The sequence below is a fragment of the Coffea arabica genome, chromosome 1e (genome assembly GCF_036785885.1).
Source record: "Coffea arabica cultivar ET-39 chromosome 1e, Coffea Arabica ET-39 HiFi, whole genome shotgun sequence".
NCBI lineage: Eukaryota > Viridiplantae > Streptophyta > Magnoliopsida > Gentianales > Rubiaceae > Coffea > Coffea arabica.
Genome location: NC_092311.1, coordinates 21,180,027 through 22,333,459, shown reverse-complemented (window position 1 = coordinate 22,333,459; position 1,153,433 = coordinate 21,180,027).

Genomic DNA, 1,153,433 nt, shown 5'->3' with positions numbered 1-1,153,433 from the left:
GGAAAACATTTGACTAACGACAAATCAAAAGACAAATAGATAGGCTAAGAAAATATTCTTTCGGAATCGTAAAGAATCGTTTGTATGACTAAAAGTCACTATATATTCAAGTAGAGGTTATATAACAAGGGTTTTGATGAAAATCATATGGAAAAGGAAGACTCTTAAAACCGTACTTGAAAGTAGTTCACTTGTGGCCGATAAAACCCTAACTCATACTTCTATATTTTGGGTACAGAGTAAGTAAACATTTGGCGTTTCAAATTGAAGAGGTATCATGTTTTGGAATGGTAAAACGATCATAGTATTTGCCAAACGAAAATATACAAATTCAAATAGAAACTTAGTCCTTGAGCGAAAATTTGGGCAGCACGCCCTTTGTGTTTACCTAATTTTCCAGCCATTTTGGCTTCATTATTTTTCTCATTCAAGCCCAAGTTTATACACAACACAAATGCATTTCAATAGCCGTTCCATAGGCTCAAGACAATACAAGGACATAAATCAACTAATAACAAATGCGGAAATGAAGTTTACAAAAAAAACAGATTTGATAGGGTTTTGCGGAATGGGCACATCCGAGGCTACGCTTATCGGATTGAGGTGAAACTTATACCATTTCGAAGCTAAGAGAAAGGGATACAAGATTGAAGAAGGTCACTCAGTCCAGTTTGCAGTGCAACTAGGTCAAAAGATCAGTATACCAAACCAGCACCGTCAAAACAGGTTTACAAACCGCATTCTCGCTCAAATATCACAAGTCAGGCTCCCTAAGTCCAAATCAAGTGATTCCAAAGCCATCCGAAAACTAAGATACAAGGCTACAATTCTTAAGAAGACATCAACAACTAAATCAGAAGCATTCCCAATCAAATTAACCAATTACAGAGGCAATTATCAAGTTCGGGTAGAAACAGGGCAGCAGGGGTAAATCGGTCTTTTCACAGGCTACGTTGCTCTGATTGAGTTGAAATTTTGTAGGCACCTATAAAATATCATTCTATACAACTTTTATGTTTTATGCCAAGCCTAATTCGGCCTCTAACTATGAGTAACAGTACCGGGCAGAACTGAAACATGAAATTCCAGAAATCTGGAAATTTTGGTTTTCAATTGAATTTTCTTCCTTTCCTTGTTCCAATCACTACCAAAGCCCCTTATATAATCTTATATACAACATATACTAACCATACAACAAGTTTAGGCAGAAAATCATCAAACCCTAACTTGCATATATCATCCAAAATCATCACAACAACTTGTATAACTTGTAGTCTAATCAAAACATGAGCTAGATAACATCTTAAACCAGAAATTAAAAGAACAAGAACCATGATCAGATCTTATACCTCAAAACAAAGCTTGAAAGAGTGATACTTCACCACCTTTGGAAATTTTTAGTTCCCCTAGCTTCCCAAGCCCACAACTCACTCTTTAATCGGTTTAGAATTTTGATTCCTCACTTAGATGGTGCAAATCAAGAAGAAAATTGTTTTCTCTTGCTCCCCCTTTCTCTCTCTCTTGTCTCGGCCAAGCTCAAGGAAAAATGAAGAAGAAAGGCTGCTCAATGGTGATTAAAAGGCAAGAAGATTAGGATTAGTCTAAGCCACAAGTTTTGCCAACACTTGGATCAACAACAATCACAAAATTTTCTCTTTCTTCTCCTTGCACTTTTGGCCACAAATTTCGGTCAAAGGCAGCTGGAAATGAGGGGATATTTTGCTCAAATATCAATGAGCTCATGTGGTAAGAAAGTGGTGGTCCAGCGGTGCGTTCAATAGGTAGTGCGCGGTACACGTCGGTTCGCACCGTTTTTCCTTAAATCGCACGTATTAGGGTTTTTACTTCCTATTCACTAACCTTATATCATTGCTTCTAATCACATATTATTTCTCACCTAAAAGTCACTTTTAATCACCAAATTTGATCCTTGCTTCGTACCGAAAAATCATCCGGTGAAAAATCGCGAAAACCCTAATTTGCTCCAGTCTTGAAACCGAAAAGTGAAACCCTACTTTCTAGGTTCATTTGCACTTATTATGGAATTACTGGGTAGTAGGCTATAATAAATGAATAATTTCCAAATAAAAGGCATTTTTGAGAAAAATATAAGAAATTTGCGAGTCCTCCTCACACTCTCTCCCCCTTAAAAGAATTTCGACCTCGAAATTCATACCTTCCGTCGCCTCGGAGGACCCCAGAACTCGGTGCTGATCTACGGCATAAACTTGTGTTGATACCTTTGTTCGGTTTCCTCTTTCATGAATTTGTTTCAGTTTGGTTCCTTCCACTTGTTGAGTACTACCCTCTCGTGGCTGTTTCTTCGGGCAATTGCTAAGTTGATGATTGCTACTCCCACAAATCAAACATTTTCCCCCTTTTCGCCAGCAATCATTCTCAGTGTGATTTGCCTTTCCACAGTATCCACAGGCCAATCGAGGAACTACTGTTGGATCTTCTCGAGAAATGTCCTTTGATCCGATCTGACTTCCTTTCATGGACCTTTCATCGACTGCTCTTAATTTCCAAGGTGGGCGAGGTGAATGGTTCACTTTTTGCACTTTGGAGAGCAGTATCTTTTCTCCAGATTCCTCAGGTATACTGCTGGATGTATCTCTTTTCCGCGTTTGAAAGGCTTTTACTTGGGCTTTCACATCCTCAATTCTTTGGGCCTTCTCAAGAGCCTCTGTAAACGTATTAACTTGAACTGCCGCTAATGCCTCCTGGATTTCCAAATTTAGTCCTTGTATAAATCGTCTTATTCTCCGTCGCTCCGTTACCACCAATTCGGAAGCGAATTTAGACAGTCTAGTAAATTTGGTCTCATATTCAGCCACACTTAGGGTTCCCTGACGCAACCCAATAAATTTGTCATCCCTCCTTTCTTGGACTAAAGGTGGGAGATACTTTTCATTAAATTCCCTTACAAAGTTCGCCCATGTCCATACCGTCTGTTCTCTTTCCCACTTGGCCTTAATTACATTCCACCACGCGCGGGCTGGTCCTTCGAATTGAAATACAGCAAAAATTTACTTGTCTTTGCTCCGTGTAATTCAAAGCCGCGAAGATATTAATCATTGCCTCCAACCACTGCTCAGCTATATCTGGATCAGGCCCTCCTTGAAATTTCGGAGGTAGAAACTTTTGGAACCTCTCAAGAGCCTTATCCTCTCCGATCTCAGGATTCCGGGGTTGATTCACTGGCATTTGACCTTGTTGATCTACCAGTCGTGCCAGGATATTTGTCATTTGTTGCATCGCCGTCGCCATTTGATCTCCAGCCTCAACCCTCGGTCCCTGTTCTTGCTCGGCCACTGTTTCTCTTTCTTCTCTCGGTTCTTGAGCTTGCCTAGCTCCACGGCCACGACTAGCTCCACGTCCACGGCTACGTCTCCCGTCCATATATATGTTTTCCCCCTCTCTTTTCTTTTCTTTTCCCCCAAAAAGGTAATTTAGTGAATAAACACAGTAAACTGACTACAGTAACAAATTCTAGCATTCCAAATACACAAATCAATATATACGCACATAACACGCCATATCAAGAAGACGGATAAGCAAATACACAAATACATATCAAGTTGGACAGATAACCATGTACACACAGGTATACTAACGTCATGTAGTAACAATATACAGGTAAATCAAAAGGAAAAGGTAAAGTCGTCCCAGTATCAGCCCGTCCGGTCTCTCACGTCACTTACTATCCAAACTAGATGTCCCTGACCTCTTGTGCTCATTCTAGTCAGACAAAGCCTGTTCATGTTCCCAAAATACAAGTCTCAAGTCCTTAGCAGCGCCGTAACTCTAGAGTACTCAGGCACGAGAATCCGAAATAAGATAATTCACATCTCGAGCTGCAGTCCCAAGAGTAAACTATCTACAATCGGAATTCCTACCTGACATACCTATCTATGGTCCTCAGATACCATGAGAAAGATTTAAGACCTATAACATTCGCAATTCATAGCTTCACTTAGTCCTTCATACTTATTCACCACTTAGTCCAGGGTCACTCCGCACAGAGACCACGCGAAGCAGCTATAGGTTTTATCCCTCAATCGCTTAACTTTCAAGTCAAATCGAATCCCACAGTCCGGCATCCTAAACTTCAAGCCCAGGATACACTACAGATATCTGAAGCCTAAGCTCTGATACCACCTGTGACGGCCCCACCTTTCCCTAGGGCGTACCCCAGGGTTCGGCGGACCGCCTGCCCAACTCTCGCCGGGACTCACTCATTCACTACAGTCCTCACTTAAAATCTGAATAAATCACAAGAATAAATAGGGCAACGATCCAGAACTTAAAGCGAAACTTATATACATTGCCATCCCCAAAAGGGAGTGTAAAGATCGAATATACAAAGGTTCTCAATCCTTCATACGTCCAGCCCGTGCCAAGCACTAGGCGAGAACCACTACAAAAGAAACAAAAGAAACAAAAGAACTAGACTGGCTAGTCTATGCTCTCATTCTGCTCGCCGTCCCCTGTTAAGGAAAACAAAACTAAAGGGGTGAGCTAAAAGCTCAGTGAGGTTCCGAACAGATAATCAAACAATCAATTCAATACATTAAACATGGAGTATCAATAATTCAAGAAACATTTACAATGGAAAGCGATAGTAACATTCATTAAAAGGATACGGGCTCACATGGAGCTATTCGTTCGTTCGTTCGTTCTCCAGACATTTCCCCTTATTCCTCCAATTATTTGAAAATTTCCTTTTTGAGAAGTAAACCCTCGTGCCTTCGTTCGTTCATTCATCCCCTTCCGGACGTTGACCGGACTCCACCCATCCGGACGTTGGCCGGACTCCACCCATCCGGACGTAGCCGGACTACAAGGTAATACTCGAATATACCAAATTCACCCAGGGTCACCATATCGCCCGACCGAGTCCGCTTCTGGCTCGAGTCGATCGGTAACGAAGGGCAGGGCCCAGTTCAGCCAAACGGCTTACATTCATGCGCAACTAGCATTTAATCATTTAATCATTGAAAATTTCACATTTATTTAGGTCGAGTGCGATAAAGTACACACTCGCCTAGAAAACTCGTTTTAACAATCATTAAAAGCACTTAACACATTATCAATCAATAATAACAAGCCAATAAGTCAAGGAAATATAACAAACAAAGAACACTCACCTAGTTATGCAAAATAACGTGCAAAATATCCTTCCGGATATTACCCTTAGTCACCAATGAAACCTAAGATTGAACAAGAGAACATATTACAGTTTATCGAGCAAAACATTTAAGGGGAAACGAAGAAACCCGACTAATTAGGAGTAAAACGTGTAAAGATAACTTTCAAGTAAAAATAGGGTTGTTTGGACCCAAGGATGAAAATAACTAGGGTTTCAAAATCAATCGCAAAACCAAGCTCAAAAGGCTTATAGAATTCCAACGGAAAACATTTGACTAACGACAAATCAAAAGACAAATAGATAGGCTAAGAAAATATTCTTTCGGAATCGTAAAGAATCGTTTGTATGACTAAAAGTCACTATATATTCAAGTAGAGGTTATATAACAAGGGTTTTGATGAAAATCATATGGAAAAGGAAGACTCTTAAAACCGTACTTGAAAGTAGTTCACTTGTGGCCGATAAAACCCTAACTCATACTTCTATATTTTGGGTACAGAGTAAGTAAACATTTGGCGTTTCAAATTGAAGAGGTATCATGTTTTGGAATGGTAAAACGATCATAGTATTTGCCAAACGAAAATATACAAATTCAAATAGAAACTTAGTCCTTGAGCGAAAATTTGGGCAGCACGCCCTTTGTGTTTACCTAATTTTCCAGCCATTTTGGCTTCATTATTTTTCTCATTCAAGCCCAAGTTTATACACAACACAAATGCATTTCAATAGCCGTTCCATAGGCTCAAGACAATACAAGGACATAAATCAACTAATAACAAATGCGGAAATGAAGTTTACAAAAAAAACAGATTTGATAGGGTTTTGCGGAATGGGCACATCCGAGGCTACGCTTATCGGATTGAGGTGAAACTTATACCATTTCGAAGCTAAGAGAAAGGGATACAAGATTGAAGAAGGTCACTCAGTCCAGTTTGCAGTGCAACTAGGTCAAAAGATCAGTATACCAAACCAGCACCGTCAAAACAGGTTTACAAACCGCATTCTCGCTCAAATATCACAAGTCAGGCTCCCTAAGTCCAAATCAAGTGATTCCAAAGCCATCCGAAAACTAAGATACAAGGCTACAATTCTTAAGAAGACATCAACAACTAAATCAGAAGCATTCCCAATCAAATTAACCAATTACAGAGGCAATTATCAAGTTCGGGTAGAAACAGGGCAGCAGGGGTAAATCGGTCTTTTCACAGGCTACGTTGCTCTGATTGAGTTGAAATTTTGTAGGCACCTATAAAATATCATTCTATACAACTTTTATGTTTTATGCCAAGCCTAATTCGGCCTCTAACTATGAGTAACAGTACCGGGCAGAACTGAAACATGAAATTCCAGAAATCTGGAAATTTTGGTTTTCAATTGAATTTTCTTCCTTTCCTTGTTCCAATCACTACCAAAGCCCCTTATATAATCTTATATACAACATATACTAACCATACAACAAGTTTAGGCAGAAAATCATCAAACCCTAACTTGCATATATCATCCAAAATCATCACAACAACTTGTATAACTTGTAGTCTAATCAAAACATGAGCTAGATAACATCTTAAACCAGAAATTAAAAGAACAAGAACCATGATCAGATCTTATACCTCAAAACAAAGCTTGAAAGAGTGATACTTCACCACCTTTGGAAATTTTTAGTTCCCCTAGCTTCCCAAGCCCACAACTCACTCTTTAATCGGTTTAGAATTTTGATTCCTCACTTAGATGGTGCAAATCAAGAAGAAAATTGTTTTCTCTTGCTCCCCCTTTCTCTCTCTCTTGTCTCGGCCAAGCTCAAGGAAAAATGAAGAAGAAAGGCTGCTCAATGGTGATTAAAAGGCAAGAAGATTAGGATTAGTCTAAGCCACAAGTTTTGCCAACACTTGGATCAACAACAATCACAAAATTTTCTCTTTCTTCTCCTTGCACTTTTGGCCACAAATTTCGGTCAAAGGCAGCTGGAAATGAGGGGATATTTTGCTCAAATATCAATGAGCTCATGTGGTAAGAAAGTGGTGGTCCAGCGGTGCGTTCAATAGGTAGTGCGCGGTACACGTCGGTTCGCACCGTTTTTCCTTAAATCGCACGTATTAGGGTTTTTACTTCCTATTCACTAACCTTATATCATTGCTTCTAATCACATATTATTTCTCACCTAAAAGTCACTTTTAATCACCAAATTTGATCCTTGCTTCGTACCGAAAAATCATCCGGTGAAAAATCGCGAAAACCCTAATTTGCTCCAGTCTTGAAACCGAAAAGTGAAACCCTACTTTCTAGGTTCATTTGCACTTATTATGGAATTACTGGGTAGTAGGCTATAATAAATGAATAATTTCCAAATAAAAGGCATTTTTGAGAAAAATATAAGAAATTTGCGAGTCCTCCTCACACTCTCTCCCCCTTAAAAGAATTTCGACCTCGAAATTCATACCTTCCGTCGCCTCGGAGGACCCCAGAACTCGGTGCGGATCTACGGCATAAACTTGTGTTGATACCTTTGTTCGGTTTCCTCTTTCATGAATTTGTTTCAGTTTGGTTCCTTCCACTTGTTGAGTACTACCCTCTCGTGGCTGTTTCTTCGGGCAATTGCTAAGTTGATGATTGCTACTCCCACAAATCAAACATTTTCCCCCTTTTCGCCAGCAATCATTCTCAGTGTGATTTGCCTTTCCACAGTATCCACAGGCCAATCGAGGAACTACTGTTGGATCTTCTCGAGAAATGTCCTTTGATCCGATCTGACTTCCTTTCATGGACCTTTCATCGACTGCTCTTAATGTCCAAGGTGGGCGAGGTGAATGGTTCACTTTTTGCACTTTAGAGAGCAGTATCTTTTCTCCAGATTCCTCAGGTATACTGCTGGATGTATCTCTTTTCCGCGTTTGAAAGGCTTTTACTTGGGCTTTCACATCCTCAATTCTTTGGGCCTTCTCAAGAGCCTCTGTAAACGTATTAACTTGAACTGCCGCTAATGCCTCCTGGATTTCCAAATTTAGTCCTTGTATAAATCGTCTTATTCTCCGTCGCTCCGTTACCACCAATTCGGAAGCGAATTTAGACAGTCTAGTAAATTTGGTCTCATATTCAGCCACACTTAGGGTTCCCTGACGCAACCCAATAAATTCGTCATCCCTCCTTTCTTGGACTAAAGGTGGGAGATACTTTTCATTAAATTCCCTTACAAAGTTCGCCCATGTCCATACCGTCTGTTCTCTTTCCCACTTGGCCTTAATTACATTCCACCACGCGCGGGCTGGTCCTTCGAATTGAAATACAGCAAAAATTTACTTGTCTTTGCTCCGTGTAATTCAAAGCCGCGAAGATATTAATCATTGCCTCCAACTACTGCTCAGCTATATCTGGATCAGGCCCTCTTTGAAATTTCGGAGGTAGAAACTTTTGGAACCTCTCAAGAGCCTTATCCTCTCCGATCTCAGGATTCCGGGGTTGATTCACTGGCATTTGACCTTGTTGATCTACCAGTCGTGCCAGGATATTTGTCATTTGTTGCATCGCCGTCGCCATTTGATCTCCAGCCTCAACCCTCGGTCCCTGTTCTTGCTCGGACACTGTTTCTCTTTCTTCTCTCGGTTCTTGAGCTTGCCTAGCTCCACGGCCACGACTAGCTCCACGTCCACGACTACGTCTCCCGTCCATATATATGTTTTCCCCCTCTCTTTTCTTTTCTTTTCCCCCAAAAAGGTAATTTAGTGAATAAACACAGTAAACTGACTACAGTAACAAATTCTAGCATTCCAAATACACAAATCAATATATACGCACATAACACGCCATATCAAGAAGACGGATAAGCAAATACACAAATACATATCAAGTTGGACAGATAACCATGTACACACAGGTATACTAACGTCATGTAGTAACAATATACAGGTAAATCAAAAGGAAAAGGTAAAGTCGTCCCAGTATCAGCCCGTCCGGTCTCTCACGTCACTTACTATCCAAACTAGATGTCCCTGACCTCTTGTGCTCATTCTAGTCAGACAAAGCCTGTTCATGTTCCCAAAATACAAGTCTCAAGTCCTTAGCAGCGCCGTAACTCTAGAGTACTCAGGCACGAGAATCCGAAATAAGATAATTCACATCTCGAGCTGCAGTCCCAAGAGTAAACTATCTACAATCGGAATTCCTACCTGACATACCTATCTATGGTCCTCAGATACCATGAGAAAGATTTAAGACCTATAACATTCGCAATTCATAGCTTCACTTAGTCCTTCATACTTATTCACCACTTAGTCCAGGGTCACTCCGCACATAGACCACGCGAAGCAGCTATAGGTTTTATCCCTCAATCGCTTAACTTTCAAGTCAAATCGAATCCCACAGTCCGGCATCCTAAACTTCAAGCCCAGGATACACTACAGATATCTGAAGCCTAAGCTCTGATACCACCTGTGACGGCCCCACCTTTCCCTAGGGCGTACCCCAGGGTTCGGCGGACCGCCTGCCCAACTCTCGCCGGGACTCACTCATTCACTACAGTCCTCACTTAAAATCTGAATAAATCACAAGAATAAATAGGGCAACGATCCAGAACTTAAAGCGAAACTTATATACATTGCCATCCCCAAAAGGGAGTGTAAAGATCGAATATACAAAGGTTCTCAATCCTTCATACGTCCAGCCCGTGCCAAACACTAGGCGAGAACCACTACAAAAGAAACAAAAGAAACAAAAGAACTAGACTGGCTAGTCTATGCTCTCATTCTGCTCGCCGTCCCCTGTTAAGGAAAACAAAACTAAAGGGGTGAGCTAAAAGCTCAGTGAGGTTCCGAACAGATAATCAAACAATCAATTCAATACATTAAACATGGAGTATCAATAATTCAAGAAACATTTACAATGGAAAGCGATAGTAACATTCATTAAAAGGATACGGGCTCACATGGAGCTATTCGTTCGTTCGTTCGTTCTCCAGACATTTCCCCTTATTCCTCCAATTATTTGAAAATTTCCTTTTTGAGAAGTAAACCCTCGTGCCTTCGTTCGTTCATTCATCCCCTTCCGGACGTTGACCGGACTCCACCCATCCGGACGTAGCCGGACTACAAGGTAATACTCGAATATACCAAATTCACCCAGGGTCACCATATCGCCCGACCGAGTCCGCTTCTGGCTCGAGTCGATCGGTAACGAAGGGCAGGGCCCAGTTCAGCCAAACGGCTTACATTCATGCGCAACTAGCATTTAATCATTTAATCATTGAAAATTTCACATTTATTTAGGTCGAGTGCGATAAAGTACACACTCGCCTAGAAAACTCGTTTTAACAATCATTAAAAGCACTTAACACATTATCAATCAATAATAACAAGCCAATAAGTCAAGGAAATATAACAAACAAAGAACACTCACCTAGTTATGCAAAATAACGTGCAAAATATCCTTCCGGATATTACCCTTAGTCACCAATGAAACCTAAGATTGAACAAGAGAACATATTACAGTTTATCGAGCAAAACATTTAAGGGGAAACGAAGAAACCCGACTAATTAGGAGTAAAACGTGTAAAGATAACTTTCAAGTAAAAATAGGGTTGTTTGGACCCAAGGATGAAAATAACTAGGGTTTCAAAATCAATCGCACAACCAAGCTCAAAAGGCTTATAGAATTCCAACGGAAAACATTTGACTAACGACAAATCAAAAGACAAATAGATAGGCTAAGAAAATATTCTTTCAGAATCGTAAAGAATCGTTTGTATGACTAAAAGTCACTATATATTCAAGTAGAGGTTATATAACAAGGGTTTTGATGAAAATCATATGGAAAAGGAAGACTCTTAAAACCGTACTTGAAAGTAGTTCACTTGTGGCCGATAAAACCCTAACTCATACTTCTATATTTTGGGTACAGAGTAAGTAAACATTTGGCGTTTCAAATTGAAGAGGTATCATGTTTTGGAATGGTAAAACGATCATAGTATTTGCCAAACGAAAATATACAAATTCAAATAGAAACTTAGTCCTTGAGCGAAAATTTGGGCAGCACGCCCTTTGTGTTTACCTAATTTTCCAGCCATTTTGGCTTCATTATTTTTCTCATTCAAGCCCAAGTTTATACACAACACAAATGCATTTCAATAGCCGTTCCATAGGCTCAAGACAATACAAGGACATAAATCAACTAATAACAAATGCGGAAATGAAGTTTACAAAAAAAACAGATTTGATAGGGTTTTGCGGAATGGGCACATCCGAGGCTACGCTTATCGGATTGAGGTGAAACTTATACCATTTCGAAGCTAAGAGAAAGGGATACAAGATTGAAGAAGGTCACTCAGTCCAGTTTGCAGTGCAACTAGGTCAAAAGATCAGTATACCAAACCAGCACCGTCAAAACAGGTTTACAAACCGCATTCTCGCTCAAATATCACAAGTCAGGCTCCCTAAGTCCAAATCAAGTGATTCCAAAGCCATCCGAAAACTAAGATACAAGGCTAAAATTCTTAAGAAGACATCAACAACTAAATCAGAAGCATTCCCAATCAAATTAACCAATTACAGAGGCAATTATCAAGTTCGGGTAGAAACAGGGCAGCAGGGGTAAATCGGTCTTTTCACAGGTTACGTTGCTCTGATTGAGTTGAAATTTTGTAGGCACCTATAAAATATCATTCTATACAACTTTTATGTTTTATGCCAAGCCTAATTCGGCCTCTAACTATGAGTAACAGTACCGGGCAGAACTGAAACATGAAATTCCAGAAATCTGGAAATTTTGGTTTTCAATTGAATTTTCTTCCTTTCCTTGTTCCAATCACTACCAAAGCCCCTTATATAATCTTATATACAACATATACTAACCATACAACAAGTTTAGGCAGAAAATCATCAAACCCTAACTTGCATATATCATCCAAAATCATCACAACAACTTGTATAACTTGTAGTCTAATCAAAACATGAGCTAGATAACATCTTAAACCAGAAATTAAAAGAACAAGAACCATGATCAGATCTTATACCTCAAAACAAAGCTTGAAAGAGTGATACTTCACCACCTTTGGAAATTTTTAGTTCCCCTAGCTTCCCAAGCCCACAACTCACTCTTTAATCGGTTTAGAATTTTGATTCCTCACTTAGATGGTGCAAATCAAGAAGAAAATTGTTTTCTCTTGCTCCCCCTTTCTCTCTCTCTTGTCTCGGCCAAGCTCAAGGAAAAATGAAGAAGAAAGGCTGCTCTATGGTGATTAAAAGGCAAGAAGATTAGGATTAGTCTAAGCCACAAGTTTTGCCAACACTTGGATCAACCACAATCACAAAATTTTCTCTTTCTTCTCCTTGCACTTTTGGCCACAAATTTCGGTCAAAGGCAGCTGGAAATGAGGGGATATTTTGCTCAAATATCAATGAGCTCATGTGGTAAGAAAGTGGTGGTCCAGCGGTGCGTTCAATAGGTAGTGCGCGGTACACGTCGGTTCGCACCGTTTTTCCTTAAATCGCACGTATTAGGGTTTTTACTTCCTATTCACTAACCTTATATCATTGCTTCTAATCACATATTATTTCTCACCTAAAAGTCACTTTTAATCACCAAATTTGATCCTTGCTTCGTACCGAAAAATCATCCGGTGAAAAATCGCGAAAACCCTAATTTGCTCCAGTCTTGAAACCGAAAAGTGAAACCCTACTTTCTAGGTTCATTTGCACTTATTATGGAATTACTGGGTAGTAGGCTATAATAAATGAATAATTTCCAAATAAAAGGCATTTTTGAGAAAAATATAAGAAATTTGCGAGTCCTCACACTCTCTCCCCCTTAAAAGAATTTCGACCTCGAAATTCATACCTTCCGTCGCCTCGGAGGACCCCAGAACTCGGTGCGGATCTACGGCATAAACTTGTGTTGATACCTTTGTTCGGTTTCCTCTTTCATGAATTTGTTTCAGTTTGGTTCCTTCCACTTGTTGAGTACTACCCTCTCGTGGCTGTTTCTTCGGGCAATTGCTAAGTTGATGATTGCTACTCCCACAAATCAAACATTTTCCCCCTTTTCGCCAGCAATCATTCTCAGTGTGATTTGCCTTTCCACAGTATCCACAGGCCAATCGAGGAACTACTGTTGGATCTTCTCGAGAAATGTCCTTTGATCCGATCTGACTTCCTTTCATGGACCTTTCATCGACTGCTCTTAATGTCCAAGGTGGGCGAGGTGAATGGTTCACTTTTTGCACTTTAGAGAGCAGTATCTTTTCTCCAGATTCCTCAGGTATACTGCTGGATGTATCTCTTTTCCGCGTTTGAAAGGCTTTTACTTGGGCTTTCACATCCTCAATTCTTTGGGCCTTCTCAAGAGCCTCTGTAAACGTATTAACTTGAACTGCCGCTAATGCCTCCTGGATTTCCAAATTTAGTCCTTGTATAAATCGTCTTATTCTCCGTCGCTCCGTTACCACCAATTCGGAAGCGAATTTAGACAGTCTAGTAAATTTGGTCTCATATTCAGCCACACTTAGGGTTCCCTGACGCAACCCAATAAATTCGTCATCCCTCCTTTCTTGGACTAAAGGTGGGAGATACTTTTCATTAAATTCCCTTACAAAGTTCGCCCATGTCCATACCGTCTGTTCTCTTTCCCACTTGGCCTTAATTACATTCCACCACGCGCGGGCTGGTCCTTCGAATTGAAATACAGCAAAAATTTACTTGTCTTTGCTCCGTGTAATTCAAAGCCGCGAAGATATTAATCATTGCCTCCAACTACTGCTCAGCTATATCTGGATCAGGCCCTCTTTGAAATTTCGGAGGTAGAAACTTTTGGAACCTCTCAAGAGCCTTATCCTCTCCGATCTCAGGATTCCGGGGTTGATTCACTGGCATTTGACCTTGTTGATCTACCAGTCGTGCCAGGATATTTGTCATTTGTTGCATCGCCGTCGCCATTTGATCTCCAGCCTCAACCCTCGGTCCCTGTTCTTGCTCGGACACTGTTTCTCTTTCTTCTCTCGGTTCTTGAGCTTGCCTAGCTCCACGGCCACGACTAGCTCCACGTCCACGACTACGTCTCCCGTCCATATATATGTTTTCCCCCTCTCTTTTCTTTTCTTTTCCCCCAAAAAGGTAATTTAGTGAATAAACACAGTAAACTGACTACAGTAACAAATTCTAGCATTCCAAATACACAAATCAATATATACGCACATAACACGCCATATCAAGAAGACGGATAAGCAAATACACAAATACATATCAAGTTGGACAGATAACCATGTACACACAGGTATACTAACGTCATGTAGTAACAATATACAGGTAAATCAAAAGGAAAAGGTAAAGTCGTCCCAGTATCAGCCCGTCCGGTCTCTCACGTCACTTACTATCCAAACTAGATGTCCCTGACCTCTTGTGCTCATTCTAGTCAGACAAAGCCTGTTCATGTTCCCAAAATACAAGTCTCAAGTCCTTAGCAGCGCCGTAACTCTAGAGTACTCAGGCACGAGAATCCGAAATAAGATAATTCACATCTCGAGCTGCAGTCCCAAGAGTAAACTATCTACAATCGGAATTCCTACCTGACATACCTATCTATGGTCCTCAGATACCATGAGAAAGATTTAAGACCTATAACATTCGCAATTCATAGCTTCACTTAGTCCTTCATACTTATTCACCACTTAGTCCAGGGTCACTCCGCACATAGACCACGCGAAGCAGCTATAGGTTTTATCCCTCAATCGCTTAACTTTCAAGTCAAATCGAATCCCACAGTCCGGCATCCTAAACTTCAAGCCCAGGATACACTACAGATATCTGAAGCCTAAGCTCTGATACCACCTGTGACGGCCCCACCTTTCCCTAGGGCGTACCCCAGGGTTCGGCGGACCGCCTGCCCAACTCTCGCCGGGACTCACTCATTCACTACAGTCCTCACTTAAAATCTGAATAAATCACAAGAATAAATAGGGCAACGATCCAGAACTTAAAGCGAAACTTATATACATTGCCATCCCCAAAAGGGAGTGTAAAGATCGAATATACAAAGGTTCTCAATCCTTCATACGTCCAGCCCGTGCCAAACACTAGGCGAGAACCACTACAAAAGAAACAAAAGAAACAAAAGAACTAGACTGGCTAGTCTATGCTCTCATTCTGCTCGCCGTCCCCTGTTAAGGAAAACAAAACTAAAGGGGTGAGCTAAAAGCTCAGTGAGGTTCCGAACAGATAATCAAACAATCAATTCAATACATTAAACATGGAGTATCAATAATTCAAGAAACATTTACAATGGAAAGCGATAGTAACATTCATTAAAAGGATACGGGCTCACATGGAGCTATTCGTTCGTTCGTTCGTTCTCCAGACATTTCCCCTTATTCCTCCAATTATTTGAAAATTTCCTTTTTGAGAAGTAAACCCTCGTGCCTTCGTTCGTTCATTCATCCCCTTCCGGACGTTGACCGGACTCCACCCATCCGGACGTAGCCGGACTACAAGGTAATACTCGAATATACCAAATTCACCCAGGGTCACCATATCGCCCGACCGAGTCCGCTTCTGGCTCGAGTCGATCGGTAACGAAGGGCAGGGCCCAGTTCAGCCAAACGGCTTACATTCATGCGCAACTAGCATTTAATCATTTAATCATTGAAAATTTCACATTTATTTAGGTCGAGTGCGATAAAGTACACACTCGCCTAGAAAACTCGTTTTAACAATCATTAAAAGCACTTAACACATTATCAATCAATAATAACAAGCCAATAAGTCAAGGAAATATAACAAACAAAGAACACTCACCTAGTTATGCAAAATAACGTGCAAAATATCCTTCCGGATATTACCCTTAGTCACCAATGAAACCTAAGATTGAACAAGAGAACATATTACAGTTTATCGAGCAAAACATTTAAGGGGAAACGAAGAAACCCGACTAATTAGGAGTAAAACGTGTAAAGATAACTTTCAAGTAAAAATAGGGTTGTTTGGACCCAAGGATGAAAATAACTAGGGTTTCAAAATCAATCGCACAACCAAGCTCAAAAGGCTTATAGAATTCCAACGGAAAACATTTGACTAACGACAAATCAAAAGACAAATAGATAGGCTAAGAAAATATTCTTTCAGAATCGTAAAGAATCGTTTGTATGACTAAAAGTCACTATATATTCAAGTAGAGGTTATATAACAAGGGTTTTGATGAAAATCATATGGAAAAGGAAGACTCTTAAAACCGTACTTGAAAGTAGTTCACTTGTGGCCGATAAAACCCTAACTCATACTTCTATATTTTGGGTACAGAGTAAGTAAACATTTGGCGTTTCAAATTGAAGAGGTATCATGTTTTGGAATGGTAAAACGATCATAGTATTTGCCAAACGAAAATATACAAATTCAAATAGAAACTTAGTCCTTGAGCGAAAATTTGGGCAGCACGCCCTTTGTGTTTACCTAATTTTCCAGCCATTTTGGCTTCATTATTTTTCTCATTCAAGCCCAAGTTTATACACAACACAAATGCATTTCAATAGCCGTTCCATAGGCTCAAGACAATACAAGGACATAAATCAACTAATAACAAATGCGGAAATGAAGTTTACAAAAAAAACAGATTTGATAGGGTTTTGCGGAATGGGCACATCCGAGGCTACGCTTATCGGATTGAGGTGAAACTTATACCATTTCGAAGCTAAGAGAAAGGGATACAAGATTGAAGAAGGTCACTCAGTCCAGTTTGCAGTGCAACTAGGTCAAAAGATCAGTATACCAAACCAGCACCGTCAAAACAGGTTTACAAACCGCATTCTCGCTCAAATATCACAAGTCAGGCTCCCTAAGTCCAAATCAAGTGATTCCAAAGCCATCCGAAAACTAAGATACAAGGCTAAAATTCTTAAGAAGACATCAACAACTAAATCAGAAGCATTCCCAATCAAATTAACCAATTACAGAGGCAATTATCAAGTTCGGGTAGAAACAGGGCAGCAGGGGTAAATCGGTCTTTTCACAGGTTACGTTGCTCTGATTGAGTTGAAATTTTGTAGGCACCTATAAAATATCATTCTATACAACTTTTATGTTTTATGCCAAGCCTAATTCGGCCTCTAACTATGAGTAACAGTACCGGGCAGAACTGAAACATGAAATTCCAGAAATCTGGAAATTTTGGTTTTCAATTGAATTTTCTTCCTTTCCTTGTTCCAATCACTACCAAAGCCCCTTATATAATCTTATATACAACATATACTAACCATACAACAAGTTTAGGCAGAAAATCATCAAACCCTAACTTGCATATATCATCCAAAATCATCACAACAACTTGTATAACTTGTAGTCTAATCAAAACATGAGCTAGATAACATCTTAAACCAGAAATTAAAAGAACAAGAACCATGATCAGATCTTATACCTCAAAACAAAGCTTGAAAGAGTGATACTTCACCACCTTTGGAAATTTTTAGTTCCCCTAGCTTCCCAAGCCCACAACTCACTCTTTAATCGGTTTAGAATTTTGATTCCTCACTTAGATGGTGCAAATCAAGAAGAAAATTGTTTTCTCTTGCTCCCCCTTTCTCTCTCTCTTGTCTCGGCCAAGCTCAAGGAAAAATGAAGAAGAAAGGCTGCTCTATGGTGATTAAAAGGCAAGAAGATTAGGATTAGTCTAAGCCACAAGTTTTGCCAACACTTGGATCAACCACAATCACAAAATTTTCTCTTTCTTCTCCTTGCACTTTTGGCCACAAATTTCGGTCAAAGGCAGCTGGAAATGAGGGGATATTTTGCTCAAATATCAATGAGCTCATGTGGTAAGAAAGTGGTGGTCCAGCGGTGCGTTCAATAGGTAGTGCGCGGTACACGTCGGTTCGCACCGTTTTTCCTTAAATCGCACGTATTAGGGTTTTTACTTCCTATTCACTAACCTTATATCATTGCTTCTAATCACATATTATTTCTCACCTAAAAGTCACTTTTAATCACCAAATTTGATCCTTGCTTCGTACCGAAAAATCATCCGGTGAAAAATCGCGAAAACCCTAATTTGCTCCAGTCTTGAAACCGAAAAGTGAAACCCTACTTTCTAGGTTCATTTGCACTTATTATGGAATTACTGGGTAGTAGGCTATAATAAATGAATAATTTCCAAATAAAAGGCATTTTTGAGAAAAATATAAGAAATTTGCGAGTCCTCACACTCTCTCCCCCTTAAAAGAATTTCGACCTCGAAATTCATACCTTCCGTCGCCTCGGAGGACCCCAGAACTCGGTGCGGATCTACGGCATAAACTTGTGTTGATACCTTTGTTCGGTTTCCTCTTTCATGAATTTGTTTCAGTTTGGTTCCTTCCACTTGTTGAGTACTACCCTCTCGTGGCTGTTTCTTCGGGCAATTGCTAAGTTGATGATTGCTACTCCCACAAATCAAACATTTTCCCCCTTTTCGCCAGCAATCATTCTCAGTGTGATTTGCCTTTCCACAGTATCCACAGGCCAATCGAGGAACTACTGTTGGATCTTCTCGAGAAATGTCCTTTGATCCGATCTGACTTCCTTTCATGGACCTTTCATCGACTGCTCTTAATGTCCAAGGTGGGCGAGGTGAATGGTTCACTTTTTGCACTTTAGAGAGCAGTATCTTTTCTCCAGATTCCTCAGGTATACTGCTGGATGTATCTCTTTTCCGCGTTTGAAAGGCTTTTACTTGGGCTTTCACATCCTCAATTCTTTGGGCCTTCTCAAGAGCCTCTGTAAACGTATTAACTTGAACTGCCGCTAATGCCTCCTGGATTTCCAAATTTAGTCCTTGTATAAATCGTCTTATTCTCCGTCGCTCCGTTACCACCAATTCGGAAGCGAATTTAGACAGTCTAGTAAATTTGGTCTCATATTCAGCCACACTTAGGGTTCCCTGACGCAACCCAATAAATTCGTCATCCCTCCTTTCTTGGACTAAAGGTGGGAGATACTTTTCATTAAATTCCCTTACAAAGTTCGCCCATGTCCATACCGTCTGTTCTCTTTCCCACTTGGCCTTAATTACATTCCACCACGCGCGGGCTGGTCCTTCGAATTGAAATACAGCAAAAATTTACTTGTCTTTGCTCCGTGTAATTCAAAGCCGCGAAGATATTAATCATTGCCTCCAACTACTGCTCAGCTATATCTGGATCAGGCCCTCTTTGAAATTTCGGAGGTAGAAACTTTTGGAACCTCTCAAGAGCCTTATCCTCTCCGATCTCAGGATTCCGGGGTTGATTCACTGGCATTTGACCTTGTTGATCTACCAGTCGTGCCAGGATATTTGTCATTTGTTGCATCGCCGTCGCCATTTGATCTCCAGCCTCAACCCTCGGTCCCTGTTCTTGCTCGGACACTGTTTCTCTTTCTTCTCTCGGTTCTTGAGCTTGCCTAGCTCCACGGCCACGACTAGCTCCACGTCCACGACTACGTCTCCCGTCCATATATATGTTTTCCCCCTCTCTTTTCTTTTCTTTTCCCCCAAAAAGGTAATTTAGTGAATAAACACAGTAAACTGACTACAGTAACAAATTCTAGCATTCCAAATACACAAATCAATATATACGCACATAACACGCCATATCAAGAAGACGGATAAGCAAATACACAAATACATATCAAGTTGGACAGATAACCATGTACACACAGGTATACTAACGTCATGTAGTAACAATATACAGGTAAATCAAAAGGAAAAGGTAAAGTCGTCCCAGTATCAGCCCGTCCGGTCTCTCACGTCACTTACTATCCAAACTAGATGTCCCTGACCTCTTGTGCTCATTCTAGTCAGACAAAGCCTGTTCATGTTCCCAAAATACAAGTCTCAAGTCCTTAGCAGCGCCGTAACTCTAGAGTACTCAGGCACGAGAATCCGAAATAAGATAATTCACATCTCGAGCTGCAGTCCCAAGAGTAAACTATCTACAATCGGAATTCCTACCTGACATACCTATCTATGGTCCTCAGATACCATGAGAAAGATTTAAGACCTATAACATTCGCAATTCATAGCTTCACTTAGTCCTTCATACTTATTCACCACTTAGTCCAGGGTCACTCCGCACATAGACCACGCGAAGCAGCTATAGGTTTTATCCCTCAATCGCTTAACTTTCAAGTCAAATCGAATCCCACAGTCCGGCATCCTAAACTTCAAGCCCAGGATACACTACAGATATCTGAAGCCTAAGCTCTGATACCACCTGTGACGGCCCCACCTTTCCCTAGGGCGTACCCCAGGGTTCGGCGGACCGCCTGCCCAACTCTCGCCGGGACTCACTCATTCACTACAGTCCTCACTTAAAATCTGAATAAATCACAAGAATAAATAGGGCAACGATCCAGAACTTAAAGCGAAACTTATATACATTGCCATCCCCAAAAGGGAGTGTAAAGATCGAATATACAAAGGTTCTCAATCCTTCATACGTCCAGCCCGTGCCAAACACTAGGCGAGAACCACTACAAAAGAAACAAAAGAAACAAAAGAACTAGACTGGCTAGTCTATGCTCTCATTCTGCTCGCCGTCCCCTGTTAAGGAAAACAAAACTAAAGGGGTGAGCTAAAAGCTCAGTGAGGTTCCGAACAGATAATCAAACAATCAATTCAATACATTAAACATGGAGTATCAATAATTCAAGAAACATTTACAATGGAAAGCGATAGTAACATTCATTAAAAGGATACGGGCTCACATGGAGCTATTCGTTCGTTCGTTCGTTCTCCAGACATTTCCCCTTATTCCTCCAATTATTTGAAAATTTCCTTTTTGAGAAGTAAACCCTCGTGCCTTCGTTCGTTCATTCATCCCCTTCCGGACGTTGACCGGACTCCACCCATCCGGACGTAGCCGGACTACAAGGTAATACTCGAATATACCAAATTCACCCAGGGTCACCATATCGCCCGACCGAGTCCGCTTCTGGCTCGAGTCGATCGGTAACGAAGGGCAGGGCCCAGTTCAGCCAAACGGCTTACATTCATGCGCAACTAGCATTTAATCATTTAATCATTGAAAATTTCACATTTATTTAGGTCGAGTGCGATAAAGTACACACTCGCCTAGAAAACTCGTTTTAACAATCATTAAAAGCACTTAACACATTATCAATCAATAATAACAAGCCAATAAGTCAAGGAAATATAACAAACAAAGAACACTCACCTAGTTATGCAAAATAACGTGCAAAATATCCTTCCGGATATTACCCTTAGTCACCAATGAAACCTAAGATTGAACAAGAGAACATATTACAGTTTATCGAGCAAAACATTTAAGGGGAAACGAAGAAACCCGACTAATTAGGAGTAAAACGTGTAAAGATAACTTTCAAGTAAAAATAGGGTTGTTTGGACCCAAGGATGAAAATAACTAGGGTTTCAAAATCAATCGCACAACCAAGCTCAAAAGGCTTATAGAATTCCAACGGAAAACATTTGACTAACGACAAATCAAAAGACAAATAGATAGGCTAAGAAAATATTCTTTCAGAATCGTAAAGAATCGTTTGTATGACTAAAAGTCACTATATATTCAAGTAGAGGTTATATAACAAGGGTTTTGATGAAAATCATATGGAAAAGGAAGACTCTTAAAACCGTACTTGAAAGTAGTTCACTTGTGGCCGATAAAACCCTAACTCATACTTCTATATTTTGGGTACAGAGTAAGTAAACATTTGGCGTTTCAAATTGAAGAGGTATCATGTTTTGGAATGGTAAAACGATCATAGTATTTGCCAAACGAAAATATACAAATTCAAATAGAAACTTAGTCCTTGAGCGAAAATTTGGGCAGCACGCCCTTTGTGTTTACCTAATTTTCCAGCCATTTTGGCTTCATTATTTTTCTCATTCAAGCCCAAGTTTATACACAACACAAATGCATTTCAATAGCCGTTCCATAGGCTCAAGACAATACAAGGACATAAATCAACTAATAACAAATGCGGAAATGAAGTTTACAAAAAAAACAGATTTGATAGGGTTTTGCGGAATGGGCACATCCGAGGCTACGCTTATCGGATTGAGGTGAAACTTATACCATTTCGAAGCTAAGAGAAAGGGATACAAGATTGAAGAAGGTCACTCAGTCCAGTTTGCAGTGCAACTAGGTCAAAAGATCAGTATACCAAACCAGCACCGTCAAAACAGGTTTACAAACCGCATTCTCGCTCAAATATCACAAGTCAGGCTCCCTAAGTCCAAATCAAGTGATTCCAAAGCCATCCGAAAACTAAGATACAAGGCTAAAATTCTTAAGAAGACATCAACAACTAAATCAGAAGCATTCCCAATCAAATTAACCAATTACAGAGGCAATTATCAAGTTCGGGTAGAAACAGGGCAGCAGGGGTAAATCGGTCTTTTCACAGGTTACGTTGCTCTGATTGAGTTGAAATTTTGTAGGCACCTATAAAATATCATTCTATACAACTTTTATGTTTTATGCCAAGCCTAATTCGGCCTCTAACTATGAGTAACAGTACCGGGCAGAACTGAAACATGAAATTCCAGAAATCTGGAAATTTTGGTTTTCAATTGAATTTTCTTCCTTTCCTTGTTCCAATCACTACCAAAGCCCCTTATATAATCTTATATACAACATATACTAACCATACAACAAGTTTAGGCAGAAAATCATCAAACCCTAACTTGCATATATCATCCAAAATCATCACAACAACTTGTATAACTTGTAGTCTAATCAAAACATGAGCTAGATAACATCTTAAACCAGAAATTAAAAGAACAAGAACCATGATCAGATCTTATACCTCAAAACAAAGCTTGAAAGAGTGATACTTCACCACCTTTGGAAATTTTTAGTTCCCCTAGCTTCCCAAGCCCACAACTCACTCTTTAATCGGTTTAGAATTTTGATTCCTCACTTAGATGGTGCAAATCAAGAAGAAAATTGTTTTCTCTTGCTCCCCCTTTCTCTCTCTCTTGTCTCGGCCAAGCTCAAGGAAAAATGAAGAAGAAAGGCTGCTCTATGGTGATTAAAAGGCAAGAAGATTAGGATTAGTCTAAGCCACAAGTTTTGCCAACACTTGGATCAACCACAATCACAAAATTTTCTCTTTCTTCTCCTTGCACTTTTGGCCACAAATTTCGGTCAAAGGCAGCTGGAAATGAGGGGATATTTTGCTCAAATATCAATGAGCTCATGTGGTAAGAAAGTGGTGGTCCAGCGGTGCGTTCAATAGGTAGTGCGCGGTACACGTCGGTTCGCACCGTTTTTCCTTAAATCGCACGTATTAGGGTTTTTACTTCCTATTCACTAACCTTATATCATTGCTTCTAATCACATATTATTTCTCACCTAAAAGTCACTTTTAATCACCAAATTTGATCCTTGCTTCGTACCGAAAAATCATCCGGTGAAAAATCGCGAAAACCCTAATTTGCTCCAGTCTTGAAACCGAAAAGTGAAACCCTACTTTCTAGGTTCATTTGCACTTATTATGGAATTACTGGGTAGTAGGCTATAATAAATGAATAATTTCCAAATAAAAGGCATTTTTGAGAAAAATATAAGAAATTTGCGAGTCCTCACACTCTCTCCCCCTTAAAAGAATTTCGACCTCGAAATTCATACCTTCCGTCGCCTCGGAGGACCCCAGAACTCGGTGCGGATCTACGGCATAAACTTGTGTTGATACCTTTGTTCGGTTTCCTCTTTCATGAATTTGTTTCAGTTTGGTTCCTTCCACTTGTTGAGTACTACCCTCTCGTGGCTGTTTCTTCGGGCAATTGCTAAGTTGATGATTGCTACTCCCACAAATCAAACATTTTCCCCCTTTTCGCCAGCAATCATTCTCAGTGTGATTTGCCTTTCCACAGTATCCACAGGCCAATCGAGGAACTACTGTTGGATCTTCTCGAGAAATGTCCTTTGATCCGATCTGACTTCCTTTCATGGACCTTTCATCGACTGCTCTTAATGTCCAAGGTGGGCGAGGTGAATGGTTCACTTTTTGCACTTTAGAGAGCAGTATCTTTTCTCCAGATTCCTCAGGTATACTGCTGGATGTATCTCTTTTCCGCGTTTGAAAGGCTTTTACTTGGGCTTTCACATCCTCAATTCTTTGGGCCTTCTCAAGAGCCTCTGTAAACGTATTAACTTGAACTGCCGCTAATGCCTCCTGGATTTCCAAATTTAGTCCTTGTATAAATCGTCTTATTCTCCGTCGCTCCGTTACCACCAATTCGGAAGCGAATTTAGACAGTCTAGTAAATTTGGTCTCATATTCAGCCACACTTAGGGTTCCCTGACGCAACCCAATAAATTCGTCATCCCTCCTTTCTTGGACTAAAGGTGGGAGATACTTTTCATTAAATTCCCTTACAAAGTTCGCCCATGTCCATACCGTCTGTTCTCTTTCCCACTTGGCCTTAATTACATTCCACCACGCGCGGGCTGGTCCTTCGAATTGAAATACAGCAAAAATTTACTTGTCTTTGCTCCGTGTAATTCAAAGCCGCGAAGATATTAATCATTGCCTCCAACTACTGCTCAGCTATATCTGGATCAGGCCCTCTTTGAAATTTCGGAGGTAGAAACTTTTGGAACCTCTCAAGAGCCTTATCCTCTCCGATCTCAGGATTCCGGGGTTGATTCACTGGCATTTGACCTTGTTGATCTACCAGTCGTGCCAGGATATTTGTCATTTGTTGCATCGCCGTCGCCATTTGATCTCCAGCCTCAACCCTCGGTCCCTGTTCTTGCTCGGACACTGTTTCTCTTTCTTCTCTCGGTTCTTGAGCTTGCCTAGCTCCACGGCCACGACTAGCTCCACGTCCACGACTACGTCTCCCGTCCATATATATGTTTTCCCCCTCTCTTTTCTTTTCTTTTCCCCCAAAAAGGTAATTTAGTGAATAAACACAGTAAACTGACTACAGTAACAAATTCTAGCATTCCAAATACACAAATCAATATATACGCACATAACACGCCATATCAAGAAGACGGATAAGCAAATACACAAATACATATCAAGTTGGACAGATAACCATGTACACACAGGTATACTAACGTCATGTAGTAACAATATACAGGTAAATCAAAAGGAAAAGGTAAAGTCGTCCCAGTATCAGCCCGTCCGGTCTCTCACGTCACTTACTATCCAAACTAGATGTCCCTGACCTCTTGTGCTCATTCTAGTCAGACAAAGCCTGTTCATGTTCCCAAAATACAAGTCTCAAGTCCTTAGCAGCGCCGTAACTCTAGAGTACTCAGGCACGAGAATCCGAAATAAGATAATTCACATCTCGAGCTGCAGTCCCAAGAGTAAACTATCTACAATCGGAATTCCTACCTGACATACCTATCTATGGTCCTCAGATACCATGAGAAAGATTTAAGACCTATAACATTCGCAATTCATAGCTTCACTTAGTCCTTCATACTTATTCACCACTTAGTCCAGGGTCACTCCGCACATAGACCACGCGAAGCAGCTATAGGTTTTATCCCTCAATCGCTTAACTTTCAAGTCAAATCGAATCCCACAGTCCGGCATCCTAAACTTCAAGCCCAGGATACACTACAGATATCTGAAGCCTAAGCTCTGATACCACCTGTGACGGCCCCACCTTTCCCTAGGGCGTACCCCAGGGTTCGGCGGACCGCCTGCCCAACTCTCGCCGGGACTCACTCATTCACTACAGTCCTCACTTAAAATCTGAATAAATCACAAGAATAAATAGGGCAACGATCCAGAACTTAAAGCGAAACTTATATACATTGCCATCCCCAAAAGGGAGTGTAAAGATCGAATATACAAAGGTTCTCAATCCTTCATACGTCCAGCCCGTGCCAAACACTAGGCGAGAACCACTACAAAAGAAACAAAAGAAACAAAAGAACTAGACTGGCTAGTCTATGCTCTCATTCTGCTCGCCGTCCCCTGTTAAGGAAAACAAAACTAAAGGGGTGAGCTAAAAGCTCAGTGAGGTTCCGAACAGATAATCAAACAATCAATTCAATACATTAAACATGGAGTATCAATAATTCAAGAAACATTTACAATGGAAAGCGATAGTAACATTCATTAAAAGGATACGGGCTCACATGGAGCTATTCGTTCGTTCGTTCGTTCTCCAGACATTTCCCCTTATTCCTCCAATTATTTGAAAATTTCCTTTTTGAGAAGTAAACCCTCGTGCCTTCGTTCGTTCATTCATCCCCTTCCGGACGTTGACCGGACTCCACCCATCCGGACGTAGCCGGACTACAAGGTAATACTCGAATATACCAAATTCACCCAGGGTCACCATATCGCCCGACCGAGTCCGCTTCTGGCTCGAGTCGATCGGTAACGAAGGGCAGGGCCCAGTTCAGCCAAACGGCTTACATTCATGCGCAACTAGCATTTAATCATTTAATCATTGAAAATTTCACATTTATTTAGGTCGAGTGCGATAAAGTACACACTCGCCTAGAAAACTCGTTTTAACAATCATTAAAAGCACTTAACACATTATCAATCAATAATAACAAGCCAATAAGTCAAGGAAATATAACAAACAAAGAACACTCACCTAGTTATGCAAAATAACGTGCAAAATATCCTTCCGGATATTACCCTTAGTCACCAATGAAACCTAAGATTGAACAAGAGAACATATTACAGTTTATCGAGCAAAACATTTAAGGGGAAACGAAGAAACCCGACTAATTAGGAGTAAAACGTGTAAAGATAACTTTCAAGTAAAAATAGGGTTGTTTGGACCCAAGGATGAAAATAACTAGGGTTTCAAAATCAATCGCACAACCAAGCTCAAAAGGCTTATAGAATTCCAACGGAAAACATTTGACTAACGACAAATCAAAAGACAAATAGATAGGCTAAGAAAATATTCTTTCAGAATCGTAAAGAATCGTTTGTATGACTAAAAGTCACTATATATTCAAGTAGAGGTTATATAACAAGGGTTTTGATGAAAATCATATGGAAAAGGAAGACTCTTAAAACCGTACTTGAAAGTAGTTCACTTGTGGCCGATAAAACCCTAACTCATACTTCTATATTTTGGGTACAGAGTAAGTAAACATTTGGCGTTTCAAATTGAAGAGGTATCATGTTTTGGAATGGTAAAACGATCATAGTATTTGCCAAACGAAAATATACAAATTCAAATAGAAACTTAGTCCTTGAGCGAAAATTTGGGCAGCACGCCCTTTGTGTTTACCTAATTTTCCAGCCATTTTGGCTTCATTATTTTTCTCATTCAAGCCCAAGTTTATACACAACACAAATGCATTTCAATAGCCGTTCCATAGGCTCAAGACAATACAAGGACATAAATCAACTAATAACAAATGCGGAAATGAAGTTTACAAAAAAAACAGATTTGATAGGGTTTTGCGGAATGGGCACATCCGAGGCTACGCTTATCGGATTGAGGTGAAACTTATACCATTTCGAAGCTAAGAGAAAGGGATACAAGATTGAAGAAGGTCACTCAGTCCAGTTTGCAGTGCAACTAGGTCAAAAGATCAGTATACCAAACCAGCACCGTCAAAACAGGTTTACAAACCGCATTCTCGCTCAAATATCACAAGTCAGGCTCCCTAAGTCCAAATCAAGTGATTCCAAAGCCATCCGAAAACTAAGATACAAGGCTAAAATTCTTAAGAAGACATCAACAACTAAATCAGAAGCATTCCCAATCAAATTAACCAATTACAGAGGCAATTATCAAGTTCGGGTAGAAACAGGGCAGCAGGGGTAAATCGGTCTTTTCACAGGTTACGTTGCTCTGATTGAGTTGAAATTTTGTAGGCACCTATAAAATATCATTCTATACAACTTTTATGTTTTATGCCAAGCCTAATTCGGCCTCTAACTATGAGTAACAGTACCGGGCAGAACTGAAACATGAAATTCCAGAAATCTGGAAATTTTGGTTTTCAATTGAATTTTCTTCCTTTCCTTGTTCCAATCACTACCAAAGCCCCTTATATAATCTTATATACAACATATACTAACCATACAACAAGTTTAGGCAGAAAATCATCAAACCCTAACTTGCATATATCATCCAAAATCATCACAACAACTTGTATAACTTGTAGTCTAATCAAAACATGAGCTAGATAACATCTTAAACCAGAAATTAAAAGAACAAGAACCATGATCAGATCTTATACCTCAAAACAAAGCTTGAAAGAGTGATACTTCACCACCTTTGGAAATTTTTAGTTCCCCTAGCTTCCCAAGCCCACAACTCACTCTTTAATCGGTTTAGAATTTTGATTCCTCACTTAGATGGTGCAAATCAAGAAGAAAATTGTTTTCTCTTGCTCCCCCTTTCTCTCTCTCTTGTCTCGGCCAAGCTCAAGGAAAAATGAAGAAGAAAGGCTGCTCTATGGTGATTAAAAGGCAAGAAGATTAGGATTAGTCTAAGCCACAAGTTTTGCCAACACTTGGATCAACCACAATCACAAAATTTTCTCTTTCTTCTCCTTGCACTTTTGGCCACAAATTTCGGTCAAAGGCAGCTGGAAATGAGGGGATATTTTGCTCAAATATCAATGAGCTCATGTGGTAAGAAAGTGGTGGTCCAGCGGTGCGTTCAATAGGTAGTGCGCGGTACACGTCGGTTCGCACCGTTTTTCCTTAAATCGCACGTATTAGGGTTTTTACTTCCTATTCACTAACCTTATATCATTGCTTCTAATCACATATTATTTCTCACCTAAAAGTCACTTTTAATCACCAAATTTGATCCTTGCTTCGTACCGAAAAATCATCCGGTGAAAAATCGCGAAAACCCTAATTTGCTCCAGTCTTGAAACCGAAAAGTGAAACCCTACTTTCTAGGTTCATTTGCACTTATTATGGAATTACTGGGTAGTAGGCTATAATAAATGAATAATTTCCAAATAAAAGGCATTTTTGAGAAAAATATAAGAAATTTGCGAGTCCTCACACTCTCTCCCCCTTAAAAGAATTTCGACCTCGAAATTCATACCTTCCGTCGCCTCGGAGGACCCCAGAACTCGGTGCGGATCTACGGCATAAACTTGTGTTGATACCTTTGTTCGGTTTCCTCTTTCATGAATTTGTTTCAGTTTGGTTCCTTCCACTTGTTGAGTACTACCCTCTCGTGGCTGTTTCTTCGGGCAATTGCTAAGTTGATGATTGCTACTCCCACAAATCAAACATTTTCCCCCTTTTCGCCAGCAATCATTCTCAGTGTGATTTGCCTTTCCACAGTATCCACAGGCCAATCGAGGAACTACTGTTGGATCTTCTCGAGAAATGTCCTTTGATCCGATCTGACTTCCTTTCATGGACCTTTCATCGACTGCTCTTAATGTCCAAGGTGGGCGAGGTGAATGGTTCACTTTTTGCACTTTAGAGAGCAGTATCTTTTCTCCAGATTCCTCAGGTATACTGCTGGATGTATCTCTTTTCCGCGTTTGAAAGGCTTTTACTTGGGCTTTCACATCCTCAATTCTTTGGGCCTTCTCAAGAGCCTCTGTAAACGTATTAACTTGAACTGCCGCTAATGCCTCCTGGATTTCCAAATTTAGTCCTTGTATAAATCGTCTTATTCTCCGTCGCTCCGTTACCACCAATTCGGAAGCGAATTTAGACAGTCTAGTAAATTTGGTCTCATATTCAGCCACACTTAGGGTTCCCTGACGCAACCCAATAAATTCGTCATCCCTCCTTTCTTGGACTAAAGGTGGGAGATACTTTTCATTAAATTCCCTTACAAAGTTCGCCCATGTCCATACCGTCTGTTCTCTTTCCCACTTGGCCTTAATTACATTCCACCACGCGCGGGCTGGTCCTTCGAATTGAAATACAGCAAAAATTTACTTGTCTTTGCTCCGTGTAATTCAAAGCCGCGAAGATATTAATCATTGCCTCCAACTACTGCTCAGCTATATCTGGATCAGGCCCTCTTTGAAATTTCGGAGGTAGAAACTTTTGGAACCTCTCAAGAGCCTTATCCTCTCCGATCTCAGGATTCCGGGGTTGATTCACTGGCATTTGACCTTGTTGATCTACCAGTCGTGCCAGGATATTTGTCATTTGTTGCATCGCCGTCGCCATTTGATCTCCAGCCTCAACCCTCGGTCCCTGTTCTTGCTCGGACACTGTTTCTCTTTCTTCTCTCGGTTCTTGAGCTTGCCTAGCTCCACGGCCACGACTAGCTCCACGTCCACGACTACGTCTCCCGTCCATATATATGTTTTCCCCCTCTCTTTTCTTTTCTTTTCCCCCAAAAAGGTAATTTAGTGAATAAACACAGTAAACTGACTACAGTAACAAATTCTAGCATTCCAAATACACAAATCAATATATACGCACATAACACGCCATATCAAGAAGACGGATAAGCAAATACACAAATACATATCAAGTTGGACAGATAACCATGTACACACAGGTATACTAACGTCATGTAGTAACAATATACAGGTAAATCAAAAGGAAAAGGTAAAGTCGTCCCAGTATCAGCCCGTCCGGTCTCTCACGTCACTTACTATCCAAACTAGATGTCCCTGACCTCTTGTGCTCATTCTAGTCAGACAAAGCCTGTTCATGTTCCCAAAATACAAGTCTCAAGTCCTTAGCAGCGCCGTAACTCTAGAGTACTCAGGCACGAGAATCCGAAATAAGATAATTCACATCTCGAGCTGCAGTCCCAAGAGTAAACTATCTACAATCGGAATTCCTACCTGACATACCTATCTATGGTCCTCAGATACCATGAGAAAGATTTAAGACCTATAACATTCGCAATTCATAGCTTCACTTAGTCCTTCATACTTATTCACCACTTAGTCCAGGGTCACTCCGCACATAGACCACGCGAAGCAGCTATAGGTTTTATCCCTCAATCGCTTAACTTTCAAGTCAAATCGAATCCCACAGTCCGGCATCCTAAACTTCAAGCCCAGGATACACTACAGATATCTGAAGCCTAAGCTCTGATACCACCTGTGACGGCCCCACCTTTCCCTAGGGCGTACCCCAGGGTTCGGCGGACCGCCTGCCCAACTCTCGCCGGGACTCACTCATTCACTACAGTCCTCACTTAAAATCTGAATAAATCACAAGAATAAATAGGGCAACGATCCAGAACTTAAAGCGAAACTTATATACATTGCCATCCCCAAAAGGGAGTGTAAAGATCGAATATACAAAGGTTCTCAATCCTTCATACGTCCAGCCCGTGCCAAACACTAGGCGAGAACCACTACAAAAGAAACAAAAGAAACAAAAGAACTAGACTGGCTAGTCTATGCTCTCATTCTGCTCGCCGTCCCCTGTTAAGGAAAACAAAACTAAAGGGGTGAGCTAAAAGCTCAGTGAGGTTCCGAACAGATAATCAAACAATCAATTCAATACATTAAACATGGAGTATCAATAATTCAAGAAACATTTACAATGGAAAGCGATAGTAACATTCATTAAAAGGATACGGGCTCACATGGAGCTATTCGTTCGTTCGTTCGTTCTCCAGACATTTCCCCTTATTCCTCCAATTATTTGAAAATTTCCTTTTTGAGAAGTAAACCCTCGTGCCTTCGTTCGTTCATTCATCCCCTTCCGGACGTTGACCGGACTCCACCCATCCGGACGTAGCCGGACTACAAGGTAATACTCGAATATACCAAATTCACCCAGGGTCACCATATCGCCCGACCGAGTCCGCTTCTGGCTCGAGTCGATCGGTAACGAAGGGCAGGGCCCAGTTCAGCCAAACGGCTTACATTCATGCGCAACTAGCATTTAATCATTTAATCATTGAAAATTTCACATTTATTTAGGTCGAGTGCGATAAAGTACACACTCGCCTAGAAAACTCGTTTTAACAATCATTAAAAGCACTTAACACATTATCAATCAATAATAACAAGCCAATAAGTCAAGGAAATATAACAAACAAAGAACACTCACCTAGTTATGCAAAATAACGTGCAAAATATCCTTCCGGATATTACCCTTAGTCACCAATGAAACCTAAGATTGAACAAGAGAACATATTACAGTTTATCGAGCAAAACATTTAAGGGGAAACGAAGAAACCCGACTAATTAGGAGTAAAACGTGTAAAGATAACTTTCAAGTAAAAATAGGGTTGTTTGGACCCAAGGATGAAAATAACTAGGGTTTCAAAATCAATCGCACAACCAAGCTCAAAAGGCTTATAGAATTCCAACGGAAAACATTTGACTAACGACAAATCAAAAGACAAATAGATAGGCTAAGAAAATATTCTTTCAGAATCGTAAAGAATCGTTTGTATGACTAAAAGTCACTATATATTCAAGTAGAGGTTATATAACAAGGGTTTTGATGAAAATCATATGGAAAAGGAAGACTCTTAAAACCGTACTTGAAAGTAGTTCACTTGTGGCCGATAAAACCCTAACTCATACTTCTATATTTTGGGTACAGAGTAAGTAAACATTTGGCGTTTCAAATTGAAGAGGTATCATGTTTTGGAATGGTAAAACGATCATAGTATTTGCCAAACGAAAATATACAAATTCAAATAGAAACTTAGTCCTTGAGCGAAAATTTGGGCAGCACGCCCTTTGTGTTTACCTAATTTTCCAGCCATTTTGGCTTCATTATTTTTCTCATTCAAGCCCAAGTTTATACACAACACAAATGCATTTCAATAGCCGTTCCATAGGCTCAAGACAATACAAGGACATAAATCAACTAATAACAAATGCGGAAATGAAGTTTACAAAAAAAACAGATTTGATAGGGTTTTGCGGAATGGGCACATCCGAGGCTACGCTTATCGGATTGAGGTGAAACTTATACCATTTCGAAGCTAAGAGAAAGGGATACAAGATTGAAGAAGGTCACTCAGTCCAGTTTGCAGTGCAACTAGGTCAAAAGATCAGTATACCAAACCAGCACCGTCAAAACAGGTTTACAAACCGCATTCTCGCTCAAATATCACAAGTCAGGCTCCCTAAGTCCAAATCAAGTGATTCCAAAGCCATCCGAAAACTAAGATACAAGGCTAAAATTCTTAAGAAGACATCAACAACTAAATCAGAAGCATTCCCAATCAAATTAACCAATTACAGAGGCAATTATCAAGTTCGGGTAGAAACAGGGCAGCAGGGGTAAATCGGTCTTTTCACAGGTTACGTTGCTCTGATTGAGTTGAAATTTTGTAGGCACCTATAAAATATCATTCTATACAACTTTTATGTTTTATGCCAAGCCTAATTCGGCCTCTAACTATGAGTAACAGTACCGGGCAGAACTGAAACATGAAATTCCAGAAATCTGGAAATTTTGGTTTTCAATTGAATTTTCTTCCTTTCCTTGTTCCAATCACTACCAAAGCCCCTTATATAATCTTATATACAACATATACTAACCATACAACAAGTTTAGGCAGAAAATCATCAAACCCTAACTTGCATATATCATCCAAAATCATCACAACAACTTGTATAACTTGTAGTCTAATCAAAACATGAGCTAGATAACATCTTAAACCAGAAATTAAAAGAACAAGAACCATGATCAGATCTTATACCTCAAAACAAAGCTTGAAAGAGTGATACTTCACCACCTTTGGAAATTTTTAGTTCCCCTAGCTTCCCAAGCCCACAACTCACTCTTTAATCGGTTTAGAATTTTGATTCCTCACTTAGATGGTGCAAATCAAGAAGAAAATTGTTTTCTCTTGCTCCCCCTTTCTCTCTCTCTTGTCTCGGCCAAGCTCAAGGAAAAATGAAGAAGAAAGGCTGCTCTATGGTGATTAAAAGGCAAGAAGATTAGGATTAGTCTAAGCCACAAGTTTTGCCAACACTTGGATCAACCACAATCACAAAATTTTCTCTTTCTTCTCCTTGCACTTTTGGCCACAAATTTCGGTCAAAGGCAGCTGGAAATGAGGGGATATTTTGCTCAAATATCAATGAGCTCATGTGGTAAGAAAGTGGTGGTCCAGCGGTGCGTTCAATAGGTAGTGCGCGGTACACGTCGGTTCGCACCGTTTTTCCTTAAATCGCACGTATTAGGGTTTTTACTTCCTATTCACTAACCTTATATCATTGCTTCTAATCACATATTATTTCTCACCTAAAAGTCACTTTTAATCACCAAATTTGATCCTTGCTTCGTACCGAAAAATCATCCGGTGAAAAATCGCGAAAACCCTAATTTGCTCCAGTCTTGAAACCGAAAAGTGAAACCCTACTTTCTAGGTTCATTTGCACTTATTATGGAATTACTGGGTAGTAGGCTATAATAAATGAATAATTTCCAAATAAAAGGCATTTTTGAGAAAAATATAAGAAATTTGCGAGTCCTCACACTCTCTCCCCCTTAAAAGAATTTCGACCTCGAAATTCATACCTTCCGTCGCCTCGGAGGACCCCAGAACTCGGTGCGGATCTACGGCATAAACTTGTGTTGATACCTTTGTTCGGTTTCCTCTTTCATGAATTTGTTTCAGTTTGGTTCCTTCCACTTGTTGAGTACTACCCTCTCGTGGCTGTTTCTTCGGGCAATTGCTAAGTTGATGATTCCTACTCCCACAAATCAAACATTTTCCCCCTTTTCGCCAGCAATCATTCTCAGTGTGATTTGCCTTTCCACAGTATCCACAGGCCAATCGAGGAACTACTGTTGGATCTTCTCGAGAAATGTCCTTTGATCCGATCTGACTTCCTTTCATGGACCTTTCATCGACTGCTCTTAATGTCCAAGGTGGGCGAGGTGAATGGTTCACTTTTTGCACTTTGGAGAGCAGTATCTTTTCTCCAGATTCCTCAGGTATACTGCTGGATGTATCTCTTTTCCGCGTTTGAAAGGCTTTTACTTGGGCTTTCACATCCTCAATTCTTTGGGCCTTCTCAAGAGCCTCTGTAAACGTATTAACTTGAACTGCCGCTAATGCCTCCTGGATTTCCAAATTTAGTCCTTGTATAAATCGTCTTATTCTCCGTCGCTCCGTTACCACCAATTCGGAAGCGAATTTAGACAGTCTAGTAAATTTGGTCTCATATTCAGCCACACTTAGGGTTCCCTGACGCAACCCAATAAATTCGTCATCCCTCCTTTCTTGGACTAAAGGTGGGAGATACTTTTCATTAAATTCCCTTACAAAGTTCGCCCATGTCCATACCGTCTGTTCTCTTTCCCACTTGGCCTTAATTACATTCCACCACGCGCGGGCTGGTCCTTCGAATTGAAATACAGCAAAATTTACTTGTCTTTGCTCCGTGTAATTCAAAGCCGCGAAGATATTAATCATTGCCTCCAACCACTGCTCAGCTATATCTGGATCAGGCCCTCCTTGAAATTTCGGAGGTAGAAACTTTTGGAACCTCTCAAGAGCCTTATCCTCTCCGATCTCAGGATTCCGGGGTTGATTCACTGGCATTTGACCTTGTTGATCTACCAGTCGTGCCAGGATATTTGTCATTTGTTGCATCGCCGTCGCCATTTGATCTCCAGCCTCAACCCTCGGTCCCTGTTCTTGCTCGGCCACTGTTTCTCTTTCTTCTCTCGGTTCTTGAGCTTGCCTAGCTCCACGGCCACGACTAGCTCCACGTCCACGACTACGTCTCCCGTCCATATATATGTTTTCCCCCTCTCTTTTCTTTTCTTTTCCCCCAAAAAGGTAATTTAGTGAATAAACACAGTAAATTGACTACAGTAACAAATTCTAGCATTCCAAATACACAAATCAATATATACGCACATAACACGCCATATCAAGAAGACGGATAAGCAAATACACAAATACATATCAAGTTGGACAGATAACCATGTACACACAGGTATACTAACGTCATGTAGTAACAATATACAGGTAAATCAAAAGGAAAAGGTAAAGTCGTCCCAGTATCAGCCCGTCCGGTCTCTCACGTCACTTACTATCCAAACTAGATGTCCCTGACCTCTTGTGCTCATTCTAGTCAGACAAAGCCTGTTCATGTTCCCAAAATACAAGTCTCAAGTCCTTAGCAGCGCCGTAACTCTAGAGTACTCAGGCACGAGAATCCGAAATAAGATAATTCACATCTCGAGCTGCAGTCCCAAGAGTAAACTATCTACAATCGGAATTCCTACCTGACATACCTATCTATGGTCCTCAGATACCATGAGAAAGATTTAAGACCTATAACATTCGCAATTCATAGCTTCACTTAGTCCTTCATACTTATTCACCACTTAGTCCAGGGTCACTCCGCACAGAGACCACGCGAAGCAGCTATAGGTTTTATCCCTCAATCGCTTAACTTTCAAGTCAAATCGAATCCCACAGTCCGGCATCCTAAACTTCAAGCCCAGGATACACTACAGATATCTGAAGCCTAAGCTCTGATACCACCTGTGACGGCCCCACCTTTCCCTAGGGCGTACCCCAGGGTTCGGCGGACCGCCTGCCCAACTCTCGCCGGGACTCACTCATTCACTACAGTCCTCACTTAAAATCTGAATAAATCACAAGAATAAATAGGGCAACGATCCAGAACTTAAAGCGAAACTTATATACATTGCCATCCCCAAAAGGGAGTGTAAAGATCGAATATACAAAGGTTCTCAATCCTTCATACGTCCAGCCCGTGCCAAGCACTAGGCGAGAACCACTACAAAAGAAACAAAAGAAACAAAAGAACTAGACTGGCTAGTCTATGCTCTCATTCTGCTCGCCGTCCCCTGTTAAGGAAAACAAAACTAAAGGGGTGAGCTAAAAGCTCAGTGAGGTTCCGAACAGATAATCAAACAATCAATTCAATACATTAAACATGGAGTATCAATAATTCAAGAAACATTTACAATGGAAAGCGATAGTAACATTCATTAAAAGGATACGGGCTCACATGGAGCTATTCGTTCGTTCGTTCGTTCTCCAGACATTTCCCCTTATTCCTCCAATTATTTGAAAATTTCCTTTTTGAGAAGTAAACCCTCGTGCCTTCGTTCGTTCATTCATCCCCTTCCGGACGTTGACCGGACTCCACCCATCCGGACGTAGCCGGACTACAAGGTAATACTCGAATATACCAAATTCACCCAGGGTCACCATATCGCCCGACCGAGTCCGCTTCTGGCTCGAGTCGATCGGTAACGAAGGGCAGGGCCCAGTTCAGCCAAACGGCTTACATTCATGCGCAACTAGCATTTAATCATTTAATCATTGAAAATTTCACATTTATTTAGGTCGAGTGCGATAAAGTACACACTCGCCTAGAAAACTCGTTTTAACAATCATTAAAAGCACTTAACACATTATCAATCAATAATAACAAGCCAATAAGTCAAGGAAATATAACAAACAAAGAACACTCACCTAGTTATGCAAAATAACGTGCAAAATATCCTTCCGGATATTACCCTTAGTCACCAATGAAACCTAAGATTGAACAAGAGAACATATTACAGTTTATCGAGCAAAACATTTAAGGGGAAACGAAGAAACCCGACTAATTAGGAGTAAAACGTGTAAAGATAACTTTCAAGTAAAAATAGGGTTGTTTGGACCCAAGGATGAAAATAACTAGGGTTTCAAAATCAATCGCACAACCAAGCTCAAAAGGCTTATAGAATTCCAACGGAAAACATTTGACTAACGACAAATCAAAAGACAAATAGATAGGCTAAGAAAATATTCTTTCAGAATCGTAAAGAATCGTTTGTATGACTAAAAGTCACTATATATTCAAGTAGAGGTTATATAACAAGGGTTTTGATGAAAATCATATGGAAAAGGAAGACTCTTAAAACCGTACTTGAAAGTAGTTCACTTGTGGCCGATAAAACCCTAACTCATACTTCTATATTTTGGGTACAGAGTAAGTAAACATTTGGCGTTTCAAATTGAAGAGGTATCATGTTTTGGAATGGTAAAACGATCATAGTATTTGCCAAACGAAAATATACAAATTCAAATAGAAACTTAGTCCTTGAGCGAAAATTTGGGCAGCACGCCCTTTGTGTTTACCTAATTTTCCAGCCATTTTGGCTTCATTATTTTTCTCATTCAAGCCCAAGTTTATACACAACACAAATGCATTTCAATAGCCGTTCCATAGGCTCAAGACAATACAAGGACATAAATCAACTAATAACAAATGCGGAAATGAAGTTTACAAAAAAAACAGATTTGATAGGGTTTTGCGGAATGGGCACATCCGAGGCTACGCTTATCGGATTGAGGTGAAACTTATACCATTTCGAAGCTAAGAGAAAGGGATACAAGATTGAAGAAGGTCACTCAGTCCAGTTTGCAGTGCAACTAGGTCAAAAGATCAGTATACCAAACCAGCACCGTCAAAACAGGTTTACAAACCGCATTCTCGCTCAAATATCACAAGTCAGGCTCCCTAAGTCCAAATCAAGTGATTCCAAAGCCATCCGAAAACTAAGATACAAGGCTAAAATTCTTAAGAAGACATCAACAACTAAATCAGAAGCATTCCCAATCAAATTAACCAATTACAGAGGCAATTATCAAGTTCGGGTAGAAACAGGGCAGCAGGGGTAAATCGGTCTTTTCACAGGTTACGTTGCTCTGATTGAGTTGAAATTTTGTAGGCACCTATAAAATATCATTCTATACAACTTTTATGTTTTATGCCAAGCCTAATTCGGCCTCTAACTATGAGTAACAGTACCGGGCAGAACTGAAACATGAAATTCCAGAAATCTGGAAATTTTGGTTTTCAATTGAATTTTCTTCCTTTCCTTGTTCCAATCACTACCAAAGCCCCTTATATAATCTTATATACAACATATACTAACCATACAACAAGTTTAGGCAGAAAATCATCAAACCCTAACTTGCATATATCATCCAAAATCATCACAACAACTTGTATAACTTGTAGTCTAATCAAAACATGAGCTAGATAACATCTTAAACCAGAAATTAAAAGAACAAGAACCATGATCAGATCTTATACCTCAAAACAAAGCTTGAAAGAGTGATACTTCACCACCTTTGGAAATTTTTAGTTCCCCTAGCTTCCCAAGCCCACAACTCACTCTTTAATCGGTTTAGAATTTTGATTCCTCACTTAGATGGTGCAAATCAAGAAGAAAATTGTTTTCTCTTGCTCCCCCTTTCTCTCTCTCTTGTCTCGGCCAAGCTCAAGGAAAAATGAAGAAGAAAGGCTGCTCTATGGTGATTAAAAGGCAAGAAGATTAGGATTAGTCTAAGCCACAAGTTTTGCCAACACTTGGATCAACCACAATCACAAAATTTTCTCTTTCTTCTCCTTGCACTTTTGGCCACAAATTTCGGTCAAAGGCAGCTGGAAATGAGGGGATATTTTGCTCAAATATCAATGAGCTCATGTGGTAAGAAAGTGGTGGTCCAGCGGTGCGTTCAATAGGTAGTGCGCGGTACACGTCGGTTCGCACCGTTTTTCCTTAAATCGCACGTATTAGGGTTTTTACTTCCTATTCACTAACCTTATATCATTGCTTCTAATCACATATTATTTCTCACCTAAAAGTCACTTTTAATCACCAAATTTGATCCTTGCTTCGTACCGAAAAATCATCCGGTGAAAAATCGCGAAAACCCTAATTTGCTCCAGTCTTGAAACCGAAAAGTGAAACCCTACTTTCTAGGTTCATTTGCACTTATTATGGAATTACTGGGTAGTAGGCTATAATAAATGAATAATTTCCAAATAAAAGGCATTTTTGAGAAAAATATAAGAAATTTGCGAGTCCTCACACTCTCTCCCCCTTAAAAGAATTTCGACCTCGAAATTCATACCTTCCGTCGCCTCGGAGGACCCCAGAACTCGGTGCTGATCTACGGCATAAACTTGTGTTGATACCTTTGTTCGGTTTCCTCTTTCATGAATTTGTTTCAGTTTGGTTCCTTCCACTTGTTGAGTACTACCCTCTCGTGGCTGTTTCTTCGGGCAATTGCTAAGTTGATGATTCCTACTCCCACAAATCAAACATTTTCCCCCTTTTCGCCAGCAATCATTCTCAGTGTGATTTGCCTTTCCACAGTATCCACAGGCCAATCGAGGAACTACTGTTGGATCTTCTCGAGAAATGTCCTTTGATCCGATCTGACTTCCTTTCATGGACCTTTCATCGACTGCTCTTAATGTCCAAGGTGGGCGAGGTGAATGGTTCACTTTTTGCACTTTGGAGAGCAGTATCTTTTCTCCAGATTCCTCAGGTATACTGCTGGATGTATCTCTTTTCCGCGTTTGAAAGGCTTTTACTTGGGCTTTCACATCCTCAATTCTTTGGGCCTTCTCAAGAGCCTCTGTAAACGTATTAACTTGAACTGCCGCTAATGCCTCCTGGATTTCCAAATTTAGTCCTTGTATAAATCGTCTTATTCTCCGTCGCTCCGTTACCACCAATTCGGAAGCGAATTTAGACAGTCTAGTAAATTTGGTCTCATATTCAGCCACACTTAGGGTTCCCTGACGCAACCCAATAAATTCGTCATCCCTCCTTTCTTGGACTAAAGGTGGGAGATACTTTTCATTAAATTCCCTTACAAAGTTCGCCCATGTCCATACCGTCTGTTCTCTTTCCCACTTGGCCTTAATTACATTCCACCACGCGCGGGCTGGTCCTTCGAATTGAAATACAGCAAAATTTACTTGTCTTTGCTCCGTGTAATTCAAAGCCGCGAAGATATTAATCATTGCCTCCAACCACTGCTCAGCTATATCTGGATCAGGCCCTCCTTGAAATTTCGGAGGTAGAAACTTTTGGAACCTCTCAAGAGCCTTATCCTCTCCGATCTCAGGATTCCGGGGTTGATTCACTGGCATTTGACCTTGTTGATCTACCAGTCGTGCCAGGATATTTGTCATTTGTTGCATCGCCGTCGCCATTTGATCTCCAGCCTCAACCCTCGGTCCCTGTTCTTGCTCGGCCACTGTTTCTCTTTCTTCTCTCGGTTCTTGAGCTTGCCTAGCTCCACGGCCACGACTAGCTCCACGTCCACGACTACGTCTCCCGTCCATATATATGTTTTCCCCCTCTCTTTTCTTTTCTTTTCCCCCAAAAAGGTAATTTAGTGAATAAACACAGTAAATTGACTACAGTAACAAATTCTAGCATTCCAAATACACAAATCAATATATACGCACATAACACGCCATATCAAGAAGACGGATAAGCAAATACACAAATACATATCAAGTTGGACAGATAACCATGTACACACAGGTATACTAACGTCATGTAGTAACAATATACAGGTAAATCAAAAGGAAAAGGTAAAGTCGTCCCAGTATCAGCCCGTCCGGTCTCTCACGTCACTTACTATCCAAACTAGATGTCCCTGACCTCTTGTGCTCATTCTAGTCAGACAAAGCCTGTTCATGTTCCCAAAATACAAGTCTCAAGTCCTTAGCAGCGCCGTAACTCTAGAGTACTCAGGCACGAGAATCCGAAATAAGATAATTCACATCTCGAGCTGCAGTCCCAAGAGTAAACTATCTACAATCGGAATTCCTACCTGACATACCTATCTATGGTCCTCAGATACCATGAGAAAGATTTAAGACCTATAACATTCGCAATTCATAGCTTCACTTAGTCCTTCATACTTATTCACCACTTAGTCCAGGGTCACTCCGCACAGAGACCACGCGAAGCAGCTATAGGTTTTATCCCTCAATCGCTTAACTTTCAAGTCAAATCGAATCCCACAGTCCGGCATCCTAAACTTCAAGCCCAGGATACACTACAGATATCTGAAGCCTAAGCTCTGATACCACCTGTGACGGCTCCACCTTTCCCTAGGGCGTACCCCAGGGTTCGGCGGACCGCCTGCCCAACTCTCGCCGGGACTCACTCATTCACTACAGTCCTCACTTAAAATCTGAATAAATCACAAGAATAAATAGGGCAACGATCCAGAACTTAAAGCGAAACTTATATACATTGCCATCCCCAAAAGGGAGTGTAAAGATCGAATATACAAAGGTTCTCAATCCTTCATACGTCCAGCCCGTGCCAAGCACTAGGCGAGAACCACTACAAAAGAAACAAAAGAAACAAAAGAACTAGACTGGCTAGTCTATGCTCTCATTCTGCTCGCCGTCCCCTGTTAAGGAAAACAAAACTAAAGGGGTGAGCTAAAAGCTCAGTGAGGTTCCGAACAGATAATCAAACAATCAATTCAATACATTAAACATGGAGTATCAATAATTCAAGAAACATTTACAATGGAAAGCGATAGTAACATTCATTAAAAGGATACGGGCTCACATGGAGCTATTCGTTCGTTCGTTCGTTCTCCAGACATTTCCCCTTATTCCTCCAATTATTTGAAAATTTCCTTTTTGAGAAGTAAACCCTCGTGCCTTCGTTCGTTCATTCATCCCCTTCCGGACGTTGACCGGACTCCACCCATCCGGACGTAGCCGGACTACAAGGTAATACTCGAATATACCAAATTCACCCAGGGTCACCATATCGCCCGACCGAGTCCGCTTCTGGCTCGAGTCGATCGGTAACGAAGGGCAGGGCCCAGTTCAGCCAAACGGCTTACATTCATGCGCAACTAGCATTTAATCATTTAATCATTGAAAATTTCACATTTATTTAGGTCGAGTGCGATAAAGTACACACTCGCCTAGAAAACTCGTTTTAACAATCATTAAAAGCACTTAACACATTATCAATCAATAATAACAAGCCAATAAGTCAAGGAAATATAACAAACAAAGAACACTCACCTAGTTATGCAAAATAACGTGCAAAATATCCTTCCGGATATTACCCTTAGTCACCAATGAAACCTAAGATTGAACAAGAGAACATATTACAGTTTATCGAGCAAAACATTTAAGGGGAAACGAAGAAACCCGACTAATTAGGAGTAAAACGTGTAAAGATAACTTTCAAGTAAAAATAGGGTTGTTTGGACCCAAGGATGAAAATAACTAGGGTTTCAAAATCAATCGCACAACCAAGCTCAAAAGGCTTATAGAATTCCAACGGAAAACATTTGACTAACGACAAATCAAAAGACAAATAGATAGGCTAAGAAAATATTCTTTCAGAATCGTAAAGAATCGTTTGTATGACTAAAAGTCACTATATATTCAAGTAGAGGTTATATAACAAGGGTTTTGATGAAAATCATATGGAAAAGGAAGACTCTTAAAACCGTACTTGAAAGTAGTTCACTTGTGGCCGATAAAACCCTAACTCATACTTCTATATTTTGGGTACAGAGTAAGTAAACATTTGGCGTTTCAAATTGAAGAGGTATCATGTTTTGGAATGGTAAAACGATCATAGTATTTGCCAAACGAAAATATACAAATTCAAATAGAAACTTAGTCCTTGAGCGAAAATTTGGGCAGCACGCCCTTTGTGTTTACCTAATTTTCCAGCCATTTTGGCTTCATTATTTTTCTCATTCAAGCCCAAGTTTATACACAACACAAATGCATTTCAATAGCCGTTCCATAGGCTCAAGACAATACAAGGACATAAATCAACTAATAACAAATGCGGAAATGAAGTTTACAAAAAAAACAGATTTGATAGGGTTTTGCGGAATGGGCACATCCGAGGCTACGCTTATCGGATTGAGGTGAAACTTATACCATTTCGAAGCTAAGAGAAAGGGATACAAGATTGAAGAAGGTCACTCAGTCCAGTTTGCAGTGCAACTAGGTCAAAAGATCAGTATACCAAACCAGCACCGTCAAAACAGGTTTACAAACCGCATTCTCGCTCAAATATCACAAGTCAGGCTCCCTAAGTCCAAATCAAGTGATTCCAAAGCCATCCGAAAACTAAGATACAAGGCTAAAATTCTTAAGAAGACATCAACAACTAAATCAGAAGCATTCCCAATCAAATTAACCAATTACAGAGGCAATTATCAAGTTCGGGTAGAAACAGGGCAGCAGGGGTAAATCGGTCTTTTCACAGGTTACGTTGCTCTGATTGAGTTGAAATTTTGTAGGCACCTATAAAATATCATTCTATACAACTTTTATGTTTTATGCCAAGCCTAATTCGGCCTCTAACTATGAGTAACAGTACCGGGCAGAACTGAAACATGAAATTCCAGAAATCTGGAAATTTTGGTTTTCAATTGAATTTTCTTCCTTTCCTTGTTCCAATCACTACCAAAGCCCCTTATATAATCTTATATACAACATATACTAACCATACAACAAGTTTAGGCAGAAAATCATGAAACCCTAACTTGCATATATCATCCAAAATCATCACAACAACTTGTATAACTTGTAGTCTAATCAAAACATGAGCTAGATAACATCTTAAACCAGAAATTAAAAGAACAAGAACCATGATCAGATCTTATACCTCAAAACAAAGCTTGAAAGAGTGATACTTCACCACCTTTGGAAATTTTTAGTTCCCCTAGCTTCCCAAGCCCACAACTCACTCTTTAATCGGTTTAGAATTTTGATTCCTCACTTAGATGGTGCAAATCAAGAAGAAAATTGTTTTCTCTTGCTCCCCCTTTCTCTCTCTCTTGTCTCGGCCAAGCTCAAGGAAAAATGAAGAAGAAAGGCTGCTCTATGGTGATTAAAAGGCAAGAAGATTAGGATTAGTCTAAGCCACAAGTTTTGCCAACACTTGGATCAACCACAATCACAAAATTTTCTCTTTCTTCTCCTTGCACTTTTGGCCACAAATTTCGGTCAAAGGCAGCTGGAAATGAGGGGATATTTTGCTCAAATATCAATGAGCTCATGTGGTAAGAAAGTGGTGGTCCAGCGGTGCGTTCAATAGGTAGTGCGCGGTACACGTCGGTTCGCACCGTTTTTCCTTAAATCGCACGTATTAGGGTTTTTACTTCCTATTCACTAACCTTATATCATTGCTTCTAATCACATATTATTTCTCACCTAAAAGTCACTTTTAATCACCAAATTTGATCCTTGCTTCGTACCGAAAAATCATCCGGTGAAAAATCGCGAAAACCCTAATTTGCTCCAGTCTTGAAACCGAAAAGTGAAACCCTACTTTCTAGGTTCATTTGCACTTATTATGGAATTACTGGGTAGTAGGCTATAATAAATGAATAATTTCCAAATAAAAGGCATTTTTGAGAAAAATATAAGAAATTTGCGAGTCCTCACACTCTCTCCCCCTTAAAAGAATTTCGACCTCGAAATTCATACCTTCCGTCGCCTCGGAGGACCCCAGAACTCGGTGCTGATCTACGGCATAAACTTGTGTTGATACCTTTGTTCGGTTTCCTCTTTCATGAATTTGTTTCAGTTTGGTTCCTTCCACTTGTTGAGTACTACCCTCTCGTGGCTGTTTCTTCGGGCAATTGCTAAGTTGATGATTCCTACTCCCACAAATCAAACATTTTCCCCCTTTTCGCCAGCAATCATTCTCAGTGTGATTTGCCTTTCCACAGTATCCACAGGCCAATCGAGGAACTACTGTTGGATCTTCTCGAGAAATGTCCTTTGATCCGATCTGACTTCCTTTCATGGACCTTTCATCGACTGCTCTTAATGTCCAAGGTGGGCGAGGTGAATGGTTCACTTTTTGCACTTTGGAGAGCAGTATCTTTTCTCCAGATTCCTCAGGTATACTGCTGGATGTATCTCTTTTCCGCGTTTGAAAGGCTTTTACTTGGGCTTTCACATCCTCAATTCTTTGGGCCTTCTCAAGAGCCTCTGTAAACGTATTAACTTGAACTGCCGCTAATGCCTCCTGGATTTCCAAATTTAGTCCTTGTATAAATCGTCTTATTCTCCGTCGCTCCGTTACCACCAATTCGGAAGCGAATTTAGACAGTCTAGTAAATTTGGTCTCATATTCAGCCACACTTAGGGTTCCCTGACGCAACCCAATAAATTCGTCATCCCTCCTTTCTTGGACTAAAGGTGGGAGATACTTTTCATTAAATTCCCTTACAAAGTTCGCCCATGTCCATACCGTCTGTTCTCTTTCCCACTTGGCCTTAATTACATTCCACCACGCGCGGGCTGGTCCTTCGAATTGAAATACAGCAAAATTTACTTGTCTTTGCTCCGTGTAATTCAAAGCCGCGAAGATATTAATCATTGCCTCCAACCACTGCTCAGCTATATCTGGATCAGGCCCTCCTTGAAATTTCGGAGGTAGAAACTTTTGGAACCTCTCAAGAGCCTTATCCTCTCCGATCTCAGGATTCCGGGGTTGATTCACTGGCATTTGACCTTGTTGATCTACCAGTCGTGCCAGGATATTTGTCATTTGTTGCATCGCCGTCGCCATTTGATCTCCAGCCTCAACCCTCGGTCCCTGTTCTTGCTCGGCCACTGTTTCTCTTTCTTCTCTCGGTTCTTGAGCTTGCCTAGCTCCACGGCCACGACTAGCTCCACGTCCACGACTACGTCTCCCGTCCATATATATGTTTTCCCCCTCTCTTTTCTTTTCTTTTCCCCCAAAAAGGTAATTTAGTGAATAAACACAGTAAATTGACTACAGTAACAAATTCTAGCATTCCAAATACACAAATCAATATATACGCACATAACACGCCATATCAAGAAGACGGATAAGCAAATACACAAATACATATCAAGTTGGACAGATAACCATGTACACACAGGTATACTAACGTCATGTAGTAACAATATACAGGTAAATCAAAAGGAAAAGGTAAAGTCGTCCCAGTATCAGCCCGTCCGGTCTCTCACGTCACTTACTATCCAAACTAGATGTCCCTGACCTCTTGTGCTCATTCTAGTCAGACAAAGCCTGTTCATGTTCCCAAAATACAAGTCTCAAGTCCTTAGCAGCGCCGTAACTCTAGAGTACTCAGGCACGAGAATCCGAAATAAGATAATTCACATCTCGAGCTGCAGTCCCAAGAGTAAACTATCTACAATCGGAATTCCTACCTGACATACCTATCTATGGTCCTCAGATACCATGAGAAAGATTTAAGACCTATAACATTCGCAATTCATAGCTTCACTTAGTCCTTCATACTTATTCACCACTTAGTCCAGGGTCACTCCGCACAGAGACCACGCGAAGCAGCTATAGGTTTTATCCCTCAATCGCTTAACTTTCAAGTCAAATCGAATCCCACAGTCCGGCATCCTAAACTTCAAGCCCAGGATACACTACAGATATCTGAAGCCTAAGCTCTGATACCACCTGTGACGGCTCCACCTTTCCCTAGGGCGTACCCCAGGGTTCGGCGGACCGCCTGCCCAACTCTCGCCGGGACTCACTCATTCACTACAGTCCTCACTTAAAATCTGAATAAATCACAAGAATAAATAGGGCAACGATCCAGAACTTAAAGCGAAACTTATATACATTGCCATCCCCAAAAGGGAGTGTAAAGATCGAATATACAAAGGTTCTCAATCCTTCATACGTCCAGCCCGTGCCAAGCACTAGGCGAGAACCACTACAAAAGAAACAAAAGAAACAAAAGAACTAGACTGGCTAGTCTATGCTCTCATTCTGCTCGCCGTCCCCTGTTAAGGAAAACAAAACTAAAGGGGTGAGCTAAAAGCTCAGTGAGGTTCCGAACAGATAATCAAACAATCAATTCAATACATTAAACATGGAGTATCAATAATTCAAGAAACATTTACAATGGAAAGCGATAGTAACATTCATTAAAAGGATACGGGCTCACATGGAGCTATTCGTTCGTTCGTTCGTTCTCCAGACATTTCCCCTTATTCCTCCAATTATTTGAAAATTTCCTTTTTGAGAAGTAAACCCTCGTGCCTTCGTTCGTTCATTCATCCCCTTCCGGACGTTGACCGGACTCCACCCATCCGGACGTAGCCGGACTACAAGGTAATACTCGAATATACCAAATTCACCCAGGGTCACCATATCGCCCGACCGAGTCCGCTTCTGGCTCGAGTCGATCGGTAACGAAGGGCAGGGCCCAGTTCAGCCAAACGGCTTACATTCATGCGCAACTAGCATTTAATCATTTAATCATTGAAAATTTCACATTTATTTAGGTCGAGTGCGATAAAGTACACACTCGCCTAGAAAACTCGTTTTAACAATCATTAAAAGCACTTAACACATTATCAATCAATAATAACAAGCCAATAAGTCAAGGAAATATAACAAACAAAGAACACTCACCTAGTTATGCAAAATAACGTGCAAAATATCCTTCCGGATATTACCCTTAGTCACCAATGAAACCTAAGATTGAACAAGAGAACATATTACAGTTTATCGAGCAAAACATTTAAGGGGAAACGAAGAAACCCGACTAATTAGGAGTAAAACGTGTAAAGATAACTTTCAAGTAAAAATAGGGTTGTTTGGACCCAAGGATGAAAATAACTAGGGTTTCAAAATCAATCGCACAACCAAGCTCAAAAGGCTTATAGAATTCCAACGGAAAACATTTGACTAACGACAAATCAAAAGACAAATAGATAGGCTAAGAAAATATTCTTTCAGAATCGTAAAGAATCGTTTGTATGACTAAAAGTCACTATATATTCAAGTAGAGGTTATATAACAAGGGTTTTGATGAAAATCATATGGAAAAGGAAGACTCTTAAAACCGTACTTGAAAGTAGTTCACTTGTGGCCGATAAAACCCTAACTCATACTTCTATATTTTGGGTACAGAGTAAGTAAACATTTGGCGTTTCAAATTGAAGAGGTATCATGTTTTGGAATGGTAAAACGATCATAGTATTTGCCAAACGAAAATATACAAATTCAAATAGAAACTTAGTCCTTGAGCGAAAATTTGGGCAGCACGCCCTTTGTGTTTACCTAATTTTCCAGCCATTTTGGCTTCATTATTTTTCTCATTCAAGCCCAAGTTTATACACAACACAAATGCATTTCAATAGCCGTTCCATAGGCTCAAGACAATACAAGGACATAAATCAACTAATAACAAATGCGGAAATGAAGTTTACAAAAAAAACAGATTTGATAGGGTTTTGCGGAATGGGCACATCCGAGGCTACGCTTATCGGATTGAGGTGAAACTTATACCATTTCGAAGCTAAGAGAAAGGGATACAAGATTGAAGAAGGTCACTCAGTCCAGTTTGCAGTGCAACTAGGTCAAAAGATCAGTATACCAAACCAGCACCGTCAAAACAGGTTTACAAACCGCATTCTCGCTCAAATATCACAAGTCAGGCTCCCTAAGTCCAAATCAAGTGATTCCAAAGCCATCCGAAAACTAAGATACAAGGCTAAAATTCTTAAGAAGACATCAACAACTAAATCAGAAGCATTCCCAATCAAATTAACCAATTACAGAGGCAATTATCAAGTTCGGGTAGAAACAGGGCAGCAGGGGTAAATCGGTCTTTTCACAGGTTACGTTGCTCTGATTGAGTTGAAATTTTGTAGGCACCTATAAAATATCATTCTATACAACTTTTATGTTTTATGCCAAGCCTAATTCGGCCTCTAACTATGAGTAACAGTACCGGGCAGAACTGAAACATGAAATTCCAGAAATCTGGAAATTTTGGTTTTCAATTGAATTTTCTTCCTTTCCTTGTTCCAATCACTACCAAAGCCCCTTATATAATCTTATATACAACATATACTAACCATACAACAAGTTTAGGCAGAAAATCATGAAACCCTAACTTGCATATATCATCCAAAATCATCACAACAACTTGTATAACTTGTAGTCTAATCAAAACATGAGCTAGATAACATCTTAAACCAGAAATTAAAAGAACAAGAACCATGATCAGATCTTATACCTCAAAACAAAGCTTGAAAGAGTGATACTTCACCACCTTTGGAAATTTTTAGTTCCCCTAGCTTCCCAAGCCCACAACTCACTCTTTAATCGGTTTAGAATTTTGATTCCTCACTTAGATGGTGCAAATCAAGAAGAAAATTGTTTTCTCTTGCTCCCCCTTTCTCTCTCTCTTGTCTCGGCCAAGCTCAAGGAAAAATGAAGAAGAAAGGCTGCTCTATGGTGATTAAAAGGCAAGAAGATTAGGATTAGTCTAAGCCACAAGTTTTGCCAACACTTGGATCAACCACAATCACAAAATTTTCTCTTTCTTCTCCTTGCACTTTTGGCCACAAATTTCGGTCAAAGGCAGCTGGAAATGAGGGGATATTTTGCTCAAATATCAATGAGCTCATGTGGTAAGAAAGTGGTGGTCCAGCGGTGCGTTCAATAGGTAGTGCGCGGTACACGTCGGTTCGCACCGTTTTTCCTTAAATCGCACGTATTAGGGTTTTTACTTCCTATTCACTAACCTTATATCATTGCTTCTAATCACATATTATTTCTCACCTAAAAGTCACTTTTAATCACCAAATTTGATCCTTGCTTCGTACCGAAAAATCATCCGGTGAAAAATCGCGAAAACCCTAATTTGCTCCAGTCTTGAAACCGAAAAGTGAAACCCTACTTTCTAGGTTCATTTGCACTTATTATGGAATTACTGGGTAGTAGGCTATAATAAATGAATAATTTCCAAATAAAAGGCATTTTTGAGAAAAATATAAGAAATTTGCGAGTCCTCACACTCTCTCCCCCTTAAAAGAATTTCGACCTCGAAATTCATACCTTCCGTCGCCTCGGAGGACCCCAGAACTCGGTGCTGATCTACGGCATAAACTTGTGTTGATACCTTTGTTCGGTTTCCTCTTTCATGAATTTGTTTCAGTTTGGTTCCTTCCACTTGTTGAGTACTACCCTCTCGTGGCTGTTTCTTCGGGCAATTGCTAAGTTGATGATTCCTACTCCCACAAATCAAACATTTTCCCCCTTTTCGCCAGCAATCATTCTCAGTGTGATTTGCCTTTCCACAGTATCCACAGGCCAATCGAGGAACTACTGTTGGATCTTCTCGAGAAATGTCCTTTGATCCGATCTGACTTCCTTTCATGGACCTTTCATCGACTGCTCTTAATGTCCAAGGTGGGCGAGGTGAATGGTTCACTTTTTGCACTTTGGAGAGCAGTATCTTTTCTCCAGATTCCTCAGGTATACTGCTGGATGTATCTCTTTTCCGCGTTTGAAAGGCTTTTACTTGGGCTTTCACATCCTCAATTCTTTGGGCCTTCTCAAGAGCCTCTGTAAACGTATTAACTTGAACTGCCGCTAATGCCTCCTGGATTTCCAAATTTAGTCCTTGTATAAATCGTCTTATTCTCCGTCGCTCCGTTACCACCAATTCGGAAGCGAATTTAGACAGTCTAGTAAATTTGGTCTCATATTCAGCCACACTTAGGGTTCCCTGACGCAACCCAATAAATTCGTCATCCCTCCTTTCTTGGACTAAAGGTGGGAGATACTTTTCATTAAATTCCCTTACAAAGTTCGCCCATGTCCATACCGTCTGTTCTCTTTCCCACTTGGCCTTAATTACATTCCACCACGCGCGGGCTGGTCCTTCGAATTGAAATACAGCAAAATTTACTTGTCTTTGCTCCGTGTAATTCAAAGCCGCGAAGATATTAATCATTGCCTCCAACCACTGCTCAGCTATATCTGGATCAGGCCCTCCTTGAAATTTCGGAGGTAGAAACTTTTGGAACCTCTCAAGAGCCTTATCCTCTCCGATCTCAGGATTCCGGGGTTGATTCACTGGCATTTGACCTTGTTGATCTACCAGTCGTGCCAGGATATTTGTCATTTGTTGCATCGCCGTCGCCATTTGATCTCCAGCCTCAACCCTCGGTCCCTGTTCTTGCTCGGCCACTGTTTCTCTTTCTTCTCTCGGTTCTTGAGCTTGCCTAGCTCCACGGCCACGACTAGCTCCACGTCCACGACTACGTCTCCCGTCCATATATATGTTTTCCCCCTCTCTTTTCTTTTCTTTTCCCCCAAAAAGGTAATTTAGTGAATAAACACAGTAAATTGACTACAGTAACAAATTCTAGCATTCCAAATACACAAATCAATATATACGCACATAACACGCCATATCAAGAAGACGGATAAGCAAATACACAAATACATATCAAGTTGGACAGATAACCATGTACACACAGGTATACTAACGTCATGTAGTAACAATATACAGGTAAATCAAAAGGAAAAGGTAAAGTCGTCCCAGTATCAGCCCGTCCGGTCTCTCACGTCACTTACTATCCAAACTAGATGTCCCTGACCTCTTGTGCTCATTCTAGTCAGACAAAGCCTGTTCATGTTCCCAAAATACAAGTCTCAAGTCCTTAGCAGCGCCGTAACTCTAGAGTACTCAGGCACGAGAATCCGAAATAAGATAATTCACATCTCGAGCTGCAGTCCCAAGAGTAAACTATCTACAATCGGAATTCCTACCTGACATACCTATCTATGGTCCTCAGATACCATGAGAAAGATTTAAGACCTATAACATTCGCAATTCATAGCTTCACTTAGTCCTTCATACTTATTCACCACTTAGTCCAGGGTCACTCCGCACAGAGACCACGCGAAGCAGCTATAGGTTTTATCCCTCAATCGCTTAACTTTCAAGTCAAATCGAATCCCACAGTCCGGCATCCTAAACTTCAAGCCCAGGATACACTACAGATATCTGAAGCCTAAGCTCTGATACCACCTGTGACGGCCCCACCTTTCCCTAGGGCGTACCCCAGGGTTCGGCGGACCGCCTGCCCAACTCTCGCCGGGACTCACTCATTCACTACAGTCCTCACTTAAAATCTGAATAAATCACAAGAATAAATAGGGCAACGATCCAGAACTTAAAGCGAAACTTATATACATTGCCATCCCCAAAAGGGAGTGTAAAGATCGAATATACAAAGGTTCTCAATCCTTCATACGTCCAGCCCGTGCCAAGCACTAGGCGAGAACCACTACAAAAGAAACAAAAGAAACAAAAGAACTAGACTGGCTAGTCTATGCTCTCATTCTGCTCGCCGTCCCCTGTTAAGGAAAACAAAACTAAAGGGGTGAGCTAAAAGCTCAGTGAGGTTCCGAACAGATAATCAAACAATCAATTCAATACATTAAACATGGAGTATCAATAATTCAAGAAACATTTACAATGGAAAGCGATAGTAACATTCATTAAAAGGATACGGGCTCACATGGAGCTATTCGTTCGTTCGTTCGTTCTCCAGACATTTCCCCTTATTCCTCCAATTATTTGAAAATTTCCTTTTTGAGAAGTAAACCCTCGTGCCTTCGTTCGTTCATTCATCCCCTTCCGGACGTTGACCGGACTCCACCCATCCGGACGTTGGGACTCCACCCATCCGGACGTAGCCGGACTACAAGGTAATACTCGAATATACCAAATTCACCCAGGGTCACCATATCGCCCGACCGAGTCCGCTTCTGGCTCGAGTCGATCGGTAACGAAGGGCAGGGCCCAGTTCAGCCAAACGGCTTACATTCATGCGCAACTAGCATTTAATCATTTAATCATTGAAAATTTCACATTTATTTAGGTCGAGTGCGATAAAGTACACACTCGCCTAGAAAACTCGTTTTAACAATCATTAAAAGCACTTAACACATTATCAATCAATAATAACAAGCCAATAAGTCAAGGAAATATAACAAACAAAGAACACTCACCTAGTTATGCAAAATAACGTGCAAAATATCCTTCCGGATATTACCCTTAGTCACCAATGAAACCTAAGATTGAACAAGAGAACATATTACAGTTTATCGAGCAAAACATTTAAGGGGAAACGAAGAAACCCGACTAATTAGGAGTAAAACGTGTAAAGATAACTTTCAAGTAAAAATAGGGTTGTTTGGACCCAAGGATGAAAATAACTAGGGTTTCAAAATCAATCGCACAACCAAGCTCAAAAGGCTTATAGAATTCCAACGGAAAACATTTGACTAACGACAAATCAAAAGACAAATAGATAGGCTAAGAAAATATTCTTTCAGAATCGTAAAGAATCGTTTGTATGACTAAAAGTCACTATATATTCAAGTAGAGGTTATATAACAAGGGTTTTGATGAAAATCATATGGAAAAGGAAGACTCTTAAAACCGTACTTGAAAGTAGTTCACTTGTGGCCGATAAAACCCTAACTCATACTTCTATATTTTGGGTACAGAGTAAGTAAACATTTGGCGTTTCAAATTGAAGAGGTATCATGTTTTGGAATGGTAAAACGATCATAGTATTTGCCAAACGAAAATATACAAATTCAAATAGAAACTTAGTCCTTGAGCGAAAATTTGGGCAGCACGCCCTTTGTGTTTACCTAATTTTCCAGCCATTTTGGCTTCATTATTTTTCTCATTCAAGCCCAAGTTTATACACAACACAAATGCATTTCAATAGCCGTTCCATAGGCTCAAGACAATACAAGGACATAAATCAACTAATAACAAATGCGGAAATGAAGTTTACAAAAAAAACAGATTTGATAGGGTTTTGCGGAATGGGCACATCCGAGGCTACGCTTATCGGATTGAGGTGAAACTTATACCATTTCGAAGCTAAGAGAAAGGGATACAAGATTGAAGAAGGTCACTCAGTCCAGTTTGCAGTGCAACTAGGTCAAAAGATCAGTATACCAAACCAGCACCGTCAAAACAGGTTTACAAACCGCATTCTCGCTCAAATATCACAAGTCAGGCTCCCTAAGTCCAAATCAAGTGATTCCAAAGCCATCCGAAAACTAAGATACAAGGCTAAAATTCTTAAGAAGACATCAACAACTAAATCAGAAGCATTCCCAATCAAATTAACCAATTACAGAGGCAATTATCAAGTTCGGGTAGAAACAGGGCAGCAGGGGTAAATCGGTCTTTTCACAGGTTACGTTGCTCTGATTGAGTTGAAATTTTGTAGGCACCTATAAAATATCATTCTATACAACTTTTATGTTTTATGCCAAGCCTAATTCGGCCTCTAACTATGAGTAACAGTACCGGGCAGAACTGAAACATGAAATTCCAGAAATCTGGAAATTTTGGTTTTCAATTGAATTTTCTTCCTTTCCTTGTTCCAATCACTACCAAAGCCCCTTATATAATCTTATATACAACATATACTAACCATACAACAAGTTTAGGCAGAAAATCATGAAACCCTAACTTGCATATATCATCCAAAATCATCACAACAACTTGTATAACTTGTAGTCTAATCAAAACATGAGCTAGATAACATCTTAAACCAGAAATTAAAAGAACAAGAACCATGATCAGATCTTATACCTCAAAACAAAGCTTGAAAGAGTGATACTTCACCACCTTTGGAAATTTTTAGTTCCCCTAGCTTCCCAAGCCCACAACTCACTCTTTAATCGGTTTAGAATTTTGATTCCTCACTTAGATGGTGCAAATCAAGAAGAAAATTGTTTTCTCTTGCTCCCCCTTTCTCTCTCTCTTGTCTCGGCCAAGCTCAAGGAAAAATGAAGAAGAAAGGCTGCTCTATGGTGATTAAAAGGCAAGAAGATTAGGATTAGTCTAAGCCACAAGTTTTGCCAACACTTGGATCAACCACAATCACAAAATTTTCTCTTTCTTCTCCTTGCACTTTTGGCCACAAATTTCGGTCAAAGGCAGCTGGAAATGAGGGGATATTTTGCTCAAATATCAATGAGCTCATGTGGTAAGAAAGTGGTGGTCCAGCGGTGCGTTCAATAGGTAGTGCGCGGTACACGTCGGTTCGCACCGTTTTTCCTTAAATCGCACGTATTAGGGTTTTTACTTCCTATTCACTAACCTTATATCATTGCTTCTAATCACATATTATTTCTCACCTAAAAGTCACTTTTAATCACCAAATTTGATCCTTGCTTCGTACCGAAAAATCATCCGGTGAAAAATCGCGAAAACCCTAATTTGCTCCAGTCTTGAAACCGAAAAGTGAAACCCTACTTTCTAGGTTCATTTGCACTTATTATGGAATTACTGGGTAGTAGGCTATAATAAATGAATAATTTCCAAATAAAAGGCATTTTTGAGAAAAATATAAGAAATTTGCGAGTCCTCACACTCTCTCCCCCTTAAAAGAATTTCGACCTCGAAATTCATACCTTCCGTCGCCTCGGAGGACCCCAGAACTCGGTGCTGATCTACGGCATAAACTTGTGTTGATACCTTTGTTCGGTTTCCTCTTTCATGAATTTGTTTCAGTTTGGTTCCTTCCACTTGTTGAGTACTACCCTCTCGTGGCTGTTTCTTCGGGCAATTGCTAAGTTGATGATTGCTACTCCCACAAATCAAACATTTTCCCCCTTTTCGCCAGCAATCATTCTCAGTGTGATTTGCCTTTCCACAGTATCCTCAGGCCAATCGAGGAACTACTGTTGGATCTTCTCGAGAAATGTCCTTTGATCCGATCTGACTTCCTTTCATGGACCTTTCATCGACTGCTCTTAATGTCCAAGGTGGGCGAGGTGAATGGTTCACTTTTTGCACTTTGGAGAGCAGTATCTTTTCTCCAGATTCCTCAGGTATACTGCTGGATGTATCTCTTTTCCGCGTTTGAAAGGCTTTTACTTGGGCTTTCACATCCTCAATTCTTTGGGCCTTCTCAAGAGCCTCTGTAAACGTATTAACTTGAACTGCCGCTAATGCCTCCTGGATTTCCAAATTTAGTCCTTGTATAAATCGTCTTATTCTCCGTCGCTCCGTTACCACCAATTCGGAAGCGAATTTAGACAGTCTAGTAAATTTGGTCTCATATTCAGCCACACTTAGGGTTCCCTGACGCAACCCAATAAATTCGTCATCCCTCCTTTCTTGGACTAAAGGAGGGATTTGACCTTGTTGATCTACCAGTCGTGCCAGGATATTTGTCATTTGTTGCATCGCCGTCGCCATTTGATCTCCAGCCTCAACCCTCGGTCCCTGTTCTTGCTCGGCCACTGTTTCTCTTTCTTCTCTCGGTTCTTGAGCTTGCCTAGCTCTACGGCCACGACTAGCTCCACGTCCACGACTACGTCTCCCGTCCATATATATGTTTTCCCCCTCTCTTTTCTTTTCTTTTCCCCCAAAAAGGTAATTTAGTGAATAAACACAGTAAATTGACTACAGTAACAAATTCTAGCATTCCAAATACACAAATCAATATATACGCACATAACACGCCATATCAAGAAGATGGATAAGCAAATACACAAATACATATCAAGTTGGACAGATAACCATGTACACACAGGTATACTAACGTCATGTAGTAACAGTATACAGGTAAATCAAAAGGAAAAGGTAAAGTCGTCCCAGTATCAGCCCGTCCGGTCTCTCACGTCACTTACTATCCAAACTAGATGTCCCTGACCTCTTGTGCTCATTCTAGTCAGACAAAGCCTGTTCATGTTCCCAAAATACAAGTCTCAAGTCCTTAGCAGCGCCGTAACTCTAGAGTACTCAGGCACGAGAATCCGAAATAAGATAATTCACATCTCGAGCTGCAGTCCCAAGAGTAAACTATCTACAATCGGAATTCCTACCTGACATACCTATCTATGGTCCTCAGATACCATGAGAAAGATTTAAGACCTATAACATTCGCAATTCATAGCTTCACTTAGTCCTTCATACTTATTCACCACTTAGTCCAGGGTCACTCCGCACAGAGACCACGCGAAGCAGCTATAGGTTTTATCCCTCAATCGCTTAACTTTCAAGTCAAATCGAATCCCACAGTCCGGCATCCTAAACTTCAAGCCCAGGATACACTACAGATATCTGAAGCCTAAGCTCTGATACCACCTGTGACGGCCCCACCTTTCCCTAGGGCGTACCCCAGGGTTCGGCGGACCGCCTGCCCAACTCTCGCCGGGACTCACTCATTCACTACAGTCCTCACTTAAAATCTGAATAAATCACAAGAATAAATAGGGCAACGATCCAGAACTTAAAGCGAAACTTATATACATTGCCATCCCCAAAAGGGAGTGTAAAGATCGAATATACAAAGGTTCTCAATCCTTCATACGTCCAGCCCGTGCCAAGCACTAGGCGAGAACCACTACAAAAGAAACAAAAGAAACAAAAGAACTAGACTGGCTAGTCTATGCTCTCATTCTGCTCGCCGTCCCCTGTTAAGGAAAACAAAACTAAAGGGGTGAGCTAAAAGCTCAGTGAGGTTCCGAACAGATAATCAAACAATCAATTCAATACATTAAACATGGAGTATCAATAATTCAAGAAACATTTACAATGGAAAGCGATAGTAACATTCATTAAAAGGATACGGGCTCACATGGAGCTATTCGTTCGTTCGTTCGTTCTCCAGACATTTCCCCTTAATCCTCCAATTATTTGAAAATTTCCTTTTTGAGAAGTAAACCCTCGTGCCTTCGTTCGTTCATTCATCCCCTTCCGGACGTTGACCGGACTCCACCCATCCGGACGTTGGCCGGACTCCACCCATCCGGACGTAGCCGGACTACAAGGTAATACTCGAATATACCAAATTCACCCAGGGTCACCATATCGTCCGACCGAGTCCGCTTCTGGCTCGAGTCGATCGGTAACGAAGGGCAGGGCCCAGTTCAGCCAAACGGCTTACATTCATGCGCAACTAGCATTTAATCATTTAATCATTGAAAATTTCACATTTATTTAGGTCGAGTGCGATAAAGTACACACTCGCCTAGAAAACTCGTTTTAACAATCATTAAAAGCACTTAACACATTATCAATCAATAATAACAAGCCAATAAGTCAAGGAAATATAACAAACAAAGAACACTCACCTAGTTATGCAAAACAACGTGCAAAATAACCTTCCGGATATTACCCTTAGTCACCAATGAAACCTAAGATTGAACAAGAGAACATATTACAGTTTATCGAGCAAAACATTTAAGGGGAAACGAAGAAACCCGACTAATTAGGAGTAAAACGTGTAAAGATAACTTTCAAGTAAAAATAGGGTTGTTTGGACCCAAGGATGAAAATAACTAGGGTTTCAAAATCAATCGCAAAACCAAGCTCAAAAGGCTTATAGAATTCCAACGGAAAACATTTGACTAACGACAAATCAAAAGACAAATAGATAGGCTAAGAAAATATTCTTTCGGAATCGTAAAGAATCGTTTGTATGACTAAAAGTCACTATATATTCAAGTAGAGGTTATATAACAAGGGTTTTGATGAAAATCATATGGAAAAGGAAGACTCTTAAAACCGTACTTGAAAGTAGTTCACTTGTGGCCGATAAAACCCTAACTCATACTTCTATATTTTGGGTACAGAGTAAGTAAACATTTGGCGTTTCAAATTGAAGAGGTATCATGTTTTGGAATGGTAAAACGATCATAGTATTTGCCAAACGAAAATATACAAATTCAAATAGAAACTTAGTCCTTGAGCGAAAATTTGGGCAGCACGCCCTTTGTGTTTACCTAATTTTCCAGCCATTTTGGCTTCATTATTTTTCTCATTCAAGCCCAAGTTTATACACAACACAAATGCATTTCAATAGCCGTTCCATAGGCTCAAGACAATACAAGGACATAAATCAACTAATAACAAATGCGGAAATGAAGTTTACAAAAAAAACAGATTTGATAGGGTTTTGCGGAATGGGCACATCCGAGGCTACGCTTATCGGATTGAGGTGAAACTTATACCATTTCGAAGCTAAGAGAAAGGGATACAAGATTGAAGAAGGTCACTCAGTCCAGTTTGCAGTGCAACTAGGTCAAAAGATCAGTATACCAAACCAGCACCGTCAAAACAGGTTTACAAACCGCATTCTCGCTCAAATATCACAAGTCAGGCTCCCTAAGTCCAAATCAAGTGATTCCAAAGCCATCCGAAAACTAAGATACAAGGTTAAAATTCTTAAGAAGACATCAACAACTAAATCAGAAGCATTCCCAATCAAATTAACCAATTACAGAGGCAATTATCAAGTTCGGGTAGAAACAGGGCAGCAGGGGTAAATCGGTCTTTACACAGGCTACGTTGCTCTGATTGAGTTGAAATTTTGTAGGCACCTATAAAATATCATTCTATACAACTTTTATGTTTTATGCCAAGCCTAATTCGGCCTCTAACTATGAGTAACAGTACCGGGCAGAACTGAAACATGAAATTCCAGAAATCTGGAAATTTTGGTTTTCAATTGAATTTTCTTCCTTTCCTTGTTCCAATCACTACCAAAGCCCCTTATATAATCTTATATACAACATATACTAACCATACAACAAGTTTAGGCAGAAAATCATGAAACCCTAACTTGCATATATCATCCAAAATCATCACAACAACTTGTATAACTTGTAGTCTAATCAAAACATGAGCTAGATAACATCTTAAACCAGAAATTAAAAGAACAAGAACCATGATCAGATCTTATACCTCAAAACAAAGCTTGAAAGAGTGATACTTCACCACCTTTGGAAATTTTTAGTTCCCCTAGCTTCCCAAGCCCACAACTCACTCTTTAATCGGTTTAGAATTTTGATTCCTCACTTAGATGGTGCAAATCAAGAAGAAAATTGTTTTCTCTTGCTCCCCCTTTCTCTCTCTCTTGTCTCGGCCAAGCTCAAGGAAAAATGAAGAAGAAAGGCTGCTCTATGGTGATTAAAAGGCAAGAAGATTAGGATTAGTCTAAGCCACAAGTTTTGCCAACACTTGGATCAACCACAATCACAAAATTTTCTCTTTCTTCTCCTTGCACTTTTGGCCACAAATTTCGGTCAAAGGCAGCTGGAAATGAGGGGATATTTTGCTCAAATATCAATGAGCTCATGTGGTAAGAAAGTGGTGGTCCAGCGGTGCGTTCAATAGGTAGTGCGCGGTACACGTCGGTTCGCACCGTTTTTCCTTAAATCGCACGTATTAGGGTTTTTACTTCCTATTCACTAACCTTATATCATTGCTTCTAATCACATATTATTTCTCACCTAAAAGTCACTTTTAATCACCAAATTTGATCCTTGCTTCGTACCGAAAAATCATCCGGTGAAAAATCGCGAAAACCCTAATTTGCTCCAGTCTTGAAACCGAAAAGTGAAACCCTACTTTCTAGGTTCATTTGCACTTATTATGGAATTACTGGGTAGTAGGCTATAATAAATGAATAATTTCCAAATAAAAGGCATTTTTGAGAAAAATATAAGAAATTTGCGAGTCCTCACACTCTCTCCCCCTTAAAAGAATTTCGACCTCGAAATTCATACCTTCCGTCGCCTCGGAGGACCCCAGAACTCGGTGCTGATCTACGGCATAAACTTGTGTTGATACCTTTGTTCGGTTTCCTCTTTCATGAATTTGTTTCAGTTTGGTTCCTTCCACTTGTTGAGTACTACCCTCTCGTGGCTGTTTCTTCGGGCAATTGCTAAGTTGATGATTGCTACTCCCACAAATCAAACATTTTCCCCCTTTTCGCCAGCAATCATTCTCAGTGTGATTTGCCTTTCCACAGTATCCTCAGGCCAATCGAGGAACTACTGTTGGATCTTCTCGAGAAATGTCCTTTGATCCGATCTGACTTCCTTTCATGGACCTTTCATCGACTGCTCTTAATGTCCAAGGTGGGCGAGGTGAATGGTTCACTTTTTGCACTTTGGAGAGCAGTATCTTTTCTCCAGATTCCTCAGGTATACTGCTGGATGTATCTCTTTTCCGCGTTTGAAAGGCTTTTACTTGGGCTTTCACATCCTCAATTCTTTGGGCCTTCTCAAGAGCCTCTGTAAACGTATTAACTTGAACTGCCGCTAATGCCTCCTGGATTTCCAAATTTAGTCCTTGTATAAATCGTCTTATTCTCCGTCGCTCCGTTACCACCAATTCGGAAGCGAATTTAGACAGTCTAGTAAATTTGGTCTCATATTCAGCCACACTTAGGGTTCCCTGACGCAACCCAATAAATTCGTCATCCCTCCTTTCTTGGACTAAAGGAGGGATTTGACCTTGTTGATCTACCAGTCGTGCCAGGATATTTGTCATTTGTTGCATCGCCGTCGCCATTTGATCTCCAGCCTCAACCCTCGGTCCCTGTTCTTGCTCGGCCACTGTTTCTCTTTCTTCTCTCGGTTCTTGAGCTTGCCTAGCTCTACGGCCACGACTAGCTCCACGTCCACGACTACGTCTCCCGTCCATATATATGTTTTCCCCCTCTCTTTTCTTTTCTTTTCCCCCAAAAAGGTAATTTAGTGAATAAACACAGTAAATTGACTACAGTAACAAATTCTAGCATTCCAAATACACAAATCAATATATACGCACATAACACGCCATATCAAGAAGATGGATAAGCAAATACACAAATACATATCAAGTTGGACAGATAACCATGTACACACAGGTATACTAACGTCATGTAGTAACAGTATACAGGTAAATCAAAAGGAAAAGGTAAAGTCGTCCCAGTATCAGCCCGTCCGGTCTCTCACGTCACTTACTATCCAAACTAGATGTCCCTGACCTCTTGTGCTCATTCTAGTCAGACAAAGCCTGTTCATGTTCCCAAAATACAAGTCTCAAGTCCTTAGCAGCGCCGTAACTCTAGAGTACTCAGGCACGAGAATCCGAAATAAGATAATTCACATCTCGAGCTGCAGTCCCAAGAGTAAACTATCTACAATCGGAATTCCTACCTGACATACCTATCTATGGTCCTCAGATACCATGAGAAAGATTTAAGACCTATAACATTCGCAATTCATAGCTTCACTTAGTCCTTCATACTTATTCACCACTTAGTCCAGGGTCACTCCGCACAGAGACCACGCGAAGCAGCTATAGGTTTTATCCCTCAATCGCTTAACTTTCAAGTCAAATCGAATCCCACAGTCCGGCATCCTAAACTTCAAGCCCAGGATACACTACAGATATCTGAAGCCTAAGCTCTGATACCACCTGTGACGGCCCCACCTTTCCCTAGGGCGTACCCCAGGGTTCGGCGGACCGCCTGCCCAACTCTCGCCGGGACTCACTCATTCACTACAGTCCTCACTTAAAATCTGAATAAATCACAAGAATAAATAGGGCAACGATCCAGAACTTAAAGCGAAACTTATATACATTGCCATCCCCAAAAGGGAGTGTAAAGATCGAATATACAAAGGTTCTCAATCCTTCATACGTCCAGCCCGTGCCAAGCACTAGGCGAGAACCACTACAAAAGAAACAAAAGAAACAAAAGAACTAGACTGGCTAGTCTATGCTCTCATTCTGCTCGCCGTCCCCTGTTAAGGAAAACAAAACTAAAGGGGTGAGCTAAAAGCTCAGTGAGGTTCCGAACAGATAATCAAACAATCAATTCAATACATTAAACATGGAGTATCAATAATTCAAGAAACATTTACAATGGAAAGCGATAGTAACATTCATTAAAAGGATACGGGCTCACATGGAGCTATTCGTTCGTTCGTTCGTTCTCCAGACATTTCCCCTTAATCCTCCAATTATTTGAAAATTTCCTTTTTGAGAAGTAAACCCTCGTGCCTTCGTTCGTTCATTCATCCCCTTCCGGACGTTGACCGGACTCCACCCATCCGGACGTTGGCCGGACTCCACCCATCCGGACGTAGCCGGACTACAAGGTAATACTCGAATATACCAAATTCACCCAGGGTCACCATATCGTCCGACCGAGTCCGCTTCTGGCTCGAGTCGATCGGTAACGAAGGGCAGGGCCCAGTTCAGCCAAACGGCTTACATTCATGCGCAACTAGCATTTAATCATTTAATCATTGAAAATTTCACATTTATTTAGGTCGAGTGCGATAAAGTACACACTCGCCTAGAAAACTCGTTTTAACAATCATTAAAAGCACTTAACACATTATCAATCAATAATAACAAGCCAATAAGTCAAGGAAATATAACAAACAAAGAACACTCACCTAGTTATGCAAAACAACGTGCAAAATAACCTTCCGGATATTACCCTTAGTCACCAATGAAACCTAAGATTGAACAAGAGAACATATTACAGTTTATCGAGCAAAACATTTAAGGGGAAACGAAGAAACCCGACTAATTAGGAGTAAAACGTGTAAAGATAACTTTCAAGTAAAAATAGGGTTGTTTGGACCCAAGGATGAAAATAACTAGGGTTTCAAAATCAATCGCAAAACCAAGCTCAAAAGGCTTATAGAATTCCAACGGAAAACATTTGACTAACGACAAATCAAAAGACAAATAGATAGGCTAAGAAAATATTCTTTCGGAATCGTAAAGAATCGTTTGTATGACTAAAAGTCACTATATATTCAAGTAGAGGTTATATAACAAGGGTTTTGATGAAAATCATATGGAAAAGGAAGACTCTTAAAACCGTACTTGAAAGTAGTTCACTTGTGGCCGATAAAACCCTAACTCATACTTCTATATTTTGGGTACAGAGTAAGTAAACATTTGGCGTTTCAAATTGAAGAGGTATCATGTTTTGGAATGGTAAAACGATCATAGTATTTGCCAAACGAAAATATACAAATTCAAATAGAAACTTAGTCCTTGAGCGAAAATTTGGGCAGCACGCCCTTTGTGTTTACCTAATTTTCCAGCCATTTTGGCTTCATTATTTTTCTCATTCAAGCCCAAGTTTATACACAACACAAATGCATTTCAATAGCCGTTCCATAGGCTCAAGACAATACAAGGACATAAATCAACTAATAACAAATGCGGAAATGAAGTTTACAAAAAAAACAGATTTGATAGGGTTTTGCGGAATGGGCACATCCGAGGCTACGCTTATCGGATTGAGGTGAAACTTATACCATTTCGAAGCTAAGAGAAAGGGATACAAGATTGAAGAAGGTCACTCAGTCCAGTTTGCAGTGCAACTAGGTCAAAAGATCAGTATACCAAACCAGCACCGTCAAAACAGGTTTACAAACCGCATTCTCGCTCAAATATCACAAGTCAGGCTCCCTAAGTCCAAATCAAGTGATTCCAAAGCCATCCGAAAACTAAGATACAAGGTTAAAATTCTTAAGAAGACATCAACAACTAAATCAGAAGCATTCCCAATCAAATTAACCAATTACAGAGGCAATTATCAAGTTCGGGTAGAAACAGGGCAGCAGGGGTAAATCGGTCTTTACACAGGCTACGTTGCTCTGATTGAGTTGAAATTTTGTAGGCACCTATAAAATATCATTCTATACAACTTTTATGTTTTATGCCAAGCCTAATTCGGCCTCTAACTATGAGTAACAGTACCGGGCAGAACTGAAACATGAAATTCCAGAAATCTGGAAATTTTGGTTTTCAATTGAATTTTCTTCCTTTCCTTGTTCCAATCACTACCAAAGCCCCTTATATAATCTTATATACAACATATACTAACCATACAACAAGTTTAGGCAGAAAATCATGAAACCCTAACTTGCATATATCATCCAAAATCATCACAACAACTTGTATAACTTGTAGTCTAATCAAAACATGAGCTAGATAACATCTTAAACCAGAAATTAAAAGAACAAGAACCATGATCAGATCTTATACCTCAAAACAAAGCTTGAAAGAGTGATACTTCACCACCTTTGGAAATTTTTAGTTCCCCTAGCTTCCCAAGCCCACAACTCACTCTTTAATCGGTTTAGAATTTTGATTCCTCACTTAGATGGTGCAAATCAAGAAGAAAATTGTTTTCTCTTGCTCCCCCTTTCTCTCTCTCTTGTCTCGGCCAAGCTCAAGGAAAAATGAAGAAGAAAGGCTGCTCTATGGTGATTAAAAGGCAAGAAGATTAGGATTAGTCTAAGCCACAAGTTTTGCCAACACTTGGATCAACCACAATCACAAAATTTTCTCTTTCTTCTCCTTGCACTTTTGGCCACAAATTTCGGTCAAAGGCAGCTGGAAATGAGGGGATATTTTGCTCAAATATCAATGAGCTCATGTGGTAAGAAAGTGGTGGTCCAGCGGTGCGTTCAATAGGTAGTGCGCGGTACACGTCGGTTCGCACCGTTTTTCCTTAAATCGCACGTATTAGGGTTTTTACTTCCTATTCACTAACCTTATATCATTGCTTCTAATCACATATTATTTCTCACCTAAAAGTCACTTTTAATCACCAAATTTGATCCTTGCTTCGTACCGAAAAATCATCCGGTGAAAAATCGCGAAAACCCTAATTTGCTCCAGTCTTGAAACCGAAAAGTGAAACCCTACTTTCTAGGTTCATTTGCACTTATTATGGAATTACTGGGTAGTAGGCTATAATAAATGAATAATTTCCAAATAAAAGGCATTTTTGAGAAAAATATAAGAAATTTGCGAGTCCTCACACTCTCTCCCCCTTAAAAGAATTTCGACCTCGAAATTCATACCTTCCGTCGCCTCGGAGGACCCCAGAACTCGGTGCTGATCTACGGCATAAACTTGTGTTGATACCTTTGTTCGGTTTCCTCTTTCATGAATTTGTTTCAGTTTGGTTCCTTCCACTTGTTGAGTACTACCCTCTCGTGGCTGTTTCTTCGGGCAATTGCTAAGTTGATGATTGCTACTCCCACAAATCAAACATTTTCCCCCTTTTCGCCAGCAATCATTCTCAGTGTGATTTGCCTTTCCACAGTATCCACAGGCCAATCGAGGAACTACTGTTGGATCTTCTCGAGAAATGTCCTTTGATCCGATCTGACTTCCTTTCATGGACCTTTCATCGACTGCTCTTAATGTCCAAGGTGGGCGAGGTGAATGGTTCACTTTTTGCACTTTGGAGAGCAGTATCTTTTCTCCAGATTCCTCAGGTATACTGCTGGATGTATCTCTTTTCCGCGTTTGAAAGGCTTTTACTTGGGCTTTCACATCCTCAATTCTTTGGGCCTTCTCAAGAGCCTCTGTAAACGTATTAACTTGAACTGCCGCTAATGCCTCCTGGATTTCCAAATTTAGTCCTTGTATAAATCGTCTTATTCTCCGTCGCTCCGTTACCACCAATTCGGAAGCGAATTTAGACAGTCTAGTAAATTTGGTCTCATATTCAGCCACACTTAGGGTTCCCTGACGCAACCCAATAAATTCGTCATCCCTCCTTTCTTGGACTAAAGGTGGGAGATACTTTTCATTAAATTCCCTTACAAAGTTCGCCCATGTCCATACCGTCTGTTCTCTTTCCCACTTGGCCTTAATTACATTCCACCACGCGCGGGCTGGTCCTTCGAATTGAAATACAGCAAAATTTACTTGTCTTTGCTCCGTGTAATTCAAAGCCGCGAAGATATTAATCATTGCCTCCAACCACTGCTCAGCTATATCTGGATCAGGCCCTCCTTGAAATTTCGGAGGTAGAAACTTTTGGAACCTCTCAAGAGCCTTATCCTCTCCGATCTCAGGATTCCGGGGTTGATTCACTGGCATTTGACCTTGTTGATCTACCAGTCGTGCCAGGATATTTGTCATTTGTTGCATCGCCGTCGCCATTTGATCTCCAGCCTCAACCCTCGATCCCTGTTCTTGCTCGGCCACTGTTTCTCTTTCTTCTCTCGGTTCTTGAGCTTGCCTAGCTCCACGGCCACGACTAGCTCCACGTCCACGACTACGTCTCCCGTCCATATATATGTTTTCCCCCTCTCTTTTCTTTTCTTTTCCCCCAAAAAGGTAATTTAGTGAATAAACACAGTAAATTGACTACAGTAACAAATTCTAGCATTCCAAATACACAAATCAATATATACGCACATAACACGCCATATCAAGAAGACGGATAAGCAAATACACAAATACATATCAAGTTGGACAGATAACCATGTACACACAGGTATACTAACGTCATGTAGTAACAATATACAGGTAAATCAAAAGGAAAAGGTAAAGTCGTCCCAGTATCAGCCCGTCCGGTCTCTCACGTCACTTACTATCCAAACTAGATGTCCCTGACCTCTTGTGCTCATTCTAGTCAGACAAAGCCTGTTCATGTTCCCAAAATACAAGTCTCAAGTCCTTAGCAGCGCCGTAACTCTAGAGTACTCAGGCACGAGAATCCGAAATAAGATAATTCACATCTCGAGCTGCAGTCCCAAGAGTAAACTATCTACAATCGGAATTCCTACCTGACATACCTATCTATGGTCCTCAGATACCATGAGAAAGATTTAAGACCTATAACATTCGCAATTCATAGCTTCACTTAGTCCTTCATACTTATTCACCACTTAGTCCAGGGTCACTCCGCACAGAGACCACGCGAAGCAGCTATAGGTTTTATCCCTCAATCGCTTAACTTTCAAGTCAAATCGAATCCCACAGTCCGGCATCCTAAACTTCAAGCCCAGGATACACTACAGATATCTGAAGCCTAAGCTCTGATACCACCTGTGACGGCCCCACCTTTCCCTAGGGCGTACCCCAGGGTTCGGCGGACCGCCTGCCCAACTCTCGCCGGGACTCACTCATTCACTACAGTCCTCACTTAAAATCTGAATAAATCACAAGAATAAATAGGGCAACGATCCAGAACTTAAAGCGAAACTTATATACATTGCCATCCCCAAAAGGGAGTGTAAAGATCGAATATACAAAGGTTCTCAATCCTTCATACGTCCAGCCCGTGCCAAGCACTAGGCGAGAACCACTACAAAAGAAACAAAAGAAACAAAAGAACTAGACTGGCTAGTCTATGCTCTCATTCTGCTCGCCGTCCCCTGTTAAGGAAAACAAAACTAAAGGGGTGAGCTAAAAGCTCAGTGAGGTTCCGAACAGATAATCAAACAATCAATTCAATACATTAAACATGGAGTATCAATAATTCAAGAAACATTTACAATGGAAAGCGATAGTAACATTCATTAAAAGGATACGGGCTCACATGGAGCTATTCGTTCGTTCGTTCGTTCTCCAGACATTTCCCCTTATTCCTCCAATTATTTGAAAATTTCCTTTTTGAGAAGTAAACCCTCGTGCCTTCGTTCGTTCATTCATCCCCTTCCGGACGTTGACCGGACTCCACCCATCCGGACGTTGGCCGGACTCCACCCATCCGGACGTAGCCGGACTACAAGGTAATACTCGAATATACCAAATTCACCCAGGGTCACCATATCGCCCGACCGAGTCCGCTTCTGGCTCGAGTCGATCGGTAACGAAGGGCAGGGCCCAGTTCAGCCAAACGGCTTACATTCATGCGCAACTAGCATTTAATCATTTAATCATTGAAAATTTCACATTTATTTAGGTCGAGTGCGATAAAGTACACACTCGCCTAGAAAACTCGTTTTAACAATCATTAAAAGCACTTAACACATTATCAATCAATAATAACAAGCCAATAAGTCAAGGAAATATAACAAACAAAGAACACTCACCTAGTTATGCAAAATAACGTGCAAAATATCCTTCCGGATATTACCCTTAGTCACCAATGAAACCTAAGATTGAACAAGAGAACATATTACAGTTTATCGAGCAAAACATTTAAGGGGAAACGAAGAAACCCGACTAATTAGGAGTAAAACGTGTAAAGATAACTTTCAAGTAAAAATAGGGTTGTTTGGACCCAAGGATGAAAATAACTAGGGTTTCAAAATCAATCGCACAACCAAGCTCAAAAGGCTTATAGAATTCCAACGGAAAACATTTGACTAACGACAAATCAAAAGACAAATAGATAGGCTAAGAAAATATTCTTTCAGAATCGTAAAGAATCGTTTGTATGACTAAAAGTCACTATATATTCAAGTAGAGGTTATATAACAAGGGTTTTGATGAAAATCATATGGAAAAGGAAGACTCTTAAAACCGTACTTGAAAGTAGTTCACTTGTGGCCGATAAAACCCTAACTCATACTTCTATATTTTGGGTACAGAGTAAGTAAACATTTGGCGTTTCAAATTGAAGAGGTATCATGTTTTGGAATGGTAAAACGATCATAGTATTTGCCAAACGAAAATATACAAATTCAAATAGAAACTTAGTCCTTGAGCGAAAATTTGGGCAGCACGCCCTTTGTGTTTACCTAATTTTCCAGCCATTTTGGCTTCATTATTTTTCTCATTCAAGCCCAAGTTTATACACAACACAAATGCATTTCAATAGCCGTTCCATAGGCTCAAGACAATACAAGGACATAAATCAACTAATAACAAATGCGGAAATGAAGTTTACAAAAAAAACAGATTTGATAGGGTTTTGCGGAATGGGCACATCCGAGGCTACGCTTATCGGATTGAGGTGAAACTTATACCATTTCGAAGCTAAGAGAAAGGGATACAAGATTGAAGAAGGTCACTCAGTCCAGTTTGCAGTGCAACTAGGTCAAAAGATCAGTATACCAAACCAGCACCGTCAAAACAGGTTTACAAACCGCATTCTCGCTCAAATATCACAAGTCAGGCTCCCTAAGTCCAAATCAAGTGATTCCAAAGCCATCCGAAAACTAAGATACAAGGCTAAAATTCTTAAGAAGACATCAACAACTAAATCAGAAGCATTCCCAATCAAATTAACCAATTACAGAGGCAATTATCAAGTTCGGGTAGAAACAGGGCAGCAGGGGTAAATCGGTCTTTTCACAGGTTACGTTGCTCTGATTGAGTTGAAATTTTGTAGGCACCTATAAAATATCATTCTATACAACTTTTATGTTTTATGCCAAGCCTAATTCGGCCTCTAACTATGAGTAACAGTACCGGGCAGAACTGAAACATGAAATTCCAGAAATCTGGAAATTTTGGTTTTCAATTGAATTTTCTTCCTTTCCTTGTTCCAATCACTACCAAAGCCCCTTATATAATCTTATATACAACATATACTAACCATACAACAAGTTTAGGCAGAAAATCATGAAACCCTAACTTGCATATATCATCCAAAATCATCACAACAACTTGTATAACTTGTAGTCTAATCAAAACATGAGCTAGATAACATCTTAAACCAGAAATTAAAAGAACAAGAACCATGATCAGATCTTATACCTCAAAACAAAGCTTGAAAGAGTGATACTTCACCACCTTTGGAAATTTTTAGTTCCCCTAGCTTCCCAAGCCCACAACTCACTCTTTAATCGGTTTAGAATTTTGATTCCTCACTTAGATGGTGCAAATCAAGAAGAAAATTGTTTTCTCTTGCTCCCCCTTTCTCTCTCTCTTGTCTCGGCCAAGCTCAAGGAAAAATGAAGAAGAAAGGCTGCTCTATGGTGATTAAAAGGCAAGAAGATTAGGATTAGTCTAAGCCACAAGTTTTGCCAACACTTGGATCAACCACAATCACAAAATTTTCTCTTTCTTCTCCTTGCACTTTTGGCCACAAATTTCGGTCAAAGGCAGCTGGAAATGAGGGGATATTTTGCTCAAATATCAATGAGCTCATGTGGTAAGAAAGTGGTGGTCCAGCGGTGCGTTCAATAGGTAGTGCGCGGTACACGTCGGTTCGCACCGTTTTTCCTTAAATCGCACGTATTAGGGTTTTTACTTCCTATTCACTAACCTTATATCATTGCTTCTAATCACATATTATTTCTCACCTAAAAGTCACTTTTAATCACCAAATTTGATCCTTGCTTCGTACCGAAAAATCATCCGGTGAAAAATCGCGAAAACCCTAATTTGCTCCAGTCTTGAAACCGAAAAGTGAAACCCTACTTTCTAGGTTCATTTGCACTTATTATGGAATTACTGGGTAGTAGGCTATAATAAATGAATAATTTCCAAATAAAAGGCATTTTTGAGAAAAATATAAGAAATTTGCGAGTCCTCACACTCTCTCCCCCTTAAAAGAATTTCGACCTCGAAATTCATACCTTCCGTCGCCTCGGAGGACCCCAGAACTCGGTGCTGATCTACGGCATAAACTTGTGTTGATACCTTTGTTCGGTTTCCTCTTTCATGAATTTGTTTCAGTTTGGTTCCTTCCACTTGTTGAGTACTACCCTCTCGTGGCTGTTTCTTCGGGCAATTGCTAAGTTGATGATTGCTACTCCCACAAATCAAACATTTTCCCCCTTTTCGCCAGCAATCATTCTCAGTGTGATTTGCCTTTCCACAGTATCCTCAGGCCAATCGAGGAACTACTGTTGGATCTTCTCGAGAAATGTCCTTTGATCCGATCTGACTTCCTTTCATGGACCTTTCATCGACTGCTCTTAATGTCCAAGGTGGGCGAGGTGAATGGTTCACTTTTTGCACTTTGGAGAGCAGTATCTTTTCTCCAGATTCCTCAGGTATACTGCTGGATGTATCTCTTTTCCGCGTTTGAAAGGCTTTTACTTGGGCTTTCACATCCTCAATTCTTTGGGCCTTCTCAAGAGCCTCTGTAAACGTATTAACTTGAACTGCCGCTAATGCCTCCTGGATTTCCAAATTTAGTCCTTGTATAAATCGTCTTATTCTCCGTCGCTCCGTTACCACCAATTCGGAAGCGAATTTAGACAGTCTAGTAAATTTGGTCTCATATTCAGCCACACTTAGGGTTCCCTGACGCAACCCAATAAATTCGTCATCCCTCCTTTCTTGGACTAAAGGAGGGATTTGACCTTGTTGATCTACCAGTCGTGCCAGGATATTTGTCATTTGTTGCATCGCCGTCGCCATTTGATCTCCAGCCTCAACCCTCGGTCCCTGTTCTTGCTCGGCCACTGTTTCTCTTTCTTCTCTCGGTTCTTGAGCTTGCCTAGCTCTACGGCCACGACTAGCTCCACGTCCACGACTACGTCTCCCGTCCATATATATGTTTTCCCCCTCTCTTTTCTTTTCTTTTCCCCCAAAAAGGTAATTTAGTGAATAAACACAGTAAATTGACTACAGTAACAAATTCTAGCATTCCAAATACACAAATCAATATATACGCACATAACACGCCATATCAAGAAGATGGATAAGCAAATACACAAATACATATCAAGTTGGACAGATAACCATGTACACACAGGTATACTAACGTCATGTAGTAACAGTATACAGGTAAATCAAAAGGAAAAGGTAAAGTCGTCCCAGTATCAGCCCGTCCGGTCTCTCACGTCACTTACTATCCAAACTAGATGTCCCTGACCTCTTGTGCTCATTCTAGTCAGACAAAGCCTGTTCATGTTCCCAAAATACAAGTCTCAAGTCCTTAGCAGCGCCGTAACTCTAGAGTACTCAGGCACGAGAATCCGAAATAAGATAATTCACATCTCGAGCTGCAGTCCCAAGAGTAAACTATCTACAATCGGAATTCCTACCTGACATACCTATCTATGGTCCTCAGATACCATGAGAAAGATTTAAGACCTATAACATTCGCAATTCATAGCTTCACTTAGTCCTTCATACTTATTCACCACTTAGTCCAGGGTCACTCCGCACAGAGACCACGCGAAGCAGCTATAGGTTTTATCCCTCAATCGCTTAACTTTCAAGTCAAATCGAATCCCACAGTCCGGCATCCTAAACTTCAAGCCCAGGATACACTACAGATATCTGAAGCCTAAGCTCTGATACCACCTGTGACGGCCCCACCTTTCCCTAGGGCGTACCCCAGGGTTCGGCGGACCGCCTGCCCAACTCTCGCCGGGACTCACTCATTCACTACAGTCCTCACTTAAAATCTGAATAAATCACAAGAATAAATAGGGCAACGATCCAGAACTTAAAGCGAAACTTATATACATTGCCATCCCCAAAAGGGAGTGTAAAGATCGAATATACAAAGGTTCTCAATCCTTCATACGTCCAGCCCGTGCCAAGCACTAGGCGAGAACCACTACAAAAGAAACAAAAGAAACAAAAGAACTAGACTGGCTAGTCTATGCTCTCATTCTGCTCGCCGTCCCCTGTTAAGGAAAACAAAACTAAAGGGGTGAGCTAAAAGCTCAGTGAGGTTCCGAACAGATAATCAAACAATCAATTCAATACATTAAACATGGAGTATCAATAATTCAAGAAACATTTACAATGGAAAGCGATAGTAACATTCATTAAAAGGATACGGGCTCACATGGAGCTATTCGTTCGTTCGTTCGTTCTCCAGACATTTCCCCTTAATCCTCCAATTATTTGAAAATTTCCTTTTTGAGAAGTAAACCCTCGTGCCTTCGTTCGTTCATTCATCCCCTTCCGGACGTTGACCGGACTCCACCCATCCGGACGTTGGCCGGACTCCACCCATCCGGACGTAGCCGGACTACAAGGTAATACTCGAATATACCAAATTCACCCAGGGTCACCATATCGTCCGACCGAGTCCGCTTCTGGCTCGAGTCGATCGGTAACGAAGGGCAGGGCCCAGTTCAGCCAAACGGCTTACATTCATGCGCAACTAGCATTTAATCATTTAATCATTGAAAATTTCACATTTATTTAGGTCGAGTGCGATAAAGTACACACTCGCCTAGAAAACTCGTTTTAACAATCATTAAAAGCACTTAACACATTATCAATCAATAATAACAAGCCAATAAGTCAAGGAAATATAACAAACAAAGAACACTCACCTAGTTATGCAAAACAACGTGCAAAATAACCTTCCGGATATTACCCTTAGTCACCAATGAAACCTAAGATTGAACAAGAGAACATATTACAGTTTATCGAGCAAAACATTTAAGGGGAAACGAAGAAACCCGACTAATTAGGAGTAAAACGTGTAAAGATAACTTTCAAGTAAAAATAGGGTTGTTTGGACCCAAGGATGAAAATAACTAGGGTTTCAAAATCAATCGCAAAACCAAGCTCAAAAGGCTTATAGAATTCCAACGGAAAACATTTGACTAACGACAAATCAAAAGACAAATAGATAGGCTAAGAAAATATTCTTTCGGAATCGTAAAGAATCGTTTGTATGACTAAAAGTCACTATATATTCAAGTAGAGGTTATATAACAAGGGTTTTGATGAAAATCATATGGAAAAGGAAGACTCTTAAAACCGTACTTGAAAGTAGTTCACTTGTGGCCGATAAAACCCTAACTCATACTTCTATATTTTGGGTACAGAGTAAGTAAACATTTGGCGTTTCAAATTGAAGAGGTATCATGTTTTGGAATGGTAAAACGATCATAGTATTTGCCAAACGAAAATATACAAATTCAAATAGAAACTTAGTCCTTGAGCGAAAATTTGGGCAGCACGCCCTTTGTGTTTACCTAATTTTCCAGCCATTTTGGCTTCATTATTTTTCTCATTCAAGCCCAAGTTTATACACAACACAAATGCATTTCAATAGCCGTTCCATAGGCTCAAGACAATACAAGGACATAAATCAACTAATAACAAATGCGGAAATGAAGTTTACAAAAAAAACAGATTTGATAGGGTTTTGCGGAATGGGCACATCCGAGGCTACGCTTATCGGATTGAGGTGAAACTTATACCATTTCGAAGCTAAGAGAAAGGGATACAAGATTGAAGAAGGTCACTCAGTCCAGTTTGCAGTGCAACTAGGTCAAAAGATCAGTATACCAAACCAGCACCGTCAAAACAGGTTTACAAACCGCATTCTCGCTCAAATATCACAAGTCAGGCTCCCTAAGTCCAAATCAAGTGATTCCAAAGCCATCCGAAAACTAAGATACAAGGTTAAAATTCTTAAGAAGACATCAACAACTAAATCAGAAGCATTCCCAATCAAATTAACCAATTACAGAGGCAATTATCAAGTTCGGGTAGAAACAGGGCAGCAGGGGTAAATCGGTCTTTACACAGGCTACGTTGCTCTGATTGAGTTGAAATTTTGTAGGCACCTATAAAATATCATTCTATACAACTTTTATGTTTTATGCCAAGCCTAATTCGGCCTCTAACTATGAGTAACAGTACCGGGCAGAACTGAAACATGAAATTCCAGAAATCTGGAAATTTTGGTTTTCAATTGAATTTTCTTCCTTTCCTTGTTCCAATCACTACCAAAGCCCCTTATATAATCTTATATACAACATATACTAACCATACAACAAGTTTAGGCAGAAAATCATGAAACCCTAACTTGCATATATCATCCAAAATCATCACAACAACTTGTATAACTTGTAGTCTAATCAAAACATGAGCTAGATAACATCTTAAACCAGAAATTAAAAGAACAAGAACCATGATCAGATCTTATACCTCAAAACAAAGCTTGAAAGAGTGATACTTCACCACCTTTGGAAATTTTTAGTTCCCCTAGCTTCCCAAGCCCACAACTCACTCTTTAATCGGTTTAGAATTTTGATTCCTCACTTAGATGGTGCAAATCAAGAAGAAAATTGTTTTCTCTTGCTCCCCCTTTCTCTCTCTCTTGTCTCGGCCAAGCTCAAGGAAAAATGAAGAAGAAAGGCTGCTCTATGGTGATTAAAAGGCAAGAAGATTAGGATTAGTCTAAGCCACAAGTTTTGCCAACACTTGGATCAACCACAATCACAAAATTTTCTCTTTCTTCTCCTTGCACTTTTGGCCACAAATTTCGGTCAAAGGCAGCTGGAAATGAGGGGATATTTTGCTCAAATATCAATGAGCTCATGTGGTAAGAAAGTGGTGGTCCAGCGGTGCGTTCAATAGGTAGTGCGCGGTACACGTCGGTTCGCACCGTTTTTCCTTAAATCGCACGTATTAGGGTTTTTACTTCCTATTCACTAACCTTATATCATTGCTTCTAATCACATATTATTTCTCACCTAAAAGTCACTTTTAATCACCAAATTTGATCCTTGCTTCGTACCGAAAAATCATCCGGTGAAAAATCGCGAAAACCCTAATTTGCTCCAGTCTTGAAACCGAAAAGTGAAACCCTACTTTCTAGGTTCATTTGCACTTATTATGGAATTACTGGGTAGTAGGCTATAATAAATGAATAATTTCCAAATAAAAGGCATTTTTGAGAAAAATATAAGAAATTTGCGAGTCCTCACACTCTCTCCCCCTTAAAAGAATTTCGACCTCGAAATTCATACCTTCCGTCGCCTCGGAGGACCCCAGAACTCGGTGCTGATCTACGGCATAAACTTGTGTTGATACCTTTGTTCGGTTTCCTCTTTCATGAATTTGTTTCAGTTTGGTTCCTTCCACTTGTTGAGTACTACCCTCTCGTGGCTGTTTCTTCGGGCAATTGCTAAGTTGATGATTCCTACTCCCACAAATCAAACATTTTCCCCCTTTTCGCCAGCAATCATTCTCAGTGTGATTTGCCTTTCCACAGTATCCACAGGCCAATCGAGGAACTACTGTTGGATCTTCTCGAGAAATGTCCTTTGATCCGATCTGACTTCCTTTCATGGACCTTTCATCGACTGCTCTTAATGTCCAAGGTGGGCGAGGTGAATGGTTCACTTTTTGCACTTTGGAGAGCAGTATCTTTTCTCCAGATTCCTCAGGTATACTGCTGGATGTATCTCTTTTCCGCGTTTGAAAGGCTTTTACTTGGGCTTTCACATCCTCAATTCTTTGGGCCTTCTCAAGAGCCTCTGTAAACGTATTAACTTGAACTGCCGCTAATGCCTCCTGGATTTCCAAATTTAGTCCTTGTATAAATCGTCTTATTCTCCGTCGCTCCGTTACCACCAATTCGGAAGCGAATTTAGACAGTCTAGTAAATTTGGTCTCATATTCAGCCACACTTAGGGTTCCCTGACGCAACCCAATAAATTCGTCATCCCTCCTTTCTTGGACTAAAGGTGGGAGATACTTTTCATTAAATTCCCTTACAAAGTTCGCCCATGTCCATACCGTCTGTTCTCTTTCCCACTTGGCCTTAATTACATTCCACCACGCGCGGGCTGGTCCTTCGAATTGAAATACAGCAAAATTTACTTGTCTTTGCTCCGTGTAATTCAAAGCCGCGAAGATATTAATCATTGCCTCCAACCACTGCTCAGCTATATCTGGATCAGGCCCTCCTTGAAATTTCGGAGGTAGAAACTTTTGGAACCTCTCAAGAGCCTTATCCTCTCCGATCTCAGGATTCCGGGGTTGATTCACTGGCATTTGACCTTGTTGATCTACCAGTCGTGCCAGGATATTTGTCATTTGTTGCATCGCCGTCGCCATTTGATCTCCAGCCTCAACCCTCGTCCCTGTTCTTGCTCGGCCACTGTTTCTCTTTCTTCTCTCGGTTCTTGAGCTTGCCTAGCTCCACGGCCACGACTAGCTCCACGTCCACGACTACGTCTCCCGTCCATATATATGTTTTCCCCCTCTCTTTTCTTTTCTTTTCCCCCAAAAAGGTAATTTAGTGAATAAACACAGTAAATTGACTACAGTAACAAATTCTAGCATTCCAAATACACAAATCAATATATACGCACATAACACGCCATATCAAGAAGACGGATAAGCAAATACACAAATACATATCAAGTTGGACAGATAACCATGTACACACAGGTATACTAACGTCATGTAGTAACAATATACAGGTAAATCAAAAGGAAAAGGTAAAGTCGTCCCAGTATCAGCCCGTCCGGTCTCTCACGTCACTTACTATCCAAACTAGATGTCCCTGACCTCTTGTGCTCATTCTAGTCAGACAAAGCCTGTTCATGTTCCCAAAATACAAGTCTCAAGTCCTTAGCAGCGCCGTAACTCTAGAGTACTCAGGCACGAGAATCCGAAATAAGATAATTCACATCTCGAGCTGCAGTCCCAAGAGTAAACTATCTACAATCGGAATTCCTACCTGACATACCTATCTATGGTCCTCAGATACCATGAGAAAGATTTAAGACCTATAACATTCGCAATTCATAGCTTCACTTAGTCCTTCATACTTATTCACCACTTAGTCCAGGGTCACTCCGCACAGAGACCACGCGAAGCAGCTATAGGTTTTATCCCTCAATCGCTTAACTTTCAAGTCAAATCGAATCCCACAGTCCGGCATCCTAAACTTCAAGCCCAGGATACACTACAGATATCTGAAGCCTAAGCTCTGATACCACCTGTGACGGCCCCACCTTTCCCTAGGGCGTACCCCAGGGTTCGGCGGACCGCCTGCCCAACTCTCGCCGGGACTCACTCATTCACTACAGTCCTCACTTAAAATCTGAATAAATCACAAGAATAAATAGGGCAACGATCCAGAACTTAAAGCGAAACTTATATACATTGCCATCCCCAAAAGGGAGTGTAAAGATCGAATATACAAAGGTTCTCAATCCTTCATACGTCCAGCCCGTGCCAAGCACTAGGCGAGAACCACTACAAAAGAAACAAAAGAAACAAAAGAACTAGACTGGCTAGTCTATGCTCTCATTCTGCTCGCCGTCCCCTGTTAAGGAAAACAAAACTAAAGGGGTGAGCTAAAAGCTCAGTGAGGTTCCGAACAGATAATCAAACAATCAATTCAATACATTAAACATGGAGTATCAATAATTCAAGAAACATTTACAATGGAAAGCGATAGTAACATTCATTAAAAGGATACGGGCTCACATGGAGCTATTCGTTCGTTCGTTCGTTCTCCAGACATTTCCCCTTAATCCTCCAATTATTTGAAAATTTCCTTTTTGAGAAGTAAACCCTCGTGCCTTCGTTCGTTCATTCATCCCCTTCCGGACGTTGACCGGACTCCACCCATCCGGACGTTGGCCGGACTCCACCCATCCGGACGTAGCCGGACTACAAGGTAATACTCGAATATACCAAATTCACCCAGGGTCACCATATCGCCCGACCGAGTCCGCTTCTGGCTCGAGTCGATCGGTAACGAAGGGCAGGGCCCAGTTCAGCCAAACGGCTTACATTCATGCGCAACTAGCATTTAATCATTTAATCATTGAAAATTTCACATTTATTTAGGTCGAGTGCGATAAAGTACACACTCGCCTAGAAAACTCGTTTTAACAATCATTAAAAGCACTTAACACATTATCAATCAATAATAACAAGCCAATAAGTCAAGGAAATATAACAAACAAAGAACACTCACCTAGTTATGCAAAATAACGTGCAAAATATCCTTCCGGATATTACCCTTAGTCACCAATGAAACCTAAGATTGAACAAGAGAACATATTACAGTTTATCGAGCAAAACATTTAAGGGGAAACGAAGAAACCCGACTAATTAGGAGTAAAACGTGTAAAGATAACTTTCAAGTAAAAATAGGGTTGTTTGGACCCAAGGATGAAAATAACTAGGGTTTCAAAATCAATCGCAAAACCAAGCTCAAAAGGCTTATAGAATTCCAACGGAAAACATTTGACTAACGACAAATCAAAAGACAAATAGATAGGCTAAGAAAATATTCTTTCGGAATCGTAAAGAATCGTTTGTATGACTAAAAGTCACTATATATTCAAGTAGAGGTTATATAACAAGGGTTTTGATGAAAATCATATGGAAAAGGAAGACTCTTAAAACCGTACTTGAAAGTAGTTCACTTGTGGCCGATAAAACCCTAACTCATACTTCTATATTTTGGGTACAGAGTAAGTAAACATTTGGCGTTTCAAATTGAAGAGGTATCATGTTTTGGAATGGTAAAACGATCATAGTATTTGCCAAACGAAAATATACAAATTCAAATAGAAACTTAGTCCTTGAGCGAAAATTTGGGCAGCACGCCCTTTGTGTTTACCTAATTTTCCAGCCATTTTGGCTTCATTATTTTTCTCATTCAAGCCCAAGTTTATACACAACACAAATGCATTTCAATAGCCGTTCCATAGGCTCAAGACAATACAAGGACATAAATCAACTAATAACAAATGCGGAAATGAAGTTTACAAAAAAAACAGATTTGATAGGGTTTTGCGGAATGGGCACATCCGAGGCTACGCTTATCGGATTGAGGTGAAACTTATACCATTTCGAAGCTAAGAGAAAGGGATACAAGATTGAAGAAGGTCACTCAGTCCAGTTTGCAGTGCAACTAGGTCAAAAGATCAGTATACCAAACCAGCACCGTCAAAACAGGTTTACAAACCGCATTCTCGCTCAAATATCACAAGTCAGGCTCCCTAAGTCCAAATCAAGTGATTCCAAAGCCATCCGAAAACTAAGATACAAGGCTAAAATTCTTAAGAAGACATCAACAACTAAATCAGAAGCATTCCCAATCAAATTAACCAATTACAGAGGCAATTATCAAGTTCGGGTAGAAACAGGGCAGCAGGGGTAAATCGGTCTTTTCACAGGCTACGTTGCTCTGATTGAGTTGAAATTTTGTAGGCACCTATAAAATATCATTCTATACAACTTTTATGTTTTATGCCAAGCCTAATTCGGCCTCTAACTATGAGTAACAGTACCGGGCAGAACTGAAACATGAAATTCCAGAAATCTGGAAATTTTGGTTTTCAATTGAATTTTCTTCCTTTCCTTGTTCCAATCACTACCAAAGCCCCTTATATAATCTTATATACAACATATACTAACCATACAACAAGTTTAGGCAGAAAATCATGAAACCCTAACTTGCATATATCATCCAAAATCATCACAACAACTTGTATAACTTGTAGTCTAATCAAAACATGAGCTAGATAACATCTTAAACCAGAAATTAAAAGAACAAGAACCATGATCAGATCTTATACCTCAAAACAAAGCTTGAAAGAGTGATACTTCACCACCTTTGGAAATTTTTAGTTCCCCTAGCTTCCCAAGCCCACAACTCACTCTTTAATCGGTTTAGAATTTTGATTCCTCACTTAGATGGTGCAAATCAAGAAGAAAATTGTTTTCTCTTGCTCCCCCTTTCTCTCTCTCTTGTCTCGGCCAAGCTCAAGGAAAAATGAAGAAGAAAGGCTGCTCTATGGTGATTAAAAGGCAAGAAGATTAGGATTAGTCTAAGCCACAAGTTTTGCCAACACTTGGATCAACCACAATCACAAAATTTTCTCTTTCTTCTCCTTGCACTTTTGGCCACAAATTTCGGTCAAAGGCAGCTGGAAATGAGGGGATATTTTGCTCAAATATCAATGAGCTCATGTGGTAAGAAAGTGGTGGTCCAGCGGTGCGTTCAATAGGTAGTGCGCGGTACACGTCGGTTCGCACCGTTTTTCCTTAAATCGCACGTATTAGGGTTTTTACTTCCTATTCACTAACCTTATATCATTGCTTCTAATCACATATTATTTCTCACCTAAAAGTCACTTTTAATCACCAAATTTGATCCTTGCTTCGTACCGAAAAATCATCCGGTGAAAAATCGCGAAAACCCTAATTTGCTCCAGTCTTGAAACCGAAAAGTGAAACCCTACTTTCTAGGTTCATTTGCACTTATTATGGAATTACTGGGTAGTAGGCTATAATAAATGAATAATTTCCAAATAAAAGGCATTTTTGAGAAAAATATAAGAAATTTGCGAGTCCTCACACTCTCTCCCCCTTAAAAGAATTTCGACCTCGAAATTCATACCTTCCGTCGCCTCGGAGGACCCCAGAACTCGGTGCTGATCTACGGCATAAACTTGTGTTGATACCTTTGTTCGGTTTCCTCTTTCATGAATTTGTTTCAGTTTGGTTCCTTCCACTTGTTGAGTACTACCCTCTCGTGGCTGTTTCTTCGGGCAATTGCTAAGTTGATGATTCCTACTCCCACAAATCAAACATTTTCCCCCTTTTCGCCAGCAATCATTCTCAGTGTGATTTGCCTTTCCACAGTATCCACAGGCCAATCGAGGAACTACTGTTGGATCTTCTCGAGAAATGTCCTTTGATCCGATCTGACTTCCTTTCATGGACCTTTCATCGACTGCTCTTAATGTCCAAGGTGGGCGAGGTGAATGGTTCACTTTTTGCACTTTGGAGAGCAGTATCTTTTCTCCAGATTCCTCAGGTATACTGCTGGATGTATCTCTTTTCCGCGTTTGAAAGGCTTTTACTTGGGCTTTCACATCCTCAATTCTTTGGGCCTTCTCAAGAGCCTCTGTAAACGTATTAACTTGAACTGCCGCTAATGCCTCCTGGATTTCCAAATTTAGTCCTTGTATAAATCGTCTTATTCTCCGTCGCTCCGTTACCACCAATTCGGAAGCGAATTTAGACAGTCTAGTAAATTTGGTCTCATATTCAGCCACACTTAGGGTTCCCTGACGCAACCCAATAAATTCGTCATCCCTCCTTTCTTGGACTAAAGGTGGGAGATACTTTTCATTAAATTCCCTTACAAAGTTCGCCCATGTCCATACCGTCTGTTCTCTTTCCCACTTGGCCTTAATTACATTCCACCACGCGCGGGCTGGTCCTTCGAATTGAAATACAGCAAAATTTACTTGTCTTTGCTCCGTGTAATTCAAAGCCGCGAAGATATTAATCATTGCCTCCAACCACTGCTCAGCTATATCTGGATCAGGCCCTCCTTGAAATTTCGGAGGTAGAAACTTTTGGAACCTCTCAAGAGCCTTATCCTCTCCGATCTCAGGATTCCGGGGTTGATTCACTGGCATTTGACCTTGTTGATCTACCAGTCGTGCCAGGATATTTGTCATTTGTTGCATCGCCGTCGCCATTTGATCTCCAGCCTCAACCCTCGGTCCCTGTTCTTGCTCGGCCACTGTTTCTCTTTCTTCTCTCGGTTCTTGAGCTTGCCTAGCTCCACGGCCACGACTAGCTCCACGTCCACGACTACGTCTCCCGTCCATATATATGTTTTCCCCCTCTCTTTTCTTTTCTTTTCCCCCAAAAAGGTAATTTAGTGAATAAACACAGTAAATTGACTACAGTAACAAATTCTAGCATTCCAAATACACAAATCAATATATACGCACATAACACGCCATATCAAGAAGACGGATAAGCAAATACACAAATACATATCAAGTTGGACAGATAACCATGTACACACAGGTATACTAACGTCATGTAGTAACAATATACAGGTAAATCAAAAGGAAAAGGTAAAGTCGTCCCAGTATCAGCCCGTCCGGTCTCTCACGTCACTTACTATCCAAACTAGATGTCCCTGACCTCTTGTGCTCATTCTAGTCAGACAAAGCCTGTTCATGTTCCCAAAATACAAGTCTCAAGTCCTTAGCAGCGCCGTAACTCTAGAGTACTCAGGCACGAGAATCCGAAATAAGATAATTCACATCTCGAGCTGCAGTCCCAAGAGTAAACTATCTACAATCGGAATTCCTACCTGACATACCTATCTATGGTCCTCAGATACCATGAGAAAGATTTAAGACCTATAACATTCGCAATTCATAGCTTCACTTAGTCCTTCATACTTATTCACCACTTAGTCCAGGGTCACTCCGCACAGAGACCACGCGAAGCAGCTATAGGTTTTATCCCTCAATCGCTTAACTTTCAAGTCAAATCGAATCCCACAGTCCGGCATCCTAAACTTCAAGCCCAGGATACACTACAGATATCTGAAGCCTAAGCTCTGATACCACCTGTGACGGCCCCACCTTTCCCTAGGGCGTACCCCAGGGTTCGGCGGACCGCCTGCCCAACTCTCGCCGGGACTCACTCATTCACTACAGTCCTCACTTAAAATCTGAATAAATCACAAGAATAAATAGGGCAACGATCCAGAACTTAAAGCGAAACTTATATACATTGCCATCCCCAAAAGGGAGTGTAAAGATCGAATATACAAAGGTTCTCAATCCTTCATACGTCCAGCCCGTGCCAAGCACTAGGCGAGAACCACTACAAAAGAAACAAAAGAAACAAAAGAACTAGACTGGCTAGTCTATGCTCTCATTCTGCTCGCCGTCCCCTGTTAAGGAAAACAAAACTAAAGGGGTGAGCTAAAAGCTCAGTGAGGTTCCGAACAGATAATCAAACAATCAATTCAATACATTAAACATGGAGTATCAATAATTCAAGAAACATTTACAATGGAAAGCGATAGTAACATTCATTAAAAGGATACGGGCTCACATGGAGCTATTCGTTCGTTCGTTCGTTCTCCAGACATTTCCCCTTATTCCTCCAATTATTTGAAAATTTCCTTTTTGAGAAGTAAACCCTCGTGCCTTCGTTCGTTCATTCATCCCCTTCCGGACGTTGACCGGACTCCACCCATCCGGACGTAGCCGGACTACAAGGTAATACTCGAATATACCAAATTCACCCAGGGTCACCATATCGCCCGACCGAGTCCGCTTCTGGCTCGAGTCGATCGGTAACGAAGGGCAGGGCCCAGTTCAGCCAAACGGCTTACATTCATGCGCAACTAGCATTTAATCATTTAATCATTGAAAATTTCACATTTATTTAGGTCGAGTGCGATAAAGTACACACTCGCCTAGAAAACTCGTTTTAACAATCATTAAAAGCACTTAACACATTATCAATCAATAATAACAAGCCAATAAGTCAAGGAAATATAACAAACAAAGAACACTCACCTAGTTATGCAAAATAACGTGCAAAATATCCTTCCGGATATTACCCTTAGTCACCAATGAAACCTAAGATTGAACAAGAGAACATATTACAGTTTATCGAGCAAAACATTTAAGGGGAAACGAAGAAACCCGACTAATTAGGAGTAAAACGTGTAAAGATAACTTTCAAGTAAAAATAGGGTTGTTTGGACCCAAGGATGAAAATAACTAGGGTTTCAAAATCAATCGCACAACCAAGCTCAAAAGGCTTATAGAATTCCAACGGAAAACATTTGACTAACGACAAATCAAAAGACAAATAGATAGGCTAAGAAAATATTCTTTCAGAATCGTAAAGAATCGTTTGTATGACTAAAAGTCACTATATATTCAAGTAGAGGTTATATAACAAGGGTTTTGATGAAAATCATATGGAAAAGGAAGACTCTTAAAACCGTACTTGAAAGTAGTTCACTTGTGGCCGATAAAACCCTAACTCATACTTCTATATTTTGGGTACAGAGTAAGTAAACATTTGGCGTTTCAAATTGAAGAGGTATCATGTTTTGGAATGGTAAAACGATCATAGTATTTGCCAAACGAAAATATACAAATTCAAATAGAAACTTAGTCCTTGAGCGAAAATTTGGGCAGCACGCCCTTTGTGTTTACCTAATTTTCCAGCCATTTTGGCTTCATTATTTTTCTCATTCAAGCCCAAGTTTATACACAACACAAATGCATTTCAATAGCCGTTCCATAGGCTCAAGACAATACAAGGACATAAATCAACTAATAACAAATGCGGAAATGAAGTTTACAAAAAAAACAGATTTGATAGGGTTTTGCGGAATGGGCACATCCGAGGCTACGCTTATCGGATTGAGGTGAAACTTATACCATTTCGAAGCTAAGAGAAAGGGATACAAGATTGAAGAAGGTCACTCAGTCCAGTTTGCAGTGCAACTAGGTCAAAAGATCAGTATACCAAACCAGCACCGTCAAAACAGGTTTACAAACCGCATTCTCGCTCAAATATCACAAGTCAGGCTCCCTAAGTCCAAATCAAGTGATTCCAAAGCCATCCGAAAACTAAGATACAAGGCTAAAATTCTTAAGAAGACATCAACAACTAAATCAGAAGCATTCCCAATCAAATTAACCAATTACAGAGGCAATTATCAAGTTCGGGTAGAAACAGGGCAGCAGGGGTAAATCGGTCTTTTCACAGGTTACGTTGCTCTGATTGAGTTGAAATTTTGTAGGCACCTATAAAATATCATTCTATACAACTTTTATGTTTTATGCCAAGCCTAATTCGGCCTCTAACTATGAGTAACAGTACCGGGCAGAACTGAAACATGAAATTCCAGAAATCTGGAAATTTTGGTTTTCAATTGAATTTTCTTCCTTTCCTTGTTCCAATCACTACCAAAGCCCCTTATATAATCTTATATACAACATATACTAACCATACAACAAGTTTAGGCAGAAAATCATGAAACCCTAACTTGCATATATCATCCAAAATCATCACAACAACTTGTATAACTTGTAGTCTAATCAAAACATGAGCTAGATAACATCTTAAACCAGAAATTAAAAGAACAAGAACCATGATCAGATCTTATACCTCAAAACAAAGCTTGAAAGAGTGATACTTCACCACCTTTGGAAATTTTTAGTTCCCCTAGCTTCCCAAGCCCACAACTCACTCTTTAATCGGTTTAGAATTTTGATTCCTCACTTAGATGGTGCAAATCAAGAAGAAAATTGTTTTCTCTTGCTCCCCCTTTCTCTCTCTCTTGTCTCGGCCAAGCTCAAGGAAAAATGAAGAAGAAAGGCTGCTCTATGGTGATTAAAAGGCAAGAAGATTAGGATTAGTCTAAGCCACAAGTTTTGCCAACACTTGGATCAACCACAATCACAAAATTTTCTCTTTCTTCTCCTTGCACTTTTGGCCACAAATTTCGGTCAAAGGCAGCTGGAAATGAGGGGATATTTTGCTCAAATATCAATGAGCTCATGTGGTAAGAAAGTGGTGGTCCAGCGGTGCGTTCAATAGGTAGTGCGCGGTACACGTCGGTTCGCACCGTTTTTCCTTAAATCGCACGTATTAGGGTTTTTACTTCCTATTCACTAACCTTATATCATTGCTTCTAATCACATATTATTTCTCACCTAAAAGTCACTTTTAATCACCAAATTTGATCCTTGCTTCGTACCGAAAAATCATCCGGTGAAAAATCGCGAAAACCCTAATTTGCTCCAGTCTTGAAACCGAAAAGTGAAACCCTACTTTCTAGGTTCATTTGCACTTATTATGGAATTACTGGGTAGTAGGCTATAATAAATGAATAATTTCCAAATAAAAGGCATTTTTGAGAAAAATATAAGAAATTTGCGAGTCCTCACACTCTCTCCCCCTTAAAAGAATTTCGACCTCGAAATTCATACCTTCCGTCGCCTCGGAGGACCCCAGAACTCGGTGCTGATCTACGGCATAAACTTGTGTTGATACCTTTGTTCGGTTTCCTCTTTCATGAATTTGTTTCAGTTTGGTTCCTTCCACTTGTTGAGTACTACCCTCTCGTGGCTGTTTCTTCGGGCAATTGCTAAGTTGATGATTCCTACTCCCACAAATCAAACATTTTCCCCCTTTTCGCCAGCAATCATTCTCAGTGTGATTTGCCTTTCCACAGTATCCACAGGCCAATCGAGGAACTACTGTTGGATCTTCTCGAGAAATGTCCTTTGATCCGATCTGACTTCCTTTCATGGACCTTTCATCGACTGCTCTTAATGTCCAAGGTGGGCGAGGTGAATGGTTCACTTTTTGCACTTTGGAGAGCAGTATCTTTTCTCCAGATTCCTCAGGTATACTGCTGGATGTATCTCTTTTCCGCGTTTGAAAGGCTTTTACTTGGGCTTTCACATCCTCAATTCTTTGGGCCTTCTCAAGAGCCTCTGTAAACGTATTAACTTGAACTGCCGCTAATGCCTCCTGGATTTCCAAATTTAGTCCTTGTATAAATCGTCTTATTCTCCGTCGCTCCGTTACCACCAATTCGGAAGCGAATTTAGACAGTCTAGTAAATTTGGTCTCATATTCAGCCACACTTAGGGTTCCCTGACGCAACCCAATAAATTCGTCATCCCTCCTTTCTTGGACTAAAGGTGGGAGATACTTTTCATTAAATTCCCTTACAAAGTTCGCCCATGTCCATACCGTCTGTTCTCTTTCCCACTTGGCCTTAATTACATTCCACCACGCGCGGGCTGGTCCTTCGAATTGAAATACAGCAAAATTTACTTGTCTTTGCTCCGTGTAATTCAAAGCCGCGAAGATATTAATCATTGCCTCCAACCACTGCTCAGCTATATCTGGATCAGGCCCTCCTTGAAATTTCGGAGGTAGAAACTTTTGGAACCTCTCAAGAGCCTTATCCTCTCCGATCTCAGGATTCCGGGGTTGATTCACTGGCATTTGACCTTGTTGATCTACCAGTCGTGCCAGGATATTTGTCATTTGTTGCATCGCCGTCGCCATTTGATCTCCAGCCTCAACCCTCGGTCCCTGTTCTTGCTCGGCCACTGTTTCTCTTTCTTCTCTCGGTTCTTGAGCTTGCCTAGCTCCACGGCCACGACTAGCTCCACGTCCACGACTACGTCTCCCGTCCATATATATGTTTTCCCCCTCTCTTTTCTTTTCTTTTCCCCCAAAAAGGTAATTTAGTGAATAAACACAGTAAATTGACTACAGTAACAAATTCTAGCATTCCAAATACACAAATCAATATATACGCACATAACACGCCATATCAAGAAGACGGATAAGCAAATACACAAATACATATCAAGTTGGACAGATAACCATGTACACACAGGTATACTAACGTCATGTAGTAACAATATACAGGTAAATCAAAAGGAAAAGGTAAAGTCGTCCCAGTATCAGCCCGTCCGGTCTCTCACGTCACTTACTATCCAAACTAGATGTCCCTGACCTCTTGTGCTCATTCTAGTCAGACAAAGCCTGTTCATGTTCCCAAAATACAAGTCTCAAGTCCTTAGCAGCGCCGTAACTCTAGAGTACTCAGGCACGAGAATCCGAAATAAGATAATTCACATCTCGAGCTGCAGTCCCAAGAGTAAACTATCTACAATCGGAATTCCTACCTGACATACCTATCTATGGTCCTCAGATACCATGAGAAAGATTTAAGACCTATAACATTCGCAATTCATAGCTTCACTTAGTCCTTCATACTTATTCACCACTTAGTCCAGGGTCACTCCGCACAGAGACCACGCGAAGCAGCTATAGGTTTTATCCCTCAATCGCTTAACTTTCAAGTCAAATCGAATCCCACAGTCCGGCATCCTAAACTTCAAGCCCAGGATACACTACAGATATCTGAAGCCTAAGCTCTGATACCACCTGTGACGGCCCCACCTTTCCCTAGGGCGTACCCCAGGGTTCGGCGGACCGCCTGCCCAACTCTCGCCGGGACTCACTCATTCACTACAGTCCTCACTTAAAATCTGAATAAATCACAAGAATAAATAGGGCAACGATCCAGAACTTAAAGCGAAACTTATATACATTGCCATCCCCAAAAGGGAGTGTAAAGATCGAATATACAAAGGTTCTCAATCCTTCATACGTCCAGCCCGTGCCAAGCACTAGGCGAGAACCACTACAAAAGAAACAAAAGAAACAAAAGAACTAGACTGGCTAGTCTATGCTCTCATTCTGCTCGCCGTCCCCTGTTAAGGAAAACAAAACTAAAGGGGTGAGCTAAAAGCTCAGTGAGGTTCCGAACAGATAATCAAACAATCAATTCAATACATTAAACATGGAGTATCAATAATTCAAGAAACATTTACAATGGAAAGCGATAGTAACATTCATTAAAAGGATACGGGCTCACATGGAGCTATTCGTTCGTTCGTTCGTTCTCCAGACATTTCCCCTTATTCCTCCAATTATTTGAAAATTTCCTTTTTGAGAAGTAAACCCTCGTGCCTTCGTTCGTTCATTCATCCCCTTCCGGACGTTGACCGGACTCCACCCATCCGGACGTAGCCGGACTACAAGGTAATACTCGAATATACCAAATTCACCCAGGGTCACCATATCGCCCGACCGAGTCCGCTTCTGGCTCGAGTCGATCGGTAACGAAGGGCAGGGCCCAGTTCAGCCAAACGGCTTACATTCATGCGCAACTAGCATTTAATCATTTAATCATTGAAAATTTCACATTTATTTAGGTCGAGTGCGATAAAGTACACACTCGCCTAGAAAACTCGTTTTAACAATCATTAAAAGCACTTAACACATTATCAATCAATAATAACAAGCCAATAAGTCAAGGAAATATAACAAACAAAGAACACTCACCTAGTTATGCAAAATAACGTGCAAAATATCCTTCCGGATATTACCCTTAGTCACCAATGAAACCTAAGATTGAACAAGAGAACATATTACAGTTTATCGAGCAAAACATTTAAGGGGAAACGAAGAAACCCGACTAATTAGGAGTAAAACGTGTAAAGATAACTTTCAAGTAAAAATAGGGTTGTTTGGACCCAAGGATGAAAATAACTAGGGTTTCAAAATCAATCGCACAACCAAGCTCAAAAGGCTTATAGAATTCCAACGGAAAACATTTGACTAACGACAAATCAAAAGACAAATAGATAGGCTAAGAAAATATTCTTTCAGAATCGTAAAGAATCGTTTGTATGACTAAAAGTCACTATATATTCAAGTAGAGGTTATATAACAAGGGTTTTGATGAAAATCATATGGAAAAGGAAGACTCTTAAAACCGTACTTGAAAGTAGTTCACTTGTGGCCGATAAAACCCTAACTCATACTTCTATATTTTGGGTACAGAGTAAGTAAACATTTGGCGTTTCAAATTGAAGAGGTATCATGTTTTGGAATGGTAAAACGATCATAGTATTTGCCAAACGAAAATATACAAATTCAAATAGAAACTTAGTCCTTGAGCGAAAATTTGGGCAGCACGCCCTTTGTGTTTACCTAATTTTCCAGCCATTTTGGCTTCATTATTTTTCTCATTCAAGCCCAAGTTTATACACAACACAAATGCATTTCAATAGCCGTTCCATAGGCTCAAGACAATACAAGGACATAAATCAACTAATAACAAATGCGGAAATGAAGTTTACAAAAAAAACAGATTTGATAGGGTTTTGCGGAATGGGCACATCCGAGGCTACGCTTATCGGATTGAGGTGAAACTTATACCATTTCGAAGCTAAGAGAAAGGGATACAAGATTGAAGAAGGTCACTCAGTCCAGTTTGCAGTGCAACTAGGTCAAAAGATCAGTATACCAAACCAGCACCGTCAAAACAGGTTTACAAACCGCATTCTCGCTCAAATATCACAAGTCAGGCTCCCTAAGTCCAAATCAAGTGATTCCAAAGCCATCCGAAAACTAAGATACAAGGCTAAAATTCTTAAGAAGACATCAACAACTAAATCAGAAGCATTCCCAATCAAATTAACCAATTACAGAGGCAATTATCAAGTTCGGGTAGAAACAGGGCAGCAGGGGTAAATCGGTCTTTTCACAGGTTACGTTGCTCTGATTGAGTTGAAATTTTGTAGGCACCTATAAAATATCATTCTATACAACTTTTATGTTTTATGCCAAGCCTAATTCGGCCTCTAACTATGAGTAACAGTACCGGGCAGAACTGAAACATGAAATTCCAGAAATCTGGAAATTTTGGTTTTCAATTGAATTTTCTTCCTTTCCTTGTTCCAATCACTACCAAAGCCCCTTATATAATCTTATATACAACATATACTAACCATACAACAAGTTTAGGCAGAAAATCATGAAACCCTAACTTGCATATATCATCCAAAATCATCACAACAACTTGTATAACTTGTAGTCTAATCAAAACATGAGCTAGATAACATCTTAAACCAGAAATTAAAAGAACAAGAACCATGATCAGATCTTATACCTCAAAACAAAGCTTGAAAGAGTGATACTTCACCACCTTTGGAAATTTTTAGTTCCCCTAGCTTCCCAAGCCCACAACTCACTCTTTAATCGGTTTAGAATTTTGATTCCTCACTTAGATGGTGCAAATCAAGAAGAAAATTGTTTTCTCTTGCTCCCCCTTTCTCTCTCTCTTGTCTCGGCCAAGCTCAAGGAAAAATGAAGAAGAAAGGCTGCTCTATGGTGATTAAAAGGCAAGAAGATTAGGATTAGTCTAAGCCACAAGTTTTGCCAACACTTGGATCAACCACAATCACAAAATTTTCTCTTTCTTCTCCTTGCACTTTTGGCCACAAATTTCGGTCAAAGGCAGCTGGAAATGAGGGGATATTTTGCTCAAATATCAATGAGCTCATGTGGTAAGAAAGTGGTGGTCCAGCGGTGCGTTCAATAGGTAGTGCGCGGTACACGTCGGTTCGCACCGTTTTTCCTTAAATCGCACGTATTAGGGTTTTTACTTCCTATTCACTAACCTTATATCATTGCTTCTAATCACATATTATTTCTCACCTAAAAGTCACTTTTAATCACCAAATTTGATCCTTGCTTCGTACCGAAAAATCATCCGGTGAAAAATCGCGAAAACCCTAATTTGCTCCAGTCTTGAAACCGAAAAGTGAAACCCTACTTTCTAGGTTCATTTGCACTTATTATGGAATTACTGGGTAGTAGGCTATAATAAATGAATAATTTCCAAATAAAAGGCATTTTTGAGAAAAATATAAGAAATTTGCGAGTCCTCACACTCTCTCCCCCTTAAAAGAATTTCGACCTCGAAATTCATACCTTCCGTCGCCTCGGAGGACCCCAGAACTCGGTGCTGATCTACGGCATAAACTTGTGTTGATACCTTTGTTCGGTTTCCTCTTTCATGAATTTGTTTCAGTTTGGTTCCTTCCACTTGTTGAGTACTACCCTCTCGTGGCTGTTTCTTCGGGCAATTGCTAAGTTGATGATTCCTACTCCCACAAATCAAACATTTTCCCCCTTTTCGCCAGCAATCATTCTCAGTGTGATTTGCCTTTCCACAGTATCCACAGGCCAATCGAGGAACTACTGTTGGATCTTCTCGAGAAATGTCCTTTGATCCGATCTGACTTCCTTTCATGGACCTTTCATCGACTGCTCTTAATGTCCAAGGTGGGCGAGGTGAATGGTTCACTTTTTGCACTTTGGAGAGCAGTATCTTTTCTCCAGATTCCTCAGGTATACTGCTGGATGTATCTCTTTTCCGCGTTTGAAAGGCTTTTACTTGGGCTTTCACATCCTCAATTCTTTGGGCCTTCTCAAGAGCCTCTGTAAACGTATTAACTTGAACTGCCGCTAATGCCTCCTGGATTTCCAAATTTAGTCCTTGTATAAATCGTCTTATTCTCCGTCGCTCCGTTACCACCAATTCGGAAGCGAATTTAGACAGTCTAGTAAATTTGGTCTCATATTCAGCCACACTTAGGGTTCCCTGACGCAACCCAATAAATTCGTCATCCCTCCTTTCTTGGACTAAAGGTGGGAGATACTTTTCATTAAATTCCCTTACAAAGTTCGCCCATGTCCATACCGTCTGTTCTCTTTCCCACTTGGCCTTAATTACATTCCACCACGCGCGGGCTGGTCCTTCGAATTGAAATACAGCAAAATTTACTTGTCTTTGCTCCGTGTAATTCAAAGCCGCGAAGATATTAATCATTGCCTCCAACCACTGCTCAGCTATATCTGGATCAGGCCCTCCTTGAAATTTCGGAGGTAGAAACTTTTGGAACCTCTCAAGAGCCTTATCCTCTCCGATCTCAGGATTCCGGGGTTGATTCACTGGCATTTGACCTTGTTGATCTACCAGTCGTGCCAGGATATTTGTCATTTGTTGCATCGCCGTCGCCATTTGATCTCCAGCCTCAACCCTCGGTCCCTGTTCTTGCTCGGCCACTGTTTCTCTTTCTTCTCTCGGTTCTTGAGCTTGCCTAGCTCCACGGCCACGACTAGCTCCACGTCCACGACTACGTCTCCCGTCCATATATATGTTTTCCCCCTCTCTTTTCTTTTCTTTTCCCCCAAAAAGGTAATTTAGTGAATAAACACAGTAAATTGACTACAGTAACAAATTCTAGCATTCCAAATACACAAATCAATATATACGCACATAACACGCCATATCAAGAAGACGGATAAGCAAATACACAAATACATATCAAGTTGGACAGATAACCATGTACACACAGGTATACTAACGTCATGTAGTAACAATATACAGGTAAATCAAAAGGAAAAGGTAAAGTCGTCCCAGTATCAGCCCGTCCGGTCTCTCACGTCACTTACTATCCAAACTAGATGTCCCTGACCTCTTGTGCTCATTCTAGTCAGACAAAGCCTGTTCATGTTCCCAAAATACAAGTCTCAAGTCCTTAGCAGCGCCGTAACTCTAGAGTACTCAGGCACGAGAATCCGAAATAAGATAATTCACATCTCGAGCTGCAGTCCCAAGAGTAAACTATCTACAATCGGAATTCCTACCTGACATACCTATCTATGGTCCTCAGATACCATGAGAAAGATTTAAGACCTATAACATTCGCAATTCATAGCTTCACTTAGTCCTTCATACTTATTCACCACTTAGTCCAGGGTCACTCCGCACAGAGACCACGCGAAGCAGCTATAGGTTTTATCCCTCAATCGCTTAACTTTCAAGTCAAATCGAATCCCACAGTCCGGCATCCTAAACTTCAAGCCCAGGATACACTACAGATATCTGAAGCCTAAGCTCTGATACCACCTGTGACGGCCCCACCTTTCCCTAGGGCGTACCCCAGGGTTCGGCGGACCGCCTGCCCAACTCTCGCCGGGACTCACTCATTCACTACAGTCCTCACTTAAAATCTGAATAAATCACAAGAATAAATAGGGCAACGATCCAGAACTTAAAGCGAAACTTATATACATTGCCATCCCCAAAAGGGAGTGTAAAGATCGAATATACAAAGGTTCTCAATCCTTCATACGTCCAGCCCGTGCCAAGCACTAGGCGAGAACCACTACAAAAGAAACAAAAGAAACAAAAGAACTAGACTGGCTAGTCTATGCTCTCATTCTGCTCGCCGTCCCCTGTTAAGGAAAACAAAACTAAAGGGGTGAGCTAAAAGCTCAGTGAGGTTCCGAACAGATAATCAAACAATCAATTCAATACATTAAACATGGAGTATCAATAATTCAAGAAACATTTACAATGGAAAGCGATAGTAACATTCATTAAAAGGATACGGGCTCACATGGAGCTATTCGTTCGTTCGTTCGTTCTCCAGACATTTCCCCTTATTCCTCCAATTATTTGAAAATTTCCTTTTTGAGAAGTAAACCCTCGTGCCTTCGTTCGTTCATTCATCCCCTTCCGGACGTTGACCGGACTCCACCCATCCGGACGTAGCCGGACTACAAGGTAATACTCGAATATACCAAATTCACCCAGGGTCACCATATCGCCCGACCGAGTCCGCTTCTGGCTCGAGTCGATCGGTAACGAAGGGCAGGGCCCAGTTCAGCCAAACGGCTTACATTCATGCGCAACTAGCATTTAATCATTTAATCATTGAAAATTTCACATTTATTTAGGTCGAGTGCGATAAAGTACACACTCGCCTAGAAAACTCGTTTTAACAATCATTAAAAGCACTTAACACATTATCAATCAATAATAACAAGCCAATAAGTCAAGGAAATATAACAAACAAAGAACACTCACCTAGTTATGCAAAATAACGTGCAAAATATCCTTCCGGATATTACCCTTAGTCACCAATGAAACCTAAGATTGAACAAGAGAACATATTACAGTTTATCGAGCAAAACATTTAAGGGGAAACGAAGAAACCCGACTAATTAGGAGTAAAACGTGTAAAGATAACTTTCAAGTAAAAATAGGGTTGTTTGGACCCAAGGATGAAAATAACTAGGGTTTCAAAATCAATCGCACAACCAAGCTCAAAAGGCTTATAGAATTCCAACGGAAAACATTTGACTAACGACAAATCAAAAGACAAATAGATAGGCTAAGAAAATATTCTTTCAGAATCGTAAAGAATCGTTTGTATGACTAAAAGTCACTATATATTCAAGTAGAGGTTATATAACAAGGGTTTTGATGAAAATCATATGGAAAAGGAAGACTCTTAAAACCGTACTTGAAAGTAGTTCACTTGTGGCCGATAAAACCCTAACTCATACTTCTATATTTTGGGTACAGAGTAAGTAAACATTTGGCGTTTCAAATTGAAGAGGTATCATGTTTTGGAATGGTAAAACGATCATAGTATTTGCCAAACGAAAATATACAAATTCAAATAGAAACTTAGTCCTTGAGCGAAAATTTGGGCAGCACGCCCTTTGTGTTTACCTAATTTTCCAGCCATTTTGGCTTCATTATTTTTCTCATTCAAGCCCAAGTTTATACACAACACAAATGCATTTCAATAGCCGTTCCATAGGCTCAAGACAATACAAGGACATAAATCAACTAATAACAAATGCGGAAATGAAGTTTACAAAAAAAACAGATTTGATAGGGTTTTGCGGAATGGGCACATCCGAGGCTACGCTTATCGGATTGAGGTGAAACTTATACCATTTCGAAGCTAAGAGAAAGGGATACAAGATTGAAGAAGGTCACTCAGTCCAGTTTGCAGTGCAACTAGGTCAAAAGATCAGTATACCAAACCAGCACCGTCAAAACAGGTTTACAAACCGCATTCTCGCTCAAATATCACAAGTCAGGCTCCCTAAGTCCAAATCAAGTGATTCCAAAGCCATCCGAAAACTAAGATACAAGGCTAAAATTCTTAAGAAGACATCAACAACTAAATCAGAAGCATTCCCAATCAAATTAACCAATTACAGAGGCAATTATCAAGTTCGGGTAGAAACAGGGCAGCAGGGGTAAATCGGTCTTTTCACAGGCTACGTTGCTCTGATTGAGTTGAAATTTTGTAGGCACCTATAAAATATCATTCTATACAACTTTTATGTTTTATGCCAAGCCTAATTCGGCCTCTAACTATGAGTAACAGTACCGGGCAGAACTGAAACATGAAATTCCAGAAATCTGGAAATTTTGGTTTTCAATTGAATTTTCTTCCTTTCCTTGTTCCAATCACTACCAAAGCCCCTTATATAATCTTATATACAACATATACTAACCATACAACAAGTTTAGGCAGAAAATCATGAAACCCTAACTTGCATATATCATCCAAAATCATCACAACAACTTGTATAACTTGTAGTCTAATCAAAACATGAGCTAGATAACATCTTAAACCAGAAATTAAAAGAACAAGAACCATGATCAGATCTTATACCTCAAAACAAAGCTTGAAAGAGTGATACTTCACCACCTTTGGAAATTTTTAGTTCCCCTAGCTTCCCAAGCCCACAACTCACTCTTTAATCGGTTTAGAATTTTGATTCCTCACTTAGATGGTGCAAATCAAGAAGAAAATTGTTTTCTCTTGCTCCCCCTTTCTCTCTCTCTTGTCTCGGCCAAGCTCAAGGAAAAATGAAGAAGAAAGGCTGCTCTATGGTGATTAAAAGGCAAGAAGATTAGGATTAGTCTAAGCCACAAGTTTTGCCAACACTTGGATCAACCACAATCACAAAATTTTCTCTTTCTTCTCCTTGCACTTTTGGCCACAAATTTCGGTCAAAGGCAGCTGGAAATGAGGGGATATTTTGCTCAAATATCAATGAGCTCATGTGGTAAGAAAGTGGTGGTCCAGCGGTGCGTTCAATAGGTAGTGCGCGGTACACGTCGGTTCGCACCGTTTTTCCTTAAATCGCACGTATTAGGGTTTTTACTTCCTATTCACTAACCTTATATCATTGCTTCTAATCACATATTATTTCTCACCTAAAAGTCACTTTTAATCACCAAATTTGATCCTTGCTTCGTACCGAAAAATCATCCGGTGAAAAATCGCGAAAACCCTAATTTGCTCCAGTCTTGAAACCGAAAAGTGAAACCCTACTTTCTAGGTTCATTTGCACTTATTATGGAATTACTGGGTAGTAGGCTATAATAAATGAATAATTTCCAAATAAAAGGCATTTTTGAGAAAAATATAAGAAATTTGCGAGTCCTCACACTCTCTCCCCCTTAAAAGAATTTCGACCTCGAAATTCATACCTTCCGTCGCCTCGGAGGACCCCAGAACTCGGTGCTGATCTACGGCATAAACTTGTGTTGATACCTTTGTTCGGTTTCCTCTTTCATGAATTTGTTTCAGTTTGGTTCCTTCCACTTGTTGAGTACTACCCTCTCGTGGCTGTTTCTTCGGGCAATTGCTAAGTTGATGATTCCTACTCCCACAAATCAAACATTTTCCCCCTTTTCGCCAGCAATCATTCTCAGTGTGATTTGCCTTTCCACAGTATCCACAGGCCAATCGAGGAACTACTGTTGGATCTTCTCGAGAAATGTCCTTTGATCCGATCTGACTTCCTTTCATGGACCTTTCATCGACTGCTCTTAATGTCCAAGGTGGGCGAGGTGAATGGTTCACTTTTTGCACTTTGGAGAGCAGTATCTTTTCTCCAGATTCCTCAGGTATACTGCTGGATGTATCTCTTTTCCGCGTTTGAAAGGCTTTTACTTGGGCTTTCACATCCTCAATTCTTTGGGCCTTCTCAAGAGCCTCTGTAAACGTATTAACTTGAACTGCCGCTAATGCCTCCTGGATTTCCAAATTTAGTCCTTGTATAAATCGTCTTATTCTCCGTCGCTCCGTTACCACCAATTCGGAAGCGAATTTAGACAGTCTAGTAAATTTGGTCTCATATTCAGCCACACTTAGGGTTCCCTGACGCAACCCAATAAATTCGTCATCCCTCCTTTCTTGGACTAAAGGTGGGAGATACTTTTCATTAAATTCCCTTACAAAGTTCGCCCATGTCCATACCGTCTGTTCTCTTTCCCACTTGGCCTTAATTACATTCCACCACGCGCGGGCTGGTCCTTCGAATTGAAATACAGCAAAATTTACTTGTCTTTGCTCCGTGTAATTCAAAGCCGCGAAGATATTAATCATTGCCTCCAACCACTGCTCAGCTATATCTGGATCAGGCCCTCCTTGAAATTTCGGAGGTAGAAACTTTTGGAACCTCTCAAGAGCCTTATCCTCTCCGATCTCAGGATTCCGGGGTTGATTCACTGGCATTTGACCTTGTTGATCTACCAGTCGTGCCAGGATATTTGTCATTTGTTGCATCGCCGTCGCCATTTGATCTCCAGCCTCAACCCTCGGTCCCTGTTCTTGCTCGGCCACTGTTTCTCTTTCTTCTCTCGGTTCTTGAGCTTGCCTAGCTCCACGGCCACGACTAGCTCCACGTCCACGACTACGTCTCCCGTCCATATATATGTTTTCCCCCTCTCTTTTCTTTTCTTTTCCCCCAAAAAGGTAATTTAGTGAATAAACACAGTAAATTGACTACAGTAACAAATTCTAGCATTCCAAATACACAAATCAATATATACGCACATAACACGCCATATCAAGAAGACGGATAAGCAAATACACAAATACATATCAAGTTGGACAGATAACCATGTACACACAGGTATACTAACGTCATGTAGTAACAATATACAGGTAAATCAAAAGGAAAAGGTAAAGTCGTCCCAGTATCAGCCCGTCCGGTCTCTCACGTCACTTACTATCCAAACTAGATGTCCCTGACCTCTTGTGCTCATTCTAGTCAGACAAAGCCTGTTCATGTTCCCAAAATACAAGTCTCAAGTCCTTAGCAGCGCCGTAACTCTAGAGTACTCAGGCACGAGAATCCGAAATAAGATAATTCACATCTCGAGCTGCAGTCCCAAGAGTAAACTATCTACAATCGGAATTCCTACCTGACATACCTATCTATGGTCCTCAGATACCATGAGAAAGATTTAAGACCTATAACATTCGCAATTCATAGCTTCACTTAGTCCTTCATACTTATTCACCACTTAGTCCAGGGTCACTCCGCACAGAGACCACGCGAAGCAGCTATAGGTTTTATCCCTCAATCGCTTAACTTTCAAGTCAAATCGAATCCCACAGTCCGGCATCCTAAACTTCAAGCCCAGGATACACTACAGATATCTGAAGCCTAAGCTCTGATACCACCTGTGACGGCCCCACCTTTCCCTAGGGCGTACCCCAGGGTTCGGCGGACCGCCTGCCCAACTCTCGCCGGGACTCACTCATTCACTACAGTCCTCACTTAAAATCTGAATAAATCACAAGAATAAATAGGGCAACGATCCAGAACTTAAAGCGAAACTTATATACATTGCCATCCCCAAAAGGGAGTGTAAAGATCGAATATACAAAGGTTCTCAATCCTTCATACGTCCAGCCCGTGCCAAGCACTAGGCGAGAACCACTACAAAAGAAACAAAAGAACTAGACTGGCTAGTCTATGCTCTCATTCTGCTCGCCGTCCCCTGTTAAGGAAAACAAAACTAAAGGGGTGAGCTAAAAGCTCAGTGAGGTTCCGAACAGATAATCAAACAATCAATTCAATACATTAAACATGGAGTATCAATAATTCAAGAAACATTTACAATGGAAAGCGATAGTAACATTCATTAAAAGGATACGGGCTCACATGGAGCTATTCGTTCGTTCGTTCGTTCTCCAGACATTTCCCCTTATTCCTCCAATTATTTGAAAATTTCCTTTTTGAGAAGTAAACCCTCGTGCCTTCGTTCGTTCATTCATCCCCTTCCGGACGTTGACCGGACTCCACCCATCCGGACGTAGCCGGACTACAAGGTAATACTCGAATATACCAAATTCACCCAGGGTCACCATATCGCCCGACCGAGTCCGCTTCTGGCTCGAGTCGATCGGTAACGAAGGGCAGGGCCCAGTTCAGCCAAACGGCTTACATTCATGCGCAACTAGCATTTAATCATTTAATCATTGAAAATTTCACATTTATTTAGGTCGAGTGCGATAAAGTACACACTCGCCTAGAAAACTCGTTTTAACAATCATTAAAAGCACTTAACACATTATCAATCAATAATAACAAGCCAATAAGTCAAGGAAATATAACAAACAAAGAACACTCACCTAGTTATGCAAAATAACGTGCAAAATATCCTTCCGGATATTACCCTTAGTCACCAATGAAACCTAAGATTGAACAAGAGAACATATTACAGTTTATCGAGCAAAACATTTAAGGGGAAACGAAGAAACCCGACTAATTAGGAGTAAAACGTGTAAAGATAACTTTCAAGTAAAAATAGGGTTGTTTGGACCCAAGGATGAAAATAACTAGGGTTTCAAAATCAATCGCACAACCAAGCTCAAAAGGCTTATAGAATTCCAACGGAAAACATTTGACTAACGACAAATCAAAAGACAAATAGATAGGCTAAGAAAATATTCTTTCAGAATCGTAAAGAATCGTTTGTATGACTAAAAGTCACTATATATTCAAGTAGAGGTTATATAACAAGGGTTTTGATGAAAATCATATGGAAAAGGAAGACTCTTAAAACCGTACTTGAAAGTAGTTCACTTGTGGCCGATAAAACCCTAACTCATACTTCTATATTTTGGGTACAGAGTAAGTAAACATTTGGCGTTTCAAATTGAAGAGGTATCATGTTTTGGAATGGTAAAACGATCATAGTATTTGCCAAACGAAAATATACAAATTCAAATAGAAACTTAGTCCTTGAGCGAAAATTTGGGCAGCACGCCCTTTGTGTTTACCTAATTTTCCAGCCATTTTGGCTTCATTATTTTTCTCATTCAAGCCCAAGTTTATACACAACACAAATGCATTTCAATAGCCGTTCCATAGGCTCAAGACAATACAAGGACATAAATCAACTAATAACAAATGCGGAAATGAAGTTTACAAAAAAAACAGATTTGATAGGGTTTTGCGGAATGGGCACATCCGAGGCTACGCTTATCGGATTGAGGTGAAACTTATACCATTTCGAAGCTAAGAGAAAGGGATACAAGATTGAAGAAGGTCACTCAGTCCAGTTTGCAGTGCAACTAGGTCAAAAGATCAGTATACCAAACCAGCACCGTCAAAACAGGTTTACAAACCGCATTCTCGCTCAAATATCACAAGTCAGGCTCCCTAAGTCCAAATCAAGTGATTCCAAAGCCATCCGAAAACTAAGATACAAGGCTAAAATTCTTAAGAAGACATCAACAACTAAATCAGAAGCATTCCCAATCAAATTAACCAATTACAGAGGCAATTATCAAGTTCGGGTAGAAACAGGGCAGCAGGGGTAAATCGGTCTTTTCACAGGCTACGTTGCTCTGATTGAGTTGAAATTTTGTAGGCACCTATAAAATATCATTCTATACAACTTTTATGTTTTATGCCAAGCCTAATTCGGCCTCTAACTATGAGTAACAGTACCGGGCAGAACTGAAACATGAAATTCCAGAAATCTGGAAATTTTGGTTTTCAATTGAATTTTCTTCCTTTCCTTGTTCCAATCACTACCAAAGCCCCTTATATAATCTTATATACAACATATACTAACCATACAACAAGTTTAGGCAGAAAATCATGAAACCCTAACTTGCATATATCATCCAAAATCATCACAACAACTTGTATAACTTGTAGTCTAATCAAAACATGAGCTAGATAACATCTTAAACCAGAAATTAAAAGAACAAGAACCATGATCAGATCTTATACCTCAAAACAAAGCTTGAAAGAGTGATACTTCACCACCTTTGGAAATTTTTAGTTCCCCTAGCTTCCCAAGCCCACAACTCACTCTTTAATCGGTTTAGAATTTTGATTCCTCACTTAGATGGTGCAAATCAAGAAGAAAATTGTTTTCTCTTGCTCCCCCTTTCTCTCTCTCTTGTCTCGGCCAAGCTCAAGGAAAAATGAAGAAGAAAGGCTGCTCTATGGTGATTAAAAGGCAAGAAGATTAGGATTAGTCTAAGCCACAAGTTTTGCCAACACTTGGATCAACCACAATCACAAAATTTTCTCTTTCTTCTCCTTGCACTTTTGGCCACAAATTTCGGTCAAAGGCAGCTGGAAATGAGGGGATATTTTGCTCAAATATCAATGAGCTCATGTGGTAAGAAAGTGGTGGTCCAGCGGTGCGTTCAATAGGTAGTGCGCGGTACACGTCGGTTCGCACCGTTTTTCCTTAAATCGCACGTATTAGGGTTTTTACTTCCTATTCACTAACCTTATATCATTGCTTCTAATCACATATTATTTCTCACCTAAAAGTCACTTTTAATCACCAAATTTGATCCTTGCTTCGTACCGAAAAATCATCCGGTGAAAAATCGCGAAAACCCTAATTTGCTCCAGTCTTGAAACCGAAAAGTGAAACCCTACTTTCTAGGTTCATTTGCACTTATTATGGAATTACTGGGTAGTAGGCTATAATAAATGAATAATTTCCAAATAAAAGGCATTTTTGAGAAAAATATAAGAAATTTGCGAGTCCTCACACTCTCTCCCCCTTAAAAGAATTTCGACCTCGAAATTCATACCTTCCGTCGCCTCGGAGGACCCCAGAACTCGGTGCTGATCTACGGCATAAACTTGTGTTGATACCTTTGTTCGGTTTCCTCTTTCATGAATTTGTTTCAGTTTGGTTCCTTCCACTTGTTGAGTACTACCCTCTCGTGGCTGTTTCTTCGGGCAATTGCTAAGTTGATGATTCCTACTCCCACAAATCAAACATTTTCCCCCTTTTCGCCAGCAATCATTCTCAGTGTGATTTGCCTTTCCACAGTATCCACAGGCCAATCGAGGAACTACTGTTGGATCTTCTCGAGAAATGTCCTTTGATCCGATCTGACTTCCTTTCATGGACCTTTCATCGACTGCTCTTAATGTCCAAGGTGGGCGAGGTGAATGGTTCACTTTTTGCACTTTGGAGAGCAGTATCTTTTCTCCAGATTCCTCAGGTATACTGCTGGATGTATCTCTTTTCCGCGTTTGAAAGGCTTTTACTTGGGCTTTCACATCCTCAATTCTTTGGGCCTTCTCAAGAGCCTCTGTAAACGTATTAACTTGAACTGCCGCTAATGCCTCCTGGATTTCCAAATTTAGTCCTTGTATAAATCGTCTTATTCTCCGTCGCTCCGTTACCACCAATTCGGAAGCGAATTTAGACAGTCTAGTAAATTTGGTCTCATATTCAGCCACACTTAGGGTTCCCTGACGCAACCCAATAAATTCGTCATCCCTCCTTTCTTGGACTAAAGGTGGGAGATACTTTTCATTAAATTCCCTTACAAAGTTCGCCCATGTCCATACCGTCTGTTCTCTTTCCCACTTGGCCTTAATTACATTCCACCACGCGCGGGCTGGTCCTTCGAATTGAAATACAGCAAAATTTACTTGTCTTTGCTCCGTGTAATTCAAAGCCGCGAAGATATTAATCATTGCCTCCAACCACTGCTCAGCTATATCTGGATCAGGCCCTCCTTGAAATTTCGGAGGTAGAAACTTTTGGAACCTCTCAAGAGCCTTATCCTCTCCGATCTCAGGATTCCGGGGTTGATTCACTGGCATTTGACCTTGTTGATCTACCAGTCGTGCCAGGATATTTGTCATTTGTTGCATCGCCGTCGCCATTTGATCTCCAGCCTCAACCCTCGGTCCCTGTTCTTGCTCGGCCACTGTTTCTCTTTCTTCTCTCGGTTCTTGAGCTTGCCTAGCTCCACGGCCACGACTAGCTCCACGTCCACGACTACGTCTCCCGTCCATATATATGTTTTCCCCCTCTCTTTTCTTTTCTTTTCCCCCAAAAAGGTAATTTAGTGAATAAACACAGTAAATTGACTACAGTAACAAATTCTAGCATTCCAAATACACAAATCAATATATACGCACATAACACGCCATATCAAGAAGACGGATAAGCAAATACACAAATACATATCAAGTTGGACAGATAACCATGTACACACAGGTATACTAACGTCATGTAGTAACAATATACAGGTAAATCAAAAGGAAAAGGTAAAGTCGTCCCAGTATCAGCCCGTCCGGTCTCTCACGTCACTTACTATCCAAACTAGATGTCCCTGACCTCTTGTGCTCATTCTAGTCAGACAAAGCCTGTTCATGTTCCCAAAATACAAGTCTCAAGTCCTTAGCAGCGCCGTAACTCTAGAGTACTCAGGCACGAGAATCCGAAATAAGATAATTCACATCTCGAGCTGCAGTCCCAAGAGTAAACTATCTACAATCGGAATTCCTACCTGACATACCTATCTATGGTCCTCAGATACCATGAGAAAGATTTAAGACCTATAACATTCGCAATTCATAGCTTCACTTAGTCCTTCATACTTATTCACCACTTAGTCCAGGGTCACTCCGCACAGAGACCACGCGAAGCAGCTATAGGTTTTATCCCTCAATCGCTTAACTTTCAAGTCAAATCGAATCCCACAGTCCGGCATCCTAAACTTCAAGCCCAGGATACACTACAGATATCTGAAGCCTAAGCTCTGATACCACCTGTGACGGCCCCACCTTTCCCTAGGGCGTACCCCAGGGTTCGGCGGACCGCCTGCCCAACTCTCGCCGGGACTCACTCATTCACTACAGTCCTCACTTAAAATCTGAATAAATCACAAGAATAAATAGGGCAACGATCCAGAACTTAAAGCGAAACTTATATACATTGCCATCCCCAAAAGGGAGTGTAAAGATCGAATATACAAAGGTTCTCAATCCTTCATACGTCCAGCCCGTGCCAAGCACTAGGCGAGAACCACTACAAAAGAAACAAAAGAACTAGACTGGCTAGTCTATGCTCTCATTCTGCTCGCCGTCCCCTGTTAAGGAAAACAAAACTAAAGGGGTGAGCTAAAAGCTCAGTGAGGTTCCGAACAGATAATCAAACAATCAATTCAATACATTAAACATGGAGTATCAATAATTCAAGAAACATTTACAATGGAAAGCGATAGTAACATTCATTAAAAGGATACGGGCTCACATGGAGCTATTCGTTCGTTCGTTCGTTCTCCAGACATTTCCCCTTATTCCTCCAATTATTTGAAAATTTCCTTTTTGAGAAGTAAACCCTCGTGCCTTCGTTCGTTCATTCATCCCCTTCCGGACGTTGACCGGACTCCACCCATCCGGACGTAGCCGGACTACAAGGTAATACTCGAATATACCAAATTCACCCAGGGTCACCATATCGCCCGACCGAGTCCGCTTCTGGCTCGAGTCGATCGGTAACGAAGGGCAGGGCCCAGTTCAGCCAAACGGCTTACATTCATGCGCAACTAGCATTTAATCATTTAATCATTGAAAATTTCACATTTATTTAGGTCGAGTGCGATAAAGTACACACTCGCCTAGAAAACTCGTTTTAACAATCATTAAAAGCACTTAACACATTATCAATCAATAATAACAAGCCAATAAGTCAAGGAAATATAACAAACAAAGAACACTCACCTAGTTATGCAAAATAACGTGCAAAATATCCTTCCGGATATTACCCTTAGTCACCAATGAAACCTAAGATTGAACAAGAGAACATATTACAGTTTATCGAGCAAAACATTTAAGGGGAAACGAAGAAACCCGACTAATTAGGAGTAAAACGTGTAAAGATAACTTTCAAGTAAAAATAGGGTTGTTTGGACCCAAGGATGAAAATAACTAGGGTTTCAAAATCAATCGCACAACCAAGCTCAAAAGGCTTATAGAATTCCAACGGAAAACATTTGACTAACGACAAATCAAAAGACAAATAGATAGGCTAAGAAAATATTCTTTCAGAATCGTAAAGAATCGTTTGTATGACTAAAAGTCACTATATATTCAAGTAGAGGTTATATAACAAGGGTTTTGATGAAAATCATATGGAAAAGGAAGACTCTTAAAACCGTACTTGAAAGTAGTTCACTTGTGGCCGATAAAACCCTAACTCATACTTCTATATTTTGGGTACAGAGTAAGTAAACATTTGGCGTTTCAAATTGAAGAGGTATCATGTTTTGGAATGGTAAAACGATCATAGTATTTGCCAAACGAAAATATACAAATTCAAATAGAAACTTAGTCCTTGAGCGAAAATTTGGGCAGCACGCCCTTTGTGTTTACCTAATTTTCCAGCCATTTTGGCTTCATTATTTTTCTCATTCAAGCCCAAGTTTATACACAACACAAATGCATTTCAATAGCCGTTCCATAGGCTCAAGACAATACAAGGACATAAATCAACTAATAACAAATGCGGAAATGAAGTTTACAAAAAAAACAGATTTGATAGGGTTTTGCGGAATGGGCACATCCGAGGCTACGCTTATCGGATTGAGGTGAAACTTATACCATTTCGAAGCTAAGAGAAAGGGATACAAGATTGAAGAAGGTCACTCAGTCCAGTTTGCAGTGCAACTAGGTCAAAAGATCAGTATACCAAACCAGCACCGTCAAAACAGGTTTACAAACCGCATTCTCGCTCAAATATCACAAGTCAGGCTCCCTAAGTCCAAATCAAGTGATTCCAAAGCCATCCAAAAACTAAGATACAAGGCTAAAATTCTTAAGAAGACATCAACAACTAAATCAGAAGCATTCCCAATAAAATTAACCAATTACAGAGGCAATTATCAAGTTCGGGTAGAAACAGGGCAGCAGGGGTAAATCGGTCTTTTCACAGGCTACGTTGTTCTGATTGAGTTGAAATTTTGTAGGCACCTATAAAATATCATTCTATACAACTTTTATGTTTTATGCCAAGCCTAATTCGGCCTCTAACTATGAGTAACAGTACCGGGCAGAACTGAAACATGAAATTCCAGAAATCTGGAAATTTTGGTTTTCAATTGAATTTTCTTCCTTTCCTTGTTCCAATCACTACCAAAGCCCCTTATATAATCTTATATACAACATATACTAACCATACAACAAGTTTAGGCAGAAAATCATGAAACCCTAACTTGCATATATCATCCAAAATCATCACAACAACTTGTATAACTTGTAGTCTAATCAAAACATGAGCTAGATAACATCTTAAACCAGAAATTAAAAGAACAAGAACCATGATCAGATCTTATACCTCAAAACAAAGCTTGAAAGAGTGATACTTCACCACCTTTGGAAATTTTTAGTTCCCCTAGCTTCCCAAGCCCACAACTCACTCTTTAATCGGTTTAGAATTTTGATTCCTCACTTAGATGGTGCAAATCAAGAAGAAAATTGTTTTCTCTTGCTCCCCCTTTCTCTCTCTCTTGTCTCGGCCAAGCTCAAGGAAAAATGAAGAAGAAAGGCTGCTCTATGGTGATTAAAAGGCAAGAAGATTAGGATTAGTCTAAGCCACAAGTTTTGCCAACACTTGGATCAACCACAATCACAAAATTTTCTCTTTCTTCTCCTTGCACTTTTGGCCACAAATTTCGGTCAAAGGCAGCTGGAAATGAGGGGATATTTTGCTCAAATATCAATGAGCTCATGTGGTAAGAAAGTGGTGGTCCAGCGGTGCGTTCAATAGGTAGTGCGCGGTACACGTCGGTTCGCACCGTTTTTCCTTAAATCGCACGTATTAGGGTTTTTACTTCCTATTCACTAACCTTATATCATTGCTTCTAATCACATATTATTTCTCACCTAAAAGTCACTTTTAATCACCAAATTTGATCCTTGCTTCGTACCGAAAAATCATCCGGTGAAAAATCGCGAAAACCCTAATTTGCTCCAGTCTTGAAACCGAAAAGTGAAACCCTACTTTCTAGGTTCATTTGCACTTATTATGGAATTACTGGGTAGTAGGCTATAATAAATGAATAATTTCCAAATAAAAGGCATTTTTGAGAAAAATATAAGAAATTTGCGAGTCCTCACACTCTCTCCCCCTTAAAAGAATTTCGACCTCGAAATTCATACCTTCCGTCGCCTCGGAGGACCCCAGAACTCGGTGCTGATCTACGGCATAAACTTGTGTTGATACCTTTGTTCGGTTTCCTCTTTCATGAATTTGTTTCAGTTTGGTTCCTTCCACTTGTTGAGTACTACCCTCTCGTGGCTGTTTCTTCGGGCAATTGCTAAGTTGATGATTCCTACTCCCACAAATCAAACATTTTCCCCCTTTTCGCCAGCAATCATTCTCAGTGTGATTTGCCTTTCCACAGTATCCACAGGCCAATCGAGGAACTACTGTTGGATCTTCTCGAGAAATGTCCTTTGATCCGATCTGACTTCCTTTCATGGACCTTTCATCGACTGCTCTTAATGTCCAAGGTGGGCGAGGTGAATGGTTCACTTTTTGCACTTTGGAGAGCAGTATCTTTTCTCCAGATTCCTCAGGTATACTGCTGGATGTATCTCTTTTCCGCGTTTGAAAGGCTTTTACTTGGGCTTTCACATCCTCAATTCTTTGGGCCTTCTCAAGAGCCTCTGTAAACGTATTAACTTGAACTGCCGCTAATGCCTCCTGGATTTCCAAATTTAGTCCTTGTATAAATCGTCTTATTCTCCGTCGCTCCGTTACCACCAATTCGGAAGCGAATTTAGACAGTCTAGTAAATTTGGTCTCATATTCAGCCACACTTAGGGTTCCCTGACGCAACCCAATAAATTCGTCATCCCTCCTTTCTTGGACTAAAGGTGGGAGATACTTTTCATTAAATTCCCTTACAAAGTTCGCCCATGTCCATACCGTCTGTTCTCTTTCCCACTTGGCCTTAATTACATTCCACCACGCGCGGGCTGGTCCTTCGAATTGAAATACAGCAAAATTTACTTGTCTTTGCTCCGTGTAATTCAAAGCCGCGAAGATATTAATCATTGCCTCCAACCACTGCTCAGCTATATCTGGATCAGGCCCTCCTTGAAATTTCGGAGGTAGAAACTTTTGGAACCTCTCAAGAGCCTTATCCTCTCCGATCTCAGGATTCCGGGGTTGATTCACTGGCATTTGACCTTGTTGATCTACCAGTCGTGCCAGGATATTTGTCATTTGTTGCATCGCCGTCGCCATTTGATCTCCAGCCTCAACCCTCGGTCCCTGTTCTTGCTCGGCCACTGTTTCTCTTTCTTCTCTCGGTTCTTGAGCTTGCCTAGCTCCACGGCCACGACTAGCTCCACGTCCACGACTACGTCTCCCGTCCATATATATGTTTTCCCCCTCTCTTTTCTTTTCTTTTCCCCCAAAAAGGTAATTTAGTGAATAAACACAGTAAATTGACTACAGTAACAAATTCTAGCATTCCAAATACACAAATCAATATATACGCACATAACACGCCATATCAAGAAGACGGATAAGCAAATACACAAATACATATCAAGTTGGACAGATAACCATGTACACACAGGTATACTAACGTAATGTAGTAACAATATACAAAAAAATCAAAAGGAAAAGGTAAAGTCGTCCCAGTATCAGCCCGTCCGATCTCTCACGTCACTTACTATCCAAACTAGATGTCCCTGACCTCTTGTGCTCATTCTAGTCAGACAAAGCCTGTTCATGTTCCCAAAATACAAGTCTCAAGTCCTTAGCAGCGCCGTAACTCTAGAGTACTCAGGCACGAGAATCCGAAATAAGATAATTCACATCTCGAGCTGCAGTCCCAAGAGTAAACTATCTACAATCGGAATTCCTACCTGACATACCTATCTATGGTCCTCAGATACCATGAGAAAGATTTAAGACCTATAACATTCGCAATTCATAGCTTCACTTAGTCCTTCATACTTATTCACCACTTAGTCCAGGGTCACTCCGCACAGAGACCACGCGAAGCAGCTATAGGTTTTATCCCTCAATCGCTTAACTTTCAAGTCAAATCGAATCCCACAGTCCGGCATCCTAAACTTCAAGCCCAGGATACACTACAGATATCTGAAGCCTAAGCTCTGATACCACCTGTGACGGCCCCACCTTTCCCTAGGGCGTACCCCAGGGTTCGGCGGACCGCCTGCCCAACTCTCGCCGGGACTCACTCATTCACTACAGTCCTCACTTAAAATCTGAATAAATCACAAGAATAAATAGGGCAACGATCCAGAACTTAAAGCGAAACTTATATACATTGCCATCCCCAAAAGGGAGTGTAAAGATCGAATATACAAAGGTTCTCAATCCTTCATACGTCCAGCCCGTGCCAAGCACTAGGCGAGAACCACTACAAAAGAAACAAAAGAACTAGACTGGCTAGTCTATGCTCTCATTCTGCTCGCCGTCCCCTGTTAAGGAAAACAAAACTAAAGGGGTGAGCTAAAAGCTCAGTGAGGTTCCGAACAGATAATCAAACAATCAATTCAATACATTAAACATGGAGTATCAATAATTCAAGAAACATTTACAATGGAAAGCGATAGTAACATTCATTAAAAGGATACGGGCTCACATGGAGCTATTCGTTCGTTCGTTCGTTCTCCAGACATTTCCCCTTATTCCTCCAATTATTTGAAAATTTCCTTTTTGAGAAGTAAACCCTCGTGCCTTCGTTCGTTCATTCATCCCCTTCCGGACGTTGACCGGACTCCACCCATCCGGACGTTGGCCGGACTCCACCCATCCGGACGTAGCCGGACTACAAGGTAATACTCGAATACTCCAAATTCACCCAGGGTCACCATATCGCCCGACCGAGTCCGCTTCTGGCTCGAGTCGATCGGTAACGAAGGGCAGGGCCCAGTTCAGCCAAACGGCTTACATTCATGCGCAACTAGCATTTAATCATTTAATCATTGAAAATTTCACATTTATTTAGGTCGAGTGCGATAAAGTACACACTCGCCTAGAAAACTCGTTTTAACAATCATTAAAAGCACTTAACACATTATCAATCAATAATAACAAGCCAATAAGTCAAGGAAATATAACAAACAAAGAACACTCACCTAGTTATGCAAAATAATGTGCAAAATATCCTTCCGAATATTACCCTTAGCCACCAATGAAACCTAAGATTGAACAAGAGAACATATTACAGTTTATCGAGCAAAACATTTAAGGGGAAACGAAGAAACCCGACTAATTAGGAGTAAAACGTGTAAAGATAACTTTCAAGTAAAAATAGGGTTGTTTGGACCCAAGGATGAAAATAACTAGGGTTTCAAAATCAATCGCAAAACCAAGCTCAAAAGGCTTATAGAATTCCAACGGAAAACATTTGACTAACGACAAATCAAAAGACAAATAGATAGGCTAAGAAAATATTCTTTCGGAATCGTAAAGAATCGTTTGTATGACTAAAAGTCACTATATATTCAAGTAGAGGTTATATAACAAGGGTTTTGATGAAAATCATATGGAAAAGGAAGACTCTTAAAACCGTACTTGAAAGTAGTTCACTTGTGGCCGATAAAACCCTAACTCATACTTCTATATTTTGGGTACAGAGTAAGTAAACATTTGGCGTTTCAAATTGAAGAGGTATCATGTTTTGGAATGGTAAAACGATCATAGTATTTGCCAAACGAAAATATACAAATTCAAATAGAAACTTAGTCCTTGAGCGAAAATTTGGGCAGCACGCCCTTTGTGTTTACCTAATTTTCCAGCCATTTTGGCTTCATTATTTTTCTCATTCAAGCCCAAGTTTATACATAACACAAATGCATTTCAATAGCCGTTCCATAGGCTCAAGACAATACAAGGACATAAATCAACTAATAACAAATGCGGAAATGAAGTTTACAAAAAAAAACAGATTTGATAGGGTTTTGCGGAATGGGCACATCCGAGGCTACGCTTATCGGATTGAGGTGAAACTTATACCATTTCGAAGCTAAGAGAAAGGGATACAAGATTGAAGAAGGTCACTCAGTCCAGTTTGTAGTGCAACTAGGTCAAAAGATCAGTATACCAAACCAGCACAGTCAAAACAGGTTTACAAACCGCATTCTCGCTCAAATATCACAAGTCAGGCTCCCTAAGTCCAAATCAAGTGATTCCAAAGCCATCCGAAAACTAAGATACAAGGCTACAATTCTTAAGAAGACATCAACAACTAAATCAGAAGCATTCCCAATCAAATTAACCAATTACAGAGGCAATTATCAAGTTCGGGTAGAAACAGGGCAGCAGGGGTAAATCGGTCTTTTCACAGGCTACGTTGCTCTGATTGAGTTGAAATTTTGTAGGCACCTATAAAATATCATTCTATACAACTTTTATGTTTTATGCCAAGCCTAATTCGGCATACTCCAGGGGAATAGGTCGGTAGAACAATCTAGGACGAGACGCAAGACTGCTCAAAACCCTTGCCAAAGCAAGTAAAGGGGTCGAATCTCTCTCTCAAGAAGAATCGAAAATATGCAAAACTTTATTGATAAAACGTCTACCTAAAACCTTACAAAGCAAGCCTATTTATAGGCTAAAGTGACTGAAACCCTAAAGGGACTAGGAAAGGGAAAAGTCGGCCCATGGTCTTGGGACAAGATGGGCCGGCCCATGCTCTTACTTAAACACTAATCAATTGCTAAATAACTACTAAGGCCTAAGGCCCTATTCGGCCAACTCATTTGGAGGCCCACTTGACTCTTCATGGGCTTGGGTCATGGTGTAGATAACTCAATTAAAATCCTTCAAGCCTTCAATATCTCTATGGACTCCATGTTGGTTTTGGACAATTCGAACAAGGGCTTGGAGGGATTCTTTGAAGAGCTTGGCTCGTGCACGTGTGACTGGGCCCAATGGAACTCGGACTGGGTCGTTACTTGGGCTAAGGTCCGTGCACACATCAGTCCCCTCCACTTGAGCAGGATTTGTCCTCAAATCTGGATGGAAATGAATGACACGAACAAGGGTTGGTATCATGGCTCCAGTGGCTCCTCTTGTTCGTATCATTCCCCCCCTCTTGAAAGCAATTTGCCCACAAATTGAAGCACGAATGGTGACAAGACGAGTTACATGCCTTCGACTCAATCTTGTTATGATGGCTACAGATGGCATCCAATGCAAAGCCCATGGGCTAAGTTGGAACATAACCCTTGTCGAACCTTGAATCTCACAAACCATCTTCAATGTATGCTCAACTTGATCGTTTGTGGTCATGAGGTAAGGGTCCTCAAAGTGGTATGAAGTGTATCCCATGAAATCGAACTCCGGCTCGAACACACTTGCAAGGCACCAAGGCGGATTTGGTGATGTTGGAGCTTCATGTGGACTAAGAGCAAGACGAAAATCATAATGGTCATTGAGGTACTTGTTCTTTAAACGAACCCTTGGTACACAACGATCCCCAAAATGTGGAGTGTTCCCTTCAAGACGAGCTCAAATCAACTCCCCTTTGGTGTGGACTGATTTGAGTTGATATTGTTCCATGAATGGATACCAACGGGGTTTAACTATTGGAGTGCCAACTTCATGGAGGCTTGCAAAGTCTACAATTGATTTTGGAATGGAACACACCAAGATCAACTCAACTTGCCTTTGCTTGATCTGTATAAAAGTAGAAACATTAAACAAAGCGAAGGTAAGTTCGTTAGGAAAATAATAGGCCTTCACCGGGTTGCTCAAGATCAGCCCACTTTCTCTCCTTTCTTCCTTTTTACCACCCATCTCATTAGATTTTTCCATCTCTTTTTCTAGTTCAACAGCTGACCCTTTCATCTCATTACTTCCAACTCCCTCGGGTTTTACCTCTTCAGGCACAATTCCCTTATCTAGCTTTTTCTCCATTCTATAACGCTCAAGCTCACTTTTCATGCATGCTAGATCAATACAAAGTTGGTCATAAGTAAGTGATACAAGTGCAAGACGACGACTATTAAATAAGATGGAATACTTATTAGTATGTCCGTCATATTTAATTTCTCGCCTCGACATCCATGCTTTGCCCAACAACACATGTGTCACTTGAATTGGGACTACATCACACAACACCTCATCCACATATTTGCCGATTTGAATAGGTACAGGTGTGTACTTAGTAACCCAAACATTACCATGAGTGCTCGTCAACTTGTATGGTTGAAGATGATCAATGGTTGGAAGATTTAATTTCTCAACCATGATAGCACTTGCAAGGTTGACTTCACAACTCCCATCAATGGCCAAGCTACAGATTTTATCTTTGACACCACAACGAGTATAAAACCAACCAAGCAACTGAGATTTGACGATGTCCAATTGCTCATCTACACCACGTAATGCCACTTCTTTGACTCCCTTAGGATCAGGAAGCCAATGTGGTGAGCAAACTTTTATGCGTCTTGTACTCGCCATGAATGTATGAGGGAACCTGCAAAAGTTAGTAACAAAACCGAAGATATTGTTTTTCACGCTCCCTTACGTGTTTTCTCTCGACGCTCGTGTATCACTCACAATTACTCACTCTAATGGACTTACCAAATACCTTTACCTGTTGGGTTAGGTAGTTGAGAAAGGCCGCTCAAGTCCAATAAATGTCACCAACTTCTTCCTCAAGAGTAATCACGGAGATGTAGGAGAAAGTGTAGGGAAGTGTTCCTAAAAACTAGGAGAAAATATAGGAGAAAGTGTAGGAGAGTGTTCCTAAAATCTAGGAAGAGAATATAGGAGAGTTTCCTAAAGTGGATGAGAGAATATAGGAGAGTTTCCTAAAGTGGATGAGAGAATATAGGAAAGGTCCTAAAAATGGATGAGAGAATTTAGGAAAGTTTCCAAAAAAAATGGATGAGAGAGTTTAGGAAAATTTCCTAAAAATGGATGAGAGAATTTAGGAAAGTTTCCAAAAAAATGGATGAGAGAATTTAGGAAAGTTTCCTAAAAATAGATTAGAGACTTTAAGAAAGTTTCCAAAAAAAAATGGATGAGAGAGTTTAGGAAAGTTTCCTAAAAAATGGATAAGAGAATTTAGGAAAGTTTCCAAAAAAAAAATGGATGAGAGAGTTTGGGAAAGTTTCCTAAAAAGGTAGGAGAGAGAGTGTCCAAGTGAGTACAAAGAAACCCTAGCCGCAAGTAGACATCCTAGCCGCAAGTAGAAAACCCTAGCCGCAAGGATAACCCTAGCAAGATAAGGAAACCCTAGCAGCCGTCACGTTATTGTTCTTGCTGCCCAAGCGACAACCAACTAACGAGACAGATTTGGGAGCAACGTTGAAACACCAACAACCAGAATTTTTGATGCAACAAACGACTCAAACGCAAGAAACAAGTTGTGGACAGAAATTATCAACAAACTAGACACAACACAAAGGAGATAACACACCAACAGATTTTTGTGTTCGGATGAACAGTAACGTGAACAGTAGCTGTGAACAGTGACGTTTTTTTTTTTTTTTTTAAAACAAGGCAGCGGAAACAAGGAAAACTAAGACAAAACTACGGATATAACGGAAGATACCTCCACCAAAACTCTGAAGCCAACTGATACGTTCCTCGATCAACACGTTTCGAGACACGTAGCACGTTTGCCCAAGGATCTAGCGAGGTTGTCCAACGCTTGGATTGTGGGACCTAGAATCAAACGGACGACACGATTTGATTTAGGCGGTAGACGACACTCCGATGAAGGTGAATACTCCAGGGGAATAGGTCGGTAGAACAATCTAGGACGAGACGCAAGACTGCTCAAAACCCTTGCCAAAGCAAGTAAAGGGGTCGAATCTCTCTCTCAAGAAGAATCGAAAATATGCAAAACTTTATTGATAAAACGTCTACCTAAAACCTTACAAAGCAAGCCTATTTATAGGCTAAAGTGACTGAAACCCTAAAGGGACTAGGAAAGGGAAAAGTCGGCCCATGGTCTTGGGACAAGATGGGCCGGCCCATGCTCTTACTTAAACACTAATCAATTGCTAAATAACTACTAAGGCCTAAGGCCCTATTCGGCCAACTCATTTGGAGGCCCACTTGACTCTTCATGGGCTTGGGTCATGGTGTAGATAACTTAATTAAAATCCTTCAAGCCTTCAATATCTCTATGGACTCCATGTTGGTTTTGGACAATTCGAACAAGGGCATGGAGGGATTCTTTGAAGAGCTTGGCTCGTGCACGTGTGACTGGGCCCAATGGAACTCGGACTGGGTCATTACTTGGGCTAAGGTCCGTGCACACATCAAAATTGTTTTCTCTTGCTCCCCCTTTCTCTCTCTCTTGTCTCGGCCAAGCTCAAGGAAAAATGAAGAAGAAAGGCTGCTCTATGGTGATTAAAAGGCAAGAAGATTAGGATTAGTCTAAGCCACAAGTTTTGCCAACACTTGGATCAACCACAATCACAAAATTTTCTCTTTCTTCTCCTTGCACTTTTGGCCACAAATTTCGGTCAAAGGCAGCTGGAAATGAGGGGATATTTTGCTCAAATATCAATGAGCTCATGTGGTAAGAAAGTGGTGGTCCAGCGGTGCGTTCAATAGGTAGTGCGCGGTACACGTCGGTTCGCACCGTTTTTCCTTAAATCGCACGTATTAGGGTTTTTACTTCCTATTCACTAACCTTATATCATTGCTTCTAATCACATATTATTTCTCACCTAAAAGTCACTTTTAATCACCAAATTTGATCCTTGCTTCGTACCGAAAAATCATCCGGTGAAAAATCGCGAAAACCCTAATTTGCTCCAGTCTTGAAACCGAAAAGTGAAACCCTACTTTCTAGGTTCATTTGCACTTATTATGGAATTACTGGGTAGTAGGCTATAATAAATGAATAATTTCCAAATAAAAGGCATTTTTGAGAAAAATATAAGAAATTTGCGAGTCCTCACACTCTCTCCCCCTTAAAAGAATTTCGACCTCGAAATTCATACCTTCCGTCGCCTCGGAGGACCCCAGAACTCGGTGCTGATCTACGGCATAAACTTGTGTTGATACCTTTGTTCGGTTTCCTCTTTCATGAATTTGTTTCAGTTTGGTTCCTTCCACTTGTTGAGTACTACCCTCTCGTGGCTGTTTCTTCGGGCAATTGCTAAGTTGATGATTGCTACTCCCACAAATCAAACATTTTCCCCCTTTTCGCCAGCAATCATTCTCAGTGTGATTTGCCTTTCCACAGTATCCACAGGCCAATCGAGGAACTACTGTTGGATCTTCTCGAGAAATGTCCTTTGATCCGATCTGACTTCCTTTCATGGACCTTTCATCGACTGCTCTTAATGTCCAAGGTGGGCGAGGTGAATGGTTCACTTTTTGCACTTTGGAGAGCAGTATCTTTTCTCCAGATTCCTCAGGTATACTGCTGGATGTATCTCTTTTCCGCGTTTGAAAGGCTTTTACTTGGGCTTTCACATCCTCAATTCTTTGGGCCTTCTCAAGAGCCTCTGTAAACGTATTAACTTGAACTGCCGCTAATGCCTCCTGGATTTCCAAATTTAGTCCTTGTATAAATCGTCTTATTCTCCGTCGCTCCGTTACCACCAATTCGGAAGCGAATTTAGACAGTCTAGTAAATTTGGTCTCATATTCAGCCACACTTAGGGTTCCCTGACGCAACCCAATAAATTCGTCATCCCTCCTTTCTTGGACTAAAGGTGGGAGATACTTTTCATTAAATTCCCTTACAAAGTTCGCCCATGTCCATACCGTCTGTTCTCTTTCCCACTTGGCCTTAATTACATTCCACCACGCGCGGGCTGGTCCTTCGAATTGAAATACAGCAAAATTTACTTGTCTTTGCTCCGTGTAATTCAAAGCCGCGAAGATATTAATCATTGCCTCCAACCACTGCTCAGCTATATCTGGATCAGGCCCTCCTTGAAATTTCGGAGGTAGAAACTTTTGGAACCTCTCAAGAGCCTTATCCTCTCCGATCTCAGGATTCCGGGGTTGATTCACTGGCATTTGACCTTGTTGATCTACCAGTCGTGCCAGGATATTTGTCATTTGTTGCATCGCCGTCGCCATTTGATCTCCAGCCTCAACCCTCGGTCCCTGTTCTTGCTCGGCCACTGTTTCTCTTTCTTCTCTCGGTTCTTGAGCTTGCCTAGCTCCACGGCCACGACTAGCTCCACGTCCACGACTACGTCTCCCGTCCATATATATGTTTTCCCCCTCTCTTTTCTTTTCTTTTCCCCCAAAAAGGTAATTTAGTGAATAAACACAGTAAATTGACTACAGTAACAAATTCTAGCATTCCAAATACACAAATCAATATATACGCACATAACACGCCATATCAAGAAGACGGATAAGCAAATACACAAATACATATCAAGTTGGACAGATAACCATGTACACACAGGTATACTAACGTCATGTAGTAACAATATACAGGTAAATCAAAAGGAAAAGGTAAAGTCGTCCCAGTATCAGCCCGTCCGGTCTCTCACGTCACTTACTATCCAAACTAGATGTCCCTGACCTCTTGTGCTCATTCTAGTCAGACAAAGCCTGTTCATGTTCCCAAAATACAAGTCTCAAGTCCTTAGCAGCGCCGTAACTCTAGAGTACTCAGGCACGAGAATCCGAAATAAGATAATTCACATCTCGAGCTGCAGTCCCAAGAGTAAACTATCTACAATCGGAATTCCTACCTGACATACCTATCTATGGTCCTCAGATACCATGAGAAAGATTTAAGACCTATAACATTCGCAATTCATAGCTTCACTTAGTCCTTCATACTTATTCACCACTTAGTCCAGGGTCACTCCGCACAGAGACCAAGCGAAGCAGCTATAGGTTTTATCCCTCAATCGCTTAACTTTCAAGTCAAATCGAATCCCACAGTCCGGCATCCTAAACTTCAAGCCCAGGATACACTACAGATATCTGAAGCCTAAGCTCTGATACCACCTGTGACGGCCCCACCTTTCCCTAGGGCGTACCCCAGGGTTCGGCGGACCGCCTGCCCAACTCTCGCCGGGACTCACTCATTCACTACAGTCCTCACTTAAAATCTGAATAAATCACAAGAATAAATAGGGCAACGATCCAGAACTTAAAGCGAAACTTATATACATTGCCATCCCCAAAAGGGAGTGTAAAGATCGAATATACAAAGGTTCTCAATCCTTCATACGTCCAGCCCGTGCCAAGCACTAGGCGAGAACCACTACAAAAGAAACAAAAGAACTAGACTGGCTAGTCTATGCTCTCATTCTGCTCGCCGTCCCCTGTTAAGGAAAACAAAACTAAAGGGGTGAGCTAAAAGCTCAGTGAGGTTCCGAACAGATAATCAAACAATCAATTCAATACATTAAACATGGAGTATCAATAATTCAAGAAACATTTACAATGGAAAGCGATAGTAACATTCATTAAAAGGATACGGGCTCACATGGAGCTATTCGTTCGTTCGTTCGTTCTCCAGACATTTCCCCTTATTCCTCCAATTATTTGAAAATTTCCTTTTTGAGAAGTAAACCCTCGTGCCTTCGTTCGTTCATTCATCCCCTTCCGGACGTTGACCGGACTCCACCCATCCGGACGTTGGCCGGACTCCACCCATCCGGACGTAGCCGGACTACAAGGTAATACTCGAATATACCAAATTCACCCAGGGTCACCATATCGCCCGACCGAGTCCGCTTCTGGCTCGAGTCGATCGGTAACGAAGGGCAGGGCCCAGTTCAGCCAAACGGCTTACATTCATGCGCAACTAGCATTTAATCATTTAATCATTGAAAATTTCACATTTATTTAGGTCGAGTGCGATAAAGTACACACTCGCCTAGAAAACTCGTTTTAACAATCATTAAAAGCACTTAACACATTATCAATCAATAATAACAAGCCAATAAGTCAAGGAAATATAACAAACAAAGAACACTCACCTAGTTATGCAAAATAACGTGCAAAATATCCTTCCGGATATTACCCTTAGTCACCAATGAAACCAAAGATTGAACAAGAGAACATATTACAGTTTATCGAGCAAAACATTTAAGGGGAAACGAAGAAACCCGACTAATTAGGAGTAAAACGTGTAAAGATAACTTTCAAGTAAAAATAGGGTTGTTTGGACCCAAGGATGAAAATAACTAGGGTTTCAAAATCAATCGCAAAACCAAGCTCAAAAGGCTTATAGAATTCCAACGGAAAACATTTGACTAACGACAAATCAAAAGACAAATAGATAGGCTAAGAAAATATTCTTTCGGAATCGTAAAGAATCGTTTGTATGACTAAAAGTCACTATATATTCAAGTAGAGTTTATATAACAAGGGTTTTGATGAAAATCATATGGAAAAGGAAGACTCTTAAAACCGTACTTGAAAGTAGTTCACTTGTGGCCGATAAAACCCTAACTCATACTTCTATATTTTGGGTACAGAGTAAGTAAACATTTGGCGTTTCAAATTGAAGAGGTATCATGTTTTGGAATGGTAAAACGATCATAGTATTTGCCAAACGAAAATATACAAATTCAAATAGAAACTTAGTCCTTGAGCGAAAATTTGGGCAGCACGCCCTTTGTGTTTACCTAATTTTCCAGCCATTTTGGCTTCATTATTTTTCTCATTCAAGCCCAAGTTTATACACAACACAAATGCATTTCAATAGCCGTTCCATAGGCTCAAGACAATACAAGGACATAAATCAACTAATAACAAATGCGGAAATGAAGTTTACAAAAAAAACAGATTTGATAGGGTTTTGCGGAATGGGCACATCCGAGGCTACGCTTATCGGATTGAGGTGAAACTTATACCATTTCGAAGCTAAGAGAAAGGGATACAAGATTGAAGAAGGTCACTCAGTCCAGTTTGTAGTGCAACTAGGTCAAAAGATCAGTATACCAAACCAGCACCGTCAAAACAGGTTTACAAACCGCATTCTCGCTCAAATATCACAAGTCAGGCTCCCTAAGTCCAAATCAAGTGATTCCAAAGCCATCCGAAAACTAAGATACAAGGCTACAATTCTTAAGAAGACATCAACAACTAAATCAGAAGCATTCCCAATCAAATTAACCAATTACAGAGGCAATTATCAAGTTCGGGTAGAAACAGGGCAGCAGGGGTAAATCGGTCTTTTCACAGGTTACGTTGCTCTGATTGAGTTGAAATTTTGTAGGCACCTATAAAATATCATTCTATACAACTTTTATGTTTTATGCCAAGCCTAATTCGGCCTCTAACTATGAGTAACAGTACCGGGCAGAACTGAAACATGAAATTCCAGAAATCTGGAAATTTTGGTTTTCAATTGAATTTTCTTCCTTTCCTTGTTCCAATCACTACCAAAGCCCCTTATATAATCTTATATACAACATATACTAACCATACAACAATTTTAGGCAGAAAATCATCAAACCCTAACTTGCATATATCATCCAAAATCATCACAACAACTTGTATAACTTGTAGTCTAATCAAAACATGAGCTAGATAACATCTTAAACCAGAAATTAAAAGAACAAGAACCATGATCAGATCTTATACCTCAAAACAAAGCTTGAAAGAGTGATACTTCACCACCTTTGGAAATTTTTAGTTCCCCTAGCTTCCCAAGCCCACAACTCACTCTTTAATCGGTTTAAAATTTTGATTCCTCACTTAGATGGTGCAAATCAAGAAGAAAATTGTTTTCTCTTGCTCCCCCTTTCTCTCTATCTTGTCTCGGCCAAGCTCAAGGAAAAATGAAGAAGAAAGGCTGCTCTATGGTGATTAAAAGGCAAGAAGATTAGGATTAGTCTAAGCCACAAGTTTTGCCAACACTTGGATCAACCACAATCACAAAATTTTCTTTTTCTTCTCCTTGCACTTTTGGCCACAAATTTCGGTCAAAGGCAGCTGGAAATGAGGGGATATTTTGCTCAAATATCAATGAGCTCATGTGGTAAGAAAGTGGTGGTCCAGCGGTGCGTTCAATAGGTAGTGCGCGGTACACGTCGGTTCGCACCGTTTTTCCTTAAATCGCACGTATTAGGGTTTTTACTTCCTATTCACTAACCTTATATCATTGCTTCTAATCACATATTATTTCTCACCTAAAAGTCACTTTTAATCACCAAATTTGATCCTTGCTTCGTACCGAAAAATCATCCGGTGAAAAATCGCGAAAACCCTAATTTGCTCCAGTCTTGAAACCGAAAAGTGAAACCCTACTTTCTAGGTTCATTTGCACTTATTATGGAATTACTGGGTAGTAGGCTATAATAAATGAATAATTTCCAAATAAAAGGCATTTTTGAGAAAAATATAAGAAATTTGCGAGTCCTCACACTCTCTCCCCCTTAAAAGAATTTCGACCTCGAAATTCATACCTTCCGTCGCCTCGGAGGACCCCAGAACTCGGTGCTGATCTACGGCATAAACTTGTGTTGATACCTTTGTTCGGTTTCCTCTTTCATGAATTTGTTTCAGTTTGGTTCCTTCCACTTGTTGAGTACTACCCTCTCGTGGCTGTTTCTTCGGGCAATTGCTAAGTTGATGATTGCTACTCCCACAAATCAAACATTTTCCCCCTTTTCGCCAGCAATCATTCTCAGTGTGATTTGCCTTTCCACAGTATCCACAGGCCAATCGAGGAACTACTGTTGGATCTTCTCGAGAAATGTCCTTTGATCCGATCTGACTTCCTTTCATGGACCTTTCATCGACTGCTCTTAATGTCCAAGGTGGGCGAGGTGAATGGTTCACTTTTTGCACTTTGGAGAGCAGTATCTTTTCTCCAGATTCCTCAGGTATACTGCTGGATGTATCTCTTTTCCGCGTTTGAAAGGCTTTTACTTGGGCTTTCACATCCTCAATTCTTTGGGCCTTCTCAAGAGCCTCTGTAAACGTATTAACTTGAACTGCCGCTAATGCCTCCTGGATTTCCAAATTTAGTCCTTGTATAAATCGTCTTATTCTCCGTCGCTCCGTTACCACCAATTCGGAAGCGAATTTAGACAGTCTAGTAAATTTGGTCTCATATTCAGCCACACTTAGGGTTCCCTGACGCAACCCAATAAATTCGTCATCCCTCCTTTCTTGGACTAAAGGTGGGAGATACTTTTCATTAAATTCCCTTACAAAGTTCGCCCATGTCCATACCGTCTGTTCTCTTTCCCACTTGGCCTTAATTACATTCCACCACGCGCGGGCTGGTCCTTCGAATTGAAATACAGCAAAATTTACTTGTCTTTGCTCCGTGTAATTCAAAGCCGCGAAGATATTAATCATTGCCTCCAACCACTGCTCAGCTATATCTGGATCAGGCCCTCCTTGAAATTTCGGAGGTAGAAACTTTTGGAACCTCTCAAGAGCCTTATCCTCTCCGATCTCAGGATTCCGGGGTTGATTCACTGGCATTTGACCTTGTTGATCTACCAGTCGTGCCAGGATATCTGTCATTTGTTGCATCGCCGTCGCCATTTGATCTCCAGCCTCAACCCTCGGTCCCTGTTCTTGCTCGGCCACTGTTTCTCTTTCTTCTCTCGGTTCTTGAGCTTGCCTAGCTCCACGGCCACGACTAGCTCCACGTCCACGACTACGTCTCCCGTCCATATATATGTTTTCCCCCTCTCTTTTCTTTTCTTTTCCCCCAAAAAGGTAATTTAGTGAATAAACACAGTAAATTGACTACAGTAACAAATTCTAGCATTCCAAATACACAAATCAATATATACGCACATAGCACGCCATATCAAGAAGACGGATAAGCAAATACACAAATACATATCAAGTTGGACAGATAACCATGTACACACAGGTATACTAACGTCATGTAGTAACAATATACAGGTAAATCAAAAGGAAAAGGTAAAGTCGTCCCAGTATCAGCCCGTCCGGTCTCTCACGTCACTTACTATCCAAACTAGATGTCCCTGACCTCTTGTGCTCATTCTAGTCAGACAAAGCCTGTTCATGTTCCCAAAATACAAGTCTCAAGTCCTTAGCAGCGCCGTAACTCTAGAGTACTCAGGCACGAGAATCCGAAATAAGATAATTCACATCTCGAGCTGCAGTCCCAAGAGTAAACTATCTACAATCGGAATTCCTACCTGACATACCTATCTATGGTCCTCAGATACCATGAGAAAGATTTAAGACCTATAACATTCGCAATTCATAGCTTCACTTAGTCCTTCATACTTATTCACCACTTAGTCCAGGGTCACTCCGCACAGAGACCAAGCGAAGCAGCTATAGGTTTTATCCCTCAATCGCTTAACTTTCAAGTCAAATCGAATCCCACAGTCCGGCATCCTAAACTTCAAGCCCAGGATACACTACAGATATCTGAAGCCTAAGCTCTGATACCACCTGTGACGGCCCCACCTTTCCCTAGGGCGTACCCCAGGGTTCGGCGGACCGCCTGCCCAACTCTCGCCGGGACTCACTCATTCACTACAGTCCTCACTTAAAATCTGAATAAATCACAAGAATAAATAGGGCAACGATCCAGAACTTAAAGCGAAACTTATATACATTGCCATCCCCAAAAGGGAGTGTAAAGATCGAATATACAAAGGTTCTCAATCCTTCATACGTCCAGCCCGTGCCAAGCACTAGGCGAGAACCACTACAAAAGAAACAAAAGAACTAGACTGGCTAGTCTATGCTCTCATTCTGCTCGCCGTCCCCTGTTAAGGAAAACAAAACTAAAGGGGTGAGCTAAAAGCTCAGTGAGGTTCCGAACAGATAATCAAACAATCAATTCAATACATTAAACATGGAGTATCAATAATTCAAGAAACATTTACAATGGAAAGCGATAGTAACATTCATTAAAAGGATACGGGCTCACATGGAGCTATTCGTTCGTTCGTTCGTTCTCCAGACATTTCCCCTTATTCCTCCAATTATTTGAAAATTTCCTTTTTGAGAAGTAAACCCTCGTGCCTTCGTTCGTTCATTCATCCCCTTCCGGACGTTGACCGGACTCCACCCATCCGGACGTTGGCCGGACTCCACCCATCCGGACGTAGCCGGACTACAAGGTAATACTTGAATATACCAAATTCACCCAGGGTCACCATATCGCCCGACCGAGTCCGCTTCTGGCTCGAGTCGATCGGTAACGAAGGGCAGGGCCCAGTTCAGCCAAACGGCTTACATTCATGCGCAACTAGCATTTAATCATTTAATTATTGAAAATTTCACATTTATTTAGGTCGAGTGCGATAAAGTACACACTCGCCTAGAAAACTCGTTTTAACAATCATTAAAAGCACTTAACACATTATCAATCAATAATAACAAGCCAATAAGTCAAGGAAATATAACAAACAAAGAACACTCACCTAGTTATGCAAAATAACGTGCAAAATATCCTTCCGGATATTACCCTTAGTCACCAATGAAACCTAAGATTGAACAAGAGAACATATTACAGTTTATCGAGCAAAACATTTAAGGGGAAACGAAGAAACCCGACTAATTAGGAGTAAAACGTGTAAAGATAACTTTCAAGTAAAAATAGGGTTGTTTGGACCCAAGGATGAAAATAACTAGGGTTTCAAAATCAATCGCAAAACCAAGCTCAAAAGGCTTATAGAATTCCAACGGAAAACATTTGACTAACGACAAATCAAAAGACAAATAGATAGGCTAAGAAAATATTCTTTCGGAATCGTAAAGAATCGTTTGTATGACTAAAAGTCACTATATATTCAAGTAGAGTTTATATAACAAGGGTTTTGATGAAAATCATATGGAAAAGGAAGACTCTTAAAACCGTACTTGAAAGTAGTTCACTTGTGGCCGATAAAACCCTAACTCATACTTCTATATTTTGGGTACAGAGTAAGTAAACATTTGGCGTTTCAAATTGAAGAGGTATCATGTTTTGGAATGGTAAAACGATCATAGTATTTGCCAAACGAAAATATACAAATTCAAATAGAAACTTAGTCCTTGAGCGAAAATTTGGGCAGCACGCCCTTTGTGTTTACCTAATTTTCCAGCCATTTTGGCTTCATTATTTTTCTCATTCAAGCCCAAGTTTATACACAACACAAATGCATTTCAATAGTGTGACAGCCCCACCTTCCCCTAAGGCGAACCAAAGGGGTTAGCGGACTGCCTGCCCAGCTCTCGCCAGGACTACGGTACAGTTAACGTCGTTCTATAACGTTCCGGAACATACCATTGCGCGCAAACAAGTCAGAAAACACAAAATAAAAAAAAAACGAAAAATTGAAAACCGAAATGAATAGTGCTGGACACGCCAGAATCCGGCCGGAATCTGGCCGGATTAGCGGCCGGATTCTTGGCCGGATACTGTCCAGTAAGCATCTCGAATTTTTTCAAAAGTTCCACCCAATCCGGCCGGCAATCCGGCCAATATTCCGGCCGGATTGTCTGGCCGGATACCGGCCAGTGAGCAACTGGCCGGATTTTCAAATTTTCACAGGCAATCCGGCCTTCAATCCGGCCAGATTCTGGCCGGATTCCTGGCCGGATTCAGGCCAGTGACCTTCGGTCAAATTTTTTTTCTTTTCCGTTTGAAAGCCGATTCGCTCCGAAGTTCATCCAAACATCAATTCAACATATAAACATATATATACAATGGAAATCATCATTTACATCCATAATGGCATGCCAACCATTCATTAAGGAGTACACATTCGATTTGCCTATCAAAAGGAAATGAACCCGTTACATTAGGGTTTCACTTCGAGAGCGATACAAAAGACATGTACAAGCTCAGTATGGCAATTGACTATCCAGTCCATTTTCAAAAGCATTTATATTCCTGTAAGGAAAACAAATAACACGGAATGAGCCAAGGCCCAGTGGTATACCACCCAATAAGCAATCAAAGTCATATAAGAATGAACCTTCATTTAAAGTGCACAACTAAGCAATGAAGCAAAATGGTAAAAGGATACGGTCGGCTCTCAAGAGCCCATTTCCACGCTTGCAATCTTGAACCAATCTCATTGACTCTCCGTCAATGTTAAAATACCAAACCGTAGACAACTCTTTACTTCCATTCCTTCCACCCAACATACCCCAACCGGGCCCGCACTCCATTTCAGTAGCTTTTGGTAATACTCGAGTTTACCGGAACCAAGGGTCTCATTACCACAAGGTTCCCCAATACAGTCCCCGTGGCGATTCAATCTTCACGACCAAGCCCTCGCCGGCTCGATCCAATTGACTACCAAACGGGGTTGAGCTCAGTAATGCAGTAAGGCCGTTGGACATCGTCCAAACGACATCAATTCAGTTCCATGAAATGGAATTCACCAACCAATATATCAAGTTCAGTAATGCAATAAAACGGTAGCCATTCAGTGACAATATCAAAAGAGGTGAGGGCGGTCAAGTACACCCTCACCTTAATCAATTTCAATATTCGAATAAGCCATCAAGGCATCACATAACATTTAACAAAGCCACATAGTAACAATTTAGTGAGTGGTATACTCACCAAGCAAGTAAGTGGTATTTCATGTACCACGATCACCAAGCCGTCGTGCACTACCTTCACGCCCTAGAATCATGCAACACATACAATAAGACTCCATGCCGAGCCATAAACAACACCAATTCACAACCCTAATAGGGTTTCATATGCATAAATGGGCATAATAGCAAACCAGAAATTAGAAAATGGCCTTAGTCTTGGCCCCAAATAGAAAACTGTTTTACACTCATTATGCGGTAATGGTACAACTCTCACTACAAATATCGGTTGGGGGTGTAAGACCCACCGTTTCGAAGCTATGAAACAGGGCTACAATAATGTAGAAGACCACTCAATCCAGTTCGTAACACAACTAGGTCAAATATGCCAAATACTAGCCCAGAATTCCTAAAACAGGTTCGCAAAACACAAAAAACTGTAATCGGTATATCTCAGTCCTTACAAGTCCAAATGCCGAAATTCCAAAGGCATATGTTAGCTAAGACACTCAGCTACATTTCATCAGAAGACACCAACTGCAAAATCCAAACCAAAACCAGTCAAAATGGCCAATTACTAACGCAGTTTTCGCATTCTGTCCAAAGCAGAACAGCTACAGTAATTTCGTCATAACTCATTCTACACTAATCCAAATGACCTGAAATTTTACAGGCATCTCCATCACATCAATACCTACAACTTTCATGTTTTGAGCAAAGTCTAATTCGGCCTCTAACCTAGTAATCTAAAACCGGACAGAATTGGGGACTTTCAAACCCTAACTTGCCAATTTTCCATCCAAATCCAAAATTAGTTGCATTTAACCACATTTGACATCCACTAGAGCCATAATAGTCCATTACCAATCATCACAAACAACCACACCATCATAATCCAATTAAACCAGAAAAATTCCCAATAAAATAAAAACTTCACCATAACAAGCCAAACCAAGAGATAAACCACATTTTCAACCACTTAAGCCACTTCTAAGCATCATGTAACCATTATTGAAGGTAGTAGGGTGTTCAAGCAACACTTACCAAGAGATCAAGAGAGAGAGGGATGTAGGACACCTTTGCTCTTCAAACAAAGTTCACCAAACAACTTGCTAGCACTAGAAGGAAGAAATTTATGGAGTAAAAACTAAGTTAAGCAAGTGGTTTAGTTGATTTGAGCTTGGAGTTGGCTAGAATATTGAAGAGTTTTGTCTTTCTTCTTGCTTAGGGAGGGCCGGCCATGGAGGAAGAAAATGAGAGAATTTTTGGTGAATTTTTTTGAAGATATTTACTTATTTGGGTCAAAAGTCAAAAAATGTCAAAAGGTGAATAGTAACTCTTAAAGTAAGACTAATGACATGGTGACAAGTGGCACTACATTAAATGCAATCTTATCATTTCTTTTCTCTCTCACATCAATCACTTCACACACACTACTTATCTCTTAACACCCGATAAATTTTAAACAGTATCCGAAACTTAACCTTATTGGCCGAATTTTTCCGAACTTTTCGCACTAGTGGGTCCCACGTCCATTATTTATCCTTAATTTTCTAAAAACTCGCCAATGCTAGAAAAATCATCTTAAAACTATAATTGCTCATAAAATCCTCTCAGAAAATATTTCTAAGCCAGAAAATGCAAAATTATGCAATTAAAGGGGAATAAACCCTAGGAAAATAATTAGGGTTTTACGGGCTCTCACACTCTCCCCCCCTTAAAAGAATTTCGTCCTCGAAATTTCTCACCTTAATTCCCGAAAAGGTTTGGGTATTTCTTTCGCATTTCCTCTTCCATCTCCCAAGTAGCTTCCTCCACTCCGTGGTTTCTCCATAGCACTTTCACTAGCGGAATCTTCTTGTTTCTGAGCTCTTTGACTTTTCGATCGAGTACTTGAACCGGTTTCTCTTCGTAGGCCAGTGATTCATCTACTTCGATATCCTCCGGTTGTAAAACATGAGATGGGTCAGGATGGTACTTCTTTAGCATCGAGACGTGAAATACATCGTGGATTCGAGATAGACTGGATGGCAGTTCCAATCGATACGCGACCGCTCCAACCCTCTGCAGGATCTTGTAAGGTCCGACGTACCGCGGTTGAAGTTTCTTTCCTTTGCCCGTTGTAAGACTTCGTAAAGGTGTGATTTTTAGAAACACATGGTCTCCAACTTCAAATTCCAAATCTTTTCTTCGATTATCCGCGTAGCTCTTTTGGCGACTTTGAGCGGTTTGGATCCGTTGCCTTATCAACTTGACCTTCTCTTGAGCCTCTTCCATCCATGGAATGGTTGCCGGATCTAGTGCCTTCTTTTCACCAACTTCATCCCAGTAAATCGGTGAGCGGCATTTGCGTCCGTAGAGAGCTTCATACGGAGCCATTTGAATTGACGAATGGAAGCTATTGTTATATGCAAATTCGACTAAGGTCATGTGCTGACCCCAATTGCCTCCAAAGTCCAGAATGCACGTTCGTAGCATGTCCTCGAGCGTCTGAATTGTTCGTTCCGACTGGCCATCCGTCTGAGGGTGGTAGGTCGTGCTCAAATTAAGTTTAGTCCCCAGGGTTTCTTGAAATTTCTGCCAAAACCGTGATACAAATCGTGGATCCCGATCGGAAACAATACTCACAGGTACACCGTGTAGTCTTACAACCTCATCCATGTATAGTCGAGCCAACTTGTCCATTGAATACTTCATGTTCACCGGCAAGAAATGGGCTGACTTGGTTAATCGATCAACGATCACCCAAACGGCATCGTGTCCTCTTTGCGTCCTTGGTAAACCTGAAACGAAGTCCATGGTAATGTTTTCCCACTTCCACTCGGGTATCTCCAAGGGTTGTAACAGACCCGATGGTTTTTGATGCTCTGCCTTCACTTGCTGGCAAATGAGACATTTTTGTACATATTGCGCGATTTCCTTTTTCATATTGTCCCACCAATAGGTTCCTTTCAGGTCTTGATACATCTTGCTGCTACCCGGATGAATTGTGTACTTAGATCTATGAGCTTCCTCCAGAATTTCTGCTTTCAATGCCTCATCCTTTGGTACCACCACTCGGTTTCGGTACTTTAAAATACCCTCAGGACTCAAATTGAAGTCCGTAGTTTCTCCCTTATCCACTTTCTCTTTCCATTTCTGTACCATCAAATCTTCTTTTTGTGCCTCTTTAATACGTTCCAGTAGAGTGGAGGTAACCCTAACATTGCCAAATATCACCTTATGGCTCCCTAGACAGGGTTTCCACTCGCACACGGATTCTAGCAAACCCCACTCCTTAATCATTAGCCCTGCTACTTGCACCTTACGACTCAAGGCATCTGCTACCACATTTGCCTTTCCCGGATGGTAATTGATCGTACAGTCGTAATCTTCCAGGAACTCCATCCACCTTCGTTGCCTCATGTTTAATTCCTTCTGGGAGAAAAGATATCTAAGACTTTTGTGATCCGAAAACACTTCGAAGGTCACCCCGTATAGGTAATGCCTCCACTTTTTCAGAGCAAACACCACTGCAGCTAGTTCCAGGTCATGAGTCGGATAGTTCTGCTCGTGAAGCTTCAATTTCCTAGAGGCAAAAGCAATCACATTCCGGTTCTGCATCAAAACACATCCCAATCCCTCTCGCGACGCGTCCGCATACACCGCAAACCCGTCCACTCCATTTGGCAACACTAGGACCGGAGCCATGGTCAATCTTTTCTTTAACTCCTGAAAACTTGTTTCGCATCGGCCGTTCCAGATAAACTGGCCATGCTTCTTTGTCAAGTTAGTTAAAGGTCCTGCCAGTTTGGAAAAATCTTTAATAAACCGTCGGTAGTACCCAGCTAGCCCTAGAAAGCTGCGAATCTCCGTGGGAGTTTCTGGCCTCTTCCAATTTGTCACGGCCTCAACCTTCGCCGGGTCCACCGAAATACCTTCATGAGAGATCACGTGCCCTAGAAATGCCACTTTCTCCAACCAGAACTCGCATTTGCTAAACTTGGCGTATAGCTGATGTTCCCTCAAGGTCTGCAACACCACTCTCAAATGTTTCTCATGCTCCTCACGTGACTTAGAGTAGACCAAAATGTCGTCAATGAACACCACGACAAACCGGTCTAGATAGGGTTTAAAAACCCTATGCATTAGGTCCATGAAGGCGGCGGGAGCATTAGTCAATCCAAAGGGCATAACGGCGAACTCGTAATGCCCGTATCTCGAGTTGAAGGCAGTTTTCGGAATGTCCTCCTTCTTTATCAATAACTGATAGTATCCCTGTCGGAGGTCCAACTTCGAGAAGACCACTGCTCCTTGCAGCTGGTCAAACAACTCGTCGATGTGGGGCAGTGGATACTTATTCTTGATCGTCACGTTGTTCAGCCCCCTATAGTCAATACACATCCTCAAAGTTCCATCCTTTTTCTTCACGAATAGGACCGGAGCTCCCCAAGGAGACTCACTCTCGTGGATGAATCCCCGCTCCAAAAGGTCTTGTAATTGCAACTTAAGCTCTTTAAGTTCTGCAGGCGCCATTCGGTAAGGGGTTTTGGAGATAGGTGCGGTTCCAGGTAAAAGATCTATTCAGAATTCTATCTCTCTTTCCGGAGGTAGGGCTACTAACTCGTCAGGAAATACATCCGGAAATTCCCTCACTATCGCCACGTCTTCCACTTTTAACTTATCCGTAGGGGTATTAATTAGAAAGGCCAAATATCCTTGCGCCCCTTTACTTATCAGTTTCCTAGCTCGAATGCCTGAAAGGAGAGCAGATGAGGCTAACCTACCCCTTATATCTAACCTTAAGGTTGCCTCGCCAGGAATGCGAAATTCAACTATTTTCGTTTTACAGTCCAGTTGGGCGTTATATTTAGCTAACCAGTCCATACCCAAAATCACGTCGTACCCCTTAATGGATAAACTAATCAAGTCCCCTGAAAACCTCCTTTCACCTATCCATACGTCGCAATCCCTATAAACCATACTAGTCACCAAACGTTGGTTCCCCGTAGGTGTACTAACCTCTAAGTCATATGGTAAACTAGCAGGTTTTATATCGATGCCACACATGAAATCAGGGTTAACAAACGAATGAGTGGCACCAGGATCAATTAAAACTTTGGCAAAGCGGTGGAAAATAGGGATCGTACCTTCCACCACCTCGGAAGAATCTGGGACCTGATGGGGCTCTAAGGAATAAACCCTAGCTGGCACCTTAGGTTTGGACCCGTCTCCCTTGGCTGGTCCAGTGTTAGTCCTCGGCGGTAGCTGACTCCCCTTTCCATCTTGTTTCAGGACCGGACATGTAGCCAGCTGATGGTCCGCACTTCCACACCGCAGACATTTCCCCAGTTTCCTCCAGCAATTGTCCTCGGTGTGGTTTGTCTTTCCACAGTGCCCACAGGGACCACGAGGTGCCGAAGCCGAGCCACTCTGGGTGTTCCCCCTTTGTCCTCGCCCAGCTTGGCCGCCCCTGAACGGAGTCCCTCTGCCGGATCCAGATTGTCGTCCACCCCCAGTTTCTCGTCCAAACTTCGAGGGAGTACTCTTCTCACTTTGTCCAGATGTACTCCCAGGAAAACCACGCTTCTTGGCCTGGAAGTTTCGGACCTGTACCCGTGCACTTTCCACTCGTTGGGCTTTTTCCATTGCCTCGCTAAAAGTAGTGATTTGAGCCGCCGCGAGGTCCTTCTGGATCTCAACGTTCAAGCCCTGAATAAAGCGCCTCACCCTTCGTTGCTCGGTCATGATTAGTTCAGGCGCGAATTTGGACAGGCGGGTAAACTGGCTCTCGTACTCCGCCACCGTCTGAGCCCCTTGCCGGAGCCGGATAAATTCGTCCTCCTTCCTCTCCTGGACTAGAGGAGGGAAAAACTTGGCATTAAATTCCCGGATGAAATTCACCCAAGTCCTCTGTGTCTGCTCCCGCTCCCATTTCTGTCTAATTACGTTCCACCAGGAACGGGCAGCCCCCTCGAGTTGGAACACGGCAAAAGTCACCTGCCGTTCGTCCGGATAGTGTAAGGCCGCGAATATGTCTACCATCTTCTCCAGCCATTTCTCGGCCACGTCAGGGTCGGGTCCCCCAACAAACTTCGGCGGGGAAAACTTTTGAAAACGTTCTAGAGCTCTATCTTCGCTCTCATTATGATGGCCAGGGTTTCCGGGGTTTCCAGGGTTAGGGTTTGGGTTCTGGCCCTGTTGTTGCACTACTTGTGCAAGTAGGTTTGTCATTTGCTGCATAGCGGCAGCTATTTGAGCATTGGGGTTTATTTGGGGTTCAGGAATTGGGCCAGTAGAAGCTTCCCCAGTTTCTCTAACCGGTGTGGGTTGTCTACTACCGCGCCCACGCCCCCGACCACTTCGTGTTCCTTCCATAAGGTATACTTGTTCTAGGCAAGAGTACTAAACCAAAGCAGTAACAAAGCATGTAAGTAACAAATAAACTTTCACTTAGCACATAGCGATGCATTTCAAACAAGATCAAAAGCACACATATATACAAGCCAAACATATATACAAGCAGTCAGTCAAGTACGGCCAAAGCACGTACGTACACAAAGATCCACCTGAGGATAGGCCTATCAAAAGAGATTTACACGTAGCCAACTCTACATCCAAAACGGTTAGCTAAGGCTCTATCCCTATCCCTATGTACATTCAAAACCACCACTATCCAAAAGGTGCCCTAAGATCAAGGCCTAATCAGTCGCTGGGGTCTGGGACCCAGGCGATGGGGTAGACTCCTCCCTAGGCTCGGCCCCAGCACACGAGGCCTCATCACTAGACTCCTCGAGTCCGTCGTCGCATAGGTTAAGGATCGCCTCAGCACGACCCCTGACCTTACGAGCTCGCTTAGTCTCGCGCTCGCGTGCATCTCTCAACTGATCACATAGATCATCAACTCTTTCCTCGACCTCTTGCACGTCATATTCTAGCTCTTTAATACGCGAGGCTTGCTTCTCATTGGTCGCCTTAGCCTGAGTCACCTCAGCTTCCAACGCAGCAACCACAGCTTCAAGCTTAGTATTTTCCTTAGCAAACTCCTCACGTTCCTTTGCCACCGACAAAACTAGTGTATTTGGGTAGGCAAAGTTGCTACGACACCCACACTGTCGAACGCGGCTGGCCGGGCTCCAACGGACCACGGCCCCCTTCTGCCTAAGTTGATACTTAATTGTCGGCAGCGTGCTACGAGGACGATCGCCTACCGGACGGTCACTCGGGTCACCACTGGCATCCATCCTATAGCAAAGGAAGAAATAACATGAATACACTTAATAGGCATAAACAATAAAATCCTCAAATCGAGCACTTCTATTATACCACCCAGGCTAATTCAAACCTAGGCTCTGATACCACCTGTGACAGCCCCACCTTCCCCTAAGGCGAACCAAAGGGGTTAGCGGACTGCCTGCCCAGCTCTCGCCAGGACTACGGTACAGTTAACGTCGTTCTATAACGTTCCGGAACATACCATTGCGCGCAAACAAGTCAGAAAACACAAAATAAAAAAAAAATGAAAAATTGAAAACCGAAATGAATAGTGCTGGACACGCCAGAATCCGGCCGGAATCTGGCCGGATTAGCGGCCGGATTCTTGGCCGGATACTGTCCAGTAAGCATCTCGAATTTTTTCAAAAGTTCCACCCAATCCGGCCGGCAATCCGGCCAATATTCCGGCCAGTGAGCAACTGGCCGGATTTTCAAATTTTCACAGGCAATCCGGCCTTCAATCCGGCCAGATTCTGGCCGGATTCCTGGCCGGATTCAGGCCAGTGACCTTCGGTCAAATTTTTTTTCTTTTCCGTTTGAAAGCCGATTCGCTCCGAAGTTCATCCAAACATCAATTCAACATATAAACATATATATACAATGGAAATCATCATTTACATCCATAATGGCATGCCAACCATTCATTAAGGAGTACACATTCGATTTGCCTATCAAAAGGAAATGAACCCGTTACATTAGGGTTTCACTTCGAGAGCGATACAAAAGACATGTACAAGCTCAGTATGGCAATTGACTATCCAGTCCATTTTCAAAAGCATTTATATTCCTGTAAGGAAAACAAATAACACGGAATGAGCCAAGGCCCAGTGGTATACCACCCAATAAGCAATCAAAGTCATATAAGAATGAACCTTCATTTAAAGTGCACAACTAAGCAATGAAGCAAAATGGTAAAAGGATACGGTCGGCTCTCAAGAGCCCATTTCCACGCTTGCAATCTTGAACCAATCTCATTGACTCTCCGTCAATGTTAAAATACCAAACCGTAGACAACTCTTTACTTCCATTCCTTCCACCCAACATACCCCAACCGGGCCCGCACTCCATTTCAGTAGCTTTTGGTAATACTCGAGTTTACCGGAACCAAGGGTCTCATTACCACAAGGTTCCCCAATACAGTCCCCGTGGCGATTCAATCTTCACGACCAAGCCCTCGCCGGCTCGATCCAATTGACTACCAAACGGGGTTGAGCTCAGTAATGCAGTAAGGCCGTTGGACATCGTCCAAACGACATCAATTCAGTTCCATGAAATGGAATTCACCAACCAATATATCAAGTTCAGTAATGCAATAAAACGGTAGCCATTCAGTGACAATATCAAAAGAGGTGAGGGCGGTCAAGTACACCCTCACCTTAATCAATTTCAATATTCGAATAAGCCATCAAGGCATCACATAACATTTAACAAAGCCACATAGTAACAATTTAGTGAGTGGTATACTCACCAAGCAAGTAAGTGGTATTTCATGTACCACGATCACCAAGCCGTCGTGCACTACCTTCACGCCCTAGAATCATGCAACACATACAATAAGACTCCATGCCGAGCCATAAACAACACCAATTCACAACCCTAATAGGGTTTCATATGCATAAATGGGCATAATAGCAAACCAGAAATTAGAAAATGGCCTTAGTCTTGGCCCCAAATAGAAAACTGTTTTACACTCATTATGCGGTAATGGTACAACTCTCACTACAAATATCGGTTGGGGGTGTAAGACCCACCGTTTCGAAGCTATGAAACAGGGCTACAATAATGTAGAAGACCACTCAATCCAGTTCGTAACACAACTAGGTCAAATATGCCAAATACTAGCCCAGAATTCCTAAAACAGGTTCGCAAAACACAAAAAACTGTAATCGGTATATCTCAGTCCTTACAAGTCCAAATGCCGAAATTCCAAAGGCATATGTTAGCTAAGACACTCAGCTACATTTCATCAGAAGACACCAACTGCAAAATCCAAACCAAAACCAGTCAAAATGGCCAATTACTAACGCAGTTTTCGCATTCTGTCCAAAGCAGAACAGCTACAGTAATTTCGTCATAACTCATTCTACACTAATCCAAATGACCTGAAATTTTACAGGCATCTCCATCACATCAATACCTACAACTTTCATGTTTTGAGCAAAGTCTAATTCGGCCTCTAACCTAGTAATCTAAAACCGGACAGAATTGGGGACTTTCAAACCCTAACTTGCCAATTTTCCATCCAAATCCAAAATTAGTTGCATTTAACCACATTTGACATCCACTAGAGCCATAATAGTCCATTACCAATCATCACAAACAACCACACCATCATAATCCAATTAAACCAGAAAAATTCCCAATAAAATAAAAACTTCACCATAACAAGCCAAACCAAGAGATAAACCACATTTTCAACCACTTAAGCCACTTCTAAGCATCATGTAACCATTATTGAAGGTAGTAGGGTGTTCAAGCAACACTTACCAAGAGATCAAGAGAGAGAGGGATGTAGGACACCTTTGCTCTTCAAACAAAGTTCACCAAACAACTTGCTAGCACTAGAAGGAAGAAATTTATGGAGTAAAAACTAAGTTAAGCAAGTGGTTTAGTTGATTTGAGCTTGGAGTTGGCTAGAATATTGAAGAGTTTTGTCTTTCTTCTTGCTTAGGGAGGGCCGGCCATGGAGGAAGAAAATGAGAGAATTTTTGGTGAATTTTTTTGAAGATATTTACTTATTTGGGTCAAAAGTCAAAAAATGTCAAAAGGTGAATAGTAACTCTTAAAGTAAGACTAATGACATGGTGACAAGTGGCACTACATTAAATGCAATCTTATCATTTCTTTTCTCTCTCACATCAATCACTTCACACACACTACTTATCTCTTAACACCCGATAAATTTTAAACAGTATCCGAAACTTAACCTTATTGGCCGAATTTTTCCGAACTTTTCGCACTAGTGGGTCCCACGTCCATTATTTATCCTTAATTTTCTAAAAACTCGCCAATGCTAGAAAAATCATCTTAAAACTATAATTGCTCATAAAATCCTCTCAGAAAATATTTCTAAGCCAGAAAATGCAAAATTATGCAATTAAAGGGGAATAAACCCTAGGAAAATAATTAGGGTTTTACGGGCTCTCACACTCTCCCCCCCTTAAAAGAATTTCGTCCTCGAAATTTCTCACCTTAATTCCCGAAAAGGTTTGGGTATTTCTTTCGCATTTCCTCTTCCATCTCCCAAGTAGCTTCCTCCACTCCGTGGTTTCTCCATAGCACTTTCACTAGCGGAATCTTCTTGTTTCTGAGCTCTTTGACTTTTCGATCGAGTACTTGAACCGGTTTCTCTTCGTAGGCCAGTGATTCATCTACTTCGATATCCTCCGGTTGTAAAACATGAGATGGGTCAGGATGGTACTTCTTTAGCATCGAGACGTGAAATACATCGTGGATTCGAGATAGACTGGATGGCAGTTCCAATCGATACGCGACCGCTCCAACCCTCTGCAGGATCTTGTAAGGTCCGACGTACCGCGGTTGAAGTTTCTTTCCTTTGCCCGTTGTAAGACTTCGTAAAGGTGTGATTTTTAGAAACACATGGTCTCCAACTTCAAATTCCAAATCTTTTCTTCGATTATCCGCGTAGCTCTTTTGGCGACTTTGAGCGGTTTGGATCCGTTGCCTTATCAACTTGACCTTCTCTTGAGCCTCTTCCATCCATGGAATGGTTGCCGGATCTAGTGCCTTCTTTTCACCAACTTCATCCCAGTAAATCGGTGAGCGGCATTTGCGTCCGTAGAGAGCTTCATACGGAGCCATTTGAATTGACGAATGGAAGCTATTGTTATATGCAAATTCGACTAAGGTCATGTGCTGACCCCAATTGCCTCCAAAGTCCAGAATGCACGTTCGTAGCATGTCCTCGAGCGTCTGAATTGTTCGTTCCGACTGGCCATCCGTCTGAGGGTGGTAGGTCGTGCTCAAATTAAGTTTAGTCCCCAGGGTTTCTTGAAATTTCTGCCAAAACCGTGATACAAATCGTGGATCCCGATCGGAAACAATACTCACAGGTACACCGTGTAGTCTTACAACCTCATCCATGTATAGTCGAGCCAACTTGTCCATTGAATACTTCATGTTCACCGGCAAGAAATGGGCTGACTTGGTTAATCGATCAACGATCACCCAAACGGCATCGTGTCCTCTTTGCGTCCTTGGTAAACCTGAAACGAAGTCCATGGTAATGTTTTCCCACTTCCACTCGGGTATCTCCAAGGGTTGTAACAGACCCGATGGTTTTTGATGCTCTGCCTTCACTTGCTGGCAAATGAGACATTTTTGTACATATTGCGCGATTTCCTTTTTCATATTGTCCCACCAATAGGTTCCTTTCAGGTCTTGATACATCTTGCTGCTACCCGGATGAATTGTGTACTTAGATCTATGAGCTTCCTCCAGAATTTCTGCTTTCAATGCCTCATCCTTTGGTACCACCACTCGGTTTCGGTACTTTAAAATACCCTCAGGACTCAAATTGAAGTCCGTAGTTTCTCCCTTATCCACTTTCTCTTTCCATTTCTGTACCATCAAATCTTCTTTTTGTGCCTCTTTAATACGTTCCAGTAGAGTGGAGGTAACCCTAACATTGCCAAATATCACCTTATGGCTCCCTAGACAGGGTTTCCACTCGCACACGGATTCTAGCAAACCCCACTCCTTAATCATTAGCCCTGCTACTTGCACCTTACGACTCAAGGCATCTGCTACCACATTTGCCTTTCCCGGATGGTAATTGATCGTACAGTCGTAATCTTCCAGGAACTCCATCCACCTTCGTTGCCTCATGTTTAATTCCTTCTGGGAGAAAAGATATCTAAGACTTTTGTGATCCGAAAACACTTCGAAGGTCACCCCGTATAGGTAATGCCTCCACTTTTTCAGAGCAAACACCACTGCAGCTAGTTCCAGGTCATGAGTCGGATAGTTCTGCTCGTGAAGCTTCAATTTCCTAGAGGCAAAAGCAATCACATTCCGGTTCTGCATCAAAACACATCCCAATCCCTCTCGCGACGCGTCCGCATACACCGCAAACCCGTCCACTCCATTTGGCAACACTAGGACCGGAGCCATGGTCAATCTTTTCTTTAACTCCTGAAAACTTGTTTCGCATCGGCCGTTCCAGATAAACTGGCCATGCTTCTTTGTCAAGTCAGTTAAAGGTCCTGCCAGTTTGGAAAAATCTTTAATAAACCGTCGGTAGTACCCAACTAGCCCTAGAAAGCTGCGAATCTCCGTGGGAGTTTCTGGCCTCTTCCAATTTGTCACGGCCTCAACCTTCGCCGGGTCCACCGAAATACCTTCATGAGAGATCACGTGCCCTAGAAATGCCACTTTCTCCAACCAGAACTCGCATTTGCTAAACTTGGCGTATAGCTGATGTTCCCTCAAGGTCTGCAACACCACTCTCAAATGTTTCTCATGCTCCTCACGTGACTTAGAGTAGACCAAAATGTCGTCAATGAACACCACGACAAACCGGTCTAGATAGGGTTTAAAAACCCTATGCATTAGGTCCATGAAGGCGGCGGGAGCATTAGTCAATCCAAAGGGCATAACGGCGAACTCGTAATGCCCGTATCTCGAGTTGAAGGCAGTTTTCGGAATGTCCTCCTTCTTTATCAATAACTGATAGTATCCCTGTCGGAGGTCCAACTTCGAGAAGACCACTGCTCCTTGCAGCTGGTCAAACAACTCGTCGATGTGGGGCAGTGGATACTTATTCTTGATCGTCACGTTGTTCAGCCCCCTATAGTCAATACACATCCTCAAAGTTCCATCCTTTTTCTTCACGAATAGGACCGGAGCTCCCCAAGGAGACTCACTCTCGTGGATGAATCCCCGCTCCAAAAGGTCTTGTAATTGCAACTTAAGCTCTTTAAGTTCTGCAGGCGCCATTCGGTAAGGGGTTTTGGAGATAGGTGCGGTTCCAGGTAAAAGATCTATTCAGAATTCTATCTCTCTTTCCGGAGGTAGGGCTACTAACTCGTCAGGAAATACATCCGGAAATTCCCTCACTATCGCCACGTCTTCCACTTTTAACTTATCCGTAGGGGTATTAATTAGAAAGGCCAAATATCCTTGCGCCCCTTTACTTATCAGTTTCCTAGCTCGAATGCCTGAAAGGAGAGCAGATGAGGCTAACCTACCCCTTATATCTAACCTTAAGGTTGCCTCGCCAGGAATGCGAAATTCAACTATTTTCGTTTTACAGTCCAGTTGGGCGTTATATTTAGCTAACCAGTCCATACCCAAAATCACGTCGTACCCCTTAATGGATAAACTAATCAAGTCCCCTGAAAACCTCCTTTCACCTATCCATACGTCGCAATCCCTATAAACCATACTAGTCACCAAACGTTGGTTCCCCGTAGGTGTACTAACCTCTAAGTCATATGGTAAACTAGCAGGTTTTATATCGATGCCACACATGAAATCAGGGTTAACAAACGAATGAGTGGCACCAGGATCAATTAAAACTTTGGCAAAGCGGTGGAAAATAGGGATCGTACCTTCCACCACCTCGGAAGAATCTGGGACCTGATGGGGCTCTAAGGAATAAACCCTAGCTGGCACCTTAGGTTTGGACCCGTCTCCCTTGGCTGGTCCAGTGTTAGTCCTCGGCGGTAGCTGACTCCCCTTTCCATCTTGTTTCAGGACCGGACATGTAGCCAGCTGATGGTCCGCACTTCCACACCGCAGACATTTCCCCAGTTTCCTCCAGCAATTGTCCTCGGTGTGGTTTGTCTTTCCACAGTGCCCACAGGGACCACGAGGTGCCGAAGCCGAGCCACTCTGGGTGTTCCCCCTTTGTCCTCGCCCAGCTTGGCCGCCCCTGAACGGAGTCCCTCTGCCGGATCCAGATTGTCGTCCACCCCCAGTTCCTCGTCCAAACTTCGAGGGAGTACTCTTCTCACTTTGTCCAGATGTACTCCCAGGAAAACCACGCTTCTTGGCCTGGAAGTTTCGGACCTGTACCCGTGCACTTTCCACTCGTTGGGCTTTTTCCATTGCCTCGCTAAAAGTAGTGATTTGAGCCGCCGCGAGGTCCTTCTGGATCTCAACGTTCAAGCCCTGAATAAAGCGCCTCACCCTTCGTTGCTCGGTCATGATTAGTTCAGGCGCGAATTTGGACAGGCGGGTAAACTGGCTCTCGTACTCCGCCACCGTCTGAGCCCCTTGCCGGAGCCGGATAAATTCGTCCTCCTTCCTCTCCTGGACTAGAGGAGGGAAAAACTTGGCATTAAATTCCCGGATGAAATTCACCCAAGTCCTCTGTGTCTGCTCCCGCTCCCATTTCTGCCTAATTACGTTCCACCAGGAACGGGCAGCCCCCTCGAGTTGGAACACGGCAAAAGTCACCTGCCGTTCGTCCGGATAGTGTAAGGCCGCGAATATGTCTACCATCTTCTCCAGCCATTTCTCGGCCACGTCAGGGTCGGGTCCCCCAACAAACTTCGGCGGGGAAAACTTTTGAAAACGTTCTAGAGCTCTATCTTCGCTCTCATTATGATGGCCAGGGTTTCCGGGGTTTCCAGGGTTAGGGTTTGGGTTCTGGCCCTGTTGTTGCACTACTTGTGCAAGTAGGTTTGTCATTTGCTGCATAGCGGCAGCTATTTGAGCATTGGGGTTTATTTGGGGTTCAGGAATTGGGCCAGTAGAAGCTTCCCCAGTTTCTCTAACCGGTGTGGGTTGTCTACTACCGCGCCCACGCCCCCGACCACTTCGTGTTCCTTCCATAAGGTATACTTGTTCTAGGCAAGAGTACTAAACCAAAGCAGTAACAAAGCATGTAAGTAACAAATAAACTTTCACTTAGCACATAGCGATGCATTTCAAACAAGATCAAAAGCACACATATATACAAGCCAAACATATATACAAGCAGTCAGTCAAGTACGGCCAAAGCACGTACGTACACAAAGATCCACCTGAGGATAGGCCTATCAAAAGAGATTTACACGTAGCCAACTCTACATCCAAAACGGTTAGCTAAGGCTCTATCCCTATCCCTATGTACATTCAAAACCACCACTATCCAAAAGGTGCCCTAAGATCAAGGCCTAATCAGTCGCTGGGGTCTGGGACCCAGGCGATGGGGTAGACTCCTCCCTAGGCTCGGCCCCAGCACACGAGGCCTCATCACTAGACTCCTCGAGTCCGTCGTCGCATAGGTTAAGGATCGCCTCAGCACGACCCCTGACCTTACGAGCTCGCTTAGTCTCGCGCTCGCGTGCATCTCTCAACTGATCACATAGATCATCAACTCTTTCCTCGACCTCTTGCACGTCATATTCTAGCTCTTTAATACGCGAGGCTTGCTTCTCATTGGTCGCCTTAGCCTGAGTCACCTCAGCTTCCAACGCAGCAACCACAGCTTCAAGCTTAGTATTTTCCTTAGCAAACTCCTCACGTTCCTTTGCCACCGACAAAACTAGTGTATTTGGGTAGGCAAAGTTGCTACGACACCCACACTGTCGAACGCGGCTGGCCGGGCTCCAACGGACCACGGCCCCCTTCTGCCTAAGTTGATACTTAATTGTCGGCAGCGTGCTACGAGGACGATCGCCTACCGGACGGTCACTCGGGTCACCACTGGCATCCATCCTATAGCAAAGGAAGAAATAACATGAATACACTTAATAGGCATAAACAATAAAATCCTCAAATCGAGCACTTCTATTATACCACCCAGGCTAATTCAAACCTAGGCTCTGATACCACCTGTGACAGCCCCACCTTCCCCTAAGGCGAACCAAAGGGGTTAGCGGACTGCCTGCCCAGCTCTCGCCAGGACTACGGTACAGTTAACGTCGTTCTATAACGTTCCGGAACATACCATTGCGCGCAAACAAGTCAGAAAACACAAAATAAAAAAAAACGAAAAATTGAAAACCGAAATGAATAGTGCTGGACACGCCAGAATCCGGCCGGAATCTGGCCGGATTAGCGGCCGGATTCTTGGCCGGATACTGTCCAGTAAGCATCTCGAATTTTTTCAAAAGTTCCACCCAATCCGGCCGGCAATCCGGCCAATATTCCGGCCAGTGAGCAACTGGCCGGATTTTCAAATTTTCACAGGCAATCCGGCCTTCAATCCGGCCAGATTCTGGCCGGATTCCTGGCCGGATTCAGGCCAGTGACCTTCGGTCAAATTTTTTTTCTTTTCCGTTTGAAAGCCGATTCGCTCCGAAGTTCATCCAAACATCAATTCAACATATAAACATATATATACAATGGAAATCATCATTTACATCCATAATGGCATGCCAACCATTCATTAAGGAGTACACATTCGATTTGCCTATCAAAAGGAAATGAACCCGTTACATTAGGGTTTCACTTCGAGAGCGATACAAAAGACATGTACAAGCTCAGTATGGCAATTGACTATCCAGTCCATTTTCAAAAGCATTTATATTCCTGTAAGGAAAACAAATAACACGGAATGAGCCAAGGCCCAGTGGTATACCACCCAATAAGCAATCAAAGTCATATAAGAATGAACCTTCATTTAAAGTGCACAACTAAGCAATGAAGCAAAATGGTAAAAGGATACGGTCGGCTCTCAAGAGCCCATTTCCACGCTTGCAATCTTGAACCAATCTCATTGACTCTCCGTCAATGTTAAAATACCAAACCGTAGACAACTCTTTACTTCCATTCCTTCCACCCAACATACCCCAACCGGGCCCGCACTCCATTTCAGTAGCTTTTGGTAATACTCGAGTTTACCGGAACCAAGGGTCTCATTACCACAAGGTTCCCCAATACAGTCCCCGTGGCGATTCAATCTTCACGACCAAGCCCTCGCCGGCTCGATCCAATTGACTACCAAACGGGGTTGAGCTCAGTAATGCAGTAAGGCCGTTGGACATCGTCCAAACGACATCAATTCAGTTCCATGAAATGGAATTCACCAACCAATATATCAAGTTCAGTAATGCAATAAAACGGTAGCCATTCAGTGACAATATCAAAAGAGGTGAGGGCGGTCAAGTACACCCTCACCTTAATCAATTTCAATATTCGAATAAGCCATCAAGGCATCACATAACATTTAACAAAGCCACATAGTAACAATTTAGTGAGTGGTATACTCACCAAGCAAGTAAGTGGTATTTCATGTACCACGATCACCAAGCCGTCGTGCACTACCTTCACGCCCTAGAATCATGCAACACATACAATAAGACTCCATGCCGAGCCATAAACAACACCAATTCACAACCCTAATAGGGTTTCATATGCATAAATGGGCATAATAGCAAACCAGAAATTAGAAAATGGCCTTAGTCTTGGCCCCAAATAGAAAACTGTTTTACACTCATTATGCGGTAATGGTACAACTCTCACTACAAATATCGGTTGGGGGTGTAAGACCCACCGTTTCGAAGCTATGAAACAGGGCTACAATAATGTAGAAGACCACTCAATCCAGTTCGTAACACAACTAGGTCAAATATGCCAAATACTAGCCCAGAATTCCTAAAACAGGTTCGCAAAACACAAAAAACTGTAATCGGTATATCTCAGTCCTTACAAGTCCAAATGCCGAAATTCCAAAGGCATATGTTAGCTAAGACACTCAGCTACATTTCATCAGAAGACACCAACTGCAAAATCCAAACCAAAACCAGTCAAAATGGCCAATTACTAACGCAGTTTTCGCATTCTGTCCAAAGCAGAACAGCTACAGTAATTTCGTCATAACTCATTCTACACTAATCCAAATGACCTGAAATTTTACAGGCATCTCCATCACATCAATACCTACAACTTTCATGTTTTGAGCAAAGTCTAATTCGGCCTCTAACCTAGTAATCTAAAACCGGACAGAATTGGGGACTTTCAAACCCTAACTTGCCAATTTTCCATCCAAATCCAAAATTAGTTGCATTTAACCACATTTGACATCCACTAGAGCCATAATAGTCCATTACCAATCATCACAAACAACCACACCATCATAATCCAATTAAACCAGAAAAATTCCCAATAAAATAAAAACTTCACCATAACAAGCCAAACCAAGAGATAAACCACATTTTCAACCACTTAAGCCACTTCTAAGCATCATGTAACCATTATTGAAGGTAGTAGGGTGTTCAAGCAACACTTACCAAGAGATCAAGAGAGAGAGGGATGTAGGACACCTTTGCTCTTCAAACAAAGTTCACCAAACAACTTGCTAGCACTAGAAGGAAGAAATTTATGGAGTAAAAACTAAGTTAAGCAAGTGGTTTAGTTGATTTGAGCTTGGAGTTGGCTAGAATATTGAAGAGTTTTGTCTTTCTTCTTGCTTAGGGAGGGCCGGCCATGGAGGAAGAAAATGAGAGAATTTTTGGTGAATTTTTTTGAAGATATTTACTTATTTGGGTCAAAAGTCAAAAAATGTCAAAAGGTGAATAGTAACTCTTAAAGTAAGACTAATGACATGGTGACAAGTGGCACTACATTAAATGCAATCTTATCATTTCTTTTCTCTCTCACATCAATCACTTCACACACACTACTTATCTCTTAACACCCGATAAATTTTAAACAGTATCCGAAACTTAACCTTATTGGCCGAATTTTTCCGAACTTTTCGCACTAGTGGGTCCCACGTCCATTATTTATCCTTAATTTTCTAAAAACTCGCCAATGCTAGAAAAATCATCTTAAAACTATAATTGCTCATAAAATCCTCTCAGAAAATATTTCTAAGCCAGAAAATGCAAAATTATGCAATTAAAGGGGAATAAACCCTAGGAAAATAATTAGGGTTTTACGGGCTCTCACAAATAGCCGTTCCATAGGCTCAAGACAATACAAGGACATAAATCAACTAATAACAAATGCGGAAATGAAGTTTACAAAAAAAACAGATTTGATAGGGTTTTGCGGAATGGGCACATCCGAGGCTACGCTTATCGGATTGAGGTGAAACTTATACCATTTCGAAGCTAAGAGAAAGGGATACAAGATTGAAGAAGGTCACTCAGTCCAGTTTGTAGTGCAACTAGGTCAAAAGATCAGTATACCAAACCAGCACCGTCAAAACAGGTTTACAAACCGCATTCTCGCTCAAATATCACAAGTCAGGCTCCCTAAGTCCAAATCAAGTGATTCCAAAGCCATCCGAAAACTAAGATACAAGGCTACAATTCTTAAGAAGACATCAACAACTAAATCAGAAGCATTCCCAATCAAATTAACCAATTACAGAGGCAATTATCAAGTTCGGGTAGAAACAGGGCAGCAGGGGTAAATCGGTCTTTTCACAGGCTACGTTGCTCTGATTGAGTTGAAATTTTGTAGACACCTATAAAATATCATTCTATACAACTTTTATGTTTTATGCCAAGCCTAATTCGGCCTCTAACTATGAGTAACAGTACCGGGCAGAACTGAAACATGAAATTCCAGAAATCTGGAAATTTTGGTTTTCAATTGAATTTTCTTCCTTTCCTTGTTCCAATCACTACCAAAGCCCCTTATATAATCTTATATACAACATATACTAACCATACAACAAGTTTAGGCAGAAAATCATCAAACCCTAACTTGCATATATCATCCAAAATCATCACAACAACTTGTATAACTTGTAGTCTAATCAAAACATGAGCTAGATAACATCTTAAACCAGAAATTAAAAGAACAAGAACCATGATCAGATCTTATACCTCAAAACAAAGCTTGAAAGAGTGATACTTCACCACCTTTGGAAATTTTTAGTTCCCCTAGCTTCCCAAGCCCACAACTCACTCTTTAATCGGTTTAGAATTTTGATTCCTCACTTAGATGGTGCAAATCAAGAAGAAAATTGTTTTCTCTTGCTCCCCCTTTCTCTCTCTCTTGTCTCGGCCAAGCTCAAGGAAAAATGAAGAAGAAAGGCTGCTCTATGGTGATTAAAAGGCAAGAAGATTAGGATTAGTCTAAGCCACAAGTTTTGCCAACACTTGGATCAACCACAATCACAAAATTTTCTCTTTCTTCTCCTTGCACTTTTGGCCACAAATTTTGGTCAAAGGCAGCTGGAAATGAGGGGATATTTTGCTCAAATATCAATGAGCTCATGTGGTAAGAAAGTGGTGGTCCAGCGGTGCGTTCAATAGGTAGTGCGCGGTACACGTCGGTTCGCACCGTTTTTCCTTAAATCGCACGTATTAGGGTTTTTACTTCCTATTCACTAACCTTATATCATTGCTTCTAATCACATATTATTTCTCACCTAAAAGTCACTTTTAATCACCAAATTTGATCCTTGCTTCGTACCGAAAAATCATCCGGTGAAAAATCGCGAAAACCCTAATTTGCTCCAGTCTTGAAACCGAAAAGTGAAACCCTACTTTCTAGGTTCATTTGCACTTATTATGGAATTACTGGGTAGTAGGCTATAATAAATGAATAATTTCCAAATAAAAGGCATTTTTGAGAAAAATATAAGAAATTTGCGAGTCCTCACACTCTCTCCCCCTTAAAAGAATTTCGACCTCGAAATTCATACCTTCCGTCGCCTCGGAGGACCCCAGAACTCGGTGCTGATCTACGGCATAAACTTGTGTTGATACCTTTGTTCGGTTTCCTCTTTCATGAATTTGTTTCAGTTTGGTTCCTTCCACTTGTTGAGTACTACCCTCTCGTGGCTGTTTCTTCGGGCAATTGCTAAGTTGATGATTGTTACTCCCACAAAAGTCGTCCCAGTATCAGCCCGTCCGGTCTCTCACGTCACTTACTATCCAAACTAGATGTCCCTGACCTCTTGTGCTCATTCTAGTCAGACAAAGCCTGTTCATGTTCCCAAAATACAAGTCTCAAGTCCTTAGCAGCGCCGTAACTCTAGAGTACTCAGACACGAGAATCCGAAATAAGATAATTCACATCTCGAGCTGCAGTCCCAAGAGTAAACTATCTACAATCGGAATTCCTACCTGACATACCTATCTATGGTCCTCAGATACCATGAGAAAGATTTAAGACCTATAACATTCGCAATTCATAGCTTCACTTAGTCCTTCATACTTATTCACCACTTAGTCCAGGGTCACTCCGCACAGAGACCACGCGAAGCAGCTATAGGTTTTATCCCTCAATCGCTTAACTTTCAAGTCAAATCGAATCCCACAGTCCGGCATCCTAAACTTCAAGCCCAGGATACACTACAGATATCTGAAGCCTAAGCTCTGATACCACCTGTGACGGCTCCACCTTTCCCTAGGGCGTACCCCAGGGTTCGGCGGACCGCCTGCCCAACTTTCGCCGGGACTCACTCATTCACTACAGTCCTCACTTAAAATCTGAATAAATCACAAGAATAAATAGGGCAACGATCCAGAACTTAAAGCGAAACTTATATACATTGCCATCCCCAAAAGGGAGTGTAAAGATCGAATATACAAAGGTTCTCAATCCTTCATACGTCCAGCCCGTGCCAAGCACTGGGCGAGAACCACTACAAAAGAAACAAAAGAAACAAAAGAACTAGACTGGCTAGTCTATGCTCTCATTCTGCTCGCCGTCCCCTGTTAAGGAAAACAAAACTAAAGGGGTGAGCTAAAAGCTCAGTGAGGTTCCGAACAGATAATCAAACAATCAATTCAATACATTAAACATGGAGTATCAATAATTCAAGAAACATTTACAATGGAAAGCGATAGTAACATTCATTAAAAGGATACGGGCTCACATGGAGCTATTCGTTCGTTCGTTCGTTCTCCAGACATTTCCCCTTATTCCTCCAATTATTTGAAAATTTCCTTTTTGAGAAGTAAACCCTCGTGCCTTCGTTCGTTCATTCATCCCCTTCCGGACGTTGACCGGACTCCACCCATCCGGACGTTGGCCGGACTCCACCCATCCGGACGTAGCCGGACTACAAGGTAATACTCGAATACACCAAATTCACCCAGGGTCACCATATCGCCCGACCGAGTCCGCTTCTGGCTCGAGTCGATCGGTAACGAAGGGCAGGGCCCAGTTCAGCCAAACGGCTTACATTCATGCGCAACTAGCATTTAATCATTTAATCATTGAAAATTTCACATTTATTTAGGTCGAGTGCGATAAAGTACACACTCGCCTAGAAAACTCGTTTTAACAATCATTAAAAGCACTTAACACATTATCAATCAATAATAACAAGCCAATAAGTCAAGGAAATATAACAAACAAAGAACACTCACCTAGTTATGCAAAATAACGTGCAAAATATCCTTCCGGATATTACCCTTAGCCACCAATGAAACCTAAGATTGAACAAGAGAACATATTACAGTTTATCGAGCAAAACATTTAAGGGGAAACGAAGAAACCCGACTAATTAGGAGTAAAACGTGTAAAGATAACTTTCAAGTAAAAATAGGGTTGTTTGGACCCAAGGATGAAAATAACTAGGGTTTCAAAATCAATCGCAAAACCAAGCTCAAAAGGCTTATAGAATTCCAACGGAAAACATTTGACTAACGACAAATCAAAAGACAAATAGATAGGCTAAGAAAATATTCTTTCGGAATCGTAAAGAATCGTTTGTATGACTAAAAGTCACTATATATTCAAGTAGAGGTTATATAACAAGGGTTTTGATGAAAATCATATGGAAAAGGAAGACTCTTAAAACCGTACTTGAAAGTAGTTCACTTGTGGCCGATAAAACCCTAACTCATACTTCTATATTTTGGGTACAGAGTAAGTAAACATTTGGCGTTTCAAATTGAAGAGGTATCATGTTTTGGAATGGTAAAACGATCATAGTATTTGCCAAACGAAAATATACAAATTCAAATAGAAACTTAGTCCTTGAGCGAAAATTTGGGCAGCACGCCCTTTGTGTTTACCTAATTTTCCAGCCATTTTGGCTTCATTATTTTTCTCATTCAAGCCCAAGTTTATACACAACACAAATGCATTTCAATAGCCGTTCCATAGGCTCAAGACAATACAAGGACATAAATCAACTAATAACAAATGCGGAAATGAAGTTTACAAAAAAAACAGATTTGATAGGGTTTTGCGGAATGGGCACATCCGAGGCTACGCTTATCGGATTGAGGTGAAACTTATACCATTTCGAAGCTAAGAGAAAGGGATACAAGATTGAAGAAGGTCACTCAGTCCAGTTTGTAGTGCAACTAGGTCAAAAGATCAGTATACCAAACCAGCACCGTCAAAACAGGTTTACAAACCGCATTCTCGCTCAAATATCACAAGTCAGGCTCCCTAAGTCCAAATCAAGTGATTCCAAAGCCATCCGAAAACTAAGATACAAGGCTACAATTCTTAAGAAGACATCAACAACTAAATCAGAAGCATTCCCAATCAAATTAACCAATTACAGAGGCAATTATCAAGTTCGGGTAGAAACAGGGCAGCAGGGGTAAATCGGTCTTTTCACAGGCTACGTTGCTCTGATTGAGTTGAAATTTTGTAGGCACCTATAAAATATCATTCTATACAACTTTTATGTTTTATGCCAAGCCTGATTCGGCCTCTAACTATGAGTAACAGTACCGGGCAGAACTGAAACATGAAATTCCAGAAATCTGGAAATTTTGGTTTTCAATTGAATTTTCTTCCTTTCCTTGTTCCAATCACTACCAAAGCCCCTTATATAATCTTATATACAACATATACTAACCATACAACAAGTTTAGGCAGAAAATCATCAAACCCTAACTTGCATATATCATCCAAAATCATCACAACAACTTGTATAACTTGTAGTCTAATCAAAACATGAGCTAGATAACATCTTAAACCAGAAATTAAAAGAACAAGAACCATGATCAGATCTTATACCTCAAAACAAAGCTTGAAAGAGTGATACTTCACCACCTTTGGAAATTTTTAGTTCCCCTAGCTTCCCAAGCCCACAACTCACTCTTTAATCGGTTTAGAATTTTGATTCCTCACTTAGATGGTGCAAATCAAGAAGAAAATTGTTTTCTCTTGCTCCCCCTTTCTCTCTCTCTTGTCTCGGCCAAGCTCAAGGAAAAATGAAGAAGAAAGGCTGCTCTATGGTGATTAAAAGGCAAGAAGATTAGGATTAGTCTAAGCCACAAGTTTTGCCAACACTTGGATCAACCACAATCACAAAATTTTCTCTTTCTTCTCCTTGCACTTTTGGCCACAAATTTCGGTCAAAGGCAGCTGGAAATGAGGGGATATTTTGCTCAAATATCAATGAGCTCATGTGGTAAGAAAGTGGTGGTCCAGCGGTGCGTTCAATAGGTAGTGCGCGGTACACGTCGGTTCGCACCGTTTTTCCTTAAATCGCACGTATTAGGGTTTTTACTTCCTATTCACTAACCTTATATCATTGCTTCTAATCACATATTATTTCTCACCTAAAAGTCACTTTTAATCACCAAATTTGATCCTTGCTTCGTACCGAAAAATCATCCGGTGAAAAATCGCGAAAACCCTAATTTGCTCCAGTCTTGAAACCGAAAAGTGAAACCCTACTTTCTAGGTTCATTTGCACTTATTATGGAATTACTGGGTAGTAGGCTATAATAAATGAATAATTTCCAAATAAAAGGCATTTTTGAGAAAAATATAAGAAATTTGCGAGTCCTCACACTCTCTCCCCCTTAAAAGAATTTCGACCTCGAAATTCATACCTTCCGTCGCCTCGGAGGACCCCAGAACTCGGTGCTGATCTACGGCATAAACTTGTGTTGATACCTTTGTTCGGTTTCCTCTTTCATGAATTTGTTTCAGTTTGGTTCCTTCCACTTGTTGAGTACTACCCTCTCGTGGCTGTTCCTTCGGGCAATTGCTAAGTTGATGATTGCTACTCCCACAAATCAAACATTTTCCCCCTTTTCGCCAGCAATCATTCTCAGTGTGATTTGCCTTTCCACAGTATCCACAGGCCAATCGAGGAACTACTGTTGGATCTTCTCGAGAAATGTCCTTTGATCCGATCTGACTTCCTTTCATGGACCTTTCATCGACTGCTCTTAATGTCCAAGGTGGGCGAGGTGAATGGTTCACTTTTTGCACTTTGGAGAGCAGTATCTTTTCTCCAGATTCCTCAGGTATACTGCTGGATGTATCTCTTTTCCGCGTTTGAAAGGCTTTTACTTGGGCTTTCACATCCTCAATTCTTTGGGCCTTCTCAAGAGCCTCTGTAAACGTATTAACTTGAACTGCCGCTAATGCCTCCTGGATTTCCAAATTTAGTCCTTGTATAAATCGTCTTATTCTCCGTCGCTCCGTTACCACCAATTCGGAAGCGAATTTAGACAGTCTAGTAAATTTGGTCTCATATTCAGCCACACTTAGGGTTCCCTGACGCAACCCAATAAATTCGTCATCCCTCCTTTCTTGGACTAAAGGTGGGAGATACTTTTCATTAAATTCCCTTACAAAGTTCGCCCATGTCCATACCGTCTGTTCTCTTTCCCACTTGGCCTTAATTACATTCCACCACGCGCGGGCTGGTCCTTCGAATTGAAATACAGCAAAATTTACTTGTCTTTGCTCCGTGTAATTCAAAGCCGCGAAGATATTAATCATTGCCTCCAACCACTGCTCAGCTATATCTGGATCAGGCCCTCCTTGAAATTTCGGAGGTAGAAACTTTTGGAACCTCTCAAGAGCCTTATCCTCTCCGATCTCAGGATTCCGGGGTTGATTCACTGGCATTTGACCTTGTTGATCTACCAGTCGTGCCAGGATATTTGTCATTTGTTGCATCGCCGTCGCCATTTGATCTCCAGCCTCAACCCTCGGTCCCTGTTCTTGCTCGGCCACTGTTTCTCTTTCTTCTCTCGGTTCTTGAGCTTGCCTAGCTCCACGGCCACGACTAGCTCCACGTCCACGACTACGTCTCCCGTCCATATATATGTTTTCCCCCTCTCTTTTCTTTTCTTTTCCCCCAAAAAGGTAATTTAGTGAATAAACACAGTAAATTGACTACAGTAACAAATTCTAGCATTCCAAATACACAAATCAATATATACGCACATAACACGCCATATCAAGAAGACGGATAAGCAAATACACAAATACATATCAAGTTGGACAGATAACCATGTACACACAGGTATACTAACGTCATGTAGTAACAATATACAGGTAAATCAAAAGGAAAAGGTAAAGTCGTCCCAGTATCAGCCCGTCCGGTCTCTCACGTCACTTACTATCCAAACTAGATGTCCCTGACCTCTTGTGCTCATTCTAGTCAGACAAAGCCTGTTCATGTTCCCAAAATACAAGTCTCAAGTCCTTAGCAGCGCCGTAACTCTAGAGTACTCAGGCACGAGAATCCGAAATAAGATAATTCACATCTCGAGCTGCAGTCCCAAGAGTAAACTATCTACAATCGGAATTCCTACCTGACATACCTATCTATGGTCCTCAGATACCATGAGAAAGATTTAAGACCTATAACATTCGCAATTCATAGCTTCACTTAGTCCTTCATACTTATTCACCACTTAGTCCAGGGTCACTCCGCACAGAGACCACGCGAAGCAGCTATAGGTTTTATCCCTCAATCGCTTAACTTTCAAGTCAAATCGAATCCCACAGTCCGGCATCCTAAACTTCAAGCCCAGGATACACTACAGATATCTGAAGCCTAAGCTCTGATACCACCTGTGACGGCTCCACCTTTCCCTAGGGCGTACCCCAGGGTTCGGCGGACCGCCTGCCCAACTCTCGCCGGGACTCACTCATTCACTACAGTCCTCACTTAAAATCTGAATAAATCACAAGAATAAATAGGGCAACGATCCAGAACTTAAAGCGAAACTTATATACATTGCCATCCCCAAAAGGGAGTGTAAAGATCGAATATACAAAGGTTCTCAATCCTTCATACGTCCAGCCCGTGCCAAGCACTGGGCGAGAACCACTACAAAAGAAACAAAAGAAACAAAAGAACTAGACTGGCTAGTCTATGCTCTCATTCTGCTCGCCGTCCCCTGTTAAGGAAAACAAAACTAAAGGGGTGAGCTAAAAGCTCAGTGAGGTTCCGAACAGATAATCAAACAATCAATTCAATACATTAAACATGGAGTATCAATAATTCAAGAAACATTTACAATGGAAAGCGATAGTAACATTCATTAAAAGGATACGGGCTCACATGGAGCTATTCGTTCGTTCGTTCGTTCTCCAGACATTTCCCCTTATTCCTCCAATTATTTGAAAATTTCCTTTTTGAGAAGTAAACCCTCGTGCCTTCGTTCGTTCATTCATCCCCTTCCGGACGTTGACCGGACTCCACCCATCCGGACGTTGGCCGGACTCCACCCATCCGGACGTAGCCGGACTACAAGGTAATACTCGAATACACCAAATTCACCCAGGGTCACCATATCGCCCGACCGAGTCCGCTTCTGGCTCGAGTCGATCGGTAACGAAGGGCAGGGCCCAGTTCAGCCAAACGGCTTACATTCATGCGCAACTAGCATTTAATCATTTAATCATTGAAAATTTCACATTTATTTAGGTCGAGTGCGATAAAGTACACACTCGCCTAGAAAACTCGTTTTAACAATCATTAAAAGCACTTAACACATTATCAATCAATAATAACAAGCCAATAAGTCAAGGAAATATAACAAACAAAGAACACTCACCTAGTTATGCAAAATAACGTGCAAAATATCCTTCCGGATATTACCCTTAGCCACCAATGAAACCTAAGATTGAACAAGAGAACATATTACAGTTTATCGAGCAAAACATTTAAGGGGAAACGAAGAAACCCGACTAATTAGGAGTAAAACGTGTAAAGATAACTTTCAAGTAAAAATAGGGTTGTTTGGACCCAAGGATGAAAATAACTAGGGTTTCAAAATCAATCGCAAAACCAAGCTCAAAAGGCTTATAGAATTCCAACGGAAAACATTTGACTAACGACAAATCAAAAGACAAATAGATAGGCTAAGAAAATATTCTTTCGGAATCGTAAAGAATCGTTTGTATGACTAAAAGTCACTATATATTCAAGTAGAGGTTATATAACAAGGGTTTTGATGAAAATCATATGGAAAAGGAAGACTCTTAAAACCGTACTTGAAAGTAGTTCACTTGTGGCCGATAAAACCCTAACTCATACTTCTATATTTTGGGTACAGAGTAAGTAAACATTTGGCGTTTCAAATTGAAGAGGTATCATGTTTTGGAATGGTAAAACGATCATAGTATTTGCCAAACGAAAATATACAAATTCAAATAGAAACTTAGTCCTTGAGCGAAAATTTGGGCAGCACGCCCTTTGTGTTTACCTAATTTTCCAGCCATTTTGGCTTCATTATTTTTCTCATTCAAGCCCAAGTTTATACACAACACAAATGCATTTCAATAGCCGTTCCATAGGCTCAAGACAATACAAGGACATAAATCAACTAATAACAAATGCGGAAATGAAGTTTACAAAAAAAACAGATTTGATAGGGTTTTGCGGAATGGGCACATCCGAGGCTACGCTTATCGGATTGAGGTGAAACTTATACCATTTCGAAGCTAAGAGAAAGGGATACAAGATTGAAGAAGGTCACTCAGTCCAGTTTGTAGTGCAACTAGGTCAAAAGATCAGTATACCAAACCAGCACCGTCAAAACAGGTTTACAAACCGCATTCTCGCTCAAATATCACAAGTCAGGCTCCCTAAGTCCAAATCAAGTGATTCCAAAGCCATCCGAAAACTAAGATACAAGGCTACAATTCTTAAGAAGACATCAACAACTAAATCAGAAGCATTCCCAATCAAATTAACCAATTACAGAGGCAATTATCAAGTTCGGGTAGAAACAGGGCAGCAGGGGTAAATCGGTCTTTTCACAGGCTACGTTGCTCTGATTGAGTTGAAATTTTGTAGGCACCTATAAAATATCATTCTATACAACTTTTATGTTTTATGCCAAGCCTGATTCGGCCTCTAACTATGAGTAACAGTACCGGGCAGAACTGAAACATGAAATTCCAGAAATCTGGAAATTTTGGTTTTCAATTGAATTTTCTTCCTTTCCTTGTTCCAATCACTACCAAAGCCCCTTATATAATCTTATATACAACATATACTAACCATACAACAAGTTTAGGCAGAAAATCATCAAACCCTAACTTGCATATATCATCCAAAATCATCACAACAACTTGTATAACTTGTAGTCTAATCAAAACATGAGCTAGATAACATCTTAAACCAGAAATTAAAAGAACAAGAACCATGATCAGATCTTATACCTCAAAACAAAGCTTGAAAGAGTGATACTTCACCACCTTTGGAAATTTTTAGTTCCCCTAGCTTCCCAAGCCCACAACTCACTCTTTAATCGGTTTAGAATTTTGATTCCTCACTTAGATGGTGCAAATCAAGAAGAAAATTGTTTTCTCTTGCTCCCCCTTTCTCTCTCTCTTGTCTCGGCCAAGCTCAAGGAAAAATGAAGAAGAAAGGCTGCTCTATGGTGATTAAAAGGCAAGAAGATTAGGATTAGTCTAAGCCACAAGTTTTGCCAACACTTGGATCAACCACAATCACAAAATTTTCTCTTTCTTCTCCTTGCACTTTTGGCCACAAATTTCGGTCAAAGGCAGCTGGAAATGAGGGGATATTTTGCTCAAATATCAATGAGCTCATGTGGTAAGAAAGTGGTGGTCCAGCGGTGCGTTCAATAGGTAGTGCGCGGTACACGTCGGTTCGCACCGTTTTTCCTTAAATCGCACGTATTAGGGTTTTTACTTCCTATTCACTAACCTTATATCATTGCTTCTAATCACATATTATTTCTCACCTAAAAGTCACTTTTAATCACCAAATTTGATCCTTGCTTCGTACCGAAAAATCATCCGGTGAAAAATCGCGAAAACCCTAATTTGCTCCAGTCTTGAAACCGAAAAGTGAAACCCTACTTTCTAGGTTCATTTGCACTTATTATGGAATTACTGGGTAGTAGGCTATAATAAATGAATAATTTCCAAATAAAAGGCATTTTTGAGAAAAATATAAGAAATTTGCGAGTCCTCACACTCTCTCCCCCTTAAAAGAATTTCGACCTCGAAATTCATACCTTCCGTCGCCTCGGAGGACCCCAGAACTCGGTGCTGATCTACGGCATAAACTTGTGTTGATACCTTTGTTCGGTTTCCTCTTTCATGAATTTGTTTCAGTTTGGTTCCTTCCACTTGTTGAGTACTACCCTCTCGTGGCTGTTCCTTCGGGCAATTGCTAAGTTGATGATTGCTACTCCCACAAATCAAACATTTTCCCCCTTTTCGCCAGCAATCATTCTCAGTGTGATTTGCCTTTCCACAGTATCCACAGGCCAATCGAGGAACTACTGTTGGATCTTCTCGAGAAATGTCCTTTGATCCGATCTGACTTCCTTTCATGGACCTTTCATCGACTGCTCTTAATGTCCAAGGTGGGCGAGGTGAATGGTTCACTTTTTGCACTTTGGAGAGCAGTATCTTTTCTCCAGATTCCTCAGGTATACTGCTGGATGTATCTCTTTTCCGCGTTTGAAAGGCTTTTACTTGGGCTTTCACATCCTCAATTCTTTGGGCCTTCTCAAGAGCCTCTGTAAACGTATTAACTTGAACTGCCGCTAATGCCTCCTGGATTTCCAAATTTAGTCCTTGTATAAATCGTCTTATTCTCCGTCGCTCCGTTACCACCAATTCGGAAGCGAATTTAGACAGTCTAGTAAATTTGGTCTCATATTCAGCCACACTTAGGGTTCCCTGACGCAACCCAATAAATTCGTCATCCCTCCTTTCTTGGACTAAAGGTGGGAGATACTTTTCATTAAATTCCCTTACAAAGTTCGCCCATGTCCATACCGTCTGTTCTCTTTCCCACTTGGCCTTAATTACATTCCACCACGCGCGGGCTGGTCCTTCGAATTGAAATACAGCAAAATTTACTTGTCTTTGCTCCGTGTAATTCAAAGCCGCGAAGATATTAATCATTGCCTCCAACCACTGCTCAGCTATATCTGGATCAGGCCCTCCTTGAAATTTCGGAGGTAGAAACTTTTGGAACCTCTCAAGAGCCTTATCCTCTCCGATCTCAGGATTCCGGGGTTGATTCACTGGCATTTGACCTTGTTGATCTACCAGTCGTGCCAGGATATTTGTCATTTGTTGCATCGCCGTCGCCATTTGATCTCCAGCCTCAACCCTCGGTCCCTGTTCTTGCTCGGCCACTGTTTCTCTTTCTTCTCTCGGTTCTTGAGCTTGCCTAGCTCCACGGCCACGACTAGCTCCACGTCCACGACTACGTCTCCCGTCCATATATATGTTTTCCCCCTCTCTTTTCTTTTCTTTTCCCCCAAAAAGGTAATTTAGTGAATAAACACAGTAAATTGACTACAGTAACAAATTCTAGCATTCCAAATACACAAATCAATATATACGCACATAACACGCCATATCAAGAAGACGGATAAGCAAATACACAAATACATATCAAGTTGGACAGATAACCATGTACACACAGGTATACTAACGTCATGTAGTAACAATATACAGGTAAATCAAAAGGAAAAGGTAAAGTCGTCCCAGTATCAGCCCGTCCGGTCTCTCACGTCACTTACTATCCAAACTAGATGTCCCTGACCTCTTGTGCTCATTCTAGTCAGACAAAGCCTGTTCATGTTCCCAAAATACAAGTCTCAAGTCCTTAGCAGCGCCGTAACTCTAGAGTACTCAGGCACGAGAATCCGAAATAAGATAATTCACATCTCGAGCTGCAGTCCCAAGAGTAAACTATCTACAATCGGAATTCCTACCTGACATACCTATCTATGGTCCTCAGATACCATGAGAAAGATTTAAGACCTATAACATTCGCAATTCATAGCTTCACTTAGTCCTTCATACTTATTCACCACTTAGTCCAGGGTCACTCCGCACAGAGACCACGCGAAGCAGCTATAGGTTTTATCCCTCAATCGCTTAACTTTCAAGTCAAATCGAATCCCACAGTCCGGCATCCTAAACTTCAAGCCCAGGATACACTACAGATATCTGAAGCCTAAGCTCTGATACCACCTGTGACGGCTCCACCTTTCCCTAGGGCGTACCCCAGGGTTCGGCGGACCGCCTGCCCAACTCTCGCCGGGACTCACTCATTCACTACAGTCCTCACTTAAAATCTGAATAAATCACAAGAATAAATAGGGCAACGATCCAGAACTTAAAGCGAAACTTATATACATTGCCATCCCCAAAAGGGAGTGTAAAGATCGAATATACAAAGGTTCTCAATCCTTCATACGTCCAGCCCGTGCCAAGCACTGGGCGAGAACCACTACAAAAGAAACAAAAGAAACAAAAGAACTAGACTGGCTAGTCTATGCTCTCATTCTGCTCGCCGTCCCCTGTTAAGGAAAACAAAACTAAAGGGGTGAGCTAAAAGCTCAGTGAGGTTCCGAACAGATAATCAAACAATCAATTCAATACATTAAACATGGAGTATCAATAATTCAAGAAACATTTACAATGGAAAGCGATAGTAACATTCATTAAAAGGATACGGGCTCACATGGAGCTATTCGTTCGTTCGTTCGTTCTCCAGACATTTCCCCTTATTCCTCCAATTATTTGAAAATTTCCTTTTTGAGAAGTAAACCCTCGTGCCTTCGTTCGTTCATTCATCCCCTTCCGGACGTTGACCGGACTCCACCCATCCGGACGTTGGCCGGACTCCACCCATCCGGACGTAGCCGGACTACAAGGTAATACTCGAATACACCAAATTCACCCAGGGTCACCATATCGCCCGACCGAGTCCGCTTCTGGCTCGAGTCGATCGGTAACGAAGGGCAGGGCCCAGTTCAGCCAAACGGCTTACATTCATGCGCAACTAGCATTTAATCATTTAATCATTGAAAATTTCACATTTATTTAGGTCGAGTGCGATAAAGTACACACTCGCCTAGAAAACTCGTTTTAACAATCATTAAAAGCACTTAACACATTATCAATCAATAATAACAAGCCAATAAGTCAAGGAAATATAACAAACAAAGAACACTCACCTAGTTATGCAAAATAACGTGCAAAATATCCTTCCGGATATTACCCTTAGCCACCAATGAAACCTAAGATTGAACAAGAGAACATATTACAGTTTATCGAGCAAAACATTTAAGGGGAAACGAAGAAACCCGACTAATTAGGAGTAAAACGTGTAAAGATAACTTTCAAGTAAAAATAGGGTTGTTTGGACCCAAGGATGAAAATAACTAGGGTTTCAAAATCAATCGCAAAACCAAGCTCAAAAGGCTTATAGAATTCCAACGGAAAACATTTGACTAACGACAAATCAAAAGACAAATAGATAGGCTAAGAAAATATTCTTTCGGAATCGTAAAGAATCGTTTGTATGACTAAAAGTCACTATATATTCAAGTAGAGGTTATATAACAAGGGTTTTGATGAAAATCATATGGAAAAGGAAGACTCTTAAAACCGTACTTGAAAGTAGTTCACTTGTGGCCGATAAAACCCTAACTCATACTTCTATATTTTGGGTACAGAGTAAGTAAACATTTGGCGTTTCAAATTGAAGAGGTATCATGTTTTGGAATGGTAAAACGATCATAGTATTTGCCAAACGAAAATATACAAATTCAAATAGAAACTTAGTCCTTGAGCGAAAATTTGGGCAGCACGCCCTTTGTGTTTACCTAATTTTCCAGCCATTTTGGCTTCATTATTTTTCTCATTCAAGCCCAAGTTTATACACAACACAAATGCATTTCAATAGCCGTTCCATAGGCTCAAGACAATACAAGGACATAAATCAACTAATAACAAATGCGGAAATGAAGTTTACAAAAAAAACAGATTTGATAGGGTTTTGCGGAATGGGCACATCCGAGGCTACGCTTATCGGATTGAGGTGAAACTTATACCATTTCGAAGCTAAGAGAAAGGGATACAAGATTGAAGAAGGTCACTCAGTCCAGTTTGTAGTGCAACTAGGTCAAAAGATCAGTATACCAAACCAGCACCGTCAAAACAGGTTTACAAACCGCATTCTCGCTCAAATATCACAAGTCAGGCTCCCTAAGTCCAAATCAAGTGATTCCAAAGCCATCCGAAAACTAAGATACAAGGCTACAATTCTTAAGAAGACATCAACAACTAAATCAGAAGCATTCCCAATCAAATTAACCAATTACAGAGGCAATTATCAAGTTCGGGTAGAAACAGGGCAGCAGGGGTAAATCGGTCTTTTCACAGGCTACGTTGCTCTGATTGAGTTGAAATTTTGTAGGCACCTATAAAATATCATTCTATACAACTTTTATGTTTTATGCCAAGCCTAATTCGGCCTCTAACTATGAGTAACAGTACCGGGCAGAACTGAAACATGAAATTCCAGAAATCTGGAAATTTTGGTTTTCAATTGAATTTTCTTCCTTTCCTTGTTCCAATCACTACCAAAGCCCCTTATATAATCTTATATACAACATATACTAACCATACAACAAGTTTAGGCAGAAAATCATCAAACCCTAACTTGCATATATCATCCAAAATCATCACAACAACTTGTATAACTTGTAGTCTAATCAAAACATGAGCTAGATAACATCTTAAACCAGAAATTAAAAGAACAAGAACCATGATCAGATCTTATACCTCAAAACAAAGCTTGAAAGAGTGATACTTCACCACCTTTGGAAATTTTTAGTTCCCCTAGCTTCCCAAGCCCACAACTCACTCTTTAATCGGTTTAGAATTTTGATTCCTCACTTAGATGGTGCAAATCAAGAAGAAAATTGTTTTCTCTTGCTCCCCCTTTCTCTCTCTCTTGTCTCGGCCAAGCTCAAGGAAAAATGAAGAAGAAAGGCTGCTCTATGGTGATTAAAAGGCAAGAAGATTAGGATTAGTCTAAGCCACAAGTTTTGCCAACACTTGGATCAACCACAATCACAAAATTTTCTCTTTCTTCTCCTTGCACTTTTGGCCACAAATTTCGGTCAAAGGCAGCTGGAAATGAGGGGATATTTTGCTCAAATATCAATGAGCTCATGTGGTAAGAAAGTGGTGGTCCAGCGGTGCGTTCAATAGGTAGTGCGCGGTACACGTCGGTTCGCACCGTTTTTCCTTAAATCGCACGTATTAGGGTTTTTACTTCCTATTCACTAACCTTATATCATTGCTTCTAATCACATATTATTTCTCACCTAAAAGTCACTTTTAATCACCAAATTTGATCCTTGCTTCGTACCGAAAAATCATCCGGTGAAAAATCGCGAAAACCCTAATTTGCTCCAGTCTTGAAACCGAAAAGTGAAACCCTACTTTCTAGGTTCATTTGCACTTATTATGGAATTACTGGGTAGTAGGCTATAATAAATGAATAATTTCCAAATAAAAGGCATTTTTGAGAAAAATATAAGAAATTTGCGAGTCCTCACACTCTCTCCCCCTTAAAAGAATTTCGACCTCGAAATTCATACCTTCCGTCGCCTCGGAGGACCCCAGAACTCGGTGCTGATCTACGGCATAAACTTGTGTTGATACCTTTGTTCGGTTTCCTCTTTCATGAATTTGTTTCAGTTTGGTTCCTTCCACTTGTTGAGTACTACCCTCTCGTGGCTGTTCCTTCGGGCAATTGCTAAGTTGATGATTGCTACTCCCACAAATCAAACATTTTCCCCCTTTTCGCCAGCAATCATTCTCAGTGTGATTTGCCTTTCCACAGTATCCACAGGCCAATCGAGGAACTACTGTTGGATCTTCTCGAGAAATGTCCTTTGATCCGATCTGACTTCCTTTCATGGACCTTTCATCGACTGCTCTTAATGTCCAAGGTGGGCGAGGTGAATGGTTCACTTTTTGCACTTTGGAGAGCAGTATCTTTTCTCCAGATTCCTCAGGTATACTGCTGGATGTATCTCTTTTCCGCGTTTGAAAGGCTTTTACTTGGGCTTTCACATCCTCAATTCTTTGGGCCTTCTCAAGAGCCTCTGTAAACGTATTAACTTGAACTGCCGCTAATGCCTCCTGGATTTCCAAATTTAGTCCTTGTATAAATCGTCTTATTCTCCGTCGCTCCGTTACCACCAATTCGGAAGCGAATTTAGACAGTCTAGTAAATTTGGTCTCATATTCAGCCACACTTAGGGTTCCCTGACGCAACCCAATAAATTCGTCATCCCTCCTTTCTTGGACTAAAGGTGGGAGATACTTTTCATTAAATTCCCTTACAAAGTTCGCCCATGTCCATACCGTCTGTTCTCTTTCCCACTTGGCCTTAATTACATTCCACCACGCGCGGGCTGGTCCTTCGAATTGAAATACAGCAAAATTTACTTGTCTTTGCTCCGTGTAATTCAAAGCCGCGAAGATATTAATCATTGCCTCCAACCACTGCTCAGCTATATCTGGATCAGGCCCTCCTTGAAATTTCGGAGGTAGAAACTTTTGGAACCTCTCAAGAGCCTTATCCTCTCCGATCTCAGGATTCCGGGGTTGATTCACTGGCATTTGACCTTGTTGATCTACCAGTCGTGCCAGGATATTTGTCATTTGTTGCATCGCCGTCGCCATTTGATCTCCAGCCTCAACCCTCGGTCCCTGTTCTTGCTCGGCCACTGTTTCTCTTTCTTCTCTCGGTTCTTGAGCTTGCCTAGCTCCACGGCCACGACTAGCTCCACGTCCACGACTACGTCTCCCGTCCATATATATGTTTTCCCCCTCTCTTTTCTTTTCTTTTCCCCCAAAAAGGTAATTTAGTGAATAAACACAGTAAATTGACTACAGTAACAAATTCTAGCATTCCAAATACACAAATCAATATATACGCACATAACACGCCATATCAAGAAGACGGATAAGCAAATACACAAATACATATCAAGTTGGACAGATAACCATGTACACACAGGTATACTAACGTCATGTAGTAACAATATACAGGTAAATCAAAAGGAAAAGGTAAAGTCGTCCCAGTATCAGCCCGTCCGGTCTCTCACGTCACTTACTATCCAAACTAGATGTCCCTGACCTCTTGTGCTCATTCTAGTCAGACAAAGCCTGTTCATGTTCCCAAAATACAAGTCTCAAGTCCTTAGCAGCGCCGTAACTCTAGAGTACTCAGGCACGAGAATCCGAAATAAGATAATTCACATCTCGAGCTGCAGTCCCAAGAGTAAACTATCTACAATCGGAATTCCTACCTGACATACCTATCTATGGTCCTCAGATACCATGAGAAAGATTTAAGACCTATAACATTCGCAATTCATAGCTTCACTTAGTCCTTCATACTTATTCACCACTTAGTCCAGGGTCACTCCGCACAGAGACCACGCGAAGCAGCTATAGGTTTTATCCCTCAATCGCTTAACTTTCAAGTCAAATCGAATCCCACAGTCCGGCATCCTAAACTTCAAGCCCAGGATACACTACAGATATCTGAAGCCTAAGCTCTGATACCACCTGTGACGGCTCCACCTTTCCCTAGGGCGTACCCCAGGGTTCGGCGGACCGCCTGCCCAACTCTCGCCGGGACTCACTCATTCACTACAGTCCTCACTTAAAATCTGAATAAATCACAAGAATAAATAGGGCAACGATCCAGAACTTAAAGCGAAACTTATATACATTGCCATCCCCAAAAGGGAGTGTAAAGATCGAATATACAAAGGTTCTCAATCCTTCATACGTCCAGCCCGTGCCAAGCACTGGGCGAGAACCACTACAAAAGAAACAAAAGAAACAAAAGAACTAGACTGGCTAGTCTATGCTCTCATTCTGCTCGCCGTCCCCTGTTAAGGAAAACAAAACTAAAGGGGTGAGCTAAAAGCTCAGTGAGGTTCCGAACAGATAATCAAACAATCAATTCAATACATTAAACATGGAGTATCAATAATTCAAGAAACATTTACAATGGAAAGCGATAGTAACATTCATTAAAAGGATACGGGCTCACATGGAGCTATTCGTTCGTTCGTTCGTTCTCCAGACATTTCCCCTTATTCCTCCAATTATTTGAAAATTTCCTTTTTGAGAAGTAAACCCTCGTGCCTTCGTTCGTTCATTCATCCCCTTCCGGACGTTGACCGGACTCCACCCATCCGGACGTTGGCCGGACTCCACCCATCCGGACGTAGCCGGACTACAAGGTAATACTCGAATACACCAAATTCACCCAGGGTCACCATATCGCCCGACCGAGTCCGCTTCTGGCTCGAGTCGATCGGTAACGAAGGGCAGGGCCCAGTTCAGCCAAACGGCTTACATTCATGCGCAACTAGCATTTAATCATTTAATCATTGAAAATTTCACATTTATTTAGGTCGAGTGCGATAAAGTACACACTCGCCTAGAAAACTCGTTTTAACAATCATTAAAAGCACTTAACACATTATCAATCAATAATAACAAGCCAATAAGTCAAGGAAATATAACAAACAAAGAACACTCACCTAGTTATGCAAAATAACGTGCAAAATATCCTTCCGGATATTACCCTTAGCCACCAATGAAACCTAAGATTGAACAAGAGAACATATTACAGTTTATCGAGCAAAACATTTAAGGGGAAACGAAGAAACCCGACTAATTAGGAGTAAAACGTGTAAAGATAACTTTCAAGTAAAAATAGGGTTGTTTGGACCCAAGGATGAAAATAACTAGGGTTTCAAAATCAATCGCAAAACCAAGCTCAAAAGGCTTATAGAATTCCAACGGAAAACATTTGACTAACGACAAATCAAAAGACAAATAGATAGGCTAAGAAAATATTCTTTCGGAATCGTAAAGAATCGTTTGTATGACTAAAAGTCACTATATATTCAAGTAGAGGTTATATAACAAGGGTTTTGATGAAAATCATATGGAAAAGGAAGACTCTTAAAACCGTACTTGAAAGTAGTTCACTTGTGGCCGATAAAACCCTAACTCATACTTCTATATTTTGGGTACAGAGTAAGTAAACATTTGGCGTTTCAAATTGAAGAGGTATCATGTTTTGGAATGGTAAAACGATCATAGTATTTGCCAAACGAAAATATACAAATTCAAATAGAAACTTAGTCCTTGAGCGAAAATTTGGGCAGCACGCCCTTTGTGTTTACCTAATTTTCCAGCCATTTTGGCTTCATTATTTTTCTCATTCAAGCCCAAGTTTATACACAACACAAATGCATTTCAATAGCCGTTCCATAGGCTCAAGACAATACAAGGACATAAATCAACTAATAACAAATGCGGAAATGAAGTTTACAAAAAAAACAGATTTGATAGGGTTTTGCGGAATGGGCACATCCGAGGCTACGCTTATCGGATTGAGGTGAAACTTATACCATTTCGAAGCTAAGAGAAAGGGATACAAGATTGAAGAAGGTCACTCAGTCCAGTTTGTAGTGCAACTAGGTCAAAAGATCAGTATACCAAACCAGCACCGTCAAAACAGGTTTACAAACCGCATTCTCGCTCAAATATCACAAGTCAGGCTCCCTAAGTCCAAATCAAGTGATTCCAAAGCCATCCGAAAACTAAGATACAAGGCTACAATTCTTAAGAAGACATCAACAACTAAATCAGAAGCATTCCCAATCAAATTAACCAATTACAGAGGCAATTATCAAGTTCGGGTAGAAACAGGGCAGCAGGGGTAAATCGGTCTTTTCACAGGCTACGTTGCTCTGATTGAGTTGAAATTTTGTAGGCACCTATAAAATATCATTCTATACAACTTTTATGTTTTATGCCAAGCCTAATTCGGCCTCTAACTATGAGTAACAGTACCGGGCAGAACTGAAACATGAAATTCCAGAAATCTGGAAATTTTGGTTTTCAATTGAATTTTCTTCCTTTCCTTGTTCCAATCACTACCAAAGCCCCTTATATAATCTTATATACAACATATACTAACCATACAACAAGTTTAGGCAGAAAATCATCAAACCCTAACTTGCATATATCATCCAAAATCATCACAACAACTTGTATAACTTGTAGTCTAATCAAAACATGAGCTAGATAACATCTTAAACCAGAAATTAAAAGAACAAGAACCATGATCAGATCTTATACCTCAAAACAAAGCTTGAAAGAGTGATACTTCACCACCTTTGGAAATTTTTAGTTCCCCTAGCTTCCCAAGCCCACAACTCACTCTTTAATCGGTTTAGAATTTTGATTCCTCACTTAGATGGTGCAAATCAAGAAGAAAATTGTTTTCTCTTGCTCCCCCTTTCTCTCTCTCTTGTCTCGGCCAAGCTCAAGGAAAAATGAAGAAGAAAGGCTGCTCTATGGTGATTAAAAGGCAAGAAGATTAGGATTAGTCTAAGCCACAAGTTTTGCCAACACTTGGATCAACCACAATCACAAAATTTTCTCTTTCTTCTCCTTGCACTTTTGGCCACAAATTTCGGTCAAAGGCAGCTGGAAATGAGGGGATATTTTGCTCAAATATCAATGAGCTCATGTGGTAAGAAAGTGGTGGTCCAGCGGTGCGTTCAATAGGTAGTGCGCGGTACACGTCGGTTCGCACCGTTTTTCCTTAAATCGCACGTATTAGGGTTTTTACTTCCTATTCACTAACCTTATATCATTGCTTCTAATCACATATTATTTCTCACCTAAAAGTCACTTTTAATCACCAAATTTGATCCTTGCTTCGTACCGAAAAATCATCCGGTGAAAAATCGCGAAAACCCTAATTTGCTCCAGTCTTGAAACCGAAAAGTGAAACCCTACTTTCTAGGTTCATTTGCACTTATTATGGAATTACTGGGTAGTAGGCTATAATAAATGAATAATTTCCAAATAAAAGGCATTTTTGAGAAAAATATAAGAAATTTGCGAGTCCTCACACTCTCTCCCCCTTAAAAGAATTTCGACCTCGAAATTCATACCTTCCGTCGCCTCGGAGGACCCCAGAACTCGGTGCTGATCTACGGCATAAACTTGTGTTGATACCTTTGTTCGGTTTCCTCTTTCATGAATTTGTTTCAGTTTGGTTCCTTCCACTTGTTGAGTACTACCCTCTCGTGGCTGTTTCTTCGGGCAATTGCTAAGTTGATGATTGCTACTCCCACAAATCAAACATTTTCCCCCTTTTCGCCAGCAATCATTCTCAGTGTGATTTGCCTTTCCACAGTATCCACAGGCCAATCGAGGAACTACTGTTGGATCTTCTCGAGAAATGTCCTTTGATCCGATCTGACTTCCTTTCATGGACCTTTCATCGACTGCTCTTAATGTCCAAGGTGGGCGAGGTGAATGGTTCACTTTTTGCACTTTGGAGAGCAGTATCTTTTCTCCAGATTCCTCAGGTATACTGCTGGATGTATCTCTTTTCCGCGTTTGAAAGGCTTTTACTTGGGCTTTCACATCCTCAATTCTTTGGGCCTTCTCAAGAGCCTCTGTAAACGTATTAACTTGAACTGCCGCTAATGCCTCCTGGATTTCCAAATTTAGTCCTTGTATAAATCGTCTTATTCTCCGTCGCTCCGTTACCACCAATTCGGAAGCGAATTTAGACAGTCTAGTAAATTTGGTCTCATATTCAGCCACACTTAGGGTTCCCTGACGCAACCCAATAAATTCGTCATCCCTCCTTTCTTGGACTAAAGGTGGGAGATACTTTTCATTAAATTCCCTTACAAAGTTCGCCCATGTCCATACCGTCTGTTCTCTTTCCCACTTGGCCTTAATTACATTCCACCACGCGCGGGCTGGTCCTTCGAATTGAAATACAGCAAAATTTACTTGTCTTTGCTCCGTGTAATTCAAAGCCGCGAAGATATTAATCATTGCCTCCAACCACTGCTCAGCTATATCTGGATCAGGCCCTCCTTGAAATTTCGGAGGTAGAAACTTTTGGAACCTCTCAAGAGCCTTATCCTCTCCGATCTCAGGATTCCGGGGTTGATTCACTGGCATTTGACCTTGTTGATCTACCAGTCGTGCCAGGATATTTGTCATTTGTTGCATCGCCGTCGCCATTTGATCTCCAGCCTCAACCCTCGGTCCCTGTTCTTGCTCGGCCACTGTTTCTCTTTCTTCTCTCGGTTCTTGAGCTTGCCTAGCTCCACGGCCACGACTAGCTCCACGTCCACGACTACGTCTCCCGTCCATATATATGTTTTCCCCCTCTCTTTTCTTTTCTTTTCCCCCAAAAAGGTAATTTAGTGAATAAACACAGTAAATTGACTACAGTAACAAATTCTAGCATTCCAAATACACAAATCAATATATACGCACATAACACGCCATATCAAGAAGACGGATAAGCAAATACACAAATACATATCAAGTTGGACAGATAACCATGTACACACAGGTATACTAACGTCATGTAGTAACAATATACAGGTAAATCAAAAGGAAAAGGTAAAGTCGTCCCAGTATCAGCCCGTCCGGTCTCTCACGTCACTTACTATCCAAACTAGATGTCCCTGACCTCTTGTGCTCATTCTAGTCAGACAAAGCCTGTTCATGTTCCCAAAATACAAGTCTCAAGTCCTTAGCAGCGCCGTAACTCTAGAGTACTCAGGCACGAGAATCCGAAATAAGATAATTCACATCTCGAGCTGCAGTCCCAAGAGTAAACTATCTACAATCGGAATTCCTACCTGACATACCTATCTATGGTCCTCAGATACCATGAGAAAGATTTAAGACCTATAACATTCGCAATTCATAGCTTCACTTAGTCCTTCATACTTATTCACCACTTAGTCCAGGGTCACTCCGCACAGAGACCACGCGAAGCAGCTATAGGTTTTATCCCTCAATCGCTTAACTTTCAAGTCAAATCGAATCCCACAGTCCGGCATCCTAAACTTCAAGCCCAGGATACACTACAGATATCTGAAGCCTAAGCTCTGATACCACCTGTGACGGCTCCACCTTTCCCTAGGGCGTACCCCAGGGTTCGGCGGACCGCCTGCCCAACTCTCGCCGGGACTCACTCATTCACTACAGTCCTCACTTAAAATCTGAATAAATCACAAGAATAAATAGGGCAACGATCCAGAACTTAAAGCGAAACTTATATACATTGCCATCCCCAAAAGGGAGTGTAAAGATCGAATATACAAAGGTTCTCAATCCTTCATACGTCCAGCCCGTGCCAAGCACTGGGCGAGAACCACTACAAAAGAAACAAAAGAAACAAAAGAACTAGACTGGCTAGTCTATGCTCTCATTCTGCTCGCCGTCCCCTGTTAAGGAAAACAAAACTAAAGGGGTGAGCTAAAAGCTCAGTGAGGTTCCGAACAGATAATCAAACAATCAATTCAATACATTAAACATGGAGTATCAATAATTCAAGAAACATTTACAATGGAAAGCGATAGTAACATTCATTAAAAGGATACGGGCTCACATGGAGCTATTCGTTCGTTCGTTCGTTCTCCAGACATTTCCCCTTATTCCTCCAATTATTTGAAAATTTCCTTTTTGAGAAGTAAACCCTCGTGCCTTCGTTCGTTCATTCATCCCCTTCCGGACGTTGACCGGACTCCACCCATCCGGACGTTGGCCGGACTCCACCCATCCGGACGTAGCCGGACTACAAGGTAATACTCGAATACACCAAATTCACCCAGGGTCACCATATCGCCCGACCGAGTCCGCTTCTGGCTCGAGTCGATCGGTAACGAAGGGCAGGGCCCAGTTCAGCCAAACGGCTTACATTCATGCGCAACTAGCATTTAATCATTTAATCATTGAAAATTTCACATTTATTTAGGTCGAGTGCGATAAAGTACACACTCGCCTAGAAAACTCGTTTTAACAATCATTAAAAGCACTTAACACATTATCAATCAATAATAACAAGCCAATAAGTCAAGGAAATATAACAAACAAAGAACACTCACCTAGTTATGCAAAATAACGTGCAAAATATCCTTCCGGATATTACCCTTAGCCACCAATGAAACCTAAGATTGAACAAGAGAACATATTACAGTTTATCGAGCAAAACATTTAAGGGGAAACGAAGAAACCCGACTAATTAGGAGTAAAACGTGTAAAGATAACTTTCAAGTAAAAATAGGGTTGTTTGGACCCAAGGATGAAAATAACTAGGGTTTCAAAATCAATCGCAAAACCAAGCTCAAAAGGCTTATAGAATTCCAACGGAAAACATTTGACTAACGACAAATCAAAAGACAAATAGATAGGCTAAGAAAATATTCTTTCGGAATCGTAAAGAATCGTTTGTATGACTAAAAGTCACTATATATTCAAGTAGAGGTTATATAACAAGGGTTTTGATGAAAATCATATGGAAAAGGAAGACTCTTAAAACCGTACTTGAAAGTAGTTCACTTGTGGCCGATAAAACCCTAACTCATACTTCTATATTTTGGGTACAGAGTAAGTAAACATTTGGCGTTTCAAATTGAAGAGGTATCATGTTTTGGAATGGTAAAACGATCATAGTATTTGCCAAACGAAAATATACAAATTCAAATAGAAACTTAGTCCTTGAGCGAAAATTTGGGCAGCACGCCCTTTGTGTTTACCTAATTTTCCAGCCATTTTGGCTTCATTATTTTTCTCATTCAAGCCCAAGTTTATACACAACACAAATGCATTTCAATAGCCGTTCCATAGGCTCAAGACAATACAAGGACATAAATCAACTAATAACAAATGCGGAAATGAAGTTTACAAAAAAAACAGATTTGATAGGGTTTTGCGGAATGGGCACATCCGAGGCTACGCTTATCGGATTGAGGTGAAACTTATACCATTTCGAAGCTAAGAGAAAGGGATACAAGATTGAAGAAGGTCACTCAGTCCAGTTTGTAGTGCAACTAGGTCAAAAGATCAGTATACCAAACCAGCACCGTCAAAACAGGTTTACAAACCGCATTCTCGCTCAAATATCACAAGTCAGGCTCCCTAAGTCCAAATCAAGTGATTCCAAAGCCATCCGAAAACTAAGATACAAGGCTACAATTCTTAAGAAGACATCAACAACTAAATCAGAAGCATTCCCAATCAAATTAACCAATTACAGAGGCAATTATCAAGTTCGGGTAGAAACAGGGCAGCAGGGGTAAATCGGTCTTTTCACAGGCTACGTTGCTCTGATTGAGTTGAAATTTTGTAGGCACCTATAAAATATCATTCTATACAACTTTTATGTTTTATGCCAAGCCTAATTCGGCCTCTAACTATGAGTAACAGTACCGGGCAGAACTGAAACATGAAATTCCAGAAATCTGGAAATTTTGGTTTTCAATTGAATTTTCTTCCTTTCCTTGTTCCAATCACTACCAAAGCCCCTTATATAATCTTATATACAACATATACTAACCATACAACAAGTTTAGGCAGAAAATCATCAAACCCTAACTTGCATATATCATCCAAAATCATCACAACAACTTGTATAACTTGTAGTCTAATCAAAACATGAGCTAGATAACATCTTAAACCAGAAATTAAAAGAACAAGAACCATGATCAGATCTTATACCTCAAAACAAAGCTTGAAAGAGTGATACTTCACCACCTTTGGAAATTTTTAGTTCCCCTAGCTTCCCAAGCCCACAACTCACTCTTTAATCGGTTTAGAATTTTGATTCCTCACTTAGATGGTGCAAATCAAGAAGAAAATTGTTTTCTCTTGCTCCCCCTTTCTCTCTCTCTTGTCTCGGCCAAGCTCAAGGAAAAATGAAGAAGAAAGGCTGCTCTATGGTGATTAAAAGGCAAGAAGATTAGGATTAGTCTAAGCCACAAGTTTTGCCAACACTTGGATCAACCACAATCACAAAATTTTCTCTTTCTTCTCCTTGCACTTTTGGCCACAAATTTCGGTCAAAGGCAGCTGGAAATGAGGGGATATTTTGCTCAAATATCAATGAGCTCATGTGGTAAGAAAGTGGTGGTCCAGCGGTGCGTTCAATAGGTAGTGCGCGGTACACGTCGGTTCGCACCGTTTTTCCTTAAATCGCACGTATTAGGGTTTTTACTTCCTATTCACTAACCTTATATCATTGCTTCTAATCACATATTATTTCTCACCTAAAAGTCACTTTTAATCACCAAATTTGATCCTTGCTTCGTACCGAAAAATCATCCGGTGAAAAATCGCGAAAACCCTAATTTGCTCCAGTCTTGAAACCGAAAAGTGAAACCCTACTTTCTAGGTTCATTTGCACTTATTATGGAATTACTGGGTAGTAGGCTATAATAAATGAATAATTTCCAAATAAAAGGCATTTTTGAGAAAAATATAAGAAATTTGCGAGTCCTCACACTCTCTCCCCCTTAAAAGAATTTCGACCTCGAAATTCATACCTTCCGTCGCCTCGGAGGACCCCAGAACTCGGTGCTGATCTACGGCATAAACTTGTGTTGATACCTTTGTTCGGTTTCCTCTTTCATGAATTTGTTTCAGTTTGGTTCCTTCCACTTGTTGAGTACTACCCTCTCGTGGCTGTTTCTTCGGGCAATTGCTAAGTTGATGATTGCTACTCCCACAAATCAAACATTTTCCCCCTTTTCGCCAGCAATCATTCTCAGTGTGATTTGCCTTTCCACAGTATCCACAGGCCAATCGAGGAACTACTGTTGGATCTTCTCGAGAAATGTCCTTTGATCCGATCTGACTTCCTTTCATGGACCTTTCATCGACTGCTCTTAATGTCCAAGGTGGGCGAGGTGAATGGTTCACTTTTTGCACTTTGGAGAGCAGTATCTTTTCTCCAGATTCCTCAGGTATACTGCTGGATGTATCTCTTTTCCGCGTTTGAAAGGCTTTTACTTGGGCTTTCACATCCTCAATTCTTTGGGCCTTCTCAAGAGCCTCTGTAAACGTATTAACTTGAACTGCCGCTAATGCCTCCTGGATTTCCAAATTTAGTCCTTGTATAAATCGTCTTATTCTCCGTCGCTCCGTTACCACCAATTCGGAAGCGAATTTAGACAGTCTAGTAAATTTGGTCTCATATTCAGCCACACTTAGGGTTCCCTGACGCAACCCAATAAATTCGTCATCCCTCCTTTCTTGGACTAAAGGTGGGAGATACTTTTCATTAAATTCCCTTACAAAGTTCGCCCATGTCCATACCGTCTGTTCTCTTTCCCACTTGGCCTTAATTACATTCCACCACGCGCGGGCTGGTCCTTCGAATTGAAATACAGCAAAATTTACTTGTCTTTGCTCCGTGTAATTCAAAGCCGCGAAGATATTAATCATTGCCTCCAACCACTGCTCAGCTATATCTGGATCAGGCCCTCCTTGAAATTTCGGAGGTAGAAACTTTTGGAACCTCTCAAGAGCCTTATCCTCTCCGATCTCAGGATTCCGGGGTTGATTCACTGGCATTTGACCTTGTTGATCTACCAGTCGTGCCAGGATATTTGTCATTTGTTGCATCGCCGTCGCCATTTGATCTCCAGCCTCAACCCTCGGTCCCTGTTCTTGCTCGGCCACTGTTTCTCTTTCTTCTCTCGGTTCTTGAGCTTGCCTAGCTCCACGGCCACGACTAGCTCCACGTCCACGACTACGTCTCCCGTCCATATATATGTTTTCCCCCTCTCTTTTCTTTTCTTTTCCCCCAAAAAGGTAATTTAGTGAATAAACACAGTAAATTGACTACAGTAACAAATTCTAGCATTCCAAATACACAAATCAATATATACGCACATAACACGCCATATCAAGAAGACGGATAAGCAAATACACAAATACATATCAAGTTGGACAGATAACCATGTACACACAGGTATACTAACGTCATGTAGTAACAATATACAGGTAAATCAAAAGGAAAAGGTAAAGTCGTCCCAGTATCAGCCCGTCCGGTCTCTCACGTCACTTACTATCCAAACTAGATGTCCCTGACCTCTTGTGCTCATTCTAGTCAGACAAAGCCTGTTCATGTTCCCAAAATACAAGTCTCAAGTCCTTAGCAGCGCCGTAACTCTAGAGTACTCAGGCACGAGAATCCGAAATAAGATAATTCACATCTCGAGCTGCAGTCCCAAGAGTAAACTATCTACAATCGGAATTCCTACCTGACATACCTATCTATGGTCCTCAGATACCATGAGAAAGATTTAAGACCTATAACATTCGCAATTCATAGCTTCACTTAGTCCTTCATACTTATTCACCACTTAGTCCAGGGTCACTCCGCACAGAGACCACGCGAAGCAGCTATAGGTTTTATCCCTCAATCGCTTAACTTTCAAGTCAAATCGAATCCCACAGTCCGGCATCCTAAACTTCAAGCCCAGGATACACTACAGATATCTGAAGCCTAAGCTCTGATACCACCTGTGACGGCCCCACCTTTCCCTAGGGCGTACCCCAGGGTTCGGCGGACCGCCTGCCCAACTCTCGCCGGGACTCACTCATTCACTACAGTCCTCACTTAAAATCTGAATAAATCACAAGAATAAATAGGGCAACGATCCAGAACTTAAAGCGAAACTTATATACATTGCCATCCCCAAAAGGGAGTGTAAAGATCGAATATACAAAGGTTCTCAATCCTTCATACGTCCAGCCCGTGCCAAGCACTAGGCGAGAACCACTACAAAAGAAACAAAAGAAACAAAAGAACTAGACTGGCTAGTCTATGCTCTCATTCTGCTCGCCGTCCCCTGTTAAGGAAAACAAAACTAAAGGGGTGAGCTAAAAGCTCAGTGAGGTTCCGAACAGATAATCAAACAATCAATTCAATACATTAAACATGGAGTATCAATAATTCAAGAAACATTTACAATGGAAAGCGATAGTAACATTCATTAAAAGGATACGGGCTCACATGGAGCTATTCGTTCGTTCGTTCGTTCTCCAGACATTTCCCCTTATTCCTCCAATTATTTGAAAATTTCCTTTTTGAGAAGTAAACCCTCGTGCCTTCGTTCGTTCATTCATCCCCTTCCGGACGTTGACCGGACTCCACCCATCCGGACGTTGGCCGGACTCCACCCATCCGGACGTAGCCGGACTACAAGGTAATACTCGAATATACCAAATTCACCCAGGGTCACCATATCGCCCGACCGAGTCCGCTTCTGGCTCGAGTCGATCGGTAACGAAGGGCAGGGCCCAGTTCAGCCAAACGGCTTACATTCATGCGCAACTAGCATTTAATCATTTAATCATTGAAAATTTCACATTTATTTAGGTCGAGTGCGATAAAGTACACACTCGCCTAGAAAACTCGTTTTAACAATCATTAAAAGCACTTAACACATTATCAATCAATAATAACAAGCCAATAAGTCAAGGAAATATAACAAACAAAGAACACTCACCTAGTTATGCAAAATAACGTGCAAAATATCCTTCCGGATATTACCCTTAGTCACCAATGAAACCTAAGATTGAACAAGAGAACATATTACAGTTTATCGAGCAAAACATTTAAGGGGAAACGAAGAAACCCGACTAATTAGGAGTAAAACGTGTAAAGATAACTTTCAAGTAAAAATAGGGTTGTTTGGACCCAAGGATGAAAATAACTAGGGTTTCAAAATCAATCGCAAAACCAAGCTCAAAAGGCTTATAGAATTCCAACGGAAAACATTTGACTAACGACAAATCAAAAGACAAATAGATAGGCTAAGAAAATATTCTTTCGGAATCGTAAAGAATCGTTTGTATGACTAAAAGTCACTATATATTCAAGTAGAGGTTATATAACAAGGGTTTTGATGAAAATCATATGGAAAAGGAAGACTCTTAAAACCGTACTTGAAAGTAGTTCACTTGTGGCCGATAAAACCCTAACTCATACTTCTATATTTTGGGTACAGAGTAAGTAAACATTTGGCGTTTCAAATTGAAGAGGTATCATGTTTTGGAATGGTAAAACGATCATAGTATTTGCCAAACGAAAATATACAAATTCAAATAGAAACTTAGTCCTTGAGCGAAAATTTGGGCAGCACGCCCTTTGTGTTTACCTAATTTTCCAGCCATTTTGGCTTCATTATTTTTCTCATTCAAGCCCAAGTTTATACACAACACAAATGCATTTCAATAGCCGTTCCATAGGCTCAAGACAATACAAGGACATAAATCAACTAATAACAAATGCGGAAATGAAGTTTACAAAAAAAACAGATTTGATAGGGTTTTGCGGAATGGGCACATCCGAGGCTACGCTTATCGGATTGAGGTGAAACTTATACCATTTCGAAGCTAAGAGAAAGGGATACAAGATTGAAGAAGGTCACTCAGTCCAGTTTGTAGTGCAACTAGGTCAAAAGATCAGTATACCAAACCAGCACCGTCAAAACAGGTTTACAAACCGCATTCTCGCTCAAATATCACAAGTCAGGCTCCCTAAGTCCAAATCAAGTGATTCCAAAGCCATCCGAAAACTAAGATACAAGGCTACAATTCTTAAGAAGACATCAACAACTAAATCAGAAGCATTCCCAATCAAATTAACCAATTACAGAGGCAATTATCAAGTTCGGGTAGAAACAGGGCAGCAGGGGTAAATCGGTCTTTTCACAGGCTACGTTGCTCTGATTGAGTTGAAATTTTGTAGGCACCTATAAAATATCATTCTATACAACTTTTATGTTTTATGCCAAGCCTAATTCGGCCTCTAACTATGAGTAACAGTACCGGGCAGAACTGAAACATGAAATTCCAGAAATCTGGAAATTTTGGTTTTCAATTGAATTTTCTTCCTTTCCTTGTTCCAATCACTACCAAAGCCCCTTATATAATCTTATATACAACATATACTAACCATACAACAAGTTTAGGCAGAAAATCATCAAACCCTAACTTGCATATATCATCCAAAATCATCACAACAACTTGTATAACTTGTAGTCTAATCAAAACATGAGCTAGATAACATCTTAAACCAGAAATTAAAAGAACAAGAACCATGATCAGATCTTATACCTCAAAACAAAGCTTGAAAGAGTGATACTTCACCACCTTTGGAAATTTTTAGTTCCCCTAGCTTCCCAAGCCCACAACTCACTCTTTAATCGGTTTAGAATTTTGATTCCTCACTTAGATGGTGCAAATCAAGAAGAAAATTGTTTTCTCTTGCTCCCCCTTTCTCTCTCTCTTGTCTCGGCCAAGCTCAAGGAAAAATGAAGAAGAAAGGCTGCTCTATGGTGATTAAAAGGCAAGAAGATTAGGATTAGTCTAAGCCACAAGTTTTGCCAACACTTGGATCAACCACAATCACAAAATTTTCTCTTTCTTCTCCTTGCACTTTTGGCCACAAATTTCGGTCAAAGGCAGCTGGAAATGAGGGGATATTTTGCTCAAATATCAATGAGCTCATGTGGTAAGAAAGTGGTGGTCCAGCGGTGCGTTCAATAGGTAGTGCGCGGTACACGTCGGTTCGCACCGTTTTTCCTTAAATCGCACGTATTAGGGTTTTTACTTCCTATTCACTAACCTTATATCATTGCTTCTAATCACATATTATTTCTCACCTAAAAGTCACTTTTAATCACCAAATTTGATCCTTGCTTCGTACCGAAAAATCATCCGGTGAAAAATCGCGAAAACCCTAATTTGCTCCAGTCTTGAAACCGAAAAGTGAAACCCTACTTTCTAGGTTCATTTGCACTTATTATGGAATTACTGGGTAGTAGGCTATAATAAATGAATAATTTCCAAATAAAAGGCATTTTTGAGAAAAATATAAGAAATTTGCGAGTCCTCACACTCTCTCCCCCTTAAAAGAATTTCGACCTCGAAATTCATACCTTCCGTCGCCTCGGAGGACCCCAGAACTCGGTGCTGATCTACGGCATAAACTTGTGTTGATACCTTTGTTCGGTTTCCTCTTTCATGAATTTGTTTCAGTTTGGTTCCTTCCACTTGTTGAGTACTACCCTCTCGTGGCTGTTTCTTCGGGCAATTGCTAAGTTGATGATTGCTACTCCCACAAATCAAACATTTTCCCCCTTTTCGCCAGCAATCATTCTCAGTGTGATTTGCCTTTCCACAGTATCCACAGGCCAATCGAGGAACTACTGTTGGATCTTCTCGAGAAATGTCCTTTGATCCGATCTGACTTCCTTTCATGGACCTTTCATCGACTGCTCTTAATGTCCAAGGTGGGCGAGGTGAATGGTTCACTTTTTGCACTTTGGAGAGCAGTATCTTTTCTCCAGATTCCTCAGGTATACTGCTGGATGTATCTCTTTTCCGCGTTTGAAAGGCTTTTACTTGGGCTTTCACATCCTCAATTCTTTGGGCCTTCTCAAGAGCCTCTGTAAACGTATTAACTTGAACTGCCGCTAATGCCTCCTGGATTTCCAAATTTAGTCCTTGTATAAATCGTCTTATTCTCCGTCGCTCCGTTACCACCAATTCGGAAGCGAATTTAGACAGTCTAGTAAATTTGGTCTCATATTCAGCCACACTTAGGGTTCCCTGACGCAACCCAATAAATTCGTCATCCCTCCTTTCTTGGACTAAAGGTGGGAGATACTTTTCATTAAATTCCCTTACAAAGTTCGCCCATGTCCATACCGTCTGTTCTCTTTCCCACTTGGCCTTAATTACATTCCACCACGCGCGGGCTGGTCCTTCGAATTGAAATACAGCAAAATTTACTTGTCTTTGCTCCGTGTAATTCAAAGCCGCGAAGATATTAATCATTGCCTCCAACCACTGCTCAGCTATATCTGGATCAGGCCCTCCTTGAAATTTCGGAGGTAGAAACTTTTGGAACCTCTCAAGAGCCTTATCCTCTCCGATCTCAGGATTCCGGGGTTGATTCACTGGCATTTGACCTTGTTGATCTACCAGTCGTGCCAGGATATTTGTCATTTGTTGCATCGCCGTCGCCATTTGATCTCCAGCCTCAACCCTCGGTCCCTGTTCTTGCTCGGCCACTGTTTCTCTTTCTTCTCTCGGTTCTTGAGCTTGCCTAGCTCCACGGCCACGACTAGCTCCACGTCCACGACTACGTCTCCCGTCCATATATATGTTTTCCCCCTCTCTTTTCTTTTCTTTTCCCCCAAAAAGGTAATTTAGTGAATAAACACAGTAAATTGACTACAGTAACAAATTCTAGCATTCCAAATACACAAATCAATATATACGCACATAACACGCCATATCAAGAAGACGGATAAGCAAATACACAAATACATATCAAGTTGGACAGATAACCATGTACACACAGGTATACTAACGTCATGTAGTAACAATATACAGGTAAATCAAAAGGAAAAGGTAAAGTCGTCCCAGTATCAGCCCGTCCGGTCTCTCACGTCACTTACTATCCAAACTAGATGTCCCTGACCTCTTGTGCTCATTCTAGTCAGACAAAGCCTGTTCATGTTCCCAAAATACAAGTCTCAAGTCCTTAGCAGCGCCGTAACTCTAGAGTACTCAGGCACGAGAATCCGAAATAAGATAATTCACATCTCGAGCTGCAGTCCCAAGAGTAAACTATCTACAATCGGAATTCCTACCTGACATACCTATCTATGGTCCTCAGATACCATGAGAAAGATTTAAGACCTATAACATTCGCAATTCATAGCTTCACTTAGTCCTTCATACTTATTCACCACTTAGTCCAGGGTCACTCCGCACAGAGACCACGCGAAGCAGCTATAGGTTTTATCCCTCAATCGCTTAACTTTCAAGTCAAATCGAATCCCACAGTCCGGCATCCTAAACTTCAAGCCCAGGATACACTACAGATATCTGAAGCCTAAGCTCTGATACCACCTGTGACGGCTCCACCTTTCCCTAGGGCGTACCCCAGGGTTCGGCGGACCGCCTGCCCAACTCTCGCCGGGACTCACTCATTCACTACAGTCCTCACTTAAAATCTGAATAAATCACAAGAATAAATAGGGCAACGATCCAGAACTTAAAGCGAAACTTATATACATTGCCATCCCCAAAAGGGAGTGTAAAGATCGAATATACAAAGGTTCTCAATCCTTCATACGTCCAGCCCGTGCCAAGCACTGGGCGAGAACCACTACAAAAGAAACAAAAGAACTAGACTGGCTAGTCTATGCTCTCATTCTGCTCGCCGTCCCCTGTTAAGGAAAACAAAACTAAAGGGGTGAGCTAAAAGCTCAGTGAGGTTCCGAACAGATAATCAAACAATCAATTCAATACATTAAACATGGAGTATCAATAATTCAAGAAACATTTACAATGGAAAGCGATAGTAACATTCATTAAAAGGATACGGGCTCACATGGAGCTATTCGTTCGTTCGTTCGTTCTCCAGACATTTCCCCTTATTCCTCCAATTATTTGAAAATTTCCTTTTTGAGAAGTAAACCCTCGTGCCTTCGTTCGTTCATTCATCCCCTTCCGGACGTTGACCGGACTCCACCCATCCGGACGTTGGCCGGACTCCACCCATCCGGACGTAGCCGGACTACAAGGTAATACTCGAATACACCAAATTCACCCAGGGTCACCATATCGCCCGACCGAGTCCGCTTCTGGCTCGAGTCGATCGGTAACGAAGGGCAGGGCCCAGTTCAGCCAAACGGCTTACATTCATGCGCAACTAGCATTTAATCATTTAATCATTGAAAATTTCACATTTATTTAGGTCGAGTGCGATAAAGTACACACTCGCCTAGAAAACTCGTTTTAACAATCATTAAAAGCACTTAACACATTATCAATCAATAATAACAAGCCAATAAGTCAAGGAAATATAACAAACAAAGAACACTCACCTAGTTATGCAAAATAACGTGCAAAATATCCTTCCGGATATTACCCTTAGCCACCAATGAAACCTAAGATTGAACAAGAGAACATATTACAGTTTATCGAGCAAAACATTTAAGGGGAAACGAAGAAACCCGACTAATTAGGAGTAAAACGTGTAAAGATAACTTTCAAGTAAAAATAGGGTTGTTTGGACCCAAGGATGAAAATAACTAGGGTTTCAAAATCAATCGCAAAACCAAGCTCAAAAGGCTTATAGAATTCCAACGGAAAACATTTGACTAACGACAAATCAAAAGACAAATAGATAGGCTAAGAAAATATTCTTTCGGAATCGTAAAGAATCGTTTGTATGACTAAAAGTCACTATATATTCAAGTAGAGGTTATATAACAAGGGTTTTGATGAAAATCATATGGAAAAGGAAGACTCTTAAAACCGTACTTGAAAGTAGTTCACTTGTGGCCGATAAAACCCTAACTCATACTTCTATATTTTGGGTACAGAGTAAGTAAACATTTGGCGTTTCAAATTGAAGAGGTATCATGTTTTGGAATGGTAAAACGATCATAGTATTTGCCAAACGAAAATATACAAATTCAAATAGAAACTTAGTCCTTGAGCGAAAATTTGGGCAGCACGCCCTTTGTGTTTACCTAATTTTCCAGCCATTTTGGCTTCATTATTTTTCTCATTCAAGCCCAAGTTTATACACAACACAAATGCATTTCAATAGCCGTTCCATAGGCTCAAGACAATACAAGGACATAAATCAACTAATAACAAATGCGGAAATGAAGTTTACAAAAAAAACAGATTTGATAGGGTTTTGCGGAATGGGCACATCCGAGGCTACGCTTATCGGATTGAGGTGAAACTTATACCATTTCGAAGCTAAGAGAAAGGGATACAAGATTGAAGAAGGTCACTCAGTCCAGTTTGTAGTGCAACTAGGTCAAAAGATCAGTATACCAAACCAGCACCGTCAAAACAGGTTTACAAACCGCATTCTCGCTCAAATATCACAAGTCAGGCTCCCTAAGTCCAAATCAAGTGATTCCAAAGCCATCCGAAAACTAAGATACAAGGCTACAATTCTTAAGAAGACATCAACAACTAAATCAGAAGCATTCCCAATCAAATTAACCAATTACAGAGGCAATTATCAAGTTCGGGTAGAAACAGGGCAGCAGGGGTAAATCGGTCTTTTCACAGGCTACGTTGCTCTGATTGAGTTGAAATTTTGTAGGCACCTATAAAATATCATTCTATACAACTTTTATGTTTTATGCCAAGCCTAATTCGGCCTCTAACTATGAGTAACAGTACCGGGCAGAACTGAAACATGAAATTCCAGAAATCTGGAAATTTTGGTTTTCAATTGAATTTTCTTCCTTTCCTTGTTCCAATCACTACCAAAGCCCCTTATATAATCTTATATACAACATATACTAACCATACAACAAGTTTAGGCAGAAAATCATCAAACCCTAACTTGCATATATCATCCAAAATCATCACAACAACTTGTATAACTTGTAGTCTAATCAAAACATGAGCTAGATAACATCTTAAACCAGAAATTAAAAGAACAAGAACCATGATCAGATCTTATACCTCAAAACAAAGCTTGAAAGAGTGATACTTCACCACCTTTGGAAATTTTTAGTTCCCCTAGCTTCCCAAGCCCACAACTCACTCTTTAATCGGTTTAGAATTTTGATTCCTCACTTAGATGGTGCAAATCAAGAAGAAAATTGTTTTCTCTTGCTCCCCCTTTCTCTCTCTCTTGTCTCGGCCAAGCTCAAGGAAAAATGAAGAAGAAAGGCTGCTCTATGGTGATTAAAAGGCAAGAAGATTAGGATTAGTCTAAGCCACAAGTTTTGCCAACACTTGGATCAACCACAATCACAAAATTTTCTCTTTCTTCTCCTTGCACTTTTGGCCACAAATTTCGGTCAAAGGCAGCTGGAAATGAGGGGATATTTTGCTCAAATATCAATGAGCTCATGTGGTAAGAAAGTGGTGGTCCAGCGGTGCGTTCAATAGGTAGTGCGCGGTACACGTCGGTTCGCACCGTTTTTCCTTAAATCGCACGTATTAGGGTTTTTACTTCCTATTCACTAACCTTATATCATTGCTTCTAATCACATATTATTTCTCACCTAAAAGTCACTTTTAATCACCAAATTTGATCCTTGCTTCGTACCGAAAAATCATCCGGTGAAAAATCGCGAAAACCCTAATTTGCTCCAGTCTTGAAACCGAAAAGTGAAACCCTACTTTCTAGGTTCATTTGCACTTATTATGGAATTACTGGGTAGTAGGCTATAATAAATGAATAATTTCCAAATAAAAGGCATTTTTGAGAAAAATATAAGAAATTTGCGAGTCCTCACACTCTCTCCCCCTTAAAAGAATTTCGACCTCGAAATTCATACCTTCCGTCGCCTCGGAGGACCCCAGAACTCGGTGCTGATCTACGGCATAAACTTGTGTTGATACCTTTGTTCGGTTTCCTCTTTCATGAATTTGTTTCAGTTTGGTTCCTTCCACTTGTTGAGTACTACCCTCTCGTGGCTGTTTCTTCGGGCAATTGCTAAGTTGATGATTGCTACTCCCACAAATCAAACATTTTCCCCCTTTTCGCCAGCAATCATTCTCAGTGTGATTTGCCTTTCCACAGTATCCACAGGCCAATCGAGGAACTACTGTTGGATCTTCTCGAGAAATGTCCTTTGATCCGATCTGACTTCCTTTCATGGACCTTTCATCGACTGCTCTTAATGTCCAAGGTGGGCGAGGTGAATGGTTCACTTTTTGCACTTTGGAGAGCAGTATCTTTTCTCCAGATTCCTCAGGTATACTGCTGGATGTATCTCTTTTCCGCGTTTGAAAGGCTTTTACTTGGGCTTTCACATCCTCAATTCTTTGGGCCTTCTCAAGAGCCTCTGTAAACGTATTAACTTGAACTGCCGCTAATGCCTCCTGGATTTCCAAATTTAGTCCTTGTATAAATCGTCTTATTCTCCGTCGCTCCGTTACCACCAATTCGGAAGCGAATTTAGACAGTCTAGTAAATTTGGTCTCATATTCAGCCACACTTAGGGTTCCCTGACGCAACCCAATAAATTCGTCATCCCTCCTTTCTTGGACTAAAGGTGGGAGATACTTTTCATTAAATTCCCTTACAAAGTTCGCCCATGTCCATACCGTCTGTTCTCTTTCCCACTTGGCCTTAATTACATTCCACCACGCGCGGGCTGGTCCTTCGAATTGAAATACAGCAAAATTTACTTGTCTTTGCTCCGTGTAATTCAAAGCCGCGAAGATATTAATCATTGCCTCCAACCACTGCTCAGCTATATCTGGATCAGGCCCTCCTTGAAATTTCGGAGGTAGAAACTTTTGGAACCTCTCAAGAGCCTTATCCTCTCCGATCTCAGGATTCCGGGGTTGATTCACTGGCATTTGACCTTGTTGATCTACCAGTCGTGCCAGGATATTTGTCATTTGTTGCATCGCCGTCGCCATTTGATCTCCAGCCTCAACCCTCGGTCCCTGTTCTTGCTCGGCCACTGTTTCTCTTTCTTCTCTCGGTTCTTGAGCTTGCCTAGCTCCACGGCCACGACTAGCTCCACGTCCACGACTACGTCTCCCGTCCATATATATGTTTTCCCCCTCTCTTTTCTTTTCTTTTCCCCCAAAAAGGTAATTTAGTGAATAAACACAGTAAATTGACTACAGTAACAAATTCTAGCATTCCAAATACACAAATCAATATATACGCACATAACACGCCATATCAAGAAGACGGATAAGCAAATACACAAATACATATCAAGTTGGACAGATAACCATGTACACACAGGTATACTAACGTCATGTAGTAACAATATACAGGTAAATCAAAAGGAAAAGGTAAAGTCGTCCCAGTATCAGCCCGTCCGGTCTCTCACGTCACTTACTATCCAAACTAGATGTCCCTGACCTCTTGTGCTCATTCTAGTCAGACAAAGCCTGTTCATGTTCCCAAAATACAAGTCTCAAGTCCTTAGCAGCGCCGTAACTCTAGAGTACTCAGGCACGAGAATCCGAAATAAGATAATTCACATCTCGAGCTGCAGTCCCAAGAGTAAACTATCTACAATCGGAATTCCTACCTGACATACCTATCTATGGTCCTCAGATACCATGAGAAAGATTTAAGACCTATAACATTCGCAATTCATAGCTTCACTTAGTCCTTCATACTTATTCACCACTTAGTCCAGGGTCACTCCGCACAGAGACCACGCGAAGCAGCTTTAGGTTTTATCCCTCAATCGCTTAACTTTCAAGTCAAATCGAATCCCACAGTCCGGCATCCTAAACTTCAAGCCCAGGATACACTACAGATATCTGAAGCCTAAGCTCTGATACCACCTGTGACGGCTCCACCTTTCCCTAGGGCGTACCCCAGGGTTCGGCGGACCGCCTGCCCAACTCTCGCCGGGACTCACTCATTCACTACAGTCCTCACTTAAAATCTGAATAAATCACAAGAATAAATAGGGCAACGATCCAGAACTTAAAGCGAAACTTATATACATTGCCATCCCCAAAAGGGAGTGTAAAGATCGAATATACAAAGGTTCTCAATCCTTCATACGTCCAGCCCGTGCCAAGCACTGGGCGAGAACCACTACAAAAGAAACAAAAGAACTAGACTGGCTAGTCTATGCTCTCATTCTGCTCGCCGTCCCCTGTTAAGGAAAACAAAACTAAAGGGGTGAGCTAAAAGCTCAGTGAGGTTCCGAACAGATAATCAAACAATCAATTCAATACATTAAACATGGAGTATCAATAATTCAAGAAACATTTACAATGGAAAGCGATAGTAACATTCATTAAAAGGATACGGGCTCACATGGAGCTATTCGTTCGTTCGTTCGTTCTCCAGACATTTCCCCTTATTCCTCCAATTATTTGAAAATTTCCTTTTTGAGAAGTAAACCCTCGTGCCTTCGTTCGTTCATTCATCCCCTTCCGGACGTTGACCGGACTCCACCCATCCGGACGTTGGCCGGACTCCACCCATCCGGACGTAGCCGGACTACAAGGTAATACTCGAATACACCAAATTCACCCAGGGTCACCATATCGCCCGACCGAGTCCGCTTCTGGCTCGAGTCGATCGGTAACGAAGGGCAGGGCCCAGTTCAGCCAAACGGCTTACATTCATGCGCAACTAGCATTTAATCATTTAATCATTGAAAATTTCACATTTATTTAGGTCGAGTGCGATAAAGTACACACTCGCCTAGAAAACTCGTTTTAACAATCATTAAAAGCACTTAACACATTATCAATCAATAATAACAAGCCAATAAGTCAAGGAAATATAACAAACAAAGAACACTCACCTAGTTATGCAAAATAACGTGCAAAATATCCTTCCGGATATTACCCTTAGCCACCAATGAAACCTAAGATTGAACAAGAGAACATATTACAGTTTATCGAGCAAAACATTTAAGGGGAAACGAAGAAACCCGACTAATTAGGAGTAAAACGTGTAAAGATAACTTTCAAGTAAAAATAGGGTTGTTTGGACCCAAGGATGAAAATAACTAGGGTTTCAAAATCAATCGCAAAACCAAGCTCAAAAGGCTTATAGAATTCCAACGGAAAACATTTGACTAACGACAAATCAAAAGACAAATAGATAGGCTAAGAAAATATTCTTTCGGAATCGTAAAGAATCGTTTGTATGACTAAAAGTCACTATATATTCAAGTAGAGGTTATATAACAAGGGTTTTGATGAAAATCATATGGAAAAGGAAGACTCTTAAAACCGTACTTGAAAGTAGTTCACTTGTGGCCGATAAAACCCTAACTCATACTTCTATATTTTGGGTACAGAGTAAGTAAACATTTGGCGTTTCAAATTGAAGAGGTATCATGTTTTGGAATGGTAAAACGATCATAGTATTTGCCAAACGAAAATATACAAATTCAAATAGAAACTTAGTCCTTGAGCGAAAATTTGGGCAGCACGCCCTTTGTGTTTACCTAATTTTCCAGCCATTTTGGCTTCATTATTTTTCTCATTCAAGCCCAAGTTTATACACAACACAAATGCATTTCAATAGCCGTTCCATAGGCTCAAGACAATACAAGGACATAAATCAACTAATAACAAATGCGGAAATGAAGTTTACAAAAAAAACAGATTTGATAGGGTTTTGCGGAATGGGCACATCCGAGGCTACGCTTATCGGATTGAGGTGAAACTTATACCATTTCGAAGCTAAGAGAAAGGGATACAAGATTGAAGAAGGTCACTCAGTCCAGTTTGTAGTGCAACTAGGTCAAAAGATCAGTATACCAAACCAGCACCGTCAAAACAGGTTTACAAACCGCATTCTCGCTCAAATATCACAAGTCAGGCTCCCTAAGTCCAAATCAAGTGATTCCAAAGCCATCCGAAAACTAAGATACAAGGCTACAATTCTTAAGAAGACATCAACAACTAAATCAGAAGCATTCCCAATCAAATTAACCAATTACAGAGGCAATTATCAAGTTCGGGTAGAAACAGGGCAGCAGGGGTAAATCGGTCTTTTCACAGGCTACGTTGCTCTGATTGAGTTGAAATTTTGTAGGCACCTATAAAATATCATTCTATACAACTTTTATGTTTTATGCCAAGCCTAATTCGGCCTCTAACTATGAGTAACAGTACCGGGCAGAACTGAAACATGAAATTCCAGAAATCTGGAAATTTTGGTTTTCAATTGAATTTTCTTCCTTTCCTTGTTCCAATCACTACCAAAGCCCCTTATATAATCTTATATACAACATATACTAACCATACAACAAGTTTAGGCAGAAAATCATCAAACCCTAACTTGCATATATCATCCAAAATCATCACAACAACTTGTATAACTTGTAGTCTAATCAAAACATGAGCTAGATAACATCTTAAACCAGAAATTAAAAGAACAAGAACCATGATCAGATCTTATACCTCAAAACAAAGCTTGAAAGAGTGATACTTCACCACCTTTGGAAATTTTTAGTTCCCCTAGCTTCCCAAGCCCACAACTCACTCTTTAATCGGTTTAGAATTTTGATTCCTCACTTAGATGGTGCAAATCAAGAAGAAAATTGTTTTCTCTTGCTCCCCCTTTCTCTCTCTCTTGTCTCGGCCAAGCTCAAGGAAAAATGAAGAAGAAAGGCTGCTCTATGGTGATTAAAAGGCAAGAAGATTAGGATTAGTCTAAGCCACAAGTTTTGCCAACACTTGGATCAACCACAATCACAAAATTTTCTCTTTCTTCTCCTTGCACTTTTGGCCACAAATTTCGGTCAAAGGCAGCTGGAAATGAGGGGATATTTTGCTCAAATATCAATGAGCTCATGTGGTAAGAAAGTGGTGGTCCAGCGGTGCGTTCAATAGGTAGTGCGCGGTACACGTCGGTTCGCACCGTTTTTCCTTAAATCGCACGTATTAGGGTTTTTACTTCCTATTCACTAACCTTATATCATTGCTTCTAATCACATATTATTTCTCACCTAAAAGTCACTTTTAATCACCAAATTTGATCCTTGCTTCGTACCGAAAAATCATCCGGTGAAAAATCGCGAAAACCCTAATTTGCTCCAGTCTTGAAACCGAAAAGTGAAACCCTACTTTCTAGGTTCATTTGCACTTATTATGGAATTACTGGGTAGTAGGCTATAATAAATGAATAATTTCCAAATAAAAGGCATTTTTGAGAAAAATATAAGAAATTTGCGAGTCCTCACACTCTCTCCCCCTTAAAAGAATTTCGACCTCGAAATTCATACCTTCCGTCGCCTCGGAGGACCCCAGAACTCGGTGCTGATCTACGGCATAAACTTGTGTTGATACCTTTGTTCGGTTTCCTCTTTCATGAATTTGTTTCAGTTTGGTTCCTTCCACTTGTTGAGTACTACCCTCTCGTGGCTGTTTCTTCGGGCAATTGCTAAGTTGATGATTGCTACTCCCACAAATCAAACATTTTCCCCCTTTTCGCCAGCAATCATTCTCAGTGTGATTTGCCTTTCCACAGTATCCACAGGCCAATCGAGGAACTACTGTTGGATCTTCTCGAGAAATGTCCTTTGATCCGATCTGACTTCCTTTCATGGACCTTTCATCGACTGCTCTTAATGTCCAAGGTGGGCGAGGTGAATGGTTCACTTTTTGCACTTTGGAGAGCAGTATCTTTTCTCCAGATTCCTCAGGTATACTGCTGGATGTATCTCTTTTCCGCGTTTGAAAGGCTTTTACTTGGGCTTTCACATCCTCAATTCTTTGGGCCTTCTCAAGAGCCTCTGTAAACGTATTAACTTGAACTGCCGCTAATGCCTCCTGGATTTCCAAATTTAGTCCTTGTATAAATCGTCTTATTCTCCGTCGCTCCGTTACCACCAATTCGGAAGCGAATTTAGACAGTCTAGTAAATTTGGTCTCATATTCAGCCACACTTAGGGTTCCCTGACGCAACCCAATAAATTCGTCATCCCTCCTTTCTTGGACTAAAGGTGGGAGATACTTTTCATTAAATTCCCTTACAAAGTTCGCCCATGTCCATACCGTCTGTTCTCTTTCCCACTTGGCCTTAATTACATTCCACCACGCGCGGGCTGGTCCTTCGAATTGAAATACAGCAAAATTTACTTGTCTTTGCTCCGTGTAATTCAAAGCCGCGAAGATATTAATCATTGCCTCCAACCACTGCTCAGCTATATCTGGATCAGGCCCTCCTTGAAATTTCGGAGGTAGAAACTTTTGGAACCTCTCAAGAGCCTTATCCTCTCCGATCTCAGGATTCCGGGGTTGATTCACTGGCATTTGACCTTGTTGATCTACCAGTCGTGCCAGGATATTTGTCATTTGTTGCATCGCCGTCGCCATTTGATCTCCAGCCTCAACCCTCGGTCCCTGTTCTTGCTCGGCCACTGTTTCTCTTTCTTCTCTCGGTTCTTGAGCTTGCCTAGCTCCACGGCCACGACTAGCTCCACGTCCACGACTACGTCTCCCGTCCATATATATGTTTTCCCCCTCTCTTTTCTTTTCTTTTCCCCCAAAAAGGTAATTTAGTGAATAAACACAGTAAATTGACTACAGTAACAAATTCTAGCATTCCAAATACACAAATCAATATATACGCACATAACACGCCATATCAAGAAGACGGATAAGCAAATACACAAATACATATCAAGTTGGACAGATAACCATGTACACACAGGTATACTAACGTCATGTAGTAACAATATACAGGTAAATCAAAAGGAAAAGGTAAAGTCGTCCCAGTATCAGCCCGTCCGGTCTCTCACGTCACTTACTATCCAAACTAGATGTCCCTGACCTCTTGTGCTCATTCTAGTCAGACAAAGCCTGTTCATGTTCCCAAAATACAAGTCTCAAGTCCTTAGCAGCGCCGTAACTCTAGAGTACTCAGGCACGAGAATCCGAAATAAGATAATTCACATCTCGAGCTGCAGTCCCAAGAGTAAACTATCTACAATCGGAATTCCTACCTGACATACCTATCTATGGTCCTCAGATACCATGAGAAAGATTTAAGACCTATAACATTCGCAATTCATAGCTTCACTTAGTCCTTCATACTTATTCACCACTTAGTCCAGGGTCACTCCGCACAGAGACCACGCGAAGCAGCTTTAGGTTTTATCCCTCAATCGCTTAACTTTCAAGTCAAATCGAATCCCACAGTCCGGCATCCTAAACTTCAAGCCCAGGATACACTACAGATATCTGAAGCCTAAGCTCTGATACCACCTGTGACGGCTCCACCTTTCCCTAGGGCGTACCCCAGGGTTCGGCGGACCGCCTGCCCAACTCTCGCCGGGACTCACTCATTCACTACAGTCCTCACTTAAAATCTGAATAAATCACAAGAATAAATAGGGCAACGATCCAGAACTTAAAGCGAAACTTATATACATTGCCATCCCCAAAAGGGAGTGTAAAGATCGAATATACAAAGGTTCTCAATCCTTCATACGTCCAGCCCGTGCCAAGCACTGGGCGAGAACCACTACAAAAGAAACAAAAGAACTAGACTGGCTAGTCTATGCTCTCATTCTGCTCGCCGTCCCCTGTTAAGGAAAACAAAACTAAAGGGGTGAGCTAAAAGCTCAGTGAGGTTCCGAACAGATAATCAAACAATCAATTCAATACATTAAACATGGAGTATCAATAATTCAAGAAACATTTACAATGGAAAGCGATAGTAACATTCATTAAAAGGATACGGGCTCACATGGAGCTATTCGTTCGTTCGTTCGTTCTCCAGACATTTCCCCTTATTCCTCCAATTATTTGAAAATTTCCTTTTTGAGAAGTAAACCCTCGTGCCTTCGTTCGTTCATTCATCCCCTTCCGGACGTTGACCGGACTCCACCCATCCGGACGTTGGCCGGACTCCACCCATCCGGACGTAGCCGGACTACAAGGTAATACTCGAATACACCAAATTCACCCAGGGTCACCATATCGCCCGACCGAGTCCGCTTCTGGCTCGAGTCGATCGGTAACGAAGGGCAGGGCCCAGTTCAGCCAAACGGCTTACATTCATGCGCAACTAGCATTTAATCATTTAATCATTGAAAATTTCACATTTATTTAGGTCGAGTGCGATAAAGTACACACTCGCCTAGAAAACTCGTTTTAACAATCATTAAAAGCACTTAACACATTATCAATCAATAATAACAAGCCAATAAGTCAAGGAAATATAACAAACAAAGAACACTCACCTAGTTATGCAAAATAACGTGCAAAATATCCTTCCGGATATTACCCTTAGCCACCAATGAAACCTAAGATTGAACAAGAGAACATATTACAGTTTATCGAGCAAAACATTTAAGGGGAAACGAAGAAACCCGACTAATTAGGAGTAAAACGTGTAAAGATAACTTTCAAGTAAAAATAGGGTTGTTTGGACCCAAGGATGAAAATAACTAGGGTTTCAAAATCAATCGCAAAACCAAGCTCAAAAGGCTTATAGAATTCCAACGGAAAACATTTGACTAACGACAAATCAAAAGACAAATAGATAGGCTAAGAAAATATTCTTTCGGAATCGTAAAGAATCGTTTGTATGACTAAAAGTCACTATATATTCAAGTAGAGGTTATGATGCGGTGGAGCACGAGGCCCAAAGTGTACAAGTAGACCCTGTGAAGGTGCCCCAAGGCACAGTGACACGAGCACGAGCTAAGAGATTCAAGGAGTCCCTCCAAGCCTTGGTACGTGCTATCCAAAACCAAGAGAAACCGAGCATTGAAGGGATTGAGTTGGAATATCCTTGCACGACTACTAAAATGCTGCTTACAATTGAAGATGCGAGTGTTCAAGCTCCAAACGGCGGGCTGAGCCCCGAAGCTTATGATCTATAGTTAGTTGGGCTAGCTTTCGGTCAAGTATAGGCCCAAGGGGCTGGCCGAACTTTCCTTGTTATTTTTCCAGTTTATTAGGTCTTAGTTACGGCTATTAATAGCCTCAAACCGCATGTTACATTCAGTTTTTGGAGAGTATTGAATAAAATTTCCAGAATTTCGTCCATTCCTTGTGGCAAATTCCCTTAGCTTGTAAAAGCTAAGTTGAACATCCTAGAGTTGATCCTAGGCTGTTCTTGACTTATCAATCAAGCACACATACTTGATTGTGGCGTCCTCTACCGTTAAATCTGTTCTTGAGTGGTCCAAGTTCGGGTTCAATTCCATCAAATCTTCATCGTGTTCCTCTAGATCCGAAGTAGCTTCCGCGTCTCGTATCAGCTGGCATCAGAGCTAGTTAGAGGTATCACGAATATCCTTTTTTATCGTTTTTAGATCTATTTTAGTCTTCTAATTCGTAGCTCAAGTGCTCGGGTTTGTCAAGTCCGAAATCTGTCTTTGTTGTTTCCTTGTCAGAAATCTGTCTTGGTTGTTTCCTTGTCAGAAATCTGTCTTTGTTGTTTAGTTGTTGTCCGAAATTTTCTGTCCAGTTTTGTCTTGTGTTTATGTTCTGTTTAAATCCAGAAAAAAAAAATCTCTTGTGTTGCATACCTTATTGTCATTCCCTTGAGTCGTTGCTGGAATTAATTGCTGGGTTGCCGAATCTGTTTGCACTTGTTTCTTGAACCTTTGTGTTGTTGCTTTGCAAAACTCGAACATCAAAACCTTATTGGGGAAGTCTTGAGCTTCTTGGATCAAAGAGGTTAATCTTCGCAGTCTTGAAACCTGAAATAAACCTTCAACCGTGTTCTTGTTTTCATGGAACTTTGATCCTGAAACCAAATCTGATTCAAAGGTCAAAAAAAATTTTTTCAAGAAAGTCGGCTCTAGTTTCCAATTCTTGACCAGCCTTCAAGTTTTACCAAATCTGATTCAAACTTGGACTTTCAAATCTGAACAGCCCTAGTCTTGGTCAGCCTTCAAGCCACCAAATCTGATTCAAACTTGGACTTCCAAATCTGAACAACATCCAATTCTTGACAGCCTACAAGTTTACCAAATTTGGTGCAAAATCTGACTTCCAAATCTGACCAGCCCCAAAATTTCGAATTTGGACCACTTGGGACTCCCAAATCTGACCAAACTCCAAGGTTTCCAATCTTGGCAACCCCAAGTGTCCAAATCATATCACGGACCAAAAAGACCACGAACCAGCAGCTCAACACATTCCAGAAATTTGGGTTTCGGGTAGAGTTTTCTAGGATTTTCAAAATTTCAGCATTCAAGTTAATTGTCTTACTTTCTTTTGAGTCGTTAGTTATTGTCCAGCTATATTTTGAGTCTTGAGTCGTGTCTAGGTCTTCAGTCATTCACCTCCATTTGTTGCTACTAGCTTGTGTGTCACTTGTTGACTAGTCAAGAACGTACACTGCGGTGACGCCTAGTTTGTTCAACTCGAGCAACTAGCAAGCCAAGGAATTGCTTGGTAAGATTATTAGAGAGTGATACACTTGAGTGAAACACGAGTGTGAGTGACCTATACATCGTATTTAAAAAAAAAAAAAAAAAAAAAAGAGAGCAAGGAACTCGTTTTTGTTTATTTATTTTGCAGGTGGACTAAATATGTCTAGTGAAGTTGGTGAACAAACCATGGACATCAAACTACAATTGGAAGCCATGTGTGGGAGGAAAATTCCTTTGCACTACTAACCGTTTTGCAGGTCACATAGTCATGCCCACTAGAGTTGCATCTTGCTCATACAATCAAGAATTCATGGAGACCGAACCTTTCAAGAGGAGAGGTCCCAAGCGAAGTACCTCCAAGTACTTTAGCCCCATGCAATCCAGTTCACAATGTGGGTATCATTCACTCCGGGAGGAGATGCAACGCCACCGTGCTTTGTGTGTGTATGAAAGGTATAAACAAGATTGTGATGAGTATGAGAAGGAGCAAAGCAGTTTGCGTAGAGCATCTAAATCAAGGTCAACTTCAAGCAAACAAGGTTCATCTAAGAAGTGTCTTGACAATCAAGACGAAGGGCTCGAGAATTTTCGAATTGAGTCAAAGCTTCGTGAATCAATGGATAAATTCGAACGTCGGACTGAAGCATTGATTGATGATATGATGGAAAGACTTAGCCAAGTGCTGGATTCACACCTGGAGCAACTTAACCATGTGCCAACCGGTGGTAATAAAGGGAAAATTCATCCTAGTCCCTCGTTGATTGAAGAGCCAAATATGAATGAGTTACAACTGAGCCATGAACATGAGCTAGACAATGAAAATCAAACCTCATGTACAATGCGTGAGCAATGGTCCGAGAAGAATGGAGTGGAAAAAGACAAGAATAATTTGGCCTTAGTGAAGAGTAAAAAGGAGGAGTTGGCCATGTTTACAAAGGCTGAAAGTGTGACCATTTTGTTTGCTAACCGGCTAACATGTGTTTTGTTTAGCACCTCTTCTTTTGTTCAAGTTACACAAAGTCAAGTAGAGTTGATCATGGCATGTTCCATCCCGAAGTCACTTGGACACTTTGCGAGTTTCCATGGAATTGGTCTTCTAGGAACTAAATCTCTTTGGTATCAATTCATGGAACAATGTCCATTCAAATCTGTCCGCACCATTGGAGGATTCATTCGAGCTCATCTTAAAAGGGAAATTCCAGAATCTACTTCTTGTTCTTTACCTATGTGTCAAGGACTAGCACTGGAATCTCAAGTTGAATCAATTGGTGGAAGGAATATCGAAGTGTCAAAGGGAGTTTTCTCATTTAAATCTCGTTCTACACCTTCTTACCATCTAGCTAATAATGTCCCATTAGTCCTTTACCCGATTTCTGAATTGCTCCAAGTTGAAGGTTATTTTGTTTTCATAGGTTGTAACGCTGTCCACAATTTTCCAACTACGGCTAAAGACTTGCAACCCGATTTCGTGCTTATCCCTGCTGCAAGTGGTGCACGTTCGTGCTTCTTCACATGTCCAAAAGCTAGTCACCACGAGCTTACTTCACCAACCCCAACTTGTGCAAATTCATGCGATTCGTATGGAGTGCATTTCACTTCATTGCTGCCACTTATGTCACGTGACAATAAGACAATCCATGGCCGAAGGTTGATTAGAGAGCTTTGGATTGCTACCTGGAAGTTTCGTGAGCCTTACACAAGCTTTTTCCTATCTTGGCGCATGTCCTTGTTTGAGGGCCTCATGAAACTGACCAAACGGCATTTAACTTGGCTCGTGACCTTTCATTTGTTCCCAACGTGGTTGACCTCCAAACGCACTGTCGACATCCCCATCTAGATTTGAGGACAAATCCTTTTCAAGAGGAGGGGAATGATGCGGTGGAGCACGAGGCCCAAAGTGTACAAGTAGACCCTGTGAAGGTGCCCCAAGGCACAGTGACACGAGCACGAGCTAAGAGATTCAAGGAGTCCCTCCAAGCCTTGGTACGTGCTATCCAAAACCAAGAGAAACCGAGCATTGAAGGGATTGAGTTGGAATATCCTTGCACGACTACTAAAATGCTGCTTACAATTGAAGATGCGAGTGTTCAAGCTCCAAACGGCGGGCTGAGCCCCGAAGCTTATGATCTATAGTTAGTTGGGCTAGCTTTCGGTCAAGTATAGGCCCAAGGGGCTGGCCGAACTTTCCTTGTTATTTTTCCAGTTTATTAGGTCTTAGTTACGGCTATTAATAGCCTCAAACCGCATGTTACATTCAGTTTTTGGAGAGTATTGAATAAAATTTCCAGAATTTCGTCCATTCCTTGTGGCAAATTCCCTTAGCTTGTAAAAGCTAAGTTGAACATCCTAGAGTTGATCCTAGGCTGTTCTTGACTTATCAATCAAGCACACATACTTGATTGTGGCGTCCTCTACCGTTAAATCTGTTCTTGAGTGGTCCAAGTTCGGGTTCAATTCCATCAAATCTTCATCGTGTTCCTCTAGATCCGAAGTAGCTTCCGCGTCTCGTATCAGGTTATATAACAAGGGTTTTGATGAAAATCATATGGAAAAGGAAGACTCTTAAAACCGTACTTGAAAGTAGTTCACTTGTGGCCGATAAAACCCTAACTCATACTTCTATATTTTGGGTACAGAGTAAGTAAACATTTGGCGTTTCAAATTGAAGAGGTATCATGTTTTGGAATGGTAAAACGATCATAGTATTTGCCAAACGAAAATATACAAATTCAAATAGAAACTTAGTCCTTGAGCGAAAATTTGGGCAGCACGCCCTTTGTGTTTACCTAATTTTCCAGCCATTTTGGCTTCATTATTTTTCTCATTCAAGCCCAAGTTTATACACAACACAAATGCATTTCAATAGCCGTTCCATAGGCTCAAGACAATACAAGGACATAAATCAACTAATAACAAATGCGGAAATGAAGTTTACAAAAAAAACAGATTTGATAGGGTTTTGCGGAATGGGCACATCCGAGGCTACGCTTATCGGATTGAGGTGAAACTTATACCATTTCGAAGCTAAGAGAAAGGGATACAAGATTGAAGAAGGTCACTCAGTCCAGTTTGTAGTGCAACTAGGTCAAAAGATCAGTATACCAAACCAGCACCGTCAAAACAGGTTTACAAACCGCATTCTCGCTCAAATATCACAAGTCAGGCTCCCTAAGTCCAAATCAAGTGATTCCAAAGCCATCCGAAAACTAAGATACAAGGCTACAATTCTTAAGAAGACATCAACAACTAAATCAGAAGCATTCCCAATCAAATTAACCAATTACAGAGGCAATTATCAAGTTCGGGTAGAAACAGGGCAGCAGGGGTAAATCGGTCTTTTCACAGGCTACGTTGCTCTGATTGAGTTGAAATTTTGTAGGCACCTATAAAATATCATTCTATACAACTTTTATGTTTTATGCCAAGCCTAATTCGGCCTCTAACTATGAGTAACAGTACCGGGCAGAACTGAAACATGAAATTCCAGAAATCTGGAAATTTTGGTTTTCAATTGAATTTTCTTCCTTTCCTTGTTCCAATCACTACCAAAGCCCCTTATATAATCTTATATACAACATATACTAACCATACAACAAGTTTAGGCAGAAAATCATCAAACCCTAACTTGCATATATCATCCAAAATCATCACAACAACTTGTATAACTTGTAGTCTAATCAAAACATGAGCTAGATAACATCTTAAACCAGAAATTAAAAGAACAAGAACCATGATCAGATCTTATACCTCAAAACAAAGCTTGAAAGAGTGATACTTCACCACCTTTGGAAATTTTTAGTTCCCCTAGCTTCCCAAGCCCACAACTCACTCTTTAATCGGTTTAGAATTTTGATTCCTCACTTAGATGGTGCAAATCAAGAAGAAAATTGTTTTCTCTTGCTCCCCCTTTCTCTCTCTCTTGTCTCGGCCAAGCTCAAGGAAAAATGAAGAAGAAAGGCTGCTCTATGGTGATTAAAAGGCAAGAAGATTAGGATTAGTCTAAGCCACAAGTTTTGCCAACACTTGGATCAACCACAATCACAAAATTTTCTCTTTCTTCTCCTTGCACTTTTGGCCACAAATTTCGGTCAAAGGCAGCTGGAAATGAGGGGATATTTTGCTCAAATATCAATGAGCTCATGTGGTAAGAAAGTGGTGGTCCAGCGGTGCGTTCAATAGGTAGTGCGCGGTACACGTCGGTTCGCACCGTTTTTCCTTAAATCGCACGTATTAGGGTTTTTACTTCCTATTCACTAACCTTATATCATTGCTTCTAATCACATATTATTTCTCACCTAAAAGTCACTTTTAATCACCAAATTTGATCCTTGCTTCGTACCGAAAAATCATCCGGTGAAAAATCGCGAAAACCCTAATTTGCTCCAGTCTTGAAACCGAAAAGTGAAACCCTACTTTCTAGGTTCATTTGCACTTATTATGGAATTACTGGGTAGTAGGCTATAATAAATGAATAATTTCCAAATAAAAGGCATTTTTGAGAAAAATATAAGAAATTTGCGAGTCCTCACACTCTCTCCCCCTTAAAAGAATTTCGACCTCGAAATTCATACCTTCCGTCGCCTCGGAGGACCCCAGAACTCGGTGCTGATCTACGGCATAAACTTGTGTTGATACCTTTGTTCGGTTTCCTCTTTCATGAATTTGTTTCAGTTTGGTTCCTTCCACTTGTTGAGTACTACCCTCTCGTGGCTGTTTCTTCGGGCAATTGCTAAGTTGATGATTGCTACTCCCACAAATCAAACATTTTCCCCCTTTTCGCCAGCAATCATTCTCAGTGTGATTTGCCTTTCCACAGTATCCACAGGCCAATCGAGGAACTACTGTTGGATCTTCTCGAGAAATGTCCTTTGATCCGATCTGACTTCCTTTCATGGACCTTTCATCGACTGCTCTTAATGTCCAAGGTGGGCGAGGTGAATGGTTCACTTTTTGCACTTTGGAGAGCAGTATCTTTTCTCCAGATTCCTCAGGTATACTGCTGGATGTATCTCTTTTCCGCGTTTGAAAGGCTTTTACTTGGGCTTTCACATCCTCAATTCTTTGGGCCTTCTCAAGAGCCTCTGTAAACGTATTAACTTGAACTGCCGCTAATGCCTCCTGGATTTCCAAATTTAGTCCTTGTATAAATCGTCTTATTCTCCGTCGCTCCGTTACCACCAATTCGGAAGCGAATTTAGACAGTCTAGTAAATTTGGTCTCATATTCAGCCACACTTAGGGTTCCCTGACGCAACCCAATAAATTCGTCATCCCTCCTTTCTTGGACTAAAGGTGGGAGATACTTTTCATTAAATTCCCTTACAAAGTTCGCCCATGTCCATACCGTCTGTTCTCTTTCCCACTTGGCCTTAATTACATTCCACCACGCGCGGGCTGGTCCTTCGAATTGAAATACAGCAAAATTTACTTGTCTTTGCTCCGTGTAATTCAAAGCCGCGAAGATATTAATCATTGCCTCCAACCACTGCTCAGCTATATCTGGATCAGGCCCTCCTTGAAATTTCGGAGGTAGAAACTTTTGGAACCTCTCAAGAGCCTTATCCTCTCCGATCTCAGGATTCCGGGGTTGATTCACTGGCATTTGACCTTGTTGATCTACCAGTCGTGCCAGGATATTTGTCATTTGTTGCATCGCCGTCGCCATTTGATCTCCAGCCTCAACCCTCGGTCCCTGTTCTTGCTCGGCCACTGTTTCTCTTTCTTCTCTCGGTTCTTGAGCTTGCCTAGCTCCACGGCCACGACTAGCTCCACGTCCACGACTACGTCTCCCGTCCATATATATGTTTTCCCCCTCTCTTTTCTTTTCTTTTCCCCCAAAAAGGTAATTTAGTGAATAAACACAGTAAATTGACTACAGTAACAAATTCTAGCATTCCAAATACACAAATCAATATATACGCACATAACACGCCATATCAAGAAGACGGATAAGCAAATACACAAATACATATCAAGTTGGACAGATAACCATGTACACACAGGTATACTAACGTCATGTAGTAACAATATACAGGTAAATCAAAAGGAAAAGGTAAAGTCGTCCCAGTATCAGCCCGTCCGGTCTCTCACGTCACTTACTATCCAAACTAGATGTCCCTGACCTCTTGTGCTCATTCTAGTCAGACAAAGCCTGTTCATGTTCCCAAAATACAAGTCTCAAGTCCTTAGCAGCGCCGTAACTCTAGAGTACTCAGGCACGAGAATCCGAAATAAGATAATTCACATCTCGAGCTGCAGTCCCAAGAGTAAACTATCTACAATCGGAATTCCTACCTGACATACCTATCTATGGTCCTCAGATACCATGAGAAAGATTTAAGACCTATAACATTCGCAATTCATAGCTTCACTTAGTCCTTCATACTTATTCACCACTTAGTCCAGGGTCACTCCGCACAGAGACCACGCGAAGCAGCTTTAGGTTTTATCCCTCAATCGCTTAACTTTCAAGTCAAATCGAATCCCACAGTCCGGCATCCTAAACTTCAAGCCCAGGATACACTACAGATATCTGAAGCCTAAGCTCTGATACCACCTGTGACGGCTCCACCTTTCCCTAGGGCGTACCCCAGGGTTCGGCGGACCGCCTGCCCAACTCTCGCCGGGACTCACTCATTCACTACAGTCCTCACTTAAAATCTGAATAAATCACAAGAATAAATAGGGCAACGATCCAGAACTTAAAGCGAAACTTATATACATTGCCATCCCCAAAAGGGAGTGTAAAGATCGAATATACAAAGGTTCTCAATCCTTCATACGTCCAGCCCGTGCCAAGCACTGGGCGAGAACCACTACAAAAGAAACAAAAGAACTAGACTGGCTAGTCTATGCTCTCATTCTGCTCGCCGTCCCCTGTTAAGGAAAACAAAACTAAAGGGGTGAGCTAAAAGCTCAGTGAGGTTCCGAACAGATAATCAAACAATCAATTCAATACATTAAACATGGAGTATCAATAATTCAAGAAACATTTACAATGGAAAGCGATAGTAACATTCATTAAAAGGATACGGGCTCACATGGAGCTATTCGTTCGTTCGTTCGTTCTCCAGACATTTCCCCTTATTCCTCCAATTATTTGAAAATTTCCTTTTTGAGAAGTAAACCCTCGTGCCTTCGTTCGTTCATTCATCCCCTTCCGGACGTTGACCGGACTCCACCCATCCGGACGTTGGCCGGACTCCACCCATCCGGACGTAGCCGGACTACAAGGTAATACTCGAATACACCAAATTCACCCAGGGTCACCATATCGCCCGACCGAGTCCGCTTCTGGCTCGAGTCGATCGGTAACGAAGGGCAGGGCCCAGTTCAGCCAAACGGCTTACATTCATGCGCAACTAGCATTTAATCATTTAATCATTGAAAATTTCACATTTATTTAGGTCGAGTGCGATAAAGTACACACTCGCCTAGAAAACTCGTTTTAACAATCATTAAAAGCACTTAACACATTATCAATCAATAATAACAAGCCAATAAGTCAAGGAAATATAACAAACAAAGAAAACTCACCTAGTTATGCAAAATAACGTGCAAAATATCCTTCCGGATATTACCCTTAGCCACCAATGAAACCTAAGATTGAACAAGAGAACATATTACAGTTTATCGAGCAAAACATTTAAGGGGAAACGAAGAAACCCGACTAATTAGGAGTAAAACGTGTAAAGATAACTTTCAAGTAAAAATAGGGTTGTTTGGACCCAAGGATGAAAATAACTAGGGTTTCAAAATCAATCGCAAAACCAAGCTCAAAAGGCTTATAGAATTCCAACGGAAAACATTTGACTAACGACAAATCAAAAGACAAATAGATAGGCTAAGAAAATATTCTTTCGGAATCGTAAAGAATCGTTTGTATGACTAAAAGTCACTATATATTCAAGTAGAGGTTATATAACAAGGGTTTTGATGAAAATCATATGGAAAAGGAAGACTCTTAAAACCGTACTTGAAAGTAGTTCACTTGTGGCCGATAAAACCCTAACTCATACTTCTATATTTTGGGTACAGAGTAAGTAAACATTTGGCGTTTCAAATTGAAGAGGTATCATGTTTTGGAATGGTAAAACGATCATAGTATTTGCCAAACGAAAATATACAAATTCAAATAGAAACTTAGTCCTTGAGCGAAAATTTGGGCAGCACGCCCTTTGTGTTTACCTAATTTTCCAGCCATTTTGGCTTCATTATTTTTCTCATTCAAGCCCAAGTTTATACACAACACAAATGCATTTCAATAGCCGTTCCATAGGCTCAAGACAATACAAGGACATAAATCAACTAATAACAAATGCGGAAATGAAGTTTACAAAAAAAACAGATTTGATAGGGTTTTGCGGAATGGGCACATCCGAGGCTACGCTTATCGGATTGAGGTGAAACTTATACCATTTCGAAGCTAAGAGAAAGGGATACAAGATTGAAGAAGGTCACTCAGTCCAGTTTGTAGTGCAACTAGGTCAAAAGATCAGTATACCAAACCAGCACCGTCAAAACAGGTTTACAAACCGCATTCTCGCTCAAATATCACAAGTCAGGCTCCCTAAGTCCAAATCAAGTGATTCCAAAGCCATCCGAAAACTAAGATACAAGGCTACAATTCTTAAGAAGACATCAACAACTAAATCAGAAGCATTCCCAATCAAATTAACCAATTACAGAGGCAATTATCAAGTTCGGGTAGAAACAGGGCAGCAGGGGTAAATCGGTCTTTTCACAGGCTACGTTGCTCTGATTGAGTTGAAATTTTGTAGGCACCTATAAAATATCATTCTATACAACTTTTATGTTTTATGCCAAGCCTGATTCGGCCTCTAACTATGAGTAACAGTACCGGGCAGAACTGAAACATGAAATTCCAGAAATCTGGAAATTTTGGTTTTCAATTGAATTTTCTTCCTTTCCTTGTTCCAATCACTACCAAAGCCCCTTATATAATCTTATATACAACATATACTAACCATACAACAAGTTTAGGCAGAAAATCATCAAACCCTAACTTGCATATATCATCCAAAATCATCACAACAACTTGTATAACTTGTAGTCTAATCAAAACATGAGCTAGATAACATCTTAAACCAGAAATTAAAAGAACAAGAACCATGATCAGATCTTATACCTCAAAACAAAGCTTGAAAGAGTGATACTTCACCACCTTTGGAAATTTTTAGTTCCCCTAGCTTCCCAAGCCCACAACTCACTCTTTAATCGGTTTAGAATTTTGATTCCTCACTTAGATGGTGCAAATCAAGAAGAAAATTGTTTTCTCTTGCTCCCCCTTTCTCTCTCTCTTGTCTCGGCCAAGCTCAAGGAAAAATGAAGAAGAAAGGCTGCTCTATGGTGATTAAAAGGCAAGAAGATTAGGATTAGTCTAAGCCACAAGTTTTGCCAACACTTGGATCAACCACAATCACAAAATTTTCTCTTTCTTCTCCTTGCACTTTTGGCCACAAATTTCGGTCAAAGGCAGCTGGAAATGAGGGGATATTTTGCTCAAATATCAATGAGCTCATGTGGTAAGAAAGTGGTGGTCCAGCGGTGCGTTCAATAGGTAGTGCGCGGTACACGTCGGTTCGCACCGTTTTTCCTTAAATCGCACGTATTAGGGTTTTTACTTCCTATTCACTAACCTTATATCATTGCTTCTAATCACATATTATTTCTCACCTAAAAGTCACTTTTAATCACCAAATTTGATCCTTGCTTCGTACCGAAAAATCATCCGGTGAAAAATCGCGAAAACCCTAATTTGCTCCAGTCTTGAAACCGAAAAGTGAAACCCTACTTTCTAGGTTCATTTGCACTTATTATGGAATTACTGGGTAGTAGGCTATAATAAATGAATAATTTCCAAATAAAAGGCATTTTTGAGAAAAATATAAGAAATTTGCGAGTCCTCACACTCTCTCCCCCTTAAAAGAATTTCGACCTCGAAATTCATACCTTCCGTCGCCTCGGAGGACCCCAGAACTCGGTGCTGATCTACGGCATAAACTTGTGTTGATACCTTTGTTCGGTTTCCTCTTTCATGAATTTGTTTCAGTTTGGTTCCTTCCACTTGTTGAGTACTACCCTCTCGTGGCTGTTCCTTCGGGCAATTGCTAAGTTGATGATTGCTACTCCCACAAATCAAACATTTTCCCCCTTTTCGCCAGCAATCATTCTCAGTGTGATTTGCCTTTCCACAGTATCCACAGGCCAATCGAGGAACTACTGTTGGATCTTCTCGAGAAATGTCCTTTGATCCGATCTGACTTCCTTTCATGGACCTTTCATCGACTGCTCTTAATGTCCAAGGTGGGCGAGGTGAATGGTTCACTTTTTGCACTTTGGAGAGCAGTATCTTTTCTCCAGATTCCTCAGGTATACTGCTGGATGTATCTCTTTTCCGCGTTTGAAAGGCTTTTACTTGGGCTTTCACATCCTCAATTCTTTGGGCCTTCTCAAGAGCCTCTGTAAACGTATTAACTTGAACTGCCGCTAATGCCTCCTGGATTTCCAAATTTAGTCCTTGTATAAATCGTCTTATTCTCCGTCGCTCCGTTACCACCAATTCGGAAGCGAATTTAGACAGTCTAGTAAATTTGGTCTCATATTCAGCCACACTTAGGGTTCCCTGACGCAACCCAATAAATTCGTCATCCCTCCTTTCTTGGACTAAAGGTGGGAGATACTTTTCATTAAATTCCCTTACAAAGTTCGCCCATGTCCATACCGTCTGTTCTCTTTCCCACTTGGCCTTAATTACATTCCACCACGCGCGGGCTGGTCCTTCGAATTGAAATACAGCAAAATTTACTTGTCTTTGCTCCGTGTAATTCAAAGCCGCGAAGATATTAATCATTGCCTCCAACCACTGCTCAGCTATATCTGGATCAGGCCCTCCTTGAAATTTCGGAGGTAGAAACTTTTGGAACCTCTCAAGAGCCTTATCCTCTCCGATCTCAGGATTCCGGGGTTGATTCACTGGCATTTGACCTTGTTGATCTACCAGTCGTGCCAGGATATTTGTCATTTGTTGCATCGCCGTCGCCATTTGATCTCCAGCCTCAACCCTCGGTCCCTGTTCTTGCTCGGCCACTGTTTCTCTTTCTTCTCTCGGTTCTTGAGCTTGCCTAGCTCCACGGCCACGACTAGCTCCACGTCCACGACTACGTCTCCCGTCCATATATATGTTTTCCCCCTCTCTTTTCTTTTCTTTTCCCCCAAAAAGGTAATTTAGTGAATAAACACAGTAAATTGACTACAGTAACAAATTCTAGCATTCCAAATACACAAATCAATATATACGCACATAACACGCCATATCAAGAAGACGGATAAGCAAATACACAAATACATATCAAGTTGGACAGATAACCATGTACACACAGGTATACTAACGTCATGTAGTAACAATATACAGGTAAATCAAAAGGAAAAGGTAAAGTCGTCCCAGTATCAGCCCGTCCGGTCTCTCACGTCACTTACTATCCAAACTAGATGTCCCTGACCTCTTGTGCTCATTCTAGTCAGACAAAGCCTGTTCATGTTCCCAAAATACAAGTCTCAAGTCCTTAGCAGCGCCGTAACTCTAGAGTACTCAGGCACGAGAATCCGAAATAAGATAATTCACATCTCGAGCTGCAGTCCCAAGAGTAAACTATCTACAATCGGAATTCCTACCTGACATACCTATCTATGGTCCTCAGATACCATGAGAAAGATTTAAGACCTATAACATTCGCAATTCATAGCTTCACTTAGTCCTTCATACTTATTCACCACTTAGTCCAGGGTCACTCCGCACAGAGACCACGCGAAGCAGCTTTAGGTTTTATCCCTCAATCGCTTAACTTTCAAGTCAAATCGAATCCCACAGTCCGGCATCCTAAACTTCAAGCCCAGGATACACTACAGATATCTGAAGCCTAAGCTCTGATACCACCTGTGACGGCTCCACCTTTCCCTAGGGCGTACCCCAGGGTTCGGCGGACCGCCTGCCCAACTCTCGCCGGGACTCACTCATTCACTACAGTCCTCACTTAAAATCTGAATAAATCACAAGAATAAATAGGGCAACGATCCAGAACTTAAAGCGAAACTTATATACATTGCCATCCCCAAAAGGGAGTGTAAAGATCGAATATACAAAGGTTCTCAATCCTTCATACGTCCAGCCCGTGCCAAGCACTGGGCGAGAACCACTACAAAAGAAACAAAAGAACTAGACTGGCTAGTCTATGCTCTCATTCTGCTCGCCGTCCCCTGTTAAGGAAAACAAAACTAAAGGGGTGAGCTAAAAGCTCAGTGAGGTTCCGAACAGATAATCAAACAATCAATTCAATACATTAAACATGGAGTATCAATAATTCAAGAAACATTTACAATGGAAAGCGATAGTAACATTCATTAAAAGGATACGGGCTCACATGGAGCTATTCGTTCGTTCGTTCGTTCTCCAGACATTTCCCCTTATTCCTCCAATTATTTGAAAATTTCCTTTTTGAGAAGTAAACCCTCGTGCCTTCGTTCGTTCATTCATCCCCTTCCGGACGTTGACCGGACTCCACCCATCCGGACGTTGGCCGGACTCCACCCATCCGGACGTAGCCGGACTACAAGGTAATACTCGAATACACCAAATTCACCCAGGGTCACCATATCGCCCGACCGAGTCCGCTTCTGGCTCGAGTCGATCGGTAACGAAGGGCAGGGCCCAGTTCAGCCAAACGGCTTACATTCATGCGCAACTAGCATTTAATCATTTAATCATTGAAAATTTCACATTTATTTAGGTCGAGTGCGATAAAGTACACACTCGCCTAGAAAACTCGTTTTAACAATCATTAAAAGCACTTAACACATTATCAATCAATAATAACAAGCCAATAAGTCAAGGAAATATAACAAACAAAGAAAACTCACCTAGTTATGCAAAATAACGTGCAAAATATCCTTCCGGATATTACCCTTAGCCACCAATGAAACCTAAGATTGAACAAGAGAACATATTACAGTTTATCGAGCAAAACATTTAAGGGGAAACGAAGAAACCCGACTAATTAGGAGTAAAACGTGTAAAGATAACTTTCAAGTAAAAATAGGGTTGTTTGGACCCAAGGATGAAAATAACTAGGGTTTCAAAATCAATCGCAAAACCAAGCTCAAAAGGCTTATAGAATTCCAACGGAAAACATTTGACTAACGACAAATCAAAAGACAAATAGATAGGCTAAGAAAATATTCTTTCGGAATCGTAAAGAATCGTTTGTATGACTAAAAGTCACTATATATTCAAGTAGAGGTTATATAACAAGGGTTTTGATGAAAATCATATGGAAAAGGAAGACTCTTAAAACCGTACTTGAAAGTAGTTCACTTGTGGCCGATAAAACCCTAACTCATACTTCTATATTTTGGGTACAGAGTAAGTAAACATTTGGCGTTTCAAATTGAAGAGGTATCATGTTTTGGAATGGTAAAACGATCATAGTATTTGCCAAACGAAAATATACAAATTCAAATAGAAACTTAGTCCTTGAGCGAAAATTTGGGCAGCACGCCCTTTGTGTTTACCTAATTTTCCAGCCATTTTGGCTTCATTATTTTTCTCATTCAAGCCCAAGTTTATACACAACACAAATGCATTTCAATAGCCGTTCCATAGGCTCAAGACAATACAAGGACATAAATCAACTAATAACAAATGCGGAAATGAAGTTTACAAAAAAAACAGATTTGATAGGGTTTTGCGGAATGGGCACATCCGAGGCTACGCTTATCGGATTGAGGTGAAACTTATACCATTTCGAAGCTAAGAGAAAGGGATACAAGATTGAAGAAGGTCACTCAGTCCAGTTTGTAGTGCAACTAGGTCAAAAGATCAGTATACCAAACCAGCACCGTCAAAACAGGTTTACAAACCGCATTCTCGCTCAAATATCACAAGTCAGGCTCCCTAAGTCCAAATCAAGTGATTCCAAAGCCATCCGAAAACTAAGATACAAGGCTACAATTCTTAAGAAGACATCAACAACTAAATCAGAAGCATTCCCAATCAAATTAACCAATTACAGAGGCAATTATCAAGTTCGGGTAGAAACAGGGCAGCAGGGGTAAATCGGTCTTTTCACAGGCTACGTTGCTCTGATTGAGTTGAAATTTTGTAGGCACCTATAAAATATCATTCTATACAACTTTTATGTTTTATGCCAAGCCTGATTCGGCCTCTAACTATGAGTAACAGTACCGGGCAGAACTGAAACATGAAATTCCAGAAATCTGGAAATTTTGGTTTTCAATTGAATTTTCTTCCTTTCCTTGTTCCAATCACTACCAAAGCCCCTTATATAATCTTATATACAACATATACTAACCATACAACAAGTTTAGGCAGAAAATCATCAAACCCTAACTTGCATATATCATCCAAAATCATCACAACAACTTGTATAACTTGTAGTCTAATCAAAACATGAGCTAGATAACATCTTAAACCAGAAATTAAAAGAACAAGAACCATGATCAGATCTTATACCTCAAAACAAAGCTTGAAAGAGTGATACTTCACCACCTTTGGAAATTTTTAGTTCCCCTAGCTTCCCAAGCCCACAACTCACTCTTTAATCGGTTTAGAATTTTGATTCCTCACTTAGATGGTGCAAATCAAGAAGAAAATTGTTTTCTCTTGCTCCCCCTTTCTCTCTCTCTTGTCTCGGCCAAGCTCAAGGAAAAATGAAGAAGAAAGGCTGCTCTATGGTGATTAAAAGGCAAGAAGATTAGGATTAGTCTAAGCCACAAGTTTTGCCAACACTTGGATCAACCACAATCACAAAATTTTCTCTTTCTTCTCCTTGCACTTTTGGCCACAAATTTCGGTCAAAGGCAGCTGGAAATGAGGGGATATTTTGCTCAAATATCAATGAGCTCATGTGGTAAGAAAGTGGTGGTCCAGCGGTGCGTTCAATAGGTAGTGCGCGGTACACGTCGGTTCGCACCGTTTTTCCTTAAATCGCACGTATTAGGGTTTTTACTTCCTATTCACTAACCTTATATCATTGCTTCTAATCACATATTATTTCTCACCTAAAAGTCACTTTTAATCACCAAATTTGATCCTTGCTTCGTACCGAAAAATCATCCGGTGAAAAATCGCGAAAACCCTAATTTGCTCCAGTCTTGAAACCGAAAAGTGAAACCCTACTTTCTAGGTTCATTTGCACTTATTATGGAATTACTGGGTAGTAGGCTATAATAAATGAATAATTTCCAAATAAAAGGCATTTTTGAGAAAAATATAAGAAATTTGCGAGTCCTCACACTCTCTCCCCCTTAAAAGAATTTCGACCTCGAAATTCATACCTTCCGTCGCCTCGGAGGACCCCAGAACTCGGTGCTGATCTACGGCATAAACTTGTGTTGATACCTTTGTTCGGTTTCCTCTTTCATGAATTTGTTTCAGTTTGGTTCCTTCCACTTGTTGAGTACTACCCTCTCGTGGCTGTTCCTTCGGGCAATTGCTAAGTTGATGATTGCTACTCCCACAAATCAAACATTTTCCCCCTTTTCGCCAGCAATCATTCTCAGTGTGATTTGCCTTTCCACAGTATCCACAGGCCAATCGAGGAACTACTGTTGGATCTTCTCGAGAAATGTCCTTTGATCCGATCTGACTTCCTTTCATGGACCTTTCATCGACTGCTCTTAATGTCCAAGGTGGGCGAGGTGAATGGTTCACTTTTTGCACTTTGGAGAGCAGTATCTTTTCTCCAGATTCCTCAGGTATACTGCTGGATGTATCTCTTTTCCGCGTTTGAAAGGCTTTTACTTGGGCTTTCACATCCTCAATTCTTTGGGCCTTCTCAAGAGCCTCTGTAAACGTATTAACTTGAACTGCCGCTAATGCCTCCTGGATTTCCAAATTTAGTCCTTGTATAAATCGTCTTATTCTCCGTCGCTCCGTTACCACCAATTCGGAAGCGAATTTAGACAGTCTAGTAAATTTGGTCTCATATTCAGCCACACTTAGGGTTCCCTGACGCAACCCAATAAATTCGTCATCCCTCCTTTCTTGGACTAAAGGTGGGAGATACTTTTCATTAAATTCCCTTACAAAGTTCGCCCATGTCCATACCGTCTGTTCTCTTTCCCACTTGGCCTTAATTACATTCCACCACGCGCGGGCTGGTCCTTCGAATTGAAATACAGCAAAATTTACTTGTCTTTGCTCCGTGTAATTCAAAGCCGCGAAGATATTAATCATTGCCTCCAACCACTGCTCAGCTATATCTGGATCAGGCCCTCCTTGAAATTTCGGAGGTAGAAACTTTTGGAACCTCTCAAGAGCCTTATCCTCTCCGATCTCAGGATTCCGGGGTTGATTCACTGGCATTTGACCTTGTTGATCTACCAGTCGTGCCAGGATATTTGTCATTTGTTGCATCGCCGTCGCCATTTGATCTCCAGCCTCAACCCTCGGTCCCTGTTCTTGCTCGGCCACTGTTTCTCTTTCTTCTCTCGGTTCTTGAGCTTGCCTAGCTCCACGGCCACGACTAGCTCCACGTCCACGACTACGTCTCCCGTCCATATATATGTTTTCCCCCTCTCTTTTCTTTTCTTTTCCCCCAAAAAGGTAATTTAGTGAATAAACACAGTAAATTGACTACAGTAACAAATTCTAGCATTCCAAATACACAAATCAATATATACGCACATAACACGCCATATCAAGAAGACGGATAAGCAAATACACAAATACATATCAAGTTGGACAGATAACCATGTACACACAGGTATACTAACGTCATGTAGTAACAATATACAGGTAAATCAAAAGGAAAAGGTAAAGTCGTCCCAGTATCAGCCCGTCCGGTCTCTCACGTCACTTACTATCCAAACTAGATGTCCCTGACCTCTTGTGCTCATTCTAGTCAGACAAAGCCTGTTCATGTTCCCAAAATACAAGTCTCAAGTCCTTAGCAGCGCCGTAACTCTAGAGTACTCAGGCACGAGAATCCGAAATAAGATAATTCACATCTCGAGCTGCAGTCCCAAGAGTAAACTATCTACAATCGGAATTCCTACCTGACATACCTATCTATGGTCCTCAGATACCATGAGAAAGATTTAAGACCTATAACATTCGCAATTCATAGCTTCACTTAGTCCTTCATACTTATTCACCACTTAGTCCAGGGTCACTCCGCACAGAGACCACGCGAAGCAGCTTTAGGTTTTATCCCTCAATCGCTTAACTTTCAAGTCAAATCGAATCCCACAGTCCGGCATCCTAAACTTCAAGCCCAGGATACACTACAGATATCTGAAGCCTAAGCTCTGATACCACCTGTGACGGCTCCACCTTTCCCTAGGGCGTACCCCAGGGTTCGGCGGACCGCCTGCCCAACTCTCGCCGGGACTCACTCATTCACTACAGTCCTCACTTAAAATCTGAATAAATCACAAGAATAAATAGGGCAACGATCCAGAACTTAAAGCGAAACTTATATACATTGCCATCCCCAAAAGGGAGTGTAAAGATCGAATATACAAAGGTTCTCAATCCTTCATACGTCCAGCCCGTGCCAAGCACTGGGCGAGAACCACTACAAAAGAAACAAAAGAACTAGACTGGCTAGTCTATGCTCTCATTCTGCTCGCCGTCCCCTGTTAAGGAAAACAAAACTAAAGGGGTGAGCTAAAAGCTCAGTGAGGTTCCGAACAGATAATCAAACAATCAATTCAATACATTAAACATGGAGTATCAATAATTCAAGAAACATTTACAATGGAAAGCGATAGTAACATTCATTAAAAGGATACGGGCTCACATGGAGCTATTCGTTCGTTCGTTCGTTCTCCAGACATTTCCCCTTATTCCTCCAATTATTTGAAAATTTCCTTTTTGAGAAGTAAACCCTCGTGCCTTCGTTCGTTCATTCATCCCCTTCCGGACGTTGACCGGACTCCACCCATCCGGACGTTGGCCGGACTCCACCCATCCGGACGTAGCCGGACTACAAGGTAATACTCGAATACACCAAATTCACCCAGGGTCACCATATCGCCCGACCGAGTCCGCTTCTGGCTCGAGTCGATCGGTAACGAAGGGCAGGGCCCAGTTCAGCCAAACGGCTTACATTCATGCGCAACTAGCATTTAATCATTTAATCATTGAAAATTTCACATTTATTTAGGTCGAGTGCGATAAAGTACACACTCGCCTAGAAAACTCGTTTTAACAATCATTAAAAGCACTTAACACATTATCAATCAATAATAACAAGCCAATAAGTCAAGGAAATATAACAAACAAAGAACACTCACCTAGTTATGCAAAATAACGTGCAAAATATCCTTCCGGATATTACCCTTAGCCACCAATGAAACCTAAGATTGAACAAGAGAACATATTACAGTTTATCGAGCAAAACATTTAAGGGGAAACGAAGAAACCCGACTAATTAGGAGTAAAACGTGTAAAGATAACTTTCAAGTAAAAATAGGGTTGTTTGGACCCAAGGATGAAAATAACTAGGGTTTCAAAATCAATCGCAAAACCAAGCTCAAAAGGCTTATAGAATTCCAACGGAAAACATTTGACTAACGACAAATCAAAAGACAAATAGATAGGCTAAGAAAATATTCTTTCGGAATCGTAAAGAATCGTTTGTATGACTAAAAGTCACTATATATTCAAGTAGAGGTTATATAACAAGGGTTTTGATGAAAATCATATGGAAAAGGAAGACTCTTAAAACCGTACTTGAAAGTAGTTCACTTGTGGCCGATAAAACCCTAACTCATACTTCTATATTTTGGGTACAGAGTAAGTAAACATTTGGCGTTTCAAATTGAAGAGGTATCATGTTTTGGAATGGTAAAACGATCATAGTATTTGCCAAACGAAAATATACAAATTCAAATAGAAACTTAGTCCTTGAGCGAAAATTTGGGCAGCACGCCCTTTGTGTTTACCTAATTTTCCAGCCATTTTGGCTTCATTATTTTTCTCATTCAAGCCCAAGTTTATACACAACACAAATGCATTTCAATAGCCGTTCCATAGGCTCAAGACAATACAAGGACATAAATCAACTAATAACAAATGCGGAAATGAAGTTTACAAAAAAAACAGATTTGATAGGGTTTTGCGGAATGGGCACATCCGAGGCTACGCTTATCGGATTGAGGTGAAACTTATACCATTTCGAAGCTAAGAGAAAGGGATACAAGATTGAAGAAGGTCACTCAGTCCAGTTTGTAGTGCAACTAGGTCAAAAGATCAGTATACCAAACCAGCACCGTCAAAACAGGTTTACAAACCGCATTCTCGCTCAAATATCACAAGTCAGGCTCCCTAAGTCCAAATCAAGTGATTCCAAAGCCATCCGAAAACTAAGATACAAGGCTACAATTCTTAAGAAGACATCAACAACTAAATCAGAAGCATTCCCAATCAAATTAACCAATTACAGAGGCAATTATCAAGTTCGGGTAGAAACAGGGCAGCAGGGGTAAATCGGTCTTTTCACAGGCTACGTTGCTCTGATTGAGTTGAAATTTTGTAGGCACCTATAAAATATCATTCTATACAACTTTTATGTTTTATGCCAAGCCTGATTCGGCCTCTAACTATGAGTAACAGTACCGGGCAGAACTGAAACATGAAATTCCAGAAATCTGGAAATTTTGGTTTTCAATTGAATTTTCTTCCTTTCCTTGTTCCAATCACTACCAAAGCCCCTTATATAATCTTATATACAACATATACTAACCATACAACAAGTTTAGGCAGAAAATCATCAAACCCTAACTTGCATATATCATCCAAAATCATCACAACAACTTGTATAACTTGTAGTCTAATCAAAACATGAGCTAGATAACATCTTAAACCAGAAATTAAAAGAACAAGAACCATGATCAGATCTTATACCTCAAAACAAAGCTTGAAAGAGTGATACTTCACCACCTTTGGAAATTTTTAGTTCCCCTAGCTTCCCAAGCCCACAACTCACTCTTTAATCGGTTTAGAATTTTGATTCCTCACTTAGATGGTGCAAATCAAGAAGAAAATTGTTTTCTCTTGCTCCCCCTTTCTCTCTCTCTTGTCTCGGCCAAGCTCAAGGAAAAATGAAGAAGAAAGGCTGCTCTATGGTGATTAAAAGGCAAGAAGATTAGGATTAGTCTAAGCCACAAGTTTTGCCAACACTTGGATCAACCACAATCACAAAATTTTCTCTTTCTTCTCCTTGCACTTTTGGCCACAAATTTCGGTCAAAGGCAGCTGGAAATGAGGGGATATTTTGCTCAAATATCAATGAGCTCATGTGGTAAGAAAGTGGTGGTCCAGCGGTGCGTTCAATAGGTAGTGCGCGGTACACGTCGGTTCGCACCGTTTTTCCTTAAATCGCACGTATTAGGGTTTTTACTTCCTATTCACTAACCTTATATCATTGCTTCTAATCACATATTATTTCTCACCTAAAAGTCACTTTTAATCACCAAATTTGATCCTTGCTTCGTACCGAAAAATCATCCGGTGAAAAATCGCGAAAACCCTAATTTGCTCCAGTCTTGAAACCGAAAAGTGAAACCCTACTTTCTAGGTTCATTTGCACTTATTATGGAATTACTGGGTAGTAGGCTATAATAAATGAATAATTTCCAAATAAAAGGCATTTTTGAGAAAAATATAAGAAATTTGCGAGTCCTCACACTCTCTCCCCCTTAAAAGAATTTCGACCTCGAAATTCATACCTTCCGTCGCCTCGGAGGACCCCAGAACTCGGTGCTGATCTACGGCATAAACTTGTGTTGATACCTTTGTTCGGTTTCCTCTTTCATGAATTTGTTTCAGTTTGGTTCCTTCCACTTGTTGAGTACTACCCTCTCGTGGCTGTTTCTTCGGGCAATTGCTAAGTTGATGATTGCTACTCCCACAAATCAAACATTTTCCCCCTTTTCGCCAGCAATCATTCTCAGTGTGATTTGCCTTTCCACAGTATCCACAGGCCAATCGAGGAACTACTGTTGGATCTTCTCGAGAAATGTCCTTTGATCCGATCTGACTTCCTTTCATGGACCTTTCATCGACTGCTCTTAATGTCCAAGGTGGGCGAGGTGAATGGTTCACTTTTTGCACTTTGGAGAGCAGTATCTTTTCTCCAGATTCCTCAGGTATACTGCTGGATGTATCTCTTTTCCGCGTTTGAAAGGCTTTTACTTGGGCTTTCACATCCTCAATTCTTTGGGCCTTCTCAAGAGCCTCTGTAAACGTATTAACTTGAACTGCCGCTAATGCCTCCTGGATTTCCAAATTTAGTCCTTGTATAAATCGTCTTATTCTCCGTCGCTCCGTTACCACCAATTCGGAAGCGAATTTAGACAGTCTAGTAAATTTGGTCTCATATTCAGCCACACTTAGGGTTCCCTGACGCAACCCAATAAATTCGTCATCCCTCCTTTCTTGGACTAAAGGTGGGAGATACTTTTCATTAAATTCCCTTACAAAGTTCGCCCATGTCCATACCGTCTGTTCTCTTTCCCACTTGGCCTTAATTACATTCCACCACGCGCGGGCTGGTCCTTCGAATTGAAATACAGCAAAATTTACTTGTCTTTGCTCCGTGTAATTCAAAGCCGCGAAGATATTAATCATTGCCTCCAACCACTGCTCAGCTATATCTGGATCAGGCCCTCCTTGAAATTTCGGAGGTAGAAACTTTTGGAACCTCTCAAGAGCCTTATCCTCTCCGATCTCAGGATTCCGGGGTTGATTCACTGGCATTTGACCTTGTTGATCTACCAGTCGTGCCAGGATATTTGTCATTTGTTGCATCGCCGTCGCCATTTGATCTCCAGCCTCAACCCTCGGTCCCTGTTCTTGCTCGGCCACTGTTTCTCTTTCTTCTCTCGGTTCTTGAGCTTGCCTAGCTCCACGGCCACGACTAGCTCCACGTCCACGACTACGTCTCCCGTCCATATATATGTTTTCCCCCTCTCTTTTCTTTTCTTTTCCCCCAAAAAGGTAATTTAGTGAATAAACACAGTAAATTGACTACAGTAACAAATTCTAGCATTCCAAATACACAAATCAATATATACGCACATAACACGCCATATCAAGAAGACGGATAAGCAAATACACAAATACATATCAAGTTGGACAGATAACCATGTACACACAGGTATACTAACGTCATGTAGTAACAATATACAGGTAAATCAAAAGGAAAAGGTAAAGTCGTCCCAGTATCAGCCCGTCCGGTCTCTCACGTCACTTACTATCCAAACTAGATGTCCCTGACCTCTTGTGCTCATTCTAGTCAGACAAAGCCTGTTCATGTTCCCAAAATACAAGTCTCAAGTCCTTAGCAGCGCCGTAACTCTAGAGTACTCAGGCACGAGAATCCGAAATAAGATAATTCACATCTCGAGCTGCAGTCCCAAGAGTAAACTATCTACAATCGGAATTCCTACCTGACATACCTATCTATGGTCCTCAGATACCATGAGAAAGATTTAAGACCTATAACATTCGCAATTCATAGCTTCACTTAGTCCTTCATACTTATTCACCACTTAGTCCAGGGTCACTCCGCACAGAGACCACGCGAAGCAGCTTTAGGTTTTATCCCTCAATCGCTTAACTTTCAAGTCAAATCGAATCCCACAGTCCGGCATCCTAAACTTCAAGCCCAGGATACACTACAGATATCTGAAGCCTAAGCTCTGATACCACCTGTGACGGCTCCACCTTTCCCTAGGGCGTACCCCAGGGTTCGGCGGACCGCCTGCCCAACTCTCGCCGGGACTCACTCATTCACTACAGTCCTCACTTAAAATCTGAATAAATCACAAGAATAAATAGGGCAACGATCCAGAACTTAAAGCGAAACTTATATACATTGCCATCCCCAAAAGGGAGTGTAAAGATCGAATATACAAAGGTTCTCAATCCTTCATACGTCCAGCCCGTGCCAAGCACTGGGCGAGAACCACTACAAAAGAAACAAAAGAACTAGACTGGCTAGTCTATGCTCTCATTCTGCTCGCCGTCCCCTGTTAAGGAAAACAAAACTAAAGGGGTGAGCTAAAAGCTCAGTGAGGTTCCGAACAGATAATCAAACAATCAATTCAATACATTAAACATGGAGTATCAATAATTCAAGAAACATTTACAATGGAAAGCGATAGTAACATTCATTAAAAGGATACGGGCTCACATGGAGCTATTCGTTCGTTCGTTCGTTCTCCAGACATTTCCCCTTATTCCTCCAATTATTTGAAAATTTCCTTTTTGAGAAGTAAACCCTCGTGCCTTCGTTCGTTCATTCATCCCCTTCCGGACGTTGACCGGACTCCACCCATCCGGACGTTGGCCGGACTCCACCCATCCGGACGTAGCCGGACTACAAGGTAATACTCGAATACACCAAATTCACCCAGGGTCACCATATCGCCCGACCGAGTCCGCTTCTGGCTCGAGTCGATCGGTAACGAAGGGCAGGGCCCAGTTCAGCCAAACGGCTTACATTCATGCGCAACTAGCATTTAATCATTTAATCATTGAAAATTTCACATTTATTTAGGTCGAGTGCGATAAAGTACACACTCGCCTAGAAAACTCGTTTTAACAATCATTAAAAGCACTTAACACATTATCAATCAATAATAACAAGCCAATAAGTCAAGGAAATATAACAAACAAAGAACACTCACCTAGTTATGCAAAATAACGTGCAAAATATCCTTCCGGATATTACCCTTAGCCACCAATGAAACCTAAGATTGAACAAGAGAACATATTACAGTTTATCGAGCAAAACATTTAAGGGGAAACGAAGAAACCCGACTAATTAGGAGTAAAACGTGTAAAGATAACTTTCAAGTAAAAATAGGGTTGTTTGGACCCAAGGATGAAAATAACTAGGGTTTCAAAATCAATCGCAAAACCAAGCTCAAAAGGCTTATAGAATTCCAACGGAAAACATTTGACTAACGACAAATCAAAAGACAAATAGATAGGCTAAGAAAATATTCTTTCGGAATCGTAAAGAATCGTTTGTATGACTAAAAGTCACTATATATTCAAGTAGAGGTTATGATGCGGTGGAGCACGAGGCCCAAAGTGTACAAGTAGACCCTGTGAAGGTGCCCCAAGGCACAGTGACACGAGCACGAGCTAAGAGATTCAAGGAGTCCCTCCAAGCCTTGGTACGTGCTATCCAAAACCAAGAGAAACCGAGCATTGAAGGGATTGAGTTGGAATATCCTTGCACGACTACTAAAATGCTGCTTACAATTGAAGATGCGAGTGTTCAAGCTCCAAACGGCGGGCTGAGCCCCGAAGCTTATGATCTATAGTTAGTTGGGCTAGCTTTCGGTCAAGTATAGGCCCAAGGGGCTGGCCGAACTTTCCTTGTTATTTTTCCAGTTTATTAGGTCTTAGTTACGGCTATTAATAGCCTCAAACCGCATGTTACATTCAGTTTTTGGAGAGTATTGAATAAAATTTCCAGAATTTCGTCCATTCCTTGTGGCAAATTCCCTTAGCTTGTAAAAGCTAAGTTGAACATCCTAGAGTTGATCCTAGGCTGTTCTTGACTTATCAATCAAGCACACATACTTGATTGTGGCGTCCTCTACCGTTAAATCTGTTCTTGAGTGGTCCAAGTTCGGGTTCAATTCCATCAAATCTTCATCGTGTTCCTCTAGATCCGAAGTAGCTTCCGCGTCTCGTATCAGCTGGCATCAGAGCTAGTTAGAGGTATCACGAATATCCTTTTTTATCGTTTTTAGATCTATTTTAGTCTTCTAATTCGTAGCTCAAGTGCTCGGGTTTGTCAAGTCCGAAATCTGTCTTTGTTGTTTCCTTGTCAGAAATCTGTCTTGGTTGTTTCCTTGTCAGAAATCTGTCTTTGTTGTTTAGTTGTTGTCCGAAATTTTCTGTCCAGTTTTGTCTTGTGTTTATGTTCTGTTTAAATCCAGAAAAAAAAAATCTCTTGTGTTGCATACCTTATTGTCATTCCCTTGAGTCGTTGCTGGAATTAATTGCTGGGTTGCCGAATCTGTTTGCACTTGTTTCTTGAACCTTTGTGTTGTTGCTTTGCAAAACTCGAACATCAAAACCTTATTGGGGAAGTCTTGAGCTTCTTGGATCAAAGAGGTTAATCTTCGCAGTCTTGAAACCTGAAATAAACCTTCAACCGTGTTCTTGTTTTCATGGAACTTTGATCCTGAAACCAAATCTGATTCAAAGGTCAAAAAAAATTTTTTCAAGAAAGTCGGCTCTAGTTTCCAATTCTTGACCAGCCTTCAAGTTTTACCAAATCTGATTCAAACTTGGACTTTCAAATCTGAACAGCCCTAGTCTTGGTCAGCCTTCAAGCCACCAAATCTGATTCAAACTTGGACTTCCAAATCTGAACAACATCCAATTCTTGACAGCCTACAAGTTTACCAAATTTGGTGCAAAATCTGACTTCCAAATCTGACCAGCCCCAAAATTTCGAATTTGGACCACTTGGGACTCCCAAATCTGACCAAACTCCAAGGTTTCCAATCTTGGCAACCCCAAGTGTCCAAATCATATCACGGACCAAAAAGACCACGAACCAGCAGCTCAACACATTCCAGAAATTTGGGTTTCGGGTAGAGTTTTCTAGGATTTTCAAAATTTCAGCATTCAAGTTAATTGTCTTACTTTCTTTTGAGTCGTTAGTTATTGTCCAGCTATATTTTGAGTCTTGAGTCGTGTCTAGGTCTTCAGTCATTCACCTCCATTTGTTGCTACTAGCTTGTGTGTCACTTGTTGACTAGTCAAGAACGTACACTGCGGTGACGCCTAGTTTGTTCAACTCGAGCAACTAGCAAGCCAAGGAATTGCTTGGTAAGATTATTAGAGAGTGATACACTTGAGTGAAACACGAGTGTGAGTGACCTATACATCGTATTTAAAAAAAAAAAAAAAAAAAAAAGAGAGCAAGGAACTCGTTTTTGTTTATTTATTTTGCAGGTGGACTAAATATGTCTAGTGAAGTTGGTGAACAAACCATGGACATCAAACTACAATTGGAAGCCATGTGTGGGAGGAAAATTCCTTTGCACTACTAACCGTTTTGCAGGTCACATAGTCATGCCCACTAGAGTTGCATCTTGCTCATACAATCAAGAATTCATGGAGACCGAACCTTTCAAGAGGAGAGGTCCCAAGCGAAGTACCTCCAAGTACTTTAGCCCCATGCAATCCAGTTCACAATGTGGGTATCATTCACTCCGGGAGGAGATGCAACGCCACCGTGCTTTGTGTGTGTATGAAAGGTATAAACAAGATTGTGATGAGTATGAGAAGGAGCAAAGCAGTTTGCGTAGAGCATCTAAATCAAGGTCAACTTCAAGCAAACAAGGTTCATCTAAGAAGTGTCTTGACAATCAAGACGAAGGGCTCGAGAATTTTCGAATTGAGTCAAAGCTTCGTGAATCAATGGATAAATTCGAACGTCGGACTGAAGCATTGATTGATGATATGATGGAAAGACTTAGCCAAGTGCTGGATTCACACCTGGAGCAACTTAACCATGTGCCAACCGGTGGTAATAAAGGGAAAATTCATCCTAGTCCCTCGTTGATTGAAGAGCCAAATATGAATGAGTTACAACTGAGCCATGAACATGAGCTAGACAATGAAAATCAAACCTCATGTACAATGCGTGAGCAATGGTCCGAGAAGAATGGAGTGGAAAAAGACAAGAATAATTTGGCCTTAGTGAAGAGTAAAAAGGAGGAGTTGGCCATGTTTACAAAGGCTGAAAGTGTGACCATTTTGTTTGCTAACCGGCTAACATGTGTTTTGTTTAGCACCTCTTCTTTTGTTCAAGTTACACAAAGTCAAGTAGAGTTGATCATGGCATGTTCCATCCCGAAGTCACTTGGACACTTTGCGAGTTTCCATGGAATTGGTCTTCTAGGAACTAAATCTCTTTGGTATCAATTCATGGAACAATGTCCATTCAAATCTGTCCGCACCATTGGAGGATTCATTCGAGCTCATCTTAAAAGGGAAATTCCAGAATCTACTTCTTGTTCTTTACCTATGTGTCAAGGACTAGCACTGGAATCTCAAGTTGAATCAATTGGTGGAAGGAATATCGAAGTGTCAAAGGGAGTTTTCTCATTTAAATCTCGTTCTACACCTTCTTACCATCTAGCTAATAATGTCCCATTAGTCCTTTACCCGATTTCTGAATTGCTCCAAGTTGAAGGTTATTTTGTTTTCATAGGTTGTAACGCTGTCCACAATTTTCCAACTACGGCTAAAGACTTGCAACCCGATTTCGTGCTTATCCCTGCTGCAAGTGGTGCACGTTCGTGCTTCTTCACATGTCCAAAAGCTAGTCACCACGAGCTTACTTCACCAACCCCAACTTGTGCAAATTCATGCGATTCGTATGGAGTGCATTTCACTTCATTGCTGCCACTTATGTCACGTGACAATAAGACAATCCATGGCCGAAGGTTGATTAGAGAGCTTTGGATTGCTACCTGGAAGTTTCGTGAGCCTTACACAAGCTTTTTCCTATCTTGGCGCATGTCCTTGTTTGAGGGCCTCATGAAACTGACCAAACGGCATTTAACTTGGCTCGTGACCTTTCATTTGTTCCCAACGTGGTTGACCTCCAAACGCACTGTCGACATCCCCATCTAGATTTGAGGACAAATCCTTTTCAAGAGGAGGGGAATGATGCGGTGGAGCACGAGGCCCAAAGTGTACAAGTAGACCCTGTGAAGGTGCCCCAAGGCACAGTGACACGAGCACGAGCTAAGAGATTCAAGGAGTCCCTCCAAGCCTTGGTACGTGCTATCCAAAACCAAGAGAAACCGAGCATTGAAGGGATTGAGTTGGAATATCCTTGCACGACTACTAAAATGCTGCTTACAATTGAAGATGCGAGTGTTCAAGCTCCAAACGGCGGGCTGAGCCCCGAAGCTTATGATCTATAGTTAGTTGGGCTAGCTTTCGGTCAAGTATAGGCCCAAGGGGCTGGCCGAACTTTCCTTGTTATTTTTCCAGTTTATTAGGTCTTAGTTACGGCTATTAATAGCCTCAAACCGCATGTTACATTCAGTTTTTGGAGAGTATTGAATAAAATTTCCAGAATTTCGTCCATTCCTTGTGGCAAATTCCCTTAGCTTGTAAAAGCTAAGTTGAACATCCTAGAGTTGATCCTAGGCTGTTCTTGACTTATCAATCAAGCACACATACTTGATTGTGGCGTCCTCTACCGTTAAATCTGTTCTTGAGTGGTCCAAGTTCGGGTTCAATTCCATCAAATCTTCATCGTGTTCCTCTAGATCCGAAGTAGCTTCCGCGTCTCGTATCAGGTTATATAACAAGGGTTTTGATGAAAATCATATGGAAAAGGAAGACTCTTAAAACCGTACTTGAAAGTAGTTCACTTGTGGCCGATAAAACCCTAACTCATACTTCTATATTTTGGGTACAGAGTAAGTAAACATTTGGCGTTTCAAATTGAAGAGGTATCATGTTTTGGAATGGTAAAACGATCATAGTATTTGCCAAACGAAAATATACAAATTCAAATAGAAACTTAGTCCTTGAGCGAAAATTTGGGCAGCACGCCCTTTGTGTTTACCTAATTTTCCAGCCATTTTGGCTTCATTATTTTTCTCATTCAAGCCCAAGTTTATACACAACACAAATGCATTTCAATAGCCGTTCCATAGGCTCAAGACAATACAAGGACATAAATCAACTAATAACAAATGCGGAAATGAAGTTTACAAAAAAAACAGATTTGATAGGGTTTTGCGGAATGGGCACATCCGAGGCTACGCTTATCGGATTGAGGTGAAACTTATACCATTTCGAAGCTAAGAGAAAGGGATACAAGATTGAAGAAGGTCACTCAGTCCAGTTTGTAGTGCAACTAGGTCAAAAGATCAGTATACCAAACCAGCACCGTCAAAACAGGTTTACAAACCGCATTCTCGCTCAAATATCACAAGTCAGGCTCCCTAAGTCCAAATCAAGTGATTCCAAAGCCATCCGAAAACTAAGATACAAGGCTACAATTCTTAAGAAGACATCAACAACTAAATCAGAAGCATTCCCAATCAAATTAACCAATTACAGAGGCAATTATCAAGTTCGGGTAGAAACAGGGCAGCAGGGGTAAATCGGTCTTTTCACAGGCTACGTTGCTCTGATTGAGTTGAAATTTTGTAGGCACCTATAAAATATCATTCTATACAACTTTTATGTTTTATGCCAAGCCTGATTCGGCCTCTAACTATGAGTAACAGTACCGGGCAGAACTGAAACATGAAATTCCAGAAATCTGGAAATTTTGGTTTTCAATTGAATTTTCTTCCTTTCCTTGTTCCAATCACTACCAAAGCCCCTTATATAATCTTATATACAACATATACTAACCATACAACAAGTTTAGGCAGAAAATCATCAAACCCTAACTTGCATATATCATCCAAAATCATCACAACAACTTGTATAACTTGTAGTCTAATCAAAACATGAGCTAGATAACATCTTAAACCAGAAATTAAAAGAACAAGAACCATGATCAGATCTTATACCTCAAAACAAAGCTTGAAAGAGTGATACTTCACCACCTTTGGAAATTTTTAGTTCCCCTAGCTTCCCAAGCCCACAACTCACTCTTTAATCGGTTTAGAATTTTGATTCCTCACTTAGATGGTGCAAATCAAGAAGAAAATTGTTTTCTCTTGCTCCCCCTTTCTCTCTCTCTTGTCTCGGCCAAGCTCAAGGAAAAATGAAGAAGAAAGGCTGCTCTATGGTGATTAAAAGGCAAGAAGATTAGGATTAGTCTAAGCCACAAGTTTTGCCAACACTTGGATCAACCACAATCACAAAATTTTCTCTTTCTTCTCCTTGCACTTTTGGCCACAAATTTCGGTCAAAGGCAGCTGGAAATGAGGGGATATTTTGCTCAAATATCAATGAGCTCATGTGGTAAGAAAGTGGTGGTCCAGCGGTGCGTTCAATAGGTAGTGCGCGGTACACGTCGGTTCGCACCGTTTTTCCTTAAATCGCACGTATTAGGGTTTTTACTTCCTATTCACTAACCTTATATCATTGCTTCTAATCACATATTATTTCTCACCTAAAAGTCACTTTTAATCACCAAATTTGATCCTTGCTTCGTACCGAAAAATCATCCGGTGAAAAATCGCGAAAACCCTAATTTGCTCCAGTCTTGAAACCGAAAAGTGAAACCCTACTTTCTAGGTTCATTTGCACTTATTATGGAATTACTGGGTAGTAGGCTATAATAAATGAATAATTTCCAAATAAAAGGCATTTTTGAGAAAAATATAAGAAATTTGCGAGTCCTCACACTCTCTCCCCCTTAAAAGAATTTCGACCTCGAAATTCATACCTTCCGTCGCCTCGGAGGACCCCAGAACTCGGTGCTGATCTACGGCATAAACTTGTGTTGATACCTTTGTTCGGTTTCCTCTTTCATGAATTTGTTTCAGTTTGGTTCCTTCCACTTGTTGAGTACTACCCTCTCGTGGCTGTTTCTTCGGGCAATTGCTAAGTTGATGATTGCTACTCCCACAAATCAAACATTTTCCCCCTTTTCGCCAGCAATCATTCTCAGTGTGATTTGCCTTTCCACAGTATCCACAGGCCAATCGAGGAACTACTGTTGGATCTTCTCGAGAAATGTCCTTTGATCCGATCTGACTTCCTTTCATGGACCTTTCATCGACTGCTCTTAATGTCCAAGGTGGGCGAGGTGAATGGTTCACTTTTTGCACTTTGGAGAGCAGTATCTTTTCTCCAGATTCCTCAGGTATACTGCTGGATGTATCTCTTTTCCGCGTTTGAAAGGCTTTTACTTGGGCTTTCACATCCTCAATTCTTTGGGCCTTCTCAAGAGCCTCTGTAAACGTATTAACTTGAACTGCCGCTAATGCCTCCTGGATTTCCAAATTTAGTCCTTGTATAAATCGTCTTATTCTCCGTCGCTCCGTTACCACCAATTCGGAAGCGAATTTAGACAGTCTAGTAAATTTGGTCTCATATTCAGCCACACTTAGGGTTCCCTGACGCAACCCAATAAATTCGTCATCCCTCCTTTCTTGGACTAAAGGTGGGAGATACTTTTCATTAAATTCCCTTACAAAGTTCGCCCATGTCCATACCGTCTGTTCTCTTTCCCACTTGGCCTTAATTACATTCCACCACGCGCGGGCTGGTCCTTCGAATTGAAATACAGCAAAATTTACTTGTCTTTGCTCCGTGTAATTCAAAGCCGCGAAGATATTAATCATTGCCTCCAACCACTGCTCAGCTATATCTGGATCAGGCCCTCCTTGAAATTTCGGAGGTAGAAACTTTTGGAACCTCTCAAGAGCCTTATCCTCTCCGATCTCAGGATTCCGGGGTTGATTCACTGGCATTTGACCTTGTTGATCTACCAGTCGTGCCAGGATATTTGTCATTTGTTGCATCGCCGTCGCCATTTGATCTCCAGCCTCAACCCTCGGTCCCTGTTCTTGCTCGGCCACTGTTTCTCTTTCTTCTCTCGGTTCTTGAGCTTGCCTAGCTCCACGGCCACGACTAGCTCCACGTCCACGACTACGTCTCCCGTCCATATATATGTTTTCCCCCTCTCTTTTCTTTTCTTTTCCCCCAAAAAGGTAATTTAGTGAATAAACACAGTAAATTGACTACAGTAACAAATTCTAGCATTCCAAATACACAAATCAATATATACGCACATAACACGCCATATCAAGAAGACGGATAAGCAAATACACAAATACATATCAAGTTGGACAGATAACCATGTACACACAGGTATACTAACGTCATGTAGTAACAATATACAGGTAAATCAAAAGGAAAAGGTAAAGTCGTCCCAGTATCAGCCCGTCCGGTCTCTCACGTCACTTACTATCCAAACTAGATGTCCCTGACCTCTTGTGCTCATTCTAGTCAGACAAAGCCTGTTCATGTTCCCAAAATACAAGTCTCAAGTCCTTAGCAGCGCCGTAACTCTAGAGTACTCAGGCACGAGAATCCGAAATAAGATAATTCACATCTCGAGCTGCAGTCCCAAGAGTAAACTATCTACAATCGGAATTCCTACCTGACATACCTATCTATGGTCCTCAGATACCATGAGAAAGATTTAAGACCTATAACATTCGCAATTCATAGCTTCACTTAGTCCTTCATACTTATTCACCACTTAGTCCAGGGTCACTCCGCACAGAGACCACGCGAAGCAGCTTTAGGTTTTATCCCTCAATCGCTTAACTTTCAAGTCAAATCGAATCCCACAGTCCGGCATCCTAAACTTCAAGCCCAGGATACACTACAGATATCTGAAGCCTAAGCTCTGATACCACCTGTGACGGCTCCACCTTTCCCTAGGGCGTACCCCAGGGTTCGGCGGACCGCCTGCCCAACTCTCGCCGGGACTCACTCATTCACTACAGTCCTCACTTAAAATCTGAATAAATCACAAGAATAAATAGGGCAACGATCCAGAACTTAAAGCGAAACTTATATACATTGCCATCCCCAAAAGGGAGTGTAAAGATCGAATATACAAAGGTTCTCAATCCTTCATACGTCCAGCCCGTGCCAAGCACTGGGCGAGAACCACTACAAAAGAAACAAAAGAACTAGACTGGCTAGTCTATGCTCTCATTCTGCTCGCCGTCCCCTGTTAAGGAAAACAAAACTAAAGGGGTGAGCTAAAAGCTCAGTGAGGTTCCGAACAGATAATCAAACAATCAATTCAATACATTAAACATGGAGTATCAATAATTCAAGAAACATTTACAATGGAAAGCGATAGTAACATTCATTAAAAGGATACGGGCTCACATGGAGCTATTCGTTCGTTCGTTCGTTCTCCAGACATTTCCCCTTATTCCTCCAATTATTTGAAAATTTCCTTTTTGAGAAGTAAACCCTCGTGCCTTCGTTCGTTCATTCATCCCCTTCCGGACGTTGACCGGACTCCACCCATCCGGACGTTGGCCGGACTCCACCCATCCGGACGTAGCCGGACTACAAGGTAATACTCGAATACACCAAATTCACCCAGGGTCACCATATCGCCCGACCGAGTCCGCTTCTGGCTCGAGTCGATCGGTAACGAAGGGCAGGGCCCAGTTCAGCCAAACGGCTTACATTCATGCGCAACTAGCATTTAATCATTTAATCATTGAAAATTTCACATTTATTTAGGTCGAGTGCGATAAAGTACACACTCGCCTAGAAAACTCGTTTTAACAATCATTAAAAGCACTTAACACATTATCAATCAATAATAACAAGCCAATAAGTCAAGGAAATATAACAAACAAAGAAAACTCACCTAGTTATGCAAAATAACGTGCAAAATATCCTTCCGGATATTACCCTTAGCCACCAATGAAACCTAAGATTGAACAAGAGAACATATTACAGTTTATCGAGCAAAACATTTAAGGGGAAACGAAGAAACCCGACTAATTAGGAGTAAAACGTGTAAAGATAACTTTCAAGTAAAAATAGGGTTGTTTGGACCCAAGGATGAAAATAACTAGGGTTTCAAAATCAATCGCAAAACCAAGCTCAAAAGGCTTATAGAATTCCAACGGAAAACATTTGACTAACGACAAATCAAAAGACAAATAGATAGGCTAAGAAAATATTCTTTCGGAATCGTAAAGAATCGTTTGTATGACTAAAAGTCACTATATATTCAAGTAGAGGTTATATAACAAGGGTTTTGATGAAAATCATATGGAAAAGGAAGACTCTTAAAACCGTACTTGAAAGTAGTTCACTTGTGGCCGATAAAACCCTAACTCATACTTCTATATTTTGGGTACAGAGTAAGTAAACATTTGGCGTTTCAAATTGAAGAGGTATCATGTTTTGGAATGGTAAAACGATCATAGTATTTGCCAAACGAAAATATACAAATTCAAATAGAAACTTAGTCCTTGAGCGAAAATTTGGGCAGCACGCCCTTTGTGTTTACCTAATTTTCCAGCCATTTTGGCTTCATTATTTTTCTCATTCAAGCCCAAGTTTATACACAACACAAATGCATTTCAATAGCCGTTCCATAGGCTCAAGACAATACAAGGACATAAATCAACTAATAACAAATGCGGAAATGAAGTTTACAAAAAAAACAGATTTGATAGGGTTTTGCGGAATGGGCACATCCGAGGCTACGCTTATCGGATTGAGGTGAAACTTATACCATTTCGAAGCTAAGAGAAAGGGATACAAGATTGAAGAAGGTCACTCAGTCCAGTTTGTAGTGCAACTAGGTCAAAAGATCAGTATACCAAACCAGCACCGTCAAAACAGGTTTACAAACCGCATTCTCGCTCAAATATCACAAGTCAGGCTCCCTAAGTCCAAATCAAGTGATTCCAAAGCCATCCGAAAACTAAGATACAAGGCTACAATTCTTAAGAAGACATCAACAACTAAATCAGAAGCATTCCCAATCAAATTAACCAATTACAGAGGCAATTATCAAGTTCGGGTAGAAACAGGGCAGCAGGGGTAAATCGGTCTTTTCACAGGCTACGTTGCTCTGATTGAGTTGAAATTTTGTAGGCACCTATAAAATATCATTCTATACAACTTTTATGTTTTATGCCAAGCCTGATTCGGCCTCTAACTATGAGTAACAGTACCGGGCAGAACTGAAACATGAAATTCCAGAAATCTGGAAATTTTGGTTTTCAATTGAATTTTCTTCCTTTCCTTGTTCCAATCACTACCAAAGCCCCTTATATAATCTTATATACAACATATACTAACCATACAACAAGTTTAGGCAGAAAATCATCAAACCCTAACTTGCATATATCATCCAAAATCATCACAACAACTTGTATAACTTGTAGTCTAATCAAAACATGAGCTAGATAACATCTTAAACCAGAAATTAAAAGAACAAGAACCATGATCAGATCTTATACCTCAAAACAAAGCTTGAAAGAGTGATACTTCACCACCTTTGGAAATTTTTAGTTCCCCTAGCTTCCCAAGCCCACAACTCACTCTTTAATCGGTTTAGAATTTTGATTCCTCACTTAGATGGTGCAAATCAAGAAGAAAATTGTTTTCTCTTGCTCCCCCTTTCTCTCTCTCTTGTCTCGGCCAAGCTCAAGGAAAAATGAAGAAGAAAGGCTGCTCTATGGTGATTAAAAGGCAAGAAGATTAGGATTAGTCAAAGCCACAAGTTTTGCCAACACTTGGATCAACCACAATCACAAAATTTTCTCTTTCTTCTCCTTGCACTTTTGGCCACAAATTTCGGTCAAAGGCAGCTGGAAATGAGGGGATATTTTGCTCAAATATCAATGAGCTCATGTGGTAAGAAAGTGGTGGTCCAGCGGTGCGTTCAATAGGTAGTGCGCGGTACACGTCGGTTCGCACCGTTTTTCCTTAAATCGCACGTATTAGGGTTTTTACTTCCTATTCACTAACCTTATATCATTGCTTCTAATCACATATTATTTCTCACCTAAAAGTCACTTTTAATCACCAAATTTGATCCTTGCTTCGTACCGAAAAATCATCCGGTGAAAAATCGCGAAAACCCTAATTTGCTCCAGTCTTGAAACCGAAAAGTGAAACCCTACTTTCTAGGTTCATTTGCACTTATTATGGAATTACTGGGTAGTAGGCTATAATAAATGAATAATTTCCAAATAAAAGGCATTTTTGAGAAAAATATAAGAAATTTGCGAGTCCTCACACTCTCTCCCCCTTAAAAGAATTTCGACCTCGAAATTCATACCTTCCGTCGCCTCGGAGGACCCCAGAACTCGGTGCTGATCTACGGCATAAACTTGTGTTGATACCTTTGTTCGGTTTCCTCTTTCATGAATTTGTTTCAGTTTGGTTCCTTCCACTTGTTGAGTACTACCCTCTCGTGGCTGTTCCTTCGGGCAATTGCTAAGTTGATGATTGCTACTCCCACAAATCAAACATTTTCCCCCTTTTCGCCAGCAATCATTCTCAGTGTGATTTGCCTTTCCACAGTATCCACAGGCCAATCGAGGAACTACTGTTGGATCTTCTCGAGAAATGTCCTTTGATCCGATCTGACTTCCTTTCATGGACCTTTCATCGACTGCTCTTAATGTCCAAGGTGGGCGAGGTGAATGGTTCACTTTTTGCACTTTGGAGAGCAGTATCTTTTCTCCAGATTCCTCAGGTATACTGCTGGATGTATCTCTTTTCCGCGTTTGAAAGGCTTTTACTTGGGCTTTCACATCCTCAATTCTTTGGGCCTTCTCAAGAGCCTCTGTAAACGTATTAACTTGAACTGCCGCTAATGCCTCCTGGATTTCCAAATTTAGTCCTTGTATAAATCGTCTTATTCTCCGTCGCTCCGTTACCACCAATTCGGAAGCGAATTTAGACAGTCTAGTAAATTTGGTCTCATATTCAGCCACACTTAGGGTTCCCTGACGCAACCCAATAAATTCGTCATCCCTCCTTTCTTGGACTAAAGGTGGGAGATACTTTTCATTAAATTCCCTTACAAAGTTCGCCCATGTCCATACCGTCTGTTCTCTTTCCCACTTGGCCTTAATTACATTCCACCACGCGCGGGCTGGTCCTTCGAATTGAAATACAGCAAAATTTACTTGTCTTTGCTCCGTGTAATTCAAAGCCGCGAAGATATTAATCATTGCCTCCAACCACTGCTCAGCTATATCTGGATCAGGCCCTCCTTGAAATTTCGGAGGTAGAAACTTTTGGAACCTCTCAAGAGCCTTATCCTCTCCGATCTCAGGATTCCGGGGTTGATTCACTGGCATTTGACCTTGTTGATCTACCAGTCGTGCCAGGATATTTGTCATTTGTTGCATCGCCGTCGCCATTTGATCTCCAGCCTCAACCCTCGGTCCCTGTTCTTGCTCGGCCACTGTTTCTCTTTCTTCTCTCGGTTCTTGAGCTTGCCTAGCTCCACGGCCACGACTAGCTCCACGTCCACGACTACGTCTCCCGTCCATATATATGTTTTCCCCCTCTCTTTTCTTTTCTTTTCCCCCAAAAAGGTAATTTAGTGAATAAACACAGTAAATTGACTACAGTAACAAATTCTAGCATTCCAAATACACAAATCAATATATACGCACATAACACGCCATATCAAGAAGACGGATAAGCAAATACACAAATACATATCAAGTTGGACAGATAACCATGTACACACAGGTATACTAACGTCATGTAGTAACAATATACAGGTAAATCAAAAGGAAAAGGTAAAGTCGTCCCAGTATCAGCCCGTCCGGTCTCTCACGTCACTTACTATCCAAACTAGATGTCCCTGACCTCTTGTGCTCATTCTAGTCAGACAAAGCCTGTTCATGTTCCCAAAATACAAGTCTCAAGTCCTTAGCAGCGCCGTAACTCTAGAGTACTCAGGCACGAGAATCCGAAATAAGATAATTCACATCTCGAGCTGCAGTCCCAAGAGTAAACTATCTACAATCGGAATTCCTACCTGACATACCTATCTATGGTCCTCAGATACCATGAGAAAGATTTAAGACCTATAACATTCGCAATTCATAGCTTCACTTAGTCCTTCATACTTATTCACCACTTAGTCCAGGGTCACTCCGCACAGAGACCACGCGAAGCAGCTTTAGGTTTTATCCCTCAATCGCTTAACTTTCAAGTCAAATCGAATCCCACAGTCCGGCATCCTAAACTTCAAGCCCAGGATACACTACAGATATCTGAAGCCTAAGCTCTGATACCACCTGTGACGGCTCCACCTTTCCCTAGGGCGTACCCCAGGGTTCGGCGGACCGCCTGCCCAACTCTCGCCGGGACTCACTCATTCACTACAGTCCTCACTTAAAATCTGAATAAATCACAAGAATAAATAGGGCAACGATCCAGAACTTAAAGCGAAACTTATATACATTGCCATCCCCAAAAGGGAGTGTAAAGATCGAATATACAAAGGTTCTCAATCCTTCATACGTCCAGCCCGTGCCAAGCACTGGGCGAGAACCACTACAAAAGAAACAAAAGAACTAGACTGGCTAGTCTATGCTCTCATTCTGCTCGCCGTCCCCTGTTAAGGAAAACAAAACTAAAGGGGTGAGCTAAAAGCTCAGTGAGGTTCCGAACAGATAATCAAACAATCAATTCAATACATTAAACATGGAGTATCAATAATTCAAGAAACATTTACAATGGAAAGCGATAGTAACATTCATTAAAAGGATACGGGCTCACATGGAGCTATTCGTTCGTTCGTTCGTTCTCCAGACATTTCCCCTTATTCCTCCAATTATTTGAAAATTTCCTTTTTGAGAAGTAAACCCTCGTGCCTTCGTTCGTTCATTCATCCCCTTCCGGACGTTGACCGGACTCCACCCATCCGGACGTTGGCCGGACTCCACCCATCCGGACGTAGCCGGACTACAAGGTAATACTCGAATACACCAAATTCACCCAGGGTCACCATATCGCCCGACCGAGTCCGCTTCTGGCTCGAGTCGATCGGTAACGAAGGGCAGGGCCCAGTTCAGCCAAACGGCTTACATTCATGCGCAACTAGCATTTAATCATTTAATCATTGAAAATTTCACATTTATTTAGGTCGAGTGCGATAAAGTACACACTCGCCTAGAAAACTCGTTTTAACAATCATTAAAAGCACTTAACACATTATCAATCAATAATAACAAGCCAATAAGTCAAGGAAATATAACAAACAAAGAAAACTCACCTAGTTATGCAAAATAACGTGCAAAATATCCTTCCGGATATTACCCTTAGCCACCAATGAAACCTAAGATTGAACAAGAGAACATATTACAGTTTATCGAGCAAAACATTTAAGGGGAAACGAAGAAACCCGACTAATTAGGAGTAAAACGTGTAAAGATAACTTTCAAGTAAAAATAGGGTTGTTTGGACCCAAGGATGAAAATAACTAGGGTTTCAAAATCAATCGCAAAACCAAGCTCAAAAGGCTTATAGAATTCCAACGGAAAACATTTGACTAACGACAAATCAAAAGACAAATAGATAGGCTAAGAAAATATTCTTTCGGAATCGTAAAGAATCGTTTGTATGACTAAAAGTCACTATATATTCAAGTAGAGGTTATATAACAAGGGTTTTGATGAAAATCATATGGAAAAGGAAGACTCTTAAAACCGTACTTGAAAGTAGTTCACTTGTGGCCGATAAAACCCTAACTCATACTTCTATATTTTGGGTACAGAGTAAGTAAACATTTGGCGTTTCAAATTGAAGAGGTATCATGTTTTGGAATGGTAAAACGATCATAGTATTTGCCAAACGAAAATATACAAATTCAAATAGAAACTTAGTCCTTGAGCGAAAATTTGGGCAGCACGCCCTTTGTGTTTACCTAATTTTCCAGCCATTTTGGCTTCATTATTTTTCTCATTCAAGCCCAAGTTTATACACAACACAAATGCATTTCAATAGCCGTTCCATAGGCTCAAGACAATACAAGGACATAAATCAACTAATAACAAATGCGGAAATGAAGTTTACAAAAAAAACAGATTTGATAGGGTTTTGCGGAATGGGCACATCCGAGGCTACGCTTATCGGATTGAGGTGAAACTTATACCATTTCGAAGCTAAGAGAAAGGGATACAAGATTGAAGAAGGTCACTCAGTCCAGTTTGTAGTGCAACTAGGTCAAAAGATCAGTATACCAAACCAGCACCGTCAAAACAGGTTTACAAACCGCATTCTCGCTCAAATATCACAAGTCAGGCTCCCTAAGTCCAAATCAAGTGATTCCAAAGCCATCCGAAAACTAAGATACAAGGCTACAATTCTTAAGAAGACATCAACAACTAAATCAGAAGCATTCCCAATCAAATTAACCAATTACAGAGGCAATTATCAAGTTCGGGTAGAAACAGGGCAGCAGGGGTAAATCGGTCTTTTCACAGGCTACGTTGCTCTGATTGAGTTGAAATTTTGTAGGCACCTATAAAATATCATTCTATACAACTTTTATGTTTTATGCCAAGCCTGATTCGGCCTCTAACTATGAGTAACAGTACCGGGCAGAACTGAAACATGAAATTCCAGAAATCTGGAAATTTTGGTTTTCAATTGAATTTTCTTCCTTTCCTTGTTCCAATCACTACCAAAGCCCCTTATATAATCTTATATACAACATATACTAACCATACAACAAGTTTAGGCAGAAAATCATCAAACCCTAACTTGCATATATCATCCAAAATCATCACAACAACTTGTATAACTTGTAGTCTAATCAAAACATGAGCTAGATAACATCTTAAACCAGAAATTAAAAGAACAAGAACCATGATCAGATCTTATACCTCAAAACAAAGCTTGAAAGAGTGATACTTCACCACCTTTGGAAATTTTTAGTTCCCCTAGCTTCCCAAGCCCACAACTCACTCTTTAATCGGTTTAGAATTTTGATTCCTCACTTAGATGGTGCAAATCAAGAAGAAAATTGTTTTCTCTTGCTCCCCCTTTCTCTCTCTCTTGTCTCGGCCAAGCTCAAGGAAAAATGAAGAAGAAAGGCTGCTCTATGGTGATTAAAAGGCAAGAAGATTAGGATTAGTCTAAGCCACAAGTTTTGCCAACACTTGGATCAACCACAATCACAAAATTTTCTCTTTCTTCTCCTTGCACTTTTGGCCACAAATTTCGGTCAAAGGCAGCTGGAAATGAGGGGATATTTTGCTCAAATATCAATGAGCTCATGTGGTAAGAAAGTGGTGGTCCAGCGGTGCGTTCAATAGGTAGTGCGCGGTACACGTCGGTTCGCACCGTTTTTCCTTAAATCGCACGTATTAGGGTTTTTACTTCCTATTCACTAACCTTATATCATTGCTTCTAATCACATATTATTTCTCACCTAAAAGTCACTTTTAATCACCAAATTTGATCCTTGCTTCGTACCGAAAAATCATCCGGTGAAAAATCGCGAAAACCCTAATTTGCTCCAGTCTTGAAACCGAAAAGTGAAACCCTACTTTCTAGGTTCATTTGCACTTATTATGGAATTACTGGGTAGTAGGCTATAATAAATGAATAATTTCCAAATAAAAGGCATTTTTGAGAAAAATATAAGAAATTTGCGAGTCCTCACACTCTCTCCCCCTTAAAAGAATTTCGACCTCGAAATTCATACCTTCCGTCGCCTCGGAGGACCCCAGAACTCGGTGCTGATCTACGGCATAAACTTGTGTTGATACCTTTGTTCGGTTTCCTCTTTCATGAATTTGTTTCAGTTTGGTTCCTTCCACTTGTTGAGTACTACCCTCTCGTGGCTGTTCCTTCGGGCAATTGCTAAGTTGATGATTGCTACTCCCACAAATCAAACATTTTCCCCCTTTTCGCCAGCAATCATTCTCAGTGTGATTTGCCTTTCCACAGTATCCACAGGCCAATCGAGGAACTACTGTTGGATCTTCTCGAGAAATGTCCTTTGATCCGATCTGACTTCCTTTCATGGACCTTTCATCGACTGCTCTTAATGTCCAAGGTGGGCGAGGTGAATGGTTCACTTTTTGCACTTTGGAGAGCAGTATCTTTTCTCCAGATTCCTCAGGTATACTGCTGGATGTATCTCTTTTCCGCGTTTGAAAGGCTTTTACTTGGGCTTTCACATCCTCAATTCTTTGGGCCTTCTCAAGAGCCTCTGTAAACGTATTAACTTGAACTGCCGCTAATGCCTCCTGGATTTCCAAATTTAGTCCTTGTATAAATCGTCTTATTCTCCGTCGCTCCGTTACCACCAATTCGGAAGCGAATTTAGACAGTCTAGTAAATTTGGTCTCATATTCAGCCACACTTAGGGTTCCCTGACGCAACCCAATAAATTCGTCATCCCTCCTTTCTTGGACTAAAGGTGGGAGATACTTTTCATTAAATTCCCTTACAAAGTTCGCCCATGTCCATACCGTCTGTTCTCTTTCCCACTTGGCCTTAATTACATTCCACCACGCGCGGGCTGGTCCTTCGAATTGAAATACAGCAAAATTTACTTGTCTTTGCTCCGTGTAATTCAAAGCCGCGAAGATATTAATCATTGCCTCCAACCACTGCTCAGCTATATCTGGATCAGGCCCTCCTTGAAATTTCGGAGGTAGAAACTTTTGGAACCTCTCAAGAGCCTTATCCTCTCCGATCTCAGGATTCCGGGGTTGATTCACTGGCATTTGACCTTGTTGATCTACCAGTCGTGCCAGGATATTTGTCATTTGTTGCATCGCCGTCGCCATTTGATCTCCAGCCTCAACCCTCGGTCCCTGTTCTTGCTCGGCCACTGTTTCTCTTTCTTCTCTCGGTTCTTGAGCTTGCCTAGCTCCACGGCCACGACTAGCTCCACGTCCACGACTACGTCTCCCGTCCATATATATGTTTTCCCCCTCTCTTTTCTTTTCTTTTCCCCCAAAAAGGTAATTTAGTGAATAAACACAGTAAATTGACTACAGTAACAAATTCTAGCATTCCAAATACACAAATCAATATATACGCACATAACACGCCATATCAAGAAGACGGATAAGCAAATACACAAATACATATCAAGTTGGACAGATAACCATGTACACACAGGTATACTAACGTCATGTAGTAACAATATACAGGTAAATCAAAAGGAAAAGGTAAAGTCGTCCCAGTATCAGCCCGTCCGGTCTCTCACGTCACTTACTATCCAAACTAGATGTCCCTGACCTCTTGTGCTCATTCTAGTCAGACAAAGCCTGTTCATGTTCCCAAAATACAAGTCTCAAGTCCTTAGCAGCGCCGTAACTCTAGAGTACTCAGGCACGAGAATCCGAAATAAGATAATTCACATCTCGAGCTGCAGTCCCAAGAGTAAACTATCTACAATCGGAATTCCTACCTGACATACCTATCTATGGTCCTCAGATACCATGAGAAAGATTTAAGACCTATAACATTCGCAATTCATAGCTTCACTTAGTCCTTCATACTTATTCACCACTTAGTCCAGGGTCACTCCGCACAGAGACCACGCGAAGCAGCTTTAGGTTTTATCCCTCAATCGCTTAACTTTCAAGTCAAATCGAATCCCACAGTCCGGCATCCTAAACTTCAAGCCCAGGATACACTACAGATATCTGAAGCCTAAGCTCTGATACCACCTGTGACGGCTCCACCTTTCCCTAGGGCGTACCCCAGGGTTCGGCGGACCGCCTGCCCAACTCTCGCCGGGACTCACTCATTCACTACAGTCCTCACTTAAAATCTGAATAAATCACAAGAATAAATAGGGCAACGATCCAGAACTTAAAGCGAAACTTATATACATTGCCATCCCCAAAAGGGAGTGTAAAGATCGAATATACAAAGGTTCTCAATCCTTCATACGTCCAGCCCGTGCCAAGCACTGGGCGAGAACCACTACAAAAGAAACAAAAGAACTAGACTGGCTAGTCTATGCTCTCATTCTGCTCGCCGTCCCCTGTTAAGGAAAACAAAACTAAAGGGGTGAGCTAAAAGCTCAGTGAGGTTCCGAACAGATAATCAAACAATCAATTCAATACATTAAACATGGAGTATCAATAATTCAAGAAACATTTACAATGGAAAGCGATAGTAACATTCATTAAAAGGATACGGGCTCACATGGAGCTATTCGTTCGTTCGTTCGTTCTCCAGACATTTCCCCTTATTCCTCCAATTATTTGAAAATTTCCTTTTTGAGAAGTAAACCCTCGTGCCTTCGTTCGTTCATTCATCCCCTTCCGGACGTTGACCGGACTCCACCCATCCGGACGTTGGCCGGACTCCACCCATCCGGACGTAGCCGGACTACAAGGTAATACTCGAATACACCAAATTCACCCAGGGTCACCATATCGCCCGACCGAGTCCGCTTCTGGCTCGAGTCGATCGGTAACGAAGGGCAGGGCCCAGTTCAGCCAAACGGCTTACATTCATGCGCAACTAGCATTTAATCATTTAATCATTGAAAATTTCACATTTATTTAGGTCGAGTGCGATAAAGTACACACTCGCCTAGAAAACTCGTTTTAACAATCATTAAAAGCACTTAACACATTATCAATCAATAATAACAAGCCAATAAGTCAAGGAAATATAACAAACAAAGAAAACTCACCTAGTTATGCAAAATAACGTGCAAAATATCCTTCCGGATATTACCCTTAGCCACCAATGAAACCTAAGATTGAACAAGAGAACATATTACAGTTTATCGAGCAAAACATTTAAGGGGAAACGAAGAAACCCGACTAATTAGGAGTAAAACGTGTAAAGATAACTTTCAAGTAAAAATAGGGTTGTTTGGACCCAAGGATGAAAATAACTAGGGTTTCAAAATCAATCGCAAAACCAAGCTCAAAAGGCTTATAGAATTCCAACGGAAAACATTTGACTAACGACAAATCAAAAGACAAATAGATAGGCTAAGAAAATATTCTTTCGGAATCGTAAAGAATCGTTTGTATGACTAAAAGTCACTATATATTCAAGTAGAGGTTATATAACAAGGGTTTTGATGAAAATCATATGGAAAAGGAAGACTCTTAAAACCGTACTTGAAAGTAGTTCACTTGTGGCCGATAAAACCCTAACTCATACTTCTATATTTTGGGTACAGAGTAAGTAAACATTTGGCGTTTCAAATTGAAGAGGTATCATGTTTTGGAATGGTAAAACGATCATAGTATTTGCCAAACGAAAATATACAAATTCAAATAGAAACTTAGTCCTTGAGCGAAAATTTGGGCAGCACGCCCTTTGTGTTTACCTAATTTTCCAGCCATTTTGGCTTCATTATTTTTCTCATTCAAGCCCAAGTTTATACACAACACAAATGCATTTCAATAGCCGTTCCATAGGCTCAAGACAATACAAGGACATAAATCAACTAATAACAAATGCGGAAATGAAGTTTACAAAAAAAACAGATTTGATAGGGTTTTGCGGAATGGGCACATCCGAGGCTACGCTTATCGGATTGAGGTGAAACTTATACCATTTCGAAGCTAAGAGAAAGGGATACAAGATTGAAGAAGGTCACTCAGTCCAGTTTGTAGTGCAACTAGGTCAAAAGATCAGTATACCAAACCAGCACCGTCAAAACAGGTTTACAAACCGCATTCTCGCTCAAATATCACAAGTCAGGCTCCCTAAGTCCAAATCAAGTGATTCCAAAGCCATCCGAAAACTAAGATACAAGGCTACAATTCTTAAGAAGACATCAACAACTAAATCAGAAGCATTCCCAATCAAATTAACCAATTACAGAGGCAATTATCAAGTTCGGGTAGAAACAGGGCAGCAGGGGTAAATCGGTCTTTTCACAGGCTACGTTGCTCTGATTGAGTTGAAATTTTGTAGGCACCTATAAAATATCATTCTATACAACTTTTATGTTTTATGCCAAGCCTGATTCGGCCTCTAACTATGAGTAACAGTACCGGGCAGAACTGAAACATGAAATTCCAGAAATCTGGAAATTTTGGTTTTCAATTGAATTTTCTTCCTTTCCTTGTTCCAATCACTACCAAAGCCCCTTATATAATCTTATATACAACATATACTAACCATACAACAAGTTTAGGCAGAAAATCATCAAACCCTAACTTGCATATATCATCCAAAATCATCACAACAACTTGTATAACTTGTAGTCTAATCAAAACATGAGCTAGATAACATCTTAAACCAGAAATTAAAAGAACAAGAACCATGATCAGATCTTATACCTCAAAACAAAGCTTGAAAGAGTGATACTTCACCACCTTTGGAAATTTTTAGTTCCCCTAGCTTCCCAAGCCCACAACTCACTCTTTAATCGGTTTAGAATTTTGATTCCTCACTTAGATGGTGCAAATCAAGAAGAAAATTGTTTTCTCTTGCTCCCCCTTTCTCTCTCTCTTGTCTCGGCCAAGCTCAAGGAAAAATGAAGAAGAAAGGCTGCTCTATGGTGATTAAAAGGCAAGAAGATTAGGATTAGTCTAAGCCACAAGTTTTGCCAACACTTGGATCAACCACAATCACAAAATTTTCTCTTTCTTCTCCTTGCACTTTTGGCCACAAATTTCGGTCAAAGGCAGCTGGAAATGAGGGGATATTTTGCTCAAATATCAATGAGCTCATGTGGTAAGAAAGTGGTGGTCCAGCGGTGCGTTCAATAGGTAGTGCGCGGTACACGTCGGTTCGCACCGTTTTTCCTTAAATCGCACGTATTAGGGTTTTTACTTCCTATTCACTAACCTTATATCATTGCTTCTAATCACATATTATTTCTCACCTAAAAGTCACTTTTAATCACCAAATTTGATCCTTGCTTCGTACCGAAAAATCATCCGGTGAAAAATCGCGAAAACCCTAATTTGCTCCAGTCTTGAAACCGAAAAGTGAAACCCTACTTTCTAGGTTCATTTGCACTTATTATGGAATTACTGGGTAGTAGGCTATAATAAATGAATAATTTCCAAATAAAAGGCATTTTTGAGAAAAATATAAGAAATTTGCGAGTCCTCACACTCTCTCCCCCTTAAAAGAATTTCGACCTCGAAATTCATACCTTCCGTCGCCTCGGAGGACCCCAGAACTCGGTGCTGATCTACGGCATAAACTTGTGTTGATACCTTTGTTCGGTTTCCTCTTTCATGAATTTGTTTCAGTTTGGTTCCTTCCACTTGTTGAGTACTACCCTCTCGTGGCTGTTCCTTCGGGCAATTGCTAAGTTGATGATTGCTACTCCCACAAATCAAACATTTTCCCCCTTTTCGCCAGCAATCATTCTCAGTGTGATTTGCCTTTCCACAGTATCCACAGGCCAATCGAGGAACTACTGTTGGATCTTCTCGAGAAATGTCCTTTGATCCGATCTGACTTCCTTTCATGGACCTTTCATCGACTGCTCTTAATGTCCAAGGTGGGCGAGGTGAATGGTTCACTTTTTGCACTTTGGAGAGCAGTATCTTTTCTCCAGATTCCTCAGGTATACTGCTGGATGTATCTCTTTTCCGCGTTTGAAAGGCTTTTACTTGGGCTTTCACATCCTCAATTCTTTGGGCCTTCTCAAGAGCCTCTGTAAACGTATTAACTTGAACTGCCGCTAATGCCTCCTGGATTTCCAAATTTAGTCCTTGTATAAATCGTCTTATTCTCCGTCGCTCCGTTACCACCAATTCGGAAGCGAATTTAGACAGTCTAGTAAATTTGGTCTCATATTCAGCCACACTTAGGGTTCCCTGACGCAACCCAATAAATTCGTCATCCCTCCTTTCTTGGACTAAAGGTGGGAGATACTTTTCATTAAATTCCCTTACAAAGTTCGCCCATGTCCATACCGTCTGTTCTCTTTCCCACTTGGCCTTAATTACATTCCACCACGCGCGGGCTGGTCCTTCGAATTGAAATACAGCAAAATTTACTTGTCTTTGCTCCGTGTAATTCAAAGCCGCGAAGATATTAATCATTGCCTCCAACCACTGCTCAGCTATATCTGGATCAGGCCCTCCTTGAAATTTCGGAGGTAGAAACTTTTGGAACCTCTCAAGAGCCTTATCCTCTCCGATCTCAGGATTCCGGGGTTGATTCACTGGCATTTGACCTTGTTGATCTACCAGTCGTGCCAGGATATTTGTCATTTGTTGCATCGCCGTCGCCATTTGATCTCCAGCCTCAACCCTCGGTCCCTGTTCTTGCTCGGCCACTGTTTCTCTTTCTTCTCTCGGTTCTTGAGCTTGCCTAGCTCCACGGCCACGACTAGCTCCACGTCCACGACTACGTCTCCCGTCCATATATATGTTTTCCCCCTCTCTTTTCTTTTCTTTTCCCCCAAAAAGGTAATTTAGTGAATAAACACAGTAAATTGACTACAGTAACAAATTCTAGCATTCCAAATACACAAATCAATATATACGCACATAACACGCCATATCAAGAAGACGGATAAGCAAATACACAAATACATATCAAGTTGGACAGATAACCATGTACACACAGGTATACTAACGTCATGTAGTAACAATATACAGGTAAATCAAAAGGAAAAGGTAAAGTCGTCCCAGTATCAGCCCGTCCGGTCTCTCACGTCACTTACTATCCAAACTAGATGTCCCTGACCTCTTGTGCTCATTCTAGTCAGACAAAGCCTGTTCATGTTCCCAAAATACAAGTCTCAAGTCCTTAGCAGCGCCGTAACTCTAGAGTACTCAGGCACGAGAATCCGAAATAAGATAATTCACATCTCGAGCTGCAGTCCCAAGAGTAAACTATCTACAATCGGAATTCCTACCTGACATACCTATCTATGGTCCTCAGATACCATGAGAAAGATTTAAGACCTATAACATTCGCAATTCATAGCTTCACTTAGTCCTTCATACTTATTCACCACTTAGTCCAGGGTCACTCCGCACAGAGACCACGCGAAGCAGCTTTAGGTTTTATCCCTCAATCGCTTAACTTTCAAGTCAAATCGAATCCCACAGTCCGGCATCCTAAACTTCAAGCCCAGGATACACTACAGATATCTGAAGCCTAAGCTCTGATACCACCTGTGACGGCTCCACCTTTCCCTAGGGCGTACCCCAGGGTTCGGCGGACCGCCTGCCCAACTCTCGCCGGGACTCACTCATTCACTACAGTCCTCACTTAAAATCTGAATAAATCACAAGAATAAATAGGGCAACGATCCAGAACTTAAAGCGAAACTTATATACATTGCCATCCCCAAAAGGGAGTGTAAAGATCGAATATACAAAGGTTCTCAATCCTTCATACGTCCAGCCCGTGCCAAGCACTGGGCGAGAACCACTACAAAAGAAACAAAAGAACTAGACTGGCTAGTCTATGCTCTCATTCTGCTCGCCGTCCCCTGTTAAGGAAAACAAAACTAAAGGGGTGAGCTAAAAGCTCAGTGAGGTTCCGAACAGATAATCAAACAATCAATTCAATACATTAAACATGGAGTATCAATAATTCAAGAAACATTTACAATGGAAAGCGATAGTAACATTCATTAAAAGGATACGGGCTCACATGGAGCTATTCGTTCGTTCGTTCGTTCTCCAGACATTTCCCCTTATTCCTCCAATTATTTGAAAATTTCCTTTTTGAGAAGTAAACCCTCGTGCCTTCGTTCGTTCATTCATCCCCTTCCGGACGTTGACCGGACTCCACCCATCCGGACGTTGGCCGGACTCCACCCATCCGGACGTAGCCGGACTACAAGGTAATACTCGAATACACCAAATTCACCCAGGGTCACCATATCGCCCGACCGAGTCCGCTTCTGGCTCGAGTCGATCGGTAACGAAGGGCAGGGCCCAGTTCAGCCAAACGGCTTACATTCATGCGCAACTAGCATTTAATCATTTAATCATTGAAAATTTCACATTTATTTAGGTCGAGTGCGATAAAGTACACACTCGCCTAGAAAACTCGTTTTAACAATCATTAAAAGCACTTAACACATTATCAATCAATAATAACAAGCCAATAAGTCAAGGAAATATAACAAACAAAGAACACTCACCTAGTTATGCAAAATAACGTGCAAAATATCCTTCCGGATATTACCCTTAGCCACCAATGAAACCTAAGATTGAACAAGAGAACATATTACAGTTTATCGAGCAAAACATTTAAGGGGAAACGAAGAAACCCGACTAATTAGGAGTAAAACGTGTAAAGATAACTTTCAAGTAAAAATAGGGTTGTTTGGACCCAAGGATGAAAATAACTAGGGTTTCAAAATCAATCGCAAAACCAAGCTCAAAAGGCTTATAGAATTCCAACGGAAAACATTTGACTAACGACAAATCAAAAGACAAATAGATAGGCTAAGAAAATATTCTTTCGGAATCGTAAAGAATCGTTTGTATGACTAAAAGTCACTATATATTCAAGTAGAGGTTATGATGCGGTGGAGCACGAGGCCCAAAGTGTACAAGTAGACCCTGTGAAGGTGCCCCAAGGCACAGTGACACGAGCACGAGCTAAGAGATTCAAGGAGTCCCTCCAAGCCTTGGTACGTGCTATCCAAAACCAAGAGAAACCGAGCATTGAAGGGATTGAGTTGGAATATCCTTGCACGACTACTAAAATGCTGCTTACAATTGAAGATGCGAGTGTTCAAGCTCCAAACGGCGGGCTGAGCCCCGAAGCTTATGATCTATAGTTAGTTGGGCTAGCTTTCGGTCAAGTATAGGCCCAAGGGGCTGGCCGAACTTTCCTTGTTATTTTTCCAGTTTATTAGGTCTTAGTTACGGCTATTAATAGCCTCAAACCGCATGTTACATTCAGTTTTTGGAGAGTATTGAATAAAATTTCCAGAATTTCGTCCATTCCTTGTGGCAAATTCCCTTAGCTTGTAAAAGCTAAGTTGAACATCCTAGAGTTGATCCTAGGCTGTTCTTGACTTATCAATCAAGCACACATACTTGATTGTGGCGTCCTCTACCGTTAAATCTGTTCTTGAGTGGTCCAAGTTCGGGTTCAATTCCATCAAATCTTCATCGTGTTCCTCTAGATCCGAAGTAGCTTCCGCGTCTCGTATCAGCTGGCATCAGAGCTAGTTAGAGGTATCACGAATATCCTTTTTTATCGTTTTTAGATCTATTTTAGTCTTCTAATTCGTAGCTCAAGTGCTCGGGTTTGTCAAGTCCGAAATCTGTCTTTGTTGTTTCCTTGTCAGAAATCTGTCTTGGTTGTTTCCTTGTCAGAAATCTGTCTTTGTTGTTTAGTTGTTGTCCGAAATTTTCTGTCCAGTTTTGTCTTGTGTTTATGTTCTGTTTAAATCCAGAAAAAAAAAATCTCTTGTGTTGCATACCTTATTGTCATTCCCTTGAGTCGTTGCTGGAATTAATTGCTGGGTTGCCGAATCTGTTTGCACTTGTTTCTTGAACCTTTGTGTTGTTGCTTTGCAAAACTCGAACATCAAAACCTTATTGGGGAAGTCTTGAGCTTCTTGGATCAAAGAGGTTAATCTTCGCAGTCTTGAAACCTGAAATAAACCTTCAACCGTGTTCTTGTTTTCATGGAACTTTGATCCTGAAACCAAATCTGATTCAAAGGTCAAAAAAAATTTTTTCAAGAAAGTCGGCTCTAGTTTCCAATTCTTGACCAGCCTTCAAGTTTTACCAAATCTGATTCAAACTTGGACTTTCAAATCTGAACAGCCCTAGTCTTGGTCAGCCTTCAAGCCACCAAATCTGATTCAAACTTGGACTTCCAAATCTGAACAACATCCAATTCTTGACAGCCTACAAGTTTACCAAATTTGGTGCAAAATCTGACTTCCAAATCTGACCAGCCCCAAAATTTCGAATTTGGACCACTTGGGACTCCCAAATCTGACCAAACTCCAAGGTTTCCAATCTTGGCAACCCCAAGTGTCCAAATCATATCACGGACCAAAAAGACCACGAACCAGCAGCTCAACACATTCCAGAAATTTGGGTTTCGGGTAGAGTTTTCTAGGATTTTCAAAATTTCAGCATTCAAGTTAATTGTCTTACTTTCTTTTGAGTCGTTAGTTATTGTCCAGCTATATTTTGAGTCTTGAGTCGTGTCTAGGTCTTCAGTCATTCACCTCCATTTGTTGCTACTAGCTTGTGTGTCACTTGTTGACTAGTCAAGAACGTACACTGCGGTGACGCCTAGTTTGTTCAACTCGAGCAACTAGCAAGCCAAGGAATTGCTTGGTAAGATTATTAGAGAGTGATACACTTGAGTGAAACACGAGTGTGAGTGACCTATACATCGTATTTAAAAAAAAAAAAAAAAAAAAAAGAGAGCAAGGAACTCGTTTTTGTTTATTTATTTTGCAGGTGGACTAAATATGTCTAGTGAAGTTGGTGAACAAACCATGGACATCAAACTACAATTGGAAGCCATGTGTGGGAGGAAAATTCCTTTGCACTACTAACCGTTTTGCAGGTCACATAGTCATGCCCACTAGAGTTGCATCTTGCTCATACAATCAAGAATTCATGGAGACCGAACCTTTCAAGAGGAGAGGTCCCAAGCGAAGTACCTCCAAGTACTTTAGCCCCATGCAATCCAGTTCACAATGTGGGTATCATTCACTCCGGGAGGAGATGCAACGCCACCGTGCTTTGTGTGTGTATGAAAGGTATAAACAAGATTGTGATGAGTATGAGAAGGAGCAAAGCAGTTTGCGTAGAGCATCTAAATCAAGGTCAACTTCAAGCAAACAAGGTTCATCTAAGAAGTGTCTTGACAATCAAGACGAAGGGCTCGAGAATTTTCGAATTGAGTCAAAGCTTCGTGAATCAATGGATAAATTCGAACGTCGGACTGAAGCATTGATTGATGATATGATGGAAAGACTTAGCCAAGTGCTGGATTCACACCTGGAGCAACTTAACCATGTGCCAACCGGTGGTAATAAAGGGAAAATTCATCCTAGTCCCTCGTTGATTGAAGAGCCAAATATGAATGAGTTACAACTGAGCCATGAACATGAGCTAGACAATGAAAATCAAACCTCATGTACAATGCGTGAGCAATGGTCCGAGAAGAATGGAGTGGAAAAAGACAAGAATAATTTGGCCTTAGTGAAGAGTAAAAAGGAGGAGTTGGCCATGTTTACAAAGGCTGAAAGTGTGACCATTTTGTTTGCTAACCGGCTAACATGTGTTTTGTTTAGCACCTCTTCTTTTGTTCAAGTTACACAAAGTCAAGTAGAGTTGATCATGGCATGTTCCATCCCGAAGTCACTTGGACACTTTGCGAGTTTCCATGGAATTGGTCTTCTAGGAACTAAATCTCTTTGGTATCAATTCATGGAACAATGTCCATTCAAATCTGTCCGCACCATTGGAGGATTCATTCGAGCTCATCTTAAAAGGGAAATTCCAGAATCTACTTCTTGTTCTTTACCTATGTGTCAAGGACTAGCACTGGAATCTCAAGTTGAATCAATTGGTGGAAGGAATATCGAAGTGTCAAAGGGAGTTTTCTCATTTAAATCTCGTTCTACACCTTCTTACCATCTAGCTAATAATGTCCCATTAGTCCTTTACCCGATTTCTGAATTGCTCCAAGTTGAAGGTTATTTTGTTTTCATAGGTTGTAACGCTGTCCACAATTTTCCAACTACGGCTAAAGACTTGCAACCCGATTTCGTGCTTATCCCTGCTGCAAGTGGTGCACGTTCGTGCTTCTTCACATGTCCAAAAGCTAGTCACCACGAGCTTACTTCACCAACCCCAACTTGTGCAAATTCATGCGATTCGTATGGAGTGCATTTCACTTCATTGCTGCCACTTATGTCACGTGACAATAAGACAATCCATGGCCGAAGGTTGATTAGAGAGCTTTGGATTGCTACCTGGAAGTTTCGTGAGCCTTACACAAGCTTTTTCCTATCTTGGCGCATGTCCTTGTTTGAGGGCCTCATGAAACTGACCAAACGGCATTTAACTTGGCTCGTGACCTTTCATTTGTTCCCAACGTGGTTGACCTCCAAACGCACTGTCGACATCCCCATCTAGATTTGAGGACAAATCCTTTTCAAGAGGAGGGGAATGATGCGGTGGAGCACGAGGCCCAAAGTGTACAAGTAGACCCTGTGAAGGTGCCCCAAGGCACAGTGACACGAGCACGAGCTAAGAGATTCAAGGAGTCCCTCCAAGCCTTGGTACGTGCTATCCAAAACCAAGAGAAACCGAGCATTGAAGGGATTGAGTTGGAATATCCTTGCACGACTACTAAAATGCTGCTTACAATTGAAGATGCGAGTGTTCAAGCTCCAAACGGCGGGCTGAGCCCCGAAGCTTATGATCTATAGTTAGTTGGGCTAGCTTTCGGTCAAGTATAGGCCCAAGGGGCTGGCCGAACTTTCCTTGTTATTTTTCCAGTTTATTAGGTCTTAGTTACGGCTATTAATAGCCTCAAACCGCATGTTACATTCAGTTTTTGGAGAGTATTGAATAAAATTTCCAGAATTTCGTCCATTCCTTGTGGCAAATTCCCTTAGCTTGTAAAAGCTAAGTTGAACATCCTAGAGTTGATCCTAGGCTGTTCTTGACTTATCAATCAAGCACACATACTTGATTGTGGCGTCCTCTACCGTTAAATCTGTTCTTGAGTGGTCCAAGTTCGGGTTCAATTCCATCAAATCTTCATCGTGTTCCTCTAGATCCGAAGTAGCTTCCGCGTCTCGTATCAGGTTATATAACAAGGGTTTTGATGAAAATCATATGGAAAAGGAAGACTCTTAAAACCGTACTTGAAAGTAGTTCACTTGTGGCCGATAAAACCCTAACTCATACTTCTATATTTTGGGTACAGAGTAAGTAAACATTTGGCGTTTCAAATTGAAGAGGTATCATGTTTTGGAATGGTAAAACGATCATAGTATTTGCCAAACGAAAATATACAAATTCAAATAGAAACTTAGTCCTTGAGCGAAAATTTGGGCAGCACGCCCTTTGTGTTTACCTAATTTTCCAGCCATTTTGGCTTCATTATTTTTCTCATTCAAGCCCAAGTTTATACACAACACAAATGCATTTCAATAGCCGTTCCATAGGCTCAAGACAATACAAGGACATAAATCAACTAATAACAAATGCGGAAATGAAGTTTACAAAAAAAACAGATTTGATAGGGTTTTGCGGAATGGGCACATCCGAGGCTACGCTTATCGGATTGAGGTGAAACTTATACCATTTCGAAGCTAAGAGAAAGGGATACAAGATTGAAGAAGGTCACTCAGTCCAGTTTGTAGTGCAACTAGGTCAAAAGATCAGTATACCAAACCAGCACCGTCAAAACAGGTTTACAAACCGCATTCTCGCTCAAATATCACAAGTCAGGCTCCCTAAGTCCAAATCAAGTGATTCCAAAGCCATCCGAAAACTAAGATACAAGGCTACAATTCTTAAGAAGACATCAACAACTAAATCAGAAGCATTCCCAATCAAATTAACCAATTACAGAGGCAATTATCAAGTTCGGGTAGAAACAGGGCAGCAGGGGTAAATCGGTCTTTTCACAGGCTACGTTGCTCTGATTGAGTTGAAATTTTGTAGGCACCTATAAAATATCATTCTATACAACTTTTATGTTTTATGCCAAGCCTGATTCGGCCTCTAACTATGAGTAACAGTACCGGGCAGAACTGAAACATGAAATTCCAGAAATCTGGAAATTTTGGTTTTCAATTGAATTTTCTTCCTTTCCTTGTTCCAATCACTACCAAAGCCCCTTATATAATCTTATATACAACATATACTAACCATACAACAAGTTTAGGCAGAAAATCATCAAACCCTAACTTGCATATATCATCCAAAATCATCACAACAACTTGTATAACTTGTAGTCTAATCAAAACATGAGCTAGATAACATCTTAAACCAGAAATTAAAAGAACAAGAACCATGATCAGATCTTATACCTCAAAACAAAGCTTGAAAGAGTGATACTTCACCACCTTTGGAAATTTTTAGTTCCCCTAGCTTCCCAAGCCCACAACTCACTCTTTAATCGGTTTAGAATTTTGATTCCTCACTTAGATGGTGCAAATCAAGAAGAAAATTGTTTTCTCTTGCTCCCCCTTTCTCTCTCTCTTGTCTCGGCCAAGCTCAAGGAAAAATGAAGAAGAAAGGCTGCTCTATGGTGATTAAAAGGCAAGAAGATTAGGATTAGTCTAAGCCACAAGTTTTGCCAACACTTGGATCAACCACAATCACAAAATTTTCTCTTTCTTCTCCTTGCACTTTTGGCCACAAATTTCGGTCAAAGGCAGCTGGAAATGAGGGGATATTTTGCTCAAATATCAATGAGCTCATGTGGTAAGAAAGTGGTGGTCCAGCGGTGCGTTCAATAGGTAGTGCGCGGTACACGTCGGTTCGCACCGTTTTTCCTTAAATCGCACGTATTAGGGTTTTTACTTCCTATTCACTAACCTTATATCATTGCTTCTAATCACATATTATTTCTCACCTAAAAGTCACTTTTAATCACCAAATTTGATCCTTGCTTCGTACCGAAAAATCATCCGGTGAAAAATCGCGAAAACCCTAATTTGCTCCAGTCTTGAAACCGAAAAGTGAAACCCTACTTTCTAGGTTCATTTGCACTTATTATGGAATTACTGGGTAGTAGGCTATAATAAATGAATAATTTCCAAATAAAAGGCATTTTTGAGAAAAATATAAGAAATTTGCGAGTCCTCACACTCTCTCCCCCTTAAAAGAATTTCGACCTCGAAATTCATACCTTCCGTCGCCTCGGAGGACCCCAGAACTCGGTGCTGATCTACGGCATAAACTTGTGTTGATACCTTTGTTCGGTTTCCTCTTTCATGAATTTGTTTCAGTTTGGTTCCTTCCACTTGTTGAGTACTACCCTCTCGTGGCTGTTTCTTCGGGCAATTGCTAAGTTGATGATTGCTACTCCCACAAATCAAACATTTTCCCCCTTTTCGCCAGCAATCATTCTCAGTGTGATTTGCCTTTCCACAGTATCCACAGGCCAATCGAGGAACTACTGTTGGATCTTCTCGAGAAATGTCCTTTGATCCGATCTGACTTCCTTTCATGGACCTTTCATCGACTGCTCTTAATGTCCAAGGTGGGCGAGGTGAATGGTTCACTTTTTGCACTTTGGAGAGCAGTATCTTTTCTCCAGATTCCTCAGGTATACTGCTGGATGTATCTCTTTTCCGCGTTTGAAAGGCTTTTACTTGGGCTTTCACATCCTCAATTCTTTGGGCCTTCTCAAGAGCCTCTGTAAACGTATTAACTTGAACTGCCGCTAATGCCTCCTGGATTTCCAAATTTAGTCCTTGTATAAATCGTCTTATTCTCCGTCGCTCCGTTACCACCAATTCGGAAGCGAATTTAGACAGTCTAGTAAATTTGGTCTCATATTCAGCCACACTTAGGGTTCCCTGACGCAACCCAATAAATTCGTCATCCCTCCTTTCTTGGACTAAAGGTGGGAGATACTTTTCATTAAATTCCCTTACAAAGTTCGCCCATGTCCATACCGTCTGTTCTCTTTCCCACTTGGCCTTAATTACATTCCACCACGCGCGGGCTGGTCCTTCGAATTGAAATACAGCAAAATTTACTTGTCTTTGCTCCGTGTAATTCAAAGCCGCGAAGATATTAATCATTGCCTCCAACCACTGCTCAGCTATATCTGGATCAGGCCCTCCTTGAAATTTCGGAGGTAGAAACTTTTGGAACCTCTCAAGAGCCTTATCCTCTCCGATCTCAGGATTCCGGGGTTGATTCACTGGCATTTGACCTTGTTGATCTACCAGTCGTGCCAGGATATTTGTCATTTGTTGCATCGCCGTCGCCATTTGATCTCCAGCCTCAACCCTCGGTCCCTGTTCTTGCTCGGCCACTGTTTCTCTTTCTTCTCTCGGTTCTTGAGCTTGCCTAGCTCCACGGCCACGACTAGCTCCACGTCCACGACTACGTCTCCCGTCCATATATATGTTTTCCCCCTCTCTTTTCTTTTCTTTTCCCCCAAAAAGGTAATTTAGTGAATAAACACAGTAAATTGACTACAGTAACAAATTCTAGCATTCCAAATACACAAATCAATATATACGCACATAACACGCCATATCAAGAAGACGGATAAGCAAATACACAAATACATATCAAGTTGGACAGATAACCATGTACACACAGGTATACTAACGTCATGTAGTAACAATATACAGGTAAATCAAAAGGAAAAGGTAAAGTCGTCCCAGTATCAGCCCGTCCGGTCTCTCACGTCACTTACTATCCAAACTAGATGTCCCTGACCTCTTGTGCTCATTCTAGTCAGACAAAGCCTGTTCATGTTCCCAAAATACAAGTCTCAAGTCCTTAGCAGCGCCGTAACTCTAGAGTACTCAGGCACGAGAATCCGAAATAAGATAATTCACATCTCGAGCTGCAGTCCCAAGAGTAAACTATCTACAATCGGAATTCCTACCTGACATACCTATCTATGGTCCTCAGATACCATGAGAAAGATTTAAGACCTATAACATTCGCAATTCATAGCTTCACTTAGTCCTTCATACTTATTCACCACTTAGTCCAGGGTCACTCCGCACAGAGACCACGCGAAGCAGCTTTAGGTTTTATCCCTCAATCGCTTAACTTTCAAGTCAAATCGAATCCCACAGTCCGGCATCCTAAACTTCAAGCCCAGGATACACTACAGATATCTGAAGCCTAAGCTCTGATACCACCTGTGACGGCTCCACCTTTCCCTAGGGCGTACCCCAGGGTTCGGCGGACCGCCTGCCCAACTCTCGCCGGGACTCACTCATTCACTACAGTCCTCACTTAAAATCTGAATAAATCACAAGAATAAATAGGGCAACGATCCAGAACTTAAAGCGAAACTTATATACATTGCCATCCCCAAAAGGGAGTGTAAAGATCGAATATACAAAGGTTCTCAATCCTTCATACGTCCAGCCCGTGCCAAGCACTGGGCGAGAACCACTACAAAAGAAACAAAAGAACTAGACTGGCTAGTCTATGCTCTCATTCTGCTCGCCGTCCCCTGTTAAGGAAAACAAAACTAAAGGGGTGAGCTAAAAGCTCAGTGAGGTTCCGAACAGATAATCAAACAATCAATTCAATACATTAAACATGGAGTATCAATAATTCAAGAAACATTTACAATGGAAAGCGATAGTAACATTCATTAAAAGGATACGGGCTCACATGGAGCTATTCGTTCGTTCGTTCGTTCTCCAGACATTTCCCCTTATTCCTCCAATTATTTGAAAATTTCCTTTTTGAGAAGTAAACCCTCGTGCCTTCGTTCGTTCATTCATCCCCTTCCGGACGTTGACCGGACTCCACCCATCCGGACGTTGGCCGGACTCCACCCATCCGGACGTAGCCGGACTACAAGGTAATACTCGAATACACCAAATTCACCCAGGGTCACCATATCGCCCGACCGAGTCCGCTTCTGGCTCGAGTCGATCGGTAACGAAGGGCAGGGCCCAGTTCAGCCAAACGGCTTACATTCATGCGCAACTAGCATTTAATCATTTAATCATTGAAAATTTCACATTTATTTAGGTCGAGTGCGATAAAGTACACACTCGCCTAGAAAACTCGTTTTAACAATCATTAAAAGCACTTAACACATTATCAATCAATAATAACAAGCCAATAAGTCAAGGAAATATAACAAACAAAGAACACTCACCTAGTTATGCAAAATAACGTGCAAAATATCCTTCCGGATATTACCCTTAGCCACCAATGAAACCTAAGATTGAACAAGAGAACATATTACAGTTTATCGAGCAAAACATTTAAGGGGAAACGAAGAAACCCGACTAATTAGGAGTAAAACGTGTAAAGATAACTTTCAAGTAAAAATAGGGTTGTTTGGACCCAAGGATGAAAATAACTAGGGTTTCAAAATCAATCGCAAAACCAAGCTCAAAAGGCTTATAGAATTCCAACGGAAAACATTTGACTAACGACAAATCAAAAGACAAATAGATAGGCTAAGAAAATATTCTTTCGGAATCGTAAAGAATCGTTTGTATGACTAAAAGTCACTATATATTCAAGTAGAGGTTATGATGCGGTGGAGCACGAGGCCCAAAGTGTACAAGTAGACCCTGTGAAGGTGCCCCAAGGCACAGTGACACGAGCACGAGCTAAGAGATTCAAGGAGTCCCTCCAAGCCTTGGTACGTGCTATCCAAAACCAAGAGAAACCGAGCATTGAAGGGATTGAGTTGGAATATCCTTGCACGACTACTAAAATGCTGCTTACAATTGAAGATGCGAGTGTTCAAGCTCCAAACGGCGGGCTGAGCCCCGAAGCTTATGATCTATAGTTAGTTGGGCTAGCTTTCGGTCAAGTATAGGCCCAAGGGGCTGGCCGAACTTTCCTTGTTATTTTTCCAGTTTATTAGGTCTTAGTTACGGCTATTAATAGCCTCAAACCGCATGTTACATTCAGTTTTTGGAGAGTATTGAATAAAATTTCCAGAATTTCGTCCATTCCTTGTGGCAAATTCCCTTAGCTTGTAAAAGCTAAGTTGAACATCCTAGAGTTGATCCTAGGCTGTTCTTGACTTATCAATCAAGCACACATACTTGATTGTGGCGTCCTCTACCGTTAAATCTGTTCTTGAGTGGTCCAAGTTCGGGTTCAATTCCATCAAATCTTCATCGTGTTCCTCTAGATCCGAAGTAGCTTCCGCGTCTCGTATCAGCTGGCATCAGAGCTAGTTAGAGGTATCACGAATATCCTTTTTTATCGTTTTTAGATCTATTTTAGTCTTCTAATTCGTAGCTCAAGTGCTCGGGTTTGTCAAGTCCGAAATCTGTCTTTGTTGTTTCCTTGTCAGAAATCTGTCTTGGTTGTTTCCTTGTCAGAAATCTGTCTTTGTTGTTTAGTTGTTGTCCGAAATTTTCTGTCCAGTTTTGTCTTGTGTTTATGTTCTGTTTAAATCCAGAAAAAAAAAATCTCTTGTGTTGCATACCTTATTGTCATTCCCTTGAGTCGTTGCTGGAATTAATTGCTGGGTTGCCGAATCTGTTTGCACTTGTTTCTTGAACCTTTGTGTTGTTGCTTTGCAAAACTCGAACATCAAAACCTTATTGGGGAAGTCTTGAGCTTCTTGGATCAAAGAGGTTAATCTTCGCAGTCTTGAAACCTGAAATAAACCTTCAACCGTGTTCTTGTTTTCATGGAACTTTGATCCTGAAACCAAATCTGATTCAAAGGTCAAAAAAAATTTTTTCAAGAAAGTCGGCTCTAGTTTCCAATTCTTGACCAGCCTTCAAGTTTTACCAAATCTGATTCAAACTTGGACTTTCAAATCTGAACAGCCCTAGTCTTGGTCAGCCTTCAAGCCACCAAATCTGATTCAAACTTGGACTTCCAAATCTGAACAACATCCAATTCTTGACAGCCTACAAGTTTACCAAATTTGGTGCAAAATCTGACTTCCAAATCTGACCAGCCCCAAAATTTCGAATTTGGACCACTTGGGACTCCCAAATCTGACCAAACTCCAAGGTTTCCAATCTTGGCAACCCCAAGTGTCCAAATCATATCACGGACCAAAAAGACCACGAACCAGCAGCTCAACACATTCCAGAAATTTGGGTTTCGGGTAGAGTTTTCTAGGATTTTCAAAATTTCAGCATTCAAGTTAATTGTCTTACTTTCTTTTGAGTCGTTAGTTATTGTCCAGCTATATTTTGAGTCTTGAGTCGTGTCTAGGTCTTCAGTCATTCACCTCCATTTGTTGCTACTAGCTTGTGTGTCACTTGTTGACTAGTCAAGAACGTACACTGCGGTGACGCCTAGTTTGTTCAACTCGAGCAACTAGCAAGCCAAGGAATTGCTTGGTAAGATTATTAGAGAGTGATACACTTGAGTGAAACACGAGTGTGAGTGACCTATACATCGTATTTAAAAAAAAAAAAAAAAAAAAAAGAGAGCAAGGAACTCGTTTTTGTTTATTTATTTTGCAGGTGGACTAAATATGTCTAGTGAAGTTGGTGAACAAACCATGGACATCAAACTACAATTGGAAGCCATGTGTGGGAGGAAAATTCCTTTGCACTACTAACCGTTTTGCAGGTCACATAGTCATGCCCACTAGAGTTGCATCTTGCTCATACAATCAAGAATTCATGGAGACCGAACCTTTCAAGAGGAGAGGTCCCAAGCGAAGTACCTCCAAGTACTTTAGCCCCATGCAATCCAGTTCACAATGTGGGTATCATTCACTCCGGGAGGAGATGCAACGCCACCGTGCTTTGTGTGTGTATGAAAGGTATAAACAAGATTGTGATGAGTATGAGAAGGAGCAAAGCAGTTTGCGTAGAGCATCTAAATCAAGGTCAACTTCAAGCAAACAAGGTTCATCTAAGAAGTGTCTTGACAATCAAGACGAAGGGCTCGAGAATTTTCGAATTGAGTCAAAGCTTCGTGAATCAATGGATAAATTCGAACGTCGGACTGAAGCATTGATTGATGATATGATGGAAAGACTTAGCCAAGTGCTGGATTCACACCTGGAGCAACTTAACCATGTGCCAACCGGTGGTAATAAAGGGAAAATTCATCCTAGTCCCTCGTTGATTGAAGAGCCAAATATGAATGAGTTACAACTGAGCCATGAACATGAGCTAGACAATGAAAATCAAACCTCATGTACAATGCGTGAGCAATGGTCCGAGAAGAATGGAGTGGAAAAAGACAAGAATAATTTGGCCTTAGTGAAGAGTAAAAAGGAGGAGTTGGCCATGTTTACAAAGGCTGAAAGTGTGACCATTTTGTTTGCTAACCGGCTAACATGTGTTTTGTTTAGCACCTCTTCTTTTGTTCAAGTTACACAAAGTCAAGTAGAGTTGATCATGGCATGTTCCATCCCGAAGTCACTTGGACACTTTGCGAGTTTCCATGGAATTGGTCTTCTAGGAACTAAATCTCTTTGGTATCAATTCATGGAACAATGTCCATTCAAATCTGTCCGCACCATTGGAGGATTCATTCGAGCTCATCTTAAAAGGGAAATTCCAGAATCTACTTCTTGTTCTTTACCTATGTGTCAAGGACTAGCACTGGAATCTCAAGTTGAATCAATTGGTGGAAGGAATATCGAAGTGTCAAAGGGAGTTTTCTCATTTAAATCTCGTTCTACACCTTCTTACCATCTAGCTAATAATGTCCCATTAGTCCTTTACCCGATTTCTGAATTGCTCCAAGTTGAAGGTTATTTTGTTTTCATAGGTTGTAACGCTGTCCACAATTTTCCAACTACGGCTAAAGACTTGCAACCCGATTTCGTGCTTATCCCTGCTGCAAGTGGTGCACGTTCGTGCTTCTTCACATGTCCAAAAGCTAGTCACCACGAGCTTACTTCACCAACCCCAACTTGTGCAAATTCATGCGATTCGTATGGAGTGCATTTCACTTCATTGCTGCCACTTATGTCACGTGACAATAAGACAATCCATGGCCGAAGGTTGATTAGAGAGCTTTGGATTGCTACCTGGAAGTTTCGTGAGCCTTACACAAGCTTTTTCCTATCTTGGCGCATGTCCTTGTTTGAGGGCCTCATGAAACTGACCAAACGGCATTTAACTTGGCTCGTGACCTTTCATTTGTTCCCAACGTGGTTGACCTCCAAACGCACTGTCGACATCCCCATCTAGATTTGAGGACAAATCCTTTTCAAGAGGAGGGGAATGATGCGGTGGAGCACGAGGCCCAAAGTGTACAAGTAGACCCTGTGAAGGTGCCCCAAGGCACAGTGACACGAGCACGAGCTAAGAGATTCAAGGAGTCCCTCCAAGCCTTGGTACGTGCTATCCAAAACCAAGAGAAACCGAGCATTGAAGGGATTGAGTTGGAATATCCTTGCACGACTACTAAAATGCTGCTTACAATTGAAGATGCGAGTGTTCAAGCTCCAAACGGCGGGCTGAGCCCCGAAGCTTATGATCTATAGTTAGTTGGGCTAGCTTTCGGTCAAGTATAGGCCCAAGGGGCTGGCCGAACTTTCCTTGTTATTTTTCCAGTTTATTAGGTCTTAGTTACGGCTATTAATAGCCTCAAACCGCATGTTACATTCAGTTTTTGGAGAGTATTGAATAAAATTTCCAGAATTTCGTCCATTCCTTGTGGCAAATTCCCTTAGCTTGTAAAAGCTAAGTTGAACATCCTAGAGTTGATCCTAGGCTGTTCTTGACTTATCAATCAAGCACACATACTTGATTGTGGCGTCCTCTACCGTTAAATCTGTTCTTGAGTGGTCCAAGTTCGGGTTCAATTCCATCAAATCTTCATCGTGTTCCTCTAGATCCGAAGTAGCTTCCGCGTCTCGTATCAGGTTATATAACAAGGGTTTTGATGAAAATCATATGGAAAAGGAAGACTCTTAAAACCGTACTTGAAAGTAGTTCACTTGTGGCCGATAAAACCCTAACTCATACTTCTATATTTTGGGTACAGAGTAAGTAAACATTTGGCGTTTCAAATTGAAGAGGTATCATGTTTTGGAATGGTAAAACGATCATAGTATTTGCCAAACGAAAATATACAAATTCAAATAGAAACTTAGTCCTTGAGCGAAAATTTGGGCAGCACGCCCTTTGTGTTTACCTAATTTTCCAGCCATTTTGGCTTCATTATTTTTCTCATTCAAGCCCAAGTTTATACACAACACAAATGCATTTCAATAGCCGTTCCATAGGCTCAAGACAATACAAGGACATAAATCAACTAATAACAAATGCGGAAATGAAGTTTACAAAAAAAACAGATTTGATAGGGTTTTGCGGAATGGGCACATCCGAGGCTACGCTTATCGGATTGAGGTGAAACTTATACCATTTCGAAGCTAAGAGAAAGGGATACAAGATTGAAGAAGGTCACTCAGTCCAGTTTGTAGTGCAACTAGGTCAAAAGATCAGTATACCAAACCAGCACCGTCAAAACAGGTTTACAAACCGCATTCTCGCTCAAATATCACAAGTCAGGCTCCCTAAGTCCAAATCAAGTGATTCCAAAGCCATCCGAAAACTAAGATACAAGGCTACAATTCTTAAGAAGACATCAACAACTAAATCAGAAGCATTCCCAATCAAATTAACCAATTACAGAGGCAATTATCAAGTTCGGGTAGAAACAGGGCAGCAGGGGTAAATCGGTCTTTTCACAGGCTACGTTGCTCTGATTGAGTTGAAATTTTGTAGGCACCTATAAAATATCATTCTATACAACTTTTATGTTTTATGCCAAGCCTAATTCGGCCTCTAACTATGAGTAACAGTACCGGGCAGAACTGAAACATGAAATTCCAGAAATCTGGAAATTTTGGTTTTCAATTGAATTTTCTTCCTTTCCTTGTTCCAATCACTACCAAAGCCCCTTATATAATCTTATATACAACATATACTAACCATACAACAAGTTTAGGCAGAAAATCATCAAACCCTAACTTGCATATATCATCCAAAATCATCACAACAACTTGTATAACTTGTAGTCTAATCAAAACATGAGCTAGATAACATCTTAAACCAGAAATTAAAAGAACAAGAACCATGATCAGATCTTATACCTCAAAACAAAGCTTGAAAGAGTGATACTTCACCACCTTTGGAAATTTTTAGTTCCCCTAGCTTCCCAAGCCCACAACTCACTCTTTAATCGGTTTAGAATTTTGATTCCTCACTTAGATGGTGCAAATCAAGAAGAAAATTGTTTTCTCTTGCTCCCCCTTTCTCTCTCTCTTGTCTCGGCCAAGCTCAAGGAAAAATGAAGAAGAAAGGCTGCTCTATGGTGATTAAAAGGCAAGAAGATTAGGATTAGTCTAAGCCACAAGTTTTGCCAACACTTGGATCAACCACAATCACAAAATTTTCTCTTTCTTCTCCTTGCACTTTTGGCCACAAATTTCGGTCAAAGGCAGCTGGAAATGAGGGGATATTTTGCTCAAATATCAATGAGCTCATGTGGTAAGAAAGTGGTGGTCCAGCGGTGCGTTCAATAGGTAGTGCGCGGTACACGTCGGTTCGCACCGTTTTTCCTTAAATCGCACGTATTAGGGTTTTTACTTCCTATTCACTAACCTTATATCATTGCTTCTAATCACATATTATTTCTCACCTAAAAGTCACTTTTAATCACCAAATTTGATCCTTGCTTCGTACCGAAAAATCATCCGGTGAAAAATCGCGAAAACCCTAATTTGCTCCAGTCTTGAAACCGAAAAGTGAAACCCTACTTTCTAGGTTCATTTGCACTTATTATGGAATTACTGGGTAGTAGGCTATAATAAATGAATAATTTCCAAATAAAAGGCATTTTTGAGAAAAATATAAGAAATTTGCGAGTCCTCACACTCTCTCCCCCTTAAAAGAATTTCGACCTCGAAATTCATACCTTCCGTCGCCTCGGAGGACCCCAGAACTCGGTGCTGATCTACGGCATAAACTTGTGTTGATACCTTTGTTCGGTTTCCTCTTTCATGAATTTGTTTCAGTTTGGTTCCTTCCACTTGTTGAGTACTACCCTCTCGTGGCTGTTTCTTCGGGCAATTGCTAAGTTGATGATTGCTACTCCCACAAATCAAACATTTTCCCCCTTTTCGCCAGCAATCATTCTCAGTGTGATTTGCCTTTCCACAGTATCCACAGGCCAATCGAGGAACTACTGTTGGATCTTCTCGAGAAATGTCCTTTGATCCGATCTGACTTCCTTTCATGGACCTTTCATCGACTGCTCTTAATGTCCAAGGTGGGCGAGGTGAATGGTTCACTTTTTGCACTTTGGAGAGCAGTATCTTTTCTCCAGATTCCTCAGGTATACTGCTGGATGTATCTCTTTTCCGCGTTTGAAAGGCTTTTACTTGGGCTTTCACATCCTCAATTCTTTGGGCCTTCTCAAGAGCCTCTGTAAACGTATTAACTTGAACTGCCGCTAATGCCTCCTGGATTTCCAAATTTAGTCCTTGTATAAATCGTCTTATTCTCCGTCGCTCCGTTACCACCAATTCGGAAGCGAATTTAGACAGTCTAGTAAATTTGGTCTCATATTCAGCCACACTTAGGGTTCCCTGACGCAACCCAATAAATTCGTCATCCCTCCTTTCTTGGACTAAAGGTGGGAGATACTTTTCATTAAATTCCCTTACAAAGTTCGCCCATGTCCATACCGTCTGTTCTCTTTCCCACTTGGCCTTAATTACATTCCACCACGCGCGGGCTGGTCCTTCGAATTGAAATACAGCAAAATTTACTTGTCTTTGCTCCGTGTAATTCAAAGCCGCGAAGATATTAATCATTGCCTCCAACCACTGCTCAGCTATATCTGGATCAGGCCCTCCTTGAAATTTCGGAGGTAGAAACTTTTGGAACCTCTCAAGAGCCTTATCCTCTCCGATCTCAGGATTCCGGGGTTGATTCACTGGCATTTGACCTTGTTGATCTACCAGTCGTGCCAGGATATTTGTCATTTGTTGCATCGCCGTCGCCATTTGATCTCCAGCCTCAACCCTCGGTCCCTGTTCTTGCTCGGCCACTGTTTCTCTTTCTTCTCTCGGTTCTTGAGCTTGCCTAGCTCCACGGCCACGACTAGCTCCACGTCCACGACTACGTCTCCCGTCCATATATATGTTTTCCCCCTCTCTTTTCTTTTCTTTTCCCCCAAAAAGGTAATTTAGTGAATAAACACAGTAAATTGACTACAGTAACAAATTCTAGCATTCCAAATACACAAATCAATATATACGCACATAACACGCCATATCAAGAAGACGGATAAGCAAATACACAAATACATATCAAGTTGGACAGATAACCATGTACACACAGGTATACTAACGTCATGTAGTAACAATATACAGGTAAATCAAAAGGAAAAGGTAAAGTCGTCCCAGTATCAGCCCGTCCGGTCTCTCACGTCACTTACTATCCAAACTAGATGTCCCTGACCTCTTGTGCTCATTCTAGTCAGACAAAGCCTGTTCATGTTCCCAAAATACAAGTCTCAAGTCCTTAGCAGCGCCGTAACTCTAGAGTACTCAGGCACGAGAATCCGAAATAAGATAATTCACATCTCGAGCTGCAGTCCCAAGAGTAAACTATCTACAATCGGAATTCCTACCTGACATACCTATCTATGGTCCTCAGATACCATGAGAAAGATTTAAGACCTATAACATTCGCAATTCATAGCTTCACTTAGTCCTTCATACTTATTCACCACTTAGTCCAGGGTCACTCCGCACAGAGACCACGCGAAGCAGCTTTAGGTTTTATCCCTCAATCGCTTAACTTTCAAGTCAAATCGAATCCCACAGTCCGGCATCCTAAACTTCAAGCCCAGGATACACTACAGATATCTGAAGCCTAAGCTCTGATACCACCTGTGACGGCTCCACCTTTCCCTAGGGCGTACCCCAGGGTTCGGCGGACCGCCTGCCCAACTCTCGCCGGGACTCACTCATTCACTACAGTCCTCACTTAAAATCTGAATAAATCACAAGAATAAATAGGGCAACGATCCAGAACTTAAAGCGAAACTTATATACATTGCCATCCCCAAAAGGGAGTGTAAAGATCGAATATACAAAGGTTCTCAATCCTTCATACGTCCAGCCCGTGCCAAGCACTGGGCGAGAACCACTACAAAAGAAACAAAAGAACTAGACTGGCTAGTCTATGCTCTCATTCTGCTCGCCGTCCCCTGTTAAGGAAAACAAAACTAAAGGGGTGAGCTAAAAGCTCAGTGAGGTTCCGAACAGATAATCAAACAATCAATTCAATACATTAAACATGGAGTATCAATAATTCAAGAAACATTTACAATGGAAAGCGATAGTAACATTCATTAAAAGGATACGGGCTCACATGGAGCTATTCGTTCGTTCGTTCGTTCTCCAGACATTTCCCCTTATTCCTCCAATTATTTGAAAATTTCCTTTTTGAGAAGTAAACCCTCGTGCCTTCGTTCGTTCATTCATCCCCTTCCGGACGTTGACCGGACTCCACCCATCCGGACGTTGGCCGGACTCCACCCATCCGGACGTAGCCGGACTACAAGGTAATACTCGAATACACCAAATTCACCCAGGGTCACCATATCGCCCGACCGAGTCCGCTTCTGGCTCGAGTCGATCGGTAACGAAGGGCAGGGCCCAGTTCAGCCAAACGGCTTACATTCATGCGCAACTAGCATTTAATCATTTAATCATTGAAAATTTCACATTTATTTAGGTCGAGTGCGATAAAGTACACACTCGCCTAGAAAACTCGTTTTAACAATCATTAAAAGCACTTAACACATTATCAATCAATAATAACAAGCCAATAAGTCAAGGAAATATAACAAACAAAGAAAACTCACCTAGTTATGCAAAATAACGTGCAAAATATCCTTCCGGATATTACCCTTAGCCACCAATGAAACCTAAGATTGAACAAGAGAACATATTACAGTTTATCGAGCAAAACATTTAAGGGGAAACGAAGAAACCCGACTAATTAGGAGTAAAACGTGTAAAGATAACTTTCAAGTAAAAATAGGGTTGTTTGGACCCAAGGATGAAAATAACTAGGGTTTCAAAATCAATCGCAAAACCAAGCTCAAAAGGCTTATAGAATTCCAACGGAAAACATTTGACTAACGACAAATCAAAAGACAAATAGATAGGCTAAGAAAATATTCTTTCGGAATCGTAAAGAATCGTTTGTATGACTAAAAGTCACTATATATTCAAGTAGAGGTTATATAACAAGGGTTTTGATGAAAATCATATGGAAAAGGAAGACTCTTAAAACCGTACTTGAAAGTAGTTCACTTGTGGCCGATAAAACCCTAACTCATACTTCTATATTTTGGGTACAGAGTAAGTAAACATTTGGCGTTTCAAATTGAAGAGGTATCATGTTTTGGAATGGTAAAACGATCATAGTATTTGCCAAACGAAAATATACAAATTCAAATAGAAACTTAGTCCTTGAGCGAAAATTTGGGCAGCACGCCCTTTGTGTTTACCTAATTTTCCAGCCATTTTGGCTTCATTATTTTTCTCATTCAAGCCCAAGTTTATACACAACACAAATGCATTTCAATAGCCGTTCCATAGGCTCAAGACAATACAAGGACATAAATCAACTAATAACAAATGCGGAAATGAAGTTTACAAAAAAAACAGATTTGATAGGGTTTTGCGGAATGGGCACATCCGAGGCTACGCTTATCGGATTGAGGTGAAACTTATACCATTTCGAAGCTAAGAGAAAGGGATACAAGATTGAAGAAGGTCACTCAGTCCAGTTTGTAGTGCAACTAGGTCAAAAGATCAGTATACCAAACCAGCACCGTCAAAACAGGTTTACAAACCGCATTCTCGCTCAAATATCACAAGTCAGGCTCCCTAAGTCCAAATCAAGTGATTCCAAAGCCATCCGAAAACTAAGATACAAGGCTACAATTCTTAAGAAGACATCAACAACTAAATCAGAAGCATTCCCAATCAAATTAACCAATTACAGAGGCAATTATCAAGTTCGGGTAGAAACAGGGCAGCAGGGGTAAATCGGTCTTTTCACAGGCTACGTTGCTCTGATTGAGTTGAAATTTTGTAGGCACCTATAAAATATCATTCTATACAACTTTTATGTTTTATGCCAAGCCTAATTCGGCCTCTAACTATGAGTAACAGTACCGGGCAGAACTGAAACATGAAATTCCAGAAATCTGGAAATTTTGGTTTTCAATTGAATTTTCTTCCTTTCCTTGTTCCAATCACTACCAAAGCCCCTTATATAATCTTATATACAACATATACTAACCATACAACAAGTTTAGGCAGAAAATCATCAAACCCTAACTTGCATATATCATCCAAAATCATCACAACAACTTGTATAACTTGTAGTCTAATCAAAACATGAGCTAGATAACATCTTAAACCAGAAATTAAAAGAACAAGAACCATGATCAGATCTTATACCTCAAAACAAAGCTTGAAAGAGTGATACTTCACCACCTTTGGAAATTTTTAGTTCCCCTAGCTTCCCAAGCCCACAACTCACTCTTTAATCGGTTTAGAATTTTGATTCCTCACTTAGATGGTGCAAATCAAGAAGAAAATTGTTTTCTCTTGCTCCCCCTTTCTCTCTCTCTTGTCTCGGCCAAGCTCAAGGAAAAATGAAGAAGAAAGGCTGCTCTATGGTGATTAAAAGGCAAGAAGATTAGGATTAGTCTAAGCCACAAGTTTTGCCAACACTTGGATCAACCACAATCACAAAATTTTCTCTTTCTTCTCCTTGCACTTTTGGCCACAAATTTCGGTCAAAGGCAGCTGGAAATGAGGGGATATTTTGCTCAAATATCAATGAGCTCATGTGGTAAGAAAGTGGTGGTCCAGCGGTGCGTTCAATAGGTAGTGCGCGGTACACGTCGGTTCGCACCGTTTTTCCTTAAATCGCACGTATTAGGGTTTTTACTTCCTATTCACTAACCTTATATCATTGCTTCTAATCACATATTATTTCTCACCTAAAAGTCACTTTTAATCACCAAATTTGATCCTTGCTTCGTACCGAAAAATCATCCGGTGAAAAATCGCGAAAACCCTAATTTGCTCCAGTCTTGAAACCGAAAAGTGAAACCCTACTTTCTAGGTTCATTTGCACTTATTATGGAATTACTGGGTAGTAGGCTATAATAAATGAATAATTTCCAAATAAAAGGCATTTTTGAGAAAAATATAAGAAATTTGCGAGTCCTCACACTCTCTCCCCCTTAAAAGAATTTCGACCTCGAAATTCATACCTTCCGTCGCCTCGGAGGACCCCAGAACTCGGTGCTGATCTACGGCATAAACTTGTGTTGATACCTTTGTTCGGTTTCCTCTTTCATGAATTTGTTTCAGTTTGGTTCCTTCCACTTGTTGAGTACTACCCTCTCGTGGCTGTTTCTTCGGGCAATTGCTAAGTTGATGATTGCTACTCCCACAAATCAAACATTTTCCCCCTTTTCGCCAGCAATCATTCTCAGTGTGATTTGCCTTTCCACAGTATCCACAGGCCAATCGAGGAACTACTGTTGGATCTTCTCGAGAAATGTCCTTTGATCCGATCTGACTTCCTTTCATGGACCTTTCATCGACTGCTCTTAATGTCCAAGGTGGGCGAGGTGAATGGTTCACTTTTTGCACTTTGGAGAGCAGTATCTTTTCTCCAGATTCCTCAGGTATACTGCTGGATGTATCTCTTTTCCGCGTTTGAAAGGCTTTTACTTGGGCTTTCACATCCTCAATTCTTTGGGCCTTCTCAAGAGCCTCTGTAAACGTATTAACTTGAACTGCCGCTAATGCCTCCTGGATTTCCAAATTTAGTCCTTGTATAAATCGTCTTATTCTCCGTCGCTCCGTTACCACCAATTCGGAAGCGAATTTAGACAGTCTAGTAAATTTGGTCTCATATTCAGCCACACTTAGGGTTCCCTGACGCAACCCAATAAATTCGTCATCCCTCCTTTCTTGGACTAAAGGTGGGAGATACTTTTCATTAAATTCCCTTACAAAGTTCGCCCATGTCCATACCGTCTGTTCTCTTTCCCACTTGGCCTTAATTACATTCCACCACGCGCGGGCTGGTCCTTCGAATTGAAATACAGCAAAATTTACTTGTCTTTGCTCCGTGTAATTCAAAGCCGCGAAGATATTAATCATTGCCTCCAACCACTGCTCAGCTATATCTGGATCAGGCCCTCCTTGAAATTTCGGAGGTAGAAACTTTTGGAACCTCTCAAGAGCCTTATCCTCTCCGATCTCAGGATTCCGGGGTTGATTCACTGGCATTTGACCTTGTTGATCTACCAGTCGTGCCAGGATATTTGTCATTTGTTGCATCGCCGTCGCCATTTGATCTCCAGCCTCAACCCTCGGTCCCTGTTCTTGCTCGGCCACTGTTTCTCTTTCTTCTCTCGGTTCTTGAGCTTGCCTAGCTCCACGGCCACGACTAGCTCCACGTCCACGACTACGTCTCCCGTCCATATATATGTTTTCCCCCTCTCTTTTCTTTTCTTTTCCCCCAAAAAGGTAATTTAGTGAATAAACACAGTAAATTGACTACAGTAACAAATTCTAGCATTCCAAATACACAAATCAATATATACGCACATAACACGCCATATCAAGAAGACGGATAAGCAAATACACAAATACATATCAAGTTGGACAGATAACCATGTACACACAGGTATACTAACGTCATGTAGTAACAATATACAGGTAAATCAAAAGGAAAAGGTAAAGTCGTCCCAGTATCAGCCCGTCCGGTCTCTCACGTCACTTACTATCCAAACTAGATGTCCCTGACCTCTTGTGCTCATTCTAGTCAGACAAAGCCTGTTCATGTTCCCAAAATACAAGTCTCAAGTCCTTAGCAGCGCCGTAACTCTAGAGTACTCAGGCACGAGAATCCGAAATAAGATAATTCACATCTCGAGCTGCAGTCCCAAGAGTAAACTATCTACAATCGGAATTCCTACCTGACATACCTATCTATGGTCCTCAGATACCATGAGAAAGATTTAAGACCTATAACATTCGCAATTCATAGCTTCACTTAGTCCTTCATACTTATTCACCACTTAGTCCAGGGTCACTCCGCACAGAGACCACGCGAAGCAGCTTTAGGTTTTATCCCTCAATCGCTTAACTTTCAAGTCAAATCGAATCCCACAGTCCGGCATCCTAAACTTCAAGCCCAGGATACACTACAGATATCTGAAGCCTAAGCTCTGATACCACCTGTGACGGCTCCACCTTTCCCTAGGGCGTACCCCAGGGTTCGGCGGACCGCCTGCCCAACTCTCGCCGGGACTCACTCATTCACTACAGTCCTCACTTAAAATCTGAATAAATCACAAGAATAAATAGGGCAACGATCCAGAACTTAAAGCGAAACTTATATACATTGCCATCCCCAAAAGGGAGTGTAAAGATCGAATATACAAAGGTTCTCAATCCTTCATACGTCCAGCCCGTGCCAAGCACTGGGCGAGAACCACTACAAAAGAAACAAAAGAACTAGACTGGCTAGTCTATGCTCTCATTCTGCTCGCCGTCCCCTGTTAAGGAAAACAAAACTAAAGGGGTGAGCTAAAAGCTCAGTGAGGTTCCGAACAGATAATCAAACAATCAATTCAATACATTAAACATGGAGTATCAATAATTCAAGAAACATTTACAATGGAAAGCGATAGTAACATTCATTAAAAGGATACGGGCTCACATGGAGCTATTCGTTCGTTCGTTCGTTCTCCAGACATTTCCCCTTATTCCTCCAATTATTTGAAAATTTCCTTTTTGAGAAGTAAACCCTCGTGCCTTCGTTCGTTCATTCATCCCCTTCCGGACGTTGACCGGACTCCACCCATCCGGACGTTGGCCGGACTCCACCCATCCGGACGTAGCCGGACTACAAGGTAATACTCGAATACACCAAATTCACCCAGGGTCACCATATCGCCCGACCGAGTCCGCTTCTGGCTCGAGTCGATCGGTAACGAAGGGCAGGGCCCAGTTCAGCCAAACGGCTTACATTCATGCGCAACTAGCATTTAATCATTTAATCATTGAAAATTTCACATTTATTTAGGTCGAGTGCGATAAAGTACACACTCGCCTAGAAAACTCGTTTTAACAATCATTAAAAGCACTTAACACATTATCAATCAATAATAACAAGCCAATAAGTCAAGGAAATATAACAAACAAAGAAAACTCACCTAGTTATGCAAAATAACGTGCAAAATATCCTTCCGGATATTACCCTTAGCCACCAATGAAACCTAAGATTGAACAAGAGAACATATTACAGTTTATCGAGCAAAACATTTAAGGGGAAACGAAGAAACCCGACTAATTAGGAGTAAAACGTGTAAAGATAACTTTCAAGTAAAAATAGGGTTGTTTGGACCCAAGGATGAAAATAACTAGGGTTTCAAAATCAATCGCAAAACCAAGCTCAAAAGGCTTATAGAATTCCAACGGAAAACATTTGACTAACGACAAATCAAAAGACAAATAGATAGGCTAAGAAAATATTCTTTCGGAATCGTAAAGAATCGTTTGTATGACTAAAAGTCACTATATATTCAAGTAGAGGTTATATAACAAGGGTTTTGATGAAAATCATATGGAAAAGGAAGACTCTTAAAACCGTACTTGAAAGTAGTTCACTTGTGGCCGATAAAACCCTAACTCATACTTCTATATTTTGGGTACAGAGTAAGTAAACATTTGGCGTTTCAAATTGAAGAGGTATCATGTTTTGGAATGGTAAAACGATCATAGTATTTGCCAAACGAAAATATACAAATTCAAATAGAAACTTAGTCCTTGAGCGAAAATTTGGGCAGCACGCCCTTTGTGTTTACCTAATTTTCCAGCCATTTTGGCTTCATTATTTTTCTCATTCAAGCCCAAGTTTATACACAACACAAATGCATTTCAATAGCCGTTCCATAGGCTCAAGACAATACAAGGACATAAATCAACTAATAACAAATGCGGAAATGAAGTTTACAAAAAAAACAGATTTGATAGGGTTTTGCGGAATGGGCACATCCGAGGCTACGCTTATCGGATTGAGGTGAAACTTATACCATTTCGAAGCTAAGAGAAAGGGATACAAGATTGAAGAAGGTCACTCAGTCCAGTTTGTAGTGCAACTAGGTCAAAAGATCAGTATACCAAACCAGCACCGTCAAAACAGGTTTACAAACCGCATTCTCGCTCAAATATCACAAGTCAGGCTCCCTAAGTCCAAATCAAGTGATTCCAAAGCCATCCGAAAACTAAGATACAAGGCTACAATTCTTAAGAAGACATCAACAACTAAATCAGAAGCATTCCCAATCAAATTAACCAATTACAGAGGCAATTATCAAGTTCGGGTAGAAACAGGGCAGCAGGGGTAAATCGGTCTTTTCACAGGCTACGTTGCTCTGATTGAGTTGAAATTTTGTAGGCACCTATAAAATATCATTCTATACAACTTTTATGTTTTATGCCAAGCCTGATTCGGCCTCTAACTATGAGTAACAGTACCGGGCAGAACTGAAACATGAAATTCCAGAAATCTGGAAATTTTGGTTTTCAATTGAATTTTCTTCCTTTCCTTGTTCCAATCACTACCAAAGCCCCTTATATAATCTTATATACAACATATACTAACCATACAACAAGTTTAGGCAGAAAATCATCAAACCCTAACTTGCATATATCATCCAAAATCATCACAACAACTTGTATAACTTGTAGTCTAATCAAAACATGAGCTAGATAACATCTTAAACCAGAAATTAAAAGAACAAGAACCATGATCAGATCTTATACCTCAAAACAAAGCTTGAAAGAGTGATACTTCACCACCTTTGGAAATTTTTAGTTCCCCTAGCTTCCCAAGCCCACAACTCACTCTTTAATCGGTTTAGAATTTTGATTCCTCACTTAGATGGTGCAAATCAAGAAGAAAATTGTTTTCTCTTGCTCCCCCTTTCTCTCTCTCTTGTCTCGGCCAAGCTCAAGGAAAAATGAAGAAGAAAGGCTGCTCTATGGTGATTAAAAGGCAAGAAGATTAGGATTAGTCTAAGCCACAAGTTTTGCCAACACTTGGATCAACCACAATCACAAAATTTTCTCTTTCTTCTCCTTGCACTTTTGGCCACAAATTTCGGTCAAAGGCAGCTGGAAATGAGGGGATATTTTGCTCAAATATCAATGAGCTCATGTGGTAAGAAAGTGGTGGTCCAGCGGTGCGTTCAATAGGTAGTGCGCGGTACACGTCGGTTCGCACCGTTTTTCCTTAAATCGCACGTATTAGGGTTTTTACTTCCTATTCACTAACCTTATATCATTGCTTCTAATCACATATTATTTCTCACCTAAAAGTCACTTTTAATCACCAAATTTGATCCTTGCTTCGTACCGAAAAATCATCCGGTGAAAAATCGCGAAAACCCTAATTTGCTCCAGTCTTGAAACCGAAAAGTGAAACCCTACTTTCTAGGTTCATTTGCACTTATTATGGAATTACTGGGTAGTAGGCTATAATAAATGAATAATTTCCAAATAAAAGGCATTTTTGAGAAAAATATAAGAAATTTGCGAGTCCTCACACTCTCTCCCCCTTAAAAGAATTTCGACCTCGAAATTCATACCTTCCGTCGCCTCGGAGGACCCCAGAACTCGGTGCTGATCTACGGCATAAACTTGTGTTGATACCTTTGTTCGGTTTCCTCTTTCATGAATTTGTTTCAGTTTGGTTCCTTCCACTTGTTGAGTACTACCCTCTCGTGGCTGTTTCTTCGGGCAATTGCTAAGTTGATGATTGCTACTCCCACAAATCAAACATTTTCCCCCTTTTCGCCAGCAATCATTCTCAGTGTGATTTGCCTTTCCACAGTATCCACAGGCCAATCGAGGAACTACTGTTGGATCTTCTCGAGAAATGTCCTTTGATCCGATCTGACTTCCTTTCATGGACCTTTCATCGACTGCTCTTAATGTCCAAGGTGGGCGAGGTGAATGGTTCACTTTTTGCACTTTGGAGAGCAGTATCTTTTCTCCAGATTCCTCAGGTATACTGCTGGATGTATCTCTTTTCCGCGTTTGAAAGGCTTTTACTTGGGCTTTCACATCCTCAATTCTTTGGGCCTTCTCAAGAGCCTCTGTAAACGTATTAACTTGAACTGCCGCTAATGCCTCCTGGATTTCCAAATTTAGTCCTTGTATAAATCGTCTTATTCTCCGTCGCTCCGTTACCACCAATTCGGAAGCGAATTTAGACAGTCTAGTAAATTTGGTCTCATATTCAGCCACACTTAGGGTTCCCTGACGCAACCCAATAAATTCGTCATCCCTCCTTTCTTGGACTAAAGGTGGGAGATACTTTTCATTAAATTCCCTTACAAAGTTCGCCCATGTCCATACCGTCTGTTCTCTTTCCCACTTGGCCTTAATTACATTCCACCACGCGCGGGCTGGTCCTTCGAATTGAAATACAGCAAAATTTACTTGTCTTTGCTCCGTGTAATTCAAAGCCGCGAAGATATTAATCATTGCCTCCAACCACTGCTCAGCTATATCTGGATCAGGCCCTCCTTGAAATTTCGGAGGTAGAAACTTTTGGAACCTCTCAAGAGCCTTATCCTCTCCGATCTCAGGATTCCGGGGTTGATTCACTGGCATTTGACCTTGTTGATCTACCAGTCGTGCCAGGATATTTGTCATTTGTTGCATCGCCGTCGCCATTTGATCTCCAGCCTCAACCCTCGGTCCCTGTTCTTGCTCGGCCACTGTTTCTCTTTCTTCTCTCGGTTCTTGAGCTTGCCTAGCTCCACGGCCACGACTAGCTCCACGTCCACGACTACGTCTCCCGTCCATATATATGTTTTCCCCCTCTCTTTTCTTTTCTTTTCCCCCAAAAAGGTAATTTAGTGAATAAACACAGTAAATTGACTACAGTAACAAATTCTAGCATTCCAAATACACAAATCAATATATACGCACATAACACGCCATATCAAGAAGACGGATAAGCAAATACACAAATACATATCAAGTTGGACAGATAACCATGTACACACAGGTATACTAACGTCATGTAGTAACAATATACAGGTAAATCAAAAGGAAAAGGTAAAGTCGTCCCAGTATCAGCCCGTCCGGTCTCTCACGTCACTTACTATCCAAACTAGATGTCCCTGACCTCTTGTGCTCATTCTAGTCAGACAAAGCCTGTTCATGTTCCCAAAATACAAGTCTCAAGTCCTTAGCAGCGCCGTAACTCTAGAGTACTCAGGCACGAGAATCCGAAATAAGATAATTCACATCTCGAGCTGCAGTCCCAAGAGTAAACTATCTACAATCGGAATTCCTACCTGACATACCTATCTATGGTCCTCAGATACCATGAGAAAGATTTAAGACCTATAACATTCGCAATTCATAGCTTCACTTAGTCCTTCATACTTATTCACCACTTAGTCCAGGGTCACTCCGCACAGAGACCACGCGAAGCAGCTTTAGGTTTTATCCCTCAATCGCTTAACTTTCAAGTCAAATCGAATCCCACAGTCCGGCATCCTAAACTTCAAGCCCAGGATACACTACAGATATCTGAAGCCTAAGCTCTGATACCACCTGTGACGGCTCCACCTTTCCCTAGGGCGTACCCCAGGGTTCGGCGGACCGCCTGCCCAACTCTCGCCGGGACTCACTCATTCACTACAGTCCTCACTTAAAATCTGAATAAATCACAAGAATAAATAGGGCAACGATCCAGAACTTAAAGCGAAACTTATATACATTGCCATCCCCAAAAGGGAGTGTAAAGATCGAATATACAAAGGTTCTCAATCCTTCATACGTCCAGCCCGTGCCAAGCACTGGGCGAGAACCACTACAAAAGAAACAAAAGAACTAGACTGGCTAGTCTATGCTCTCATTCTGCTCGCCGTCCCCTGTTAAGGAAAACAAAACTAAAGGGGTGAGCTAAAAGCTCAGTGAGGTTCCGAACAGATAATCAAACAATCAATTCAATACATTAAACATGGAGTATCAATAATTCAAGAAACATTTACAATGGAAAGCGATAGTAACATTCATTAAAAGGATACGGGCTCACATGGAGCTATTCGTTCGTTCGTTCGTTCTCCAGACATTTCCCCTTATTCCTCCAATTATTTGAAAATTTCCTTTTTGAGAAGTAAACCCTCGTGCCTTCGTTCGTTCATTCATCCCCTTCCGGACGTTGACCGGACTCCACCCATCCGGACGTTGGCCGGACTCCACCCATCCGGACGTAGCCGGACTACAAGGTAATACTCGAATACACCAAATTCACCCAGGGTCACCATATCGCCCGACCGAGTCCGCTTCTGGCTCGAGTCGATCGGTAACGAAGGGCAGGGCCCAGTTCAGCCAAACGGCTTACATTCATGCGCAACTAGCATTTAATCATTTAATCATTGAAAATTTCACATTTATTTAGGTCGAGTGCGATAAAGTACACACTCGCCTAGAAAACTCGTTTTAACAATCATTAAAAGCACTTAACACATTATCAATCAATAATAACAAGCCAATAAGTCAAGGAAATATAACAAACAAAGAACACTCACCTAGTTATGCAAAATAACGTGCAAAATATCCTTCCGGATATTACCCTTAGCCACCAATGAAACCTAAGATTGAACAAGAGAACATATTACAGTTTATCGAGCAAAACATTTAAGGGGAAACGAAGAAACCCGACTAATTAGGAGTAAAACGTGTAAAGATAACTTTCAAGTAAAAATAGGGTTGTTTGGACCCAAGGATGAAAATAACTAGGGTTTCAAAATCAATCGCAAAACCAAGCTCAAAAGGCTTATAGAATTCCAACGGAAAACATTTGACTAACGACAAATCAAAAGACAAATAGATAGGCTAAGAAAATATTCTTTCGGAATCGTAAAGAATCGTTTGTATGACTAAAAGTCACTATATATTCAAGTAGAGGTTATGATGCGGTGGAGCACGAGGCCCAAAGTGTACAAGTAGACCCTGTGAAGGTGCCCCAAGGCACAGTGACACGAGCACGAGCTAAGAGATTCAAGGAGTCCCTCCAAGCCTTGGTACGTGCTATCCAAAACCAAGAGAAACCGAGCATTGAAGGGATTGAGTTGGAATATCCTTGCACGACTACTAAAATGCTGCTTACAATTGAAGATGCGAGTGTTCAAGCTCCAAACGGCGGGCTGAGCCCCGAAGCTTATGATCTATAGTTAGTTGGGCTAGCTTTCGGTCAAGTATAGGCCCAAGGGGCTGGCCGAACTTTCCTTGTTATTTTTCCAGTTTATTAGGTCTTAGTTACGGCTATTAATAGCCTCAAACCGCATGTTACATTCAGTTTTTGGAGAGTATTGAATAAAATTTCCAGAATTTCGTCCATTCCTTGTGGCAAATTCCCTTAGCTTGTAAAAGCTAAGTTGAACATCCTAGAGTTGATCCTAGGCTGTTCTTGACTTATCAATCAAGCACACATACTTGATTGTGGCGTCCTCTACCGTTAAATCTGTTCTTGAGTGGTCCAAGTTCGGGTTCAATTCCATCAAATCTTCATCGTGTTCCTCTAGATCCGAAGTAGCTTCCGCGTCTCGTATCAGCTGGCATCAGAGCTAGTTAGAGGTATCACGAATATCCTTTTTTATCGTTTTTAGATCTATTTTAGTCTTCTAATTCGTAGCTCAAGTGCTCGGGTTTGTCAAGTCCGAAATCTGTCTTTGTTGTTTCCTTGTCAGAAATCTGTCTTGGTTGTTTCCTTGTCAGAAATCTGTCTTTGTTGTTTAGTTGTTGTCCGAAATTTTCTGTCCAGTTTTGTCTTGTGTTTATGTTCTGTTTAAATCCAGAAAAAAAAAATCTCTTGTGTTGCATACCTTATTGTCATTCCCTTGAGTCGTTGCTGGAATTAATTGCTGGGTTGCCGAATCTGTTTGCACTTGTTTCTTGAACCTTTGTGTTGTTGCTTTGCAAAACTCGAACATCAAAACCTTATTGGGGAAGTCTTGAGCTTCTTGGATCAAAGAGGTTAATCTTCGCAGTCTTGAAACCTGAAATAAACCTTCAACCGTGTTCTTGTTTTCATGGAACTTTGATCCTGAAACCAAATCTGATTCAAAGGTCAAAAAAAATTTTTTCAAGAAAGTCGGCTCTAGTTTCCAATTCTTGACCAGCCTTCAAGTTTTACCAAATCTGATTCAAACTTGGACTTTCAAATCTGAACAGCCCTAGTCTTGGTCAGCCTTCAAGCCACCAAATCTGATTCAAACTTGGACTTCCAAATCTGAACAACATCCAATTCTTGACAGCCTACAAGTTTACCAAATTTGGTGCAAAATCTGACTTCCAAATCTGACCAGCCCCAAAATTTCGAATTTGGACCACTTGGGACTCCCAAATCTGACCAAACTCCAAGGTTTCCAATCTTGGCAACCCCAAGTGTCCAAATCATATCACGGACCAAAAAGACCACGAACCAGCAGCTCAACACATTCCAGAAATTTGGGTTTCGGGTAGAGTTTTCTAGGATTTTCAAAATTTCAGCATTCAAGTTAATTGTCTTACTTTCTTTTGAGTCGTTAGTTATTGTCCAGCTATATTTTGAGTCTTGAGTCGTGTCTAGGTCTTCAGTCATTCACCTCCATTTGTTGCTACTAGCTTGTGTGTCACTTGTTGACTAGTCAAGAACGTACACTGCGGTGACGCCTAGTTTGTTCAACTCGAGCAACTAGCAAGCCAAGGAATTGCTTGGTAAGATTATTAGAGAGTGATACACTTGAGTGAAACACGAGTGTGAGTGACCTATACATCGTATTTAAAAAAAAAAAAAAAAAAAAAAGAGAGCAAGGAACTCGTTTTTGTTTATTTATTTTGCAGGTGGACTAAATATGTCTAGTGAAGTTGGTGAACAAACCATGGACATCAAACTACAATTGGAAGCCATGTGTGGGAGGAAAATTCCTTTGCACTACTAACCGTTTTGCAGGTCACATAGTCATGCCCACTAGAGTTGCATCTTGCTCATACAATCAAGAATTCATGGAGACCGAACCTTTCAAGAGGAGAGGTCCCAAGCGAAGTACCTCCAAGTACTTTAGCCCCATGCAATCCAGTTCACAATGTGGGTATCATTCACTCCGGGAGGAGATGCAACGCCACCGTGCTTTGTGTGTGTATGAAAGGTATAAACAAGATTGTGATGAGTATGAGAAGGAGCAAAGCAGTTTGCGTAGAGCATCTAAATCAAGGTCAACTTCAAGCAAACAAGGTTCATCTAAGAAGTGTCTTGACAATCAAGACGAAGGGCTCGAGAATTTTCGAATTGAGTCAAAGCTTCGTGAATCAATGGATAAATTCGAACGTCGGACTGAAGCATTGATTGATGATATGATGGAAAGACTTAGCCAAGTGCTGGATTCACACCTGGAGCAACTTAACCATGTGCCAACCGGTGGTAATAAAGGGAAAATTCATCCTAGTCCCTCGTTGATTGAAGAGCCAAATATGAATGAGTTACAACTGAGCCATGAACATGAGCTAGACAATGAAAATCAAACCTCATGTACAATGCGTGAGCAATGGTCCGAGAAGAATGGAGTGGAAAAAGACAAGAATAATTTGGCCTTAGTGAAGAGTAAAAAGGAGGAGTTGGCCATGTTTACAAAGGCTGAAAGTGTGACCATTTTGTTTGCTAACCGGCTAACATGTGTTTTGTTTAGCACCTCTTCTTTTGTTCAAGTTACACAAAGTCAAGTAGAGTTGATCATGGCATGTTCCATCCCGAAGTCACTTGGACACTTTGCGAGTTTCCATGGAATTGGTCTTCTAGGAACTAAATCTCTTTGGTATCAATTCATGGAACAATGTCCATTCAAATCTGTCCGCACCATTGGAGGATTCATTCGAGCTCATCTTAAAAGGGAAATTCCAGAATCTACTTCTTGTTCTTTACCTATGTGTCAAGGACTAGCACTGGAATCTCAAGTTGAATCAATTGGTGGAAGGAATATCGAAGTGTCAAAGGGAGTTTTCTCATTTAAATCTCGTTCTACACCTTCTTACCATCTAGCTAATAATGTCCCATTAGTCCTTTACCCGATTTCTGAATTGCTCCAAGTTGAAGGTTATTTTGTTTTCATAGGTTGTAACGCTGTCCACAATTTTCCAACTACGGCTAAAGACTTGCAACCCGATTTCGTGCTTATCCCTGCTGCAAGTGGTGCACGTTCGTGCTTCTTCACATGTCCAAAAGCTAGTCACCACGAGCTTACTTCACCAACCCCAACTTGTGCAAATTCATGCGATTCGTATGGAGTGCATTTCACTTCATTGCTGCCACTTATGTCACGTGACAATAAGACAATCCATGGCCGAAGGTTGATTAGAGAGCTTTGGATTGCTACCTGGAAGTTTCGTGAGCCTTACACAAGCTTTTTCCTATCTTGGCGCATGTCCTTGTTTGAGGGCCTCATGAAACTGACCAAACGGCATTTAACTTGGCTCGTGACCTTTCATTTGTTCCCAACGTGGTTGACCTCCAAACGCACTGTCGACATCCCCATCTAGATTTGAGGACAAATCCTTTTCAAGAGGAGGGGAATGATGCGGTGGAGCACGAGGCCCAAAGTGTACAAGTAGACCCTGTGAAGGTGCCCCAAGGCACAGTGACACGAGCACGAGCTAAGAGATTCAAGGAGTCCCTCCAAGCCTTGGTACGTGCTATCCAAAACCAAGAGAAACCGAGCATTGAAGGGATTGAGTTGGAATATCCTTGCACGACTACTAAAATGCTGCTTACAATTGAAGATGCGAGTGTTCAAGCTCCAAACGGCGGGCTGAGCCCCGAAGCTTATGATCTATAGTTAGTTGGGCTAGCTTTCGGTCAAGTATAGGCCCAAGGGGCTGGCCGAACTTTCCTTGTTATTTTTCCAGTTTATTAGGTCTTAGTTACGGCTATTAATAGCCTCAAACCGCATGTTACATTCAGTTTTTGGAGAGTATTGAATAAAATTTCCAGAATTTCGTCCATTCCTTGTGGCAAATTCCCTTAGCTTGTAAAAGCTAAGTTGAACATCCTAGAGTTGATCCTAGGCTGTTCTTGACTTATCAATCAAGCACACATACTTGATTGTGGCGTCCTCTACCGTTAAATCTGTTCTTGAGTGGTCCAAGTTCGGGTTCAATTCCATCAAATCTTCATCGTGTTCCTCTAGATCCGAAGTAGCTTCCGCGTCTCGTATCAGGTTATATAACAAGGGTTTTGATGAAAATCATATGGAAAAGGAAGACTCTTAAAACCGTACTTGAAAGTAGTTCACTTGTGGCCGATAAAACCCTAACTCATACTTCTATATTTTGGGTACAGAGTAAGTAAACATTTGGCGTTTCAAATTGAAGAGGTATCATGTTTTGGAATGGTAAAACGATCATAGTATTTGCCAAACGAAAATATACAAATTCAAATAGAAACTTAGTCCTTGAGCGAAAATTTGGGCAGCACGCCCTTTGTGTTTACCTAATTTTCCAGCCATTTTGGCTTCATTATTTTTCTCATTCAAGCCCAAGTTTATACACAACACAAATGCATTTCAATAGCCGTTCCATAGGCTCAAGACAATACAAGGACATAAATCAACTAATAACAAATGCGGAAATGAAGTTTACAAAAAAAACAGATTTGATAGGGTTTTGCGGAATGGGCACATCCGAGGCTACGCTTATCGGATTGAGGTGAAACTTATACCATTTCGAAGCTAAGAGAAAGGGATACAAGATTGAAGAAGGTCACTCAGTCCAGTTTGTAGTGCAACTAGGTCAAAAGATCAGTATACCAAACCAGCACCGTCAAAACAGGTTTACAAACCGCATTCTCGCTCAAATATCACAAGTCAGGCTCCCTAAGTCCAAATCAAGTGATTCCAAAGCCATCCGAAAACTAAGATACAAGGCTACAATTCTTAAGAAGACATCAACAACTAAATCAGAAGCATTCCCAATCAAATTAACCAATTACAGAGGCAATTATCAAGTTCGGGTAGAAACAGGGCAGCAGGGGTAAATCGGTCTTTTCACAGGCTACGTTGCTCTGATTGAGTTGAAATTTTGTAGGCACCTATAAAATATCATTCTATACAACTTTTATGTTTTATGCCAAGCCTAATTCGGCCTCTAACTATGAGTAACAGTACCGGGCAGAACTGAAACATGAAATTCCAGAAATCTGGAAATTTTGGTTTTCAATTGAATTTTCTTCCTTTCCTTGTTCCAATCACTACCAAAGCCCCTTATATAATCTTATATACAACATATACTAACCATACAACAAGTTTAGGCAGAAAATCATCAAACCCTAACTTGCATATATCATCCAAAATCATCACAACAACTTGTATAACTTGTAGTCTAATCAAAACATGAGCTAGATAACATCTTAAACCAGAAATTAAAAGAACAAGAACCATGATCAGATCTTATACCTCAAAACAAAGCTTGAAAGAGTGATACTTCACCACCTTTGGAAATTTTTAGTTCCCCTAGCTTCCCAAGCCCACAACTCACTCTTTAATCGGTTTAGAATTTTGATTCCTCACTTAGATGGTGCAAATCAAGAAGAAAATTGTTTTCTCTTGCTCCCCCTTTCTCTCTCTCTTGTCTCGGCCAAGCTCAAGGAAAAATGAAGAAGAAAGGCTGCTCTATGGTGATTAAAAGGCAAGAAGATTAGGATTAGTCTAAGCCACAAGTTTTGCCAACACTTGGATCAACCACAATCACAAAATTTTCTCTTTCTTCTCCTTGCACTTTTGGCCACAAATTTCGGTCAAAGGCAGCTGGAAATGAGGGGATATTTTGCTCAAATATCAATGAGCTCATGTGGTAAGAAAGTGGTGGTCCAGCGGTGCGTTCAATAGGTAGTGCGCGGTACACGTCGGTTCGCACCGTTTTTCCTTAAATCGCACGTATTAGGGTTTTTACTTCCTATTCACTAACCTTATATCATTGCTTCTAATCACATATTATTTCTCACCTAAAAGTCACTTTTAATCACCAAATTTGATCCTTGCTTCGTACCGAAAAATCATCCGGTGAAAAATCGCGAAAACCCTAATTTGCTCCAGTCTTGAAACCGAAAAGTGAAACCCTACTTTCTAGGTTCATTTGCACTTATTATGGAATTACTGGGTAGTAGGCTATAATAAATGAATAATTTCCAAATAAAAGGCATTTTTGAGAAAAATATAAGAAATTTGCGAGTCCTCACACTCTCTCCCCCTTAAAAGAATTTCGACCTCGAAATTCATACCTTCCGTCGCCTCGGAGGACCCCAGAACTCGGTGCTGATCTACGGCATAAACTTGTGTTGATACCTTTGTTCGGTTTCCTCTTTCATGAATTTGTTTCAGTTTGGTTCCTTCCACTTGTTGAGTACTACCCTCTCGTGGCTGTTTCTTCGGGCAATTGCTAAGTTGATGATTGCTACTCCCACAAATCAAACATTTTCCCCCTTTTCGCCAGCAATCATTCTCAGTGTGATTTGCCTTTCCACAGTATCCACAGGCCAATCGAGGAACTACTGTTGGATCTTCTCGAGAAATGTCCTTTGATCCGATCTGACTTCCTTTCATGGACCTTTCATCGACTGCTCTTAATGTCCAAGGTGGGCGAGGTGAATGGTTCACTTTTTGCACTTTGGAGAGCAGTATCTTTTCTCCAGATTCCTCAGGTATACTGCTGGATGTATCTCTTTTCCGCGTTTGAAAGGCTTTTACTTGGGCTTTCACATCCTCAATTCTTTGGGCCTTCTCAAGAGCCTCTGTAAACGTATTAACTTGAACTGCCGCTAATGCCTCCTGGATTTCCAAATTTAGTCCTTGTATAAATCGTCTTATTCTCCGTCGCTCCGTTACCACCAATTCGGAAGCGAATTTAGACAGTCTAGTAAATTTGGTCTCATATTCAGCCACACTTAGGGTTCCCTGACGCAACCCAATAAATTCGTCATCCCTCCTTTCTTGGACTAAAGGTGGGAGATACTTTTCATTAAATTCCCTTACAAAGTTCGCCCATGTCCATACCGTCTGTTCTCTTTCCCACTTGGCCTTAATTACATTCCACCACGCGCGGGCTGGTCCTTCGAATTGAAATACAGCAAAATTTACTTGTCTTTGCTCCGTGTAATTCAAAGCCGCGAAGATATTAATCATTGCCTCCAACCACTGCTCAGCTATATCTGGATCAGGCCCTCCTTGAAATTTCGGAGGTAGAAACTTTTGGAACCTCTCAAGAGCCTTATCCTCTCCGATCTCAGGATTCCGGGGTTGATTCACTGGCATTTGACCTTGTTGATCTACCAGTCGTGCCAGGATATTTGTCATTTGTTGCATCGCCGTCGCCATTTGATCTCCAGCCTCAACCCTCGGTCCCTGTTCTTGCTCGGCCACTGTTTCTCTTTCTTCTCTCGGTTCTTGAGCTTGCCTAGCTCCACGGCCACGACTAGCTCCACGTCCACGACTACGTCTCCCGTCCATATATATGTTTTCCCCCTCTCTTTTCTTTTCTTTTCCCCCAAAAAGGTAATTTAGTGAATAAACACAGTAAATTGACTACAGTAACAAATTCTAGCATTCCAAATACACAAATCAATATATACGCACATAACACGCCATATCAAGAAGACGGATAAGCAAATACACAAATACATATCAAGTTGGACAGATAACCATGTACACACAGGTATACTAACGTCATGTAGTAACAATATACAGGTAAATCAAAAGGAAAAGGTAAAGTCGTCCCAGTATCAGCCCGTCCGGTCTCTCACGTCACTTACTATCCAAACTAGATGTCCCTGACCTCTTGTGCTCATTCTAGTCAGACAAAGCCTGTTCATGTTCCCAAAATACAAGTCTCAAGTCCTTAGCAGCGCCGTAACTCTAGAGTACTCAGGCACGAGAATCCGAAATAAGATAATTCACATCTCGAGCTGCAGTCCCAAGAGTAAACTATCTACAATCGGAATTCCTACCTGACATACCTATCTATGGTCCTCAGATACCATGAGAAAGATTTAAGACCTATAACATTCGCAATTCATAGCTTCACTTAGTCCTTCATACTTATTCACCACTTAGTCCAGGGTCACTCCGCACAGAGACCACGCGAAGCAGCTTTAGGTTTTATCCCTCAATCGCTTAACTTTCAAGTCAAATCGAATCCCACAGTCCGGCATCCTAAACTTCAAGCCCAGGATACACTACAGATATCTGAAGCCTAAGCTCTGATACCACCTGTGACGGCTCCACCTTTCCCTAGGGCGTACCCCAGGGTTCGGCGGACCGCCTGCCCAACTCTCGCCGGGACTCACTCATTCACTACAGTCCTCACTTAAAATCTGAATAAATCACAAGAATAAATAGGGCAACGATCCAGAACTTAAAGCGAAACTTATATACATTGCCATCCCCAAAAGGGAGTGTAAAGATCGAATATACAAAGGTTCTCAATCCTTCATACGTCCAGCCCGTGCCAAGCACTGGGCGAGAACCACTACAAAAGAAACAAAAGAAACAAAAGAACTAGACTGGCTAGTCTATGCTCTCATTCTGCTCGCCGTCCCCTGTTAAGGAAAACAAAACTAAAGGGGTGAGCTAAAAGCTCAGTGAGGTTCCGAACAGATAATCAAACAATCAATTCAATACATTAAACATGGAGTATCAATAATTCAAGAAACATTTACAATGGAAAGCGATAGTAACATTCATTAAAAGGATACGGGCTCACATGGAGCTATTCGTTCGTTCGTTCGTTCTCCAGACATTTCCCCTTATTCCTCCAATTATTTGAAAATTTCCTTTTTGAGAAGTAAACCCTCGTGCCTTCGTTCGTTCATTCATCCCCTTCCGGACGTTGACCGGACTCCACCCATCCGGACGTTGGCCGGACTCCACCCATCCGGACGTAGCCGGACTACAAGGTAATACTCGAATACACCAAATTCACCCAGGGTCACCATATCGCCCGACCGAGTCCGCTTCTGGCTCGAGTCGATCGGTAACGAAGGGCAGGGCCCAGTTCAGCCAAACGGCTTACATTCATGCGCAACTAGCATTTAATCATTTAATCATTGAAAATTTCACATTTATTTAGGTCGAGTGCGATAAAGTACACACTCGCCTAGAAAACTCGTTTTAACAATCATTAAAAGCACTTAACACATTATCAATCAATAATAACAAGCCAATAAGTCAAGGAAATATAACAAACAAAGAACACTCACCTAGTTATGCAAAATAACGTGCAAAATATCCTTCCGGATATTACCCTTAGCCACCAATGAAACCTAAGATTGAACAAGAGAACATATTACAGTTTATCGAGCAAAACATTTAAGGGGAAACGAAGAAACCCGACTAATTAGGAGTAAAACGTGTAAAGATAACTTTCAAGTAAAAATAGGGTTGTTTGGACCCAAGGATGAAAATAACTAGGGTTTCAAAATCAATCGCAAAACCAAGCTCAAAAGGCTTATAGAATTCCAACGGAAAACATTTGACTAACGACAAATCAAAAGACAAATAGATAGGCTAAGAAAATATTCTTTCGGAATCGTAAAGAATCGTTTGTATGACTAAAAGTCACTATATATTCAAGTAGAGGTTATATAACAAGGGTTTTGATGAAAATCATATGGAAAAGGAAGACTCTTAAAACCGTACTTGAAAGTAGTTCACTTGTGGCCGATAAAACCCTAACTCATACTTCTATATTTTGGGTACAGAGTAAGTAAACATTTGGCGTTTCAAATTGAAGAGGTATCATGTTTTGGAATGGTAAAACGATCATAGTATTTGCCAAACGAAAATATACAAATTCAAATAGAAACTTAGTCCTTGAGCGAAAATTTGGGCAGCACGCCCTTTGTGTTTACCTAATTTTCCAGCCATTTTGGCTTCATTATTTTTCTCATTCAAGCCCAAGTTTATACACAACACAAATGCATTTCAATAGCCGTTCCATAGGCTCAAGACAATACAAGGACATAAATCAACTAATAACAAATGCGGAAATGAAGTTTACAAAAAAAACAGATTTGATAGGGTTTTGCGGAATGGGCACATCCGAGGCTACGCTTATCGGATTGAGGTGAAACTTATACCATTTCGAAGCTAAGAGAAAGGGATACAAGATTGAAGAAGGTCACTCAGTCCAGTTTGTAGTGCAACTAGGTCAAAAGATCAGTATACCAAACCAGCACCGTCAAAACAGGTTTACAAACCGCATTCTCGCTCAAATATCACAAGTCAGGCTCCCTAAGTCCAAATCAAGTGATTCCAAAGCCATCCGAAAACTAAGATACAAGGCTACAATTCTTAAGAAGACATCAACAACTAAATCAGAAGCATTCCCAATCAAATTAACCAATTACAGAGGCAATTATCAAGTTCGGGTAGAAACAGGGCAGCAGGGGTAAATCGGTCTTTTCACAGGCTACGTTGCTCTGATTGAGTTGAAATTTTGTAGGCACCTATAAAATATCATTCTATACAACTTTTATGTTTTATGCCAAGCCTAATTCGGCCTCTAACTATGAGTAACAGTACCGGGCAGAACTGAAACATGAAATTCCAGAAATCTGGAAATTTTGGTTTTCAATTGAATTTTCTTCCTTTCCTTGTTCCAATCACTACCAAAGCCCCTTATATAATCTTATATACAACATATACTAACCATACAACAAGTTTAGGCAGAAAATCATCAAACCCTAACTTGCATATATCATCCAAAATCATCACAACAACTTGTATAACTTGTAGTCTAATCAAAACATGAGCTAGATAACATCTTAAACCAGAAATTAAAAGAACAAGAACCATGATCAGATCTTATACCTCAAAACAAAGCTTGAAAGAGTGATACTTCACCACCTTTGGAAATTTTTAGTTCCCCTAGCTTCCCAAGCCCACAACTCACTCTTTAATCGGTTTAGAATTTTGATTCCTCACTTAGATGGTGCAAATCAAGAAGAAAATTGTTTTCTCTTGCTCCCCCTTTCTCTCTCTCTTGTCTCGGCCAAGCTCAAGGAAAAATGAAGAAGAAAGGCTGCTCTATGGTGATTAAAAGGCAAGAAGATTAGGATTAGTCTAAGCCACAAGTTTTGCCAACACTTGGATCAACCACAATCACAAAATTTTCTCTTTCTTCTCCTTGCACTTTTGGCCACAAATTTCGGTCAAAGGCAGCTGGAAATGAGGGGATATTTTGCTCAAATATCAATGAGCTCATGTGGTAAGAAAGTGGTGGTCCAGCGGTGCGTTCAATAGGTAGTGCGCGGTACACGTCGGTTCGCACCGTTTTTCCTTAAATCGCACGTATTAGGGTTTTTACTTCCTATTCACTAACCTTATATCATTGCTTCTAATCACATATTATTTCTCACCTAAAAGTCACTTTTAATCACCAAATTTGATCCTTGCTTCGTACCGAAAAATCATCCGGTGAAAAATCGCGAAAACCCTAATTTGCTCCAGTCTTGAAACCGAAAAGTGAAACCCTACTTTCTAGGTTCATTTGCACTTATTATGGAATTACTGGGTAGTAGGCTATAATAAATGAATAATTTCCAAATAAAAGGCATTTTTGAGAAAAATATAAGAAATTTGCGAGTCCTCACACTCTCTCCCCCTTAAAAGAATTTCGACCTCGAAATTCATACCTTCCGTCGCCTCGGAGGAACCCAGAACTCGGTGCTGATCTACGGCATAAACTTGTGTTGATACCTTTGTTCGGTTTCCTCTTTCATGAATTTGTTTCAGTTTGGTTCCTTCCACTTGTTGAGTACTACCCTCTCGTGGCTGTTTCTTCAGGCAATTGCTAAGTTGATGATTGCTACTCCCACAAATCAAACATTTTCCCCCTTTTCGCCAGCAATCATTCTCAGTGTGATTTGCCTTTCCACAGTATCCACAGGCCAATCGAGGAACTACTGTTGGATCTTCTCGAGAAATGTCCTTTGATCCGATCTGACTTCCTTTCATGGACCTTTCATCGACTGCTCTTAATGTCCAAGGTGGGCGAGGTGAATGGTTCACTTTTTGCACTTTGGAGAGCAGTATCTTTTCTCCAGATTCCTCAGGTATACTGCTGGATGTATCTCTTTTCCGCGTTTGAAAGGCTTTTACTTGGGCTTTCACATCCTCAATTCTTTGGGCCTTCTCAAGAGCCTCTGTAAACGTATTAACTTGAACTGCCGCTAATGCCTCCTGGATTTCCAAATTTAGTCCTTGTATAAATCGTCTTATTCTCCGTCGCTCCGTTACCACCAATTCGGAAGCGAATTTAGACAGTCTAGTAAATTTGGTCTCATATTCAGCCACACTTAGGGTTCCCTGACGCAACCCAATAAATTCGTCATCCCTCCTTTCTTGGACTAAAGGTGGGAGATACTTTTCATTAAATTCCCTTACAAAGTTCGCCCATGTCCATACCGTCTGTTCTCTTTCCCACTTGGCCTTAATTACATTCCACCACGCGCGGGCTGGTCCTTCGAATTGAAATACAGCAAAATTTACTTGTCTTTGCTCCGTGTAATTCAAAGCCGCGAAGATATTAATCATTGCCTCCAACCACTGCTCAGCTATATCTGGATCAGGCCCTCCTTGAAATTTCGGAGGTAGAAACTTTTGGAACCTCTCAAGAGCCTTATCCTCTCCGATCTCAGGATTCCGGGGTTGATTCACTGGCATTTGACCTTGTTGATCTACCAGTCGTGCCAGGATATTTGTCATTTGTTGCATCGCCGTCGCCATTTGATCTCCAGCCTCAACCCTCGGTCCCTGTTCTTGCTCGGCCACTGTTTCTCTTTCTTCTCTCGGTTCTTGAGCTTGCCTAGCTCCACGGCCACGACTAGCTCCACGTCCACGACTACGTCTCCCGTCCATATATATGTTTTCCCCCTCTCTTTTCTTTTCTTTTCCCCCAAAAAGGTAATTTAGTGAATAAACACAGTAAATTGACTACAGTAACAAATTCTAGCATTCCAAATACACAAATCAATATATACGCACATAACACGCCATATCAAGAAGACGGATAAGCAAATACACAAATACATATCAAGTTGGACAGATAACCATGTACACACAGGTATACTAACGTCATGTAGTAACAATATACAGGTAAATCAAAAGGAAAAGGTAAAGTCGTCCCAGTATCAGCCCGTCCGGTCTCTCACGTCACTTACTATCCAAACTAGATGTCCCTGACCTCTTGTGCTCATTCTAGTCAGACAAAGCCTGTTCATGTTCCCAAAATACAAGTCTCAAGTCCTTAGCAGCGCCGTAACTCTAGAGTACTCAGGCACGAGAATCCGAAATAAGATAATTCACATCTCGAGCTGCAGTCCCAAGAGTAAACTATCTACAATCGGAATTCCTACCTGACATACCTATCTATGGTCCTCAGATACCATGAGAAAGATTTAAGACCTATAACATTCGCAATTCATAGCTTCACTTAGTCCTTCATACTTATTCACCACTTAGTCCAGGGTCACTCCGCACAGAGACCACGCGAAGCAGCTTTAGGTTTTATCCCTCAATCGCTTAACTTTCAAGTCAAATCGAATCCCACAGTCCGGCATCCTAAACTTCAAGCCCAGGATACACTACAGATATCTGAAGCCTAAGCTCTGATACCACCTGTGACGGCTCCACCTTTCCCTAGGGCGTACCCCAGGGTTCGGCGGACCGCCTGCCCAACTCTCGCCGGGACTCACTCATTCACTACAGTCCTCACTTAAAATCTGAATAAATCACAAGAATAAATAGGGCAACGATCCAGAACTTAAAGCGAAACTTATATACATTGCCATCCCCAAAAGGGAGTGTAAAGATCGAATATACAAAGGTTCTCAATCCTTCATACGTCCAGCCCGTGCCAAGCACTGGGCGAGAACCACTACAAAAGAAACAAAAGAAACAAAAGAACTAGACTGGCTAGTCTATGCTCTCATTCTGCTCGCCGTCCCCTGTTAAGGAAAACAAAACTAAAGGGGTGAGCTAAAAGCTCAGTGAGGTTCCGAACAGATAATCAAACAATCAATTCAATACATTAAACATGGAGTATCAATAATTCAAGAAACATTTACAATGGAAAGCGATAGTAACATTCATTAAAAGGATACGGGCTCACATGGAGCTATTCGTTCGTTCGTTCGTTCTCCAGACATTTCCCCTTATTCCTCCAATTATTTGAAAATTTCCTTTTTGAGAAGTAAACCCTCGTGCCTTCGTTCGTTCATTCATCCCCTTCCGGACGTTGACCGGACTCCACCCATCCGGACGTTGGCCGGACTCCACCCATCCGGACGTAGCCGGACTACAAGGTAATACTCGAATACACCAAATTCACCCAGGGTCACCATATCGCCCGACCGAGTCCGCTTCTGGCTCGAGTCGATCGGTAACGAAGGGCAGGGCCCAGTTCAGCCAAACGGCTTACATTCATGCGCAACTAGCATTTAATCATTTAATCATTGAAAATTTCACATTTATTTAGGTCGAGTGCGATAAAGTACACACTCGCCTAGAAAACTCGTTTTAACAATCATTAAAAGCACTTAACACATTATCAATCAATAATAACAAGCCAATAAGTCAAGGAAATATAACAAACAAAGAACACTCACCTAGTTATGCAAAATAACGTGCAAAATATCCTTCCGGATATTACCCTTAGCCACCAATGAAACCTAAGATTGAACAAGAGAACATATTACAGTTTATCGAGCAAAACATTTAAGGGGAAACGAAGAAACCCGACTAATTAGGAGTAAAACGTGTAAAGATAACTTTCAAGTAAAAATAGGGTTGTTTGGACCCAAGGATGAAAATAACTAGGGTTTCAAAATCAATCGCAAAACCAAGCTCAAAAGGCTTATAGAATTCCAACGGAAAACATTTGACTAACGACAAATCAAAAGACAAATAGATAGGCTAAGAAAATATTCTTTCGGAATCGTAAAGAATCGTTTGTATGACTAAAAGTCACTATATATTCAAGTAGAGGTTATATAACAAGGGTTTTGATGAAAATCATATGGAAAAGGAAGACTCTTAAAACCGTACTTGAAAGTAGTTCACTTGTGGCCGATAAAACCCTAACTCATACTTCTATATTTTGGGTACAGAGTAAGTAAACATTTGGCGTTTCAAATTGAAGAGGTATCATGTTTTGGAATGGTAAAACGATCATAGTATTTGCCAAACGAAAATATACAAATTCAAATAGAAACTTAGTCCTTGAGCGAAAATTTGGGCAGCACGCCCTTTGTGTTTACCTAATTTTCCAGCCATTTTGGCTTCATTATTTTTCTCATTCAAGCCCAAGTTTATACACAACACAAATGCATTTCAATAGCCGTTCCATAGGCTCAAGACAATACAAGGACATAAATCAACTAATAACAAATGCGGAAATGAAGTTTACAAAAAAAACAGATTTGATAGGGTTTTGCGGAATGGGCACATCCGAGGCTACGCTTATCGGATTGAGGTGAAACTTATACCATTTCGAAGCTAAGAGAAAGGGATACAAGATTGAAGAAGGTCACTCAGTCCAGTTTGTAGTGCAACTAGGTCAAAAGATCAGTATACCAAACCAGCACCGTCAAAACAGGTTTACAAACCGCATTCTCGCTCAAATATCACAAGTCAGGCTCCCTAAGTCCAAATCAAGTGATTCCAAAGCCATCCGAAAACTAAGATACAAGGCTACAATTCTTAAGAAGACATCAACAACTAAATCAGAAGCATTCCCAATCAAATTAACCAATTACAGAGGCAATTATCAAGTTCGGGTAGAAACAGGGCAGCAGGGGTAAATCGGTCTTTTCACAGGCTACGTTGCTCTGATTGAGTTGAAATTTTGTAGGCACCTATAAAATATCATTCTATACAACTTTTATGTTTTATGCCAAGCCTAATTCGGCCTCTAACTATGAGTAACAGTACCGGGCAGAACTGAAACATGAAATTCCAGAAATCTGGAAATTTTGGTTTTCAATTGAATTTTCTTCCTTTCCTTGTTCCAATCACTACCAAAGCCCCTTATATAATCTTATATACAACATATACTAACCATACAACAAGTTTAGGCAGAAAATCATCAAACCCTAACTTGCATATATCATCCAAAATCATCACAACAACTTGTATAACTTGTAGTCTAATCAAAACATGAGCTAGATAACATCTTAAACCAGAAATTAAAAGAACAAGAACCATGATCAGATCTTATACCTCAAAACAAAGCTTGAAAGAGTGATACTTCACCACCTTTGGAAATTTTTAGTTCCCCTAGCTTCCCAAGCCCACAACTCACTCTTTAATCGGTTTAGAATTTTGATTCCTCACTTAGATGGTGCAAATCAAGAAGAAAATTGTTTTCTCTTGCTCCCCCTTTCTCTCTCTCTTGTCTCGGCCAAGCTCAAGGAAAAATGAAGAAGAAAGGCTGCTCTATGGTGATTAAAAGGCAAGAAGATTAGGATTAGTCTAAGCCACAAGTTTTGCCAACACTTGGATCAACCACAATCACAAAATTTTCTCTTTCTTCTCCTTGCACTTTTGGCCACAAATTTCGGTCAAAGGCAGCTGGAAATGAGGGGATATTTTGCTCAAATATCAATGAGCTCATGTGGTAAGAAAGTGGTGGTCCAGCGGTGCGTTCAATAGGTAGTGCGCGGTACACGTCGGTTCGCACCGTTTTTCCTTAAATCGCACGTATTAGGGTTTTTACTTCCTATTCACTAACCTTATATCATTGCTTCTAATCACATATTATTTCTCACCTAAAAGTCACTTTTAATCACCAAATTTGATCCTTGCTTCGTACCGAAAAATCATCCGGTGAAAAATCGCGAAAACCCTAATTTGCTCCAGTCTTGAAACCGAAAAGTGAAACCCTACTTTCTAGGTTCATTTGCACTTATTATGGAATTACTGGGTAGTAGGCTATAATAAATGAATAATTTCCAAATAAAAGGCATTTTTGAGAAAAATATAAGAAATTTGCGAGTCCTCACACTCTCTCCCCCTTAAAAGAATTTCGACCTCGAAATTCATACCTTCCGTCGCCTCGGAGGAACCCAGAACTCGGTGCTGATCTACGGCATAAACTTGTGTTGATACCTTTGTTCGGTTTCCTCTTTCATGAATTTGTTTCAGTTTGGTTCCTTCCACTTGTTGAGTACTACCCTCTCGTGGCTGTTTCTTCAGGCAATTGCTAAGTTGATGATTGCTACTCCCACAAATCAAACATTTTCCCCCTTTTCGCCAGCAATCATTCTCAGTGTGATTTGCCTTTCCACAGTATCCACAGGCCAATCGAGGAACTACTGTTGGATCTTCTCGAGAAATGTCCTTTGATCCGATCTGACTTCCTTTCATGGACCTTTCATCGACTGCTCTTAATGTCCAAGGTGGGCGAGGTGAATGGTTCACTTTTTGCACTTTGGAGAGCAGTATCTTTTCTCCAGATTCCTCAGGTATACTGCTGGATGTATCTCTTTTCCGCGTTTGAAAGGCTTTTACTTGGGCTTTCACATCCTCAATTCTTTGGGCCTTCTCAAGAGCCTCTGTAAACGTATTAACTTGAACTGCCGCTAATGCCTCCTGGATTTCCAAATTTAGTCCTTGTATAAATCGTCTTATTCTCCGTCGCTCCGTTACCACCAATTCGGAAGCGAATTTAGACAGTCTAGTAAATTTGGTCTCATATTCAGCCACACTTAGGGTTCCCTGACGCAACCCAATAAATTCGTCATCCCTCCTTTCTTGGACTAAAGGTGGGAGATACTTTTCATTAAATTCCCTTACAAAGTTCGCCCATGTCCATACCGTCTGTTCTCTTTCCCACTTGGCCTTAATTACATTCCACCACGCGCGGGCTGGTCCTTCGAATTGAAATACAGCAAAATTTACTTGTCTTTGCTCCGTGTAATTCAAAGCCGCGAAGATATTAATCATTGCCTCCAACCACTGCTCAGCTATATCTGGATCAGGCCCTCCTTGAAATTTCGGAGGTAGAAACTTTTGGAACCTCTCAAGAGCCTTATCCTCTCCGATCTCAGGATTCCGGGGTTGATTCACTGGCATTTGACCTTGTTGATCTACCAGTCGTGCCAGGATATTTGTCATTTGTTGCATCGCCGTCGCCATTTGATCTCCAGCCTCAACCCTCGGTCCCTGTTCTTGCTCGGCCACTGTTTCTCTTTCTTCTCTCGGTTCTTGAGCTTGCCTAGCTCCACGGCCACGACTAGCTCCACGTCCACGACTACGTCTCCCGTCCATATATATGTTTTCCCCCTCTCTTTTCTTTTCTTTTCCCCCAAAAAGGTAATTTAGTGAATAAACACAGTAAATTGACTACAGTAACAAATTCTAGCATTCCAAATACACAAATCAATATATACGCACATAACACGCCATATCAAGAAGACGGATAAGCAAATACACAAATACATATCAAGTTGGACAGATAACCATGTACACACAGGTATACTAACGTCATGTAGTAACAATATACAGGTAAATCAAAAGGAAAAGGTAAAGTCGTCCCAGTATCAGCCCGTCCGGTCTCTCACGTCACTTACTATCCAAACTAGATGTCCCTGACCTCTTGTGCTCATTCTAGTCAGACAAAGCCTGTTCATGTTCCCAAAATACAAGTCTCAAGTCCTTAGCAGCGCCGTAACTCTAGAGTACTCAGGCACGAGAATCCGAAATAAGATAATTCACATCTCGAGCTGCAGTCCCAAGAGTAAACTATCTACAATCGGAATTCCTACCTGACATACCTATCTATGGTCCTCAGATACCATGAGAAAGATTTAAGACCTATAACATTCGCAATTCATAGCTTCACTTAGTCCTTCATACTTATTCACCACTTAGTCCAGGGTCACTCCGCACAGAGACCACGCGAAGCAGCTTTAGGTTTTATCCCTCAATCGCTTAACTTTCAAGTCAAATCGAATCCCACAGTCCGGCATCCTAAACTTCAAGCCCAGGATACACTACAGATATCTGAAGCCTAAGCTCTGATACCACCTGTGACGGCTCCACCTTTCCCTAGGGCGTACCCCAGGGTTCGGCGGACCGCCTGCCCAACTCTCGCCGGGACTCACTCATTCACTACAGTCCTCACTTAAAATCTGAATAAATCACAAGAATAAATAGGGCAACGATCCAGAACTTAAAGCGAAACTTATATACATTGCCATCCCCAAAAGGGAGTGTAAAGATCGAATATACAAAGGTTCTCAATCCTTCATACGTCCAGCCCGTGCCAAGCACTGGGCGAGAACCACTACAAAAGAAACAAAAGAAACAAAAGAACTAGACTGGCTAGTCTATGCTCTCATTCTGCTCGCCGTCCCCTGTTAAGGAAAACAAAACTAAAGGGGTGAGCTAAAAGCTCAGTGAGGTTCCGAACAGATAATCAAACAATCAATTCAATACATTAAACATGGAGTATCAATAATTCAAGAAACATTTACAATGGAAAGCGATAGTAACATTCATTAAAAGGATACGGGCTCACATGGAGCTATTCGTTCGTTCGTTCGTTCTCCAGACATTTCCCCTTATTCCTCCAATTATTTGAAAATTTCCTTTTTGAGAAGTAAACCCTCGTGCCTTCGTTCGTTCATTCATCCCCTTCCGGACGTTGACCGGACTCCACCCATCCGGACGTTGGCCGGACTCCACCCATCCGGACGTAGCCGGACTACAAGGTAATACTCGAATACACCAAATTCACCCAGGGTCACCATATCGCCCGACCGAGTCCGCTTCTGGCTCGAGTCGATCGGTAACGAAGGGCAGGGCCCAGTTCAGCCAAACGGCTTACATTCATGCGCAACTAGCATTTAATCATTTAATCATTGAAAATTTCACATTTATTTAGGTCGAGTGCGATAAAGTACACACTCGCCTAGAAAACTCGTTTTAACAATCATTAAAAGCACTTAACACATTATCAATCAATAATAACAAGCCAATAAGTCAAGGAAATATAACAAACAAAGAACACTCACCTAGTTATGCAAAATAACGTGCAAAATATCCTTCCGGATATTACCCTTAGCCACCAATGAAACCTAAGATTGAACAAGAGAACATATTACAGTTTATCGAGCAAAACATTTAAGGGGAAACGAAGAAACCCGACTAATTAGGAGTAAAACGTGTAAAGATAACTTTCAAGTAAAAATAGGGTTGTTTGGACCCAAGGATGAAAATAACTAGGGTTTCAAAATCAATCGCAAAACCAAGCTCAAAAGGCTTATAGAATTCCAACGGAAAACATTTGACTAACGACAAATCAAAAGACAAATAGATAGGCTAAGAAAATATTCTTTCGGAATCGTAAAGAATCGTTTGTATGACTAAAAGTCACTATATATTCAAGTAGAGGTTATATAACAAGGGTTTTGATGAAAATCATATGGAAAAGGAAGACTCTTAAAACCGTACTTGAAAGTAGTTCACTTGTGGCCGATAAAACCCTAACTCATACTTCTATATTTTGGGTACAGAGTAAGTAAACATTTGGCGTTTCAAATTGAAGAGGTATCATGTTTTGGAATGGTAAAACGATCATAGTATTTGCCAAACGAAAATATACAAATTCAAATAGAAACTTAGTCCTTGAGCGAAAATTTGGGCAGCACGCCCTTTGTGTTTACCTAATTTTCCAGCCATTTTGGCTTCATTATTTTTCTCATTCAAGCCCAAGTTTATACACAACACAAATGCATTTCAATAGCCGTTCCATAGGCTCAAGACAATACAAGGACATAAATCAACTAATAACAAATGCGGAAATGAAGTTTACAAAAAAAACAGATTTGATAGGGTTTTGCGGAATGGGCACATCCGAGGCTACGCTTATCGGATTGAGGTGAAACTTATACCATTTCGAAGCTAAGAGAAAGGGATACAAGATTGAAGAAGGTCACTCAGTCCAGTTTGTAGTGCAACTAGGTCAAAAGATCAGTATACCAAACCAGCACCGTCAAAACAGGTTTACAAACCGCATTCTCGCTCAAATATCACAAGTCAGGCTCCCTAAGTCCAAATCAAGTGATTCCAAAGCCATCCGAAAACTAAGATACAAGGCTACAATTCTTAAGAAGACATCAACAACTAAATCAGAAGCATTCCCAATCAAATTAACCAATTACAGAGGCAATTATCAAGTTCGGGTAGAAACAGGGCAGCAGGGGTAAATCGGTCTTTTCACAGGCTACGTTGCTCTGATTGAGTTGAAATTTTGTAGGCACCTATAAAATATCATTCTATACAACTTTTATGTTTTATGCCAAGCCTAATTCGGCCTCTAACTATGAGTAACAGTACCGGGCAGAACTGAAACATGAAATTCCAGAAATCTGGAAATTTTGGTTTTCAATTGAATTTTCTTCCTTTCCTTGTTCCAATCACTACCAAAGCCCCTTATATAATCTTATATACAACATATACTAACCATACAACAAGTTTAGGCAGAAAATCATCAAACCCTAACTTGCATATATCATCCAAAATCATCACAACAACTTGTATAACTTGTAGTCTAATCAAAACATGAGCTAGATAACATCTTAAACCAGAAATTAAAAGAACAAGAACCATGATCAGATCTTATACCTCAAAACAAAGCTTGAAAGAGTGATACTTCACCACCTTTGGAAATTTTTAGTTCCCCTAGCTTCCCAAGCCCACAACTCACTCTTTAATCGGTTTAGAATTTTGATTCCTCACTTAGATGGTGCAAATCAAGAAGAAAATTGTTTTCTCTTGCTCCCCCTTTCTCTCTCTCTTGTCTCGGCCAAGCTCAAGGAAAAATGAAGAAGAAAGGCTGCTCTATGGTGATTAAAAGGCAAGAAGATTAGGATTAGTCTAAGCCACAAGTTTTGCCAACACTTGGATCAACCACAATCACAAAATTTTCTCTTTCTTCTCCTTGCACTTTTGGCCACAAATTTCGGTCAAAGGCAGCTGGAAATGAGGGGATATTTTGCTCAAATATCAATGAGCTCATGTGGTAAGAAAGTGGTGGTCCAGCGGTGCGTTCAATAGGTAGTGCGCGGTACACGTCGGTTCGCACCGTTTTTCCTTAAATCGCACGTATTAGGGTTTTTACTTCCTATTCACTAACCTTATATCATTGCTTCTAATCACATATTATTTCTCACCTAAAAGTCACTTTTAATCACCAAATTTGATCCTTGCTTCGTACCGAAAAATCATCCGGTGAAAAATCGCGAAAACCCTAATTTGCTCCAGTCTTGAAACCGAAAAGTGAAACCCTACTTTCTAGGTTCATTTGCACTTATTATGGAATTACTGGGTAGTAGGCTATAATAAATGAATAATTTCCAAATAAAAGGCATTTTTGAGAAAAATATAAGAAATTTGCGAGTCCTCACACTCTCTCCCCCTTAAAAGAATTTCGACCTCGAAATTCATACCTTCCGTCGCCTCGGAGGAACCCAGAACTCGGTGCTGATCTACGGCATAAACTTGTGTTGATACCTTTGTTCGGTTTCCTCTTTCATGAATTTGTTTCAGTTTGGTTCCTTCCACTTGTTGAGTACTACCCTCTCGTGGCTGTTTCTTCAGGCAATTGCTAAGTTGATGATTGCTACTCCCACAAATCAAACATTTTCCCCCTTTTCGCCAGCAATCATTCTCAGTGTGATTTGCCTTTCCACAGTATCCACAGGCCAATCGAGGAACTACTGTTGGATCTTCTCGAGAAATGTCCTTTGATCCGATCTGACTTCCTTTCATGGACCTTTCATCGACTGCTCTTAATGTCCAAGGTGGGCGAGGTGAATGGTTCACTTTTTGCACTTTGGAGAGCAGTATCTTTTCTCCAGATTCCTCAGGTATACTGCTGGATGTATCTCTTTTCCGCGTTTGAAAGGCTTTTACTTGGGCTTTCACATCCTCAATTCTTTGGGCCTTCTCAAGAGCCTCTGTAAACGTATTAACTTGAACTGCCGCTAATGCCTCCTGGATTTCCAAATTTAGTCCTTGTATAAATCGTCTTATTCTCCGTCGCTCCGTTACCACCAATTCGGAAGCGAATTTAGACAGTCTAGTAAATTTGGTCTCATATTCAGCCACACTTAGGGTTCCCTGACGCAACCCAATAAATTCGTCATCCCTCCTTTCTTGGACTAAAGGTGGGAGATACTTTTCATTAAATTCCCTTACAAAGTTCGCCCATGTCCATACCGTCTGTTCTCTTTCCCACTTGGCCTTAATTACATTCCACCACGCGCGGGCTGGTCCTTCGAATTGAAATACAGCAAAATTTACTTGTCTTTGCTCCGTGTAATTCAAAGCCGCGAAGATATTAATCATTGCCTCCAACCACTGCTCAGCTATATCTGGATCAGGCCCTCCTTGAAATTTCGGAGGTAGAAACTTTTGGAACCTCTCAAGAGCCTTATCCTCTCCGATCTCAGGATTCCGGGGTTGATTCACTGGCATTTGACCTTGTTGATCTACCAGTCGTGCCAGGATATTTGTCATTTGTTGCATCGCCGTCGCCATTTGATCTCCAGCCTCAACCCTCGGTCCCTGTTCTTGCTCGGCCACTGTTTCTCTTTCTTCTCTCGGTTCTTGAGCTTGCCTAGCTCCACGGCCACGACTAGCTCCACGTCCACGACTACGTCTCCCGTCCATATATATGTTTTCCCCCTCTCTTTTCTTTTCTTTTCCCCCAAAAAGGTAATTTAGTGAATAAACACAGTAAATTGACTACAGTAACAAATTCTAGCATTCCAAATACACAAATCAATATATACGCACATAACACGCCATATCAAGAAGACGGATAAGCAAATACACAAATACATATCAAGTTGGACAGATAACCATGTACACACAGGTATACTAACGTCATGTAGTAACAATATACAGGTAAATCAAAAGGAAAAGGTAAAGTCGTCCCAGTATCAGCCCGTCCGGTCTCTCACGTCACTTACTATCCAAACTAGATGTCCCTGACCTCTTGTGCTCATTCTAGTCAGACAAAGCCTGTTCATGTTCCCAAAATACAAGTCTCAAGTCCTTAGCAGCGCCGTAACTCTAGAGTACTCAGGCACGAGAATCCGAAATAAGATAATTCACATCTCGAGCTGCAGTCCCAAGAGTAAACTATCTACAATCGGAATTCCTACCTGACATACCTATCTATGGTCCTCAGATACCATGAGAAAGATTTAAGACCTATAACATTCGCAATTCATAGCTTCACTTAGTCCTTCATACTTATTCACCACTTAGTCCAGGGTCACTCCGCACAGAGACCACGCGAAGCAGCTTTAGGTTTTATCCCTCAATCGCTTAACTTTCAAGTCAAATCGAATCCCACAGTCCGGCATCCTAAACTTCAAGCCCAGGATACACTACAGATATCTGAAGCCTAAGCTCTGATACCACCTGTGACGGCTCCACCTTTCCCTAGGGCGTACCCCAGGGTTCGGCGGACCGCCTGCCCAACTCTCGCCGGGACTCACTCATTCACTACAGTCCTCACTTAAAATCTGAATAAATCACAAGAATAAATAGGGCAACGATCCAGAACTTAAAGCGAAACTTATATACATTGCCATCCCCAAAAGGGAGTGTAAAGATCGAATATACAAAGGTTCTCAATCCTTCATACGTCCAGCCCGTGCCAAGCACTGGGCGAGAACCACTACAAAAGAAACAAAAGAAACAAAAGAACTAGACTGGCTAGTCTATGCTCTCATTCTGCTCGCCGTCCCCTGTTAAGGAAAACAAAACTAAAGGGGTGAGCTAAAAGCTCAGTGAGGTTCCGAACAGATAATCAAACAATCAATTCAATACATTAAACATGGAGTATCAATAATTCAAGAAACATTTACAATGGAAAGCGATAGTAACATTCATTAAAAGGATACGGGCTCACATGGAGCTATTCGTTCGTTCGTTCGTTCTCCAGACATTTCCCCTTATTCCTCCAATTATTTGAAAATTTCCTTTTTGAGAAGTAAACCCTCGTGCCTTCGTTCGTTCATTCATCCCCTTCCGGACGTTGACCGGACTCCACCCATCCGGACGTTGGCCGGACTCCACCCATCCGGACGTAGCCGGACTACAAGGTAATACTCGAATACACCAAATTCACCCAGGGTCACCATATCGCCCGACCGAGTCCGCTTCTGGCTCGAGTCGATCGGTAACGAAGGGCAGGGCCCAGTTCAGCCAAACGGCTTACATTCATGCGCAACTAGCATTTAATCATTTAATCATTGAAAATTTCACATTTATTTAGGTCGAGTGCGATAAAGTACACACTCGCCTAGAAAACTCGTTTTAACAATCATTAAAAGCACTTAACACATTATCAATCAATAATAACAAGCCAATAAGTCAAGGAAATATAACAAACAAAGAACACTCACCTAGTTATGCAAAATAACGTGCAAAATATCCTTCCGGATATTACCCTTAGCCACCAATGAAACCTAAGATTGAACAAGAGAACATATTACAGTTTATCGAGCAAAACATTTAAGGGGAAACGAAGAAACCCGACTAATTAGGAGTAAAACGTGTAAAGATAACTTTCAAGTAAAAATAGGGTTGTTTGGACCCAAGGATGAAAATAACTAGGGTTTCAAAATCAATCGCAAAACCAAGCTCAAAAGGCTTATAGAATTCCAACGGAAAACATTTGACTAACGACAAATCAAAAGACAAATAGATAGGCTAAGAAAATATTCTTTCGGAATCGTAAAGAATCGTTTGTATGACTAAAAGTCACTATATATTCAAGTAGAGGTTATATAACAAGGGTTTTGATGAAAATCATATGGAAAAGGAAGACTCTTAAAACCGTACTTGAAAGTAGTTCACTTGTGGCCGATAAAACCCTAACTCATACTTCTATATTTTGGGTACAGAGTAAGTAAACATTTGGCGTTTCAAATTGAAGAGGTATCATGTTTTGGAATGGTAAAACGATCATAGTATTTGCCAAACGAAAATATACAAATTCAAATAGAAACTTAGTCCTTGAGCGAAAATTTGGGCAGCACGCCCTTTGTGTTTACCTAATTTTCCAGCCATTTTGGCTTCATTATTTTTCTCATTCAAGCCCAAGTTTATACACAACACAAATGCATTTCAATAGCCGTTCCATAGGCTCAAGACAATACAAGGACATAAATCAACTAATAACAAATGCGGAAATGAAGTTTACAAAAAAAACAGATTTGATAGGGTTTTGCGGAATGGGCACATCCGAGGCTACGCTTATCGGATTGAGGTGAAACTTATACCATTTCGAAGCTAAGAGAAAGGGATACAAGATTGAAGAAGGTCACTCAGTCCAGTTTGTAGTGCAACTAGGTCAAAAGATCAGTATACCAAACCAGCACCGTCAAAACAGGTTTACAAACCGCATTCTCGCTCAAATATCACAAGTCAGGCTCCCTAAGTCCAAATCAAGTGATTCCAAAGCCATCCGAAAACTAAGATACAAGGCTACAATTCTTAAGAAGACATCAACAACTAAATCAGAAGCATTCCCAATCAAATTAACCAATTACAGAGGCAATTATCAAGTTCGGGTAGAAACAGGGCAGCAGGGGTAAATCGGTCTTTTCACAGGCTACGTTGCTCTGATTGAGTTGAAATTTTGTAGGCACCTATAAAATATCATTCTATACAACTTTTATGTTTTATGCCAAGCCTAATTCGGCCTCTAACTATGAGTAACAGTACCGGGCAGAACTGAAACATGAAATTCCAGAAATCTGGAAATTTTGGTTTTCAATTGAATTTTCTTCCTTTCCTTGTTCCAATCACTACCAAAGCCCCTTATATAATCTTATATACAACATATACTAACCATACAACAAGTTTAGGCAGAAAATCATCAAACCCTAACTTGCATATATCATCCAAAATCATCACAACAACTTGTATAACTTGTAGTCTAATCAAAACATGAGCTAGATAACATCTTAAACCAGAAATTAAAAGAACAAGAACCATGATCAGATCTTATACCTCAAAACAAAGCTTGAAAGAGTGATACTTCACCACCTTTGGAAATTTTTAGTTCCCCTAGCTTCCCAAGCCCACAACTCACTCTTTAATCGGTTTAGAATTTTGATTCCTCACTTAGATGGTGCAAATCAAGAAGAAAATTGTTTTCTCTTGCTCCCCCTTTCTCTCTCTCTTGTCTCGGCCAAGCTCAAGGAAAAATGAAGAAGAAAGGCTGCTCTATGGTGATTAAAAGGCAAGAAGATTAGGATTAGTCTAAGCCACAAGTTTTGCCAACACTTGGATCAACCACAATCACAAAATTTTCTCTTTCTTCTCCTTGCACTTTTGGCCACAAATTTCGGTCAAAGGCAGCTGGAAATGAGGGGATATTTTGCTCAAATATCAATGAGCTCATGTGGTAAGAAAGTGGTGGTCCAGCGGTGCGTTCAATAGGTAGTGCGCGGTACACGTCGGTTCGCACCGTTTTTCCTTAAATCGCACGTATTAGGGTTTTTACTTCCTATTCACTAACCTTATATCATTGCTTCTAATCACATATTATTTCTCACCTAAAAGTCACTTTTAATCACCAAATTTGATCCTTGCTTCGTACCGAAAAATCATCCGGTGAAAAATCGCGAAAACCCTAATTTGCTCCAGTCTTGAAACCGAAAAGTGAAACCCTACTTTCTAGGTTCATTTGCACTTATTATGGAATTACTGGGTAGTAGGCTATAATAAATGAATAATTTCCAAATAAAAGGCATTTTTGAGAAAAATATAAGAAATTTGCGAGTCCTCACACTCTCTCCCCCTTAAAAGAATTTCGACCTCGAAATTCATACCTTCCGTCGCCTCGGAGGACCCCAGAACTCGGTGCTGATCTACGGCATAAACTTGTGTTGATACCTTTGTTCGGTTTCCTCTTTCATGAATTTGTTTCAGTTTGGTTCCTTCCACTTGTTGAGTACTACCCTCTCGTGGCTGTTTCTTCGGGCAATTGCTAAGTTGATGATTGCTACTCCCACAAATCAAACATTTTCCCCCTTTTCGCCAGCAATCATTCTCAGTGTGATTTGCCTTTCCACAGTATCCACAGGCCAATCGAGGAACTACTGTTGGATCTTCTCGAGAAATGTCCTTTGATCCGATCTGACTTCCTTTCATGGACCTTTCATCGACTGCTCTTAATGTCCAAGGTGGGCGAGGTGAATGGTTCACTTTTTGCACTTTGGAGAGCAGTATCTTTTCTCCAGATTCCTCAGGTATACTGCTGGATGTATCTCTTTTCCGCGTTTGAAAGGCTTTTACTTGGGCTTTCACATCCTCAATTCTTTGGGCCTTCTCAAGAGCCTCTGTAAACGTATTAACTTGAACTGCCGCTAATGCCTCCTGGATTTCCAAATTTAGTCCTTGTATAAATCGTCTTATTCTCCGTCGCTCCGTTACCACCAATTCGGAAGCGAATTTAGACAGTCTAGTAAATTTGGTCTCATATTCAGCCACACTTAGGGTTCCCTGACGCAACCCAATAAATTCGTCATCCCTCCTTTCTTGGACTAAAGGTGGGAGATACTTTTCATTAAATTCCCTTACAAAGTTCGCCCATGTCCATACCGTCTGTTCTCTTTCCCACTTGGCCTTAATTACATTCCACCACGCGCGGGCTGGTCCTTCGAATTGAAATACAGCAAAATTTACTTGTCTTTGCTCCGTGTAATTCAAAGCCGCGAAGATATTAATCATTGCCTCCAACCACTGCTCAGCTATATCTGGATCAGGCCCTCCTTGAAATTTCGGAGGTAGAAACTTTTGGAACCTCTCAAGAGCCTTATCCTCTCCGATCTCAGGATTCCGGGGTTGATTCACTGGCATTTGACCTTGTTGATCTACCAGTCGTGCCAGGATATTTGTCATTTGTTGCATCGCCGTCGCCATTTGATCTCCAGCCTCAACCCTCGGTCCCTGTTCTTGCTCGGCCACTGTTTCTCTTTCTTCTCTCGGTTCTTGAGCTTGCCTAGCTCCACGGCCACGACTAGCTCCACGTCCACGACTACGTCTCCCGTCCATATATATGTTTTCCCCCTCTCTTTTCTTTTCTTTTCCCCCAAAAAGGTAATTTAGTGAATAAACACAGTAAATTGACTACAGTAACAAATTCTAGCATTCCAAATACACAAATCAATATATACGCACATAACACGCCATATCAAGAAGACGGATAAGCAAATACACAAATACATATCAAGTTGGACAGATAACCATGTACACACAGGTATACTAACGTCATGTAGTAACAATATACAGGTAAATCAAAAGGAAAAGGTAAAGTCGTCCCAGTATCAGCCCGTCCGGTCTCTCACGTCACTTACTATCCAAACTAGATGTCCCTGACCTCTTGTGCTCATTCTAGTCAGACAAAGCCTGTTCATGTTCCCAAAATACAAGTCTCAAGTCCTTAGCAGCGCCGTAACTCTAGAGTACTCAGGCACGAGAATCCGAAATAAGATAATTCACATCTCGAGCTGCAGTCCCAAGAGTAAACTATCTACAATCGGAATTCCTACCTGACATACCTATCTATGGTCCTCAGATACCATGAGAAAGATTTAAGACCTATAACATTCGCAATTCATAGCTTCACTTAGTCCTTCATACTTATTCACCACTTAGTCCAGGGTCACTCCGCACAGAGACCACGCGAAGCAGCTTTAGGTTTTATCCCTCAATCGCTTAACTTTCAAGTCAAATCGAATCCCACAGTCCGGCATCCTAAACTTCAAGCCCAGGATACACTACAGATATCTGAAGCCTAAGCTCTGATACCACCTGTGACGGCTCCACCTTTCCCTAGGGCGTACCCCAGGGTTCGGCGGACCGCCTGCCCAACTCTCGCCGGGACTCACTCATTCACTACAGTCCTCACTTAAAATCTGAATAAATCACAAGAATAAATAGGGCAACGATCCAGAACTTAAAGCGAAACTTATATACATTGCCATCCCCAAAAGGGAGTGTAAAGATCGAATATACAAAGGTTCTCAATCCTTCATACGTCCAGCCCGTGCCAAGCACTGGGCGAGAACCACTACAAAAGAAACAAAAGAACTAGACTGGCTAGTCTATGCTCTCATTCTGCTCGCCGTCCCCTGTTAAGGAAAACAAAACTAAAGGGGTGAGCTAAAAGCTCAGTGAGGTTCCGAACAGATAATCAAACAATCAATTCAATACATTAAACATGGAGTATCAATAATTCAAGAAACATTTACAATGGAAAGCGATAGTAACATTCATTAAAAGGATACGGGCTCACATGGAGCTATTCGTTCGTTCGTTCGTTCTCCAGACATTTCCCCTTATTCCTCCAATTATTTGAAAATTTCCTTTTTGAGAAGTAAACCCTCGTGCCTTCGTTCGTTCATTCATCCCCTTCCGGACGTTGACCGGACTCCACCCATCCGGACGTTGGCCGGACTCCACCCATCCGGACGTAGCCGGACTACAAGGTAATACTCGAATACACCAAATTCACCCAGGGTCACCATATCGCCCGACCGAGTCCGCTTCTGGCTCGAGTCGATCGGTAACGAAGGGCAGGGCCCAGTTCAGCCAAACGGCTTACATTCATGCGCAACTAGCATTTAATCATTTAATCATTGAAAATTTCACATTTATTTAGGTCGAGTGCGATAAAGTACACACTCGCCTAGAAAACTCGTTTTAACAATCATTAAAAGCACTTAACACATTATCAATCAATAATAACAAGCCAATAAGTCAAGGAAATATAACAAACAAAGAACACTCACCTAGTTATGCAAAATAACGTGTAAAATATCCTTCCGGATATTACCCTTAGCCACCAATGAAACCTAAGATTGAACAAGAGAACATATTACAGTTTATCGAGCAAAACATTTAAGGGGAAACGAAGAAACCCGACTAATTAGGAGTAAAACGTGTAAAGATAACTTTCAAGTAAAAATAGGGTTGTTTGGACCCAAGGATGAAAATAACTAGGGTTTCAAAATCAATCGCAAAACCAAGCTCAAAAGGCTTATAGAATTCCAACGGAAAACATTTGACTAACGACAAATCAAAAGACAAATAGATAGGCTAAGAAAATATTCTTTCGGAATCGTAAAGAATCGTTTGTATGACTAAAAGTCACTATATATTCAAGTAGAGGTTATGATGCGGTGGAGCACGAGGCCCAAAGTGTACAAGTAGACCCTGTGAAGGTGCCCCAAGGCACAGTGACACGAGCACGAGCTAAGAGATTCAAGGAGTCCCTCCAAGCCTTGGTACGTGCTATCCAAAACCAAGAGAAACCGAGCATTGAAGGGATTGAGTTGGAATATCCTTGCACGACTACTAAAATGCTGCTTACAATTGAAGATGCGAGTGTTCAAGCTCCAAACGGCGGGCTGAGCCCCGAAGCTTATGATCTATAGTTAGTTGGGCTAGCTTTCGGTCAAGTATAGGCCCAAGGGGCTGGCCGAACTTTCCTTGTTATTTTTCCAGTTTATTAGGTCTTAGTTACGGCTATTAATAGCCTCAAACCGCATGTTACATTCAGTTTTTGGAGAGTATTGAATAAAATTTCCAGAATTTCGTCCATTCCTTGTGGCAAATTCCCTTAGCTTGTAAAAGCTAAGTTGAACATCCTAGAGTTGATCCTAGGCTGTTCTTGACTTATCAATCAAGCACACATACTTGATTGTGGCGTCCTCTACCGTTAAATCTGTTCTTGAGTGGTCCAAGTTCGGGTTCAATTCCATCAAATCTTCATCGTGTTCCTCTAGATCCGAAGTAGCTTCCGCGTCTCGTATCAGCTGGCATCAGAGCTAGTTAGAGGTATCACGAATATCCTTTTTTATCGTTTTTAGATCTATTTTAGTCTTCTAATTCGTAGCTCAAGTGCTCGGGTTTGTCAAGTCCGAAATCTGTCTTTGTTGTTTCCTTGTCAGAAATCTGTCTTGGTTGTTTCCTTGTCAGAAATCTGTCTTTGTTGTTTAGTTGTTGTCCGAAATTTTCTGTCCAGTTTTGTCTTGTGTTTATGTTCTGTTTAAATCCAGAAAAAAAAAATCTCTTGTGTTGCATACCTTATTGTCATTCCCTTGAGTCGTTGCTGGAATTAATTGCTGGGTTGCCGAATCTGTTTGCACTTGTTTCTTGAACCTTTGTGTTGTTGCTTTGCAAAACTCGAACATCAAAACCTTATTGGGGAAGTCTTGAGCTTCTTGGATCAAAGAGGTTAATCTTCGCAGTCTTGAAACCTGAAATAAACCTTCAACCGTGTTCTTGTTTTCATGGAACTTTGATCCTGAAACCAAATCTGATTCAAAGGTCAAAAAAAATTTTTTCAAGAAAGTCGGCTCTAGTTTCCAATTCTTGACCAGCCTTCAAGTTTTACCAAATCTGATTCAAACTTGGACTTTCAAATCTGAACAGCCCTAGTCTTGGTCAGCCTTCAAGCCACCAAATCTGATTCAAACTTGGACTTCCAAATCTGAACAACATCCAATTCTTGACAGCCTACAAGTTTACCAAATTTGGTGCAAAATCTGACTTCCAAATCTGACCAGCCCCAAAATTTCGAATTTGGACCACTTGGGACTCCCAAATCTGACCAAACTCCAAGGTTTCCAATCTTGGCAACCCCAAGTGTCCAAATCATATCACGGACCAAAAAGACCACGAACCAGCAGCTCAACACATTCCAGAAATTTGGGTTTCGGGTAGAGTTTTCTAGGATTTTCAAAATTTCAGCATTCAAGTTAATTGTCTTACTTTCTTTTGAGTCGTTAGTTATTGTCCAGCTATATTTTGAGTCTTGAGTCGTGTCTAGGTCTTCAGTCATTCACCTCCATTTGTTGCTACTAGCTTGTGTGTCACTTGTTGACTAGTCAAGAACGTACACTGCGGTGACGCCTAGTTTGTTCAACTCGAGCAACTAGCAAGCCAAGGAATTGCTTGGTAAGATTATTAGAGAGTGATACACTTGAGTGAAACACGAGTGTGAGTGACCTATACATCGTATTTAAAAAAAAAAAAAAAAAAAAAAGAGAGCAAGGAACTCGTTTTTGTTTATTTATTTTGCAGGTGGACTAAATATGTCTAGTGAAGTTGGTGAACAAACCATGGACATCAAACTACAATTGGAAGCCATGTGTGGGAGGAAAATTCCTTTGCACTACTAACCGTTTTGCAGGTCACATAGTCATGCCCACTAGAGTTGCATCTTGCTCATACAATCAAGAATTCATGGAGACCGAACCTTTCAAGAGGAGAGGTCCCAAGCGAAGTACCTCCAAGTACTTTAGCCCCATGCAATCCAGTTCACAATGTGGGTATCATTCACTCCGGGAGGAGATGCAACGCCACCGTGCTTTGTGTGTGTATGAAAGGTATAAACAAGATTGTGATGAGTATGAGAAGGAGCAAAGCAGTTTGCGTAGAGCATCTAAATCAAGGTCAACTTCAAGCAAACAAGGTTCATCTAAGAAGTGTCTTGACAATCAAGACGAAGGGCTCGAGAATTTTCGAATTGAGTCAAAGCTTCGTGAATCAATGGATAAATTCGAACGTCGGACTGAAGCATTGATTGATGATATGATGGAAAGACTTAGCCAAGTGCTGGATTCACACCTGGAGCAACTTAACCATGTGCCAACCGGTGGTAATAAAGGGAAAATTCATCCTAGTCCCTCGTTGATTGAAGAGCCAAATATGAATGAGTTACAACTGAGCCATGAACATGAGCTAGACAATGAAAATCAAACCTCATGTACAATGCGTGAGCAATGGTCCGAGAAGAATGGAGTGGAAAAAGACAAGAATAATTTGGCCTTAGTGAAGAGTAAAAAGGAGGAGTTGGCCATGTTTACAAAGGCTGAAAGTGTGACCATTTTGTTTGCTAACCGGCTAACATGTGTTTTGTTTAGCACCTCTTCTTTTGTTCAAGTTACACAAAGTCAAGTAGAGTTGATCATGGCATGTTCCATCCCGAAGTCACTTGGACACTTTGCGAGTTTCCATGGAATTGGTCTTCTAGGAACTAAATCTCTTTGGTATCAATTCATGGAACAATGTCCATTCAAATCTGTCCGCACCATTGGAGGATTCATTCGAGCTCATCTTAAAAGGGAAATTCCAGAATCTACTTCTTGTTCTTTACCTATGTGTCAAGGACTAGCACTGGAATCTCAAGTTGAATCAATTGGTGGAAGGAATATCGAAGTGTCAAAGGGAGTTTTCTCATTTAAATCTCGTTCTACACCTTCTTACCATCTAGCTAATAATGTCCCATTAGTCCTTTACCCGATTTCTGAATTGCTCCAAGTTGAAGGTTATTTTGTTTTCATAGGTTGTAACGCTGTCCACAATTTTCCAACTACGGCTAAAGACTTGCAACCCGATTTCGTGCTTATCCCTGCTGCAAGTGGTGCACGTTCGTGCTTCTTCACATGTCCAAAAGCTAGTCACCACGAGCTTACTTCACCAACCCCAACTTGTGCAAATTCATGCGATTCGTATGGAGTGCATTTCACTTCATTGCTGCCACTTATGTCACGTGACAATAAGACAATCCATGGCCGAAGGTTGATTAGAGAGCTTTGGATTGCTACCTGGAAGTTTCGTGAGCCTTACACAAGCTTTTTCCTATCTTGGCGCATGTCCTTGTTTGAGGGCCTCATGAAACTGACCAAACGGCATTTAACTTGGCTCGTGACCTTTCATTTGTTCCCAACGTGGTTGACCTCCAAACGCACTGTCGACATCCCCATCTAGATTTGAGGACAAATCCTTTTCAAGAGGAGGGGAATGATGCGGTGGAGCACGAGGCCCAAAGTGTACAAGTAGACCCTGTGAAGGTGCCCCAAGGCACAGTGACACGAGCACGAGCTAAGAGATTCAAGGAGTCCCTCCAAGCCTTGGTACGTGCTATCCAAAACCAAGAGAAACCGAGCATTGAAGGGATTGAGTTGGAATATCCTTGCACGACTACTAAAATGCTGCTTACAATTGAAGATGCGAGTGTTCAAGCTCCAAACGGCGGGCTGAGCCCCGAAGCTTATGATCTATAGTTAGTTGGGCTAGCTTTCGGTCAAGTATAGGCCCAAGGGGCTGGCCGAACTTTCCTTGTTATTTTTCCAGTTTATTAGGTCTTAGTTACGGCTATTAATAGCCTCAAACCGCATGTTACATTCAGTTTTTGGAGAGTATTGAATAAAATTTCCAGAATTTCGTCCATTCCTTGTGGCAAATTCCCTTAGCTTGTAAAAGCTAAGTTGAACATCCTAGAGTTGATCCTAGGCTGTTCTTGACTTATCAATCAAGCACACATACTTGATTGTGGCGTCCTCTACCGTTAAATCTGTTCTTGAGTGGTCCAAGTTCGGGTTCAATTCCATCAAATCTTCATCGTGTTCCTCTAGATCCGAAGTAGCTTCCGCGTCTCGTATCAGGTTATATAACAAGGGTTTTGATGAAAATCATATGGAAAAGGAAGACTCTTAAAACCGTACTTGAAAGTAGTTCACTTGTGGCCGATAAAACCCTAACTCATACTTCTATATTTTGGGTACAGAGTAAGTAAACATTTGGCGTTTCAAATTGAAGAGGTATCATGTTTTGGAATGGTAAAACGATCATAGTATTTGCCAAACGAAAATATACAAATTCAAATAGAAACTTAGTCCTTGAGCGAAAATTTGGGCAGCACGCCCTTTGTGTTTACCTAATTTTCCAGCCATTTTGGCTTCATTATTTTTCTCATTCAAGCCCAAGTTTATACACAACACAAATGCATTTCAATAGCCGTTCCATAGGCTCAAGACAATACAAGGACATAAATCAACTAATAACAAATGCGGAAATGAAGTTTACAAAAAAAACAGATTTGATAGGGTTTTGCGGAATGGGCACATCCGAGGCTACGCTTATCGGATTGAGGTGAAACTTATACCATTTCGAAGCTAAGAGAAAGGGATACAAGATTGAAGAAGGTCACTCAGTCCAGTTTGTAGTGCAACTAGGTCAAAAGATCAGTATACCAAACCAGCACCGTCAAAACAGGTTTACAAACCGCATTCTCGCTCAAATATCACAAGTCAGGCTCCCTAAGTCCAAATCAAGTGATTCCAAAGCCATCCGAAAACTAAGATACAAGGCTACAATTCTTAAGAAGACATCAACAACTAAATCAGAAGCATTCCCAATCAAATTAACCAATTACAGAGGCAATTATCAAGTTCGGGTAGAAACAGGGCAGCAGGGGTAAATCGGTCTTTTCACAGGCTACGTTGCTCTGATTGAGTTGAAATTTTGTAGGCACCTATAAAATATCATTCTATACAACTTTTATGTTTTATGCCAAGCCTAATTCGGCCTCTAACTATGAGTAACAGTACCGGGCAGAACTGAAACATGAAATTCCAGAAATCTGGAAATTTTGGTTTTCAATTGAATTTTCTTCCTTTCCTTGTTCCAATCACTACCAAAGCCCCTTATATAATCTTATATACAACATATACTAACCATACAACAAGTTTAGGCAGAAAATCATCAAACCCTAACTTGCATATATCATCCAAAATCATCACAACAACTTGTATAACTTGTAGTCTAATCAAAACATGAGCTAGATAACATCTTAAACCAGAAATTAAAAGAACAAGAACCATGATCAGATCTTATACCTCAAAACAAAGCTTGAAAGAGTGATACTTCACCACCTTTGGAAATTTTTAGTTCCCCTAGCTTCCCAAGCCCACAACTCACTCTTTAATCGGTTTAGAATTTTGATTCCTCACTTAGATGGTGCAAATCAAGAAGAAAATTGTTTTCTCTTGCTCCCCCTTTCTCTCTCTCTTGTCTCGGCCAAGCTCAAGGAAAAATGAAGAAGAAAGGCTGCTCTATGGTGATTAAAAGGCAAGAAGATTAGGATTAGTCTAAGCCACAAGTTTTGCCAACACTTGGATCAACCACAATCACAAAATTTTCTCTTTCTTCTCCTTGCACTTTTGGCCACAAATTTCGGTCAAAGGCAGCTGGAAATGAGGGGATATTTTGCTCAAATATCAATGAGCTCATGTGGTAAGAAAGTGGTGGTCCAGCGGTGCGTTCAATAGGTAGTGCGCGGTACACGTCGGTTCGCACCGTTTTTCCTTAAATCGCACGTATTAGGGTTTTTACTTCCTATTCACTAACCTTATATCATTGCTTCTAATCACATATTATTTCTCACCTAAAAGTCACTTTTAATCACCAAATTTGATCCTTGCTTCGTACCGAAAAATCATCCGGTGAAAAATCGCGAAAACCCTAATTTGCTCCAGTCTTGAAACCGAAAAGTGAAACCCTACTTTCTAGGTTCATTTGCACTTATTATGGAATTACTGGGTAGTAGGCTATAATAAATGAATAATTTCCAAATAAAAGGCATTTTTGAGAAAAATATAAGAAATTTGCGAGTCCTCACACTCTCTCCCCCTTAAAAGAATTTCGACCTCGAAATTCATACCTTCCGTCGCCTCGGAGGACCCCAGAACTCGGTGCTGATCTACGGCATAAACTTGTGTTGATACCTTTGTTCGGTTTCCTCTTTCATGAATTTGTTTCAGTTTGGTTCCTTCCACTTGTTGAGTACTACCCTCTCGTGGCTGTTTCTTCGGGCAATTGCTAAGTTGATGATTGCTACTCCCACAAATCAAACATTTTCCCCCTTTTCGCCAGCAATCATTCTCAGTGTGATTTGCCTTTCCACAGTATCCACAGGCCAATCGAGGAACTACTGTTGGATCTTCTCGAGAAATGTCCTTTGATCCGATCTGACTTCCTTTCATGGACCTTTCATCGACTGCTCTTAATGTCCAAGGTGGGCGAGGTGAATGGTTCACTTTTTGCACTTTGGAGAGCAGTATCTTTTCTCCAGATTCCTCAGGTATACTGCTGGATGTATCTCTTTTCCGCGTTTGAAAGGCTTTTACTTGGGCTTTCACATCCTCAATTCTTTGGGCCTTCTCAAGAGCCTCTGTAAACGTATTAACTTGAACTGCCGCTAATGCCTCCTGGATTTCCAAATTTAGTCCTTGTATAAATCGTCTTATTCTCCGTCGCTCCGTTACCACCAATTCGGAAGCGAATTTAGACAGTCTAGTAAATTTGGTCTCATATTCAGCCACACTTAGGGTTCCCTGACGCAACCCAATAAATTCGTCATCCCTCCTTTCTTGGACTAAAGGTGGGAGATACTTTTCATTAAATTCCCTTACAAAGTTCGCCCATGTCCATACCGTCTGTTCTCTTTCCCACTTGGCCTTAATTACATTCCACCACGCGCGGGCTGGTCCTTCGAATTGAAATACAGCAAAATTTACTTGTCTTTGCTCCGTGTAATTCAAAGCCGCGAAGATATTAATCATTGCCTCCAACCACTGCTCAGCTATATCTGGATCAGGCCCTCCTTGAAATTTCGGAGGTAGAAACTTTTGGAACCTCTCAAGAGCCTTATCCTCTCCGATCTCAGGATTCCGGGGTTGATTCACTGGCATTTGACCTTGTTGATCTACCAGTCGTGCCAGGATATTTGTCATTTGTTGCATCGCCGTCGCCATTTGATCTCCAGCCTCAACCCTCGGTCCCTGTTCTTGCTCGGCCACTGTTTCTCTTTCTTCTCTCGGTTCTTGAGCTTGCCTAGCTCCACGGCCACGACTAGCTCCACGTCCACGACTACGTCTCCCGTCCATATATATGTTTTCCCCCTCTCTTTTCTTTTCTTTTCCCCCAAAAAGGTAATTTAGTGAATAAACACAGTAAATTGACTACAGTAACAAATTCTAGCATTCCAAATACACAAATCAATATATACGCACATAACACGCCATATCAAGAAGACGGATAAGCAAATACACAAATACATATCAAGTTGGACAGATAACCATGTACACACAGGTATACTAACGTCATGTAGTAACAATATACAGGTAAATCAAAAGGAAAAGGTAAAGTCGTCCCAGTATCAGCCCGTCCGGTCTCTCACGTCACTTACTATCCAAACTAGATGTCCCTGACCTCTTGTGCTCATTCTAGTCAGACAAAGCCTGTTCATGTTCCCAAAATACAAGTCTCAAGTCCTTAGCAGCGCCGTAACTCTAGAGTACTCAGGCACGAGAATCCGAAATAAGATAATTCACATCTCGAGCTGCAGTCCCAAGAGTAAACTATCTACAATCGGAATTCCTACCTGACATACCTATCTATGGTCCTCAGATACCATGAGAAAGATTTAAGACCTATAACATTCGCAATTCATAGCTTCACTTAGTCCTTCATACTTATTCACCACTTAGTCCAGGGTCACTCCGCACAGAGACCACGCGAAGCAGCTTTAGGTTTTATCCCTCAATCGCTTAACTTTCAAGTCAAATCGAATCCCACAGTCCGGCATCCTAAACTTCAAGCCCAGGATACACTACAGATATCTGAAGCCTAAGCTCTGATACCACCTGTGACGGCTCCACCTTTCCCTAGGGCGTACCCCAGGGTTCGGCGGACCGCCTGCCCAACTCTCGCCGGGACTCACTCATTCACTACAGTCCTCACTTAAAATCTGAATAAATCACAAGAATAAATAGGGCAACGATCCAGAACTTAAAGCGAAACTTATATACATTGCCATCCCCAAAAGGGAGTGTAAAGATCGAATATACAAAGGTTCTCAATCCTTCATACGTCCAGCCCGTGCCAAGCACTGGGCGAGAACCACTACAAAAGAAACAAAAGAAACAAAAGAACTAGACTGGCTAGTCTATGCTCTCATTCTGCTCGCCGTCCCCTGTTAAGGAAAACAAAACTAAAGGGGTGAGCTAAAAGCTCAGTGAGGTTCCGAACAGATAATCAAACAATCAATTCAATACATTAAACATGGAGTATCAATAATTCAAGAAACATTTACAATGGAAAGCGATAGTAACATTCATTAAAAGGATACGGGCTCACATGGAGCTATTCGTTCGTTCGTTCGTTCTCCAGACATTTCCCCTTATTCCTCCAATTATTTGAAAATTTCCTTTTTGAGAAGTAAACCCTCGTGCCTTCGTTCGTTCATTCATCCCCTTCCGGACGTTGACCGGACTCCACCCATCCGGACGTTGGCCGGACTCCACCCATCCGGACGTAGCCGGACTACAAGGTAATACTCGAATACACCAAATTCACCCAGGGTCACCATATCGCCCGACCGAGTCCGCTTCTGGCTCGAGTCGATCGGTAACGAAGGGCAGGGCCCAGTTCAGCCAAACGGCTTACATTCATGCGCAACTAGCATTTAATCATTTAATCATTGAAAATTTCACATTTATTTAGGTCGAGTGCGATAAAGTACACACTCGCCTAGAAAACTCGTTTTAACAATCATTAAAAGCACTTAACACATTATCAATCAATAATAACAAGCCAATAAGTCAAGGAAATATAACAAACAAAGAACACTCACCTAGTTATGCAAAATAACGTGCAAAATATCCTTCCGGATATTACCCTTAGCCACCAATGAAACCTAAGATTGAACAAGAGAACATATTACAGTTTATCGAGCAAAACATTTAAGGGGAAACGAAGAAACCCGACTAATTAGGAGTAAAACGTGTAAAGATAACTTTCAAGTAAAAATAGGGTTGTTTGGACCCAAGGATGAAAATAACTAGGGTTTCAAAATCAATCGCAAAACCAAGCTCAAAAGGCTTATAGAATTCCAACGGAAAACATTTGACTAACGACAAATCAAAAGACAAATAGATAGGCTAAGAAAATATTCTTTCGGAATCGTAAAGAATCGTTTGTATGACTAAAAGTCACTATATATTCAAGTAGAGGTTATATAACAAGGGTTTTGATGAAAATCATATGGAAAAGGAAGACTCTTAAAACCGTACTTGAAAGTAGTTCACTTGTGGCCGATAAAACCCTAACTCATACTTCTATATTTTGGGTACAGAGTAAGTAAACATTTGGCGTTTCAAATTGAAGAGGTATCATGTTTTGGAATGGTAAAACGATCATAGTATTTGCCAAACGAAAATATACAAATTCAAATAGAAACTTAGTCCTTGAGCGAAAATTTGGGCAGCACGCCCTTTGTGTTTACCTAATTTTCCAGCCATTTTGGCTTCATTATTTTTCTCATTCAAGCCCAAGTTTATACACAACACAAATGCATTTCAATAGCCGTTCCATAGGCTCAAGACAATACAAGGACATAAATCAACTAATAACAAATGCGGAAATGAAGTTTACAAAAAAAACAGATTTGATAGGGTTTTGCGGAATGGGCACATCCGAGGCTACGCTTATCGGATTGAGGTGAAACTTATACCATTTCGAAGCTAAGAGAAAGGGATACAAGATTGAAGAAGGTCACTCAGTCCAGTTTGTAGTGCAACTAGGTCAAAAGATCAGTATACCAAACCAGCACCGTCAAAACAGGTTTACAAACCGCATTCTCGCTCAAATATCACAAGTCAGGCTCCCTAAGTCCAAATCAAGTGATTCCAAAGCCATCCGAAAACTAAGATACAAGGCTACAATTCTTAAGAAGACATCAACAACTAAATCAGAAGCATTCCCAATCAAATTAACCAATTACAGAGGCAATTATCAAGTTCGGGTAGAAACAGGGCAGCAGGGGTAAATCGGTCTTTTCACAGGCTACGTTGCTCTGATTGAGTTGAAATTTTGTAGGCACCTATAAAATATCATTCTATACAACTTTTATGTTTTATGCCAAGCCTAATTCGGCCTCTAACTATGAGTAACAGTACCGGGCAGAACTGAAACATGAAATTCCAGAAATCTGGAAATTTTGGTTTTCAATTGAATTTTCTTCCTTTCCTTGTTCCAATCACTACCAAAGCCCCTTATATAATCTTATATACAACATATACTAACCATACAACAAGTTTAGGCAGAAAATCATCAAACCCTAACTTGCATATATCATCCAAAATCATCACAACAACTTGTATAACTTGTAGTCTAATCAAAACATGAGCTAGATAACATCTTAAACCAGAAATTAAAAGAACAAGAACCATGATCAGATCTTATACCTCAAAACAAAGCTTGAAAGAGTGATACTTCACCACCTTTGGAAATTTTTAGTTCCCCTAGCTTCCCAAGCCCACAACTCACTCTTTAATCGGTTTAGAATTTTGATTCCTCACTTAGATGGTGCAAATCAAGAAGAAAATTGTTTTCTCTTGCTCCCCCTTTCTCTCTCTCTTGTCTCGGCCAAGCTCAAGGAAAAATGAAGAAGAAAGGCTGCTCTATGGTGATTAAAAGGCAAGAAGATTAGGATTAGTCTAAGCCACAAGTTTTGCCAACACTTGGATCAACCACAATCACAAAATTTTCTCTTTCTTCTCCTTGCACTTTTGGCCACAAATTTCGGTCAAAGGCAGCTGGAAATGAGGGGATATTTTGCTCAAATATCAATGAGCTCATGTGGTAAGAAAGTGGTGGTCCAGCGGTGCGTTCAATAGGTAGTGCGCGGTACACGTCGGTTCGCACCGTTTTTCCTTAAATCGCACGTATTAGGGTTTTTACTTCCTATTCACTAACCTTATATCATTGCTTCTAATCACATATTATTTCTCACCTAAAAGTCACTTTTAATCACCAAATTTGATCCTTGCTTCGTACCGAAAAATCATCCGGTGAAAAATCGCGAAAACCCTAATTTGCTCCAGTCTTGAAACCGAAAAGTGAAACCCTACTTTCTAGGTTCATTTGCACTTATTATGGAATTACTGGGTAGTAGGCTATAATAAATGAATAATTTCCAAATAAAAGGCATTTTTGAGAAAAATATAAGAAATTTGCGAGTCCTCACACTCTCTCCCCCTTAAAAGAATTTCGACCTCGAAATTCATACCTTCCGTCGCCTCGGAGGACCCCAGAACTCGGTGCTGATCTACGGCATAAACTTGTGTTGATACCTTTGTTCGGTTTCCTCTTTCATGAATTTGTTTCAGTTTGGTTCCTTCCACTTGTTGAGTACTACCCTCTCGTGGCTGTTTCTTCGGGCAATTGCTAAGTTGATGATTGCTACTCCCACAAATCAAACATTTTCCCCCTTTTCGCCAGCAATCATTCTCAGTGTGATTTGCCTTTCCACAGTATCCACAGGCCAATCGAGGAACTACTGTTGGATCTTCTCGAGAAATGTCCTTTGATCCGATCTGACTTCCTTTCATGGACCTTTCATCGACTGCTCTTAATGTCCAAGGTGGGCGAGGTGAATGGTTCACTTTTTGCACTTTGGAGAGCAGTATCTTTTCTCCAGATTCCTCAGGTATACTGCTGGATGTATCTCTTTTCCGCGTTTGAAAGGCTTTTACTTGGGCTTTCACATCCTCAATTCTTTGGGCCTTCTCAAGAGCCTCTGTAAACGTATTAACTTGAACTGCCGCTAATGCCTCCTGGATTTCCAAATTTAGTCCTTGTATAAATCGTCTTATTCTCCGTCGCTCCGTTACCACCAATTCGGAAGCGAATTTAGACAGTCTAGTAAATTTGGTCTCATATTCAGCCACACTTAGGGTTCCCTGACGCAACCCAATAAATTCGTCATCCCTCCTTTCTTGGACTAAAGGTGGGAGATACTTTTCATTAAATTCCCTTACAAAGTTCGCCCATGTCCATACCGTCTGTTCTCTTTCCCACTTGGCCTTAATTACATTCCACCACGCGCGGGCTGGTCCTTCGAATTGAAATACAGCAAAATTTACTTGTCTTTGCTCCGTGTAATTCAAAGCCGCGAAGATATTAATCATTGCCTCCAACCACTGCTCAGCTATATCTGGATCAGGCCCTCCTTGAAATTTCGGAGGTAGAAACTTTTGGAACCTCTCAAGAGCCTTATCCTCTCCGATCTCAGGATTCCGGGGTTGATTCACTGGCATTTGACCTTGTTGATCTACCAGTCGTGCCAGGATATTTGTCATTTGTTGCATCGCCGTCGCCATTTGATCTCCAGCCTCAACCCTCGGTCCCTGTTCTTGCTCGGCCACTGTTTCTCTTTCTTCTCTCGGTTCTTGAGCTTGCCTAGCTCCACGGCCACGACTAGCTCCACGTCCACGACTACGTCTCCCGTCCATATATATGTTTTCCCCCTCTCTTTTCTTTTCTTTTCCCCCAAAAAGGTAATTTAGTGAATAAACACAGTAAATTGACTACAGTAACAAATTCTAGCATTCCAAATACACAAATCAATATATACGCACATAACACGCCATATCAAGAAGACGGATAAGCAAATACACAAATACATATCAAGTTGGACAGATAACCATGTACACACAGGTATACTAACGTCATGTAGTAACAATATACAGGTAAATCAAAAGGAAAAGGTAAAGTCGTCCCAGTATCAGCCCGTCCGGTCTCTCACGTCACTTACTATCCAAACTAGATGTCCCTGACCTCTTGTGCTCATTCTAGTCAGACAAAGCCTGTTCATGTTCCCAAAATACAAGTCTCAAGTCCTTAGCAGCGCCGTAACTCTAGAGTACTCAGGCACGAGAATCCGAAATAAGATAATTCACATCTCGAGCTGCAGTCCCAAGAGTAAACTATCTACAATCGGAATTCCTACCTGACATACCTATCTATGGTCCTCAGATACCATGAGAAAGATTTAAGACCTATAACATTCGCAATTCATAGCTTCACTTAGTCCTTCATACTTATTCACCACTTAGTCCAGGGTCACTCCGCACAGAGACCACGCGAAGCAGCTTTAGGTTTTATCCCTCAATCGCTTAACTTTCAAGTCAAATCGAATCCCACAGTCCGGCATCCTAAACTTCAAGCCCAGGATACACTACAGATATCTGAAGCCTAAGCTCTGATACCACCTGTGACGGCTCCACCTTTCCCTAGGGCGTACCCCAGGGTTCGGCGGACCGCCTGCCCAACTCTCGCCGGGACTCACTCATTCACTACAGTCCTCACTTAAAATCTGAATAAATCACAAGAATAAATAGGGCAACGATCCAGAACTTAAAGCGAAACTTATATACATTGCCATCCCCAAAAGGGAGTGTAAAGATCGAATATACAAAGGTTCTCAATCCTTCATACGTCCAGCCCGTGCCAAGCACTGGGCGAGAACCACTACAAAAGAAACAAAAGAACTAGACTGGCTAGTCTATGCTCTCATTCTGCTCGCCGTCCCCTGTTAAGGAAAACAAAACTAAAGGGGTGAGCTAAAAGCTCAGTGAGGTTCCGAACAGATAATCAAACAATCAATTCAATACATTAAACATGGAGTATCAATAATTCAAGAAACATTTACAATGGAAAGCGATAGTAACATTCATTAAAAGGATACGGGCTCACATGGAGCTATTCGTTCGTTCGTTCGTTCTCCAGACATTTCCCCTTATTCCTCCAATTATTTGAAAATTTCCTTTTTGAGAAGTAAACCCTCGTGCCTTCGTTCGTTCATTCATCCCCTTCCGGACGTTGACCGGACTCCACCCATCCGGACGTTGGCCGGACTCCACCCATCCGGACGTAGCCGGACTACAAGGTAATACTCGAATACACCAAATTCACCCAGGGTCACCATATCGCCCGACCGAGTCCGCTTCTGGCTCGAGTCGATCGGTAACGAAGGGCAGGGCCCAGTTCAGCCAAACGGCTTACATTCATGCGCAACTAGCATTTAATCATTTAATCATTGAAAATTTCACATTTATTTAGGTCGAGTGCGATAAAGTACACACTCGCCTAGAAAACTCGTTTTAACAATCATTAAAAGCACTTAACACATTATCAATCAATAATAACAAGCCAATAAGTCAAGGAAATATAACAAACAAAGAACACTCACCTAGTTATGCAAAATAACGTGCAAAATATCCTTCCGGATATTACCCTTAGCCACCAATGAAACCTAAGATTGAACAAGAGAACATATTACAGTTTATCGAGCAAAACATTTAAGGGGAAACGAAGAAACCCGACTAATTAGGAGTAAAACGTGTAAAGATAACTTTCAAGTAAAAATAGGGTTGTTTGGACCCAAGGATGAAAATAACTAGGGTTTCAAAATCAATCGCAAAACCAAGCTCAAAAGGCTTATAGAATTCCAACGGAAAACATTTGACTAACGACAAATCAAAAGACAAATAGATAGGCTAAGAAAATATTCTTTCGGAATCGTAAAGAATCGTTTGTATGACTAAAAGTCACTATATATTCAAGTAGAGGTTATATAACAAGGGTTTTGATGAAAATCATATGGAAAAGGAAGACTCTTAAAACCGTACTTGAAAGTAGTTCACTTGTGGCCGATAAAACCCTAACTCATACTTCTATATTTTGGGTACAGAGTAAGTAAACATTTGGCGTTTCAAATTGAAGAGGTATCATGTTTTGGAATGGTAAAACGATCATAGTATTTGCCAAACGAAAATATACAAATTCAAATAGAAACTTAGTCATTGAGCGAAAATTTGGGCAGCACGCCCTTTGTGTTTACCTAATTTTCCAGCCATTTTGGCTTCATTATTTTTCTCATTCAAGCCCAAGTTTATACACAACACAAATGCATTTCAATAGCCGTTCCATAGGCTCAAGACAATACAAGGACATAAATCAACTAATAACAAATGCGGAAATGAAGTTTACAAAAAAAACAGATTTGATAGGGTTTTGCGGAATGGGCACATCCGAGGCTACGCTTATCGGATTGAGGTGAAACTTATACCATTTCGAAGCTAAGAGAAAGGGATACAAGATTGAAGAAGGTCACTCAGTCCAGTTTGTAGTGCAACTAGGTCAAAAGATCAGTATACCAAACCAGCACCGTCAAAACAGGTTTACAAACCGCATTCTCGCTCAAATATCACAAGTCAGGCTCCCTAAGTCCAAATCAAGTGATTCCAAAGCCATCCGAAAACTAAGATACAAGGCTACAATTCTTAAGAAGACATCAACAACTAAATCAGAAGCATTCCCAATCAAATTAACCAATTACAGAGGCAATTATCAAGTTCGGGTAGAAACAGGGCAGCAGGGGTAAATCGGTCTTTTCACAGGCTACGTTGCTCTGATTGAGTTGAAATTTTGTAGGCACCTATAAAATATCATTCTATACAACTTTTATGTTTTATGCCAAGCCTAATTCGGCCTCTAACTATGAGTAACAGTACCGGGCAGAACTGAAACATGAAATTCCAGAAATCTGGAAATTTTGGTTTTCAATTGAATTTTCTTCCTTTCCTTGTTCCAATCACTACCAAAGCCCCTTATATAATCTTATATACAACATATACTAACCATACAACAAGTTTAGGCAGAAAATCATCAAACCCTAACTTGCATATATCATCCAAAATCATCACAACAACTTGTATAACTTGTAGTCTAATCAAAACATGAGCTAGATAACATCTTAAACCAGAAATTAAAAGAACAAGAACCATGATCAGATCTTATACCTCAAAACAAAGCTTGAAAGAGTGATACTTCACCACCTTTGGAAATTTTTAGTTCCCCTAGCTTCCCAAGCCCACAACTCACTCTTTAATCGGTTTAGAATTTTGATTCCTCACTTAGATGGTGCAAATCAAGAAGAAAATTGTTTTCTCTTGCTCCCCCTTTCTCTCTCTCTTGTCTCGGCCAAGCTCAAGGAAAAATGAAGAAGAAAGGCTGCTCTATGGTGATTAAAAGGCAAGAAGATTAGGATTAGTCTAAGCCACAAGTTTTGCCAACACTTGGATCAACCACAATCACAAAATTTTCTCTTTCTTCTCCTTGCACTTTTGGCCACAAATTTCGGTCAAAGGCAGCTGGAAATGAGGGGATATTTTGCTCAAATATCAATGAGCTCATGTGGTAAGAAAGTGGTGGTCCAGCGGTGCGTTCAATAGGTAGTGCGCGGTACACGTCGGTTCGCACCGTTTTTCCTTAAATCGCACGTATTAGGGTTTTTACTTCCTATTCACTAACCTTATATCATTGCTTCTAATCACATATTATTTCTCACCTAAAAGTCACTTTTAATCACCAAATTTGATCCTTGCTTCGTACCGAAAAATCATCCGGTGAAAAATCGCGAAAACCCTAATTTGCTCCAGTCTTGAAACCGAAAAGTGAAACCCTACTTTCTAGGTTCATTTGCACTTATTATGGAATTACTGGGTAGTAGGCTATAATAAATGAATAATTTCCAAATAAAAGGCATTTTTGAGAAAAATATAAGAAATTTGCGAGTCCTCACACTCTCTCCCCCTTAAAAGAATTTCGACCTCGAAATTCATACCTTCCGTCGCCTCGGAGGACCCCAGAACTCGGTGCTGATCTACGGCATAAACTTGTGTTGATACCTTTGTTCGGTTTTCTCTTTCATGAATTTGTTTCAGTTTGGTTCCTTCCACTTGTTGAGTACTACCCTCTCGTGGCTGTTTTTTCGGGCAATTGCTAAGTTGATGATTGCTACTCCCACAAATCAAACATTTTCCCCCTTTTCGCCAGCAATCATTCTCAGTGTGATTTGCCTTTCCACAGTATCCACAGGCCAATCGAGGAACTACTGTTGGATCTTCTCGAGAAATGTCCTTTGATCCGATCTGACTTCCTTTCATGGACCTTTCATCGACTGCTCTTAATGTCCAAGGTGGGCGAGGTGAATGGTTCACTTTTTGCACTTTGGAGAGCAGTATCTTTTCTCCAGATTCCTCAGGTATACTGCTGGATGTATCTCTTTTCCGCGTTTGAAAGGCTTTTACTTGGGCTTTCACATCCTCAATTCTTTGGGCCTTCTCAAGAGCCTCTGTAAACGTATTAACTTGAACTGCCGCTAATGCCTCCTGGATTTCCAAATTTAGTCCTTGTATAAATCGTCTTATTCTCCGTCGCTCCGTTACCACCAATTCGGAAGCGAATTTAGACAGTCTAGTAAATTTGGTCTCATATTCAGCCACACTTAGGGTTCCCTGACGCAACCCAATAAATTCGTCATCCCTCCTTTCTTGGACTAAAGGTGGGAGATACTTTTCATTAAATTCCCTTACAAAGTTCGCCCATGTCCATACCGTCTGTTCTCTTTCCCACTTGGCCTTAATTACATTCCACCACGCGCGGGCTGGTCCTTCGAATTGAAATACAGCAAAATTTACTTGTCTTTGCTCCGTGTAATTCAAAGCCGCGAAGATATTAATCATTGCCTCCAACCACTGCTCAGCTATATCTGGATCAGGCCCTCCTTGAAATTTCGGAGGTAGAAACTTTTGGAACCTCTCAAGAGCCTTATCCTCTCCGATCTCAGGATTCCGGGGTTGATTCACTGGCATTTGACCTTGTTGATCTACCAGTCGTGCCAGGATATTTGTCATTTGTTGCATCGCCGTCGCCATTTGATCTCCAGCCTCAACCCTCGGTCCCTGTTCTTGCTCGGCCACTGTTTCTCTTTCTTCTCTCGGTTCTTGAGCTTGCCTAGCTCCACGGCCACGACTAGCTCCACGTCCACGACTACGTCTCCCGTCCATATATATGTTTTCCCCCTCTCTTTTCTTTTCTTTTCCCCCAAAAAGGTAATTTAGTGAATAAACACAGTAAATTGACTACAGTAACAAATTCTAGCATTCCAAATACACAAATCAATATATACGCACATAACACGCCATATCAAGAAGACGGATAAGCAAATACACAAATACATATCAAGTTGGACAGATAACCATGTACACACAGGTATACTAACGTCATGTAGTAACAATATACAGGTAAATCAAAAGGAAAAGGTAAAGTCGTCCCAGTATCAGCCCGTCCGGTCTCTCACGTCACTTACTATCCAAACTAGATGTCCCTGACCTCTTGTGCTCATTCTAGTCAGACAAAGCCTGTTCATGTTCCCAAAATACAAGTCTCAAGTCCTTAGCAGCGCCGTAACTCTAGAGTACTCAGGCACGAGAATCCGAAATAAGATAATTCACATCTCGAGCTGCAGTCCCAAGAGTAAACTATCTACAATCGAAATTCCTACCTGACATACCTATCTATGGTCCTCAGATACCATGAGAAAGATTTAAGACCTATAACATTCGCAATTCATAGCTTCACTTAGTCCTTCAAACTTATTCACCACTTAGTCCAGGGTCACTCCGCACAGAGACCACGCGAAGCAGCTATAGGTTTTATCCCTCAATCGCTTAACTTTCAAGTCAAATCGAATCCCACAGTCCGGCATCCTAAACTTCAAGCCCAGGATACACTACAGATATCTGAAGCCTAAGCTCTGATACCACCTGTGACGGCCCCACCTTTCCCTAGGGCGTACCCCAGGGTTCGGCGGACCGCCTGCCCAACTCTCGCCGGGACTCACTCATTCACTACAGTCCTCACTTAAAATCTGAATAAATCACAAGAATAAATAGGGCAACGATCCAGAACTTAAAGCGAAACTTATATACATTGCCATCCCCAAAAGGGAGTGTAAAGATCGAATATACAAAGGTTCTCAATCCTTCATACGTCCAGCCCGTGCCAAGCACTAGGCGAGAACCACTACAAAAGAAACAAAAGAACTAGACTAGCTAGTCTATGCTCTCATTCTGCTCGCCGTCCCCTGTTAAGGAAAACAAAACTAAAGGGGTGAGCTAAAAGCTCAGTGAGGTTCCGAACAGATAATCAAACAATCAATTCAATACATTAAACATGGAGTATCAATAATTCAAGAAACATTTACAATGGAAAGCGATAGTAACATTCATTAAAAGGATACGGGCTCACATGGAGCTATTCGTTCGTTCGTTCGTTCTCCAGACATTTCCCCTTATTCCTCCAATTATTTGAAAATTTCCTTTTTGAGAAGTAAACCCTCGTGCCTTCGTTCGTTCATTCATCCCCTTCCGGACGTTGACCGGACTCCACCCATCCGGATGTTGGCCGGACTCCACCCATCCGGACGTAGCCGGACTACAAGGTAATACTCGAATACACCAAATTCACCCAGGGTCACCATATCGCCCGACCGAGTCCGCTTCTGGCTCGAGTCGATCGGTAACGAAGGGCAGGGCCCAGTTCAGCCAAACGGCTTACATTCATGCGCAACTAGCATTTAATCATTTAATCATTGAAAATTTCACATTTATTTAGGTCGAGTGCGATAAAGTACACACTCGCCTAGAAAACTCGTTTTAACAATCATTAAAAGCACTTAACACATTATCAATCAATAATAACAAGCCAATAAGTTAAGGAAATATAACAAACAAAGAACACTCACCTAGTTATGCAAAATAACGTGCAAAATGTCCTTCCGGATATTACCCTTAGCCACCAATGAAACCTAAGATTGAACAAGAGAACATATTACAGTTTATCGAGCAAAACATTTAAGGGGAAACGAAGAAACCCGACTAATTAGGAGTACAACGTGTAAAGATAACTTTCAAGTAAAAATAGGGTTGTTTGGACCCAAGGATGAAAATAACTAGGGTTTCAAAATCAATCGCAAAACCAAGCTCAAAAGGCTTATAGAATTCCAACGGAAAACATTTGACTAACGACAAATCAAAAGACAAATAGATAGGCTAAGAAAATATTCTTTCGGAATCGTAAAGAATCGTTTGTATGACTAAAAGTCACTATATATTCAAGTAGAGGTTATATAACAAGGGTTTTGATGAAAATCATATGGAAAAGGAAGACTCTTAAAACCGTACTTGAAAGTAGTTCACTTGTGGCCGATAAAACCCTAACTCATACTTCTATATTTTGGGTACAGAGTAAGTAAACATTTGGCGTTTCAAATTGAAGAGGTATCATGTTTTGGAATGGTAAAACGATCATAGTATTTGCCAAACGAAAATATACAAATTCAAATAGAAACTTAGTCATTGAGCGAAAATTTGGGCAGCACGCCCTTTGTGTTTACCTAATTTTCCAGCCATTTTGGCTTCATTATTTTTCTCATTCAAGCCCAAGTTTATACACAACACAAATGCATTTCAATAGCCGTTCCATAGGCTCAAGACAATACAAGGACATAAATCAACTAATAACAAATGCGGAAATGAAGTTTACAAAAAAAACAGATTTGATAGGGTTTTGCGGAATGGGCACATCCGAGGCTACGCTTATCGGATTGAGGTGAAACTTATACCATTTCGAAGCTAAGAGAAAGGGATACAAGATTGAAGAAGGTCACTCAGTCCAGTTTGTAGTGCAACTAGGTCAAAAGATCAGTATACCAAACCAGCACCGTCAAAACAGGTTTACAAACCGCATTCTCGCTCAAATATCACAAGTCAGGCTCCCTAAGTCCAAATCAAGTGATTCCAAAGCCATCCGAAAACTAAGATACAAGGCTACAATTCTTAAGAAGACATCAACAACTAAATCAGAAGCATTCCCAATCAAATTAACCAATTACAGAGGCAATTATCAAGTTCGGGTAGAAACAGGGCAGCAGGGGTAAATCGGTCTTTTCACAGGCTACGTTGCTCTGATTGAGTTGAAATTTTGTAGGCACCTATAAAATATCATTCTATACAACTTTTATGTTTTATGCCAAGCCTAATTCGGCCTCTAACTATGAGTAACAGTACCGGGCAGAACTGAAACATGAAATTCCAGAAATCTGGAAATTTTGGTTTTCAATTGAATTTTCTTCCTTTCCTTGTTCCAATCACTACCAAAGCCCCTTATATAATCTTATATACAACATATACTAACCATACAACAAGTTTAGGCAGAAAATCATCAAACCCTAACTTGCATATATCATCCAAAATCATCACAACAACTTGTATAACTTGTAGTCTAATCAAAACATGAGCTAGATAACATCTTAAACCAGAAATTAAAAGAACAAGAACCATGATCAGATCTTATACCTCAAAACAAAGCTTGAAAGAGTGATACTTCACCACCTTTGGAAATTTTTAGTTCCCCTAGCTTCCCAAGCCCACAACTCACTCTTTAATCGGTTTAGAATTTTGATTCCTCACTTAGATGGTGCAAATCAAGAAGAAAATTGTTTTCTCTTGCTCCCCCTTTCTCTCTCTCTTGTCTCGGCCAAGCTCAAGGAAAAATGAAGAAGAAAGGCTGCTCTATGGTGATTAAAAGGCAAGAAGATTAGGATTAGTCTAAGCCACAAGTTTTGCCAACACTTGGATCAACCACAATCACAAAATTTTCTCTTTCTTCTCCTTGCACTTTTGGCCACAAATTTCGGTCAAAGGCAGCTGGAAATGAGGGGATATTTTGCTCAAATATCAATGAGCTCATGTGGTAAGAAAGTGGTGGTCCAGCGGTGCGTTCAATAGGTAGTGCGCGGTACACGTCGGTTCGCACCGTTTTTCCTTAAATCGCACGTATTAGGGTTTTTACTTCCTATTCACTAACCTTATATCATTGCTTCTAATCACATATTATTTCTCACCTAAAAGTCACTTTTAATCACCAAATTTGATCCTTGCTTCGTACCGAAAAATCATCCGGTGAAAAATCGCGAAAACCCTAATTTGCTCCAGTCTTGAAACCGAAAAGTGAAACCCTACTTTCTAGGTTCATTTGCACTTATTATGGAATTACTGGGTAGTAGGCTATAATAAATGAATAATTTCCAAATAAAAGGCATTTTTGAGAAAAATATAAGAAATTTGCGAGTCCTCACACTCTCTCCCCCTTAAAAGAATTTCGACCTCGAAATTCATACCTTCCGTCGCCTCGGAGGACCCCAGAACTCGGTGCTGATCTACGGCATAAACTTGTGTTGATACCTTTGTTCGGTTTTCTCTTTCATGAATTTGTTTCAGTTTGGTTCCTTCCACTTGTTGAGTACTACCCTCTCGTGGCTGTTTTTTCGGGCAATTGCTAAGTTGATGATTGCTACTCCCACAAATCAAACATTTTCCCCCTTTTCGCCAGCAATCATTCTCAGTGTGATTTGCCTTTCCACAGTATCCACAGGCCAATCGAGGAACTACTGTTGGATCTTCTCGAGAAATGTCCTTTGATCCGATCTGACTTCCTTTCATGGACCTTTCATCGACTGCTCTTAATGTCCAAGGTGGGCGAGGTGAATGGTTCACTTTTTGCACTTTGGAGAGCAGTATCTTTTCTCCAGATTCCTCAGGTATACTGCTGGATGTATCTCTTTTCCGCGTTTGAAAGGCTTTTACTTGGGCTTTCACATCCTCAATTCTTTGGGCCTTCTCAAGAGCCTCTGTAAACGTATTAACTTGAACTGCCGCTAATGCCTCCTGGATTTCCAAATTTAGTCCTTGTATAAATCGTCTTATTCTCCGTCGCTCCGTTACCACCAATTCGGAAGCGAATTTAGACAGTCTAGTAAATTTGGTCTCATATTCAGCCACACTTAGGGTTCCCTGACGCAACCCAATAAATTCGTCATCCCTCCTTTCTTGGACTAAAGGTGGGAGATACTTTTCATTAAATTCCCTTACAAAGTTCGCCCATGTCCATACCGTCTGTTCTCTTTCCCACTTGGCCTTAATTACATTCCACCACGCGCGGGCTGGTCCTTCGAATTGAAATACAGCAAAATTTACTTGTCTTTGCTCCGTGTAATTCAAAGCCGCGAAGATATTAATCATTGCCTCCAACCACTGCTCAGCTATATCTGGATCAGGCCCTCCTTGAAATTTCGGAGGTAGAAACTTTTGGAACCTCTCAAGAGCCTTATCCTCTCCGATCTCAGGATTCCGGGGTTGATTCACTGGCATTTGACCTTGTTGATCTACCAGTCGTGCCAGGATATTTGTCATTTGTTGCATCGCCGTCGCCATTTGATCTCCAGCCTCAACCCTCGGTCCCTGTTCTTGCTCGGCCACTGTTTCTCTTTCTTCTCTCGGTTCTTGAGCTTGCCTAGCTCCACGGCCACGACTAGCTCCACGTCCACGACTACGTCTCCCGTCCATATATATGTTTTCCCCCTCTCTTTTCTTTTCTTTTCCCCCAAAAAGGTAATTTAGTGAATAAACACAGTAAATTGACTACAGTAACAAATTCTAGCATTCCAAATACACAAATCAATATATACGCACATAACACGCCATATCAAGAAGACGGATAAGCAAATACACAAATACATATCAAGTTGGACAGATAACCATGTACACACAGGTATACTAACGTCATGTAGTAACAATATACAGGTAAATCAAAAGGAAAAGGTAAAGTCGTCCCAGTATCAGCCCGTCCGGTCTCTCACGTCACTTACTATCCAAACTAGATGTCCCTGACCTCTTGTGCTCATTCTAGTCAGACAAAGCCTGTTCATGTTCCCAAAATACAAGTCTCAAGTCCTTAGCAGCGCCGTAACTCTAGAGTACTCAGGCACGAGAATCCGAAATAAGATAATTCACATCTCGAGCTGCAGTCCCAAGAGTAAACTATCTACAATCGAAATTCCTACCTGACATACCTATCTATGGTCCTCAGATACCATGAGAAAGATTTAAGACCTATAACATTCGCAATTCATAGCTTCACTTAGTCCTTCAAACTTATTCACCACTTAGTCCAGGGTCACTCCGCACAGAGACCACGCGAAGCAGCTATAGGTTTTATCCCTCAATCGCTTAACTTTCAAGTCAAATCGAATCCCACAGTCCGGCATCCTAAACTTCAAGCCCAGGATACACTACAGATATCTGAAGCCTAAGCTCTGATACCACCTGTGACGGCCCCACCTTTCCCTAGGGCGTACCCCAGGGTTCGGCGGACCGCCTGCCCAACTCTCGCCGGGACTCACTCATTCACTACAGTCCTCACTTAAAATCTGAATAAATCACAAGAATAAATAGGGCAACGATCCAGAACTTAAAGCGAAACTTATATACATTGCCATCCCCAAAAGGGAGTGTAAAGATCGAATATACAAAGGTTCTCAATCCTTCATACGTCCAGCCCGTGCCAAGCACTAGGCGAGAACCACTACAAAAGAAACAAAAGAACTAGACTAGCTAGTCTATGCTCTCATTCTGCTCGCCGTCCCCTGTTAAGGAAAACAAAACTAAAGGGGTGAGCTAAAAGCTCAGTGAGGTTCCGAACAGATAATCAAACAATCAATTCAATACATTAAACATGGAGTATCAATAATTCAAGAAACATTTACAATGGAAAGCGATAGTAACATTCATTAAAAGGATACGGGCTCACATGGAGCTATTCGTTCGTTCGTTCGTTCTCCAGACATTTCCCCTTATTCCTCCAATTATTTGAAAATTTCCTTTTTGAGAAGTAAACCCTCGTGCCTTCGTTCGTTCATTCATCCCCTTCCGGACGTTGACCGGACTCCACCCATCCGGATGTTGGCCGGACTCCACCCATCCGGACGTAGCCGGACTACAAGGTAATACTCGAATACACCAAATTCACCCAGGGTCACCATATCGCCCGACCGAGTCCGCTTCTGGCTCGAGTCGATCGGTAACGAAGGGCAGGGCCCAGTTCAGCCAAACGGCTTACATTCATGCGCAACTAGCATTTAATCATTTAATCATTGAAAATTTCACATTTATTTAGGTCGAGTGCGATAAAGTACACACTCGCCTAGAAAACTCGTTTTAACAATCATTAAAAGCACTTAACACATTATCAATCAATAATAACAAGCCAATAAGTTAAGGAAATATAACAAACAAAGAACACTCACCTAGTTATGCAAAATAACGTGCAAAATGTCCTTCCGGATATTACCCTTAGCCACCAATGAAACCTAAGATTGAACAAGAGAACATATTACAGTTTATCGAGCAAAACATTTAAGGGGAAACGAAGAAACCCGACTAATTAGGAGTACAACGTGTAAAGATAACTTTCAAGTAAAAATAGGGTTGTTTGGACCCAAGGATGAAAATAACTAGGGTTTCAAAATCAATCGCAAAACCAAGCTCAAAAGGCTTATAGAATTCCAACGGAAAACATTTGACTAACGACAAATCAAAAGACAAATAGATAGGCTAAGAAAATATTCTTTCGGAATCGTAAAGAATCGTTTGTATGACTAAAAGTCACTATATATTCAAGTAGAGGTTATATAACAAGGGTTTTGATGAAAATCATATGGAAAAGGAAGACTCTTAAAACCGTACTTGAAAGTAGTTCACTTGTGGCCGATAAAACCCTAACTCATACTTCTATATTTTGGGTACAGAGTAAGTAAACATTTGGCGTTTCAAATTGAAGAGGTATCATGTTTTGGAATGGTAAAACGATCATAGTATTTGCCAAACGAAAATATACAAATTCAAATAGAAACTTAGTCATTGAGCGAAAATTTGGGCAGCACGCCCTTTGTGTTTACCTAATTTTCCAGCCATTTTGGCTTCATTATTTTTCTCATTCAAGCCCAAGTTTATACACAACACAAATGCATTTCAATAGCCGTTCCATAGGCTCAAGACAATACAAGGACATAAATCAACTAATAACAAATGCGGAAATGAAGTTTACAAAAAAAACAGATTTGATAGGGTTTTGCGGAATGGGCACATCCGAGGCTACGCTTATCGGATTGAGGTGAAACTTATACCATTTCGAAGCTAAGAGAAAGGGATACAAGATTGAAGAAGGTCACTCAGTCCAGTTTGTAGTGCAACTAGGTCAAAAGATCAGTATACCAAACCAGCACCGTCAAAACAGGTTTACAAACCGCATTCTCGCTCAAATATCACAAGTCAGGCTCCCTAAGTCCAAATCAAGTGATTCCAAAGCCATCCGAAAACTAAGATACAAGGCTACAATTCTTAAGAAGACATCAACAACTAAATCAGAAGCATTCCCAATCAAATTAACCAATTACAGAGGCAATTATCAAGTTCGGGTAGAAACAGGGCAGCAGGGGTAAATCGGTCTTTTCACAGGCTACGTTGCTCTGATTGAGTTGAAATTTTGTAGGCACCTATAAAATATCATTCTATACAACTTTTATGTTTTATGCCAAGCCTAATTCGGCCTCTAACTATGAGTAACAGTACCGGGCAGAACTGAAACATGAAATTCCAGAAATCTGGAAATTTTGGTTTTCAATTGAATTTTCTTCCTTTCCTTGTTCCAATCACTACCAAAGCCCCTTATATAATCTTATATACAACATATACTAACCATACAACAAGTTTAGGCAGAAAATCATCAAACCCTAACTTGCATATATCATCCAAAATCATCACAACAACTTGTATAACTTGTAGTCTAATCAAAACATGAGCTAGATAACATCTTAAACCAGAAATTAAAAGAACAAGAACCATGATCAGATCTTATACCTCAAAACAAAGCTTGAAAGAGTGATACTTCACCACCTTTGGAAATTTTTAGTTCCCCTAGCTTCCCAAGCCCACAACTCACTCTTTAATCGGTTTAGAATTTTGATTCCTCACTTAGATGGTGCAAATCAAGAAGAAAATTGTTTTCTCTTGCTCCCCCTTTCTCTCTCTCTTGTCTCGGCCAAGCTCAAGGAAAAATGAAGAAGAAAGGCTGCTCTATGGTGATTAAAAGGCAAGAAGATTAGGATTAGTCTAAGCCACAAGTTTTGCCAACACTTGGATCAACCACAATCACAAAATTTTCTCTTTCTTCTCCTTGCACTTTTGGCCACAAATTTCGGTCAAAGGCAGCTGGAAATGAGGGGATATTTTGCTCAAATATCAATGAGCTCATGTGGTAAGAAAGTGGTGGTCCAGCGGTGCGTTCAATAGGTAGTGCGCGGTACACGTCGGTTCGCACCGTTTTTCCTTAAATCGCACGTATTAGGGTTTTTACTTCCTATTCACTAACCTTATATCATTGCTTCTAATCACATATTATTTCTCACCTAAAAGTCACTTTTAATCACCAAATTTGATCCTTGCTTCGTACCGAAAAATCATCCGGTGAAAAATCGCGAAAACCCTAATTTGCTCCAGTCTTGAAACCGAAAAGTGAAACCCTACTTTCTAGGTTCATTTGCACTTATTATGGAATTACTGGGTAGTAGGCTATAATAAATGAATAATTTCCAAATAAAAGGCATTTTTGAGAAAAATATAAGAAATTTGCGAGTCCTCACACTCTCTCCCCCTTAAAAGAATTTCGACCTCGAAATTCATACCTTCCGTCGCCTCGGAGGACCCCAGAACTCGGTGCTGATCTACGGCATAAACTTGTGTTGATACCTTTGTTCGGTTTCCTCTTTCATGAATTTGTTTCAGTTTGGTTCCTTCCACTTGTTGAGTACTACCCTCTCGTGGCTGTTTCTTCGGGCAATTGCTAAGTTGATGATTGCTACTCCCACAAATCAAACATTTTCCCCCTTTTCGCCAGCAATCATTCTCAGTGTGATTTGCCTTTCCACAGTATCCACAGGCCAATCGAGGAACTACTGTTGGATCTTCTCGAGAAATGTCCTTTGATCCGATCTGACTTCCTTTCATGGACCTTTCATCGACTGCTCTTAATGTCCAAGGTGGGCGAGGTGAATGGTTCACTTTTTGCACTTTGGAGAGCAGTATCTTTTCTCCAGATTCCTCAGGTATACTGCTGGATGTATCTCTTTTCCGCGTTTGAAAGGCTTTTACTTGGGCTTTCACATCCTCAATTCTTTGGGCCTTCTCAAGAGCCTCTGTAAACGTATTAACTTGAACTGCCGCTAATGCCTCCTGGATTTCCAAATTTAGTCCTTGTATAAATCGTCTTATTCTCCGTCGCTCCGTTACCACCAATTCGGAAGCGAATTTAGACAGTCTAGTAAATTTGGTCTCATATTCAGCCACACTTAGGGTTCCCTGACGCAACCCAATAAATTCGTCATCCCTCCTTTCTTGGACTAAAGGTGGGAGATACTTTTCATTAAATTCCCTTACAAAGTTCGCCCATGTCCATACCGTCTGTTCTCTTTCCCACTTGGCCTTAATTACATTCCACCACGCGCGGGCTGGTCCTTCGAATTGAAATACAGCAAAATTTACTTGTCTTTGCTCCGTGTAATTCAAAGCCGCGAAGATATTAATCATTGCCTCCAACCACTGCTCAGCTATATCTGGATCAGGCCCTCCTTGAAATTTCGGAGGTAGAAACTTTTGGAACCTCTCAAGAGCCTTATCCTCTCCGATCTCAGGATTCCGGGGTTGATTCACTGGCATTTGACCTTGTTGATCTACCAGTCGTGCCAGGATATTTGTCATTTGTTGCATCGCCGTCGCCATTTGATCTCCAGCCTCAACCCTCGGTCCCTGTTCTTGCTCGGCCACTGTTTCTCTTTCTTCTCTCGGTTCTTGAGCTTGCCTAGCTCCACGGCCACGACTAGCTCCACGTCCACGACTACGTCTCCCGTCCATATATATGTTTTCCCCCTCTCTTTTCTTTTCTTTTCCCCCAAAAAGGTAATTTAGTGAATAAACACAGTAAATTGACTACAGTAACAAATTCTAGCATTCCAAATACACAAATCAATATATACGCACATAACACGCCATATCAAGAAGACGGATAAGCAAATACACAAATACATATCAAGTTGGACAGATAACCATGTACACACAGGTATACTAACGTCATGCAGTAACAATATACAGGTAAATCAAAAGGAAAAGGTAAAGTCGTCCCAGTATCAGCCCGTCCGGTCTCTCACGTCACTTACTATCCAAACTAGATGTCCCTGACCTCTTGTGCTCATTCTAGTCAGACAAAGCCTGTTCATGTTCCCAAAATACAAGTCTCAAGTCCTTAGCAGCGCCGTAACTCTAGAGTACTCAGGCACGAGAATCCGAAATAAGATAATTCACATCTCGAGCTGCAGTCCCAAGAGTAAACTATCTACAATCGGAATTCCTACCTGACATACCTATCTATGGTCCTCAGATACCATGAGAAAGATTTAAGACCTATAACATTCGCAATTCATAGCTTCACTTAGTCCTTCATACTTATTCACCACTTAGTCCAGGGTCACTCCGCACAGAGACCACGCGAAGCAGCTATAGGTTTTATCCCTCAATCGCTTAACTTTCAAGTCAAATCGAATCCCACAGTCCGGCATCCTAAACTTCAAGCCCAGGATACACTACAGATATCTGAAGCCTAAGCTCTGATACCACCTGTGACGGCTCCACCTTTCCCTAGGGCGTACCCCAGGGTTCGGCGGACCGCCTGCCCAACTCTCGCCGGGACTCACTCATTCACTACAGTCCTCACTTAAAATCTGAATAAATCACAAGAATAAATAGGGCAACGATCCAGAACTTAAAGCGAAACTTATATACATTGCCATCCCCAAAAGGGAGTGTAAAGATCGAATATACAAAGGTTCTCAATCCTTCATACGTCCAGCCCGTGCCAAGCACTAGGCGAGAACCACTACAAAAGAAACAAAAGAAACAAAAGAACTAGACTGGCTAGTCTATGCTCTCATTCTGCTCGCCGTCCCCTGTTAAGGAAAACAAAACTAAAGGGGTGAGCTAAAAGCTCAGTGAGGTTCCGAACAGATAATCAAACAATCAATTCAATACATTAAACATGGAGTATCAATAATTCAAGAAACATTTACAATGGAAAGCGATAGTAACATTCATTAAAAGGATACGGGCTCACATGGAGCTATTCGTTCGTTCGTTCGTTCTCCAGACATTTCCCCTTATTCCTCCAATTATTTGAAAATTTCCTTTTTGAGAAGTAAACCCTCGTGCCTTCGTTCGTTCATTCATCCCCTTCCGGACGTTGACCGGACTCCACCCATCCGGACGTTGGCCGGACTCCACCCATCCGGACGTAGCCGGACTACAAGGTAATACTCGAATATACCAAATTCACCCAGGGTCACCATATCGCCCGACCGAGTCCGCTTCTGGCTCGAGTCGATCGGTAACGAAGGGCAGGGCCCAGTTCAGCCAAACGGCTTACATTCATGCGCAACTAGCATTTAATCATTTAATCATTGAAAATTTCACATTTATTTAGGTCGAGTGCGATAAAGTACACACTCGCCTAGAAAACTCGTTTTAACAATCATTAAAAGCACTTAACACATTATCAATCAATAATAACAAGCCAATAAGTCAAGGAAATATAACAAACAAAGAACACTCACCTAGTTATGCAAAATAACGTGCAAAATATCCTTCCGGATATTACCCTTAGTCACCAATGAAACCTAAGATTGAACAAGAGAACATATTACAGTTTATCGAGCAAAACATTTAAGGGGAAACGAAGAAACCCGACTAATTAGGAGTAAAACGTGTAAAGATAACTTTCAAGTAAAAATAGGGTTGTTTGGACCCAAGGATGAAAATAACTAGGGTTTCAAAATCAATCGCAAAACCAAGCTCAAAAGGCTTATAGAATTCCAACGGAAAACATTTGACTAACGACAAATCAAAAGACAAATAGATAGGCTAAGAAAATATTCTTTCGGAATCGTAAAGAATCGTTTGTATGACTAAAAGTCACTATATATTCAAGTAGAGGTTATATAACAAGGGTTTTGATGAAAATCATATGATACGTTCCTCGATCAACACGTTTCGAGACACGTAGCACGTTTGCCCAAGGATCTAGCGAGGATGTCCAACGCTTGGAATTGCGGGGTCTAGAACCAAACGGACGACACGATATGATTCAAGACGGTGGACGACACTCCGATGAAGGTGAATACTCCAGGGGAATAGGTCGGTAGAACAATCTAGGACAGAACGCAAGACTGCTCAAAACCCTTGCCAAAGCAAGTAAAGGGGTCGAATCTCTCTCTCAAGAAGAATCGAAAATATGCAAAACTTTATTGATAAAACGTCTCCCTAAAACCTTACAAAGCAAGCCTATTTATAGGCTAAAGTGACTAAAACCCTAAAGGGGCTAGGTAAAGGAAAAAGTCGGCCCATGCTCTTGGAACAAGATGGGCCGGCCCATGCTCTTACTTAATCATTAACTAATTGCTAACTAATTGATGGGGCCTAAGGCCTTATTCTCTTGGTGGCCCGCTTGACTCTTCGTGGGCTTGGATCATGGTGTAAATGGCTCGATTGTCTCTCTCCAAGCCCTCAATATCTTTGTGAACTCCATGTTGGTCTTGAACGTTCCTTGAATTGCTTAGCCCGTGCACATGTGACTGGGCCCAATGGTACTTGAACTGGGTCATTGGTGGGCCAAGGTCCGTGCACACATCAGTCCCCTCCTCTTAAGAAGGATTTGTCCTCAAATCTAGATGGGGATGGAAGATACTAACAAGAGTTAGTAGTATGACAACTCAAATCGATAGTGCGTTTGGAAGTCAGCCACGTTGGGAACAAATGAAAGGTCACGAGCCAAGTTAAATGTCGTTTGGTCAGCTTCATTAGGCTCTCAAACAAGGACATGCGCCAAGATAGGAAAGAGCTTGTGTAAGGCTCGCGAAACTTCCAGGTAGCAATCCAAAGCGCTCTAATCATCCTTCGGCCATGCATTGTTATAGTGTCACCATTCTCATGCACAAGATAAGGATCTTCAGAATGATGCTCATGGGAGCAAGAGAAATTCCAAATCGGGTTTGTCAAGGTGGTATGACTCGTCCCTGGTTGTTGCTGATTTGGCACAACTTGCCTATTTGGAGGTGAAACATTGAACCAATCGGGTTGCACTTCCCTAGAAGTACGAACCAGTGATGTAAGACCAACGTTCGGATCTTTATTGACACATTTGTGGGTATCACCCGACAAAAGTGGCAGCAATGAAGTGAGACGCACTCCATACGAATCATATGAATTTGTGCAAGTTGGAGTTGGTGAAGTAAGCTCGTGGTGACCAGCTTTTGGACTGGTGAAGAAGCACGAACATGCTCCACTTTCAGCAGGAATAAGCACGAAATCGGGTTGCAAGTCCTTAACCATAGTTGAAAAATTTTGGACAGCATTACAACCTACAAAAACAAAATAACCTTCAACTTGAAGCAATTCGGAAATCGGGTAAAGAACTAATGGTACATTATTAACTAGATGGTAAGAAGGTGTAGAGCAAGATGGAAATGAGAAAACTCCCTTTGACACTTCAATATTCCTTCTACCAATTGATTCAACTTGAGATGCCAGTGCTAGTCCTTTACACTTCTCTTTAACACCTACATGAGAGCGACAAGAGTTAGTGCTAGTATCATGCTCAAAATAAGGCAAAGGTGAGGAATAAACCATAGGTAGAGAACAAGCAGTAGAATCTGAAATTTCCCTTTTAAGACGAGCTCGAATCAATCCTCCAATGGTGTGGACGGGTTTGAGTTGACATGGTTCCATGAATTGAGACCAAAGAGATTTAGCTCCTAGAAGACAAACTCCATGGAAACTCGCAAAGTGTCCAAGTGACATGGGAATGGAACATGCCATGACCAACTCTACTTGACTTTGTTTAATCTGCACAAAAGAAGAGGTACTAAACAAAACACATGTTAGCTTGTTAGCAAACAACACGTCCAGACTTTCAACTTTTGCGAACATGGCCAACTCCTCCTCTTTACTCATCAATAAGGCCAAACTATTCTTGCCTTTTCCCACTCCATTTGTCTCGGACCATTGTCCATTCATTGCACTTGAGTTCGGATTATGTTCATGGCTTAGTTGCATCTCATTCATAGAGGGCTCTTCAATCGACGAGGGACTAGGATGAATATTTCCTTTGTTACCACCAGTCGACACATGATTAAGTTGCTCCAAGTGGGAATCCCATACTTGGCTAAGTCTTTCCATCATAGAATCAATCAATGCATTAGTCCGACTTCGGAATTTATCCTTTGATTCACGAAGCTTTGACTCAATTCGAGAATTCTCAAACTCCTCATCTTGATTGTCAAGACACTTCTTAGATGCACCTCGTTTGCTTGAAGTTGACCTCGATTTAGATGCTCTACGCAGACTTCTTTGGTCCTTCTCACACTCATCACAATCTTGTTTATACCTTTCATATACACACAAAGCACGGTGGCGTTGCATCTCCTCCCGGAGTGAATGATACCCACGTTGTGAACTGGATGGCATGGTACTAGAGTACTTGAGAGTAGTCTGCTTGGAGCCCCTCCTCTTGAGAGGCTCATTCTCCAAGAATTCTTGGTTGTATGAGTAAGAGGCAACTCCCCTAGGCATGATTATGTGACCTGCAAAAATGGTTAGCAAAGAAAAGGAATTTTCCTCCCACACACAAGCTCACGTTTGTACACTCGACTCTCGTGTATCACTCAGGCTGATGACACTCTAATGGTCTTACCATTACACTTACGTTGCCGCACAAGGTCCAAGAATTGTTCACCAAGTTTCGCACAAGAGTAACCAACGAGCAAAGATACTTTGGACACACTTGAGATACTGTTTTATGACCTAAATAATGTAGGTGAGCAGCCCAAGATGATCGACACTAGATAAGACACAAAACTCAAAAGCTGAAATTTTGGAATTCCGAGGAAGAACTCTACCCGCACCAATTTCTGGAATTTGTTGGGTTGCTGTTTTCATGCCCTTTTGGTCAGGGTTTTGGGGTATTGTTGGTGTTGTGGTTGGTTGGGTTGGCAAACTGAATTGGTGATTTATGGGCGGTGGGTGCGGCCGAATGTGAAACAGAATCTGAAAGACTGAATGGGTTATTGAATTGTGGGTGGTGAAGGTCGGTCAAGGCTTGGGAAATGAGTTGGTGTTTGGCCGAATGGAAGACTGAATTGGTGATTATATGGCAGTGGAGGTCGGTTGGAGGGAAGCTTGGGTGGTATATTAAGTGGGCTGTGGGGTCTGTTAAGAGCTTTTGGGGGAATGGTTTGGGATGGCCGAATAAGTTTCTTGGGTCCTATTAATCCTACCAGAATTAGAAGTAGTTGGGTCACGGTGGGACTTGGGTTTTCCAAGTAGGAGACTAGAGCCAATATCCTTGCTTTCCTTCCTTTTTTTTTTTTCCTCTTTCTTTTTTTTTTCGTTCCTTTTGTTTCTATTCTGTCTTCCTCTTTTTTTTTTTTTTTTCTGGCTCAATCAGATTTTGCACGACTCAATTCCAGTCCCAAGAAAAGAATTCAGCACAATTCTGGTTTCAAGAACTTCCAAACCAGTCTTTGGTAGGCCAAGATTTTGAAGAAACTTGCTCAAGAAGCTCAAGAACTCACCCAAGGATGTTTTGGTATTCAAGTTTTGCAAGAAAAACAACACAAAAGTTCAAGAACAAGAGTAAACAGGCTCGGCAGCCCCAACAACTAAATTCCAGCAATGACTCCAAGGGCCACAACCAGGTATGCGGCTTTCTCTCCTTTTCTCTTTTTTTTTTTTTGTGACTTTTGCTGGGTTGTTTACACGGCCCCAACAACACAACAACCAACCAGAATGGACCCACTATCTGGACACATATGAATCAGCAATTAACGAAGGGGGAATCTGGACAGATTGCTACAACACAAGATGCGACAAGGAGGGACAGGAACCCTAGCTGCCGCAAAGGTTTTTTTTTTTTTTTTTCCACGGACAGTTTGGGGCTGCTATGACACGCACCACTTGAACAGAAATTTGGTGCAAGAAACGACACCAGACTTGGCCAGATTCGGTGATGGCAACAACGACCCAAGAACAAGACAAATTGTGGAGGTGCAACTATGGGATGCTACGGCACAAATTGACGCAACAAGACACAAAAAGGAATTGCGGACAGATTTCTTTTTTTTTTTTTTTTTTTCAGTTTCGGCTAGGACCAATTGCTGGGCAGAATGGTTGCAATTCGAGTACAAAATTTGGGCAGATTAGAACTAGCAACAATACATGCGACCGACCAGAAATTTGACGCGACCAAGAACAAGAACTAGCGGACAGAATTTTTTTTTTTTTTTTGTTTTTGGACAAGCGATGCAAACAGATTTTGTTTGTGTTTTTTTTTTTTGACTAACAACGGACAGATTTGACCACGGACTCAACAACAAGAACAACGACCAGAATTTCGTGACAACACAAAGAAAGGAAACGGCACAACAAGCAACAATGCTAATGAACAGATTTTTTTTGTAAAACAAGGCAGCGGAAAATAAGGAAAACTAGGACAAGACTACGGATATAACGAAAGATACCTCTACCAAAGCTCTGAAGCCAACTGATACGTTCCTCGATCAACACGTTTCGAGACACGTAGCACGTTTGCCCAAGGATCTAGCGAGGATGTCCAACGCTTGGAATTGCGGGGTCTAGAACCAAACGGACGACACGATATGATTCAAGACGGTGGACGACACTCCGATGAAGGTGAATACTCCAGGGGAATAGGTCGGTAGAACAATCTAGGACAGAACGCAAGACTGCTCAAAACCCTTGCCAAAGCAAGTAAAGGGGTCGAATCTCTCTCTCAAGAAGAATCGAAAATATGCAAAACTTTATTGATAAAACGTCTCCCTAAAACCTTACAAAGCAAGCCTATTTATAGGCTAAAGTGACTAAAACCCTAAAGGGGCTAGGTAAAGGAAAAAGTCGGCCCATGCTCTTGGAACAAGATGGGCCGGCCCATGCTCTTACTTAATCATTAACTAATTGCTAACTAATTGATGGGGCCTAAGGCCTTATTCTCTTGGTGGCCCGCTTGACTCTTCGTGGGCTTGGATCATGGTGTAAATGGCTCGATTGTCTCTCTCCAAGCCCTCAATATCTTTGTGAACTCCATGTTGGTCTTGAACGTTCCTTGAATTGCTTAGCCCGTGCACATGTGACTGGGCCCAATGGTACTTGAACTGGGTCATTGGTGGGCCAAGGTCCGTGCACACATCATCATATGGAAAAGGAAGACTCTTAAAACCGTACTTGAAAGTAGTTCACTTGTGGCCGATAAAACCCTAACTCATACTTCTATATTTTGGGTACAGAGTAAGTAAACATTTGGCGTTTCAAATTGAAGAGGTATCATGTTTTGGAATGGTAAAACGATCATAGTATTTGCCAAACGAAAATATACAAATTCAAATAGAAACTTAGTCCTTGAGCGAAAATTTGGGCAGCACGCCCTTTGTGTTTACCTAATTTTCCAGCCATTTTGGCTTCATTATTTTTCTCATTCAAGCCCAAGTTTATACACAACACAAATGCATTTCAATAGCCGTTCCATAGGCTCAAGACAATACAAGGACATAAATCAACTAATAACAAATGCGGAAATGAAGTTTACAAAAAAAACAGATTTGATAGGGTTTTGCGGAATGGGCACATCCGAGGCTACGCTTATCGGATTGAGGTGAAACTTATACCATTTCGAAGCTAAGAGAAAGGGATACAAGATTGAAGAAGGTCACTCAGTCCAGTTTGTAGTGCAACTAGGTCAAAAGATCAGTATACCAAACCAGCACCGTCAAAACAGGTTTACAAACCGCATTCTCGCTCAAATATCACAAGTCAGGCTCCCTAAGTCCAAATCAAGTGATTCCAAAGCCATCCGAAAACTAAGATACAAGGCTACAATTCTTAAGAAGACATCAACAACTAAATCAGAAGCATTCCCAATCAAATTAACCAATTACAGAGGCAATTATCAAGTTCGGGTAGAAACAGGGCAGCAGGGGTAAATCGGTCTTTTCACAGGCTACGTTGCTCTGATTGAGTTGAAATTTTGTAGGCACCTATAAAATATCATTCTATACAACTTTTATGTTTTATGCCAAGCCTAATTCGGCCTCTAACTATGAGTAACAGTACCGGGCAGAACTGAAACATGAAATTCCAGAAATCTGGAAATTTTGGTTTTCAATTGAATTTTCTTCCTTTCCTTGTTCCAATCACTACCAAAGCCCCTTATATAATCTTATATACAACATATACTAACCATACAACAAGTTTAGGCAGAAAATCATCAAACCCTAACTTGCATATATCATCCAAAATCATCACAACAACTTGTATAACTTGTAGTCTAATCAAAACATGAGCTAGATAACATCTTAAACCAGAAATTAAAAGAACAAGAACCATGATCAGATCTTATACCTCAAAACAAAGCTTGAAAGAGTGATACTTCACCACCTTTGGAAATTTTTAGTTCCCCTAGCTTCCCAAGCCCACAACTCACTCTTTAATCGGTTTAGAATTTTGATTCCTCACTTAGATGGTGCAAATCAAGAAGAAAATTGTTTTCTCTTGCTCCCCCTTTCTCTCTCTCTTGTCTCGGCCAAGCTCAAGGAAAAATGAAGAAGAAAGGCTGCTCTATGGTGATTAAAAGGCAAGAAGATTAGGATTAGTCTAAGCCACAAGTTTTGCCAACACTTGGATCAACCACAATCACAAAATTTTCTCTTTCTTCTCCTTGCACTTTTGGCCACAAATTTCGGTCAAAGGCAGCTGGAAATGAGGGGATATTTTGCTCAAATATCAATGAGCTCATGTGGTAAGAAAGTGGTGGTCCAGCGGTGCGTTCAATAGGTAGTGCGCGGTACACGTCGGTTCGCACCGTTTTTCCTTAAATCGCACGTATTAGGGTTTTTACTTCCTATTCACTAACCTTATATCATTGCTTCTAATCACATATTATTTCTCACCTAAAAGTCACTTTTAATCACCAAATTTGATCCTTGCTTCGTACCGAAAAATCATCCGGTGAAAAATCGCGAAAACCCTAATTTGCTCCAGTCTTGAAACCGAAAAGTGAAACCCTACTTTCTAGGTTCATTTGCACTTATTATGGAATTACTGGGTAGTAGGCTATAATAAATGAATAATTTCCAAATAAAAGGCATTTTTGAGAAAAATATAAGAAATTTGCGAGTCCTCACACTCTCTCCCCCTTAAAAGAATTTCGACCTCGAAATTCATACCTTCCGTCGCCTCGGAGGACCCCAGAACTCGGTGCTGATCTACGGCATAAACTTGTGTTGATACCTTTGTTCGGTTTCCTCTTTCATGAATTTGTTTCAGTTTGGTTCCTTCCACTTGTTGAGTACTACCCTCTCGTGGCTGTTTCTTCGGGCAATTGCTAAGTTGATGATTGCTACTCCCACAAATCAAACATTTTCCCCCTTTTCGCCAGCAATCATTCTCAGTGTGATTTGCCTTTCCACAGTATCCACAGGCCAATCGAGGAACTACTGTTGGATCTTCTCGAGAAATGTCCTTTGATCCGATCTGACTTCCTTTCATGGACCTTTCATCGACTGCTCTTAATGTCCAAGGTGGGCGAGGTGAATGGTTCACTTTTTGCACTTTGGAGAGCAGTATCTTTTCTCCAGATTCCTCAGGTATACTGCTGGATGTATCTCTTTTCCGCGTTTGAAAGGCTTTTACTTGGGCTTTCACATCCTCAATTCTTTGGGCCTTCTCAAGAGCCTCTGTAAACGTATTAACTTGAACTGCCGCTAATGCCTCCTGGATTTCCAAATTTAGTCCTTGTATAAATCGTCTTATTCTCCGTCGCTCCGTTACCACCAATTCGGAAGCGAATTTAGACAGTCTAGTAAATTTGGTCTCATATTCAGCCACACTTAGGGTTCCCTGACGCAACCCAATAAATTCGTCATCCCTCCTTTCTTGGACTAAAGGTGGGAGATACTTTTCATTAAATTCCCTTACAAAGTTCGCCCATGTCCATACCGTCTGTTCTCTTTCCCACTTGGCCTTAATTACATTCCACCACGCGCGGGCTGGTCCTTCGAATTGAAATACAGCAAAATTTACTTGTCTTTGCTCCGTGTAATTCAAAGCCGCGAAGATATTAATCATTGCCTCCAACCACTGCTCAGCTATATCTGGATCAGGCCCTCCTTGAAATTTCGGAGGTAGAAACTTTTGGAACCTCTCAAGAGCCTTATCCTCTCCGATCTCAGGATTCCGGGGTTGATTCACTGGCATTTGACCTTGTTGATCTACCAGTCGTGCCAGGATATTTGTCATTTGTTGCATCGCCGTCGCCATTTGATCTCCAGCCTCAACCCTCGGTCCCTGTTCTTGCTCGGCCACTGTTTCTCTTTCTTCTCTCGGTTCTTGAGCTTGCCTAGCTCCACGGCCACGACTAGCTCCACGTCCACGACTACGTCTCCCGTCCATATATATGTTTTCCCCCTCTCTTTTCTTTTCTTTTCCCCCAAAAAGGTAATTTAGTGAATAAACACAGTAAATTGACTACAGTAACAAATTCTAGCATTCCAAATACACAAATCAATATATACGCACATAACACGCCATATCAAGAAGACGGATAAGCAAATACACAAATACATATCAAGTTGGACAGATAACCATGTACACACAGGTATACTAACGTCATGCAGTAACAATATACAGGTAAATCAAAAGGAAAAGGTAAAGTCGTCCCAGTATCAGCCCGTCCGGTCTCTCACGTCACTTACTATCCAAACTAGATGTCCCTGACCTCTTGTGCTCATTCTAGTCAGACAAAGCCTGTTCATGTTCCCAAAATACAAGTCTCAAGTCCTTAGCAGCGCCGTAACTCTAGAGTACTCAGGCACGAGAATCCGAAATAAGATAATTCACATCTCGAGCTGCAGTCCCAAGAGTAAACTATCTACAATCGGAATTCCTACCTGACATACCTATCTATGGTCCTCAGATACCATGAGAAAGATTTAAGACCTATAACATTCGCAATTCATAGCTTCACTTAGTCCTTCATACTTATTCACCACTTAGTCCAGGGTCACTCCGCACAGAGACCACGCGAAGCAGCTATAGGTTTTATCCCTCAATCGCTTAACTTTCAAGTCAAATCGAATCCCACAGTCCGGCATCCTAAACTTCAAGCCCAGGATACACTACAGATATCTGAAGCCTAAGCTCTGATACCACCTGTGACGGCTCCACCTTTCCCTAGGGCGTACCCCAGGGTTCGGCGGACCGCCTGCCCAACTCTCGCCGGGACTCACTCATTCACTACAGTCCTCACTTAAAATCTGAATAAATCACAAGAATAAATAGGGCAACGATCCAGAACTTAAAGCGAAACTTATATACATTGCCATCCCCAAAAGGGAGTGTAAAGATCGAATATACAAAGGTTCTCAATCCTTCATACGTCCAGCCCGTGCCAAGCACTAGGCGAGAACCACTACAAAAGAAACAAAAGAAACAAAAGAACTAGACTGGCTAGTCTATGCTCTCATTCTGCTCGCCGTCCCCTGTTAAGGAAAACAAAACTAAAGGGGTGAGCTAAAAGCTCAGTGAGGTTCCGAACAGATAATCAAACAATCAATTCAATACATTAAACATGGAGTATCAATAATTCAAGAAACATTTACAATGGAAAGCGATAGTAACATTCATTAAAAGGATACGGGCTCACATGGAGCTATTCGTTCGTTCGTTCGTTCTCCAGACATTTCCCCTTATTCCTCCAATTATTTGAAAATTTCCTTTTTGAGAAGTAAACCCTCGTGCCTTCGTTCGTTCATTCATCCCCTTCCGGACGTTGACCGGACTCCACCCATCCGGACGTTGGCCGGACTCCACCCATCCGGACGTAGCCGGACTACAAGGTAATACTCGAATATACCAAATTCACCCAGGGTCACCATATCGCCCGACCGAGTCCGCTTCTGGCTCGAGTCGATCGGTAACGAAGGGCAGGGCCCAGTTCAGCCAAACGGCTTACATTCATGCGCAACTAGCATTTAATCATTTAATCATTGAAAATTTCACATTTATTTAGGTCGAGTGCGATAAAGTACACACTCGCCTAGAAAACTCGTTTTAACAATCATTAAAAGCACTTAACACATTATCAATCAATAATAACAAGCCAATAAGTCAAGGAAATATAACAAACAAAGAACACTCACCTAGTTATGCAAAATAACGTGCAAAATATCCTTCCGGATATTACCCTTAGTCACCAATGAAACCTAAGATTGAACAAGAGAACATATTACAGTTTATCGAGCAAAACATTTAAGGGGAAACGAAGAAACCCGACTAATTAGGAGTAAAACGTGTAAAGATAACTTTCAAGTAAAAATAGGGTTGTTTGGACCCAAGGATGAAAATAACTAGGGTTTCAAAATCAATCGCAAAACCAAGCTCAAAAGGCTTATAGAATTCCAACGGAAAACATTTGACTAACGACAAATCAAAAGACAAATAGATAGGCTAAGAAAATATTCTTTCGGAATCGTAAAGAATCGTTTGTATGACTAAAAGTCACTATATATTCAAGTAGAGGTTATATAACAAGGGTTTTGATGAAAATCATATGATACGTTCCTCGATCAACACGTTTCGAGACACGTAGCACGTTTGCCCAAGGATCTAGCGAGGATGTCCAACGCTTGGAATTGCGGGGTCTAGAACCAAACGGACGACACGATATGATTCAAGACGGTGGACGACACTCCGATGAAGGTGAATACTCCAGGGGAATAGGTCGGTAGAACAATCTAGGACAGAACGCAAGACTGCTCAAAACCCTTGCCAAAGCAAGTAAAGGGGTCGAATCTCTCTCTCAAGAAGAATCGAAAATATGCAAAACTTTATTGATAAAACGTCTCCCTAAAACCTTACAAAGCAAGCCTATTTATAGGCTAAAGTGACTAAAACCCTAAAGGGGCTAGGTAAAGGAAAAAGTCGGCCCATGCTCTTGGAACAAGATGGGCCGGCCCATGCTCTTACTTAATCATTAACTAATTGCTAACTAATTGATGGGGCCTAAGGCCTTATTCTCTTGGTGGCCCGCTTGACTCTTCGTGGGCTTGGATCATGGTGTAAATGGCTCGATTGTCTCTCTCCAAGCCCTCAATATCTTTGTGAACTCCATGTTGGTCTTGAACGTTCCTTGAATTGCTTAGCCCGTGCACATGTGACTGGGCCCAATGGTACTTGAACTGGGTCATTGGTGGGCCAAGGTCCGTGCACACATCAGTCCCCTCCTCTTAAGAAGGATTTGTCCTCAAATCTAGATGGGGATGGAAGATACTAACAAGAGTTAGTAGTATGACAACTCAAATCGATAGTGCGTTTGGAAGTCAGCCACGTTGGGAACAAATGAAAGGTCACGAGCCAAGTTAAATGTCGTTTGGTCAGCTTCATTAGGCTCTCAAACAAGGACATGCGCCAAGATAGGAAAGAGCTTGTGTAAGGCTCGCGAAACTTCCAGGTAGCAATCCAAAGCGCTCTAATCATCCTTCGGCCATGCATTGTTATAGTGTCACCATTCTCATGCACAAGATAAGGATCTTCAGAATGATGCTCATGGGAGCAAGAGAAATTCCAAATCGGGTTTGTCAAGGTGGTATGACTCGTCCCTGGTTGTTGCTGATTTGGCACAACTTGCCTATTTGGAGGTGAAACATTGAACCAATCGGGTTGCACTTCCCTAGAAGTACGAACCAGTGATGTAAGACCAACGTTCGGATCTTTATTGACACATTTGTGGGTATCACCCGACAAAAGTGGCAGCAATGAAGTGAGACGCACTCCATACGAATCATATGAATTTGTGCAAGTTGGAGTTGGTGAAGTAAGCTCGTGGTGACCAGCTTTTGGACTGGTGAAGAAGCACGAACATGCTCCACTTTCAGCAGGAATAAGCACGAAATCGGGTTGCAAGTCCTTAACCATAGTTGAAAAATTTTGGACAGCATTACAACCTACAAAAACAAAATAACCTTCAACTTGAAGCAATTCGGAAATCGGGTAAAGAACTAATGGTACATTATTAACTAGATGGTAAGAAGGTGTAGAGCAAGATGGAAATGAGAAAACTCCCTTTGACACTTCAATATTCCTTCTACCAATTGATTCAACTTGAGATGCCAGTGCTAGTCCTTTACACTTCTCTTTAACACCTACATGAGAGCGACAAGAGTTAGTGCTAGTATCATGCTCAAAATAAGGCAAAGGTGAGGAATAAACCATAGGTAGAGAACAAGCAGTAGAATCTGAAATTTCCCTTTTAAGACGAGCTCGAATCAATCCTCCAATGGTGTGGACGGGTTTGAGTTGACATGGTTCCATGAATTGAGACCAAAGAGATTTAGCTCCTAGAAGACAAACTCCATGGAAACTCGCAAAGTGTCCAAGTGACATGGGAATGGAACATGCCATGACCAACTCTACTTGACTTTGTTTAATCTGCACAAAAGAAGAGGTACTAAACAAAACACATGTTAGCTTGTTAGCAAACAACACGTCCAGACTTTCAACTTTTGCGAACATGGCCAACTCCTCCTCTTTACTCATCAATAAGGCCAAACTATTCTTGCCTTTTCCCACTCCATTTGTCTCGGACCATTGTCCATTCATTGCACTTGAGTTCGGATTATGTTCATGGCTTAGTTGCATCTCATTCATAGAGGGCTCTTCAATCGACGAGGGACTAGGATGAATATTTCCTTTGTTACCACCAGTCGACACATGATTAAGTTGCTCCAAGTGGGAATCCCATACTTGGCTAAGTCTTTCCATCATAGAATCAATCAATGCATTAGTCCGACTTCGGAATTTATCCTTTGATTCACGAAGCTTTGACTCAATTCGAGAATTCTCAAACTCCTCATCTTGATTGTCAAGACACTTCTTAGATGCACCTCGTTTGCTTGAAGTTGACCTCGATTTAGATGCTCTACGCAGACTTCTTTGGTCCTTCTCACACTCATCACAATCTTGTTTATACCTTTCATATACACACAAAGCACGGTGGCGTTGCATCTCCTCCCGGAGTGAATGATACCCACGTTGTGAACTGGATGGCATGGTACTAGAGTACTTGAGAGTAGTCTGCTTGGAGCCCCTCCTCTTGAGAGGCTCATTCTCCAAGAATTCTTGGTTGTATGAGTAAGAGGCAACTCCCCTAGGCATGATTATGTGACCTGCAAAAATGGTTAGCAAAGAAAAGGAATTTTCCTCCCACACACAAGCTCACGTTTGTACACTCGACTCTCGTGTATCACTCAGGCTGATGACACTCTAATGGTCTTACCATTACACTTACGTTGCCGCACAAGGTCCAAGAATTGTTCACCAAGTTTCGCACAAGAGTAACCAACGAGCAAAGATACTTTGGACACACTTGAGATACTGTTTTATGACCTAAATAATGTAGGTGAGCAGCCCAAGATGATCGACACTAGATAAGACACAAAACTCAAAAGCTGAAATTTTGGAATTCCGAGGAAGAACTCTACCCGCACCAATTTCTGGAATTTGTTGGGTTGCTGTTTTCATGCCCTTTTGGTCAGGGTTTTGGGGTATTGTTGGTGTTGTGGTTGGTTGGGTTGGCAAACTGAATTGGTGATTTATGGGCGGTGGGTGCGGCCGAATGTGAAACAGAATCTGAAAGACTGAATGGGTTATTGAATTGTGGGTGGTGAAGGTCGGTCAAGGCTTGGGAAATGAGTTGGTGTTTGGCCGAATGGAAGACTGAATTGGTGATTATATGGCAGTGGAGGTCGGTTGGAGGGAAGCTTGGGTGGTATATTAAGTGGGCTGTGGGGTCTGTTAAGAGCTTTTGGGGGAATGGTTTGGGATGGCCGAATAAGTTTCTTGGGTCCTATTAATCCTACCAGAATTAGAAGTAGTTGGGTCACGGTGGGACTTGGGTTTTCCAAGTAGGAGACTAGAGCCAATATCCTTGCTTTCCTTCCTTTTTTTTTTTTCCTCTTTCTTTTTTTTTTCGTTCCTTTTGTTTCTATTCTGTCTTCCTCTTTTTTTTTTTTTTTCTGGCTCAATCAGATTTTGCACGACTCAATTCCAGTCCCAAGAAAAGAATTCAGCACAATTCTGGTTTCAAGAACTTCCAAACCAGTCTTTGGTAGGCCAAGATTTTGAAGAAACTTGCTCAAGAAGCTCAAGAACTCACCCAAGGATGTTTTGGTATTCAAGTTTTGCAAGAAAAACAACACAAAAGTTCAAGAACAAGAGTAAACAGGCTCGGCAGCCCCAACAACTAAATTCCAGCAATGACTCCAAGGGCCACAACCAGGTATGCGGCTTTCTCTCCTTTTCTCTTTTTTTTTTTTTGTGACTTTTGCTGGGTTGTTTACACGGCCCCAACAACACAACAACCAACCAGAATGGACCCACTATCTGGACACATATGAATCAGCAATTAACGAAGGGGGAATCTGGACAGATTGCTACAACACAAGATGCGACAAGGAGGGACAGGAACCCTAGCTGCCGCAAAGGTTTTTTTTTTTTTTTTTCCACGGACAGTTTGGGGCTGCTATGACACGCACCACTTGAACAGAAATTTGGTGCAAGAAACGACACCAGACTTGGCCAGATTCGGTGATGGCAACAACGACCCAAGAACAAGACAAATTGTGGAGGTGCAACTATGGGATGCTACGGCACAAATTGACGCAACAAGACACAAAAAGGAATTGCGGACAGATTTCTTTTTTTTTTTTTTTTTTTCAGTTTCGGCTAGGACCAATTGCTGGGCAGAATGGTTGCAATTCGAGTACAAAATTTGGGCAGATTAGAACTAGCAACAATACATGCGACCGACCAGAAATTTGACGCGACCAAGAACAAGAACTAGCGGACAGAATTTTTTTTTTTTTTTTGTTTTTGGACAAGCGATGCAAACAGATTTTGTTTGTGTTTTTTTTTTTTGACTAACAACGGACAGATTTGACCACGGACTCAACAACAAGAACAACGACCAGAATTTCGTGACAACACAAAGAAAGGAAACGGCACAACAAGCAACAATGCTAATGAACAGATTTTTTTTGTAAAACAAGGCAGCGGAAAATAAGGAAAACTAGGACAAGACTACGGATATAACGAAAGATACCTCTACCAAAGCTCTGAAGCCAACTGATACGTTCCTCGATCAACACGTTTCGAGACACGTAGCACGTTTGCCCAAGGATCTAGCGAGGATGTCCAACGCTTGGAATTGCGGGGTCTAGAACCAAACGGACGACACGATATGATTCAAGACGGTGGACGACACTCCGATGAAGGTGAATACTCCAGGGGAATAGGTCGGTAGAACAATCTAGGACAGAACGCAAGACTGCTCAAAACCCTTGCCAAAGCAAGTAAAGGGGTCGAATCTCTCTCTCAAGAAGAATCGAAAATATGCAAAACTTTATTGATAAAACGTCTCCCTAAAACCTTACAAAGCAAGCCTATTTATAGGCTAAAGTGACTAAAACCCTAAAGGGGCTAGGTAAAGGAAAAAGTCGGCCCATGCTCTTGGAACAAGATGGGCCGGCCCATGCTCTTACTTAATCATTAACTAATTGCTAACTAATTGATGGGGCCTAAGGCCTTATTCTCTTGGTGGCCCGCTTGACTCTTCGTGGGCTTGGATCATGGTGTAAATGGCTCGATTGTCTCTCTCCAAGCCCTCAATATCTTTGTGAACTCCATGTTGGTCTTGAACGTTCCTTGAATTGCTTAGCCCGTGCACATGTGACTGGGCCCAATGGTACTTGAACTGGGTCATTGGTGGGCCAAGGTCCGTGCACACATCATCATATGGAAAAGGAAGACTCTTAAAACCGTACTTGAAAGTAGTTCACTTGTGGCCGATAAAACCCTAACTCATACTTCTATATTTTGGGTACAGAGTAAGTAAACATTTGGCGTTTCAAATTGAAGAGGTATCATGTTTTGGAATGGTAAAACGATCATAGTATTTGCCAAACGAAAATATACAAATTCAAATAGAAACTTAGTCCTTGAGCGAAAATTTGGGCAGCACGCCCTTTGTGTTTACCTAATTTTCCAGCCATTTTGGCTTCATTATTTTTCTCATTCAAGCCCAAGTTTATACACAACACAAATGCATTTCAATAGCCGTTCCATAGGCTCAAGACAATACAAGGACATAAATCAACTAATAACAAATGCGGAAATGAAGTTTACAAAAAAAACAGATTTGATAGGGTTTTGCGGAATGGGCACATCCGAGGCTACGCTTATCGGATTGAGGTGAAACTTATACCATTTCGAAGCTAAGAGAAAGGGATACAAGATTGAAGAAGGTCACTCAGTCCAGTTTGTAGTGCAACTAGGTCAAAAGATCAGTATACCAAACCAGCACCGTCAAAACAGGTTTACAAACCGCATTCTCGCTCAAATATCACAAGTCAGGCTCCCTAAGTCCAAATCAAGTGATTCCAAAGCCATCCGAAAACTAAGATACAAGGCTACAATTATTAAGAAGACATCAACAACTAAATCAGAAGCATTCCCAATCAAATTAACCAATTACAGAGGCAATTATCAAGTTCGGGTAGAAACAGGGCAGCAGGGGTAAATCGGTCTTTTCACAGGCTACGTTGCTCTGATTGAGTTGAAATTTTGTAGGCACCTATAAAATATCATTCTATACAACTTTTATGTTTTATGCCAAGCCTAATTCGGCCTCTAACTATGAGTAACAGTACCGGGCAGAACTGAAACATGAAATTCCAGAAATCTGGAAATTTTGGTTTTCAATTGAATTTTCTTCCTTTCCTTGTTCCAATCACTACCAAAGCCCCTTATATAATCTTATATACAACATATACTAACCATACAACAAGTTTAGGCAGAAAATCATCAAACCCTAACTTGCATATATCATCCAAAATCATCACAACAACTTGTATAACTTGTAGTCTAATCAAAACATGAGCTAGATAACATCTTAAACCAGAAATTAAAAGAACAAGAACCATGATCAGATCTTATACCTCAAAACAAAGCTTGAAAGAGTGATACTTCACCACCTTTGGAAATTTTTAGTTCCCCTAGCTTCCCAAGCCCACAACTCACTCTTTAATCGGTTTAGAATTTTGATTCCTCACTTAGATGGTGCAAATCAAGAAGAAAATTGTTTTCTCTTGCTCCCCCTTTCTCTCTCTCTTGTCTCGGCCAAGCTCAAGGAAAAATGAAGAAGAAAGGCTGCTCTATGGTGATTAAAAGGCAAGAAGATTAGGATTAGTCTAAGCCACAAGTTTTGCCAACACTTGGATCAACCACAATCACAAAATTTTCTCTTTCTTCTCCTTGCACTTTTGGCCACAAATTTCGGTCAAAGGCAGCTGGAAATGAGGGGATATTTTGCTCAAATATCAATGAGCTCATGTGGTAAGAAAGTGGTGGTCCAGCGGTGCGTTCAATAGGTAGTGCGCGGTACACGTCGGTTCGCACCGTTTTTCCTTAAATCGCACGTATTAGGGTTTTTACTTCCTATTCACTAACCTTATATCATTGCTTCTAATCACATATTATTTCTCACCTAAAAGTCACTTTTAATCACCAAATTTGATCCTTGCTTCGTACCGAAAAATCATCCGGTGAAAAATCGCGAAAACCCTAATTTGCTCCAGTCTTGAAACCGAAAAGTGAAACCCTACTTTCTAGGTTCATTTGCACTTATTATGGAATTACTGGGTAGTAGGCTATAATAAATGAATAATTTCCAAATAAAAGGCATTTTTGAGAAAAATATAAGAAATTTGCGAGTCCTCACACTCTCTCCCCCTTAAAAGAATTTCGACCTCGAAATTCATACCTTCCGTCGCCTCGGAGGACCCCAGAACTCGGTGCTGATCTACGGCATAAACTTGTGTTGATACCTTTGTTCGGTTTCCTCTTTCATGAATTTGTTTCAGTTTGGTTCCTTCCACTTGTTGAGTACTACCCTCTCGTGGCTGTTTCTTCGGGCAATTGCTAAGTTGATGATTGCTACTCCCACAAATCAAACATTTTCCCCCTTTTCGCCAGCAATCATTCTCAGTGTGATTTGCCTTTCCACAGTATCCACAGGCCAATCGAGGAACTACTGTTGGATCTTCTCGAGAAATGTCCTTTGATCCGATCTGACTTCCTTTCATGGACCTTTCATCGACTGCTCTTAATGTCCAAGGTGGGCGAGGTGAATGGTTCACTTTTTGCACTTTGGAGAGCAGTATCTTTTCTCCAGATTCCTCAGGTATACTGCTGGATGTATCTCTTTTCCGCGTTTGAAAGGCTTTTACTTGGGCTTTCACATCCTCAATTCTTTGGGCCTTCTCAAGAGCCTCTGTAAACGTATTAACTTGAACTGCCGCTAATGCCTCCTGGATTTCCAAATTTAGTCCTTGTATAAATCGTCTTATTCTCCGTCGCTCCGTTACCACCAATTCGGAAGCGAATTTAGACAGTCTAGTAAATTTGGTCTCATATTCAGCCACACTTAGGGTTCCCTGACGCAACCCAATAAATTCGTCATCCCTCCTTTCTTGGACTAAAGGTGGGAGATACTTTTCATTAAATTCCCTTACAAAGTTCGCCCATGTCCATACCGTCTGTTCTCTTTCCCACTTGGCCTTAATTACATTCCACCACGCGCGGGCTGGTCCTTCGAATTGAAATACAGCAAAATTTACTTGTCTTTGCTCCGTGTAATTCAAAGCCGCGAAGATATTAATCATTGCCTCCAACCACTGCTCAGCTATATCTGGATCAGGCCCTCCTTGAAATTTCGGAGGTAGAAACTTTTGGAACCTCTCAAGAGCCTTATCCTCTCCGATCTCAGGATTCCGGGGTTGATTCACTGGCATTTGACCTTGTTGATCTACCAGTCGTGCCAGGATATTTGTCATTTGTTGCATCGCCGTCGCCATTTGATCTCCAGCCTCAACCCTCGGTCCCTGTTCTTGCTCGGCCACTGTTTCTCTTTCTTCTCTCGGTTCTTGAGCTTGCCTAGCTCCACGGCCACGACTAGCTCCACGTCCACGACTACGTCTCCCGTCCATATATATGTTTTCCCCCTCTCTTTTCTTTTCTTTTCCCCCAAAAAGGTAATTTAGTGAATAAACACAGTAAATTGACTACAGTAACAAATTCTAGCATTCCAAATACACAAATCAATATATACGCACATAACACGCCATATCAAGAAGACGGATAAGCAAATACACAAATACATATCAAGTTGGACAGATAACCATGTACACACAGGTATACTAACGTCATGCAGTAACAATATACAGGTAAATCAAAAGGAAAAGGTAAAGTCGTCCCAGTATCAGCCCGTCCGGTCTCTCACGTCACTTACTATCCAAACTAGATGTCCCTGACCTCTTGTGCTCATTCTAGTCAGACAAAGCCTGTTCATGTTCCCAAAATACAAGTCTCAAGTCCTTAGCAGCGCCGTAACTCTAGAGTACTCAGGCACGAGAATCCGAAATAAGATAATTCACATCTCGAGCTGCAGTCCCAAGAGTAAACTATCTACAATCGGAATTCCTACCTGACATACCTATCTATGGTCCTCAGATACCATGAGAAAGATTTAAGACCTATAACATTCGCAATTCATAGCTTCACTTAGTCCTTCATACTTATTCACCACTTAGTCCAGGGTCACTCCGCACAGAGACCACGCGAAGCAGCTATAGGTTTTATCCCTCAATCGCTTAACTTTCAAGTCAAATCGAATCCCACAGTCCGGCATCCTAAACTTCAAGCCCAGGATACACTACAGATATCTGAAGCCTAAGCTCTGATACCACCTGTGACGGCTCCACCTTTCCCTAGGGCGTACCCCAGGGTTCGGCGGACCGCCTGCCCAACTCTCGCCGGGACTCACTCATTCACTACAGTCCTCACTTAAAATCTGAATAAATCACAAGAATAAATAGGGCAACGATCCAGAACTTAAAGCGAAACTTATATACATTGCCATCCCCAAAAGGGAGTGTAAAGATCGAATATACAAAGGTTCTCAATCCTTCATACGTCCAGCCCGTGCCAAGCACTAGGCGAGAACCACTACAAAAGAAACAAAAGAAACAAAAGAACTAGACTGGCTAGTCTATGCTCTCATTCTGCTCGCCGTCCCCTGTTAAGGAAAACAAAACTAAAGGGGTGAGCTAAAAGCTCAGTGAGGTTCCGAACAGATAATCAAACAATCAATTCAATACATTAAACATGGAGTATCAATAATTCAAGAAACATTTACAATGGAAAGCGATAGTAACATTCATTAAAAGGATACGGGCTCACATGGAGCTATTCGTTCGTTCGTTCGTTCTCCAGACATTTCCCCTTATTCCTCCAATTATTTGAAAATTTCCTTTTTGAGAAGTAAACCCTCGTGCCTTCGTTCGTTCATTCATCCCCTTCCGGACGTTGACCGGACTCCACCCATCCGGACGTTGGCCGGACTCCACCCATCCGGACGTAGCCGGACTACAAGGTAATACTCGAATATACCAAATTCACCCAGGGTCACCATATCGCCCGACCGAGTCCGCTTCTGGCTCGAGTCGATCGGTAACGAAGGGCAGGGCCCAGTTCAGCCAAACGGCTTACATTCATGCGCAACTAGCATTTAATCATTTAATCATTGAAAATTTCACATTTATTTAGGTCGAGTGCGATAAAGTACACACTCGCCTAGAAAACTCGTTTTAACAATCATTAAAAGCACTTAACACATTATCAATCAATAATAACAAGCCAATAAGTCAAGGAAATATAACAAACAAAGAACACTCACCTAGTTATGCAAAATAACGTGCAAAATATCCTTCCGGATATTACCCTTAGTCACCAATGAAACCTAAGATTGAACAAGAGAACATATTACAGTTTATCGAGCAAAACATTTAAGGGGAAACGAAGAAACCCGACTAATTAGGAGTAAAACGTGTAAAGATAACTTTCAAGTAAAAATAGGGTTGTTTGGACCCAAGGATGAAAATAACTAGGGTTTCAAAATCAATCGCAAAACCAAGCTCAAAAGGCTTATAGAATTCCAACGGAAAACATTTGACTAACGACAAATCAAAAGACAAATAGATAGGCTAAGAAAATATTCTTTCGGAATCGTAAAGAATCGTTTGTATGACTAAAAGTCACTATATATTCAAGTAGAGGTTATATAACAAGGGTTTTGATGAAAATCATATGATACGTTCCTCGATCAACACGTTTCGAGACACGTAGCACGTTTGCCCAAGGATCTAGCGAGGATGTCCAACGCTTGGAATTGCGGGGTCTAGAACCAAACGGACGACACGATATGATTCAAGACGGTGGACGACACTCCGATGAAGGTGAATACTCCAGGGGAATAGGTCGGTAGAACAATCTAGGACAGAACGCAAGACTGCTCAAAACCCTTGCCAAAGCAAGTAAAGGGGTCGAATCTCTCTCTCAAGAAGAATCGAAAATATGCAAAACTTTATTGATAAAACGTCTCCCTAAAACCTTACAAAGCAAGCCTATTTATAGGCTAAAGTGACTAAAACCCTAAAGGGGCTAGGTAAAGGAAAAAGTCGGCCCATGCTCTTGGAACAAGATGGGCCGGCCCATGCTCTTACTTAATCATTAACTAATTGCTAACTAATTGATGGGGCCTAAGGCCTTATTCTCTTGGTGGCCCGCTTGACTCTTCGTGGGCTTGGATCATGGTGTAAATGGCTCGATTGTCTCTCTCCAAGCCCTCAATATCTTTGTGAACTCCATGTTGGTCTTGAACGTTCCTTGAATTGCTTAGCCCGTGCACATGTGACTGGGCCCAATGGTACTTGAACTGGGTCATTGGTGGGCCAAGGTCCGTGCACACATCAGTCCCCTCCTCTTAAGAAGGATTTGTCCTCAAATCTAGATGGGGATGGAAGATACTAACAAGAGTTAGTAGTATGACAACTCAAATCGATAGTGCGTTTGGAAGTCAGCCACGTTGGGAACAAATGAAAGGTCACGAGCCAAGTTAAATGTCGTTTGGTCAGCTTCATTAGGCTCTCAAACAAGGACATGCGCCAAGATAGGAAAGAGCTTGTGTAAGGCTCGCGAAACTTCCAGGTAGCAATCCAAAGCGCTCTAATCATCCTTCGGCCATGCATTGTTATAGTGTCACCATTCTCATGCACAAGATAAGGATCTTCAGAATGATGCTCATGGGAGCAAGAGAAATTCCAAATCGGGTTTGTCAAGGTGGTATGACTCGTCCCTGGTTGTTGCTGATTTGGCACAACTTGCCTATTTGGAGGTGAAACATTGAACCAATCGGGTTGCACTTCCCTAGAAGTACGAACCAGTGATGTAAGACCAACGTTCGGATCTTTATTGACACATTTGTGGGTATCACCCGACAAAAGTGGCAGCAATGAAGTGAGACGCACTCCATACGAATCATATGAATTTGTGCAAGTTGGAGTTGGTGAAGTAAGCTCGTGGTGACCAGCTTTTGGACTGGTGAAGAAGCACGAACATGCTCCACTTTCAGCAGGAATAAGCACGAAATCGGGTTGCAAGTCCTTAACCATAGTTGAAAAATTTTGGACAGCATTACAACCTACAAAAACAAAATAACCTTCAACTTGAAGCAATTCGGAAATCGGGTAAAGAACTAATGGTACATTATTAACTAGATGGTAAGAAGGTGTAGAGCAAGATGGAAATGAGAAAACTCCCTTTGACACTTCAATATTCCTTCTACCAATTGATTCAACTTGAGATGCCAGTGCTAGTCCTTTACACTTCTCTTTAACACCTACATGAGAGCGACAAGAGTTAGTGCTAGTATCATGCTCAAAATAAGGCAAAGGTGAGGAATAAACCATAGGTAGAGAACAAGCAGTAGAATCTGAAATTTCCCTTTTAAGACGAGCTCGAATCAATCCTCCAATGGTGTGGACGGGTTTGAGTTGACATGGTTCCATGAATTGAGACCAAAGAGATTTAGCTCCTAGAAGACAAACTCCATGGAAACTCGCAAAGTGTCCAAGTGACATGGGAATGGAACATGCCATGACCAACTCTACTTGACTTTGTTTAATCTGCACAAAAGAAGAGGTACTAAACAAAACACATGTTAGCTTGTTAGCAAACAACACGTCCAGACTTTCAACTTTTGCGAACATGGCCAACTCCTCCTCTTTACTCATCAATAAGGCCAAACTATTCTTGCCTTTTCCCACTCCATTTGTCTCGGACCATTGTCCATTCATTGCACTTGAGTTCGGATTATGTTCATGGCTTAGTTGCATCTCATTCATAGAGGGCTCTTCAATCGACGAGGGACTAGGATGAATATTTCCTTTGTTACCACCAGTCGACACATGATTAAGTTGCTCCAAGTGGGAATCCCATACTTGGCTAAGTCTTTCCATCATAGAATCAATCAATGCATTAGTCCGACTTCGGAATTTATCCTTTGATTCACGAAGCTTTGACTCAATTCGAGAATTCTCAAACTCCTCATCTTGATTGTCAAGACACTTCTTAGATGCACCTCGTTTGCTTGAAGTTGACCTCGATTTAGATGCTCTACGCAGACTTCTTTGGTCCTTCTCACACTCATCACAATCTTGTTTATACCTTTCATATACACACAAAGCACGGTGGCGTTGCATCTCCTCCCGGAGTGAATGATACCCACGTTGTGAACTGGATGGCATGGTACTAGAGTACTTGAGAGTAGTCTGCTTGGAGCCCCTCCTCTTGAGAGGCTCATTCTCCAAGAATTCTTGGTTGTATGAGTAAGAGGCAACTCCCCTAGGCATGATTATGTGACCTGCAAAAATGGTTAGCAAAGAAAAGGAATTTTCCTCCCACACACAAGCTCACGTTTGTACACTCGACTCTCGTGTATCACTCAGGCTGATGACACTCTAATGGTCTTACCATTACACTTACGTTGCCGCACAAGGTCCAAGAATTGTTCACCAAGTTTCGCACAAGAGTAACCAACGAGCAAAGATACTTTGGACACACTTGAGATACTGTTTTATGACCTAAATAATGTAGGTGAGCAGCCCAAGATGATCGACACTAGATAAGACACAAAACTCAAAAGCTGAAATTTTGGAATTCCGAGGAAGAACTCTACCCGCACCAATTTCTGGAATTTGTTGGGTTGCTGTTTTCATGCCCTTTTGGTCAGGGTTTTGGGGTATTGTTGGTGTTGTGGTTGGTTGGGTTGGCAAACTGAATTGGTGATTTATGGGCGGTGGGTGCGGCCGAATGTGAAACAGAATCTGAAAGACTGAATGGGTTATTGAATTGTGGGTGGTGAAGGTCGGTCAAGGCTTGGGAAATGAGTTGGTGTTTGGCCGAATGGAAGACTGAATTGGTGATTATATGGCAGTGGAGGTCGGTTGGAGGGAAGCTTGGGTGGTATATTAAGTGGGCTGTGGGGTCTGTTAAGAGCTTTTGGGGGAATGGTTTGGGATGGCCGAATAAGTTTCTTGGGTCCTATTAATCCTACCAGAATTAGAAGTAGTTGGGTCACGGTGGGACTTGGGTTTTCCAAGTAGGAGACTAGAGCCAATATCCTTGCTTTCCTTCCTTTTTTTTTTTTCCTCTTTCTTTTTTTTTTCGTTCCTTTTGTTTCTATTCTGTCTTCCTCTTTTTTTTTTTTTTTCTAGCTCAATCAGATTTTGCACGACTCAATTCCAGTCCCAAGAAAAGAATTCAGCACAATTCTGGTTTCAAGAACTTCCAAACCAGTCTTTGGTAGGCCAAGATTTTGAAGAAACTTGCTCAAGAAGCTCAAGAACTCACCCAAGGATGTTTTGGTATTCAAGTTTTGCAAGAAAAACAACACAAAAGTTCAAGAACAAGAGTAAACAGGCTCGGCAGCCCCAACAACTAAATTCCAGCAATGACTCCAAGGGCCACAACCAGGTATGCGGCTTTCTCTCCTTTTCTCTTTTTTTTTTTTTGTGACTTTTGCTGGGTTGTTTACACGGCCCCAACAACACAACAACCAACCAGAATGGACCCACTATCTGGACACATATGAATCAGCAATTAACGAAGGGGGAATCTGGACAGATTGCTACAACACAAGATGCGACAAGGAGGGACAGGAACCCTAGCTGCCGCAAAGGTTTTTTTTTTTTTTTTTCCACGGACAGTTTGGGGCTGCTATGACACGCACCACTTGAACAGAAATTTGGTGCAAGAAACGACACCAGACTTGGCCAGATTCGGTGATGGCAACAACGACCCAAGAACAAGACAAATTGTGGAGGTGCAACTATGGGATGCTACGGCACAAATTGACGCAACAAGACACAAAAAGGAATTGCGGACAGATTTCTTTTTTTTTTTTTTTTTTTCAGTTTCGGCTAGGACCAATTGCTGGGCAGAATGGTTGCAATTCGAGTACAAAATTTGGGCAGATTAGAACTAGCAACAATACATGCGACCGACCAGAAATTTGACGCGACCAAGAACAAGAACTAGCGGACAGAATTTTTTTTTTTTTTTTGTTTTTGGACAAGCGATGCAAACAGATTTTGTTTGTGTTTTTTTTTTTTGACTAACAACGGACAGATTTGACCACGGACTCAACAACAAGAACAACGACCAGAATTTCGTGACAACACAAAGAAAGGAAACGGCACAACAAGCAACAATGCTAATGAACAGATTTTTTTTGTAAAACAAGGCAGCGGAAAATAAGGAAAACTAGGACAAGACTACGGATATAACGAAAGATACCTCTACCAAAGCTCTGAAGCCAACTGATACGTTCCTCGATCAACACGTTTCGAGACACGTAGCACGTTTGCCCAAGGATCTAGCGAGGATGTCCAACGCTTGGAATTGCGGGGTCTAGAACCAAACGGACGACACGATATGATTCAAGACGGTGGACGACACTCCGATGAAGGTGAATACTCCAGGGGAATAGGTCGGTAGAACAATCTAGGACAGAACGCAAGACTGCTCAAAACCCTTGCCAAAGCAAGTAAAGGGGTCGAATCTCTCTCTCAAGAAGAATCGAAAATATGCAAAACTTTATTGATAAAACGTCTCCCTAAAACCTTACAAAGCAAGCCTATTTATAGGCTAAAGTGACTAAAACCCTAAAGGGGCTAGGTAAAGGAAAAAGTCGGCCCATGCTCTTGGAACAAGATGGGCCGGCCCATGCTCTTACTTAATCATTAACTAATTGCTAACTAATTGATGGGGCCTAAGGCCTTATTCTCTTGGTGGCCCGCTTGACTCTTCGTGGGCTTGGATCATGGTGTAAATGGCTCGATTGTCTCTCTCCAAGCCCTCAATATCTTTGTGAACTCCATGTTGGTCTTGAACGTTCCTTGAATTGCTTAGCCCGTGCACATGTGACTGGGCCCAATGGTACTTGAACTGGGTCATTGGTGGGCCAAGGTCCGTGCACACATCATCATATGGAAAAGGAAGACTCTTAAAACCGTACTTGAAAGTAGTTCACTTGTGGCCGATAAAACCCTAACTCATACTTCTATATTTTGGGTACAGAGTAAGTAAACATTTGGCGTTTCAAATTGAAGAGGTATCATGTTTTGGAATGGTAAAACGATCATAGTATTTGCCAAACGAAAATATACAAATTCAAATAGAAACTTAGTCCTTGAGCGAAAATTTGGGCAGCACGCCCTTTGTGTTTACCTAATTTTCCAGCCATTTTGGCTTCATTATTTTTCTCATTCAAGCCCAAGTTTATACACAACACAAATGCATTTCAATAGCCGTTCCATAGGCTCAAGACAATACAAGGACATAAATCAACTAATAACAAATGCGGAAATGAAGTTTACAAAAAAAACAGATTTGATAGGGTTTTGCGGAATGGGCACATCCGAGGCTACGCTTATCGGATTGAGGTGAAACTTATACCATTTCGAAGCTAAGAGAAAGGGATACAAGATTGAAGAAGGTCACTCAGTCCAGTTTGTAGTGCAACTAGGTCAAAAGATCAGTATACCAAACCAGCACCGTCAAAACAGGTTTACAAACCGCATTCTCGCTCAAATATCACAAGTCAGGCTCCCTAAGTCCAAATCAAGTGATTCCAAAGCCATCCGAAAACTAAGATACAAGGCTACAATTATTAAGAAGACATCAACAACTAAATCAGAAGCATTCCCAATCAAATTAACCAATTACAGAGGCAATTATCAAGTTCGGGTAGAAACAGGGCAGCAGGGGTAAATCGGTCTTTTCACAGGCTACGTTGCTCTGATTGAGTTGAAATTTTGTAGGCACCTATAAAATATCATTCTATACAACTTTTATGTTTTATGCCAAGCCTAATTCGGCCTCTAACTATGAGTAACAGTACCGGGCAGAACTGAAACATGAAATTCCAGAAATCTGGAAATTTTGGTTTTCAATTGAATTTTCTTCCTTTCCTTGTTCCAATCACTACCAAAGCCCCTTATATAATCTTATATACAACATATACAACAAGTTTAGGCAGAAAATCATCAAACCCTAACTTGCATATATCATCCAAAATCATCACAACAACTTGTATAACTTGTAGTCTAATCAAAACATGAGCTAGATAACATCTTAAACCAGAAATTAAAAGAACAAGAACCATGATCAGATCTTATACCTCAAAACAAAGCTTGAAAGAGTGATACTTCACCACCTTTGGAAATTTTTAGTTCCCCTAGCTTCCCAAGCCCACAACTCACTCTTTAATCGGTTTAGAATTTTGATTCCTCACTTAGATGGTGCAAATCAAGAAGAAAATTGTTTTCTCTTGCTCCCCCTTTCTCTCTCTCTTGTCTCGGCCAAGCTCAAGGAAAAATGAAGAAGAAAGGCTGCTCTATGGTGATTAAAAGGCAAGAAGATTAGGATTAGTCTAAGCCACAAGTTTTGCCAACACTTGGATCAACCACAATCACAAAATTTTCTCTTTCTTCTCCTTGCACTTTTGGCCACAAATTTCGGTCAAAGGCAGCTGGAAATGAGGGGATATTTTGCTCAAATATCAATGAGCTCATGTGGTAAGAAAGTGGTGGTCCAGCGGTGCGTTCAATAGGTAGTGCGCGGTACACGTCGGTTCGCACCGTTTTTCCTTAAATCGCACGTATTAGGGTTTTTACTTCCTATTCACTAACCTTATATCATTGCTTCTAATCACATATTATTTCTCACCTAAAAGTCACTTTTAATCACCAAATTTGATCCTTGCTTCGTACCGAAAAATCATCCGGTGAAAAATCGCGAAAACCCTAATTTGCTCCAGTCTTGAAACCGAAAAGTGAAACCCTACTTTCTAGGTTCATTTGCACTTATTATGGAATTACTGGGTAGTAGGCTATAATAAATGAATAATTTCCAAATAAAAGGCATTTTTGAGAAAAATATAAGAAATTTGCGAGTCCTCACACTCTCTCCCCCTTAAAAGAATTTCGACCTCGAAATTCATACCTTCCGTCGCCTCGGAGGACCCCAGAACTCGGTGCTGATCTACGGCATAAACTTGTGTTGATACCTTTGTTCGGTTTCCTCTTTCATGAATTTGTTTCAGTTTGGTTCCTTCCACTTGTTGAGTACTACCCTCTCGTGGCTGTTTCTTCGGGCAATTGCTAAGTTGATGATTGCTACTCCCACAAATCAAACATTTTCCCCCTTTTCGCCAGCAATCATTCTCAGTGTGATTTGCCTTTCCACAGTATCCACAGGCCAATCGAGGAACTACTGTTGGATCTTCTCGAGAAATGTCCTTTGATCCGATCTGACTTCCTTTCATGGACCTTTCATCGACTGCTCTTAATGTCCAAGGTGGGCGAGGTGAATGGTTCACTTTTTGCACTTTGGAGAGCAGTATCTTTTCTCCAGATTCCTCAGGTATACTGCTGGATGTATCTCTTTTCCGCGTTTGAAAGGCTTTTACTTGGGCTTTCACATCCTCAATTCTTTGGGCCTTCTCAAGAGCCTCTGTAAACGTATTAACTTGAACTGCCGCTAATGCCTCCTGGATTTCCAAATTTAGTCCTTGTATAAATCGTCTTATTCTCCGTCGCTCCGTTACCACCAATTCGGAAGCGAATTTAGACAGTCTAGTAAATTTGGTCTCATATTCAGCCACACTTAGGGTTCCCTGACGCAACCCAATAAATTCGTCATCCCTCCTTTCTTGGACTAAAGGTGGGAGATACTTTTCATTAAATTCCCTTACAAAGTTCGCCCATGTCCATACCGTCTGTTCTCTTTCCCACTTGGCCTTAATTACATTCCACCACGCGCGGGCTGGTCCTTCGAATTGAAATACAGCAAAATTTACTTGTCTTTGCTCCGTGTAATTCAAAGCCGCGAAGATATTAATCATTGCCTCCAACCACTGCTCAGCTATATCTGGATCAGGCCCTCCTTGAAATTTCGGAGGTAGAAACTTTTGGAACCTCTCAAGAGCCTTATCCTCTCCGATCTCAGGATTCCGGGGTTGATTCACTGGCATTTGACCTTGTTGATCTACCAGTCGTGCCAGGATATTTGTCATTTGTTGCATCGCCGTCGCCATTTGATCTCCAGCCTCAACCCTCGGTCCCTGTTCTTGCTCGGCCACTGTTTCTCTTTCTTCTCTCGGTTCTTGAGCTTGCCTAGCTCCACGGCCACGACTAGCTCCACGTCCACGACTACGTCTCCCGTCCATATATATGTTTTCCCCCTCTCTTTTCTTTTCTTTTCCCCCAAAAAGGTAATTTAGTGAATAAACACAGTAAATTGACTACAGTAACAAATTCTAGCATTCCAAATACACAAATCAATATATACGCACATAACACGCCATATCAAGAAGACGGATAAGCAAATACACAAATACATATCAAGTTGGACAGATAACCATGTACACACAGGTATACTAACGTCATGCAGTAACAATATACAGGTAAATCAAAAGGAAAAGGTAAAGTCGTCCCAGTATCAGCCCGTCCGGTCTCTCACGTCGCTTACTATCCAAACTAGATGTCCCTGACCTCTTGTGCTCATTCTAGTCAGACAAAGCCTGTTCATGTTCCCAAAATACAAGTCTCAAGTCCTTAGCAGCGCCGTAACTCTAGAGTACTCAGGCACGAGAATCCGAAATAAGATAATTCACATCTCGAGCTGCAGTCCCAAGAGTAAACTATCTACAATCGGAATTCCTACCTGACATACCTATCTATGGTCCTCAGATACCATGAGAAAGATTTAAGACCTATAACATTCGCAATTCATAGCTTCACTTAGTCCTTCATACTTATTCACCACTTAGTCCAGGGTCACTCCGCACAGAGACCACGCGAAGCAGCTATAGGTTTTATCCCTCAATCGCTTAACTTTCAAGTCAAATCGAATCCCACAGTCCGGCATCCTAAACTTCAAGCCCAGGATACACTACAGATATCTGAAGCCTAAGCTCTGATACCACCTGTGACGGCTCCACCTTTCCCTAGGGCGTACCCCAGGGTTCGGCGGACCGCCTGCCCAACTCTCGCCGGGACTCACTCATTCACTACAGTCCTCACTTAAAATCTGAATAAATCACAAGAATAAATAGGGCAACGATCCAGAACTTAAAGCGAAACTTATATACATTGCCATCCCCAAAAGGGAGTGTAAAGATCGAATATACAAAGGTTCTCAATCCTTCATACGTCCAGCCCGTGCCAAGCACTAGGCGAGAACCACTACAAAAGAAACAAAAGAAACAAAAGAACTAGACTGGCTAGTCTATGCTCTCATTCTGCTCGCCGTCCCCTGTTAAGGAAAACAAAACTAAAGGGGTGAGCTAAAAGCTCAGTGAGGTTCCGAACAGATAATCAAACAATCAATTCAATACATTAAACATGGAGTATCAATAATTCAAGAAACATTTACAATGGAAAGCGATAGTAACATTCATTAAAAGGATACGGGCTCACATGGAGCTATTCGTTCGTTCGTTCGTTCTCCAGACATTTCCCCTTATTCCTCCAATTATTTGAAAATTTCCTTTTTGAGAAGTAAACCCTCGTGCCTTCGTTCGTTCATTCATCCCCTTCCGGACGTTGACCGGACTCCACCCATCCGGACGTTGGCCGGACTCCACCCATCCGGACGTAGCCGGACTACAAGGTAATACTCGAATATACCAAATTCACCCAGGGTCACCATATCGCCCGACCGAGTCCGCTTCTGGCTCGAGTCGATCGGTAACGAAGGGCAGGGCCCAGTTCAGCCAAACGGCTTACATTCATGCGCAACTAGCATTTAATCATTTAATCATTGAAAATTTCACATTTATTTAGGTCGAGTGCGATAAAGTACACACTCGCCTAGAAAACTCGTTTTAACAATCATTAAAAGCACTTAACACATTATCAATCAATAATAACAAGCCAATAAGTCAAGGAAATATAACAAACAAAGAACACTCACCTAGTTATGCAAAATAACGTGCAAAATATCCTTCCGGATATTACCCTTAGTCACCAATGAAACCTAAGATTGAACAAGAGAACATATTACAGTTTATCGAGCAAAACATTTAAGGGGAAACGAAGAAACCCGACTAATTAGGAGTAAAACGTGTAAAGATAACTTTCAAGTAAAAATAGGGTTGTTTGGACCCAAGGATGAAAATAACTAGGGTTTCAAAATCAATCGCAAAACCAAGCTCAAAAGGCTTATAGAATTCCAACGGAAAACATTTGACTAACGACAAATCAAAAGACAAATAGATAGGCTAAGAAAATATTCTTTCGGAATCGTAAAGAATCGTTTGTATGACTAAAAGTCACTATATATTCAAGTAGAGGTTATATAACAAGGGTTTTGATGAAAATCATATGGAAAAGGAAGACTCTTAAAACCGTACTTGAAAGTAGTTCACTTGTGGCCGATAAAACCCTAACTCATACTTCTATATTTTGGGTACAGAGTAAGTAAACATTTGGCGTTTCAAATTGAAGAGGTATCATGTTTTGGAATGGTAAAACGATCATAGTATTTGCCAAACGAAAATATACAAATTCAAATAGAAACTTAGTCCTTGAGCGAAAATTTGGGCAGCACGCCCTTTGTGTTTACCTAATTTTCCAGCCATTTTGGCTTCATTATTTTTCTCATTCAAGCCCAAGTTTATACACAACACAAATGCATTTCAATAGCCGTTCCATAGGCTCAAGACAATACAAGGACATAAATCAACTAATAACAAATGCGGAAATGAAGTTTACAAAAAAAACAGATTTGATAGGGTTTTGCGGAATGGGCACATCCGAGGCTACGCTTATCGGATTGAGGTGAAACTTATACCATTTCGAAGCTAAGAGAAAGGGATACAAGATTGAAGAAGGTCACTCAGTCCAGTTTGTAGTGCAACTAGGTCAAAAGATCAGTATACCAAACCAGCACCGTCAAAACAGGTTTACAAACCGCATTCTCGCTCAAATATCACAAGTCAGGCTCCCTAAGTCCAAATCAAGTGATTCCAAAGCCATCCGAAAACTAAGATACAAGGCTACAATTATTAAGAAGACATCAACAACTAAATCAGAAGCATTCCCAATCAAATTAACCAATTACAGAGGCAATTATCAAGTTCGGGTAGAAACAGGGCAGCAGGGGTAAATCGGTCTTTTCACAGGCTACGTTGCTCTGATTGAGTTGAAATTTTGTAGGCACCTATAAAACATCATTCTATACAACTTTTATGTTTTATGCCAAGCCTAATTCGGCCTCTAACTATGAGTAACAGTACCGGGCAGAACTGAAACATGAAATTCCAGAAATCTGGAAATTTTGGTTTTCAATTGAATTTTCTTCCTTTCCTTGTTCCAATCACTACCAAAGCCCCTTATATAATCTTATATACAACATATACTAACCATACAACAAGTTTAGGCAGAAAATCATCAAACCCTAACTTGCATATATCATCCAAAATCATCACAACAACTTGTATAACTTGTAGTCTAATCAAAACATGAGCTAGATAACATCTTAAACCAGAAATTAAAAGAACAAGAACCATGATCAGATCTTATACCTCAAAACAAAGCTTGAAAGAGTGATACTTCACCACCTTTGGAAATTTTTAGTTCCCCTAGCTTCCCAAGCCCACAACTCACTCTTTAATCGGTTTAGAATTTTGATTCCTCACTTAGATGGTGCAAATCAAGAAGAAAATTGTTTTCTCTTGCTCCCCCTTTCTCTCTCTCTTGTCTCGGCCAAGCTCAAGGAAAAATGAAGAAGAAAGGCTGCTCTATGGTGATTAAAAGGCAAGAAGATTAGGATTAGTCTAAGCCACAAGTTTTGCCAACACTTGGATCAACCACAATCACAAAATTTTCTCTTTCTTCTCCTTGCACTTTTGGCCACAAATTTCGGTCAAAGGCAGCTGGAAATGAGGGGATATTTTGCTCAAATATCAATGAGCTCATGTGGTAAGAAAGTGGTGGTCCAGCGGTGCGTTCAATAGGTAGTGCGCGGTACACGTCGGTTCGCACCGTTTTTCCTTAAATCGCACGTATTAGGGTTTTTACTTCCTATTCACTAACCTTATATCATTGCTTCTAATCACATATTATTTCTCACCTAAAAGTCACTTTTAATCACCAAATTTGATCCTTGCTTCGTACCGAAAAATCATCCGGTGAAAAATCGCGAAAACCCTAATTTGCTCCAGTCTTGAAACCGAAAAGTGAAACCCTACTTTCTAGGTTCATTTGCACTTATTATGGAATTACTGGGTAGTAGGCTATAATAAATGAATAATTTCCAAATAAAAGGCATTTTTGAGAAAAATATAAGAAATTTGCGAGTCCTCACACTCTCTCCCCCTTAAAAGAATTTCGACCTCGAAATTCATACCTTCCGTCGCCTCGGAGGACCCCAGAACTCGGTGCTGATCTACGGCATAAACTTGTGTTGATACCTTTGTTCGGTTTCCTCTTTCATGAATTTGTTTCAGTTTGGTTCCTTCCACTTGTTGAGTACTACCCTCTCGTGGCTGTTTCTTCGGGCAATTGCTAAGTTGATGATTGCTACTCCCACAAATCAAACATTTTCCCCCTTTTCGCCAGCAATCATTCTCAGTGTGATTTGCCTTTCCACAGTATCCACAGGCCAATCGAGGAACTACTGTTGGATCTTCTCGAGAAATGTCCTTTGATCCGATCTGACTTCCTTTCATGGACCTTTCATCGACTGCTCTTAATGTCCAAGGTGGGCGAGGTGAATGGTTCACTTTTTGCACTTTGGAGAGCAGTATCTTTTCTCCAGATTCCTCAGGTATACTGCTGGATGTATCTCTTTTCCGCGTTTGAAAGGCTTTTACTTGGGCTTTCACATCCTCAATTCTTTGGGCCTTCTCAAGAGCCTCTGTAAACGTATTAACTTGAACTGCCGCTAATGCCTCCTGGATTTCCAAATTTAGTCCTTGTATAAATCGTCTTATTCTCCGTCGCTCCGTTACCACCAATTCGGAAGCGAATTTAGACAGTCTAGTAAATTTGGTCTCATATTCAGCCACACTTAGGGTTCCCTGACGCAACCCAATAAATTCGTCATCCCTCCTTTCTTGGACTAAAGGTGGGAGATACTTTTCATTAAATTCCCTTACAAAGTTCGCCCATGTCCATACCGTCTGTTCTCTTTCCCACTTGGCCTTAATTACATTCCACCACGCGCGGGCTGGTCCTTCGAATTGAAATACAGCAAAATTTACTTGTCTTTGCTCCGTGTAATTCAAAGCCGCGAAGATATTAATCATTGCCTCCAACCACTGCTCAGCTATATCTGGATCAGGCCCTCCTTGAAATTTCGGAGGTAGAAACTTTTGGAACCTCTCAAGAGCCTTATCCTCTCCGATCTCAGGATTCCGGGGTTGATTCACTGGCATTTGACCTTGTTGATCTACCAGTCGTGCCAGGATATTTGTCATTTGTTGCATCGCCGTCGCCATTTGATCTCCAGCCTCAACCCTCGGTCCCTGTTCTTGCTCGGCCACTGTTTCTCTTTCTTCTCTCGGTTCTTGAGCTTGCCTAGCTCCACGGCCACGACTAGCTCCACGTCCACGACTACGTCTCCCGTCCATATATATGTTTTCCCCCTCTCTTTTCTTTTCTTTTCCCCCAAAAAGGTAATTTAGTGAATAAACACAGTAAATTGACTACAGTAACAAATTCTAGCATTCCAAATACACAAATCAATATATACGCACATAACACGCCATATCAAGAAGACGGATAAGCAAATACACAAATACATATCAAGTTGGACAGATAACCATGTACACACAGGTATACTAACGTCATGCAGTAACAATATACAGGTAAATCAAAAGGAAAAGGTAAAGTCGTCCCAGTATCAGCCCGTCCGGTCTCTCACGTCACTTACTATCCAAACTAGATGTCCCTGACCTCTTGTGCTCATTCTAGTCAGACAAAGCCTGTTCATGTTCCCAAAATACAAGTCTCAAGTCCTTAGCAGCGCCGTAACTCTAGAGTACTCAGGCACGAGAATCCGAAATAAGATAATTCACATCTCGAGCTGCAGTCCCAAGAGTAAACTATCTACAATCGGAATTCCTACCTGACATACCTATCTATGGTCCTCAGATACCATGAGAAAGATTTAAGACCTATAACATTCGCAATTCATAGCTTCACTTAGTCCTTCATACTTATTCACCACTTAGTCCAGGGTCACTCCGCACAGAGACCACGCGAAGCAGCTATAGGTTTTATCCCTCAATCGCTTAACTTTCAAGTCAAATCGAATCCCACAGTCCGGCATCCTAAACTTCAAGCCCAGGATACACTACAGATATCTGAAGCCTAAGCTCTGATACCACCTGTGACGGCTCCACCTTTCCCTAGGGCGTACCCCAGGGTTCGGCGGACCGCCTGCCCAACTCTCGCCGGGACTCACTCATTCACTACAGTCCTCACTTAAAATCTGAATAAATCACAAGAATAAATAGGGCAACGATCCAGAACTTAAAGCGAAACTTATATACATTGCCATCCCCAAAAGGGAGTGTAAAGATCGAATATACAAAGGTTCTCAATCCTTCATACGTCCAGCCCGTGCCAAGCACTAGGCGAGAACCACTACAAAAGAAACAAAAGAAACAAAAGAACTAGACTGGCTAGTCTATGCTCTCATTCTGCTCGCCGTCCCCTGTTAAGGAAAACAAAACTAAAGGGGTGAGCTAAAAGCTCAGTGAGGTTCCGAACAGATAATCAAACAATCAATTCAATACATTAAACATGGAGTATCAATAATTCAAGAAACATTTACAATGGAAAGCGATAGTAACATTCATTAAAAGGATACGGGCTCACATGGAGCTATTCGTTCGTTCGTTCGTTCTCCAGACATTTCCCCTTATTCCTCCAATTATTTGAAAATTTCCTTTTTGAGAAGTAAACCCTCGTGCCTTCGTTCGTTCATTCATCCCCTTCCGGACGTTGACCGGACTCCACCCATCCGGACGTTGGCCGGACTCCACCCATCCGGACGTAGCCGGACTACAAGGTAATACTCGAATATACCAAATTCACCCAGGGTCACCATATCGCCCGACCGAGTCCGCTTCTGGCTCGAGTCGATCGGTAACGAAGGGCAGGGCCCAGTTCAGCCAAACGGCTTACATTCATGCGCAACTAGCATTTAATCATTTAATCATTGAAAATTTCACATTTATTTAGGTCGAGTGCGATAAAGTACACACTCGCCTAGAAAACTCGTTTTAACAATCATTAAAAGCACTTAACACATTATCAATCAATAATAACAAGCCAATAAGTCAAGGAAATATAACAAACAAAGAACACTCACCTAGTTATGCAAAATAACGTGCAAAATATCCTTCCGGATATTACCCTTAGTCACCAATGAAACCTAAGATTGAACAAGAGAACATATTACAGTTTATCGAGCAAAACATTTAAGGGGAAACGAAGAAACCCGACTAATTAGGAGTAAAACGTGTAAAGATAACTTTCAAGTAAAAATAGGGTTGTTTGGACCCAAGGATGAAAATAACTAGGGTTTCAAAATCAATCGCAAAACCAAGCTCAAAAGGCTTATAGAATTCCAACGGAAAACATTTGACTAACGACAAATCAAAAGACAAATAGATAGGCTAAGAAAATATTCTTTCGGAATCGTAAAGAATCGTTTGTATGACTAAAAGTCACTATATATTCAAGTAGAGGTTATATAACAAGGGTTTTGATGAAAATCATATGATACGTTCCTCGATCAACACGTTTCGAGACACGTAGCACGTTTGCCCAAGGATCTAGCGAGGATGTCCAACGCTTGGAATTGCGGGGTCTAGAACCAAACGGACGACACGATATGATTCAAGACGGTGGACGACACTCCGATGAAGGTGAATACTCCAGGGGAATAGGTCGGTAGAACAATCTAGGACAGAACGCAAGACTGCTCAAAACCCTTGCCAAAGCAAGTAAAGGGGTCGAATCTCTCTCTCAAGAAGAATCGAAAATATGCAAAACTTTATTGATAAAACGTCTCCCTAAAACCTTACAAAGCAAGCCTATTTATAGGCTAAAGTGACTAAAACCCTAAAGGGGCTAGGTAAAGGAAAAAGTCGGCCCATGCTCTTGGAACAAGATGGGCCGGCCCATGCTCTTACTTAATCATTAACTAATTGCTAACTAATTGATGGGGCCTAAGGCCTTATTCTCTTGGTGGCCCGCTTGACTCTTCGTGGGCTTGGATCATGGTGTAAATGGCTCGATTGTCTCTCTCCAAGCCCTCAATATCTTTGTGAACTCCATGTTGGTCTTGAACGTTCCTTGAATTGCTTAGCCCGTGCACATGTGACTGGGCCCAATGGTACTTGAACTGGGTCATTGGTGGGCCAAGGTCCGTGCACACATCAGTCCCCTCCTCTTAAGAAGGATTTGTCCTCAAATCTAGATGGGGATGGAAGATACTAACAAGAGTTAGTAGTATGACAACTCAAATCGATAGTGCGTTTGGAAGTCAGCCACGTTGGGAACAAATGAAAGGTCACGAGCCAAGTTAAATGTCGTTTGGTCAGCTTCATTAGGCTCTCAAACAAGGACATGCGCCAAGATAGGAAAGAGCTTGTGTAAGGCTCGCGAAACTTCCAGGTAGCAATCCAAAGCGCTCTAATCATCCTTCGGCCATGCATTGTTATAGTGTCACCATTCTCATGCACAAGATAAGGATCTTCAGAATGATGCTCATGGGAGCAAGAGAAATTCCAAATCGGGTTTGTCAAGGTGGTATGACTCGTCCCTGGTTGTTGCTGATTTGGCACAACTTGCCTATTTGGAGGTGAAACATTGAACCAATCGGGTTGCACTTCCCTAGAAGTACGAACCAGTGATGTAAGACCAACGTTCGGATCTTTATTGACACATTTGTGGGTATCACCCGACAAAAGTGGCAGCAATGAAGTGAGACGCACTCCATACGAATCATATGAATTTGTGCAAGTTGGAGTTGGTGAAGTAAGCTCGTGGTGACCAGCTTTTGGACTGGTGAAGAAGCACGAACATGCTCCACTTTCAGCAGGAATAAGCACGAAATCGGGTTGCAAGTCCTTAACCATAGTTGAAAAATTTTGGACAGCATTACAACCTACAAAAACAAAATAACCTTCAACTTGAAGCAATTCGGAAATCGGGTAAAGAACTAATGGTACATTATTAACTAGATGGTAAGAAGGTGTAGAGCAAGATGGAAATGAGAAAACTCCCTTTGACACTTCAATATTCCTTCTACCAATTGATTCAACTTGAGATGCCAGTGCTAGTCCTTTACACTTCTCTTTAACACCTACATGAGAGCGACAAGAGTTAGTGCTAGTATCATGCTCAAAATAAGGCAAAGGTGAGGAATAAACCATAGGTAGAGAACAAGCAGTAGAATCTGAAATTTCCCTTTTAAGACGAGCTCGAATCAATCCTCCAATGGTGTGGACGGGTTTGAGTTGACATGGTTCCATGAATTGAGACCAAAGAGATTTAGCTCCTAGAAGACAAACTCCATGGAAACTCGCAAAGTGTCCAAGTGACATGGGAATGGAACATGCCATGACCAACTCTACTTGACTTTGTTTAATCTGCACAAAAGAAGAGGTACTAAACAAAACACATGTTAGCTTGTTAGCAAACAACACGTCCAGACTTTCAACTTTTGCGAACATGGCCAACTCCTCCTCTTTACTCATCAATAAGGCCAAACTATTCTTGCCTTTTCCCACTCCATTTGTCTCGGACCATTGTCCATTCATTGCACTTGAGTTCGGATTATGTTCATGGCTTAGTTGCATCTCATTCATAGAGGGCTCTTCAATCGACGAGGGACTAGGATGAATATTTCCTTTGTTACCACCAGTCGACACATGATTAAGTTGCTCCAAGTGGGAATCCCATACTTGGCTAAGTCTTTCCATCATAGAATCAATCAATGCATTAGTCCGACTTCGGAATTTATCCTTTGATTCACGAAGCTTTGACTCAATTCGAGAATTCTCAAACTCCTCATCTTGATTGTCAAGACACTTCTTAGATGCACCTCGTTTGCTTGAAGTTGACCTCGATTTAGATGCTCTACGCAGACTTCTTTGGTCCTTCTCACACTCATCACAATCTTGTTTATACCTTTCATATACACACAAAGCACGGTGGCGTTGCATCTCCTCCCGGAGTGAATGATACCCACGTTGTGAACTGGATGGCATGGTACTAGAGTACTTGAGAGTAGTCTGCTTGGAGCCCCTCCTCTTGAGAGGCTCATTCTCCAAGAATTCTTGGTTGTATGAGTAAGAGGCAACTCCCCTAGGCATGATTATGTGACCTGCAAAAATGGTTAGCAAAGAAAAGGAATTTTCCTCCCACACACAAGCTCACGTTTGTACACTCGACTCTCGTGTATCACTCAGGCTGATGACACTCTAATGGTCTTACCATTACACTTACGTTGCCGCACAAGGTCCAAGAATTGTTCACCAAGTTTCGCACAAGAGTAACCAACGAGCAAAGATACTTTGGACACACTTGAGATACTGTTTTATGACCTAAATAATGTAGGTGAGCAGCCCAAGATGATCGACACTAGATAAGACACAAAACTCAAAAGCTGAAATTTTGGAATTCCGAGGAAGAACTCTACCCGCACCAATTTCTGGAATTTGTTGGGTTGCTGTTTTCATGCCCTTTTGGTCAGGGTTTTGGGGTATTGTTGGTGTTGTGGTTGGTTGGGTTGGCAAACTGAATTGGTGATTTATGGGCGGTGGGTGCGGCCGAATGTGAAACAGAATCTGAAAGACTGAATGGGTTATTGAATTGTGGGTGGTGAAGGTCGGTCAAGGCTTGGGAAATGAGTTGGTGTTTGGCCGAATGGAAGACTGAATTGGTGATTATATGGCAGTGGAGGTCGGTTGGAGGGAAGCTTGGGTGGTATATTAAGTGGGCTGTGGGGTCTGTTAAGAGCTTTTGGGGGAATGGTTTGGGATGGCCGAATAAGTTTCTTGGGTCCTATTAATCCTACCAGAATTAGAAGTAGTTGGGTCACGGTGGGACTTGGGTTTTCCAAGTAGGAGACTAGAGCCAATATCCTTGCTTTCCTTCCTTTTTTTTTTTTCCTCTTTCTTTTTTTTTTCGTTCCTTTTGTTTCTATTCTGTCTTCCTCTTTTTTTTTTTTTTCTAGCTCAATCAGATTTTGCACGACTCAATTCCAGTCCCAAGAAAAGAATTCAGCACAATTCTGGTTTCAAGAACTTCCAAACCAGTCTTTGGTAGGCCAAGATTTTGAAGAAACTTGCTCAAGAAGCTCAAGAACTCACCCAAGGATGTTTTGGTATTCAAGTTTTGCAAGAAAAACAACACAAAAGTTCAAGAACAAGAGTAAACAGGCTCGGCAGCCCCAACAACTAAATTCCAGCAATGACTCCAAGGGCCACAACCAGGTATGCGGCTTTCTCTCCTTTTCTCTTTTTTTTTTTTTGTGACTTTTGCTGGGTTGTTTACACGGCCCCAACAACACAACAACCAACCAGAATGGACCCACTATCTGGACACATATGAATCAGCAATTAACGAAGGGGGAATCTGGACAGATTGCTACAACACAAGATGCGACAAGGAGGGACAGGAACCCTAGCTGCCGCAAAGGTTTTTTTTTTTTTTTTTCCACGGACAGTTTGGGGCTGCTATGACACGCACCACTTGAACAGAAATTTGGTGCAAGAAACGACACCAGACTTGGCCAGATTCGGTGATGGCAACAACGACCCAAGAACAAGACAAATTGTGGAGGTGCAACTATGGGATGCTACGGCACAAATTGACGCAACAAGACACAAAAAGGAATTGCGGACAGATTTCTTTTTTTTTTTTTTTTTTTCAGTTTCGGCTAGGACCAATTGCTGGGCAGAATGGTTGCAATTCGAGTACAAAATTTGGGCAGATTAGAACTAGCAACAATACATGCGACCGACCAGAAATTTGACGCGACCAAGAACAAGAACTAGCGGACAGAATTTTTTTTTTTTTTTTGTTTTTGGACAAGCGATGCAAACAGATTTTGTTTGTGTTTTTTTTTTTTGACTAACAACGGACAGATTTGACCACGGACTCAACAACAAGAACAACGACCAGAATTTCGTGACAACACAAAGAAAGGAAACGGCACAACAAGCAACAATGCTAATGAACAGATTTTTTTTGTAAAACAAGGCAGCGGAAAATAAGGAAAACTAGGACAAGACTACGGATATAACGAAAGATACCTCTACCAAAGCTCTGAAGCCAACTGATACGTTCCTCGATCAACACGTTTCGAGACACGTAGCACGTTTGCCCAAGGATCTAGCGAGGATGTCCAACGCTTGGAATTGCGGGGTCTAGAACCAAACGGACGACACGATATGATTCAAGACGGTGGACGACACTCCGATGAAGGTGAATACTCCAGGGGAATAGGTCGGTAGAACAATCTAGGACAGAACGCAAGACTGCTCAAAACCCTTGCCAAAGCAAGTAAAGGGGTCGAATCTCTCTCTCAAGAAGAATCGAAAATATGCAAAACTTTATTGATAAAACGTCTCCCTAAAACCTTACAAAGCAAGCCTATTTATAGGCTAAAGTGACTAAAACCCTAAAGGGGCTAGGTAAAGGAAAAAGTCGGCCCATGCTCTTGGAACAAGATGGGCCGGCCCATGCTCTTACTTAATCATTAACTAATTGCTAACTAATTGATGGGGCCTAAGGCCTTATTCTCTTGGTGGCCCGCTTGACTCTTCGTGGGCTTGGATCATGGTGTAAATGGCTCGATTGTCTCTCTCCAAGCCCTCAATATCTTTGTGAACTCCATGTTGGTCTTGAACGTTCCTTGAATTGCTTAGCCCGTGCACATGTGACTGGGCCCAATGGTACTTGAACTGGGTCATTGGTGGGCCAAGGTCCGTGCACACATCATCATATGGAAAAGGAAGACTCTTAAAACCGTACTTGAAAGTAGTTCACTTGTGGCCGATAAAACCCTAACTCATACTTCTATATTTTGGGTACAGAGTAAGTAAACATTTGGCGTTTCAAATTGAAGAGGTATCATGTTTTGGAATGGTAAAACGATCATAGTATTTGCCAAACGAAAATATACAAATTCAAATAGAAACTTAGTCCTTGAGCGAAAATTTGGGCAGCACGCCCTTTGTGTTTACCTAATTTTCCAGCCATTTTGGCTTCATTATTTTTCTCATTCAAGCCCAAGTTTATACACAACACAAATGCATTTCAATAGCCGTTCCATAGGCTCAAGACAATACAAGGACATAAATCAACTAATAACAAATGCGGAAATGAAGTTTACAAAAAAAACAGATTTGATAGGGTTTTGCGGAATGGGCACATCCGAGGCTACGCTTATCGGATTGAGGTGAAACTTATACCATTTCGAAGCTAAGAGAAAGGGATACAAGATTGAAGAAGGTCACTCAGTCCAGTTTGTAGTGCAACTAGGTCAAAAGATCAGTATACCAAACCAGCACCGTCAAAACAGGTTTACAAACCGCATTCTCGCTCAAATATCACAAGTCAGGCTCCCTAAGTCCAAATCAAGTGATTCCAAAGCCATCCGAAAACTAAGATACAAGGCTACAATTATTAAGAAGACATCAACAACTAAATCAGAAGCATTCCCAATCAAATTAACCAATTACAGAGGCAATTATCAAGTTCGGGTAGAAACAGGGCAGCAGGGGTAAATCGGTCTTTTCACAGGCTACGTTGCTCTGATTGAGTTGAAATTTTGTAGGCACCTATAAAATATCATTCTATACAACTTTTATGTTTTATGCCAAGCCTAATTCGGCCTCTAACTATGAGTAACAGTACCGGGCAGAACTGAAACATGAAATTCCAGAAATCTGGAAATTTTGGTTTTCAATTGAATTTTCTTCCTTTCCTTGTTCCAATCACTACCAAAGCCCCTTATATAATCTTATATACAACATATACTAACCATACAACAAGTTTAGGCAGAAAATCATCAAACCCTAACTTGCATATATCATCCAAAATCATCACAACAACTTGTATAACTTGTAGTCTAATCAAAACATGAGCTAGATAACATCTTAAACCAGAAATTAAAAGAACAAGAACCATGATCAGATCTTATACCTCAAAACAAAGCTTGAAAGAGTGATACTTCACCACCTTTGGAAATTTTTAGTTCCCCTAGCTTCCCAAGCCCACAACTCACTCTTTAATCGGTTTAGAATTTTGATTCCTCACTTAGATGGTGCAAATCAAGAAGAAAATTGTTTTCTCTTGCTCCCCCTTTCTCTCTCTCTTGTCTCGGCCAAGCTCAAGGAAAAATGAAGAAGAAAGGCTGCTCTATGGTGATTAAAAGGCAAGAAGATTAGGATTAGTCTAAGCCACAAGTTTTGCCAACACTTGGATCAACCACAATCACAAAATTTTCTCTTTCTTCTCCTTGCACTTTTGGCCACAAATTTCGGTCAAAGGCAGCTGGAAATGAGGGGATATTTTGCTCAAATATCAATGAGCTCATGTGGTAAGAAAGTGGTGGTCCAGCGGTGCGTTCAATAGGTAGTGCGCGGTACACGTCGGTTCGCACCGTTTTTCCTTAAATCGCACGTATTAGGGTTTTTACTTCCTATTCACTAACCTTATATCATTGCTTCTAATCACATATTATTTCTCACCTAAAAGTCACTTTTAATCACCAAATTTGATCCTTGCTTCGTACCGAAAAATCATCCGGTGAAAAATCGCGAAAACCCTAATTTGCTCCAGTCTTGAAACCGAAAAGTGAAACCCTACTTTCTAGGTTCATTTGCACTTATTATGGAATTACTGGGTAGTAGGCTATAATAAATGAATAATTTCCAAATAAAAGGCATTTTTGAGAAAAATATAAGAAATTTGCGAGTCCTCACACTCTCTCCCCCTTAAAAGAATTTCGACCTCGAAATTCATACCTTCCGTCGCCTCGGAGGACCCCAGAACTCGGTGCTGATCTACGGCATAAACTTGTGTTGATACCTTTGTTCGGTTTCCTCTTTCATGAATTTGTTTCAGTTTGGTTCCTTCCACTTGTTGAGTACTACCCTCTCGTGGCTGTTTCTTCGGGCAATTGCTAAGTTGATGATTGCTACTCCCACAAATCAAACATTTTCCCCCTTTTCGCCAGCAATCATTCTCAGTGTGATTTGCCTTTCCACAGTATCCACAGGCCAATCGAGGAACTACTGTTGGATCTTCTCGAGAAATGTCCTTTGATCCGATCTGACTTCCTTTCATGGACCTTTCATCGACTGCTCTTAATGTCCAAGGTGGGCGAGGTGAATGGTTCACTTTTTGCACTTTGGAGAGCAGTATCTTTTCTCCAGATTCCTCAGGTATACTGCTGGATGTATCTCTTTTCCGCGTTTGAAAGGCTTTTACTTGGGCTTTCACATCCTCAATTCTTTGGGCCTTCTCAAGAGCCTCTGTAAACGTATTAACTTGAACTGCCGCTAATGCCTCCTGGATTTCCAAATTTAGTCCTTGTATAAATCGTCTTATTCTCCGTCGCTCCGTTACCACCAATTCGGAAGCGAATTTAGACAGTCTAGTAAATTTGGTCTCATATTCAGCCACACTTAGGGTTCCCTGACGCAACCCAATAAATTCGTCATCCCTCCTTTCTTGGACTAAAGGTGGGAGATACTTTTCATTAAATTCCCTTACAAAGTTCGCCCATGTCCATACCGTCTGTTCTCTTTCCCACTTGGCCTTAATTACATTCGACCACGCGCGGGCTGGTCCTTCGAATTGAAATACAGCAAAATTTACTTGTCTTTGCTCCGTGTAATTCAAAGCCGCGAAGATATTAATCATTGCCTCCAACCACTGCTCAGCTATATCTGGATCAGGCCCTCCTTGAAATTTCGGAGGTAGAAACTTTTGGAACCTCTCAAGAGCCTTATCCTCTCCGATCTCAGGATTCCGGGGTTGATTCACTGGCATTTGACCTTGTTGATCTACCAGTCGTGCCAGGATATTTGTCATTTGTTGCATCGCCGTCGCCATTTGATCTCCAGCCTCAACCCTCGGTCCCTGTTCTTGCTCGGCCACTGTTTCTCTTTCTTCTCTCGGTTCTTGAGCTTGCCTAGCTCCACGGCCACGACTAGCTCCACGTCCACGACTACGTCTCCCGTCCATATATATGTTTTCCCCCTCTCTTTTCTTTTCTTTTCCCCCAAAAAGGTAATTTAGTGAATAAACACAGTAAATTGACTACAGTAACAAATTCTAGCATTCCAAATACACAAATCAATATATACGCACATAACACGCCATATCAAGAAGACGGATAAGCAAATACACAAATACATATCAAGTTGGACAGATAACCATGTACACACAGGTATACTAACGTCATGCAGTAACAATATACAGGTAAATCAAAAGGAAAAGGTAAAGTCGTCCCAGTATCAGCCCGTCCGGTCTCTCACGTCGCTTACTATCCAAACTAGATGTCCCTGACCTCTTGTGCTCATTCTAGTCAGACAAAGCCTGTTCATGTTCCCAAAATACAAGTCTCAAGTCCTTAGCAGCGCCGTAACTCTAGAGTACTCAGGCACGAGAATCCGAAATAAGATAATTCACATCTCGAGCTGCAGTCCCAAGAGTAAACTATCTACAATCGGAATTCCTACCTGACATACCTATCTATGGTCCTCAGATACCATGAGAAAGATTTAAGACCTATAACATTCGCAATTCATAGCTTCACTTAGTCCTTCATACTTATTCACCACTTAGTCCAGGGTCACTCCGCACAGAGACCACGCGAAGCAGCTATAGGTTTTATCCCTCAATCGCTTAACTTTCAAGTCAAATCGAATCCCACAGTCCGGCATCCTAAACTTCAAGCCCAGGATACACTACAGATATCTGAAGCCTAAGCTCTGATACCACCTGTGACGGCTCCACCTTTCCCTAGGGCGTACCCCAGGGTTCGGCGGACCGCCTGCCCAACTCTCGCCGGGACTCACTCATTCACTACAGTCCTCACTTAAAATCTGAATAAATCACAAGAATAAATAGGGCAACGATCCAGAACTTAAAGCGAAACTTATATACATTGCCATCCCCAAAAAGGAGTGTAAAGATCGAATATACAAAGGTTCTCAATCCTTCATACGTCCAGCCCGTGCCAAGCACTAGGCGAGAACCACTACAAAAGAAACAAAAGAAACAAAAGAACTAGACTGGCTAGTCTATGCTCTCATTCTGCTCGCCGTCCCCTGTTAAGGAAAACAAAACTAAAGGGGTGAGCTAAAAGCTCAGTGAGGTTCCGAACAGATAATCAAACAATCAATTCAATACATTAAACATGGAGTATCAATAATTCAAGAAACATTTACAATGGAAAGCGATAGTAACATTCATTAAAAGGATACGGGCTCACATGGAGCTATTCGTTCGTTCGTTCGTTCGTTCTCCAGACATTTCCCCTTATTCCTCCAATTATTTGAAAATTTCCTTTTTGAGAAGTAAACCCTCGTGCCTTCGTTCGTTCATTCATCCCCTTCCGGACGTTGACCGGACTCCACCCATCCGGACGTTGGCCGGACTCCACCCATCCGGACGTAGCCGGACTACAAGGTAATACTCGAATATACCAAATTCACCCAGGGTCACCATATCGCCCGACCGAGTCCGCTTCTGGCTCGAGTCGATCGGTAACGAAGGGCAGGGCCCAGTTCAGCCAAACGGCTTACATTCATGCGCAACTAGCATTTAATCATTTAATCATTGAAAATTTCACATTTATTTAGGTCGAGTGCGATAAAGTACACACTCGCCTAGAAAACTCGTTTTAACAATCATTAAAAGCACTTAACACATTATCAATCAATAATAACAAGCCAATAAGTCAAGGAAATATAACAAACAAAGAACACTCACCTAGTTATGCAAAATAACGTGCAAAATATCCTTCCGGATATTACCCTTAGTCACCAATGAAACCTAAGATTGAACAAGAGAACATATTACAGTTTATCGAGCAAAACATTTAAGGGGAAACGAAGAAACCCGACTAATTAGGAGTAAAACGTGTAAAGATAACTTTCAAGTAAAAATAGGGTTGTTTGGACCCAAGGATGAAAATAACTAGGGTTTCAAAATCAATCGCAAAACCAAGCTCAAAAGGCTTATAGAATTCCAACGGAAAACATTTGACTAACGACAAATCAAAAGACAAATAGATAGGCTAAGAAAATATTCTTTCGGAATCGTAAAGAATCGTTTGTATGACTAAAAGTCACTATATATTCAAGTAGAGGTTATATAACAAGGGTTTTGATGAAAATCATATGGAAAAGGAAGACTCTTAAAACCGTACTTGAAAGTAGTTCACTTGTGGCCGATAAAACCCTAACTCATACTTCTATATTTTGGGTACAGAGTAAGTAAACATTTGGCGTTTCAAATTGAAGAGGTATCATGTTTTGGAATGGTAAAACGATCATAGTATTTGCCAAACGAAAATATACAAATTCAAATAGAAACTTAGTCCTTGAGCGAAAATTTGGGCAGCACGCCCTTTGTGTTTACCTAATTTTCCAGCCATTTTGGCTTCATTATTTTTCTCATTCAAGCCCAAGTTTATACACAACACAAATGCATTTCAATAGCCGTTCCATAGGCTCAAGACAATACAAGGACATAAATCAACTAATAACAAATGCGGAAATGAAGTTTACAAAAAAAACAGATTTGATAGGGTTTTGCGGAATGGGCACATCCGAGGCTACGCTTATCGGATTGAGGTGAAACTTATACCATTTCGAAGCTAAGAGAAAGGGATACAAGATTGAAGAAGGTCACTCAGTCCAGTTTGTAGTGAAACTAGGTCAAAAGATCAGTATACCAAACCAGCACCGTCAAAACAGGTTTACAAACCGCATTCTCGCTCAAATATCACAAGTCAGGCTCCCTAAGTCCAAATCAAGTGATTCCAAAGCCATCCGAAAACTAAGATACAAGGCTACAATTATTAAGAAGACATCAACAACTAAATCAGAAGCATTCCCAATCAAATTAACCAATTACAGAGGCAATTATCAAGTTCGGGTAGAAACAGGGCAGCAGGGGTAAATCGGTCTTTTCACAGGCTACGTTGCTCTGATTGAGTTGAAATTTTGTAGGCACCTATAAAACATCATTCTATACAACTTTTATGTTTTATGCCAAGCCTAATTCGGCCTCTAACTATGAGTAACAGTACCGGGCAGAACTGAAACATGAAATTCCAGAAATCTGGAAATTTTGGTTTTCAATTGAATTTTCTTCCTTTCCTTGTTCCAATCACTACCAAAGCCCCTTATATAATCTTATATACAACATATACTAACCATACAACAAGTTTAGGCAGAAAATCATCAAACCCTAACTTGCATATATCATCCAAAATCATCACAACAACTTGTATAACTTGTAGTCTAATCAAAACATGAGCTAGATAACATCTTAAACCAGAAATTAAAAGAACAAGAACCATGATCAGATCTTATACCTCAAAACAAAGCTTGAAAGAGTGATACTTCACCACCTTTGGAAATTTTTAGTTCCCCTAGCTTCCCAAGCCCACAACTCACTCTTTAATCGGTTTAGAATTTTGATTCCTCACTTAGATGGTGCAAATCAAGAAGAAAATTGTTTTCTCTTGCTCCCCCTTTCTCTCTCTCTTGTCTCGGCCAAGCTCAAGGAAAAATGAAGAAGAAAGGCTGCTCTATGGTGATTAAAAGGCAAGAAGATTAGGATTAGTCTAAGCCACAAGTTTTGCCAACACTTGGATCAACCACAATCACAAAATTTTCTCTTTCTTCTCCTTGCACTTTTGGCCACAAATTTCGGTCAAAGGCAGCTGGAAATGAGGGGATATTTTGCTCAAATATCAATGAGCTCATGTGGTAAGAAAGTGGTGGTCCAGCGGTGCGTTCAATAGGTAGTGCGCGGTACACGTCGGTTCGCACCGTTTTTCCTTAAATCGCACGTATTAGGGTTTTTACTTCCTATTCACTAACCTTATATCATTGCTTCTAATCACATATTATTTCTCACCTAAAAGTCACTTTTAATCACCAAATTTGATCCTTGCTTCGTACCGAAAAATCATCCGGTGAAAAATCGCGAAAACCCTAATTTGCTCCAGTCTTGAAACCGAAAAGTGAAACCCTACTTTCTAGGTTCATTTGCACTTATTATGGAATTACTGGGTAGTAGGCTATAATAAATGAATAATTTCCAAATAAAAGGCATTTTTGAGAAAAATATAAGAAATTTGCGAGTCCTCACACTCTCTCCCCCTTAAAAGAATTTCGACCTCGAAATTCATACCTTCCGTCGCCTCGGAGGACCCCAGAACTCGGTGCTGATCTACGGCATAAACTTGTGTTGATACCTTTGTTCGGTTTCCTCTTTCATGAATTTGTTTCAGTTTGGTTCCTTCCACTTGTTGAGTACTACCCTCTCGTGGCTGTTTCTTCGGGCAATTGCTAAGTTGATGATTGCTACTCCCACAAATCAAACATTTTCCCCCTTTTCGCCAGCAATCATTCTCAGTGTGATTTGCCTTTCCACAGTATCCACAGGCCAATCGAGGAACTACTGTTGGATCTTCTCGAGAAATGTCCTTTGATCCGATCTGACTTCCTTTCATGGACCTTTCATCGACTGCTCTTAATGTCCAAGGTGGGCGAGGTGAATGGTTCACTTTTTGCACTTTGGAGAGCAGTATCTTTTCTCCAGATTCCTCAGGTATACTGCTGGATGTATCTCTTTTCCGCGTTTGAAAGGCTTTTACTTGGGCTTTCACATCCTCAATTCTTTGGGCCTTCTCAAGAGCCTCTGTAAACGTATTAACTTGAACTGCCGCTAATGCCTCCTGGATTTCCAAATTTAGTCCTTGTATAAATCGTCTTATTCTCCGTCGCTCCGTTACCACCAATTCGGAAGCGAATTTAGACAGTCTAGTAAATTTGGTCTCATATTCAGCCACACTTAGGGTTCCCTGACGCAACCCAATAAATTCGTCATCCCTCCTTTCTTGGACTAAAGGTGGGAGATACTTTTCATTAAATTCCCTTACAAAGTTCGCCCATGTCCATACCGTCTGTTCTCTTTCCCACTTGGCCTTAATTACATTCGACCACGCGCGGGCTGGTCCTTCGAATTGAAATACAGCAAAATTTACTTGTCTTTGCTCCGTGTAATTCAAAGCCGCGAAGATATTAATCATTGCCTCCAACCACTGCTCAGCTATATCTGGATCAGGCCCTCCTTGAAATTTCGGAGGTAGAAACTTTTGGAACCTCTCAAGAGCCTTATCCTCTCCGATCTCAGGATTCCGGGGTTGATTCACTGGCATTTGACCTTGTTGATCTACCAGTCGTGCCAGGATATTTGTCATTTGTTGCATCGCCGTCGCCATTTGATCTCCAGCCTCAACCCTCGGTCCCTGTTCTTGCTCGGCCACTGTTTCTCTTTCTTCTCTCGGTTCTTGAGCTTGCCTAGCTCCACGGCCACGACTAGCTCCACGTCCACGACTACGTCTCCCGTCCATATATATGTTTTCCCCCTCTCTTTTCTTTTCTTTTCCCCCAAAAAGGTAATTTAGTGAATAAACACAGTAAATTGACTACAGTAACAAATTCTAGCATTCCAAATACACAAATCAATATATACGCACATAACACGCCATATCAAGAAGACGGATAAGCAAATACACAAATACATATCAAGTTGGACAGATAACCATGTACACACAGGTATACTAACGTCATGCAGTAACAATATACAGGTAAATCAAAAGGAAAAGGTAAAGTCGTCCCAGTATCAGCCCGTCCGGTCTCTCACGTCGCTTACTATCCAAACTAGATGTCCCTGACCTCTTGTGCTCATTCTAGTCAGACAAAGCCTGTTCATGTTCCCAAAATACAAGTCTCAAGTCCTTAGCAGCGCCGTAACTCTAGAGTACTCAGGCACGAGAATCCGAAATAAGATAATTCACATCTCGAGCTGCAGTCCCAAGAGTAAACTATCTACAATCGGAATTCCTACCTGACATACCTATCTATGGTCCTCAGATACCATGAGAAAGATTTAAGACCTATAACATTCGCAATTCATAGCTTCACTTAGTCCTTCATACTTATTCACCACTTAGTCCAGGGTCACTCCGCACAGAGACCACGCGAAGCAGCTATAGGTTTTATCCCTCAATCGCTTAACTTTCAAGTCAAATCGAATCCCACAGTCCGGCATCCTAAACTTCAAGCCCAGGATACACTACAGATATCTGAAGCCTAAGCTCTGATACCACCTGTGACGGCTCCACCTTTCCCTAGGGCGTACCCCAGGGTTCGGCGGACCGCCTGCCCAACTCTCGCCGGGACTCACTCATTCACTACAGTCCTCACTTAAAATCTGAATAAATCACAAGAATAAATAGGGCAACGATCCAGAACTTAAAGCGAAACTTATATACATTGCCATCCCCAAAAAGGAGTGTAAAGATCGAATATACAAAGGTTCTCAATCCTTCATACGTCCAGCCCGTGCCAAGCACTAGGCGAGAACCACTACAAAAGAAACAAAAGAAACAAAAGAACTAGACTGGCTAGTCTATGCTCTCATTCTGCTCGCCGTCCCCTGTTAAGGAAAACAAAACTAAAGGGGTGAGCTAAAAGCTCAGTGAGGTTCCGAACAGATAATCAAACAATCAATTCAATACATTAAACATGGAGTATCAATAATTCAAGAAACATTTACAATGGAAAGCGATAGTAACATTCATTAAAAGGATACGGGCTCACATGGAGCTATTCGTTCGTTCGTTCGTTCGTTCTCCAGACATTTCCCCTTATTCCTCCAATTATTTGAAAATTTCCTTTTTGAGAAGTAAACCCTCGTGCCTTCGTTCGTTCATTCATCCCCTTCCGGACGTTGACCGGACTCCACCCATCCGGACGTTGGCCGGACTCCACCCATCCGGACGTAGCCGGACTACAAGGTAATACTCGAATATACCAAATTCACCCAGGGTCACCATATCGCCCGACCGAGTCCGCTTCTGGCTCGAGTCGATCGGTAACGAAGGGCAGGGCCCAGTTCAGCCAAACGGCTTACATTCATGCGCAACTAGCATTTAATCATTTAATCATTGAAAATTTCACATTTATTTAGGTCGAGTGCGATAAAGTACACACTCGCCTAGAAAACTCGTTTTAACAATCATTAAAAGCACTTAACACATTATCAATCAATAATAACAAGCCAATAAGTCAAGGAAATATAACAAACAAAGAACACTCACCTAGTTATGCAAAATAACGTGCAAAATATCCTTCCGGATATTACCCTTAGTCACCAATGAAACCTAAGATTGAACAAGAGAACATATTACAGTTTATCGAGCAAAACATTTAAGGGGAAACGAAGAAACCCGACTAATTAGGAGTAAAACGTGTAAAGATAACTTTCAAGTAAAAATAGGGTTGTTTGGACCCAAGGATGAAAATAACTAGGGTTTCAAAATCAATCGCAAAACCAAGCTCAAAAGGCTTATAGAATTCCAACGGAAAACATTTGACTAACGACAAATCAAAAGACAAATAGATAGGCTAAGAAAATATTCTTTCGGAATCGTAAAGAATCGTTTGTATGACTAAAAGTCACTATATATTCAAGTAGAGGTTATATAACAAGGGTTTTGATGAAAATCATATGGAAAAGGAAGACTCTTAAAACCGTACTTGAAAGTAGTTCACTTGTGGCCGATAAAACCCTAACTCATACTTCTATATTTTGGGTACAGAGTAAGTAAACATTTGGCGTTTCAAATTGAAGAGGTATCATGTTTTGGAATGGTAAAACGATCATAGTATTTGCCAAACGAAAATATACAAATTCAAATAGAAACTTAGTCCTTGAGCGAAAATTTGGGCAGCACGCCCTTTGTGTTTACCTAATTTTCCAGCCATTTTGGCTTCATTATTTTTCTCATTCAAGCCCAAGTTTATACACAACACAAATGCATTTCAATAGCCGTTCCATAGGCTCAAGACAATACAAGGACATAAATCAACTAATAACAAATGCGGAAATGAAGTTTACAAAAAAAACAGATTTGATAGGGTTTTGCGGAATGGGCACATCCGAGGCTACGCTTATCGGATTGAGGTGAAACTTATACCATTTCGAAGCTAAGAGAAAGGGATACAAGATTGAAGAAGGTCACTCAGTCCAGTTTGTAGTGAAACTAGGTCAAAAGATCAGTATACCAAACCAGCACCGTCAAAACAGGTTTACAAACCGCATTCTCGCTCAAATATCACAAGTCAGGCTCCCTAAGTCCAAATCAAGTGATTCCAAAGCCATCCGAAAACTAAGATACAAGGCTACAATTATTAAGAAGACATCAACAACTAAATCAGAAGCATTCCCAATCAAATTAACCAATTACAGAGGCAATTATCAAGTTCGGGTAGAAACAGGGCAGCAGGGGTAAATCGGTCTTTTCACAGGCTACGTTGCTCTGATTGAGTTGAAATTTTGTAGGCACCTATAAAACATCATTCTATACAACTTTTATGTTTTATGCCAAGCCTAATTCGGCCTCTAACTATGAGTAACAGTACCGGGCAGAACTGAAACATGAAATTCCAGAAATCTGGAAATTTTGGTTTTCAATTGAATTTTCTTCCTTTCCTTGTTCCAATCACTACCAAAGCCCCTTATATAATCTTATATACAACATATACTAACCATACAACAAGTTTAGGCAGAAAATCATCAAACCCTAACTTGCATATATCATCCAAAATCATCACAACAACTTGTATAACTTGTAGTCTAATCAAAACATGAGCTAGATAACATCTTAAACCAGAAATTAAAAGAACAAGAACCATGATCAGATCTTATACCTCAAAACAAAGCTTGAAAGAGTGATACTTCACCACCTTTGGAAATTTTTAGTTCCCCTAGCTTCCCAAGCCCACAACTCACTCTTTAATCGGTTTAGAATTTTGATTCCTCACTTAGATGGTGCAAATCAAGAAGAAAATTGTTTTCTCTTGCTCCCCCTTTCTCTCTCTCTTGTCTCGGCCAAGCTCAAGGAAAAATGAAGAAGAAAGGCTGCTCTATGGTGATTAAAAGGCAAGAAGATTAGGATTAGTCTAAGCCACAAGTTTTGCCAACACTTGGATCAACCACAATCACAAAATTTTCTCTTTCTTCTCCTTGCACTTTTGGCCACAAATTTCGGTCAAAGGCAGCTGGAAATGAGGGGATATTTTGCTCAAATATCAATGAGCTCATGTGGTAAGAAAGTGGTGGTCCAGCGGTGCGTTCAATAGGTAGTGCGCGGTACACGTCGGTTCGCACCGTTTTTCCTTAAATCGCACGTATTAGGGTTTTTACTTCCTATTCACTAACCTTATATCATTGCTTCTAATCACATATTATTTCTCACCTAAAAGTCACTTTTAATCACCAAATTTGATCCTTGCTTCGTACCGAAAAATCATCCGGTGAAAAATCGCGAAAACCCTAATTTGCTCCAGTCTTGAAACCGAAAAGTGAAACCCTACTTTCTAGGTTCATTTGCACTTATTATGGAATTACTGGGTAGTAGGCTATAATAAATGAATAATTTCCAAATAAAAGGCATTTTTGAGAAAAATATAAGAAATTTGCGAGTCCTCACACTCTCTCCCCCTTAAAAGAATTTCGACCTCGAAATTCATACCTTCCGTCGCCTCGGAGGACCCCAGAACTCGGTGCTGATCTACGGCATAAACTTGTGTTGATACCTTTGTTCGGTTTCCTCTTTCATGAATTTGTTTCAGTTTGGTTCCTTCCACTTGTTGAGTACTACCCTCTCGTGGCTGTTTCTTCGGGCAATTGCTAAGTTGATGATTGCTACTCCCACAAATCAAACATTTTCCCCCTTTTCGCCAGCAATCATTCTCAGTGTGATTTGCCTTTCCACAGTATCCACAGGCCAATCGAGGAACTACTGTTGGATCTTCTCGAGAAATGTCCTTTGATCCGATCTGACTTCCTTTCATGGACCTTTCATCGACTGCTCTTAATGTCCAAGGTGGGCGAGGTGAATGGTTCACTTTTTGCACTTTGGAGAGCAGTATCTTTTCTCCAGATTCCTCAGGTATACTGCTGGATGTATCTCTTTTCCGCGTTTGAAAGGCTTTTACTTGGGCTTTCACATCCTCAATTCTTTGGGCCTTCTCAAGAGCCTCTGTAAACGTATTAACTTGAACTGCCGCTAATGCCTCCTGGATTTCCAAATTTAGTCCTTGTATAAATCGTCTTATTCTCCGTCGCTCCGTTACCACCAATTCGGAAGCGAATTTAGACAGTCTAGTAAATTTGGTCTCATATTCAGCCACACTTAGGGTTCCCTGACGCAACCCAATAAATTCGTCATCCCTCCTTTCTTGGACTAAAGGTGGGAGATACTTTTCATTAAATTCCCTTACAAAGTTCGCCCATGTCCATACCGTCTGTTCTCTTTCCCACTTGGCCTTAATTACATTCGACCACGCGCGGGCTGGTCCTTCGAATTGAAATACAGCAAAATTTACTTGTCTTTGCTCCGTGTAATTCAAAGCCGCGAAGATATTAATCATTGCCTCCAACCACTGCTCAGCTATATCTGGATCAGGCCCTCCTTGAAATTTCGGAGGTAGAAACTTTTGGAACCTCTCAAGAGCCTTATCCTCTCCGATCTCAGGATTCCGGGGTTGATTCACTGGCATTTGACCTTGTTGATCTACCAGTCGTGCCAGGATATTTGTCATTTGTTGCATCGCCGTCGCCATTTGATCTCCAGCCTCAACCCTCGGTCCCTGTTCTTGCTCGGCCACTGTTTCTCTTTCTTCTCTCGGTTCTTGAGCTTGCCTAGCTCCACGGCCACGACTAGCTCCACGTCCACGACTACGTCTCCCGTCCATATATATGTTTTCCCCCTCTCTTTTCTTTTCTTTTCCCCCAAAAAGGTAATTTAGTGAATAAACACAGTAAATTGACTACAGTAACAAATTCTAGCATTCCAAATACACAAATCAATATATACGCACATAACACGCCATATCAAGAAGACGGATAAGCAAATACACAAATACATATCAAGTTGGACAGATAACCATGTACACACAGGTATACTAACGTCATGCAGTAACAATATACAGGTAAATCAAAAGGAAAAGGTAAAGTCGTCCCAGTATCAGCCCGTCCGGTCTCTCACGTCGCTTACTATCCAAACTAGATGTCCCTGACCTCTTGTGCTCATTCTAGTCAGACAAAGCCTGTTCATGTTCCCAAAATACAAGTCTCAAGTCCTTAGCAGCGCCGTAACTCTAGAGTACTCAGGCACGAGAATCCGAAATAAGATAATTCACATCTCGAGCTGCAGTCCCAAGAGTAAACTATCTACAATCGGAATTCCTACCTGACATACCTATCTATGGTCCTCAGATACCATGAGAAAGATTTAAGACCTATAACATTCGCAATTCATAGCTTCACTTAGTCCTTCATACTTATTCACCACTTAGTCCAGGGTCACTCCGCACAGAGACCACGCGAAGCAGCTATAGGTTTTATCCCTCAATCGCTTAACTTTCAAGTCAAATCGAATCCCACAGTCCGGCATCCTAAACTTCAAGCCCAGGATACACTACAGATATCTGAAGCCTAAGCTCTGATACCACCTGTGACGGCTCCACCTTTCCCTAGGGCGTACCCCAGGGTTCGGCGGACCGCCTGCCCAACTCTCGCCGGGACTCACTCATTCACTACAGTCCTCACTTAAAATCTGAATAAATCACAAGAATAAATAGGGCAACGATCCAGAACTTAAAGCGAAACTTATATACATTGCCATCCCCAAAAAGGAGTGTAAAGATCGAATATACAAAGGTTCTCAATCCTTCATACGTCCAGCCCGTGCCAAGCACTAGGCGAGAACCACTACAAAAGAAACAAAAGAAACAAAAGAACTAGACTGGCTAGTCTATGCTCTCATTCTGCTCGCCGTCCCCTGTTAAGGAAAACAAAACTAAAGGGGTGAGCTAAAAGCTCAGTGAGGTTCCGAACAGATAATCAAACAATCAATTCAATACATTAAACATGGAGTATCAATAATTCAAGAAACATTTACAATGGAAAGCGATAGTAACATTCATTAAAAGGATACGGGCTCACATGGAGCTATTCGTTCGTTCGTTCGTTCGTTCTCCAGACATTTCCCCTTATTCCTCCAATTATTTGAAAATTTCCTTTTTGAGAAGTAAACCCTCGTGCCTTCGTTCGTTCATTCATCCCCTTCCGGACGTTGACCGGACTCCACCCATCCGGACGTTGGCCGGACTCCACCCATCCGGACGTAGCCGGACTACAAGGTAATACTCGAATATACCAAATTCACCCAGGGTCACCATATCGCCCGACCGAGTCCGCTTCTGGCTCGAGTCGATCGGTAACGAAGGGCAGGGCCCAGTTCAGCCAAACGGCTTACATTCATGCGCAACTAGCATTTAATCATTTAATCATTGAAAATTTCACATTTATTTAGGTCGAGTGCGATAAAGTACACACTCGCCTAGAAAACTCGTTTTAACAATCATTAAAAGCACTTAACACATTATCAATCAATAATAACAAGCCAATAAGTCAAGGAAATATAACAAACAAAGAACACTCACCTAGTTATGCAAAATAACGTGCAAAATATCCTTCCGGATATTACCCTTAGTCACCAATGAAACCTAAGATTGAACAAGAGAACATATTACAGTTTATCGAGCAAAACATTTAAGGGGAAACGAAGAAACCCGACTAATTAGGAGTAAAACGTGTAAAGATAACTTTCAAGTAAAAATAGGGTTGTTTGGACCCAAGGATGAAAATAACTAGGGTTTCAAAATCAATCGCAAAACCAAGCTCAAAAGGCTTATAGAATTCCAACGGAAAACATTTGACTAACGACAAATCAAAAGACAAATAGATAGGCTAAGAAAATATTCTTTCGGAATCGTAAAGAATCGTTTGTATGACTAAAAGTCACTATATATTCAAGTAGAGGTTATATAACAAGGGTTTTGATGAAAATCATATGGAAAAGGAAGACTCTTAAAACCGTACTTGAAAGTAGTTCACTTGTGGCCGATAAAACCCTAACTCATACTTCTATATTTTGGGTACAGAGTAAGTAAACATTTGGCGTTTCAAATTGAAGAGGTATCATGTTTTGGAATGGTAAAACGATCATAGTATTTGCCAAACGAAAATATACAAATTCAAATAGAAACTTAGTCCTTGAGCGAAAATTTGGGCAGCACGCCCTTTGTGTTTACCTAATTTTCCAGCCATTTTGGCTTCATTATTTTTCTCATTCAAGCCCAAGTTTATACACAACACAAATGCATTTCAATAGCCGTTCCATAGGCTCAAGACAATACAAGGACATAAATCAACTAATAACAAATGCGGAAATGAAGTTTACAAAAAAAACAGATTTGATAGGGTTTTGCGGAATGGGCACATCCGAGGCTACGCTTATCGGATTGAGGTGAAACTTATACCATTTCGAAGCTAAGAGAAAGGGATACAAGATTGAAGAAGGTCACTCAGTCCAGTTTGTAGTGAAACTAGGTCAAAAGATCAGTATACCAAACCAGCACCGTCAAAACAGGTTTACAAACCGCATTCTCGCTCAAATATCACAAGTCAGGCTCCCTAAGTCCAAATCAAGTGATTCCAAAGCCATCCGAAAACTAAGATACAAGGCTACAATTATTAAGAAGACATCAACAACTAAATCAGAAGCATTCCCAATCAAATTAACCAATTACAGAGGCAATTATCAAGTTCGGGTAGAAACAGGGCAGCAGGGGTAAATCGGTCTTTTCACAGGCTACGTTGCTCTGATTGAGTTGAAATTTTGTAGGCACCTATAAAACATCATTCTATACAACTTTTATGTTTTATGCCAAGCCTAATTCGGCCTCTAACTATGAGTAACAGTACCGGGCAGAACTGAAACATGAAATTCCAGAAATCTGGAAATTTTGGTTTTCAATTGAATTTTCTTCCTTTCCTTGTTCCAATCACTACCAAAGCCCCTTATATAATCTTATATACAACATATACTAACCATACAACAAGTTTAGGCAGAAAATCATCAAACCCTAACTTGCATATATCATCCAAAATCATCACAACAACTTGTATAACTTGTAGTCTAATCAAAACATGAGCTAGATAACATCTTAAACCAGAAATTAAAAGAACAAGAACCATGATCAGATCTTATACCTCAAAACAAAGCTTGAAAGAGTGATACTTCACCACCTTTGGAAATTTTTAGTTCCCCTAGCTTCCCAAGCCCACAACTCACTCTTTAATCGGTTTAGAATTTTGATTCCTCACTTAGATGGTGCAAATCAAGAAGAAAATTGTTTTCTCTTGCTCCCCCTTTCTCTCTCTCTTGTCTCGGCCAAGCTCAAGGAAAAATGAAGAAGAAAGGCTGCTCTATGGTGATTAAAAGGCAAGAAGATTAGGATTAGTCTAAGCCACAAGTTTTGCCAACACTTGGATCAACCACAATCACAAAATTTTCTCTTTCTTCTCCTTGCACTTTTGGCCACAAATTTCGGTCAAAGGCAGCTGGAAATGAGGGGATATTTTGCTCAAATATCAATGAGCTCATGTGGTAAGAAAGTGGTGGTCCAGCGGTGCGTTCAATAGGTAGTGCGCGGTACACGTCGGTTCGCACCGTTTTTCCTTAAATCGCACGTATTAGGGTTTTTACTTCCTATTCACTAACCTTATATCATTGCTTCTAATCACATATTATTTCTCACCTAAAAGTCACTTTTAATCACCAAATTTGATCCTTGCTTCGTACCGAAAAATCATCCGGTGAAAAATCGCGAAAACCCTAATTTGCTCCAGTCTTGAAACCGAAAAGTGAAACCCTACTTTCTAGGTTCATTTGCACTTATTATGGAATTACTGGGTAGTAGGCTATAATAAATGAATAATTTCCAAATAAAAGGCATTTTTGAGAAAAATATAAGAAATTTGCGAGTCCTCACACTCTCTCCCCCTTAAAAGAATTTCGACCTCGAAATTCATACCTTCCGTCGCCTCGGAGGACCCCAGAACTCGGTGCTGATCTACGGCATAAACTTGTGTTGATACCTTTGTTCGGTTTCCTCTTTCATGAATTTGTTTCAGTTTGGTTCCTTCCACTTGTTGAGTACTACCCTCTCGTGGCTGTTTCTTCGGGCAATTGCTAAGTTGATGATTGCTACTCCCACAAATCAAACATTTTCCCCCTTTTCGCCAGCAATCATTCTCAGTGTGATTTGCCTTTCCACAGTATCCACAGGCCAATCGAGGAACTACTGTTGGATCTTCTCGAGAAATGTCCTTTGATCCGATCTGACTTCCTTTCATGGACCTTTCATCGACTGCTCTTAATGTCCAAGGTGGGCGAGGTGAATGGTTCACTTTTTGCACTTTGGAGAGCAGTATCTTTTCTCCAGATTCCTCAGGTATACTGCTGGATGTATCTCTTTTCCGCGTTTGAAAGGCTTTTACTTGGGCTTTCACATCCTCAATTCTTTGGGCCTTCTCAAGAGCCTCTGTAAACGTATTAACTTGAACTGCCGCTAATGCCTCCTGGATTTCCAAATTTAGTCCTTGTATAAATCGTCTTATTCTCCGTCGCTCCGTTACCACCAATTCGGAAGCGAATTTAGACAGTCTAGTAAATTTGGTCTCATATTCAGCCACACTTAGGGTTCCCTGACGCAACCCAATAAATTCGTCATCCCTCCTTTCTTGGACTAAAGGTGGGAGATACTTTTCATTAAATTCCCTTACAAAGTTCGCCCATGTCCATACCGTCTGTTCTCTTTCCCACTTGGCCTTAATTACATTCCACCACGCGCGGGCTGGTCCTTCGAATTGAAATACAGCAAAATTTACTTGTCTTTGCTCCGTGTAATTCAAAGCCGCGAAGATATTAATCATTGCCTCCAACCACTGCTCAGCTATATCTGGATCAGGCCCTCCTTGAAATTTCGGAGGTAGAAACTTTTGGAACCTCTCAAGAGCCTTATCCTCTCCGATCTCAGGATTCCGGGGTTGATTCACTGGCATTTGACCTTGTTGATCTACCAGTCGTGCCAGGATATTTGTCATTTGTTGCATCGCCGTCGCCATTTGATCTCCAGCCTCAACCCTCGGTCCCTGTTCTTGCTCGGCCACTGTTTCTCTTTCTTCTCTCGGTTCTTGAGCTTGCCTAGCTCCACGGCCACGACTAGCTCCACGTCCACGACTACGTCTCCCGTCCATATATATGTTTTCCCCCTCTCTTTTCTTTTCTTTTCCCCCAAAAAGGTAATTTAGTGAATAAACACAGTAAATTGACTACAGTAACAAATTCTAGCATTCCAAATACACAAATCAATATATACGCACATAACACGCCATATCAAGAAGACGGATAAGCAAATACACAAATACATATCAAGTTGGACAGATAACCATGTACACACAGGTATACTAACGTCATGCAGTAACAATATACAGGTAAATCAAAAGGAAAAGGTAAAGTCGTCCCAGTATCAGCCCGTCCGGTCTCTCACGTCGCTTACTATCCAAACTAGATGTCCCTGACCTCTTGTGCTCATTCTAGTCAGACAAAGCCTGTTCATGTTCCCAAAATACAAGTCTCAAGTCCTTAGCAGCGCCGTAACTCTAGAGTACTCAGGCACGAGAATCCGAAATAAGATAATTCACATCTCGAGCTGCAGTCCCAAGAGTAAACTATCTACAATCGGAATTCCTACCTGACATACCTATCTATGGTCCTCAGATACCATGAGAAAGATTTAAGACCTATAACATTCGCAATTCATAGCTTCACTTAGTCCTTCATACTTATTCACCACTTAGTCCAGGGTCACTCCGCACAGAGACCACGCGAAGCAGCTATAGGTTTTATCCCTCAATCGCTTAACTTTCAAGTCAAATCGAATCCCACAGTCCGGCATCCTAAACTTCAAGCCCAGGATACACTACAGATATCTGAAGCCTAAGCTCTGATACCACCTGTGACGGCTCCACCTTTCCCTAGGGCGTACCCCAGGGTTCGGCGGACCGCCTGCCCAACTCTCGCCGGGACTCACTCATTCACTACAGTCCTCACTTAAAATCTGAATAAATCACAAGAATAAATAGGGCAACGATCCAGAACTTAAAGCGAAACTTATATACATTGCCATCCCCAAAAAGGAGTGTAAAGATCGAATATACAAAGGTTCTCAATCCTTCATACGTCCAGCCCGTGCCAAGCACTAGGCGAGAACCACTACAAAAGAAACAAAAGAAACAAAAGAACTAGACTGGCTAGTCTATGCTCTCATTCTGCTCGCCGTCCCCTGTTAAGGAAAACAAAACTAAAGGGGTGAGCTAAAAGCTCAGTGAGGTTCCGAACAGATAATCAAACAATCAATTCAATACATTAAACATGGAGTATCAATAATTCAAGAAACATTTACAATGGAAAGCGATAGTAACATTCATTAAAAGGATACGGGCTCACATGGAGCTATTCGTTCGTTCGTTCGTTCGTTCTCCAGACATTTCCCCTTATTCCTCCAATTATTTGAAAATTTCCTTTTTGAGAAGTAAACCCTCGTGCCTTCGTTCGTTCATTCATCCCCTTCCGGACGTTGACCGGACTCCACCCATCCGGACGTTGGCCGGACTCCACCCATCCGGACGTAGCCGGACTACAAGGTAATACTCGAATATACCAAATTCACCCAGGGTCACCATATCGCCCGACCGAGTCCGCTTCTGGCTCGAGTCGATCGGTAACGAAGGGCAGGGCCCAGTTCAGCCAAACGGCTTACATTCATGCGCAACTAGCATTTAATCATTTAATCATTGAAAATTTCACATTTATTTAGGTCGAGTGCGATAAAGTACACACTCGCCTAGAAAACTCGTTTTAACAATCATTAAAAGCACTTAACACATTATCAATCAATAATAACAAGCCAATAAGTCAAGGAAATATAACAAACAAAGAACACTCACCTAGTTATGCAAAATAACGTGCAAAATATCCTTCCGGATATTACCCTTAGTCACCAATGAAACCTAAGATTGAACAAGAGAACATATTACAGTTTATCGAGCAAAACATTTAAGGGGAAACGAAGAAACCCGACTAATTAGGAGTAAAACGTGTAAAGATAACTTTCAAGTAAAAATAGGGTTGTTTGGACCCAAGGATGAAAATAACTAGGGTTTCAAAATCAATCGCAAAACCAAGCTCAAAAGGCTTATAGAATTCCAACGGAAAACATTTGACTAACGACAAATCAAAAGACAAATAGATAGGCTAAGAAAATATTCTTTCGGAATCGTAAAGAATCGTTTGTATGACTAAAAGTCACTATATATTCAAGTAGAGGTTATATAACAAGGGTTTTGATGAAAATCATATGGAAAAGGAAGACTCTTAAAACCGTACTTGAAAGTAGTTCACTTGTGGCCGATAAAACCCTAACTCATACTTCTATATTTTGGGTACAGAGTAAGTAAACATTTGGCGTTTCAAATTGAAGAGGTATCATGTTTTGGAATGGTAAAACGATCATAGTATTTGCCAAACGAAAATATACAAATTCAAATAGAAACTTAGTCCTTGAGCGAAAATTTGGGCAGCACGCCCTTTGTGTTTACCTAATTTTCCAGCCATTTTGGCTTCATTATTTTTCTCATTCAAGCCCAAGTTTATACACAACACAAATGCATTTCAATAGCCGTTCCATAGGCTCAAGACAATACAAGGACATAAATCAACTAATAACAAATGCGGAAATGAAGTTTACAAAAAAAACAGATTTGATAGGGTTTTGCGGAATGGGCACATCCGAGGCTACGCTTATCGGATTGAGGTGAAACTTATACCATTTCGAAGCTAAGAGAAAGGGATACAAGATTGAAGAAGGTCACTCAGTCCAGTTTGTAGTGAAACTAGGTCAAAAGATCAGTATACCAAACCAGCACCGTCAAAACAGGTTTACAAACCGCATTCTCGCTCAAATATCACAAGTCAGGCTCCCTAAGTCCAAATCAAGTGATTCCAAAGCCATCCGAAAACTAAGATACAAGGCTACAATTATTAAGAAGACATCAACAACTAAATCAGAAGCATTCCCAATCAAATTAACCAATTACAGAGGCAATTATCAAGTTCGGGTAGAAACAGGGCAGCAGGGGTAAATCGGTCTTTTCACAGGCTACGTTGCTCTGATTGAGTTGAAATTTTGTAGGCACCTATAAAACATCATTCTATACAACTTTTATGTTTTATGCCAAGCCTAATTCGGCCTCTAACTATGAGTAACAGTACCGGGCAGAACTGAAACATGAAATTCCAGAAATCTGGAAATTTTGGTTTTCAATTGAATTTTCTTCCTTTCCTTGTTCCAATCACTACCAAAGCCCCTTATATAATCTTATATACAACATATACTAACCATACAACAAGTTTAGGCAGAAAATCATCAAACCCTAACTTGCATATATCATCCAAAATCATCACAACAACTTGTATAACTTGTAGTCTAATCAAAACATGAGCTAGATAACATCTTAAACCAGAAATTAAAAGAACAAGAACCATGATCAGATCTTATACCTCAAAACAAAGCTTGAAAGAGTGATACTTCACCACCTTTGGAAATTTTTAGTTCCCCTAGCTTCCCAAGCCCACAACTCACTCTTTAATCGGTTTAGAATTTTGATTCCTCACTTAGATGGTGCAAATCAAGAAGAAAATTGTTTTCTCTTGCTCCCCCTTTCTCTCTCTCTTGTCTCGGCCAAGCTCAAGGAAAAATGAAGAAGAAAGGCTGCTCTATGGTGATTAAAAGGCAAGAAGATTAGGATTAGTCTAAGCCACAAGTTTTGCCAACACTTGGATCAACCACAATCACAAAATTTTCTCTTTCTTCTCCTTGCACTTTTGGCCACAAATTTCGGTCAAAGGCAGCTGGAAATGAGGGGATATTTTGCTCAAATATCAATGAGCTCATGTGGTAAGAAAGTGGTGGTCCAGCGGTGCGTTCAATAGGTAGTGCGCGGTACACGTCGGTTCGCACCGTTTTTCCTTAAATCGCACGTATTAGGGTTTTTACTTCCTATTCACTAACCTTATATCATTGCTTCTAATCACATATTATTTCTCACCTAAAAGTCACTTTTAATCACCAAATTTGATCCTTGCTTCGTACCGAAAAATCATCCGGTGAAAAATCGCGAAAACCCTAATTTGCTCCAGTCTTGAAACCGAAAAGTGAAACCCTACTTTCTAGGTTCATTTGCACTTATTATGGAATTACTGGGTAGTAGGCTATAATAAATGAATAATTTCCAAATAAAAGGCATTTTTGAGAAAAATATAAGAAATTTGCGAGTCCTCACACTCTCTCCCCCTTAAAAGAATTTCGACCTCGAAATTCATACCTTCCGTCGCCTCGGAGGACCCCAGAACTCGGTGCTGATCTACGGCATAAACTTGTGTTGATACCTTTGTTCGGTTTCCTCTTTCATGAATTTGTTTCAGTTTGGTTCCTTCCACTTGTTGAGTACTACCCTCTCGTGGCTGTTTCTTCGGGCAATTGCTAAGTTGATGATTGCTACTCCCACAAATCAAACATTTTCCCCCTTTTCGCCAGCAATCATTCTCAGTGTGATTTGCCTTTCCACAGTATCCACAGGCCAATCGAGGAACTACTGTTGGATCTTCTCGAGAAATGTCCTTTGATCCGATCTGACTTCCTTTCATGGACCTTTCATCGACTGCTCTTAATGTCCAAGGTGGGCGAGGTGAATGGTTCACTTTTTGCACTTTGGAGAGCAGTATCTTTTCTCCAGATTCCTCAGGTATACTGCTGGATGTATCTCTTTTCCGCGTTTGAAAGGCTTTTACTTGGGCTTTCACATCCTCAATTCTTTGGGCCTTCTCAAGAGCCTCTGTAAACGTATTAACTTGAACTGCCGCTAATGCCTCCTGGATTTCCAAATTTAGTCCTTGTATAAATCGTCTTATTCTCCGTCGCTCCGTTACCACCAATTCGGAAGCGAATTTAGACAGTCTAGTAAATTTGGTCTCATATTCAGCCACACTTAGGGTTCCCTGACGCAACCCAATAAATTCGTCATCCCTCCTTTCTTGGACTAAAGGTGGGAGATACTTTTCATTAAATTCCCTTACAAAGTTCGCCCATGTCCATACCGTCTGTTCTCTTTCCCACTTGGCCTTAATTACATTCCACCACGCGCGGGCTGGTCCTTCGAATTGAAATACAGCAAAATTTACTTGTCTTTGCTCCGTGTAATTCAAAGCCGCGAAGATATTAATCATTGCCTCCAACCACTGCTCAGCTATATCTGGATCAGGCCCTCCTTGAAATTTCGGAGGTAGAAACTTTTGGAACCTCTCAAGAGCCTTATCCTCTCCGATCTCAGGATTCCGGGGTTGATTCACTGGCATTTGACCTTGTTGATCTACCAGTCGTGCCAGGATATTTGTCATTTGTTGCATCGCCGTCGCCATTTGATCTCCAGCCTCAACCCTCGGTCCCTGTTCTTGCTCGGCCACTGTTTCTCTTTCTTCTCTCGGTTCTTGAGCTTGCCTAGCTCCACGGCCACGACTAGCTCCACGTCCACGACTACGTCTCCCGTCCATATATATGTTTTCCCCCTCTCTTTTCTTTTCTTTTCCCCCAAAAAGGTAATTTAGTGAATAAACACAGTAAATTGACTACAGTAACAAATTCTAGCATTCCAAATACACAAATCAATATATACGCACATAACACGCCATATCAAGAAGACGGATAAGCAAATACACAAATACATATCAAGTTGGACAGATAACCATGTACACACAGGTATACTAACGTCATGCAGTAACAATATACAGGTAAATCAAAAGGAAAAGGTAAAGTCGTCCCAGTATCAGCCCGTCCGGTCTCTCACGTCACTTACTATCCAAACTAGATGTCCCTGACCTCTTGTGCTCATTCTAGTCAGACAAAGCCTGTTCATGTTCCCAAAATACAAGTCTCAAGTCCTTAGCAGCGCCGTAACTCTAGAGTACTCAGGCACGAGAATCCGAAATAAGATAATTCACATCTCGAGCTGCAGTCCCAAGAGTAAACTATCTACAATCGGAATTCCTACCTGACATACCTATCTATGGTCCTCAGATACCATGAGAAAGATTTAAGACCTATAACATTCGCAATTCATAGCTTCACTTAGTCCTTCATACTTATTCACCACTTAGTCCAGGGTCACTCCGCACAGAGACCACGCGAAGCAGCTATAGGTTTTATCCCTCAATCGCTTAACTTTCAAGTCAAATCGAATCCCACAGTCCGGCATCCTAAACTTCAAGCCCAGGATACACTACAGATATCTGAAGCCTAAGCTCTGATACCACCTGTGACGGCTCCACCTTTCCCTAGGGCGTACCCCAGGGTTCGGCGGACCGCCTGCCCAACTCTCGCCGGGACTCACTCATTCACTACAGTCCTCACTTAAAATCTGAATAAATCACAAGAATAAATAGGGCAACGATCCAGAACTTAAAGCGAAACTTATATACATTGCCATCCCCAAAAAGGAGTGTAAAGATCGAATATACAAAGGTTCTCAATCCTTCATACGTCCAGCCCGTGCCAAGCACTAGGCGAGAACCACTACAAAAGAAACAAAAGAAACAAAAGAACTAGACTGGCTAGTCTATGCTCTCATTCTGCTCGCCGTCCCCTGTTAAGGAAAACAAAACTAAAGGGGTGAGCTAAAAGCTCAGTGAGGTTCCGAACAGATAATCAAACAATCAATTCAATACATTAAACATGGAGTATCAATAATTCAAGAAACATTTACAATGGAAAGCGATAGTAACATTCATTAAAAGGATACGGGCTCACATGGAGCTATTCGTTCGTTCGTTCGTTCGTTCTCCAGACATTTCCCCTTATTCCTCCAATTATTTGAAAATTTCCTTTTTGAGAAGTAAACCCTCGTGCCTTCGTTCGTTCATTCATCCCCTTCCGGACGTTGACCGGACTCCACCCATCCGGACGTTGGCCGGACTCCACCCATCCGGACGTAGCCGGACTACAAGGTAATACTCGAATATACCAAATTCACCCAGGGTCACCATATCGCCCGACCGAGTCCGCTTCTGGCTCGAGTCGATCGGTAACGAAGGGCAGGGCCCAGTTCAGCCAAACGGCTTACATTCATGCGCAACTAGCATTTAATCATTTAATCATTGAAAATTTCACATTTATTTAGGTCGAGTGCGATAAAGTACACACTCGCCTAGAAAACTCGTTTTAACAATCATTAAAAGCACTTAACACATTATCAATCAATAATAACAAGCCAATAAGTCAAGGAAATATAACAAACAAAGAACACTCACCTAGTTATGCAAAATAACGTGCAAAATATCCTTCCGGATATTACCCTTAGTCACCAATGAAACCTAAGATTGAACAAGAGAACATATTACAGTTTATCGAGCAAAACATTTAAGGGGAAACGAAGAAACCCGACTAATTAGGAGTAAAACGTGTAAAGATAACTTTCAAGTAAAAATAGGGTTGTTTGGACCCAAGGATGAAAATAACTAGGGTTTCAAAATCAATCGCAAAACCAAGCTCAAAAGGCTTATAGAATTCCAACGGAAAACATTTGACTAACGACAAATCAAAAGACAAATAGATAGGCTAAGAAAATATTCTTTCGGAATCGTAAAGAATCGTTTGTATGACTAAAAGTCACTATATATTCAAGTAGAGGTTATATAACAAGGGTTTTGATGAAAATCATATGGAAAAGGAAGACTCTTAAAACCGTACTTGAAAGTAGTTCACTTGTGGCCGATAAAACCCTAACTCATACTTCTATATTTTGGGTACAGAGTAAGTAAACATTTGGCGTTTCAAATTGAAGAGGTATCATGTTTTGGAATGGTAAAACGATCATAGTATTTGCCAAACGAAAATATACAAATTCAAATAGAAACTTAGTCCTTGAGCGAAAATTTGGGCAGCACGCCCTTTGTGTTTACCTAATTTTCCAGCCATTTTGGCTTCATTATTTTTCTCATTCAAGCCCAAGTTTATACACAACACAAATGCATTTCAATAGCCGTTCCATAGGCTCAAGACAATACAAGGACATAAATCAACTAATAACAAATGCGGAAATGAAGTTTACAAAAAAAACAGATTTGATAGGGTTTTGCGGAATGGGCACATCCGAGGCTACGCTTATCGGATTGAGGTGAAACTTATACCATTTCGAAGCTAAGAGAAAGGGATACAAGATTGAAGAAGGTCACTCAGTCCAGTTTGTAGTGAAACTAGGTCAAAAGATCAGTATACCAAACCAGCACCGTCAAAACAGGTTTACAAACCGCATTCTCGCTCAAATATCACAAGTCAGGCTCCCTAAGTCCAAATCAAGTGATTCCAAAGCCATCCGAAAACTAAGATACAAGGCTACAATTATTAAGAAGACATCAACAACTAAATCAGAAGCATTCCCAATCAAATTAACCAATTACAGAGGCAATTATCAAGTTCGGGTAGAAACAGGGCAGCAGGGGTAAATCGGTCTTTTCACAGGCTACGTTGCTCTGATTGAGTTGAAATTTTGTAGGCACCTATAAAACATCATTCTATACAACTTTTATGTTTTATGCCAAGCCTAATTCGGCCTCTAACTATGAGTAACAGTACCGGGCAGAACTGAAACATGAAATTCCAGAAATCTGGAAATTTTGGTTTTCAATTGAATTTTCTTCCTTTCCTTGTTCCAATCACTACCAAAGCCCCTTATATAATCTTATATACAACATATACTAACCATACAACAAGTTTAGGCAGAAAATCATCAAACCCTAACTTGCATATATCATCCAAAATCATCACAACAACTTGTATAACTTGTAGTCTAATCAAAACATGAGCTAGATAACATCTTAAACCAGAAATTAAAAGAACAAGAACCATGATCAGATCTTATACCTCAAAACAAAGCTTGAAAGAGTGATACTTCACCACCTTTGGAAATTTTTAGTTCCCCTAGCTTCCCAAGCCCACAACTCACTCTTTAATCGGTTTAGAATTTTGATTCCTCACTTAGATGGTGCAAATCAAGAAGAAAATTGTTTTCTCTTGCTCCCCCTTTCTCTCTCTCTTGTCTCGGCCAAGCTCAAGGAAAAATGAAGAAGAAAGGCTGCTCTATGGTGATTAAAAGGCAAGAAGATTAGGATTAGTCTAAGCCACAAGTTTTGCCAACACTTGGATCAACCACAATCACAAAATTTTCTCTTTCTTCTCCTTGCACTTTTGGCCACAAATTTCGGTCAAAGGCAGCTGGAAATGAGGGGATATTTTGCTCAAATATCAATGAGCTCATGTGGTAAGAAAGTGGTGGTCCAGCGGTGCGTTCAATAGGTAGTGCGCGGTACACGTCGGTTCGCACCGTTTTTCCTTAAATCGCACGTATTAGGGTTTTTACTTCCTATTCACTAACCTTATATCATTGCTTCTAATCACATATTATTTCTCACCTAAAAGTCACTTTTAATCACCAAATTTGATCCTTGCTTCGTACCGAAAAATCATCCGGTGAAAAATCGCGAAAACCCTAATTTGCTCCAGTCTTGAAACCGAAAAGTGAAACCCTACTTTCTAGGTTCATTTGCACTTATTATGGAATTACTGGGTAGTAGGCTATAATAAATGAATAATTTCCAAATAAAAGGCATTTTTGAGAAAAATATAAGAAATTTGCGAGTCCTCACACTCTCTCCCCCTTAAAAGAATTTCGACCTCGAAATTCATACCTTCCGTCGCCTCGGAGGACCCCAGAACTCGGTGCTGATCTACGGCATAAACTTGTGTTGATACCTTTGTTCGGTTTCCTCTTTCATGAATTTGTTTCAGTTTGGTTCCTTCCACTTGTTGAGTACTACCCTCTCGTGGCTGTTTCTTCGGGCAATTGCTAAGTTGATGATTGCTACTCCCACAAATCAAACATTTTCCCCCTTTTCGCCAGCAATCATTCTCAGTGTGATTTGCCTTTCCACAGTATCCACAGGCCAATCGAGGAACTACTGTTGGATCTTCTCGAGAAATGTCCTTTGATCCGATCTGACTTCCTTTCATGGACCTTTCATCGACTGCTCTTAATGTCCAAGGTGGGCGAGGTGAATGGTTCACTTTTTGCACTTTGGAGAGCAGTATCTTTTCTCCAGATTCCTCAGGTATACTGCTGGATGTATCTCTTTTCCGCGTTTGAAAGGCTTTTACTTGGGCTTTCACATCCTCAATTCTTTGGGCCTTCTCAAGAGCCTCTGTAAACGTATTAACTTGAACTGCCGCTAATGCCTCCTGGATTTCCAAATTTAGTCCTTGTATAAATCGTCTTATTCTCCGTCGCTCCGTTACCACCAATTCGGAAGCGAATTTAGACAGTCTAGTAAATTTGGTCTCATATTCAGCCACACTTAGGGTTCCCTGACGCAACCCAATAAATTCGTCATCCCTCCTTTCTTGGACTAAAGGTGGGAGATACTTTTCATTAAATTCCCTTACAAAGTTCGCCCATGTCCATACCGTCTGTTCTCTTTCCCACTTGGCCTTAATTACATTCGACCACGCGCGGGCTGGTCCTTCGAATTGAAATACAGCAAAATTTACTTGTCTTTGCTCCGTGTAATTCAAAGCCGCGAAGATATTAATCATTGCCTCCAACCACTGCTCAGCTATATCTGGATCAGGCCCTCCTTGAAATTTCGGAGGTAGAAACTTTTGGAACCTCTCAAGAGCCTTATCCTCTCCGATCTCAGGATTCCGGGGTTGATTCACTGGCATTTGACCTTGTTGATCTACCAGTCGTGCCAGGATATTTGTCATTTGTTGCATCGCCGTCGCCATTTGATCTCCAGCCTCAACCCTCGGTCCCTGTTCTTGCTCGGCCACTGTTTCTCTTTCTTCTCTCGGTTCTTGAGCTTGCCTAGCTCCACGGCCACGACTAGCTCCACGTCCACGACTACGTCTCCCGTCCATATATATGTTTTCCCCCTCTCTTTTCTTTTCTTTTCCCCCAAAAAGGTAATTTAGTGAATAAACACAGTAAATTGACTACAGTAACAAATTCTAGCATTCCAAATACACAAATCAATATATACGCACATAACACGCCATATCAAGAAGACGGATAAGCAAATACACAAATACATATCAAGTTGGACAGATAACCATGTACACACAGGTATACTAACGTCATGCAGTAACAATATACAGGTAAATCAAAAGGAAAAGGTAAAGTCGTCCCAGTATCAGCCCGTCCGGTCTCTCACGTCGCTTACTATCCAAACTAGATGTCCCTGACCTCTTGTGCTCATTCTAGTCAGACAAAGCCTGTTCATGTTCCCAAAATACAAGTCTCAAGTCCTTAGCAGCGCCGTAACTCTAGAGTACTCAGGCACGAGAATCCGAAATAAGATAATTCACATCTCGAGCTGCAGTCCCAAGAGTAAACTATCTACAATCGGAATTCCTACCTGACATACCTATCTATGGTCCTCAGATACCATGAGAAAGATTTAAGACCTATAACATTCGCAATTCATAGCTTCACTTAGTCCTTCATACTTATTCACCACTTAGTCCAGGGTCACTCCGCACAGAGACCACGCGAAGCAGCTATAGGTTTTATCCCTCAATCGCTTAACTTTCAAGTCAAATCGAATCCCACAGTCCGGCATCCTAAACTTCAAGCCCAGGATACACTACAGATATCTGAAGCCTAAGCTCTGATACCACCTGTGACGGCTCCACCTTTCCCTAGGGCGTACCCCAGGGTTCGGCGGACCGCCTGCCCAACTCTCGCCGGGACTCACTCATTCACTACAGTCCTCACTTAAAATCTGAATAAATCACAAGAATAAATAGGGCAACGATCCAGAACTTAAAGCGAAACTTATATACATTGCCATCCCCAAAAAGGAGTGTAAAGATCGAATATACAAAGGTTCTCAATCCTTCATACGTCCAGCCCGTGCCAAGCACTAGGCGAGAACCACTACAAAAGAAACAAAAGAAACAAAAGAACTAGACTGGCTAGTCTATGCTCTCATTCTGCTCGCCGTCCCCTGTTAAGGAAAACAAAACTAAAGGGGTGAGCTAAAAGCTCAGTGAGGTTCCGAACAGATAATCAAACAATCAATTCAATACATTAAACATGGAGTATCAATAATTCAAGAAACATTTACAATGGAAAGCGATAGTAACATTCATTAAAAGGATACGGGCTCACATGGAGCTATTCGTTCGTTCGTTCGTTCGTTCTCCAGACATTTCCCCTTATTCCTCCAATTATTTGAAAATTTCCTTTTTGAGAAGTAAACCCTCGTGCCTTCGTTCGTTCATTCATCCCCTTCCGGACGTTGACCGGACTCCACCCATCCGGACGTTGGCCGGACTCCACCCATCCGGACGTAGCCGGACTACAAGGTAATACTCGAATATACCAAATTCACCCAGGGTCACCATATCGCCCGACCGAGTCCGCTTCTGGCTCGAGTCGATCGGTAACGAAGGGCAGGGCCCAGTTCAGCCAAACGGCTTACATTCATGCGCAACTAGCATTTAATCATTTAATCATTGAAAATTTCACATTTATTTAGGTCGAGTGCGATAAAGTACACACTCGCCTAGAAAACTCGTTTTAACAATCATTAAAAGCACTTAACACATTATCAATCAATAATAACAAGCCAATAAGTCAAGGAAATATAACAAACAAAGAACACTCACCTAGTTATGCAAAATAACGTGCAAAATATCCTTCCGGATATTACCCTTAGTCACCAATGAAACCTAAGATTGAACAAGAGAACATATTACAGTTTATCGAGCAAAACATTTAAGGGGAAACGAAGAAACCCGACTAATTAGGAGTAAAACGTGTAAAGATAACTTTCAAGTAAAAATAGGGTTGTTTGGACCCAAGGATGAAAATAACTAGGGTTTCAAAATCAATCGCAAAACCAAGCTCAAAAGGCTTATAGAATTCCAACGGAAAACATTTGACTAACGACAAATCAAAAGACAAATAGATAGGCTAAGAAAATATTCTTTCGGAATCGTAAAGAATCGTTTGTATGACTAAAAGTCACTATATATTCAAGTAGAGGTTATATAACAAGGGTTTTGATGAAAATCATATGGAAAAGGAAGACTCTTAAAACCGTACTTGAAAGTAGTTCACTTGTGGCCGATAAAACCCTAACTCATACTTCTATATTTTGGGTACAGAGTAAGTAAACATTTGGCGTTTCAAATTGAAGAGGTATCATGTTTTGGAATGGTAAAACGATCATAGTATTTGCCAAACGAAAATATACAAATTCAAATAGAAACTTAGTCCTTGAGCGAAAATTTGGGCAGCACGCCCTTTGTGTTTACCTAATTTTCCAGCCATTTTGGCTTCATTATTTTTCTCATTCAAGCCCAAGTTTATACACAACACAAATGCATTTCAATAGCCGTTCCATAGGCTCAAGACAATACAAGGACATAAATCAACTAATAACAAATGCGGAAATGAAGTTTACAAAAAAAACAGATTTGATAGGGTTTTGCGGAATGGGCACATCCGAGGCTACGCTTATCGGATTGAGGTGAAACTTATACCATTTCGAAGCTAAGAGAAAGGGATACAAGATTGAAGAAGGTCACTCAGTCCAGTTTGTAGTGAAACTAGGTCAAAAGATCAGTATACCAAACCAGCACCGTCAAAACAGGTTTACAAACCGCATTCTCGCTCAAATATCACAAGTCAGGCTCCCTAAGTCCAAATCAAGTGATTCCAAAGCCATCCGAAAACTAAGATACAAGGCTACAATTATTAAGAAGACATCAACAACTAAATCAGAAGCATTCCCAATCAAATTAACCAATTACAGAGGCAATTATCAAGTTCGGGTAGAAACAGGGCAGCAGGGGTAAATCGGTCTTTTCACAGGCTACGTTGCTCTGATTGAGTTGAAATTTTGTAGGCACCTATAAAACATCATTCTATACAACTTTTATGTTTTATGCCAAGCCTAATTCGGCCTCTAACTATGAGTAACAGTACCGGGCAGAACTGAAACATGAAATTCCAGAAATCTGGAAATTTTGGTTTTCAATTGAATTTTCTTCCTTTCCTTGTTCCAATCACTACCAAAGCCCCTTATATAATCTTATATACAACATATACTAACCATACAACAAGTTTAGGCAGAAAATCATCAAACCCTAACTTGCATATATCATCCAAAATCATCACAACAACTTGTATAACTTGTAGTCTAATCAAAACATGAGCTAGATAACATCTTAAACCAGAAATTAAAAGAACAAGAACCATGATCAGATCTTATACCTCAAAACAAAGCTTGAAAGAGTGATACTTCACCACCTTTGGAAATTTTTAGTTCCCCTAGCTTCCCAAGCCCACAACTCACTCTTTAATCGGTTTAGAATTTTGATTCCTCACTTAGATGGTGCAAATCAAGAAGAAAATTGTTTTCTCTTGCTCCCCCTTTCTCTCTCTCTTGTCTCGGCCAAGCTCAAGGAAAAATGAAGAAGAAAGGCTGCTCTATGGTGATTAAAAGGCAAGAAGATTAGGATTAGTCTAAGCCACAAGTTTTGCCAACACTTGGATCAACCACAATCACAAAATTTTCTCTTTCTTCTCCTTGCACTTTTGGCCACAAATTTCGGTCAAAGGCAGCTGGAAATGAGGGGATATTTTGCTCAAATATCAATGAGCTCATGTGGTAAGAAAGTGGTGGTCCAGCGGTGCGTTCAATAGGTAGTGCGCGGTACACGTCGGTTCGCACCGTTTTTCCTTAAATCGCACGTATTAGGGTTTTTACTTCCTATTCACTAACCTTATATCATTGCTTCTAATCACATATTATTTCTCACCTAAAAGTCACTTTTAATCACCAAATTTGATCCTTGCTTCGTACCGAAAAATCATCCGGTGAAAAATCGCGAAAACCCTAATTTGCTCCAGTCTTGAAACCGAAAAGTGAAACCCTACTTTCTAGGTTCATTTGCACTTATTATGGAATTACTGGGTAGTAGGCTATAATAAATGAATAATTTCCAAATAAAAGGCATTTTTGAGAAAAATATAAGAAATTTGCGAGTCCTCACACTCTCTCCCCCTTAAAAGAATTTCGACCTCGAAATTCATACCTTCCGTCGCCTCGGAGGACCCCAGAACTCGGTGCTGATCTACGGCATAAACTTGTGTTGATACCTTTGTTCGGTTTCCTCTTTCATGAATTTGTTTCAGTTTGGTTCCTTCCACTTGTTGAGTACTACCCTCTCGTGGCTGTTTCTTCGGGCAATTGCTAAGTTGATGATTGCTACTCCCACAAATCAAACATTTTCCCCCTTTTCGCCAGCAATCATTCTCAGTGTGATTTGCCTTTCCACAGTATCCACAGGCCAATCGAGGAACTACTGTTGGATCTTCTCGAGAAATGTCCTTTGATCCGATCTGACTTCCTTTCATGGACCTTTCATCGACTGCTCTTAATGTCCAAGGTGGGCGAGGTGAATGGTTCACTTTTTGCACTTTGGAGAGCAGTATCTTTTCTCCAGATTCCTCAGGTATACTGCTGGATGTATCTCTTTTCCGCGTTTGAAAGGCTTTTACTTGGGCTTTCACATCCTCAATTCTTTGGGCCTTCTCAAGAGCCTCTGTAAACGTATTAACTTGAACTGCCGCTAATGCCTCCTGGATTTCCAAATTTAGTCCTTGTATAAATCGTCTTATTCTCCGTCGCTCCGTTACCACCAATTCGGAAGCGAATTTAGACAGTCTAGTAAATTTGGTCTCATATTCAGCCACACTTAGGGTTCCCTGACGCAACCCAATAAATTCGTCATCCCTCCTTTCTTGGACTAAAGGTGGGAGATACTTTTCATTAAATTCCCTTACAAAGTTCGCCCATGTCCATACCGTCTGTTCTCTTTCCCACTTGGCCTTAATTACATTCCACCACGCGCGGGCTGGTCCTTCGAATTGAAATACAGCAAAATTTACTTGTCTTTGCTCCGTGTAATTCAAAGCCGCGAAGATATTAATCATTGCCTCCAACCACTGCTCAGCTATATCTGGATCAGGCCCTCCTTGAAATTTCGGAGGTAGAAACTTTTGGAACCTCTCAAGAGCCTTATCCTCTCCGATCTCAGGATTCCGGGGTTGATTCACTGGCATTTGACCTTGTTGATCTACCAGTCGTGCCAGGATATTTGTCATTTGTTGCATCGCCGTCGCCATTTGATCTCCAGCCTCAACCCTCGGTCCCTGTTCTTGCTCGGCCACTGTTTCTCTTTCTTCTCTCGGTTCTTGAGCTTGCCTAGCTCCACGGCCACGACTAGCTCCACGTCCACGACTACGTCTCCCGTCCATATATATGTTTTCCCCCTCTCTTTTCTTTTCTTTTCCCCCAAAAAGGTAATTTAGTGAATAAACACAGTAAATTGACTACAGTAACAAATTCTAGCATTCCAAATACACAAATCAATATATACGCACATAACACGCCATATCAAGAAGACGGATAAGCAAATACACAAATACATATCAAGTTGGACAGATAACCATGTACACACAGGTATACTAACGTCATGCAGTAACAATATACAGGTAAATCAAAAGGAAAAGGTAAAGTCGTCCCAGTATCAGCCCGTCCGGTCTCTCACGTCACTTACTATCCAAACTAGATGTCCCTGACCTCTTGTGCTCATTCTAGTCAGACAAAGCCTGTTCATGTTCCCAAAATACAAGTCTCAAGTCCTTAGCAGCGCCGTAACTCTAGAGTACTCAGGCACGAGAATCCGAAATAAGATAATTCACATCTCGAGCTGCAGTCCCAAGAGTAAACTATCTACAATCGGAATTCCTACCTGACATATCTATCTATGGTCCTCAGATACCATGAGAAAGATTTAAGACCTATAACATTCGCAATTCATAGCTTCACTTAGTCCTTCATACTTATTCACCACTTAGTCCAGGGTCACTCCGCACAGAGACCACGCGAAGCAGCTATAGGTTTTATCCCTCAATCGCTTAACTTTCAAGTCAAATCGAATCCCACAGTCCGGCATCCTAAACTTCAAGCCCAGGATACACTACAGATATCTGAAGCCTAAGCTCTGATACCACCTGTGACGGCTCCACCTTTCCCTAGGGCGTACCCCAGGGTTCGGCGGACCGCCTGCCCAACTCTCGCCGGGACTCACTCATTCACTACAGTCCTCACTTAAAATCTGAATAAATCACAAGAATAAATAGGGCAACGATCCAGAACTTAAAGCGAAACTTATATACATTGCCATCCCCAAAAAGGAGTGTAAAGATCGAATATACAAAGGTTCTCAATCCTTCATACGTCCAGCCCGTGCCAAGCACTAGGCGAGAACCACTACAAAAGAAACAAAAGAAACAAAAGAACTAGACTGGCTAGTCTATGCTCTCATTCTGCTCGCCGTCCCCTGTTAAGGAAAACAAAACTAAAGGGGTGAGCTAAAAGCTCAGTGAGGTTCCGAACAGATAATCAAACAATCAATTCAATACATTAAACATGGAGTATCAATAATTCAAGAAACATTTACAATGGAAAGCGATAGTAACATTCATTAAAAGGATACGGGCTCACATGGAGCTATTCGTTCGTTCGTTCGTTCGTTCTCCAGACATTTCCCCTTATTCCTCCAATTATTTGAAAATTTCCTTTTTGAGAAGTAAACCCTCGTGCCTTCGTTCGTTCATTCATCCCCTTCCGGACGTTGACCGGACTCCACCCATCCGGACGTTGGCCGGACTCCACCCATCCGGACGTAGCCGGACTACAAGGTAATACTCGAATATACCAAATTCACCCAGGGTCACCATATCGCCCGACCGAGTCCGCTTCTGGCTCGAGTCGATCGGTAACGAAGGGCAGGGCCCAGTTCAGCCAAACGGCTTACATTCATGCGCAACTAGCATTTAATCATTTAATCATTGAAAATTTCACATTTATTTAGGTCGAGTGCGATAAAGTACACACTCGCCTAGAAAACTCGTTTTAACAATCATTAAAAGCACTTAACACATTATCAATCAATAATAACAAGCCAATAAGTCAAGGAAATATAACAAACAAAGAACACTCACCTAGTTATGCAAAATAACGTGCAAAATATCCTTCCGGATATTACCCTTAGTCACCAATGAAACCTAAGATTGAACAAGAGAACATATTACAGTTTATCGAGCAAAACATTTAAGGGGAAACGAAGAAACCCGACTAATTAGGAGTAAAACGTGTAAAGATAACTTTCAAGTAAAAATAGGGTTGTTTGGACCCAAGGATGAAAATAACTAGGGTTTCAAAATCAATCGCAAAACCAAGCTCAAAAGGCTTATAGAATTCCAACGGAAAACATTTGACTAACGACAAATCAAAAGACAAATAGATAGGCTAAGAAAATATTCTTTCGGAATCGTAAAGAATCGTTTGTATGACTAAAAGTCACTATATATTCAAGTAGAGGTTATATAACAAGGGTTTTGATGAAAATCATATGGAAAAGGAAGACTCTTAAAACCGTACTTGAAAGTAGTTCACTTGTGGCCGATAAAACCCTAACTCATACTTCTATATTTTGGGTACAGAGTAAGTAAACATTTGGCGTTTCAAATTGAAGAGGTATCATGTTTTGGAATGGTAAAACGATCATAGTATTTGCCAAACGAAAATATACAAATTCAAATAGAAACTTAGTCCTTGAGCGAAAATTTGGGCAGCACGCCCTTTGTGTTTACCTAATTTTCCAGCCATTTTGGCTTCATTATTTTTCTCATTCAAGCCCAAGTTTATACACAACACAAATGCATTTCAATAGCCGTTCCATAGGCTCAAGACAATACAAGGACATAAATCAACTAATAACAAATGCGGAAATGAAGTTTACAAAAAAAACAGATTTGATAGGGTTTTGCGGAATGGGCACATCCGAGGCTACGCTTATCGGATTGAGGTGAAACTTATACCATTTCGAAGCTAAGAGAAAGGGATACAAGATTGAAGAAGGTCACTCAGTCCAGTTTGTAGTGAAACTAGGTCAAAAGATCAGTATACCAAACCAGCACCGTCAAAACAGGTTTACAAACCGCATTCTCGCTCAAATATCACAAGTCAGGCTCCCTAAGTCCAAATCAAGTGATTCCAAAGCCATCCGAAAACTAAGATACAAGGCTACAATTATTAAGAAGACATCAACAACTAAATCAGAAGCATTCCCAATCAAATTAACCAATTACAGAGGCAATTATCAAGTTCGGGTAGAAACAGGGCAGCAGGGGTAAATCGGTCTTTTCACAGGCTACGTTGCTCTGATTGAGTTGAAATTTTGTAGGCACCTATAAAACATCATTCTATACAACTTTTATGTTTTATGCCAAGCCTAATTCGGCCTCTAACTATGAGTAACAGTACCGGGCAGAACTGAAACATGAAATTCCAGAAATCTGGAAATTTTGGTTTTCAATTGAATTTTCTTCCTTTCCTTGTTCCAATCACTACCAAAGCCCCTTATATAATCTTATATACAACATATACTAACCATACAACAAGTTTAGGCAGAAAATCATCAAACCCTAACTTGCATATATCATCCAAAATCATCACAACAACTTGTATAACTTGTAGTCTAATCAAAACATGAGCTAGATAACATCTTAAACCAGAAATTAAAAGAACAAGAACCATGATCAGATCTTATACCTCAAAACAAAGCTTGAAAGAGTGATACTTCACCACCTTTGGAAATTTTTAGTTCCCCTAGCTTCCCAAGCCCACAACTCACTCTTTAATCGGTTTAGAATTTTGATTCCTCACTTAGATGGTGCAAATCAAGAAGAAAATTGTTTTCTCTTGCTCCCCCTTTCTCTCTCTCTTGTCTCGGCCAAGCTCAAGGAAAAATGAAGAAGAAAGGCTGCTCTATGGTGATTAAAAGGCAAGAAGATTAGGATTAGTCTAAGCCACAAGTTTTGCCAACACTTGGATCAACCACAATCACAAAATTTTCTCTTTCTTCTCCTTGCACTTTTGGCCACAAATTTCGGTCAAAGGCAGCTGGAAATGAGGGGATATTTTGCTCAAATATCAATGAGCTCATGTGGTAAGAAAGTGGTGGTCCAGCGGTGCGTTCAATAGGTAGTGCGCGGTACACGTCGGTTCGCACCGTTTTTCCTTAAATCGCACGTATTAGGGTTTTTACTTCCTATTCACTAACCTTATATCATTGCTTCTAATCACATATTATTTCTCACCTAAAAGTCACTTTTAATCACCAAATTTGATCCTTGCTTCGTACCGAAAAATCATCCGGTGAAAAATCGCGAAAACCCTAATTTGCTCCAGTCTTGAAACCGAAAAGTGAAACCCTACTTTCTAGGTTCATTTGCACTTATTATGGAATTACTGGGTAGTAGGCTATAATAAATGAATAATTTCCAAATAAAAGGCATTTTTGAGAAAAATATAAGAAATTTGCGAGTCCTCACACTCTCTCCCCCTTAAAAGAATTTCGACCTCGAAATTCATACCTTCCGTCGCCTCGGAGGACCCCAGAACTCGGTGCTGATCTACGGCATAAACTTGTGTTGATACCTTTGTTCGGTTTCCTCTTTCATGAATTTGTTTCAGTTTGGTTCCTTCCACTTGTTGAGTACTACCCTCTCGTGGCTGTTTCTTCGGGCAATTGCTAAGTTGATGATTGCTACTCCCACAAATCAAACATTTTCCCCCTTTTCGCCAGCAATCATTCTCAGTGTGATTTGCCTTTCCACAGTATCCACAGGCCAATCGAGGAACTACTGTTGGATCTTCTCGAGAAATGTCCTTTGATCCGATCTGACTTCCTTTCATGGACCTTTCATCGACTGCTCTTAATGTCCAAGGTGGGCGAGGTGAATGGTTCACTTTTTGCACTTTGGAGAGCAGTATCTTTTCTCCAGATTCCTCAGGTATACTGCTGGATGTATCTCTTTTCCGCGTTTGAAAGGCTTTTACTTGGGCTTTCACATCCTCAATTCTTTGGGCCTTCTCAAGAGCCTCTGTAAACGTATTAACTTGAACTGCCGCTAATGCCTCCTGGATTTCCAAATTTAGTCCTTGTATAAATCGTCTTATTCTCCGTCGCTCCGTTACCACCAATTCGGAAGCGAATTTAGACAGTCTAGTAAATTTGGTCTCATATTCAGCCACACTTAGGGTTCCCTGACGCAACCCAATAAATTCGTCATCCCTCCTTTCTTGGACTAAAGGTGGGAGATACTTTTCATTAAATTCCCTTACAAAGTTCGCCCATGTCCATACCGTCTGTTCTCTTTCCCACTTGGCCTTAATTACATTCGACCACGCGCGGGCTGGTCCTTCGAATTGAAATACAGCAAAATTTACTTGTCTTTGCTCCGTGTAATTCAAAGCCGCGAAGATATTAATCATTGCCTCCAACCACTGCTCAGCTATATCTGGATCAGGCCCTCCTTGAAATTTCGGAGGTAGAAACTTTTGGAACCTCTCAAGAGCCTTATCCTCTCCGATCTCAGGATTCCGGGGTTGATTCACTGGCATTTGACCTTGTTGATCTACCAGTCGTGCCAGGATATTTGTCATTTGTTGCATCGCCGTCGCCATTTGATCTCCAGCCTCAACCCTCGGTCCCTGTTCTTGCTCGGCCACTGTTTCTCTTTCTTCTCTCGGTTCTTGAGCTTGCCTAGCTCCACGGCCACGACTAGCTCCACGTCCACGACTACGTCTCCCGTCCATATATATGTTTTCCCCCTCTCTTTTCTTTTCTTTTCCCCCAAAAAGGTAATTTAGTGAATAAACACAGTAAATTGACTACAGTAACAAATTCTAGCATTCCAAATACACAAATCAATATATACGCACATAACACGCCATATCAAGAAGACGGATAAGCAAATACACAAATACATATCAAGTTGGACAGATAACCATGTACACACAGGTATACTAACGTCATGCAGTAACAATATACAGGTAAATCAAAAGGAAAAGGTAAAGTCGTCCCAGTATCAGCCCGTCCGGTCTCTCACGTCGCTTACTATCCAAACTAGATGTCCCTGACCTCTTGTGCTCATTCTAGTCAGACAAAGCCTGTTCATGTTCCCAAAATACAAGTCTCAAGTCCTTAGCAGCGCCGTAACTCTAGAGTACTCAGGCACGAGAATCCGAAATAAGATAATTCACATCTCGAGCTGCAGTCCCAAGAGTAAACTATCTACAATCGGAATTCCTACCTGACATACCTATCTATGGTCCTCAGATACCATGAGAAAGATTTAAGACCTATAACATTCGCAATTCATAGCTTCACTTAGTCCTTCATACTTATTCACCACTTAGTCCAGGGTCACTCCGCACAGAGACCACGCGAAGCAGCTATAGGTTTTATCCCTCAATCGCTTAACTTTCAAGTCAAATCGAATCCCACAGTCCGGCATCCTAAACTTCAAGCCCAGGATACACTACAGATATCTGAAGCCTAAGCTCTGATACCACCTGTGACGGCTCCACCTTTCCCTAGGGCGTACCCCAGGGTTCGGCGGACCGCCTGCCCAACTCTCGCCGGGACTCACTCATTCACTACAGTCCTCACTTAAAATCTGAATAAATCACAAGAATAAATAGGGCAACGATCCAGAACTTAAAGCGAAACTTATATACATTGCCATCCCCAAAAAGGAGTGTAAAGATCGAATATACAAAGGTTCTCAATCCTTCATACGTCCAGCCCGTGCCAAGCACTAGGCGAGAACCACTACAAAAGAAACAAAAGAAACAAAAGAACTAGACTGGCTAGTCTATGCTCTCATTCTGCTCGCCGTCCCCTGTTAAGGAAAACAAAACTAAAGGGGTGAGCTAAAAGCTCAGTGAGGTTCCGAACAGATAATCAAACAATCAATTCAATACATTAAACATGGAGTATCAATAATTCAAGAAACATTTACAATGGAAAGCGATAGTAACATTCATTAAAAGGATACGGGCTCACATGGAGCTATTCGTTCGTTCGTTCGTTCGTTCTCCAGACATTTCCCCTTATTCCTCCAATTATTTGAAAATTTCCTTTTTGAGAAGTAAACCCTCGTGCCTTCGTTCGTTCATTCATCCCCTTCCGGACGTTGACCGGACTCCACCCATCCGGACGTTGGCCGGACTCCACCCATCCGGACGTAGCCGGACTACAAGGTAATACTCGAATATACCAAATTCACCCAGGGTCACCATATCGCCCGACCGAGTCCGCTTCTGGCTCGAGTCGATCGGTAACGAAGGGCAGGGCCCAGTTCAGCCAAACGGCTTACATTCATGCGCAACTAGCATTTAATCATTTAATCATTGAAAATTTCACATTTATTTAGGTCGAGTGCGATAAAGTACACACTCGCCTAGAAAACTCGTTTTAACAATCATTAAAAGCACTTAACACATTATCAATCAATAATAACAAGCCAATAAGTCAAGGAAATATAACAAACAAAGAACACTCACCTAGTTATGCAAAATAACGTGCAAAATATCCTTCCGGATATTACCCTTAGTCACCAATGAAACCTAAGATTGAACAAGAGAACATATTACAGTTTATCGAGCAAAACATTTAAGGGGAAACGAAGAAACCCGACTAATTAGGAGTAAAACGTGTAAAGATAACTTTCAAGTAAAAATAGGGTTGTTTGGACCCAAGGATGAAAATAACTAGGGTTTCAAAATCAATCGCAAAACCAAGCTCAAAAGGCTTATAGAATTCCAACGGAAAACATTTGACTAACGACAAATCAAAAGACAAATAGATAGGCTAAGAAAATATTCTTTCGGAATCGTAAAGAATCGTTTGTATGACTAAAAGTCACTATATATTCAAGTAGAGGTTATATAACAAGGGTTTTGATGAAAATCATATGGAAAAGGAAGACTCTTAAAACCGTACTTGAAAGTAGTTCACTTGTGGCCGATAAAACCCTAACTCATACTTCTATATTTTGGGTACAGAGTAAGTAAACATTTGGCGTTTCAAATTGAAGAGGTATCATGTTTTGGAATGGTAAAACGATCATAGTATTTGCCAAACGAAAATATACAAATTCAAATAGAAACTTAGTCCTTGAGCGAAAATTTGGGCAGCACGCCCTTTGTGTTTACCTAATTTTCCAGCCATTTTGGCTTCATTATTTTTCTCATTCAAGCCCAAGTTTATACACAACACAAATGCATTTCAATAGCCGTTCCATAGGCTCAAGACAATACAAGGACATAAATCAACTAATAACAAATGCGGAAATGAAGTTTACAAAAAAAACAGATTTGATAGGGTTTTGCGGAATGGGCACATCCGAGGCTACGCTTATCGGATCGAGGTGAAACTTATACCATTTCGAAGCTAAGAGAAAGGGATACAAGATTGAAGAAGGTCACTCAGTCCAGTTTGTAGTGCAACTAGGTCAAAAGATCAGTATACCAAACCAGCACCGTCAAAACAGGTTTACAAACCGCATTCTCGCTCAAATATCACAAGTCAGGCTCCCTAAGTCCAAATCAAGTGATTCCAAAGCCATCCGAAAACTAAGATACAAGGCTACAATTATTAAGAAGACATCAACAACTAAATCAGAAGCATTCCCAATCAAATTAACCAATTACAGAGGCAATTATCAAGTTCGGGTAGAAACAGGGCAGCAGGGGTAAATCGGTCTTTTCACAGGCTACGTTGCTCTGATTGAGTTGAAATTTTGTAGGCACCTATAAAACATCATTCTATACAACTTTTATGTTTTATGCCAAGCCTAATTCGGCCTCTAACTATGAGTAACAGTACCGGGCAGAACTGAAACATGAAATTCCAGAAATCTGGAAATTTTGGTTTTCAATTGAATTTTCTTCCTTTCCTTGTTCCAATCACTACCAAAGCCCCTTATATAATCTTATATACAACATATACTAACCATACAACAAGTTTAGGCAGAAAATCATCAAACCCTAACTTGCATATATCATCCAAAATCATCACAACAACTTGTATAACTTGTAGTCTAATCAAAACATGAGCTAGATAACATCTTAAACCAGAAATTAAAAGAACAAGAACCATGATCAGATCTTATACCTCAAAACAAAGCTTGAAAGAGTGATACTTCACCACCTTTGGAAATTTTTAGTTCCCCTAGCTTCCCAAGCCCACAACTCACTCTTTAATCGGTTTAGAATTTTGATTCCTCACTTAGATGGTGCAAATCAAGAAGAAAATTGTTTTCTCTTGCTCCCCCTTTCTCTCTCTCTTGTCTCGGCCAAGCTCAAGGAAAAATGAAGAAGAAAGGCTGCTCTATGGTGATTAAAAGGCAAGAAGATTAGGATTAGTCTAAGCCACAAGTTTTGCCAACACTTGGATCAACCACAATCACAAAATTTTCTCTTTCTTCTCCTTGCACTTTTGGCCACAAATTTCGGTCAAAGGCAGCTGGAAATGAGGGGATATTTTGCTCAAATATCAATGAGCTCATGTGGTAAGAAAGTGGTGGTCCAGCGGTGCGTTCAATAGGTAGTGCGCGGTACACGTCGGTTCGCACCGTTTTTCCTTAAATCGCACGTATTAGGGTTTTTACTTCCTATTCACTAACCTTATATCATTGCTTCTAATCACATATTATTTCTCACCTAAAAGTCACTTTTAATCACCAAATTTGATCCTTGCTTCGTACCGAAAAATCATCCGGTGAAAAATCGCGAAAACCCTAATTTGCTCCAGTCTTGAAACCGAAAAGTGAAACCCTACTTTCTAGGTTCATTTGCACTTATTATGGAATTACTGGGTAGTAGGCTATAATAAATGAATAATTTCCAAATAAAAGGCATTTTTGAGAAAAATATAAGAAATTTGCGAGTCCTCACACTCTCTCCCCCTTAAAAGAATTTCGACCTCGAAATTCATACCTTCCGTCGCCTCGGAGGACCCCAGAACTCGGTGCTGATCTACGGCATAAACTTGTGTTGATACCTTTGTTCGGTTTCCTCTTTCATGAATTTGTTTCAGTTTGGTTCCTTCCACTTGTTGAGTACTACCCTCTCGTGGCTGTTTCTTCGGGCAATTGCTAAGTTGATGATTGCTACTCCCACAAATCAAACATTTTCCCCCTTTTCGCCAGCAATCATTCTCAGTGTGATTTGCCTTTCCACAGTATCCACAGGCCAATCGAGGAACTACTGTTGGATCTTCTCGAGAAATGTCCTTTGATCCGATCTGACTTCCTTTCATGGACCTTTCATCGACTGCTCTTAATGTCCAAGGTGGGCGAGGTGAATGGTTCACTTTTTGCACTTTGGAGAGCAGTATCTTTTCTCCAGATTCCTCAGGTATACTGCTGGATGTATCTCTTTTCCGCGTTTGAAAGGCTTTTACTTGGGCTTTCACATCCTCAATTCTTTGGGCCTTCTCAAGAGCCTCTGTAAACGTATTAACTTGAACTGCCGCTAATGCCTCCTGGATTTCCAAATTTAGTCCTTGTATAAATCGTCTTATTCTCCGTCGCTCCGTTACCACCAATTCGGAAGCGAATTTAGACAGTCTAGTAAATTTGGTCTCATATTCAGCCACACTTAGGGTTCCCTGACGCAACCCAATAAATTCGTCATCCCTCCTTTCTTGGACTAAAGGTGGGAGATACTTTTCATTAAATTCCCTTACAAAGTTCGCCCATGTCCATACCGTCTGTTCTCTTTCCCACTTGGCCTTAATTACATTCCACCACGCGCGGGCTGGTCCTTCGAATTGAAATACAGCAAAATTTACTTGTCTTTGCTCCGTGTAATTCAAAGCCGCGAAGATATTAATCATTGCCTCCAACCACTGCTCAGCTATATCTGGATCAGGCCCTCCTTGAAATTTCGGAGGTAGAAACTTTTGGAACCTCTCAAGAGCCTTATCCTCTCCGATCTCAGGATTCCGGGGTTGATTCACTGGCATTTGACCTTGTTGATCTACCAGTCGTGCCAGGATATTTGTCATTTGTTGCATCGCCGTCGCCATTTGATCTCCAGCCTCAACCCTCGGTCCCTGTTCTTGCTCGGCCACTGTTTCTCTTTCTTCTCTCGGTTCTTGAGCTTGCCTAGCTCCACGGCCACGACTAGCTCCACGTCCACGACTACGTCTCCCGTCCATATATATGTTTTCCCCCTCTCTTTTCTTTTCTTTTCCCCCAAAAAGGTAATTTAGTGAATAAACACAGTAAATTGACTACAGTAACAAATTCTAGCATTCCAAATACACAAATCAATATATACGCACATAACACGCCATATCAAGAAGACGGATAAGCAAATACACAAATACATATCAAGTTGGACAGATAACCATGTACACACAGGTATACTAACGTCATGCAGTAACAATATACAGGTAAATCAAAAGGAAAAGGTAAAGTCGTCCCAGTATCAGCCCGTCCGGTCTCTCACGTCACTTACTATCCAAACTAGATGTCCCTGACCTCTTGTGCTCATTCTAGTCAGACAAAGCCTGTTCATGTTCCCAAAATACAAGTCTCAAGTCCTTAGCAGCGCCGTAACTCTAGAGTACTCAGGCACGAGAATCCGAAATAAGATAATTCACATCTCGAGCTGCAGTCCCAAGAGTAAACTATCTACAATCGGAATTCCTACCTGACATACCTATCTATGGTCCTCAGATACCATGAGAAAGATTTAAGACCTATAACATTCGCAATTCATAGCTTCACTTAGTCCTTCATACTTATTCACCACTTAGTCCAGGGTCACTCCGCACAGAGACCACGCGAAGCAGCTATAGGTTTTATCCCTCAATCGCTTAACTTTCAAGTCAAATCGAATCCCACAGTCCGGCATCCTAAACTTCAAGCCCAGGATACACTACAGATATCTGAAGCCTAAGCTCTGATACCACCTGTGACGGCTCCACCTTTCCCTAGGGCGTACCCCAGGGTTCGGCGGACCGCCTGCCCAACTCTCGCCGGGACTCACTCATTCACTACAGTCCTCACTTAAAATCTGAATAAATCACAAGAATAAATAGGGCAACGATCCAGAACTTAAAGCGAAACTTATATACATTGCCATCCCCAAAAGGGAGTGTAAAGATCGAATATACAAAGGTTCTCAATCCTTCATACGTCCAGCCCGTGCCAAGCACTAGGCGAGAACCACTACAAAAGAAACAAAAGAAACAAAAGAACTAGACTGGCTAGTCTATGCTCTCATTCTGCTCGCCGTCCCCTGTTAAGGAAAACAAAACTAAAGGGGTGAGCTAAAAGCTCAGTGAGGTTCCGAACAGATAATCAAACAATCAATTCAATACATTAAACATGGAGTATCAATAATTCAAGAAACATTTACAATGGAAAGCGATAGTAACATTCATTAAAAGGATACGGGCTCACATGGAGCTATTCGTTCGTTCGTTCGTTCTCCAGACATTTCCCCTTATTCCTCCAATTATTTGAAAATTTCCTTTTTGAGAAGTAAACCCTCGTGCCTTCGTTCGTTCATTCATCCCCTTCCGGACGTTGACCGGACTCCACCCATCCGGACGTTGGCCGGACTCCACCCATCCGGACGTAGCCGGACTACAAGGTAATACTCGAATATACCAAATTCACCCAGGGTCACCATATCGCCCGACCGAGTCCGCTTCTGGCTCGAGTCGATCGGTAACGAAGGGCAGGGCCCAGTTCAGCCAAACGGCTTACATTCATGCGCAACTAGCATTTAATCATTTAATCATTGAAAATTTCACATTTATTTAGGTCGAGTGCGATAAAGTACACACTCGCCTAGAAAACTCGTTTTAACAATCATTAAAAGCACTTAACACATTATCAATCAATAATAACAAGCCAATAAGTCAAGGAAATATAACAAACAAAGAACACTCACCTAGTTATGCAAAATAACGTGCAAAATATCCTTCCGGATATTACCCTTAGTCACCAATGAAACCTAAGATTGAACAAGAGAACATATTACAGTTTATCGAGCAAAACATTTAAGGGGAAACGAAGAAACCCGACTAATTAGGAGTAAAACGTGTAAAGATAACTTTCAAGTAAAAATAGGGTTGTTTGGACCCAAGGATGAAAATAACTAGGGTTTCAAAATCAATCGCAAAACCAAGCTCAAAAGGCTTATAGAATTCCAACGGAAAACATTTGACTAACGACAAATCAAAAGACAAATAGATAGGCTAAGAAAATATTCTTTCGGAATCGTAAAGAATCGTTTGTATGACTAAAAGTCACTATATATTCAAGTAGAGGTTATATAACAAGGGTTTTGATGAAAATCATATGGAAAAGGAAGACTCTTAAAACCGTACTTGAAAGTAGTTCACTTGTGGCCGATAAAACCCTAACTCATACTTCTATATTTTGGGTACAGAGTAAGTAAACATTTGGCGTTTCAAATTGAAGAGGTATCATGTTTTGGAATGGTAAAACGATCATAGTATTTGCCAAACGAAAATATACAAATTCAAATAGAAACTTAGTCCTTGAGCGAAAATTTGGGCAGCACGCCCTTTGTGTTTACCTAATTTTCCAGCCATTTTGGCTTCATTATTTTTCTCATTCAAGCCCAAGTTTATACACAACACAAATGCATTTCAATAGCCGTTCCATAGGCTCAAGACAATACAAGGACATAAATCAACTAATAACAAATGCGGAAATGAAGTTTACAAAAAAAACAGATTTGATAGGGTTTTGCGGAATGGGCACATCCGAGGCTACGCTTATCGGATCGAGGTGAAACTTATACCATTTCGAAGCTAAGAGAAAGGGATACAAGATTGAAGAAGGTCACTCAGTCCAGTTTGTAGTGCAACTAGGTCAAAAGATCAGTATACCAAACCAGCACCGTCAAAACAGGTTTACAAACCGCATTCTCGCTCAAATATCACAAGTCAGGCTCCCTAAGTCCAAATCAAGTGATTCCAAAGCCATCCGAAAACTAAGATACAAGGCTACAATTATTAAGAAGACATCAACAACTAAATCAGAAGCATTCCCAATCAAATTAACCAATTACAGAGGCAATTATCAAGTTCGGGTAGAAACAGGGCAGCAGGGGTAAATCGGTCTTTTCACAGGCTACGTTGCTCTGATTGAGTTGAAATTTTGTAGGCACCTATAAAACATCATTCTATACAACTTTTATGTTTTATGCCAAGCCTAATTCGGCCTCTAACTATGAGTAACAGTACCGGGCAGAACTGAAACATGAAATTCCAGAAATCTGGAAATTTTGGTTTTCAATTGAATTTTCTTCCTTTCCTTGTTCCAATCACTACCAAAGCCCCTTATATAATCTTATATACAACATATACTAACCATACAACAAGTTTAGGCAGAAAATCATCAAACCCTAACTTGCATATATCATCCAAAATCATCACAACAACTTGTATAACTTGTAGTCTAATCAAAACATGAGCTAGATAACATCTTAAACCAGAAATTAAAAGAACAAGAACCATGATCAGATCTTATACCTCAAAACAAAGCTTGAAAGAGTGATACTTCACCACCTTTGGAAATTTTTAGTTCCCCTAGCTTCCCAAGCCCACAACTCACTCTTTAATCGGTTTAGAATTTTGATTCCTCACTTAGATGGTGCAAATCAAGAAGAAAATTGTTTTCTCTTGCTCCCCCTTTCTCTCTCTCTTGTCTCGGCCAAGCTCAAGGAAAAATGAAGAAGAAAGGCTGCTCTATGGTGATTAAAAGGCAAGAAGATTAGGATTAGTCTAAGCCACAAGTTTTGCCAACACTTGGATCAACCACAATCACAAAATTTTCTCTTTCTTCTCCTTGCACTTTTGGCCACAAATTTCGGTCAAAGGCAGCTGGAAATGAGGGGATATTTTGCTCAAATATCAATGAGCTCATGTGGTAAGAAAGTGGTGGTCCAGCGGTGCGTTCAATAGGTAGTGCGCGGTACACGTCGGTTCGCACCGTTTTTCCTTAAATCGCACGTATTAGGGTTTTTACTTCCTATTCACTAACCTTATATCATTGCTTCTAATCACATATTATTTCTCACCTAAAAGTCACTTTTAATCACCAAATTTGATCCTTGCTTCGTACCGAAAAATCATCCGGTGAAAAATCGCGAAAACCCTAATTTGCTCCAGTCTTGAAACCGAAAAGTGAAACCCTACTTTCTAGGTTCATTTGCACTTATTATGGAATTACTGGGTAGTAGGCTATAATAAATGAATAATTTCCAAATAAAAGGCATTTTTGAGAAAAATATAAGAAATTTGCGAGTCCTCACACTCTCTCCCCCTTAAAAGAATTTCGACCTCGAAATTCATACCTTCCGTCGCCTCGGAGGACCCCAGAACTCGGTGCTGATCTACGGCATAAACTTGTGTTGATACCTTTGTTCGGTTTCCTCTTTCATGAATTTGTTTCAGTTTGGTTCCTTCCACTTGTTGAGTACTACCCTCTCGTGGCTGTTTCTTCGGGCAATTGCTAAGTTGATGATTGCTACTCCCACAAATCAAACATTTTCTCCCTTTTCGCCAGCAATCATTCTCAGTGTGATTTGCCTTTCCACAGTATCCACAGGCCAATCGAGGAACTACTGTTGGATCTTCTCGAGAAATGTCCTTTGATCCGATCTGACTTCCTTTCATGGACCTTTCATCGACTGCTCTTAATGTCCAAGGTGGGCGAGGTGAATGGTTCACTTTTTGCACTTTGGAGAGCAGTATCTTTTCTCCAGATTCCTCAGGTATACTGCTGGATGTATCTCTTTTCCGCGTTTGAAAGGCTTTTACTTGGGCTTTCACATCCTCAATTCTTTGGGCCTTCTCAAGAGCCTCTGTAAACGTATTAACTTGAACTGCCGCTAATGCCTCCTGGATTTCCAAATTTAGTCCTTGTATAAATCGTCTTATTCTCCGTCGCTCCGTTACCACCAATTCGGAAGCGAATTTAGACAGTCTAGTAAATTTGGTCTCATATTCAGCCACACTTAGGGTTCCCTGACGCAACCCAATAAATTCGTCATCCCTCCTTTCTTGGACTAAAGGTGGGAGATACTTTTCATTAAATTCCCTTACAAAGTTCGCCCATGTCCATACCGTCTGTTCTCTTTCCCACTTGGCCTTAATTACATTCCACCACGCGCGGGCTGGTCCTTCGAATTGAAATACAGCAAAATTTACTTGTCTTTGCTCCGTGTAATTCAAAGCCGCGAAGATATTAATCATTGCCTCCAACCACTGCTCAGCTATATCTGGATCAGGCCCTCCTTGAAATTTCGGAGGTAGAAACTTTTGGAACCTCTCAAGAGCCTTATCCTCTCCGATCTCAGGATTCCGGGGTTGATTCACTGGCATTTGACCTTGTTGATCTACCAGTCGTGCCAGGATATTTGTCATTTGTTGCATCGCCGTCGCCATTTGATCTCCAGCCTCAACCCTCGGTCCCTGTTCTTGCTCGGCCACTGTTTCTCTTTCTTCTCTCGGTTCTTGAGCTTGCCTAGCTCCACGGCCACGACTAGCTCCACGTCCACGACTACGTCTCCCGTCCATATATATGTTTTCCCCCTCTCTTTTCTTTTCTTTTCCCCCAAAAAGGTAATTTAGTGAATAAACACAGTAAATTGACTACAGTAACAAATTCTAGCATTCCAAATACACAAATCAATATATACGCACATAACACGCCATATCAAGAAGACGGATAAGCAAATACACAAATACATATCAAGTTGGACAGATAACCATGTACACACAGGTATACTAACGTCATGTAGTAACAATATACAGGTAAATCAAAAGGAAAAGGTAAAGTCGTCCCAGTATCAGCCCGTCCGGTCTCTCACGTCACTTACTATCCAAACTAGATGTCCCTGACCTCTTGTGCTCATTCTAGTCAGACAAAGCCTGTTCATGTTCCCAAAATACAAGTCTCAAGTCCTTAGCAGCGCCGTAACTCTAGAGTACTCAGGCACGAGAATCCGAAATAAGATAATTCACATCTCGAGCTGCAGTCCCAAGAGTAAACTATCTACAATCGGAATTCCTACCTGACATACCTATCTATGGTCCTCAGATACCATGAGAAAGATTTAAGACCTATAACATTCGCAATTCATAGCTTCACTTAGTCCTTCATACTTATTCACCACTTAGTCCAGGGTCACTCCGCACAGAGACCACGCGAAGCAGCTATAGGTTTTATCCCTCAATCGCTTAACTTTCAAGTCAAATCGAATCCCACAGTCCGGCATCCTAAACTTCAAGCCCAGGATACACTACAGATATCTGAAGCCTAAGCTCTGATACCACCTGTGACGGCCCCACCTTTCCCTAGGGCGTACCCCAGGGTTCGGCGGACCGCCTGCCCAACTCTCGCCGGGACTCACTCATTCACTACAGTCCTCACTTAAAATCTGAATAAATCACAAGAATAAATAGGGCAACGATCCAGAACTTAAAGCAAAACTTATATACATTGCCATCCCCAAAAGGGAGTGTAAAGATCGAATATACAAAGGTTCTCAATCCTTCATACGTCCAGCCCGTGCCAAGCACTAGGCGAGAACCACTACAAAAGAAACAAAAGAAACAAAAGAACTAGACTGGCTAGTCTATGCTCTCATTCTGCTCGCCGTCCCCTGTTAAGGAAAACAAAACTAAAGGGGTGAGCTAAAAGCTCAGTGAGGTTCCGAACAGATAATCAAACAATCAATTCAATACATTAAACATGGAGTATCAATAATTCAAGAAACATTTACAATGGAAAGCGATAGTAACATTCATTAAAAGGATACGGGCTCACATGGAGCTATTCGTTCGTTCGTTCGTTCTCCAGACATTTCCCCTTATTCCTCCAATTATTTGAAAATTTCCTTTTTGAGAAGTAAACCCTCGTGCCTTCGTTCGTTCATTCATCCCCTTCCGGACGTTGACCGGACTCCACCCATCCGGACGTTGGCCGGACTCCACCCATCCGGACGTAGCCGGACTACAAGGTAATACTCGAATATACCAAATTCACCCAGGGTCACCATATCGCCCGACCGAGTCCGCTTCTGGCTCGAGTCGATCGGTAACGAAGGGCAGGGCCCAGTTCAGCCAAACGGCTTACATTCATGCGCAACTAGCATTTAATCATTTAATCATTGAAAATTTCACATTTATTTAGGTCGAGTGCGATAAAGTACACACTCGCCTAGAAAACTCGTTTTAACAATCATTAAAAGCACTTAACACATTATCAATCAATAATAACAAGCCAATAAGTCAAGGAAATATAACAAACAAAGAACACTCACCTAGTTATGCAAAATAACGTGCAAAATATCCTTCCGGATATTACCCTTAGTCACCAATGAAACCTAAGATTGAACAAGAGAACATATTACAGTTTATCGAGCAAAACATTTAAGGGGAAACGAAGAAACCCGACTAATTAGGAGTAAAACGTGTAAAGATAACTTTCAAGTAAAAATAGGGTTGTTTGGACCCAAGGATGAAAATAACTAGGGTTTCAAAATCAATCGCAAAACCAAGCTCAAAAGGCTTATAGAATTCCAACGGAAAACATTTGACTAACGACAAATCAAAAGACAAATAGATAGGCTAAGAAAATATTCTTTCGGAATCGTAAAGAATCGTTTGTATGACTAAAAGTCACTATATATTCAAGTAGAGGTTATATAACAAGGGTTTTGATGAAAATCATATGGAAAAGGAAGACTCTTAAAACCGTACTTGAAAGTAGTTCACTTGTGGCCGATAAAACCCTAACTCATACTTCTATATTTTGGGTACAGAGTAAGTAAACATTTGGCGTTTCAAATTGAAGAGGTATCATGTTTTGGAATGGTAAAACGATCATAGTATTTGCCAAACGAAAATATACAAATTCAAATAGAAACTTAGTCCTTGAGCGAAAATTTGGGCAGCACGCCCTTTGTGTTTACCTAATTTTCCAGCCATTTTGGCTTCATTATTTTTCTCATTCAAGCCCAAGTTTATACACAACACAAATGCATTTCAATAGCCGTTCCATAGGCTCAAGACAATACAAGGACATAAATCAACTAATAACAAATGCGGAAATGAAGTTTACAAAAAAAACAGATTTGATAGGGTTTTGCGGAATGGGCACATCCGAGGCTACGCTTATCGGATCGAGGTGAAACTTATACCATTTCGAAGCTAAGAGAAAGGGATACAAGATTGAAGAAGGTCACTCAGTCCAGTTTGTAGTGCAACTAGGTCAAAAGATCAGTATACCAAACCAGCACCGTCAAAACAGGTTTACAAACCGCATTCTCGCTCAAATATCACAAGTCAGGCTCCCTAAGTCCAAATCAAGTGATTCCAAAGCCATCCGAAAACTAAGATACAAGGCTACAATTATTAAGAAGACATCAACAACTAAATCAGAAGCATTCCCAATCAAATTAACCAATTACAGAGGCAATTATCAAGTTCGGGTAGAAACAGGGCAGCAGGGGTAAATCGGTCTTTTCACAGGCTACGTTGCTCTGATTGAGTTGAAATTTTGTAGGCACCTATAAAATATCATTCTATACAACTTTTATGTTTTATGCCAAGCCTAATTCGGCCTCTAACTATGAGTAACAGTACCGGGCAGAACTGAAACATGAAATTCCAGAAATCTGGAAATTTTGGTTTTCAATTGAATTTTCTTCCTTTCCTTGTTCCAATCACTACCAAAGCCCCTTATATAATCTTATATACAACATATACTAACCATACAACAAGTTTAGGCAGAAAATCATCAAACCCTAACTTGCATATATCATCCAAAATCATCACAACAACTTGTATAACTTGTAGTCTAATCAAAACATGAGCTAGATAACATCTTAAACCAGAAATTAAAAGAACAAGAACCATGATCAGATCTTATACCTCAAAACAAAGCTTGAAAGAGTGATACTTCACCACCTTTGGAAATTTTTAGTTCCCCTAGCTTCCCAAGCCCACAACTCACTCTTTAATCGGTTTAGAATTTTGATTCCTCACTTAGATGGTGCAAATCAAGAAGAAAATTGTTTTCTCTTGCTCCCCCTTTCTCTCTCTCTTGTCTCGGCCAAGCTCAAGGAAAAATGAAGAAGAAAGGCTGCTCTATGGTGATTAAAAGGCAAGAAGATTAGGATTAGTCTAAGCCACAAGTTTTGCCAACACTTGGATCAACCACAATCACAAAATTTTCTCTTTCTTCTCCTTGCACTTTTGGCCACAAATTTCGGTCAAAGGCAGCTGGAAATGAGGGGATATTTTGCTCAAATATCAATGAGCTCATGTGGTAAGAAAGTGGTGGTCCAGCGGTGCGTTCAATAGGTAGTGCGCGGTACACGTCGGTTCGCACCGTTTTTCCTTAAATCGCACGTATTAGGGTTTTTACTTCCTATTCACTAACCTTATATCATTGCTTCTAATCACATATTATTTCTCACCTAAAAGTCACTTTTAATCACCAAATTTGATCCTTGCTTCGTACCGAAAAATCATCCGGTGAAAAATCGCGAAAACCCTAATTTGCTCCAGTCTTGAAACCGAAAAGTGAAACCCTACTTTCTAGGTTCATTTGCACTTATTATGGAATTACTGGGTAGTAGGCTATAATAAATGAATAATTTCCAAATAAAAGGCATTTTTGAGAAAAATATAAGAAATTTGCGAGTCCTCACACTCTCTCCCCCTTAAAAGAATTTCGACCTCGAAATTCATACCTTCCGTCGCCTCGGAGGACCCCAGAACTCGGTGCTGATCTACGGCATAAACTTGTGTTGATACCTTTGTTCGGTTTCCTCTTTCATGAATTTGTTTCAGTTTGGTTCCTTCCACTTGTTGAGTACTACCCTCTCGTGGCTGTTTCTTCGGGCAATTGCTAAGTTGATGATTGCTACTCCCACAAATCAAACATTTTCCCCCTTTTCGCCAGCAATCATTCTCAGTGTGATTTGCCTTTCCACAGTATCCACAGGCCAATCGAGGAACTACTGTTGGATCTTCTCGAGAAATGTCCTTTGATCCGATCTGACTTCCTTTCATGGACCTTTCATCGACTGCTCTTAATGTCCAAGGTGGGCGAGGTGAATGGTTCACTTTTTGCACTTTGGAGAGCAGTATCTTTTCTCCAGATTCCTCAGGTATACTGCTGGATGTATCTCTTTTCCGCGTTTGAAAGGCTTTTACTTGGGCTTTCACATCCTCAATTCTTTGGGCCTTCTCAAGAGCCTCTGTAAACGTATTAACTTGAACTGCCGCTAATGCCTCCTGGATTTCCAAATTTAGTCCTTGTATAAATCGTCTTATTCTCCGTCGCTCCGTTACCACCAATTCGGAAGCGAATTTAGACAGTCTAGTAAATTTGGTCTCATATTCAGCCACACTTAGGGTTCCCTGACGCAACCCAATAAATTCGTCATCCCTCCTTTCTTGGACTAAAGGTGGGAGATACTTTTCATTAAATTCCCTTACAAAGTTCGCCCATGTCCATACCGTCTGTTCTCTTTCCCACTTGGCCTTAATTACATTCCACCACGCGCGGGCTGGTCCTTCGAATTGAAATACAGCAAAATTTACTTGTCTTTGCTCCGTGTAATTCAAAGCCGCGAAGATATTAATCATTGCCTCCAACCACTGCTCAGCTATATCTGGATCAGGCCCTCCTTGAAATTTCGGAGGTAGAAACTTTTGGAACCTCTCAAGAGCCTTATCCTCTCCGATCTCAGGATTCCGGGGTTGATTCACTGGCATTTGACCTTGTTGATCTACCAGTCGTGCCAGGATATTTGTCATTTGTTGCATCGCCGTCGCCATTTGATCTCCAGCCTCAACCCTCGGTCCCTGTTCTTGCTCGGCCACTGTTTCTCTTTCTTCTCTCGGTTCTTGAGCTTGCCTAGCTCCACGGCCACGACTAGCTCCACGTCCACGACTACGTCTCCCGTCCATATATATGTTTTCCCCCTCTCTTTTCTTTTCTTTTCCCCCAAAAAGGTAATTTAGTGAATAAACACAGTAAATTGACTACAGTAACAAATTCTAGCATTCCAAATACACAAATCAATATATACGCACATAACACGCCATATCAAGAAGACGGATAAGCAAATACACAAATACATATCAAGTTGGACAGATAACCATGTACACACAGGTATACTAACGTCATGTAGTAACAATATACAGGTAAATCAAAAGGAAAAGGTAAAGTCGTCCCAGTATCAGCCCGTCCGGTCTCTCACGTCACTTACTATCCAAACTAGATGTCCCTGACCTCTTGTGCTCATTCTAGTCAGACAAAGCCTGTTCATGTTCCCAAAATACAAGTCTCAAGTCCTTAGCAGCGCCGTAACTCTAGAGTACTCAGGCACGAGAATCCGAAATAAGATAATTCACATCTCGAGCTGCAGTCCCAAGAGTAAACTATCTACAATCGGAATTCCTACCTGACATACCTATCTATGGTCCTCAGATACCATGAGAAAGATTTAAGACCTATAACATTCGCAATTCATAGCTTCACTTAGTCCTTCATACTTATTCACCACTTAGTCCAGGGTCACTCCGCACAGAGACCACGCGAAGCAGCTATAGGTTTTATCCCTCAATCGCTTAACTTTCAAGTCAAATCGAATCCCACAGTCCGGCATCCTAAACTTCAAGCCCAGGATACACTACAGATATCTGAAGCCTAAGCTCTGATACCACCTGTGACGGCCCCACCTTTCCCTAGGGCGTACCCCAGGGTTCGGCGGACCGCCTGCCCAACTCTCGCCGGGACTCACTCATTCACTACAGTCCTCACTTAAAATCTGAATAAATCACAAGAATAAATAGGGCAACGATCCAGAACTTAAAGCGAAACTTATATACATTGCCATCCCCAAAAGGGAGTGTAAAGATCGAATATACAAAGGTTCTCAATCCTTCATACGTCCAGCCCGTGCCAAGCACTAGGCGAGAACCACTACAAAAGAAACAAAAGAAACAAAAGAACTAGACTGGCTAGTCTATGCTCTCATTCTGCTCGCCGTCCCCTGTTAAGGAAAACAAAACTAAAGGGGTGAGCTAAAAGCTCAGTGAGGTTCCGAACAGATAATCAAACAATCAATTCAATACATTAAACATGGAGTATCAATAATTCAAGAAACATTTACAATGGAAAGCGATAGTAACATTCATTAAAAGGATACGGGCTCACATGGAGCTATTCGTTCGTTCGTTCGTTCTCCAGACATTTCCCCTTATTCCTCCAATTATTTGAAAATTTCCTTTTTGAGAAGTAAACCCTCGTGCCTTCGTTCGTTCATTCATCCCCTTCCGGACGTTGACCGGACTCCACCCATCCGGACGTTGGCCGGACTCCACCCATCCGGACGTAGCCGGACTACAAGGTAATACTCGAATATACCAAATTCACCCAGGGTCACCATATCGCCCGACCGAGTCCGCTTCTGGCTCGAGTCGATCGGTAACGAAGGGCAGGGCCCAGTTCAGCCAAACGGCTTACATTCATGCGCAACTAGCATTTAATCATTTAATCATTGAAAATTTCACATTTATTTAGGTCGAGTGCGATAAAGTACACACTCGCCTAGAAAACTCGTTTTAACAATCATTAAAAGCACTTAACACATTATCAATCAATAATAACAAGCCAATAAGTCAAGGAAATATAACAAACAAAGAACACTCACCTAGTTATGCAAAATAACGTGCAAAATATCCTTCCGGATATTACCCTTAGTCACCAATGAAACCTAAGATTGAACAAGAGAACATATTACAGTTTATCGAGCAAAACATTTAAGGGGAAACGAAGAAACCCGACTAATTAGGAGTAAAACGTGTAAAGATAACTTTCAAGTAAAAATAGGGTTGTTTGGACCCAAGGATGAAAATAACTAGGGTTTCAAAATCAATCGCAAAACCAAGCTCAAAAGGCTTATAGAATTCCAACGGAAAACATTTGACTAACGACAAATCAAAAGACAAATAGATAGGCTAAGAAAATATTCTTTCGGAATCGTAAAGAATCGTTTGTATGACTAAAAGTCACTATATATTCAAGTAGAGGTTATATAACAAGGGTTTTGATGAAAATCATATGGAAAAGGAAGACTCTTAAAACCGTACTTGAAAGTAGTTCACTTGTGGCCGATAAAACCCTAACTCATACTTCTATATTTTGGGTACAGAGTAAGTAAACATTTGGCGTTTCAAATTGAAGAGGTATCATGTTTTGGAATGGTAAAACGATCATAGTATTTGCCAAACGAAAATATACAAATTCAAATAGAAACTTAGTCCTTGAGCGAAAATTTGGGCAGCACGCCCTTTGTGTTTACCTAATTTTCCAGCCATTTTGGCTTCATTATTTTTCTCATTCAAGCCCAAGTTTATACACAACACAAATGCATTTCAATAGCCGTTCCATAGGCTCAAGACAATACAAGGACATAAATCAACTAATAACAAATGCGGAAATGAAGTTTACAAAAAAAACAGATTTGATAGGGTTTTGCGGAATGGGCACATCCGAGGCTACGCTTATCGGATCGAGGTGAAACTTATACCATTTCGAAGCTAAGAGAAAGGGATACAAGATTGAAGAAGGTCACTCAGTCCAGTTTGTAGTGCAACTAGGTCAAAAGATCAGTATACCAAACCAGCACCGTCAAAACAGGTTTACAAACCGCATTCTCGCTCAAATATCACAAGTCAGGCTCCCTAAGTCCAAATCAAGTGATTCCAAAGCCATCCGAAAACTAAGATACAAGGCTACAATTATTAAGAAGACATCAACAACTAAATCAGAAGCATTCCCAATCAAATTAACCAATTACAGAGGCAATTATCAAGTTCGGGTAGAAACAGGGCAGCAGGGGTAAATCGGTCTTTTCACAGGCTACGTTGCTCTGATTGAGTTGAAATTTTGTAGGCACCTATAAAATATCATTCTATACAACTTTTATGTTTTATGCCAAGCCTAATTCGGCCTCTAACTATGAGTAACAGTACCGGGCAGAACTGAAACATGAAATTCCAGAAATCTGGAAATTTTGGTTTTCAATTGAATTTTCTTCCTTTCCTTGTTCCAATCACTACCAAAGCCCCTTATATAATCTTATATACAACATATACTAACCATACAACAAGTTTAGGCAGAAAATCATCAAACCCTAACTTGCATATATCATCCAAAATCATCACAACAACTTGTATAACTTGTAGTCTAATCAAAACATGAGCTAGATAACATCTTAAACCAGAAATTAAAAGAACAAGAACCATGATCAGATCTTATACCTCAAAACAAAGCTTGAAAGAGTGATACTTCACCACCTTTGGAAATTTTTAGTTCCCCTAGCTTCCCAAGCCCACAACTCACTCTTTAATCGGTTTAGAATTTTGATTCCTCACTTAGATGGTGCAAATCAAGAAGAAAATTGTTTTCTCTTGCTCCCCCTTTCTCTCTCTCTTGTCTCGGCCAAGCTCAAGGAAAAATGAAGAAGAAAGGCTGCTCTATGGTGATTAAAAGGCAAGAAGATTAGGATTAGTCTAAGCCACAAGTTTTGCCAACACTTGGATCAACCACAATCACAAAATTTTCTCTTTCTTCTCCTTGCACTTTTGGCCACAAATTTCGGTCAAAGGCAGCTGGAAATGAGGGGATATTTTGCTCAAATATCAATGAGCTCATGTGGTAAGAAAGTGGTGGTCCAGCGGTGCGTTCAATAGGTAGTGCGCGGTACACGTCGGTTCGCACCGTTTTTCCTTAAATCGCACGTATTAGGGTTTTTACTTCCTATTCACTAACCTTATATCATTGCTTCTAATCACATATTATTTCTCACCTAAAAGTCACTTTTAATCACCAAATTTGATCCTTGCTTCGTACCGAAAAATCATCCGGTGAAAAATCGCGAAAACCCTAATTTGCTCCAGTCTTGAAACCGAAAAGTGAAACCCTACTTTCTAGGTTCATTTGCACTTATTATGGAATTACTGGGTAGTAGGCTATAATAAATGAATAATTTCCAAATAAAAGGCATTTTTGAGAAAAATATAAGAAATTTGCGAGTCCTCACACTCTCTCCCCCTTAAAAGAATTTCGACCTCGAAATTCATACCTTCCGTCGCCTCGGAGGACCCCAGAACTCGGTGCTGATCTACGGCATAAACTTGTGTTGATACCTTTGTTCGGTTTCCTCTTTCATGAATTTGTTTCAGTTTGGTTCCTTCCACTTGTTGAGTACTACCCTCTCGTGGCTGTTTCTTCGGGCAATTGCTAAGTTGATGATTGCTACTCCCACAAATCAAACATTTTCCCCCTTTTCGCCAGCAATCATTCTCAGTGTGATTTGCCTTTCCACAGTATCCACAGGCCAATCGAGGAACTACTGTTGGATCTTCTCGAGAAATGTCCTTTGATCCGATCTGACTTCCTTTCATGGACCTTTCATCGACTGCTCTTAATGTCCAAGGTGGGCGAGGTGAATGGTTCACTTTTTGCACTTTGGAGAGCAGTATCTTTTCTCCAGATTCCTCAGGTATACTGCTGGATGTATCTCTTTTCCGCGTTTGAAAGGCTTTTACTTGGGCTTTCACATCCTCAATTCTTTGGGCCTTCTCAAGAGCCTCTGTAAACGTATTAACTTGAACTGCCGCTAATGCCTCCTGGATTTCCAAATTTAGTCCTTGTATAAATCGTCTTATTCTCCGTCGCTCCGTTACCACCAATTCGGAAGCGAATTTAGACAGTCTAGTAAATTTGGTCTCATATTCAGCCACACTTAGGGTTCCCTGACGCAACCCAATAAATTCGTCATCCCTCCTTTCTTGGACTAAAGGTGGGAGATACTTTTCATTAAATTCCCTTACAAAGTTCGCCCATGTCCATACCGTCTGTTCTCTTTCCCACTTGGCCTTAATTACATTCCACCACGCGCGGGCTGGTCCTTCGAATTGAAATACAGCAAAATTTACTTGTCTTTGCTCCGTGTAATTCAAAGCCGCGAAGATATTAATCATTGCCTCCAACCACTGCTCAGCTATATCTGGATCAGGCCCTCCTTGAAATTTCGGAGGTAGAAACTTTTGGAACCTCTCAAGAGCCTTATCCTCTCCGATCTCAGGATTCCGGGGTTGATTCACTGGCATTTGACCTTGTTGATCTACCAGTCGTGCCAGGATATTTGTCATTTGTTGCATCGCCGTCGCCATTTGATCTCCAGCCTCAACCCTCGGTCCCTGTTCTTGCTCGGCCACTGTTTCTCTTTCTTCTCTCGGTTCTTGAGCTTGCCTAGCTCCACGGCCACGACTAGCTCCACGTCCACGACTACGTCTCCCGTCCATATATATGTTTTCCCCCTCTCTTTTCTTTTCTTTTCCCCCAAAAAGGTAATTTAGTGAATAAACACAGTAAATTGACTACAGTAACAAATTCTAGCATTCCAAATACACAAATCAATATATACGCACATAACACGCCATATCAAGAAGACGGATAAGCAAATACACAAATACATATCAAGTTGGACAGATAACCATGTACACACAGGTATACTAACGTCATGTAGTAACAATATACAGGTAAATCAAAAGGAAAAGGTAAAGTCGTCCCAGTATCAGCCCGTCCGGTCTCTCACGTCACTTACTATCCAAACTAGATGTCCCTGACCTCTTGTGCTCATTCTAGTCAGACAAAGCCTGTTCATGTTCCCAAAATACAAGTCTCAAGTCCTTAGCAGCGCCGTAACTCTAGAGTACTCAGGCACGAGAATCCGAAATAAGATAATTCACATCTCGAGCTGCAGTCCCAAGAGTAAACTATCTACAATCGGAATTCCTACCTGACATACCTATCTATGGTCCTCAGATACCATGAGAAAGATTTAAGACCTATAACATTCGCAATTCATAGCTTCACTTAGTCCTTCATACTTATTCACCACTTAGTCCAGGGTCACTCCGCACAGAGACCACGCGAAGCAGCTATAGGTTTTATCCCTCAATCGCTTAACTTTCAAGTCAAATCGAATCCCACAGTCCGGCATCCTAAACTTCAAGCCCAGGATACACTACAGATATCTGAAGCCTAAGCTCTGATACCACCTGTGACGGCCCCACCTTTCCCTAGGGCGTACCCCAGGGTTCGGCGGACCGCCTGCCCAACTCTCGCCGGGACTCACTCATTCACTACAGTCCTCACTTAAAATCTGAATAAATCACAAGAATAAATAGGGCAACGATCCAGAACTTAAAGCAAAACTTATATACATTGCCATCCCCAAAAGGGAGTGTAAAGATCGAATATACAAAGGTTCTCAATCCTTCATACGTCCAGCCCGTGCCAAGCACTAGGCGAGAACCACTACAAAAGAAACAAAAGAAACAAAAGAACTAGACTGGCTAGTCTATGCTCTCATTCTGCTCGCCGTCCCCTGTTAAGGAAAACAAAACTAAAGGGGTGAGCTAAAAGCTCAGTGAGGTTCCGAACAGATAATCAAACAATCAATTCAATACATTAAACATGGAGTATCAATAATTCAAGAAACATTTACAATGGAAAGCGATAGTAACATTCATTAAAAGGATACGGGCTCACATGGAGCTATTCGTTCGTTCGTTCGTTCTCCAGACATTTCCCCTTATTCCTCCAATTATTTGAAAATTTCCTTTTTGAGAAGTAAACCCTCGTGCCTTCGTTCGTTCATTCATCCCCTTCCGGACGTTGACCGGACTCCACCCATCCGGACGTTGGCCGGACTCCACCCATCCGGACGTAGCCGGACTACAAGGTAATACTCGAATATACCAAATTCACCCAGGGTCACCATATCGCCCGACCGAGTCCGCTTCTGGCTCGAGTCGATCGGTAACGAAGGGCAGGGCCCAGTTCAGCCAAACGGCTTACATTCATGCGCAACTAGCATTTAATCATTTAATCATTGAAAATTTCACATTTATTTAGGTCGAGTGCGATAAAGTACACACTCGCCTAGAAAACTCGTTTTAACAATCATTAAAAGCACTTAACACATTATCAATCAATAATAACAAGCCAATAAGTCAAGGAAATATAACAAACAAAGAACACTCACCTAGTTATGCAAAATAACGTGCAAAATATCCTTCCGGATATTACCCTTAGTCACCAATGAAACCTAAGATTGAACAAGAGAACATATTACAGTTTATCGAGCAAAACATTTAAGGGGAAACGAAGAAACCCGACTAATTAGGAGTAAAACGTGTAAAGATAACTTTCAAGTAAAAATAGGGTTGTTTGGACCCAAGGATGAAAATAACTAGGGTTTCAAAATCAATCGCAAAACCAAGCTCAAAAGGCTTATAGAATTCCAACGGAAAACATTTGACTAACGACAAATCAAAAGACAAATAGATAGGCTAAGAAAATATTCTTTCGGAATCGTAAAGAATCGTTTGTATGACTAAAAGTCACTATATATTCAAGTAGAGGTTATATAACAAGGGTTTTGATGAAAATCATATGGAAAAGGAAGACTCTTAAAACCGTACTTGAAAGTAGTTCACTTGTGGCCGATAAAACCCTAACTCATACTTCTATATTTTGGGTACAGAGTAAGTAAACATTTGGCGTTTCAAATTGAAGAGGTATCATGTTTTGGAATGGTAAAACGATCATAGTATTTGCCAAACGAAAATATACAAATTCAAATAGAAACTTAGTCCTTGAGCGAAAATTTGGGCAGCACGCCCTTTGTGTTTACCTAATTTTCCAGCCATTTTGGCTTCATTATTTTTCTCATTCAAGCCCAAGTTTATACACAACACAAATGCATTTCAATAGCCGTTCCATAGGCTCAAGACAATACAAGGACATAAATCAACTAATAACAAATGCGGAAATGAAGTTTACAAAAAAAACAGATTTGATAGGGTTTTGCGGAATGGGCACATCCGAGGCTACGCTTATCGGATCGAGGTGAAACTTATACCATTTCGAAGCTAAGAGAAAGGGATACAAGATTGAAGAAGGTCACTCAGTCCAGTTTGTAGTGCAACTAGGTCAAAAGATCAGTATACCAAACCAGCACCGTCAAAACAGGTTTACAAACCGCATTCTCGCTCAAATATCACAAGTCAGGCTCCCTAAGTCCAAATCAAGTGATTCCAAAGCCATCCGAAAACTAAGATACAAGGCTACAATTATTAAGAAGACATCAACAACTAAATCAGAAGCATTCCCAATCAAATTAACCAATTACAGAGGCAATTATCAAGTTCGGGTAGAAACAGGGCAGCAGGGGTAAATCGGTCTTTTCACAGGCTACGTTGCTCTGATTGAGTTGAAATTTTGTAGGCACCTATAAAATATCATTCTATACAACTTTTATGTTTTATGCCAAGCCTAATTCGGCCTCTAACTATGAGTAACAGTACCGGGCAGAACTGAAACATGAAATTCCAGAAATCTGGAAATTTTGGTTTTCAATTGAATTTTCTTCCTTTCCTTGTTCCAATCACTACCAAAGCCCCTTATATAATCTTATATACAACATATACTAACCATACAACAAGTTTAGGCAGAAAATCATCAAACCCTAACTTGCATATATCATCCAAAATCATCACAACAACTTGTATAACTTGTAGTCTAATCAAAACATGAGCTAGATAACATCTTAAACCAGAAATTAAAAGAACAAGAACCATGATCAGATCTTATACCTCAAAACAAAGCTTGAAAGAGTGATACTTCACCACCTTTGGAAATTTTTAGTTCCCCTAGCTTCCCAAGCCCACAACTCACTCTTTAATCGGTTTAGAATTTTGATTCCTCACTTAGATGGTGCAAATCAAGAAGAAAATTGTTTTCTCTTGCTCCCCCTTTCTCTCTCTCTTGTCTCGGCCAAGCTCAAGGAAAAATGAAGAAGAAAGGCTGCTCTATGGTGATTAAAAGGCAAGAAGATTAGGATTAGTCTAAGCCACAAGTTTTGCCAACACTTGGATCAACCACAATCACAAAATTTTCTCTTTCTTCTCCTTGCACTTTTGGCCACAAATTTCGGTCAAAGGCAGCTGGAAATGAGGGGATATTTTGCTCAAATATCAATGAGCTCATGTGGTAAGAAAGTGGTGGTCCAGCGGTGCGTTCAATAGGTAGTGCGCGGTACACGTCGGTTCGCACCGTTTTTCCTTAAATCGCACGTATTAGGGTTTTTACTTCCTATTCACTAACCTTATATCATTGCTTCTAATCACATATTATTTCTCACCTAAAAGTCACTTTTAATCACCAAATTTGATCCTTGCTTCGTACCGAAAAATCATCCGGTGAAAAATCGCGAAAACCCTAATTTGCTCCAGTCTTGAAACCGAAAAGTGAAACCCTACTTTCTAGGTTCATTTGCACTTATTATGGAATTACTGGGTAGTAGGCTATAATAAATGAATAATTTCCAAATAAAAGGCATTTTTGAGAAAAATATAAGAAATTTGCGAGTCCTCACACTCTCTCCCCCTTAAAAGAATTTCGACCTCGAAATTCATACCTTCCGTCGCCTCGGAGGACCCCAGAACTCGGTGCTGATCTACGGCATAAACTTGTGTTGATACCTTTGTTCGGTTTCCTCTTTCATGAATTTGTTTCAGTTTGGTTCCTTCCACTTGTTGAGTACTACCCTCTCGTGGCTGTTTCTTCGGGCAATTGCTAAGTTGATGATTGCTACTCCCACAAATCAAACATTTTCCCCCTTTTCGCCAGCAATCATTCTCAGTGTGATTTGCCTTTCCACAGTATCCACAGGCCAATCGAGGAACTACTGTTGGATCTTCTCGAGAAATGTCCTTTGATCCGATCTGACTTCCTTTCATGGACCTTTCATCGACTGCTCTTAATGTCCAAGGTGGGCGAGGTGAATGGTTCACTTTTTGCACTTTGGAGAGCAGTATCTTTTCTCCAGATTCCTCAGGTATACTGCTGGATGTATCTCTTTTCCGCGTTTGAAAGGCTTTTACTTGGGCTTTCACATCCTCAATTCTTTGGGCCTTCTCAAGAGCCTCTGTAAACGTATTAACTTGAACTGCCGCTAATGCCTCCTGGATTTCCAAATTTAGTCCTTGTATAAATCGTCTTATTCTCCGTCGCTCCGTTACCACCAATTCGGAAGCGAATTTAGACAGTCTAGTAAATTTGGTCTCATATTCAGCCACACTTAGGGTTCCCTGACGCAACCCAATAAATTCGTCATCCCTCCTTTCTTGGACTAAAGGTGGGAGATACTTTTCATTAAATTCCCTTACAAAGTTCGCCCATGTCCATACCGTCTGTTCTCTTTCCCACTTGGCCTTAATTACATTCCACCACGCGCGGGCTGGTCCTTCGAATTGAAATACAGCAAAATTTACTTGTCTTTGCTCCGTGTAATTCAAAGCCGCGAAGATATTAATCATTGCCTCCAACCACTGCTCAGCTATATCTGGATCAGGCCCTCCTTGAAATTTCGGAGGTAGAAACTTTTGGAACCTCTCAAGAGCCTTATCCTCTCCGATCTCAGGATTCCGGGGTTGATTCACTGGCATTTGACCTTGTTGATCTACCAGTCGTGCCAGGATATTTGTCATTTGTTGCATCGCCGTCGCCATTTGATCTCCAGCCTCAACCCTCGGTCCCTGTTCTTGCTCGGCCACTGTTTCTCTTTCTTCTCTCGGTTCTTGAGCTTGCCTAGCTCCACGGCCACGACTAGCTCCACGTCCACGACTACGTCTCCCGTCCATATATATGTTTTCCCCCTCTCTTTTCTTTTCTTTTCCCCCAAAAAGGTAATTTAGTGAATAAACACAGTAAATTGACTACAGTAACAAATTCTAGCATTCCAAATACACAAATCAATATATACGCACATAACACGCCATATCAAGAAGACGGATAAGCAAATACACAAATACATATCAAGTTGGACAGATAACCATGTACACACAGGTATACTAACGTCATGTAGTAACAATATACAGGTAAATCAAAAGGAAAAGGTAAAGTCGTCCCAGTATCAGCCCGTCCGGTCTCTCACGTCACTTACTATCCAAACTAGATGTCCCTGACCTCTTGTGCTCATTCTAGTCAGACAAAGCCTGTTCATGTTCCCAAAATACAAGTCTCAAGTCCTTAGCAGCGCCGTAACTCTAGAGTACTCAGGCACGAGAATCCGAAATAAGATAATTCACATCTCGAGCTGCAGTCCCAAGAGTAAACTATCTACAATCGGAATTCCTACCTGACATACCTATCTATGGTCCTCAGATACCATGAGAAAGATTTAAGACCTATAACATTCGCAATTCATAGCTTCACTTAGTCCTTCATACTTATTCACCACTTAGTCCAGGGTCACTCCGCACAGAGACCACGCGAAGCAGCTATAGGTTTTATCCCTCAATCGCTTAACTTTCAAGTCAAATCGAATCCCACAGTCCGGCATCCTAAACTTCAAGCCCAGGATACACTACAGATATCTGAAGCCTAAGCTCTGATACCACCTGTGACGGCCCCACCTTTCCCTAGGGCGTACCCCAGGGTTCGGCGGACCGCCTGCCCAACTCTCGCCGGGATTCACTCATTCACTACAGTCCTCACTTAAAATCTGAATAAATCACAAGAATAAATAGGGCAACGATCCAGAACTTAAAGCAAAACTTATATACATTGCCATCCCCAAAAGGGAGTGTAAAGATCGAATATACAAAGGTTCTCAATCCTTCATACGTCCAGCCCGTGCCAAGCACTAGGCGAGAACCACTACAAAAGAAACAAAAGAACTAGACTGGCTAGTCTATGCTCTCATTCTGCTCGCCGTCCCCTGTTAAGGAAAACAAAACTAAAGGGGTGAGCTAAAAGCTCAGTGAGGTTCCGAACAGATAATCAAACAATCAATTCAATACATTAAACATGGAGTATCAATAATTCAAGAAACATTTACAATGGAAAGCGATAGTAACATTCATTAAAAGGATACGGGCTCACATGGAGCTATTCGTTCGTTCGTTCGTTCTCCAGACATTTCCCCTTATTCCTCCAATTATTTGAAAATTTCCTTTTTGAGAAGTAAACCCTCGTGCCTTCGTTCGTTCATTCATCCCCTTCCGGACGTTGACCGGACTCCACCCATCCGGACGTTGGCCGGACTCCACCCATCCGGACGTAGCCGGACTACAAGGTAATACTCGAATATACCAAATTCACCCAGGGTCACCATATCGCCCGACCGAGTCCGCTTCTGGCTCGAGTCGATCGGTAACGAAGGGCAGGGCCCAGTTCAGCCAAACGGCTTACATTCATGCGCAACTAGCATTTAATCATTGAAAATTTCACATTTATTTAGGTCGAGTGCGATAAAGTACACACTCGCCTAGAAAACTCGTTTTAACAATCATTAAAAGCACTTAACACATTATCAATCAATAATAACAAGCCAATAAGTCAAGGAAATATAACAAACAAAGAACACTCACCTAGTTATGCAAAATAACGTGCAAAATATCCTTCCGGATATTACCCTTAGTCACCAATGAAACCTAAGATTGAACAAGAGAACATATTACAGTTTATCGAGCAAAACATTTAAGGGGAAACGAAGAAACCCGACTAATTAGGAGTAAAACGTGTAAAGATAACTTTCAAGTAAAAATAGGGTTGTTTGGACCCAAGGATGAAAATAACTAGGGTTTCAAAATCAATCGCAAAACCAAGCTCAAAAGGCTTATAGAATTCCAACGGAAAACATTTGACTAACGACAAATCAAAAGACAAATAGATAGGCTAAGAAAATATTCTTTCGGAATCGTAAAGAATCGTTTGTATGACTAAAAGTCACTATATATTCAAGTAGAGGTTATATAACAAGGGTTTTGATGAAAATCATATGGAAAAGGAAGACTCTTAAAACCGTACTTGAAAGTAGTTCACTTGTGGCCGATAAAACCCTAACTCATACTTCTATATTTTGGGTACAGAGTAAGTAAACATTTGGCGTTTCAAATTGAAGAGGTATCATGTTTTGGAATGGTAAAACGATCATAGTATTTGCCAAACGAAAATATACAAATTCAAATAGAAACTTAGTCCTTGAGCGAAAATTTGGGCAGCACGCCCTTTGTGTTTACCTAATTTTCCAGCCATTTTGGCTTCATTATTTTTCTCATTCAAGCCCAAGTTTATACACAACACAAATGCATTTCAATAGCCGTTCCATAGGCTCAAGACAATACAAGGACATAAATCAACTAATAACAAATGCGGAAATGAAGTTTACAAAAAAAACAGATTTGATAGGGTTTTGCGGAATGGACACATCCGAGGCTACGCTTATCGGATTGAGGTGAAACTTATACCATTTCGAAGCTAAGAGAAAGGGATACAAGATTGAAGAAGGTCACTCAGTCCAGTTTGTAGTGCAACTAGGTCAAAAGATCAGTATACCAAACCAGCACCGTCAAAACAGGTTTACAAACCGCATTCTCGCTCAAATATCACAAGTCAGGCTCCCTAAGTCCAAATCAAGTGATTCCAAAGCCATCCGAAAACTAAGATACAAGGATACAATTATTAAGAAGACATCAACAACTAAATCAGAAGCATTCCCAATCAAATTAACCAATTACAGAGGCAATTATCAAGTTCGGGTAGAAACAGGGCAGCAGGGGTAAATCGGTCTTTTCACAGGCTACGTTGCTCTGATTGAGTTGAAATTTTGTAGGCACCTATAAAATATCATTCTATACAACTTTTATGTTTTATGCCAAGCCTAATTCGGCCTCTAACTATGAGTAACAGTACCGGGCAGAACTGAAACATGAAATTCCAGAAATCTGGAAATTTTGGTTTTCAATTGAATTTTCTTCCTTTCCTTGTTCCAATCACTACCAAAGCCCCTTATATAATCTTATATACAACATATACTAACCATACAACAAGTTTAGGCAGAAAATCATCAAACCCTAACTTGCATATATCATCCAAAATCATCACAACAACTTGTATAACTTGTAGTCTAATCAAAACATGAGCTAGATAACATCTTAAACCAGAAATTAAAAGAACAAGAACCATGATCAGATCTTATACCTCAAAACAAAGCTTGAAAGAGTGATACTTCACCACCTTTGGAAATTTTTAGTTCCCCTAGCTTCCCAAGCCCACAACTCACTCTTTAATCGGTTTAGAATTTTGATTCCTCACTTAGATGGTGCAAATCAAGAAGAAAATTGTTTTCTCTTGCTCCCCCTTTCTCTCTCTCTTGTCTCGGCCAAGCTCAAGGAAAAATGAAGAAGAAAGGCTGCTCTATGGTGATTAAAAGGCAAGAAGATTAGGATTAGTCTAAGCCACAAGTTTTGCCAACACTTGGATCAACCACAATCACAAAATTTTCTCTTTCTTCTCCTTGCACTTTTGGCCACAAATTTCGGTCAAAGGCAGCTGGAAATGAGGGGATATTTTGCTCAAATATCAATGAGCTCATGTGGTAAGAAAGTGGTGGTCCAGCGGTGCGTTCAATAGGTAGTGCGCGGTACACGTCGGTTCGCACCGTTTTTCCTTAAATCGCACGTATTAGGGTTTTTACTTCCTATTCACTAACCTTATATCATTGCTTCTAATCACATATTATTTCTCACCTAAAAGTCACTTTTAATCACCAAATTTGATCCTTGCTTCGTACCGAAAAATCATCCGGTGAAAAATCGCGAAAACCCTAATTTGCTCCAGTCTTGAAACCGAAAAGTGAAACCCTACTTTCTAGGTTCATTTGCACTTATTATGGAATTACTGGGTAGTAGGCTATAATAAATGAATAATTTCCAAATAAAAGGCATTTTTGAGAAAAATATAAGAAATTTGCGAGTCCTCACACTCTCTCCCCCTTAAAAGAATTTCGACCTCGAAATTCATACCTTCCCCAGAACTCGGTGCTGATCTACGGCATAAACTTGTGTTGATACCTTTGTTCGGTTTCCTCTTTCATGAATTTGTTTCAGTTTGGTTCCTTCCACTTGTTGAGTACTACCCTCTCGTGGCTGTTTCTTCGGGCAATTGCTAAGTTGATGATTGCTACTCCCACAAATCAAACATTTTCCCCCTTTTCGCCAGCAATCATTCTCAGTGTGATTTGCCTTTCCACAGTATCCACAGGCCAATCGAGGAACTACTGTTGGATCTTCTCGAGAAATGTCCTTTGATCCGATCTGACTTCCTTTCATGGACCTTTCATCGACTGCTCTTAATGTCCAAGGTGGGCGAGGTGAATGGTTCACTTTTTGCACTTTGGAGAGCAGTATCTTTTCTCCAGATTCCTCAGGTATACTGCTGGATGTATCTCTTTTCCGCGTTTGAAAGGCTTTTACTTGGGCTTTCACATCCTCAATTCTTTGGGCCTTCTCAAGAGCCTCTGTAAACGTATTAACTTGAACTGCCGCTAATGCCTCCTGGATTTCCAAATTTAGTCCTTGTATAAATCGTCTTATTCTCCGTCGCTCCGTTACCACCAATTCGGAAGCGAATTTAGACAGTCTAGTAAATTTGGTCTCATATTCAGCCACACTTAGGGTTCCCTGACGCAACCCAATAAATTCGTCATCCCTCCTTTCTTGGACTAAAGGTGGGAGATACTTTTCATTAAATTCCCTTACAAAGTTCGCCCATGTCCATACCGTCTGTTCTCTTTCCCACTTGGCCTTAATTACATTCCACCACGCGCGGGCTGGTCCTTCGAATTGAAATACAGCAAAATTTACTTGTCTTTGCTCCGTGTAATTCAAAGCCGCGAAGATATTAATCATTGCCTCCAACCACTGCTCAGCTATATCTGGATCAGGCCCTCCTTGAAATTTCGGAGGTAGAAACTTTTGGAACCTCTCAAGAGCCTTATCCTCTCCGATCTCAGGATTCCGGGGTTGATTCACTGGCATTTGACCTTGTTGATCTACCAGTCGTGCCAGGATATTTGTCATTTGTTCCATCGCCGTCGCCATTTGATCTCCAGCCTCAACCCTCGGTCCCTGTTCTTGCTCGGCCACTGTTTCTCTATCTTCTCTCGGTTCTTGAGCTTGCCTAGCTCCACGGCCACGACTAGCTCCACGTCCACGACTACGTCTCCCGTCCATATATATGTTTTCCCCCTCTCTTTTCTTTTCTTTTCCCCCAAAAAGGTAATTTAGTGAATAAACACAGTAAATTGACTACAGTAACAAATTCTAGCATTCCAAATACACAAATCAATATATACGCACATAACACGCCATATCAAGAAGACGGATAAGCAAATACACAAATACATATCAAGTTGGACAGATAACCATGTACACACAGGTATACTAACGTCATGTAGTAACAATATACAGGTAAATCAAAAGGAAAAGGTAAAGTCGTCCCAGTATCAGCCCGTCCGGTCTCTCACGTCACTTACTATCCAAACTAGATGTCCCTGACCTCTTGTGCTCATTCTAGTCAGACAAAGCCTGTTCATGTTCCCAAAATACAAGTCTCAAGTCCTTAGCAGCGCCGTAACTCTAGAGTACTCAGGCACGAGAATCCGAAATAAGATAATTCACATCTCGAGCTGCAGTCCCAAGAGTAAACTATCTACAATCGGAATTCCTACCTGACATACCTATCTATGGTCCTCAGATACCATGAGAAAGATTTAAGACCTATAACATTCGCAATTCATAGCTTCACTTAGTCCTTCATACTTATTCACCACTTAGTCCAGGGTCACTCCGCACAGAGACCACGCGAAGCAGCTATAGGTTTTATCCCTCAATCGCTTAACTTTCAAGTCAAATCGAATCCCACAGTCCGGCATCCTAAACTTCAAGCCCAGGATACACTACAGATATCTGAAGCCTAAGCTCTGATACCACCTGTGACGGCCCCACCTTTCCCTAGGGCGTACCCCAGGGTTCGGCGGACCGCCTGCCCAACTCTCGCCGGGACTCACTCATTCACTACAGTCCTCACTTAAAATCTGAATAAATCACAAGAATAAATAGGGCAACGATCCAGAACTTAAAGCGAAACTTATATACATTGCCATCCCCAAAAGGGAGTGTAAAGATCGAATATACAAAGGTTCTCAATCCTTCATACGTCCAGCCCGTGCCAAGCACTAGGCGAGAACCACTACAAAAGAAACAAAAGAAACAAAAGAACTAGACTGGCTAGTCTATGCTCTCATTCTGCTCGCCGTCCCCTGTTAAGGAAAACAAAACTAAAGGGGTGAGCTAAAAGCTCAGTGAGGTTCCGAACAGATAATCAAACAATCAATTCAATACATTAAACATGGAGTATCAATAATTCAAGAAACATTTACAATGGAAAGCGATAGTAACATTCATTAAAAGGATACGGGCTCACATGGAGCTATTCGTTCGTTCGTTCGTTCTCCAGACATTTCCCCTTATTCCTCCAATTATTTGAAAATTTCCTTTTTGAGAAGTAAACCCTCGTGCCTTCGTTCGTTCATTCATCCCCTTCCGGACGTTGACCGGACTCCACCCATCCGGACGTTGGCCGGACTCCACCCATCCGGACGTAGCCGGACTACAAGGTAATACTCGAATATACCAAATTCACCCAGGGTCACCATATCGCCCGACCGAGTCCGCTTCTGGCTCGAGTCGATCGGTAACGAAGGGCAGGGCCCAGTTCAGCCAAACGGCTTACATTCATGCGCAACTAGCATTTAATCATTGAAAATTTCACATTTATTTAGGTCGAGTGCGATAAAGTACACACTCGCCTAGAAAACTCGTTTTAACAATCATTAAAAGCACTTAACACATTATCAATCAATAATAACAAGCCAATAAGTCAAGGAAATATAACAAACAAAGAACACTCACCTAGTTATGCAAAATAACGTGCAAAATATCCTTCCGGATATTACCCTTAGTCACCAATGAAACCTAAGATTGAACAAGAGAACATATTACAGTTTATCGAGCAAAACATTTAAGGGGAAACGAAGAAACCCGACTAATTAGGAGTAAAACGTGTAAAGATAACTTTCAAGTAAAAATAGGGTTGTTTGGACCCAAGGATGAAAATAACTAGGGTTTCAAAATCAATCGCAAAACCAAGCTCAAAAGGCTTATAGAATTCCAACGGAAAACATTTGACTAACGACAAATCAAAAGACAAATAGATAGGCTAAGAAAATATTCTTTCGGAATCGTAAAGAATCGTTTGTATGACTAAAAGTCACTATATATTCAAGTAGAGGTTATATAACAAGGGTTTTGATGAAAATCATATGGAAAAGGAAGACTCTTAAAACCGTACTTGAAAGTAGTTCACTTGTGGCCGATAAAACCCTAACTCATACTTCTATATTTTGGGTACAGAGTAAGTAAACATTTGGCGTTTCAAATTGAAGAGGTATCATGTTTTGGAATGGTAAAACGATCATAGTATTTGCCAAACGAAAATATACAAATTCAAATAGAAACTTAGTCCTTGAGCGAAAATTTGGGCAGCACGCCCTTTGTGTTTACCTAATTTTCCAGCCATTTTGGCTTCATTATTTTTCTCATTCAAGCCCAAGTTTATACACAACACAAATGCATTTCAATAGCCGTTCCATAGGCTCAAGACAATACAAGGACATAAATCAACTAATAACAAATGCGGAAATGAAGTTTACAAAAAAAACAGATTTGATAGGGTTTTGCGGAATGGGCACATCCGAGGCTACGCTTATCGGATTGAGGTGAAACTTATACCATTTCGAAGCTAAGAGAAAGGGATACAAGATTGAAGAAGGTCACTCAGTCCAGTTTGTAGTGCAACTAGGTCAAAAGATCAGTATACCAAACCAGCACCGTCAAAACAGGTTTACAAACCGCATTCTCGCTCAAATATCACAAGTCAGGCTCCCTAAGTCCAAATCAAGTGATTCCAAAGCCATCCGAAAACTAAGATACAAGGATACAATTATTAAGAAGACATCAACAACTAAATCAGAAGCATTCCCAATCAAATTAACCAATTACAGAGGCAATTATCAAGTTCGGGTAGAAACAGGGCAGCAGGGGTAAATCGGTCTTTTCACAGGCTACGTTGCTCTGATTGAGTTGAAATTTTGTAGGCACCTATAAAATATCATTCTATACAACTTTTATGTTTTATGCCAAGCCTAATTCGGCCTCTAACTATGAGTAACAGTACCGGGCAGAACTGAAACATGAAATTCCAGAAATCTGGAAATTTTGGTTTTCAATTGAATTTTCTTCCTTTCCTTGTTCCAATCACTACCAAAGCCCCTTATATAATCTTATATACAACATATACTAACCATACAACAAGTTTAGGCAGAAAATCATCAAACCCTAACTTGCATATATCATCCAAAATCATCACAACAACTTGTATAACTTGTAGTCTAATCAAAACATGAGCTAGATAACATCTTAAACCAGAAATTAAAAGAACAAGAACCATGATCAGATCTTATACCTCAAAACAAAGCTTGAAAGAGTGATACTTCACCACCTTTGGAAATTTTTAGTTCCCCTAGCTTCCCAAGCCCACAACTCACTCTTTAATCGGTTTAGAATTTTGATTCCTCACTTAGATGGTGCAAATCAAGAAGAAAATTGTTTTCTCTTGCTCCCCCTTTCTCTCTCTCTTGTCTCGGCCAAGCTCAAGGAAAAATGAAGAAGAAAGGCTGCTCTATGGTGATTAAAAGGCAAGAAGATTAGGATTAGTCTAAGCCACAAGTTTTGCCAACACTTGGATCAACCACAATCACAAAATTTTCTCTTTCTTCTCCTTGCACTTTTGGCCACAAATTTCGGTCAAAGGCAGCTGGAAATGAGGGGATATTTTGCTCAAATATCAATGAGCTCATGTGGTAAGAAAGTGGTGGTCCAGCGGTGCGTTCAATAGGTAGTGCGCGGTACACGTCGGTTCGCACCGTTTTTCCTTAAATCGCACGTATTAGGGTTTTTACTTCCTATTCACTAACCTTATATCATTGCTTCTAATCACATATTATTTCTCACCTAAAAGTCACTTTTAATCACCAAATTTGATCCTTGCTTCGTACCGAAAAATCATCCGGTGAAAAATCGCGAAAACCCTAATTTGCTCCAGTCTTGAAACCGAAAAGTGAAACCCTACTTTCTAGGTTCATTTGCACTTATTATGGAATTACTGGGTAGTAGGCTATAATAAATGAATAATTTCCAAATAAAAGGCATTTTTGAGAAAAATATAAGAAATTTGCGAGTCCTCACACTCTCTCCCCCTTAAAAGAATTTCGACCTCGAAATTCATACCTTCCGTCGCCTCGGAGGACCCCAGAACTCGGTGCTGATCTACGGCATAAACTTGTGTTGATACCTTTGTTCGGTTTCCTCTTTCATGAATTTGTTTCAGTTTGGTTCCTTCCACTTGTTGAGTACTACCCTCTCGTGGCTGTTTCTTCGGGCAATTGCTAAGTTGATGATTGCTACTCCCACAAATCAAACATTTTCCCCCTTTTCGCCAGCAATCATTCTCAGTGTGATTTGCCTTTCCACAGTATCCACAGGCCAATCGAGGAACTACTGTTGGATCTTCTCGAGAAATGTCCTTTGATCCGATCTGACTTCCTTTCATGGACCTTTCATCGACTGCTCTTAATGTCCAAGGTGGGCGAGGTGAATGGTTCACTTTTTGCACTTTGGAGAGCAGTATCTTTTCTCCAGATTCCTCAGGTATACTGCTGGATGTATCTCTTTTCCGCGTTTGAAAGGCTTTTACTTGGGCTTTCACATCCTCAATTCTTTGGGCCTTCTCAAGAGCCTCTGTAAACGTATTAACTTGAACTGCCGCTAATGCCTCCTGGATTTCCAAATTTAGTCCTTGTATAAATCGTCTTATTCTCCGTCGCTCCGTTACCACCAATTCGGAAGCGAATTTAGACAGTCTAGTAAATTTGGTCTCATATTCAGCCACACTTAGGGTTCCCTGACGCAACCCAATAAATTCGTCATCCCTCCTTTCTTGGACTAAAGGTGGGAGATACTTTTCATTAAATTCCCTTACAAAGTTCGCCCATGTCCATACCGTCTGTTCTCTTTCCCACTTGGCCTTAATTACATTCCACCACGCGCGGGCTGGTCCTTCGAATTGAAATACAGCAAAATTTACTTGTCTTTGCTCCGTGTAATTCAAAGCCGCGAAGATATTAATCATTGCCTCCAACCACTGCTCAGCTATATCTGGATCAGGCCCTCCTTGAAATTTCGGAGGTAGAAACTTTTGGAACCTCTCAAGAGCCTTATCCTCTCCGATCTCAGGATTCCGGGGTTGATTCACTGGCATTTGACCTTGTTGATCTACCAGTCGTGCCAGGATATTTGTCATTTGTTGCATCGCCGTCGCCATTTGATCTCCAGCCTCAACCCTCGGTCCCTGTTCTTGCTCGGCCACTGTTTCTCTTTCTTCTCTCGGTTCTTGAGCTTGCCTAGCTCCACGGCCACGACTAGCTCCACGTCCACGACTACGTCTCCCGTCCATATATATGTTTTCCCCCTCTCTTTTCTTTTCTTTTCCCCCAAAAAGGTAATTTAGTGAATAAACACAGTAAATTGACTACAGTAACAAATTCTAGCATTCCAAATACACAAATCAATATATACGCACATAACACGCCATATCAAGAAGACGGATAAGCAAATACACAAATACATATCAAGTTGGACAGATAACCATGTACACACAGGTATACTAACGTCATGTAGTAACAATATACAGGTAAATCAAAAGGAAAAGGTAAAGTCGTCCCAGTATCAGCCCGTCCGGTCTCTCACGTCACTTACTATCCAAACTAGATGTCCCTGACCTCTTGTGCTCATTCTAGTCAGACAAAGCCTGTTCATGTTCCCAAAATACAAGTCTCAAGTCCTTAGCAGCGCCGTAACTCTAGAGTACTCAGGCACGAGAATCCGAAATAAGATAATTCACATCTCGAGCTGCAGTCCCAAGAGTAAACTATCTACAATCGGAATTCCTACCTGACATACCTATCTATGGTCCTCAGATACCATGAGAAAGATTTAAGACCTATAACATTCGCAATTCATAGCTTCACTTAGTCCTTCATACTTATTCACCACTTAGTCCAGGGTCACTCCGCACAGAGACCACGCGAAGCAGCTATAGGTTTTATCCCTCAATCGCTTAACTTTCAAGTCAAATCGAATCCCACAGTCCGGCATCCTAAACTTCAAGCCCAGGATACACTACAGATATCTGAAGCCTAAGCTCTGATACCACCTGTGACGGCCCCACCTTTCCCTAGGGCGTACCCCAGGGTTCGGCGGACCGCCTGCCCAACTCTCGCCGGGACTCACTCATTCACTACAGTCCTCACTTAAAATCTGAATAAATCACAAGAATAAATAGGGCAACGATCCAGAACTTAAAGCGAAACTTATATACATTGCCATCCCCAAAAGGGAGTGTAAAGATCGAATATACAAAGGTTCTCAATCCTTCATACGTCCAGCCCGTGCCAAGCACTAGGCGAGAACCACTACAAAAGAAACAAAAGAACTAGACTGGCTAGTCTATGCTCTCATTCTGCTCGCCGTCCCCTGTTAAGGAAAACAAAACTAAAGGGGTGAGCTAAAAGCTCAGTGAGGTTCCGAACAGATAATCAAACAATCAATTCAATACATTAAACATGGAGTATCAATAATTCAAGAAACATTTACAATGGAAAGCGATAGTAACATTCATTAAAAGGATACGGGCTCACATGGAGCTATTCGTTCGTTCGTTCGTTCTCCAGACATTTCCCCTTATTCCTCCAATTATTTGAAAATTTCCTTTTTGAGAAGTAAACCCTCGTGCCTTCGTTCGTTCATTCATCCCCTTCCGGACGTTGACCGGACTCCACCCATCCGGACGTTGGCCGGACTCCACCCATCCGGACGTAGCCGGACTACAAGGTAATACTCGAATATACCAAATTCACCCAGGGTCACCATATCGCCCGACCGAGTCCGCTTCTGGCTCGAGTCGATCGGTAACGAAGGGCAGGGCCCAGTTCAGCCAAACGGCTTACATTCATGCGCAACTAGCATTTAATCATTGAAAATTTCACATTTATTTAGGTCGAGTGCGATAAAGTACACACTCGCCTAGAAAACTCGTTTTAACAATCATTAAAAGCACTTAACACATTATCAATCAATAATAACAAGCCAATAAGTCAAGGAAATATAACAAACAAAGAACACTCACCTAGTTATGCAAAATAACGTGCAAAATATCCTTCCGGATATTACCCTTAGTCACCAATGAAACCTAAGATTGAACAAGAGAACATATTACAGTTTATCGAGCAAAACATTTAAGGGGAAACGAAGAAACCCGACTAATTAGGAGTAAAACGTGTAAAGATAACTTTCAAGTAAAAATAGGGTTGTTTGGACCCAAGGATGAAAATAACTAGGGTTTCAAAATCAATCGCAAAACCAAGCTCAAAAGGCTTATAGAATTCCAACGGAAAACATTTGACTAACGACAAATCAAAAGACAAATAGATAGGCTAAGAAAATATTCTTTCGGAATCGTAAAGAATCGTTTGTATGACTAAAAGTCACTATATATTCAAGTAGAGGTTATATAACAAGGGTTTTGATGAAAATCATATGGAAAAGGAAGACTCTTAAAACCGTACTTGAAAGTAGTTCACTTGTGGCCGATAAAACCCTAACTCATACTTCTATATTTTGGGTACAGAGTAAGTAAACATTTGGCGTTTCAAATTGAAGAGGTATCATGTTTTGGAATGGTAAAACGATCATAGTATTTGCCAAACGAAAATATACAAATTCAAATAGAAACTTAGTCCTTGAGCGAAAATTTGGGCAGCACGCCCTTTGTGTTTACCTAATTTTCCAGCCATTTTGGCTTCATTATTTTTCTCATTCAAGCCCAAGTTTATACACAACACAAATGCATTTCAATAGCCGTTCCATAGGCTCAAGACAATACAAGGACATAAATCAACTAATAACAAATGCGGAAATGAAGTTTACAAAAAAAACAGATTTGATAGGGTTTTGCGGAATGGACACATCCGAGGCTACGCTTATCGGATTGAGGTGAAACTTATACCATTTCGAAGCTAAGAGAAAGGGATACAAGATTGAAGAAGGTCACTCAGTCCAGTTTGTAGTGCAACTAGGTCAAAAGATCAGTATACCAAACCAGCACCGTCAAAACAGGTTTACAAACCGCATTCTCGCTCAAATATCACAAGTCAGGCTCCCTAAGTCCAAATCAAGTGATTCCAAAGCCATCCGAAAACTAAGATACAAGGATACAATTCTTAAGAAGACATCAACAACTAAATCAGAAGCATTCCCAATCAAATTAACCAATTACAGAGGCAATTATCAAGTTCGGGTAGAAACAGGGCAGCAGGGGTAAATCGGTCTTTTCACAGGCTACGTTGCTCTGATTGAGTTGAAATTTTGTAGGCACCTATAAAATATCATTCTATACAACTTTTATGTTTTATGCCAAGCCTAATTCGGCCTCTAACTATGAGTAACAGTACCGGGCAGAACTGAAACATGAAATTCCAGAAATCTGGAAATTTTGGTTTTCAATTGAATTTTCTTCCTTTCCTTGTTCCAATCACTACCAAAGCCCCTTATATAATCTTATATACAACATATACTAACCATACAACAAGTTTAGGCAGAAAATCATCAAACCCTAACTTGCATATATCATCCAAAATCATCACAACAACTTGTATAACTTGTAGTCTAATCAAAACATGAGCTAGATAACATCTTAAACCAGAAATTAAAAGAACAAGAACCATGATCAGATCTTATACCTCAAAACAAAGCTTGAAAGAGTGATACTTCACCACCTTTGGAAATTTTTAGTTCCCCTAGCTTCCCAAGCCCACAACTCACTCTTTAATCGGTTTAGAATTTTGATTCCTCACTTAGATGGTGCAAATCAAGAAGAAAATTGTTTTCTCTTGCTCCCCCTTTCTCTCTCTCTTGTCTCGGCCAAGCTCAAGGAAAAATGAAGAAGAAAGGCTGCTCTATGGTGATTAAAAGGCAAGAAGATTAGGATTAGTCTAAGCCACAAGTTTTGCCAACACTTGGATCAACCACAATCACAAAATTTTCTCTTTCTTCTCCTTGCACTTTTGGCCACAAATTTCGGTCAAAGGCAGCTGGAAATGAGGGGATATTTTGCTCAAATATCAATGAGCTCATGTGGTAAGAAAGTGGTGGTCCAGCGGTGCGTTCAATAGGTAGTGCGCGGTACACGTCGGTTCGCACCGTTTTTCCTTAAATCGCACGTATTAGGGTTTTTACTTCCTATTCACTAACCTTATATCATTGCTTCTAATCACATATTATTTCTCACCTAAAAGTCACTTTTAATCACCAAATTTGATCCTTGCTTCGTACCGAAAAATCATCCGGTGAAAAATCGCGAAAACCCTAATTTGCTCCAGTCTTGAAACCGAAAAGTGAAACCCTACTTTCTAGGTTCATTTGCACTTATTATGGAATTACTGGGTAGTAGGCTATAATAAATGAATAATTTCCAAATAAAAGGCATTTTTGAGAAAAATATAAGAAATTTGCGAGTCCTCACACTCTCTCCCCCTTAAAAGAATTTCGACCTCGAAATTCATACCTTCCGTCGCCTCGGAGGACCCCAGAACTCGGTGCTGATCTACGGCATAAACTTGTGTTGATACCTTTGTTCGGTTTCCTCTTTCATGAATTTGTTTCAGTTTGGTTCCTTCCACTTGTTGAGTACTACCCTCTCGTGGCTGTTTCTTCGGGCAATTGCTAAGTTGATGATTGCTACTCCCACAAATCAAACATTTTCCCCCTTTTCGCCAGCAATCATTCTCAGTGTGATTTGCCTTTCCACAGTATCCACAGGCCAATCGAGGAACTACTGTTGGATCTTCTCGAGAAATGTCCTTTGATCCGATCTGACTTCCTTTCATGGACCTTTCATCGACTGCTCTTAATGTCCAAGGTGGGCGAGGTGAATGGTTCACTTTTTGCACTTTGGAGAGCAGTATCTTTTCTCCAGATTCCTCAGGTATACTGCTGGATGTATCTCTTTTCCGCGTTTGAAAGGCTTTTACTTGGGCTTTCACATCCTCAATTCTTTGGGCCTTCTCAAGAGCCTCTGTAAACGTATTAACTTGAACTGCCGCTAATGCCTCCTGGATTTCCAAATTTAGTCCTTGTATAAATCGTCTTATTCTCCGTCGCTCCGTTACCACCAATTCGGAAGCGAATTTAGACAGTCTAGTAAATTTGGTCTCATATTCAGCCACACTTAGGGTTCCCTGACGCAACCCAATAAATTCGTCATCCCTCCTTTCTTGGACTAAAGGTGGGAGATACTTTTCATTAAATTCCCTTACAAAGTTCGCCCATGTCCATACCGTCTGTTCTCTTTCCCACTTGGCCTTAATTACATTCCACCACGCGCGGGCTGGTCCTTCGAATTGAAATACAGCAAAATTTACTTGTCTTTGCTCCGTGTAATTCAAAGCCGCGAAGATATTAATCATTGCCTCCAACCACTGCTCAGCTATATCTGGATCAGGCCCTCCTTGAAATTTCGGAGGTAGAAACTTTTGGAACCTCTCAAGAGCCTTATCCTCTCCGATCTCAGGATTCCGGGGTTGATTCACTGGCATTTGACCTTGTTGATCTACCAGTCGTGCCAGGATATTTGTCATTTGTTGCATCGCCGTCGCCATTTGATCTCCAGCCTCAACCCTCGGTCCCTGTTCTTGCTCGGCCACTGTTTCTCTTTCTTCTCTCGGTTCTTGAGCTTGCCTAGCTCCACGGCCACGACTAGCTCCACGTCCACGACTACGTCTCCCGTCCATATATATGTTTTCCCCCTCTCTTTTCTTTTCTTTTCCCCCAAAAAGGTAATTTAGTGAATAAACACAGTAAATTGACTACAGTAACAAATTCTAGCATTCCAAATACACAAATCAATATATACGCACATAACACGCCATATCAAGAAGACGGATAAGCAAATACACAAATACATATCAAGTTGGACAGATAACCATGTACACACAGGTATACTAACGTCATGTAGTAACAATATACAGGTAAATCAAAAGGAAAAGGTAAAGTCGTCCCAGTATCAGCCCGTCCGGTCTCTCACGTCACTTACTATCCAAACTAGATGTCCCTGACCTCTTGTGCTCATTCTAGTCAGACAAAGCCTGTTCATGTTCCCAAAATACAAGTCTCAAGTCCTTAGCAGCGCCGTAACTCTAGAGTACTCAGGCACGAGAATCCGAAATAAGATAATTCACATCTCGAGCTGCAGTCCCAAGAGTAAACTATCTACAATCGGAATTCCTACCTGACATACCTATCTATGGTCCTCAGATACCATGAGAAAGATTTAAGACCTATAACATTCGCAATTCATAGCTTCACTTAGTCCTTCATACTTATTCACCACTTAGTCCAGGGTCACTCCGCACAGAGACCACGCGAAGCAGCTATAGGTTTTATCCCTCAATCGCTTAACTTTCAAGTCAAATCGAATCCCACAGTCCGGCATCCTAAACTTCAAGCCCAGGATACACTACAGATATCTGAAGCCTAAGCTCTGATACCACCTGTGACGGCCCCACCTTTCCCTAGGGCGTACCCCAGGGTTCGGCGGACCGCCTGCCCAACTCTCGCCGGGACTCACTCATTCACTACAGTCCTCACTTAAAATCTGAATAAATCACAAGAATAAATAGGGCAACGATCCAGAACTTAAAGCGAAACTTATATACATTGCCATCCCCAAAAGGGAGTGTAAAGATCGAATATACAAAGGTTCTCAATCCTTCATACGTCCAGCCCGTGCCAAGCACTAGGCGAGAACCACTACAAAAGAAACAAAAGAACTAGACTGGCTAGTCTATGCTCTCATTCTGCTCGCCGTCCCCTGTTAAGGAAAACAAAACTAAAGGGGTGAGCTAAAAGCTCAGTGAGGTTCCGAACAGATAATCAAACAATCAATTCAATACATTAAACATGGAGTATCAATAATTCAAGAAACATTTACAATGGAAAGCGATAGTAACATTCATTAAAAGGATACGGGCTCACATGGAGCTATTCGTTCGTTCGTTCGTTCTCCAGACATTTCCCCTTATTCCTCCAATTATTTGAAAATTTCCTTTTTGAGAAGTAAACCCTCGTGCCTTCGTTCGTTCATTCATCCCCTTCCGGACGTTGACCGGACTCCACCCATCCGGACGTTGGCCGGACTCCACCCATCCGGACGTAGCCGGACTACAAGGTAATACTCGAATATACCAAATTCACCCAGGGTCACCATATCGCCCGACCGAGTCCGCTTCTGGCTCGAGTCGATCGGTAACGAAGGGCAGGGCCCAGTTCAGCCAAACGGCTTACATTCATGCGCAACTAGCATTTAATCATTGAAAATTTCACATTTATTTAGGTCGAGTGCGATAAAGTACACACTCGCCTAGAAAACTCGTTTTAACAATCATTAAAAGCACTTAACACATTATCAATCAATAATAACAAGCCAATAAGTCAAGGAAATATAACAAACAAAGAACACTCACCTAGTTATGCAAAATAACGTGCAAAATATCCTTCCGGATATTACCCTTAGTCACCAATGAAACCTAAGATTGAACAAGAGAACATATTACAGTTTATCGAGCAAAACATTTAAGGGGAAACGAAGAAACCCGACTAATTAGGAGTAAAACGTGTAAAGATAACTTTCAAGTAAAAATAGGGTTGTTTGGACCCAAGGATGAAAATAACTAGGGTTTCAAAATCAATCGCAAAACCAAGCTCAAAAGGCTTATAGAATTCCAACGGAAAACATTTGACTAACGACAAATCAAAAGACAAATAGATAGGCTAAGAAAATATTCTTTCGGAATCGTAAAGAATCGTTTGTATGACTAAAAGTCACTATATATTCAAGTAGAGGTTATATAACAAGGGTTTTGATGAAAATCATATGGAAAAGGAAGACTCTTAAAACCGTACTTGAAAGTAGTTCACTTGTGGCCGATAAAACCCTAACTCATACTTCTATATTTTGGGTACAGAGTAAGTAAACATTTGGCGTTTCAAATTGAAGAGGTATCATGTTTTGGAATGGTAAAACGATCATAGTATTTGCCAAACGAAAATATACAAATTCAAATAGAAACTTAGTCCTTGAGCGAAAATTTGGGCAGCACGCCCTTTGTGTTTACCTAATTTTCCAGCCATTTTGGCTTCATTATTTTTCTCATTCAAGCCCAAGTTTATACACAACACAAATGCATTTCAATAGCCGTTCCATAGGCTCAAGACAATACAAGGACATAAATCAACTAATAACAAATGCGGAAATGAAGTTTACAAAAAAAACAGATTTGATAGGGTTTTGCGGAATGGACACATCCGAGGCTACGCTTATCGGATTGAGGTGAAACTTATACCATTTCGAAGCTAAGAGAAAGGGATACAAGATTGAAGAAGGTCACTCAGTCCAGTTTGTAGTGCAACTAGGTCAAAAGATCAGTATACCAAACCAGCACCGTCAAAACAGGTTTACAAACCGCATTCTCGCTCAAATATCACAAGTCAGGCTCCCTAAGTCCAAATCAAGTGATTCCAAAGCCATCCGAAAACTAAGATACAAGGCTACAATTATTAAGAAGACATCAACAACTAAATCAGAAGCATTCCCAATCAAATTAACCAATTACAGAGGCAATTATCAAGTTCGGGTAGAAACAGGGCAGCAGGGGTAAATCGGTCTTTTCACAGGCTACGTTGCTCTGATTGAGTTGAAATTTTGTAGGCACCTATAAAATATCATTCTATACAACTTTTATGTTTTATGCCAAGCCTAATTCGGCCTCTAACTATGAGTAACAGTACCGGGCAGAACTGAAACATGAAATTCCAGAAATCTGGAAATTTTGGTTTTCAATTGAATTTTCTTCCTTTCCTTGTTCCAATCACTACCAAAGCCCCTTATATAATCTTATATACAACATATACTAACCATACAACAAGTTTAGGCAGAAAATCATCAAACCCTAACTTGCATATATCATCCAAAATCATCACAACAACTTGTATAACTTGTAGTCTAATCAAAACATGAGCTAGATAACATCTTAAACCAGAAATTAAAAGAACAAGAACCATGATCAGATCTTATACCTCAAAACAAAGCTTGAAAGAGTGATACTTCACCACCTTTGGAAATTTTTAGTTCCCCTAGCTTCCCAAGCCCACAACTCACTCTTTAATCGGTTTAGAATTTTGATTCCTCACTTAGATGGTGCAAATCAAGAAGAAAATTGTTTTCTCTTGCTCCCCCTTTCTCTCTCTCTTGTCTCGGCCAAGCTCAAGGAAAAATGAAGAAGAAAGGCTGCTCTATGGTGATTAAAAGGCAAGAAGATTAGGATTAGTCTAAGCCACAAGTTTTGCCAACACTTGGATCAACCACAATCACAAAATTTTCTCTTTCTTCTCCTTGCACTTTTGGCCACAAATTTCGGTCAAAGGCAGCTGGAAATGAGGGGATATTTTGCTCAAATATCAATGAGCTCATGTGGTAAGAAAGTGGTGGTCCAGCGGTGCGTTCAATAGGTAGTGCGCGGTACACGTCGGTTCGCACCGTTTTTCCTTAAATCGCACGTATTAGGGTTTTTACTTCCTATTCACTAACCTTATATCATTGCTTCTAATCACATATTATTTCTCACCTAAAAGTCACTTTTAATCACCAAATTTGATCCTTGCTTCGTACCGAAAAATCATCCGGTGAAAAATCGCGAAAACCCTAATTTGCTCCAGTCTTGAAACCGAAAAGTGAAACCCTACTTTCTAGGTTCATTTGCACTTATTATGGAATTACTGGGTAGTAGGCTATAATAAATGAATAATTTCCAAATAAAAGGCATTTTTGAGAAAAATATAAGAAATTTGCGAGTCCTCACACTCTCTCCCCCTTAAAAGAATTTCGACCTCGAAATTCATACCTTCCGTCGCCTCGGAGGACCCCAGAACTCGGTGCTGATCTACGGCATAAACTTGTGTTGATACCTTTGTTCGGTTTCCTCTTTCATGAATTTGTTTCAGTTTGGTTCCTTCCACTTGTTGAGTACTACCCTCTCGTGGCTGTTTCTTCGGGCAATTGCTAAGTTGATGATTGCTACTCCCACAAATCAAACATTTTCCCCCTTTTCGCCAGCAATCATTCTCAGTGTGATTTGCCTTTCCACAGTATCCACAGGCCAATCGAGGAACTACTGTTGGATCTTCTCGAGAAATGTCCTTTGATCCGATCTGACTTCCTTTCATGGACCTTTCATCGACTGCTCTTAATGTCCAAGGTGGGCGAGGTGAATGGTTCACTTTTTGCACTTTGGAGAGCAGTATCTTTTCTCCAGATTCCTCAGGTATACTGCTGGATGTATCTCTTTTCCGCGTTTGAAAGGCTTTTACTTGGGCTTTCACATCCTCAATTCTTTGGGCCTTCTCAAGAGCCTCTGTAAACGTATTAACTTGAACTGCCGCTAATGCCTCCTGGATTTCCAAATTTAGTCCTTGTATAAATCGTCTTATTCTCCGTCGCTCCGTTACCACCAATTCGGAAGCGAATTTAGACAGTCTAGTAAATTTGGTCTCATATTCAGCCACACTTAGGGTTCCCTGACGCAACCCAATAAATTCGTCATCCCTCCTTTCTTGGACTAAAGGTGGGAGATACTTTTCATTAAATTCCCTTACAAAGTTCGCCCATGTCCATACCGTCTGTTCTCTTTCCCACTTGGCCTTAATTACATTCCACCACGCGCGGGCTGGTCCTTCGAATTGAAATACAGCAAAATTTACTTGTCTTTGCTCCGTGTAATTCAAAGCCGCGAAGATATTAATCATTGCCTCCAACCACTGCTCAGCTATATCTGGATCAGGCCCTCCTTGAAATTTCGGAGGTAGAAACTTTTGGAACCTCTCAAGAGCCTTATCCTCTCCGATCTCAGGATTCCGGGGTTGATTCACTGGCATTTGACCTTGTTGATCTACCAGTCGTGCCAGGATATTTGTCATTTGTTCCATCGCCGTCGCCATTTGATCTCCAGCCTCAACCCTCGGTCCCTGTTCTTGCTCGGCCACTGTTTCTCTATCTTCTCTCGGTTCTTGAGCTTGCCTAGCTCCACGGCCACGACTAGCTCCACGTCCACGACTACGTCTCCCGTCCATATATATGTTTTCCCCCTCTCTTTTCTTTTCTTTTCCCACCACTTAGTCCAGGGTCACTCCGCACAGAGACCACGCGAAGCAGCTATAGGTTTTATCCCTCAATCGCTTAACTTTCAAGTCAAATCGAATCCCACAGTCCGGCATCCTAAACTTCAAGCCCAGGATACACTACAGATATCTGAAGCCTAAGCTCTGATACCACCTGTGACGGCCCCACCTTTCCCTAGGGCGTACCCCAGGGTTCGGCGGACCGCCTGCCCAACTCTCGCCGGGACTCACTCATTCACTACAGTCCTCACTTAAAATCTGAATAAATCACAAGAATAAATAGGGCAACGATCCAGAACTTAAAGCGAAACTTATATACATTGCCATCCCCAAAAGGGAGTGTAAAGATCGAATATACAAAGGTTCTCAATCCTTCATACGTCCAGCCCGTGCCAAGCACTAGGCGAGAACCACTACAAAAGAAACAAAAGAAACAAAAGAACTAGACTGGCTAGTCTATGCTCTCATTCTGCTCGCCGTCCCCTGTTAAGGAAAACAAAACTAAAGGGGTGAGCTAAAAGCTCAGTGAGGTTCCGAACAGATAATCAAACAATCAATTCAATACATTAAACATGGAGTATCAATAATTCAAGAAACATTTACAATGGAAAGCGATAGTAACATTCATTAAAAGGATACGGGCTCACATGGAGCTATTCGTTCGTTCGTTCGTTCTCCAGACATTTCCCCTTATTCCTCCAATTATTTGAAAATTTCCTTTTTGAGAAGTAAACCCTCGTGCCTTCGTTCGTTCATTCATCCCCATCCGGACGTTGGCCGGACTCCACCCATCCGGACGTTGGCCGGACTCCACCCATCCGGACTACAAGGTAATACTCGAATATACCAAATTCACCCAGGGTCACCATATCGCCCGACCGAGTCCGCTTCTGGCTCGAGTCGATCGGTAACGAAGGGCAGGGCCCAGTTCAGCCAAACGGCTTACATTCATGCGCAACTAGCATTTAATCATTTAATCATTGAAAATTTCACATTTATTTAGGTCGAGTGCGATAAAGTACACAATCGCCTAGAAAACTCGTTTTAACAATCATTAAAAGCACTTAACACATTATCAATCAATAATAACAAGCCAATAAGTCAAGGAAATATAACAAACAAAGAACACTCACCTAGTTATGCAAAATAACGTGCAAAATATCCTTCCGGATATTACCCTTAGTCACCAATGAAACCTAAGATTGAACAAGAGAACATATTACAGTTTATCGAGCAAAACATTTAAGGGGAAACGAAGAAACCCGACTAATTAGGAGTAAAACGTGTAAAGATAACTTTCAAGTAAAAATAGGGTTGTTTGGACCCAAGGATGAAAATAACTAGGGTTTCAAAATCAATCGCAAAACCAAGCTCAAAAGGCTTATAGAATTCCAACGGAAAACATTTGACTAACGACAAATCAAAAGACAAATAGATAGGCTAAGAAAATATTCTTTCGGAATCGTAAAGAATCGTTTGTATGACTAAAAGTCACTATATATTCAAGTAGAGGTTATATAACAAGGGTTTTGATGAAAATCATATGGAAAAGGAAGACTCTTAAAACCGTACTTGAAAGTAGTTCACTTGTGGCCGATAAAACCCTAACTCATACTTCTATATTTTGGGTACAGAGTAAGTAAACATTTGGCGCTTCAAATTGAAGAGGTATCATGTTTTGGAATGGTAAAACGATCATAGTATTTGCCAAACGAAAATATACAAATTCAAATAGAAACTTAGTCCTTGAGCGAAAATTTGGGCAGCACGCCCTTTGTGTTTACCTAATTTTCCAGCCATTTTGGCTTCATTATTTTTCTCATTCAAGCCCAAGTTTATACACAATAAAAATGCATTTCAATAGCCGTTCCATAGGCTCAAGACAATACAAGGACATAAATCAACTAATAACAAATGCGGAAATGAAGTTTACAAAAAAAACAGATTTGATAGGGTTTTGCGGAATGGACACATCCGAGGCTACGCTTATCGGATTGAGGTGAAACTTATACCATTTCGAAGCTAAGAGAAAGGGATACAAGATTGAATAAGGTCACTCAGTCCAGTTTGTAGTGCAACTAGGTCAAAAGATCAGTATACCAAACCAGCACCGTCAAAACAGGTTTACAAACCGCATTCTCGCTCAAATATCACAAGTCAGGCTCCCTAAGTCCAAATCAAGTGATTCCAAAGCCATCCGAAAACTAAGATACAAGGCTACAATTCTTAAGAAGACATCAACAACTAAATCAGAAGCATTCCCAATCAAATTAACCAATTACAGAGGCAATTATCAAGTTCAGGTAGAAACAGGGCAGCAGGGGTAAATCGGTCTTTTCACAGGCTACGTTGCTCTGATTGAGTTGAAATTTTGTAGGCACCTATAAAATATCATTCTATACAACTTTTATGTTTTATGCCAAGCCTAATTCGGCCTCTAACTATGAGTAACAGTACCGGGCAGAACTGAAACATGAAATTCCAGAAATCTGGAAATTTTGGTTTTCAATTGAATTTTCTTCCTTTCCTTGTTCCAATCACTACCAAAGCCCCTTATATAATCTTATATACAACATATACTAACCATACAACAAGTTTAGGCAGAAAATCATCAAACCCTAACTTGCATATATCATCCAAAATCATCACAACAACTTGTATAACTTGTAGTCTAATCAAAACATGAGCTAGATAACATCTTAAACCAGAAATTAAAAGAACAAGAACCATGATCAGATCTTATACCTCAAAACAAAGCTTGAAAGAGTGATACTTCACCACCTTTGGAAATTTTTAGTTCCCCTAGCTTCCCAAGCCCACAACTCACTCTTTAATCGGTTTAGAATTTTGATTCCTCACTTAGATGGTGCAAATCAAGAAGAAAATTGTTTTCTCTTGCTCCCCCTTTCTCTCTCTCTTGTCTCGGCCAAGCTCAAGGAAAAATGAAGAAGAAAGGCTGCTCTATGGTGATTAAAAGGCAAGAAGATTAGGATTAGTCTAAGCCACAAGTTTTGCCAACACTTGGATCAACCACAATCACAAAATTTTCTCTTTCTTCTCCTTGCACTTTTGGCCACAAATTTCGGTCAAAGGCAGCTGGAAATGAGGGGATATTTTGCTCAAATATCAATGAGCTCATGTGGTAAGAAAGTGGTGGTCCAGCGGTGCGTTCAATAGGTAGTGCGCGGTACACGTCGGTTCGCACCGTTTTTCCTTAAATCGCACGTATTAGGGTTTTTACTTCCTATTCACTAACCTTATATCATTGCTTCTAATCACATATTATTTCTCACCTAAAAGTCACTTTTAATCACCAAATTTGATCCTTGCTTCGTACCGAAAAATCATCCGGTGAAAAATCGCGAAAACCCTAATTTGCTCCAGTCTTGAAACCGAAAAGTGAAACCCTACTTTCTAGGTTCATTTGCACTTATTATGGAATTACTGGGTAGTAGGCTATAATAAATGAATAATTTCCAAATAAAAGGCATTTTTGAGAAAAATATAAGAAATTTGCGAGTCCTCACACTCTCTCCCCCTTAAAAGAATTTCGACCTCGAAATTCATACCTTCCGTCGCCTCGGATGATGTGTGCACGGACCTTGGCCCACCAATGACCCAGTTCAAGTACCATTGGGCCCAGTCACATGTGCACGGGCTAAGCAATTCAAGGAACGTTCAAGACCAACATGGAGTTCACAAAGATATTGAGGGCTTGGAGAGAGACAATCGAGCCATTTACACCATGATCCAAGCCCACGAAGAGTCAAGCGGGCCACCAAGAGAATAAGGCCTTAGGCCCCATCAATTAGTTAGCAATTAGTTAATGATTAAGTAAGAGCATGGGCCGGCCCATCTTGTTCCAAGAGCATGGGCCGACTTTTTCCTTTACCTAGCCCCTTTAGGGTTTTAGTCACTTTAGCCTATAAATAGGCTTGCTTTGTAAGGTTTTAGGTAGACGTTTTATCAATAAAGTTTTGCATATTTTCGATTCTTCTTGAGAGAGAGATTCGACCCCTTTACTTGCTTTGGCAAGGGTTTTGAGCAGTCTAAGGCCTATTATTTTCCTAACGAACTTACCTTCGCTTTGTTTAGTGTTTCTACTTTTATACAGATCAAGCAAAGGCAAGTTGAGTTGATCTTGGTGTGTTCCATTCCAAAATCAATTGTAGACTTTGCAAGCCTCCATGGAGTTGGCACTCCAATAGTTAAACCCCGTTGATATCCATTCATGGAACAATGTCAACTCAAATCAGTCCACACCAAAGGGGAGTTGATTCGAGCTCGTCTTGAAGGGAACACTCCACATTTTGGGGATCGTTGTGTACCAAGGGTTCGTTTAAAGAACAAGTACCTCAATGACCATTATGATTTTCGTCTTGCTCTTAGTCCACCTGAAGCTCCAACATCACCAAATCCTTCTTAAGAGGAGGGGACTGATGTGTGCACGGACCTTGGCCCACCAATGACCCAGTTCAAGTACCATTGGGCCCAGTCACATGTGCACGGGCTAAGCAATTCAAGGAACGTTCAAGACCAACATGGAGTTCACAAAGATATTGAGGGCTTGGGGAGAGACAATCGAGCCATTTACACCATGATCCAAGCCCACGAAGAGTCAAGCGGGCCACCAAGAGAATAAGGCCTTAGGCCCCATCAATTAGTTAGCAATTAGTTAATGATTAAGTAAGAGCATGGGCCGGCCCATCTTGTTCCAAGAGCATGGGCCGACTTTTTCCTTTACCTAGCCCCTTTAGGGTTTTAGTCACTTTAGCCTATAAATAGGCTTTCTTTGTAAGGTTTTAGGTAGACGTTTTATCAATAAAGTTTTGCATATTTTCGATTCTTCTTGAGAGAGAGATTCGACCCCTTTACTAGCTTTGGCAAGGGTTTTGAGCAGTCTTGCGTCCTGTCCTAGATTGTTCTACCGACCTATTCCCCTGGAGTATTCACCTTCATCGGAGTGTCGTCTACCGTCTTGAATCAAATCGTGTCGTCCGTTTGGTTCTAGATCCCGCAATTCCAAGCGTTGGACATCCTCGCTAGATCCTTGGGCAAACGTGCTACGTGTCTCGAAACGTGTTGATCGAGGAACGTATCATCGGAGGACCCCAGAACTCGGTGCTGATCTACGGCATAAACTTGTGTTGATACCTTTGTTCGGTTTCCTCTTTCATGAATTTGTTTCAGTTTGGTTCCTTCCACTTGTTGAGTACTACCCTCTCGTGGCTGTTTCTTCGGGCAATTGCTAAGTTGATGATTGCTACTCCCACAAATCAAACATTTTCCCCCTTTTCGCCAGCAATCATTCTCAGTGTGATTTGCCTTTCCACAGTATCCACAGGCCAATCGAGGAACTACTGTTGGATCTTCTCGAGAAATGTCCTTTGATCCGATCTGACTTCCTTTCATGGACCTTTCATCGACTGCTCTTAATGTCCAAGGTGGGCGAGGTGAATGGTTCACTTTTTGCACTTTGGAGAGCAGTATCTTTTCTCCAGATTCCTCAGGTATACTGCTGGATGTATCTCTTTTCCGCGTTTGAAAGGCTTTTACTTGGGCTTTCACATCCTCAATTCTTTGGGCCTTCTCAAGAGCCTCTGTAAACGTATTAACTTGAACTGCCGCTAATGCCTCCTGGATTTCCAAATTTAGTCCTTGTATAAATCGTCTTATTCTCCGTCGCTCCTTTACCACCAATTCGGAAGCGAATTTAGACAGTCTAGTAAATTTGGTCTCATATTCAGCCACACTTAGGGTTCCCTGACGCAACCCAATAAATTCGTCATCCCTCCTTTCTTGGACTAAAGGTGGGAGATACTTTTCATTAAATTCCCTTACAAAGTTCGCCCATGTCCATACCGTCTGTTCTCTTTCCCACTTGGCCTTAATTACATTCCACCACGCGCGGGCTGGTCCTTCGAATTGAAATACAGCAAAATTTACTTGTCTTTGCTCCGTGTAATTCAAAGCCGCGAAGATATTAATCATTGCCTCCAACCACTGCTCAGCTATATCTGGATCAGGCCCTCCTTGAAATTTCGGAGGTAGAAACTTTTGGAACCTCTCAAGAGCCTTATCCTCTCCGATCTCAGGATTCCGGGGTTGATTCACTGGCATTTGACCTTGTTGATCTACCAGTCGTGCCAGGATATTTGTCATTTGTTGCATCGCCGTCGCCATTTGATCTCCAGCCTCAACCCTCGGTCCCTGTTCTTGCTCGGCCACTGTTTCTCTTTCTTCTCTCGGTTCTTGAGCTTGCCTAGCTCCACGGCCACGACTAGCTCCACGTCCACGACTACGTCTCCCGTCCATATATATGTTTTCCCCCTCTCTTTTCTTTTCTTTTCCCCCAAAAAGGTAATTTAGTGAATAAACACAGTAAATTGACTACAGTAACGAATTCTAGCATTCCAAATACACAAATCAATATATACGCACATAACACGCCATATCAAGAAGACGGATAAGCAAATACACAAATACATATCAAGTTGGACAGATAACCATGTACACACAGGTATACTAACGTCATGTAGTAACAATATACAGGTAAATCAAAAGGAAAAGGTAAAGTCGTCCCAGTATCAGCCCGTCCGGTCTCTCACGTCACTTACTATCCAAACTAGATGTCCCTGACCTCTTGTGCTCATTCTAGTCAGACAAAGCCTGTTCATGTTCCCAAAATACAAGTCTCAAGTCCTTAGCAGCGCCGTAACTCTAGAGTACTCAGGCACGAGAATCCGAAATAAGATAATTCACATCTCGAGCTGCAGTCCCAAGAGTAAACTATCTACAATCGGAATTCCTACCTGACATACCTATCTATGGTCCTCAGATACCATGAGAAAGATTTAAGACCTATAACATTCTCAATTCATAGCTTCACTTAGTCCTTCATACTTATTCACCACTTAGTCCAGGGTCACTCCGCACAGAGACCACGCGAAGCAGCTATAGGTTTTATCCCTCAATCGCTTAACTTTCAAGTCAAATCGAATCCCACAGTCCGGCATCCTAAACTTCAAGCCCAGGATACACTACAGATATCTGAAGCCTAAGCTCTGATACCACCTGTGACGGCCCCACCTTTCCCTAGGGCGTACCCCAGGGTTCGGCGGACCGCCTGCCCAACTCTCGCCGGGACTCACTCATTCACTACAGTCCTCACTTAAAATCTGAATAAATCACAAGAATAAATAGGGCAACGATCCAGAACTTAAAGCGAAACTTATATACATTGCCATCCCCAAAAGGGAGTGTAAAGATCGAATATACAAAGGTTCTCAATCCTTCATACGTCCAGCCCGTGCCAAGCACTAGGCGAGAACCACTACAAAAGAAACAAAAGAAACAAAAGAACTAGACTGGCTAGTCTATGCTCTCATTCTGCTCGCCGTCCCCTGTTAAGGAAAACAAAACTAAAGGGGTGAGCTAAAAGCTCAGTGAGGTTCCGAACAGATAATCAAACAATCAATTCAATACATTAAACATGGAGTATCAATAATTCAAGAAACATTTACAATGGAAAGCGATAGTAACATTCATTAAAAGGATACGGGCTCACATGGAGCTATTCGTTCGTTCGTTCGTTCTCCAGACATTTCCCCTTATTCCTCCAATTATTTGAAAATTTCCTTTTTGAGAAGTAAACCCTCGTGCCTTCGTTCGTTCATTCATCCCCTTCCGGACGTTGACCGGACTCCACCCATCCGGACGTTGGCCGGACTCCACCCATCCGGACGTAGCCGGACTACAAGGTAATACTCGAATATACCAAATTCACCCAGGGTCACCATATCGTCCGACCGAGTCCGCTTCTGGCTCGAGTCGATCGGTAACGAAGGGCAGGGCCCAGTTCAGCCAAACGGCTTACATTCATGCGCAACTAGCATTTAATCATTTAATCATTGAAAATTTCACATTTATTTAGGTCGAGTGCGATAAAGTACACAATCGCCTAGAAAACTCGTTTTAACAATCATTAAAAGCACTTAACACATTATCAATCAATAATAACAAGCCAATAAGTCAAGGAAATATAACAAACAAAGAACACTCACCTAGTTATGCAAAATAACGTGCAAAATATCCTTCCGGATATTACCCTTAGTCACCAATGAAACCTAAGATTGAACAAGAGAACATATTACAGTTTATCGAGCAAAACATTTAAGGGGAAACGAAGAAACCCGACTAATTAGGAGTAAAACGTGTAAAGATAATTTTCAAGTAAAAATAGGGTTGTTTGGACCCAAGGATGAAAATAACTAGGGTTTCAAAATCAATCGCAAAACCAAGCTCAAAAGGCTTATAGAATTCCAACGGAAAACATTTGACTAACGACAAATCAAAAGACAAATAGATAGGCTAAGAAAATATTCTTTCGGAATCGTAAAGAATCGTTTGTATGACTAAAAGTCACTATATATTCAAGTAGAGGTTATATAACAAGGGTTTTGATGAAAATCATATGGAAAAGGAAGACTCTTAAAACCGTACTTGAAAGTAGTTCACTTGTGGCCGATAAAACCCTAACTCATACTTCTATATTTTGGGTACAGAGTAAGTAAACATTTGGCGCTTCAAATTGAAGAGGTATCATGTTTTGGAATGGTAAAACGATCATAGTATTTGCCAAACGAAAATATACAAATTCAAATAGAAACTTAGTCCTTGAGCGAAAATTTGGGCAGCACGCCCTTTGTGTTTACCTAATTTTCCAGCCATTTTGGCTTCATTATTTTTCTCATTCAAGCCCAAGTTTATACACAACACAAATTCATTTCAATAGCCGTTCCATAGGCTCAAGACAATACAAGGACATAAATCAACTAATAACAAATGCGGAAATGAAGTTTACAAAAAAAACAGATTTGATAGGGTTTTGCGGAATGGACACATCCGAGGCTACGCTTATCGGATTGAGGTGAAACTTATACCATTTCGAAGCTAAGAGAAAGGGATACAAGATTGAAGAAGGTCACTCAGTCCAGTTTGTAGTGCAACTAGGTCAAAAGATCAGTATACCAAACCAGCACCGTCAAAACAGGTTTACAAACCGCATTCTCGCTCAAATATCACAAGTCAGGCTCCCTAAGTCCAAATCAAGTGATTCCAAAGCCATCCGAAAACTAAGATACAAGGCTACAATTCTTAAGAAGACATCAACAACTAAATCAGAAGCATTCCCAATCAAATTAACCAATTACAGAGGCAATTATCAAGTTCAGGTAGAAACAGGGCAGCAGGGGTAAATCGGTCTTTTCACAGGCTACGTTGCTCTGATTGAGTTGAAATTTTGTAGGCACCTATAAAATATCATTCTATACAACTTTTATGTTTTATGCCATGCCTAATTCGGCCTCTAACTATGAGTAACAGTACCGGGCAGAACTGAAACATGAAATTCCAGAAATCTGGAAATTTTGGTTTTCAATTGAATTTTCTTCCTTTCCTTGTTCCAATCACTACCAAAGCCCCTTATATAATCTTATATACAACATATACTAACCATACAACAAGTTTAGGCAGAAAATCATCAAACCCTAACTTGCATATATCATCCAAAATCATCACAACAACTTGTATAACTTGTAGTCTAATCAAAACATGAGCTAGATAACATCTTAAACCAGAAATTAAAAGAACAAGAACCATGATCAGATCTTATACCTCAAAACAAAGCTTGAAAGAGTGATACTTCACCACCTTTGGAAATTTTTAGTTCCCCTAGCTTCCCAAGCCCACAACTCACTCTTTAATCGGTTTAGAATTTTGATTCCTCACTTAGATGGTGCAAATCAAGAAGAAAATTGTTTTCTCTTGCTCCCCCTTTCTCTCTCTCTTGTCTCGGCCAAGCTCAAGGAAAAATGAAGAAGAAAGGCTGCTCTATGGTGATTAAAAGGCAAGAAGATTAGGATTAGTCTAAGCCACAAGTTTTGCCAACACTTGGATCAACCACAATCACAAAATTTTCTCTTTCTTCTCCTTGCACTTTTGGCCACAAATTTCGGTCAAAGGCAGCTGGAAATGAGGGGATATTTTGCTCAAATATCAATGAGCTCATGTGGTAAGAAAGTGGTGGTCCAGCGGTGCGTTCAATAGGTAGTGCGCGGTACACGTCGGTTCGCACCGTTTTTCCTTAAATCGCACGTATTAGGGTTTTTACTTCCTATTCACTAACCTTATATCATTGCTTCTAATCACATATTATTTCTCACCTAAAAGTCACTTTTAATCACCAAATTTGATCCTTGCTTCGTACCGAAAAATCATCCGGTGAAAAATCGCGAAAACCCTAATTTGCTCCAGTCTTGAAACCGAAAAGTGAAACCCTACTTTCTAGGTTCATTTGCACTTATTATGGAATTACTGGGTAGTAGGCTATAATAAATGAATAATTTCCAAATAAAAGGCATTTTTGAGAAAAATATAAGAAATTTGCGAGTCCTCACACTCTCTCCCCCTTAAAAGAATTTCGACCTCGAAATTCATACCTTCCGTCGCCTCGGAGGACCCCAGAACTCGGTGCTGATCTACGGCATAAACTTGTGTTGATACCTTTGTTCGGTTTCCTCTTTCATGAATTTGTTTCAGTTTGGTTCCTTCCACTTGTTGAGTACTACCCTCTCGTGGCTGTTTCTTCGGGCAATTGCTAAGTTGATGATTGCTACTCCCACAAATCAAACATTTTCCCCCTTTTCGCCAGCAATCATTCTCAGTGTGATTTGCCTTTCCACAGTATCCACAGGCCAATCGAGGAACTACTGTTGGATCTTATCGAGAAATGTCCTTTGATCCGATCTGACTTCCTTTCATGGACCTTTCATCGACTGCTCTTAATGTCCAAGGTGGGCGAGGTGAATGGTTCACTTTTTGCACTTTGGAGAGCAGTATCTTTTCTCCAGATTCCTCAGGTATACTGCTGGATGTATCTCTTTTCCGCGTTTGAAAGGCTTTTACTTGGGCTTTCACATCCTCAATTCTTTGGGCCTTCTCAAGAGCCTCTGTAAACGTATTAACTTGAACTGCCGCTAATGCCTCATGAATTTCCAAATTTAGTCCTTGTATAAATCATCTTATTCTCCGTCGCTCCGTTACCACCATTTCGGAAGCGAATTTAGACAGTCTAGTAAATTTGGTCTCATATTCAGCCACACTTAGGGTTCCCTGACGCAACCCAATAAATTCGTCATCCCTCCTTTCTTGGACTAAAGGTGGGAGATACTTTTCATTAAATTCCCTTACAAAGTTCGCCCATGTCCATACCGTCTGTTCTCTTTCCCACTTGGCCTTAATTACATTCCACCACGCGCGGGCTGGTCCTTCGAATTGAAATACAGCAAAATTTACTTGTCTTTGCTCCGTGTAATTCAAAGCCGCGAAGATATTAATCATTGCCTCCAACCACTGCTCAGCTATATCTGGATCAGGCCCTCCTTGAAATTTCGGAGGTAGAAACTTTTGGAACCTCTCAAGAGCCTTATCCTCTCCGATCTCAGGATTCCGGGGTTGATTCACTGGCATTTGACCTTGTTGATCTACCAGTCGTGCCAGGATATTTGTCATTTGTTGCATCGCCGTCGCCATTTGATCTCCAGCCTCAACCCTCGGTCCCTGTTCTTGCTCGGCCACTGTTTCTCTTTCTTCTCTCGGTTCTTGAGCTTGCCTAGCTCCACGGCCACGACTAGCTCCACGTCCACGACTACGTCTCCCGTCCATATATATGTTTTCCCCCTCTCTTTTCTTTTCTTTTCCCCCAAAAAGGTAATTTAGTGAATAAACACAGTAAATTGACTACAGTAACGAATTCTAGCATTCCAAATACACAAATCAATATATACGCACATAACACGCCATATCAAGAAGACGGATAAGCAAATACACAAATACATATCAAGTTGGACAGATAACCATGTACACACAGGTATACTAACGTCATGTAGTAACAATATACAGGTAAATCAAAAGGAAAAGGTAAAGTCGTCCCAGTATCAGCCCGTCCGGTCTCTCACGTCACTTACTATCCAAACTAGATGTCCCTGACCTCTTGTGCTCATTCTAGTCAGACAAAGCCTGTTCATGTTCCCAAAATACAAGTCTCAAGTCCTTAGCAGCGCCGTAACTCTAGAGTACTCAGGCACGAGAATCCGAAATAAGATAATTCACATCTCGAGCTGCAGTCCCAAGAGTAAACTATCTACAATCGGAATTCCTACCTGACATACCTATCTATGGTCCTCAGATACCATGAGAAAGATTTAAGACCTATAACATTCGCAATTCATAACTTCACTTAGTCCTTCATACTTATTCACCACTTAGTCCAGGGTCACTCCGCACAGAGACCACGCGAAGCAGCTATAGGTTTTATCCCTCAATCGCTTAACTTTCAAGTCAAATCGAATCCCACAGTCCGGCATCCTAAACTTCAAGCCCAGGATACACTACAGATATCTGAAGCCTAAGCTCTGATACCACCTGTGACGGCCCCACCTTTCCCTAGGGCGTACCCCAGGGTTCGGCGGACCGCCTGCCCAACTCTCGCCGGGACTCACTCATTCACTACAGTCCTCACTTAAAATCTGAATAAATCACAAGAATAAATAGGGCAACGATCCAGAACTTAAAGCGAAACTTATATACATTGCCATCCCCAAAAGGGAGTGTAAAGATCGAATATACAAAGGTTCTCAATCCTTCATACGTCCAGCCCGTGCCAAGCACTAGGCGAGAACCACTACAAAAGAAACAAAAGAAACAAAAGAACTAGACTGGCTAGTCTATGCTCTCATTCTGCTCGCCGTCCCCTGTTAAGGAAAACAAAACTAAAGGGGTGAGCTAAAAGCTCAGTGAGGTTCCGAACAGATAATCAAACAATCAATTCAATACATTAAACATGGAGTATCAATAATTCAAGAAACATTTACAATGGAAAGCGATAGTAACATTCATTAAAAGGATACGGGCTCACATGGAGCTATTCGTTCGTTCGTTCGTTCTCCAGACATTTCCCCTTATTCCTCCAATTATTTGAAAATTTCCTTTTTGAGAAGTAAACCCTCGTGCCTTCGTTCGTTCATTCATCCCCTTCCGGACGTTGACCGGACTCCACCCATCCGGACGTTGGCCGGACTCCACCCATCCGGACGTAGCCGGACTACAAGGTAATACTCGAATATACCAAATTCACCCAGGGTCACCATATCGCCCGACCGAGTCCGCTTCTGGCTCGAGTCGATCGGTAAGGAAGGGCAGGGCCCAGTTCAGCCAAACGGCTTACATTCATGCGCAACTAGCATTTAATCATTTAATCATTGAAAATTTCACATTTATTTAGGTCGAGTGCGATAAAGTACACAATCGCCTAGAAAACTCGTTTTAACAATCATTAAAAGCACTTAACACATTATCAATCAATAATAACAAGCCAATAAGTCAAGGAAATATAACAAACAAAGAACACTCACCTAGTTATGCAAAATAACGTGCAAAATATCCTTCCGGATATTACCCTTAGTCACCAATGAAACCTAAGATTGAACAAGAGAACATATTACAGTTTATCGAGCAAAACATTTAAGGGGAAACGAAGAAACCCGACTAATTAGGAGTAAAACGTGTAAAGATAACTTTCAAGTAAAAATAGGGTTGTTTGGACCCAAGGATGAAAATAACTAGGGTTTCAAAATCAATCGCAAAACCAAGCTCAAAAGGCTTATAGAATTCCAACGGAAAACATTTGACTAACGACAAATCAAAAGACAAATAGATAGGCTAAGAAAATATTCTTTCGGAATCGTAAAGAATCGTTTGTATGACTAAAAGTCACTATATATTCAAGTAGAGGTTATATAACAAGGGTTTTGATGAAAATCATATGGAAAAGGAAGACTCTTAAAACCGTACTTGAAAGTAGTTCACTTGTGGCCGATAAAACCCTAACTCATACTTCTATATTTTGGGTACAGAGTAAGTAAACATTTGGCGTTTCAAATTGAAGAGGTATCATGTTTTGGAATGGTAAAATGATCATAGTATTTGCCAAACGAAAATATACAAATTCAAATAGAAACTTAGTCCTTGAGCGAAAATTTGGGCAGCACGCCCTTTGTGTTTACCTAATTTTCCAGCCATTTTGGCTTCATTATTTTTCTCATTCAAGCCCAAGTTTATACACAACGCAAATGCATTTCAATAGCCGTTCCATAGGCTCAAGACAATACAAGGACATAAATCAACTAATAACAAATGCGGAAATGAAGTTTACAAAAAAAACAGATTTGATAGGGTTTTGCGGAATGGACACATCCGAGGCTACGCTTATCGGATTGAGGTGAAACTTATACCATTTCGAAGCTAAGAGAAAGGGATACAAGATTGAAGAAGGTCACTCAGTCCAGTTTGTAGTGCAACTAGGTCAAAAGATCAGTATACCAAACCAGCACCGTCAAAACAGGTTTACAAACCGCATTCTCGCTCAAATATCACAAGTCAGGCTCCCTAAGTCCAAATCAAGTGATTCCAAAGCCATCCGAAAACTAAGATACAAGGCTACAATTCTTAAGAAGACATCAACAACTAAATCAGAAGCATTCCCAATCAAATTAACCAATTACAGAGGCAATTATCAAGTTCGGGTAGAAACAGGGCAGCAGGGGTAAATCGGTCTTTTCACAGGCTACGTTGCTCTGATTGAGTTGAAATTTTGTAGGCACCTATAAAATATCATTCTATACAACTTTTATGTTTTATGCCAAGCCTAATTCGGCCTCTAACTATGAGTAACAGTACCGGGCAGAACTGAAACATGAAATTCCAGAAATCTGGAAATTTTGGTTTTCAATTGAATTTTCTTCCTTTCCTTGTTCCAATCACTACCAAAGCCCCTTATATAATCTTATATACAACATATACTAACCATACAACAAGTTTAGGCAGAAAATCATCAAACCCTAACTTGCATATATCATCCAAAATCATCACAACAACTTGTATAACTTGTAGTCTAATCAAAACATGAGCTAGATAACATCTTAAACCAGAAATTAAAAGAACAAGAACCATGATCAGATCTTATACCTCAAAACAAAGCTTGAAAGAGTGATACTTCACCACCTTTGGAAATTTTTAGTTCCCCTAGCTTCCCAAGCCCACAACTCACTCTTTAATCGGTTTAGAATTTTGATTCCTCACTTAGATGGTGCAAATCAAGAAGAAAATTGTTTTCTCTTGCTCCCCCTTTCTCTCTCTCTTGTCTCGGCCAAGCTCAAGGAAAAATGAAGAAGAAAGGCTGCTCTATGGTGCTTAAAAGGCAAGAAGATTAGGATTAGTCTAAGCCACAAGTTTTGCCAACACTTGGATCAACCACAATCACAAAATTTTCTCTTTCTTCTCCTTGCACTTTTGGCCACAAATTTCGGTCAAAGGCAGCTGGAAATGAGGGGATATTTTGCTCAAATATCAATGAGCTCATGTGGTAAGAAAGTGGTGGTCCAGCGGTGCGTTCAATAGGTAGTGCGCGATACACGTCGGTTCGCACCGTTTTTCCTTAAATCGCACGTATTAGGGTTTTTACTTCCTATTCACTAACCTTATATCATTGCTTCTAATCACATATTATTTCTCACCTAAAAGTCACTTTTAATCACCAAATTTGATCCTTGCTTCGTACCGAAAAATCATCCGGTGAAAAATCGCGAAAACCCTAATTTGCTCCAATCTTGAAACCGAAAAGTGAAACCCTACTTTCTAGGTTCATTTGCACTTATTATGGAATTACTGGGTAGTAGGCTATAATAAATGAATAATTTCCAAATAAAAGGCATTTTTGAGAAAAATATAAGAAATTTGCGAGTCCTCACACTCTCTCCCCCTTAAAAGAATTTCGACCTCGAAATTCATACCTTCCGTCGCCTCGGAGGACCCCAGAACTCGGTGCTGATCTACGGCATAAACTTGTGTTGATACCTTTGTTCGGTTTCCTCTTTCATGAATTTGTTTCAGTTTGGTTCCTTCCACTTGTTGAGTACTACCCTCTCGTGGCTGTTTCTTCGGGCAATTGCTAAGTTGATGATTGCTACTCCCACAAATCAAACATTTTCCCCCTTTTCGCCAGCAATCATTCTCAGTGTGATTTGCCTTTCCACAGTATCCACAGGCCAATCGAGGAACTACTGTTGGATCTTCTCGAGAAATGTCCTTTGATCCGATCTGACTTCCTTTCATGGACCTTTCATCGACTGCTCTTAATGTCCAAGGTGGGCGAGGTGAATGGTTCACTTTTTGCACTTTGGAGAGCAGTATCTTTTCTCCAGATTCCTCAGGTATACTGCTGGATGTATCTCTTTTCCGCGTTTGAAAGGCTTTTACTTGGGCTTTCACATCCTCAATTCTTTGGGCCTTCTCAAGAGCCTCTGTAAACGTATTAACTTGAACTGCCGCTAATGCCTCCTGGATTTCCAAATTTAGTCCTTGTATAAATCGTCTTATTCTCCGTCGCTCCGTTACCACCAATTCGGAAGCGAATTTAGACAGTCTAGTAAATTTGGTCTCATATTCAGCCACACTTAGGGTTCCCTGACGCAACCCAATAAATTCGTCATCCCTCCTTTCTTGGACTAAAGGTGGGAGATACTTTTCATTAAATTCCCTTACAAAGTTCGCCCATGTCCATACCGTCTGTTCTCTTTCCCACTTGGCCTTAATTACATTCCACCACGCGCGGGCTGGTCCTTCGAATTGAAATACAGCAAAATTTACTTGTCTTTGCTCCGTGTAATTCAAAGCCGCGAAGATATTAATCATTGTGATACGAACCAAGAGACACCATTGCGAACCATTCGAGTTTCCCTAGGACCCGTAACTCGAGCACGAGCTAACAAGATGAGGGAGGAACTCCAAGGACTTGTTCATGAGATACAAGGCCAAGAAATTGTCCCCAAGGTCATTGAGAGTCTTGAGCATGAAGGAATGAAAGTCATCCATGTAGTGCACGTCAAAGAGAACCATGTGTGACCCTTCTCTAGTCACATTTGCTGTTTTAGTTAAGTCATTGTAATAAGGGCTTAATGGTCCATAGTCTTGCTTTAATTACCTAAGCGATGACCTCATACGGTTATTTACCTAAGCGATGACCTCATAAGGTTGTTTACCTAAGGGATGACCTCATAAGGTTGTTTACCTAAGGGATGACCTCATAAGGTTTGGTCAAGCCCACAATTCTTAGTCTTATGGAAATAGTCAAGCCTACAATTGTTAGTCTTAGTCAAGACCACAACTCTAGACTAGTTCCACATTTAGTTGTTCATCTCTATGTAAGGCTATAAATAGCCCACACTTCCAATGGTTTTAGGAATTCAATCAATAAATCAGATTTTGAGAGTTTTCTTGGTTTCTCCAAGGCTTCTTGAATACCTTAGAATTTCTCTAGGTGTTCGTGACTTATCAATCTAGAATCGCACTAGGTTGTGGCGTCTTCTACCATTATACCAAGGTTCGTTAACCACGTGATTAACGGGTTGAGGTCATCCGCTCCAAACTTGGTGTCCTCTTGTCGATCCTGAATCTAATCTTTTACGGGTTTCGTCACAAGGTTGGCGACGTTCGTATCAGTTGGTAATCAGAGCTAGTTAAGAGGTATCACGTTATATCCCTTTATTTATTTCCTTTCGAGTCAAGTTGTCCAAAATTCTGTTTTCGTGTTCTAAGTTTGCTATCCGCAATTTCCAGATTTGTTGCATCGTGTTCTTGCGTTATTTTTCCAGATTTGTTGCATCATAAACTTGCGTCTAGTTGTTGTTAATTGCTGTGGTTAGCCTTGTTTAGTCCAGCCTTTTTTTTTGTATCTTATTCTTGATTCTTTGTTTGTGTTTGTGTCTTGTTTCTATCCTGTTATATCCATTCAATTCCAGTCTTTTGTTCTATTTGATCATTCGAGGTTACTGTTCATCCGAAAAAAATCAGTTTGTAGCAAGGGTTTTAGAAGTCCTATCTAGTTATTACCTTGTGTTCTTGTTTACATACAAAAAAAAAAAATAGCTGGCTAACCTTACAAAAATTCCTGGAAATCTGTCTTGATCAAAACTTGGGTTTCTTGAAGTTCCTAATTGTTTAAAACCACAATCTTGAAGTTCTTGGAATTTTAGTTGGGATTCTTGAAGACAACCAAAATCTGTCTTGATCAAATCGTGAAATCTTGGATTGTTTGGGGAGGAAATCATCTTCAATTTCGTGTTTCTTGAATTCTGGAAATTAACATCTTGAATTCTTGAAAGAATCTTGAAGTTTCTGGGTTTTGGGAACCAAATCTTGGTAAACAACAAGGCTGCAAAATTCCAGCTGCCAAAATCCTTGTCTTCACCACAACAATCTTCTTTCTTGACTAAGAACATTTTAGCCACGAAATTTGACTCTTCTTGGCTGATTATAAAACAAAAACAAAGGAAGAAGAAGAACATTCAGCCTATTCAAGTCAAATTTCCCAATCTATTCAAGTCAAATTTTCCAACCTGTTCAAGTTAAATTTTCCACCCTTGTTCCCAAAAACAACCAAATCAGTTCCAATCTTGAACTTGACCTTAGAATTTGTGGGAACCAGTAAATAGGAAGACTAATCCTTGTTTCCAAAGGATTAAGGAAGAAAAGTCAGTCTTGGGTTTCCAAAACAGTCCTACCGCAACACAAATTCATCTTCCATTCGGATTCCATCTTTGCAACCATTGGGGAATTTCTGTCCAATCATTAATTCTGGAAATTTTTATGCATCATTAGGTCAGTTTTAAGTGTCATTCTGAATCCTCTAAGTGTCCATTTATCTACCAAAACACTGCCCAGAAATGCAGCAACCAGCAGCTCAAAATTCCAGTTTTGAGTAGAGTTTTGTCTAGGATCCTTAAAATTCAACTTTGAGTCATTCATTGAGTCGTGGTCAGTCCCTTCATCTTTTGTTCTTTTTTCGTTCAAAGTGCTACAATCTTGTGACCCTGGTTGGTAAGTCGATCCACACTAGAATGAGTTCTAACTTCTTCGAGGAGTTGACCGAGGAGCCTTGAGTGTTCAAACACGAGAGCGAGAGTAAACACGTGAGGAAGTGTGCGAGATAAACTTTACTTCTTTCCATTGTTATTTTTCACCCTTCACCATGGCTAACGAGGGGGGAGCAAGCTCCCAAGCTTTTGATCTTAAACTTTTCACAGAAGCAATCAAAGGCGAATTGGGACGCATGATGGACCAAAAACTTGAACTGATGCACCAACGCATTGACAGCTTAGAGTTGTCTCATGGAAGCTCCAAAGGCAACCGTGGAAAGGCTTATGCACATGAGTCTAGCGACTCTAACTCAGACAACAACTATGAGCATAAGCAAAGTAGGTCTAAGCGTGACGCTAGGCCTTCAAATGACCACATTCCGGGCATAAAGATGAAAATTCCACCCTTCCAAGGACGATCAGACCCCGATGCCTACTTAGAGTGGGAGAAGCGGATTGAACTTGTCTTCGATTGCAATACTTACTCGGAGGAGCAAAAGGTCAAGTTGGCCGTGGTCGAATTCACCGACTACGCCGTTGTGTGGTGGGATCAACTCTCCACTAGTCGAAGGAGGAGTCGTGAACCTACCATACAAACTTGGATGGAGTTAAGACGACTAATGAGGAAGCGTTTCGTGCCAAGTCACTACTACCGTGACTTGTATCAAAAGCTTCAAACCCTCAACCAAGGAGCACGAAGTGTTGAGGACTATCACAAGGAAATGGAAATACTCATGCTACGGGCAGACATCATGGAGGATCGAGAAGCAACAATGGCACGCTTCTTGAACGGATTAAGGCCCGAAATCGCTGATCAAGTGGAGTTACACCACTATGTGGAACTTGGGGATCTGGTGGAAAAGGCCATCAAGATTGAAAGGAGGATTAAGAGGAGGGGTTCGACTCGGAGTTACTCCAACTTTTCACCCTCTTATCTCCGAACTACACCACCAAAGAAAGAGGATAAAGGGCCGAGTAATTCCATCCCTTCAAGACCGAGGCCGGATATGACTAAGTGGGAGTCTAAGGCAACACCAAAGACTGCCATTGAGTCGATCATGGGGCGAAATCGAGATACTAGATGCTTCAAATGCCAAGGCCGAGGGCATATTGCTAGCCAATGCCCGAACCAACGCGCTATGATCATCTTACCCAATGGTGAGTTTCTCACCGATGATGAAGATGAGAAGGAGGAGTTGCCATCCCTTGAGGAAGAAGAGGAAGCATTGCCCGTCAATGAACGAGTTGGACTCGTTGTCAGACGAGCCTTAGCAACCCAAGTGAAAGCCGCCGACCATGCACAAAGAGAGAACATTTTCTACACCCGTTGCTATATCAAAGGCAAGGTATGTAGTTTGATCATAGATGGAGGTAGTTGTGCTAACGTCGCTAGTGCCTTGATGGTGGAGAAACTAGCACTACCCACTCTACGACATCCAACACCTTATCATTTGCAATGGTTGAACGATAGTGGGGATGTTCGTGTGACCAAGCAAGTCCAAGTACCTTTCCGAATTGGAAAGTATGAGGACATGGTGTTATGCGACGTGGTCCCTATGCAAGCATGTCACATACTATTGGGGAGGCCATGGCAATTCGACAAGGGAGTTACATTCGATGGCATTACCAATAAATACTCCTTCAAGCAAGGCGAGAAGAGGATTGTGCTTGTGCCACTCACTCCTATCCAAGTTCATGAAGATCAAAAAAGCCTGATCAAGGAGAATGAGCTTGAGAATGAGAAGAAAAAAATAGAAAAAGCCGAGAGCTCAACAGAAAATGATAAGGCCGAGAAAATTGAGAGGAAAAAGACATATGGTGAGCCGGCCAAAATTGAAAAGAGAGAAAAAAGGCAAAATCTATTGATAAAAGCCAATATAGTAAGAAAAGCTTTGAGTGTTAATACACCCATCTTTGTACTTTTGTGCAAAGAGGTGTTGGTTGTCACAAGTGATCTTACTAACACTCTACCATCTAGTATTGTCTCTCTTTTGCAGGAATATGAGGATGTCTTCCCCGATGAGATTCCAAATGGACTACCACCAATAAGGGGAATTGAGCATCAAATTGACTTGGTTCCAGGTGCCCCACTTCCTAACAGACCAGCCTACAAAATGGGTCCAGATGAGACAAAGGAGCTCCAACGCCAAATCGAAGAGCTTCTAACAAAGGGATGGGCACGAGAAAGCTTGAGCCCATGTGCGGTTCCCGTCATCTTGGTGCCTAAAAAGGATGGAAGTTGGCGAATGTGCACTGACTGTAGGGCCGTTAATGCAATAACGGTAAAATATCGTCACCCTATTCCTAGACTTGATGATATGTTAGATGAGCTATATGGTGCTGTGATTTTCACTAAAATTGATCTAAAAAGCGGTTATCATCAAATTAGGATGAAAGAGGGGGATGAATGGAAAACGGCCTTTAAAACCAAACATGGCTTGTACGAGTGGTTAGTTATGCCATTTGGACTAACTAATGCACCTAGTACGTTCATGAGGTTGATGAACCACGTACTTCGTCCATTCCTTGGAAAATTTGTAGTTGTATATTTTGACGATATCCTGATTTATAGTAGGAGCTTAGATGAGCATGTTGAACATGTGAAGCTTGTTCTTGATGTACTTCGAAGGGAAAAGCTCTATGCTAACCTTAAGAAGTGCTCCTTTTGTACTGATCAACTTGTCTTCCTAGGCTTTGTTGTGAGTAAACAGGGAATCAAAGTGGACGAGGAGAAGGTTAAAGCAATTCGAGAATGGCCTACTCCAAGCACGGCGGGTGAGGTACGTAGCTTCCATGGTCTTGCTAGTTTTTATAGACGATTTGTTAAAGATTTTAGTACCATTGCTGCACCTCTAACTGCTGTAATTAAGAAAAATGAGCCATTTGTGTGGAGAGATGCTCAAGTACGTGCTTTCCAAATGCTTAAACATCAACTCACACATGCACCACTACTTGCATTACCATGCTTTGACAAGATGTTTGAAATAGAGTGTGATGCATCTGGGGTGGGTATTGGAGCTGTCCTAATGCAAGAGGGCAAACCAATTGCATACTTTAGTGAAAAACTCAATGGGGCAGCTTTGAACTATTCCACTTATGATAAGGAGTTGTACTCCTTAATCCGTGCTTTAGAAACTTGGCAACATTACTTGAGACCAAGGGAATTTGTCATACACACTGACCATGAGTCGCTTAAGCACATTAAGTCACAACACAAGTTGAATAAGCGTCATGTTAAGTGGATTGCATTTATTGAAACCTTCCCTTATGTGATTAAGTACAAAGTGGGGAAAACTAATGTTGTTGCTGATGCATTATCACGTCGGTACTCTTTGCTCACTCAACTTGATGCAAGGTTGTTAGGATTTGAATTAGTCAAAGAGTTATACACCAATGACCCAGATTTCTCAGGTATTTATGACTCTTGTGGTTCAGCAACTCAAGGTAAATTCTACATCCTTGATGGATTTCTTTTCTACCTCAATCGACTATGTATACCTAACTGCTCTATTCGCTCTTTACTTGTTAGGGAAGCACACGGAGGTGGCTTGATGGGACACTTTGGCGTAGCTAAAACCTTAGCTATCCTTCAAGAGCACTTCCATTGGCCAAGGATGAAACGAGATGTGGAGCGAATGGTGGCTAAATGCATTACTTGCCACAAAGCTAAGTCTAAACTTCAACCCTATGGCCTTTATAGTCCTTTACCTGTACCTAAGGAACCTTGGACCGACATTTCCATGGATTTTGTTTTAGGGTTGCCTAGGTCAAAGAGGGGAAATGATAGCATCTTTGTTATTGTTGACAGATTTTCAAAAATGGCACATTTTATACCATGTCACAAAACAGATGATGCATCGCACATTGCTGATTTGTTTTTCAAAGAAATCATTAGATTGCATGGCATGCCTAGGACAATTGTCTCTGATAGGGATGTCAAATTTTTGAGTTACTTTTGGAAAACTTTGTGGGGAAAATTGGGTACCAAATTGCTATTTTCTACTACTAGTCACCCACAAACTGATGGCCAAACTGAGGTTGTCAATCGTACACTATCTACACTCTTGCGTGCCATCATTAGAAAAAACATTAGAACCTGGGAAGAATGTTTACCCCATGTTGAGTTTGCATACAATCGCACGGTGCATAGTTCTACTCATTTTTCACCATTTGAAATAGTCTATGGTTTTAACCCTTTAACACCACTAGACTTATCACCTTTACCTTCTTCTGAGCACATTAACATGGATGGTGCTAAACGAGCAGATTTTGTCAAGAAATTACACGAGCAGGTACGCCAAAACATTGAGCGAAGGATGGACCAAGTTGCTCAACGGGTTAACAAGGGACGCCAACGCGTTGTGTTTGAACCTGGTGACTGGGTGTGGTTACATCTACGCAAGGAAAGGTTCCCAGTCCAAAGGCGCAATAAATTACTTCCCCGAGGAGATGGGCCGTTCCAAGTCATCAAGCGCATCAATGACAATGCTTACAAACTGGACCTACCCGGTGAGTACAATGTGAGCGCTACATTCAATGTCTCTGATCTATCTCCTTTTCTTGCAGACGATGAAGCTGATTTGAGGACAAATCCTTTTGAAGAGGAGGGGGATGATACGAACCAAGAGACACCATTGCGAACCATTCGAGTTTCCCTAGGACCCGTAACTCGAGCACGAGCTAACAAGATGAGGGAGGAACTCCAAGGACTTGTTCATGAGATACAAGGCCAAGAAATTGTCCCCAAGGTCATTGAGAGTCTTGAGCATGAAGGAATGAAAGTCATCCATGTAGTGCACGTCAAAGAGAACCATGTGTGACCCTTCTCTAGTCACATTTGCTGTTTTAGTTAAGTCATTGTAATAAGGGCTTAATGGTCCATAGTCTTGCTTTAATTACCTAAGCGATGACCTCATACGGTTATTTACCTAAGCGATGACCTCATAAGGTTGTTTACCTAAGGGATGACCTCATAAGGTTGTTTACCTAAGGGATGACCTCATAAGGTTTGGTCAAGCCCACAATTCTTAGTCTTATGGAAATAGTCAAGCCTACAATTGTTAGTCTTAGTCAAGACCACAACTCTAGACTAGTTCCACATTTAGTTGTTCATCTCTATGTAAGGCTATAAATAGCCCACACTTCCAATGGTTTTAGGAATTCAATCAATAAATCAGATTTTGAGAGTTTTCTTGGTTTCTCCAAGGCTTCTTGAATACCTTAGAATTTCTCTAGGTGTTCGTGACTTATCAATCTAGAATCGCACTAGGTTGTGGCGTCTTCTACCATTATACCAAGGTTCGTTAACCACGTGATTAACGGGTTGAGGTCATCCGCTCCAAACTTGGTGTCCTCTTGTCGATCCTGAATCTAATCTTTTACGGGTTTCGTCACAAGGTTGGCGACGTTCGTATCAGTTGGTATCAGAGCTAGTTAAGAGGTATCACGTTATATCCCTTTATTTATTTCCTTTCGAGTCAAGTTGTCCAAAATTCTGTTTTCGTGTTCTAAGTTTGCTATCCGCAATTTCCAGATTTGTTGCATCGTGTTCTTGCGTTATTTTTCCAGATTTGTTGCATCATAAACTTGCGTCTAGTTGTTGTTAATTGCTGTGGTTAGCCTTGTTTAGTCCAGCCTTTTTTTTTGTATCTTATTCTTGATTCTTTGTTTGTGTTTGTGTCTTGTTTCTATCCTGTTATATCCATTCAATTCCAGTCTTTTGTTCTATTTGATCATTCGAGGTTACTGTTCATCCGAAAAAAATCAGTTTGTAGCAAGGGTTTTAGAAGTCCTATCTAGTTATTACCTTGTGTTCTTGTTTACATACAAAAAAAAAAAATAGCTGGCTAACCTTACAAAAATTCCTGGAAATCTGTCTTGATCAAAACTTGGGTTTCTTGAAGTTCCTAATTGTTTAAAACCACAATCTTGAAGTTCTTGGAATTTTAGTTGGGATTCTTGAAGACAACCAAAATCTGTCTTGATCAAATCGTGAAATCTTGGATTGTTTGGGGAGGAAATCATCTTCAATTTCGTGTTTCTTGAATTCTGGAAATTAACATCTTGAATTCTTGAAAGAATCTTGAAGTTTCTGGGTTTTGGGAACCAAATCTTGGTAAACAACAAGGCTGCAAAATTCCAGCTGCCAAAATCCTTGTCTTCACCACAACAATCTTCTTTCTTGACTAAGAACATTTTAGCCACGAAATTTGACTCTTCTTGGCTGATTATAAAACAAAAACAAAGGAAGAAGAAGAACATTCAGCCTATTCAAGTCAAATTTCCCAATCTATTCAAGTCAAATTTTCCAACCTGTTCAAGTTAAATTTTCCACCCTTGTTCCCAAAAACAACCAAATCAGTTCCAATCTTGAACTTGACCTTAGAATTTGTGGGAACCAGTAAATAGGAAGACTAATCCTTGTTTCCAAAGGATTAAGGAAGAAAAGTCAGTCTTGGGTTTCCAAAACAGTCCTACCGCAACACAAATTCATCTTCCATTCGGATTCCATCTTTGCAACCATTGGGGAATTTCTGTCCAATCATTAATTCTGGAAATTTTTATGCATCATTAGGTCAGTTTTAAGTGTCATTCTGAATCCTCTAAGTGTCCATTTATCTACCAAAACACTGCCCAGAAATGCAGCAACCAGCAGCTCAAAATTCCAGTTTTGAGTAGAGTTTTGTCTAGGATCCTTAAAATTCAACTTTGAGTCATTCATTGAGTCGTGGTCAGTCCCTTCATCTTTTGTTCTTTTTTCGTTCAAAGTGCTACAATCTTGTGACCCTGGTTGGTAAGTCGATCCACACTAGAATGAGTTCTAACTTCTTCGAGGAGTTGACCGAGGAGCCTTGAGTGTTCAAACACGAGAGCGAGAGTAAACACGTGAGGAAGTGTGCGAGATAAACTTTACTTCTTTCCATTGTTATTTTTCACCCTTCACCATGGCTAACGAGGGGGGAGCAAGCTCCCAAGCTTTTGATCTTAAACTTTTCACAGAAGCAATCAAAGGCGAATTGGGACGCATGATGGACCAAAAACTTGAACTGATGCACCAACGCATTGACAGCTTAGAGTTGTCTCATGGAAGCTCCAAAGGCAACCGTGGAAAGGCTTATGCACATGAGTCTAGCGACTCTAACTCAGACAACAACTATGAGCATAAGCAAAGTAGGTCTAAGCGTGACGCTAGGCCTTCAAATGACCACATTCCGGGCATAAAGATGAAAATTCCACCCTTCCAAGGACGATCAGACCCCGATGCCTACTTAGAGTGGGAGAAGCGGATTGAACTTGTCTTCGATTGCAATACTTACTCGGAGGAGCAAAAGGTCAAGTTGGCCGTGGTCGAATTCACCGACTACGCCGTTGTGTGGTGGGATCAACTCTCCACTAGTCGAAGGAGGAGTCGTGAACCTACCATACAAACTTGGATGGAGTTAAGACGACTAATGAGGAAGCGTTTCGTGCCAAGTCACTACTACCGTGACTTGTATCAAAAGCTTCAAACCCTCAACCAAGGAGCACGAAGTGTTGAGGACTATCACAAGGAAATGGAAATACTCATGCTACGGGCAGACATCATGGAGGATCGAGAAGCAACAATGGCACGCTTCTTGAACGGATTAAGGCCCGAAATCGCTGATCAAGTGGAGTTACACCACTATGTGGAACTTGGGGATCTGGTGGAAAAGGCCATCAAGATTGAAAGGAGGATTAAGAGGAGGGGTTCGACTCGGAGTTACTCCAACTTTTCACCCTCTTATCTCCGAACTACACCACCAAAGAAAGAGGATAAAGGGCCGAGTAATTCCATCCCTTCAAGACCGAGGCCGGATATGACTAAGTGGGAGTCTAAGGCAACACCAAAGACTGCCATTGAGTCGATCATGGGGCGAAATCGAGATACTAGATGCTTCAAATGCCAAGGCCGAGGGCATATTGCTAGCCAATGCCCGAACCAACGCGCTATGATCATCTTACCCAATGGTGAGTTTCTCACCGATGATGAAGATGAGAAGGAGGAGTTGCCATCCCTTGAGGAAGAAGAGGAAGCATTGCCCGTCAATGAACGAGTTGGACTCGTTGTCAGACGAGCCTTAGCAACCCAAGTGAAAGCCGCCGACCATGCACAAAGAGAGAACATTTTCTACACCCGTTGCTATATCAAAGGCAAGGTATGTAGTTTGATCATAGATGGAGGTAGTTGTGCTAACGTCGCTAGTGCCTTGATGGTGGAGAAACTAGCACTACCCACTCTACGACATCCAACACCTTATCGTTTGCAATGGTTGAACGATAGTGGGGATGTTCGTGTGACCAAGCAAGTCCAAGTACCTTTCCGAATTGGAAAGTATGAGGACATGGTGTTATGCGACGTGGTCCCTATGCAAGCATGTCACATACTATTGGGGAGGCCATGGCAATTCGACAAGGGAGTTACATTCGATGGCATTACCAATAAATACTCCTTCAAGCAAGGCGAGAAGAGGATTGTGCTTGTGCCACTCACTCCTATCCAAGTTCATGAAGATCAAAAAAGCCTGATCAAGGAGAATGAGCTTGAGAATGAGAAGAAAAAAATAGAAAAAGCCGAGAGCTCAACAGAAAATGATAAGGCCGAGAAAATTGAGAGGAAAAAGACATATGGTGAGCCGGCCAAAATTGAAAAGAGAGAAAAAAGGCAAAATCTATTGATAAAAGCCAATATAGTAAGAAAAGCTTTGAGTGTTAATACACCCATCTTTGTACTTTTGTGCAAAGAGGTGTTGGTTGTCACAAGTGATCTTACTAACACTCTACCATCTAGTATTGTCTCTCTTTTGCAGGAATATGAGGATGTCTTCCCCGATGAGATTCCAAATGGACTACCACCAATAAGGGGAATTGAGCATCAAATTGACTTGGTTCCAGGTGCCCCACTTCCTAACAGACCAGCCTACAAAATGGGTCCAGATGAGACAAAGGAGCTCCAACGCCAAATCGAAGAGCTTCTAACAAAGGGATGGGCACGAGAAAGCTTGAGCCCATGTGCGGTTCCCGTCATCTTGGTGCCTAAAAAGGATGGAAGTTGGCGAATGTGCACTGACTGTAGGGCCGTTAATGCAATAACGGTAAAATATCGTCACCCTATTCCTAGACTTGATGATATGTTAGATGAGCTATATGGTGCTGTGATTTTCACTAAAATTGATCTAAAAAGCGGTTATCATCAAATTAGGATGAAAGAGGGGGATGAATGGAAAACGGCCTTTAAAACCAAACATGGCTTGTACGAGTGGTTAGTTATGCCATTTGGACTAACTAATGCACCTAGTACGTTCATGAGGTTGATGAACCACGTACTTCGTCCATTCCTTGGAAAATTTGTAGTTGTATATTTTGACGATATCCTGATTTATAGTAGGAGCTTAGATGAGCATGTTGAACATGTGAAGCTTGTTCTTGATGTACTTCGAAGGGAAAAGCTCTATGCTAACCTTAAGAAGTGCTCCTTTTGTACTGATCAACTTGTCTTCCTAGGCTTTGTTGTGAGTAAACAGGGAATCAAAGTGGACGAGGAGAAGGTTAAAGCAATTCGAGAATGGCCTACTCCAAGCACGGTGGGTGAGGTACGTAGCTTCCATGGTCTTGCTAGTTTTTATAGACGATTTGTTAAAGATTTTAGTACCATTGCTGCACCTCTAACTGCTGTAATTAAGAAAAATGAGCCATTTGTGTGGAGAGATGCTCAAGTACGTGCTTTCCAAATGCTTAAACATCAACTCACACATGCACCACTACTTGCATTACCATGCTTTGACAAGATGTTTGAAATAGAGTGTGATGCATCTGGGGTGGGTATTGGAGCTGTCCTAATGCAAGAGGGCAAACCAATTGCATACTTTAGTGAAAAACTCAATGGGGCAGCTTTGAACTATTCCACTTATGATAAGGAGTTGTACTCCTTAATCCGTGCTTTAGAAACTTGGCAACATTACTTGAGACCAAGGGAATTTGTCATACACACTGACCATGAGTCGCTTAAGCACATTAAGTCACAACACAAGTTGAATAAGCGTCATGTTAAGTGGATTGCATTTATTGAAACCTTCCCTTATGTGATTAAGTACAAAGTGGGGAAAACTAATGTTGTTGCTGATGCATTATCACGTCGGTACTCTTTGCTCACTCAACTTGATGCAAGGTTGTTAGGATTTGAATTAGTCAAAGAGTTATACACCAATGACCCAGATTTCTCAGGTATTTATGACTCTTGTGGTTCAGCAACTCAAGGTAAATTCTACATCCTTGATGGATTTCTTTTCTACCTCAATCGACTATGTATACCTAACTGCTCTATTCGCTCTTTACTTGTTAGGGAAGCACACGGAGGTGGCTTGATGGGACACTTTGGCGTAGCTAAAACCTTAGCTATCCTTCAAGAGCACTTCCATTGGCCAAGGATGAAACGAGATGTGGAGCGAATGGTGGCTAAATGCATTACTTGCCACAAAGCTAAGTCTAAACTTCAACCCTATGGCCTTTATAGTCCTTTACCTGTACCTAAGGAACCTTGGACCGACATTTCCATGGATTTTGTTTTAGGGTTGCCTAGGTCAAAGAGGGGAAATGATAGCATCTTTGTTATTGTTGACAGATTTTCAAAAATGGCACATTTTATACCATGTCACAAAACAGATGATGCATCGCACATTGCTGATTTGTTTTTCAAAGAAATCATTAGATTGCATGGCATGCCTAGGACAATTGTCTCTGATAGGGATGTCAAATTTTTGAGTTACTTTTGGAAAACTTTGTGGGGAAAATTGGGTACCAAATTGCTATTTTCTACTACTAGTCACCCACAAACTGATGGCCAAACTGAGGTTGTCAATCGTACACTATCTACACTCTTGCGTGCCATCATTAGAAAAAACATTAGAACCTGGGAAGAATGTTTACCCCATGTTGAGTTTGCATACAATCGCACGGTGCATAGTTCTACTCATTTTTCACCATTTGAAATAGTCTATGGTTTTAACCCTTTAACACCACTAGACTTATCACCTTTACCTTCTTCTGAGCACATTAACATGGATGGTGCTAAACGAGCAGATTTTGTCAAGAAATTACACGAGCAGGTACGCCTAAACATTGAGCGAAGGATGGACCAAGTTGCTCAACGGGTTAACAAGGGACGCCAACGCGTTGTGTTTGAACCTGGTGACTGGGTGTGGTTACATCTACGCAAGGAAAGGTTCCCAGTCCAAAGGCGCAATAAATTACTTCCCCGAGGAGATGGGCCGTTCCAAGTCATCAAGCGCATCAATGACAATGCTTACAAACTGGACCTACCCGGTGAGTACAATGTGAGCGCTACATTCAATGTCTCTGATCTATCTCCTTTTCTTGCAGACGATGAAGCTGATTTGAGGACAAATCCTTTTGAAGAGGAGGGGGATGATACGAACCAAGAGACACCATTGCGAACTATTCGAGTTCCCCTAGGACCCGTAACTCGAGCACGAGCTAACAAGATGAGGGAGGAACTCCAAGGACTTGTTCATGAGATACAAGGCCAAGAAATTGTCCCCAAGGTCATTGAGAGTCTTGAGCATGAAGGAATGAAAGTCATCCATGTAGTGCACGTCAAAGAGAACCATGTGTGACCCTTCTCTAGTCACATTTGCTGTTTTAGTTAAGTCATTGTAATAAGGGCTTAATGGTCCATAGTCTTGCTTTAATTACCTAAGCGATGACCTCATACGGTTATTTACCTAAGCGATGACCTCATAAGGTTGTTTACCTAAGGGATGACCTCATAAGGTTGTTTACCTAAGGGATGACCTCATAAGGTTTGGTCAAGCCCACAATTCTTAGTCTTATGGAAATAGTCAAGCCTACAATTGTTAGTCTTAGTCAAGACCACAACTCTAGACTAGTTCCACATTTAGTTGTTCATCTCTATGTAAGGCTATAAATAGCCCACACTTCCAATGGTTTTAGGCATTCAATCAATAAATCAGATTTTGAGAGTTTTCTTGGTTTCTCCAAGGCTTCTTGAATACCTTAGAATTTCTCTAGGTGTTCGTGACTTATCAATCTAGAATCGCACTAGGTTGTGGCGTCTTCTACCATTATACCAAGGTTCGTTAACCACGTGATTAACGGGTTGAGGTCATCCGCTCCAAACTTGGTGTCCTCTTGTCGATCCTGAATCTAATCTTTTACGGGTTTCGTCACAAGGTTGGCGACGTTCGTATCACATTGCCTCCAACCACTGCTCAGTTATATCTGGATCAGGCCCTCCTTGAAATTTCCGAGGTAGAAACTTTTGGAACCTCTCAAGAGCCTTATCCTCTCCGATCTCAGGATTCCGGGGTTGATTCACTGGCATTTGACCTTGTTGATCTACCAGTCGTGCCAGGATATTTGTCATTTGTTGCATCGCCGTCGCCATTTGATCTCCAGCCTCAACCCTCGGTCCCTGTTCTTGCTCGGCCACTGTTTCTCTTTCTTCTCTCGGTTCTTGAGCTTGCCTAGCTCCACGGCACGACTAGCTCCACGTCCACGACTACGTCTCCCGTCCATATATATGTTTTCCCCCTCTCTTTTCTTTTCTTTTCCCCCAAAAAGGTAATTTAGTGAATAAACACAGTAAATTGACTACAGTAACAAATTCTAGCATTCCAAATACACAAATCAATATATACGCACATAACACGCTATATCAAGAAGACGGATAAGCAAATACACAAATACATATCAAGTTGGACAGATAACCATGTACACACAGGTATACTAACGTCATGTAGTAACAATATACAGGTAAATCAAAAGGAAAAGGTAAAGTCGTCCCAGTATCAGCCCGTCCGGTCTCTCACGTCACTTACTATCCAAACTAGATGTCCCTGACCTCTTGTGCTCATTCTAGTCAGACAAAGCCTGTTCATGTTCCCAAAATACAAGTCTCAAGTCCTTAGCAGCGCCGTAACTCTAGAGTACTCAGGCACGAGAATCCGAAATAAGATAATTCACATCTCGAGCTGCAGTCCCAAGAGTAAACTATCTACAATCGGAATTCCTACCTGACATACCTATCTATGGTCCTCAGATACCATGAGAAAGATTTAAGACCTATAACATTCGCAATTCATAACTTCACTTAGTCCTTCATACTTATTCACCACCTAGTCCAGGGTCACTCCGCACAGAGACCACGCGAAGCAGCTATAGGTTTTATCCCTCAATCGCTTAACTTTCAAGTCAAATCGAATCCCACAGTCCGGCATCCTAAACTTCAAGCCCAGGATACACTACAGATATCTGAAGCCTAAGCTCTGATACCACCTGTGACGGCCCCACCTTTCCCTAGGGCGTACCCCAGGGTTCGGCGGACCGCCTGCCCAACTCTCGCCGGGACTCACTCATTCACTACAGTCCTCACTTAAAATCTGAATAAATCACAAGAATAAATAGGGCAACGATCCAGAACTTAAAGCGAAACTTATATACATTGCCATCCCCAAAAGGGAGTGTAAAGATCGAATATACAAAGGTTCTCAATCCTTCATACGTCCAGCCCGTGCCAAGCACTAGGCGAGAACCACTACAAAAGAAACAAAAGAAACAAAAGAACTAGACTGGCTAGTCTATGCTCTCATTCTGCTCGCCGTCCCCTGTTAAGGAAAACAAAACTAAAGGGGTGAGCTAAAAGCTCAGTGAGGTTCCGAACAGATAATCAAACAATCAATTCAATACATTAAACATGGAGTATCAATAATTCAAGAAACATTTACAATGGAAAGCGATAGTAACATTCATTAAAAGGATACGGGCTCACATGGAGCTATTCGTTCGTTCGTTCGTTCTCCAGACATTTCCCCTTATTCCTCCAATTATTTGAAAATTTCCTTTTTGAGAAGTAAACCCTCGTGCCTTCGTTCGTTCATTCATCCCCTTCCGGACGTTGCATTTAATCATTTAATCATTGAAAATTTCACATTTATTTAGGTCGAGTGCGATAAAGTACACACTCGCCTAGAAAACTCGTTTTAACAATCATTAAAAGCACTTAACACATTATCAATCAATAATAACAAGCCAATAAGTCAAGGAAATATAACAAACAAAGAACACTCACCTAGTTATGCAAAATAACGTGCAAAATATCCTTCCGGATATTACCCTTAGTCACCAATGAAACCTAAGATTGAACAAGAGAACATATTACAGTTTATCGAGCAAAACATTTAAGGGGAAACGAAGAAACCCGACTAATTAGGAGTAAAACGTGTAAAGATAACTTTCAAGTAAAAATAGGGTTGTTTGGACCCAAGGATGAAAATAACTAGGGTTTCAAAATCAATCGCAAAACCAAGCTCAAAAGGCTTATAGAATTCCAACGGAAAACATTTGACTAACGACAAATCAAAAGACAAATAGATAGGCTAAGAAAATATTCTTTCGGAATCGTAAAGAATCGTTTGTATGACTAAAAGTCACTATATATTCAAGTAGAGGTTATATAACAAGGGTTTTGATGAAAATCATATGGAAAAGGAAGACTCTTAAAACCGTACTTGAAAGTAGTTCACTTGTGGCCGATAAAACCCTAACTCATACTTCTATATTTTGGGTACAGAGTAAGTAAACATTTGGCGTTTCAAATTGAAGAGGTATCATGTTTTGGAATGGTAAAACGATCATAGTATTTGCCAAACGAAAATATACAAATTCAAATAGAAACTTAGTCCTTGAGCGAAAATTTGGGCAGCACGCCCTTTGTGTTTACCTAATTTTCCAGCCATTTTGGCTTCATTATTTTTCTCATTCAAGCCCAAGTTTATACACAACACAAATGCATTTCAATAGCCGTTCCATAGGCTCAAGACAATACAAGGACATAAATCAACTAATAACAAATGCGGAAATGAAGTTTACAAAAAAAACAGATTTGATAGGGTTTTGCGGAATGGGCACATCCGAGGCTACGCTTATCGGATTGAGGTGAAACTTATACCATTTCGAAGCTAAGAGAAAGGGATACAAGATTGAAGAAGGTCACTCAGTCCAGTTTGTAGTGCAACTAGGTCAAAAGATCAGTATACCAAACCAGCACCGTCAAAACAGGTTTACAAACCGCATTCTCGCTCAAATATCACAAGTCAGGCTCCCTAAGTCCAAATCAAGTGATTCCAAAGCCATCCGAAAACTAAGATACAAGGCTACAATTCTTAAGAAGACATCAACAACTAAATCAGAAGCATTCCCAATCAAATTAACCAATTACAGAGGCAATTATCAAGTTCGGGTAGAAACAGGGCAGCAGGGGTAAATCGGTCTTTTCACAGGCTACGTTGCTCTGATTGAGTTGAAATTTTGTAGGCACCTATAAAATATCATTCTATACAACTTTTATGTTTTATGCCAAGCCTAATTCGGCCTCTAACTATGAGTAACAGTACCGGGCAGAACTGAAACATGAAATTCCAGAAATCTGGAAATTTTGGTTTTCAATTGAATTTTCTTCCTTTCCTTGTTCCAATCACTACCAAAGCCCCTTATATAATCTTATATACAACATATACTAACCATACAACAAGTTTAGGCAGAAAATCATCAAACCCTAACTTGCATATATCATCCAAAATCATCACAACAACTTGTATAACTTGTAGTCTAATCAAAACATGAGCTAGATAACATCTTAAACCAGAAATTAAAAGAACAAGAACCATGATCAGATCTTATACCTCAAAACAAAGCTTGAAAGAGTGATACTTCACCACCTTTGGAAATTTTTAGTTCCCCTAGCTTCCCAAGCCCACAACTCACTCTTTAATCGGTTTAGAATTTTGATTCCTCACTTAGATGGTGCAAATCAAGAAGAAAATTGTTTTCTCTTGCTCCCCCTTTCTCTCTCTCTTGTCTCGGCCAAGCTCAAGGAAAAATGAAGAAGAAAGGCTGCTCTATGGTGATTAAAAGGCAAGAAGATTAGGATTAGTCTAAGCCACAAGTTTTGCCAACACTTGGATCAACCACAATCACAAAATTTTCTCTTTCTTCTCCTTGCACTTTTGGCCACAAATTTCGGTCAAAGGCAGCTGGAAATGAGGGGATATTTTGCTCAAATATCAATGAGCTCATGTGGTAAGAAAGTGGTGGTCCAGCGGTGCGTTCAATAGGTAGTGCGCGGTACACGTCGGTTCGCACCGTTTTTCCTTAAATCGCACGTATTAGGGTTTTTACTTCCTATTCACTAACCTTATATCATTGCTTCTAATCACATATTATTTCTCACCTAAAAGTCACTTTTAATCACCAAATTTGATCCTTGCTTCGTACCGAAAAATCATCCGGTGAAAAATCGCGAAAACCCTAATTTGCTCCAGTCTTGAAACCGAAAAGTGAAACCCTACTTTCTAGGTTCATTTGCACTTATTATGGAATTACTGGGTAGTAGGCTATAATAAATGAATAATTTCCAAATAAAAGGCATTTTTGAGAAAAATATAAGAAATTTGCGAGTCCTCACACTCTCTCCCCCTTAAAAGAATTTCGACCTCGAAATTCATACCTTCCGTCGCCTCGGAGGACCCCAGAACTCGGTGCTGATCTACGGCATAAACTTGTGTTGATACCTTTGTTCGGTTTCCTCTTTCATGAATTTGTTTCAGTTTGGTTCCTTCCACTTGTTGAGTACTACCCTCTCGTGGCTGTTTCTTCGGGCAATTGCTAAGTTGATGATTGCTACTCCCACAAATCAAACATTTTCCCCCTTTTCGCCAGCAATCATTCTCAGTGTGATTTGCCTTTCCACAGTATCCACAGGCCAATCGAGGAACTACTGTTGGATCTTCTCGAGAAATGTCCTTTGATCCGATCTGACTTCCTTTCATGGACCTTTCATCGGCTGCTCTTAATGTCCAAGGTGGGCGAGGTGAATGGTTCACTTTTTGCACTTTGGAGAGCAGTATCTTTTCTCCAGATTCCTCAGGTATACTGCTGGATGTATCTCTTTTCCGCGTTTGAAAGGCTTTTACTTGGGCTTTCACATCCTCAATTCTTTGGGCCTTCTCAAGAGCCTCTGTAAACGTATTAACTTGAACTGCCGCTAATGCCTCCTGGATTTCAAAATTTAGTCCTTGTATAAATCGTCTTATTCTCCGTCGCTCCGTTACCACCAATTCGGAAGCGAATTTAGACAGTCTAGTAAATTTCGTCTCATATTCAGCCACACTTAGGGTTCCCTGACGCAACCCAATAAATTCCTCATCCCTCCTTTCTTGGACTAAAGGTGGGAGATACTTTTCATTAAATTCCCTTACAAAGTTCGCCCATGTCCATACCGTCTGTTCTCTTTCCCACTTGGCCTTAATTACATTCCACCACGCGCGGGCTGGTCCTTCGAATTGAAATACAGCAAAATTTACTTGTCTTTGCTCCGTGTAATTCAAAGCCGCGAAGATATTAATCATTGCCTCCAACCACTGCTCAGCTATATCTGGATCAGGCCCTCCTTGAAATTTCGGAGGTAGAAACTTTTGGAACCTCTCAAGAGCCTTATCCTCTCCGATCTCAGGATTCCGGGGTTGATTCACTGGCATTTGACCTTGTTGATCTACCAGTCGTGCCAGGATATTTGTCATTTGTTGCATCGCCGTCGCCATTTGATCTCCAGCCTCAACCCTCGGTCCCTGTTCTTGCTCGGCCACTGTCTCTCTTTCTTCTCTCGGTTCTTGAGCTTGCCTAGCTCCACGGCCACGACTAGCTCCACGTCCACGACTACGTCTCCCGTCCATATATATGTTTTCCCCCTCTCTTTTCTTTTCTTTTCCCCCAAAAAGGTAATTTAGTGAATAAACACAGTAAATTGACTACAGTAACAAATTCTAGCATTCCAAATACACAAATCAATATATACGCACATAACACGCCATATCAAGAAGACGGATAAGCAAATACACAAATACATATCAAGTTGGACAGATAACCATGTACACACAGGTATACTAACGTCATGTAGTAACAATATACAGGTAAATCAAAAGGAAAAGGTAAAGTCGTCCCAGTATCAGCCCGTCCGGTCTCTCACGTCACTTACTATCCAAACTAGATGTCCCTGACCTCTTGTGCTCATTCTAGTCAGACAAAGCCTGTTCATGTTCCCAAAATACAAGTCTCAAGTCCTTAGCAGCGCCGTAACTCTAGAGTACTCAGGCACGAGAATCCGAAATAAGATAATTCACATCTCGAGCTGCAGTCCCAAGAGTAAACTATCTACAATCGGAATTCCTACCTGACATACCTATCTATGGTCCTCAGATACCATGAGAAAGATTTAAGACCTATAACATTCGCAATTCATAGCTTCACTTAGTCCTTCATACTTATTCACCACTTAGTCCAGGGTCACTCCGCACAGAGACCACGCGAAGCAGCTATAGGTTTTATCCCTCAATCGCTTAACTTTCAAGTCAAATCGAATCCCACAGTCCGGCATCCTAAACTTCAAGCCCAGGATACACTACAGATATCTGAAGCCTAAGCTCTGATACCACCTGTGACGGCCCCACCTTTCCCTAGGGCGTACCCCAGGGTTCGGCGGACCGCCTGCCCAACTCTCGCCGGGACTCACTCATTCACTACAGTCCTCACTTAAAATCTGAATAAATCACAAGAATAAATAGGGCAACGATCCAGAACTTAAAGCGAAACTTATATACATTGCCATCCCCAAAAGGGAGTGTAAAGATCGAATATACAAAGGTTCTCAATCCTTCATACGTCCAGCCCGTGCCAAGCACTAGGCGAGAACCACTACAAAAGAAACAAAAGAACTAGACTGGCTAGTCTATGCTCTCATTCTGCTCGCCGTCCCCTGTTAAGGAAAACAAAACTAAAGGGGTGAGCTAAAAGCTCAGTGAGGTTCCGAACAGATAATCAAACAATCAATTCAATACATTAAACATGGAGTATCAATAATTCAAGAAACATTTACAATGGAAAGCGATAGTAACATTCATTAAAAGGATACGGGCTCACATGGAGCTATTCGTTCGTTCGTTCGTTCTCCAGACATTTCCCCTTATTCCTCCAATTATTTGAAAATTTCCTTTTTGAGAAGTAAACCCTCGTGCCTTCGTTCGTTCATTCATCCCCTTCCGGACGTTGACCGGACTCCACCCATCCGGACGTTGGCCGGACTCCACCCATCCGGACGTAGCCGGACTACAAGGTAATACTCGAATATACCAAATTCACCCAGGGTCACCATATCGCCCGACCGAGTCCGCTTCTGGCTCGAGTCGATCGGTGACGAAGGGCAGGGCCCAGTTCAGCCAAACGGCTTACATTCATGCGCAACTAGCATTTAATCATTTAATCATTGAAAATTTCACATTTATTTAGGTCGAGTGCGATAAAGTACACACTCGCCTAGAAAACTCGTTTTAACAATCATTAAAAGCACTTAACACATTATCAATCAATAATAACAAGCCAATAAGTCAAGGAAATATAACAAACAAAGAACACTCACCTAGTTATGCAAAATAACGTGCAAAATATCCTTCCGGATATTACCCTTAGTCACCAATGAAACCTAAGATTGAACAAGAGAACATATTACAGTTTATCGAGCAAAACATTTAAGGGGAAACGAAGAAACCCGACTAATTAGGAGTAAAACGTGTAAAGATAACTTTCAAGTAAAAATAGGGTTGTTTGGACCCAAGGATGAAAATAACTAGGGTTTCAAAATCAATCGCAAAACCAACGACAAATCAAAAGACAAATAGATAGGCTAAGAAAATATTCTTTCGGAATCGTAAAGAATCGTTTGTATGACTAAAAGTCACTATATATTCAAGTAGAGGTTATATAACAAGGGTTTTGATGAAAATCATATGGAAAAGGAAGACTCTTAAAACCGTACTTGAAAGTAGTTCACTTGTGGCCGATAAAACCCTAACTCATACTTCTATATTTTGGGTACAGAGTAAGTAAACATTTGGCGTTTCAAATTGAAGAGGTATCATGTTTTGGAATGGTAAAACGATCATAGTATTTGCCAAACGAAAATATACAAATTCAAATAGAAACTTAGTCCTTGAGCGAAAATTTGGGCAGCACGCCCTTTGTGTTTACCTAATTTTCCAGCCATTTTGGCTTCATTATTTTTCTCATTCAAGCCCAAGTTTATACACAACACAAATGCATTTCAATAGCCGTTCCATAGGCTCAAGACAATACAAGGACATAAATCAACTAATAACAAATGCGGAAATGAAGTTTACAAAAAAAACAGATTTGATAGGGTTTTGCGGAATGGGCACATCCGAGGCTACGCTTATCGGATTGAGGTGAAACTTATACCATTTCGAAGCTAAGAGAAAGGGATACAAGATTGAAGAAGGTCACTCAGTCCAGTTTGTAGTGCAACTAGGTCAAAAGATCAGTATACCAAACCAGCACCGTCAAAACAGGTTTACAAACCGCATTCTCGTTCAAATATCACAAGTCAGGCTCCCTAAGTCCAAATCAAGTGATTCCAAAGCCATCCGAAAACTAAGATACAAGGCTACAATTCTTAAGAAGACATCAACAACTAAATCAGAAGCATTCCCAATCAAATTAACCAATTACAGAGGCAATTATCAAGTTCGGGTAGAAACAGGGCAGCAGGGGTAAATCGGTCTTTTCACAGGCTACGTTGCTCTGATTGAGTTGAAATTTTGTAGGCACCTATAAAATATCATTCTATACAACTTTTATGTTTTATGCCAAGCCTAATTCGGCCTCTAACTATGAGTAACAGTACCGGGCAGAACTGAAACATGAAATTCCAGAAATCTGGAAATTTTGGTTTTCAATTGAATTTTCTTCCTTTCCTTGTTCCAATCACTACCAAAGCCCCTTATATAATCTTATATACAACATATACTAACCATACAACAAGTTTAGGCAGAAAATCATCAAACCCTAACTTGCATATATCATCCAAAATCATCACAACAACTTGTATAACTTGTAGTCTAATCAAAACATGAGCTAGATAACATCTTAAACCAGAAATTAAAAGAACAAGAACCATGATCAGATCTTATACCTCAAAACAAAGCTTGAAAGAGTGATACTTCACCACCTTTGGAAATTTTTAGTTCCCCTAGCTTCCCAAGCCCACAACTCACTCTTTAATCGGTTTAGAATTTTGATTCCTCACTTAGATGGTGCAAATCAAGAAGAAAATTGTTTTCTCTTGCTCCCCCTTTCTCTCTCTCTTGTCTCGGCCAAGCTCAAGGAAAAATGAAGAAGAAAGGCTGCTCTATGGTGATTAAAAGGCAAGAAGATTAGGATTAGTCTAAGCCACAAGTTTTGCCAACACTTGGATCAACCACAATCACAAAATTTTCTCTTTCTTCTCCTTGCACTTTTGGCCACAAATTTCGGTCAAAGGCAGCTGGAAATGAGGGGATATTTTGCTCAAATATCAATGAGCTCATGTGGTAAGAAAGTGGTGGTCCAGCGGTGCGTTCAATAGGTAGTGCGCGGTACACGTCGGTTCGCACCGTTTTTCCTTAAATCGCACGTATTAGGGTTTTTACTTCCTATTCACTAACCTTATATCATTGCTTCTAATCACATATTATTTCTCACCTAAAAGTCACTTTTAATCACCAAATTTGATCCTTGCTTCGTACCGAAAAATCATCCGGTGAAAAATCGCGAAAACCCTAATTTGCTCCAGTCTTGAAACCGAAAAGTGAAACCCTACTTTCTAGGTTCATTTGCACTTATTATGGAATTACTGGGTAGTAGGCTATAATAAATGAATAATTTCCAAATAAAAGGCATTTTTGAGAAAAATATAAGAAATTTGCGAGTCCTCACACTCTCTCCCCCTTAAAAGAATTTCGACCTCGAAATTCATACCTTCCGTCGCCTCGGAGGACCCCAGAACTCGGTGCTGATCTACGGCATAAACTTGTGTTGATACCTTTGTTCGGTTTCCTCTTTCATGAATTTGTTTCAGTTTGGTTCCTTCCACTTGTTGAGTACTACCCTCTCGTGGCTGTTTCTTCGGGCAATTGCTAAGTTGATGATTGCTACTCCCACAAATCAAACATTTTCCCCCTTTTCGCCAGCAATCATTCTCAGTGTGATTTGCCTTTCCACAGTATCCACAGGCCAATCGAGGAACTACTGTTGGATCTTCTCGAGAAATGTCCTTTGATCCGATCTGACTTCCTTTCATGGACCTTTCATCGGCTGCTCTTAATGTCCAAGGTGGGCGAGGTGAATGGTTCACTTTTTGCACTTTGGAGAGCAGTATCTTTTCTCCAGATTCCTCAGGTATACTGCTGGATGTATCTCTTTTCCGCGTTTGAAAGGCTTTTACTTGGGCTTTCACATCCTCAATTCTTTGGGCCTTCTCAAGAGCCTCTGTAAACGTATTAACTTGAACTGCCGCTAATGCCTCCTGGATTTCAAAATTTAGTCCTTGTATAAATCGTCTTATTCTCCGTCGCTCCGTTACCACCAATTCGGAAGCGAATTTAGACAGTCTAGTAAATTTCGTCTCATATTCAGCCACACTTAGGGTTCCCTGACGCAACCCAATAAATTCCTCATCCCTCCTTTCTTGGACTAAAGGTGGGAGATACTTTTCATTAAATTCCCTTACAAAGTTCGCCCATGTCCATACCGTCTGTTCTCTTTCCCACTTGGCCTTAATTACATTCCACCACGCGCGGGCTGGTCCTTCGAATTGAAATACAGCAAAATTTACTTGTCTTTGCTCCGTGTAATTCAAAGCCGCGAAGATATTAATCATTGCCTCCAACCACTGCTCAGCTATATCTGGATCAGGCCCTCCTTGAAATTTCGGAGGTAGAAACTTTTGGAACCTCTCAAGAGCCTTATCCTCTCCGATCTCAGGATTCCGGGGTTGATTCACTGGCATTTGACCTTGTTGATCTACCAGTCGTGCCAGGATATTTGTCATTTGTTGCATCGCCGTCGCCATTTGATCTCCAGCCTCAACCCTCGGTCCCTGTTCTTGCTCGGCCACTGTCTCTCTTTCTTCTCTCGGTTCTTGAGCTTGCCTAGCTCCACGGCCACGACTAGCTCCACGTCCACGACTACGTCTCCCGTCCATATATATGTTTTCCCCCTCTCTTTTCTTTTCTTTTCCCCCAAAAAGGTAATTTAGTGAATAAACACAGTAAATTGACTACAGTAACAAATTCTAGCATTCCAAATACACAAATCAATATATACGCACATAACACGCCATATCAAGAAGACGGATAAGCAAATACACAAATACATATCAAGTTGGACAGATAACCATGTACACACAGGTATACTAACGTCATGTAGTAACAATATACAGGTAAATCAAAAGGAAAAGGTAAAGTCGTCCCAGTATCAGCCCGTCCGGTCTCTCACGTCACTTACTATCCAAACTAGATGTCCCTGACCTCTTGTGCTCATTCTAGTCAGACAAAGCCTGTTCATGTTCCCAAAATACAAGTCTCAAGTCCTTAGCAGCGCCGTAACTCTAGAGTACTCAGGCACGAGAATCCGAAATAAGATAATTCACATCTCGAGCTGCAGTCCCAAGAGTAAACTATCTACAATCGGAATTCCTACCTGACATACCTATCTATGGTCCTCAGATACCATGAGAAAGATTTAAGACCTATAACATTCGCAATTCATAGCTTCACTTAGTCCTTCATACTTATTCACCACTTAGTCCAGGGTCACTCCGCACAGAGACCACGCGAAGCAGCTATAGGTTTTATCCCTCAATCGCTTAACTTTCAAGTCAAATCGAATCCCACAGTCCGGCATCCTAAACTTCAAGCCCAGGATACACTACAGATATCTGAAGCCTAAGCTCTGATACCACCTGTGACGGCCCCACCTTTCCCTAGGGCGTACCCCAGGGTTCGGCGGACCGCCTGCCCAACTCTCGCCGGGACTCACTCATTCACTACAGTCCTCACTTAAAATCTGAATAAATCACAAGAATAAATAGGGCAACGATCCAGAACTTAAAGCGAAACTTATATACATTGCCATCCCCAAAAGGGAGTGTAAAGATCGAATATACAAAGGTTCTCAATCCTTCATACGTCCAGCCCGTGCCAAGCACTAGGCGAGAACCACTACAAAAGAAACAAAAGAACTAGACTGGCTAGTCTATGCTCTCATTCTGCTCGCCGTCCCCTGTTAAGGAAAACAAAACTAAAGGGGTGAGCTAAAAGCTCAGTGAGGTTCCGAACAGATAATCAAACAATCAATTCAATACATTAAACATGGAGTATCAATAATTCAAGAAACATTTACAATGGAAAGCGATAGTAACATTCATTAAAAGGATACGGGCTCACATGGAGCTATTCGTTCGTTCGTTCGTTCTCCAGACATTTCCCCTTATTCCTCCAATTATTTGAAAATTTCCTTTTTGAGAAGTAAACCCTCGTGCCTTCGTTCGTTCATTCATCCCCTTCCGGACGTTGACCGGACTCCACCCATCCGGACGTTGGCCGGACTCCACCCATCCGGACGTAGCCGGACTACAAGGTAATACTCGAATATACCAAATTCACCCAGGGTCACCATATCGCCCGACCGAGTCCGCTTCTGGCTCGAGTCGATCGGTGACGAAGGGCAGGGCCCAGTTCAGCCAAACGGCTTACATTCATGCGCAACTAGCATTTAATCATTTAATCATTGAAAATTTCACATTTATTTAGGTCGAGTGCGATAAAGTACACACTCGCCTAGAAAACTCGTTTTAACAATCATTAAAAGCACTTAACACATTATCAATCAATAATAACAAGCCAATAAGTCAAGGAAATATAACAAACAAAGAACACTCACCTAGTTATGCAAAATAACGTGCAAAATATCCTTCCGGATATTACCCTTAGTCACCAATGAAACCTAAGATTGAACAAGAGAACATATTACAGTTTATCGAGCAAAACATTTAAGGGGAAACGAAGAAACCCGACTAATTAGGAGTAAAACGTGTAAAGATAACTTTCAAGTAAAAATAGGGTTGTTTGGACCCAAGGATGAAAATAACTAGGGTTTCAAAATCAATCGCAAAACCAACGGAATCGTAAAGACAAATAGATAGGCTAAGAAAATATTCTTTCGGAATCGTAAAGAATCGTTTGTATGACTAAAAGTCACTATATATTCAAGTAGAGGTTATATAACAAGGGTTTTGATGAAAATCATATGGAAAAGGAAGACTCTTAAAACCGTACTTGAAAGTAGTTCACTTGTGGCCGATAAAACCCTAACTCATACTTCTATATTTTGGGTACAGAGTAAGTAAACATTTGGCGTTTCAAATTGAAGAGGTATCATGTTTTGGAATGGTAAAACGATCATAGTATTTGCCAAACGAAAATATACAAATTCAAATAGAAACTTAGTCCTTGAGCGAAAATTTGGGCAGCACGCCCTTTGTGTTTACCTAATTTTCCAGCCATTTTGGCTTCATTATTTTTCTCATTCAAGCCCAAGTTTATACACAACACAAATGCATTTCAATAGCCGTTCCATAGGCTCAAGACAATACAAGGACATAAATCAACTAATAACAAATGCGGAAATGAAGTTTACAAAAAAAACAGATTTGATAGGGTTTTGCGGAATGGACACATCCGAGGCTACGCTTATCGGATTGAGGTGAAACTTATACCATTTCGAAGCTAAGAGAAAGGGATACAAGATTGAAGAAGGTCACTCAGTCCAGTTTGTAGTGCAACTAGGTCAAAAGATCAGTATACCAAACCAGCACCGTCAAAACAGGTTTACAAACCGCATTCTCGTTCAAATATCACAAGTCAGGCTCCCTAAGTCCAAATCAAGTGATTCCAAAGCCATCCGAAAACTAAGATACAAGGCTACAATTCTTAAGAAGACATCAACAACTAAATCAGAAGCATTCCCAATCAAATTAACCAATTACAGAGGCAATTATCAAGTTCGGGTAGAAACAGGGCAGCAGGGGTAAATCGGTCTTTTCACAGGCTACGTTGCTCTGATTGAGTTGAAATTTTGTAGGCACCTATAAAATATCATTCTATACAACTTTTATGTTTTATGCCAAGCCTAATTCGGCCTCTAACTATGAGTAACAGTACCGGGCAGAACTGAAACATGAAATTCCAGAAATCTGGAAATTTTGGTTTTCAATTGAATTTTCTTCCTTTCCTTGTTCCAATCACTACCAAAGCCCCTTATATAATCTTATATACAACATATACTAACCATACAACAAGTTTAGGCAGAAAATCATCAAACCCTAACTTGCATATATCATCCAAAATCATCACAACAACTTGTATAACTTGTAGTCTAATCAAAACATGAGCTAGATAACATCTTAAACCAGAAATTAAAAGAACAAGAACCATGATCAGATCTTATACCTCAAAACAAAGCTTGAAAGAGTGATACTTCACCACCTTTGGAAATTTTTAGTTCCCCTAGCTTCCCAAGCCCACAACTCACTCTTTAATCGGTTTAGAATTTTGATTCCTCACTTAGATGGTGCAAATCAAGAAGAAAATTGTTTTCTCTTGCTCCCCCTTTCTCTCTCTCTTGTCTCGGCCAAGCTCAAGGAAAAATGAAGAAGAAAGGCTGCTCTATGGTGATTAAAAGGCAAGAAGATTAGGATTAGTCTAAGCCACAAGTTTTGCCAACACTTGGATCAACCACAATCACAAAATTTTCTCTTTCTTCTCCTTGCACTTTTGGCCACAAATTTCGGTCAAAGGCAGCTGGAAATGAGGGGATATTTTGCTCAAATATCAATGAGCTCATGTGGTAAGAAAGTGGTGGTCCAGCGGTGCGTTCAATAGGTAGTGCGCGGTACACGTCGGTTCGCACCGTTTTTCCTTAAATCGCACGTATTAGGGTTTTTACTTCCTATTCACTAACCTTATATCATTGCTTCTAATCACATATTATTTCTCACCTAAAAGTCACTTTTAATCACCAAATTTGATCCTTGCTTCGTACCGAAAAATCATCCGGTGAAAAATCGCGAAAACCCTAATTTGCTCCAGTCTTGAAACCGAAAAGTGAAACCCTACTTTCTAGGTTCATTTGCACTTATTATGGAATTACTGGGTAGTAGGCTATAATAAATGAATAATTTCCAAATAAAAGGCATTTTTGAGAAAAATATAAGAAATTTGCGAGTCCTCACACTCTCTCCCCCTTAAAAGAATTTCGACCTCGAAATTCATACCTTCCGTCGCCTCGGAGGACCCCAGAACTCGGTGCTGATCTACGGCATAAACTTGTGTTGATACCTTTGTTCGGTTTCCTCTTTCATGAATTTGTTTCAGTTTGGTTCCTTCCACTTGTTGAGTACTACCCTCTCGTGGCTGTTTCTTCGGGCAATTGCTAAGTTGATGATTGCTACTCCCACAAATCAAACATTTTCCCCCTTTTCGCCAGCAATCATTCTCAGTGTGATTTGCCTTTCCACAGTATCCACAGGCCAATCGAGGAACTACTGTTGGATCTTCTCGAGAAATGTCCTTTGATCCGATCTGACTTCCTTTCATGGACCTTTCATCGGCTGCTCTTAATGTCCAAGGTGGGCGAGGTGAATGGTTCACTTTTTGCACTTTGGAGAGCAGTATCTTTTCTCCAGATTCCTCAGGTATACTGCTGGATGTATCTCTTTTCCGCGTTTGAAAGGCTTTTACTTGGGCTTTCACATCCTCAATTCTTTGGGCCTTCTCAAGAGCCTCTGTAAACGTATTAACTTGAACTGCCGCTAATGCCTCCTGGATTTCAAAATTTAGTCCTTGTATAAATCGTCTTATTCTCCGTCGCTCCGTTACCACCAATTCGGAAGCGAATTTAGACAGTCTAGTAAATTTCGTCTCATATTCAGCCACACTTAGGGTTCCCTGACGCAACCCAATAAATTCCTCATCCCTCCTTTCTTGGACTAAAGGTGGGAGATACTTTTCATTAAATTCCCTTACAAAGTTCGCCCATGTCCATACCGTCTGTTCTCTTTCCCACTTGGCCTTAATTACATTCCACCACGCGCGGGCTGGTCCTTCGAATTGAAATACAGCAAAATTTACTTGTCTTTGCTCCGTGTAATTCAAAGCCGCGAAGATATTAATCATTGCCTCCAACCACTGCTCAGCTATATCTGGATCAGGCCCTCCTTGAAATTTCGGAGGTAGAAACTTTTGGAACCTCTCAAGAGCCTTATCCTCTCCGATCTCAGGATTCCGGGGTTGATTCACTGGCATTTGACCTTGTTGATCTACCAGTCGTGCCAGGATATTTGTCATTTGTTGCATCGCCGTCGCCATTTGATCTCCAGCCTCAACCCTCGGTCCCTGTTCTTGCTCGGCCACTGTCTCTCTTTCTTCTCTCGGTTCTTGAGCTTGCCTAGCTCCACGGCCACGACTAGCTCCACGTCCACGACTACGTCTCCCGTCCATATATATGTTTTCCCCCTCTCTTTTCTTTTCTTTTCCCCCAAAAAGGTAATTTAGTGAATAAACACAGTAAATTGACTACAGTAACAAATTCTAGCATTCCAAATACACAAATCAATATATACGCACATAACACGCCATATCAAGAAGACGGATAAGCAAATACACAAATACATATCAAGTTGGACAGATAACCATGTACACACAGGTATACTAACGTCATGTAGTAACAATATACAGGTAAATCAAAAGGAAAAGGTAAAGTCGTCCCAGTATCAGCCCGTCCGGTCTCTCACGTCACTTACTATCCAAACTAGATGTCCCTGACCTCTTGTGCTCATTCTAGTCAGACAAAGCCTGTTCATGTTCCCAAAATACAAGTCTCAAGTCCTTAGCAGCGCCGTAACTCTAGAGTACTCAGGCACGAGAATCCGAAATAAGATAATTCACATCTCGAGCTGCAGTCCCAAGAGTAAACTATCTACAATCGGAATTCCTACCTGACATACCTATCTATGGTCCTCAGATACCATGAGAAAGATTTAAGACCTATAACATTCGCAATTCATAGCTTCACTTAGTCCTTCATACTTATTCACCACTTAGTCCAGGGTCACTCCGCACAGAGACCACGCGAAGCAGCTATAGGTTTTATCCCTCAATCGCTTAACTTTCAAGTCAAATCGAATCCCACAGTCCGGCATCCTAAACTTCAAGCCCAGGATACACTACAGATATCTGAAGCCTAAGCTCTGATACCACCTGTGACGGCCCCACCTTTCCCTAGGGCGTACCCCAGGGTTCGGCGGACCGCCTGCCCAACTCTCGCCGGGACTCACTCATTCACTACAGTCCTCACTTAAAATCTGAATAAATCACAAGAATAAATAGGGCAACGATCCAGAACTTAAAGCGAAACTTATATACATTGCCATCCCCAAAAGGGAGTGTAAAGATCGAATATACAAAGGTTCTCAATCCTTCATACGTCCAGCCCGTGCCAAGCACTAGGCGAGAACCACTACAAAAGAAACAAAAGAACTAGACTGGCTAGTCTATGCTCTCATTCTGCTCGCCGTCCCCTGTTAAGGAAAACAAAACTAAAGGGGTGAGCTAAAAGCTCAGTGAGGTTCCGAACAGATAATCAAACAATCAATTCAATACATTAAACATGGAGTATCAATAATTCAAGAAACATTTACAATGGAAAGCGATAGTAACATTCATTAAAAGGATACGGGCTCACATGGAGCTATTCGTTCGTTCGTTCGTTCTCCAGACATTTCCCCTTATTCCTCCAATTATTTGAAAATTTCCTTTTTGAGAAGTAAACCCTCGTGCCTTCGTTCGTTCATTCATCCCCTTCCGGACGTTGACCGGACTCCACCCATCCGGACGTTGGCCGGACTCCACCCATCCGGACGTAGCCGGACTACAAGGTAATACTCGAATATACCAAATTCACCCAGGGTCACCATATCGCCCGACCGAGTCCGCTTCTGGCTCGAGTCGATCGGTGACGAAGGGCAGGGCCCAGTTCAGCCAAACGGCTTACATTCATGCGCAACTAGCATTTAATCATTTAATCATTGAAAATTTCACATTTATTTAGGTCGAGTGCGATAAAGTACACACTCGCCTAGAAAACTCGTTTTAACAATCATTAAAAGCACTTAACACATTATCAATCAATAATAACAAGCCAATAAGTCAAGGAAATATAACAAACAAAGAACACTCACCTAGTTATGCAAAATAACGTGCAAAATATCCTTCCGGATATTACCCTTAGTCACCAATGAAACCTAAGATTGAACAAGAGAACATATTACAGTTTATCGAGCAAAACATTTAAGGGGAAACGAAGAAACCCGACTAATTAGGAGTAAAACGTGTAAAGATAACTTTCAAGTAAAAATAGGGTTGTTTGGACCCAAGGATGAAAATAACTAGGGTTTCAAAATCAATCGCAAAACCAACGGAATCGTAAAGACAAATAGATAGGCTAAGAAAATATTCTTTCGGAATCGTAAAGAATCGTTTGTATGACTAAAAGTCACTATATATTCAAGTAGAGGTTATATAACAAGGGTTTTGATGAAAATCATATGGAAAAGGAAGACTCTTAAAACCGTACTTGAAAGTAGTTCACTTGTGGCCGATAAAACCCTAACTCATACTTCTATATTTTGGGTACAGAGTAAGTAAACATTTGGCGTTTCAAATTGAAGAGGTATCATGTTTTGGAATGGTAAAACGATCATAGTATTTGCCAAACGAAAATATACAAATTCAAATAGAAACTTAGTCCTTGAGCGAAAATTTGGGCAGCACGCCCTTTGTGTTTACCTAATTTTCCAGCCATTTTGGCTTCATTATTTTTCTCATTCAAGCCCAAGTTTATACACAACACAAATGCATTTCAATAGCCGTTCCATAGGCTCAAGACAATACAAGGACATAAATCAACTAATAACAAATGCGGAAATGAAGTTTACAAAAAAAACAGATTTGATAGGGTTTTGCGGAATGGACACATCCGAGGCTACGCTTATCGGATTGAGGTGAAACTTATACCATTTCGAAGCTAAGAGAAAGGGATACAAGATTGAAGAAGGTCACTCAGTCCAGTTTGTAGTGCAACTAGGTCAAAAGATCAGTATACCAAACCAGCACCGTCAAAACAGGTTTACAAACCGCATTCTCGTTCAAATATCACAAGTCAGGCTCCCTAAGTCCAAATCAAGTGATTCCAAAGCCATCCGAAAACTAAGATACAAGGCTACAATTCTTAAGAAGACATCAACAACTAAATCAGAAGCATTCCCAATCAAATTAACCAATTACAGAGGCAATTATCAAGTTCGGGTAGAAACAGGGCAGCAGGGGTAAATCGGTCTTTTCACAGGCTACGTTGCTCTGATTGAGTTGAAATTTTGTAGGCACCTATAAAATATCATTCTATACAACTTTTATGTTTTATGCCAAGCCTAATTCGGCCTCTAACTATGAGTAACAGTACCGGGCAGAACTGAAACATGAAATTCCAGAAATCTGGAAATTTTGGTTTTCAATTGAATTTTCTTCCTTTCCTTGTTCCAATCACTACCAAAGCCCCTTATATAATCTTATATACAACATATACTAACCATACAACAAGTTTAGGCAGAAAATCATCAAACCCTAACTTGCATATATCATCCAAAATCATCACAACAACTTGTATAACTTGTAGTCTAATCAAAACATGAGCTAGATAACATCTTAAACCAGAAATTAAAAGAACAAGAACCATGATCAGATCTTATACCTCAAAACAAAGCTTGAAAGAGTGATACTTCACCACCTTTGGAAATTTTTAGTTCCCCTAGCTTCCCAAGCCCACAACTCACTCTTTAATCGGTTTAGAATTTTGATTCCTCACTTAGATGGTGCAAATCAAGAAGAAAATTGTTTTCTCTTGCTCCCCCTTTCTCTCTCTCTTGTCTCGGCCAAGCTCAAGGAAAAATGAAGAAGAAAGGCTGCTCTATGGTGATTAAAAGGCAAGAAGATTAGGATTAGTCTAAGCCACAAGTTTTGCCAACACTTGGATCAACCACAATCACAAAATTTTCTCTTTCTTCTCCTTGCACTTTTGGCCACAAATTTCGGTCAAAGGCAGCTGGAAATGAGGGGATATTTTGCTCAAATATCAATGAGCTCATGTGGTAAGAAAGTGGTGGTCCAGCGGTGCGTTCAATAGGTAGTGCGCGGTACACGTCGGTTCGCACCGTTTTTCCTTAAATCGCACGTATTAGGGTTTTTACTTCCTATTCACTAACCTTATATCATTGCTTCTAATCACATATTATTTCTCACCTAAAAGTCACTTTTAATCACCAAATTTGATCCTTGCTTCGTACCGAAAAATCATCCGGTGAAAAATCGCGAAAACCCTAATTTGCTCCAGTCTTGAAACCGAAAAGTGAAACCCTACTTTCTAGGTTCATTTGCACTTATTATGGAATTACTGGGTAGTAGGCTATAATAAATGAATAATTTCCAAATAAAAGGCATTTTTGAGAAAAATATAAGAAATTTGCGAGTCCTCACACTCTCTCCCCCTTAAAAGAATTTCGACCTCGAAATTCATACCTTCCGTCGCCTCGGAGGACCCCAGAACTCGGTGCTGATCTACGGCATAAACTTGTGTTGATACCTTTGTTCGGTTTCCTCTTTCATGAATTTGTTTCAGTTTGGTTCCTTCCACTTGTTGAGTACTACCCTCTCGTGGCTGTTTCTTCGGGCAATTGCTAAGTTGATGATTGCTACTCCCACAAATCAAACATTTTCCCCCTTTTCGCCAGCAATCATTCTCAGTGTGATTTGCCTTTCCACAGTATCCACAGGCCAATCGAGGAACTACTGTTGGATCTTCTCGAGAAATGTCCTTTGATCCGATCTGACTTCCTTTCATGGACCTTTCATCGGCTGCTCTTAATGTCCAAGGTGGGCGAGGTGAATGGTTCACTTTTTGCACTTTGGAGAGCAGTATCTTTTCTCCAGATTCCTCAGGTATACTGCTGGATGTATCTCTTTTCCGCGTTTGAAAGGCTTTTACTTGGGCTTTCACATCCTCAATTCTTTGGGCCTTCTCAAGAGCCTCTGTAAACGTATTAACTTGAACTGCCGCTAATGCCTCCTGGATTTCAAAATTTAGTCCTTGTATAAATCGTCTTATTCTCCGTCGCTCCGTTACCACCAATTCGGAAGCGAATTTAGACAGTCTAGTAAATTTCGTCTCATATTCAGCCACACTTAGGGTTCCCTGACGCAACCCAATAAATTCCTCATCCCTCCTTTCTTGGACTAAAGGTGGGAGATACTTTTCATTAAATTCCCTTACAAAGTTCGCCCATGTCCATACCGTCTGTTCTCTTTCCCACTTGGCCTTAATTACATTCCACCACGCGCGGGCTGGTCCTTCGAATTGAAATACAGCAAAATTTACTTGTCTTTGCTCCGTGTAATTCAAAGCCGCGAAGATATTAATCATTGCCTCCAACCACTGCTCAGCTATATCTGGATCAGGCCCTCCTTGAAATTTCGGAGGTAGAAACTTTTGGAACCTCTCAAGAGCCTTATCCTCTCCGATCTCAGGATTCCGGGGTTGATTCACTGGCATTTGACCTTGTTGATCTACCAGTCGTGCCAGGATATTTGTCATTTGTTGCATCGCCGTCGCCATTTGATCTCCAGCCTCAACCCTCGGTCCCTGTTCTTGCTCGGCCACTGTCTCTCTTTCTTCTCTCGGTTCTTGAGCTTGCCTAGCTCCACGGCCACGACTAGCTCCACGTCCACGACTACGTCTCCCGTCCATATATATGTTTTCCCCCTCTCTTTTCTTTTCTTTTCCCCCAAAAAGGTAATTTAGTGAATAAACACAGTAAATTGACTACAGTAACAAATTCTAGCATTCCAAATACACAAATCAATATATACGCACATAACACGCCATATCAAGAAGACGGATAAGCAAATACACAAATACATATCAAGTTGGACAGATAACCATGTACACACAGGTATACTAACGTCATGTAGTAACAATATACAGGTAAATCAAAAGGAAAAGGTAAAGTCGTCCCAGTATCAGCCCGTCCGGTCTCTCACGTCACTTACTATCCAAACTAGATGTCCCTGACCTCTTGTGCTCATTCTAGTCAGACAAAGCCTGTTCATGTTCCCAAAATACAAGTCTCAAGTCCTTAGCAGCGCCGTAACTCTAGAGTACTCAGGCACGAGAATCCGAAATAAGATAATTCACATCTCGAGCTGCAGTCCCAAGAGTAAACTATCTACAATCGGAATTCCTACCTGACATACCTATCTATGGTCCTCAGATACCATGAGAAAGATTTAAGACCTATAACATTCGCAATTCATAGCTTCACTTAGTCCTTCATACTTATTCACCACTTAGTCCAGGGTCACTCCGCACAGAGACCACGCGAAGCAGCTATAGGTTTTATCCCTCAATCGCTTAACTTTCAAGTCAAATCGAATCCCACAGTCCGGCATCCTAAACTTCAAGCCCAGGATACACTACAGATATCTGAAGCCTAAGCTCTGATACCACCTGTGACGGCCCCACCTTTCCCTAGGGCGTACCCCAGGGTTCGGCGGACCGCCTGCCCAACTCTCGCCGGGACTCACTCATTCACTACAGTCCTCACTTAAAATCTGAATAAATCACAAGAATAAATAGGGCAACGATCCAGAACTTAAAGCGAAACTTATATACATTGCCATCCCCAAAAGGGAGTGTAAAGATCGAATATACAAAGGTTCTCAATCCTTCATACGTCCAGCCCGTGCCAAGCACTAGGCGAGAACCACTACAAAAGAAACAAAAGAACTAGACTGGCTAGTCTATGCTCTCATTCTGCTCGCCGTCCCCTGTTAAGGAAAACAAAACTAAAGGGGTGAGCTAAAAGCTCAGTGAGGTTCCGAACAGATAATCAAACAATCAATTCAATACATTAAACATGGAGTATCAATAATTCAAGAAACATTTACAATGGAAAGCGATAGTAACATTCATTAAAAGGATACGGGCTCACATGGAGCTATTCGTTCGTTCGTTCGTTCTCCAGACATTTCCCCTTATTCCTCCAATTATTTGAAAATTTCCTTTTTGAGAAGTAAACCCTCGTGCCTTCGTTCGTTCATTCATCCCCTTCCGGACGTTGACCGGACTCCACCCATCCGGACGTTGGCCGGACTCCACCCATCCGGACGTAGCCGGACTACAAGGTAATACTCGAATATACCAAATTCACCCAGGGTCACCATATCGCCCGACCGAGTCCGCTTCTGGCTCGAGTCGATCGGTGACGAAGGGCAGGGCCCAGTTCAGCCAAACGGCTTACATTCATGCGCAACTAGCATTTAATCATTTAATCATTGAAAATTTCACATTTATTTAGGTCGAGTGCGATAAAGTACACACTCGCCTAGAAAACTCGTTTTAACAATCATTAAAAGCACTTAACACATTATCAATCAATAATAACAAGCCAATAAGTCAAGGAAATATAACAAACAAAGAACACTCACCTAGTTATGCAAAATAACGTGCAAAATATCCTTCCGGATATTACCCTTAGTCACCAATGAAACCTAAGATTGAACAAGAGAACATATTACAGTTTATCGAGCAAAACATTTAAGGGGAAACGAAGAAACCCGACTAATTAGGAGTAAAACGTGTAAAGATAACTTTCAAGTAAAAATAGGGTTGTTTGGACCCAAGGATGAAAATAACTAGGGTTTCAAAATCAATCGCAAAACCAACGGAATCGTAAAGACAAATAGATAGGCTAAGAAAATATTCTTTCGGAATCGTAAAGAATCGTTTGTATGACTAAAAGTCACTATATATTCAAGTAGAGGTTATATAACAAGGGTTTTGATGAAAATCATATGGAAAAGGAAGACTCTTAAAACCGTACTTGAAAGTAGTTCACTTGTGGCCGATAAAACCCTAACTCATACTTCTATATTTTGGGTACAGAGTAAGTAAACATTTGGCGTTTCAAATTGAAGAGGTATCATGTTTTGGAATGGTAAAACGATCATAGTATTTGCCAAACGAAAATATACAAATTCAAATAGAAACTTAGTCCTTGAGCGAAAATTTGGGCAGCACGCCCTTTGTGTTTACCTAATTTTCCAGCCATTTTGGCTTCATTATTTTTCTCATTCAAGCCCAAGTTTATACACAACACAAATGCATTTCAATAGCCGTTCCATAGGCTCAAGACAATACAAGGACATAAATCAACTAATAACAAATGCGGAAATGAAGTTTACAAAAAAAACAGATTTGATAGGGTTTTGCGGAATGGACACATCCGAGGCTACGCTTATCGGATTGAGGTGAAACTTATACCATTTCGAAGCTAAGAGAAAGGGATACAAGATTGAAGAAGGTCACTCAGTCCAGTTTGTAGTGCAACTAGGTCAAAAGATCAGTATACCAAACCAGCACCGTCAAAACAGGTTTACAAACCGCATTCTCGTTCAAATATCACAAGTCAGGCTCCCTAAGTCCAAATCAAGTGATTCCAAAGCCATCCGAAAACTAAGATACAAGGCTACAATTCTTAAGAAGACATCAACAACTAAATCAGAAGCATTCCCAATCAAATTAACCAATTACAGAGGCAATTATCAAGTTCGGGTAGAAACAGGGCAGCAGGGGTAAATCGGTCTTTTCACAGGCTACGTTGCTCTGATTGAGTTGAAATTTTGTAGGCACCTATAAAATATCATTCTATACAACTTTTATGTTTTATGCCAAGCCTAATTCGGCCTCTAACTATGAGTAACAGTACCGGGCAGAACTGAAACATGAAATTCCAGAAATCTGGAAATTTTGGTTTTCAATTGAATTTTCTTCCTTTCCTTGTTCCAATCACTACCAAAGCCCCTTATATAATCTTATATACAACATATACTAACCATACAACAAGTTTAGGCAGAAAATCATCAAACCCTAACTTGCATATATCATCCAAAATCATCACAACAACTTGTATAACTTGTAGTCTAATCAAAACATGAGCTAGATAACATCTTAAACCAGAAATTAAAAGAACAAGAACCATGATCAGATCTTATACCTCAAAACAAAGCTTGAAAGAGTGATACTTCACCACCTTTGGAAATTTTTAGTTCCCCTAGCTTCCCAAGCCCACAACTCACTCTTTAATCGGTTTAGAATTTTGATTCCTCACTTAGATGGTGCAAATCAAGAAGAAAATTGTTTTCTCTTGCTCCCCCTTTCTCTCTCTCTTGTCTCGGCCAAGCTCAAGGAAAAATGAAGAAGAAAGGCTGCTCTATGGTGATTAAAAGGCAAGAAGATTAGGATTAGTCTAAGCCACAAGTTTTGCCAACACTTGGATCAACCACAATCACAAAATTTTCTCTTTCTTCTCCTTGCACTTTTGGCCACAAATTTCGGTCAAAGGCAGCTGGAAATGAGGGGATATTTTGCTCAAATATCAATGAGCTCATGTGGTAAGAAAGTGGTGGTCCAGCGGTGCGTTCAATAGGTAGTGCGCGGTACACGTCGGTTCGCACCGTTTTTCCTTAAATCGCACGTATTAGGGTTTTTACTTCCTATTCACTAACCTTATATCATTGCTTCTAATCACATATTATTTCTCACCTAAAAGTCACTTTTAATCACCAAATTTGATCCTTGCTTCGTACCGAAAAATCATCCGGTGAAAAATCGCGAAAACCCTAATTTGCTCCAGTCTTGAAACCGAAAAGTGAAACCCTACTTTCTAGGTTCATTTGCACTTATTATGGAATTACTGGGTAGTAGGCTATAATAAATGAATAATTTCCAAATAAAAGGCATTTTTGAGAAAAATATAAGAAATTTGCGAGTCCTCACACTCTCTCCCCCTTAAAAGAATTTCGACCTCGAAATTCATACCTTCCGTCGCCTCGGAGGACCCCAGAACTCGGTGCTGATCTACGGCATAAACTTGTGTTGATACCTTTGTTCGGTTTCCTCTTTCATGAATTTGTTTCAGTTTGGTTCCTTCCACTTGTTGAGTACTACCCTCTCGTGGCTGTTTCTTCGGGCAATTGCTAAGTTGATGATTGCTACTCCCACAAATCAAACATTTTCCCCCTTTTCGCCAGCAATCATTCTCAGTGTGATTTGCCTTTCCACAGTATCCACAGGCCAATCGAGGAACTACTGTTGGATCTTCTCGAGAAATGTCCTTTGATCCGATCTGACTTCCTTTCATGGACCTTTCATCGGCTGCTCTTAATGTCCAAGGTGGGCGAGGTGAATGGTTCACTTTTTGCACTTTGGAGAGCAGTATCTTTTCTCCAGATTCCTCAGGTATACTGCTGGATGTATCTCTTTTCCGCGTTTGAAAGGCTTTTACTTGGGCTTTCACATCCTCAATTCTTTGGGCCTTCTCAAGAGCCTCTGTAAACGTATTAACTTGAACTGCCGCTAATGCCTCCTGGATTTCAAAATTTAGTCCTTGTATAAATCGTCTTATTCTCCGTCGCTCCGTTACCACCAATTCGGAAGCGAATTTAGACAGTCTAGTAAATTTCGTCTCATATTCAGCCACACTTAGGGTTCCCTGACGCAACCCAATAAATTCCTCATCCCTCCTTTCTTGGACTAAAGGTGGGAGATACTTTTCATTAAATTCCCTTACAAAGTTCGCCCATGTCCATACCGTCTGTTCTCTTTCCCACTTGGCCTTAATTACATTCCACCACGCGCGGGCTGGTCCTTCGAATTGAAATACAGCAAAATTTACTTGTCTTTGCTCCGTGTAATTCAAAGCCGCGAAGATATTAATCATTGCCTCCAACCACTGCTCAGCTATATCTGGATCAGGCCCTCCTTGAAATTTCGGAGGTAGAAACTTTTGGAACCTCTCAAGAGCCTTATCCTCTCCGATCTCAGGATTCCGGGGTTGATTCACTGGCATTTGACCTTGTTGATCTACCAGTCGTGCCAGGATATTTGTCATTTGTTGCATCGCCGTCGCCATTTGATCTCCAGCCTCAACCCTCGGTCCCTGTTCTTGCTCGGCCACTGTCTCTCTTTCTTCTCTCGGTTCTTGAGCTTGCCTAGCTCCACGGCCACGACTAGCTCCACGTCCACGACTACGTCTCCCGTCCATATATATGTTTTCCCCCTCTCTTTTCTTTTCTTTTCCCCCAAAAAGGTAATTTAGTGAATAAACACAGTAAATTGACTACAGTAACAAATTCTAGCATTCCAAATACACAAATCAATATATACGCACATAACACGCCATATCAAGAAGACGGATAAGCAAATACACAAATACATATCAAGTTGGACAGATAACCATGTACACACAGGTATACTAACGTCATGTAGTAACAATATACAGGTAAATCAAAAGGAAAAGGTAAAGTCGTCCCAGTATCAGCCCGTCCGGTCTCTCACGTCACTTACTATCCAAACTAGATGTCCCTGACCTCTTGTGCTCATTCTAGTCAGACAAAGCCTGTTCATGTTCCCAAAATACAAGTCTCAAGTCCTTAGCAGCGCCGTAACTCTAGAGTACTCAGGCACGAGAATCCGAAATAAGATAATTCACATCTCGAGCTGCAGTCCCAAGAGTAAACTATCTACAATCGGAATTCCTACCTGACATACCTATCTATGGTCCTCAGATACCATGAGAAAGATTTAAGACCTATAACATTCGCAATTCATAGCTTCACTTAGTCCTTCATACTTATTCACCACTTAGTCCAGGGTCACTCCGCACAGAGACCACGCGAAGCAGCTATAGGTTTTATCCCTCAATCGCTTAACTTTCAAGTCAAATCGAATCCCACAGTCCGGCATCCTAAACTTCAAGCCCAGGATACACTACAGATATCTGAAGCCTAAGCTCTGATACCACCTGTGACGGCCCCACCTTTCCCTAGGGCGTACCCCAGGGTTCGGCGGACCGCCTGCCCAACTCTCGCCGGGACTCACTCATTCACTACAGTCCTCACTTAAAATCTGAATAAATCACAAGAATAAATAGGGCAACGATCCAGAACTTAAAGCGAAACTTATATACATTGCCATCCCCAAAAGGGAGTGTAAAGATCGAATATACAAAGGTTCTCAATCCTTCATACGTCCAGCCCGTGCCAAGCACTAGGCGAGAACCACTACAAAAGAAACAAAAGAACTAGACTGGCTAGTCTATGCTCTCATTCTGCTCGCCGTCCCCTGTTAAGGAAAACAAAACTAAAGGGGTGAGCTAAAAGCTCAGTGAGGTTCCGAACAGATAATCAAACAATCAATTCAATACATTAAACATGGAGTATCAATAATTCAAGAAACATTTACAATGGAAAGCGATAGTAACATTCATTAAAAGGATACGGGCTCACATGGAGCTATTCGTTCGTTCGTTCGTTCTCCAGACATTTCCCCTTATTCCTCCAATTATTTGAAAATTTCCTTTTTGAGAAGTAAACCCTCGTGCCTTCGTTCGTTCATTCATCCCCTTCCGGACGTTGACCGGACTCCACCCATCCGGACGTTGGCCGGACTCCACCCATCCGGACGTAGCCGGACTACAAGGTAATACTCGAATATACCAAATTCACCCAGGGTCACCATATCGCCCGACCGAGTCCGCTTCTGGCTCGAGTCGATCGGTGACGAAGGGCAGGGCCCAGTTCAGCCAAACGGCTTACATTCATGCGCAACTAGCATTTAATCATTTAATCATTGAAAATTTCACATTTATTTAGGTCGAGTGCGATAAAGTACACACTCGCCTAGAAAACTCGTTTTAACAATCATTAAAAGCACTTAACACATTATCAATCAATAATAACAAGCCAATAAGTCAAGGAAATATAACAAACAAAGAACACTCACCTAGTTATGCAAAATAACGTGCAAAATATCCTTCCGGATATTACCCTTAGTCACCAATGAAACCTAAGATTGAACAAGAGAACATATTACAGTTTATCGAGCAAAACATTTAAGGGGAAACGAAGAAACCCGACTAATTAGGAGTAAAACGTGTAAAGATAACTTTCAAGTAAAAATAGGGTTGTTTGGACCCAAGGATGAAAATAACTAGGGTTTCAAAATCAATCGCAAAACCAACGGAATCGTAAAGACAAATAGATAGGCTAAGAAAATATTCTTTCGGAATCGTAAAGAATCGTTTGTATGACTAAAAGTCACTATATATTCAAGTAGAGGTTATATAACAAGGGTTTTGATGAAAATCATATGGAAAAGGAAGACTCTTAAAACCGTACTTGAAAGTAGTTCACTTGTGGCCGATAAAACCCTAACTCATACTTCTATATTTTGGGTACAGAGTAAGTAAACATTTGGCGTTTCAAATTGAAGAGGTATCATGTTTTGGAATGGTAAAACGATCATAGTATTTGCCAAACGAAAATATACAAATTCAAATAGAAACTTAGTCCTTGAGCGAAAATTTGGGCAGCACGCCCTTTGTGTTTACCTAATTTTCCAGCCATTTTGGCTTCATTATTTTTCTCATTCAAGCCCAAGTTTATACACAACACAAATGCATTTCAATAGCCGTTCCATAGGCTCAAGACAATACAAGGACATAAATCAACTAATAACAAATGCGGAAATGAAGTTTACAAAAAAAACAGATTTGATAGGGTTTTGCGGAATGGACACATCCGAGGCTACGCTTATCGGATTGAGGTGAAACTTATACCATTTCGAAGCTAAGAGAAAGGGATACAAGATTGAAGAAGGTCACTCAGTCCAGTTTGTAGTGCAACTAGGTCAAAAGATCAGTATACCAAACCAGCACCGTCAAAACAGGTTTACAAACCGCATTCTCGTTCAAATATCACAAGTCAGGCTCCCTAAGTCCAAATCAAGTGATTCCAAAGCCATCCGAAAACTAAGATACAAGGCTACAATTCTTAAGAAGACATCAACAACTAAATCAGAAGCATTCCCAATCAAATTAACCAATTACAGAGGCAATTATCAAGTTCGGGTAGAAACAGGGCAGCAGGGGTAAATCGGTCTTTTCACAGGCTACGTTGCTCTGATTGAGTTGAAATTTTGTAGGCACCTATAAAATATCATTCTATACAACTTTTATGTTTTATGCCAAGCCTAATTCGGCCTCTAACTATGAGTAACAGTACCGGGCAGAACTGAAACATGAAATTCCAGAAATCTGGAAATTTTGGTTTTCAATTGAATTTTCTTCCTTTCCTTGTTCCAATCACTACCAAAGCCCCTTATATAATCTTATATACAACATATACTAACCATACAACAAGTTTAGGCAGAAAATCATCAAACCCTAACTTGCATATATCATCCAAAATCATCACAACAACTTGTATAACTTGTAGTCTAATCAAAACATGAGCTAGATAACATCTTAAACCAGAAATTAAAAGAACAAGAACCATGATCAGATCTTATACCTCAAAACAAAGCTTGAAAGAGTGATACTTCACCACCTTTGGAAATTTTTAGTTCCCCTAGCTTCCCAAGCCCACAACTCACTCTTTAATCGGTTTAGAATTTTGATTCCTCACTTAGATGGTGCAAATCAAGAAGAAAATTGTTTTCTCTTGCTCCCCCTTTCTCTCTCTCTTGTCTCGGCCAAGCTCAAGGAAAAATGAAGAAGAAAGGCTGCTCTATGGTGATTAAAAGGCAAGAAGATTAGGATTAGTCTAAGCCACAAGTTTTGCCAACACTTGGATCAACCACAATCACAAAATTTTCTCTTTCTTCTCCTTGCACTTTTGGCCACAAATTTCGGTCAAAGGCAGCTGGAAATGAGGGGATATTTTGCTCAAATATCAATGAGCTCATGTGGTAAGAAAGTGGTGGTCCAGCGGTGCGTTCAATAGGTAGTGCGCGGTACACGTCGGTTCGCACCGTTTTTCCTTAAATCGCACGTATTAGGGTTTTTACTTCCTATTCACTAACCTTATATCATTGCTTCTAATCACATATTATTTCTCACCTAAAAGTCACTTTTAATCACCAAATTTGATCCTTGCTTCGTACCGAAAAATCATCCGGTGAAAAATCGCGAAAACCCTAATTTGCTCCAGTCTTGAAACCGAAAAGTGAAACCCTACTTTCTAGGTTCATTTGCACTTATTATGGAATTACTGGGTAGTAGGCTATAATAAATGAATAATTTCCAAATAAAAGGCATTTTTGAGAAAAATATAAGAAATTTGCGAGTCCTCACACTCTCTCCCCCTTAAAAGAATTTCGACCTCGAAATTCATACCTTCCGTCGCCTCGGAGGACCCCAGAACTCGGTGCTGATCTACGGCATAAACTTGTGTTGATACCTTTGTTCGGTTTCCTCTTTCATGAATTTGTTTCAGTTTGGTTCCTTCCACTTGTTGAGTACTACCCTCTCGTGGCTGTTTCTTCGGGCAATTGCTAAGTTGATGATTGCTACTCCCACAAATCAAACATTTTCCCCCTTTTCGCCAGCAATCATTCTCAGTGTGATTTGCCTTTCCACAGTATCCACAGGCCAATCGAGGAACTACTGTTGGATCTTCTCGAGAAATGTCCTTTGATCCGATCTGACTTCCTTTCATGGACCTTTCATCGGCTGCTCTTAATGTCCAAGGTGGGCGAGGTGAATGGTTCACTTTTTGCACTTTGGAGAGCAGTATCTTTTCTCCAGATTCCTCAGGTATACTGCTGGATGTATCTCTTTTCCGCGTTTGAAAGGCTTTTACTTGGGCTTTCACATCCTCAATTCTTTGGGCCTTCTCAAGAGCCTCTGTAAACGTATTAACTTGAACTGCCGCTAATGCCTCCTGGATTTCAAAATTTAGTCCTTGTATAAATCGTCTTATTCTCCGTCGCTCCGTTACCACCAATTCGGAAGCGAATTTAGACAGTCTAGTAAATTTCGTCTCATATTCAGCCACACTTAGGGTTCCCTGACGCAACCCAATAAATTCCTCATCCCTCCTTTCTTGGACTAAAGGTGGGAGATACTTTTCATTAAATTCCCTTACAAAGTTCGCCCATGTCCATACCGTCTGTTCTCTTTCCCACTTGGCCTTAATTACATTCCACCACGCGCGGGCTGGTCCTTCGAATTGAAATACAGCAAAATTTACTTGTCTTTGCTCCGTGTAATTCAAAGCCGCGAAGATATTAATCATTGCCTCCAACCACTGCTCAGCTATATCTGGATCAGGCCCTCCTTGAAATTTCGGAGGTAGAAACTTTTGGAACCTCTCAAGAGCCTTATCCTCTCCGATCTCAGGATTCCGGGGTTGATTCACTGGCATTTGACCTTGTTGATCTACCAGTCGTGCCAGGATATTTGTCATTTGTTGCATCGCCGTCGCCATTTGATCTCCAGCCTCAACCCTCGGTCCCTGTTCTTGCTCGGCCACTGTCTCTCTTTCTTCTCTCGGTTCTTGAGCTTGCCTAGCTCCACGGCCACGACTAGCTCCACGTCCACGACTACGTCTCCCGTCCATATATATGTTTTCCCCCTCTCTTTTCTTTTCTTTTCCCCCAAAAAGGTAATTTAGTGAATAAACACAGTAAATTGACTACAGTAACAAATTCTAGCATTCCAAATACACAAATCAATATATACGCACATAACACGCCATATCAAGAAGACGGATAAGCAAATACACAAATACATATCAAGTTGGACAGATAACCATGTACACACAGGTATACTAACGTCATGTAGTAACAATATACAGGTAAATCAAAAGGAAAAGGTAAAGTCGTCCCAGTATCAGCCCGTCCGGTCTCTCACGTCACTTACTATCCAAACTAGATGTCCCTGACCTCTTGTGCTCATTCTAGTCAGACAAAGCCTGTTCATGTTCCCAAAATACAAGTCTCAAGTCCTTAGCAGCGCCGTAACTCTAGAGTACTCAGGCACGAGAATCCGAAATAAGATAATTCACATCTCGAGCTGCAGTCCCAAGAGTAAACTATCTACAATCGGAATTCCTACCTGACATACCTATCTATGGTCCTCAGATACCATGAGAAAGATTTAAGACCTATAACATTCGCAATTCATAGCTTCACTTAGTCCTTCATACTTATTCACCACTTAGTCCAGGGTCACTCCGCACAGAGACCACGCGAAGCAGCTATAGGTTTTATCCCTCAATCGCTTAACTTTCAAGTCAAATCGAATCCCACAGTCCGGCATCCTAAACTTCAAGCCCAGGATACACTACAGATATCTGAAGCCTAAGCTCTGATACCACCTGTGACGGCCCCACCTTTCCCTAGGGCGTACCCCAGGGTTCGGCGGACCGCCTGCCCAACTCTCGCCGGGACTCACTCATTCACTACAGTCCTCACTTAAAATCTGAATAAATCACAAGAATAAATAGGGCAACGATCCAGAACTTAAAGCGAAACTTATATACATTGCCATCCCCAAAAGGGAGTGTAAAGATCGAATATACAAAGGTTCTCAATCCTTCATACGTCCAGCCCGTGCCAAGCACTAGGCGAGAACCACTACAAAAGAAACAAAAGAACTAGACTGGCTAGTCTATGCTCTCATTCTGCTCGCCGTCCCCTGTTAAGGAAAACAAAACTAAAGGGGTGAGCTAAAAGCTCAGTGAGGTTCCGAACAGATAATCAAACAATCAATTCAATACATTAAACATGGAGTATCAATAATTCAAGAAACATTTACAATGGAAAGCGATAGTAACATTCATTAAAAGGATACGGGCTCACATGGAGCTATTCGTTCGTTCGTTCGTTCTCCAGACATTTCCCCTTATTCCTCCAATTATTTGAAAATTTCCTTTTTGAGAAGTAAACCCTCGTGCCTTCGTTCGTTCATTCATCCCCTTCCGGACGTTGACCGGACTCCACCCATCCGGACGTTGGCCGGACTCCACCCATCCGGACGTAGCCGGACTACAAGGTAATACTCGAATATACCAAATTCACCCAGGGTCACCATATCGCCCGACCGAGTCCGCTTCTGGCTCGAGTCGATCGGTGACGAAGGGCAGGGCCCAGTTCAGCCAAACGGCTTACATTCATGCGCAACTAGCATTTAATCATTTAATCATTGAAAATTTCACATTTATTTAGGTCGAGTGCGATAAAGTACACACTCGCCTAGAAAACTCGTTTTAACAATCATTAAAAGCACTTAACACATTATCAATCAATAATAACAAGCCAATAAGTCAAGGAAATATAACAAACAAAGAACACTCACCTAGTTATGCAAAATAACGTGCAAAATATCCTTCCGGATATTACCCTTAGTCACCAATGAAACCTAAGATTGAACAAGAGAACATATTACAGTTTATCGAGCAAAACATTTAAGGGGAAACGAAGAAACCCGACTAATTAGGAGTAAAACGTGTAAAGATAACTTTCAAGTAAAAATAGGGTTGTTTGGACCCAAGGATGAAAATAACTAGGGTTTCAAAATCAATCGCAAAACCAACGGAATCGTAAAGACAAATAGATAGGCTAAGAAAATATTCTTTCGGAATCGTAAAGAATCGTTTGTATGACTAAAAGTCACTATATATTCAAGTAGAGGTTATATAACAAGGGTTTTGATGAAAATCATATGGAAAAGGAAGACTCTTAAAACCGTACTTGAAAGTAGTTCACTTGTGGCCGATAAAACCCTAACTCATACTTCTATATTTTGGGTACAGAGTAAGTAAACATTTGGCGTTTCAAATTGAAGAGGTATCATGTTTTGGAATGGTAAAACGATCATAGTATTTGCCAAACGAAAATATACAAATTCAAATAGAAACTTAGTCCTTGAGCGAAAATTTGGGCAGCACGCCCTTTGTGTTTACCTAATTTTCCAGCCATTTTGGCTTCATTATTTTTCTCATTCAAGCCCAAGTTTATACACAACACAAATGCATTTCAATAGCCGTTCCATAGGCTCAAGACAATACAAGGACATAAATCAACTAATAACAAATGCGGAAATGAAGTTTACAAAAAAAACAGATTTGATAGGGTTTTGCGGAATGGACACATCCGAGGCTACGCTTATCGGATTGAGGTGAAACTTATACCATTTCGAAGCTAAGAGAAAGGGATACAAGATTGAAGAAGGTCACTCAGTCCAGTTTGTAGTGCAACTAGGTCAAAAGATCAGTATACCAAACCAGCACCGTCAAAACAGGTTTACAAACCGCATTCTCGTTCAAATATCACAAGTCAGGCTCCCTAAGTCCAAATCAAGTGATTCCAAAGCCATCCGAAAACTAAGATACAAGGCTACAATTCTTAAGAAGACATCAACAACTAAATCAGAAGCATTCCCAATCAAATTAACCAATTACAGAGGCAATTATCAAGTTCGGGTAGAAACAGGGCAGCAGGGGTAAATCGGTCTTTTCACAGGCTACGTTGCTCTGATTGAGTTGAAATTTTGTAGGCACCTATAAAATATCATTCTATACAACTTTTATGTTTTATGCCAAGCCTAATTCGGCCTCTAACTATGAGTAACAGTACCGGGCAGAACTGAAACATGAAATTCCAGAAATCTGGAAATTTTGGTTTTCAATTGAATTTTCTTCCTTTCCTTGTTCCAATCACTACCAAAGCCCCTTATATAATCTTATATACAACATATACTAACCATACAACAAGTTTAGGCAGAAAATCATCAAACCCTAACTTGCATATATCATCCAAAATCATCACAACAACTTGTATAACTTGTAGTCTAATCAAAACATGAGCTAGATAACATCTTAAACCAGAAATTAAAAGAACAAGAACCATGATCAGATCTTATACCTCAAAACAAAGCTTGAAAGAGTGATACTTCACCACCTTTGGAAATTTTTAGTTCCCCTAGCTTCCCAAGCCCACAACTCACTCTTTAATCGGTTTAGAATTTTGATTCCTCACTTAGATGGTGCAAATCAAGAAGAAAATTGTTTTCTCTTGCTCCCCCTTTCTCTCTCTCTTGTCTCGGCCAAGCTCAAGGAAAAATGAAGAAGAAAGGCTGCTCTATGGTGATTAAAAGGCAAGAAGATTAGGATTAGTCTAAGCCACAAGTTTTGCCAACACTTGGATCAACCACAATCACAAAATTTTCTCTTTCTTCTCCTTGCACTTTTGGCCACAAATTTCGGTCAAAGGCAGCTGGAAATGAGGGGATATTTTGCTCAAATATCAATGAGCTCATGTGGTAAGAAAGTGGTGGTCCAGCGGTGCGTTCAATAGGTAGTGCGCGGTACACGTCGGTTCGCACCGTTTTTCCTTAAATCGCACGTATTAGGGTTTTTACTTCCTATTCACTAACCTTATATCATTGCTTCTAATCACATATTATTTCTCACCTAAAAGTCACTTTTAATCACCAAATTTGATCCTTGCTTCGTACCGAAAAATCATCCGGTGAAAAATCGCGAAAACCCTAATTTGCTCCAGTCTTGAAACCGAAAAGTGAAACCCTACTTTCTAGGTTCATTTGCACTTATTATGGAATTACTGGGTAGTAGGCTATAATAAATGAATAATTTCCAAATAAAAGGCATTTTTGAGAAAAATATAAGAAATTTGCGAGTCCTCACACTCTCTCCCCCTTAAAAGAATTTCGACCTCGAAATTCATACCTTCCGTCGCCTCGGAGGACCCCAGAACTCGGTGCTGATCTACGGCATAAACTTGTGTTGATACCTTTGTTCGGTTTCCTCTTTCATGAATTTGTTTCAGTTTGGTTCCTTCCACTTGTTGAGTACTACCCTCTCGTGGCTGTTTCTTCGGGCAATTGCTAAGTTGATGATTGCTACTCCCACAAATCAAACATTTTCCCCCTTTTCGCCAGCAATCATTCTCAGTGTGATTTGCCTTTCCACAGTATCCACAGGCCAATCGAGGAACTACTGTTGGATCTTCTCGAGAAATGTCCTTTGATCCGATCTGACTTCCTTTCATGGACCTTTCATCGGCTGCTCTTAATGTCCAAGGTGGGCGAGGTGAATGGTTCACTTTTTGCACTTTGGAGAGCAGTATCTTTTCTCCAGATTCCTCAGGTATACTGCTGGATGTATCTCTTTTCCGCGTTTGAAAGGCTTTTACTTGGGCTTTCACATCCTCAATTCTTTGGGCCTTCTCAAGAGCCTCTGTAAACGTATTAACTTGAACTGCCGCTAATGCCTCCTGGATTTCAAAATTTAGTCCTTGTATAAATCGTCTTATTCTCCGTCGCTCCGTTACCACCAATTCGGAAGCGAATTTAGACAGTCTAGTAAATTTCGTCTCATATTCAGCCACACTTAGGGTTCCCTGACGCAACCCAATAAATTCCTCATCCCTCCTTTCTTGGACTAAAGGTGGGAGATACTTTTCATTAAATTCCCTTACAAAGTTCGCCCATGTCCATACCGTCTGTTCTCTTTCCCACTTGGCCTTAATTACATTCCACCACGCGCGGGCTGGTCCTTCGAATTGAAATACAGCAAAATTTACTTGTCTTTGCTCCGTGTAATTCAAAGCCGCGAAGATATTAATCATTGCCTCCAACCACTGCTCAGCTATATCTGGATCAGGCCCTCCTTGAAATTTCGGAGGTAGAAACTTTTGGAACCTCTCAAGAGCCTTATCCTCTCCGATCTCAGGATTCCGGGGTTGATTCACTGGCATTTGACCTTGTTGATCTACCAGTCGTGCCAGGATATTTGTCATTTGTTGCATCGCCGTCGCCATTTGATCTCCAGCCTCAACCCTCGGTCCCTGTTCTTGCTCGGCCACTGTCTCTCTTTCTTCTCTCGGTTCTTGAGCTTGCCTAGCTCCACGGCCACGACTAGCTCCACGTCCACGACTACGTCTCCCGTCCATATATATGTTTTCCCCCTCTCTTTTCTTTTCTTTTCCCCCAAAAAGGTAATTTAGTGAATAAACACAGTAAATTGACTACAGTAACAAATTCTAGCATTCCAAATACACAAATCAATATATACGCACATAACACGCCATATCAAGAAGACGGATAAGCAAATACACAAATACATATCAAGTTGGACAGATAACCATGTACACACAGGTATACTAACGTCATGTAGTAACAATATACAGGTAAATCAAAAGGAAAAGGTAAAGTCGTCCCAGTATCAGCCCGTCCGGTCTCTCACGTCACTTACTATCCAAACTAGATGTCCCTGACCTCTTGTGCTCATTCTAGTCAGACAAAGCCTGTTCATGTTCCCAAAATACAAGTCTCAAGTCCTTAGCAGCGCCGTAACTCTAGAGTACTCAGGCACGAGAATCCGAAATAAGATAATTCACATCTCGAGCTGCAGTCCCAAGAGTAAACTATCTACAATCGGAATTCCTACCTGACATACCTATCTATGGTCCTCAGATACCATGAGAAAGATTTAAGACCTATAACATTCGCAATTCATAGCTTCACTTAGTGTGAGGACTCGTAAAAACTATTATTTTTTTAGCCTAATTTGTGGCTTAATAAATTATTTAATTGGATATTTGCCTCGAGGAATATTTTCTAGTCTTATTAGACCTAAATACATGGTAATATAACTTCGTTATATTTTTAAAGTAACTCATTTCATGAATTAATTTCCTGGAGCGCGTTTAGTAAAAACAGTGAATAGTGCTTGAAGATTTTATCCGCTTGAGAGTACAATAAGTTTGGAATATTGGAGACATGTACAATGGACCTAAATTCGGTATTTTAATGTTTAAATACTCAAGTGATAGTTATTAGTACTATCGTTATAAGAATTTCCCGGAGGTTTCGCGTTATAGCGTAAAAAATTGACGGTACGCGTTTTCACACGCGCGACTTTATTTGAGGGACTTTAGACCTTTATTTCGGGACAATTAAGAGTGAATATTATCTACATGAATATAAATACATTGGAGGTTTAGTGCACTAGTGAACCAAACGCGCGAGAAAATCGAGCCCTAATCGCGCCAAACGCACCCTAATGTGAGTTGACTAATGGGTGACTTGAGGCCACAAGTTAATGTCTTCTCTTGGAAGCTAAAATCTGATCACTCTCTCTCTCTCTTGAGCTTCAAACAGCCGGCCAGCTCCCTCCTCTCTCTAACTCATTTGCAACAAAATTTCTGCTCACTAATCTCACTCAAAACCACTCCAAATCATCTCCAAAATTAACCAAACTTGCACCACACCTAGCTTGACACTTGAGGATCATTTTGAGCTGCAAACAAGGGCTGGAAATCACGGTTTTTCTGGGGTAATAGAGGGCCGAAAATTCTGCTGAACATCAATCCAAAGTAAGTGATGATCCACTCTTGAAAACTTGAAGTTTGGAAGCTATCTTACCTTGTTAAGTTCATGCATGCATTTGGTTAGCTTGTGTATGGTGTAAAAATGTGACAGTGGGCTCTTGGAATTCCCACACTTGGGTTATTGTTGCTGATGTGATGATTGATGGTGATTATATTGTTGGTTTAGTGGTTATAATGATGCATTAGTGGTGGGTAATTAGTAGAAACTTCATTGGGTGTAAGAAGCAAAAACTTCCGATTTTGCCCCTGCCATGTTCGGCCATTTCCAGGCCAATTTTTAATGGTTTAATGGCTTGAATTAGATGTTTATAGGATGTATTAGATGTGTGAAAAAATTCATTGGAAAATATTGAGGTTTGATTGAGCAAATGAATTTTTCTTGAAAAACTAGCAATCTGGAAAACTGTTCGCGTATGATTCTGACCAGTGGTAGTATTTTGGCTATAACTCTGTCCTCGGATGTCGAAATCATGTGCCGTTGGTGGCGTTGGAAACTAGACATTCCTGGCTTTAATTTGGTATATAATGCACGTTCTGATTCTTTGTGAGCAAGCCGAACCAAATGTTTTAAGTTCGCTGTCCTGTTGCTCTGTTCATCTGGAATGAAGTGTTCAGGCAGCAACTTGATGCCCGATTTTGAACCAGATTGGTGCCGAATTTGGAAATGATTTCTTCTGTGATATTTTACCCCTATGAACGTATTTTCCAACGGCGTAAGCCATGCTCGATTTCGAGTTAAATTGACTGAGTTGTGACTGAAACAAGGGGACTGCTCTGTTTTGGAAAAACCCTAATGTTGGACTGGTTTGGAACAAGATATTGGAGTGAACTTGTTAATTGATGTTCTTGATACTAAACACTTACCAAAGGCATTATGGATGTTTCTTAGGCCTTTATTTCACAAATGAACCATGATTGTATAGTTTGCTTGATTAGACGTTTTGAATTGGGTAATGAAAGTCTCAAGGCAGATTGCCTTATAATTTTCCTGAACTTTGGTTGACTAGTTAACTATCTTACCGAAAGTATTTTTCCCTGAAATTTGATAGAGTGGTACCTTTCATATGGGAGTAAAATACTGCCAATTTTGGTACCAATCCAAGTTCGTTTCGATACCCAATTAAATTTCTAGTGTTGGAGGTTCAAAACTGGAAATTCTTCTTCAGTCTTGAATCTTCCTCAACTTGGGGCTACTATATCTTGGTGCTCGAAACTCCGTTTCTCAATCCGCTTGTTTTGTTATACTCTTGGATTGCAACACTATTTGATTTCCAAATTTCAAAGGTTAGTTCAAAACAAGTGAATTTTACTGAATTTCCAAAATTGGCCAAAAACCAACCTTGAAACTGTCTTAGTATTCTACAGCAGTAACTTTGATCCAACTTTTGAATACCTTCCATTTCGAATCATGGAAAAGTGTCTTCTAGAAACTTGTAGTACTCGGAATGTAGTTTCCAATGGTATCAAGCTTTCCAATTTTGGACCTACGTAGTGCAAGATACGATTTTTCTAGAATTGACACCCAAAGCTAAAATTTGACAATTTCTTAGAAATGAGATTTTGGAAACTTGCCTTCTTTTCTCGATACCGATTGAACATTTTGAACTCGATTTCATGAAAAATGTTAGTCTCTTTCTTTAGACTTTAAAACTTTACTCTTGAGCCTCGATTATTAATAATTAAGGCCCAATTCATGAATTCCCTTTAGATTGTACAACCTTCTTTGATAAGTAGGAGTTCTAAGTGATAGTGTATAATAGTTAATGGTTATTTGCTCAGGCGCTCAAGGGGACCTTCAAGAAGAACTCGAAGTGGACGCCTAGACACTTGTTTGAGTATTACTCTCTTGTTGCTATAGGTGAGTGTTCCATATAGGAATACGTAATTGGAATAAGTCTATGACATGCATAACCCATGATTATTAAGTGTTAAGTGCTATATGTTAAGTATTTACCACACTCATGCATATCTGAATAAGGTATACTTGAATTACTCGACATGAAATACCTGAAATATGTATATTTGAACTATTCGATATGAAATGCTTAAAGAGCATATTTATGTGATTACTTGAAATACTAGATATGAAATGTTTGGAGAGCATATCTACATGATGTGTTTAAATGATTAATTATGCTATGACAGCATAAGTCGGTTGGAGTGAATCTCCTCGACTCTTATGTGGAAAAAGTGAACATCGGCCAATGGTGGCCTATTAAAATGACATATGTCTGCCAATTAACCGTAATTACCACCGTTTACCGTTTACCGTGTTTACTTACCGTTTTCTAATCCATTCGGCTACTTGCTTACTTGATTATCTGCTTACGTGATCACCAACTTACTTGATCACTTGATTATCATGAATCGCATGTTATATGAAGTTGTCCATCATTGTTAGGCGAGTGTGTACTTTACCTCACTCGACCTACTCAAATGATGAATTTTACCTTTTGCCGAATTACTTGATTACTTGTGCATGTTGTAAGCTCTAAGCTGAACTTGGGCCCTGCCTCGGTTACTGACCTACTCGAGCCAGGACTGGGCTCGGTCGGGTAGGTTGGAACCCTGGACAACCGTTTCGGTATACTCGAGTATTACCACTGGAGGGATAAGGTGATGGCCAGTCAAACCGAGGGGATCCGGAAGTCATAAGGTGCAGATGACCGACAGAGTTCCACTGGAACACCGTATCCTACAGTATATGTTTACCTTGTATCATGATGATTGTTTCGTGCTTAAATGCCAACATGAAATCCCGAGCTATGCCTGTAATAAGCTCCAATCACTCGTGAACTATACATGCTAATGTCTCATACCATGATAAATGTCTCAAATTACCTGTACAATGATTATCACCTCATGATAACATGCCATTGTGTAACCTTGAACCATGCATATGATATGCCCAACTTATTTGATTTATTTGAACTGTTAGAGTGTCTTGGAACCTCACTGGGCTGTGTAGCTCATACCACGTTGTGGATTTCTTTTACAGGGTTCGAGACCAAGGGTGCTCGTGAGTAGTACTAGATTGTTTTCTTTTGAAGACTTTAAGTTATATTATAACGGATGGCTATAGTACCCCTTTTCCATTGGGTTGTATTTAAGCTTGAAAGCTGCATAATTGTAAGTGTGAGATATTCGAAGTACTTTAATTATGTATTGAGGTTACTTAAAGTATTTCGAGCTTTTGAATGATCGATTGTAGTGAGTCCCGGCGAGAGCTGGGCAGGCGTCCCGCGGATACCCTTTGGTTCGCCTTAGGGAGAAGTGGGGGCGTCACAGTTGGTATCAGAGCTTAGGCTTCAGATCTTTGTAGTGTATCCTAGGCTTAAATGTTTAGGATGCCGGACTGTGGGACTGGTTTGAAAGTTAAATGATTGCTTGTAGCAATGAAATTTAGAGCCAATTCACGTGGTCTCTACAAAGGAGCAAGATAGGACCAAGTGGTGTTATGGTCCTTACTATGTGATTGAGTAAAGGTTTAAGTGCCCTTCAAAAAAAAAAAATGTAAGCTGTGAATCATGAATGTTATAGGTTGTAAAACCTTTATCTTGATAATTGGAGGGAATTTGATATGTATGTTGGGTAGGAATCTCGAATGTGGTGATTTAGTCTTGGGACCGGCCGGCTCGAGTTGTGAATTACCTTATTTCGGATTCTTGTACCCGAGTACTTGAGAGTTGAGGGCAACCATAAGGACTTTATATCTCCATTTTTGGGGAATAAGAATGAATCGATATTTCATGTGAATGGTTGCAGGAAACCAATAATTGTTTGGTTAAGATGGTACAATAATTAAGAGTGGAAGATGGAAAATATTGTAACTCAAAAGATCCTTGTGTTGGGATTGAAATCGAGCATGTTAGGGAATGAGAATCGTCTAGTTCCAATAATCTAGTGAATCCCTACTTGTGATCTTTTATAGTGAGACGATGGGAGTAGAACTTAGAGTCTGCGCCTTGAAGATGAATGTACTTGTGATGATCACTTGTTTATTTTGCTATTGACTTTGACTTGGCATGAACTTTACTTGGCCATAACTTGTTTTATAATTTAATGAACTCTAGTTTGTGTTTACTTGCATAGTGATAATGTTATTTGTGTAAGTGACTTCATTCTCTTTAAATGTTGCTACTGGTATATGAGTATAGTTCAATTTTAACTAAGTGTGAGGGTTATGCATGTGCGTATAGATTAGTTGTGAACATGGAAACTAGAGGACAACGAAAGGGACGTCAACCTAGACAACCCCGAAATGAAAGAGTAGCTAATGGGTCCGGTATTGATCAAAACGTTGAGTCAAGTGTTGGGAGAGGAAATGACCAAATGGGACAAGTTTTAACTCGCATGACGGATATCCTGGAGCTCTTGGTAGCTCAACAAGGTCAAGGTGTTGGACAAGGAAACCAACGTGGAAACCAAGAGATAGGGGAGGATCGAGCTTTAGAGCGGTTTCAAAAATTTTCCCCGCCCAAGTTTGCTGGAGGACCTGATCCAGAGGTGGCTGAGAATTGGTTAGAGAATATAAGAAATATATTCGATGCCTTGGATTACACAGAGGAGAGACAAGTCACCTTTGCTGTATTTCAACTTGAAGGAGCAGCCCGAGCCTGGTGGAATGTTATAAGAAACAAGTGGGAAAGAGATCAAACCCTAAGGACTTGGATAAACTTTGTACGTGAATTTAATGAGAAATTTCTTCCTCCACTTGTCCAAGAAAAGAGAGAAGATGATTTTATAAAGCTTCGTCAAGGAACTTTGAGCGTAGCTGAGTATGAAACACGCTTTACAAAGTTATCTACATATGCCCCAGAATTGGTGGCTACTGAACGGAAGAGAATAAGAAGGTTTATCCAAGGATTAGATTTGGAAATCCAAGATGCCCTTGCTGCAGCACAGGTTGAAACATTTAGTGACACTCTCGAAAAAGCGCAAAGGGTAGAAAGCACAAAATCTCAACTGAGAGCTCTCCAAGCAAGGAAAAGAGATGCATCTGATAGTACACTAGGAGGAAATGGACCACCACCCAAAGTTAGAAAAGAAGTGGATGGAGTAGGACTGTTATTTCCTGCACCACTCATGATAAAGGAACCAAAAGGAACTATGTCGCGAGGGACTTCAGTAGAACAGACACGATCAAAGAAAACCTCGCAAGCCAGTCAGGTCACAACACCTCGTCCGACTTGTGGATATTGTGGAAGGACGAATCACATTGAAGAAAACTGTTGGCTAAAGGGACGAAAGTGTATGGGGTGTGGGAGTACCAACCATAAAGTTCATGACTGTCCAAGGAGGTATCCACGAGAAACTACTGCTCCACAAGGAAATGGAACTGTCCCTCGACAAGTCAATGGAAGGAGAAACCGACCAATGGCATCAGAAAGAAAGCATAACATGAACACACCACATGGTTCAGAGTTGTCTGAGATTACAGAAGGTATGAATTTCGAGGACGAAATTCTTTTAAGGAGGGGAGGTTGTGAGGACTCGTAAAAACTATTATTTTTTTAGCCTAATTTGTGGCTTAATAAATTATTTAATTGGATATTTGCCTCGAGGAATATTTTCTAGTCTTATTAGACCTAAATACATGGTAATATAACTTCGTTATATTTTTAAAGTAACTCATTTCATGAATTAATTTCCTGGAGCGCGTTTAGTAAAAACAGTGAATAGTGCTTGAAGATTTTATCCGCTTGAGAGTACAATAAGTTTGGAATATTGGAGACATGTACAATGGACCTAAATTCGGTATTTTAATGTTTAAATACTCAAGTGATAGTTATTAGTACTATCGTTATAAGAATTTCCCGGAGGTTTCGCGTTATAGCGTAAAAAATTGACGGTACGCGTTTTCACACGCGCGACTTTATTTGAGGGACTTTAGACCTTTATTTCGGGACAATTAAGAGTGAATATTATCTACATGAATATAAATACATTGGAGGTTTAGTGCACTAGTGAACCAAACGCGCGAGAAAATCGAGCCCTAATCGCGCCAAACGCACCCTAATGTGAGTTGACTAATGGGTGACTTGAGGCCACAAGTTAATGTCTTCTCTTGGAAGCTAAAATCTGATCACTCTCTCTCTCTCTTGAGCTTCAAACAGCCGGCCAGCTCCCTCCTCTCTCTAACTCATTTGCAACAAAATTTCTGCTCACTAATCTCACTCAAAACCACTCCAAATCATCTCCAAAATTAACCAAACTTGCACCACACCTAGCTTGACACTTGAGGATCATTTTGAGCTGCAAACAAGGGCTGGAAATCACGGTTTTTCTGGGGTAATAGAGGGCCGAAAATTCTGCTGAACATCAATCCAAAGTAAGTGATGATCCACTCTTGAAAACTTGAAGTTTGGAAGCTATCTTACCTTGTTAAGTTCATGCATGCATTTGGTTAGCTTGTGTATGGTGTAAAAATGTGATAGTGGGCTCTTGGAATTCCCACACTTGGGTTATTGTTGCTGATGTGATGATTGATGGTGATTATATTGTTGGTTTAGTGGTTATAATGATGCATTAGTGGTGGGTAATTAGTAGAAACTTCATTGGGTGTAAGAAGCAAAAACTTCCGATTTTGCCCCTGCCATGTTCGGCCATTTCCAGGCCAATTTTTAATGGTTTAATGGCTTGAATTAGATGTTTATAGGATGTATTAGATGTGTGAAAAAATTCATTGGAAAATATTGAGGTTTGATTGAGCAAATGAATTTTTCTTGAAAAACTAGCAATCTGGAAAACTGTTCGCGTATGATTCTGACCAGTGGTAGTATTTTGGCTATAACTCTGTCCTCGGATGTCGAAATCATGTGCCGTTGGTGGCGTTGGAAACTAGACATTCCTGGCTTTAATTTGGTATATAATGCACGTTCTGATTCTTTGTGAGCAAGCCGAACCAAATGTTTTAAGTTCGCTGTCCTGTTGCTCTGTTCATCTGGAATGAAGTGTTCAGGCAGCAACTTGATGCCCGATTTTGAACCAGATTGGTGCCGAATTTGGAAATGATTTCTTCTGTGATATTTTACCCCTATGAACGTATTTTCCAACGGCGTAAGCCATGCTCGATTTCGAGTTAAATTGACTGAGTTGTGACTGAAACAAGGGGACTGCTCTGTTTTGGAAAAACCCTAATGTTGGACTGGTTTGGAACAAGATATTGGAGTGAACTTGTTAATTGATGTTCTTGATACTAAACACTTACCAAAGGCATTATGGATGTTTCTTAGGCCTTTATTTCACAAATGAACCATGATTGTATAGTTTGCTTGATTAGACGTTTTGAATTGGGTAATGAAAGTCTCAAGGCAGATTGCCTTATAATTTTCCTGAACTTTGGTTGACTAGTTAACTATCTTACCGAAAGTATTTTTCCCTGAAATTTGATAGAGTGGTACCTTTCATATGGGAGTAAAATACTGCCAATTTTGGTACCAATCCAAGTTCGTTTCGATACCCAATTAAATTTCTAGTGTTGGAGGTTCAAAACTGGAAATTCTTCTTCAGTCTTGAATCTTCCTCAACTTGGGGCTACTATATCTTGGTGCTCGAAACTCCGTTTCTCAATCCGCTTGTTTTGTTATACTCTTGGATTGCAACACTATTTGATTTCCAAATTTCAAAGGTTAGTTCAAAACAAGTGAATTTTACTGAATTTCCAAAATTGGCCAAAAACCAACCTTGAAACTGTCTTAGTATTCTACAGCAGTAACTTTGATCCAACTTTTGAATACCTTCCATTTCGAATCATGGAAAAGTGTCTTCTAGAAACTTGTAGTACTCGGAATGTAGTTTCCAATGGTATCAAGCTTTCCAATTTTGGACCTACGTAGTGCAAGATACGATTTTTCTAGAATTGACACCCAAAGCTAAAATTTGACAATTTCTTAGAAATGAGATTTTGGAAACTTGCCTTCTTTTCTCGATACCGATTGAACATTTTGAACTCGATTTCATGAAAAATGTTAGTCTCTTTCTTTAGACTTTAAAACTTTACTCTTGAGCCTCGATTATTAATAATTAAGGCCCAATTCATGAATTCCCTTTAGATTGTACAACCTTCTTTGATAAGTAGGAGTTCTAAGTGATAGTGTATAATAGTTAATGGTTATTTGCTCAGGCGCTCAAGGGGACCTTCAAGAAGAACTCGAAGTGGACGCCTAGACACTTGTTTGAGTATTACTCTCTTGTTGCTATAGGTGAGTGTTTCATATAGGAATACGTAATTGGAATAAGTCTATGACATGCATAACCCATGATTATTAAGTGTTAAGTGCTATATGTTAAGTATTTACCACACTCATGCATATCTGAATAAGGTATACTTGAATTACTCGACATGAAATACCTGAAATATGTATATTTGAACTATTCGATATGAAATGCTTAAAGAGCATATTTATGTGATTACTTGAAATACTAGATATGAAATGTTTGGAGAGCATATCTACATGATGTGTTTAAATGATTAATTATGCTATGACAGCATAAGTCGGTTGGAGTGAATCTCCTCGACTCTTATGTGGAAAAAGTGAACATCGGCCAATGGTGGCCTATTAAAATGACATATGTCTGCCAATTAACCGTAATTACCACCGTTTACCGTTTACCGTGTTTACTTACCGTTTTCTAATCCATTCGGCTACTTGCTTACTTGATTATCTGCTTACGTGATCACCAACTTACTTGATCACTTGATTATCATGAATCGCATGTTATATGAAGTTGTCCATCATTGTTAGGCGAGTGTGTACTTTACCTCACTCGACCTACTCAAATGATGAATTTTACCTTTTGCCGAATTACTTGATTACTTGTGCATGTTGTAAGCTCTAAGCTGAACTTGGGCCCTGCCTCGGTTACTGACCTACTCGAGCCAGGACTGGGCTCGGTCGGGTAGGTTGGAACCCTGGACAACCGTTTCGGTATACTCGAGTATTACCACTGGAGGGATAAGGTGATGGCCAGTCAAACCGAGGGGATCCGGAAGTCATAAGGTGCAGATGACCGACAGAGTTCCACTGGAACACCGTATCCTACAGTATATGTTTACCTTGTATCATGATGATTGTTTCGTGCTTAAATGCCAACATGAAATCCCGAGCTATGCCTGTAATAAGCTCCAATCACTCGTGAACTATACATGCTAATGTCTCATACCATGATAAATGTCTCAAATTACCTGTACAATGATTATCACCTCATGATAACATGCCATTGTGTAACCTTGAACCATGCATATGATATGCCCAACTTATTTGATTTATTTGAACTGTTAGAGTGTCTTGGAACCTCACTGGGCTGTGTAGCTCATACCACGTTGTGGATTTCTTTTACAGGGTTCGAGACCAAGGGTGCTCGTGAGTAGTACTAGATTGTTTTCTTTTGAAGACTTTAAGTTATATTATAACGGATGGCTATAGTACCCCTTTTCCATTGGGTTGTATTTAAGCTTGAAAGCTGCATAATTGTAAGTGTGAGATATTCGAAGTACTTTAATTATGTATTGAGGTTACTTAAAGTATTTCGAGCTTTTGAATGATCGATTGTAGTGAGTCCCGGCGAGAGCTGGGCAGGCGTCCCGCGGATACCCTTTGGTTCGCCTTAGGGAGAAGTGGGGGCGTCACACTTAGTCCTTCATACTTATTCACCACTTAGTCCAGGGTCACTCCGCACCGAGACCACGCGAAGCAGCTATAGGTTTTATCCCTCAATCGCTTAACTTTCAAGTCAAATCGAATCCCACAGTCCGGCATCCTAAACTTCAAGCCCAGGATACACTACAGATATCTGAAGCCTAAGCTCTGATACCACCTGTGACGGCCCCACCTTTCCCTAGGGCGTACCCCAGGGTTCGGCGGACCGCCTGCCCAACTCTCGCCGGGACTCACTCATTCACTACAGTCCTCACTTAAAATCTGAATAAATCACAAGAATAAATAGGGCAACGATCCAGAACTTAAAGCGAAACTTATATACATTGCCATCCCCAAAAGGGAGTGTAAAGATCGAATATACAAAGGTTCTCAATCCTTCATACGTCCAGCCCGTGCCAAGCACTAGGCGAGAACCACTACAAAAGAAACAAAAGAACTAGACTGGCTAGTCTATGCTCTCATTCTGCTCGCCGTCCCCTGTTAAGGAAAACAAAACTAAAGGGGTGAGCTAAAAGCTCAGTGAGGTTCCGAACAGATAATCAAACAATCAATTCAATACATTAAACATGGAGTATCAATAATTCAAGAAACATTTACAATGGAAAGCGATAGTAACATTCATTAAAAGGATACGGGCTCACATGGAGCTATTCGTTCGTTCGTTCGTTCTCCAGACATTTCCCCTTATTCCTCCAATTATTTGAAAATTTCCTTTTTGAGAAGTAAACCCTCGTGCCTTCGTTCGTTCATTCATCCCCTTCCGGACGTTGACCGGACTCCACCCATCCGGACGTTGGCCGGACTCCACCCATCCGGACGTAGCCGGACTACAAGGTAATACTCGAATATACCAAATTCACCCAGGGTCACCATATCGCCCGACCGAGTCCGCTTCTGGCTCGAGTCGATCGGTGACGAAGGGCAGGGCCCAGTTCAGCCAAACGGCTTACATTCATGCGCAACTAGCATTTAATCATTTAATCATTGAAAATTTCACATTTATTTAGGTCGAGTGCGATAAAGTACACACTCGCCTAGAAAACTCGTTTTAACAATCATTAAAAGCACTTAACACATTATCAATCAATAATAACAAGCCAATAAGTCAAGGAAATATAACAAACAAAGAACACTCACCTAGTTATGCAAAATAACGTGCAAAATATCCTTCCGGATATTACCCTTAGTCACCAATGAAACCTAAGATTGAACAAGAGAACATATTACAGTTTATCGAGCAAAACATTTAAGGGGAAATGAAGAAACCCGACTAATTAGGAGTAAAACGTGTAAAGATAACTTTCAAGTAAAAATAGGGTTGTTTGGACCCAAGGATGAAAATAACTAGGGTTTCAAAATCAATCGCAAAACCAAGCTCAAAAGGCTTATAGAATTCCAACGGAAAACATTTGACTAACGACAAATCAAAAGACAAATAGATAGGCTAAGAAAATATTCTTTCGGAATCGTAAAGAATCGTTTGTATGACTAAAAGTCACTATATATTCAAGTAGAGGTTATATAACAAGGGTTTTGATGAAAATCATATGGAAAAGGATGACTCTTAAAACCGTACTTGAAAGTAGTTCACTTGTGGCCGATAAAACCCTAACTCATACTTCTATATTTTGGGTACAGAGTAAGTAAACATTTGGCGTTTCAAATTGAAGAGGTATCATGTTTTGGAATGGTAAAACGATCATAGTATTTGCCAAACGAAAATATACAAATTCAAATAGAAACTTAGTCCTTGAGCGAAAATTTGGGCAGCACGCCCTTTGTGTTTACCTAATTTTCCAGCCATTTTGGCTTCATTATTTTTCTCATTCAAGCCCAAGTTTATACACAACACAAATGCATTTCAATAGCCGTTCCATAGGCTCAAGACAATACAAGGACATAAATCAACTAATAACAAATGCGGAAATGAAGTTTACAAAAAAAAACAGATTTGATAGGGTTTTACGGAATGGGCACATCCGAGGCTACGCTTATCGGATTGAGGTGAAACTTATACCATTTCGAAGCTAAGAGAAAGGGATACAAGATTGAAGAAGGTCACTCAGTCCAGTTTGTAGTGCAACTAGGTCAAAAGATCAGTATACCAAACCAGCACCGTCAAAACAGGTTTACAAACCGCATTCTCGTTCAAATATCACAAGTCAGGCTCCCTAAGTCCAAATCAAGTGATTCCAAAGCCATCCGAAAAATAATATACAAGGCTACAATTCTTAAGAAGACATCAACAACTAAATCAGAAGCATTCCCAATCAAATTAACCAATTACAGAGGCAATTATCAAGTTCGGGTAGAAACAGGGCAGCAGGGGTAAATCGGTCTTTTCACAGGCTACGTTGCTCTGATTGAGTTGAAATTTTGTAGGCACCTATAAAATATCATTCTATACAACTTTTATGTTTTATTCCAAGCCTAATTCGGCCTCTAACTATGAGTAACAGTACCAGGCAGAACTGAAACATGAAATTCCAGAAATCTGGAAATTTTGGTTTTCAATTGAATTTTCTTCCTTTCCTTGTTCCAATCACTACCAAAGCCCCTTATATAATCTTATATACGACATATACTAACCATACAACAAGTTTAGGCAGAAAATCATCAAACCCTAACTTGCATATATCATCCAAAATCATCACAACAACTTGTATAACTTGTAGTCTAATCAAAACATGAGCTAGATAACATCTTAAACCAGAAATTAAAAGATAAAAGAACCATGATCAGATCTTATACCTCAAAACAAAGCTTGAAAGAGTGATACTTCACCACCTTTGGAAATTTTTAGTTCCCCTAGCTTCCCAAGCCCACAACTCACTCTTTAATCGGTTTAGAATTTTGATTCCTCACTTAGATGGTGCAAATCAAGAAGAAAATTGTTTTCTCTTGCTCCCCCTTTCTCTCTCTCTTGTCTCGGCCAAGCTCAAGGAAAAATGAAGAAGAAAGGCTGCTCTATGGTGATTAAAAGGCAAGAAGATTAGGATTAGTCTAAGCCACAAGTTTTGCCAACACTTGGATCAACCACAATCACAAAATTTTCTCTTTCTTCTCCTTGCACTTTTGGCCACAAATTTCGGTCAAAGGCAGCTGGAAATGAGGGGATATTTTGCTCAAATATCAATGAGCTCATGTGGTAAGAAAGTGGTGGTCCAGCGGTGCGTTCAATAGGTAGTGCGCGGTACACGTCGGTTCGCACCGTTTTTCCTTAAATCGCACGTATTAGGGTTTTTACTTCCTATTCACTAACCTTATATCATTGCTTCTAATCACATATTATTTCTCACCTAAAAGTCACTTTTAATCACCAAATTTGATCCTTGCTTCGTACCGAAAAATCATCCGGTGAAAAATCGCGAAAACCCTAATTTGCTCCAGTCTTGAAACCGAAAAGTGAAACCCTACTTTCTAGGTTCATTTGCACTTATTATGGAATTACTGGGTAGTAGGCTATAATAAATGAATAATTTCCAAATAAAAGGCATTTTTGAGAAAAATATAAGAAATTTGCGAGTCCTCACACTCTCTCCCCCTTAAAAGAATTTCGACCTCGAAATTCATACCTTCCGTCGCCTCGGAGGACCCCAGAACTCGGTGCTGATCTACGGCATAAACTTGTGTTGATACCTTTGTTCGGTTTCCTCTTTCATGAATTTGTTTCAGTTTGGTTCCTTCCACTTGTTGAGTACTACCCTCTCGTGGCTGTTTCTTCGGGCAATTGCTAAGTTGATGATTGCTACTCCCACAAATCAAACATTTTCCCCCTTTTCGCCAGCAATCATTCTCAGTGTGATTTGCCTTTCCACAGTATCCACAGGCCAATCGAGGAACTACTGTTGGATCTTCTCGAGAAATGTCCTTTGATCCGATCTGACTTCCTTTCATGGACCTTTCATCGGCTGCTCTTAATGTCCAAGGTGGGCGAGGTGAATGGTTCACTTTTTGCACTTTGGAGAGCAGTATCTTTTCTCCAGATTCCTCGGGTATACTGCTGGATGTATCTCTTTTCCGCGTTTGAAAGGCTTTTACTTGGGCTTTCACATCCTCAATTCTTTGGGCCTTCTCAAGAGCCTCTGTAAACGTATTAACTTGAATTGCCGCTAATGCCTCCTGGATTTCAAAATTTAGTCCTTGTATAAATCGCCTTATTCTCCGTCGCTCCGTTACCACCAATTCGGAAGCGAATTTAGACAGTCTAGTAAATTTGGTCTCATATTCAGCCACACTTAGGGTTCCCTGACGCAACCCAATAAATTCCTCATCCCTCCTTTCTTGGACTAAAGGTGGGAGATACTTTTCATTAAATTCCCTTACAAAGTTCGCCCATGTCCATACCGTCTGTTCTCTTTCCCACTTGGCCTTAATTACATTCCACCACGCGCGGGCTGGTCCTTCGAATTGAAATACAGCAAAATTTACTTGTCTTTGCTCCGTGTAATTCAAAGCCGCGAAGATATTAATCATTGCCTCCAACCACTGCTCAGCTATATCTGGATCAGGCACTCCTTGAAATTTCGGAGGTAGAAACTTTTGGAACCTCTCAAGAGCCTTATCCTCTCCGATCTCAGGATTCCGGGGTTGATTCACTGGCATTTGACCTTGTTGATCTACCAGTCGTGCCAGGATATTTGTCATTTGTTGCATCGCCGTCGCCATTTGATCTCCAGCCTCAACCCTCGGTCCCTGTTCTTGCTCGGCCACTGTCTCTCTTTCTTCTCTCGGTTCTTGAGCTTGCCTAGCTCCACGGCCACGACTAGCTCCACGTCCACGACTACGTCTCCCGTCCATATATATGTTTTCCCCCTCTCTTTTCTTTTCTTTTCCCCCAAAAAGGTAATTTAGTGAATAAACACAGTAAATTGACTACAGTAACAAATTCTAGCATTCCAAATACACAAATCAATATATACGCACATAACACGCCATATCAAGAAGACGGATAAGCAAATACACAAATACATATCAAGTTGGACAGATAACCATGTACACACAGGTATACTAACGTCATGTAGTAACAATATACAGGTAAATCAAAAGGAAAAGGTAAAGTCGTCCCAGTATCAGCCCGTCCGGTCTCTCACGTCACTTACTATCCAAACTAGATGTCCCTGACCTCTTGTGCTCATTCTAGTCAGACAAAGCCTGTTCATGTTCCCAAAATACAAGTCTCAAGTCCTTAGCAGCGCCGTAACTCTAGAGTACTCAGGCACGAGAATCCGAAATAAGATAATTCACATCTCGAGCTGCAGTCCCAAGAGTAAACTATCTACAATCGGAATTCCTACCTGACATACCTATCTATGGTCCTCAGATACCATGAGAAAGATTTAAGACCTATAACATTCGCAATTCATAGCTTCACTTAGTCCTTCATACTTATTCACCACTTAGTCCAGGGTCACTCCGCACAGAGACCACGCGAAGCAGCTATAGGTTTTATCCCTCAATCGCTTAACTTTCAAGTCAAATCGAATCCCACAGTCCGGCATCCTAAACTTCAAGCCCAGGATACACTACAGATATCTGAAGCCTAAGCTCTGATACCACCTGTGACGGCCCCACCTTTCCCTAGGGCGTACCCCAGGGTTCGGCGGACCGCCTGCCCAACTCTCGCCGGGACTCACTCATTCACTACAGTCCTCACTTAAAATCTGAATAAATCACAAGAATAAATAGGGCAACGATCCAGAACTTAAAGCGAAACTTATATACATTGCCATCCCCAAAAGGGAGTGTAAAGATCGAATATACAAAGGTTCTCAATCCTTCATACGTCCAGCCCGTGCCAAGCACTAGGCGAGAACCACTACAAAAGAAACAAAAGAACTAGACTGGCTAGTCTATGCTCTCATTCTGCTCGCCGTCCCCTGTTAAGGAAAACAAAACTAAAGGGGTGAGCTAAAAGCTCAGTGAGGTTCCGAACAGATAATCAAACAATCAATTCAATACATTAAACATGGAGTATCAATAATTCAAGAAACATTTACAATGGAAAGCGATAGTAACATTCATTAAAAGGATACGGGCTCACATGGAGCTATTCGTTCGTTCGTTCGTTCTCCAGACATTTCCCCTTATTCCTCCAATTATTTGAAAATTTCCTTTTTGAGAAGTAAACCCTCGTGCCTTCGTTCGTTCATTCATCCCCTTCCGGACGTTGACCGGACTCCACCCATCCGGACGTTGGCCGGACTCCACCCATCCGGACGTAGCCGGACTACAAGGTAATACTCGAATATACCAAATTCACCCAGGGTCACCATATCGCCCGACCGAGTCCGCTTCTGGCTCGAGTCGATCGGTGACGAAGGGCAGGGCCCAGTTCAGCCAAACGGCTTACATTCATGCGCAACTAGCATTTAATCATTTAATCATTGAAAATTTCACATTTATTTAGGTCGAGTGCGATAAAGTACACACTCGCCTAGAAAACTCGTTTTAACAATCATTAAAAGCACTTAACACATTATCAATCAATAATAACAAGCCAATAAGTCAAGGAAATATAACAAACAAAGAACACTCACCTAGTTATGCAAAATAACGTGCAAAATATCCTTCCGGATATTACCCTTAGTCACCAATGAAACCTAAGATTGAACAAGAGAACATATTACAGTTTATCGAGCAAAACATTTAAGGGGAAATGAAGAAACCCGACTAATTAGGAGTAAAACGTGTAAAGATAACTTTCAAGTAAAAATAGGGTTGTTTGGACCCAAGGATGAAAATAACTAGGGTTTCAAAATCAATCGCAAAACCAAGCTCAAAAGGCTTATAGAATTCCAACGGAAAACATTTGACTAACGACAAATCAAAAGACAAATAGATAGGCTAAGAAAATATTCTTTCGGAATCGTAAAGAATCGTTTGTATGACTAAAAGTCACTATATATTCAAGTAGAGGTTATATAACAAGGGTTTTGATGAAAATCATATGGAAAAGGAAGACTCTTAAAACCGTACTTGAAAGTAGTTCACTTGTGGCCGATAAAACCCTAACTCATACTTCTATATTTTGGGTACAGAGTAAGTAAACATTTGGCGTTTCAAATTGAAGAGGTATCATGTTTTGGAATGGTAAAACGATCATAGTATTTGCCAAACGAAAATATACAAATTCAAATAGAAACTTAGTCCTTGAGCGAAAATTTGGGCAGCACGCCCTTTGTGTTTACCTAATTTTCCAGCCATTTTGGCTTCATTATTTTTCTCATTCAAGCCCAAGTTTATACACAACACAAATGCATTTCAATAGCCGTTCCATAGGCTCAAGACAATACAAGGACATAAATCAACTAATAACAAATGCGGAAATGAAGTTTACAAAAAAAAACAGATTTGATAGGGTTTTGCGGAATGGGCACATCCGAGGCTACGCTTATCGGATTGAGGTGAAACTTATACCATTTCGAAGCTAAGAGAAAGGGATACAAGATTGAAGAAGGTCACTCAGTCCAGTTTGTAGTGCAACTAGGTCAAAAGATCAGTATACCAAACCAGCACCGTCAAAACAGGTTTACAAACCGCATTCTCGTTCAAATATCACAAGTCAGGCTCCCTAAGTCCAAATCAAGTGATTCCAAAGCCATCCGAAAACTAAGATACAAGGCTACAATTCTTAAGAAGACATCAACAACTAAATCAGAAGCATTCCCAATCAAATTAACCAATTACAGAGGCAATTATCAAGTTCGGGTAGAAACAGGGCAGCAGGGGTAAATCGGTCTTTTCACAGGCTACGTTGCTCTGATTGAGTTGAAATTTTGTAGGCACCTATAAAATATCATTCTATACAACTTTTATGTTTTATGCCAAGCCTAATTCGGCCTCTAACTATGAGTAACAGTACCGGGCAGAACTGAAACATGAAATTCCAGAAATCTGGAAATTTTGGTTTTCAATTGAATTTTCTTCCTTTCCTTGTTCCAATCACTACCAAAGCCCCTTATATAATCTTATATACAACATATACTAACCATACAACAAGTTTAGGCAGAAAATCATCAAACCCTAACTTGCATATATCATCCAAAATCATCACAACAACTTGTATAACTTGTAGTCTAATCAAAACATGAGCTAGATAACATCTTAAACCAGAAATTAAAAGAACAAGAACCATGATCAGATCTTATACCTCAAAACAAAGCTTGAAAGAGTGATACTTCACCACCTTTGGAAATTTTTAGTTCCCCTAGCTTCCCAAGCCCACAACTCACTCTTTAATCGGTTTAGAATTTTGATTCCTCACTTAGATGGTGCAAATCAAGAAGAAAATTGTTTTCTCTTGCTCCCCCTTTCTCTCTCTCTTGTCTCGGCCAAGCTCAAGGAAAAATGAAGAAGAAAGGCTGCTCTATGGTGATTAAAAGGCAAGAAGATTAGGATTAGTCTAAGCCACAAGTTTTGCCAACACTTGGATCAACCACAATCACAAAATTTTTTCTTTCTTCTCCTTGCACTTTTGGCCACAAATTTCGGTCAAAGGCAGCTGGAAATGAGGGGATATTTTGCTCAAATATCAATGAGCTCATGTGGTAAGAAAGTGGTGGTCCAGCGGTGCGTTCAATAGGTAGTGCGCGGTACACGTTGGTTCGCACCGTTTTTCCTTAAATCGCACGTATTAGGGTTTTTACTTCCTATTCACTAACCTTATATCATTGCTTCTAATCACATATTATTTCTCACCTAAAAGTCACTTTTAATCACCAAATTTGATCCTTGCTTCGTACCGAAAAATCATCCGGTGAAAAATCGTGAAAACCCTAATTTGCTCCAGTCTTGAAACCGAAAAGTGAAACCCTACTTTCTAGGTTCATTTGCACTTATTATGGAATTACTGGGTAGTAGGCTATAATAAATGAATAATTTCCAAATAAAAGGCATTTTTGAGAAAAATATAAGAAATTTGCGAGTCCTCACACTCTCTCCCCCTTAAAAGAATTTCGACCTCGAAATTCATACCTTCCGTCGCCTCGGAGGACCCCAGAACTCGGTGCTGATCTACGGCATAAACTTGTGTTGATACCTTTGTTCGGTTTCCTCTTTCATGAATTTGTTTCAGTTTGGTTCCTTCCACTTGTTGAGTACTACCCTCTCGTGGCTGTTTCTTCGGGCAGTTGCTAAGTTGATGATTGCTACTCCCACAAATCAAACATTTTCCCCCTTTTCGCCAGCAATCATTCTCAGTGTGATTTGCCTTTCCACAGTATCCACAGGCCAATCGAGGAACTACTGTTGGATCTTCTCGAGAAATGTCCTTTGATCCGATCTGACTTCCTTTCATGGACCTTTCATCGACTGCTCTTAATGTCCAAGGTGGGCGAGGTGAATGGTTCACTTTTTGCACTTTGGAGAGCAGTATCTTTTCTCCAGATTCCTCGGGTATACTGCTGGATGTATCTCTTTTCCGCGTTTGAAAGGCTTTTACTTGGGCTTTCACATCCTCAATTCTTTGGGCCTTCTCAAGAGCCTCTGTAAACGTATTAACTTGAACTGCCGCTAATGCCTCCTGGATTTCGAAATTTAGTCCTTGTATAAATCGTCTTATTCTCCGTCGCTCCGTTACCACCAATTCGGAAGCGAATTTAGACAGTCTAGTAAATTTGGTCTCATATTCAGCCACACTTAGGGTTCCCTGACGCAACCCAATAAATTCGTCATCCCTCCTTTCTTGGACTAAAGGTGGGAGATACTTTTCATTAAATTCCCTTACAAAGTTCGCCCATGTCCATACCGTCTGTTCTCTTTCCCACTTGGCCTTAATTACATTCCACCACGCGCGGGCTGGTCCTTCGAATTGAAATACAGCAAAATTTACTTGTCTTTGCTCCGTGTAATTCAAAGCCGCGAAGATATTAATCATTGCCTCCAACCACTGCTCAGCTATATCTGGATCAGGCACTCCTTGAAATTTCGGAGGTAGAAACTTTTGGAACCTCTCAAGAGCCTTATCCTCTCCGATCTCAGGATTCCGGGGTTGATTCACTGGCATTTGACCTTTTTGATCTACCAGTCGTGCCAGGATATTTGTCATTTGTTGCATCGCCGTCGCCATTTGATCTCCAGCCTCAACCCTCGGTCCCTGTTCTTGCTCGGCCACTGTTTCTCTTTCTTCTCTCGGTTCTTGAGCTTGCCTAGCTCCACGGCCACGACTAGCTCCACGTCCACGACTACGTCTCCCGTCCATATATATGTTTTCCCCCTCTCTTTTCTTTTCTTTTCCCCCAAAAAGGTAATTTAGTGAATAAACACAGTAAATTGACTACAGTAACAAATTCTAGCATTCCAAATACACAAATCAATATATACGCACATAACACGCCATATCAAGAAGACGGATAAGCAAATACACAAATACATATCAAGTTGGACAGATAACCATGTACACACAGGTATACTAACGTCATGTAGTAACAATATACAGGTAAATCAAAAGGAAAAGGTAAAGTCGTCCCAGTATCAGCCCGTCCGGTCTCTCACGTCACTTACTATCCAAACTAGATGTCCCTGACCTCTTGTGCTCATTCTAGTCAGACAAAGCCTGTTCATGTTCCCAAAATACAAGTCTCAAGTCCTTAGCAGCGCCGTAACTCTAGAGTACTCAGGCACGAGAATCCGAAATAAGATAATTCACATCTCGAGCTGCAGTCCCAAGAGTAAACTATCTACAATCGGAATTCCTACCTGACATACCTATCTATGGTCCTCAGATACCATGAGAAAGATTTAAGACCTATAACATTCGCAATTCATAGCTTCACTTAGTCCTTCAAACTTATTCACCACTTAGTCCAGGGTCACTCCGCACCGAGACCACGCGAAGCAGCTATAGGTTTTATCCCTCAATCGCTTAACTTTCAAGTCAAATCGAATCCCACAGTCCGTCATCCTAAACTTCAAGCCCAGGATACACTACAGATATCTGAAGCCTAAGCTCTGATACCACCTGTGACGGCCCCACCTTTCCCTAGGGCGTACCCCAGGGTTCGGCGGACCGCCTGCCCAACTCTCGCCGGGACTCACTCATTCACTACAGTCCTCACTTAAAATCTGAATAAATCACAAGAATAAATAGGGCAACGATCCAGAACTTAAAGCGAAACTTATATACATTGCCATCCCCAAAAGGGAGTGTAAAGATCGAATATACAAAGGTTCTCAATCCTTCATACGTCCAGCCCGTGCCAAGCACTAGGCGAGAACCACTACAAAAGAAACAAAAGAACTAGACTGGCTAGTCTATGCTCTCATTCTGCTCGCCGTCCCCTGTTAAGGAAAACAAAACTAAAGGGGTGAGCTAAAAGCTCAGTGAGGTTCCGAACAGATAATCAAACAATCAATTCAATACATTAAACATGGAGTATCAATAATTCAAGAAACATTTACAATGGAAAGCGATAGTAACATTCATTAAAAGGATACGGGCTCACATGGAGCTATTCGTTCGTTCGTTCGTTCTCCAGACATTTCCCCTTATTCCTCCAATTATTTGAAAATTTCCTTTTTGAGAAGTAAACCCTCGTGCCTTCGTTCGTTCATTCATCCCCTTCCGGACGTTGACCGGACTCCACCCATCCGGACGTTGGCCGGACTCCACCCATCCGGACGTAGCCGGACTACAAGGTAATACTCGAATATACCAAATTCACCCAGGGTCACCATATCGCCCGACCGAGTCCGCTTCTGGCTCGAGTCGATCGGTGACGAAGGGCAGGGCCCAGTTCAGCCAAACGGCTTACATTCATGCGCAACTAGCATTTAATCATTTAATCATTGAAAATTTCACATTTATTTAGGTCGAGTGCGATAAAGTACACACTCGCCTAGAAAACTCGTTTTAACAATCATTAAAAGCACTTAACACATTATCAATCAATAATAACAAGCCAATAAGTCAAGGAAATATAACAAACAAAGAACACTCACCTAGTTATGCAAAATAACGTGCAAAATATCCTTCCGGATATTACCCTTAGTCACCAATGAAACCTAAGATTGAACAAGAGAACATATTACAGTTTATCGAGCAAAACATTTAAGGGGAAATGAAGAAACCCGACTAATTAGGAGTAAAACGTGTAAAGATAACTTTCAAGTAAAAATAGGGTTGTTTGGACCCAAGGATGAAAATAACTAGGGTTTCAAAATCAATCGCAAAACCAAGCTCAAAAGGCTTATAGAATTCCAACGGAAAACATTTGACTAACGACAAATCAAAAGACAAATAGATAGGCTAAGAAAATATTCTTTCGGAATCGTAAAGAATCGTTTGTATGACTAAAAGTCACTATATATTCAAGTAGAGGTTATATAACAAGGGTTTTGATGAAAATCATATGGAAAAGGAAGACTCTTAAAACCGTACTTGAAAGTAGTTCACTTGTGGCCGATAAAACCCTAACTCATACTTCTATATTTTGGGTACAGAGTAAGTAAACATTTGGCGTTTCAAATTGAAGAGGTATCATGTTTTGGAATGGTAAAACGATCATAGTATTTGCCAAACGAAAATATACAAATTCAAATAGAAATTTAGTCCTTGAGCGAAAATTTGGGCAGCACGCCCTTTGTGTTTACCTAATTTTCCAGCCATTTTGGCTTCATTATTTTTCTCATTCAAGCCCAAGTTTATACACAACACAAATGCATTTCAATAGCCGTTCCATAGGCTCAAGACAATACAAGGACATAAATCAACTAATAACAAATGCGGAAATGAAGTTTACAAAAAAAAACAGATTTGATAGGGTTTTACGGAATGGGCACATCCGAGGCTACGCTTATCGGATTGAGGTGAAACTTATACCATTTCGAAGCTAAGAGAAAGGGATACAAGATTGAAGAAGGTCACTCAGTCCAGTTTGTAGTGCAACTAGGTCAAAAGATCAGTATACCAAACCAGCACCGTCAAAACAGGTTTACAAACCGCATTCTCGTTCAAATATCACAAGTCAGGCTCCCTAAGTCCAAATCAAGTGATTCCAAAGCCATCCGAAAACTAAGATACAAGGCTACAATTCTTAAGAAGACATCAACAACTAAATCAGAAGCATTCCCAATCAAATTAACCAATTACAGAGGCAATTATCAAGTTCGGGTAGAAACAGGGCAGCAGGGGTAAATCGGTCTTTTCACAGGCTACGTTGCTCTGATTGAGTTGAAATTTTGTAGGCACCTATAAAATATCATTCTATACAACTTTTATGTTTTATGCCAAGCCTAATTCGGCCTCTAACTATGAGTAACAGTACCGGGCAGAACTGAAACATGAAATTCCAGAAATCTGGAAATTTTGGTTTTCAATTGAATTTTCTTCCTTTCCTTGTTCCAATCACTACCAAAGCCCCTTATATAATCTTATATACAACATATACTAACCATACAACAAGTTTAGGCAGAAAATCATCAAACCCTAACTTGCATATATCATCCAAAATCATCACAACAACTTGTATAACTTGTAGTCTAATCAAAACATGAGCTAGATAACATCTTAAACCAGAAATTAAAAGAACAAGAACCATGATCAGATCTTATACCTCAAAACAAAGCTTGAAAGAGTGATACTTCACCACCTTTGGAAATTTTTAGTTCCCCTAGCTTCCCAAGCCCACAACTCACTCTTTAATCGGTTTAGAATTTTGATTCCTCACTTAGATGGTGCAAATCAAGAAGAAAATTGTTTTCTCTTGCTCCCCCTTTCTCTCTCTCTTGTCTCGGCCAAGCTCAAGGAAAAATGAAGAAGAAAGGCTGCTCTATGGTGATTAAAAGGCAAGAAGATTAGGATTAGTCTAAGCCACAAGTTTTGCCAACACTTGGATCAACCACAATCACAAAATTTTTTCTTTCTTCTCCTTGCACTTTTGGCCACAAATTTCGGTCAAAGGCAGCTGGAAATGAGGGGATATTTTGCTCAAATATCAATGAGCTCATGTGGTAAGAAAGTGGTGGTCCAGCGGTGCGTTCAATAGGTAGTGCGCGGTACACGTTGGTTCGCACCGTTTTTCCTTAAATCGCACGTATTAGGGTTTTTACTTCCTATTCACTAACCTTATATCATTGCTTCTAATCACATATTATTTCTCACCTAAAAGTCACTTTTAATCACCAAATTTGATCCTTGCTTCGTACCGAAAAATCATCCGGTGAAAAATCGTGAAAACCCTAATTTGCTCCAGTCTTGAAACCGAAAAGTGAAACCCTACTTTCTAGGTTCATTTGCACTTATTATGGAATTACTGGGTAGTAGGCTATAATAAATGAATAATTTCCAAATAAAAGGCATTTTTGAGAAAAATATAAGAAATTTGCGAGTCCTCACACTCTCTCCCCCTTAAAAGAATTTCGACCTCGAAATTCATACCTTCCGTCGCCTCGGAGGACCCCAGAACTCGGTGCTGATCTACGGCATAAACTTGTGTTGATACCTTTGTTCGGTTTCCTCTTTCATGAATTTGTTTCAGTTTGGTTCCTTCCACTTGTTGAGTACTACCCTCTCGTGGCTGTTTCTTCGGGCAGTTGCTAAGTTGATGATTGCTACTCCCACAAATCAAACATTTTCCCCCTTTTCGCCAGCAATCATTCTCAGTGTGATTTGCCTTTCCACAGTATCCACAGGCCAATCGAGGAACTACTGTTGGATCTTCTCGAGAAATGTCCTTTGATCCGATCTGACTTCCTTTCATGGACCTTTCATCGACTGCTCTTAATGTCCAAGGTGGGCGAGGTGAATGGTTCACTTTTTGCACTTTGGAGAGCAGTATCTTTTCTCCAGATTCCTCGGGTATACTGCTGGATGTATCTCTTTTCCGCGTTTGAAAGGCTTTTACTTGGGCTTTCACATCCTCAATTCTTTGGGCCTTCTCAAGAGCCTCTGTAAACGTATTAACTTGAACTGCCGCTAATGCCTCCTGGATTTCGAAATTTAGTCCTTGTATAAATCGTCTTATTCTCCGTCGCTCCGTTACCACCAATTCGGAAGCGAATTTAGACAGTCTAGTAAATTTGGTCTCATATTCAGCCACACTTAGGGTTCCCTGACGCAACCCAATAAATTCGTCATCCCTCCTTTCTTGGACTAAAGGTGGGAGATACTTTTCATTAAATTCCCTTACAAAGTTCGCCCATGTCCATACCGTCTGTTCTCTTTCCCACTTGGCCTTAATTACATTCCACCACGCGCGGGCTGGTCCTTCGAATTGAAATACAGCAAAATTTACTTGTCTTTGCTCCGTGTAATTCAAAGCCGCGAAGATATTAATCATTGCCTCCAACCACTGCTCAGCTATATCTGGATCAGGCACTCCTTGAAATTTCGGAGGTAGAAACTTTTGGAACCTCTCAAGAGCCTTATCCTCTCCGATCTCAGGATTCCGGGGTTGATTCACTGGCATTTGACCTTTTTGATCTACCAGTCGTGCCAGGATATTTGTCATTTGTTGCATCGCCGTCGCCATTTGATCTCCAGCCTCAACCCTCGGTCCCTGTTCTTGCTCGGCCACTGTTTCTCTTTCTTCTCTCGGTTCTTGAGCTTGCCTAGCTCCACGGCCACGACTAGCTCCACGTCCACGACTACGTCTCCCGTCCATATATATGTTTTCCCCCTCTCTTTTCTTTTCTTTTCCCCCAAAAAGGTAATTTAGTGAATAAACACAGTAAATTGACTACAGTAACAAATTCTAGCATTCCAAATACACAAATCAATATATACGCACATAACACGCCATATCAAGAAGACGGATAAGCAAATACACAAATACATATCAAGTTGGACAGATAACCATGTACACACAGGTATACTAACGTCATGTAGTAACAATATACAGGTAAATCAAAAGGAAAAGGTAAAGTCGTCCCAGTATCAGCCCGTCCGGTCTCTCACGTCACTTACTATCCAAACTAGATGTCCCTGACCTCTTGTGCTCATTCTAGTCAGACAAAGCCTGTTCATGTTCCCAAAATACAAGTCTCAAGTCCTTAGCAGCGCCGTAACTCTAGAGTACTCAGGCACGAGAATCCGAAATAAGATAATTCACATCTCGAGCTGCAGTCCCAAGAGTAAACTATCTACAATCGGAATTCCTACCTGACATACCTATCTATGGTCCTCAGATACCATGAGAAAGATTTAAGACCTATAACATTCGCAATTCATAGCTTCACTTAGTCCTTCAAACTTATTCACCACTTAGTCCAGGGTCACTCCGCACCGAGACCACGCGAAGCAGCTATAGGTTTTATCCCTCAATCGCTTAACTTTCAAGTCAAATCGAATCCCACAGTCCGTCATCCTAAACTTCAAGCCCAGGATACACTACAGATATCTGAAGCCTAAGCTCTGATACCACCTGTGACGGCCCCACCTTTCCCTAGGGCGTACCCCAGGGTTCGGCGGACCGCCTGCCCAACTCTCGCCGGGACTCACTCATTCACTACAGTCCTCACTTAAAATCTGAATAAATCACAAGAATAAATAGGGCAACGATCCAGAACTTAAAGCGAAACTTATATACATTGCCATCCCCAAAAGGGAGTGTAAAGATCGAATATACAAAGGTTCTCAATCCTTCATACGTCCAGCCCGTGCCAAGCACTAGGCGAGAACCACTACAAAAGAAACAAAAGAACTAGACTGGCTAGTCTATGCTCTCATTCTGCTCGCCGTCCCCTGTTAAGGAAAACAAAACTAAAGGGGTGAGCTAAAAGCTCAGTGAGGTTCCGAACAGATAATCAAACAATCAATTCAATACATTAAACATGGAGTATCAATAATTCAAGAAACATTTACAATGGAAAGCGATAGTAACATTCATTAAAAGGATACGGGCTCACATGGAGCTATTCGTTCGTTCGTTCGTTCTCCAGACATTTCCCCTTATTCCTCCAATTATTTGAAAATTTCCTTTTTGAGAAGTAAACCCTCGTGCCTTCGTTCGTTCATTCATCCCCTTCCGGACGTTGACCGGACTCCACCCATCCGGACGTTGGCCGGACTCCACCCATCCGGACGTAGCCGGACTACAAGGTAATACTCGAATATACCAAATTCACCCAGGGTCACCATATCGCCCGACCGAGTCCGCTTCTGGCTCGAGTCGATCGGTGACGAAGGGCAGGGCCCAGTTCAGCCAAACGGCTTACATTCATGCGCAACTAGCATTTAATCATTTAATCATTGAAAATTTCACATTTATTTAGGTCGAGTGCGATAAAGTACACACTCGCCTAGAAAACTCGTTTTAACAATCATTAAAAGCACTTAACACATTATCAATCAATAATAACAAGCCAATAAGTCAAGGAAATATAACAAACAAAGAACACTCACCTAGTTATGCAAAATAACGTGCAAAATATCCTTCCGGATATTACCCTTAGTCACCAATGAAACCTAAGATTGAACAAGAGAACATATTACAGTTTATCGAGCAAAACATTTAAGGGGAAATGAAGAAACCCGACTAATTAGGAGTAAAACGTGTAAAGATAACTTTCAAGTAAAAATAGGGTTGTTTGGACCCAAGGATGAAAATAACTAGGGTTTCAAAATCAATCGCAAAACCAAGCTCAAAAGGCTTATAGAATTCCAACGGAAAACATTTGACTAACGACAAATCAAAAGACAAATAGATAGGCTAAGAAAATATTCTTTCGGAATCGTAAAGAATCGTTTGTATGACTAAAAGTCACTATATATTCAAGTAGAGGTTATATAACAAGGGTTTTGATGAAAATCATATGGAAAAGGAAGACTCTTAAAACCGTACTTGAAAGTAGTTCACTTGTGGCCGATAAAACCCTAACTCATACTTCTATATTTTGGGTACAGAGTAAGTAAACATTTGGCGTTTCAAATTGAAGAGGTATCATGTTTTGGAATGGTAAAACGATCATAGTATTTGCCAAACGAAAATATACAAATTCAAATAGAAATTTAGTCCTTGAGCGAAAATTTGGGCAGCACGCCCTTTGTGTTTACCTAATTTTCCAGCCATTTTGGCTTCATTATTTTTCTCATTCAAGCCCAAGTTTATACACAACACAAATGCATTTCAATAGCCGTTCCATAGGCTCAAGACAATACAAGGACATAAATCAACTAATAACAAATGCGGAAATGAAGTTTACAAAAAAAAACAGATTTGATAGGGTTTTACGGAATGGGCACATCCGAGGCTACGCTTATCGGATTGAGGTGAAACTTATACCATTTCGAAGCTAAGAGAAAGGGATACAAGATTGAAGAAGGTCACTCAGTCCAGTTTGTAGTGCAACTAGGTCAAAAGATCAGTATACCAAACCAGCACCGTCAAAACAGGTTTACAAACCGCATTCTCGTTCAAATATCACAAGTCAGGCTCCCTAAGTCCAAATCAAGTGATTCCAAAGCCATCCGAAAACTAAGATACAAGGCTACAATTCTTAAGAAGACATCAACAACTAAATCAGAAGCATTCCCAATCAAATTAACCAATTACAGAGGCAATTATCAAGTTCGGGTAGAAACAGGGCAGCAGGGGTAAATCGGTCTTTTCACAGGCTACGTTGCTCTGATTGAGTTGAAATTTTGTAGGCACCTATAAAATATCATTCTATACAACTTTTATGTTTTATGCCAAGCCTAATTCGGCCTCTAACTATGAGTAACAGTACCGGGCAGAACTGAAACATGAAATTCCAGAAATCTGGAAATTTTGGTTTTCAATTGAATTTTCTTCCTTTCCTTGTTCCAATCACTACCAAAGCCCCTTATATAATCTTATATACAACATATACTAACCATACAACAAGTTTAGGCAGAAAATCATCAAACCCTAACTTGCATATATCATCCAAAATCATCACAACAACTTGTATAACTTGTAGTCTAATCAAAACATGAGCTAGATAACATCTTAAACCAGAAATTAAAAGAACAAGAACCATGATCAGATCTTATACCTCAAAACAAAGCTTGAAAGAGTGATACTTCACCACCTTTGGAAATTTTTAGTTCCCCTAGCTTCCCAAGCCCACAACTCACTCTTTAATCGGTTTAGAATTTTGATTCCTCACTTAGATGGTGCAAATCAAGAAGAAAATTGTTTTCTCTTGCTCCCCCTTTCTCTCTCTCTTGTCTCGGCCAAGCTCAAGGAAAAATGAAGAAGAAAGGCTGCTCTATGGTGATTAAAAGGCAAGAAGATTAGGATTAGTCTAAGCCACAAGTTTTGCCAACACTTGGATCAACCACAATCACAAAATTTTTTCTTTCTTCTCCTTGCACTTTTGGCCACAAATTTCGGTCAAAGGCAGCTGGAAATGAGGGGATATTTTGCTCAAATATCAATGAGCTCATGTGGTAAGAAAGTGGTGGTCCAGCGGTGCGTTCAATAGGTAGTGCGCGGTACACGTTGGTTCGCACCGTTTTTCCTTAAATCGCACGTATTAGGGTTTTTACTTCCTATTCACTAACCTTATATCATTGCTTCTAATCACATATTATTTCTCACCTAAAAGTCACTTTTAATCACCAAATTTGATCCTTGCTTCGTACCGAAAAATCATCCGGTGAAAAATCGTGAAAACCCTAATTTGCTCCAGTCTTGAAACCGAAAAGTGAAACCCTACTTTCTAGGTTCATTTGCACTTATTATGGAATTACTGGGTAGTAGGCTATAATAAATGAATAATTTCCAAATAAAAGGCATTTTTGAGAAAAATATAAGAAATTTGCGAGTCCTCACACTCTCTCCCCCTTAAAAGAATTTCGACCTCGAAATTCATACCTTCCGTCGCCTCGGAGGACCCCAGAACTCGGTGCTGATCTACGGCATAAACTTGTGTTGATACCTTTGTTCGGTTTCCTCTTTCATGAATTTGTTTCAGTTTGGTTCCTTCCACTTGTTGAGTACTACCCTCTCGTGGCTGTTTCTTCGGGCAGTTGCTAAGTTGATGATTGCTACTCCCACAAATCAAACATTTTCCCCCTTTTCGCCAGCAATCATTCTCAGTGTGATTTGCCTTTCCACAGTATCCACAGGCCAATCGAGGAACTACTGTTGGATCTTCTCGAGAAATGTCCTTTGATCCGATCTGACTTCCTTTCATGGACCTTTCATCGACTGCTCTTAATGTCCAAGGTGGGCGAGGTGAATGGTTCACTTTTTGCACTTTGGAGAGCAGTATCTTTTCTCCAGATTCCTCGGGTATACTGCTGGATGTATCTCTTTTCCGCGTTTGAAAGGCTTTTACTTGGGCTTTCACATCCTCAATTCTTTGGGCCTTCTCAAGAGCCTCTGTAAACGTATTAACTTGAACTGCCGCTAATGCCTCCTGGATTTCGAAATTTAGTCCTTGTATAAATCGTCTTATTCTCCGTCGCTCCGTTACCACCAATTCGGAAGCGAATTTAGACAGTCTAGTAAATTTGGTCTCATATTCAGCCACACTTAGGGTTCCCTGACGCAACCCAATAAATTCGTCATCCCTCCTTTCTTGGACTAAAGGTGGGAGATACTTTTCATTAAATTCCCTTACAAAGTTCGCCCATGTCCATACCGTCTGTTCTCTTTCCCACTTGGCCTTAATTACATTCCACCACGCGCGGGCTGGTCCTTCGAATTGAAATACAGCAAAATTTACTTGTCTTTGCTCCGTGTAATTCAAAGCCGCGAAGATATTAATCATTGCCTCCAACCACTGCTCAGCTATATCTGGATCAGGCACTCCTTGAAATTTCGGAGGTAGAAACTTTTGGAACCTCTCAAGAGCCTTATCCTCTCCGATCTCAGGATTCCGGGGTTGATTCACTGGCATTTGACCTTGTTGATCTACCAGTCGTGCCAGGATATTTGTCATTTGTTGCATCGCCGTCGCCATTTGATCTCCAGCCTCAACCCTCGGTCCCTGTTCTTGCTCGGCCACTGTTTCTCTTTCTTCTCTCGGTTCTTGAGCTTGCCTAGCTCCACGGCCACGACTAGCTCCACGTCCACGACTACGTCTCCCGTCCATATATATGTTTTCCCCCTCTCTTTTCTTTTCTTTTCCCCCAAAAAGGTAATTTAGTGAATAAACACAGTAAATTGACTACAGTAACAAATTCTAGCATTCCAAATACACAAATCAATATATACGCACATAACACGCCATATCAAGAAGACGGATAAGCAAATACACAAATACATATCAAGTTGGACAGATAACCATGTACACACAGGTATACTAACGTCATGTAGTAACAATATACAGGTAAATCAAAAGGAAAAGGTAAAGTCGTCCCAGTATCAGCCCGTCCGGTCTCTCACGTCACTTACTATCCAAACTAGATGTCCCTGACCTCTTGTGCTCATTCTAGTCAGACAAAGCCTGTTCATGTTCCCAAAATACAAGTCTCAAGTCCTTAGCAGCGCCGTAACTCTAGAGTACTCAGGCACGAGAATCCGAAATAAGATAATTCACATCTCGAGCTGCAGTCCCAAGAGTAAACTATCTACAATCGGAATTCCTACCTGACATACCTATCTATGGTCCTCAGATACCATGAGAAAGATTTAAGACCTATAACATTCGCAATTCATAGCTTCACTTAGTCCTTCAAACTTATTCACCACTTAGTCCAGGGTCACTCCGCACCGAGACCACGCGAAGCAGCTATAGGTTTTATCCCTCAATCGCTTAACTTTCAAGTCAAATCGAATCCCACAGTCCGGCATCCTAAACTTCAAGCCCAGGATACACTACAGATATCTGAAGCCTAAGCTCTGATACCACCTGTGACGGCCCCACCTTTCCCTAGGGCGTACCCCAGGGTTCGGCGGACCGCCTGCCCAACTCTCGCCGGGACTCACTCATTCACTACAGTCCTCACTTAAAATCTGAATAAATCACAAGAATAAATAGGGCAACGATCCAGAACTTAAAGCGAAACTTATATACATTGCCATCCCCAAAAGGGAGTGTAAAGATCGAATATACAAAGGTTCTCAATCCTTCATACGTCCAGCCCGTGCCAAGCACTAGGCGAGAACCACTACAAAAGAAACAAAAGAACTAGACTGGCTAGTCTATGCTCTCATTCTGCTCGCCGTCCCCTGTTAAGGAAAACAAAACTAAAGGGGTGAGCTAAAAGCTCAGTGAGGTTCCGAACAGATAATCAAACAATCAATTCAATACATTAAACATGGAGTATCAATAATTCAAGAAACATTTACAATGGAAAGCGATAGTAACATTCATTAAAAGGATACGGGCTCACATGGAGCTATTCGTTCGTTCGTTCGTTCTCCAGACATTTCCCCTTATTCCTCCAATTATTTGAAAATTTCCTTTTTGAGAAGTAAACCCTCGTGCCTTCGTTCGTTCATTCATCCCCTTCCGGACGTTGACCGGACTCCACCCATCCGGACGTTGGCCGGACTCCACCCATCCGGACGTAGCCGGACTACAAGGTAATACTCGAATATACCAAATTCACCCAGGGTCACCATATCGCCCGACCGAGTCCGCTTCTGGCTCGAGTCGATCGGTGACGAAGGGCAGGGCCCAGTTCAGCCAAACGGCTTACATTCATGCGCAACTAGCATTTAATCATTTAATCATTGAAAATTTCACATTTATTTAGGTCGAGTGCGATAAAGTACACACTCGCCTAGAAAACTCGTTTTAACAATCATTAAAAGCACTTAACACATTATCAATCAATAATAACAAGCCAATAAGTCAAGGAAATATAACAAACAAAGAACACTCACCTAGTTATGCAAAATAACGTGCAAAATATCCTTCCGGATATTACCCTTAGTCACCAATGAAACCTAAGATTGAACAAGAGAACATATTACAGTTTATCGAGCAAAACATTTAAGGGGAAATGAAGAAACCCGACTAATTAGGAGTAAAACGTGTAAAGATAACTTTCAAGTAAAAATAGGGTTGTTTGGACCCAAGGATGAAAATAACTAGGGTTTCAAAATCAATCGCAAAACCAAGCTCAAAAGGCTTATAGAATTCCAACGGAAAACATTTGACTAACGACAAATCAAAAGACAAATAGATAGGCTAAGAAAATATTCTTTCGGAATCGTAAAGAATCGTTTGTATGACTAAAAGTCACTATATATTCAAGTAGAGGTTATATAACAAGGGTTTTGATGAAAATCATATGGAAAAGGAAGACTCTTAAAACCGTACTTGAAAGTAGTTCACTTGTGGCCGATAAAACCCTAACTCATACTTCTATATTTTGGGTACAGAGTAAGTAAACATTTGGCGTTTCAAATTGAAGAGGTATCATGTTTTGGAATGGTAAAACGATCATAGTATTTGCCAAACGAAAATATACAAATTCAAATAGAAACTTAGTCCTTGAGCGAAAATTTGGGCAGCACGCCCTTTGTGTTTACCTAATTTTCCAGCCATTTTGGCTTCATTATTTTTCTCATTCAAGCCCAAGTTTATACACAACACAAATGCATTTCAATAGCCGTTCCATAGGCTCAAGACAATACAAGGACATAAATCAACTAATAACAAATGCGGAAATGAAGTTTACAAAAAAAAACAGATTTGATAGGGTTTTGCGGAATGGGCACATCCGAGGCTACGCTTATCGGATTGAGGTGAAACTTATACCATTTCGAAGCTAAGAGAAAGGGATACAAGATTGAAGAAGGTCACTCAGTCCAGTTTGTAGTGCAACTAGGTCAAAAGATCAGTATACCAAACCAGCACCGTCAAAACAGGTTTACAAACCGCATTCTCGTTCAAATATCACAAGTCAGGCTCCCTAAGTCCAAATCAAGTGATTCCAAAGCCATCCGAAAACTAAGATACAAGGCTACAATTCTTAAGAAGACATCAACAACTAAATCAGAAGCATTCCCAATCAAATTAACCAATTACAGAGGCAATTATCAAGTTCGGGTAGAAACAGGGCAGCAGGGGTAAATCGGTCTTTTCACAGGCTACGTTGCTCTGATTGAGTTGAAATTTTGTAGGCACCTATAAAATATCATTCTATACAACTTTTATGTTTTATGCCAAGCCTAATTCGGCCTCTAACTATGAGTAACAGTACCGGGCAGAACTGAAACATGAAATTCCAGAAATCTGGAAATTTTGGTTTTCAATTGAATTTTCTTCCTTTCCTTGTTCCAATCACTACCAAAGCCCCTTATATAATCTTATATACAACATATACTAACCATACAACAAGTTTAGGCAGAAAATCATCAAACCCTAACTTGCATATATCATCCAAAATCATCACAACAACTTGTATAACTTGTAGTCTAATCAAAACATGAGCTAGATAACATCTTAAACCAGAAATTAAAAGAACAAGAACCATGATCAGATCTTATACCTCAAAACAAAGCTTGAAAGAGTGATACTTCACCACCTTTGGAAATTTTTAGTTCCCCTAGCTTCCCAAGCCCACAACTCACTCTTTAATCGGTTTAGAATTTTGATTCCTCACTTAGATGGTGCAAATCAAGAAGAAAATTGTTTTCTCTTGCTCCCCCTTTCTCTCTCTCTTGTCTCGGCCAAGCTCAAGGAAAAATGAAGAAGAAAGGCTGCTCTATGGTGATTAAAAGGCAAGAAGATTAGGATTAGTCTAAGCCACAAGTTTTGCCAACACTTGGATCAACCACAATCACAAAATTTTCTCTTTCTTCTCCTTGCACTTTTGGCCACAAATTTCGGTCAAAGGCAGCTGGAAATGAGGGGATATTTTGCTCAAATATCAATGAGCTCATGTGGTAAGAAAGTGGTGGTCCAGCGGTGCGTTCAATAGGTAGTGCGCGGTACACGTCGGTTCGCACCGTTTTTCCTTAAATCGCACGTATTAGGGTTTTTACTTCCTATTCACTAACCTTATATCATTGCTTCTAATCACATATTATTTCTCACCTAAAAGTCACTTTTAATCACCAAATTTGATCCTTGCTTCGTACCGAAAAATCATCCGGTGAAAAATCGTGAAAACCCTAATTTGCTCCAGTCTTGAAACCGAAAAGTGAAACCCTACTTTCTAGGTTCATTTGCACTTATTATGGAATTACTGGGTAGTAGGCTATAATAAATGAATAATTTCCAAATAAAAGGCATTTTTGAGAAAAATATAAGAAATTTGCGAGTCCTCACACTCTCTCCCCCTTAAAAGAATTTCGACCTCGAAATTCATACCTTCCGTCGCCTCGGAGGACCCCAGAACTCGGTGCTGATCTACGGCATAAACTTGTGTTGATACCTTTGTTCGGTTTCCTCTTTCATGAATTTGTTTCAGTTTGGTTCCTTCCACTTGTTGAGTACTACCCTCTCGTGGCTGTTTCTTCGGGCAATTGCTAAGTTGATGATTGCTACTCCCACAAATCAAACATTTTCCCCCTTTTCGCCAGCAATCATTCTCAGTGTGATTTGCCTTTCCACAGTATCCACAGGCCAATCGAGGAACTACTGTTGGATCTTCTCGAGAAATGTCCTTTGATCCGATCTGACTTCCTTTCATGGACCTTTCATCGACTGCTCTTAATGTCCAAGGTGGGCGAGGTGAATGGTTCACTTTTTGCACTTTGGAGAGCAGTATCTTTTCTCCAGATTCCTCAGGTATACTGCTGGATGTATCTCTTTTCCGCGTTTGAAAGGCTTTTACTTGGGCTTTCACATCCTCAATTCTTTGGGCCTTCTCAAGAGCCTCTGTAAACGTATTAACTTGAACTGCCGCTAATGCCTCCTGGATTTCGAAATTTAGTCCTTGTATAAATCGTCTTATTCTCCGTCGCTCCGTTACCACCAATTCGGAAGCGAATTTAGACAGTCTAGTAAATTTGGTCTCATATTCAGCCACACTTAGGGTTCCCTGACGCAACCCAATAAATTCGTCATCCCTCCTTTCTTGGACTAAAGGTGGGAGATACTTTTCATTAAATTCCCTTACAAAGTTCGCCCATGTCCATACCGTCTGTTCTCTTTCCCACTTGGCCTTAATTACATTCCACCACGCGCGGGCTGGTCCTTCGAATTGAAATACAGCAAAATTTACTTGTCTTTGCTCCGTGTAATTCAAAGCCGCGAAGATATTAATCATTGCCTCCAACCACTGCTCAGCTATATCTGGATCAGGCACTCCTTGAAATTTCGGAGGTAGAAACTTTTGGAACCTCTCAAGAGCCTTATCCTCTCCGATCTCAGGATTCCGGGGTTGATTCACTGGCATTTGACCTTGTTGATCTACCAGTCGTGCCAGGATATTTGTCATTTGTTGCATCGCCGTCGCCATTTGATCTCCAGCCTCAACCCTCGGTCCCTGTTCTTGCTCGGCCACTGTTTCTCTTTCTTCTCTCGGTTCTTGAGCTTGCCTAGCTCCACGGCCACGACTAGCTCCACGTCCACGACTACGTCTCCCGTCCATATATATGTTTTCCCCCTCTCTTTTCTTTTCTTTTCCCCCAAAAAGGTAATTTAGTGAATAAACACAGTAAATTGACTACAGTAACAAATTCTAGCATTCCAAATACACAAATCAATATATACGCACATAACACGCCATATCAAGAAGACGGATAAGCAAATACACAAATACATATCAAGTTGGACAGATAACCATGTACACACAGGTATACTAACGTCATGTAGTAACAATATACAGGTAAATCAAAAGGAAAAGGTAAAGTCGTCCCAGTATCAGCCCGTCCGGTCTCTCACGTCACTTACTATCCAAACTAGATGTCCCTGACCTCTTGTGCTCATTCTAGTCAGACAAAGCCTGTTCATGTTCCCAAAATACAAGTCTCAAGTCCTTAGCAGCGCCGTAACTCTAGAGTACTCAGGCACGAGAATCCGAAATAAGATAATTCACATCTCGAGCTGCAGTCCCAAGAGTAAACTATCTACAATCGGAATTCCTACCTGACATACCTATCTATGGTCCTCAGATACCATGAGAAAGATTTAAGACCTATAACATTCGCAATTCATAGCTTCACTTAGTCCTTCAAACTTATTCACCACTTAGTCCAGGGTCACTCCGCACAGAGACCACGCGAAGCAGCTATAGGTTTTATCCCTCAATCGCTTAACTTTCAAGTCAAATCGAATCCCACAGTCCGGCATCCTAAACTTCAAGCCCAGGATACACTACAGATATCTGAAGCCTAAGCTCTGATACCACCTGTGACGGCCCCACCTTTCCCTAGGGCGTACCCCAGGGTTCGGCGGACCGCCTGCCCAACTCTCGCCGGGACTCACTCATTCACTACAGTCCTCACTTAAAATCTGAATAAATCACAAGAATAAATAGGGCAACGATCCAGAACTTAAAGCGAAACTTATATACATTGCCATCCCCAAAAGGGAGTGTAAAGATCGAATATACAAAGGTTCTCAATCCTTCATACGTCCAGCCCGTGCCAAGCACTAGGCGAGAACCACTACAAAAGAAACAAAAGAACTAGACTGGCTAGTCTATGCTCTCATTCTGCTCGCCGTCCCCTGTTAAGGAAAACAAAACTAAAGGGGTGAGCTAAAAGCTCAGTGAGGTTCCGAACAGATAATCAAACAATCAATTCAATACATTAAACATGGAGTATCAATAATTCAAGAAACATTTACAATGGAAAGCGATAGTAACATTCATTAAAAGGATACGGGCTCACATGGAGCTATTCGTTCGTTCGTTCGTTCTCCAGACATTTCCCCTTATTCCTCCAATTATTTGAAAATTTCCTTTTTGAGAAGTAAACCCTCGTGCCTTCGTTCGTTCATTCATCCCCTTCCGGACGTTGACCGGACTCCACCCATCCGGACGTTGGCCGGACTCCACCCATCCGGACGTAGCCGGACTACAAGGTAATACTCGAATATACCAAATTCACCCAGGGTCACCATATCGCCCGACCGAGTCCGCTTCTGGCTCGAGTCGATCGGTAACGAAGGGCAGGGCCCAGTTCAGCCAAACGGCTTACATTCATGCGCAACTAGCATTTAATCATTTAATCATTGAAAATTTCACATTTATTTAGGTCGAGTGCGATAAAGTACACACTCGCCTAGAAAACTCGTTTTAACAATCATTAAAAGCACTTAACACATTATCAATCAATAATAACAAGCCAATAAGTCAAGGAAATATAACAAACAAAGAACACTCACCTAGTTATGCAAAATAACGTGCAAAATATCCTTTCGGATATTACCCTTAGTCACCAATGAAACCTAAGATTGAACAAGAGAACATATTACAGTTTATCGAGCAAAACATTTAAGGGGAAACGAAGAAACCCGACTAATTAGGAGTAAAACGTGTAAAGATAACTTTCAAGTAAAAATAGGGTTGTTTGGACCCAAGGATGAAAATAACTAGGGTTTCAAAATCAATCGCAAAACCAAGCTCAAAAGGCTTATAGAATTCCAACGGAAAACATTTGACTAACGACAAATCAAAAGACAAATAGATAGGCTAAGAAAATATTCTTTCGGAATCGTAAAGAATCGTTTGTATGACTAAAAGTCACTATATATTCAAGTAGAGGTTATATAACAAGGGTTTTGATGAAAATCATATGGAAAAGGAAGACTCTTAAAACCGTACTTGAAAGTAGTTCACTTGTGGCCGATAAAACCCTAACTCATACTTCTATATTTTGGGTACAGAGTAAGTAAACATTTGGCGTTTCAAATTGAAGAGGTATCATGTTTTGGAATGGTAAAACGATCATAGTATTTGCCAAACGAAAATATACAAATTCAAATAGAAACTTAGTCCTTGAGCGAAAATTTGGGCAGCACGCCCTTTGTGTTTACCTAATTTTCCAGCCATTTTGGCTTCATTATTTTTCTCATTCAAGCCCAAGTTTATACACAACACAAATGCATTTCAATAGCCGTTCCATAGGCTCAAGACAATACAAGGACATAAATCAACTAATAACAAATGCGGAAATGAAGTTTACAAAAAAAACAGATTTGATAGGGTTTTGCGGAATTGGCACATCCGAGGCTACGCTTATCGGATTGAGGTGAAACTTATACCATTTCGAAGCTAAGAGAAAGGGATACAAGATTGAAGAAGGTCACTCAGTCCAGTTTGTCACGGCCCCACCTCCCCCTAAGGCGAACCAGAGGGTTCGGCGGGCCGCCTGCCCAGCTCTCGCTGGGACTCAGTCGTTCACTACAGTCCTCAATTAAATACAAGATACAATCTCAAAGATAAATCAAATATTCCAACATTTACATATCAAAAGCGAAGCGTCCACGCTTCCACTGCGCCACTCTGATCCTTGATACCAACTATTATACAGGAGGAAGTCCAAAGCTAGACTATTACACATCCAATCCAATCAAAACGTTCAATACAATCCCAATATGAACGATTACACAAAAGTAAACCCAAGTTCAATCCATCAATCCATACATGAGATAATCCATGATAAACACTACAAGCCCTTCCTTCGCCTTGAGCCCTGTGGAGGGGAATAAAACATTTTGGGGTGAGCTAGAAGCTCAGCGAGTAACCAAGAAATTCAGTTATCAAATCAGTTTCACAATCGTTCATTTCAATAATGTCATGCTTCAACAATCAATGCACTTTCACTTCTCTCATGAGCCAGTGAAATCATGGTACTTAGACGTCCAACGCTCCAAACAATCATTTAACATTGAACATTAACATTGAACATTGAACATTGAGCCCATTGGTGCTCTACAGGAACATTAAACGGTGGAGGAGACGTCGGAGTCTAGCACACGAATTCCAAGTACTCATTTGAGCCAAAACATGTCAAGAACTTATATGCCGGCACACAGGATATGCAATCAAAGAAACGATGCAAGAAACATTTTAAAGTAACGTTGCAAGTAGTTTAAGGTCACTCACCTCCACGGCTCACAATCCTCGTCCAATATAGCCAATTCCATCATTCAAGTCCAAGCCTTTCACATGAAACTTAAGGTAACCAACGCTATTAAAAATTGGACAGCATTTCCCCATAAATTCATCCTTTCCATCCTACAATCAAACCCAATCACATAGCAATTAACCACAATTGCTCAAAACCAGAAAACAGTTTTGACGTCCTTTTGCGGTAATGGCACCAAAGGTACTACGAGTATCGGATGGAGGTCCAAGACCCACCGTTTCGAAGCTAAGAACCAGGGCTACAACAATGTAGAAGGTCACTCAGTCCAAATCCTAGCACAACTAGGTCAAATATGCAGAATACCAAACCAGAATCGTAATTGCAGGTTCCCAAATCACACAATGCTGTAATTCGTCCAACTCAGTCTACACAGGTCCAAATGCATTGATTCCAAAGGAATATGATAGCTAAGGCATCAAGCTACATTTCATCAGAAGACACCAACAACAAAATCCAAACCAGTTCCAGTCAAAATGGCCAATTACAAGTGCAGTTCGCACATACTGATCACCCAGAACAGCAACAGTAAAAACGACATAACTCACTCTACACTACTCCAAATGCCCTGAAATTTTGCAGGCACCTCTAAAATGTCATTCTCTACACCTTTCATGTTTTGAGATAAGGCCAATTCGGCCTCTATCTAGGACCTAAAAATTCGGACAGAATGTTCATCACAAAACCCTCACTTTTCAATTTTTGGTCCAAAACAGAAATTGGTTGCAATTAATCACTTTTCCCACCTCATAGAGTCCTTAAACATCATTTCCAATCATCAAACATAGCCACATAATCATGCTTATAGTAAAACAGAAAAATCCCCAAAAATAATAAAACTTCACCAATTCAACCAAAACTCAAGATTTAATCCATAAATTTGCATCTTATACTACCACTAAGCATGATTTAAGCATCAATTAAAGGAGGAGGGTGGTTCTTCACAACTTACCTTAAGAACAAGAGAGAGAGAGCTATTGGTCACCTTAACTTTCCAAAAAAACTTCACACAACAACTCACAATCACTACTTGAAGAGGTTTTATGGAAGGAATTCAAGATTAAATGGTTAGTTTGTGAGATTGGACATGATTGGAGCAAGAAACTTGGAAGCTTTTCTTTCTTTTCTTGTAAGAGGAGGTTCGGCCAAGCTTGAAGGAAAAATGGAAGATATTTGATCAATTTTTTGTTTTATTTAGTAATTGGTAAAAGGTTGAATAGTAAGTCAAAACAAGATTTAATCATATGGTGACACATGTCCCTCTCATTAATTGCTTGCCTAACTTTTTGTCTCTCTTACACAAATATCTTAACACATTGTAAAATAATATCACTTAATACAAAATTCCAACAAGTTGTCAAAAATATAATGCATTTACCGCACTTGCGGGTCCCACGTCCGATATATATATCCTTAATTTCTCAAAAACTAACCGATACTAGAAAATCATTTTAAAACTATTTTTTTCTCATAAACTTTCTCTGGGGAATTTTTCTAATAAAGAAAATGTAGAAAAAGCGGGCGTTTAAAAAAATAAACCCTAGAAAATTAGAAAATTTCCGGGTTCTCAAACTCATTTTTTTTCGGGGCGTCACACAGTTTGTAGTGCAACTAGGTCAAAAGATCAGTATACCAAACCAGCACCGTCAAAACAGGTTTACAAACCGCATTCTCGCTCAAATATCACAAGTCAGGCTCCCTAAGTCCAAATCAAGTGATTCCAAAGCCATCCGAAAACTAAGATACAAGGATACAATTCTTAAGAAGACATCAACAACTAAATCAGAAGCATTCCCAATCAAATTAACCAATTACAGAGGCAATTATCAAGTTCGGGTAGAAACAGGGCAGCAGGGGTAAATCGGTCTTTTCACAGGCTACGTTGTTCTGATTGAGTTGAAATTTTGTAGGCACCTATAAAATATCATTCTATACAACTTTTATGTTTTATGCCAAGCCTAATTCGGCCTCTAACTATGAGTAACAGTACCGGGCAGAACTGAAACATGAAATTCCAGAAATCTGGAAATTTTGGTTTTCAATTGAATTTTCTTCCTTTCCTTGTTCCAATCACTACCAAAGCCCCTTATATAATCTTATATACAACATATACTAACCATACAACAAGTTTAGGCAGAAAATCATCAAACCCTAACTTGCATATATCATCCAAAATCATCACAACAACTTGTATAACTTGTAGTCTAATCAAAACATGAGCTAGATAACATCTTAAACCAGAAATTAAAAGAACAAGAACCATGATCAGATCTTATACCTCAAAACAAAGCTTGAAAGAGTGATACTTCACCACCTTTGGAAATTTTTAGTTCCCCTAGCTTCCCAAGCCCACAACTCACTCTTTAATCGGTTTAGAATTTTGATTCCTCACTTAGATGGTGCAAATCAAGAAGAAAATTGTTTTCTCTTGCTCCCCCTTTCTCTCTCTCTTGTCTCGGCCAAGCTCAAGGAAAAATGAAGAAGAAAGGCTGCTCTATGGTGATTAAAAGGCAAGAAGATTAGGATTAGTCTAAGCCACAAGTTTTGCCAACACTTGGATCAACCACAATCACAAAATTTTCTCTTTCTTCTCCTTGCACTTTTGGCCACAAATTTCGGTCAAAGGCAGCTGGAAATGAGGGGATATTTTGCTCAAATATCAATGAGCTCATGTGGTAAGAAAGTGGTGGTCCAGCGGTGCGTTCAATAGGTAGTGCGCGGTACACGTCGGTTCGCACCGTTTTTCCTTAAATCGCACGTATTAGGGTTTTTACTTCCTATTCACTAACCTTATATCATTGCTTCTAATCACATATTATTTCTCACCTAAAAGTCACTTTTAATCACCAAATTTGATCCTTGCTTCGTACCGAAAAATCATCCGGTGAAAAATCGTGAAAACCCTAATTTGCTCCAGTCTTGAAACCGAAAAGTGAAACCCTACTTTCTAGGTTCATTTGCACTTATTATGGAATTACTGGGTAGTAGGCTATAATAAATGAATAATTTCCAAATAAAAGGCATTTTTGAGAAAAATATAAGAAATTTGCGAGTCCTCACACTCTCTCCCCCTTAAAAGAATTTCGACCTCGAAATTCATACCTTCCGTCGCCTCGGAGGACCCCAGAACTCGGTGCTGATCTACGGCATAAACTTGTGTTGATACCTTTGTTCGGTTTCCTCTTTCATGAATTTGTTTCAGTTTGGTTCCTTCCACTTGTTGAGTACTACCCTCTCGTGGCTGTTTCTTCGGGCAATTGCTAAGTTGATGATTGCTACTCCCACAAATCAAACATTTTCCCCCTTTTCGCCAGCAATCATTCTCAGTGTGATTTGCCTTTCCACAGTATCCACAGGCCAATCGAGGAACTACTGTTGGATCTTCTCGAGAAATGTCCTTTGATCCGATCTGACTTCCTTTCATGGACCTTTCATCGACTGCTCTTAATGTCCAAGGTGGGCGAGGTGAATGGTTCACTTTTTGCACTTTGGAGAGCAGTATCTTTTCTCCAGATTCCTCGGGTATACTGCTGGATGTATCTCTTTTCCGCGTTTGAAAGGCTTTTACTTGGGCTTTCACATCCTCAATTCTTTGGGCCTTCTCAAGAGCCTCTGTAAACGTATTAACTTGAACTGCCGCTAATGCCTCCTGGATTTCGAAATTTAGTCCTTGTATAAATCGTCTTATTCTCCGTCGCTCCGTTACCACCAATTCGGAAGCGAATTTAGACAGTCTAGTAAATTTGGTCTCATATTCAGCCACACTTAGGGTTCCCTGACGCAACCCAATAAATTCGTCATCCCTCCTTTCTTGGACTAAAGGTGGGAGATACTTTTCATTAAATTCCCTTACAAAGTTCGCCCATGTCCATACCGTCTGTTCTCTTTCCCACTTGGCCTTAATTACATTCCACCACGCGCGGGCTGGTCCTTCGAATTGAAATACAGCAAAATTTACTTGTCTTTGCTCCGTGTAATTCAAAGCCGCGAAGATATTAATCATTGCCTCCAACCACTGCTCAGCTATATCTGGATCAGGCACTCCTTGAAATTTCGGAGGTAGAAACTTTTGGAACCTCTCAAGAGCCTTATCCTCTCCGATCTCAGGATTCCGGGGTTGATTCACTGGCATTTGACCTTGTTGATCTACCAGTCGTGCCAGGATATTTGTCATTTGTTGCATCGCCGTCGCCATTTGATCTCCAGCCTCAACCCTCGGTCCCTGTTCTTGCTCGGCCACTGTTTCTCTTTCTTCTCTCGGCTCTTGAGCTTGCCTAGCTCCACGGCCACGACTAGCTCCACGTCCACGACTACGTCTCCCGTCCATATATATGTTTTCCCCCTCTCTTTTCTTTTCTTTTCCCCCAAAAAGGTAATTTAGTGAATAAACACAGTAAATTGACTACAGTAACAAATTCTAGCATTCCAAATACACAAATCAATATATACGCACATAACACGCCATATCAAGAAGACGGATAAGCAAATACACAAATACATATCAAGTTGGACAGATAACCATGTACACACAGGTATACTAACGTCATGTAGTAACAATATACAGGTAAATCAAAAGGAAAAGGTAAAGTCGTCCCAGTATCAGCCCGTCCGGTCTCTCACGTCACTTACTATCCAAACTAGATGTCCCTGACCTCTTGTGCTCATTCTAGTCAGACAAAGCCTGTTCATGTTCCCAAAATACAAGTCTCAAGTCCTTAGCAGCGCCGTAACTCTAGAGTACTCAGGCACGAGAATCCGAAATAAGATAATTCACATCTCGAGCTGCAGTCCCAAGAGTAAACTATCTACAATCGGAATTCCTACCTGACATACCTATCTATGGTCCTCAGATACCATGAGAAAGATTTAAGACCTATAACATTCGCAATTCATAGCTTCACTTAGTCCTTCAAACTTATTCACCACTTAGTCCAGGGTCACTCCGCACAGAGACCACGCGAAGCAGCTATAGGTTTTATCCCTCAATCGCTTAACTTTCAAGTCAAATCGAATCCCACAGTCCGGCATCCTAAACTTCAAGCCCAGGATACACTACAGATATCTGAAGCCTAAGCTCTGATACCACCTGTGACGGCCCCACCTTTCCCTAGGGCGTACCCCAGGGTTCGGCGGACCGCCTGCCCAACTCTCGCCGGGACTCACTCATTCACTACAGTCCTCACTTAAAATCTGAATAAATCACAAGAATAAATAGGGCAACGATCCAGAACTTAAAGCGAAACTTATATACATTGCCATCCCCAAAAGGGAGTGTAAAGATCGAATATACAAAGGTTCTCAATCCTTCATACGTCCAGCCCGTGCCAAGCACTAGGCGAGAACCACTACAAAAGAAACAAAAGAACTAGACTAGCTAGTCTATGCTCTCATTCTGCTCGCCGTCCCCTGTTAAGGAAAACAAAACTAAAGGGGTGAGCTAAAAGCTCAGTGAGGTTCCGAACAGATAATCAAACAATCAATTCAATACATTAAACATGGAGTATCAATAATTCAAGAAACATTTACAATGGAAAGCGATAGTAACATTCATTAAAAGGATACGGGCTCACATGGAGCTATTCGTTCGTTCGTTCGTTCTCCAGACATTTCCCCTTATTCCTCCAATTATTTGAAAATTTCCTTTTTGAGAAGTAAACCCTCGTGCCTTCGTTCGTTCATTCATCCCCTTCCGGACGTTGACCGGACTCCACCCATCCGGACGTTGGCCGGACTCCACCCATCCGGACGTAGCCGGACTACAAGGTAATACTCGAATATACCAAATTCACCCAGGGTCACCATATCGCCCGACCGAGTCCGCTTCTGGCTCGAGTCGATCGGTAACGAAGGGCAGGGCCCAGTTCAGCCAAACGGCTTACATTCATGCGCAACTAGCATTTAATCATTTAATCATTGAAAATTTCACATTTATTTAGGTCGAGTGCGATAAAGTACACACTCGCCTAGAAAACTCGTTTTAACAATCATTAAAAGCACTTAACACATTATCAATCAATAATAACAAGCCAATAAGTCAAGGAAATATAACAAACAAAGAACACTCACCTAGTTATGCAAAATAACGTGCAAAATATCCTTTCGGATATTACCCTTAGTCACCAATGAAACCTAAGATTGAACAAGAGAACATATTACAGTTTATCGAGCAAAACATTTAAGGGGAAACGAAGAAACCCGACTAATTAGGAGTAAAACGTGTAAAGATAACTTTCAAGTAAAAATAGGGTTGTTTGGACCCAAGGATGAAAATAACTAGGGTTTCAAAATCAATCGCAAAACCAAGCTCAAAAGGCTTATAGAATTCCAACGGAAAACATTTGACTAACGACAAATCAAAAGACAAATAGATAGGCTAAGAAAATATTCTTTCGGAATCGTAAAGAATCGTTTGTATGACTAAAAGTCACTATATATTCAAGTAGAGGTTATATAACAAGGGTTTTGATGAAAATCATATGGAAAAGGAAGACTCTTAAAACCGTACTTGAAAGTAGTTCACTTGTGGCCGATAAAACCCTAACTCATACTTCTATATTTTGGGTACAGAGTAAGTAAACATTTGGCGTTTCAAATTGAAGAGGTATCATGTTTTGGAATGGTAAAACGATCATAGTATTTGCCAAACGAAAATATACAAATTCAAATAGAAACTTAGTCCTTGAGCGAAAATTTGGGCAGCACGCCCTTTGTGTTTACCTAATTTTCCAGCCATTTTGGCTTCATTATTTTTCTCATTCAAGCCCAAGTTTATACACAACACAAATGCATTTCAATAGCCGTTCCATAGGCTCAAGACAATACAAGGACATAAATCAACTAATAACAAATGCGGAAATGAAGTTTACAAAAAAAACAGATTTGATAGGGTTTTGCGGAATGGGCACATCCGAGGCTACGCTTATCGGATTGAGGTGAAACTTATACCATTTCGAAGCTAAGAGAAAGGGATACAAGATTGAAGAAGGTCACTCAGTCCAGTTTGTCACGGCCCCACCTCCCCCTAAGGCGAACCAGAGGGTTCGGCGGGCCGCCTGCCCAGCTCTCGCTGGGACTCAGTCGTTCACTACAGTCCTCAATTAAATACAAGATACAATCTCAAAGATAAATCAAATATTCCAACATTTACATATCAAAAGCGAAGCGTCCACGCTTCCACTGCGCCACTCTGATCCTTGATACCAACTATTATACAGGAGGAAGTCCAAAGCTAGACTATTACACATCCAATCCAATCAAAACGTTCAATACAATCCCAATATGAACGATTACACAAAAGTAAACCCAAGTTCAATCCATCAATCCATACATGAGATAATCCATGATAAACACTACAAGCCCTTCCTTCGCCTTGAGCCCTGTGGAGGGGAATAAAACATTTTGGGGTGAGCTAGAAGCTCAGCGAGTAACCAAGAAATTCAGTTATCAAATCAGTTTCACAATCGTTCATTTCAATAATGTCATGCTTCAACAATCAATGCACTTTCACTTCTCTCATGAGCCAGTGAAATCATGGTACTTAGACGTCCAACGCTCCAAACAATCATTTAACATTGAACATTAACATTGAACATTGAACATTGAGCCCATTGGTGCTCTACAGGAACATTAAACGGTGGAGGAGACGTCGGAGTCTAGCACACGAATTCCAAGTACTCATTTGAGCCAAAACATGTCAAGAACTTATATGCCGGCACACAGGATATGCAATCAAAGAAACGATGCAAGAAACATTTTAAAGTAACGTTGCAAGTAGTTTAAGGTCACTCACCTCCACGGCTCACAATCCTCGTCCAATATAGCCAATTCCATCATTCAAGTCCAAGCCTTTCACATGAAACTTAAGGTAACCAACGCTATTAAAAATTGGACAGCATTTCCCCATAAATTCATCCTTTCCATCCTACAATCAAACCCAATCACATAGCAATTAACCACAATTGCTCCAAACCAGAAAACAGTTTTGACGTCCTTTTGCGGTAATGGCACCAAAGGTACTACGAGTATCGGATGGAGGTCCAAGACCCACCGTTTCGAAGCTAAGAACCAGGGCTACAACAATGTAGAAGGTCACTCAGTCCAAATCCTAGCACAACTAGGTCAAATATGCAGAATACCAAACCAGAATCGTAATTGCAGGTTCCCAAATCACACAATGCTGTAATTCGTCCAACTCAGTCTACACAGGTCCAAATGCATTGATTCCAAAGGAATATGATAGCTAAGGCATCAAGCTACATTTCATCAGAAGACACCAACAACAAAATCCAAACCAGTTCCAGTCAAAATGGCCAATTACAAGTGCAGTTCGCACATACTGATCACCCAGAACAGCAACAGTAAAAACGACATAACTCACTCTACACTACTCCAAATGCCCTGAAATTTTGCAGGCACCTCTAAAATGTCATTCTCTACACCTTTCATGTTTTGAGATAAGGCCAATTCGGCCTCTATCTAGGACCTAAAAATTCGGACAGAATGTTCATCACAAAACCCTCACTTTTCAATTTTTGGTCCAAAACAGAAATTGGTTGCAATTAATCACTTTTCCCACCTCATAGAGTCCTTAAACATCATTTCCAATCATCAAACATAGCCACATAATCATGCTTATAGTAAAACAGAAAAATCCCCAAAAATAATAAAACTTCACCAATTCAACCAAAACTCAAGATTTAATCCATAAATTTGCATCTTATACTACCACTAAGCATGATTTAAGCATCAATTAAAGGAGGAGGGTGGTTCTTCACAACTTACCTTAAGAACAAGAGAGAGAGAGCTATTGGTCACCTTAACTTTCCAAAAAAACTTCACACAACAACTCACAATCACTACTTGAAGAGGTTTTATGGAAGGAATTCAAGATTAAATGGTTAGTTTGTGAGATTGGACATGATTGGAGCAAGAAACTTGGAAGCTTTTCTTTCTTTTCTTGTAAGAGGAGGTTCGGCCAAGCTTGAAGGAAAAATGGAAGATATTTGATCAATTTTTTGTTTTATTTAGTAATTGGTAAAAGGTTGAATAGTAAGTCAAAACAAGATTTAATCATATGGTGACACATGTCCCTCTCATTAATTGCTTGCCTAACTTTTTGTCTCTCTTACACAAATATCTTAACACATTGTAAAATAATATCACTTAATACAAAATTCCAACAAGTTGTCAAAAATATAATGCATTTACCGCACTTGCGGGTCCCACGTCCGATATATATATCCTTAATTTCTCAAAAACTAACTGATACTAGAAAATCATTTTAAAACTATTTTTTTCTCATAAACTTTCTCTGGGGAATTTTTCTAATAAAGAAAATGTAGAAAAAGCGGGCGTTTAAAAAAATAAACCCTAGAAAATTAGAAAATTTCCGGGTTCTCAAACTCATTTTTTTTCGGGGCGTCACACAGTTTGTAGTGCAACTAGGTCAAAAGATCAGTATACCAAACCAGCACCGTCAAAACAGGTTTACAAACCGCATTCTCGCTCAAATATCACAAGTCCGGCTCCCTAAGTCCAAATCAAGTGATTCCAAAGCCATCCGAAAACTAAGATACAAGGATACAATTCTTAAGAAGACATCAACAACTAAATCAGAAGCATTCCCAATCAAATTAACCAATTACAGAGGCAATTATCAAGTTCGGGTAGAAACAGGGCAGCAGGGGTAAATCGGTCTTTTCACAGGCTACGTTGTTCTGATTGAGTTGAAATTTTGTAGGCACCTATAAAATATCATTCTATACAACTTTTATGTTTTATGCCAAGCCTAATTCGGCCTCTAACTATGAGTAACAGTACCGGGCAGAACTGAAACATGAAATTCCAGAAATCTGGAAATTTTGGTTTTCAATTGAATTTTCTTCCTTTCCTTGTTCCAATCACTACCAAAGCCCCTTATATAATCTTATATACAACATATACTAACCATACAACAAGTTTAGGCAGAAAATCATCAAACCCTAACTTGCATATATCATCCAAAATCATCACAACAACTTGTATAACTTGTAGTCTAATCAAAACATGAGCTAGATAACATCTTAAACCAGAAATTAAAAGAACAAGAACCATGATCAGATCTTATACCTCAAAACAAAGCTTGAAAGAGTGATACTTCACCACCTTTGGAAATTTTTAGTTCCCCTAGCTTCCCAAGCCCACAACTCACTCTTTAATCGGTTTAGAATTTTGATTCCTCACTTAGATGGTGCAAATCAAGAAGAAAATTGTTTTCTCTTGCTCCCCCTTTCTCTCTCTCTTGTCTCGGCCAAGCTCAAGGAAAAATGAAGAAGAAAGGCTGCTCTATGGTGATTAAAAGGCAAGAAGATTAGGATTAGTCTAAGCCACAAGTTTTGCCAACACTTGGATCAACCACAATCACAAAATTTTCTCTTTCTTCTCCTTGCACTTTTGGCCACAAATTTCGGTCAAAGGCAGCTGGAAATGAGGGGATATTTTGCTCAAATATCAATGAGCTCATGTGGTAAGAAAGTGGTGGTCCAGCGGTGCGTTCAATAGGTAGTGCGCGGTACACGTCGGTTCGCACCGTTTTTCCTTAAATCGCACGTATTAGGGTTTTTACTTCCTATTCACTAACCTTATATCATTGCTTCTAATCACATATTATTTCTCACCTAAAAGTCACTTTTAATCACCAAATTTGATCCTTGCTTCGTACCGAAAAATCATCCGGTGAAAAATCGCGAAAACCCTAATTTGCTCCAGTCTTGAAACCGAAAAGTGAAACCCTACTTTCTAGGTTCATTTGCACTTATTATGGAATTACTGGGTAGTAGGCTATAATAAATGAATAATTTCCAAATAAAAGGCATTTTTGAGAAAAATATAAGAAATTTGCGAGTCCTCACACTCTCTCCCCCTTAAAAGAATTTCGACCTCGAAATTCATACCTTCCGTCGCCTCGGAGGACCCCAGAACTCGGTGCTGATCTACGGCATAAACTTGTGTTGATACCTTTGTTCGGTTTCCTCTTTCATGAATTTGTTTCAGTTTGGTTCCTTCCACTTGTTGAGTACTACCCTCTCGTGGCTGTTTCTTCGGGCAATTGCTAAGTTGATGATTGCTACTCCCACAAATCAAACATTTTCCCCCTTTTCGCCAGCAATCATTCTCAGTGTGATTTGCCTTTCCACAGTATCCACAGGCCAATCGAGGAACTACTGTTGGATCTTCTCGAGAAATGTCCTTTGATCCGATCTGACTTCCTTTCATGGACCTTTCATCGACTGCTCTTAATGTCCAAGGTGGGCGAGGTGAATGGTTCACTTTTTGCACTTTGGAGAGCAGTATCTTTTCTCCAGATTCCTCGGGTATACTGCTGGATGTATCTCTTTTCCGCGTTTGAAAGGCTTTTACTTGGGCTTTCACATCCTCAATTCTTTGGGCCTTCTCAAGAGCCTCTGTAAACGTATTAACTTGAACTGCCGCTAATGCCTCCTGGATTTCGAAATTTAGTCCTTGTATAAATCGTCTTATTCTCCGTCGCTCCGTTACCACCAATTCGGAAGCGAATTTAGACAGTCTAGTAAATTTGGTCTCATATTCAGCCACACTTAGGGTTCCCTGACGCAACCCAATAAATTCGTCATCCCTCCTTTCTTGGACTAAAGGTGGGAGATACTTTTCATTAAATTCCCTTACAAAGTTCGCCCATGTCCATACCGTCTGTTCTCTTTCCCACTTGGCCTTAATTACATTCCACCACGCGCGGGCTGGTCCTTCGAATTGAAATACAGCAAAATTTACTTGTCTTTGCTCCGTGTAATTCAAAGCCGCGAAGATATTAATCATTGCCTCCAACCACTGCTCAGCTATATCTGGATCAGGCACTCCTTGAAATTTCGGAGGTAGAAACTTTTGGAACCTCTCAAGAGCCTTATCCTCTCCGATCTCAGGATTCCGGGGTTGATTCACTGGCATTTGACCTTGTTGATCTACCAGTCGTGCCAGGATATTTGTCATTTGTTGCATCGCCGTCGCCATTTGATCTCCAGCCTCAACCCTCGGTCCCTGTTCTTGCTCGGCCACTGTTTCTCTTTCTTCTCTCGGCTCTTGAGCTTGCCTAGCTCCACGGCCACGACTAGCTCCACGTCCACGACTACGTCTCCCGTCCATATATATGTTTTCCCCCTCTCTTTTCTTTTCTTTTCCCCCAAAAAGGTAATTTAGTGAATAAACACAGTAAATTGACTACAGTAACAAATTCTAGCATTCCAAATACACAAATCAATATATACGCACATAACACGCCATATCAAGAAGACGGATAAGCAAATACACAAATACATATCAAGTTGGACAGATAACCATGTACACACAGGTATACTAACGTCATGTAGTAACAATATACAGGTAAATCAAAAGGAAAAGGTAAAGTCGTCCCAGTATCAGCCCGTCCGGTCTCTCACGTCACTTACTATCCAAACTAGATGTCCCTGACCTCTTGTGCTCATTCTAGTCAGACAAAGCCTGTTCATGTTCCCAAAATACAAGTCTCAAGTCCTTAGCAGCGCCGTAACTCTAGAGTACTCAGGCACGAGAATCCGAAATAAGATAATTCACATCTCGAGCTGCAGTCCCAAGAGTAAACTATCTACAATCGGAATTCCTACCTGACATACCTATCTATGGTCCTCAGATACCATGAGAAAGATTTAAGACCTATAACATTCGCAATTCATAGCTTCACTTAGTCCTTCAAACTTATTCACCACTTAGTCCAGGGTCACTCCGCACAGAGACCACGCGAAGCAGCTATAGGTTTTATCCCTCAATCGCTTAACTTTCAAGTCAAATCGAATCCCACAGTCCGGCATCCTAAACTTCAAGCCCAGGATACACTACAGATATCTGAAGCCTAAGCTCTGATACCACCTGTGACGGCCCCACCTTTCCCTAGGGCGTACCCCAGGGTTCGGCGGACCGCCTGCCCAACTCTCGCCGGGACTCACTCATTCACTACAGTCCTCACTTAAAATCTGAATAAATCACAAGAATAAATAGGGCAACGATCCAGAACTTAAAGCGAAACTTATATACATTGCCATCCCCAAAAGGGAGTGTAAAGATCGAATATACAAAGGTTCTCAATCCTTCATACGTCCAGCCCGTGCCAAGCACTAGGCGAGAACCACTACAAAAGAAACAAAAGAACTAGACTGGCTAGTCTATGCTCTCATTCTGCTCGCCGTCCCCTGTTAAGGAAAACAAAACTAAAGGGGTGAGCTAAAAGCTCAGTGAGGTTCCGAACAGATAATCAAACAATCAATTCAATACATTAAACATGGAGTATCAATAATTCAAGAAACATTTACAATGGAAAGCGATAGTAACATTCATTAAAAGGATACGGGCTCACATGGAGCTATTCGTTCGTTCGTTCGTTCTCCAGACATTTCCCCTTATTCCTCCAATTATTTGAAAATTTCCTTTTTGAGAAGTAAACCCTCGTGCCTTCGTTCGTTCATTCATCCCCTTCCGGACGTTGACCGGACTCCACCCATCCGGACGTTGGCCGGACTCCACCCATCCGGACGTAGCCGGACTACAAGGTAATACTCGAATATACCAAATTCACCCAGGGTCACCATATCGCCCGACCGAGTCCGCTTCTGGCTCGAGTCGATCGGTAACGAAGGGCAGGGCCCAGTTCAGCCAAACGGCTTACATTCATGCGCAACTAGCATTTAATCATTTAATCATTGAAAATTTCACATTTATTTAGGTCGAGTGCGATAAAGTACACACTCGCCTAGAAAACTCGTTTTAACAATCATTAAAAGCACTTAACACATTATCAATCAATAATAACAAGCCAATAAGTCAAGGAAATATAACAAACAAAGAACACTCACCTAGTTATGCAAAATAACGTGCAAAATATCCTTTCGGATATTACCCTTAGTCACCAATGAAACCTAAGATTGAACAAGAGAACATATTACAGTTTATCGAGCAAAACATTTAAGGGGAAACGAAGAAACCCGACTAATTAGGAGTAAAACGTGTAAAGATAACTTTCAAGTAAAAATAGGGTTGTTTGGACCCAAGGATGAAAATAACTAGGGTTTCAAAATCAATCGCAAAACCAAGCTCAAAAGGCTTATAGAATTCCAACGGAAAACATTTGACTAACGACAAATCAAAAGACAAATAGATAGGCTAAGAAAATATTCTTTCGGAATCGTAAAGAATCGTTTGTATGACTAAAAGTCACTATATATTCAAGTAGAGGTTATATAACAAGGGTTTTGATGAAAATCATATGGAAAAGGAAGACTCTTAAAACCGTACTTGAAAGTAGTTCACTTGTGGCCGATAAAACCCTAACTCATACTTCTATATTTTGGGTACAGAGTAAGTAAACATTTGGCGTTTCAAATTGAAGAGGTATCATGTTTTGGAATGGTAAAACGATCATAGTATTTGCCAAACGAAAATATACAAATTCAAATAGAAACTTAGTCCTTGAGCGAAAATTTGGGCAGCACGCCCTTTGTGTTTACCTAATTTTCCAGCCATTTTGGCTTCATTATTTTTCTCATTCAAGCCCAAGTTTATACACAACACAAATGCATTTCAATAGCCGTTCCATAGGCTCAAGACAATACAAGGACATAAATCAACTAATAACAAATGCGGAAATGAAGTTTACAAAAAAAACAGATTTGATAGGGTTTTGCGGAATGGGCACATCCGAGGCTACGCTTATCGGATTGAGGTGAAACTTATACCATTTCGAAGCTAAGAGAAAGGGATACAAGATTGAAGAAGGTCACTCAGTCCAGTTTGTCACGGCCCCACCTCCCCCTAAGGCGAACCAGAGGGTTCGGCGGGCCGCCTGCCCAGCTCTCGCTGGGACTCAGTCGTTCACTACAGTCCTCAATTAAATACAAGATACAATCTCAAAGATAAATCAAATATTCCAACATTTACATATCAAAAGCGAAGCGTCCACGCTTCCACTGCGCCACTCTGATCCTTGATACCAACTATTATACAGGAGGAAGTCCAAAGCTAGACTATTACACATCCAATCCAATCAAAACGTTCAATACAATCCCAATATGAACGATTACACAAAAGTAAACCCAAGTTCAATCCATCAATCCATACATGAGATAATCCATGATAAACACTACAAGCCCTTCCTTCGCCTTGAGCCCTGTGGAGGGGAATAAAACATTTTGGGGTGAGCTAGAAGCTCAGCGAGTAACCAAGAAATTCAGTTATCAAATCAGTTTCACAATCGTTCATTTCAATAATGTCATGCTTCAACAATCAATGCACTTTCACTTCTCTCATGAGCCAGTGAAATCATGGTACTTAGACGTCCAACGCTCCAAACAATCATTTAACATTGAACATTAACATTGAACATTGAACATTGAGCCCATTGGTGCTCTACAGGAACATTAAACGGTGGAGGAGACGTCGGAGTCTAGCACACGAATTCCAAGTACTCATTTGAGCCAAAACATGTCAAGAACTTATATGCCGGCACACAGGATATGCAATCAAAGAAACGATGCAAGAAACATTTTAAAGTAACGTTGCAAGTAGTTTAAGGTCACTCACCTCCACGGCTCACAATCCTCGTCCAATATAGCCAATTCCATCATTCAAGTCCAAGCCTTTCACATGAAACTTAAGGTAACCAACGCTATTAAAAATTGGACAGCATTTCCCCATAAATTCATCCTTTCCATCCTACAATCAAACCCAATCACATAGCAATTAACCACAATTGCTCCAAACCAGAAAACAGTTTTGACGTCCTTTTGCGGTAATGGCACCAAAGGTACTACGAGTATCGGATGGAGGTCCAAGACCCACCGTTTCGAAGCTAAGAACCAGGGCTACAACAATGTAGAAGGTCACTCAGTCCAAATCCTAGCACAACTAGGTCAAATATGCAGAATACCAAACCAGAATCGTAATTGCAGGTTCCCAAATCACACAATGCTGTAATTCGTCCAACTCAGTCTACACAGGTCCAAATGCATTGATTCCAAAGGAATATGATAGCTAAGGCATCAAGCTACATTTCATCAGAAGACACCAACAACAAAATCCAAACCAGTTCCAGTCAAAATGGCCAATTACAAGTGCAGTTCGCACATACTGATCACCCAGAACAGCAACAGTAAAAACGACATAACTCACTCTACACTACTCCAAATGCCCTGAAATTTTGCAGGCACCTCTAAAATGTCATTCTCTACACCTTTCATGTTTTGAGATAAGGCCAATTCGGCCTCTATCTAGGACCTAAAAATTCGGACAGAATGTTCATCACAAAACCCTCACTTTTCAATTTTTGGTCCAAAACAGAAATTGGTTGCAATTAATCACTTTTCCCACCTCATAGAGTCCTTAAACATCATTTCCAATCATCAAACATAGCCACATAATCATGCTTATAGTAAAACAGAAAAATCCCCAAAAATAATAAAACTTCACCAATTCAACCAAAACTCAAGATTTAATCCATAAATTTGCATCTTATACTACCACTAAGCATGATTTAAGCATCAATTAAAGGAGGAGGGTGGTTCTTCACAACTTACCTTAAGAACAAGAGAGAGAGAGCTATTGGTCACCTTAACTTTCCAAAAAAACTTCACACAACAACTCACAATCACTACTTGAAGAGGTTTTATGGAAGGAATTCAAGATTAAATGGTTAGTTTGTGAGATTGGACATGATTGGAGCAAGAAACTTGGAAGCTTTTCTTTCTTTTCTTGTAAGAGGAGGTTCGGCCAAGCTTGAAGGAAAAATGGAAGATATTTGATCAATTTTTTGTTTTATTTAGTAATTGGTAAAAGGTTGAATAGTAAGTCAAAACAAGATTTAATCATATGGTGACACATGTCCCTCTCATTAATTGCTTGCCTAACTTTTTGTCTCTCTTACACAAATATCTTAACACATTGTAAAATAATATCACTTAATACAAAATTCCAACAAGTTGTCAAAAATATAATGCATTTACCGCACTTGCGGGTCCCACGTCCGATATATATATCCTTAATTTCTCAAAAACTAACTGATACTAGAAAATCATTTTAAAACTATTTTTTTCTCATAAACTTTCTCTGGGGAATTTTTCTAATAAAGAAAATGTAGAAAAAGCGGGCGTTTAAAAAAATAAACCCTAGAAAATTAGAAAATTTCCGGGTTCTCAAACTCATTTTTTTTCGGGGCGTCACACAGTTTGTAGTGCAACTAGGTCAAAAGATCAGTATACCAAACCAGCACCGTCAAAACAGGTTTACAAACCGCATTCTCGCTCAAATATCACAAGTCAGGCTCCCTAAGTCCAAATCAAGTGATTCCAAAGCCATCCGAAAACTAAGATACAAGGATACAATTCTTAAGAAGACATCAACAACTAAATCAGAAGCATTCCCAATCAAATTAACCAATTACAGAGGCAATTATCAAGTTCGGGTAGAAACAGGGCAGCAGGGGTAAATCGGTCTTTTCACAGGCTACGTTGTTCTGATTGAGTTGAAATTTTGTAGGCACCTATAAAATATCATTCTATACAACTTTTATGTTTTATGCCAAGCCTAATTCGGCCTCTAACTATGAGTAACAGTACCGGGCAGAACTGAAACATGAAATTCCAGAAATCTGGAAATTTTGGTTTTCAATTGAATTTTCTTCCTTTCCTTGTTCCAATCACTACCAAAGCCCCTTATATAATCTTATATACAACATATACTAACCATACAACAAGTTTAGGCAGAAAATCATCAAACCCTAACTTGCATATATCATCCAAAATCATCACAACAACTTGTATAACTTGTAGTCTAATCAAAACATGAGCTAGATAACATCTTAAACCAGAAATTAAAAGAACAAGAACCATGATCAGATCTTATACCTCAAAACAAAGCTTGAAAGAGTGATACTTCACCACCTTTGGAAATTTTTAGTTCCCCTAGCTTCCCAAGCCCACAACTCACTCTTTAATCGGTTTAGAATTTTGATTCCTCACTTAGATGGTGCAAATCAAGAAGAAAATTGTTTTCTCTTGCTCCCCCTTTCTCTCTCTCTTGTCTCGGCCAAGCTCAAGGAAAAATGAAGAAGAAAGGCTGCTCTATGGTGATTAAAAGGCAAGAAGATTAGGATTAGTCTAAGCCACAAGTTTTGCCAACACTTGGATCAACCACAATCACAAAATTTTCTCTTTCTTCTCCTTGCACTTTTGGCCACAAATTTCGGTCAAAGGCAGCTGGAAATGAGGGGATATTTTGCTCAAATATCAATGAGCTCATGTGGTAAGAAAGTGGTGGTCCAGCGGTGCGTTCAATAGGTAGTGCGCGGTACACGTCGGTTCGCACCGTTTTTCCTTAAATCGCACGTATTAGGGTTTTTACTTCCTATTCACTAACCTTATATCATTGCTTCTAATCACATATTATTTCTCACCTAAAAGTCACTTTTAATCACCAAATTTGATCCTTGCTTCGTACCGAAAAATCATCCGGTGAAAAATCGCGAAAACCCTAATTTGCTCCAGTCTTGAAACCGAAAAGTGAAACCCTACTTTCTAGGTTCATTTGCACTTATTATGGAATTACTGGGTAGTAGGCTATAATAAATGAATAATTTCCAAATAAAAGGCATTTTTGAGAAAAATATAAGAAATTTGCGAGTCCTCACACTCTCTCCCCCTTAAAAGAATTTCGACCTCGAAATTCATACCTTCCGTCGCCTCGGAGGACCCCAGAACTCGGTGCTGATCTACGGCATAAACTTGTGTTGATACCTTTGTTCGGTTTCCTCTTTCATGAATTTGTTTCAGTTTGGTTCCTTCCACTTGTTGAGTACTACCCTCTCGTGGCTGTTTCTTCGGGCAATTGCTAAGTTGATGATTGCTACTCCCACAAATCAAACATTTTCCCCCTTTTCGCCAGCAATCATTCTCAGTGTGATTTGCCTTTCCACAGTATCCACAGGCCAATCGAGGAACTACTGTTGGATCTTCTCGAGAAATGTCCTTTGATCCGATCTGACTTCCTTTCATGGACCTTTCATCGACTGCTCTTAATGTCCAAGGTGGGCGAGGTGAATGGTTCACTTTTTGCACTTTGGAGAGCAGTATCTTTTCTCCAGATTCCTCAGGTATACTGCTGGATGTATCTCTTTTCCGCGTTTGAAAGGCTTTTACTTGGGCTTTCACATCCTCAATTCTTTGGGCCTTCTCAAGAGCCTCTGTAAACGTATTAACTTGAACTGCCGCTAATGCCTCCTGGATTTCGAAATTTAGTCCTTGTATAAATCGTCTTATTCTCCGTCGCTCCGTTACCACCAATTCGGAAGCGAATTTAGACAGTCTAGTAAATTTGGTCTCATATTCAGCCACACTTAGGGTTCCCTGACGCAACCCAATAAATTCGTCATCCCTCCTTTCTTGGACTAAAGGTGGGAGATACTTTTCATTAAATTCCCTTACAAAGTTCGCCCATGTCCATACCGTCTGTTCTCTTTCCCACTTGGCCTTAATTACATTCCACCACGCGCGGGCTGGTCCTTCGAATTGAAATACAGCAAAATTTACTTGTCTTTGCTCCGTGTAATTCAAAGCCGCGAAGATATTAATCATTGCCTCCAACCACTGCTCAGCTATATCTGGATCAGGCACTCCTTGAAATTTCGGAGGTAGAAACTTTTGGAACCTCTCAAGAGCCTTATCCTCTCCGATCTCAGGATTCCGGGGTTGATTCACTGGCATTTGACCTTGTTGATCTACCAGTCGTGCCAGGATATTTGTCATTTGTTGCATCGCCGTCGCCATTTGATCTCCAGCCTCAACCCTCGGTCCCTGTTCTTGCTCGGCCACTGTTTCTCTTTCTTCTCTCGGCTCTTGAGCTTGCCTAGCTCCACGGCCACGACTAGCTCCACGTCCACGACTACGTCTCCCGTCCATATATATGTTTTCCCCCTCTCTTTTCTTTTCTTTTCCCCCAAAAAGGTAATTTAGTGAATAAACACAGTAAATTGACTACAGTAACAAATTCTAGCATTCCAAATACACAAATCAATATATACGCACATAACACGCCATATCAAGAAGACGGATAAGCAAATACACAAATACATATCAAGTTGGACAGATAACCATGTACACACAGGTATACTAACGTCATGTAGTAACAATATACAGGTAAATCAAAAGGAAAAGGTAAAGTCGTCCCAGTATCAGCCCGTCCGGTCTCTCACGTCACTTACTATCCAAACTAGATGTCCCTGACCTCTTGTGCTCATTCTAGTCAGACAAAGCCTGTTCATGTTCCCAAAATACAAGTCTCAAGTCCTTAGCAGCGCCGTAACTCTAGAGTACTCAGGCACGAGAATCCGAAATAAGATAATTCACATCTCGAGCTGCAGTCCCAAGAGTAAACTATCTACAATCGGAATTCCTACCTGACATACCTATCTATGGTCCTCAGATACCATGAGAAAGATTTAAGACCTATAACATTCGCAATTCATAGCTTCACTTAGTCCTTCAAACTTATTCACCACTTAGTCCAGGGTCACTCCGCACAGAGACCACGCGAAGCAGCTATAGGTTTTATCCCTCAATCGCTTAACTTTCAAGTCAAATCGAATCCCACAGTCCGGCATCCTAAACTTCAAGCCCAGGATACACTACAGATATCTGAAGCCTAAGCTCTGATACCACCTGTGACGGCCCCACCTTTCCCTAGGGCGTACCCCAGGGTTCGGCGGACCGCCTGCCCAACTCTCGCCGGGACTCACTCATTCACTACAGTCCTCACTTAAAATCTGAATAAATCACAAGAATAAATAGGGCAACGATCCAGAACTTAAAGCGAAACTTATATACATTGCCATCCCCAAAAGGGAGTGTAAAGATCGAATATACAAAGGTTCTCAATCCTTCATACGTCCAGCCCGTGCCAAGCACTAGGCGAGAACCACTACAAAAGAAACAAAAGAACTAGACTGGCTAGTCTATGCTCTCATTCTGCTCGCCGTCCCCTGTTAAGGAAAACAAAACTAAAGGGGTGAGCTAAAAGCTCAGTGAGGTTCCGAACAGATAATCAAACAATCAATTCAATACATTAAACATGGAGTATCAATAATTCAAGAAACATTTACAATGGAAAGCGATAGTAACATTCATTAAAAGGATACGGGCTCACATGGAGCTATTCGTTCGTTCGTTCGTTCTCCAGACATTTCCCCTTATTCCTCCAATTATTTGAAAATTTCCTTTTTGAGAAGTAAACCCTCGTGCCTTCGTTCGTTCATTCATCCCCTTCCGGACGTTGACCGGACTCCACCCATCCGGACGTTGGCCGGACTCCACCCATCCGGACGTAGCCGGACTACAAGGTAATACTCGAATATACCAAATTCACCCAGGGTCACCATATCGCCCGACCGAGTCCGCTTCTGGCTCGAGTCGATCGGTAACGAAGGGCAGGGCCCAGTTCAGCCAAACGGCTTACATTCATGCGCAACTAGCATTTAATCATTTAATCATTGAAAATTTCACATTTATTTAGGTCGAGTGCGATAAAGTACACACTCGCCTAGAAAACTCGTTTTAACAATCATTAAAAGCACTTAACACATTATCAATCAATAATAACAAGCCAATAAGTCAAGGAAATATAACAAACAAAGAACACTCACCTAGTTATGCAAAATAACGTGCAAAATATCCTTTCGGATATTACCCTTAGTCACCAATGAAACCTAAGATTGAACAAGAGAACATATTACAGTTTATCGAGCAAAACATTTAAGGGGAAACGAAGAAACCCGACTAATTAGGAGTAAAACGTGTAAAGATAACTTTCAAGTAAAAATAGGGTTGTTTGGACCCAAGGATGAAAATAACTAGGGTTTCAAAATCAATCGCAAAACCAAGCTCAAAAGGCTTATAGAATTCCAACGGAAAACATTTGACTAACGACAAATCAAAAGACAAATAGATAGGCTAAGAAAATATTCTTTCGGAATCGTAAAGAATCGTTTGTATGACTAAAAGTCACTATATATTCAAGTAGAGGTTATATAACAAGGGTTTTGATGAAAATCATATGGAAAAGGAAGACTCTTAAAACCGTACTTGAAAGTAGTTCACTTGTGGCCGATAAAACCCTAACTCATACTTCTATATTTTGGGTACAGAGTAAGTAAACATTTGGCGTTTCAAATTGAAGAGGTATCATGTTTTGGAATGGTAAAACGATCATAGTATTTGCCAAACGAAAATATACAAATTCAAATAGAAACTTAGTCCTTGAGCGAAAATTTGGGCAGCACGCCCTTTGTGTTTACCTAATTTTCCAGCCATTTTGGCTTCATTATTTTTCTCATTCAAGCCCAAGTTTATACACAACACAAATGCATTTCAATAGCCGTTCCATAGGCTCAAGACAATACAAGGACATAAATCAACTAATAACAAATGCGGAAATGAAGTTTACAAAAAAAACAGATTTGATAGGGTTTTGCGGAATGGGCACATCCGAGGCTACGCTTATCGGATTGAGGTGAAACTTATACCATTTCGAAGCTAAGAGAAAGGGATACAAGATTGAAGAAGGTCACTCAGTCCAGTTTGTCACGGCCCCACCTCCCCCTAAGGCGAACCAGAGGGTTCGGCGGGCCGCCTGCCCAGCTCTCGCTGGGACTCAGTCGTTCACTACAGTCCTCAATTAAATACAAGATACAATCTCAAAGATAAATCAAATATTCCAACATTTACATATCAAAAGCGAAGCGTCCACGCTTCCACTGCGCCACTCTGATCCTTGATACCAACTATTATACAGGAGGAAGTCCAAAGCTAGACTATTACACATCCAATCCAATCAAAACGTTCAATACAATCCCAATATGAACGATTACACAAAAGTAAACCCAAGTTCAATCCATCAATCCATACATGAGATAATCCATGATAAACACTACAAGCCCTTCCTTCGCCTTGAGCCCTGTGGAGGGGAATAAAACATTTTGGGGTGAGCTAGAAGCTCAGCGAGTAACCAAGAAATTCAGTTATCAAATCAGTTTCACAATCGTTCATTTCAATAATGTCATGCTTCAACAATCAATGCACTTTCACTTCTCTCATGAGCCAGTGAAATCATGGTACTTAGACGTCCAACGCTCCAAACAATCATTTAACATTGAACATTAACATTGAACATTGAACATTGAGCCCATTGGTGCTCTACAGGAACATTAAACGGTGGAGGAGACGTCGGAGTCTAGCACACGAATTCCAAGTACTCATTTGAGCCAAAACATGTCAAGAACTTATATGCCGGCACACAGGATATGCAATCAAAGAAACGATGCAAGAAACATTTTAAAGTAACGTTGCAAGTAGTTTAAGGTCACTCACCTCCACGGCTCACAATCCTCGTCCAATATAGCCAATTCCATCATTCAAGTCCAAGCCTTTCACATGAAACTTAAGGTAACCAACGCTATTAAAAATTGGACAGCATTTCCCCATAAATTCATCCTTTCCATCCTACAATCAAACCCAATCACATAGCAATTAACCACAATTGCTCCAAACCAGAAAACAGTTTTGACGTCCTTTTGCGGTAATGGCACCAAAGGTACTACGAGTATCGGATGGAGGTCCAAGACCCACCGTTTCGAAGCTAAGAACCAGGGCTACAACAATGTAGAAGGTCACTCAGTCCAAATCCTAGCACAACTAGGTCAAATATGCAGAATACCAAACCAGAATCGTAATTGCAGGTTCCCAAATCACACAATGCTGTAATTCGTCCAACTCAGTCTACACAGGTCCAAATGCATTGATTCCAAAGGAATATGATAGCTAAGGCATCAAGCTACATTTCATCAGAAGACACCAACAACAAAATCCAAACCAGTTCCAGTCAAAATGGCCAATTACAAGTGCAGTTCGCACATACTGATCACCCAGAACAGCAACAGTAAAAACGACATAACTCACTCTACACTACTCCAAATGCCCTGAAATTTTGCAGGCACCTCTAAAATGTCATTCTCTACACCTTTCATGTTTTGAGATAAGGCCAATTCGGCCTCTATCTAGGACCTAAAAATTCGGACAGAATGTTCATCACAAAACCCTCACTTTTCAATTTTTGGTCCAAAACAGAAATTGGTTGCAATTAATCACTTTTCCCACCTCATAGAGTCCTTAAACATCATTTCCAATCATCAAACATAGCCACATAATCATGCTTATAGTAAAACAGAAAAATCCCCAAAAATAATAAAACTTCACCAATTCAACCAAAACTCAAGATTTAATCCATAAATTTGCATCTTATACTACCACTAAGCATGATTTAAGCATCAATTAAAGGAGGAGGGTGGTTCTTCACAACTTACCTTAAGAACAAGAGAGAGAGAGCTATTGGTCACCTTAACTTTCCAAAAAAACTTCACACAACAACTCACAATCACTACTTGAAGAGGTTTTATGGAAGGAATTCAAGATTAAATGGTTAGTTTGTGAGATTGGACATGATTGGAGCAAGAAACTTGGAAGCTTTTCTTTCTTTTCTTGTAAGAGGAGGTTCGGCCAAGCTTGAAGGAAAAATGGAAGATATTTGATCAATTTTTTGTTTTATTTAGTAATTGGTAAAAGGTTGAATAGTAAGTCAAAACAAGATTTAATCATATGGTGACACATGTCCCTCTCATTAATTGCTTGCCTAACTTTTTGTCTCTCTTACACAAATATCTTAACACATTGTAAAATAATATCACTTAATACAAAATTCCAACAAGTTGTCAAAAATATAATGCATTTACCGCACTTGCGGGTCCCACGTCCGATATATATATCCTTAATTTCTCAAAAACTAACTGATACTAGAAAATCATTTTAAAACTATTTTTTTCTCATAAACTTTCTCTGGGGAATTTTTCTAATAAAGAAAATGTAGAAAAAGCGGGCGTTTAAAAAAATAAACCCTAGAAAATTAGAAAATTTCCGGGTTCTCAAACTCATTTTTTTTCGGGGCGTCACACAGTTTGTAGTGCAACTAGGTCAAAAGATCAGTATACCAAACCAGCACCGTCAAAACAGGTTTACAAACCGCATTCTCGCTCAAATATCACAAGTCAGGCTCCCTAAGTCCAAATCAAGTGATTCCAAAGCCATCCGAAAACTAAGATACAAGGATACAATTCTTAAGAAGACATCAACAACTAAATCAGAAGCATTCCCAATCAAATTAACCAATTACAGAGGCAATTATCAAGTTCGGGTAGAAACAGGGCAGCAGGGGTAAATCGGTCTTTTCACAGGCTACGTTGTTCTGATTGAGTTGAAATTTTGTAGGCACCTATAAAATATCATTCTATACAACTTTTATGTTTTATGCCAAGCCTAATTCGGCCTCTAACTATGAGTAACAGTACCGGGCAGAACTGAAACATGAAATTCCAGAAATCTGGAAATTTTGGTTTTCAATTGAATTTTCTTCCTTTCCTTGTTCCAATCACTACCAAAGCCCCTTATATAATCTTATATACAACATATACTAACCATACAACAAGTTTAGGCAGAAAATCATCAAACCCTAACTTGCATATATCATCCAAAATCATCACAACAACTTGTATAACTTGTAGTCTAATCAAAACATGAGCTAGATAACATCTTAAACCAGAAATTAAAAGAACAAGAACCATGATCAGATCTTATACCTCAAAACAAAGCTTGAAAGAGTGATACTTCACCACCTTTGGAAATTTTTAGTTCCCCTAGCTTCCCAAGCCCACAACTCACTCTTTAATCGGTTTAGAATTTTGATTCCTCACTTAGATGGTGCAAATCAAGAAGAAAATTGTTTTCTCTTGCTCCCCCTTTCTCTCTCTCTTGTCTCGGCCAAGCTCAAGGAAAAATGAAGAAGAAAGGCTGCTCTATGGTGATTAAAAGGCAAGAAGATTAGGATTAGTCTAAGCCACAAGTTTTGCCAACACTTGGATCAACCACAATCACAAAATTTTCTCTTTCTTCTCCTTGCACTTTTGGCCACAAATTTCGGTCAAAGGCAGCTGGAAATGAGGGGATATTTTGCTCAAATATCAATGAGCTCATGTGGTAAGAAAGTGGTGGTCCAGCGGTGCGTTCAATAGGTAGTGCGCGGTACACGTCGGTTCGCACCGTTTTTCCTTAAATCGCACGTATTAGGGTTTTTACTTCCTATTCACTAACCTTATATCATTGCTTCTAATCACATATTATTTCTCACCTAAAAGTCACTTTTAATCACCAAATTTGATCCTTGCTTCGTACCGAAAAATCATCCGGTGAAAAATCGCGAAAACCCTAATTTGCTCCAGTCTTGAAACCGAAAAGTGAAACCCTACTTTCTAGGTTCATTTGCACTTATTATGGAATTACTGGGTAGTAGGCTATAATAAATGAATAATTTCCAAATAAAAGGCATTTTTGAGAAAAATATAAGAAATTTGCGAGTCCTCACACTCTCTCCCCCTTAAAAGAATTTCGACCTCGAAATTCATACCTTCCGTCGCCTCGGAGGACCCCAGAACTCGGTGCTGATCTACGGCATAAACTTGTGTTGATACCTTTGTTCGGTTTCCTCTTTCATGAATTTGTTTCAGTTTGGTTCCTTCCACTTGTTGAGTACTACCCTCTCGTGGCTGTTTCTTCGGGCAATTGCTAAGTTGATGATTGCTACTCCCACAAATCAAACATTTTCCCCCTTTTCGCCAGCAATCATTCTCAGTGTGATTTGCCTTTCCACAGTATCCACAGGCCAATCGAGGAACTACTGTTGGATCTTCTCGAGAAATGTCCTTTGATCCGATCTGACTTCCTTTCATGGACCTTTCATCGACTGCTCTTAATGTCCAAGGTGGGCGAGGTGAATGGTTCACTTTTTGCACTTTGGAGAGCAGTATCTTTTCTCCAGATTCCTCAGGTATACTGCTGGATGTATCTCTTTTCCGCGTTTGAAAGGCTTTTACTTGGGCTTTCACATCCTCAATTCTTTGGGCCTTCTCAAGAGCCTCTGTAAACGTATTAACTTGAACTGCCGCTAATGCCTCCTGGATTTCCAAATTTAGTCCTTGTATAAATCGTCTTATTCTCCGTCGCTCCGTTACCACCAATTCGGAAGCGAATTTAGACAGTCTAGTAAATTTGGTCTCATATTCAGCCACACTTAGGGTTCCCTGACGCAACCCAATAAATTCGTCATCCCTCCTTTCTTGGACTAAAGGTGGGAGATACTTTTCATTAAATTCCCTTACAAAGTTCGCCCATGTCCATACCGTCTGTTCTCTTTCCCACTTGGCCTTAATTACATTCCACCACGCGCGGGCTGGTCCTTCGAATTGAAATACAGCAAAATTTACTTGTCTTTGCTCCGTGTAATTCAAAGCCGCGAAGATATTAATCATTGCCTCCAACCACTGCTCAGCTATATCTGGATCAGGCCCTCCTTGAAATTTCGGAGGTAGAAACTTTTGGAACCTCTCAAGAGCCTTATCCTCTCCGATCTCAGGATTCCGGGGTTGATTCACTGGCATTTGACCTTGTTGATCTACCAGTCGTGCCAGGATATTTGTCATTTGTTGCATCGCCGTCGCCATTTGATCTCCAGCCTCAACCCTCGGTCCCTGTTCTTGCTCGGCCACTGTTTCTCTTTCTTCTCTCGGTTCTTGAGCTTGCCTAGCTCCACGCCCACGACTAGCTCCACGTCCACGACTACGTCTCCCGTCCATATATATGTTTTCCCCCTCTCTTTTCTTTTCTTTTCCCCCAAAAAGGTAATTTAGTGAATAAACACAGTAAATTGACTACAGTAACAAATTCTAGCATTCCAAATACACAAATCAATATATACGCACATAACACGCCATATCAAGAAGACGGATAAGCAAATACACAAATACATATCAAGTTGGACAGATAACCATGTACACACAGGTATACTAACGTCATGTAGTAACAATATACAGGTAAATCAAAAGGAAAAGGTAAAGTCGTCCCAGTATCAGCCCGTCCGGTCTCTCACGTCACTTACTATCCAAACTAGATGTCCCTGACCTCTTGTGCTCATTCTAGTCAGACAAAGCCTGTTCATGTTCCCAAAATACAAGTCTCAAGTCCTTAGCAGCGCCGTAACTCTAGAGTACTCAGGCACGAGAATCCGAAATAAGATAATTCACATCTCGAGCTGCAGTCCCAAGAGTAAACTATCTACAATCGGAATTCCTACCTGACATACCTATCTATGGTCCTCAGATACCATGAGAAAGATTTAAGACCTATAACATTCGCAATTCATAGCTTCACTTAGTCCTTCATACTTATTCACCACTTAGTCCAGGGTCACTCCGCACAGAGACCACGCGAAGCAGCTATAGGTTTTATCCCTCAATCGCTTAACTTTCAAGTCAAATCGAATCCCACAGTCCGGCATCCTAAACTTCAAGCCTAGGATACACTACAGATATCTGAAGCCTAAGCTCTGATACCACCTGTGACGGCCCCACCTTTCCCTAGGGCGTACCCCAGGGTTCGGCGGACCGCCTGCCCAACTCTCGCCGGGACTCACTCATTCACTACAGTCCTCACTTAAAATCTGAATAAATCACAAGAATAAATAGGGCAACGATCCAGAACTTAAAGCGAAACTTATATACATTGCCATCCCCAAAAGGGAGTGTAAAGATCGAATATACAAAGGTTCTCAATCCTTCATACGTCCAGCCCGTGCCAAGCACTAGGCGAGAACCACTACAAAAGAAACAAAAGAACTAGACTGGCTAGTCTATGCTCTCATTCTGCTCGCCGTCCCCTGTTAAGGAAAACAAAACTAAAGGGGTGAGCTAAAAGCTCAGTGAGGTTCCGAACAGATAATCAAACAATCAATTCAATACATTAAACATGGAGTATCAATAATTCAAGAAACATTTACAATGGAAAGCGATAGTAACATTCATTAAAAGGATACGGGCTCACATGGAGCTATTCGTTCGTTCGTTCGTTCTCCAGACATTTCCCCTTATTCCTCCAATTATTTGAAAATTTCCTTTTTGAGAAGTAAACCCTCGTGCCTTCGTTCGTTCATTCATCCCCTTCCGGACGTTGACCGGACTCCACCCATCCGGACGTTGGCCGGACTCCACCCATCCGGACGTAGCCGGACTACAAGGTAATACTCGAATATACCAAATTCACCCAGGGTCACCATATCGCCCGACCGAGTCCGCTTCTGGCTCGAGTCGATCGGTAACGAAGGGCAGGGCCCAGTTCAGCCAAACGGCTTACATTCATGCGCAACTAGCATTTAATCATTTAATCATTGAAAATTTCACATTTATTTAGGTCGAGTGCGATAAAGTACACACTCGCCTAGAAAACTCGTTTTAACAATCATTAAAAGCACTTAACACATTATCAATCAATAATAACAAGCCAATAAGTCAAGGAAATATAACAAACAAAGAACACTCACCTAGTTATGCAAAATAACGTGCAAAATATCCTTCCGGATATTACCCTTAGTCACCAATGAAACCTAAGATTGAACAAGAGAGAACATATTACAGTTTATCGAGCAAAACATTTAAGGGGAAACGAAGAAACCCGACTAATTAGGAGTAAAACGTGTAAAGATAACTTTCAAGTAAAAATAGGGTTGTTTGGACCCAAGGATGAAAATAACTTGGGTTTCAAAATCAATCGCAAAACCAAGCTCAAAAGGCTTATAGAATTCCAACGGAAAACATTTGACTAACGACAAATCAAAAGACAAATAGATAGGCTAAGAAAATATTCTTTCGGAATCGTAAAGAATCGTTTGTATGACTAAAAGTCACTATATATTCAAGTAGAGGTTATATAACAAGGGTTTTGATGAAAATCATATGGAAAAGGAAGACTCTTAAAACCGTACTTGAAAGTAGTTCACTTGTGGCCGATAAAACCCTAACTCATACTTCTATATTTTGGGTACAGAGTAAGTAAACATTTGGCGTTTCAAATTGAAGAGGTATCATGTTTTGGAATGGTAAAACGATCATAGTATTTGCCAAACGAAAATATACAAATTCAAATAGAAACTTAGTCCTTGAGCGAAAATTTGGGCAGCACGCCCTTTGTGTTTACCTAATTTTCCAGCCATTTTGGCTTCATTATTTTTCTCATTCAAGCCCAAGTTTATACACAACACAAATGCATTTCAATAGCCGTTCCATAGGCTCAAGACAATACAAGGACATAAATCAACTAATAACAAATGCGGAAATGAAGTTTACAAAAAAAACAGATTTGATAGGGTTTTGCGGAATGGGCACATCCGAGGCTACGCTTATCGGATTGAGGTGAAACTTATACCATTTCGAAGCTAAGAGAAAGGGATACAAGATTGAAGAAGGTCACTCAGTCCAGTTTGTAGTGTAACTAGGTCAAAAGATCAGTATACCAAACCAGCACCGTCAAAACAGGTTTACAAACCGCATTCTCGCTCAAATATCACAAGTCAGGCTCCCTAAGTCCAAATCAAGTGATTCCAAAGCCATCCGAAAACTAATATACAAGGATACAATTCTTAAGAAGACATCAACAACTAAATCAGAAGCATTCCCAATCAAATTAACCAATTACAGAGGCAATTATCAAGTTCGGGTAGAAACAGGGCAGCAGGGGTAAATCGGTCTTTTCACAGGCTACGTTGCTCTGATTGAGTTGAAATTTTGTAGGCACCTATAAAATATCATTCTATACAACTTTTATGTTTTATTCCAAGCCTAATTCGGCCTCTAACTATGAGTAACAGTACCGGGCAGAACTGAAACATGAAATTCCAGAAATCTGGAAATTTTGGTTTTCAATTGAATTTTCTTCCTTTCCTTGTTCCAATCACTACCAAAGCCCCTTATATAATCTTATATACAACATATACTAACCATACAACAAGTTTAGGCAGAAAATCATCAAACCCTAACTTGCATATATCATCCAAAATCATCACAACAACTTGTATAACTTGTAGTCTAATCAAAACATGAGCTAGATAACATCTTAAACCAGAAATTAAAAGAACAAGAACCATGATCAGATCTTATACCTCAAAACAAAGCTTGAAAGAGTGATACTTCACCACCTTTGGAAATTTTTAGTTCCCCTAGCTTCCCAAGCCCACAACTCACTCTTTAATCGGTTTAGAATTTTGATTCCTCACTTAGATGGTGCAAATCAAGAAGAAAATTGTTTTCTCTTGCTCCCCCTTTCTCTCTCTCTTGTCTCGGCCAAGCTCAAGGAAAAATGAAGAAGAAAGGCTGCTCTATGGTGATTAAAAGGCAAGAAGATTAGGATTAGTCTAAGCCACAAGTTTTGCCAACACTTGGATCAACCACAATCACAAAATTTTCTCTTTCTTCTCCTTGCACTTTTGGCCACAAATTTCGGTCAAAGGCAGCTGGAAATGAGGGGATATTTTGCTCAAATATCAATGAGCTCATGTGGTAAGAAAGTGGTGGTCCAGCGGTGCGTTCAATAGGTAGTGCGCGGTACACGTCGGTTCGCACCGTTTTTCCTTAAATCGCACGTATTAGGGTTTTTACTTCCTATTCACTAACCTTATATCATTGCTTCTAATCACATATTATTTCTCACCTAAAAGTCACTTTTAATCACCAAATTTGATCCTTGCTTCGTACCGAAAAATCATCCGGTGAAAAATCGCGAAAACCCTAATTTGCTCCAGTCTTGAAACCGAAAAGTGAAACCCTACTTTCTAGGTTCATTTGCACTTATTATGGAATTACTGGGTAGTAGGCTATAATAAATGAATAATTTCCAAATAAAAGGCATTTTTGAGAAAAATATAAGAAATTTGCGAGTCCTCACACTCTCTCCCCCTTAAAAGAATTTCGACCTCGAAATTCATACCTTCCGTCGCCTCGGAGGACCCCAGAACTCGGTGCTGATCTACGGCATAAACTTGTGTTGATACCTTTGTTCGGTTTCCTCTTTCATGAATTTGTTTCAGTTTGGTTCCTTCCACTTGTTGAGTACTACCCTCTCGTGGCTGTTTCTTCGGGCAATTGCTAAGTTGATGATTGCTACTCCCACAAATCAAACATTTTCCCCCTTTTCGCCAGCAATCATTCTCAGTGTGATTTGCCTTTCCACAGTATCCACAGGCCAATCGAGGAACTACTGTTGGATCTTCTCGAGAAATGTCCTTTGATCCGATCTGACTTCCTTTCATGGACCTTTCATCGACTGCTCTTAATGTCCAAGGTGGGCGAGGTGAATGGTTCACTTTTTGCACTTTGGAGAGCAGTATCTTTTCTCCAGATTCCTCAGGTATACTGCTGGATGTATCTCTTTTCCGCATTTGAAAGGCTTTTACTTGGGCTTTCACATCCTCAATTCTTTGGGCCTTCTCAAGAGCCTCTGTAAACGTATTAACTTGAACTGCCGCTAATGCCTCCTGGATTTCCAAATTTAGTCCTTGTATAAATCGTCTTATTCTCCGTCGCTCCGTTACCACCAATTCGGAAGCGAATTTAGACAGTCTAGTAAATTTGGTCTCATATTCAGCCACACTTAGGGTTCCCTGACGCAACCCAATAAATTCGTCATCCCTCCTTTCTTGGACTAAAGGTGGGAGATACTTTTCATTAAATTCCCTTACAAAGTTCGCCCATGTCCATACCGTCTGTTCTCTTTCCCACTTGGCCTTAATTACATTCCACCACGCGCGGGCTGGTCCTTCGAATTGAAATACAGCAAAATTTACTTGTCTTTGCTCCGTGTAATTCAAAGCCGCGAAGATATTAATCATTGCCTCCAACCACTGCTCAGCTATATCTGGATCAGGCCCTCCTTGAAATTTCGGAGGTAGAAACTTTTGGAACCTCTCAAGAGCCTTATCCTCTTCGATCTCAGGATTCCGGGGTTGATTCACTGGCATTTGACCTTGTTGATCTACCAGTCGTGCCAGGATATTTGTCATTTGTTGCATCGCCGTCGCCATTTGATCTCCAGCCTCAACCCTCGATCCCTGTTCTTGCTCGGCCACTGTTTCTCTTTCTTCTCTCGGTTCTTGAGCTTGCCTAGCTCCACGTCCACGACTACGTCTCCCGTCCATATATATGTTTTCCCCCTCTCTTTTCTTTTCTTTTCCCCCAAAAAGGTAATTTAGTGAATAAACACAGTAAATTGACTACAGTAACAAATTCTAGCATTCCAAATACACAAATCAATATATACGCACATAACACGCCATATCAAGAAGACGGATAAGCAAATACACAAATACATATCAAGTTGGACAGATAACCATGTACACACAGGTATACTAACGTCATGTAGTAACAATATACAGGTAAATCAAAAGGAAAAGGTAAAGTCGTCCCAGTATCAGCCCGTCCGGTCTCTCACGTCACTTACTATCCAAACTAGATGTCCCTGACCTCTTGTGCTCATTCTAGTCAGACAAAGCCTGTTCATGTTCCCAAAATACAAGTCTCAAGTCCTTAGCAGCGCCGTAACTCTAGAGTACTCAGGCACGAGAATCCGAAATAAGATAATTCACATCTCGAGCTGCAGTCCCAAGAGTAAACTATCTACAATCGGAATTCCTACCTGACATACCTATCTATGGTCCTCAGATACCATGAGAAAGATTTAAGACCTATAACATTCGCAATTCATAGCTTCACTTAGTCCTTCATACTTATTCACCACTTAGTCCAGGGTCACTCCGCACAGAGACCACGCGAAGCAGCTATAGGTTTTATCCCTCAATCGCTTAACTTTCAAGTCAAATCGAATCCCACAGTCCGGCATCCTAAACTTCAAGCCTAGGATACACTACAGATATCTGAAGCCTAAACTCTGATACCACCTGTGACGGCCCCACCTTTCCCTAGGGCGTACCCCAGGGTTCGGCGGACCGCCTACCCAACTCTCGCCGGGACTCACTCATTCACTACAGTCCTCACTTAAAATCTGAATAAATCACAAGAATAAATAGGGCAACGATCCAGAACTTAAAGCGAAACTTATATACATTGCCATCCCCAAAAGGGAGTGTAAAGATGGAATATACAAAGGTTCTCAATCCTTCATACGTCCAGCCCGTGCCAAGCACTAGGCGAGAACCACTACAAAAGAAACAAAAGAAACAAAAGAACTAGACTGGCTAGTCTATGCTCTCATTCTGCTCGCCGTCCCCTGTTAAGGAAAACAAAACTAAAGGGGTGAGCTAAAAGCTCAGTGAGGTTCCGAACAGATAATCAAACAATCAATTCAATACATTAAACATGGAGTATCAATAATTCAAGAAACATTTACAATGGAAAGCGATAGTAACATTCATTAAAAGGATACGGGCTCACATGGAGCTATTCGTTCGTTCGTTCGTTCTCCAGACATTTCCCCATATTCCTCCAATTATTTGAAAATTTCCTTTTTGAGAAGTAAACCCTCGTGCCTTCGTTCGTTCATTCATCCCCTTCCGGACGTTGACCGGACTCCACCCATCCGGACGTTGGCCGGACTCCACCCATCCGGACGTAGCCGGACTACAAGATAATACTCGAATATACCAAATTCACCCAGGGTCACCATATCGCCCGACCGAGTCTGCTTCTGGCTCGAGTCGATCGGTAACGAAGGGCAGGGCCCAGTTCAGCCAAACGGCTTACATTCATGCGCAACTAGCATTTAATCATTTAATCATTGAAAATTTCACATTTATTTAGGTCGAGTGCGATAAAGTACACACTCGCCTAGAAAACTCGTTTTAACAATCATTAAAAGCACTTAACACATTATCAATCAATAATAACAAGCCAATAAGTCAAGGAAATATAACAAACAATGAACACTCACCTAGTTATGCAAAATAACGTGCAAAATATCCTTCCGGATATTACCCTTAGTCACCAATGAAACCTAAGATTGAACAAGAGAGAACATATTACAGTTTATCGAGCAAAACATTTAAGGGGAAACGAAGAAACCCGACTAATTAGGAGTAAAACGTGTAAAGATAACTTTCAAGTAAAAATAGGGTTGTTTGGACCCAAGGATGAAAATAACTAGGGTTTCAAAATCAATCGCAAAACCAAGCTCAAAAGGCTTATAGAATTCCAACGGAAAACATTTGACTAACGACAAATCAAAAGACAAATAGATAGGCTAAGAAAATATTCTTTCGGAATCGTAAAGAATCGTTTGTATGACTAAAAGTCACTATATATTCAAGTAGAGGTTATATAACAAGGGTTTTGATGAAAATCATATGGAAAAGGAAGACTCTTAAAACCGTACTTGAAAGTAGTTCACTTGTGGCCGATAAAACCCTAACTCATACTTCTATATTTTGGGTACAGAGTAAGTAAACATTTGGCGTTTCAAATTGAAGAGGTATCATGTTTTGGAATGGTAAAACGATCATAGTATTTGCCAAACGAAAATATACAAATTCAAATAGAAACTTAGTCCTTGAGAGAAAATTTGGGCAGCACGCCCTTTGTGTTTACCTAATTTTCCAGCCATTTTGGCTTCATTATTTTTCTCATTCAAGCCCAAGTTTATACACAACACAAATGCATTTCAATAGCCGTTCCATAGGCTCAAGACAATACAAGGACATAAATCAACTAATAACAAATGCGGAAATGAAGTTTACAAAAAAAACAGATTTGATAGGGTTTTGCGGAATGGGCACATCCGAGGCTACGCTTATCGGATTGAGGTGAAACTTACACCATTTCGAAGCTAAGAGAAAGGGATACAAGATTGAAGAAGGTCACTCAGTCCAGTTTGTAGTGCAACTAGGTCAAAAGATCAGTATACCAAACCAGCACCGTCAAAACAGGTTTACAAACCGCATTCTCGCTCAAATATCACAAGTCAGGCTCCCTAAGTCCAAATCAAGTGATTCCAAAGCCATCCGAAAACTAAGATACAAGGATACAATTCTTAAGAAGACATCAACAACTAAATCAGAAGCATTCCGAATCAAATTAACCAATTACAGAGGCAATTATCAAGTTCGGGTAGAAACAGGGCAGCAGGGGTAAATCGGTCTTTTCACAGGCTACGTTGCTCTGATTGAGTTGAAATTTTGTAGGCACCTATAAAATATCATTCTATACAACTTTTATGTTTTATGCCAAGCCTAATTCGGCCTCTAACTATGAGTAACAGTACCGGGCAGAACTGAAACATGAAATTCCAGAAATCTGGAAATTTTGGTTTTCAATTGAATTTTCTTCCTTTCCTTGTTCCAATCACTACCAAAGCCCCTTATATAATCTTATATACAACATATACTAACCATACAACAAGTTTAGGCAGAAAATCATCAAACCCTAACTTGCATATATCATCCAAAATCATCACAACAACTTGTATAACTTGTAGTCTAATCAAAACATGAGCTAGATAACATCTTAAACCAGAAATTAAAAGAACAAGAACCATGATCAGATCTTATACCTCAAAACAAAGCTTGAAAGAGTGATACTTCACCACCTTTGGAAATTTTTAGTTCCCCTAGCTTCCCAAGCCCACAACTCACTCTTTAATCGGTTTAGAATTTTGATTCCTCACTTAGATGGTGCAAATCAAGAAGAAAATTGTTTTCTCTTGCTCCCCCTTTCTCTCTCTCTTGTCTCGGCCAAGCTCAAGGAAAAATGAAGAAGAAAGGCTGCTCTATGGTGATTAAAAGGCAAGAAGATTAGGATTAGTCTAAGCCACAAGTTTTGCCAACACTTGGATCAACCACAATCACAAAATTTTCTCTTTCTTCTCCTTGCACTTTTGGCCACAAATTTCGGTCAAAGGCAGCTGGAAATGAGGGGATATTTTGCTCAAATATCAATGAGCTCATGTGGTAAGAAAGTGGTGGTCCAGCGGTGCGTTCAATAGGTAGTGCGCGGTACACGTCGGTTCGCACCGTTTTTCCTTAAATCGCACGTATTAGGGTTTTTACTTCCTATTCACTAACCTTATATCATTGCTTCTAATCACATATTATTTCTCACCTAAAAGTCACTTTTAATCACCAAATTTGATCCTTGCTTCGTACCGAAAAATCATCCGGTGAAAAATCGCGAAAACCCTAATTTGCTCCAGTCTTGAAACCGAAAAGTGAAACCCTACTTTCTAGGTTCATTTGCACTTATTATGGAATTACTGGGTAGTAGGCTATAATAAATGAATAATTTCCAAATAAAAGGCATTTTTGAGAAAAATATAAGAAATTTGCGAGTCCTCACACTCTCTCCCCCTTAAAAGAATTTCGACCTCGAAATTCATACCTTCCGTCGCCTCGGAGGACCCCAGAACTCGGTGCTGATCTACGGCATAAACTTGTGTTGATACCTTTGTTCGGTTTCCTCTTTCATGAATTTGTTTCAGTTTGGTTCCTTCCACTTGTTGAGTACTACCCTCTCGTGGCTGTTTCTTCGGGCAATTGCTAAGTTGATGATTGCTACTCCCACAAATCAAACATTTTCCCCCTTTTCGCCAGCAATCATTCTCAGTGTGATTTGCCTTTCCACAGTATCCACAGGCCAATCGAGGAACTACTGTTGGATCTTCTCGAGAAATGTCCTTTGATCCGATCTGACTTCCTTTCATGGACCTTTCATCGACTGCTCTTAATGTCCAAGGTGGGCGAGGTGAATGGTTCACTTTTTGCACTTTGGAGAGCAGTATCTTTTCTCCAGATTCCTCAGGTATACTGCTGGATGTATCTCTTTTCCGCATTTGAAAGGCTTTTACTTGGGCTTTCACATCCTCAATTCTTTGGGCCTTCTCAATAGCCTCTGTAAACGTATTAACTTGAACTGCCGCTAATGCCTCCTGGATTTCCAAATTTAGTCCTTGTATAAATCGTCTTATTCTCCGTCGCTCCATTACCACCAATTCGGAAGCGAATTTAGACAGTCTAGTAAATTTGGTCTCATATTCAGCCACACTTAGGGTTCCCTGACGCAACCCAATAAATTCGTCATCCCTCCTTTCTTGGACTAAAGGTGGGAGATACTTTTCATTAAATTCCCTTACAAAGTTCGCCCATGTCCATACCGTCTGTTCTCTTTCCCACTTGGCCTTAATTACATTCCACCACGCGCGGGCTGGTCCTTCGAATTGAAATACAGCAAAATTTACTTGTCTTTGCTCCGTGTAATTCAAAGCCGCGAAGATATTAATCATTGCCTCCAACCACTGCTCAGCTATATCTGGATCAGGCCCTCCTTGAAATTTCGGAGGTAGAAACTTTTGGAACCTCTCAAGAGCCTTATCCTCTTCGATCTCAGGATTCCGGGGTTGATTCACTGGCATTTGACCTTGTTGATCTACCAGTCGTGCCAGGATATTTGTCATTTGTTGCATCGCCGTCGCCATTTGATCTCCAGCCTCAACCCTCGATCCCTGTTCTTGCTCGGCCACTGTTTCTCTTTCTTCTCTCGGTTCTTGAGCTTGCCTAGCTCCACGTCCACGACTACGTCTCCCGTCCATATATATGTTTTCCCCCTCTCTTTTCTTTTCTTTTCCCCCAAAAAGGTAATTTAGTGAATAAACACAGTAAATTGACTACAGTAACAAATTCTAGCATTCCAAATACACAAATCAATATATACGCACATAACACGCCATATCAAGAAGACGGATAAGCAAATACACAAATACATATCAAGTTGGACAGATAACCATGTACACACAGGTATACTAACGTCATGTAGTAACAATATACAGGTAAATCAAAAGGAAAAGGTAAAGTCGTCCCAGTATCAGCCCGTCCGGTCTCTCACGTCACTTACTATCCAAACTAGATGTCCCTGACCTCTTGTGCTCATTCTAGTCAGACAAAGCCTGTTCATGTTCCCAAAATACAAGTCTCAAGTCCTTAGCAGCGCCGTAACTCTAGAGTACTCAGGCACGAGAATCCGAAATAAGATAATTCACATCTCGAGCTGCAGTCCCAAGAGTAAACTATCTACAATCGGAATTCCTACCTGACATACCTATCTATGGTCCTCAGATACCATGAGAAAGATTTAAGACCTATAACATTCGCAATTCATAGCTTCACTTAGTCCTTCATACTTATTCACCACTTAGTCCAGGGTCACTCCGCACAGAGACCACGCGAAGCAGCTATAGGTTTTATCCCTCAATCGCTTAACTTTCAAGTCAAATCGAATCCCACAGTCCGGCATCCTAAACTTCAAGCCTAGGATACACTACAGATATCTGAAGCCTAAACTCTGATACCACCTGTGACGGCCCCACCTTTCCCTAGGGCGTACCCCAGGGTTCGGCGGACCGCCTACCCAACTCTCGCCGGGACTCACTCATTCACTACAGTCCTCACTTAAAATCTGAATAAATCACAAGAATAAATAGGGCAACGATCCAGAACTTAAAGCGAAACTTATATACATTGCCATCCCCAAAAGGGAGTGTAAAGATCGAATATACAAAGGTTCTCAATCCTTCATACGTCCAGCCCGTGCCAAGCACTAGGCGAGAACCACTACAAAAGAAACAAAAGAAACAAAAGAACTAGACTGGCTAGTCTATGCTCTCATTCTGCTCGCCGTCCCCTGTTAAGGAAAACAAAACTAAAGGGGTGAGCTAAAAGCTCAGTGAGGTTCCGAACAGATAATCAAACAATCAATTCAATACATTAAACATGGAGTATCAATAATTCAAGAAACATTTACAATGGAAAGCGATAGTAACATTCATTAAAAGGATACGGGCTCACATGGAGCTATTCGTTCGTTCGTTCGTTCTCCAGACATTTCCCCTTATTCCTCCAATTATTTGAAAATTTCCTTTTTGAGAAGTAAACCCTCGTGCCTTCGTTCGTTCATTCATCCCCTTCCGGACGTTGACCGGACTCCACCCATCCGGACGTTGGCCGGACTCCACCCATCCGGACGTAGCCGGACTACAAGATAATACTCGAATATACCAAATTCACCCAGGGTCACCATATCGCCCGACCGAGTCCGCTTCTGGCTCGAGTCGATCGGTAACGAAGGGCAGGGCCCAGTTCAGCCAAACGGCTTACATTCATGCGCAACTAGCATTTAATCATTTAATCATTGAAAATTTCACATTTATTTAGGTCGAGTGCGATAAAGTACACACTCGCCTAGAAAACTCGTTTTAACAATCATTAAAAGCACTTAACACATTATCAATCAATAATAACAAGCCAATAAGTCAAGGAAATATAACAAACAAAGAACACTCACCTAGTTATGCAAAATAACGTGCAAAATATCCTTCCGGATATTACCCTTAGTCACCAATGAAACCTAAGATTGAACAAGAGAGAACATATTACAGTTTATCGAGCAAAACATTTAAGGGGAAACGAAGAAACCCGACTAATTAGGAGTAAAACGTGTAAAGATAACTTTCAAGTAAAAATAGGGTTGTTTGGACCCAAGGATGAAAATAACTTGGGTTTCAAAATCAATCGCAAAACCAAGCTCAAAAGGCTTATAGAATTCCAACGGAAAACATTTGACTAACGACAAATCAAAAGACAAATAGATAGGCTAAGAAAATATTCTTTCGGAATCGTAAAGAATCGTTTGTATGACTAAAAGTCACTATATATTCAAGTAGAGGTTATATAACAAGGGTTTTGATGAAAATCATATGGAAAAGGAAGACTCTTAAAACCGTACTTGAAAGTAGTTCACTTGTGGCCGATAAAACCCTAACTCATACTTCTATATTTTGGGTACAGAGTAAGTAAACATTTGGCGTTTCAAATTGAAGAGGTATCATGTTTTGGAATGGTAAAACGATCATAGTATTTGCCAAACGAAAATATACAAATTCAAATAGAAACTTAGTCCTTGAGAGAAAATTTGGGCAGCACGCCCTTTGTGTTTACCTAATTTTCCAGCCATTTTGGCTTCATTATTTTTCTCATTCAAGCCCAAGTTTATACACAACACAAATGCATTTCAATAGCCGTTCCATAGGCTCAAGACAATACAAGGACATAAATCAACTAATAACAAATGCGGAAATGAAGTTTACAAAAAAAACAGATTTGATAGGGTTTTGCGGAATGGGCACATCCGAGGCTACGCTTATCGGATTGAGGTGAAACTTATACCATTTCGAAGCTAAGAGAAAGGGATACAAGATTGAAGAAGGTCACTCAGTCCAGTTTGTAGTGCAACTAGGTCAAAAGATCAGTATACCAAACCAGCACCGTCAAAACAGGTTTACAAACCGCATTCTCGCTCAAATATCACAAGTCAGGCTCCCTAAGTCCAAATCAAGTGATTCCAAAGCCATCCGAAAACTAATATACAAGGATACAATTCTTAAGAAGACATCAACAACTAAATCAGAAGCATTCCCAATCAAATTAACCAATTACAGAGGCAATTATCAAGTTCGGGTAGAAACAGGGCAGCAGGGGTAAATCGGTCTTTTCACAGGCTACGTTGCTCTGATTGAGTTGAAATTTTGTAGGCACCTATAAAATATCATTCTATACAACTTTTATGTTTTATTCCAAGCCTAATTCGGCCTCTAACTATGAGTAACAGTACCGGGCAGAACTGAAACATGAAATTCCAGAAATCTGGAAATTTTGGTTTTCAATTGAATTTTCTTCCTTTCCTTGTTCCAATCACTACCAAAGCCCCTTATATAATCTTATATACAACATATACTAACCATACAACAAGTTTAGGCAGAAAATCATCAAACCCTAACTTGCATATATCATCCAAAATCATCACAACAACTTGTATAACTTGTAGTCTAATCAAAACATGAGCTAGATAACATCTTAAACCAGAAATTAAAAGAACAAGAACCATGATCAGATCTTATACCTCAAAACAAAGCTTGAAAGAGTGATACTTCACCACCTTTGGAAATTTTTAGTTCCCCTAGCTTCCCAAGCCCACAACTCACTCTTTAATCGGTTTAGAATTTTGATTCCTCACTTAGATGGTGCAAATCAAGAAGAAAATTGTTTTCTCTTGCTCCCCCTTTCTCTCTCTCTTGTCTCGGCCAAGCTCAAGGAAAAATGAAGAAGAAAGGCTGCTCTATGGTGATTAAAAGGCAAGAAGATTAGGATTAGTCTAAGCCACAAGTTTTGCCAACACTTGGATCAACCACAATCACAAAATTTTCTCTTTCTTCTCCTTGCACTTTTGGCCACAAATTTCGGTCAAAGGCAGCTGGAAATGAGGGGATATTTTGCTCAAATATCAATGAGCTCATGTGGTAAGAAAGTGGTGGTCCAGCGGTGCGTTCAATAGGTAGTGCGCGGTACACGTCGGTTCGCACCGTTTTTCCTTAAATCGCACGTATTAGGGTTTTTACTTCCTATTCACTAACCTTATATCATTGCTTCTAATCACATATTATTTCTCACCTAAAAGTCACTTTTAATCACCAAATTTGATCCTTGCTTCGTACCGAAAAATCATCCGGTGAAAAATCGCGAAAACCCTAATTTGCTCCAGTCTTGAAACCGAAAAGTGAAACCCTACTTTCTAGGTTCATTTGCACTTATTATGGAATTACTGGGTAGTAGGCTATAATAAATGAATAATTTCCAAATAAAAGGCATTTTTGAGAAAAATATAAGAAATTTGCGAGTCCTCACACTCTCTCCCCCTTAAAAGAATTTCGACCTCGAAATTCATACCTTCCGTCGCCTCGGAGGACCCCAGAACTCGGTGCTGATCTACGGCATAAACTTGTGTTGATACCTTTGTTCGGTTTCCTCTTTCATGAATTTGTTTCAGTTTGGTTCCTTCCACTTGTTGAGTACTACCCTCTCGTGGCTGTTTCTTCGGGCAATTGCTAAGTTGATGATTGCTACTCCCACAAATCAAACATTTTCCCCCTTTTCGCCAGCAATCATTCTCAGTGTGATTTGCCTTTCCACAGTATCCACAGGCCAATCGAGGAACTACTGTTGGATCTTCTCGAGAAATGTCCTTTGATCCGATCTGACTTCCTTTCATGGACCTTTCATCGACTGCTCTTAATGTCCAAGGTGGGCGAGGTGAATGGTTCACTTTTTGCACTTTGGAGAGCAGTATCTTTTCTCCAGATTCCTCAGGTATACTGCTGGATGTATCTCTTTTCCGCATTTGAAAGGCTTTTACTTGGGCTTTCACATCCTCAATTCTTTGGGCCTTCTCAAGAGCCTCTGTAAACGTATTAACTTGAACTGCCGCTAATGCCTCCTGGATTTCCAAATTTAGTCCTTGTATAAATCGTCTTATTCTCCGTCGCTCCGTTACCACCAATTCGGAAGCGAATTTAGACAGTCTAGTAAATTTGGTCTCATATTCAGCCACACTTAGGGTTCCCTGACGCAACCCAATAAATTCGTCATCCCTCCTTTCTTGGACTAAAGGTGGGAGATACTTTTCATTAAATTCCCTTACAAAGTTCGCCCATGTCCATACCGTCTGTTCTCTTTCCCACTTGGCCTTAATTACATTCCACCACGCGCGGGCTGGTCCTTCGAATTGAAATACAGCAAAATTTACTTGTCTTTGCTCCGTGTAATTCAAAGCCGCGAAGATATTAATCATTGCCTCCAACCACTGCTCAGCTATATCTGGATCAGGCCCTCCTTGAAATTTCGGAGGTAGAAACTTTTGGAACCTCTCAAGAGCCTTATCCTCTTCGATCTCAGGATTCCGGGGTTGATTCACTGGCATTTGACCTTGTTGATCTACCAGTCGTGCCAGGATATTTGTCATTTGTTGCATCGCCGTCGCCATTTGATCTCCAGCCTCAACCCTCGATCCCTGTTCTTGCTCGGCCACTGTTTCTCTTTCTTCTCTCGGTTCTTGAGCTTGCCTAGCTCCACGTCCACGACTACGTCTCCCGTCCATATATATGTTTTCCCCCTCTCTTTTCTTTTCTTTTCCCCCAAAAAGGTAATTTAGTGAATAAACACAGTAAATTGACTACAGTAACAAATTCTAGCATTCCAAATACACAAATCAATATATACGCACATAACACGCCATATCAAGAAGACGGATAAGCAAATACACAAATACATATCAAGTTGGACAGATAACCATGTACACACAGGTATACTAACGTCATGTAGTAACAATATACAGGTAAATCAAAAGGAAAAGGTAAAGTCGTCCCAGTATCAGCCCGTCCGGTCTCTCACGTCACTTACTATCCAAACTAGATGTCCCTGACCTCTTGTGCTCATTCTAGTCAGACAAAGCCTGTTCATGTTCCCAAAATACAAGTCTCAAGTCCTTAGCAGCGCCGTAACTCTAGAGTACTCAGGCACGAGAATCCGAAATAAGATAATTCACATCTCGAGCTGCAGTCCCAAGAGTAAACTATCTACAATCGGAATTCCTACCTGACATACCTATCTATGGTCCTCAGATACCATGAGAAAGATTTAAGACCTATAACATTCGCAATTCATAGCTTCACTTAGTCCTTCATACTTATTCACCACTTAGTCCAGGGTCACTCCGCACAGAGACCACGCGAAGCAGCTATAGGTTTTATCCCTCAATCGCTTAACTTTCAAGTCAAATCGAATCCCACAGTCCGGCATCCTAAACTTCAAGCCTAGGATACACTACAGATATCTGAAGCCTAAACTCTGATACCACCTGTGACGGCCCCACCTTTCCCTAGGGCGTACCCCAGGGTTCGGCGGACCGCCTACCCAACTCTCGCCGGGACTCACTCATTCACTACAGTCCTCACTTAAAATCTGAATAAATCACAAGAATAAATAGGGCAACGATCCAGAACTTAAAGCGAAACTTATATACATTGCCATCCCCAAAAGGGAGTGTAAAGATCGAATATACAAAGGTTCTCAATCCTTCATACGTCCAGCCCGTGCCAAGCACTAGGCGAGAACCACTACAAAAGAAACAAAAGAAACAAAAGAACTAGACTGGCTAGTCTATGCTCTCATTCTGCTCGCCGTCCCCTGTTAAGGAAAACAAAACTAAAGGGGTGAGCTAAAAGCTCAGTGAGGTTCCGAACAGATAATCAAACAATCAATTCAATACATTAAACATGGAGTATCAATAATTCAAGAAACATTTACAATGGAAAGCGATAGTAACATTCATTAAAAGGATACGGGCTCACATGGAGCTATTCGTTCGTTCGTTCGTTCTCCAGACATTTCCCCTTATTCCTCCAATTATTTGAAAATTTCCTTTTTGAGAAGTAAACCCTCGTGCCTTCGTTCGTTCATTCATCCCCTTCCGGACGTTGACCGGACTCCACCCATCCGGACGTTGGCCGGACTCCACCCATCCGGACGTAGCCGGACTACAAGATAATACTCGAATATACCAAATTCACCCAGGGTCACCATATCGCCCGACCGAGTCCGCTTCTGGCTCGAGTCGATCGGTAACGAAGGGCAGGGCCCAGTTCAGCCAAACGGCTTACATTCATGCGCAACTAGCATTTAATCATTTAATCATTGAAAATTTCACATTTATTTAGGTCGAGTGCGATAAAGTACACACTCGCCTAGAAAACTCGTTTTAACAATCATTAAAAGCACTTAACACATTATCAATCAATAATAACAAGCCAATAAGTCAAGGAAATATAACAAACAAAGAACACTCACCTAGTTATGCAAAATAACGTGCAAAATATCCTTCCGGATATTACCCTTAGTCACCAATGAAACCTAAGATTGAACAAGAGAGAACATATTACAGTTTATCGAGCAAAACATTTAAGGGGAAACGAAGAAACCCGACTAATTAGGAGTAAAACGTGTAAAGATAACTTTCAAGTAAAAATAGGGTTGTTTGGACCCAAGGATGAAAATAACTAGGGTTTCAAAATCAATCGCAAAACCAAGCTCAAAAGGCTTATAGAATTCCAACGGAAAACATTTGACTAACGACAAATCAAAAGACAAATAGATAGGCTAAGAAAATATTCTTTCGGAATCGTAAAGAATCGTTTGTATGACTAAAAGTCACTATATATTCAAGTAGAGGTTATATAACAAGGGTTTTGATGAAAATCATATGGAAAAGGAAGACTCTTAAAACCGTACTTGAAAGTAGTTCACTTGTGGCCGATAAAACCCTAACTCATACTTCTATATTTTGGGTACAGAGTAAGTAAACATTTGGCGTTTCAAATTGAAGAGGTATCATGTTTTGGAATGGTAAAACGATCATAGTATTTGCCAAACGAAAATATACAAATTCAAATAGAAACTTAGTCCTTGAGAGAAAATTTGGGCAGCACGCCCTTTGTGTTTACCTAATTTTCCAGCCATTTTGGCTTCATTATTTTTCTCATTCAAGCCCAAGTTTATACACAACACAAATGCATTTCAATAGCCGTTCCATAGGCTCAAGACAATACAAGGACATAAATCAACTAATAACAAATGCGGAAATGAAGTTTACAAAAAAAACAGATTTGATAGGGTTTTGCGGAATGGGCACATCCGAGGCTACGCTTATCGGATTGAGGTGAAACTTACACCATTTCGAAGCTAAGAGAAAGGGATACAAGATTGAAGAAGGTCACTCAGTCCAGTTTGTAGTGCAACTAGGTCAAAAGATCAGTATACCAAACCAGCACCGTCAAAACAGGTTTACAAACCGCATTCTCGCTCAAATATCACAAGTCAGGCTCCCTAAGTCCAAATCAAGTGATTCCAAAGCCATCCGAAAACTAATATACAAGGATACAATTCTTAAGAAGACATCAACAACTAAATCAGAAGCATTCCCAATCAAATTAACCAATTACAGAGGCAATTATCAAGTTCGGGTAGAAACAGGGCAGCAGGGGTAAATCGGTCTTTTCACAGGCTACGTTGCTCTGATTGAGTTGAAATTTTGTAGGCACCTATAAAATATCATTCTATACAACTTTTATGTTTTATTCCAAGCCTAATTCGGCCTCTAACTATGAGTAACAGTACCGGGCAGAACTGAAACATGAAATTCCAGAAATCTGGAAATTTTGGTTTTCAATTGAATTTTCTTCCTTTCCTTGTTCCAATCACTACCAAAGCCCCTTATATAATCTTATATACAACATATACTAACCATACAACAAGTTTAGGCAGAAAATCATCAAACCCTAACTTGCATATATCATCCAAAATCATCACAACAACTTGTATAACTTGTAGTCTAATCAAAACATGAGCTAGATAACATCTTAAACCAGAAATTAAAAGAACAAGAACCATGATCAGATCTTATACCTCAAAACAAAGCTTGAAAGAGTGATACTTCACCACCTTTGGAAATTTTTAGTTCCCCTAGCTTCCCAAGCCCACAACTCACTCTTTAATCGGTTTAGAATTTTGATTCCTCACTTAGATGGTGCAAATCAAGAAGAAAATTGTTTTCTCTTGCTCCCCCTTTCTCTCTCTCTTGTCTCGGCCAAGCTCAAGGAAAAATGAAGAAGAAAGGCTGCTCTATGGTGATTAAAAGGCAAGAAGATTAGGATTAGTCTAAGCCACAAGTTTTGCCAACACTTGGATCAACCACAATCACAAAATTTTCTCTTTCTTCTCCTTGCACTTTTGGCCACAAATTTCGGTCAAAGGCAGCTGGAAATGAGGGGATATTTTGCTCAAATATCAATGAGCTCATGTGGTAAGAAAGTGGTGGTCCAGCGGTGCGTTCAATAGGTAGTGCGCGGTACACGTCGGTTCGCACCGTTTTTCCTTAAATCGCACGTATTAGGGTTTTTACTTCCTATTCACTAACCTTATATCATTGCTTCTAATCACATATTATTTCTCACCTAAAAGTCACTTTTAATCACCAAATTTGATCCTTGCTTCGTACCGAAAAATCATCCGGTGAAAAATCGCGAAAACCCTAATTTGCTCCAGTCTTGAAACCGAAAAGTGAAACCCTACTTTCTAGGTTCATTTGCACTTATTATGGAATTACTGGGTAGTAGGCTATAATAAATGAATAATTTCCAAATAAAAGGCATTTTTGAGAAAAATATAAGAAATTTGCGAGTCCTCACACTCTCTCCCCCTTAAAAGAATTTCGACCTCGAAATTCATACCTTCCGTCGCCTCGGAGGACCCCAGAACTCGGTGCTGATCTACGGCATAAACTTGTGTTGATACCTTTGTTCGGTTTCCTCTTTCATGAATTTGTTTCAGTTTGGTTCCTTCCACTTGTTGAGTACTACCCTCTCGTGGCTGTTTCTTCGGGCAATTGCTAAGTTGATGATTGCTACTCCCACAAATCAAACATTTTCCCCCTTTTCGCCAGCAATCATTCTCAGTGTGATTTGCCTTTCCACAGTATCCACAGGCCAATCGAGGAACTACTGTTGGATCTTCTCGAGAAATGTCCTTTGATCCGATCTGACTTCCTTTCATGGACCTTTCATCGACTGCTCTTAATGTCCAAGGTGGGCGAGGTGAATGGTTCACTTTTTGCACTTTGGAGAGCAGTATCTTTTCTCCAGATTCCTCAGGTATACTGCTGGATGTATCTCTTTTCCGCATTTGAAAGGCTTTTACTTGGGCTTTCACATCCTCAATTCTTTGGGCCTTCTCAAGAGCCTCTGTAAACGTATTAACTTGAACTGCCGCTAATGCCTCCTGGATTTCCAAATTTAGTCCTTGTATAAATCGTCTTATTCTCCGTCGCTCCGTTACCACCAATTCGGAAGCGAATTTAGACAGTCTAGTAAATTTGGTCTCATATTCAGCCACACTTAGGGTTCCCTGACGCAACCCAATAAATTCGTCATCCCTCCTTTCTTGGACTAAAGGTGGGAGATACTTTTCATTAAATTCCCTTACAAAGTTCGCCCATGTCCATACCGTCTGTTCTCTTTCCCACTTGGCCTTAATTACATTCCACCACGCGCGGGCTGGTCCTTCGAATTGAAATACAGCAAAATTTACTTGTCTTTGCTCCGTGTAATTCAAAGCCGCGAAGATATTAATCATTGCCTCCAACCACTGCTCAGCTATATCTGGATCAGGCCCTCCTTGAAATTTCGGAGGTAGAAACTTTTGGAACCTCTCAAGAGCCTTATCCTCTTCGATCTCAGGATTCCGGGGTTGATTCACTGGCATTTGACCTTGTTGATCTACCAGTCGTGCCAGGATATTTGTCATTTGTTGCATCGCCGTCGCCATTTGATCTCCAGCCTCAACCCTCGATCCCTGTTCTTGCTCGGCCACTGTTTCTCTTTCTTCTCTCGGTTCTTGAGCTTGCCTAGCTCCACGTCCACGACTACGTCTCCCGTCCATATATATGTTTTCCCCCTCTCTTTTCTTTTCTTTTCCCCCAAAAAGGTAATTTAGTGAATAAACACAGTAAATTGACTACAGTAACAAATTCTAGCATTCCAAATACACAAATCAATATATACGCACATAACACGCCATATCAAGAAGACGGATAAGCAAATACACAAATACATATCAAGTTGGACAGATAACCATGTACACACAGGTATACTAACGTCATGTAGTAACAATATACAGGTAAATCAAAAGGAAAAGGTAAAGTCGTCCCAGTATCAGCCCGTCCGGTCTCTCACGTCACTTACTATCCAAACTAGATGTCCCTGACCTCTTGTGCTCATTCTAGTCAGACAAAGCCTGTTCATGTTCCCAAAATACAAGTCTCAAGTCCTTAGCAGCGCCGTAACTCTAGAGTACTCAGGCACGAGAATCCGAAATAAGATAATTCACATCTCGAGCTGCAGTCCCAAGAGTAAACTATCTACAATCGGAATTCCTACCTGACATACCTATCTATGGTCCTCAGATACCATGAGAAAGATTTAAGACCTATAACATTCGCAATTCATAGCTTCACTTAGTCCTTCATACTTATTCACCACTTAGTCCAGGGTCACTCCGCACAGAGACCACGCGAAGCAGCTATAGGTTTTATCCCTCAATCGCTTAACTTTCAAGTCAAATCGAATCCCACAGTCCGGCATCCTAAACTTCAAGCCTAGGATACACTACAGATATCTGAAGCCTAAACTCTGATACCACCTGTGACGGCCCCACCTTTCCCTAGGGCGTACCCCAGGGTTCGGCGGACCGCCTACCCAACTCTCGCCGGGACTCACTCATTCACTACAGTCCTCACTTAAAATCTGAATAAATCACAAGAATAAATAGGGCAACGATCCAGAACTTAAAGCGAAACTTATATACATTGCCATCCCCAAAAGGGAGTGTAAAGATGGAATATACAAAGGTTCTCAATCCTTCATACGTCCAGCCCGTGCCAAGCACTAGGCGAGAACCACTACAAAAGAAACAAAAGAAACAAAAGAACTAGACTGGCTAGTCTATGCTCTCATTCTGCTCGCCGTCCCCTGTTAAGGAAAACAAAACTAAAGGGGTGAGCTAAAAGCTCAGTGAGGTTCCGAACAGATAATCAAACAATCAATTCAATACATTAAACATGGAGTATCAATAATTCAAGAAACATTTACAATGGAAAGCGATAGTAACATTCATTAAAAGGATACGGGCTCACATGGAGCTATTCGTTCGTTCGTTCGTTCTCCAGACATTTCCCCATATTCCTCCAATTATTTGAAAATTTCCTTTTTGAGAAGTAAACCCTCGTGCCTTCGTTCGTTCATTCATCCCCTTCCGGACGTTGACCGGACTCCACCCATCCGGACGTTGGCCGGACTCCACCCATCCGGACGTAGCCGGACTACAAGATAATACTCGAATATACCAAATTCACCCAGGGTCACCATATCGCCCGACCGAGTCTGCTTCTGGCTCGAGTCGATCGGTAACGAAGGGCAGGGCCCAGTTCAGCCAAACGGCTTACATTCATGCGCAACTAGCATTTAATCATTTAATCATTGAAAATTTCACATTTATTTAGGTCGAGTGCGATAAAGTACACACTCGCCTAGAAAACTCGTTTTAACAATCATTAAAAGCACTTAACACATTATCAATCAATAATAACAAGCCAATAAGTCAAGGAAATATAACAAACAATGAACACTCACCTAGTTATGCAAAATAACGTGCAAAATATCCTTCCGGATATTACCCTTAGTCACCAATGAAACCTAAGATTGAACAAGAGAGAACATATTACAGTTTATCGAGCAAAACATTTAAGGGGAAACGAAGAAACCCGACTAATTAGGAGTAAAACGTGTAAAGATAACTTTCAAGTAAAAATAGGGTTGTTTGGACCCAAGGATGAAAATAACTAGGGTTTCAAAATCAATCGCAAAACCAAGCTCAAAAGGCTTATAGAATTCCAACGGAAAACATTTGACTAACGACAAATCAAAAGACAAATAGATAGGCTAAGAAAATATTCTTTCGGAATCGTAAAGAATCGTTTGTATGACTAAAAGTCACTATATATTCAAGTAGAGGTTATATAACAAGGGTTTTGATGAAAATCATATGGAAAAGGAAGACTCTTAAAACCGTACTTGAAAGTAGTTCACTTGTGGCCGATAAAACCCTAACTCATACTTCTATATTTTGGGTACAGAGTAAGTAAACATTTGGCGTTTCAAATTGAAGAGGTATCATGTTTTGGAATGGTAAAACGATCATAGTATTTGCCAAACGAAAATATACAAATTCAAATAGAAACTTAGTCCTTGAGAGAAAATTTGGGCAGCACGCCCTTTGTGTTTACCTAATTTTCCAGCCATTTTGGCTTCATTATTTTTCTCATTCAAGCCCAAGTTTATACACAACACAAATGCATTTCAATAGCCGTTCCATAGGCTCAAGACAATACAAGGACATAAATCAACTAATAACAAATGCGGAAATGAAGTTTACAAAAAAAACAGATTTGATAGGGTTTTGCGGAATGGGCACATCCGAGGCTACGCTTATCGGATTGAGGTGAAACTTACACCATTTCGAAGCTAAGAGAAAGGGATACAAGATTGAAGAAGGTCACTCAGTCCAGTTTGTAGTGCAACTAGGTCAAAAGATCAGTATACCAAACCAGCACCGTCAAAACAGGTTTACAAACCGCATTCTCGCTCAAATATCACAAGTCAGGCTCCCTAAGTCCAAATCAAGTGATTCCAAAGCCATCCGAAAACTAAGATACAAGGATACAATTCTTAAGAAGACATCAACAACTAAATCAGAAGCATTCCGAATCAAATTAACCAATTACAGAGGCAATTATCAAGTTCGGGTAGAAACAGGGCAGCAGGGGTAAATCGGTCTTTTCACAGGCTACGTTGCTCTGATTGAGTTGAAATTTTGTAGGCACCTATAAAATATCATTCTATACAACTTTTATGTTTTATGCCAAGCCTAATTCGGCCTCTAACTATGAGTAACAGTACCGGGCAGAACTGAAACATGAAATTCCAGAAATCTGGAAATTTTGGTTTTCAATTGAATTTTCTTCCTTTCCTTGTTCCAATCACTACCAAAGCCCCTTATATAATCTTATATACAACATATACTAACCATACAACAAGTTTAGGCAGAAAATCATCAAACCCTAACTTGCATATATCATCCAAAATCATCACAACAACTTGTATAACTTGTAGTCTAATCAAAACATGAGCTAGATAACATCTTAAACCAGAAATTAAAAGAACAAGAACCATGATCAGATCTTATACCTCAAAACAAAGCTTGAAAGAGTGATACTTCACCACCTTTGGAAATTTTTAGTTCCCCTAGCTTCCCAAGCCCACAACTCACTCTTTAATCGGTTTAGAATTTTGATTCCTCACTTAGATGGTGCAAATCAAGAAGAAAATTGTTTTCTCTTGCTCCCCCTTTCTCTCTCTCTTGTCTCGGCCAAGCTCAAGGAAAAATGAAGAAGAAAGGCTGCTCTATGGTGATTAAAAGGCAAGAAGATTAGGATTAGTCTAAGCCACAAGTTTTGCCAACACTTGGATCAACCACAATCACAAAATTTTCTCTTTCTTCTCCTTGCACTTTTGGCCACAAATTTCGGTCAAAGGCAGCTGGAAATGAGGGGATATTTTGCTCAAATATCAATGAGCTCATGTGGTAAGAAAGTGGTGGTCCAGCGGTGCGTTCAATAGGTAGTGCGCGGTACACGTCGGTTCGCACCGTTTTTCCTTAAATCGCACGTATTAGGGTTTTTACTTCCTATTCACTAACCTTATATCATTGCTTCTAATCACATATTATTTCTCACCTAAAAGTCACTTTTAATCACCAAATTTGATCCTTGCTTCGTACCGAAAAATCATCCGGTGAAAAATCGCGAAAACCCTAATTTGCTCCAGTCTTGAAACCGAAAAGTGAAACCCTACTTTCTAGGTTCATTTGCACTTATTATGGAATTACTGGGTAGTAGGCTATAATAAATGAATAATTTCCAAATAAAAGGCATTTTTGAGAAAAATATAAGAAATTTGCGAGTCCTCACACTCTCTCCCCCTTAAAAGAATTTCGACCTCGAAATTCATACCTTCCGTCGCCTCGGAGGACCCCAGAACTCGGTGCTGATCTACGGCATAAACTTGTGTTGATACCTTTGTTCGGTTTCCTCTTTCATGAATTTGTTTCAGTTTGGTTCCTTCCACTTGTTGAGTACTACCCTCTCGTGGCTGTTTCTTCGGGCAATTGCTAAGTTGATGATTGCTACTCCCACAAATCAAACATTTTCCCCCTTTTCGCCAGCAATCATTCTCAGTGTGATTTGCCTTTCCACAGTATCCACAGGCCAATCGAGGAACTACTGTTGGATCTTCTCGAGAAATGTCCTTTGATCCGATCTGACTTCCTTTCATGGACCTTTCATCGACTGCTCTTAATGTCCAAGGTGGGCGAGGTGAATGGTTCACTTTTTGCACTTTGGAGAGCAGTATCTTTTCTCCAGATTCCTCAGGTATACTGCTGGATGTATCTCTTTTCCGCATTTGAAAGGCTTTTACTTGGGCTTTCACATCCTCAATTCTTTGGGCCTTCTCAAGAGCCTCTGTAAACGTATTAACTTGAACTGCCGCTAATGCCTCCTGGATTTCCAAATTTAGTCCTTGTATAAATCGTCTTATTCTCCGTCGCTCCGTTACCACCAATTCGGAAGCGAATTTAGACAGTCTAGTAAATTTGGTCTCATATTCAGCCACACTTAGGGTTCCCTGACGCAACCCAATAAATTCGTCATCCCTCCTTTCTTGGACTAAAGGTGGGAGATACTTTTCATTAAATTCCCTTACAAAGTTCGCCCATGTCCATACCGTCTGTTCTCTTTCCCACTTGGCCTTAATTACATTCCACCACGCGCGGGCTGGTCCTTCGAATTGAAATACAGCAAAATTTACTTGTCTTTGCTCCGCGTAATTCAAAGCCGCGAAGATATTAATCATTGCCTCCAACCACTGCTCAGCTATATCTGGATCAGGCCCTCCTTGAAATTTCGGAGGTAGAAACTTTTGGAACCTCTCAAGAGCCTTATCCTCTTCGATCTCAGGATTCCGGGGTTGATTCACTGGCATTTGACCTTGTTGATCTACCAGTCGTGCCAGGATATTTGTCATTTGTTGCATCGCCGTCGCCATTTGATCTCCAGCCTCAACCCTCGATCCCTGTTCTTGCTCGGCCACTGTTTCTCTTTCTTCTCTCGGTTCTTGAGCTTGCCTAGCTCCACGTCCACGACTACGTCTCCCGTCCATATATATGTTTTCCCCCTCTCTTTTCTTTTCTTTTCCCCCAAAAAGGTAATTTAGTGAATAAACACAGTAAATTGACTACAGTAACAAATTCTAGCATTCCAAATACACAAATCAATATATACGCACATAACACGCCATATCAAGAAGACGGATAAGCAAATACACAAATACATATCAAGTTGGACAGATAACCATGTACACACAGGTATACTAACGTCATGTAGTAACAATATACAGGTAAATCAAAAGGAAAAGGTAAAGTCGTCCCAGTATCAGCCCGTCCGGTCTCTCACGTCACTTACTATCCAAACTAGATGTCCCTGACCTCTTGTGCTCATTCTAGTCAGACAAAGCCTGTTCATGTTCCCAAAATACAAGTCTCAAGTCCTTAGCAGCGCCGTAACTCTAGAGTACTCAGGCACGAGAATCCGAAATAAGATAATTCACATCTCGAGCTGCAGTCCCAAGAGTAAACTATCTACAATCGGAATTCCTACCTGACATACCTATCTATGGTCCTCAGATACCATGAGAAAGATTTAAGACCTATAACATTCGCAATTCATAGCTTCACTTAGTCCTTCATACTTATTCACCACTTAGTCCAGGGTCACTCCGCACAGAGACCACGCGAAGCAGCTATAGGTTTTATCCCTCAATCGCTTAACTTTCAAGTCAAATCGAATCCCACAGTCCGGCATCCTAAACTTCAAGCCTAGGATACACTACAGATATCTGAAGCCTAAACTCTGATACCACCTGTGACGGCCCCACCTTTCCCTAGGGCGTACCCCAGGGTTCGGCGGACCGCCTACCCAACTCTCGCCGGGACTCACTCATTCACTACAGTCCTCACTTAAAATCTGAATAAATCACAAGAATAAATAGGGCAACGATCCAGAACTTAAAGCGAAACTTATATACATTGCCATCCCCAAAAGGGAGTGTAAAGATGGAATATACAAAGGTTCTCAATCCTTCATACGTCCAGCCCGTGCCAAGCACTAGGCGAGAACCACTACAAAAGAAACAAAAGAAACAAAAGAACTAGACTGGCTAGTCTATGCTCTCATTCTGCTCGCCGTCCCCTGTTAAGGAAAACAAAACTAAAGGGGTGAGCTAAAAGCTCAGTGAGGTTCCGAACAGATAATCAAACAATCAATTCAATACATTAAACATGGAGTATCAATAATTCAAGAAACATTTACAATGGAAAGCGATAGTAACATTCATTAAAAGGATACGGGCTCACATGGAGCTATTCGTTCGTTCGTTCGTTCTCCAGACATTTCCCCATATTCCTCCAATTATTTGAAAATTTCCTTTTTGAGAAGTAAACCCTCGTGCCTTCGTTCGTTCATTCATCCCCTTCCGGACGTTGACCGGACTCCACCCATCCGGACGTTGGCCGGACTCCACCCATCCGGACGTAGCCGGACTACAAGATAATACTCGAATATACCAAATTCACCCAGGGTCACCATATCGCCCGACCGAGTCTGCTTCTGGCTCGAGTCGATCGGTAACGAAGGGCAGGGCCCAGTTCAGCCAAACGGCTTACATTCATGCGCAACTAGCATTTAATCATTTAATCATTGAAAATTTCACATTTATTTAGGTCGAGTGCGATAAAGTACACACTCGCCTAGAAAACTCGTTTTAACAATCATTAAAAGCACTTAACACATTATCAATCAATAATAACAAGCCAATAAGTCAAGGAAATATAACAAACAATGAACACTCACCTAGTTATGCAAAATAACGTGCAAAATATCCTTCCGGATATTACCCTTAGTCACCAATGAAACCTAAGATTGAACAAGAGAGAACATATTACAGTTTATCGAGCAAAACATTTAAGGGGAAACGAAGAAACCCGACTAATTAGGAGTAAAACGTGTAAAGATAACTTTCAAGTAAAAATAGGGTTGTTTGGACCCAAGGATGAAAATAACTAGGGTTTCAAAATCAATCGCAAAACCAAGCTCAAAAGGCTTATAGAATTCCAACGGAAAACATTTGACTAACGACAAATCAAAAGACAAATAGATAGGCTAAGAAAATATTCTTTCGGAATCGTAAAGAATCGTTTGTATGACTAAAAGTCACTATATATTCAAGTAGAGGTTATATAACAAGGGTTTTGATGAAAATCATATGGAAAAGGAAGACTCTTAAAACCGTACTTGAAAGTAGTTCACTTGTGGCCGATAAAACCCTAACTCATACTTCTATATTTTGGGTACAGAGTAAGTAAACATTTGGCGTTTCAAATTGAAGAGGTATCATGTTTTGGAATGGTAAAACGATCATAGTATTTGCCAAACGAAAATATACAAATTCAAATAGAAACTTAGTCCTTGAGAGAAAATTTGGGCAGCACGCCCTTTGTGTTTACCTAATTTTCCAGCCATTTTGGCTTCATTATTTTTCTCATTCAAGCCCAAGTTTATACACAACACAAATGCATTTCAATAGCCGTTCCATAGGCTCAAGACAATACAAGGACATAAATCAACTAATAACAAATGCGGAAATGAAGTTTACAAAAAAAACAGATTTGATAGGGTTTTGCGGAATGGGCACATCCGAGGCTACGCTTATCGGATTGAGGTGAAACTTACACCATTTCGAAGCTAAGAGAAAGGGATACAAGATTGAAGAAGGTCACTCAGTCCAGTTTGTAGTGCAACTAGGTCAAAAGATCAGTATACCAAACCAGCACCGTCAAAACAGGTTTACAAACCGCATTCTCGCTCAAATATCACAAGTCAGGCTCCCTAAGTCCAAATCAAGTGATTCCAAAGCCATCCGAAAACTAAGATACAAGGATACAATTCTTAAGAAGACATCAACAACTAAATCAGAAGCATTCCGAATCAAATTAACCAATTACAGAGGCAATTATCAAGTTCGGGTAGAAACAGGGCAGCAGGGGTAAATCGGTCTTTTCACAGGCTACGTTGCTCTGATTGAGTTGAAATTTTGTAGGCACCTATAAAATATCATTCTATACAACTTTTATGTTTTATGCCAAGCCTAATTCGGCCTCTAACTATGAGTAACAGTACCGGGCAGAACTGAAACATGAAATTCCAGAAATCTGGAAATTTTGGTTTTCAATTGAATTTTCTTCCTTTCCTTGTTCCAATCACTACCAAAGCCCCTTATATAATCTTATATACAACATATACTAACCATACAACAAGTTTAGGCAGAAAATCATCAAACCCTAACTTGCATATATCATCCAAAATCATCACAACAACTTGTATAACTTGTAGTCTAATCAAAACATGAGCTAGATAACATCTTAAACCAGAAATTAAAAGAACAAGAACCATGATCAGATCTTATACCTCAAAACAAAGCTTGAAAGAGTGATACTTCACCACCTTTGGAAATTTTTAGTTCCCCTAGCTTCCCAAGCCCACAACTCACTCTTTAATCGGTTTAGAATTTTGATTCCTCACTTAGATGGTGCAAATCAAGAAGAAAATTGTTTTCTCTTGCTCCCCCTTTCTCTCTCTCTTGTCTCGGCCAAGCTCAAGGAAAAATGAAGAAGAAAGGCTGCTCTATGGTGATTAAAAGGCAAGAAGATTAGGATTAGTCTAAGCCACAAGTTTTGCCAACACTTGGATCAACCACAATCACAAAATTTTCTCTTTCTTCTCCTTGCACTTTTGGCCACAAATTTCGGTCAAAGGCAGCTGGAAATGAGGGGATATTTTGCTCAAATATCAATGAGCTCATGTGGTAAGAAAGTGGTGGTCCAGCGGTGCGTTCAATAGGTAGTGCGCGGTACACGTCGGTTCGCACCGTTTTTCCTTAAATCGCACGTATTAGGGTTTTTACTTCCTATTCACTAACCTTATATCATTGCTTCTAATCACATATTATTTCTCACCTAAAAGTCACTTTTAATCACCAAATTTGATCCTTGCTTCGTACCGAAAAATCATCCGGTGAAAAATCGCGAAAACCCTAATTTGCTCCAGTCTTGAAACCGAAAAGTGAAACCCTACTTTCTAGGTTCATTTGCACTTATTATGGAATTACTGGGTAGTAGGCTATAATAAATGAATAATTTCCAAATAAAAGGCATTTTTGAGAAAAATATAAGAAATTTGCGAGTCCTCACACTCTCTCCCCCTTAAAAGAATTTCGACCTCGAAATTCATACCTTCCGTCGCCTCGGAGGACCCCAGAACTCGGTGCTGATCTACGGCATAAACTTGTGTTGATACCTTTGTTCGGTTTCCTCTTTCATGAATTTGTTTCAGTTTGGTTCCTTCCACTTGTTGAGTACTACCCTCTCGTGGCTGTTTCTTCGGGCAATTGCTAAGTTGATGATTGCTACTCCCACAAATCAAACATTTTCCCCCTTTTCGCCAGCAATCATTCTCAGTGTGATTTGCCTTTCCACAGTATCCACAGGCCAATCGAGGAACTACTGTTGGATCTTCTCGAGAAATGTCCTTTGATCCGATCTGACTTCCTTTCATGGACCTTTCATCGACTGCTCTTAATGTCCAAGGTGGGCGAGGTGAATGGTTCACTTTTTGCACTTTGGAGAGCAGTATCTTTTCTCCAGATTCCTCAGGTATACTGCTGGATGTATCTCTTTTCCGCATTTGAAAGGCTTTTACTTGGGCTTTCACATCCTCAATTCTTTGGGCCTTCTCAAGAGCCTCTGTAAACGTATTAACTTGAACTGCCGCTAATGCCTCCTGGATTTCCAAATTTAGTCCTTGTATAAATCGTCTTATTCTCCGTCGCTCCGTTACCACCAATTCGGAAGCGAATTTAGACAGTCTAGTAAATTTGGTCTCATATTCAGCCACACTTAGGGTTCCCTGACGCAACCCAATAAATTCGTCATCCCTCCTTTCTTGGACTAAAGGTGGGAGATACTTTTCATTAAATTCCCTTACAAAGTTCGCCCATGTCCATACCGTCTGTTCTCTTTCCCACTTGGCCTTAATTACATTCCACCACGCGCGGGCTGGTCCTTCGAATTGAAATACAGCAAAATTTACTTGTCTTTGCTCCGCGTAATTCAAAGCCGCGAAGATATTAATCATTGCCTCCAACCACTGCTCAGCTATATCTGGATCAGGCCCTCCTTGAAATTTCGGAGGTAGAAACTTTTGGAACCTCTCAAGAGCCTTATCCTCTTCGATCTCAGGATTCCGGGGTTGATTCACTGGCATTTGACCTTGTTGATCTACCAGTCGTGCCAGGATATTTGTCATTTGTTGCATCGCCGTCGCCATTTGATCTCCAGCCTCAACCCTCGATCCCTGTTCTTGCTCGGCCACTGTTTCTCTTTCTTCTCTCGGTTCTTGAGCTTGCCTAGCTCCACGTCCACGACTACGTCTCCCGTCCATATATATGTTTTCCCCCTCTCTTTTCTTTTCTTTTCCCCCAAAAAGGTAATTTAGTGAATAAACACAGTAAATTGACTACAGTAACAAATTCTAGCATTCCAAATACACAAATCAATATATACGCACATAACACGCCATATCAAGAAGACGGATAAGCAAATACACAAATACATATCAAGTTGGACAGATAACCATGTACACACAGGTATACTAACGTCATGTAGTAACAATATACAGGTAAATCAAAAGGAAAAGGTAAAGTCGTCCCAGTATCAGCCCGTCCGGTCTCTCACGTCACTTACTATCCAAACTAGATGTCCCTGACCTCTTGTGCTCATTCTAGTCAGACAAAGCCTGTTCATGTTCCCAAAATACAAGTCTCAAGTCCTTAGCAGCGCCGTAACTCTAGAGTACTCAGGCACGAGAATCCGAAATAAGATAATTCACATCTCGAGCTGCAGTCCCAAGAGTAAACTATCTACAATCGGAATTCCTACCTGACATACCTATCTATGGTCCTCAGATACCATGAGAAAGATTTAAGACCTATAACATTCGCAATTCATAGCTTCACTTAGTCCTTCATACTTATTCACCACTTAGTCCAGGGTCACTCCGCACAGAGACCACGCGAAGCAGCTATAGGTTTTATCCCTCAATCGCTTAACTTTCAAGTCAAATCGAATCCCACAGTCCGGCATCCTAAACTTCAAGCCTAGGATACACTACAGATATCTGAAGCCTAAACTCTGATACCACCTGTGACGGCCCCACCTTTCCCTAGGGCGTACCCCAGGGTTCGGCGGACCGCCTACCCAACTCTCGCCGGGACTCACTCATTCACTACAGTCCTCACTTAAAATCTGAATAAATCACAAGAATAAATAGGGCAACGATCCAGAACTTAAAGCGAAACTTATATACATTGCCATCCCCAAAAGGGAGTGTAAAGATGGAATATACAAAGGTTCTCAATCCTTCATACGTCCAGCCCGTGCCAAGCACTAGGCGAGAACCACTACAAAAGAAACAAAAGAAACAAAAGAACTAGACTGGCTAGTCTATGCTCTCATTCTGCTCGCCGTCCCCTGTTAAGGAAAACAAAACTAAAGGGGTGAGCTAAAAGCTCAGTGAGGTTCCGAACAGATAATCAAACAATCAATTCAATACATTAAACATGGAGTATCAATAATTCAAGAAACATTTACAATGGAAAGCGATAGTAACATTCATTAAAAGGATACGGGCTCACATGGAGCTATTCGTTCGTTCGTTCGTTCTCCAGACATTTCCCCATATTCCTCCAATTATTTGAAAATTTCCTTTTTGAGAAGTAAACCCTCGTGCCTTCGTTCGTTCATTCATCCCCTTCCGGACGTTGACCGGACTCCACCCATCCGGACGTTGGCCGGACTCCACCCATCCGGACGTAGCCGGACTACAAGATAATACTCGAATATACCAAATTCACCCAGGGTCACCATATCGCCCGACCGAGTCTGCTTCTGGCTCGAGTCGATCGGTAACGAAGGGCAGGGCCCAGTTCAGCCAAACGGCTTACATTCATGCGCAACTAGCATTTAATCATTTAATCATTGAAAATTTCACATTTATTTAGGTCGAGTGCGATAAAGTACACACTCGCCTAGAAAACTCGTTTTAACAATCATTAAAAGCACTTAACACATTATCAATCAATAATAACAAGCCAATAAGTCAAGGAAATATAACAAACAATGAACACTCACCTAGTTATGCAAAATAACGTGCAAAATATCCTTCCGGATATTACCCTTAGTCACCAATGAAACCTAAGATTGAACAAGAGAGAACATATTACAGTTTATCGAGCAAAACATTTAAGGGGAAACGAAGAAACCCGACTAATTAGGAGTAAAACGTGTAAAGATAACTTTCAAGTAAAAATAGGGTTGTTTGGACCCAAGGATGAAAATAACTAGGGTTTCAAAATCAATCGCAAAACCAAGCTCAAAAGGCTTATAGAATTCCAACGGAAAACATTTGACTAACGACAAATCAAAAGACAAATAGATAGGCTAAGAAAATATTCTTTCGGAATCGTAAAGAATCGTTTGTATGACTAAAAGTCACTATATATTCAAGTAGAGGTTATATAACAAGGGTTTTGATGAAAATCATATGGAAAAGGAAGACTCTTAAAACCGTACTTGAAAGTAGTTCACTTGTGGCCGATAAAACCCTAACTCATACTTCTATATTTTGGGTACAGAGTAAGTAAACATTTGGCGTTTCAAATTGAAGAGGTATCATGTTTTGGAATGGTAAAACGATCATAGTATTTGCCAAACGAAAATATACAAATTCAAATAGAAACTTAGTCCTTGAGAGAAAATTTGGGCAGCACGCCCTTTGTGTTTACCTAATTTTCCAGCCATTTTGGCTTCATTATTTTTCTCATTCAAGCCCAAGTTTATACACAACACAAATGCATTTCAATAGCCGTTCCATAGGCTCAAGACAATACAAGGACATAAATCAACTAATAACAAATGCGGAAATGAAGTTTACAAAAAAAACAGATTTGATAGGGTTTTGCGGAATGGGCACATCCGAGGCTACGCTTATCGGATTGAGGTGAAACTTACACCATTTCGAAGCTAAGAGAAAGGGATACAAGATTGAAGAAGGTCACTCAGTCCAGTTTGTAGTGCAACTAGGTCAAAAGATCAGTATACCAAACCAGCACCGTCAAAACAGGTTTACAAACCGCATTCTCGCTCAAATATCACAAGTCAGGCTCCCTAAGTCCAAATCAAGTGATTCCAAAGCCATCCGAAAACTAAGATACAAGGATACAATTCTTAAGAAGACATCAACAACTAAATCAGAAGCATTCCGAATCAAATTAACCAATTACAGAGGCAATTATCAAGTTCGGGTAGAAACAGGGCAGCAGGGGTAAATCGGTCTTTTCACAGGCTACGTTGCTCTGATTGAGTTGAAATTTTGTAGGCACCTATAAAATATCATTCTATACAACTTTTATGTTTTATGCCAAGCCTAATTCGGCCTCTAACTATGAGTAACAGTACCGGGCAGAACTGAAACATGAAATTCCAGAAATCTGGAAATTTTGGTTTTCAATTGAATTTTCTTCCTTTCCTTGTTCCAATCACTACCAAAGCCCCTTATATAATCTTATATACAACATATACTAACCATACAACAAGTTTAGGCAGAAAATCATCAAACCCTAACTTGCATATATCATCCAAAATCATCACAACAACTTGTATAACTTGTAGTCTAATCAAAACATGAGCTAGATAACATCTTAAACCAGAAATTAAAAGAACAAGAACCATGATCAGATCTTATACCTCAAAACAAAGCTTGAAAGAGTGATACTTCACCACCTTTGGAAATTTTTAGTTCCCCTAGCTTCCCAAGCCCACAACTCACTCTTTAATCGGTTTAGAATTTTGATTCCTCACTTAGATGGTGCAAATCAAGAAGAAAATTGTTTTCTCTTGCTCCCCCTTTCTCTCTCTCTTGTCTCGGCCAAGCTCAAGGAAAAATGAAGAAGAAAGGCTGCTCTATGGTGATTAAAAGGCAAGAAGATTAGGATTAGTCTAAGCCACAAGTTTTGCCAACACTTGGATCAACCACAATCACAAAATTTTCTCTTTCTTCTCCTTGCACTTTTGGCCACAAATTTCGGTCAAAGGCAGCTGGAAATGAGGGGATATTTTGCTCAAATATCAATGAGCTCATGTGGTAAGAAAGTGGTGGTCCAGCGGTGCGTTCAATAGGTAGTGCGCGGTACACGTCGGTTCGCACCGTTTTTCCTTAAATCGCACGTATTAGGGTTTTACTTCCTATTCACTAACCTTATATCATTGCTTCTAATCACATATTATTTCTCACCTAAAAGTCACTTTTAATCACCAAATTTGATCCTTGCTTCGTACCGAAAAATCATCCGGTGAAAAATCGCGAAAACCCTAATTTGCTCCAGTCTTGAAACCGAAAAGTGAAACCCTACTTTCTAGGTTCATTTGCACTTATTATGGAATTACTGGGTAGTAGGCTATAATAAATGAATAATTTCCAAATAAAAGGCATTTTTGAGAAAAATATAAGAAATTTGCGAGTCCTCACACTCTCTCCCCCTTAAAAGAATTTCGACCTCGAAATTCATACCTTCCGTCGCCTCGGAGGACCCCAGAACTCGGTGCTGATCTACGGCATAAACTTGTGTTGATACCTTTGTTCGGTTTCCTCTTTCATGAATTTGTTTCAGTTTGGTTCCTTCCACTTGTTGAGTACTACCCTCTCGTGGCTGTTTCTTCGGGCAATTGCTAAGTTGATGATTGCTACTCCCACAAATCAAACATTTTCCCCCTTTTCGCCAGCAATCATTCTCAGTGTGATTTGCCTTTCCACAGTATCCACAGGCCAATCGAGGAACTACTGTTGGATCTTCTCGAGAAATGTCCTTTGATCCGATCTGACTTCCTTTCATGGACCTTTCATCGACTGCTCTTAATGTCCAAGGTGGGCGAGGTGAATGGTTCACTTTTTGCACTTTGGAGAGCAGTATCTTTTCTCCAGATTCCTCAGGTATACTGCTGGATGTATCTCTTTTCCGCATTTGAAAGGCTTTTACTTGGGCTTTCACATCCTCAATTCTTTGGGCCTTCTCAAGAGCCTCTGTAAACGTATTAACTTGAACTGCCGCTAATGCCTCCTGGATTTCCAAATTTAGTCCTTGTATAAATCGTCTTATTCTCCGTCGCTCCGTTACCACCAATTCGGAAGCGAATTTAGACAGTCTAGTAAATTTGGTCTCATATTCAGCCACACTTAGGGTTCCCTGACGCAACCCAATAAATTCGTCATCCCTCCTTTCTTGGACTAAAGGTGGGAGATACTTTTCATTAAATTCCCTTACAAAGTTCGCCCATGTCCATACCGTCTGTTCTCTTTCCCACTTGGCCTTAATTACATTCCACCACGCGCGGGCTGGTCCTTCGAATTGAAATACAGCAAAATTTACTTGTCTTTGCTCCGCGTAATTCAAAGCCGCGAAGATATTAATCATTGCCTCCAACCACTGCTCAGCTATATCTGGATCAGGCCCTCCTTGAAATTTCGGAGGTAGAAACTTTTGGAACCTCTCAAGAGCCTTATCCTCTTCGATCTCAGGATTCCGGGGTTGATTCACTGGCATTTGACCTTGTTGATCTACCAGTCGTGCCAGGATATTTGTCATTTGTTGCATCGCCGTCGCCATTTGATCTCCAGCCTCAACCCTCGATCCCTGTTCTTGCTCGGCCACTGTTTCTCTTTCTTCTCTCGGTTCTTGAGCTTGCCTAGCTCCACGTCCACGACTACGTCTCCCGTCCATATATATGTTTTCCCCCTCTCTTTTCTTTTCTTTTCCCCCAAAAAGGTAATTTAGTGAATAAACACAGTAAATTGACTACAGTAACAAATTCTAGCATTCCAAATACACAAATCAATATATACGCACATAACACGCCATATCAAGAAGACGGATAAGCAAATACACAAATACATATCAAGTTGGACAGATAACCATGTACACACAGGTATACTAACGTCATGTAGTAACAATATACAGGTAAATCAAAAGGAAAAGGTAAAGTCGTCCCAGTATCAGCCCGTCCGGTCTCTCACGTCACTTACTATCCAAACTAGATGTCCCTGACCTCTTGTGCTCATTCTAGTCAGACAAAGCCTGTTCATGTTCCCAAAATACAAGTCTCAAGTCCTTAGCAGCGCCGTAACTCTAGAGTACTCAGGCACGAGAATCCGAAATAAGATAATTCACATCTCGAGCTGCAGTCCCAAGAGTAAACTATCTACAATCGGAATTCCTACCTGACATACCTATCTATGGTCCTCAGATACCATGAGAAAGATTTAAGACCTATAACATTCGCAATTCATAGCTTCACTTAGTCCTTCATACTTATTCACCACTTAGTCCAGGGTCACTCCGCACAGAGACCACGCGAAGCAGCTATAGGTTTTATCCCTCAATCGCTTAACTTTCAAGTCAAATCGAATCCCACAGTCCGGCATCCTAAACTTCAAGCCTAGGATACACTACAGATATCTGAAGCCTAAACTCTGATACCACCTGTGACGGCCCCACCTTTCCCTAGGGCGTACCCCAGGGTTCGGCGGACCGCCTACCCAACTCTCGCCGGGACTCACTCATTCACTACAGTCCTCACTTAAAATCTGAATAAATCACAAGAATAAATAGGGCAACGATCCAGAACTTAAAGCGAAACTTATATACATTGCCATCCCCAAAAGGGAGTGTAAAGATGGAATATACAAAGGTTCTCAATCCTTCATACGTCCAGCCCGTGCCAAGCACTAGGCGAGAACCACTACAAAAGAAACAAAAGAAACAAAAGAACTAGACTGGCTAGTCTATGCTCTCATTCTGCTCGCCGTCCCCTGTTAAGGAAAACAAAACTAAAGGGGTGAGCTAAAAGCTCAGTGAGGTTCCGAACAGATAATCAAACAATCAATTCAATACATTAAACATGGAGTATCAATAATTCAAGAAACATTTACAATGGAAAGCGATAGTAACATTCATTAAAAGGATACGGGCTCACATGGAGCTATTCGTTCGTTCGTTCGTTCTCCAGACATTTCCCCATATTCCTCCAATTATTTGAAAATTTCCTTTTTGAGAAGTAAACCCTCGTGCCTTCGTTCGTTCATTCATCCCCTTCCGGACGTTGACCGGACTCCACCCATCCGGACGTTGGCCGGACTCCACCCATCCGGACGTAGCCGGACTACAAGATAATACTCGAATATACCAAATTCACCCAGGGTCACCATATCGCCCGACCGAGTCTGCTTCTGGCTCGAGTCGATCGGTAACGAAGGGCAGGGCCCAGTTCAGCCAAACGGCTTACATTCATGCGCAACTAGCATTTAATCATTTAATCATTGAAAATTTCACATTTATTTAGGTCGAGTGCGATAAAGTACACACTCGCCTAGAAAACTCGTTTTAACAATCATTAAAAGCACTTAACACATTATCAATCAATAATAACAAGCCAATAAGTCAAGGAAATATAACAAACAATGAACACTCACCTAGTTATGCAAAATAACGTGCAAAATATCCTTCCGGATATTACCCTTAGTCACCAATGAAACCTAAGATTGAACAAGAGAGAACATATTACAGTTTATCGAGCAAAACATTTAAGGGGAAACGAAGAAACCCGACTAATTAGGAGTAAAACGTGTAAAGATAACTTTCAAGTAAAAATAGGGTTGTTTGGACCCAAGGATGAAAATAACTAGGGTTTCAAAATCAATCGCAAAACCAAGCTCAAAAGGCTTATAGAATTCCAACGGAAAACATTTGACTAACGACAAATCAAAAGACAAATAGATAGGCTAAGAAAATATTCTTTCGGAATCGTAAAGAATCGTTTGTATGACTAAAAGTCACTATATATTCAAGTAGAGGTTATATAACAAGGGTTTTGATGAAAATCATATGGAAAAGGAAGACTCTTAAAACCGTACTTGAAAGTAGTTCACTTGTGGCCGATAAAACCCTAACTCATACTTCTATATTTTGGGTACAGAGTAAGTAAACATTTGGCGTTTCAAATTGAAGAGGTATCATGTTTTGGAATGGTAAAACGATCATAGTATTTGCCAAACGAAAATATACAAATTCAAATAGAAACTTAGTCCTTGAGAGAAAATTTGGGCAGCACGCCCTTTGTGTTTACCTAATTTTCCAGCCATTTTGGCTTCATTATTTTTCTCATTCAAGCCCAAGTTTATACACAACACAAATGCATTTCAATAGCCGTTCCATAGGCTCAAGACAATACAAGGACATAAATCAACTAATAACAAATGCGGAAATGAAGTTTACAAAAAAAACAGATTTGATAGGGTTTTGCGGAATGGGCACATCCGAGGCTACGCTTATCGGATTGAGGTGAAACTTACACCATTTCGAAGCTAAGAGAAAGGGATACAAGATTGAAGAAGGTCACTCAGTCCAGTTTGTAGTGCAACTAGGTCAAAAGATCAGTATACCAAACCAGCACCGTCAAAACAGGTTTACAAACCGCATTCTCGCTCAAATATCACAAGTCAGGCTCCCTAAGTCCAAATCAAGTGATTCCAAAGCCATCCGAAAACTAAGATACAAGGATACAATTCTTAAGAAGACATCAACAACTAAATCAGAAGCATTCCCAATCAAATTAACCAATTACAGAGGCAATTATCAAGTTCGGGTAGAAACAGGGCAGCAGGGGTAAATCGGTCTTTTCACAGGATACGTTGCTCTGATTGAGTTGAAATTTTGTAGGCACCTATAAAATATCATTCTATACAACTTTTATGTTTTATGTCAAGCCTAATTCGGCCTCTAACTATGAGTAACAGTACCGGGCAGAACTGAAACATGAAATTCCAGAAATCTGGAAATTTTGGTTTTCAATTGAATTTTCTTCCTTTCCTTGTTCCAATCACTACCAAAGCCCCTTATATAATCTTATATACAACATATACTAACCATACAACAAGTTTAGGCAGAAAATCATCAAACCCTAACTTGCATATATCATCCAAAATCATCACAACAACTTGTATAACTTGTAGTCTAATCAAAACATGAGCTAGATAACATCTTAAACCAGAAATTAAAAGAACAAGAACCATGATCAGATCTTATACCTCAAAACAAAGCTTGAAAGAGTGATACTTCACCACCTTTGGAAATTTTTAGTTCCCCTAGCTTCCCAAGCCCACAACTCACTCTTTAATCGGTTTAGAATTTTGATTCCTCACTTAGATGGTGCAAATCAAGAAGAAAATTGTTTTCTCTTGCTCCCCCTTTCTCTCTCTCTTGTCTCGGCCAAGCTCAAGGAAAAATGAAGAAGAAAGGCTGCTCTATGGTGATTAAAAGGCAAGAAGATTAGGATTAGTCTAAGCCACAAGTTTTGCCAACACTTGGATCAACCACAATCACAAAATTTTCTCTTTCTTCTCCTTGCACTTTTGGCCACAAATTTCGGTCAAAGGCAGCTGGAAATGAGGGCATATTTTGCTCAAATATCAATGAGCTCATGTGGTAAGAAAGTGGTGGTCCAGCGGTGCGTTCAATAGGTAGTGCGCGGTACACGTCGGTTCGCACCGTTTTTCCTTAAATCGCACGTATTAGGGTTTTTACTTCCTATTCACTAACCTTATATCATTGCTTCTAATCACATATTATTTCTCACCTAAAAGTCACTTTTAATCACCAAATTTGATCCTTGCTTCGTACCGAAAAATCATCCGGTGAAAAATCGCGAAAACCCTAATTTGCTCCAGTCTTGAAACCGAAAAGTGAAACCCTACTTTCTAGGTTCATTTGCACTTATTATGGAATTACTGGGTAGTAGGCTATAATAAATGAATAACCTTTGTTCGGTTTCCTCTTTCATGAATTTGTTTCAGTTTGGTTCCTTCCACTTGTTGAGTACTACCCTCTCGTGGCTGTTTCTTCGGGCAATTGCTAAGTTGATGATTGCTACTCCCACAAATCAAACATTTTCCCCCTTTTCGCCAGCAATCATTCTCAGTGTGATTTGCCTTTCCACAGTATCCACAGGCCAATCGAGGAACTACTGTTGGATCTTCTCGAGAAATGTCCTTTGATCCGATCTGACTTCCTTTCATGGACCTTTCATCGACTGCTCTTAATGTCCAAGGTGGGCGAGGTGAATGGTTCACTTTTTGCACTTTGGAGAGCAGTATCTTTTCTCCAGATTCCTCAGGTATACTGCTGGATGTATCTCTTTTCCGCGTTTGAAAGGCTTTTACTTGGGCTTTCACATCCTCAATTCTTTGGGCCTTCTCAAGAGCCTCTGTAAACGTATTAACTTGAACTGCCGCTAATGCCTCCTGGATTTCCAAATTTAGTCCTTGTATAAATCGTCTTATTCTCCGTCGCTCCGTTACCACCAATTCGGAAGCGAATTTAGACAGTCTAGTAAATTTGGTCTCATATTCAGCCACACTTAGGGTTTTGGAAACAAGTTATCTACTTAGTTTCCTAACTGATTTTGGAAAACAAGTTAGTTTTGGAAACCTTTTAGAAAACCTTTTCTTGAACACTTGTAGTAACTTCCAAATTCTTTTCCAAGAAGATTTGTAAATCAGATTTGGTCTCCTTGCCCACAAACCCTTACTAAGGTTGGATGGCAGCAAGCTTATAAAGCCCCTCCCCACAATCTGAACTCGCACACACACACAAGAGCAAACACAACTTGGATTTTCTGGTTTAGTGCTCAAGACAGTTTCGGCTATTGTGCAAGACAATGGGGTCTCAACAAGAAGATGCAAACAACCTTCCTCGGGCTCCCCCCCAACGCGTTACCCAAGATGCTCCCAAGAAATTCACTCCAAAACCAAGGAAACCCTTCACCACCGCAAGGGAGTACAAAAAGATGTTTATTCGAAAGGTGAAACAAGTTCCCAAGACACAAGAACTTCAAGAACTTCAAGAAGAGGTGGGTCAAAACTTTTGAATTCCTTTTCCTTGTTTAATTTTCTATTTTGGATTGGAAACAAGATGTAAGAAACTGTTTTGGGCAATAAAATTCGACTTTCATCTCTTGTTTTCCTTGTCAACCGAATCTCTCCTTTCTTTTCTTCTTTTTTTTTCTATTTTTTTTTACTCGAATAAACACAAACTTCACTTGGCCGAATGGATGTAAGTTTCCAGATTTGGTTTCGGCTAAAACATGTAACAATAATCGACTTCCCTCAAGAACTTCCAAGATACTTGTCAAGAATTTCAAGAACTTCAAGATGGTAATCAAGAAATTCAAGAAGCCCTTAAATCTTGTAGATTCTCTCAAGATTCAAGATTCACAAACACCAACTAGTTTTACCAAAAATCAGTTTAGAAAAATAAGCAAACAACTTGGATGAAGCAAACAAAACTTGGACAGATTTGAAACGAGAGAAACCCTAGCGCGACAAGAAACCCTAGCCGCCGCCCCACTTGTTTTCTTTTTTTTTTTCGAAACGTTAGTTAACTTGCATTGAACTATAATAAGAGTTTACACTTCGAGCAAAGGTCCGAGAAGCTGTACAACATGTGTTTAAGAACACGGAGGAACAAGGAATTCCTCATCCAACAAGATGCCTAAGGCATAAGAGCTAACATGCTCACAAACATCATTATCATCAAAATTAGCGAAGCAAAAGGAGCACATTCGAAACAGTGACTGTAGTCTTAATATATCTTCAAGCATTGTTGTCATTCTGCAATCTATGGATTTACCAATCTTAAGTTGCTTCAGTAGTGCCTTGTTGCGAACTTGTATGCAGATGTTGCACCACTCTCTTTCCACTGCTTTACATAAAGTCAATTTGATAGCTGCAGCATCATCAATATTTTGGTCTCCCGAGCTTCTGTCTTTTAAGGCCCACAATTCCTTTGCCTCATTTGGCATTCCACTTATGGCAACACCAATTCCCAGCACTGCCGGTCTTTGTAAGCTTCTGGTTGCCACCCGCAGTATTATTCCTTCATGGCTTTCGTGTGCATTACTGGCCTCTACCAGTGGTAGCTCTGTTTCTGTTGTGCTCTGAGCAATCTTCTTAGACTCTAGATCCTCTAGTTCCAGCCATTCTTTGTGTGCATTCTGAATAACTCTACTCGGATTATAGCTGGCCTGATGCTCAAACTCCCTCTTGTTTCTGTCTTTCCAAATCTGCCAAAGTATATTTGCAGTTAGCCCCAAGTGGCTTCCCCCACCTTGCCTTTTCGTTGCCTCTGTGATCCTGCTCCACCATCTTTGGAAGTTTCCCTCCTGGTCTTTAGCACCCTCCCATGTTAGTGGAGCTACTTTCCAGATTGCTAGTGCTAGAGGACATTGCAGTAAAGTGTGTTCGACTGTTTCAGGTTCTTCTCCGCAACCTTTACACACTGGGTCCCCTACAGTAGTTCTCTTAAATATGGCCTCTCTAACTGGGAGAGCTCCGTTAATACACTTCCAGATAAACACTTTAATTTTGTGTTTGATGTTTAGCTTCCACAGGGTATTCCATAACTGATTACTCTGACTACTACTTGCCTCAAAGCTTGTTCCAGCCTTCTCCTTATTAGTGTTACTACCCGAACATTCTGCCATTAACCTCTTGTAGCCAGATCTTACCGTATATTCTCCTCCTTCACTGTACTTCCAATAGTTTGAATCTTCTCTCCCAGCTAAACTGATTGGTATACTAAGAATCTTCTCAGTATCAGACTTGTTGAAAGTTCTGAATACCACATTTGAGTTCCATCTTTTGTTATTGATCAGCTGCTGAACCGTGTCAAATTCACAGTTTTGGGGCCTTGGTGTAGATGGCTTATCATTTGGAGCTTGTGGTATCCACTTATGTTCCCATATTTTAGTGCTGCTGCCGTTACCAATTCTTCTCAGTATACCTTCTTCCATTACTCCTCTTACACTCATCAGTCCTTTCCAGAACCACGAAGCACTACCTTGCACTTTGCATGAAAAAATTGATTCCTTAGGAAAGTACTTGGCTTTCAAAACTTTGCTCACAAGGAGATTTGGTTTAGTAATTATCCTCCAAATCTGTTTTCCTAGCAGAGCTTTGTTAAAAGCTTCCAGATCCTTAAAGCCCAATCCACCATCCTTTCTTTCCTGAGCCATTTTCTTCCTAGCAACCCAATGCATTTTGTTTTTGCCGTTGGCTTCCCCCCACCAATAATTTGCCATAGCTGAGCTGAGATCCTTACACAATTTCCTCGGCAATTTGAAACATGACATGGCGTATGTTGGCATGGCCATTGTGACTGCTTTGAGCATGACTTCCTTCCCTGCATGGCTTAACAACTTGTTCTTCCAGCTTTCCAGTCGTCTGTTGATGTTTTCTCCTATGTAGCCAAATATTTGCTCTTTTGTCCTAGAGATAACCATAGGTAGACCAAGATATCTCCCTTGTTTCACTTCTTCCATGCCTCCAAGCTTACTACATATCTCCTGTTTTTGACTATTGGGCACATTCTTGCTGAAGATCACTGATGACTTCTCTAAATTAATCAACTGTCCAGAAGCTTGTTCATAAGCTTGAAGTATATTCATGAGCTCCTCAGCTTGCTGCACCTCCGCACCACAGAAGATAAGTGAATATCCGTAAAGAAGAGATGAGTAATGTTTGGGCCTTGCCTACTGATCCTCATACCTTTTAATCTCTTATTTTCAGCAGCTCTTTGGAGTAAATTTGAAAAGCCTTCAGAGCAGATCAAGAACAAATAAGGTGACAATGGATCACCTTGTCTTATCCCTCTTCCTGGCTTCACATATCCCTTGACTTCTCCATTGCAGTTAAAAGAATATGAAACAGTCTCCATACATCTTGCAATCCAGTGTACCTATTGTTCACAAAAACCCATTTTGAGCATCACAGCTTTCAAAAAGTGCAATTCCACTCTATCATAAGCTTTAGCCATGTCTAACTTGATAGCCATGTAACCCTCTTTCCCTTGCCTTTTGTTTTTCAGATAATGCATATATTCCTGAGCTATGATCACATTATCAAGTATTTGTCTATCAGGAATGAAAGCAGACTGATTTTTGCTGATACATTTATCAAGGACTGGTTTAAGTCTGTTAGCAAGGATTTTTGAGATGATCTTGTACAGCACACTACACAGACTTATTGGCCTATAGTTTTTCAGACACGTTGGATTTAGGATCTTGGGTATAAGAGATATAATGGTATGATTAATGGATTTCAACATACAACCAGACAGGAAGAAGTCTTGGACTGCCTTGACTACATCCTTTTTTATCACAGTCCAGAATTTTTGAAAGAAAAGTGGAGTCATTCCATCTACACCCGGAGCTTGATCCGGGTTCATAGAAAAAATTGCTGATCGAATTTCCTCTTCATGAACTGGTCTGGTCAGATTAGTATTCATCTCCTCAGTAATAGTGTGATTAATACCCCTCAGCACCTTTGAACTATCTCCTATTCCACCACTAGAAAACAGCTTGTTATAAAACATGGACATCTCGTTGACAAGTTCCTCTTCGTTCTTGGTCCAAGTTCCATCATCTCTTTGGATCTCAAGGATCTTATTCCTATTCCTCCTACCCCTCACACTAGCATGGAAAAAACTAGTATTTTTGTCTCCCTCTCTTAACCAATTTACTCGAGCTTTTTGGCTCCAAAAGGATTCCTCCTCTCTATACGCCTTCTTCAATTGTTCCTTAAGCTCGGCCCTTCTGACCCTTTTGTTCTCCACATTGGACCTCTCAAGCGTGTCCAGTTTATCCTTAAGATCAGTGATACTAGCTCTAGAGTTTGCTTGGAAAGTGTTTTTCCACTTTAAGATCTCAATTCTACAATTTCTCACTTTCCTAGTAACTCTAAACATATTGGTTCCCTGCTCCTCCTTACTCCACGCCTGCTCAATAATTTGCTGAATACCTTTCTTTTGAATCCATCTCTTATCAAAATAAAACCTTTTTTTCTTTCTCCTTATTGCTGGTTCAGTATCCAGCATGAGCAGACTATGATCAGAAGCAAAGGATTCAATGTGCTTGCAAATGGCCCCCTCAAACTTCTGGCTCCACTCACAGCTACTTAGACATCTATCAAGACGTTGCCTTACTTCTCCTATATCATCCCAGTGGTTGCTCCAAGTCCAGGGGTGGCCCTCAAAGCCTATATCCACTAACCTATTCTCAGCAATAAAATCCCTAAAGGCCTTAAAACTCTTCTCCTCTCTCTGGATACCTCCCCATTTCTCTTCATTAGAAATAATATCATTGAAGTCTCCTGCTATCACATACTTCTCCCCCCATAATTTGCTCCTTTCCTTCAACACTTTCCATTGTTGTTTTCTAATTTGAGAATCACAACTTGCATACACTCCTATGAACCACCATTCCTCCAGAGGATCTCTTCCTCCTATTTTAGCTTCTATAGTGAAAGCTGTTTGGATTGTCTTCATGACACTAACCCCATCATTCCATAAGAGGCACATGCCACCTGATCTATGCATAGCTTCAGTAACCACCATATTGTCAAACTTCAGCCAGCTTTTGACTCTACTCATATAATGTTCCCTATTCTTAGTCTCACTCAGAAAAATGATATCTGGAGAGAAGAGGTTATTAACCTCCCTCAGATGGGGAATTGTCAAGGGGCTCCCCACTCCTTGACAATTCCACACCATAACCCTCATTTACCCATGGGGGCCCCATTAGGGAAGGACCCCACCTCCACTTGGTTAGCCTCTAACACCACCATTATCTCAAAGGATTTAGTCTTCTTACAGTTCTGATTCTCACTTCGATCGCACTCCATATCGTCACCTATCATCATTGTTTTCCTTTTCCCCCCACCAGCTTGATTGCTGCCTTGGCTAGTCAACTCTCTAAGAGGCCTTCTAGTTTTAGTAGGGGAAGACACCTTTCTGATCAACCTTTTAGATTGCTTCCTGATTGCCTCCTGTATTTTTCCAGTCTTGGTACTCGCCTCATGTGTCATCAGCCTAGTCTCTAGTCCTCCCTCCACAGTGCTAGCACTATCTACCACGGGTGTTCCACCTATACTGTCCTCCTCCATTGCAGTCTTACCAACCACAAGGGAGTTCAAAGCTGCACCTACTCCTTGTGCTCTTCCCTGTTCATCCTTTGCAGCCTCTATATGTTCCTGCTCCTCTTGCTGCCTATTTGCTCCTCCTAAAGGTTCTTCCTTTTGAAAAAGAGCAGTCTGTTCAACATCAATCCTCAACACATTAAGGTCTTCAGAAATGTCCTGTCTACCTGCCTTCTCTTTCTCCAAGACCTTATTCAATTCCAAATGATTCTTCTCCAGCACACTACTCGACTGACCTCTTTCAACTAATTCCCCATTCAGGAACTTCCAATAACGTTTATCCTTATCCATATCAGTTTTGGTTTGCCTAGTCTGAGTAATTCCTTTAACTGTTCCTGCTCTCAACCAGGGGCCAAACTGATTATCCACATTCCTTCCTGAACTTTCCTGCTGTTTGGTGCATGTCCTTTCACCATGCCCTACAAATCCACAGTTATAACAAAAATCAGGACAACGTTCATACTTAAAGGCTACCCAGATCATTGTTTTCTTGTTGCTCAAGTGATGACTAACGACCAAGACAGATTTGGGAACACAACCAGAATTTTTTTTTCTTTTTGTACGTTCCAAGTGTACACAAACCACGACAGAATTTTTAAACGATAAAGCAACACGACTTGGAAAGATTACTATGCGACAACAATAACAACTAACGGACAGAATTTGTTCTTTTTTTTTTGGAATAATGCAGCGGAAATAACACAAAACCCTAACGACACAATTACGAAAAACAAGGATATAACGAAAGATACCTCCACCTAAGCTCTGAAGCCAACTGATATGCTCCTCGATCAACACGTTTTGAGACACGTAGCACTTTTGCCGAAGGATCTAGCGAGGTTGTCCAATGTTTGGATTGCGGGACCTAAAACCAAAATGAACGACACGAGTTGGTTGAAGGTGGTAGGACGACGACTCCAATTGAGGTGAATACTGATACGCTCCTCGACCAACACGTTTCGAGACACGTAGTACGTTTGTCCAAGGATCTAGCGAGGTTGTCCAACGCTTGGATTGTGGGACCTAAAACCAAAACAGACAACATGAGTTGGTTGAAAGTGGTAGAACGATGACTCCAATTGAGGTGAATACTCTAGTGGATAGGTCGGTAGAACAATCAAGGACAATCGCGAGATTGCTCAAGAACCCTTGCCAAAAGCAAGTAAAGGGAATTGTACTCTCGAATTGAAGAGAGCAAAACAGAATTTTATTATCATAAAACGGCCCTTGCTCTGAGGTACTTCCAGGAAATCCCTTTTCTTAGCTTGAAAGTTTCTAACTTGAAATCTTGCGCTTTCAACTCGTTGAGCTTTCTCTGCCGCATCACTGAAGGTATTGAGTTGGGCTACAGCCAGGTCTTTCTGGATCTCAACGTTTAATCCTTGGACAAAACGCCTTATCCTCCTTTGCTCAGTCACGATTAGTTCGGGAGCGAACTTGGACAACCTGGTGAACTGGCTCTCATATTCGGCGACGATTTGAGTTCCCTGGCGGAGTCTAATAAACTCATCTTCTTTCTTTTCCTGGATTAGAGGTGGGAAATATTTCGTGTTGAACTCTCTCATAAAATTCACCCACGTCCTTGGGGTTTGTTCTCTTTCCCATTTCATCCTTATGATGTTCCACCAAGATCGGGCCGCTCCCTCCAGTTGGAAGACGGCAAATGTCACCTGTCGCTCCTCAGTGTAGTGTAGCGCGGCAAAGATATCAATCATCTTCTCTAACCACCTCTCGGCCACATCGGGGTCTGGTCCTCCAAGAAATTTCGGTGGCGAGAACTTCTGAAATCGTTCGAGAGCTCTATCCTCACCCTGTATATGATTACTAGGGTTCCCTTGCTGATTAATAGGATTTTGGCCTTGATGTCCTACCACGTGAGCCAAAAGGTCGGTCATACGTTGGATAGCGGCAGCCACCTGAATGTTAGGATCCATTCCAGGTTCAGGATTAGGTCCAGACATTGGTTCCCGATTTTCTCCTTCATTTGAGGTTCCACGCCCTCGGCCCCGGCCAATACGAGTACCCTCCATTTGGCTTAACCGGTCTAGGGTCGAAGCACGAATACAATATTAAAACAAAAGTATACAAGTACAGTGATAAAAGTAGGCCATATACATATAGCATGTCTTTAGCAGATAAATCACACAGTAACAATCAATCAGATTCAAACAAAAGGTATCGCATGAATGTTATTAAGAGAACAATGTACTAACTAGGCCAATGGTACACAAGCAACTAACCAAAAGCTTCCTCTCTCAAGGCTCCGACCACAATCTATGAGAATAACACGATTTATATCCTAGGCAGGGTCAATCATCCTTAATGATACCCTAACACATCGCATGAAGTTCCATAGAATCAAATTCTAGTCCGCCCAAGTCATTACTAACCTAGGCGCTCATCTATTTAGTAGTCGGGTACAAGAATCCCAAAATAAGATAATTCACGACTTGGGCTGGCCAGTCCCAAGAGTAATTCATCTACAATCGAGATTCTTACCTGACCTACAGATCTACTATCCCAAAGCACCATGATAAAGGTTTATATCTTATAACACTTCACGATCCAGAGCTTATGCTCAAAGTGCACTTATACATTCGTACACATTCACGGAATCGGGACCATAAAATTTCATCTTGGACTTTGACTAATTGGCCAACTTTACCAAATAATCCCAAAATTCACCAAAAATTTATCATTTCTCTCCCTCTCTTGGCTGACTCTCTCCACAAGAAAAGAAAAGAAAACTCTCAACTCTTTGGGTTCCAATCTTGCTTAATCCTCAAATCTAACCGATTAAACTTGGATTCTCACCATAAAAACCCCTAGTCTAGTGGTTGCAAGGTTGGTTATCAAGTGGTTTCTAAGATTAAGGTGCTAAGTTGCTTCCTTTCTTGGGTTGGTAAGGTGAGTAACCAAGAAATTCTTTCTTGTTCATGATAATGCTAAATTGGTGCCATGTGGTAGTTGAATAAGTGATTTTTTGGATGATTTCATGACTTGTGGTGAAGATTGATGGATTTTTATTTTATGCTTGATTTTTCTGATTTCATATGTTTAGTGTTGGTTAGTCATGGATTGTTGGTTAGTTATTGTGTAAAATGGAGTTGATATATGTTGGATATGGTTGATTGTGCAAAAATTCTGGTTTGGGGCAACATTTCCAGGTTAGGTTTTCAAACAGGCCTGTTCTGTCCGAATTTATTTGAGCAGGTTAGAGGCCGAATTAGCCTAAGTTGTAGATAATGATGTTTTATAGTTACCTACAAAATTTCTCTCCAATCGGAGTAATGTGGTCTGTGAAAAGACTGAAATACCCCCGCTGCCCTGTTTCTGTCCGAAACTGATAATCAGCTTTGGTAATTGGTTAGGTTGACTGGGAATACTACTGATTTAGTTGTTGATGTCTTTTTAACATTTATAGCCTGGTATCTTAGCGTTCAGATGGCTTTGGAATCACTTGAATTAGAGTCGTAGGTGCTGAGATATGACTGAATGAATCAGGACTGCTGGTTGCATTTCATAGTAAACTTCAAACTGGAAAATCTGGGGCTTTTTTGGTAAATTTGACCTAGATACATTGCAAACTGGACTGGGTGGCCTTCTTCAACATTGTAGCCCTTTCTCTTAGCTTCGAAACGGTGTAAATTAAACCTCAATCCGACAAGGATAGCTTCAGTTGTGTTAATTCCGCTAAGCAACAGCAAATCTGCCTTTTGTTTCCCAACCCAAACTTCGTTTCCGCATATGTCCTAGTTTGATTTTGCACTTATACGTTCCATAAGATTTTACTCTAATGATATGTGGATTCGGTTTATGACTTGTATTCCAGCCTTATTGTGGCTCTAATTAAAGGTGTTTGATAGCTTGTGATTTATGGGTGTTGAGGTAGTGACAGCCCCACCTCCCCCTAAGGCGAACCAAAGGGTTCGGCGGACCGTCTGTCCAACTTTCTGCACTTTAGGAGGTGTTATTGTTTCACTTAATTCCTCCACTACACTGCCCGATGTACCCCTTTTTCGGGTCTGGGAGGCTTTTATCTGTGCCTTTGCAGTCTCGATTCTTTGAGCTTTCTCAAGGGCCTCCGTAAACGTGTTCTCACTTGTACCGCCGCTAATGCTTCTTGGATTTCCAAATTCAATCCCTGTATAAACCATCTTACTCTTCGCCGCTCTGTGGCCACCAATTCAGAAGCAAACTTGGATAGTCTTGTATATTTCGTTTCATATTCGGCCACACTTAGCGTTCCCTGGCGTAACCCAATAAACTCCTCCTCTCTCCTCTCTTAGATTAAAGGAGAGAGGTACTTCTCGTTAAATTTCCTTATGAAATTCGCCCATGTCCATACGGTCTGTTCTCTTTCCCACTTTGCTCTAATCACGTTCCACCATACTCGGGCCGGTCCTTCAAATTGGAACACTGCAAAGTTCACTTGCCTTTGCTCAGTGTAGTTTAGAGCTGTGAAGATGTTAACCACGGTTTCTACCCATTGTTCAGCTACGTCCGGATCGGGCCCTCCAAGGAATTTTGGAGGAGCAAACTTCTGGAACCTTTCAAGAGCCTTGTCTTCTCCGATTTCAGGGTTCTGCGGTTGATTCACGGCCATTTGGCCTTGTTGATCCACCAGTCGTGCCAAAGTATTCGTCATCTGTTGCATCGCCGTCGCCATTTGGTCTCCGATTTCTACCCTTGGTCCTTGCTCTTGTTCAACTCTGTTTTCCCTTTCTTCTCTTGGCTCCTGGGCTCGCTTAGTCCCACGGCCACGACCTCGTCCTTGAGAACCCGAAAATTTTCTAATTTTCTAGGGTTTATTTTTTTTAATCGCCCGCCTTTTCTACATTTTCTTGATTAGAAAAATTCCCCAGATAAAGTTTATGAGCAAAAATAGTTTTAAAATGATTTTTCTAGTATCGGTTAGTTTTTGAGAAATTAAAAGCGTATTTTGGACGTGGGACCCGCTAGTGCGGTAAATGCATTATATTTTTTACAACTTGTTGGAATTTTGTATTAAGTGATATTATTTTACAATGTGTTAAGATATTTGTATTGGAGAGACAAAAAGATAAGATTAAAACCCTAAAGGACCATTTGTCACAAAACCATTGGACCTTGACTTTTGACCAAGACTTTTCTAACTTTACTAAAACCAATTTGGACCCAATTTCTCTCCATTTTAGCTTGTCTTGGACGAAATTTTGAGAGTAAAAGAGAGAGAAAATCCATCATCTTGCACTTCAATTTCTTGTCCAAATCTTGAGTTCCAACCGATTAAATTGCAAATCACTCCATAAAACTTGCTAGCTAAGGAAGTTTGAAGCTCTTGGTGGAGTTGTTTTGGAAGAAAAATCCCTAAGTCATCACCTTTCTTGATATTTGAAGGTATCATGTCTAGCCATCCTTTCTTTGTTCTTGATTATGCTAAATTAGAGACTTGTGATGGCTAAAGAGATGGTTTGATGGATTATATTTTGAGTTGTGGTTGGATGGATGAACTTTTATTATTGTTGGGGATTTTTCTGTTTTAATATGGATATGATTATGGGGTCATGTATGATGATTGGAAATGATGTTTAATGATTCTAGAAGGTGGAAAAAGTGGAAGATTGCAAGTAAATTCTGTTTTGGAAGAAATCTGGAAAATTAGGGTTCTTGGTTCTTCATTCTGTCCGAAATTTTAGGTCCTATATAGAGGTCGAATTGGCCTTTGCTTAAAACATAAAAGTTGTATGGAATGACATTTTAAAGGTGCCTACAAAAGTTTAGGTCAATCGGAGTAGCGTAGAGTGAGAAAAGTCAAAATTACTATTGCTGTTCTGGTTTACCCGAAATTGGGATTTGCGACTGTAATTGGTTGTTTTGGCTGGAATTGCTTCCGAATTGGTTGTTGAGGTCTTCTGATGAAATGTAGCCCTGTTTCTTAGCTTTTATCTGGTTTTTAAATTTCTGGATTTGGACTTGGAGAGCCTGAGTTATGATGTTTCCGCTGGAATGCGTTCTGTGAATCTGTTTTTGTGATTCTGGTATAGTTTCTTGCATTTTTGACCTGGTTACACTCGAAACTGGGTTGAGTGACCTTCTGTAATATTGTACCCCTATCTCTTAGCTTTGAAACGGTGGGTCTTTCACCTTCATCCAACAATCGTAGTACCTTTGGTGCTATTACCGCAAAATGACGTCAAAACTGTTTTCTGGTTTTGAGCTTAACTTTCATTTCCGAACTTGTCCCTAGTTTGACTTGTACTAGTACTACTTGGAGCTTGCTGAATGGCTATTGGATGAACTTGTTGTTGTGTGTGTACCTTTGGGTTGGAATGAGGAAATAATGAAGCCGTGATGGCCGGAAAAGTTAGCAAATTCAGGGGAAGTGCTGTCCGAATTTTGAAAGGATTTGTTTGCTTTGCGTTTGTGATCTAAGGCTTGGATTTGAGTAAGGCAATGATATATGATGGATGATTTCTGAGCCGTGGAGGTGAGTGACCCTAAACTATTTCCAAAGTACTTGTGAAACGTTTCTTGCATTAGTTACTTTTGAACTGTTTCCAAAGTTACTTCTGAACTGTTTCCAAAGTTACTTTTGAACTGTGTTCTTGCATATCATGCGTGCTTATATGAGAGTGTTCCTTGTTTGATATATTTCCTTGACTAATTGGCTTGTTATTATGGATTGATAATGTGTTAAGTGTTTTCAATGATTGTTTTGTTAAAACGAGTTTTCTGGGCGAGTGTGTACTTTATCGCACTCGACCTAAATAAATGTGAAATTTTCATGATTAATGATTAAATGCTACTTGTGCATGAATTTAAGCCTGTTGGGCTGAACTGGCCATTGCCCCTTGTTACCGGTCGTCTCGAGCCAGAAGCGGACTCGGTCGGGCGATTAGGGACCTGGGTGAACGTTTGGTATACTCGAGTATTACCTTTGTAGGTTGGTGGAGGTTGGTGGAAAATGATGCAATTTCAAATGAAAAAAAAAAGAAATGACAGGAGAACGAATGTATCCTTTTCATGAATGTTACTATCGCTTTCCATTGTACATGTTTCTTGAATTATTGATACTCCATGTTTAATGTTTTGTAAATGCTGTAATCGTTTCTGGACTTATCATTTGATTTATGACATCATTGAAAAGAAATATTGTTAAACCGATTTGATTACTGATTTTACTGGTTACTCGCTGAGCTTCTAGCTCACCCCAAAAATATTTTATTCCCCTCCACAGGGCTCGTGGCGAAGGAAGGACTTGTAGTACTTATTCACGTGACTGGATGGCTTATATCTTGTACCGTATGGTTTTGGAATCATTTGATGTATAGTTGGGAATTTGTTTCCGCTGCATTTATGACATGTAATTATTGGAGACTTGGATTTATATTTGTGGACCATGGATGTAAATTGGAGATTTATCTTGCAATTTATTTGAGGACCGTAGTGAACGACTGAGTCCCGGCGAGAGCCGGACAGGCGACCCGCCGAACCCTCTGGTTCGCCTTAGGGGGAGGTGGGGTCGTCACACGTCGAATATACGAAGGTTCTCAATTCACCATACAACCATCCCGTGCCAAGCACTAGGGCGAGAACCAATACAAAACCAAAGAACTAGACCAAGCTAGTCTATACAGAGCTCTCGTCCTTGCTCGCCTTCCCCTGTTAAGGAAAACAAAACTAAGGGGATGAGCTAAAAGCTCAGAGTGAGGTTCCGAACACATAAGCAGCAATCCATCCAAAACATTAAATATAGAATTTCAATAATTCAAGTAACATTTACAATAGAAAGCGATAATAACACATACATTAAAAGGATACAGGCTCACAAGGAGCCATTTGTTTGTTCGTTCGTTCGTTCGTTCTCCTGACATTTCCCCTTATTCCTCCATTCACTTGAAAATGCATTTTTGTAAGTAAAACCCTCGTTCGTTCGTTCATTTCATTCACCCCCTTCCCAGACATTGGCCGGGCTCCACCAGACTTCAAGGTAATACTCGAGTATACCAAACGTTCACACCCAGGGTCACCATATCGCCAGATCGAGTCCGCTTCTGGCTCGAGTCGATCGGTAACGAAGGGCAGGGCCCAGTTTAGCCAAACGGCTTACATTCATGCGCAACTAGCATTTAGTCATTAATCATTGAAAATTTCACATTTATTTAGGTCAAGTGCGATAAAGTACACACTCGCCTAGAAAACTCGTTTTAACAATCATTGAAAGCACTTAACACATTATCAATCAATAATAACAAGCCAATAAGTCAAGGAAATATAACAAACAAGGAACACTCACCTATTTACGTAAAACAACGTGCAAATATCCTTCCGGATATTACCTCAGTCACCGAGAAAACCTAAGAGTAAATGAGAAAGAATATTACAGTCTATCTAGCACAAACAAGTAAGTGAAATCAAAGAAAAACCGGCAAATGATAAGGAAAACGTATAAAGACGCCTTTATAGTGAAAAGGGGAAAACTAACTCAAGCGGGTTATAAAATGTCCGGCGGAAAACACTTGGATCAAAGACAACTCGGACTCCAACGAGATAGGCTAAAAATATTGTTTTCGGAATCGTTTAGATAGTTCAAAATCAACTCATACCCAAGCAGCTAGTATAGAGACTAAACGTCATGATAAAATCATGTGAAAAGGAGGACAATACGACCTTACGTTCACACTTAAAACCTCACTTAAAAGTGATTCACTTGTGGCCGAGAAAACCCTAAATCATACCTCTATATTTTTGGGAAGGAGTAAGTAGCATTTGAAGTGTTAAACTAAAGAGGTATCCTGTTTTAAAATGGAAAGCCGGTCATGGTATTGGCCAAACAAAAGTATACAAGTTCAAATAGAAACTTAGCCCTCGAGCGAAAATTTGGGCAGCATGCCCTTTGTGTTTACCTAATTTTTCAGCCATTTTGGCTTCATTATTTTTCTCATTCAAGCCCAAGTTTATACACAACACAAATGCATTTCAATAGCCGTTCCATAGGCTCAAGACAATATAAGGACATAAATCAACTAATAACAAATGCGGAAATGAAGTTTACAAAAGACAGATTTGACGGGTTTTTGCGGAATGAAAACATCTGAGGCTACGCTTATCGGATTGGTGTGAAACTTATACCAGTTCGAAGCTAAGACGAAGTCCTACAACTTTCATGAAGATCACTTGGTCAAATTTCCAGTGTAACCTAATCAAAATTCCCAATTCACCGAACCAGGTTCCAACTAATCGGCTAATTAACCATACTACATTTAAATGGCCATATCTCAGGCTACCAAAGTCCGTTTAAGGCGTTCTTTGAGGTGTTTAAAAGTTAAGACAGAGTACTAAAACTTTCATGTTTTGGTAAATAGCTAAATCAGCACGGATCATAGTGAATAAACACAGTCAATTGGATGAACTGTCCAAAACGGATCACTGGAAATATCCTAGGGCAGCGAGGGTATTTTGGTCTTTTCACAGGCTACGTTGCTCCGATTGAGCTGAAATTTTGTAGGCACTATAAAATATCATTCTCTACAACTTTCATGTTTTATGCTAAGCCTAATTCGGCCTCTAACCATACGAACTGGAACGGGGCAGAACAGGGTGAAATTTTTTCCAGAAATCTGGAATTTTTGGTTTCAATGGTAACTTTCTTCATTTCTTGCTTCACTTGCTACCAAAACGCCCTATATAATCTTGGATCCAACATATATTAACCATACATCAAGTATAGGCAGCAATCCATCAAACCCTAATTCATGTAACTAAAAGGAAAAACACCCAAAACATGATAACAACCATCATTCACCACAAATTTGAGATGCTAAGCTAATTTAAACAAGATCAAGAGTAAGAAATGGGGAAATCATCATCTTTACCTTGCTTAAGTGCTTACCAAGAGCAACCCTAGCTTCCCCTTCAAAATTTCACCAACACCTCACTAACTAAACACTCAAGGATAGCTTTAATCGGTTTAGTTTTCTTTCTTTCTCACTTGGTGGCTAGATTCAAGAAGAAATGGAGCAATTTTCCCTTGGTGTTTTTTCCTCTCTCCCTCTCGGCCAAGCAGCAGGAAAAATGAAGAAGAAATGCAGCTCCAAGGTGATAAGAAGGTTGGACAATTGGTCTTGGTCAAGACCCTTAATTGTGTGACACTTGTCACTACCAATTACCAAGCAAAATTTTCTTTTTCTTTCTTGCAATTTCAGCCCCAAAATTCGGTCAAGGCTAGCTGGAAATTAAGGAGATATTTTGCTCAAATATTAATGAGCTTGTATGGTAAGAAAGTAGTGGTCAAGTGGTGCGTTCAGTCGGTAGTGCACGGTTCACGTCGGTTCGCACCGTTTTTCCTTAAATCACACGTACTAGGGTTTTTTACTTCCTATTCACTAACTTTTTATCATTTCTTCTAATCACATATTATTTCTCACCTAAAAGTCACTCTTAATCACCAAATTTGATCCTCGCTCCGTACCGGATAATTTCACGACGGATACACGAAAAACCCTATTTCACTTCGAATTGAAATCGGAAAGGAAAACCCTAATTTCCTATGATCATTGGCACTTTTTCTAGGGTGATTAACTAGCAATATGGTATAGAATAATAATTTCCAAATAATTTTCAAATAAAAGGAAATTTTCAAGAAATATGTAAGGAATTTGCAAGTCCTCACACTCTCTCCCCCTTAAGAAAATTTCGTCCTCGAAATTTTACCTTCAGTTGCCTCAGACGAATCCGGAACTTGTCGATTGTCTAAAGCATAAACCTTTTCCGGTACACTAGTTCGTTTCCCTCTTTCATTCACTTGCGATTTAGCTCCATCCAGTTGCGGAGTATTGCTTTCACGTGACTGTCTCCTCGGACAGTTTCTAACTTGATGATCGCCACTTCCGCAGATTAAACATTTCCGTCCTTTTCTCCAACAATTGCTTTCGGCATGATTTGCCTTTCCACAGTATCCACAAACCACGTGAGAAGCCATCTTTTGGCTTTCTTGAAAACTTTTCCCAGGTCCGATTTGGCTTTCTTTAGTAGACCTTTCATGTACCGCCCCTAATGTCCATGGTGGGCGGAGTAACGGGTTCACTTTCTGCACTTTAGGAGGTGTTATTGTTTCACTTAATTCCTCCACTACACCGCCCGATGTACCCCTTTTCCGGGTCTGGGATGCTTTTATCTGTGCCTTTGCAGTCTCGATTCTTTGAGCTTTCTCAAGGGCCTCCGTAAACGTGTTCACTTGTACCGCCGCTAATGCTTCTTGGATTTCCAAATTCAATCCCTGTATAAACCATCTTACTCTTCGCCGCTCTGTGGCCACCAATTCAGAAGCAAACTTGGATAGTCTTGTATATTTCGTTTCATATTCGGCCACACTTAGCGTTCCCTGGCGTAACCCAATAAACTCCTCCTCTCTCCTCTCTTAGATTAAAGGAGAGAGGTACTTCTCGTTAAATTTTCTTATGAAATTCGCCCATGTCCATACGGTCTGTTCTCTTTCCCACTTAGCTCTAATCACGTTCCACCATACTCGGGCCGGTCCCTCAAATTGGAACACTGCAAAGTTCACTTGCCTTTGCTCAGTGTAGTTTAGAGCTGTGAAGATGTTAACCATGGTTTCTACCCATTGTTCAGCTACGTCCGGATCGGGCCCTCCAAGGAATTTTGGAGGAGCAAACTTCTGGAACCTTTCAAGAGCCTTGTCTTCTCCGATTTCAGGGTTCTGCGGTTGATTCACGGCCATTTGGCCTTGTTGATCCACCAGTCGTGCCAAAGTATTCGTCATCTGTTGCATCGCCGTCGCCATTTGGTCTCCGATTTCTACCCTTGGTCCTTGCTCTTGTTCAACTCTGTTTTCCCTTTCTTCTCTTGGCTCCTGGGCTCGCTTAGTCCCACGGCCACGACCTCGTCCTTGACTACGTCTTCCCTCCATATATATTTTCCCCTCTCTTTACTCTTTTTTTTAAAAAAAAAAATAATTTAATGAATAAACGCAATAAGGTGACTAAAGTAACTAAAATTTAGGGCGCCAAATACCCAATTAAACATATACACACATAACACACCACATAAACATATCAAGGAAATAAATAATCAAATATACAGATACGTCTCAAGTCAGGCAGATATTCATATACACAGATACACAACTGACGGCATGTAGCGACAATATACGGGCGAATCAAAAGAAAAGGGATATATCGTCCCACACCCAGTTAGAATAACCCCGTCCGGTCTCTCACGTCACTTTCTATCCGACTCAATATCCATTAACCTCTTATACTTATTCTAGCCAGACAAAGCCTGTTCATATTCCCAAAATACAAATCTCAAGTACTTAGTACCGTCTCAACTCTGGAGTACTCAGGCACCAGAATCTGAAATAAGATAACTCACCTCTCGAGCTGGCCAGTCCCAAGAGTAAACTATCTACAATCGAAATTTCCACCTGACGTACCTATCTATGGTCCTCAGATGTCATAAGAACATTTAAGGCCTATAACAATTCACAATTCATAGCTTATGCTCGAACGAGCACTTAAATCCTTCATACCTATTCACTACTCAGTCCAGGCTCACTCCGTGCAGAGACCACGCGAAGCAGGCTCTGATACCACCTGTGACAGCCCCACCTCCCCCTAAGGCGAACCAAAGGGTTCGGCGGACCGTCTGCCCAGCTCTCGCCAGGACTCAGTCACTCACTCAAGCAAATCAGAAATAAAACCACAAGAAAGAGCAAAACAAGGATCCAAAACTTAAAACAAAATTATATACATTGTTATCTCAGAAGGAAGTACACCGTCGAATATACAAAGGTTCTCAATTCACCATACAACCATCCCGTGCCAAGCACTAGGGCGAGAACCAATACAAAACCAAAGAACTAGACCAAGCTAGTCTATACAGAGCTCTCGTCCTTGCTCGCCTTCCCCTGTTAAGGAAAACAAAACTAAAGGGATGAGCTAAAAGCTCAGTGAGGTTCCGAACACATAAGCAGCAATCCATCCAAAACATTAAATATAGAATTTCAATAATTCAAGTAACATTTACAATGGAAAGCGATAATAACACATACATTAAAAGGATACAGGCTCACAAGGAGCCATTTGTTTGTTTGTTCGTTCGTTCGTTCTCCTGACATTTCCCCTTATTCCTCCATTCACTTGAAAATGCATTTTTGTAAGTAAAACCCTCGTTCGTTCGTTCATTTCATTCACCCCCTTCCCAGACATTGGCCGGGCTCCACCAGACTTCAAGGTAATACTCGAGTATACCAAACATTCACACCCAGGGTCACCATATCATCCGACCGAGTCCGCTTCTGGCTCGAGTCGATCGGTAACGAAGGGCAGGGCCCAGTTTAGCCAAACGGCTTACATTCATGCGCAACTAGTATTTAGTCATTAATCATTGAAAATTTCACATTTATTTAGGTCAAGTGCGATAAAGTACACACTCGCCTAGAAAACTCGTTTTAACAATCATTGAAAGCACTTAACACATTATCAATCAATAATAACAAGCCAATAAGTCAAGGAAATATAACAAACAAGGAACACTCACCTATTTACGTAAAACAACGTGCAAATATCCTTCCGGATATTACCTCAGTCACCGAGAAAACCTAAGAGTAAATGAGAAAGAATATTACAGTCTATCTAGCACAAACAAGTAAGTGAAATCAAAGAAAAACCGGCAAATGATAAGGAAAACGTATAAAGACGCCTTTATAGTGAAAAGGGGAAAACTAACTCAAGCGGGTTATAAAATGTCCGGCGGAAAACACTTGGATCAAAGACAACTCGGACTCCAACGAGATAGGCTAAAAATATTGTTTTCGGAATCGTTTAGATAGTTCAAAATCAACTCATACCCAAGCAGCTAGTATAGAGACTAAACGTCATGATAAAATCATGTGAAAAGGAGGACAATACGACCTTACGTTCACACTTAAAACCTCACTTAAAAGTGATTCACTTGTGGCCGAGAAAACCCTAAATCATACCTCTATATTTTTGGGAAGGAGTAAGTAGCATTTGAAGTGTTAAACTAAAGAGGTATCCTGTTTTAAAATGGAAAGCCGGTCATGGTATTGGCCAAACAAAAGTATACAAGTTCAAATAGAAACTTAGCCCTCGAGCGAAAATTTGGGCAGCATGCCCTTTGTGTTTACCTAATTTTTCAGCCATTTTGGCTTCATTATTTTTCTCATTCAAGCCCAAGTTTATACACAACACAAATGCATTTCAATAGCCGTTCCATAGGCTCAAGACAATATAAGGACATAAATCAACTAATAACAAATGCGGAAATGAAGTTTACAAAAGACAGATTTGACGGGTTTTTGCGGAATGAAAACATCTGAGGCTACGCTTATCGGATTGGTGTGAAACTTATACCAGTTCGAAGCTAAGACGAAGTCCTACAACTTTCATGAAGATCACTTGGTCAAATTTCCAGTGTAACCTAATCAAAATTCCCAATTCACCGAACCAGGTTCCAACTAATCGGCTAATTAACCATACTACATTTAAATGGCCATATCTCAGGCTACCAAAGTCCGTTTAAGGCGTTCTTTGAGGTGTTTAAAAGTTAAGACAGAGTACTAAAACTTTCATGTTTTGGTAAATAGCTAAATCAGCACGGATCATAGTGAATAAACACAGTCAATTGGATGAACTGTCCAAAACGGATCACTGGAAATATCCTAGGGCAGCGAGGGTATTTTGGTCTTTTCACAGGCTACGTTGCTCCGATTGAGCTGAAATTTTGTAGGCACTATAAAATATCATTCTCTACAACTTTCATGTTTTATGCTAAGCCTAATTCGGCCTCTAACCATACGAACTGGAACGGGGCAGAACAGGGTGAAATTTTTTCCAGAAATCTGGAATTTTTGGTTTCAATGGTAACTTTCTTCATTTCTTGCTTCACTTGCTACCAAAACGCCCTATATAATCTTGGATCCAACATATATTAACCATACATCAAGTATAGGCAGCAATCCATCAAACCCTAATTCATGTAACTAAAAGGAAAAACACCCAAAACATGATAACAACCATCATTCACCACAAATTTGAGATGCTAAGCTAATTTAAACAAGATCAAGAGTAAGAAATGGGGAAATCATCATCTTTACCTTGCTTAAGTGCTTACCAAGAGCAACCCTAGCTTCCCCTTCAAAATTTCACCAACACCTCACTAACTAAACACTCAAGGATAGCTTTAATCGGTTTAGTTTTCTTTCTTTCTCACTTGGTGGCTAGATTCAAGAAGAAATGGAGCAATTTTCCCTTGGTGTTTTTTCCTCTCTCCCTCTCGGCCAAGCAGCAGGAAAAATGAAGAAGAAATGCAGCTCCAAGGTGATAAGAAGGTTGGACAATTGGTCTTGGTCAAGACCCTTAATTGTGTGACACTTGTCACTACCAATTACCAAGCAAAATTTTCTTTTTCTTTCTTGCAATTTCAGCCCCAAAATTCGGTCAAGGCTAGCTGGAAATTAAGGAGATATTTTGCTCAAATATTAATGAGCTTGTATGGTAAGAAAGTAGTGGTCAAGTGGTGCGTTCAGTCGGTAGTGCACGGTTCACGTCGGTTCGCACCGTTTTTCCTTAAATCACACGTACTAGGGTTTTTTACTTCCTATTCACTAACTTTTTATCATTTCTTCTAATCACATATTATTTCTCACCTAAAAGTCACTCTTAATCACCAAATTTGATCCTCGCTCCGTACCGGATAATTTCACGACGGATACACGAAAAACCCTATTTCACTTCGAATTGAAATCGGAAAGGAAAACCCTAATTTCCTATGATCATTGGCACTTTTTCTAGGGTGATTAACTAGCAATATGGTATAGAATAATAATTTCCAAATAATTTTCAAATAAAAGGAAATTTTCAAGAAATATGTAAGGAATTTGCAAGTCCTCACACTCTCTCCCCCTTAAGAAAATTTCGTCCTCGAAATTTTACCTTCAGTTGCCTCAGACGAATCCGGAACTTGTCGATTGTCTAAAGCATAAACCTTTTCCGGTACACTAGTTCGTTTCCCTCTTTCATTCACTTGCGATTTAGCTCCATCCAGTTGCGGAGTATTGCTTTCACGTGACTGTCTCCTCGGACAGTTTCTAACTTGATGATCGCCACTTCCGCAGATTAAACATTTCCGTCCTTTTCTCCAACAATTGCTTTCGGCATGATTTGCCTTTCCACAGTATCCACAAACCACGTGAGAAGCCATCTTTTGGCTTTCTTGAAAACTTTTCCCAGGTCCGATTTGGCTTTCTTTAGTAGACCTTTCATGTACCGCCCCTAATGTCCATGGTGGGCGGAGTAACGGGTTCACTTTCTGCACTTTAGGAGGTGTTATTGTTTCACTTAATTCCTCCACTACACCGCCCGATGTACCCCTTTTCCGGGTCTGGGATGCTTTTATCTGTGCCTTTGCAGTCTCGATTCTTTGAGCTTTCTCAAGGGCCTCCGTAAACGTGTTCACTTGTACCGCCGCTAATGCTTCTTGGATTTCCAAATTCAATCCCTGTATAAACCATCTTACTCTTCGCCGCTCTGTGGCCACCAATTCAGAAGCAAACTTGGATAGTCTTGTATATTTCGTTTCATATTCGGCCACACTTAGCGTTCCCTGGCGTAACCCAATAAACTCCTCCTCTCTCCTCTCTTAGATTAAAGGAGAGAGGTACTTCTCGTTAAATTTTCTTATGAAATTCGCCCATGTCCATACGGTCTGTTCTCTTTCCCACTTAGCTCTAATCACGTTCCACCATACTCGGGCCGGTCCCTCAAATTGGAACACTGCAAAGTTCACTTGCCTTTGCTCAGTGTAGTTTAGAGCTGTGAAGATGTTAACCATGGTTTCTACCCATTGTTCAGCTACGTCCGGATCGGGCCCTCCAAGGAATTTTGGAGGAGCAAACTTCTGGAACCTTTCAAGAGCCTTGTCTTCTCCGATTTCAGGGTTCTGCGGTTGATTCACGGCCATTTGGCCTTGTTGATCCACCAGTCGTGCCAAAGTATTCGTCATCTGTTGCATCGCCGTCGCCATTTGGTCTCCGATTTCTACCCTTGGTCCTTGCTCTTGTTCAACTCTGTTTTCCCTTTCTTCTCTTGGCTCCTGGGCTCGCTTAGTCCCACGGCCACGACCTCGTCCTTGACTACGTCTTCCCTCCATATATATTTTCCCCTCTCTTTACTCTTTTTTTTAAAAAAAAAAATAATTTAATGAATAAACGCAATAAGGTGACTAAAGTAACTAAAATTTAGGGCGCCAAATACCCAATTAAACATATACACACATAACACACCACATAAACATATCAAGGAAATAAATAATCAAATATACAGATACGTCTCAAGTCAGGCAGATATTCATATACACAGATACACAACTGACGGCATGTAGCGACAATATACGGGCGAATCAAAAGAAAAGGGATATATCGTCCCACACCCAGTTAGAATAACCCCGTCCGGTCTCTCACGTCACTTTCTATCCGACTCAATATCCATTAACCTCTTATACTTATTCTAGCCAGACAAAGCCTGTTCATATTCCCAAAATACAAATCTCAAGTACTTAGTACCGTCTCAACTCTGGAGTACTCAGGCACCAGAATCTGAAATAAGATAACTCACCTCTCGAGCTGGCCAGTCCCAAGAGTAAACTATCTACAATCGAAATTTCCACCTGACGTACCTATCTATGGTCCTCAGATGTCATAAGAACATTTAAGGCCTATAACAATTCACAATTCATAGCTTATGCTCGAACGAGCACTTAAATCCTTCATACCTATTCACTACTCAGTCCAGGCTCACTCCGTGCAGAGACCACGCGAAGCAGGCTCTGATACCACCTGTGACAGCCCCACCTCCCCCTAAGGCGAACCAAAGGGTTCGGCGGACCGTCTGCCCAGCTCTCGCCAGGACTCAGTCACTCACTCAAGCAAATCAGAAATAAAACCACAAGAAAGAGCAAAACAAGGATCCAAAACTTAAAACAAAATTATATACATTGTTATCTCAGAAGGAAGTACACCGTCGAATATACAAAGGTTCTCAATTCACCATACAACCATCCCGTGCCAAGCACTAGGGCGAGAACCAATACAAAACCAAAGAACTAGACCAAGCTAGTCTATACAGAGCTCTCGTCCTTGCTCGCCTTCCCCTGTTAAGGAAAACAAAACTAAAGGGATGAGCTAAAAGCTCAGTGAGGTTCCGAACACATAAGCAGCAATCCATCCAAAACATTAAATATAGAATTTCAATAATTCAAGTAACATTTACAATGGAAAGCGATAATAACACATACATTAAAAGGATACAGGCTCACAAGGAGCCATTTGTTTGTTTGTTCGTTCGTTCGTTCTCCTGACATTTCCCCTTATTCCTCCATTCACTTGAAAATGCATTTTTGTAAGTAAAACCCTCGTTCGTTCGTTCATTTCATTCACCCCCTTCCCAGACATTGGCCGGGCTCCACCAGACTTCAAGGTAATACTCGAGTATACCAAACATTCACACCCAGGGTCACCATATCATCCGACCGAGTCCGCTTCTGGCTCGAGTCGATCGGTAACGAAGGGCAGGGCCCAGTTTAGCCAAACGGCTTACATTCATGCGCAACTAGTATTTAGTCATTAATCATTGAAAATTTCACATTTATTTAGGTCAAGTGCGATAAAGTACACACTCGCCTAGAAAACTCGTTTTAACAATCATTGAAAGCACTTAACACATTATCAATCAATAATAACAAGCCAATAAGTCAAGGAAATATAACAAACAAGGAACACTCACCTATTTACGTAAAACAACGTGCAAATATCCTTCCGGATATTACCTCAGTCACCGAGAAAACCTAAGAGTAAATGAGAAAGAATATTACAGTCTATCTAGCACAAACAAGTAAGTGAAATCAAAGAAAAACCGGCAAATGATAAGGAAAACGTATAAAGACGCCTTTATAGTGAAAAGGGGAAAACTAACTCAAGCGGGTTATAAAATGTCCGGCGGAAAACACTTGGATCAAAGACAACTCGGACTCCAACGAGATAGGCTAAAAATATTGTTTTCGGAATCGTTTAGATAGTTCAAAATCAACTCATACCCAAGCAGCTAGTATAGAGACTAAACGTCATGATAAAATCATGTGAAAAGGAGGACAATACGACCTTACGTTCACACTTAAAACCTCACTTAAAAGTGATTCACTTGTGGCCGAGAAAACCCTAAATCATACCTCTATATTTTTGGGAAGGAGTAAGTAGCATTTGAAGTGTTAAACTAAAGAGGTATCCTGTTTTAAAATGGAAAGCCGGTCATGGTATTGGCCAAACAAAAGTATACAAGTTCAAATAGAAACTTAGCCCTCGAGCGAAAATTTGGGCAGCATGCCCTTTGTGTTTACCTAATTTTTCAGCCATTTTGGCTTCATTATTTTTCTCATTCAAGCCCAAGTTTATACACAACACAAATGCATTTCAATAGCCGTTCCATAGGCTCAAGACAATATAAGGACATAAATCAACTAATAACAAATGCGGAAATGAAGTTTACAAAAGACAGATTTGACGGGTTTTTGCGGAATGAAAACATCTGAGGCTACGCTTATCGGATTGGTGTGAAACTTATACCAGTTCGAAGCTAAGACGAAGTCCTACAACTTTCATGAAGATCACTTGGTCAAATTTCCAGTGTAACCTAATCAAAATTCCCAATTCACCGAACCAGGTTCCAACTAATCGGCTAATTAACCATACTACATTTAAATGGCCATATCTCAGGCTACCAAAGTCCGTTTAAGGCGTTCTTTGAGGTGTTTAAAAGTTAAGACAGAGTACTAAAACTTTCATGTTTTGGTAAATAGCTAAATCAGCACGGATCATAGTGAATAAACACAGTCAATTGGATGAACTGTCCAAAACGGATCACTGGAAATATCCTAGGGCAGCGAGGGTATTTTGGTCTTTTCACAGGCTACGTTGCTCCGATTGAGCTGAAATTTTGTAGGCACTATAAAATATCATTCTCTACAACTTTCATGTTTTATGCTAAGCCTAATTCGGCCTCTAACCATACGAACTGGAACGGGGCAGAACAGGGTGAAATTTTTTCCAGAAATCTGGAATTTTTGGTTTCAATGGTAACTTTCTTCATTTCTTGCTTCACTTGCTACCAAAACGCCCTATATAATCTTGGATCCAACATATATTAACCATACATCAAGTATAGGCAGCAATCCATCAAACCCTAATTCATGTAACTAAAAGGAAAAACACCCAAAACATGATAACAACCATCATTCACCACAAATTTGAGATGCTAAGCTAATTTAAACAAGATCAAGAGTAAGAAATGGGGAAATCATCATCTTTACCTTGCTTAAGTGCTTACCAAGAGCAACCCTAGCTTCCCCTTCAAAATTTCACCAACACCTCACTAACTAAACACTCAAGGATAGCTTTAATCGGTTTAGTTTTCTTTCTTTCTCACTTGGTGGCTAGATTCAAGAAGAAATGGAGCAATTTTCCCTTGGTGTTTTTTCCTCTCTCCCTCTCGGCCAAGCAGCAGGAAAAATGAAGAAGAAATGCAGCTCCAAGGTGATAAGAAGGTTGGACAATTGGTCTTGGTCAAGACCCTTAATTGTGTGACACTTGTCACTACCAATTACCAAGCAAAATTTTCTTTTTCTTTCTTGCAATTTCAGCCCCAAAATTCGGTCAAGGCTAGCTGGAAATTAAGGAGATATTTTGCTCAAATATTAATGAGCTTGTATGGTAAGAAAGTAGTGGTCAAGTGGTGCGTTCAGTCGGTAGTGCACGGTTCACGTCGGTTCGCACCGTTTTTCCTTAAATCACACGTACTAGGGTTTTTTACTTCCTATTCACTAACTTTTTATCATTTCTTCTAATCACATATTATTTCTCACCTAAAAGTCACTCTTAATCACCAAATTTGATCCTCGCTCCGTACCGGATAATTTCACGACGGATACACGAAAAACCCTATTTCACTTCGAATTGAAATCGGAAAGGAAAACCCTAATTTCCTATGATCATTGGCACTTTTTCTAGGGTGATTAACTAGCAATATGGTATAGAATAATAATTTCCAAATAATTTTCAAATAAAAGGAAATTTTCAAGAAATATGTAAGGAATTTGCAAGTCCTCACACTCTCTCCCCCTTAAGAAAATTTCGTCCTCGAAATTTTACCTTCAGTTGCCTCAGACGAATCCGGAACTTGTCGATTGTCTAAAGCATAAACCTTTTCCGGTACACTAGTTCGTTTCCCTCTTTCATTCACTTGCGATTTAGCTCCATCCAGTTGCGGAGTATTGCTTTCACGTGACTGTCTCCTCGGACAGTTTCTAACTTGATGATCGCCACTTCCGCAGATTAAACATTTCCGTCCTTTTCTCCAACAATTGCTTTCGGCATGATTTGCCTTTCCACAGTATCCACAAACCACGTGAGAAGCCATCTTTTGGCTTTCTTGAAAACTTTTCCCAGGTCCGATTTGGCTTTCTTTAGTAGACCTTTCATGTACCGCCCCTAATGTCCATGGTGGGCGGAGTAACGGGTTCACTTTCTGCACTTTAGGAGGTGTTATTGTTTCACTTAATTCCTCCACTACACCGCCCGATGTACCCCTTTTCCGGGTCTGGGATGCTTTTATCTGTGCCTTTGCAGTCTCGATTCTTTGAGCTTTCTCAAGGGCCTCCGTAAACGTGTTCACTTGTACCGCCGCTAATGCTTCTTGGATTTCCAAATTCAATCCCTGTATAAACCATCTTACTCTTCGCCGCTCTGTGGCCACCAATTCAGAAGCAAACTTGGATAGTCTTGTATATTTCGTTTCATATTCGGCCACACTTAGCGTTCCCTGGCGTAACCCAATAAACTCCTCCTCTCTCCTCTCTTAGATTAAAGGAGAGAGGTACTTCTCGTTAAATTTTCTTATGAAATTCGCCCATGTCCATACGGTCTGTTCTCTTTCCCACTTAGCTCTAATCACGTTCCACCATACTCGGGCCGGTCCCTCAAATTGGAACACTGCAAAGTTCACTTGCCTTTGCTCAGTGTAGTTTAGAGCTGTGAAGATGTTAACCATGGTTTCTACCCATTGTTCAGCTACGTCCGGATCGGGCCCTCCAAGGAATTTTGGAGGAGCAAACTTCTGGAACCTTTCAAGAGCCTTGTCTTCTCCGATTTCAGGGTTCTGCGGTTGATTCACGGCCATTTGGCCTTGTTGATCCACCAGTCGTGCCAAAGTATTCGTCATCTGTTGCATCGCCGTCGCCATTTGGTCTCCGATTTCTACCCTTGGTCCTTGCTCTTGTTCAACTCTGTTTTCCCTTTCTTCTCTTGGCTCCTGGGCTCGCTTAGTCCCACGGCCACGACCTCGTCCTTGACTACGTCTTCCCTCCATATATATTTTCCCCTCTCTTTACTCTTTTTTTTAAAAAAAAAAATAATTTAATGAATAAACGCAATAAGGTGACTAAAGTAACTAAAATTTAGGGCGCCAAATACCCAATTAAACATATACACACATAACACACCACATAAACATATCAAGGAAATAAATAATCAAATATACAGATACGTCTCAAGTCAGGCAGATATTCATATACACAGATACACAACTGACGGCATGTAGCGACAATATACGGGCGAATCAAAAGAAAAGGGATATATCGTCCCACACCCAGTTAGAATAACCCCGTCCGGTCTCTCACGTCACTTTCTATCCGACTCAATATCCATTAACCTCTTATACTTATTCTAGCCAGACAAAGCCTGTTCATATTCCCAAAATACAAATCTCAAGTACTTAGTACCGTCTCAACTCTGGAGTACTCAGGCACCAGAATCTGAAATAAGATAACTCACCTCTCGAGCTGGCCAGTCCCAAGAGTAAACTATCTACAATCGAAATTTCCACCTGACGTACCTATCTATGGTCCTCAGATGTCATAAGAACATTTAAGGCCTATAACAATTCACAATTCATAGCTTATGCTCGAACGAGCACTTAAATCCTTCATACCTATTCACTACTCAGTCCAGGCTCACTCCGTGCAGAGACCACGCGAAGCAGGCTCTGATACCACCTGTGACAGCCCCACCTCCCCCTAAGGCGAACCAAAGGGTTCGGCGGACCGTCTGCCCAGCTCTCGCCAGGACTCAGTCACTCACTCAAGCAAATCAGAAATAAAACCACAAGAAAGAGCAAAACAAGGATCCAAAACTTAAAACAAAATTATATACATTGTTATCTCAGAAGGAAGTACACCGTCGAATATACAAAGGTTCTCAATTCACCATACAACCATCCCGTGCCAAGCACTAGGGCGAGAACCAATACAAAACCAAAGAACTAGACCAAGCTAGTCTATACAGAGCTCTCGTCCTTGCTCGCCTTCCCCTGTTAAGGAAAACAAAACTAAAGGGATGAGCTAAAAGCTCAGTGAGGTTCCGAACACATAAGCAGCAATCCATCCAAAACATTAAATATAGAATTTCAATAATTCAAGTAACATTTACAATGGAAAGCGATAATAACACATACATTAAAAGGATACAGGCTCACAAGGAGCCATTTGTTTGTTTGTTCGTTCGTTCGTTCTCCTGACATTTCCCCTTATTCCTCCATTCACTTGAAAATGCATTTTTGTAAGTAAAACCCTCGTTCGTTCGTTCATTTCATTCACCCCCTTCCCAGACATTGGCCGGGCTCCACCAGACTTCAAGGTAATACTCGAGTATACCAAACATTCACACCCAGGGTCACCATATCATCCGACCGAGTCCGCTTCTGGCTCGAGTCGATCGGTAACGAAGGGCAGGGCCCAGTTTAGCCAAACGGCTTACATTCATGCGCAACTAGTATTTAGTCATTAATCATTGAAAATTTCACATTTATTTAGGTCAAGTGCGATAAAGTACACACTCGCCTAGAAAACTCGTTTTAACAATCATTGAAAGCACTTAACACATTATCAATCAATAATAACAAGCCAATAAGTCAAGGAAATATAACAAACAAGGAACACTCACCTATTTACGTAAAACAACGTGCAAATATCCTTCCGGATATTACCTCAGTCACCGAGAAAACCTAAGAGTAAATGAGAAAGAATATTACAGTCTATCTAGCACAAACAAGTAAGTGAAATCAAAGAAAAACCGGCAAATGATAAGGAAAACGTATAAAGACGCCTTTATAGTGAAAAGGGGAAAACTAACTCAAGCGGGTTATAAAATGTCCGGCGGAAAACACTTGGATCAAAGACAACTCGGACTCCAACGAGATAGGCTAAAAATATTGTTTTCGGAATCGTTTAGATAGTTCAAAATCAACTCATACCCAAGCAGCTAGTATAGAGACTAAACGTCATGATAAAATCATGTGAAAAGGAGGACAATACGACCTTACGTTCACACTTAAAACCTCACTTAAAAGTGATTCACTTGTGGCCGAGAAAACCCTAAATCATACCTCTATATTTTTGGGAAGGAGTAAGTAGCATTTGAAGTGTTAAACTAAAGAGGTATCCTGTTTTAAAATGGAAAGCCGGTCATGGTATTGGCCAAACAAAAGTATACAAGTTCAAATAGAAACTTAGCCCTCGAGCGAAAATTTGGGCAGCATGCCCTTTGTGTTTACCTAATTTTTCAGCCATTTTGGCTTCATTATTTTTCTCATTCAAGCCCAAGTTTATACACAACACAAATGCATTTCAATAGCCGTTCCATAGGCTCAAGACAATATAAGGACATAAATCAACTAATAACAAATGCGGAAATGAAGTTTACAAAAGACAGATTTGACGGGTTTTTGCGGAATGAAAACATCTGAGGCTACGCTTATCGGATTGGTGTGAAACTTATACCAGTTCGAAGCTAAGACGAAGTCCTACAACTTTCATGAAGATCACTTGGTCAAATTTCCAGTGTAACCTAATCAAAATTCCCAATTCACCGAACCAGGTTCCAACTAATCGGCTAATTAACCATACTACATTTAAATGGCCATATCTCAGGCTACCAAAGTCCGTTTAAGGCGTTCTTTGAGGTGTTTAAAAGTTAAGACAGAGTACTAAAACTTTCATGTTTTGGTAAATAGCTAAATCAGCACGGATCATAGTGAATAAACACAGTCAATTGGATGAACTGTCCAAAACGGATCACTGGAAATATCCTAGGGCAGCGAGGGTATTTTGGTCTTTTCACAGGCTACGTTGCTCCGATTGAGCTGAAATTTTGTAGGCACTATAAAATATCATTCTCTACAACTTTCATGTTTTATGCTAAGCCTAATTCGGCCTCTAACCATACGAACTGGAACGGGGCAGAACAGGGTGAAATTTTTTCCAGAAATCTGGAATTTTTGGTTTCAATGGTAACTTTCTTCATTTCTTGCTTCACTTGCTACCAAAACGCCCTATATAATCTTGGATCCAACATATATTAACCATACATCAAGTATAGGCAGCAATCCATCAAACCCTAATTCATGTAACTAAAAGGAAAAACACCCAAAACATGATAACAACCATCATTCACCACAAATTTGAGATGCTAAGCTAATTTAAACAAGATCAAGAGTAAGAAATGGGGAAATCATCATCTTTACCTTGCTTAAGTGCTTACCAAGAGCAACCCTAGCTTCCCCTTCAAAATTTCACCAACACCTCACTAACTAAACACTCAAGGATAGCTTTAATCGGTTTAGTTTTCTTTCTTTCTCACTTGGTGGCTAGATTCAAGAAGAAATGGAGCAATTTTCCCTTGGTGTTTTTTCCTCTCTCCCTCTCGGCCAAGCAGCAGGAAAAATGAAGAAGAAATGCAGCTCCAAGGTGATAAGAAGGTTGGACAATTGGTCTTGGTCAAGACCCTTAATTGTGTGACACTTGTCACTACCAATTACCAAGCAAAATTTTCTTTTTCTTTCTTGCAATTTCAGCCCCAAAATTCGGTCAAGGCTAGCTGGAAATTAAGGAGATATTTTGCTCAAATATTAATGAGCTTGTATGGTAAGAAAGTAGTGGTCAAGTGGTGCGTTCAGTCGGTAGTGCACGGTTCACGTCGGTTCGCACCGTTTTTCCTTAAATCACACGTACTAGGGTTTTTTACTTCCTATTCACTAACTTTTTATCATTTCTTCTAATCACATATTATTTCTCACCTAAAAGTCACTCTTAATCACCAAATTTGATCCTCGCTCCGTACCGGATAATTTCACGACGGATACACGAAAAACCCTATTTCACTTCGAATTGAAATCGGAAAGGAAAACCCTAATTTCCTATGATCATTGGCACTTTTTCTAGGGTGATTAACTAGCAATATGGTATAGAATAATAATTTCCAAATAATTTTCAAATAAAAGGAAATTTTCAAGAAATATGTAAGGAATTTGCAAGTCCTCACACTCTCTCCCCCTTAAGAAAATTTCGTCCTCGAAATTTTACCTTCAGTTGCCTCAGACGAATCCGGAACTTGTCGATTGTCTAAAGCATAAACCTTTTCCGGTACACTAGTTCGTTTCCCTCTTTCATTCACTTGCGATTTAGCTCCATCCAGTTGCGGAGTATTGCTTTCACGTGACTGTCTCCTCGGACAGTTTCTAACTTGATGATCGCCACTTCCGCAGATTAAACATTTCCGTCCTTTTCTCCAACAATTGCTTTCGGCATGATTTGCCTTTCCACAGTATCCACAAACCACGTGAGAAGCCATCTTTTGGCTTTCTTGAAAACTTTTCCCAGGTCCGATTTGGCTTTCTTTAGTAGACCTTTCATGTACCGCCCCTAATGTCCATGGTGGGCGGAGTAACGGGTTCACTTTCTGCACTTTAGGAGGTGTTATTGTTTCACTTAATTCCTCCACTACACCGCCCGATGTACCCCTTTTCCGGGTCTGGGATGCTTTTATCTGTGCCTTTGCAGTCTCGATTCTTTGAGCTTTCTCAAGGGCCTCCGTAAACGTGTTCACTTGTACCGCCGCTAATGCTTCTTGGATTTCCAAATTCAATCCCTGTATAAACCATCTTACTCTTCGCCGCTCTGTGGCCACCAATTCAGAAGCAAACTTGGATAGTCTTGTATATTTCGTTTCATATTCGGCCACACTTAGCGTTCCCTGGCGTAACCCAATAAACTCCTCCTCTCTCCTCTCTTAGATTAAAGGAGAGAGGTACTTCTCGTTAAATTTTCTTATGAAATTCGCCCATGTCCATACGGTCTGTTCTCTTTCCCACTTAGCTCTAATCACGTTCCACCATACTCGGGCCGGTCCCTCAAATTGGAACACTGCAAAGTTCACTTGCCTTTGCTCAGTGTAGTTTAGAGCTGTGAAGATGTTAACCATGGTTTCTACCCATTGTTCAGCTACGTCCGGATCGGGCCCTCCAAGGAATTTTGGAGGAGCAAACTTCTGGAACCTTTCAAGAGCCTTGTCTTCTCCGATTTCAGGGTTCTGCGGTTGATTCACGGCCATTTGGCCTTGTTGATCCACCAGTCGTGCCAAAGTATTCGTCATCTGTTGCATCGCCGTCGCCATTTGGTCTCCGATTTCTACCCTTGGTCCTTGCTCTTGTTCAACTCTGTTTTCCCTTTCTTCTCTTGGCTCCTGGGCTCGCTTAGTCCCACGGCCACGACCTCGTCCTTGACTACGTCTTCCCTCCATATATATTTTCCCCTCTCTTTACTCTTTTTTTTAAAAAAAAAAATAATTTAATGAATAAACGCAATAAGGTGACTAAAGTAACTAAAATTTAGGGCGCCAAATACCCAATTAAACATATACACACATAACACACCACATAAACATATCAAGGAAATAAATAATCAAATATACAGATACGTCTCAAGTCAGGCAGATATTCATATACACAGATACACAACTGACGGCATGTAGCGACAATATACGGGCGAATCAAAAGAAAAGGGATATATCGTCCCACACCCAGTTAGAATAACCCCGTCCGGTCTCTCACGTCACTTTCTATCCGACTCAATATCCATTAACCTCTTATACTTATTCTAGCCAGACAAAGCCTGTTCATATTCCCAAAATACAAATCTCAAGTACTTAGTACCGTCTCAACTCTGGAGTACTCAGGCACCAGAATCTGAAATAAGATAACTCACCTCTCGAGCTGGCCAGTCCCAAGAGTAAACTATCTACAATCGAAATTTCCACCTGACGTACCTATCTATGGTCCTCAGATGTCATAAGAACATTTAAGGCCTATAACAATTCACAATTCATAGCTTATGCTCGAACGAGCACTTAAATCCTTCATACCTATTCACTACTCAGTCCAGGCTCACTCCGTGCAGAGACCACGCGAAGCAGGCTCTGATACCACCTGTGACAGCCCCACCTCCCCCTAAGGCGAACCAAAGGGTTCGGCGGACCGTCTGCCCAGCTCTCGCCAGGACTCAGTCACTCACTCAAGCAAATCAGAAATAAAACCACAAGAAAGAGCAAAACAAGGATCCAAAACTTAAAACAAAATTATATACATTGTTATCTCAGAAGGAAGTACACCGTCGAATATACAAAGGTTCTCAATTCACCATACAACCATCCCGTGCCAAGCACTAGGGCGAGAACCAATACAAAACCAAAGAACTAGACCAAGCTAGTCTATACAGAGCTCTCGTCCTTGCTCGCCTTCCCCTGTTAAGGAAAACAAAACTAAAGGGATGAGCTAAAAGCTCAGTGAGGTTCCGAACACATAAGCAGCAATCCATCCAAAACATTAAATATAGAATTTCAATAATTCAAGTAACATTTACAATGGAAAGCGATAATAACACATACATTAAAAGGATACAGGCTCACAAGGAGCCATTTGTTTGTTTGTTCGTTCGTTCGTTCTCCTGACATTTCCCCTTATTCCTCCATTCACTTGAAAATGCATTTTTGTAAGTAAAACCCTCGTTCGTTCGTTCATTTCATTCACCCCCTTCCCAGACATTGGCCGGGCTCCACCAGACTTCAAGGTAATACTCGAGTATACCAAACATTCACACCCAGGGTCACCATATCATCCGACCGAGTCCGCTTCTGGCTCGAGTCGATCGGTAACGAAGGGCAGGGCCCAGTTTAGCCAAACGGCTTACATTCATGCGCAACTAGTATTTAGTCATTAATCATTGAAAATTTCACATTTATTTAGGTCAAGTGCGATAAAGTACACACTCGCCTAGAAAACTCGTTTTAACAATCATTGAAAGCACTTAACACATTATCAATCAATAATAACAAGCCAATAAGTCAAGGAAATATAACAAACAAGGAACACTCACCTATTTACGTAAAACAACGTGCAAATATCCTTCCGGATATTACCTCAGTCACCGAGAAAACCTAAGAGTAAATGAGAAAGAATATTACAGTCTATCTAGCACAAACAAGTAAGTGAAATCAAAGAAAAACCGGCAAATGATAAGGAAAACGTATAAAGACGCCTTTATAGTGAAAAGGGGAAAACTAACTCAAGCGGGTTATAAAATGTCCGGCGGAAAACACTTGGATCAAAGACAACTCGGACTCCAACGAGATAGGCTAAAAATATTGTTTTCGGAATCGTTTAGATAGTTCAAAATCAACTCATACCCAAGCAGCTAGTATAGAGACTAAACGTCATGATAAAATCATGTGAAAAGGAGGACAATACGACCTTACGTTCACACTTAAAACCTCACTTAAAAGTGATTCACTTGTGGCCGAGAAAACCCTAAATCATACCTCTATATTTTTGGGAAGGAGTAAGTAGCATTTGAAGTGTTAAACTAAAGAGGTATCCTGTTTTAAAATGGAAAGCCGGTCATGGTATTGGCCAAACAAAAGTATACAAGTTCAAATAGAAACTTAGCCCTCGAGCGAAAATTTGGGCAGCATGCCCTTTGTGTTTACCTAATTTTTCAGCCATTTTGGCTTCATTATTTTTCTCATTCAAGCCCAAGTTTATACACAACACAAATGCATTTCAATAGCCGTTCCATAGGCTCAAGACAATATAAGGACATAAATCAACTAATAACAAATGCGGAAATGAAGTTTACAAAAGACAGATTTGACGGGTTTTTGCGGAATGAAAACATCTGAGGCTACGCTTATCGGATTGGTGTGAAACTTATACCAGTTCGAAGCTAAGACGAAGTCCTACAACTTTCATGAAGATCACTTGGTCAAATTTCCAGTGTAACCTAATCAAAATTCCCAATTCACCGAACCAGGTTCCAACTAATCGGCTAATTAACCATACTACATTTAAATGGCCATATCTCAGGCTACCAAAGTCCGTTTAAGGCGTTCTTTGAGGTGTTTAAAAGTTAAGACAGAGTACTAAAACTTTCATGTTTTGGTAAATAGCTAAATCAGCACGGATCATAGTGAATAAACACAGTCAATTGGATGAACTGTCCAAAACGGATCACTGGAAATATCCTAGGGCAGCGAGGGTATTTTGGTCTTTTCACAGGCTACGTTGCTCCGATTGAGCTGAAATTTTGTAGGCACTATAAAATATCATTCTCTACAACTTTCATGTTTTATGCTAAGCCTAATTCGGCCTCTAACCATACGAACTGGAACGGGGCAGAACAGGGTGAAATTTTTTCCAGAAATCTGGAATTTTTGGTTTCAATGGTAACTTTCTTCATTTCTTGCTTCACTTGCTACCAAAACGCCCTATATAATCTTGGATCCAACATATATTAACCATACATCAAGTATAGGCAGCAATCCATCAAACCCTAATTCATGTAACTAAAAGGAAAAACACCCAAAACATGATAACAACCATCATTCACCACAAATTTGAGATGCTAAGCTAATTTAAACAAGATCAAGAGTAAGAAATGGGGAAATCATCATCTTTACCTTGCTTAAGTGCTTACCAAGAGCAACCCTAGCTTCCCCTTCAAAATTTCACCAACACCTCACTAACTAAACACTCAAGGATAGCTTTAATCGGTTTAGTTTTCTTTCTTTCTCACTTGGTGGCTAGATTCAAGAAGAAATGGAGCAATTTTCCCTTGGTGTTTTTTCCTCTCTCCCTCTCGGCCAAGCAGCAGGAAAAATGAAGAAGAAATGCAGCTCCAAGGTGATAAGAAGGTTGGACAATTGGTCTTGGTCAAGACCCTTAATTGTGTGACACTTGTCACTACCAATTACCAAGCAAAATTTTCTTTTTCTTTCTTGCAATTTCAGCCCCAAAATTCGGTCAAGGCTAGCTGGAAATTAAGGAGATATTTTGCTCAAATATTAATGAGCTTGTATGGTAAGAAAGTAGTGGTCAAGTGGTGCGTTCAGTCGGTAGTGCACGGTTCACGTCGGTTCGCACCGTTTTTCCTTAAATCACACGTACTAGGGTTTTTTACTTCCTATTCACTAACTTTTTATCATTTCTTCTAATCACATATTATTTCTCACCTAAAAGTCACTCTTAATCACCAAATTTGATCCTCGCTCCGTACCGGATAATTTCACGACGGATACACGAAAAACCCTATTTCACTTCGAATTGAAATCGGAAAGGAAAACCCTAATTTCCTATGATCATTGGCACTTTTTCTAGGGTGATTAACTAGCAATATGGTATAGAATAATAATTTCCAAATAATTTTCAAATAAAAGGAAATTTTCAAGAAATATGTAAGGAATTTGCAAGTCCTCACACTCTCTCCCCCTTAAGAAAATTTCGTCCTCGAAATTTTACCTTCAGTTGCCTCAGACGAATCCGGAACTTGTCGATTGTCTAAAGCATAAACCTTTTCCGGTACACTAGTTCGTTTCCCTCTTTCATTCACTTGCGATTTAGCTCCATCCAGTTGCGGAGTATTGCTTTCACGTGACTGTCTCCTCGGACAGTTTCTAACTTGATGATCGCCACTTCCGCAGATTAAACATTTCCGTCCTTTTCTCCAACAATTGCTTTCGGCATGATTTGCCTTTCCACAGTATCCACAAACCACGTGAGAAGCCATCTTTTGGCTTTCTTGAAAACTTTTCCCAGGTCCGATTTGGCTTTCTTTAGTAGACCTTTCATGTACCGCCCCTAATGTCCATGGTGGGCGGAGTAACGGGTTCACTTTCTGCACTTTAGGAGGTGTTATTGTTTCACTTAATTCCTCCACTACACCGCCCGATGTACCCCTTTTCCGGGTCTGGGATGCTTTTATCTGTGCCTTTGCAGTCTCGATTCTTTGAGCTTTCTCAAGGGCCTCCGTAAACGTGTTCACTTGTACCGCCGCTAATGCTTCTTGGATTTCCAAATTCAATCCCTGTATAAACCATCTTACTCTTCGCCGCTCTGTGGCCACCAATTCAGAAGCAAACTTGGATAGTCTTGTATATTTCGTTTCATATTCGGCCACACTTAGCGTTCCCTGGCGTAACCCAATAAACTCCTCCTCTCTCCTCTCTTAGATTAAAGGAGAGAGGTACTTCTCGTTAAATTTTCTTATGAAATTCGCCCATGTCCATACGGTCTGTTCTCTTTCCCACTTAGCTCTAATCACGTTCCACCATACTCGGGCCGGTCCCTCAAATTGGAACACTGCAAAGTTCACTTGCCTTTGCTCAGTGTAGTTTAGAGCTGTGAAGATGTTAACCATGGTTTCTACCCATTGTTCAGCTACGTCCGGATCGGGCCCTCCAAGGAATTTTGGAGGAGCAAACTTCTGGAACCTTTCAAGAGCCTTGTCTTCTCCGATTTCAGGGTTCTGCGGTTGATTCACGGCCATTTGGCCTTGTTGATCCACCAGTCGTGCCAAAGTATTCGTCATCTGTTGCATCGCCGTCGCCATTTGGTCTCCGATTTCTACCCTTGGTCCTTGCTCTTGTTCAACTCTGTTTTCCCTTTCTTCTCTTGGCTCCTGGGCTCGCTTAGTCCCACGGCCACGACCTCGTCCTTGACTACGTCTTCCCTCCATATATATTTTCCCCTCTCTTTACTCTTTTTTTTAAAAAAAAAAATAATTTAATGAATAAACGCAATAAGGTGACTAAAGTAACTAAAATTTAGGGCGCCAAATACCCAATTAAACATATACACACATAACACACCACATAAACATATCAAGGAAATAAATAATCAAATATACAGATACGTCTCAAGTCAGGCAGATATTCATATACACAGATACACAACTGACGGCATGTAGCGACAATATACGGGCGAATCAAAAGAAAAGGGATATATCGTCCCACACCCAGTTAGAATAACCCCGTCCGGTCTCTCACGTCACTTTCTATCCGACTCAATATCCATTAACCTCTTATACTTATTCTAGCCAGACAAAGCCTGTTCATATTCCCAAAATACAAATCTCAAGTACTTAGTACCGTCTCAACTCTGGAGTACTCAGGCACCAGAATCTGAAATAAGATAACTCACCTCTCGAGCTGGCCAGTCCCAAGAGTAAACTATCTACAATCGAAATTTCCACCTGACGTACCTATCTATGGTCCTCAGATGTCATAAGAACATTTAAGGCCTATAACAATTCACAATTCATAGCTTATGCTCGAACGAGCACTTAAATCCTTCATACCTATTCACTACTCAGTCCAGGCTCACTCCGTGCAGAGACCACGCGAAGCAGGCTCTGATACCACCTGTGACAGCCCCACCTCCCCCTAAGGCGAACCAAAGGGTTCGGCGGACCGTCTGCCCAGCTCTCGCCAGGACTCAGTCACTCACTCAAGCAAATCAGAAATAAAACCACAAGAAAGAGCAAAACAAGGATCCAAAACTTAAAACAAAATTATATACATTGTTATCTCAGAAGGAAGTACACCGTCGAATATACAAAGGTTCTCAATTCACCATACAACCATCCCGTGCCAAGCACTAGGGCGAGAACCAATACAAAACCAAAGAACTAGACCAAGCTAGTCTATACAGAGCTCTCGTCCTTGCTCGCCTTCCCCTGTTAAGGAAAACAAAACTAAAGGGATGAGCTAAAAGCTCAGTGAGGTTCCGAACACATAAGCAGCAATCCATCCAAAACATTAAATATAGAATTTCAATAATTCAAGTAACATTTACAATGGAAAGCGATAATAACACATACATTAAAAGGATACAGGCTCACAAGGAGCCATTTGTTTGTTTGTTCGTTCGTTCGTTCTCCTGACATTTCCCCTTATTCCTCCATTCACTTGAAAATGCATTTTTGTAAGTAAAACCCTCGTTCGTTCGTTCATTTCATTCACCCCCTTCCCAGACATTGGCCGGGCTCCACCAGACTTCAAGGTAATACTCGAGTATACCAAACATTCACACCCAGGGTCACCATATCATCCGACCGAGTCCGCTTCTGGCTCGAGTCGATCGGTAACGAAGGGCAGGGCCCAGTTTAGCCAAACGGCTTACATTCATGCGCAACTAGTATTTAGTCATTAATCATTGAAAATTTCACATTTATTTAGGTCAAGTGCGATAAAGTACACACTCGCCTAGAAAACTCGTTTTAACAATCATTGAAAGCACTTAACACATTATCAATCAATAATAACAAGCCAATAAGTCAAGGAAATATAACAAACAAGGAACACTCACCTATTTACGTAAAACAACGTGCAAATATCCTTCCGGATATTACCTCAGTCACCGAGAAAACCTAAGAGTAAATGAGAAAGAATATTACAGTCTATCTAGCACAAACAAGTAAGTGAAATCAAAGAAAAACCGGCAAATGATAAGGAAAACGTATAAAGACGCCTTTATAGTGAAAAGGGGAAAACTAACTCAAGCGGGTTATAAAATGTCCGGCGGAAAACACTTGGATCAAAGACAACTCGGACTCCAACGAGATAGGCTAAAAATATTGTTTTCGGAATCGTTTAGATAGTTCAAAATCAACTCATACCCAAGCAGCTAGTATAGAGACTAAACGTCATGATAAAATCATGTGAAAAGGAGGACAATACGACCTTACGTTCACACTTAAAACCTCACTTAAAAGTGGTTCACTTGTGGCCGAGAAAACCCTAAATCATACCTCTATATTTTTGGGAAGGAGTAAGTAGCATTTGAAGTGTTAAACTAAAGAGGTATCCTGTTTTAAAATGGAAAGCCGGTCATGGTATTGGCCAAACAAAAGTATACAAGTTCAAATAGAAACTTAGCCCTCGAGCGAAAATTTGGGCAGCATGCCCTTTGTGTTTACCTAATTTTTCAGCCATTTTGGCTTCATTATTTTTCTCATTCAAGCCCAAGTTTATACACAACACAAATGCATTTCAATAGCCGTTCCATAGGCTCAAGACAATATAAGGACATAAATCAACTAATAACAAATGCGGAAATGAAGTTTACAAAAGACAGATTTGACGGGTTTTTGCGGAATGAAAACATCTGAGGCTACGCTTATCGGATTGGTGTGAAACTTATACCAGTTCGAAGCTAAGACGAAGTCCTACAACTTTCATGAAGATCACTTGGTCAAATTTCCAGTGTAACCTAATCAAAATTCCCAATTCACCGAACCAGGTTCCAACTAATCGGCTAATTAACCATACTACATTTAAATGGCCATATCTCAGGCTACCAAAGTCCGTTTAAGGCGTTCTTTGAGGTGTTTAAAAGTTAAGACAGAGTACTAAAACTTTCATGTTTTGGTAAATAGCTAAATCAGCACGGATCATAGTGAATAAACACAGTCAATTGGATGAACTGTCCAAAACGGATCACTGGAAATATCCTAGGGCAGCGAGGGTATTTTGGTCTTTTCACAAGCCACGTTGCTCCGATTGAGCTGAAATTTTGTAGGCACTATAAAATATCATTCTCTACAACTTTCATGTTTTATGCTAAGCCTAATTCGGCCTCTAACCATACGAACTGGAACGGGGCAGAACAGGGTGAAATTTTTTCCAGAAATCTGGAATTTTTGGTTTCAATGGTAACTTTCTTCATTTCTTGCTTCACTTGCTACCAAAACGCCCTATATAATCTTGGATCCAACATATATTAACCATACATCAAGTATAGGCAGCAATCCATCAAACCCTAATTCATGTAACTAAAAGGAAAAACACCCAAAACATGATAACAACCATCATTCACCACAAATTTGAGATGCTAAGCTAATTTAAACAAGATCAAGAGTAAGAAATGGGGAAATCATCATCTTTACCTTGCTTAAGTGCTTACCAAGAGCAACCCTAGCTTCCCCTTCAAAATTTCACCAACACCTCACTAACTAAACACTCAAGGATAGCTTTAATCGGTTTAGTTTTCTTTCTTTCTCACTTGGTGGCTAGATTCAAGAAGAAATGGAGCAATTTTCCCTTGGTGTTTTTTCCTCTCTCCCTCTCGGCCAAGCAGCAGGAAAAATGAAGAAGAAATGCAGCTCCAAGGTGATAAGAAGGTTGGACAATTGGTCTTGGTCAAGACCCTTAATTGTGTGACACTTGTCACTACCAATTACCAAGCAAAATTTTCTTTTTCTTTCTTGCAATTTCAGCCCCAAAATTCGGTCAAGGCTAGCTGGAAATTAAGGAGATATTTTGCTCAAATATTAATGAGCTTGTATGGTAAGAAAGTAGTGGTCAAGTGGTGCGTTCAGTCGGTAGTGCACGGTTCACGTCGGTTCGCACCGTTTTTCCTTAAATCACACGTACTAGGGTTTTTTACTTCCTATTCACTAACTTTTTATCATTTCTTCTAATCACATATTATTTCTCACCCAAAAGTCACTCTTAATCACCAAATTTGATCCTCGCTCCGTACCGGATAATTTCACGACGGATACACGAAAAACCCTATTTCACTTCGAATTGAAATCGGAAAGGAAAACCCTAATTTCCTATGATCATTGGCACTTTTTCTAGGGTGATTAACTAGCAATATGGTATAGAATAATAATTTCCAAATAATTTTCAAATAAAAGGAAATTTTCAAGAAATATGTAAGGAATTTGCAAGTCCTCACACTCTCTCCCCCTTAAGAAAATTTCGTCCTCGAAATTTTACCTTCAGTTGCCTCAGGCGAATCCGGAACTTGTCGATTGTCTAAAGCATAAACCTTTTCCGGTACACTAGTTCGTTTCCCTCTTTCATTCACTTGCGATTTAGCTCCATCCAGTTGCGGAGTATTGCTTTCACGTGACTGTCTCCTCGGACAGTTTCTAACTTGATGATCGCCACTTCCGCAGATAAAACATTTCCGTCCTTTTCTCCAACAATTGCTTTCGGCATGATTTGCCTTTCCACAGTATCCACAAACCACGTGAGAAGCCATCTTTTGGCTTTCTTGAAAACTTTTCCCAGGTCCGATTTGGCTTTCTTTAGTAGACCTTTCATCTACCGCCCCTAATGTCCATGGTGGGCGGAGTAACGGGTTCACTTTCTGCACTTTAGGAGGTGTTATTGTTTCACTTAATTCCTCCACTACACCGCCCGATGTACCCCTTTTCCGGGTCTGGGAGGCTTTTATCTGTGCCTTTGCAGTCTCGATTCTTTGAGCTTTCTCAAGGGCCTCCGTAAACGTGTTCTCACTTGTACCGCCGCTAATGCTTCCTGGATTTCCAAATTCAATCCCTGTATAAACCATCTTACTCTTCGCCGCTCTGTGGCCACCAATTCAGAAGCAAACTTGGATAGTCTTGTATATTTCGTTTCATATTCGGCCACACTTAGCGTTCCCTGGTGTAACCCAATAAACTCCTCCTCTCTCCTCTCTTAGATTAAAGGAGAGAGGTACTTCTCGTTAAATTTCCTTATGAAATTCGTCCATGTCCATACGGTCTGTTCTCTTTCCCACTTTGCTCTAATCACGTTCCACCATACTCGGGCCGGTCCCTCAAATTGGAACACTGCAAAGTTCACTTGCCTTTTCTCAGTGTAGTTTAGAGCTGTGAAGATATTAACCATGGTTTCTACCCATTGTTCAGCTACGTCCGGATCGGGCCCTCTAAGGAATTTTGGAGGAGCAAACTTCTGGAACCTTTCAAGAGCCTTGTCTTCTCCGATTTCAGGGTTCTGCGGTTGATTCACGGCCATTTGGCCTTGTTGATCCACCAGTCGTGCCAAAGTATTCGTCATCTGTTGCATCGCCGTCGCCATTTGGTCTCCGATTTCTACCCTTGGTCCTTGCTCTTGTTCAACTCTGTTTTCCCTTTCTTCTCTTGGCTCCTGGGCTCGCTTAGTCCCACGGCCACAACCTCGTCCTTGACTACGTCTTCCCTCCATATATATTTTCCCCTCTCTTTACTCTTTTTTTTTTAAAAAAAAATAATTTCATGAATAAACGCAATAAGGTGACTAAAGTAACTAAAATTTAGGGCGCCAAATACCCAAATAAACATATACACACATAACACATCACATAAACATATCAAGGAAATAAATAATCAAATATACAGATACGTCTCAAGTCAGGCAGATATTCATATACACAGATACACAACTGACGGCATGTAGCGACAATATACGGGCGAATTAAAAGAAAAGGGATATATCGTCCCACACCAAGTTAGAATAACCCCGTCCGGTCTCTCACGTCACTTTCTATCCGACTCAATATCCATTAACCTCTTATACTTATTCTAGCCAGACAAAGCCTGTTCATATTCCCAAAATACAAATCTCAAGTACTTAGTACCGTCTCAACTCTGGAGTACTCAGGCACCAGAATCTGAAATAAGATAACTCATCTCTCGAGCTGGCCAGTCCCAAGAGTAAACTATCTACAATCGAAATTCCCACCTGACGTACCTATCTATGGTCCTCAGATGTCATAAGAACATTTAAGGCCTATAACAATTCACAATTCATAGCTTATGCTCGAACGAGCACTTAAATCCTTCATACCTATTCACTACTCAGTCCAGGCTCACTCCGTGCAGAGACCACGCGAAGCAGGCTCTGATACCACCTGTGACAGCCTCACCTCCCCCTAAGGCGAACCAAAGGGTTCGGCGGACCGTCTGCCCAGCTCTCGCCAGGACTCAGTCACTCACTCAAGCAAATCAGAAATAAAACCACAAGAAAGAGCAAAACAAGGATCCAAAACTTAAAACAAAATTATATACATTGTTATCTCAGAAGGAAGTACATCCGTCGAATATACAAAGGTTCTCAATTCACCATACAACCATCCCGTGCCAAGCACTAGGGCGAGAACCAATACAAAACCAAAGAACTAGACCAAGCTAGTCTATACAGAGCTCTCGTCCTTGCTCGCCTTCCCCTGTTAAGGAAAACAAAACTAAGGGGATGAGCTAAAATCTCAGTGAGGTTCCGAACACATAAGCAGCAATCCATCCAAAACATTAAATATAGAATTTCAATAATTCAAGTAACATTTACAATGGAAAGCGATAATAACACATACATTAAAAGGATACAGGCTCACAAGGAGCCATTTGTTTGTTCGTTCGTTCGTTCGTTCTCCTGACATTTTGATGTGTGTACGGGTCAAAGCCCACGCAATGACTTACATGTTTCGAGTCCCATTGGGCCTAGTCATGCATGCATGGGCCAAGCTATTCAAAGAATCATTCCAAGTTCCGGTTAGAGTTGTGCAAGACCAACATGGAGTTCACAAAGATATTGAGGGCTTGGGGAGAGACAATCGAGCCATTTACACCATGATCCAAGCCCACGAAGAGTCAAGCGGGCCACCAAGAGAATAAGGCCTTAGGCCCCATCAATTAGTTAGCAATTAGTTAATGATTAAGTAAGAGCATGGGCCGGCCCATCTTGTTCCAAGAGCATGGGCCGACTTTTTCCTTTACCTAGCCCCTTTAGGGTTTTAGTCACTTTAGGCTATAAATAGGCTTGCTTTGTAAGGTTTTAGGTAGACGTTTTATCAATAAAGTTTTGCATATTTTCGATTCTTCTTGAGAGAGAGATTCGACCCCTTTACTTGCTTTGGCAAGGGTTTTGAGCAGTCTTGCGTCCTGTCCTAGATTGTTCTACCGACCTATTCCCCTGGAGTATTCACCTTCATCGGAGTGTCGTCTACCGTCTTGAATCAAATCGTGTCGTCCGTTTGGTTCTAGATCCCGCAATTCCAAGCGTTGGACATCCTCGCTAGATCCTTGGGCAAACGTGCTACGTGTCTCGAAACGTGTTGATCGAGCAACGTATCAGTTGGCTTCAGAGCTTTGGTAGAGGTATCTTTCGTTATATCCGTAGTCTTGTCTTAGTTTTCCTTATTTTCCGCTGCCTTGTTTTACAAAAAAAATCTGTTCATTAGCATTGTTGCTTGTTGTGCCGTTTCCTTTCTTTGTGTTGTCACGAAATTCTGGTCGTTGTTCTTGTTGTTGAGTCCGTGGTCAAATCTGTCCGTTGTTAGTCAAAAAAAAAAAACACAAACAAAATCTGTTTGCATCGCTTGTCCAAAAACAAAAAAAAAAAAATTCTGTCCGCTAGTTCTTGTTCTTGGTCGCGTCAAATTTCTGGTCGGTCGCATGTATTGTTGCTAGTTCTAATCTGCCCAAATTTTGTACTCGAATTGCAACCATTCTGCCCAGCAATTGGTCCTAGCTGAAACTAAAAAAAAAAAAAAAAAAGAAATCTGTCCGCAATTCCTTTTTGTGTCTTGTTGCGTCAATTTGTGCCGTAGCATCCCATAGTTGCACCTCCACAATTTGTCTTGTTCTTGGGTCGTTGTTGCCATCACCGAATCTGGCCAAGTCTGGTGTCGTTTCTTGCACCAAATTTCTGTTCAAGTGGTGCGTGTCATAGCAGCCCCAAACTGTCCGTGGAAAAAAAAAAAAAAAAAAAAACCTTTGCGGTAGCTAGGGTTCCTTTCCCTCCTTGTCGCATCTTGTGTTGTAGCAATCTGTCCAGATTCCCCCTTCGTTAATTGCTGATTCATATGTGTCCAGATAGTGGGTCCATTCTGGTTGGTTGTTGTGTTGTTGGGGCCGTGTAAACAACCCAGCAAAAGTCACAAAAAAAAAAAAAAAGAGAAAAGGAGAGAAAGCCGCATACCTGGTTGTGGCCCTTGGAGTCATTGCTGGAATTTAGTTGTTGGGGCTGCCGAGCCTGTTTACTCTTGTTCTTGAACTTTTGTGTTGTTTTTCTTGCAAAACTTGAATACCAAAACATCCTTGGGTGAGTTCTTGAGCTTCTTGAGCAAGTTTCTTCAAAATCTTGGCCTACCAAAGACTGGTTTGGAAGTTCTTGAAACCAGAATTGTGCTGAATTCTTTTCTTGGGACTGGAATTGAGTCGTGCAAAATCTGATTGAGCCAGAAAAAAAAAAAAAGAGGAAGACAGAATAGAAACAAAAGGAACGAAAAAAAAAAGAAAGAGGAAAAAAAAAAAAAAAAGGAAGGAAAGCAAGGATATTGGCTCTAGTCTCCTACTTGGAAAACCCAAGTCCCACCGTGACCCAACTACTTCTAATTCTGGTAGGATTAATAGGACCCAAGAAACTTATTCGGCCATCCCAAACCATTCCCCCAAAAGCTCTTAACAGACCCCACAGCCCACTTAATATACCACCCAAGCTTCCCTCCAACCGACCTCCACTGCCATATAATCACCAATTCAGTCTTCCATTCGGCCAAACACCAACTCATTTCCCAAGCCTTGACCGACCTTCACCACCCACAATTCAATAACCCATTCAGTCTTTCAGATTCTGTTTCACATTCGGCCGCACCCACCGCCCATAAATCACCAATTCAGTTTGCCAACCCAGCCAACCACAACACCAACAATACCCCAAAACCCTGACCAAAAGGGCATGAAAACAGCAACCCAACAAATTCCAGAAATTGGTGCGGGTAGAGTTCTTCCTCGGAATTCCAAAATTTCAGCTTTTGAGTTTTGTGTCTTATCTAGTGTCGATCATCTTGGGCTGCTCACCTACATTATTTAGGTCATAAAACAGTATCTCAAGTGTGTCCAAAGTATCTTTGCTCGTTGGTTACTCTTGTGCGAAACTTGGTGAACAATTCTTGGACCTTGTGCGGCATTGCTCAAGTTACTCAATCCGGCAACGTAAGTGTAATGGTAAGACCATTAGAGTTTCATCAGCCTGAGTGATACACGAGAGTCGAGTGTACAAACGTGAGCTTGTGTGTGGGAGGAAAATTCCTTTTCTTTGCTAACCATTTTTGCAGGTCACATAATCATGCCTAGGGGAGTTGCCTCTTACTCATACAACCAAGAATTCTTGGAGAATGAGCCTCTCAAGAGGAGGGGCTCCAAGCAGACTACTCTCAAGTACTCTAGTACCATGCCATCCAGTTCACAACGTGGGTATCATTCACTCCGGGAGGAGATGCAACGCCACCGTGCTTTGTGTGTATATGAAAGGTATAAACAAGATTGTGATGAGTATGAGAAGGAGCAAAGAAGTCTGCATAGAGCATCTAAATCGAGGTCAACTTCAAGCAAACGAGGTGCATCTAAGAAGCGTCTTGACAATCAAGACGAGGAGTTTGAGAATTCTCGAATTGAGTCAACGCTTCGTGAATCAAAGGAAAAATTCCGAAGTCGGACTAAAGCATTGATTGATGACATGATGGAAAGACTTAGCCAAATGCTGGATTCACACTTGGAGCAACTTAACCATGTGCCAACCGGTGGTAATAAAGGAAAAATTCAGTCTAGTCCCTCGTTGATTGAAGAGCCACGTACGAATGAGTTGCTGCCGAGCCGTGAACAAGAGCTCCCCAATGAAAAACAAAACTCAAGTGCAATGAAGGATCAATGGTCCGAGAAGAGGGGAGTGGGGATAAGCAAGAACAATTTGGCCTTAGTGAAGAGTCAAGAAAAAGAGTTGACCATGTCTGCAAACATTGAACGTGTGAACACTTTGTTTGCTAACCAGATAACATGTGTTTTGTTTAGTATATCCTCGTTTGTGCAGGTTAAACAAAGTCAAGTAGAGTTGGTCATGGCATGTTCCATCCCGAAGTCACTTGGACACTTTGTGAGTTTCCATGGAGTTTATCTTTTAGGAACTAAATCTCTTTGGTATCAATTCATGGAACAATGTCCAATCAAATCTGTCCGCGCCATTGGAGGATTCATTCGAGCTCATCTTAAAAGGGAAATTCCAGATTCTACTTCTTGTCCTTTACCTATGGTTCATTCATCACCTTTGCCTTATTTTGAGCATGTTACTAGCACTAACTCTTGTTGCTCTTACGTAGATCTTAATGAGGAAGGACTAGCACTGGACTCTCAAGTTGAATCAATTGGTGGAAGGAATATTGAAGTGTCAAAGGGAGTTCTCACATTTCAATCTTGCTCTAAACCTTCTTACTATTTAGTTAATAATGTTCCCTTATTTCTTTATCCAATTTCTGAATTGTTTCAAGTTGAAGGTTATTTTGTGTTTGTAGGTTGTAAAGTTGGCCAAAATTCCCCAACTATGACTAAGGAGTTGCAACCTGATTTCGTACTTGTTCCAGATGCATATGGCGCGAACGCATGTGATTCGTATGGAGTGCGTCTCACTTCATTACTACCCCTTATGTTGGGTGATGCACACAAGTGTGTCAATCACAATCCGAATGCTACCCCTACCTCCCTGGGTCATATTTATATGGGTGTACAACACGGGTGGTTCAGTGTCCTACCTCCAGCTTGGAAAGTTGAGTCGATTCAGCAATGCCTAGGGTCGAACTGTACCATCTTGCACAACCAGATTTGGGGCTTTTTTAGTCCCAACGAACATCGTTATCAAGTGCACGTGAATGCCCATACTCGAAGACAAATTGGAGAGCTTTGTGTTGCAACCTGGAACGTTCACAAGCCTTACACACGTTCCTTCTTACCTTGGCGAATGTCCTTGTTCGAGAGGCCCTTGAAGCTGACTAAGAGACATGTGCACCGAATTATTTTAATCATAACATATGCAAGTGTTATTCAATCTAAGAGGGCCAATATGTGGAGATTTGAGGTGTCATACTGGCAACTCTTGTTAGTCTCATTCATTCCCATCCAGATTTGAGGACAAATCCTTCTCAAGAGGAGGGGACTGATGTGTGTACGGGTCAAAGCCCACGCAATGACTTACATGTTTCGAGTCCCATTGGGCCCAGTCACGCATGCATGGGCCAAGCTATTCAAAGAATCATTCCAAGTTCCGGTTAGAGTTGTGCAAGACCAACATGGAGTTCACAAAGATATTGAGGGCTTGGAGAGAGACAATCGAGCCATTTACACCATGATCCAAGCCCACGAAGAGTCAAGCGGGCCACCAAGAGAATAAGGCCTTAGGCCCCATCAATTAGTTAGCAATTAGTTAATGATTAAGTAAGAGCATGGGCCGGCCCATCTTGTTCCAAGAGCATGGGCCGACTTTTTCCTTTACCTAGCCCCTTTAGGGTTTTAGTCACTTTAGCCTATAAATAGGCTTGCTTTGTAAGGTTTTAGGTAGACGTTTTATCAATAAAGTTTTGCATATTTTCGATTCTTCTTGAGAGAGAGATTCGACCCCTTTACTTGCTTTGGCAAGGGTTTTGAGCAGTCTTGCGTCCTGTCCTAGATTGTTCTACCGACCTATTCCCCTGGAGTATTCACCTTCATCGGAGTGTCGTCTACCGTCTTGAATCAAATCGTGTCGTCCGTTTGGTTCTAGATCCCGCAATTCCAAGCGTTGGACATCCTCGCTAGATCCTTGGGCAAACGTGCTACGTGTCTCGAAACGTGTTGATCGAGGAACGTATCACATTTCCCCTTATTCCTCCATTCACTTGAAAATGCATTTTTGTAAGTAAAACCCTCGTTCGTTCGTTCATTTCATTCACCCCCTTCCCAGACATTGGCCGGTATAAAATGTCCGGCGGAAAACACTTGGACCAAAGACAACTCGGACTCCAACGAGATAGGCTAAAAATATTGTTTTCGGAATCGTTTAGATAGTTCAAAATCAACTCATACCCAAGCAGCTAGTATAGAGACTAAACGTCATGATAAAATCATGTGAAAAGGAGGACAATACGACCTTACGTTCACACTTAAAACCTCACTTAAAAGTGGTTCACTTGTGGCCGAGAAAACCCTAAATCATACCTCTATATTTTTGGGAAGGAGTAAGTAGCATTTGAAGTGTTAAACTAAAGAGGTATCCTGTTTTAAAATGGAAAGCCGGTCATGGTATTGGCCAAACAAAAGTATACAAGTTCAAATAGAAACTTAGCCCTCGAGCGAAAATTTGGGCAGCATGCCCTTTGTGTTTACCTAATTTTCCAGCCATTTTGGCTTCATTATTTTTCTCATTCAAGCCCAAGTTTATACACAACACAAATGCATTTCAATAGCCGTTCCATAGGCTCAAGACAATATAAGGACATAAATCAACTAATAACAAATGCGGAAATGAAGTTTACAAAAGACAGATTTGACGGGTTTTTGCGGAATGAAAACATCTGAGGCTACGCTTATCGGATTGGTGTGAAACTTATACCAGTTCGAAGCTAAGACGAAGTCCTACAACTTTCATGAAGATCACTTGGTCAAATTTCCAGTGTAACCTAATCAAATTCCCAATTCACCGAACCAGGTTCCAACTAATCGGCTAATTAACCATACTACATTTAAATGGCCATATCTCAGGCTACCAAAGTCCGTTTAAGGCGTTCTTTGAGGTGTTTAAAAGTTAAGACAGAGTACTAAAACTTTCATGTTTTGGCAAATAGCTAAATCAGCACGGATCATAGTGAATAAACACAGTCAATTGGATGAACTGTCCAAAACGGATCACTGGAAATATCCTAGGGCAGCGAGGGTATTTTGGTCTTTTCACAAGCTACGTTGCTCCGATTGAGCTGAAATTTTGTAGGCACTATAAAATATCATTCTCTACAACTTTCATGTTTTATGCTAAGCCTAATTCGGCCTCTAACCATACGAACTGGAACGGGGCAGAACAGGGTGAAATTTTTTCCAGAAATCTGGAATTTTTGGTTTCAATGGTAACTTTCTTCATTTCTTGCTTCACTTGCTACCAAAACGCCCTATATAATCTTGGATCCAACATATATTAACCATACATCAAGTATAGGCAGCAATCCATCAAACCCTAATTCATGTAACTAAAAGGAAAAACACCCAAAACATGATAACAACCATCATTCACCACAAATTTGAGATGCTAAGCTAATTTAAACAAGATCAAGAGTAAGAAATGGGGAAATCATCATCTTTACCTTGCTTAAGTGCTTACCAAGAGCAACCCTAGCTTCCCCTTCAAAATTTCACCAACACCTCACTAACTAAACACTCAAGGATAGCTTTAATCGGTTTAGTTTTCTTTCTTTCTCACTTGGTGGCTAGATTCAAGAAGAAATGGAGCAATTTTCCCTTGGTGTTTTTTCCTCTCTCCCTCTCGGCCAAGCAGCAGGAAAAATGAAGAAGAAATGCAGCTCCAAGGTGATAAGAAGGTTGGACAATTGGTCTTGGTCAAGACCCTTAATTGTGTGACACTTGTCACTACCAATTACCAAGCAAAATTTTCTTTTTCTTTCTTGCAATTTCAGCCCCAAAATTCGGTCAAGGCTAGCTGGAAATTAAGGAGATATTTTGCTCAAATATTAATGAGCTTGTATGGTAAGAAAGTAGTGGTCAAGTGGTGCGTTCAGTCGGTAGTGCACGGTTCACGTCGGTTCGCACCGTTTTTCCTTAAATCACACGTACTAGGGTTTTTTACTTCCTATTCACTAACTTTTTATCATTTCTTCTAATCACATATTATTTCTCACCTAAAAGTCACTCTTAATCACCAAATTTGATCCTCGCTCCGTACCGGATAATTTCACGACGGATACACGAAAAACCCTATTTCACTTCGAATTGAAATCGGAAAGGAAAACCCTAATTTCCTATGATCATTGGCACTTTTTCTAGGGTGATTAACTAGCAATATGGTATAGAATAATAATTTCCAAATAATTTTCAAATAAAAGGAAATTTTCAAGAAATATGTAAGGAATTTGCAAGTCCTCACACTCTCTCCCCCTTAAGAAAATTTCGTCCTCGAAATTTTACCTTCAGTTGCCTCAGACGAATCCGGAACTTGTCGATTGTCTAAAGCATAAACCTTTTCCGGTACACTAGTTCGTTTCCCTCTTTCATTCACTTGCGATTTAGCTCCATCCAGTTGCGGAGTATTGCTTTCACGTGACTGTCTCCTCGGACAGTTTCTAACTTGATGATCGCCACTTCCGCAGATTAAACATTTCCGTCCTTTTCTCCAACAATTGCTTTCGGCATGATTTGCCTTTCCACAGTATCCACAAACCACGTGAGAAGCCATCTTTTGGCTTTCTTGAAAACTTTTCCCAGGTCCGATTTGGCTTTCTTTAGTAGACCTTTCATCTACCGCCCCTAATGTCCATGGTGGGCGGAGTAACGGGTTCACTTTCTGCACTTTAGGAGGTGTTATTGTTTCACTTAATTCCTCCACTACACCGCCCGATGTACCCCTTTTCCGGGTCTGGGAGGCTTTTATCTGTGCCTTTGCAGTCTCGATTCTTTGAGCTTTCTCAAGGGCCTCCGTAAACGTGTTCACTTGTACCGCCGCTAATGCTTCTTGGATTTCCAAATTCAATCCCTGTATAAACCATCTTACTCTTCGCCGCTCTGTGGCCACCAATTCAGAAGCAAACTTGGATAGTCTTGTATATTTCGTTTCATATTCGGCCACACTTAGCGTTCCCTGGCGTAACCCAATAAACTCCTCCTCTCTCCTCTCTTAGATTAAAGGAGAGAGGTACTTCTCGTTAAATTTTCTTATGAAATTCGCCCATGTCCATACGGTCTGTTCTCTTTCCCACTTAGCTCTAATCACGTTCCACCATACTCGGGCCGGTCCCTCAAATTGGAACACTGCAAAGTTCACTTGCCTTTGCTCAGTGTAGTTTAGAGCTGTGAAGATGTTAACCATGGTTTCTACCCATTGTTCAGCTACGTCCGGATCGGGCCCTCCAAGGAATTTTGGAGGAGCAAACTTCTGGAACCTTTCAAGAGCCTTGTCTTCTCCGATTTCAGGGTTCTGCGGTTGATTCACGGCCATTTGGCCTTGTTGATCCACCAGTCGTGCCAAAGTATTCGTCATCTGTTGCATCGCCGTCGCCATTTGGTCTCCGATTTCTACCCTTGGTCCTTGCTCTTGTTCAACTCTGTTTTCCCTTTCTTCTCTTGGCTCCTGGGCTCGCTTAGTCCCACGGCCACGACCTCGTCCTTGACTACGTCTTCCCTCCATATATATTTTCCCCTCTCTTTACTCTTTTTTTTAAAAAAAAAAATAATTTAATGAATAAACGCAATAAGGTGACTAAAGTAACTAAAATTTAGGGCGCCAAATACCCAATTAAACATATACACACATAACACACCACATAAACATATCAAGGAAATAAATAATCAAATATACAGATACGTCTCAAGTCAGGCAGATATTCATATACACAGATACACAACTGACGGCATGTAGCGACAATATACGGGCGAATCAAAAGAAAAGGGATATATCGTCCCACACCCAGTTAGAATAACCCCGTCCGGTCTCTCACGTCACTTTCTATCCGACTCAATATCCATTAACCTCTTATACTTATTCTAGCCAGACAAAGCCTGTTCATATTCCCAAAATACAAATCTCAAGTACTTAGTACCGTCTCAACTCTGGAGTACTCAGGCACCAGAATCTGAAATAAGATAACTCACCTCTCGAGCTGGCCAGTCCCAAGAGTAAACTATCTACAATCGAAATTTCCACCTGACGTACCTATCTATGGTCCTCAGATGTCATAAGAACATTTAAGGCCTATAACAATTCACAATTCATAGCTTATGCTCGAACGAGCACTTAAATCCTTCATACCTATTCACTACTCAGTCCAGGCTCACTCCGTGCAGAGACCACGCGAAGCAGGCTCTGATACCACCTGTGACAGCCCCACCTCCCCCTAAGGCGAACCAAAGGGTTCGGCGGACCGTCTGCCCAGCTCTCGCCAGGACTCAGTCACTCACTCAAGCAAATCAGAAATAAAACCACAAGAAAGAGCAAAACAAGGATCCAAAACTTAAAACAAAATTATATACATTGTTATCTCAGAAGGAAGTACACCGTCGAATATACAAAGGTTCTCAATTCACCATACAACCATCCCGTGCCAAGCACTAGGGCGAGAACCAATACAAAACCAAAGAACTAGACCAAGCTAGTCTATACAGAGCTCTCGTCCTTGCTCGCCTTCCCCTGTTAAGGAAAACAAAACTAAAGGGATGAGCTAAAAGCTCAGTGAGGTTCCGAACACATAAGCAGCAATCCATCCAAAACATTAAATATAGAATTTCAATAATTCAAGTAACATTTACAATGGAAAGCGATAATAACACATACATTAAAAGGATACAGGCTCACAAGGAGCCATTTGTTTGTTTGTTCGTTCGTTCGTTCTCCTGACATTTCCCCTTATTCCTCCATTCACTTGAAAATGCATTTTTGTAAGTAAAACCCTCGTTCGTTCGTTCATTTCATTCACCCCCTTCCCAGACATTGGCCGGGCTCCACCAGACTTCAAGGTAATACTCGAGTATACCAAACATTCACACCCAGGGTCACCATATCATCCGACCGAGTCCGCTTCTGGCTCGAGTCGATCGGTAACGAAGGGCAGGGCCCAGTTTAGCCAAACGGCTTACATTCATGCGCAACTAGTATTTAGTCATTAATCATTGAAAATTTCACATTTATTTAGGTCAAGTGCGATAAAGTACACACTCGCCTAGAAAACTCGTTTTAACAATCATTGAAAGCACTTAACACATTATCAATCAATAATAACAAGCCAATAAGTCAAGGAAATATAACAAACAAGGAACACTCACCTATTTACGTAAAACAACGTGCAAATATCCTTCCGGATATTACCTCAGTCACCGAGAAAACCTAAGAGTAAATGAGAAAGAATATTACAGTCTATCTAGCACAAACAAGTAAGTGAAATCAAAGAAAAACCGGCAAATGATAAGGAAAACGTATAAAGACGCCTTTATAGTGAAAAGGGGAAAACTAACTCAAGCGGGTTATAAAATGTCCGGCGGAAAACACTTGGATCAAAGACAACTCGGACTCCAACGAGATAGGCTAAAAATATTGTTTTCGGAATCGTTTAGATAGTTCAAAATCAACTCATACCCAAGCAGCTAGTATAGAGACTAAACGTCATGATAAAATCATGTGAAAAGGAGGACAATACGACCTTACGTTCACACTTAAAACCTCACTTAAAAGTGGTTCACTTGTGGCCGAGAAAACCCTAAATCATACCTCTATATTTTTGGGAAGGAGTAAGTAGCATTTGAAGTGTTAAACTAAAGAGGTATCCTGTTTTAAAATGGAAAGCCGGTCATGGTATTGGCCAAACAAAAGTATACAAGTTCAAATAGAAACTTAGCCCTCGAGCGAAAATTTGGGCAGCATGCCCTTTGTGTTTACCTAATTTTTCAGCCATTTTGGCTTCATTATTTTTCTCATTCAAGCCCAAGTTTATACACAACACAAATGCATTTCAATAGCCGTTCCATAGGCTCAAGACAATATAAGGACATAAATCAACTAATAACAAATGCGGAAATGAAGTTTACAAAAGACAGATTTGACGGGTTTTTGCGGAATGAAAACATCTGAGGCTACGCTTATCGGATTGGTGTGAAACTTATACCAGTTCGAAGCTAAGACGAAGTCCTACAACTTTCATGAAGATCACTTGGTCAAATTTCCAGTGTAACCTAATCAAAATTCCCAATTCACCGAACCAGGTTCCAACTAATCGGCTAATTAACCATACTACATTTAAATGGCCATATCTCAGGCTACCAAAGTCCGTTTAAGGCGTTCTTTGAGGTGTTTAAAAGTTAAGACAGAGTACTAAAACTTTCATGTTTTGGTAAATAGCTAAATCAGCACGGATCATAGTGAATAAACACAGTCAATTGGATGAACTGTCCAAAACGGATCACTGGAAATATCCTAGGGCAGCGAGGGTATTTTGGTCTTTTCACAGGCTACGTTGCTCCGATTGAGCTGAAATTTTGTAGGCACTATAAAATATCATTCTCTACAACTTTCATGTTTTATGCTAAGCCTAATTCGGCCTCTAACCATACGAACTGGAACGGGGCAGAACAGGGTGAAATTTTTTCCAGAAATCTGGAATTTTTGGTTTCAATGGTAACTTTCTTCATTTCTTGCTTCACTTGCTACCAAAACGCCCTATATAATCTTGGATCCAACATATATTAACCATACATCAAGTATAGGCAGCAATCCATCAAACCCTAATTCATGTAACTAAAAGGAAAAACACCCAAAACATGATAACAACCATCATTCACCACAAATTTGAGATGCTAAGCTAATTTAAACAAGATCAAGAGTAAGAAATGGGGAAATCATCATCTTTACCTTGCTTAAGTGCTTACCAAGAGCAACCCTAGCTTCCCCTTCAAAATTTCACCAACACCTCACTAACTAAACACTCAAGGATAGCTTTAATCGGTTTAGTTTTCTTTCTTTCTCACTTGGTGGCTAGATTCAAGAAGAAATGGAGCAATTTTCCCTTGGTGTTTTTTCCTCTCTCCCTCTCGGCCAAGCAGCAGGAAAAATGAAGAAGAAATGCAGCTCCAAGGTGATAAGAAGGTTGGACAATTGGTCTTGGTCAAGACCCTTAATTGTGTGACACTTGTCACTACCAATTACCAAGCAAAATTTTCTTTTTCTTTCTTGCAATTTCAGCCCCAAAATTCGGTCAAGGCTAGCTGGAAATTAAGGAGATATTTTGCTCAAATATTAATGAGCTTGTATGGTAAGAAAGTAGTGGTCAAGTGGTGCGTTCAGTCGGTAGTGCACGGTTCACGTCGGTTCGCACCGTTTTTCCTTAAATCACACGTACTAGGGTTTTTTACTTCCTATTCACTAACTTTTTATCATTTCTTCTAATCACATATTATTTCTCACCCAAAAGTCACTCTTAATCACCAAATTTGATCCTCGCTCCGTACCGGATAATTTCACGACGGATACACGAAAAACCCTATTTCACTTCGAATTGAAATCGGAAAGGAAAACCCTAATTTCCTATGATCATTGGCACTTTTTCTAGGGTGATTAACTAGCAATATGGTATAGAATAATAATTTCCAAATAATTTTCAAATAAAAGGAAATTTTCAAGAAATATGTAAGGAATTTGCAAGTCCTCACACTCTCTCCCCCTTAAGAAAATTTCGTCCTCGAAATTTTACCTTCAGTTGCCTCAGGCGAATCCGGAACTTGTCGATTGTCTAAAGCATAAACCTTTTCCGGTACACTAGTTCGTTTCCCTCTTTCATTCACTTGCGATTTAGCTCCATCCAGTTGCGGAGTATTGCTTTCACGTGACTGTCTCCTCGGACAGTTTCTAACTTGATGATCGCCACTTCCGCAGATTAAACATTTCCGTCCTTTTCTCCAACAATTGCTTTCGGCATGATTTGCCTTTCCACAGTATCCACAAACCACGTGAGAAGCCATCTTTTGGCTTTCTTGAAAACTTTTCCCAGGTCCGATTTGGCTTTCTTTAGTAGACCTTTCATCTACCGCCCCTAATGTCCATGGTGGGCGGAGTAACGGGTTCACTTTCTGCACTTTAGGAGGTGTTATTGTTTCACTTAATTCCTCCACTACACCGCCCGATGTACCCCTTTTCCGGGTCTGGGAGGCTTTTATCTGTGCCTTTGCAGTCTCGATTCTTTGAGCTTTCTCAAGGGCCTCCGTAAACGTGTTCTCACTTGTACCGCCGCTAATGCTTCCTGGATTTCCAAATTCAATCCCTGTATAAACCATCTTACTCTTCGCCGCTCTGTGGCCACCAATTCAGAAGCAAACTTGGATAGTCTTGTATATTTCGTTTCATATTCGGCCACACTTAGCGTTCCCTGGTGTAACCCAATAAACTCCTCCTCTCTCCTCTCTTAGATTAAAGGAGAGAGGTACTTCTCGTTAAATTTCCTTATGAAATTCGCCCATGTCCATACGGTCTGTTCTCTTTCCCACTTTGCTCTAATCACGTTCCACCATACTCGGGCCGGTCCCTCAAATTGGAACACTGCAAAGTTCACTTGCCTTTTCTCAGTGTAGTTTAGAGCTGTGAAGATGTTAACCATGGTTTCTACCCATTGTTCAGCTACGTCCGGATCGGGCCCTCCAAGGAATTTTGGAGGAGCAAACTTCTGGAACCTTTCAAGAGCCTTGTCTTCTCCGATTTCAGGGTTCTGCGGTTGATTCACGGCCATTTGGCCTTGTTGATCCACCAGTCGTGCCAAAGTATTCGTCATCTGTTGCATCGCCGTCGCCATTTGGTCTCCGATTTCTACCCTTGGTCCTTGCTCTTGTTCAACTCTGTTTTCCCTTTCTTCTCTTGGCTCCTGGGCTCGCTTAGTCCCACGGCCACGACCTCGTCCTTGACTACGTCTTCCCTCCATATATATTTTCCCCTCTCTTTACTCTTTTTTTTAAAAAAAAAAATAATTTAATGAATAAACGCAATAAGGTGACTAAAGTAACTAAAATTTAGGGCGCCAAATACCCAATTAAACATATACACACATAACACACCACATAAACATATCAAGGAAATAAATAATCAAATATACAGATACGTCTCAAGTCAGGCAGATATTCATATACACAGATACACAACTGACGGCATGTAGCGACAATATACGGGCGAATCAAAAGAAAAGGGATATATCGTCCCACACCCAGTTAGAATAACCCCGTCCGGTCTCTCACGTCACTTTCTATCCGACTCAATATCCATTAACCTCTTATACTTATTCTAGCCAGACAAAGCCTGTTCATATTCCCAAAATACAAATCTCAAGTACTTAGTACCGTCTCAACTCTGGAGTACTCAGGCACCAGAATCTGAAATAAGATAACTCACCTCTCGAGCTGGCCAGTCCCAAGAGTAAACTATCTACAATCGAAATTTCCACCTGACGTACCTATCTATGGTCCTCAGATGTCATAAGAACATTTAAGGCCTATAACAATTCACAATTCATAGCTTATGCTCGAACGAGCACTTAAATCCTTCATACCTATTCACTACTCAGTCCAGGCTCACTCCGTGCAGAGACCACGCGAAGCAGGCTCTGATACCACCTGTGACAGCCCCACCTCCCCCTAAGGCGAACCAAAGGGTTCGGCGGACCGTCTGCCCAGCTCTCGCCAGGACTCAGTCACTCACTCAAGCAAATCAGAAATAAAACCACAAGAAAGAGCAAAACAAGGATCCAAAACTTAAAACAAAATTATATACATTGTTATCTCAGAAGGAAGTACATCCGTCGAATATACAAAGGTTCTCAATTCACCATACAACCATCCCGTGCCAAGCACTAGGGCGAGAACCAATACAAAACCAAAGAACTAGACCAAGCTAGTCTATACAGAGCTCTCGTCCTTGCTCGCCTTCCCCTGTTAAGGAAAACAAAACTAAGGGGATGAGCTAAAAGCTCAGTGAGGTTCCGAACACATAAGCAGCAATCCATCCAAAACATTAAATATAGAATTTCAATAATTCAAGTAACATTTACAATGGAAAGCGATAATAACACATACATTAAAAGGATACAGGCTCACAAGGAGCCATTTGTTTGTTCGTTCGTTCGTTCGTTCTCCTGACATTTCCCCTTATTCCTCCATTCACTTGAAAATGCATTTTTGTAAGTAAAACCCTCGTTCGTTCGTTCATTTCATTCACCCCCTTCCCAGACATTGGCCGGGCTCCACCAGACTTCAAGGTAATACTCGAGTATACCAAACGTTCACACCCAGGGTCACCATATCGCCCGACCGAGTCCGCTTCTGGCTCGAGTCGATCGGTAACGAAGGGCAGGGCCCAGTTTAGCCAAACGGCTTACATTCATGCGCAACTAGCATTTAGTCATTAATCATTGAAAATTTCACATTTATTTAGGTCAAGTGCGATAAAGTACACACTCGCCTAGAAAACTCGTTTTAACAATCATTGAAAGCACTTAACACATTATCAATCAATAATAACAAGCCAATAAGTCAAGGAAATATAACAAACAAGGAACACTCACCTATTTACGTAAAACAACGTGCAAATATCCTTCCGGATATTACCTCAGTCACCGAGAAAACCTAAGAGTAAATGAGAAAGAATATTACAGTCTATCTAGCACAAACAAGTAAGTGAAATCAAAGAAAAACCGGCAAATGATAAGGAAAACGTATAAAGACGCCTTTATAGTGAAAAGGGGAAAACTAACTCAAGCGGGTTATAAAATGTCCGGCGGAAAACACTTGGACCAAAGACAACTCGGACTCCAACGAGATAGGCTAAAAATATTGTTTTCGGAATCGTTTAGATAGTTCAAAATCAACTCATACCCAAGCAGCTAGTATAGAGACTAAACGTCACGATAAAATCATGTGAAAAGGAGGACAATACGACCTTACGTTCACACTTAAAACCTCACTTAAAAGTGGTTCACTTGTGGCCGAGAAAACCCTAAATCATACCTCTATATTTTTGGGAAGGAGTAAGTAGCATTTGAAGTGTTAAACTAAAGAGGTATCCTGTTTTAAAATGGAAAGCCGGTCATGGTATTGGCCAAACAAAAGTATACAAGTTCAAATAGAAACTTAGCCCTCGAGCGAAAATTTGGGCAGCATGCCCTTTGTGTTTACCTAATTTTCCAGCCATTTTGGCTTCATTATTTTTCTCATTCAAGCCCAAGTTTATACACAACACAAATGCATTTCAATAGCCGTTCCATAGGCTCAAGACAATATAAGGACATAAATCAACTAATAACAAATGCGGAAATGAAGTTTACAAAAGACAGATTTGACGGGTTTTTGCGGAATGAAAACATCTGAGGCTACGCTTATCGGATTGGTGTGAAACTTATACCAGTTCGAAGCTAAGACGAAGTCCTACAACTTTCATGAAGATCACTTGGTCAAATTTCCAGTGTAACCTAATCAAATTCCCAATTCACCGAACCAGGTTCCAACTAATCGGCTAATTAACCATACTACATTTAAATGGCCATATCTCAGGCTACCAAAGTCCGTTTAAGGCGTTCTTTGAGGTGTTTAAAAGTTAAGACAGAGTACTAAAACTTTCATGTTTTGGCAAATAGCTAAATCAGCACGGATCATAGTGAATAAACACAGTCAATTGGATGAACTGTCCAAAACGGATCACTGGAAATATCCTAGGGCAGCGAGGGTATTTTGGTCTTTTCACAGGCTACGTTGCTCCGATTGAGCTGAAATTTTGTAGGCACTATAAAATATCATTATCTACAACTTTCATGTTTTATGCTAAGCCTAATTCGGCCTCTAACCATACGAACTGGAACGGGGCAGAACAGGGTGAAATTTTTTCCAGAAATCTGGAATTTTTGGTTTCAATGGTAACTTTCTTCATTTCTTGCTTCACTTGCTACCAAAACGCCCTATATAATCTTGGATCCAACATATATTAACCATACATCAAGAATAGGCAGCAATCCATCAAACCCTAATTCATGTAACTAAACGGAAAAACACCCAAAACATGATAACAACCATCATTCACCACAAATTTGAGATGCTAAGCTAATTTAAACAAGATCAAGAGTAAGAAATGGGGAAATCATCATCTTTACCTTGCTTAAGTGCTTACCAAGAGCAACCCTAGCTTCCCCTTCAAAATTTCACCAACACCTCACTAACTAAACACTCAAGGATAGCTTTAATCGGTTTAGTTTTCTTTCTTTCTCACTTGGTGGCTAGATTCAAGAAGAAATGGAGCAATTTTCCCTTGGTGTTTTTTCCTCTCTCCCTCTCGGCCAAGCAGCAGGAAAAATGAAGAAGAAATGCAGCTCCAAGGTGATAAGAAGGTTGGACAATTGGTCTTGGTCAAGACCCTTAATTGTGTGACACTTGTCACTACCAATTACCAAGCAAAATTTTCTTTTTCTTTCTTGCAATTTCAGCCCCAAAATTCGGTCAAGGCTAGCTGGAAATTAAGGAGATATTTTGCTCAAATATTAATGAGCTTGTATGGTAAGAAAGTAGTGGTCAAGTGGTGCGTTCAATCGGTAGTGCACGGTTCACGTCGGTTCGCACCGTTTTTCCTTAAATCACACGTACTAGGGTTTTTTACTTCCTATTCACTAAATTTTTATCATTTCTTCTAATCACATATTATTTCTCACCCAAAAGTCACTCTTAATAACCAAATTTGATCCTCGCTCCGTACCGGATAATTTCACGACGGATACACGAAAAACCCTATTTCACTTCGAATTGAAATCGGAAAGGAAAACCCTAATTTCCTATGATCATTGGCACTTTTTCTAGGGTGATTAAGTAGCAATATGGTATAGAATAATAATTTTCAAATAAAAGGAAATTTTCAAGAAATATGTAAGGAATTTGCAAGTCCTCACACTCTCTCCCCCTTAAGAAAATTTCGTCCTCGAAATTTTAACTTCAGTTGCCTCAGACGAATCCGGAACTTGTCGATTGTCTAAAGCATAAACCTTTTCTGGTACACTAGTTCGTTTCCCTCTTTCATTCACTTGTGATTTAGCTCCATCCAGTTGCGGAGTATTGCTTTCACGTGACTGTTTCCTCGGACAGTTTCTGACTTGATGATCGCCACTTCCGCAGATTAAACATTTCCGTCCTTTTCTCCAACAATTGCTTTCGGCATGATTTGCCTTTCCACAGTATCCACAAACCACGTGAGAAGCCATCTTTTGGCTTTCTTGAAAACTTTTCCCAGGTCCGATTTGGCTTTCTTTAGTAGACCTTTCATCTACCGCCCCTAATGTCCATGGTGGGCGGAGTAACGGGTTCACTTTCTGCACTTTAGGAGGTGTTATTGTTTCACTTAATTCCTCCACTACACTGCCCGATGTACCCCTTTTCCGGGTCTGGGAGGCTTTTATCTGTGCCTTTGCAGTCTCGATTCTTTGAGCTTTCTCAAGGGCCTCCGTAAACGTGTTCTCACTTGTACCGCCGCTAATGCTTCTTGGATTTCCAAATTCAATCTCTGTATAAACCATCTTACTCTTCGCCGCTCTGTGGCCACCAATTCAGAAGCAAACTTGGATAGTCTTGTATATTTCGTTTCATATTCGGCCACACTTAGCGTTCCCTGGCGTAACCCAATAAACTCCTCCTCTCTCCTCTCTTAGATTAAAGGAGAGAGGTACTTCTCGTTAAATTTCCTTATGAAATTCGCCCATGTCAATACGGTCTGTTCTCTTTCCCACTTTGCTCTAATCACGTTCCACCATACTCGGGCCGGTCCCTCAAATTGGAACACTGCAAAGTTCACTTGCCTTTTCTCAGTGTAGTTTAGAGCTGTGAAGATGTTAACCATGGTTTCTACCCATTGTTCGGCTACGTCCGGATCGGGCCCTCCAAGGAATTTTGGAGGAGCAAACTTCTGGAACCTTTCAAGAGCCTTGTCTTCTCCGATTTCAGGGTTCTGCGGTTGATTCACGGCCATTTGGCCTTGTTGATCCACCAGTCGTGCCAAAGTATTCGTCATCTGTTGCATCGCCATCGCCATTTGGTCTCCGATTTCTACCCTTGGTCCTTGCTCTTGTTCAACTCTGTTTTCCCTTTCTTCTCTTGGCTCCTGGGCTCGCTTAGTCCCACGGCCACGACCTTGTCCTTGACTACGTCTTCCCTCCATATATATTTTCCCCTCTCTTTTCTCTTTTTTTTTTTAAAAAAAAATAATTTAATGAATAAACGCAATAAGGTGACTAAAGTAACTAAAATTTAGGGCGCCAAATACCCAAATAAACATATACACACATAACACACCACATAAACATATCAAGGAAATAAATAATCAAATATACAGATACGTCTCAAGTCAGGCAGATATTCATATACACAGATACACAACTGACGGCATGTATCGACAATATACGGGCGAATCAAAAGAAAAGGGATATATCGTCCCACACCCAGTTAGAATAACCCCGTCCGGTCTCTCACGTCACTTTCTATCCGACTCAATGTCCATTAACCTCTTATACTTATTCTAGCCAGACAAAGCCTGTTCATATTCCCAAAATACAAATCTCAAGTACTTAGTACCGTCTCAACTCTGGAGTACTCAGGCACCAGAATCTGAAATAAGATAACTCACCTCTCGAGCTGGCCAGTCCCAAGAGTAAACTATCTACAATCGAAATTCCCACCTGACGTACCTATCTATGGTCCTCAGATGTCATAAGAACATTTAAGGCCTATAACAATTCACAATTCATAGCTTATGCTCGAACGAGCACTTAAATCCTTCATACCTATTCACTACTCAGTCCAGGCTCACTCCGCGCAGAGACCACGCGAAGCAGGCTCTGATACCACCTGTGACAGCCCCACCTCCCCATAAGGCGAACCAAAGGGTTCGGCGGACCGTCTGCCCAGCTCTCGCCAGGACTCAGTCACTCACTCAAGCAAATCAGAAATAAAACCACAAGAAAGAGCAAAACAAGGATCCAAAACTTAAAACAAAATTATATACATTGTTATCTCAGAAGGAAGTTCATCCGTCGAATATACAAAGGTTCTCAATTCACCATACAACCATCCCGTGCCAAGCACTAGGGCGAGAACCAATACAAAACCAAAGAACTAGACCAAGCTAGTCTATACAGAGCTCTCGTCCTTGCTCGCCTTCCCCTGTTAAGGAAAACAAAACTAAGGGGATGAGCTAAAAGCTCAGTGAGGTTCCGAACACATAAGCAGCAATCCATCCAAAACATTAAATATAGAATTTCAATAATTCAAGTAACATTTACAATGGAAAGCGATAATAACACATACATTAAAAGGATACAGGCTCACAAGGAGCCATTTGTTTGTTCGTTCGTTCGTTCGTTCTCCTGACATTTCCCCTTATTCCTCCATTCACTTGAAAATGCATTTTTGTAAGTAAAACCCTCGTTCGTTCGTTCATTTCATTCACCCCCTTCCCAGACATTGGCCGGGCTCCACCAGACTTCAAGGTAATACTCGAGTATACCAAACGTTCACACCCAGGGTCACCATATCGCCCGACCGAGTCCGCTTCTGGCTCGAGTCGATCGGTAACGAAGGGCAGGCCCTAGTTTAGCCAAACGGCTTACATTCATGCGCAACTAGCATTTAGTCATTAATCATTGAAAATTTCACATTTATTTAGGTCAAGTACGATAAAGTACACACTCGCCTAGAAAACTCGTTTTAACAATCATTGAAAGCACTTAACACGTTATCAATCAATAATAACAAGCCAATAAGTCAAGGAAATATAACAAACAAGGAACACTCACCTATTTACGTAAAACAACGTGCAAATATCCTTCCGGATATTACCTCAGTCACCGAGAAAACCTAAGAGTAAATGAGAAAGAATATTACAGTCTATCTAGCACAAACAAGTAAGTGAAATCAAAGAAAAACCGGCAAATGATAAGGAAAACGTATAAAGACGCCTTTATAGTGAAAAGGGGAAAACTAACTCAAGCGGGTTATAAAATGTCCGGCGGAAAACACTTGGACCAAAGACAACTCGGACTCCAACGAGATAGGCTAAAAATATTGTTTTCGGAATCGTTTAGATAGTTCAAAATCAACTCATACCCAAGCAGCTAGTATAGAGACTAAACGTCACGATAAAATCATGTGAAAAGGAGGACAATACGACCTTACGTTCACACTTAAAACCTCACTTAAAAGTGGTTCACTTGTGGCCGAGAAAACCCTAAATCATACCTCTATATTTTTGGGAAGGAGTAAGTAGCATTTGAAGTGTTAAACTAAAGAGGTATCCTGTTTTAAAATGGAAAGCCGGTCATGGTATTGGCCAAACAAAAGTATACAAGTTCAAATAGAAACTTAGCCCTCGAGCGAAAATTTGGGCAGCATGCCCTTTGTGTTTACCTAATTTTCCAGCCATTTTGGCTTCATTATTTTTCTCATTCAAGCCCAAGTTTATACACAACACAAATGCATTTCAATAGCCGTTCCATAGGCTCAAGACAATATAAGGACATAAATCAACTAATAACAAATGCGGAAATGAAGTTTACAAAAGACAGATTTGACGGGTTTTTGCGGAATGAAAACATCTGAGGCTACGCTTATCGGATTGGTGTGAAACTTATACCAGTTCGAAGCTAAGACGAAGTCCTACAACTTTCATGAAGATCACTTGGTCAAATTTCCAGTGTAACCTAATCAAATTCCCAATTCACCGAACCAGGTTCCAACTAATCGGCTAATTAACCATACTACATTTAAATGGCCATATCTCAGGCTACCAAAGTCCGTTTAAGGCGTTCTTTGAGGTGTTTAAAAGTTAAGACAGAGTACTAAAACTTTCATGTTTTGGCAAATAGCTAAATCAGCACGGATCATAGTGAATAAACACAGTCAATTGGATGAACTGTCCAAAACGGATCACTGGAAATATCCTAGGGCAGCGAGGGTATTTTGGTCTTTTCACAGGCTACGTTGCTCCGATTGAGCTGAAATTTTGTAGGCACTATAAAATATCATTATCTACAACTTTCATGTTTTATGCTAAGCCTAATTCGGCCTCTAACCATACGAACTGGAACGGGGCAGAACAGGGTGAAATTTTTTCCAGAAATCTGGAATTTTTGGTTTCAATGGTAACTTTCTTCATTTCTTGCTTCACTTGCTACCAAAACGCCCTATATAATCTTGGATCCAACATATATTAACCATACATCAAGAATAGGCAGCAATCCATCAAACCCTAATTCATGTAACTAAACGGAAAAACACCCAAAACATGATAACAACCATCATTCACCACAAATTTGAGATGCTAAGCTAATTTAAACAAGATCAAGAGTAAGAAATGGGGAAATCATCATCTTTACCTTGCTTAAGTGCTTACCAAGAGCAACCCTAGCTTCCCCTTCAAAATTTCACCAACACCTCACTAACTAAACACTCAAGGATAGCTTTAATCGGTTTAGTTTTCTTTCTTTCTCACTTGGTGGCTAGATTCAAGAAGAAATGGAGCAATTTTCCCTTCGTGTTTTTTCCTCTCTCCCTCTCGGCCAAGCAGCAGGAAAAATGAAGAAGAAATGCAGCTCCAAGGTGATAAGAAGGTTGGACAATTGGTCTTGGTCAAGACCCTTAATTGTGTGACACTTGTCACTACCAATTACCAAGCAAAATTTTCTTTTTCTTTCTTGCAATTTCAGCCCCAAAATTCGGTCAAGGCTAGCTGGAAATTAAGGAGATATTTTGCTCAAATATTAATGAGCTTGTATGGTAAGAAAGTAGTGGTCAAGTGGTGCGTTCAATCGATAGTACACGATTCACGTCGGTTCACACCGTTTTTCCTTAAATCACACGTACTAGGGTTTTTTACTTCCTATTCACTAAATTTTTATCATTTCTTCTAATCACATATTATTTCTCACCCAAAAGTCACTCTTAATAACCAAATTTGATCCTCGCTCCGTACCGGATAATTTCACGACGGATACACGAAAAACCCTATTTCACTTCGAATTGAAATCGGAAAGGAAAACCCTAATTTCCTATGATCATTGGCACTTTTTCTAGGGTGATTAAGTAGCAATATGGTATAGAATAATAATTTTCAAATAAAAGGAAATTTTCAAGAAATATGTAAGGAATTTGCAAGTCCTCACACTCTCTCCCCCTTAAGAAAATTTCGTCCTCGAAATTTTAACTTCAGTTGCCTCAGACGAATCCGGAACTTGTCGATTGTCTAAAGCATAAACCTTTTCTGGTACACTAGTTCGTTTCCCTCTTTCATTCACTTGTGATTTAGCTCCATCCAGTTGCGGAGTATTGCTTTCACGTGACTGTTTCCTTGGACAGTTTCTGACTTGATGATCGCCACTTCCGCAGATTAAACATTTCCGTCCTTTTCTCCAACAATTGCTTTCGGCATGATTTGCCTTTCCACAGTATCCACAAGCCACGTGAGAAGCCATCTTTTGGCTTTCTTGAAAACTTTTCCCAGGTCCGATTTGGCTTTCTTTAGTAGATCTTTCATCTACCGCCCCTAATGTCCATGGTGGGCGGAGTAACGGGTTCACTTTCTGCACTTTAGGAGGTGTTATTGTTTCACTTAATTCCTCCACTACACGGCCCGATGTACCCCTTTTCCGGGTCTGAGAGGCTTTTATCTGTGCCTTTGCAGTCTCGATTCTTTGAGCTTTCTCAAGGGCCTCCGTAAACGTGTTCTCACTTGTACCGCCGCTAATGCTTCTTGGATTTCCAAATTCAATCTCTGTATAAACCATCTTACTCTTCGCCGCTCTGTGGCCACCAATTCAGAAGCAAACTTGGATAGTCTTGTATATTTCGTTTCATATTCGGCCACACTTAGCGTTCCCTGGCGTAACCCAATAAACTCCTCCTCTCTCCTCTCTTAGATTAAAGGAGAGAGGTACTTCTCGTTAAATTTCCTTATGAAATTCGCCCATGTCAATACGGTCTGTTCTCTTTCCCACTTTGCTCTAATCACGTTCCACCATACTCGGGCCGGTCCCTCAAATTGGAACACTGCAAAGTTCACTTGCCTTTTCTCAGTGTAGTTTAGAGCTGTGAAGATGTTAACCATGGTTTCTACCCATTGTTCGGCTACGTCCGGATCGGGCCCTCCAAGGAATTTTGGAGGAGCAAACTTCTGGAACCTTTCAAGAGCCTTGTCTTCTCCGATTTCAGGGTTCTGCGGTTGATTCACGGCCATTTGGCCTTGTTGATCCACCAGTCGTGCCAAAGTATTCGTCATCTGTTGCATCGCCATCGCCATTTGGTCTCCGATTTCTACCCTTGGTCCTTGCTCTTGTTCAACTCTGTTTTCCCTTTCTTCTCTTGGCTCCTGGGCTCGCTTAGTCCCACGGCCACGACCTTGTCCTTGACTACGTCTTCCCTCCATATATATTTTCCCCTCTCTTTTCTCTTTTTTTTTTTAAAAAAAAATAATTTAATGAATAAACGCAATAAGGTGACTAAAGTAACTAAAATTTAGGGCGCCAAATACCCAAATAAACATATACACACATAACACACCACATAAACATATCAAGGAAATAAATAATCAAATATACAGATACGTCTCAAGTCAGGCAGATATTCATATACACAGATACACAACTGACGGCATGTATCGACAATATACGGGCGAATCAAAAGAAAAGGGATATATCGTCCCACACCCAGTTAGAATAACCCCGTCCGGTCTCTCACGTCACTTTCTATCCGACTCAATGTCCATTAACCTCTTATACTTATTCTAGCCAGACAAAGCCTGTTCATATTCCCAAAATACAAATCTCAAGTACTTAGTACCGTCTCAACTCTGGAGTACTCAGGCACCAGAATCTGAAATAAGATAACTCACCTCTCGAGCTGGCCAGTCCCAAGAGTAAACTATCTACAATCGAAATTCCCACCTGACGTACCTATCTATGGTCCTCAGATGTCATAAGAACATTTAAGGCCTATAACAATTCACAATTCATAGCTTATGCTCGAACGAGCACTTAAATCCTTCATACCTATTCACTACTCAGTCCAGGCTCACTCCGTGCAGAGACCACGTGAAGCAGGCTCTGATACCACCTGTGACAGCCCCACCTCCCCATAAGGCGAACCAAAGGGTTCGGCGGACCGTCTGCCCAGCTCTCGCCAGGACTCAGTCACTCACTCAAGCAAATCAGAAATAAAACCACAAGAAAGAGCAAAACAAGGATCCAAAACTTAAAACAAAATTATATACATTGTTATCTCAGAAGGAAGTTCATCCGTCGAATATACAAAGGTTCTCAATTCACCATACAACCATCCCGTGCCAAGCACTAGGGCGAGAACCAATACAAAACCAAAGAACTAGACCAAGCTAGTCTATACAGAGCTCTCGTCCTTGCTCGCCTTCCCCTGTTAAGGAAAACAAAACTAAGGGGATGAGCTAAAAGCTCAGTGAGGTTCCGAACACATAAGCAGCAATCCATCCAAAACATTAAATATAGAATTTCAATAATTCAAGTAACATTTACAATGGAAAGCGATAATAACACATACATTAAAAGGATACAGGCTCACAAGGAGCCATTTGTTTGTTCGTTCGTTCGTTCGTTCTCCTGACATTTCCCCTTATTCCTCCATTCACTTGAAAATGCATTTTTGTAAGTAAAACCCTCGTTCGTTCGTTCATTTCATTCACCCCCTTCCCAGACATTGGCCGGGCTCCACCAGACTTCAAGGTAATACTCGAGTATACCAAACGTTCACACCCAGGGTCACCATATCGCCCGACCGAGTCCGCTTCTGGCTCGAGTCGATCGGTAACGAAGGGCAGGCCCTAGTTTAGCCAACGGCTTACATTCATGCGCAACTAGCATTTAGTCATTAATCATTGAAAATTTCACATTTATTTAGGTCAAGTACGATAAAGTACACACTCGCCTAGAAAACTCGTTTTAACAATCATTGAAAGCACTTAACACGTTATCAATCAATAATAACAAGCCAATAAGTCAAGGAAATATAACAAACAAGGAACACTCACCTATTTACGTAAAACAACGTGCAAATATCCTTCTGGATATTACCTCAGTCACCGAGAAAACCTAAGAGTAAATGAGAAAGAATATTACAGTCTATCTAGCACAAACAAGTAAGTGAAATCAAAGAAAAACCGGCAAATGATAAGGAAAACGTATAAAGACGCCTTTATAGTGAAAAGGGGAAAACTAACTCAAGCGGGTTATAAAATGTCCGGCGGAAAACACTTGGACCAAAGACAACTCGGACTCCAACGAGATAGGCTAAAAATATTGTTTTCGGAATCGTTTAGATAGTTCAAAATCAACTCATACCCAAGCAGCTAGTATAGAGACTAAACGTCACGATAAAATCATGTGAAAAGGAGGACAATACGACCTTACGTTCACACTTAAAACCTCACTTAAAAGTGGTTCACTTGTGGCCGAGAAAACCCTAAATCATACCTCTATATTTTTGGGAAGGAGTAAGTAGCATTTGAAGTATTAAACTAAAGAGGTATCCTGTTTTAAAATGGAAAGCTGGTCATGGTATTGGCCAAACAAAAGTATACAAGTTCAAATAGAAACTTAGCCCTCGAGCGAAAATTTGGGCAGCATGCCCTTTGTGTTTACCTAATTTTCCAGCCATTTTGGCTTCATTATTTTTCTCATTCATGCCCAAGTTTATACACAACACAAATGCATTTCAATAGCCGTTCCATAGGCTCAAGACAATATAAGGACATAAATCAACTAATAACAAATGCGGAAATGAAGTTTACAAAAGACAGATTTGACGGGTTTTTGCGGAATGAAAACATCTGAGGCTACGCTTATCGGATTGGTGTGAAACTTTTACCAGTTCGAAGCTAAGACGAAGTCCTACAACTTTCATGAAGATCACTTGGTCAAATTTCCAGTGTAACCTAATCAAATTCCCAATTCACCGAACCAGGTTCCAACTAATCGGCAAATTAACCATACTACATTTAAATGGCCATATCTCAGGCTACCAAAGTCCGTTTAAGGCGTTCTTTGAGGTGTTTAAAAGTTAAGACAGAGTACTAAAACTTTCATGTTTTGGCAAATAGCTAAATCAGCACGGATCATAGTGAATAAACACAGTCAATTGGATGAACTGTCCAAAATGGATCACTGGAAATATCCTAGGGCAGCGAGGGTATTTTGGTCTTTTCACAAGCTACGTTGCTCCGATTGAGCTGAAATTTTGTAGGCACTATAAAATATCATTCTCTACAACTTTCATGTTTTATGCTAAGCCTAATTCGGCCTCTAACCATACGAACTGGAACGGGGCAGAACAGGGTGAAATTTTTTCCAGAAATCTGGAATTTTTGGTTTCAATGGTAACTTTCTTCATTTCTTACTTCACTTGCTACCAAAACGCCCTATATAATCTTGGATCCAACATATATTAACCATACATCAAGAATAGGCAGCAATCCATCAAACCCTAATTCATGTAACTAAACGGAAAAACACCCAAAACATGATGACAACCATCATTCACCACAAATTTGAGATGCTAAGCCAATTTAAACAAGATCAAGAGTAAGAAATGGGGAAATCATCATCTTTACCTTGCTTAAGTGCTTACCAAGAGCAACCCTAGCTTCCCCTTCAAAATTTCACCAACACCTCACTAACTAAACACTCAAGGATAGCTTTAATCGGTTTAGTTTTCTTTCTTTCTCACTTGGTGGCTAGATTCAAGAAGAAATGGAGCAATTTTCCCTTGGTGTTTTTTCCTCTCTCCCTCTCGGCCAAGCAGCAGGAAAAATGAAGAAGAAATGCAGCTCCAAGGTGATAAGAAGGTTGGACAATTGGTCTTGGTCAAGACCCTTAATTGTGTGACACTTGTCACTACCAATTACCAAGCAAAATTTTCTTTTTCTTTCTTGCAATTTCAGCCCCAAAATTCGGTCAAGGCTAGCTGGAAATTAAGGAGATATTTTGCTCAAATATTAATGAGCTTGTATGGTAAGAAAGTAGTGGTCAAGTGGTGCGTTCAATCGATAGTGCACGATTCACGTCGCTTCGCACCGTTTTTCCTTAAATCACACGTACTAGGGTTTTTTACTTCCTATTCACTAAATTTTTATCATTTCTTCTAATCACATATTATTTCTCACCCAAAAGTCACTCTTAATAACCAAATTTGATCCTCGCTCCGTACCGGATAATTTCACGACGGATACACGAAAAACCCTATTTCACTTCGAATTGAAATCGGAAAGGAAAACCCTAATTTCCTATGATCATTGGCACTTTTTCTAGGGTGATTAAGTAGCAATATGGTATAGAATAATAATTTTCAAATAAAAGGAAATTTTCAAGAAATATGTAAGGAATTTGCAAGTCCTCACACTCTCTCCCCCTTAAGAAAATTTCGTCCTCGAAATTTTAACTTCAGTTGCCTCAGACGAATCCGGAACTTGTCATTGTCTAAAGCATAAACCTTTTCTGGTACACTAGTTCGTTTCCCTCTTTCATTCACTTGTGATTTAGCTCCATCCAGTTGCGGAGTATTGCTTTCACGTGACTGTCTCCTTGGACAGTTTCTGACTTGATGATCGCCACTTCCGCAGATTAAACATTTCCGTCCTTTTCTCCAACAATTGCTTTCGGCATGATTTGCCTTTCCACAGTATCCACAAACCACGTGAGAAGCCATCTTTTGGCTTTCTTGAAAACTTTTCCCAGGTCCGATTTGGCTTTCTTTAGTAGACCTTTCATCTACCGCCCCTAATGTCCATGGTGGGCGGAGTAACGGGTTCACTTTCTGCACTTTAGGAGGTGTTATTGTTTCACTTAATTCCTCCACTACACTGCCCGATGTACCCCTTTTCCGGGTCTGGGAGGCTTTTATCTGTGCCTTTGCAGTCTCGATTCTTTGAGCTTTCTCAAGGGCCTCCGTAAACGTGTTCTCACTTGTACCGCCGCTAATGCTTCTTGGATTTCCAAATTCAATCTCTGTATAAACCATCTTACTCTTCGCCGCTCTGTGGCCACCAATTCAGAAGCAAACTTGGATAGTCTTGTATATTTCGTTTCATATTCGGCCACACTTAGCGTTCCCTGGCGTAACCCAATAAACTCCTCCTCTCTCCTCTCTTAGATTAAAGGAGAGAGGTACTTCTCGTTAAATTTCCTTATGAAATTCGCCCATGTCAATACGGTCTGTTCTCTTTCCCACTTTGCTCTAATCACGTTCCACCATACTCGGGCCGGTCCCTCAAATTGGAACACTGCAAAGTTCACTTGCCTTTTCTCAGTGTAGTTTAGAGCTGTGAAGATGTTAACCATGGTTTCTACCCATTGTTCGGCTACGTCCGGATCGGGCCCTCCAAGGAATTTTGGAGGAGCAAACTTCTGGAACCTTTCAAGAGCCTTGTCTTCTCCGATTTCAGGGTTCTGCGGTTGATTCACGGCCATTTGGCCTTGTTGATCCACCAGTCGTGCCAAAGTATTCGTCATCTGTTGCATCGCCATCGCCATTTGGTCTCCGATTTCTACCCTTGGTCCTTGCTCTTGTTCAACTCTGTTTTCCCTTTCTTCTCTTGGCTCCTGGGCTCGCTTAGTCCCACGGCCACGACCTTGTCCTTGACTACGTCTTCCCTCCATATATATTTTCCCCTCTCTTTTCTCTTTTTTTTTTTTAAAAAAAATAATTTAATGAATAAACGCAATAAGGTGACTAAAGTAACTAAAATTTAGGGCGCCAAATACCCAAATAAACATATACACATAACACACCACATAAACATATCAAGGAAATAAATAATCAAATATACAGATACGTCTCAAGTCAGGCAGATATTCTGATACGTTCCTCGATCAACACGTTTCGAGACACGTAGCACGTTTGCCCAAGGATCTAGCGAGGATGTCCAACGCTTGGAATTGCGGGGTCTAGAACCAAACGGACGACACGATATGATTCAAGACGGTGGACGACACTCCGATGAAGGTGAATACTCCAGGGGAATAGGTCGGTAGAACAATCTAGGACAGAACGCAAGACTGCTCAAAACCCTTGCCAAAGCAAGTAAAGGGGTCGAATCTCTCTCTCAAGAAGAATCGAAAATATGCAAAACTTTATTGATAAAACGTCTACCTAAAACCTTACAAAGCAAGCCTATTTATAGGCTAAAGTGACTGAAACCCTAAAGGCTAGGAAAAGGAAAAAGTCGGCCCATGTTTTTGGAACAAGATGGGCCGGCCCATGCTCTTACTTAATCATTAACTAATTGCTAACTAATTGATGGGGCCTAAGGCCTTATTCGCTTGGTGGCCCGCTTGACTCTTCGTGGACTTGGATCATGGTGTAAACGACTCGATTGTCTCTCTCCAAGCCCTCAATATCTTAGTGAACTCCATGTTGGTCTTGAACGTTCCTTGAATTGCTTAGCCCGTGCACATGTGACTGGGCCCAATGGTACTTGAACTGGGTCATTGGTGGGCCAAGGTCCGTGCACACATCAGTCCCCTCCTCTTAAGAAGGATTTGTCCTCAAATCTAGATGGGGATGGAAGTTACTAACAAGAGTTAGTAGTATGACAACTCAAATCGATAGTGCGTTTGGAAGTCAGCCACGTTGGGAACAAATGAAAGGTCACGAGCCAAGTTAAATGTCGTTTGGTCAGCTTCATTAGGCTCTCAAACAAGCACATGCGCCAAGATAGGAAAGAGCTTGTGTAAGGCTCGCGAAACTTCCAGGTAGCAATCCAAAGCGCTCTAATCATCCTTCGGCCATGCATTGTTATAGTGTCACCATTCTCATGCACAAGATAAGGATCTTCAGAATGATGCTCATGGGAGCAAGAGAAATTCCAAATCGGGTTTGTCAAGGTGGTATGACTCGTCCCTGGTTGTTGCTGATTTGGCACAACTTGCCTATTTGGAGGTGAAACATTGAACCAATCGGGTTGCACTTCCCTAGAAGTACGAACCAGTGATGTTAGACCAACGTTCGGATCTTTATTGACACATTTGTGGGTATCACCCGACAAAAGTGGCAGCAATGAAGTGAGACGCACTCCATACGAATCATATGAATTTGTGCAAGTTGGAGTTGGTGAAGTAAGCTCGTGGTGACCAGCTTTTGGACATGTGAAGAAGCACGAACATGCTCCACTTTCAGCAGGAATAAGCACAAAATCGGGTTGCAAGTCCTTAACCATAGTTGGAAAATTTTGGACAGCGTTACAACCTACAAAAACAAAATAACCTTCAACTTGAAGCAATTCGGAAATCGGGTAAAGAACTAATGGTACATTATTAACTAGATGGTAAGAAGGTGTAGAGCAAGATGGAAATGAGAAAACTCCCTTTGACACTTCAATATTCCTTCTACCAATTGATTCAACTTGAGATGCCAGTGCTAGTCCTTTACACTTCTCTTTAACACCTACATGAGAGCGACAAGAGTTAGTGCTAGTATCATGCTCAAAATAAGGCAAAGGTGAGGAATAAACCATAGGTAGAGAACAAGCAGTAGAATCTGAAATTTCCCTTTTAAGACGAGCTCGAATCAATCCTCCAATGGTGTGGACAGGTTTGAGTTGACATGGTTCCATGAATTGAGACCAAAGAGATTTAGCTCCTAGAAGACAAACTCCATGGAAACTCGCAAAGTGTCCAAGTGACATGGGAATGGAACATGCCATGACCAACTCTACTTGACTTTGTTTAATCTGCACAAAAGAAGAGGTACTAAACAAAACACATGTTAGCTTGTTAGCAAACAACACGTCCAGACTTTCAACTTTTGCGAACATGGCCAACTCCTCCTCTTTACTCATCAATAAGGCCAAACTATTCTTGCCTTTTCCCACTCCATTTGTCTCGGACCATTGTCCATTCATTGCACTTGAGTTCGGATTATGTTCATGGCTTAGTTGCATCTCATTCATAGAGGGCTCTTCAATCGACGAGGGACTAGGATGAATATTTCCTTTGTTACCACCGGTCGACACATGATTAAGTTGCTCCAAGTGGGAATCCCATACTTGGCTAAGTCTTTCCATCATGTCATCAATCAATGCATTAGTCCGACTTCGGAATTTATCCTTTGATTCACGAAGCTTTGACTCAATTCGAGAATTCTCAAACTCCTCGTCTTGATTGTCAAGACACTTCTTAGATGCACCTCATTTGCTTGAAGTTGACCTCGATTTAGATGCTCTACGCAGACTTCTTTGGTCCTTCTCATACTCATCACAATCTTGTTTATACCTTTCATATACACACAAAGCACGGTGGCGTTGCATCTCCTCCCGGAGTGAATGATACCCATGTTGTGAACTGGATTGCATGGAACTAGAGTACTTGTGAGTAGGCATCTTGAGACCCCTCCTCTTGAGAGGCTCATTCTCCAAGAATTCTTGGTTGTATCGGTATGACGCAACTTCTCTAGGCATGAGTGCGTGACCTGCCAAAATGGTAAGCAAAGAAAAGGAGATTCCTCACGTCACACAAGCTCACGTGTATGTGCTCATCCCTCGTGTATCTCTCGAAGCGTTCTAATGGACTTACCAAATACCTTTACCTGTTGGATTAGGTAGTTGAGAAATGCTGCTCAAGTCCAACAACCGTTACCAACCTTTCCACAAGTGTAACCACAAGAATGTAGGAGAAAAAGTAGGAAAGTGTTCCTAAAATCTAGGAGAAAATATAGGAGCAAATGTAGGAGAAAATGTAGGAAAGTTTCCTAAAATCTAGGAAGAGAATATAGGAGATTTTCCTAAAGTGGATGAGAGAATATAGGAAAGGTCCTAAAAATGGATGAGAGAATTTGAGGAGAGTTTCCTAAAAAAATGGATGAGAGAATTTAGGAAAGTTTCCAACAAATGGATGAGAGAGTTTTAGGAAAATTTCCAAAAAAATGGATGAGAGAATTTAGGAAAGTTTCCAAAAAATGGATGAGAGAATTTAGGAAAATTTCCAAAAAATGGATGAGAGAATTTAGGAAAGTTTCCTAAAAATAGATGAGAGACTTTAGGAAAGTTTCCAAAAAAAAAAAATGGATAAGAGAGTTTGGGAAAGTTTCCTAAAAAGGTAGGAGAGAGAGTGTCCAAGTGAGTACAAAGAGTTATCCAAGTGCTTTACTTAGTTTCCTAATTGATTTTGGAAACAAGTTAGTTTTTTGGAAACCTTTTGAAAATCTTTTTCCTCTTGAACAACTTTTGGTAACCTTCTTGAAACAACTTTTGGTAATCTTCTTGAAACAACTTTTGGTAACCTTCTTGAAACAACTTTTGGTAACTTCCAAATTCTACTCCAAGAAAGATTGCACAAATCAGATTTGGTTCCCTATTCAAAACAATTCGGTTGCCCCTTTCTTTCCTTTCCTTTTTTTTTTTTTCTTGCCAACCGATTCCTCTTTTCTTTCTTTTTTGTTTTTGTTTTTGTTTTCTGTTTTTTTTTTTCTTGACTACAACTATCAACCACGACACAAAACAAGGAAGTCCACAAATAATAACTACCAAAAACTCCAAGATCTTTCAAGAACTTTCAAGGAAGTTGTCAGGAACTTCAGAAATTTCAAGATTGTGGTCAAGAATTCAAGAAACTCAAGATTATTGTAAGTTCTCTTCAAGATTCACAAAATTCCAACAAGTTTTGCCAAAATCCAGATTTGAAAACCAAGTAAACAAGTTGGATAACACAAACAACAAGGCAGCGGAAAGTACTAAGAATTCTACGACACAATTATGAAAAATATGGATATAACGAAAGATACCTCTACCAAAGCTCTGAAGCCAACTGATACGTTCCTCGATCAACACGTTTCGAGACACGTAGCACGTTTGCCCAAGGATCTAGCGAGGATGTCCAACGCTTGGAATTGCGGGGTCTAGAACCAAACGGACGACACGATATGATTCAAGACGGTGGACGACACTCCGATGAAGGTGAATACTCCAGGGGAATAGGTCGGTAGAACAATCTAGGACAGAACGCAAGACTGCTCAAAACCCTTGCCAAAGCAAGTAAAGGGGTCGAATCTCTCTCTCAAGAAGAATCGAAAATATGCAAAACTTTATTGATAAAACGTCTACCTAAAACCTTACAAAGCAAGCCTATTTATAGGCTAAAGTGACTGAAACCCTAAAGGCTAGGAAAAGGAAAAAGTCGGCCCATGTTTTTGGAACAAGATGGGCCGGCCCATGCTCTTACTTAATCATTAACTAATTGCTAACTAATTGATGGGGCCTAAGGCCTTAATCGCTTGGTGGCCCGCTTGACTCTTCGTGGACTTGGATCATGGTGTAAACGACTCGATTGTCTCTCTCCAAGCCCTCAATATCTTAGTGAACTCCATGTTGGTCTTGAACGTTCCTTGAATTGCTTAGCCCGTGCACATGTGACTGGGCCCAATGGTACTTGAACTGGGTCATTGGTGGGCCAAGGTCCGTGCACACATCAGTCCCCTCCTCTTAAGAAGGATTTGTCCTCAAATCTAGATGGGGATGGAAGTTACTAACAAGAGTTAGTAGTATGACAACTCAAATCGATAGTGCGTTTGGAAGTCAGCCACGTTGGGAACAAATGAAAGGTCACGAGCCAAGTTAAATGTCGTTTGGTCAGCTTCATTAGGCTCTCAAACAAGCACATGCGCCAAGATAGGCACCACAAATTTGAGATGCTAAGCTAATTTAAACAAGATCAAGAGTAAGAAATGGGGAAATCATCATCTTTACCTTGCTTAAGTGCTTACCAAGAGAAACCCTAGCTTCCCCTTCAAAATTTCACCAACACCTCACTAACTAAACACTCAAGGATAGCTTTAATCGGTTTAGTTTTCTTTCTTTCTCACTTGGTGGCTAGATTCAAGAAGAAATGGAGCAATTTTCCCTTGGTGTTTTTTCCTCTCTCCCTCTCGGCCAAGCAGCAGGAAAAATGAAGAAGAAATACAGCTCCAAGGTGATAAGAAGGTTGGGCAATTGGTCTTGGTCAAGACCCTTAATTGTGTGACACTTGTCACTACCAATTACCAAGCAAAATTTTCTTTTTCTTTCTTGCAATTTCAGCCCCAAAATTCGGTCAAGGCTAGCTGGAAATTAAGGAGATATTTTGCTCAAATATTAATGAGCTTGTATGGTAAGAAAGTAGTGGTCAAGTGGTGCGTTCAGTCGGTAGTGCACGGTTCACGTCGGTTCGCACCGTTTTTCCTTAAATCACACGTACTAGGGTTTTTTACTTCCTATTCACTAACTTTTTATCATTTCTTCTAATCACATATTATTTCTCACCCAAAAGTCACTCTTAATCACCAAATTTGATCCTCGCTCCGTACCGGATAATTTCACGACGGATACACGAAAAACCCTATTTCACTTCGAATTGAAATCGGAAAGGAAAACCCTAATTTCCTATGATCATTGGCACTTTTTCTAGGGTGATTAAGTAGCAATATGGTATAGAATAATAATTTCCAAATAATTTTCAAATAAAAGGAAATTTTCAAGAAATATGTAAGGAATTTGCAAGTCCTCACACTCTCTCCCCCTTAAGAAAATTTCGTCCTCGAAATTTTACCTTCAGTTGCCTCAGGCGAATCCGGAACTTGTCGATTGTCTAAAGCATAAACCTTTTCCGGTACACTAGTTCGTTTCCCTCTTTCATTCACTTGCGATTTAGCTCCATCCAGTTGCGGAGTATTGCTTTCACGTGACTGTCTCCTCGGACAGTTTCTAACTTGATGATCGCCACTTCCGCAGATTAAACATTTCCGTCCTTTTCTCCAACAATTGCTTTCGGCATGATTTGCCTTTCCACAGTATCCACAAACCACGTGAGAAGCCATCTTTTGACTTTCTTGAAAACTTTTCCCAGGTCCGATTTGGCTTTCTTTAGTAGACCTTTCATCTACCGCCCCTAATGTCCATGGTGGGCGGAGTAACGGGTTCACTTTCTGCACTTTAGGAGGTGTTATTGTTTCACTTAATTCCTCCACTACACCGCCTGATGTACCCCTTTTCCGGGTCTGGGAGGCTTTTATCTGTGCCTTTGCAGTCTCGATTCTTTGAGCTTTCTCAAGGGACTCCGTAAATGTGTTCTCACTTGTACCGCCGCTAATGCTTCCTGGATTTCCAAATTCAATCCCTGTATAAACCATCTTACTCTTCGCCGCTCTGTGGCCACCAATTCAGAAGCAAACTTGGATAGTCTTGTATATTTCGTTTCATATTCGGCCACACTTAGCGTTCCCTGGTGTAACCCAATAAACTCCTCCTCTCTCCTCTCTTAGATTAAAGGAGAGAGGTACTTCTCGTTAAATTTCCTTATGAAATTCGCCCATGTCCATACGGTCTGTTCTCTTTCCCACTTTGCTCTAATCACGTTCCACCATACTCGGGCCGGTCCCTCAAATTGGAACACTGCAAAGTTCACTTGCCTTTTCTCAGTGTAGTTTAGAGCTGTGAAGATGTTAACCATGGTTTCTACCCATTGTTCAGCTACGTCCGGATCGGGCCCTCCAAGGAATTTTGGAGGAGCAAACTTCTGGAACCTTTCAAGAGCCTTATCTTCTCCGATTTCAGGGTTCTGCGGTTGATTCACGGCCATTTGGCCTTGTTGATCCACCAGTCGTGCCAAAGTATTCGTCGTCTGTTGCATCGCCGTCGCCATTTGGTCTCCGATTTCTACCCTTGGTCCTTGCTCTTGTTCAACTCTGTTTTCCCTTTCTTCTCTTGGCTCCTGGGCTCGCTTAGTCCCACGGCCACGACCTCGTCCTTGACTACGTCTTCCCTCCATATATATTTTCCCCTCTCTTTACTCTTTTTTTTTAAAACAAAAAATAATTTAATGAATAAACGCAATAAGGTGACTAAAGTAACTAAAATTTAGGGCCCCAAATACCCAAATAAACATATACACACATAACACACCACATAAACATATCAAGGAAATAAATAATCAAATATACAGATACGTCTCAAGTCAGGCAGATATTCATATACACAGATACACAACTGACGGCATGTAGCGACAATATACGGGCGAATCAAAAGAAAAGGGATATATCGTCCCACACCCAGTTAGAATAACCCCGTCCGGTCTCTCACGTCACTTTCTATCCGACTCAATGTCCATTAACCTCTTATACTTATTCTAGCCAGACAAAGCCTGTTCATATTCCCAAAATACAAATCTCACGTACTTAGTACCGTCTCAACTCTGGAGTACTCAGGCACCAGAATCTGAAATAAGATAACTCACCTCTCGAGCTGGCCAGTCCCAAGAGTAAACTATCTACAATCGAAATTCCCACCTGACGTACCTATCTATGGTCCTCAGATGTCATAAGAACATTTAAGGCCTATAACAATTCACAATTCATAGCTTATGCTCGAACGAGCACTTAAATCCTTCATACCTATTCACTACTCAGTCCAGGCTCACTCCGCGCAGAGACCACGCGAAGCAGGCTCTGATACCACCTGTGACAGCCCCACCTCCCCATAAGGCGAACCAAAGGGTTCGGCGGACCGTCTGCCCAGCTCTCGCCAGGACTCAGTCACTCACTCAAGCAAATCAGAAATAAAACCACAAGAAAGAGCAAAACAAGGATCCAAAACTTAAAACAAAATTATATACATTGTTATCTCAGAAGGAAGTACATCCGTCGAATATACAAAGGTTCTCAATTCACCATACAACCATCCCGTGCCAAGCACTAGGGCGAGAACCAATACAAAACCAAAGAACTAGACCAAGCTAGTCTATACAGAGCTCTCGTCCTTGCTCGCCTTCCCCTGTTAAGGAAAACAAAACTAAGGGGATGAGCTAAAAGCTCAGTGAGGTTCCGAACACATAAGCAGCAATCCATCCAAAACATTAAATATAGAATTTCAATAATTCAAGTAACATTTACAATGGAAAGCGATAATAACACATACATTAAAAGGATACAGGCTCACAAGGAGCCATTTGTTTGTTCGTTCGTTCGTTCGTTCTCCTGACATTTCCCCTTATTCCTCCATTCACTTGAAAATGCATTTTTGTAAGTAAAACCCTCGTTCGTTCGTTCATTTCATTCACCCCCTTCCCAGACATTGGCCGGGCTCCACCAGACTTCAAGGTAATACTCGAGTATACCAAACGTTCACACCCAGGGTCACCATATCGCCCGACCGAGTCCGCTTCTGGCTCGAGTCGATCGGTAACGAAGGGCAGGGCCCAGTTTAGCCAAACGGCTTACATTCATGCGCAACTAGCATTTAGTCATTAATCATTGAAAATTTCACATTTATTTAGGTCAAGTGCGATAAAGTACACACTCGCCTAGAAAACTCGTTTTAACAATCATTGAAAGCACTTAACACATTATCAATCAATAATAACAAGCCAATAAGTCAAGGAAATATATCAAACAAGGAACACTCACCTATTTACGTAAAACAACGTGCAAATATCCTTCCGGATATTACCTCAGTCACCGAGAAAACCTAAGAGTAAATGAGAAAGAATATTACAGTCTATCTAGCACAAACAAGTAAGTGAAATCAAAGAAAAACCGGCAAATGATAAGGAAAACGTATAAAGACGCCTTTATAGTGAAAAGGGGAAAACTAACTCAAGCGGGTTATAAAATGTCCGGCGGAAAACACTTGGACCAAAGACAACTCGGACTCCAACGAGATAGGCTAAAAATATTGTTTTCGGAATCGTTTAGATAGTTCAAAATCAACTCATACCCAAGCAGCTAGTATAGAGACTAAACGTCATGATAAAATCATGTGAAAAGGAGGACAATACGACCTTACGTTCACACTTAAAACCTCACTTAAAAGTGGTTCACTTGTGGACGAGAAAACCCTAAATCATACCTCTATATTTTTGGGAAGGAGTAAGTAGCATTTGAAGTGTTAAACTAAAGAGGTATCCTGTTTTAAAATGGAAAGCCGGTCATGGTATTGGCCAAACAAAAGTATACAAGTTCAAATAGAAACTTAGCCCTCGAGCGAAAATTTGGGCAGCATGCCCTTTGTGTTTACCTAATTTTCCAGCCATTTTGGCTTCATTATTTTTCTCATTCAAGCCCAAGTTTATACACAACACAAATGCATTTCAATAGCCGTTCCATAGGCTCAAGACAATATAAGGACATAAATCAACTAATAACAAATGCGGAAATGAAGTTTACAAAAGACAGATTTGACGGGTTTTTGCGGAATGAAAACATCTGAGGCTACGCTTATCGGATTGGTGTGAAACTTATACCAGTTCGAAGCTAAGACGAAGTCCTACAACTTTCATGAAGATCACTTGGTCAAATTTCCAGTGTAACCTAATCAAATTCCCAATTCACCGAACCAGGTTCCAACTAATCGGCTAATTAACCATACTACATTTAAATGGCCATATCTCAGGCTACCAAAGTCCGTTTAAGGCGTTCTTTGAGGTGTTTAAAAGTTAAGACAGAGTACTAAAACTTTCATGTTTTGGCAAATAGCTAAATCAGCACGGATCATAGTGAATAAACACAGTCAATTGGATGAACTGTCCAAAACGGATCACTGGAAATATCCTAGGGCAGCGAGGGTATTTTGGTCTTTTCACAAGCTACGTTGCTCCGATTGAGCTGAAATTTTGTAGGCACTATAAAATATCATTCTCTACAACTTTCATGTTTTATGCTAAGCCTAATTCGGCCTCTAACCATACGAACTGGAACGGGGCAGAACAGGGTGAAATTTTTTCCAGAAATCTGGAATTTTTGGTTTCAATGGTAACTTTCTTCATTTCTTGCTTCACTTGCTACCAAAACGCCCTATATAATCTTGGATCCAACATATATTAACCATACATCAAGAATAGGCAGCAATCCATCAAACCCTAATTCATGTAACTAAAAGGAAAAACACCCAAAACATGATGACAACCATCATTCACCACAAATTTGAGATGCTAAGCCAATTTAAACAAGATCAAGAGTAAGAAATGGGGAAATCATCATCTTTACCTTGCTTAAGTGCTTACCAAGAGCAACCCTAGCTTCCCCTTCAAAATTTCACCAACACCTCACTAACTAAACACTCAAGGATAGCTTTAATCGGTTTAGTTTTCTTTCTTTCTCACTTGGTGGCTAGATTCAAGAAGAAATGGAGCAATTTTCCCTTGGTGTTTTTTCCTCTCTCCCTCTCGGCCAAGCAGCAGGAAAAATGAAGAAGAAATGCAGCTCCAAGGTGATAAGAAGGTTGGACAATTGGTCTTGGTCAAGACCCTTAATTGTGTGACACTTGTCACTACCAATTACCAAGCAAAATTTTCTTTTTCTTTCTTGCAATTTCAGCCCCAAAATTCGGTCAAGGCTAGCTGGAAATTAAGGAGATATTTTGCTCAAATATTAATGAGCTTGTATGGTAAGAAAGTAGTGGTCAAGTGGTGCGTTCAATCGATAGTGCACGATTCACGTCGCTTCGCACCGTTTTTCCTTAAATCACACGTACTAGGGTTTTTTACTTCCTATTCACTAAATTTTTATCATTTCTTCTAATCACATATTATTTCTCACCCAAAAGTCACTCTTAATAACCAAATTTGATCCTCGCTCCGTACCGGATAATTTCACGACGGATACACGAAAAACCCTATTTCACTTTGAATTGAAATCGGAAAGGAAAACCCTAATTTCCTATGATCATTGGCACTTTTTCTAGGGTGATTAAGTAGCAATATGGTATAGAATAATAATTTTCAAATAAAAGGAAATTTTCAAGAAATATGTAAGGAATTTGCAAGTCCTCACACTCTCTCCCCCTTAAGAAAATTTCGTCCTCGAAATTTTAACTTCAGTTGCCTCAGACGAATCCGGAACTTGTCGATTGTCTAAAGCATAAACCTTTTCTGGTACACTAGTTCGTTTCCCTCTTTCATTCACTTGTGATTTAGCTCCATCCAGTTGCGGAGTATTGCTTTCACGTGACTGTCTCCTCGGACAGTTTCTGACTTGATGATCGCCACTTCCGCAGATTAAACATTTCCGTCCTTTTCTCCAACAATTGCTTTCGGCATGATTTGTCTTTCCACAGTATCCACAAACCACGTGAGAAGCCATCTTTTGGCTTTCTTGAAAACTTTTCCCAGGTCCGATTTGGCTTTCTTTAGTAGACCTTTCATCTACCGCCCCTAATGTCCATGGTGGGCGGAGTAACGGGTTCACTTTCTGCACTTTAGGAGGTGTTATTGTTTCACTTAATTCCTCCACTACACTGCCCGATGTACCCCTTTTCCGGGTCTGGGAGGCTTTTATCTGTGCCTTTGCAGTCTCGATTCTTTGAGCTTTCTCATGGGCCTCCGTAAATGTGTTCTCACTTGTACCGCCGCTAATGCTTCCTGGATTTCCAAATTCAATCCCTGTATAAACCATCTTACTCTTCGCCGCTCTGTGGCCACCAATTCAGAAGCAAACTTGGATAGTCTTGTATATTTCGTTTCATATTCGGCCACACTTAGCGTTCCCTGGTGTAACCCAATAAACTCCTCCTCTCTCCTCTCTTAGATTAAAGGAGAGAGGTACTTCTCGTTAAATTTCCTTATGAAATTCGCCCATGTCCATACGGTCTGTTCTCTTTCCCACTTTGCTCTAATCACGTTCCACCATACTCGGGCCGGTCCCTCAAATTGGAACACTGCAAAGTTCACTTGCCTTTTCTCAGTGTAGTTTAGAGCTGTGAAGATGTTAACCATGGTTTCTACCCATTGTTCAGCTACGTCCGGATCGGGCCCTCCAAGGAATTTTGGAGGAGCAAACTTCTGGAACCTTTCAAGAGCCTTATCTTCTCCGATTTCAGGGTTCTGCGGTTGATTCACGGCCATTTGGCCTTGTTGATCCACCAGTCGTGCCAAAGTATTCGTCATCTGTTGCATCGCCGTCGCCATTTGGTCTCCGATTTCTACCCTTGGTCCTTGCTCTTGTTCAACTCTGTTTTCCCTTTCTTCTCTTGGCTCCTGGGCTCGCTTAGTCCCACGGCCACGACCTCGTCCTTGACTACGTCTTCCCTCCATATATATTTTCCCCTCTCTTTACTCTTTTTTTTTTAAAAAAAAATAATTTAATGAATAAACGCAATAAGGTGACCAAAGTAACTAAAATTTAGGGCCCCAAATACACAAATAAACATATACACACATAACACACCACATAAACATATCAAGGAAATAAATAATCAAATATACAGATACGTCTCAAGTCAGGCAGATATTCATATACACAGATACACAACTGACGGCATGTAGCGACAATATACGGGCGAATCAAAAGAAAAGGGATATATCGTCCCACACCCAGTTAGAATAACCCCGTCCGGTCTCTCACGTCACTTTCCATCCGACTCAATGTCCATTAACCTCTTATACTTATTCTAGCCAGACAAAGCCTGTTCATATTCCCAAAATACAAATCTCAAGTACTTAGTACCGTCTCAACTCTGGAGTACTCAGGCACCAGAATCTGAAATAAGATAACTCACCTCTCGAGCTGGCCAGTCCCAAGAGTAAACTATCTACAATCGAAATTCCCACCTGACGTACCTATCTATGGTCCTCAGATGTCATAAGAACATTTAAGGCCTATAACAATTCACAATTCATAGCTTATGCTCGAACGAGCACTTAAATCCTTCATACCTATTCACTACTCAGTCCAGGCTCACTCCGCGCAGAGACCACGCGAAGCAGGCTCTGATACCACCTGTGACAGCCCCACCTCCCCTAAGGCGAACCAAAGGGTTCGGCGGACCGTCTGCCCAGCTCTCGCCAGGACTCAGTCACTCACTCAAGCAAATCAGAAATAAAACCACAAGAAAGAGCAAAACAAGGATCCAAAACTTAAAACAAAATTATATACATTGTTATCTCAGAAGGAAGTACATCCGTCGAATATACAAAGGTTCTCAATTCACCATACAACCATCCCGTGCCAAGCACTAGGGCGAGAACCAATACAAAACCAAAGAACTAGACCAAACTAGTCTATACAGAGCTCTCGTCCTTGCTCGCCTTCCCCTGTTAAGGAAAACAAAACTAAGGGGATGAGCTAAAAGCTCAGTGAGGTTCCGAACACATAAGCAGCAATCCATCCAAAACATTAAATATAGAATTTCAATAATTCAAGTAACATTTACAATGGAAAGCGATAATAACACATACATTAAAAGGATACAGGCTCACAAGGAGCCATTTGTTTGTTTGTTCGTTCGTTCGTTCTCCTGACATTTCCCCTTATTCCTCCATTCACTTGAAAATGCATTTTTGTAAGTAAAACCCTCGTTCGTTCGTTCATTTCATTCACCCCCTTCCCAGACATTGGCCGGGCTCCACCAGACTTCAAGGTAATACTCGAGTATACCAAACGTTCACACCCAGGGTCACCATATCGCCCGACCGAGTCCGCTTCTGGCTCGAGTCGATCGGTAACGAAGGGCAGGGCCCAGTTTAGCCAAACGGCTTACATTCATGCGCAACTAGCATTTAGTCATTAATCATTGAAAATTTCACATTTATTTAGGTCAAGTGCGATAAAGTACACACTCGCCTAGAAAACTCGTTTTAACAATCATTGAAAGCACTTAACACATTATCAATCAATAATAACAAGCCAATAAGTCAAGGAAATATATCAAACAAGGAACACTCACCTATTTACGTAAAACAACGTGCAAATATCCTTCCGGATATTACCTCAGTCACCGAGAAAACCTAAGAGTAAATGAGAAAGAATATTACAGTCTATCTAGCACAAACAAGTAAGTGAAATCAAAGAAAAACCGGCAAATGATAAGGAAAACGTATAAAGACGCCTTTATAGTGAAAAGGGGAAAACTAACTCAAGCGGGTTATAAAATGTCCGGCGGAAAACACTTGGACCAAAGACAACTCGGACTCCAACGAGATAGGCTAAAAATATTGTTTTCGGAATCGTTTAGATAGTTCAAAATCAACTCATACCCAAGCAGCTAGTATAGAGACTAAACGTCATGATAAAATCATGTGAAAAGGAGGACAATACGACCTTACGTTCACACTTAAAACCTCACTTAAAAGTGGTTCACTTGTGGACGAGAAAACCCTAAATCATACCTCTATATTTTTGGGAAGGAGTAAGTAGCATTTGAAGTGTTAAACTAAAGAGGTATCCTGTTTTAAAATGGAAAGCCGGTCATGGTATTGGCCAAACAAAAGTATACAAGTTCAAATAGAAACTTAGCCCTCGAGCGAAAATTTGGGCAGCATGCCCTTTGTGTTTACCTAATTTTCCAGCCATTTTGGCTTCATTATTTTTCTCATTCAAGCCCAAGTTTATACACAACACAAATGCATTTCAATAGCCGTTCCATAGGCTCAAGACAATATAAGGACATAAATCAACTAATAACAAATGCGGAAATGAAGTTTACAAAAGACAGATTTGACGGGTTTTTGCGGAATGAAAACATCTGAGGCTACGCTTATCGGATTGGTGTGAAACTTATACCAGTTCGAAGCTAAGACGAAGTCCTACAACTTTCATGAAGATCACTTGGTCAAATTTCCAGTGTAACCTAATCAAATTCCCAATTCACCGAACCAGGTTCCAACTAATCGGCTAATTAACCATACTACATTTAAATGGCCATATCTCAGGCTACCAAAGTCCGTTTAAGGCGTTCTTTGAGGTGTTTAAAAGTTAAGACAGAGTACTAAAACTTTCATGTTTTGGCAAATAGCTAAATCAGCACGGATCATAGTGAATAAACACAGTCAATTGGATGAACTGTCCAAAACGGATCACTGGAAATATCCTAGGGCAGCGAGGGTATTTTGGTCTTTTCACAAGCTACGTTGCTCCGATTGAGCTGAAATTTTGTAGGCACTATAAAATATCATTCTCTACAACTTTCATGTTTTATGCTAAGCCTAATTCGGCCTCTAACCATACGAACTGGAACGGGGCAGAACAGGGTGAAATTTTTTCCAGAAATCTGGAATTTTTGGTTTCAATGGTAACTTTCTTCATTTCTTGCTTCACTTGCTACCAAAACGCCCTATATAATCTTGGATCCAACATATATTAACCATACATCAAGAATAGGCAGCAATCCATCAAACCCTAATTCATGTAACTAAAAGGAAAAACACCCAAAACATGATAACAACCATCATTCACCACAAATTTGAGATGCTAAGCTAATTTAAACAAGATCAAGAGTAAGAAATGGGGAAATCATCATCTTTACCTTGCTTAAGTGCTTACCAAGAGCAACCCTAGCTTCCCCTTCAAAATTTCACCAACACCTCACTAACTAAACACTCAAGGATAGCTTTAATCGGTTTAGTTTTCTTTCTTTCTCACTTGGTGGCTAGATTCAAGAAGAAATGGAGCAATTTTCCCTTGGTGTTTTTTCCTCTCTCCCTCTCGGCCAAGCAGCAGGAAAAATGAAGAAGAAATGCAGCTCCAAGGTGATAAGAAGGTTGGACAATTGGTCTTGGTCAAGACCCTTAATTGTGTGACACTTGTCACTACCAATTACCAAGCAAAATTTTCTTTTTCTTTCTTGCAATTTCAGCCCCAAAATTCGGTCAAGGCTAGCTGGAAATTAAGGAGATATTTTGCTCAAATATTAATGAGCTTGTATGGTAAGAAAGTAGTGGTCAAGTGGTGCGTTCAATCGATAGTGCACGATTCACGTCGCTTCGCACCGTTTTTCCTTAAATCACACGTACTAGGGTTTTTTACTTCCTATTCACTAAATTTTTATCATTTCTTCTAATCACATATTATTTCTCACCCAAAAGTCACTCTTAAAAACCAAATTTGATCCTCGCTCCGTACCGGATAATTTCACGACGGATACACGAAAAACCCTATTTCACTTCGAATTGAAATCGGAAAGGAAAACCCTAATTTCCTATGATCATTGGCACTTTTTCTAGGGTGATTAAGTAGCAATATGGTATAGAATAATAATTTTCAAATAAAAGGAAATTTTCAAGAAATATGTAAGGAATTTGCAAGTCCTCACACTCTCTCCCCCTTAAGAAAATTTCGTCCTCGAAATTTTAACTTCAGTTGCCTCAGACGAATCCGGAACTTGTCGATTGTCTAAAGCATAAACCTTTTCTGGTACACTAGTTCGTTTCCCTCTTTCATTCACTTGTGATTTAGCTCCATCCAGTTGCGGAGTATTGCTTTCACGTGACTGTCTCCTTGGACAGTTTCTGACTTGATGATCGCCACTTCCGCAGATTAAACATTTCCGTCCTTTTCTCCAACAATTGCTTTCGGCATGATTTGCCTTTCCACAGTATCCACAAACCACGTGAGAAGCCATCTTTTGGCTTTCTTGAAAACTTTTCCCAGGTCCGATTTGGCTTTCTTTAGTAGACCTTTCATCTACCGCCCCTAATGTCCATGGTGGGCGGAGTAACGGGTTCACTTTCTGCACTTTAGGAGGTGTTATTGTTTCACTTAATTCCTCCACTACACTGCCCGATGTACCCCTTTTCCGGGTCTGGGAGGCTTTTATCTGTGCCTTTGCAGTCTCGATTCTTTGAGCTTTCTCAAGGGCCTCCGTAAACGTGTTCTCACTTGTACCGCCGCTAATGCTTCTTGGATTTCCAAATTCAATCTCTGTATAAACTATCTTACTCTTCGCCGCTCTGTGGCCACCAATTCAGAAGCAAACTTGGATAGTCTTGTATATTTCGTTTCATATTCGGCCACACTTAGCGTTCCCTGGCGTAACCCAATAAACTCCTCCTCTCTCCTCTCTTAGATTAAAGGAGAGAGGTACTTCTCGTTAAATTTCCTTATGAAATTCGCCCATGTCAATACGGTCTGTTCTCTTTCCCACTTTGCTCTAATCACGTTCCACCATACTCGGGCCGGTCCCTCAAATTGGAACACTGCAAAGTTCACTTGCCTTTTCTCAGTGTAGTTTAGAGCTGTGAAGATGTTAACCATGGTTTCTACCCATTGTTCGGCTACGTCCGGATCGGGCCCTCCAAGGAATTTTGGAGGAGCAAACTTCTGGAACCTTTCAAGAGCCTTGTCTTCTCCGATTTCAGGGTTCTGCGGTTGATTCACGGCCATTTGGCCTTGTTGATCCACCAGTCGTGCCAAAGTATTCGTCATCTATTGCATCGCCGTCGCCATTTGGTCTCCGATTTCTACCCTTGGTCCTTGCTCTTGTTCAACTCTGTTTTCCCTTTCTTCTCTTGGCTCCTGGGCTCGCTTAGTCCCACGGCCACGACCTCGTCCTTGACTACGTCTTCCCTCCATATATATTTTCCCCTCTCTTTACTCTTTTTTTTTTAAAAAAAAAATAATTTAATGAATAAACGCAATAAGGTGACTAAAGTAACTAAAATTTAGGGCCCCAAATACCCAAATAAACATATACACACATAACACACCACATAAACATATCAAGGAAATAAATAATCAAATATACAGATACGTCTCAAGTCAGGCAGATATTCATATACACAGATACACAACTGACGGCATGTAGCGACAATATACGGGCGAATCAAAAGAAAAGGGATATATCGTCCCACACCCAGTTAGAATAACCCCGTCCGGTCTCTCACGTCACTTTCCATCCGACTCAATGTCCATTAACCTCTTATACTTATTCTAGCCAGACAAAGCCTGTTCATATTCCCAAAATACAAATCTCAAGTACTTAGTACCGTCTCAACTCTGGAGTACTCAGGCACCAGAATCTGAAATAAGATAACTCACCTCTCGAGCTGGCCAGTCCCAAGAGTAAACTATCTACAATCGAAATTCCCACCTGACGTACCTATCTATGGTCCTCAGATGTCATAAGAACATTTAAGGCCTATAACAATTCACAATTCATAGCTTATGCTCGAACGAGCACTTAAATCCTTCATACCTATTCACTACTCAGTCCAGGCTCACTCCGCGCAGAGACCACGCGAAGCAGGCTCTGATACCACCTGTTACAGCCCCACCTCCCCTAAGGCGAACCAAAGGGTTCGGCGGACCGTCTGCCCAGCTCTCGCCAGGACTCAGTCACTCACTCAAGCAAATCAGAAATAAAACCACAAGAAAGAGCAAAACAAGGATCCAAAACTTAAAACAAAATTATATACATTGTTATCTCAGAAGGAAGTACATCCGTCGAATATACAAAGGTTCTCAATTCACCATACAACCATCCCGTGCCAAGCACTAGGGCGAGAACCAATACAAAACCAAAGAACTAGACCAAACTAGTCTATACAGAGCTCTCGTCCTTGCTCGCCTTCCCCTGTTAAGGAAAACAAAACTAAGGGGATGAGCTAAAAGCTCAGTGAGGTTCCGAACACATAAGCAGCAATCCATCCAAAACATTAAATATAGAATTTCAATAATTCAAGTAACATTTACAATGGAAAGCGATAATAACACATACATTAAAAGGATACAGGCTCACAAGGAGCCATTTGTTTGTTCGTTCGTTCGTTCGTTCTCCTGACATTTCCCCTTATTCCTCCATTCACTTGAAAATGCATTTTTGTAAGTAAAACCCTCGTTCGTTCGTTCATTTCATTCACCCCCTTCCCAGACATTGGCCGGGCTCCACCAGACTTCAAGGTAATACTCGAGTATACCAAACGTTCACACCCAGGGTCACCATATCGCCCGACCGAGTCCGCTTCTGGCTCGAGTCGATCGGTAACGAAGGGCAGGGCCCAGTTTAGCCAAACGGCTTACATTCATGCGCAACTAGCATTTAGTCATTAATCATTGAAAATTTCACATTTATTTAGGTCAAGTGCAATAAAGTACACACTCGCCTAGAAAACTCGTTTTAACAATCATTGAAAGCACTTAACACATTATCAATCAATAATAACAAGCCAATAAGTCAAGGAAATATAACAAACAAGGAACACTCACCTATTTACGTAAAACAACGTGCAAATATCCTTCCGGATATTACCTCAGTCACCGAGAAAACCTAAGAGTAAATGAGAAAGAATATTACAGTCTATCTAGCACAAACAAGTAAGTGAAATCAAAGAAAAACCGGCAAATGATAAGGAAAACGTATAAAGACGCCTTTATAGTGAAAAGGGGAAAACTAACTCAAGCGGGTTATAAAATGTCCGGCGGAAAACACTTGGACCAAAGACAACTCGGACTCCAACGAGATAGGCTAAAAATATTGTTTTCGGAATCGTTTAGATAGTTCAAAATCAACTCATACCCAAGCAGCTAGTATAGAGACTAAACGTCATGATAAAATCATGTGAAAAGGAGGACAATACGACCTTACGTTCACACTTAAAACCTCACTTAAAAGTGGTTCACTTGTGGACGAGAAAACCCTAAATCATACCTCTATATTTTTGGGAAGGAGTAAGTAGCATTTGAAGTGTTAAACTAAAGAGGTATCCTGTTTTAAAATGGAAAGCCGGTCATGGTATTGGCCAAACAAAAGTATACAAGTTCAAATAGAAACTTAGCCCTCGAGCGAAAATTTGGGCAGCATGCCCTTTGTGTTTACCTAATTTTCCAGCCATTTTGGCTTCATTATTTTTCTCATTCAAGCCCAAGTTTATACACAACACAAATGCATTTCAATAGCCGTTCCATAGGCTCAAGACAATATAAGGACATAAATCAACTAATAACAAATGCGGAAATGAAGTTTACAAAAGACAGATTTGACGGGTTTTTGCGGAATGAAAACATCTGAGGCTACGCTTATCGGATTGGTGTGAAACTTATACCAGTTCGAAGCTAAGACGAAGTCCTACAACTTTCATGAAGATCACTTGGTCAAATTTCCAGTGTAACCTAATCAAATTCCCAATTCACCGAACCAGGTTCCAACTAATCGGCTAATTAACCATACTACATTTAAATGGCCATATCTCAGGCTACCAAAGTCCGTTTAAGGCGTTCTTTGAGGTGTTTAAAAGTTAAGACAGAGTACTAAAACTTTCATGTTTTGGCAAATAGCTAAATCAGCACGGATCATAGTGAATAAACACAGTCAATTGGATGAACTGTCCAAAACGGATCACTGGAAATATCCTAGGGCAGCGAGGGTATTTTGGTCTTTTCACAAGCTACGTTGCTCCGATTGAGCTGAAATTTTGTAGGCACTATAAAATATCATTCTCTACAACTTTCATGTTTTATGCTAAGCCTAATTCGGCCTCTAACCATACGAACTGGAACGGGGCAGAACAGGGTGAAATTTTTTCCAGAAATCTGGAATTTTTGGTTTCAATGGTAACTTTCTTCATTTCTTGCTTCACTTGCTACCAAAACGCCCTATATAATCTTGGATCCAACATATATTAACCATACATCAAGAATAGGCAGCAATCCATCAAACCCTAATTCATGTAACTAAAAGGAAAAACACCCAAAACATGATAACAACCATCATTCACCACAAATTTGAGATGCTAAGCTAATTTAAACAAGATCAAGAGTAAGAAATGGGGAAATCATCATCTTTACCTTGCTTAAGTGCTTACCAAGAGCAACCCTAGCTTCCCCTTCAAAATTTCACCAACACCTCACTAACTAAACACTCAAGGATAGCTTTAATCGGTTTAGTTTTCTTTCTTTCTCACTTGGTGGCTAGATTCAAGAAGAAATGGAGCAATTTTCCCTTGGTGTTTTTTCCTCTCTCCCTCTCGGCCAAGCAGCAGGAAAAATGAAGAAGAAATGCAGCTCCAAGGTGATAAGAAGGTTGGACAATTGGTCTTGGTCAAGACCCTTAATTGTGTGACACTTGTCACTACCAATTACCAAGCAAAATTTTCTTTTTCTTTCTTGCAATTTCAGCCCCAAAATTCGGTCAAGGCTAGCTGGAAATTAAGGAGATATTTTGCTCAAATATTAATGAGCTTGTATGGTAAGAAAGTAGTGGTCAAGTGGTGCGTTCAATCGATAGTGCACGATTCACGTCGCTTCGCACCGTTTTTCCTTAAATCACACGTACTAGGGTTTTTTACTTCCTATTCACTAAATTTTTATCATTTCTTCTAATCACATATTATTTCTCACCCAAAAGTCACTCTTAAAAACCAAATTTGATCCTCGCTCCGTACCGGATAATTTCACGACGGATACACGAAAAACCCTATTTCACTTCGAATTGAAATCGGAAAGGAAAACCCTAATTTCCTATGATCATTGGCACTTTTTCTAGGGTGATTAAGTAGCAATATGGTATAGAATAATAATTTTCAAATAAAAGGAAATTTTCAAGAAATATGTAAGGAATTTGCAAGTCCTCACACTCTCTCCCCCTTAAGAAAATTTCGTCCTCGAAATTTTAACTTCAGTTGCCTCAGACGAATCCGGAACTTGTCGATTGTCTAAAGCATAAACCTTTTCTGGTACACTAGTTCGTTTCCCTCTTTCATTCACTTGTGATTTAGCTCCATCCAGTTGCGGAGTATTGCTTTCACGTGACTGTCTCCTTGGACAGTTTCTGACTTGATGATCGCCACTTCCGCAGATTAAACATTTCCGTCCTTTTCTCCAACAATTGCTTTCGGCATGATTTGCCTTTCCACAGTATCCACAAACCACGTGAGAAGCCATCTTTTGGCTTTCTTGAAAACTTTTCCCAGGTCCGATTTGGCTTTCTTTAGTAGACCTTTCATCTACCGCCCCTAATGTCCATGGTGGGCGGAGTAACGGGTTCACTTTCTGCACTTTAGGAGGTGTTATTGTTTCACTTAATTCCTCCACTACACTGCCCGATGTACCCCTTTTCCGGGTCTGGGAGGCTTTTATCTGTGCCTTTGCAGTCTCGATTCTTTGAGCTTTCTCAAGGGCCTCCGTAAACGTGTTCTCACTTGTACCGCCGCTAATGCTTCTTGGATTTCCAAATTCAATCTCTGTATAAACCATCTTACTCTTCGCCGCTCTGTGGCCACCAATTCAGAAGCAAACTTGGATAGTCTTGTATATTTCGTTTCATATTCGGCCACACTTAGCGTTCCCTGGCGTAACCCAATAAACTCCTCCTCTCTCCTCTCTTAGATTAAAGGAGAGAGGTACTTCTCGTTAAATTTCCTTATGAAATTCGCCCATGTCAATACGGTCTGTTCTCTTTCCCACTTTGCTCTAATCACGTTCCACCATACTCGGGCCGGTCCCTCAAATTGGAACACTGCAAAGTTCACTTGCCTTTTCTCAGTGTAGTTTAGAGCTGTGAAGATGTTAACCATGGTTTCTACCCATTGTTCGGCTACGTCCGGATCGGGCCCTCCAAGGAATTTTGGAGGAGCAAACTTCTGGAACCTTTCAAGAGCCTTGTCTTCTCCGATTTCAGGGTTCTGCGGTTGATTCACGGCCATTTGGCCTTGTTGATCCACCAGTCGTGCCAAAGTATTCGTCATCTATTGCATCGCCGTCGCCATTTGGTCTCCGATTTCTACCCTTGGTCCTTGCTCTTGTTCAACTCTGTTTTCCCTTTCTTCTCTTGGCTCCTGGGCTCGCTTAGTCCCACGGCCACGACCTCGTCCTTGACTACGTCTTCCCTCCATATATATTTTCCCCTCTCTTTACTCTTTTTTTTTAAAAAAAAAATAATTTAATGAATAAACGCAATAAGGTGACTAAAGTAACTAAAATTTAGGGCCCCAAATACCCAAATAAACATATACACACATAACACACCACATAAACATATCAAGGAAATAAATAATCAAATATACAGATACGTCTCAAGTCAGGCAGATATTCATATACACAGATACACAACTGACGGCATGTAGCGACAATATACGGGCGAATCAAAAGAAAAGGGATATATCGTCCCACACCCAGTTAGAATAACCCCGTCCGGTCTCTCACGTCACTTTCCATCCGACTCAATGTCCATTAACCTCTTATACTTATTCTAGCCAGACAAAGCCTGTTCATATTCCCAAAATACAAATCTCAAGTACTTAGTACCGTCTCAACTCTGGAGTACTCAGGCACCAGAATCTGAAATAAGATAACTCACCTCTCGAGCTGGCCAGTCCCAAGAGTAAACTATCTACAATCGAAATTCCCACCTGACGTACCTATCTATGGTCCTCAGATGTCATAAGAACATTTAAGGCCTATAACAATTCACAATTCATAGCTTATGCTCGAACGAGCACTTAAATCCTTCATACCTATTCACTACTCAGTCCAGGCTCACTCCGCGCAGAGACCACGCGAAGCAGGCTCTGATACCACCTGTTACAGCCCCACCTCCCCTAAGGCGAACCAAAGGGTTCGGCGGACCGTCTGCCCAGCTCTCGCCAGGACTCAGTCACTCACTCAAGCAAATCAGAAATAAAACCACAAGAAAGAGCAAAACAAGGATCCAAAACTTAAAACAAAATTATATACATTGTTATCTCAGAAGGAAGTACATCCGTCGAATATACAAAGGTTCTCAATTCACCATACAACCATCCCGTGCCAAGCACTAGGGCGAGAACCAATACAAAACCAAAGAACTAGACCAAACTAGTCTATACAGAGCTCTCGTCCTTGCTCGCCTTCCCCTGTTAAGGAAAACAAAACTAAGGGGATGAGCTAAAAGCTCAGTGAGGTTCCGAACACATAAGCAGCAATCCATCCAAAACATTAAATATAGAATTTCAATAATTCAAGTAACATTTACAATGGAAAGCGATAATAACACATACATTAAAAGGATACAGGCTCACAAGGAGCCATTTGTTTGTTCGTTCGTTCGTTCGTTCTCCTGACATTTCCCCTTATTCCTCCATTCACTTGAAAATGCATTTTTGTAAGTAAAACCCTCGTTCGTTCGTTCATTTCATTCACCCCCTTCCCAGACATTGGCCGGGCTCCACCAGACTTCAAGGTAATACTCGAGTATACCAAACGTTCACACCCAGGGTCACCATATCGCCCGACCGAGTCCGCTTCTGGCTCGAGTCGATCGGTAACGAAGGGCAGGGCCCAGTTTAGCCAAACGGCTTACATTCATGCGCAACTAGCATTTAGTCATTAATCATTGAAAATTTCACATTTATTTAGGTCAAGTGCAATAAAGTACACACTCGCCTAGAAAACTCGTTTTAACAATCATTGAAAGCACTTAACACATTATCAATCAATAATAACAAGCCAATAAGTCAAGGAAATATAACAAACAAGGAACACTCACCTATTTACGTAAAACAACGTGCAAATATCCTTCCGGATATTACCTCAGTCACCGAGAAAACCTAAGAGTAAATGAGAAAGAATATTACAGTCTATCTAGCACAAACAAGTAAGTGAAATCAAAGAAAAACCGGCAAATGATAAGGAAAACGTATAAAGACGCCTTTATAGTGAAAAGGGGAAAACTAACTCAAGCGGGTTATAAAATGTCCGGCGGAAAACACTTGGACCAAAGACAACTCGGACTCCAACGAGATAGGCTAAAAATATTGTTTTCGGAATCGTTTAGATAGTTCAAAATCAACTCATACCCAAGCAGCTAGTATAGAGACTAAACGTCATGATAAAATCATGTGAAAAGGAGGACAATACGACCTTACGTTCACACTTAAAACCTCACTTAAAAGTGGTTCACTTGTGGACGAGAAAACCCTAAATCATACCTCTATATTTTTGGGAAGGAGTAAGTAGCATTTGAAGTGTTAAACTAAAGAGGTATCCTGTTTTAAAATGGAAAGCCGGTCATGGTATTGGCCAAACAAAAGTATACAAGTTCAAATAGAAACTTAGCCCTCGAGCGAAAATTTGGGCAGCATGCCCTTTGTGTTTACCTAATTTTCCAGCCATTTTGGCTTCATTATTTTTCTCATTCAAGCCCAAGTTTATACACAACACAAATGCATTTCAATAGCCGTTCCATAGGCTCAAGACAATATAAGGACATAAATCAACTAATAACAAATGCGGAAATGAAGTTTACAAAAGACAGATTTGACGGGTTTTTGCGGAATGAAAACATCTGAGGCTACGCTTATCGGATTGGTGTGAAACTTATACCAGTTCGAAGCTAAGACGAAGTCCTACAACTTTCATGAAGATCACTTGGTCAAATTTCCAGTGTAACCTAATCAAATTCCCAATTCACCGAACCAGGTTCCAACTAATCGGCTAATTAACCATACTACATTTAAATGGCCATATCTCAGGCTACCAAAGTCCGTTTAAGGCGTTCTTTGAGGTGTTTAAAAGTTAAGACAGAGTACTAAAACTTTCATGTTTTGGCAAATAGCTAAATCAGCACGGATCATAGTGAATAAACACAGTCAATTGGATGAACTGTCCAAAACGGATCACTGGAAATATCCTAGGGCAGCGAGGGTATTTTGGTCTTTTCACAAGCTACGTTGCTCCGATTGAGCTGAAATTTTGTAGGCACTATAAAATATCATTCTCTACAACTTTCATGTTTTATGCTAAGCCTAATTCGGCCTCTAACCATACGAACTGGAACGGGGCAGAACAGGGTGAAATTTTTTCCAGAAATCTGGAATTTTTGGTTTCAATGGTAACTTTCTTCATTTCTTGCTTCACTTGCTACCAAAACGCCCTATATAATCTTGGATCCAACATATATTAACCATACATCAAGAATAGGCAGCAATCCATCAAACCCTAATTCATGTAACTAAAAGGAAAAACACCCAAAACATGATAACAACCATCATTCACCACAAATTTGAGATGCTAAGCTAATTTAAACAAGATCAAGAGTAAGAAATGGGGAAATCATCATCTTTACCTTGCTTAAGTGCTTACCAAGAGCAACCCTAGCTTCCCCTTCAAAATTTCACCAACACCTCACTAACTAAACACTCAAGGATAGCTTTAATCGGTTTAGTTTTCTTTCTTTCTCACTTGGTGGCTAGATTCAAGAAGAAATGGAGCAATTTTCCCTTGGTGTTTTTTCCTCTCTCCCTCTCGGCCAAGCAGCAGGAAAAATGAAGAAGAAATGCAGCTCCAAGGTGATAAGAAGGTTGGACAATTGGTCTTGGTCAAGACCCTTAATTGTGTGACACTTGTCACTACCAATTACCAAGCAAAATTTTCTTTTTCTTTCTTGCAATTTCAGCCCCAAAATTCGGTCAAGGCTAGCTGGAAATTAAGGAGATATTTTGCTCAAATATTAATGAGCTTGTATGGTAAGAAAGTAGTGGTCAAGTGGTGCGTTCAATCGATAGTGCACGATTCACGTCGCTTCGCACCGTTTTTCCTTAAATCACACGTACTAGGGTTTTTTACTTCCTATTCACTAAATTTTTATCATTTCTTCTAATCACATATTATTTCTCACCCAAAAGTCACTCTTAAAAACCAAATTTGATCCTCGCTCCGTACCGGATAATTTCACGACGGATACACGAAAAACCCTATTTCACTTCGAATTGAAATCGGAAAGGAAAACCCTAATTTCCTATGATCATTGGCACTTTTTCTAGGGTGATTAAGTAGCAATATGGTATAGAATAATAATTTTCAAATAAAAGGAAATTTTCAAGAAATATGTAAGGAATTTGCAAGTCCTCACACTCTCTCCCCCTTAAGAAAATTTCGTCCTCGAAATTTTAACTTCAGTTGCCTCAGACGAATCCGGAACTTGTCGATTGTCTAAAGCATAAACCTTTTCTGGTACACTAGTTCGTTTCCCTCTTTCATTCACTTGTGATTTAGCTCCATCCAGTTGCGGAGTATTGCTTTCACGTGACTGTCTCCTTGGACAGTTTCTGACTTGATGATCGCCACTTCCGCAGATTAAACATTTCCGTCCTTTTCTCCAACAATTGCTTTCGGCATGATTTGCCTTTCCACAGTATCCACAAACCACGTGAGAAGCCATCTTTTGGCTTTCTTGAAAACTTTTCCCAGGTCCGATTTGGCTTTCTTTAGTAGACCTTTCATCTACCGCCCCTAATGTCCATGGTGGGCGGAGTAACGGGTTCACTTTCTGCACTTTAGGAGGTGTTATTGTTTCACTTAATTCCTCCACTACACTGCCCGATGTACCCCTTTTCCGGGTCTGGGAGGCTTTTATCTGTGCCTTTGCAGTCTCGATTCTTTGAGCTTTCTCAAGGGCCTCCGTAAACGTGTTCTCACTTGTACCGCCGCTAATGCTTCTTGGATTTCCAAATTCAATCTCTGTATAAACCATCTTACTCTTCGCCGCTCTGTGGCCACCAATTCAGAAGCAAACTTGGATAGTCTTGTATATTTCGTTTCATATTCGGCCACACTTAGCGTTCCCTGGCGTAACCCAATAAACTCCTCCTCTCTCCTCTCTTAGATTAAAGGAGAGAGGTACTTCTCGTTAAATTTCCTTATGAAATTCGCCCATGTCAATACGGTCTGTTCTCTTTCCCACTTTGCTCTAATCACGTTCCACCATACTCGGGCCGGTCCCTCAAATTGGAACACTGCAAAGTTCACTTGCCTTTTCTCAGTGTAGTTTAGAGCTGTGAAGATGTTAACCATGGTTTCTACCCATTGTTCGGCTACGTCCGGATCGGGCCCTCCAAGGAATTTTGGAGGAGCAAACTTCTGGAACCTTTCAAGAGCCTTGTCTTCTCCGATTTCAGGGTTCTGCGGTTGATTCACGGCCATTTGGCCTTGTTGATCCACCAGTCGTGCCAAAGTATTCGTCATCTATTGCATCGCCGTCGCCATTTGGTCTCCGATTTCTACCCTTGGTCCTTGCTCTTGTTCAACTCTGTTTTCCCTTTCTTCTCTTGGCTCCTGGGCTCGCTTAGTCCCACGGCCACGACCTCGTCCTTGACTACGTCTTCCCTCCATATATATTTTCCCCTCTCTTTACTCTTTTTTTTTTAAAAAAAAAATAATTTAATGAATAAACGCAATAAGGTGACTAAAGTAACTAAAATTTAGGGCCCCAAATACCCAAATAAACATATACACACATAACACACCACATAAACATATCAAGGAAATAAATAATCAAATATACAGATACGTCTCAAGTCAGGCAGATATTCATATACACAGATACACAACTGACGGCATGTAGCGACAATATACGGGCGAATCAAAAGAAAAGGGATATATCGTCCCACACCCAGTTAGAATAACCCCGTCCGGTCTCTCACGTCACTTTCCATCCGACTCAATGTCCATTAACCTCTTATACTTATTCTAGCCAGACAAAGCCTGTTCATATTCCCAAAATACAAATCTCAAGTACTTAGTACCGTCTCAACTCTGGAGTACTCAGGCACCAGAATCTGAAATAAGATAACTCACCTCTCGAGCTGGCCAGTCCCAAGAGTAAACTATCTACAATCGAAATTCCCACCTGACGTACCTATCTATGGTCCTCAGATGTCATAAGAACATTTAAGGCCTATAACAATTCACAATTCATAGCTTATGCTCGAACGAGCACTTAAATCCTTCATACCTATTCACTACTCAGTCCAGGCTCACTCCGCGCAGAGACCACGCGAAGCAGGCTCTGATACCACCTGTTACAGCCCCACCTCCCCTAAGGCGAACCAAAGGGTTCGGCGGACCGTCTGCCCAGCTCTCGCCAGGACTCAGTCACTCACTCAAGCAAATCAGAAATAAAACCACAAGAAAGAGCAAAACAAGGATCCAAAACTTAAAACAAAATTATATACATTGTTATCTCAGAAGGAAGTACATCCGTCGAATATACAAAGGTTCTCAATTCACCATACAACCATCCCGTGCCAAGCACTAGGGCGAGAACCAATACAAAACCAAAGAACTAGACCAAACTAGTCTATACAGAGCTCTCGTCCTTGCTCGCCTTCCCCTGTTAAGGAAAACAAAACTAAGGGGATGAGCTAAAAGCTCAGTGAGGTTCCGAACACATAAGCAGCAATCCATCCAAAACATTAAATATAGAATTTCAATAATTCAAGTAACATTTACAATGGAAAGCGATAATAACACATACATTAAAAGGATACAGGCTCACAAGGAGCCATTTGTTTGTTCGTTCGTTCGTTCGTTCTCCTGACATTTCCCCTTATTCCTCCATTCACTTGAAAATGCATTTTTGTAAGTAAAACCCTCGTTCGTTCGTTCATTTCATTCACCCCCTTCCCAGACATTGGCCGGGCTCCACCAGACTTCAAGGTAATACTCGAGTATACCAAACGTTCACACCCAGGGTCACCATATCGCCCGACCGAGTCCGCTTCTGGCTCGAGTCGATCGGTAACGAAGGGCAGGGCCCAGTTTAGCCAAACGGCTTACATTCATGCGCAACTAGCATTTAGTCATTAATCATTGAAAATTTCACATTTATTTAGGTCAAGTGCGATAAAGTACACACTCGCCTAGAAAACTCGTTTTAACAATCATTGAAAGCACTTAACACATTATCAATCAATAATAACAAGCCAATAAGTCAAGGAAATATAACAAACAAGGAACACTCACCTATTTACGTAAAACAACGTGCAAATATCCTTCCGGATATTACCTCAGTCACCGAGAAAACCTAAGAGTAAATGAGAAAGAATATTACAGTCTATCTAGCACAAACAAGTAAGTGAAATCAAAGAAAAACCGGCAAATGATAAGGAAAACGTATAAAGACGCCTTTATAGTGAAAAGGGGAAAACTAACTCAAGCGGGTTATAAAATGTCCGGCGGAAAACACTTGGACCAAAGACAACTCGGACTCCAACGAGATAGGCTAAAAATATTGTTTTCGGAATCGTTTAGATAGTTCAAAATCAACTCATACCCAAGCAGCTAGTATAGAGACTAAACGTCATGATAAAATCATGTGAAAAGGAGGACAATACGACCTTACGTTCACACTTAAAACCTCACTTAAAAGTGGTTCACTTGTGGACGAGAAAACCCTAAATCATACCTCTATATTTTTGGGAAGGAGTAAGTAGCATTTGAAGTGTTAAACTAAAGAGGTATCCTGTTTTAAAATGGAAAGCCGGTCATGGTATTGGCCAAACAAAAGTATACAAGTTCAAATAGAAACTTAGCCCTCGAGCGAAAATTTGGGCAGCATGCCCTTTGTGTTTACCTAATTTTCCAGCCATTTTGGCTTCATTATTTTTCTCATTCAAGCCCAAGTTTATACACAACACAAATGCATTTCAATAGCCGTTCCATAGGCTCAAGACAATATAAGGACATAAATCAACTAATAACAAATGCGGAAATGAAGTTTACAAAAGACAGATTTGACGGGTTTTTGCGGAATGAAAACATCTGAGGCTACGCTTATCGGATTGGTGTGAAACTTATACCAGTTCGAAGCTAAGACGAAGTCCTACAACTTTCATGAAGATCACTTGGTCAAATTTCCAGTGTAACCTAATCAAATTCCCAATTCACCGAACCAGGTTCCAACTAATCGGCTAATTAACCATACTACATTTAAATGGCCATATCTCAGGCTACCAAAGTCCGTTTAAGGCGTTCTTTGAGGTGTTTAAAAGTTAAGACAGAGTACTAAAACTTTCATGTTTTGGCAAATAGCTAAATCAGCACGGATCATAGTGAATAAACACAGTCAATTGGATGAACTGTCCAAAACGGATCACTGGAAATATCCTAGGGCAGCGAGGGTATTTTGGTCTTTTCACAAGCTACGTTGCTCCGATTGAGCTGAAATTTTGTAGGCACTATAAAATATCATTCTCTACAACTTTCATGTTTTATGCTAAGCCTAATTCGGCCTCTAACCATACGAACTGGAACGGGGCAGAACAGGGTGAAATTTTTTCCAGAAATCTGGAATTTTTGGTTTCAATGGTAACTTTCTTCATTTCTTGCTTCACTTGCTACCAAAACGCCCTATATAATCTTGGATCCAACATATATTAACCATACATCAAGAATAGGCAGCAATCCATCAAACCCTAATTCATGTAACTAAAAGGAAAAACACCCAAAACATGATAACAACCATCATTCACCACAAATTTGAGATGCTAAGCTAATTTAAACAAGATCAAGAGTAAGAAATGGGGAAATCATCATCTTTACCTTGCTTAAGTGCTTACCAAGAGCAACCCTAGCTTCCCCTTCAAAATTTCACCAACACCTCACTAACTAAACACTCAAGGATAGCTTTAATCGGTTTAGTTTTCTTTCTTTCTCACTTGGTGGCTAGATTCAAGAAGAAATGGAGCAATTTTCCCTTGGTGTTTTTTCCTCTCTCCCTCTCGGCCAAGCAGCAGGAAAAATGAAGAAGAAATGCAGCTCCAAGGTGATAAGAAGGTTGGACAATTGGTCTTGGTCAAGACCCTTAATTGTGTGACACTTGTCACTACCAATTACCAAGCAAAATTTTCTTTTTCTTTCTTGCAATTTCAGCCCCAAAATTCGGTCAAGGCTAGCTGGAAATTAAGGAGATATTTTGCTCAAATATTAATGAGCTTGTATGGTAAGAAAGTAGTGGTCAAGTGGTGCGTTCAATCGATAGTGCACGATTCACGTCGCTTCGCACCGTTTTTCCTTAAATCACACGTACTAGGGTTTTTTACTTCCTATTCACTAAATTTTTATCATTTCTTCTAATCACATATTATTTCTCACCCAAAAGTCACTCTTAATAACCAAATTTGATCCTCGCTCCGTACCGGATAATTTCACGACGGATACACGAAAAACCCTATTTCACTTCGAATTGAAATCGGAAAGGAAAACCCTAATTTCCTATGATCATTGGCACTTTTTCTAGGGTGATTAAGTAGCAATATGGTATAGAATAATAATTTTCAAATAAAAGGAAATTTTCAAGAAATATGTAAGGAATTTGCAAGTCCTCACACTCTCTCCCCCTTAAGAAAATTTCGTCCTCGAAATTTTAACTTCAGTTGCCTCAGACGAATCCGGAACTTGTCGATTGTCTAAAGCATAAACCTTTTCTGGTACACTAGTTCGTTTCCCTCTTTCATTCACTTGTGATTTAGCTCCATCCAGTTGCGGAGTATTGCTTTCACGTGACTGTCTCCTTGGACAGTTTCTGACTTGATGATCGCCACTTCCGCAGATTAAACATTTCCGTCCTTTTCTCCAACAATTGCTTTCGGCATGATTTGCCTTTCCACAGTATCCACAAACCACGTGAGAAGCCATCTTTTGGCTTTCTTGAAAACTTTTCCCAGGTCCGATTTGGCTTTCTTTAGTAGACCTTTCATCTACCGCCCCTAATGTCCATGGTGGGCGGAGTAACGGGTTCACTTTCTGCACTTTAGGAGGTGTTATTGTTTCACTTAATTCCTCCACTACACTGCCCGATGTACCCCTTTTCCGGGTCTGGGAGGCTTTTATCTGTGCCTTTGCAGTCTCGATTCTTTGAGCTTTCTCAAGGGCCTCCGTAAACGTGTTCTCACTTGTACCGCCGCTAATGCTTCTTGGATTTCCAAATTCAATCTCTGTATAAACCATCTTACTCTTCGCCGCTCTGTGGCCACCAATTCAGAAGCAAACTTGGATAGTCTTGTATATTTCGTTTCATATTCGGCCACACTTAGCGTTCCCTGGCGTAACCCAATAAACTCCTCCTCTCTCCTCTCTTAGATTAAAGGAGAGAGGTACTTCTCGTTAAATTTCCTTATGAAATTCGCCCATGTCAATACGGTCTGTTCTCTTTCCCACTTTGCTCTAATCACGTTCCACCATACTCGGGCCGGTCCCTCAAATTGGAACACTGCAAAGTTCACTTGCCTTTTCTCAGTGTAGTTTAGAGCTGTGAAGATGTTAACCATGGTTTCTACCCATTGTTCGGCTACGTCCGGATCGGGCCCTCCAAGGAATTTTGGAGGAGCAAACTTCTGGAACCTTTCAAGAGCCTTGTCTTCTCCGATTTCAGGGTTCTGCGGTTGATTCACGGCCATTTGGCCTTGTTGATCCACCAGTCGTGCCAAAGTATTCGTCATCTGTTGCATCGCCGTCGCCATTTGGTCTCCGATTTCTACCCTTGGTCCTTGCTCTTGTTCAACTCTGTTTTCCCTTTCTTCTCTTGGCTCCTGGGCTCGCTTAGTCCCACGGCCACGACCTCGTCCTTGACTACGTCTTCCCTCCATATATATTTTCCCCTCTCTTTACTCTTTTTTTTTAAAAAAAAAATAATTTAATGAATAAACGCAATAAGGTGACTAAAGTAACTAAAATTTAGGGCCCCAAATACCCAAATAAACATATACACACATAACACACCACATAAACATATCAAGGAAATAAATAATCAAATATACAGATACGTCTCAAGTCAGGCAGATATTCATATACACAGATACACAACTGACGGCATGTAGCGACAATATACGGGCGAATCAAAAGAAAAGGGATATATCGTCCCACACCCAGTTAGAATAACCCCGTCCGGTCTCTCACGTCACTTTCCATCCGACTCAATGTCCATTAACCTCTTATACTTATTCTAGCCAGACAAAGCCTGTTCATATTCCCAAAATACAAATCTCAAGTACTTAGTACCGTCTCAACTCTGGAGTACTCAGGCACCAGAATCTGAAATAAGATAACTCACCTCTCGAGCTGGCCAGTCCCAAGAGTAAACTATCTACAATCGAAATTCCCACCTGACGTACCTATCTATGGTCCTCAGATGTCATAAGAACATTTAAGGCCTATAACAATTCACAATTCATAGCTTATGCTCGAACGAGCACTTAAATCCTTCATACCTATTCACTACTCAGTCCAGGCTCACTCCGCGCAGAGACCACGCGAAGCAGGCTCTGATACCACCTGTGACAGCCCCACCTCCCCTAAGGCGAACCAAAGGGTTCGGCGGACCGTCTGCCCAGCTCTCGCCAGGACTCAGTCACTCACTCAAGCAAATCAGAAATAAAACCACAAGAAAGAGCAAAACAAGGATCCAAAACTTAAAACAAAATTATATACATTGTTATCTCAGAAGGAAGTACATCCGTCGAATATACAAAGGTTCTCAATTCACCATACAACCATCCCGTGCCAAGCACTAGGGCGAGAACCAATACAAAACCAAAGAACTAGACCAAACTAGTCTATACAGAGCTCTCGTCCTTGCTCGCCTTCCCCTGTTAAGGAAAACAAAACTAAGGGGATGAGCTAAAAGCTCAGTGAGGTTCCGAACACATAAGCAGCAATCCATCCAAAACATTAAATATAGAATTTCAATAATTCAAGTAACATTTACAATGGAAAGCGATAATAACACATACATTAAAAGGATACAGGCTCACAAGGAGCCATTTGTTTGTTCGTTCGTTCGTTCGTTCTCCTGACATTTCCCCTTATTCCTCCATTCACTTGAAAATGCATTTTTGTAAGTAAAACCCTCGTTCGTTCGTTCATTTCATTCACCCCCTTCCCAGACATTGGCCGGGCTCCACCAGACTTCAAGGTAATACTCGAGTATACCAAACGTTCACACCCAGGGTCACCATATCGCCCGACCGAGTCCGCTTCTGGCTCGAGTCGATCGGTAACGAAGGGCAGGGCCCAGTTTAGCCAAACGGCTTACATTCATGCGCAACTAGCATTTAGTCATTAATCATTGAAAATTTCACATTTATTTAGGTCAAGTGCGATAAAGTACACACTCGCCTAGAAAACTCGTTTTAACAATCATTGAAAGCACTTAACACATTATCAATCAATAATAACAAGCCAATAAGTCAAGGAAATATAACAAACAAGGAACACTCACCTATTTACGTAAAACAACGTGCAAATATCCTTCCGGATATTACCTCAGTCACCGAGAAAACCTAAGAGTAAATGAGAAAGAATATTACAGTCTATCTAGCACAAACAAGTAAGTGAAATCAAAGAAAAACCGGCAAATGATAAGGAAAACGTATAAAGACGCCTTTATAGTGAAAAGGGGAAAACTAACTCAAGCGGGTTATAAAATGTCCGGCGGAAAACACTTGGACCAAAGACAACTCGGACTCCAACGAGATAGGCTAAAAATATTGTTTTCGGAATCGTTTAGATAGTTCAAAATCAACTCATACCCAAGCAGCTAGTATAGAGACTAAACGTCATGATAAAATCATGTGAAAAGGAGGACAATACGACCTTACGTTCACACTTAAAACCTCACTTAAAAGTGGTTCACTTGTGGCCGAGAAAACCCTAAATCATACCTCTATATTTTTGGGAAGGAGTAAGTAGCATTTGAAGTGTTAAACTAAAGAGGTATCCTGTTTTAAAATGGAAAGCCGGTCATGGTATTGGCCAAACAAAAGTATACAAGTTCAAATAGAAACTTAGCCCTCGAGCGAAAATTTGGGCAGCATGCCCTTTGTGTTTACCTAATTTTCCAGCCATTTTGGCTTCATTATTTTTCTCATTCAAGCCCAAGTTTATACACAACACAAATGCATTTCAATAGCCGTTCCATAGGCTCAAGACAATATAAGGACATAAATCAACTAATAACAAATGCGGAAATGAAGTTTACAAAAGACAGATTTGACGGGTTTTTGCGGAATGAAAACATCTGAGGCTACGCTTATCGGATTGGTGTGAAACTTATACCAGTTCGAAGCTAAGACGAAGTCCTACAACTTTCATGAAGATCACTTGGTCAAATTTCCAGTGTAACCTAATCAAATTCCCAATTCACCGAACCAGGTTCCAACTAATCGGCTAATTAACCATACTACATTTAAATGGCCATATCTCAGGCTACCAAAGTCCGTTTAAGGCGTTCTTTGAGGTGTTTAAAAGTTAAGACAGAGTACTAAAACTTTCATGTTTTGGCAAATAGCTAAATCAGCACGGATCATAGTGAATAAACACAGTCAATTGGATGAACTGTCCAAAACGGATCACTGGAAATATCCTAGGGCAGCGAGGGTATTTTGGTCTTTTCACAAGCTACGTTGCTCCGATTGAGCTGAAATTTTGTAGGCACTATAAAATATCATTCTCTACAACTTTCATGTTTTATGCTAAGCCTAATTCGGCCTCTAACCATACGAACTGGAACGGGGCAGAACAGGGTGAAATTTTTTCCAGAAATCTGGAATTTTTGGTTTCAATGGTAACTTTCTTCATTTCTTGCTTCACTTGCTACCAAAACGCCCTATATAATCTTGGATCCAACATATATTAACCATACATCAAGAATAGGCAGCAATCCATCAAACCCTAATTCATGTAACTAAAAGGAAAAACACCCAAAACATGATAACAACCATCATTCACCACAAATTTGAGATGCTAAGCTAATTTAAACAAGATCAAGAGTAAGAAATGGGGAAATCATCATCTTTACCTTGCTTAAGTGCTTACCAAGAGCAACCCTAGCTTCCCCTTCAAAATTTCACCAACACCTCACTAACTAAACACTCAAGGATAGCTTTAATCGGTTTAGTTTTCTTTCTTTCTCACTTGGTGGCTAGATTCAAGAAGAAATGGAGCAATTTTCCCTTGGTGTTTTTTCCTCTCTCCCTCTCGGCCAAGCAGCAGGAAAAATGAAGAAGAAATGCAGCTCCAAGGTGATAAGAAGGTTGGACAATTGGTCTTGGTCAAGACCCTTAATTGTGTGACACTTGTCACTACCAATTACCAAGCAAAATTTTCTTTTTCTTTCTTGCAATTTCAGCCCCAAAATTCGGTCAAGGCTAGCTGGAAATTAAGGAGATATTTTGCTCAAATATTAATGAGCTTGTATGGTAAGAAAGTAGTGGTCAAGTGGTGCGTTCAATCGATAGTGCACGATTCACGTCGCTTCGCACCGTTTTTCCTTAAATCACACGTACTAGGGTTTTTTACTTCCTATTCACTAAATTTTTATCATTTCTTCTAATCACATATTATTTCTCACCCAAAAGTCACTCTTAATAACCAAATTTGATCCTCGCTCCGTACCGGATAATTTCACGACGGATACACGAAAAACCCTATTTCACTTCGAATTGAAATCGGAAAGGAAAACCCTAATTTCCTATGATCATTGGCACTTTTTCTAGGGTGATTAAGTAGCAATATGGTATAGAATAATAATTTTCAAATAAAAGGAAATTTTCAAGAAATATGTAAGGAATTTGCAAGTCCTCACACTCTCTCCCCCTTAAGAAAATTTCGTCCTCGAAATTTTAACTTCAGTTGCCTCAGACGAATCCGGAACTTGTCGATTGTCTAAAGCATAAACCTTTTCTGGTACACTAGTTCGTTTCCCTCTTTCATTCACTTGTGATTTAGCTCCATCCAGTTGCGGAGTATTGCTTTCACGTGACTGTCTCCTCGGACAGTTTCTGACTTGATGATCGCCACTTCCGCAGATTAAACATTTCCGTCCTTTTCTCCAACAATTGCTTTCGGCATGATTTGCCTTTCCACAGTATCCACAAACCACGTGAGAAGCCATCTTTTGGCTTTCTTGAAAACTTTTCCCAGGTCCGATTTGGCTTTCTTTAGTAGACCTTTCATCTACCGCCCCTAATGTCCATGGTGGGCGGAGTAACGGGTTCACTTTCTGCACTTTAGGAGGTGTTATTGTTTCACTTAATTCCTCCACTACACTGCCCGATGTACCCCTTTTCCGGGTCTGGGAGGCTTTTATCTGTGCCTTTGCAGTCTCGATTCTTTGAGCTTTCTCAAGGGCCTCCGTAAACGTGTTCTCACTTGTACCGCCGCTAATGCTTCCTGGATTTCCAAATTCAATCCCTGTATAAACCATCTTACTCTTCGCCGCTCTGTGGCCACCAATTCAGAAGCAAACTTGGATAGTCTTGTATATTTCGTTTCATATTCGGCCACACTTAGCGTTCCCTGGTGTAACCCAATAAACTCCTCCTCTCTCCTCTCTTAGATTAAAGGAGAGAGGTACTTCTCGTTAAATTTCCTTATGAAATTCGCCCATGTCCATACGGTCTGTTCTCTTTCCCACTTTGCTCTAATCACGTTCCACCATACTCGGGCCGGTCCCTCAAATTGGAACACTGCAAAGTTCACTTGCCTTTTCTCAGTGTAGTTTAGAGCTGTGAAGATGTTAACCATGGTTTCTACCCATTGTTCAGCTACGTCCGGATCGGGCCCTCCAAGGAATTTTGGAGGAGCAAACTTCTGGAACCTTTCAAGAGCCTTATCTTCTCCGATTTCAGGGTTCTGCGGTTGATTCACGGCCATTTGGCCTTGTTGATCCACCAGTCGTGCCAAAGTATTCGTCATCTGTTGCATCGCCGTCGCCATTTGGTCTCCGATTTCTACCCTTGGTCCTTGCTCTTGTTCAACTCTGTTTTCCCTTTCTTCTCTTGGCTCCTGGGCTCGCTTAGTCCCACGGCCACGACCTCGTCCTTGACTACGTCTTCCCTCCATATATATTTTCCCCTCTCTTTACTCTTTTTTTTTTAAAAAAAAAATAATTTAATGAATAAACGCAATAAGGTGACTAAAGTAACTAAAATTTAGGGCCCCAAATACCCAAATAAACATATACACACATAACACACCACATAAACATATCAAGGAAATAAATAATCAAATATACAGATACGTCTCAAGTCAGGCAGATATTCATATACACAGATACACAACTGACGGCATGTAGCGACAATATACGGGCGAATCAAAAGAAAAGGGATATATCGTCCCACACCCAGTTAGAATAACCCCGTCCGGTCTCTCACGTCACTTTCCATCCGACTCAATGTCCATTAACCTCTTATACTTATTCTAGCCAGACAAAGCCTGTTCATATTCCCAAAATACAAATCTCAAGTACTTAGTACCGTCTCAACTCTGGAGTACTCAGGCACCAGAATCTGAAATAAGATAACTCACCTCTCGAGCTGGCCAGTCCCAAGAGTAAACTATCTACAATCGAAATTCCCACCTGACGTACCTATCTATGGTCCTCAGATGTCATAAGAACATTTAAGGCCTATAACAATTCACAATTCATAGCTTATGCTCGAACGAGCACTTAAATCCTTCATACCTATTCACTACTCAGTCCAGGCTCACTCCGCGCAGAGACCACGCGAAGCAGGCTCTGATACCACCTGTGACAGCCCCACCTCCCCTAAGGCGAACCAAAGGGTTCGGCGGACCGTCTGCCCAGCTCTCGCCAGGACTCAGTCACTCACTCAAGCAAATCAGAAATAAAACCACAAGAAAGAGCAAAACAAGGATCCAAAACTTAAAACAAAATTATATACATTGTTATCTCAGAAGGAAGTACATCCGTCGAATATACAAAGGTTCTCAATTCACCATACAACCATCCCGTGCCAAGCACTAGGGCGAGAACCAATACAAAACCAAAGAACTAGACCAAACTAGTCTATACAGAGCTCTCGTCCTTGCTCGCCTTCCCCTGTTAAGGAAAACAAAACTAAGGGGATGAGCTAAAAGCTCAGTGAGGTTCCGAACACATAAGCAGCAATCCATCCAAAACATTAAATATAGAATTTCAATAATTCAAGTAACATTTACAATGGAAAGCGATAATAACACATACATTAAAAGGATACAGGCTCACAAGGAGCCATTTGTTTGTTCGTTCGTTCGTTCGTTCTCCTGACATTTCCCCTTATTCCTCCATTCACTTGAAAATGCATTTTTGTAAGTAAAACCCTCGTTCGTTCGTTCATTTCATTCACCCCCTTCCCAGACATTGGCCGGGCTCCACCAGACTTCAAGGTAATACTCGAGTATACCAAACGTTCACACCCAGGGTCACCATATCGCCCGACCGAGTCCGCTTCTGGCTCGAGTCGATCGGTAACGAAGGGCAGAGCCCAGTTTAGCCAAACGGCTTACATTCAGGCGCAACTAGCATTTAGTCATTAATCATTGAAAATTTCACATTTATTTAGGTCAAGTGCGATAAAGTACACACTCGCCTAGAAAACTCGTTTTAACAATCATTGAAAGCACTTAACACATTATCAATCAATAATAACAAGCCAATAAGTCAAGGAAATATATCAAACAAGGAACACTCACCTATTTACGTAAAACAACGTGCAAATATCCTTCCGGATATTACCTCAGTCACCGAGAAAACCTAAGAGTAAATGAGAAAGAATATTACAGTCTATCTAGCACAAACAAGTAAGTGAAATCAAAGAAAAACCGGCAAATGATAAGGAAAACGTATAAAGACGCCTTTATAGTGAAAAGGGGAAAACTAACTCAAGCGGGTTATAAAATGTCCGGCGGAAAACACTTGGACCAAAGACAACTCGGACTCCAACGAGATAGGCTAAAAATATTGTTTTCGGAATCGTTTAGATAGTTCAAAATCAACTCATACCCAAGCAGCTAGTATAGAGACTAAACGTCATGATAAAATCATGTGAAAAGGAGGACAATACGACCTTACGTTCACACTTAAAACCTCACTTAAAAGTGGTTCACTTGTGGACGAGAAAACCCTAAATCATACCTCTATATTTTTGGGAAGGAGTAAGTAGCATTTGAAGTGTTAAACTAAAGAGGTATCCTGTTTTAAAATGGAAAGCCGGTCATGGTATTGGCCAAACAAAAGTATACAAGTTCAAATAGAAACTTAGCCCTCGAGCGAAAATTTGGGCAGCATGCCCTTTGTGTTTACCTAATTTTCCAGCCATTTTGGCTTCATTATTTTTCTCATTCAAGCCCAAGTTTATACACAACACAAATGCATTTCAATAGCCGTTCCATAGGCTCAAGACAATATAAGGACATAAATCAACTAATAACAAATGCGGAAATGAAGTTTACAAAAGACAGATTTGACGGGTTTTTGCGGAATGAAAACATCTGAGGCTACGCTTATCGGATTGGTGTGAAACTTATACCAGTTCGAAGCTAAGACGAAGTCCTACAACTTTCATGAAGATCACTTGGTCAAATTTCCAGTGTAACCTAATCAAATTCCCAATTCACCGAACCAGGTTCCAACTAATCGGCTAATTAACCATACTACATTTAAATGGCCATATCTCAGGCTACCAAAGTCCGTTTAAGGCGTTCTTTGAGGTGTTTAAAAGTTAAGACAGAGTACTAAAACTTTCATGTTTTGGCAAATAGCTAAATCAGCACGGATCATAGTGAATAAACACAGTCAATTGGATGAACTGTCCAAAACGGATCACTGGAAATATCCTAGGGCAGCGAGGGTATTTTGGTCTTTTCACAAGCTACGTTGCTCCGATTGAGCTGAAATTTTGTAGGCACTATAAAATATCATTCTCTACAACTTTCATGTTTTATGCTAAGCCTAATTCGGCCTCTAACCATACGAACTGGAACGGGGCAGAACAGGGTGAAATTTTTTCCAGAAATCTGGAATTTTTGGTTTCAATGGTAACTTTCTTCATTTCTTGCTTCACTTGCTACCAAAACGCCCTATATAATCTTGGATCCAACATATATTAACCATACATCAAGAATAGGCAGCAATCCATCAAACCCTAATTCATGTAACTAAAAGGAAAAACACCCAAAACATGATAACAACCATCATTCACCACAAATTTGAGATGCTAAGCTAATTTAAACAAGATCAAGAGTAAGAAATGGGGAAATCATCATCTTTACCTTGCTTAAGTGCTTACCAAGAGCAACCCTAGCTTCCCCTTCAAAATTTCACCAACACCTCACTAACTAAACACTCAAGGATAGCTTTAATCGGTTTAGTTTTCTTTCTTTCTCACTTGGTGGCTAGATTCAAGAAGAAATGGAGCAATTTTCCCTTGGTGTTTTTTCCTCTCTCCCTCTCGGCCAAGCAGCAGGAAAAATGAAGAAGAAATGCAGCTCCAAGGTGATAAGAAGGTTGGACAATTGGTCTTGGTCAAGACCCTTAATTGTGTGACACTTGTCACTACCAATTACCAAGCAAAATTTTCTTTTTCTTTCTTGCAATTTCAGCCCCAAAATTCGGTCAAGGCTAGCTGGAAATTAAGGAGATATTTTGCTCAAATATTAATGAGCTTGTATGGTAAGAAAGTAGTGGTCAAGTGGTGCGTTCAATCGATAGTGCACGATTCACGTCGCTTCGCACCGTTTTTCCTTAAATCACACGTACTAGGGTTTTTTACTTCCTATTCACTAAATTTTTATCATTTCTTCTAATCACATATTATTTCTCACCCAAAAGTCACTCTTAAAAACCAAATTTGATCCTCGCTCCGTACCGGATAATTTCACGACGGATACACGAAAAACCCTATTTCACTTCGAATTGAAATCGGAAAGGAAAACCCTAATTTCCTATGATCATTGGCACTTTTTCTAGGGTGATTAAGTAGCAATATGGTATAGAATAATAATTTTCAAATAAAAGGAAATTTTCAAGAAATATGTAAGGAATTTGCAAGTCCTCACACTCTCTCCCCCTTAAGAAAATTTCGTCCTCGAAATTTTAACTTCAGTTGCCTCAGACGAATCCGGAACTTGTCGATTGTCTAAAGCATAAACCTTTTCTGGTACACTAGTTCGTTTCCCTCTTTCATTCACTTGTGATTTAGCTCCATCCAGTTGCGGAGTATTGCTTTCACGTGACTGTCTCCTTGGACAGTTTCTGACTTGATGATCGCCACTTCCGCAGATTAAACATTTCCGTCCTTTTCTCCAACAATTGCTTTCGGCATGATTTGCCTTTCCACAGTATCCACAAACCACGTGAGAAGCCATCTTTTGGCTTTCTTGAAAACTTTTCCCAGGTCCGATTTGGCTTTCTTTAGTAGACCTTTCATCTACCGCCCCTAATGTCCATGGTGGGCGGAGTAACGGGTTCACTTTCTGCACTTTAGGAGGTGTTATTGTTTCACTTAATTCCTCCACTACACTGCCCGATGTACCCCTTTTCCGGGTCTGGGAGGCTTTTATCTGTGCCTTTGCAGTCTCGATTCTTTGAGCTTTCTCAAGGGCCTCCGTAAACGTGTTCTCACTTGTACCGCCGCTAATGCTTCTTGGATTTCCAAATTCAATCTCTGTATAAACCATCTTACTCTTCGCCGCTCTGTGGCCACCAATTCAGAAGCAAACTTGGATAGTCTTGTATATTTCGTTTCATATTCGGCCACACTTAGCGTTCCCTGGCGTAACCCAATAAACTCCTCCTCTCTCCTCTCTTAGATTAAAGGAGAGAGGTACTTCTCGTTAAATTTCCTTATGAAATTCGCCCATGTCAATACGGTCTGTTCTCTTTCCCACTTTGCTCTAATCACGTTCCACCATACTCGGGCCGGTCCCTCAAATTGGAACACTGCAAAGTTCACTTGCCTTTTCTCAGTGTAGTTTAGAGCTGTGAAGATGTTAACCATGGTTTCTACCCATTGTTCGGCTACGTCCGGATCGGGCCCTCCAAGGAATTTTGGAGGAGCAAACTTCTGGAACCTTTCAAGAGCCTTGTCTTCTCCGATTTCAGGGTTCTGCGGTTGATTCACGGCCATTTGGCCTTGTTGATCCACCAGTCGTGCCAAAGTATTCGTCATCTATTGCATCGCCGTCGCCATTTGGTCTCCGATTTCTACCCTTGGTCCTTGCTCTTGTTCAACTCTGTTTTCCCTTTCTTCTCTTGGCTCCTGGGCTCGCTTAGTCCCACGGCCACGACCTCGTCCTTGACTACGTCTTCCCTCCATATATATTTTCCCCTCTCTTTACTCTTTTTTTTTAAAAAAAAAATAATTTAATGAATAAACGCAATAAGGTGACTAAAGTAACTAAAATTTAGGGCCCCAAATACCCAAATAAACATATACACACATAACACACCACATAAACATATCAAGGAAATAAATAATCAAATATACAGATACGTCTCAAGTCAGGCAGATATTCATATACACAGATACACAACTGACGGCATGTAGCGACAATATACGGGCGAATCAAAAGAAAAGGGATATATCGTCCCACACCCAGTTAGAATAACCCCGTCCGGTCTCTCACGTCACTTTCCATCCGACTCAATGTCCATTAACCTCTTATACTTATTCTAGCCAGACAAAGCCTGTTCATATTCCCAAAATACAAATCTCAAGTACTTAGTACCGTCTCAACTCTGGAGTACTCAGGCACCAGAATCTGAAATAAGATAACTCACCTCTCGAGCTGGCCAGTCCCAAGAGTAAACTATCTACAATCGAAATTCCCACCTGACGTACCTATCTATGGTCCTCAGATGTCATAAGAACATTTAAGGCCTATAACAATTCACAATTCATAGCTTATGCTCGAACGAGCACTTAAATCCTTCATACCTATTCACTACTCAGTCCAGGCTCACTCCGCGCAGAGACCACGCGAAGCAGGCTCTGATACCACCTGTTACAGCCCCACCTCCCCTAAGGCGAACCAAAGGGTTCGGCGGACCGTCTGCCCAGCTCTCGCCAGGACTCAGTCACTCACTCAAGCAAATCAGAAATAAAACCACAAGAAAGAGCAAAACAAGGATCCAAAACTTAAAACAAAATTATATACATTGTTATCTCAGAAGGAAGTACATCCGTCGAATATACAAAGGTTCTCAATTCACCATACAACCATCCCGTGCCAAGCACTAGGGCGAGAACCAATACAAAACCAAAGAACTAGACCAAACTAGTCTATACAGAGCTCTCGTCCTTGCTCGCCTTCCCCTGTTAAGGAAAACAAAACTAAGGGGATGAGCTAAAAGCTCAGTGAGGTTCCGAACACATAAGCAGCAATCCATCCAAAACATTAAATATAGAATTTCAATAATTCAAGTAACATTTACAATGGAAAGCGATAATAACACATACATTAAAAGGATACAGGCTCACAAGGAGCCATTTGTTTGTTCGTTCGTTCGTTCGTTCTCCTGACATTTCCCCTTATTCCTCCATTCACTTGAAAATGCATTTTTGTAAGTAAAACCCTCGTTCGTTCGTTCATTTCATTCACCCCCTTCCCAGACATTGGCCGGGCTCCACCAGACTTCAAGGTAATACTCGAGTATACCAAACGTTCACACCCAGGGTCACCATATCGCCCGACCGAGTCCGCTTCTGGCTCGAGTCGATCGGTAACGAAGGGCAGAGCCCAGTTTAGCCAAACGGCTTACATTCATGCGCAACTAGCATTTAGTCATTAATCATTGAAAATTTCACATTTATTTAGGTCAAGTGCAATAAAGTACACACTCGCCTAGAAAACTCGTTTTAACAATCATTGAAAGCACTTAACACATTATCAATCAATAATAACAAGCCAATAAGTCAAGGAAATATAACAAACAAGGAACACTCACCTATTTACGTAAAACAACGTGCAAATATCCTTCCGGATATTACCTCAGTCACCGAGAAAACCTAAGAGTAAATGAGAAAGAATATTACAGTCTATCTAGCACAAACAAGTAAGTGAAATCAAAGAAAAACCGGCAAATGATAAGGAAAACGTATAAAGACGCCTTTATAGTGAAAAGGGGAAAACTAACTCAAGCGGGTTATAAAATGTCCGGCGGAAAACACTTGGACCAAAGACAACTCGGACTCCAACGAGATAGGCTAAAAATATTGTTTTCGGAATCGTTTAGATAGTTCAAAATCAACTCATACCCAAGCAGCTAGTATAGAGACTAAACGTCATGATAAAATCATGTGAAAAGGAGGACAATACGACCTTACGTTCACACTTAAAACCTCACTTAAAAGTGGTTCACTTGTGGACGAGAAAACCCTAAATCATACCTCTATATTTTTGGGAAGGAGTAAGTAGCATTTGAAGTGTTAAACTAAAGAGGTATCCTGTTTTAAAATGGAAAGCCGGTCATGGTATTGGCCAAACAAAAGTATACAAGTTCAAATAGAAACTTAGCCCTCGAGCGAAAATTTGGGCAGCATGCCCTTTGTGTTTACCTAATTTTCCAGCCATTTTGGCTTCATTATTTTTCTCATTCAAGCCCAAGTTTATACACAACACAAATGCATTTCAATAGCCGTTCCATAGGCTCAAGACAATATAAGGACATAAATCAACTAATAACAAATGCGGAAATGAAGTTTACAAAAGACAGATTTGACGGGTTTTTGCGGAATGAAAACATCTGAGGCTACGCTTATCGGATTGGTGTGAAACTTATACCAGTTCGAAGCTAAGACGAAGTCCTACAACTTTCATGAAGATCACTTGGTCAAATTTCCAGTGTAACCTAATCAAATTCCCAATTCACCGAACCAGGTTCCAACTAATCGGCTAATTAACCATACTACATTTAAATGGCCATATCTCAGGCTACCAAAGTCCGTTTAAGGCGTTCTTTGAGGTGTTTAAAAGTTAAGACAGAGTACTAAAACTTTCATGTTTTGGCAAATAGCTAAATCAGCACGGATCATAGTGAATAAACACAGTCAATTGGATGAACTGTCCAAAACGGATCACTGGAAATATCCTAGGGCAGCGAGGGTATTTTGGTCTTTTCACAAGCTACGTTGCTCCGATTGAGCTGAAATTTTGTAGGCACTATAAAATATCATTCTCTACAACTTTCATGTTTTATGCTAAGCCTAATTCGGCCTCTAACCATACGAACTGGAACGGGGCAGAACAGGGTGAAATTTTTTCCAGAAATCTGGAATTTTTGGTTTCAATGGTAACTTTCTTCATTTCTTGCTTCACTTGCTACCAAAACGCCCTATATAATCTTGGATCCAACATATATTAACCATACATCAAGAATAGGCAGCAATCCATCAAACCCTAATTCATGTAACTAAAAGGAAAAACACCCAAAACATGATAACAACCATCATTCACCACAAATTTGAGATGCTAAGCTAATTTAAACAAGATCAAGAGTAAGAAATGGGGAAATCATCATCTTTACCTTGCTTAAGTGCTTACCAAGAGCAACCCTAGCTTCCCCTTCAAAATTTCACCAACACCTCACTAACTAAACACTCAAGGATAGCTTTAATCGGTTTAGTTTTCTTTCTTTCTCACTTGGTGGCTAGATTCAAGAAGAAATGGAGCAATTTTCCCTTGGTGTTTTTTCCTCTCTCCCTCTCGGCCAAGCAGCAGGAAAAATGAAGAAGAAATGCAGCTCCAAGGTGATAAGAAGGTTGGACAATTGGTCTTGGTCAAGACCCTTAATTGTGTGACACTTGTCACTACCAATTACCAAGCAAAATTTTCTTTTTCTTTCTTGCAATTTCAGCCCCAAAATTCGGTCAAGGCTAGCTGGAAATTAAGGAGATATTTTGCTCAAATATTAATGAGCTTGTATGGTAAGAAAGTAGTGGTCAAGTGGTGCGTTCAATCGATAGTGCACGATTCACGTCGCTTCGCACCGTTTTTCCTTAAATCACACGTACTAGGGTTTTTTACTTCCTATTCACTAAATTTTTATCATTTCTTCTAATCACATATTATTTCTCACCCAAAAGTCACTCTTAAAAACCAAATTTGATCCTCGCTCCGTACCGGATAATTTCACGACGGATACACGAAAAACCCTATTTCACTTCGAATTGAAATCGGAAAGGAAAACCCTAATTTCCTATGATCATTGGCACTTTTTCTAGGGTGATTAAGTAGCAATATGGTATAGAATAATAATTTTCAAATAAAAGGAAATTTTCAAGAAATATGTAAGGAATTTGCAAGTCCTCACACTCTCTCCCCCTTAAGAAAATTTCGTCCTCGAAATTTTAACTTCAGTTGCCTCAGACGAATCCGGAACTTGTCGATTGTCTAAAGCATAAACCTTTTCTGGTACACTAGTTCGTTTCCCTCTTTCATTCACTTGTGATTTAGCTCCATCCAGTTGCGGAGTATTGCTTTCACGTGACTGTCTCCTTGGACAGTTTCTGACTTGATGATCGCCACTTCCGCAGATTAAACATTTCCGTCCTTTTCTCCAACAATTGCTTTCGGCATGATTTGCCTTTCCACAGTATCCACAAACCACGTGAGAAGCCATCTTTTGGCTTTCTTGAAAACTTTTCCCAGGTCCGATTTGGCTTTCTTTAGTAGACCTTTCATCTACCGCCCCTAATGTCCATGGTGGGCGGAGTAACGGGTTCACTTTCTGCACTTTAGGAGGTGTTATTGTTTCACTTAATTCCTCCACTACACTGCCCGATGTACCCCTTTTCCGGGTCTGGGAGGCTTTTATCTGTGCCTTTGCAGTCTCGATTCTTTGAGCTTTCTCAAGGGCCTCCGTAAACGTGTTCTCACTTGTACCGCCGCTAATGCTTCTTGGATTTCCAAATTCAATCTCTGTATAAACCATCTTACTCTTCGCCGCTCTGTGGCCACCAATTCAGAAGCAAACTTGGATAGTCTTGTATATTTCGTTTCATATTCGGCCACACTTAGCGTTCCCTGGCGTAACCCAATAAACTCCTCCTCTCTCCTCTCTTAGATTAAAGGAGAGAGGTACTTCTCGTTAAATTTCCTTATGAAATTCGCCCATGTCAATACGGTCTGTTCTCTTTCCCACTTTGCTCTAATCACGTTCCACCATACTCGGGCCGGTCCCTCAAATTGGAACACTGCAAAGTTCACTTGCCTTTTCTCAGTGTAGTTTAGAGCTGTGAAGATGTTAACCATGGTTTCTACCCATTGTTCGGCTACGTCCGGATCGGGCCCTCCAAGGAATTTTGGAGGAGCAAACTTCTGGAACCTTTCAAGAGCCTTGTCTTCTCCGATTTCAGGGTTCTGCGGTTGATTCACGGCCATTTGGCCTTGTTGATCCACCAGTCGTGCCAAAGTATTCGTCATCTATTGCATCGCCGTCGCCATTTGGTCTCCGATTTCTACCCTTGGTCCTTGCTCTTGTTCAACTCTGTTTTCCCTTTCTTCTCTTGGCTCCTGGGCTCGCTTAGTCCCACGGCCACGACCTCGTCCTTGACTACGTCTTCCCTCCATATATATTTTCCCCTCTCTTTACTCTTTTTTTTTAAAAAAAAAATAATTTAATGAATAAACGCAATAAGGTGACTAAAGTAACTAAAATTTAGGGCCCCAAATACCCAAATAAACATATACACACATAACACACCACATAAACATATCAAGGAAATAAATAATCAAATATACAGATACGTCTCAAGTCAGGCAGATATTCATATACACAGATACACAACTGACGGCATGTAGCGACAATATACGGGCGAATCAAAAGAAAAGGGATATATCGTCCCACACCCAGTTAGAATAACCCCGTCCGGTCTCTCACGTCACTTTCCATCCGACTCAATGTCCATTAACCTCTTATACTTATTCTAGCCAGACAAAGCCTGTTCATATTCCCAAAATACAAATCTCAAGTACTTAGTACCGTCTCAACTCTGGAGTACTCAGGCACCAGAATCTGAAATAAGATAACTCACCTCTCGAGCTGGCCAGTCCCAAGAGTAAACTATCTACAATCGAAATTCCCACCTGACGTACCTATCTATGGTCCTCAGATGTCATAAGAACATTTAAGGCCTATAACAATTCACAATTCATAGCTTATGCTCGAACGAGCACTTAAATCCTTCATACCTATTCACTACTCAGTCCAGGCTCACTCCGCGCAGAGACCACGCGAAGCAGGCTCTGATACCACCTGTTACAGCCCCACCTCCCCTAAGGCGAACCAAAGGGTTCGGCGGACCGTCTGCCCAGCTCTCGCCAGGACTCAGTCACTCACTCAAGCAAATCAGAAATAAAACCACAAGAAAGAGCAAAACAAGGATCCAAAACTTAAAACAAAATTATATACATTGTTATCTCAGAAGGAAGTACATCCGTCGAATATACAAAGGTTCTCAATTCACCATACAACCATCCCGTGCCAAGCACTAGGGCGAGAACCAATACAAAACCAAAGAACTAGACCAAACTAGTCTATACAGAGCTCTCGTCCTTGCTCGCCTTCCCCTGTTAAGGAAAACAAAACTAAGGGGATGAGCTAAAAGCTCAGTGAGGTTCCGAACACATAAGCAGCAATCCATCCAAAACATTAAATATAGAATTTCAATAATTCAAGTAACATTTACAATGGAAAGCGATAATAACACATACATTAAAAGGATACAGGCTCACAAGGAGCCATTTGTTTGTTCGTTCGTTCGTTCGTTCTCCTGACATTTCCCCTTATTCCTCCATTCACTTGAAAATGCATTTTTGTAAGTAAAACCCTCGTTCGTTCGTTCATTTCATTCACCCCCTTCCCAGACATTGGCCGGGCTCCACCAGACTTCAAGGTAATACTCGAGTATACCAAACGTTCACACCCAGGGTCACCATATCGCCCGACCGAGTCCGCTTCTGGCTCGAGTCGATCGGTAACGAAGGGCAGAGCCCAGTTTAGCCAAACGGCTTACATTCAGGCGCAACTAGCATTTAGTCATTAATCATTGAAAATTTCACATTTATTTAGGTCAAGTGCGATAAAGTACACACTCGCCTAGAAAACTCGTTTTAACAATCATTGAAAGCACTTAACACATTATCAATCAATAATAACAAGCCAATAAGTCAAGGAAATATAACAAACAAGGAACACTCACCTATTTACGTAAAACAACGTGCAAATATCCTTCCGGATATTACCTCAGTCACCGAGAAAACCTAAGAGTAAATGAGAAAGAATATTACAGTCTATCTAGCACAAACAAGTAAGTGAAATCAAAGAAAAACCGGCAAATGATAAGGAAAACGTATAAAGACGCCTTTATAGTGAAAAGGGGAAAACTAACTCAAGCGGGTTATAAAATGTCCGGCGGAAAACACTTGGACCAAAGACAACTCGGACTCCAACGAGATAGGCTAAAAATATTGTTTTCGGAATCGTTTAGATAGTTCAAAATCAACTCATACCCAAGCAGCTAGTATAGAGACTAAACGTCATGATAAAATCATGTGAAAAGGAGGACAATACGACCTTACGTTCACACTTAAAACCTCACTTAAAAGTGGTTCACTTGTGGACGAGAAAACCCTAAATCATACCTCTATATTTTTGGGAAGGAGTAAGTAGCATTTGAAGTGTTAAACTAAAGAGGTATCCTGTTTTAAAATGGAAAGCCGGTCATGGTATTGGCCAAACAAAAGTATACAAGTTCAAATAGAAACTTAGCCCTCGAGCGAAAATTTGGGCAGCATGCCCTTTGTGTTTACCTAATTTTCCAGCCATTTTGGCTTCATTATTTTTCTCATTCAAGCCCAAGTTTATACACAACACAAATGCATTTCAATAGCCGTTCCATAGGCTCAAGACAATATAAGGACATAAATCAACTAATAACAAATGCGGAAATGAAGTTTACAAAAGACAGATTTGACGGGTTTTTGCGGAATGAAAACATCTGAGGCTACGCTTATCGGATTGGTGTGAAACTTATACCAGTTCGAAGCTAAGACGAAGTCCTACAACTTTCATGAAGATCACTTGGTCAAATTTCCAGTGTAACCTAATCAAATTCCCAATTCACCGAACCAGGTTCCAACTAATCGGCTAATTAACCATACTACATTTAAATGGCCATATCTCAGGCTACCAAAGTCCGTTTAAGGCGTTCTTTGAGGTGTTTAAAAGTTAAGACAGAGTACTAAAACTTTCATGTTTTGGCAAATAGCTAAATCAGCACGGATCATAGTGAATAAACACAGTCAATTGGATGAACTGTCCAAAACGGATCACTGGAAATATCCTAGGGCAGCGAGGGTATTTTGGTCTTTTCACAAGCTACGTTGCTCCGATTGAGCTGAAATTTTGTAGGCACTATAAAATATCATTCTCTACAACTTTCATGTTTTATGCTAAGCCTAATTCGGCCTCTAACCATACGAACTGGAACGGGGCAGAACAGGGTGAAATTTTTTCCAGAAATCTGGAATTTTTGGTTTCAATGGTAACTTTCTTCATTTCTTGCTTCACTTGCTACCAAAACGCCCTATATAATCTTGGATCCAACATATATTAACCATACATCAAGAATAGGCAGCAATCCATCAAACCCTAATTCATGTAACTAAAAGGAAAAACACCCAAAACATGATAACAACCATCATTCACCACAAATTTGAGATGCTAAGCTAATTTAAACAAGATCAAGAGTAAGAAATGGGGAAATCATCATCTTTACCTTGCTTAAGTGCTTACCAAGAGCAACCCTAGCTTCCCCTTCAAAATTTCACCAACACCTCACTAACTAAACACTCAAGGATAGCTTTAATCGGTTTAGTTTTCTTTCTTTCTCACTTGGTGGCTAGATTCAAGAAGAAATGGAGCAATTTTCCCTTGGTGTTTTTTCCTCTCTCCCTCTCGGCCAAGCAGCAGGAAAAATGAAGAAGAAATGCAGCTCCAAGGTGATAAGAAGGTTGGACAATTGGTCTTGGTCAAGACCCTTAATTGTGTGACACTTGTCACTACCAATTACCAAGCAAAATTTTCTTTTTCTTTCTTGCAATTTCAGCCCCAAAATTCGGTCAAGGCTAGCTGGAAATTAAGGAGATATTTTGCTCAAATATTAATGAGCTTGTATGGTAAGAAAGTAGTGGTCAAGTGGTGCGTTCAATCGATAGTGCACGATTCACGTCGCTTCGCACCGTTTTTCCTTAAATCACACGTACTAGGGTTTTTTACTTCCTATTCACTAAATTTTTATCATTTCTTCTAATCACATATTATTTCTCACCCAAAAGTCACTCTTAATAACCAAATTTGATCCTCGCTCCGTACCGGATAATTTCACGACGGATACACGAAAAACCCTATTTCACTTCGAATTGAAATCGGAAAGGAAAACCCTAATTTCCTATGATCATTGGCACTTTTTCTAGGGTGATTAAGTAGCAATATGGTATAGAATAATAATTTTCAAATAAAAGGAAATTTTCAAGAAATATGTAAGGAATTTGCAAGTCCTCACACTCTCTCCCCCTTAAGAAAATTTCGTCCTCGAAATTTTAACTTCAGTTGCCTCAGACGAATCCGGAACTTGTCGATTGTCTAAAGCATAAACCTTTTCTGGTACACTAGTTCGTTTCCCTCTTTCATTCACTTGTGATTTAGCTCCATCCAGTTGCGGAGTATTGCTTTCACGTGACTGTCTCCTTGGACAGTTTCTGACTTGATGATCGCCACTTCCGCAGATTAAACATTTCCGTCCTTTTCTCCAACAATTGCTTTCGGCATGATTTGCCTTTCCACAGTATCCACAAACCACGTGAGAAGCCATCTTTTGGCTTTCTTGAAAACTTTTCCCAGGTCCGATTTGGCTTTCTTTAGTAGACCTTTCATCTACCGCCCCTAATGTCCATGGTGGGCGGAGTAACGGGTTCACTTTCTGCACTTTAGGAGGTGTTATTGTTTCACTTAATTCCTCCACTACACTGCCCGATGTACCCCTTTTCCGGGTCTGGGAGGCTTTTATCTGTGCCTTTGCAGTCTCGATTCTTTGAGCTTTCTCAAGGGCCTCCGTAAACGTGTTCTCACTTGTACCGCCGCTAATGCTTCTTGGATTTCCAAATTCAATCTCTGTATAAACCATCTTACTCTTCGCCGCTCTGTGGCCACCAATTCAGAAGCAAACTTGGATAGTCTTGTATATTTCGTTTCATATTCGGCCACACTTAGCGTTCCCTGGCGTAACCCAATAAACTCCTCCTCTCTCCTCTCTTAGATTAAAGGAGAGAGGTACTTCTCGTTAAATTTCCTTATGAAATTCGCCCATGTCAATACGGTCTGTTCTCTTTCCCACTTTGCTCTAATCACGTTCCACCATACTCGGGCCGGTCCCTCAAATTGGAACACTGCAAAGTTCACTTGCCTTTTCTCAGTGTAGTTTAGAGCTGTGAAGATGTTAACCATGGTTTCTACCCATTGTTCGGCTACGTCCGGATCGGGCCCTCCAAGGAATTTTGGAGGAGCAAACTTCTGGAACCTTTCAAGAGCCTTGTCTTCTCCGATTTCAGGGTTCTGCGGTTGATTCACGGCCATTTGGCCTTGTTGATCCACCAGTCGTGCCAAAGTATTCGTCATCTATTGCATCGCCGTCGCCATTTGGTCTCCGATTTCTACCCTTGGTCCTTGCTCTTGTTCAACTCTGTTTTCCCTTTCTTCTCTTGGCTCCTGGGCTCGCTTAGTCCCACGGCCACGACCTCGTCCTTGACTACGTCTTCCCTCCATATATATTTTCCCCTCTCTTTACTCTTTTTTTTTTTAAAAAAAATAATTTAATGAATAAACGCAATAAGGTGACTAAAGTAACTAAAATTTAGGGCCCCAAATACCCAAATAAACATATACACACATAACACACCACATAAACATATCAAGGAAATAAATAATCAAATATACAGATACGTCTCAAGTCAGGCAGATATTCATATACACAGATACACAACTGACGGCATGTAGCGACAATATACGGGCGAATCAAAAGAAAAGGGATATATCGTCCCACACCCAGTTAGAATAACCCCGTCCGGTCTCTCACGTCACTTTCCATCCGACTCAATGTCCATTAACCTCTTATACTTATTCTAGCCAGACAAAGCCTGTTCATATTCCCAAAATACAAATCTCAAGTACTTAGTACCGTCTCAACTCTGGAGTACTCAGGCACCAGAATCTGAAATAAGATAACTCACCTCTCGAGCTGGCCAGTCCCAAGAGTAAACTATCTACAATCGAAATTCCCACCTGACGTACCTATCTATGGTCCTCAGATGTCATAAGAACATTTAAGGCCTATAACAATTCACAATTCATAGCTTATGCTCGAACGAGCACTTAAATCCTTCATACCTATTCACTACTCAGTCCAGGCTCACTCCGCGCAGAGACCACGCGAAGCAGGCTCTGATACCACCTGTTACAGCCCCACCTCCCCTAAGGCGAACCAAAGGGTTCGGCGGACCGTCTGCCCAGCTCTCGCCAGGACTCAGTCACTCACTCAAGCAAATCAGAAATAAAACCACAAGAAAGAGCAAAACAAGGATCCAAAACTTAAAACAAAATTATATACATTGTTATCTCAGAAGGAAGTACATCCGTCGAATATACAAAGGTTCTCAATTCACCATACAACCATCCCGTGCCAAGCACTAGGGCGAGAACCAATACAAAACCAAAGAACTAGACCAAACTAGTCTATACAGAGCTCTCGTCCTTGCTCGCCTTCCCCTGTTAAGGAAAACAAAACTAAGGGGATGAGCTAAAAGCTCAGTGAGGTTCCGAACACATAAGCAGCAATCCATCCAAAACATTAAATATAGAATTTCAATAATTCAAGTAACATTTACAATGGAAAGCGATAATAACACATACATTAAAAGGATACAGGCTCACAAGGAGCCATTTGTTTGTTCGTTCGTTCGTTCGTTCTCCTGACATTTCCCCTTATTCCTCCATTCACTTGAAAATGCATTTTTGTAAGTAAAACCCTCGTTCGTTCGTTCATTTCATTCACCCCCTTCCCAGACATTGGCCGGGCTCCACCAGACTTCAAGGTAATACTCGAGTATACCAAACGTTCACACCCAGGGTCACCATATCGCCCGACCGAGTCCGCTTCTGGCTCGAGTCGATCGGTAACGAAGGGCAGAGCCCAGTTTAGCCAAACGGCTTACATTCAGGCGCAACTAGCATTTAGTCATTAATCATTGAAAATTTCACATTTATTTAGGTCAAGTGCGATAAAGTACACACTCGCCTAGAAAACTCGTTTTAACAATCATTGAAAGCACTTAACACATTATCAATCAATAATAACAAGCCAATAAGTCAAGGAAATATAACAAACAAGGAACACTCACCTATTTACGTAAAACAACGTGCAAATATCCTTCCGGATATTACCTCAGTCACCGAGAAAACCTAAGAGTAAATGAGAAAGAATATTACAGTCTATCTAGCACAAACAAGTAAGTGAAATCAAAGAAAAACCGGCAAATGATAAGGAAAACGTATAAAGACGCCTTTATAGTGAAAAGGGGAAAACTAACTCAAGCGGGTTATAAAATGTCCGGCGGAAAACACTTGGACCAAAGACAACTCGGACTCCAACGAGATAGGCTAAAAATATTGTTTTCGGAATCGTTTAGATAGTTCAAAATCAACTCATACCCAAGCAGCTAGTATAGAGACTAAACGTCATGATAAAATCATGTGAAAAGGAGGACAATACGACCTTACGTTCACACTTAAAACCTCACTTAAAAGTGGTTCACTTGTGGCCGAGAAAACCCTAAATCATACCTCTATATTTTTGGGAAGGAGTAAGTAGCATTTGAAGTGTTAAACTAAAGAGGTATCCTGTTTTAAAATGGAAAGCCGGTCATGGTATTGGCCAAACAAAAGTATACAAGTTCAAATAGAAACTTAGCCCTCGAGCGAAAATTTGGGCAGCATGCCCTTTGTGTTTACCTAATTTTCCAGCCATTTTGGCTTCATTATTTTTCTCATTCAAGCCCAAGTTTATACACAACACAAATGCATTTCAATAGCCGTTCCATAGGCTCAAGACAATATAAGGACATAAATCAACTAATAACAAATGCGGAAATGAAGTTTACAAAAGACAGATTTGACGGGTTTTTGCGGAATGAAAACATCTGAGGCTACGCTTATCGGATTGGTGTGAAACTTATACCAGTTCGAAGCTAAGACGAAGTCCTACAACTTTCATGAAGATCACTTGGTCAAATTTCCAGTGTAACCTAATCAAATTCCCAATTCACCGAACCAGGTTCCAACTAATCGGCTAATTAACCATACTACATTTAAATGGCCATATCTCAGGCTACCAAAGTCCGTTTAAGGCGTTCTTTGAGGTGTTTAAAAGTTAAGACAGAGTACTAAAACTTTCATGTTTTGGCAAATAGCTAAATCAGCACGGATCATAGTGAATAAACACAGTCAATTGGATGAACTGTCCAAAACGGATCACTGGAAATATCCTAGGGCAGCGAGGGTATTTTGGTCTTTTCACAGGCTACGTTGCTCCGATTGAGCTGAAATTTTGTAGGCACTATAAAATATCATTCTCTACAACTTTCATGTTTTATGCTAAGCCTAATTCGGCCTCTAACCATACGAACTGGAACGGGGCAGAACAGGGTGAAATTTTTTCCAGAAATCTGGAATTTTTGGTTTCAATGGTAACTTTCTTCATTTCTTGCTTCACTTGCTACCAAAACGCCCTATATAATCTTGGATCCAACATATATTAACCATACATCAAGAATAGGCAGCAATCCATCAAACCCTAATTCATGTAACTAAAAGGAAAAACACCCAAAACATGATAACAACCATCATTCACCACAAATTTGAGATGCTAAGCTAATTTAAACAAGATCAAGAGTAAGAAATGGGGAAATCATCATCTTTACCTTGCTTAAGTGCTTACCAAGAGCAACCCTAGCTTCCCCTTCAAAATTTCACCAACACCTCACTAACTAAACACTCAAGGATAGCTTTAATCGGTTTAGTTTTCTTTCTTTCTCACTTGGTGGCTAGATTCAAGGAGAAATGGAGCAATTTTCCCTTGGTGTTTTTTCCTCTCTCCCTCTCGGCCAAGCAGCAGGAAAAATGAAGAAGAAATGCAGCTCCAAGGTGATAAGAAGGTTGGACAATTGGTCTTGGTCAAGACCCTTAATTGTGTGACACTTGTCACTACCAATTACCAAGCAAAATTTTCTTTTTCTTTCTTGCAATTTCAGCCCCAAAATTCGGTCAAGGCTAGCTGGAAATTAAGGAGATATTTTGCTCAAATATTAATGAGCTTGTATGGTAAGAAAGTAGTGGTCAAGTGGTGCGTTCAATCGGTAGTGCACGGTTCACGTCGGTTCGCACCGTTTTTCCTTAAATCACACGTACTAGGGTTTTTTACTTCCTATTCACTAACTTTTTATCATTTCTTCTAATCACATATTATTTCTCACCCAAAAGTCACTCTTAATAACCAAATTTGATCCTCGCTCCGTACCGGATAATTTCACGACGGATACACGAAAAACCCTATTTCACTTCGAATTGAAATCGGAAAGGAAAACCCTAATTTCCTATGATCATTGGCACTTTTTCTAGGGTGATTAAGTAGCAATATGGTATAGAATAATAATTTTCAAATAAAAGGAAATTTTCAAGAAATATGTAAGGAATTTGCAAGTCCTCACACTCTCTCCCCCTTAAGAAAATTTCGTCCTCGAAATTTTAACTTCAGTTGCCTCAGACGAATCCGGAACTTGTCGATTGTCTAAAGCATAAACCTTTTCTGGTACACTAGTTCGTTTCCCTCTTTCATTCACTTGTGATTTAGCTCCATCCAGTTGCGGAGTATTGCTTTCACGTGACTGTCTCCTCGGACAGTTTCTGACTTGATGATCGCCACTTCCGCAGATTAAACATTTCCGTCCTTTTCTCCAACAATTGCTTTCGGCATGATTTGCCTTTCCACAGTATCCACAAACCACGTGAGAAGCCATCTTTTGGCTTTCTTGAAAACTTTTCCCAGGTCCGATTTGGCTTTCTTTAGTAGACCTTTCATCTACCGCCCCTAATGTCCATGGTGGGCGGAGTAACGGGTTCACTTTCTGCACTTTAGGAGGTGTTATTGTTTCACTTAATTCCTCCACTACACTGCCCGATGTACCCCTTTTCCGGGTCTGGGAGGCTTTTATCTGTGCCTTTGCAGTCTCGATTCTTTGAGCTTTCTCAAGGGCCTCCGTAAACGTGTTCTCACTTGTACCGCCGCTAATGCTTCTTGGATTTCCAAATTCAATCTCTGTATAAACCATCTTACTCTTCGCCGCTCTGTGGCCACCAATTCAGAAGCAAACTTGGATAGTCTTGTATATTTCGTTTCATATTCGGCCACACTTAGCGTTCCCTGGCGTAACCCAATAAACTCCTCCTCTCTCCTCTCTTAGATTAAAGGAGAGAGGTACTTCTCGTTAAATTTCCTTATGAAATTCGCCCATGTCAATACGGTCTGTTCTCTTTCCCACTTTGCTCTAATCACGTTCCACCATACTCGGGCCGGTCCCTCAAATTGGAACACTGCAAAGTTCACTTGCCTTTTCTCAGTGTAGTTTAGAGCTGTGAAGATGTTAACCATGGTTTCTACCCATTGTTCGGCTACGTCCGGATCGGGCCCTCCAAGGAATTTTGGAGGAGCAAACTTCTGGAACCTTTCAAGAGCCTTGTCTTCTCCGATTTCAGGGTTCTGCGGTTGATTCACGGCCATTTGGCCTTGTTGATCCACCAGTCGTGCCAAAGTATTCGTCATCTGTTGCATCGCCGTCGCCATTTGGTCTCCGATTTCTACCCTTGGTCCTTGCTCTTGTTCAACTCTGTTTTCCCTTTCTTCTCTTGGCTCCTGGGCTCGCTTAGTCCCACGGCCACGACCTCGTCCTTGACTACGTCTTCCCTCCATATATATTTTCCCCTCTCTTTACTCTTTTTTTTTTTAAAAAAAATAATTTAATGAATAAACGCAATAAGGTGACTAAAGTAACTAAAATTTAGGGCGCCAAATACCCAAATAAACATATACACACATAACACACCACATAAACATATCAAGGAAATAAATAATCAAATATACAGATACGTCTCAAGTCAGGCAGATATTCATATACACAGATACACAACTGACGGCATGTAGCGACAATATACGGGCGAATCAAAAGAAAAGGGATATATCGTCCCACACCCAGTTAGAATAACCCCGTCCGGTCTCTCACGTCACTTTCTATCCGACTCAATGTCCATTAACCTCTTATACTTATTCTAGCCAGACAAAGCCTGTTCATATTCCCAAAATACAAATCTCAAGTACTTAGTACCGTCTCAACTCTGGAGTACTCAGGCACCAGAATCTGAAATAAGATAACTCACCTCTCGAGCTGGCCAGTCCCAAGAGTAAACTATCTACAATCGAAATTCCCACCTGACGTACCTATCTATGGTCCTCAGATGTCATAAGAACATTTAAGGCCTATAACAATTCACAATTCATAGCTTATGCTCGAACGAGCACTTAAATCCTTCATACCTATTCACTACTCAGTCCAGGCTCACTCCGCGCAGAGACCACGCGAAGCAGGCTCTGATACCACCTGTGACAGCCCCACCTCCCCCTAAGGCGAACCAAAGGGTTCGGCGGACCGTCTGCCCAGCTCTCGCCAGGACTCAGTCACTCACTCAAGCAAATCAGAAATAAAACCACAAGAAAGAGCAAAACAAGGATCCAAAACTTAAAACAAAATTATATACATTGTTATCTCAGAAGGAAGTTCATCCGTCGAATATACAAAGGTTCTCAATTCACCATACAACCATCCCGTGCCAAGCACTAGGGCGAGAACCAATACAAAACCAAAGAACTAGACCAAGCTAGTCTATACAGAGCTCTCGTCCTTGCTCGCCTTCCCCTGTTAAGGAAAACAAAACTAAGGGGATGAGCTAAAAGCTCAGTGAGGTTCCGAACACATAAGCAGCAATCCATCCAAAACATTAAATATAGAATTTCAATAATTCAAGTAACATTTACAATGGAAAGCGATAATAACACATACATTAAAAGGATACAGGCTCACAAGGAGCCATTTGTTTGTTCGTTCGTTCGTTCGTTCTCCTGACATTTCCCCTTATTCCTCCATTCACTTGAAAATGCATTTTTGTAAGTAAAACCCTCGTTCGTTCGTTCATTTCATTCACCCCCTTCCCAGACATTGGCCGGGCTCCACCAGACTTCAAGGTAATACTCGAGTATACCAAACGTTCACACCCAGGGTCACCATATCGCCCGACCGAGTCCGCTTCTGGCTCGAGTCGATCGGTAACGAAGGGCAGGGCCCAGTTTAGCCAAACGGCTTACATTCATGCGCAACTAGCATTTAGTCATTAATCATTGAAAATTTCACATTTATTTAGGTCAAGTGCGATAAAGTACACACTCGCCTAGAAAACTCGTTTTAACAATCATTGAAAGCACTTAACACATTATCAATCAATAATAACAAGCCAATAAGTCAAGGAAATATAACAAACAAGGAACACTCACCTATTTACGTAAAACAACGTGCAAATATCCTTCCGGATATTACCTCAGTCACCGAGAAAACCTAAGAGTAAATGAGAAAGAATATTACAGTCTATCTAGCACAAACAAGTAAGTGAAATCAAAGAAAAACCGGCAAATGATAAGGAAAACGTATAAAGACGCCTTTATAGTGAAAAGGGGAAAACTAACTCAAGCGGGTTATAAAATGTCCGGCGGAAAACACTTGGACCAAAGACAACTCGGACTCCAACGAGATAGGCTAAAAATATTGTTTTCGGAATCGTTTAGATAGTTCAAAATCAACTCATACCCAAGCAGCTAGTATAGAGACTAAACGTCACGATAAAATCATGTGAAAAGGAGGACAATACGACCTTACGTTCACACTTAAAACCTCACTTAAAAGTGGTTCACTTGTGGCCGAGAAAACCCTAAATCATACCTCTATATTTTTGGGAAGGAGTAAGTAGCATTTGAAGTGTTAAACTAAAGAGGTATCCTGTTTTAAAATGGAAAGCCGGTCATGGTATTGGCCAAACAAAAGTATACAAGTTCAAATAGAAACTTAGCCCTCGAGCGAAAATTTGGGCAGCATGCCCTTTGTGTTTACCTAATTTTCCAGCCATTTTGGCTTCATTATTTTTCTCATTCAAGCCCAAGTTTATACACAACACAAATGCATTTCAATAGCCGTTCCATAGGCTCAAGACAATATAAGGACATAAATCAACTAATAACAAATGCGGAAATGAAGTTTACAAAAGACAGATTTGACGGGTTTTTGCGGAATGAAAACATCTGAGGCTACGCTTATCGGATTGGTGTGAAACTTATACCAGTTCGAAGCTAAGACGAAGTCCTACAACTTTCATGAAGATCACTTGGTCAAATTTCCAGTGTAACCTAATCAAATTCCCAATTCACCGAACCAGGTTCCAACTAATCGGCTAATTAACCATACTACATTTAAATGGCCATATCTCAGGCTACCAAAGTCCGTTTAAGGCGTTCTTTGAGGTGTTTAAAAGTTAAGACAGAGTACTAAAACTTTCATGTTTTGGCAAATAGCTAAATCAGCACGGATCATAGTGAATAAACACAGTCAATTGGATGAACTGTCCAAAACGGATCACTGGAAATATCCTAGGGCAGCGAGGGTATTTTGGTCTTTTCACAGGCTACGTTGCTCCGATTGAGCTGAAATTTTGTAGGCACTATAAAATATCATTCTCTACAACTTTCATGTTTTATGCTAAGCCTAATTCGGCCTCTAACCATACGAACTGGAACGGGGCAGAACAGGGTGAAATTTTTTCCAGAAATCTGGAATTTTTGGTTTCAATGGTAACTTTCTTCATTTCTTGCTTCACTTGCTACCAAAACGCCCTATATAATCTTGGATCCAACATATATTAACCATACATCAAGAATAGGCAGCAATCCATCAAACCCTAATTCATGTAACTAAAAGGAAAAACACCCAAAACATGATAACAACCATCATTCACCACAAATTTGAGATGCTAAGCTAATTTAAACAAGATCAAGAGTAAGAAATGGGGAAATCATCATCTTTACCTTGCTTAAGTGCTTACCAAGAGCAACCCTAGCTTCCCCTTCAAAATTTCACCAACACCTCACTAACTAAACACTCAAGGATAGCTTTAATCGGTTTAGTTTTCTTTCTTTCTCACTTGGTGGCTAGATTCAAGGAGAAATGGAGCAATTTTCCCTTGGTGTTTTTTCCTCTCTCCCTCTCGGCCAAGCAGCAGGAAAAATGAAGAAGAAATGCAGCTCCAAGGTGATAAGAAGGTTGGACAATTGGTCTTGGTCAAGACCCTTAATTGTGTGACACTTGTCACTACCAATTACCAAGCAAAATTTTCTTTTTCTTTCTTGCAATTTCAGCCCCAAAATTCGGTCAAGGCTAGCTGGAAATTAAGGAGATATTTTGGTCAAATATTAATGAGCTTGTATGGTAAGAAAGTAGTGGTCAAGTGGTGCGTTCAATCGGTAGTGCACGGTTCACGTCGGTTCGCACCGTTTTTCCTTAAATCACACGTACTAGGGTTTTTTACTTCCTATTCACTAAATTTTTATCATTTCTTCTAATCACATATTATTTCTCACCCAAAAGTCACTCTTAATAACCAAATTTGATCCTCGCTCCGTACCGGATAATTTCACGACGGATACACGAAAAACCCTATTTCACTTCGAATTGAAATCGGAAAGGAAAACCCTAATTTCCTATGATCATTGGCACTTTTTCTAGGGTGATTAAGTAGCAATATGGTATAGAATAATAATTTTCAAATAAAAGGAAATTTTCAAGAAATATGTAAGGAATTTGCAAGTCCTCACACTCTCTCCCCCTTAAGAAAATTTCGTCCTCGAAATTTTAACTTCAGTTGCCTCAGACGAATCCGGAACTTGTCGATTGTCTAAAGCATAAACCTTTTCTGGTACACTAGTTCGTTTCCCTCTTTCATTCACTTGTGATTTAGCTCCATCCAGTTGCGGAGTATTGCTTTCACGTGACTGTCTCCTCGGACAGTTTCTGACTTGATGATCGCCACTTCCGCAGATTAAACATTTCCGTCCTTTTCTCCAACAATTGCTTTCGGCATGATTTGCCTTTCCACAGTATCCACAAACCACGTGAGAAGCCATCTTTTGGCTTTCTTGAAAACTTTTCCCAGGTCCGATTTGGCTTTCTTTAGTAGACCTTTCATCTACCGCCCCTAATGTCCATGGTGGGCGGAGTAACGGGTTCACTTTCTGCACTTTAGGAGGTGTTATTGTTTCACTTAATTCCTCCACTACACTGCCCGATGTACCCCTTTTCCGGGTCTGGGAGGCTTTTATCTGTGCCTTTGCAGTCTCGATTCTTTGAGCTTTCTCAAGGGCCTCCGTAAACGTGTTCTCACTTGTACCGCCGCTAATGCTTCTTGGATTTCCAAATTCAATCTCTGTATAAACCATCTTACTCTTCGCCGCTCTGTGGCCACCAATTCAGAAGCAAACTTGGATAGTCTTGTATATTTCGTTTCATATTCGGCCACACTTAGCGTTCCCTGGCGTAACCCAATAAACTCCTCCTCTCTCCTCTCTTAGATTAAAGGAGAGAGGTACTTCTCGTTAAATTTCCTTATGAAATTCGCCCATGTCAATACGGTCTGTTCTCTTTCCCACTTTGCTCTAATCACGTTCCACCATACTCGGGCCGGTCCCTCAAATTGGAACACTGCAAAGTTCACTTGCCTTTTCTCAGTGTAGTTTAGAGCTGTGAAGATGTTAACCATGGTTTCTACCCATTGTTCGGCTACGTCCGGATCGGGCCCTCCAAGGAATTTTGGAGGAGCAAACTTCTGGAACCTTTCAAGAGCCTTGTCTTCTCCGATTTCAGGGTTCTGCGGTTGATTCACGGCCATTTGGCCTTGTTGATCCACCAGTCGTGCCAAAGTATTCGTCATCTGTTGCATCGCCGTCGCCATTTGGTCTCCGATTTCTACCCTTGGTCCTTGCTCTTGTTCAACTCTGTTATCCCTTTCTTCTCTTGGCTCCTGGGCTCGCTTAGTCCCACGGCCACGACCTCGTCCTTGACTACGTCTTCCCTCCATATATATTTTCCCCTCTCTTTTCTCTTTTTTTTTTTTAAAAAAAATAATTTAATGAATAAACGCAATAAGGTGACTAAAGTAACTAAAATTTAGGGCGCCAAATACCCAAATAAACATATACACACATAACACACCACATAAACATATCAAGGAAATAAATAATCAAATATACAGATACGTCTCAAGTCAGGCAGATATTCATATACACAGATACACAACTGACGGCATGTAGTGACAATGTACGGGCGAATCAAAAGAAAAGGGATATATCGTCCCACACCCAGTTAGAATAACCCCGTCCGGTCTCTCACGTCACTTTCTATCCGACTCAATGTCCATTAACCTCTTATACTTATTCTAGCCAGACAAAGCCTGTTCATATTCCCAAAATACAAATCTCAAGTACTTAGTACCGTCTCAACTCTGGAGTACTCAGGCACCAGAATCTGAAATAAGATAACTCACCTCTCGAGCTGGCCAGTCCCAAGAGTAAACTATCTACAATCGAAATTCCCACCTGACGTACCTATCTATGGTCCTCAGATGTCATAAGAACATTTAAGGCCTATAACAATTCACAATTCATAGCTTATGCTCGAACGAGCACTTAAATCCTTCATACCTATTCACTACTCAGTCCAGGCTCACTCCGCGCAGAGACCACGCGAAGCAGGCTCTGATACCACCTGTGACAGCCCCACCTCCCCATAAGGCGAACCAAAGGGTTCGGCGGACCGTCTGCCCAGCTCTCGCCAGGACTCAGTCACTCACTCAAGCAAATCAGAAATAAAACCACAAGAAAGAGCAAAACAAGGATCCAAAACTTAAAACAAAATTATATACATTGTTATCTCAGAAGGAAGTTCATCCGTCGAATATACAAAGGTTCTCAATTCACCATACAACCATCCCGTGCCAAGCACTAGGGCGAGAACCAATACAAAACCAAAGAACTAGACCAAGCTAGTCTATACAGAGCTCTCGTCCTTGCTCGCCTTCCCCTGTTAAGGAAAACAAAACTAAGGGGATGAGCTAAAAGCTCAGTGAGGTTCCGAACACATAAGCAGCAATCCATCCAAAACATTAAATATAGAATTTCAATAATTCAAGTAACATTTACAATGGAAAGCGATAATAACACATACATTAAAAGGATACAGGCTCACAAGGAGCCATTTGTTTGTTTGTTCGTTCGTTCGTTCTCCTGACATTTCCCCTTATTCCTCCATTCACTTGAAAATGCATTTTTGTAAGTAAAACCCTCGTTCGTTCGTTCATTTCATTCACCCCCTTCCCAGACATTGGCCGGGCTCCACCAGACTTCAAGGTAATACTCGAGTATACCAAACGTTCACACCCAGGGTCACCATATCGCCCGACCGAGTCCGCTTCTGGCTCGAGTCGATCGGTAACGAAGGGCAGGGCCCAGTTTAGCCAAACGGCTTACATTCATGCGCAACTAGCATTTAGTCATTAATCATTGAAAATTTCACATTTATTTAGGTCAAGTCCGATAAAGTACACACTCGCGTAGAAAACTCATTTTAACAATCATTGAAAGCACTTAACACGTTATCAATCAATAATAACAAGCCAATAAGTCAAGGAAATATAACAAACAAGGAACACTCACCTATTTACGTAAAACAACGTGCAAATATCCTTCCGGATATTACCTCAGTCACCGAGAAAACCTAAGAGTAAATGAGAAAGAATATTACAGTCTATCTAGCACAAACAAGTAAGTGAAATCAAAGAAAAACCGGCAAATGATAAGGAAAACGTATAAAGACGCCTTTATAGTGAAAAGGGGAAAACTAACTCAAGCGGGTTATAAAATGTCCGGCGGAAAACACTTGGACCAAAGACAACTCGGACTCCAACGAGATAGGCTAAAAATATTGTTTTCGGAATCGTTTAGATAGTTCAAAATCAACTCATACCCAAGCAGCTAGTATAGAGACTAAACGTCACGATAAAATCATGTGAAAAGGAGGACAATACGACCTTACGTTCACACTTAAAACCTCACTTAAAAGTGGTTCACTTGTGGCCGAGAAAACCCTAAATCATACCTCTATATTTTTGGGAAGGAGTAAGTAGCATTTGAAGTGTTAAACTAAAGAGGTATCCTGTTTTAAAATGGAAAGCCGGTCATGGTATTGGCCAAACAAAAGTATACAAGTTCAAATAGAAACTTAGCCCTCTAGCGAAAATTTGGGCAGCATGCCCTTTGTGTTTACCTAATTTTCCAGCCATTTTGGCTTCATTATTTTTCTCATTCAAGCCCAAGTTTATACACAACACAAATGCATTTCAATAGCCGTTCCATAGGCTCAAGACAATATAAGGACATAAATCAACTAATAACAAATGCGGAAATGAAGTTTACAAAAGACAGATTTGACGGGTTTTTGCGGAATGAAAACATCTGAGGCTACGCTTATCGGATTGGTGTGAAACTTATACCAGTTCGAAGCTAAGACGAAGTCCTACAACTTTCATGAAGATCACTTGGTCAAATTTCCAGTTTGCTACCAAAACGCCCTATATAATCTTGGATCCAACATATATTAACCATACATCAAGAATAGGCAGCAATCCATCAAACCCTAATTCATGTAACTAAAAGGAAAAACACCCAAAACATGATAACAACCATCATTCACCACAAATTTGAGATGCTAAGCTAATTTAAACAAGATCAAGAGTAACTGATACGTTCCTCGATCACCACGTTTCGAGACACGTAGCACGTTTGCCCAAGGATCTAGCGAGGATGTCCAACGCTTGGAATTGCGGGATCTAGAACCAAACGGACAACACGATTTGATTCAAGACGGTAGACGACACTCCGATGAAGGTGAATACTCCAGGGGAATAGGTCGGTAGAACAATATAGGACAGGACGCAAGACTGCTCAAAACCCTTGCCAAAGCAAGTAAAGGGGTCGAATCTCTCTCTCAAGAAGAATCGAAAATATGCAAAACTTTATTGATAAAACGTCTCCCCTTTATTCATACAAAGCAAGCCTTTATATAGGCAAAGCTAATGAAACCCTAATATCCGAAACCCTAATATCGCAAAGCTAGATGGTCGGCCACTCCTTGGACAAGGTGGGCCGACCCATGGACTCAATTAAAAAAAGGCCTAGTGGTTCGGCCATCCTTAGACAAAGGTGGGCCGAATCCATGGCTAACAAAAGGACTAATCTAAACTTAAGACTCCTAACACTAAGGCCTAATCGGTCATGGCCCACTTGGCTCTTCGCGGGCTCTCTTCATGGGCTTGGATCATCGTGTAGACAACTGGGTTATCACCTTCTAAGCCTTCAATGTCTCGATGAACTCCTTGTTGGTCTTGAACATTCCGTACAAGGGCTTGGAGTGATTCCCTGAATTGCTTGGCCCGTGCACATGTGATTGGGCCCAATGGAACTCGGATTGGGCCATTACGTGGGCCAAGGTCCGTGCACACATCAGTCCCCTCCTCTTGAGAAGGATTTGTCCTCAAATCTGGATGGAGAAGAATGATACTAATGAGAGTGGGTAGTGTGACACCCAAGTCTCCACATATTGGCCCTCTTAGATTGAAGGATACTTGCATATGTTATGATTAAGATAATTTGGTGCACATGTCTCTTAGTCAGCTTCAAAGGGTTCTCAAACAAGGACATTCTCCAAGGTAGGAAAGAACGTGTATAAGGCTTGTGAACGTTCCAGGTTGCAACCCAAAGCTCGCTAATTAGCCTTCGCACCCGGACATTCACATGCACTTCATAACGATGTTCATTGAAACTAGAAAAGCCTCGAACCTGGTTGTGCAAGGTGGTGTAATTCAGCTCTAGGCACTGAATCGGCGCAACTTTCCACTCTAGAGGTGGGACACTGAGCCACCCGTGTTGCACATCCATAGAAACACGAACCAGTGAGGTAAAAACAGCACTCGGATCTTGATTGACACCCTTGCGGGCATCACCCAACATAAACGGCAGGAATGAAGTGAAACGCACTCCATACAAATCGTATGAATTTACGCAAGTTGGGGTTGGTGAAATAAGCTCGTGGTGACTAGTTTTTGGACATGTGAAGAAGCACGAACGTGCACCACTTGCAGCAGGAATAAGCACGAAATCGGGTTGCAAGTCTTTAGCCATAGTTGGGAAATTGTGGACAGCGTTAGAACCTATGTAAACAAAATAACCTTCAGCTTGGAGCAATTCAGAAATTGGGTAAAGGACTAATGGGACATTATTAGCTAGATGGTAAGAAGGTGTAGAACAAGATTTAAATGAGAAAACTCCCTTTGACACTTCGATATTCCTTCCACCAATTGATTCAACTTGAGATTCCAGTGCTAGTCCTTGACACTTCTCATCAACACCTACATGCTCAAAATAAGGCAAGGGTGATGAACGAACCATAGGTAAAGAACAAGAAGTAGAATCTGGAATTTCCCTTTTAAGATGAGCTCGAATGAATCCTCCAATGGTGCGGACAGATTGGAATGGACATTGTTCCATGAATTGATACCAAAGAGATTTAGTTCCTAGAAGACAAACTCCATGGAAACTCGCAAGGTGTCCAAGTGACTTCGGGATGGAACATGCCATGACCAACTCTACTTGACTTTGTGTAACCTGCACAAAAGAAGAGGTACTAAACAAAACACATGTTAGCCGGTTAGCCAACAAAATGGTCACAGTTTCAGCCTTTGTAAACACGGCCAACTCCTCCTTTTTACTCTTCACTAAGGCCAAATTATTCTTGTCTTTTTCCACTCCATTCTTCTCGGACCATTGCTCACGCATGGTACATGAGGTTTGATTTTCATTGTCTAGCTCATGTTCATGGCTCAGTTGTAACTCACTCCTATTTGGCTCTTCAATCAACGAGGGACTAGACTGAATGTTTCCTTTATTACCACCGGTTGGCACATGGTTAAGTTGCTCCAAGTGTGAATCCAGCACTTGGCTAAGTCTTTCCATCATGTCATCAATCAATGCTTCAGTCCGACTTCGGAATTTTTCCTTTGATTCACGAGGCTTTGACTCAATTCGAGAATTCTCAAACTCCTCGTCTTGATTGTCAAGACACTTCTTAGATGCACCTCGTTTGCTTGAAGTTGACCTCGATTTAGATGCTCTACGCAGACTTCTTTGCTCCTTCTCATACTCATCACAATCTTTTTTATACCTTTCATATACACACAAAGCACGGTGGCGTTGCATCTCCTCCCGGAGTGAATGATACCCATGTTGTGAACTGGATTGCATGGAACTAGAGTACTTGTGAGTAGGCATCTTGAGACCCCTCCTCTTGAGAGGCTCATTCTCCAAGAATTCTTGGTTGTATCGGTAAGACGCAACTTCTCTAGGCATGAGTGCGTGACCTGCCAAAATGGTAAGCAAAGAAAAGGAGATTCCTCACGTCACACAAGCTCACGTGTTTGTGCTCATCCCTCGTGTATCTCTCGAAGCGTTCTAATGGACTTACCAAATACCTTTACCTGTTGGATTAGATAGTTGAGAAATGCTGCTCAAGTCCAACAACCGTAACCAACCTTTCCACAAGTGTAACCACAAGAATGTAGGAGAAAATGTAGGAAAGTGTTCCTAAAATCTAGGAGAAAATATAGGAGCAAATGTAGGAGAAAATGTAGGAAAGTTTCCTAAAATCTAGGAAGAGAATATAGGAGATTTTCCTAAAGTGGATGAGAGAATATAGGAGAGGTCCTAAAAATGGATGAGAGAATTTGAGGAGAGTTTCCTAAAAAATGGATGAGAGAATTTAGGAAAGTTTCCAAAAAATAGATGAGAGAGTTTTAGGAAAATTTCCTAGAAATGGATGAGAGAGTTTTTAGGAAAATTTCCAAAAAAAAAATGGATGAGAGAATTTAGGAAAGTTTCCAAAAAATGGATGAGAGAATTTAGGAAAATTTCCTAAAAATAGATGAGAGACCTTAGGAAAGTTTCCAAAAAAAAATGGATGAGAGAGTTTGGGAAATTTCCTAAAAAGGTAGGAGAGAGAGTGTCCAAGTGAGTACAAAGAGTTATCCAAGTGCTTTACTTAGTTTCCTAATTGATTTTGGAAACAAGTTAGTTTTGGAAACCCTTTGAAAATCCTTTTCCTGTTGAACAACTTTTGGTAACCTTCTTGAAACAACTTTTGGTAATCTTCTTGAAACAACTTTTGGTAACTTCCAAATTCTACTCCAAGAAAGATTGCACAAATCAGATTTGGTTCCCTATTCAAAACAATTCGGTTGCCACTTTCTTTCCTTTCTTTTTTTTTTTCTTGCCAACCGATTCCTCTTTTCTTTTTTTTTCTTTTCGTTTTTGTTTTCTGTTTTTTTTTCTCTAATTACAACTATCAACCACGACACAAAACAAGGAAGTCCACAAATAATAACTACCAAGAACTCCAAGATCTTTCAAGAACTTCCAAGGAAGTTGTCAGGAACTTCAGAAATTTCAAGATTGTGGTCAAGAATTCAAGAAGTTCAAGACTATTGTAAGTTCTCTTCAAGATTCACAAAATTCCAACAAGTTTTGCCAAAATCCAGATTTGAAAACCAAGTAAACAAGTTGGATAACACAAACAACAAGGCTGGACAGATTTGTATTCGGTGAACAGTAACTATGAACAGTATCGGTGAACAGTACGATGAACAGTACTATGAACAGCGTCGGGGTGAACAGTATGGTGAACAGTACCTGTGAACAGTGACTCTTTTTTTTTTTTTTTTTGAACAAGGTAGCGGAAAGTACTAAGAATTCTACGACACAACTACGAAAAATATGGATATAACGAAAGATACCTCTACCAAAGCTCTGAAGCCAACTGATACGTTGCTCGATCACCACGTTTCGAGACACGTAGCACGTTTGCCCAAGGATCTAGCGAGGATGTCCAACGCTTGGAATTGCGGGATCTAGAACCAAACGGACGACACGATTTGATTCAAGACGGTAGACGACACTCCGATGAAGGTGAATACTCCAGGGGAATAGGTCGGTAGAACAATCTAGGACAGGACGCAAGACTGCTCAAAACCCTTGCCAAAGCAAGTAAAGGGGTCGAATCTCTCTCTCAAGAACAATCGAAAATATGCAAAACTTTATTGATAAAACGTCTCCCCTTTATTCATACAAAGCAAGCCTTTATATAGGCAAAGCTAATGAAACCCTAATATCCGAAACCCTAATATCGCAAAGCTAGATGGTCGGCCACTCCTTGGACAAGGTGGGCCGACCCATGGACTCAATTAAAAAAAGGCCTAGTGGTTCGGCCATCCTTAGACAAAAGTGGGCCGAATCCATGGCTAACAAAAGGACTAATCTAAACTTAAGACTCCTAACACTAAGGCCTAATCGGTCATGGCCCACTTGGCTCTTCGCGGGCTCTCTTCACGGGCTTGGATCATCGTGTAGACAACTGGGTTATCACCTTCTAAGCCTTCAATGTCTCGATGAACTCCTTGTTGGCGGTGAACAGTGACTCTTTTTTTTTTTTTTTTTTTGAACAAGGTAGCGGAAAGTACTAAGAATTCTACGACACAACTACGAAAAATATGGATATAACGAAAGATACCTCTACCAAAGCTCTGAAGCCAACTGATACGTTCCTCGATCACCACGTTTCGAGACACGTAGCACGTTTGCCCAAGGATCTAGCGAGGATGTCCAACGCTTGGAATTGCGGGATCTAGAACCAAACGGACGACACGATTTGATTCAAGACGGTAGACGACACTCCGATGAAGGTGAATACTCCAGGGGAATAGGTCGGTAGAACAATCTAGGACAGGACGCAAGACTGCTCAAAACCCTTGCCAAAGCAAGTAAAGGGGTCGAATCTCTCTCTCAAGAACAATCGAAAATATGCAAAACTTTATTGATAAAACGTCTCCCCTTTATTCATACAAAGCAAGCCTTTATATAGGCAAAGCTAATGAAACCCTAATATCCGAAACCCTAATATCGCAAAGCTAGATGGTCGGCCACTCCTTGGACAAGGTGGGCCGACCCATGGACTCAATTAAAAAAAGGCCTAGTGGTTCGGCCATCCTTAGACAAAAGTGGGCCGAATCCATGGCTAACAAAAGGACTAATCTAAACTTAAGACTCCTAACACTAAGGCCTAATCGGTCATGGCCCACTTGGCTCTTCGCGGGCTCTCTTCACGGGCTTGGATCATCGTGTAGACAACTGGGTTATCACCTTCTAAGCCTTCAATGTCTCGATGAACTCCTTGTTGGCGGTGAACAGTGACTCTTTTTTTTTTTTTTTTTTTGAACAAGGTAGCGGAAAGTACTAAGAATTCTACGACACAACTACGAAAAATATGGATATAACGAAAGATACCTCTACCAAAGCTCTGAAGCCAACTGATACGTTCCTCGATCACCACGTTTCGAGACACGTAGCACGTTTGCCCAAGGATCTAGCGAGGATGTCCAACGCTTGGAATTGCGGGATCTAGAACCAAACGGACGACACGATTTGATTCAAGACGGTAGACGACACTCCGATGAAGGTGAATACTCCAGGGGAATAGGTCGGTAGAACAATCTAGGACAGGACGCAAGACTGCTCAAAACCCTTGCCAAAGCAAGTAAAGGGGTCGAATCTCTCTCTCAAGAACAATCGAAAATATGCAAAACTTTATTGATAAAACGTCTCCCCTTTATTCATACAAAGCAAGCCTTTATATAGGCAAAGCTAATGAAACCCTAATATCCGAAACCCTAATATCGCAAAGCTAGATGGTCGGCCACTCCTTGGACAAGGTGGGCCGACCCATGGACTCAATTAAAAAAAGGCCTAGTGGTTCGGCCATCCTTAGACAAAAGTGGGCCGAATCCATGGCTAACAAAAGGACTAATCTAAACTTAAGACTCCTAACACTAAGGCCTAATCGGTCATGGCCCACTTGGCTCTTCGCGGGCTCTCTTCACGGGCTTGGATCATCGTGTAGACAACTGGGTTATCACCTTTTAAGCCTTCAATGTCTCGATGAACTCCTTGTTGGCGGTGAACAGTGACTCTTTTTTTTTTTTTTTTTTTGAACAAGGTAGCGGAAAGTACTAAGAATTCTACGACACAACTACGAAAAATATGGATATAACGAAAGATACCTCTACCAAAGCTCTGAAGCCAACTGATACGTTCCTCGATCACCACGTTTCGAGACACGTAGCACGTTTGCCCAAGGATCTAGCGAGGATGTCCAACGCTTGGAATTGCGGGATCTAGAACCAAACGGACGACACGATTTGATTCAAGACGGTAGACGACACTCCGATGAAGGTGAATACTCCAGGGGAATAGGTCGGTAGAACAATCTAGGACAGGACGCAAGACTGCTCAAAACCCTTGCCAAAGCAAGTAAAGGGGTCGAATCTCTCTCTCAAGAACAATCGAAAATATGCAAAACTTTATTGATAAAACGTCTCCCCTTTATTCATACAAAGCAAGCCTTTATATAGGCAAAGCTAATGAAACCCTAATATCCGAAACCCTAATATCGCAAAGCTAGATGGTCGGCCACTCCTTGGACAAGGTGGGCCGACCCATGGACTCAATTAAAAAAAGGCCTAGTGGTTCGGCCATCCTTAGACAAAAGTGGGCCGAATCCATGGCTAACAAAAGGACTAATCTAAACTTAAGACTCCTAACACTAAGGCCTAATCGGTCATGGCCCACTTGGCTCTTCGCGGGCTCTCTTCACGGGCTTGGATCATCGTGTAGACAACTGGGTTATCACCTTCTAAGCCTTCAATGTCTCGATGAACTCCTTGTTGGCGGTGAACAGTGACTCTTTTTTTTTTTTTTTTTTTGAACAAGGTAGCGGAAAGTACTAAGAATTCTACGACACAACTACGAAAAATATGGATATAACGAAAGATACCTCTACCAAAGCTCTGAAGCCAACTGATACGTTCCTCGATCACCACGTTTCGAGACACGTAGCACGTTTGCCCAAGGATCTAGCGAGGATGTCCAACGCTTGGAATTGCGGGATCTAGAACCAAACGGACGACACGATTTGATTCAAGACGGTAGACGACACTCCGATGAAGGTGAATACTCCAGGGGAATAGGTCGGTAGAACAATCTAGGACAGGACGCAAGACTGCTCAAAACCCTTGCCAAAGCAAGTAAAGGGGTCGAATCTCTCTCTCAAGAACAATCGAAAATATGCAAAACTTTATTGATAAAACGTCTCCCCTTTATTCATACAAAGCAAGCCTTTATATAGGCAAAGCTAATGAAACCCTAATATCCGAAACCCTAATATCGCAAAGCTAGATGGTCGGCCACTCCTTGGACAAGGTGGGCCGACCCATGGACTCAATTAAAAAAAGGCCTAGTGGTTCGGCCATCCTTAGACAAAAGTGGGCCGAATCCATGGCTAACAAAAGGACTAATCTAAACTTAAGACTCCTAACACTAAGGCCTAATCGGTCATGGCCCACTTGGCTCTTCGCGGGCTCTCTTCACGGGCTTGGATCATCGTGTAGACAACTGGGTTATCACCTTCTAAGCCTTCAATGTCTCGATGAACTCCTTGTTGGCGGTGAACAGTGACTCTTTTTTTTTTTTTTTTTTTGAACAAGGTAGCGGAAAGTACTAAGAATTCTACGACACAACTACGAAAAATATGGATATAACGAAAGATACCTCTACCAAAGCTCTGAAGCCAACTGATACGTTCCTCGATCACCACGTTTCGAGACACGTAGCACGTTTGCCCAAGGATCTAGCGAGGATGTCCAACGCTTGGAATTGCGGGATCTAGAACCAAACGGACGACACGATTTGATTCAAGACGGTAGACGACACTCCGATGAAGGTGAATACTCCAGGGGAATAGGTCGGTAGAACAATCTAGGACAGGACGCAAGACTGCTCAAAACCCTTGCCAAAGCAAGTAAAGGGGTCGAATCTCTCTCTCAAGAACAATCGAAAATATGCAAAACTTTATTGATAAAACGTCTCCCCTTTATTCATACAAAGCAAGCCTTTATATAGGCAAAGCTAATGAAACCCTAATATCCGAAACCCTAATATCGCAAAGCTAGATGGTCGGCCACTCCTTGGACAAGGTGGGCCGACCCATGGACTCAATTAAAAAAAGGCCTAGTGGTTCGGCCATCCTTAGACAAAAGTGGGCCGAATCCATGGCTAACAAAAGGACTAATCTAAACTTAAGACTCCTAACACTAAGGCCTAATCGGTCATGGCCCACTTGGCTCTTCGCGGGCTCTCTTCACGGGCTTGGATCATCGTGTAGACAACTGGGTTATCACCTTTTAAGCCTTCAATGTCTCGATGAACTCCTTGTTGGCGGTGAACAGTGACTCTTTTTTTTTTTTTTTTTTTGAACAAGGTAGCGGAAAGTACTAAGAATTCTACGACACAACTACGAAAAATATGGATATAACGAAAGATACCTCTACCAAAGCTCTGAAGCCAACTGATACGTTCCTCGATCACCACGTTTCGAGACACGTAGCACGTTTGCCCAAGGATCTAGCGAGGATGTCCAACGCTTGGAATTGCGGGATCTAGAACCAAACGGACGACACGATTTGATTCAAGACGGTAGACGACACTCCGATGAAGGTGAATACTCCAGGGGAATAGGTCGGTAGAACAATCTAGGACAGGACGCAAGACTGCTCAAAACCCTTGCCAAAGCAAGTAAAGGGGTCGAATCTCTCTCTCAAGAACAATCGAAAATATGCAAAACTTTATTGATAAAACGTCTCCCCTTTATTCATACAAAGCAAGCCTTTATATAGGCAAAGCTAATGAAACCCTAATATCCGAAACCCTAATATCGCAAAGCTAGATGGTCGGCCACTCCTTGGACAAGGTGGGCCGACCCATGGACTCAATTAAAAAAAGGCCTAGTGGTTCGGCCATCCTTAGACAAAAGTGGGCCGAATCCATGGCTAACAAAAGGACTAATCTAAACTTAAGACTCCTAACACTAAGGCCTAATCGGTCATGGCCCACTTGGCTCTTCGCGGGCTCTCTTCACGGGCTTGGATCATCGTGTAGACAACTGGGTTATCACCTTCTAAGCCTTCAATGTCTCGATGAACTCCTTGTTGGCGGTGAACAGTGACTCTTTTTTTTTTTTTTTTTTTGAACAAGGTAGCGGAAAGTACTAAGAATTCTACGACACAACTACGAAAAATATGGATATAACGAAAGATACCTCTACCAAAGCTCTGAAGCCAACTGATACGTTCCTCGATCACCACGTTTCGAGACACGTAGCACGTTTGCCCAAGGATCTAGCGAGGATGTCCAACGCTTGGAATTGCGGGATCTAGAACCAAACGGACGACACGATTTGATTCAAGACGGTAGACGACACTCCGATGAAGGTGAATACTCCAGGGGAATAGGTCGGTAGAACAATCTAGGACAGGACGCAAGACTGCTCAAAACCCTTGCCAAAGCAAGTAAAGGGGTCGAATCTCTCTCTCAAGAACAATCGAAAATATGCAAAACTTTATTGATAAAACGTCTCCCCTTTATTCATACAAAGCAAGCCTTTATATAGGCAAAGCTAATGAAACCCTAATATCCGAAACCCTAATATCGCAAAGCTAGATGGTCGGCCACTCCTTGGACAAGGTGGGCCGACCCATGGACTCAATTAAAAAAAGGCCTAGTGGTTCGGCCATCCTTAGACAAAAGTGGGCCGAATCCATGGCTAACAAAAGGACTAATCTAAACTTAAGACTCCTAACACTAAGGCCTAATCGGTCATGGCCCACTTGGCTCTTCGCGGGCTCTCTTCACGGGCTTGGATCATCGTGTAGACAACTGGGTTATCACCTTTTAAGCCTTCAATGTCTCGATGAACTCCTTGTTGGCGGTGAACAGTGACTCTTTTTTTTTTTTTTTTTTTGAACAAGGTAGCGGAAAGTACTAAGAATTCTACGACACAACTACGAAAAATATGGATATAACGAAAGATACCTCTACCAAAGCTCTGAAGCCAACTGATACGTTCCTCGATCACCACGTTTCGAGACACGTAGCACGTTTGCCCAAGGATCTAGCGAGGATGTCCAACGCTTGGAATTGCGGGATCTAGAACCAAACGGACGACACGATTTGATTCAAGACGGTAGACGACACTCCGATGAAGGTGAATACTCCAGGGGAATAGGTCGGTAGAACAATCTAGGACAGGACGCAAGACTGCTCAAAACCCTTGCCAAAGCAAGTAAAGGGGTCGAATCTCTCTCTCAAGAACAATCGAAAATATGCAAAACTTTATTGATAAAACGTCTCCCCTTTATTCATACAAAGCAAGCCTTTATATAGGCAAAGCTAATGAAACCCTAATATCCGAAACCCTAATATCGCAAAGCTAGATGGTCGGCCACTCCTTGGACAAGGTGGGCCGACCCATGGACTCAATTAAAAAAAGGCCTAGTGGTTCGGCCATCCTTAGACAAAAGTGGGCCGAATCCATGGCTAACAAAAGGACTAATCTAAACTTAAGACTCCTAACACTAAGGCCTAATCGGTCATGGCCCACTTGGCTCTTCGCGGGCTCTCTTCACGGGCTTGGATCATCGTGTAGACAACTGGGTTATCACCTTCTAAGCCTTCAATGTCTCGATGAACTCCTTGTTGGCGGTGAACAGTGACTCTTTTTTTTTTTTTTTTTTTGAACAAGGTAGCGGAAAGTACTAAGAATTCTACGACACAACTACGAAAAATATGGATATAACGAAAGATACCTCTACCAAAGCTCTGAAGCCAACTGATACGTTCCTCGATCACCACGTTTCGAGACACGTAGCACGTTTGCCCAAGGATCTAGCGAGGATGTCCAACGCTTGGAATTGCGGGATCTAGAACCAAACGGACGACACGATTTGATTCAAGACGGTAGACGACACTCCGATGAAGGTGAATACTCCAGGGGAATAGGTCGGTAGAACAATCTAGGACAGGACGCAAGACTGCTCAAAACCCTTGCCAAAGCAAGTAAAGGGGTCGAATCTCTCTCTCAAGAACAATCGAAAATATGCAAAACTTTATTGATAAAACGTCTCCCCTTTATTCATACAAAGCAAGCCTTTATATAGGTAAAGCTAATGAAACCCTAATATCCGAAACCCTAATATCGCAAAGCTAGATGGTCGGCCACTCCTTGGACAAGGTGGGCCGACCCATGGACTCAATTAAAAAAAGGCCTAGTGGTTCGGCCATCCTTAGACAAAAGTGGGCCGAATCCATGGCTAACAAAAGGACTAATCTAAACTTAAGACTCCTAACACTAAGGCCTAATCGGTCATGGCCCACTTGGCTCTTCGCGGGCTCTCTTCACGGGCTTGGATCATCGTGTAGACAACTGGGTTATCACCTTCTAAGCCTTCAATGTCTCGATGAACTCCTTGTTGGCGGTGAACAGTGACTCTTTTTTTTTTTTTTTTTTTGAACAAGGTAGCGGAAAGTACTAAGAATTCTACGACACAACTACGAAAAATATGGATATAACGAAAGATACCTCTACCAAAGCTCTGAAGCCAACTGATACGTTCCTCGATCACCACGTTTCGAGACACGTAGCACGTTTGCCCAAGGATCTAGCGAGGATGTCCAACGCTTGGAATTGCGGGATCTAGAACCAAACGGACGACACGATTTGATTCAAGACGGTAGACGACACTCCGATGAAGGTGAATACTCCAGGGGAATAGGTCGGTAGAACAATCTAGGACAGGACGCAAGACTGCTCAAAACCCTTGCCAAAGCAAGTAAAGGGGTCGAATCTCTCTCTCAAGAACAATCGAAAATATGCAAAACTTTATTGATAAAACGTCTCCCCTTTATTCATACAAAGCAAGCCTTTATATAGGCAAAGCTAATGAAACCCTAATATCCGAAACCCTAATATCGCAAAGCTAGATGGTCGGCCACTCCTTGGACAAGGTGGGCCGACCCATGGACTCAATTAAAAAAAGGCCTAGTGGTTCGGCCATCCTTAGACAAAAGTGGGCCGAATCCATGGCTAACAAAAGGACTAATCTAAACTTAAGACTCCTAACACTAAGGCCTAATCGGTCATGGCCCACTTGGCTCTTCGCGGGCTCTCTTCACGGGCTTGGATCATCGTGTAGACAACTGGGTTATCACCTTCTAAGCCTTCAATGTCTCGATGAACTCCTTGTTGGCGGTGAACAGTGACTCTTTTTTTTTTTTTTTTTTTGAACAAGGTAGCGGAAAGTACTAAGAATTCTACGACACAACTACGAAAAATATGGATATAACGAAAGATACCTCTACCAAAGCTCTGAAGCCAACTGATACGTTCCTCGATCACCACGTTTCGAGACACGTAGCACGTTTGCCCAAGGATCTAGCGAGGATGTCCAACGCTTGGAATTGCGGGATCTAGAACCAAACGGACGACACGATTTGATTCAAGACGGTAGACGACACTCCGATGAAGGTGAATACTCCAGGGGAATAGGTCGGTAGAACAATCTAGGACAGGACGCAAGACTGCTCAAAACCCTTGCCAAAGCAAGTAAAGGGGTCGAATCTCTCTCTCAAGAACAATCGAAAATATGCAAAACTTTATTGATAAAACGTCTCCCCTTTATTCATACAAAGCAAGCCTTTATATAGGCAAAGCTAATGAAACCCTAATATCCGAAACCCTAATATCGCAAAGCTAGATGGTCGGCCACTCCTTGGACAAGGTGGGCCGACCCATGGACTCAATTAAAAAAAGGCCTAGTGGTTCGGCCATCCTTAGACAAAAGTGGGCCGAATCCATGGCTAACAAAAGGACTAATCTAAACTTAAGACTCCTAACACTAAGGCCTAATCGGTCATGGCCCACTTGGCTCTTCGCGGGCTCTCTTCACGGGCTTGGATCATCGTGTAGACAACTGGGTTATCACCTTCTAAGCCTTCAATGTCTCGATGAACTCCTTGTTGGCGGTGAACAGTGACTTTTTTTTTTTTTTTTTTTTTGAACAAGGTAGCGGAAAGTACTAAGAATTCTACGACACAACTACGAAAAATATGGATATAACGAAAGATACCTCTACCAAAGCTCTGAAGCCAACTGATACGTTCCTCGATCACCACGTTTCGAGACACGTAGCACGTTTGCCCAAGGATCTAGCGAGGATGTCCAACGCTTGGAATTGCGGGATCTAGAACCAAACGGACGACACGATTTGATTCAAGACGGTAGACGACACTCCGATGAAGGTGAATACTCCAGGGGAATAGGTCGGTAGAACAATCTAGGACAGGACGCAAGACTGCTCAAAACCCTTGCCAAAGCAAGTAAAGGGGTCGAATCTCTCTCTCAAGAACAATCGAAAATATGCAAAACTTTATTGATAAAACGTCTCCCCTTTATTCATACAAAGCAAGCCTTTATATAGGCAAAGCTAATGAAACCCTAATATCCGAAACCCTAATATCGCAAAGCTAGATGGTCGGCCACTCCTTGGACAAGGTGGGCCGACCCATGGACTCAATTAAAAAAAGGCCTAGTGGTTCGGCCATCCTTAGACAAAAGTGGGCCGAATCCATGGCTAACAAAAGGACTAATCTAAACTTAAGACTCCTAACACTAAGGCCTAATCGGTCATGGCCCACTTGGCTCTTCGCGGGCTCTCTTCACGGGCTTGGATCATCGTGTAGACAACTGGGTTATCACCTTCTAAGCCTTCAATGTCTCGATGAACTCCTTGTTGGCGGTGAACAGTGACTCTTTTTTTTTTTTTTTTTTTGAACAAGGTAGCGGAAAGTACTAAGAATTCTACGACACAACTACGAAAAATATGGATATAACGAAAGATACCTCTACCAAAGCTCTGAAGCCAACTGATACGTTCCTCGATCACCACGTTTCGAGACACGTAGCACGTTTGCCCAAGGATCTAGCGAGGATGTCCAACGCTTGGAATTGCGGGATCTAGAACCAAACGGACGACACGATTTGATTCAAGACGGTAGACGACACTCCGATGAAGGTGAATACTCCAGGGGAATAGGTCGGTAGAACAATCTAGGACAGGACGCAAGACTGCTCAAAACCCTTGCCAAAGCAAGTAAAGGGGTCGAATCTCTCTCTCAAGAACAATCGAAAATATGCAAAACTTTATTGATAAAACGTCTCCCCTTTATTCATACAAAGCAAGCCTTTATATAGGCAAAGCTAATGAAACCCTAATATCCGAAACCCTAATATCGCAAAGCTAGATGGTCGGCCACTCCTTGGACAAGGTGGGCCGACCCATGGACTCAATTAAAAAAAGGCCTAGTGGTTCGGCCATCCTTAGACAAAGGTGGGCCGAAACCATGGCTAACAAAAGGACTAATCTAAACTTAAGACTCCTAACACTAAGGCCTAATCGGTCATGGCCCACTTGGCTCTTCGCGGGCTCTCTTCACTGGCTTGGATCATCGTGTAGACAACTGGGTTATCACCTTCTAAGCCTTCAATGTCTCGATGAACTCCTTGTTGGTCTTGAACATTCCGTACAAGGGCTTGGAGTGATTCCCTGAATTGCTTGGCCCGTGCACATGTGATTGGGCCCAATGGAACTCGGATTGGGCCATTACGTGGGCCAAGGTCCGTGCACACATCAGTAAGAAATGGGGAAATCATCATCTTTACCTTGCTTAAGTGCTTACCAAGAGCAACCCAAGCTTCCCCTTCAAAATTTCACCAACACCTCACTAACTAAACACTCAAGGATAGCTTTAATCGGTTTAGTTTTCTTTCTTTGTCACTTGGTGGCTAGATTCAAGGAGAAATGGAGCAATTTTCCCTTGGTGTTTTTTCCTCTCTCCCTCTCGGCTAAGCAGCAGGAAAAATGAAGAAGAAATGCAGCTCCAAGGTGATAAGAAGGTTGGACAATTGGTCTTGGTCAAGACCCTTAATTGTGTGACACTTGTCACTACCAATTACCAAGCAAAATTTTCTTTTTCTTTCTTGCAATTTCAGCCCCAAAATTCGGTCAAGGCTAGCTGGAAATTAAGGAGATATTTTGGTCAAATATTAATGAGCTTGTATGGTAAGAAAGTAGTGGTCAAGTGGTGCGTTCAATCGGTAGTGCACGGTTCACGTCGGTTCGCACCGTTTTTCCTTAAATCACACGTACTAGGGTTTTTTACTTCCTATTCACTAACTTTTTATCATTTCTTCTAATCACATATTATTTCTCACCCAAAAGTCACTCTTAATAACCAAATTTGATCCTCGCTCCGTACCGGATAATTTCACGACGGATACACGAAAAACCCTATTTCACTTCGAATTGAAATCGGAAAGGAAAACCCTAATTTCCTATGATCATTGGCACTTTTTCTAGGGTGATTAAGTAGCAATATGGTATAGAATAATAATTTTCAAATAAAAGGAAATTTTCAAGAAATATGTAAGGAATTTGCAAGTCCTCACACTCTCTCCCCCTTAAGAAAATTTCGTCCTCGAAATTTTAACTTCAGTTGCCTCAGACGAATCCGGAACTTGTCGATTGTCTAAAGCATAAACCTTTTCTGGTACACTAGTTCGTTTCCCTCTTTCATTCACTTGTGATTTAGCTCCATCCAGTTGCGGAGTATTGCTTTCACGTGACTGTCTCCTCGGACAGTTTCTGACTTGATGATCGCCACTTCCGCAGATTAAACATTTCCGTCCTTTTCTCCAACAATTGCTTTCGGCATGATTTGCCTTTCCACAGTATCCACAAACCACGTGAGAAGCCATCTTTTGGCTTTCTTGAAAACTTTTCCCAGGTCCGATTTGGCTTTCTTTAGTAGACCTTTCATCTACCGCCCCAAATGTCCATGGTGGGCGGAGTAACGGGTTCACTTTCTGCACTTTAGGAGGTGTTATTGTTTCACTTAATTCCTCCACTACACTGCCCGATGTACCCCTTTTCCGGGTCTGGGAGGCTTTTATCTGTGCCTTTGCAGTCTCGATTCTTTGAGCTTTCTCAAGGGCCTCCGTAAACGTGTTCTCACTTGTACCGCCGCTAATGCTTCTTGGATTTCCAAATTCAATCTCTGTATAAACTGTGAGAACCCGTAACTTTTCCATTTGTTAGGTTTTATAATCTTTCTAGGCTTTCTTATTTTCAATGGCTTGTTTTCTACACTTTCTGTATCCGGAAAATTTTCTAGATTATTTTTACGAGTAAATATAGTTTTTAGATGATTTTTCTAGTATCGAATAGATTTTGAGAAATTAAGAACGTATATCGGACGTGGGACCCACTAGTGCGAAAAGTTCGGAAAAATTCGGCCAATTAGGTTAAATTCCGGATACTGTGTAAAATTTATCGGGTGTTAAGAGATAAGTAGAGTGTGTGAAATGATTGATGTGAGAGAGAAAAAGAAGTGATAAGATTGCATTAATAGAGTGACAAGTGTCACACAACCATTGGTTGGACTTTGTTGGCAACTATTCACACTTTTGACTTTTGACCAAATTGAGTAAATATCTTGAAAAAAATTGCTCAAAAATCACCATTTCTTCTCCTCATATGGCCGGCCCTCTCTCTCCAAAAGGAAGCAAGAAACTCTTCAAGTTTTAGCTCCAATCTTGCTCAAGGTGAACCATCCAACCATTTGATCTTGCAATTACTCCATAAAATCCCTTTAGTTAGTGATAGTGAGTGATTTGGTGAAGCTTTCTTGAAGAGCTAAGGTGTCCAACATCTCTCTCTTTCTTAATTTCTTGGTAAGTGATGCTTGAACACCCTACTACACCTAATGATGTTTATGTTATGCTTAGAAGTAGCTTGAGTGATGGTATATGTGATTGATTTCTTGGTTTGAAGTGATTTGGTTGAGTTTTTTATTTTTTGAGGAATTTTCTGGTTTCATATGATCTTGATGGTGTGGTTGTTTTTTATGGTTGGTAATAAGGGGCTTTGACTCTAGTGGGTGTGAATTGTTGATAAATGCAATCAATTTTGGGTTTGGAATGAAATGTGAAAAGTTAGGGTTCATGAACCCCTAATCTGTCCGAAATTTTAGGTCATAGATAGAGGCCGAATTGGACTTTGCTCAAAACATGAAAGTTGTAGATATTGATGAGTTTGAAGTGCCTGAAAAATTTCAGGTCATTTGGAGTAGCGTAGAGTGAGATATGTCATTTTTACTATTGCTGATCTGGGTTGATCAGAATGCGAAAACTGCACTTGTAATCGGCCATTTTGACTGGAATTGGTTTGGAGTTTGTTGTTGGTGTCTTCTGATGAAATGTAGCTGGATGTCTTAGCTAACATATGCCTTTGGAATTTCGGCATTTGGACCTGTATAGACTGAGTTATAGTAATTACAGTTTTGTGTGTTTTGGGAACCTGCAATTACGGTTCAGGTTGTGGTATTCTGCATTTTTGACCTAGCTGTGCTAGGATTTGGACTGAGTGGCCTTCTACATTGTTGTAGCCCTGTCTTTTAGCTTCGAGATGGTGGGTCTTACACCCTCATCCGATAAGCGTAGCGCATTTTGTGTCATTACCGCAAAAGTATGACGAAAACTGTCTTTTGTTAAGGCCTAAGCTAATGCCATTTCTTAATTTCTGGTTGCCTATGATGCTTATTCATGCATATAAACCCTATTGGGGGTTATTATTGGCATGGCTTTTTGACTCGTTATCGAGTCTCATTGTACTTGCTTACATGTTTTAAGGCTTACTCTTAATCCGGTCATTTCCTAGCTAACTTTTGTACTTGTACTGCTTTGAGCCTAGTGAACGGCTTTTGGTAAATGAGATGAATTTTGTGTGAAATGTTGGGACTGATTTGAGGATATAATGAAGCCTTAATGGCTGGAAAAGTAAGAAATTTAGGGGAGGTGCTGCCCGATTTTATAGGCCGTTTGGTTCCTTTAAGTTGGATTTGCCTTTTTTGTGGAAATGAAAGGCTTTTGGGTTGTTCGCGCCTAAGTCTTCATGTTACCTTTTCGTTTCTAAGAAAATCATGTTTTGCACCCTTGCAGTAGAAACTATTTGGCGAGGCATACGACTAGTAGTCGAGCCTCATGTGCATTGTGTTTACTCGATTCTGGAAGTAAAACCTTCAATTGGTTTATTTTGATTATTTTAGGGTTTCTTGGCGATTAAGGCCAATCTGAAGTGAAAACTTTTGAAGTTGAGCCGGTGAGTGTACCACTCCCCTCCATTGCTGTTTAACTTGATTTCTACTCTGCAATCTGTTTAATTTGTTCGAGACGAGGGTGTACTTTATCACACTCGTTCTCTTGTCTGTTCATATGCCAATTTTGAGTGCCTATCTGAATCTGCCGTCTGAATCTGCTATCTGAATATGCTATCTGAATCTGCTATTCTGTATCTGTATCTGAATCTGTTATCTGTGTCTGCATCTGTTCGGATTTCTATGACCTATGAGCTCAATCCTGTGGCTAAGTTATTCGAGTCGGGCCGGCAAGGGCCTGGACGATTAGATAACGAACCACGGTAGTCTGTTCGGGGATTTTTGGGTATTGAGACCCTTGATTCCGGTATACTCGAGTATTACCATTTCTGTTCGGTTACGGTGAGCGGGCCCGGTAAAGGGGTGTTTGGTGGACGGAATTTGGTGTAAAGAGGGGTCTACGGACGCGTTGGTTCTATATACGTTGACGGAGAGTCAACCGGTTTGGATCAAGTACTGCGCTGGGAAATTTGGCTCCTGAGAGCCACCCGTATCCTTCTGATTTGAATCATTGGTTCTTTTGCTTTACCTCTGACATGTGTACCTGATTTGTTAAATGTGAAATGCCATGATTTTAATGCTATCTGTTTGGTACCTCATTGAGCGCAAGCTCACCCCTTTCTGTTCCTTTTGTTTTCCTTACAGGAAAATAAACCCCTTTTGGTCTGGATTTGACAAATGGCTGCCAAATTGAGCTAGTTGAACATATCTTTTGTATAGCTCATGTATTAAAACCCTAAGTGTACTTTTGGGGCGTTTTCTCTTTTGATTTGGCAAACCGTGTGTATATATTAACTTTTGAAAACTTTTGTATGTCATTTTGATTTGTGAACGCTAAAGTTCAGATGTGAATGTTTGTTGGCTATTTCGGTTGGGTTCTGACGGGTCGGTCACTATTCATGGCCGACTCCGGATTTCATTTTTTTTTTATTTTGGGTTATTTTACCATTTTGCCTCGTTTACGCTCGTTCGTAAGTTCCGGATCGCTATAGATAGTTCTAGTCTGCATCGTGAGTCCTGGCGAGAGCTGGGCAGGCAGTCCGCTCACCCCTTTGGTTCGCCTTAGGGGAAAGTGGGGCTGTTACATAAACCATCTTACTCTTCGCCGCTCTGTGGCCACCAATTCAGAAGCAAACTTGGATAGTCTTGTATATTTCGTTTCATATTCGGCCACACTTAGCGTTCCCTGGCGTAACCCAATAAACTCCTCCTCTCTCCTCTCTTAGATTAAAGGAGAGAGGTACTTCTCGTTAAATTTCCTTATGAAATTCGCCCATGTCAATACGGTCTGTTCTCTTTCCCACTTTGCTCTAATCACGTTCCACCATACTCGGGCCGGTCCCTCAAATTGGAACACTGCAAAGTTCACTTGCCTTTGCTCAGTGTAGTTTAGAGCTGTGAAGATGTTAACCATGGTTTCTACCCATTGTTCGGCTACGTCCGGATCGGGCCCTCCAAGGAATTTTGGAGGAGCAAACTTCTGGAACCTTTCAAGAGCCTTGTCTTCTCCGATTTCAGGGTTCTGCGGTTGATTCACGGCCATTTGGCCTTGTTGATCCACCAGTCGTGCCAAAGTATTCGTCATCTGTTGCATCGCCGTCGCCATTTGGTCTCCGATTTCTACCCTTGGTCCTTGCTCTTGTTCAACTCTGTTTTCCCTTTCTTCTCTTGGCTCCTGGGCTCGCTTAGTCCCACGGCCACGACCTCGTCCTTGACTACGTCTTCCCTCCATATATATTTTCCCCACTCTTTTCTCTTTTTTTTTTTAAAAAAAAATAATTTAATGAATAAACGCAATAAGGTGACTAAAGTAACTAAAATTTAGGGCGCCAAATACCCAAATAAACATATACACACATAACACACCACATAAACATATCAAGGAAATAAATAATCAAATATACAGATACGTCTCAAGTCAGGCAGATATTCATATACACAGATACACAACTGATGGCATGTATCGACAATATACGGGCGAATCAAAAGAAAAGGGATATATCGTCCCACACCCAGTTAGAATAACCCCGTCCGGTCTCTCACGTCACTTTCTATCCGACTCAATGTCCATTAACCTCTTATACTTATTCTAGCCAGACAAAGCCTGTTCATATTCCTAAAATACAAATCTCAAGTACTTAGTACCGTCTCAACTCTGGAGTACTCAGGCACCAGAATCTGAAATAAGATAACTCACCTCTCGAGCTGGCCAGTCCCAAGAGTAAACTATCTACAATCGAAATTCCCACCTGACGTACCTATCTATGGTTCTCAGATGTCATAAGAACATTTAAGGCCTATAACAATTCACAATTCATAGCTTATGCTCGAACGAGCACTTAAATCCTTCATACCTATTCACTACTCAGTCCAGGCTCACTCCGCGCAGAGACCACGCGAAGCAGGCTCTGATACCACCTGTGACAGCCCCACCTCCCCCTAAGGCGAACCAAAGGGTTCGGCGGACCGTCTGCCCAACTCTCGCCAGGACTCAGTCACTCACTCAAGCAAATCAGAAATAAAACCACAAGAAAGAGCAAAACAAGGATCCAAAACTTGAAACAAAATTATATACATTGTTATCTCAGAAGGAAGTACATCCGTCGAATATACAAAGGTTCTCAATTCACCATACAACCATCCCGTGCCAAGCACTAGGGCGAGAACCAATACAAAACCAAAGAACTAGACCAAGCTAGTCTATACAGAGCTCTCGTCCTTGCTCGCCTTCCCCTGTTAAGGAAAACAAAACTAAGGGGATGAGCTAAAAGCTCAGTGAGGTTCCGAACACATAAGCAGCAATCCATCCAAAACATTAAATATAGAATTTCAATAATTCAAGTAACATTTACAATGGAAAGCGATAATAACACATACATTAAAAGGATACAGGCTCACAAGGAGCCATTTGTTTGTTCGTTCGTTCGTTCGTTCTCCTGACATTTCCCCTTATTCCTCCATTCACTTGAAAATGCATTTTTGTAAGTAAAACCCTCGTTCGTTCGTTCATTTCATTCACCCCCTTCCCAGACATTGGCCGGGCTCCACCAGACTTCAAGGTAATACTCGAGTATACCAAACGTTCACACCCAGGGTCACCATATCGCCCGACCGAGTCCGCTTCTGGCTCGAGTCGATCGGTAACGAAGGGCAGGGCCCAGTTTAGCCAAACGGCTTACATTCAGGCGCAACTAGCATTTAGTCATTAATCATTGAAAATTTCACATTTATTTAGGTCAAGTACGATAAAGTACACACTCGCCTAGAAAACTCGTTTTAACAATCATTGAAAGCACTTAACACGTTATCAATCAACAATAACAAGCCAATAAGTCAAGGAAATATAACAAACAAGGAACACTCACCTATTTACGTAAAACAACGTGCAAATATCCTTCCGGATATTACCTCAGTCACCGAGAAAACCTAAGAGTAAATGAGAAAGAATATTACAGTCTATCTAGCACAAACAAGTAAGTGAAATCAAAGAAAAACCAGCAAATGATAAGGAAAACGTATAAAGACGCCTTTATAGTGAAAAGGGGAAAACTAACTCAAGCGGGTTATAAAATGTCCGACGGAAAACACTTGGACCAAAGACAACTCGGACTCCAACGAGATAGGCTAAAAATATTGTTTTCGGAATCGTTTAGATAGTTCAAAATCAACTCATACCCAAGCAGCTAGTATAGAGACTAAACGTCACGATAAAATCATGTGAAAAGGAGGACAATACGACCTTACGTTCACACTTAAAACCTCACTTAAAAGTGGTTCACTTGTGGCCGAGAAAACCCTAAATCATACCTCTATATTTTTGGGAAGGAGTAAGTAGCATTTGAAGTGTTAAACTAAAGAGGTATCCTGTTTTAAAATGGAAAGCCGGTCATGGTATTGGCCAAACAATAGTATACAAGTTCAAATAGAAACTTAGCCCTCGAGCGAAAATTTGGGCAGCATGCCCTTTGTGTTTACCTAATTTTCCAGCCATTTTGGCTTCATTATTTTTCTCATTCAAGCCCAAGTTTATACACAACACAAATGCATTTCAATAGCCGTTCCATAGGCTCAAGACAATATAAGGACATAAATCAACTAATAACAAATGCGGAAATGAAGTTTACAAAAGACAGATTTGACGGGTTTTTGCGGAATGAAAACATCTGAGGCTACGCTTATCGGATTGGTGTGAAACTTATACCAGTTCGAAGCTAAGACGAAGTCCTACAACTTTCATGAAGATCACTTGGTCAAATTTCCAGTGTAACCTAATCAAATTCCCAATTCACCGAACCAGGTTCCAACTAATCGGCTAATTAACCATACTACATTTAAATGGCCATATCTCAGGCTACCAAAGTCCGTTTAAGGCGTTCTTTGAGGTGTTTAAAAGTTAAGACAGAGTACTAAAACTTTCATGTTTTGGCAAATAGCTAAATCAGCACGGATCATAGTGAATAAACACAGTCAATTGGATGAACTGTCCAAAACGGATCACTGGAAATATCCTAGGGCAGCGAGGGTATTTTGGTCTTTTCACAGGCTACGTTGCTCCGATTGAGCTGAAATTTTGTAGGCACTATAAAATATCATTCTCTACAACTTTCATGTTTTATGCTAAGCCTAATTCGGCCTCTAACCATACGAACTGGAACGGGGCAGAACAGGGTGAAATTTTTTCCAGAAATCTGGAATTTTTGGTTTCAATGGTAACTTTCTTCATTTCTTGCTTCACTTGCTACCAAAACGCCCTATATAATCTTGGATCCAACATATATTAACCATACATCAAGAATAGGCAGCAATCCATCAAACCCTAATTCATGTAACTAAAAGGAAAAACACCCAAAACATGATAACAACCATCATTCACCACAAATTTGAGATGCTAAGCTAATTTAAACAAGATCAAGAGTAAGAAATGGGGAAATCATCATCTTTACCTTGCTTAAGTGCTTACCAAGAGCAACCCTAGCTTCCCCTTCAAAATTTCACCAACACCTCACTAACTAAACACTCAAGGATAGCTTTAATCGGTTTAGTTTTCTTTCTTTGTCACTTGGTGGCTAGATTCAAGGAGAAATGGAGCAATTTTCCCTTGGTGTTTTTTCCTCTCTCCCTCTCGGCCAAGCAGCAGGAAAAATGAAGAAGAAATGCAGCTCCAAGGTGATAAGAAGGTTGGACAATTGGTCTTGGTCAAGACCCTTAATTGTGTGACACTTGTCACTACCAATTACCAAGCAAAATTTTCTTTTTCTTTCTTGCAATTTCAGCCCCAAAATTCGGTCAAGGCTAGCTGGAAATTAAGGAGATATTTTGGTCAAATATTAATGAGCTTGTATGGTAAGAAAGTAGTGGTCAAGTGGTGCGTTCAATCGGTAGTGCACGGTTCACGTCGGTTCGCACCGTTTTTCCTTAAATCACACGTACTAGGGTTTTTTACTTCCTATTCACTAACTTTTTATCATTTCTTCTAATCACATATTATTTCTCACCCAAAAGTCACTCTTAATAACCAAATTTGATCCTCGCTCCGTACCGGATAATTTCACGACGGATACACGAAAAACCCTATTTCACTTCGAATTGAAATCGGAAAGGAAAACCCTAATTTCCTATGATCATTGGCACTTTTTCTAGGGTGATTAAGTAGCAATATGGTATAGAATAATAATTTTCAAATAAAAGGAAATTTTCAAGAAATATGTAAGGAATTTGCAAGTCCTCACACTCTCTCCCCCTTAAGAAAATTTCGTCCTCGAAATTTTAACTTCAGTTGCCTCAGACGAATCCGGAACTTGTCGATTGTCTAAAGCATAAACCTTTTCTGGTACACTAGTTCGTTTCCCTCTTTCATTCACTTGTGATTTAGCTCCATCCAGTTGCGGAGTATTGCTTTCACGTGACTGTCTCCTCGGACAGTTTCTGACTTGATGATCGCCACTTCCGCAGATTAAACATTTCCGTCCTTTTCTCCAACAATTGCTTTCGGCATGATTTGCCTTTCCACAGTATCCACAAACCACGTGAGAAGCCATCTTTTGGCTTTCTTGAAAACTTTTCCCAGGTCCGATTTGGCTTTCTTTAGTAGACCTTTCATCTACCGCCCCTAATGTCCATGGTGGGCGGAGTAACGGGTTCACTTTCTGCACTTTAGGAGGTGTTATTGTTTCACTTAATTCCTCCACTACACTGCCCGATGTACCCCTTTTCCGGGTCTGGGAGGCTTTTATCTGTGCCTTTGCAGTCTCGATTCTTTGAGCTTTCTCAAGGGCCTCCGTAAACGTGTTCTCACTTGTACCGCCGCTAATGCTTCTTGGATTTCCAAATTCAATCTCTGTATAAACCATCTTACTCTTCGCCGCTCTGTGGCCACCAATTCAGAAGCAAACTTGGATAGTCTTGTATATTTCGTTTCATATTCGGCCACACTTAGCGTTCCCTGGCGTAACCCAATAAACTCCTCCTCTCTCCTCTCTTAGATTAAAGGAGAGAGGTACTTCTCGTTAAATTTCCTTATGAAATTCGCCCATGTCAATACGGTCTGTTCTCTTTCCCACTTTGCTCTAATCACGTTCCACCATACTCGGGCCGGTCCCTCAAATTGGAACACTGCAAAGTTCACTTGCCTTTGCTCAGTGTAGTTTAGAGCTGTGAAGATGTTAACCATGGTTTCTACCCATTGTTCGGCTACGTCCGGATCGGGCCCTCCAAGGAATTTTGGAGGAGCAAACTTCTGGAACCTTTCAAGAGCCTTGTCTTCTCCGATTTCAGGGTTCTGCGGTTGATTCACGGCCATTTGGCCTTGTTGATCCACCAGTCGTGCCAAAGTATTCGTCATCTGTTGCATCGCCGTCGCCATTTGGTCTCCGATTTCTACCCTTGGTCCTTGCTCTTGTTCAACTCTGTTATCCCTTTCTTCTCTTGGCTCCTGGGCTCGCTTAGTCCCACGGCCACGACCTCGTCCTTGACTACGTCTTCCCTCCATATATATTTTCCCCTCTCTTTACTCTTTTTTTTTTTTAAAAAAATAATTTAATGAATAAACGCAATAAGGTGACTAAAGTAACTAAAATTTAGGGCGCCAAATACCCAAATAAACATATACACACATAACACACCACATAAACATATCAAGGAAATAAATAATCAAATATACAGATACGTCTCAAGTCAGGCAGATATTCATATACACAGATACACAACTGACGGCATGTAGTGACAATGTACGGGCGAATCAAAAGAAAAGGGATATATCGTCCCACACCCAGTTAGAATAACCCCGTCCGGTCTCTCACGTCACTTTCTATCCGACTCAATGTCCATTAACCTCTTATACTTATTCTAGCCAGACAAAGCCTGTTCATATTCCCAAAATACAAATCTCAAGTACTTAGTACCGTCTCAACTCTGGAGTACTCAGGCACCAGAATCTGAAATAAGATAACTCACCTCTCGAGCTGGCCAGTCCCAAGAGTAAACTATCTACAATCGAAATTCCCACCTGACGTACCTATCTATGGTCCTCAGATGTCATAAGAACATTTAAGGCCTATAACAATTCACAATTCATAGCTTATGCTCGAACGAGCACTTAAATCCTTCATACCTATTCACTACTCAGTCCAGGCTCACTCCGCGCAGAGACCACGCGAAGCAGGCTCTGATACCACCTGTGACAGCCCCACCTCCCCATAAGGCGAACCAAAGGGTTCGGCGGACCGTCTGCCCAGCTCTCGCCAGGACTCAGTCACTCACTCAAGCAAATCAGAAATAAAACCACAAGAAAGAGCAAAACAAGGATCCAAAACTTAAAACAAAATTATATACATTGTTATCTCAGAAGGAAGTTCATCCGTCGAATATACAAAGGTTCTCAATTCACCATACAACCATCCCGTGCCAAGCACTAGGGCGAGAACCAATACAAAACCAAAGAACTAGACCAAGCTAGTCTATACAGAGCTCTCGTCCTTGCTCGCCTTCCCCTGTTAAGGAAAACAAAACTAAGGGGATGAGCTAAAAGCTCAGTGAGGTTCCGAACACATAAGCAGCAATCCATCCAAAACATTAAATATAGAATTTCAATAATTCAAGTAACATTTACAATGGAAAGCGATAATAACACATACATTAAAAGGATACAGGCTCACAAGGAGCCATTTGTTTGTTCGTTCGTTCGTTCGTTCTCCTGACATTTCCCCTTATTCCTCCATTCACTTGAAAAATGCATTTTTGTAAGTAAAACCCTCGTTCGTTCGTTCATTTCATTCACCCCCTTCCCAGACATTGGCCGGGCTCCACCAGACTTCAAGGTAATACTCGAGTATACCAAACGTTCACACCCAGGGTCACCATATCGCCCGACCGAGTCCGCTTCTGGCTCGAGTCGATCGGTAACGAAGGGCAGGGCCCAGTTTAGCCAAACGGCTTACATTCATGCGCAACTAGCATTTAGTCATTAATCATTGAAAATTTCACATTTATTTAGGTCAAGTCCGATAAAGTACACACTCGCCTAGAAAACTCGTTTTAACAATCATTGAAAGCACTTAACACGTTATCAATCAACAATAACAAGCCAATAAGTCAAGGAAATATAACAAACAAGGAACACTCACCTATTTACGTAAAACAACGTGCAAATATCCTTCCGGATATTACCTCAGTCACCGAGAAAACCTAAGAGTAAATGAGAAAGAATATTACAGTCTATCTAGCACAAACAAGTAAGTGAAATCAAAGAAAAACCGGCAAATGATAAGGAAAACGTATAAAGACGCCTTTATAGTGAAAAGGGGAAAACTAACTCAAGCGGGTTATAAAATGTCCGGCGGAAAACACTTGGACCAAAGACAACTCGGACTCCAACGAGATAGGCTAAAAATATTGTTTTCGGAATCGTTTAGATAGTTCAAAATCAACTCATACCCAAGCAGCTAGTATAGAGACTAAACGTCACGATAAAATCATGTGAAAAGGAGGACAATACGACCTTACGTTCACACTTAAAACCTCACTTAAAACTGGTTCACTTGTGGCCAAGAAAACCCTAAATCATACCTCTATATTTTTGGGAAGGAGTAAGTAGCATTTGAAGTGTTAAACTAAAGAGGTATCCTGTTTTAAAATGGAAAGCCGGTCATGGTATTGGCCAAACAAAAGTATACAAGTTCAAATAGAAACTTAGCCCTCGAGCGAAAATTTGGGCAGCATGCCCTTTGTGTTTACCTAATTTTCCAGCCATTTTGGCTTCATTATTTTTCTCATTCAAGCCCAAGTTTATACACAACACAAATGCATTTCAATAGCCGTTCCATAGGCTCAAGACAATATAAGGACATAAATCAACTAATAACAAATGCGGAAATGAAGTTTACAAAAGACAGATTTGACGGGTTTTTACGGAATGAAAACATCTGAGGCTACGCTTATCGGATTGGTGTGAAACTTATACCAGTTCGAAGCTAAGACGAAGTCCTACAACTTTCATGAAGATCACTTGGTCAAATTTCCAGTGTAACCTAATCAAATTCCCAATTCACCGAACCAGGTTCCAACTGATCGGCTAATTAACCATACTACATTTAAATGGCCATATCTCAGGCTACCAAAGTCCGTTTAAGGCGTTCTTTGAGGTATTTAAAAGTTAAGACAGAGTACTAAAACTTTCATGTTTTGGCAAATAGCTAAATCAGCACGGATCATAGTGAATAAACACAGTCAATTGGATGAACTGTCCAAAACGGATCACTGGAAATATCCTAGGGCAGCGAGGGTATTTTGGTCTTTTCACAGGCTACGTTGCTCCGATTGAACTGAAATTTTGTAGGCACTATAAAATATCATTCTCTACAACTTTCATGTTTTATGCTAAGCCTAATTCGGCCTCTAACCATACGAACTGGAACGGGGCAGAACAGGGTGAAATTTTTTCCAGAAATCTGGAATTTTTGGTTTCAATGGTAACTTTCTTCATTTCTTGCTTCACTTGCTACCAAAACGCCCTATATAATCTTGGATACAACATATATTAACCATACATCAAGTATAGGCAGCAATCCATCAAACCCTAATTCATGTAACTAAAAGGAAAAACACCCAAAACATGATAACAACCATCATTCACCACAAATTTGAGATGCTAAGCTAATTTAAACAAGATCAAGAGTAAGAAATGGGGAAATCATCATCTTTACCTTGATTAAGTGCTTACCAAGAGCAACCCTAGCTTCCCCTTCAAAATTTCACCAACACCTCACTAACTAAGCACTCAAGGATAGCTTTAATCGGTTTAGTTTTCTTTCTTTGTCACTTGGTGGCTAGATTCAAGGAGAAATGGAGCAATTTTCCCTTGGTGTTTTTTCCTCTCTCCCTCTCGGCCAAGCAGCAGGAAAAATGAAGAAGAAATGCAGCTCCAAGGTGATAAGAAGGTTGGACAATTGGTCTTGGTCAAGACCCTTAATTGTGTGACACTTGTCACTACCAATTACCAAGCAAAATTTTCTTTTTCTTTCTTGCAATTTCAGCCCCAAAATTCGGTCAAGGCTAGCTGGAAATTAAGGAGATATTTTGGTCAAATATTAATGAGCTTGTATGGTAAGAAAGTAGTGGTCAAGTGGTGCGTTCAATCGGTAGTGCACGGTTCACGTCGGTTCGCACCGTTTTTCCTTAAATCACACGTACTAGGGTTTTTTACTTCCTATTCACTAACTTTTTATCATTTCTTCTAATCACATATTATTTCTCACCCAAAAGTCAATCTTAATAACCAAATTTGATCCTCGCTCCGTACCGGATAATTTCACGACGGATACACGAAAAACCCTATTTCACTTCGAATTGAAATCGGAAAGGAAAACCCTAATTTCCTATGATCATTGGCACTTTTTCTAGGGTGATTAAGTAGAAATATGGTATAGAATAATAATTTTCAAATAAAAGGAAATTTTCAAGAAATATGTAAGGAATTTGCAAGTCCTCACACTCTCTCCCCCTTAAGAAAATTTCGTCCTCGAAATTTTAACTTCAGTTGCCTCAGACGAATCCGGAACTTGTCGATTGTCTAAAGCATAAACCTTTTCTGGTACACTAGTTCGTTTCCCTCTTTCATTCACTTGTGATTTAGCTCCATCCAGTTGCGGAGTATTGCTTTCACGTGACTGTCTCCTCGGACAGTTTCTGACTTGATGATCGCCACTTCCGCAGATTAAACATTTCCGTCCTTTTCTCCAACAATTGCTTTCGGCATGATTTGCCTTTCCACAGTATCCACAAACCACGTGAGAAGCCATCTTTTGGCTTTCTTGAAAACTTTTCCCAGGTCCGATTTGGCTTTCTTTAGTAGACCTTTCATCTACCGCCCCTAATGTCCATGGTGGGCGGAGTAACGGGTTCACTTTCTGCACTTTAGGAGGTGTTATTGTTTCACTTAATTCCTCCACTACACTGCCCGATGTACCCCTTTTCCGGGTCTGGGAGGCTTTTATCTGTGCCTTTGCAGTCTCGATTCTTTGAGCTTTCTCAAGGGCCTCCGTAAACGTGTTCTCACTTGTACCGCCGCTAATGCTTCTTGGATTTCCAAATTCAATCTCTGTATAAACCATCTTACTCTTCGCCGCTCTGTGGCCACCAATTCAGAAGCAAACTTGGATAGTCTTGTATATTTCGTTTCATATTCGGCCACACTTAGCGTTCCCTGGCGTAACCCAATAAACTCCTCCTCTCTCTTCTCTTAGATTAAAGGAGAGAGGTACTTCTCGTTAAATTTCCTTATGAAATTCGCCCATGTCAATACGGTCTGTTCTCTTTCCCACTTTGCTCTAATCACGTTCCACCATACTCGGGCCGGTCCCTCAAATTGGAACACTGCAAAGTTCACTTGCCTTTGCTCAGTGTAGTTTAGAGCTGTGAAGATGTTAACCATGGTTTCTACCCATTGTTCGGCTACGTCCGGATCGGGCCCTCCAAGGAATTTTGGAGGAGCAAACTTCTGGAACCTTTCAAGAGCCTTGTCTTCTCCGATTTCAGGGTTCTGCGGTTGATTCACGGCCATTTGGCCTTGTTGATCCACCAGTCGTGCCAAAGTATTCGTCATCTGTTGCATCGCCGTCGCCATTTGGTCTCCGATTTCTACCCTTGGTCCTTGCTCTTGTTCAACTCTGTTATCCCTTTCTTCTCTTGGCTCCTGGGCTCGCTTAGTCCCACGGCCACGACCTCGTCCTTGACTACGTCTTCCCTCCATATATATTTTCCCCTCTCTTTACTCTTTTTTTTTTTTTAAAAAAATAATTTAATGAATAAACGCAATAAGGTGACTAAAGTAACTAAAATTTAGGGCGCCAAATACCCAAATAAACATATACACACATAACACACCACATAAACATATCAAGGAAATAAATAATCAAATATACAGATACGTCTCAAGTCAGGCAGATATTCATATACACAGATACACAACTGACGGCATGTAGTGACAATGTACGGGCGAATCAAAAGAAAAGGGATATATCGTCCCACACCCAGTTAGAATAACCCCATCCGGTCTCTCACGTCACTTTCTATCCGACTCAATGTCCATTAACCTCTTATACTTATTCTAGCCAGACAAAGCCTGTTCATATTCCCAAAATACAAATCTCAAGTACTTAGTACCGTCTCAACTCTGGAGTACTCAGGCACCAGAATCTGAAATAAGATAACTCACCTCTCGAGCTGGCCAGTCCCAAGAGTAAACTATCTACAATCGAAATTCCCACCTGACGTACCTATCTATGGTCCTCAGATGTCATAAGAACATTTAAGGCCTATAACAATTCACAATTCATAGCTTATGCTCGAACGAGCACTTAAATCCTTCATACCTATTCACTACTCAGTCCAGGCTCACTCCGCGCAGAGACCACGCGAAGCAGGCTCTGATACCACCTGTGACAGCCCCACCTCCCCATAAGGCGAACCAAAGGGTTCGGCGGACCGTCTGCCCAGCTTTCGCCAGGACTCAGTCACTCACTCAAGCAAATCAGAAATAAAACCACAAGAAAGAGCAAAACAAGGATCCAAAACTTAAAACAAAATTATATACATTGTTATCTCAGAAGGAAGTTCATCCGTCGAATATACAAAGGTTCTCAATTCACCATACAACCATCCCGTGCCAAGCACTAGGGCGAGAACCAATACAAAACCAAAGAACTAGACCAAGCTAGTCTATACAGAGCTCTCGTCCTTGCTCGCCTTCCCCTGTTAAGGAAAACAAAACTAAGGGGATGAGCTAAAAGCTCAGTGAGGTTCCGAACACATAAGCAGCAATCCATCCAAAACATTAAATATAGAATTTCAATAATTCAAGTAACATTTACAATGGAAAGCGATAATAACACATACATTAAAAGGATACAGGCTCACAAGGAGCCATTTGTTTGTTCGTTCGTTCGTTCGTTCTCCTGACATTTCCCCTTATTCCTCCATTCACTTGAAAAATGCATTTTTGTAAGTAAAACCCTCGTTCGTTCGTTCATTTCATTCACCCCCTTCCCAGACATTGGCCGGGCTCCACCAGACTTCAAGGTAATACTCGAGTATACCAAACGTTCACACCCAGGGTCACCATATCGCCCGACCGAGTCCGCTTCTGGCTCGAGTCGATCGGTAACGAAGGGCAGGGCCCAGTTTAGCCAAACGGCTTACATTCATGCGCAACTAGCATTTAGTCATTAATCAATGAAAATTTCACATTTATTTAGGTCAAGTGCGATAAAGTACACACTCCCCTAGAAAACTCGTTTTAGCAATCATTGAAAGCACTTAACATATTATCAATCAATAATAACAAGCCAATAAGTCAAGGAAATATAACAAACAAGGAACACTCACCTATTTACGTAAAACAACGTGCAAATATCCTTCCGGATATTACCTCAGTCACCGAGAAAACCTAAGAGTAAATGAGAAAGAATATTACAGTCTATCTAGCACAAACAAGTGAGTGAAATCAAAGAAAAACCGGCAAATGATAAGGAAAACGTATAAAGACGCCTTTATAGTGAAAAGGGGAAAACTAACTCAAGCGGGTTATAAAATGTCCGGCGGAAAACACTTGGACCAAAGACAACTCGGACTCCAACGAGATAGGCTAAAAATATTATTTTCGGAATCGTTTAGATAGTTCAAAATCAACTCATACCCAAGCAGCTAGTATAGAGACTAAACGTCAGGATAAAATCATGTGAAAAGGAGGACAATACGACCTTACGTTCACACTTAAAACCTCACTTAAAAGTGGTTCACTTGTGGCCGAGAAAACCCTAAATCATACCTCTATATTTTTGGGAAGGAGTAAGTAGCATTTGAAGTGTTAAACTAAAGAGGTATCTTGTTTTAAAATGGAAAGCCGGTCATGGTATTGGCCAAACAAAAGTATACAAGTTCAAATAGAAACTTAGCCCTCGAGCGAAAATTTGGGCAGCATGCCCTTTGTGTTTACCTAATTTTCCAGCCATTTTGGCTTCATTATTTTTCTCATTCAAGCCCAAGTTTATACACAACACAAATGCATTTCAATAGCCGTTCCATAGGCTCAAGACAATATAAGGACATAAATCAACTAATAACAAATGCGGAAATGAAGTTTACAAAAGACAGATTTGACGGGTTTTTGCGGAATGAAAACATCTGAGGCTACGCTTATCGGATTGGTGTGAAACTCATACCAGTTCGAAGCTAAGACGAAGTCCTACAACTTTCATGAAGATCACTTGGTCAAATTTCCAGTGTAACCTAATCAAATTCCCAATTCACCGAACCAGGTTCCAACTAATCGGCTAATTAACCATACTACATTTAAATGGCCATATCTCAGGCTACCAAAGTCCGTTTAAGGCGTTCTTTGAGGTGTTTAAAAGTTAAGACAGAGTACTAAAACTTTCATGTTTTGGCAAATAGCTAAATCAGCACGGATCATAGTGAATAAACACAGTCAATTGGATGAACTGTCCAAAACGGATCACTGGAAATATCCTAGGGCAGCGAGGGTATTTTGGTCTTTTCACAGGCTACGTTGCTCCGATTGAGCTGAAATTTTGTAGGCACTATAAAATATCATTCTCTACAACTTTCATGTTTTATGCTAAGCCTAATTCGGCCTCTAACCATACGAACTGGAACGGGGCAGAACAGGGTGAAATTTTTTCCAGAAATCTGGAATTTTTGGTTTCAATGGTAACTTTCTTCATTTCTTGCTTCACTTGCTACCAAAACGCCCTATATAATCTTGGATACAACATATATTAACCATACATCAAGTATAGGCAGCAATCCATCAAACCCTAATTCATGTAACTAAAAGGAAAAACACCCAAAACATGATAACAACCATCATTCACCACAAATTTGAGATGCTAAGCTAATTTAAACAAGATCAAGAGTAAGAAATGGGGAAATCATCATCTTTACCTTGCTTAAGTGCTTACCAAGAGCAACCCTAGCTTCCCCTTCAAAATTTCACCAACACCTCACTAACTAAACACTCAAGGATAGCTTTAATCGGTTTAGTTTTCTTTCTTTGTCACTTGGTGGCTAGATTCAAGGAGAAATGGAGCAATTTTCCCTTGGTGTTTTTTCCTCTCTCCCTCTCGGCCAAGCAGCAGGAAAAATGAAGAAGAAATGCAGCTCCAAGGTGATAAGAAGGTTGGACAATTGGTCTTGGTCAAGACCCTTAATTGTGTGACACTTGTCACTACCAATTACCAAGCAAAATTTTCTTTTTCTTTCTTGCAATTTCAGCCCCAAAATTCGGTCAAGGCTAGCTGGAAATTAAGGAGATATTTTGCTCAAATATTAATGAGCTTGTATGGTAAGAAAGTAGTGGTCAAGTGGTGCGTTCAATCGGTAGTGCACGGTTCACGTCGGTTCGCACCGTTTTTCCTTAAATCACACGTACTAGGGTTTTTTACTTCCTATTCACTAACTTTTTATCATTTCTTCTAATCACATATTATTTCTCACCCAAAAGTCAATCTTAATAACCAAATTTGATCCTCGCTCCGTACCGGATAATTTCACGACGGATACACGAAAAACCCTATTTCACTTCGAATTGAAATCGGAAAGGAAAACCCTAATTTCCTATGATCATTGGCACTTTTTCTAGGGTGATTAAGTAGAAATATGGTATAGAATAATAATTTTCAAATAAAAGGAAATTTTCAAGAAATATGTAAGGAATTTGCAAGTCCTCACACTCTCTCCCCCTTAAGAAAATTTCGTCCTCGAAATTTTAACTTCAGTTGCCTCAGACGAATCCGGAACTTGTCGATTGTCTAAAGCATAAACCTTTTCTGGTACACTAGTTCGTTTCCCTCTTTCATTCACTTGTGATTTAGCTCCATCCAGTTGCGGAGTATTGCTTTCACGTGACTGTCTCCTCGGACAGTTTCTGACTTGATGATCGCCACTTCCGCAGATTAAACATTTCCGTCCTTTTCTCCAACAATTGCTTTCGGCATGATTTGCCTTTCCACAGTATCCACAAACCACGTGAGAAGCCATCTTTTGGCTTTCTTGAAAACTTTTCCCAGGTCCGATTTGGCTTTCTTTAGTAGACCTTTCATCTACCGCCCCTAATGTCCATGGTGGGCGGAGTAACGGGTTCACTTTCTGCACTTTAGGAGGTGTTATTGTTTCACTTAATTCCTCCACTACACTGCCCGATGTACCCCTTTTCCGGGTCTGGGAGGCTTTTATCTGTGCCTTTGCAGTCTCGATTCTTTGAGCTTTCTCAAGGGCCTCCGTAAACGTGTTCTCACTTGTACCGCCGCTAATGCTTCTTGGATTTCCAAATTCAATCTCTGTATAAACCATCTTACTCTTCGCCGCTCTGTGGCCACCAATTCAGAAGCAAACTTGGATAGTCTTGTATATTTCGTTTCATATTCGGCCACACTTAGCGTTCCCTGGCGTAACCCAATAAACTCCTCCTCTCTCTTCTCTTAGATTAAAGGAGAGAGGTACTTCTCGTTAAATTTCCTTATGAAATTCGCCCATGTCAATACGGTCTGTTCTCTTTCCCACTTTGCTCTAATCACGTTCCACCATACTCGGGCCGGTCCCTCAAATTGGAACACTGCAAAGTTCACTTGCCTTTGCTCAGTGTAGTTTAGAGCTGTGAAGATGTTAACCATGGTTTCTACCCATTGTTCGGCTACGTCCGGATCGGGCCCTCCAAGGAATTTTGGAGGAGCAAACTTCTGGAACCTTTCAAGAGCCTTGTCTTCTCCGATTTCAGGGTTCTGCGGTTGATTCACGGCCATTTGGCCTTGTTGATCCACCAGTCGTGCCAAAGTATTCGTCATCTGTTGCATCGCCGTCGCCATTTGGTCTCCGATTTCTACCCTTGGTCCTTGCTCTTGTTCAACTCTGTTATCCCTTTCTTCTCTTGGCTCCTGGGCTCGCTTAGTCCCACGGCCACGACCTCGTCCTTGACTACGTCTTCCCTCCATATATATTTTCCCCTCTCTTTACTCTTTTTTTTTTTAAAAAAATAATTTAATGAATAAACGCAATAAGGTGACTAAAGTAACTAAAATTTAGGGCGCCAAATACCCAAATAAACATATACACACATAACACACCACATAAACATATCAAGGAAATAAATAATCAAATATACAGATACGTCTCAAGTCAGGCAGATATTCATATACACAGATACACAACTGACGGCATGTAGTGACAATGTACGGGCGAATCAAAAGAAAAGGGATATATCGTCCCACACCCAGTTAGAATAACCCCATCCGGTCTCTCACGTCACTTTCTATCCGACTCAATGTCCATTAACCTCTTATACTTATTCTAGCCAGACAAAGCCTGTTCATATTCCCAAAATACAAATCTCAAGTACTTAGTACCGTCTCAACTCTGGAGTACTCAGGCACCAGAATCTGAAATAAGATAACTCACCTCTCGAGCTGGCCAGTCCCAAGAGTAAACTATCTACAATCGAAATTCCCACCTGACGTACCTATCTATGGTCCTCAGATGTCATAAGAACATTTAAGGCCTATAACAATTCACAATTCATAGCTTATGCTCGAACGAGCACTTAAATCCTTCATACCTATTCACTACTCAGTCCAGGCTCACTCCGCGCAGAGACCACGCGAAGCAGGCTCTGATACCACCTGTGACAGCCCCACCTCCCCATAAGGCGAACCAAAGGGTTCGGCGGACCGTCTGCCCAGCTTTCGCCAGGACTCAGTCACTCACTCAAGCAAATCAGAAATAAAACCACAAGAAAGAGCAAAACAAGGATCCAAAACTTAAAACAAAATTATATACATTGTTATCTCAGAAGGAAGTTCATCCGTCGAATATACAAAGGTTCTCAATTCACCATACAACCATCCCGTGCCAAGCACTAGGGCGAGAACCAATACAAAACCAAAGAACTAGACCAAGCTAGTCTATACAGAGCTCTCGTCCTTGCTCGCCTTCCCCTGTTAAGGAAAACAAAACTAAGGGGATGAGCTAAAAGCTCAGTGAGGTTCCGAACACATAAGCAGCAATCCATCCAAAACATTAAATATAGAATTTCAATAATTCAAGTAACATTTACAATGGAAAGCGATAATAACACATACATTAAAAGGATACAGGCTCACAAGGAGCCATTTGTTTGTTCGTTCGTTCGTTCGTTCTCCTGACATTTCCCCTTATTCCTCCATTCACTTGAAAAATGCATTTTTGTAAGTAAAACCCTCGTTCGTTCGTTCATTTCATTAACCCCCTTCCCAGACATTGGCCGGGCTCCACCAGACTTCAAGGTAATACTCGAGTATACCAAACGTTCACACCCAGGGTCACCATATCGCCCGACCGAGTCCGCTTCTGGCTCGAGTCGATCGGTAACGAAGGGCAGGGCCCAGTTTAGCCAAACGGCTTACATTCATGCGCAACTAGCATTTAGTCATTAATCATTGAAAATTTCACATTTATTTAGGTCAAGTCCGATAAAGTACACACTCGCCTAGAAAACTCGTTTTAACAATCATTGAAAGCACTTAACACGTTATCAATCAACAATAACAAGCCAATAAGTCAAGGAAATATAACAAACAAGGAACACTCACCTATTTACGTAAAACAACGTGCAAATATCCTTCCGGATATTACCTCAGTCACCGAGAAAACCTAAGAGTAAATGAGAAAGAATATTACAGTCTATCTAGCACAAACAAGTAAGTGAAATCAAAGAAAAACCGGCAAATGATAAGGAAAACGTATAAAGACGCCTTTATAGTGAAAAGGGGAAAACTAACTCAAGCGGGTTATAAAATGTCCGGCGGAAAACACTTGGACCAAAGACAACTCGGACTCCAACGAGATAGGCTAAAAATATTGTTTTCGGAATCGTTTAGATAGTTCAAAATCAACTCATACCCAAGCAGCTAGTATAGAGACTAAACGTCACGATAAAATCATGTGAAAAGGAGGACAATACGACCTTACGTTCACACTTAAAACCTCACTTAAAACTGGTTCACTTGTGGCCAAGAAAACCCTAAATCATACCTCTATATTTTTGGGAAGGAGTAAGTAGCATTTGAAGTGTTAAACTAAAGAGGTATCCTGTTTTAAAATGGAAAGCCGGTCATGGTATTGGCCAAACAAAAGTATACAAGTTCAAATAGAAACTTAGCCCTCGAGCGAAAATTTGGGCAGCATGCCCTTTGTGTTTACCTAATTTTCCAGCCATTTTGGCTTCATTATTTTTCTCATTCAAGCCCAAGTTTATACACAACACAAATGCATTTCAATAGCCGTTCCATAGGCTCAAGACAATATAAGGACATAAATCAACTAATAACAAATGCGGAAATGAAGTTTACAAAAGACAGATTTGACGGGTTTTTACGGAATGAAAACATCTGAGGCTACGCTTATCGGATTGGTGTGAAACTTATACCAGTTCGAAGCTAAGACGAAGTCCTACAACTTTCATGAAGATCACTTGGTCAAATTTCCAGTGTAACCTAATCAAATTCCCAATTCACCGAACCAGGTTCCAACTGATCGGCTAATTAACCATACTACATTTAAATGGCCATATCTCAGGCTACCAAAGTCCGTTTAAGGCGTTCTTTGAGGTATTTAAAAGTTAAGACAGAGTACTAAAACTTTCATGTTTTGGCAAATAGCTAAATCAGCACGGATCATAGTGAATAAACACAGTCAATTGGATGAACTGTCCAAAACGGATCACTGGAAATATCCTAGGGCAGCGAGGGTATTTTGGTCTTTTCACAGGCTACGTTGCTCCGATTGAACTGAAATTTTGTAGGCACTATAAAATATCATTCTCTACAACTTTCATGTTTTATGCTAAGCCTAATTCGGCCTCTAACCATACGAACTGGAACGGGGCAGAACAGGGTGAAATTTTTTCCAGAAATCTGGAATTTTTGGTTTCAATGGTAACTTTCTTCATTTCTTGCTTCACTTGCTACCAAAACGCCCTATATAATCTTGGATACAACATATATTAACCATACATCAAGTATAGGCAGCAATCCATCAAACCCTAATTCATGTAACTAAAAGGAAAAACACCCAAAACATGATAACAACCATCATTCACCACAAATTTGAGATGCTAAGCTAATTTAAACAAGATCAAGAGTAAGAAATGGGGAAATCATCATCTTTACCTTGATTAAGTGCTTACCAAGAGCAACCCTAGCTTCCCCTTCAAAATTTCACCAACACCTCACTAACTAAGCACTCAAGGATAGCTTTAATCGGTTTAGTTTTCTTTCTTTGTCACTTGGTGGCTAGATTCAAGGAGAAATGGAGCAATTTTCCCTTGGTGTTTTTTCCTCTCTCCCTCTCGGCCAAGCAGCAGGAAAAATGAAGAAGAAATGCAGCTCCAAGGTGATAAGAAGGTTGGACAATTGGTCTTGGTCAAGACCCTTAATTGTGTGACACTTGTCACTACCAATTACCAAGCAAAATTTTCTTTTTCTTTCTTGCAATTTCAGCCCCAAAATTCGGTCAAGGCTAGCTGGAAATTAAGGAGATATTTTGGTCAAATATTAATGAGCTTGTATGGTAAGAAAGTAGTGGTCAAGTGGTGCGTTCAATCGGTAGTGCACGGTTCACGTCGGTTCGCACCGTTTTTCCTTAAATCACACGTACTAGGGTTTTTTACTTCCTATTCACTAACTTTTTATCATTTCTTCTAATCACATATTATTTCTCACCCAAAAGTCAATCTTAATAACCAAATTTGATCCTCGCTCCGTACCGGATAATTTCACGACGGATACACGAAAAACCCTATTTCACTTCGAATTGAAATCGGAAAGGAAAACCCTAATTTCCTATGATCATTGGCACTTTTTCTAGGGTGATTAAGTAGAAATATGGTATAGAATAATAATTTTCAAATAAAAGGAAATTTTCAAGAAATATGTAAGGAATTTGCAAGTCCTCACACTCTCTCCCCCTTAAGAAAATTTCGTCCTCGAAATTTTAACTTCAGTTGCCTCAGACGAATCCGGAACTTGTCGATTGTCTAAAGCATAAACCTTTTCTGGTACACTAGTTCGTTTCCCTCTTTCATTCACTTGTGATTTAGCTCCATCCAGTTGCGGAGTATTGCTTTCACGTGACTGTCTCCTCGGACAGTTTCTGACTTGATGATCGCCACTTCCGCAGATTAAACATTTCCGTCCTTTTCTCCAACAATTGCTTTCGGCATGATTTGCCTTTCCACAGTATCCACAAACCACGTGAGAAGCCATCTTTTGGCTTTCTTGAAAACTTTTCCCAGGTCCGATTTGGCTTTCTTTAGTAGACCTTTCATCTACCGCCCCTAATGTCCATGGTGGGCGGAGTAACGGGTTCACTTTCTGCACTTTAGGAGGTGTTATTGTTTCACTTAATTCCTCCACTACACTGCCCGATGTACCCCTTTTCCGGGTCTGGGAGGCTTTTATCTGTGCCTTTGCAGTCTCGATTCTTTGAGCTTTCTCAAGGGCCTCCGTAAACGTGTTCTCACTTGTACCGCCGCTAATGCTTCTTGGATTTCCAAATTCAATCTCTGTATAAACCATCTTACTCTTCGCCGCTCTGTGGCCACCAATTCAGAAGCAAACTTGGATAGTCTTGTATATTTCGTTTCATATTCGGCCACACTTAGCGTTCCCTGGCGTAACCCAATAAACTCCTCCTCTCTCTTCTCTTAGATTAAAGGAGAGAGGTACTTCTCGTTAAATTTCCTTATGAAATTCGCCCATGTCAATACGGTCTGTTCTCTTTCCCACTTTGCTCTAATCACGTTCCACCATACTCGGGCCGGTCCCTCAAATTGGAACACTGCAAAGTTCACTTGCCTTTGCTCAGTGTAGTTTAGAGCTGTGAAGATGTTAACCATGGTTTCTACCCATTGTTCGGCTACGTCCGGATCGGGCCCTCCAAGGAATTTTGGAGGAGCAAACTTCTGGAACCTTTCAAGAGCCTTGTCTTCTCCGATTTCAGGGTTCTGCGGTTGATTCACGGCCATTTGGCCTTGTTGATCCACCAGTCGTGCCAAAGTATTCGTCATCTGTTGCATCGCCGTCGCCATTTGGTCTCCGATTTCTACCCTTGGTCCTTGCTCTTGTTCAACTCTGTTATCCCTTTCTTCTCTTGGCTCCTGGGCTCGCTTAGTCCCACGGCCACGACCTCGTCCTTGACTACGTCTTCCCTCCATATATATTTTCCCCTCTCTTTACTCTTTTTTTTTTTAAAAAAATAATTTAATGAATAAACGCAATAAGGTGACTAAAGTAACTAAAATTTAGGGCGCCAAATACCCAAATAAACATATACACACATAACACACCACATAAACATATCAAGGAAATAAATAATCAAATATACAGATACGTCTCAAGTCAGGCAGATATTCATATACACAGATACACAACTGACGGCATGTAGTGACAATGTACGGGCGAATCAAAAGAAAAGGGATATATCGTCCCACACCCAGTTAGAATAACCCCATCCGGTCTCTCACGTCACTTTCTATCCGACTCAATGTCCATTAACCTCTTATACTTATTCTAGCCAGACAAAGCCTGTTCATATTCCCAAAATACAAATCTCAAGTACTTAGTACCGTCTCAACTCTGGAGTACTCAGGCACCAGAATCTGAAATAAGATAACTCACCTCTCGAGCTGGCCAGTCCCAAGAGTAAACTATCTACAATCGAAATTCCCACCTGACGTACCTATCTATGGTCCTCAGATGTCATAAGAACATTTAAGGCCTATAACAATTCACAATTCATAGCTTATGCTCGAACGAGCACTTAAATCCTTCATACCTATTCACTACTCAGTCCAGGCTCACTCCGCGCAGAGACCACGCGAAGCAGGCTCTGATACCACCTGTGACAGCCCCACCTCCCCATAAGGCGAACCAAAGGGTTCGGCGGACCGTCTGCCCAGCTTTCGCCAGGACTCAGTCACTCACTCAAGCAAATCAGAAATAAAACCACAAGAAAGAGCAAAACAAGGATCCAAAACTTAAAACAAAATTATATACATTGTTATCTCAGAAGGAAGTTCATCCGTCGAATATACAAAGGTTCTCAATTCACCATACAACCATCCCGTGCCAAGCACTAGGGCGAGAACCAATACAAAACCAAAGAACTAGACCAAGCTAGTCTATACAGAGCTCTCGTCCTTGCTCGCCTTCCCCTGTTAAGGAAAACAAAACTAAGGGGATGAGCTAAAAGCTCAGTGAGGTTCCGAACACATAAGCAGCAATCCATCCAAAACATTAAATATAGAATTTCAATAATTCAAGTAACATTTACAATGGAAAGCGATAATAACACATACATTAAAAGGATACAGGCTCACAAGGAGCCATTTGTTTGTTCGTTCGTTCGTTCGTTCTCCTGACATTTCCCCTTATTCCTCCATTCACTTGAAAAATGCATTTTTGTAAGTAAAACCCTCGTTCGTTCGTTCATTTCATTAACCCCCTTCCCAGACATTGGCCGGGCTCCACCAGACTTCAAGGTAATACTCGAGTATACCAAACGTTCACACCCAGGGTCACCATATCGCCCGACCGAGTCCGCTTCTGGCTCGAGTCGATCGGTAACGAAGGGCAGGGCCCAGTTTAGCCAAACGGCTTACATTCATGCGCAACTAGCATTTAGTCATTAATCAATGAAAATTTCACATTTATTTAGGTCAAGTGCGATAAAGTACACACTCCCCTAGAAAACTCGTTTTAGCAATCATTGAAAGCACTTAACATATTATCAATCAATAATAACAAGCCAATAAGTCAAGGAAATATAACAAACAAGGAACACTCACCTATTTACGTAAAACAACGTGCAAATATCCTTCCGGATATTACCTCAGTCACCGAGAAAACCTAAGAGTAAATGAGAAAGAATATTACAGTCTATCTAGCACAAACAAGTGAGTGAAATCAAAGAAAAACCGGCAAATGATAAGGAAAACGTATAAAGACGCCTTTATAGTGAAAAGGGGAAAACTAACTCAAGCGGGTTATAAAATGTCCGGCGGAAAACACTTGGACCAAAGACAACTCGGACTCCAACGAGATAGGCTAAAAATATTATTTTCGGAATCGTTTAGATAGTTCAAAATCAACTCATACCCAAGCAGCTAGTATAGAGACTAAACGTCAGGATAAAATCATGTGAAAAGGAGGACAATACGACCTTACGTTCACACTTAAAACCTCACTTAAAAGTGGTTCACTTGTGGCCGAGAAAACCCTAAATCATACCTCTATATTTTTGGGAAGGAGTAAGTAGCATTTGAAGTGTTAAACTAAAGAGGTATCTTGTTTTAAAATGGAAAGCCGGTCATGGTATTGGCCAAACAAAAGTATACAAGTTCAAATAGAAACTTAGCCCTCGAGCGAAAATTTGGGCAGCATGCCCTTTGTGTTTACCTAATTTTCCAGCCATTTTGGCTTCATTATTTTTCTCATTCAAGCCCAAGTTTATACACAACACAAATGCATTTCAATATCCGTTCCATAGGCTCAAGACAATATAAGGACATAAATCAACTAATAACAAATGCGGAAATGAAGTTTACAAAAGACAGATTTGACGGGTTTTTGCGGAATGAAAACATCTGAGGCTACGCTTATCGGATTGGTGTGAAACTCATACCAGTTCGAAGCTAAGACGAAGTCCTACAACTTTCATGAAGATCACTTGGTCAAATTTCCAGTGTAACCTAATCAAATTCCCAATTCACCGAACCAGGTTCCAACTAATCGGCTAATTAACCATACTACATTTAAATGGCCATATCTCAGGCTACCAAAGTCCGTTTAAGGCGTTCTTTGAGGTGTTTAAAAGTTAAGACAGAGTACTAAAACTTTCATGTTTTGGCAAATAGCTAAATCAGCACGGATCATAGTGAATAAACACAGTCAATTGGATGAACTGTCCAAAACGGATCACTGCAAATATCCTAGGGCAGCGAGGGTATTTTGGTCTTTTCACAGGCTACGTTGCTCCGATTGAGCTGAAATTTTGTAGGCACTATAAAATATCATTCTCTACAACTTTCATGTTTTATGCTAAGCCTAATTCGGCCTCTAACCATACGAACTGGAACGGGGCAGAACAGGGTGAAATTTTTTCCAGAAATCTGGAATTTTTTGTTTCAATGGTAACTTTCTTCATTTCTTGCTTCACTTGCTACCAAAACGCGCTATATAATCTTGGATCCAACATATATTAACCATACATCAAGTATAGGCAGCAAACCATCAAACCCTAATTCATGTAACTAAAAGGAAAAACACCCAAAACATGATAACAACCATCATTCACCACAAATTTGAGATGCTAAGCTAATTTAAACAAGATCAAGAGTAAGAAATGGGGAAATCATCATCTTTACCTTGCTTAAGTGCTTAGCAAGAGCAACCCTAGCTTCCCCTTCAAAATTTCACCAACACCTCACTAACTAAACACTCAAGGATAGCTTTAATCGGTTTAGTTTTCTTTCTTTCTCACTTGGTGGCTAGATTCAAGAAGAAATGGAGCAATTTTCCCTTGGCCCAAAATTCGGTCAAGGCTAGCTGGAAATTAAGGAGATATTTTGCTCAAATATTAATGAGCTTGTATGGTAAGAAAGTAGTGGTCAAGTGGTGCGTTCAGTCGGTAGTGCACGATTCACGTCGGTTCGCACCGTTTTCCCTTAAATCACACGTACTAGGGTTTTTTACTTCCTATTCACTAACTTTTTATCATTTCTTCTAATCACATATTATTTCTCACCCAAAAGTCACTCTTAATCACAAAATTTGATCCTCGCTCCGTACCGGATAATTTCACGACGGATACACGAAAAACCCTATTTCACTTCGAATTGAAATCGGAAAGGAAAACCCTAATTTCCTCTGATCATTGGCACTTTTTCTAGGGTGATTAAGTAGCAATATGGTATAGAATAATAATTTCCAAATAATTTTCAAATAAAAGGAAATTTTCAAGAAATATGTAAGGAATTTGCAAGTCCTCACATTCTCTCCCCCTTAAGAAAATTTCGTCCTCGAAATTTTACCTTCAGTTGCCTCAGACGAATCCGGAACTTGTCGATTGTCTAAAGCATAAACCTTTTCCGGTACACTAGTTCGTTTCCCTCTTTCATTCACTTGTGATTTAGCTCCATCCAATTGCGGAGTATTGCTTTCACGTGACTGTCTCCTCGGACAGTTTCTAACTTGATGATCGCCACTTCCGCAGATTAAACATTTCCGTCCTTTTCTCCAACAATTGCTTTCGGCATGATTTACCTTTCCACAGTATCCACAAACCACGTGAGAAGCCATCTTTTGGCTGTCTTGACAACTTTTCCCAGGTCCGATTTGGCTTTCTTTAGTAGACCTTTCATCTACCGCCCCTAATGTCCATGGTGGGCGGAGTAACGGGTTCACTTTCTGCACTTTAGGAGGTGTTATTGTTTCACTTAATTCCTCCACTACACTGCCCGATGTACCCCTTTTCCGGGTCTGGAAGGCTTTGATCTGTGCCTTTGCAGTCTCGATTCTTTGAGCTTTCTCAAGGGCCTCCGTAAACGTGTTCACTTGTACCGCCGCTAATGCTTCTTGGATTTCCAAATTCAATCCCCGTATAAACCGTCTTACACTTCGCCGCTCTGTGGCCACCAATTCAGAAGCAAACTTGGATAGTCTTGTATATTTCGTTTCATATTCGGCCACACTTAGCGTTCCCTGGCGTAACCCAATAAACTCCTCCTCTCTCCTCTCTTAGACTAAAGGAGAGAGGTACTTCTCGTTAAATTCCCTTATGAAATTCGCCCATGTCCATACGGTCTGTTCTCTTTCCCACTTTGCTCTAATCACGTTCCACCATACTCGGGTCGGTCCCTCAAATTGGAACACTGCAAAGTTCACTTGCCTTTGCTCAGTGTAGTTTAGAGCTGTGAAGATGTTAACCATGGTTTCTACCCATTGTTCAGCTACGTCCGGATCGGGCCCTCCAAGGAATTTTGGAGGAGCAAACTTCTGGAACCTTTCAAGAGCCTTGTTTTCTCCGATTTCAGGGTTCTGCGGTTGATTCACCACCATTTGGCCTTGTTGATCCACCAGTCGTGCCAAAGTATTCGTCATCTGTTGCATCGTCGTCGCCATTTGGTCTCCGATTTCTACCTTTGGTCCTTGCTCTTGTTCAACTCTGTTTCTCCTGGGCTCGCTTAGTCCCACGGCCACGACCTCGTCCTTGACTACGTCTTCCTTCCATATATATTTTCCCCTCTCTTTTCTCTTTTTTTTTTTAAAAAAAATAATTTAATGAATAAACGCAATAAGGTGACTAAAGTAACAAAAATTTAGGGCGCCAAATACCCAAATAAACATATACACACATAACACACCACATAAACATATCAAGGAAATAAATAATCAAATATACAGATACGTCTCAAGTCAGGCAGATATTCATATACACAGATACACAACTGACGGCATGTAGCGACAATATACGGGCGAATCAAAAGAAAAGGGATATATCGTCCCACACCCAGTTAGAATAACCCCGTCCGGTCTCTCACGTCACTTTCTATCCGACTCAATGTCCATTAACCTCTTATACTTATTCTAGCCAGACAAAGCCTGTTCATATTCCCAAAATACAAATCTCAAGTACTTAGTACCGTCTCAACTCTGGAGTACTCAGGCACCAGAATCTGAAATAAGATAATTCACCTCTCGAGCTGGCCAGTCCCAAGAGTAAACTATCTACAATCGAAATTCCCACCTGACGTACCTATCTATGGTCCTCAGATGTCATAAGAACATTTAAGGCCTATAAAAATTCACAATTCATAGCTTATGCTCGAACGAGCACTTAATCCTTCATACCTATTCACTACTCAGTCAAGGCTCACTCCGCGCAGAGACCACACGAAGCAGGCTCTGATACCACCAGTGACAGCCCCACCTCCCCCTAAGGCGAACCAAAGAGTTCGGCGGACCGTCTGCCCAGCTCTCGCCAGGACTCAGTCGCTCACTCAAGCAAATCAGAAATAAAACCACAAGAAAGAGCAAAACAAGGATCCAAAACTTAAAACAAAATTATATATCTTGTTATCTCAGAAGGAAGTACATCCGTCGAATATACAAAGGTTCTCAATTTACCGTACAACCATCCCGTGCCAAGTACTAGGGTGAGAACCATTACAAAACCAAAGAACTAGACCAAGCTAGTCTATACAGAGCTCTCGTCCTTGCTCGCCTTCCCCTGTTAAGGAAAACAAAACTAAAGGGATTAGCTAAAAGCTCAGTGAGGTTCCGAACACATAAGCAGCAATCCATCCAAAACATTAAATATTGAATTTCAATAATTCAAGTAACATTTACAATGGAAAGCGATAATAACACATACATTAAAAGGATACAGGCTCACAAGGAGCCATTTGTTCGTTCGTTCGTTCTCCTGACATTTCCCTTTATTCCCCCATTCACTTGAAAATGCATTTTTGTAAGTAAAACCCTCGTTCATTTCATTCACCCCCTTCCCATACATTGGCCGGGCTCCACCAGACTTCAAGGTAATACTCGAGTATACCAAACGTTTACACCCAGGGTTACCATATCGCCCGACCGAGTCCGCTTCTGGCTCGAGTCGATCGGTAACGAAGGGCAGGGCCCAGTTTAGCCAAACGGCTTACATTCATGTGCAACTAGCATTTAGTCATTAATCATTGAAAATTTCACATTTATTTAGGTCAAGTGCGATAAAGTACACACTCGCTTAGAAAACTCGTTTTAACAATCATTGAAAGCACTTAACACATTATCAATCAATAATAACAAGCCAATAAGTCAAGGAAATATAACAAACAAGGAACACTCACCTATTTACGTAAAATAACGTGCAAATATCCTTTCGAATATTACTTCAGTCACCGAGAAAACCTAAGAGTAAATGAGAAAGAATATTACAGTCTATCTAGCACAAACAAGTAAGTGAAATAAAAAAAAACCGGCAAATGATAAAGAAAACGTATAAAGACGCCTTTATAGTGAAAAGGGGAAAACTAACTCAAGCGGGTTATAAAATGTCCGCCGGAAAACACTTGGACCAAAGACAACTCGGACTCCAACGAGATAGGCTTAAAATACTGTTTTCGGAATCGTTTAGATAGTTCAAAATCAACTCATACCCAAGGAGCCAGTATATACTAAACGTCATGATAAAATCATGTGAAAAGGAGGACAATACGACCTTACGTTCACACTTAAAACCTCACTTAAAAGTGGTTCACTTGTGGCCGAGAAAACCCTAAATCATACCTCTATATTTTTGGGAAGGAGTAAGTAGCATTTGAAGTGTTAAACTAAAGAGGTATCCTGTTTTAAAATGGAAAGCCGGTCATGGTATTGGCCAAACAAAAGTATACAAGTTCAAATAGAAACTTAGCCCTCGAGCAAAAATTTGGGCAGCATGCCCTTTGTGTTTACCTAATTTTCCAGACATTTTGGCTTCATTATTTTTCTCATTCAAGCCCAAGTTTATACACAACACAAATGCATTTCAATAGCCGTTCCATAGGCTCAAGACAATATAAGGACATAAATCAACTAATAACAAATGCGGAAATGAAGTTTACAAAAGACAGATTTGACGGGTTTTTGCGGAAAGAACACATCTGAGGCTACGCTTATCGGATTGGTGTGAAAATTATACCATTTCGAAGCTAAAACGAAGTCCTACAACTTTCATGAAGATCACTTGGTCAAATTTCTAGTGTAACCTCATCAAATTCCCAGTTCACCGAACCAGGTTCCAACTAATCGACGAAGTAACCATACTACATTTAAATGGCCATATCTCAGGCAACCAAAGTCCGTTTAAGGCGTTCTTTGAGGTGTTTAAAAGCTAAGACAGAGTACTAAATCTTTCATGTTTTGGAAAATAGCTAAATCAGCACGGATCATAGTGAATAAACACAGTCAATTGGATGAACTTTCCAAAACGGATCACTAGAAATATCCTAGGGCAGCGATGGTATTTTGGTCTTTTCACAGGTTACGTTGCTCCGATTGAGTTGAAATTTTGTAGGCACTATAAAATATCATTCTCTACAACTTTCATGTTTTATGCTAAGCCTAATTCGGCCTCTAACCATACGAACTGGAACCCGGCAGAACAGGGTGAAATTTTTTCCAGAAATATGGAATTTTTGGTTTCAATGGTAACTTTCTTCATTTCTTGCTTCGCTTGCTACCAAAACCCCCTATATAATCTTGGATCCAACATATATTAACCATACATCAAGTATAGGCAGCAATCCATCAAACCCTAATTCATGTAACTAAAAGGAAAAACACCCAAAACATGATAACAACCATCATTCACCACAAATTTGAGATGCTAAGCTAATTTAAACAAGATCAAGAGTAAGAAATGGGGAAATCATCATCTTTACCTTGCTTAAGTGCTTACCAAGAGCAACCCTAGCTTCCCCTTCAAAATTTCACCAACACCTCACTAACTAAACACTCAAGGATAGCTTTAATCGGTTTAGTTTTCTTTCTTTCTCACTTGGTGGCTAGATTCATGAAAAAATGGAGCAATTTTCCCTTGGTGTTTTTACCGCTCTCCCTCTCGGCCAAGCAGCAGGAAAAATGAAGAAGAAATGCAGCTCCAAGGTGATAAGAAGGTTGGACAATTGGTCTTGGTGAAGACCCTTAATGGTGTGACACTTGTCACTACCAATTACCAAGCAAAATTTTCTTTTTCTTTCTTGCAATTTCATCCCCAAAATTCGGTCAAGGCTAGCTGGAAATTAAGGAGATATTTTGCTCAAATATTAATGAGCTTGTATGGTAAGAAAGTAGTGGTCAAGTGGTGCGTTCAATCGGTAGTGAACGGTTCACGTCGGTTCGCACCGTTTTTCCTTAAATCACACGTACTAGGATTTTTACTTCCTATTCACTAACTTTTTATCATTTTTTCTAATCACATATTATTTCTCACCCAAAATTCACTCTTAAGCACCAAATTTGATCCTCGCTCCGTACCGGATAATTTCACGACGGATACACGAAAAACCCTATTTCACTTCGAATTGAAATCGGAAAGGAAAACCCTAATTTCCTATGATCATTGGCACTTTTTCTAGGGTGATTAAGTAGCAATATGGTATAGAATAATAATTTCCAAATAATTTTCAAATAAAAGGAAATTTTCAAGAAATATGTAAGGAATTTGCAAGTGCTCACAGAGGTTTGGTTGGAAAGTAAAGAAAGACAAGGGAAATGCTGCCAAAATTTTCACGGAGCTTCTGCACAGTCTCGGGAAAATTTGCTATATCTTGATGTAGGAATGTCGGAATTGAGTTCTGTTTGTTGCGTTTTGAACTAGATTCATAGAGCTATAAAGCATGTAAATTTCAGACCCTGTTTATGTTTGTACCATTTATGGTGATTTTTCAAAGTTGACTGAAATATTGTACCTGTTCTGTCTTTCACTAGATAAAGCAGCAACTTGAGGCTTGAATTTGACTGACTTGCGTTCTGAATCTTATGACGGTGTTCTCTGGAAAGTTATAGCCCTTTGAATGTATTTTCCAACGGTATAAATTTTATCAATTTTGGACTTACAAAACTTGAGATATGATTTTTCTTATAGGGTTGTGCAAACTGGAAAATCTTATTTTCCTAGTATTCATCTTACTTTCATTAGCTACTTCCAATTTGGATTTGGTCAGTCATTGTAGGTAGGGCTTTGAGGTTGTTCATGCCTTTAAAACTAATTGTTACCTTTTCACTCCGAGGTCACCTCTTCGCTTTGCATTAATGGTTCTTTTGACTAGGCATATGGCTCGTAACCGAGTCTCACTTGCGAATTCCATACTAGGTCTTGGAGTCGAGTCTTAAGTGTTTGCTTGATTGTTCTAGGAGGTGCCGACGATTAAAGTCACACTTGGGAAGGAAACTTTTGAAGTTATCCTTATTTGAACTGGTGAGTGTACCACTCCCTTGCATTATCGCTATTTGAGTTATCTGTACTTGAAATCTATGACATGAATGACTATGAATCCTGTTTAGTTTGATTGAGACGAGGGTGTACTTTATCACACTCATTCTCTTGCCTGTGTTGTACAAACTGAAATCTATTACTTGTACTTGTTATGAACTTGAGCCTGTTACCTGCACTTGTTATAATGTCGTTTGGAAGTGTGTCCAACGACCTCCTTGTTAAACCTGAGCTCAACCTCATGGGGAGTTAATTAAATTGAGCCATGCAAGGGCTTGGTCGAGGAAATTGACAATCCGTGGGTGCCTGTTTTTATGGAATCTTTGAGTATTGAGACTCTTGATTCCGGTATACTCGAGTATTACCATTCCTGTTTCTATTTGGCGTTCGGGCCTGGTAAGGGGGTATGTTTGGTGAACGGGATTTGGCGTTAAAGTGGTGTTCTACTGGACTGGTTTCCTTATTTGGAAATTGACGGAGGGTCAACGTAGTCGGATCAAGTACTGCAACGGGGATTTGGCTCCTGAGAGCCACATGTATCCTTTCTATCTAAGTTATTTTGCTCATCTCTTTATTTGATACACCTATGTGATTAATTGAGCATGAAGTTCCTTGGTTCTTGACTGTTATTATTTTGGTACCTCATTGAGCTTCAAGCTCACCCCGTTCCGTTATCCTTGTTTTCCTTACAGGAAACCACCTTTTGGAGACTCTGATATTTTGAAGCATGAGTTGAGCTAGTTTTAATCTTCTTTTGTGTAGCTCCTCGATGTATGGAAAACCCTAAATGTATCTTAATACAATGTTTTTTTTTATTGGATCTGTAAACTTACTAATATGTAGATTTTGAAGTGTTTCCTCATGTTTATGTAACATATGTATTCGGGAATGTACCTACTTTCATAGCGAACAAAGTTTCCTTGTACTTGGTTGGATCCTGCATGGCGGCGGCCCTTCCATTTCGTTTTGATTCTTGCAGTTTTATTCCGATTTTGATGGAGGTATGACTGAGTCCTGGCGAGAGCTGGGCAGGCGGTCCGCCGAACCCTTTGGTTCGCCTTAGGGTGAGGTGGGGCTGTCACATATGCTCAAGAAAAACCGTGAAAAGCAGCTCCTTTTCCTAGCTTGAGTTGTTCACCAAGTGATTAGCTAAGTGTAGTTAAAATTTGAGGTGATTTGGTGGAGATTTGAAGCAAGAATTGATGAAGGAAAATGGAGAACTTGGTCTTGTTCTTCCTTGGAGTTGCACGGCTGGAATGAGGAAGAAGAAAGTGACGTTGCTGATGAGGAAGCTTCCTTGTGAAGCTTATAAGTTTGTGGACAAGAATTGTTTCAAAAGTCAACTCTCCATTGCGCGCGTACGCGCGCGTTTCGTGCTCGATTCCTCTCGAGTTTGTTTCACTAGTGCACTAACCCTCCAATGCACTTCCATTCATACTATTATTATTCACTCGTAACAGTCTAAAAATAATGGTCTATAGTCCTTCAATTAATCGCGCGCGTAAAAACGCGTACTTCCGATTTAAGCGCGATAAAGTGAAATCTCCAAGGATTTCTTATAACGATGGTATAACTAACTATCACTTGAGTACTTAAACATAAAAAAAAACCTATTTCAAGACTAATGTACAAGTCTCCAATTTTTCCAAGCTTATTATATCCTCGAATCGATTACTGTCTCCAAACGCGTATTCACTATTCTCACTTAACGAGTTTCCAAAAATTAAATTTTGAAACAAGTCACTTTAAAAATATAACTAAGCTATAGATCCATATAATTAGGTCTAAAAAGGTTAGAAAATAATATTCGGAGCAATTGGCCAAATAAATATTTAAATAAGCTAGAAATAGGAATTTAAAATAAGTAAATTTGCGAGTCCTCACACGAGTCTAGTATTAATTTCTCAAGTCTCGAATTTGTCGTGCGGTACGACTTTCGAGAAATTATCGACGTACGCATAATAAAAACTTTATTTAACTTAATCACATCTAATCTCTCAATGAACTCTTCTTAGTCCCCTATTGATCATCCTTAATTCTCCAAAATCATTGTACTCTCAGATCGACTATCATTTCAAAGGTGTATATTTGTTATTCCTTAATAAACGAGCCTTCGAAAAATTTAAATTTGTTAGCGAGACGTTTTAAAAGTATAAATAAGACATGGTTCCATAAAATGAATTTAAAATGGTTGAAATAAACTGTTCGAAGAAAACTGGTGAATAAACATTTAGATAAGCCAGTAATATAAGATAAAATGAGAAAATTTTCGGGTCCTCACAGCTTGTGATTTGTGTGTTCAATTGTGGTTGAATTGAGATGACATTGGTGTTGATTGTAGGATGGAAAAGTAAGGAAATGTAGGGGATATGCTGTCCAAATTTTGGGAATATTGGATTTCTTCGAGTTTGGTTTGGTTTGGGATATATAAGAAGGGCTTTTGGGGGTTGTTCGAGCCCTAGGTCTTCATGTTATCTTTCCGTTCCCAAAATCATGTTTTGCTCCCTTGCATTAGTAATTATTTGGAGAGATATATGACTTTTAGTCGAGCCTCAATTATGCATCTTATTTGCTGGATTCGTGGCTGTGGGAACCATAATTGTTTCCCTTGGTTATTCTAGGATTTCTTGGTGACTAAAGTCATACGTTGGTTGACAACTTTTGACGTATCTTTACGTGAATCGGTGAGTGTACCACTCCCCTGAATTATTGCTAAACTGGTTATCTGTACTTGCAAATTGCTATTTGAATGTCTTTACCGACTGTTTATTTTGTACGAGACGAGTGTGTACTATATCACACTCGTTCTCTGGTCTGTGTGACTTGATTCCTGTATATACTTGAATCTGTTACTTGTGCCTGATATGATGTGATTTGGAAGTGTATCCAACGACCTTCCTGTTAAATCTGAGCTCAATCTCATGGGAAGTCAATTGAATCAAGTCAGCAATGTGACGACCCCACCTTCCCCTAAGGCGTACCAAAGGGTTTGGCGTACCGCCTGCCCTACTCTCGCCAGGACTCACTCACTCGTATCAAGGCATACATCCACAAACCATAAATAACATCCACAATTCAAGCTTATAATTTACATTGATACAAATCAAGGTACAAAGTCTCCATATACCCAAACTAGTTCAAAGCATATACAATCCAAATGCAAAACATTCTATTCGAGTAATAGCGCGAGTACAGGACAAAAGTCAAAAGTCAACAACTAGACTACGCCAGTCTTTACACGTCTCACGCCTCGCTCGTACCCCTGTAAGGAAAACAAAACTAACGGAGTGAACCAAAGCTCAGTGAAGTTCCAAATATCAAATTGGCCATCAACCAAAGTAATAGCAGAGCAATAGTGAAATAGCGAGCAAACAAGTCAAATCAGAGAAATAGCACTTCAGATAGTCAAGAAATATCTAGTTCACATTCACATATAAGGATACAGTGACTCAGATCTTGGTTCCATTCCAGCTTGATCGGTCGGTAGTTGACACTCCGTCAACTTTCAAGTAATAACTAGTCCAAAAGTAAAACCCCACTTCACGCCAGTCTCCGTCCACCGATCAACCTCCTTCTCCGGGCCCGCACGCCACAAGAAACACGGGTGGTAATACTCGAGTATACCGTTTAGCCGAGGAGATAACACTCCACTCGACATAATTAGTTACCCAGGGTTCGTTATCTAATCGACCAGACCCTTGCCGGCTCGACTCGATTAACTAGCCACAGGGTTTCTGGAATTCCAGACAAGATATAATTTATATGCATGTAGAGCAAGTCAAGTGAAATCTGTAAACAAGTACAATTCTTGCTAGGGCAAGTGCGATAAAGTACACCCTTGCCCGAGCAATCATTTATATAGCATGTAGTCACATTGGTCAAAGATAAATCACAAATACCAAGTTCAATCAGATATTTGAAAGCACTCAGCAAAACAAGTATAGTGCTTTTAATGATCTCGTCCAGGTGGTACTCCTGGCTTGGAGTCGAAATCTGCGATAAAATGTTGCTTAAGAATTTGGAAGATCAAGTAAGGTTCGAAACTTGGACGTTTCGTTCAATAAGAATCAAGAAATTGAAATTCACTTGGAGAATAGTCGTGAAACGGTTGCTCGCTTTTCAAACTAAAAAGTTTTGTAAGATGTATACTTGGAAATAACTTTTTGAGTTGAAAGTGCAAGGAAAACGGGTTTATAGTGATTATTACCGTTTTTCCTAAGGGTACAAGTTCGGCTAGGTTCTAACGTCTAACCCTCGATAACCAAGGTAGCAAAAGTCCTAGATGGTTCAAGTGTTATTCACTTACCAACTTTACCCAAGTCGCAAGTATATTTCTCTAGTCCTCGAGCGTAAATTTGGGCAGCATGCCCTTTGTGTTTACCTAATTTTCCAGCCATTTTGGCTTCATTATTTTTCTCATTCAAGCCCAAGTTTATACACAACACAAATGCATTTCAATAGCCGTTCCATAGGCTCAAGACAATACAAGGACATAAATCAACTAATAACAAATGCGGAAATGAAGTTTACAAAAGACAGATTTGACGGGTTTTTACGGAAAGAACACATCTGAGGCTACGCTTATCGGATTGGTGGGAAACTTATACCATTTCGAAGCTAAGACGAAGTCCTACAACTTTCATGAAGATCACTTGGTCAAATTTCCAGTGTAACCTAATCAAATTCCCAGTTCACCGAACCAGGTTCCAACTAATCGGCTAATTAACCGTACTACATTTAAATGGCCATATCTCAGGCTACCAAAGTCCGTTTAAGGCGTTCTTTGAGGTATTTAAAAGCTAAGACAGAGTACTAAAACTTTCATGTTTTGGAAAATGGCTAAATCAGCATGGATTATAGTGAATAGGCTCGGCCAAAAGACTGAACTGTCTAAACGGAACACTGGAAGGCATCCTAGGGCAGCGAGGGTATTTTGGTCCTTTCACAGGCTACGTTGCTCCGATTGGCTGAAATTTTGTAGGCAACTATAAAACATCATTATATACAACTTTTATGTTTTATGCCAAGCCTAATTCGGCCTCTAACCATACGAACTGGAACCAGACAGAACAGGGTAAAAATTTTCCAGAAATCTGGAATTTTTTTTTTTGGTTTCAAGGAACTTTCTTCATTTCTTGCTTCACTTGCTACCAAAACCCCCTATTTAATCTTAGATACAACATATATTAACCATACATCAAGTATAGGTAGCAATCCTTCAAACCCTAATTCATGTAACTAAAAGGAAAAACATCCAAAACATGATAACAACCATCATTCACCACAACTTTTGAGGTGCTAAGCTAATATAAACAAGATCAAGAGTAAGAAATGGGGAAATCATCATCCTTTCCTTGCTTAAGTGTCTTCCAAGAGCAACCCTAGTTCTTCCTTTAAAAGTGATACGAACAAGAGGAGTCCTTGGAGTAAAGCCATGACTTTTTCTTGGCTGGTTGTGAGCATTTTCAAACTGACTAAGAGACATGTGAGCTGAATTCTCATTTCCATCCAGATTTGAGGACAAATCCTTCTCAAGTGGAGGGGACTGATGTGTGCACGGACCTTAGCCCAAGTAATGACCCAGTCCGTGTGACGCCCCGAAAAGTATAAGTGTGAGAACCCGGAAATTTTCTAATTTTCTATGGTTTATTTTTAAATCGCCCGCCTTTTCTACATTTTCTTTATTAGAAAAATTCCCCAGATAAAGTTTATGAGCAAAAATAGTTTTAAAATGATTTTTCTAGTATCGGTTAGGTTTTGAGAAATTAAGAACGTATATCGGACGTGGGACCCACTAGTGCGAAAAGTTCAGAAAAATTTGGCCAATAAGGTTAAGTTTCGGATACTGTGTAAAATTTATCGGGTGTTAAGAGATAAGTAGAGGTTGTGATGTGATTGATGTGAGAGAGAAAAAGGATAGAGATGCTTTAAATGGAGTGACAAGTGTCACTATCTCATTGGTTGGACTTGTTGGACAACTATTCATTTTTTTGACTTTTTACCATTTAGTTAAATATCTCACAAAAAAATTACAAAAATTCACTCTTTTCTTCTCCTCCATGGCCGGCTCTCTCTTGAGCAAAGAAGAAAGAAAACTCTTCCAATTTCTAGCTTCTATCTAGCTCAAATCTTCCAAAACAATCACATAAACTTGTTTCTACTCCATAAAATCTCTTCATTAGGTGTTATTTAGTAGTTTGGTGAAGTGTTTGGAGAAGCTAAGGTGTCAAGCAACTCTCTCTCTCTTGTTTTACTAGGTGAGTAGTGAATGAACCTTCTCCTTCATCTAATGAAGCTTAATTGATGCCTAGTGATAGTTCAAGTGATGACTTTTGTGGTTTATTTCTTGTTTTTGGATGAATTGATGAAGTTTCAATTTATTGGTGCATTTTCTGGTTTAATATGATTATGATGGTGTGACTATCTATGATGATTGGAAATGATGTTTAATAACTTTAGTAGGTGTAAATGATTGATAATTGCAATCAATTTCTGTGTTGGAAGAAATTCTGGAAAATTAGGGTTCTTGGTTCTTCATTCTGTCCGAAATTTTTGGTCCTATATGGAGGCCGAATTGGCCTTGGATCAAAACATGAAAGTTGTAGGTATTGAGGTTTTAAAGGTTCCTGTAAAATTTCAGGTCAATCGGAGTAGTGTAGAATGAGATAAGCCGAAATTACTATTGCTGTTCTGGGTTCATCAGGATGTTAGAACTGCGTCTGAAATGGGTTGTTTTGCCTGGAATTGTTTTGGATTTGGGTGTTGAGGTCTTCTGATGAAATGTATCCCTGTTTCTAAGCTTTCGGATGGCTTTGGAATTTCTGGATTTAGCCTTGTGTAGGCTGAGTTATGATGTTTGTATTGGAATACGGTTTGTGACCCTGTTTTGCGATTCTGGTATAGTGTCTTGCATTTTTGACCTTGTTACCTTCAAAACTGGACAAAGTTGCCTTCTTCAACATTGTAGCCCCTTAAGTCCTGAATATTTCTGTAAAATTTCAGGTCAAACGGATTAGCTTATTCTGAGTTATAGACAGAACACTCAGGCCTGTTTTAGACATTAGTTTGTGTACGTTTTGAATTTCAGCTTCTGACCGTGGGTTTTCCGTTTTGATACCGTACGATATGGGTGTCAAATTCTTCGTAAGAAATGTAGATCTTGGTCTCAGCTTCGAAACGGTATAAAGTGCGTCGAAATCCGAGTTCCGTAGCTTCCGTTATGACCAAAACAAGATTGATCGTCAGAACTGCCTTGTATCTGGACAGTTCTGACGGGTACTTTGGCACTCAATTTTCGTTCTGTTCTGAGTGGATTCAGGTCTTGGCCAAAACATCAAAGTTTTAACCTTATGTCTCAGCTTTCTAATGCCTTTGGAATTTCCTGATTTGGACTTGTGAGCTAGAAGTTATGGTCCAGTAAACAGACCCTGTCTGTCATTCAAAGTGCAAACTTCTGGTACCGTTTTCCATGATTTCGACTTGTTTTGAGTCAGATCTAGTTTAAAGTGTCTTCATGAGAATTGTAGACCTTCCTCTTAGCTTCGTAACGGTACCTCACGTACCTTGATCCGACATTCGTAGCCTAACTTTTGATCGAAACGGTTTGAGAAGGCAGATTTGGCCATTTCCGTTTGCCGTTCCGCGCGGGCGCGTGCGCCCGTTTTGCCGTTTCCGCACTTGCATGTGCCGATTTTGCCGTTTTGCTTGTTTTCAGTATGTTAGTAGCCGTTTGTGATATATTGTGACACAATCTTCAATTTCAGACGTTGGTGAGCTAGGTGGAGCCGGTGGGGCCTACTAGCTACTCCTCGCGGCACGAATTTCGTACTTTTGCTCTTTTGTTCGTTGTGTAAGTATTCAGGCCAGTTTGGTGTGTTTTCTTTGCTATGTGTTTGAGATATGTGAAAAGGGTACCTAGGCGAGTGTGTACTTTATCGCACTCGACCTAAACCCTAATTTACGCACAGATTTGTATATGGCATATGTATACGAATCATTTTGGAACTAAAACCCTTGAGCTTGTGGCTCGGGGTGACTTTTGAATAATTTTGTGAAGTTTGTGAGTTTGAGGTTGATCTTCCGACCTAGATGGACTATTCGAGCCGGTCAGGGCTTGGTCGAAGTCAGTCCAACCTAGTCTGAGGTCACCAAGTTTGTGAATCCGGTTCACCGAGAATGTGGACCAAGTTTGTGACCCGAGCTTGTGACTCAAGCTCAAGTTTGTGATTTCGTTCGCCCGGGCAAGTTTGTGAGGTGACTGGCCAGTGAGGGTGATAAGGTGTCGGTGGGTGTACAAGTGAAGTTCTACGGACCATTATGTGTGGTCGACGAAGTGTCGGCAGGAGATCATACATGGCACATGAATTGGCTTTGGAGCCACCTGTATCCTTATTATGTGATGTTACTTTTCTGCTTTTGCTTTACTCCTACTGTGTAAATGTGGCTACGTGAAATTTACGTTTTACCCTGTTTACTTACTAAGCTTCTAGCTTATCCCGTTTCCTTTGTTTTCCTTAGCAGGGGACGGCGCGGGGAACTTTGGGACTCTGCCGTTAGTATCGTTAGGTCTCGTTTGTAATAGTTGGACAGTTAGGATGTTTGTTTTTGTTTTGGTGGTTTGTATAAGGACCCTCCTTAGGATCTACCTTCTACTGGTTGTTGTTATAGTATATTAGGGAGGTTTGACTTGATGCTTTTGAAGATGTAGATAGAATATCTGGTGGTTGTATATATTATGAATTGTTTTCTTGTGGTTCAATATAGTTTTATTAGCTTTAAGTTTTGAGTCCTGGCGCGAGCTAGGCAGGCGGCCCGCCGATACCCTTGGGTTCGCCCTAGGGAGAAGTGGGGTCGTTACAGTCCGAGTTCCATTGGGCCCAGTCTCACATGCACGAGCCAAGCTCTTCAAAGAATCCCTCCAAGCCCTTGTTCGAATTGTCCAAGACCAACATGGAGTCCATAGAGATATTGAAGGCTTGGAAGGAGACAATCAAGTTATCTACACCATGATCCAAGCCCATGAAGAGTTAAGTGGGCCTCCAAGTGAGTTGGCCGAATAGGGCCTTAGGCCTTGGTGTTAGAGTGCAGTTATTTAGAGTTGGATTAGTTATTTAGTAGAGCATGGGCCGGCCCATCTTGACCCCAAGATGGCCGAATTTCCCTTCCTTGTTTTCCTTAGGGATTTAGTAACCCTTAGCCTATAAATAGGCTTGCTTTGTAAGGTTTTAGGTAGACGTTTTATCAATAAAGTTTTGCATATTTTCGATTCTTCTTGAGAGAGGGATTCGACCCCTTTACTTGCTTTGGCAAGGGTTTTGAGTAGTCTTGCGTCTCGTCCTAGATTGTTCTACCGACCTACCCCGTGGAGTGTCCACCTTCATTGGAGTCGTCGTCCTACCGTCTTGAATCAAATCATGTCGTCCGTTTGGTTCTAGATCCCGCAATTCCAAGCGTTGGACATCCTCGCTAGATCCTTGGGCAAACGTGCTACGTGTCTCGAAACGTGTTGATCGAGGAACGTATCAGTTGGCTTCAGAGCTTTGGTGGAGGTATCTTCCGTTATATCCGTAGTTTTATCTTAGTTTTCCTTGTTTCTGCTGCCTTGTTTTACAAAAAAAAAAAATCTGTTACTGTTCACCGACACTGTTCACCGACACTGTTCACCTTACTGTTCATCCGAACACAAAATCTGTTGTGTTGTGTCTAGTTTGTTGATAATTTCTATCCACAACTTGTTTCTTGCGTTTGAGTCGTTTGTTGCATCAAAAATTCTGGTTGTTGGTGTTTCAACGTTGCTCTCAAATCTGTCTCGTTAGTTGGTTGTCGCTTGGGCAGCAAGAACAATAACGTCACGGCTGCTAGGATTTCCTTATCTTGCTAGGGTTTCCTTCTCTTGCTAGGGTTATCCTTGCGGCTAGGGTTTTCTACTTGCGGCTAGGGTTTCTTTGTTTCACTTGGACACTCTCCTATATTCTCTCCTATATTTTCGGGCACTCTCCTACATTCTCTCCTACATTTTAGAAACACTCTCCTAAATTCTCTCCTACATTTTAGGAACACTCTCCTATATTCTCTCATCCATTTTAGGAAACTCTCCTATATTCTCTCATCCATTCTAGGAAACTCTCCTCCTATAATCTCTCATCCATTTTAGGAAACTCTCCTATATTCTCTCATCCATTCTAGGAAACTTTCCTATATTCTCTCATCCATTTTTAGAAACTCTCATATATTCTCTCATCCATTTTTAGGAAACTTTCCTCCATTATATTCTCTCATCCATTCTAGGAAACTTTCCTATAATCTCTCATCCATTTTTGGAAACTCTCCTATATTCTCTCATCCATTTTTAGGAAACTTTCCTCTATTCTAGGAAACTCTCCTATATTCTCTCATCCACTTTCGGAAACTACTCCTACACTTTAGAACTCTAGGGTTTCCTTTTCTTTGTGACGCACATACCATTGCTGACTGTGACAGCCCCACCTCCCCCTAAGGCGAACCAGAGGGTTCGGCGGGCCACCTGCCCAGCTCTCGTTCGCCGGGACTCAGTCTCTCACTACAGTCCTCAAACAAATATAAGATAAATATCAATATAACTCAAATGAATTACAAGATAAATCTCAAATATTACATCAAATTCTCCAATAAATAATTACATATCAAAAGCGAAGCGTCCATGCTTCCACTGTGCCACTCTGATCCATGATCCAACTATTATACACGAGGAAGTCCAAATTCAAAGTACACATGAGATAATTCATCCGATCACAGGAATAAGTACTACAAGCCTTTCTTCGCCTTGAGCCCTGTGGAGGGGAATAAAATATTTTTGGGGTGAGCTAGAAGCTCAGCGAGTAACCAGTAAAATCAGTAATCAAATCGATTTAACAATAGTTCATTTCAATGATGTCATAAATCAATGATGGAGTATCAATAAATCAAGAAACATTTACAATGGAAAGCGATAGCAACATTCATTAAAAGGATACGGGCCCACATGGAGCCAAATATTTGCGCGCTCGCTCGTTCTCCTGCCATTTCCCCTTATTCCTCCAATTATTTGAAAATTTCATTTTGTGAATAAACCCTCCTCGTTTGTTCGTTCATTTGTTCATTTCATTCACCCTTTCCTGGACATTGTCCAGGCTCCACCAACCTCCACCAACCTACAAAGGTAATACTCGAGTATACCAAAACGTTCACCCAGGTCACCATATCGCCCGACCGAGTCCGCTTCTGGCTCGAGTCGATCGGTGACAAGGGGCAGTGGCCAGTTCAGCCAAAAGGCTTACATTCATGCGCAACTAGCATTTAATCATTAATCATTGAAAATTTCACATTTATTTAGGTCGAGTACGATAAAGTACACACTCGCCTAGAAAACTCGTTTTAACAATCATTGAAAGCACTTAACACATTATCAATCAATAATAACAAGTCAATAAGTCAAGGAAATATAACAAACCAGGAACACTCACATGCAAGCACGCATGATATGCAAGAAAACAGTTCAAAAGTAAATAATGCAGGAAAACAGTTCAAAAGTAACTTTGGAAACAGTTCAAAAGTAAATAATGCAGGAAACGGTTCATAAATAACTTTAGAAATAGTTTGAGGTCACTCACCTCCATGGCTCAAAAATCATCCATCATATAACATTGCCTTGCGCAAATCCAAGTCTTAGATCACAAACTCAATGCAAACAAATCCCTTCAAAGTTCGGACAGCACTTCCCCTGAATTTGCTAACTTTTCCAGCCATCATGGCTTCATTATTTCCTCAGCCAGTCCCAAAGTCACACGAAATATAAATTCTTCACAACGGCCGTTCAATAGGCTCCCAATAGTACAAGTACAATTCAAGCTCTAAAATATTCCAACAAGCACAATAAGACTCGATTACAAGTCATAAATCAATTCCAAATACCACCAAAATAGGGCTCCATAAGAATGTATAAGCACTAGTAAACCAGGAAAAATCCGGAAATGATTTAGCTTTAACCCTGAAAAAAACAGTTTTTGACGTCATTTTGCGGTAATGGCACCAAAGGCGCTACGATTATCGGATGAAGGTGAAAGATACACCGTTTCGAAGCTAAGAGATAGGGTTACAATATTGCAGAAGGTTACTCAACCCAGTTTCGAGTGTAACCAGGTAAAAAATGCAAGATACTACACCAGAACCGCAAAAACAGATTCGCAGAACGCATTCTAGCGGAAACATCATCAATCAGGCTACCTAAGTCCAAATCCAGAAATTCCAAAACCAGCTGAAATTTAATAAACAGAGATACATTTCATCAGAAGACCTCAACAACCAATTCGGAAGCAATTCCAGCCAAAACAACCAATTACAGGCGCAATTCTTACATTCGGGTAAAACCAGGACAGCAAGGGTAATTTCTACTTTTCTCATTCTACGCTACTCCGATTGACCTGAAATTTTTTATACACCTCTAAAATGTCATTCCCTAAAACTTTCATGTTTTATGCCAAGGCCAATTCAGCCTCTAACTAGGAGCTATAAATTCGGGCAGAATGTATTCATCATAACCCTAACTTTCCAAAATTTCTTCCAAAACAGAAATTGGTTGCAATTAACCACTTTTCCCACCTCCTAGAGTCATTATATACCATTTCCAATCATCATAGATAGCCACACAATCATGTTCATATTAAAACAGAAAAATCCCCAAAAATAATAAAACTTCATCACTTCAACCACAAATCAAGAAATAATCCATAAACTTGCATCTCATACTACCACTAATCATGATTTAAGCATCAATTAAGGGAGGAGGGTGGTTCTTCACAACTCACCTTAGAAACAAGAGAGAGGGAGCAATAGGTTCTCTTAGCTTTCCAAATAACTCCACAAATCAACTCACAAACACGAAGTGAAGAGGTTTTATGGAGAGATTGCAAGATTAAATGGTTAGATTGTTGAACTTGAGCAAGATTGAAGCCAAAAATTGAAGAGTTTTCTTTCTTTTCTTGCCTTGAAGAAGTCGGCCAAGAGGAAGACAAAAATGAGGAATTTTGGTGAATTTTTAGTTATTTAAGTCAATTGGTAAGACATGGAATAGTAGTCAAATGGTCCACCCAATAGCCAAGTGACACTTGTCACTTAATTTAATGCTTGCCTAACTTTTGTCTCTCTCATACCAATCCACTTAGCATCCTCTACTTATCTCTTAACACCCGATAAATTAATTCCAGTATCCAAAACTTAACCTAGTTGGCCGAATTTTTCCGAACTTTTCGCACTAGTGGGTCCCACGTCCGGTATATGCTCTTAATTTCTCAAAAACTATCCGATACTAGAAAAATCATCTAAAAACTATATTTACTCATAAAAATTATTTTTCCAATTTCTCACATCAATAAAATGTGGAAAAACGTGCAATTATAAAAAAAAATAAAATCGAGTACTTTAAAACAAAATTACAGGCTCTCACACTTATACTTTTCGGGGCGTCACACTGACCACCACCAACATCCCTTCCAAATTCGTCCATTTCACTTCATTTTGCACCCACATTTGTGTCTTACCTTCTTGGTTACTCTTATGGCAAAGGTGGTGACAATTATTGGACTTGAGCGACATTTCTCAACTACCTAAACCAACAGGTAAAGGTATTTGGTAAGTCCCTTAGAGTGTTTTATTTGAGTGATACACACGAGGATAAGTGATACACGAGAGTAGAGTGTACATACGTGAGCTTGTGTGTGGGAGGAAAATTCCTTTTCGTTACTAACTTTTTGCAGGCTCCCTCATACATCATGACGAGTACAAGACGCATAAAAGCTAACTCACAACATTGTCTTCCTGATCCTAAGGGAGTCAAAGAAGTGGCGTTACGTGGCTTAGATGAGCAATTGGACATCGTCACATCGCAATCACTTGGTTGGTTTTATACTCGTTGCGGTGTCAAAGATAAAATTTGTAGCTTGGCCATTGATGAGAGTTGTGAAGTCAATCTTGCAAGTGCTATCATGGTTGAGAAATTAAATCTTCCAACCATTGATCATCTTCAACCGTACAAGTTGACGAGCCCTCATGGTGATGTTTGGGTTACTAAACACACACTTGTACCTATTCAAATCGGCAAATATGTGGATGAGGTGTTGTGTGATGTAGTCCCAATTCAAGTGACACACGTGTTGTTGGGCAAAGCATGGATGTCGAGGCGAGAAGTTAAATATGTCGGACATACTAATAAGTATTCCCTCTTACTTAATAGTCATCATTTGGCACTTGTATCACTTACGTATGACCAGCTTTGTATTGATCTAGCATACATGGAAAGTGAGCTTGAACGTTATAGAATGGAGAAAAAGCTAGATGAGAGAATTGCTGAAGCGGTAAAACCCGAGGGAGTTGAAAGCAATGAGATGAAAGGGTCAGCCGTTAAACTGGAAGAAGAGATGGAAAAATTTGATGAGATAGGTGGTCAAAAGGAAGAAAAGAGAGAAAGTGGGCTGATCTTGAGCAACCCCGTGAAGGCCTATTATTTTCCTAACGAACTTACCTTTGCTTTGTTTAGTGTTTCTTCTTTTATACAGATCAAGCAAAGGCAAGTTGAGCTGATCTTGGTGTGTTCCATTCCAAAATCAATTGTAGACTTTGCAAGCCTCCATGGAGTTGGTGTGACAGCCCCACTTCTCCCAAGGGCGAACCCCAGGGTATCGGCGGGCCGCCCGCCCGGCTCTCGCCGGGACTCAGTCGTTCACTAAAGTCCTCAAACGAATTACAAGAATAAACCTCAAATATACATCACATCGTCCATCACATGGTCCACAAATATACATCCAAGTCTCCAAAAATTACATGTCACAAAAGCAGCGGAAACAATTCTCAACTATACATAAAATGATTCCAAATCAACACTGTACAAAACATAAGCCATCCAGTCACGTGAATAAGCAATCCAAGCTTTTCTTCACCTTGAGCCCTGTGGGGGGGGAAATAAAACATTTTTTTGGGGTGAGCTAAAAGCCCAGTGAGTAACCAGTAAAATCATTAAACAAATATATTTCACAATGTTGCATTTCAATGATTTCGATGATGTCATGATTCAGAGATCAAATGTCCGTTTAGTGCTCTCGTGAGCCGGTGAAATCATAGCACTTGAACACCCAACGCTCAAATATTTCATTTAACATTAACTCACGAACTCACGAAAGTGGGAGCAACATCGGTGCTCCAGATAACCATGAACATGAACCATAAACAAGGTGGAGACGTTGGTGTCCAGCACAAGACTTTCCCAGAACTCATTGAAGCCAAATCATGTCATGAATTCACATGCAAGCACGCATGATATGCAATCAAATAATTAATGCAAGAAACATTTCACAAGTACTTTGGAAATAGTTTAGGGTCACTCACCTCCACGGCTCAGAAACCATCCATCATGTATCATTGCCTTGCTCAACTCCAAGCCTTAGATCACAAACCCAATGCAAACAAGTCCCTTCAAAGTTCGGACAGCACTTCCCCTACATTTCTTACTTTTCCAGCCATTAAGGCTTCATTATTACTCCAGCCAGTCCCAAAGTCACACAAATAAGTTCATCTAATATCCATTCAGCAAGCTCCTAGTAGTACAAAGACAAGTCAAGCTAGGAAAAAGTCTGGAAATGAAAGTTAAGTTCAAAACCAGAAAAACAGGTTTTGACGTCATTTTGCGGTAATGGCACCAAAGGCGCTACGATTGTCGGATGAAGGTGCAAGATACACCGTTTCGAAGCTAAGAACCAGGGCTACAACAATGTAGAAGGTCACTCAGTCCAGTTCCTAGCACAACTAGGTCAAATATGCCAAAAATACCAAACCAGAACCACTAAAACAGGTTCACAAATCACACAATGCTGTAATTACTATAACTCAGCCTATACAGGTCCAAATGCCGAAATTCCAAAGGCATATGTTAGCTAAGACATCCAGCTACATTTCATCAGAAGACACCAACATCCAAATCCAAAGCAATTCCAGTCAAAATGGCCAATTACAAGTGCAGTTTTCGCATTCTGATCAACCCAGAACAGCAACAGTAAAATCGACATATCTCACTCTACACTAGTCCAAATGACCTGGAATTTTACAGGCACTTCAAACTCATCAATACCTACAACTTTCATGTTTTAAGCAAAGGCCAATTCGGCCTCTAACATTGTGCAATAAATTCGGGCAGAATGAAGAACTACAAAACCTAATTTTCTGAAATTTCTTCCAAAACAGAAATTGATTGTACTTAATCACTTTTTCCACCTCCTAGAGTCATTAAACATCATTTCCAATCATCATACATGACCACAACACCATGATCATATTAAACCAGAAAATTCCTCAAAAAAATAAAAACTTCACCAATTCAACCAAACTCAAGAAATAATCCAAGAAATTGCATCTTATAACACCACTAATCATGAATTGAACATCATTAGAGGAAGAAGAGGTGTTCATCCACCACTCACCTTAGCAAAACAAGAGGGAGAGCTACTTGTCACCTTAGCTTCTCAAACAACTCCACCAAACAACTCACAAACACTAAGTGAAGAGGTTTTATGGAGAAATTGGAAGTTTAAACGGTTGATTTGCTAGATTTGAGCAAGAAATTGAAGAAACAAGTTGAGAGCTTTCTTTTCTTCCTTTCTTGAGAGAGGTTCGGCCATGAAGCTTGGAAATGGAGCAAATTTTTGGTAAAGTTTTAGTTTATTAAGTCAAATGGTAAGACATGGCATAAAAGTCAAAAATTCCACCCAATGGCCAAGCGACACTTGTCACTTAAATAATGAATCTCTATCTCTTTGTTCCCTCTCACACCAATCCATAAATATCTCTTAACACCTTGTAAAAAAAATATCACTTAGCACAAAACTCCAACAAGTTATCAAAAATATATTACATTTGCCGCACTAGCGGGTCCCACGTCCAAAATACGCTTTTAATCTCTCAAAAACTAACCGATACTAGAAAAATCATTTAAAAACTATATTTGCTCATAAACTTTATCTGGGGAATTTTTCTAATCAAGAAAATGTAGGAAAAGCGGGCGTTAAAAAAAATAAACCCTACGAAATTAGAAAATTTCCGGGTTCTCAAACTCATTTTTTTCGGGGCGTCACAATCTCCCCTCCTTAAAAGAATGTCGTCCTCGACATTCCCTCTTGTACCAATCAAGTCAAGACATCCCGCAAGAATCACTAATATTTCAAACCAAGTCCACAGTCCAGCATCCTAAACTTCAAGCCTAGGATACACTACAGAGATCTGAAGCCTAAGCTCTGATACCACCTGTGACAGCCCCACTTCTCCCAAGGGCGAACCCCAGGGTCTCGGCGGGCCGCCCGCCCGGCTCTCGCCGGGACTCAGTCGTTCACTAAAGTCCTCAAACGAATTACAAGAATAAACCTCAAATATACATCACATCGTCCATCACATGGTCCACAAATATACATCCAAGTCTCCAAAAATTACATGTCACAAAAGCAGCGGAAACAATTCTCAACTATACATAAAATGATTCCAAATCAACACTGTACAAAACATAAGCCATCCAGTCACGTGAATAAGCAATCCAAGCTTTTCTTCACCTTGAGCCCTGTGGGGGGGGAAATAAAACATTTTTTTGGGGTGATCTAAAAGCCCAGTGAGTAACCAGTAAAATCATTAAACAAATATATTTCACAATGTTGCATTTCAATGATTTCGATGATGTCATGATTCAGAGATCAAATGTCCGTTTAGTGCTCTCGTGAGCCGGTGAAATCATAGCACTTGAACACCCAACGCTCAAATATTTCATTTAACATTAACTCATGAACTCACGAAAGTGGGAGCAACATCGGTGCTCCAGATAACCATGAACATGAACCATAAACAAGGTGGAGACGTTGGTGTCCAGCACAAGACTTTCCCAGAACTCATTGAAGCCAAATCATGTCATGAATTCACATGCAAGCACGCATGATATGCAATCAAATAATTAATGCAAGAAACATTTCACAAGTACTTTGGAAATAGTTTAGGGTCACTCACCTCCACGGCTCAGAAACCATCCATCATGTATCATTGCCTTGCTCAACTCCAAGCCTTAGATCACAAACCCAATGCAAACAAGTCCCTTCAAAGTTCGGACAGCACTTCCCCTACATTTCTTACTTTTCCAGCCATTAAGGCTTCATTATTACTCCAGCCAGTCCCAAAGTCACACAAATAAGTTCATCTAATATCCATTCAGCAAGCTCCTAGTAGTACAAAGACAAGTCAAGCTAGGAAAAAGTCTGGAAATGAAAGTTAAGTTCAAAACCAGAAAAACAGGTTTTGACGTCATTTTGCGGTAATGGCACCAAAGGCGCTACGATTGTCGGATGAAGGTGCAAGATACACCGTTTCGAAGCTAAGAACCAGGGCTACAACAATGTAGAAGGTCACTCAGTCCAGTTCCTAGCACAACTAGGTCAAATATGCCAAAAATACCAAACCAGAACCACTAAAACAGGTTCACAAATCACACAATGCTGTAATTACTATAACTCAGCCTATACAGGTCCAAATGCCGAAATTCCAAAGGCATATGTTAGCTAAGACATCCAGCTACATTTCATCAGAAGACACCAACATCCAAATCCAAAGCAATTCCAGTCAAAATGGCCAATTACAAGTGCAGTTTTCGCATTCTGATCAACCCAGAACAGCAACAGTAAAATCGACATATCTCACTCTACACTAGTCCAAATGACCTGGAATTTTACAGGCACTTCAAACTCATCAATACCTACAACTTTCATGTTTTAAGCAAAGGCCAATTCGGCCTCTAACATTGTGCAATAAATTCGGGCAGAATGAAGAACTACAAAACCTAATTTTCTGAAATTTCTTCCAAAACAGAAATTGATTGTACTTAATCACTTTTTCCACCTCCTAGAGTCATTAAACATCATTTCCAATCATCATACATGACCACAACACCATGATCATATTAAACCAGAAAATTCCTCAAAAAAATAAAAACTTCACCAATTCAACCAAACTCAAGAAATAATCCAAGAAATTGCATCTTATAACACCACTAATCATGAATTGAACATCATTAGAGGAAGAAGAGGTGTTCATCCACCACTCACCTTAGCAAAACAAGAGGGAGAGCTACTTGTCACCTTAGCTTCTCAAACAACTCCACCAAACAACTCACAAACACTAAGTGAAGAGGTTTTATGGAGAAATTGGAAGTTTAAACGGTTGATTTGCTAGATTTGAGCAAGAAATTGAAGAAACAAGTTGAGAGCTTTCTTTTCTTCCTTTCTTGAGAGAGGTTCGGCCATGAAGCTTGGAAATGGAGCAAATTTTTGGTAAAGTTTTAGTTTATTAAGTCAAATGGTAAGACATGGCATAAAAGTCAAAAATTCCACCCAATGGCCAAGCGACACTTGTCACTTAAATAATGAATCTCTATCTCTTTGTTCCCTCTCACACCAATCCATAAATATCTCTTAACACCTTGTAAAAAAAATATCACTTAGCACAAAACTCCAACAAGTTATCAAAAATATATTACATTTGCCGCACTAGCGGGTCCCACGTCCAAAATACGCTTTTAATCTCTCAAAAACTAACCGATACTAGAAAAATCATTTAAAAACTATATTTGCTCATAAACTTTATCTGGGGAATTTTTCTAATCAAGAAAATGTAGGAAAAGCGGGCGTTAAAAAAAATAAACCCTACGAAATTAGAAAATTTCCGGGTTCTCAAACTCATTTTTTTCGGGGCGTCACAGTTGGAACTTCAACAGTTAAACCCCGTTGGTATCCATTCATGGAACCATGTCAACCCAAATCAATCCACACCAAAGAGGAGTTGATTCAAGCTCATCTTGAAGGGAACACTCCACATTTTGGGGATGGTTGTGTACCAAGGGTTCGTTTAAAGAACAAGTACTTCAATGACTATTATGATTTTCGTCTTGCCCTTAGTCTACATGAAGCTCCAATATCACCAAATCCGCCTTGGTGCCTTGCAAGTGTGTTCGAGCCGGAGTTCGATTTCATGGGATCCACTTCACACCACTTTGATGACCCCTACCTCATGACCACAAACGATCAAGTTGAGCATACATTGGAGACGGTTTGTGAGATTCAATGTTCGACAAGGGTTATTTTTCAACTTAGCACGTGGGTTTTGCATTTGATGACATCTGTAGCCATCATAACAAGATTGCACCGAAGGCATGCAACTCGTCTTGTCACCATTCGTGCTTCAATTTGTGGGCAAATTGCTTTCAAGAGGAGGGGAATGATACGAACAAGAGGAGAGTCCTTGGAGTAAAGCCATGAGTTTTTCTTGGCTGGTTGTGAGCATTTTCAAACTGACTAAGAGACATGTGAGCTGAATTCTCATTTCCGTCCAGATTTGAGGACAAATCCTTCTCAAGTGGAGGGGACTGATGTGTGCATGGACCTTAGCCCAAGTAATGACCCAGTCCGAGTTCCATTGGGCCCAGTCTCACATGCACGAGCCAAGCTCTTCAAAGAATCCCTCCAAGCCCTTGTTCGAATTGTCAAAGACCAACATGGAGTCCATAGAGATATTGAAGGCTTGGAAGGAGACAATCAAGTTATCTACACCATGATCCAAGCCCATGAAGAGTTAAGTGGGCCTCCAAGTGAGTTGGCCGAATAAGGCCTTAGGCCTTGGTGTTAGAGTGCAGTTATTTAGAGTTGGATTAGTTATTTAGTAGAGCATGGGCCGGCCCATCTTGACCCCAAGATGGCCGAATTTCCCTTCCTTGTTTTCCTTAGGGTTTTAGTAACCCTTAGCCTATAAATAGGCTTGCTTTGTAAGGTTTTAGGTAGACGTTTTATCAATAAAATTTTGCATATTTTCGATTCTTCTTGAGAGAGAGATTCGACCCCTTTACTTGCTTTGGCAAGGGTTTTGAGCAATCTTGCGTCTCGTCCTAGATTGTTCTACCGACCTATCCCGTGGAGTATCCACCTTCATTGGAGTCGTCATCCTACCGTCTTGAATCAAATCATGTCGTTCGTTTGGTTCTAGATCCCGCAATTCCAAGCGTTGGACATCCTCGCTAGATCCTTGGGCAAACGTGCTATGTGTCTCGAAACGTGTTGATCGAGGAACGTATCACAAAATTTCACCAATACTCCACTAGCTAAACACCCAAGGATGACTTTAATCGGTTTGTTTTCTTTGTTTCCTCACTTGGTGACTAGATTCAAGAAGAAATGGAGCAACTTTCCCTTGGTGTTTTCCTCTCCCTCTCTCTCGGCCAAGCAGCAGAAAAAATGAAGAAGAAAGATGGCTCCAAGGTGATAAGAAGGTAGACAAGTTATTTGGTTAATGGCTCTTAGGTGGCCAACAAGTGGCTTCACCACCACCACTCATTTTTTTTTCTTTTCCTTGCTATTTTGGTCCATATTTTTGGTCAAGGCTAGCTGGAATTGAGGAGATATTTTGCTCAAGTGTTAATGAGCTCATGTGGTAAGAAAGTGGTGGTCAAGTGGTGCGTTCAATCGGTAGTACACGGTACCCGTCGGTTCGCGCCGTTTTTCCTTAAATCGCACATACTAGGGTTTTTACTTCCTATTCACTAACTTTTTATCATTGCATCTAATCACATATTATTTCTCCCCTAAAAGTCACTCTTAAGCACCAAATTTGATCCTCGCACCGTACCGGATAATTACACTACGAAAAAACGTGAAAACCCTAACTTGCTCCAATCTTGGAAACGAAAAGTGAAACCCTACTTTCTAGGTTCATTTGCACTTATTGTGGAATGATTGGGTAGTAGGGCTATAATAAATGAATAATTTCCAAATAAAAGGGTATTTTTGAGAAAAATATAAGAAATTTGCGAGTCCTCACACTCTCTCCCCCTTAAAAGAATTTCGACCTCGAAATTCATACCTTTCGTCGTGAACAGGTCGGGATATTTTTCTTGCATGTCCTTTTCTAGCTCCCAAGTTGCTTCTTCCACTTCATGATGCTTCCATAGAACCTTTACTAAAGAAATCTGCTTGTTTCTCAGGTCCTTCACCTTCCGATCCAAGATTTGAATGGGTCGTTCTTCATAGGTTAAGGACTCGTCGAGTTCAACATCTTCGGGTGGCAAAATGTGAGTTGGATCCGGATGGTATTTCTTAAGCAAAGAAACATGGAAAAAGTCATGGATCCTAGACAAACTAGCTGGTAACTCAAGTCTGTAAGCCACCTTTCCTATTCGCTGGAGTATATTGAAAGGTCCTATATATCGTGGTTGCAACTTTTTCCCTTTTCCTGCTCTAATCTTTCCCTTCAATGGTGTAATCCGAAGAAACACTTTATCCCCTATCTCAAACTCCAAATCCTTCCTCCGATGATCGGCATAACTTTTCTGTCGGCTTTGGGCTGTTTGAAGTCTCTGGCGGATCACCTTTACCCTTTCATAGGCTTCCTCAACCTATGGTATTGTGGTCGGATCTATAATTTTTCTCTCTCCTACTTCATCCCAATGGGTTGGGGATCGACATCGTCGTCCATACAAGGCTTCATATGGGGCCATTTGAATAGAGGAATGATAACTATTGTTATATGCAAATTCAACCAAGGTTAAGTATTGACTCAAACCTCCTCCAAAGTCCACAATACAGGCTCTCAGCATATCCTCAAGAGTTTGAATGGTTCTCTCAGATTGTCCATCAGTTTGCGGGTGATACGCTGTACTATAATTCAACTTAGTTCCTAGAGCCTCTTGCAATTTCTGCCAGAATCGGGATACAAATCTAGGGTCTCTATCGGATACAATACTTACTGGTACCCCGTGTAGTCTCACCACTTCATCCATATAAAGTTTGGCAAGTTTCTCCAAAGAATATTTCATATTTACTGGCAGGAAATGTGCAGTCTTAGTTAATCGATCCACTATTACTCAAATTGCGTCATGCCCCTTTTGTGTTCGTGGCAATCCTGATACAAAATCCATCGTTATGTGCTCCCATTTCCATTCAGGGATCTCTAAAGGCTGTAACAGACCTGACGGTTTTTGATGCTCCGCTTTTACCTGTTGGCACGTAAGACACTTTTGTACAAACTGAGCAATCTCCGTCTTCATATTCTCCCACCAATACAGACTTTTGAGATCTTGGTACATCTTATTATTCCCTGGATGCACCGTATACCTAGAGCGGTGAGATTCCTCCAAAATCTCCCTCTTAAGCTCCTCCTCCCTAGGTACAACGACACGATTTCGGAACTTTAAGATTCCATCAGGACCTAGGTTAAAGTTAGGCAACTCCCCTTTCTTCACCTTTTCCACCCACTTTTGTACCATTGGGTCCTTCACTTGGCCCTCCTTGATCCGATCCATCAGTGTCGACTTCACCTCAATATTTCCAAAAATCACCTTCTTCGGTTCCAGATGAGGTTTCCACTCACATACATCTTCCAACAGGCTCCACTCTCTCACCATAGAACTTGCTAGTTGAGCCTTTCGACTTAAAGCATCTGCTACAACGTTGGCCTTTCCAGGATGATAGTTGATTGTACAATCATAATCTTCCAAGAACTCTATCCACCGACGTTGTCTTAGATTTAGCTCCTTTTGAGAAAACAGATACTTAAGGCTCTTATGATCCGTATAGACCTCGAAAGTCACACCATAGAGATAATGTCGCCATTTTTTCAAGGCGAACACTATAGCTGCAAGCTCCAAGTCATGGGTCGGATAATTCTGCTCATGAGGTTTTAACTTTCGAGACGCATAGGCAATCACATTCCTATTTTGCATCAACACGCACCCTAGCCCTTCTTTTGAAGCATCGGTATAAACCGTATAGCTATCGTTCCCACTGGGCAAAGCTAAAACTAGAGCCATAGTCAATTGTTTCTTAAGCTCTTGGAAACTACTCTTGCACTTAACATCTCAAATATACTTTCCTTGTTTCTTGGTCAAGTTAGTCAAGGGTCCCGTAATTCTCGAGAAGTTCTTTATAAATCGGCGGTAGTACCCTGCTAGACCTAGAAAACTTCGCACCTCTGTGGGATTTTCTGGCCGCTTCCATTTGGCCACAGCTTCCACTTTCGCCGGGTCTACAGCAAGCCCATCTTTTAAAATTACATGACCTAGGAATACCACTTTTTCCAGCCAAAATTCACACTTGCTGAATTTAGCGAACAATTGGTGCTCTCTTAGGGTTTGCAGCACTATCCGCAAGTGTTGTTCATGCTCCTCCCTTGACTTCGAATATACTAGGATATCATCAATAAACACCACTACAAACCTATCCAAGTAAGGTTTAAACACTCAATGCATTAAATCCATGAACGCTGCTGGGGCATTGGTTAAGCCAAAAGACATTACCGCAAATTCAAAATGCCCATATCGAGTGTTAAACGCCGTTTTTGGCACATCCTCCTTTCTGATTCTCAACTGATAGTACCCTTGTCGAAGATCCAATTTAGAAAACACCACAGCCCCTTGTAACTGATCAAACAACTCATCGATGTGGGGTAAAGGATATTTATTCTTAACAGTTACTGCATTCAATCTTCGATAGTCAATGCATAACCTTAAACTCCCGTCCTTCTTTTTAACAAATAGCACTGGAGCTCCCCATGGTGACTCGCTCTCATGTATGAACCCTCGTTCTAGCAAATCCTGCAATTGCACCTTTAACTCCTTAAGTTCAGCAGGTGCCATACGATAAGGGATTTTCGAAATAGGAGTAGTTCTGGGTACTAGGTCAACCTTAAATTCAATCTCCCTTTCAGGTGGCAGTGACCCCAACTCCTCCGGAAATACGTCCGGGTATTCACTGATCACCGGCATGTCCTCCAACTTAATCTTTTCTCCCGGAGTGTTAATTAGAAAAGCTAAGTAACCGCGTGCCCCACGACTAAGTAATTTCCTAGCCCTTATTTCCGAAATGAGCGCAGATGAGGCTAACATACCCCTCAGTCTAACTTCAAAGTTGCCTCACCTGGTATGCAAAACTCTACCACTTTCATCCTACAATCTACCCGAGCATGGTAATGAGCTAGCCAATCCATACCCAGAATGACATCGTATCTCTTAATGGCTAGACTAATGAGGTAGACTACTAATTTCCGTTCGCCAACCCAAATATCACAATTTCGGTACACCTCATTTGCAAGTAAAATTTGATTACCCGTAGGCATTTTTACTTCTAAGTCATAAGGTAGCCTTTCAACTTTCATGTCAATTCCAAGCATAAATGTAGGCTTAACAAAAGAATGAGTAGCACTGGGGTCTATTAAAATTTTGGCTAATCGGTGAAAAACAGGGATCGTATCTTCCACTACCTCCGTTGGTTCAGGCACGGATTGTCGATCCAGCGAATATACTCTGGCCAGTACCCTCGACCTGGTCCCTCCAATATTGGTCGGCTTTGGGTTTGACCTAGCAGTCGACTGAGTATCACTGATCAATGGGCAGTTGACTATCTGGTGTTCCACACTTCCACATCTTAAGCACTTCCGAGCCTTTCTTCAGCACTCATCCTCTGTGTGGTTTGATTTTCCACAATATCCACACGTTACCCGGGGAGTGGAGGTTTGGCCTCCCTGCGGAAAACCCCTACCTTGTCCCCTACCACTTTGGCCTCCCCTCTGGGCACCTCCTCTCGGAGCACCTCCCCTAGATGTGCTCGAAAACCGTCCACCTCCCGCCCCACGACCGGATTTAGCAGGTGGTATGTTCCGATCACTCCGCACTGACCCTTGGGCTCCACTAGGTACCCCTTTCCGTTTAGCGTGGAAATTTCTCACGTGTGCCCTAGCAGTCTCTATCCTTTGGGCCTTCTCCAGAACCTCCGTAAACGTATTAATTTGGGCTGCCGCTAAGGCTTCTTGTAATTCCATATTTAGCCCTTGAACAAATCTCCGTACTTTCCTTTGCTCCGTAGCTATCAGTTCAGGAGCAAATTTGGACAACCTTGTAAACTGAGTCTCATACTCAGCCACACTCAACATTCCCTGACGGAGTTTAATGAAATCGTCCTCTCTCTTCTCCTGGACGATAGGCGGAAGGTATTTCTCGTTAAACTCCCGTACAAAATTTAACCAGGTCCATGCAGTCCCCTCTCGCTCCCACTTGGCCCTCACTACATTCCACCAAGCTCTAGCTGGCCCCTCGAACTGGAAAACAACGAATTGTACTTGCCTCTCCTCTGTATAGTTTAAGGCGGCAAAGATGTTAATCATGGCCTCCAGCCATTTCTCGGCTCCGTTCGGGTCTGGTCCTCCTAAGAACTTGGGTGGAGAGAACTTCTGGAATCTCTCTAAGGCCCTATCCTGCCCCATCTCGGGGTCCCTAGGTTGATTTACAGGGGCTTGACCTTGTTGTTCCACTAAACGAGCCAAAATATTGGTCATCTGTTGGATGGCAGTTGCCACTTGATCTCCCCCTACAGCCTGGGGTTCAGGTTGTGGCTCAATCGTTGCCTCCTCTCCTCTCTCGGTTCTGGCACCGGTTCCTGTGCCTGTCTATCCCCACGGCCTCGACTAGGACCGCGTCCTCGGTCAGTTCCCCTGGTTTGACTTCTTCTACCCTCCATGTTTTGGATTTAGGCAACTATAAACATATAAACAAGGTAAGGTATAGCTCGTATAACTCGTATAACATGTTGCAAAAGGCTAAATAAAGGCAATAAAACACATAATAAACAAGTACTTTATATACATAGCAAACAAGTCATATATACATGCCAATCTAGGCAAGTCAAAGGCTATACCAGCCAAGGAACATAGAACAAAAGAAACCCTATCTACATCCACCGTGACACGTCAAAGTCAAAAACAAAAGAAAAAGTGTCGTCCTACTATGTTCCTAACTATCCCACAAAAATCTCCTCAGTCCTCACTACTAACAAGTCGTCTGGCTAGACGCCGACCTAACAGACTCCGAGGATGCACTCGGCTCCTCCTTCGGGTCCTCCTCAGGAGCACCAGGAGCGCCTGGAACTACAGGCGCTTGACCCTCTCCGGCCAAGTCTTGAAGCACATCATCTACTAGTGCCTCGCACTCAGTCAGGATGTGGCCGGTCCGGTCTCTAACACCCGCAACCACTCGCATAAGGCGTCCAGTCGTCGCCTGAGCCTGCTCGCGGAAGGCATCCATCCGCTGCTGCTCCTCCAACACCGAGGCCTCCAGCTCTCGGATCCTAGCTCCCTGGTCTCGGAGAGTAGCCCGAAAACGCTCAATCTCCGAATGGCACCTACGATTGGTGCTACCCAATCGTCGCCGCTCGTCGTCCACGGCAAGCACTACCCGATCGGGATAGGAGTAGGTCTTCCAGCAGTCGCAGCGTCGGATCTTTCGCGCTGGGGACCACCGCTGCACTGGCCCACCGGGGCTCTCCTGATATGTGATCACGCGGCAAACAGGCCCCTCCAAATATGGCTCGTCGATAGGGGCGTCAATAGGCGCGTCAGTAGGTACATCAGTAGGCACAGGCTGGGACGGCCCAGCACTCCCAGAGGCATCAGTACCCGCCATAACCTAGGTTTGCAAGGAACATTGCAAATGTAAGTACACAACACGTAGAAAACAAGGCTAAAGGCTAAGCTCAAGAATAAAACCCTAGCCTATCGTATCAAGCACTCAATCTATCCAGATCAATTCACAACCTAGGCTCTGATACCACCTGTGACGACTCCACCTTCCCCTAAGGCGTACCAAAGGGTTCGGCGGACTGCCTGCCCAGCTCTCGCCAGGACTCACTCACTCGTATCAAGGCATACATCCACAGACCATAAATAACATCCACAATTCAAGCTTATAATTTACATTGATACAAATCAAGGTACAAAGTCTCCATATACCCAAACTAGTTCAAAGCGTATACAATCCAAATGCAAAACATTCTATTCGAGTAATAGCGCGAGTACAGGACAAAAGTGAAAAGTCAACAACTAGACTACGCTAGTCTTTACACGTCTCACGCCTCGCTCGTACCCCTGTAAGGAAAACAAAACTAACGGAGTGAGCCAAAGCTCAGTGAAGTTCCAAATATCAAATTGGCCATCAAGCAAAGTAATAGCAGAGCAATAGTGAAATAGCGGGCAAACAAGTCAAATCAGAGAAATAGCACTTCAGATAGTCAAGAAATATCTAGTTCACATTCACATATAAGGATACATTGACTCAGATCTTGGTTCCATTCCAGCTTGATCGGTCGGTAGTTGACACTCCGTCAACTTTCAAGTAATAACTAGTCCAAAAGTAAAACCCCACTTCACGCCAGTCTCCATCCACCGATCAATCCCCTTCTCCGGGCCCGCACGCCACACGAAACATGGGTGGTAATACTCGAGTATACCGTTTAGCCGAGGAGATAACACTCCACTCGACATAACTAGTTACCCAGGGTTCGTTATCTAATCGACCAGACCCTTGCCGGCTCGACTCGATTAACTAGCCACAGGGTTTCTGGAATTCCAGACAAGATATAATTTATATGCATGTAGAGCAAGTCAAGTGAAATCTGTAAACAAGTACAATTCTTGCTAGGGCAAGTGCGATAAAGTACAGCCTTGCCCGAGCAATCATTTATATAGCATGTAGTCACATTGGTCAAAGATAAATTGCAAATACCAAGTTCAATCAGATATTTGAAAGCACTCACCAAAACAAGTATAGTGCTTTTAATGATCTCGTCCAGGTGGTACTCCTGGCTTGGAGTCCAAATCTGCGATAAAACGTTGCTTAAGAATTTGGAAGATCAAGTAAGGTTCGAAACTTGGACGTTTCGTTTAATAAGAATCAAGAAATTGAAATTCACTTGGAGAATAGTCATGAAACGGTTGCTCGCTTTTCAAACTGAAAAGTTTTATAAGATGTATACTTGGAAATAATTTTTTGAGTTGAAAGTGCAAGGAAAACGGGTTTATAGTGATTATTATCGCTTTTCCTAAGGGTACAAGTTCGGCTAGGTGTTCTAACGTATAACCCTCGATAACCAAGGTAGCAAAAGTCCTAGATGGTTCAAGTGTTATTCACTTACCAACTTTACCCAAGTCGCAAGTATATTTCTCTAGTCCTCGAGCGTAAATTTAGGAAGCATGCCCTTTGTGTTTACCTAATTTTCCAGCCATTTTGGCTTCATTATTTTTCTCATTCAAGCCCAAGTTTATACACAACACAAATGCATTTCAATAGCCGTTCCATAGGCTCAAGACAATACAAGGACATAAATCAACTAATAACAAATGCGGAAATGAAGTTTACAAAAGACAGATTTGATGGGTTTTTACGGAAAGAACACATCTGAGGCGACGTTTATCGGATTGGTGTGTAACTTATACCATTTTGAAGCTAAGACAAAGTCCTACAACTTTCATGAAGATCACTTGGTCAAATTTCCAGTGTAACCTAATCAAATTCCCAGTTCACCGAACCAGGTTCCAACTAATCGGCTAATTAACCGTACTACATTTAAATGGCCATATCTCAGGCTACCAAAGTCCGTTTAAGGCGTTCTTTGAGGCGTTTAAAAGATAAGACAGAGTACTAAAACTTTCATGTTTTGGTAAATGGCTAAATCAGCACGCATTATAGTGAATAGGCACGGCCAAAAGACTGAACTGTCTAAACGGAACACTGGAAGGCATCCTAGGGCAGCGAGGGTATTTTGGTTTTTTTACAGGCTACGTTGCTCCGATTGGGCTGAAATTTTGTATGCAACTATAAAACATCATTCTATACAACGTTTATGTTTTGTACCAAGCCTAATTCAGCCTCTAACATCACGAACTGGAACCGGACAGAACAGGGTAAAAAATTTCCAGAAATCTGGAATTTTTTTTTTTTTGGTTTCAAGGAACTTTCTTCATTTCTTGCTTCACTTGCTACCAAAACCCCCTATTTAATCTTAGATACAACATATATTAACCATACATCAAGTATAGGCAGCAATCCTTCAAACCCTAATTCATGTAACTAAAAGGAAAAACATCCAAAACATGATAACAACCATCATTCACCACAAATTTTGAGGTGCTAAGCTAATATAAACAAGATCAAGAGTAAGAAATGGGGAAATCATCATCCTTACCTTGCTTAAGTGTCTTCCAAGAGCAACCCTAGTTCTTCCTTTCAAAATTTCACCAATACTCCACTAGCTAAACACCCAAGGATGACTTTAATCGGTTTGTTTTCTTTGTTTCCTCACTTGGTGACTAGATTCAAGAAGAAATGGAGCAACATTCCCTTGGTGTTTTCCCCTCCCTCTCTCTCGGCCTAGCAGAAGAAAAAATGAAGAAGAAAGATAGCTCCAAGGTGATAAGAAGGTAGACAAGTTATTTGGTCAATGGCTCTTAGGTGGCCAACAAGTGGCTTTACCACCACCACTCATTTTTTTTTTCTTTTCCTTGCTATTTTGGTCCATATTTTCGGTCAAGGCTAGCTGGAATTGAGGAGATATTTTGCTCAAGTGTTAATGAGCTCATGTGGTAAGAAAGTGGTGGTCAAGTGGTGCGTTCAATCGGTAGTACACGGTACTCGTCGGTTCGCGCCATTTTTCCTTAAATCGCACATACTAGGGTTTTTACTTCCTATTCACTAACTTTTTATCATTGCTTCTAATCACATATCATTTCTCCCCTAAAAGTCACTCTTAAGCACCAAATTTGATCCTCGCACCGTACCGGATAATTACACTACGAAAAAACTTGAAAACCCTAACTTGCTCCAATCTTGGAAACGAAAAGTGAAACCCTACTTTCTAGGTTCATTTGCACTTATTGTGGAATGATTGGGTAGTAGGGCTATAATAAATGAATAATTTCCAAATAAAAGGGTATTTTTGAGAAAAATATAAGAAATTTGCGAGTCCTCACAAGCAAGGGCTTGGTTGAGGAAAATTGACAATCCATGGGTGCCTGTTCTTGGGAAATCTTTGGGTATTGGAGACTCTAGATTTCCGGTATACTCGAGTATTACCATTCCTGTTCTTGTATGGCGTTCGGGCCCGGTAAGGGGTATGTTTGGTGAACGGAATTTTGGCGTAAGAGGGGTCTACGGACATGTGTGTTTCATTAAACGTTGACAGAGGGTCAACGAGGCTGGATCAAGTATTGCAACGGGGATTTGGCTCCTGAGAGCCACCTGTATCCTTTATATTATGGTGTTCATTCATTTCTCTTATTTGATGTGCATATGTGCCTTAAAAGTGTTTTCTCATTATTTCTATTGTTTATACTTTTGGTACCTCATTGAGCTTCTAGCTCACTCCGTTCCGTTATTCTTGTTTTCCTTATAGGGAACAATCTTTTGGAACTTCGATACTTTGAAGAATGAGTTGAGCTGGTTAGAAATTCTTTTGTTCTGTTGGTATAGCTCCTCGACAATTTGGAAACCCTAAATGTATCTTCATACAATGTTTCCTTTCGATTTGTAAACTTAATAATATGTATATTTTAAAGAGTTTCCTCATGTTTATGTAGCATATGTATTTGGGAATGTACATTCTCTTATGTTAGACAAAGTTTACTTGTACTTGATTGGATTGTGGACGAGTGCGGAAGTTGAACGAGGAAAGCAGAAAATTTTGGAGGTTACTGTTCACGGAATTCGGCCAAGTATCCGGCCAGTTCTTGGCCGGATATCTGACTGGATATGCAGGGGAAATTTCAAAATTTTTTGGGTGAGCTACTGCCTCTAATCTGGCCAGGAATCCGGCCGGATTGTGACGTGGCAGCGGCACTTCCATTTCGTTTTGATTTTTCGTGGGAACGTTGTACCAAAGATTTATTATATTTTTTAGTTCGGCTCATTTGGGTTATGAATGTTTATCTTCTCGAAGTTCTTTTGAGCGTTTGGTAGGGTTTACGTTTGTTCCGGATCCGTAGTCTCGGCGAGAGTTGGGCAGGCGGTCCGTCGAACCCTTTGGTTCTCCTTAGGGTGAGGTGGGGCTGTCACAGGGGGCGTCACAAAAGATCTGAATTTGGTAATTTGAGTGTGACTAGGATTCCCAAGTCAACTTGAATTCCCAAGTCAAGTTGCTTCCCTTATTTGATGGATCCGAATCTGGTTTCCTTTTCTCTTCTTTTTTTTTTTGTTAATTCAGATCAAGGCTTAAAGAATCAAGAATTCGGTTGAAAGATTGCACAAGAACAACCGCTATTCAAGAACAAGAATTAGGAACTAGGTTTTTTTTTTCAAGATTCAAGATTGGTGCACTTTTGATTCAAGAATTCAAGCACCCTACTTGTCAACCCAAGAACTTCAAGATTTATTCAAGAGATTTTAAAAATTCATGAAAGGTTATCAAGAACTTCAAGAAATTTTGTATATTTCCAATCAACAAAGGAACCAACCACGGTTAGTGCAAGAAACACAAGATCCAACATGACTTAACAAGAAAACCCTAGCGAACTACTAGATGCAATCACGGACAGCAATCAAGGATAAATTTTCCTTCATCTGGAAAATTTTTTTTATTCGGATGAACAGTAACTTCGGGATGAATAGTGCGATGAATAGTATGATTTTCTTTTAGCCCTAGAACCAGGATTGAAAACACAAAAAAACTGACACGGAAAACACAAAAGAAAAAAGGATATAACTAAATGACTAGAATTGAAAAACAAAGAAAACCTACAAAGACTCGACAAGATATACTTGATATCGTCAACTAGTTCTGATTACCAACTGATACGAACTCGCCCGAAGGTATGAACTCATATCTCACGTAGTCCCGAATCTAGACGAAGAAATCAAGTTGGAGTGCGGAAAAACACTTGACCCTTCTAAACTCTAGATTGCGAACCTTGAATTGAATCTCAACCCACAATCGAATGATTTAGTGAACCAATGTTAAAGGTAGAAGAACACCACAATAAAGGTGTGTACTTGATTGATAAGTTCGAAGAATACCCTCAAGTAATTCTCAAGTATTCAAAAGAGACTCTCTTGGACAAGAGAAAGGTGTTTAACACTCATTCTGATTTATTCAATAACTAATGAGTGATAGTAGTGTTTGGCTATTTATAGCCTTACATAGACTCAAAACCTAATGTGCTTTGGAATTGTCTAGAACTCCTAATGTGATTTGGAATCACTTATTTTTCTACAATTAATAACAAAAAGTCGGCCCATCTTGAGACACAATCTGGCCGAATTAACTAAAGTAAATAAACAACTAAATTATCAAAGCAATTAACATTAAAACCCTTGCTTAGCAACACCAAATAAATGACACAACTTGAAACTTGAATAACTTGAGCATGTTAAATCTTCATGGACTAGAGTGGGGAATCTGGATCATATCAGTAAAGGTATTAACTTGAACTGCCACTAAAGCCTCTTGGATCTCCAGAGTCAATTCTTGTATAAATTGTCTCACTCTCCTCCGCTCCGTAACCATCAATTCAGGAGTAAATTTGGATAGTTTAGTAAATTGTGTTTCATATTCGGCCACACTCAGGGTTCCTTGATGTAATCTAATAAAATCGTCCTCTCTCTTCTCTTGGACCAAATGTGGAAGGTATTTCTCATTAAACTCCCTTATAAAGTTTATCCAAGTCTATGCAGTCTGTTCTCTCTCCTACTTTGCCCAAATAATATTCTACCATGTTCGGGCCGGTCCTTCGAATTGAAATATAGTAAAGTTCACCTGTCTTTTGTGACGACCCCACCTCCCCCTAGGGCGTACCCCAGGGTTTAGCGGACCGCCCGCCCAACTCTCGCCAGGACTCACTCACGCTTAACTTGAGAAAAGATATCACGACCATAGAAAAGAAATGAAACAACAATTTCAAACTTAACATATACATTGATGCTCAAATCCAACTACAAGGCTTATACACGCCCAAATACGTTAAAGTGTTTACAACCCAAATACAATCTACCCTAGTCGGGTGCTAACGCGAGTACAATTGCACAATCCAAAAACTAGACTACGCTAGTCTGTACAAGTCTCACGTCTCGCTCGTATCCCCTATAGGGAAAACAAATGGTGTGGAATGAGCTAAAAGCCCAGTGAGGTTCCAAATAGCAAGTTGATCATTAATCAAAAGTACAAGTATCAACGTGGCAAAACAGCGAGCATAACAAGTTCATAAAAGTGAGCAATAACACTTCAAGTAGCAAATATCAAAATGAGCGAGTGTAAAATTTTTTTTCTAAAAGAAACAATAACACTACGAATAACAATCAAAGTATAAGGATACAGATGGCTCTCAGGAGCCAAATTCCCGTTGCTTCACCAAAGCTTGATCAAGTATTAGTTGACACTCCGTCAACTTTCAAGTAAAGTAACCAATCCAGTAGTACTTCGCTTAACACCAATCCATCCACCATTCAACCCCCTTACCTGGCCCGAACACAAACTAAACACTGGTGGTAATACTTTAGCACACCAAGCTTCCTAAGCTCCCAATTTAGAGGTTAATCGGTTTAGTTTTTCGGTTTTCACTCACCTAAGCTAGAAATCAAGATGGAATGAAATGGTTTTCACTCTTTTCTTTTTCCTCTCATAAGTCATGACCAAGATGAAGGAAAATGAAGAAAAATGAGCCAAGAAGAAAGATAAAAAGAAAGGAAAATGTCTTGGTCAAAGGTCTTGGTCAAGACCTTGGTTGGATTTTTTGACAAATGGCTTAATCACAAATATTTCCACCAAAATATCTCTCTTTTCCTTAGTCAATAATGGTGGCTGACTTAAGGGTTAATTAAGAGCTAATTAGTTCAACTAAACAAGGAGATTAAAGTAATAAAGTGGTGGTGAAGTGATGTATTCTATCGGTAGCGAACGGTACCTGTCGGTTCAAACCGATTTTCCTTATATTGCGTGTACTAGGGTTTTATCTTATGATTCACTAACTTATTATTCTCACTTCTAATCACACACTTTCTCTTATCTAAGAGTTACTCTTAGCTGCCAAATTTAGTACACACTCCGTACCGAGTAATCACACTACCAAAAGACGTAAAAAAAAACCCTAGTTTATCTTAACGATGAAAGAAAAGGGAAAACCCTTGGTTCTATGATTAATTGTAACTATTGAGGAAGTGAATGAGTAGTAAAACTATTGTAAAATAATGGATTCCAAATAAAAGGGAATTTTTAAGAAAATATGAGAGATTTTACAAGTCCTCACAATCACACTACCAAAATGCACAAAAAAACACACACCAAAACCCTAGTACGCACAAAAACCCTAATTTATGCCCTTCCTTTAGAAAAATCATAACATGAGTTATAAATATAAAAAATTCACACAACTTGGCTTGTTAAAAACTAGACTTCAAATATTAAGAATCTTTAGAAGACACCTCAAAGAGATTTAGTTCATGAGTTGGTCCAAATTTGAGCCATAAACTACTACAACATTCCTATGTTTACTTGTGCAGGGCAGAATTTTCAGTCAACTTTGCCAATTTCCTAGAATTTATAGACATTGAATCAAATTCTAAATTTTACACCGTAGGAAGTCCTCTGAGTCTAGTTTGAAACGCAATAAACGGAACTCAATTCCGACTTTCCTATACGAAGTTATAGCCAATTTGTCAAAATTGCGCAGAGCCTCCTATGAAAATTCTAGATTTTCTAACAACTTGAGATTATGAAACTTTTCTTAACAAAATTTACTCCCTTGGCTCCAATTCAACTATTAAAACAACCAAGAATCTAAGGCAAGTAAGTTCAAATATGAGCTATAGAGACAAGTAAAGTTTCGGGGTCTCACATCTTTCCTCCATGTAGTTCAAAGCTGCAAAAATATTAACCATCGTCTCCAAACAATGCTCAGCTGTCTCCAGATCAGGCACTCTAAAGAACTTTGGTGGAAAAAACTTTTGAAAACGCTCTAGAGCCTTATCCGCTCCTATCTCAGGATTCCTAGGTTGATTTCTTGGAACTTGGCCTTGTTGCTCTACCAATCATGCTAAAATATTGGTTGTTTGTTGTATTGCTGTGACGCCCGAAAGAAGAAAGAAAAAAATTCTGGTGAACATTGATTTTTGGAGAATCCGGCTAGTTCTTGGCTGGATTGGCTTGGGGTTTTGAAAAAAATTTGGAAATCGCCACTACCTTGAATCCGGCCAGATCTTGGCCGGATTGTGACGTGTCACCTTCGGCAGCCAAGTTTGACCGGCTGTTTTCCTTCATTCTTATCTTGTTTCTTGGCTGATATTTCTTCATTTCTTCCCCTTGCTTGGCCGGCCACTTTGACAGGAAAAACTAAGAGAGTTTCCTCAACTTCAAATTCCGTTTTTGCTCAAATCTTGAGTTTCAACCGTTAGTTTTGGAAACTACTCCATACAAATGTGTACTAAGGAAGAATAAAGGCTTTGGTGGAGTCTTTGGTGAAGGGAAAGCACTAAGCTACCTTGTTTCTTGTGGTTGTAAGGTAAGTTGCCAAGAAATCCTCTCTTTGTTCCTCATAATCAGAAATTAGTGGTTTGTAGAGGTTAGATATGCTAGTTTGTGGATGATTTCATGATTTTAAGTAGAGTTTGACAAATTTCTGATTTATTTGTGAATTTTCTGATTTTATATGATAATCGTTGGTTGGTCATGGAATGATAGCTTGATATGGTGTCAAATGGCACCTTTGTGTGTTAGTTGTGGTTGTTTGAGGAAAATTTCAGATTTGTGCGGAAATTTCAGTTTTAGGGTTTTGAATTAGAGCTTAATTGTGATTGGTTTTGGAGTTATCAATTGGGACATATTGAAGGGGCATTGTGGCCTAATTAGATATGTGGTATATCTTATGATTCATATGTGTAATTGTGGTTATATACAAAGGTTAGTTTAGAAGTGTAATTTCAGTTTTACCTTGTTTCTGGACTCACCTTGGACTGCAAATTTGGCCATGTTTTAGACCGAACCAGCTGTTGGACAAAACATGAAAGTTGTATATATATGAGTTAGATATCTACCTACAAAATTTCAGATCGTTTAGATTACTGTAGCTTGTGAAATGACCGAATTACCCTTGACTGCCCTTAAATCCTGTTTCGCGGACAGTTTCCATTTTTTCTCTAAGATTTCGGTTTTTGACCATGAATATGTATAATTTGGCTTTGGAGGTCTTCATAAGAAATGTTGGTATATGTCTTAGCTTCGTAACGCCATAAGATTCGTTTCAATTGGATAAGTGTAGTTTCAATTGTGATTAAAATGCCAAAAGGTAATAGGAACTTGATGCTTTTAGAATTCCTTTTGTTTGACATGATATTTGTGATTTAGGGTTTGGACTTGAGCAAGGCAATGAGTTATGATGGATAAGGTTCATGAGCTATGGTTGGTGAGTGATTCCACAACTATTTCCAAAGTTACTTTTGAACTATTTCTTGCATTGCTTACTCGATTGCATATCATGAGTGCTTGCATGTGTACCATGAAATGATTTGGCTCCAATGAGTTCTTGGGAAGTCCTGTGCTTAGAACCAACGTCTCCACCACTGTTACTGGGAGCATTGATGGCTCCCTATTACTATTTGACTGTTCATTGATCTGTTTGAGCATTGGAGTTCTAAATACGAGGATTTCACTGGCTCACAAGAGCAATACACTTTCATTTGATCACTGAATCATGCCATCATCTAAATGCATTACTGTGAAATGTACTTGATTCTTGATCTTTACTGGTCACTCGCTGAGTTTCTAGCTCACCCCAAAATATATTTTTTTCCCCTCCACAAGGCTCGAGGCGAAGGAAGTGCTTGTAGTACTTATTCATGTAACTGGATGGATTACCTCCTGTATAGTTTGAGGTTTAGATTCATCTTGTGTAATAGTTGGGTTTGTATGAATGTTTGGAATTGAATGGATGTATGTGTACGTTCCACGCATGGGAACTAGTTTTCACTTCGCTTGATATGTAATTCATGGAGGTTTTAATGTATTATTTTTGAGATGTACCTTTTAATTTAATTGAGGACTGTAGTGAGTGAGTGAGTCCTGGTGAGAGTTGGGTAGGCGGTCCGCCAAACCCTTTGGTTCGTCTTAGGGAGAGGTGGGGCTGTCACAATTGCTGTCGCTACTTGGTCCCCTACTTCGACCCTCGGTCCACGATCTTGCTCGATCCACCAGTCAAACCCCATATCGGGCCTGAACTCCAATATAAACAGTGGTGGTAATACTCGAACATACCAATTAGTCGAGTAGATAACACTCCACTCGACAAAGCAGTAGACCCAAGGTTCATTATCTTATCGACCAAGCTCTTGCCGGCTCAACTCGATTAACTAGCCACAAGGTTTTTGGAATTCCAAATAATATCCAAGTCATACACACACACACATATATATATCAAGCCAATTGTAACCAGTGCACAGGAATAAGTCACATTAGGGCAAGTGCGATAAAGTACACTCTTGCCCAACCAAACAAATCAAATATTATCCAATTGCATTAGTAAAACATTTTAGTCAAGTATCAAGTTCAATCATGCACTTGGAAGCACTCACCAAGGATTTATTTCTTTCCAAAACCAAGCTCAGGTTCAACCCCCTGGCTAAAGTCCAAATCTACGATAAAATATCGTTTACATCTTGAAATCAATTAGGGTTTGAAAATATAGAAGTTTCATTTAAAGAAAACCAAGTAAAGAGAACTCGTTTAAGTAGTACTCATTTTACTTATTAAACCCTAGAAAATTCATGCTTGCTCTTTTGGTTTCGATAAAGAAGCGATTAAAACTTTTAAATTCGCAACTTGGTATAAGAAATGAGAAAATCGTGTTTAAAGTGGTCGCTATTTTGTCTTTGAGAAATATACACTTTTGAGTAAAATTTTAGCTTATAAGTCACCCACAAGGTCAACTTAAGCGTCCCTACATAACTAAGTCCCAAATCAAGCACAAGTCATATCCCTATTTCCGTTTTCACTCTCTTATCCCACGAGAGGGAAAATGGCTAGCATTTCCTTTGTGTTTACCAAATTTTCCAGCCATTTTCAAGGCTCTTAATCAACCGCAAATTACACCACAAGTAATAAGATAAAAGCAGCTCTTAATCTAGGCCATAAAACCATCTAATTAGAGCTCATTTCTAGCATATATCATCACAATATCAAAGCTGAAAAATCCCTAAGAAAGCTGGAAATTCCTATTTAGAAGTTAAAAAGTCACAATAAAGCTTCCAATCAGCTCACAAGTCCACAACCAAGCACAATACCAACATATCATGGATAAACAACATAAATCAAAGCTGAAAATCATAAACCCTAGGCTGATTTTTCACTAATCTTCACCAAATCTAGATTATCATCCATAAAATTTCAAGTTTCAAGTCATCTTCACTATATTTTGCAAGAATAAGAAAGAGAAAGGAAGTTGTTCATCTTATACCTTCACCCCTTGAAGAAAATGAAGAAACCAAGGCTTTCCCTGATACAAACCAAGATATGCCTCTAGGACCCGTGACGCGAGCTCGAGTTAAGAAGATGAGAAAGGAACTCCAAGGGCTTGTTCATGAGGTGCAAAGCCAAGAAATTGTCCCAAGGTCATTGAGGGACTTGAACATGAAGGAGTGAAGGTCGTCCATGTTGTTCAAGTCAAGGAGGACCACGATTGACCTTTTTCTAGTTCGAGTTTTGTGTTAGCCGTTTAGTTAGTTAGTTTAGAGTCTTGTTTAGTCATTTTATTCAAGGAATAAATTCGGCCAGCTTCCTAAAAGGTAGGAGCCGAATTCTAGGTTCCTAAAATGAAGGAACCTTTGTCATGTTTAGCCTTTTCCGTTTCACTTTAGGTTTCTACTTGTATGGCTATAAATAGCCTACCTAGGGTCATGTTTTATTCATTCAACATTCAATCAATAAATCAGATTTTGAGAGTTTTCTTGGTTTCTCCAAGACTTCTTGAATAACTTAGAATTTCTCTAAGTGTTCGTGACTTATCATTCTAGAATCGCACTAGGTTGTGGCGTCCTCTACCATTATACCAAGGTTCGTTAACCACGTAATTAACGGGTTGAGGTCATCTGCTCCAAGCTTGGTATCCTCTTATCAATCCTGATTCTGATCTCTTACGGGTTTCGTCACAAGGTTGGCGACGTTCATATCATCCCCACTAAAAACTCTCCGCTACAAGTTTCCTTGCTTCCTTAGTGCGAGTTTGTTCGATTTAGTTTTTGTAATTCCAACTTAACAAGGCAAAATCAAGATGGAAATGGAAGTTTTTTTTCCTCTGTTTTCTCTCCTAATGGTTCGGCCAAGACATGAAGAAATGGAAGAAAAATTGGCCAAAAGGAAAGATAAGAAGGAAAGAAAATTCTTAGTCACCTTGGATCATTGACACTTGTCAGGCCAAGATTTCTCCACTTTTTTTTCTTTTCTTTCCTTTTCTTAGTCAACAATTTCAGCCGACTTTAGGGTTAATCTAGGGAGGATTAATTGAAATAAAAACAAGGAGATTAGGGTAAGAAAGTAATGGTCAAGTGGTGTACTCAACCGGTAACAAACGGTGCACATCGGTTCAAGCCAATTTTCCTTCACTTATTATTAGCACTTCTAATCACACACTTCCTCTTACCTAATACTTGCTCTTATCCACCAAATTTAGTACACACACCTCACAACTGATCACACTACCAAAATGCACAAAAAAGTAAAACTTTCGATTCTATTATTATTACAACTATTGAGGGAGTAAATTAGTAGTAAAAGGAATTATAAGTTAACTTATTCAAAATAAAAGAGGATTATAAGAAAATGTAAGCAAATTTTCAAGTAATTTTCAAGTCCCCACATCAATGCTCCTTGTATTGCCACCAACTCAATCTTGAACTGCACAAACAAGTGCTTGTAGCGACTCCTTGAGATTCCTTGCGCGAGACCGAGTGAGTTGACCACTTGGAACTTTGACAACTTGATCATGCGAAGCTTGGACAGCCTTGAGCCCTTCATCATAGAATGTTCTCACACTTAGATTAGGAGATACATTATACCTAATAATTAAACTATATCAAATTTGGATAACTAATATGATCTACATATAAACCTTATAGCAAGTAGACATAAAGGAATTTTTTCCCTTTCTTTTGCAAGTCATGAATATATTTCAGAAAAATTTGGAAGTTATATAATCAAGCATTTATATGTCCAAATTCATCATTTCGAAAAAATCATATTCACACATAGGATATATATGAATAGAACTTTATAGTAATTAGGCATTCCAAATCCATGTGTTCTATTCTCATAAGAGTGTAAATGGGGATATACATCAATCAAATATTCACATATTACCTATTTGCCTCATACACATTTTGAGGTAAGAAAATTAAGTTTTAAAAGCATATCTCAATAGTATTCCATCTACTTATATTGGTTATCATCCTCTTGTCCAAGGTAGATGCATGCTTTACTTTTTTTTCATTTGTTCTCCATCTATTTCATGGTGCAAAGTTGAATTTGATAGATAAAAACTTAATTTCTTTTGTGACGACTTGAAAATTTGCTTATAATTCCCTCTTATTTTGAATAAATTATTTTATAATTCCTTTACTACTAATTTACTTCCTCATTAGTTGTAATATATAATAGAATCAAGAGTTTTATTTTTACTTTTATAGTTAGAGCAAACTAGGGTTTTCACGTATTTTGGTAGTGTGATTAGTTGGTGAGGTGTGTGTACTAAATTTGGTGGATAAGAGCAAGTATTAAGTAAGAAAAAGTGTGTGATTAGAAGTGCTACTAATAAGTTAGTGAATCATAAGTTAAAACACAAGTACGAGAGAGTTAAGGAAAATAGGGTTGAACCGACGTGCATCATTTGTTACCGATTGAGTACACCACTTGACCACCACTTTCTTACCCTAATCTCCTTACTTTTATTTCAGCTAATCACCCCTAGATTATCCCCTAAACCAGCTGAAAATATTGACCAAAGAAAGGGAGAAAAGAAAAAAAAATAAGAAGCAATCTTGAGTTGCCAAGTGTTGGCAATCTAAGGGTTGGTTGACCAAGACCATTTCTTCCTTCTTATCTTTCTTCTTGGCCAATTTTGCTCCATTATTTCTTCATCTTGGCCGAGCTCTAGGAGAGAAAAAACAAGAGAGAAAACCTCCAACTACAACCTTGAATCTTGCCTTGTTTGAGTTGAAACCACAAATCTAAACTGATTAAACTTGTATCTTGGTGTTTAGGAAGCTAGGTGTGGTGAAAGTTTTGGAAGAAATAGCTTGGTTCCTCACTTTCAAAAAGGTTTGGTAAGGTATAAGTCTAAAACTTCCTTTTATCCTTCTTAATCTTACTAAATATGCTATAAAACTTTGAATCTTGGACTATTATAGATGATTTTCTAGTTTTGGGTTGTTTAGTGAAAATTTCAGCTAAGGTTTGCTATTTTAGCCTTGATTTATGTTGTTCAACTATCTTATGTTGGTATTGAGCTTGGATATGGAATTTGTGAGGTGATTAATGGCATGATTGTGACTTTTTAGCATTAAAAGATGAATTTCCAGCTTTGTTAAGAAATTTCCGGCTTTGGTAATGGATGATTATTTGTTAGAAATGAGTTACCATTTGATGGTTTTAAGCCTAGATGAAGAGCTATCTTGATATGTTTATTGGTGGTATTTGAATTGGGTTGATTTGAGGAAAAACATGAAGCCTTAAATGGCTGGAAAATTGGACAAATACAAAGGGTATGCTGCCCAAATTTTCATTTGAGGGATAAGTGAGTGAACTTGGAACTTGAGCGGTGATTTGGGGATGAATTGGACTTCGGTTGTCTAGAGTATTCAAGTATTCTTTAGTACAGGTATATAAGCTAAATTTTTGCCAAAACTCATATACTTTTAAAGGTGAAAGTAGCGACCACTTTAAACACGATTTTCTAGTTTTTTCTGCCAAGTTGCGAACTTAAACGTTTTAATCGCTTCTTTATCGAAACTAAAAGAGCGAGCATGAATTTTCTAGGGTTTAATAAGTAAAATGAATACTACTTAAATGAGTTCTATTTACTTGATTTTCTTTAAGCAAAGCTCTTATATTTACTTTTGAATCTTTTGAATTTTCGTCTTTTCTTGAAAGGAACACATGCTGGACATTTTCCTTTAGTTATCAATTCAGGCTTCCTGCAGGCTTGATCTAAACAAACATCTCCTTTAAGATATTCACGAATAACTTTCCTCTTGTTGCATAGATCATCAAGAGATAAGAGGACTGCTTGGGGAGCTGTACTTCTTGAAGAAGACAAACAAGGAACCAGACATTGTTGTGGATTCGCAAGTGGAAAGTTCAAAGTCTCTGAACAACATTATCATTCCACATTCAAGGAGATTCTTGTAGTAAGAAATGGAATTAAAAACTTTTCTTTCTTTCTTATATCTCATCATTTTTTGGTTGAAATGGATATGGGATCATTTCCTAAAATGCTGCATTTCAAACAAAAAACCATCCCTCACCCACAACTCCTTAGATGGTCAGCATGGTTCCCACAATATTCCTTTGATGTTAAACACGTTAAGGGACAGAAAAATATTGTTGCTGATTTCTTTTCCAGAAAAGAACCCATACCTCAACAAGTCTCATCCTGTTTAATGTTTACAACAGTTCAACCAGTACCTCCTGATATCTATGAAATACCGTACCCTTGGGAAAAAGAAAATATTGAAAGAATCCGAAATAATTATGAACTAGAACTTTTTGGTTCATATGGTGGTTCGATTTTAAGTCCCTTTGGTACAAATCCTGAATATTCTTTCTGTCAAATATTCATAGCCAATCCCACTGATTTTCCAAAAGAATTATTATGGTATTTCTGGTGTATGTGTTACCAATATCATATTCTTATGGAATTTCAAAACCCTTTCTTTAACAGACCATTAGCCCATAATCTTCAAATATTTTTACAATGGTTTAAACCATTAACATATTGGTCTGGACTATTCTCAACAAATTCCAATCATACTCTTTTCCATTTTCATAGACCTTGTCATCTCATCAACTCCTCAATTCAGTCCCTTCCAAGTGCAGTAATTTATAAGGAATTGTCTCATACTATTTTAGACCAAGCTGATGAATATGGGGAAGCTCAAAGATATATATTCCAGGAAAACAGATACATTCCTCCTGAAATTTGGCCTAGACCTTATGGATCATGGAATTTCCAAAATAGCCATCCATATTGGAGAAAACTCCAACAGGCTAAAAAGAAATGGTCAGAAATGATGAATTCTTTTGTTATGCAAGATTCTCAAGACCCTTATGATACAGAAAATTCACAACAGAAGTCAAAAGCAGGACCATCCTTATCTTCTTACAAGTCACATTCTGAATGGAAAAGACAGCTCAACAAGAAAAAGAATAAAAGGAATATGAGGATTGGATTGAACAAATGAATATCACAGATCCGGATTCCACTCCATCAGATACTCTAGATGAAGATCACATAATGAGCTTTATTGATGAAGACCCATAAAGAATTGTCGGCCATTCTTATCGGCCATTTTAATATCTTTTAAATGTCGGCTGTCATAGCCCCACCTCCCCCTGAGGCGAACCAGAGGGTTCGGCGGGCCGCCTGCCCAGCTCTCGCCGGGACTCAGTCGTTCACTACAATCCTCATTTGAATTTCAAGATATATATATCAAATATACATCAAAGGTTCCCAAACTTTACATATCAAAAGCGAAGCGTCCACGCTTCCGTAGCGCCACTCTGATCCTTGATCACAATTAGTATACAGGAGGAAGTCCAAAACTAGACTATTACACATCCAATCAATTCTAAACGTTCAATACAATCCCAATATGAATGATTACACAAAAGGAAATCCAAGTTCAACCCATACATGAGATAATCCATGAATAAACACTACAAGCCCTTCCTTCGCCTTGAGCCCTGTGGAGGGGAATAAAACATTTTTGGGGTGAGCTAGAAGCTCAGCGAGTAACCAATAAAATCAGTTATCAAATCTGTTTAACAATGGTTCATTTCAATGATGTTGTAAATCAAAGGATAAGTCTAGAAACAATTACAACGTTTACAAAACATTAAATATGGAGTATCAATAATTCAAGAAACATTTACCATGGAAAGCGATAGTAACATTCATGAAAAGGATACGTTCGTTCTCCTGTCATTTCATTGCATTTTTGGTTTCATTCGTGCATTCATTCACCCCGTCCCTGGCTTTTGGCCAGGCTCCACCAACCTACAAGGTAATACTCGAGTATACCGAAACGTTCACCCAAGTTCCTAGTCGCCCGACCGAGTCCGCTTCTGGCTCGAGACGACCGGTAACAAGGGGCAATGGCCAGTTCAGCCCAAAAGGCTTACATTCATGCGCAAGTAGCATTTAATCATTAATCATTGAAAATTTCATATTTATTTAGGTCGAGTGCGATAAAGTACACACTCGCCTAGAAAACTCGTTTTAACAATCATTGAAAGCAAAATCAATAATAACAAGACACTGATATGCAAGCACACATGATATGTAAGAAAATAGTTCCAAAATTAACTTTGAAAACAGTTCAAAAGTAAATAATACGGGAAAGCGGTTCAAAAGTAAATATGGAAACAGTTCAAAAGTAAATAATGCGAGAAACGGTTCATAAATAATTTTAGAAATAGTTTGAGGTCACTCACCTCCACGGCTCTGAAACCATCCATCATATAGCATTGCCTTGCTCAAATCCAAGTCTTAGATCACAAACCCAATGCAACAAGTCCCTTCAAAGTTTGGACAGCACTTCCCCTGAATTTGCTTACTTTTCCAGCCATCATGGCTTCATTATATCCTCAGCCAGTCCCAAAGGTACACACACAACAACAAGTTCATCCAATAGCCATTCAGCAAGCTCCAAGTAGTACTAGTACAAGTCAAGCTAGGGAAAAGTCCGGAAATGAAAGTTTAGCTCAAAACCAGAAAAACAGTTTTGGACGTCATTTTGCGGTAATGGCACAAATTGCGCTACGCTTATCGGATGAGGGTACAAGACCCACCATCTCGAAGCTAAAATACAGGGCTACAACAATGTAGAAGGCCACTCAGTCCAAATCCTAGCACAACTAGGTCAAATATGCAAAATACCAAACCAGAACCTTAATTGCAGGTTTACAAATGACACTATGCTGTAATTAGTCCAACTCAGACTATACAGGTCCGAATGCAGAAATTCCAAAGGTATATGATATCTAGGACATCAAGATAAATTTCATCAGAAGACCTCAACAACCAAATCCAAAGCAATTCCAGTCAAAACAGCCGATTACAGGCGCAGTTCGGCCATCCTGATGAACCCAGAACAGCAACAGTAAAATCGACATTTCTCACTCTACACTACTCCAAATGATCTGAAATTTTACAGGAACCTCAAACACATCAATACCTACAACTTTCATTTTTTAAGCAAAGGCCAATTAGGCCTCTAACCATGAGATATAAAACCGGCCAGAATTGGGGATATAAAACCCTAACTTTCTCAAATTCCTTCCAAACCCAAAATTGCTTGCAATTACCAATCATGTACACCTACTAGAGTCATTACCCTTCATTACCAACCATCATAGATAACCACAACATCATGATCAAATTAAACCAGCAAAATCATCAATAAACTAAAAACTTCACCAATTCATCTCAAACCAAGAAATAAACCACAAATTTCAGCACTTTAGCTACCCCTAAGCACAACTTAAGCTTCATTAAGTGTAGGAGGAAGTTCAATCACCACTCACCTAGTAAACAAGAGAGGGAGAGTTGTAGGACACCTTAGCTTCCTTGAACACTTCCACAAAATCACTTACTAGCACCAAATGGAGGGATTTTATGGAGTAGAAACAAATTTAAGCAATTGGTTTGGATGATTTGCACTATATGGAAGCTTGAAAATTGGAGAAGTTTTCTTTCTTTTCCTAGAGAGAGAGCTGGCCAAGAAGTTGAAAACAAGAATGAATTTTGTGTGAATTTTGAGATATTTAAGCAATTGGTCAAAAGTCAAGAAAATGAATAGTTGTCCTACAAGTGCCACCATTCTCCAAGTGACACTTGTCACTACATTTAAAACATTTCTATCCTTTAAGTCTCTCTCACATCAATCACATCTCATCCTCCACTTATCTCTTAACACCCGATAAATGTCAACCAGTATCCAAAACTTAACCTAATTGGCCGAATTTTTTCGAACTTTTCGCACTAGTGGGTCCCACGTCCGATATATATCCTTAATTTCTCAAAAACTAACCGATACTAGAAAATCATTTTAAAACTATTTTTGCTCATAAACTTTATCTGGGGAATTTTTCTAATAAAGAAAATGTAGAAAAGGTGGGCGATTAAATAAAATAAACCCTAGAAAATTAGAAAATTTCCGGGTTCTCAAACTCATTTTTTTTTCGGGGCGTCACAATCTCCCCTCCTTAAAAGAATGTCGTCCTCGACATTCCATCTTGTTCCAATCAAGTCGAGACATCCCGCAAGAATCTCTCAAGCATTCCAAGCAGACACTAAGAGTCAAATCAAACCCACAGTCCGGCATCCTAAACTTCAAGCCTAGAATACACTACAAGAATCTGAAGCCTAAGCTCTGATACCAACTGTCACAGCCCCACCTCCCCCTGAGGCGAACCAGAGGGTTCGGTGGGCCGCCTGCCCAGTTCTCGCCGGGACTCAGTCGTTCACTACAATCCTCAATTGAATTTCAAGATATATATATATCAAATATACATCAAAGGTTCCCAAACTTTACATATCAAAAGCGAAGCGTCCACGCTTCCGCAGCGCCACTCTGATCCTTGATCACAATTAGTATACAGGAGGAAGTCCAAAACTAGACTATTACACATCCAATCAATTCTAAACGTTCAATACAATCCCAATATGAATGATTACACAAAAGGAAATCCAAGTTCAACCCATACATGAGATAATCCATGAATAAACACTACAAGCCCTTCCTTCGCCTTGAGCCCTGTGGAGGGGAATAAAACATTTTTGGGGTGAGCTAGAAGCTCAGCGAGTAACCAATAAAATCAGTTATCAAATCTGTTTAACAATGGTTCATTTCAATGATGTTGTAAATCAAAGGATAAGTCTAGAAACAATTACAACGTTTACAAAACATTAAATATGGAGTATCAATAATTCAAGAAACATTTACAATGGAAAGCGATAGTAACATTCATGAAAAGGATACGTTCGTTCTCCTGTCATTTCATTGCATTTTTGGTTTCATTCGTGCATTCATTCACCCCGTCCCTGGCTTTTGGCCAGGCTCCACCAACCTACAAGGTAATACTCGAGTATACCGAAACGTTCACCCAAGTTCCTAGTCGCCCGACCGAGTCCGCTTCTGGCTCGAGACGACCGGTAACAAGGGGCAATGGCCAGTTCAGCCCAAAAGGCTTACATTCATGCGCAAGTAGCATTTAATCATTAATCATTGAAAATTTCATATTTATTTAGGTCGAGTGCGATAAAGTACACACTCGCCTAGAAAACTCGTTTTAACAATCATTGAAAGCAAAATCAATAATAACAAGACACTGATATGCAAGCACACATGATATGTAAGAAAATAGTTCCAAAATTAACTTTGAAAACAGTTCAAAAGTAAATAATACGGGAAAGCGGTTCAAAAGTAAATATGGAAACAGTTCAAAAGTAAATAATGCGAGAAACGGTTCATAAATAATTTTAGAAATAGTTTGAGGTCACTCACCTCCACGGCTCTGAAACCATCCATCATATAGCATTGCCTTGCTCAAATCCAAGTCTTAGATCACAAACCCAATGCAACAAGTCCCTTCAAAGTTTGGACAGCACTTCCCCTGAATTTGCTTACTTTTCCAGCCATCATGGCTTCATTATATCCTCAGCCAGTCCCAAAGGTACACACACAACAACAAGTTCATCCAATAGCCATTCAGCAAGCTCCAAGTAGTACTAGTACAAGTCAAGCTAGGGAAAAGTCCGGAAATGAAAGTTTAGCTCAAAACCAGAAAAACAGTTTTGGACGTCATTTTGCGGTAATGGCACAAATTGCGCTACGCTTATCGGATGAAGGTGAAAGACCCACCATATCCAAGCTAAAAGACAGGGCTACAACAATGTAGAAGGCCACTCAGTCCAAATCCTAGCACAACTAGGTCAAATATGAAAAATACCAAACCAGAACCTTAATTGCAGGTTTACAAATGACACTATGCTGTAATTAGTCCAACTCAGTCTATACAGGTCCGAATGCAGAAATTCCAAAGGTATATGATAGCTAGGACATCAAGCTAAATTTCATCAGAAGACCTCAACAACCAAATCCAAAGAAATTCCAGTCAAAACAGCCGATTACAGGCGCAGTTCGGCCATCCTGATGAACCCAGAACAGCAACAGTAAAATCGACATTTCTCACTCTACACTACTCCAAATGATCTGAAATTTTACAGGCACCTCAAACACATCAATACCTACAACTTTAATGTTTTAAGCAAAGGCCAATTAGGCCTCTAACCATGAGATATAAAACCGGCCAGAATTGGGGATATAAAACCCTAACTTTCTCAAATTCCTTCCAAACCCAAAATTGCTTGCAATTACCAATCATGTACACCTACTAGAGTCATTACCCTTCATTACCAACCATCATAGATAACCACAACATCATGATCAAATTAAACCAGCAAAATCATCAATAAACTAAAAACTTCACCAATTCATCTCAAACCAAGAAATAAACCACAAATTTCAGCACTTTAGCTACCCCTAAGCACAACTTAAGCTTCATTAAGTGTAGGAGGAAGTTCAATCACCACTCACCTAGTAAACAAGAGAGGGAGAGTTGTAGGACACCTTAGCTTCCTTGAACACTTCCACAAAATCACTTACTAGCACCAAATGGAGGGATTTTATGGAGTAGAAACAAATTTAAGCAATTGGTTTGGATGATTTGCACTATATGGAAGCTTGAAAATTGGAGAAGTTTTCTTTCTTTTCCTAGAGAGAGAGCTGGCCAAGAAGTTGAAGACAAGAATGAATTTTGTGTGAATTTTGAGATATTTAAGCAATTGGTCAAAAGTCAAGAAAATGAATAGTTGTCCTACAAGTGCCTCCATTCACCAAGTGACACTTGTCACTACATTTAAAACATTTCTATCCTTTAAGTCTCTCTCACATCAATCACATCTCATCCTCCACTTATCTCTTAACACCCGATAAATGTCAACCAGTATCCAAAACTTAACCTAATTGGCCGAATTTTTCCGAACTTTTCGCACTAGTGGGTCCCACGTCCGATATATATCCTTAATTTCTCAAAAACTAACCGATACTAGAAAATCATTTTAAAAATATTTTTGCTCATAAAATTTATCTGGGGAATTTTTCTAATAAAGAAAATGTAGAAAAGGTGGGCGATTAAATAAAATAAACCCTAGAAAATTAGAAAATTTCCGGGTTCTCAAACTCATTTTTTTTTCGGGGCGTCACATCGGCCATAAAATAAAGATGTCTGTAATTATTGTTGGCCAGTTTATCTTTTTATTCCAAGGGCCAAGTGACCCTTCTGAAATGGTTTTTCTGATATCCCAAGAGTCAAGTGACCCTTTGGAAAAGGTTTACCCAAAGGTCATATTACTGTACAAAGGTCGGTCGTTTTATACTATAAATAGATGTATCCTTCCATCTGGATAGGGCATCTCTAGTCTGATAATAAAAATTTTCGAGTGTTTTCTACATTCTGATGGCAGCCTAAATTTTCTTTATTTCCTTCAAACAAGGCAAAGATACATGGCTAGAAGGGTATCCAAAGTCGCTTCATACAAGTCCCTTGATCATTGAAAGCCTAGGGGATGGCTATGTTGATCGGGAATACCTTGAGGGATGCTGGCCACTCTGATAGTTGGTATCAGAGCCATATGTTTGAAGGAAATAAGTTTCAAATTATCCTCTCCTTTATTATCTTATGAATATTGTCAATGAATATCGACAAAATATGCAGTGGTTAAATTTTCATGATAATTATGATGCTTGGTATAAACATATTCGTGATCGTCATTTCTCAGGTGAATTATGGTGTGTTTTTGAAGAATATTATGAAGAAGATTGCTTTATGTTTATAGATAAGGATCTTAAGGTTAAAATAGTTTGATTTTAGTAATCATGTCTGCTTCTAATACTTCCAGTATTACTACCCCTAGTGGTCTTGTATTAAATAAAATTAATAGTAATAAATTAGATTATTTGTATGAAGTTTCTGTTGAGCCAGAGGTGGTTAATCCTACCTCTTTACCAGTAATTAATCCTTATACTGCTTTTGTTAAACAATCTTTCTCTCCTTTGCGACAAATTAAATCTTTGATCAGATATCATCCTAAAGGAGTTAAAGAATATATTCAGGCCTCAAAAGTTGATCAGCATCCTATTCCTGCCACTAAGAAGGAACAATTTATAACTTTGCACATTTCGAATGATTTTCCTTTGCAGTGGAAACAACAAGGATATACCCATATTCATTTTGGGGCTATCAGGATTTCCTTATCATTTCATGGAAGGAAGGGATTACCAGTAGTAGCTCGAGTAGCTCTACTTGACACTAGATTCACAAAATACCGGCATGCTTGTATTGCAACAGTTGAAACAACTCTTAATGCTGGAACTATTTTTGTGACCCTTTTTCCCAATTTTAATATGTCTTTGGCAGATCCTCATTTACTTGATGCTTTGAAGGTACGGGTTCAAATTATTGGTGTAGATCAAGTCTCAGATGCTATTGCAGCAACTCTACACTATCAAATGGTGTACCGAGTACAAAATCATGCCCTTGATCTTACCATTCCTGGTGGTGAAAATGCTCTTCTTATCCGTGTGGATGAGAAAAATGCAGCATCTTGCACTCATGTTCCAAGACAGATTTCTAAATCAGATTTAATCTCACTATTACCCAATAGTTGGATTACTGATTATGAATCTCTCCATACCCAGGCTAATGAACCTCTTAAATCTTCAAATTCAAGAATCTCTCAGACTTCAGAAAGGGAGAATATCAATTTCCTTTGATCATTCTCATTTCAAATCCTCAAAGGATAATATACCTTCTATTTTGCTTGCAGATGTTTCAATGGAGCTACCAAGTGAAGAAGGCAAACAATTAGGTCGTTATGACTATAATTCTGAAAAGGGTTTTCTTGAGGATATTATTGCTTATTTTAATCACAAAGGAGAAGCTGTGTACCATTTTCAGGATCCTATTTCAGGCCAAATATATTTTGATGTCTGTACCAAATGTGATGATTGTTGGTGGGAACACACTTATGGCATATCAAACCCAGATCCAATACCTTCCAAGAAGAAAAAATCCCCTGCTATTGATCCTCAACCAATTGATCATCCATTACCTTGTAAGCCAGGTCCTAAACCACAAGAGCCAGACACTGATAATTTCACATCAATTAGAAGCTCTTTCAATGGTTATCAGATTCCAACCACATGGGAATATCAACCACCAAAAAAGGACCAAAAATCTCTTCATCCTTACTATAAAAAATGTCTTGACATTTTAGAAAAGGAGGCAAGAGAACAAACCAAAAAACAAGAATGGAAACCCAAGCTGGTCCAACCATCCAGATGTTCGGATCAGGAAATTCTCTTCCCTGTTCAAACTGTTGATGAATGTTTGATGTTTAAGGAAGAAGAATTCCCTCCTCTAGAATCATTTGTTAAAAATGGCTCTAAGCATACCCCTAAAATCCAAAATGCTGCTCCTATAGTTTTACCTACAGGAGAAACAGTAGGTCCCAGTCCTGCTGAGGAAGTTCTTAATTGGCATACAGAGAACTCTTTGGTCCAAAATGTTGCGCTTACTTCTATTCACAAGAATGTTACAGAGGTAAGTAGGAAAATTGATCATATGGGTACAGCTGTTAAAACCCAGAATTCTCAGGTATCACATATGATAGATGTTCTTGAAAGAAGACCTGAAGGGCTCAAGTATGAAATACCATCCAATTCATCTTCTTTAGCCAATTTTGTTTTGAATAAAGAAAAGAAAACTCAATTTATTCAAAACCAACTTGCTACCTAACTCAAAATAATGGGAGAGGTTCCCAAATTTGATATCGGACCAACTGAACCAACTCCGAAGGTAAGTCTAGGCTTTGGTGCTACACCCATCAGAAACTGGCCAACACCTTTTTTATTTTGGAGGCGTTACTACTCCTAATCCTTCAGTATTTTTTCCTGACCAACCACAGCAAGCTTCTAAACCTTTTGATATTGCACAGGTTTTGCGGGACTATAGCAAAAAATAAACAAAAACAAAAGGATGAAGAAAAAGCTAAAAGAAAAGCTGAAGCAGAGGAAAAAAGAGCTGAAGAAGAGAGAAAAAGAAAAGCAAAACAAGTAGCACGAGAACCTGATTCTTCATTAATGTATTCTGTACATACTAATCCTATTTTCTCTCTTGAACAGGAAAGGAAAGCAAATGAAGCTATGTGACGCCCCCGCTTGTCCCAAGGACGAACCCTAGGGTATCGGCGGGATGCCTGCCTAGCTCGCGCTAGGACTCGAAATTTCAAAACTAGATAAACCAAAAACGTACTATTCACAATATAGCCAACTCCAAAAGAGTTCTATTTACATCCCCAAAAGCAGCTAGTCAAACCACTATATTATATTATGATAACAACCAGCAGAAAGTAGACCCTAAGGAGGGTCCTTATACAAATCACCAAAACAAAAATAACCATCTTAATTGTCCAACTATTACAAGCAAACCTAACTATACTAGTGAATGTGCCAAGGAATTCCCCGTGTCGTCCCCTGCTAAGGAAAACAAAGGAAACGGGGTAAGCTATGTGCTTAGTAAGTAAACAGGGGTAAAAATCATAAATTGCACATTTAGATAACCAACTATTTCACAAAATGTCAAGTCAAGTGCAAAAGTAACAATACAAATGAAGGATACAGGTTGGCTCCAAAGCCAAGTCGTTTGCCATGCGTGACCTCCTGCCGACACTCCGTCGACCACAAATAAGGTCCGTAGAACTCCACTTGTACTCCCACCTAACACCCTATCACCCTCACTGGCCAATCACCTCACAAAGTTGCTCGAGCGAACGAAATTGAGCTTGGTTCACAAGCTCGGTTCACAAACTTGGTTCACAGTCTTGGTGAACCGGATTCACAAACTTGGTGACCTCAGACTAAGTTGGACTGGTTTCGACCAAGCCCCGGCTGGCTCGAATAGTCTATCTAGGTCGGAAGATCGATCCCGACTCACAAACGTCACCCCGAGCTACAAGCTCAAGGGGTTCAAACCCAAAACTCACAAACATCACCCCGAGCTACAAGCTCAAGGGGGTTCACAAACGTCATCCCGAGCTACAAGCTCAAGGGGTTCAAACCCAAAATAATTAATTTAGACATGTCATGTATAAATATGCATGTAAATTAGGGTTTAGGTCGAGTGCGATAAAGTACACCCTCGCCAAGGTATCCTTTCATTCACCTTAAACACATAAGCAAGTTATATAAAAAACGGGCCGAATACTTACTCAAAGAACCAAGATAGCAAAAGTACGAAAATAGCGTCACGAAGGATAGCTAGTAGTAGGCCCCACCGGCTCCGCCTAGCTCACCACTGTCTGAAATAGAAGATTGCATCACGTTATATCACAAACGGCTACTAACATGCCTTAAACAAACAAAACGGCAAAATTGCCACATGCAAGTGCGGAAACGGCAAATGAAAACGTAAACGGCCGGCAACGGAAACGGCAGATTTGGCACCTAGAACCGTTTTGGTCGAATTCCAGGCTACGATTATCGGATCAAAGTACATGAGGTACCGTTACGAAGCTAAGAAGAAGGGCTACAACTTTCATAAAGGCATCTCAAGCCAGATCTCAATGGAACTAGGACAAAAATGTGCAAAATAGTTCCAGCCATTTCATTTCGGGTTACCAAACAGGCCCTGTTTGAAAGACCATAACTCACGACTCAGAAATCGGAATCAAGAAATTCCAAAGGCCTTAGAAAGATTATTTATAAGGCTATAACTTTTGTGTTTTGACCAAAAGCTGAATCAGTATGGAGCATAGGAAAAAAGAGGTTCAAAGTTCCTGTCAGAACTGTCCAAATTCGAAGGCAGTTTTGACAACTGATCTTGTTTTGGTCATAACTGAAGCTACGGAACTCGGATTTGGATGCACTTTATACTGTTTGGAAGCTAAGACCGAGATGTACATTTCTTATGAAGGGATCAACACCCTGTTCACACGTTATCAAGATGAACAGAGTATGGTCAGAAGCAAAATTCAAACACGTAACACAATCCAGTGTTCAAATCAGGAGTGAGTGTTTTGGCTATAACTCGGGCTACATTGATCCGTTTGACCTGAAAGTTTGCAGAAACATTAAGGACTTAAGAAGCTACAACTTTCATGTTTTGGGAAACTTCTGAATCAGCACGAAACATAAAGAAAAATAGAGCTCAAGTTCAGATTTGTGGACTGCCCTGTTTCCAGTTTTGCCGGTTTCGTGCGCCGCAACCGCACAGTCCGTTTCTATGGTTCTCATACAAACTTTCTAGCCAAACTCATACCAAATAAACACACATAAACCCCCTCCTATTTGCCCTACAAAAAAACCAAAATTCCTTTCCCAATTAATCCCAAACTTAACAAACACTAACCTTAGTCTACGCACTAATCTTGCTAACTCCAACTAACTTCAACATCTTAACCAACTAAACCCTAGTCATCCAAACCCTAACTCAACCAAAATACCTTCCTATTAAACTAGGGTTTCTTGGTCAAATCTGATTTTGCTAAAATCTAACCATACAAGAACAATTAATACATCACAAAGTCCATTTACAAGCCAACAACCAACCAAATCAACTTAATGAACCAAGGAGCAAAAACCCTAACCTTTCATAGCCTTAACCGAAATTTGGCAGCAAGAAACCACTACAATAAACCATTAAACTACACAATAATCACCACATAAACCATACAAATTCATAATTACAACAAAACCATCACTTCACATGGTTTCAAGACTTAATCACAAGAGTTAACTTTCAAATCAAATGATTTACCTTCAATCCAACCTTGTTGATGATTAAACCACAACAATCAAGTAGCAAAAATGTTGTCTTAAACTCCAAGACCAAGATGGAAGCTAGAAGAAATTGAACTTGGAAGAACTTTCCCTTTCTCTCTTGCTCTCTCTCTCTCTCGGCCTCTCACTCTCTCTTTCTCTTTAGTTTATTTTGTTTTGTTTCTAATGCATAAGAAGATGATACATATAAGTCAAAGCCATGGAGGATATTTTCCATCCTAACCAATCACATAAAAGTTCCTCAATTGCCCTTTTAACCCCTTGCACTCCAACTTTGCATTAAATCAACTCTAGCCCTTAAACATTTATTTTCTCTTTCTTACTCCTTTTCCCCTCAAACATTTATAATCTTTCAATTAACTCCATAGGTTACTAACTTAATCTAATCCAAAACACTTGACCACACTTAATTACTTTACTAATCACCCTCCTACATTAATCACCTATACTTAAACATACTTTATCCCACATAAAAGCAATTAAACAATAACTTTTTTGTCAAGGGCAAAATTAGGGTTTAAACCCAACTTAAAACTTCTAATAAATCATAACACTAGAGGTTTTACTCATTTAGGGTTTCTAACCTTCTTAAACTTATTTAACATATATAAAATGGATCAAATCCTATACTTACCCACACTAAAACACACACTAGTATAACTAACTTTAACCACCACTCGAACTTATGATTAATACAAAAACTAGGGTTTCAATTCGAACCCCAACTCAGGGTTTTCTACTTAACCCTAAAACCCCAAATTTTACCGCACAAATAATGAATATCACCTAATATCATACTTAAGAACTGACCGGGGTCTCACAAGCTACCAAAATCTATGCCAATCCTCTTTCATCCATGATGAAAGATCTTCATGATGATTCCATTCCATACATCTCAACATATTCACAAGTTTCTGATAATGACTCTATAAGTCAAGTATCAGAAGAACAAGAAAAATCTTCCTCTGAAGAATGTTCTCTATCTAATGAATCCTTTTCTGATAGCTCTGCTGAAGAAACTGATAGCTCTGCTGAAGGGAAAAAGATTGAAGAAGAAGAAGTTCCTGAAATTAATATGGCAGAAGAACCTGAAGTTGTACACCCTGAGGTAGAAGGAGAAACTTCAGAACCATTCAGGCCACAAAAAACAGATTTTCCAAAGGCCAAGGGAGTACAAATTTTTACAATTGATAATATTCCTTCTGAGCAATGGGAGGCAAAATTCCAAGAATTTCATGCTTGGATGATTGTCCAGAATTTAACTGAAGAATCTCATTTTGAAATCTTATCCGTATTTACTGCTCATTTTTCAGGAATTCTCAAAGACTGGTGGACAAGTCTAGGAGATCGGGACAAGATGTATTTCTTGACCCTTCAAGATTTCTCTGAAAACATTAATATACTTCATTCAATGTTTGTTGGAGATGTCAAAGAATGCAAGGGGACAAAGTGAAAGGAATTCTTTCAAATGAAATGCTTATCTTATGATCGAAAAGATCTAAATAAGCATTTCAAAAAATGACAAAATTGTTTTTGCTCTTGGTCTAGATATAAATCTCAAACAGGCTTTTATCAGTTCACTTCCAAAGTCTCTTGCAGATGGGGCAGAAATGTATATCCATAACAAATATGGATCTATTCTTAATCTATCTACAGGACAAATTAAGCAAGCAGTCCTCTTATCTCTTGATGATCTATGCAACAAGAGGAAAGTTATTCGTGGATATCTTAAAGGAGATGTTTAGATCAAGCCTGCAAGAAGCCTGAATTGATAACTAAAGGAAAACGTCAAGCATGTGTTCCTTTCAAGAAAAGATGGAAATTCAAAAGATTCAAAAGTTTCAGCAAAAGATATAAAGGATTTCCTAAAAGATCTTTCAGGAAGAAATGGAGATATTTCAGAAGGAAAGGCAAGCAGTTCCCGGGGGAAAAAAGGAAACAGATGTTTTAAATGTGGAAAGCCAGGACATTTTGCAAAAAATTGTCCTCAAAACCAAAAGTGAGTACATCTTATTTCAGAAATTCAAAATGAACTTTATTTTCATATTTCTAATTTAGAATCTGAATTTTCTGAACAAGAAGAAGCAACTGACTCAACTCTTTTGGCTTTATAGGTCCCTGATGAAATTTTTACTGTCACTCTAGTAAAAATTGACAAGAAAACTTATCCTCAAGCCTTAGTTCATATATTATTGGATAAGTATTCTAAACCTATTCTTTTTGATTCTCGTGCTTCTCTTTCAATAATGGAAAAAGATGTTTTACTAGATCAATATTGGACTCTATATGTTCATGAGTTTAGAGGAGCTGATGGGAATCTTTTCTATACTGAATTTATAACTAAAACTCCTATTACCCTTAAACTTCTTCCAGATTATTGTGTGAGTTCAAAATTCCTTGGTGCAACCTTTGTTACTTAGGATCTTTTACTTGGATTTGATGTTTATCGCGAAGATAAATATCTTGCTACAGGAAAAGGGATAAAATCAAAAAAATATTTCAAACCCTACATTGATATCCCAAAACTGTATTTAATTGAAGAAGAACAAGTTCTTTTGATAGAAGCTCAACTCAAAGAATTCCAAGAAAAAATGATCAAGGAATCATGTGCTTCTAATCATCAAGAATTTCTTCAAAAATGTGATCACCCTCTTTGGGAAAATTCTGATTTTTATATCCAACTTCCTTTTAAAAAGAATGTGGATATAAATCCTATAAAAGCTAGTCATTCAGGAATGAATCCTGAAGATACTAAGCTTGCAGAACAAGAATGTGAAGAACTTCTAAAGTTCGGTCTGATCGAACTTTCTGAGTCTCAATGGGCATGTCAAGCATTCTATGTCAACAAGAGATCTGAACAGGTAAGAGGTAAGATGAGATTGGTAATTAATTACCAACCTCTTAATATCTTTCTTCTTGATGACAAATTCCCCATTCCCAACAGATTTACTCTTTTTGCCCAGATTTCCAAATCAAAATGGTTTTCCAAATTTGATTTAAAATCTGGGTTCTGGCAATTGGGAATCCATCCTGATGATAAGCATAAAACTGGCTTTTGCATCCCAAATCATCATTTTCAATGGAAGGTTATGCTTTTTGGTCTCAAAATGGCACCTTCACTTTTCCAAAAAGACACGATCAAGATTTTTCAACCTATCTTACATTCAGCCCTGATTTATATTGATGACATTCTTCTTTTCAGTAATTCATGGGAAGAACATTTCCAATTATTTAATACTTTCCATAACATTGTTAAACAATATGGAATTATGATTTCTGAAAAGAAAATGATTTTGGCAAAACAAGAAATTTCATTTCTTGGAATGAAAATTTCCAATGGTACTTGTACACCTGAGCAACATGTTGGACAATCTATTAAAGATTTTCCTAAAGAAAATTTGACAAAAACACAGGTACAACAATTTCTTGGAATTGTTAACTATGTGCGGGAATTTATTCCCAAAGCAGCACAACATATTAGTCCTTTGACTAAAATGCTCAAAAAGACTCCACCTTCATGGGGATCTTCTCAGACCCAAGCAATCCAAAAGGTCAAACAAGAACCGGTAGATCTTCCTACCCTACACATTCCAACTGAGGGAAAGAAGATATTACAGACTGATGCTAGTGACAAATATTGGGGAGCTGTACTTCTTGAAGAAGACAAACAAGGAACCAGACATTGTTGTGGATTCGCAAGTGGAAAGTTCAAAGTCAATGAACAACATTATCATTCCACATTCAAGGAGATTCTTGCAGTAAGAAATGGAATTAAAAACTTTTCTTTCTTTCTTATATCTCATCATTTTTTGGTTGAAATGGATATGGGATCATTTCCTAAAATGCTGCATTTCAAACAAAAAAGCATCCCTCACCCACAACTCCTTAGATGGTCAGCATGGTTCTCACAATATTCCTTTGATGTTAAACACATTAAGGGACAGAAAAATATTGTTGCTGATTTCTTTTCCAGAAAAGAACCCATATCTCAACAAGTCTCATCCTGTTTAATGTTTACAACAGTTCAACCAGTACCTCTTGATATCTATGAAATACCATACCCTTGGGAAAAAGAAAATATTGAAAGAATCTGAAATAATTATGAACTAGAACTTTTTGGTTCATATGGTGGTTCGATTTTAAGTCCCTTTGGTACAAATCCTGAATATCCTCTCTGTCAAATATTCATAGCCAATCCCACTGATTTTCCAAAAGAATTATTATGGTATTTCTGGTGTATGTGTCACCAATATCATATTCTTATGGAATTTCAAAACCCTTTCTTTAACAGACCATTAGCCCATAATCTTCAAATATTTTTACAATGGTTTAAACCATTAACATATTGGTCTGGACTATTCTCAACAAATTCCAATCGTACTCTTTTTCCATTTTCATAGACCCTGTCATCTCATCAACTCCTCAATTCAGTCCCTTCCAAGTGCAGTAATTTATAAGGAATTGTCTCATACTATTTTAAACCAAGATGATGAATATAAGGAAGCTCAAAGAAACATATTCCAGGAAAACAGATGCATTCCTCCAGAAATTTGGCCTGGACCTTATGATCATGAAATTTCCAAAATAGCCATCCATATTGGACAAAACTCCAACAGGCTAAAAAGAAATGGTCAGAAATGATGAATTCTTCTGTTATGCAAGATTCTCAAGACCCTTATGATACAGAAAATTCAAAACAGAAGTCAAAAGCAGGACCATCCTTATCTTCTTACAAGTCACGTTCTGAATGGAAAAGACAGCTCAACAAGAAAAAGAATAAAAGGTTTGACAAAAAAAAAAGAAAAAGAATAAAAGGAATCATGAGAATTGGATTGAATAAATGAATATCACAGATCCGGATTCCACTCCATCAGATACTCCAGATGAAGATCACATAATGAGCTTTATTGATGAAGACCCGTAAAGAATTGTCGGACATTCTTGTCAGCAATTTTTGTGACTCCCCCACTTCTCCCAGGGGCGGATCCAAGGGTATCGGCGGGATGCCTACTCAACTCTTGCCAGGACTCGGTATAATCCATAATTCAAAATTAGGAATACTTCAAATAACTTCAATATATATATTTAAAGTACTCCAAAACACTTCATACTTACAATTAGTCAGCTCTCAAGCTTAATACAACCCAAAAGAATATTTACTACAGCCATCTACTGTAATACAACTTAAAGTATTCCCCAAAAGAAAACAATCTAGCACTATTCACGAGCACTTTGTCTCGAACCCTGTTAAGAAAAACAAAAACGTGGAATGAGTTACACAGCCCAGTGAGGTTCCAAGACACTCTAGCAGTTCTAATAAATCAAGTAATTTGAGCATACCCAATGTATTATTTAAGGTTGCATATTGGCACAATAACATGAGATAGTTATCATTGTACGAGTAATTTGAGCATATCACAGGTATGGCTTAGGGTCGCACGTTGGCACATTAGCATGAAACAGTTATCATTATGTAAAATAAACACATATTGAAGGATACGGTGTTCAAGTGAAACCATTTCGGTCAACTGCACCTTATAACTTCAGAATCCCCTCGATTTATCTGGCCATCACCTTATCCCTCTAGTGGTAGTACTCGAGTATACCGAAACGGTGTCCCAGGGTTCCAACCTACCCGACCGAGTCCAGTCCTGGCTCGAGTAGGTCAGTAACCAAGGGCAAGGCCCAGTTCATCTTAGAGCTTACAGCATGCACAAGTAATCAAGTAAATCGATAAACGGTAAAAATTTATCATTTTAATAGGTCGAGTGAGATGAAGTACACACTCGACATAAAACTGTGAAAAAGTTCATGTGAACACATAATTTATGGTAATCACATAATCAAGTAGTCAAGTAATCAAGTAAGCAGGTAATCAAGTAAATTGGTAAATAGTGAACGGTAAACGGTAAACGGTAAATAATCTCGATTAACGATAAGATTTATCATTTTAGTAGGTCGAGTGAGATAAAGTACACTCTCGCCTTAAAACAGTGGAAAAGCTCATAGGCGCAATTATCGGTAACACTTAACAGTTAAACACATAATGACCATGGAGTAAACATGTCATAAAACTATTCAAGTAACGTACTCCTACATGGAACACTCACCAATTCGAAACAAGTGAGTAAGTGCTCAAACAAGTGTTTGGGCGTCCACTTCGAGTTCCTCTTGAAGGTCCCCTTGAGCGCCTGAGCAAATAACAATCAACTATTACACACTATCGCTTAAAACCCCTACTTATCGAGAAAGATTGCACCCGTGTACAATCCAAGAAACTATCACAAAAATGAGCCTCAATTACTCGTAAATCGAGATTCAAAGGTGGGGTTTAAAACTCAAGTAAAAATCTGATTTTTATCTTTAAAATCATTGGATGGAAACAAGTAGGTATGAAACCATGTAAATAAATTTCCAGACGAATGATCGAAGTCGAAAGTGAAGATGCCACGTCACAATCCGGCCAAGAACTGGCTCGAAATCCGGCCGGATTTCCGGTCGGATTCGAGGCAGTGAAGAAACCCAATTTTTTTCAAATCTCACCATCAATCTGGCCAACTATCCGGCCAAGAACTGGCAGGATATATGGCCGGATTCTATGAAATTATTCCCACGCGGATTCTTTTCAAAATGGCCAAAATTTATCAAGTTTAGGGTATTTTTTGGAAATTCATAACTCACTCTCTGAAAGTCCAAAATTGAAAAATTTGGTACCATTGGAAACTACTTCCAAAGTACTAAAAGTTCCAAGAAAACACTTTTCCATGATTCCAATTGGAAGACATTCAAATTTTGGGTCCAAGATGTTGTCTTGGAATACCAAGACAGATTTGGGTTGATTTTCGGCAAAGTTTGGAAATTCGGTAAAATTCACACAATGTGAAATAGCCTCTGAAATTTGGAACTCAATTAGAGTTACAATCAAAGTTTAAAACACAACAAGCAGAACAAGATTCGGAGTTTTGAGCACCAAGATTTAGCGGCTCAAAGTTGCTGAAAAAGTGAGACTGTTAGGCTAATTTCCAGGTTTAAATCACGAACTTTGGGACTTTGGTTGGGTATCGAAATGGACTCGGAATGGCACCAAATTTGGTAGTATTACAATACCATGTAAGGGCTATTCCTCTCTCAATTTTCATAGAAAAATCCATTCGGGAAGTGGGTTAACAAAGTCACTAAATTTCCAATTTTCCAAGGCAAAGCTGCCTTGTACTTCCATTCCCTTTTTTTGAAAAAAAAACATTTGGCCAACGAATCTTTTCAAACATGGTCCATTTATGAAGACTAATGTCTAAGAAATATCCAAGATACATTTGATAGGTGATTAACACCAAGAATTTCAAGATCACAAGTCCCAATTCAAAAAGAGTCATTCAACTAGCCAAAAAGAGCGTTTTTCATCACTGAGTCAGTTTTGAAATTCAGCCACAAATCACTCAATTCAACTTGGAATTAAGCATGGTTGGTGGCATTGAAAACTACATTCATAAGGATACAATTTCTCAGAAGGAATGTTTTTAAAATTCCGTCCACAACTAACTCATAATTGAGCATCAAGTCGCAGCTCAAAACAGGGCTTCTAGTACAGACGAGAAACAGAATAGGCAACTTTACAAGGTTGGTACGACTCACTCAGGTGGAATCAAGGCATGCATTTTATACCGTTGGAAAACTGGAAGTGTTTAGTTTGTAATGCCACAAACGGTACTTGATTTCGCCGTCGGATCAAAGAGTTATAGCTGTTTGGAAATCACTGCCAGAGCAGTACGTAACACAATTCCAGTTTTGCTACATTTTCGAAATCTCAACTTTTGGCCAACCAAATTGGATGATCTTTGGTGGAGACATTTCACACAACCCACACAACATATTTACATTAAAAACAAGTCAATTGGACCACAAAAAAGTGCACCAAAGAGCACGGCAATGGCAGGGGCAGAAACGGTAAAAAATTTCCTTTTCACTTCCTTTGAGCTATCTTTCACAACACCACTTATTTTCACTAGATTAAGCACTAATCCAATATAAATAACATCAAATCTCATCAAATCACTTCATCAAGCCATTGTGGGATTTCATAGAGCCCACTCACAAGATTTTCAATAATATAAAGCTACCCATATGAATCTATGAGCTCACAAGTGCAATACAACTTCCATAAACTAAGATTCAAAAGGTTGATCGTTGATTACCTTCTTAGATGACTAAAACAGAAAATTTTGGTCACTTTAAGCTCAAGAAAAACCGTGAGATGAAGCTCCTTTCCTAGCTTAGCTTGATCACCAAGTGATTTTCAAGTTGTGTGTGAATTTTGAGATGATTTGGTGAAGAAATGAAGCAAGAATTGATGGAGATTTTGGGTTGTCATCTTCCTCTTTCTGGTTGGCTGTTAGAGAGAGAGAAAGAATATTGTTTGCTGATGAGAAAGCTTCTTGAGGAAGCTTAAGTGTGTGGCAAAAAATGTTCCAAAAGTCAACCGTTCAATAGTACGCGTTCGCGCGCGTTTCGTGCCCGATTCCTCCCTGGTTTGTTTCACTAGTGCACTAAATCTCTAATGCACTTCCACTCATATTATTATTATTCACTCTTGATGGTCTAAAGTCTCTCAATTAATCGCGCGCGCGAAAACGCGTACCTCCGATTTGTGCGCGATAAAGTGGAATTTCCAAGAAATTCTTATAACGATAGTATAACTAACTAACACTTGAGTACTTAAACATAAAAATACCTATTTCAAGACTAATGTACAAGTCTCCAATTTTCCAAACTTATTGTATTCTTGAATCGATTATTGTCTCCAAACGCGCATCCACTATTCACTCTAAACGAGCATTTAGAAATAAATTTTCGAATCAAGGCACTTTTAAAATATTTGTAGGTCATATTTCCATGTAATTAAGTATAAAGAGGTTGGAATAAAATATTCAGAGAAAACGGGTGAGTAAATAATTAATTAAGCCAGTAAAATAAAATAAAATAAGAAAAATTCGGGTCCTCACAACCTTCCCTCCTTAAAAAGAATTTTGTCCTCGAAATTCATACCTTTTGTAATCTTATATAACCCTGAACATTGTTGTGTGATCCTTTCATATGTTCTTGCAGATGCCACTGGTTGATTTCTTCTTCCACTGACTTGTCGAGGAATAGTTCCATTTCCTTGTTGAGTAGTAGTTTCTCGTGGATACCTGTTTGGACAGTCGTGAACTTTATGGTTGGTGCTCCCACATCCCATGCACTTTCACCCCTTTAGCCAACAGTTTTCTTCGGTATGATTCGTCCTTCCACAATATCCACAAGTCGGACGAGGCGGTGTGACTTGACTTGCTTGCGAGGTTTCCTTTAATCGTATCTGTCCTACTGGAGCTCCTCGTGACATAGTTCCTTTTGGTTCCTTTATCATGAGTGGTGAAGGAAGTGATAGTCTCACTCCATCCACTTCTTTTCTAACTTTGGGTGGTGGTCCAATTTCTCTTAGTGTACCATTAGATACATCTCTTTTCTTCGCTTGAAAAGCTCTCAGTTAGGATTTTGTGTTCTCTACCCTTTGCGCTTTCTCAAGAGCATCACTAAATGTTTCAATCTGTGCTGCGACAAGGGCATCTTGGATTTCTAAATTTAATCCTTGGATAAACCGTCTTATTCTCTTCCGTTCCGTAGCCACCTGTGACGGCCCCACCTCCCCCTAAGGCGAACCAGAGGGTTCGGCGGGCCGCCTGCCCAGCTCTCGCCGGGACTCAGTCGTTCACTACATTCCTCAAACAGATTACAAGATAAAACTCAAATATTACATTATAAATCTCCAATATACATCAAATTCTCCAAAAATTACATGTCATAAGCGAAGCGGAAACAATTCTCAACTATACATAAAATGATTTCCAAATCCAAATTATACAAAACATAGGCCATCCAGTCACGTGCACAAGTACTACAAGTCCTTCCTTCGCCTTGAGCCCTGTGGAGGGGAATAAAATATTTTTGGGGTGAGCTAGAAGCTCAGCGAGTAACCAGTAAAATCATTAAACAAATATATTTCACAATGTTGCATTTCGATCATTTCGATGATGTCATGATTCAGAGATCAAATGTTCGTTTAGTGCTCTCGTGAGCCAGGGAAATCATAGCACTTGAACACCCAACGCTCAAATAGATCATTTAACATTAACATTAACATTAAGAGGGAGCCCCTTCTTGAGCTCCAGATAAACATGAACATGAACCATAAACAGAGTGGAGACGTTGGTGTCCAGCACAAGACTTTCCCAGAACTCATTGAAGCCAAATCAAGTCATGAACTCACATGCAAGCACGCATGATATGCAATCGAGTACATAATGCAAGAAACATTTCAGAAGAAGCTTTAACAATAGTTTGGGGTCACTCACCTCCATGGCTCAGGAACCATCCATCATATATCATTGCCTTGCTCAAATCCAAGTCTTAGTTCACAAACTCAATGCAAACAAGTCCTTTCAAAGTTCGGACAGCACTTCCCCTTGTCTTTCTTTACTTTTCCAGCCATCAAGGCTTCATTATTTTTCTCATTCAAACCCAAAGGTACACACCCAACAATAAGTTCATTCAATATCCATTTAGCAACCTCCCAGCAGTACAAGTACAAGTCAAGCAAGGGAAAAGTCCGGAAATGAAAGTTAAGCTCAAAACCAGAAAAATAGGTTTTGACATCATTTTGCAGTAATGGCATGAAAGGCACTAAGATTATCGGATGAAGGTCCAGGACCCACCATTTCAAATCTAAGATATAGGGCTACAATATTACAGAAGGTCACTCAGCCCAGTTTCGAGTGTAACCAGGTCAAAAATGCAATATACTGCGCCAGAACCGCAAAAACAGGTTCACAAATCGCATTCTGGTGCAAACATCATAAATCAGGCTACCTAAGTCCAAATCCAGTAATTCCAAAGCCATCCGAAAGCTAAGAAACAGGGATAAAATTCATAAGAAGACCTCAACAACCAATTCCGAAGAATTCTCAACCACAATAACCCATTACAGAAGAAATTCTCAAATTCGAGTGGAAACAGGGCAGCAAGGGTAATTCCCTCTTTTCACACGCTACGCTGCTCCGATTGACCTGAAATTTGGAGACACCTCTGAAATCTCATTCCCTACAACTTTCATGTTTTAATCCAAGGCCAATTCGGCCTCTAACTAGGAGCTATAAATTCGGGCAGAATGTTCCTTCACAAAACCTAATTTTCTGAAATTTCTTCCAAAACAGAAATTGGTTGCAATTAACCACTTTTTCCACCTCATAGAGTCCTTAAACATAATTTCCAATCATCATATATAGCCACACAATCATGTTCATATTAAAACAGAAAAATCCCCAAAAATTATAAAACTTCATCAAGTCAACCACAACTCCAGATATAATCCATCAAACCATCTCTTTAGCCATCACAAGTCACTAATTTAGCATAATCAAGAACAAAGAAAGGATTGCTAGACATGAACCTTGAAATATCAAGAAAGTTGAAGGCTTCGTCGTTTGCCTTCTCTAATCACTCCACCACTACCTTCAATCTTCCTAAACAAGTGACTTTTGTGGAGGAATTTGAAAGTTTAACGGTTGATTCACAAGATTGAGCAAGAAATTGAAGTAGACAAGAAAGGCTTCTCTTGTATTTTTGCTCCAAGAGGTTCGGCCAAGACAAGTTTAAAATGGAGAGAAATTGGTCAATTTTTGAGGTTTAGTAAAGGTGATGCAAATTAGTCAAAGTCCAACTTTGAATAAGAAGGTGGCACATGTCACCTTTTGGTTTTAAAACTTATCTTTTTGTCTCTCCAATACAAATATCTTAACACCTTGTAAAATAATGTCACTTCATACAAAATCCCAACAAGTTGTCAAAAATATAATGCATTTACCGCACTAGCGGGTCCCACGTCCAAAATACGCTCTTAATTTCTCAAAAACTAACCGATACTAGAAAAATCATTTTAAAACTATCTTTGCTCATAAACTTTATCTGGGGAATTTTTCAAATAAAGAAAATGTAGAAAAGGCGGGCGATTAAATAAAATAAACCCTAGAAAATTAGAAAATTTCCGGGTTCTCACACTCATTCTTTCGGGGCGTCGCAAACTCCCCTCCTTAAAAGAATGTCGTCCTCGACATTCCATCTTGTACCAATCGAGTCGAGACATCCCGCAAGAATCACTAATATTTCTGACCAAACCCACAGTCCGGCATCCTAAACTTCAAGCCTAGGATACACTACAAGAATCTGAAGCCCAGGCTCTGATACCAACTGTGACGGCCCCACCTCCGCCTAAGGCGAACCAGAGGGTTCGGCGGGCCGCCTGCCCAACTCTCGCCGGGACTCCGTCGTTCACTACATTCCTCAAACAGATTACAAGATAAAACTCAAATATTACATTATAAATCTCCAATATACATCAAATTCTCCAAAAATTACATGTCATAAGCGAAGCGGAAACAATTCTCAACTATACATAAAATGATTTCCAAATCCAAATTATACAAAACATAGGCCATCCAGTCACGTGCACAAGTACTACAAGTCCTTCCTTCGCCTTGAGCCCTGTGGAGAGGAATAAAATATTTTTGGGGTGAGCTAGAAGCTCAGCGAGTAACCAGTAAAATCATTAAACAAATATATTTCACAATGTTGCATTTCGATCATTTCGATGATGTCATGATTCAGAGATCAAATGTTCGTTTAGAGCTCTCGTGAGCCATGGAAATCATAGCACTTGAACACCCAACGCTCAAATAGATCATTTAACATTTACATTAACATTAAGAGGGAGCCCCGTTTTGAGCTCCAGATAAACATGAACATGAACCATAAACAGAGTGGAGACGTTGGTGTCCAGCACAAGACTTTCCCAGAACTCATTGAAGCCAAATCAAGTCATGAACTCACATGCAAGCACGCATGATATGCAATCGAGTACATAATGCAAGAAACATTTCAGAAGAAGCTTTAACAATAGTTTGGGGTCACTCACCTCCATGGCTCAGGAACCATCCATCATATATCATTGCCTTGCTCAAATCCAAGTCTTAGTTCACAAACTCAATGCAAACAAGTCCTTTCAAAGTTCGGACAGCACTTCCCCTTGTCTTTCTTTACTTTTCCAGCCATCAAGGCTTCATTATTTTTCTCATTCAAACCCAAAGGTACACACCCAACAATAAGTTCATTCAATATCCATTTAGCAACCTCCCAGCAGTACAAGTACAAGTCAAGCAAGGGAAAAGTCCGGAAATGAAAGTTAAGCTCAAAACCAGAAAAATAGGTTTTGACATCATTTTGCAGTAATGGCATGAAAGGCACTAAGATTATCGGATGAAGGTCCAGGACCCACCATTTCAAATCTAAGATATAGGGCTACAATATTACAGAAGGTCACTCAGCCCAGTTTCGAGTGTAACCAGGTCAAAAATGCAATATACTGCGCCAGAACCGCAAAAACAGGTTCACAAATCGCATTCTGGTGCAAACATCATAAATCAGGCTACCTAAGTCCAAATCCAGTAATTCCAAAGCCATCCGAAAGCTAAGAAACAGGGATAAAATTCATAAGAAGACCTCAACAACCAATTCCGAAGAATTCTCAACCACAATAACCCATTACAGAAGAAATTCTCAAATTCGAGTGGAAACAGGGCAGCAAGGGTAATTCCCTCTTTTCACACGCTACGCTGCTCCGATTGACCTGAAATTTGGAGACACCTCTGAAATCTCATTCCCTACAACTTTCATGTTTTAATCCAAGGCCAATTCGGCCTCTAACTAGGAGCTATAAATTCGGGCAGAATGTTCCTTCACAAAACCTAATTTTCTGAAATTTCTTCCAAAACAGAAATTGGTTGCAATTAACCACTTTTTCCACCTCATAGAGTCCTTAAACATCATTTCCAATCATCATATATAGCCACACAATCATGTTCATATTAAAACAGAAAAATCCCCAAAAATTATAAAACTTCATCAAGTCAACCACAACTCCAGATATAATCCATCAAACCATCTCTTTAGCCATCACAAGTCACTAATTTAGCATAATCAAGAACAAAGAAAGGATTGCTAGACATGAACCTTGAAATATCAAGAAAGTTGAAGGCTTCGTCGTTTGCCTTCTCTAATCACTCCACCACTACCTTCAATCTTCCTAAACAAGTGACTTTTGTGGAGGAATTTGAAAGTTTAACGGTTGATTCACAAGATTGAGCAAGAAATTGAAGTAGACAAGAAAGGCTTCTCTTGTATTTTTGCTCCAAGAGGTTCGGCCAAGACAAGTTTAAAATGGAGAGAAATTGGTCAATTTTTGAGGTTTAGTAAAGGTGATGCAAATTAGTCAAAGTCCAACTTTGAATAAGAAGGTGGCACATGTCACCTTTTGGTTTTAAAACTTATCTTTTTGTCTCTCCAATACAAATATCTTAACACCTTGTAAAATAATGTCACTTCATACAAAATCCCAACAAGTTGTCAAAAATATAATGCATTTACCGCACTAGCGGGTCCCACGTCCAAAATACGCTCTTAATTTCTCAAAAACTAACCGATACTAGAAAAATCATTTTAAAACTATCTTTGCTCATAAACTTTATCTGGGGAATTTTTCAAATAAAGAAAATGTAGAAAAGGCGGGCGATTAAATAAAATAAACCCTAGAAAATTAGAAAATTTCCGGGTTCTCACACTCATTCTTTCGGGGCGTCGCAAACTCCCCTCCTTAAAAGAATGTCGTCCTCGACATTCCATCTTGTACCAATCGAGTCGAGACATCCCGCAAGAATCACTAATATTTCTGACCAAACCCACAGTCCGGCATCCTAAACTTCAAGCCTAGGATACACTACAAGAATCTGAAGCCCAGGCTCTGATACCAACTGTGACGGCCCCACCTCCGCCTAAGGCGAACCAGAGGGTTCGGCGGGCCGCCTGCCCAACTCTCGCCGGGACTCCGTCGTTCACTACATTCCTCAAACAGATTACAAGATAAAACTCAAATATTACATTATAAATCTCCAATATACATCAAATTCTCCAAAAATTACATGTCATAAGCGAAGCGGAAACAATTCTCAACTATACATAAAATGATTTCCAAATCCAAATTATACAAAACATAGGCCATCCAGTCACGTGCACAAGTACTACAAGTCCTTCCTTCGCCTTGAGCCCTGTGGAGAGGAATAAAATATTTTTGGGGTGAGCTAGAAGCTCAGCGAGTAACCAGTAAAATCATTAAACAAATATATTTCACAATGTTGCATTTCGATCATTTCGATGATGTCATGATTCAGAGATCAAATGTTCGTTTAGAGCTCTCGTGAGCCATGGAAATCATAGCACTTGAACACCCAACGCTCAAATAGATCATTTAACATTTACATTAACATTAAGAGGGAGCCCCGTTTTGAGCTCCAGATAAACATGAACATGAACCATAAACAGAGTGGAGACGTTGGTGTCCAGCACAAGACTTTCCCAGAACTCATTGAAGCCAAATCAAGTCATGAACTCACATGCAAGCACGCATGATATGCAATCGAGTACATAATGCAAGAAACATTTCAGAAGAAGCTTTAACAATAGTTTGGGGTCACTCACCTCCATGGCTCAGGAACCATCCATCATATATCATTGCCTTGCTCAAATCCAAGTCTTAGTTCACAAACTCAATGCAAACAAGTCCTTTCAAAGTTCGGACAGCACTTCCCCTTGTCTTTCTTTACTTTTCCAGCCATCAAGGCTTCATTATTTTTCTCATTCAAACCCAAAGGTACACACCCAACAATAAGTTCATTCAATATCCATTTAGCCCTCCCAGCAGTACAAGTACAAGCCAAGCAAGGGAAAAGTCCGGAAATGAAAGTTAAGCTCAAAACCAGAAAAATAGGTTTTGACATCATTTTACGGTAATGGCATGAAAGGCACTAAGATTATCGGATGAAGGTCCAGGACCAACCGTTTCGAAGCTAAGATATAGGGCTACAATATTACAGAAGGTCACTCAGCCCAGTTTCGAGTGTAACCAGGTCAAAAATGCAATATACTGCGCCAGAACCGCAAAAACAGGTTCACAAATCGCATTCTGGTGCAAACATCATAAATCAGGCTACCTAAGTCCAAATCCAGTAATTCCAAAGCCATCCGAAAGCTAAGAAACAGGGATAAAATTCATAAGAAGACCTCAACAACCAATTCCGAAGAATTCTCAACCACAATAACCCATTACAGAAGCAATTCTCAAATTCGAGTGGAAACAGGGCAGCAAGGGTAATTCCCTCTTTTCACACGCTACGCTGCTCCGATTGACCTGAAATTTTGGGGACACCTCTGAAATCTCATTCCCTACAACTTTCATGTTTTAAGCCAAGGCCAATTCGGCCTCTAACTAGGAGCTATAAATTCGGGCAGAATGTTCCTTCACAAAACCTAATTTTATCGGATGAAGGTCCAGGACCAACCGTTTCGAAGCTAAGATATAGGGCTACAATATTACAGAAGGTCACTCAGCCCAGTTTCGAGTGTAACCAGGTCAAAAATGCAATATACTGCGCCAGAACCGCAAAAACAGGTTCACAAATCGCATTCTGGTGCAAACATCATAAATCAGGCTACCTAAGTCCAAATCCAGTAATTCCAAAGCCATCCGAAAGCTAAGAAACAGGGATAAAATTCATAAGAAGACCTCAACAACCAATTCCGAAGAATTCTCAACCACAATAACCCATTACAGAAGCAATTCTCAAATTCGAGTGGAAACAGGGCAGCAAGGGTAATTCCCTCTTTTCACACGCTACGCTGCTCCGATTGACCTGAAATTTTGGGGACACCTCTGAAATCTCATTCCCTACAACTTTCATGTTTTAAGCCAAGGCCAATTCGGCCTCTAACTAGGAGCTATAAATTCGGGCAGAATGTTCCTTCACAAAACCTAATTTTCTGAAATTTCTTCCAAAACAGAAATTGGTTGCAATTAACCACTTTTTCCACCTCATAGAGTCCTTAAACATCATTTCCAATCATCATATATAGCCACACAATCATGTTCATGTTAAAACAGAAAAATCCCCAAAAATTATAAAACTTCATCAAGTCAACCACAACTCCAGATATAATCCATCAAACCATCTCTTTAGCCATCACAAGTCACTAATTTAGCATAATCAAGAACAAAGAAAGGATTGCTAGACATGAACCTTGAAATATCAAGAAAGTTGATGGCTTAGTCGTTTGCCTTCTCTAATCACTCCACCACTACCTTCAATCTTCCTAAACAATTGACTTTTGTGGAGGAATTTGAAAGTTTAACGGTTGATTCACAAGATTGAGCAAGAAATTGAAGTAGACAAGAAAGGCTTCTCTTGTATTTTTGCTCCAAGAGGTTCGGCCAAGACAAGTTTAAAATGGAGAGAAATTGGTCAATTTTTGAGGTTTAGTAAAGGTGATGTGTGAGAACCCGTAATTTGCATTTTCTAGGTTTTCGCATTTTTCATGGCTTGTTTTCTGCACTTTCTGTATCCGGAAAATTTTCTAGATAAATTTTATGAGCAATTATAGTTTTTAGATAATTTTTCTAGTATTGGAGAGTTTTTAGAAAATTAAGAATATATATTGGACGTGGGACCCACTAGTGCGAAAAGTTCGGAAAAATTCGGCCAATAAGGTTAAGTTTCGGATACTGTGTAAAATTTATCGGGTGTTAAGAGATAAGTAGAGAGTGAGATTGATTGATGTGAGAGGAAAAAGAAAGATAAGATTGCATTAATGTAGGTGACAAGTGTCACCACTACATTGGTTTTGACTTAAGAGTTACTATTCACTATTTTGACTTTTGACCAAAAATTGGTTAAATATCTCAAAAATGCACAAAAAAATTACCATTTCTTACCTCTTGTTGGCCGAACCTCTTGTGCAAGGAAGGAAGAAGAAACTCTTCAAGTTCTAGCTACTACTTGGTGCAAATCACCCAAAAACATTTGCTTACATCCATTTCTACTCCATAAAAATCTTTCTAGTTGGTGATAGAGGTTGTTTGGTGAAGTTTTCTTGAAGAGCTAGGGTGGTCTACAACTCCTCTTCTCTTATTTCTTAGGTAAGTGATGATTAAACATTCTACTACACTTATTGATGCTTATATGGTGCTTAATGGGACCTAAAGTGATGGATTATGTGACTTGTTTCTTGATTTGAAGTGTTTTGGTGAAGTTTTCAATTTTATGATGAATTTTCTGGTTTCATATGATCTTGATGGTGTGGTTGTTTTTGATGGTTGGTAATAAGGGGCTTTAGCTCTAGTAGGTGCATATGATAGGAAATTGCAATCAATTTTGAATTTGGAAGAATTTCTGGAAAATTAGGGTTCTTGGTTGAACATTCTGTCCGAAATTTTAGGTCATAGATAGAGGCCGAATTGGACTTTTCTCAAAACATGAAAGTTGTAGGTATTGATGAGTTTGAAGTGCCTACAAAGTTTCAGGGAATTTAGAGTAGTGTAGGGTGAGTTATGCCGTTTTTACTGTTGCTGTTCTGGGTGAACAGAATGTGCGAACTGCGCTAGTAATTGTCTATTTTGACTGGCATTGGTTTGGATTTTGAAGTTGGTGTCTTCTGATGAAATGTAGCTGAATGTCTTAGCTAGCTTATGCCTTTGGAATTTCGGCATTTGGACTTGTATAGACTGAGTTGTGTTCATTACAGTTTTGTGTGTTTTGCAAACCTGTTTTGGTAATTCTGGTTTAGTATTTGGCACATTTGACCTAGTTGTGCTAGGATTTGGACTGAGAGGCCTTCTACATTGTTGTAGCCCTGTCTTTTAGCTTCGAGATGGTGGGTCTTACGCCCTCATCCGATAAGCGTAGCGCATTTTGTGCCATTACCGCATACGGAGGCCAAACCTGTTTTTGTTGATTGATCAAATGAGTTATATTTTCTGATTTTCTGGTTTGCTATTATGCTTATATATGTATATGAAACCCTATTGGGGTTGTGATTGGCATGGCTTTATGATTCGTTATCGAGTCTCATTGTACTTGTTTGCATGTTTTAAGGCTTACTCTTATTCCGGTCATTTCCTAGCTAACTTTTGTACTTGTATTGCTTTGAGCCTAGTGAACGGCTTTTGGGAAATGAGATGACTTTTGTGTGAGGTTTTGGGACTGATTTGAGGAAATCATGAAGCCTTAATGGCTGGAAAAGTAAGAAATTTAGGGGAAATGCTGTCCGATTTTCTAGGCCGTTTGGTTCTTTAAGTTGGATTTGCCTTTTGATGGAAATGAAGGGCTTTTGGGTTGTTGACCCTAGGTCTTCATGTTATCTTTTGTTTCCAAGAAAATCATGTTTTTGCACCCTTGCATTAGTATTTTTGGGCAAGGCGTACGACGTGTAGTCGAGCCTCACTTGTGCATTCCGTTTACTCGATTTTGGATATGAAACCTTCAATTGGTTTATTTTGATTATTTTAGGGTTTCTTGGCGATTAAGGCCAATCTGAAGTAAAAACTTTTGAAGGTGAGCCGGTGAGTGTACCACTCCCCTCCATTGCTATTTACCTTGATTTCTGCTCTGCAATCTGTTTATTTGTTCGAGACGAGGGTGTACTTTATCACACTCGTTCTCTAGTCTGTTCATATGCCAATTTACTATGCAAAATTTGAATCTGTTATCTGTGTCTGCATCTGTTCGGATTTCTATGACCTATGAGCTCAATCCTGTGGCTAAGTTATTCGAGTCGGGCCGGCAAGGGCCTGGACGATTAGATAACGAACCACGGTAGTCTGTTCGGGGATTTTGGGTATTGAGACCCTTGATTCCGGGTATACTCGAGTATTACCATTTTGTTCGTTTGAGGTGAGCGGGCCCGGTAAAGGGGTGTTTCGTGGACGGAATTCGGTGATAAGAGGGGTCTACGGACGCATTGGTTCTATATACGTTGACGGAGAGTCAACCGGTTTGGATCAAGTATTGCGCTGGAAATTTGGCTCCTGAGAGCCACCCGTATCCTTCTGATTTGAATCATTGGTTCCTTTGCTTTACATCTGACATGTGTATCTGATTTGTTAAATGTGAAATGCCATGATTTTAATGCTATCTGTTTGGTACCTCATTGAGCGCAAGTTCACCCCTTTCCGTTCCTTTTGTTTTCCTTACAGGAAAATAAACCCTTTTGGTCTGGATTTGACAAATGGCTGCCAAATTGAGCTAGTTGAACATATCTTTTGTATAGCTCATGTATTAAAACCCTAAGTGTACTTTTGGGGCGTTTTCTCTTTTGATTTGGCAAACCGTGTGTATATATTAACTTTTGAAAACTTTTGTATGTCATTTTGATTTGTAAACGCTAAAGTTCAGATGTGAATGTTTGTTGGCTATTTCGGTTGGGTTCTGACGGGTCGGTCACTATTCATGGCCGACTTCGGATTTCATTTTTTTTAAATTTTGGGTTATTTTACCATTTTGACTCGTTTACGCTCGTTCGTAAGTTCCGGATCGCTATAGATAGTTCTAGTCTGCATCGTGAGTCCTGGCGAGAGCTGGGCAGGCAGTCCGCTCACCCCTTTGGTTCGCCTTAGGGGAAAGTGGGGCACATGTCACCTTTTGGTTTTAAAACTTATCTTTTTGTCTCTCCAATACAAATATCTTAACACCTTGTAAAATAATATCACTTAATACAAAATCCCAACAAGTTGTCAAAAATATAATGCATTTACCGCACTAGCGGGTCCCACGTCCAAAATACGCTCTTAATTTCTCAAAAACTAACCGATACTAGAAAAATCATTTTAAAACTATCTTTGCTCATAAACTTTATCTGGGGAATTTTTCAAATAAAGAAAATGTAGAAAAGGCGGGCGATTAAATAAAATAAACCCTAGAAAATTAGAAAATTTCCGAGTTCTCACAGTCATTCTTTCGGGGCTTCGCAAACTCCCCTCCTTAAAAGAATGTCGTCCTCGACATTCCATCTTGTACCAATCGAGTCGAGACATCCCGCAAGAATCACTAATATTTCAGACCAAACCCACAGTCCGGCATCCTAAACTTTAAGCCTAGGATACACTACAAGAATCTGAAGCCTAGGCTCTGATACCAACTGTGACGGCCCCACCTCCCCCTAAGGCGAACCAGAGGGTTCGGCGGGCCGCCTGCCCAACTTTCGCCGGGACTCCGTCGTTCACTACATTCCTCAAACAGATTACAAGATAAAACTCAAATATTACATTATAAATCTCCAATATACATCAAATTCTCCAAAAATTACATGTCATAAGCGAAGCGGAAACAATTCTCAACTATACATAAAATGATTTCCAAATCCAAATTATACAAAACATAGGCCATCCAGTCACGTGCACAAGTACTACAAGTCCTTCCTTCGCCTTGAGCCCTATGGAGGGGAATAAAATATTTTTGGGGTGAGTTAGAAGCTCAGCGAGCAACCAGTAAAATAATTAAACAAATATATTTCACAATGTTGCATTTCGATCATTTCGATGATGTCATGATTCAGAGATCAAATGTTCGTTTAGTGCTTTCGTGAGCCAGGGAAATCATAGCACTTGAACACCCAACGCTCAAATAGATCATTTAACATTAACATTAACATTAAGAGGGAGCCCCTTCTTGAGCTCCAGATAAACATGAACATGAACCATAAACAGAGTGGAGACGTTGGTGTCCAGCACAAGACTTTCCCAGAACTCATTGAAGCCAAATCAAGTCATGAACTCACATGCAAGCACGCATGATATGCAATCGAGTACATAATGCAAGAAACATTTCAGAAGAAGCTTTAACAATAGTTTGGGGTCACTCACCTCCATGGCTCAGGAACCATCCATCATATATCATTGCCTTGCTCAAATCCAAGTCTTAGTTCACAAACTCAATGCAAACAAGTCCTTTCAAAGTTCGGACAGCACTTCCCCTTGTCTTTCTTTACTTTTCCAGCCATCAAGGCTTCATTATTTTTCTTATTCAAACCCAAAGGTACACACCCAACAATAAGTTCATTCAATATCCATTTAGCAACCTCCCGGCAGTACAAGTACAAGTCAAGCAAGGGAAAAGTCCGGAAATGAAAGTTAAGCTCAAAACCAGAAAAACAGGTTTTGACATCATTTTGCGGTAATGGCATGAAAGGCACTAAGATTATCGGATGAAGGTCCAGGACCCACCGTTTCGAAGCTAAGAGATAGGGCTACAATATTACAGAAGGTCACTCAGCCCAGTTTCGAGTGTAACCAGGTCAAAAATGCAATATACTGCGCCAGAACCGCAAAAACAGGTTCACAAATCGCATTCTGGTGCAAACATCATAAATCAGGCTACCTAAGTCCAAATCAAGTAATTCGAAAGCCATCCGAAAGCTAAGAAACAGGGATAAAATTCATAAGAAGACCTCAACATACAATTCCGAAGAATTCTCAACCACAATAACCCATTACAGAAGCAATTCTCAAATTCGAGTGGAAACAGGGCAGCAAGGGTAATTCCCTCTTTTCACACGCTACGCTGCTCCGATTGACCTGAAATTTTGGAGACACCTCTGAAATCTCATTCCCTACAACTTTCATGTTTTAATCCAAGGCCAATTAGGCCTCTAACTAGGAGCTATAAATTCGGGCAGAATGTTCCTTCACAAAACCTAATTTTCTGAAATTTCTTCCAAAACAGAAATTGGTTGCAATTAACCACTTTTTCCACCTCATAGAGTCCTTAAACATCATTTCCAACCATCATATATAGCCACATAATCATGTTCATATTAAAACAGAAAAATCCCCAAAAATTATAAAACTTCATCAAGTCAACCACAACTCCAGATATAATCCATCAAACCATCTCTTTAGCCATCACAAGTCACTAATTTAGCATAATCAAGAACAAAGAAAGGATTGCTAGACATGAACCTTGAAATATCAAGAAAGTTGATGGCTTAGTCCTTTGCCTTCTCTAATCACTCCACCACTACCTTCAATCTTCCTAAACAAGTGACTTTTGTGGAGGAATTTGAAAGTTTAACGGTTGATTCACAAGATTGAGCAAGAAATTGAAGTAGACAAGAAAGGCTTCTCTTGTATTTTTGCTCCAAGAGGTTCGGCCAAGACAAGTTTAAAATGGAGAGAAATTGGTCAATTTTTTAGGTTTAGTAAAGGTAATGCAAATTAGTCAAAGTCCAACTTTGAATAAGAAGGTGGCACATGTCACCTTTTGGTTTTAAAACTTATCTTTTTGTCTCTCCAATACAAATATCTTAACACCTTGTAAAATAATATCACTTAATACAAAATCCCAACAAGTTGTCAAAAATATAATGCATTTACCGCACTAGCGGGTCCCATGTCCAAAATACGCTCTTAATTTCTCAAAAACTAACCGATACTAGAAAAATCATTTTAAAACTATCTTTGCTCATAAACTTTATCTGGGGAATTTTTCAAATAAAGAAAATGTAGAAAAGGCGGGCGATTAAATAAAATAAACCCTAGAAAATTAGAAAATTTCCGGGTTCTCACACTCATTCTTTCGGGGCGTCGCAAACTCCCCTCCTTAAAAGAATGTCGTCCTCGACATTCCATCTTGTACCAATCGAGTCGAGACATCCCGCAAGAATCACTAATATTTCAGACCAAACCCACAGTCCGGCATCCTAAACTTCAAGCCTAGGATACACTACAAGAATCTGAAGCCCAGGCTCTGATACCAACTGTGACGGCCCCACCTCCCCCTAAGGCGAACCAGAGGGTTCGGCGGGCCGCCTGCCCAACTCTTGCCGGGACTCCGTCGTTCACTACATTTCTCAAACAGATTACAAGATAAAACTCAAATATTACAATATAAATCTCCAATATACATCAAATTCTCCAAAAATTACATGTCATAAGCGAAGCGGAAACAATTCTCAACTATACATAAAATGATTTCCAAATCCAAATTATACAAAACATAGGCCATCCAGTCACGTGCACAAGTACTACAAGTCCTTCCTTCGCCTTGAGCCCTGTGGAGGGGAATAAAATATTTTTGGGGTGAGTTAGAAGCTCAGCGAGTAACCAGTAAAATCATTAAACAAATATATTTCACAATGTTGCATTTCGATCATTTCGATGATGTCATGATTCAGAGATCAAATGTTCGTTTAGTGCTCTCGTGAGCCAGGGAAATCATAGCACTTGAACACCCAACGCTCAAATAGATCATTTAACATTAACATTAACATTAAGAGGGAGCCCCTTCTTGAGCTCCAGATAAACATGAATATGAACCATAAACAGAGTGGAGACGTTGGTGTCCAGCACAAGACTTTCCCAGAACTCATTGAAGCCAAATCAAGTCATGAACTCACATGCAAGCACGCATGATATGCAATCGAGTACATAATGCAAGAAACATTTCAGAAGAAGCTTTAACAATAGTTTGGGGTCACTCACCTCCATGGCTCAGGAACCATCCATCATATATCATTGCCTTGCTCAAATCCAAGTCTTAGTTCACAAACTCAATGCAAACAAGTCCTTTCAAAGTTCGGACAGCACTTCCCCTTGTCTTTCTTTACTTTTCCAGCCATCAAGGCTTCATTATTTTTCTCATTCAAACCCAAAGGTACACACCCAACAATAAGTTCATTCAATATCCATTTAGCAACCTCGCAGCAGTACAAGTACAAGTCAAGCAAGGGAAAAGTCCGGAAATGAAAGTTAAGCTCGAAACCAGAAAAACAGGTTTTGACATCATTTTCCGGTAATGGCATGAAAGGCACTAAGATTATCGGATGAAGGTCCAGGACCCACCGTTTCGAAGCTAAGAGATAGGGCTACAATATTACAGAAGGTCACTCAGCCCAATTTCGAGTGTAACCAGGTCAAAAATGCAATATACTGCGCCAGAACCGCAAAAACAGGTTCACAAATCGCATTCTGGTGCAAACATCATAAATCAGGCTACCTAAGTTCAAATCCAGTAATTCCAAAGCCATCCGAAAGCTAAGAAACAGGGATAAAATTCATAAGAAGACCTCAACAACCAATTCCGAAGAATTCCCAACCACAATAACCCATTACAGAAGCAATTCTCAAATTCGAGTGGAAACAGGGCAGCAAGGATAATTCCCTATTTTCACACGCTACGTTGCTCCGATTGACCTGAAATTTTGGAGACACCTCTAAAATCTCATTCCCTACAACTTTCATGTTTTAAGCCAAGGCCAATTCGGCCTCTAACTAGGAGCTATAAATTCGGGCAGAATGTTCCTTCACAAAACCTAATTTTCTGAAATTTCTTCCAAAACAGAAATTGGTTGCAATTAACCACTTTTTCCACCTCATAGAGTCCTTAAACATCATTTCCAATCATCATATATAGCCACACAATCATGTTCATGTTAAAACAGAAAAATCCCCAAAAATTATAAAACTTCATCAAGTCAACCACAACTCCAGATATAATCCATCAAACCATCTCTTTAGGCTTCACAAGTCACTAATTTAGCATAATCAAGAACAAAGAAAGGATTGCTAGACATGAACCTTGAAATATCAAGAAAGTTGATGGCTTAGTCGTTTGCCTTCTCTAATCACTCCACCACTACCTTCAATCTTCCTAAACAATTGACTTTTGTGGAGGAATTTGAAAGTTTAACGGTTGATTCACAAGATTGAGCAAGAAATTGAAGTAGACAAGAAAGGCTTCTCTTGTATTTTTGCTCCAAGAGGTTCGGCCAAGACAAGTTTAAAATGGAGAGAAATTGGTCAATTTTTGAGGTTTAGTAAAGGTGATGTGTGAGAACCCGTAATTTGTATTTTCTAGGTTTTCGCATTTTTCATGGCTTGTTTTCTGCACTTTCTGTATCCGGAAAATTTTCTAGATAAATTTTATGAGCAATTATAGTTTTTAGATAATTTTTCTAGTATTGGAGAGTTTTTAGAAAATTAAGAATCTATATTGGACGTGGGACCCACTAGTGCGAAAAGTTCGGAAAAATTCGGCCAATAAGGTTAAGTTTCGGATACTGTGTAAAATTTATCGGGTGTTAAGAGATAAGTAGAGAGTGAGATTGATTGATGTGAGAGGAAAAAGAAAGATAAGATTGCATTAATGTAGGTGACAAGTATCACCACTACATTGGTTTTGACTTAAGAGTTACTATTCACTATTTTGACTTTTGACCAAAAATTGGTTAAATATCTCAAAAATGCACAAAAAAATTACCATTTCTTACCTCTTGTTGGCCGAACCTCTTGTGCAAGGAAGGAAGAAGAAACTCTTCAAGTTCTAGCTACTACTTGGTGCAAATCACCCAAAAACATTTGCTTACATCCATTTCTACTCCATAAAAATCTTTCTAGTTGGTGATAGAGGTTGTTTGGTGAAGTTTTCTTGAAGAGCTAGGGTGGTCTACAACTCCTCTTCTCTTATTTCTTAGGTAAGTGATGATTAAACATTCTACTACACTTATTGATGCTTATATGGTGCTTAATGGGACCTAAAGTGATGGATTATGTGACTTGTTTCTTGATTTGAAGTGTTTTGGTGAAGTTTTCAATTTTATGATGAATTTTCTGGTTTCATATGATCTTGATGGTGTGGTTGTTTTTGATGGTTGGTAATAAGGGGCTTTAGCTCTAGTAGGTGCATATGATAGGAAATTGCAATCAATTTTGAATTTGGAAGAATTTCTGGAAAATTAGGGTTCTTGGTTGAACATTCTGTCCGAAATTTTAGGTCATAGATAGAGGCCGAATTGGACTTTTCTCAAAACATGAAAGTTGTAGGTATTGATGAGTTTGAAGGGCCTACAAAGTTTCAGGGAATTTAGAGTAGTGTAGGGTGAGTTATGCCGTTTTTACTGTTGCTGTTCTGGGAGAACAGAATGTGCGAACTGCGCTAGTAATTGTCTATTTTGACTGGCATTGGTTTGGATTTTGAAGTTGGTGTCTTCTTATGAAATGTAGCTGAATGTCTTAGCTAGCTTATGCCTTTGGAATTTCGGCATTTGGACTTGTATAGACTGAGTTGTGTTCATTACAGTTTTGTGTGTTTTGCAAACCTGTTTTGGTAATTCTGGTTTAGTATTTGGCACATTTGACCTAGTTGTGCTAGGATTTGGACTGAGAGGCCTTCTACATTGTTGTAGCCCTGTCTTTTAGCTTCGAGATGGTGGGTCTTACGCCCTCATCCGATAAGCGTAGCGCATTTTGTGCCATTACCGCATACGGAGGCCAAACCTGTTTTTGTTGATTGATCAAATGAGTTATATTTTCTGATTTTCTGGTTTGCTATTATGCTTATATATGTATATGAAACCCTATTGGGGTTGTGATTGGCATGGCTTTATGATTCGTTATCGAGTCTCATTGTACTTGTTTGCATGTTTTAAGGCTTACTCTTATTCCGGTCATTTCCTAGCTAACTTTTGTACTTGTATTGCTTTGAGCCTAGTGAACGGCTTTTGGGAAATGAGATGACTTTTGTGTGAGGTTTTGGGACTGATTTGAGGAAATCATGAAGCCTTAATGGCTGGAAAAGTAAGAAATTTAGGGGAAATGCTGTCCGATTTTCTAGGCCGTTTGGTTCTTTAAGTTGGATTTGCCTTTTGATGGAAATGAAGGGCTTTTGGGTTGTTGACCCTAGGTCTTCATGTTATCTTTTGTTTCCAAGAAAATCATGTTTTTGCACCCTTGCATTAGTATTTTTGGGCAAGGCGTACGACGTGTAGTCGAGCCTCACTTGTGCATTCCGTTTACTCGATTTTGGATATGAAACCTTCAATTGGTTTATTTTGATTATTTTAGGGTTTCTTGGCGATTAAGGCCAATCTGAAGTAAAAACTTTTGAAGGTGAGCCGGTGAGTGTACCACTCCCCTCCATTGCTATTTACCTTGATTTCTGCTCTGCAATCTGTTTATTTGTTCGAGACGAGGGTGTACTTTATCACACTCGTTCTCTAGTCTGTTCATATGCCAATTTACTATGCAAAATTTGAATCTGTTATCTGTGTCTGCATCTGTTCGGATTTCTATGACCTATGAGCTCAATCCTGTGGCTAAGTTATTCGAGTCGGGCCGGCAAGGGCCTGGACGATTAGATAACGAACCACGGTAGTCTGTTCGGGGATTTTGGGTATTGAGACCCTTGATTCCGGGTATACTCGAGTATTACCATTTTGTTCGTTTGAGGTGAGCGGGCCCGGTAAAGGGGTGTTTCGTGGACGGAATTCGGTGATAAGAGGGGTCTACGGACGCATTGGTTCTATATACGTTGACGGAGAGTCAACCGGTTTGGATCAAGTATTGCGCTGGAAATTTGGCTCCTGAGAGCCACCCGTATCCTTCTGATTTGAATCATTGGTTCCTTTGCTTTACATCTGACATGTGTATCTGATTTGTTAAATGTGAAATGCCATGATTTTAATGCTATCTGTTTGGTACCTCATTGAGCGCAAGCTCACCCCTTTCCGTTCCTTTTGTTTTCCTTACAGGAAAATAAACCCTTTTGGTCTGGATTTGACAAATGGCTGCCAAATTGAGCTAGTTGAACATATCTTTTGTATAGCTCATGTATTAAAACCCTAAGTGTACTTTTGGGGCGTTTTCTCTTTTGATTTGGCAAACCGTGTGTATATATTAACTTTTGAAAACTTTTGTATGTCATTTTGATTTGTAAACGCTAAAGTTCAGATGTGAATGTTTGTTGGCTATTTCGGTTGGGTTCTGACGGGTCGGTCACTATTCATGGCCGACTTCGGATTTCATTTTTTTTAAATTTTGGGTTATTTTACCATTTTGACTCGTTTACGCTCGTTCGTAAGTTCCGGATCGCTATAGATAGTTCTAGTCTGCATCGTGAGTCCTGGCGAGAGTTGGGCAGGCAGTCCGCTCACCCTTTTGGTTCGCCTTAGGGGAAAGTGGGGCACATGTCACCTTTTGGTTTTAAAACTTATCTTTTTGTCTCTCCAATACAAATATCTTAACACCTTGTAAAATAATATCACTTAATACAAAATCCCAACAAGTTGTCAAAAATATAATGCATTTATCGCACTAGCGGGTCCCACGTCCAAAATACGCTCTTAATTTCTCAAAAACTAACCGATACTAGAAAAATCATTTTAAAACTATCTTTGCTCATAAACTTTATCTGGGTAATTTTTCAAATAAAGAAAATGTAGAAAAGGCGGGCGATAAAATAAAATAAACCCTAGAAAATTAGAAAATTTCCGGGTTCTCACAGTCATTCTTTCGGGGCATCGCAAACTCCCCTCCTTAAAAGAATGTCGTCCTCGACATTCCATCTTGTACCAATCGAGTCGAGACATCCCGCAAGAATCACTAATATTTCAGACCAAACCCACAGTCCGGCATCCTAAACTTCAAGCCTAGGATACACTACAAGAATCTGAAGCCCAGGCTCTGATACCAACTGTGACGGCCCCACCTCCGCCTAAGGCGAACCAGAGGGTTCGGCGGGCCGCCTGCCCAACTCTCGCCGGGACTCCGTCGTTCACTACATTCCTCAAACAGATTACAAGATAAAACTCAAATATTACATTATAAATCTCCAATATACATCAAATTCTCCAAAAATTACATGTCATAAGCGAAGCGGAAACAATTCTCAACTATACATAAAATGATTTCCAAATCCAAATTATACAAAACATAGGCCATCCAGTCACGTGCACAAGTACTACAAGTCCTTCCTTCGCCTTGAGCCCTATGGAGGGGAATAAAATATTTTTGGGGTGAGTTAGAAGCTCAGCGAGCAACCAGTAAAATAATTAAACAAATATATTTCACAATGTTGCATTTCGATCATTTCGATGATGTCATGATTCAGAGATCAAATGTTCGTTTAGTGCTCTCGTGAGCCAGGGAAATCATAGCACTTGAACACCCAACGCTCAAATAGATCATTTAACATTAACATTAACATTAAGAGGGAGCCCCTTCTTGAGCTCCAGATAAACATGAACATGAACCATAAACAGAGTGGAGACGTTGGTGTCCAGCACAAGACTTTCCCAGAACTCATTGAAGTCAAATCAAGTTATGAACTCACATGCAAGCACGCATGATATGCAATCGAGTACATAATGCAAGAAACATTTCAGAAGAAGCTTTAACAATAGTTTGGGGTCACTCACCTCCATGGCTCAGGAACTATCCATCATATATCATTGCCTTGCTCAAATCCAAGTCTTAGTTCACAAACTCAATGCAAACAAGTCCTTTCAAAGTTCGGACAGCACTTCCCCTTGTCTTTCTTTACTTTTCCAGCCATCAAGGCTTCATTATTTTTCTCATTCAAACCCAAAGGTACACACCCAACAATAAGTTCATTCAATATCCATTTAGCAACCTCGCAGCAGTACAAGTACAAGTCAAGCAAGGGAAAAGTCCGGAAATGAAAGTTAAGCTCAAAACCAGAAAAACAGGTTTTGACATCATTTTGCGGTAATGGCATGAAAGGCACTAAGATTATCGGATGAAGGTCCAGGACCCACCGTTTCGAAGCTAAGAGATAGGGCTACAATATTACAGAAGGTCACTCAGCCCAGTTTCGAGTGTAACCAGGTCAAAAATGCAATATACTGCGCCAGAACCGCAAAAACAGGTTCACAAATCGCATTCTGGTGCAAACATCATAAATCAGGCTACCTAAGTTCAAATCCAGTAATTCCAAAGCCATCCGAAAGCTAAGAAACAGGGATAAAATTCATAAGAAGACCTCAACAACCAATTCCGAAGAATTCCCAACCACAATAACCCATTACAGAAGTAATTCTCAAATTCGAGTGGAAACAGGGCAACAAGGGTAATTCCCTCTTTTCACACGCTACGCTGCTCCGATTGACCTGAAATTTTGGAGACACCTCTGAAATCGCATTCCCTACAACTTTCATGTTTTAATCCAAGGCCAATTCGGCCGCTAACTAGGAGCTATAAATTCGGGCAGAATGTTCCTTCACAAAACCTAATTTTCTGAAATTTCTTCCAAAACAGAAATTGGTTGCAATTAACCACTTTTTCCACCTCATAGAGTCCTTAAACATCATTTCCAATCATCATATATAGCCACACAATCATGTTCATATTGAAACAGAAAAATCCCCAAAAATTATAAAACTTCATCAAGTCAACCACAACTCCAGATATAATCCATCAAACCATCTCTTTAGCCATCACAAATCACTAATTTAGCATAATCAAGAACAAAGAAAGGATTGCTAGACATGAACCTTGAAATATCAAGAAAGTTGATGGCTTAGTCCTTTGCCTTCTCTAATCACTCCACCACTACCTTCAATCTTCCTAAACAAGTGACTTTTGTGGAGGAATTTGAAAGTTTAACGGTTGATTCACAAGATTGAGCAAGAAATTGAAGTAGACAAGAAAGGCTTCTCTTGTATTTTTGCTCCAAGAGGTTCGGCCAAGACAAGTTTAAAATGGAGAGAAATTGGTCAATTTTTTAGGTTTAGTAAAGGTGATGCAAATTAGTCAAAGTCCAACTTTGAATAAGAAGGTGGCACATGTCACCTTTTGGTTTTAAAACTTATCTTTTTGTCTCTCCAATACAAATATCTTAACACCTTGTAAAATAATATCACTTAATACAAAATCCCAACAAGTTGTCAAAAATATAATGCATTTACCGCACTAGCGGGTCCCACGTCCAAAATACGCTCTTAATTTCTCAAAAACTAACCGATACTAGAAAATTCATTTTAAAACTATCTTTGCTCATAAAATTTATCTGGGGAATTTTTCAAATAAAGAAAATGTAGAAAAGGCGGGCGATTAAATAAAATAAACCCTAGAAAATTAGAAAATTTCCGGGTTCTCACACTCATTCTTTCGGGGCGTCGCAAACTCCCCTCCTTAAAAGAATGTCGTCCTCGACATTCCATCTTGTACTAATCGAGTCGAGACATCCCGCAAGAATCACTAATATTTCAGACCAAACCCATAGTCCGGCATCCTAAACTTCAAGCCTAGGATACACTACAAGAATCTGAAGCCTAGGCTCTGATACCAACTGTGACGGCCCCACCTCCCCCTAAGGCGAACCAGAGGGTTCGGCGGGCCGCCTGCCCAACTCTCGCCGGGACTCAGTCGTTCACTACATTCCTCAAACAGATTACAAGATAAAACTCAAATATTACATTATAAATCTCCAATATACATCAAATTCTCCAAAAATTACATGTCATAAGCGAAGCGGAAACAATTCTCAACTATACATAAAATGATTTCCAAATCCAAATTATACAAAACATAGGCCATCCAGTCACGTGCACAAGTACTACAAGTCCTTCCTTCGCCTTGAGCCCTGTGGAGGGGAATAAAATATTTTTGGGGTGAGATAGAAGCTCAGCGAGTAACCAGTAAAATCATTAAACAAATATATTTCACAATGTTGCATTTCGATCATTTCGATGATGTCATGATTCAGAGATCAAATGTTCGTTTAGTGCTCTCGTGAGCCAGGGAAATCATAGCACTTGAACACCCAACGCTCAAATAGATCATTTAACATTAACATTAACATTAAGAGGGAGCCCCTTCTTGAGCTCCAGATAAACATGAACATGAACCTGATGCGAATCCTTGGAGGTGTTCATGCTCTATTTCTAGATCCAAAAAAGATTCATTGGGGGCCAATGAATAGAGTCAAAAACAAGGAATTCATGTTGCAAATCCAATGTTCAAATTCCTTGAGAGAACCGAGTTCAAGTCTATTCGTTTACTACTTTGCATCTTTAATTGCTCAAGTCATTAGTTGGTTAAATAGCTGACTTTATGACTTGTTCATGAGTCATGTGATTAGCTCATGTTGAGCATAGGATTAATTTGATCATTAGTTTGTTATTCATGTGATCCTCGATTAGTTAGTAGATCCATTAGCTAGTCTTTAGCTTAGGTATTCGGCCAGCCTCAAGAGATAAGGGCCCGTGGGTTTTCAAGTTGTTTGCAAAGCCTTGTTAGTTTCCTTATTCTAATTAGGTTAGGAGTTGAGTCTTGTAAGCCTATAAATAGGCATCAATTGTCATTAATAAGGGAAGACATTTTATGAATTAAAAATTGAGATTTTTCTCTTGGCTTCTTTGAAGCGACTTTGAATACCTTAGAGTTGGTCTCGAGGGTTCAAACCGGCTTATCAATTCAAGACCATGTTGAATTGTGGCGCCTTCTACCCTTCTAATCAATCTCGAGTTGTCCTTGATTGGTTTAGAATCCACCAATTTTGTCCATAGCCTGATCAAGATAGATCCTTCCGCTGCCTGTGCAATTCGATTTCTTCTCGAGTGGTCCTTGGAGATTCGGGTTCGCATCAGTTGGTATCAGAGCTTCGGCTCTTGATCCAGATTAATATCCTTTTTCTTTTCTTGTTTTACTCATTATTTTTCTACCAAACCCTACCCAATACAAAATAAAAAAAAGGGGTTTGCACCTTAGGGTTTGAATCTCCATAGTTTTATCCATGTGTCTAGTTATTCGAAATTCTGTTTGTGTTTCTAATCTTGCCGCATATTTGTCAAATTCTGGTCGTGTCTGGGGTTGTGTCTTCTTGTTACATTTGTGTTGTTTGAGGCTGCCGAAAAAAATAATAATAATACCGCAGCCCCTAGGGTTTCTCTCTCTTCTTGTCGCAAATAGGAGTTGTTCCTGTCCGCAAGTTTCCAGAATTGTTTTAGTATTTTCGTGGGTTGTTTCTGTCCAAGTTTCATCCATAAGTCTGTTGGTGTTGTGTTCCAATCATCAGAGTCAAAAAGAAAAAGAAAAAGTCACGCACCTTAGTTTTGTTTCCGTGTCAAGTTGCTGGAATTTCGCTTTGAGTATTGCTGAATTTCTGTTCGCCTATTGTCGTGAGTTTTGGTTGATGTTAGTGCAAACCTTGGATGCCATAACATAATTGGGGAAGTCCTTGAATTTCTTGAACCAGATTCTTCACGTTCTTGCACAAAAAAAAAACAAAAAAAAGGCTGAAACTTGGAAAAGCTTACCTTTGGTCTTGATTGGCACAAGTACCAACCGGCTCTTGCTCTTGGAATCTTGAAACCAAGGCTGACCACCGCTTGAACCAAGTTCTTGTTGTGCAGCTGCCTTGGAACTTGCTGTCTTGGACACAAGGTTGGCTTGGAACTTGCGGCTGTCTTGCAAGGTTAATTAGCGGCTGCCCAATCATTCTTGTTCTTGAAACCTTGATCCGAATTGACAAAAGAAAGACAAGGTTTCTTGATATAAGTTCTTGTTTCTTGAAACCAAATTAGCGGCTGGCTTGCACAAGTCCCAACCATTGTTTGATCTTGAGTTCTTGATCCAAAGTTAAAAAAAAAAAAAAAAAGAAACGCACAGAAAAAAAAAACAAAGAGAAAGCAGATTCGGATCGAGAAGTTGCTTGGGCTTGGGAATCCTAGTTGGCTTGGGATTATAAACAACTCTAACAACCCCAAATCCCAATCCACCCAAATCTGATTGTGGCCGTAGAAACCCTTCAAAACAGCCGCCATTCTTGTCCCAAAATCCCAAAGAAACCTGGAAATTTCGCCGCTACACCGCTACACCTTGGAATGCCCAACCCAGCCCGCAACTTGAGTCGGTTGAGTATCACTTCGTGAACCGAATTGGCTGGAAATTGAGGGCCAATTCTCACGTCATTTGAGCTTCCCAAAAGCACCATCTACCATCCAAAATACTGACCAAAACTCGGTAACAACAGCAGCCCAAAATCCAAGTTTGTCGGGTAGGAGTCTTTCTAGGCTTCCAAAATTTCAGCTTTTGAGTTGTGAGTTGTCTTTTTTTTTTTTTTTTTTTTTGTCGATCATCTAGAGTTGTTTCCAGCAGTACTTGAGTTATTAAATCTTTCTAAGTCAGTTTGCTATTATCCTTCAAAATCCATGAACTTCATTGCTACTTTTGTGATTTTTAATTGACTAGTTGGTTGCGATCCTCGAGCAAATTCTAATTTGTTCAAGGAACGTGAATAAGAGGCCTTGAGAAATTTGGTGAGACCATTAGAGTGTTATACACTTGAATGATACACGAGGATTGAGTGTACATACGTGAGCTTGTGTGTTGTGAGGAAATCCTTTTCTTTGCTAACCATTTTTGCAGGTCACATAATCATGCCTAGTGGAGTTGTATCTTGCTCATATAATCAAGGATTCTTGGAGAATGAGCCTCTTAAGAGGAGGGGTTCCAAGCAAGCTACTTCCAAGTACTCTAGTTCCATGCAATCTAGTTCACAACATGAGTTCCGTTCCCTTCGGGAGGAGATGGAACGTGACCGTGCTTTGTGTGCATATGAAAGATATAAGCGTACTTGTGATGAGTATCAGGAGGACCAAAGAAGTTTGCGCCGAGCATCTAAGTCAAGGTCATCCTCAAGCAAACGAGATTCATCTAAGGGGTGTCATGACAAACGAGTCAAGGAATCTAAGAGTTCTCGGATTGAGACAAAGCCTCGTGAACCAAAGAAAGATTTTCGGAGTCAGACTAAAGAATTGGTTGATTCTATGATGGGAAAAATCAGGGAAGTGATGAATTCATACTTTGAGCAACTTAATCAAGTGTCAATTGGTGGTAATAGAGTGGAAAACGGCGGGAGTAATTCGACCTTAGTGAAGAATAAAGAGGGAGAGTTGACCATGTCTGCAAAAGTCAAGAGTGTGAACGTTTTGTTTTCTAACAAGCTAACATGTGTTTTGTTTAGTATTTCTTCTTCCATAAATAGAGTGGAGACGTTGGTGTCCAGCACAAGACTTTCCCAGAACTCATTGAAGCCAAATCAAGTCATGAACTCACATGCAAGCACGCATGATATGCAATCGAGTACATAATGCAAGAAACATTTCAGAAGAAGCTTTAACAATAGTTTGGGGTCACTCACCTCCATGGCTCAGGAACCATCCATCATATATCATTGCCTTGTTCAAATCCAAGTCTTAGTTCACAAACTCAATGCAAACAAGTCCTTTCAAAGTTCGGACAGCACTTCCCCTTGTCTTTCTTTACTTTTCCAGCCATCAAGGCTTCATTATTTTTCTCATTCAAATCCAAAGGTACACACCCAACAATAAGTTCATTCAATAGCCATTTAGCAACCTCCCAGCAGTACAAGTACAAGTCAAGCTAGGGAAAAGTCCGGAAATGAAAGTTAAGCTCAAAACCAGAAAAATAGGTTTTGACATCATTTTGCGGTAATGGTATCAAAGGCACTACGATTATCGGATGAAGGTCCAAGACCCACCGTTTTGAACCTAAGAGATAGGGATACAATATTACAGAAGGTCACTCAGCCCAGTTTCGAGTGTAACCAGGTCAAAAATGCAATATACTACGCCAGAACCGCAAAAACAGGTTCACAAATCGCATTCTGGTGTAAACATCATAAATCTGGCTACCTAAGTCCAAATCCAGTAATTCCAAAGCCATCCGAAAGCTAAGAAACAGGGATACAATTTATCAGAAGACCTCAACAACCAATTCCGAATCATTCCCAACCAAAATAACCCATTACAGAAGCAATTCTCAAATTCGAGTGGAAACAGGCCAGAAAGGATAATTCCGTATTTTCACATGCTAAGCTGCTCCGATTGACCTAAAATTTTGTAGAAACCTCTAAAATCTCATTCCCTACAACTTTCATGTTTTAAGTCAAGGCCAATTCGGCCTCTAACTAGGAGCTATAAATTCGGGCAGAATGTTCCTTCACAAAACCTAATTTTCTGAAATTTCTTCCAAAACAGAAATTGGTTGCAATTAACCACTTTTTCAACCTCATAGAGTCCTTAAACATCATTTCCAATCATCATATATAGACACACAATCATGTTCATATTAAAACAGAAAAATCCCCAAAAATTATAAAACTTCATCAAGTCAACCACAACTCAAGATATAATCCATCAAACCATCTCTTTAGCCATCACAAGTCACTAATTTAGCATAATCAAGAACAAAGAAAGGATTGCTAGACATGAACCTTGAAATATCAAGAAAGTTGATGGCTTAGTCGTTTCCCTTCTCTAATCACTCCACCACTACCTTCAATCTTCCTAAACAAGTGACTTTTGTGGAGGAATTTGAAAGTTTAACGGTTGATTCACAAGATTGAGCAAGAAATTGAAGTAGACAAGAAAGGCTTCTCTTGTATTTTTGCTCCAAGAGGTTCGGCCAAGACAAGTTTAAAATGGAGAGAAATTGGTCAATTTTTTAGGTTTAGTAAAGGTGATGCAAATTAGTCAAAGTCCAACTTTGAATAAGAAGGTGACACATGTCACCTTTTGGTTTTAAAACTTATCTTTTTGTCTCTCCAATACAAATATCTTAACACCTTGTAAAATAATATCACTTAATACAAAATCCCAACAAGTTGTCAAAAATATAATGCATTTACCGCACTAGCGGGTCCCACGTCCAAAATACGCTCTTAATTTCTCAAAAACTAACCGATACTAGAAAAATCATTTTAAAACTATCTTTGCTCATAAACTTTATATGGGGAATTTTTCTAATAAAGAAAATGTAGAAAAGGCGGGCGATTAAATAAAATAAACCCTAGAAAATTAGAAAATTTTCGGGTTCTCACACTCATTCTTTCGGGGCGTCACACCACCAATTCGGGAGCATATGTAGATAATTTCGTGAATCGTGTTTCGTACTCAGCCACACTCAAAGTTCCTTGTCGAAGCTTTATAAAATTGTCTTCTCTCTTTTCTTGAACAAGTGGAGGGGGAAATTTCTCATTAAACTCTCGTACAAAGTTTATCCAAGTCCTTGGAGTTTGATCTCTTTCCCACTTGTTTTTTATAACATTCCACCAGGCTCGGTCCGCTCCTTCAAGTTGAAATACAGCAAAGGTGACTTGTCTTTCCTCCGTGTAATCCAAGGCATCGAATATATTCCTTATATTCTCTAACCAATTCTCAGCCACTTTTGGGTCAGGTCCTCCAAAAAATTTAGGCGGTAAAAATTTCTGAAACCGCTCCAAAACTCGATCCTCCCCTATCTTTTGGTTTCCACGTTGGTTTCCTTGTCCAACCCTTTGGCCCTGTTGAGCTACTAAGAGCTCTAGTACATCCGTCATGCGAGTTAAAACTAATCCCATTTGGTCATCTCCTTTCCCAACCCTTGGCTCGGCATTTTGATCAATATCAGACCCATTATCTACTCTTTGATTTCGGGGTTGTCTAGATTGACGTCCCTTCCGTTGTCCTTTAGTTTCCATGTTCACAGCTAATCTATATGCATATGCATAAATCTCACACTAAGCCATAATTGAACTCCACACATACCAGTAACAACTTTAAAGAAAAATGAAATCACTTACACAATTAACATTATTACCATACCAATCAAACATAAACTCGAGTTCATTAAATCATAACACAAGTTATAGTCAAATAAAGTTCATACCAAGTCAAAGTCAGTAAATAAAAGTAAACAAGTGGTTATCAAGAGTACATTCATCTCCAAGGAACAAACTCTAAAGTTCTACTCCCATCGTCCCACTGCAAAAGGTCACAAGTAGTGCTTCACTAGATTAATTGGAACTAGATGATTTCCGTTCCCTAACATGTTCAACTTCAATCCCAACATCAGGATCTTCTGGGCTACGATCTTCTCCACCTGCCGCTCTTAATTATTGTGCCATCTTAGCCAAATGATTATTGGTTTCCTGTAACTATTCACGTGAACTATCGGTTCATTCGTATTCCCCCACGAATAGAGATCTCAAGTCCTTAGAATTGCCCTAAACTCTTAGATACTCGGGTACAAGAATCCAAAACAAGGTAATTCACAACTCGAGCCGGCCGGTCCCAAAAGTAAATCACCACATTCGAGATTCCTACCCAACATACATATCTAATTTTCTCCAAGTATCAAGATAAAGGTTTTATACCTATCACATCCATGATCCATAGCTTCACTCTAGAAGAGCACTTAACCCTTTTCTCATTCACATCATAGGGACCATAACACCACTTGGTCCAAACTCACCCCGCGCAGATACCACGCGAAGCGGTTCTGATTTTCATCCCTACAAGCGATCACTTAACTTTCAAACCAATCCCACAGTCCGGCATCCTAAAATTTTAAGCCTAGGATACACTACAAAGATTTGAAACCCAAGCTCTGATAGCAACTGTGAAGGCCCCACTTCTCCCAAGGGCGAACCCAAGGGTATCGGCGGGACGCCTGCCCAACTCTCGCCAGGACTCGGTACAATCCATAATTCAAAACTAGGAATAGTTCAAATAACTTCAATATATATTTAAAGTACTCCAAACACTTCATACTTACAATTAGTCAGCTCTCAAAATTAATACAACCCAAAAGAATATTTACTACAGCCATCTGCTGTAATACAACTTAAAATTTTCCCCAAAAGAAAACAATCTAGCACTTGGTCTCGAGCCCTGTTAAGGAAAACAAAAACGTGGAATGAGTTACACAGCCCAGTGAGGTTCCAAGACACTCTAGCAGTTCTAATCAAGTAATTTGAGCATACCCAATGTATTATTTAAGGTTGCACATTGGCACAATAACATGAGACAGTTATCATTGTACGAGTAATTTGAGCATATCACAGGTATGGCTTAGGGTCGCACGTTGGCACATTAGCATGAAACAGTTATCATTATGTAAAATAAACACACATTGAAGGATACGGTGTTCAAGTGGAACCATTTCGGTCAACTGCACCTTATAACTTCAGAATCCCCTCGGTTTATCTAGCCATCACCTTATCCCTCCAGTGGTAGTACTCGAGTATACCGAAACGGTGTTCCAGGGTTCCAACCTACCCGACCGAGCCCAGTCCTGGCTCGAGTAGGTCAGTAACCAAGGGCAAGGCCCAGTTCATCTTAGAGCTTACAGCATGCACAAGTAATCAAGGAAATCGGTAAACGGTAAAAATTTATTATTTTAGTAGGTCGAGTGAGATGAAGTACACACTCGCCGTAAAACTGTGAAAAAGTTCATGTGAACACGTAATTTATGGTAATCACATAATCAAGTAGACAAGTAATCAAGTAAGCAGATAATCAAGTAAATTGGTAAACAGTGAACGGTAAATAATCTCGGTTAACGATAAGATTTATCATTTTAGTAGGTCGAGTGAGATAAAGTACACACTCGCCTTAAAACAGTGGAAAAGCTCATAGGCGCAATTATCGGTAACACTTAACAGTTAAACACATAATGACCATGGAGTAAACATGTCGTAAAACTATTCAAGTAACGTACTCCTACATGGAACACTCACCAATTCGAAACAAGTGAGTAAGAGCTCAAACAAGTGTTTAGGCGTCCACTTCGAGTTCCTCTTGAAGGTCCCCTTGAGCGCCTGAGCAAATAACAATCAACTATTACACACTATCGCTTAAAACCCCTACTTACCGAGAAAGATTGCACCCATGTACAATCCAAGAAAATATCACAAAAATGAGTCTCAATTACTCGTAAATCGAGATTCAAAGGTGGGGTTTAAAACTCAAGTAAAAATCTGATTTTTATCTTTAAAATCATTGGATGGAAACAAGTAGGTATGAAACCATGTAAATAAATTTTCAGACGAACGATCGAAGTCGAACGTGAAGATGCCACGTCACAATCCGGCCAAGAACTGGCTCGAAATCCGGCCGGATTTCTGGTCGGATTCGAGGCAGTGAAGAAATCCAATTTTTTTCAAATCTCAACATCAATCTGGCCAACTATCTGGCCAAGAACTGGCAGGATATACGGCCGGATTCTATGAAATTATTCCCGCGCGGATTCTTTTCAAAATGGCCAAAATTTATCAAGTTTAGGGTATTTTTTGTAAAATCATAACTCAATCTCTGAAAGTCCAAAATTGAAAAATTTGGTACCGTTGGAAACTACTTCCAAAGTACTAAAAGTTCCAAGAAAACACTTTTCCATGATTCCAATTGGAAGACATTCAAATTTTGGGTCCAAGATGTTGTCTTGGAATACCAAGACAGATTTGGGTTGATTTTCGGCAAAGTTTGGAAATTCGGCAAAATTCACACAGTGTGAAATAGCCTTTGAAATTTGGAACTCAATTAGAGTTACAATCAAAGTTTAAAACACAACAAGCAAAACAAGATTTGGAGTTTTGAGCACCAAGATTTAGCGGCTCAAAGTTGCTGAAAAAGTGAGACTGTTAGGCTGATTTCCAGGTTTAAATCACGAACTTTGGGACTTTGGTTGGGTATCGAAATGGACTCGGAATGGTACCAAATTTTGTAGTATTACACTAACATATAAGGTCTATTCCTCTCTCAATTTTCATAGAAAAATCCATTCGGGAAGTGGGTTAACAAAGTCACTAAATTTCCAATTTTCCAAGGCAAAGCTGCCTTGTACTTCCATTCCCTTTTTTTTAAAAAAACATTTGGCTAACGAATCTTTTCAAACATCGTCCATTTATGAAGACTAATGTCTAAGAAATATCCAAGATACATTTGATAGGTGATTAACACCAAGAATTTCAAGATCACAAGTCCCAATTCAAAAAGAGTCATTCAACTAGCCAAAAAGAGGGTTTTTCATCACTGAGTTGGTTTTGAAATTCAGCCACAACTCACTCAATTCAACTTGGAATTGAGCGTAGTTGGTGGTGTTGAAAACTAATTTCATAAGGCTACAATTTTTCAGAAGGAATTGTTTTAAAATTCTGTCCACAACTAGCTCATAATTGAGCATCAAGTCGCAGTTCAAAATAGGGCTTCCAGTACAGACGAGAAACAGAATTGGCAACTTTACAAGGCTGTTACGGCTCACTCAGGTGGAATCAAGGCATGTATTTTATAACGTTGGAAAACGGGAAGTGTCTAGTTTCTAATGGCACAAACAGTACTCGATTTTGACGTCGGATCAAAGAGTTATAGCTGTTTAAAAATCACTGCCAGAGCAGTACGGAACACAATTCCAGTTTTGCTACATTTTCAAAATCTCAACTTTTGGCCAACCAAATTGGATGATCTTTGGTGGAAACTTTTCACACAACCCACACAACATATTTACATCAAAACAAGTCAATTGGACCACAAAAAAGTGCACCAAAGTGCACGGCAATGGTAGGGGCGGAAACGGTAAAAAATTTCCTTTTCACTTCCTTTGTGCTATCTTTCACAACACCACTTATTTTCACTAGATTAAGCATTAATCCAACATAAATAACATCAAATCTCATCAAATCAGTTCATCAAGCCATTGTGGGATTTCATAGAGCCCACTCACAAGATTTCCAACGATATAAAGCTACCCATATGAATCTATGAGCTCACAAGTGCAATACAACTTCCATAAACTAAGATTCAAGAGATTGATCGTTGATTACCTTCTTAGATGACTAAAACAGAAAATTTTGGTCACTTTAAGCTCAAGAAAAACCGTGAGATGAAGCTCCTTTCCTAGCTTAGCTTGATCACCAAGTGATTTTCAAGTTGTGTGTGAATTTTGAGATGATTTGGTGAAGAAATGAAGCAAGAATTGATGGAGATTTTGGGTTGTCTTCTTCCTCTTGCTGGTCAGCTATTAGAGAGAGAGAAAGAAGAGTGTTTGCTGATGAGAAAGCTTCTTGAGGAAGCTTAAGTGTGTGGCAAAAAATGTTCCAAAAGTCAACCGTTCAATAGTGCACGTTCGCGCGCGTTTCGTGCCCGATTCCTCTCGGGTTTATTTCACTAGTGCACTAAACCTCTAATGCACTTCCATTCATATTATTATTATTCACTCTTAATGGTCTAAAAATAAAGGTCTAAAGTCTCTCAATTAATCACGCGCGCGAAAACGCGTACCTCCGATTTGTGCGCGATAAAGTGGAATTTCCAAGAAATTCTTATAACGATAGTATAACTAACTAACACTTGAGTACTTAAACATAAAAATACGTATTTCAAGACTAATGTATAAGTCTCCAATTTTTCAAGCTTATTGTATTCTCGAATCGATTATTGTCTCCAAACGTGCATCCACTATTCAATCTAAACGAGCTTTCAGAAATAAATTTTTGAATCAAGGCACTTTTAAAATACTTGTAGGTCATAGTTCCATGTAATTGAGTATAAAGATGTTGTTGGAATAAAATATTCAGAGAAAACGGGTGAGTAAATAATTAATTAAGCCTGTAAAATAAAATAAAATAAGAAAAATTCGAGTCCTCACAATTTTAGTATCTTTTAAATGTCGGCCATAAAATAAAGATGTCTGTAATTATTGTCGGCCAGTTTATCTTTTTATTCCAAGGGCCAAGTGACCCTTCTGAAATGGTTTTTTTGATATCCCAAGAGTCAAGTGACCCTTTGGAAAAGGTTTACCCAAAGGTCATATTACTGTACAAAGGTCAGTCGTTTTGTACTATAAATAGATGTGTCCTTCCATCTGGAAAGGGCATCTCTAGTCTGATAATAAAAATTTCTGAGTGTTTTCTACATTCTTATGGCAGTCTAAATTTTCTTTATTTCCTTCAAACAAGGCAAAGATACATGGCTAGAAGGGTATCCAAAGTCGCTTCATAAAAGTCCCTTGATCGTTGAAAGCCTAGGAGATGGCTGTGTTGATCGGGAATACCTTGAAAACCCAAATTGATTCCAAATTGTTAAACATTATTTTATCGCAGATTTGGACTCCAGTCAGGGAGTTGAACTTGAGCGTGATTTTGAAAAAAGCAATAACTCATTGGTGAGTGTTTCCAAGTGCATGATTGAACTTGATATTTGAAAGAAATACTTGACTTGTTCGGATGGGCAAGGGTGTGCTTCATCGCACTTGCCCTAATGTGATTTATTATTGTTTACTGGTTATTATTGACTTGATTTACATGTGTATAACTTGAATACTACCTGAGATCTTGTACTTGACTTGTAAGTGCTGAGCGGTAGCATGTACCACACTCAATCCAAGTGGGAGGTACCTCTCATCCTGTCTCACTACTTTTATCCTCACCCTATTGGTTAGTCATTCGAATCGAGCCAGTAAGGGTTTGGTCGAGGAGACTGGGGAACCATAGGTACTGTTTATTGTTATTGTTTATTGTTTATTGTATAATCCGTTGGATATGGTCCACTGGATTTGGTATACTCGAGTATTACCATCACTTTTACTTTGAAGTTCGGGCCCTGTGACGACCCCACCTCCCCCTAGGGTGTACCCCAGGGTTTAGCAGTCTGCCTACCCAGCTCTCGCCAGGACTCACTCACTCATTTCAAATAAAATAGGTTACAACCTCAAGAGTAAAGGAAATAACAGTTCCCAAACTTGGAACGTACATGTACATTCATTTCTATTCCAAACATTCGTACAATCCCAATTATAACAAAAGATATGAATCCCAGATACATTCAACCCTAATCTAGCACTAGCGCGAGTACAATCGCAAAATTTTCAAAAACTAGACTATGCTAGCCTGTACCAGTCCCACGCTCTTGCTCGTATCCCCTGTAAGGAAAACAAAGATAACGAAACGGGGTGAGCTAAAGTTCAGTGAGGTTCCAAATAGCAAGTTGACCATTATTTAAAAGTGCACGTATCAAAGTAGCAAAGTAGCGAGCATAACAAGTTCATAAAAGTGAGCAACAACACTTCAAATAGCAAATCTCAGTATGAGCAAGTGTAAAATTCTTTTTCAAAAAGGAACAATAACCCTACGAATAACAATCAAAATGTAAGGATATAGATGGCTCTCAGGAGCCAAATTCCCGGTGCTTCACCAGAGCTTGATCCAGTATTAGTTGACACTCCCTCAACTTTTAAGTAAAGTAACCAATCCAGTAGTGCTTCGCTTCACACCAATCCATCCACCATTCAACCCCCTTACCGGGCCCGAACACCAACTAAACACTGGTGGTAATACTCGAGCATACCGATTAGTCGAGGAGATAACACTCCACTCGAAAACACTAGATACCCATGGTTCGTTATCTAATTGACCAAGCCCTTGCCGACTCGACTCGATTAACTAGCCAGTGGGGTTTGGGTTTCCAAGTAGTTATTATAGTCGATGACCAATCGACTTAGTCAAGAGAAAAGTACGAAGACGGGAATAAGAGGTACCTCCTACTCGAACCGAATGTGGTACATACTGCCGCTCAACACTTACAAGTCAAGCACAAGTACAAATACAAGTACAGGTCAATGTAAATCAAGTCACTTCTACAAGCATGAATGAGATATCAAGTATTTAGTTGAGTTAGGTCAAGTGCGATAAAGTACACACTTGCCAGACCAAACCAAGCAAATGTTATCCGATCACGTTGGTAAATCAAATATCAAGTTCAATCATGTATTTGGAAGCACTCACCAAAGGTCTAGTGCTTTTCAAAATCACGTTCAGGTCCAACTCTTTGGTTGGAGTCCAAATCTGCGATAAAATATCATTTAAGAATGTAAAACTCTCTAGAGTCCGAAACATAGGAGTTTCGCTTCAAAAAATCAAATAAATGAAACTTATTTAAGTAGTATTCATTTTGCTTATCACACTCTAGAAAACTCATGCTCGCTCTTTTAGTTTCGAAAGCGGTTAAAACGTTTAAGTTCGTAAAGTGGCTAAAAGACGAGGAAAACATATTCCGAATGGTCGCTACTTTCATTTTTCCAAGGGAATGAGTTTCAGCCAAATTTTAGCTTATATAGCTCTATGAAAGAAAACTCGAATACCATAGACAATCCAAGTTCAATTTGACCTCAAATCTTCGCTCAAATCGCGAGTACTCATGCCTAACCCGCGTGTGAAAATTTGGGCAGCATGCCCTTTGTATTTAGCTATTTTCCAGCCATTTATGGCTTCATTATTTTTCTCAATTCAGCCCCAAAACCTCACACAAATAATCTTACCACAATAGCCTTTCAATAGGCTCAAAATCATCCAATTATAACACAAATCTAATAATACAACCGGAAATCAGTTTTGAAGACAAAAGGCTAAACAACAGATTTGATATCTTATAGCATTTTGGTCACAACTAGAGCTACGTTTGTTAGATTTGGGTACACTTTATACCATTTTGAATCTATGACAAAGGGTTACAACTTACATGAAGACAAGTCAACCCAGTTCACATTTGATCCAGGTCGAATTTGCAGATTACAGAACCAGAATTTCAATGTCAGTCTGGTTGTCAGCACTAGATTTGAATGACAATAACTCAAACTACAAAATTCCGATTGAGGCGTTTTCAGATGCGTTGGAAAGCTGAAACATAGGGCTAAAATTTTCATGTTTTGACCAAATGCTGATTTGATAGGGATCAAAGTGAAAAATGAAACCAAAAATGTAAAATCTCAAAACTGCCCGCGGAAAAGAACATTTGGCAGTCAGGGGTATTTCGGTAATTTCATATACTACAGTGTCCGATTGAGCTGAAATTTTACAGGAATCTATATAACACCATTTCCTATAACTTTCATGTTTTGATCTAAGTCTAATTCAGCCTCTAACATGGACGAATGATGCTAGTCAGAAGCAGGGCAGAATTCTCTACTAAAGCTGGAAAATTCTTAGTTGGAAGCTAAAAGGCATATTAAAGCTAGAAATCTTCATATCAGCTCTCTCAAGTCTATAAAAAAGTTGGTATAATCATCTCATGCCTGGAAAATGCATATCAAAGCTGGAAAATAAAACCCTAGGTTGAAATTCCATCAATCTTCACCAATCTAGAGTATCATCCATAAAACTTCTAAGTTTCAAATCATCTATCCAATAAAATGCAAGATAAGAGAGAGAAGAAGAGTCTCTTAGCTTAATACCTTCAAACCTCAAGGAAATACACAAAATCAAGGCTGTCCATGCAAAATCACTCCACCCAAAGCTTCCTTGTCACCTTGTTGCAAGTTTAATCGGTTTAGTTTTTATGATTTCAACTCAAACAAGGTAAAATATAAGATGGAAATTGAAGCTCTCACTCTCTTTTTCTCCTCACTAGGTTCGGCCAACAAGGGAAGAAAATGGAGGAAAATGGAGCCAAGAAGAAGATAAGAAAGAAAGAAAAATGCTTGGTCAAAGTTTCCTATGCTTCCAACAAGTGTCACCACAAGAATAATTCTCATTTTTCTTTCTTTTCCCCCTTTCTTTTAGTCAATAATTTCGGCTGATTTGAGGAGATATTTAGGGTTAATTAGCTGAAATAAAGTGAGAAGATTAAGGTAATAAAGTAGTGGTCAAGTGGTGTACTCACTCGGTAACAAACGGTACACTTCGATTCACACCGTTTTTTCTTAATTCGCACGTACTAGGGTTTTCACTTGTAATTTACTAACTTATTATTCTTACTTCTAATCATACACTTTTCTTATCTAAACCTCACTCTTAACCACCAAATTTAGTACATACTCCAAACCGGGTAATCACACTACCGAAAGACGTAAAAACCCTAGTTTACCCTAACGATGAAAGTAAAGGGGAAACTCTTCATTCTATTCTTTATTCCAACTATTGAGGGAGTAAATAAGTAGTACATATATTATAAAGTCATTTAATCAAAATAAGAGGGAATTTTAAAAAAATATGTGCGAATTTTCCAGTCGTCACACTCTCTCCTCTTTAAAAGAATTTCGACCTCGAAAGTCATACATGTATTCATAAATAACTCTAGGTATTTTCCTTGCATGTCCGTTTCTAGCTCCCAGGTCTCACCATAGCCAAAATTTAGCTAAACAATAGAAAACACGAATCGTACCTTCTACTACCTCCGATGGTTCAGGTACTGCCTGTTGGTCCAAGGCGTACACTCTAGCTGGCTGGCTGATCAAGGTATATGCTCTGACAGGCACTCTGGGTTTATTCGCTCCTACATTTGCTTGTTTAGGGTTTAGGTGTGACCTACGGGGGCAGGTTGCAAGTTGGTGTTCAGAACTACTGTGACGGCCCCACCTCCCCCTAAGGCGAACCAGAGGGTTCGGCGGGCCGCCTGCCCGGCTCTCGCCGGGACTCAGTCGTTCACTACGGTCCTCAAATGAATTGCAATATAAATCTGAAATATACATCACATGGTCCACAAATATACATCCAAGTCTCCAATAATTACATGTCACAATTGCAGCGGAAACAATTCCCAACTATACATAAAATGATTCCAAATCCAAATTGTACAACATAAAGGCCATCCATTCACGTGAACAAGCACAACAAGTCCTGCCTTCGCCTTGAGCCCTGTGGAGGGGAATAAAATATTTTTGGGGTGAGCTAGAAGCTCAGCGAGTAACCAGAAAATCAGTAATCAAATCGGTTTAACAATATTTCTTTTCAGTGATGTCATAAATCACATGATAAGTCCAGAAATGATTACAGCATTTACAAAACATTAAATATGGAGTATCAATAATTCAAGAAACATGTACAATGGAAAGCGATAGTAACATTCATGAAAAGGATACGTTCATTTTTTATAAATAATCCCTCGTTCATCTTTTTATTCGCTCATCTCTTTTTTTTTTTTCCGGACGTTGGCCGGTCTCCACCCATCCGGACGTAGCCGGACTCCACCCATCTGGACGTAGCCGGACTACAAGGTAATACTCGAGTATACCAAATTCACCCAGGGTCACCATATCGCCCGACCGAGTCCGCTTCTGGCTCGAGTTGATCGGTAACGAAGGGCAGTGGCCAGTTCAGCCAAATGGCTTACATTCATGCGCAACTAGCATTTAATCATTAATCATTGAAAATTTCATATTTATTTAGGTCGAGTGCGATAAAATACACACTCACCTAGAAAACTCGTTTTAACAATCATTGAAAGCACTTAACACATTATCAATCAATAATAACAAGCCAATAAATCAAGGAATACAGCCAACAAGGAACACTCACATGCAAGCACGCATGATATGCAAGAAAACAGTTCAAAAGTAACTTTGGAAACAGTTTAAAGGTAAATAATGCAAGAAAACGGTTCAAAAGTAACTGTGGAAACAGTTCAAAAGTAAATAACGCAAGAAACGGTTCATAAATAACTTTAGAAATAGTTTGAGGTCACTCACCTCTATGGCTCAGAAACCATCCATCATATATCATTGCCTTGCTCAAATCCAAGTCTTAGATCACAAACTCAATGCAATCAAGTCCTTTCAAAGTTCGGACAGCACTTCCCCTGAATTTGTTAACTTTTCCAGCCATCATGGCTTCATTATTTCCTCATTCCAACCCAAAGGTACACAACAACATGTTCATCCAATAGCCATTCAGCAATCTCCAAGTAGTACTAGTACAAGTCAAGCTAGGGAAAAGTCCGGAAATGAAAGTTAAGCTCAAAACCAGAAAAACAGTTTTGACGTCATTTTGCGGTAATGGCACCAAAGGTACTACGATTGTCGGATGAAGGTACAAGACCCACCGTTTCGAAGCTAAGAGATAGGGCTAAAATATTACAGAAGGTCACTCAACCCAGTTTCGAGTGTAACTAGGTCAAAAATGCAAGATACAATACCAGAATCACAAAAACGGATTCACATAACGCATTCTAGCGGAAACATCATAAAGCAGGCTATCCAAGTCCAAATCCAGAAATTCCAAAACCATCTGAAAGCTACGAAACAGGGTTACATTTCATCAGAAGACCTCAACAACTAATTCCGAAGCAATTCCAGCCAAACAACCAATTACAGTCGCAAATCCCAATTTCGGGTAAACCAGAACAGCAATAGTAATTTCGACTTTTCTCACTCTACGCTACTCCGATTGACCTGAAATTTTGTAAGAACCTTTAAAATGTCATTACCTACAACTTTTATGTTTTAAGAAAAGGCCAATTCAGCCTATATATAGGACCTAAAATTTCGGACAGAATGAAGAACCAAGAACCCTAATTTTCCAGATTTCTTCCAAAACAGAATTTACTTGCAATCTTCCACTTTTTCCACCTTCTAGAATCATTAAACATCATTTCCAATCATCATACATGACCACATAATCATATCCATATGAAAACAGAAAAATCCCCAATAATTATAAAACTTCACCAATTCAACCAAAATCAAGATATAATCCATAAAAGTGCATCTTATACCACAACCAATCATGAATTGAACATCAATTAAGGGAGGAGAGTGGTTCTTCACAACTCACCTTAGCCATACAAGAGATAGAGCAACAAATCACCTTAGCTTTCCAAACAACTCCACAAAACACCTCAAGACCACTTAGCAAAGAGATTTTATGGAATGATTTGGAGTTTTATTGGTTGGATTTGAAGATTGAGCAAGAAATAGAAGGAAGAAATTGAGAGCTTTTCTTTCTTTCTTGAGCAAGAACATTCGGCCAAGAAGCTTGCAAAATGAAGCTTATTTTGATCAATTTTTTTGTATTTATTTGGTAAAGGTAAAGGTAAAGTCAAATGGTCAAAGTCCAAGATTAAATTAGATGGTGACACTTGTCACCTTTAGGTTTAAAACTTATCTTTTTGTCTCTCCACTACAAATATCTTAACACTTTGTAAAATAATATCACTTAATACAAAATTCCAACAAGTTGTCAAAAATATAATGCATTTACCGCACTTGCGGGTCCCACGTTCAAAATACGCTCTTAATTTCTCAAAAACTAACCGATACTAGAAAAATCATTTTAAAACTATCTTTGCTCATAAACTTTATCTGGGGAATTTTTCTAATAAAGAAAATGTAGAAAAGGCGGGCGATTAAATAAAATAAACCCTAGAAAATTAGAAAATTTCCGGGTTCTCACACTCATTCTTTTCGGGGCGTCACAACTACCACACCATAAACACTTTCGTGCCTTTCGCCAACAATTATCCGCAACATGATTAGTCTTCCCACAATATCCACAAGATACGTGAGAAGCCACCCTTTGGCCTTCTCGAGAACTTTCCTCTTGTCCTATTTGCCTTCCACAAAAATTTCCTAGTGCTCCTAGTGTCCATGATGAGTAAGGTGAATGGTTCACTTTTTGCTCTTTGGAAGGCATTACCTTTTCTCTAGATTTCTCATATGTACTACTAGATGCACTCCTTTTTCGTGCTTGGAAAGTTTTTACCTGTGCCTTTGCATTTTTAATTCTTTGATCTTTCCCAAGAGGTTCCGTAAAAGTATTAATTTGTACTGTCGCTAAAGCCTCTTCTGGGATCCCTTTGTATTTCTTTTTCAGTTCTATGCTCTTGTGTAGCTGTTCAATTTTCTCTGTATATTATTGTTTCCATCGTCCTTCCCAATAGTCAACCAATTTCTTTTGGAATTCTACCTCCATCCGAAGGGTGTCTATTTCCTTATGCATACCTTCCAAATTTGTCATATCACCAATTCCCTTAAGGTCAAGTGACAGCCTGCCATGAAATCAAAAGATCGGAATGAATAACCAATCACAATTGGAAACTCTAGCCATATCACTCTTTCATTCTTTTGCTTACAGGTTACCCAAGAAGTATGAATTTTAACTATACCCTACTGAGGTAGATAAGAAATCTAAACATAAGTACTTAGTCTTATTCTTGGGTCTTTTCACGAGGATTACGCTCATCACTTATCCATGAAACAAAATATAGATTTACATTCCTTTAAGAGAAGTTTCACATCCTAATTCACTCTCATTTATAGCCGGAATCGAATCACAATAAAATCATAGAAACACGAAATAAGAGTACATAGGTACGGAAGAAATAAAACAAACTATAATACTAGTGCCTTAACGTTTGCAACGATCACAAATCTAGCTATCATCTACAAAAACCCTAACCAGACATGCACAAGACTAATCCATGACAACACTCATTGATCCACTTACCTTAATCAGTTCAATCTCAAGTCCATTACGAGAACCTTCACACCTTGAATTTTACCATCCAACTTTATCTCAAGGTCAATCGAGATATCGACCCGTATTATAGTACTCTCCACTTTTGATACTCAGATACAAGAATCCAAAACTAGGAAAAGTCACATCTCAAGCCGTACGCTCCCAAGTGTAAATCTTCCAAGTTTAAGACTCCTACCGGACATCCATATCTATCTACCTCAAGTATCATGATAAAGGTTTTACGCCTATAACTTTTTTAATTCACAACTTACGCTCATGAAGAGCACTTAGCCCTCTATACTGATTCATATAATTGGGACCATATCACCACTTGGCCCAAGCTCACCTGACGCAGAGACCACGCGAAGCAGCTCTGATACCATCTGTGACGACCCCACCTCCCCCTAAGGCGTACCCCAGGTTTAGCGGTCCGTCTGCCCAGCACTCACCAGGACACACTCACTCACTTCAAATAAAATATGTTACAACCTCAAGAGTAAAGGAAATAACAGTTCCCAAACTTGGAACGTACATGTTGTGACAGCCCCACCTCCCCCTAAGGCGAACCAAAGGGTTCGGCAGACCGCCTGCCCAACTCTCACCCGGACTCACTTACTCAGTATAATCCTCAATTAAATTACAAGGTACATCTCAAAAATAATACATTAAAACCTCCATGAATTACATATCAAGCGAAGTGAAAACTAGTTCCCGAACGTGGAACGTACATATACATCCATTCGATTCCAAACATTCATACAATCCCAACTATTACACAAGATGAATTCCAAATTCAAACTATACAAGAGATAACCATCCAGTCCCACGTAGAACTTAATACAAGCGCTTCCTTTGCCTCAAGCCCTATGGGGAGAAAATATATTTTTGGGGTGAGCTAGAAACTCAGCGAGTGTCCAATAAAATTAGTAATCAAATAAGCTTCAAAATAGTGCATTTAAATGAGATTATGAATCAATGATCAAATGTACGTTTATTGCTCTTGTGAGCCATTCAAATCATCGTACTTAGAACTTCAACGCTCAAACTGATCCAGTCAGTCAAACAGTACAAGGGAGCCATTTGCTCCAAATAATCAGGGGTGGAGATGTTGGTTCTAAGCACACGAATTCCAAGTACTCATTTGAGCCAAAATATATCATGGTCCACATGCAAGCACTCATGATATGCAAGCGAGTAAACAGTGCAAGAAACAGTTCATAAGTAACTTTGGAAATAGTTTGGGGATCACTCACCAACCATAGCTCAGGAACCATCCATCACAGACATTACCTTGTTCAAGTCCAAGCTCTTCATTCTACCAAGAATTAACTCAAATTCAAAGTGATCAAACGTTCTCAAAGATTGGACAGCACTTTCCCTTAAATTTCCTTATTTCCATCCTACAACAACCACCAATATCCATTCAAAACAGCACACACAAATCTTAGACTATAAAAGACACCTTTCGGCACAATAACAACTGAAGCTACACTTATCCGATTGAAATGAATCTTATGGCGTTACGAAGCTAAAACATATACCAACATTTCTTATGAAGACCTCCAAAGCCAAATTATACATAATCATGGTCAAAACCCGAGATCTTAGAGAAAAATGGAAACTGTACGTGAAACAGGGTTTAAGGGCAGTCAAGGGTATTTTGGTCAGTTCACAAGATACAGTACTCCAAACGATCTGAAATTTTGCAGGTAGATAGCTAACCCGTATATCTACAACTTTCATGTTTTGGGCAAGGGCCGATTCAGTCTCTTTCAAGGTCAAACATACAGTGCAAAATAGGACAGATTACTACCACAATTGGAAACCCTAATCTGGAATTTATGCACACAAACCAGAAATTTTCTTTAGGCAAGTTGAACTATTCTATAAAAACTTCAATATATCTAATACCAAAGCTATTAAACCATGGCCAATCATTACTCATCATATAAAGGTAGAAAAATCCCCAAAAAAAACCGAAAATTCCATAATACTACCTCAAACCATAAACTTATCCACAAAACAACATATTTAACCTCTCCAATCCACTAATACACAATTTATTGAAGTAAAGAGGAAGTTCTTGACAAGATACCTTCCAACACCTTGAAACCAAGTAAAACAAACCCTTTCCTTCTCAAAACTTTCCACTCTTAGCTTGCTATCACCTTCGATGTGAAGTTAATCGGAGTATATTTGGCACTTGAAAGAAATCACTCAAGATTGATGGAGGAAATCAAAGGAAGAGAATGAAGTTTCTCTCTTTATTTTTACTTCCAAGAGGTTCGGTCAGCTGAAGGAGGAAGAAAAGTGGGTTTTCAACCCCAAATATATTTAAAAAGTGAAGACTTAACCATTAAGGAAAGCTAGACACGATAGAATCAGGCCAGAATCTGGCAGGATATCCGGCCGGATAGGAGACCGGATTCAAGGCAGTAGCTGAACAATTTTTTTTTTTCAAACGGCCAACCCAATCCGGCCAGTAATCCGGCCAAGAACTGGCCGGATATGCGGCCGAATTCACCAAAAATCACTATTCACCAGAATTTTTTCTTTTTTCCTTCTTTCGGGCGTCACAAACTCCCCCCCTTAAAAGAATGTCGTCCTCGACATTCCAACTTGTACTAATCAGATCACAACAGTCCTCGAAAGTCAGTCAAGTACTAAGAATCACTCCAATCCCATTTATCACTTAGCAACGGGCCAATAGATAGCTAAACAAGTAACCAAAAAAAACATGCAAAAGGGCTCGATTCAAACAACTAGCCTTGAGTTGGACTCAAAGTCCCAGATATTCAGAAAATTCAAGACATGGCTTAACCTCAAATCGGAAATTTTACCCCTGGCGGTGCTGGACAACACAACAAGTTAGCACAACGGCTATACTTCACCAAAGAGTCTCAGTTCAAGAATTTCATCCCTGGTGGTGCTTGATAACACAACAAGTTAGCACAACGGCTATACTTCACCAAAGAGTCTCAGGAATTCATCCCTGGTGGTGCTTAATAACACAACAAGCTAGCACAATGGCTATACTTCACCAAAGAGTCTCAGTTCAAGAATTTCATCCCTAGTGGTGCTTGATAACACAACAGGCATGCCTCGCCAGAAGAATGGCGGTGCTTGAAAACACAATAGGCAATACCCCCCCAGAAAGGTTCAGTTCAAGAAGTTCGTCCCTGGTGGTGCTTGATAACACAACAGGCATGGCTCGCCAGAAAAATGGCGGTGCTTGAAAACACAACAGGCAATGCCTCGCCAAAGAGGTTCAGTTCAACCGCTACAGAGGAGTAGTAGTCGGTCTACAACCACACATAAAACATACAAGTTCAAAAGCAGGGTCAATTATTTCAAGTTCATGGAGCACATATACGAATAAGAACTCACTCTTCTAGCCTATACCCAGCAATTCACATTCTCAAGTAGTCACAAAATTCAAATCCAGATACAGGTCAGATACGAATCAAACTACTTGCTCATGCGTAAATGAAATACCATATATTCAGTCAAGTCAGGTCCATTAAGTGTAGAGCACACTTGCCTAAACAGGTTCAAGTCTCAAGTGCTCAGCTTAGTTGATCTCAGGCAGTTCAAGTATTTCAAATCCCAACACTTACAAATCGGGTGGTGCAAACCTTAATCAAACAGGAAGACTAAAAGAAGGATGCAAAAACCATAAGGTTTCGCAATAATTCCGGCAACCGCCACAATCTATCAAAACCCTAGCAAAAATCTTATTGGACAAGTTATAGATAATATTCATCATTTCAATCTCCTCATTCGATTAAGTCCCGAATACAATACGAAATCCTCTGTGCTATTACAACTTATCTCAAACTCACTTATGATTCCTATTCACATCATCATACACTAGACCATGTTCCTTCCAAATTCACAAGCATTTCCTCAGGAAAAATATCGAGTGCTCAAGTACAACAATCTAAAACTAAAGAACTGTACAACTCAGGCCGTACGCTAGTACCAAAATCGGTTGATGTACGCTTGGAAGCAACCGAGTCATATCTTATGCTTACCACTTTCAAACCAATCCCACAGTCCGGCATCCTAAACTTTAGCCTAGGATACATTACAGAGATCTGAAGCCTAAACTCTGATACCAACTGTGACAGCCCCACCTCCCCCTAAGGCGAACCAAAGGGTTCGGCGGACCGCCTGCCTAGCTCTCGCCAGGACTCACTTACTCACTATAGTCCTCAATTAAATTACAAGGTACATCTCAAAAATAATACATTAAAACCTCCATGAATTACATATCAAGCGAAGTGAAAACTAGTTCCCGAGCGTGGAACGTACATATACATCCATTCAATCCCAAACATTCATACAATCCCAACTATTACACAAGATGAATTCCAAATTCAAACTATACAAGAGATAACCATCCAGTCACACGTAGAACTTAATACAAGCGCTTCCCTTGCCTCGAGCCCTGTGGGGAGAAAATATATTTTTGGGGTGAGTTAGAAACTCAGCGAGTGTCCAATAAAATTAGTAATCAAATAAGCTTCACAATAGTGCATTTAAATGAGATTATGAATCAATGATCAAATGTACGTTTATTGCTCTTGTGAGCCATTCAAATCATCGTACTTAGAACTCCAACGCTCAAACGGATCCAGTCAGTCAAACAGTACAAGGGAGCCATTTGCTCCAAATAACCAAGGGTGGAGACGTTGGTTCTAAGCACACGAATTCCAAGTACTCATTTGAGCCAAAAATATGTCATGGTCCACATGCAAGCCCTCATGATATGCAAGCGAGTAAACAGTGCAAGAAACAGTTCATAAGTAACTTTGGAAATAGTTTGGGGATCACTCACCAACCACAGCTCAGGAACCATCCATCACAGACATTACCTTGTTCAAGTCCAAGCTCTTCATTCTACCAAGAATTAACCCAAACTCAAAGCGATCAAATGTCCTCAAAGATTGGACAGCACTTCCCCTTAAATTTCCTTATTTCCATCCTACAACAACCACTAATATCCATTCAAAACAGCACACACAAATCTTAGACTATAAAAGACACCTTTCGGCACAATAACAACTGAAGCTACACTTATCCGATTGAAACGAAGCTTATGGCGTAAGCTAAGACATATACCAACATTTCTTATGAAGACCTCCAAAGCCAAATTATACATATTCATGGTCAAAACCCGAGATCTTAGAGAAAAATGGAAACTGTCCGTGAAACAGGGCTTAAGGCCAGTCAAGGGTATTTCGGTCATTTCACAAGATACAGTACTCCAAACGATCTGAAATTTTACAGGTAGATAGCTAACTCATATATCTACAACTTTCATGTTTTGGACAAGGGTCGATTCAGTCTCTCTCAACGTCAAACATACAGTGCAAAAACAGGACAGATTACTACCACAATTGGAAACCCTAATCTGGAATTATTGCACACAAACCAGAAATTTTCTTTAGGCAAGTTAAACTAGTCTATAAAACTTCAATATATCTCATACCAAAGCTATCAAACCATGGCCAATCATTGCTCATCATATAAAGGCAGAAAAATCCGCAAAAAAAATCGAAAATTCCATAATACTACCTCAAACCATAAACTTATCCACATAACAACATATTTAACCTCTCCAATCCACTAATACACAATTTATTGAAGTAAAGAGGAAGTTCTTGACAAGATACCTTCCAACACCTTGAAACCAAGCAAACAAACCCTTTCCTTCTCAAAACTTTCCACCCTTAGCTTGCTATCACCTTCGATGTGAAGTTAATTAGAGTAGATTTGGCACTTGAAAGAAATCACTCAAGATTGATGGAGGAAATCAAAGGAAGAGAATGAAGTTTCTCTCTTTATTTTTGCTTCCATGAGGTTCGGTCAGCTGAATGAGGAAGAAAAGTGGGTTTTGAACCCCAAATATAGTCAAAAAGTGAAGACTTAACCATTAAGGAATGCTGGACATGACAGAATCCGGCCAGAATCTAGCCGGATAGGAGGCCAGATTCAAGGCAGTAGCTGAACAATTTTTTTTTTCAAACGGCCAACCCAATCCGGCCAAGAACTGGCCGGATATGCGGCCGGATTCACCAAAAATCACTATTCACCAGAATTTTTTCTTTTTTCCTTCTTTCGGGCATCACACATGTACATTCATTTCTATTCCAAACATTCGTATAATCCCAATTACATCAAAAGATATGAATCCCAGATACATTCAACCCTAATCGAGCACTAGCGCGAGTACAATCGCAAAATTTCTAAAAACTAGACTATGCTAGCTTGTACCAGTCTCACGCCCTCGTTCATATCCCCTGTAAGGAAAACAAAGATAACGGAATGGGGTGAGCTAAAGCTCAGTGAGGTTCCAAATAGCAAGTTGACCATTATTTAAAATGCACGTATCAAAGTAGCAAAGTAGCGAGTATAACAAGTTCATAAAAGTGAGCAATAACACTTCAAGTAGCAAATGTGAGACACCGAAAATTCACTTGTCTTTATAATCCTTATGTGAACTCACTTGCCTTTGATTCTTGGTTGCTTTAATGGTTGAATTTGAGCCAAGGGAGTGAATTTTGTTAAGAAAAGTTTCATAATCTCAAGTTGTTAGAAAATCTAGAAATTTTCGTAGGAGACTCTACGCAGCTTTGGGAAATTGGCTATAACTTCGTATAGGAAAGTCGGAATTGAGTTCTGTTTGTTGCGTTTGAAACTAGACTCAGAGGGCTCTACGGTGTAAAATTTAAAGTTTGATTCAATGTCTATAAATTCTAGAAAATTGGCAAAGTTGACTGAAAATTATGCCCTGCACAAGTAAACATAGGAATGTTGTAGTAGCTTATGGCTCAATTTGGACCAACTTATGAACTAAATCTCTTTGAGGTGTCTTCTAAAGATTCTTAGTATTTGAAATCTAGTTTTTTAACAAGCCAAGTTATATAAATTTTTTATATTTATAACTCAAGTTATAATTTTTCTAAAGGAAGGGCATAAATTAGGGTTTTTGTGCATACTAGGGTTTTGGTGTGTGTTTTTGTGTGCATTTTGGTAGTGTGATTGTGAAAACTTGTAAAATCCCTCATATTTTCTTAAAAATTCCCTTTTATTTGGAATCCATTATTTTGCAATAGCTTTACTACTCATTCACTTCCTCAATAGTTACAATTAATCATAGAACCAAGGGTTTTCCCTTTATTTTCATCGTTAAGGTAAACTAGGGTTTTTACGTCTTTTCGTAGTGTAGCTATTTGGTACGGAGTGTGTATCAAATTTGGTGATTAAGAGTGAGTTTTAGATGATATTAAGTGTGTGATTAGAAGTGATAATAATAAGTTACTGAATTGTAAGTGAAAACCCTAGTACGTGCGAAATAAGGAAAAATGGGTTGAACTGATGTGTACCGTTCGTTACCGATTGAGTGCATCACTTGAATACTACTTTATTACCTTAATCTCCTTGTTTTAGTTGAGCTAATTAACCCTTAAGTCAGCCACCATTATTGACTAAGAAAAAGAGAGATATTTTGGTGGAAATATTTGTGATTAAGCAATTTGTCAAAAATCCAACCAAGGTCTTGACCAAGACATTTGACCAAGACTATCCTTAGTCTTCATCTTGTAAAATAGAACCAAAAACACCTCATTTTCTTCATCTTTGGTCGTGACTTAGGAGAGGAAAAAGATAAGAGAGAAAATTTTCCATTTTTCCAACTTGAAAGCTTGCTTGATTCTTGAGAAAATTACCGTAAAACTTGATTCTACTCCGATCAATCGTTGGGAAAGCTTGGAGGTGTGCTTGGTGGAACTTTTGGGAGGAAGAAAGTTCTTGTTTCACAAGTTATTTTGGAGATTTTGAGGTATTATACTAGAAACCTCCCTTGTTTCTTTCTTATTTTGCAATTTAAGCAAAGCATGGCTTGATTGTGGTGGATTGTATGGAAGATTTCATGGTTTGGCTTATTAACTTATAATTTTCAGCTAGGGTTTGTAATTTTCTGTTTTTATTAGTGTTATTTATCTAGAATATGATGTGAATAAGCTTAGATAGGGAGTGGTAGTAGTGGTTTTATACATGAATAAGAAGATTATCACTTAAATACATTAATTCCAGCTTTAAGTTTTTGTACTACCCCGTTTCGACCAGTTTCATTCAGCCATGATGGAGGACGAATTGGGCTTAGCTCAAAACATAAAAGTTGTGGAAAATGATGTTTTATATCTTCCTGTAAAAGTTCAGCTCAATACGAGTACTGTATCACGTGAAATGACAAAAATACCCTTGATTACCATAGGTATAGTTTTGCGGACAGTTTTGACATTTCATCATTCTGGCTGCATTTTTTCACCTTGATTCGTTTCAAATCAGCCTTTGGCCAAAACATGAAAGTTCTAACCCTATGTTTCAGATTTCCAACGCAACCAAAAACACATCAAACGGAATTGTGTAGCCTGAGTTATTGCCGCTTGAATTCAGTACTGACAACCCTCCTGGTCATAAATTTCTGGTTCTGTAATTTGTAGATTCAGCCTAGATAAACTATTAACTAGGTTAAGTTGTCTTCATCAAAGTTGTATCCCTTTGTCTTAGCTTCAAAATGGTATAAATTTTACCCCAATCCGATAAGCGTAGCTTCAGTTGTGACCGATACGCTAAGAGACGTCAAATCTGCCATTTAGCTATTTGCCTTAAAACTTGATTTCCTGTTGCCTTGTTAAGACTTGTGTTGTAATTGGATTATTTTGGAGCCTAATTGAAGGGCTATGGTGGTAACATTATTTGTATGTGATTTTGGGGCTGATTGAGAAAAACAATGAAGGCATAAATGGCTGGAAAATAGGTAAACACAAAGGGCGTGCTGTCCAAATTTCCCTCGAGAGTTAGGCATATGTACCTGCGGCTTGAGCGACGATTTGAGGTCAAGTTGGACTTGGATCGCCTATGGTATTCGAGTTTTCTTTAGTTCGGGTATATAAGCTAAAATTTTGCCGGAACTCGTACCCTTGAAAAGTGAAAGTAGCGACCCTTTCAAAATACGATTTTCCCGGTCTTTGATACCAAGTGTAACTTCTAAAGTCGAAACCACTTCTTGATCATAACTAAACGAGCGAGCATGAATTTTTCGGAATTTGATAAGTATCTTGAATACTACTTAAACGAGTTGCATTTACTTGATTTTCTTGAAACGAAACTCCTATGTTTCGAACTCTAGAGAGTTTTACATTCGTAAATGATATTTTATCGCAGATTTGGACTCCAACCAAGGAGTTGGACCTGAACGTGAATTTTGAGAGGCACTAGACCTTTGGTGAGTGCTTCCAAATACCTGATTGAACTGGACACTTGTTTTCAATACTTGACCAATGTGATTTAAGGATATGTAATTTGTTTGATCGGGCAAGAGTGTACTTTATCGCACTAGCCCTAATATGATATATACTTGTTTATTGTTGCAATTGACTTGATATACTTGTACTTGACTTGTAAGTGCTAAGCGGCAGCATGTACCACACTCAATGTGAGTGGGAGGTGCCTCTCATTCCCGTCTCCATACTTTTATCTTGATGCAGTCGATTGGAGATGTTATCTCATCGATTTCTTGGGGACCCAAACCCCACTGGCTAGTTAATCGAGTCGAGCCGGCAAGGGTTTGGTCGATTAGATAACGAACCATGGGTATCTAGTGTTGTCGAGTGGAGTGTTATCTCCTCGACTAATCAGTATACTCGAGTATTACCACCAGTGTTTATCTTGGAGTTCGGGCCCGGTAAAGGGGTTTGGATGGTGGACGAAGAGTAGTTTAAGTGGCACTCTACTGGATTGGTTACTTACTTGAAAGTTGACGAAGTGTCAACTATTACTTGATCAAGCTCTGGTGATGCAATGGGAATTTGGCTCCTGAGAGCCATCCGTATCCTTATACTTTGGAATGATTAGTACTTATCGTGTTATTGTTTCGGTTTAAAAGAAAAACTTTACACTCGCTCACTTTGAGATTTGCTACTTGAAGTGTTATTGCTCATTTCTATGAACTTTTCATGCTCATTACTTTGCTACGTGATACTTGCACTTTTAAATAATGGTCAACTTGCTATTTGGAACCTCACTGGGCTTTTAACTCATTCCACGCCATTTGTTTTCCTTACAGGGGGTACGAGCGAGGCATGAGACGTGTACAGATTAGCGTAGTCTAGTTGTTTTTGAATTTTGAATTGTACTCGCGCTAGCACCCGACTAGGGTTGGTTGTACTTGAATTGTAAACGCTTTGAAGTATTTGGGTTTATAGAAGCTTTGTACCTTGGTTTGTGCATCATTGTATATTATAAGTTTGAATTGCAATGTTATGTATCGTCTATCGATGTATGCTTGAGATACGAGTGAGTGAGTCCTGGCGAGAGTTGGGCAGGCGACTCGCTAAACCCTAGTGTATGCCCTAGGGAGAGGTGGGGGTGTGACAGCCCCACCTCACCCTAAGGCAAACCAAAGGGTTCAGCGGACCGCCTGCCCAGCTCTCGCCAGGACTACAGAGTCGCTTCACACAGACCCAATATAGTTCGCGCGAGAACCCAACGAAAATGAACAATTGAAGACCATCAACAGTTAAAACAGAGCTTACCAAACCATACGGAAGTACGGAACGCCGGTTAAACACTTATACATATTTTTACATCGGAGTCTTGAACAAGTGAACCAAAATACAAGCCAGAGTATTCAGGCTGCACAAAATACAATTAGGGCTTCGGTTACAAAGGAGCTTAACAAAATAACATATACATTAGCTCGACCCCTTTTTGTCCAAAATCGTGGTTTCAAAGTTTGTCCCCTGTAAGGAAAACAAAGATAACCGGAAGGGGGTGAGCTTACGCTCAATGAGGCACCAAAATAATAGCAAGTAAGAAAACATGGAACTTCATATTCAATTAATCACATATGCGAATCAAATAAAGAAATGAACAAACACCATAGATAGAAAGGATACGGGTGGCTCTCAGGAGCCGAATTCCCATTTGCTTCACCGAAACTTGCTCGAAATAATAGTTGACACTCCGTCAACGCTAAAGGAGTAACCAATACCGTAGACTCCACTTTCTCCGATTCCTTCCACCTCACATACCCCTACCGGGCCCGAACTCCAATCAGTTCAGAGATGGTAATACTCGAGTATACCGGAATCAAGGGTCTCAATACCCAAAGATCCCAAAACAGACTACCGTGGTTTGTTATCTAATCGACCAGGCCCTTGCCGGCCCGACTCGAGTAACTAGCCACAGGTGTTGAGCTCAGAGGTCACAGAAAGGTCGTTGGATACAATCCGCCAAACGACGTCAGAACAGATACAGATACAGATACAGATAACAGATTCAGATTCGCACCAAAAATTGGCATATGAACAGACAAGAGAACGAGTGTGATAAAGTACACCCTCGTCTCAAACAAAATAAACAGATAGTTCGGTCGTTCATATCACAGATTGCATGTACAGAAACCGAGTTAAACAACAAGTGAGGGAAGTCGTACACTCACCGGTTCAAGTACGGATACTTCAAAAGTTTTCACTTCAGACTGGCTTTAATCGCCAAGAAACCCTAAAATCATCAAAATAAACCAATTGAAGGTTTCACATCCAAAATCGAGTAAACGGAATGCACAAGTGAGGCTCGACTACATGTCGTACGCCTTTCCATGTTAAGTACTAGTACAAGTACTAGTACAAAAGAATAAACTATGACTTTTGAGCCAAAAGATAACAGTGGGTCCTAGGATTACAAACAACCCCTAAAACCCTCCATTTGTACTAAGATCAACTCAATTGAAGGAATCACGTAGCCCTAAAAATTTGGGCAGCATGCCCTTTGTGTTTACCTATTTTTCCAGCCACTTATGGCTTCATTATTTCCTCAATCAATCCCAAAGTCTTACGCAATATAAATTCATCACAACAGCCGTTCAATAGGCTCAAAGTGGTACAAGTACAAATTCAAGCTAGGACAATGGTCCGGAAACGAAGTTTAGGTCCTAAACCAAAAGATAGTTTTGATGTCATTTAGCGGAACGGACACAACTGGAGCTACACTTATCGGATTGGGGTGAAATATATACCATTTCGAAGCTAAGACAGAGAGCTATAACTTTGATGAAGACTACTAAGTCCAGTTCATAGTGTATCTAAGTCACATTCGGGCTGGTTAACTGCCTTATGCGTAAATGAAAATAACTCAGGCTACCGAAGTCAAAACGAGGTAATTCTAGGGGTGTTGGAAAGCTAAGACATATACCTACATTTATTATGAAGACCTTCAAAGCCAAATCATGCATTTTCATGGTCAAAAATGGAAAACTACACGAAAACAGAAATCTGGGCGCGAAATAGGGTTCATGGACAGTCAAGGGTATTTCGGTCTACATATGCTACAGTGCTCGGCTTGAGCTGAAATTTTTCAGGAAACCATTTTATACCATTGGATACAACTTTCATGTTTTGGCCAAAATCTAATTCGGTAAGGATCAGGGTGAAAAGTCACGGTCAGATTTGGTGAAATGACAACCCTGTTCGCTGAACTCATACCTAGGCCAGTCTGGGTATTTCCGACTTTTCACAAGCTACCAAGCTCAGATTGGGCTAAAAATTTACAGGCAACTATAAAACATCATTCTCTACAACTTTCATGTTATGACCTAAGGCTGATTCAGCCTCTAACCTAGCCGAACAGAACTGGGCAGAACAGGGTTACTTGAAACCCTAATCTGGAAATTTTCACAACCAATCATTTCCAACACATACCAACTCCTTCTTACACTATAACAAACCTTTAATCCATGGTAGAGCTGGCAATTATACCCAAAACCCAACAACCCACCCAACCCACCCACTAATTTAAGAGGTTGGGTTGGGTAAGTTGGGTATTGGGTAAATTTTGGGTTGGGTAATAAAAACCCATATATATTTTGGGCGGTTTGGGTATTTGTGTTGGGCACCCATTACCCAACTTTTCCCTCTTTGTATGTTTTTTATGCAAGTATAACCCATCCTGTTGACAAATGGAAAAAGACATTCTTGTGTACAAAAGTGTTACCACCACCCCCCCCCCAAAAAAACCCGGGGCAAAAAAAAAAAGTGTTAATTTTTTGAGTAAGTTCCCTGTATTTTGGTTGGACTTTTTGATGGTTTAGTAAAGGGGTTAGCAATTATCATTTAAACGTAATTTGACCTCTGCTATTGTAGAGCAAGAATCATCAGCCTATGACTAGTTGACCGAGAGTCGTCCCTATGGCAAATATATATCAATAAACATTTCTGAGACAAGTGTTGTAAAAATTCGTTTATGGAGCGATTAAATATTGAAGTAATAGCCAAATTTTTGTTAATCCTTTCACTAAAGATTTTTATGCTAAATGTTGAAATTATAAAGATATGGTTTATTGAAAGCTAATTATTTGACAAGAGATTCTTTGTTATAATTTTTTCCGTTACACTCGTTACATTATTTAGTTGATTGACATGTGTCCCATGCAATAATAAATAAGAATTTGAGTTTTAAAATATCTCTTAGTTTGGACCAAGGCTATACCCAGTTTGAAAATCCTTACTTGTATAAAAAATAGAGAGTTCATCCAAGTAGTTTAAATAGTTAGTATGTGTGTGTATTTGTGAAAGTATATTAGTGTGTATTGTAATGTGTTTGTATGTGTAAAAATAACATATTTCAAAATAGATTAAGAAGTGAGTATATTTTTGTGTCTATGAGTGTTTTAGTGTGTAAAATTATGTGTATCTATGTGAAAATGTGTTTATGTGTGTGAATTTTTTTTTTTTTTTGTATGTAAAAATGTATTTGAGAGAGTTTATGTATCAAAATCTATTAATTAATATATTGGGTCATATTTGGGTCATGGGTTTGAGATGACCCAATATGACCCAACCCAAAATTAACCCACTCTAAAGTTGGGCGGGTTGGGTGTAACCCATTTAAATGAAAACCCAACATTAACCCGCCCAAAATCCGCCCAACCCGCCCAATTGCCAAGTATAATCCATGGTTAACCAACACTTAACATATGAAATCAGAAAAATCATGCATAAAATAAAAATCCATCAATCTCCACCAAAAATCACAAAATCTTCCACTAAAACATCTCTTTAGCTATCACAAGTCATTAATTTAACATAATCAAGAACAAAGAAGGGATGGCTTGACATGATACCTTGAAATATCAAGAAAGGTGATGGCTTAGTCCTTTCCCTTCTCTAATCACTCCACCACTACCTTCAATCTTCCTAAGCAAGTTGATTTTGTGGACTAATTCAAGAATTAATCGGTTGATTTTCAAGATTTGTGCAAGAATAAAAGATGAAAGGTTGAAGCTTTCTTGTCTTTTCTCTCTAGATGAATTTGGCCAAGGAGCTTATGAAATGAAGGTGATTTGGGTCAAAATTGGTCTTTTAGTAAAGTTAAGGAAAGTTAGGCAAGACTACTTCCAATCGGATCGCGACACTTGGCCCTTTTTAAGTTTATTCTTATGCCTTTGTCTCTCCAAGATTAACCATCTAAGTAACCTCTAATTATCTCTTAACACCCAATAAATTAAACCCAGTATCCAAAACTTAACCTAATTGGCCGAATTTTTTTCGAACTTTCCGCACTAGCGGGTCCCACGTCCGATATACATTCTTAATTTCTCAAAAACTAACCGATACTAGAAAAATCATCTAAAAACTATATTTACTCATAAAAATTATTTTTTAAAATTTTTTGAATAAAGAAAATGTGGAAAAACGTGCAATTAAAAGAAAATAAAACCTAGAAATTAAGAAAATTACGGGTCCTCACATGGGGTCGTCACAGCAAATCTCAGTATGAGCAAGTGTAAAATTCTTTTTCTAAAAGGAACAATAACCCTACGAATAACAAATAAAGTGTAAGGATATAGATGGCTCTCAGGAGCCAAATTCCCGTTGCTTCACCAGAGCTTGATCCAGTATTAGTTGACACTCTGTCAACTTTCAAGTAAAGTAACCAATCCAGTAGTGCTTCGCTTCACACCAATCCGTCCACCATTCAACCCCTTTATCGAGCCTGAACACCAACTAAACACTGGTGGTAATACTCGAGCATACCGATTAGTTGAGAAGATAACACTCTATTCGATAACACTAGATACCCATGGTTCGTTATCTAATCGAGCAAGCCCTTGCCGGCTCGACTCGATTAACTAGCCAGTGGGGTTTGGGTTCCCAAGTAGTCACTATAGTCGATGACCAATCGACTTAGTCAAGAGAAAAGTACGGAGACGGGAATGAGAGGTACCTCCCACTCGTATCGAGTGTGGTATATACTGCCACTCAGCACTTACAAGTCAAGCACAAGTACAAATACAAGTACAGGTCAATGCAAATCAAGTCAATTGTACAAGCATGAATGAGATATCAAGTATTTAGTTGAGTTAGGTCAAGTGCGATAAGGTACACACTTGCCCAACCAAACCAAGCAAATGTTATCCGATCACGTTGGTAAATCAAATATCAAGTTCAATCATGTATTTGGAAGCACTCACCAAAGGTCTAGTGCTTTTCAAAATCACATTCAGGTCCAACTCCTTGGTTGGAGTTCAAATCTGCGATAAAATATCATTTAAGAATGTAAAACTCTCTAGAGTTCGAAACATAGGAGTTTCACTTCAGAAAATCTAATAAATGAAACTCATTTAAGTAGTATTCATTTTGCTTATCACACTCTAGAAAACTTATGCTCGCTCTTTTAGTTTCAGAAGCGGTTAAAATGTTTAAATTCGTAAAGTGGCTAAAAGACGAGGAAAACATATTCCGAATGGTCGCTACTTTCATTTTTCCAAGGGTACGAGTTTCGCCCAAATTTTAGCTTATATACCTCTATGAAAGAAAACTCGAATACCATAAACAATCCAAGTTCAATTCGACCTCAAATCTTCGTTCAATTCGCGAGTACTCACGCCTAACCCTCGAGTGAAAATTTGGGCGGCATGCCCTTTGTATTTAGCTATTTTCCAGCCATTTATGGCTTCATTATTTTTCTCAATTCAGACCCAAAACCTCACACAAATAATCTTACTACAATAGCCTTTCAATAGGCTCAAAATCATCCAATTACAACACAAATCCAATAATAAAACCGAAATCAGTTTTGAAGACAAAAGGCTAAACAACAGATTTGACATCTTATAGCATTTTGGTCACAAATGGAGCTACGTTTATCAGATTTGGGTAACCTTTATACTATTTCGAAGCAAAGACAAAGGGTTACAACTTTCATGAAGATAGATCAACCCAGTTCACATTTGATCTAGGTCGAATTTGCAGATTACAGAACCAGAATTTCAATGTCAGTCTGGTTGTCAGCACTAGATTTGAATGACAATAACTCAAACTACAAAATTCCGTTGAGGCGATTTTAGATGCGTTGGAAAGCTGAAACATAGGGCTAAAATTTTCATGTTTTGATCAAATGCTGATTTGATAGGGATCAAAGTGAAAAACGAAGCCAAAAATGTGAAATCTCAAAACTGCCCGCGGAAAAGAACATTTGGCAGTCAGGGGTATTTCGGTCATTTCACATTCTACAGTTCTATGATTGAGTTGAAATTTTACACACATTTATATAACTCTATTTTCTACAACTTTCATGTTTTGATCTAAGTCTAATTCAGCCTCTAACAGAGACGAATGAAGCTGGTCAGAAGCAGGGCAAAATTCTCTACTAAAGCTGGAAAATTCTTAGTTGGAAGCTAAAAGGCATATTAAAGCTAGGAATCTTCATATCAGCTCTCTCAAGTCTATAAAAAAGCTGGATATAATCATCTCATGCCTGGAGAATGCATATCAAAGCTGGAAAATGAAACCCTAGGCTGAAATTCCATCAATCTTCACCAATCTAGATTATCATCCATAAAACTTCTAAGTTTCAAATCATCTATCCAATAAAACGCAAGATAAGAGAGAAAAGAAGAGTCTCTTAGCTTAATACCTTCAAACCTCAAAGAAATACACAAAATCAAGGCTGCCCATGCAAAATCACTCCACCCAAAGCTTCCTTGTCACCTTGTTGCAAGTTTAATTGGTTTAGTTTTTGTGATTTCAACTCAAACAAGGTAAAATATAAGATGGAAATTGAAGCTCTCACTCTATTTTTCTCCTCACTAGGTTCAGTCAACAAGGGAAGAAAATGGAGGAAAATGGAGCCAAGAAGAAGATATGAAAGAAAGAAAAATGCTTGGTCAAAGTTTCCTATGCTTCCAACAAGTGTCACCACAAGAATATTTTTCATTTTTCTTTCTTTTCCCCCTTTCTTTTAGTCAATAATTTTGGCTGATTTGAGGAGATATTTAGGGTTAATTAGCTGAAATAAAGTGAGAAGATTAAGGTAATAAAGTAGTGGTCAAGTGCTGTACTCACTCGGTAACAAACGGTACACTTCGGTTCATACCGTTTTTCCTTAATTCGCACGTACTAGGGTTTTCACTTGTATTTTACTAACTTATTATTCTTACTTCTAATCATACACTTTTCTCATCTAAACCTCACTCTTAACCACCAAATTTAGTACATACTCCAAACCGGGTAATCACACTACTGAAAGACGTAAAAACCCTAGTTTACCCTAACGATGAAAGTAAAGGGGAAACCCTTCATTCTATTCTTTATTCCAACTATTGAGGAAGTAAATAAGTAGTAAATATATTATAAAGTCATTTAATCAAAATAAGAGGAAATTTTAAGAAAATATGTGCGAATTTTTCAGTCGTCACAGGCCCAGTAAGGGAGTTGATTGGTGGATCGAAATTGGTGTAAAATGGAGATCTACGGTCATGGTTTTGCTTCTTTAAACGTTGACGGAGTGTTAACGGGTTCAGATCAAGTAATGCAATGGAAATTTGTCTCTTGAGAGTCATTTGTATCCTTATACTTTGAGTTGATTGTTACTTCTAGTGTTATTGTTTCTTTTTATGAACTTTACACTCACTCATTTTGAAATTTCAAGTTTTACATATGGCCAACTTGCTACTTGGGTCTGCATGAAGTTTTGGAACCTCACTGAGTTTTGGCTCACTCTATTAGCTTTTGCTTTTCTTACGGGGGGTACGAGCATAGGCGTGAAGCTAGAGAGGCTAGCTTTGTCTAGACTTTTAACTTTTGTAAATCTACTAGCGCTAGTGCTCGATTAGGGTTAGAAGTGCAACTAGAACTTGAATCTCGTGTTATATTTGGATATGTATGAATGGTTGAGATAGCAATGAATGTAAATGTACGTTCCAAGCTTGGGAACTGTAGTTTCCTTTACTTTTGAAGTTGCAACTTATTTTCATGAAGTGAGTGAGTGAGTCCTGGCGAGAGTTGGACAGGCGGTCCGCTAAATCCTGGGGTACGCCGTAGGAGGAGGTGGGGTCGTCACATCTTTCTTCCTTTCAAACCACCAAACTATTTGGATGATCACTTTCTAACCGTAGGTTGAGGATTGTCTTGACTCGAGGAAATTTGTATCCTTGAAAATCACTCTCAAACTGCACAAATTTTAAACTAAAGTACTTTTGTATAAGTATGCATTAGTCATATAAAAGAACATGTCTTATATAACTTTGTACAGGTAGCAACAATGATCAAAATTATAATATTGTAATATATATTTTTTTTATTGAAAATCCCTTGAAAGTTTAAAGTATCGTCCATATTGCATTCTTTTCAAAACAATAATAGGCAATAAACTTTAGTATTTTTTGTATTCACTTATTTATTAACTAATCATCTTTAAATATATTATACATGATCATGCACAATCATACAAAATTTCAATAATAAAAACATCTTAAATTATATAACAAGTTATCAAGCAAGTGCAATCATGTCCATGAATAGAAGCCAAATTGATAATTCTTGAATCTCACATCCTTAATATCTTCATGAGAATTTAAAAATTTTCTATAGTTATTACATATTGAAACACTGTATAAATTATTTTTATTCGTTTAAAATGGTTCAATGGTAATCTCTTGTTACTCAAACTGTCTTTCCTTCATTATCATTTTGACATTTAAATCTTAAAGATACATTCCCAATATCATTTTTTATATAAATATTTTGTTTCTCTTTGTGAATTATAGATTTATCCTTTTAACCCACATCATTTTACTTCCTATATCAAAATTTCTTTTCTTAAACATGTATTGATCTTATGACCAAAATTTTCACAAAAAATAGCAAATTACTTTAGACCAAACAAAATTTTTCTTATTATTATTAGATTTTTTGAAATCACTTTTACTTTTACAACAAGTTTTAGTTTCTTCTTTTCTATTGGTAAACTCATTTAAGTACAAACTCAAATTATCTATTTTTTCTTAATATTTACACGTTCAACTTTTAAGGATTCATAAACCTACAATTTTTCTTTGAATTTTTTATTTTCTTTCTTCAATTACTTATTTAAATTTTCAACTTCTTTGTAAGAGTCTTTTAAGCTATATATAGTAATTTGCAACTTCTCATTTTTCTTCACTAATTGGTGCCTTCTCTAATATACATTCATCGAATTGGGATTTTAAGATTCTATTCAATTCATTAGCTCTTTTTAACTTTTCATACAAATTTCTAACAATTTTTTAGCAATTACATCATCAATATTCTCTTCCTCATTAGAATTTAAAGTTGAACATTCTTCCATTTCTTCTCTAAAATTAGGATTTTTATTCTCGTAGAATTCTTCTAATTTTCTCCAAATCTCTTGAGTATTTTTACAATCTTTTACTCTTTCTAGTGTATCTTCATCAAAAGCTTTATAAAGAGCATCCATAACTTGTACGTTTTGTGCCAATATTCTTTTATCATTCTCATTTAGCTCTTTCTTAGTCTTTTCTCTAGTTTTTCTTTTCTTTGTGATTAAAGCTTTATAAGGACCATCCACAACAACAAACCACAAGTCAAAATCAATAGATATAACAAAGGCTTCTATCCTATTTTTCCACATATCATAATTTTTACCCTAAAAATTGGTGGTTAATTTGTGAATCTTCCTAACACAAAATCATTGCCATAGTGATCTTTTCTCCTAAACCGATTGAGTTTAATTTCTAGGAGACCAAATCTGATACCAATTGTAAGGTCCAAGACAACCTAAGAGGGGGGTGAATTAGGTTGATATAAAGACAAGCAAATAATGGCCAAATTTTCACCCAATTACTCAACCAAAATAGCTTAAATAAACAAATACTCAAGCAAACATAATAACAAAAGATATAAGCAAAGTAAGCCACACAAACATGTAACTAAAAGAGAACAACAAGGTCAAACAATTGCAAACCAAAGAACTCCCAAGTTCCTTCCAAACTAGGAGTTGAATCCATTAACAACTTCTACAATTGTTGGTAAAGTTAACCAACTTGTACAAGTACAGGCTAACTCCTTCCTCACCCTAAATGCTTTTAGTTGATCCAAAGAGTTTTACAACTCTTCTAGTTAATCCTTAACTAGTTACAATTGAAAACTCACTCAACCAATTAAGACCTACTAATAAGTGAGACTCACCTTATCAAAGGTTTTACTTCTCCTCAATACGAAATCTCACAAATCCAAGAATTTTTTCCACACATATACAATATTCAAAATATTTTTCTACCCAAAAATCACTTTTGAAAGTTTGTATTTTATGTAGGCAAAAGTCTCTCTTCTTTTCATACTTGGGGGTATCTATAGGTGGTGAAACTTTATCCCAAAAACTTCTCCAAAAGTCAAAAAGCTAGTTGCTAGAAAACTAGCCGTTAGAACTGTCGGACATTTGATCCTCTTCTCTATGTCCGATGCATGCATTTGAGAGTATGTTCTCAACTCTTATCAGATAGCCAATGGAGTTTGTATGTCTGACAAGTCTTGCGTCCGATAGAGGTCAAAATATTGAGGTGTTTTCTTAAAATTTTCAAACGGGTCAATCCAAGGGGTTTGTGTTCGATATGATTGTCTGATAAATTTTCCTAACTATCGAACATCCTACATCCTTGTGAAGTGTTTGATAGCTTTCGTCTGAGGTTCGCGTCAATTATCGAATCTCAACAATTTTTGCTCCATTTGATTCAAATATTTTCTTCATTCTTTTGGACTTGACACCTGTTCTAGACACTTTCTTAAATGAAACCATTAGTCTAAATCATTCATTTGTTTAGTTATTATCAAAATCAAGGATCGATTAACCTAAATCTTTAGGTGGCAACTATGATTTTGTAATTTTTTGAGATTTTCTTGGTGACATAGATAATTTAAATTATGGAGTATGCGATGAAGAATGAGTGAATATGTTTGACTTTTTTAATAGAAGTGATCAATCCAAGAAATTGTTTGAAACTGCAACTTTCATCCACCACCACACGTGAAGATGAAATTGAAGATCCATTACTGCGATTGAGTTTTTCATAAAAATTCAAATTCAGAATCATTTTTGCAATGGTTCAAACCCCTTCAATGGTGGTATGACTTGTTTGCAATAAAACAAGATTATATCATCTTTCATTTTCATAGGCCTGCACATCTCTTTGACAACAAACAAATTCAAGCCTTACCTAGTGCAGTAATTTACAGGGAATTTTCTCATACTATTTTATATTTAGATGATGAATATGAGGAAGCCCAAAGATACATCTTTGCACAAAACAGATGTATTCCACCAAAAATTTGGCCTGGTCATTATGGATCATATTGAGATTGGTTTAAGAGAAGCAATGAAGGAAATTAAACCAAGTTATCTTAATATTTAGTTTCTTAATTCGTTTAGTTTTTGTTTCGGTGTCCTGTTTGTTTAGTTTCCATATTAAATTAGGAAATTTCAAATCAATTTTCAAATAAGTTTTGATTTATAATTATGTTTATTTAGAAAGCTTAGCTATCTGTAAATACTACTAGTGTAGTAGATTATTATTTGAAAAGTTGAGTCGAGGTTTGAAGAGTTAAGTTTTGTTAAGTTGAGTTGAGCGAAAGTCTCTGAATTGAGAGTTGTGAGTTTTCATAAGTAAAAGACTACGACTTGATATTATTTTTGTTAAATTTTGAATTAATAAAATAGTTGAATATTTGTTTGTGTGTTGCGAGAACTACTTCCACTGTGCATGTTTTTTATGCTAACACCCTCCCTACCTTCTGGGAGGTGCATCACAAACTATTTGTGTGGAAACTAGAGGGAGATCAGTTTGTCACTTCTAGTCAAGGAGGTACCCCCTTGTGGCCGCCAGTCCATATTGCAGTGGTGGGCAATCATTTGGATACATGCGTGCTAATAAAGAATGCCAAAAAAATAAATTCTAACCGTCATTACTGTCAAATTAAGAATTTTGAAAATTTTCTTGGTTCTTATGGTGATTTTTTAAATACTCAATAGGTTAGAGGTAATTGTTTTATTTTTGTCAGGGACAATTTAAAGAATGAAGAAGTTTGAAAAAATTAGGGGGGCAATGTAAAGGTAATTGGAGTTTTAAAAAGTTCAAGGAATACCAGTGCGAAAATATTTATAAAATTAAATTGTTTTACCAGTTACATTTGTAATCTTTCAAGGTTGTTCACCCTCAACGGAAGGTGACTCCACTGCTAGTCTACATTATAATATTACTTTTTATTGTAATGAAAGTAAAAATTAATAATTGAAATGTGTAATCCTTCTTAATTGATTATTTCAATAGATTTTAGATTCTAATTTTTGTAGAAATTTTAAAAAAATTAAAACTTTTGAGATATTCCTATTTATTTTTATATCTATTTTGAGTTTTTTAATAAATTAAAGAAAGCCAAAAATTTTGAATTTTACTCAAAAGCTAAATTTGACAATCTTTTGGCAAAATCTAAACACGCACTTATTTACTGGCACTTACATGAGCGTCGGTAAATTCTGTAGTGTATTCAGCTAATTCAAGACAGGTGTGAAAAGGTAAAGAATATGGCAAGAAGCCGGCACGTTGCAAGCTGACATGTACGGACAATGAAGGGAATGTTTCTACAAAAGCAAGTGGTGACCTATAACAGGCGCGGGCGGTTTGGAAATGTTGCGTACTGCAGAAGGTGGAAATGTATTGGGGTGTTACGGAATTAACATAAATATAATGGGTTTAGGAATAAAACACCGAAGAGAAAGCATAAGCAGTACTAAACACAGCCATGCATGGCTTTGAAGCAACATATGGTCATTATTGAATAACAAGTTGAGGGCCTTTAAGAAGTGAAACTTAAGAAAATAAATGTTTGAAATATTAAGTTTTTTAATTATGTAATCTATTTTGATTATAGTTGTTCTAATATATAGTGATTGGGAGGATTTCTAGAGCTGAAGTACTAAATCCTTTTTGGACTTTTAATAAATTTGAGTTATTTTTCTTTTGGTTTCTCACTTTTCTAACAACTTTTATCTAACCTACTAAATTTGAATTATTGAAATTGATTTTAATTATTATATTAGTAAAATATTAACATTTGTGGAAACTGGGTTCATGGGAAGACAGATTGTTGCCTGTTTTACATTTAATTGAATACAAAAATCTCTACTTTACATAAAACGTCCAAGGCTGAGGAATAGTGGATTCCAATTGATTCTCCTGATTATGGGCATTACATCAACAAAATACTATCTATTTATGGGCATTTTACTCTGAATCATTACATTTATGTAAAATACATAAATGCTTGTAACTAAAATTTAAAAACGGTTACACTAATATTTTAACGAAAGGAAAACTAGTAAATTTTGTATTTAACAAATTTTAAATATGTGAAACTAAAAAAGATTGCGCCCATAACATACCAGCTCTTTATGAGTTTTTTGCATTACATCAACAAAATACTAGCTATTTATAGGCATTTTACTCTGAATCATTATATTTATGTAAAATACATAAATGTTTGTAACTAAAATTGAAAAAGTGTTATACTTATATTTTTACGAAAGGGAAACTGGTAGATTTTGTATTTAACAAATTTTAAATATGTGAAAGTAAAAAAGATTGCGCCTATAACATACCAGCTTTTTATGAGTTTTTTGCATTATATTAACAAAATACTAGCTATTTATGGGCATTTTACTCTAAATCATTACATTTATGTAAAATACATAAATGTATGTAACTAAAATTGAAAAAGTGTTACACTTATATTTTTACGAAAGGGACACTGGTAGATTTTGTATTTAATATAAATTAAATATGCTAAAGTAACATTACAGGTGATTTTATTAGTTACTTAATTTGTTGGCAAGAAACAAGGTTTCTTTTGCAAAATTTGTTCATTAGATTTTTCCAAATAATTAGGGTATAGAGGTAAATTTTCACAATCTTTTGCTAGCAATAGGCCCTAATTTCCTCCTAGGCAGTGACGAAGCCAAGATTTTTTCCTTAGGGGGGAGGGGCCAAAATGATTGACGAACAAAATTATTTTAATATGTTATGTTCAGCATAAATTTCATCTATTTAAATATATGGCATCCTAAAATACCAAATTTTAATTTTAATTATAAAGATATGTCTATTTAATAAATATATAGTATAGTCATAACAAAAATTAAGACAAGAAATAACATTTGATTAAATATTTTATAGGAAAAAATGGACTTTTCATCCTCAAAGTTTGGGTGGTTGGCTAATTTCATCCTCCAACTTTCACCCCAAACACATTGCATCCTAAAAGTTCCGTAATTTTGGCAAATTAAGGACAATTGACGAGAAATGAAAAATTGATCGTTAGAACCAACGATTTTACCCATAAATGGTACTATGTTCTTATAATGGAGGAAAGCCATAAAGAACTAGTGTTTTATTGGAGAACGGATTTATTTTTATTTTATCCGATAAATAAATTTGTTTATGAAAAAATGGGTACTCTGTTCTGATAATGGAGGAAAGTCATAAAGAGTTGGTGTTTTATTGAAAAATTGATTTATTTTTATTTTATCAGATAAATAAATTTGTTTATGGAAAAATGGATACTTTGTTCTTATAATGGAGGAAAACTATAAAGAGCTGGTTTTTTATTGAAAAATTGATTTATTTTTATTTTATCCGATAAATAAATTTATTTATGGAAAAATGGGCACTCTGTTCTTATAATGGAGGAAAGTCATAAAGAGCTGGTATTTTATTGAAAAATGGGTATATTTTTATTTTATCCGATAAATAAATTTGTTTATGGGAAAATGGGGACTCTGTTCTTATAATGGAGGAAAACCATAAAGAGCTGGTATTTTATTAAAAAATGGATTTATTTTTATTTTATCCAATAAATAAATTTATTTATGGAAAAATGGGTACTCTGTTCGTATAGTGGAAGAAAGTCATAAAGAGCTGCTATTTTATTGGAAAAAGGGTTTATTTTTATTTTATCCGATAAATAAATTTGTTTATGAGAAAATGGGTACTCTGTTCTTATAATGGAAAAAAGTCATAAAGAACTGGTCTTTTATTGAAAAATGTATTTGAACACCGACGTGTTAAAGTGAAAGAGTACGGCAATATATCTACTTCAGGGGTATAAAAGACAACTCCCGCACCAACTCCATCACGGTGAGCAGCTCCATCGAAATACATCGACCACAGAGATTCGACCACAAACACTTCTTCATCGGGGAGTTCATTAGTCAACTCCCATTCGGCAGGTATGGGATGATCGGCTAGAAAGTCTGCCAATACTTGTCCTTTGACAGCTTTCGCAGGTACATAAATAATTTCAAATTGTTGAAACTCAATGTACCATCTTGCAAGTCGATCGGACAGTACAGGTTTTGCCATGACATATTTAATGGGATTGGATTTGGATATGAGTCGGACAGTATGTGTTTGAAAATAATGTTTCAACTTCTGAATGGCAAATATAAGTGCCAAACACAACTTCTCGATGGGTGTGTAATTCAACTCATTAGATGTCATCATCCGACTCAAGTAATACAACGCATTCTCCTTACCTTCATCATTTTCTTGAGCAAGTAAGGCCCCGACTGACCGTTCTTGAGCGGAAATATAGAAGATCAATGATTTTCCTAGAATTGGTGCAGTTAACACAGAGGGATTCATGAGGTATGTTTTAATGCTTGTAAAAGCATTTCTACAAGTTTCATCCCATTCGAAGGGTACCCCTTTTTTCATTAGTCGACTGAAAGGTTGGCATCGTCCAGCCAAATTAGAGATAAACCTCCGGATGTAAGCCAATTTTCCTTGAAGGCTCTTCAGTTCATGGATATTTCGCGGTTCAGGCATGTTCACAATGACATCAATTTTAGATTGATCGACCTCTATTCCCCGTTGATGAACGATGAAACCGAGAAACTTGCCAGAAGTGACTCCGAATGCGCACTTCAAAGGATTCATCTTCAGTTGGTATCTTCGGACGGGTTGAAAAACTCTTCGAAAATCTTGAATGTGATCTTCTCGTTTCTTTGATTTCACCACAAGATCGTTAACATAGCACTCCACATTTCTATGGAGCATATCATCAAAAAAATTTTGCATTGCCCTTTGATATGTTGCTCCAGCATTTTTCAAACCAAACGGTATCACTTTATAGCAATAAATGCCCTTGGGAGTGCGGAAGGCAGTGAGCTCCTCGTCTTCGGCTGCCATGCGCATTTGATTGTAACCAGATGACCCATCGAGAAAAGATAGTGCTTCATGTCCTGTTGTAGCATCTACTGTTAATTTTGTGATGGGAAGTGGAAAATCATTTTTGGGGCAAGTTTCATTTAAGTCTCGAAAATCAACACAAATTCAAATTTGCCCATTCTTCTTCCTCACAGGGACAATGCTTGAAATCCATGTTGGATATTTCACTTCCCGTATGAATCCAATCTCAATCAATCTATTTATTTCATTTTCTATCAGAGGAATCAATTCAGGGCGAAAGCGCCTTTGAGTTTGCTTGACAGGTTTTGTTCCTCGCTTGACAGACAAATTATGAACGGCGATCCTTGGATCCAAACCAGGCATTTCTGAGTAATTCCAGGCAAAGACATCCCTGAACTCGAGCAGCAAATCAACATACTCTTTCTCTTCTTCAGGAGTCATACAAGAGCTTATGTAAATTGGGCGAGGATCGTCACTTGTGCCAAGGTTAATCTCCTTTAGCATATCGACTGTGACAGCCCTACCTTCCCCTAAGGCGAACCAAAGGGGTTAGCGGACTGCCTGCCCAGCTCTCGCCAGGACTAACGGTTCAGTATAGAGCGATCTATTGCGTTCCGGAACTTACAAACGCGCGTAAACAAGTCAAAATGTCAAAATAAAAAAAAAACAAAATCGGAGTCGGCTATGAATAGTAACCGACCCGTCAGAACCCAACCAAATATCAAGCAAACATTCACATCTTGAAACTTAGCATTTACAAGCCAAAGTGGCATACAAAAGTATTCAAAAGTGGATACATGTCTGGTTTGCCAAATCAAAAGAGAAACGGTCCCAAAAGTACATTTAGGGTTTCAATAAATGAGCTATACAAAAGATATGTCCAACTAGCTCATTTCGGCAACCAATTATCAATTGCAGTCCAAAAGTATTTATTTTCCTGTAAGGAAAACAAAAGGAATAGAGTGAGCTAATTGCCCAGTGAGATAATACTACTCAAGCAACCAAGTTCATAGATGCATCAAGCTTTTCAGTCCAATTCATCAAAAGTAAATAAAGACACACATCAATAATGATGATAAAAGGATACGGGCGACTCTCAAGAGCCCTTTTCCTCGTTTGCATTCTTGATCGGATCTCATTGACTCTCCGTCAATGTTTAAAAGTAACCAACCGTAGACTTCACTTTACTTCCATTCCTTCCACCTAACATTCCCCTACCGGGCCCGAACTCCAAACACTTGCACTGTGGTATTACTCGAGTATACCAGAATCGAGAGTCTCTCATACTACAAGATTCCATATAACATTTCCCCAACGATCATTAATTGGCACGACCAAGCCCTCGCCGGCTCGATTCAATCAACTACCAATGGGGTTGAGCTCAATGATAACAATTGTAGTCGCTGGATACTCGTCCAATCGACACCAAGTCAAGTACTTTCATTTCATGTAACATTTCATATAACATTCCAATAACATGATAAACAATAAGTGAGAGTGATAAAGTACGCTCTCACTTCAATCAATTAACATTCAACTCATCAAGTTCAAGTATCAAAGCTATATATTAACACACAAGTGAGTAGTACACTCACCAAGCTTGCAAATGGTGTTTCATGCACTTCCGTCAAAAGAACGTCGTGAACCACCGTCACTGTGACGACCCCACTTCTCCCAAGGGCGAACCCAAGGGTATCGGCGGGCCGCCTGCCTAGCTCGCGCCAGGACTCAAAACTTAAAGCAATAAAACTAGATAAATCGAAAGAGCACTATATACAATATATATACAATCCCAAAAGTTACATTTACATCCTCAAAAGTCTCGAGTCAAACCACTCTAATACACTATAACCACAACCAGCAGAAGATAGACCCTAAGAAGGGTCCTTATACAAACCACCAAAACAAAAACAAACATCCTAACTGTTCAACTATTACAAGCCAATCTAACTATACTAGTATACGAACCAAAAGTCCCCGCGTCGGCCCCTGCTAAGGAAAACAAATGGAACGGGGTAAGCTATATGCTTAGTAAGTAAACAGGGGCGAAAGCATAAATTTCACGTAACAACAGATACACAGTAAGAGTAAAGCAAAAGTAGAAAAGTAACATCACATAATAAGGATACAGGTGGCTCCAAAGCCAATTTATATGCCATGCGTGATCTCCTGCCGACACTCCGTCGACCACATTCAATGGTCCGTAGAACTTCACTTGTACACCCACCGACACCTTATCACCCTCACTGGCCAGTCACCTCACAAACTTGCCCGGGCGAACGAAATCACAAACTTGAGCTTGAGTCACAAGCTCGGGTCACAAACTTGGTCACCTTCTCGGTAAACCGGATTCACAAAATTGGTTCATAACATGAACCTACAAACTTGGTGACCTCAGACTAAGTTGGACTGACTTCGACCAAGCCCTAACCGGCTCGAATAGTCCGTCTAGGTCACGAGATCGGGCCCCAAACTCACAAACTTCACAAAGTTATTCAAAAGTTACCCTGAGCCACTAGCTCAAGGAGTTGGGTTCCAAAATGAGTCACATACACATGTCATGTACAAATATGTGCACAAATTCGGGTTTAGGTCGAGTGCGATAAAGTACACCCTCGCCTAGATACCCTTTTCATGTATATCGAAACACATAAGCAACTAACACGTAAGAGCGGCCTGAATACTTACTCAAAACGGAAATAGCAAAAGTACGAAGTCGGATCGAAACGAACAGCTAGTAGTGGACCCCACCAGATCCGCCCAGCTCACCACCGTCTGAAATAAGAGATTGTGTCACATAATATCGTAAACGGCTACTATCGTGCCTCAAACAAACAAAACGGCAAAACGGCACGCGCGCACGTACATATGACGGACGGAAACGGAAACGACAGATTTGACACTCGTTTCTATTTTAATCATAAGTTGAGCTACGAATATCGGATTAAGGCGTATGAGATGCCATATCGAAGCTTACAGGATGAACAACAACTGTTATGAAGACATCCAGAACTAAAACTGGAGGCTTCAGTCCCAAATGAACCAAACACAATCACTTACGAAATCTGGCCAATGCACAAATGGTCAGTTTTGAGTGCAAACTGTTTTCTATGCTACACATGGGCAAAAGAGCTGCAAATTGGCAGTTAGCTAGTTCATTCCAGATGGAACAACTTTCATGAAGGTCAACAATCCAAATTCGGAACGGAAGTTGGTCATCAGGACCAAAACAGATCTGACCAGAAAATGGTCATTTTCACGGGCAGGCCTTATTTGCTCGGCTATATCTCAGGTTTTATAAATCCGATTCATGAAATTCCAAGGGCGTTAGAAAGCTCTGATATAGGTCTATAAGTTTGGTGTTTTGGTCGCAAGCCCAAACAGCTTGTAACCTAGTCAAACGTGAAGCCAAAGCTCCAGTCATAAACAGTCCGGATATAAAACAGTTCTGACATGCATTCTTATTTCGATCATAACTCGAGCTACGGGACTCGGATTTTAACGCACTTTATAGCGTTTCGAAGATGTGACCAAGTACTACATTTCTTATGAAGGAATCAAAATCCAGATCGTACAGGATCAAAATGAAAACCCCCACGGTCAGAAGCTGAAATGCAAAACGTACCCAAACTAATGTCTAAAACAGGCCTGAGTGTTCTGTCTATAACTCATAATACACTACTCCGTTTGACTTGAAAATTTACAGAAATATTCAGGACTTAAGGGGCTACAATGTTGAAGAAGGTAACTTTGTCCATTTTTGAAGATAACAAGGTCAAAAATGCAAGACACTATACCAGAATCGCAAAACAGGTTCACAAACCGTATCCTAGTACAAACATCATAACTCAGCCTACACAAGTCCAAATCCAAAAATTCCAAAGCCATTCGAAAGCTTAGAAACAGGGCTACATTTCATCAGAAGACCTCAACATCCAAATCGAAAGCAATGCCAGTCAAAACAGACGAGTTCAAACGCAGTTCGCACATTCTTATCAACCCAGAACAGCAACAGTAAAATCTATATATCTCACTCTACACTACTCCAAATGACCTGAACTTTTACAGACACCTCAAACACATCAATACCTACAACTTTCATGTTTTCATAAAAGTCCAATTCGGCCTCTATCTATGACCTAAAATTTCGGACAGAATGTTCAACCAAGAACCCTAATTTTCCAGAAATTCTTCCAAATTCAAAATTGATTGCATTTATCAACAATTCACACCTACTAGAGTCAAAGCCCCTTATTACCAACCATCATAAACAACCACACCATCAAGATCATATGAAACCAGAAAATTCCTCATAAAATAAAAAAAACTCAACCAATTCATTCCAAACCATGAAATAATCCACAATTTCTCACACCATAGCCACCATTAGGCATAAAATAACCATCATTAAGTATAAGGGAGTAGTCAAACATCACTTACCTAAGAAACAAGAGATGTAGAGATGTTGGCCACCTAAGACCTTCAAACAAACTTCAATAGACCACTCACAAGCACCCAAAGGATAGATTTTATGGAGTAGAATCTAAGTTATGTGGTTGGTTTTGGAAGATTGAGTGAAATGGAAGCTAGAAAGTTGAAGAATTTTGTCTTTCTTCTTGCTAGAGAGGTTCGGCCATCAAGAGGTGAAAATGGTGAATTTTTGTGTTTTTTTTTTTGAAGATATTAACCACTTAGTCAAAATAGTCAAGAAAATGAATAGTAACTCTTAAGTCCTAACCAATATCATGGTGACACTTGGCATCACATTAATTGCATTTCTATCCTTTGTTCACCTCTCACATCAATCACTTCACACTCCTCTACTTATCCATTAACACCCGATACATTTCACCCAGTATCCGGAACTTAACCTAATCGGCCGAATTTTTCCGAACTTTTCGCACTAGTGGGTCCCACGTCCGATATACGTTCTTAATTTCTCAAAACCTACCCGATACTTGAAAACTCATCTAAAACCTATATTTACTCAGAAAAATTATCTGGGGAAATTTCCAATAACGAAAAATGTAGAAAAGGCGGGCGATAAAAACCCGAATCCACCTCACCGATGAACGAATAACCCTCATCAGCTTAAGAGCGGACTGGGGCCTCACAATCTCCCCACTTAGGACAATTTCGTCCTCGAAATTCAATTCGTGGTCAAAGCGTACCTTCGAAACCTGCCGTAAAGGATACACGAAAACACAAAACACAAAACAGATACACGAAAGGCACGCAAAGGATAGGTACAATACAAAGTCACACCAAAAGATATACAAATTACCCGACCTCCAGTCGGGTCAAAACCCAATATACACACGAGCACTCCGGCTCCAAAAATCTAGTCAACCAACCAGATAACAAAAGAAATTAGCCAGGCCAGTTCTAACAAAAGTAATCTGCCAGCTAATCAAAATACGAAAGCGACCCTAAATGCCTCCCCTAGGGCCCCGGTTCCCTACGGAACCTAAAGTACCTATCTCACCTATCTGCTCTGGCCCGGTAGCTCGTGGGGGTGCCTCCGCGGCCATATCTAGTAAGACCCCACAATCAAACGTGATACTCCGGGCCCTCTCCCTGAGCTGCCTCTTCATAGCGAAGAGGTGCTGGTGTGTGTCTCGGAGATCCCGCTCCAGGTCTCTAACGCGCAACGCCAGCCAGCGGCTAAACTCTCTAGCCTCCGCCAGCTGCGCCCGCAAAGTCTCGACCGTCTGGTCTAGGTGATAACGCTCATCATCCAACGCTAAGACAACCTCGTCAGGATAGCTATAGGTATACCAGCACGCACAGGGTCGGCGCGACACCTGGCCGAAGGGAGAATACAAAGTATAGGGCTCCCCAAGCCTCCTCCGATAGCGGATCGCCCGCTTACGCAGCACCCGGTCATCCGAGCCCCTCCCACTCGGAGGTCTCGGTCCCGGTCCCACGCCGCTAGAACTGCCCGGATCCATACCTACAAGCATTAATTCGTTAGTTAACCGACATTTCAACTTAAAATATATCATTCAACTTAAAGAGAATCACGTAATCCTAATGAACCTATCACGTATGTCCCACAATTGCCCAAGTCCTCTAACCTAGGCGCTCTGATACCAACTGTGACGACCCCACTTCTCCCAAGGGCGAACCCAAGGGTATCGGCGGGACGCCTGCCTAGCTCGCGCCAGGACTCAAAACTTAAAGCAATAAAACTAGATAAATCGAAAGAGCACTATATACAATATATATACAATCCCAAAAGTTACATTTACATCCTCAAAAGTCTCGAGTCAAACCACTCTAATACACTATAACCACAACCAGCAGAAGATAGACCCTAAGAAGGGTCCTTATACAAACCACCAAAACAAAAAAAAACATCCTAACTGTTCAACTATTACAAGCCAATCTAACTATACTAGTATACGAACCAAAAGTCCCCGCGTCGGCCCCTGCTAAGGAAAACAAATGGAACGGGGTAAGCTATATGCTTAGTAAGTAAACAGGGGCGAAAGCATAAATTTCACGTAACAACAGATACACAGTAAGAGTAAAGCAAAAGTAGAAAAGTAACATCACATAATAAGGATACAGGTGGCTCCAAAGCCAATTTATATGCCATGCGTGATCTCCTGCCGACACTCCGTCGACCACATTCAATGGTCCATAGAACTTCACTTGTACACCCACCGACACCTTATCACCCTCACTGGCCAGTCACCTCACAAACTTGCCTGGGCGAACGAAATCACAAACTTGAGCTTGAGTCACAAGCTCGGGTCACAAACTTGGTCACCTTCTCGGTGAACCGGATTCACAAAATTGGTTCATAACATGAACCTACAAACTTGTTGACCTCAGACTAAGTTGGACTGACTTCGACCAAGCCCTAACCGGCTTGAATAGTCTGTCTAGGTCACGAGATCGGGCCCCAAACTCACAAACTTCACAAAGTTATTCAAAAGTTAACCCGAGCCACTAGCTCAAGGGGTTGGGTTCCAAAATGAGTCACATACACATGTCATGTACAAATATGTGCACAAATTCGGGTTTAGGTCGAGTGCGATAAAGTACACCCTCGCCTAGATACCCTTTTCATGTATATCGAAACACATAAGCAACTAACACGTAAGAGCGGCCTGAATACTTACTCAAAACGGAAATAGCAAAACTACGAAGTCGGATCGAAACGAACAGCTAGTAGTGGACCCCACCAGATCCGCCCAGCTCACCACCGTCTGAAATAAGAGATTGTATCACATAATATCGTAAACGGCTACTATCGTGCCTCAAACAAACAAAACGGCAAAACGGCACGCGCGCACGTACATATGACGGACGGAAACGGAAACGACAGATTTGACACTCGTTTCTATTTTAATCATAAGTTGAGCTACGAATATCGGATTAAGGCGTATGAGATGCCATATCGAAGCTTACAGGATGAAAAACAACTGCTATGAAGACATCCAGAACTAAAACTGGAGGCTTCAGTCCCAAATGAACCAAACACAATCACTTACGAAATCTGGCCAATGCACAAATGGTCAGTTTTGAGTGCAAACTGTTTTCTATGCTACACATGGGCAAAAGAGCTGCAAATTGGCAGTTAGCTAGTTCATTCCAGATGGAACAACTTTCATGAAGGTCAACAATCCAAATTCGGAACGGAAGTTGGTCATCAGGACCAAAACAGATCTGACCAGAAAATGGTCATTTTCACGGGCAGGCCTTATTTGCTCGGCTATATCTCAGGTTTTATAAATCCGATTCATGAAATTCCAAGGGCGTTAGAAAGCTCTGATATAGGGTTATAAGTTTGGTGTTTTGGTCACAAGCCCAAACAGCTTGTAACCTAGTCAAACGTGAAGCCAAAGCTCCAGTCATAAACTGTCCGGATATAAAACAGTTCTGACATGCATTCTTATTTCGATCATAACTCGAGCTACGGGACTCGGATTTTGACGCACTTTATAGCGTTTTGAAGCTGTGACCAAGAACTACATTTCTTATGAAGGAATCAAAATCCATATCGTACAGGATCAAAATGAAAACCCCCACGGTCAGAAGCTGAAATGCAAAACGTACCCAAACTAATGTCTAAAACAGGCCTGAGTGTTCTGTCTATAACTCATAATACACTACTCCGTTTGACTTGAAAATTTACAGAAATATTCAGGACTTAAGGGGCTACAATGTTCAAGAAGGCAACTTTGTCCAGTTTTGAAGATAACAAGGTCAAAAATGCAAGACACTATACCAGAATCGCAAAACAGGTTCACAAACCGTATCCTAGTACAAACATCATAACTCAGCCTACACAAGTCCAAATCCAGAAATTCTAAAGCCATTCGAAAGCTTAGAAACAGGGATACATTTCATAAGAAGACCTCAACATCCAAATCGAAAGCAATGCCAGTCAAAACAGACGAGTTCAAACGCAGTTCGCACATTCTGATCAACCCAGAACAGCAACAGTAAAATCGACATATCTCACTCTACACTACTCCAAATGACCTAAAATTTTACAGACACCTCAAACACATCAATACCTACAACTTTCATGTTTTTAGCAAAGTCCAATTCGGCCTCTATCTATGACCTAAAATTTCGGACAGAATGTTCAACCAAGAACCCTAATTTTCCAGAAATTCTTCCAAATTCAAAATTGATTGCATTTATCAACAATTCACACCTACTAGAGTCAAAGCCCCTTATTACCAACCATCAAAAACAACCACACCATCAAGATCATATGAAACCAGAAAATTCCTCATAAAATAAAAAAAACTCAACCAATTCATTCCAAACCATGAAATAATCCACAATTTCTCACACCATAGCCACCATTAGGCATAAAATAACCATCATTAAGTATAAGGGAGTAGTCAAACATCACTTACCTAAGAAACAAGAGATGTAGAGATGTTGGCCACCTAAGACCTTCAAACAAACTTCAATAGACCACTCACAAGCACCCAAAGGATAGATTTTATGGAGTAGAATCTAAGTTATGTGGTTGGTTTTGGAAGATTGAGTGAAATGGAAGCTAGAAAGTTGAAGAATTTTGTCTTTCTTCTTGCTAGAGAGGTTCGGCCATCAAGAGGTGAAAATGGTGAATTTTTGTGTTTTTTTTTTTTGAAGATATTAACCACTTAGTCAAAATAGTCAAGAAAATGAATAGTAACTCTTAAGTCCTAACCAATATCATGGTGACACTTGGCATCACATTAATTGCATTTCTATCCTTTGTTCACCTCTCACATCAATCACTTCACACTCCTCTACTTATCCATTAACACCCGATACATTTCACCCAGTATCCGGAACTTAACCTAATTGGCCGAATTTTTCCGAACTTTTCGCACTAGTGGGTCCCACTTCCGATATACGTTCTTAATTTCTCAAAACCTATCCGATACTTGAAAACTCATCTAAAACCTATATTTACTCAGAAAAATTATCTGGGAAAATTTCCAATAAAGAAAAATGTAGAAAAGGCGGGCGATAAAAACCCGAATCCACCTCACCGATGAACGAATAACCCTCATCAGCTTAAGAGCGGACTGGGGCCTCACAGTCACGCCCTAGAACATGCAAACAGGTACAATGAGACTCGATAACGAGTCATAAACCAATGCCAAATACGACCCCAATAGGGTTCCATAAGCATATACAAGCATTAGGGGAAAACCAGAAAATCCGGAAATGGAATTAGCTTTAGCCCTGAAAAAAACAGTTTTTGATCTCATTTTGCGGTAATGGCACCAAAGGCACTATGATTATCGTATGAAGGTGAAAGACCCACCGTTTCGAAGCTAAGAGATAGGGTTACAATATTGCAGAAGGTCACTCAACCCAGGTTCGAGTGTAACCAGGTCAAAAATGCAAGATACTACACCAGAATCGCAAAAACAGATTCACAGAACGCATTCTAGTGAAAACATCATAAAACAGCCTACATAAGTCCAAATCCAGAAATTCCAAAGCCATATGAAATCTAACGAACAGGGATACATTTCATCAGAAGACCTCAACAACCAATTCGGAAGCATTCCTAACCAAAATAACCAATTACAGAAGCAATTCCCAAATTCGAGTAAAACCAGGACAGCAAGGGTAATTTCGACTTTTCTCAAGCTACGCTACTCCGATTGACCTGAAATTTTTCAGAAACTTCTAAAATATCATTCCCTACAACTTTTATGTTTTAACCCAAGGCCAATTCGGCCTCTAACTATGGGCTACAAAATCGGGCAGAATGTAATTCATTAGAACCCTAACTTTTCAATTTTCTTCCAAAACAGAAATTGCTTGCAATTATCCATTTTTTCCACCTCCTATATCCCTTACATACCATTTCCAATCATCATACATAGCCACACAATCATATTCATATTAAAACAGAAAAATCCCCAATAATTACAAAACTTCATCAATTCAACCAAAAATCACAATAAAATCCATAAAGTTGCATCTTATTCCACCACTAATCATAAATTAAGCATCATTAGAGGGAGGAGAGGGGTTCTTCACAACTCACCTTAGAAACAAGAGAGAGAGAGCAACTAGTCCTCTTAGCTTTCCAAATAACTCCACACAACACCTCACTATCACTCCCTTAATGTTTTCTATGGAGCAAAACAAGATTCAATGGTGGATTTTTGGTAGATTGGAGCAAGATTGAAGCCAAAAACTTGAAGAGTTTTCTTTCTTTTGTTGCTTGAAGAGCTCGACCAAGATGAAGGAGAAAATGGCGAATTTTTGGTATTTTTTTGATTTATTTGGTCAATGGTAAGAAAATGAATAGTAGTCATAAAGCAACCTCCACTCATAAGGTGGCACTTGTCACTTCATAAATGCAAGTCTATCACTTTGTTTCCTCTTACACCAATCCAAATTGCAACCTCTACTTATCTCTTAACACCCGATAAATTAATTCCAATATCCAAAACTTAACCTAGTTGGCCGAATTTTTCCGAACTTTTCGCACTAGTGGGTCCCACGTCCGGTATACGCTCTTAATTTCTCAAAACCTATTCGATACTAGAAAAATCATCTAAAAACTATATCTGCTCCTTAGAAGGATCTAGAATTTTTCCTAATCACGAAAATGCAGAAAACAAGCCATGAAAGATAATAAAACCTAGAAAAGGGGAAAAATTACGGGTTCTCACACCGACTGTATTTTTTACTCCTTATTCAAGTTCAGGGGGAGCGTCATCCGCATCTTCTTCTTTGTCTTCGGGATCACTGATCATAATATGATGACAGGAAGCCATACTTTCTTGATTCTGTTCTTCAAAAATAGTTTCAATTCTTACATTGAATAAGTTTCCATAGTGCATGAAGAAATTGGAGACTCACTTTCTTGGTCCGTTCTTTTTTATTGGAGTAAGACTTTCTTCATTGGCAACTTGGTACTCTTGCTTTTTACTGCCTAATCTCTCATAGACGGGCGGTTTCAAATTTTTTGGCTGCGGGCCAAGTCTGTCAAACACAGAAGTACGCTTTGACTTATTTTCCAATCTGTCGAACACAGATCTCTTTCGACTTGTGACCTCCATTTCTTCGTTCACGTAGTTACAACTTGCCCTTTTGATCATTATATGCACTGGAGAAGGCGGTTGATAACCAAGATCCATCGATGAACTTTCAACATCATAGCCTTTTTTTTTCAACATTTTCTGCGTAGGTGTTAATCCATGAGTCTTCTCGCCAGTCACTTCAGGAGGGAGTTTGCCCAATGCATTCTTCTCATTTGGGTTATAACTCGCCTTAGCAAGAAGTCTATATGCATTTGAATTAAAACCTTCTTGAGTCTGATTAGTTGGTAGTGAGTAATGTTCTACTGCAGGTTCTTCTTTGGGACGGACAAACCCTTACAAGCTCGCTTTCTCACTTTTAACAGGCTTTATTTTGGTGAGCGAAACATTTAATGCGCCATTTCTGATAAAAGAAGACTGACCTTCTTCTCTCTTTGATTTTGGAATATAACGTAAAATGGGTACTTTGGAATCTTGACTTTCTTCCTTTACTGATTCTTTTCTTTTTCCTTCTTTTTGAAGATAAAATTTGGCATCGGCAAATTGAGTCTCGGCCTCAGTGAAAGGTTTATCATCGGCAGCAACTTTCTTAACTATATCGTCTCGACAATATTTGAAACATTGATGCAGAGTAGACGGTATAATTTCATTCTCGTGAATCCAGGGTCTTCCCAAGAGCATGTTATAAGAGGTTTTGGCGTCAATAATATGGAATAACGCACTTGAAGACAGCTCACCAATGAGCAATTCTAGCCTTATGAGGCCAATTGCACTTTGCCCCCGTGGTTAAATCCTTGGATCATGAGACGACTCTGGGAGAGCTCATCGCTTGAGATTCCTAGTTCTTTCATAGCATGTACGGACATGATATTGACAGCAGATCCCCCATCAATGAGTATCCGATTCATCTTCTGTTCTCGGAGGATTCTTGGAGGCTCTGATACCAAATACCAGAGTGCCTGCTTAGAAACCATATCAAAGAAATAACTGGCTCTTTAAAGGTATTCCCGAACATACAATAGCCTCTCTCCTCTGGGCTTTCAAAAGTTCAAGGGACTGTTATCACAAGAGCAAATTATAAAAAAGCTATGATGATCTAAGCAACACGCAGCTATAAGGATCTCTTGGCCTTCCTTTGGGAGAAAACTAAAAACTTTTAGCCTGTCATATGGATATAACACACTAAAAATTTATTGATAGATTTTGGTACAAGACTAGATAAAAATTAGATGAGGACTCGATGATCCTTCCGTCTGGTAAGTCTCATCTATTTATAGATTACAAAGTGACTCTTGGATGTCCGAAAGGACAAATAACCTTTCAACCTCTTAAAGGACAACTTGACTCTTGGAACCTTAAAAAGACGACTCTTTACAGACTCTAAAGGGTAAATAACTCTTAGAAACTTGAAAAAGCAAATGACTCTTGAACAACAGTTACTTGGCCTTTCATGAAGGATAAGGCCTATGTTTGGAAAGTGGCAAACATGTGGGACCTTGTAGTTCCTTATGTTTTCAGATGGTCCAGTCTTCATCAGGGGTATCAGAAGGTGTAGAATCTGGATCAGTGATATTCATGTGTTCAATCCAATTTTCATGGCTCCTTTTATTTTCAATGCTTTTCCATTCTGGGCGGTATTTGTGGATTGATCTCTGTGTACTGGAAGATCCTGGGTTCAGAGTGAAATCTTCAGGCATTTGGGAATCCTGGAATTATGATGAATTCATCTTATCAGCCCACTATTTTTTAGCTTTGCGAATCTGGGTCCAACAAGGATGTGAGTTTTGGTAATTCCATGATCCATAAGATCCTAGCCAAATTTCAGGAGGGATGCATCTGTTTTCCTGGAATATGTATCTCTGAGCTTCTCCATACTCAACCTCTTGGTCTAAAATAGTATGAGACAATTTCATATAAATAACTGCATTGGATAAGGCTTGGACTTGGTTATTTATGAGATGACAAGGACGATGGAAATGAAGGAGAAGGTGATTTGGAATACAAAAGCCAGTTTTGTGCCTATCTTCAGGATAAATTCCTAATTGCCAAAATCCAGATTTCAAATCAAATTTTGAAAACCATTTTGCTTTCGCAATTTGAGAGAAAAGTGTAAATCTGTTTGGAATAGGAAATTTATCATCAAGTAGGAAAATATTGAGGGGTTGATAATTAATTACCAACCTCATTTTCCCTCTTACCTGTTCTGATCTCTTGTTAGCATAGAAAGCTTGACATGCCCATTGAGAATCAGAGATTTCAATCAAACCATACTTCAAGAGTTCTTGGCATTCCTGATCAGCAAGTTTAGTATCCTCAGGATTCATTCCAGAATGACTTGCTTTTGTGGGATTTATATCCTCATTCTTTTTGAAAGGAAGATGGATATAAAAATCAGAATTTTTCCACAATGGATGGTCACATTTCTATAAAAGCTCTTGATGGTTAGAAGCACAAGACTCTTTGATAATTTTCTGTTGAAATTTCTTGAGTGTTTCTTCTAAGGAAGTAGAGGTTTCATCCTCTATTAAATAAAGATTAGGGATTTCTATGAAAGATTTTAAAAACATTTTAGATCTTATCCCTCTGGCTGTAATAAAAAATTTGTCTTCTCTGTAAACATCAAAGCCAAGTAAAAGATCTTTTCCGGAATCAAGATTGGCCCCTAAAAATTGGGTAGTGATAATTTTGAGAGAAATGGGATATTTTGTGATGTAATCTGTATAAAAAGACTTCCCATCAGCTCCAGTAAATTCCTTTTCATAGGAGGTCCAAAAATGGTCTGGTAAAACATCTTTTTTCATAATAGATAAAGAAGCACCAGTATCAAAAAATGCGATTAATGGAATAGGCATAGAATACTTATCCATTAGAAGATGAACAAGTGCTTGAGGATATATGGGCCTTTTTCCATTTTCTTTTGGTCTTGCCATTAAGATTTCTGGCACCTGTAAAGCCAAAAGAGTAGAGTCAGTTTGTTCCTCTTGTTCAGAGAATTTAGATTCTAAATCAGAAAATTGTAAATTAAACTCATTCTGAATTTCTGAGATAAGATGTACTCCCTTTTGGTTTTGAAAACAATTTTTTGCAAAATGTCCAGGCTTTCCACAGACAAAACATTTGGTTCCTTTCTTTCTTCTGAACTGTTTGTTTCGTCTCTTGAAAAATCTCCATCTCTTCCTGAAAGGTCTCTTGGAAAATTGTTTGTGGTTTTTGCTGAATGTCTTAAATTTTTTGAATTTCTTCCTTCGCTTGAAGGGTCCACAAGCTTTACATTTTCCTTTGATAATGAGTTCACACTCTTTGCAAGTTTGGTCCAAACAAACATCTCCTTTGAGATATTCTCGGATAACCTTTCTGTTGTGGCATAGATCATCAAGAGCTAACAAAACTGCTTGTCTCATCTAGCCGGTTGTAAGATTAAGGATTGATCCATATTTATTATGGATATATATCCCAGCTCCTTCTGCAAGTGATTTGGGTAGTGAACTGATGAATGCCTGTTTCAGATTTATATCTGCACCAAGAGTATAAAATAATTTAGTCATTCTTTTGAAATGCTTATTGATATCCTTTATATCATAAGATAAACATTTCAGTTGAAAAAACTCTTTTCTCTTGGTTTCACGGCTTTCTTTGACATCTCCTATAAACATCAGATGAAGGATGTTTATATTTTCTGAAAAATCTTGTCTGGTCAAGAAAATCATCTTATCAGCATCACCAAGGCTAGTCCACCAATCTTTTAGAATTCCTGAAAAATGAGCTGTAAAGGTTGAGAGAATTTCAAAATGAGATTCTTCATGAAGATTTTGAGCAGTCATCCAAGCATGAAATTCTTGGAATTTTACTTCCTATTTTCCAGCAGGAATATCATCAATTGAAAATAATTGTAGTCCCTTTGCTTTAGGAAAATCCTGTCTTGGAGGCCTGTTTGTTGATGTTTCTTCTTCTGCCTCAGATTCTGGTTCTTCAACAACTTCAGAATTCATAAGAATAAGGGGAATCTCCTCTTTGTCTTCTTCAGAGAATTCAATTGAAACTGGGGATTCATATTCTGATTCTGATTCAGAAGATTGTGAAGTATCCTTAGAGCTTTCTTCCTCGATATCTGAGCTTTGAGACTGATCTGAAATAGTGTCAGCTTTGAAAGTAGTAAGGCAGGGAATTGAATCTTGATGAAGATCCTCTAGCATAGAAGATAAAGGATTTTCATAAACTTTAGTAGCTTCAATCGCCTTTTGTTCCTGTTGAACGGAAAAAGAAGGATTAGATTGTACAGTATACATTAAAGAAGTTTCTGTTACAACCTGTTTTGCCTTTCTCTGTCTTTCTTCTTCTTGCTTCTTTTGTTCAGCTTCAATTCTTTGTTTTTGCCTTTCTTCTTTTTGTTGGGCTTTTTTATTCTTTCGGTATTCTCGAAGGACTTTGGCAATATCCCAAGGTTGTTTTGAAACTGGTTGAGGCTGATCTGGGAAAAAGACTAAAGGATTAGGAGTGGTTACATTTCGAAAATAAAAAGGAGTAGGCCAATTCCTTAAAGGGATGGCTCCGAACCCTGAACTTACCTGTGGAGGAGGTTCCGACGGTCCAACATCATATTTTGGAATTTCACCTGTAGTTTTTAAAGTAGCAATTTGTTTTTGAAGAAACGCAGTTTCTTTTTCTTGGTTTAAAAGAAAATTTGCTAAGGAAGATGCGTTCAAAGGTGAATCATATTTGATGCTGGCAAGCCTTTGTTCAAGAACACTAATCATTTTTTATACTTCTTCCTTTTGGGAATTTACTGAAGTATCCAAATGATTGACTGAAGTACCAAGAGTACTTACCTGTTGAGATGCCTCTGAGACATTTTGATGAATAGAGGTAAGAGCTGAATTCGGTACCAAGGAGTTTTCTGTCTGCCAGTTGAGAATTTCATAAGAAATATCTGTAGTAGCAGATTCTCCAGTTGGTAAAACAATAGGAGCAGCATTTTGGATCTTTGGGGTATGTTTAGAACCATTTTTTACAAATGATTCCAAAGGCTAGAATTATACTAATATGCAATGAGTATATCATATGAGTATTATACTAATATGCAATGGCTAGAATTACATAGCAATTATAATGCTTGGTATGAACATATTCGTGATCATATCTTTGAAGGTAATCACTGGTGTGCTTATGATAATTTTAATAAAGAAAACTGTTTGATGTTTATAGATATTTATAAAAAAGAACAAAAAGATGCTGCTGAGATTTTACATCCTATGTCCTATACTATAATTAGTAGACAAGTACGGATTGATCTTCTTTATCATCGTCTTTCTGTTATTTTACGTGAAGAATTAGCTAGACAAGATAAGAAATAGTACTATAAATCTTTTATTGTATCAATGGCTTCATCCAGCTCATCTGCTGTATCTATGCCCAGTGGACTTTCATTAAATAAAGTTAATAGTAGTAAATTAGATTATTTGTATGAAGTGTCTATTGAACCTGAGGTGGTTAATCCTACCTCGTTACCTCTTATTAATCCATATACTGTCTTTACTAAAAAGTCTTTTTCTCCTTCTCGAGTAATTAAGTCTTTAATTCAATATCATCCTAAAGGAGTAAAAGAATATATCCAAGCCTCCAAGATTGATCAACATCCAATCCCTGCTACAAAAAAGGAACAGTTCATAACTTTGCATATTCCAGATGATTTTCCTTTGCAGTGGAGACAACAAGGATATACCCATATACATTTTGGAGCAATAAGGATTTCCCTATCATTTTATGGAAGAAAAGGACTCCCTGTAGTTGCTCGAGTAGCACTATTGGACACTCGATTTACACAATACCTGTGAGGACCCGAAAAATTTCTTATTTTTATCGAATATTAATGGTTTAATTAAGTATTTATCCACCTGTTTTCCCCAAATAATTTATTACGACCATTTTAAATCCATTCGTATGGAATAATGTCTTCATTATGCTTTTAAAATGTCCCGTTAACAACTTCAATTTTCGGAGGATTGTTTAAGTGAGAAATAATGAACACGAGTGTTTCAAGGTGATATTATATTCGAGAGTATGATTATCCTGGGGAAATTAAGAACAGACAATAGCAGATTAAGAAAAGTTAATTGAGAATTAAAGGTGAATAAGTTCTAAGTGAGCATATACTACTCACGCGTGGATAGTTTTCCAAAAGACGCATGGATACAAATTTATTGGAGATTTGAGGAGTTAATACTCGACTCATGTGAGGACTCGTAAAACTCCTATTAAAACCCTATTTTGAGCTTATTTAATTATTTACTTGTTCATTTATTCCGAGTATTATTTTCTAGACCTATTGAACCTAATTACATGGAAATATAGCTTCGTTATATTTTTAAAGTGACTTGTTTCAAGAATTAATTTTCGGGAGCGCGTTTAGTGAGAACAGTGAATAGTGCTTGGAAATTTTACCCGATTGAGAGTACAATAGGCTTGGAATATTAAAGATCTATACAATGGTCCTAAAATAGGTAATTCTAGGTTTAAGTACTCAAGTGATAGTTAGTGGTACGATCGTTACAAGAATTTCTCGAAGATTTCACTTTATCGCGCCAAAATTGGAAATACGCGTTTTCACGCGCGCGATTAATTGAGGGACTATAGACCATTATTTTGGGACAATTAAGAGTGAATAATATTTATATGAATATAAGTGTACTAGAGGTTTAGTGCACTAGTGAAACAAATGCAAGAGAAATCGAGCACAAAACGCGCGCGTACGCGCACTATTGGAGAGTTGACTTTTGTACACTTAAAACCAAAATTTGCTAAGCTTCTCACGGAAGCTTTATCATCAGCAAACACTCCTTTTTCCTTCTCATTTGACCGAACCAGCAGCAGCAAAAACAACCAAGGCTTCTCAAATTTTTTCATCTCCAAATTCTTGCACCAAACCTTCATAGATTCACACCAAACTTCACATACACTTAGCTCTACACTTGGACATCACTTTGAGCTGCAAAAGGGAGCTAAAACTCACGGTTTTTCTGGAACAACAAGGGCCGAAAATCACTGCCTTGGACATCAACTAGAGTAAGTAAAGATCAAGCTTTCTAATTTCGATTTTTGGAAATTCTAGTATACCTTTAAGCTCTTATTTTCATATGGGTTGATGTTGTTGTTGGAAAAAGTGGAATGTGGGCTTGATGAACTCCAACCCTTGTCTTGGAGGCTGATTTCATGCTTGATGATGTTTATAATGTTGGATTAGTGCTTAAACTAGTGGATTATTGGTGGAAAATTGATGGAAACTCATGATGGGTGCAAAGGCCAAATCTGACCATTTTGCCCCTGCTTTGTTCGGCCACTTTAATGCAAAAATTTGAGGATTTAATGGCTTGATTGTGTTGTTTAAATGTTGTAGTAGTTGTATAAAAATTTCATTGAAAAATACTGAGTTTTGGTTGGTCAAATGAATTTATTTCCCAAAGCTAGTAATCTGGAAACTGTTCCCGTAATGCTCAGACCAGTGTTCGTATTGCGTCCATAATTCCGTGCTCCGACGTTGAAATCAAGTGCCGTCAGCGGCATTTGAAACTAGACATTCGCACCTTTCAAACGGTATAAAATCACGTTCTGGTTCCATGTGTGTGAGCCGCACCACTCTTTTGAACTCAGCTGTTCTGTTTCTCTGTTCTGCTGGAATGAAATACAGAAGCTGTGATTTGAAACTCGATTTCGAGCTAGTTGTGTACTGAATTTTAAAATGATTTCTTCTGTGAAATTATAACCCTATGAATGTATTTTCCAACACTATCAACCATGCTCAATTCCGAGTTAAATTGAGTGAGTCATGATCAAAATACGGTGACTGCCTTGTTCTTGAAAACCCTTGGATTTGGACAGATTTGATGTGAGACTTGTTGTGGTCTTACTAAATGAATTTCTTGGTGCTAAACACCTACCAAATGTACCATGTATGTTCCTTAGACTTTTCTTGCACAGATGAACCGTGTTTGGAGGTTTTCCTTAGCCGAATGTTTGGAAACGGAGAGAAAGGGAGCTAAAGGCAGTTTTGCCTTAGTAATTTCAAAACTTTGGTTGATTGGTTAACCACCTTCCAGAAGGTATTTTTCCACGAAATTTGATAGAGAGATACCCTTAATATAGGAGTATTATACTGCCAAATTTTGTACCAATCCAAGTCCATTTCAATACCTAACTAAAGTGCCAAAGTTGGAAGCTCAAATCTGGAAATTTGTTCACCAGTTTTGAATTTTTCCCTAACTTTGAGCTACCGTATCTCGGTGCTCGAAACTCCGATTCTTGATCCACTTTTTCTGTTAAAAACATTACTTGCAACTCTAATTGAGTTACAGATTTCAGAAGCTAGCTCGCAACGTGTGAATTTTGCCAAATTTTCAAAGTTAGCAAAAAAACCAACCCCAACACAACCTTAAGTACCCTGAAACAGTAACTTTGAGCCCATTTTTGAATGTCTTCCATTTAGAATCATGGAAAAGTGTCTTCTAAGAACTTTTAGTACTTTCAAAGAGGTTTCCAACGGTACCTAGTTTTCCAATTTTTGATATGTAGAATGTGAGACACGATTTTTCAAAATATCGTATCAAAACTGAAAATTTTTCGAATTCCAAAGGAAGGGAGTTTTCAAGCACTCCTTATTCCTTCGATATTACTTGAACATTTTATACTTGATTTTCCGAAATGAAAACTCGATCGCTCTTGTACTTGAAGAAACTGTAATTGAACCTCGATTTACGAGTAACTGAGGTTCGTTTTCATGTAATTTTCTTAGATTGTACTAACATACAATCTTCCTTGATAATTGGGGCACGTGAATGATAATACATTATATTTTGCTCAGGTGCACTCGAGGACCTTCAAGAGGATCCTACAGTGAACACTTGAACTTCCAGAAAATATTTCTTCTTGATTTGCTCGGTGAGTGTCAAGTGTATGGCTACTTGAACTCTATGGACTTGATTCATGCTTGGCTTACCTGATTACATGTTTAGCCTACTTGGTTTTGAAAAATGGAGTCGAGTATGTACTTTATCGCACTCGTTCTCATTTGAAACAAATTACTCATGCTTAACATGTTTTGCCTGGTTTACATGACCTGAAATACATGATGAAACCTGTCGAATGCTTTATTACATGACATGGTATGCTATGGCTGCATACGTCGTTGGAGTGAATCTCCTCGACACTTACATGATACATGGGGGACGCCCAAACTCATAGGCCGACCTTGGAACTCGAGCCGGCATGGGCTTGGTCGGATACCTTGGTGAGCCATGAGAATCACATGATAAGCTTGATCTATTTGAGAGATCTTGCTTGGCATACTCGTGGAGTATAGCCTTATAAATGTCGTGCGGGCCCGAAGCGGTGTAGGGTGGACGGATGAGAAGTAAGTGGTGATCTACGGTTTAGAAATATCAGCCCGGTTGACGGAGAGTCATCGCGGGAAGATATACGAATGAACTGGCAAAGCAAGTGGAACTTAGTTCCTGAGAGCTACTATATCCTTGAATTGTTTCTGCTTACTTTCACTGGCTTTATTAATTACTTGTAATTATCTCTTGGACTGTTATCCGGACTACGTGCTTGCATGTGTGTTCTTGGCCTCACGATCGTTTTGCTCACCCTGTAGATTTGTTTTCCTTAACAGGATTGGACTTGGAGAAATGTTGGAGAAACCCCTCTTGGCGTACTCTTGTTTTTAGGGTTTCCGTTGCACTTTGGGGCTAGACTTGTGATTGATGTGTATTTTGAATATTGATGTATTTCGAGAACCCGATGTAATGATTGGGCAGATGTTGAATTTTGATAAGCTTGAATGCTTACGCACTGATTGTATTTATGATATTTAATCGTAACGTCTAGTATTGTATTAAGCTTGGACAGAAATTGCTTGAGTTCTGGCGAGAGCTGGGCAGGCGTCCCGCGGATACCCCTTGGTTCGCCTTAGGGAGATGTGGGGGCGTCACAATACCAGCATGCTTGTATTGCAACTGTGGAAACAACATTAAATGTTGGAACTGTGTTTGTTACCCTTTTCCCTAATTTTAATATGTCTTTGGCAGAACCTCACCTTCTTGATGCTCTCAAAGTCCAGGTTCAAATTATTGGTGTAGACCAAGTTCACAATGCAATTGCAGCAACTCTCCATTACCAGATGGTATATAGAGTTCAGAATCATGCTCTTGATCTTAAAGTTCTTGGAAGTGAAGATCTCTTCTTATTCAAGTTGATGAGAAGAATTCAACCTCTTGTACGCATGTTCCAAGACAGATTTCTAAGTCAGATTTAGTTCAATTATTACCCAATAGTTGGATTACAGATTATTTAGTGTATTTGGACCTACCTGGGCTTTTACTCTTAAGTGTAAACTATAGAAGGTAATGGTGATATTAAATTGTCTCGGGGGCGCCTTCCGGTGGTCCACTATCGAGAGAGAGTGACCTAAGAGAGCATTGGAGAAATGGTCCAATTTGCTGGACTAGGACTTCATGTGAATTTCAAAGGACTTGCTCGAGCCCAAATAGTGGGGTGTTAATAGTGGTCGATCAAGTGGCTATCCAAGGAAACTAGAGTGATTCGAAGGGATGATCGAGAACTGAGGACAATTGTGGATGCCTAGACTACTAGAATTCCTGAAATGGAAATTGAAATATTTAAGGAGCGAGGGAGACAAAGGCTCCTAGTGAGAAGCTTCAAAAGCTAAGAACCAACTTGTTAGGGTAGTGCCCGAAATTAAAGACAGGATGGATGAGTCGGTGGTTGGGTGTGTTACCTTGGTTGAATGAGTGGAGAATGACAAGATATTCGATAAGGGACATGAGATCTAAAACTCCTATTGCTGGAAATGAAATTGATCCTACGGAGGTAGTGAAGACTTTTGGATTCCGCCAATCACTAATTTAGTGATTTAAACTATTTTAATAGTTTTTGCCAAAGATAGACAGGGTGACGCTCGCTTAAAGGCCGTTGTATTTTGTGTCTTGTTTCAATATGTTTCCTACCTTTTGAGGCAATTAAACATTTCTCATGACATGTTTGACTTTACTGTTTTATGATTTCAAATCCATGATTGGGGGTTGTACGTATTTGCGATTATTTCAGCGTCTTCCCTTTTATTCTCGTATTTGTTTAGCGTGATCAAAGTCTCACTTTTCAAACTTCGTTTATGTGCATTCATTTTATGCCATGTTTATATGACTGTTAAAGTTATGAGTGGCCAAATAAGTAAAAAAGGGACCGAGGGCGAAGGGTTATGCCACCCCAAGCTCCAGGGGATAATTAGGGAATGATTGCTGGATTGAACCGAAACCTTAGAAATGAAGGAAAACACCTACATAGCTCCCACCATTGACCATACGACTGATATCCTAGAACGGTTGGTTGAGTACCAAAGCTCTGGACCAATAAGCCAACCTAAGAACCAGGAGAGGTGTGAAAATGAAATAATTCTTGAAGGTCGTCTATCTAGGTTTCACGGGGGACCTAACCTTGAAACAATAAGATTGATTTGAAAGGATACAATAAGGCACTAATGGGACTACGAGATTTTGATCTCTTTTCAAACAACTTCATAGACAAGTATCGAAGATTGAAGTAAGACATGAAAAACTTTATATCAAGGAATAGAGTCCCCGTATCTAGTTGTAATTGGAATTAATGGTAGTGATTTTATGGAGACTTAAGAACTCATCCATGTTCGGTAGAGAATAGCTAAGATTTATATTTCGGGGTGACCTATAAACAAAAGAATGAAAGAGTAATCTGGCTCGAACTTCCATTATGCATAGCTACTCTTTTGATCCTTTGATTTGCCTGGTAGGTTAGCATTTGACTTAAACCAACTAGTAAAATGACAACTTTGGAAGAAATGCGTAAGGAATTGGACCTTCTTCGAAATGAGGTAGAATTTCAAAAGAGATTGGCTGACTACTGGGAAGGACGGTGGAAACAAGAATATGCAGAGAAAATTGAATTACTACGCCAGAATGTAGAATTAGAGAAGAAATGCAAAGAAAATCCTTGAACTGGCCAAGTCGCCACTTCTCATGCAAATTGTGGATACTGCGGCAAGGTTAACCACGTTGAGGCCGAGTGCTGGATGAATCAAGGAAAGTGTCTGGGGTGCGGTAGTACCAAGCATAAGATTTCGGATTGCCCTAGAGCTTTTAAAAAGAGGAAGTACTCAATAGCCAACTAGGTCCACCGCAAAGCGATCAAGTGCCAGATGGGAGTAATTAGTACTAATGGCTATGAACGGGGTCCTAGTAGTGAAGGTTTCACAGATTGAGATGGTTTGACTTCACTCGAGAAATAGAGGTTGTAGTTTTACCCTAGACTAGGCTAGCACCTTTGGAGGTTGTGATCTTTTGAAAAAGAGAAAAGTCTTTTGTTGTTTTGTATCCTGGCAACTTGACATGTTTTGCTACAATCCTGTCGTTTCTCCTTTTCCTTTTGAGAGGATTTGATAAACCTCTTCCAACTGGATGTAATTATTATGATCTTTATGACTCATGAAAATTTACTTCGCTTTTAATTATTTTTATGACTGACACGTATGTTTAAATCCTGCCCCACGCCCTTAGAATTATAATAAGACACGAATGGTATTGGATGTGATCGAGATTTTGCTTGAGAATATAAACCATGTGAGGTCTTGATAGTGACTAGAGATCGGAACCGAAGTGAGAACTTAGCGTTGAAATGGGATTCAATGTTTGAAATGCCAATTTGAGATATAAAAAAAAATGGTGGATTTGAGTTAGTGAAAGGAAATAATTAATGGATTCCATGTGCCTAACGATTAAGGACTAGATATCGTATTTGGAATGAAGGCTAGAAGCTATGTATTTATAGATTATGGAGTCTGGAGCGATGTGACCATTAAGAACAACTACCCTTTTGTCTTACATGGATAAGAATTCGATAATTTGTAAGGAGTCGTGATCCTATTTAAGTTGGATTTAAAGTAGAGATATTACCCATTTGGGAACCCTAGGAACTAATGTGGTTAATACCGCTTTCAAATTAAGACATGGACACTCTAAAAATTTCGGTAAACCCTTCGAGTTGACAGATGCACTAAAAGCATTTATGGACCCAAGGTATCGGAGTTAAACCGTATTTGGACAAATCGGTGGAGGCATTTATTGATGATATATCGATATACTCTAGTGTTTGAGAAGGTCATGAAAGACACTTGATGGTAGTTTTACGAATCTCGAGAGAACGCCAACTTTTGTTAAGTTCAATAACTGTGAGTTCGATTGGAAGAAATAGCCTTTCTAGGTTATACAGTATCTAAGGAAGGAATTATTATTGACTCAGCTAAAATGAAAGATTGTATAAGAGGAAACGACCAGAAAAGCATATTGAAATTTGGAATTCTCGGAGTTAGCCGAATACTACCTTTGGTTTATCAAGGATTTTTGTAAGAGTGCAAGACTTGGCAAACCATTTGAGGTTCTATATGTAAGGGAAAATCTTGAGATGAAGAATGTTAATCGGTGTACATGTGTAGGAGGTAATTTTGTGATTTACACAGATGATTCAAAGGATGGTTTAGAATGTATATTAATAAAACATGATAAGGTGATTGTATATGCCTCTAGGAAGTTAAAATATTACGAGAGGAAGTAGCCAACTCCTGATTGGGAGTAAATAACTACAATATTTGCCTTAAAGAAGTGAAGATATTGCCTATATGAGGTAGACATGAGGCCGATTAAGTTGCTCTATGACTTGGAAGTTAAAATGCCTATTGAAGAAAAAATCAAGGTTTGATTGCTAGTCGAATGAATGGAAATTGTCAAGTGTAAGTTAGAAAAACGTAAGTTGGTGATCGATCAGATAGGCTTAACCATGAAGGGAATGATATTTTCTCAGGTATGAATTTCGAGAACGAAATTCTGTTAAGGAAGGGAGGATGTGAGGACCTGAAAAATTTCTTATTTTTATCGAATATTAATGGTTTAATTAAGTATTTATCCACCTGTTTTCTCCAAATAATTTATTACGACCATTTTAAATCCATTCGTATGGAATAATGTCTTCATTATGCTTTTAAAATGTCCCGTTAACAACTTCAATTTTCGGAGGATTGTTTAAGTGAGAAATAATGAACACGAGTGTTTCAAGGTGATATTATATTCGAGAGTATGATTATCCTGGGGAAATTAAGAACGGACAATAGCAGATTAAGAAAAGCTAATCGAGAATTAAAGGTGAATAAGTTCTAAATGAGCATATACTACTCACGCGTGGATAGCTTTCCAAAAGACGCATGGATACAAATTTATTGGAGATTTGAGGAGTTAATACTCGACTCATGTGAGGACTCGTAAAACTCCTATTAAAACCCTATTTTGAGCTTATTTAATTATTTACTTGTTCATTTATTCCGAGTATTATTTTCTAGACCTATTGAACCTAATTACATGGAAATATAGCTTCGTTATATTTTTAAAGTGACTTGTTTCAAGAATTAATTTTCGGGAGCGCGTTTAGTGAGAACAGTGAATAGTGCTTGGAAATTTTACCCGATTGAGAGTACAATAGGCTTGGAATATTAAAGATCTATACAATGGTCCTAAAATAGGTAATTCTAGGTTTAAGTACTCAAGTGATAGTTAGTGGTACGATCGTTACAAGAATTTCTCGAAGATTTCACTTTATCGCGCCAAAATTGGAAATACGCGTTTTCACGCGCGCGATTAATTGAGGGACTATAGACCATTATTTTGGGACAATTAAGAGTGAATAATATTTATATGAATATAAGTGTACTAGAGGTTTAGTGCACTAGTGAAACAAATGCAAGAGAAATCGAGCACAAAACGCGCGCGTACGCGCACTATTGGAGAGTTGACTTTTGTACACTTAAAACCAAAATTTGCTAAGCTTCTCACGGAAGCTTTATCATCAGCAAACACTCCTTTTTCCTTCTCATTTGACCGAACCAGCAGCAGCAAAAACAACCAAGGCTTCTCAAATTTTTTCATCTCCAAATTCTTGCACCAAACCTTCATAGATTCACACCAAACTTCACATACACTTAGCTCTACACTTGGACATCACTTTGAGCTGCAAAAGGGAGCTAAAACTCACGGTTTTTCTGGAACAACAAGGGCCGAAAATCACTGCCTTGGACATCAACTAGAGTAAGTAAAGATCAAGCTTTCTAATTTCGATTTTTGGAAATTCTAGTATACCTTTAAGCTCTTATTTTCATATGGGTTGATGTTGTTGTTGGAAAAAGTGGAATGTGGGCTTGATGAACTCCAACCCTTGTCTTGGAGGCTGATTTCATGCTTGATGATGTTTATAATGTTGGATTAGTGCTTAAACTAGTGGATTATTGGTGGAAAATTGATGGAAACTCATGATGGGTGCAAAGGCCAAATCTGACCATTTTGCCCCTGCTTTGTTCGGCCACTTTAATGCAAAAATTTGAGGATTTAATGGCTTGATTGTGTTGTTTAAATGTTGTAGTAGTTGTATAAAAATTTCATTGAAAAATACTGAGTTTTGGTTGGTCAAATGAATTTATTTCCCAAAGCTAGTAATCTGGAAACTGTTCCCGTAATGCTCAGACCAGTGTTCGTATTGCGTCCATAATTCCGTGCTCCGACGTTGAAATCAAGTGCCGTCAGCGGCATTTGAAACTAGACATTCGCACCTTTCAAACGGTATAAAATCACGTTCTGGTTCCATGTGTGTGAGCCGCACCACTCTTTTGAACTCAGCTGTTCTGTTTCTCTGTTCTGCTGGAATGAAATACAGAAGCTGTGATTTGAAACTCGATTTCGAGCTAGTTGTGTACTGAATTTTAAAATGATTTCTTCTGTGAAATTATAACCCTATGAATGTATTTTCCAACACTATCAACCATGCTCAATTCCGAGTTAAATTGAGTGAGTCATGATCAAAATACGGTGACTGCCTTGTTCTTGAAAACCCTTGGATTTGGACAGATTTGATGTGAGACTTGTTGTGGTCTTACTAAATGAATTTCTTGGTGCTAAACACCTACCAAATGTACCATGTATGTTCCTTAGACTTTTCTTGCACAGATGAACCGTGTTTGGAGGTTTTCCTTAGCCGAATGTTTGGAAACGGAGAGAAAGGGAGCTAAAGGCAGTTTTGCCTTAGTAATTTCAAAACTTTGGTTGATTGGTTAACCACCTTCCAGAAGGTATTTTTCCACGAAATTTGATAGAGAGATACCCTTAATATAGGAGTATTATACTGCCAAATTTTGTACCAATCCAAGTCCATTTCAATACCTAACTAAAGTGCCAAAGTTGGAAGCTCAAATCTGGAAATTTGTTCACCAGTTTTGAATTTTTCCCTAACTTTGAGCTACCGTATCTCGGTGCTCGAAACTCCGATTCTTGATCCACTTTTTCTGTTAAAAACATTACTTGCAACTCTAATTGAGTTACAGATTTCAGAAGCTAGCTCGCAACGTGTGAATTTTGCCAAATTTTCAAAGTTAGCAAAAAAACCAACCCCAACACAACCTTAAGTACCCTGAAACAGTAACTTTGAGCCCATTTTTGAATGTCTTCCATTTAGAATCATGGAAAAGTGTCTTCTAAGAACTTTTAGTACTTTCAAAGAGGTTTCCAACGGTACCTAGTTTTCCAATTTTTGATATGTAGAATGTGAGACACGATTTTTCAAAATATCGTATCAAAACTGAAAATTTTTCGAATTCCAAAGGAAGGGAGTTTTCAAGCACTCCTTATTCCTTCGATATTACTTGAACATTTTATACTTGATTTTCCGAAATGAAAACTCGATCGCTCTTGTACTTGAAGAAACTGTAATTGAACCTCGATTTACGAGTAACTGAGGTTCGTTTTCATGTAATTTTCTTAGATTGTACTAACATACAATCTTCCTTGATAATTGGGGCACGTGAATGATAATACATTATATTTTGCTCAGGTGCACTCGAGGACCTTCAAGAGGATCCTACAGTGAACACTTGAACTTCCAGAAAATATTTCTTCTTGATTTGCTCGGTGAGTGTCAAGTGTATGGCTACTTGAACTCTATGGACTTGATTCATGCTTGGCTTACCTGATTACATGTTTAGCCTACTTGGTTTTGAAAAATGGAGTCGAGTATGTACTTTATCGCACTCGTTCTCATTTGAAACAAATTACTCATGCTTAACATGTTTTGCCTGGTTTACATGACCTGAAATACATGATGAAACCTGTCGAATGCTTTATTACATGACATGGTATGCTATGGCTGCATACGTCGTTGGAGTGAATCTCCTCGACACTTACATGATACATGGGGGACGCCCAAACTCATAGGCCGACCTTGGAACTCGAGCCGGCATGGGCTTGGTCGGATACCTTGGTGAGCCATGAGAATCACATGATAAGCTTGATCTATTTGAGAGATCTTGCTTGGCATACTCGTGGAGTATAGCCTTATAAATGTCGTGCGGGCCCGAAGCGGTGTAGGGTGGACGGATGAGAAGTAAGTGGTGATCTACGGTTTAGAAATATCAGCCCGGTTGACGGAGAGTCATCGCGGGAAGATATACGAATGAACTGGCAAAGCAAGTGGAACTTAGTTCCTGAGAGCTACTATATCCTTGAATTGTTTCTGCTTACTTTCACTGGCTTTATTAATTACTTGTAATTATCTCTTGGACTGTTATCCGGACTACGTGCTTGCATGTGTGTTCTTGGCCTCACGATCGTTTTGCTCACCCTGTAGATTTGTTTTCCTTAACAGGATTGGACTTGGAGAAATGTTGGAGAAACCCCTCTTGGCGTACTCTTGTTTTTAGGGTTTCCGTTGCACTTTGGGGCTAGACTTGTGATTGATGTGTATTTTGAATATTGATGTATTTCGAGAACCCGATGTAATGATTGGGCAGATGTTGAATTTTGATAAGCTTGAATGCTTACGCACTGATTGTATTTATGATATTTAATCGTAACGTCTAGTATTGTATTAAGCTTGGACAGAAATTGCTTGAGTTCTGGCGAGAGCTGGGCAGGCGTCCCGCGGATACCCCTTGGTTCGCCTTAGGGAGATGTGGGGGCGTCACAATACCAGCATGCTTGTATTGCAACTGTGGAAACAACATTAAATGTTGGAACTGTGTTTGTTACCCTTTTCCCTAATTTTAATATGTCTTTGGCAGAACCTCACCTTCTTGATGCTCTCAAAGTCCAGGTTCAAATTATTGGTGTAGACCAAGTTCACAATGCAATTGCAGCAACTCTCCATTACCAGATGGTATATAGAGTTCAGAATCATGCTCTTGATCTTAAAGTTCTTGGAAGTGAAGATCTCTTCTTATTCAAGTTGATGAGAAGAATTCAACCTCTTGTACGCATGTTCCAAGACAGATTTCTAAGTCAGATTTAGTTCAATTATTACCCAATAGTTGGATTACAGATTATCAAAGTCTACACACCCAGGCCAATGAACCTCTTGAGTCCTCCAGCTCAAAAATTGCAAAGACAATTGAAGGGAGAACTTCTATCTCTTTTGATCATTCCCATTTGAAGTCTTCCTCAAAAGCACTTCCTTCTATTTTGCTTGCAGAAATTCCAATGGAACTGCCAACTCAAAAAACCAAAGCATTGGGCTGCTATAAGCAAAATTGTCAGAAAGGTTTTCTCCAAGATATCATTGATCATTTTAATGATAATGGAGAAGCAGTCTATCATTTTCAGGATCCTATCTCAGGACATATTTATTTTGACACTTGTACGAGGTGTGAAGAATGTTATTGGGCAGAACAACTGGAGTTAGATGCTTTTGAAATTTCTTTAAAAAAGAAATCCAAACCAGTTGACCCGCAACCTTTTGAACCTCGACCTTGCAAGCCTGATCCAAAGCCACAAGATCCTGATACAGACAATTTCCAGACAGCACGTAGTACTTTTGATGGTTATCAAATTCCTTCTTCATGGATTTAACAAAAATCAAGAAAAGAGAAAATCTTGCATCCTTACTATCAACAGTGCCTTGATATTTTAGAAAAGGAAGCAAGAGCTCAAACAAAAAAGATCCAGAAGGAAACTAAGCCAATAAATATACTACCCCAATCAGCAAAAATCAGTTCTCCGCCTGTTCCATGTTTCATGTTTCAAGAAGCTGATTTCCCACCTTTGGAATCATTTGTAAAAAATGGTTCTAAACATACCCCAAAGATCCAAAATGCTGCTCCTATTGTTTTACCAACTGGAGAATCTGCTACTACAGATATTTCTTATGAAATTCTCAACTGGCAGACAGAAAACTCCTTGGTACAGAATTCAACTCTTACCTCTATTCATCAAAATGTCTCAGAGTTATCTCAACAGGTAAGTACTCTTGGTACTTCAGTCAATCATTTGGATACTTCAGTAAATTCCCAAAAGGAAGAAGTATAAAAAATGATTAGTGTTCTTGAACAAAGGCTTGCCAGCATCAAATATGATTCACCTTTGAACGCATCTTCCTTAGTAAATTTTGTTTTAAACCAAGAAAAAGAAACTGCGTTTCTTCAAAAACAAATTGTTACTTTAAAAACTACAGGTGAAATTCCAAAATATGATGTTGGACCATCGGAACCTCCTCCACAGGTAAGTTCAGGGTTCCGAGCCATCCCTTTTAAGAATTGGCCTACTCCTTTTTATTTTGGAAATGTAACCATTCCTAATCCTTCAGTCTTTTTCCCAGATCAGCCTCAACCAGTTTCAAAACAACCTTGGGATATTGCCAAAGTCCTTCGAGAATACCGAAGGAATAAAAAAGCCCAACAAAAAGAAGAAAGGCAAAAACAAAGAACTGAAGCTAAACAAAAGAAGCAAGAAGAAGAAAGACAGAGAAAGGCAAAACAGGTTGTAACAGAAACTTCTTTAATGTATATTGTACAATCTAATCCTTCTTTTTCTGTTCAACAGGAACAAAAGGCGATTGAAGCTACTAAAGTTTATGAAAATCCTTTATCTTCTATGCTAGAGAATCTTCATCAAGATTCAATTCCCTGCCTTACTACTTCCAAAGCTGACACTATTTCAGATCAGTCTCAAAGTTCAGATATCGAGGAAGAAAGCTCTAAGGATACTTCACAATCTTCTGAATCAGAATCAGAATATGAATCCCCAGATTCAATTGAATTCTCTGAAGAAGACAAAGAAGAGATTCCCCTTATTCTTATGAATTCTGAAGTTGTTGAAGAACCAGAATCTGAGGCAGAAGAAGAAACATCAGCAAACAGGCCTCCAAGACAGGATTTTCCTAAAGCAAAGGGAGTACAATTACTTTCAATTGATGATATTCCTGCTGGAAAATGGGAAGCAAAATTCCAAGAATTTCATGCTTGGATGACTGCTCAAAATCTTCATGAAGAATCTCATTTTGAAATTCTCTCAACCTTTACTGATCATTTTTCAGGAATTCTAAAAGATTGGTGGACTAGCCTTGGTGATGCTGATAAGATGACTTTCTTGACCAGACAAGATTTTTCAGAAAATATAAACATCCTTCATCTGATGTTTATAGGAGATGTCAAAGAAAGCCGTGAAACCAAGAGAAAAGAGTTTTTTCAAATGAAATGTTTATCTTATGATAGAAAGGATATCAATAAGCATTTCAAAAGAATGACTAAATTATTTTATACTCTTGGTGCAGATATAAATCTGAAACAGGCATTCATCAGTTCACTATCCAAATCACTTACAGAAGGAGCTGGGATATATATCCATAATAAAAATGGATCAATCCTTAATCTTACAACCGACCAAATGAGACAAGCAGTTTTGTTAGCTCTTGATGATCTATGTCACAACAGAAAGGTTATCCGAGAATATCTCAAAGGAGATGTTTGTTTGGACCAAGCTTGCAAAAAGGGTGAACTCATTATCAAAGGAAAATGTAAAGCTTGTGGACCCTTCAAGCGAAGGAAGAAATTCAAAAAATTTAAGACATTCAGCAAAAACCACAAACAATTTTCCAAGAGACCTTTCAGGAAGAGATGGAGATTTTTCAAGAGACGAAACAAACAGTTCAGAGGAAAGAAAGGAACCAAATGTTTTGTCTGTGGAAAGCCTGGACATTTGCAAAAAAACGTCTTCAAAACCAAAAGGGAGTACATCTAATCTCAGAAATTCAGAATTAGTTTAATTTACAATTTTCTGATTTAGAATCTGAATTCTCTGAACAGGAGGAACAAACTAACTCTACTCTTTTGGCTTTACAGGTGCCAGAAATCTTAATGGCAAGACCAAAAGAAAATGGAAAAGGCCCATATATCCTCAAGCACTTGTTTATCTTCTAATGGATAAGTATTCTATGCCTATTCCATTAATCGCATTTTTTGATACCGGTGCTTCTTTATCTATTATGAAAAAAGATGTTTTACCAGACCATTTTTGGACCTCCTACGAAAAGGAATTTACTGGAGCTGATGGGAAGTCTTTTTATACAGATTACATCACAAAATATCCCATTTCTCTCAAAATCCTTCCAGACTGTGTTATCACTACCCAATTTTTAAGGGCCAATCTTGATTCCGGAAAAGATCTTTTACTTGGCTTTGATGTTTACAGAGAAGACAAATTTTTTATTACAGCCAGAGGGATAAGATCTGAAAAGTTTTTAAAATCTTTCATAGAAATCCCTAATCTTTATTTAATTGAGGATGAAACCTCTACTTTCTTAGAAGAAAGACTCAAGAAATTTCAACAGAAAATTATCAAAGAGTCTTGTGCTTCTAACCATCAAGAGTTTTTACAGAAATGTGACCATCCATTGTAGGAAAATTCTGATTTTTATATCCATCTTCCTTTCAAAAAGAATGAGGATATAAAAACCACAAAAGCAAGTCATTCTGGAATGAATCCTGAGGATACTAAACTTGCTGATCAGGAATGCCAAGAACTCTTGAAGTATGGTTTGATTGAAATCTCTGATTCTCAATGGGCATGTCAAGCTTTCTATGTTAACAAGAGATCAGAACAGGTAAGAGGGAAAATGAGGTTGGTAATTAATTATCAACCCCTCAATATTTTCCTACTTGATGATAAATTTCCTATTCCAAACAGATTTACACTTTTCTCTCAAATTGCGAAAGCAAAATGATTTTCAAAATTTGATTTGAAATCTGGATTTTGGCAATTAGGAATTTATCCTGAAGATAAACACAAAACTGGCTTTTGTAATCCAAATCACCTTCTCTTTCATTTCCATCGTCCTTTTCATCTCATAAATAACCAAGTCCAAGCCTTATCCAATGCAGTTATTTATAGGGAATTGTCTCATACTATTTTAGACCAAGAGGTTGAGTAGGAAGAAGCTCAGAGATACATATTCCAGGAAAACAGATGCATCCCTCCTGAAATTTGGCCAGGATCTTATGGATCATGGAATTTCCAAAACTCACATCCTTATTGGATCCAGATTCGCAAAGCTAAAAAATAGTGGGCTGATAAGATGAATTCATCAGAATTCCAGGATTCCCAAATACCTGAAGATTTCACTCAGAACACAGGATCTTCCAGTACACAGAGATCAATCCACAAATGCCGCCTAGAATGGAAAAGCATTGAAAATAAAAGGAAAAATAAAAGGAGCCATGAAGATTGGATTGAACACATGAATATCACTGATCCAGATTCTACACCTTCTGATACCCCTGATGAAGACTGGACCATCTGAAAAAATAAGGACCTACAAGGTCCCACATGTTTTCCCCTTTCCAAACATAGGCCTTATCCTTCATGAAAGGCCAAGTTACTGTTGTTCAAGAGTCATTTGCTTTTTCAAGTTTCTAAGAGTTATTTACCCTTTAGAGTCTGTAAAGAGTCGTCTTTTTAAGGTTCCAAGAGTCAAGTTGTCCTTTAAGAGGTTGAAAGGTTGTTTGTCCTTTCGGACATCCAAGAGTCACTTTGTAATCTATAAATAGATGAGACTTACCAGACGGAAGGATCGTCAAGTCCTCATTTAATTTTTATCTAGTCTTGTACCAAAATCTATCAATAAATTTTCAGTGTGTTATATTCATATGACAGGCTAAAAATTTTTAGTTTTCTCCCAAAGGAAGGCCAAGAGATCCTTATAGCTACGTGTTGCTTAGATCATCATAGCTTTTTTATAATTTGCTCTTGTGATAACAGTTCCTTGAACTTTTGAAAGCCCAGAGGAGAGAGGCTGTTGTATGTTCAGGAATACCTTCAAAGAGCTAGTTATTTCTCTGATATGGTTTCTAAGCAGGCACTCTGGTATTTGGTATCACAGCCATACCTTTGGGAGGAACAGTAACATCCCTTGTCATCCCTTGTCAATCTTTCTGCCTTGTATGAATATTGTGCATGAGTATTATACTAATATGCAATGGCTAGAATTACATAGCAATTATAATGCTTGGTATGAACATATTCGTGATCGTATCTTTGAAGGTAATCACTGGTGTGCTTATGATAATTTTAATAAAGAAAACTGTTTGATGTTCATAGATATTTATAAAAAAGAACAAAAAGATGCTGCTGAGATTTTACATCCTATGTCCTATACTATAATTAGTAGACAAGTACGGATTGATCTTCTTTATCATCGTCTTTCTGTTATTTTATATGAAGAATTAGCTAGACAAGATAACAAATAGTACTATAAATCTTTTATGGTATCAATGGCTTCATCCAGCACATTTGCTGTATCTATGCCCAGTGGACTTTCATTAAATAAAGTTAATAGTAGTAAATTAGATTATTTGTATGAAGTGTCTATTGAACCTGAGGTGGTTAATCCTACCTCGTTACCTCTTATTAATCCATATACTGTCTTTACTAAAAAGTCTTTTTCTCCTTCTCGAGTAATTAAGTCATTAATTCAATATCATCCTAAAGGAGTAAAAGAATATATCCAAGCCTCCAAGATTGATCAACATCCAATCCCTGCTACAAAAAAGGAACAGTTCATAACTTTGCATATTTCAAATGATTTTCCTTTGCAGTGGAGACAACAAGGATATACCCATATAAATTTTGGAGCAATAAGGATTTCCCTATCATTTCATGGAAGAAAAGGACTCTCTGTAATTGCTCGAGTAGCACTATTGGACACTCGATTTACACAATACCAGCATGCTTGTATTGCAACTGTGAAAACAACATTAAATGCTGGAACTGTGTTTGTTACCCTTTTCCCTAATTTTAATATGTCTTTGGCAGAACCTCACCTTCTTGATGCTCTCAAAGTCCAGATTCAAATTATTGGTGTAGACCAAGTTCACGATGCAATTACAGCAACTCTCCATTACCAGATGGTAGATAGAGTTCAGAATCATGCTCTTGATCTTAAAGTTCTTGGAATGAAGATGCTCTTCTTATTCAAGTTGATGAGAAGAATTCAACCTCTTGTACGCATGTTCCACGATAGATTTCTAAGTCAGATTTAGTTCAATTATTACCCAATAGTTGGATTACTGATTATGAAAGTCTACACACCCAGGCCAATGAACCTCTTGAGTCCTCCAGCTCAAAAATTGCAAAGACAATTGAAGGGAGAACTTCTATCTCTTTTGATCATTCCCATTTGAAGTCTTCCTCAAAAGCACTTCCTTCTATTTTGCTTGCAGAAATTCCAATGGAACTGCCAACTCAAAAAAGCAAAGCATTGGGCTGCTATGAGGAAAATTGTCAGAAAGGTTTTCTCCAAGATATCATTGATCATTTTAATGATAATGGAGAAGCAGTCTATCATTTTCAGGATCCTATCTCAGGACATATTTATTTTGACACTTGTACGAGGTGTGAATAATGTTATTGGGCAGAACAACTGGAGTTAGATGCTTCTGAAATTTCTTTAAAAAAGAAATCCAAACCAGTTGACCCGCAACCTTTTGAACCTCGACCTTGCAAGCCTGATCCAAAGCCATAAGATCCTGATACAGACAATTTCCAGACAGCACGTAGTACTTTTGATGGTTATCAAATTCCTTCTTCATGGGTTTATCAAAAACCAAGAAAGAGAAAATCTTGCATCCTTACTATCAACAGTGCCTTGATATTTTAGAAAAGGAAGCAAGAGCTCAAACAAAAAAGATCCAGAAGGAAACTAAGACAATAAATATACTACCCCAATCACCAAAAATTAGTTCTCCGCCTGTTCCATGTTTCATGTTTCAAGAAGCTGATTTCCCACCTTGGGAATCATTCGTAAAAAATTGTTCTAAACATACCCCAAAGATCCAAAATGCTGCTCCTGTTATTTTACCAACTGGAGAATCTGCTACTACAGATATTTCTTATGAAATTCTCAACTGGCAGACAGAAAACTCCTTGGTACAGAATTCAGCTCTTACCTCTATTCATCAAAATGTCTCAGAGGTATCTCAACAGGTAAGTACTCTTGGTACTTCAGTCAATCATTTGGATACTTCAGTAAATTCCCAAAAGGAAGAAGTATAAAAAATGATTAGTGTTCTTGAACAAAGGCTTGCCAGCATCAAATATGATTCACCTTTGAACGCATCTTCCTTAGCAAATTTTGTTTTAAACCAAGAAAAAGAAACTGCGTTTCTTCAAAAACAAATTGCTACTTTAAAAACTACAGGTGAAATTCCAAAATATGATGTTGGACCATCGGAACCTCCTCCACAGCTAAGTTCAGGGTTCAGAGCCATTCCTTTAAGGAATTGGCCTACTCCTTTTTATTTTGGAAATGTAACCACTCCTAATCCTTCAGTCTTTTTCCCAGATCAGCCTCAACCAGTTTCAAAACAACCTTGGGTTATTGCCAAAGTCCTTCGAGAATACCGAAGGAATAAAAAAGCCCAACAAAAAGAAGAAAGGCAAAAACAAAGAATTGAAGCTGAACAAAAGAAGCAAGAAGAAGAAAGACAGAGAAAGGCAAAACAGGTTGTAACAGAAACTTCTTTAATGTATACTGTACAATCTAATCCTTCTTTTTCTGTTTAACAGGAACAAAAGGCGATTGAAGCTACTAAAGTTTATGAAAATCCTTTATCTTCTATGCTGGAGGATCTTCATCAAGATTCAATTCCCTGCCTTACTACTTCCAAAGCTGACACTATTTCAGATCAGTCTCAAAGCTCAGATATCGAAGAAGAAAGCTCTAAGGATACTTCACAATCTTCTGAATCAGAATCAGAATATGAATCCCCAGTTTCAATTGAATTCTCTGAAGAAGACAAAGAGGAGATTCCCCTTATTCTTATGAATTCTGGAGTTGTTGAAGAACCAGAATCTGAGGCAGAAGAAGAAACATCAGCAAACAGGCCTCCAAGACAGGATTTTCCTAAAAGCAAAGGGAGTACGATTATTTTCAATTGATGATATTCCTGCTGGAAAATGGGAAGCAAAATTCCAAGAATTTCATGCTTGGATAACTGCTCAAAATCTTCATGAAGAATCTCATTTTGAAATTCTCTCAACCTTTACTGCTCATTTTTCAGGAATTCTAAAAGATTGGTGGGCTAGCCTTGGTGATGCTGATAAGATGACTTTCTTGACCGGACAAGATTTTTCAGAAAATATAAACATCCTTCATCTGATGTTTGTAGGAGATGTCAAAGAAAGCCGTGAAACCAAGAGAAAAGAGTTTTTTCAAATGAAATGTTTATCTTATGATAGAAAGGATATCAATAAGCATTTCAAAAGAATGACTAAATTATTTTATACTCTTGGTGCAGATATAAATCTGAAACAGGCATTCATCAGTTCACTACCCAAATCACTTGCAGAAGAAACTGGGATATATATCCATAATAAATATGGATCAATCCTTAATCTTACAACCGGCCAGATGAGACAAGCAGTTTTGTTAGCTCTTGATGATCTATGTCACAACAGAAAGGTTATCCGAGAATATCTCAAAGGAGATGTTTGTTTGGACCAAGCTTGCAAAAAGCATGAACTCATTATCAAAGGAAAATGTAAAGCTTGTGGACCCTTCAAGCGAAGGAAGAAATTCAAAAAATTTAAGACATTCAGCAAAAACCACAAACAATTTTCCAAGAGACCTTTCAGGAAGAGATGGAGATTTTTCAAGAGACGAAACTGTGACAGCCCCACTTCCCCCTAGGGCCTACACCAGGGTTCGGTGGACCGCCTGCCCATCTCTCGCCGGGACTCAGTCGTTCACTACAATCCTCAAATAGATTACAATATAAATCTCAAATATACATCAAATTCTCCAATAATTAAATGTCATCAGCGAAGCGGAAACAATTCCCAACTATACATAAAATGATTGCAAATCCAGAGTGTACAAGATATAAGCCATCCAGCCACGTGAATAAGTACTACAAGCCTTTCCTTCGCCTCGAGCCCTGTGGAGGGAAATAAAATATTTTTGAGGTGAGCTAAAAGCTCAGTGAGTAACCAATAAAATCAGTAATCAAATATATTTCACAATAATGCATTTCGATGATGTCATGATTCCAAAATCAAATGTACGTATTTTTGCTCTCGTGAGCCAGTGAAATCCTTGCACTTAAACACCCAATACTCAAATAGCTCAGATAACAGATAAACAGGAATGAGGAGCCATCGTGCTCCAAATAACTAGTAAACAGATAGTGGAGACGTTGGTGTTCAGCACAGACTTTCCAAGAACTCAGTTAAGCCAAATCAGGTCATGAACTCGCATGCCGGCACACATGATATGTAAACAAGTAAATAATGCAAGAAACGGTTCAAAAGTAACTTTGGAAACGGTTTAGGGTCACTCACCTCCACGGCTCAGGAACCATCCATCATATATCATTGCCTTGCCCAAATCCAAGCCCTTCAACTCAAATTCAAAGCCATCAAATGCTTTCAAGGATCGGACAGCATATCCCCTTAATTTCCTTACTTTTCCAGCCGTCATGGCTTCATTATTTCCTCAGCCAGTCCCAAAGTCATACGAAATATAAATTCATCACAACAGCCGTTCAATAGGCTCAAAGTCAACAGTTCAGAGGAAAGAAAGGAACCAAATGTTTTGTCTGTGGAAAGCCTGGACATTTTGCAAAAAATTGTCCTCAAAACCAAAAGGGAGTACATCTTATCTCAAAAATTCAGAATGAGTTTAATTTACAATTTTCTGATTTAGAATCTGAATTCTCTGAACAAGAGGAACAAACTGACTCTACTCTTTTGGCTTTACAGGTGCCAGAAATCTTAATGGCAAGACCAAAAGAAAATGGAAAAAGGCCCATATATCCTCAAGCACTTGTTCATCTTCTAATGGATAAGTATTCTATGCCTATTCCATTAATCGCATTTTTTGATACTGGTGCTTCTTTATCTATTATGAAAAAAGATGTTTTACTAGACCATTTTTGGACCTCCTATGAAAAGGAATTTACTGGAGCTGATGGGAAGTCTTTTTATACAGATTACATCACAAAATATCCCATTTCTCTCAAAATCCTTCCAGACTGTGTTATCACTACCCAATTTTTAAGGGCCAATCTTGATTCCGGAAAAGATCTTTTACTTGGTTTTGATGTTTACAGAGAAGAAAAATTTTTTATTACAGCCAGAAGGATAAGATCCAAAAAGTTTTTTAAATCTTTCATAGAAATCCCTAATCTTTATTTAATAGAGGATGAAACCTCTACTTCCTTAGAAGAAAGACTCAAGAAATTTCAACAGAAAATTATCAAGGAGTCTTGTGCTTCTAACCATCAAGAGTTTTTACAGAAATGTGACCATCCATTGTGGGAAAATTCTGATTTTTATATCCATCTTCCTTTCAAAAAGAATGAGGATATAAAAACCACAAAAGCAAGTCATTCTGGAATGAATCTTGAGGATACTAAACTTGCTGATCAGGAATGCCAAGAACTCTTGAAGTATGGTTTGATTGAAATCTCTGATTCTCAATGGGCATGCCAAGCTTTCTATGTTAACAAGAGTTCAGAACAGGTAAGAGGGAAAATGAGGTTGGTAATTAATTATCAACCCCTCAATATTTTCCTACTTGATGATAAATTTCCTATTCCAAACAGATTTACACTTTTCTCTCAAATTACGAAAGCAAAATGGTTTTCAAAATTTGATTTGAAATCTGGATTTTGGCAATTAGGAATTTATCCTGAAGATAGGCACAAAACTGGTTTTTGTATTTCAAATCATCATTATCAATGGAAAGTGATGCCCTTTGGTCTCAAAACAGCACCATCACTTTTTCAAAAAGTCATGATAAAAATCTTCCAGCCTATCTTGCATACTGCACTCATCTATATTGATGACATTCTTCTTTTCAGCCATTCCTTGGATGAACATATCAAATTGCTTAATCAATTTCATGATCTTGTAAAGCAATATGGTATAATGATTTCTGAAAAAAAAAATGATTTTGGCAACAAAAGAAATTTCATTTCTAGGAATGCAAATTTCAAATGGAACTTGTACACCTGAACAACATGTTGGACAATCTGTTAAAGATTTTCCAGAAGAAAATTTGACAAAACAACAGGTACAACAATTCCTTGGTGTTGTCAACTATGTGAGGGAATTTATTCCTAAAGTTTCAAAGCATATTAGTCCCCTGACTAAAATGCTCAAGAAAGATCCTCCTCCTTGGGGATTATCTCAGACAACAGCAGTCCAGAAGTTGAAGGAAACCCTCTTAGGTCTTCCTACTCTATTCATCCCCTCCACAGGGAAAAAGATTTTACAGACAGATGCTAGTGACAAGTACTGGGGAGCTATTTTGCTTGAAGAAGATCTTTCAGGGAAAAGGCATTGTTGTGGTTTTGCTAGTGGAAGATTCAAAGCTTCTGAACAACATTATCATTCCACTTTCAAGGAGATACTTGCGGTAAGAAATGGAATAAAGAAATTCTCTTTCTTTCTCATTTCTCAACATTTCTTGGTTGAAATGGATATGGGATCATTTCCAAAAATGCTGCATTTTATGCAAAAGACCATCCCACATCCACAACTCCTCCGCTGGGCAGCATGGTTTTCACAATATTCTTTTGATGTTAAACACATTAAAGGGAAAACCAACATTGTTGCTGATTTCTTTTCAAGAAAAGAATCTTTGCCTCAACAAGTCTTACTACCCAAAGCGTTACCTTGTTTCATGTTTACTCCAGTCCAAGATCATCCTCCAGACATCTATGAAATACCGTACCCATGGGAAAAAGAAAATATTGAAAGAATTAGAAACCATTATGAGCTTGAACTCTTTCGTTCATATGGTGGATCAATACTCAGTTCCTTTGGTATTAATCCTGAATATCCTTTTTGTCAGATCTTTATTACCAGACCCACTGAATTTCCAAAAGAATTATTATGGTATTTTTGGTGCTTATGTCACCAATATCATATTTTAATGGAATTTCAAAGTCCATTCTTCAATAAACCATTGGCTCACACTCTTAAACAGTTTCTTCAATGGTTTAAACCCTTAACTTATTGGAAAGATCTGTTTGCCTCAAATCCAAATCACCTTCTCCTTAATTTCCATCGTCCTTGTCATCTCATAAATAACCAAGTCCAAGCCTTATCCAATGCAGTTATTTATAGGGAATTGTCTCATACTATTTTAGACCAAGAGGTTGAGTATGGAGAAGCTCAGAGATGCATATTCCAGGAAAACAAATGCATCCCTCCTGAAATTTGGCCAGGATATTATGGATCATGGAATTACCAAAACTCACATCCTTATTGGACCCAGATTCGTAAAACTAAAAAATAGTGGGCTGATAAGATGAATTCATCAGAATTCCAGGATTCCCAAATGCCTGAAGATTTCACTCAGAACCCAGGATCTTCCAGTACACAGAGATCAATCCACAAATACCGCCCAGAATGGAAAAGCATTGAAAATAAAAGGAAAAATAAAAGGAGCCATGAAGATTGGATTGAACACATGAATATCACTGATCCAGATTCTACACCTTCTGATACCCCTGATGAAGACTGGACCATCTGAAAACATAAGGACCTACAAGGTCCCACATGTTTGCCACTTTCCAAACATAGGCTTTATCCTTCATGAAAGGCCAAGTTTCTGTTGTTCAAGAGTCATTTGCTTTTTCAAGTTTCTAAGAGTTATTTACCCTTTAGAGTCTGTAAAGAGTCGTCTTTTTAAGGTTCCAAGAGTCAAGTTGTCCTTTAAGAGGTTGAAAGGTTGTTTGTCCTTTCGGACATCCAAGAGTCACTTTGTAATCTATAAATAGATGAGACTTACCAGACGGAAGGATCATCGAGTCCTCCTCTAATTTTTATCTAGTCTTGTACCAAAATCTATTAATAAATTTTCAGTGTGTTATATCCATATGACAGGCTAAAAGGTTTTAGTTTTCTCCCAAAGGAAGGCCAAGAGATCCTTATAGCTGCGTGTTGCTTAGATCATCATAGCTTTTTTATAATTTGCTCTTGTGAAAACAGTCCCTTGAACTTTTGAAAGCCCAGCGGAGAGAGGCTGTTGTATGTTCGGGAATACCTTCAAAGAGCTAGTTATTTCTCTGATATGCTTTCTAAGCAGGCACTCTGGTACTTGGTATCAGAGCCATACCTTTGGGAGGAACAGTAACATCCCTTGTCATCCCTTGTCAATCTTTCTGCCTTGTATGAATATTGTGCATGAGTATTATACTAATATGCAATGGCTAGAATTACATAGCAATTATAATGCTTGGTATGAACATATTCGTGATCGTATCTTTGAAGGTAATCACTGGTGTGCTTATGATAATTTTAATAAAGAAAACTGTTTGATGTTCATAGATATTTATAAAAAAGAACAAAAAGATGCTGCTGAGATTTTACATCCAATGTCCTATACTATAGTTAGTAGACAAGTACGGATTGATCTTCTTTATCATCGTCTTTCTGTTATTTTACGTGAAGAATTAGCTAGACAAGATAAGAAATAGTACTATAAATCTTTTATTATATCAATGGCTTCATCCAGCTCATCTGCTGTATCTATGGCCAGTGGACTTTCATTAAATAAAGTTAATAGTAGTAAATTAGATTATTTGTATGAAGTGTCTATTGAACCTGAGGTGATTAATCCTACCTCGTTACCTCTTATTAATCCATATACTGTCTTTACTAAAAAGTCTTTTTCTCCTTCTCGAGTAATTAAGTCTTTAATTCAATATCATCCTAAAGGAATAAAAGACTATATCCAAGCCTCCAAGATTGATCAACATCCAATCCCTGCTACAAAAAAGGAACAGTTCATAACTTTGCATATTCCAGATGATTTTTCTTTGCAGTGGAGACAACAAGGATATACCCATATACATTTTGGAGCAATAAGGATTTCCCTATCATTTCATGGAAGAAAAGGACTCCCTTTAGTTGCTCGAGTAGCACTATTGGACACTCGATTTACACAATACCAGCATGCTTGTATTGCAACTGTGGAAACAACATTAAATGCTGGAACTGTGTTTGTTACCCTTTTCCCTAATTTTAATATGTCTTTGGCAGAACCTTACCTTCTTGATGCTCTCAAAGTCCAGGTTCAAATTATTGGTGTAGACCAAGTTCACGATGCAATTGCAGCAACTCTCCTTTACCAGATGGTATATAGAGTTCAGAATCATGCTCTTGATCTTAAAGTTCTTGGAAGTGAAGATGCTCTTCTTATTCAAGTTGATGAGAAGAATTCAACCTCTTGTACGCATGTTCCAAGACAGATTTCTAAGTCAGATTTAGTTCAATTATTACCCAATAGTTGGATTACTGATTATGAAAGTCTACACATCCAGGCCAATGAACCTCTTGAGTCCTTCAGCTCAAAAATTGCAAAGACAATTGAAGGGAGAACTTCTATCTCTTTTGATCATTCCCATTTGAAGTCTTCCTCAAAAGCACTTCCTTCTATTTTGCTTGCAGAAATTCCAATGGAACTGCCAACTCAAAAAAGAAAAGCATTGGGCTGCTATGAGGAAAATTGTCAGAAAGGTTTTCTCCAAGATATCATTGATCATTTTAATGATAATGGAGAAGCAGTCTATCATTTTCAGGATCCTATCTCAGGACATATTTATTTTGACACTTGTACGAGGTGTGAAGAATGTTATTGGGCAGAACAACTGGAGTTAGATGCTTCTGAAATTTCTTTAAAAAAGAAATCCAAACCAGTTGACCCGCAACCTTTTAAACCTCGACCTTGCAAGCCTGATCCAAAGCCACAAGATCCTGATACAGATAATTTCCAGACAGCACGTAGTACTTTTGATGGTTATCAAATTTCTTCTTCATTGGCTTATAAAAAAACCAAGAAAAGGGAAAATCTTGCATCCTTACTATCAACAGTGCCTTGATATTTTAGAAAAGGAAGCAAGAGCTCAAACAAAAAAGATCCAGAAGGAAACAAAGCCAATAAATATACTACCCCAATCACCAAAAATCAGTTCTCCGCCTGTTCCATGTTTCATGTTTTAAGAAGCTGATTTCCAACCTTTGGAATCATTTGTAAAAAATGGTTCTAAACATACCCCAAAGATCCAAAATGCTGCTCCAATTGTTTTACCAACTGGAGAATCTGTTACTACAGATATTTCTTATGAAATTCTCAACTGGCAGACAGAAAACTCCTTGGTACAGAATTCAGCTCTTACCTCTATTCATCAAAATGTCTCAGAGGTATCTCAACAGGTAAGTACTCTTGGTACTTCAGTCAATCATTTGGATACTTCAGTAAATTCCCAAAAGGAAGAAGTATAAAAAATGATTAGTGTTCTTGAACAAAGGCTTGCCAGCATCAAATATGATTCACCTTTGAACGCATCTTCCTTAGCAAATTTTGTTTTAAACCAAGAAAAAGAAACTGCGTTTCTTCAAAAACAAATTGCTACTTTAAAAACTACAGGTGAAATTCCAAAATATGATGTTGGACCATCGGAACCTCCTCCACAGCTAAGTTCAGGGTTCAGAGCCATTCCTTTAAGGAATTGGCCTACTCCTTTTTATTTTGGAAATGTAACCACTCCTAATCCTTCAGTCTTTTTCCCAGATCAGCCTCAACCAGTTTCAAAACAACCTTGGGTTATTGCCAAAGTCCTTCGAGAATACCGAAGGAATAAAAAAGCCCAACAAAAAGAAGAAAGGCAAAAACAAAGAATTGAAGCTGAACAAAAGAAGCAAGAAGAAGAAAGACAGAGAAAGGCAAAACAGGTTGTAACAGAAACTTCTTTAATGTATACTGTACAATCTAATCCTTCTTTTTCTGTTTAACAGGAACAAAAGGCGATTGAAGCTACTAAAGTTTATGAAAATCCTTTATCTTCTATGCTGGAGGATCTTCATCAAGATTCAATTCCCTGCCTTACTACTTCCAAAGCTGACACTATTTCAGATCAGTCTCAAAGCTCAGATATCGAAGAAGAAAGCTCTAAGGATACTTCACAATCTTCTGAATCAGAATCAGAATATGAATCCCCAGTTTCAATTGAATTCTCTGAAGAAGACAAAGAGGAGATTCCCCTTATTCTTATGAATTCTGGAGTTGTTGAAGAACCAGAATCTGAGGCAGAAGAAGAAACATCAGCAAACAGGCCTCCAAGACAGGATTTTCCTAAAAGCAAAGGGAGTACGATTATTTTCAATTGATGATATTCCTGCTGGAAAATGGGAAGCAAAATTCCAAGAATTTCATGCTTGGATAACTGCTCAAAATCTTCATGAAGAATCTCATTTTGAAATTCTCTCAACCTTTACTGCTCATTTTTCAGGAATTCTAAAAGATTGGTGGGCTAGCCTTGGTGATGCTGATAAGATGACTTTCTTGACCGGACAAGATTTTTCAGAAAATATAAACATCCTTCATCTGATGTTTGTAGGAGATGTCAAAGAAAGCCGTGAAACCAAGAGAAAAGAGTTTTTTCAAATGAAATGTTTATCTTATGATAGAAAGGATATCAATAAGCATTTCTGTGACAGCCCCACCTTCCTCTAAGGCGAACCAAAGGGGTTAGCGGACTGCCTGCCCAGCTCTCGCCAGGACTAACCGCTCAGTTTAGAGCGATCTAATACGTTCCGGTAGGCCTGTCAACGGGTCGGGTCTAGACCCGGATCCGTGAAATTATTGCGGGTATGGGTAGGGATTTAATTCCGTTTCCCGGATCCGGATCCGTTTTGTCAAACAAAAAAACGGGTCGGATACCGAATATAGTATTCCGACCCGTATTAGACCCGGATCCGGATATAAATGAATTAATAATTTAAAAAATATATATTTATCAATATAATTTGATTAGGGTGATATATTTTAATAAAGTTAATTTTGATTTCTTTTCTTATTTGATTTTTTCTTTGCATTAGTTAGAAATTAGTTTACAAATATATTTTTTTCTCATTTTTATTAGAAATTATAAAATTTAGTAAATTTGTTCGGGTAGACCCGGATCCGGATCCGGGACCCGCCGGATCCGGATCCGGAACATAGAATAAATGACCCGTCGGGTAAACGGGTCGGATCCGGATCCGGCATAGTAATTCGGGTCCGGGTCCGGAATAATGAATTCCGGCCCGGACCCGGCCCGTTGACAGCCCTACGTTCCGGAACATACAAACGCGCGTAAACAAGTCAAAATCACAAAATAAAAAAAATGAAAAACGGAGTCGGCCATGAATAGTAACCGACACTTCAAAATCCAACCAAGCATCCTTCAAATATATACATCTTGAAATTAAGCATATACAATCCAAAGTAGCAAACAAAAGTATTCAAAAGTGGATACATGTACGGTTTGCCAAATCAAAAGACAAACGGACCCAATGAGCTATACAAAAGATATGACCATCTAGCTCAATTCGACAACCAACTATCAAATCCAGTCCAAAAGGATTTATTTTCCTGTAAGGAAAAGAAAAGGAACAGAAAGGGGTGAGCTTGCGCTCAATGAGGTACCAGACATATAGCAGTAAAATCATGTCATTTCACATTTAACAAATCAGGTACACATGCCAGATGTAAAGTAAAGGAACCAATGATTCAAATAGGAAGGATACAGGTGGCTCTCAAGAGCCAAATTCCCATTTGCGTCACCGAAGCTTGATCGAAATAATAGTTGACACTCCGTCAACGCTAAACGAGTAACCAATACCGTAGACTCCACTTTCTCCGATTCCTTCCACCTCACATACCCCTACCGGGCCCGAAATCCAATCAGATCAGAAATGGTAATACTCGAGTATACCGGAATCAAGGGTCTCAATATCCAAAGATCCCAAAACAGACAACCGTGGTTCGTTATCTAATCGACCAGGCCCTTGCCGGCCCGACTCGAGTAACTGGCCACAGGTGTTGAGCTCAGAGGTCACAGAAAGGTCGTTGGATACCAGCTTCCAAACGACATCAGAACAGATACATATACAGATAACAAATTCAAATTCGCACCAAAATTTGGCATATGAACAGACAAGAGAACGAGTGTGATAAAGTACACCCTCGTCTCAATCAAAATAACCAGATAGTTCAGTAATTCATATCACAGATTGCATGTACAGAAACCGAGTTAAACAACAAGTGAGGGGGAGTGGTACACTCACCGGTGTCAGTACAGATACCTCAAAAGTTTTTGCCCAAAAGAGAGCTTTAATCACCAAGAAACCCTAAAATAACCAAGGCGAAACAATTATGGTTCCCACATTCACGAATCCAGTACACGAAATGCATAAAGAAGACTTAACTATAAGTCGTGTGCCTGATCAAATTAGCTACCAGTGTAAAGAAATAACAATGAAATTGGAGTAAAAGGTAGCGGTTGGTATCAAAGACATGAACAACCCTAAAACCCTTTGCTCAAGTCACAAGTAAATCCAACTAGCCTTCAAGTAAAATTTAGGCAGCATATCCCTTGTGTTTACCTATTTTCCAGCCACTAATGGCTTCATTATTTCCTCAAATCAGTCCCAACATCTCGTACAAAAATAATCTCATTTCCAAAAGCCGTTCACTAGGCTTCAAGTCATTCAAGTACAAAATTTAGCTAGGAAAATGACCGGAAAGGAAAGTCAAGCCCTAAAATATTCCAATAAGCATAATAAGACTCGATTACAAGTCATAAACCAATGCCAAATACTACCGAAATAGGGTTTCATAAGCATACATAAGCATTAGAGGAAACCAGAAAAATCCGGAAATGGAGTTAAGTGTTAACCCAAAAAAAAAATAGTTTTTGACATCATTTTGCGGTTTTGGTACCAATGGCACTACGATTATCGGATGGAGGTGTAAGATACACTGTTTCGAAGCTAAGAGATAGGGCTACAATGTTCCAGAAGGTCACTCAGCCCAGTTTCGAGTGTAACCAGGTCAAAAATGCAATATACTACACCAGAATCGTAAAAACAGATTCACAAATCGTATTCTGGTGCAAACATCATAAATCAGGCTACCTAAGTCCAAATCCAGTAATTCTAAAGCCATCCGAAAGCTAAGAAACAGGGCTACAATTCATCAGAAGGCCTCAACAACTAATTCTGAAGCATTCCCAACCAAAATAACCCAGTACAGAAGCAATTCTCAAATTCGGGTAGAAACAGGGCAGCAAGGGTAATTCCGTCTTTTCACAAGCTACGTTGCTCCGATTGACCTGAAATTTTGTAGGCATATCTAAAATATCATTCCCTACAACTTTCATGTTTTAACCTAGATGGATAAGAGTTGGAGAGACAAAAGGATAGATTAGCATTAAATGAAGTGACAAGTGTCACTTGAACATTCATTCTTACCTTTTGACCTTTGGACCACTATTCATGACTTTACCATTTAAACTAAAAATTGACCAAAATTACTTCAATTTTGCAAGCTTCTTGGCCGGCCCTTATCAAGCAAAAAGGAAAGAAAAGCTCTCAATTTTCTAGTCTCCAATCTTGCCCAATCTTTCAATTCAACCGTTTAATCTTCAAATTTTCCCATAAAACCTCTTAGTTTGGTGATATTAAGGTGTTTAGTGGAGTTGTTTGGAAGGTTAAGAGAATTAGTTGCTCCCTCTCTTGTATTACTAAGGTGAGTAGTGAAGGACCCCTCTCCTCCATCTAATGATGTTTAATTCATGATTGGTGGTAGTTTAAGATGTACTTTGATGGATTATATCTTGATTTTGGTTGAATTGGTGAAGTTTTTTTATTATTGGTGATTTTTCTGTTCTAATTATCTCTTAACACCTGATAACTTAAACCCGGTATACACAACTTAACCTAATTGGCCGAATTTTACCGAACTTTCCGTACTAACGGGTCCCACGTCCAGTATACGCTCTTAATTTCTCAAAAACTAACCGATATTAGAAAAATCATTTAAAAACTATATTTACTCATAAAATTTATTTTCACAATTTTTCGAATAAAGAAAAGGTGGAAAAACGTGTAATTAAAAGAAATGAAAACCTAGAAATTAAGAAAATTACGGGTCCTCACACTCTCTCCCCCTTAAAGAAATTTCATCCTCGAAATTTTCTTATCAACAGAATCTTTCAGAATCTAAGGTACCCAACGGATTGTACCTTCTACGTCCTCAGACGAGTCAGGACCCTGATGGTGTTCTAAAGAGTACACCTGAGCCGGTACCTTGGATCCAGTCCCTTCATTTTCCGACTGTCCAGGGTTAGTCTTAATGGTTACGGGGTCCCTTTTCCTTTTCGCAATCGAACTGGGCAGTCAGCAATCTGATGATCGGCACTTCCGCAGCGCAGACATTTTCCCTCTTTCTTCCAACAATTTGCCTCCGTATGATTTGGCCTTCCGCAATATCCACAGGGATCACAAGTAGCAGAAACCGGTCCCCCCTGAGAGACATCACGCGACACCCTTGGTTGTCGTACTCCTCCGTTTCCCTTTCCAATCTTAGGGGGCGTATTTGTACCTTCTTGCTCAGAGCTACTCCCAGGAAAGCCCCTTTTCTTGGCTTGAAAGTTTTTCACCTGCAGCCTAGCATTCTCTACTCGTTGCGCCTTCTCTACGGCCTCGCTAAAAGCATTAATCTGGGCTACCGCAAGGTCCTTCTGAATTTCTTCGTTCAAACCCTGGATAAAACGCCTTATTCGCCTCTGCTCGGTTATAATCATCTCAGGGGCAAATTTGGATAGGCGGGTGAACTGGCTTTCATATTCTGCTACAGATTGAGTCCCTTGGTGAAGTCGGATAAATTCATATTCCTTCCGCTCCAGAACTAGAGGAGGGAAAAATTTCGCGTTGAATTCCCTTATGAAATTCACCCAAGTCCTGGGCGTTTGTTCCCGTTCCCATTTTTTCCGTATTACGTTCCACCAGGAACGGGCAGCCCCTTCTAGTTGGAAGACGGCAAAAGTCACCTGCCTTTCTTCGGTGTAATGCAGGGCCGCAAAGATATCCACCATCTTCTCGAGCCACCTTTCGGTGACATCCGGGTCGGGCCCTCCAATGAACTTGGGTGGAGCAAACTTTTGAAATCGTTCGAGAGCTCTGTCTTCGCTCTCGACGTGGTTGCCAGGGTTTCCAGGATTAGGATTTGGGTTTTGGTCCTGTTGCTGCACCACTTGTGCCAGCAAGTTGGTCATTTGCTGCATAGCGGCAGCTATCTGCACGTTGGGATCAGGATTAGGTCCAGATGAGGTTTCCCCAGTACCCCTGTCCGGTGTGGGTTGTCTATTTCCGCGCCCACGCCCCTGTCCACTACGTGTACCTTCCATGAACTCTACTTGGTCTAGGCAAATGTACTAAACCAATATAAAAATAATGCATGTAAGTAAAACCCAAAACCTTTTACAAACATATATATATACATTCCAAACAAGGCAAACAACACACATATCAACAACCAGTCAAGTCAAGTACAGTCAAGTCAAGTACAAACATGGACAATCCACGAGGGAAAGGACCTATCAAAAGCAATATACACGTAGCTAACCCAAACGTACAAAACGATTAGCTAAGGCTCTTCTCCTTATCCGCCCTATATACAGAAAACAAAACTATCCCAAAAACCCTAGGAGTCGCTACCTAGTCCGTCGACGGGCTAGTAGACCCACCCAACGGGGTGGATCCAACCCCAGCCTCGGGCCCCGCATACGAGTCCTCGTCGCTCACTCCCTCGACCACGTCGGCGCAGAGGGTTAGGATCGATGCGGCTCGAACCTTAACCTTCGAGCTCGCTTAGTCTCGCACTCACGTGCTTCCCTAAGTTGAGTGCAGAGGTCATAGTAAAAGAAAACAAGTCTTAGGTGTGAATTTCTCCATGTACCCTACAATCTAGTCCTCCTCCAGAAAACCCTAGCCAGACGAGTATGAGATCCGTCCATGATAACACTTCCATCTCCAATCCTCTCAATCGGTCTAATTACTAGGTCAAATGTAAAGACCTGCCGTAGCTCGACCTTTGCCATCAAGACTTGCCTCTGTGACAGCCCCACCTCCCCCTAAGCCGAACCAAAGGGTTCGGCGGGCCGCCTGCCCAGCTCTCACCGGGACTCAGTCGTTCACTCACACAAATAAGAAATAGAACCACAAGAAAGAGCAAAACGAGGATCCAAAACTTAAAACAAAGCTTATATACATGGCTATCTCAGAAGGAAGTATAACCGTCGAGAATACAAAAGTTCTCAAGTCACCATACAACCAGCCCTTGCCAAACACTAGGACGAGAACCATTACAAAACCAAAGAACTAGACCAAGCTAGTCTATACAGAGCTCTCATCCTTGCTCGCCTTCCCCTGTTAAGGAAAACAAAACTAAAGGGATGAGCTAAAAGCTCAGTGAGGTTCCGAACATAAAATCAAGTCATAAATCAAATGATAAATCAAGAAACAGTTACATCATTTACAATAAATTATACATGAAAAGGATACGTTCGTTCGTTCTCCTGTCATTCCCCTTTCCTTCATTCATTTGAAAATGCATTTTTCGTTTATACATAAAACCCTCGTTCGTTCGTTCGTTCGTTCATTTCATTCACCCTCTCCTGGACATTGGCCAGGCTCCACCAACCTCCACCAACCTACAAGGTAATACTCGAGTATACCAAATTCACCCAGGGTCACCATATCGCCCGACCGAGTCCGCTTCTGGCTCGAGTCGATCGGTAACGAAAGGCAGGGCCCAGTTCAGCCAAAAGGCTTACATACATGCGCATATAATCGTTCAATCATTGAAAATTTCACAATCATTTAGGTCGAGTGTGATAAAGTACACACTCGTCTAGAAAACTCGTTTTGGCAATCATTAAGAGCAATTAACACATTACCAAACAATAACAACAAGCCATGAAGTCAAGGAAAATATAGCAACAAGGAACACTCACCGAATTATGCAAAATAACGTCCAAAATGTCCTATCGGATCTTATCCTCGGTCACCGAGAAAACCTATGATTCAACGAGAAAGAATATTACAATTCATCTAGCAAAACAAGTAAGTGGAATCAAGGAACAACCATTTGGATCTGTGGACAGAAATAACTAGGGTGTCATAAACCAAACTCAAAGGGTTATAACAGTTCCAATGGAAAACACTTGAATCAAAGTCAAATCAGAATTCAACTAGATAGGCTCAGAAATATTATTTTCGGAATCGTGTATGTGGTTCAAAATCGATATACATTCAAGTAGGTATTATGGTCTACATGTCTTGACTGAGAAAACCTTAGGTCATACCTCGATATTTTGGTATGAAGTAGTAAATAAACATTTGAAGGTTCAAATGGAAAAGGTATCATGTTTTAAGATGGAAAACGGGCATAGTATTTGCCAAACGAAAATAGACAAGTTGAAATAGAAACTTAGCCCTCGAGCGAAAATTTGGGCAGCACGCCCTTTGTATTTTCCTATTTCCAGCCATTTATGGCTTCATTATTTTTCTCATCCAGTCCCAAAGTCACACACAAAATAAGTTCATTCAATAGCCGTTCAGTAAGCTCCAAGTAGTACAAGTACAATTCAAGCTAGGGAAAAGTCCGGAAATAAAAGTTAAGCTCTAACCATAAAAATAGTTTTTTTGACATCATTTTGCGGTTTTGGCACCATTGGCACTACGATTATCGGATGGAGGTGCAAGATACACCGTTTCGAAGCTAAGAGATAGGGCTACAATGTTGAAGAAGGCTACACAGACCATTTTCTAGTGAAATCAGGTCAAAAATTCAATATACTAAACCAGAACCGCAAAAACAGGTTCACCAACTGTATTCTGGTTCAAACATCATAAGTCAGGCTACCTAAGTCCAAATAAAGTGATTTTAAAGCCATCCGAAAGCTAAGATACAAGGCTAGATTTCATCAAAAGACCTCAACAACCAATTCTGAAGCATTCCCAACCAAATTAACCAATTACAGACGCAACTATCAAATTCGGGTAAAACCAGGGCAGCAAGGGTAATTCCATGTTTTCTCAAGCTAAACTACTCCGATTGACCTAAAATTTTACAGGCATATCTAAAATATCATTCCATACAAGTTTCATGTTTTAACCCAAGGCCAATTCGGCCTCTAACTATGAGCTACAGTGCCGGGCAGAAAGAAGAACAATGAAACCCTAACTTTCCAATTTTCTTTCCAAAACAGAAATTGCTTGCAATTAACCACTTTTTCCACCTTCTAGCTTCCTTAAATATCATTTCCAATCATCATACATGACCACATAATCATATTCATATGAAAACAGAAAAATCACCAATAATTATAAAATTTCACCAATTCAACCAAAAATCAAGATATAATCCATAAAATTGCATCTTTAACTACCAACCTCTACTAATTTCACATCAAAACCAACAAAGGGATAATTTCTTAACCACTCACCTTTGTAACCTCAAGAAACAAGATAGCTAGGGCTTGTTCTTCCCAAATGGCTCCACCAATCCCCTTAAACTAGTTTAGCAACTCACTTTTGTGGAGAATTTTGGAATTTAAACGGTTGATTTGTGAGATTCAAGCAAGAAATTGAAGAAAGAAGTTGGGAGTTTTTTTCTCTTCTTTTCCACCAAGAAATTCGGCCAAAGAGGGAGAAATGGAAGATGATTTTTGGTCAAAATTAGTTTTAAGAAGGAAAGAAAATATCTTGGTCAAAAGTCCACCCTCGAATAGAAACGCGACATGTGGCGCCTTTTATGTGTAAGCTTATCTTCTTGTCTCTCCACTCTCATCCATATAACAACCTTCAATTATCTCTTAACACCTGGTAAAATAAATCCGGTATCCAAAACTTAACCTAACTGGCCGAATTTTTCCGAACTTACCACACTAGTGGGTCCCACATTCGATATATGTTCTTAATTTCTCAAAAACTAACCGATACTAGAAAAATAATTTTAAAACCCTATTTGCTCATAAAAATTATCTGGAAAATTTTTCTAATAAAGAAAATGCAGCAAATATGCCATTAAATAGAATAAAACCCAGAAAATGAGAAAATTACGGGGTCTCACAGCCTCAAATTCAATCAAGATACCGACTCTCATTCTAGCGCTCTCCACCCTTTAGTACTCAGGTCCAAGAATCTAAAATAAGATAATTCCCAACACGAACCGGCCGGTCCCAAGCGTAAATCATCCATATTAAAGATTCCTACCCGACATACATACCTAGCTTTCTCAAGTCCCATGATAATGATCCTTTACACTTATAACATGCACAGTTCATAGCTTACGCTCAAAAGAGCACTTATACCTTTCGACGCATTCACGAAAGCAGGACCATAACACCACTTGGCCCCAAGCTCACTCCGTGCAGAGACCACGCGAAGTGGCTCTGATACCACCTGTGACAGCCCCACCTTCCCTTAAGGCGAACCAAAGGGGTTAGCGGACTGCCTGCCCAGCTCTCGCCAGGACTAACCGCTCAGTTTAGAGCGATCTAATACGTTTCGGAACATACAAACGCGCGTAAACAAGTCAAAATCACAAAATAAAAAAAAATGAAAACGGAGTCGGCCATGAATAGTAACCGACACTTCAAAATCCAACCAAGCATCCTATCCAACCAAGCATCTTTCAAATATATACATCTTGAAATTAAGCATATACAATCCAAAGTAGCATACAAAAGTATTCAAAAGTGGATACATGTACGGTTTGACAAATCAAAAGACAAACGGACCCAATGAGCTATACAAAAGATATGACCATCTAGCTCAATTCGGCAACCAACTATCAAATCCAGTCCAAAAGGATTTATTTTCCTGTAAGGAAAACAAAAGGAACAGAAAGGGGTGAGCTTGCGCTCAATGAGGTACCAGACATATAGCAGTAAAATCATGGCATTTCACATTTAACAAATCAGGTACATATGCCAGATGTAAAGTAAAGGAACCAATGATTCAAATAGGAAGGATACAGGTGGCTCTCAGGAGCCAAATTCCCATTTGCATCACCGAAGCTTGATCGAAATAATAGTTGACACTCCGTCAACGCTAAAAGAGTAACCAATACCGTAGACTCCACTTTCTCCGATTCCTTCCACCTCACATACCCCTACCGGACCCGAAATCCAATCAGATCAGAAATGGTAATACTCGAGTATACCGGAATCAAGAGTCTCAATACCCAAAGATCCCAAAACAGACTACCGTGGTTCGTTATCTAATCGACCAGGCCCTTGCCGGCCCGACTCGAGTAACTGGCCACAGGTGTTGAGCTCAGAGGTCACAGAAAGGTCGTTGGATACCAGCTTCCAAACGACATCAGAACAGATAGAGATACAGATAACAAATTCAGATTCGCGCCAAAATTTGGCATATGAACAGACAAGAGAATTAGTGTGATAAAGTACACCCTCGTCTCAATCAAAATAACCAGATAGTTCAGTAATTCATATCACAGATTGCATGTACAGAAACCGAGTTAAACAACAAGTGAGGGGGAGTGGTACACTCACCGGTGTCAGTACAGATACCTCAAAAGTTTTTGCCCAAAAGAGAGTTTTAATCACCAAGAAACCCTAAAATAACCAAGGCGAAACAATTATGGTTCCCACATTCACGAATCCAGTACACGAAATGCATAAAGAAGACTTAACTATAAGTCGTGTGCCTGATCAAATTAGCTACCAGTGTAAAGAAATAACAATGAAATTGGAGTAAAAGGTAGCGGTTGGTATCAAAGACATGAACAACCCTAAAACCCTTCGCTCAAGTCACAAGTAAATCCAACTAGCCTTCAAGTAAAATTTAGGCAGCATATCCCTTGTGTTTACCTATTTTCCAGCCACTAATGGCTTCATTATTTCCTCAAATCAGTCCCAACATCTCGTACAAAAATAATCTCATTTCCAAAAGTCGTTCACTAGGCTTCAAGTCATTCAAGTACAAAATTTAGCTAGGAAAATGACCGGAAAGGAAAGTCAAGCCCTAAAATATTCCAATAAGCATAATAAGACTCGATTACAAGTCATAAACCAATGCCAAATACTACCGAAATAGGGTTCCATAAGCATACATAAGCATTAGAGGAAACCAGAAAAATCCGGAAATAGAGTTAAGTGTTAACCCAAAAAAAAATAGTTTTTGACATCATTTTGCGGTTTTGTTACCAATGGCACTACGATTATCGGATGGAGATACAAGATACACCATTTCGAAGCTAAGAGATAGGGCTACAATGTTACAGAAGGTCACTCAGCCAAGTTTCGAGTGTAACCAGGTCAAAAATGCAATATACTACACCAGAACCGCAAAAATAGATTCACAAATCGCATTCTGGTACAAACATCATAAATCAGGCTACCTAAGTCCAAATCCAGTAATTCCAAAGCCATCCGAAATCTAAGAAACAGGGATAAAATTAATCAGAAGGCCTCAACAACTAATTCCAAAGCATTCCCAACCAAAATAACCCAGTACAGAAGCAATTCTCAAATTCGGGTAGAAACAAGGCAGCAAGGGTAATTCCATATTTTCAATTTTCACAAGTTACGCTGCTCCGATTGACCTGAAATTTTGTAGACATATCTAAAATATCATTTCCTACAACTTTCATGTTTTAACCCAAGGCCAATTAGGCCTCTAACTATGAGATACAGTGGCAGGCAGAATGTAAATCAAAAAAACCCTAACTTTCCAATTTTCTTTCCAAAACAGAAATTGCTTGCAATTAACCACTTTTTCCACCTTCTAGCTTCCTTAAATATCATTTCCAATCATCATACATGACCACATAATCATATCCATGTGAAAACAGAAAAATCACCAATAATAAAAAAACTTCACCAATTCAACCAAAATCAAGATATAATCCATCAAAGTACATCTTAAACTACCACCAATCATGAATTAAACATTATTAGATGGAGGAGAGGGGTCCTTCACTACTCACCTTAGTAATACAAGAGAGGGAGCAACTAATCCTCTTAGCCTTCCAAACAACTCCACTAAACACCTTAATATCACCAAACTAAGAGGTTTTATGGGGAAATTTGAAGATTAAACGGTTGAATTGAAAGATTTGGCAAGATTGGAGACTAGAAAATTGAGAGCTTTTCTTTCCTTTTTGCTTGATAAGGGCCGGCCAAGAAGCTTGCAAAATTGAAGTAATTTTGGTCAATTTTTAGTTTAAATGGTAAAGTCATGAATAGTGGTCCAAAGGTCAAAAGGTAAGAATGAATTTTCAAGTGACACTTGTCACTTCATTTAATGCTAATCTATCCTTTTGTCTCTCCAACTCTTATCCATCTAGGTAACTTCTAATTATCTCTTAACACCTGATAACTTAAACCCGGTATACACAACTTAACCTAATTGGCCGAATTTTACCGAACTTTCCGTACTAACGGGCCCCACGTCCGGTATACGCTCTTAATTTCTCAAAAACTAACCGATATTAGAAAAATAATTTAAAAACTATATTTACTCATAAAATTTATTTTCACAATTTTTCGAATAAAGAAAAGGTGGAAAAACGTGTAATTAAAAGAAATGAACATCTAGAAATTAAGAAAATTACGGGTCCTCACAATTTCAAAAGAATGACTAAATTATTTTACACTCTTGGTGTAGATATAAATCTGAAACAGGCATTCATCAGTTCACTACCCAAATCACTTGCTGAAAGAGCTGGGATATATATCCATAATAAATATGGATCAATCCTTAATCTTACAACCGGCCAGATGAGACAAGAAGTTTTGTTAGCTCTTGATGATCTATGTCACAACAGAAAGGTTATCCGAGAATATCTCAAAGGAGATGTTTGTTTGGACCAAGCTTGCAAAAAGCGTGAACTCATTATCAAAGGAAAATGTAAAGCTTGTGGACCCTTCAAGTGAAGGAAGAAATTCAAAAAATTTAAGACATTCAGCAAAAACCACAAACAATTTTCCAAGAGACCTTTCAGGAAGAGATGGAGATTTTTCAAGAGACGAAACAAACAGTTCAGAGGAAAGAAAGGAACCAAATGTTTTGTCTGTGGAAAGCCTGGACATTTTGCAAAAAATTGTCCTCAAAACCAAAAGGGAGTACATCTTATCTCAGAAATTCAGAATGAGTTTAATTTACAATTTTCTGATTTAGAATTTGAATTCTCTGATCAAGAGGAACAAACTGACTCTACTCTTTTGGCTTTACAGGTGCCAGAAATCTTAATGGCAAGACCAAAAGAAAATGGAAAAAGGCCCATATATCCTCAAGCACTTGTTCATCTTCTAATGGATAAGTATTCTATGCCTATTCCATTAATCACATTTTTTGATACTGGTGCTTCTTTATCTATTATGAAAAAAGATGTTTTACCAGACCATTTTTGGACCTCCTATGAACAGGAATTTACTGGAGCTGATGGGAAGTCTTTTTATACAGATTACATCACAAAATATCCCATTTCTCTAAAAATCCTTCCAGACTGTGTTATCACTACCCAATTTTTAAGGGCCAATCTTGATTCCGGAAAAGATCTTTTACTTGGCTTTGATGTTTACAGAGAAGACAAATTTTTTATTACAGCCAGAGGGATAAGATCTAAAAAGTTTTTTAAATCTTTCATAGAAATCCCTAATCTTTATTTAATAGAGGATGAAACCTCTACTTCCTTAGAAGAAAGACTCAAGAAATTTCAACAGAAAAATATCAAAGAGCCTTGTGCTTCTAACCATCAAGAGTTTTTACAGAAATGTGACCATCCATTGTGGGAAAATTCTAATTTTTATATCCATCTTCCTTTCAAAAAGAATGAGGATATAAATCCCACAAAAGCAAGTCATTCTGGAATGAATCCTGAGGATACTAAACTTGCTGATCAGGAATGCCAAGAACTCTTGAATTATGGTTTGATTGAAATCTCTGATTCTCAATGGGCATGTCAAGCTTTCTATGTTAACAAGAGATCAGAACAGGTAAGAGGGAAAATGAGGTTGGTAATTAATTATCAACCCCTCAATATTTTCCTACTTGATGATAAATTTCCTATTCCAAACAGATTTACACTTTTCTCTCAAATTGCGAAAGCAAAATGGTTTTCAAAATTTGATTTGAAATCTGGATTTTGGCAATTAGGAATTTATCCTGAAGATAGGCACAAAACTGGCTTTTGTATTCCAAATCATCATTATCAATGGAAAGTGATGCCCTTTGGTCTCAAAACAGCACCATCACTTTTTCAAAAAGCCATGATAAAAATCTTCCAGCCTATCTTGCATACTGCACTCATCTATATTGATGACATTCTTCTTTTCAGCCATTCCTTGGATGAACATATCAAATTGCTTAATCAATTTCATGATCTTGTAAAGCAATATGGTATAATGATTTCTGAAAAAAAAATGATTTTGGCAACAAAAGAAATTTCATTTCTAGGAATGCAAATTTCAAATGGAACTTGTACACCTGAACAACATGTTGGACAATCTGTTAAAGATTTTCCAGAAGAAAATTTGACAAAAGAACAGGTACAACAATTCCTTGGTGTTGTCATCTATGTGAGGGAATTTATTCCTAAAGTTTCAAAGCATATTAGTCCCCTGACTAAAATGCTCAAGAAATATCCTCCTCCTTGGGGATTATCTCAGACAACAGCAGTCCAGAAGTTGAAGGAAACCCTCTTGGGTCTTTTTACTCTATTCATCCCCTCCACAGGGAAAAAGATTTTACAGACAGATGCTAGTGACAAGTACTGGGGAGCTATTTTGCTTGAAGAAGATCTTACTGGGAAAAGGCATTGTTGTGGTTTTGCTAGTGGAAGATTCAAAGCTTCTGAACAACATGATCATTCCACTTTCAAGGAGATACTTGCGGTAAGAAATGGAATAAAGAAATTCTCTTTCTTTCTCATTTCTCAACATTTCTTGGTTGAAATGGATATGGGATCATTTCCCAAAATGCTGCATTTTAAGCAAAAGACCATCCCACATCCACAACTCCTCCGCTGGGCAGCATGGTTTTCACAATATTCTTTTGATGTTAAACACATTAAAGGGAAAACCAATATTGTTGCTGATTTCTTTTCAAGAAAAGAACCTTTGCCTCAACAAGTCTTACCACCCAAAGCGTTACCTTGTTTCATGTTTACTCCAGTCCAAGATCATCCTCCAGACATCTATGAAATACCGTACCCATGGGAAAAAGAAAATATTGAAAGAATTAGAAACCATTATGAGCTTGAACTCTTTCGTTCATATGGTGGATCAATACTCAGTCCCTTTGGTATTAATCCTGAATATCCTTTTTGTCAGATCTTTATTGCCAGACCCACTGAATTTCCAAAAGAATTACTATGGTATTTTTGGTGCTTATGTCACCAATATCATATTTTAATGGAATTTCAAAGTCCATTCTTCAATAAACCATTGGTTCACTGTGAGAACCCGTATTTTTCCATTTTCTAGGTTTTATTGTTTTTCGTGGCTTGTTTTCTGCATTTTCGTGATTAGGAAAAATTTCTAGATACTTTTAAGGAGCAGATATAATTTTTAGATGATTTTTCTAGTATCGAATAGGTTTTGAGAAATTAAGAGCGTACACCGGACGTGGGACCCACTAGTGCGAAAAGTTCAGAAAAATTCGGCCAACTAGGTTAAGTTTTGAATACTGGAATTAATTTATCGGGTGTTAAGAGATAAGTAGAGGGTGCTAAGTGGATTGGTATAAGAGAGACAAGGTAGGTAAGTATTTATTAAAAGGTGACAAGTGTCACCATTTGAGTGGTCCAACCTTAAGACCACTATTCATGGTCTTACCATTTGACTTAAATAAACCAAAAATGACCCAAAAATCATCAAAAAAAAAATCCTCCATGGTGGCCGGCCCTCTCTTTCTCTCTTTCTCTCTCTCTTACTCCAAGCACAAGGAAGAAAACACTTCAATCTTGTTCCAAATCACCAAAACCAACCATCCAACCTTGATTTTGCTCCATAAAACCACTTAAGGAAGTATTGGTGAGTTGTTGTGTGAAGTTTTTTGGAAAGTTAAGGTGACCAATAGCTCTCTCTCTCTTGTTTCTAAGGTAAGTTGTGAAGAACCACCCTCCTCCTTTAATTGATGCTTAAATCATGCTTAGTGGTAGTATGAGATGCAAGTTTATGGATTATTTCTTGATTTGTGGTTGAAATGATGAAGTTTTATTATTTTTGGGGATTTTTCTGTTTTAATATAAGCATGGTTGTGTGGCTATCTATGATGATGAGAAATGGTATATAATGATTCTAGAAGGTGGAAAAAGTGGATAATTGCAATCAATTTCTGGTTTGAAAGAAATTTCAGAAAATTAGGGTTCTTGAGGGAGCATTCTGCCTGAATTTTTAGGTCCTAGTTAGAGGCCGAATTGGCCTTGGTTTAAAACATGAAAGTTGTAGGGAATGACATTTTAGAGGTGTCTAAAAAATTTTAGATCAATCGGAGTAGTGTAGAATGAGATAAGTCGAAATTACTATTTCTGTTCTGGTTTTACCCGAATGTAAGAACTGCGCCTGTAATTGGTTTTTTTGGCTGGAATTGCTTCCAAATTTGTTGTTGAGGCCTTCTAATGAAATTTATCCCTGTTTATTAGGTTTCAGCTGGTTTTGGAATTTCTGGATTTGGACTTGGAGAGCCTGAGTTATGATGTTTCCGCTAGAATGCATTTTGGTGAATCTGTTTTACGTTTTTGATGTAGTATCTTGCATTTTTGACCTGTTTGCACTCAAAACTGGGTTGAGTGACCTTCTGTGATGTTGTAGCCCTGTCTTTTAGCTTCGAAATGGTGGGTCTTGAACCTTCATCCGATAATCGTAGTAAAATTGGTGCCATTACCGCAAAATGAAGACAAAAACTGTTTTTTCAGGGCCAAAGCTAATTGCATTTCCGAATTTTCTGGTTTCCTCTATTGTTTGTGTATGCTTAGGGGACCCTATTTTGGTAGTATGTAGAATTGGTTTATGACTTATAATCGAGTCTTCTTGTATTTATTTGACTAGTTTAGGGCTTGACTTCCATATCCGGTCATTTCCTAGCTAAATTTGGTACTTGAATGCCATTAAGCCTAGTGAACGGCTTTTGGGAATGAGATTATTTTGTACGAGATGTTGGGACTGATTTGAGGACATAATGAAGCCGTGATGGCTGGAAAATAGGTAAAAACAAGGGATATGTTGCCGAAATTTTTCTTGAAGGCTAGTTGGATTTACTTGTGATTTGAACGAAGGGCTTTTGGGTTGTTTGAGCCTAGGTCTTCATGTTACCTATTCGTTACCAAAAATCATGTTTTACACCCTTGCTTAAGTAATTATTTGGCGAGGCATACGACTGGTAGTCGAACCTCACATGTGCATTCTGTATACTCGATTTTGAAAGTGGAACCTTCAATTGTTTTCCTTGGATTATTTTAGGGTTTCTTGGTGATTAAAGCTCTCTTTTGGGAGGTATCTGCACTGACCTTGGTGAGTACTACTCACTTGTTTGTTACTATATGGCTTTGAATGTAAATTGCTTGAAGTGAATTGAATGTGACTTGATTGAAGTGAAAGTGTACTTTATCACTCTCACTTATATGCCTTATATCATTGTTGTCATGTTATTGGAATGTTACATGAAATGTTACATGAAATGAAATGAAAGTGAATTGATTGGACGAGTATCCAACGACTACAAATGTTATCATTGAGCTCAACCCCATTGGTAGTTGATTGAATCGAGCCGGCGAGAGCTTGGTCGTGCCAATTAATGAACCTTGGGTAAAGTTATATGGAATCTTGTAGTATGCGAGACTCTCGATTCCGGTATACTCGAGTAATACCAAAGTGCAAGTGTTTGGATTTCGGGCCCGGTAGGGGTATGTTAGGTGGAAGGAGTGGGAGTAAAGTGGAGTCTACGGTTGGTTACTTTTGAACATTGACGGAGAGTCAATGACGTCCGATCAAGAAATGCAAACGAGGAAAGGGCTCTTGAGAGCCATCCGTATCCTTTTATCACCATATTTGACGTGTACCTTTGCTTATTTTACTCTATTGAATGAAAGTTTGATGCTTATATGCACTTGGTTGCGTAAGTGATAATATCTCACTGGGCAATTAGCTCACACCGTTCCTTTTGTTTTCCTTACAGGAATATGACTCTTTTTGGAATGAATCTTGATAGATGGTTGCCGAATGAACTAGATGTATATCTCTTTTGTATTGTATTTGAAGTGAAACCCTAAATGTATCTTTAGGGCCGTTTTCACTTTCCATTTGGCAAACCGTGTATATATTAACTTTTGGAAACTTTTGTATGTCACTTTGGATTGTAATTGCTAAAGTTCAAGATGTGAATGTTTGTTTGATATTTGGTTGCGTTCTGACGGGTCGGTTACTATTTATGGCCGACTCCGAATTTCATTTTTTTTTATTTTGGGTTCTTTTGCCCTTTTGCCTTGTTTACGCGCGTTATAAGTTCCGGAACGCAATAGATCGCTCTAAACTGCACCGTTAGTCCTGGCGAGAGCTGGGCAGGCAGTCCGCTAACCCCTTTGGTTCGCCTTAGGGGAAGGTGGGGCTGTCACACTCACACTCTTAAACAATTTCTTCAATGGTTTAAACCCTTAACTTATTGGAAAGATCTGTTTGCCTCAAATCCAAATCACCTTCTCCTTAATTTCCATCGTCCTTGTCATCTCATAAATAACCAAGTCCAAGCCTTATCCAATGCAGTTATTTATAGGGAATTGTCTCATACTATTTTAGACCAAGAGGTTGAGTATGGAGAAGCTCAGAGATGCATATTCCAGGAGAACAAATGCATCCCTCCTGAAATTTGGCCAGGATATTATGGATCATGGAATTACCAAAACTCACATCCTTATTGGACCCAGATTCGTAAAACTAAAAAATAGTGGGCTGATAAGATGAATTCATCAAAATTCCAGGATTCCCAAATGCCTGAAGATTTCACTCAGAACCCAGGATCTTCCAGTACACAGAGATCAATCCACAAATACCGCCCAGAATGGAAAAGCATTGAAAATAAAAGGAAAAATAAAAGGAGCCATGAAGATTGGATTGAACACATGAATATCACTGATCCAGATTCTACACCTTCTGATACCCCTGATGAAGACTGGACCATCTGAAAACATAAGGACCTACAAGGTCCCACATGTTTGCCACTTTCCAAACATAGGCTTTATCCTTCATGAAAGGCCAAGTTTCTGTTGTTCAAGAGTCATTTGCTTTTTCAAGTTTCTAAGAGTTATTTACCCTTTAGAGTCTGTAAAGAGTCGTCTTTTTAAGGTTCCAAGAGTCAAGTTGTCCTTTAAGAGGTTGAAAGGTTGTTTGTCCTTTCGGACATCCAAGAGTCACTTTGTAATCTATAAATAGATGAGACTTACCAGACGGAAGGATCATCGAGTCCTCATCTAATTTTTATCTAGTCTTGTACCAAAATCTATTAATAAATTTTCAGTGTGTTATATCCATATGACAGGCTAAAAGGTTTTAGTTTTCTCCCAAAGGAAGGCCAAGAGATCCTTATAGCTGCGTGTTGCTTAGATCATCATAGCTTTTTTATAATTTGCTCTTGTGAAAACAGTCCCTTGAACTTTTGAAAGCCCAGCGAAGAGAGGCTGTTGTATGTTCGGGAATACCTTCAAAGAGCTAGTTATTTCTCTGATATGCTTTCTAAGCAGGCACTCTGGTACTTGGTATCAGAGCCATACCTTTGGGAGGAACAGTAACATCCCTTGTCATCCCTTGTCAATCTTTCTGCCTCGTATGAATATTGTGCATGAGTATTATACTAATATGCAATGGCTAGAATTACATAGCAATTATAATGCTTGGTATGAACATATTCGTGATCGTATCTTTGAAGGTAATCACTGGTGTGCTTATGATAATTTTAATAAAGAAAACTGTTTGATGTTCATAGATATTTATAAAAAAGAACAAAAAGATGCTGCTGAGATTTTACATCCTATGTCCTATACTATAATTAGTAGACAAGTACGGATTGATCTTCTATATCATCGTCTTTCTGTTATTTTACGTGAAGAATTAGCTAGACAAGATAAGAAATAGTACTATAAATCTTTTATTATATCAATGGCTTCATCCAGCTCATCTGCTGTATCTATGCCCAGTGGACTTTCATTAAATAAAGTTAATAGTAGTAAATTAGATTATTTGTATGAAGTGTCTATTGAACCTGAGGTGGTTAATCCTACCTCGTTACCTCTTATTAATCCATATACTGTCTTTACTAAAAAGTCTTTTTCTCCTTCTCGAGTAATTAAGTCTTTAATTCAATATCATCCTAAAGGAATAAAAGAATATATCCAAGCCTCCAAGATTGATCAACATCCAATCCCTGCTACAAAAAAGGAACAGTTCATAACTTTGCATATTCCAGATGATTTTTCTTTGCAGTGGAGACAACAGGGATATACCCATATACATTTTGGAGCAATAAGGATTTCCCTATCTTTTCATGGAAGAAAAGGACTCCCTGTAGTTGCTCGAGTAGCACTATTGGACACTCGATTTACACAATACCAGCATGCTTGTATTGCAACTGTGGAAACAACATTAAATGTTGGAACTGTGTTTGTTATCCTTTTCCCTAATTTTAATATGTCTTTGGCAGAACCTTACCTTCTTGATGCTCTCAAAGTCCAGGTTCAAATTATTGGTGTAGACCAAGTTCACGATGCAATTGCAGCAACGCTCCATTACCAGATGGTATATATAGTTCAGAATCATGCTCTTGATCTTAAAGTTCTTGGAAGTGAAGATGCTCTTCTTATTCAAGTTGATGAGAAGAATTCAACCTCTTGTACGCATGTTCCAAGACAGATTTCTAAGTCAGATTTAGTTCAATTATTACCCAATAGTTGGATTACTGATTATGAAAGTCTACACACCCAGGCCAATGAACCTCTTGAGTCCTCCAGCTCAAAAATTGCAAAAACAATTGAAGGGAGAACTTCTATCTCTTTTGATCATTCCCATTTGAAGTCTTCCTCAAAAGCACTTCCTTCTATTTTGCTTACAGAAATTCCAATGGAACTGCCAACTCAAAAAAGCAAAGCATTGGGCTGCTGTAGACACCAAATTTTTAAGGTATTTTGTTTACTATTATTATTATTTATGATTAATTTCATTTGCTTTTAGTCTTTTATTTTGAAGTCATTTTTATCATTTAATTAAACTTTCATCATTTAGTCATTTAATTTTTATTTTTGTTTGTTTCGATTCTAGGGTTTTGAAAGAAAAAAAAAGAAAAAGGAAAAAAAAGAAAAATCAATCAAAGGGACAAAAATAAGACACATAAGCCTACTTTGGGGTTTGAAATCTTGGCCTTTGAAGCTAGGTTTAGTCTTTGGAGGTGCCTTTAAAGATGAAAGAGCCCAAAACAGAAAAAGGAGGGGAGGAACAAAAGAAAGGAATGGGAAAAGAGCGGCTGAGGGGATCGGCTAAATAAAAAACAGAGGAGGGAACGATCTAATTTTCAGGGGAAAGGAAGAGAGCTTCGGCTGAGGAAGAAAACGAAAGGCAGAAAAGAAAAAAACAGAGCAACAAGCGAGGTTAGAAAGGGCTTCGTCCAGGGGAGCCAAGGGAGGGGAAAGAAAAGAAACGGGCGACGAACGGAGGAGCTCTGGGGGAAGCAAAAGAAAAAGGAAACAAGCGACGGGGGAGAGATTTTGGGGAAGCCAAAAACAGAGGAAAATCTGGAAATTGGGCGGACGAAAAACAGGGGAGAGCTAGAAGAACCTAAAAGGGAAGAGACCGAGAGGGTGGAGAGCCACGAGGTTTGAGAGCCGAGTGAGAAGGAAATTGGCGGCGGCTAAGACTGGAGTGAGAGAGAACCGAGAGACAGACTGACTGGGAGGAGTTGCGGCTGAGCAAGACAAAAATAGAGAGAAAAAGGGAATCGAGAGGGCGACGAACAGGAAAGGAGAAAATCTGAGGTGGACAGCGAAACAAGGAAAATCGATAAGGAACCCACGGCTGAAATCTGGAATTTGGAGGAGGAATTTCGGACAGAGGCAAAAGAACCAAACGGAAAAGTGAGGAAACAAAGCCAGGAGGCCTAGCAAACAACCGGAATCACCGCCGCAATCCGAGCTCCGCCACGGCACCTCCACCTCGTGCGCCACCTTTCTTCTCCAGCGCGACCAACAAGCGGTCAACCCCCTTCCCAAGCCACCTCCAGGCCGCACTCGTCGCTGTTGCTGTCTGCTACTCTCCACCTCTGCCGCCACCTTTCAACCTCCACTGCCGCCATTGCCGCCACCAGAATTTTCCCTTGCGATTTGCGAAATTTTGCCGAGCAAGAGCACTGTAAGTTTTTCTTTTCCTCTCTTTAAGTCTCAGTTCTGGTCAAGTTTGTTGAAATGTGTCTGCCGTGGCATTATTTAGTGCAATTTTTCTGTTAATTGGCCTTAATTTCTGAATACACATGATGCATACGTTGTTTGGGCTGAATTTCTTTGTTTCTGGCAAATTTTTGGGCTAGTTACAGCATTGATTGAACAACGAATCATTAAAGATTTTTATGCTCTTTTGTTGCTCGACAAAATGCTCAGCTAAAATTCCCCTTGAATGATGACTTGTGCGATGAGTTAGAATTCCATTTCAAACCTGGCCAGAAATTGTACAAATTGTGGGCTTCTGTAACGGTCCTGTTCGTTTAGCTAATGAGGATGATTGTGCCTATAGCGGGCATGATTATTTGCTTAACCCTATTCTTGGGAAGTTTAAGATGCTGAAATTTGTGAGCAAGATAATGATTTCAATGATTGGTTGCATGCGGTTTATTGATTGGGTTGAAATTCCTGGTTTGTCTGATAAGATTGGGGCAGGCCGTGACTTCATGGGAATGACAATCATCGAAGTTCTTAATGCCCAATTCCTGTCTGATAAGAGGTCCGAATGAAAAATGGAAAATCTGCTACTGCCACGCCAATTCACATTTTTGAAACATTATGTTGCGTCAGCTGAAGCTTAGTGATCTTATTCTGAGGTTCCTTTTGCATGTTTAGATGTTAAATTTCAGTGGTCTTACTGTCCAGATTAAAGCTTTGATGTTTAGTTGAGAAAGTTTTGATTAAAGTGTGCGTTTCAATCTGAAATTTGTGTGCGAAAATGAAATTGCAGCAGGTTTGATATGTTTTTAATATGATGTGTTTATCTGGTTTTGATGTTCTGGGTTTGCTTCCTGGAAATTCGGATTGAAGTTTTTAGAGGTTGGTTTCGGGAAAATTGGATTTGTTCGGGTATTTTTGGTCATGCATATTCTGTCTTGTATTCTATTCCTTCATGGCTGTTTTGACACTAAAGCTTCTGAGAAGGAATGGAGTTTCTGGAATTGAAATTTGCGCGTTGGAGTATTGAATGCTGTGCTTCTTTGCTTAAGATCTAAAGCTTTGATGTTGGTTAAAATGGTTCTGATCAAGGTGGTGTGTGAGGTTGAAGTCTACATACGAACATGAAATTTTGCGGGCTGCGTTTTTTGGTTACAGAATGCATTCACTAGAAATGTTTCTTGTTGCAGAACGTTTCACAGCTTTTGTATGCAGTTTGCATGGAAAATATTCCAAAGATTATACTTTCACCCCTCATATTTCCTCTTGTTACACTATGGCCCAAACAATTGAAAAATCAATCAAATTGACCCCTCCTTGAACTTTCACTTCCTTTCAATGGGATCCTTGTCTAATGAATATGAATTGTTTAGTTTGTTTGACTACCTTAACTAATTCAATTTCATGTTTACTTTCAATTCCATGATTATTTGTCAATTAAATTGGTACCTTGACCATTTCTTTTATTTTGGAGGATAAATAAGTGATTTCACTCCATTTAAGGCATCAACTCAAGGGAGGTATAACTTTATCTTTTTTGTCTCTCCTATGTGACCTAACGTGCTAAGTGAGAATTGCATGTCTACTTGCTTCCCTTGCCTTTCCTTAATTCCTTTCATTTATTTCATTTTACTTTGGCTTTTTATTTAAGTTATTCTTTATGGGGTATGTGTACACCTCTTGGCTTGTAATAGATAGGGCTTGGAGAGCATTTTCGTCCATTTTTCCCCTTCCCCTTTTGTTTTAGTTAGCAAATGTAATAGGTTCATTAGCTTGATTGCTTGCTTTTGTTGCTACGTGTTAATTTGCTTTATTAGGCTCTTGCATTTAGTCGAGCATGCTAAGTGTTATGTGCTACGTGCTTATAGGTGATTGGCATGTCTATTTGCTTTCTATAGTCATAGATGAATGTGATGGATGAATGCACGACACCACACTAGTCCAACGCTAGTTGTGGCTCATGGTCCCGTTTTCCACTAGTCCAACGCTAGTAGGAATTCATAGATATGGGCTAGTCCAACGCTAGACCCTTAGGGATTTCCCTCGCTAGTTCATACTTGCATGTTTCACTACATTTCATGCATTTTTCTTAGTTTTCTAGCATTTGACATGCTCCTCCAATCCTTTCCCCTTCATTTTAGGCTTTTGCATCTTCATGCTAGTTATAGGGTACATTTGCCTGAGAGTCCCCTTTTGGTAAGGGAAACGAGCGAGTGTGGCTACAAAATAGCCTTAGCACGCTAGTTCTTCCTTCTAATCAAAGAGAAAATTAAAGTCGTGAAATTAGGAGTCATTCCCGTACCCGACTTGATGCATTCCTCTAGGTTCATGCATATCACTTTTTCATTTTTTATCTACATTTCCCACTACTTATATTTTTTTCACTCCACATGCCATGTTCACACACTTCTCTTCTTTCCCTATCACTTATTTATTTTCTATCTCACAAATTGCACCCAATTGCACTTATATGCATGTACTACTATTGTACCATATTTTCATCCACTTGCACACAAGCACCTTCATTTTCTCAATTTGCACACATGCACTTTTCTTACATTTGCACACTTGCACTTTTCTTCCATTCTCACACTTGCACTCATATTTGAGTCTTCATTTGCATCATTCGCGACCTCTATGAGGAATTTCCTTATTGGCCACCACAACTCATGTGGTTGGGACCAAAAAGCCTCGTAAGAGACATTTTAGATTTAGGATTGCATTTCTTTTTAGTCATATCCAACATGCAACACATACTTTGGGTAGAAGAAATTAGGAAAAGAGGGGCTAAGTCACGCAACTAGCTTTGGCTAGGGTAAGGGAGTGCCTTAGGCTTTGCCTTTGCCTTCTCCCTTATCAAATGTGACCCCCGATCCCTTTCTTTGGTTACGTAGACCTAAAAATTCTTTAAAAAGGGTTTGTTTACTTTTCTTTCCAAAAAAAATCACTTTTTGGGTGACTTGGTACACCCTAACTCTATACCAAGTGGCGACTCCATTTTTCATTCAAAAAACCCTTTTTAAACTATATGTTTGGCCAAACCGTCGCATTTCACAATCCCACGGCCTTTTGTTTTCATTTTCACACACATTCACACACATATCTCACACACTACTTTCACATACTCAAAAAGTGGGGCACGACAGTTGGCGACTCCACTGGGGACTTCCTAAGTGGGTCCAAGAATTTGATTTAGCTATTATTTTCCTTTTTTTCTACCCTTTTTATGCATAGCATTTGGATATTAGGGTTGCATTTTCCATTTTAGGACTTTTTTGCCTCGAGCGCGTATCAAACTATTCCCTCACTCACGTATCTATGATTGGTTGTTTGGATGTATGTTGTACTTGTTTTATCTCGTGCTTTGCATTGCATTTGGGGGGGGTGTATGTCACCTTTAGAGCCTCGCGTTGGTTCTCAACCCCTTCCCTCAAAATAGGGAACACTTCATACGTGCATGTTTATTTACTGTTATCCCATTTTATTTTATTTTTCGTGGGCTCTTTCCCACACTGCCTTGTAGGACTAGGAATGGTTTCTCTATGTATGTGGATGGTGTGCTCTGCGCCCGTAGCAATACCTAGGGGATAGCTCGAGCCACCGACCGAGGGTCTTGGGATTGATGACCCATTCCCTTAGGTCTGAAGGCTTGGGGACCTTTTTAAACCTTATCGAGTCTAGTTGCATTAGTGAGCCCCAGCTTCATGCATCCATGTTAGAGTTTTCCTAGGTTAGAGTCAACCTCACCCCTTTTTAGCACATTAGGCACGAAGGAAGGGGTTCCACCCCTTTTACTTGTTTTTATTGTATTTCTTTTCTTAATTGCTCCCAATATGTTATGTGTACTATCAATTGCACTAACCATTTCTTTGTTTTTTTTTGGCTTGCATTCATGTGCCTTAGCAATAAGAGGCCTCTTTGGCACTCTTTTAGTGACTTACCCACTAGATAACTCACATGTTTAAATTTCAGTCATTACACTTAATTTACAATAAGTACATTTCATTTTAGACATTTTCCCCCGATGCATTATGTATGTCCTTTAGGCCATATTTGTCACATATTTACATCGCTTTAATAAATGGCATCATGCATTAAACCTTAGAAAGGGAACGCCATTTAGGAGATCCCGTGCTAGGAATAAACCGCCTTGTGTCTCGGATACTTAATCCAAGGAGACTTGCACGTTTACATTTTGTACCATCCAAAGGGGTAGTGCACAAGGTAAGGTATGATCCGATCATTTTCATAGAGCAATCTTTGGGATATGAGCGTCTAATAATCACTTCTTGGCCACTTTATCAAAATTGGTAAAAATCCCTGGCGTAAAGGACATTAATTGGAACAAATTCACCAATATTTCCTCACTGATGAGACGATAACTAAATTGAGGCCAAAATCTGATATTAGAAGGCTCATAGACTAATGCATCGCAATAAATTTTTGAGACTACCAATAAGCTGTCAATTCCATTCAATCCACTGGACTATTTTATTCACCAATTACATCCAGTCCATTTTATCAATTTGATTCATTTTTAGGGCAAGCTAGTCGGTTTTAAATTCATTTGACCAGTTTACCCTTTTTAGGGTGATCTAATCAATTTTGAATAAATTTTCCGATCCATTTGACCAGTTTACCTATTTTAGGGCAATTCGGTCGATTTTGAATAAATCATCATTTCACTCGATCCGCTTGATCAATTGATTTCATTCAATTCATTTGATTAGTTTAATCCATTTTTCAGGGTTATCCTTTCAATTTTCAATAAATAATCAAATTTCATTCAATGCATTCGACCATTTTACCCCTTTTGGCACATCATGCGTTGATCAAAGTAGGCCATCCATTCGGACTTTGTCCTCATTTTTAGGACGAATGTCTCTTCTTACTCCAATTGATCAAATTTTTCAAATCATTTTTCACTCAATCAATTGATCGGATTCATCAGGTATGGTATAGTGCCTACCTTAGAGGATTGCATTTTCATGCTAGGCCTACCCTTGGCATAAAAGGGTTCCCCCCATAGGACATGCATACCGATTTTATAGTCTTGATTACTAACTCTGGGTATTTTTCTTTTATTTTTTCCCCTCCCCTGCATTCATAAAAATTTCATAAAACATGAAAACATGAAATAAAGTGTGAAAACAATTCTGATCTGATAAAGTTTGAAAATTACTTGATTCTTGGGCAGGCCCTGCAATGTGAATTTGAAAATTCATCTGAAAGTGCTCGTGTAAAACATGTAAAAGATTTCATTGCTCAAAGGGAGAAGGGGGCTATTAAGGGGGAAAAGTGTGTATACATGTGTAAAGGAGTTCTTTAGAATGTTTTTCATATGTATTGCTTTTAAAATTTTTCAAACATTGGCAATAATGAAGCTTTTGTTCAGACAATTATTTGTGTACATTTCATTCTTTATTGAGCTCATTAAGAGATTTCATGATGAATTTTAAGAAATAAGACCGAATTGAGAGTTTTTTCAACCTCCAGCCTGAAATTTCGCAAGTGTATGCTTTCTAAAATCCCTGTGTACACTAGATTGGTGATCCGAGCTACACAATAAGAGTGCTCAAAATTAAAAGAGGTCACTCAAAAGGCCCCATGAGATACCCTTTCTCCTTCACTTAACCCCAAAATAAAAATCAGTCACATTGATTGATAAGTTGCAAATTGGGGCAACTTTTGCTTGAAAATGTTCGCGGTGTCTAATCCGATTCAATCACATCTAAGTGAAAGCAAAAATGTGCATTATTCTTGTTTGTTTTGAAAATTTGGAATGATACTTCGAGCATTCTTTTCTCTACCTATACACATTTTATCATTTGCTCTCCCATTTGAGCCTTTGAAAGAATAATTTCGTTTCAAATAAGAGCCTTGATGATCACTACCCTACATTGGAAATTCTTAGATATCAAAAAGGGAAATGGATTTTCAATGACCATTTCATTACTTTGGTTGTCATGAGGTGTAAGAATGATGCTTTGGCCATCGTTTCTGCAACCTAAACACCATTTATCCCTTGCATCCTCATTTGAGCTAAAAAATTGGTGGTTCTTTTCGAGTGCACATATGATCGCACCCCACAATTGGGGAAAGAGATTGGGGAATTTTGAAGAAGAAAAAAGAAAAGGGGAAAGGGAACCGCGAATTGGAGAAATTTGATTCTACCTGGGTTTCAATTTTGAAAAGAAAAGAAAAGAGGAAAAAGGACAAGTTTTGTCCGGTGGATCACTTATGTTTCATAGATATGAATGAGCAAGAGTCTTCCTCAGTCAATTAATTCAGATACATGCAACAAATTTCGCATTAATGAAAGTTTCCTTTCAGATTCAATGTAAGGAACGGAATAAAAGTCAGGCCCTCTTCTTTGCCAATCAAACATTCTATCCCTAGTTATCCCTTTTGAGCTTTCATAATAAATACTTCATTTGGCAACCCCTGAGAATCGCAAACCCCACACTGGGGCAAGTTTGAGTTGAAAAGGGAAAAGTTTCAAGAAGTGAAAGTGATAATGCAACAAAATCAAAAGACAAAAGAAAAAAAGAGAACCTCAGTTCAAAAATAAACTGTGGCAAATTTTGTGAAAGTTCAAAAGAATGGCAAAAGGCCGAAAAATCAAAAGAAGAAAGAAAATGAAAGAGAAAAGCCTCAATTGAGCATAAACTGGGGCAAATTCTGATTTAACCCTAAAATAGGGTTGGCGCAACAATGCGATCTCAGATTCTTCAAACCACTCTTGAAATCTGCCTTCAAGCCTTAACTTTCCTAAACACCCCACCTGACCCCATTACAAAAGCCGAAAGTCCTGACTTCTGTTCTTTCCAATGGTCCTGTCAAGGAAATTTCTGATGCCGAAAATTTTAACTGTATTTCTGAATTGCTTGGGTATGGGGTTGACGCTACTTACCATGTGAAAATCCGCAAGGTCGGGAAAAGAGAAAAGGCAAAAGCAAAGCAAGAAAAGTAAATGCAAGAAAATGCAGAAAATTCGACGCTGAAGTCCCTGGTGAATGATAAGAAAAATGCAAACAAAGTCTGAGATCTTTGAGTTCAAAATAGGGGCAATTTTGAAAAATGCGATCTTTGGTGCAATGTCCTTGAAAGTCTTATTCAAGCTACATTACAAGCTCATAAAGTCCATCGCTGACTTATCCTTCATGACAACCCAAAGTAAGGATTATGCTCATAAGAAATCCATCAATCATTTGTGACCATAAGGGTATAACCAGTTTCGCATGCTTAGCTATAGTTTCTATCCATATTGTTACAAGCCTATAAAGCTCATATGTGGACTACGTTTTCTTAAGAAATAAGGGTGACAAACTCTTTGCTTTCACTAAGATGTGATGTTGAATGCATTACGATTTTGGGCACAAGAACCAAACAAATCTTGACCTCTCATTTTCCTTGGCCACCTCAAATCAGAAATAAAGTCACTTGATTGGTCCTGAAGATGAACCAACTGGAAATGGTGACCCATTACCCAAAGCATCGATGCTAAAGTGAGGAAGAAATCTTTTGTAATTTGGCATTATTTTGAGAAATTCATCATGAAATTTCGGCATGAGTTCAAACTCAACGTTCAAATTTCTTCACGTTGTATATATGATTACTTTCTAAGTTTTGGAAAGTGCGATTTGTCTTGGTTCAAATAAATGGAGAGACATCAAAACCAATTTTTGCAATCAAATGGGCCCACACTGGGGCAAAATCTTTATTTGCAAGATTTCGCAAAATAAGCCCACACTGGGGCAAATTTTTTATAGTCCATTTGAGGATTTCGTCAAAGATTCAAGCAAGACTTTCAAATCAATCACGCTACTCTTTCCATGAGTAGTAGTTGCATTAATTTTTTAAAAATAATTAAGTGCATGTTTTACTTTGGTAAGCCCCCTGTGCAGGTGTCCATGGCTGAAATCGACGAAGAAGCGTAAGTCAGAATCTTACGAATCAAGGCCTCAAGGAGGTGCAACCAAGCCGTAATGCAAATCAATTGATCGGTTGCACAATAATTGGTGGAAACTGGGGCAAATTATTTGTTGAAAAGATTCTCAAAAAATCAAACTTGAATTTATTTTCTTGTTCCTTGACAAATTTCAATTTGATCTCAGCGCCCGTCGCGCACCCTTCCATTCCCCATTCTTGACAACCACATTGAATTCACTGACTTCAACCACCGTTAGCATCGAGTCTATCTCACTAACGTGTGTGTTTCATTCCACCACCGTTAGCATCGAGTGTATCTCACTAACGTGTGCGTTTCATTCCACCACCGTTAGCATCGAGTCTATCTCACTAACGTGTGCGTTTTTATGCTACCACCGTTAGCATCGAGTCAATCTCACTAACGTGTGCGTTTTTATGCGACCACCGTTAGCATCGAGTCAATCTCACTAACGTGTGCGTTTTCATTCCACCACCGTTAGCATCGAGTCTATCTCACTAACATGTGCATTTTCATTCCACCACCGTTAGCATCGAGTCTATCTCACTAACGTGTGCATTTTCATTCTACCACCGTTAGCATCGAGTCTATCTCACTAACGTGTGCGTTTTCATTCCACCACCGTTAGCATCGAGCCTATCTCACTAACGTGTGCGTTTCATTCCACCACCGTTAGCATCGAGTCTATCTCACTAACGCGTGCGTTTCTATTTTACCACCGTTAGCATCGAGTCTATCTCACTAACGTGTGCGTTTCTATTTTACCACCGTTAGCATCGAGTCTATCTCACTAACGTGTGTGTTTCATTCCACCACCGTTAGCATCGAGTCTATCTCACTAACGTGTGCGTTTTCATTCTACCACCGTTAGCATCGAGTCTATCTCACTAACGTGTGCATTTTCATTCCACCACCGTTAGCATCGAGTTATCTCACTAACGTGTGTGTTTCATTCTACCACCGTTAGCATTGAGTCTATCTCACTAGCGTGTGTGTTTCTTTTCTTCTACCACCGTTAGCATCGAGTTTATCTCACTAACGTGTGTGTTTTATTCTATCCTCGGCAGAACTGGGTTCTATCCCGCTGACCGCTTATATCACGTTGGGACCGGGTTTTATCCCGCCAACCTCGGCAGGACCGGGTTTTATCCCGCTGACCGCTCATATCACGTTGGGACCGGGTTTTATCCAGCCAACCTCGGCAGAACTGGGTTCTATCCCGCTGACCGCTTATATCATGTTGGAACTAGGTTTTATCCCGCCAACCTCGGCAAAATTGGGTTCTATCCCGCTGACCGCTTATACCACGTTGGGCCTGGATTTTGTGCCGCCAACATCACAAAGTTCACGTTGGACCTGAATTTTGCGCCGCCTACTTCACAAACATAATGTTGGGTTCGAATTTTGTGACCAATTTCTCAATGTAGGCTCGGGTTTAATCCCATTGATCAATTTGGCAAAGGCAGGCTCGGGTGTTATCCCACTGACCAATTCATCACACTGGGGCAAAATTTTGGATAATTTTCCAAGTAAATCTTATGCAGTTTCTTCATACATGCCAGCATTTTATTTTCATTGCCACTAGCCGTGGGTCAGTCCCACTAGTGTCCATTTCATTTACATTGCCGCTAGCCGTGGGTCAGTCCCACTAGTGTGCATTTCATTTACATTGCCGCTAGCCGTGGGTCAGTCCCACTAGCGTGCATTTCACTTTACATTGCCGCTAGCCGTGGGTCAGTCCCACTAGTGTTCATTTCATTTTCATCGCCACTAGCCGTGGCTCAGTCCCACTAGTGAGCGTTTCACTTTTATCGCCCCTAGCTGTGGGTCAGTCCCACTAGTGTGCATTTCATTTTCGTCGCCACTAGCCGTGGGTCAGTCCCACTAGTGAGCGTTTCACTTTTATCGCCACTAGCCGTGGGTCAGTCCCACTAGTGTGCATTTCATTTTCATCGCCACTAGCCATGGGTCAGTCCCACTAGTGAGCATTTCATTTTGCACCGTGGGTCAGTCCCACTAGTGAGCATCTTATTTCATCGCCGCTAGCCGTGGGTCAGTCCCACTAGTGAGCCTTTCATTTTCATTGCCGCTAAACATGGGTCAGTCCCACTAGCGTGCATTTTGTTCGGGTCAGTCCCGTTTTAAATTTCTTGTTCGGGTCAGTCCCGTTTTAAATTCCTGTTCGGGTCAGTCCCGTTTTAAATTCTTGTTCGGGTCAGTCCCGTTTTAAATTTCTAGTTCGGGTCAGTCCCGTTTTAAATTTCCTGTTCGGGTCAGTCCCGTTTTAAATTTCTGTTCGGGTCAATCCCGTTTTAAATTCCTGTTCGGGTCAGTCCCGTTTTAAATTTCTTGTTCGGGTCAGTCCCGTTTTAAATTCCTGTTCGGGTCAGTCCCGTTTAAAATTTCTTGTTCGGGTCAGTCCCGTTTTAAATTTCCTGTTAGGGTCAGTCCCGTTTTAAATTTCTGTTCAGGTCAGTCCCGTTTTAAATTTCCTGTTCGGGTCAGTCCCGTTTTAAATTCCTGTTCGGGTCAGTCCCGTTTTAAATTCCTGTCCGTTGGAGTCATTTTGTGACCGAATAACTCAGGTAAGCATTTGGTGTCTACTTCTTTGTCTCAAGTTTTTCCAAAACTCAGACAAAGAGGGGCAAACTGTAGACACCAAATTTTTAAGGTATTTTGTTTACTATTATTATTATTTCTGATTAATTTCATTTGCTTTTAGTCTTTTATTTTGAAGTCATTTTTATCATTTAATTAGACTTTCATCATTTAGTCATTTAATTTTTATTTTTGTTTGTTTCGATTCTAGGGTTTTGAAAGAAAAAAAAGAAAAAGGAAAAAAAAGAAAAATCAATCGAAGGGACAAAAATAAGACACATAAGCCTACTTTGGGGTTTGAAATCTTGGCCTTTGAAGCTAGGTTTAGTCTTTGGAGGTGCCTTTAAAGATGAAAGAGCCCAAAATAGAAAAAGGAGGGAAGGAACAAAAGAAAGGAATGGGAAAAGAGCGGCTGAGGGGATGGGCTAAAAAAAAAACAGAGGTGGGAACGATCTAAATTTTCAGGGGAAAGGAAGAGAGCTTCGGCTGAGGATGAAAACGAAAGGCAGAAAAGAAAAAAACAGAGCAACAAGCGAGGTTAGAAAGGGCTTCATCCAGGGGAGCCAAGGGAGGGGAAAGAAAAGAAACGGGCGACGAACGGAGGAGCTCTGGGGGAAGGAAAAGAAAAAGGAAACAAGCGACGGGGGAGAGATTTTGGGGAAGCCAAAAACAGAGGAAAATCTGGAAAATGGGCGGACGAAAAACAGGGGAGAGCTAGAAGAACCTAAAAGGGAAGAAACCGAGAGGGTGGAGAGCCACGAGGTTTGAGAGCCGAGTGAGAAGAAAATTGGCGGCGGCTAAGACTGGAGTGAGAGAGAACCGAGAGACGGACTGAGTGGGAGGAGTTGCGACTGAGCAAGACTAAAATTGAGAGAAAAAGGGAATCGAGAGGGCGACGAACAGGAAAGGAGAAAATCTGAGGTGGACAGCGAAACAAGGAAAATCGATAAGGAAGCCGCGGCTGAAATCGAGAATTTGGAGGAGGAATTTCGGGCAGAGGCAAAAGAACCAAACGGAAAAGTGAGGAAACAAAGACCAGGAGGCCTAGCAAAGAACCGGAATCACCGTCGCAATCCGAGCTCCGCCACGGCACCTCCACCTTGTGCGCCACCTTTCTTCTCCAGCGCGACCAACAAGCGGTCAACCGCCTTCCCAAGCCACCTCCAGGCCGCACTCGTCGCTGTTGCTGTCTGCTACTCTCCACCTCTGCCGCCACCTTTCAACCTCCACTGCCGCCATTGCCGCCACCAGAATTTTCCCTTGCGATTTGCGAAATTTTGCCGAGCAAGAGCACTGTAAGTTTTTCTTTTCCTCTCTTTAAGTCTCAGTTCTGGTCAAGTTTGTTGAAATGTGTCTGCCGTGGCATTATTTAGTGCAATTTTTCTGTTAATTGGCCTTAATTTCTGAATACACATGATGCATACGTTGTTTGGGCTGAATTTCTTTGTTTCTGGCAAATTTTTGGGCTAGTTACAGCATTGATTGAACAACGAATCATTAAAGATTTTTATGCTCTTTTGTTGCTCGACAAAATGCTCAGCTAAAATTCCCCTTGAATGATGACTTGTGCGATGAGTTAGAATTCCATTTCAAACCTGGCCAGAAATTGTACAAATTGTGGGCTTCTGTAACGGTCCTGTTCGTTTAGCTAATGAGGATGATTGTGCCTATAGCGGGCATGATTATTTGCTTAACCCTATTCTTGGGAAGTTTAAGATGCTGAAATTTGTGAGCAAGATAATGATTTCAATGATTGGTTGCATGCGGTTTATTGATTGGGTTGAAATTCCTGGTTTGTCTGATAAGATTGGGGCAGGCCGTGACTTCATGGGAATGACAATCATCGAAGTTCTTAATGCCCAATTCCTGTCTGATAAGAGGTCCGAATGAAAAATGGAAAATCTGCTACTGCCACGCCAATTCACATTTTTGAAACATTATGTTGCGTCAGCTGAAGCTTAGTGATCTTATTCTGAGGTTCCTTTTGCATGTTTAGATGTTAAATTTCAGTGGTCTTACTGTCCAGATTAAAGCTTTGATGTTTAGTTGAGAAAGTTTTGATTAAAGTGTGCGTTTCAATCTGAAATTTGTGTGCGAAAATGAAATTGCAGCAGGTTTGATATGTTTTTAATATGATGTGTTTATCTGGTTTTGATGTTCTGGGTTTGCTTCCTGGAAATTCGGATTGAAGTTTTTAGAGGTTGGTTTCGGGAAAATTGGATTTGTTCGGGTATTTTTGGTCATGCATATTCTGTCTTGTATTCTATTCCTTCATGGCTGTTTTGACACTAAAGCTTCTGAGAAGGAATGGAGTTTCTGGAATTGAAATTTGCGCGTTGGAGTATTGAATGCTGTGCTTCTTTGCTTAAGATCTAAAGCTTTGATGTTGGTTAAAATGGTTCTGATCAAGGTGGTGTGTGAGGTTGAAGTCTACATACGAACATGAAATTTTGCGGGCTACGTTTTTTGGTTACAGAATGCATTCACTAGAAATGTTTCTTGTTGCAGAACGTTTCACAGCTTTTGTATGCAGTTTGCATGGAAAATATTCCAAAGATTATACTTTCACCCCTCATATTTCCTCTTGTTACACTATGGCCCAAACAATTGAAAAATCAATCAAATTGACCCCTCCTTGAACTTTCACTTCCTTTCAATGGGATCCTTGTCTAATGAATATGAATTGTTTAGTTTGTTTGACTACCTTAACTAATTCAATTTCATGTTTACTTTCAATTCCATGATTATTTGTCAATTAAATTGGTACCTTGACCATTTCTTTTATTTTGGAGGATAAATAAGTGATTTCACTCCATTTAAGGCATCAACTCAAGGGAGGTATAACTTTATCTTTTTTGTCTCTCCTATGTGACCTAACGTGCTAAGTGAGAATTGCATGTCTACTTGCTTCCCTTGCCTTTCCTTAATTCCTTTCATTTATTTCATTTTACTTTGGCTTTTTATTTAAGTTATTCTTTATGGGGTATGTGTACACCTCTTGGCTTGTAATAGATAGGGCTTGGAGAGCATTTTCGTCCATTTTTCCCCTTCCCCTTTTGTTTTAGTTAGCAAATGTAATAGGTTCATTAGCTTGATTGCTTGCTTTTGTTGCTACGTGTTAATTTGCTTTATTAGGCTCTTGCATTTAGTCGAGCATGCTAAGTGTTATGTGCTACGTGCTTATAGGTGATTGGCATGTCTATTTGCTTTCTATAGTCATAGATGAATGTGATGGATGAATGCACGACACCACACTAGTGCAACGCTAGTTGTGGCTCATGGTCCCGTTTTCCACTAGTCCAACGCTAGTAGGAATTCATAGATATGGGCTAGTCCAACGCTAGACCCTTAGGGATTTCCCTCGCTAGTTCATACTTGCATGTTTCACTACATTTCATACATTTTTCTTAGTTTTCTAGCATTTGGCATGCTCCTCCAATCCTTTCCCCTTCATTTTAGGCTTTTGCATCTTCATGCTAGTTATAGGGTACATTTGCCTGAGAGTCCCCTTTTGGTAAGGGAAACGAGCGAGTGTGGCTACAAAATAGCCTTAGCACGCTAGTTCTTCCTTCTAATCAAAGGGAAAATTAAAGTCGTGAAATTAGGAGTCATTCCCGTACCCGACTTGATGCATTCCTCTAGGTTCATGCATATCACTTTTTCATTTTTTATCTACATTTCCCACTACTTATATTTTTTTCACTCCACATGCCATGTTCACACACTTCTCTTCTTTCCCTATCACTTATTTATTTTCTATCTCACAAATTGCACCCAATTGCACTTATATGCATTTACTACTATTGTACCATATTTTCATCCACTTGCACACAAGCACCTTCATTTTCTCAATTTGCACACATGCACTTTTCTTACATTTGCACACTTGCACTTTTCTTACATTTGCACACTTGCACTTTTCTTACATTTGCACACTTGCACTTTTCTTACATTCTCACACTTGCACTCATATTTGAGTCTTCATTTGCATCATTCGCGACCTCTATGAGGACTTTCCTTATTGGCCACCACAACTCATGTGGTTGGGACCAAAAAGCCTCGTAATAGACATTTTAGATTTAGAATTGCATTTCTTTTTAGTCGTATCCAACATGCAACACATACTTTGGGTAGAAGAAATTAGGAAAAGAGGGGCTAAGTCACGCAACTAGCTTTGGCTAGGGTAAGGGAGTGCCTTAGGCTTTGCCTTTGCCTTCTCCCTTATCAAATGTGACCCCCGATCCCTTTCTTTGGTTACGTAGACCTAAAAATTCTTTAAAAAGGGTTTGTTTAATTTTCTTTCCAAAAAAAATCACTTTTTGGGTGACTTGGTACACCCTAACTCTATACCAAGTGGCGACTCCATTTTTCATTCAAAAAACCCTTTTTAAACTATATGTTTGGCCAAACCGTCGCATTTCACAATCCCACGGCCTTTTGTTTTCATTTTCACACACATTCACATACATATCTCACACACTACTTTCACATACTCAAAAAGTGGGGCGCGACAGCTGCTATGAGGAAAATTGTCAGAAAGGTTTTCTCCAAGATATCATTGATCATTTTAATGATAATGGAGAAGCAGTCTATCATTTTCCGGATCCTATCTCAGGACATATTTATTTTGACATTTGTACGAGGTGTGAAGAATGTTATTGGGCAGAACAACTGGAGTTAGATGCTTCTGAAATTTCTTTAAAAAAGAAATCCAAACCAGCTGACCCGCAACCTTTTGAACCTCGACCTTGCAAGCCTGATCCAAAGCCACAAGATCCTGGTACAGACAATTTCCAGACAGCACGTAGTACTTTTGATGGTTATCAAATTCCTTCTTCATGGGTTTATAAAAAACCAAGAAAAGAGAAAATCTTGCATCCTTACTATCAACAGTGCCTTGATATTTTAGAAAAGGAAGCAAGAGCTAAAACAAAAAAGATCCAGAAGGAAACAAAGCCAATAAATATACTACCCCAATCACCAAAAATCAGTTCTCCGCCTGTTCCATGTTTCATGTTTCAAGAAGCTGATTTCCCACCTTTGGAATCATTTGTAAAAAAATGGTTCTAAACATACCCCAAAGATCCAAAATGCTGCTCCAATTGTATTACCAACTGGAGAATCTGCTACTTGTGACAACCCCACCTCCCCCTAAGGCGAACCAGAGGGTTCGGCGGGCCGCCTGCCCAGCTCTCGCCGGGACTCAGTCGCTCACTACAGTCCTCAAACAAATATAAGACAAATCTCAAATATAACTCAAATGAATTACAAGATAAATCTCAAATATTACATCAAATTCTCCACTAATTACATATCCAAAAGCGAAGCGTCCACGCTTCGGCTGCGCCACTCTGATCCATGATCCCAATTATTACACAAGAGGAATTCCACAACAATAAAATCACAACAAGCCTTCCTTCGCCACGAGCCCTGTGGAGGGGAATAAAATAGTTTTGGGGTGAGCTAGAAGCTCAGCGAGTAACCAGTAAAATCAGTAATCAAATCGGTTTAACAATAGTTCATTTCAATGATGTCATAAATCAATGATGGAGTATCAATAATTCAAGAAACATTTACAATGGAAAGCGATAGCAACATTCATTAAAAGGATACGGGCCCACATGGAGCCAAATATTCGCGCGCTCGCTCGTTCTCCTGCCATTTCCCCTTATTCCTCCAATTATTTGAAAATTTCATTTTGTGAATAAACCCTCGTTTGTTCGTTCATTTGTTCATTTCATTCATCCTTTCCTGGACATTGTCCAGGCTCCACCAACCTCCACCAACCTACAAAGGTAATACTCGAGTATACCAAAACGTTCACCCAGGTCACCATATCGCCCGACCGAGTCCGCTTCTGGCTCGAGTCGATCGGTGACAAGGGGCAGTGGCCAGTTCAGCCAAAAGGCTTACATTCATGCGCAACTAGCATTTAATCATTAATCCTTGAAAATTGCATAGTTATTTAGGTCGAGTGCGATAAAGTACACCCTCGCCTAGAAAGCTCATTTTGGAAATCATTAAAAGCACTTAACACGTTATCAATCAATAATACAAGTTATGAAGTCAAGAAGCATTTAACAAACAAGGAACACTCACATGTAAGCACGCATGATATGCAAGAAAACAGTTCAAAAGTAACTTTGGAAACAGTTCAAAAGTAAATAATGCAGGAAACGGTTCATAAATAACTTTAGAAATAGTTTGAGGTCACTCACCTCCATGGCTCAGAAATCATCCATCATATAACATTGCCTTGCGCAAATCCAAGGCTTAGATCACAAACTCAATGCAAACAAATCCCTTCAAAGTTCGGACAGCACTTCCCCTGAATTTGCTAACTTTTCCAGCCATCATGGCTTCATTATTTCCTCAGCCAGCCCCAAAGTCACACGAAATATAAATTCTTCACAACGGCCATTCAATAGGCTCCCAATAGTACAAGTACAATTCAAGCTCTAAAATATTCCAACAAGCACAATAAGACTCGATTACAAGTCATAAACCAATTCCAAATACCACCAAAATAAGGCTCCATAAGAATGTATAAGCACTAGAGTAAACCAGGAAAAATCCGGAAATGATTTAGCTTTAACCCTGAAAAAAACAGTTTTTGACGTCATTTTGCGGTAATGGCACCAAAGGCGCTACGATTGTCGGATGAAGGTACAAGATACACCGTTTCGAAGCTAAGAGATAGGGCTACAATATTACAGAAGGTCACTCAACCCATTTTCGAGTGTAACCAGGTCAAAAATGCAAGATACTACACCAGAATCACAAAAACAGATTCACAGAACGTATTCTAGCGGAAACATCATAAATCAGGTTACCTAAGTCCAAATCCATAAATTCCAAAACCAACGGAAAGCTAAGAAACAGGACTACATTTCATCAGAAGACCTTAACAACCAATTGGGAAGCAATTCCAGCCAAAACAACCAATTACAGGCGCAATTCTTACATTCGGGTAAAACCAGGACAGCAAGGGTAATTTCGAATTTTCTCATTCTACGCTACTCCGATTGACCTGAAATTTTGTAGGCACCTCTAAAATGGCATTCCCTACAACTTTCATGTTTTAATCCAAGGCCAATTCTGCCTCTAAATAGGATCTATAAATTCGGGCAGAATGTATTCATCATAACCCTAACTTTCCAAAATTTCTTCCAAAACAGAAATTGGTTGCAATTAACCACTTTTCCCACCTCCTAGAGTCATTATATACCATTTCCAATCATCATAGATAGCCACACAGTCATGTTCATATTAAAACAGAAAAATCCCCAAAAATTATAAAACTTCATCACTTCAACCACAAATCAAGAAATAATCCATAAACTTGCATCTCATACTACCACTAATCATGATTTAAGCATCAATTAAGGGAGGAGGGTGGTTCTTCACAACTCACCTTAGAAACAAGAGAGAGGGGGCAATAGGTTCTCTTAGCTTTCCAAATAACTCCACAAATCAACTCACAAACACTAAGTGAAGAGGTTTTATGGAGAAATTGCAAGATTAAATGGTTAGATTGTTGAACTTGAGCAAGATTGAAGCCAAAAATTGAAGAGTTTTCTTTCTTTTCTTGCCTTGAAGAAGTCGGCCAAGAGGAAGACAAAAATGAGGAATTTTGGTGAATTTTTAGTTATTTAAGTCAATTGGTAAGACATGGAATAGTAGTCAAATGGTCCACCCAATAGCCAAGTGACACTTGTCACTTAATTTAATGCTTGCCTAACTTTTGTCTCTCTCATACCAATCCACTTAGCATCCTCTACTTATCTCTTAACACCCGATAAATTAATTCCAGTATCCAAAACTTAACCTAGTTGGCCGAATTTTTCCGAACTTTTCGCACTAGTGGGTCCCACGTACGGTATATGCTCTTAATTTCTCAAAAACTATCCGATACTAGAAAAACCATCCAAAAACTATATTTACTCATAAAAATTATTTTCCCAAATTCTCACATCAATAAAATGTGGAAAAACGTGCAATTATAAAAAAAAATAAAACCGAGTACTTTAAAACAAAATTATAGGCTCTCACACTTATACTTTTCGGGGCGTCACACTACTACAGATATTTCTTGTGAAATTCTCAACTGGCAGACACAAAACTCCATGGTACAGAATTCAGCTCTTACCTCTGTTCATCAAAATGTCTCAGAGGTATCTCAACAGGTAAGTACTCTTGGTACTTCAGTCAATCATTTGGATGCTGCCGTAAATTCCCAAAAGGAAGAAGTATAAAAAATGATTAGTGTTCTTGAACAAAGGCTTGCCAGCATCAAATATGATTCACCTTTGAACGCATCTTCCTTAGCAAATTTTGTTTTAAACCAAGAAAAAGAAACTGCGTTTCTTCAAAAACAAATTGCTACTTTAAAAACTACAGGTGAAATTCCAAAATATGATGTTGGACCATCGGAACCTCCTCCACAGGTAAGTTCAGGGTTCGGAGCCATCCCTTTAAGGAATTGGCCTACTCCTTTTTATTTTGGAAATGTAACCACTCCTAATCCTTCAGTCTTTTTCCCAGATCAGCCTCAACCAGTTTCAAAACAACCTTGGGATATTGCCAAAGTCCTTCGAGAATACCGAAGGAATAAAAAAGCCCAACAAAAAGAAGAAAGGCAAAAACAAAGAATTGAAGCTGAACAAAAGAAGCAAGAAGAAGAAAGACAGAGAAAGGCAAAACAAGTTGTAACAGAAACTTCTTTAATGTATATTGTACAATCTAATCCTTCTTTTTCTGTTCAACAGGAACAAAAGGCGATTGAAGCTACTAAAGTTTATGAAAATCCTTTATCTTCTATGCTAGAGGATCTTCATCAAGATTCAATTCCCTGCCTTACTACTTCCAAAGCTGACACTATTTCAGATTAGCCTCAAAGCTCAGATATCGAGGAAGAAAGCTCTAAGGATACTTCACAATCTTCTGAATCAGAATCAGAATATGAATCCCCAGTTTCAATTGAATTCTCTGAAGAAGACAAAGAGGAGATTCCCCTTATTCTTATGAATTCTGAAGTTGTTGAAGAACCAGAATCTGAGGCAGAAGAAGAAACATCAGCAAACAGGCCTCCAAGACAGGATTTTCCTAAAGCAAAGGGAGTACAATTATTTTCAATTGATGATATTCCTGCTGGAAAATGGGAAGCAAAATTTCAAAAATTTCATGCTTGGATAACTGTTCAAAATCTTCATGAAGAATCTCATTTTGAAATTCTCTCAACCTTTACTGCTCATTTTTCAGGAATTCTAAAAGATTGGTGGACTAGCCTTGGTGACGCTGATAAGATGACTTTCTTGACCAGACAAGATTTTTCAGAAAATATAAACATCCTTCATCTGATGTTTATAGGAGATGTCAAAGAAAGCCGTGAAACCAAGAGAAAAGTGTTTTTTCAAATGAAATGTTTATCTTATGATAGAAAGGATATCAATAAGCATTTCAAAAGAATGACTAAATTATTTTATACTCTTGGTGCAGATATAAATCTGAAACAGGCATTCATCAGTTCACTACCCAAATCACTTGCAGAAAGAGCTGGGATATATATCCATAATAAATATGGATCAATCCTTAATCTTACAACCGGCCAGATGAGACAAGCAGTTTTGTTAGCTCTTGATGATCTATGTCACAACAGAAAGGTTATCCGAGAATATCTCAAAGGAGATGTTTGTTTGGACCAAGCTTGCAAAAAGTGTGAACTCATTATCAAAGGAAAATGTAAAGCTTGTGGACCCTTCAAGCGAAGGAAGAAATTCAAAAAATTTAAGACATTCAGCAAAAACCACAAACAATTTTCCAAGAGACCTTTCAGGAAGAGATGGAGATTTTTCAAGAGACGAAACAACAGTTCAGAGGAAAGAAAGGAACCAAATGTTTTATCTGTGGAAAGCCTGGACATTTTGCAAAAAATTGTCCTCAAAACCAAAAGGGAGTATATCTTATCTCAGAAATTCAGAATGAGTTTAATTTACAATTTTTTGATTTAGAATCTGAATTCTCTAAACAAGAGGAACAAACTAACTCTACTCTTTTGGCTTTATAGGTGCCAGAAATCTTAATGGCAAGACCAAAAGAAAATGGAAAAAGGCCCATATATCCTCAAGCACTTGTTCATCTTCTAATGGATAAGTATTCTATGTCTATTCCATTAATCGCATTTTTTGATACTGGTGCTTCTTTATCTATTATGAAAAAAGATGTTTTACCAGACCATTTTTGGACCTCCTATGAAAAGGAATTTACTGGAGCTGATGGGAAGTCTTTTTATACAGATTACATCACAAAATATTCCATTTCTCTCAAAATCCTTCCAGACTGTGTTATCACTACCCAATTTTTAAGGGCCAATCTTGATTCCGGAAAAGATCTTTTACTTGGCTCTGATATTTACAGAGAATACAAATTTTTTATTACAGCCAGAGGGATAAGATCTAAAAAGTTTTTTAAATCTTTCATAGAAATCCCTAATCTTTATTTAATAGAGGATGAAACCTCTACTTCCTTAGAAGAAAGACTCAAGAAATTTCAACAGAAAATTATCAAAGAGTCTTGTGCTTCTTACTATCAAGAGTTTTTACAGAAATGTGACCATCCATTGTGGGAAAATTCTGATTTTTATATCCATCTTCCTTTCAAAAAGAATGAGGATATAAATCCCACAAAAGCAAGTCATTCTGGAATGAATCCTGAGGATACTAAACTTGCTGATCAGGAATGCCAAGAACTCTTGAAGTATGGTTTGATTGAAATCTCTGATTCTCAATGGGCATGTCAAGCTTTCTATGTTAACAAGAGATCAGAACAGGTAAGAGGGAAAATGAGGTTGGTAATTAATTATCAACCCCTCAATATTTTCCTACTTGATGATAAATTTCCTAATCCAAACAGATTTACACTTTTCTCTCAAATTGCGAAAGCAAAATGGTTTTCAAAATTTGATTTGAAATCTGGATTTTGGCAATTAGGAATTTATCCTGAAGATATGCACAAAACTGGCTTTTGTATTCCAAATCATCATTATCAATGGAAAGTGATGCCCTTTGGTCTCAAAACAGCACCATCACTTTTTCAAAAAGCCATGATAAAAATCTTCCAGCCTATCTTGCATACTGCACTCATCTATATTGATGACATTCTTCTTTTCAGCCATTCCTTGGATGAACATATCAAATTGCTTAATCAATTTCATGATCTTGTAAAGCAATATGGTATAATGATTTCTAAAAAAATGATTTTGGCAACAAAAGAAATTTCATTTCTAGGATTGCAAATTTCAAATGGAACTTGTACACCTGAACAACATGTTAGACAATCTGTTAAAGATTTTCCAGAAGAAAATTTGACAAAACAACAGGTACAACAATTCCTTGGTGTTGTCAACTATGTGAGGGAATTTATTCCTAAAGTTTCAAAGCATATTAGTCCCCTGACTAAAATGCTCAAGAAAGATCCTCCTCCTTGGGGATTATCTCAGACAACAGCAGTCCAGAAGTTGAAGGAAACCCTCTTGGGTCTTCCTACTCTATTCATCCCCTCCACAGGGAAAAAGATTTTACAGACAGATGCTAGTGACAAGTACTGGGGAGCTATTTTGCTTGAAGAAGATCTTATTGGGAAAAGGCATTGTTGTGGTTTTGCTAGTGGAAGATTCAAAGCTTCTGAACAACATGATCATTCCACTTTCAAGGAGATACTTGCGGTAAGAAATGGAATAAAGAAATTCTCTTTCTTTCTCATTTCTCAACATTTCTTGGTTGAAATGGATATGGGATCATTTCCCAAAATGCTGCATTTTAAGCAAAAGACCATCCCACATCCACAACTCCTCCGCTGGGCAGCATGGTTTTCACAATATTCTTTTGATGTTAAACACATTAAAGGGAAAACCAATATTGTTGCTGATTTCTTTTCAAGAAAAGAACCTTTGCCTCAACAAGTCTTACCACCCAAAGCGTTACCTTGTTTCATGTTTACTCCAGTCCAAGATCATCCTCCAGACATCTATGAAATACCGTACCCATGGGAAAAAGAAAATATTGAAAGAATTAGAAACCATTATGAGCTTGAACTCTTTCGTTCATATGGTGGATCAATACTCAGTCCCTTTGTATTAATCCTGAATATCCTTTTTGTCAGATCTTTATTGCCAAACCCACTGAATTTCCAAAAGAATTACTATGGTATTTTTGGTGCTTATGTCACCAATATCATATTTTAATGGAATTTCAAAGTCCATTCTTCAATAAACCATTGGCTCACACTCTTAAACAATTTCTTCAATGGTTTAAACCCTTAACTTATTGGAAAGATCTGTTTGCCTCAAATCCAAATCACCTTCTCCTTTATTTCCATTGTCCTTGTCATCTCATAAATAACCAAGTCCAAGCCTTATCCAATGCAGTTATTTATAGGGAATTGTCTCATACTATTTTAGACCAAGAGGTTGAGTATGGAGAAGCTCAGAGATACATTTTCCAGGAAAACAAAGGCATCCCTCCTGAAATTTGGCCAGGATCTTATGGATCATGGAATTACCAAAACTCACATCCTTATTGGACCCAGATTCGTAAAACTAAAAAACAGTGGGCTGATAAGATGAATTCATCAAAATTCCAGGATTCCCAAATGCCTGAAGATTTCACTCAGAACCCAGGATCTTCCAGTACACAGAGATCAATCCACAAATACCGCCCAGAATGGAAAAGCATTGAAAATAAAAGGAAAAATAAAAGGAGCCATGAAGATTGGATTGAACACATGAATATCACTGATCCAGATTCTAAACCTTCTGATACCCCTGATGAAGACTGGACCATCTGAAAACATAAGGACCTACAAGGTCCCACATGTTTGCCACTTTCCAAACATAGGCTTTATCCTTCATGAAAGGCCAAGTTTCTGTTGTTCAAGAGTCATTTGCTTTTTCAAGTTTCTAAGAGTTATTTACCCTTTAGAGTCTGTAAAGAGTCGTCTTTTTAAGGTTCCAAGAGTCAAGTTGTCCTTTAAGAGGTTGAAAGGTTGTTTGTCCTTTCGGACATCCAAGAGTCACTTTGTAATCTATAAATAGATGAGACTTACCAGACGGAAGGATCATCGAGTCCTCATCTAATTTTTATCTAGTCTTGTACCAAAATCTATCAATAAATTTTCAGTGTGTTATATCCATATGACAGGCTAAAAGTTTTTAGTTTTCTCCCAAATGAAGGCCAAGAGATCCTTATAGCTGCGTGTTGCTTAGATCATCATAGCTTTTTTATAATTTGCTCTTGTGATAACAGTCCCTTGAACTTTTGAAAGCCCAGAGGAGAGAGGCTGTTGTATGTTCGGGAATACCTTCAAAGAGCTAGTTATTTCTCTGATATGCTTTCTAAGCAGGCACTCTGGTATTTGGTATCAGAGCCATACCTTTGGGAGGAACAGTAACATCCCTTGTCATCCCTTGTCAATCTTTCTGCCTTGTATGAATATTGTGCATGAGTATTATACTAATATGCAATGGCTAGAATTACATAGCAATTATAATGCTTGGTATGAACATATTCGTGATCGTATCTTTGAAGGTAATCACTGGTGTGCTTATGATAATTTTAATAAAGAAAACTGTTTGATGTTCATAGATATTTATAAAAAAGAACAAAAAGATGCTGCTGAGATTTTACATCCTATGTCCTATACTATAATTAGTAGACAAGTACGGATTGATCTTCTATATCATCGTCTTTCTGTTATTTTACGTGAAGAATTAGCTAGACAAGATAAGAAATAGTACTATAAATCTTTTATTATATCAATGGCTTCATCCAGCTCATCTGCTGTATCTATGCCCAGTGGACTTTCATTAAATAAAGTTAATAGTAGTAAATTAGATTATTTGTATGAAGTGTCTATTGAACCTGAGGTGGTTAATCCTACCTCGTTACCTCTTATTAATCCATATACTGTCTTTACTAAAAAGTGTCATGGCCCCACCTCCCCCTAAGGCGAACCAGAGGGTTCGGCGGGCCGCCTGCCCAGCTCTCGCCGGGACTCAGTCGTTCACTACAGTCCTCAATTAAATACAAGATACAATCTCAAAGATAAATCAAATATTCCAACATTTACATATCAAAAGCGAAGCGTCCACGCTTCCACTGCGCCACTCTGATCCTTGATACCAACTATTATACAGGAGGAAGTCCAAAGCTAGACTATTACACATCCAATCAATTCTAAACGTTCAATACAATCCCAATATGAACGATTACACAAAAGTAAATCCAAGTTCAATCCATCAATCCATACATGAGATAATCCATGATAAACACTACAAGCCCTTCTTTCGCCTTGATCCCTGTGGAGGGGAATAAAACATTTTGGGGTGAGCTAGAAGCTCAGCGAGTAACCAGTAAAATCAGTTATCAAATCAGTTTCACAATCGTTCATTTCAATAATGTCATGCTTCAACAATCAATGCACTTTCACTTCTCTCATGAGCCAGTGAAATCATGGTACTTAGACGTCCAACGCTCCAAACAATCATTTAACATTGAACATTAACATTGAACATTGAACATTGAGCCCATTGGTGCTCTACAGGAACATTAAACGGTGGAGGAGACGTCGGAGTCTAGCACACGAATTCCAAGTACTCATTTGAGCCAAAACATGTCAAGAACTTATATGCCGGCACACAGGATATGCAATCAAAGAAACGATGCAAGAAACATTTTAAAGTAACGTTGCAAGTAGTTTAAGGTCACTCACCTCCACGGCTCACAATCCTCGTCCAATATAGCCAATTCCATCATTCAAGTCCAAGCCTTTCACATGAAACTTAAGGTAACCAATGCTATTAAAAATCAGACAGCATTTCCCCATAAATTCATCCTTTCCATCCTACAATCAAACCCAATCACATAGCAATTAACCACAATTGCTCAAAACCAGAAAACAGTTTTGACGTCCTTTTGCGGTAATGGCACCAAAGGCGCTACGATTGTCGGATGAAGGTGCAAAACCCACCGTTTCGAAGCTAAGAGATAGGGCTACAACAATGTAGAAGGCCACTCAGTCCAAATCCTAGCACAACTAGGTCAAATATGCAGAATACCAAACCAGAATCGTAATTGCAGGTTCCCAAATCACACAATGCTGTAATTCGTCCAACTCAGTCTACACAGGTCCAAATGCATTGATTCCAAAGGCATATGATAGCTAAGGCATCAAGATACATTTCATCAGAAGATACCAATACCCAAATCCAAAACAATTCCAGTCAAAACAGACGATTACAAGCGCAGTTCGCACATTCTGATCCACCCAGAAGAGCAACAGTAAAATCGACATATCTCACTCTACACTACTCCAAATGACCTGAAATTTTGTAGGCACCTCTAAAATGTCATTCCCTACAACTTTAATGTTTTGAGCTAAGGCCAATTCGGCCTCTATCTATGACCTAAAATTTCGGACAGAATGTAGCTTCAAGAACCCTAATTTTCCAGAATTTCTTCCAAACCCAAAATTGGTTGCAATTGTCCACTTTTTCCACCTTCTAGCTTCATTACATAACATTTCCAATCATCATACAAGGCCACAACATCATGATCACATTAAACCAGAAAATTCACCAATAAATTGTAAACTTCACCATTTCATCCAAAAACAAGAATTAAACAACAAATTTCAACACTTTAGCCACCACTAGGCACAAATTAAGCATCATTAGGTGTAGGAGGAAGTTCAAGCACCACTTACCTAGTAAACAAGAGAAAAGGAGTTGTAGAACACCTTAGCTTCCCCAAAAACTTCACCAAACAACTCACTAGCACCTAATGGAAAGCTTTTATGGAGTAGAAACTAGTTTAGGCAAGTGGTTTGGTTGATTTGAGCTAGAGAATTGCCAAACTTTGAAGAGGTTTTTCTTCCTTCTTTGCTAAGGAGAGAGTCGGCCACAAGGAGGTAAGAAAAGAATGAATTTTTGGTTAATTTGTGAGATATTTAACCAATGGGTCAAAAGTCAAAAACATGAATAGTGTTCCATAAAGTCCACCCAATGATATTGTGACACTTGGCACCTCTTTAAATGCATTTATATCCTTTGGTCACCTCTCACATCAATCACTTCACCTCCTCTACTTATCTCTTAACACCCGATAAATTTTACACAGTATCCGAAACTTAACCTTATTGGCCGAATTTTTCCGAATTTTTCGCACTAGTGGGTCCCACATCCAAAATACGCTTTTAATTTCTCAAAAACTAACCGATACTAGAAAAATCATTTTAAAACTATTTTTGCTCATAAACTTTATCTGGGATTTTTTTTCTAATCAAGAAAATGTAGAAAAGGCGGGTTTTGTTTTAAACAAAATAAACCCTAGAAAATTAGAAAATTTCCAGGTTCTCAAACTCTTTTTTTTTCGGGGCGTCACAAAAAGTCTTTTTCTCCTTCTTGAGTAATTAAGTCTTTAATTCAATATCATCCTAAAGGAATAAAAGAATATATCCAAGCCTCCAAGATTGATCAACATCCAATCCCTGCTACAAAAAAGGAACAGTTCATAACTTTGCATATTCCAGATGATTTTTCTTTGCAGTGGAGACAACAGGGATATACCCATATACATTTTGGAGCAATAAGGATTTCCCTATCTTTTCATGGAAGAAAAGGACTCCCTGTAGTTGCTCGAGTAGCACTATTGGACACTCGATTTACACAATACCAGCATGCTTGTATTTCAGCTGTGGAAACAACATTAAATGCTGGAACTGTGTTTGTTATCCTTTTCCCTAATTTTAATATGTCTTTGGCAGAATCTTACCCTCTTGATGCTCTCAAAGTCCAGGTTCAAATTATTGGTGTAGACCAAGTTCACGATGCAATTGCAGCAACTCTCCATTACCAGATGGTATATAGAGTTCAGAATCATGCTCTTGATCTTAAAGTTCTTGGAAGTGAAGATGCTCTTCTTATTCAAGTTGATGAGAAGAATTCAACCTCTTGTACGCATGTTCCAAGACAGATTTCTAAATCAGATTTAGTTCAATTATTACCCAATAGTTGGATTACTGATTATGAAAGTCTACACACCCAGGCCAATGAACCTCTTGTGTCCTCCAGCTCAAAAATTGCAAAAACAATTGAAGGGAGAACTTCTATCTCTTTTGATCATTCCCATTTGAAGTCTTCCTCAAAAGCACTTCCTTCTATTTTGCTTACAGAAATTCCAATGGAACTGCCAACTCAAAAAAGCAAAGCATTGGGATGCTATGAGGAAAATTGTCAGAAAGGTTTTCTCCAAGATACCATTGATCATTTTAATGATAATGGAGAAGCAGTCTATCATTTTCAGGATCCTATCTCAGGACATATTTATTTTGACATTTGTACGAGGTGTGAAGAATGTTATTGGGCAGAACAACTGGAGTTAGATGCTTCTGAAATTTCTTTAAAAAAGAAATCCAAACCAGTTGACCCGCAACCTTTTGAACCTCGACCTTGCAAGCCTGATCCAAAGCCACAAGATCCTGATATAGACAATTTCCAGACAGCACGTAGTACTTTTGATGGTTATCAAATTCCTTCTACATGGGTTTATAAAAAACCAAGAAAAGAGAAAATCTTGCATCCTTACTATCAACAGTGCCTTGATATTTTAGAAAAGGAAGCAAGAGCTCAAACAAAAAAGATCCAGAAGGAAACAAAGCCAATAAATATACTACCCCAATCACCAAAAATCAGTTCCCGCCTGTTCCATGTTTCATGTTTCAAGAAGCTGATTTCCCACCTTTGGAATCATTTGTAAAAAATGGTTCTAAACATACCCCAAAGATCCAAAATGCTGCTCCAATTGTTTTACCAACTAGAGAATCTGCTACTACAGATATTTCTTATGAAATTCTCAACTGGCAGACAGAAAACTCCATGGTACAGAATTCAGCTCTTACCTCTGTTCATCAAAATGTCTCAGAGGTATCTCAACAGGTAAGTACTCTTGGTACTTCAGTCAATCATTTGGATACTGCCGTAAATTCCCAAAAGGAAGAAGTATAAAAAATGATTAGTGTTCTTGAACAAAGGCTTGCCAGCATCAAATATGATTCACCTTTGAACGCATCTTCCTTAGCAAATTTTGTTTTAAACCAAGAAAAAGAAACTGCGTTTCTTCAAAAACAAATTGCTACTTTAAAAACTACAGGTGAAATTCCAAAATATGATGTTGGACCATCGGAACCTCCTCCACGGGTAAGTTCAGGGTTCGGAGCCATCCCTTTAAGGAATTGGCCTACTTCTTTTTATTTTGGAAATGTAACCACTCCTAATCCTTCAGTCTTTTTCCCAGATCAGCCTCAACCAGTTTCAAAACAACCTTGGGATATTGCCAAAGTCCTTCGAGAATACCGAAGGAATAAAAAAACCCAACAAAAAGGAGAAAGGCAAAAACAAAGAATTGAAGCTGAACAAAAGAAGCAAGAAGAAGAAAGACAGAGAAAGGCAAAACAAGTTGTAACAAAAACTTTTTAAATGTATACTGTACAATCTAATCCTTCTTTTTCTGTTCAACAGGAACAAAAGGCGATTGAAGCTACTAAAGTTTATGAAAATCCTTTATCTTCTATGCTAGAGGATCTTCATCAAGATTCAATTCCCTGCCTTACTACTTCCAAAGCTGACACTATTTCAAATCAGCCTCAAAGCTCAGATATCGAGGAAGAAAGCTCTAAGGATACTTCACAATCTTCTGAATCAGAATCAGAATATGAATCCCCAGTTTCAATTGAATTCTCTGAAGAAGACAAAGAGGAGATTCCCCTTATTCTTATGAATTCTGAAGTTGTTGAAGAACCAGAATCTGAGGCAGAAGAAGAAATATCAGCAAACAGGCCTCCAAGACAGGATTTTCCTAAAGCAAAGGGAGTACAATTATTTTCAATTGATGATATTCCTGCTGGAAAATGGGAAGCAAAATTCCAAAAATTTCATGCTTGGATAACTGCTCAAAATCTTCATGAAGAATCTCATTTTGAAATTCTCTCAACCTTTACTGCTCATTTTTCAGGAATTCTAAAAGATTGGTGGACTAGCCTTGGTGATGCTGATAAGATGACTTTCTTGACCAGACAAGATTTTTCAAAAAATATAAACATCCTTCATCTGATGTTTATAGGAGATGTCAAAGAAAGCCGTGAAACCAAGAGAAAAGTGTTTTTTCAAATGAAATGTTTATCTTATGATAGAAAGGATATCAATAAGCATTTCAAAAGAATGACTAAATTATTTTATACTCTTGGTGCAGATATAAATCTGAAACAGGCATTCATCAGTTCACTACCCAAATCACTTGCAGAAAGAGCTGGGATATATATCCATAATAAATATGGATCAATCCTTAATCTTACAACCGGCCAGATGAGACAACCAGTTTTGTTAGCTCTTGATGATCTATGTCACAACAGAAAGGTTATCCGAGAATATCTCAAAGGAGATGTTTGTTTGGACCAAGCTTGCAAAAAGCGTGAACTCATTATCAAAGGAAAATGTAAAGCTTGTGGACCCTTCAAACGAAGGAAGAAATTCAAAAAATTTAAGACATTCAGCAAAAACCACAAACAATTTTCCAAGAGACCTTTCAGGAAGAGATGGAGATTTTTCAAGAGACAAAACAAATAGTTCAGAGGAAAGAAAGGAACCAAATGTTTTGTCTGTGGAAAGCCTGGACATTTTGCAAAAAATTGTCCTCAAAACCAAAATGGAGTACATCTTATCTCAGAAATTCAGAATGAGTTTAATTTAAAATTTTTTGATTTAGAATCTGAATTCTCTGAACAAGAGGAACAAACTGACTCTACTTTTTTGGCTTTATAGGTGCCAGAAATCTTAATGGCAAGACCAAAAGAAAATGGAAAAAGGCCCATATATCCTCAAGCACTTGTTCATCTTCTAATGGATAAGTATTCTATGTCTATTCCATTAATCGCATTTTTTGATACTGGTGCTTCTTTATCTATTATGAAAAAAGATGTTTTACCAGACCATTTTTGGACCTCCTATGAAATGGAATTTACTGGAGCTGATGGGAAGTCTTTTTATACAGATTACATCACAAAATATCCCATTTCTCTCAAAATCCTTCCAGACTGTGTTATCACTACCCAATTTTTAAGGGCCAATCTTGATTCCGGAAAAGATCTTTTACTTGGCTCTGATATTTACAGAGAAGACAAATTTTTTATTACAGCCAGAGGGATAAGATCTAAAAAGTTTTTTAAATCTTTCATGGAAATCCCTAATCTTTATTTAATAGAGGATGAAACCTCTACTTCCTTAGAAGAAAGACTCAAGAAATTTCAACAGAAAATTATCAAAGAGTCTTGTGCTTCTTACCATCAAGAGTTTTTACAGAAATGTGACCATCCATTGTGGGAAAATTTTGATTTTTATATCCATCTTCCTTTCAAAAAGAATGAGGATATAAATCCCACAAATGCAAGTCATTCTGGAATGAATCCTGAGGATACTAAACTTGCTGATCAGGAATGCCAAGAACTCTTGAAGTATGGTTTGATTGAAATCTCTGATTCTCAATGGGCATGTCAAGCTTTCTATGTTAACAAGAGATCAGAACAAGTAAGAGGGAAAATGAGGTTGGTAATTAATTATCAACCCCTCAATATTTTCCTACTCGATGATAAATTTCCTATTCCAAACAGATTTACACTTTTCTCTCAAATTGCGAAAGCAAAATGGTTTTCAAAATTTGATTTGAAATCTGGATTTTGGCAATTAGGAATTTATCCTGAAGATATGCACAAAACTGGCTTTTGTATTCCAAATCATCATTATCAATGGAAAGTGATGCCCTTTGGTCTCAAAACAGCACCATCACTTTTTCAAAAAGCCATGATAAAAATCTTCCAGCCTATCTTGCATACTGCACTCATCTATATTGATGACAATCTTATTTTCAGCCATTCCTTGGATGAACATATCAAATTGCTTAATCAATTTCATGATCTTGTAAAGCAATATGGTATAATGATTTCTAAAAAAAATGATTTTGGCAACAAAAGAAATTTCATTTCTAGGATTGCAAATTTCAAATGGAACTTGTACACCTGAACAACATGTTGGACAATCTGTTAAAGATTTTCCAGAAGAAAATTTGACAAAACAACAGGTACAACAATTCCTTGGTGTTGTCAACTATGTGAGGGAATTTATTCCTAAAGTTTCAAAGCATATTAGTCCCCTGACTAAAATGCTCAAGAAAGATCCTCCTCCTTGGGGATTATCTCAGACAACAACAGTCCAGAAGTTGAAGGAAACCCTCTTGGGTCTTCCTACTCTATTCATCCCCTCCACATGGAAAAAGATTTTACAGACAGATGCTAGTGACAAGTACTGGGGAGCTATTTTGCTTGAAGAAGATCTTACTGGGAAAAGGCATTGTTGTGGTTTTGCTAGTGGAAGATTCAAAGCTTCTGAACAACATGATCATTCCACTTTCAAGGAGATACTTGCGGTAAGAAATGGAATAAAGAAATTCTCTTTCTTTCTCATTTCTCAACATTTCTTGGTTGAAATGGATATGGGATCATTTCCCAAAATGCTGCATTTTAAGCAAAAGACCATCCCACATCCACAACTCCTCCGCTGGGCAGCATGGTTTTCACAATATTCTTTTGATGTTAAACACATTAAAGGGAAAACCAATATTGTTGCTGATTTCTTTTCAAGAAAAGAACCTTTGCCTCAACAAGTCTTACCACCCAAAGCGTTACCTTGTTTCATGTTTACTCCAGTCCAAGATCATCCTCCAGACATCTATGAAATACCGTACCCATGGGAAAAAGAAAATATTGAAAGAATTAGAAACCATTATGAGCTTGAACTCTTTCGTTCATATGGTGGATCAATGCTCAGTCCCTTTGGTATTAATCCTGAATATCATTTTTGTCAGATCTTTATTGCCAAACCCACTGAATTTCCAAAAGAATTATTATGGTATTTTTTGTGCTTATGTCACCAATATCATATTTTAATGGAATTTCAAAGTCCATTCTTCAATAAACCATTGGCTCACACTCTTAAACAATTTCTTCAATGGTTTAAACCCTTAACTTATTGGAAAGATCTGTTTGCCTCAAATCCAAATCACCTTCTCCTTCATTTCCATCGTCCTTGTCATCTCATAAATAACCAAGTCCAAGCCTTATCCAATACAGTTATTTATAGGGAATTGTCTCATACTATTTTAGACCAAGAGGTTGAGTATGGAGAAGCTCAGAGATACATATTCCAGGAAAACAGATGCATCCATCCTGAAATTTGGCTAGGATCTTATGGATCATGGAATTACCAAAACTCACATCCTTATTGGACCCAGATTCGCAAAGCTAAAAAACAGTGGGCTGATAAGATGAATTCATCAGAATTCCAGGATTCCCAATTGCCTGAAGATTTCACCCAGAACCCAGGATCTTCCAGTACACAGAGATCAATCCACAAATACCGCCCAGAATGGAAAAGCATTGAAAATAAAAGGAAAAATAAAAGGAGCCGTGAAGATTGGATTGAACACATGAATATCACTGATCCAGATTCTACACCTTCTGATACCCCTGATGAAGACTGGACCATCTGAAAACATAAGGACCTACAAGGTCCCACATGTTTGCCACTTTCCAAACATAGGCTTTATCCTTCATGAAAGGCCAAGTTTCTGTTGTTCAAGAGTCATTTGCTTTTTCAAGTTTCTAAGAGTTATTTACCCTTTAGAGTCTGTAAAGAGTCGTCTTTTTAAGGTTCCAAGAGTCAAGTTGTCCTTTAAGAGGTTGAAAGGTTGTTTGTCCTTTCGGACATCCAAGAGTCACTTTGTAATCTATAAATAGATGAGACTTACCAGACGGAAGGATCATCGAGTCCTCATCTAATTTTTATCTAGTCTTGTACCAAAATCTATCAATAAATTTTCAGTGTGTTATATCCATATGACAGGCTAAAAGTTTTTAGTTTTCTCCCAAATGAAGGCCAAGAGATCCTTATAGCTGCGTGTTGCTTAGATCATCATAGCTTTTTTATAATTTGCTCTTGTGATAACAGTCCCTTGAACTTTTGAAAGCCCAGAGGAGAGAGGCTGTTGTATGTTCGGGAATACCTTCAAAGAGCTAGTTATTTCTCTGATATGCTTTCTAAGCAGGCACTCTGGTATTTGGTATCAGAGCCATACCTTTGGGAGGAACAGTAACATCCCTTGTCATCCCTTGTCAATCTTTCTGCCTTGTATGAATATTGTGCATGAGTATTATACTAATATGCAATGGCTAGAATTACATAGCAATTATAATGCTTGGTATGAACATATTCGTGATCGTATCTTTGAAGGTAATCACTGGTGTGCTTATGATAATTTTAATAAAGAAAACTGTTTGATGTTCATAGATATTTATAAAAAAGAACAAAAAGATGCTGCTGAGATTTTACATCCTATGTCCTATACTATAATTAGTAGACAAGTACGGATTGATCTTCTATATCATCGTCTTTCTGTTATTTTACGTGAAGAATTAGCTAGACAAGATAAGAAATAGTACTATAAATCTTTTATTATATCAATGGCTTCATCCAGCTCATCTGCTGTATCTATGCCCAGTGGACTTTCATTAAATAAAGTTAATAGTAGTAAATTAGATTATTTGTATGAAGTGTCTATTGAACCTGAGGTGGTTAATCCTACCTCGTTACCTCTTATTAATCCATATACTGTCTTTACTAAAAAGTGTCATGGCCCCACCTCCCCCTAAGGCGAACCAGAGGGTTCGGCGGGCCGCCTGCCCAGCTCTCGCCGGGACTCAGTCGTTCACTACAGTCCTCAATTAAATACAAGATACAATCTCAAAGATAAATCAAATATTCCAACATTTACATATCAAAAGCGAAGCGTCCACGCTTCCACTGCGCCACTCTGATCCTTGATACCAACTATTATACAGGAGGAAGTCCAAAGCTAGACTATTACACATCCAATCAATTCTAAACGTTCAATACAATCCCAATATGAACGATTACACAAAAGTAAATCCAAGTTCAATCCATCAATCCATACATGAGATAATCCATGATAAACACTACAAGCCCTTCTTTCGCCTTGATCCCTGTGGAGGGGAATAAAACATTTTGGGGTGAGCTAGAAGCTCAGCGAGTAACCAGTAAAATCAGTTATCAAATCAGTTTCACAATCGTTCATTTCAATAATGTCATGCTTCAACAATCAATGCACTTTCACTTCTCTCATGAGCCAGTGAAATCATGGTACTTAGACGTCCAACGCTCCAAACAATCATTTAACATTGAACATTAACATTGAACATTGAACATTGAGCCCATTGGTGCTCTACAGGAACATTAAACGGTGGAGGAGACGTCGGAGTCTAGCACACGAATTCCAAGTACTCATTTGAGCCAAAACATGTCAAGAACTTATATGCCGGCACACAGGATATGCAATCAAAGAAACGATGCAAGAAACATTTTAAAGTAACGTTGCAAGTAGTTTAAGGTCACTCACCTCCACGGCTCACAATCCTCGTCCAATATAGCCAATTCCATCATTCAAGTCCAAGCCTTTCACATGAAACTTAAGGTAACCAATGCTATTAAAAATCAGACAGCATTTCCCCATAAATTCATCCTTTCCATCCTACAATCAAACCCAATCACATAGCAATTAACCACAATTGCTCAAAACCAGAAAACAGTTTTGACGTCCTTTTGCGGTAATGGCACCAAAGGCGCTACGATTGTCGGATGAAGGTGCAAAACCCACCGTTTCGAAGCTAAGAGATAGGGCTACAACAATGTAGAAGGCCACTCAGTCCAAATCCTAGCACAACTAGGTCAAATATGCAGAATACCAAACCAGAATCGTAATTGCAGGTTCCCAAATCACACAATGCTGTAATTCGTCCAACTCAGTCTACACAGGTCCAAATGCATTGATTCCAAAGGCATATGATAGCTAAGGCATCAAGATACATTTCATCAGAAGATACCAATACCCAAATCCAAAACAATTCCAGTCAAAACAGACGATTACAAGCGCAGTTCGCACATTCTGATCCACCCAGAAGAGCAACAGTAAAATCGACATATCTCACTCTACACTACTCCAAATGACCTGAAATTTTGTAGGCACCTCTAAAATGTCATTCCCTACAACTTTAATGTTTTGAGCTAAGGCCAATTCGGCCTCTATCTATGACCTAAAATTTCGGACAGAATGTAGCTTCAAGAACCCTAATTTTCCAGAATTTCTTCCAAACCCAAAATTGGTTGCAATTGTCCACTTTTTCCACCTTCTAGCTTCATTACATAACATTTCCAATCATCATACAAGGCCACAACATCATGATCACATTAAACCAGAAAATTCACCAATAAATTGTAAACTTCACCATTTCATCCAAAAACAAGAATTAAACAACAAATTTCAACACTTTAGCCACCACTAGGCACAAATTAAGCATCATTAGGTGTAGGAGGAAGTTCAAGCACCACTTACCTAGTAAACAAGAGAAAAGGAGTTGTAGAACACCTTAGCTTCCCCAAAAACTTCACCAAACAACTCACTAGCACCTAATGGAAAGCTTTTATGGAGTAGAAACTAGTTTAGGCAAGTGGTTTGGTTGATTTGAGCTAGAGAATTGCCAAACTTTGAAGAGGTTTTTCTTCCTTCTTTGCTAAGGAGAGAGTCGGCCACAAGGAGGTAAGAAAAGAATGAATTTTTGGTTAATTTGTGAGATATTTAACCAATGGGTCAAAAGTCAAAAACATGAATAGTGTTCCATAAAGTCCACCCAATGATATTGTGACACTTGGCACCTCTTTAAATGCATTTATATCCTTTGGTCACCTCTCACATCAATCACTTCACCTCCTCTACTTATCTCTTAACACCCGATAAATTTTACACAGTATCCGAAACTTAACCTTATTGGCCGAATTTTTCCGAATTTTTCGCACTAGTGGGTCCCACATCCAAAATACGCTTTTAATTTCTCAAAAACTAACCGATACTAGAAAAATCATTTTAAAACTATTTTTGCTCATAAACTTTATCTGGGATTTTTTTTCTAATCAAGAAAATGTAGAAAAGGCGGGTTTTGTTTTAAACAAAATAAACCCTAGAAAATTAGAAAATTTCCAGGTTCTCAAACTCTTTTTTTTTCGGGGCGTCACAAAAAGTCTTTTTCTCCTTCTTGAGTAATTAAGTCTTTAATTCAATATCATCCTAAAGGAATAAAAGAATATATCCAAGCCTCCAAGATTGATCAATATCCAATCCCTGCTACAAAAAAGGAACAGTTCATAACTTTGCATATTCCAGATGATTTTCCTTTGCAGTGGAGACAACAAGGATATACCCATATACATTTTGGAGCATAAGGATTTCCCTATCATTTCATGGAAGAAAAGGACTCCCTGTAGTTGCTCGAGTAGCATTATTGGACACTCGATTTACACAATACCAGCATGCTTGTATTGCAACTGTGGAAACAACATTAAATGCTGGAACTGTGTTTGTTACCCTTTTCCCTAATTTTAATATGTCTTTGGCAGTTACTCACCTTCTTGTTGCTCTCAAAGTCCAGGTTCAAATTATTGGTGTAGACCAAGTTCACGATGCAATTGCAGCAACTCTCCATTACCAGATGGTATATCATGATTCTAAATTAGAAAATTGTAAATTAAACTCATTCTGAATTTCTGAGATAAGATGTACTCCCTTTTGGTTTTGAGGACAATTTTTTGCAAAATGTCCCGGCTTTCCACAGACAAAACATTTGGTTCCTTTCTTTCCTCTGAACTGTTTGTTTCGTCTCTTGAAAAATCTCCATCTCTTCCTGGTCTCTTGGAAAATTGTTTGTGGTTTTTGCTGAATGTCTTAAATTTTTTGAATTTCTTCCTTCGCTTGAAGGGTCAACAAGCTTTACATTTTCCTTTGATAATGAGTTCAGGCTTTTTGCAAGCTTGGTTCAAACAAACATCTCCTTTGAGATATTCTCGGATAACCTTTCTGTTGTGACATAGATCATCAAGAGCTAACAAAACTGCTTGTCTCATCTGGCCGGTTGTAAGATTAAGGATTGATCCATATTTATTATGGATATATATCCCAACTCCTTCTGCAAGTGATTTGGGTAGTGAACTGATGAATGCCTGTTTCAGATTTATATCTGCACCAAGAGTATAAAATAATTTAGTCATTCTTTTGAAATTCTTATTGATATCCTTTCTATCATAAGATAAACATTTCATTTGAAAAAAACTCTTTTCTCTTGGTTTCACGGCTTTCTTTGACATCTCCTATAAACATCAGATGAAGGATGTTTATATTTTCTGAAAAATCTTGTCTGGTCAAGAAAGTCATCTTATCAGCATCACCAAGACTAGTCCACCAATCTTTTAGAATTCCTGAAAAATAAGCAGTAAAGGTTGAGAGAATTTCAAAATGAGATTCTTCATGAAGATTTTGAGCAGTCATCCAAGCATGGAATTCTTGGAATTTTACTTCCCATTTTCCAGCAGGAATATCATCAATTGAAAATAATTGTACTCCCTTTGCTTTAGGAAAATCCTGTCTTGGAGGCCTGTTTGCTGATGTTTCTTCTTCTACCTCAGATTCTGGTTCTTCAACAACTTCAGAATTCATAAGAATAAGGGGAATTCAACCTCTTGTACGCATGTTCCAAGACAGATTTCTAAGTCAGATTTAGTTCAATTATTACCCAATAGTTGGATTACTGATTATGAAAGTCTACACACCCAGGCCAATGAACCTCTTGAGTCCTCCAGCTCAAAAATTGCAAAGACAATTGAAGGGAGAACTTCTATCTCTTTTGATCATTCCCATTTGAAGTTTTGTCTTCTCTGTAAACATCAAAGCCAAGTAAAAGATCTTTTCCGGAATCAAGATTGGCCCCTAAAAATTGGGTAGTGATAACACAGTCTGGAAGGATTTTGAGAGAAATGGGATATTTTGTGATGTAATCTGCATAAAAAGACTTCCCATCAGCTCCAGTAAATTCCTTTTCATAGGAGGTCCAAAAATGGTCTGGTAAAACATCTTTTTTATAATAGATAAAGAAGCACCAGTATCAAAAAATGTGATTAATGGAATAGGCATAGAATACTTATCCATTAGAAGATGAACAAGTGCTTGAGGATATATGGGCCTTTTTCCATTTTCTTTTGGTCTTGCCATTAAGATTTCTGGCACCTGTAAAGCCAAAAGAGTAGAGTCAGTTTGTTCCTCTTGTTCAGAGAATTCAAGGTCGATTGTGAGTTTTGAACTTAACAGTTAAATCGTCATCATAAAAAATGATAGTCGTTGCACAATCCACTGGTGGTTTATCATCGATTTTGAGTTTTTTCTCAAATTCAGTACCAATTTGTGTGATTTGAGGATTTTCAGCTTTGATGACATGACAAGAAGTAGAATTATCACTATCGTCACTTAAATACCCCTTGGGCATAAATTCTCTTAGTGTCACAGATTGTCGAACCTTTTGAAGGAATGGATGATTTGAAGAGATTGGTGTTACGGCCACTCCTTTTTGTTTCTTTGTTGCATTTCGTTGTTTTATTGTTACTTTAGCCTTTGTCGAACAAATGCTTTTCGAAAAGATGTACTCCTTTATATTTGGTTTGCGAGTCCCCCTTCGAGTGACTAAAGTCCATCCTTCATTGTCATCTTCAATAACATCTTCAATTGAAGATTTTTCAAGTTCCCTTTTTACAGACAGAGCACTACTTGGTGTGGATAGAACTTCTATCGAACAACACACAGACCCAAACATTATTGTTGTTTGGTTTGCCGATACTTTATCCTCCTCGAGGAGGATTTTTCCTTGACGGGCTAATTCCATAATTTTATCTTTAAAGACAAAGCATTTTGTGAGAGGGTGGCCAACCAGGCGATGATAACAGTAATAATTTGGATCATTGACTTGACCGGCTTCCTCTGGACGCTTCATTTCGGGAAGTTCAAGGAGTTTCTTCTTGAAAAGATTATCAAACATCCCTTGTAAATCAGATTCAAGGAATGGGTATTCTTTTTCTTTCATCTCTTTTAAAGTGGGTCTTCTTATCGACTTGTTCTGGGAAGAGTCTAACCTTTCGGTGACCTTTGGGCTCACCTTGGTAGCAATCTTCATGGGAGCTGTATTTATTGCCATCGACTCTTTATTACTGAGTCTTGAAGGAAGCTTGCCCCCTTTTTATTTTCTTGTCTTTCATTACTTTGACGAGGCTGTTGTACTCGCGGAGCTTGAATAGGAAACCCATCAGTTGCATTGGCTGTGATACTCAATTCCATATCGTGAGTGCGAGTAGCAATTCTTCAAATGTGTTTGGACGTATGCCTTGTAGAATGTAACTTAAGCTCCAATGCATCCCTCGGATGCACATTTCTATGGTAGAGGGTTCGGACAGTCTATCTTTGAAGTTAAGACTCATACTTCTCCACCTATCGATGTAGTTGACCACAGGTTCATCCTTCCATTGGCGAGTGTTAGTCAACTCCAGTATACTAACGATTCTTCTAGTGTTGTAGAAGCGATTCAAAAACTCTTACTCCAGCTGTTTCCAACTATCAATGGACCCCGGTGTGAGATCGGTGTACCAATCAAATGCGTTGCTTTTCAAGGACCGAACAAACTGTTTGACTAGCAGGTCACCATAGGTCCCAGCATTATTACAAGTCTCGATGAAATGGGCCATATGTTGTTTTGGACTACCTTTTCCATCCAACTGTTGAAACTTAGGTGGTTGATATCCGGCAGGCATTGCTAGGTTGTCAATTCTAGCAGTGTAAGGTTTGGAGTAGGTGAAACTTGACTTTGGGCCACCCTCCCTTTTGTCTTTAATCACGTCTTCAACAAGCTCCTTCAGTTGTTCCACGGGGATAGTCCCATCGGCGGTCACATATACTTTCTTCATCTTGTCCTTGCCTTTAGATAAGAAAATTTCACGCTCTTGGTGCTCCTTAGGGTTCACATGACTTCCTTCAGGAACGTGATCTTTTTGGGTGAGCAGTTGAGCAATAAGAGCATCTTGGTCCTTGATATGTTTCATCATGGTCTCCATCATCTTGGACATGTTCGAAACTTGTTCTTCGAGACTTAAAGTATTTGTCATCATAGCAGGCATTGCAGCAGAAGAGACAGCGGGATCTTCAATAAAAAATTTTGATTGAAGAGTTTCATGAGAAGAGGCCGATCCGGTGCTTGATGAATCATCATCATGCTTAGAAAATTTGAATTCGGATCCAAGTTCGAGCATGGTAAGAGCCTTCTCAATCGAGGCAGGAACGTCTGCAATCCCCACCGTGGAAGAATAGCTCATTGGTGATGTTGAACAAAAAATGGGAGTTGACGCCGATGGAGCTTCTATGCTACTTTGGGTGGAGGCTCTCGTCATACTCCTTGTCACAGGACCAATAGCGCGGGTATTGGTGGCAACATGTACAACATCAGTAGCCTTGGAACGTGCAACCATGGTTTTATTGCTCTTTGGTGCCATCAGCGATATATGTAGTTGAATATTCGAAGAGAAGAGATGGAAGGTAGAGATGGTCCCACCAGGCGTGCCAAAAATTTGTACGCGATTAAAATTTCAAGTTTGCAAAACGACAAGAAAAAAGAAATACACGACAAATATGTAATATATAAATTTGAAAAAATATGTAGGTACAATCTCTAGAATTTTCTCGAACTTATAGAGAGTTTCCTTTGATTCTTCTCCTCGAACGCCAATCCAAGGGCTTCGTAGCTTGTTCGTGGATCAACCACCGACTCCTTCAAATTTTGATATGGAAGATTTGAAGAATTTGAAAATATTTGAAGGCTCAAGCCTTGATATATGGAAGACTTGAAGAGCTTGAAGACCCAGACCTTCGTAGCTCAGAGTTTCAATACTTGAGCGTATGAGATGCCTCTGAATGTGTCTCTGTGTCCCTTGATTTGATAGAGAAACCCCTATTTATAGCTGAAGTATGAGGGTAGAGGTTGAAGACCTGTATACCACTTTACTTGTCTTGCAAGACGTGCAGTCATATTAGGTCTGTGCCACCTTAAATATTATCTCTTCATTTTGTATTTAGTAATAAAGAGATAATACCAATAAGTAACCCCTTGATTGGCCAAGCTTGTAGAGACACGTGACGTGGCGCCATTTGATTGGACAAACTATTGCAGTATTCAAGAGATATATATGGATTAAACAATTCTAAATATTATCTCTTTAAAAAGAAATAAATATTTAGATATCTATCCTAAATTTTGTCAAGTCATAGAGACATATGACATGATATGATTTGGTTGGTGGAGATATCCCTGCAATTTGAATTGATTTGGAACACCTCTACTTGACACATGGCGGAATATAATTGGCCATTTAATAGCCAATTTTTCCAAGTGTACCTGACATATGGCAATATCCAATTGGATAAAAATAAGCCACAAAAATAATTTATAGCCCAATGGTAATTTTAAGAATTAATTAAAATTTCATTGTCTACAGTATTTATTTTTATTTTATCCGATAAATAAATTTGTTTATAGAAAAATGGGAACTTTGTTCTTATAATTGAGGAAAGTCATAAAGAACTGGTGTTTTATTGGAAAACGGGTATATTTTTATTTTATCCGATAAATAAATTTATTTATGTGAAAACGGGTAATCTGTTCTTATAATGGATGAAAGCCATAAAGAGCTGGTCTTTTATTGGAAAATGGATTTATTTTTATTATCCGATAAATAAATTTATTTATGTAAAAATGGGTACTCTATTCTTATAATGGAGGAAAGTCATAAAGAGCTGATCTTTTATGGGAAAGTGATACTTTATAGAAAGTGGCCGCGATTTGGTTTATGAAATTATCCCAAATAAAAATTTAGAATAAATTTGTTTGTTTTGAAAGTTGTATAACAGTCGTTAAAACTCCAGAGATTGGTAAAAAAATTTTGGGGTTGCAGAAAGGCAGAGGGAAGAATGAGAAGAATGGAGCTTTTCGTCCTTTGCAATTGTTTCGTTAAAAATGGCTCCATTCGATTTTACCCATTTTTTGTTAGGTAAAACCGTTGGTTCTAACGATCAATTCTTCATTTCCCGTCAATTGTCCATAATTGGGCAAAATTACGAAACATTGAGGATGCCTTTCTGCAACCCCAAAATTTTTTTGCCAATAATTCAAGGGAGGAAAAAGTGTATTACTATAGTTTAAGGGGTAAACTGCAATTAAGTATATAGTTAGTCATGATTTTATTGCATTTAACCCCAACAATTAACGTTAGACATAGTGTATTCTGGTGCAAAAACTTCAATTATTATGAGCACTGGTTATGACACACCGAATGGGTGTGGTAATAATAAAAAATTATGATAAAAAATTAGTTTAAATGTCAAGCAGACAAAGGTACTTAAAAATACTTTCACATTAGTGCTTAATAAATAGTTGGCAGTTTGTTTTACTGTAACCAATTTTGTTTCCAAAACTTTTAATAAATGAAAACCAATTTTGTTTCCAAAACTTTTAATAAATGAAAATTAAAGAATAGGAAACACTGGATAGATATGGATTTGCAAAAATTTTGATATAATTATTGTGTATACGAATTCAAATTCATTTGCTTACTAATGAATTTGAATTTACGTCTAATTGAATTAATTATAAATAGGCAGTCGAAATCTGTCCATTTCATAGCCACTAATTAATTGGTTTTATTCAGCTACCTATTTAAAACTAATAAAATCACATATCCATTTGGATTAACATGGTGAATAAGAGAGCAATGAAAAGTAGAGAAATGTCGAGGGGAAGTGCTGCATGAACAGAGAATGTAGAAGGGAAGGGAAATAATGTTGTGCTTTGCTAGCAAATAATAATAGTAATTCTATTACTATTATTATTATATTAAAGGTAAATCCGCCAATCGCACATATAATTTAGGTATTCAGGCAAAATCTTAGAAATAGCTTTATTCAGGCAAAATATGCTCCAACTGCACAAAAAAATGGCCCATTACACCAAAAATTATTTCTATTATTAAAAAAATTCAACTCACATACATGTATAAGGGATATTTATGGAATAAACAATTAAGGGATATTATTATATTCCCATTTTTTCACTTCACTCCCCTATGTAAAGTAATTTTTTTAATGTTAGTAAACTTCATCGGAATTAAATTTGTAATATAAACCTTAGAGTTTTTGAAGTTTTATATAGTTTTACAAATGTTAGGGAAGGCCGTGTGAATATGTCAAAAACCTATAGGAGGTTTCTACAATTATGTCTAATTTTATAATTAACCAAAGCAAAAGGCAAGCAAATGCATGTACTTTTTTACTTCAAGTAATAGCAAGTTTAATTCAAGTAATAGTAAGTTTTTATACATAAATAGTAATTATTACTGATAACATGGCAAATTTGATTAATAATCAAGATTTACTGATTTATGGGACACATGTACTATTTTACTTTAAAACTTATCTCAACCTAGTATTAGGAAGTTTATTTGAAATAACGATAAGATGTTTTATCAATGATTAAAGTTTAGTACCTTAGTTAGTAAGTACTCATAATATACTCGTATAATACATGATTATAGGTATAATTTAATTTTTTTTTGTACTTATATATTTTTAAATACTATGAAAAATAGTATGAACTAAATCTACTCTCCAAAAAGTAAATTTCGGATATAGAGTAGTAATTTATTTTTTAAAAAATTAAGTTGCATATTTATTCCAATTTATGCATGAAGATACATCGATCGGTGCTCTCTAGATGCATCCAAACTCTAGTGAATGTCTTTAAACTAAATTCTAATTAAAGTAGTATCCAAGATAAAAAATACTACTCGTATAAAAAAAATCAATATAATTTCGCTAATAGCAATTAAATTTGAAGTTTTAAAATATGCGTAAATAGTAATTTAGTTTAAAAATATAATTAGTATGAAGAGTATAATTGGCATAAATAAGTGTATTCAGTAAGTCAATATTGTAAACCTCCCCTGAGGTTTCTCTTCATTTCGCCTGACACCCCTAAAATTCTAAAAATATCACTAGCCTACCTTACTTTTGTTGTTTGTATAGCAAGATTTTTAAATATCCTAACTACCCTTTTGCTCGCTAGATAGGAATATTCGTAAACCACTTTGTTTATTTGAAAAAAACTATCATTATTTACATGGTATTTCTTTTGTATTACTACTACATCATAATGCTACCCAATCACGGATAAAACTATAAATTTGAAAAGTAAAAATGAAATTTGAAAACAAATACACTTGCATAGTCATATCTCATTTGATCACAATCACAAAAACTACAAGAAAAACAAAATTCTATTTATTATAATTTAGAAATACATTATGGCATAGTTATCCATTATTCCAGGTTCAAGTGCACAGCAGTTTGCATTGACATTTGCAAGTCTAATTGTATATATGAATTTACCATATATATATATATAGACATACATATGTATATATATAATTATATATTTTGAAAATGTATGTATGTATACACATTGTAAAAAAAAGTAAGAAATTTAGAGAATGAAAGAAAGATTTAAAATTTAAATATGAGGGTAATATTTGAGAATTCTTCACTTTTGATATTGACATATTAAACTACTATCACGAAAAAATAAAATTATACTCAGGGGAGTCCAATGATATTTCAAATAACGTCATCCGAAACTCTACAAAGTTATCCCATTCACAATATATTTATATAAAGACATACATATCCATACATCTATATATATGTATAAATGTATATTTTTAAAATGTATGTATGTATACACGTTCTAAAAAAAGTAGGAAATTTATATGTAAATGAAAAAATTTAAAATTTAAATATGAGAGTATTATTAGATAATTTTTCACCATTGATATTGGCATATTAAACTACTGTCACGAGAAATGAAATTATACTCAGTGGAGTCCAATGATATTTCGAAAATATCACTCATCCGAGCTTGTACAAAGTTATCCCATTCACAAAAATATATATATTGACATACATGCTAGGATATATGGAAATATATATTTTTGAAGCATTTATTTCAGCCGCCAACTCCATAACGAATATGCTTTTCACGGTAATTCCTGTTCATTTTATATGCGTACAGTGTTTAGTTTCTCCGTCAAGCTTGGCGCCTTTTTCAATGCCCTTAGTTTCGCTCGAGACCCTCTGCCTTTGGCAGTTGATTATTTTAGCCACTCCACCTTTCCCATTTATGCTTTCAAATCCCCCCAACTTTTCATATGGCCCTTCCACTCAACTTCAACGCGCAACGGCTGTTCAAGTTCCAGGTTATAAAATGCCTTTACACGTGCCCATCCAAGACACATTTCCTATCATCCGTGGCCACAATTGCTTGCCCCGTCTTTTCCCTTACCTTTCCACACTTCTTTTTTGACCAGTAAACATACCACAGCAACATCCCATGAGCGTCACATATAAAAAGTACAGGTCTACCGACAACTTTGAAGAAGAGCGGACCCACAAAAGATGTCTCGTTCTGGCGAAAGTTGATGTCCCATACATTAGTAGGGGACAAGGGGCACAAACGGTTGCAGGTGCAACCGTTTGTGCGGGTTGTATTCATTTTCCACGGCGCGTAACTTCCATTGTACACGATGTAACTTACTTTGCACACGGCGTAATTTTACAACACTTTTTTGTGGGTCCCACACATGGCGTGAAAATCGAGTTACATGGTGTAATTTGAGCCGCACAAATTTTTGAGGCCACATCGTGGCCGTGAACCTTCAGGAACGGTTGTCACTGACAACCGTTCCTGCCCCATTTCCATTAGTAGGAGTGTTGGGTTTACATTTCTTTTTTCCCTTTCCTCTTCTTAAATCCAAATCTCCCCTACTAAAACAAATTAAGGGAAAGAAAGTCCTTGTTTTAGGTTCCACTGATCATACCTCTTAAGTTGTGGGCTAGGTGGGGCCAATTCCTAACTATTCCCAACAGATGCCAACTTTAGTTTACCCAACTTCAGATGGCTTGGTTGGTTGATCTGCACTCGTCCACAGTTTCGATGAAAGCCTAAGCATAGCCAACCACTTGTTCCAAACCTAGGATTTAGTCTGCTTTGTGGGTCCAACTGTAAAATTCACGTGATCTCTTGCGTGGCTTTGGATGCTTGGTGCATTAATTAACTGCTGAGAATAATTACTGGAGTAAATGAGACGAGATAATAGGCTTGCAAACGCACATGACAAAATATTTTGGCACTCTACATTAAATTTTAGATACTTAAGTTCTAATTTTTTTCACTCAAAAAAATGATTGGCACCCAACTAACTTTTTAAGTTAAAATTTTCCCTTACATACGCAGTGCTAGCAATGAAAATAATTTTGACTTCTTATAAGGTTCTTTAAATGTTCTAGAATTATCTGAATGCTTACAATTTAATTAAATCTCTTACTTTTTAACAAGGTACTAAGTTGTTTTATATAATCCAAAATCATTATACCATGTTTCATGCAATATTTTTCCATATTATCAATTTGGCATACGTTTTCCAATGACTTTCAACTTTATATCATTTTCTGCATGTTATGTATCGTATAGAACTTATTATTCAAGATTATATATGCTTATCTTGATGTATATTCAAAAGTAGCAGTGTGCTTTGGGTTTTTGATATTTGAAGCCAGTGGAATTTAAGAAAATAATTAGGAGAACCAAAATCATTGACCACGAAAATCTCATTTGTATATTTCTATTTATATGACATGTTCTTGATGTTTATTTTCCTAAATGTTCCTGAAGAAAACCGAAAGAGGTCAACGACTTATAAAATAGCAGCCAAACTTTGAATTTTGGTTTGTGCTCCATCAATTATGAAAAAGGGATTTTAGCGTGACCCTTAGGTCTAGAGGTACGTCTAACTAAAGCTCCATTTCTCCAATGATTACTAATTTACACTGTTGGAGATTTCATTTCATTAATTGTTTATCCACCAATGCTAATATATTGGAGGTTAATTTATGTATTAACACATAGAGGAGTGACTTCAACAATTCAGGCGACTCTTATTCTTGTCACAAGCCCCTATCAACTTGGACACAAAGGCCTCGAACTAATCGACCAAACAGTCCCAACTAAATCTGTAAAGTTAAGTAACGTAGTAGCTTACGCAACAAAAATATTCCGCCTTGCTGTTTCTATGCCTTTAGCATTGAGCTCATCGAAGAAGTAAGGAATGAGAAGCCGCCAACGTGCTTTTCATACTCTTTTTCGGCAGAATAATCAAGTAGTGCATCCCAACACGTTACACAAACTAGTGTTAACCACGTACCAACGTGTGTGCAATTTGAAAAAAAAATTATGATTTCTAATGAATATATCAATCTTGTTTTTACACAAATAAATTGTATATAAATTTTTCATGACAAAACTTTGGCATATTGGTAATATTTTCTTCAATAAGGTTATAGTTGATTTAGTAATTACAACACTTAGGAGTGATCGGGTGATGTGATTAAGGTTAATATTTCTAATAGTATAACCGGTAGTTAGAAAAGTGACAAAAAATATTTACATGAACTATCACAACTCTACCTTTATATAATATTAGTGGGTGAGGCACACACTAGTGTGTGCATATTTTAGAAAAAAGCAAATAATAAAAAAATATAGAATAAAAAAATAGTTAGAGAGACTCTTGGAAGGTGATGCAATGTTCATTAGTTGATTAGTTAATCATTAAATAGGGAGTGTAGTGATAGTTTTGTAATGGTAATTATCTAGAAGTGGAAGGTTTTCCAAAATATGATGTGGATTGATATATAAATATTAGTATTCTAACCTGAGTTTACACTTCAAAATCTTTTCTTTTGAAGTAAAAGAGGGGTAGAATTTAAGAAATTGATTTATACTTTAAATCAATATAATATTAGATAAAAATAGCTAAAAAGTACTATTTTAGCCGATCTATCAAAATATCTTATTTTAAACGTTCAAAATGGACCCAAAATAAAATTATCCAAAAAGGCAAATTTCTCGGAATATTGTTAAAATTAGAAATTATCACAAAAGTGGTGTGATTTGAGGGAGAGTTCTTTATTAAAGGTCGCCGCAAATGAGAACAGAGGCATTTCTATCTTTTTTCGGTGACTAGTTATGAGTAAGGTTTTTTTTTTTTGGGAAAAGCCTACGCTGCAAAGTTCATTTACGACGTTAGTTTTCAGACCGTTGATCACCACTTGATCAACGCAACGGTCATAGTTTGGCAGAAAAAAGTATGCGGAGATTTTTTTTTTAACTAACGCAGCAAAGTTCATTTGCGGCATTAGTTTTCGAACCGTTGATCACTACTTGATCAACGTTCATAGTTCGGCGGAAAAAAGTATGTGGAGTTTTTTTTTTTTTAACTAACGCTGCAAAGTTCATTTGTGGCATTAGTTTTCAAACCATTGATCACCATTTGATCAACGGTTGTAGTTTGGCAGAAAAAAGTATGCAGGGTTTTTTTTTTAAACTAACATCGCAAAGTTCTTTGCAGCGTTAGTTTTCGGTCCATTGATCTCAATTAGATTTCATTTGCAGCGTTAATTTTATAGTTGGCAGGGTTTTTGATTTGCCGCAAGTTCGATTTGAGGCGATAGAAAAATATTTTTTTTAAAATAACAGCATCTCTGGACCATTGATAAAAGAGATCAATGGTGCCAGCTTCAGTCAATCGTTGCAGATTCAATACAATTATTGTATCAAAGTACAACTTTACAAAGTTTTCTAACTATATTTCATTCACCACTCATTTGAGAAGAACCCAACTTCACTTCATAGTAGTAGCCATTGTTAATTCTCTCTCGCACAATACCAATTGAAGCTAACGTCGGTATTTCTCTCTCACACAATCCCCCTCTTCTTCTTCTTCTTTATCTTCAAGTAGTAGCCATTGTTTTGCAGGAAGACTGTCTGTCATTATCATCTCTGGATCGGAAAAAGGTGGTGGATTGAGTGATCTGGATTGAAAAAAGCGGCATTGTTTGTTTGAGTGACGAAAAAGGTAGTGAATTAGAAATTTTTAAAGAAGTGTCCGTACTTATAAGGTTAATTTATTTAAAAATTTTATTAGCAATGGTTTTATAATATTTGTAATTAATTATTTTAAGCTATACATATTATGCTATTTTTTGTATATTCAATTTGATAGTTAGAAGTTCTTAGTATATTTACTGTTTGTTTTGTAAATTAAATGTGTAATTTGCAATTTGGAAAATTATTTAATCTGTTCAATTTTTTGATAATGTGGCCTGATAATTTGTATTTTGGAAAATTATTTACTATTTGGTATTTAGATTTAATTTTTTAGTAGTCCTAAGTTAGTATTCAGTAGATTATTAATTTTTTAAAACTAGTGAATACTAATACTAGTAGTAAATAGTGAATAAGAAAACGTAAATTATAAATAGTAAATAATAATTAGTAATTGGTAAATGGTAAATGGTGAATAATAAACAGTAAATGGTGAATGGTAAATAGTAAATATACGGTAAATGGTAAAAGATGAATGGTAAATAGTACTCCTTCCGTCCCATTGTTAATGTCATATTTCCACTTTTTGCTTGTCCCAAAATTTGAGTTACTTTGAAAAAGTCAAACCACTTTTAAAATTACTTTCCAATTATACCCTTCTATTGAAAAGTCAAGATTCTACTGTCAAATTGCACTAAACAATTCTGGTGGGCCCTGCCATAACACATCATTGGGACTTTAACTCCTTGCGTTTTTTTTATTTCCGTTACTTTTCTTGCACTTCAAATCTTTGTTTTTTTCTTCTTTTTCCTTGCTTTTTATTTTTTGTGTTTTTCATTTCCATTTCTTTTCTTGCACTTTAAATCTTTATTTTTTTTCCTTTTTTCTTCTTTTTCCTTGCTTTTCATTTTTTTCTTTTCTTTACTCTTTTCAAGCTACACAAGTGTTTGCAGATGCAATGAAAGTTTTTTTCTTGTCTTTCTATCCTTTTTTAACAAAAGAACAAATTTCTTACAATAATACAAATCAAGTTTTTTTTTGGATAAACAAATAAAGAATGCTAGATGGATTTTCTTACCTTTTTGTTTATCACTATTTAATTTTTTTAATGTAAAGGTGAAAAAAGAAAAGGTAACATTTGTCCTATAACTTGTGTTCTTGCTCTTAAATTTGCCTCTAGTATCAAACAAAGAAATAAATATAGTGACAAAAATTTCAAAGAAAAAAAATAAAATGATCAACTAGTGTATATTATGTTTAAATCCTAAACATCCAAGCAAGGCATTAATTTGAAAGCCCCAAGACTAAAATAACGTTTACTGCTCATTGCTTCCAAGGGTTCATGGTTGTCTATACAAATCAACAAAATACAAAATCTATGCCCCTAAAATAGATTTGAGCGACAACCAAATCTTATAAGCAACCCTCAAAAATAACTTAGTAGCAAAAGTCAAGCCCCCTATATCAATCATAAGTTAGATAGCATTATCACTACCTTTATCATAATTTAGAAGTTAGCAAAGTTTAAATAATATGGAAATTCTAACCAATACCAGTACATTCATGCTTGTAGTTAATGGATGATTTTGTCAATAAGCTCCTTATCAGATCCAATTTGCAAAGGAAGATTGCCATCTTTTATCAACCGTTGCTTCCCAATATGTGGACCTTTGTAATTATTCCCTCCAAAATTCTTCATCACCTCAAGCATACATAGTTGTAAGGTTAAGAACACATTGTTGAGACTTTCATAAGATAATTCATTGAAAGACTTTTCAATAGCAGAAATTAGTTCATCAATAGAGTTAGGTGCTTCTTGATGCTGGAGTGATTGAATGGCTCTAAAATACCCAAGATCAAGAACATTCATATCAGGGCTATTAGGCGGTAGAAATGATAAACGAATATCAAAACCTTCTCTTGTGGCAGCTTCTATGAACTCAACATCCATTGGATCAATATGTGGTTTTGCATTATCTTGTTGGATAAAGATAGGGCTGATAACATCACTTTGTGGCCATTTAGCACGAATTGCAGGCAAAACATTATCAATTAAGCACCTTCTATACACTTCCTCGGTCACTGATAGGATAGGCTTTGTTTCTAGAGTACCAGCAACACGATTTTTGCTATTCCTTTTAGCTGGTTCTTTCAAGGCAAAATGAAATATTCCAATTTTCCCATCAAAGTGCTTGTTTCTAGAACAATCAAAGCGAGGTCGAGCAACTCCTACAAGTCCTCATAGGGTGTTCTTCTTCAGGATGTAGGTAGTATTTCTCAGACTCTTTAGTCATATAGAACCACTTTTCATCGATATGAACCATATTGAACATGTTTTTTGTGAATCTAGTGTCAAGTAGAGCCACTCGAGCTACTACTGGAAGTCCTTTTCTCCCATGAAATGATAAGGAAATCCTGATAGCCCCAGAATGAATATGGGTATATCCTTGTTGTTTCCACTGCAAAGGAAAACTATTAGGGACGTGCAAAGTTATAAATTGTTCCTTTTTTGTGGCAGGAATAGGATGCTGATCAACTTTTGAGGCTTGGATATATTCTTTAACTCCTTTAGGATGATATTTAATTAGAGATTTAATTTGTCGAAAAGGAGAGAAAGATTGTTTACCAAAGGCAGTATAAGGATTAATTACTGGCAAAGAGGTAGGATTAACCACCTCTGGTTCAACAGAAACTTCATACAAATAATCTAATTTATTACTATTAACTTTATTTAATACAAGACCACTAGAAGTAGTAATACTAGAAGTATCAGACATAGTTATTAAACTTAAATCCTTTTAACCTTAAAATCCTGATCTATGATTACACAACTCTTTTTTGCTTTTTCTGTTTCTTCCTTGACACGCTTTTCCATAGAAATCTGGGAAATACGAACATACAAAAGATCAATAGCAACTTGCCTACTAACTATAGCATAAGATATAGGATGCAAATATTCTAAATATTTTTTCTTTTCATCTTCATACATATCTATAAACATAAAACAGTCTTCTTCATTATATTCTTCATATGCACACCAAAGTTCACCTGGGAAATGATGATCACGAATATGTTTATACCAAGTATCATAACTACCATACAAATTTAACCACTGCATATTTTCGTGATATTCATTGATAATATTCATAAAAATAACTTGTGAATAACAAAAAGAGTGAATTGTGAAACTTATTTCCTTCAAACAGGAGGCTCTGATACCAACTATTAGAGTTGCCAGCATCCCTCAAGGTATTCCCAACCAATAGCCATCTCCTCGGCTTTCAACAATCAAGGGACTTTTATGAAGCGACTTTGGATACCCTTCTAGGCATGTATCATTGCTTTGTTTGAAGGAAATAAAAGAAAATTTAAGCTGCCATGAAGGTTTTAGAAAACACTCGGAAAATTTTATTGATTCAAGCTTAGATAAGAGATGCCTCCTCATATGGAATGATGCATCTATTTATAGTACAGAATTACTGACACTTGTATAGTAATATGACCTTTGGGAAAAACTTTTTCCAAAGGGTCACTTGACTCTTGGAAAATAAGACAAGAATAGTAGAATGGCCGACAACTTTTTATTTTATGGCCGACAACTTTATACAGACAACTTTATCTTATGGCTAACAACTTTATACAGACAACTTTATCTTATGGGTCTTCATCAATAAAGCTCATCTTGTGATCTTCTTCTGGAGTGTCTGATGGAGTGGAATCTGGATCTGTGATATTCATTTGTTCAATCCAATCCTCATGGTCTCTTTTATTCTTTTTCTTGTTGAGCTGTCCTTTCCATTCAGGATGTGAGTTGGAAGAAGATAAGGATGGTCCTGCTTTTGTCCTTTGTTGTGAATTTTCTGTATCAAATGGATCTTGAGAATCTTGCATTACAGAAGAATTCATCATATCAGTCCATTGCTTCTTGGCTTTTTGGATTTTTATCCAATATGGATGACTATTTTGAAAATTCCATGATCCATAAGGTCCTGGCCAAATTTTAGGAGGAATGAAGATGTTTGCTTGGATCAAGCCTGTAAGAAGCCTGAATTAATAACCAAAGGAAAATGTCAGGCATGTGTTCCTTACAAAAGAAGAAGGAAATTCAAAAGATTTAAGCGTTTCAGCAAAAGTTACAAAGGATCTCTTAATGATCAAACCTCTTTTGATGACCAAATTCCTATTATTCATATGGCAGAAGAACCAGAGGTGAAAATTTCTTATTGCAAGAATCTCCTTGAAAGTGGAATGATAATGTTGTTCAGAGGTTTTGAACTTTCCACTTAGTACCCTGTTTATCTTCTTCAAGTAGTACAGCTCCCCAATATCTATCACTGGCATCAGTCTGTAAAATCTTTTTCCCTTCAGTTGGAATGTGAAGGGTAGGAAGATTGACCAATTCATGCTTAAGCTTTTGAATTGCCTAGGTCTGAGAAGATCCCCGTAGGGGTGGAGCCTTTTTGAGCATTTTAGTCAATGGACTAATATGCTTTGCAGCCTTGGGAATAAATTCCCGAACATAGTTAAGAATTCCAAGAAATTGTTGTACTTGGGTCTTTGTTAAATTTTCTTCTGGAAAATCTTTAACAGATTGTCCAACATGTTGTTCAGGGGTACAAGTACCATTGGAAATTTTCATTCCAAGAAATGAAATTTCTTGTTTTGCCAAAATCATTTTCTTTTCGGAAATCATAATTCCATACTGCTTAACAATGTTGTGAAAATTATTAAGCAATTGGAAATGTTCTTCAAATGTATTGCTGAAAAGAAGAATGTCATCAATATAAATCAGGGCTGAGTGTAGGATAGGTTGAAAAATCTTGATCATGGCTTTTTGGAAGAGTGAAGGTGCCATTTTTAAACCAAAAGGCATAACCTTCCATTGAAAATGATGATTTGGAATACAAAAGCCAGTTTTGTGTCTATCCTCAGGATGTATTCCCAATTGCCTGAAACCAAATTTTAAATCAAACTTTGAAAACCATTTCGCTTTGAAAATCTGGGCAAAAAGTGTAAATCTATTGGGAATAGGAAATTTGTCATCAAGAAGAAAATTATTAAGAGGCTGGTAATGTGACGCCCCCACTTCTCCCTAAGGCGAACCAAAGGGTATCTGCGGGACGCCTGCCCAACTCTCGCCAGGACTCACGCAAAACATTCAAGCTTATTACTAATCTAAATGTCATAAGTACAATAACATAAATACAATGATGCGGAAGCGTTCAAGTTAACCATGGTTATCCATTATCCAACCCGTACATCGGGCGTTCAAAATACAACTTTAAACCCAAGTTTACCTCATGCCCAAGTACTACATTCCAATTACAAAAGTACAACCCAAAACCAAGAGGCATAGTCAAAATGATGATAGAAACCCTAAACAAAAGTACATCAGGAGGGTTTATCCAATACGTCCCCGGATCCAGTCCTGTTAAGGAAAACAAATCTACAGGGTGAGCAAAACGCTCGTGAGGCCAAGAACACACATGCAAGCACATTGCTCAAATAACAATCTCAATTTACAAGTCAAGCAATCATATTTTAGTAATTAACAATTTACTGGAAATATAACCAGAAACAATTCAAGGATACTGGAGCTCTCAGGAGCTATATTCCACTTGCACATTCAATAACCTCCACGAATTGACACTCCGTCAATCGGGTAGGTTTAGTCCGTAGAACTCCACTTAACCTGTCCCCTTTCACCTTACATACCCCTGTATCGGGTCCGCCTGTCATTTGTTGGTGGCGATACTACTCGAGTATGCCAAGCAAGACCTCTCATTAGGTCAAGCTTATATATATCTCATGGCTCGCCAAGGTTCCCGACCAAGCCCATGCCGGCTCGAGTCCAAGGTCGGCCAATGAGATTTGGGCGTCCCCATGTGCACTTGTGTGTCGAGGAGATTCACTCCAACGACGTATGCAGCTATAGCATACCATTACATTTCATTCATTCATTCAATACATTTCAATCATTCATTCAATGCATTTCAATCATTCATTCAATACATTTCAATCATTAAAATTTCATTTCTAATGAGAACGAGTGTGGTAAAGTACACACTCGACTCCACTTTCAAGATTTCCAATCATTAATAACAATTAAACATGTAACAAGTTTACATACACCTGACACTCACCAAGTATTAGGTGTAAGTAAGGTCAAGGAAAGTTCAAGCGTCCACCGTGGGATCCTCTTGAAGGTCCTCGTGTGCGCCTGAGCAAATAATAGTGAATTATCATTCATATCCCAATTATCGAGGAATAATTCGTTCACTAGTATTAATCTAGGGAATTCCGTGAAAATGAACCTCAATTACTCATAAATCGAGGTTCGAGTGGGGTTTGATAACGTTCAAAAGTATTTAAGTCTTTATCTACGAAATCGGGGATAAAACGTTTAGATAATATCAAAAGAATAAAGAGTTCTTGAAAAACTCTATTTCCTTGAAAGTTGGAAAATTTCAGTTTTGTTATAAATCTTTGAAAAATCGTAACTCACTCGGTATAAGTCAAGAATTGGAAAACTTTATACCGTTGGAAACCTCTTAGAAAGTACTACAAGTTCCTAGAAGACACTTTTCCATGAATCGAAGTGGAAAGTGTTTAAAAATGAGCTTGAAGGTACTGACTCGGTTCACAAGGCAAAATTAAGTTGGATTTTGGCCAACTTTGAAAATTCGGCACGATTCACACGTTGTGAATCGGCCCCTGAAATTTGTAACTCAATTATAGTTGCAAGTGAGGTTTATAGCAGAGCAAGCGGATCAAGAATCGGAGTTTCGAGTACCGAGACATGGTAGCTCGAAGTTGGGGAAAATTCAAGACTGGAGAAGAATTTCCAGATTTGAACTTCCAACACTAAAAGTTTAGTTAGGTATCGAAACGAACTTGGATTGGTACCAAAATTGGCAGTATTTTACTCTTATATGAAGGGTATCTCTCTATCAAGTTTCACAGAAAAATACCTTCGGGAAGGTAGTCAACGAACCAACTAAAGTTTGGAAAAATTCTTAAGGCAATCTGCCTTTAATCCTTTTCTTTCCAAATCCAATCGTTTGGCTAAGAAAATGCTCCAATCATGGTTCATATGTGAAAGGAAAGTCTAAGGAACATTCATGGTACATTTGGTAGGTGTTTAACACCAAGAATTTCATTTAGTAAGACCACAACAAGTCTCATCTCAAATCTGTCCAAAACTAGGTTTTCCCAAAACAGAGCAGTGTTCTTGTTTTGATCACAACTCAGTCGACCTAACTCGGAATTGAGCATAGTTTACGGAGTTGGAAAATACATTCATAGGCCTAAAATTTCACACAAGAAAACGTTCTGAAATTTGGCAAACAACCAGCTCGAAATTGAGCCTCAAGTTTCTGCCTCTACAATTCATTCCAGCAGAACAGAGAAACAGGACAGCTATCTTAAAACGAATGGTTCGGCTCCTACACATGAAATCAGAATATGCATTTTATACCGTTGGAAAGGTATGGATGTCTAGTTTCAAATACCACCAACGCCACTCAATTTCGACGTTGGAGGACAAAGTTATGGTCAAAATTCTACCGCTGGACAGGGTTATCCGAAAACAGTTTTCCAGCTTGACTAGTTCACAAATAAATTCATTTGCCCATCCAAACGTTAATGTTTTCCAATGAAAATTTTTACACATCTAATACAACATATAGAAATCAGGTTCAAGCCATTAGATCATCAAAAATTGGCCTTATCATGGCCGAACAAAGCAGGGGCAGTTTCGGAAATTTTTGTCATGACCTCCACTTTGAGTTTCCAACAATAATACTCCATAAATCTATCATTTTAACCACTAAACTACCATTAAAACCAACATTAAACCTCTTATCAGCAACAACCCAAGAGTGGGAATTCATAGAGCCCACTTTTCAAATTTCCAACAATATCAAGCCATCCATATACATGCAATTGCTTAGAGATGCATTTCTACTACCATAAACCAAGCTTAAGGTGTTGGATGATGTTATACCTCCTTAGTGCTTTAGATCAGAAAGTTTCGGTCCTCAAGAGGCTCCAAGAAATCGTGAAATGCAGCCCTTTAGTTAGCTAGGTCCAACCTCCAAGTAGTTTGCTAGTTGGTCTACAAATTTGGTGAAGATTGGTTGGAGTTTTGTGGTTAATTTGGTGAAGAAATTTTTGAAACAATGGAGTTAGAGAGGGAGAGGGGCTGGCCGGAAATAGGAGAGAGAAGAAAAAGTGAAATTTGATCAAGGTTAGCTTCCAAGAGAAGATTAAAATGAGTGGTGTAAATTCACTCCAAGGTCAACTCTCATTAGGGCTCGTTTGGTGCGTTTAGGGCTCGATTTCTCTCGCGTTTGGTTCACTAGTGCACTAAACCTCTAATGCACTGATGTTCATATAAATATTATTCACTCTTAATTGTCCCGAAATAAGGGTCTAAAGTCCCTCAAATAAAGTCGCACGTGTGAAAATGCGTACCGTCAATTTTAACGCTATAACGCGAAACCTCCGAGAAATTTTTGTAACGATAATACTATTAACTATCACTTAAGTATTTAAATCTAAAATTACCTATTTTAAAACCATTGTACATGTCTCAAATTTTTCCGGGCTAATTGTACTCTTTATTGGCAAAATTTTTCCAAACGCGTTTTCACCTTTTCTCTAAACAAGCTCCTAAGAAAATAATTTTTGAAACGAGACACTTTAAAAATGTAACGAAACCATAATATCATGTACTCAGGTCTAATGAGGCTAGAAAATAATAATCGGAGCAAATATTTGAATCAATAATTAAATGAGCAAAATTTAGGGGTCGAAAAATAATAATTTTAAGAGTCCTCACATCCTCTCCCCCTTAAGAAATTTCGTCCTCGAAATTTACCTTGATTGGCGAACAGGTCTGGATACTTTTCTCGAATTGCTTCTTCGACCTCCCAAGTTGCTTCCTCCAACCCATGGTTCTTCCAAAGGACTTTTACTAATGGTATCTGTTTATTCCTCAATTCCTTCACCTTCCTATCCAGAAGCTTAACCGGTTTTTCCTCATAGGTCAAAGTCTCATCAATCTCAACATTTTCTGGTTGCAAGACGTGAGAAGGGTCCGGATGATACTTCTTGAGCATAGATACATGGAACACATTATGGATTCGAGACAAACTCAGCGGTAATTCCAACTTATAGGCTACACTCTCTACACGTTGGATAACCTTGTAAGGCCCTACAAACCTTGGCTGTAACTTCTTTCCTTTTCCAGACATCAAACTTGCTTTCAAAGGGGTAATCTTAAGAAATACCAAATCTCCAACAGTAAATTCCAAATCTTTTCTTCGATTATCGACATAACTCTTTTGGAGGCTCTGGGCGGTCTGAATTCTTTGGCGTACCAACCTTACTTTCTCACTAGTTTCTTCAATCCAAGATACTGTGGTCGGATCTAAGATTTTCCGTTCACCTATTTCATCCCAACAAATTGGAGACCTACATCTCCGACCATAAAGTGCCTCATACGGGGCCATCTGAATAGAAGCGTGGAAACTATTATTGTAGGCAAACTCAACTAAAGTCAAAAACTTACTCCAACTCTCTCCAAAGTCCAGAACACAAGTCCGTAACATGTCCTCAAGAGTTTGAATTGTCCTCTCCGACTGTCCATCCGTCTGGGGATGATAAGTGGTACTAAAGTTCAATTTAGTCCCTAACACTTCTTGCATCTTTTGCCAGAACCTCGAAACAAATCTTGGATCTCTATCTGATACGATACTGACAGGTATTCCATGCAACCTAATGATCTCATCCAAATACAACCTGGCCAACTTCTCCAATGGGTATTTCATATTAAGCGGCAGAAAATGAGCTGATTTGGTCAATCTATCCACGATTACCCAAATCGCATCATGGCCTCTCTGTGTTCTTGGTAACCCCGGTACAAATCCCATAGTGATATTCTCCCATTTCCACTCAGGTATTTCTAGAGGTTGCAAAAGCCCTGATGGTTTCTTGTGAGGCCCCAGTCCGTTCGTAAGTTGGAATTAGGGTTCTAGGGCTAAGGAGAAAACCCTAATCTTGGTTAAGATTGAAAACCCTAGTTTATGTATGTATTATTATTCGTAGGTTCGAGTTATAATTTATATTCGGTGTTCTAGTGTGTGTTTTGGCATACGTAAGTTTAGGATTTGTTTTAGTTTACAAAGGTTTAGCAAGTTTGATATGGTTAGCAAACTCTAGATTAGCAAACCTCTAGTGTTACAATTTATTAGAAAGCTTAAGTGGGGTTTACAAACCCTAATTTTGCCAAAGTTATAAAAGTTGTTGTTTGATTGTTTTATTATGGAGAAAGTATGTTTAAGTATAGGTGATTAAAATAAGGAAGTGATTAGTGAAGTAATTAAGTGTGATTACATGTTTTAGACTAGAGTAAGTTATCAATTATGGAGTTAATTGAAAGAGTTTAAAATGTTTGAGGGCAAGAGTTGAACAAAAACTAAGTTGAAGGTGGAAGGGCTTGAGAGCAAATTGGGAACTTTTATGTGATTGGTTAGCCTAAAAATATCTTCTATGGTCTTTGACTATTTATTACCTTAAGAATTGTAGGCTAATCACAAGACAAAACAAAACAAAACTTGGAGAGAAAGAGAGAGAGAGAGTGCCGACCAAGGAGGAAAGAAAAGAAAGGAACTTGCCTTCAAAATTCTGCAATTTATAGCTTCCATCTTGCCTTGGAAGCTTGAGGGAACAACTTAGGAACTTGATTGTTGAATTTTGATCATCCACCACACCTATTTGAAGGTAAATCATCTTCTTTGAAAGTTAAAATTTTGGGGTTTCTAATCTTTAAGCTATGAAAGTGATGTATTTTGTTGTGATCATGGATTTGTATGGTGGAATTGATGTTTATATTGAAGTTTCATGGTTTAATTATGATGATGATGTTGCTGAAATTTTGATTAAGCTTATGAAAGAATTAGGGTTTCATGCTAAATAAGTTAATTAGCTTTAATTTTGTGCTATGAAGATTGTAGTGGTTGTGTTTGATGATTGGTTTCTTTGGGTTGATGAGTTGGTGGTACAAAAACTGATTTGGGTTAAGAAACCCTAGGCTTTCTTAGGTTATTTTAGCTTGGCTAATGTTTAGTTAGATAGGGTTTGGTTAGTTGGGTGTTAGATCAAGTTCCTTAGTGCAAATGAAGTTAGGTTAGGGATTATGGTTCGTGTTTGGTAATTTTGTGGTAAAATAAGGAGAGAATTTCGGACCATTAATAGACCTTTTAGAAGCTGGTATATGTGTGTTTCATTGGTAGGAATTTGGTTGGAAACTTGTATAAGAACCATAGAAACGGACCGTGCGGTTGCGGCGCGCAAAAACCGGCAAATCTGGAAAACTTGGGCAGTTCAGCATCCGAACTTTGGCTTCATTTTTCTTGATATTAAGTACGGATTCAGAAGTTCCTCAAAACATGAAAGTTGTAGCTTCATAAGTCCTGAATATGCCTGTAAAATTTCAGGTCAAATTAATTAGTGTATCCTGAGTTATAGATAAAACACTCATGCCTGTTTTGAACATTGGTTTGTGCTGCGTTTTGAAGTCAGCCTCTGACCGTGCATTTTTCCGTTTTGATTCTGTATGATATGGGTATCAACTCCTTCATAATAAATGTATATCTTGGTTTTGGCTTCGAAACGGTATAAAGTGCGTCGAAATCCGAGTTCCGTAGCTCCTGTTATGACCAAAACAAGATCGATCGTCAGAACTGCCTTGAATCTGGACAGTTCTGACGGGTACTTTGACACTCAACTTTTGTTCTGTTCTGAATGGATTCAGGTCTTGGCCAAAACATCAAAGTTTTAGCCTTATGTCTCAGATTTCTAATGCCTTTGGAATTTCCTGATTTGGGTTTGTGAACTGGGAGTTATGGTCCAACAAACATACCCTGTTCGTTACTCTAGAGTGCGAATTCCTGGAACGGTTTTCTGTACTTTCGACCTATTTCCGTTTAGATCCGGATTGAGGTGTCTTCATGAAAACTGTAACCCTTCCTCTTAGCTTCGCAAAGGTACCTCATGTACCTTGATCCGACACTCGTAGCTTCAATTAGGCTCAAAACAGTTTTGACGGCAAGACGATTAGGTTACCATTTCCGTTTCCGTATGCCGTTTCCGCACTCGTATGTGCCGATTTTGCCGTTTTGCTTGTTTTAGGCATATTAGTAGCTGTTTATGATATTATGTGACGCAATCTTCTATTTCAGACGGTGGTGAGCTAGGTGGAGCCGGTGGGGCCTACTAGCTACTCCTCGCGGCACAAATTTCGAACTTTTGTTCTTTTGTTCGTTGGGTAAGTATGCAGGCCGCTCTTATGTGTTAGTTGCTTATGTGTTTCGATATGTATGAAAAGGGTACCTAGGCGAGGGTGTACTTTATCGCACTCGACCTAAACCCTAATTTACGCACATATTTGTACATGGCATATGTATATGAATCATTTTGGAACTAAACCCCTTGAGCTTGTGGCTCGGGGTGACTTTTGAGTAAATTTTGTGAAGTTTGTGAGTTTGGGGCCCGATCTCATGACCTAGATGGACTATTCGAGCCGGTTAGGGCTTGGTCGAAGTCAGTCCAACCTGGTTTGAGGTCACCAAGTTTGTGAATCCGGTTCACCGATTATGTGGACCAAGTTTGTGAACCGAGCTTGTGAACCAAGCTCAATTTCGTTCGCTCGAGCAAGTTTGTGAGGTGTCTGGCCAGAGAGGGTGATAAGGTGTACGGTGGGAGTACAAGTGAAGTTCTACGGACCATTATTTGTGGTCGACGGAGTGTCGGCAGGAGGTCACACATGGCAAACGATCTGGCTTTGGAGCCACCTGTATCCTTATTATGTGATGTTACTTTTCTGCTTTTGCTTTACTCTTACTATGTAACTGTTGTTACGTGAAATTTACGCTTTTGCCCCTGTTTACTTACTAAGCATATAGCTTACCCCTTTCCCTTTTGTTTTCCTTAGCAGGGGCCGACGCGGGGACTTTTGGCACATACACTACTATGGTTAGGTTTGCTTGTAATAGTTGGACAAGTAGGATTTTTGTTTTTGTTGTGGTGGTTTGTATAAGGACCCTCATTAGGGTCTACTCTTTGGTTTTGGTTATCATTATAAGGATGTAATAGTATGAGCAGGTACTTTTGAAGAATGTAATTAGAACACTTTTGGGGATTGTATATATTGTATATAGTGCTCTTTCGATTTATCTAGTTTTATTACTTTAGGTTTTGAGTCCTGGCGCGAGCTAGGCAGGCGGCCCGCCGATACCCTTGGGTTCGCCCTTGGGAGAAGTGGGGTCGTCACATTTCTGATGTTCGGCTTTAACCTGTTGACAAATTAAGCATGTTTGGACAAATTGAGCAATCTCCTTCTTCATATTCCCCCACCAATAAAGACTCTTCAAGTCCTGGTACATTTTATTCCCTCCTGGATGTACTGCAAACTTTGATCGGTGTGCCTCTTCTAAAATTTCGTTTCTAAGCCCTTCATCTTTTGGCACAACTACCCGATTTCGAAATCTCAATACACCATTCGATCCCAAGTTAAAATCCGATTTGTCCCCCTTTTTAACCTTTTCCGACCATTTCTGTACTTCAGTGTCCTTTCCTTGAGATTCCTTGATACGTTCCATCAAAGGAGAATTCAATACAATGTTCCCCAGAATTACTTTCCTCGGTTCCAGTCGAGGATTCCACTGACTAACTTCTTTCAACAATTCGAATTCCTTAATCATCAATCCAGCCATCTGTACTTGACGACTCAAAGCATCAGCCACTACATTAGCTTTCCCTGGATGGTATTTAATCGTACAGTCATAGTCTTCCAAAAATTTCATCCATCTACGTTGCCTCAAATTCAGTTCCTTTTGAGAAAATAAGTACTTAAGACTTTTGTGGTCTGTAAAAACCTCAAATGTCACTCCATACAGGTAATGCCTCCATTTCTTTAAAGCAAAAACCACAGCTGCTAACTCCAAATCATGAGTCGGGTAATTCCCTTCATGTGGTTTCAATTTCCTAGAGGCATATGCTATCACTCTGTCATTTTGCATTAAAACACATCCTGATGTGAACCAGGGCCAGGGCCCAGTCCAAGTTCCATTGGGCCCAGTCACACGTGCACGGGCCAAGCTCTTCAAGGAATCACTCCAAGCCCTTGTTCGAGCTGTCCACGATCAACATGGAGCCTATAGAGATATTGAAGGCTTGGAGAGGGTCAATCAAGCAACTTACACTTTGGTCCAAGCCCAAGAAGACCCCAGTGGGCCTCCTTACGAAGCGGCCGAGTAGGGCCTTAGTCATTGTTTTTATATCCGTAGTTGTGTCTTAGTTTTCATTAATTCCGCTGCCTTGTTAAAAAAAAAAAAATTCTGTTCGCTAGCTTTGGTATTTTGTTGTGCCGTTTCCTTTCGTTTGATGTCTAGAAATTCTGGTCATTGCTTTTATTAATTGAGTCCATCCGTTTGTGTCTTCAAGTCTGTCCGTTGCTGCTTTGTTAGTCAAAAAAAAAACAAAAAAAACAAAATCTATTTGCATCGTTTGTCAAAGAGAAAAAAATTCTGTCCGCTAGTTCTCGTTGTTTGTCGCGTCAATTTCTGGACAGTTGTGTGTTATTGTCGATAGTCCCAATCTGCCCAGATTTTATACTCTAGTGACATCCATTCTGCCCAGCAATTAGCCTTGCCGAATCTGCAAAAAAAAAAAAAAAAAGAAAAAGAAAAGAAGAAGCAAGTTGCGGCTAGGGCTTTGCCTTGTGGCCAAATCTGTCCAAATCTTAGTAGCTTATTCAAGTTGTTTACTTATCTTGTCTAAACTGATTTGGGGTTAAAACTTGTTGGAGTTGAGAATCTTGAAGGAAACTACAACCATCTAGGGTTTCTTGAGTTCTTGGAATTAAATCTTGAAGTTCTTGGGAGTTCTTGGGAAATCTTGGAGTTTTTGGCTGATTAGTTGTAGTACGTAGAGCTGCCCAGAAATCTGGTTTGTGAACCTTTCTTCCGTCCAGGTTTAGTTACAGTTGTTAAGTTAAAAAAAAAAAAAAAACAGAAACGCAAAAGGCAAGAGGGAAACAAGAAGAACATTCGGCCAACAAGAAACCAAGAAGGAAACCGTAACTCTTTATTGTCAAATCTGTCTTGTTATTTCTTGTTTCAAACCAGAATATTACATCAGGAAAAGAAAAGAATTCAAAAGTTTTTGGCCAACCAGAAAATTACATCAAGAAAAGAAAAGGAATTCAAAAGTTTTGGCCAACCTCTTCTTGAAATTCTTGGTTACCTTGAGCCTTGATCACTTGAGCAACCTTTGTTTGAGGTTCTTGATTATCTTGAACTTTAAACACTTGCACTTCCCTTCGCACAAAGAGTTTCTTGTAAGACCTTGCATCCATACGTGGCTTTCTTGGTTGAGGGGTGAATTTCTTGGGAGATTCTTGAGTAGCATCACTCGCATGCCCTTGGGAGTCCATTAGAGCCGAATTTCTGGAATCACAAGAGTTAATTTCTGGAGTCACAAGAACCGAATCTGCCTTGAAGGAGGGAGGGCCGAACTTCTTGTTCTTGGAGTAGAGGGAGAGCCGAATTGTTTGGGTAAATTGCGGCTGTGAAGAGGGAGTCTTATAGGGAGTATAGCCGACTTTGGGAAGGCCTTCAAAGAGGAGGGAATCTGGAAATTTCAGGGTTCCAAATCTGGTTGGTGTTGTGAGCAAAGTGTGCGGCTGCTCAAGGGGGGTTATAAGGGTTCTTTTAGCCGACTTTGGGAAGGGAATAAAGGGAAGATTTCTGGAAAATTGCGGTAAAAAGAGAGAGAGGGAACCGAATCTGTTTGGGGGGGGGATTAGAAGTTGCTTAAAGAAGGACTTCAAGGGGATTACCAACTCTAACTTGTTTTCTAACTTAGTTTAGGAGACTAAGTACCACACTTGGATAACACTTGGACACCTTCCTACACTTTCTCCTCCATTTTAGGATATCCTCCTATATTTTATCATCCTTTTTAGGAAACCACTCCTACATCTTAGGAATTCTTAGAGTTTCCTTTCTTGGCAATATTTCCAAATCTGTCCACCACCTTTAAGCCTTCCAAAACCGTCCTTTCCTTCACCAAAATATCATCCACTTGCATCCTTCACTCTTGTTTACTCTTGTGGGAAAAGTTGGAGACAATTATTGGACTCGAGCAACATTACTCAACTACCTAAACCAACAGGTAAGGTACTTGGTAAGTTTTATAGAGTGACTTGAGCACTATACACGAGCGCGAGAGATACACTCAGGGAGTGAAGTGAGGATTATATTTGCACTTTCTTGCTTGTTACTAACCTTTGCAGGGGCACAAAAGAGACATGGAGCAAGATCAACAACCACCATCAAAAGACTACTCTCTATTGTTCACCGCCATGAGGCATGAGCTCAAACGAATCAGTGAGCAACAAATGGAGACGTTACACACTCGTTTTGAGGAGTTGTCTAGGAGCCTTACGCGAGGCTCTCGTTCTAGGTCCCATAACCGGAGTAACCATGGCACCAAAGAAACGAATGGCGAAGACTACTCCGCTAGTGAGGATGAGGAACGACCCGAGAGGCCTACAAGGGACATGCCCAAAAACGAAATCAAGGGGCTTAAAATTCAAGTTCCCGCATTCAAGGGCAAAAGTGACCCTGAGGCTTACTTGGAGTGGGAAGGCCGTATCGAGATGGTCTTCGACTGCTACGACTATAGCGAGGAGCAAAAAGTGAAGGTTGCCACCGTCGAGTTCACCGACTACGCACTAGTCTGGTGGGACCAAGTGAGGACCACGAGGAGGAGGATGGGAGAACCACGTGTCCGGACTTGGCGAGAACTCAAGGCACTAATGCGCAAGCGATTTGTTCCTAGCTACTACAATCGTGATCTCCACTCTAAGCTTCAAACACTCACGCAAGGCAACATGAGTGTGGAGGATTACCACAAGGAAATCGAGATGGCCATGATGAGGGCCAACATTCAAGAAGACAACGAAGCCACAATGGCTAGGTTTCTTAGGGGTCTCAATCCTGACCTTCAGGATGCCTTGGAGCTTCAACATTATTTGGACATGCACGACCTTCTAGAACTCGCCATTAAGGCCGAACGGGGGAAGAAATTAAGACGGGGAGCCCGTACTTTCCAATCTCCTACCACCACCTCGTGGAAAGGCAACCAACCACGAAGAGTGACCCACGAAGTTGGAAATGCGACAACACCAACCTATTCTAACCGCTTCCAAGGTAATGCTTCTACCCGTAATGCCTATTCTACACCTAACAAGGTTTCTGATGTGTCCAGGTCTACCTCAAAGGCACCGCAAGAGACTCCTAAAGCTAGGAGTAGGGACATCAAGTGTTTTAAGTGCCAAGGGTTTGGGCATATTCAATCTCAATGTCCAAACCAACGGGTAATGCTGATCACTCACACTGGCGAAATCGTGTCGGATGATGACGAATGTGAGGACATGCCCGAACTGGTCGAAGACGACTGCCTAGAAGTAGAGCCAGCTGGGGAGGCATGCTCGCCTACACGTGGCGAAGTAGGTTGCTTGGTAGCACGACGAGTGTTAACCGCCCGCGTCAAAGAGGACGAGCAGCTACAACGCGAAAACCTATTCTACACCCGCTGTAAGGTAGGCGACAAAGTGTGTAGTCTCATCGTCGACGGTGGGAGTTGCACGAACGTGGCCAGCTTGCTCATGGTTGAAAGTCTAGGACTCACCACTACCAGGCATCCACACCCTTACCGCCTCCAATGGCTAAGTGAGGATGGTGAAGTACGAGTCTTCAAGCAAGCACGCATTCCCTTTTCCATTGGTACTTACACTGATGAAATCGTGTGCGACGTGGTGCCAATGCATGCTACACATATCATTTTGGGAAGGCCCTGGCAATTCGACAAACACGTCACATTCGATGGAAGAGCAAATAAGTACACACTTTTGCACGATGGCAAACGTAAGGTCCTTACACCTCTCACACCTGCACAAGTTTATGAGGACCAACTACTTTTGCAAAGGGAGTGTGAACAAGACCGTCAAAAGAGGAAACTCAAGGCGGTCGACCCTGGTGACAGCTCCACGTCTACGACTGAGCCATCAACCAAGGGTCAAGGGAGCACACCTAGGGGCATACGCGACAAAACACCGGCCGCTCCGCCCACTAGGAAGCACAACATGATTATTAAGGCTAAAGATGTTCGAAAAGCGGTGCACTCTAATCAGCCTATACTTCTCATGATTTGCAAGCATGTGCTCTTAGATGTTGCTGAGCTCGACAAGGCTTTGCCCTCGAGCATAGTTGCTCTTTTGCAGGAATTTGAAGATGTTTTTCCTGACGAGGTCCCTGACGGTTTACCACCCATTCGGGGAATTGAACACCAAATCGACCTCATCCCTGGAGCACCATTGCCCAACAAACCTGCTTACCGCATGGGCCCTGAGGAGACCAAGGAGCTTCAAAGGCAAGTTGATGGCCTCTTAGGTAAGGGTTGGGTTAAGGAAAGTCTAAGCCCTTGCGCGGTACCTGTGATACTTGTTCCCAAGAAGGACGGTACTTGGCGCATGTGCACTGACTGTCGGGCTGTGAACGCTATCACTGTCAAATATCGTCATCCCATTCCCAGACTTGATGATATGCTTGATGAGCTCGATGGAGCTATTATTTTCACCAAAATTGACTTGCGGAGTGGTTATCATCAAATTAGGATGAAGGAAGGCGATGAGTGGAAGACAGCCTTCAAAACCAAGCATGGTCTCTATGAGTGGTTGGTCATGCCTTTTGGCTTGACAAATGCCCCTAGCACCTTCATGCGACTCATGAACCATGTGTTGAGACACTTTATTGGTAAATTTGTCATTGTTTACTTTGATGACATCCTGATCTATAGTCGTAGTGAGCATGAGCACTTGGAGCATGTACGATTAGTTCTTGAGACACTTCGACAGGCGCGTCTATACGCTAACCTCAAGAAGTGCACCTTTTTTACTAACGAGCTTGTGTTTTTAGGCTATGTGGTAAGTTCGCAGGGCATCAAGGTAGACAAATCCAAGATTGAGGCCATCGAACAATGGCCAACTCCCACATCCGTTCCTGACGTGCGCAGCTTTCTTGGACTGGCGGGTTTTTATCGGCGATTTGTTAAAAACTTTAGCACTATTGCCGCCCCATTGACCGCCGTGACAAAGAAGGATGACAAGTTCCATTGGGGGGAATCACAAGAACAAGCGTTTCTCGCCCTTAAGGACACACTCACACATGCACCTGTGTTAGCATTACCAAACTTTAATAAGACATTTGAAATTGACTGTGATGCTTCTGGTGTAGGTATTGGAGCAGTCCTCATGCAAGACAAGAGGCCGTGTGCCTTCTTTAGCGAGAAATTGGGAGGAGCTGCACTGAACTACCCCACGTACGACAAGGAGTTGTACGCCTTAGTGAGGGCCTTGGAGACCTGGCAACACTACCTTCGGCCTCGGGAGTTCGTGATCCACACTGATCACGAGTCATTGAAGTACCTCAAAGGCCAACCCAAGCTAAGCAAGCGCCATGCCAAATGGGTAAGCTTCATTGACACCTTCTCCTATGTGATTAAGTACAAGACTGGCAAGACGAATGTGGTCGCTGATGCTTTGTCACGTAGACACTCCTTACTTGTCTGTCTTGATGCCAAGTTACTTGGGTTCGAAATGGTGAAAGACCTCTACACTAATGATCATGACTTTGGTGCTATCTATGCTGTGTGTGTTAAGAATCCACAGGGAAAGTACTTTTTGCATGATGGATTCCTATTCCATGTAGATAAACTATGTGTGCCTAACTCTTCCATTCGTGATCTTTTGATTCGCGAGGCACATAGTGGTGGTCTCATGGGCCACTTTGGCATTGCCAAGACTCTGGCTATGTTACAAGAGCACTTTTACTGGCCCCATATGCGTAGGGATGTTGAACGCATGGTTGGTAGGTGTGCTACTTGTCACAAAGCTAAGTCCAAGACAAACCCACATGGCTTATATACCCCGTTACCTATCCCTCACCATCCCTGGGTTGACTTGTCTATGGACTTCGTACTAGGTTTGCCTCGATCACCAAGGGGTAATGATTCTATATTTGTGGTGGTTGATAGGTTTTCTAAGATGGCTCATTTTATCCCCTGTCACAAAACTGATGATGCATCTCATATTGCTACTCTATTCTTCAAGGAAATTGTCCGTCTGCATGGTATGCCTAGGACCATTGTTAGTGATAGGGATGTGAAATTCCTAAGTTACTTTTGGAAGACTCTGTGGTCTAAACTTGGCACTCGGTTACTATTCTCCACCACCAGTCATCCACAAAGCGATGGACAAACTGAAGTTGTCAATCGCACACTCGGCACACTACTTCGGGCATTGATTAAAAAGAATCTTAAGACTTGGGAAGAGTGTTTGCCTCATGTTGAATTCGCCTACAATCGAGTTGTTCACAGTGCTACACACTACTCACCTTTTGAGATTGTTTATGGCTTTAACCCGCTGACCCCTCTTGATTTAGTACCCTTACCTTCCTCTGAGCACACAAGCTTAGATGGGAAAAAGAAGGCCGATTTTGTACGCAGGTTACATGAAGCCGCTCGAGCAAACATTGAAAGGCGTACTCAGCAATACACCCAGCAGGCTAACAAGCACCGCCGCAAAATGATTTTCGAGCCTGGTGATTGGGTTTGGTTACACTTACGCAAAGAGAGGTTCCCCAAGCAGCGACAAAGCAAATTATCCCCCAGAGGGGATGGACCTTTTCGTGTACTCCAACGGGTTAATGACAACGCATACAAATTGGAGCTACCTGGGGAGTACAATGTTAGCGCGACCTTCAATGTCGCGGACTTGAGCCCGTTTCTTGGTGAGGAGGATCCAGATTTGAGGGCAAATCCTTCTCAAGAGGAGGGGACTGATGTGAACCAGGGCCAGGGCCCAGTCCAAGTTCCATTGGGCCCAGTCACATGTGCACGGGCCAAGCTCTTCAAGGAATCACTCCAAGCCCTTGTTCGAGCTGTCCACGATCAACATGGAGCCTATAGAGATATTGAAGGCTTGGAGAGGGTCAATCAAGCAACTTACACTTTGGTCCAAGCCCAAGAAGACCCCAGTGGGCCTCCTTACGAAGCGGCCGAGTAGGGCCTTAGTCATTGTTTTCAATTTAGTTGGATTCGTTGTTCGTAGAAGGCATGGGCCGGCCCACCTTGATGACAAGGTAGCCGACCTCCCCTTTAGGTTTCTTTAGGGTTTTGTTATTTCATTAAGCCTATAAATAGGCTAGTCTTGTAAGGTTAAAACTTAGTTTTTGATGAATAAAATTCTTAGTGCATTCGTTTTCTTTCAAAGAGAATTCGAGCCTTTTAACTTGCTTGGCAAGGGTTATTGAGCAATCTCGCTCCTGTCCTTGATTGTTCATCCGACCTATTCCCCTGGAGTATTCACCTTCATCGGAGTGTCGTCTACCACCTTCAAATCAAATCATGTTGTCCGTTTGGTTAGAGGTTCCGCACACCAAGCGTAGGACATCCCCGCTAGATCCTTGGGCAAACGTGCTACGTGTCTCGACCGTGGATCGAGGAGCGTATCATATAACGGGCTAACCAATCCATTCCCAAGATTACATCGTATCCCTTAATCGTCAAACCGATCAAATCGGCCCATAATTTTCGTTCCCCTACATAGATTTCACTATTCCTATACTCCAGATTAGCAATTAAGCTTTTGTCTCCAGTAGGTGTTTTAACCTCCATGTCATAGGGTACCTTAATTGGCTTCAAGTCTATTCCATTCATGAAGTTAGGATTTACAAAGGAATGAGTTGCACCCAGATCAATTAAAACCCTAACTAAATGGTGAAAGATTGGGATTGTACCTTCTACCACCTCAGTTGCCTCAAGAACTTGTTGATAATCCAGTGCATAAACCCTGGCCGGTACTTTCGGTCGGCTCCCTCCGGCACTGGTCTGCTTAGAAATTGACTTTTCTGGCCTTTGAGCATTTCCCCCTGTCTTTGGTGATTTTGGACAATTGGCGACTTGATGTTCAGTACTACCACAAAATAAACATTTCCCCGACTTTCTCCAGCAATCGTTCTCAGAATGGTTGGATTTACCGCAGTATCCACATGTAACTTGAGGAGTCACAGCCGATCCAGTATGAAGTGCTCCCCTAACTTGAGTTGTCCCACTACGGCCCCCTCTAGTTAGAGCTCCCCTAGAAGCTCCAACAGACTTCACTCCTTCTACTCCTCTTCCCATCTTGGAAGGTTGTGCACTCTTACTTGCTTGACCAGAGGTATGGCTAGGAAAGTTTCTTTTTCTACTGTGGAAGTCTCTCACTTGCATCCTTGCATTTTCTACCCTCTGAGCTTTCTCTAGTGCCTCCGTGAATGTAGAGATTTGGGCTGCAGCCAAGCCCTCTTGTATCTCCACATTAAGTCCCTGAATAAACCGTCTAATCCTCTTTCGTTCATTGACCACTAGCTCAGGGGCATACTTGGAAAACTTAGTGAATTTTCCCTCGTATTCTGCTACGGTAAGGGTTCCTTGTTTCAACTTAATAAATTCATCCTCCCTCTTCTCTTGGATTAAGGGCGGAAGAAACTTTTCATTAAATTCCCTTGTGAAATTCTCCCAAGTCCAAGGGGTTTGAGCCCTCTCCCATTTTCCTTTTATTAGATCCCACCAAGCATGGGCTACTCCCTCAAATTGGAAAGCAGCGAAGTTCACTCGCCTATCCTCAGTGTAATCTAAAGCAGCGAATATGTTGGTCATCCTTTCTAACCAATTTTCCGCTACCTCAGGATCAGGTTCGCCAAGGAACTTAGGCGGGTTAAACTTTAGGAACCTCTCTAGGGCTCTATCCTCTCCTCTTTCCTGACCCCCAGGCTGGTTGAACGGTCCAGGTCCTTGTCTATCGGCTAAGCGCTCTAGGATATCAATCATCCTGTTAATGGCAGTAGCCACTTGATTACCCTCTATATTTTCCTGGCCCTGGGTCGGTCCAGTTGCCGATCCCTGGTTATTCCCCTGAGGTTGGGCTGGTCTAGTCCCTCGCCCACGGCCTCGACCACGGCCTCGACCCCTTCTTAGTCCTTCCATAACTTAGGCATGCCTAATGCAAGAAATAAATAAATAAATTATGCGGTGCAAAGTAAAGAACAGGAACCGATCAAGAAAATATTGGAATTAACAATAATTTACATTCATTAGCATATCAAGTTCATACAATTAGCATGTCATGGGGTAGTCACAAAAATATAGCACACAGGTGCCACAGAAGACTAAAGTAAGAGCAAGTGCTTCAAAATAAGCCACACAGTCATGCAAAATACAATGGCCTCAGCACTTAGCATCACCCCAGCTAATTCTAGCTATACTAGTCAAAAGAGTCAAAAGAGTGGTCAAACTGCCTTGACCTAATTCACAGTAGGACTATCAGGAGGAACCTCCTCCTCAGGATCCTCCTCCGGATCCTCTTCAGAGTCCTGAGCTCCACCCATCGCCTCGTCCACTAGCCTAGTGGCATTAGCTACAATATCGGAAGCCCGACTACGGACCTCCTCTCTCAGCCTAGTAAGCTGAGCCCTAGTGCTCCGGAGCTCCTCATTAACCACAGCAGATGTGGCCACCTCGCCCTCAATCACCTCCTCAAGCTCGGCGACCCTCTCGCCCTGAGCGCTCACCATCTGTCGAAGCTCGTCCACCTCAGCCTGTAAGTCCAAGTTGGCAGTCACCAACTGACGACGCTCGTCGTCCAAGGCCAGTACAACATGGTTTGGGTAAGCAAAAGTCACCCTACAAGCACACCGGGGGTATCGAGGATCAGGCGAGTAGCGTACACGAGCTTCCCCAACTAAAGCTCGGTAATAGATAGGCCTAGGAGGCACTACATGACCATTCGCATGGCCATCCCTGTTAGCTGCCGGAACTCCATTTCCGTTTTCCATCCCTGCAAAATAATAGCACTTTTCGGGTTAGAAATTTAAATCACTATCAAGTTCGAATGTCGTTTATGCATGCCTAGCCCGATCACTAGTATGTCCCAAATACCCTTTAAAGTATAACTTAATTATCCGGTCTCAGGTCTTAAGGGTAGAGTATCCAATATGTCTCCCATATAGATCTCTAACCTAGCGCTAACCTAGCGCTCTGATACCAACTGTGACGCCCCCACTTCTCCCTAAGGCAAACCAAAGGGTATCTGCGGGACGCCTGCCCAGCTCTCGCCAGGACTCACGCAAAACATTCAAGCTTATTACTAATCTAAATGTCATAAGTACAATAACATAAATACAATGATGCGGAAGCGTTCAAGTTAACCATGGTCATCCATTATCCAACCCGTACATCGGGTGTTCAAAATACAACTTTAAACCCAAGTTTACCTCATGCCCAAGTACTACATTCCAATTACAAAAGTACAACCCAAAACCAAGAGGCATAGTCAAAATGATGATAGAAACCCTAAACAAAAGTACATCAGGAGGGTTTCTCTAATACGTCCCCGGATCCAGTCCTGTTAAGGAAAACAAATCTACAGGGTGAGCAAAATGCTCGTGAGGCCAAGAACACACATGCAAGCACATTGCTCAAATAACAATCTCAATTTACAAGTCAAGCAATCATATTTTAGTAATTAACAATTTACTGGAAATATAACCAGAAACAATTCAAGGATACTGGAGCTCTCAAGAGCTATATTCCACTTGCACATTCAATAACCTCCACGAATTGACACTCCGTCAATCGGGTAGGTTTAGTCCGTAGAACTCCACTTAACCTGTCCCCTTTCACCTTACATACCCCTGTATCGGGCCCGCCTGTCATTTGTTGGTGGCGATAGTACTCGAGTATGCCAAGCAAGACCTCTCATTAGGTCAAGCTTATATATATCTCATGGCTCGCCAAGGTTCCCGACCAAGCCCATGCCGGCTCGAGTCCAAGGTCGGCCAATGAGATTTGGGCGTCCCCATGTGCACTTGTGTGTCGAGGAGATTCACTCCAACGACGTATGCAGCTATAGCATACCATTACATTTCATTCATTCATTCAATACATTTCAATCATTCATTCAATGCATTTCAATCATTCATTCAATACATTTCAATCATTAAAATTTCATTTCTAATGAGAACGAGTGTGGTAAAGTACACACTCGACTCCACTTTCAAGATTTCCAATCATTAATAACAATTAAACATGTAACAAGTTTACATACACCTGACACACACCAAGTATTAGGTGTAAGTAAGGTCAAGGAAAGTTCAAGCGTCCACCGTGGGATCCTCTTGAAGGTCCTCGTGTGCGCCTGAGCAAATAATAGTGAATTATCATTCATATCCCAATTATCGAGGAATAATTCGTTCACTAGTATTAATCTAGGGAATTCCGTGAAAATGAAACTCAATTACTCATAAATCGAGGTTCGAGTGGGGTTTGATAACGTTCAAAAGTATTTAAGTCTTTATCTACGAAATCGGGGATAAAACGTTTAGATAATATCAAAAGAATAAAGAGTTCTTGAAAAACTCTATTTCCTTGAAAGTTGGAAAATTTCAGTTTTGTTATAAATCTTTGAAAAATCGTAACTCACTCGGCATAAGTCAAGAATTGGAAAACTTTATACCGTTGGAAACCTCTTAGAAAGTACTACAAGTTCCTAGAAGACACTTTTCCATGAATCGAAGTGGAAAGTGTTTAAAAATGAGCTTGAAGGTACTGACTCGGTTCACAAGGCAGAATTAAGTTGGATTTTGGCCAACTTTGAAAATTCGGCACGATTCACACGTTGTGAATCGGCCCCTGAAATTTGTAACTCAATTATAGTTGCAAGTGAGGTTTATAGCAGAGCAAGCGGATCAAGAATCGGAGTTTCGAGTACCGAGATATGGTAACTCGAAGTTGGGGAAAATTCAAGACTGGAGAAGAATTTCCAGATTTGAACTTCCAACACTAGAAGTTTAGTTAAGTATCGAAACAAACTTGGATTGGTACCAAAATTGGCAGTATTTTACTCTTATATGAAGGGTATATCTCTATCAAGTTTCACAGAAAAATACCTTCGGGAAGGTAGTCAACGAACCAACTAAAGTTTGGAAAAATTCTTAAGGCAATCTGCCTTTAATCCTTTTCTTTCCAAATCCAATCGTTTGGCTAAGAAAATCCTCCAATCATGGTTCATATGTGAAAGGAAAGTCTAAGGAAAATTCATGGTACATTTGGTAGGTGTTTAACACCAAGAATTTCATTTAGTAAGACCACAACAAGTCTCATCTCAAATCTGTCCAAAACTAGGTTTTCCCAAAACAGAGCAGTGTTCTTGTTTTGATCACAACTCAGTCGACCTAACTCGGAATTGAGCATAGTTTATGGAGTTGGAAAATACATTCATAGGGCTAAACTTTCACAGAAGGAAACGTTCTGAAATTTGGCAAACAACCAGCTCGAAATTGAGCCTCAAGTTGCTGCCTCTACAATTCATTCCAGCAGAACAGAGAAACAGGACAGCTATCTTAAAATGAATGGTTCGGCTCCTACACATGGAATAAGAATATGTATTTTATACCGTTGGAAAGGTATGGATGTCTAGTTTCAAATGCCACCAACAGCACTCAATTTTGACGTCGGAGGACAAAGTTATGGTCAAAATGCTACCGCTGGACAGGGTTATCCGAAAACAGTTTTCCAACTTGACTAGTTCACAAATAAATTCATTTGCCCATCCAAACGTTAATGTTTTCCAATGAAAATTTTTACACATCTAATAAAACATATAGACATCAGGTTCAAGCCATTAGATCATCAAAAATTGGCCTTATCATGGCCGAACAAAGCAGGGGCAGTTTCGGAAATTTTTGTCATGACCTTCACTTTGAGTTTCCAACAATAATACTCCATAAATCTATCATTTTAACCACTAAACTACCATTAAAACCAACATTAAACCTCTTATCAGAAACAACCCAAGAGTGGGAATTCATAGAGCCCACTTTTCAAAATTCCAACAATATCAAGCCATCCATATACATGCAATTGCTTAGAGATGCATTTCTACTACCATAAACCAAGCTTAAGGTGTTGGATGATGTTATACCTCCTTAGTGCTTTAGATCAGAAAATTTCGGTCCTCAAGAGGCTCCAAGAAACCGTGAAATGCAGCCCTTTAGTTAGCTAGGTCCAACCTCCAAGTAGTTTGCTAGTTGGTCTGCAAATTTGGTGAAGATTGGTTGGAGTTTTGTGGTTGATTTGGTGAAGAAATTTTTGAAACAATGGAGTTAGAGAGGGAGAGGGGCTGACCGGCAATAGGAGAGAGAAGAAAAAGTGAAATTTGATCAAGGTTAGCTTCCAAGAGAAGATTAAAATGAGTGGTGTAAATTCACTCCAAGGTCAACTCTCATTAGGGCTCGTTTGGTGCGTTTAGGGCTCGATTTCTCTCGCGTTTGGTTCACTAGTGCACTAAACCTCTAATGCACTGATGTTCATATAAATATTATTCACTCTTAATTGTCCCGAAATAAGGGTCTAAAGTCCCTCAAATAAAGTCGCACGTGTGAAAATGCGTACCGTCAATTTTAACGCTATAACGCGAAACCTCCGAGAAATTCTTGTAACGATAATACTATTAACTATTACTTAAGTATTTAAATCTAAAATTACCTATTTTAAAACCGTTGTACATGTCTCAAATTTTTCCGGGCTAATTGTACTCTTTATTGGCAAAATTCTTCCAAACGCGTTTTCACCTTTTCTCTAAACAAGCTCCTAAGAAAATAATTTTTGAAACGAGACACTTTAAAAATATAACGAAACCATAATATCATGTACTCAGGTCTAATGAGGCTAGAAAATAATAATCGGAGCAAATATTTGAATCAATAATTAAATGAGCAAAATTTAGGGGTCGAAAAATAATAATTTTACGAGTCCTCGCAGGTAATTAATTACCAATCTCATCTTACCTCTTATCTACTCAGATCTCTTGTTAACATAGAATGCTTGACATGCCCATTAAGACCGAACCTTAAAAGTTCTTCACATTCTTGTTCTGCAAGCTTAGTATCATCAGGATTCATTCCTGAATGACTAGCTTTAGTAGGATTTATATCCTCATTCTTTTTAAAAGGAAGTCGGATATAAAAATCAGAATTTTCCCATAGAGGGTGATCACATTTTTGAAGAAACTCTTGATGGTTAGAAGCACATGATTCTTTGATCATTTTTGCTTGAAATTCTTTGAGTTGAGCTTCTATCAAAAGAACTTGGTCTTCTTGGATTAAATACAGTTTTGGGATGTCAATATAGGGTTTAAAATATTTCTTTGATTTTATCCCTTTTCCTGTAGCAAGATATTTATCTTCTCGATAAACATCAAATCCAAGTAAAAGATCCTTTGTAACAAAAGTTGCACCAAGAAATTTTGAACTCACATGACAATCTAGAAGGAGTTTGAGTGTTACGGGAATTTTGGTTATAAATTCAGTATAGAAAAGATTCCCATCAGCTCCTCTAAACTCATGAATATATGGAGTCCAATAATGATCTAGTAAAACATCTTTTTTCATTATTGAAAGTGAAGCACCAAAATCAAAAAATGCAATTAGTGGAATAGGTTGAGAATACTTATCCAACAATATATGAACCAAGGCTTGGGATAAGTTTTCTTTTCAATCCCCTCGAAACTGCTTGCCTTTCCTTTTGAAATATCTCCATTTCTTCCTGAAAGGTCTCTTAGGAAATCCTTTGTAACTTTTGCTATCATTCTCATCTAAAACCTTCAAAGGTTAATATCCCTTCTATTACGCTTGCAGATGTTTCTATGGAACTACCCAGTGAAGAAGGCAAACAGTGGGGTCGTTATGATTATAACGATGAAAAAGGATTTCTCCAGGATATTATTGCCCATTTCAATAATAAAGGAGAAGCTATATATCAATTCCAGTGTGACGACCCCATCTCCCTCTAGGGCGTACCCTAGGATTTAGCGAGTCGCCGGCCCATCTCTCGCCAGGTAAAGCTCGAGAAAAATAACTTACAAACGTAGAAAATAAAGAACATAATCCCTTCAGCTTAATATATACAACAGTACTCAGATCCAACTACAAGGTTCTTACATGCCCAAATACATTAACGGGTTTACAATTCAAGTACACACAACCCTGGTTGGGTGTGACAGCCCCACCTCTCCCTAGGGCAAACCCTAGGGTATCAGCGGACTGCCTGCCCAGCTCTCGCCAGGACTCAGTCGTTCAAAGTACTAATATCATCAATGAAACGAATGTAACATTTGACAATGCAGGGGATTGAAACACTAACTCAAACATAATCACTAATTCAACAATTCAGCTTAGTACATATATCATCGCATGCCAACTTACCACGCTTCACTCAAAATTACATAATATAAATCACCCTTAAGAATTTAAGCTTACAAGTCTGCTTAAACGAAAGTTACAACCTCAAAACGCAAGAACGACAAAATAAAGCTAAGAAAGCCCTCGATCAAATCCCTTCCCGATCTGTTAAGGAAAACAAAGGGAATGGGGTGAGCTAAAGCCCAGTGAGGTTCCAGGTAAACAAGTAAACACATAGCCACATAAAATCACAAAATAGCCAACTAAACACTGTACAGTAAAATAACAGTTTAATCACAGTTCAATTCAAGGATACGGGTGGCTTTCAAAAGCCAAAGGTCCACTTGAGCTTGATCATAATTGCCTCCTGTTGACACTCCGTCAACACTTGTAACAGTATATAGGTCCGTAGAAGACCACTTTCACCAGTCTCCGTCCACCAAACAACCCCTCACCGGGCCCGCACTCCATAAACAGTAGTTTGGTAAAACTCGAGTATACCAGGAATTCGAGTTTCCAATGCTCAAGGATTCCAATGAAACAATATCAAGCCGAGGATTTTATCACTGGTGGTGCTGGACAACACAACAAGCAAGCACAACAGCTATGCTTCACCAGGGACCTCCAAGCAGTATTCAATTTCCAGTGAACAGTAAACAGTCCTCAAGGTTTATCGGCCTTCTTCACCAAACCCTTGCTGGCTCGATACAACCAACTCACCTATGAGGTTGGGTACCCAAACAGTAACAGTAGTTGTTGGAATGTCATCCACGCAACTTAAGCACAGTCATGTATAGCAATATCTCATTTCATGTTAATTCATTCAGTAAGTAGAGCCTCAGTGAAAAGAAAAAATAAGGAAGGTCGAGTGCGATAAAGTACACACTCGCCTCAATTTTAATTAAAACAGTGTTTGGCTCAAACAATAACAATTCAATACTTTCAAGTACACGAATATTTCACATAACAAGTAACAAGTAGTGGAACACTCACCTGTCAAGCAAAAGTAATAATCGACGTCAAACGTCTCAGTTACGATCACCGTCGTTGCCCAAACCTAGGTCAACGAGTGAAAACATTAATAATTGGATTCGTTCCCTACTAAAGTATAGGTTCATTAAGAGGCCAAGTGAGTAGCTTAAGCTACTTAATCCGGCATGCAAATAGGGTCTAAACCACGGTGAAAGTTCATGGAAAACAAGTCTAGTATGTACATGAAAGTTTGGCAAAAGAAAAGTTTCACTACAGCTCAAAGGCTTCATTACGGGTTAAACTGTCTCGCCCGGCCAGCCTCGGGAAAACTGTCATTGCTCATTGTGGGAAAGTCAGAATTAGGTTCCGTTAGTTGCATTGGAAACTAGGTTCATAAGGCTAAATTTGTCTAGAAGAAACCATTTCAAAAATCCCAACATAAGTGGCTCAAAATTAAGAAACCAAATGAACTTTCTGGACTGTCTCGGATGAACAGTACTTCCCGGACAGCCAACTTTCCAGACTCGCCACGGATCGCTCGGGATGAACCAGATAATGAAATTTGTACCGTTTTAAAGCTCTAAGAGTCTAATTTCAATTGCCACAAATGGCACTCAATTCCGATCAGTGAGTAACACGTTATGACCTTAACAAGATTGCTGGACAGAAAATTTCTGGACCTAGTCCAGTTTTCCCCCTTTGTTTATAACTCAAAATTTATTCAACCAAATTGGCTAATTTTTTTGTAGACAACCTCCACACACATAACCCAACATATAATACTCACATTTGTAGCCAAAATGTGCATGAAAATATCAAGGAAAAACCAGGCAGCAAGCTTAAAAAGTTTCGGTCAGCACACTTTAAAAATTTCTAACTTCTACTCTTCTTGTTATTTTCATTCCTTGCACATAACAAGTATTAGATCCAACTAAATAGGGGTTTAAAACATATCAATACTTCATAAACACACATGAATAAGGGTTATACATTTCATCAAATACTTGGTATGCATATTAGTAAACCTAACCATTACTTGATTAACTCAAGAAACTAACCCCAAATTCAACCATAACAAGTTGTTTTCACCATTTCAACCTCAAGTAAATGATATAACATCATAAACCCAAATTTTAAAGATTACATACCTTACTTACAAGTTGCTTTGGTCACCAAACAAACCACCACAATAGAAGCTTTAGGCTTGAAACAACCTCAAAGATTGAAGGAAATTTTCTCACAAACTCTAGATCTTTCTCTTTTGGTTTTTGTTCAAGATCAAACTAAGGTTGTCATAGCAAGAAGATGGAGTTTTCTTCCTTCCCTTGGAAGCCCTTAAGGTGGACGAAATTTTGGAGGAAATGAAGCAAAGCTGGTTTAAAATTCCTCTAATCCTTTGGTCAAACAAGATACATGGCTAGGGTTTTGCCACATGGCTCCATTATTGTCCTAACCTTTCTTAATCTTTGACTAATGCCATTCTTACCTTTCCAAATGCACCAATAATTATTCAACACCTCTAATCTCTCACATAAAGTCTCTACCACTAATAAAAGAACACTTGGACAATTACAAGTGGTGAATTATTTACAACCTAGCTCAAGGAAATATTTTAGTTCAAGTAAAATGAATTGAAATGAAATGCATGGAAATTATTATAACACATAGAAAATAATTTGTAAGGGCATATATTAAATGGTCTAGATCTTATAATAAGGCATGTAAGTAAGAAAATTGTGTTTTAAAGTGAGGGTCAATACAAGGGATTTGTTGTAACACATTGTGAAATATAATGCTAGGGCATATAAGAGGTGGTTTAAATCTTGGTGCAAGGCATGTAGTTTGGGGAAATTGTATTTTAAAAATGAGGGTTCTCACACTCTCTCCCCCTTAAAGAATTTCGCCCTCGAAATTCTCAGCTTGATTACTGAGTAGTTCAAAATATTTTCGATGAATATCCTTTTTAACTCTCTCGAGTCCTGTGAGCGCATGCTTTAGTAAGACCAGCAATACAAAGCCATATTATGTAGGAATTGAAGCTACAAATCTTTATTTAGAACATGTATCAATTTACAAGTTTCATAGTTGTATAACCTATCGAAATATAATACTAGCTTGTTCCCATCGAAGAATAATCCTTGTGTCCTTACTAATCAATGTTGCAAAAGTCATTTAGAGCAGAAAAGTATCACTTATAGCCAAACGTTTAGAGAAAGTAGAAAAGACGTTCAAAATGTAAAGTTATAAACTGTCCGACCTAAGGTGGTTTGAAGAACTCATTTTCCTTTCATTTAAGTCTCGTTTTCACTCATAAACCAACCTCAAAATAGTTTACCAACTCCAATCTTAAAGTTGGGAATGTAAGTAGGAATAATCCTAGGAAAAATAGAAATTTTTTTTTTTTTTTTTGCGTGATCTCATTTGAAAATCTTATCTCGAGCTTCTTATGTCCAAAACTTAAAAACTTTATACCGTCGGAATATGGATTCAAATTGTTACAACTTTCTAGAAGGTACCATTGTAAGATCCAATCCACGAGTCGGTCAAATTCCAACCTAAAGTTGCTGCTTCACCCAGTAACAGACAGAACAGGTATACAGTTTCAGTCAACTTTGAAAAATCATAGATATTCATGGAAATTGAGAACAATACTGATACTCTGAACCTAGTTTCAAACATAATAAATGAAACTCAATTTTGACTTTTCTACATCAAGATATAACAAATTCTGTAAAACCTTCCAAGGTTCCCTGCGGAAAAATTTTCAGCGGCACATCCTTTGTGTTTACTAACTTTTCCTAGCCCATTCAAGGCTTCATTCTTCCCATGAAATAGATTCAACTCAAGCATATAACTATCAAGCCCACAACTCACTACATCAAGCATATAACCGTCTCTACTCAAGTTTAGCAAAATGAAACCCGAAGCTGAAATTCTTAATCACAAGCTAGAATTTTCTTTAGGCAAGTCATAACAAAGCTATCAGACCATGGTCAATACTTAAGCATGACGTGTGGTAGAAAATTCACCATAAAACTATAAATTACCATAACACTAGTTCAACCCATGGAATTTTCCATAAAGCTGCCAAAAGTACTACCTTAATCCACTAGTTTACCTATATTGGTAGTAGAGGAAAATTGCTAGCCAAAGTTACCTTGTAACCTCAAGAAAGATGGAAATCCAGGGCTTCTTCCTCAAAAATCGCTCCACCAATACCTTGAAATCTTTCTTAGTTAACATTTCCATGGAGTAACTTCAGATTCAAGTACAAAATTGAGGTTGGAGTTGGAGGTCTCTCTTTGGTTTCTCTTCTCTCTTGGTTCGGCCAAGTAAGAGGGAAGATGAAGACAATTCGGTCAAATTGTTGATTTAGTCAAGGTGAAAAATGTGACGCAAACCTTAATCTCGATAGAAAGAAGAGTTACAACATGGTTACTATTCTTGGTAGCTCTTTAACCCATACACTGTACATTAAATCATTTCTTCCCTTCGAGCGACAAACGATAAATTTTTAACTCAAAGACCAAAGTAGGGCAATAAACTCAGGGATAAGGATCCAATATTGCACCACCACCAATATTTCATAGCACTTATTAAAACAGCAGGTACCAAGTCCACTGTTCCTAAGGGAATACATCTTGCTATATAAAAATGTCACTATGCATAGTCCAATGATTATAACTTATCCAGGCAAAAACCTTATTAATGGCTATTCAACTAGGCAAATGTACTGGTACAAACTTATTCTGTACCTCTTCTGGAACCCCTTCATATTTCCTTTCAATCGTATGTTCTGATGCAATAGTTTAATGTTCTCTAGGTATTTTGGTTCCCATCATCTTTCCCAGTACTCAGTTCATCTCTTTTGGAACTATATTTCTTTTTGAATAACCTCTATTTTCTTATGCAGATCAGTCACATTTGTCATCTCACTAATTCACTTATCTCGATAGTAGCTTGCCAGTAAATCAAAGGAGCAAAGTAAGTAACTAATTACAATTGGAAACTCTAGTCATATAACTTTTAAATTCATTCTCCTCCGATCCTACCACAAGGAATTAAACGTAGCTATCCTCAAGTGAGATAGACAAGATAATAGAATACAGGTAGGCTAATAGCTCAGAATACAATGCCACTCATTCTTATTCGGGAATTTCAATTCGAGAGTATCCTTATCATTTATGCACATAGCAACCCTAAAGCGTACTTTATGTGTCGGAACTTCTACATCCTATCTCAAGCTCTTGCATACAGGTATAGAATCCAATTCTTTTCTCAAATTCCCATGCATAATTCCAAAACTCACGATCTTGCCATGATCATAATCGAGTCAAGTCCATACTTAGACATTAGTGGATAGGTGTCAAGGAAGCATAGGAAAGAATGTCACAAGAGGAGTAGAAATATCCATATAGTTGTAATCAAACCGCCCCACATTCGAAATAAACACTTATCATGTCTTCACAGTCATGGTTGAAGGAAACAGATCTTTAGTGCAAATTTCTCGACGTACAGTACAATCTAGCCACCATCTATAGAAACCCTGTCAGACTATTTTGAGATTAGTCCATGATAGCTTCCGAGATTCATTCCCTCAATCAGTCCAATAACTAGGTCAAAATTAGGATCTTTCGCCCCTTGACTTTTGCCATTAAAACTTGTCTCAAGTGCAATCAAGATACAGACCCTTATTCTAGGGCTCTCCACTTTTTGGTACTCAAGTACAAGAATCCAGAATAAGGTAATTCACAACTCGAACCGGCCGGTCCTAAGAGTAAATCACCCATATTACAGATTCCTACCCGACGTACATATCTATTCCTCCCAAGTATCCTGATAAAGGGTTTACGCTTATAACAGTCATGATTCATAGCTTACGCCCAAAAAGAGCACCTAGTCCTTTCCACTGACTCACATAATCGGAACAATAACACCACTTGGCCACTTGGCCACAAGCTCACTTCGCGCAGAGACCACGTGAAGCAGTAAAATATCTTCCATTCTTTCAAACCAGTTCTCGGCAATTTCGGGATCTAGTTCTCCAAGAAATTTAGGAGGTGTGAACTTTTAGAACTGATTCAGGACTCTATCTTCACTTACTTCAAGGTTCCTTTACTAGTTACCCGGTGTTTGACCTTGTTGGTCAATCGAATGGCCAGTAAACAGTAGATCAGTCATACGATTGATAGCTGTAACTACCTGGTCCCCTACTCCACCTCCGGGTCCCTGGTTCTAATTGACTACAAACCTTTATTCCTCTTCTTGGTCCTGGACCTATTCTCCTTTATTACTCACTGGTCTAGGGTCCAAGTATTTTAACCAATGGGTAAGTACGTGTTGGTACATGATAGATGCTTATTCCTTTTCAAAAGTCAAATAAAATGAAATCGGAGTCACAATAAGCGAGTGAAAATATAAAGCAAGTAAATGCCAATGTCGTAATAAAGTCGAGGTCAAAGTCACCGTAACAGTCACAGTCCAATTCACAGTCACAGTCAAAGTCAAAGTATTATACATTCCAAGGCTCATAGTAGTTGTTTGTAAGATAACTAGACCAAAAGTATCAGGTATGAGACTCACAGATACAAATACAGTCATACAGTCATATCAAGCAAAAATCCAGTGCAAGTAGTCAAAAGAAAATTGTACAACCACCGAGTCACCACATCCCTTATCCTTTCTATGTATAGTAGTCAAAATCATCCAAAGTAGTAGCCTAGAGGTGTAGGCTTAGTTTGATGCGGGACTAGCTGACCCTCCTCCGGTCTGGGCAAGGTCAACACTTGCCTCGTCTCCAATGTTAGAGACTTCACCACTTAAGTCTACTGAAGTCCCCAAACAGGTCATCACAAACATTCAGGATTGACTCGGCTCTATTCCTCACTTTTATTGCCCCCTAAACGCATTCCTGAGCTTCTCCAAGTTACATACAAAGATTTACCAATCCTTTGATGGCCTTCAACCATATCATACCCATGCTCCTTAATTCGATCGGCTTGCATTTTAGTAGTTTCCTTTAGTTGATTGACTTCAGCTTTAAACCTAGCATTGTCCCGGGCAAGCAACTTTCGCTCCTTCACAACGGCCAACACTACTCCATTAGAATAGGTAAAATTTGCAGACACTCACACCACTTGTAGTGATTAGATAAGCCCCAATAGGCTCTAGGCCTCCGGGTCTGATTTGATACTTAATCATCGGTAAGTCCCCACGGGATGGCTCGCCAACCGGTCTATTACTAGGGCCGCCAGATTCATCCAGCCTACAGAAAGTGTAGATAAACTTAAGTACTCTTAAGGGAAAATAATCAAATATAATCCTCAAGTCAAAAATTCCTAACTCGCCCAAACCAATTCAAACCTAGGCTCAAATTTTTTTTTTCCTTCCAGTGATCACATAACTTTCAAACCAATCCCACAGTCCAGCATCCTAAGCTTTTATGTCTAGGATACTCTACAAAGATCTGAAAACTAAGCTTTGATACCAACTGTGACAGCCTCACCTCTCCCTAGGGCAAACCCTAGGGTATCAGCGGACTGCCTGCCCAGCTCTCGCCAGGACTCAGTCGTTCAAAGTACTAATATCATCAATGAAACGAATATAACATTTGACAATGCAGGGGATTGAAACACTAACTCAAACATAATCACTAATTCAACAATTCAGCTTAGTACATATATCATCGCATGCCAACTTACCACGCTTCACTCAAAATTACATAATATAAATCACCCTTAAGAATTTAAGCTTACAAGTCTGCTTAAACGAAAGTTACAACCTCAAAACGCAAGAACGGCAAAATAAAGCTAAGAAAGCCCTCGATCAAATCCCTTCCCGATCTGTTAAGAAAAACAAAGGGAATGGGGTGAGCTAAAGCCCAGTGAGGTTCCGGGTAAACAAGTAAACACATGCCACATAAAATCACAAAATAGCCAACTAAACACCGTACAGTAAAATAACAGTTTAATCACAGTTCAATTCAAGGATACGGGTGGCTTTCAAAAGCCAAAGGTCCACTTGAGCTTGATCATAATTGCCTCCTGTTGACACTCCGTCAACACTTGTAACAGTATATAGGTCCGTAGAAGACCACTTTCACCAGTCTCCGTCCACCAAACAACCCCCCACCGGGCCCGCACTCCATAAACAGTAGTTTGGTAATACTCGAGTATACCAGGAATCCGAGTTTCCAATGCTCAAGGATTCCAATGAAACAGTATCAAGCCGAGGATTTTATCACTGGTGGTGCTGGACAACACAACAAGCAAGCACAACGGCTATGCTTCACCAGGGACCTCCAAGCAGGATTCAATTTCCAGTGAACAGTAAACAGTCCTCAAGGTTTATCGGCCTTCTCGACCAAGCCCTTGCTGGCTCGATACAACCGAATCACCTATGAGGTTGGGTAACCAAACAGTAACAGTAGTTGTTCGAATGTCATCCACGCAACTTAAGTACAGTCATGTATAGCAATATCTCATTTCATGTTAATTCATTCAGTAAGTAGAGCCTCAGTGAAAAGAAAAAATAAGGAAAGTCGAGTGCGATAAAGTACACACTCGCCTCAATTTTAATTAAAACAGTGTTTAGCTCAAACAATAACAATTCAGTACTTTCAAGTACACGAATATTTCACATAACAAGTAGCAGGTAGTGGAACACTCACCTGTCAAACAAAAGTAATAATCGACATCAAACGTCTCAGTTACGATCACCGTCGTTGCCCAAACCTAGGTCAACGAGTGAAAACATTAATAATTGGATTCGTTCCCTACTAAAGTATAGGTTCATTAAGAGGCCAAGTGAGTAGCTTAAGCTACTTAATCCGGAATGCAAATAGGGTCTAAACCACGGTGAAAGTTCATGGAAAACAAGTCTAGTATGTACATGAAAGTTTGGCAAAAGAAAAGTTTCACTACAGCTCAAAGGCTTCATTACGGGTTAAACTGTCTCGCCCGGCCAGCCCCGGGAAAACGGTCATTGCTCATTGTGGGAAAGTCAGAATTAGGTTCCGTCAGTGGCATTGGAAACTAGGTTCATAAGGCTAAATTTGTCTAGAAGAAACCATTTCCAAAATCCCAACATAAGTGGCTCAAAATTAAGAAACCAAATGAACTTTCTGGACTGTCTCGGATGAACAGTACTTCCCGGACAGCCAACTTTCCAGACTCGCTACGGATCGCTCGGGATGAACCAGAAAATGAGATTTGTACCGTTTTAAAGCTCTAAGAGTCTAATTTCAATTGCCACAAATGGCACTCAATTCCGATCAGTGAGTAACACGTTATGACCTTAACAAGATTGCTGGACAGAAAATTTCTGGACCTAGTCCAGTTTTCCCCCTTTGTTTATAACTCAAAATTTATTCAACCAAATTGGCTAATTTTTTTGTAGACAACCTCCACACACATAACCCAACATATAATACTCACATTTGTAGCCAAAATGTGCATGAAAATATCAAGGAAAAACCAGGCAGCAAGCTTAAAAAGTTTCGGTCAGCACACTTTAAAAATTTCTAACTTCTACTCTTCTTGTTATTTTCATTCCTTGCACATAACAAGTATTAGATCCAACTAAATAGGGGTTTAAAACATATCAATACTTCATAAACACACATGAATAAGGGTTATACATTTCATCAAATACTTGGTATGCATATTAGTAAACCTAACCATTACTTGATTAACTCAAGAAACTAACCCCAAATTCAACCATAACAAGTTGTTTTCACCATTTCAACCTCAAGTAAATGATATAACATCATAAACCCAAATTTTAAAGATTACATACCTTACTTACAAGTTGCTTTGGTCACCAAACAAACCACCACAATAGAAGCTTTAGGCTTGAAACAACCTCAAAGATTGAAGGAAATTTTCTCACAAACTCTAGATCTTTCTCTTTTGGTTTTTGTTCAAGATCAAACTAAGGTTGTCATAGCAAGAAGATGGAGTTTTCTTCCTTCCCTTGGAAGCCCTTAAGGTGGACGAAATTTTGGAGGAAATGAAGCAAAGCTGGTTTAAAATTCCTCTAATCCTTTGGTCAAACAAGATACATGGCTAGGGTTTTGCCACATGGCTCCATTATTGTCCTAACCTTTCTTAATCTTTGACTAATGCCATTCTTACCTTTCCAAATGCACCAATAATTATTCAACACCTCTAATCTCTCACATAAAGTCTCTACCACTAATAAAAGAACACTTGGACAATTACAAGTGGTGAATTATTTACAACCTAGCTCAAGGAAATATTTTAGTTCAAGTAAAATGAATTGAAATGAAATGCATGGAAATTATTATAACACATAGAAAATAATTTGTAAGGGCATATATTAAATGGTCTGGATCTTATAATAAGGCATGTAAGTAAGAAAATTATGTTTTAAAGTGAGGGTCAATACAAGGGATTTGTTGTAACACATTGTGAAATATAATGCTAGGGCATATAAGAGGTGGTTTAAATCTTGGTGCAAGGCATGTAGTTTGGGGAAATTGTATTTTAAAAATGAGGGTTCTCACATTGGGTGCTAGCGTGAGTACAATTTCAAAATTCAAAATAACTAGACTACGCTAGTCTGTACACGTCTCACGCTTCGCTCGTATCCCTGTAAGGAAAACAAAACTAATGGAGTGAGATAAAGCTCAGTGATATTCCAAATATCAAATTGTCCACCAAATAAAGTAAAAGTAGCATAATAGTGAAATAGCGAGCAAAACAAGTCAAGAAGTGAGTAACAGCACTTCATATAGCCAAACAATAAATATTTCGCATTTCACATATAAGGATACAGTTGCTCATATATCGGCTCCACCATAGCTTGATCGATTGGTAGTTGACACTCCGTCAACTTTCAAGTAAAAAACCAGTCCAGTAGAGCACCACTTAACTCCAATCTCCATCCACCGACCAAAGCCCTTACCGGTTCCGAACTCCACAAAAAACACTGGTGGTAATACTCGAGTATACCGATTAGTCGAGGAGATAACACTCCACTCGACATCAGTAACTACCCAGAGTTCATTATCTAATCGACCAGGCCCTTGCCGGCTCGACTCGATTAACTAGCCCCAGGGTTTCTGGAATTCCAGGCAAGATACAATTCATATGCATATATAGCAAGTCAATTGCAATCGATGAACAAGAACAAATCACATTAAGGCAAGTGCGATAAAGTACACTCTTGTCCTATCAATTCACTTATATATCATGTAATTACATTGGTCAAGTATTAAACATAAATGTCAAGTTCAATCAGATATTTGGAAGCACTCACCAAAATGTAGTGCCTCTAGTGATCACGTCTGGGTTGTACTCCGAGTTTGGAGTCCAAATCTGCGATAAAATTTTGTTTAAGAACTTGGAAAAGCGACTAAGGTTCGAAACTTACATGTTTCGTTCAATAAGAATCAACTAAGTGAAATTTCTTTGGAGAATATTCGTGAAACACTTGCTCGCTTTTCAAACTGGGAAATTCTGTAGCAATTATACTTGAAAATATCATTTGAGTCAAAAGAATGAGGAAGACATATTTTTAGTAGTCGTTATTTCATTTCCCAAGGGTACAAGTTTGGCCAAGTTCTAACTTATATATCTCGATAAAAGAAGATGCAAATATCCTAGATGGTTCACGTGGTATTCGCTCTCAAGCCTTACTCGAGTCGCAAGCATATCTACCTAGCCCTCGAGCGTAAATTTGGGCAGCACGCCCTTTGTATTTACCTATTTTCCAGCCATATATGGCTTCATTCTTTTCCTCAATCACACACAAAATAATCTCATTTCAATAGCCATTCAATAGGCTCAATGTCGTACAAGTACAAAATCAAGCTAGGAAAATGTCCGGAAATTAAATTTAAGTCAGAAACAAAAGACAGATTTGACGTCGCTTAGCGGAACGGACACAACCGAAGATACACTTATCAGATTGGGGTACAATTTATACCGTTTCGAAGCTAAGACAAAAGCCTACAACTTTGATGAAGACCATTTAGTCCAGTTCATAGTGTATCAAGGTCAACATTTCAAATTACAGAACCAGAATCTCACATTCAGCTAGTTAACCGTACTATGCGTAAACGACAATAACTCAGGCTACCGAAGTCCAATTAAGGAGTTTTCAGGGCCTTTGGAAAGCTAAGACATACCACTATAACTTCTATGTTTTGTCCAAAAGCTAATTCAGTACGGACCAGGGTGAACAGACGCGGTCAAATTGGTGACATGTCAAAACTGGCCACAAAGCTCTACCTATGGCAGTCACGGGTATTTTTGTCTTTTCACATGCTACGGTACTCAGATTGAGATGAAATTTTACAGGAAACTATAAAATATCATTTTCTACAACTTTCATGTTTTGTACTAAGCCTAATTCAGCCTCCCTTATGGTCAAACAGAACCGGCCAGAACAGGGCAGTGAAGAGTTTCATTTCTGGAATTTAAGGAGTTCAAGGTATAACTTCACCTTTCTAGCTTAAATCACTACTACAACCTCCTATACAAGATTATATGCACCATATACCATCCAAATACAAGAATTATAAGTGAACCATTCAAAACCCTAACTTAAAATTCATCACCTCAATCATCAAAATCACTTGAATTAGGCATCACAAGCAAGATTACAAGTTACTACTCAACTTAAACATGATTAAGGGAAATAAATGTGATGGGCAACCAATATACCTCTCAAAGATGCTTGGAAGAGTTATCCACCACCTCTCCTTGTAAACCTTTTGCACACCAAGCTTTCCAAGTGCTCAAAGAAAGATTTAATCGGTTTAGAATCTTGTTTTTCACTCACAAACACTAAGCTACAAGATGATAATGGAGTTTCCTTTCCTTGTATTTTCTCTCTCAAGGTTTCGGCCACAAGTTGAAAAAATGAAGACGAATGAAGCTCCAAGATGGTTTTAAGGCTTAGTCATAGTTTGGGTCAAAGGTTCTTGGATGGTCTCCACTTGTCCACACAAGATTACATCTCAATTTTTTTTCTTTCCCTTGGGTTTTTAAGGTCAAATATTTCGGCCCCCTTGATCAGCTTTAGAGCTGATATTTAAGCTCCAATAACAATGAGATTAACTTGATAAAAATGGTGGTCAAATGGTGGGTTCAATCGGTAGCCAATCGATAGCGAACGATACCCGTCGGTTCGAGCTGATTTTCCTTAAATCGCGTATACTAGGGTTTTAACTTATAATTCACTAACTTATTATTATTACTTCTAATCACACACTTAATATCATCTAAAAATCACTCTTAATCACCAAATTTGATCCACCTTCCGTACCGGATAGTCACACTACGGATAGGCGTAAAAACCCTAATTTTCGATAACTTGAAAACGAAAGGGAAAACCCTTAATTTCATGTTCATTTGCACTTATTGTGGGGTGATTGGGTGGTAGGGCTATTATAAAGTAATAATTTCTAAATAAAAGAGAATTTTTAATAAAAATATAAGGAATTTGCAAGTCCTCACACTCTTTCTCCCTTAAGAGAATTTCGACCTCGAAATTCATACCTTTTGTCGTAAACAACTCGGGATACTTTTCTTGCATGTCTTTCTCCAGCTCCTAGGTTGCTTCCTCCTCCTCATGATGTCTCCATAGAATCTTAACCAGTGGAATCTGCTTGTTTCTCAAGTCCTTTACCTTCCTATCCAGTATTCGAATGGGTCGTTCCTCTTAGGTTAAAGACTCGTCGAGTTCAATATCTTCTGGTGGCAAAATGTGAGTTGGATCCGGATGGTATTTCTTAAGCAAAGAAACATGAAAAACATCGTGGATCTGAGACAAGCTAGCTGGTAGCTCTAGTCGATAAGCCACCTTCCCTATCCGCTGGAGTATATTAAAAGGTCCTATATATCTCGGTTGCAACTTTTTTCCTTTTCCTGCCTTAATCTTTCCTTTCATGGGAGTAATCTGAAGAAACACTTTATCTCCTATCTCAAACTCCAAATCCTTCCTCCGATGATCGGCATAACTCTTTTGTCAGCTTTAGGCTGTTTGAAGCCTCTGACGAATCACCTTTAACTTTTCATAGGCTTCCTCAACCCATGGTATTGTAGCCGGATCAATATTCTTCCTCTCTCCTACTTCATCCCAATGGATTGTCCATCGACACTTTCGTCCATACAATGCTTTATATGGGGCCATTTGAATAGAAGAGTGATAGCTATTGTTATACGCGAACTCAACCAAGGTTAGGTATTGGCTCCAACTCCCTCCAAAATCGACTATACAGGCTCTCAGCATATCCTCAAAAGTTTGAATGGTCCTCTCAGATTGTCCATCGGTTTGAGGATGATATGCTGTACTATAGTTCAACTTAGTTCCTAGAGCCTCTTGCAATTTCTGCCAGAATCGAGACACAAACCTGGGGTCTCTATCGGATACGATACTCACTGGTACCCCATGTAGTCTTACCATTTCATCCATATAGAGTTTAGCAAGTTTTTCCAATGAATATTTCATATTTACTGGCAAGAAATGTGCAGTCTTAGTTAATCGGTCAACTATCACCCAGATCGCATCATGACCTTTTTGAGTTCTTGGTAACCTCGATACGAAATCCATCGTTATATGCTCCCACTTCCATTCAGGGATCTCTAAAGGATGTAACAGACCTGACGGTTTTTGATGTTCAGCTTTCACTTATTGGCACGTAAGACATTTTTGCACAAATTGGGCAATTTTCGCCTTCATATTATCCTACCAATACAGACTTTTGAGATCCTGGTACATTTTACCACCACCTGGATGTACCGTATACCTCGAACGGTGGGATTCCTCCAAAATCTCTCTCTTTAACTCTTCATCCCTAGGTACAACGACGCGATTTCGAAACCTTAAAATCTCATCAGGACCTAGGTTAAAGTTAGGCAATTCCCCTTTCTTCACTCTTTCTACCCACTTCTGCACCGTCGGTTCTTTCATTTGGCCCTCTTTAATCCGATCCAACAGTGTCGATTTCACCTCAATATTTCCAAAAATAACTTTCTGTGGCTCTAGACGCGGGTTCCATTCACATACATCCTCTAACAAGCTCCACTCTCCCACCATTGAACTTGCTAGTTGAGCCTTTCGACTTAAAGCATCTGCTACAACATTGGCCTTCCCTGGATGGTAATTAATCGTACAATCATAGTCTTCTAAGAACTCCACCCACCGACGTTGCCTTAGGTTTAGCTCCTTCTGGGAAAATAGATACTTAAGGCTCTTATGATCCGTATATACCTCAAATGGCATCCCGTATAAATAGTGCTATCATTTTTTCAAAGCAAACACGACAGCTGCAAGCTCCAAGTCATGGGTTGGATAGTTTTGCTCATGAGGCTTTAACTTTCGAGATGCGTAGGCAATTACAATCCTATTTTGCATCAAAACACACCCTAACCCCTCTATTGATGCATTGGTATAAACCGTATAGCTATCTGTCCCATTGGGCAAAGCTAACACTGGAGCCATGGTGAATTGCCTCTTAAGCTCTTGAAAACCATTCTCGCACTTAGCATCCCAAATGTACTTTCCTTGTTTTTTTGTCAAGTTCATTAGGGGTCCCACAATTTTCGAGAAATTCTTTATAAATTGGCGGTAATACCCCGCTAGGCCGAAAAAGCTTCGTATTTCAGTAAGATTCTCTGGCCGTTTCCATTTGGCTACAGCTTCCACCTTAGCCGGGTCTACAGTAAGCCCATCCTTTGAAATGATATGGCCAACGAACACCACTTTTTCCAGCCAAAATTCATACTTGCTAAACTTGGCGAACAACTGGTGCTCTCTTAGGGTTTGTAATACTATCCTCAAGTGTTACTCATACTCCTCCATTGTCTTCGAATATACTAGGATATCTTCAATAAACACCACCACAAACTTATCCAAATAGGGTTTAAACATTCGATGCATTAAATCCATGAATGCCGCTGGGGCATTAGTTAAGACAAAAGGCATTACTGCAAACTCGAAATGCCCATATTGAGTGTTAAAGGCCGTTTTTGGCACATCCTCCTTTCTAATTCTCAATTGATAATACCCTTGTCGAAGATCCAACTTAGAGAACACCACCGCCCCTTGTAATTGATCAAACAACTCATCGATGTGGGGCAAAGGATATTTATTCTTAACGGTTACTGCATTCAAACCACGATAATCAACGCATAACCTTAAACTCCCGTCCTTCATTTTAACAAATAGCACTGGAGCACCCCATGGTGACTCGCTCTCATGTATCAATCCCCGTTCTAGCAAGTCTTGCAATTTAACTTTTAACTCCTTAAGTTCGGCGGGTGCCATTCGATAAGGGGTTTTCGAAATGGGAGTAGTTCCAGGTGCTAGGTCAATCTTGAATTCAATTTCTCTTTCGGGTGGCAATGACCCCAACTCTTCCGAAAATACGTCCGGATACTCACTAATCACCGGCATGTCCTCCAGCTTAACCTTTTCTCCTAGGATGTTAACTAGAAAAGCTAAATAACCGCGTGCCCCATGACTAAGCAATTTCCTAGCCCTTTTCCCGAAATGAGCGCAGATGAGGCTAACATACACCTCACGTCTAGCTTTAGAGTTGCCTTACCCGGTATACAGAATTCGACCACCTTCATCCTACAATCTATCCGGGCATGATAATGAGCTAGCCAATCCATGCCTAGAATAACATCGTACCCCTTAATGGCTGGACTTATGAGGTCGACTACTAATTTCCGCTCACCAATTCAAATATCGTAATTTCTATACACCTTATTCATAAGTAAAGGTTGATTACCCGTAGGTGTTCTTACTTCTAAGTCATAAGGTAGCCTTTCAACTTTCATGTCAATTCCAAGCATAAATGTAGGGCTAACAAAAGAATGAGTGGCACCATGGTCTATCAAAATTTTGGCTAATCGATGGAAAACAGGAATCGTACCTTCTACTACCTCCGTTGGCTCAGGTACCGATTGCTGGTCCAACGAATATACCCTGACTGGAACTCTTGACCTGGTCCCTCCTACGTTGGTCGGTTTCGGGTTTGATTTGCTAGCCGAATGAGTATCGCTGATTAGCGGGCAATTAGCGATCTGGTGTTCCGTGCTTCCAAACCTTAGGCACTACCGAGCCTTTCTCCAGCAATTATCCTCAGTATGGTTTGATTTTCCACAATATCCACACGTTACTCGGGGAGTGGAGGTCTGGCCCCCCTGTGGACCACCTCTCCCCTGTCCTTTTCCACCTTGGCCTCCCTTCGGCGTACCTCCCCTCGAAGTACCCATAAACCTTCCACCCCCAGCTCCATGACCGGCTTTAGGGGGTGGTATGCTTCGATCACTCTATGCCGGCCTTTGACTTCCACCGGGCGTCTCTTTTCGATTCGCGTGAAAGTTTCTCACTTGTGTCCTGGAAATTTCGATTCTCTGGGCCTTCTCCAAAACCTCAATAAAAGTATTGACCTGGGCCGCCGCTAAGGCCTCCTGTATTTTCACATTGAGCCCTTGAACAAACCTCCTTACCTTCCTTTGCTCCGTAGCTATTAATTTAGGGGCAAATTTGGATAACTTCGTAAATTGGGTTTCATACTCAGATACACTCAAAGTTCCCTGTCGAAACTTAATAAAATCGTCCTCACTTTTCTCTTGGACGATAGGTGGGAGGTATTTTTTGTTAAACTCCCGCACGAATTTCAGGCAGGTCCATGCAGTTCCCTCTCTCTCCCACTTAGCTCTAACCATATTCCACAGGCTCTGGCCGGACCTTCGAACTGAAAAGCAGCAAATTGCACTTGCCTATCCTCCGCATAATTTAGAGCGGCGAAGATATTGATCATAGTTTCCAACCATCTCTCCGCTCCCTTAGGGTCCGGTCCTCCCAAAAACTGAGAAGGAGAGAACTTTTGAAATCTCTCTAGGGCCCTATCTTGCCCCATATCGGGATCCCTAGGTTGGTTCATAGGGGTTTGACCCTGTTGATCTACTAAACGGGCAAGGATATTAGTCATTTGCTGAATTGCCGTCGCCACCTGATCTCCCCCTTCCGCTCGGGGTCCAGGTTGCGGCTCCGCCGTTCCACTTCTTTCCCCTCTCGGTTCTTGCACTGGTTCTTGGGCCTGTCGATCCCCTGGCCCACGATTAGAGCCACGTCCTCGAGTAGCTTCCTGATCCTGACTCCTTCTACCTTCCATGATTCTTGACTAGCCAACTATATAAATATAAGCAAAATAAGGTATGGCTCGGATAAAACATTTTCAAATCATAAAGCAGGGACAGTAAAACACATTCAAAATAAACATGGCCTTTATATACATAGTAAGTTAAAAGTACTGTACATGTCAACCTGGTCAAGTCAAAGGCTATACTAGCCAAGAGACATAGAACAAAAGAAGCACTATATACATCAACCTTAACACGTCAAATTTCAAAAACAAAAGTGATGTGTCATCCCACTATATCCCTAACTACCTCACAAAATCTCTTAAACCCTAACAAGAGGTCAAACCCTAACGAGAGGTCTAGCTAGATGCCGACCCGACCGACTCTGCAGGTGCAGTCGGCTCCTCCTCTGGATCCTCCTCGGGGTCCTCCTCCGGTTCCTCCGCAGGAGCACCAGGGACCGCCTGCCCTTGGTCCTCCTCGGCCAAGTCCTAAACCACATCATCCACTAGAGCCCCACACTCGGTCAAAATACGGTCGGTCCGGTCTCAGACATCTCCGACTACTCGTACAAGGCGACCAGTAGTCGCCTGAGCCTGCTCCCTGAAGGCATTAGTCCGCCCCTGCTCCTCTAGAATCGAAGCTTCAAGCTCTCGGATCCTTGTACTATGTACTCGAAGGGCTGCCTGGAGACGCTCTATCTCCGTCTGGCACCGACGATTGGCGCTACCCAATCGCCTCCGCTCATCATCCACTGCAAGGACTACCCGATCGGGGCAGGAATAGGTCTTCCAGCAGTCGCAGCGCCGAATCTTGTGTGCCGGGGACCACCGACAAACGAGCCCACCGGGGCTTTCCTGGTAGGTCAGTACGCGACATACGGGTCCCTCAAGGTGTATCTCATCAGTTGGCACGGGTTGAGATGGCCCAGCATCCCCAGCAGCATCTGTACCCGCCATCCTCTACATCACAAGTAATATTACAAAAAGAAATAGGTTAGTCATATAAATCGAGGCAAAGTGCCTATTCTCAAGTGCGACACCCTAACCTATCGTAACCAAACTATAACCAAGGCATAGCAAGTATAAATCACTCGAGCTACCCAGATCAATTCAAACCTAGGCTCTGATACCACCTGTGACGACCCCACCTCCCCCTAGGGCGTACCCTAAGATTTAGCGAGTCACCTGCCCAACTCTCGTATGGTAAAGCTCGAGAAAAATAACTTACAAACGTAGAAAATAAAAAACACAATCCCTTCAGCTTAATATATACAACAGTACTCAGATCCAACTACAAGGTTCTTACATGCCCAAATATATTAACGGGTTTACAATTCAAGTACACACAACCCTAGTCGGGTGCTAGCGTGAGTACAATTTCAAAATTCAAAATAACTAGACTACGCTAGTCTGTACACGTCTCACGCTTCGTTCGTACCCCTGTAAGGAAAACAAAACTAATGGAGTGAGCTAAAACTCAGTGATGTTCCAAATATCAAATTGTCTACCAAATAAAGTAAAAGTAGCATAATAGTGAAATAGCGAGTAAAACAAGTCAAGAAGTGAGTAACAGCACTTCATATAGCCAAACAATAAATATTCCGCATTTCACATATAAGGATACAGTTGCTTATATATCGGCTCCACCATAGCTTGATTGATTGGTAGTTGACACTCCACCAACTTTCAAGTAAGAAACTAGTCCAGTAGAACACCACTTAACTCCAATCTCCATCCACCGACCAAACCCCTTACCGGGCTCGAACTCCACAATAAACACTGGTAGTAATACTCGAGTATACCGATTAATCGAGGAGATAACACTCCACTCGACATCACTAACTACCCAGGGTTCATTATCTAATCGACCAAGCCCTTGCCGGCTGGACTCGACTAACTAGCCACAGGGTTTCTGGAATTCCAAGAAAGATACAATTCATATGCATATATAGCAAGTCAATTGCAATCGATGAACAAGAACAAATCACATTAGGGCAAGTGCGATAAAGTACACTCTTGCCCTATCAATTCACTTATATATCATGTAATTACATTGGTCAAGTATTAAACACAAATGTCAAGTTCAATCAGATATTTGGAAGCACTCACCAAAATGTAGTGCCTCTAGTGATCACGTCTAGGTTGCACTCCGGGTTTGGAGTCCAAATATGCGATAAAACTTTGTTTAAGAACTTAAAAAAGAGACTAAGCTTTGAAACTTACACGTTTCGTTCAATAAGAATCAAGTAAGTGAAATTTGTTTGGAGAATATTCGTGAAACACTTGCTCGCTTTTCAAACTGGGAAATTTTGTACCAATTATACTTGAAAATATCATTTGAGTCAAAAGAATGAGGAAGACATATTTTTATTAGTCGTTATTTCATTTTCCAAGGGTACAAGTTCGGCCAAGTTCTAACTTATATACCTCGATAAAAGAAGACGCAAATTTTCTAGATGGTTCACGTGGTATTCGCTCTCAAGCCTTACTTGAGTCGCAAGTATATCTACCTAATCCTCGAGCGTAAATTTGGGCAGCACGCCCTTTGTATTTACCTATTTTTCAGCCATACATGGCTTCATTCTTTTCCTCAATCAGTCCCAAAATAACACACAAAATAATCTCATTTCAATAGCCGTTCAATAGGCTCAATGTCGTACAAGTACAAAATCAAGTTAGAAAAATGTCCGGAAATGAAATTTAAGTCAGAAACAAAAGACAGATTTGACGTTGCTTAGCGGAACGGACACAACCGAAGATAAACCTATCGAATTTGGCTGTAATTTATACCGTTTCGAAGCTAAGACAAAGGCCTACAACTTTGATGAGACCACTCAGTCCAGTTCGTAGTGTATTCAGGTCAAAATTTTAAATTATAGAACCAGAATCTCACATTCGGCTAGTTAACTGCACTATGCATAAACGACAATAACTCAGACTACAGAAGTTCGATTAAGGCATTTTTAGGGCCGTTGGAAAGCTAAAACATAGCACTATGACGCGGTCAGATTGGTGAAATGTCAAAACTGGCCACAAAGCTCTACCTATGGCAGTCAGGGGTATTTTTGTCTTTTCATGTGCTACAATGCTCAGATTGAAATGAAATTTTATAGGCAACTATAAAATATCATTCTCTACAACTTTCATGTTTTGTGCTAAGTCTAATTCGGCCTCTCTCATGGTCAAACAGAACGGCCAGAACAGGGGCAGTGAAGAGTTTCATTTCTGGAATTTAAGGAGTTCAAGGTATAACTTCACCTTTCTAGCTTAAATCACTACTACAACCTCCTATACAAGATTATATGCACCATATACCATCCAAATACAAGAATTATAAGTGAACCATTCAAAACCCTAACTTAAAATTCATCACCTCAATCATCAAAATCACTTGAATTAGGCATCACAAGCAAGATTACAAGTTACTACTCAACTTAAACATGATTAAGGGAAATAAATGTGATGGGCAACCAATATACCTCTCAAAGATGCTTGGAAGAGTTATCCACCACCTCTCCTTGTAAACCTTTTGCACACCAAGCTTTCCAAGTGCTCAAAGAAAGATTTAATCGGTTTAGAATCTTGTTTTTCACTCACAAACACTAAGCTATAAGATGATAATGGAGTTTCCTTTCCTTGTATTTTTTCTCTCAAGGTTTCGGCCACAAGCTGAAAAAATGAAGAAGAATGAAGCTCCAAGATGGTTTTAAGGCTTAGTCATAGTTTGGGTCAAAGGTTCTTGGATGGTCTCCACTTGTCCACACAATATCACATCTCAATTTTTTTTCTTTTCCTTGGTTTTTTAAGGTCAAATATTTTGGCCCCCTTGATTAGCTTTAGAGCTGATATTTAAGCTCCAATAACAATGAGATTAACTTGATAAAAATCGTGGTCAAATGGCGGGTTCAATCGGTAGCCAATCGGTAGCGAACGATACCCGTCGGTTCGAGCCAATTTTCCTTAAATCGCGTATACTAGGGTTTTAACTTATAATTTAGTAACTTATTATTATCACTTCTAATCACACACTTAATATCATCTAAAACTCACTCTTAATCACCAAATTTGATTCACCCTCCGTACCGGATAGTCACACTACGGATAGGCGAAAAAATCTTAATTTTCGATAACTTGGAAATGAAAGGAAAAATCCTTAATTCCATGTTCATTTGCACTTATTGTGGGGTGATTGGGTGGTAGGGCTATTATAAAGTATTAATTTCCAAATAAAAGAGAATTTTTAAGAAAAAGATAAGGAATTTGCAAGTCCTCACATCCAGGATCCCATTTCAGGCCATATCTATTTTGTTGTCTGTACAAAGTGTGATGACTGTTGGTAGGAACATACGTATGGACCCTCTGATTTACAACCTTCAAAAAAGAAAAAATCTGCAGCAGTTGATCCTCAACCAATTGATCATCCATCACCCTGTAAACCAGGTCCTAAACCACAAGAACCAGATGCTGATAATTTCACATCAGCTAGAAGCTCATTCAATGGTTACCAGATTCCATCCTCATGGGTTTACCATCAACCAAAAAAGGATAAAAAATCCCTTCATCCTTATTATCAAAAATGTCTTGATATTTTAGAAAAGGAAGCAAGGGAACAAACCCCAAAACAAGAATGGAAGCCCAAACTGGTTCAATCATCCAGATGTTCAAACCAGAAAATCCTCTTCCCTGTCCAAACAGTTGATGAATGTCTTATGTTCAAGGAAGAAGAATTTCCTCCCTTAGAATCATTTGTTAAAAATGGTTCTAAGCATACCCCTAAAATTCAAAATATTGCTCCTATAGTTTTACCTACAGGAGAAACAGTAAGCCCTGTGACAACCCCACCTCCCCCTAGGGCGTACCCTAGGGTTTAACGAGTCGCCAGCCCAAATCTCGCTAGGACTCACTCACGTAAAGCTCGCGAAAATAACTTACAAACGTAGGAAAATAAAGAACATAATCCCTTCAGTTTAATATATACAACAGTACTCAGATCCAACTACAACGTTCATACAAGCCCAAATACATTAACGGGTTTACAATTCAAGTACACACAACCATAGTCGGGTGCTAGCGTGAGTACAATTACAAAAATTAAAATAACTAGACCTGTGACAACCCCACCTCCCCCTAGGGCGTACCCTAGGGTTTAACGAGTCGCCAGCCCAAATCTCGCCAGGACTCACTCACGTAAAGCTCGCGAAAATAACTTACAAACGTAGGAAAATAAAGAACATAATCCCTTCAGTTTAATATATACAACAGTACTCAGATCCAACTACAACGTTCATACAAGCCCAAATACATTAACGGGTTTACAATTCAAGTACACACAACCATAGTCGGGTGCTAGCGTGAGTACAATTTCAAAATTTAAAATAACTAGACTATGCTAGTCTGCACACGTCTCACGCTTCGCTCGTACCCCTGTAAGGAAAACAAAACTAATGGAGTGAGCTAAAGCTCAGTGATGTTCCAAATATCAAATTGTCCATCAAATAAAGTAAAAGTAGCATGATAGTGAAATAGCGGGCAAAACAAGTCAAGAATGAAGTAATAACACTTCATATAGTCAAAGAATAAATATTCCGCATTTCACATGTAAGGATACAATTGCTCGTATATTGGCTCCACCATAACTTGATCGATTGGTAGTTGACACTCCATCAACTTTCAAGTGAGAAACTAGTCCAGTAGAACACCACTTAACTCCAATCTTCGTCCACCGACCAAACCCCTTACCGGGCTCGAACTCCACAATAAACACTGATGGTAATACTCGAATATACTGATTAGTCGAGGAGATAACACTCCACTCGACATCACAAACTACCCAGGGTTCGTTATCTAATCGACCAGGCCCTTGTCGGCTTGACTCGACTAACTAGCCACAGGGTTTCTGGAATTCCAGGCAAGATACAATTCATATGCATGTATAGCAAGTCAATTGCAATCGATGAACAAGAACAAATCACATTAGGGCAAGTGCGATAAAATACACTCTTACCCAATCAATTCACTTATATATCATGTAATTACATTGGTAAGGTATTAAACACAAATGTCAAGTTCAATCAGATATTTGGAAGCACTCACCAAAATGTAGTGCCCCTAGTGATCACGTCTGGGTTGCACTCCGGGTTTGGAGTCCAAATCTGCGATAAAACTTTGTTTAAGAACTTGAAAAAGCAACTAAGGTTCGAAACCTACACGTTTCGTTCAATAAGAATCAAGTAATTGAAATTTGTTTGGAGAATATTCATGAAACACTTGCTCGCTTTTCAAACTGGAAAATTTTGTAGCAATTATACTTGGAAATACCATTTGAGTCGAAAGAACGAGGAAGACGTATTTTTAGTAGTCGTTATTTCATTTCCCAGGGGTACAAGTTCGGCCAAGTTCTAACTTATATACCTCGATAAAAAAAATGCAAATATCCTAGATGGTTCACGTGGTATTCACTCTCAAGCCTTACTTAAGTCGCAAGTATATCTACCTAGCCCTCGAGCGTAAATTTGGGCAGCATGCCCTTTGTATTTACCTATTTTCCAGCCATTTATGGTTTCATTCTTTCCCTCAATAGTCCTAAAGTCACACACAAAATAATCTCATTTCAATAGCCGTTCAATAGGCTCAATGTCGTACAAGTACAAAATCAAGCTAGGAAAATGTCCGGAAATGAAGTTTAAATCATAAACAAAAGACAGATTTGACATCGCTTAGCGTATCGGACACAACCGAAGCTACGCTTATCGAATTTGTGTACAATTTATACCGTTTCTAAGCTAAGATAAAGGGCTACAACTTTGATGAAGACCACTTAGTCCAGTTCGTAGTGTATCCAGATCAAAATTTCAAATTACAGAACCAGAATCTCACAATCAGGCTAGTTAACCGCACTATGTTTAAACGACAATAACTCAGGTTACCGAAGTCCAATTGAGGCATTTTTAGGGCCGTTGGACAGATAAGACATAGCACTACAACTTCTGTGTTTTGGCCAAATGCTAATTCAGTACGAATTAGGGTGAACAGATGCGGTCAGATTGGTGAAATGTCAGACTATCCACAGAACTCTACCTATGGCAGTCAGGGGTATTTTTGTCTTTTCACATGTTACAGTTCTCGGATTGATCTGAAATTTTTATAGGCAGCTATAGAACATCATTCTCTACAACTTTCGTGTTTCATGCTAAGCCTAATTCAGCCTCCATCATGGTCAAATAGAACCGGTCAGAACAGAGCAATGAAGAATCTCAATTCTGGAATTTAAGGTATTCAAGGTGTAACTTCACATTTCTAGCTTAAAACCACTACTACTACCTCCTATACAAGCCTACATACCCCATATACCATCCAAACAACAAGAATTACAAGTGAACCATTCAAAACCCTAACTCAAAATTCATCACTACAATCATCAAAATCACTTAGATTAGGTATCACCAAGCATGAATTCAAGTTACTACATAACTCAAACAAGAGTAAGGGAAAAGGAAAGGATGGTCAGCCATAATACCTCAATAAAAGGGTTTGCAAGAGTTATCCTTCACCTTTCCTTGTGAAATTTTGCTCCCTAAGCTTCCCAAGCTCTCAATTTGCAAGTTAATCGGTTTAGTTTTCTTGTTTTCTCACTCAATCAAGCAAAACCCAAGATGGAATTTTTAAGAAAAATATAAGGAATTTTGCAAGTCCTCACACTCTCTCCCTCTTAAGAGAATTTCGACCTCGAAATTCATACCTTTAGTCGTAAACAGCTCGGGATACTTTTCTTGCATGTCTTTCTCCACCTCCCAGGTTGCTTCCTCTACCTCATGATGTCTCCATAGAACCTTAACCAGTGGAATCTGCTTGTTTCTCAAGTCCTTCACCTTCCTATCCAGTATTCGAATGGGTCATTCCACATAGGCTAATGACTCGTCCAGTTCAATATCCTCTGGCGGCAAAATGTGTGTCAGATCCGGGTGATATTTCTTAAGCAAAGAAACATGAAAAACATCGTGAATCCGAGACAAGCTAGCTGGTAGCTCTAGTCGATAAGCCACCTTCTCTATCCGCTGGAGTATATTAAAAGGTTCTATATATCTCGCTTGCAACTTTTTCCATTTTCCTGCCTTAATCTTTCCTTTCAAGGGAGTAATCCTAAGAAACACTTTATCTCCTATCTCAAATTCCAAATCCTTCCTCCGATGATCGGCATAACTCTTTTGTCGGCTTTGGGCTATTTGAAGCCTGTGACAAATCACCTTTACCCTTTCGTAGGCTTTCTCAACACACGGTATTGTAGCCGGATCAATAATCTTCCTTTCTCCTACTTCATCCCAATGGATTGGCGATCGACACTTTCATCCATACAATGCTTCATATGGGGCCATTTGAATAGAAGAGTGATAGCTATTGTTATATGCGAACTCAACCAAGGTTAAATATTGGCTCCAATTCCCTCCAAAATCTA